The 850092-nt window shown below is 41.3% G+C and overlaps 8 protein-coding genes and 2 long non-coding RNA genes across 38 annotated transcripts; 3 read left to right on the top strand and 7 right to left on the bottom strand.

The window, feature by feature from the left end:
* Nucleotides 1-2833: 2833 nt before the first annotated feature.
* On the bottom strand, nucleotides 2834-28365 carry SH2D1A (SH2 domain containing 1A). Of its 3 annotated transcripts, none has more exons than XM_085230597.1 (4): nucleotides 27697-28365; nucleotides 7322-7385; nucleotides 5260-5395; nucleotides 2834-5000 (listed from the first exon to the last, which is right to left on the bottom strand). In XM_085230597.1, exons 1-4 carry the CDS (start codon nucleotides 27792-27794, stop codon nucleotides 4963-4965), a joined length of 336 nt encoding a protein of 111 aa, XP_085086723.1. In that variant the 5' UTR covers nucleotides 27795-28365; the 3' UTR covers nucleotides 2834-4962. The 3 variants fall into 3 exon arrangements, with proteins under 3 accessions (XP_085086723.1, XP_010713697.1, XP_003208499.2); XM_010715395.4 differs by lacking the exon at nucleotides 27697-28365 and adding an exon at nucleotides 17803-18097 and having other exon boundaries at nucleotides 5271-5395; XM_003208451.5 differs by lacking the exon at nucleotides 27697-28365 and adding an exon at nucleotides 17803-18097.
* Nucleotides 28366-44309: 15944 nt separating this feature from the next.
* Nucleotides 44310-49239, top strand: LOC146543787 (uncharacterized). Its single transcript, XR_014885056.1, has 2 exons — nucleotides 44310-44971; nucleotides 48272-49239. It is a non-coding gene; the product is annotated as an uncharacterized LOC146543787 (long non-coding RNA).
* STAG2 (STAG2 cohesin complex component) lies at nucleotides 45401-115460 on the bottom strand. Of its 4 annotated transcripts, none has more exons than XM_085230892.1 (34): nucleotides 115319-115460; nucleotides 82634-82778; nucleotides 80651-80729; nucleotides 79878-80039; nucleotides 78559-78655; nucleotides 77214-77290; nucleotides 76332-76536; nucleotides 72519-72670; nucleotides 70547-70620; nucleotides 70311-70434; nucleotides 69120-69218; nucleotides 68934-69013; nucleotides 68442-68549; nucleotides 67838-67949; nucleotides 66844-66961; nucleotides 66164-66267; nucleotides 65589-65681; nucleotides 65294-65383; nucleotides 64316-64519; nucleotides 62429-62499; nucleotides 61976-62063; nucleotides 61783-61863; nucleotides 58632-58724; nucleotides 56079-56253; nucleotides 55552-55691; nucleotides 54378-54479; nucleotides 52502-52650; nucleotides 52098-52226; nucleotides 51543-51748; nucleotides 50944-51133; nucleotides 50746-50829; nucleotides 50034-50160; nucleotides 49640-49717; nucleotides 45401-47311 (listed from the first exon to the last, which is right to left on the bottom strand). In XM_085230892.1, the coding sequence occupies exons 2-34, from the start codon at nucleotides 82675-82677 to the stop codon at nucleotides 47288-47290; spliced, it is 3759 nt and encodes a 1252-aa protein (XP_085087018.1). In that variant the 5' UTR covers nucleotides 82678-82778; nucleotides 115319-115460; the 3' UTR covers nucleotides 45401-47287. The 4 variants fall into 4 exon arrangements, with proteins under 4 accessions (XP_085087018.1, XP_085087014.1, XP_085087016.1 ...); XM_085230888.1 differs by having other exon boundaries at nucleotides 50746-50859; XM_085230890.1 differs by lacking the exon at nucleotides 115319-115460 and adding an exon at nucleotides 113518-113657 and having other exon boundaries at nucleotides 50746-50859.
* Nucleotides 115461-123834: 8374 nt separating this feature from the next.
* Nucleotides 123835-145748, bottom strand: XIAP (X-linked inhibitor of apoptosis). 5 transcript variants are annotated; one of them, XM_085230894.1, is made up of 7 exons: nucleotides 144571-145748; nucleotides 132779-133681; nucleotides 130689-130788; nucleotides 129718-129796; nucleotides 129153-129186; nucleotides 127742-127942; nucleotides 123835-126352 (listed from the first exon to the last, which is right to left on the bottom strand). In XM_085230894.1, the coding sequence occupies exons 2-7, from the start codon at nucleotides 133650-133652 to the stop codon at nucleotides 126159-126161; spliced, it is 1482 nt and encodes a 493-aa protein (XP_085087020.1). In that variant the 5' UTR covers nucleotides 133653-133681; nucleotides 144571-145748; the 3' UTR covers nucleotides 123835-126158. The 5 variants fall into 5 exon arrangements, with proteins under 5 accessions (XP_085087020.1, XP_085087019.1, XP_010713704.1 ...); XM_085230893.1 differs by having other exon boundaries at nucleotides 144559-145748; XM_010715402.4 differs by lacking the exon at nucleotides 144571-145748 and adding an exon at nucleotides 144300-144443.
* A 9420-nt stretch (nucleotides 145749-155168) lies between these two features.
* Nucleotides 155169-206543, top strand: THOC2 (THO complex subunit 2). 5 transcript variants are annotated; one of them, XM_085230464.1, is made up of 40 exons: nucleotides 155169-155351; nucleotides 160789-160847; nucleotides 161687-161778; nucleotides 163516-163567; nucleotides 165284-165354; nucleotides 166663-166784; nucleotides 167643-167776; nucleotides 169336-169502; nucleotides 170267-170359; nucleotides 172731-172886; nucleotides 176151-176323; nucleotides 176493-176688; nucleotides 177201-177242; nucleotides 179604-179645; nucleotides 181598-181728; nucleotides 181819-181920; nucleotides 183990-184074; nucleotides 184998-185091; nucleotides 185519-185599; nucleotides 185834-185930; nucleotides 187691-187808; nucleotides 188565-188744; nucleotides 189346-189510; nucleotides 190151-190426; nucleotides 191223-191364; nucleotides 192023-192180; nucleotides 193413-193541; nucleotides 194086-194217; nucleotides 194295-194479; nucleotides 195232-195416; nucleotides 195696-195798; nucleotides 196147-196583; nucleotides 197396-197454; nucleotides 198875-198991; nucleotides 202327-202464; nucleotides 202776-202845; nucleotides 202936-203090; nucleotides 203698-203771; nucleotides 203870-203917; nucleotides 206119-206543. In XM_085230464.1, the coding sequence occupies exons 1-39, from the start codon at nucleotides 155290-155292 to the stop codon at nucleotides 203895-203897; spliced, it is 4902 nt and encodes a 1633-aa protein (XP_085086590.1). In that variant the 5' UTR covers nucleotides 155169-155289; the 3' UTR covers nucleotides 203898-203917; nucleotides 206119-206543. The 5 variants fall into 5 exon arrangements, with proteins under 5 accessions (XP_085086590.1, XP_085086588.1, XP_085086592.1 ...); XM_085230462.1 differs by having other exon boundaries at nucleotides 155170-155351; nucleotides 202933-203090; XM_085230466.1 differs by having other exon boundaries at nucleotides 155170-155351; nucleotides 198956-198991; nucleotides 202933-203090.
* Nucleotides 206544-206581: 38 nt separating this feature from the next.
* Nucleotides 206582-208742, bottom strand: LOC146543788 (uncharacterized). The gene is made up of 2 exons (XR_014884943.1): nucleotides 208651-208742; nucleotides 206582-208267 (listed from the first exon to the last, which is right to left on the bottom strand). It is a non-coding gene; the product is annotated as an uncharacterized LOC146543788 (long non-coding RNA).
* Nucleotides 208743-214122: 5380 nt separating this feature from the next.
* Nucleotides 214123-756929, bottom strand: GRIA3 (glutamate ionotropic receptor AMPA type subunit 3). 16 transcript variants are annotated; one of them, XM_085230478.1, is made up of 25 exons: nucleotides 756823-756929; nucleotides 695577-695653; nucleotides 654336-654383; nucleotides 636627-636729; nucleotides 453303-453387; nucleotides 368388-368498; nucleotides 361461-361542; nucleotides 356835-356943; nucleotides 356389-356499; nucleotides 356044-356222; nucleotides 353505-353663; nucleotides 320853-321092; nucleotides 287886-288073; nucleotides 270312-270365; nucleotides 268635-268796; nucleotides 265649-265816; nucleotides 262620-262724; nucleotides 261274-261381; nucleotides 259877-260083; nucleotides 249775-250151; nucleotides 242293-242491; nucleotides 229797-230044; nucleotides 216939-217053; nucleotides 214667-214914; nucleotides 214123-214262 (listed from the first exon to the last, which is right to left on the bottom strand). In XM_085230478.1, exons 10-24 carry the CDS (start codon nucleotides 356057-356059, stop codon nucleotides 214669-214671), a joined length of 2592 nt encoding a protein of 863 aa, XP_085086604.1. In that variant the 5' UTR covers nucleotides 356060-356222; nucleotides 356389-356499; nucleotides 356835-356943; nucleotides 361461-361542; nucleotides 368388-368498; nucleotides 453303-453387; nucleotides 636627-636729; nucleotides 654336-654383; nucleotides 695577-695653; nucleotides 756823-756929; the 3' UTR covers nucleotides 214123-214262; nucleotides 214667-214668. The 16 variants fall into 16 exon arrangements, 15 of the variants coding, with proteins under 15 accessions (XP_085086604.1, XP_085086612.1, XP_085086601.1 ...); XM_085230486.1 differs by lacking the exon at nucleotides 756823-756929 and adding an exon at nucleotides 754554-754669 and having other exon boundaries at nucleotides 356882-356943; XM_085230475.1 differs by lacking the exon at nucleotides 756823-756929 and adding an exon at nucleotides 754554-754669.
* Nucleotides 520906-523734, bottom strand: LOC146543789 (ankyrin repeat domain-containing protein SOWAHD-like). Its single transcript, XM_085230959.1, has 2 exons — nucleotides 523666-523734; nucleotides 520906-521814 (listed from the first exon to the last, which is right to left on the bottom strand). Exons 1-2 carry the CDS (start codon nucleotides 523732-523734, stop codon nucleotides 520906-520908), a joined length of 978 nt encoding a protein of 325 aa, XP_085087085.1.
* Nucleotides 756930-842154: 85225 nt separating the features above from the next.
* Nucleotides 842155-843741, bottom strand: LOC146543790 (testis-specific serine/threonine-protein kinase 6-like). Its single transcript, XM_085230583.1, has one exon. It carries the CDS (start codon nucleotides 843558-843560, stop codon nucleotides 842730-842732), a length of 831 nt encoding a protein of 276 aa, XP_085086709.1. The 5' UTR covers nucleotides 843561-843741; the 3' UTR covers nucleotides 842155-842729.
* A 2232-nt stretch (nucleotides 843742-845973) lies between these two features.
* On the top strand, nucleotides 845974-848843 carry LOC146543791 (uncharacterized). Its single transcript, XM_085230599.1, has 4 exons — nucleotides 845974-846079; nucleotides 846445-846558; nucleotides 846861-848163; nucleotides 848464-848843. Exons 1-4 carry the CDS (start codon nucleotides 845999-846001, stop codon nucleotides 848841-848843), a joined length of 1878 nt encoding a protein of 625 aa, XP_085086725.1. The 5' UTR covers nucleotides 845974-845998.
* The last annotated feature ends 1249 nt before the right edge of the window (nucleotides 848844-850092 follow it).

Raw genomic sequence — 850092 nt, forward strand, 5'->3', positions numbered from 1 at the left:
GTTACATGGTCTGATGCATTTTGCTCTGGGTTTCAGACCAGAAGCATGCATTTTCTACAAGAACATCCCAGCAACACGCTGTAAATATTAAAAGTTAATATATTATGTGTCGATATTTGAAAAAGAAAGTACTTTGACTATTTCATTTTTAAAAAATAAAGGTGCAAACTGACAGCAGGTGACGTTGTCTTATTTTAAACCACGCCTTAGGGATTTTACTGATTGTGTCACTAAGAAGTGCTTCCATACATCAAAATGAGGTCCTCAAACAGTACTTCTCAGTGTGAATGTCGCAGTGGATTTGCTGGCAGTGTTGAATTATACTTCTGATTCAGGGTTCATGTGTACGACTCTTGTGGCACTACATGCTGGTCCACAGCTTGTTTCTGTGCACAGATTCTTACACTTATCAGAGCAAGTGTGAGAGTGAAAAGGCATGCTGTTCTGTGCCTTTGCACTCCCAGAACTGAGTGGGTGAAGGCAGTGGTGCTAAGGGACGAGCAGCATGGATGAAGAATCTGCTCGTTCAGTAGATCTGATTTCCCAGCCTGCTTCAAACAGGTGCTGATGAACGACTGTGTGAGTATGTGCAAGAAAAAAAATTAAAAAAACAGCACATGCAGCAGAGAGGAGGAGAGAGTGAAGCGGAGGAGCAGAAGGAGTATTTAAAGCTGAAGGAAGGGGTACATGGTAGAAAGCCAATGGGAGCAGCTTGGGCTGGGTGCTGTTCCAGCACAAGGACTGTGTTGGGTGGATGAGGAGGCAGCGAGGCCAAAGGGATGCTGTAGTAAGAAAGGAATTTTTAAATGGCCTGGGATATTGATCTATTGCTGCAGAAGGCCTGTCACAGCCACAGCCAGGGAGCAGGGGAGGGTCTGGCTGAGGAAAAAGCAGCACTGTTTGGGACCAGCAGCAGCATCTCCTGTGCTGGGCAGGAGACTTCATGGGGGGGCCAGGACACAGGGTCCTTTGGTGGATCCACCAAAGCAGCACCAGAGCCAGGGCTGCAAATGGGAAGTGGGAGGAGAAGGAGCTCCAGGGCTGGTGGGGACAGGGCAGTCAGTGTTGCTGAGCCCAGAGGGGCTGGCAGAAAGAAACAAGGGGACACAGATATTTCTTGATGAAGCCCTGCCCATGCTGCTCCCTAAAAGGACCTGTAGCTCTTCATATCAAAGTAAATGCATGAAATCTGTGTAGTTGCCATGTTACTGTTCCTATAACCAAATACCAGCTCCTTTTGTCATGGATAGGATGAGCTTCTCTGACTGCCTGCAACTTGTTTAATCATAGCATCATAAAAGCTATGATAAGAATAACAGAATAACAGACTGACTTGGGTTGGAACAGACCTTAAAGATAATCTGGTTCTATCCCATGCTGTGGGCAGGGACACATCCCTCCAAATCAGGCTGCCCATGGCCCCATCCAATCTGGCCTTGGGCACTTCCAGGAAGGGGCACCCACAGCTCTCTGGGCAGCCATGTCAGGGACTCATCACTCCTTGGCTGAAAAATTTCCTCCTTACTTCTTATTCTTACTTCTATACTTACTTCTTACCCTTACTTCTGATCTAAATCTCCCATCTTCTAGTTTAAAACCATTCCCCTTTGTATAATCACCATCACATAAAAAGTCATTCTCCCTCCTGTTTATAAGCTCCCTTTAAGCACTGGAAGGCTGCAATGAAGTCTCCCCTGAGCCTTCTCCAGACTGAGCAACCCCAGCTTCTTCTACCTGTCTTCAAACAAGAGGTGCTTTAGAGTAAAGGAATTCCAGATTCTAGAGGGAACCCAAAAGAAACAACACAGTCAAGACTCTATCTTAATAACTCACATACAGCATTCTCAGCTTTAGCTCTAAAATGCCAACTTCTGGCCTATTTTATCTATTTTTAAAAATCACATTGCTCTTCTGGAGTCACCCATAGTCAAAGCGGTTATCCCCAGCTCACTGCACCACAGGATTTGCACCATGCAGCACTCGAAGTCAACAGGACATTTCTATAGCGAACAGCCCTCAGGCACATTGCTTACCACCATGCTTATCACCATGGTGCAGTCATTTACAGGGACCACTTCTCAGCACACCCTGTCTTAGTTCCTCTGTGCTGAGAGAGCCAGCCTAAACCAGGGTTCAGGCACAGCACTCCAGAAGCAAAGGAGTTCTCCCTTTAAGCCCACTCTGCTACATACCAGGAGTTTGCACCAGGAAAGGAAGGCTTGGCGGAGCAGAAACCTGGAACAGCCACACAGCATCCACCCAGACATGCAGCAAACTGGGAAACCTTTAAGGCACAGACAAGGGGTGAAGGGTTCAATCAGCACAGCCCCAGAACAGCTGGTGCTGAATGTTGTGCTTTGAGCTGGTAACGTTCAGCACTGCACCTCTCCTGCTGACGTTTGCTGAATTATCTAACAATATTAAAAAACAAAAACCAGCTTTTAAATATTTTATTAAAGAGTAAATCATGCTGAAGCTGTCACTGTATGGCACTGTATGAAGATAAGACCTTTGCTTCAACCAATCAGCATAAGTAGCAGGGAGACATGGAGCAAAACATACACAGAGAGTAAAATATGATGCAAAGGGGAGGGGAGGGGAGGCAGGACATTTCACTACATATGAAATGTGGCCTTAATTTAGACAGACATTGAGTAATGAACAGCAATCGTCACAAATTTGCAACAACGTTGTCCACCGCTTCCTGTTATCACACAGCTGTTTGTTTATTGCATTTACTCCCATGGAGGGTTTACAAGGAGCATTTTGTGCTTCATGATGAATGTTTTATTGCTGCACTTTCTCTCTCTCTATTTCTCTTTCTCTCTCTCTCTTTCTCTCATTCTCATTCATACACACATGACCACTTATAGGAATAAAATAAAATAAAAGATAAAACTTGCAGCCTTATCAAATCCAAACTAAAATGCTGCTTCAAGCGGCTGAACCTTGCTGAGTGCCCATTCTTGCCACCCATTTAAGTCTTCACTATTTCCTTTTCAGTGAAGCGACGAGAAGCCAGAATCTGGGAGAAAACAGCTAAATGGATTAAGAAAGTCGGTCTGCCTGCTTGGTAGAATGGTTGGGTGATGCCTGCCAGTGTAGCCTGATGCTACAAATATGGTTGCAGCCCTGCCTCTCCCCAGTCCCCTAGTTCACAGCTTGGCCCCATTTGGTGGGATTTGATCTGTCCTGCTCTCCCAAGCCTGCAGCCTGGTGGTTTTGGAAAAGCTCTCTACATCTTCTCAGAAATTTCCAGCTTTCCAAGCTGTGCAGAAGAAACTGGAAGTACAGGCATGAAACATTCAAGCATTAGACATTTAAGCAACACAACCTCCTCCACAGAAGGAAACTCCTCCACCTCTCTGGGCTACCAGTTCCAGTGTTCTGTCACCTTTACCATAAACAAGTTCTTCCGCATGTTTCTTCCCAGGTTCAAGTTCTAGGCCATTACTCCTTGTCCTGCTGCTACACATCATCAAGAAGAGCCTGTCTTCATCCATTTGCCTCCCACCTCCCTTTACATATTTATAAACATTGATAAGATCCCCCCTCGGTTGTCTTTTCCCCAGGCTGAACAGTCCCAGATCTCTCAACTTTTCCTCATACGAGAGATGCTTCAGGCCCTTCATTATCTTTCAGGCCCTCTGCTGGACTCCTTCTAGGAGATCCCTGTCTTTTTTGAACCAAGGAGAACTGGACACAGCATTCCAGATATGGCCTCACCAGGGCAGAGCAGAGAGGGAGGATCACTTCCCTTGCCCTGCTGGCCATGCTCTTCGTAATGCACCCTAGAGTCCCGTTGGCCTTCTTGGCCACCAGAGCACAGTGCTAACTCATGGCCACCCTGTTGTCCATCAGGACACCCATGTCCTCCTTCTTTGCAGGTTTACAGACATTGTTTTTGGGGGTTATTTTTTCACCCATTTGCAATCAACATTAGCTGTGCCCTTTGAAGGGAGTACTTTTGTGATAGGCCCATTTCTGCTGGTGAAACCGTAACACAACACAAACCAAGAGGGCTGCAGCACATCAAGTCTGTTGGGAAGTGTTCCCCACTGCTGGCCAGGCCAGGCAGCTCACCCAGTTAAGCAGCCAAGTGCTCCAGCACTCTAGTGCTAACCCTGCAAGCCAGCAAGTCCTCCAGGTGTAAGCCTCTCCTACAGGAGCCCAGAAGCAACTTACTAAAACACGAAATAAATGTATATATTGTGTAAATATATACATATATATAAATATATATATTTTTTTTTTTTTAATTACACGTGGTGGGGATTTTTTCAAGTCGAGAAAATATTGGAAAAATAAAAAGTATGAGGTTCTCCACTGGCGATTGTTCTCATTTACTCAGAACATTACTTGAACTTTCAATTCTTTGTGAAAATTAGAAATTTTGTACGTGGAGACAGCACTGAGTAGTTCTGTTGGATTGCAGAGAGCCTGATGTGATGGGAAACCAGCTAGTGGGGATTCTCCTGAGGCCATGTCTGGAATACCTTTTGGAACTGTATGACAGTCACATAGACACCAAGTCTGTGTTCAAGGAAAGGACACTTGATATAAACAATTTTCCTAAGCCTACAAAAGGGGTCTTGCCCATAAATGCCTATCAGAAGAAAGCGCAGAAGAGTTGAAAGTCAGTTTATGTAAAAATACAGCAACTAGTCTTGAGATTAGAAAATATTTTGCACTTAGGACTGCAAAAAAGAAAAAAAAAAGATATGACACCATTTAGTAGTTGATGCTTTTGTCTTATCTCTTACCAAAAAAAAAAAATTAAAATTAAAAAAAAATTCTGAAACCTAAAACTTCTAAACTTTGAGCTAGAAATACTATGAAACACATTTCAGCAAATGTTACAAGAAAACTCACAGAGTTGTACTAACTCTCATAGCTTGTGCTGTTCTAGAGCAGGACTGAAGGCACTACTGGGAGCTAGGGTTATTCCACTGGGAAATGTCTTCATGATGGCTGCAGGTAGTCACGACCGTCATTTCTACCTAGAGGAAAATAATCACAGAAATATGGAAGGATGAAAAAGAACAGATCAGATGAACCACCCCTACCAGAGCCACAGCAGTGGGGAAGGCAAGTATCTACCTTTGATGTATTACTCAGGAATATACGTTTTTAAATTGATTTTTTCATCAGGTTGATGTCCCTAATGAGTCATATTTTTGGCTCATTTAGGCTCAAGATCACCACTCCCACGGAGGGCCCTGTCCCTCACAGCCGAGGCTGCCTGCACCCCATGTGTACCTGGGGAATACCTGGCTTTTGCACAGTTGATGACCGGATGCTTCAGGGGTGTAACAATGCCCTGGTCGGGTTTCTGGAAGGCTGAAATGAGGTTGTGCATTTTCCGGAAGAGCCGCCGGTGAACCCCGGGCGCCGTCTGTGAACCCAAAGGTGAGAAGTGAGCGGAGGCAAGGCAGTCAGTGCCCTGGTGCTAAGCTCTTGTCCTCAGAAAAGCAGCCATGTGTCAGGATGGAGCCAGCCCGTCCCTCAGCCCCTCCAAGCGCCAGGTGACAACAAGCTGTGAGAAATTCCTGCTCTCCTCCCATCCAAGTATGATTCCAACACTGCCTCAGCAAATGAAACTCGGAGCCTGTGGTTCTTGCTGAGCACATTCTCAAGTGGTCTTTTGCTATTTATGATCCCAAGTCAAGGCAGCCTGCAGTCCCCCTGGGAAACACCAGTAAGATGACTATGCGAGCTTCCTGGCACTGACCATTCACCTCACACCATTAATCTCAGGCACAGATACTGCTCAATTGCAAGCCTTCCTTTAAGCCTTTACTGCTTTTCAGTGTGTTCACTGAGTATTCCCACCCATCTTCTGGTGCAAAGGAAGCAGTCAGACATTAGCTAGTTGATAAAAAATGGGATTTTTTCAATCTTTTTGTTAGCATCTTTGCAAATGCTCCAGTAAATCCCACCTCCACTGCTATATGCCAGAGGTTTCCATTAGAAGGGATTTGACTGGCACTGTTTTCATTTCCCTGCATTATTCCTGAAGGATGGATGTGATCTGGGGTTGCCCACACACCACATCCCAGAGCAGAAAGCAGAGACGGGAAATCTCCAGCATCAGCTTTGAAGGCACATTCCATAGGGACAAGAAAGAAGGCAAAACATAGACTCCTGTTCTTAGCAGTAGAGAACAGAATGGTCTTGACACTGTTTACACGAAGGTTTCCTGTTGCATAAAGGAATAGTTAGTGTCATAACTAGACTTCCTCTATAGAGTTTTCACTGAGATTCTTGAGCCCTCAGAAACATGGATTAAGTTTGCCTAAACACAACCAGGAAAAACCCATGCACAGGAGCCCAATGGATAGCATGGAGGAGCAGTAGGCCCATTCAGCACTGGGCACTGCAGATACTGCTGTTCTCAGGGCCAAAGCATGCTGCGGCCTCACTTGGAGTGCCCTTGACAGGTAGATGTCCCAGGGCACTGCTCCAGGCCGCAGTGCTGCCCCAGGCCTTCTCGCCAGGCAGCGCAAATCCTCAGGGTGTTCCTTGTGCAGTAAGGAGTGAGTTCTTCCTCAGCACCGCTCTCAGGGCTGAGGCAGACAATTATTTAGTCTGCAGCAATGCGCATGTTTTATCTCTTGACCTGATTCCAAGTAGCGCCACGACTCACTCCTGTCTTCCAGAGCATTGCAACCACTTCTGCTAGCACAGTAACCAAGAAATTATGCTTGCCTAGCAATTATTTAATGTCTGTAAATCAGGCTTAATGTGCAAACAGAAATACAATTATAAAGTAATATGGAGATTGCATCCAAAGAACAAGATCCTCATAAAAGAAACTAAGGTTATCATCTAGATTCCATCAATCTAAATTGTCATCTGTATTGCAAATAGGGTTATGCTATGCCTGAATTACTGGTTTCTTACCAACCGAGTGAAAATACACTTTGTAACAAGTTTCTGAAGAAAAACCGAGTTTAAAACACTGTGCATTGAAAAGTATTTCCTTAAATATTCTAGTGTTAATGGTATGTGAGATAGAAAGGAATTGAATACTGATTGCGCTTGTCAAATTATAAAAACATAATATTTTTTGCCATTGAAAATGATGCAAAATAATGCACTAATGCATTATGCAACAGCTGAAAAGTAACAGGGAATTAATTTATGAGTTCAAGATTGTCAGAAGTGGCACCAAGACATCTTTGTGATGGGTTCACTCAACATCGATTACCTTCAATGAAAATCAGACTTTGCAGAAGCATGAATAATTTGAATACATTTCATTAAATCAATACTAGCACCAAACAGGATACTGAAGTTTTCAGAAAAGAGAAGCACGCACCTCAGCACTCCAGGACCCAGATTCTGTCTTGGATACTCGGTAGGTATAAACGTAACCCTGGTGCCTGTGAAGGAAAAAAAGTCAACAGATATTTATTCCTCATTTCTACTGCCAGGTTTCACTCTGTTACAGGGGAGTCGGCTCATCTGCTAACCCTCCTTAACAATAAATTCACCCATAAACATTCAAGGTCAATAGAAAACTGGGACTCAGACCAAAGGCAGTCTTTAACATACTGGGTTTTTTTGGATGAGGGGACTGGTCTGACTTAGATCTAGTCTGGCAATGTTCTGTTATTCCAGGTTAAGTGACAATGCTTTGATTCCTTCAGCATTTTTAATTTTTCAGTGACCTTCTTTTACTGACAAACACCAAGAATACTTTCCCTGGAGGGAAAAAAAGTATAAATAAAAAGTGAAATATTGGCATATAAACCTCCTGTTTTATGATTTATTTAAATGCAGATGTTCCCAGAAGAAATTAACGTGACTGCAATTTGTTTGGAAAGCTAGAACCACAAAATCCAGGTAAGTTACTTTTTGCTTTGTGAGTACATTCTTAATTCTCAAACACTGAATGTGAAAGAGTATGAAATCTTTCTTCTTTTTAAATCTAATTTGAGTCCCTCGAGAACAAGGAGCCATCTACTAACAGCACAAGGCATGCTGATGTGCAGAGTCTGTCCTGCTTCTCTTGAGAGCCCAACGCAGCGAATGATTTACATGGTAAATATCCAGAAATCTAACTCAGAATCAGAGAGAATTCACAGTAGTTCCACGGGTTCAACATTAATTTAGGCAGTGTCAGATAAGAAGACTGTATATTACACTACACAGATATACGTGAATACCCAGCAGGATTTTAGAGGCCATTCACTATATCATCATCAATTCTTCAGAAAGCAAAAATACACTACATTTCTTTCCAATTATACACAGTATTATAGTAGTTATTACAGAATAGCAGAAAGCATCAATGACACAGACACCGTATGATTGCAATTACTTACGCTCCATGTCATGGCTCCTGGATGAATCCTTGTTAGAAAGTCATTAGAGCAACCTCTGCAGAGCAGGCTCAGATATAATTTACCTGCACAGGAAGCTGTTAGCAGTTGTCACACTGCTGTAACTCCTTGAAGTTGGGGCAAAAATCCCTGACATGATTTGTGAGCTCTCTTCACCACTCTTCACCTCCTAGAGACACAAAACTGTTCCCTCCTGGCAGGGATGAAGGGACCAAGCTCCCAGCACCACAGTGGGACACCAGGAGCAGAACACAGCCCCACCATCCCACCACAACCTCCACTGCTGCAGCCATCAGGGTTGCGGATGGGCCCGAAGGAGCTCGAGGTGTGCAAAGCCTACTGTGCCTGCAGCAGGAAGGAAGGCCATGGAAGGAGAGCATTGCTGTTCTGTCTGTCCCATGGAACCACAGCCACCACTGCTTGATGCCACGGCTCAAGCCTGGTTCTTTAGAAGCACGTCTCTATGAGCTACTGTATATGTTCATGTTGGGGGAATTCATTCCCATCAGTTCCCTTAGACTATCTTGTACTACTATGTCCTTTATTAAAACCTCCACAAGCTGTGCCTATGTCCTCTGTATGTCACGATACTCACTTCAGTCTTACTCCTGGAAATCACAAGGGGCTTCCCTGCATCTGTGTACATAGATTGCCAGTCAGTATATGGTTAGTGAAGTCAGGACTTTACAGCCCACAGTACTCTGGGGAAACCAGGGGCATCTTGGTGTTTTGTCCTCTCTCTCTGAAGACATCTAACCATCTCCACAATTTTTTTGCCTCTAACAGAATCCGTTAGTAAAAATCTAGACTTTCTTTTTTGCCTCCTGCAAAATACTCTGTGCAGTTACCAGTGCTTATTCTTTGTTCTCCTGAAGCATTCCAGCTGCTTCAGTTTCTTTAGAGTCTGATTTTTCCAGACATGGCTCTTTCTCTTCCTAAGAAATTGCATGACTTAAAGACCTTGAGCAGCTGGGGTGCTACTCTGAAATGTCTGATGGCTTCTAGCACTCTGCTAGGTGGGTTTAGTAAGACGCTGGTAAATAAAGGTCAGCTTAAGTAATGTCAAGGACCAAAGCAGGGTGAGGTATGCTACAGACATCTATCTCGTATAAAAAGAATTTCAGCTAAAAAATAACTCACTCAAGCCTAGAGAAAACATAAATGATAGTTCAGATAATGAGACACAGAAAAAGCAACAAGAATTTGGGACCATGGTAGTGCTGATCCCAGCCCGGAGCATGGGGAGAATCTGAGATTCCTATCACAAGTGGGAGCTCTTCAAATCATCTGGCAAATCTACATTTTTCTCAGGTGAGGAGAGACAGCAAGGCATGAAGGGGCTCGTGGTGCTTAAGTTGAGAAACACAGTGTTATCACCTGCTGTTGGCTCTGAAGACATCAGGAAAGAAAGGCACCCAGCAGGAGGGCAAAGGTCCACGCTCAGCACCCACAACCCAGCTCCTTCCAAGGAAATGTGCAAGGAATGAGGACATCTTTTGTTAAGGAGAGAACAGCTGCTCTCCATCAGGATCTTTGTTTCCACAGAACAATAGATTACAGCTTTTCTGGTAAGTATTCTGCTAACAAATATGATCTTATCAAAACTTTCTGTTAAGTAGCAGGAACTTACTTCATTACCACTTCAAAGTGCTTTCTAACTTCCATACACAAGCAAGCAAGCGACAGCATTTTGATGTGTCAAGCTCTTTTCAGTGCTACATGGGCACTGCCTCCGTGAGAAAGGTTTCTGTGATTCAAAATACCTAATATTTACTGAGATCAGCGTGGGATGAAGGAAGATCAAGCTGTTTCTCTTAAAAATTAAACAAAAAAATTAAACTTGTGGTCGAGTAGAACGTTGTCACTAAAACTGAAAATTACAAAAAATCAGGTAAAAGCAAGAGGAAAAATATATTTACTGGAGCATTAGTACAAGGAGATGAGAAAATCCCCATCCACCATTAGGGGACAGTTCAGTTGTCTGTATTTTTCTTGATTTATGGCAGATAAAAAAGCTCCCAGTGCGACACATGGTCTTTTATATGGTGTGGCTATGTAAACTACAGCCAAATACCAGAGACAGGACAGCACAGGCACAGCACTGTCACCTGGGGCCTCTCATACTGGCACAACTTGAGGCATACCAGACCCACTCAAACCGGAGCTCAGGGCCCTGATTTCATCTACATGCCGGAGAAAATCATCAGGAGATGAGTCACTGAGAGAAAGACTTCGGAGAGCACTCACAGTGACACTGCCTTCCCAGCACTTCTCGGAAGAGGAACATTTCTTCGCGCCTGGGACAGACCCAGCACAAGGCTCCCTGCCCCTTCTCCTTGCTCAAGGACTGACCCAGCCCTGCTCACAGTCACAAAGCTCCTCATTCACACCCAGGAAGCTCCCAGGGGTGGGAGCGATCCTGAATCAACAGCAGGATGATCTGGGGCCCCATAGACTCTTGATTAAAGGCAAAAATCAAAAGTAGAATACATCCAGTGCTGTAAAGACAATACTAGATAGCACTTGAGAAACAGCAGTTTGGTCACCACTGATAATTTTTTAATCTCATTTCACTTTTTCTTTTTTTTTTTTATTCCCCATAAAAATGGATGTGTTATACCAGCTGGGAACTGTACTATCACGACTGTGCTGCAATAAGTTAACTGGGAAAACTTTGTCAAAGGGAAATCTAAAAAAGTTGCTGCTACAGAGAACAGTCCATTTTGTATTATAGCTTTTTTCTTTATAGCTGGCTAATTCCTCCCAAAGAGCTACAAAGGCATCATTCACAGATGACATACCGAGACAGCATCTGTCTCCCCATCCTCTCCACTCCTCCTTTTCAACTGTGATCAGGCTTGTTAAAGCTTCATTTGCTCTAACAGGTGAATAATTACAATCTTCTGCACTGCTGAAATAGCCGGAGGATATCAGCTGCATGCTGCAGCTTAAAATTAACCATGACATTTCAGCTGCATGGTGTATTTTAAAATCATTTCCAAATGTTTTGTGTCTCAGTTGGGAAATTTTATTAAACTAATTTGTATTCATTTCTGGGTCCAAAATGGAGCAAATATAAAGGGAGAAAGATGGAGAGATGAGGGAAAGCCAGGTCAGCAACAAATGACATCAATTTCTTCCTCTTCGCATAACTTTTATTTGGATGTCTTTGCAATGTACTAATCAACTCCTCTCACCTGGTGTACTTGCATCCTGATCTTCCTTGAGAATTTCTCTTTATGTTATTGCTTAGGAACGAGCCATGCTGCGGCTGTCAAGCAGCGGCCCACAGCATTGCACGTTGCCCATGCTTGGCTTCTTGTAGCTTCACCACATCTCTGCACTTCAGGCTGAAATTTTTTTCTTGGGTGTTTGTCTCAATCTTTTTTGAGGTATGGGAAATGTCAAGAAATGCAATGAGAGACAAGGGAAGGCTGCTTCATAAGTTGGGCAATGGCACAGCGGTGAGAACCGAAGTGCTGGGCAAGGGCTGAACCAGGAAGGAGTGCAGGGAAGTGAAGCCTGAGGGCTTCAGCTGAGGGCCGCACAAAGAGCTGGAGGTGAGGAGGGCTGAAAAAAATCATCCAGAGAAAGTGAGTGGCTTGGAAGCAGTGGAAAAAAACAGTGAAACAGCCTGCAGCAATTCAAGCAGTCAGCAGGCTGCACAGGATAATAATGCTGAGTATTCTCAAAGAGCTTTCCTGTCCCACTCTCCTTGGGAAGCCGAAGCCGAAGGGTGCTGCAGCCCTGAGCATCCCGTGTCACAGATTCTCAAGTGTGAAACAGAGTTAGGAAGCTCTTCATCTCACAAACTGAGGTAGTGTTAAACTACACACAACACTATGGAGATGAGTACAAGACCATGGGGGAATCACTACTTTTGTATGCAGAACAAGGGTTGGAGGACACACAGTATGCAAGAGCCTGAGCTGGTCTGGTGACAGCAGCTTCTTCCTCATCCAGAGGAGCCTGGTGGCTCCCAGATACCTGCTTGGGCACCAGCCCCTGGCAGCACCCCAGAGGGTGACCCCAATGGGCCCTGGTGGTGGTAGTGGATGCTGCTGTGGGAGACCACTGCCAGAGCACTGAACCCCAAGAGGGACACTGCTGTCCTGAGGCCATGTCTGGGGGCTGCATGCCCACCTGTGCTCATGAGGGACCCCTACTCCTCATCCGTGCTGCTGTTGTAGGGACAGCTGCCAAGAGACAAACAGATCCAGACATCCTCTTAAACCGCTTTCTTTTTCCTCTTTTAATTGTTATATTGCTACTTGGTTTATTAAGCACGGAAAGGCCAAAGAGTCTTGTCAGTTAATGTAGGAGAAAATTCTGCTTAAGCTTATATCTCCTCATTCTGCTTTGGAATGTACATTTTCTGGCTGACAAGCAGCTTGCCTGGTTCCTGCCTTGTTTAGGTTTCAGGCACACAATCAAGGTACAGCAGCTTAGCAATTACCACCCATCAGCTAACCCAAGCTGAAGAAATAGCATTTGCATTGAGATGATATGCAAGATACAAGCTCCCTGTCAGCAAGAGTGCGCAAAATAGTTTAAATCAGTGTATACATGGTCTGAAAAGCTCAACCAAGCTCACAGTAGCACTCCATACACTCCCATATGAGTTTACACTTCTGTCACTGATACAACAACAGCTTGTTGCTGTATTTACTCGTACTACCAAATCTGTAATGTGTAGATCTGCAGCATTATAAGCAAATGCACTATCACGATTTTCTTTTCTAAAATGAGCAAAAGCCTGAAAAAGAGAATGTCAAAGCTTGTGAAATGCCGGTGAGTCTATATGCAAGCAATCTTCTGTGAAAGATTGTCTGCTTCGCCATTTGAGCACAGCTGATGACCAGCAGAAGAGCTGGTTCACCTGCAGGGACAGCGTGCAGCCTTTGTGAGCAGGTGTGATTGTGGTGGTCTGGTACAGGATAACAGAGCCGAAAGGAATGCCTCAAATGGGAATTTATTGACATTTGGAAATAGAATAAGAATTGATTCCAATCTGAGACAAGAAAGGGCAGGAACTTATTCTCCAGTGGGGCAGTAGCTAAGCTTCGTGAATGATGATGTCCTACAGAACAGCATATCACAAAGGTAAAATCTCACGATTGTTTCATATATCTTTGAAACATTTGTAGGACTGCTTGGGAGTGATGCATTGTAGCTCATAATTAGATTTCCCATTTCTCTCTGAGCAGAGAGGCACAGTTCCGACCATAAAATCCCTGGAGCTGAAATCACTGAAGAACTAAATCTTCAAAGCTCAGGTCTGGAAAATCGAGTAGAGCTGATCTAGATTCTGTTATCTACCAACTGCACTCATTCTGTTGTGTGCAGCTTGCCTAGCACGGTGACTAGCCATCATTCAGGCTGCTGACCTAAAATCTTTCCAGAAAAATGCACTGGAATAGCTGAAGGCCATGGGACAAGCAAAGATTCAGCAGGGAGCTGAAATACCTCTGCTCTGCTGCAAAAGATTTTTTCAAAGCTGAAAATAGAGCACGATATGTACAACATCAACTTTGAGTTGAGAAGCTCCCCCATAGAAAGAAGCTTTTGTTCCAAAGGATGATGCTTATTATGTGCAGCGTTATAATGAATGCAATTATTCTGTAACTTCTATCAAACATGGGAAACAAAGGAAATGCTGAGCTGAAGCTGACTGTGATCCCGCCTCACACCTTCTGACTGCACACCTGATAGATCTGCTTCATCAGGAAGTTTCAACACATTGCACCGTGGTTATGGTGACAGAAATAACAGTGCGTGTAAAAGTCTGATAGCACAGATACCGCAGCCTATCCTCACTGCCATTGCTGCTGCTTCAAGTCCTCTCAACAGTATTCTATTCCGGCTTTTTATTATTGTCTGCAAATTGAATGCAACACAGCACATGAAGGGCTGATTCCAAACAAATTATCTGAGCATAGGATTTGACAAGTATGTCATGTTTAGCTGAACATTCACCGAGAAATATTTGAAGGTCTGAAACAGCTACTAACACACCAAGTATATGAATGTTAAGACCCAAACTACAAACTACTTTCTCTGTGCCATTTCAGGCACGAAGTGCTTGTTTCTGCACACTCGTATAGCTGTAAAGGAAAGCGGTGCTTTTGGCACTCTCAGGAGTTCACTCCATGCGTTTTTCATGCACCGTTGAAGAGGCTTCATCCCAAGCTGGCCTCCCTTATTGAGTCCTACGTCCCCCATCGACTTCATTAGGAGCAATGTGCGCGGAGGATTTCTGACAGTGCTAAAAACGTCAGATGGAATATCGAGCGGTGAGGAAGCCGTATCAGTAAAGAAAGCTCTCTGGAACAACCAGGCATTGACAGTAACACCTCAGAGTGCTGCACATAGCACACATTTACAGATAAAACATGTACATTTTTTTAAAGCATATATATTTCTCCTATTCCAGTTTTCAGGAGCGGTAAAAATCTTCTCCCTGTTCAACGCAACCCTAACAAATTTCCAGGCAATGAGTGTGTTCCTCTGTTGTCACTGTCAAACAGCAACAAAGGATGCGCTTAAAGTATACGTTATCAATATAATAATGGCATTTCTACCACAAAGATCATGAGGTACCATGAAGATCATCTGAAACAGAAAACCTCGCCAAAGGCTGCAGGCAGCATTTTTGTTTGCAGGAGCCCCGGGGGACCCTGGTCCAAAGCAAAACCCTTCTACCCCTCTGTGCGAAGTCTAACTGTGGTCATAAAATATTTCTGAAAGTGGGTTCTTTGCGCTTTGCCACAACCACACCAAAATCTGTTCCTTCTTTGCAGATGGCAGGCATGCTGTGTGTGCGCTGTGACTTGGGCCGGCAGAAAGCAGCATTCCAGGGAGACAGAGAATACATCAGGAGAAACAGAGAAAAAGCAGAGTTTTCTAGATAAATGCTCTGACAACAGGGGCATGCCTGCCACAGCTACCCATCTCTACAGGTCAGGTTTTATGCTACCACCTTTCTCTTTTATGCTTGCCCTGTAAAATCAGTGTCAGGCGCAAGGGATTCGTGAATCTTTGACTCTTCTCCCTTTTAAAGGTCAGGGCTCCACTTTTTAATTGAAAAAGCAAAAGGTGAATGAACCTGGCTGTGAACGCCACTGCCCTTATTATGCGTGCTCAAAGACTGCCAAACTACATTGAGGCTTTTTGGGAGTACAGAGAGCAGGGTACCATCACAAACTCACAATGCCTCTCCAAGAAAGGAGGCATTGCTTGAGCAACAGAAAGGCAGAGGCAATTGCAGGACTCACCAGCAGCAGGGTGGGCAGGGCAGCCACCTTCCTGACTCTTGCTTTCCTTTTGATAAACTGTGAACACAGCAGCTGCGTGTTTCTTCCTTGGATTTTATCAAAGCTCTTGTACACATATACTCTTGTCACCTGTTCCATCTCTGTGCGTGCTGTTTGGATGTGAATGTAGGGGGTTTGGACTGATCGGTTTATTTTTCCAAAGCCAGGCTTGGCATCATCTGCTGAATATGTATCTACATCTCTAATGCTTTCCCTGCCTTCTTCTCTAGTTTCTCTCTTCTGAAGAGACATTTTACCTTTAGCTTTAGTAAATTTGCCTGTTAAGGCGCTTCTGTAGTTTATGGCACACATTTATCTAAACTGTCACTGCTACCTCCAGTGTGTGAGGCTACTCCTTGATGCCTTTATGATAACTGTCCTCAAAGTTATTGTGTAATATGTTGTTTATCTGAGCTGAAATGTTAGGAAGAGTTAGATCCAAGCTTTAACTCTACTGTTTTTCATCCACCTTACCGTCTATGTATGGTCATATTCACTACAACATTTTTTCATTTATTTTTTTTTTTTCTCAGAATTTATCCAAGATGCTATTGGAAATTTCCCTCATATGTTGAGGATTATAATAATAATAAAAAAAAAAGTTCATGATTTCTATTCTACAAGAAACCTGCATAAAATTCATCAGCAATTTTTTTTCTCTTTTCCCTTTGCTTAGCATATACGTGTTTGAATATGACATAATATGAAGACTTGAGTGGCCCATAATTTCCAGATACAGTTAGGTGGGTCTTGTTGCTCTTTCCCCAAAGTTTGCAGAGCTTTATAGCTAGCAATCCTTTCTGTTCTTCCTATTTTTGTTTCATATATCTCGTTTTATGTATTTCATTTTATATATTTGATTCACAAAATTTCTTCTTGAAGATGTGTCATTAACGTGGCAAAAAATCCCAACTGATTGCATGTAGGTAGAAGACCACGTTATGTACTTACAGCCTGATTTAGACTAATAGTGGACTAATTTTAGGATTCCTATTTCATGCAGCATTGTAATGTTCTGCTTGACCCTTTCTCTAACACCTTGGTGTTCCATCTGCACTGACTGACACTTCTGAGTGTTAAGGAGATATATCATCACTTACTCTGATGGCTATTTTAAAAAGATTCTGCTTTTATTGCCTGTTGCCATCACAGGAATCATAGCACTCTTTACCCCTTGCTACCTCTATTCCCTTTTCTTATTTCCCATTCTTCTAGCTGTTAAGGGTTATATTTGTTAGCAGAAGTGCCTGTCTTGGTTCATCTTCTGATTTCATGAAGAGAAGAAAGAATATATCTTCTGCCATGAAGACGTTCTGCTATGAGGTGGTGTATTTGTGGATTGCCTATTACCTCCTTGCATTTCTCCATTTACTGGTCCGCAATAGGAGAATAATAATGCTCTCTTGGAGCTTAATTGCATATTGTTGGAAATGTATTCAAAACCTCTGGGGAAAACCTGACTAACAATTCTTCCTCCGCTGTTTTTTTTTGCCCTCTCTTTGCTCACTGTTAGCTATTTTCTTTCCAGTCCTAGCACTGTTTTCTCTTGCTTTTCTTCTACTGAAGAGAGATACAACCATCTGCATGGGCAAATCTTTGCTCTGTCAGTGCATTGGCACTTGGCTGTACAATAGTCTCTCTAAGGACATCTCATTCCTCTGCCTTTGCCAAAGCTAAGGGAAACTAAGAAGCTCATTAAAATGAGGTCCTGTGACTTCATCGTTTTCCAGCTCTCCCAAGGCAATATCTACTAATACCTCTCTGACAGGTCACCCCATCGAATATTTCCCCATTCACGTTATGTGGTGAAATGTCTCCAATTAGTCTGTTACCCGTCAGTAGTCCTCATTCTTCAAAGGTAGTTTAATCCAAGCCTGATGGATTATAGGATGCACAGCCTGACCAAGAGCACCCCAAAGTGAAAACGCACAGGGGCGATGCATTCACTGCCCGCTCCAGCTAGAGCTGCACTGGAAGAGCAGCGATCAGCAGGCACAAAGCTGAGCTGCCCTTCATGGCACCTCATCCACCCATCTGTGCTCAGGCCCCGCTCAGCCTCACTGCACGGGACTCCCCCACCAAGCAGATTCCCCAGTTGGGATCTGCGGCAGCCCTACCAGCCCTCCGCCACCCATACTCACAGCACACAGAGGCAGTAGACCCCCGGGATGCTCTCGCTGTCCCGCAGCAGGTAGCTGCCATCAGCACCCGCCGCCAGCAGCAGCTTCTCCCCAGTCTCACGAGTGATGCCCCCATGGTAGACAGGCAGCGCTTCCATGGCGGGGCCAGCTCTGTCTGCACCGCTGCCACTGAACCCAGCACGGTGGTGGTGCTGCTGAGATAAACAGGATGTGTTCACACTTCTCAGCCTCCGCAAAGGGCAAGGCAGCACTGAGGGAAGAGTGAGGAACGAACATTACATCTTTTGCGTTTTGTTCAAGCGCTGGGTTTTTTTCCCTTGCCACTTTTTGTCTTCCTGTTTCGCAGGCTGTGACAGCATCACAGCCATCTCACAGCCCACCCTGCCCAGGTGTCCTTGCTCAGCCCACACAGGATGCGGTGCCTGGCATGAGCTGAAGTGCTGACAAAAAGGGGCAAGTGGGATCCTAAGGACTCTCTGCTAATCAGAAATGGAGTTCTTAAATCTCTGTTTTTGCAAAATCCTGAGAAGTCAGAAACCAAAGGCAGCAAGTTTGGGCTTGTGGCCACACCAGACTTCTAGTCTCAAGCTGCAGGCTTGAGCGTCCAGCCATAGTCCAGGCCCCAGGCTGATTTACCTCTGAATGGGTTGTTTTCATAGCCATTGGTCGGTGATATTTAATCACTGCTAGCACTTGTTCCTGCTGGAGGCAGGCAGGCCGCAGTGCAGGCAGGGAGGCCCCACACATCCTGCCTGACACCATGAGCACTGCCGTCACCCACGCAGGCAGGCCCTGAAATCCAGAGACATCTCTGAGAAAAAAGCTGCTTCTCCCAGCTCCTGTGCTCACACAGTTTCTTCAGTGTGCTTCCTACTCAAAAGCTCATGGCTGAAACTTTGCTTTTTGTATCCCCTGAAGCATCCCACAGCTGGGTGCAGGGGGAAAGGGCATGAACTGAAACACAGCAGTAAGTACGGGTTGTGCTTGCTATGTAGTTGCTCTGAACGGAGGCTTTTCCCCTGCAGGATGGCAGTTCCAGCAGCGTGCCACTGTGCAGCTGGCAGCAGGGTGCTGCATCCTCTCATCAGCACCAGGCTCCAGCATCCCCAGTGCATCATGTCCTGGCAGGTGTCTGCTCCCTGCCTGGTACCAGGGGGCTGAGGCAGGAAAATCTCCTCTTAACTTAGACTGACAGCTTCCACTGTCATGCTCAATGATTCTTTTGTCTGGTGATGCAGGTGCTCCTTACCTCATTTCCTGAACTTAAGGACTGAGCTATCCTGGTCATTTTTTTTAATGGATTGTTAAAGTATTTGCACATGTGACTGATGTGGATGGTGACAAGGACTAAGCAAAGGACTATTCCCTGGTAAAGCTACTGCCTATCTTTTCTCCTTTTCCAAACTACTTGCACTATTGTGAATTTCTTCTGACTGTTTCCAGTGTCCTAACCTGTCTTTGACATTGATAGCCAATTTCAGGAAAAGGTTTCTGGCGTTAGTTGGAAAGGAGAAACCACCAGAGTTGTCCACTGCTCCAGATCTCATTTTCCTCCTCATCGGTTTTCAACTGAAGCAGACATAGAAAATCATAAAACTTGTGACTACAAGAAGATCTCTTAATAAGGAAGTGACTGCATTAATCCAGACCAGTCTGCCTCCCCCCAGCAACTTGATGAAGTTTTTACAGAATAAAAAAAAGAGCTGCAAAGACCCACCTTTGCTTTTGCGGGTGAGGAACCCACAAAAATCCAGCTACCCAATCCTGAAGCCAGGGCTTCCCGACACATCCTTTTATGGGCACACTGACAAGGGAATATGCAGCTTCAAGAAGTAATGGAAATACTGAGTTCTACAACAGTGTGCTGATGGCCCCTTTGAGCACCCATGCCTGCCCCCGTAGGATGCTAGATGTCCCTTTCTCTTGCTCGGTTTGCATGGTATTCAATGTATTCTGGATGCCTTTTTTTTGGTCCTTCACTAAATCAGTCCAGCTGACAGTCCCTGGAGAACACTGTAAAAATTTATCTAAAAAATACATGAAGGAAAGGAAGTACTTAACAGCGCTCTGAAATATTTGGCCATGAAAAGCAGGCTTAGAAAGGCAGGGCTGCAGAGACCTCTTGGGTCATCAAGTCTAGTTCCCTGCTATCTTAGCCAAACACAGCACATAATCCCTTTCAGAAACTCATTATACTCTGTCTTAAAAGTAACTTGGGTGTTTTTTTTGTTGTTGTTGTTGTTGTTCCCTCTGTTCTCATTGGAAAGCAATTGCAGAACATCACTATTCTGTTGTTTGGAATCCTGCCTCCAATTTCTATCCTAAATTTATTCATGACCAATTTATACTCATTTGCTCTTGTGCCAATGTTGTCCTTTGGTTTAAATAGAGGTTTTCTCTTTGTGGAGCTCATGCCCATGCAGCATTTATAGTGCCTCTCTTGCCCTTCATTTTGCCAAGCTACTTTCACACTTAAGGCTCTCCCTTCCCATGGTTATCTGGTCCCACTGTTATCTTTTTTGGTAGCTTCCCAGATGTGAAGTGAATCACTAGTGAGTAGCGTATGCTGTCCTGGCTGCCTTCTAACCTTTTCCCCAGGCAAAATACCTTGCTTTGTATGCTCTGTGCCTTTCTCCATCTTAGTAAGTTCTTACCAATGAGTACCCAAATGTGCATGCATGATCTCACATTCAAATCCTTCTCAATTTCATCCTATTTATATTATCCCAGTTCTCATGGTCACTCAGTTCTTCCCAAATGAAAAATCTTTACAGTGACAGTAGGTCCCTACCTGATGCCACTGGTAAATTCAAGTGGCACATGCTTTTTTTTTTTTTAATGCCATCATCATTAATAAAAAATGCTGAATTATATCAGGCCAAAGACTAGCACTTGGGAAACTGTACTACTTTCTCTTAGACTCAATCCTCTCTCCCTACTACTATGTTATCTACTTCCCAATTTTTTGCACAAATCTCTTATTTTAACTAATAATTTCCCATATGGCACTATACCAATTGTGGTACTTACGTTTAGATAATTAGCTCTAAGCATTTCCTTTGTCTATAAAAATAAATTATGATGGTATTTTTAGGCACCATCATGGTATTTTAGGCAGGTACTTGTAAAAGTGCCTGAGAAGTGGAGGCAGGGAAGGCAAAATAAAATCACTTTAAGATTTTTGAACACCTGCAAAGATTTGAGCTGATTTTCATTTTCAGATGAGCTGCTTCATTCATCCCTAGTGATGACATTTTCATACATTGTTGAATTTTATAACAAATCTGGATATTATAACATGAATGAAGAAGCATCATTAAAATTTGCAGATATTGCTATTTGACTGAAAATAAGAACGACCTTTAGGACCTGTAAGAAATTAATGTTACTGCAGAACTGTTATAGAAAGGCCTTGTAGTTCTGCTGATGCAGCAGTAGTATCATAAAGGCCATCGCTGTAGAAGTACTGAAAAAGCAGCTTCAGAATCACCAGCTATTGCAACGTTTTGTAGCAAAAATTAATTGGCAAAAAGCCACATTAAAATGCAACTAACTTTAAATATAATTTTCATTATTTCTTGTCACTTTCATTTTTAGTGTAATCTAACAAAATAATCAGAACAACCATATAGAATAGTATTTGCAGACAGCCTTGTTATTCACAGAAAAAAGTAATACTGAGATTCATTAAAATATTGGTTTCACTACAGAGTACCTGCAGAGTCACCATTATCACATTTCCTTTTTGAGCTGAAATGAGATTGAAAAATGCAGCTACAATTAGCTAATGAGAAATTAACTGTAGGGTTCTGAGCATCAACAGAGGAGAATCCAAGGACATTTTGTTGTAGGGCTTATACATCAGCATACACTTCTGCAGCCTTTGTGTTAGTCATGATGCTCTATGGATCTTGCTTGGAAAAAAATAAATAAATAAAAAGGAAGAAAAAAGTAGAAGATGGTTATAATCAATAAAGTTTGGATTCCGGAGCAGGTTCCAGACTTCATTCTAGAGGATGCATAAGTTGGTCAGCTCACATTTGTTTTTGAGAAAGGCCAACTTGTAAGACTGGACTGTCACAGAACTGCCCAAATCTTTGGGTAACCATGAGGGATGTTGCAGAGCCCTTCAAATCAAGCAGAGCTCTCCTCACCTGGGAACATTAAGTCCTCCTGTGGCACTTTAGGTGCTCTCTGGAGCTCTGTACTGGGCTCAGAACTTGGTAAGATAAACTTTCTCCTCACTGGCAAAGCGGGCAAACATCTGGTACTGCCTGTGGGAGTTGGATCTGGAGGAGACTGAGAGTACAAAAGGTTAAGGCCCTTTATGAATGAAACCCTTTGTGCTCCTCAACCTTTTTCTTCTGAGCACAGATAAGCACACGCATACCATAAGTGATATCATTTCACTGAACTTTAACAACGCTGTTTCCTCTGCGTGGCCTCACAGCTTACCTGTGCAGTTGTTTTGAATGTTTTTTGAGCGAGATAACACTAAAATTGAAAGCTACATAATATGATGACATTCATATTAGAAGTTATCTGTGTTCTAATGCGGTTTCTTATACCAGCTACTATTTCATACTTCTTTCTCCAGCAGCATTGCAACAGCTGGCTATTTTGCAGGTGTGTTTGCATTACCCAAGCAGAGATGCCAATTGCGATAATGTCAGCACAAACAAAGCTACTCTTAAGAGCTAGCACTTTTTTATTTTCCGCTATTACTCTTTCGACAACGCTTTCCCGTAAAATTCAGCAGTGCGCGGGTAGTCATGAGCATTACGCACCCAGCTGCTTTGGAGACCAGGGCCTCCACGTCCTCATGATTTAATGGAGGCAACTTCAAAGTCGACAGGGCTAAAGCATGTAATGACACTCTCTGGGTGGAGAAAATGTCTACGCTGGAGCTCTTCCTGGATACATTCCTATGTGAGCAAGTCTGGAGTTGCACATAAGCTTTAAAAACTAGATTTTCACACAACATGCACGCACAGTAGTAAAAATTGATTTGCTGACATCCCAGCTGAGTTCCTAACGGATATTTATCTGAATTACAACAGCACCGTGTAATTAGGTATAAATAAGGGCCTTTGTTCTGGAGGGGAGGAAAGTTTATCAACTCTGAACCATATGCAATTGCGTGTCTAATCTCTCCCTGCAATTATTTCAAATGCACATCCAGATGATAGCATTTATATTCATTCCGAGATTCACTGAGTTTCAGGCCAGAAGGGATCATTATACCATCTGGCCTGACCTCCTGGATATCACAGGCCATTACATTTCCCCAATTACCTCTATATTGAGCCCCTTAACATGTGTTTGACTAAAGCATAACTATTTTTGACTAAAGCTTATCTCCCAAAAAGGCATCTAGTCTTGATTTGAAGCCATCAAGAGGAGCAAATTCACTATTTTGTGGGTACTTTGTTCCAATGGTTAATCACATTCACTATTAAAAATGTAGGTCATGTTTCCAATTTGAATTTGTCTGGCTCCAGATTCCATCCACTGGTTCTCATTATACTTCCTAGAGTTAAGTTAAAAAGCCCTTCGGTACCCATTATTTTTTCCCCTCAGTAAGTATTTATTCTCTGGAGTCAAGTCACCTCTCAACTAGTCTGTTTTGTTGTTTCTGATAGGCTTTGCTGAACTCTAAAAAGTCACAGGGTGAAGAGTTTTCTCCTGCCCATCCATCTGTTTGCTTGCATTTTGCACGGTATGGGTTCAGCAGCACCCAGCCCCTTCTCGTGATGGCATTGAGGAGCATGGGGGTGAAATACTGCAGGCATGTGTAGAGTTGCTCTCTTCTGATCAGCTGTGGTCTGCAGTGAAGCCTCTCCCTCCCAGTGCACAGCTCCCAACTGCAGGGCAAGGGAAGTTACACCGTGCTGAAGTTTCATAAATACAAACTTCAGTACATATCCTTTCATCCCAACAGGACAGGTTTATTGTATAACCAGATTTAATTTATGACTGTACTCACCTCGTCATCCTCCAGCAGTGATTGGTGATGGCTTGCAAAATGCATTGCTTATGGCAAAATGAAAATGTGCTGTGCGCTCTCCTGTTGCCAGTTGGAGTGTCCAATATTTTGAAGTTCCAGACATAACTTTACTTAGAACAGCAGAAAATGAAAATATATGGAGATATATCTTTTCTCTTAAAGGTGTAGATTCCAAATGCTCTATTAACCAGGTTTAAAATAAATTTTAGAGCAAATAGTTCAGTACAGCCCTGCATCTACTCCCTCTTGCACTAAGGAGAGATTTTTCATTTCATAAATCATTTGGAGTCCACAGCAGTGATGTTGCCTTGCTCTCAGTTCCTCCACTCCGAGCACTTTGCAGAGAGCACAGGAGCAGCACACCGTTGCTGTCACGGACCATGCTGGCAGCAAAGCAGGCACAATCTCAGCTGAGGAAAAGGAACAACTAGTGGTTACAGTAACTGCTCTCTGGAAGTTTCACCTTAGCATTTTGTGCAGATTGCTTTCCCACCACAGACTGCAGCAACAAGAGCGATTTACATTTCTGTCCTAAAAAAACAAGCAAATAGAACCTATCATGTGAATGTATACGTTCATACAGGGTGCTTATGTATTATATTAGATTTATCCTAACAGATTCTGAAAAATGTCTTCATTAAGCTTTATCTTTCTGCACTGATGGAGTTACTTTTCTCCAGCCCAGGAAAAAGAATCTATGTACGTTGAATCTCTGCCAGGTTGCACTGTCATAGCACGAGCTCTGTGGAAGGTGAAATTATTTGCAGGACTCATTCTACTTTGACTGAAACCAACAGAATCTCCTGCTTGCAGTGAGAGCTTGCACAGGTGAAACCTCTCTCAGCAGACAACAGGAAGTGAGTGTTGGACAACAGCAATCTTCAGGCAAGGACTGCCAGCAGTTGCCATCAGTACTGGATGGGTGCCCTCTGAGGGCCAACAGTGTCTCATAAGCACTTCAGAGAAGCGTTCCCCTTGATTGGCATGATCTGGAAGCCCCACTGGTTGAGAAGCCACATCCCACACATGGCCAAACCCTCAACATCAGGATCATGGTGAGAAGCAGGACAAGGTGCAGGAGACTGCATGTAGTAGATTGCTACCCTATTTTAATATAAATAAAGATGCCTCAGGCAACATGACATGAAGTCTGAGAGGCTGAACAGAAGGCCTTTGCCTCCCAGATGGGGCTCCTGGCCCATGGCTCACAGCCCTGTTGAGGTGGCAACAGCCAGATGGGGAATAGGAAAAGCTCAAGACTGCAGAGGTGTTACACTCCTTAGCGTCAAAGGGAAAATTTAACCCAGAGATGAAACTTGCAGCTTGATTTGGCACAACATGCACATGAAAGGCTGCTGCCAAGCATGCATGACTTCGGTCCCAAGTCTCAGTCAAGCTAAAGAGCTCCTACAAAGTTGCTGCCTCTGTGGGGATCAGCTTCTAAAAACCAGCTGTGATGTACCTCACATCTGAACTCTATGTCACATGTGTGCAGCCATTAAGAATGCATCCCAATGGTTCTCGGGGCAGCAGCCTCACCTTGAGCCCCTCACTTGAATGAGGTCGGGCTCCCCAATTTTTCACTCAGAGGATGGTGAGGCACTGGAACAGGTTGCCCAAGGAGGTTGTGGATGCTCCATCCCTGGAGGCATTCAAGGCCAGGTTGGATGTGGCTCTGGGCAGCCTGGTCGCTGGTTGGTGACCCTGCACACAGCAGGGGGGCTGAAACTAGATGATCATTGTGGTCCTTTTCAACCCAGACCATTCTATGATTCTATGATTCTATGATTCCCCGCTCCCTGGGACACCGTGCCTTTTGTCAAGGGAACTGTCCTCTAAAATACAACTGAATCCACTCAAAAATACAGGGGGAAAAAAAGTGTATGAAAAAAAAGGTGCCTTGGTGCCTTATTTTTTACATTTTTTATCCAGTGCTTATCACAAATTCGCTTCTAGCAGGAATGAAAGGATGTTCGCGGTGTCTGAACGATTTGCACTCAGGCTTTCCAACCTGTAGTTCAAAAAATGTAAACATCAGGCCATTAAGATTTAATTGCCTTTTATATTCTCAGTGGAAGCTTTTACTATGAACTATTCATAAGCACGCTTAGGGCTGTTCGAAAAACCACATTAGGGCCTTGCTTACAGAGGAAGGCACTCAGTTACATTTTTGAGCACCTGGTTGCCCTGACCCAGTGGCTGCAGAGATCCCGGCCCAACAGAGAGAAACCAGCCCAGAGTGCAGGAGCAAGGAAGCAGGGTAGGGGCATCCAGGACCCCCAGTAAGGATAAGGTGCCCATCCTCTGCCGCTCAGACCATGGCAGGTGGGTCTTTACAGCCTGACAGCACGTTGCTCTTTGGCTGCCAAATGTCAATGTGTTTGACTTCAATTTCTTGCTCTTGTCTGACAGCTAAAACCAGCAGAACGCTCCCGCCTGAAATTGTTTCCTATCCCCAGAGGAAAGCTCAACAAATGTGAGATATTTTGTCCCTTACTGAGATATTTTAGAGCAAATTTTAAAGCAAAATACAATTATGATTTTGTCTTCATTTAGTTTAATTAAATTCAGTATTTGCCTTTCTGTGTTGGTGAAACACACCCTTCATCATTCTTCCTGTAACATTTTTCCCAGCAGTTCAATAAACACGAGGATGTTCTTGGGCTTAATATTTTTTCACACATTTTTCAAAATTTTCCCAGTTTATACTACACGTACAGAGATATAAAACTAGCTTCTTTACTCTCTGATAGCATGCATATGCTTTAACTGAAAAATAGCTGAGAAATTACTGAGTAAAAAAAAGAAAAGAAAAAATAAAAGTAACAGAAATTAGATAATCCGAGATACCACTGAGCACATTTTACTCAACAGACAAAGGGGCAAGCCCCTGGGAAATAAAAGTGAGATGTGTGCTGGTCCCTTGGCTGAGCCATGTCTGGATTACAAGCCACCTGCCTATTAATTTCCAGGATTTTGGAGTCAGAGAGTTTCCGAGAACCTATTCTTTTCTTATCAGTTGTGTCCCCTTGAATGACCGAGTCAAATTTTACTTCTGAGACAATGCACACAGGTCTCAAACCTTACCAACACTACGTAATAACCGTATCATCATAGATGTGAAACCCCTTCCAATTAAGAGTCTGTAACAGACTTATCTGCCTTAATCTGTGAGCAGCAAGGACAGATGCTTGACAAAAATCTCTGTCTTTCTATTAAGTTGTGAGGAAGTGAAAGTAACTTCTATGGAGTTAAGATCATGCTTTATGTGTGTCTAAATGTCAGTCTTTACTTCCAGTGGCAGAAGTATACAGGGACAAAGTACTAATAGTATTATTATAAAAAAGGATCATCACCCCTTTGTTCCATACGATTGGTGCTACATTAATGCAGTCCATCCACTGCTACCACGATGCGAGGAAATCTAATAACATGAAACTAGATCACTAATTTCTGACCTCTTAGTTCTCAGTTTCCATTGAGGAGTAAAGAGCTGTTTTACTGAAGGCTTTTTAAATTACATTCAGTGGAAGCCATACAGTAAAACTCATTCAGAAGGCTATTTCTTTACAGAGAAAACACGATACTGCCTTAGCCTAGAGGAGCCCTGGGAACAACACAATGAGCCACTGGTGCTGCAATCCAGATTACTCGCCCACAGACAGCACTGTTTCTTTGGAAAATGGCACCCACCAGTAGGTAATGTGCATCCATCATTTCTCAGCCCAAAGATTTGTTTCCTTCCCTTTGGTTCATTTTCCCTTTCAGTACCCGCCTTGCTTTTTTTCCATCTCTCCCCTCACTGAACCTCCCTCACTTCTGCTGTGCTGTCATCAGTGTCAAAGAAACAGAAACCTCCAGTCCTCCAGCAACAGCTCCTGGCTTACCCCAGCTCATGGTCCAGGCTCACTGTCTCTGGGCACACGTCCACTTCCATCCTGATACACTCAAGCTGGGCTGGGCAGGGTAAGCAGTGCTGAGGCATGGTTGGTTTCTTACTACTGCCTACTTGAGCGAGTATTTGTACGGTCTCTGTCCAGGCATCTTCTCAGCTCTACAGGCAATTAAAAGCAGGCACAAGGGGAAAAGGGTTTAATTTTGCAAAAGAACAAGTAGAATACTGATACTGTTGATGGATTCCAGCAACCAGACAAGCCAGCACTGGGCGATCATCCCTCACTCTCCTGAGCACGTTTTGCCTGGTTAGGCAGCACTGAGATCAGCATTGCATGCAGGCCAAAGGGTGAAGCTGCTTTTTCACCACTAGAAGCAGAAGGAACACTTTGGGTAAAACTTCCAAGAAACAGCTGTTCGTGAAATAGTTTAAGGTCCCTCCACTTGAGACGCAACACACAATCTTGTATATGCATTTCTGAAGGGCTTATATCTCAATATACAGACTTCAGTCATCCCACAGCACTGTCACACCTTATCTCTAGCACCTAGCAGACACTTGTATGTGTGAGCCTGTGGCACTTTCAATTTGCAACAGTACAAACAGCCTGGTTGTCAGAGCTGTGACACTCACACAGCAAACCACACCATTTTATACAGAGAACAAGAAGTTATTTTGGCTATCATGAAACTGTATGATCTAGCTGAAAATTCTTTGTTTTCTTCAACTCTACTTCTTCCTTGGTATAGTATTTTGGTGCTTTTTGTGTGCTTTAATAAAGAAGAAATGAAACCCCAAACTGCAGCTCAAGCGCAGAAGGTTCAGCTGCTCTGGCTGCTGAGAGATGTTTATTTACAACATCCTCTGGGCTGTCCAGGCAGGAGATGCAAGAAGAAAGCACCTAGGGATCCAGACCAACTACCAAAAATCGAATAGTGGCCCAATTATCATCCAAAAATTGGGTGAGGTCAACATCCCCACCCGAAGGGTATTTTTCCTTGAAGCAGCAGTTCAGAACATAATTTGCTGCCTACCATAACCATAATGTTATTTAAATTGAGTTCCTTCTGAATGTAATTTACTGCCATGGTTTATTGAGCTTATTTTAACACTACATCGGGAGATTAAATATTAAACTATCATTTTAACTGTTTTATAAAGGTTACATTAGTACATACCACTTCTTTATTGCTCTGTTGAATGTCAAGGTGCAGAGCACTCAGCACAGCCCAATGGTGACTGGGAGAAATAAAGGTCATGTCCCGTACATCTGCTTCAAAAGTTCAACCTCTGCTTTACCCAGAGAACTGCCCACCAATGAACGCCTACAATACATTAGGAAAATAGGGGTCATCTGCGCCCAGAGCACCAGCAACGCTAGAGAAATGTCTGACCCGGGGGCATGTGTCGGCCTGTAGGGCTGTCCAGCTTTGACATCAGCAATGTTTGCAGCTCACCGTGCTGGGCTATGAAAATAAAGGGTGTAGTGACAGCGATCGTGCTGGGAGGCCACAGGGGGCTGCGTGCATGGGGGTGTGCGGTCACTTCTCCCCTTACACAGTCACCAGAGGTGCAATGGAGAGATGAAATGAGAAACCCAGGGACGGTGCAACTGAGTGGGGCTGGAAAAACCCCGAGGCCGCAGGGCCCTCGGCACTCCGGCTGTGCACTGCGGGCCCCTGGAACAGCTCACACACCTTGCATCTCCATGGTGTGATTCACACTCGGGTGTTGTGAGGTTTGACACAAACAGACGGCCGACAAACGGCAGAGCCGGGGTGCAGAGCAGGGCCCCTGCTCCCAGCCGGGTGCCACAGGCTTTTAGCACCTGGGTGCAACACATCATCCTTTGGCTGCCCCAGCCACAGCCGGCCCTGCTCTGAGGCAGCAGTGGGGCTCTCCGCAGTGAGGAAGGAGCATATGATTTTGTATTTCTTTGGATGTTTTTGTTTCCATTTTATTTCTGTATCTGGCTTATCTCTTTACTTTTCCTTCCTCATCTTCTCTACAAGATTTCTATCCATGCACCTTCTCCAGTACAATGGCCTGCTGCTCTTAAATGTGTTTAAAAGTGAAGCATTTGTTCTCAGTGTGAAATCCTAAGTAATTAACTCAAGACAATTCTCAGACAGAGAAGACTTTCTGGTTGAGTTCAGAGATCCAGAATTCAGTTCAGTGTCACATTTAGGCCCCTAGAACTGCACGAGACAGAGCTAAAATTCAGCTCTTTTCCCCTGTGCAATGTGCTCTTTGTTACAACAACACAAAGCACTTGGGGTAAAAATGAAGAAGAAAAGTTAGTGTCTGATTATCAAGGGGAATATAACCTCGTACACAGCACTTCTACACTTCCATATGCTGCTCAGTAAAACAATACTAGCAGGAAAAAAGATTGCCAGAGCCTTGGGCATGTGTAGCATAACCCATCTTTCCCTTTTGGTGACACTGGAGAAGAGGAGCCCTGGCAAGCAGCACCCAAAGCCAGGGCAGCACTGGAGCCTTGCTGCCAGCAGCTGCATTGTGCAAGGTGGGGTAGCCAAGAGTGGGTTCGTGCCTGTTGGCAGCATGCACAAGTGTCTCAGCACTGGGATGGCCGAGGAGCGGGGTCTGGCACAGATCTCATGAGCTCCTGCAAACATCAGCTGCACGAGACACTCCCACAGCCGCTGCTTCACATCCCTACATGCTGGACTGGTTCATACAATTAGTAACGCATCCCTGCCCCCTCAACAGAGCGGTCTGTGCCTCCAGGTACTGATTTTGTGTCGAGGCAATAAATTGCAGAGATGTGCTACGTGAGGAAGGGTGCCCGCATGCAGAGTGCACTGCTTTTCCTGAAGGCCCCAGCAGCGGGACAGCCCTCACAGGAGCACAGCCACAAACCAGCACCCCGCCACCGCCCGCTCCTCAGCAAAGGCGACCGCTTTCCACCTCGGTCTGTTCACAAGTCTCTGGGTGGCAAATGTAAAAGCTGATCACCACAAAGAACTCTTAAGAGGCTTTCTTCTTCTTCCTTTGTCTCCCACGCACTCTGCTAGATCACAGAAGCAGTTTCCTCACAAAAGATTGGTCCCGCACTGTTGGTGACTCTCTCACAGAGTGATGACCACATCTTCCACGAGGCACCGCTCACTCGGCACATGTCTGGGTGCAGGGTGGGGAGACAACAGGGAGCCTGAGGGCGTGAGCCTTGTGCACATAAGCAAGTCAATGCTGCTTGATTGTTCTACTGAGCCTCCTCCTCATCAAGGCAGGAAGGGTCAGGCCGGCCAGGTGTGCCCCCATGTCCCGTACCTGACCCCAGCACCTGCGCACAGGGCTCCTGCTGCAGCCCACAGCAGTGAGGCTGCATGGAGGGCTGGGTACTGGAGAGATCCTGCCATGATTGTGATTTTCCGCTTTGACTCATCACTCCCCGTTGTCGTCATCCATCACATGCAGCAGTGGGGCACAGTCACGTATTCAACCCCCTTGCTGGCAGACAGGAGGGCTGCACGGAGACTACGTGACCTTCACCATGGGGAGAGAAGCCCCACACACCACAGGGATGGGTGCAGCCTTGCATGCTCTGCTGGGCCCTGGAGATGAATGCCAGCCCTCCCTCATGTGGTCGCACTGCTCCTTGGCTTGCCCCCCAGCCATTCCCCACTCAGCACCCCTGGAGAGGCTGCAGTGTCATTACTCAGGATCTGACAGTAATGCTCCAGCTTCACCCTTTTGGTTAAGCTCTCACCCCATGCATTAGAGAAATGAGTCACACACACCATTTCGTAATGCACTCCCATTCGCAGCACCCTGCCTTAATATTCAGTTTTTCACTATCACCTGAAATACACTCTCCTTAATCTCTAGTATTAGTTTATGGGAGGAAATAAAAACATTAAAAATAAATCACAGTTGTAATGAGAAGCTTCCAAAGCCTCTAACCCTGAAGCGCACTCCTACAGCTACACCATGGGATCTCCACGCTCAGGATAATAAGAGGATAATTTTTCAATGCACCCCAGTTTAACAGATACACACAGCTCTTCGTTTTCAACCGCAAATGACTGCATAGATTAACTGAGAGACAAAACTCAACCAGGCATGTTTGTCCCCTGTAAGGAATTTCACAGAATGGGAGAGGACCACAATACCCTCATCACAGCTTAAAAACCTTCCTTCTTGCGCCGGATTTACATAGCTCATTGAGTGCTTTAGATTAAAGGTTCAAAAAAATCCTATTTGCCCACAAGGCTGGGAAAGGAAACGAGCAGAGCAAAGCTTCAGCCCAGAAGGGGTTTAATCATTCCAATTGGGTTTTGAAACCACCCAAGTGCCCCCTTGCCATGCGATAGCACCTAGGGGCATGCACAGACCTACAGGGGACCATTTGTACTGAAAGTGGTGAGAAAGCATTTAAAATGATCTGAGTGGAGAAGCCCTCCATCCTTCCCAAAAGTAAAAGAACACTGGGGCACAATTCACAGTGAGAGACTCTCTGCACTGTCAAACAATGTTTTCCTTCAAAAATACTTTCCTGAGTTCTGGACCAAGCTTGTGCTTGCAGAACAGCCAGCCCGGACCTGACTGAATCAATGCAGCTGCAGCAAGCACGGCTTGATCACACCAATTTCAGAGAGCTCCTTCAGTTTTTGTCAGTGTGCAGTGTGTTCCTGTGAAGCCCAGAGAAGACCCTGACACCGGGGCTGTATCCCCTGCTCAGAGCTGCCACTCGCTCCTTGCTCATCCTTCTCCAGTTCCAGATAGAAACAGGGTGCTGCTTCCTCTCTCTGTTTCCAGGATCCTGATTCTGCAGGGCTGACGTTGATCCCCTTGGAGTCTGGTGCTCAAACACATACATAAGTACTTCGCTGAATCAGGCCCTCTTAGAGCAGGAGAAGGAAGACATTCAAGCTCTCTAATCCAGCAGCACAGCAGGGAACTGCATGTCTCTGTGTGATTGTGTAATTGCTCTTCAAAGAGAAGCAAGTTTCTCCATCCACACAGCACTGATAAACCTCAGCAGTCACTTTGGTCTTCCAGCCTAACTTTCAAGATTATTTGTTATGGATAAAAGGAAAGATGCTTCCATTCCCATAGCTGACAAGCTTTGCTGCAGGGCATGCATTTATTTTCCATGCTGTTGATCTCTTCCTCCCCGTATTAGGCTAATTCATCAGATTAATAAAGGACGATCTAGCTTCCTGTAGGGCTTTATTGATCGCTCAGGGAACGCAGATGCTCTTTGCAATGCCACCTTTCCCCTGAGAAAAGGGAATGGTTGTTAAGTATTTGCGATGCTTGGAGGCCACAGTAGGCTCTCAACAAGTGACAGTGGAGGAGGTTATCTGGGGCAGAGGGAAGATGCTGAACACACACTGAGTGCTGCGATGCCCCTGCTTGCAGCCCGGCCTCCCCCTTCCCGTATGGAGTACACCCAGCAGTGGAATTTCTTCGTGTTACACGATCACAGTGCCCCTTTCCTGATGTGACAATTACCCTCTCTCTCCAGCCAAAATTATTCCTACACCTTTAGGCTACAGCTTTGGATGAAGAGCTTTAATTCTCTGTAATCTCTTTGCAGCTCCCTTGATCTCTGCTTGTCTGGGCAGAAACCCCCGCCCCGCCATCACAGCCTGCTGCTGCTCGGCAGGATGTGGGACCTGATGTTTGACCTTATTAAAAACAATCCCTGTTTATTTGTGCCAAGCTGCAGCCCCTTGATGCTCAGCGACTTGCTACTGCACTCTTCACCTTTCTTCTGTTTTAATGTCATCTATGAATGTTCTCTTTTCTCTCTCAAACCACTGACAAGCACATTAGTCTGTGAGCAAGCAAGGCCTGAGCCCATGGGACTGGAAAGAAAGAAGCCCACCTGCTCCTGCTTGCAGCCACGCTGAGGCTTCCAAGGCAGCTGCCTCTAAACCTGCTCCATCCAGACGTTATTAATGTCATATAATTCTAAATCCTTAATCAATAGCTTCGAAGAACCAAATATCTCTGCAAATTACAACAACATTATTACCTTTAGCAGTCTAATTTGCAATCTCATTAAAAAGATATCAAGCTCTTTTCTGTAACCCTACAGTGATGGAATAACTCTCCATCCTTCATTAGCCGTACCCTGGCACACGCCGCCGCACATCTGTCTCACAGCAGCGTCACGCAGGGCCAACCCCAGCCCAGTCTCCAGCCCACTTCCAGCACAGAGCTGGGAGTTCTCCCCACTGCCTGGCCATGCTGTGCTGACAGGACAGACCTTGATGTCACCCTTCTGTGAGCAGGTGATGATTGCTCTCACAAATGCTAAATGATATGCAAAGCATCCGCCACATCCCGCTGTTCCAAGCTCTAACTCTTCCTTGCCTTTCCCCCCTCCCTCCAGAGCTTCCCAGCAGCCGATGGGAAGCATCTGTCCCATCTGCAAGGCCGGGGATGGAGCAAGGGGAGCGGGAGTGGGCTGCTGCTAATTAACAGTGCGGCTCTGTCCCACTCATCAGCTGGAGGTGGTGAGCCCTTCTCTCCTCAGGTGCTGGAATTAATGCTGCTGAGAGACTACATCCATTGCAGCTTGAAAACGAGCACATTGGTGCACGCTTGCTGCCATTGAAAGGCTTTAAAATCAGTTCAGGATGGAAAAAAAAAAAAAAAAAAGGGGAAAAAAATCCAGAAGATGAAAGACTTGGGTATAGCAATAAAGGCTGACTGGCGAGGCTGAGTGAGGCACAGGGCTGCTCCAGGGCTGGTGGCATTGCTCAGCCCCAGCCAGGCCCAGGGGCTGGGCTGTTCAGCCCCACTGGAACACTGCACCCAATTACAGAGAAATTAAGGAGCAGCTGAAAAAGCAGTGTCTTGTGAGAACTTACGGCATGTTTTTGTATTGTGGGATCAAAGTATTTGAAGCCTTAAGGCAGAATCAAACCGCTTGGGCACCATCCAGCCAGAAGGATGTAAGATCTGTGCTGCTAATTATGATTACTCTGTGAACAGCCTGTTACACAACTGCAGAGCGACTGTATGTAAATAAATACATCCTACAATCATGGAATCGTTTAAGTCGAAAGAAGCCTTTAAAGGCCACCTGGTCCAACTCCCCCTGCAATGAACAGGGACACCTACAGCTCTAGCAGGTGCACCTGGCCTTGTTGAACCTCATGAGTTTCTCCTGGGCCCACTGCTCAGCCTTTTTGTGTCTCTGGCCGGCATCCCATCCCTCATGGCATGGGATATATATATGTCATATAAATATATATAATATATGTTATATATTTTAGCTCTGGGAACTACTGTAAGGTTAAACAGCAGAGTGACCAATGTTTCTGAAGTTCTTCACATCCAGCCCACACTGTAGCCCAGGGCAGCCCCTTGTGGTGCTGTGGGCTGGGTGATCCTCACGGAGCGCTTTGCTCTCAAACATCAGCCTCACACAGAGATATTCCTGTGTACGAGTTATTTCGTGTTTAATTGCATCGATTCTACTTGAAAGTTTTAAACATCTGCCTAATAATGGTCTTCAACTAATTTGTCATCCGGAATACAATAAGTCATTATCTGTGCAGAGCTCACGAGGAGTCGACTCCTGCATTGGAGGAACGGGAAGAAAAATAAGCAACTACTCGAAATGCCAGAGCATGCATCCAGGTTGCTGCATTCAGGCAGGAGAACAGCCCATGTGTGTGGTGGTAGGAAGGAAACTTCACTGAATAATGGAGTTTAATTACCAAGCCCGTGCAACAGGGCTTCACCCAGCCAAGGGGCCCAGCTGGGAGCTCCCCAGCTGCGGTGGCAGAGCTGCAGCGAGGTGCACCTTTTATCTCTATGAGATCTTGCACAACAGAGAGCTTCGCAGTTTTGTCCTGGGGAGCAGGCCTTCCACAGCACTCACCCTGCAGCATCTCACCCAACTTTACTGTTGTGGCAAAGCCTCCCCCAGTCCCACAGCTACTGTCAGCCAGCTCGTGCTCCATGTGCTACAGGTGGGAAAGGCCAAGGAGGTGAAGCAGCATCCACTGCCCATGAGGCTGTGCCCCCTGACTCAGCCTACAGCTCTCCCCATAAAGCACACCGCGGAGGCATCAGCTGCAAGCACAGCCCAGGAGATGGTTTATTTAAGAGAGCGGGCGGATTGTTGTACGAGATCCTGATGGATTATTCCTATCTGAGAATTTACAGATACTGCAGGAGCGTGGCCAACAATTTGGATTAGTTTAGATTAAACTCGGGCTGAGTTGTTTTTTTCTCCCGAAGGAAATCTCAGCCTTAGGTCTACAGCTTTTTTCTAGGGGAAAGACGTCTACAAAAACAACTTTTACGCTTTCCAGCAGGCACCTGAAGTGCTTTTTCCATCAATCACCTTTGATATATGGAGGCAGAAGCGCGACTTACTTCATTAAGAGCACTGGCACATAGCGGGGTACATTTACATATTAATCAGACAGCTGAGCTGCTGCTCTTCCTATCCGTGTGCCTCTGCAGCCAGTGTGGGCACACATCCCCCTCCCTGCTGTGGGTGCAGCGGCAGGGAGCAGCCTGCATCTGGTGCTCCTGCAGAGCAGAGCAATACTCACAGTGCCATGACTGCACCGAAGCCAGGAGCTCCGGGCACCCGCTGAAGCACAGCAATGCCCAGGGACAGCAGTCACAGCAGCAGGGGCCAAAGCAGGGTCCCAAGGCAGGACTCAGCCTGCACTGCGTTGGCCTCTGAGCTGCCCTGTTACAGTCCATTCACCCTGATGTTAAAACTGCACGTGAGAGCCACGCTTGTCTTCAGCACAACAAAATGCAAACCTGCCAGCAATAGCCCCGAGCACAGGGGCTACGTGCCCCAAACCCTTATTTACCCCTTATTTAACCCAGCCACTCTACACAACACACATCTTTCCCAATACATTCCCCTAGCAATGCTGCACATGCTTTCTCCCTCTGCATTTAAAGGCAGCACTCAGCTCATTCTGAAAGAGTTGATAAAATATTGAGCTAGATACTCAAGTAACTCAAAATGAAAAACCAGCATGTAGCAGGTTTGACCAAAAGACAGGTATTTGGGTTTTCAAAGACGCTGCTTTGACTTAAGCACACGGCTGCACTGATGGCCCTTCCCCAGGCCACTCTGCTGCGTGTTGCTCAGATTAGAGGACACACTCCTAAAGCCATCCTCGTCCTCGGGGGAATTCAGGAGCTGTTAAAAAACCTGGCATGAAAGCATGGGGCAGCACTGAGAGATGAAACACAGCCATCGCCCACAAATAGCCGCTGCTGCAGCCGGCTGCTCTGAACACCATTTGAAGCAGAAATGCAAATATTCAGATATATTTATATATTTAGAGAAACAAATGTTTTTCTTTTTTTTCTTTTTTTTCTTTTTTTTCTTTTTTCTTTTTTTTTTTTTTAAGTGAGTGAGCCAGCTCAGACCACTTCAATTAGATCTCAAAGATGCAGTGGGATTACTGCACCAGAAAAACCATCATTTATTCAAGTAGCTGAGAGAAGGATGAAGTGTTCCATGCCAAGGAAATGCTTTTTCAACTGAAACACGCTCCTCTCTGCTCCCAAAGCTGTTGGGAATGGCCACCACAGCCTTCCCCAATGGGTGAATCAGCCTAGAGGGAGCAGCACCTCTGCACAGGGGTCATTTTCCGTAAGGGCTCCTTGTCCTGGGACACGTGCAGCTCCACCAAACCGCCAGGTAAATCTCTTGGCTGATACTGCCACAATTCCCTTGTTTCCCCGCACTCCATGGTGTGCTTTTTTCCCAACCCATGTCTCATCCTCTCTCCACTGCTGCCTCCCATCTCTTTTCTCCACTCCCAGGGCCCCTCAGATGCCGAAACAAGACCCCAGCCCATGCCACACCTTTGCACACAGTGCCAAGGCCACAGCTTGCCCTACAGCCCCACCATGGCCTCCACAGTTGGGTGCACTGCACGATCCTCCAGACTCCTCACTACATTTATTTATGTAGGATAAACACAGAGACCCACTGGATGACAGCAAAGAGGATTCCAAGGACTTGTCAATGAACCCAGGTGGTTGGGCAGGGAACTGCTGTTTTCCCCCAGCCCCTGCACTGTATCCCTCTGTCCTCAGGTCACACAGCCCCAGCCACACGCGTTCCTGCTCCTGGGGGGACCATCAGATCTTCAGAAAGGATTGAGCTGGAAGGGACCTTTAAAGACCCCTCCAACCACTACAGGTTACCACTTTTGTAAGCAGGTGCCTGTACATGGGGAAGTGAAACCCAAATCTGCAGCCTGGCAGCGAGACACGGTGTTATTCAGATGCACATATGTGGCACTTGTTAAAGATGAAGGTTGATTTGCACATAAGCTTTCAAATGCTGCACAAAGTGGTCTTTTGTGATGCACTGAAAGAGGTGATTAGGAAACCACCTAGGTGAGAGGCTGCATGTGGTTTCCATCAGCCTTGCGGAGAATCACAGATTTGACTAATACTGCAATACACTGTAATAATTTAAGCAAATCTGTCAAACTGCTTAGACACCATCCTGGCACCTGAGAAGACAAATGAAAGTTGGACAGTTGCTCTGCGCTTCCCCACAGCTCAGCCTTCTGTTAAGCAACTTCAGGGACAGAGGAGCCCGTTTTTGTTAAATTCATCTTTGGATGGGGTGGTGAATCTCCTGCAGCGAGCCTTTCCCAACACACTGCCCACACGGACACAAGAGGGGTACCACACCTCCCCAGAAGTGCCATCTTCCTCCTCAGCATCCTCCCTAGGGACTCACGGGCCTCAGTCTCTGCTGTGAGGACCCTCACTGCTGTCCCACACGGCTCATCAGTACTCAGCCCAAACCCACCTCCCCAGCACACACAGGGACAGCACCTGCCCAGGAATGCCACCAGCTCAGTCCCCGCTGCCCCACATTGCAGAGGCCATGAAGCACCAGCTGGGTTTGTGCAGCCAAAGGTGTGTTGGTCAGATGGAGGCCAAGGAAACTAGCTCACCCCAGGTTGTATGATTGTTGCTCAAGAAAGAGACAGTTCTGCTCTGGCTTCCCTTAACATTTCTTTTCACTGCTGCAGCGATGCCTCACTGAGAGGAAGAGAAACCTGGATTAGGACAAATCCATCCACAGCACCAAAGTGACTTCAACTACTACTGAAAGGGGGTGGAGACAGAAACACTCATTATTTAGTGGAAAACCTGCTCAACTTGACAGGTTCTAAATTATTTTAAATGGAACTCATCAGACCTGCCTGGGTCAGGAGCTGCATCTGTTTGGTCCCAGCAACAGCCAAGGAGCTGAATGTGAAGTCACATATATTCCGGTTAAAAAAGAAAATTAAAAAAAAGGTGTGTGTATATATATATATATACATACATAAGATATACATAGATGTAAGATATAAAACATATATATATATACATACCATATTTTTAAAATTTATCTTTCTGTAAGCCAAGAACACTTTCAACAACTGTGCAAATGAGTTAAGAAATTGTAACCGTTTTAGGGAATGGAAAGTTAGGCAGTAAAGAATGGACAGCTGCACTTAGGAGAGGCTGCTGATTTCATCCACATGCTGCAATGAACTGATTTACTGTTATCAGTGAAACAATACACCTGTGTATTGTATTTCATCAGCTAGCACTCAGCAGCAGCCAGCTCACGTTACTGTTTTTAGTGTTTGCTGGGCATCTCTTATCCGAATGCTCCTCACTGCCCAGAGATGCCTCGCTGGGGCCATGGGTGCTGGCTGCAGGGGCAGGTGGGCACAGAGCAGCCAAAAGGTAAATCCAGCATCTTGCAGGCTGAAAAGCTGGGCAGCTGTGGCAAGTCTATTTGGAAAAGAGACCTCGAGAAAAAGTAAATTCAGGGAGAATATCAGAAGTTGGATTTGACTGGCTTCTGTCCTAAATGCCTGCTGAACAGGGAGAAGAACTAGTGGGAGCGCTCACTGTGATGGAAATGGAATAACCAGCTTAGGCAGCAATCAAAAGCAGCTGACCAAAACAATGCGTGTCTGTAAGGATGTGAAATAAGCCCAAATATTTCCCCAGAAGGCATTACAGTAAGAGCGTGGAATTAAACAGTTGGTTTGAGTCTCATAAAGGAACCATTCTGATGTCTGCACACCTCCTGAAATCCAGCAAGCCCACCACAGTCCTGCAGCAGATCATTTTATGCTGTGGAAGCACAGGCGTCTATCAGGCAGCTGGAGGATCTACATCTGTTTTATCTTTATGCTCCACTGGCTCTTTATTTCCATTACAGGCTCCTGTAATTCAATATTTTCCTAACATAGGAATATTCTCCTGAGATACGGAATTTGGCCCATTTAAACGGAGCAATTAACTCATTTTCAGACAGAAGGGCAACTTATCTAAGGCACCAAGAGCCACAAACCACAGAGGGCAACTCCAGAAGGATGCAGCAGCTCCAGCCTGGAATATCCAACCCACCTGTGTGGGGCTGCACCTCCCGGCTCATCCCCCACAGCAACCCTCCTCATGAGACCAAGCGACTGAGCGAGCACGGCCAGAATGCTAAATACTCCCTTAAAGCAGTCCTGTATTAACGTGATGTAGAGTACAATATCTATTTGCCTTGAAATCCAGAAAACGCCTGCTGAGACTTGGCTGAACCTAAACATGGCCAACTGACGGGACTGAGGCCTCAGCTATGGAAGTGCTGCTCCACTCAGGTTGGTGTCAAGAGGTGTCGGAGACACACAGCTTCCACAGGATGCTGGGCTACATGACCTGCAGAGCCCTTTTTCAACCAATGGTTCTTCAGTCTTAGTAAAAATTATGAGCAGGCTGGATGGTGTAACATACATTCTGGATGTTGTAACAAACATCTTGGATGTTGCAAACTACCTGCAGCTTTTCACAGTCTGGTTGGAGACTAGGGGCTGTCTTAAAGCTCTAAAGCTGTATGCTAATATGAATGTTGCCTTCAGTCAGTGATGTGTTAGATACTATGAGCTGTACTGAAACATCATTAAAAAGCCCTGGCTCTCTAAATGGACAACAAAACCACATCCATCACAACACGGACTGAAGCTAACTAGGAAATCTTCCCCTATTTCTGAAGGATTGCAGGAAGATAAATTGTGAAGCTCAGCAAGGGACAGTCCTACCAGAAATAACTGAGAGAACACCTGGTGCCTGAACAAATCAAAGAGGCCAACCTGAATGAATACATTATCACAAATTATTTACCTATATCCAACACTAAAAGCCACGCGAATCTCAGCCCTGAACACCAGGTACTACAACACTAGGTACTAGAATGCAAGCAGAATTAAGACTTTCAATTGACTTTTGCAAGAGCTGCAAGTCACTTTTGAGAGTAGCCTTGCAGTGATTTGAGCTGCGTGGTATTACTAACTTGAGCTTCACTTTGCATAATTGCTAGCATCCTCTTCTGAGAGCAGAACTCACGCTCTGTCCTCTGTACCTTACCATCTTAAGGGAAAAGCTGATCATTAGAAGAATCACCGTTCTTAAATTCAGGAAATAATCCTTTTGCTGTATGCACGCTGGTTAAAGAGGACAATTTGATAAAGCAGATTCCCCTGCATGCCCATCACCTGAGTACCCCAAGAGGAATGCTTCTGCCCACTTGCCACAGCTACAGCATCGCTTTAGGAGAGGACTCTTACTCCTCTCATTCTACATTCGTGCTGGAAGGGGAGAACAGAACAGGGACACTTCAAGCAAGAGGACTTCTTCAAAAATAGGCTGGAATGAGTTAGAACTACTTTACTCTTTAAGATTTTGGAAGAGATCTCAGGTAATACATCACCAGTAGAAGCGTCTCCACTCCTCTCCCCCTGCACGGGTAGGAGGTATAGATGCAGCACACTCTCTTTTTATTCCTGGAATACCATGGTCTGAAAAGTCTTGACCCAGAACCAAGCAGCTTCATTTGTCCATAATGTTTTCTGATGAAAAATGAATTACCTCATTGTGCTGACAGGTGAGATCTGCCTGTATTTGCCCAGCTCATGCTGACCACCCCATCAGTTTCCAGTGAGCAAGATCATACCACACACCATCCCTAGCTGTTATACAAATAAGAGATTTTATATAAACTCCCTTGGAGGCAGGGATTCAGCAAATGTGTAAATGACAGATCTTTTCACCATTAATAATGGACTGTGACCCAGATCTAATACTGCAGACTAAGGCAACACCATAGGAAGAGATGACACTTCTACACTATAAACCCACAGTACCCATGCATCTGTCACAACCTGTGACAAAACAGCAGCACAGCATAGTAAACATAAACAAGATGTTCTCTTTGGTAAGTGCAAAACAAATCCTAGAGAAAGGAAGGTAATGCAAATAGCTGAAATCAGTTTCTTAGTGCTGTTACTGCTGTATACAGAGCTGCTGCTTGTCGGATCCGCGCACCCAGCCCAGGTGAGCCTGGGAACTGTGCAAGTTACAAGCCATTCTGAAGTGGAAGATAAAGTGTTGCAAGGTTAAGGAAAAAAAAAAAAGAAAAAAAAAAAGGAATTTGTAATGAAAGCAACTTTAAGTAGAGCATCTGTTCCTTTTAGCTTCACGGCACTTCAAACAAGCTGCTTTCACCAAGTACAAGATACTGAAATGAGCAAGAAAAACGAAATGTTCCCAAACAAGCTCCTGATAGTCCAAACATACAGGATTCTCCAGCTACCAGCATTTACGTGCTTCATCCTTAATCTGTAACCCCCTCAGTAACAACAAAGAAAACAACAAGAGTTCCACCAATAAAGCCACCTCCCCAACCCAACCCGGGCTCACGATGCACTGCCATTCCCGGCTGCAGTGGGAGAGCTCATGGAAAGAAAAGAAAAAAGCAAGAAGAGAATCTGCTTTTCAAGATGCAGAAGACAGGTTATGTCAGGTGACAGTCCAAACCAGGTATGTAAAGACAGCTCAGTATTTTAAGCTGAAAAGCACAAAGAACAGACTAGACACAATATACACCATGTCTCAAAGTGCTTCTGTGCACGCTAACAAAAACAAGTGGATGTGGTTTGCATTTTTGCTGCTGGTGGAGTTCAACAGTCTAAAATGAAGAAAACAGAATATAAACCCGTGAAGAGCGTGCCGAAATAGTAAGAGATCTGCACGTATGTCACTCAAGAACTGTGGTTTAACTGCTATTTAAAAAGCAGAGGCAAACTGCGTGGCTTCCTGGAACAGCCATAGGGTGCAGCACCTGATGGCACTGCCACGTGGACCTCCAGCAGCACTCAGGCTGGCAGTGCCAAGTCAGAAGGCTGCCATGGTGCCCCAGCACCCTGAGCCAACCTCAAACCTTCACTTTATAACCTGAACGCTTTAACGAGACGCAATTACTGACTCCACACCTCCTTATTTTAGGGAACCCTTAGAGGATTTAGTATTTTGATACATACCTTAACAAACCTTTTTTAGAAGGGCAGAATTCAAGCTGTTACGAGCTGAACACAAATTTCACTTGCAAAGTTGGAAGTGCAGCTCATGGTTCTATCACAAAGAAATGAACGTATTCTCCAAAACAATAATAATAGTTTTAATGTGGGGTTCTGGCAGACAGATACCAAAACACCAATTTAACGTGCTTTGGGTAATTTGAGGGGCACAGAGCTTAACTCTGTAATGCTACCGTGATTTCCACCTGTAAAACCTGGTAATAACTACAAAAACCACAACAATAAAGCAACCGAATCTCATACACCAAAGTCTATGACAAGTTCAGCTGTTAAAATGCACGTTTATTTATATATATGTAAAAATTAAGATTTACTCCAAGAAATTCAGGAAAAGATCAGCAGCATGAAAGACAGGGGAGGCAAAAGACAGGCAGAATGATATGAATTGTCTTTTTTTATATAGAACTGTTACTATTGCCCTGCATTACTGTATTTTTCAACCATGTACGATCTCCCTCCTCTAAAGAAATGACTCCATTTGGACGCCAGTATCAGGAATCTCACTAATAGGGTGCATCTACAATTATGAACAATAGGGAACGGCATAAGGCATTCAGTGTCATAAATTCACTGTAACAGAGTCACAGAATCATAGAATCCTCAGATTCGGAAGAGACTTTTAAAGGCCACCTGGTCCAACCACCCTGTGATGAGCAGGGACACCACAGCTCCATCAGGTGCCTGGATCCTGACCTTGGGTGTCTCCAGGGACGGGGCATCCATGCAAAACTGAACTAAAATTAAACTAAAGCAGTCAAAACATTTAAGCAGTATTTTTAAGGAACCAATTTGCACTTTGTCAGAATTCTGAAGCAAAAATTGTCAGTTTCAATAAATGCTTCAACGAACAAAGTAAGCCGTGACATTAATCAGGCCACTGAAAAACGAAGTCAAGTAGCTACAGATTGAAAAGCAGCCAATCTCTAAATAAGCATTAAGTGTTTTATGAGTAGGAAGCTAGCAGTATCGGGACTGTGAAGCTGTGTGCTGTGGAAAATGCATGTGTAAACTACCTGGAAAACGGTGAAGAGTAATAATTTGATGTGGCAACTGCCTAGTTAAACCTAGATTAGAGAAGAAGTGAATTACCTGACCCTCAAACAAGCTTTATGAATCAGGAACGCACCATCCAAAGGGGAAAAAAAAAAACAACGGCAATCATGAGCTTCTTACATATTCTCTTTGGTTGTTTAATATCAGGAAATACTTTTTTACAGAGTATCTGATGACTATTTCCTTTCAGTTTCATTCAGTGTCAATACCTTCTCTGTGGCCTCTTCAGTGAATCAGAGGACAGCCTTCACTTTCTTTGAAGCGTTTGTTATTCTCTACATTTTTATCACATATCCTTTCAAAAGTCAGGTTTCTTTCATTTACAGGCATCTGTACCCAAAGGCTCCGACTAGAACAGATTGTACATTGAACAGTGAAGGTATTTTCCTTGCGTTACCAGCTTATACCTACTAAAACCACTTTCCACGAGATATTATTATTGAACTTACAGCGAGATTTAGCCAGGAATGAACGCTGTAGTGAGGAAGCAGGAAAGCCCATCCCGTTCCACTACAGGGACGAGAAGTACTAGCAGTAAGACTTCACAAGGGATCCCGTAGGGGCTTCTACCAGAAGGGAGCTTTCTCCCCTCGTGTTGTCTTGCCAGTTAAGCTGACAACGTTTCTCAGGGGCATGACAGACAGACGGACTGGAAAGCAGCACATACAGTCAGCCACATTTCAGCTGACGTTACCCAGCGGCCCCATTTGGCTACGACAGTACCAGAACCAAAAGCATTCCGAGGAACGGCAGGTCAAGGGTGGGAGGAAAAAGAAAGCAGCACAAAGGCTATCGGTACGTCTTTAAAAAATGTAACACAAAAATAATTAACCATCGATTTCTTGGCATGTAAAAGTTCTATACAAATGTTAAAAATTTTATTTGCAGGTACTAACCTCTGGAAAAGCTCGCTCTGTATTTACACCGCTAATTCTTTTAACAAGTTGAACTCAAAGCATATTTCAAACAATCATGATTGCATAACTTTTCTACTTTAAATTATTAACCCAATTAGTGCTTTATTCACATTTTAAAAACTTGTACAATTTATTACAAATATAAAACAGTGCAGTTTTCCATACATTATCCCAACTCTGAGACAAACACTTAAAAGACATGGAAAAAGATTCTGATTTCTATAAACATAACATTTGCATTACTCGTTCCCCTTTCTTCACCGTCCTCCCCTATCCCCGATTTAAAAAGATCAAACATACAACATACTGCAGGTTTATTTTTATTCAAAAAGTTACTGTCTCAAGACATAAATACAAATCAGAAAACAGTACAATTAGGACAATAGAATGTGGAGGACAACAGGTTAAGGTAAATATATAAAACATTTTTAGCTGGTTGAAAACAAAGCTGTAAGAACTGCTTTCACAAAGAAACACTCCTTCAAGAGTAAGAAAAATCAACTTAAGTTTAAAATCATATATACAGTCCTCTCAGCAGTTCTATTAAATGCAGTGGTGTGAAAAACAATATAGGCAGTACTTTTAGACATGAGTATTTATTTATGCAAAATGAGTTAGGCAGATCTAGTTCTGAGTTTGTCGTTATCCCATGATTTAGTAAAATAATTATATTTTATCGTGATCCTTTAGATAACCTATGGTTTTTGGCTACCACAGCCCAATGTTTAATTTCCAAGTCTAAAAACAGGAAGCCTTTTGTGTTCGCCCATTTGGGAGATCCTTGTATTGCAAGCGTATTAAGGCATGGAATGATTAAAATAATATACCTTGAGAACTGAGAGACAACTGACAAAAAATATACATATGTAATATAAGTTAATATTTCCTTTAAAATGATGTCTAGCTGCCTAAGCCTTGCAAAATGAGTCGATGTCAAAATGGCATAAATCCACTCTGTTTTAGACCAAATTTAATTTATTTGTGAATGGACACAAAATGAAGTTTAAAGCTTAGCTTTCAAAGAAGATTATGGGTTGTTTATGAATTTCTATTATCCAATCTAATTTACATACAGAGGAAATGTACTGTAACCTGTTAGAAGTATCTTTAACCTGAAGACTGCTTGCAAAGACAGATAGATAAAACAATATAAAATACAAATTTAAAAATCATTTTTAAAGCATGAGTTCTCATGCTCTTCTATTTTTAAACATTGTTAAACTTTCAATATATTTCTGAAACCTCATAATTTTAAGTTGGAATTTAAAAGTAAGAAAAAACTAAACAAACTGCGCAATTATAAAATCAGCACCAATTTATATATATATATAATTTTATTTAAAATTTAGATCCCTATTCCCACACTCTAATAAGCTGTATAATTTTTGTTTAGAATTTTTCTGCAAACATACTACAATAAGCTTCTTTTATTTGGAGACAAAATACAGTGGCACTACTGGAAGGAATTTCACAACATTACATTTTTCTTAAAGGACAAGCAAACTTTCAGGGTTGGAAATGGGCAAGCATGACTGAGACCTGTTACGTTCTGGTCACTCGTAGTTTCTGGACCTTTCTGAGAAGGCTAGCATGAAGCTTTTGGAATAAAAGTGTTTTAGATAAAAAGCGGTTATAATTCTGCTCCACATAATGCTTTGATAATCCATACAAACATTCTGTTGCTGAAGTTTGCCTTTAATTTAAAATACTGACACTCTTCTGGTTCTATCACCATAAGAAAATCAATCCAACTATTACGTCACTTTGTGGATGTAAACGGCAATCCAGCAGAGCTCGTGGTTATTTAGTATAGCCAGCAAATGTATGAAGAGAGGAGCTCAAATCTGTACCAAACACCTCTCAGACTGTTAGGTTAAAACTAAGAGGGAATACTTCTTGTGATCCGGAAATAAACTGATAGCACATAAATAAAATATTGATTTTTCCAACAAAAAGTGTAGCTTATCCTCAAATTGTTTACTTGTCCTTTACATTTCTTTTTTTTTTCTTTTTTTTTTTTTTTTTCAGGCAAACAAAACTGCCCCTTCAATGCACTTGATCTTGAAAGCATGTCATTCTCCTTAGAGAAAAATCTGTTCAGAATTTCACTGTATCTACCACAATTTTGTATTGAAAAAACTTCCTCTTCCACTTAGAAAATGACTTCACCACTGATTTATTTGCTGCTCTGGTATTAAAACATTGACACCCCAAGAACCTAAAAAAAAAGTTAGAAACGGTGTCAATTTGTAGTCTACTACACATTTAACAAAAGCAAAGCAATTAATATATGATTTAAGATTAAGACACTTCAAGATACGTTAAGGCATTGTAAGTTTATTTTTCCTCCAAACCAAATTTACCACACTTCTGATTCATGTCATAATATGGAAAGGGCTCCTCGTTCAATAGAAATTTTTTCCCCACACTTGAAACAAACTAGATTTGCAAGGAATGCGATAAAAACTGTGCTTTAATTACTTTAGATAATAATCACAAAGTCATTTTTAACTAGTTGCCTAATCTAGACTTGTTTGACAACGGCAATTCTATAGGTCTTAACCTGAAATCAGGTGTGCAGTTCTTGGCAACTCAGCCTGAGACAAAATACTCCACGTGCTGGCTGCTGCCATGCCCATGTTCCTAACCACAGGTCAGCTCGCAGCACCAAGCTGGGACACCAGCCTCATATTTTGTGTTAAAAACATTATTTCTGCCAGGAAAAGAGTGAAAAAGCAAAAGACAAAACACCCATAAATAGCTAGAATTAAAAGTACTGTCCTTCAGAACGCTACATGATTAAATGGAAAGCTTTCCAGAAACAAAGAATCAGATTCCACTTCCCAAGTGGAAGCAAGCCACATTATTTTCTGTGCCAATGAAAGCATGTATCCTCACTGATATGTCAAACATTTAAAATACCCAGTGATCAATCATAGCTCTACTTTAAGACAAATTACTCTTAGCATTAATAGAGCTTCCCCCATCTAGGCAGTTAAATTCATTTAGGTGGAGCTTATGCTTAAGAGCAGCTCCCCTCTGCGATGCAGCTGTTTAATGCAGTCCTGCTTCCAGTTCAACCACTCTTGCTATGCTCCAACTGGGAGGGAGCACTGCTAGATCACGTCTCCCTGACTGTACCGACTTATTTCAGTGGGCCATTTCTCCTTCCCTGCAGGAAACAGACGACAGCTTCTCCTGGCACAGACAAGCAGGACACCGCTACAGCCTCAGAACCGAGGACAGAAGCTAGCAGAGCTATGAGGCTGTAGCTGACTGCCATCGTGTGGCCACGCTGCCAAACTGCAGCTAAGGAGCGCCTAGCAAATCTTGGGCTTAGGTGGGATGATGGTAAAAGGAATGAGAAATAAAGTAACGGAAGAAAACTAGCTAACAGTAACAGATTAAACCTACTCTTAGTTTTTGAAACTGAAAAGCTGAAATTGAGTGAGATGCACCCGCAGAAGACCACATTTTCAGTGTTGTCAGAATAAAAATGACTGGCATTTCACAGATCAATGAACTGAAATTAAGAAGAGGAAGGGAAGAGCTATTCTAAAATAAAAAGTCAGAAAACCGATCAACTTTCTGGCTGTTACTTCAAGAACAACACACAATAGCTAGATGCACAACCTAATCTGATTCATTAGCACTAGCACAAAATATATGGATTTGCATTTAAAACAGTATTTAAGACTTCTTTTCTCTCATAACAAGAACAGATTCACACTGCAACAATATTGTAAAAATATGTAACCGTCTTCCAAATTCCACCAAGCTGTCCAAGATTCCCAGGAAGCCTTGCTGTACTGTCCTCTGCTGGGTTGCTGCAGCTTGTTATTTCCAGTGTAATTTTGTACCAGCTACACAAGGTCAAAAATGGCTGCATACATTACAAGTGGTTCAAGACAGAAGGAATCCCTCATGCAGTTTTTTAAAAGAGAATAGAGACTGCAGATTTATCAAGTCGGAAAAAAGGGCAACTGCAAGCAGAAACTACAGACTTCGGATGTTTTGGACCTAAAACTTCATATGGAAAGAAAAAATACCTCTCATCTCCATAAACACAGATCTGTATTGTCTCTATTATTTATTTTCTTCATTATCTTACTTATGAGTAAAAGTTAATATGGCAATTTAAAAAATCCCAAACAATCCAACACTGACAATTGGTAATGTCACCAGAGTCACTCAGCTAAGTTCATCGTAACAGGGAAGTTGCTTTAAAATTGTGTATGCAGGTTTTTGTTGTTTCTATTTTATTTTAAGCTCTACTAACTTCTGCATTTTTTTCTCAGATATAAAGATGTCTGAATTTGACACAGCTACATGTAAAGTATTAAGAACAAAAATCCTACAAACGTGTAAATACCTTAGTTATAAAGCTGAATTACAGCAAAAAGTATTTCATCAGCTGTTCCAGTCTGCCAAAACGAGCTACTGAAGACAGTGTACAGATTGCATTCTTCCCATTTAGAACTTGAAGAGAGTGCTGCAACCTTAAGACTGATTTAATATTATTTTCCTCTTACATAAGTTAACCTACCGATTCATCCATGATCGAAGCGGGGTCAAAGAAATCTGGTTTTAGTTCCGTTCTTTCTCTCCTGTTCTTCGATGGTGGCTACAGAAAGTAAGCAAATAAACACCTTAACAGTGACTTCAGAGCATGCATATGGAGTGCTTCAATTGCAATAAATGAAGCTCAGTCTTAAGGGATAAGAAATTATGGGGCACGGATTTTCTTATGTTTTTATTACGTGTTTGATTTCTGTGTGGCAGTTTGAAATAAAATGGAATATGCACGCAGGCATTTAAGAATGCAGAGATTAACATCAATTATTTTGTTTCACCAAAAGGAAAATTTGATTCCAGCCTCCTTACTTTAAAAGCAGAAACCCAAATCTAAACCTAACTAAAAGGACAAGTAAGTTTCTTACTAGGTCTATGTCCATGGTGTCAAAATCCATGCCTTCATTGAGGTCTTCAATTCGCCCTTCTGATGACATCATCACATCTTCAACAATTGGCTCTTCGTCATCTTCCATTAGACTTGTGCCACGCCGACTGGATTGAAAAGAAAAAGCATATTGTTTAGCACTGAAGCTTTACGTGAACATTTAAAATGCTGTTGTTCAGCAAAAAAACTGCCAATAAACGACAAATCCTTTAGATAGATGTTAAGTAATTCAATAAAAGCCTAACTACTATTAAAGGAAGTATTCAACCAGCTAGAAGATTCTAAGAGCAAATCTTGTGGGACTACTCCAAATGGGTACTGAGAGGCAGGAGAAATCAATAAGCAGATCAAAGCTACATCTAATTCAGAGACTTCCATGAAACTATTCATGCTCAACAGAGAAACGAACTAGTTCTTTTCTCCCATGCCTTATGACAAGGCAAGAAGGAATGTCTGTCTAGGTTGGGAAGTCCTACAGAAGACCTGCATGACAATCAATCTATACAACCAGACATCTAGTTCTACAGGACAACTCTCAGCTTTCATGTCAATGTTAGATCAAATGTAAGTATGGCACAGGCAGAAATATAGCACTGAAAGATTAGAACGTGTCCTTCTTAAGATATCTATGAGTAATGCTGTATTTAATACACTCTTCCCAAATACCACAGTAACATTCCACTCTCACTCACATAGCATGTTGCAAGTTGGTTCTCAGCTTGACGTAGTTCATCGCTGCCCTCTCCTGTTGTTGTCGTGCGGCTTCTTCCTGTTGCCTTTGAGCCAACATCCACGTTACTTGCGTGCTTAAAAAGACCATTATTCTATTTTAAACAAAAACTGTTTTGTGTATGAACACTAACACAACGCAGACCTACGTGTTTACGTACTTGTAATCCAGTGGAGCTTGGTGGTGTTCAGGCTGCATAGGATAGACACCCATATAGTTCTCTTCAGGTCGCAATCTCTTGGGCTCCCTCATTATTGTGGAAGTAAGCTGAGGTGTCTGCATCATGACTGGTGTGTGCATTGTCTGCTCCCTGTTCATCCACATACTGTCACTACTGCTGCTTTCTTCAGCTAGAAGGAAACACTGGGTATTAAACCTTTTAAAACTTGTCTAAAACGGAATGTGTAAATTTAACAAATGTATTTCCTGCTTACTGAGAAACAATTTCTTTAACTTTTGTTCACAAATTCTCACATGTGACCCCCCAAAGCCCTGGCTAGTACCCTAGAATACTTTTATTTTCTTAACTTAATACAACGTAGTGTCTCTATTTCTTTTTGTGCCTCAATGTTAATGCTATTCAAACTCCTCAGATTAACAGGTTTTCCACTAAAATGCACACAAACTTATTCTGTCTTTAAAACAAACAAACAAAAAAACATTAAAATAAGCCAATTCACTCAAGCTAACTAAGAGGGATCAACGAGTACAGTTTCTGAGTAACTGCTGTAGTAAATTTTAAAATGAGAAAAGTTCTACCTTCAGGTACTTTCCGTTTCCCTGTTGCTGGCTTTGTTTTCTTATTTCTTACTGTAGATCCTCGACTGCTAATTCCACTAATTACTGACATAGTATCATCATCCCCACCAGCTAATAAAGAGTTTCTGTAGGACATGAGAGGAAGCCACACATCTTCTCTTCGTAGGGACATCTGAAAGGTCATAAACTTCTCCAAGTAAACATACCTTTAAGTGGAAAACATTAATTAGAAAGATGCCAAATATCTGCAACATGACATTACTTTGTCAAGATAAGTAACTACTGAAATCATCACCCAAGACTCCTCATCTACTTAACAAAAAAGCCTTGTAATGAGAAACTCAGAACATGATTTCTGTTCATCCACCATAAAGTGAGAAAACAAAAGTAAAATACAATTTATCCTTTATGATTATATTTGACTGCATCACTGTGAAGTTGTATTTATGAACCTGAGGTTCTATTTTAGGTTACTGCAACACACACATGCATATTCAGAGGCACACCTTTTATGGTTATCATTACAAATACCAACGATACCAAGAAAATACTTACACTGTTCTTTTGTCTTGTCTGAGAAGTTTGGAGGAAAACTCACTCAGAATATCAAGAAATGCCAAATTCAGAGGTGGGTGGCTCTCACCTTGTGGATTAGGCTCCTTAAAGGCAAATTCTATGCCATCCCTAAGAAAACATTAAAAACAAAAAAACGTAAGGCACAAACTGTAGAAAAAGCTCTAAGCACTGGGTGCTACCAACATTGAATACTTTTTCCCTATTTCAAGAAAGCAACCATTCAGTCACCAACTAAATTAGAAATAGGTGACATATAAAATTAACATCTGTAGTGCTGATGCAGTTTGTATTAAACTAACAGCATTAGACTAAAGAAAAATATTTCAGCCATGGTAGGCAAGAAGCATTTACGAATGAGGAAGTAATACAAAGCACACAATTACTTGTGTAACATAGCAATAGCTTCTCTTGTTTTCAGTTGATCCAGTCCAAATGTTAAAGCAAAACGTCGAGCAAGCTCCTTTATGCCGCTGAATGTCGGTGATGATCTGTCAAAATTATAACCATTTTCTTGAATCATTTCATTGAAAAGCTGTTTGAAATGAAAAAGGAGATTTTAGTTTATTTTTAAAAAAGATTGTGACAAGTTTTGTACCAAGTTAAGTTTCAGTAAAATGTGTTTTACATTTTTTTTTACTGTTTTTTACAGCCTGACACCCAAAAGACAAACGTGCAGGTGTAGGAAAGCTAAGCTAAGGCTCCTGTTGTCTGAGATCAGCTTGGACAACGTGTACATTTCAAGGATTGCATCAAGCCAAATGTGTCAGACAACAGATTTCAGCACTTCCCTAAGCAGGACGTCTATGATTCCCTGATCTGCACACTAACAGGGAAGAAACAAATGGGTGAAATTCTAACATGGCATTTTTATGACAATCTGTCAAACTACTACTCCTATGTAACTCATTTTTTGTATATTTTTCATAAAGGAGAATAATGAAGGAAATAAAATAAAACCAGACTTAGCTGACTTTGGACCACAACAGCATAGCTCTTTAATGCTGCTGCAGCTCACTCCAGCTCAGTTATTCCCTTTATCCACTATCACTTTCAGTATTCCTTCTCTGCTCAGTTTCTATTTTAATGCTAGCTCACATGTTTAAGGTGGTTTGGCTTTACTGGCTTTTCTTTAGTTGGGGGGCAGGTTGTGTGCTTTTACATGTGGAAGGTACCAAATATAGTTAAATATTTGGGTATTTCATGTTACCATTCCTATTGTCCATTAGGGTAATGTGACTGCCTTCCTATTTTGCATGAAATTGTACTTATTACATCTACTTCCCCTGTCTTCCCTTTAAAATATATGGGGCAGGTTGCTTATGAGGCAGAAAAGATTAACAATGGAATTCTCCTGCTATCACAAGTAGTTGCAAACTCTGGTGAAAAGTACAGCAAAACCTGTACAAGGACAACACAGACTTCAGTTGCATATTTTGTGTTGCAATTTCCACCAGCTAAAGTCATGCTCTACAAAAAAGAAAGGTGTCATCCTTCTCCTGTACTGGCAATAACATCCATACGGATAGATCAGTTTAGGGGCTTCATTAAGGATTTTTTTGGGATAATTCTCAACTAGATTAATGCAACTGCATGAGCTCTAGTGCTCAAATAAAGGGGTGGGGAAGGAGGACAAATTGGGATAGCTTTGTCCTTTCAACAAGAGCAAAGATTTACATTGGATTAAAGTGGTCTGCAGTGATGTGTTTTAATGATCTGATCTCCTCAATACTGTAAATAAGATTCATGGAGATGGCTCATGTAAGCAGAGGAATCCAACTCCTGACTGAATTTCTCAAAAAAGCTCATTTACTGAAAAGAGCAGTAAAATATGATTTAATTTCAAGTCCCTACCACATCAGAAATACTGAATGACTAAGACTGGTTTTAAAGAGCGTGGAGAAGGGTAGCACAACACAATATGGAAGTGTTTTGCCTTGTTAATCTGTTCACGAATCGGTTAACCAGAAATTTCACAACACATTTCTGAATTTGTGGCTTAAAGCGTTGTTTTAGAATAACCAGGTATCACCTAGTTGCAATGGTTGGTGTGTGCAGGGCTCTTCTGCAGACTTTTCAGTAGGACAACATTTAGGAAAGCTTTCACCAGTTTTTCAAATAGTTGCACAAAACGTGTTTCAGTCTATTTCTCCCTACCTTTCCTAAGAGTTTTTTCATTAATACCTCACCTGAGCTATTAAGCAACATCACATGATATACTGCATGGAATTTCATGCATAAAATATCATAAATCATTCTTACCTGCTGCAAGCTAAGAATAAGTGTTTTAGCACACTGGATTTTGTCTATCTGTCTTGTTTTACTCATTGTTTCTTTAATAATATCACCGTAGTCATTGTAATACTAGGAAAAAAATCACACAATAGGTTAGCTTTTGATTCTAGTTGAAAACATTACATTTGAAAGAAGAATTCAGACACTGAAAAGGAAAAAAATACTAACATGTTCATGCTTGTACGTGACATTACGGTTTAATGTCATTGGTGTTACTTTAGAGGTAGAATGACCTATTTATCTTCAAGGCCATGACACAATTGTTAATGACACATCTTCACCACCTTCAGGGTATGAGATTAGAATCTAATCTTTTTAGTAACTACTATGACTCTGATGGGGAGGGTTTTTATTTTATTTATTTTCTTTGCTTAATGTAAGCACTTATAGAAAACTTTATAGCAGTTTTTCCAATGAAGACAGTCACCTGTTCATTTTCTGAAGTACCTGAAGTTCAATGAAGACCCAATTAGTTATTTAGAGATCCAAAACATATGTAGGGCACTCAGGCAAAAGCAGGCTGCCCAGATTTTAATTTTTTTTAATGTAATCACTAAGGAGCAAAGTTTTAACACGTTCACAAAATGAGAACTCAGTTGTGGCTGTGAATCTCAGGAGCTAAGAAGGGATTTTATATTTAACAAAGACAGAAACAGATACAAAGAGCACATTCTTTCCTGGGGTGAGGGTAGGGGGCAGGGAAGGAAGAAAACTTGCAAATCAATTTTCTCTTCTCCTCCAAAAAATTCAAGCTTAAATTATTTAATGAAGCCAGACATACAATTTATCTCTGTGAGAAGATTCTTAAAAAGCTTGATAAACTTCTAGCTGAAGAAAAAACAGACCACCAAACAGACGTACTTAAGAAAATACATTAACTAGAAACAAACCTAAAATAATTATCAGGGCTTCCTTCTTCCCTCCCCACTGCCTACATAGGAACTGTGAAACCAACTCAGCCATTTTTCCCCTCTCAAGGAGGAACAACTTTAGTAGGCCTACAAACTGCCTTGGAGTTTTTGTACACTTCATACTTTTAATCAGTTATCTCACAAGGAACAAATTAAATAACAACTAAAAAAAATTCAATTTCTGTACTTTAATAATTCTAAGAAGTATCACCACTAAGATTCAGATTTACCTTCATATATTGCTTGAAAATGTCTGCAGCAGTATTCATTTCCACCACAGTATATACAATGAGTTTACAGAAAGCTGCAAGTAGATTTCTTCTTTTGTGCAATGCTTCAATTTTACTAGCTTCATCATCCTGCTGTCCGTCTGGAAAGAGTTTGAAACATGAAAACTGTTGGGTTTAAATACTTCTAATTTAAGCGTAATACAGAACAATTGGGCCAGTGGTCAGGATTTAGAAAAATCACACATCTCAGTTCTGACAGCCACGTGCTTTAGTGCCTACTGACAAGTCTCCCTTTTTGAGACACGTAATATTGGTGTCTATGAAACAAAATTTTTATTGTTATTATCATATGCATCTCCAAAACATAAAATGCTTTACCAGACTGTTGACATTTAGAAGTCAAACCTATCTCCATGCTCATGCACAATTACCACAGCCAGAAGAAAAAAAAAATTAGCACTGGCAAAAAAATGTATTAATTAATTAGAAGGCAAATCACATGAAGGAAACTTAAGTTTTGTACCAACCTGCACTATTATTATCATCATCCTGATCAATGAAGACATGATCTAAAATAAAACTGAGTAGCTCAGATTGCAGTGAAGAATCAGGAGTGTAAACAAGTGGTTCCAGCATGTCACGTCCTCCTGTCATAATTTGATGGCTGAAGATCATCAAAACATCACACAGAATTGTGAAAGCCTATCAAAAGAAACCTTAGTAAATATCTGTTTGGAAAGTGGCATTTAGTTTCAATTTATTTAAACAGAGAATCATGCATTTCCACTGATCCCAATGGTGCACACAGGCCTCTTAAGTTCCTAATCAACTAAAGAGCCCAATTGGAACTTAAAACATGAAGAGCTCCTTACATGAGGCAGCTGTATGAAGATCAGGTACCTAAACAAAGATGCTGCATGGATGAAGACAGCTAAATATCAAAGTATTTTAAGAATGAAATGCAAGGAGCATGAAAACTTTCTGCTAGAAGAATGCTACGTGAGGTCACTTGAGAACTTTGGGGCATCAACCACAGAACAGTCCAGTTTTTGCTTTTTAAAAAACAGTTAAATACATACGTATTAATCACATTGGTAAAACATCTAGCACAACTTAGGTCATTCAACCCTTTCAGATCCTAAGGTTCATCTTACTTCCAAAAAAGGAACCAACCTCTTTCATTTTGCTGGCAAACTTGTCCATCTGACACAGGATGTGAGCGTCTGTACTGCGTCCCCAAGAAGTCTGACCCACCCATACGTAGACTGACACTGTTCAGGACAACACACTGCTTCATGATGTACCTATCAATCTAATCTCTTCCACTTCAATGAACAGATCTGTTCTCAAACTCCTCAAAGAAAATACCCTTTCCCAGCCATGGAAGTAAATACATTCCTCTTGAAGCCCCCTTTCATAGGATTAGAAGGGGAAAACACCTACACGAGGTACACAACTGAGGCAATTCTAATGTCGAGGGCATTCACCTTAGTTACACAGCCTTTGAAGGAGACCTACTGAGAAATTCAGTATTTTTTGTTACTCACACTTTCACACTCTACACCTTGTGATTTTGATACTAGATAATTCAGACCTTGAACACGCCTGTTCAGTTCCAGAAAGAAAACATTCTTGTTACAGCAAGTGTTGCAAAGCTGCACTCGTGTGACAAAGCAGACCAGATTTTCAACTTCAAGCTCAACCAGGCTTTGATTACCTTTTGTGGCAAAAAGAGCTCCTGCCTTTTTTCTATTTGTTTAAATCACAACTATATACGGAAAAAAGCTTAGCTCTTCCTCATCTTGAGATGGCTTTTAAGTTTGAGCATTCAAATTCTGTTCATGGCATTCACTTAGAAATAATCCTGCTATAAGAAATCCATGTCCTTCAGTGGAACCTGAAACTCCTATGAACATTCTGGCCAGAAAACTATTTGAACACAGAACAAAACACACCCAGTGCCTGCAGCTGAACCCATTCTTTGACTCAATTACCCTCAGAATTCACGGCAATATCTCAATCCTATTCAAAATACAAGAAAAATAAAAACCAATCCCCCATCTTCATGTCTGTGTTTTTCTTCAAAAAGCATGGACCCTTCTCTCCTACCTGGTAAGAGGCACTACTCACAAGGAATAAACACCTACACACTTTTAAGTCTGTAGATTCCTCAGACGTAATTTTAGCTAAAAACTCTTCCCAATGAAGAATAACTGTATGAGGGACTGACTTGATAAAGTAAAAAGGCAATTCACTGGAACTCAAGCAAAATCTGCAACGTTACTCAATGGCTCAATTCTTTAGATCTCAAGTTCCAATCACTTCTTTTATGAGCACTACATAATTGAGGCTTCTAGACACTTGACAGAATGGTCTCCAATTCTCTCTTAACTAATACTGCTAACAACTGACCACAGTGTAAGTGTACCAGCAGAAGACCAAGAAAAACAAATGCTGTCTCTCAACAGTGAAATCCCTCAGGTTATAGTGCATGCATGCATCCATAAACACATGCATGTTAACGCCTCGTCCTTTTTCTCCTGATCCAGACAGACAAAATCCTGGGGCTACGAAGAACTGAGGAACACACTGTATGCAGTAACAAGAGAAGTTGCCCAGGTATGTCCCCACCTATTTAATGTGAGAGGAGGAAAGCTGTTTTCTTCATGGGTCTTGAGTACTTGAGCACATACACATCATAACTGAAATGTGGGAATATTAGCATTCCAAGACAGAAGAAAAAGGTAACTTTTATCTTTTATATAGCTGTTCCTATCCCTTCCAACTCTGAGTCTATGAACCCACAATGCTCCAGTACAGATGCGTGTCATGACAACCAAGTCTTGAGATGGAATTCTCCCACCTGAATCACAAACTGAAAAGTTCATACAGTGCATCTGTCTATCATTGTTTAAATAAAGTAAAAGCAGTAATTAAAAAAAAACCAACAAACATACTCCAAATAAAGTTTCTGCTATCTGAAGTTACTAGAAAGAATCAAGTTTGAAAAGGTTCTCTTACTTGTATTTTCACACATCTTCTGAAGTATCATATTAGAAAACCTTAATGTTCTCACTCACCTGTTCCTTAACAGCAGTGTTTACATTGGTCAGGTAGTGCTGACAAATTTGACAGAACACTCTCATCTGCTTCTTCAGACGTAGAAGATCCTCCTTTAAAGAAAAGGATTTGATGTAACAGTTTTGCTTTTTCAATTTCATATTCACACATAGTGTATGCACACCCACAGAGCAATCCACCACAGACCTCACATGCTGTCAGTGAAAATCCACTGCATTACTTAAACTCAGAAACAAGAGTAGCAAGTAGCAATTTCCTCAATTCTGGCATCCTCTGTACTAAAGGCAGAAATGGAATTTGGGATGAAATTCACAAAGCTCTTTATTAAAAATAAAATAGAATAGTAACAGCAACAAAAACTTCAGAGCAGAGTGCATTTTCTTTTTAAATGATCTGAGTATTCACCCCAAAGGATGGCTATTAGGTAGCTGTGACTACAACAGACACACCTATCAGGTATGACTATTCATTCTTTAATTTCACTGCTTGGGGATAAAGCACAGTGTGAGATGAGGGCTGGGGCTTTCTTCCCTTCTATAAGAAAATAAGTAATAATTTTTAAAAGCAGCTTTACTGCTTCTGGAGAAATAGATTTTGAGCAAGTAAAGTATCAAACTGACACAAATACCAAATATCTTCACTCACACGCAGCTTATTTGGAGCCCTTACTTCAGTTACTCATACACACAGATTCCAGCTCACACAGAACTGGGGAAGTCACAATACGAAGCAGCACTGGGGCAGACAAAAAAGGAATACCCCTGAGAAATGTAAAAACCTGTCATGCAATCTAAAACAGAACAGGTCTCTCCCTTCAAGAAAACAGGTAACGCGTTGGTACAACGTGTCATTTAATCTCAGCAGCAGGACGAAAAGCAGCAGCTGCTTCCTCTTTTTTAATTAAGACAGACTCTTTCACTATGTTTTCAGAACACTTTCACTACACGTAACCTTTTCTCTCAACGTTTACCATTCACATTGCTTAGCAATGTTAAGAGGACTACAAACAGGAAAATCTTCTTTCCTTTATACAAAAATATCCTTTGAAATTTTAATAAAAATCAAATTGCCTACGTAGCTTTGATTTTAAGCAGCCCATATTATGAAAGTAATCCCCATACTTAGTCACCCTGTTCACAAAGAGCATGCAGTTAGCAGTTTGTTTTTGTTAGAACTAAAATCTTCAGGCACAGTTGTTTAGTCACTTCTGGGTCTGCATTTCAGCTTCTTTGCAGTTGTGTTTCACTGACACTGAACAGAAGTCACAGAACTTTTGTTTGTACCTGGAATGTCTGGCAGCAGTCAAGCAGTTAAATATAATAAAAAAGGCTTCACTTCACTACAGTTATAAAAGCTTTAATTTACCAGATTTTATTATTCAGAAGCAGAAAATAGTATGAATAAAGCCTACTTTTTCACGTAAGTTCTTTTCATTCCTGCTGAACAGTATCACAAATTTCATTTTACTGCAAAACAGCCAAGTGAAACTTCATTTCCAACAGGACTCCCCAAAATTTAGTTCAGCTTCTGTCTCTGGGTTTGTGGTAAAATCTTAATCCTTATTACAAAAAAACTCAGACTGCTGCTTCTCTTAAAGAATAAGCTAATAAAGCCTCCAAGTCCTTCACTCACTTAAGGAGTTCTCAACAGCACAGCTATGCACTCTGTAGCTGACATTCCCTGTTTTGTACATGTTAACATTGGTATGTTGACCAATTTTTTATTTAACTGACTCAAATGACTGAGTCAGTAAGGCCACAATTACTCACTGGATTAATGAAATCCTAATGTGACTGAAAATATAAAGATACCACGATCTCCCACAAATGTTCTAGTACTAAAACATAAAAAATGTTAGCACAAGTTACATAGCATGCTGCTCCACTCCTGTCCTCCACTCAATGCTCACATTATCACATTCTAAAATCAAGAAAAGTAAAAATATATACATCATATCATCAGCATTAAAAAAACGAAGATATTGTAACAATGAATTATTAATTTAAAAATACAATTTACTGATTGTGAATTATTAATGTGTAGTTTTCTCACTAGTAAACTACAACAGATGTCCACAACATGTTTTTCTTAAATTAACTGTAACAATAGCAAAGTATTTAGAAAAAAAATAACCTACAAAAACACATCTCAAGGATTTTCTAATTCCAGCTCTGAAAAAGGATGCATTATCAGTAACTCCAATAACAGAAAGTGCAGAAATTTCAGATGTAAGAGCACAACATTCACCCCTCCTATGGGGTGTGGAAAGCTATCACAAAAAAAGAATGCTCATGTGCATTCAGAGCACAATCTTTTATTAAAATCATCTATATATACACCTATAGAACAATTTAAAAGATCATCAAAATGTTTTGGAACTCATCAAGTCTGTTAGAAAATAGTTGGCTTTCCAAAAACCATCTTCCTTTCATTAGGCACATCACAAAGCAAACCACCTCATCACTCTCTGCAAGCTGTGCTATCTTGTGGACACAAGAAAACACAATCCATCCTCCAAAATTTTATGAAGTGAAATTGGAAATAGGGCATTGGCCAGAGCTTTGTCCTGCAAGATTGCTACAAACAGAATTTGAAAAGACCCTCTCACTATTTCAGGAAGAAATTTCAAATGTAGCTTAATTTTTTAAATGTCTTCATAGCACACATTTAAAGGACTGGTGAAAAGCAACAAAGCAAGACTGCAGCACACTGAGCAGTCAGAGCAGTGTGACAGCGTGTAAACTCTTGTTATCTCACAGGTTTTGCTTCTCACAGATCTGTCACCAATATTTCAGTTTGCAAACAAATTCACACTACTCAGAGCAGTAAGGCTACTGTGGTAGTGGTGGTCTCCTATTCCTCCTTAGCACTGCTACCATGCTAGACTAATAGACATTCCGTTTTTTTACTAAAATTTCTTAAAATTCTATCAACTTAAACATAGTATGCATCAATAATAAAAACATAATAATGCAAAGAAATAGTATGACTTAAATGTCAAGCACTCCATTGCTGGAATGATGAATTCTGAAGAACTGTTTCTGAATTAAACACCTCTGATTTTTAATCCATTCCATCACAGTTCCCAACAGATGACATGTAGGTAAGTAAAAATGTGTGTTTACAAATACATCTGGAAAAAGGGCATACCTTTGTGGAACTGCTTTCAGTAATTTTTGCTAGCTGCCAAAGGATTACATAATGAGTGCACTGCAGTGCATGAATAACAATCTGAAATCCAAAAGAAAACAATATATTAGATGAAAAAGGCCAGTTGAGAAAAAAAAAAGAGCAACAAAAGCTATTTACTGCTGTTCCTAAAGAGCAGATTTTAGTTACAAACCTGTTCTGGCATGTCTCCATTTTCAATGCCAGTTTTCAATAACTTGTAGTTGCAGCCAAACAAATCCCATCTTGACAGGTCATGGGCACTGGAAGCATTAGAAAGGAAGCAGAAATGTAAAACAAACATCACTTCTGTAATTTAATTTTATATTAATAATTGCTAAAAGCTTAAGTTCTTTTAATATCCATTTTTCACATGTACATCGATACATACATACACACACACAACACACACACACACACACCATGCAGCACAAAACAAAACAGATTTCAGTTTTTTATTTCTTAATATATTCAAGAGATGTGATGTGTTCTACATGACACTCCAACTTTCAGACTAGAACACAGGTTGCATAAAACTTAGAGCTATCAAATTTTAAAACAAAAGCTACAACAACAGCCACAGTTACGTAACCTGGACCCTGACAGGTATTTGCAGAGTTCTACCTACTTGTGGAAAGCAGTGATTCTCTTCAATGTTGACAAGACCTGATAAGCATCATCTTCGTCAGGTTCTTCCCCCTATTTCGAAAACATATCATAAGAAACCCTAAACAAAATACACTAAGCAAACCAGGGAACTTCAAAGAGAAAAATTAAAAAATATAAAAAATAATAATAAAAGAGGGATGGGGGGAAGGCAGTAAAAAGAACTGCATCTAAATTATTTAACAATTCCGTGTATTTGTTTTCAGAAGATTTGAAGAGTTTGAGAGAGAAGGTAATGCATGGCATGCCCCAAGCTGCAGGAAGAGCACTCAGCCTTCACGTTTAGAAATCAGTCAGCAGCATAAGGAAAAATATGCTGGGGTGGGGGGGGAGGGCTTGGAGGGGTACAACAGAGAAGGAGAAAAGAAACTTAGGCTACTTGAACACAATGCATAATGTAGGTGCTTCCATCTTCTCCGAAGAATCCAGCAGAGGCCACTGTCAGACAATAGATACTGGACTAGTTGGGCCACGGGTCAGCACCTCAATCTTACTTTAATCACAAAGTCTTAGAAAGTCTTTAAGAGGGAGGGATATGGGAAGTGTTTTGTTTTAATCTCCCCAGAAGTTCCGACAAGCTTGCACTTGAAGAGAAAAAAGCAGCCAAAAGAAAAAGTTCATGAAGGCATCTATTGAAGTACATAGGATAACTACCTGAAGTCATGGAAAGCCTTCGTCAGCATGCTAGGGACCACACAAGTCCCCTGCATGTTACTGTTCTGCAGCCACACATTATCAAAGCCTTGTGGGTTTCACCAGTCCTACCAGATACTTGTCATTTTCCTGTTTGACATTTCATTTCCTTGCTTTACCCCCTGTTCTGTCTACTCCTCACAAATGGGACATAACTGCATTCCCTCCCGAGGCCACATGCACCCTGTGATGGTGGGGTGGAGTCCCAGTGCTGGCCAATGAGCAGGAGGGACAGGAGCAAAGCTCAGCAAAAGTATGTCTGCATCTGAGAGGTGTGGCCAAAAGTTAGCAAAGAAGCTTCCCATGCTCCTTATCACAGATAAAGAGGAGGAGAAACAAGTTTTAGTTGAATGTCAGAGACCCACAGGGTCACACTAAATAACATGTAAGAAAATTATCTCTTCTAATTAGCACAGCGTAGGAACAAAATAATACACTCAAGCTAATAAATGCATCTGCTTGTAATTCAAGGATGGCAGGGGAAGTGTTTTCCAGAGATTTTGAGCTTTTATCGACAGCAATGTGCAATCAGAGGCAAGACTGGTGGCAACAGTACCAGTCTGAAGAGAATCCCAGTACAACAACAAAGCTACGTATCTCAAAACCACGAGCTTCAAAGTGAGTGAAAATGTCACACAATGTCACACTTTATCTGAAATATATCTCCAATTCCCAAAAGATATTTGTCCAAAAGCAGATTCAAGAATCACTGTCTTGATATAAAGGAACAGCAGTTCATATCCTCAACTCACTGACTTGCATAGGAAGGCAAACCAAAACACTGGATGTATTTACAAGAGCAGGAAAAGTACAGAATCACAGAGTGGCCAGAGTTGGAACGAACCTCAAGGATCATGAATCTCCAACTCCCCTGCCACATGCAGGGCCACCAACCTCCACATTTCATACCAGCCCAGGCTGCCCAGGGCCCCATCCAATCTGGCACTGAACACCTCCAGGAACGGGGCATCCACAGCCTCTCTGGGCAGCTGTTCCAGCACCTCACCACTCTCTCTGTAAACTATTTGCCCCTGACATCCAACCTAAGTCTCCTCTCCCTCAACTTAAAATCATTTCCCCTTGTCCTGCAGTTATCAACCCTTTCAAAGAGTTGATTCCCCTCCTGTTTGTAAGTTGATGTTCTACATCAAAATACCTCTTGTAGGAAGTCTTCAAGAAGTCGATTAAACTTGTCTGCCAGCTCATCTATTAACTGACTTCTTGCAATATCAACCCTGTTAAAGATTGTGAACTCTTCATTACAGAGAGCATGGTACGTTTTTGAACAGGCTTCCAAAACGTCGATGTCTGTGTGCTTCTCCACAATGTCCCGGATCTGTCGCAGTAAGGCATCCAAATGCTACAAGAACAACAAGGAAAAGAAACCTAAATACTCAAACACATGGGCATTGTGACAACACATAATGCATATGGAAAACTTACAAGTAAGTTCATTTTGTTTCTATTGATTTCCCTCCTGTCAGAACTACGGTACATATTAAAACCGTACACCAGAAACCTGAAGAAACTCTGAGGTAAATTCACAAGTTGAAATGAAGTAGAAGCCTTTCAAAGCCTAAAGATTTCATGTCTTTTCAGGAAATAATTAAAAATTTGCTGTTGTCAGTATGCGTTTATCTAACACTTCAATTTGCAATGACAACTAAACAACACAGAAGCACTTATCTCCCACCCACACCAAAATTTATACATGGTCTTAGAAGCTGTATAAATTAAGATTTAGTTGCATAACACCCAGGCACTAAGCACTGAAACCAACTTCACTTGTTCTCATATACCTCTCCTCACCCCGAGTTGCTTATTGTTGCTCTATCACCTTTAGGCTACGCTGTCAACTAAATATTTTATTCCTTTTTTGACCCCAGTAACTTCCACCTACTTGCTTCTCAACAATGCAGCAACACAGTGCATCTGAGAAGGAGAAAACAGAGACAAGAGCAGCTTAAGTTCAGGTCTTATCCTCAATGAGGGTTTCAATAAAGCGAGTCACACTTAATAAAAAAAGCTGCACCTACAGTAGTGACTGAATTTCAAGAGAGAAAGCTAGAATTCTCTCTTTTGATTGTGGCTTTTTCACCCCTTTTGTGTGAAGTGATCTTAAACATTACCTTACCTTTTCTAGTCGCCCTGTTGTATAAATTTCCAAATCAAAGTACTGTGGCAACTGCAGCAAGTTGGTGACTTTTTCAGCATCTACAGAATACTGTAAGATTGATGAGGAAAAAGGAAGTTTTAATGAAAAAAATTTGGGACATAATACCACACAATTAACCACAGACCAATAGAATATTAGTAAAAACTAGTAAGAAAAAATGAAGAGTTGTGTAAGCCATACAGTTAATTACACAAGCTGCTCCTGTTTATCATTTTAATAACAGCCCATCAGCTACAGATGGAATTAAACTTACCTTTGCTAACAACTGTGGAAGAGCCACTGCAAAAAGTTCCGTAATTTTCGTTCTGTCATCCAACTGGGTTTTCTTCTCCTTTGCTGTCAGCACCTGAAATATTTGTATTGTTAGAAAATGACAACAGCAGCTCTGGAGCAAATTTTCATTGCCATTAATGAAATGACAATCAGATACATTAACCTCATATGATCAGAGAAAAGCCAATTGGTTGTACTGTGTTCCCTTCAAAGAGGCTGTGAAACATATTCCCTCTCTCTTATTATGCACTAGCTTTGTAGTTTTTCCAAATACTGAATTTGATCTCTTTCCAACCAACACTTCCTTTAAAATCAATCCTGTATCTTTAACAATGAAAACAAATACAGTAGTCCAAACAACATTAAACACGTGCTACAGTCATGAAAAAAATGAAAGAACCGTGGCTGTCAGACACTGGAGGCTGCAGTGACAAACTCAATTTCTGAATTCAGTCCCCTCAGTAGCAACAGCCTAAAACCTTTTCCTTCTTCCCACACAGTCCTCCTCACACAGCCACTTGCACATTTCTAGATAAGTAGGATTTTGGCTCCTACCCTTTTCCCCGTTCCTCTTCCCACAGGAGGATGACATTCAGCTGCTTGTCGAATTGTACACAGCATTATTTCAATCAGTGCACTCTCCTGTCTATCTGTTAAAGCTGAAATTTCAAGAAATAGATGTTAAAAATAAATAAGGCATTTAGGTCAATAGCTCAATTCCAGCCGGGGGCAGGGGAATAGAGAACATAACTACATTACAGAACCAAGCACAGGAAAATATTTGAAATTGAAAGATATCAACTGAATATCAAGTTTTATAACCATTTTAATTGCTCTTTGTTATTCAGAGGTCCATTTAATAGTACATACAAATTATAGAACTGTTTCAGGTGGGCTTTATTTTTATGGTTGTTTTTAGTGTCATTAAAGAAATGGCAGTGTTTTCCCATATGGTGGCTTTAATATTCAATAAAAGAACTAGTTTCACATGCAACTTGCTTACTCAAATGCTACGAGTACAGCCTGAACCTGTGGAACAACAGGGCAACTGGACAACGCACATTTATTCCCTCGTTTTTCTACTCCTCCTCAAATTTCATAATTAGTGATTTATTACAGTCATTCAAGAACAGAGAATGTATGGTGACCCAGATGTTAACAACTTATTTCCTTATAAATCACAGCTATCAGAAACCACATAGCAATATACAGAAAGTTCTACTAAAATCTCTTACGCTCTTCTCCGTTGAGAGGTTCCTCCAGCAGAAGACTATTCATACATTCCCAGTCTTTCAAGAGATCTGTTGCACAGTCCCACATGCTGTCCACTAGATAAGCAGCATGTTCATGCAACTAAAATGAGAACAAAAAAATACTTTTCTTTATCAGCAATAAAGTTCATTACACAAGTTGCTATAATAGAAGGTTTTTTGCCTTGCTGGCTTTTGACTCTGCCAAAACCAAACCAAAACCAAACAAAACCAGAAAACTTTGTGACTTCTCTGGTTTAACAGAAGCCTGTTTTCCCGAATTAACTTAAGAGATGAATCCAGATCAGTTAATACAAAGAATCAAGTGCTGCAGAATCTGTAAGAATCTGGTAGGACTTTTTGTGTTTGTTTGTTGTTGTTTAGTCAGCTGATGGATTTTGCTCACTTGTCTGGCTGACTTTTCTTTTCCTGCTTGACCTTTTCTGAGTTCTATCCTCACCAGTATACTGCAAAACCATTAGTCTGTAGTTTCTGAAACAAGGTAAGCAGCACTGGTTATGTGGCCAGTTTTCAGAACTGCAGGACCTGACCCTACAAGAGTGATCCTGAGAAATAGCAAACATCCTAAATTCTTTCATCGAAAGGAAGTCCTCAGCACCTTTTTAGAATCAGGTGCTCAGTGATCATTTCATGTTCCTGAAAGTTTTTTTCCTCCTCATAAAAACTCCTAAATCACAATCTCTTTTCAGCTGAATGTTATAATGGAGAATGGTGGGGAAAAGTATTTTGTCAAAGGAGAGCTCACAGCCTATCTCATAACTAAACACTTAACAAATCCTCCAAGTAAGCATAACCCAAAGAGTCTTATGTCCTCCAGAATGCCCAAGCAATAGAGGAAAATTAGGACAGATTAACAGCTAATAACCAACAGGGGCAGATGGAGGGATTAAAAAAGCAAAATAAAAAAAACAACCAAACCAAACAAAATAAAAACAGACACCCACACAATTCAACTTACTTCACTTTCCAAAAAGAAAAACACTAATGTCTTCACAAGATTAGCATTTGGACTTTGTCTTCCCCTCCTTTTAAGTATTCCATCATCTTCAGGATCTCTGCGGCTGAAAAGCCTGAAAAAAAATATTATTTCGAGATAAATTCCCTTTGCCATGGTCAAGTCACATCTAGATATTGTTTTTACAAATAGGCATATCTTCTCTTACTGTGAAGCTCTATGTTTTATTTTGAAAGCAAGTGATTTGGTATAAATGCCATTTGAACAACTTTGTATTTGCTGAGCTGGTATTTCACTGACAGCTTCCAGCAGAACAGGTAATTATAAAAAAAGTACCTTACAAACATCAGTGACAATTGCAGATGCTTGAGGTCTCATGTTCCCTTTTAGCAAAATATATTTACTGAACCTGTTACTGAAAGTAGCCAAGAAACACTACGTGAAGACCTGAAAAGTACTAGATGAAAAGTCTTGCTTTCTTGTATGTTTAATCTCGGTGTTTATCACTCATTTTTTCTTAATCAAAGTTAATCATAAATCTAGTATTAATGCACACAAATAACAAAATCCAGAAGAACAAGTAAGTAAATATGATTTCCCCTCTTACTTTTTATAAAGAAACTCCCCTGCGGCAACTGCTACTGGCCGATGAGCTGAATAAACCAGATGGTAGACATTTTCACAGTCTTCTGCAGTCAGAACTTCTTCACTACTCCTAGGGGTGAGGATGGGAGGAAAGAAAGAAAAGAAGTCTGTCTCAAAAAAGTATGAAGTCCAGCAATGGGAGATAGAAATAAAGAAGAATCTAAACCTTCGCCTTCAAAGGTTTGAAGGCCAATGCTAGATCAACATAGCATTCTAAGAGTAAAAACAGGGGTAACTTAGTTTCATGTCTTTCTACACAAAAGTTACTAAAACAGTAAGAGTATTTGGTAGGTCATTATGCTCAGAGTTCAACTACTGTGCAGGAGACACTGTATTTCTTCAGTTCAAGTCTTCCACAATAGCTTCTAACTCACAAGGCTCAGTTCTGCATTTCTAGCCCTTACGCAATCTTAACTTAGTATTTGTTATAGGTCAGGTGAGGAGACATACTTACTGTAAAACAAGAGTGAGTAATTTTATTGCTTGGACTGCAACATCATATTCTTTGTCAAGAGTCATAGACACAATTCTATCCTAAGAATACAAAAGAAGATATTTTGAGAAAAGAAAGAAAGGAAATACAGCTAAAAAAAAAAACCACAATTTTTGGATGTTCTTAAAAATATGAAGTCACACTAACCTTGAATCGACTGGTGAAGAGTTCCAATTTGGAATTAAGCTCTTTATTATAGTAAAGCCCTTGCAGAGCAGTTAGGCATTTCAGTCTTACTTCCCCTTGCTAGAATAAAATTTTAAGAACTGGATTAAAAGTCACGTATACAATGTGATCTTCAGATCATACAAGACAAGTTTCTTTAGCTGTCCAAATTCATTCAAAGACTGAATGTTGGCAAGATACACTACTGATAACCATGTTAATGGCATAACAATGTCCTTTTTTAAAATAAGTGAAGAAAAAAATAATGTCTCGTTGTGTTGGTATCTTTAAGTCAAGACATACCTGTTTCATTCTCTAAAGATAAATTTTAAATGCTTAAAACATTTTAGAAGTAAAATTCCATATGCTTCCTTTCACTTAATTACAACAGGAAACATCCATAGCATTAACAACCATCTCTTGTGAGATCAGAGCTACTAAGTAGATAGAGGGACAGGTATTCCTCCCAAAATGTACAGATACAGATGCACTTTGCAAAGCTCTAGGATAACTGACTTCACACAGTTTCCTATCACTCTGCTGCCAGGAATTACCATTGTTTCCATGCCAAACTCATAAACAACATGGGTGAGAATCCCACATTTGCTTCACTTCAAGTTCAGTAGCTTGAAGAGAATCTCCAATACAGTATCTGCAGCATTCTGCTGACTCTACAATGAATCAAGGATCATTCATAAGCTATGATTTTTGAAGCTCCAACTGGAGAATAATCTCCAACCTGCAAGTAACAGCTTGAGGCACTCACCAGCACCAAAGAGGACTTATTTTCCCATGTTTTTTAAAATTATATGAAGATGTTAAAATAGATCATCAGTTTGGCCAAGCAGGGAAAACGGCTTGGCTATTTGGCTAGATTATTCCATATGAAATGCATACAATTTGAATAGTACTACAAAACAGAAGTCTGCATCAGCAAAAAAAAAAAGTAACTAGATAAAGGGCAAAGGCCATTTCCTTATAGATCTGTACATACCCTCTAAAACCACTCAAACCTTACTTATATTTTATACACATCTCAAACACCAGTGTTAGCGAGTGGCTAGCAGTGACTGATTAGGACAGCTGAGATCAGAACCCGGTTTGGCAGGATCAACAACCAAAACGTGGACTTTATGGCTGATGATTTTGTTCCTTATCCTTAGGGCAGCTCACCTTATCATGCATAGTCCACCCTACATATTTTAAGTAGCTGTCATTGAGAAAGGCGTCACTGTACATCTTCATCCATATTCCAATTTCTTCAATACAGATAGCTCTTATTTCAGCAATTGCATCACTGTGGACACAAGAAAGGCAAAAGGAGCAAGAAGACAAATAATTAGAATTAACTTATCACCAACTTATAATCTGGATTCATGAAGCTAAAAAATATTTAAGAAACAACTTACCGGTATCTATGCACAAAAACACCTTTAAATATTGCATTCATCATGTTCTCTATTTCATCCTGATTTTCCTGAAGCTGAAAAAAAGAACAGAGCATATGAACACAGAGCACCACAACAACGGGTAGTGCTGCATCTAGACAAACCAAACTAAGTTACCATTTACAAGTACGGCTATTAAGTTCTTTCCTGAAATACAAATCTGAATAAAGTATTGCAGAAGAATAATTTCAAGAATATGGAGCAGCAGGAAAAAAGCACAAACAAGCAATATAAGAATACAGACCTGAAAAATAATGTGAGAGACAAATTCAGTCTTAGTGCAATCAAGCAAAAACAGGAAAAGTAATGTGTACAGTGTTTTAAAACAAAAAAGTTGTATTTGCTTCAGAAGTATAAGAAAGCCAGCTAAAAGATGCAAAAATAACTAAATATTGTTGGAAGACAAGAATTTATTTTTGTAGTTTGAACTACAAAGGTGGGACAGAATGAGTCAATGTTAATCAGAGAAGTTGAAGACTGGGGAAGCAGACGCTCCAGTAGGGCAGATTAAAACAAACATATAAAAAGGCAACAAACACCACCACCAAAGAGAACTAAATGAAGAGTGATGTGGAACTACCCAGAGAGAATACTGGAGCGGATGGGTAAGTGTTACAGAATATAAAGGATCTCTCCTACAGAATTTTACACGTAACAACAAGAACCAGTATTTTCCACACCATTACAAGATTTTTAAATTGGAAGCAAAGAAGGAAGAATAAAGAACTCAGCAAGCAGCAGCAGAAGAAAAAGACTGACTACCCAAAATATCTGACATGCTGTGAGCCTAAACCTAATAACATCCATCTTCTAAGTTGGAAGAAAACACATATTTAAACGAAAGACACATAAAAAGAATCCAAGAACACGATGCATTCGTCAGATATGGCCCGAGTTATGAATGGAGCAAGAAACAAAAATTGAACATCAATGCTGCTTGGAAGCTTATTTTCATTTTCGTGCAAGAAAAACAAAAAATCCCAACTAAAGCTAGAAAACGTGGAAAGGAATCCTAACAGCCAATATATGCAAGAAAAACTGATATTCCCTAATTTCATATCACTTGCCATCATCTGTGTATCATGTATTACATGTAAGTGCACTGGTTTGGCACACAGATCTAGCACACTGCACTTAATGGTGCTTCTTGGGTATTTAAGAAGTCAAACAGACAGGCATTTGGGAGAGGTGACAGCAAACAAAGCTGTTGGTTTACCTAAACTGTTTCAAGGCAGTAAAAACACAAGTAACAGCACAACAAGCTGAAGAGCAAAGGAGAGATGCTTTCCCTTTGGTCATCAGGAAGTTAACTCTAAAAAGAAAAAAAAAGCTCATTCCCAGAAATTAAAAACTAAAACCTGAAAGAGCTAGAGCTTTCAGCAGGGCAGCACTGTCAGCAATGAATCAGCAGATCTCTTATGTACAGAAAGAAAGAAAACAGAAGTAGGCTGCATTTCAACTTGTTTGGTGTAGAAGAAAGAACAGAAGCCCTATAGTGCAATTATTTCTACCAAGACTGATATGGACATCATAAGAGCAGTATTTCACATTAAGATGGTCAGGTTTTTCTCTAGGAGCCAAAAAACAGCCCACGCATGGTGATCTGTAACATGTTTCAGGAAACTCATTGAGGAACGTAACAAATCTCGTTTACTACCAATTGCATTCTCTCTTGCTAACTCTCCTAAGTTGGCACTATCTGAATTGAATTGTACCTCGTTCTAGAAAAACAGAATGGAAGAAGCATCTTTCAAAGTAATTAAGTTTTTCGAATATTAAGCATGAACAAATTAAAGAATGAAACAGAGAGGATAATAACTACCTTTACAGAAACAAACAAACCAAACACAAGTCCCAGGGCAGAAATAATTACTTAGCAGCATTCGTCCTCCAGCAGTCACAAAGCACTCCAGCAAGAGAAAATTGCACTCACCTCCTTTCTTTTCTGTAGTAAGAGTTCCAGCCTGTCATTAGCACGCTTCCCAATGATTTTATTTCGTTCTGCTTCATACTGCCGTTGTGTGTTGTCCATGTTAATACTAAGATTTAACGCCACATTCACTAAAGCAGTCATCAGCTTCATAGCTACAAGAGAGCAGAAGGAAGGACTGTTTATAAGGCACCTGACCTATGACGGATGTCAGATGGACACCCTGAAACCTCCTCCTGTCAACAGTTTCTGCATTTACAAAAGTATTCACTGTAAGTTTGTTTCTTGACAAGCAAACTTCAGGACCCGAGCACTGGTTTACACAGCACCAATCCTTTACTTTAACTTCTCAAGCACCATTACTTACCAACACAACAGATAAAATAATATTTTGTTCCTTTCTTTGCATCAATTTTTTAACACCAATGGCATTATTATGGAATTGATATACAAGACATGCATCCCCAAAACACGGGCAAAATGCAGGATTTACAAACGTTGTCCAAGAAACATTAAAAGGATTCCACTATTAGAATCAATTAATAGACTCGTGTTACCCCATCATTCAGTCTCAAATACACTGCTCTTTTCTTTCAAAAGGAAATGTTTTAGACAGCTAATCAGACCATACTGCACCACTCTTTTCTCATGGTTTAATTTCAACAAGACAACTTTGTTTATCTCTTCACGTATGTGCATAAGTACCAAAATGATGTTAGGCAATTAGAGGGAAGAGAGTTGACCACTGTAAAAAGTTTGGTTTTGGTGGTTTTTTTAGTGTGTTTTTATCTGAATCATTCCTTTCAAAAATAATTCAGACCGTCTTGGCCACTTCCACATTTAAGGAGTAGCCATCAGTAAATTCATTTTTCCTATCACCTTTTTAACTCTAAGGCTGAAATGGGCTTACACAGGCAGAGCACAGACAGAATGTTACTGGAGCATGTCTCACTCACAGAAAGCTAACATACTGATACAAAGACATGCCCACATTCCTAAACATCCTCATACACTGCAACAAGGACATCAAGATGAAAAGGAGTAGTCTGAGCTAATCCTAGAAGCCAGAATGACTGCAAATAGCACAAGTCCATGGGGCCAGATGGGCTGCACCCTGGAGTGCTGAGGGAGTTGGCGGATGTGGCTGCCAAGGCAATCTCCATCGTCCTTCAACAGTCCTGGCTAACTGGGGATGTCCTGGTGGACTGGAGGCTGGCAAATGTGATGCCCGTCCTCAAAAAGGGCTAAAAAGATGATCCTGGTAGCTACAGACCTACCAGTCTCACCTCGGTGTTGGGGAAGGTTATGGAATGGATAATCTCAGGAGCCATCATGGACCAATTAAAGGTCAACCAGGGGATCAGGCCCAGTCAGCAAGGGTTCATGAATGGTTGATCCTGTTTGACAAATCTGACTTCATTCTATGACAAGGTAACCTGCTTAGTGGATGAAGGTAAGACTGTTGTGTGGTCTACCCAGACTTCAGTAAAGCCTTTGACACTGTCCCTCACAACACCCTCTTGGAGAAGCTGGCTGCCCCTGGTCTGGATGGGCATATGCTCTGCTGGGTGAAACACTGGCTGGATGGCCGGGCCCAAAGAGTTGTGGTCAGTGGAGTTAAATCCAGCTGGCAGCCGGTCACGAGCAGTGCCCCTCAGGACTCGGTACTGGGGCCGACTCTAATTAACATCTTTATTAATGATCTTGACAAGGGGGTTGAGTGCATCCTCAGTAAGTTCATGGATGACACTAAGCTGGGAGATCTGCCAGAGGACAGTAAAACTACAGAAGGACCTGGATAGACTAGATTGATGGGCTGAGACAAACTGTATGAGTTTCAATAGGGCCAAGTGTCGGGCCCTGCATTTTGGTCACAACAACCCCAGGCAACCCTGCAGGCTTGGGGAGGAGAGGCTGGAAAGCTGCCTGATGGAAAGGGACCTTGGTGTGCTGATGGGCAGTTGGCTGAACTTGAGCCAGCAGTGTGCCCAGGTGGCCAAGAAGCCAATGGCATCCTGGCTTGTATCAGGAATGCTGTGGTGAGCAGGACCAGGGAAGTCATCCTGCCCTGTACTCGGCACTGGTGAGGCCTCACCTCGAGTGCTCTGCTCAGTTTTGGGCACCTCAGTACAGAAAGGACATGGAGGTGCTGGAGCAGGTCCAAAGAAGGGCAACAAGGCTGGTGAAGGGCTTGGAGAATGTTGCCTATGAGGAGAGACTGAAGGAACTGGGGCTGTTTGGTCTGGAGAAGATGAGACTGAGGGGAAACCTTATTGCTCTCTTCCAATATCTGAAAGGTGACTGCACAGAGAGTGGGTTTGGTCTCTTCTCACTGGTGACAGGACGAGGGGAAATGGCCTCAAGTTGTGCCAGGAGAGGTTTAGGTTGGATATCAGGAAAAAAAGGTTGTTAAACACTGGAATGGGCTGCCCAGAAGGCAGCTGAGTCACCATTCCTGAATGTGTTTAACAAACAACTGTTTGGATGTGGTGCTCAGGGATATGATTTAGCAGTGGGTTGTTAGGGTAGTATGGTCAAGTTGTGATTGGACTCGATGACCTCGATGGTCTTTCCCAACCTGAGCAATTCTATGACTCTATGGTTTAGCTGTGGGTTGTTATTAGCATAATATGGTTCGGTTAAGATTGATCTTTAAGGCTTATTTCTAACCTGAGCAGTTCTATGATTCTATGAAATATGTAAAAAGACTTTGTTGGCTGTCTCTATCCCATTTAAAACCCGATCATCAAGAGTACAGGCTGTGACACATTGCATGTGAACTGCAGAAACCACTACACAGAATCAGTAGAATTGACCACTGACGTGAACAAATGCAAAAATCACTGTGAGACAGAAATTGACATGCAACGGAGTAACTTCAGCAACCTTTATTCATGCACAACTCAAGTTTTAGAAAGTAGTAAAACCTTGTTTCTGAAGAATCAAAATTCCTATTTGCCATATGGTACAACAGTTAAATCAATGGTGCAGCAGAATCAGCTTATTCTCTTGCAATAAAAGGTTTTGTTCCTCCTTCTAAAATAAAGGCCTTGGCTATTGGGAATCTCAAAGCAGCTGCCTAACGTGCAGTGTTCTAATGCACAGTGAAATAGAGCATCTGACCAGCCACCTGCAGCTGAAGTCAGAGATAAGTCAGCCAGCTCCAGCAAACTAACAGGAACTACTCCTAGCACAGTACTATTAGTAGTCCAATCACCTTAGAATTGCTACAATAAATCCTCACGTGGTTGGACTGCTGCACAATGCCATCCAAGGCCCTTCTTCCTTATCCTGTGCAGGCTGCTTATCATGGAAAGTTTTAAATAAATATGTCATAGTCAAAACACATCAAGGACAAATTTAAAAATCAAGTAAACAAAGAAATTTGGTGGCTGTATCAATGATGATGAATTCTTTGTAATTATTGCTAATGTAACACATGGAAATGCTACTGTCAATTACAAGGAACTTAAATTTGTAGTAAAAATTGCATTCCATTTATAACACGACTCTGGTTTGACTTCACTCAGAGCACGTACAAGTTCAACTGCATTTTGAACAGTTGGTATTTGCTTTTCCTAATAGACCTAAAGCTAACAAAAATGAAGTACAAGGCAGCTGGTAAGGAACTATTTAAATAATTCAGTAATTTGCAGTAATGTGCTGAAAGCTGTACCAAAACTAGGTGCATCAGAGATGTGTATCATATGAAGGAGCATGAGTTGAACGCTGAATATCAAAACATTCAACAATTTCTTCCTGTGCAACACAAGACATAACATGGAAGCAGTACACAGATAAATAAAGTTCACTGACCTGCCAGCGTGCTAGTGTGCCGAAATGCTCTGACTTGTGAGTCTGACAGCCCCGTGAGCAGTGAAATGACAGTATCCATCATATATTCATCATATATGATGCTATATTGACATTGTCGGACGAGTACTCCAATGAACTCACAAAAACTGGATTTAAACTTCTTCCACTGGGGACCAGCCATAGTTAGAGGATAATCTCCACTGTCCTATTAAAAAACAAACAAACACAGATATACAAAGGAAATTCTTTCAAACGTCTTAGAAGTTGTTTTTAAGTGAAGATTAAAAAGAGATGAGTAAAACTTAAGAGCCAAGATCTCCAAATAAACTCATTCCACTAACAGACATCTACCATAACTTACAGCTCAGGTTTGTTATATGCAGAGACAACATTCTGGAAGTAAATGCTACAAAATAAGCAAAAAGGCTACAATTCCCAAAAAAGCAAAAAGTACTGAAGTCTTTAATAGGAAGCACGACCAAATTAAAAAATACACCGCTTACAGATTAACAGACACACTGAAATAAATACAGCAAATATTTCACAACTTTCTTAAAAAAGCCTTTAAGGGCCTCACAAACACAGGGAGGTGTGGAGGAGATGAGAGGAAGCATGTCATAATGCCCAACAGCAAACGGAGTTCCCACTGTTCTAAAACTGAGAAGCAGATATTGATTTCTTAAACCAATAATAAACCAGCTCATATACACACAGAGCCTTCACTGAACTCGTAGGACTACGAAATAAAATTTTCCTTCATGAGGTTTTGCTATTTTCATGGTTCTTCTTACACTTGAAAGAAACCTGCAGCAACACAATCCATAAGATTAGGACAGGTTAAAAAATAAAGAATACACCTTCTCAGCACTTTTATTAAATTACCTCATCAAATTCTTCTGTCATTTTTCGGATTATTTCAGAATTCTGCATGTGTCGGAACATCTCAGCTGTAACAACTCCTGCAATTCAGATATTAGATTATTAACACTTAAACTGAAAGAGGTAGAAGGTAAATGATGATGCATCTCCTGCTGTGATCAATTTTCACTCAATCTAGAGATTATGGGTTTTTTTTTAGTGATGTTGGTTTTACGCTGATTGCTGGGTTTTGTTGTTGGTTGGTTTGTTTTTTAAAAATAAGTTAAACAGTCTTCAATTTAGCACCTGTAAGAAGAGAGGAATACCAGCAGTTTTCTTGCCATTATAAACAGTGTGCACACTAAAGTTTACTCATTCATTCACATTCAGAAGTCAAGGAAATCTGTACCAGCCCTCTTAGTCAGCTGGCAGAACATAATAATCTGATCTTTTTGGATTCAAGATTCTAAATGGTATCAGACAATTTTGAACAGTTCCACTGCTATCTATTAACTTCTGCATTATTATAAATTCAGTGATTTCATGAAATTCCTATTTCTCTTAGCCACAAATTATTAGAGTGCAAAGGGAGATATTAAAAGAGACAGATCTCCTAAGATTTATTGCAACTGTACTGCAAAATTCACGACAAGTATCATCTAGAAAGTAAGAAGAGATTCTGTCATTTTGACTGGTAACAATAATAAAAAGGTCACTGCTCTGGAAAGTACGACTAACACCCCTGAGAAATGCTGTAAGCTCTCTGAAGATTTATACATGTTGTAAGTTTATCAGGAGACACTTGAACAGAGCAAACTACATCCAGTCACACTTAATACTCAAGTGCTGTGACACTGCAGAGTTACCTTCTCATCTTCTAAAGGAGGTAAGAGGGAAAAGAACGGAGGATGTGGATTAGAGGAAAGAAAACCAGCAGCTCCCAAACGTAAGAAAAATGGAAATACAATCTACTGTAAACAGGCTACCATGAAGCTGTCCATAATACCCTGCACATCAAACACTTCTAAAAGGCCACTGAATGATCTCTGAACACTCACTGATATGAAATAACTAAATACAAACTACAGTTACAAGACCAAGCAAGTCAAGTTTATCAACACTAAAACACAGATGGTGTTCTGAAATAATACCAGCAGTTGAGGAAGATGTGGGAAGTATTAAGTACCAGGACTCCATTCTCTCCAGTGTGAACACAAAAGATTTAATCTACATTTTAAAGTACTTCTGTAATATTTCTAAACCTTTTCCTCCCCTAGCTCCCAACTTCAGAAATACTATAGCCTACAAACAGAAAATCATGCTATAGCAGCACATAAGGAGCATAGAAAGTAACATTTCAGTATCTTACCTTTGCAACCCGAACACTGAATAAAAAAGTTGATGAGATCAAGAAGTGCTATATCCCTGTCATGTTTGTATGACTCTATCCAGTCATCCACTACAGACTGAAAATAAACAAATATAAAGGCAATGTTTAGTTTTTAGAAATTGAACAGTTGGTACTACGTAAGTGCTTTCTGTAAGGGATTCTTGGTCCTGTTAAGAATAGCTGGAACTCCGCATTTTTTTGACTGATGTAGAACAAAATGCTTGAACGACCTTTTACTCATAGAGGATTGCTTTTGTTTATGTCATCCATAAACATACACAGGTACAAAAGTGACACCTGCACAAAAAGCACAGGAATACCTTACAGTACCCTCATTTTTTCAAAAAAGAGAGCAAAAATAACAAGGAACTTTTTACAGAAACAGAGTTTTTTTGTTTGTTCATTTCTTTAACTTCTCTAAAGATACTACTGTGGTCATCAGTTCCAGCAAGTGCAACTCCCTATGCTCCTCCTAAATGTTACCCCTATGATGAACTGCGTTCCATGCACATGAGCTGTAACAGAATGAACAGCACTGCCCTATGCTGCGTGCGCATTCATTGCTTTGTGTTAGCTAAAACCAAAGCATAATGACAAGTAGAATGGAAAAGCAACAGAACTCTTCTGCTACAAAACCTTCAAGGGAAGCAAATTAGCAGGAAATATGCAATAATGGTTGTATGCAAGAAGAATTCATGCACAATCATCTTTAAATCATTCATGTGTACAGTACAAGCTATATACTGCAGAAATATATAAAAGATACAGCATACCATTTATTTATTAACACAAGCACAAGAGAATCACTTGATATCATGCCCTAAAACCTAGGGCCTGAAGCAGAAGCCTGCAAGCCCCAAGAGGATTTTGCACAGACCCAGCTTCCTGCATACATACCACAGAAGCTGTAAACTCTACATTTTCAATCCCAAAGATAGCCTTTCTGCCAGGCTGCTGAGGAGTCACATGAGTGAGTCAGCAGGAACTCTCTATGGCTGGCAGCCTCACGCTTTAACCCTCTCTTCACTGAAGATGTGCAGAGTCGAGCAAACTCTGCTGATTTATATTTTGAATTTTATTTTATTATATACCCCATTATTCACATCTGGTATTTAGAAATGAAAAATCAGTTCTTCCAAACTCTAATTTTAACAACGTAAAAACATTCCTTATCTTAACCTATAACTAAAAGCCACAAAATACTTCAAGCTTAATTTTAATAGATGATACGTATGGAAAACCATTGTTATATGTAACCTGTATACTCATCCAAGTCCTAGGAATATCCCAAGCCTTACCTGCATAGCACTCTTGCCCATTTTAACTACTTCAAACAGCATCATGTTTTCCACACCATTCTGTTGGTGATGTCCATTCATCCGATTTGGACCACCAGGTTTCCCTCCTCCGTTTCCACTTTTCCCCTTTTCTGCTGGTCCTTTTTTACCTTTTTTACAGGTCTGCAATCACACACACATTCTTAATCAGTTTTTATGTAAAAACAAAACAAAAAAATAAACAACACCAACGTATCACTTACATGATGCAACTATGCACAGGCCTTATGTTATCAAAAGCTAGATTTAAAATCTGAAGTTGAGAATAACAGCTGATGCTGACTGATACAAACACTAACTGGATTCTACAGGTTCCATTTCCTCCTCCTCTTAAAAATCTTTTGGCAATTAAAAACGCTATTAGTGACAGTAAGACACAAAATGTTTTCCTTGTTTTTAAACAAGATTAATGAGTTTTTAATTGAATTATTGTTTTCTTGTTTACTTTTCCAATGAAAACAGAGCCAGAATTAATGACACCAACCAGAAAAGACTGTATTAGCATTAAGTTGAAGTATTGGATTTTTCTCCCATTGCTAGCACCTTCACAGCAGGAAGGAAACATCACGCCAATAATCAAGATCAATATTCCAATGAAAATACAAACATGAACTCTCTACTCAGAACATTTCAATTTAAAAAAAATTCAATTCTGTCTCAGCTTCACGATAAGTGCTGAACCATTACTTCTATAACACTACAAGTTTTTCAGTGTCCCAGTAAAATGAACGTACTTTTCCTTTGCCTTGTTTTTGGTTTTTTCCTTCAATATCCTCAAAGTCTGTATCGGAAGAGAAGTGTGTTTCAGACTCCCTGCAAGGATAAAAGAGAAACCATTTACACATCTTACCAGAAACATTCTTAAATAAACTACATGGAGTCACATTATGCCCTCGGTTCAGTAAGCCACCTCCAACAGGGAAATTGTCTTTTCCTCCAGTTTAAGTCTACTTTCAAAGGACAAATCGGAGCAAATCCCCATGCTCACAGCTCACCCTGCCTCAGCCAAACACAATCATTTCCTTTTAGCCTCACTGCATGGTTTTCACAGGTAAAGTCAGCACAAATAGCAGCAAGTGGGAAACTTTGCTTTTGGCATGTGCAAAAATTACAGTATCTCTGCCATCAAACAGCACTATAAATATCTGTCATGAATACTTAAGAGAGAGAAAACACAACAACGAATCCACCACCATCCTTCACAATCAAAGTGTCTCCATATATTTCCTGCTACCTCACTATGATAAACACTGAGCAGCTCTGCTAAAAAGTGAACGGGAAAAAAGGTCTCAGGTGACATTTCTCCACCAGAGATCATCTGTAGTTCTCTTTAAGGTTATATAAGATAAAAAGATGTTTAATATGATAACTTCCAAAGTTGTTTGATTTCCTACATCATTCGTAGATGCTGCATCAGAATGCAAATTCTTTACTGACCGCATCCAAACCAGAAATAGACAAACAAATAAATAGATCATCTGAATTATTATAAAGTAATAGCTTAGATTCTCTATTTCTGCATTTCCTGTAGGAAACAACTCAAATGATGCCATTGGAGCTTATTTTATCACATACAGCAGCATGAGTTCTAGTTGCTATCACAAATTTCTAGGATACCTCTCCTGATGCAATTAAACAATGTAATCATAAAGATGATCCTGACTGCGGGGAGAAAGACCCATTCCAATATATCTACTTCTAACATTCTAAAACACCCTGGAAACCCATGGCTCCCCACTGTGGAGGAACTGCCTGAAAGGAGGTTTCTGTCCTGTCACGTTTGTTTTCTGGTTTTGCCAACTGTGTATTCTGTAAGAGATTGGAAAAGAAAAAAAAACCCTGAATCTTGCAAAAAAAGATGAGAAATCTTTACTCTTGAATGCTTCTTAGGGGTTCTTTAAGAGGACAGAGCAGAATAAAATTCCAAATGTTTCATTAAACAATGAACTGTATCCACATGCTAAAAAAAACAAAAACATTACAGACAATTTGCTTTCTCATTAAAAGAACACACACACAACCAGCACAAAACTGTGCCTTTTTGCATTTTTTTTTTTAAATCAGTTTAATACATGTCAACAGATTGTTGGAAAGGATTCATGCTAACTTCTTAACAACTAACTAAAAGGAGGGAACTGGATTCTTCTCATCTGTTTTTACATTTTGAATACAGAGATGAAATAACTAGTTATTTCTTCCTGGTTTAAAATACTGTAAGTTTAAATACCTATTCTTTAAAACTGTAGGAAGCTTAGCAGTCCCATCAAATGGACTTGGCATCTGGGGTTGTAAATGAACAACTGGGGCAGGCTGCCAAGGGTAAATACCCCGAGGTTTCAACTCTCTATGAAGAGGGTACTTTGAATTTTTCTTACCCCTCACAGCGTTTCTTACTCAATACCTTCATTCCCAAAGGCATGAGACAAAAAAGTTGGTCATGATTGTTTCCTATTAGCAAAGATTAAAAACTGATTTAAAAACAATTAACAAAAAATAAGCACTTCTAAACTATCTGTTTCATTCACCACTAAATGCTTAAAAAAGAACTCTAACAATGCTTTATTTTCATCAACTTCTCAATAAGAAAAAAGATCTAGAACCCTATTCCCCTATTTTGTTTCCAACGGAAACAACCAACCACAGCTACCACCACTAAGAAGCACATGCCAGAAAGTTTAAACCATCTAAATGAAACTAAAAATTCTTCAAGCACTTACTGGAGGAGAGTAAAATCAGTTGGTATTTCTGGAGCTGCTATCATTTCTTTATCATCTTCTGGAACACCACTGTATTAGAAAGATATTCAAAAACCAGGCTGAAGCACAAGCTTACTTTCCTTTCTTCCTTTGTAGCAGTCAACTTCTGTAATTAAAAAAAAAAAAAGAAAAAAAATTAAATACAGTTCTTTTTTTTCCCCACATATGAAGAGGTAGAAAACTTGGAAACAGAAACCATTCTATCACACCACTGTTTCCAACCAAGGTTTTTCCTCTTTAAGATGCTGTGTTTTTGACCCTTCCCAATCTTCCTGAAAAGCACTTCCAGCGTTAAGAGCGTCGCAGTAAAAAGAAATACAACAGCACTAAGTGAAAGAAGTTTTTCTCAACAGCATGAGCCATCTCAAAAGCTTTCCATCAACACTTTGCAAGTAACTTTTTTCCTAAATCTGTCCTAGACTGAAGTTTGAACTTCAGAGCTGCTCTCTGTAGAGCCCAGACTCTACTATCAGCACTCAGACACCGTGGCTAACCAAACCAAAGAGCAGAATTGATGCTAAGCTTAAAGCACAGTGTGTGCACACCTAAGAACATTACGAACACCAACTCCTCTTCTCCAAGGTGTAAACCTGGCTGACACTTAGTGCAAAGAAGTCCTTATAACCCAACAAGCTGCTTCACTACTAATGCCTTCCCTTAAGCGCCAACAATCCGTGCTTCTAACAGCTTGAACATGTAAACCAACTGACATGTCTCAAGCAACATCAAGGAGGAAAATACTGCCTATAAATTATAAAAAAGAAGAAAAGCTTCAGAAATAGCATACCACCTTACCATGAAAATTTAAGACTGCAAAATCCCTATTTTTTTTTTAAGTTTTTTATAATATTATCAGTTTCTCTTTCATTTTGTTTAACTTGCTTTCCCATGCTTAGGGGGAAAAGAAGTCACTGAATGCTTCAAATGTGAAACTGCACCATGCATACCAAAACCTCCTATGCCAACTGCCTGCCTCAAGATAAATTCCATGCAGATCAATGAAGAAAGCCCGAGATTCAGGTGTTTGAAGTCACAACAGCAAGGAGAGGAACCTTCAGAACTGGAAACTGCTGACCGTGCAGCGTGCTGGGCTGATGAGGTGTGTGTGGGAAGGATGACACTTCAGCATGCTAAGTACATTCTGCCTGCCGTCTGGCAGCAGTGATTCCAAGCCTGCATTTCAGCCCAACACACAGATCAAGGCTGCACATTTATTCCTGCAAATGCTGTGTCTGAATGCTAGGGGCCACTGCAGCTTCCAGAATTTGGAGAGCTGAGAGAAACCATCAACCCCAAACTTATCTCATTCTGCTTTTTCACATTTCACACGGATATGTGGAGACAAAAACCAGAGTGGAAACAAACAGCTGTGAAGGGAAGTTCGGGGTGGGCAGGAGAAACCCCAGACAGCCTGCAAACACTCCAGCCAAGTGCAGCCAGAACACAGATCAAAGTATTCGAAGCACAGCTCCTGCAGGGCAGCATCACCGCTGCCACGGCCCCTGCCTACAGCCACAAAGCACATCGTCTCCGTGCCTGGTTTCCATCCAGCCAGGACATAAACCTGCCTGGGAATGGCTGCCGCCCATCTCCCGTGGGCTTGGTCAGTCAGTACCATCTGCTGTAGCTCCCCACTAACATGGGGCAGAACAGATCTTAAGAACTCTATTCCAAATCACCCAGACGGGCTGGTTCTGCAGGGAGGAACGCAGCACGCGGCCACCAGCGGGGCAGGCACTGGTGTCAGCACGGTCATCTGCTCCTTCCATGCATGATGCAATGCTCCACGCTCAGGATTACAATTATTCCAACTGTATCATCTGTGTAAGTCTGCTTTTTGAGAGTCAGAGAAATACTTCAAAGAAAAAAAAGTAACGAAAGTAACGTGAGAGTTCTGGCAAATGACCAAACTGCATTTTCTAAGTCAACAAAGTCAGACCAGATCTGAAACCTGCTGTCTGTGGTTTATACCCAGCCGCTCATCTCAGGACAAGCAACAGAACAAGAAAGGAAAAATGGCCAGGGCACAAGAACAGGTAAGAAACACCACATTCCCCTAGGGGCTGGAGAGTTTAAATACTAAGAGTTAATGTTCAGTGAATTCCTCTTGAAGGAAGAAGGAAAAGTCTGGCCTTCATGAGTGCAACATGGTGCTGGTCTTAATGAAGAAGTGTACTTAGGTGAGTGCCCTGCAAGGATACACAAGGTAAGACTGTAAGGGAGCTCCAGCAGGAAGCTCAGGCTGCAACAGTGCCCAGTACAGCTGTAAGGGCCCCAGGAGAGTCCCAGAGCTGTGGCAGGCAGCCAGGCCAGCCCAGTGACCCTGACCAGCAGTGCCCAAAGGAAGCTGCCTGAAAGGAGCCCATCTGCTGTGTTACTCTAATCACTATTTTTCCCATGAATACTTCCAGCGGCTTTGTACCCAAAACTCAGCTGCCATGATGTTCCACACAAGAAACGCCACAACAAGGCCACATGCTACGAAGAGCCATGTGCTGACCCTGAAGTTGGCCGCATCCCGGTTTCACCAAACACTCTCTGACGTTGGACCAGCCGATCCCCAGCACTCCGCTCCCAGCAGTGCCACTGGCCACGCCCTGCTGCACGGCTCTGATGGGCCACGCACAGCCCTGGGCTGGGAGACTGGTGAGAAATGAGAACTGCCCACAGAAACATCCCATCAGAACTTCTGAAATACCAAGCTCTTCCTAGAGCAGGCTGAAAGCAGGGAAGTGACATTCATGCAGATCCCATCCCAAACTTGGAAATGCTCCATAGCCTACTGACATGCAATGAAAAGCACATTCTTTTAGTAAGTTAAATCCACCTCCAGTGCATCACAAAATGCAGTTTTTCAGATATACATAGATATATATTGCATATTTGCATGTTCATAGGGTCTCAACTTTAATTTTCCTAAGCAGATGATGAAACCTCTCAGACTACGGAAACTTTCAGGAGTCATTCAACTTCGTGAAATCATAATTAAATTATTAACTATAAAAAGAAAATGTATCCTGCTGAAAGATCACAAGGTGGAGCTCTAGCCTCAAGCTAACTGAAGGAACTCCAGGAGACAGGTCAGCCAGAGGTTGACCCAGTTATTTCTCTGCAATAAAATTCATAACAGATTGCCAAAACAGCAATAATACTGCAGCACATTTCCTTCAGATGTATATTTCAATTACAGAAGGACGCCGGAAGATCCCCCTTTTCCTGAAATTAATGCAGGCACACGGCTGGTTCCACGGCAGATGTGCACCTCGTCCTGCTGCACAGGCAGGCTCTGGGAGCAGAAAAGTTTCAAGATATACTTTCTTTGTAGAAACAAGGCAGCTCCTTACTGCAGCAGCCTTTAGCATTTTGCTAACGATACGTCTGTGAACTAAAGAACAACAAAAGGAGTCCAGGACCACTAATGCCTTGCTAGCTCAACATGCAACAGTTTCTACTTAAAAATCTGACTGTTAGAAGCAAGTGCCAAGCATGAGCTACGTAACCAGTATGTGCCTTCACTGGAAATATGCTTTAAATGTCAAAAGGTACTTATCCCCAAAACACAAAGTAGGTGCAGTTAACTCAGATCTATGGTGAAATGCTGTGACCCAGCAGAGGCTGACACAGCAAGCAGCTGGTGCTGAGCCACCTGCCACCAGCAGGCCAAGGTAACAGCAGCTCCACCAGCCAGCAGCCCTTGTCACAGGAGCACACATACCTACAGCGCAGACAAGCACACAAAACACAACGAATCCTGAGATCATTCCTGGGTTTTATATTCTTGTGTAAACGCGCTAATATGAGCGTGCCTGTGTAACAATTTGGGTGGAGGGTAAGGGGGGCTGGGCTGAGGGGTTCCCAGAACACACACCCTTTTTTGTTCCATTTGTTTCCCTCTCTTTCCCTCTTTTCTTTACAAAGTAACTCAGCAGAGTGATACCATTTTCTGGACAACAAAGAGATACAAAGTTTGGACGTGGCTCCATGGTCAGGACGAAGACTGAGGAAATGCAGAACGACTGCTCAGAGGCGCATTGATTTTTCACTGAAATTCAGTTAATCATCTATAAAAAGCAGAGACCTTGCTTCCTTAATTCAGAAAATTAGAGGACTTCAGAGGATGCTCTCAGCTGACTGAAGAACAGTTTGCTGCCTGAAGAAGTTTGTCCCTGAATTATTTATCCGTCCATGAAGGAGAGGTGATGATTCTTCAGAACCAATTATGCAGCAGCAACAGTTAAAATGTCAGCCAGATGAGATTTACATCAAGGACCAAAATATTCCCAATAATTTCCTTGAGTTGTTTCAAAGAAGAAAGCTAGTATAAAAAAAAAAGTGTGCCCCTCAATACCTATTGAGCAATCAGAATTTGTTTTCATAAAATATGGTTCATTTGTTTCCAAATAATTACGCTTTTTTTATTACGAATAATCTGCATTCAACTTCCTAACAATGCTACAGAAGGGATTTTTAAGCAAGACTTTGAGCACGCACACGGCGTTCCCTACAGGCCTGAAAGTGTGCATTATTTCCACCAATATTAAACAGCTCAATATTTCAACAGCCAACAAGCTGTAAAGCAATTTGGTCATTTGAGTAAAACACAGAAAACATACTTCGAGTAGCACTCTATATTGTAACAACTGCTCTTTAACATGATTTAGTTCTAACCATCTCAGCAGTTTGATCATATTATGATAGCACAATCAAGACTAAACTGAACAATAACGCAATTAAAACCTTTAGATGTGTGGTTATTTTTGTGCCATTTGCCCAACAAGTGAGCCCTGCAAGTGCTTTACAAGCACACACGACACGGGCAGCCTCAGTCCGCACTGCCCCGCACAGACTGGGTCTGCTGCACAGCAGTGGATGTGGCACAGAGCTCAGGGCTAACATCCCAACACAGAACCTCACGACCTACTGCCATCACGTTGCCATTTTCTTCTTTCTTTTATAATACTTTCTCTTCAGCTGCAAACAGAATGCTGAAAGCAAAACTCTGTTTCATCTCTGTGCGGTTCGCTCTCCATCAAACCAAGCTGCAGCACCAGGGTGGCTCAGACCCACAGAGCTGGGACCAAAGAAAGCACCAAGAGAAAGAATGGCCAACCCGAGGCCTCGTGACACCGCTGCCGACCTTCCCACCTGACCCTGGGGCCGGTGCCTGCAGCCCAGCTGGGCTCCTATCTGCAGCCCCACAGCATCGCCAGGGCCCATGTCCTCAGGGAGCCACCCCATCCAGCACACACCCTCCTCCTTTTTCCTCCTGAGCTGCCCACGTACAACTGCACAGCAGTTTGCTTCTTACCAGCCCCAAGGAGCAAAGCACAGTTCGCTGCTGGTGGAGACCTGCTGGCTTTTTCCCACCCGTGGGAGAACACAGGTCCCCAGAGACAAGGCACACACTGGTCAACAGAGAAGCCATTTTTTCCCCACAGTTCACTGAGCTTCAAGATTGAAGGGGGTTGTTAAAAGATGTGAAAAAAGTCAGGCTGGAACCTAAAATGAAGGGTTTGACTCTTTTCAACCTCTAATGCCTTACTTTAGTGACCAGCACACGGGGAGCTCTGCCCCAGCCCAACAATTGCCAACGCCGACTTCCTCACCATATGGTGCCCCACTCATTACAAATACTTTTTTAGACTCCTGCTGCTTTTATAAAATAAAGAAGATTCTATGAATATTTGGAATATCTCTTCTAGAAGGAAACGTGCTTCACAGTCGTGATTTTTCATAAAAGTCCCACTAATAATATCAATTCCCTTAACACAGTAAGTGAAATGCTATTCTGTTGTGTAAATATAGTTTGGGTTTGAAACACAATGAAGTTCCTATGCCCGCATTTATTAATATACACTGTCCAGTGAAGTGTTTAAAACAAATGATGAAAGCATTACAGAATTCTGAAAAATGAATCAACTGTACAACAAATGCAACAGTTGCCCTCGTTATAGGAAATAATACTTTCTACTTATTCTGCCCAACAGCATCCCTGAGCTGCTCTAAAACATACCTGAAATTCCCAGCTGAGTTTTAATTGGTTTGGATGTATCTAAGAAGGCAAAGGAAAGATAACAAAAGGAGAAGTTACACCTCATTGTGCCTGCCACATCCCTCCTGCCAAAGGAGAGATGGCTTCCAGATGTTGCAGTCTGACTGAGTGGAAAATGAGGCTCTTAGGAGGAATATACGCCAAGTCAGATGACAACCAAAGTTTAAAAAAAAAAAAAAAAAGAAAGAAAGAAAGAAAAGCCACATATGCCTAGCTTGACAAGCCAAAAGTAGTACTAGAAGTACTCACTAATTTCTGACACACAACCAGCACACCTTGCAGCTGCCTTAATGCCCAGTTTCCAAACTAAACACCAGAACATATGCCCCTTTGCAAACAGACTTTTCAGAAATGCATAACCCATGAAAACATTGGCTCTTGTCAAAGCTAGAGCTAAAGCACTGTGCACAGTCTGCAGGTGACCAGCTAGGCAGCAGGAGACAAGAACGGAACAAGCACTGTTCCATGTGCAGCCAGCAATGGAACGGCAGCGCCCTGCAGCAGGTGGGTTCCCAGCAGACAAGGCACTCCATCCAGCAAACTGCTTTTTTTTGCTCCCACTGACCAATGTGAGCCTGCAAGTTGTCTCACTTTGCTGGAAGCTCAGCTTTCCCTGCTGCCACAGAGATGTTCTTCTTCGAAAAGCCCAGGTGAGCAGGCAGTTTGGGCCGAAGAACTGTGTTCAGCTGTAAGATCTAGGAGGGAGGCTACGTGTACATGTCACAGCAGCATCACTGCTACTCGGAGACACTGCCAGCTTTACAAACACAAGAAATGTCTCCAAAATAAAGCTCCTAAGGAGTGCAAAGTAAAACCCTTCCACCGCAGCTCCCAGAGCCAGCACATGGACAGCCCACCACATTTCTCCACCCCGAGTCTTCTGCAGCAGGAGAGAAGCAAAGCACAGGTTGGTTCTGTGCTTCGTCGGCTCAGATCCACCAGAGTTTATTAGCGAAGCTTCAACACTACATAAAAACAGCTCAACTGCTTCCAGATGAGAACTAAAGAGACCAAGTCCAGCACAGAAACAAGCACCGAAGAGTAAGCAGAAGTCAAACTGCAACTGTCTGAGTCTAAAGAAAAATAAAAAGAACACTCAGCATGGGACCAACTCTGATACTTTTGAGTCTACAGATGAACTAATCCACAAACTACTCAAACAAATCCAGATCTCCCTACCACCGCCAAGGCCCACCTGCAGCAGACCTGTCCCTTCACTGGTCTCTGCCTTCTCTAGAAGTAACACACCCCCAACTCCACATTAGTGCACATCTGCACGTGCACTTTGACTTCCTCACATTTTCTTCTAGGATACATTCTGAAGATTTGGATTTGGACACTTAAGGGGCAGCTTTCACCAGCACAGAAAGTGTCACTACCAAGTGTTCCTCTCCATACTTACACCCTAGATCCTAACTTTTGAAAATGAACGGGGAAACCATGTAGGTATCCCTGATGTGTAAGATAAAGAGGCAAGCACAGATGGAAGACAAAGCCCAGTTTTCCTTATGCTCACTGAGTCACTGGTGTGCTCCCTTTCCCTGTGCCCCATTCTGCTCCCCCACAGCTCCCCCTGAGCCACGGCCAGGACTGGTTGGGGTTGTCCCCAGGAAGCTCTGCTGGATCACTGTGGGCACCAGCAGTCTGCTTGCAGTGAAATTCCAAAAAACCACCATTCCTTCACCACCAAGGTGAACCATCCATCCCAACTCAGATGACAAGCCAGCTAGTGCAGAAGACAACTAAATAGTACAATTAAACCTATCCCATTAGGAAGGAAAAAGGAGTATTTATGAAAGAAGGAATAAATATTTTTCCACATCCAGACCAGGCAGCACAACAGCTAAAAGCTAAGCCTTTCCCTAAGTGGATTATGGCTCTTCCAAGGATCAATCTCAATAATCATCCTTATAAAATAAAAATTCGAGCAACCATTCAAGTATACAAAAGTTCTTTCTGCCCCTAAAACAGAAGAGATAAAGGTAAAAATCTTGTTACTTTCACTACAAACTTCTCCCTGCAGTTCTGCCAGCCTCAGAACATCTGCACTCCATACAGCCTCAGTCACAACATCAAGATTTTAATACTCAACATTTTGTTCCTGTTCTACTTCATAACATTTGGGCTAAAATCCCAATGGGTTTGTTCGGAGATTTTCAGCACTGAATACTAATTTTATATGAAACAGCAGTTGTGATACGCATGACTTTCCCCCACACAATTTAGAGAACTGAATATACCCACAATGTGGAACGATAATAATCCATTAATGGATGAAAAATACATATCACCAAGTCTAAAGAGTACCTTCTCTTCTTTTTCCTTTATTTAACCTATTACAGAACCCTCTTAAAAGAGCTTTGAGAGAGAGAGAGATGATTGATGCTGGAACCTCTTTTACAGAGACCTAGAGTTAGCTACTGAAAACCACTGAACATCCAGAGGATGTCTGCTTGGCCACTTGGATACATCCTAAAAACATCACAAAAATACTGGCATTATTCAAATCTGTAAGTTCTTTCAACTCCGTAATTGCTTATTTGTGTGAGAGCTACAATACACTGTAAGAGCTAACATGAAGTAGCAGAATAATTTCTTACAGACTAAATTCATTTTAATAAGCAAGCTGACAAATAATGAGAAACTCCTGATGTGTATAAAATATTCTGAAGCAAAGGTCAGAGAGCCTTGTCCTTCTGAAATTATCTTCTCATCAGTCTCTCAAATCCTATGCATTAGGCACCTAAGGAATACAGGAGCATCCACTCCACGCAGATCTAAAATACAAAAACGTACAGCTTGTTAAATCAACTGAAAACCAAACCTTTGGTTTCTTCATTTAATGTAAAAAGGAAAAAAAAAGAAAAAGAAAGTACCAAAAAGATACATCCTTACAAATTCATGATGTAAATAAATCTAGCTAGTAGCTCCCTCCTCCTTCAGAAGGGAGCTATAGCCTACAGCTACATTTAGATTTTGTTAAAAAATTACTGGTTGCATTATGGAAGTATCATATTCTGTTCTCTTTATCTATTTTGCTTGAGCAATGTTGAATACATGTTTAAAGTCACAACTGTTGCACTCACTAGCTCAGCAGTGCAGTAGAAGCTACTGAGATGAGATGAGGTAGGGTATGCTCATATGCTCACTCTCTTATTCCTGCTTTCAACCTCTAAAAAGCAAAGAAGCAAGGAGCAGCACACAGCATGGCTCCAACAAGCCACCTGTGCTGGGTACGTGGCAGGACGCCGTGACACACAGAGGATTTGGGGACCAGCAGGAACCCATCGTGTCCCAGCGCCCACCTCATTGGTGAGAGAAGTCTGAAAGCTGGCTGGGCAGGGCTTTGGGCTGTCCTGTCTTACAGCTGAAACAAAAATGCAGGTTCAGGTGTAAGCGAAGAATCTGAACTGTCGTTTTTACCATTTTCACTGCCTTGGGGAAAATTACCCAACTAGGCCAAATATCATACCACTGAAAAAAGAGAACAAGTTTTCACATTTCATATGCTCTGGTTTGCAGTTGGATCTATTAATGACAGACCATCTCTAGTGGCAATTAAAGCTAACATCTATTAACGACAGACCATCTCTGGTGACAACTGAGGCAAACGTCCTGAACTGCAAACACAGAGAACCGAAGAGCTGACAAATCCCACTGTGCTGCACGCGTGGCACCCTGCAACAGAGGCTGCAAAACTGCCAGCTGCGTGCCTGGAGTCAGCGGGGGACAGCAAGCAGAACCTGGAGTTGCCCGCCTGGCCCTCGCACCAGAAGATGCTGCTGCCGCCCACTGCAGCCTATCGTTATTTAATATCAGAGATGTTTCACGTCTTGTGGCTTCCAGTTGATGACTGCATTTGATCTACCAGTTCGAAATTATTTCAAACGACTGTGAGAAGAATTTGTTGGAGTGCAAATGCTGTACCTGCCACCTCGTCTTGCCCACAATCCCTGCAGTGTCCTAACTACCTGCCTTCCTGCCCTGCATTCCTGTGCTCTGCCCTAAGGACATCTCCCCATCTCCTCGCTCAGCTCAGCAGCAGGCAGCTCAGCTGCTGAAGACCAGCATTCTATCAAGTGCACAGGGCTTTCTCAGTCCTGCTTTAGTTTCCTTAACTTTTCTTGGTAAATAATAATTCCAAGTATTTTAAACATTTGTGAAGAAGTGAGATTACTTAGAATGGGAAAAAATTCTTTCAGATGATTTTCATCTTTCTACTCCTTTTTAATCTTGTTCATCACTGAAATTATGCAATACTTAAATAAGAGCCAATCCACTTTCTCTCAACCACATATTTAAATTTCTGAAACACAAAATTAATCTAGTTGAATTTCCCCACGTTGTTATTCAAGAGCAGCGTCTGTGCGACTCAATTAGCCAGCCATCAATTACAGGACTATTTGTTACTCCTGTGCTGAACTCAGCAGCCCTGCTCTGACTTATGGCTAACAGATGTTGTTAGCAGCCTATTCCCACCAACAGTTTCTGATCACCGCTCAGATTCTAGAACCAAAGCATAACGCTTAATGCAAATAAATGGTTTTAACCTCATCACTATTCTTCAAAATTATTTGCTGCTTACGCCAATTTTGCAGCTACTGAAACCAAGGTCTACTTAAAAACACAAAAAAATCAATTACATATAGCTTGTTACCAAGGAGCTAGAGCTACTCATGAAAGGGAAAAGGAAGACTGAAGCACAGTAACTGAAGTAAGGTCAGTGAACAGGTACCTTCAGACACACACACACACACACACACACACACACACAGCTAGCACACTCAAGCATCACAAAGTCACAGTTTTTCCCAAAGCTCCAGACACTGATTTCATGTGAGCACTGGATGAGCTGTAAGTTGTTACACTGATCTCCGACATCAGCAATGCAAACTGCCACCTTTGTGTTCTGCTTACTCAAAAAGCCACTTACTGTCGAGAGCTGCTCTTACGGTAAGGCAGCAGCACAGAAATTTCCTGCTGCAGTACTACTAACCAGGATTATGAGTGTATCTTCTTCTAGATAGGTTTGCTCTTGAAGTTTTACAGAAGTTAAATCAATCTCCTACGTGTCCAGATCACAGCAAGTTAACATTAGCTGACAAAAAAAAATCTACACAATATTTAGTTAATATAAATATGTATTAGTCAAAACATTCATGTTATCACCTTTCCTTTACTTCTGTTACTCAAATACTACACCAAATGGAATCACAGTAACCCATGAGGTGTCATTCCTCAGCTAACCTGTATGGGAAACCTCTTAAGAGATTGGTCAGGACCTGTCACAGAGGTGGCAAAACACTGCTTATGAGCCCATCAATTGATCTGAGGAAGAAACTACAGTAATTCTACTGAAACAGATTATTCACATCTGTCTGGAAAGACTCAAATATATACATTTAAAAGGCCGTATCTTCTCCAGGCTTCTTCCAGCATGGCTGATGGTACATTACAAAGAGTTTGTATGTTAAGAGAACATCCTATCTGGATTAAATCTCCCAGCCCTCCAGCACAAGCACACTAGGGGGCCATTAACATGGATAGCTGATCCCGTGCAATTGCACAAACTGATATTCCATCAGAGCATACTTCCTTGGCATCAGACTGCCTTGGTCTTTAAACAATATACACCAAATTCTAGCAAGAGTCAGGGAAAGAGGTAATAGCATTCAATCTAATTGTTAGACAAGAACATTTTTATCTGAGTGTAAATTAGGTCTGGCGGTTGTTCAGTTTGACCTCCACTTACTATAATCTTGCCCTAGGGTATGAAAATCCTACATCATTAAATGCTATGAATTTAGTCTTGCAAGCAACCTAAAATGAACCTGCGAGCAGAGCCATGGTTTTCTAACTGCTGTTAAGAGTTGAACAGAAAAATTGATAATAGATAACACTCTGCTTTTTTTTTGGGGGGGGGGTGGGGGGAGTGCATCTAAAGAACTGTAACCACTACCTGCATCTTTAGAATATTCTTAATTTAAAGATGGACTCAAAAATGAGAGAGAGCTATTACCTTTAAATTCAGCAATGAAGGGGAAAATAAATAAATAAATAAATAAATAAAATCTCCCAAACAACTTATTTTCAGTTCAGTTGAAAAGTCTGGGATTTTCCTTCTGAGAAAAGATGAATTAAAATAAAGCAGCCCACTTCTTTCAGTTCTAAGAAACATTTTAAGAATGCCAGCTCTCCTACAATTCTCTAGACAGTCAACAGACATTTTAGGAACTGCTACCAATTCATTACTGTGAAACAGATGCCTGCCAAAAAACTAATTACAGAACATAAATTTTATTACTATGTGAATTAACTTAGGACTTTATACGCTAAGCGTTAAAACTACTCTAGAACCGCAGAACATTGTATAATAAACAGCCTAGTGTGTAAACAAGGCAGAATAAAAGCAGAAAGGTATACACGCTCCACTCGCAGGTGAGCTCAGCAAGCTCCAAACCAGTGAATTCCTCTTCGGCAAGCTGCGGCTGCAGGGAAGGAGCAGAGGTAAGAGTGGGCAGCAAGGCACTGCTCACACTGCTCAGGAGCTGAAGCACAGCTGTGAACAAGCAGTAATTCACTTACTGCTCCTGAACTGAGCTTACGTGTTAAGCAATGGTCTAAGGACTGAGCTAGAGCAACTGGAGGACGTTTAATGCACAAAATGGCAAAACCACCACAGCTTTAACAGCAGAATACACAGTATGAAGTGCAACCACCGCCTGAGAAACTAAAAAGGGTTTAAGAAGCAAAGATACCACTTGATTTACAGAACTCTGCCCAAGTCTCCCAGGGAATCAATTCTAATTAAGATCCACATTCATTAATCAGAATAACAAAGCACAGGAAGTGCCAAAAACCAGGTATCAAACCTTAGTGCTCAGCGTGCGTGCAGCAAACACTGCCAGAGACAAGCTCTACAACAGCCTTTGCCACCTTTGTAGTAGTGACACAAAGATTTAAGTACTTCATCAGAAGTGTTGTTCACAAAGCTTCCTCGCCAATAAATGCACAGAAACCTTACAGCTTGAGATGTGGTTAATACCCTAATTCTGGCATTTCATGCAGTCTACAAAACCAGCAGGCTCAGGAAGGACACCTGACCAGTTCACGCCTAAGAGAACAGCATCAGGTCTCTCTCCAGCATATCCAAATACTGATCGCTTATTCACAAGCAAAATAATGCTATGCCATTCTCTACTGGACCATATAATGATGTATTAAGTGCATGATGATTACAGACTACAAGCAGCAGTCTACAGCAATGAAAGCAGAATTATTCTTTACGCTATTTCCACATTTATTTGTGTATTACAGCACAATTCAGTATACTCTAAAAGAACATTTTAGGGAGAAAATTTAAGTTGCTTTCGCTCTGATTATTAATGATGTCAGCATATCTTCACCTGACTTCCCCAGGAATCAATTCCTCCCCATTTGTATGGAAGGCAAATGAATTTTGCAGAGGGGAAGAAAAAAGAAAAAAAAAAAGACAACTGCTCGGCATTACTTTCAGAACAGATACATTATTTTCACTTTCTCCAATGACCCTAAGAAAGTATTTATCATTCACTTTACACATGGGGTGATTCCTTGGAGCAAACATTTTCCACTTCAAGAACTCTCCAAGAAACTGTTGTGTCAAAATAGTTCTACCTCTCCAGAGCCAGCAGGAAGCAATGCCACTGGGTGGTTCCCCTTTTCCACACCAATATTCTTGTTCCAAGTGGAGGGTGGCATTCGTCAATGGAGAGAAAACAAAGAAGTGCCACAGCTGTACACTTGGGCCAAGCCTTCACCTATTAAGGCATCAAGACCCAGGCACTAGGATGATTAGCTATGCTGAAATGAAAAGAACAGATCTAAGTTTTGTGAGTTACCATGTCCAACATTCAGATCCAACTAACAGACTACACATGGTAATTAAAGCATCTGTATTCTGAAATCACAATCTCGTCTTACACAAGCACCAGTGGTTCAAAACACATCCACCTGCAGGACAGCAGGAAAATGTACAACAAGGATGATTCTAAGTACAAAAGAATTTAAACTATTGGATTGAAGTAGCAACTTATGTGTTCATGTGATGCTGCCTGTATTGCACAAGAGAATTTATTACTTGTTAGCAGTTCTAATCTAAGCAACACGAAGGTGCAAGTCCAAAACTCTGGATGAGATTTTTCCATCTTCTAGAGCACACAACTGAAGATCAAACGGGGCAGAGGGAGAAATCGACAAAGTAATCCCCTAAACACATAAATTCCTCTCAAAGACATTGACTGATCACTAGCCAAAAAAAAAGGAACTTTTAAGTTACATAGGAAAAATGAAGCAATCATTTTCTAGGAAGAACATTTTGTAAACAAGCAACCAACCCTACCAACGTTTCTGTCAGAAGAATTGGAAAGAATTCATATTGGAACTGCAAGTACAGGAATCAACAAAGAGCACGAGAGGTGAACAAAACTGCACAACGCTGGGGAGGGATCCTTCACAATGAGCAGCAGGGAAATCACAGATGAGAAGGAAAGCAGTGGCCACGTTTAAGTATTCTGTACTAATGGCTGATAATCATATTCTGTAAGCAGCGGGAACAGAGGTGCGATGCTGCAAATGCAATAAATCCCCAAGGAAACAATATGCCTTCAAGATGTTCTCTGGAAACCGCTTGTGCTTGATTAAAGCAGCATCAGTAACACACAGCAGCTACGCACAGGTAGGTAACGAGCACCCTGCACTTCTAAGGAAGGGGAAAAAGGTGAGAGACCACACGACTTGCATTCATATTCGCCCTAAACGCCACGAGACTGAAATCAGCACCAGTGCAATCCTGCAGCCACCATGGCAGAGGGGCACAGGGGCACTGAGCAAAAGAGCAAGGAGAACTCCAAGTGAAAAACATTCGTTATCCCACATTTAGCAAATCTCCGTTCTTACCCAGTAAATTTCAGTACTTGACTATTTTTAATAAAGACAAAATCATTCATGAAAAACATCACTAAGAAAGACTGAAAATATGTTTTAATAATGATTTCTACTCATTTAAAACAAATCTTTCACAAACTTTTACACGTGAAAAAAAAATGTCTCTTGTTGGATACAAGTTACCTATTCGTCAATAAAACAGCTTGAGAACAGAATGAAGAACAGCCACCCACAAACCAAACCCCAAAGAAAAGTGCAGAGCTGGAACAGAAAATGTTCGCCTCCATGGTCTTCCCCAGGCACATTACAGAAGACAGAACTTCTGCTGCTATGTCAGCCCCAGAGCTACCTGTACTCAGCTGTGGGGATAAAGAGGGAGGTCGATGCCTCTGAACAAACTGAGCTCTCAAAACCTCTGAGTACCAGCACACATCTAGCACTCCATATTGCAACTCTAACACAGTATGTGCCCCTGCAGCACAGGCTCCCTGCATCCTTTACAATCCCTGACTGATCAGGGGAAAGGCACGAGCTATACTTTTTTACATTGGCTCCGTCTCCCTTTAACCCACGGCCATTGTTTTGTGCTTCAGGGAGGCTTCCACAGTTCTCCTCCAATGAACTCTAAATCTTACAAGACATGGCGTAGGGGCAGTCAGGGGACAAACCCAGGCAATAACTCATCAGCTGATGTATTGGTGGTTAGTAACAAATGCTACTTGTGGTTCTATAGCTACAAGCAAGATGACATTCCAAGAAATCTGTCTGCAGAAGGCCTATACTCAAAAAATACCTATCAGAAATATTTGCAAATATTTAGCCATTATTCACTTTAAAAGACAACATTTTCATTAACTTACTTTTGAAAACAGGCAATTAACCTACCTCTTACCCTTCTTCACAAGACAAGCTTTGTACAGTCCCCTGAAAATGCCACGGTGTTCTCAATCAATGGTACAAGACAAGAAAAATGAGTTTTTAAGTTTAAGCCACTGTTGCTAAGAACACTGCGCAACCCTTTTTAAATTTTTTTTCTAGAGGCTAGAACTTCACATGGTTTGGCCATGTACAAAAACAAACGATCCAAATTCACACTCTTCTCCCTGACATGACTGGACACTACTGTACTTAACAGCAAAACACCACAAGTGCTAATGGCAAGAGGGTTTACTGGAGGGTATGAGTTACAATGGACCTTCCAGCTAGAGATACATAATGCAGAAATGGAAATAGGTTAAGGTGAGCTGGTCAAGCATATGGAACTGCACAGACCATCCAGCACAGCCAAGCTACCCAGGTGCTGCTGCCTACTCTGAAGAACAACTGCATTCTGTAGGACGTTCCCTTCAACATTCCCTGGCTGAAGTTCTTGTACCCACACTGTGCTGCAGGCTGGGAGCTCCGAGCCCCCCGTGCCCCCAGCAGCTCTCAGCACCTTTGCTGGGAAACACCTCACCACCAGGTGAGAAGCAACGTACATTAAAAAACAACTGTCATCAGAATTATGGTAAGAGAATACTTCTTGGAAGCTTAGAATAAAATAGTGAAATAACTAAATACTCTGAAGTTGACTGCCGTACTGTGAAGATGTTTCCTGGGCCTTTTTGCCTCTCCATCAACACACACAAGAGCAAAACGAAAGTTTTGGTCCAACCGTAGCTTTATGAGCCTCAAGTCAGGACAAAGTTGATATGGGGAGCTCACGCTCTTGTGAGGAGGGATAACAATGCGTCTCCAATAAATTGTACTAATGCACAAAAACCTGCACCTCTCATCAAACAACAATTGGAAACATGGAAGAAAACGTGTCACCATCACTGCCAACTATCCAATTCCACTTAAAACACTGAGGACAGTTCATCTCATAGGAAGAACTATCAACCATCAATGCAAGACATTGTAAACACTGTTAAGAAGGGCAGCACTGCCATGCCTCTCCGAGAATTCCTAAAGACAGCAGAATTAACGTTGGTATAAGACAGATGCTATCCATAAATCTAAATATGTGAGGGCAGGAACAGGGGAAAGGGAGGAGACAAGCAGGAAGGGCATGGGTGAAGAATTAGTTCAGGAAGGTAACAACTACCAAATAGAATATCACTTGTCAGCCATAATGAAGTGGACAACATTTACCTGCCAGATAATTTGGCCTTTATTAAGAAAAATTAATAGCATTGACTTTTCTGTAATATTTTTGCCTGTTTTAATCATGCTCCTACCAAAAAGAAATTTAGTATCAAGTAATAATTCACATTTATCAGCACCTTCAAGAAAAGCACAACCTACAAATTCCATTTTGCACCCCGTGCAGCAGTGCAAGCAGCACCAACATCTCTGCTCTCCTCTGCTGCCATCGTACAGATGGAACAGTGCTCAGGGCAAAAGTAACACTGCCTCTTCCAAATAACCATACAACGTTTGCAGAATAAATAACCATCTCATTCTAGAATTAAGTCACCAGAAAAAGAGTCCAAGCACAGGAAGATCGAACTTCCAGGACAGGCAGAAACTGCAGCCAGCTGCCCCAGCTCCCGGCCTCTGCCCACAGGCAGGGAGCTGCTCAGGGAGCACAGGGTGCCCACCCAGCACGGAGCTGGCAGCACTTGGCCAAAGCCATCCCAGGGCAGGTAGCCATGAGCTGCAGGCCCAGCTTACACTGAGGCACGTGGATGTACCTGTGTGAGTCTGCAGGATCTGTCCTGCACACCGAACGTATGTGATTCCACATTAAGTCTGTTCTAACCTTAAGCTGTCCAACAGGTAGAATGGGTAGGAACTTTCAAACACACAGCTGTAGCTCTCTTAATTTGCTGACAGTTGGATTCTGAGTGCTTTCAGGCATTTTTCACAAAGGATGGGCACCAAAACAGGATTGTTTTGTGAAGAATAAAAGAATTAACTCACTGAAGCAATACTTAAACCAATACTAAAGACACAAAAGCCCATCTTTTACAAAGCTCCTGTAGAACTCAGTGTTCTCCCAGTACTGAGCAGGGAGCTGTGGGAGGCAGGTGCACAGGCAGGCACAGAGCACATGAAGAACCACACTTCAAATATCACATTACTCACAGGTTACAAAGTTAAACACATCAGTGATTTAAAAAGAAAACTAAGCCTAACCTATGTAGCAGGAGAAGGCAACTAACTCCAAGAGTAAAGATAAATGTGCTTCTTGTCCACTAAAACCAGCGTGGAATGCAACAAAACAAAATGCCAATGCATCTGCCTAACCCCAATGCAATACTACCATCCCAAGGTACGATTTCCAATCACACTGCCACATACTTTCTATTACATTTCCCCAAAGACACTCCTTGCAGCTCAATTCCACATTTCCTGATACACCGTATCTGAACAAGTATCTTCTTACCTAAGATTATCATTTCCAACAATTCTGTTTCCAGGTCATTTATATTTCTCTTAAGCAAAGCCCCTTATTTTCTTCTCCTTTTCATCCCATCCCATGCATATTCTCCATAGTAAGGCATTCCTTAGCATTGTTTTTTCAACATTTGAGGGTCCAGTACAACACTGGTGAAATGTTTCTCAATAAACATTTTTTTGCCTACTGATAATAAACATTATTTCCTTATTCTTCATGACTATAAAAATATATTAATTGTTCTGATTTGCTGTATTATTATACTATTTGAGAGCACAACAATTGCAACAGCTACAATTTTGTACTATGCCCAAAACAGCAATATTTTTGCAGCAATATGTCAGTTGTGCTGTTTGAAGTCTACTCAACTGAATAATTCCTTTACCACTGTGTTCTCTGAATAAACTGCACAACCTTTCTCCTCTTTATTTGGAGGGCGATGTACTCCCACATAAGTGTCTCCAGAGAACCATAGAATAGAACCAGCAATATGGTGAACTTATACTGGTCTGAGGATGCAGACAGCCCGGATTTCTAACACACCCCCAGCTGTGATACACAAATGGCACCTGCAACATGTAACCTCCCCACCTCTGAGTTGTGAAGTCACTTGTGCAGGAACCATCAAATCCTCAAAATGAAGTGGTGAGAATCAACGTGCTCTCCCCAAGGGTGTGTTGATTTACACTCATTTTACTATTGAAAGATTAGCTGGAATACAGAATTTGTTACATCTACACTGTACAAGACACAACTGTTCAAACTTAAGCACGCCAACTAGCTCCATTTACTTCCTTCTTTCACAGCCTTTGTCTTTTATATGCCTTTTATTGTCATTCATCCTCAGAAAACTGGTTACAGAATCAATGTGCCCAAATACTAGGGATTTCCACTTCTCCCCCATCAATATTCCTTTCAGTAATCAACTGAAAGCATATTTTTACCAACTTGAAGAAATTGTGGGGTTTTTGGCTAAATAACAAATGAAGCTACAAACAATAACCCAACAAAACCAACAGCAGTTTGTTAATAAAAGGGATGGACTGGTGAAAGCAACAGTCCTGCTGCCTGCTTGCTTCTGGCCAGATCTCAAGGCCAAGGGTACTGCCAGACCCTATGCTGAGCCAGTTGAGCAACCATCCATTAATTTGTTGGATGAATTAGCTTTCCAGTGGTTCAGTAAGTTGGGTGGGCTTGACAAGAGTCGTGTGGCTGGTGCAAGGCAACAGCAGCGTGACATTACTGCAGGAGTCATCGACTGTCAAATTCTGCTGAAGGAAAAAAGATATCCATGTTGTTCAGGTGAACCACAGTTGCTTCAAGCACTGCCACAGGAGGCTCCAAACCAACCTTCTCTCTGTGGCTGTGGCACAGCGATGCGCAGCCCGCCCAGCACCCAGTTACCAGCAGCCAGAGCTACCAGGGCCCGTTACCAGACAGAAGCCTGGCCCCAGTGTGCTGCTTTTCCCACAGCAACAAAAAAACTTCACTCACTTGTTTTGTAGTGCCTGAAGCTGACAAGCCAACAGCTGATCACCTTTCCTCAAACCCTCTAAAAAAGGCAGCAAAGACAGCAGAGATGTGACAGAAACATGTGACATCCCTGTTGAACAAAGCTCAGCTCATTTCATCAAGTACAGCTACAAATGGTCTCATTTCAGTTCTCTGATCCATTACTACTGCTACTACTATGTAGTAGTACTGCTACTACTAGTAGTAGACAGACATGGTTAGTGTCTGCCATAGCACAGTATGAAGCCGGGACCAGCTTTATTCAATTACAGACACCACTCACCACTGAGCACTTCACTACCACGAGTCTGTAACGATAACTAGTGCTGCTTCTAATGACTTTCTTCATTGATCTGTGTATCTTCTAAAAATGGTGTTATTATCAGAAAACAAACAAAATGAACATTTTTAGGCAGCATTTATCCCTGAGCTGGTTTGACTGACAGTTGGATTATAACTAAATAGAAATACACGTTAGTTGTTCTGAGAGCTCTCATCTTCTGATATTGTATGAAACAGCACCAAGCCTGCATATGGGTTACTTAGGCTTCATTTTTTTATTATGCTCTGTATAGCACACTAGAACACTACTTTTCGTAAGAAGGTACATAATTTTTACACTTTCAGAGATCAGAAGTTCCAAGACTGTGAATATGATGTGTCTTATAACAAACACCATCCTCGTGCACCAAAGTTCAATAACATCTGTGCACAATGACCAAATTAAACCTGATGAACTGCTTGGCCAGAGAGGAAAAGCAACGGAAAGCCTGCTTCTATAGGCTTTTCCCCTGACACTTACAGTCAACCTAATGTTACAAGTTACAATTCAAACTTGCTTAAGAATAATATCAATTCATTCTTAATACTGCAAACTCTGCCAGAGACCATTCATCTCCATCAGACTGATTTTACTGCATTAACTCAGCTCCTTCCCACTCCCTGCTGACACCCCTCCAATCCCTGGCTTTCCCAGGTGTGCTGCACCTGACCCCAGGACACCAGGCTGCCCTGGCACAAGAACAGTGAGCTGCTGCAGCACAGAACCCACCTACCTGCAAACTGACCTCAGCATTTCCTCTTTTGAGTCCATGCTGTTTCCAACATGCAATTTACTATGTGCACACTCTCCCAAATTTTCCTCTACCTCTTCGAGAAGACAAAACCTTGAACCATAAGAGCTGCTCAAGCCTCTATTTAGAAGGATGCTTAAGGTGGAAATGCATCCAATTTCCACGCAAAGACACGTATCTACTGACTTCCATTAGAGAAGGAAATATTTCAATATTTCTTTAATAGAGAAACAAGCAGTAAAGCAATCTGGTTAACACAAGCTAACACATACATCTACGCCATTTCCTGCAGAAATCGCCACTTAGCTTTCAAAGCAGAGTTCAGGATCCCAGTAACAATGTCCATAGCTACCAAAGTTTTGGCACTGTGAAAACTGCACAGAAACTTACCCACTAGCTGCTCAATGAGTTTGTCCTGTTAGCTTTATTTATACACCAGTTAACTGAAAATTACCATTTATATGCTGTAACATAGGGAAGACTTCAGTGACTTTTAGGTACACAAACACACACAGTAAAAATCAGTTCCAACTTAAGACTAAGTTTTAAGATGAATGAATGATGGTTCTTCAGAAGCATGCTCACAATAACAGTATCACTTGCTACTGCTCCTCAAAGTGGAAAAAAAAAACAGACCTTAATGCAGCAGAAACAAAAACTAGCACAGAAAAGACCGGAATTCCATGCAGAAAATGAGCAAACTGCCATTCTTTCCAGCAGGCAGCATCCCACAACACACAGCCCTCCTGAAGAGTCACACCATACTCCATCCGTCACTTTCTCTGCATCACACTCTGCCAGCACAGTGGTGACAAAAATGGTACATTAATAAGATGGAAAAGATTAGTCTTAAGTATGCTGCTTACAGCATTTTGTTCTCCTGACATTAAAAAAGAAGGGGTCATAACCGGCTGTTACTGATTTGTAGTGACAGAAATTGGGCTCGAACGTTAAATAAAGATTAGTTAGTATTTGCAGACGACTGTGAACATACAAAATGCTATGTAAGCAGCAAGTATTAAGTCTTCCCACACACTCACTTTGGCATGCCTCCAAGCAGGGAAGTCCCACAGAAACATTTTTACAGCAGTAAAGAGAACCTGATACAGATCAGGCAATCACAGCAACATCCACAACAGCCTTTCAAGAAGCCCCTACAGAACTGGGAAGCCAATGCCCAACAGCCATGTCTGCATCCTTCAACAAAAATCAGACATCAAAAAGCAACTCCTCTTCCAAAGCAGCTCGTACAGAAGGATACCCAACAACCTGAACCTCTGTGGTCCTCGGTACAATCCAAAGTGATCTACAAAACTCCAAATATTTTGTATATCTGGCTGGCTAGTATTTCTGACCAGACTACAACTCTGCAGTGCAAAACACACAGCCTACAGCATAGCTGTCACTTTGATTATTCACGTAGAAGCTTATTTTCAGCAAATCACAGCTTCTGCCTAAAGCAGACCAGTTTCCTCAGATGCAAACTCCAAAGTGGTGAGGAATTAAGCAGTCTATTATATGCCATAGTTTCTGATCAGTTAGTAGGAAAGCTCTTCCCGGACACATAAGGAAAACCACCATCCTCTACCTGAAGGAAAAGTCAGGTAATTCACCTAGTTGAAAAAGGAAAAAACAAAAAACAATGTGTTTGGGTAAGCTTTCTTCCAGCAGCAGGAAGAAAACAAATTGCTCTGAACAAAAAGGGGCAGAGGGAAGAGCTGGGAGGTGCGTTCAGGCATTATTTTGTCTACTTTCCAGAAACTGAGCAGGAGATGAAGTTGGAGGAACAGGACTTATTGTGTAGGGTGGCCCACACCAGCCCGTTCACAGAACGTGGACCTACACCAGACCTCAAGTGTAGAACTGGCACTACAGCTTACATAAACCACGGAAAACTCCAAAGTGCAAAGGCTCATAATGAGATCTAACCACAGCAGGCTGGTACGCATCCAACTGAAGCGGGAGGTCTAGCAGGGTTCTGACAACAGCATCTGATTAAGTGTGGTGAGGCTAGAAGAAGTCTCGTGCAGAGGATGCTCCCGTCACCACGACCCCAGACCTCCCTCACCTCCTGTGCCCCACCCCAACACCTGGGCAGCTTCCCATGGGCTGCAGACAGAAACCAAAGAGAAACGAACGTGATCTTCCTGCCTGCATACATTAATGCAAATCAACAGCAGTCCCAAATTTCCTCGCAGAGCTCTAACTGATCTATTACAGACTGTGTAACATTTCAGACAGAAAAAGATAAAAGGGAGATCACAGCAACGATTATAGGATTACTTTTGGAACTGGCACACAGCCCAAACGGTTTTTCAGAGTAAGATCAGGTAGGAAAGCAGATGACAGCGGGAGTAAAGTTTTATTTGCCCAGCCCTGCAGTAACTGAAAGCATTCCCACTGCTGCCTGCCCAGACGGCCAATGCAGCACCTCTGGGAGCCCATAGGGACGGCCCTGCTCAGCACCTCCTTCCTGCTGCCAGGAGCCCTGTGCCCTTCCACCCATGGGCTCCATGGGGATTTAGGCATTCGCCACGCAGAGGACCGCTCCTGCTCTGCAGCTCAGCTCAAGGCAAGTTCACCTAAGGGGTGCGATCGGGCAGAAAGAGCCACAGGAACAGAGGTGTGGGACCAGCCCCAGGATCGGGACCATCCTACTAGTGGAAGCAAGGCACTGCAATGGCCTGGTGGCACAGTGAACACCATCTGCAGGTGGAATAGGACAACTTAGGTGAACATGGAACACGTGCTCCAAAACAACTCTTGGTTACATAAGTGCCCAGTTTGGACCTTTTGCATCAGTTTCAGCAACTCTCTCTCCATCACTGCCTTCTATGCTCTTCATTTCCAACAGATTGCCAGCTTGAGCTCTCTCCTACAGATCCTCCCAAAGGATTTGAAAAAATAACTTTCCTACATTCAAGGCAAACATCTGTACTTCCCATATCTAATTGGACAACGCGCTCCACGACTCAGACTTTACATGAAAGCCATCACCTATGCCTGATGGAGGCAATAGCCTAATGGCAGCATACTTCACTACGGAAACAACATGAAGGTGATGCAGCTGGACACATAACATGCTTTTCGAATGGTTCCAGCAAGCACACACACCTTCCTCCACTTCCCCATCTTCTTCGGTACAGTTCTGTTTACCTGACAACCCTACCTCATCTTCTAGGATCCCTTAATATACACTCTCAAATTATGTTTACTGAAAAAAACACACCCAAAAAACACCAACAAATGCCTTAGAGCTCCAAACTGCTTAGAACACTGCTGCAATCTTTAATCTAGAACTGTTAACATTTTCCTCTTCACTGGAGACAGAGGAAGCCTAAGCCCACTTGCAGGATTACACAAGAATCCATTAATCCACTCTGTAAACACAACTTCCCTAACCAGTTTTGAATTCAAGGTATGCTTACTGTCATTTATATCCCCTTGGAACAGAGGAAAAAACCTGAGAATTCCATTTTGTACAGACTGCTATTGTTATCTGAAGAATCTTAGTGCCTGACCTACTGCATGTGAAGGAAATTACTTGATTGTATACTTGCCATTTTTGTATCGTCCTGACGTATGCAATTTGCCGTGCCACCTCTCTGAGGCACAAACATGCTACCTTTAAGAAGAGAACCTTATTAACTTCCATAACAATACCTCATCAGTGAGCAGAAACTGAGCAATACAACCAGAAAGGCAATGCAATGCAGCAAGAGAAAGAAAGCGCCTCAAGGCTGATTTGTCCGATTATTTTTAAAGTGTCAAACCACAGGTCTCCCAGTTTGCACAATTCCTTCTTTTCTCTAATAGCACAGTAATAGCACACAGGCACATGGCTACATCAGCAACATATTTTAATTGATAAATGTTTTGAAAATTAAACAAATACTGATTTAAACACACTGGTTTATGAAATATGGCTTATCGGCACTGAATGGAAGCCCAATTCATACAAGAGTGGTTTCAATACTCGGTAGTGGAGGTGAATGTAAGCCAGCAGCGCACGATAGGTAAGAAAAAATAAATCATCCTCCATCACTGAAGCACATGCTTTAATAAACTGTTACCATGCCTGGTAAATCACCTGTGCAAAAACCAGTTTCACCTTTTTTGCCCAACCACTTCTTAGGCCACCACCACCAGAGCCGCACCACAGAGGTGACGAAGCTCCTGGTGCAGCCTTGCCTCCTGGTTACCATAGCTTCCAATGAACTGCAGACTTCTAGAAATAATACTTATGAGAATGAGTACAAATATCGTGCTTAAATATGAAAACTGAAGAAACAGTACTACAAAATCGTTGGATTGGGGCATGAGTGACACTTCAGTGACCAGGTAAGTCGCCCAGGAAAGGCAGGTTTATTGGCAGGGCCTTGTCACAGACACAGAAGTGAAGCTTGAGGCTGGGTAATAAGAAAAATAAAGACAGAAAATGTGACCAAAGGGAAGAGGAGAATGAGCACCAAAAGGTACTTCTCTCTTATTCCCACAGAAATTACCAATAAATACCATAGAGAATAATTAGACCTAAAACAGGTCTGTAGCTTCCCAAGCCCCCACCATCAAGGACTACTTCTCAAACTTACAGCAGGGTACAGGCAGGGAATTAATTTTGCCAGTACCGTAAGACAACTTCAGTCCTTCCAAACGAGAACAGCATAGTAAGTTGCCAGCGTGACTGCAAAAACTCCACTTTCGAGGCTCTCAGAACACAGCAGGGCAAACCCCTCCAGTGGGATCCCCCAGCCTGACCACAGGCTGCCCTGCATCGCAGCACCACAGCTTCGTTCTGCCTGCAGTTAAAGGAACAGCTTGGGATGCAGTTTTCCAAAAGGCACCTAAAGCAACAATAAAAATAGAACAGCATATGGCTGCATGCCAAATCAGAACTCTCCTGTAAGAATATAGCTGAAGTACCAAAATAGTTGAAAAATAATGAAATTCAAAAATTACTTTTGCTGCTATTCTGAAATTATGAAGATCACGTTCATTTTTTTTCAAGGTAATTTAAATGAAAGCAGTTAAGTCTGTATCCTTCTGACTTCCCATTTGTCTGCTACAAGCACAGCGAGGCCATATTTAGGCTGCAGTCACTGCTCATCCTCATTTTAAAAAGTTTTTAGCAAGTCTCCCCAGTTTTCTCCCTTGGAAAAAAAAACTGGAACGTATCAGCTGCCTGCTTCTAGGAAGATCACACGTGAAACAAAGGTTACTGCCAGTGGTCAGGATGTAGTGTCTTATTGCTCAAACAAATTGAATTATTTGGCTACTGCAACCATAACCATCCAAAATATCCTATTACAGGACTCACGTCATCTAAAATCACACTCAAATTAAAAACTAGAGACCTCAAATGCATGCTACATTAATTACAAAACTGCATTTCTGACATTTATTACTCAAAGTGGTTTTTATTACCTCTGTTTAACTACAAAATCAACTGCCCACAGTAAGAGAATAAAATACGGAAACTGAATAGTCCCCCTCAAATCACCCCATACAAACTATCCTCATACTCAATTCTCACAAATAAGACCAGCCAATTATATTACTTGCAAATTATCTGCTTACTAAGACTTGATACGGTTTAAATTCCCAGTGTTCATCTATGTTACGAGGCGACCTGAGATTTCTACTCGAAGGAATAACAAGTAATTGCATTAAAAACAGAAAAGTCTCTTTTTCAACAGCTCATCTTTATCTGCAAAAAAAGCAGAAGTCTTTTTTCCCCATCCGAGGTGCTGCAAGGAAAGCACTCTCTCATAAAACTTATGCTGACATTCTACGTTACGTAAAAAAGGCAATTCAGGCATGGCCAAGAAATGCAACATTACCTCAAAAAGTATTCATGTCTTTTGAGGCCAACGGTGTGTACTGAACAGTAAGAAAACAGCTGTATTAAGTCGTCTCTGCTGCCTGACAACTACATGAGCACCTCTTCCAGAAAGCACAAGTGCCCCACGTGTGCCCCAGAAGAAGCCAAGGACCACAGCAGCAGCCACTGCACAGCTGCACAGGTGGCAAGAGCTGTCCTGCACAATGCAGACACACTACATGCTAAAACCCACCACTTGAGACTTTTTTTCCAAAATGTACGAGTCACAGGTAAGTGTGTGACAGTTTGCTTGCCACATCAACCCTAAGGCAATGGGAACAAATACAGGAATGCCTCCGTCTTCAGAAGCTGCACAGAAATCTGCTGTAAAAACCAAACTGCTTCCACTGAACCTGAGCACTCCTGCTCCTCTCCTCTAATCCAGCAACTACTATTTACTGAAATAAATGTGAAGAGAAGTAAGATGTATGAGGCAATGTAAGTGTAGCACCAATAACCCACGAGACTGGAGAAAAGAAACAGGTACCGGCCCACCAAAAGGCCAGGCACGCTCTCCTCTCCAGACACTTGGCTTTGAGTGGGCACTGTAACTTCTCAGTCACAGATCAGTCCTCCAGCGTATGCCAGTCTTCTCACATCTACGTGTTCTTCCAGTCATACTCTTATGCTCTTTTACAAATAATACTTCTTCCCTCAGTGAAAGTTATAGCAACCGACAGCAAAACAAAACAAGACAAAGCAAACACAGAACACAACAGAGCAAACAACAGTAAAGTACATCCACGGCTACACAGCAGTTGCAAGGCAGCTAACTTTTAATTTCCATCTGACATTGCAATAAGATGAAGTAACAGCATACAAATGTGGGTCCATGTGCACCTTATTTCTACTCACATTGGAATAAATTAGTTTAAAAGCAGATTGCGCTCCTCCGAACGACTGCAGCCAGTGAAGACTAGAAAAGAGCTATCACTGAAATACAACGGGCTACCTAAGACCCCTCCAGGACCTCATCTTTCCACATCCCCTTCTCCAAAGCCAGGTGCCAGACCTCCTCAGCTCCGTTTGGCCCAGGGAACTCAGTGAGATGAAGGAAGGGAACCTCCTCACTGTGCCTTCTTTTCCACCCAGTACCTCACCCATCTGTGGTTTCCTTAATAGTGCAAAGCTTGGAAATAAACAAATACTAAAAGCACAGCACACTGTGAGACACATCTGTGGTATAACACATTTAGGACTTGATCCTGGCCATCAAACTGAATGAACTTGAAAAGATGGCAGCTTTTGCACTGACACCTAAGAAAATGTTTGACTGCTCAGAGATTGGTCCCTCGAGTTTCCCAACACCAGCAAAGGCAGCATCAGCTCTAAATTCATCTGCATCTGAACGAGGGCCTTATTCAGGAGCTTCTCTAACTCCGTATTTACCTCCAAAAGTTCCAACTTGACCAGATCTCCTGAACAACAACATGAGAAAACTGAATTCAAAGAAAACAGATTCCAACAGAATTAGGTATGAATTCACATTCTGAATCTGCAGCTCCCAGAAGTTCTCACTGTACAACACAAATAAATATCAGACCTTATTAAGAGTCACGTTACATTTCAAGGCTCATCCTTAAACTGCAGATATCACACCTGTTGGAAACAAGTATTTTTTTTTTTCAAATATAAAAAGCCAACTGATGGCACTGGACTAATCTTTAAATACAAAAACTATTGACAGAATGGTGAAAGAGCTGAATAGTAGAAAGAACCTTTACAAAAAACATCCTAAAACAAGATCTCAGCTATGCAGACGTAACACAGCAAAGCCTACCGAAAAGTCTCCCTGCCAAACATACCACGCCAGGACAAAACACTCAGCATCCCTGCACTTCAGGCTGCCCTGCCAGCACGGCTTCCCACCACGCTGCCGTGGAGTCGAGCTCCATGGAGCTGTGGGAGGCAGGGCCCCCAGCTGCCCCCAGTGCCTTGCAGCCTCACGGGCTCCCAGACCTGATCCAGGAGCCCAGTGGTGGCAGCATTACAGCCCGGAACTGGGCACACGGTGAGCTCCTCCCTGGCAGAAGGATTCCCAGGAATTGTCCAGGTTCCACCAGCACGCAGTCAGGACAGGACAGAAGGGGACCGCTAAGGTCGGTGACAGAACGGTTTGAGACCATCAAGGATTCCCATTTTCACTTCCCATTTGACCTTAGAAGTGGAAGTGATCTTAAATGTTGGACTGCCCTGAATCTAAGTCAATACACACGTGGACTGGATGTCACTCGTAAGGTTTTGGGATGTGTGTGGAATAGTCCTTTCCATTCCACCACCGATTCATTGTGCTCAAGCTCACTGTTCCCCATCCAAAGCCCCACCTGCCCACACACCCATTTCCCAAGGACTGGTTATTGCTTCATTCTCTCCCTTCTTTGTCCCTGATCCTCATATAAGAAAGCTGAAGTTTTCATAATGTGGACATGTTTCTTGATACCAAGAAAATGACCAGAGCTTAACAGTCTTAAGCTGTTACGCTGTTGGCTGCTATCAAGCACTTCCTTCCATTGAAGGACAACTACTGAAGCAGATGAAGCCCAGAACAACAGCATCCAGCTGACAGAGGCACAATCTACAAGGCATCCCTTACCCAACCTGTTCCCTTGATTCCTCACCCAAAAACAGACAGTACCACTTTGGAAATTCACACCTTCAGCATCTGCTGAGGATTTTAAATTACTTGGAGAAGAAACGGTCACACCATTGGCAGAGGTCAGACCGAGCTCAAAACCTCAGCTCCTTCAACAAAACACAGGATTGCAAGGACACAACCAAGAGGCCAAAGTAACCAGCACCAACACTTGCTTACTTCTGGGATTCATTTGACAGAAACAAGCAACCAAAGTGCTGAGGGGGCCTCTGCGAAACACACGGCACACGAATTCCAGAAAACCAACCCCCCTATATTTGCCTGCAGCAACAAACTGAGGCAATACCACTACAGATGAGAATGACAAATGGGGACACTCCAATCGTTCTAAATTTGAACTGCAAATGGCAAAGAACAATCTAATAAAAAGGTTCACAGCACTCTGATGCTAAAGTCATCCCATGATTTAACTAACTCTCCTGGACTTGCTTCCACCACCAAGTGCTCACTTTCAAGTGGTCTGTAGCCTGCAGCAATCTTCTATAGACGACTGCAGTACCATGTAATATTCAAGAGAACCTGTCCACATTGCTTTGTTTAATACACAAAACCTAAAAACGTTGATGCTGTTCATAGACTGGGCTGAAACAGAATAAGGAGATCACGTATCAGTGTTATCCACATGGCTTCCAAGTGGGAATGATTTCATTCTACACATCTGTGTTTTTAAATACATTAGGATGTAAACCAGGATTGCTACGTATTTATGGAATTTGAGTTAATGACCAGATAGACTAATATTCCTATTTTAAAAATTGAACACTCTATAAGCAAATAACAAGTTTTGAACTAATTATTCTAATAAGCTATGAAGCTACCAACCTTTTGTAGATACAAAGATCCAAAATATATTCTATGCACTGAACTCTGAGCACTATGAACCCTTTTAGTGGCATTGGTGAGCTCTGCTTTCAGCTGCAAACTATGGAGACCTGGTGAGCCAAAGAGCCATCCACAACTTGAGCCAGAGTGCTGCGGCAGGGCACCAGCCGCCCTCACAGCACTCATCGGCTGTACTCGGCTCTGACTTCCTGAGAATGTAAATGAGAGGAAGAAAACCATGCACACAACTTTGGCCCAGGTAGGCAACATGGGAGGTGTCTGAGCGTGATGAAATTCCACAGCCAAACTTACGTATCTCCCCAGCCCCAGTGTTATTTCCTGTTTGTTTACCCAACGGTAAACTCACTGCAACAGCCCCAACTTCCCAGATTTCCCTCCCTGGCTGCTCAAAGGGCACAGGACGGCGGGGCCCTGCTGCCATCATCAGAAGTTCACCCGTGCAGGGAGCGCTGGGGGCGAGCAGGCGGCACCAGGAAGGCGCAGACGAAGGCCCGCGTCGCACTATCGCTGCGGTATTCGTGTACCTGCGGTAACTGACCCACGCGCGGGCGTTCTGGCGAGCGCCGGGCAGATCCACGCCCCAGGAACGGCAGGAAGGGGCGGAAGGACGGCTCTAGGGGAGGGGGCACGGAAACGGGCAAGAGCCGGGCGGGAAGCGCCCAGAAGCGGCGGGGAGCCGCCGGGACCCGGCGGCGGGAGGCCCGCCGCGCAGCGGGAAGGGCGCAGCACCGCTCGGCTCCTTCGAAACGGGGCTCGACGCCGCCGCAGGGAGCGCCGAAGCGGCCGCGCGGGGCTTCGAGGCCGGCGCTCCCGGCGGCGTTCCCTCGCCTCCCGGCCCCGCAACCCGCACGGCACCGGGGCCGCGGGCCGGAGCTCGCCGGGCGACGGGAGGAAGCGGCCGCCTCCCGCCCGCTGCCGGCCAATGAGCGCCGGGCGCGGGGCGGGCGGGGCGCGGAGGCGCCCGGCGGCGGAGCAGGCCCGGCGGGGCCGCGCGTGACGCACTTCGGTAACCCGAGTCCCGCCCGGCGCCGCGCGGCCCCGGCCCGATGGGCCCCGGGAAAAGGGGGGGGAGCGGGCGGGCTGCGGCGGGAGGGGCACCGCTTCCGCACGGCCCAACATCGAAGGGAAGGCGGGCGCGGGTTGGGGCCGGGCAGCGCGAAGAGCGGAAGGGCGAGCGGGGCTCCGGGAGCCCGCGGGGAGCCGAGCGCGGAGCTAGGGGAGAAACCGACCGCGAACGCAATAATAAAAAGGAGAAGCCCCGAGCTCCCGGCCGCTCCGAGCTCCGCACCGCGTCGGCAGCCGGAGTTGGATCGGGGCTTTATTTTATTTTATTTTGTCCGTCAGTCCGCGTACAGAACACGAGCAGGGCAGCAGCTCAGCCGGGCGGCCGTGCAGGGCGGAGCGCCCCGAAACAAAAGTGGCGCCAAAAGCCCCCGGCACGGCTGCGGACCTTCCGCCTCCTCCTCCTCCTCCTCCCCCATCACAGCCGCTCAGGCTCCGGCTGCACCCCGCCGCACACGGCCCGGCCCGCTTCGCACACACAGTCAGTCAGTGCAATCACCACCGGCAGCGCCGCGCCGGCCCGCCCGGCTCTATGCGATGCGGCGGCCGCCCCGAGGGGCGGCGAGGTCCCACAAAGGCCCGGCCGCGCGAAGCGGGGCAGCGCAGCTATACCGGGCGTCGTCGGGGCGGGCAAAAGAACGGCCCGGGCCTTCGGAGCGCTCCGGCCGGCCCCGCTCCGAGCAGAAGGAGCCGAGGAAGGACCGCGTCGCGCCGAGCCGCGGCCGGGCGCCGTCGGGCGCGGGCCGCGATGTCCCCGCACGGCCCGGCTCGGCCCCGCGGCCGCCGCTCCGTTTCCCGTCGCCCTCCTCCGCTCCGGCCGTGCCCTCCCCGCCCGGCGGCGCGCACACAATGCCCGGGTCCTCCATCTTGCCGGCAGCCGCCGCTCGGCTCGGGGGAAGGGGGAGGAGGAGAAGGAGGTTCTCCATTTTAGCTCGCCGAGCGCCGGGCCCGGCCTGCCCGCGGCCCACCCCGGGGCGGAGGAGCTGTGCCCGCGTGCCCCGCGCCGAGGGGCCGCTTTCGGGGCCCTCCGCTCTCGGCCGCTCTCGCGCCCCCTCCCCGCCGAGCGCGCCGGGGGTGGGGGGGGCCGCCGCGGCGCGGGGCCCGGAGCGTTTTGGCGGCTCGGCCCCGCCGTCCTCCATCTTGGCCGCGCCGAAGCCCCGCGGCCCGCCGCGCCCCGGCCCGGCCCCGCTCCGCCGCCGCGCGCCCCGCTCCCGCGTCCCCCCTCCAAACTTCCAGAAGCTTCGCCGCCATTTTCTAACTTACCTTGCCCAGCGTCGGCGCGGGCGGCGAGGAGGCCCGGGCGCGGCGCCGCGCTCCTCCGTTCCCGGCTCGGCCGCCGCTCGCGCGCCCGGCCCGGCCCGGAGACGTGCCGGCGGGGGGGTCTGGGCCCGGCGGGGAGCGGGCAGGTTATTTAATTTGGCGGCGGCGCCGGGGATTGTTTGGGGTGTTCGCGGCTCGGCGGCTCGCGAGCGAATGGAGGCCGCAGGCGCCACCTGGCGGCCGCCGGGCGCGGCCCGCTCTCCTGGGCGTGGGGCGACATCTGCCGGCCGGCCGCGGCGAGCGGCGCCGCGCGGGGTAAACAAGGCGCTGCGCATGCGCGCCCCGCTCTCCGGCTCGTCCGGGCGCGGAGCCCCGGCGCCGCGGGGCCGCGCTGAGGAAAACGCCGGGCGGGGCCGAGCCCCGGGAGGAGGCGCGGCTGCCGGCTTCGCTCGCGGGGCGGGATTGGGTGAGCGAAGGGCGAGAAAGGAAGGCCTCCGGGACGGCCGGCGCTGTCCGCGGGCCCGGCTGCGCTCCGCGCGGTTCTTCTCGGGCGCCGCCCGCCGCCCCTCGGAGCGCAGATCGCGCGCAGGCGGCACGGGGCGCTTCGGCACGGCGCACCTACGCGCTGCTTTCGTCTCTCAACTCAGTTCGTTTTGTGTTCTGCTGTTTTTTTTTTTTCCTGGCCTTGTGCAACGCTGAGCTCATAAGCTCGTGCTTCCACCCCGCAGCACCGCTGCCCGCCGGTGGGCTCCCACAACTTGGAGCTTACCTGTAAAAATGAGCGATTTTTTTTTTTTCTTGTGTTTTTCATCTCTAAGTAGACTCACATTTGAGTCTTTGAGAGCATATCTGGAAATAAAAACAAGTTCTATTTCTTTTCCTGTCTTGTGCAACGCCCAGGACGGTGCCAGTGCTGTGTGCTCACTGCGTTACTTCTGTAGGAAAGGTTGGAAAAAAACCGCGAGTGAAGAAAATGAGGAGAAAGGTCCCCTTCTAGGGAACGTGAGAATCCTGAGCGCCAAGTCGTAAGCCAGTGCTGCAGGTTTGGCTGCAGTGACAGCGGCTGTTATCTTCAGTGTGAGCTGCCGCTGTGGAGAGTGTAGATAGGTGTGGAAATTGTGAATAAAACACTGTTGAAAAAAATAAAAATACAAATAAAAACATATGTCATAAATTTAATCATAGTGTGTGTGTATATATATATGATACATGGTATTAAACTACACATGGAAAAAGATCAAAAGGAGCTGAGCCTATTTGTGTTGTCCCCACACCAAGTCAGCTTCTGACAGCTGCCAGACTCCTCCATGAGAATAAACAGCATGCTCCCAAAGCCAATGCTTTGCCTGCACAGTTTCAGTAGTGGCGACTTGTACTAAAACCCAACATTCAGGCAAGATTGTAAGACTTTACTGCAAGAGCTGGAGAAGCACAGGGCGCTCCAGGCGGCCTCAGTCAGCTGTGTGGAAAACCTAAGTGCTCAGATACACGTCAGGTATGCGGTGCGTTGAGAAAACGCTGCAGTTTGACGCGCTTGACCTCATAGCTGAGATTTTTTTAGGTAATTGTGTTTAACAATGAAAACGTGACATTATTCTGAGGGTGCGGTTTTGAAGGAATGCATGCACAAGTGCTGACAGCGCCGTGGCAGGTACAAAAGCTGACTCAGACCTTAAAAGCTCAGATTCATAACACTTCTGCACGTCCTGACTCATCTGACAGTTGGTTTTGTGCACTTGTGACAACAGCTCGTGGAAGCTCTCCAGAGACCCGACTCCAGGTGCAGCAGCACAACGCCAATCACTGGGCACACAGACCAGGAGGATTTCCACTCCCTCCCAGTTGCTCCATTCATCTGCAGACACTGCGTAAGCAGAACTTGCATCATCAGAGAGGTGGGATGGGCCATTTCTTTCCAGAGAGATTGGTTTCTTTTTTTTTTTTTTTTTTTCCTCCTTCTGCAAACCACATCATTTCTCAGATGCTATTTAGGGTACAACTGCACAAACAGTTCAGTCAGCACAACTGGAGGTGCAGGAGCTCCTCAAGGCCCTGAAAGTGCCTGCTCTGTTCTGGAGGACAGAAGATCGGGTTTTTCTTCACTCAGCTGCACCCAGGAAGAATTCGTCCTACAGAACCACGCTGAGATAATAAAATAAACAGAAAACAGTTTAAATGACACACACCTGAAAAGCAACCACAACAATCTCAGGCTGTGTATAGGAGACATACATATATATATATAGGAGATATATACTGGAGACAGAATAGCGGAACGAGTTCTGAACCACAACATTTGTTGTGGAAGACAAAAGGCAAAAAAGGCTCCACAAAGAGCCCACATTCTGCTTTTTTTCCCCAAAAACAAAATCATTCTCCTGAGCCCAAGTCTTCCAACACCTATAGCAAGAGGGAAGATGTGATGAAAAGCCCTTCTTGCTACGTAACCACTCTTTTCTAAGAACAGTTCCAGATGTGTTTTGACCCATTTTCAAAACTTGTGAAGGAACCAAAGAACATCCTGAAGGCTCTATGTAGAACTTCAGCATTCCAGCATATTCTCCGATAAAACAACAACTCCAAAATCTGTTATCCAAGCATAAGGAAATAGAGACGTTTTACAGCTCTCACCTCACTAAAGGGTTTGTATCTGACAGAAGAGCTGTGAGAAAGATGGGAGGAGAAAGCACTTTATGGGACGACATCACCTTTCTTACAACAGTCACTCTTAAGACTTCAAAGTCCACCATTGCGGATAGTGAGCCCAATTCAGAGATGATTTAACAATGACTTTTACAACAGGGATTGTTACAACACTTGATCCAAAGAGAGCTCTTGATCAGTCACCCATTTAAGAAACAGTGCTGGGAGGGGGCAGATACTGAACTAGTTCCATGTCTGATTAATGGCCAGAGCTCCACCAGCAGATCAGAACACCCGCAAGCTGCCAGATGGCTGATTCATTCTTCCAGGCAGGAGACTCATGCTCATGTTGCTCCCTTTTCTTTGAGAGCAACAGAATAGGAAATTGCTCTGCAATTCTGTTTCCTCTTCTCTATTTTTAAAAATAAATAAATAAAAAAGCACATCCCTTGGCCATTCCTTTTATCTTTTCTAAAGACTTGCTTATAAGAGTTGGAACAAAAAGAGGAGGAAAAAAACCAACAGAATTAGTGCACTGGATTAATTCCAAGGAGAGGTGGTGACCTTGATCACCTGTATTAAATAAGCTACAGCCATATTTTTATCTGTCTTGCTGGGGACAGAGACAAAAAGCAGTCTTCCCAGTCCAATTTTCTTTCTCCAGTTTCTGAAACTGACTCAATCACTCCAGGGAAATCTGCTCTGAAACCTTTTGGAGATGAGCTATTACATAAGAAACTAAAATAAAGACCAAAAAATGGGTTACTTTCCCCTAACTCACAGGAGAGAGATTTCACATCAGTAGCTCCTTAGGCCTTCCCTGTTCTGTGAATAACTTCTTCCTTTTGTGGTTTACATAAATCACCCTTTTTGCTCCTGTTTTTCACCAGTCCTTTCCACCCCACTCAGCTCTGAATTTTCTTGGATTCCATTTCTGCCCAACGTGCTCCCAGACCCACAGAGGCGTGTGGAGTCACAGCTCATAGCTTTGTCACTTTTGACTTTGCTTCATTCTTGGTTCTAGAAATGAATTTAAACTCTAGCAAGGCATAAATGCCTTCCTGCCATTTCTTTCCTCAGCTGTCCGCCTGTGCCACTCGTTTGCCAGGGCCCTGCTCTCGTTCCCATATTTGAGGTTCTTGCAGCTAGTTCTCATTCTTTGAGATAATAACCCTGCAGCCACATTTTAAAGCTTTCATCATTAAACTGTGTAAAGGCAAGCTAAATATTGGGAGGAAATAATGAAAAGCCCTTTTCCTAGTTAAGAGGAGCTGCTTTCACTGCAGGCATGACTTCAGCCTTACAGATCTGACAGCAGTACCACTCCAGCCCTCCACTGAGCCAAGGGCAGGATCTACTCCTGTTCCCAAAGTAGGAGGCTCCAGGGGACAGAAGCAAAGCACCCACCCAAGCAAAGGGATCACGGGACAGGGAGTGCTTTGTGAGTCGGGCACCGTAGCAGTATTGGTGACAAAACCTGCAGAATGTGTACACGGGGAGGCAGGAGACAGACTGTCCGACAACAAAAAGATGGAGTGAGAAGCAGACGATGGCTGCCACGAGGCTAGGTGGGCCCAATGGCAGCAGCTAGCCCTGAGCAAAGAAGCAGCTTGAGTTAGGACAGCAAAAACTGTGCAGAGACCCCACAGCACTGTGAACACACAGGGCTGCTCTGCTCCCAGGAGCGTGCAGCACACAGCAGTTCTCAGCTGCTCAGCTTTGTAGAGCCATAGGCCTCTCTGAGATGATGACACGGAACCGGGCTTTACCTGAGAAGGGAAGGAAGGCAGCTGGCTTGTGGTTAGGTGAGTAGAACTGGGACAGAAGCATTGTTCTGCAGCTTAAACTCTGCCCAGAATCACAGAGCAAAACGATGATAAACAAGTGAAGTCAAACATATTTATCTTTAAATTGTCATCAGCAAGCTTTGAAGAAAATGATCCATCAAATAAACAAGTCAGCTCCCTCCTGTCTTTTCAGGCAAACAGCCATTCTGGACGTTGACAGTGGATCAGTTTATGTTGGTCTTTTCCCCACAAACTGCTGAGGCCAGAGCTTGGGGAGTGCTGCGGTGGGAGCATGTGCAATGGGGGTCGGTGCCTACAGGACAGATAAGGTTAAGGAACAGATTACTCCTTCGGATAAGCTTGCATGGTTTTCTGGGCTGACTTAGCAGACTCCCAAAGTTCTACCTGTATTTTGTCACCGTTTCCTTTCATTTAGTTTTCATCGTCAATCAGCTTCAAGGTTTCTTCCTGAAAGCCTGCTCTCCTCTCCTTCCCATCCGGTGTGGGGCTCAAGGGTGTTCTTGCTGCCTGAACTCTCTGACACAGCACAAGGTACAAGCAAAGCAAAGTGTGATCTGGTCACTGAGCTGTAATCGAGATTTTCTTTTAATGAAGCGAGGCATGACAAGTAGCAGGCAATGCAACAGTTCGTTCACGACATCTTGGCAGTTTGCACAGATGTTCAGAACCGTTAAGATAAAAATACTTTTTCAGAATGCAACTTCCTTTAGCAGGATTACAGAAGTACTGCAAGCCTCAACAGCAGCAGCTGAAGGGCTTCTCTCTCCACAGGGCCTGGGAACACTCAGCACTGAGGACAGCAGATCCCATCGGCTCTCCCATGTAACACTATCAGGGTCGGGAACTGGAAAAGGAGGTAAAGCCAGTCCTGGATTCAGAAACACAACTCTCTTATGCAAGAGTTCCAAGAGACTACCACAGCTTGACACCTACCTTTGAAAAGCCCATATTGAGAAGATAACTATTTGCTTTAAGTGATGAATCTCATCATGCTGTGCAAAAGTAAGTTATGCAATTAGTAATCATCCAAAGGCAGCTAAGTAGTTTTCATCTATCCTGCAGTACCACATACCTGCAACAAAGTTAATAGCATTTTCTTCCAAATTTTCTCAAGGATTTTGTTTAGCCAAGCAATTTATCGCTGGCAATGTACTGCCTTCTTCCCTGCCCCAGGAAAAAAGTGAGTTTTTGTGCTATGTCAGTCACAGAGCTGTTATTCTCCGAACCAACGTTTGTAATTTAACTGTAATGTTGACATCAGTATTGCTTAAATATGGAGTCCTGGTTAAAGAAATTGAGGATGAATTGCTGAAATTCAGTTTTAGTGTATAATCACAGGTCACTGGCCTCCTCACAGAGAGCCACATCACAGTTACGGCTCGGTAATTTCTCTACAGCAGCACCAGCACATCCCTTGAAACTGCCCAACAGTGGCTCACAGAGACAGAGGGTACTGTCAGCAACCCACAGCAGTGTGAAGGCACAGCTGAGGAGAGCTCTTCCTCATCAGATTTCCTAGCCACTCAGCAAAACTCAATCACACAGAACACAAAACTAAAAGGGGGTGAGGGCAGGTTGAGCATTAACTGATAGTTCAGTTCCACGAGGGCAATCTCACCAGACCAGTGGCGGTATGGAGAAGGCAGCCAGCACTCTTCTAAAGCAGGTCCTGCAGGTAAGGCCAGCACAGGAGACACAGTCCCACACGCTGCCCTGGCACACCCAGCCTTCCTGCTGGCAGGAGTTGATCTTGCACCGAGCGGAAGGTCAAAAAAGAACACTGTTCAACAACTTGCTCACTTACCTACCTCCACAGAAAAATGCTGCTAAAGCCAGACAGATCTCCATGTTCTTCACTCTGTGGCCTTTTAGGGTGGGCCTTGCACATGATGCACTACAACTCCCATGCTTTGAGAGGCAGGGCAGATTCTCTTCTGAGTAGTTACTCGATCTGATGGTCAGCAAATTGTATTCCATCTTGTACAATTTAATTCTAGTATACAACACTTCAGCTTGAAGTCTTCCACAAATGCAGTAATCAAGTGTTTGCATTAACATCTCACCCAAGTGATTTCATTTCTAATAGCCTATTATATTTCATTTTATTAATTTTAATAAAAATCAATATGAAAGCTGACTTTAAAAACCCACATCCTCAGTTAACAAAAACGCTTTGAAAGCTTCAAACTATTTGTCCTGTAGCTCCAGGCCACGCACACAGCTAACCAAAATATGCATTTGGGTATTCGTCGTGGTCAAAACTACTTATGCAATATTAAAAGTTTTAAAAAACAAAGCTGAATTCAAATAAAGTCCTCAGCAATCAATGACATTATTGTTATGCTATGGGCTGTGGATTAAACCCAAAACAAATTAAAAAAAAAAAATTATGGAGGCTAAGCATCTGTGCATCTGTGCAGATACCAGCTACAGCAATCTGTAGGATAAATCAGGATGTATTTTGGGCTCCATATTTCAAGGCACTGAGAAGCTGCTAAAGGTATAACAAAAACTTTATTTTTTTTCCTTATTTTGTTCTGGTATTCTTAAATGAGGTTGCAATTTCCATGGTTTTTTTTTTTAAATAAAACATTCCAGAATATATTAAAAACTCTTGTAAATCTCCCACATAGCTAGAGCAGCAAATAGCTCTACTGTTGTCAGCAAAATGGAAATAAGACTCTATGTAGTAACCAGTAAAAGAAAGCGACCAAATATTGGTACCTGACTTTCCTCCACAGCTCTTAATTCCACACAGCTGCTAAAGAAACCAACTTCCAGGCATCTCTGTCTTGCTACCAGCTTTCCTTCCAAAGGCCCTGTGGTTCTGTTCCATTTATTTACATCCTTCATTTCTCTCTCTTTAAATACTCAGCTCAGTATCAGCGTCTGCTCCTTTAAGATACTGAAAATCAAAGCAATTAAAGGAAATCTTCCCAATTCAAGCTGTCAAAATTTGATGACTATGCTAATTATTTTCTTGCATTTAGTCTGAATAGGACTCTGATTGTAACGAAACAACCCTTAAACCTACAGAGCAGTTTTGTCATCTTGGCTAGCAGGCTCTTAACCTTTTCATGTTCCCAAATAATTCAAATTCAGTGCAGCACTACGGTGCTCTTTCATATCTGATTTTTAAAAATCCCAGATATACAGTATACCTTTTAGAAGCATGAAGAAGCTTTAAAGTGAAGCACTTTGTATTAATTTGCATAGAAACTGGATAATGTTTTTTTCTTTCAGTTTTGAAGGTATTGTTTGTCACCTACTTCTATTATTTTCTCTTGAGGAGTTTACATAGTAGATTTACACCCCAAATCACCCCCCTGCTAGGATTTAGTTTTGTAACAGTTCTAAACAGAATTTGGTCAGCCTCTTCCCAAATACTTTTGTCTAGTCCACATGGCAAAAGTTGCAGGCTGTAAGCTAGATCCAGCTCATTCAGTCTCTCACGTGACTTAGATCAAGGTTAGGTAACAAACCATCTGCTTAAGCAAGGCAGCATAGCCTGCTTTGCACCAATAACTAAAATGCTATTTCAGGTGAGATATATTAGCTCCTGTGCCAACACTTTAGTTTCCCTTGAAAGTTAACGCAGGCCCTCCCTGTAAGTGAAAATGGGAGCTAGAGAAAGGCTGCCAGAACGGCCAACCCGCAGCAATCCTGAAAAAGCCCTGTATGCATGAGTTCTCAAACACCAAACTCTTCCAAATGACAGGGGGAAAAAAAAAAAGCAAAAGCAAAACCTTTCTTACCAGAATGATATATTTATTTTTTCCCAGAAGAGGAACATAAATCCTAGTGCTGAGTTCTTTATGAAGTTTCTACTCAATTCCTCGGAACCAAATTCCAATTTATTACAAAAAGTAGCTAAATGTATATTAAAAAAAAAAAAAGCAACAGATTTTAACACATGCAAATCAAATATTATTTCCTTTCAACCTAAAACATACTTCCCATCCTTACTAACACTCGTGTTAAATTAGGAACAGTAGAGTTACAAAAGAAAAAAGCAAGAGAATCCAACCTTCTTTTATTTCTTTTGCATGTAAGAATCAAACACACCACTCCGAGAACAACTGGATTGCACTTTATTTAAATAGACACAAAATTGCACTGGAACAATGTGTCAGTTCTGTGAAATCTCACATAATCATAGCAAATATCTAACAAAAAATAGAGACATTACATTTCTGTATATTGCATTTAAAACCTTCATCATGTGAAAAACTATATATTCTTTATAAAGTATCATTAATCAAATATATTACTCAGTGTGTAGGACCCAAGATAAAATTTCTGTATAAACAGAAACAAATTAGTATGCCCACATAAATAGGAAGTCACATAATTAGTGTTACTATAAGTCAGCTATTTTTTCTGCTAGTGTTTTAAGTGAGGATGATGCTAAACGTTAGAAAGGTGAGGCAAACGAACATTGAATGTCTCATAGGTATGGGGGAAGTTTTAAAATAAGATAGAAGTTTTAAAATAGATAATGAAGGGCACGAGGTATGCAGAATATCCTTCGTTTCTGTCGAGTTCACTTGTAAGGAATGACATTTGTATACAAGCTGAGAAAAGCAGAAGGCTAAAACCGGTTTTCTGAGGCCTATTTATACAGCAACAACAGAAATAGTGAACAGGGATACAGGAACTATTGATCACAACAGAAAAACTGGCCAAGTAGCAGTAACAATCTAACATCTTTCAGCAGCAGCTTTACACACTCTCTGAATCATGTCACAACCGAAGCCACAGAGCTAACATTTTCAATCACACGGCGTTTTTGAGATGCTAGAACCTGAGCTGATACACATCCGAATAAGAGTCAGAATTTCAAAAATGAGCATGTACAAGTTTTATAGAGGGCCTGATTTTTTAAACAACTCTATTTGCATAAACTTCAGCTATACAGAGTCTCTCCACAGTGAGACAAAGGAACGATGACATAAATAAAGCTCTGCATTGCTTAGACTTTGCCAAACCAGGTCTATGAAGTGAAGCTACCAGAAGTTATATACTTGCCTTTCAGTACTGGATTTGATGTAGAAAAACTGAATTAAGAAAAATTTTAAGAATATTTAGATACGTGTAGTTCGACAGCAGAAAAACTTAAATACAGCCAGGTGATTACATCCTAGGATTGTCTGCATTTTATGTCTGTAGGTGGCACATGAAATGAAGTTAAGAATGAGTGTTCTGATTAACTTCGTGATCAACATCAGTTACCATTTCCATCTTTCGTTAGTCACAGATATCCAGAGGCAGTTATGGTATTTTTAAAGCTTAGAGCAGTTTTAAAAGGGTCCATTAATTTCAAGGGTGTTGCTAACCTGTCAATCTAAGAAGAAAAGAGAAGAAAACCAACACCATTCAGAGCTAGTTCCTGTGTTGCTCATGTTTGTTTAGCCTGTTAATTATTATTTGAGACCAGTTACAGAGGCTTACAAGTGTAAACAAGAATGACAAGATAGATAGACGACATCCTTCAGTGCCAGTAAAGGCATCTAATTACTGACCTACACAATATCACACAGACAATCGTAGCTAGAAGACAGAACCTATAGCAAAGCTGCTCCTACTGATGTTATTTTGCTCTTCAGATTGGCAAGTTACAAGAATAAAAGAAAAAGATATTTTAGCTGATGTTTTTCAAACTAGAAACGCTAGATTAGTAGGGGATAAGATGCATAAAATGAGGTCCTTAATGTAGCATCCAATGAATCAGGAAGAATTTTAACCCCAGAAGATCTATTCGGACATCTGAATATTCAAAATAACAACATAAAAATTACCCTAAATTTATTTCCTCTGATGAGGCTGTTACCCTTGGTCCCACTAGAAGAGAAAATTAAGCAGGTCTATTTTTGATAAATGAGCGGAGCAAATGGTAATTAGTAGAAACACAGTCTATAAAAAGTAGATTTTTTTCTGCTATTTATATACTGTCTGATTTCTCAAACTTGTTGGTGGGGGAAAAAAACACAGCATCAGTGCTACTCAGTCAAAACACCCAGTTTCCTACACCATTTCCTGAAAGACTGTCCGTGTATTTAACTCCTGTATTCACAGAAGATTAGTACAAGAGTGAACACAAACAGATCTGAAAATACAATAACGGTTATTTTAAATCACAACTTCAAAGTAAAAGCACAAAAAGCAAGGAGAGCACTAAGGAGGCAGTGCTCTAAACAAAAATCTAGCAGCTTCTGACAGTCAACTCCTTTTTCAGGGTGTTGATTAAAGCTTTACTGTTTACATTATCTCCAAAGTGAGATGCACCATAAGTGTGTGCTAGACTGGGGAACACCCAACCTTCTGTTGTCACATTACACATGTTTAAAGAAATAAAGCAGGGAGCACTTACATCCACAGTACTGTACATTCCATTAATACATAAAAATTTTCTGTCTTTTGATAATATTTGTACAACACAGAGGACATTTATTAACTGCTTCAGCACATTCCTTACAAGCAACCAGGTGACCACAGGGAATGAGGACTACTGATATGTCTTTAGCCATACAGATTTTACAGAGCTTTTCTTCTTGTAAGCGTCTTAACTTCTCTTCAATACTGAGATCTAAGAAAAATAAACACACAGAAAGTAGTTAGCGTGCTTTCATAGTGCCTCATCTCATTTTTTCCCTCTCCACAGAAAGAGGAAGGATTTTCTTTCCATGCCATTTAAAAAGAAAAGAAAACAAAACAAAAAACCCCACACAAGATGAGAAGCCAAACTAAAATGAAATCCTCAACTGTTTTTTCCCCACCTCCCAAACCAGCGCAGGGAATTCAGCTATCCAGATTGGTAAGATCTTGAAATATCTGTGGAATGTAGGACATGCATATTGTAATCAGGGGCCATTTTTTTCAGAGACTTCCCAGTGACAGCTTTCTCAAACCTTACACAGAAGGTGGAGGAAAGGTTCATCAATCCTGGTTAAGTAATTTGGGTTTTCTTTTCCTCAGCAAGTTTCCTCAGGTTAAAGAATGAGGATACCATCACTTCCCCCTCTGCTTCTGTTTATTAAAGTGCCTACACTTCAAAAGCTTAAAAAGCTGTCATACAGAAATAATTTGTTTTGCACTGTAGATTAGCTCTGTAATTTCTAGTAAGCCTCATTTCAAAATACACACTACAGAAGCCTTCTACAGCATGGGGAAAGTTCCCCGCAGTCAGTCACAAAAATAATGCCCATCTTCATTGCAAGTTCTTTCTCTGCATAACATCCATGAAAAATGTTATTAAAAGGAATGGGCCAGTGAGATCTCTGCCTATCATGCCAACCAGATGGGCTTTTCTCTCCCTATGAATTCATCCATATGGTTGTCTTTAAACTACAAATAAGCTCTGGATTCAGACAACTTGCTTCTGGTCAATCTGCAGAGTATACCACAATGGCTTTTCTGAGCGTGGCTTGCATGCCCAAGCATAGCTGCCCAAGCATAATTAAAAAGGAACGTTGTCCAGAAGTACATTTCCTTATTGGCCAAGAAGGAGAATGCTTCTATTCAGTGCTCTTAGTACTGGCACCAATTTTACACTTGAAACACTTTAGCAGTGAAGTATTTAATTTTTTGTACATTGAATCTTTGACAATAAATTGTGTTTATTTCACCACAGTCCCCACATCTACAATTATCCTTGTCATTGTCACAGTAATGTTGACTTTTTAGTTAACCTCAGAGGGCATTGGACTATTATTTCAATATTATACTATTTTGTGGTATTAATACTAAGTTTATTTTGTACATGACATTTACCTCATAATAACCTCAAGTATTTTTAACACCCCCCCCCTTGTTCAACTTCTTTGATGCCCCAAAATAATATATAGAGTTTGTAACTTCATATTAAGCAAGACTTGAGTCAGAGGGCAGAATGAATAGATAATGATAGGATATATTTCACAGACAAACAAGTTATTATGAAAGAACACACAAAGGTTTTACAGTTTACTAAGTTCACCTTGCTCAAGTGGGCTTTCTTTTGGTGGTTCTCCCTTTACATTTTCTTTCTGAGCACTTATTAAGTCTGCTACCAGATCCTCAACAGATGTATAGCTTTCTCCAGACATGTGCAACTTCTTTTCCATAATGCTCCTAATCTCAGACAAACTGAAACCCATGTGAATGGCATTCTGTACCAACTGATTCTGTAAGAGGTCATCTAAAACAATAGAACGAAAAAAAAACCACCACAATTTAACAGAGATGAGACTGAATATGTGACAGTATTCATTATAGTTAAAACTCCTTTGCAGATCTTTAGCAAAAAGAACTACATTTCTGATTTGACAGTTCTGCTACTTTTAAGTACTGCATTGGAAAACTCGAGAGCGCTTCGATCCTTGCTTTCCCAGTCCCTCTTCATCTACTTATAGTATGGAAATCCTCCTAGATTTGCTATTCAAATCAACTACTTCAACATTTTTCAACATAATTCCTTGAATCACATCCTACGTAATTAACATCACAAATTCCAAAACTGAGCATTGACTGAAATCATCAGAAATCCCAAGGAACAGTAAACACAAAAGTATTTGCTAACTTCACATTTAGTTGTAATTCAGTTCAAAAAAACCATCCGCCTGATAACATGAACTTATGAAACCAAAACACAAGCACAATCATTTCAGAATTTCTGAAGTCTTTCCAGGGTAACACACAGCACTCATTTAGGACAACTGCTCTTCAGTCTGTGGGACTTCCTCCTCTCTCTTTTTCAACGTAATTGTTTGAAAAGGTTTTCCAGCAGTGTGTCCTATGTCCAACTTTCCTACTAACATGAACAACTAATTTCTTCCTTACCTCACATTACTGATCAAAGAGCAAAATTTTTAAACTATTTCCTCTCACAAACAAGCAATATATGAAAAGTTTTAAAAATAGGTCTTGTGCAAGCACTCTTATTAGCAAGAGCTTTCATTCCACGCCATGCTGCAGCACGACTGCCTGCCTATTGTTCCTTTAAGCATCTTGTCTTTTCCATATTCATTAGAAACATTATTCCAGCAGAAGACATTCCTGCACATAAGTTAAGCTTTCTCAGCTTCCTTATCATTTTGCAGTTTAACTCTTCCCACCTCATGAAAAGCAGCAACAATCATTTCGTTTCAGTATCCTGCAGTGTTTGTCCTGTACCACTACTAATTCAATGCAGCTGTTTTCACAGTTCACAAATCTCCCTCACAATATTTATCCATTGATGATTAGAGATATCCCATGAGAAACAAAATTCACTGTGCAGTTGTTTAGAAGGAACCAAGCAGTAGAAGAATATCATCCAACAATTTGCTTGCTGTTTTTGAAAAATATAATAGAGTTAACTTAGAAATTAACAATTTGCTTTTATTATTATTATTGTTTTTAATAGATACCTTTAGGAAGTATTGTAACTTCAGCAGCTTCCATCTAAAAAATAAATAAAAAGATGACAAAATTACAATTCTGGAATGAGTACAAGGAAACCTTTACAGTTACAAGACACAAAATAGCTATTTGATCTCAGTTATTTTATTGAGTAAAACTACTATAGTTTGAGCGGATTTGTCCTGCTCTGAACATTGGCAAAGGGCTCCATACTTTGTTATGGCATTCACATTTCTTTAAGCTTTCACTTCAACACTTTTTTGCTGCAATAAGATGTACATGGTTCTTGGTTCCCAGCCTACAAGGATTGGCATTTCAGTACAGAATATAAAACATCTATAAGCCACCCAACCTGGCATTCATTACCTAAGTGGGGACAACGGTATAATCTATGAAGCTCAAATAGCAGAATCAAAACATGCTTCCATGTTTTTTACTTTCTGCCAAGAAAAGAAACAGCAGGAAGACTAAAAGTCATGCAGATGATCAGAAGATTGATTTCATATGAAAATTATGTTGAGATTGTTTTCTACTTTAGTAAAATGATATTTTATTAATAAGTAAGACACTTACTGTTGAATCCCTACATCCATCTCTTAAGTGAACATTATTTATAAATTCTAGTCCCTTTTCCTCTCTCAAGAACTTGCACCTATAAACAAAAATATTTAGTTATCATATAACTACATAAGCAGCAAACAGAAGTTGATAATGTAACTTCATAAAGGTTTGATACAATTCCTACATCATATAGAATGCTTGCTTCCCAAATCTCAGCATCAGTAATATCACCTAAGTGTTTCTAAAAAGTTCTTCATTGCTTCAGCAGTACTTTTGTGTTGCAGTTTTGGTGAAACAGAAAGCTAAACACCCGTTGGCCATGCCACCTTATGTTACAGGTTTATAAAAGGAAAAAATTCCAGTGAATAATGAATAACTAACACCATGTCAAAACACTGGCTCTTTTAGTAGTTTGTAATCACAGAAAAGCAGCCACTGGTAATGCAAATGCCTTGTGTTTTCTTTCTTTACTTTCCAACCAGTCCAAGCTACTGGGCAGTAGCTGGGGCAGATTTTATTTATTTATACAAGCAAGGCATACAGACCTTTGTTCACTGCTGGTGAAAATGCACACCTAATGGTGGTGGCTATGCTGAAAAATGTTTTGTAGCTGAGAATGTGCTCTATCAGACAGTGCAATTGTGCTTTTTGCATCTGTTGTAGTTTCCCTGTAAATAAATGAGACATGACTTTTGGAATCATCTATGTAGTATATTGTGAGACTCTGAAACACTGACACCGATGTGGATGTGCAAACCAAAAAAAACTCCACTGTCATAAATAGTAACAACATCAAAGTCACAGTCAGCCCTCTAAAATCCTTATTGGTAGGCTCTGTCATAAAAACAAAATACTAGGAAGATGACTCAGATGTGCACATCCCTGTTCATTGCAGGGGAGTTAGCCTAGATGACCCTTAAAGGCCCCTTCCAACTCTAAGGACTCCATGCTTCTGTGATGTGCAGACACAAAGAATACCTTACCCAGGAAACCACTTGGCGTGTTGATCCCACGGGTCTTCATTTTCCTTCCACTCTTGCAATCCTCCACCGCAGTGGAAGCACACAACGTGATCGCCATTACCTTAGGAAACACCCAGGTTACACACTTTTAGTAGGTGTGACAGTGAGTTCTCAGCTAAAACATTACTACAGAAAACAAACATTTACATTACTTACTAGAAATTGTAATTGGGAAAGACTCCGTTTTAAAGAGTACAATAAATATGATCTGAAACAAATATTCAGGACAAAAATTGACCTTAAAGTCACATTAAATAAAGTCACATATAATATTTCATAATTCTAATTTAGCAAGCAATTAAACAGATAAAAAGCAAATGCTAAGAAGAGTCTATTATCAGATAGCACATTCCACTGATAAACAAGTGACTACCACAAAAAATTTATTTGGAAAGTAATTGACTCAACTTTATCTGTCCTCATGAACAGAGTTCTGCTTTCTATTTAAGTAACAGTTAAGCAAGAATGGAAATCACTAACAGGAATTTAATTCTAGAGGCTGTTCTTTGCTCCTCCATTTCACCATTAAAATTAATGGGTTCTATACAGCAGCATAACTGATGGCAATTTCTGAAGAAACAGCATTCTTCAGCACTAGCACTGTGCCTGCTGCCATCAAAGACTGCACCAGGAACTGTTCAGACTTATGCTGATTGAAATGAGAGGAGGTTGGGCTACTTTTGTTTTTCTTTCCACCAAAACTAACTCCTCCTCAGCTTACCAGAAATGCAGAAGCCACTTTAAAAGCCATTTGGTCTGATAAACTGCCTTTTTAGTTCACCTCCACAGTACAGATCTCTTTTGGCCAAGCTAAATTATTTACTGTTAGGAATCCAAGATGGAACTAATAAAGCAATTCTACTGAGTACAAATATTGCCTGTGTTCCACTTATGTAAGAATATATCAAGAGTTTTATTTATGGCCATGAGTAAAACAAGTGGTATCAGATTAAAGAGCTCTTCTGGGAGCTACTAAGGGAGAAGCCAATTAAGATGAGAGCAAGACATTATCCTGGATAATCTCCTTTTCTTTGTGACCTAATAATAGCATAACTTCACAAGGCATCTCTCAGTAAAGAATTTCAAAGAGCTTTATCTGCACCATGCATTGAATAAGGAATTATTTGCCTTCTCCAGATTGAAAAAAGCAATGCACAAAGATGCAAGAGCCTTAACTAAATGATATGCTGTATTTCTAAGAGTCCAATCTCTTCCAGTAGAGTCCTTGTCTTCATAAAGCTTTTACAGTAGGTAATAATGACACTTGCTTTTTTTTGGTTGTCTGGATGCCTTGATAATGTAAACACATTATTAAACAATTAAATAATAATTATATATATAATTATATATATATATATATATATATATATATATATATATATATATAAATTATATAAACATAATTAAAATAGCATATAACCTGTGCTGTCTTCTTGAGAAGCTTCACAGCTACACACTTGCTCTTTAGACCTGAGGTGGTTATCTGGAGAATGGCACTTTGTTTTTTAAACTATTATTTTCAATAATTGCCATTGTGGAAGATATGTTAGGAGGGTTTTAGCAAATAAGGAAAACATATATATATATATAATAAGGAAATACATATATATATATATATGTATTTTTAGCAGCAGAGTATCAAAATGAGTTTTCCTTATTTGCTAAAACCCTCCTAACATGTCTTCCACAATGGCAATTATTGAAAATAATAGTTTAAAAAACAAAGTATATATATATATATGTATATATATGTGTGTATGTATACATATACATATATACATATACATACATACATACATATATATATATACACACACACATACATGATAATTTTGTATTATGCTAATAAAAATACCTGATAGGATGGATGTAATCTTGCAAGAGAAATGCAAGAAGTAGTTTGCAGAGGAAAGCAGAATAAATTTCAATTCAACTAAAAACCTGGCAAAATTCTACATTAGAATAGGAAAATGCTTATATTTTTCATAATAAAACATATCTGCACAACATTTATTTGTAAGATATATTTGTCATTTGGAGGTCTGTCTTACCTGTGCTGTAGAACCCTGCTTCAGCAAGATGTTCCTTGTTAACAGGGTATATCCAAGTGAGAAATGTTTGTATCCTCCTTTCATATTCTACCATGGATGGATTCCTTGGATGCTGCTCGTTGTTTAGACAGCTTCTCCCAAGCTCAGCACAAATAGATTCACTTGAAACATTTCCAACGTCCCGACCCAGGACAAAAAAGCATTTGGGGAAATGCCTCTTGTGCTCAGACCAAGCTCGATCACCAGGCTCCCAGTTTTTCAGTTTCCCACCACAACAAAAACACGCGACCTGATCACCAACACCTGTATAGTAGAGTCCTGCACTAGCTAATTCCTTTGGAGTCAATAGGCCATAGGGAGGCCAGTTGTGAAAGGACTTCAGCCTGGCTTCTTCACTGCACATAGCGGGGTTTTTAGGATACAGAGTATCAGACATGTCCACAACCTGCCTGGTTCTCAACAGGTAATCTGCCTCCACATCAGACAAGTCCTCCAGAGCAGTTGAGAGGGCTAAACTGTTGGAGCCATTTTCAGTTCTATGCCGGTGGCTCTGCACAAGAGGATGTACATTATTTTCCAAAAAAGCAGACTCAGAAATAAATCTGCAATCTGGGGAAAGGTTTTTGTGTCTGTCAACTGCAGAATCCCCAGGCTGCCATCCTTCAACAGTCGCGTGGCAACTGAAGCACTTGACTTTATCACCTTCTCCAGTATAAACAAAGCCAGCTCGAGCAAGTGCTGATGCTGGAACTGGACAATCAGGGGGAAACTCCACAAAGGTTCCTAGTCGGTCGTGTTCCTGGGTCCACTCCTGGTTGCCATCAGTGGCTGGAGTGGCACCAGGTTCGGAGCTATCTGGGCCATTACACGTCATCTCTTCGTAGGGTGCTTCCTTCAGATTCCCTAAACAAAGCATATTTGTGTTATCTTCAGACACAAGGATTCAGGACACACACTCACAAGCACGGAAATGAACGGCATTCAACTGGCTGCATCTTATGTATTAAAATAACATCTGTTCTCTTCTCACCTCACCTGCTCCTCACCATCCAGAGTCAAACCAAAATAAAAATAAAGCGTAAGAAATGGCAGGAAGATTAAGAAGCATTACAGGAATACATTACAAAACATGACTAACAAGAATTTGCCTGGGAAGCATACAGATTTACACATTCATCTATTTAAGAGAATACTTTATTTTTTAGCAAATGAATACTGAAAGAATAATGAAATTAAGGAAGAATTAAACAAAAGCTGTCAGAAAGCTTCCGAGCCAAGAATATGGAGTTATAGAATTAAATATACAATCTAATGGAATAAAACATGTCAAATTTTGACTGGATGCAGTAACTCCTTTTGAGAGAAACACTGGAGTGCTTTCTCGACTGGTCAACTCTGCCGGACAGGACTGTACAGAAGGAAAAGCAGGGTGGAGGAAAGAGGCTTGTTTGAATGCACTGATACCAAAGCAGTGATACGTGAGATCAACAAGCAGGGGAGGGATGAGAGAGAAAATAGTATTTTTCTGAGGTTACAAAGTATATTCCCCCCTTAAAGACCTGATTTATGGAACTGGATAGGCCTTAAGAATTGATGACAAAGATTTCAGAAACAAACCACCCGTAACCACCACACTCCACAGAACAAAACTACACTCCTCAGAAAAATAAATAAGTAAATAAATAAATGAGGCACAGGTAAGCATTACAAATTAGAACTATCTCCTAGAATACACTGCCAAATAGTTTAATCTTCAACAGAAACATATCCCAGTCCTCTGGAGAGGACTCCGAAATGGCCTTCCAACTGTAGTGACTGACTCAGGTACGAGATTCATCTGGCTGTTTTTGTCTGTAACAATCTTTAGCTGAAGGAAGTGGTAAATCCTACATACGTGGTTCCCCCATCAATTCACAAAGTGCTGCCCAGCTGCTGAGCAGAACAGAGCGAGACAGAGCAACCCTTTTCAGCTCAAAGGCAGATGCAGACTTCAAGAGCCGCGGCCTCGCTCTACACAAGGCGAAGTGCACAAAATACTTAGGAAAAAGAAATAAATCACAGAAGTTTCCCATATTTTAACTGTAATGTTACAAAGCCAAATGCTAATCCTGAAAATGCACGCTTAGCTTTACAATCAACAATGTCAAATCCAGCAGATACCTTTCATCTATCCTTATTTTTATTCCCCTAAGCATGCACAGGACTTATAGCACAGCCTGGAAACAAGCTACAGTTTTGGTTCCTCTCTGAGCACACACTGACATTTTTAGTGCCTCACAAAAGCAGTGCTTTGGTAGCTGCATCCACAGAACTACATGAGTGAAAAACTCCTCTCTTTACCCTACAACAAAAAAATGACACACGGTCTGGATAAAACAGTACTGCATTTCTTTTAAAAATCCCCCCAAAATTCCTAGCAATAACCTTTCCAATAAGCCAACCAACTGAAGGTTGATTCCTTTTTTAGCTGTACCATGCAAATAATACAGGGCATGCCAAGTCACACTCAGTGGTCAAAGGACATTTCCCTTTAGAGCTGCTAAGCCAACAGTGATTTCAGAGCACTGAGAGCGTTCAGGAAAGTCTAAAAGCAAAACTAGCAACCAACCCTGGAATTTTCACAGGAAATCTTCATATCCCCTAAGTAGTTCCTCTTGCAAAACTGTTGTGTTTTGCTCCCTCCATTTGAGACAAAAACGCTTCAAGTAAGCACCTACCTAACTTGTTACGGGTAGGAATCATTAATGAAAAGCACTCATAGCCCTTTTGGCACAGAGGGCCCTTTCCCCAGGAGTGCACATCCAAGCTCGGGGTGCCAAGTTCAAGAAAGGGTGCTGTGTTCCTCAGCTGAATGACATTGTGGTGCCTGAGAGTAAAGCTTTGATGCACCTGGCTTCCCCTGTGTTTATAGCAGCTCCTCAGCTGTCTGGAATGAGTTTGAGCCAGCACACAGCAGCCTCTCTCACCCAGGTGGCCACTACAGCCTTCTGCTGCTCGTGGCATTTAGGATCGGGTTTTATACCCGTAAGATAGATAAAGCAAACATCAGGTATTACATGTACCATGCACAACTTGGCAGACACCCTCCGCACTGTCATCAAAGCTTTCAGCACAGTGCCACAGAAGCACGTGCACACCCAAATCCAGCCCTTTGTGACAGCTCTGTTCACTCAATGAGAAGCATTTCTCTGAGACAGTTTGAAGGAAAAAACAAAAAAAAAAAAAAACAAAAAAGAAAGAAGACACTTCAAATAGTGTAACACTGAAATCACCTAAAAACCAGTAGGGCTCTGGCTGGCTCTGAGCTTCAGTCCTTCAACAGCTGTGTCAATATTGATTTTATTTTCTGCAAGGTCAGTGCAGATATTACAATTATTGAATTATTCTCTTTGCTTAAACAATACTAGATTCAACCTCTACAGGAAGAGCAAAACCTTTTTTTACATTTCAGAATGGGGAGGGGAAAATTATGATGCTTTGAAGGTCGTGGCACACTTGGTCACAATGACAAAGCTAAGGAGCCAGCAGGCAGGCTGAGAAACCACTTCAGAAGTGGCATGTTTACTGCACAGCTGTGGGCACAAGGCTGGTTTTGAGCACTACAGAATCACAGAATGGCAGGGTTGGAAGGGGCCTCAAGGATCATGAATCTCCAACTCCCCTGCCACATGCAGGGCCACCAACCTCCACATTTCATACCAGCCCAGGCTGCCCAGGGCCCCATCCAACCTGGCCTTGAACACCTCCAGGGATGGACGGGGCATCCACAGCCTCTCTGGGCAGCTGTTCCAGCACCTCACCACTCTCATAGTAAAGAAGAACCAACTTCAATTACTTCTGTAAGTCAGTTTGTAACCAACATAATAACATCTGAAATAACATTGCAGTACGGTTTTAGCTCAACAAATTCAGAGATAGCAAATAAATTATATTGACTGACTGAGAAATCTGAATTGTGCATTTGCTTTGACTTTCAAAGGGCAAAACTCAGTAATTGCATGCAGTAACATGAAAGCTGTAGGTATGTAAATATACATTTTTAAAAAACCTTAATAATTATTAACATACAATTTTAAGGTTTCATATTTATTCCCTGTTAAAAACCTTGCTTTTAAATCCACTGAGGTTGTTCCTATAAAGAGATCAAATGATCTTATGGAATTGGAATCAACGTTACTATACCTCACTTGTCCAATAGCTCGCATTACTCACACAGCCTCAGCAGCATACTCTTTTTCTTATCTGCACACCTGAAAGACTTTCCAGAAGGTGGCAAACAAAGCCTACTTCACATCCTTTAAAGCTCGGAGGTTCCTTTTCAGCAGGTATCTCAAAAAAAAAAAAAACAACCAACAAAACAAAACAAATGCGCATGCTTCCAAAGTATGACTAGCAGTGTGCTTTTACTTGTACTTACATAAAAACAAGTTCACAAATAATGACAAAAATCACAACTCCTATCCTACGAGCGTTTTTACACAGTAAATCTGTTCTCTATGCTCTTTCAAACCAGAACAGAGCCTCTACATCCCTTTTTGATCCGCTGCAAACAAAACAGCCAAGGCAATCACAGACAACCTACTCAGCCCTTCTGTTATCCGCCCTCTGAACTTTGGCAGGAGGGGAGGAGTCGGAGCAAGGCCCCACTTTGATGGGCCTCAGGGATTTCCTGGAGACACAAAGACCTCCCTTGGTTTGTACCTTTTTGTTTCATGTGTCAGAGGGTGACCGCTTACTATAACAATGAGCATGATATACAAAGTTAAAAAACAGTTGAGAGAATAATCATGCCTCCATATCCCGCAAGTTATGTACCTGTAAGCTGTGCTGTGTAAGCATCACTTTAACAGGGGTTCATATTGCATTACTGCAACTCATTACTGAAAGTTTTCAACTCTGAACAAAAAAAGTTCGACACAACAGTACTATTTAAGTGTAGAAATCACAGAATGGCAGGGTTGGAAGGGGCCTCAAGGATCATGAATCTCCAACTCCCCTGCCACATGCAGGGCCACCAACCTCCACATTTCATACCAGCCCAGGCTGCCCAGGGCCCCATCCAACCTGGCCTTGAACACCTCCAGGGATGGACGGGGCATCCACAGCCTCTCTGGGCAGCTGTTCCAGCACCTCACCACTCTCATAGTAAAGAAAGAATAAATACTAATGTGCACTAGGTGAACTTCTTTATAAATGAATGCACTGCTTACAGTAAGTCATCATTTTTCATGTTGTAAATAAGGTACTTTGTCAAAGCAACTTGAACTCATATCGTATCCTGAGTAGGGCCCCAAAGTCTGCAGTGCCCTTTGCCAGGGCTGCCCTGCAGGTCATCCTTCTGCTGCCGTGCCAGCCCAGGCCCTGCTGCTTCTCTGGTGTCTTTCACTGAACCACTGCCCAGCCCCCTCTGTTCTAAAGATTTTGGTCACAAACAATCTTTTTCTTTTAGGAAAGTTTTGTTTCCAGAATGTTTATAAGCATATCATGCTTAATCATGCCTCTTTTCCTTCCTCTCCTGAAATAACTTCTCACCTTTAAAAATAAAGGCTGTAGAACTCAAAATATCCCGTGGGTGGCACACTGTGACAGACTCTCCTTGCAGAAGTAACAGCATGAGACAAACTACCACATACATCACTTTGTATTTTTTATTCCACTTCCTCTGCTGATCCTCTGGGTGTCTGCTGGAAGCTGTGTGCTGTAAGGACACTGAGGAGCTGAGAAGGGAACACTTGGGCAGAGAGGGAAGGAATGGAAGACTAAACTGAAACATCAGCTCTGTTGTGTAACATTACAGGACTACATATCAGATGGGATAATGACGAAAAGCAATATCTTGCAAAGCAACAGAACTCCAAAATATTATTTAACTGCAGAAGAAAAAAAGATTCAGTTTATGACTGAGGAACATAAAGTAATAATATGTAGCCACCTCACACACATACGTAACACTTCATGGTACATGCCAACAGCAGGCCTGAGTTTAGAAAAGGATTTACTTAACCCTTTCCACATAGATTTAATTAAAATTTCTGGATCTTCTATTGTGATTAAACTTAGTCTTCTAAGTTTAGAAAAAACTTAGAAAGCCAGGACATATATTATTAAATACCTCCTTCTATATGAAATGAGTAAACAAAGCCTATTTTAACCTGAAAGACTTCCAGAAGCTGAGCCAAGTTCCATCCTATTTTTAGGCGCCTGAAGGTTATTTGCCACAAGGCATCTGCCACTTTCAGGCTGAAGTACCCATTTAAACAGTCTACTTTTTAAGCTTCAGATGGGGGGGAAAAAAAGACCAAAGTTCACAACAAAACCTTATTTGACATGCAGAACTGTATGCCTAAGTTTTACAAGTCAGGCATTTCCAATTCAAGTTTCGTGCAAACTATGATTTTATGCACAAATATGACACCATCACATTACCTCGGACTGGAATGCTTCAAAGGAAAAACAACCGATCTGCTTTTCTCTCTGAAGCACGTTATCACACATTATTATTTCCATCCTCAGCCCTAAAACAGATTGACATTATAAGGAGTTATTTTTAATTCTTGTGTCTTTCCAAAGGCCAAGCATGGTAGCAACCTTCAAACCAGACGGATCGTGGCACAGCCTCGCGTTCCTGGCCACAGCATGCACTCAACACAGAACTCGTACTGCTTGACACGCTCGCTATGAGAGCAATGTTAGTGTTTATTGTCGACCCAATTCTGAAATGTGAGAGCAGTGCACCAAGTAAATATCAAGCAGGACACGCCGTAGCAGCTGATCACACATACCACAGACCATGCATATGTCACTTTGTGCCTGCTCAGCTGCAATTCGATCAAAGAAGGAGCTACTCACTGAGCTGTACTTACAGAGACGAATAAGGAAAGAGGCTTTAAAAGTATTTACAAATTTGAGCACATTCATATCTACATATAGTTGTGATTAAAAAAACCAAAAAACTAGCCATTTTGCTTGGAAAGGTTTGCTTGTTTGAAGAGGGAAGGTACGTACACAACACCCTTTGCTTTGGCACCAAATCTCATCTGAGTGCATCAGCTGATATCTAGGGTTTTCAGACCAGCCCTATTTAGCTTAGCTTCCCACTGGGGAAAAGGAAGGAACGAAGCTCCTTGCAAGTGCTTCATGCACAGTAAAGTGCAAGAGAGAGGTTGGCCTTTTCAATTTGGACACAAGAAAACCTATCCAAAGCAGAAGTTTAGATCTGACAGTTGCTGCCACTGAAATGAATTGCCTACAGATGACAGTATCTAAAAATAAGGTAGAGGAGAATGGAAAAAAAAAAAAAGTCAAAAACTTCCCACCAAATCCAAACCTCAAGCATATTGAGAACAAGGTGGAAAGAGTCTAAAGGCAAAGGCAGAGAACTCCAACAGCACCTACCTTCACATAACCCCCCCCAGTACAAAACACACAAACAGGAAAAAGCAATCTTGACAAATTTCTCCAGCAGTTCTAGTAGGGTGACTGTTATTAAGCTATATGTAGCATAAATGGAAATATAACAAAATATTGTTCAAGAGAGGCACTGTGCTCTTGTAGCCATACAGAAAATTGTCTGCAATTTAACTACCATTTTTAATTACAGATTCTTGGAATTGCACCATTTAAGCTTAAGGAGATTCTGTAAGTATTCTTTCCAGATGAACTGTATGGAAATAACAAATTCAACATAAGTGGATTTTTATTTTTTTTTTTTTTGCACATTTTGGAAAATCAGCCTATCAGTTTTTCCCATGCTGTTTCCATATTCCTTACCAATAACTGAATGTTCTTAAATATTTTACTGGTCTCCCTCTTATAAAAGGCCTCTTACATATTTCTAATTCCATAGCACCACAAAAGAATTACATAAAGGGAAAGCAAAAATGTATTTTTCACAAGATTATTCATTTTTATATTCTATATATATTTAAGAAGTATAATTTAAGGGATCCAAAATTTGCATTCCATATTGTTTTCATGGTTTAACTTCAGAACTTTTAGCTCATACACTTCTGTATTAATGGGAATTCGATTTAACTTCAAGGTTTGCGTAAGAAAATTGCGGCTGAGCTTGCAGAACCATTGGTTTTGATAGTGAAGAGCTCAGAATCCGTACTTAATACAACACTCCAAATTGAAACACTTTCATCCATGAAAGCCTACCAGTACTTCAGGGGACTGGTTTGTTTTCTTTTAAAGCTAAGGTAATTTAATAGGATGACCATTAGTTGCCTCCAAGTTGAATTAGACAAGCTGCAGTCCCTTACAGAGCACCTACCCTAACAGCTCTGACCAGAGCAGACACACACACCTGAGCTACAACAAAACAAATTCAATAAGCAAAGAAGCAAGTTGTACAGTTCCAACCCTCCTAAAACCCAAAATTAGGAGCGACTGGGGTCGATTCCCAAGCAACTGAGTTAAAAAAAAAAGGAAAAAAAGTATCCATCACTGATTATAAATTGTATCACTGCAGGAATACAGAGTTACTGCTCTGCTTGGTTAGGGAAGGGAAAAAAAAAAAAAAAAAAAGCCAGTCAATAGGAATGTATTAACTAAGTGGGCAATGATAAAAACTGCCTGGGAAAACCTGCAGTGACCTTGGGTACAGCTCCCTTCTCAAGTCTGAGCTGTGCTCCAGCCTCTGGCATCACATGCTTTTACTGCTCAGCTAGAAAACATTTATGCCTATAACTGAGGGAGAAGACTAAACAAGAGATCAGCTCTCCTCAAGGGGACATAACAAGACTGGACCTCAGCTACAATAAAATGATTAATGCCACAGCAAAACTGCTGAATCCTTGGGACCATAAAGGAAGAAGCTGCAGCAGCAGGGCAGTGCAGGGAGCCCATGACCTCTGCCCAGCAGGGCTGCTCACACACCAAATCATCTGTGCCAAACGGCAGCCCGTGGGTACGGCACCACAGCACTTCCCAGAATGACTAGCAGCAATGCTTGGTCATTCCTTGATGGGCTGAAATGATACACACACAAATTGGTGTGCAGACACACAGCTGTGAGCTTGGAATCTCTTAAATTATCCCCTGTACTTTAATTTGAAGTTTGTTAGCAAGTTGGGATGACTTGAGGACTAACTCTAACGCAGTACCAGAAGTGAAATATGAAAATTGCACCTGTTGAGAGCACTCAGCTTGCCTTACTGTTTAATAAGAAACTGTTCAGGACACAGAAGGGGAAGGACAGCGAACTTCAAGACATGTGCAGCTTCATTTTATGTTTTATATTGCATAAGTGACACTGTTCACAGAGGATGGCTTCTCAATTCCAACAAGATTCCACTAAGCAAGCTTTAAAATAGAACCTGCCCTCTAGTAAAGAAGATTTTGGATAGTCATCAAGTCCAAAATTAACACAGAAAGCACACAGGTTCTCTGGTAACAATTTTCAGTTGTGCACACAGTATTACAATTTCCATTTCTAAAAAAGGAAACGTTCCTAAAACTAGATGTGCAGAATCTCTCCTCGTGAAATCAACTTCTGTCCCTTCTTCACCTACTCAACAGCAACATATGAAGGATCAAACATCTTATTGCTCGTATCCACTTGACAACCAACCAAGAATAGAAAAAGCAAAAAATAGAACATTCTGTGACATAGTCTGAGCAGTTACAAAGCATCACCAATTAAAATACTAGCATTCCTAGTCCTGAAGGACAACCTAATCCAGGCTGTGCAACACGCCTTCTTCCATTTTCACGTACCTTCAGCCTTCCTGCACAACTGCTATTTTCTTCTCCTTAGGTTCAGAAATCTATTTCTAGAGCCTGACTTTCAACAGTTGTGTTCAGAGCCTTTTGAATAGAACTTCTCGTGGATCTCTTACTATGAAAAATAAGAAGCTGCAGGAGACTACACCCATTAACTCCTGACAGAAAATAAGAAGAATGCAAAGGGTATTTACAATGGCTTTTCCCTAAGAAATTAGTACCCTTGTCACCAACCAAGGTCAGCAGCAGATTAACCAAAGCAGACATTAGTTTCATCTGTTTTCCACCCATCCTTAGGCAAAAAAAAAATAATAATAAAAAAAAATTTTCCTTCACAGGGAGTTCTTCATCAAGTTATGCACTGATGTTCTGCAACTCCTCAACTCCCTTTGGCTGTCTCACCCAACCTGGCAGTACAGAAACAGGTGCACCATCGCTATCATGGGCGCACAGAAGCCTGCAGCAAAATCCACCTTCATATTTCAAAAGCCTTGATAGGAATACACATTTTCTAACTGTTCTGATAACAAAAGCAAGTCTGTCTCATATCACTTGCAGCAGACAAAAAAAAACAAAACCACCACACCCACATCAGAGTTCTTTCACTCCTGCTGCTGGGTCCAAGGAGCAAGGTCAGAGGAAGTACAAGGCTATCATTAACTCATTTCTTTGCCCTTCTTGGCCAATGGCGTGGGTGTCCATCTTCCGAAGGACAGAAGTACTTGTGTGTTCTCTAAAGGGCGCTAAATAAAACTACAAGACAGCAAAAGGAAGCACTTAAAAAATGAAAAATATATATATATCCAAATAAAGACTTATTCAAGTAACTCCCCGAAGGAAAACTTGCTTTCTTAGAGTGAGTTTGTCTTGTGCAGTTATTTCAAAAGACAAAGTGAGTAATTAAGTTAGTATACATCTAATTTAACTGCATCAAGCTATTATTTAAGAAAGGATTTGACATTTTGTCTAGATAATAAGGCATTTTTTTTTCCTTTGGTTGGTTGCTTTTCCTTCCAAATTGGCCTAGTATAAGGCCTCAGAGTTTCTGGCTGTTCATTTAAGAAAGTCCTTCCAGTTAGCTACATGAAGTACTAAAATCACAGCATGAGATAACAGCAATGACAAGACAAAGCAGATCTGTAAAAATATATGAAAGTAGCTTCAAGAACAAATGTAGCTTTCAGTAAATGCCCACCGATAGTACAGTTAAAAAGCACTGCAATCATCAAGACCAAAACCAGCCCTTACGTCCACGGATATGGAACCCAGCAGTACGATAGGAGGTCCAGGTAGGCAACAGTACAGAGGCAGAACCACACTGAATATTAAAAAGAAATAGATCGGCATCAATATATAGCTATTATGCCAAAGACAACTGCCTGAAGTGCCCTGAATTACAAGTGAAGAAAACATGACTGGAGTGAACAAGGATCTCACTTGAGAAAACCTGAACAGAACTGCATTTTTATTGAAAGAACAGAAAGAAGATTCTTCAAAGCAAGATGCGGAAGAAAGAAAGGAAGAAAAAGTAGAAGAGGCAAAGTTCAAAATGACTACTGAGCCGCAGACAAGCGTCCATCAGCAAAACATTTTTTCTTTTTGTGTAAGCGAAGAAAAGAGCGTGCTGTGGGAGGAACCGCATCCACAAGGCAACTCAAGCACCGCATCCACAAGGCAACTCAAGCACCGCATCCACAAGGCAACTCAAGCACCGCATCCACAAGGCAACTCAAGCACCGCATCCACAAGGCAACTCAAGCACCGCTCCAGGCATAGCTGTAGGTGAGAGCACAACCCCAGGCAGTAGACGGTCCGTGACTGCGTGCTTCAGCTGATATCACAAAGCCATTTTTCCCCTCGGCAGCTCCGCTCCGGGCTAAGGAGACGCGCCCGTCCCCGTGGCAACGCCTCCCGGCGCGGCGGCCGCTCCCGCGACCATCTGCACGTCGGGCGGGTGGGTCCCGAGCAGCGCCGGAGGTGGAAAGGAGCGCCCCTACCCCGCGCGGGGAGCCCGCCCACTGCTCCGTGTGCGCCGCGGCAGCCTGACAACTCACCGCGCCGCGTACCTTCCTCACCGACCCCCGCTGAGGGAAGCGCTCCGGCGCCGCGCGTTGAGAAAATGGCGGCTCCCGGCAGCCTCTCGGCTCCGCACGGCTCGGCGGCAGCGCCCCCCGGCGGGCTGGGGGGATCGCGGCAGCGCGGCGCCTGCTGTCAGACGGCGGCACCCAGCGGCGGAGGGCGGGCAGCGCCTCAGCCGCCGCCGGGCCTTCCGTCCGCTCCTCGTGGGCCGTGCCGGTGAAACGCACGGGAGCGGAGCGGCCGGAGAGCACCCGGCCCCGCTCGGCAGCCCGCAGGACGGGCGTCAGTAGTTCCCGCTACGTACAGGCCGGGCGCGGTGCTCGAGGGCCGCTGAAAGGTGGTGTGAGGGAGCGGTTGTCCCCCTGGGATCCGTGGTGTTTCCTACACGGGCTGCACAAAGGCCCCGGTGCTGCTCTCTGAAGTTCCCTGAAGGTGAGAGGTGCCAGCAGCACTGCTTGCTAACTTGGCCAAGAAGTTGCCTTTTTTTTTTTTTTTTTTAATTCGCCCTTAAGATTCTGTTCTCACCAGCTATTAAACTCTGTTTCATATTTCATGTATTTGTACTCAAATATCCCAGTTCATGCACAAACCTCAGGTTAGTTTCTTCGGTAGCTGTAGTCAAAACCATCTTTTCATTTTCAAGACTAAGATGATTCTTCTGTGATATTAAAATATCCCACTAACCTTTCTTTTTTTTTAATCCATAGAAAATTGGGTGCTCTCGTGGCTTACAACCTAAAGTCCTGTAGTTCTAACACTGCAGAACTTGTGCAAAAGTAACAAATTCTCCAGTGGCTCTGGGAAGTAATGGTATCGGTAAAGCTGTTTCTATACTTCAGGCATCTGGTGAGGTCACTGCAGCCCTCTCTCTATGAGAACGAGTTTTTCCAGTCCCGAGTTAGCAGTGTGTAGGCTGACATCTCAGCAGGTTGGCACTTCTGAAATGAAATCTTCGGTGTATCTATACAGCATAAAAACAAACTCAGTAATTTCTAGATGAGAAAACTGACTGTACTGAAAACGCAGACCACTGTTCTGGAACACACTACGGAAATATTATTTCAGAATTAAAGTGATGTTCTTTGCTATGAACAGAGATGGCCTCAATGAATGTTCTGTGAAAACAATTTGCTTTAGGCACAGCTGGCTGAAATATTAAAACACACTTTTTTAATAGTCTAAATTGCTGTCTGTTCCATATACACATGCCATTTCTCTTTCTTACTCTCTCTTTTAATTTGTATTCACTATTTACTGAAGAGAAAATCTAAAGTAAAAGAGGTGAGTATCAAGGTCAGTATTTGTGCATGCTAGAAAGAATTTGACTAGAAAAATCCAAGATGATAATTATACTGATTTCAATATCTGAGAAATAGCTATATTTCAATAGTAGAGATTCCTATCAGTTCACATCATAGCAAAGCATATTTATTTAAAGATCTCAGAAATATTATGACATGGTGAGAAGTTAGCACTGTAACAGTGCAGAATGAGTATGAATATTTAATCTTATAAATCCTCATCACCCCCACATTATCAATACATTCATTAGCAATGATTTTCACAAATGCCATTGCTTGTTGAGATTTTGATACTTTTCCAAAAGAGGCAAATTATTTTTAAATATAAAAATATTTTTAAATATATACAAGGTTGGTTTTTTTTTTTTTTTTTTTTTTTTTTTTACAGTGACACACTTCTGGGTTTTGATGTCTAAATCAAACACTTTGATCAAACAAAACCTAAAACTTCTCGTCATGATGCACACAGCAACCAGAATATAAGAAAACATAACAGAAAAGAAAAATGACAATAAGAAGAGTAATGCTTATAAAATGTTTTACCTTCTACACAAGCTAGCTCTTGTTCTTCTGTACAGCCAATTTAAATTCAATTTAAAATAAAGTTCTGAATCAGTAAGTTGTACTGTAAGCCAAAACTAACAACATCTTTGGTGACTCAACATTAAAATTAATTGTATTACTTTGAAGAACCTTTCACTGTAAGCGGAGTTCTGGTAATTGAGCCAAAGAAAGTAATTAAACTTTGAGCAGAAAATCACAGGCAATATCTTTGTCAAGTTGAACGAGGTGTAGACAAATACTCCTGCTTGCTGTATTCATTCTTTCCTTTAAAATGAAACAAACTTGCTGGAATTGGTTGAGTAGTCTGTATTTATAAGCAAAACAACAGACTTTGGTTTGCTGATTTCAAACAGAGATAGCCTCTCAGTGCTTTTTATTTGCTTTGGAAGGACTTGTATTTGCATGGAAGGACCTGTAGCCGCTGCTTACGAATCTTAACTCATCACAAAGCAATTCCATTGGTTTGAGTGTCTTTGTCGTATCCCTGAATCTTATTCCCAGATAAACAAAAAAAGGAACTGAAGTTTTACAAAGATGAAATGTTTAGTGAGATAAAGTAATACCTCTCTCAATCTGATCGATCTACTTCATTCAGTAAGGAAAATCATCTTACTGGGTGGAAGTATAAGCATGAATAGATGCAGTGTGGTTTCCATAATACTGTGTACCTGCATGACATACTGTAATCTATTTCTTTCAGCTCATGTAATTTATACTACAAATAAGTGAAGAAACAAGTCTGTTACATTGAAAAGCACTGTGGGTGGTATGAACAGGAACACAGGAAGGAGTCATTATCCCTCTCCACTCAGCATTCACTACACCACATTTAGAATGCTGCGTTCAATACTAGGGAGCCCAGAACAAGAAAAACCTTGAACTGGGGTGAGATCAGCACTCCTCAGCCATCAGGATGGTGAAGCGTGGCTGAGGGAACAGGAAAGGCTTGCTCAGCATACAGCTTTGGAAGTACTTAACAGCAGCCTTCCAGCACTTGCTAAGAGGCTACCAAGAGGATGGAGGCAAGCTTTCCCAGGGGTGCCCGGTGGAATGGTAGACAATGTAGATAAACAGAAACAAACAAGGCCTTTCCTGACATAAGGACATTCAAGCAGTCTCCAAACTTGGAGAGTTTCATGACCAGACTTGGGCAACATGAACCGATCTCATGGCTGACCCTGTGGAAGGCTGGATTACATCGCCTCCTGAGATCCCCTCCAATCTGAATTATTCAGTGAATCTATAACAAAAAATCTTATAAAAATGAAAAATCATATCATACCAAATATCTTTCAGACTTTTTTTTTTTTTTTTTTACACAAATACATTCCATATTTCAATACGCTTCAGGACATTTGAGTCAGACAAATATGAACTAGACTGCAAACTAGTTCATTGACATGGACTGTTTAATCAATAATGGGTCACAAGTCACAGAAGTTAACATGGGAATCCACCTTTGTTGATATATTCTGTAAGAAATTAAGGTAACTTCTTATTTCTTACTAATCTTATTGACATCAGAATTCTGAAGCCCAGTCATGACCTTCAAATGCTAAGATTAACGGGTCCGTTACTATTGGGTTAATAAATGGAGTGGGAAAAGCTGTGTACTGCACAGCTAACATTTCAGAGTTGCAGCAGAAGCAGAAAATCAAATGCAAAAAAGGATAGAACAGTAACTTAACTAGGAACATTTTCTAATGAATATGGCACTACTAAATCGAATAACTGATAAAGAACAGATGCCTGAGATCTGTGTTTTTTTTTCTCTGAATTGCATCCAATGTTCTTGCTGTATTGCTGTTGGAGGAAGAGATGGAGTTGTTTGAAGGCAATATGGAAGTCTTGCATTTTCTTTTGATCCACAGAATACCATCTCTCTCTTCCAGAAAAGCATGACTCCCATCAGGCCTTTATTTCTTTTCATCAGCATGTGATAAACATCATTCCCATTACATTTCAGTGAAGGTAGTAGAAAGACTAAATGGAAGCTAGAAATATTTAGGGGTATCATCATACTACAGAAACAGGAAAAGTTGAAAAAAAACATAATGAGCTTTTTCTATTTCAGGTATAAGGTCTTAGGCAGGATATACTTTCCTGTAATTCCCAAATCTGTTAGTGATAAAATATCCTTAGCAAAATTAAAGCATGAAATAAAGGTGGTCGTACTTAATCCAATAACAGATGTCCCATATAAAAGTTTGCGTTTAAGTATGAAACAAAAGATCTTCGGGTGTTTTGGGATACTGCTAGCTGAAACTGCTTCCAAGTTCACTTGCATCTAATGCCAACTCAGGAAGAAGCATGGAATATTTACTCTCCTTTACTTTCTGAGCAGATGAGTAAAGATAAAAGCCAAATGGAGAGGAAAATGGTAAACATGTAACTAGTGATTTATTTTAGCTCTGTTTGAACTGATTAATGCAATAAATAATCATCTAGAGCTGGGATTTGAACTCAGCAAGCATTTGGCATATGAGCAGAAAACCACACATGGCCATAACTCCTTCATGCTGCAATATTTGCATTGGCTTACAGGTACTATACATTATGATTTAGTGGTACAGTCACTTGAAAAAGGCCATGTTTAAGGCAGTGCTTGCCTATCTCCTACTTTGTGTTCAGCACAGGCTGTCCCAATGGGAGAAAAGAGGAAGATAGGCACAAAGAGGGATACTATGAGGAACAAACATATCCCTTTTAGTTGACCAATCTGGTCTTTCAATTGCCCCACATCCTGTTGTGGATCTCTGAGAATTTTTGTAAATGGGGGAAAACTCAAAATAGCTGTCTAAATCTTAGAAGGGCAAACTTGTTTTTAGTCCTTGAATGCTTCATATTGCTGTATATGTAAGCAATATATGTGATGATTACTCGTAACAAAGGCAAGTTTATTTAAGAATACACTGCCTTTGGACTCTAGTCAGAAGATACCAGAAGAAAAAGAAACAGCGGAACAGAGAAACAACGAAGAGTGCTTTCTGATCTGGGACTGAGAATAAAGAGTCAGGACTGACAGTTTCAGAAATATCTTTTCTGTCTAACAGTCTGCAAGCCCCAAGTTTAGGAATTCAGGTTCTCTCTTGCATGATTATCTTTAGGCACAGACACTTCCATTTTAACGTACCTGATATCTGAGGTACAACGCAAATGAGTGCGTGGACCATGTTGATAAGAGTTTGACTCACCAAATGCAGGGCTGACCTTCAAACCTTCATATTTTCTCAGTATAGTAATACTCTTAGCTCTCACAATTAACAAATGTGAGGCAACTACAGTGTTCACACTTTCACCCACTAACATGTGCCAGAGGTAAGGGCCCACAAACATCAGTAACAGCCACACCTATCAGCTCCTGCAAGCTGCAGCTGTTGGTAAGCAGAGGCTGTTTTGGCAGACTTTGGCTCTCTGAGCTTCCAACAGCACCCAGCACCCAGCCCTCCAGTCTCCTCTGAACACATCCCAGACAGGAGGGACAGGAGCACAGAGCGTAGCACAGAGCGTAGCAAAGCGTAGCACAGACGTAGCACAGAGCGTAGCACAGAGCGTAGCACAGAGCGTAGCACAGAGCGTAGCACAGAGCGTAGCACAGAGCGTAGCACAGAGCGTAGCACAGAGCGTAGCACAGCTGCCTCAGAGTTCCTCAGACACCAGCATGGCCTCTGCCTCAGAGCTGCTGCACCAGACCTCAAGTGTGCAGGATTGAGGCTGATGATGTACTGAAGTTACCCGATGGCTTTTGCCAGCAAAATACCATAAATTCAAATACAGTGTTCTATGGGGTGGATGCTACATAAAGGTGTAATGATGTAGGGCCATCCTGCAGGACACCCAGCCATCAGGCAATCCAGCAAAAGATGAACAGGTCAGGAGTACCTGTTCTGCAAGTTGTACTCCTCCTTTCTGCAGCAGAGGACCCAGGTTATGCTGCAAGCCTCCCAGCTGCCTTGTTGGTGACACTGTCACTGTTCAGCTTGCAAAACTTGCAAAGCTCCTAACTTTGTCCATATTTTCAAACTCTAAATACTAATATCTGAAATTCTAATAACAGACTTTGATAGAGCACTTGCTAGGAAGGTGTATGTACTAGAAGACAAAGTGTTTCAAAATGTTTCTTAAAGCATTTACTATTTCTTTCTTGTGCCTTTGAAGCAGGCAAGAAGGAATCACCCCTGTTCTCAATGGCTCTGGGAGCACAACCCATTATAACAGCTCGTCCTCATCCTGCTGGGATTTCCCAGCAGGAACTGTGTTGCCAGTCTTTATTTCACAGCTAACATTTTATCAGTTAGTGAAGCTGTGATTAAAAAAACAATTCTCTTTTTTCCCCCATATTTCTAGATTTCTCAGTTCCATTGCTGAACCAGTGTTTTTATTTTTGCTTACTTATGCTGATCAGAGAAAGAAAACACCCTCCAAACGTCCAAAGAACCTTGAGGTAGATTGAAATACTCTCAAGTAAGTAACTATTCTAATTCCTGTCAGACACAATCTCAGTCTCAGGTCAGATGATGAAGTGCTCTCCAGATTAACAGCATCATTTTTAATAAAATAAGCCACCTTTTCACAGGTATTGTGTGGAAGAGAGCTTAGTAAGTATTCCTGCCCTCCATTCTCTACCAGAAGATGCATGAACATACACAGAACCAAAGAACCAAGAAGTGGAATGAAACTATTTCAAAACTCAGACCAGACCCTTTCCAGACCAGTGTAGTCAGGAAACTGAACCTGAATCTGTGGCTGATGGATACTAAGCCTAGTTATGAAAATACTCTGTTAGAAGATCTATTTGGCAGTCACTTATGTGAGAATGTTTCTCCTTTCAATAGCCCAGCTGAATAGAAACAGGCTGTACTAGATAATGTTTATTAGGAATCTTGTCTAAACAGCATTTACCAAATGGAAATCATCCCCTTTTTCTTTTGTGTGAGAATTCAGGAAATGTTCCCAGAAAAAAAATCCCCCACAAACAATCGAACTACAACAACCAAAATAAACAAACAAATAAAAAATCAACAAACCATAAAAAAAAAAACACAAAAACCCATGAATAACCACCAAACTGTGACTGATCAAAAATAAATTAATAAATAAAATTGCATATTTCAGGAATGTGGAATAATTAATTCTTACATAAATGTATTTTAAAAGACCCACAACAGTATTAAAGGACATTTTATTCCAAATTGCTACCCTTAAATGTCTGTGCAAGAGCAAAACCTTCTGCCGTTTGTACCTCACAGAGGATAATAAAGTTGTGCCTTGTCGCACAAGTTCATGAAGAAGGTTATTATAGAGGAAATGAACTGTTCAGACATTTTCTTTCTTCTGCTTTTGCACATTTACCCATAGTATTTATTTCAAAAACCAAGAGCATATGTATTTTTTTAAGATTAAGTTAACACTTACTTTCTTGTAACTGTGTATTTGCTGCAACATATACCACAGCTTTGAAAGCCTTATAGTTACAGTCAAGCTTAATAATAACTTACTGCTATCCAGCTGTTACCATAGAGCCCAATTGAGGTATTTTCTTTAATGAAGTTGGAAGAAATCTGAACTTTTTTTCTTTATTCAGGCTGGAAGGAGAGCAGGTGACTCAAGACTGCAGCGTAACACATAGTGGCTTTGCAAGCATCATTATTTTTCATTCTTTTTAAGACTTCTTTTTATCCAAATATTTAGACAGGTAAACGTAAGTTTATAAAAATAACAGAAGGAAATGAAATGCCAAAAGAAAATTCTCTGTAATAGATCCACCCTTGTTGAGATGGAAATCTCTAAGAATTTTTGAAATGAGAGAAACATCCTAGCTTTTAAAAAAGGTCTTTGATTCATTTACAGGAATCTTAGGATACCTCTGACACTCTTTCAAGCACACAAAAGCCTTGTGAATGGATGGAGAATAAACATTGGAGGCTGTTGTGTACCCATTCAAAGGTATGAATGTCTGTGTTTTAGGAGTTACATATCATAAGTAGAACAAGTTTTATACACATTCACAAAGTGCTTCTTTTAGCTCTACACAAATATTATGGACCCACATTATTCTCAGAGAGCACTGCAAAACAGGAGGGAACAGACAAGCTTGCAATGAGGGAAATTCCAACCTGATTCAAGGAAAAATCTCCTCAATACTCAAAATCTGTGAAGTCATCTCCTTAAAAGGATTTAAAACACTCAAGTAAGGCTTTGAGCAGCCCACTTATACCTGAAGCTGGTGGCTACCTAAAGGCCCTCCCAGCCTGAAGTATTTTATGATTGAAGAAGTTGTAACAATATAAATGGATAACATAAACATATGCATATTTGTAAAAAATACTAGGAAGCATGTGACAGCTAAATTAATTGCAAGAGAACTGCTAAGAGATATCTAAATTCTACTTTAGCCAACTGTCTAATCAATGGATATACAGATGGTATAGTATATCCAGGAGCTTGGCTGATGTAATTATTATATTGGAGTAATGAAAGAAAGACACTCACCCTATCCTAGGCTCACAAAATAGACTCCAGTGGAACAGATCTCCAGAAGAAATCCTTCCCCACTGGCAGTCAGCTCTGAAGTGGGTCTAGGAGAGGTGCAGCCAGGCTCCACCCTCTTCCTGCAGCACAGGTGATTTGCCCTCACCTGTGCTCCCGTGGCTGACTCACTGCTTGCCTCAGGTGATCAATCAGAGGTTCAGGCCGTGATTCAGCAGCCCCATACACCAACCGAGATACAGGTTTATTTAGATCCTTTATGAAGATTTGTATCAGGCTTTTCTTATATCCGTCTAAAACTGGAGAAAGCAAATAGTTTCAGAAATGCTAATGGAAGTAGTGGAAAGCAGATTTAGTCTAGAACAAATCTAGACTCTAAAACACAAGTCATAATTATACATTTATACGCACTTCCCACCTCTTTTTTCAGTGATCTAGTTATAACCAGGAAATTGGAGAAATATGGTCCTCTGTTTGACTATGATTTCTGAGAAAATACTTAGTTTCATGTGGATTTATAAGAAAATTCTTTATGAAGTGTATTATTCTATGTTTTTTGGCATTGTTTTAAATTATTTTTTATTAATTTTTATCATTTTATTAAAAACTGAAAAAAAGTTATTTGGAACTCAGAATGGCAATGTTTTGAAAACTGTGGATAATGTTGAGCTAGAAATCAATATTTATGTAAGAAAATATTTCATATTTCAGGACCTGACTGTGCAATCCTTTGCCTAAAAGGAAAACTCTGCTCATGCCTTGTCTGCAAGTCTCAGCTGATGTCACTAACTAGCGCAGACATACACAAGAATAGGCCCTGAACAGATTGTGAGTATATTACAAAGCACTTAGGATCATAGAATCATAGAATTGCTCAAGTTGGAAAAGACCTTCAAGATCATCAAGTCCAACCACAACCTGACCATACTCCCCTAACTCTAACAACCCTCTGCTAAATCATGTCCCTGAGCACCACATCCAAATGGTTTTTAAACACGTCCAGGGATGGTGACTCAACCACCTCCCTGAGCAGCCCATTCCAGTGCTTAACCACCCTTTCTGTAAAGAATTTTTTTCCTGATATCCAACCTAAATTTACCCCAGCGCAACTTGAGGCCATTTCCCCTGTCACCAGTGAGAAGAGACCAACCCCGCTCTCACTGCAGTCACCTTTCAGATATTGGAAGAGAGCAATAAGGTCTCCCCTCAGTCTCATCTTCTCCAGAACAAACAGCCCCAGTTCCTTCAGTCTCTCCTCATAGGCCACATTCTCCAAGCCCTTCACCAGCCTTGCTTCTTTGGACCTGCTCCAGCACCTCCATGTCCTTTCTGTACTGAGGTGCTCAAAACTGAGCACAGCACTCGAGATGAGGCCTCACCAGGGCCGAGTAGAGGGGCAGGATGACTTCCCTGGTCCTGCTCACCACAGCATTCCTGATACAAGCCAGGATGCCATTGGCCTTCTTGGCCACCTGGGCACACTGCTGGCTCACGTTCAGCCGACTGCCCATCAGCACACCAAGGTCCCTTTCCATCAGGCAGCTTTCCAGCCTCTCCTCCCCAATCCTGTAGGGTTGCCTGGGGTTGTTGTGACCAAAATGCAGGACCTGACTTGGCCCTATTGAAACTCACATAGTTAAACTCATATGCTTAGCACTCAAAGGAATGGCTGACATACAACACTTGCACAGATTTTCTACAGTTCTTTTCAGTGACCTTCACACTGTGAAGCTTTGGGAACCAAAACCTGCATACAACTCCCATCCTTTAAAAACCATCACGCTTCCATATTTGACTGATATACGCCAAGATTCGGGTGACAGCCACACAGATACGAGACCTGCTGAAAGCCTCGTGCATTCTGCATATGGTCCCAAGCACATTTCTACAATCTTTAAGAATCAGCTCTCCATTAATCACTGCCATGGCTACGTGAACTGAGAACACGCAGCGCCAATCGTTTCTCTCTCCTCCACAGCTGAATAAGCTGTATGCTTCAGCACCACGCTGAAATTATGCAAGCCCGTATTTCAAAACACAACGTTTTGTCTCCGAGTTATAACACTGAAGGAAAACGGCAGTTATGAAACGCACAGTTCTCACACCGCATCTGCAACGCCCTCCTCAGCACGAGGGGGCGGCGCGCGGAACGGCGCATGCGTCACAGCGCCATTACCGGGCCCGGTGACGTCACTCCTCGGGGCGTTGCGGAGCACGCGCCGTTGCGGCCCTGCGCGCGCCGTCTCCTTAGGTACGGCGCGGCCGTCCCGTCGTGCCTCGCGGGCCGCAGCGTCCCCTCTGACCTGCGCCCGTCGCTCCCGCATCCGGGCTTCTCGGCGCCACACGGGGAAGATGGCGACCGTGCTCCCCGCCGAGTGGATAAAGAACTGGGAGAAAGGGGGCAGGAACGAGTTGTGAGTGCTGGGCCGGGCGCGGGAGGGCGGCGGGGCGCCGGCGGGCCTTCGGTCTGCGGGAGGGAGAGAGGGGCGGGGGGCGGGGAGGTGGGAGCGGGCGGCAGGACGCGGGGCCGCGGCTCGGCGCTGGGGGATGAACCCGTGCGAGGGCGGGGGCCGGGCCGGGCCTGCTACGCGCCGCCGGGCCGCTCTGCCGGTACCGGGCCTGGCTCGGCCGGCTCCGAGCGCCCCCTCCCGCTCTGGACCGGGCCGCGGCTGTCGGCGCCTCGTAACGTTCCCGTTTCACCGGCCCCGCGCTGCCCGTCTCCTTAGTGGAAGGCTCGGCCGCCGTTTCGCTGTTTCTGCCCGTTCCCGGCCTCCTGGCGCTGTGCCGCTTTAGTTCAGCCTTGGTGGGGTCGGCCGGTTCCAGTTATCCTAGGGAGGAATCGAGCACCAAAGGGACTGGGTGCAGCTTCCCACATCGATCCAGCTGTGCTGTGGGCTTGCTTTTCACGGCTTTCTATCCTCTATAGCGATTTCTGGTCTGGCCGTTTGCTCACACGTCATTCACCAGGCTGTCAGTTTTCCTTTACAGCATCAGTTTTGACAAGAGTGCCCAACTTACTGTGTGCTCTTACGTGATTGTACTTTAGTCTTTCTGTTTCCTTTAGCTCTTTATTATAACTAAAAAAAAATCCTGAGATTTCAAATATAGGCAAATATTGGGGAATCATTTTATGGGAAACATTGTGTGGTATTTTTGCTCCTTTTGACTTTTTTTTGCTCATGTATCTAGATTCTGCAGTTAGGATTGATGATTGCCCTCATATTTGAGGAAAGTTAATGGGGTAGAGAATAAACGCAGAAGCGCTCTGTACAAAACTCTGCATTCACCTGACTCTCTGTTTTATAGTGAAGGAACCTTCTTATGGCTGTGTCACTGCTTTGCTTGAACTGTGCTGGAGTTCACATGTTTCTGTGTGTGTGATACAAGGCCAAAGAAAGTCTGTTCAGTTCCTGAATTCTGAAAAATAAAAACTTAAGTGTTCAGGAGCCCCCAGATAATGGAGGTTTGCACTGACTTTAAAGCAACGACTGCACAACAACAGCTGGACGATCCTTAGGCAATAAATAAGGAGACTTTTTATTGAAGTTGGTTAAACTTCTGTATGAACAACAAAGGATAACGTGTATGAACATACATACTGATGTCTTTAGAAAATGTGCTAGTGGCTCTAGTAAAATGTGGTTTTGTACGTGATGTGCTGTACATACAGATCCACTTTTTTTTTCCCATAGTGGCCCTTGAGTCATTTTTTTGCCTTGTCAAATAAGATGATGATTTTTATAACTTCCCTGTTATGATCACTGAGGTTATATTGAGCCTGAGGACAGCAATGTTCTACTGGATCAGTTAACAACAGTTGCACTGTTTCAACTGAATTCTCAGAATTTGAGCTGTGGGAAGGCTATGGACAAACCTCTTGTGGGTCTCCCTTTCTCCTTCAGTCGTACTTCTTAAACATGACTGTGAAGGAAGCGTGAACCTCCTGTGGGGGCAATAAAATTAGTGAAATTCCTCTACTGTGGCCCTTATGCCAAATGGAAATACACTGTTTCAGACGTGATGTTAACAGTAGCTTGCAAGAAATGCCGTTAGTTCTAAAGGCAATGTGATTGCAGCTGGATAAAAGTTGTCAGCTTTATGAATGTGAAATATGCATGAAATTATTTTCTAGGCACAAGAGAATGCATCTGTAGCCATTGTCCTGGAGAACTTCGTAAGAAACCACACTTTCTGGGGGGAACTTCCTAGTATTTAACTTAGCCTTTGTTTTTCCAAAACTTATCTCCTATTCATTTCTTCTAACTGCATGCAAATAAAACTATTATACTCTCTATCCAAACCAAAACACAGAAAATATTTTTAAGTGTTAAATTAAAAGGTAAGTAGATGTAGTTATACTTCTTGTTTTACCAAATTGCTTATCTAAAACAAAGACCCAAAAATATAAATTAAGTAGAAATATTTATTTACTGGGTTATTATCCAAGATTTGATTAGGTCAGCCTGTGTTAGTATTTTGGCAGTGTACTGAAAAAAGTAAATGATTTGCCTTTAGTGTTTTGGCTTGCACTGCAATTACCAACAAATGCTTAAGGTGGTTGCTGTTGTGTGTTCTTACATAGTCCTGAGATGTGTGGTAGTGCTCTGCCTATACTGTAAGATGTACAGATTTAAAATATAACTGTAGTCTTTTGGAGGTTCTGTTAGTTTAAAATAAAAAAAAAAAATTACTTGTAAAGAAAATGAAATACAGAGTTGTTCCTAAAGAAACGCAGTAGTAAAATCAGTTTTTGACTGACTATCTTCTATATTTTCTTTATCTCCTATGGGAAAGAGTAAACTTTATTATTTCTGATGTGATCCCTTTGTCCTCATGGTTTGGCAGTAATGGCCAAAACCCAAAAGATGAAGGTTTTGTATGTCCTAGAATGTCCCAAGTGAGTAGGTAAGGTGGCATTCTGGAGTCTACAGATAGAGACCATGCACTTCTTGGACACTGTTGAGCTTTTCTATTTAATTAACCCAGCCACCAGTGTGTAATAATATCTGATATGGATACGTGTAGTAGTTTTGAGGTTTTTTTAGTTACCAAAACCAGAGGTTTGTCACAATGCGGTCATCACGTCTCTTCTTTTTGTTCAGATCCTTTTCTGTCTAAATTCTTTAACATTATTTAAATTCTGTATATTTGTTTTGCTACTGCAAGGTAGGTGTGGAGATTGAGTTGGCACATGTGAGTGACTGCTTAGTGTGCTTAGGATCCTATCTGTTTGTGTATACACGTACTGTCCTTTTGTATTGACATTGTATTGTCTTCTGCGATGCCTTGTGCAGCAAGGTGCTGGTGTATGGCTATAGCATATAGGAACATAGGCAACACACACAATGGCAAGTGCTTATGGGATTGCTTTTGCTTGTTGTTTTTTTTTTTGGTGTGTGTGTGTGTGACAGATCAAACAGACTGAAGGGAGAAGCAGGACTTCAGTAGTGTGCTCAGCTGGCCGTTTATGCAATATGTTAAACTTCAGGATAAACTGAAGAAGCTCAATGTTCAGTTTGAGATTTTGAGACACAAATCATTCTGGCCCTCCCACAGTGTTCGTTATTCTGTGTGCACGAGGCGTGTCATAATGTGGAGTAGCAATTAGAGGGCTGAGAGTCAGGCAAGCAGACTTGAGTTGTAGTTTGGCCAACCTAGCTGCAAAATGCCTCTGTTTGTGTTTCAGCTCAACAAAAGAGCTATCTGCATCAGTGAAGTTTTGCATTTAGTCAATATTTGCAGACACGTGCACTTCATGATAACTTCTGCCGTATGCTACGTGTGAGATGTAGTTGTGTGTGATTGGGAACCTTAGTTCAACTTCTGGCTCTGTGCAAACTTGTTGTGTTGAGCACCTACAGAACTTTGGAGCTGCTGCTGTTTAAACAAACGCAGCCCATCTTCATCCAATACAACTTTTTTTTTTTCACATTATTTTTTTTCAGCAGTGATTCTTTTTGTTGTTGCTTTTGAATGTTTACTTCCTGGCTTATTCTCTCCTCTAAGTGCAGTTCAGATTTATTACATACTTTGTACTCAGGTGGGATGTAGTAGAATAGAGAATTTACACATCCTAAACTTGCAGAAATGATCCAGAGTAAAGTTAAGAGTTGTAAACCTTTTGATGTTTGGACTGCTGAACTGAAAGCTGGACCTGATAAGTTTCCATTTTCTGGGCTTTAAGTGGGAAAATGTTGTTTCTTTTTTTTTTTTCTTGGTTGGTTAATCATACAGATATTGGTGGTTTGTATTCTTGTGGAAGGGCTGATGTTTTGATCTTTAACTTCTGTACTCAGCTAAGACTGGATAACTAATCTCGTGGCTTTTTGGTACTGGATGGGAGCTTCTGCCTTGTCTTCCTTCCTTTCTGCTCCCTTTACTCTGGTGACTTCTTGACAAGCTGATAATTCTGTAGAATCTGAGGTTTCGCCTCCCTGTTATTTGTGTGCAGAGCTTAAAAACGATTCCTTCATTCACACCTTCTGCATGGAGTAGCAATCTAAATTTTAGGTCCGACTTGAATTAAATTTAATATTCTCATTGAGAATGGCTGAAAAAACCCACTTCAAAAAGAAGTAGTGCATTTAGCATTACCATTTACCATTTGTGAAAAATGAAATATTGTCCATTACTTTGCACTGGCTTTTCTGGTAATTTAGGAATGTATTTCGTTTTGTTCAATAGCATTAGAGATGTCATTGCCCTGGCATCACTTTTTGCTCAGATTGCATGTTTCTTATGATCATATCCTGCTTATGTGTAAAACTAACCACGTTCCAGTTGTCTTTAAAAGGTAAATATGCCTTGCTGTTGCTTAATATTATTCTTTGATTGCTGGAACAGTGGTTTAGTCCTGCTGGAGAGGTAATCTATGCAGGATACAAATAGGAGGAGTGATGGATTGCTACCAAATCCTCCTTTATGATTTATTTTTCCGTAATGAGACTCTGTAGCAGTTGAACTTACTTGCCTTGTTAGATAATGTTAAAGAATTGGTCAGGTAGGAGACTGCAGACTTAGTATGTAGGTAGGAATACAATGTAACTCTGGTACTGTCTTCAGTTTGTTCTTATGGAAAGTTCTTCTGGAAGAGTTGTAAACTTGACTGAAAATTTGCAGGTGTGAATAAGGTTATTAGAGGATATCCTTTGGTGGCTGTAATAAAGGAGGTAAATCACCACCTTTTGAGCACTGATGTTCGTTAAGGTGAAGCTGCTTGTTTTTGCGGCCTCCTCCTGGAGTGAAAATAGTAATGGAAGATGAAGTCCTTGGAAGCTTGGGATGCACGTCTGTCTCTAAGCCTTCAGTGCCACATGGCCTGCTACTGCAGCATTTACTTTATCATGCAGGGAGCTAGAATTTTATTTTGTGGACCAGACTGTATGGTATTTAGTGTGCTTTTTACATATGGCTGATTTGCTTAAGGAGTGACTTTGACAGTGACCAAGAAAACAGAACAGAACAGGCCTTTGCAGCCTGTAGTGAATCCTAACAATATGTTACACTATGTACTTAGAGATAGAAGTCTGTTTTATTCTTGCTAAAGCACTGCATAAGGAAATCCTGTTTGTGTTGGTGTTAAAAATTAGTGGTCAGAATTTTCCTGTGACTGAAGCATGAAGGTCCCATTCTGTATGGGATGTATTGGGAGCTTCGTGTTTCTTTGCCCTTTATTTTCTCCTGTGAATTAGTGTATATGAAAACCAAAATGTACTTAGGCACTTAAACTGACTTGAATTAAAATTATTTTAGCCAGAACAACAACAGCCCTGAAACACTTGTGGGTTATCTACTGCTAATTTCCTAGTATCTAACTATTTTAAAATATTGTTAATATTTTCTTTACTACAGTTTGCAACTGTGTCGCGCTCTCAGTGAAGACAAAAGCCATGACAGCCTCAGTTTCAGAGGTAAGTTGTGTTTGTTTTGTTTTCCTTTATCTTTGAAATTAAAATTCCTTTTTTTTTTTTTTAAATTCTTGCTTTAGGAAATCTTTGAAATTTAAAGGAAAAGTTTTGATTTGCTCTGCAGTGGATGTGCTCATGGAAAGTACTATTTGTTGAGCAAACTGCATGGTGCAAGTTGGAAGCATGGAATTCTAACATTTCTTGTACATCAAAAATATAGCAGTTTTTTTTTTTTTTAAAGAACACTTTCTTATGAGCTGACCGTAGCTGTTTTTGCAACCACCACATTGTAACATTGCAGGATTTTTCTCAGTTGTAATATCTGTGCTTAATATTTCAGTACAATGTAAGCTTTTGTAAACTAGTTTTCTTCAATTGTGGCAGACTTTTGTAATAATTAGAAGTCCTTCTGAGGCATTTTTCTCCTGTTAAGTTTTCACTTTCTGAAAGAGAAATAGTTTTTGACAGCATATGTGTTATGATATAAAACGTTCTGAAATAAAATCCAATACTCGTGAATTCTAAGCTAAAGGTATCTAAGTCAACAGCAAAGATTCAAGTTGTTATGTTCACAACTGCAGTTTTTCATCCTGTTTTACTGTTATTCAGTAAACTCATGAGAATAGATAGTCTTTTACTTTCTGCTTTTGTGAAGTTGCAGACATTGATGGTCAACTTCAGTCTGTCAGAGGCAGTAAAATAATCCCTCTTATGAAGAGCTGTGTGCCTCTTTACTTGTCAAGTGTCTGAAGTCTACAGCACTATCATACACATCCATGGCTTTAGAATGTAGACCAAGAGGTACCTCGTTTGTGCTTCAATAATCTGTTTTCTTTCGACAGATATCCAGCAGGCTTTGTATGAGCTTTCATCTCATGTTGTTAGAGGAAACTTGAAGCATGAACAAGCTTCTGGGGTTCTTGCTGATATTATAGTAAGTTTATATTTGTATTGATTTGCTTACTGAATTTTTAGTCCATTATAAAGTCTGAATGAGAATTAAGATGGATGATATTCAAGAAGATAGCTTTTCATGTCTAAAAAGTTGTCAAATCCTTTTTCTTTTCTGTCATTTGAGATATATGCAGGCTGTCAGTGTTTCTGTTTTTTTTTCTGGCTTTTGTGGTGTGTAGCTATGTTCATGTTTAGCATAAATTACAAATTAGGTAATTTAAGGCTATGTGAAGACTGAAGTTTTTTGTAAATGCTAGAAATAGGTTTAATTGCTTATGCAGCATGACAGTGATGCCACCTACCTTTTTTTCTTAATTTATGTATTAGTGTAACAGCAAGCTTACTTCTGGTTCTACAGCTGAGATGGCCAGATCACCTTCAAAACTGTTTGTTTATTGCTACTGTTTTTGCATATATTGAGATATGTATTTGTGTATGGAATAGATACATTAGGTACCTATGCACGTGCAGACACGCATAATGAAAATAAACTTCATAATTTTAAAGATCCTTTCCTAAATCTAGAGTACAAACCCTTTAATCTTTTGTGTATGACACATTTATTGTAGAAGGGTACTGGAAATTGCAGGATGGAAAAACAGGTTTTCTAGGAAAGCTTTAGAGCTGCATGATATGTTTCTATTTTTTTTAAATTATAAACTCTCACTTATCTGCAACTCTCTTGCTTTAAAACTTGCCATGATTGCTATTTAGGACTGAGACTTTGACATGGGCAAATGTACCTAAGAACTTCCTGTTAGTTATCCCTATCACACACCTGCCTTTGTCCAGGAATAACACTAAGTGCTCATGGGTAACTTAAGAAAAAAACCACACAGAATTAGTGCTGGTTTGATGGCAGGTTTAATGCTGTGAGTCAGTCGCCTCATTTGGATATTAAGTGGGAAGCTGTTCAAAGGTGGGATGTTCCTTGAGGGCAGCTGTTAGTTGGCGTTTCTGTTTTCTGAAAATACTTAATTGGCTGTTGGGGTGTGAGGTGTGCAGAATGACGTATATGAAAGTGTGTGTGTGCACAGTTATTAGAAGCAAATAATCCGACATTAATGTAATATCAATTATTTTACAGTCTTGTAATTTGGGCATTTTAGATTTCATTCTCAGTGTTTATTATTACTGTGCATATTACTATGCTATATTACAGAGGTGTATGCAGTAAGTTGTATGTGATTCTTTAAGAAAATTGTTGTGAGTTTTTGTAAAGACTGAACTTTTTTTGTTTGGTATTCCAGAGTGAGAGAATCACTGGGGTGGAGGTGGGGGAGGGCAGAAGGATATCTTTTTTTTCTTAAAGTTCACACGCCTGTATTCTTCCCCTCCTTTCTCCCACATGGTTCATAAGCAAAGACAGAACTTATTTCTAGAAATCGGTTGCTATGTACACGTAGAAATGAAAGAAATTGATTAGTGGTGGATTCAGATTTTCAGATTTTAAATGTCTAATATGTATGTAGACTTGTCTGTCAGGGAATTATTTCAGATGTTTCCCAAATATTCTTACTGGGTCTCTTGGAAAATCTTCACTGCAATCAGTAATTACTCACTATTTATGTATTGTTAATGGGCCACTTCATTTAATACTGCATTATTAATCTGAATGTTTTGATCAAATATTCTTTTATGCAGTAGAGTAAGGATTTTCAACGTCCATGTTGTAAATTCTGTATTTACTATGTGTGTTCTTTTTTTTCCTCATTAGGAATTTCGTGAGGACATGCCTTCCATCTTAGCTGATGCATTCTGCATATTAGGTAAGCTGTGAGCTTCCTTTCTGCACTGTGACAGATTTGAAGGAATACATGCTTTGTGCATTTAATTGTTCATTTCTGCAGGATTTCTCATTTGATCTGCAAAGCATGACTTAATTACAAAATGTATTCATTCTTGTTCAGTGCTTCTGTATCTAAGTTCTTAATGTCTTTTTATTCTGCTTTGTTCTGTTACAGTTTCTAGATATCTTTACCTACTAAGTGGAGTGGAAATGGCTCTGCCGAGAGAAGTGAAAGGAGCTGGATGCTAGTTAGTGCAGCCAGTGACTGAGTGTAGTTATAAGTGTTTAAAATCAATTGCATTACTGGTGTGCCATCTTCTGTTCTCAGAATGGGTTCTGTAAAGATTATCTCCACTGTCACTGTTAGTTAACGACAACTCAGTAGATTTTAGAGATGTGTACTTCTTACTTTGGTAACTTCTGGATTTTTGTGTTGCATTTTGTTGATCCAAAGCTGTTTCTGTCATTATTAGGATTTTAATATCCGTTTTTCAGATCACACTTTAACATCTTGCTCTGTGGTCCTTCTCAACAAATCTCAGTGAATTCTGTTGCCAGTCTGTTCATCACAGATGTGGGTTCAGCCAGTGCTGAGCCTGGCTGTGCACAATCAGTTACACTTTAATACGTAGCATGAATTCTGCAACTTGTAATTCATACTTCTTGGTTATTTCATTGCTGATATTTCTGTCTACTTGCATCATTATTTTCTTTGCAAAAATTAGGTTTTTATAACAGTATATATCAGTTTATATGACAGTATAGCAGTGCTATACTGTCAGCCTTTACTGTTCAGCTGAGTTAGAGAACTTGAATGGGTGCTCCTTGAACTACTTGAAAAACTGAAATTAATGTATCTGCTTGCTTCCCTAGCTGAAATTATGTAACCAAATGCCTCAAGTAGCAGAGGTAGTATGAGTGAGGGCTATGTTTCAAACTGCAGAGACAAAATGAAATTCAATGTAACTGCTTGCTTATTTTTTGACTGAGTTTAATGCTTTTTTTTTTCCCCTCTCTGGGCTGTATCTGTTACTATCAGGATTGCTTTCTTTTTTTCCCCCTGCAGGTAACATTCCATCTTACTGGGTTTTCCACTCCTTTTTACAGCTGTTCTAGATGAGCATTCTTCCTTGGTGATTGTTTTATGGCCTCTTCTCACAGGAATGAATTTCTGAATTGTATCCAGTCATTGACAAGAAAGAAAGAACTGAAATACAGAACTAAAGCTAGTAAAAGACTACTGACTGGGCAGTAAACAGCAGTTACTCTGAAGTCCAGGCAAAAGAGACTAGAACATTATGATATTAAGGCTAGGATCACCCAGTTTTCTTCAGCAATTTGTATTTCTATTCTTTCCATCTTATGATTCTTAATGCTTGCTATAAACCTTGTTCTGAGAGAAAATGGAAGTAATCATTGTTATGGTGCTCCTCTGGTTTCTCTTCTGTCTTTTCACATGATTTGTGGGTCTGTGAGATTTGTTAAAATATTGCATGGGCCTCAAAGTTAACTAAAAGATAACAGGAAGTTAGCAAGGTACAAACAAGATACTTTGCATTGTGTTGTTATTAGCACTTATCAGAGTAATAATTGAGGAAGAAAGTATTTAATTTGTTTGAATGTGACAGGCAAGTTTCCACAAGTAATGATTTCTTCTTTTTCTTCTTCCCCATTCTCTCATCTTCCTCTGTTCTAGATATTGAAACAAGTTGCTTAGAAGAAAAAACTAAAAGGGATTGTTTTACTCAGCTGGTGTTATCATGCTTGGTAAGTTGCATTTAGAAATTGTTTCAGTAAAAGTATACGCCAAAATCTGAGAAGATGATTTGCAGATTTTTAAAGATCTGTGGTTATGGTGGGTGAATTCTTTTCCTTATTTTTTTTTTTTTTGGAAGAGAAGTGTCTTGATAAAAATTGAAGATATGGCCCAACCTATGTCACACTTTTATTTTCCTGTTTTCATAAAATACTGCATGTAGTTTTAATGTTGTAGCAATGTGAACCCAAAGTATAATTTTGTCCAAGAGCACAAGCAAGGTTGCTTGTATACAAATAGTTCATTTACTTTCCCATTGTTTATAATGAAGTGCAAAACGTTTGTTGGAATCCAAACAACCTTGTTGCGCAGCAAGGTTGCTGCATTATTGTTCAGTAAGGAGTTTTTGGATGGAGGAAGAATATAACATAGAAATGATGAAATAAGAACTTAAAGTACGAGAAGTGCTATCAGAAATAAGCTTTGGTTTTTCAGGAATGAGGGGAAATACAAGTAATTTTGATCCAGAGTTGTGTCCCACATTGTGAATGGAGACTCTTAAGTACCTAAAGGCATCTATGATTTGTTCTTTTTTTTTTTCTCCCCCTCCTTCTTTTGTTCTTTAATGAGAATTTTAAAAATCCTTAAAGCAGATGGAAGAGCAATACTGGAAGAAGGCTAGTAATCACATCTTTTAATTAGACCAGCTGATTAAGTAGGAGGTGGTTGTTACCTTTTCCTCTGTCTGTATTTTTCAACTACTTTAGCTAATCTAATGCCGAATGCTTTCTAAGTACCTTTATCTCTTGCATTATGGTGAAGTGAGATAGTTGTCCCTTGAGTTCCTCGAAGGAGTTTTGAGAGAGCTGAGCTTTTTTCCCCTCAGTTAAACAGAAACTTTGTTTCTGAAGTTCATTTTGTAGGACTTCTTTATGCAACCAACTCTTGTCTTTTGAAGTGGCATTCCTAATGATGTAGAATAAGCTTAACTTGTAAGAAAAATCATCATGTGAAATACAGGCTTTTCTTATGGATAATGGGAGAGTGGGCATAAGCTTTACAAATATGTGGTTCTTGTAATAACATCCCTGGGTGCTAAGCAATGTATAGTTTGTAACCAGCAGTTAAGCTCTACAGCTTGTTATTCAAGGTGTTCTTGTATGTGCCTTGTATCCTTATGAAGTTCCAGTTTGGGTTTAGTAATTTCCAGTTTTTGTTCTAAAGGCATTGTTATAAAATCAGTACGAGGATGTATGATGTGTATGTGTCTAGGTCTTCATAACTGACAAACTTGATGTGTGCTTCTGGTTTTCTTTTAGTATCTTGTATCCGATACTGTCCTAAAGGAGCGTTTAGATCCAGAAACACTGGAATCATTAGGACTTATCAAGCAGTCTCAACAGTTCAACCAGAAGTCTGTTAAAATAAAGACAAAACTATTGTAAGTTGGGGACAAGGGTTGGTTTTTTTTTTTCTTTTTTGTGTTTTTCTATTTTTTATTTTTTTGGAGTGTGAGGTGAAAAAGGGCAGTGGTATTTGATTTGGGAACAGTGTTTTCTAAGAAGAAACTTTAATAAAACACTCAGTTTTCTTTTAGGAAAAATGTTTTGCTGCACTCTTAGGAAATCACTGATAATACAACCTCAGTAGCCCTCTTCTGTTTCTCGAGAACATGGAAACTAAAGGCTGTTTTAACTTGACCTATGGCTCTGACCTTTTCTTTGCTACAGTGATTCTGGTTGTGCAGATTAAATACTTTTATTTTATTTGTCACAAATGTTAATTTGCAAAATATGAGCAAATTTTTGTTGCTGTGTCTGTTAAGGTCTGTTAAGCATAGGCATTTGGTGTTTCCATTAGTATATATTTTTATATATTCATTTCCATAGCGTATATTTTTGTGTATGTATATTTTTCTGCATGCAGCGTTTCAGTTTCTGTATCAAAGAATACTTAAAGCTACAACATGTCCCAGTGAGCAGAGTGCTGAGGTGATAGGTAGTTCTAAGACTGTCTTGCATAGGATGCAAGAACAGGATTCATTGTCAGTACAAACACAATCTTGCTTTTAAATGACCTAAATTTCAAATAAAAGAAGAGCTGGATTTATTTGGAGATTGCTTGCTCCCTTGAAGGTTTTTGTTTGACTGCATTCTCCAATTTTTCCAATAGCTGATAAAACTTACAATTTAGTAAATTGTATTCATGATTAGCAATATGTGTGGGAAACTTAATATTTATAAGATCATGAATAAACTGTACTGTGTGTCAATAACATTTGATTTCTCTTTATTTGCAGTTACAAGCAACAGAAATTCAATTTATTACGAGAGGAGAACGAAGGTTATGCAAAGCTGATTGCAGAACTGGGGCAAGACCTATCTGGAAATATCACTAGTGATTTAATCCTTGAAAATATCAAATCTTTAATAGGTAAGGGATTTGTTGGAGGAGTAGAGTCATTGATTTTCTTAAATGGTTTTAAAATTAAATGGTCTTAAAACAGTGGAGGGTGACCTTAGGCAGCTGTTTGAGATCATCTGGGGATCAAATGATCTGATGCAGGCATGCTGTGTTAACAACATGTATTGTTGTCTTTGACTGAATTATGACATTTGGAAGTTCCTGTTTCTTTGGGAAAACAGTTTTGCAAATGTTGTGTGGTTGCAATTAATTTAAATACTGTAATTTCAGTAGGTTCCACACATACCTTCTGAGTATCTGCTGAAATGAAGTCACAGAAGTAATATCTTCTGAGGATGTACCAGTTATCTTTTAGTAGATGGATTAGAAAGTAACAGTATTTTTTTGCTGCTTTACTGAATTCAGTGCATGAATATTCTAGTTCTGAAGAAGTTGAAAAAGTGGTTCTTCATGAAGGAACAAACGTTATTCTTATGTGTAATTCAGTTTGTGATTTTTTTTCTCCATATTTCTTAGTTGATTTGTGATAATAGTAGCACTGTGAAGTGTGAAATATAGAGAATTATAGGCATTTCCTGTTTTAAATATATTTTAGGCTTTCTTTACATAATGTATGTATTTCCATTATTGCTTATTTTATTCAATGACATTGCAGTTGTTCCAAAAGCTGTGCTAATATTTTAGAATTTGCCATCTTTCACAAAGTTTTGGTTGAGACTGCCAAATCCCATTAGTAATACTCCTTTTGGAAGAGAGCTAGAGAAGATGGCTTTTTTTTTTTGTCTGCTGGAATTTCTGATATTGCAGATAGACTTCCTATAAGATGTCACTTCCCCTAACATAGTAGGTCCTAATACAGTGGAAATAGCTTTTGGGGAAAGAAAAACTAATTAGATTTCTGCATAGTGGATATGCCTGGATTAAATTTTCTCATGATACAAAGGTAAAAGTAGTTTAAATGTAGACTGTAGTACTTTATTTTGTGGTGTGGCTCCTGGAGTTTTGGTGATATACAGATAAATTTTCAGCATTGGTTTGGGATGATCTATGTCGTTATTCTTGTTCCTGCTCCCTTCAAATATATGAACTGTTCACCCTTATGCTAGCAGTAATACTGAATTGCTGTGACAGTGCAACTAGATGGGTCAGGATCTAGCTGCAATCCATCTATCACTGTTTTGGAATGTAAAATAATGAACTGTGTTCGCATGGCTCATCTGTGCAGCTGCATGAATGTGCCCCAAGACAGGGAAAAGGAAGAAAGAAAGAAGCACAGTGGGATTAGAGGTGTTTGCTTTGTATTTATCAAAGTGGTGCCCTTAAGATGGCATTTCATAGTATTTGTGTAATTTGGATTGAAAGTCCTGTTGACTGTCTTTGCCTAATTCAATCTTAGACCTAAGTTAACACAGTCAGTGTAGTTACAGGTAGTTTAGATTGCTGTATGTAATTCTTTTCTGTTAAAATTCAGGCTGGATTTAACTTGGAAAAACAAATGTGTTTGTGGGTTAATAACAGAATATAAATGAAAAGTAACAATAGTAAACTTCTCTGTTCTTTTCCTGTAGGATGTTTTAACCTTGATCCTAACAGAGTTTTGGATATTATCCTAGAAGTCTATGAGTGCAGGCCTGAGTATGATGATTTCTTTGTACCACTGATAGAGTCTTACATGTACATGTGTGAACCTCAAACTCTATGCCATATCCTTGGATTCAAATTCAAGTTTTATCAGGTAATGTATTTGTATTCTTAATTACTGTTTCTGGTGATTGATTCTATTCAGTGCTGAACTTCAGTCAGTGATAAGACTTGTGCTGTTGTTTTTTTTTTTTTTAAAAAAAACAACATAGAAATTAATCTGTAAAATTCTAGTTTTAAAAGCAACAACTTCATGACTTGAGTGGAATTCTCTGTATTTTAGAGCAGAATGCTGTCATCTGGCTGTCTTAGAAAATCAACAGTCTTGATTGTGACACCTTTCATTTTAACTCACATAGTTATAGAAGCACTGTTCTTTGTAAGACAAACGTTAATAAAAATAAAACTTATCATCCAGAATTCCCTTACAAACATGCTCTTTGGTCCAAATGATATTTGAGAAAGTCACAGAATCAGTGAGTTTGGGAATCTGTGGTCATCTAGTCCAACTGTCAATCCACCACCACCATGCTCACTAAACCACGTCCCTGCTTTTCTTGACAGTGACAATCAGTTCCCAGGGCAGCCTGTTCCAATACCTGACTACTCTTTCAGAGAATATTCAAATATTTTTTTTAATGTGAGGAATTGCATACAAGCACCTTAAGGTGTGCATATAGCTGAATCTTGTCATTTCTAAAAATTTCTGATTGTGTACTGCAGTTAATTCTAGTAATATGGCAATATGCCTTTGGAGTTGAATCACTTAAATAACATGATAGTAAGGAGAACTGTGTTAATGTACCTGTAAGTAATTTCACATCTTTTGTGACTTTTAATTTGCAATCTTGTCTTTAGGATCCAAGTGGTGAGACACCTTCCTCCCTGTACAGAGTTGCTGCTGTCCTGTTGCAACATAATCTCATAGATTTGGAAGATCTTTATGTTCATGTAAGTGATGAGGTCACAGTGCTACTTGGTCAGACACGAAAAGAAAAAAAATAGTTTTTGAAAAAAAGCCAGATGTTTTATTCTGTTCTTAAAGCTTAAGCCTCATGATATGCCTTCTGATACCTGTTTATGGGCACTTACTGTCTTTTAAATTTCTCAATGCTTTCTAATGATGCATATTCACTCAAGCACACACTGAAGTGTGAAAACTGCTTTCTTTGAGTGTACCATCTCTAGATTTATTTACTTCCTACCTGTGTAGGAGATGAGTTAAGCGATAGGAAGTGGGCTTTAAATGTCCTGAGTAATTTCCCCTAAGAGCTAGACCCTTTGAGTGTTGTACTTTTCTAAGTTTGTTTTTTGAAAAAAAAAGTGATAGAATGATCAACTGCTTACCTTTTTATTTTAATACTAGCTTTAAAAAAAAAAACAAAAAACTTAGGTATTCCTGAATAGGGATGTAATTTCACATACAAGAATTCTGAATTGTTAGCCTGCCAGAGCAAAATGAAGTTGCGTCCTCTGATCTAATCTGAGAGATATTCTCAAGGATATTCCATCATCCACCCAGCATACTAATGTGACAGATGGTAAACAGAATGCTACAGTTATCAAAATATTTTTACATTATGCACCAGATTTTAATTTCACAATATCCATGTATTTCAAGACCCTTAAATCTTCCACTGAAATCAAGGAAGTGAGATCTAATTAAAGCTATGGGAATCTTGGAATGTAGTTGTGCTGTTGATTTGTGTAGCAGTTAATGGCATCAGTAGCAATCTGACTGTTCGTTCATGCTTCTTTTTGGCTAAAACTACGTCAGGTGGAGCAGGAGTGGGAGTGGGTATCTCAGATAATCAGTGTGGAGGGAGGAATGCATGATGATAGTTCTAGTTTATGAAGAAATGTTAATAAAGTTACAAGGTGAATGCTTAGGTTGAGAATTAAGAACTTGCCCAGTCTTGGCTCAGACCTGAACAGGTATGCATGTGTTTTGAGGCAGTCTCATAGCTGGAATGCCCCCTCCATTTATTTGCACTGCTTGCCTCTTGTCCTGTTGATTCCTGGTCTCATTTGCAATCTACTTCCATTTCAAAGTTCTCTGACAGGCTGCATGTTTTATCTTTGACTGAACGTTTGACGTGCCATTTTCTCCCTCTTTTTCAGACAGGCTTAATTTCACTTCTTAGGGGAGTTCCCTGAAACTATCTAACACACATGCTGCTTAGAGCATAACACTTACATTGTGCACCTTCTGTACAACAGTTGTTGGCTTGTGCTTCTCGTTAAGAATGTCCTTGTTTCCTCCATCCCTCAGTCCTGTAAGATCTGCTTTTTGCTCGCACACAGACATCATGTGTATAATAGATATTGAATCCAAAAGATGTAACTTACTCTTTGACTTTCCTCACAAGGTATTTCTTTGTGAACTTTAGTAGATTGTTTTAAATGTCTTAATTTTCCTATTGGGATTCTTTCTTCCCCCAAACTTGTAAGAAATGAAAGAATTTTCATACCTTTTTTTTGTTGATGATTCTGTCTTTTACTGTCAGTTTATTAGAAGAGAGAACAGTTAAAAATAAATAAATAAAAAAAATTCCCATGTTTAAAACCAGCAGAAGATTACTTTGCCAGAGGTCCTAACTCCAGTAAGTTACGATTGTTTGTTTGCAGATAAAATTTTGAGCGTGGTTTTTAGGAATGAAATCTGTATGGATTTGAAGTGCGTCCCTCTCAAGAGCAGACCTTCTCTTCTCTCTCACAACTTGAACTTCTAATTCTTGTGTGTGGAATTGTCTTCCTCACTTGATCAAATATGAGATTATGCTCAGGCTTTACTGTAACAAGTTTCTTAATGTAACACCTTTTTAAGGAGCAGATGTTACACCCGCTTAACCCAAATTGAAGGTGGATAGGAAATGCTCTCAAGCATTAAATTATGTTTCTATAAAATGAAGGGCCTTTGAACTCTATGCATGCTGGTTACCTGTTATTTTCTTAGTGGTGAAATACAGTTTTCTCTAAATGATTTCTTTGTATGAGTATTCTCTTTGTTTTAAGGCATTTAATTTGTTTAATGTGATTATCAGTCATGTGCTCAGTTGTCACAATTTCTACTACTGAATGTTGAACTAGTGATGGTAAGGGGTAGAAGGTGAACAGTATATTCTTCGTGTCCTTGATTTCAGAATTTAATAGTATACTTTCTGTTGGGACTATGGTAACAAGGAGAATAATCTTCCAAGAGGTAAGTTTGTGATTAGTGTCAGAGAAAAACACAGCTTCTGCCTAGTGCTCAGTTGGTGAATATCAGGAAGGAATAAGTCACTTATTTCTAAAAATGAATAATGTTTTTCTTTTTCCTTAGCTTCTTCCAGGGGATAATGCCATCATTGAAGAGCACAAGCGAGAGATAGTGGAAGCTAAGCAAATTGTGAGAAAACTCACCATGGTTGTCTTATCCTCTGAGAAGACTGAGGAAAAGGAGAAGGAGAAAGAAAAAGAGGAGGAGAAAACCGAGAAGGTTAGAGTGTGTGTGTGTGTGTGTGTGTGTGTGTGTGTGTGTGTGTGTGTGTGTTTTAGTCTTCAAGAAAACAACTGTAAACTGAGTGTAGTCACTGACTATGAAAATCTTTTTGTATCTGAGAAAATATGGAGATATCCAAGTATGTGTATTTCTTGGAAGGCTCTGTCTGTGTACTGATCCCACTTCTGTTATGCTAAATGTGCAAATACACATTCTTTGGGATTTAGTCTCTAGGTTTAAGGAGGTTCCTTGGCTAACTAATTAACTTCCTCCTTTCTTTTTGTATCAACTCCACTAAGTATATCCTAGCATTCTTATACTTCAGTCTTTTAACAGCTGTGTTTTCTTGGTCTTATGACTGTATAATCCTATTTGATGCCTTAAAAATGCAGACACAGATTGCAATCTTTTTCTCTCAGTCAAAAACAAGTAAAGAATGATTAAGAGTGCTAATATAATTATTTTGCATTGAACAAAAAAGTTTTAGTTGTATATTTTAAGTCAAAACTGTCCTCTTTGCTTTAAGATCTGTATCTTGGTGCAGCTGTGTGCTTTATATTTAAGGTGCTACTACGTCATGTCTTGTTAATGCTGCCCTAAGTCTAACTTGCTTAAGTGTATTCAAGTTGTAGTTTAAAAAAACTTCTCAAGATACTTTTTTTCCCCCCTTCATTTCAGTGTTTTCAGTGCTACTCAGATGTCTTAAATAAAATACACAAAAAAGGTCAATTGATCCCTATTTGCATCATGTAGTTGTACTGGAAAGGAGAGAGAAATCCATGAGTACTGACATCTCCTGCTTTTCTTTATCCTTCTGATTCATGATATCCAACTGTTTTGTCTACTTATTCCTACATGTACAGAATCGAGATAGAACATCTCTGACCTTTCTTTCTCTTTTTCTTGACTAACTTAAAAAACCTAATTTCATTCTCATCCCTTAAGCAGCTGATGCAGTCACTGCTCTCTGCCTCCAAACTGCAGTTGTAATCTGCTGCTTAAACTGATTCCTTTCACTAGCTTTTTATTATACCAAATCATTTTGGTCTATCTCTTCTATGGTTAGTTGAGCTAGGTATTCTCTCAGTATCCTGTGAAACACACATCACAATATTGTGATGGAAGGATAAACTCCTGGGCATAAGGAGTATATGTATCTAAAGTAGTATCAGGTTAAGAGTGTTTTTTATGGCTAAGATTTAAATTTAAGAACTAGGTAATGTTAAGTTCTGCCAGAAGCTTCTGCAGTGTTTTTTCTGAAGGGTTACAATGACAAGTAGCACAGTCTGAGCTTGTGTAGTGGAGAAAATGAAGAGCTGTACTTAAACAACTTCTGTGATTCCTTGCATGCTGCTCTGCAGTGCGTGCTGTTTCTTGATAGCCTTGTTTCTATATTTTTTTCATATGCTCTGAGCTATGCGATTCATAGCAATTCACAGAGGAACTACATGTGAAAGCTGTTGGCATTTTCAATCTGGGTGCTTTTTATCCAGCATGCAGTTTTAGCTTGACAACTTTTGATAAGGCACTGTGAAATACATATGTGAGTAAGGAGAGAAAAATACGTATAACAGTTCCTAACTTAATTTCATTTAAAGCTGGCAGTGCTATTTTTTGTAAAATATATTATTGTGTCATAATTGACTCTTAATAAGAATAGTTCAGTGTTGGCAAATGCATTATCTTCTCTTGCCTTTTGAGATGCAGTTAATGCATAACAAAATGATACTGAAAACAGATGAGTAGGGAGTTTAAAAATAAATAAATAAAATGAATTCCTAACTCATGTTAGCAGTATGACTAGACTTCACAGCAAGTTCAAATTGACTCTCTTCTGTGTTGTGTGCTTTTGCAGTTGAAGGGCATATTTCAGAAGAGCATGCTTAGTTGAGGACATACAGTCAGCAGTATGTACGTGTGAGCAGTGACTGCTTTGGAAATGGCAACCAACAGTGCAGTCTGATCATTAGTATTTAACAACTATGTTTATACTGATTGAATAGTTACAACTTGTAACTGTTTTTAAGCAATTTGATTTTCAAGAAACCCATCATGCTGGAATTGGATTTCAAGCTTTCTACTTAACTACTGAAGAGAAGTTTCCAACAATTTCAGGAAAGGATCAACTTACCCTTTTGTTAGTGTACTCTAGGGTGATTGAAAAAGACAATCCTTGGCATCAGAGAAACTGATATTTCAGAGGCTGATCTTGTTGTGATATGCACGTGTATATATACTTTGAATAAAGAAAACCTGAAATTTCATTATTGTCATTTCACCATGGATATTGAGAGGAGCCATGAATGTTTTCACTCTGAAAATTTCCTCTTATTGATACTAAGCTGACTGCTAATTCCACGATCACCAGGAAAGAGTTGCAAGTGTTTTAAAGTAGTTTTAAAATGAACAAAAAGTCCATGCGAACGATAGAACTGCATAAACATTTAGCTTCCAGGTTTTTTTTGTCATCAGTTTTTCATGTCTGTTTTTACAATTTTAAAGAAAACTATTTTGGGGGGGTCTGGGGGCCTTAATATGCTTAAATGATTTGACTTAAACGTTGGAGTCTTCTGTCTCTATGAAATGTTAGCTTAGGTTTAGAGCGATGGCAAACTTGTAGCGCTTAGCTACATTCCTTTCCTTCACTAAGTCATTTAGTAATAGAGTAACGAGGTAATATATCAATAATGTGCCTATGCAAAGCTGCTTCAAGACACAGTTTTGCTCTTTATTGCAAAGTGGGATATGTGGGAAGTCTTCTGTAGCCTTGCAGCTGGACTTTTCACATTGGCACTTAGTCTAGTAACTTGGGATACAAGCAAATTCAGAGAGAGATCAGTTTAGTTTTTGATCGGATTTTGTAGGAGAAAGTCCATGGAGAAGAAGTTGACAGTAATTAATGCTTTTTTAAATCCAGAACGTGTCATACCAAAAGTTCTTAGATGCTTGTTTGTTCTTAAAATGTCATGTAAGGAAGCAAGCTGCATTAAACTGACGTTTTTGAAAAATGCATGACCAGACACATTTTAATTTCATTTGTAACTTTTTTTTCTGTTGTGAAGTTGTTAGTTTTTGCATGGACTAATTTTATTGTTGTTGTTCAAGTGTCCTTGTTGTGTAAACATCTAGCTGAATTTTGTTTTTCTGTGTTTATATCTTGTATGTGTGTATATGTATGTTCCCGGATTTCTTTTTGCAGGTTACATCTGGCTACTATTTAAAGGACAAATGAGCACACTTTAATTGTTTATTCTCTTGCAGCCTCCAGATAATCAGAAGCTTGGTTTATTGGAAGCTTTATTAAAAATTGGTGATTGGCAGCACGCACAAAGTATTATGGATCAGATGCCTCCATTTTATGCTACTTCACATAAGCCCATTGCGATTGCCCTTTGCCAGCTTGTACACGTGACAATCGAACCTTTGTACCGCAGGTAAAGAGGAAAGTGACTGAAACAGTAGTTTCCATTGAATGGTGCAAAAGTATGTAAAACTTACAAGCATAAATTCACTAATAAGCCTGGCTGTATTGTCCTGTTCTTAATTTTTTTCTGAAAATTTTCACTTCTGCATCATGTGAAATGGTGTGCAACTTATTTTTAGGGTTGGTGTACCAAAAGGGGCTAAAGGGTCACCAATTTCTCCTCTGCCAAACAAGAGAGCACCGAAACAAGCAGACAGCTTTGAAGACTTGAGAAAGGAAGTGTTCAACATGCTATGCTACCTTGGTCCTCATCTCTCCCACGATCCCATTTTATTTGCGAAAGTGGTGCGCCTTGGAAAAGCATTTATGAAAGAGGTTGGTGAGATAAAAGAAAACAGCTTATTGATCCTTCCAGAAGGTGCTCAAGCATTGTTATGTATATATTAAAATAATGAAGAAAAAATTGGAGAATTTTATTTTAATTCTTGATCAATTTTACGATCAATGAACATAAACCAACATTTCTTGACTAGCTTAAACATAGTGGTTTTATATCTAGGAACTTGTAGTAATAACTACAGGTATTGATAATTGAAAGATACCTTAAATGGCACTGAAAATGCAGTTAATTTGGAAATCATAATTTCAAGTGAGTAATTTGTTTTACTTCTCTCAGAGATTATAAGGACTACTTTGTGATTAAGTATCAAAGATTTGTGATAAAGCCCTTGTTTCTTTGTGGATACACACAGTAAAATGGAGGTTGCTTTGTTATAGCTTAGTTCATATTTATAAATATATACATGTGATTTCTTTATAAGTAATAGAAAAATGGAAGCTTAATGTATTTATGAGAAGGATGAGCAACTCTTAGCTATTTGCTTTAGGCTGGAACTACGAAGAAATTCGTCAGTGACAGAATGGTTAAGGTAACATAGGGAAAGTTTTAGTGCATTATTGCCAACAGCATGTTAAACCATTTAATGCTCAGTAGATGTATTTAAAGCTGGAGATGCTATGTAAGCTAACCCATACCGTAGTTTAAAGTTTGACTACTAACATTGCATTGCAACTTTCATGCTCATGCATAGCTTGAAGATGATTTTGCACTTACTGGTGTGTTAGCTTAATAAGCTTTTTAATGGCGAGTTAAACAAAAAGAAGAGGAAGGAATTTTGTAATTAAGTCTAAAAACTTGAGTGGGTATTATTGTGAGAGAAAGATGAGGAAATGAACCTGTCTGTTGATAATTGAATTGGAAGTCCTGTTTCTTTAGGTTTCTCTCCAGTAAAAAAAAAAAAAAAAATGGAGTGTGTATTTATATGCATGTGTGTGTGCATATATAGATGTAGGTTTCCTCAAAACTTCAGTTATCATTTTCAATGTAAGCATGCAGAATTACTACACACACATGTAGTCAATGCATTTTATTTATGCATTTGAATTTCAATTCAACCATGAAGAAAATAACTTGCTATTTCTCTATTAGTTCTGCTCGCAATAATTAAAGAGCTTTCAAGTATGTTAATATCTCTTCTATAGAAGTTCTTCGTGAACTCCATTAGTAGTTACCAGTTTCATCAAGGAGTTTGCGTAGCTAGTGAGAGAGTATGCTTTTTGTTTTTCTTAATGACAGCAAATCCTATCAGCTCTTGATAAAATGTTGTACTTTGATTTGTATGCCAAAAACTTTAAATTTATACTACAGCATAGCACAGTATGCAGTTACTGAATTGCTCACCAGTTGGAGCAATTCAATTTGGGTGTTTCCTGTTCTGTAATTGACCACAAGATGTATTTCTAGATAATGCATTTGTTTGGGTGAAAACAAGTATAACAAAGCCCAGCAAATTTCCTCATGAAACCCAAACTTCTTTTTATTACTACTTCTGCTGTTGTAAAGTTAAAGTTGCTGATCCTGGATTGCAGAGCAGTCTTCCTTTTTCAGGGTTTTGACAGAGGCCAGAATGCCTTGTATCAGCAAAATAATTTCACAAGCAGCACATGTGTACTGCTGAGAATATATTAATCCACTCTGCATTGCTTTAAAAGCCGTTGGAGATACAGGGGGAAAAAAAAAAAACCTCTTTCCAGTAGGATCTAATCTGATTTTTGAATTCTTAGGGGTGATTTAATGTGTGATTTAATGGTATTTCATGGTAGCTAATATTGAAATTAACAGGAAAACAATTTTAGTGATGAATTTAACAAGATAAAAATGTTTCAAAGAAGATAAAAGGCCAAGTGTAATTTGATTAGAGAGTGAATATTTTGTTTTTGTATGATAACAATCATAGAATGGCCTGGGTTGAAAGAGACCACAATGATCATCTAGTTTCAACTGCCTGCTATGTACAGGGTCACCAACCAACGATCAGGCTGCCCAGAGCCACATCCAGCCTGGCCTTGAATGCCTCCAGGGATGGGGCATCCACAGCCTTCTTGGGCAACCTGGTCCAGTGCGTCAAAACCTTCTGTGTGGAAAAACCTACTCCTCCTATCCAACCTAAACCTCCCTGTCTTAGTTTAAGACCATTCCCCTTGTCCTGTCACCATCCACCCTCACAAACAGCTGTTCCCCCGCCTGTTTATTCACTCCCTTCAAATACTGGAAGGCCACAGTGAGGTCTCCCTGGAGTCTTCCCTTCTCCAAGCTAAACAAGCCCCGTTCCCTCGACCTTTCCTCATAGGAGAGGATAGAACAGTAGTGAGTTCTGTATTCATAGGTGGCGAATTAATGTTAGATTCATGAAGTAAAAGTAATATAAGCCTGAATGGTATTTTCTAAAATGTCAACGGGTTTCATTTTTCCCTGTTGTGTTTTTTCCAAAAGAACTGTTTTAAAATACAACAGTCCATAGTACAGCTTTTTTTTTAAACTTTATCAGGGGGTTGCAAATGCTGCACGCACAAATATAATGAAGCCAAGGTATTTATGCATGAAGATTACTTGTGTCCTCTACACAATTCAGAAATGATGAGCGTGGATATTAAGACTTGGTTGCAGGAGGAAGGTGCCATATCTAAATAGATGAAAGCACTGCAGTATGTGGAACTGAGAGCATACACTGCAGCAGATGGTGCTAATAAAAGTTGGAGAGGATTTGTGTAGCTGTGTAGATGCCCTTCCACCCACTAGGCCTGCAACTATTTCAATGCTAGCAGATCTGTAAAATTAAACATTTGCTAGGCATGTGACCCTCTGCGTGTATGCTTGTGCTGAGAAAGCCTTGTTCTGAAACTGTTAAACATTAGTTATTCTAAAATTAACTTCATTGTCTTTGTTATAGTTTCAGTCTGATGGAAGCAAGCAAGAAGATAAGGAGAAAATGGTGAGTGAGTTTCTTAGAGACTTTCAATCAAGAAATGAACATATGAATCAACTCTGCTAGAAATACTGTGTATTTCTTGGCAGAGTTCTGAATGTTCTTGTAATTTCATCCCTCCCACATGCAGATTTTTATTACGTATTTTACATCAGTGAAATAGCAATCTATTTTTATTCAAGGAGGTAAATTTACATTGTCAATTTTAATCTTATTTTTTGAGGAGCGAGCTTTTTTTAGAGGAAGGAGTTAAGAGAGTTTGAGGCTAATAGCTGTGCAGCCTTTCTTTCTCTGTACCATTCAATTATTTACCAAAATATACATCATAGTCTTGTCCTGTTGGGTGAGTTTGAACACGTCACAGTTTTGCATTACTGTGATATTGATGTTTCCCACCTCCCCTGGATTCCTCAAATTTAATTTTGTTCTTCTAGCATAGTGCTTTTTACTACTCAGTGACTCTGAATCAGGTGGAACACCTCTGTTACGTAAATAGATTCTCATGATGGCATCTTAATTTATTGGGGAAAAGCATAGAAATCAGGAGAAATTAGATGTAGGGAAGGTACTCAAAATACAAAGGGTAACTTCTTCATTGAGCAATTCAAGATTGGCCTCAGTGAAATCTGGGTATCCAGTGGAGATCAAGCTTGCTTAATAAAAAGTCTGTTCATTCTTTTAAATGAAGCAAATTTTCTGTATCAAGTTAGTGTAGTTTTCAGCAAGTTGTTACTACTTTTTCTTGTTATGATTTATTGACTACTGTAGTTATAGTGGAGGGAAATAAAGTTTCTGAAATGTTACTAAAAGCACTAATAATTAAAGTAGGATAATTGAGTTCAGTCTTATTAGTCACTGGAGATTTTGAGTAACTTGACCAGTGTCACCCACAGTTGCTATGAGCTCACAGCCTAGAGGTCACTGCCCTTCTGTAGATATGGGTCATCTCACTCCTTCTGACATTGCAGAATGCTTCTGTGGGTTAGAAAGACAACCGTGTGGTTCAGGGAGTTGGTGGTAGGCTGAGTCTGTCCAAGTCTTGTAGGAAGTTGTCCTAAGGGTAAAGTGACACTGCCAAATAGTGTGTAAACTGGTTGGTTTTCCCTGACTGGAAGGGAACTGCTGCTTGGAGGAGAACAGAGTTCATAGCTGGGAAGCGGTTGAGACTCTTGGGACTGTTGTTTCCATGACTGAGTCATTTCTCACAAAGAAATCTCATTTGGAGACACAAGTAGCTGTTTGTATGTGGAAGTGTGAATTATGTAGTGACAAAGATAATTTTTTAGTGTTTGCATACTGTGGTGTAGGATGTGGTGCTCTTGTGAAAACGTTCACTTAGTGCTAAGAAAATGACTATAAGGGATTAAGCTGAGAGTAATTAAGTGTTTTTGATTATTATTTATTTCCCCTGTGGCTACTCTAGTATACTCAGTAGGAAACAAATTTTTTTTTTTTTAATAGTAAGTTGATACTGAGAACAAGAAAACTGGTACTCTGTGTCTTGAGAACATGTATAATGCTTTCAGATTTAAATCCATAATTTTGAATGTAGGAGTAATGATAAAGGAATACCTTAATACATTGAAGGTAGTTGCCAAAATAAATCCGTTTTCTGCTATTGCACTTCATGGAAGTCTGTAGTGTATCTTTTTATGAATTATTTTAAAATATCAATGTAATGCACTGAAAATAACTCCATTGTTCATTTACATCATATAAGCAAATATTGACAACTATATGGTTCATGAGTTAGCTAATAGAAGATTTGATAGGATACTTAAGTTCTTTTAGTATTTTTTGGTCTGTTTCTTTTTTTGTTGTTGTTGTTTAAGAAGTCATAATCTTGTGGCCAACTTGAATTGCACATCTTAATAAAATAACAAAATAACAATCTTAATAAAATAACAAAATGTTGTTTATATATCTGGTAGTTACCTTGAGCTTTGTCTTTATTACAGGAGATACTGTTCAGCTGCGTGTTGAGCATTACCGATCAGGTTCTGCTTCCTTCTCTTTCTCTGATGGACTGCAATGCGTGCATGTCTGAAGAGTTATGGGGAATGTTCAAAACATTTCCATACCAGTACCGGTGAGTAGAACAGCTTGTTTCTGTTCTTTGGAAGTGGTCTATGTTAAGCTATCAATATAAAAACTAATTTTCCTTTGATCATCTTTCAAGGTACCGTCTTTATGGACAGTGGAAGAATGAAACATACAATAGCCATCCTCTCCTAGTGAAAGTTAAAGCTCAAACCATAGACCGAGCCAAGTATATCATGAAGTAAGTTGTCTGATTCCATAAATTATCAGCAGTAACACAGTGTACTGCATTTCACCAAATGGAGGAAAAAAGAAAACCCCTTGACAAATATATTCCTTTTCTAATGACTCAGTAATTTCATCAATGATTCTTGCTTGTGGAATATTTGATGTATAGTGATTAAAAACTGTCAAATTAATAATAATACAGAGTAGTTGGCCACAAATAAGAGTGCTTAGTTTGAAAAAACTGACCCACTAAGTGGTTTAAAATTTTCATGAATGTGCTGCTGTTGATGAATTGCTTTGCTTATGGGAGCGCTACAAATTCTCTCTGGGTGTGGACACTCTTTAGTCCCAACAGGGTGAAAAGTCTTGTCATTTTCTGTAGCTTTCACAGGAGGGGCACAAGTTGAATTGAGTGGTTTGTTCTCATCTTCAAGCAGACACAGAACAATTTTATCTTAAAAATATAGCATCTCTGTGATATCGTTATCAGGGATTTGGTTTCTCCTCGTTATGTAGTTCGGGCCAAAAGCAAATGCTGTGTTCTATTTGTTTTAATGCACTTAATTAGAATGTTTCTATGTGGCAAGACAGAAATATCCTAAGAGGCTTTGAACTGCAGATGTGAAATCTAGAAAGGATTATGATCCTTTTCTTCTGGCTTGGAGCGTAGCTGGAGTAGATGATAAAAGTTTGTGTCTCTTCTGCTGCAGTAGGTTTCTGTTGTGCAGGTGAAGCACCATGCTGACAGTTACTAATGATATGAGAAGCCTGTAAATCAAAGATACAGTTGTTTGTGACTGTACTGGCCATTTCGCTGTGTTATTGGCCAACTTGTTTAAAGGTGTTACCTGATTCAAGTCCTGTTCCACTTCCAGGTAGAGAATTGAGACTGGGAACTGTCATTATTTGGAATTTTGATGTACAATTTAAAAGAGAACAGCATTGTTTGATTTATTTTATAAATCTTTGTTACGTAAAGTCCAGATTCATTTCCAGTGATCATCTTCATACTGGAGATGCTCATGGGAACTGGAAACGCAGTTGGTCTACTAGGGTTCTACTGAGACTGTTTGATAATTGGCAAAATTTCTTCACAAATACTTTGATACAATTAAGTTATACTTTCAGGTTGTTATGCTTTGAGCTTAAATATTCAAGAAACATGCTATTGGATTTTAAATACAATATATCACTGAATTAGTCACTGTTAACTAAGTTTCACAGTATGAAGGACAGTAAGAAAGGACGTTGTTTACCAGTATGCATTATTTAAGCAGGAGCCCTGGTGATGCAACTTGAAAATAATGGTGCTTTCTTATGTGCTAATAGTTGTAACAGTGGAACACTCCTGCTTCCAATTTTTTTCTTGCTTAAATAGCCTTCATTTTTGTCTGGATGATGGGTGGTGGTGTTTTCTTGAGGTTTTTTAATTTGTGGACACTTTACTTTTGTTTACGCTTTTGAATTTGGTATAAGCAATTTAATCATTCTGGAACATACTGAAAGAAATACTTGCAGCATGGTTCTACAGAAGATTCTTCTTCCATAGAAATTTTTGGCAAACTACTAGTGGTTGTGGTGGTGGTGTATTGTTGCAATTGCTGAAGCAGAAACTGTGCGTTAACATCTTTGTGTTATGAAATGGAAACAAGCTAAGACTGAGGTGCCACCATTCTGCTTTAATGTTCTGCTTTAATATTCCATATCTTATTTTCATCAACCTCGTGTTTAATGTTAAGGATCTTCATTGGGGGATGCTGTGAAAGTGCAACACAACAAAATTAGCATTGGAGGGCTCTTCTGTCTGTCATACAGGTTCTGTGACAGCTTCCAAATGCAAAGTGCTCAGAGTTGAAACTCAAATACAGTCCATAGTAATATGAGGTTAATGGGTTGTTTTTTACCCTCTGTATGTCATAGGATTATAGACTTCAGATTCCTAGAGAAACAATATTTCTATACTTCAGTTTCCTAAACATGTGCTCTAGTGAGGATTTAATCTGTGCAACTAACCAAGTTCTTCATTGGAGCTGACCTATTCTACTGTTCTTTTAACTTTTGTAATAAAACATTTTTTTACAGGCGTCTGACTAAGGAAAATGTGAAACCATCTGGAAGACAGATTGGGAAACTCAGCCATGCCAATCCAACCATTTTATTTGATTATGTATGTAATTACATGTAATTAAATACTGTTGTATCCTAACTATAGATACTGAAGTAGGGAAAGAGACCTATGGTATAAGAGTGAAGTTCAGAATTTTCCAGAAGTTTTAAAATTTGCATCACAAAATTAAAAGTCTGGTAACTTGCTGTAGTACAGAAACAAAAATCTGAGATACTGAATGTGACGAGCTATTGAATAACTTGAAACTGAAATGAAAATTGCATCTCCTTCTGAATGAGTGTTTAATTTGAGAGTGGTGAGATGGGAGTGAGGTGTGAAGATGCCCTGATGGGGTCATGCAGGAATGATCTACCTGTTAGTGTTCAGATAGAATCATAGAATCACCAAGGTTGGAAAAGACCTAAAAGATCATCCAGTCCAACCGTTCACCTATTACAATAGCTCCCACTAAACCATGTCCCTCAACACAACATCCAGATGCTACTTGAAGAAATTAATACGTAAGCATATGTGTATAAATCATGTAGGAGAGGAAACACTGTGGAACTTAAGGCAATTCAATTGTATTCTTTTTCTGAACTGATAGTCATTGTAGGGAAGTAGCAATGGAGACTTACTGGTAAGGTTTAGAATTCTTGAAAGGTCTTAAGAACAGTGAAATATTTTGGTGATTTTTGGTTTTAGTTATTTTAAAGTGATAATTGTCAAATTTTAAAGAAAATACAAGTGTAGAATTATTTTTAGAACTTGGAGATGTGTTTCACTGATTTGTCAAAGGTACAAAGTAAATCAGTCAGGTTACTTGTACTTTGGAAGTGCTTTAGGTCCTTCTAAAACTGTTTTCAAGGAGTGCTCTGTGTAGGTTTTAAAGACAAATGTAGTTTAACAGTCTAGATTTGTTACATGAAATATGAGAGATACTGTTCTTTTTCCAGCTTAACGTGTCTTTTTGTTACTTTCAGATTTTATCACAAATACAAAAATATGATAACTTAATAACCCCAGTTGTTGATTCACTGAAATACCTCACTTCACTGAATTACGACGTCTTGGCATGTATCCTTTTATGTAAATAATACATCTGGTACTGATGTAGCTGCATTAAATCTCTTCTGTCAGTAAATACTGTTTTTACTGTTGCTATTTGCTGGAAATTTTAGTGAGTTTGCAACAAATTTTTTACACTTAGTGAATTAGAGTGCTTTGTTTGTTCTTTCCTACTTTCATGCTATGAAAATTCTTTGTTTTACTGATTTTACTCTGCTTTTGAAAGCGGAGTAAACCTGTAAATTGTAGACTGAATAACGATTTTCTTCATTACCTCTAAAAAAACAGAACCATATGTTATTGGATCCTCTGCATTGTTTGCTTTGCTTGCTTACTGTGCTGATACATTACAAATTTTGGAACTGGGAACAAAAGTTCTGTATAGCTTCTGTTTTCACAAATAGAGAAAAGCATGTTTTCTCTAACTCCACTAAAGATTGTATCATTGAAGCTCTGGCAAACCCCGAGAAGGAGAGAATGAAGCATGACGACACTACTATCTCGAGCTGGCTGCAGAGTTAGTATTTTTATTTTATTACATTAACATTGAAAATAAAATGCTCTGTCTTCCACTTGAATCTGCTGGTGAATTTTTTTTGAATGGAGAGCTGACAAGTTTAACAAATCAGAAAATATTTTTTCTTTATATTACAAAAATATAAAATGCCAACATTTTATTTGTATTGCATTAATATTTATTTTTTTGCTTAATGCCTTGAGGTTCAATCACAACTGTATTTCCTTACTTTAGGTCTGGCTAGCTTTTGTGGTGCTGTTTTCAGAAAATACCCAATTGAACTTGCTGGTCTACTTCAATACGTAGCCAACCAGTTGAAAGCTGGGAAGAGGTAAGTCTTGCACAACTGATCTTCATAAACTCCATTTTCATTATTTTTTTTTCTGGCTGCTGCTTCTGCTGATATGTGAGGACTCAACTAGTAGATGCTCCAGTAATAATCCTCCACTCATTTTACCAGAAAGCTTGAGAAATTTTAATAAAAGAATAACATATTTGTTGGGCTGTTTTTTTTTTGTAATTGTTTAGCTGTGGCAAATTATTGTTTTAAAGACTCTTTTTTTCAACTGTAACTTATTTTCATACAATTTTCTTACCTAGCCAGGCAAAAAAAAAAAAAAAGCCCCAACAGTCTGTAATACTGTCATAGAAATCACTTTACCTTCTTTAAAAAAAAGAAAATAAACTATCAATGATTGTAATTTAAGAAAAAGGATTAAATTGTTCAAAATTCTAGGTTTTTTCTCATGTTTTTCTGCAGGGATCTCTTAGTGTTTTTTAATTGTTTTCAATACTTTGTCTTATTTAATGACCTTTGAACTGCTTTTTTGTATATCAGTGTTGACCATTCACAAGAAATTTTTAAACAAAGTTTGCAGTTTGAATCTTCCTTGTATTCTTTTGTCCATCCACCATCATCAGTCAGTATTACTGTTTCCTTATTTAATTAACTTTAATGGACTATTTCTTATTGCATAGGTGAGTATTGATTTATATTCTATTATGAACCCCTATATGGTTGCTGAAAGACAGCAGGAGGTAACACAGCATGCTACTTTGGGGTATTTATATTGAGAACTCCAGGTTTTTTTCCCCCTTCCCTGCAATGTAGACGTTCAGTCTCATGTGCTCCCCTGTCCCCAATTTGTTTTGTATTCTGATGGTGGTACAAAGACATTGAGCTACAGAGAAGGGTAAGTAGTATTTCTTCTTTCCCACAAACTACATATTATGACTAAGTATTTTGAGGAAACAATTTTTGTACTCAAATTAATATTTGGGGTGGTGGAAGTAATATTCTTACCACAGTGTCTGGAATATTCCAGTGTTTGGAGTATATGCTGGTATTACACAGTTCCTAAACAGAAAGCCTACTTACAGCTGGAAAACAAACAAGTATGTAAATAGTATAAAATATTTAAATTCAGAACTTTTTGTGACCTACTTAAAAAAAGATATTGACCAAATTTCAGATACTAGAAAAAAAAATTGTCTTTTTGAATGTTTGTGCTACAACTTGTGTACTTCTGTTGAGAAGGTCATCAGCCTTAGAGAACTCAGAGCATGAAATGAAGCTTAGTTGCTGGAGGGCATGATTATTGGAGTGTGTTGTGTATTTCTGTGATCTAAGTGAAGAATGCCTGCTGTGTTCCAAATCGACTCTCAAGACCATTTTTGCCAGCCAATTTCTAAGACAGTACTGCTGGTAAAGTTAAAAGAGGAAAAAATTTTGAAATTTCCATGCTCATAGTAGATATAATGATAGAGATATGGTAGGAAGCATGCTAAACAACAAAAGTGAGCTCTAAATTTTAATAATTTGTTGATACTTAAAGCTAATAGCACTACACTTGCTATTTTTAAAAATACTGAAATGTTTTCAATGAACTTTGAATACAACTCTTGAATGCTTTTACATTAAAAAAGCCCTGTAATAGAGAGATCCTTCTGTGCAATGGCATCCTGTTATTATTTTTTCCCAAATTAAAATGATTTTAATGTGAATCACCCTGTTACTGTGTATCGAATGTCATAGCCTGTGGTTCTTAAACAATTTTTCTTGTTTTTACTCCACTTCTGTTTTCTGTGCAGCTTTGATTTGCTTATTTTAAAAGAGGTAGTACAAAAAATGGCAGGGATAGAAATTACAGAAGAAATGACAATGGAACAGTTGGAAGCCATGACTGGTGGAGAACAACTAAAAGCTGAGGTGTGTTCATGTTAAAGTTAATTAATAATGGCTGTTGCTTGTTAATGGTGCTTCTGAATATTCTGATTCACGACCTCTGGCAGTGTAACTGTGAGAGGTGTTGCTACTTTTATCACAGAACTTCCTACTCCATTGAATTTACGAGCATTGCAGACAGGCAGCCAAGACCAATTGTACTTGAGCCTTAGTTGCTGTGCTTCACAGCATCCCATATTAATGAAAGCAGCCGTCGTTATCTGTTGTTCCATGACAGGTTGCAAATTATAGCAGCCAGTGAGCTTGTATGTTGTGCAGTCCTGCTGTTTCAGAGCTGATTGGTGTGTGGTCACTCCCTGTTGAGTGGAGTAACATCGTAACCCATCTTAATGGTTAAAGCTGTTGCAGCCTTGGTTTCAGAGTCTTAGATGAGTCTGGCCCAGATAATTCCCGAGGCACATGAATAGCTACGCTCTGAACTAAAATCAGCAGTTCCTTTATTGAAGGAGAAAGAACCCTTGAGCAGATCACAGATCAAACTTTAGATATAAAGATGTAGGGTCGTGTCATGCTTGTGATGTGAAGTCATTTTTTGTTTACTAGGTAAAAGACTAGTAGCATGCAAGATGAATTTGTTTTTGATTCCAGTATATGTACCAACGCTGAGATTTTTATAAACAGACTAGAAACTGTACTGATGTTAATTTGTCAGAATTTCTGCAGTATGTATTTTTAATGTACTGCTTACAAATTTAAGCATCTTTTTCCTGTACTGTGCAGGGTGGATACTTTGGCCAAATTAGGAATACGAAGAAGTCTTCTCAGAGGTTGAAGGATGCATTATTGGACCACGATCTTGCCCTCCCACTATGCCTGCTTATGGCTCAACAGAGAAATGGTGTGATCTTTCAAGAAGGAGGGGAAAAACATCTGAAGCTGGTGGGAAAACTGTATGATCAAGTAAGTTAAAAACACATTTATAAGAACTCATCCTTTTCTTTGGTAACCTCTCATGTATCAGTATTCTATATGAGCACAATATACACGTGGGTTTTTTAAATCTGCAGTGATCTCACTTTTATAATACATCAGTGTCAGTTGTCAACATAATATATACTTAATACTTCTAAGTAAAAGATAGAAACATCCTTTGTCATCAGAAATAAGAGCTTAATTTCTAAGGCTGCCTATCGTGTTTTTCTGATGTTACTTCTTTAGATGAACTTTTTTGTTAGAAGAAAATATTAAGTCTGAATTCCATTGTTGCCTTAGGCAGTAGGAAGTAGTTTAATTCCAGTACAGAGAGCTCTTTCAGTTCTTCTGGCTTTCATAAGGCCTTTTCCTTAGATGCAGTTGAGTCAGCACTGAGGGGCAGAAATCTGTGGCATGGAAATTTTTTTCTTCCAAGTGGAATTTCTTGCCATTGTGTTAATGCTTTTAAAATAAAAGCAAGCAGCTGCCATTAGTCCCCATCCAAACAAACCTCCAAGATCTTTCAAGCCCTCCCAAGCTTAATTTCTGAACAAAAAAACCTGCTCTCTAACTCTTATCTTTTACATAGTGCCATGACACCCTGGTACAGTTTGGTGGGTTTTTAGCATCCAACCTGAGCACAGAGGATTACATTAAGCGAGTGCCTTCAATTGACGTTCTTTGTAATGAGTTTCACACACCTCATGATGCTGCGTTTTTCCTCTCGAGGCCCATGTATGCACACCAAATTTCAGTAAGTAGAACTCATTTCATTTTTGTCTTCTGTTAAGAGATGCCCTTCTACATAATTACAGTGTGTTAGGTTCCTGCAAAGATTGTCTACTGAATAAGAGTTCTAGATGCTTTTTGACGAGTTGAGATAGAAACAGAAGCTGTGGTTTGGAAGAGATTCTACTTTATCTTCATAGAAGATATAGGCCATGTGCCAGCTTTTGTAGCTAATGATTTCAACTCTTCTGATAATTTGAGTGATCAAGAGTTCTCCTATCCAGATTTCCACAAATGTGTAATTTTTTTGTTGATATTTTAATTTTTTTGTTGCGGAGGAAAATGTTGCAGCTGTCAAAAGGTGAGGTATATAAGGAAGCTTCAAGATAAATTTGTCCCTGCAACTAAAATAAGTATTGAAAACAATTTTTCAGCATAGTATACTACCTTTCTGTAAGAAGAGGTGAGTTGAAAGATAGCATCAATGAGGATGACAAATATCCAGCATGGGTGCATACTAAAAGTTCACTGTGATGTTCTCAGGAGCCTTATATTCATAAATAAAATTTAAAGATGATGTACAAAGAAAAGCTTCTGAGAAGTTGAATTAAATTTGGTTCATGTACTGAGATGACAATTTTTTTTTTTCATTTCTTTTTCCACAGTCAAAGTATGATGAACTTAAAAAAGCTGAAAAGGGAAATAAACAGCAACACAAAGTTCATAAATACATTACAGCATGTGAACTGGTGATGGCTCCAGTTCATGAAGCTGTGATCTCTCTGCACCCTCCCAAGGTTTGGGATGACATCAGTCCTCAGTTTTATGCCACATTCTGGTCTCTGACTATGTATGACCTTGCTGTCCCACACAGCAGCTATGACAGAGAAGTCAATAAACTTAAAGTCCAGATGAAAGCCATAGATGACAATCAGGAAATGGTATGTTTATAAAATTTTTTGCTCCAGTTTCACTTTTAAAGCGGTTTTTTCATGAAATCCTACATTAAGATATAAATAAGTTCTTGCATGCACTTCTTTGTGCTAAGGAAGGGAGTTATCTTCACTCACTGGTATCACTGATACTGTTACTGATTGTCTCCCAGCAGAGATGAAACCTTCCCTGCAACTGCAAGTTATGCATACATCAGTATAATTTGCATTTTAAGTTTTGCTCTCTTTCATGGAGTAAGGTAGTCTCCATGGTGGTGTGTAGGCATTTATTTTGGTACAAATCTATGAAAAATGAACTGGTGACTTGTAGTGCATGACAGGATACCAAAGTACTACTTTGAGTTAGTCATTTAGTGGAGTTTATTTTATGTAATCATATTTTTGGGCTAAACTAACTGAATTTAAACCTATGTTAACTGAATAAATTGGTCCATTGAGAGAGGTTTGTCTGAGGTCTGCTGAGTCATCCATTCTGATTTCTCACAGTTGCATACTTTAGACTTCCTTATCATTCCAAATTCAAAACTGTGGCTCCACTAAATAAAAATTACTGGAAAAAAAACTATCTTTCAGATGACAGTCTTTTGACATCTGTACTTTGGCTGTTTAGTTACATCATTAGTTATCCATTGTTAATTAATCAGCTCATTACTGGAGCTGAATGTTATTTAGTGAAATAGCTTTTTGCATATTTCTTAGTATTAGCAGATACTTAATCACTCTATAGCAAGTGTAAGTAGTATTAGTGTAAGTGTATTAAATGAATTGCATTGACATTTTACAGCCTCCAAATAAAAAGAAAAAAGAAAAAGAACGTTGCACTGCTCTTCAGGACAAGCTCCTTGAAGAGGAGAAGAAACAATTAGAGCACGTTCAAAGAGTTTTACAGAGACTGAAATTAGAGAAGGATAACTGGCTTCTGGCAAGTAAGTGTGTGTATACAGTCATTGCTGTCCCCAGAACTAAAAGTTCAGTTTGCACTAGTATGCTAAATGTTGATTTTAAAACTTGATTTCTTGATATGTTAAGGTTTGTCAGAAAGAAACTTCTAATTAGAATGTAGCATGTCTTTGCAAATGCTGACTCGTCCCTTTTAGGGAGATGTTTTATTTGCTTCTTCCAATGGCAAGGCCTTTTTAATATTGAGCTGACTTAAAAAAGAAGAGCTTGACAAATTTGATGTGAGATGATAGTTACAAGATGGTTTGCACATCAGTTGCTGTGTTGCAGATCATAGAAATGTAAACACCCAGTGAGTGATTTGAGTTAACTTTGAGCACTGTGATAAAGAGTGGTATGCAGAATCTGAATAACTGAAGCGGTTCATGATAATTTTTCTGAGCTTTTTTCCATTGTAACAAAAGACTTTTCCCTATCAGAAATAAAGATCTGCTATAATATTTCTACCCTTTAGTCTGTTCCTCAATATTAAAAAAGCTTGTTTTGACTTTGAGTAGTGTGAAAGATAGGTCGGGAATACAAACTGGAGAATATGTTATGAAATACTGAATTTCTTGGGAGAAGTAGTTTAATTGCTTGCCCATTAATGTACTGATTTTTTTCTCTGTTTCTTTGCTTCTGAAGAGTCTACCAAAAATGAGACTATCACAAAGTTTTTGCAGTTATGTATATTTCCTCGCTGCATTTTTTCGGCAATAGATGCGGTTTATTGTGCTCACTTTGTAGAACTGGTTCATCAGCAGAAAACACCCAACTTCTCCACGCTTCTCTGTTATGATAGAGTAAGTATTTAGAGCTGTGTATGTATTGTTACAACCATCCAAAACTAGTATCCTCTTTCTCTTCCTTAAGAGATCTCAACAAAGTCATTACTTACATTTACTTTTAAAATCTACGTGGCAATGAAAAGGTCCCCTTTGTGCTTCCTGTTCTACAGACCAAGTTTTTTCTCTCCTAGACCTTATAGGGATTACTTTCATGAGGGTTTTTTTCCTTCTGATTTATCCTAAAACAGCTAAACTTCTAGGGGACAGTCATCAGCAGTCATACAAACTACATTCAGGTTTCACAGCCTTGCAGTGATCTGCATTTCTTAGATTGTGCCTAACCCTCCAATTTAAGCTGTGTGTATTGTGCTGCTGTAGTAGCAACCTCCTTTAAGCTTGCCCTAACAAGAATAGTTCTTGGGACATTCTGACTCTGGTGACAGACATGGGATTGATCTTTATTGCTGCTGAGATGTGGAAATATGATGCCATAGGAGGCACTGATAGCTGCAGTAACCTGATTTTCTGGATCAAACTGCTCCAGTAGCACTGGCTGACTGTTCCATTCTGCAGCATCAGAACCTTTCTGGTGCTTTCTGCTGTAAGAAGCCAGGTTAAATTAATAACTATTTATTCAGTCATGACTATTTAGTCATCTGTATGGTTGCAATAGATTGTGTTACAACTTTTGATTAAGAGGATTTGTGTGGGGCTTCACTATGAAAACTGTGGTGAAGATAGTTTTTTTTTTTGTGTGTGTGAACATCCAACTAGAAGTTGTCAGGTTTCCTTTGAGACTTTTAAAGTAGGGATCTGCTCTAATTTGATTGGTCCAAAAGAGCATTCTTACTCAAAGATACAGTTTGTGTTCTACGTGTTTATTTCTGCCTGCTCAAATAAATTGATAAATTTAGAGCCAACACAGTTATATTCCAGTGGAGATGCACCTTACCTGTGTCAGATGTCTGCAGCACCTGGGTTCTGGCTCAGAATGAAGATTTAGTAATTGGATAATGAAGTCCTGAAAACAAACAGAATATTTGCTAAGAAGCTTTAGCAGACAAGCCCCCTTTTTTTTGTTTTTCTGTGTAAATCTGATTTGGTTTCCAAATATTCCTGTAATCCAGTCTTCTCTAAATTTAAAAACCATATTAACAGTAGTTTAGATGGAACAGCTTGAAATTATTGATGATCCTTCTTTGTAATTCAATGAAGTCAAAGTAACTTTTTACTGCTACCATTCACAGGTTTTCTCTGATATTATATATACAGTAGCAAGTTGTACCGAAAATGAAGCTAGTAGATACGGCAGGTTTTTGTGCTGCATGCTGGAGACTGTGACTAGATGGCACAGTGACAGAGTCATATATGAGAAGGTATGTAAAGTTATTAAAACTTGTTTGTTCGTGAAGAGTTACATAATGACTCCTTGTATAATACAGCCTAATAAAACCACATTTACTAAAATCATTAACTTGATTTAGAATGTGATTTAATTTTTCCAATGGCCTCATGTTAGAGCAGCAATTCTGTAATTAATGTACTTTTAACCGAGTTAGTTTTGGATAGTGTCAGAAGTAAAAGAAATGAATTCTGACTTTCTCATAGCTTTTCTTGAAGATTTAGGTAGCATATGGAAACTCCTTGCTAAAGCTAGTTAAATTGCAAATAATCCCTTTCCTCACCCCCCAAGAATGGCTTCAACATAAATAAGCTTTTAAAACAAATGAATATGTAAGTCGTAGAGAATTTGCTTGTGCTTAGTCTTTAGGAAGAGAGGAAGTGCTGTGTGTTATGTGTCAGTGAGAAAGTGCTTCGATAATATTAACTATTACAACATTCTTGTTTTTTTTATATATCCTGGAAAAGATTAGTATTTTAAATTGTGAATTTTTATTTTTTACTCTTGTGCACATATAGGAATGTGGCAACTATCCAGGCTTCCTAACTATATTACGAGCAACTGGATTTGATGGTGGAAATAAAGCTGATCAATTGGATTATGAGAATTTCAGACATGTAGTACACAAATGGCACTATAAATTAACTAAGGTAATTAAAGATGCTGAAAAAATTATTTTTTTGAATCTTTAATGAAAAGAATTGATTAGATTTAACTTGTGTTCTAGGCTTCTGTACACTGCCTTGAAACTGGTGAATATACACACATCAGAAATATCCTGATTGTGCTGACCAAAATCCTTCCATGGTATCCAAAAGTGTTGAACCTGGGCCAAGCCTTGGAAAGAAGAGTACATAAGATATGTCAGGAAGAGAAAGAGAAGAGACCTGATCTATATGCATTGGCTATGGGGTAACAACACCTTACTTTAAGAAAGTGGTTAAAAGTGGATCATGAAAGGCTTCTAAAGACTTGGAACTCTTACAGTCCTAACATATTTGATTTTTACCTTATCACAGAAGATTTCGCTATCCTGCATCTCAGGGCTGGCATTGTGAATGAAAACTTTCATGTCGTGCTGGATGATCACTAATTTCCTTTTCAAGACTCTAGTAAAACACATTTAATAGTAAAGATTTTCACTCACAAGAGCATAGCTTATTTGTAGAGAGATAGCATAACAGCAAGTAGATACAAGGGAGAGTAAAATGGAGAAAGCCAAGGGCTGCTGTTGCAAGATTGCATAATTTGGAAGTTGATAGAATTCTAAAATTTTAATCTAAAATGCTTAATTATGTTTTTCATATGTCTGAATGCAGAATCATCTATGGAGACTTGAGGGGTAGTTAAGGTTGTGCTAACAGTGGGCTATTTTTTGTGTGTTTGGCAGGAGTGTGTGTGTGTGTGTGTGTGTGTGTGTGATGGTGGTAGCAGCAAAAAGGGCTTTGAGGTAGGGCTGCTTCCGTTGTGAGGTTTTATTTTTGTTTGTTCTTTTAATTTTTTTTTTTTACTTTGAGTTTATTGATAAAGGGGGAAGAAACTGCATATCAGTTGGGAAAAACTGTGAAAAATAACAGACGGAACTGTTAGATTAAGTCCTCATTTAAAATTCAACCCATATTTTGCTTTGTTTGTGCATATTTAACAATCTGTGCGACTTGCAGCTATTCTGGGCAGTTGAAAAGTAGGAAGCCTTTTATGATACCTGAAAATGAATTCCACCACAAAGACCCACCTGCCAGGAATGCTGTAGCTGCAACAGTACAAAATGGGCCAGGTGGTGCTGGGATGCCTACATCTCTCACAATAAATACAGCGAAACTGGAGGAAAACGCTGCTGAAGAGACTGGTAAACAAACTTGATTCTTAGTTGAATGATATTTGCAGGCTACTGTCTCAAAACTGGGCTTGCTAAACTGAAAAGAATCTATTAGTAGTGTGCTTAATGTGAATATGCAGTATGTGTTCTTTGTTTAGCTGGTGGGTGATTTTGCAGGAGTGTAGTCTATGTTTAATAACCTATTTTAACTAGTAGCTAAACGTAGCTTTGCGTGAGTGTGCTGATATACTTGTTTTTATTAGTGAGATGCATGTTGTTGAAATGAAGTTGTTCTCCTTCTTTAAACAGATAAACTAAAGGAGAAGTCTCAGGGTACTGTGAAAGTCATTAATAAAACTGTCAATGCTACACCGAAGGTGACAACAAGCAATGGAAACAGTGCTTCTAACAGGTGAGAAATCTACTCGTTCCTTGATATGCTCTGTTGTCTTCCTTGAGACTGACCTACCTTTTCAATCCTTTCATGTGCTGTTTAACTTGTTCCTATTTTTTCAGTTTAATAAAAGATTTCTGCCAAAATACATAGCTGTACTAAGCTGACACACTTATTAAATGCATTCTGTTTTAGTTAAATAACAAAAACAAATTAGTACTCTTGCTTGTTGATGTTCTGATGAAGCGGCAGCAAAATAATCTGGCAGTGACTGATTGAAGGAATTCTATCTAATCAGGAGTAAGACTCGCCTATAACACAAACTGTTTTTTTGTCTGCTAATTGGCCTTTTTGTTTTTGGTGCAGCAAAATTATTAAAGAGAAAGATGATAAAGAAAAAAGCGGGAAGGAAAAAGATAAAGAAAAGAAAGAAAAGATTCCAGCTACCACTCCAGAGACGAAGGCACTTGGGAAGGATGGGAAAGATAAACCAAAGGAAGAACGGGCAAATAAAGATGAGAAACCAAGAGAGATTAAGGAGAAAACACCGAAATCTGACAAAGAGAAGGAGAAGGCCAAGAAAGAAGAAAAAGCTTCAAAGGAAGAAAAATCCAAGACAATTGTTACCACCATTGAGTCAAAGTCAGTTGCAGAAAAGGAGAGAGAAAAGGAGCCATCCAGAGAAAAAGATGTAGCAAAGGATATGAAATCCAAGGAAAATACTAAAGGAGGAGAAAAGATTCCAGTAGCTGGGTCCTTGAAGTCTCCTGTTCCCCGATCAGAAACATCAGAATGTGAGAGGGGTAAGTCTGTTCTAGAAAAAAATTTAGACAATAAGAACATGTCATTAGAAAATCACTGAATGCCAATACCTGCAACGCCTTGGCCCTGTTGAAGAGAAGAAAGGCCAGCTATTTTGTAGTGATGACTTTTTAGTGCCTAAAGTAGGTATTCAGGATATCTCCAAAATGAGAAGTGTGAATGTATAAAGTTTGCGTTTTCAGTGATTGCTCATTTTTGTAAAGCCTCTCAATCTTTTGTATGTGTGTTAATAACACATTAAGAATTATTCTAAATGGTCACTTATTAGAATGTATTTGTATAACTGTGGTTTAGAAGCTTTGTAAAAATTTAATGCAAACCTCCTGAAGAGTATTCTCTGAGAGTTTGGTCTTAGCCTTTGAATTGAAAGAAAACAAGGGATTTGCAAGATTTGCTTTGTTAAGGGCACAATAAGCTTTATCAGTTCCTTCAAAAATTAAAGATCTCAAGTTGTTAATGTTATGTTTTAAATTCTCATAAGCTGAGGCTGATGTTGAGTTTTATAGTACTTTTTTTTTCTGGAAAAGCAATTGGACTGGAATGCTATCTGTTCTGTTCACCTCTTCAGATACAGAGGAGGAAAAAAAGCTCGAGCACAATTTTGCAGCAGTTTCTTCATATTTAGCTATTTTTCTGCAAACTTGTGTAGAGAGTTCAAGGAATGCTGGTGTCTTAAACAAAATTTTACTTAGTGGTAAAACTTAATTTTAACTCGGATTATTTTGGTATTTCAAAAAGTCATCCTCTCTTAAATCTGTTTTAATAATGCTCTTGTTCTTTTTCCTTTTTTCAGAACAAAAACGCCGCAAAGTTGATATCCATTCTTCTCCATCACATTCCTCAACAGTAAAGGTTAGTATAGCCTGAGGAAGGCAGCGCCCATGTTAGGCTCACAAGTTTGGGATGCCAATGTCCGACTTCCTTCAAGTTTTGTGCCAAGTATACACTGGAACCACTGGAGGTTTTATATTGCATTAGAAAATGCATTCCTTTTCTTTATTGGCGGACTGTCTTTTTTTCTATTAAAATATTTTTTATTAACCAAAGTAAAGCTTCAAGGACCTAGCACAAATTTCCTAAATTGTTTGGAAATTGCAAGAGAATTTTTACCCAGAAGTGCCTCATTGTTTTAAACAGTCAGTTTTTTTGGAGTGCAATGGTAGCTACAAGCAAATGAGTCTTTGCAGCAGAGTGGAGCATATTTTTCTGCACTTCCATTGAAGAATCTCTAACACTGAAGATTCCTGGATGATACGGGATGTACGATACCTCTGAATTCATCAGGCTTCTTGATGAGCGTCATACCGATATGTGCCTTCCAAGGAGGAGTCTTGAAAGGAGTTCCATTTTAAAGTCTCCTTGGTGATCAGTTCTCCTGTAGTTGTGTATAATCAGTGAGCATGCAGCTTCTGTCGTACCTTCCCTACGAGGTTTGTTTATTTCCAATGGGTTCCCACCATGTTGAGCCCTGCGGTACGATAAAACCAGATGTGGCAACCAAGCCTACTACCCAGCAAAGAGAAACCCCAAGCATTCAAGCGCAGCACAATACCTTGGGCGTAGCCTACTTTGAAGACTCAGGGTAGCCATTCCTTGCTCTATATTTATTTTATTTCTAAACCACCATGTTCGTGGAATCTTTGAATTTGCAGTACGTTGAACATTTGAAACTGTAAGTCACTAATACTTCATCGAGAGCACTGTGATGGATTATGTGAGCTTTTAAAATTCATCGTTTTACCAGCTTTAGGACAAGCTTTTCTTTTTTTCTTTTTTTCTTTTTTTCTTCCCAGAAGTGTATCTTTTTCAATGTAAGATTTGCTTAAAAGATTTAGATTAATTTTGAAGAACTGGAGTAGCTTTTATTAATTTTAAGGAAGCAGGTGGCAGGGATAACTACTGAAAATAGAATTAAAAAGATTTTCTTGCCTGTTCTTGTAAATGGCAATGTAAAGTTCTAGAGTGAATTCTGCCACATTTAACTGAAAGTGGAGAAGATACAGGTTTAAAAGCATTTTAAGCCTATTTCAACTGTGATTCAGCAGTATTTAGAATTAAGGCTATTTTTCTTGGTGGGAGAATGGTTTTTCAGTGTTCTGTGAAGATTTGGGTATGAACAAATTTTGTAGTTAATATAACAACTGAGTAGGGAATAGACATGTCTTTTTTTCTTCCTTTTTTTAAAAAAAACACCCTAATTTCTAGATTTTATTATGTGTGAAGTATTAACCTAAGATTTATTCCAGAAGGAGTAGCTGTTTTTTGTTTCAAGGGTGCGGCCATGCTTCCCAAAGTTCCTCTGGTTTCTGAAAACTATTCCAGCTTACGTGTCATCTCCATTCATTTTCTACAGGACAACCTCAACGAACTCAAGGACTCTTCAACAAAGGTTTGAATCTTTTAGAAACCACCAAAATTTACTTGAGTTTTGTTTCAGAGAAAATGTAACCTTGGTCTTGTGGCAAACTACCTCAGAAAATAGGAATTCCACTCCTGTAAATCCAGCATTGTACCTGAGGGATGTAGAACTTTGCTATAGGAGAGAGAGGGAGAGTTGTTAGGTGAAAGCAACATTAAGAAAAGTCCCTAAATTTAACATTCACCCAATATTTTAAAGAGATTTCATTTCATGGTAATCTCTCCTTCAGTGGTAACTTCTTCAGCCTTCTACAAGCTAACACTGAAGGAGGAATGAAAAAGGAAGGAATGAAAGAGAAGCACAGTTGTCATTAGTGTCTTTGGCTTCACTTATTTTCAGAAAATTGAACAAATGATCCACCTGAATAGTCAGAGCTGAAAAAAGTGAAGTCCGACTTTGGGTAATCTGATCAAAATAAACATTTTACTGGTCCTCATGGAAACATGTATGTTTAATTTAAAAAGTTCATAAGTCATTTATCTAGCCTAAGAGGTAATAGACTAATTAGACTAATTGGTATAAAAAAAATAGAAATAATAAGAGTTATTTTAAAACAAAAACATATTTAATACTTTTCCCCTTGCTTCTATTGTATCACATCATAGATAACTTTCTAAATAATCATTTGTTTCTGTTCTGTAAACACACTGCAGATAGAGTATCTTACAAGAGGGTGTGCTAAAGGATTGAGATCTTAGTGGTATTTCAGAATATTAATTTTTTAGACAAATTCTGCAGCTGTTGTGTTGCTTTTTTAAATAAATTACGGTGACAATCACAAATACTGTGGGCTAATATTAAGAAAGCTTTTTGCTGTTTCTTTTGGGCGTGTTTAAAATATATTGTATCTGACTAGTAGAAATGGATCAAGTCTTCTAAAGTTGCTCTTAAGAATTTGGGTCATGCACTCAGTAATAGTATGTACATAGCACAGATGTTTGTCACTGGGAAGTTATTGAACACTTGGACTTCCTGGATAACTTGTAGGTTTATGTAAGATATAGTAATTTACAATGCACAAAGGTTTTATTGCAGTTATACACTGCACTGATGTTTTACTTGTAGCTCTCTTTGAAACAAGGTGTTCAGAATGCTTGGCTTGTTTCAGTTCAAAATAGCCCTGGCTGCTTAATGGATGCTTGCTAGCTTTGAGTTGGGTCTGTCCTTTATCAGCTGTACCTGTTTGTGTGGGGATTGCACACAGGAGGCATCCTTTGATTCTTAGATTTAAAATTATGAAATGATAGTGTATAGATTGTCATGATGTTTTGTGCATTTAATTTGTTTGGAATTAGGAAAGTATAATGTTTACCTTGAACTTAGAATTCTTGGCTTTTTCCTGTATATGATGTAACAAAAGTTAAGTTTTTCTCTTAACTTCATGTACACATTGAGGGGAAGGATGCAGATTTGAGTTCAGCTTCTGCTCAGAGCTAGGGACTCAAGTGCTGTTGTGTGCTAACAAAGTTTCTTTATTCCTGACTTTGCTGATTTTCTTTTTTTTTTTTTTGAGGAGGATGGGAGAGGATGAGGGCGTGGGGCAGACCATTGAAATGATGTTTTACACTGCAGGTTATAAAGTACATGCTGCCAGACTTGAGTTAGGCTTGTGTTATTCTTTGGCCTTTGTCCAAGCTGCATAGCATATGGCAGTGCCCCAGGTTTGATGTGGATTCAGCTAGCAGCATTTCTAGAAGTGAGCTGATAAAATTTGACAACCAAACCTAGGCTTTTCTTGTAAGGAGAGGAGAAGGGAATAAAACTTTCCATAACTCTCCATTGGAATGGTAGAAGAGCAGTGGGAATCTGTCATGATCAACCATCCGAATGCAAGAAGCAGAGTAAGAGGAAAGCAGAGCGAAATGTGGAAAGTATCCGTGGGTGACAACTACTAAATGGGGCTGCTTAAAGAATGTATTTGTTACAAGTCATTGTTAAAAGGCAACAACAAAGCAGGGAATAAGGATGATGTTACCTGGAGAATAAATGCAGAAAAACACAAAGATAAGTGAGGGGAAAGAGCAGAAAGAAAGGGCTACTGAGGTCACTGGTGTGGCAGTTATAGCAGCATTCTGGCACGTGCTGAAAGGAAAAGGATCCTAACAATGTGCCTCTTATCAAAGTTTGAGCTTGTTGATTTTAGGTTAAATGTTTGCTAGAATTTGAGAGACTGAATTAACTTTAGAACTATTTGAAACAATATTTTTCTTTCAGTTGGTTTGGCTAGTTCTAATAGTTTCTGAATTGTTCTGGTCAAATCTTGTGCTTTTTAGTGTGCTGATTAAGCAAAATGTCTCTAATAAGATTCTTAATTCAAATATTTTTCAGATAAAATTGATAACTAAAGGGTGTGCTGAAGTATACTAACTTAATTCTGTGTGTTGCTGTAACTTAAGTATATGAAATACCACAAAAACACATTTTTCATTTTGAAATGTTTTCTTAATTGGTCTTTTTATGAAAAGTATTTTCATAAAAAGTATTTTTATAGTCTGATCTTTTTAAGAGATACAATTATAGTTAGAATACGTTATTATTGTAAAAAAAAAAAAAAAATATGAATGTACTCTGGTAACTAAGTCTACTACCTCTTGTATGCACATTATAGCCTTTTATTTTTGCCAAGTGTTATGCTTGGTGCTACTATGATTTTTCTTCTTGCTGCCCCCCTCTCTCCCTAGTTAGTTCGTATCACAAACATTCAGCTTTGTTTTATGGAACTTAAGACTGGTTAGGAGGAGGAGTGCAATAACAACCTAGAACATGTTACAAAGCAAACACACAGAACTGCATGTTGAGTGACTTTTATCATTTGAAATGTCAGCTTTAAGGTGGAATTTTGTATGACTTTAGCAAAAACACATGTTATTCAAAGTTGACTTAATCTTAATCCATAAAGTACTTATTTAAAAAAAAAAAAAAAAAAAAAAAAAGAATTAGAAACTGTCTCCATTCATTCCATGCAGAATTTGCAAATGCTAAGGCTGAGAGCCTGCATATCCTCTATCAGTAGTACTGCTGATTAATTTTGATGTTTTGGACAATACTGGTAAACAAACATGTCTATCTAATAAGCCTTTCAGTTAGGTGAAAGGGTTCCTGAATTTTCAGTGCTGAGAAAACAATGCTATAGGTTAAATGATAGATGACCAGTTCAAAAATGCCTTTGATCACTTTTTTGTCAACAAAAGTAGTAATGGTAAATCTTGCTTTTTGAGCTAGATCTGTTTTGTTAGAGTAAGACTTCTTGTTTACACATCTAGGAATATATATTAATATTTGGTGATATTGCCTTAATTTAACAGCACTACATTAACCACACTACTCCAACACTGTCCAAGAGTAAAGAGAGAGAAGTGGACAAGAAAGACTTGGACAAGTCAAGGGAAAGATCCAGAGAGAGAGAGAAGAAAGAGGAAAAGGACAGGAAAGATCGAAAAAGGGTTGGTGAAACTTTTATAAACTAGTAGTATGGAAAGTTGATAAATGTATGGAAAGCTTTTATTTCAAGTTTTGGCAGTAATAATTGGTGAAGCAGCCCATCTAAACAGAAGTGATCCTTATCAGGGTTGGTTTTGCTTCTGTTACGTTTTCCCTTCAAATCTGATCTTAAGAAATGTTACACAAGCTGTAATTACACTGTTACATTTTAGGTGTTCAAAAAAAAGTTATTCAGAATAACCTTGTAAGCAGCTGCCCACTTCAGCAGTGTGTGTTAATTGACTAATATCTGTGTAATTGTGTTTGGTGCCAGGATCATTCCAATAGTGACCGAGAGGTGCCACAGGATTCAACTAAACGACGCAAGGAAGAAAATGGGACAAGTATGTATTTTGGTTTGTGTGTGTGGATGTTAAGGTTTTACTCACTTCTTAAATTAATTAAAACTTTCTGTTTTTTTCTTTTTTTAGCAGGTTCTTCAAAACATAGTAAAAGCGAAAGTCCTTCTGATTCTCCTCGTTCAAATGAAAAAGAGAGGGAGAAGAGCAAATCAAAATCTTCAGGAAAAGAAAAAGGTGATTCAATTAAAGCAGAAAAGATGGAGAAGAGCTCCTCTGGTAGCAAAAAGGTAAAGCAAGCTACTATCATTTAGTCAGTTTTTCCCTTTGGTTTGTTTCCCTGTGATATGTTTTTTTGTTGTTTGCTTTTGACAGAATAAGCTAACCTTTTCCCTCATTTTAATGCTTGTGTATGGCCTGAAAATATATGCCTTGAGTTTGTAGGGAAATGCTTCTGGAATTTCTTCTGGCTCTAAGTATTTCAGTGGTCACTCCTGATAGGATAAATTAGAGGAACAGCTCTTTTGGCAGTAGTCAGAAAAATTCAGAACTTATGCTAGAGTATTCAAAACTTCAAGTATATTTGCAGTCTGCAACTATGTAAAAGCAGGGCATGTTTAAATATAAATTGCTTGTATTCATCTTTTCAAGTGCATGTGTCACAAGTATTTCTGTGAAGCTAGGTAAGTGTTTTGTAACTACTTCCCAGTTGTAATTCTTTACTGATAGAGGTTATCACAGAGCTGTTTGAGATTTTTGTAATTTTGACTATCTTAAAAGCTAATTACTGATATTCTGATGAATATAATGGAGAATATAATACATCTAGTCTGACAGTACAGCATCTACTGTAATAAACTACATGTATAACTTCTAGTTTTTTTTTTTTTTTTTCAGGAATCAAGACATGACAAAGAAAAAGAAAAGAAAGAAAAACGAGACAGCACTGGAGGGAAAGAAGAAAAGAAACAATATCCTTTTACATGTCAGCATTTCAGGAAAAAATATAAAAAAGTAGCTTTTTATTATATAATTTAAAACAATTTTTTTTCCTTAATGCTGAATCTACTCATAAATCTTCAGACAAGCACAGATAATGAAGAATGTTCCAGTCAAGGTAAAATAAAAATAAATAAAAATGCATTTACCTTCTTTGAATTGATAACTACTGTGGCTTCTCTTGACTGGTAACAGATACATGCACACACACCAGTCTGAGTGGTAAAGGGTTGAAATTACACAATTTAAAAAAATTCTGTCCTAGGGAAATAGCTTTCCCTGTTGTTGGGGAACTGGAATAGGTGCTTAAACTTCTTTGGCAAAAAAAGGGGGAGGGTGGTGTGGTTGAGGGGGTCAGCTGTTTGGCACTTTCTTCAAGAACAAAACTGAAGACAAATCACTGTGATACTGATAAGTTGCCAGTCTTAATAACCTACTTTGTTAGTTAAGAATACCCTTGCTTAATGCATTGGAAACTTTTGATCCTTTCTTTCAGTTTCTGTACAGAGTATTGGCTATACCAAATTGCTGTGTGGTGTAGTAAGGCAATTCCTCACCTCCATGAATGTTCTGACCCTTTACTGAAGGAAAAAACTTTAGGCAACTATTTTCAGTAACTCCAGCTTAGAAAAAATAGTGATTTGAAGCTGATAGTGTTCTGATTTTTTTCATACTTTTGCAAATATGCAAAGGCTTAAGTTTAGCTGTAGGGATATGAGGGTATTTTTGCATCTAACAGTTTTGAGTCTCATCTTTCATTTTTGGTTGTTTGAGAAGCACAGTGCCTCAGTTGATTGAAAATTAGTTCATCGGACCTACTAACTTGAGCCACACATCAGTAGCAATATTTCCATGTAGACCCCTAGGCTATTTTTAGAGAGTGTGTATATATTGGGTAAATATGAAAATAACCAATTGGTATTGAACAAATATTAAAGAATATGATCTCTTTGTTTCCACATCATCCAAATGCTTTGTAATTCCTGGTTGTTCACTGTTTAGAACTGAGGAATTGTTTAATTTCTCCTTGTGTTCGCTTTAAGAGCTCACAGCACCTATGAATGAAATTAAGTATTTTTCTTCAGCTGCTTGTTTTAGCAGTTTGAGCTGTTTGCTTTCTCAGAATAATATTGTTCTGACTGTAGAAAAATGCATTTTAAACTTATTAAACAAGCTGCTGTGGTAGGAGGGTTGGACTCAGTGATCTCTTGAGGTCCCTTCCAACCCCTGCAATTCTGTGATTAAAGAGGGAGGCAAGAGAACACTTTTAGTTGGACAGGTTCTTCTTTGTCTCAGATTTTGAAGAGGGATTAATGAGGCTGAGAATTTGTCCAATTTCTTAGCCAAGAAACCTCTTACAAACACTTTTCATAAGAATTATATTGAAAAATAAGGGCAAAACTCTGTGAGAGTGGTCAAATACTAGAACAGGCTGCCCAGAGAGGTACAGTATTGCTAGCCTTGGTATTCTAAAACTGGCCAGGCATGGCATAGCCCAGAGCAACCTGTTTTAATGAACCCTTCTTTGAGTAAGGGGGTTGGACTAGCCAATGTTTGAGAATATTTATAGCTAAGGTGAATGTGCCAAAACTTACATGGGGATATTTACTGTTGTGGACTCTCAAATTAACACTGCTTCTTGGAGTGGCTGTATTTGCTTTAGGCATCAAAGACAGACTGTGATATTCCCAAATTCTTCTGTTTGCATCTGATTGTTAAAAATAACAGACCAAACCTGAAAGGTGCAAATGCTTTGCTCTTTGGGAATTCCTTTTCAGGAGGTGTGTAGGGGTTGTGGCTGGTGTAACATAATGGAGTGTTCTCATGAATTCCCTTCCAAGAAACTGCACTTGTGCTCTGCTTGGGTCTTAAAAACAAAGCAGCAGATAAAACCTATCACCGTGAGCAAAACCCCGATACAAAACAATAAAAGCAAAGTTCTGTTAACCAATGCTTTCTGTTTTGTAAACAAAAATGTAGTGGCTTAGGAGCTATCTGCCTTCTCATCTTCAGTAATAACTCTTGAATTAATAGAGGAAGAAACTTCCTGAAATCTTCTGATCATCCAGAAGTATCTTCTGAAGATACTCTCCACAGTTGGATTGTTGGAAATGGGGGGATGGACTATTTAGGGAAAAGATCTCAAGAGTTTCATTTGGTGCCATTATTCTGCTACTGGAGCTGAATGCAAATATGTAAAGAGATTCTGGGTAACAAAAAGGATTCATGTTCTTTGAATTGTGAATGAAGTAAAATATTCAACTGTGAGTTGGGTATTCATTTGAGCAGTGTCTAATTCTGTGTGTGCCTTCATTGCAGGTGAGATTGAAATGACAAGATATCCAGCTGTGACCAGAAATGTATTTTCCAGAGTATAGATTGCACAGAAATTTGTGAACGAAGAGGACCCATCTGCATCTCCTTAAATTATTCAGTTCTCTGCTTTATTTCCCCATGCTGAAGATTTAATTGTTGAGTTGTACATTACTGTATTTTAACTTGTTGCTTAGTTTCTTACACATTTATTTTCAGTACCTGGCTGAAAGTGTTACCTATTCCATATTTTAGCACAATGTGCTGCAAACAAACAGTTGCCATAGTGCAAAGGAGGTTTCATGTGTACAGAGTTCCACTTTAGGTTGTCTAAAATACTGCCTGAGTTTAGTAATTCTTTCAGTATGAAATGCGTTCTTTTAGATGTTTGAAAACCACAAATAAACAGTTATTGAACCTTTTTGAATTTACCTCATTTAAACTCAGTTTTTATTTATTACTTGGCCTGTTTTTAATACCAGTGACTTAGAAAAGAAGAAAAACACACACAGAAAACAACAAAGTGGGAGCACTGTTTTCATGCGATGCTTAGGGATTATTTGTATATTCTGTGTACAACGTTGGCTTGTTTAAAAAAGAAAAACAAAAATAAAGAACAAACCCTGATTCTTCCATCCTGACCTAAACCTGTGCTCAGTTGTCCCTTGCCACACCTTTTGTTTGTCATGTTGTTTTTAGATTAATTGGAAATGCTCTCTTCAAAAAAAAAAAAAAAAAAAAAAAAAAAGAAAAAAAAAATTTCAATTACAGCTACAGGAGCTTTTTATCGCTAAACTTTAGTCTGAAAAGTTTCACAATGACATTTTTAAAGAAAAAAAAAAAACAAATTTTTTTATCTGCTGAATTCTACCAGTGTAACCTTTTTTCTAAATAAACAATAGTTTTCTCAATGGGTCGTAAATCATTGTGTGTGTGTGGTCGCTTTATTGCTTCATGTACTGCTATGAAGGTCTGTGAGTGAATGAGTTGGAACTGTGGGAGAGTGGTTACTGTTTTAGCACTGTTCTACTTCTGTCATTTGTTAACATCCCAAACGTAATGTGCCTCCTGTGAGGTGACAGATGTGTCAGCTGTGCTGTGCTTTCAGGAAGCTCAAGGTGTGCTTTCTTGAATTCAATCAGGTTTATATCTTGAGATGTTTGTGTGTGATCCAAAACTCCTAAGAATCTTTGGTGTCTTTTCCCCCCTTGATTTCCTAATCTAGTCAAATGAGGCTGACTTTAAAATGTCTTAGCTTAATTTCAGCAGTTTAGCTTAATGCCTGACAAAAATAAGGACTTTGCCTGGCCCTTCTCATGTAGTGTGGCAGCTCACTTTGAAGTCACTACATGTTCACCTGGGTGAAGGGATCTTTGTGTTTGGAAGTCTTCATGTTAAAGATGAGTTGTTATTTCACCCTGGAGCTGTGAATCTTCTTAAATGAAAGTGATGAGTAGTTTAAGCTGCGAAACAGGGATTGTGAAATAATACCAGCTTCTGCTCTTTGGAGGAATGGCTCTGGTGTCCTGCCCAAGTGCCCTGTTCGCTATTTAAACAGGTATCTTGGATGCTGAGCTTTTTGGCCTGGGTCCAGCAGTGCAGATATATATGCTACGATTAGATTCTTATTGAATTTTGGTGATGGTGTGTCAATCATGTTTTCTTCACAGCAAATTATCTCCTGGAGCAGCTGAACCTCTGAGTGTGCTTGTTCCTTCTATTTGCCAGCAGCCCCGTGCTGCAGCATTCTGTAAGCCGTCCTTTGCTCTGGTAGCCAATAGGTATGGTGGAACAAAATGTTCTCCGGGTCACTGCTTCCCCCTTTGGTGACACATCGGTCAGTTGAATTGTAATACTGTGCTAACTTGTTCCTCTTCAGCTTTTGTATTTACTGCATCTTATGTCTCATTTTTAAATTCAGTTCTGCCCCTCGTCCATTTGTGCTCTCTCTTCAATATTGTTGCAATAAATTTGGTTGTGGAGGAGAGGGCTTGGATGCTAGTGAGAAGTGTTCAACACTATGAAGACAAATGTGAGCAGGAAGATGAAACCTGACAGCCTTCATCCTCATGCAGCCTCAGAAGACAGGCAGTGGAAGCAGTGCTTGCTATTGTGGCTGCTGTGCAAAGGGTGGAGTGCATGCTCCTGCTTTATCCTAAAGACAAAATGAATAGTTAATTTGAATAATTATTTCAAAAGACAAAGTTGTTCCACTTTAAGACGAGTCTCTTAGCAGAGGATTTGTAAGGTTTAGAAGGTAAATTGTAATGGAGACTGAAGGTTTCTCATAGGTAGAGCTTCCTCCAGGAGCCATGTATTCCCTCGAAAGCTGCATTGCCTATATTGGCAGTCCCTCAGGGCCTTCATAAGGCAGTCTGTCCTTACCTTTATGGTCTCTAACAGGACAGGATGATTGTGATTTTCAAGGTTATGCTATTAGACTGACAAGCAGGAGCTGTGTTCTATTTGTGGGAGTGCTTTGGCTTGTATTACTGCTGCCACGCTCCCTATTGATCTCTGTGCCTCAGTTCTGCTTACCTGTGCTTAGCAGCAGCTGTCTCCATTGGTGCTTCTGCTGGCGCTCTCTTCTGAAAAAGAAGGTTGCTGAAAGTGATCCAAACTCAAATTTGTGTGGAGTGAACTGCTCTGCCACTGCCCTTTGCTCCCAGGCAGGTGTGGGAAATGCACCTCTGTCAATACACAGATGTTAATGGTTTGCCTGGGAAACACACCTTGTTCTGTTCAATGTTTGGTGCTCTGCGTGTCCTTTTATATTAAAAGCTCACGAGGAAATACAAAAACTTCACGGCCAATGAACTCTATGCTGTGGTCAATGCGGTGGTTCTCTACAGGTCCTGTCACAGCTGTAGTGCTTTGAGCGCTGCTCACCCCTTTGGCCGATGGATGCCAGAGGAAGAGACGTCTGAAAGTCTGAAAGCAGCCAGGGCTGCCACAGTGCTGCTACAGCTGGGTGCTGCCAGCGTCAGCTGGCTCCTAATGAGCTGTTTGGCTGAAGATGGCAAACTCCCCGTGTTCAAAGGGCAGGGGAATATTAAATAAATACCATTTATATTTATTTGCCTCAGCTCAAAGCACGGCCCTTACGTTTTGGTGATTAGGCCTCTCAGTCCCTATCTGGAATTCAGCACACCCGCCCCCCGGGGCTGCCTGCCTGCTGCCTGCAGGTTCCCAGCCCGGCTGGCCGCTGCATGTCAGTGTTGCTCCGAAGAACCGCGGAGCCTCTCAGTGTCTGTGGGGAGGAAGCGGCTGTAGTGCCCCGGGACCCGCGGGGCGGGCGGTGGGCACCGGCTGCACCTCACCCTGTGGCTGCGGTCCTGCGTGGAATCGCACCTTAGTTCCGCTTTAGGACCCTGCTTACGGCAAATCGAGCATCTGCCTCACGTGCAGTGATGGCTCAGTTGCTTTATTTGTGTGCTCGACGTTATCTAACGTAGATGTTACACGTTTAAAGGCTTTATAGCCCCTACACGATCCTTGCCATGCAGATCCAGCTCTGTGCTGCCCGCGGCCCTGCGCCCCCACCGTGCCTTGTGCCTCCTGGGCCTTTCTCAGAGTTTCTTCCCTTTGGCCTTTGCTCATTTAATACTGGGTTCAACTGCTGCTTTCACACTGCTGGAAACTAAAGTAAAGCACAGCCTGAACCTGCAGCAAATCCAATGACAGCTGTGCTCCCCAGGGCCACACCCGTGCCAAAGCTCAGCACTGCAGTCCCAATTCAGCCTTGAAGCACTGTAATGTGACCTGCAGGCTCGAAGCTGCCCCACCCCAGCTGGCAGCAGCAAACTGCCCTGACCCCATTGCTCCTCCAGGTCTCCTCTTACACGTGGCTGTGGAGCAGGGCCTTGGCCTCTTGGGTTTCGGTGGGTGAGGAAGCGCTTGCATGGTGATGGCCAGAGGGTTGTGGTCAATGGCTCTGTGTCCAGGTGGAGGTTGGTGACAGGTGGTGTCCCCCAGGGGACCAGTGCTCTTCAACATCTTTATCAGTGACATGGAAAATGGGATCAAGTGCAGCCTCAGCACTGCTGATGACACCAAGTTGAGTGGTGCAGCTGATGTGACAGAAGGAAGGGATGCCTTCCAGGGGGATGTGGACAAACTTGAAAGGTAGGATCACGTAAGCCTAATGAGCCTCAACAAGGTGCTGCTCTTGAGTCAGGGCAATCTCATATCCGTGTACAGACAGGGAGAAGAACTCCCTGACAGCAGCCCTGTGGAGGAAAGCTGGATGTGAGCCAGCAGTGTGCACTTGTAGCCCAGAAGGCCAACAGCATCCTGGGCTGCATGAACAGAGGGGTGGCAATGGGCAGGGAGAAGATTGTCCACATCTGTTATGCTGTCTGCAGCACGAGAAGGAGGCCATGAAGCTGTTCATAGGACTGGAGCACCTCTCCTGTGAAGGCAGGCTGAGGGAGCTGGGCTTGTTCAGCCTGGAGAAGACAGGGCTCCGGGGAGACCTCACTATGGCTTTCCAGTACTTGAGCTTATAGGCAGGAGTGGGACTGACTTTTTACATGATCAGATAATGATAGGACAAGGAGGAAACAGTTTTAAACTAAAAGAGTGGAAATTTATATTAGATGTGAGGGGTTTTTCATTGAGGGTGGTGAGGCCTTTGCACAGCCTGCCCAGACCACAGGGCTGGGGGTGGACAACAGCAGCTACAGGCAATTTTGTCCCCAGCAGTAGTTGTGGGTGGGCATGGTCTGAATTAACAGTGCTTTGAAATTTATAATACCCATGAAAACGTTATCACTGTACTTAAATCCCCTAGTTTAATTGAATAGAACTATCATTATCCAGAGCTTGTTTATGTCTTGCTGCCTGCAAAATAGAATCAATTTTTCAGACTGAGGCAATGAATATAAGCACCAGGGATATTTTGTAATTTTATTTTAATAACTGTGAATTATTATTATTATTTTAATAACCACAAATAAGTATTTTTTTTTTTTTTTTTTTGTTAAAAACAAGTCACGATGCTCTGCACCAGCCCTCAGCGGGGCACTGTGGGGCTGTGCCACCGCAGTGCAGAGCCCTGGCTGTGTTTGCTGCTGGGGGACAAGGCTGCACAGGCTGGGGACGGTGGCCCTGCCAGCCCAAGGCTTTGTCCCCTCTTAGTGCTGAGCAATGCCTGCATGGTGCTGTCACCATGTGCTGATGGGCTCAGTCTTTGTCTCATCTGTAGATGGCTCTCCCTGCCATCCCTGTGGGCTTTGCTCTGCCCCAGCTCAGCCCCACACACCCTGCCTGCATCACACCAAGAGAATGACAGCATAGCTTGCGTTGGAAGGGACCTTACAGCCCCCCCTGCTGTGGTCTTGCTGCTCCCCAGCTCAGGCTGCCCAGGGCCCACCCAGCCCAGCCTTGGGCACCTGCGGGGGTGGGCACCCACAGCTCTCTGAGCAACACCATTTGTTTTCAGGGTGCCAAACCCCAAATTCCTATTTCCCCAAAGCACTGTGCTTCATTTCAGCTTTGTGCCCCAAAGCCTTTCCCCAGAAGTAACAAATGTTGGACATTCCAAGTCAGAGCAGAGCTCTGTGGCCACAGCGGTGCCTCTCCTTGGGGAAAACATCAGCAAACTCTTTGTGTTTTTTTTTTTCTTTTTCTTTACAGTTTTATTTACAAAATGTATTAAAACTCTTTGTACAACACCTCATTAAAATGAGGCTCAGTAATTGATGCCCACACATGCAGTTTATGCTTTTACAGCCATTAGTTTGCTTGGCAATTTTTCTGCTCACTGAAGTGCAGTTTCAATGACCAAAAATAGGAACTTAAATTGCAAACTGGAAAAAAAAAAAAAAAAAAAGAGAGAGAGAGAGAGAGAGAGAAAACAGAAAAAAATAGCAACAGACAACGAAAAGGAAAGAACCCAAGAGACCCGAAAGCAACACAAAGGAAAAGAATAAATTGGAACATCGTTGTGAGACTACCGCCGAACTTCCCATAGCTTGGAGTTGGTAGCTGGGGTTTGTAAGCAATCACCACATTTTGTTTTAGCTTTACATGCAAGTTTAAAAAATATCGAACTGTTTCCCAAACTCCCTTCACTGGTGTGAAGCCTCCACTCGGTAAAAATGGATTTGATAAACATACATTTTTATACAGCTTTTAAGAAAAACTCCTGGTTTGAACCCAACGGAGGACCGCACCGCTCCAGCCCGCCCTCACCCGGAGCGGATCGTGATCAGAAGGTGAAAAAAATCACAGTTTCATGACAGAAAGAACCCAAACCAAAACCACAACTTTGTTGTTTAATCGCCTGTTAAAAACTGGAACGATAAATTATTCTCCTATGAGCCTTTAAAATGGTCGTTATATTACATTTGGTTGGAAATACGTATTTTTAGCGAGACTTTGCCCATACAGTCCTTTTCTTTGTGTTTGTTGTTGTTTAAATCCTATTAAAAGTTCGAATCTATCATCAGCAAACTAAACGCCTACGGGTCAGACTGGTTTAAATGAGCTTCTTTGCGCCGTATGTTACCGACGAAACAAAATTCTATAGTAAACTACAGAAAATACGCCTTGTCGTTATTAGAGGTAATTAGTACGCAGATATCTCACCGCACGCTTCCGGCGTGACTGACAACGTGTTTCACCTTTTTGTTCTTTTTTTTTTTTTTAATTATTTTTAATCATTTTTGTTGTTGTTGCTTCGTTTGAAGATGACGCTGCGTGGTTCCCAGGCGGAGGCTGCGGGTTGCTGGGGCAGGGCTGTGCCATCTCCCAGCACGGCGGGGCTGCTCGGGGGGCTGTTCCCTGCTCCGGTTTGAAACTGTTGTCGAGAAGCATTTAGCTGAGCACACTGCTAGCTGGGAGGAACCCGTGCGAGGCAGAAGCAGGCCTGGGAAAAACTAACCTGCGCTTCTCTTGCTTCGTTGCTTGATATTCAACATTGAATTAAAATGCAGATGCACAGCAAGAAAAGAGATATATGGTCTGAACCTAAACAGCACGTCGCTTCTTGTTTTGTTTTGTTTAAAGCCACCCAATATTGTTTTAATAAAGCACCTGTAGGTATGCCCGATGATAGAAAAACAAAGGAATACAATATTTCTGCCTGCACTTAGCTACCTTGTCAAGGAAATGAATTTACTGGTCTGGAAGCAGGACATGCAGTTCCACAGATTGCTTTCTCTTGGATTTACAGATTCACAGTCAGTGACCTTAGCTGTATTTAATGCACATTTTCTTTTCTTCAGGTGTTCTTCGCTGATATACAGAATAGCTCCGACAGCTGAGGGCGGCTCAGAACCACCGGCGCTCGGTCCCTGGGGGCTGTGCTGGGGCCAGGCTGGGTGCGATGCTGTCGGAGCCGCATGCCCACAGCTGCCAGCACCGCACCGCGGCCGCGTGCGCTCAGGACTCGAGTTCAGTTTCTGTGCAGTGGTATCAAAGAATGGCTTTTGTTGCACTGATTTCTTTACAAGATTTTTTTTTTTCAATACTAAGATCTTGTTAGCAGTCCTTTCTTTTGCTTTTTCTTCACTTTCTTTCATTTCCTTTTCTTCTTTTCTCTTTTCCTCTTTTTTCTTTTTTTTTCCCCTTTCCTTTCCTTTCCTTTCCTTTCCTTTCCTTTCCTTTCCTTTCCTTTCCTTTCCTTTCCTTTCCTTTCCTTTCCTTTCCTTTCCTTTCCTTCCTTCCCTTCCCTTCCCTTCCTTTCCTTTCCTTTCCTTTCCTTTCCTTTCCTTTCCTTTCCTTTCCTTTCCTTTCCTTTCCTTTCCTTTCCTTTCCTTTCCTTTCCTTTCCTTTCCTTTCCTTTCCTTTCCTTTCCTTTCCTTTCCTTTCCTTTCCTTTCCTTTCCTTTCCTTTCCTTTCCTTTCCTTTCCTTTCCTCTCCCTTTTCCTTTCTTTTCTTCTCTTTCCTTTTCTTTTTTTCTTTTTCTTTTTTCAAGCAAAGCAAGAATATTTCAGTGATGGTTTGCATTGTTGTGAGTCTCAGAGTCTTCCATAAGGCACTGAAGGAAAAAAATCAGTTTTTCCTATTAAAAGTTCATTGCACCATCATCAATGCGTGTCATACCTGACACCTCGGCTAGAGTGCGACTGGCTCAGGTGGTCCGAATCCATGGAGTAGCCACATTCTCTGCTGCTTCTCCTCCTGCACGCTGTCAGAGCGAGGATCTGCAACAAAAACAAGACTTCATTTTTCTCCTCTGAGAAGACCTAATGAGACAGCAAGGAACCAACCTGCTCGGGGAAGGAGGCAGCATGGAGCTCTGACACTGCCCAGAGGGGGGGAAGCCCCTGTCCTGCTTCCCTGCAGGCAGCACACACAGTGCTGTGTGCCTGGGGCATTCCCACCCCTGGGACGCTTCTCCCTGGGTGCCCGTGCAGCTGTTTCTTAACAAAAGATGTGGGCTGAGCGAGCCATAGATTGCTGGGGAGATGTATCCTTCCTGCAGCCCGGAGCCCCCAGAGCAGCCTGCTCCTGTGCAGGGAAAGGCTCACTTAAATCCCCCCAGAAGTTAGAAGAACACACAGAAGTTAAGGAAGAGGATTTCTAGTTGACTGGACCTTACTCGTACCCCTAGATTTTCACGCTTTCTGTGCCATACACGTTGTAGCCTTCTCTGTACGTAGCATAATTCTGGGTATTGGTGGTGGGAGCAGGCTTAAAGTTTTGGGTGTTCTTGGTGAGTTTCATTCGCTTGGACTCTGCCCGAGACTTGTAACAAAACTCGATTAAAGCCACCATCATGGCGAGCCCAAGGCCTCCGACAAGAATATAGAAAACCCCGGCCACATTGCTCAGGCTCAGAGCACTGGTCTTGTCCTAAGAGAAACGAACCACACCGTTAGTTTTGCTGTGAGAAAAAGGCAGACAGAAAGCAGGTTACTTTGCACTCAGTCCTAACAACGACCACACACGGTACAAACTTTCCAAACAAGTCCAAATCCCCCCCACCCCCACACAACCCAACAGCCTTACCCGCTGTGGTCACGCTGTGTGACCCTACTGGTGCCGCTGGCCCCGCGGGGCAGGGATGGCAGCAGGAGCTGCTCTGTCCTGCGCCGGTTGCCAAGCAAAACCTCGGCCATGTGGAAGTCAATAGGATTTTTGCCATTGGCTTCCCCAGGCCTTCGCTGCCCCTGGGCAAAGCCGGAGGCCAGGGCACCTTTGGGAAGCTCTAGTGGACAGCCCAGGGCTACTTAAAGTAGCAGATTCTTGCATTATGAAAGTAAACAGAAAAACACAAGCCACTAGATGCCTGGCTTTGGTGAATGTAGATATAACTAGTGAGATAGATACTGCTAAACTTTTCTACCTTTTTTTCCAACAGTTTAAAAACAAACAAACAAACAACCCTAGGAAGATGGTCAGCTGGGCTAAGGTCAGGAGAACCCTAAGCTAAGACAGCACCTGCAGGGAGCAGAAAACATTACTGCAGCACAAAATATGCTGCCTGGGATTTGCATCCCTTCAGGACATGGCAGATGAAGGGGCGGGGAGAAGGCTTTCATTTTAAAAAAGAGGGTTTTGTAATGAGATTAAGCAGGAATACAACCACAACCCTTTTGCTGCTGCACATGGGAGATGCTGCTGGATCATGCCTGAGCTGAAAGGCAAAGTAAGCCCAGGTGTTCCCAGACAGACCTCAGTGTGTGGCTATCTCCAGGGGCATCCAACCTTCTGTGTACTCAGAATAAAGGAGGATGTACCTTGTGTGTGTCTGTCTTGTATCTAAACAGGCAGTTTAGATAGATAGATGCATTTTAGCAAACAGCCTGCATTGAGACCTGAAATATCGCTTATTTCTGCCTCTTGCCAATTGCTGCAGGGCCTCTGCTCAGATTCCTTTCATCTCCCAGAGCAGCTCCAGGGCTGTACCCCAAGCAGCCCCCAGCCCAGCTGAAAGCAGGGCAGCACCTTGCTGGCTCAGTTGGAATGCTGAATGGAGCCTGACATGGGGAGGGGCCTCCAAATTGGGAGCATTTCTGGGGGGAAGTCACAGTGAGTGCTTCCAAGGGCACAAGGGAGCTGTGCTGATGTCAGCAGGACAACTCCTAGAGGTGTCTTTGAAAGCCTCCTTCACTCCGGTGTTGTTATCCTCAGTGGCTATATAGGCATTAAAAAAAAAACAACAATGAAATCCTAATATGGCTTAAACTGAATGGCTCAAATGAGTGTTTGCTGCAAACCCAGCATGGCTGATGCAGCCAGACCTGCCCACGTGTGTCCCCATGGGGCTGGGCACACAGCTGGCAGCGGCTGTGCAGCAGCAAAACGGGTCCAGGTGGAATGGGAATGGCAGACAGAGTCGCCAAAAACAGCTCCAAAATTCAGCTAAACACATTCTGAACTGAAGAGGAAAATAGGGCAGGAAAGGCACTTCTTCCTCACCAGGGGTCTGTCCTGAACTAGCCTACCCTTTGCAAGCACGTGACTGTTTTGCAGACTGACCTCTATAGGATCTATGTTACAATTTTGAAACAAATTGTAGACGTTCAATCAAACTGAGAATAATAATAAGGAAAAAATCAGGCCTGAATAAAACACCCTGACTGAGAGGAAACTTGCAAATTCAAATGAGGGAGGCAGCTCCGAGCGCTTTGGGGGATTCTCCTTCCATGTCTTTGCAGCAAAACACTAAATAGCAAAACATACTTACAACTAAAGTCTGTTACTGCATGTAAGAAAAATTGCGGTCATTTTCGGAGACTTAACGATTTTTTTCTATTCTTTTCTTTCAACCTTCGAAATGCAAATAGCAACTTTTGAAAGTCATTCTCTGTATACACAAACAGTGGGTCAAAATGTGATTGCTAATCAGTACGAAAAGACCTTCAGCGACTGACCTTACTTCCGGAGTCCTTGGCTCCACATTCACCCTTATCGTACCACCATTTGTTTTTCAGCTTGTCTAAGATGCCTTGTTCACTGAGTTTCAATACTGCAAGGTTTACAGGAGTTCTTCACGTGGGAAATAACATAAATAACATTATATTATGTTATTTTATGTTATTCAAGCTTTAAACTACTTTAAAACTATACAAAGCGATAAAGCAGGGTTCCTGGCCACAAAGTATTTACACTGCAGGCAACTGGATCATCCCCTTAAGTTAATGCTACAGCAACGCTATATTACCAGGTCCTGCCCATATCGCTTTGAGTAATCGGCACTCACTGTTAAATGAGGGTAGGAGAAACAAAGCGAGCCCAATTGCCCCGTTGCCCAGCCCCAGCACTGGCAGTAGCTCTGTGGCGGTGGTGGGCCCGGTCCAGCGGCACGCCAGTGGCACTAACAGACAGCAAGCCAGCAAGCCCACGCAGACCTGCTCCGAACACCTTTGTGGCTGAGGGAAGGCTGGGTTCACGTGCCCACACTGGGCTGTCAGCTTTTATCCTCGTTGACACTGTGCCATTGTGCAGGGGACCGCTGGTCCCAGCAACCCCAGGCAGCATCACCTCGTGCTGCAAGTCCCAGCAGTGAGCGGGTGGCTCACCGCTTGGAGGACGACTCTTTCATTCGAGATTTCATTTAAAAATGATCCAATTTGGAGAGATTTTATGCAGTGCATTCCCTGCTCTGAAAAGCATTGTGCGGCTGAGAATATACAAACAATGGGGAGAAGGCTATAAACACCTTTCTCGCTCCTCTGCATATTATACTGTGCAAATTTCCCCTTCCCCCCAGTCCCATTCCAAACACTATTTTTAATTTGCATGCCTTTATAAACCCCTTATGGAACACAGAGAATTTGCATAACATCCAATACATTATAAATTAGCTTTCACAACATTATACAGTATTGGGAAATGAGAAGGCTTAACATGCTAATTAGGGCGCTTTATTATTTTTCTTAAAGCCAAGATTGCAGTTAATTGTGCACACGCAACTGCTAAAAAGAAGTATATATATATATATGTATAAAAGTAAACTAAAATTATCTTAACCAAACAGAGGGGAATTTGCCTTTGCTGGTCATGGCCCCAGGTGGCCGTGCGGCTCCCCTGGCTCCAGCACTGAGTGTGCAGGATGGTGGGCATCCACCTGTACCAAGAGCCCTCCACATGTGCTGGAAAGGGTTGGGATTTGGGGGCAGATTCAGGCTTTTGCCCGGTACTGAAGGTATGGGAGGGTTTTTCTGTGCTTGCCGCAGGAAGGTGACTTTTCATAGCTTGGTCCTGGCACCATTTGCATGAGGAAGGCTGCATCCAAGCCACTGACACCCTTGGGTACAACACAGGTGGCCCATGGGATCCCCTGCACTGTTTCTGGGTCTCTCTCAAAAGACATTTCTTCATCTTTTCCCTGGGATGAGGATGTGCTTTCCAGCTGCTTCTTTAATTAGGTCACTGTTCTGGGCTGTACGGGATGCTCTGTGAGGTCCCTTTCCCTGGTGGATTCGGCTGCCTTTCCTCTGCCTTTAATTTATGATGGGATTCTTTTTCATCTTCCCTGTGTGGTTTCCAGACCAGCTGCTGATTAGTTTGGCTGCTTTTATGAAAGTGAAGTTTTCAGGGGTTGTGATCTCGAGCTCTCTGTACTCTGTATGCCAGCAAAGTGAGCTGTAGTGAGTGGGATCAGGTCGACAGAACTCCCTTGGTGTGGGACTGTAGTCAGGGCACAGACTTGCTGTGGTTTTCTTCCTCACCGCAGCAGCAGAATTTTGTGTGTTTTTTTCACAACCAGGTTTGGCTGAGCTCAGTGTAACCATGCAAGGTCGGGGCTGCTGGGCTTTCCCAGATGCCACTGAGCGTTTGGTTGCTTATGTCCATGTAGGACTGGAAGTCTTGAGACAAAGGGAATAGTACCAGTAGCCCAATGCTGAATTAAGCCATTTGCTATGGTTGATGTTTTCTAAGAGTCTGCTGCAAACACTATTTTACACCTGGGACAGAGATGGTTTTTACTGATCTATCAGCAGTTTGGTTTCCCTGCTCCTGGTAATGCAGGTGTTGCTGTGAGCACTCACCCCTTACAGCCAGAAGACAAGAGGTGCTGGTCTGTCCCCACAGGCCAGGTGCCACCAAGGTACCCACTGGCTCCTCTCCCAGCTGTGAGGGGCTCAGATCCCCAGGATCCTTTCTGCACATTTCAGCCCCTCCTGTCTTGGGATGACAGCCCCAAATCCTGCTTCTGTCTGCCCAGGGCACAGGACGGTGCTGACGGTGTGATTTCTGAAAGGCACTGCACTTTCACTCTTTGAAACCACCCCCTTGGTCTGTGTGCCTTGGGCTTCTGGTTCTGTTTCAAAATCCTGGCTACTTCCCCTCTAAATGTCAGAATTCCTGCGGCACCTCCTTGTCCCCTCCTGGCACAGACACAGCATGGCTTCCAGCCTGGGTATGTTCCCCATGCTTATAGGTGTATGTGCAAACTGCAGAGCTTCTACTGCGTTTCTGCTTTGTTATCTGATTATTTTTCCATTGCATGAACATGGAAAATGCTTTGAGACAGAACCCATCTTCTCTCTCTTTTTCCTTCTCTTCGTGACACTATCTTCCTGTCTGAAGGACTTGCCCAGCTTTTGCTGCAGTGCCTCAGTACTAAGTTTCAGCTTAGTTGCAGTCAATTTTACTACGTTAAGAAGGGCTGTGGCATGGTGATTTTTTCTTTCTGTCCAGAATGAATTTGAATTTGAAGAAAAGTAAATGAATTATCAAAGAAACAGTTCTTTATCAGACTCAAATGTTAGCAGGTAAAACTCACGCGCTTCACAAATTATAAACCGTAACAGGTTTTCAATTTGATTAATGACCTCTTATGTCCACTTCTGTGGTTTTACCTTCACCTACAGAAAGCAGATGCTCAGCACCAGATGCTATCCAGTGTTGTCACTGCATGCTGTGGGAGCACATGGCAGTGAAGCCCCTCAGATGGCTGCCAACACCGCCAGGCTGGCACTTCCATTGCTCAGCTTCCCATTCCTGCCCACTGCAGTGATGTGCCACTGCACTGCTGAACAACTGAGGCTGAGCTGGTTCTTGGAAAAGGTGCTTTTAATTTATGAGAAAAGCATCTCCATTGCCAGCCTTGCCAGGAAAGTGTCATTTTGCAGGACGAAGTGGTGGGACATACTGATGACCTGGTGCCTGGCTGGGCCCTCACGCATCACAGCAGGAGGGAACCATGGTGACCATGGCCAGGGTGCTTCAAGAGCACAACTCAGATGTGCCTGAAACATCTCACCCGCTAACCCCAGATGCTCACCAGTTGTGGGTAACTGGTGCTTGTGTGGCATAAACTCTGCAACACTGCACTTATGTTTATTACTTGCAATCAATAAAGATTTAAGTGGTGATTGGAACAGCTTTGGATAATTCATATCCCATTCTATGCTCTAATTGATGTAATATAAATGTTATACCCAAAAATGATCATTGCCAAGGACACCAAATGAAAGCTGCAGACAGCACACTGCTCCCTTCAAACCAGATGAAACATTGCTCGTAATTAATCTAGGATTTTTAGATGAAATTGCTCAGAAAAGAGCACCACAAAGAAGCAAACACTGAGAGGCTCCTGGCAGGACTCCATCAGGGCCACACTGAGCGTCCCCGGCACTGGGCTCTCACCACCCAGCTTTTACAGACTTCAATCTGCAGTTGTCCCTTCACCCACAACCAGCCATCTTCTAATGTTTTATAGATTATCTGTGTGCAGGGTACACAGTGTTGTCTCAGCACTGTTGCTTGCAGATCTTGAGAGTCCAAAAGTAGCATTTTTGGAGCAGAAGGTGAAGAACTGACCCACAAGCTGAAGAGAAAGCAGAACAACATCACTAGTGAGAACTCCTCTGGTTCGGAGAGCATTCTTTTCTTGCCTGTGACCCAGCTGGGGCCCTTGGCAGCAGGGGCTGAGCTGCAGCAGTGCCACCAGGCCCAGCCTGCTCCTATGGTGCCCCAGTGGGCAGCTTGGGAGCTGCTATGTCCCCAGAGCCACCCAAAGGGATGTTTGCATCTGTTTCCAAGGTTGAACATTGAGCCTTTCTGAGGATAGGAAATCTGGGGCCGGTGGCAATGGGGATCCTCCTCCCCAGGTGGATGGCTCCAAATGCACAATGCACAAGGCTGGCTGGAGCCTGTCCACTGCAAACAAGTCTGGCTGAGTGCCTGAAGATGCAGTTCCCAGTGTACTCAGTACTGCATCTCTCACAGCATGAAATCCTGAATAGTCCACAGAAGGTCCTTTTATTTTCCTTTCCAGATGCCAACAAGCTCCGAGTGGAGAAGTCCTGGGGAAGCACGATGCACATTAGGGATGTGGCATTTACAAACAAGCTGTTTGTGTTCTCACATACCCTGGCCCTGGCCATGTGGGGTGCATCAGGGTAAGCAATGTCACAGCCAAGGGCACTGCTGGGCCACAGCTGCATTACACTGTATGGGCGCAGACCAGCTGTAAATCCGGTGTAATGTATCTGGTGAGGCCATTTTTTTGGCCAGTCTGTGAGATCCGAGCAACAAAAAGCCACAGGAGGTTTCTGGCAAATCTGTCCCTCTGAAGACAGCAAGATTAATGAAGAATGACATCCTCACTTGGTGCTAATGCCTTGCTGAGCAACACGAAATGCAGCTTTCTTGAGGGGCCTTCGCCTCCCACGCAAATCTCAGTGACATGAAGGAGGAGAAAGCCCAACGCTGCACCAGGTCTCCACGAGCACATTGTAAAATGCTCATTCAACTGGTTTTGCTTTTAATCTGTGTTCTTTCTTTCTTAATCCCTTTAATTTAGGAATCTGACATATTTAGAGCGCTCCAACACCTGCAGCACAAATTCTGCTTGTTTCTTCTGGCTGCAGCTGTCCTCACTGGCTGAAGCACAGCTGGAGTTGCTGACATCACCAGCACCCAGACACTGAGCTGGGCGAGGGGCACTGGCGGAGGCAGGCATCAGCCCCAGCACTCCTCTCAACCTGACAGTGCACCACACAAATCTCACTAACGTCATTAAAATAGAAAGACAGAAAGAATCCAGGAAGAGACACCAAATCCAGTTCTCTAGAGGGCATTGCTCGAGGTTAAAGACCCGTCTAAATCAAATAAGGCACTTTATCCCCCCAAGCTCTATAAATCCTAGCCTGATCTGTAACTATTGAAAGGACTTTTTGTCAAATCTTATTACTGAAATAATTTCTGACTAGGTAGGAAACCAGAGGGTGAATGTATTGCCCAAGCTTTCTGCTCTTTCCTAGATCAGCTCTCTTTCAAGATACGGTCTGTCATAATTTACCAATTTAGCAGCATCCCCATGCCACAGTTTCATGTTTTGTTCTGCATCCATACATAAGGGATGGGGAAGATCTAGGCTGGAAATGGACTCCATATTAAAAGTCTCTGTGCATGTTTAAAGCCCACAGTTGCAGGGCACTCAAAGCAGGCATGAGCAAAGCCCTGAAAACACAGTCATTCACTGTTCCTACTTATGTTTTGCCTCAAAAAGTGATCTTCTGTATCTCACACTCAGCAGTAACTATTCGTTAAGAAAGCATCAGGCATGTCTTTGTTTTTTTTTTAAGAAACGAGCACTGGGTTGTACTCTGCCACCACTTCAGAGCTCCAACATTTCTTTACAGAGTTCATAACATCTTAGGGACTGAAATATTTTATGGCTGGGCAGAGGATGGGACAGAAGAGAAAGCTGTCTTGTTTGAAAAGACAAAGAGCCTTCAAAACCAGAAGATTAAAAGTAAGCACCTGAAGCCCCATACATCCCCAGCCACCTAAGAAATACGCCGCACGCTGACGGCTGGCGTTGTGCTCAGAGGCATCAGTCACAGCGTTAAATCCTCCAGCAGAAGGGTTTTTTCTCACTCTTGCTCTCAGTGGCACAACCAGATGTGGCTCCCTTGCTGACGGGGCTGGAGAGGGGTGTTCCCAGTGGCGATCGCTGACTTGAGATGTCAGGGAGGGCACAGCACTGTTTGCCTGTTTTCCACCTCTCAGTATTGAAAGGTGTCATGGAATGAATTAAGACGCAAAGCAGTTTCATCAGAGCCAGAAGGCATGTGTGGGCAGTGCCTCGTGCTGCTGTTTTGATGTGGTACAGCAGCCTGCGAGGACTGCATCGATGCAGAGAGCATCTGTGGCCTGCCGGCTCTTCCCTCTGCTCAGACAGCAGCTGCCTGCAAGGAGAGCTTGCAGGCTGCACAGTGGCCATGTGAAAGCTACACAAATGATCTCCCAGGGGATGGTTTTCCACAGTTCCTGCTGAGTATTTAGTAGCTGCATTAACAGATGTTTGCTCTGGTCTTCATTCCATAAAAAAGTGTTCTTTTGGTCAATTCAAGAGATCTTGCTTACTATTTTTATAGGCACAATGGAGCACCTATTGCATCCTCATGGAACCCGTGGAGTTTTCCGTGCAGGCATTAGACGTTCAATTTAAAACCTGGTTTTGGTGCTGTATTTGCTGCAACGTGGAAGACGAGTGTGACTGTAGGGTGCCATCATCACACCACCTACACCCGTGCTAAACACACCTGCACCGAGCCAGACATGTCACCACCTGAACCTGCAGCTTCCTCTGCTCTTCAGAGTGCACGCTGTCTGTGTTTGGTGGCAGCAACTGTCTCTAGGAAAGTATATTTATATGTTTCATAAACGTAGCTCAAATAAATTAAACTCTGTACTAACAGGATCATAATTTAATAGAAGTGCCAAGTGCTAATGCAATAATACGTGCATATTGGATTAGGAAATGCAAGCTGTAACAAGTCACTGTAGTTCATTTGTAGCAGTGCCTGAGACTTGAGACACAGCCGTGGGGAGAGCGCGGGCAGCACTGGAGAAACTTGATGGTGGGGCCTTCATGCTATGCTACAGCCAACAACATCTGACACAGCAATGTGGGGCCTTCCTGACATTACCTGCATCCTTGCTACCCTGAGGGGATATGAGCAAGAGACTCAACTTACCTTGTGTGCAGGGTGCCCCCTCACCTTTTCCTTCTCTTGCTCTAGACATAGCCACTTTTTCCCCCGTCTTCTATGAACTACTTTTCTCCTGGGATGGCTTCTTCTGCAGCTCCTGCTGCAGGTCCTGCATCTCAGTCCGAAGGCACGCAGGCACCGTGGAACAGCCGTGTTGCTGGCATGAACCAGAGGTGTGCAAAGCACGGTTACAGTGCTGGTGTGCGCAGAGTGCCTGCCTCCATGCGAGCTCAGTGCTGGAAGGTTAGAATTACTTTGAAGAAGAAGAAGAGAGGCGTTTATTTTTCCCTTTGTACTCTATGTGACAATCATTACCATTGGTGAGGAAAGAATCGAGTGCAGAGCTGAACGAGCACAAGCCCTGCTCCTGCCCTGGGAGCTCCACTTCGAGCTGCTGCTTTCTCCTCTCCCTTCTCCAGGCCCAATGAGCCCTGCCTCAGTTCTCCCCACACTCATGCTCGTAATGCAGGATAAATGACTCATGCAAGAAATTCATGGAAAACAACTCTTAAGCACCACAGGTATTATCAAAACAAATGCATGACTCACAAGTCTTTGCTGAGGATTCTTGTGGCTGTGAAGCAGAATGTGTGGTTGCTCCACCGCAATCAGCGCTGCACAAGCGCATTTCCTTGTGAAGGCAGCAAAGCAGGTCCCCACCTTTAGCAGTTTTGCTAAAGGTTACACAAACAAAAGGTTCCCAATCTTCCGACGCCAGCCCTGAGCCCAACAGCTCCTTCCAGCCTGGGCAACCTGCTTGCCCTCGGTCCTCATCCTGACTATCCTAGTGGCTGTCCCAGTAAAACATCTTCCATGAGCTCCACAGCAGCACAGAAGTTTCTGCAAACAAGGCAGGCTCCCTGTCCTTCTGGCAGTGCTCCAAACGAGATGCTCCAATGAACTCTTAAAGCACTAAGACTTCACTGTTGATATAAAACATACACAGTTTTGCTTCCTAATATGCTATAAAATAATAGCTGTTAATTAAGCACATATTTTGATATCTTCATCCAAAAGCATTATTATCTTATTAAAGTACTACTTTGCTTTGTCACTCAGTTGCACAATGCAATAATTTCACATTACTTTCCCAGCTCCGAGTGGCAATGATCTCCATGCCACCACCGCTGGCTCTCACCAGCCATTCCATCTTTTTCCAGATCATAACCCAGGCCTACAGAATGGGTGGCAAGTAAATTCACGCTGCTGAATGTAATTTCCAACAAATTGCTCAAATAAATTGTGCTGCATCTTTTTAAGATCACCATTAACGCAAATGTTCGCTATAAAGCACCGCACGTTTGGCAGTGGTGCTCTTTAGATGTCAGGTATCATCTAAAATGATGCCTAGCAGATTTCTTCTAAAAATATGCCACTTAAAAAATGATGCCACAAATGCTAACTGCTGTGCTGCAAATGTATCAAAGCAAAACAGCAGCGAGAAATGGGGGAACAAATCCCATCTGCTAATGGCCCCGCTCTCGTCTCTGAAGGGCTGGGAAACGCAGTGCTTTACAGTGTGAGGCTCTGAGGGCAGGACTCAACTAGGCTCTCTGCAAAAGTAATCTCCTGATTAAAAGGGAATGACCAAAAAATGAAGCAGCGTTGCATCGAGTACCATTTCACAGATGCACTCCGAAAGAGATATCAGCCTAAAAAAGAATACATTAAAGAAATTAAGTCAAATAATTAGGAAGGACTCCTGGCATGTGAAGCTGGTAAAACGCTACGTTCAGACAATTTCCTTCCATGCTGGTTGTCATTCAGCATTACCATGAAAGTATGAGAATACAAGAAATGTCTCAACTGCAGAACTATAGAAATTAATCTTAGCAGAAAATTGTTCCTATGCAACTGAATAATTAGTTTCCCTTAAGTCACTCATCCTGCTGCTGCTGCCTACATCCTGTTTCGTCTATTCCTCGTTAAATTCCTATTCAGCCATCACTGAGCTATGAGATGATAGGATTGTATAATAAACAAAATAATTAGTTTCCAAATTGGTAATATGTTATAACATATTTCCTGGAATACATTTGTTTTATAACTGCTATTCTGTGTCCTCTCGCAACTGTGAACGCAGCTGACATGCATAAGAGGTTGAGAATACGGTGTAATTTTGCCACAAATCCAATGGATGAACCTAAATTCATGCGCATTTAAGACAGCAAAGTGAACAAACGTTGATGTAGGTACAGGATGCCTGCACCAGGAAAGTCAGTCACCCCACATGTATTAACGTGCATCACACACCCACTGTGCACAGAGGAGCCCAGCACTGGCTGTGGAAGCCCCTCCCAGGGCAGCCCCAGCAGCCAGGACACTGCAGGGCAGTGCAGTGCCCACCATGCGCTTGTCATGGAGTAGATTTAAATGCTTTCAGAAAGGCCATTTAGTTCCTTCTGTGATTCCCACCACAGGACTCAAAATTCTGTTGATGCTTGGATCACTGGGTAATCTTCCAGTGGCCAGGAACATGCGGTAACAAGAGGTGAACTCACAATTACAGCTCAGAATCCTGCAGCACAGTGTACAGTACTTGTATGCTGCACCACAGGAAGGATGCACATGGGAGGGAACTCCACAGGATGGCAATGGGCACTAGCACAGGCAAACAAATACTTACTCCAGCATGAGCTAGAGCTCAAGACTGTACTGGAGGTAGGCAGGGTCAATGACCTGCTCAGGCAGCTGCTCTGCAAGCCCAGGTCTCTACTGGCTGAGCTGAGAGAGGGGCTCTTTAGCTTTGCCAGTAGAGAAAGCTGCCCCAAGCAAGCAATGGGCCCCATGTGCTCACCTCCAGTGGCCACCCACAGCCTGCCCTGAGCAGTGACTTAGCAGGTGCTGCCATTCAATCATCCCCAGGTATCACCTCCATCATTCACTCAGTTCTCCCAGGTATTGCCTCCTTCATTCAGTCTCCTTCAGTATCTCCTCCTCCAAGGGAAAAAAGAACAGCTCCAAAGTGACTCCCATGGGATCCCCTATTAATAAAGCCACGTTGGTACAGAGAATTAGCTGTGTAGATGGGATGAGAGCAAGCCAGGCTCTGGTGGGAGGACAGAGGGGAGGGGAGCGGCCTGGGGTTGGCATGGATGAGAATGCCAGTGTGCGCTGCCAGGAAGGCATCTGTCTGTCTGTCCACCTGTCCAAGTGCTGTGCAGCCTGAGCCTGCAGGATTAAATGCCTGCAGAATGCTGCCTCAAAGGAAAAGCCATTTTGTTGTAAAAAAAGCCCTTTTTGATTTACTACATCTCCAGAAATAAGAAGTCACCCTTCCCTGCCTGCCCATCACATTTGCTCCTCTGTTCTGGTGTACCTCTCAGCATCCACTGAGCAAGGCCAGAGCTTGCTAATAGATGACATTGCTCTTTCAAAAGGTTCTTCAGCACAAGCAAGAATAGAAGAATGACCCTGCTCTAATTATGACCATTTTTGAAATCCTCTTCAACTTCCTTAGGGCTGTAAGCATTAGTTGCCTAGTTTTAATTCAATGAACACAAAGCAATGGAGTTCATTGATGCTGCTTCATACGAAAGGTTTGCTTCCATGGAGGCAGTATTAGAAAACGCAGTGCTGGATCCCAGGAGAATATTAAACATTTAATATACCAGCAAGTCTCCCATTATATAAAAATGTTGTATGAAGGATGAGCCACTGAGCTAAAAAGCATGTGAGAGCTCTGCAGGCTGTTGCTGTGCACTGCAAACGCAGGCATTGAACAAGCCAGGATGCAAGACCTTTTCTTTCCTTTTACTACTACGCAGTGGCTTTTGCTATACAGAGATGAGAAGCTGAGTAACTCCCTAGGTAGCTAGCTGCATGCAACTCATACTAATGGAATGCAGCAGTAATTTGCAGTGATTGTCCAAAACCGTGATTTACTGAAAATGCTGTTATTGTTGATCTTTGAACAAACCTGAAGCATTTTTGTAAGAGAGAACAGAAGTTATTGTTCCTTAAGGAACTGATTTTACTATCACTAGCCACTATAAAAATTAATCTCAATTTTTTTTATATAAAACTGCATTTGAAAGTAAATATCCTGGTAATTCCTGTACCCAAGGTGACTAACAACATCCAACCCATTCTAGCTATTGCTTCTCTTTACCAGCTTAAGGATGGCAGGGTCTAGCTGGCAACACCAGTTAGCTCCTTCAGTACAGGATCTCCTTTGAGCATCTCAGGGAGTATGCCTTGGGCACAGGCTGCCTGGCACAGGGGGAGGCTTCAGCCCATGAACATGCCACACTGATGCCTCTGAAGCTAGGATTTTAATCCATATTTTAAAAGCACAGCAAACACGAGTGCAATGCTCCTGTGTGCAGAAGGCTGGTCACTGTCATACACAGGTGACTCTGAGCAAAACTACCCAAACCTTTCCTTAAGATTAATTTCCACTTCAGTGCATCATTTCAACGCCCTTCACTGCTGCAAACAACATCTCTTGCAAGCTCTAGTTCCTTACACGTTGCTGTTATTGCTATTACCTTGCCACTAATGGATGATTCCCATCATTGCTTAAGTTTTCAGCAGAGCAACAAAACTGAAATTAAATTCCTTGGTAATTCCTGCACTAAGATGACCACTAATACCCAGCCCACTCTACCTACTGCCATTGCTGTGGTCATTTCTGAGCCCTTACCTTGTGACCCCAAGCTGGGCCAGCAGCCCCCCTACAGCACGGGAAGCAGCTCAGCTCTGAGACCAGACCGCCTAGCACAGCGGCCCATGTCTGCAGAGAGCCCCAGGCTGGGACCAGCCCCAGCAGAGCATGGGGGAAAGGAGACATCCTCAGTGGACAAGGTCTCTCAGAAGTAAGTCTAAGCCAACCTACCAACCTGTGGTCTGGTCCCCCCAGCACTGGGCTTGCTATCTGTTAGTTCAGTGAGGTTTGCAGGCTTGACCAAAAACTGCTGCCACCATTAAACATCGCTGTTTTTTACAAGAGCTACTGGGCAAGTGAATGGCTTTTTTTTTTCCCCCATCGCAACAATTCGGATGGTTTTGATCAGCGTTTTTGTCCTTGGCGAGCACAATAACAGCCTTGCCGATTACTCTCCACTAAGGTACCCGATTGTGGTGACATTGAGGCTGACCTTGGAGTCACCTCCCCCGCTGCCGCACTCTCCTTTGTCGTACCACCATTTGTTTTTCAATTTGTCCAAGAGGCCTTGCTCATTCAGTTTTAATACTGCCAGGTTAACAGCATTTCTTGAAACGATAAAACATAACTTGTAAGAAAAATGCACAAATGCTTAGGAAATCGTAACGTATAAAAAAAGGAGCACAAGAGGACAAATTGGCTAAAATTTCACAGAACGTGGAGCTATAAAAATGTTTGTACAGCAAATACAGGGTTAAATATTGGAAGGTGGCATGGAGGATAACATTTGCTCAAAACTGAAGTGTGCGGGATGGGGAAATCGTCTTTGAGAAAAAAAGTAACAAGAACACCACATCATGCAGTTAACATTCGTCACGTATGGCAGGTTAACTCGGCTTTTACCATTTAAATTGAAAAAGCCATTGAACTGTAAAATTAAAACAGCAACAAACAATCAGAAAGGACAACACAAAGAGAGCACTAAAAAAAAAAATGGATGCATTAAATAAACGAAACCGTAATTTACCGTCTTATTTAACTCCATGGAATATTGAAGATTTTTAAACTTTAAAAGTTACCTCAAAATCCACAAGAAAGAAAATGACAACACAATACATCAGGGTAGGTGGAATACTATAACAACATGGATATTGTTATATTATTCCACCCACCTTAATGCTGAGCCTTTGGGGGTGGCTACCCCGTAGCCCTTGGAATCCAGGTTCCCTCCAACTTTCATGGTGTCGCAGGGCTTGCGCTGCTCGATGTACTCGTTCATCGTCGACTCCAGCAGGAAGGCAAACTTCCCCTTGGACTTGCGCACCCGCGCCACCCCGTCCGCCGTGGTTTTGGTGAACACGGAGGGCTCGGCCGACTTCATGTAAGACCACATTTTCTCGTAGACGGCGATTTTTGATCTCTGGGAGAGAGGAAAGGAGGGAGGTGAAGGGAGGTCAGGTCAGCAGAACAAAAATGCTGCCCCAGCTGTCTTTCTGCAGGGGTCTATATGCATTCTGCCAGCCAAAGGGAGGCTGCTTGAACCAGCATGGACAGTGTTGGCAAAGAAAACCTTTCCTTCGCACACGAATCCTCAGCACTGGGTTTTGGGCTCGCTCAGACTTAGGAAATGCCAACACTTGCTTACTGAAAATTCCCAGCAAGGCACAAGCCTGCTTTTCACAACAGCAGTGGAAAGTTCATAATACAGTATATGAAGCAGACCTTATGATGATGCTCAAATGAGAGCAATCAAAAAACCCCTTCTTAATAATCAAACTTTTCAAATTCAGTTTCACATTCCCCTAAAAGATCACAAATACAAATGTTAGGAATGAGCTGAGAAAATTTCTAGTTAACTGCTTGTGTGTCATGTACGTATTACCTCTGTTTTTTCAGGTTTCCTGGTTTTGAGACTGAGCCAATGCTGACAGCCTCCAGCTCAGCACACAGGCTTTGTGAAGCTGGAAAAGCGGAGAAATGTATTGCTTCCTTCATCCTCATCCCCTCCAGAGGGATTTAAACCACCCTCAGATGTTAAAGCCACCTCAAGACTCTTAAGCATTGCTATCTGGCACTGCCAGTTAAACTTTCCTGCTTGGTCAATAGAAGGCAGTAACGCTTACTGTATTGCTCTGAAGTCTGAAATTCCAAGGATTTATATAAGGCTTTCAGCCCGGGCTGTGGTTATCTTGAATTTATGCCTCCTACTCCTTGCCAGTTTCCTGTCCACAGCCTTCCTTGCAGAACAGGACTGAAGCACGCAGTAGCTAAATCTATCTCAAATTTAACAAACTTGTGGCAGAAGACCATTAATGTCCATCAGTTTGATGATTGAGACACGTTTCCTTCTCATTCAGACCAATTTAATGTGTTTTGAATAATGCAATGCTTAACAACCAGCCCGCAAACATTTCACGGGAAGTAAATCCTGCCGTCGCCGTTCCTCAGACTAAAACACCAGCTAGCATTGCTATGATGGAGTGCGAGGAACACCGAGGGCAGGATTTTATTTTAATTATCCTTCCTGATGAGCTGAAAAATGCAAACCAATTAAAAGCAGCACCATCAACAATGGGAAATCAGAGCGACAGCAATGCAATGTGGCTTCATTACGAGCTAGCAGGCAGGGTGGGTGCGAGAAGCAAGCCTGAGGTCTTTGAGGTGAATACCTCCAGGACCAAGGTTGGCCGCACAGGAGCACAAGGGATGCTGGGCACTTGTGCAGCATGGGAAGGGAGTCCTTGTGGGGCTCTGAGAGCTGCCCACAAGTGGTGGCTGTCACCTCCCTGGCACCCTATGGGCAACGGTGTGCAGCTGTGTGAGGAGAAGAGCTGGTGGCAGCCCCTGGCACAGGGCTCACCACGGCCAGGCCTGCCCACTCCGCTCATGCAATTTGCTCACGCAGAAATGTAATAGAAACGGATTGCTTGGCCAACACAGGGACTGCATAAGCAGTGTTAATTCTGCTGTGTCCTACTTTCAAGGTGCTTGTCCTTACAACCTTAATCTTCTTTTAACATAAATAATACAAACGCACCTGCCCATTTGTATTTGCAACGGGCATCTAAAGGACAAAAGGAAGGTAAAAATGTGGCTTTCCTGCTTCTCACTCTCTATCTCATTCAGATAAAGTGGTTTGCCTTCAAAAACAGTGCATATGCTAAGTACGCTTCTGCTTGTTTTCCTCTGCAAAGCGTGCCTTTAATTACACAGATAAACCATAATTTCTTTTCCTTTTCATCTTCTAACCCACACCGGAATATGTCTTTAATAAGTTCTTTCATACTCTTTCCAGCTGGCCTGACTACTAAAAGCAATTGCCAATACATCTGTGCATTGTTAATAATAACAGTTATCTGATGAGTGCCAGCAGCGCAGTCGGAGCTGCAAATGGTCCGAACAAAGCTCCAAGGGCAAAGGGGAACAAATCATCCATCATTCAGAAAACAAAATTCCACAATTAAAACATTTGAGATTACAGATTTCTTTTAAAATTTAACAGATAAACTAAGCTTTATAAATTGCTCCCTCACTCTTGTGAATGATCTGGTTAATAAAAATAATTATGTTTCTATATGATCATCATTGCCCACATCTTCTTCTGCCATTTGGGGATTTTCACAATATCCTGTTATTAGCAAATTAACCTAGTGTAAGCAGATAAAAACATAAACCAGTAATGCCAACACTGAGTGGGAATAGTTAAAAAAAATGCATCAGCCACAGAGGTTTTGGAGGACCAGAGGCAGGGTGGGTGCTGTGGTCAAGGTCCCATGAGTGGCGATGGGGCAGTGGCACCACTGCATCCCACAGCGCCAGAGCTGCTCTGTGCAGCCTGAGGCCTGGGCTGGCATTTGAGAAACCTTCCAGGTGTTGCCCACCCAGGGGACCCTATTTTGCACCTTCTCCACTGAAAAAAAAAGACCAGTTAGCTAAAGGTAGTCAAATACACGATGTGATGAAATAAAAGATGGCATTTTGAGTAAATGGTTGACTAATTTCCAACTGCCCCCCCAAAAAAGCAACCAATCAACCATATCAGAATCCCCTGTAAATGTTACCCACTAGAGGGGCTGGCAGCAGAGGTGCCTGGCATGCAAAGGATTTATGCTCCCAAGAGAGGTAAGGTTGGACAAAACTGCACTGTTGGTAAGGTTCAGTGGCAGCAAAACATTTTCCTTCTCATTAAATGTTACTTTAAAAGAGATATTTAGGAAAAAAAATAAGCTTAAAAGCGAAGATGTAAGCCAATTCAAAGCCACTAACTGCAATAACTCCCTGCACACTCTAACTCTTCTTTCATTTCTTTGATACTGCTCTCAAGAAGTCCGTCACACACATTTCCTTGGGATTTCAAGGGGATATTATTACCATTTTTTCCTTAAAAGCAACATTTTCAGTGTTTCATCTGGGCCTTGGGACACATTAAAGAGTCCTTTCATGATTAGAGCCTTACTGCAGATATAAATAGAGTGGCCCTGCTTTGTCAACAACACTGCATCCCTCTGCAAGACGCAGTGTCCTGCAGAGCCTTCCAGTTTTCCCCCCTTGTGCATGTGTTTGGCTCCAGCACCTCAATGAAAGGCCAAAGTGGCCCAGACTGCCATCATGTGCATGCAGGAAGGCAGCAGATCTACCTGCTGGCTGCTTCCAGCCACCCAGCTCCAACAGCCCAGCCCTGCAGCACTGAGCCTTGGTTGCTCGTTGCCATGTTCAAACTGCCTAATATTGCAAAATCCAACACCTCTCAGATGGTTATGTGACACTGGTTAAATTTAACTCTGAAAAATCTCTTTGTGACAGAAGCTTCTCCCATTGACCACATCACCTTCCCCCCAGAACAGACGCCTGTCTCACACTTCTACTAAAAGTGACACTGTGTCAGCTCCTCCGCCACTGAGTGTCACAAAGCTGTTATGTTTGAAAGAAACAGTGCTTTTCCTCTATAGCTAAAGTATGTCATGGGGATGATCTCTGCCCATTCCTGAAGGCTTTTCCCTCTCTGTCACCTTCTCTGCTACCCTCAGACCTTTTTCAAAATGCGCCTCAGTGGAGTATTTCATTAAAATGATCAAAATGGACTTCTGTTTCTTCTGACAGGCACTGGCAAATTATTTCCCACCAGTCAAGCTCAAAGTTTATTCATGAGTGATTTTTGGTGATAATCCAGTCATAAGCCAAATTCACCTACATCAATTTTATATTTAAAATTAATTGCATATTCTCATTTTTTTCAGTCTACATGTTTTAACATTTTAGATTATACTGATGTTACGCTTCTTTAAAACTAAAAGTCTTCAAAACTAAGAGATTAAGAAATCTAAAGCCACGAGAGCTGTGCTGTGAGAAGCGGGAGAACGTTGCATAATCAGCCGCCATTCTAACAAACGGTGCAGGCGGATGGGAGAGGAAGAAGACCCAGAAGGATGCCAGTTACAGCTGACATTGGCTCGGAGTCGTGCCCAGGCTGTGCAGAGTTCATACACTTTGGTGTAGCCCACTATGCACCGCTATGCGGTAAACGCAATGTCAACGTGCAGCAGATGTGAGACAGGGACCTGTCGCAGCACACGCTCTTCTACTTCACCAGCTCTTTATAGCTCTTTAACAAGGGAAATTTATAGCCCTAAATCAGGCAGACGTTGCTGACACAAAACACAAAGGTCCATACTACAAACAGCACAGATCTTTAATCTGAATAATACACGCTGCCTTTAGATATATGCACACCTCACTGATAGGAACTTAGGTAGTTAAGCATGAACCTTAGCTTCATTATCATCATTCATTGCTTTTCTTCCATGTGCGCAATTAGCTCTTTTACAGCAGCTAATGAATCCAGCAGCTTATGAACCATTAAGAAGCAAGTGACTCAGCAGGAGTGAAAAAGGACCAGCCGACTGCCCTGCTACCGCTCCACTGCCTGCCTTGGGAGCACCGTGAGATCCATCCATTTTGGGCAGCTGCTCCCGCTGTGACAAAGCATGGCTACTCCTGCCTTGGGCTTTAGGACAAGTAGAGATGAGCGCTTTCTGCTCCCCACAAACGTGACACAGAGCAACCACAGCTGCCTGGGGAGGGAGCACAGCAGTGGTTGGTGCCCTTGGCCACAGGGCAGCTCTGGAGCACATGGAGGCTGGCCTCGCGCTGCCACATCAGGAATACAAACATGACAAACCTTGTTACTGAGGTGCCTCTGCCTGAGATTTCAAAGCTTTTCACTAAGAAGGAAAAAATAGGTCTCAGAGAAGGCCTAAGGGACATTAGTTCCCTTTCCAGCTGCATACGGGAAGGCAGGGATGTCACTTACTGAAGGTCATAGGGCACAGCCTAACAGATCAATGTCACAGCTTTTAGCCACAGATAACTTGTGATGCCAGCAATTTACTTACCTATATGGACAGAAAAATCAATCCCATCATTACAAGAGCCTCTTGTTTTTATTACATTCTGGGCAGAAGAAAGTAGGTCAGATGCTGTGAGCAAGAACAGGGCGCTTCACTTTCAGCAAGCCCAGCCCCTAAACTGCCAAATCCTGTCCACAGAGTATGAACAGTGGGGTGCTGCCAATAAGCAAGGCCAAAGACTGTCAACTGGTCTGTATATTCGCAAGAATTAGATGCATGTATGCATCTAAGTACAAAGGAATGGGTTTTGGAATGAGAGACATTGTCATGCTGGTTTGCTACCAAAATTAATGAAGGTATAACTTCTGCTTAGAAATCTAATTCTCCTTTCCCAATTGAGATGAATGAAGCTCAAAGGACTTCCAGGCCCTCGTTTCCCATTTCCTTCTAGGATTCATTCATTAAGGGAAGGTTCAGCCAGCCTCTGTCAGGGCCTGACAGGGTAGAGGGCTGTGAGCTGTCAGCAGGCTCTGACCCACACTGAGCAGGGGGAGCTGGCAGGGAGCGGGCAGGGGGGTTCCTGGCTGTGGCAGTGAGCAGATCGCGTGCTGCAGCTGCTTCAGGTGAGCACTGCTCAGCCATACAGATGAGCAAATTGCTGTTCTGGCCGTAATGAGGCTTTGCTGACACGTCAGTCTGGGGAGCAGAATGTAAATCAAGATTTAAAACATCCTTTCCTGGCACAATATTGAGCCACAGACTACGCCTAGATTCATCTCCTCACTTTACTGCTGCCATCCATTCCTCCATGTCGCAATACTGATTGGAAAATTAAAATGAAAGTCTTCTCCAGTAGACAAGCTGTCTTTGTAAATCCTGCTGTAATTCATGGGCAGAGCCATGCCCAGTGAGCAGGCAGAGAGTGAGGCTGGGCAGCACCAGCATGGCCGTCTGTCTGTCTGTCTGACTGCCTGGGGAGCAGGAGGCAACACACACAGAGGGCAGAATGACATCAGGCAGAGGAGCATCCTTCCAGACGCAGTGCATGGAGCAGGCTCCTCTCGTCTGTGCAACCGAGCAGCCCAGCCCTGCTCTGGGTTCAGCCCTCAATAAATTAACAGCAGCGTTTCTAGCACAGTATCCGAGTGCTGTCAGGCCTAATGAGTTTTCAGCTTCAGTCAGAATGGGCCAACATACAGGCAATGATGGAGAAACCCCAGCGGACTGTAAGAGGAGATGTTTCATATTCACATCATTAGAGTTTCTAAACCTCGATGTATATTCTAATTACGCAAAAGCAACGGCAGCAGCGCTGTGAGTAATTTATCAGCACCCATGTATTTTAAATGAATCCCCAACAAGCACATATTAATGTGACACAGTCACATTACATAAAGTAGGAGAGACTTGAAAATCCTGGGTTCTCAGTGTCTGGAGCAATGTCATTAGCATTACCATATAGCTGTTCTCCAAGAAGCAGAACGTTCAAACAGCAAGTGATTTTCCCCCAGGCGCTCTCTGCTTGCTCCTTTGGTGCAGGCATGGCTGTGAGTTAACCCGCTGCTGGCTGCATTCAGAGCCTCACCAGGGCCATGCTCCATGCCTGCTGCCGTGCTCCAGGTCACAGCTCCTCTGCACAATGCACTCTGCAACCCTGGACTTAGAGAAACTCATTTTTGAGTGGTACAGAAATGCACACAAGCTGGAAAGACTCAACAATGAGCACAAGTAGACCTGGTAGGCAAATGCCATCTGTTACTGAAGATAAGGAGAGATTTATTCAAATATTTGTTATTAAGTGTTTGTTGAGAGCTCCGCTGAATCCTGGCTTGTCTGCTGAAGTCAGTGAAATGGTTCAGGCACCTCAGCCCCACTTCCATACAAGCACTTCCTTGCCAAGGAGTAGGTGATGGATGAGCTGCTAATTTTACTTCCCATAAGGATACATTTTCCCTTTCAATCCATAGACTTAAAGACATTAGATCACTTCATGGGAACCCATTTCTTGTGTAATTATGTCACATTTGATTTCCTGCAATCCTTAAAACTGCCTGTAAGCCATGCGGCAGAAGGGAGACCCAACAAATTAAGAGAAAAAAACCTACAAGCAGACTGTGCATCACTGTGCAATGGAGAGCTGGTGATCTCTGCAGACGTGCAAGCGTCTCTCAGCATCTGTGCACACTCACCTACGTCAAATAGGGAAGGGAGAGAGAATATATGGGTGAATAAGCTTTTCATATTTCTGTTTTGAGAAGTAGTTAAAACACAGTATTTTTTCTGATTAATTGCTGCCACGTTATGTATCAAAGATCTTCACAGCTCATCTTTGAAGCTATCACTTTTCTGTGATGTTCTGTTCTTTAAAGTCCATAAACACAACCACACTTCAATATTTTTGTCAGGCATTTGTTATGATCACCGCGTTGTTTTGCTCGATGCCAAGAACACTGAAGGCTTAAAACTGCTAATCATAGTTTTACCCGAAGGCAAAAGAAAAACATTTGTATGAATGCTGTGCTGGAAACAAGTCCTTCATCTTCTCTAGCAAAACACAATTTTAAATTAAAAATCAAGGAGTTTAACTACAGATGAAACCCTTTGCACTGCAGGTACAGAGTTCACAATGGTGGTTTTAACAGGCTCTAATGATGGTCTCAATATCATTTGATTGCAGAGAATGCATAAGAATCACACAGCAGCTATTGGTTTGTAATTCAAGTCTTCTTCTTAACTACTTGCTGATAGCATTTATTTCCCTTACTTCTTGTCTTCCCACAGATTTATCAGAGGAAAGCAATGAGCTCTTTACCTTAACTGGTGTGCAATACACTAGTGCTTCAGAACATACAGGTGTCATTACTTTTCCCAGAAGTAACCAGGGAGTGAAAGAATGAGGACCACCATAGGGCCACCCTCAATATGTCATTCGATGTCTTAAAAATACGTGGTATCATATTTTTACGTATGTGTGAAGTCCAGAAAGGTCTGAGATCTGAGCCTGAATTGGAAAGAATCACTTTCAGAGAAAACTGCTGAAAATGAACTTCAAGCACTGAGTGCTCCTGCAAAGAGTAAAAGAACAGTACTGCTTTCTAGCACAACATCAATTTAGAGAAAAATACTACTGAGGTTATCCAAATGCAATGAGAAATGAAGCATTCCCACAGGAGGCATAAGGAAAGCTTATATAAACTTTTTGATGTCCTCAAGTCAACTGTTGCTCCTGGATGTCCTGAAGTAATGGATAGTTTAACTTCAGCTGTGAATTTCATAAAATATTGCAAATAATAATAATAATAATAAAAAAATCTAAAAATATTATCTGAAATATCCAAGCTGTGTTTGAAGGCTGTCAGCCTGTTTGAATTCTCCAGGCACTGAGTCTGAAGTCTTGTCTTTATCGACAGCAGGAGCAATGCCGGTGTCAGTCTCTATCCCATACTAATGAACATCAGTGCCAGGTAGGAGTAAGCAGCTGTAACAGCAGGAACCATCATATCCGAAGGATCTCTGGCCTTTCTGCTGGAGCTCCGAACAGCCCTGATAATTGATGCCATTGCCAGGGGAAAAAAATTAGGAACTGACTTGAGAGCAGCAAGTCATTTCAGCTGAGGCACTGGGGAGCTGTCGGGCAACAGAGTTGTTTTGTCACAGACAACCTTGAAATCACTGTCGAGGAAAATAGAGAGTTCTAAAATAAAAGAGGAATACTTTGAGGCCTCCTTTCTTCTCTAATTTTAGTTAAGAGTGATTAATGGTATGATATGAGTTGCCTTCAATTTCCCACAAAAAGGAGAAAGACGTAATGCAAGATCTTGCAAAATACTACCTATCTCAATATTTCATCCTTTGAAGTCTTGTCACGTTAGATAAACCTCAAGGACACTTTCAGAAATGTCAGGTATCCAGTAAAGCAAACTAGCTGGTCAGCTGCCTTTGTTGAATGACCAAGCACATGCTTTATAATGAATCACGGAGAAGTCTCTCAAAAGCCTCTTAATACAGGTATCTGCTATCAATTAGAAGAAACCACAATAAACTGATGATCAGTTCCTATTTCCAAATGTCTAGAAACATGTTCACTCATTTCTTCAGTAGTTTAAATACAGCCAAGCTTACGTAAGAATTCTAATTGGTTGTAAAGGTCACACCTTTAGAATGTACGCACATTGGAGGTCCAAAACCTATTCGACTGTGGCATTAGACTTAGACTGAGTGCTGTATTTGGATTAAATGATGTTATACTGATTGGATGAGCTGCCCAGATATGCTGAAGTTTTAATTGAATGTATTAGAAGATGTTAATTCTATCAGATATACCCTTAGAAGTTGCAACATCACTGTCTGTTACTATTTTCTAGTATTGTCCTTTACTGGTTTGCAGGAAGGAAAAAGAGGCATTTTGGAGCCCTTAATGTGAGACTGTATGTGAATAAATGTTTAAAGAGAGGTTTTTCTCCTCTCCAGCATGGATGAATGCCCTTTGAAAGCCAAAATGGAATTGATGTAATCTATTGATTGCCGTTTAACTGCCTTTATAAACTAATCAGTGCAAAACATAAAATGTTTCTGAGCAGAATCAAGAAACAACCATAAAAATATAGGAAGGCTCATTTGGTTCTTAGATAGACTGCAAGGACAAATATCCTGATACAGAGAGTCAGCAATGACTGAGGAGAGTGAACAGTGACTGCTGTGAAAATGTTACCAAAAATATGCTTGATTGTTTTAACTGAGAGAGTAATGTCATGCCAACAGCATTCATCGTGCATGCTTGAAACAGCAATGTTATATCTGGCTGTAAGCTACAGATTTTTTCTTGCTGTGGCCAACTGGCACCTTTCACTGGTCAGCAGCAGCCATTAAGATCAATATATGATTGGTATCTTTGAGAAATATCTTAGCTTCATGACTCTGTGAAGAGAGAAAGCCATAGAAGCCTCTTTATGGGATCTTAGATTCACAGAATAGTTTGGGTTGGAAGGAACCTTAAAGATCATCCAACCCCTGCTGTGGTTAGGGACACCTCTGAAGGAAAATAAGCATTACACCAAATCCAGGAGAACCCATGGCTCTTTGGGGCTCAAACTGTCACTCGTACTGATGCTCCAGCAGTGGTGAGAGAAAAGCTTACTGGGAGAAGGGCAGCCTCTAGGCAGCAGATGTTCAGAAACCCACATGCTCTAAGAGCTATTTCAAGTTTCAGCTATCATTGCCACCTTATTAGGTAGCTGATAAAGGTGAAGTATTTATGTGAACATACACAAAGCAATTTTTTTGTCCTTCTCACATCAGCTGAAGAAGACTCTAGTTATGACAGTTTTGTGACCGCATGGCTCTATTCAAATTAATTACTCTGCAAAAAGATAATTCAGCGAAAATTATGTTGCGTGCCTTGAGAATACCAAGAAGAGACAAGCACCTCTCAGGGCCCATTCAGGCCCACCTGGATCCCACTGAGTGGCATCACATCCCACTCCATCGGCACTGCAGATCATCTCCCTGCCTTCCCATCCCATTGCCCTGCACCCAGTGGAGCCACTGACTCCTGACAGATTATCCTCCCTCAGAGGCCTGTTTTCTTCAAGCACCAGCAGAGTCATGGCTCAGCCTGAGACTGTTAACAGCACGACAAAGCATTCATACATTCACTAGACTTTGTAGATTTTCACAAGAAACACTCATTACTTTGATTGCACAGTGAGAAGGGACTGCCATGTTATGTCAAACTAATAACTAAATGAAGAAAGATCTCCATACAGTAACTCTTTTAGAATTAACAGTAAAGAGATACTCAAAGGAAGGGGTTTTTTCCCCTAAGAACACTACAGTGGCTGTGAATAGCACCAGTATTTCCAGTAAAGTTGTGCCACCTTTTGTGACAGATCCACTCAGCTCATTTTTGCCACACAGATAATAGCACCTCAGTCTGATAATTAAACAGAATACAAAATTTTACACACTGATTTCACATTTAGGAAGATCAGTGTTAATCATGTAGGATTTTAATACAAAGAGAAGCTGTTGTTAATACATCCCCCACCACTGCTAAGTAAAAACTAGCAAGTACTCATCTTTATATAGAGACATTACATCTAAGGCAGAGTACAAAAACTTCATAAAATAGCTTTGTATTCACTGCTAGCTTTTTGCATCAGATTTATACACCCATGCATGTGTGTGTGCAGTCTTTTATCCATGATAGAGATATTCATCTTACAACATCTCAGCTTCTACTTGCGATTGTCTTTTGAGCATGAAGCCTAAATTTTCAAAATCTTAAGTAAATTCAAGGGGCCATCATATTTAACTAGTCTACAGCAGCAAGGTTTTATTTCTCCCTTTTCCCTCACACTTGCACCTGACCAGTATGTGTGATAGGTAGTAATTAATCCTGCAGCACTGACCACTTTTCTATACAAAGAATTGTTGCCCTGAATGGCATTTGATTGGCACTGCTGAGAGAGAGCCAGGAGCTTCCTGCAAGGGCTGAGTATTTCATTCACCCTTGGAAAGGCCAGAAATAAAGAGCTTTTCAGGTCATAACATTTTCTGATACAGGGGGAAAAAGAAAAAAAAAAAAGGCAGTCTGAGGTCATATTTAGACATTTTAATGACCCCCCTCTGCAGTTCAGCTTGTGGTTTGGCAAGTGAAAAAAGAAAGGATGATCTTAAATAAATGTACATCTTTCCCTGCCCTCTTCCCTTCCCAAATACTGCAAATGCAGCATTTCTGTGAACCACGTGAACACATGATTGTGTGCTGGGATACAAAAGTTTCCCTCTATCCTGGCTGATGCAGCCCCAGTCACACACGTGAGCAATGAAGAGGCAGCCACAGCAACTGCAGCCATCAGTGCACACAGAAATGGCAACACGAGCTTCCACCCCCTGCTCATTCTGGCAAGTAAACACCACTGCTGGATGCCATTAACGGCTGCCAGCTGGGCAAACAGAACAAGTAGGTCAAGACGTTCACTTCTCCAAGTTTTCTTTGCTAAATATTGTGCAAACTATCTATTGCTCATCACATTGAGGCTCAGAAACTGGTGTTAAAATCTGGTTTTCCGCAAAAGCAGAGCTCAGGTTTTCCATCTTGAGATGTTTCAGGTTGAGCAAAACTACCAGTTTTTGATAAAATGACTTTTGATATTGCACTCAGGCATACCCTGATTGCACAAAGCAGCCTTCATCAGAACAGCTGTTACAGACAGGGAGAAACAAATGACTGAATACCAGGCCCCCGTGTATGGGGAATTACAGTTTAGAAAATCTCTAATGGAGATATAAGAGAATTGCTTTAAAGCATGCAACTTACTCTAAAGAATTCTTTGGTTGAGCCTGAATCCAAAGTGCCATAGGCTATCTCGGTTTGTTTAGCCAGATCCTCTGCGCTCTCTATGGGAGACACCATCCTTTCCACCGTAAGGAAGGCAGCAAGATTAGCAGTGTAGGAAGAGATAATGATGAGAGTGAAGAACCACCAGACTCCTCCAACAATTCGCCCTGAGAGAGATCTATGGAAAAACACACATCATCAAATTTCTTCAGATACATCCCTTGATTTATTCATTTGTTTTTGGTGTAGAACAGAAATTCACATGCACAATCCTGTAGTCCTGATCCTCCGGGCATCTGTGAAGAGATGTGCTGACAGCTAGCTCCCGAAGCCTTCCTTGGGAGAGACATAGGCATGTACCTGCTCTTACCTAGCTACACACTCCTCAGCCTGTTACTGAAAACAAGGACAAAGAAACTGGTTCCTCTGAGCCCACTCCATCTGGAGAACTGGGGAGGAGTAAGCCCTCCTGACTTCCTCAGCCAGAAGACTTTCATCTTCTCTGCTAGGCCAGCCTTTCCCTCTGGCTGGATTCACCTGCTGTGACACCACAGCATTGCTGGCTCTTTGGATACTGACCAGCTTTGAGGAAGAAAATACCTTTTACTGTATTGACTCTTAAAGTGTAAAATGCAGTGAACTGCAAGAAGACGTGAGTAAGCATCCAAATGAATAAAATACAAGTGATCCAGTATCATTTTCTCATCATATTCTAGCAGGAATTAAAGACTGAATCTAAATATTTAAATGAGGAAATAAGCTGGTTTGTTTTATGTTAATTAACATTTGCACGCCTAAAATCCACTGTTTCAAGACAAGTTTCAGCTCCATAACTAGCAGAGCAATGTAGGAGGAAGTAGAAAAATAATGTTTGTGGGCTTTTGTGTTTTTTTTTTTTTTTTAATAAAAATAACATAAAGACTTAAAAAACCCGTATGTATTAATATACAATTACAAAATGCATACTGGTCAGGAGATCTAGACTGTGTAAAGCAATTGAGCATCAACCTCAAAAGATCTTTGTAGTGAACACAGTGGGAATTCATTGCTATGTACATTCTTCAAACACAACACATTGACCAGGAAATGTTTCAGGAGCTGACAAAGCTATTTCTTATGTTTCCCTTTTATTCTTTACTGATACCAAAGACAGAAGATTCAATCCCAAATATATCAAATCCACAGAACCTGTGTGCTGCAGTTCTCAATTATTGTGAAGGGAAGAAATAGAAAACAAGAAAACTCTTACCTGTTTGTTTGTTTCCTTCCAGCCCCTCAGTGCCACCCCCAGACAGTGGGTACAAGTTGTCCTACCAACAGATGGAGACAGGAAAAAAGAAAAAGTCTGGTGCTTGGCCCCAACCTGCCCACTTGAGGGAGGTGAGCTGGTAAACTGCCTAGTCTTGGCCAGAGCCTGACATTGCCTGAACCATGAAAAAATCCCATTAAATTAATAAGAAATAAAGGAAAAAAAGAAAAAAAAAAAAAAAGAAAAAATCCATCCAACATTAAAAGAACACACCAAAGAAAAATATTTCCAACACAATAAAAACAGAGAGAGCAGTCTGGAATAGGTTAGAGGAACGTGGAGAAACAAACTACGAGGCAAAAGAAAGTGGTTCTCCACTCCCTTCTTCCCAGGAACTGAACAGCAGTTCCTCCTGGAAGGGCAGCTTTGGGCTGGACCTGTGGGTTACAGCCTGCTCTGCTTGCTAGCCCATGGCAGGTCCGTACCAACGTGCAGGGTTCAGGAGGTCACAAGGCTTAAGGAAGCCTAAGGAGTGAAGCATCACCCCTTTGTCCATCAGGATCAATGACTTGTGAGGTGAGAACACTGTGAGAAATGGCTGCTGCTCCAGCCTGCATGCAGTTCCTCAGGGCAGGACCATGCCTGATGGATCTCTGCCAAGCACAGGAGGTTTCCCGGTCTGTCCAAGGGCTCCTGGGAGGATGAAAGGCTTTCAGGTTCCAAGCTGGGGCCATGCTGCAGCAGTGCTAACTAACACAAGGCTACTGAATGATTGCAAAGGGAAATTCCAGAAATACAAATCCAGAATAATGCAGTAAGATAAAGAATCTCTCTACCTCAGTATACATTCATGGAATGTATCAAGAGAGCAATCTTCTGTGATTTTAGAGATGGTAAAGGCCCTTTCTGGCCAGCTAGGGGCTTGCTTTGGCTGTTTCATAAAACTGGATACCCCACACAACAAACCAAACTCTCATATAAGCTAAAACTTAATTTGAGCCATCCACACAGCAGTGCCTGCTGATCTCATTGAGTAAGGCTTCCTTTGAAGCCAAGACAGAGACAGAGAGAAGACAGACACCCTTGGAATGAGATTTATCTCACTTGCTATAGTGTGGGATAGATCTGAAGGTGCCCATCTGTCTCCCACGAGCATGGAGGGCCTGAGACGCCTAACTAGAACGCAGTATATTGCTTTCAGATGGCTCTACCAGGTAAAATTTATCCCTCTTTTGCTCACTCTTTCACTACGTAATTTCCAGGTTCAAGATGAAAAAGACTTGAATTTTTCCTCCTTGCAGCACGTTGGCAGTTTCAGAGCCAGACTAAGGAGATGAAGCATCCACTTACACACAGCAAGACCAGGTTTATCTGGCATCTCCAGGTTCCCGTGGCCCTTTTGCTTTTTTTTTTTGGTCTTGAAAGAGGAAGATGAAGAAAAGACTTGACAGGGTATTTAGACAAATTTAACGGAACTATCAGTTAAAAAAAAAAGCATGTATGCATCCTCCCTGTGGTTTCCCTTAGGAAATGTCATACTTGCATCAGGAACCGCCCCTTCTGCTTGAAGCACAGATGCATTGCTGGGGTGAAGATGTGCAGGAAGGGAAGCATTTTCCAAACCACTGTACCCGCAGCCCCACACTGCTGTAACAACAAAATGTCTGTGTAGAGCTGCATGTTCATACAGTGCATTATAACATAGATGAAGGTAAAAATATCTTGCCCCCAAGATGTTGCAACCTGCATAAAGCAAGCAGACAGATACAGGACAAAATACAGAGAACAACTGAGAGGCAGGGCAGGAGGGCATGGCTGGGTACCTTGAAAAAGATAGTTCCTCAAGGTCCTACATGCAAGAGAGTGGTCTTGCTAGGTGAGGACCAGAGCAGTTCTCAGAAGAGTTGACGTCACTTGAAAGAAAACTGGATGTCATTGCAGAGCTCTTTCTCCCACAGAACTTCCAATGAGCACAGAAAGGAAGATAGAACAGTTGCTGCTAACAAGCGCCTTGGGTGACCGTTGCTGTAATTGGTGTCAAGCACAGGATGCAGCAAAAGGAAAACAAAACAAACTACAAATCTGACTCCGAAGGAAAGACAGACAGACAGACAAAGACTCAAAGAACAAGAGCACAGTTGAACATGGCCTGGCAGCCTCCTTTTCCGAAAGCACCCCCGTTCCCCCCAGTCCATCTGCTGATATGAAGACTCCTTATACCCACTGCAGGGGCTGGTGTGGAGGGATGAGGGAGAAAAAGGGTTAGTACATAACCACCAGGCTGGCAATAAGAGAATACTTGTTTGTTTTGTACTGTGAACCATAGAAATGTTTTTCCGTTACTCAGATAACAATTACAGAAAAATCAATCGCAGCTTTTAATACCAGCACCACTTTTTGTGATGAAGGCATACCGGTCCAAGTGTGCAGTGTTGTAATTTAAAAACAAGCAACTAATGTTTTATCCCAACGTGCCATTTTCCAAATTACTTCAATAAATCAATACATTGCACGACATCATTTTAAAGTGAATTAGACTGTTAACAAATGAGAGAAGTAAGAAAGCCTTGATATAACAGAATTATGACACAATTACCAAAACAAGGTCAGATGGAAGTAAACAGGAAGAGTGCATACCTTGAGAGGAAATTTAAAAGGAAGCATGGAGTCAAATGAGAGCAGATTAGTTACAAGAAAAGAAAGAAAACAAATATTCAAATTCACATTCAGTTTCCAAGAGAAAAATACATTCAAACAGAATCTCATTTATTTATCAATATAGCTTGAATTCTGTTTCTATTCCTGGCCAGAAAACATCCTTGATTTCCTATAACAAACAGAAAAAAGCTTTTCACACTACTTAATTTTTAATAGGGCTCTTATGATCGATATAAGATGGGTGTTATATTGACAAAAAGCTCTGACCAGCCTCAGTGCAAAATCTGCTGTCTGAGACCCCCTTTTCATTCTGAGCACACAGTGCTCTGTATGCTAGGAACTCAGTGCTTTGCTCAGCAGCCCGGCAAGCACCCTGCCTAAACTGCTGGCCCCACTTGGCCAGGAGGCACCCGCCTGAGACAGAACACAGTAAATACCAGCATCTAAAGCTCTGCCTTGAGATGCTCTATTCTCTCATCACAGGAACTGGCAGGGGGAGTTTCAGAAGCACCTAGTTACCCAGCTCTTGTTGTCGTTCCAAAACTCCCACTAAGTCATTCCCATGGTCTTTAATAGGAGTCTCTGCGACAAAAATAGGGATCTAGAAATAAACCCTCTTAAATGACCAACTTCTTGCGATAATTTTTAATGAAACCCCCTGTCTTTTCCTATCAGCAATTAATTAATCTAGCCTCTTTGTTCTGAGTGAATAAAGAGCAAAATGAAAATATATGGTCTCATAGAGATTTCAAAGATACTTTTGCTCCGAACAGTGTTACAAATTCTACTGCTTTCTCTTGATTCCATTTGCTGTACACATTTTACATTAAAGCAAATTTAATAATCTGCTTTTGAGCCATCAAAAGTGAATTTTCAATACTTTAGCTCACTAAGCAGAAAACACAGCAGCCTTTGATAGCAGAACAAAAGCACTGGAACAAATGCTGGTTCCATCGTGGGATGAGCTAACCACCATCCTTTGGCTGCCTTCTGACTCAGCTGAGATGACTCCTATTAAATACAGAGAGGAGAGTACAGGGATATATCCTCTGGAATATCCACACAGCATACTCACCGAGGACAGATCTAACTAGTCATTAGATGTCACAGCTGTTCCGCACAAAGGCAGCTGAAAGAGCCTTTATCAGCAAGTACAAAAGTGATCTCTCCAGACTGCTTGTCGGCATCTCTCTACAAGTGCTGTATGCTCTCGAATAAGAAATTTATTCAGACAAAACTCACAATGGAAGAATGAAGCCCCTTTTAATGGCAGTAAAGTAGTATGAAACATTCATATAGTCAATGTACTGTGAATGGTATAACCTCACAAAGATCTGGATTCAGAATGGAATAGTTGGGAATAGTTTCTTAGACGGAGAAGAAAGATGACATTAAATAAACCTAAATCAACTTATCAGTCAAAGGAATGGTGTTTCTGGAATTGAAACCAAGGTATTCAATCTCCCTTTTTTTTTTTTTTTTTCCAGTAATGCACATAATTGCCTGGAACTCGTTATCATGAAAGATAACAAAATAGCCAGACAATGTCTTCTAATGAGGACCACCTACTGTTACTGAGTTAAGAGCTTCTGATGGACAGATAAAATAAACAGGTTTACTGCTAACTCTTTTTCTGGTAGGTATTTCCAAGGCATTTATCATGTTAGTATTGAAAAAAACAGAGTTTGTTCCACTTGTTATATAAAGTAAATGGCCGAACATGTCAAAGATCACATGAGAGCTTAACAAAAATCCTATGGACTTCAATTTGCTGTCAATAAACAGACCTAGTGGAAACAGTGCAATGCCTGCAGCTTTCCATGTGATGTCCCAGTGCTTATTTCCCGGTCTTTCATATTGGGCACACACATGGTCAACAGCAATTTAAATGCTAGCACTACTCATCACATTTAGCTGCAGAAAGAAAGGCAAAGTTTCATTACAGAATTTGGGAATAAGGCAGAAACACAGTGTATAAACACAAGGAGAAGGCTGACAGCTACAGCAAGGCAGCACACTGGAACACTGGGAGCTGTGAACAATAAATAGTGCAGGGTTCTGTCCAGGCAAAAAAGCCACGTGCGTGCCTTATATAGGATATATCTGTCAACTGCATGTGGAATCTAACTGCTGCTATCAAAGCTTTTAAAACACATGAACGACTTGCATCAAATACTGACAGGCACATGCCAGTATCTCTGAAAATTCTGGATTTTGCTGCAATTAGGAGATCTAAATGTGCAATAACTGTGACCTTGAAGAATCATTTTTACATTCTAACTGAAAATCTGGTACTCTCCGTGAAACTTCTTTCCATGAGATTTTGTCACTTGCTGCAGTGAGACCATTCAAGAGGTCTTCCACTAATTCGCTTAGGAAAGCTTGATAACTTCTGAGCACAAATGTGGAAGCTACCAATGTGCATTTTGAAGACAAAATTCAGTCAAAATATCTTGATTTGACTAGCAACTTTTTTATCCTGTTTATCCTGTTATCCTGCATCCTGTTCGTACCACACAGGCATTTTAATAATTAAAATAGCTGTAAACTGGATTTAAAATTATTTTCATACAAAACAGAATTAATGTTCCATCACTAAGAAACTACGTGTAGGTAATTTGACTGCTTATCAAAGGCATGTCATCAAAGTATTTTAGCAGTGTGTGTGTAGAAGTGTAACATATATACTATTCAAAATACATTTGAGGTTTGTATTGTTCAATTAGAAAGAACTTCACTATTCTCTGTTGGTTTTCAAAGTGCTTTTTTGAAGAAGAAATACAATTCCACAATAGTTAGCAGCACTCTCTGTTAAACTGGAGCTAATATCAAACATACTTTACCAAAGCCTTACTCAGAAAGACTGTCTTCATGAATAAAAAAAAAAAGTATGGAAACTGGCAATGCTTATTGGACCATACTGACTATGAGCATAGGGATGATGGATTAGATTTAAATGATGACACATACAGGACAGCATGTAATAGCTGACAGACAGGTGCACATGCAGATCTGTCTATATGAAACATGGTTGTAAGCAAATTAGTAGTAAATGAAAGGATGGGTCAAGAAGAACAAAATTAGAGAAATTAGGTAAAAAAGAAAGCCAAAAAAAAAAAAAAATCTAGCAGAAGCCATGACAGTGGAGGTGTTTTAAAGTGCTGTTGCATGTGACTTTTCAAAAAATAATTCTTATTTTGCAAAGCATAATATGTTTTATGCATCAAGGAGATGACCGTAAAATGAGATATGCAGCAAAAACACGGTAGCCCTCCAAGCATTGCTGAAAACAGAAAACCCTATGCATTTTACAGCCTTAACATGGTGTATATAAGTTTGGCAGAAATGCATAAACAGCATTATAAGGCAATGCCACTCACTCTGGAGGTGACTTAGCAAACACAGTGACTTGATGATGATGCTCAGCACTGAATGAAATGTCAGAACAAAAAATTTAGAATTAATAATAAATTTGAAAATGGAACATATATGCACCATGGCATCAGAAAATGACCATAAAATGCAAAAAGGTGATGGAGTGATATGAAACAAACCTTGGAGAAATATCGCATCCTTGCTGCATAAAGGCACCCAGGGAAAACCAAAGGCTGTTAAATATTCCAAACTCATTGGGAGGATCAGGAGGATTCTGAGGGTCACGTGGTTCTTCACTGCCGTCTTCCAAGTGCCATTCATAAGGGCTGAATCTGCTGACTAGGAAAAGAACTACGCTGACGCCAATGTAAGCAAAGACTATACACATCCAAATTTCATAAGCCAAAGGATCCAGGAAAGAGAATACACCCGGTTTAGATTTCTGAGGCTTCTTGATCATGATGGAGATTCCCAGGCTCATAAAAGGCTTGGAAAAGTCTATGACTTCTTCTCGCACCAATGTTATGGTGAGGGGGGCAACAGCTATATCTGCTCTCTGAAAAGGGAAAACAAGGCCAAGTTAGCTACAAAACAGTTGCAACATAATCACAATCTAGAATCTCAGGTTAATGAAGCAGATGATGAATTACAAAACTGAGTAGGAAGCATTTTCTTTTCAACCTATTTGGCAATCACTGAATTTGATTAAGGAATATGTGATATCGACAGAAAATTATTAACAAGAAAAATTACAATCAAATCTGTGCAAGGGCCTCAAGAGAAGGAGATCAGTACCAATGTGTATTTATGTTTCTGTTCATTTAAAATGGATGAATAAACTCTATTTCAATTGGACAATGAAACTGCAATTGAAGTTGTACTTTTCAGGATAATGTATAGGGTCTATATTCCACATATAAAATGTAATCTGTAGTCCGGTTCAGTCATGAACAGTATTTAACACATAAAAACATATTTAACTCATAGGGGAAAAAAAAAAAAAACAAAAAAGAAACTATTGTGTTAAGGATTTCAAATTTATGTGGATTGTTTAATGGCTTTTTAATCTTTTTATTTAGGAAAAGTTGTTTGACATTAATAAATTTTTAATTCCAGGAAGAGGAGTTAAAAATAGTTCTTGGGTAAGTATGAGAACACATCCTTTCTTTCTTGCACAAGTGTGTCCCTGTATATCTGGTAGACACGGCAACATGGTATGTCATTTTGACTTCTGTGTCATTTTCTAGTAACAGCCTGTATCTGTCCATTTGTTCTCAGGACTCTGGACAAATTATGTGTTTGTTATATTTGGATGCTTTCTTTCTCATTCTACCAGCAAGTTTTGTTGCCTTACTGATTATTCCAGATAAACCTAAGATAAGTAATTAGTCATGGAATTTCAGCTGGATTTGGGCACTGTAATTTATATATTCCTCTGAAACTCCATTACAATAAAGAAAAGATGATGGAAGGACAGTGGGGTAATAAGAACCAGGCAGCCTTCTGTGGTCACTAAGAGCAGTAATACAGATCTGTGAATCTCTGAGAAGTAAATAGCCTAGATCATCTGGGGAAAAAGGAAAAGTGTAATGTCATTCTGTTACACAGAATCTCAACTCTACAGATCTGCAGTATAGACATTGTTCTGAGGATGGATCATACGGAAGCACAATCTCGTCTCATTGCACTGTCATTCACCAGGGCAATTTGCAATGAGATAATGTCTGGAACCAACACCCTTTCATTTCAGTCCTTATGTTTTTCCTGAATTCCAAGGGAAGGTAAGAATGTGAAGTGAAAATCAATCAATCAATCAATCAATAAAAATTACTTGGTTACTTGATTAAAAATAGTATTCCATAATGGAATTTCAATATATATATATAATTGTGTCTGTGTTTTTATACTAGATTCAAGTCACGCTGTTTAGACAACCTAGCCTTGATTTGGCAAAGTACTCAAGCAGGTGTCAGAAATTACATTTAAGGAGACTAGAATGTTTAAAAAAAAAAAAAAGTTCTTCTGCCTTTTAAGAAGAAGCTTTACTGCAAGAGTCCACATACATTATTCGTAATCTTCTGCCCACTTTTAACAATTCTGTAACTGTTCATGATGTTGATTCTCTTAAAGATGGCCTTTTGTTGATAATTAAGAATTTCAGAAGGAAAAAGTGGTTCTTAGGGAAAGCTTAACTTACCAGTAACTAAATCACTGTGCACCTTTTTAAATCAGACTTTTGTTTCCAACTAGTGAGTGTGTATGTCTTTCTGACAGAAAAATAAATCCTAATTAAGTAGAAGTCTGAATATGAATTAATTGTAAATGTTAATAAGAAGTGATTAAAATCTGTGTCATAATTTAAAATAGCTTTATGTAAATCTGATTTTGATACACTCGACTTTCACCAAGATCTGATTTCCCGATCTACTAAGTTCAGTTTCATTGTTTTGTTTAGATTTCTTTGTGGTGGGGGGGTTTTAATTTCATTTCATTTAATTTAATTTGAAGTTTAATAAGCAGAAATGGCGAAGCCTTTCGTAAAGGAATTCTTCGCTTACCAGCAGGTGCCTCAACCCTGGTTCCCAAGGCAGCCCTGGGTGCTGCACATCTGAGGCCAATGGCAGCCCTGCTGGGCCTGCCTCCATTCCCCATGAGCACACACACAACCTCCAGGCTTCCTCCAGCCCCTCAGGAAGGCCTCCTAAGCATCTGTACCTGCATGTGCAGCTATGAGGGATGTGTACAAACTCATGGCTTGGAATAATCAAATAAGCCTCATCCACACATATAAGGAAGCCATTTGGAAACCATGGCCCATGGTGTACTTTGCTATAGCCCTCTTCAGCTCCTTTAGACATTCATGCGTACCAGGACATTGCCCTTCCCCTTGAGTGACTGCTTTCCTTGAGGAGAAAACCCTCACCCAATCTGTGGTTGCTTGCTGCAAAAAGCTATGTTATCATGGCATGCATCTAGAAACTAGAAGTGCCAGTTGCTTTTGGATGCTGGGTGTTTACTGGCTTTGCAGATGAATGAGTTAATAACCGAAGTAATAGAGACCTCAGGGAACATGGGTAGAGTGTAGGGAAGGGACTCGATTCTGCAGCTTGCTCGCTGATGAATTCTCCCCAAACACATATTTGTCTTTTAGCTACTGCTTACTGAACTGCTGTTCAACATTAAATGTCTGCGGTCAGTATAAGACACGCACAGGACATCTGTTTTAAAAGCAGTCAGTGTCCACTGCTGGCTGGAAGACTAAGCACTTTGACCATGGCTACTGTATTTCAAATTGAACTAATGAAGTAATTACATATTAATCCTTATTAGAGTGAGCTGAGTGGATGAGGACCTCCGCAGAGCCCCTAGCAATGACTGCTCGAGAAATGGAGCTGGAGTGGGAGGGAGCAGCCCTGCAGCCTGTGCAGGGCCATCAGCCATGGGACAGCTCGTCAGGGGCTGGATCAGCCATAGGTGCTGTTATTTGCTGTAGCATTTTCCTGGACTCAGAGAAATTGAATTCTCCCAAAGTAATATATTAATTGCCGAAGGAGACACAGTGGAGTTCTTTCTAAGCGCTGATGCAGCGTGCAATAAAGTCTGCATCTCCTTCACGAACATCTGGGTTCATGCAGGATGCTCCTGTGGGGTCTTTGGGATTATGGAGCTGATGCGCTGTTTAGCACTGACAAACCAGTTTTTAAATGCCTGATTGCTACCATGTCCTCATTCATATCACAAAGCATGAATTTCTTTCTAAATGATTTTAAATTACATTAATATTAGCAGAAAGATAAATACCTATTTTTCTAATACACCTTAGTCTTCCTGCTTTCCCACCATTTTTGGTAGGCCTTCAACATATTGGGAATACCAATAAATAAACATCCTCTGGTCTTCAGTGAATACAACAGCAATTGTTTTCATCAAAGGAAACCAGCATGGGTTCAGACATAGGATCTCAGGAAACCATCCACAACTCTGGCACTGAAAGCAGCCCAGCAACAGTGCAGCACCTGAGCCTGGTTCCCAACTATTAGTTACATCAGAGAAGTTAAAATAAGAGCACTTACTGCCTATTTATCTAGATATATAATATTAGAAACGGAGAGCTTATGAAAATCTCTAAGCACCCCCACAGATAATTAATAACTGCAGTGTGGTTGTGAATCTCTCTTCTTATTATGGCTGCACATAAGCAGAACCCATAAAAATTGAACTAGATTAAAAATAACACCACAGAACTGCAAACATGCCTTACCCTGTGCAGAGTTGGAGGGGGGGCAGTTAGGAACCTCAACAACTGAGCTTTGCTAATCACTCATGACTAATGGCGTTTCAAACATCATCCTCACTGCATTTAAGCTGGGAGAGAAATGTCATGGATTCCTCTGAGGCTTGTTCTGTCTCTGCCTACCAGTGTGGGAGGACGGATTTAGGGAGGACATGCAGCACAGAGCGCTGCCCACTCTGCTCAAAGCCGACCCCAGGAGGCTGCATATCTCAAAACTCTTAAGGGGAAGGAGAAAAATACTAAATGGAAATATCCCTCCGTGCAGAGAAAGAAATGATAAGATGTTCCACCTCTGTAATCCAAGAGGTGGGGTGGAAATCTGCTTACAGCCCTGAAGACGAGTTTCATTATCTTCAAAGACATGCACTAGAGGTAGGAAGAGATACTGGACAGGCTTCTGCTAGTACATGTTTTGGTTGCTATTGCCTGTAGAACTGAAGAATTCCTTCACTAGTGCGTGGCTTTCCAAGAAACTTGGTGCTGGCTGCACTCCCTGTGCAGCCTGTGCTCACACCAAAACAGTGTAACACTGTGCCTGGTGCTCACTGCCCAGTTTCCTTTGGCAGCCAAATCCCCAGGCACTCCAGAGGTGCCGAATGCTTCTGAGATGAGACTGTGCTGGAAAGATGGCTGACTGTGCAGTGTAAGACCATCAGTGCAGGATGTCGGACAGAGCAACACCTCACCTATGGTGCCTGATAGCTGCCTTGTCAGTGGAACATGCTATCTCCCCAGATATCAGGGTGTGCTGGAAGGCCAGACCAGGAGTGCACTGTGCTTCTAACACACTTGCTCACACTTATTTAGAAACAACAGCTGAGATCAGTACAGCAACAAACTGCATTGAAGTTGTACTGCGTATCAGCCGAGCCATGAAAAAAACTCATTTTACAGTGTTGAAACTGCAGTTGGCCTTGGCTGCTGTAGTTTGTCGACATTAATTGAATTCCTTGTCCAAAACAGGCCTAATTTGGATGCACACTGTTCCTCCTGAGGTACTATCGCTGTCTTCTGCAGACGGAGAAGTGGAGGCAGGTCTGCTTTCAGCCTGTGCCTCCCACCTGGTGTGGTACAGCTGGAGCTGGGAGCCATGCTGTATGGGCCTCGCCCTGGTGAAACCAGAAGGGACACTCTGAGGAGGGGGATCAGCCTTCCCCCAGCTGCTGCTACCCCAAGGCTTTCCATGGCAGTCATGGTCTTGCTGCTGCTGTGAGAGGCAGAGCACTTGTGCTGTGGGCCCAGCTGGGCAGGGACAGGAGTGGGCAGCCTCGCTAAAAACAGCTGCAGAGGCCTTGTGGCTGGGGACCGCCTCAGCTTTACATCCCGGCTTCGTTCCTCGGTGCTGTTTTACATATTGAAAGGTTCTTACAAAGACCTTCTGTCACCTGAGGGGAGTTTTAAGGGCTGTAAGGTCTGTCTGCTCTTTCCACTCCCAGAGCATTTGTAGCTACAATTAAGAGACGTGTTCAGCCTACTCTCAATTAGCCTCAGCGACTTGAAAGCATCAGGCCCGGGGAGAGAGCTTTCCCTGGTGGCACGGTGAAAGCAGAACAGTGGCGTTCTTTGAGAGGGGAAGGAATCAAAGCCTGCAGAGGAGAGGAGAGCAGTGCCAAGGGCTGGCGGCAGGCGGGCACAGAGCCCCGCACATAAAGCCCCGCTCCAGGAGGGGCGGCTGCAGTGGTGCTGGCAGAGGGCAGCTTGTTAGCGCCGACTGGGGCGGGCAATGCCTGCCTTGTTGGTTGGATTTAAACAGCGGCTCACTCATAAATTGAGAAAGCTTCAGCTGCTGTAATGGTGTAGAAGGCAGGTGTCTGTCTGATCAGGCCCTGGACCTGGATGAGCTGCCCCAGGATGCGCTGGGATGGGGTGGCAGTTTGTCTAGAGAAATGAGAATAATTCTTGTCTTAATAACATGCTATTTAGCTTCCTTAATAAGCACGCACCATAGATCTTAGTGGGGAATACAGCTCATATGTACAGCAAGTTTTAGGTTTGCACAGGAGTGGGATAAAGTGGTCCTGGTGCTACCCGGTGTCCAGAACCTAGAGCTTGCTGCTGGCTGAACTAGACACCATTCTCCACCAGGAACAACTAAAATGAAACAAATGTATAGATCTGGGAACACTTAAGTGTTAGGTAAACTTAACTTGATATATTTCAAATTCCAGTTAAGAGTTAAAAATACTTTTCTAAAGTTTTTCAAGTCTCAGTTAAGAATGCAAAGTACTCTTCTAAAATGCCCAGGAAAACAGCTTTCACTACTTACTTTGCTATTGTCAAATATTTCCATTAGTTTTAGAAGTTTCTCTTAGTTTAAAAAACAGTAGTGCATTACATTAGCATTTTTATGGTAGAAGGTAAAGTCTTGTTTTGATACCAGTAAAGTAAAAGATCAAAATTAAGGTTTTGTTGTACCTAAAATGACATTTTTGGATTTATCAAAAATCGACCAATTTTCATTTCCGATGTCAAATTTTTATAAAATTATTATTATCAACTTTTAGTAATTGCTAACAAATCAAAAGCTAGCTCATCTCTGTCAGGACTTCTGGGCTCTGGGTAGGAAGCAAAGCCATTTGGGGACACCTGCTTGGCCAGCACTCCCTGCATCTGGGGCTGCCACCTCTATGCTGCCAAGAGCAAGTCCTGCACTGCAGCCAGATTATCACACAGCCTGGTGCAAAGCAACACCAAAAGGTCTAAGCAGGTCCAGTTGAGGTCGACCTGGCTGACAGCACAGGAGGCCTTTGTGCCCTCCAGCCAGCCCTGAAGTACTATAGGGGACAAGGGAGGGAGAAAGTCTCCAGTGGAAAGTGTTTTAGTGTGCTTGTCCCAGGTGATGTGTGACTCCTGGGACTGCCCTAGTTAGCCCATTGGTGCTGAGCTCAGGCTAGCCCTACGCTCTGGTCAGGGCTGTGCTGGTCACCTGAGCCTGCAGCGCTGGACCACCCCATTCCTCCTCTTCTTTCCCACATCCTCTCTACTCAGACCCCTCCTGTATAGGCTCTGGAGCTGTGAAGACCAGGCTGCACCTTCCTGGCTGCATGCTGTATCCCACAGGAAGCAGGAGTAATGGCAATAAAGAACTGGCACAAACTAAACATTAATTACAGTTAATTAGGGTTTTGGCATTAAAGCTCCAAGCCATTCACTTGCTATGGCTGTGCTAAGAGCACTTTTAGAAAAGGGTTGCATGCGTGAGTCTATGCATAGAAAGAGCGCAGTTTAAAAAATACTTGGTAAGACTTCCCAGCAGTGTGGGTGGCAGTGGCATGCTTGTCGGGCCAGGAATGTTCTGCATTTGACAGATGAAGCACTTGAGACAAACGCAATCTAAAAGATTGTTTTCTGCCACAGCTCAGTTCAGCTGCTGAGTAACTGGTACCAAAACCAATCAGGCCCCTTTGATTCCCCCATGTCTATCTTCTATACATGCTAATAAACGCATTTAAAATCTAATCTCCCTCTTGTCTTCCCAAAATGGAATCTGGAAGAGCCAAATATGACAGTCACTTTGCAGACAGGCCTCACAAGGGCATTAGGGGAAATGTACAGTTTTAGATCCCTAATAGAGTTTTAAGCCCTGGGGAGATAAAGGGAAGTCAGCACATAATTGAGACAGTTGCTCCTAATAATTATCACATCTAGAGTACTGTTCCTTCTTAAGGGCTTTTTGCACATCCTTGTGAGTTTTGTACACAGCCCTCTCTCAACAACTGGAGGAAAGGGCCAAGGGTATCTCATGATCTCAGCAAACAGGACTGGGAAAGTGCCTGAGGGTCTCCTGAGGTCTGTGCTCAGAGGCCAAGAGCTGCTCCTCTGCTAGCAGAAAGCCAGGTGGATTTCTGCACACAGCTCTCCAGCTTGGCTGCTCAGCTCAGCAGGATGGGAGCTTGCTCAGCAGTGTGGAGCCATCAGCATTAACCCAGGTCTGCAGTCAAACCTCAAGGGATGCATCTGACCTTTGAGTAACTGAGTATTGTGGTTAAGAGGCTTCAGTAACTGTGCTCTCAGTGTGCAAGGAGGAGCTGTTGGGGGCCAGGGAGGGAAACAATCCTCAAATTTTCATTAATCATGGGTGAAAACTGTGTCAGAATTGAACGGAACAGATCTTTTTGTGGGGAAAATGACCACCATGGGCAGATTTGGGGTTGTTTTAAAATATGGTCAACAGTGCCCGTGAGGCTGTACTTCACAGGTTTGGGCAGGTGACAGGCATGGTTGGGCCAGAGGGCTCAGTCTGATGCTCAGGAGGCAAGCTCTGAGTGAGGTTCATCCCAGGGAGCTAGGGAAGAGGCTGCAGTAGGGAGCCTGCTTATCCAAGCAAAGGCTGGGTTCAGGTGGCCCTTCATACAGATGGATCTTGCACTGCTCAGCAGCTGCATGGGCTAATCCTACTTGGCTCCCATCCCAGAAGCAGTGGCCCGTATTGCACCTTTCTTCCTCTGGTCCTTTTGCCCTGGCTGTTAGAAGTAATTTTAGATTCTTTTTGTCATGTCTTTAGTGTATGATATGATTTTTCTTTTAAGTGAATAAGCTGTTTCATTGCTTGTCACTTGCAAATATATCAAAAGGACCCAATTACGGCTAATACTCTTGATATTTCTTGAACCACACACTGGGAAACTGAGGGTTTAGGTTTTCATTGCAATGCAATTATGCCTGAAACTAAACTAAGCCTTTCCTTCAGATGATCTTAATGTACTTGTATTCTCCAAGAAAGGAAATACTGTTTTCCCAAATCACAGAACTGAAGCACTGGATGTTCAAAGATTTGGATAATGTTAAACCTCAACGCAATAGGAAACCAAAGAGAAACCCCAGGATCCAGAGCCCTGTTTATGTTCAACAATAGATTTCCCTCCATCCCATTAATACAACACCACAAAATCATGTCATTCACATAAAATATTTGAAGTCAAATAGGCTAGAAAATATGTAATAAAGGATTAGGACTCCAGACGAAAAAAAATTTTGGAAACCTAGCAACTACTTTTAAAAAAGACTAATTCATTTGAAAAGAGTTATCTCACCACACATTTTGCAAGAGATGATGATATTATGTTATCATAGGGAAATTTTGAGGTGACTTTTAGAAACTACACTCATCAAGGGAACAAAAGGATGTAATGGAAACATTCACTTCTATACAGATATTTTTAATAAAGGAAGGGTTGTTAAAAATAAACTGTAAAGAGGATTTGGGTGGAATCACAAATCATCTCATTAGCATTTGGGGGAAAAAAAGCAAAGATGAAATATCAGCTTGTATAGTCTTTTCTGCAAAGCCAACTTTCTCCCCCTTCCATCTGGCTTATTGTATCAGCATTCCAAAATTCACATTTTCAAAGAAGTTTCTAAAATGGCAATTCCAGACTGTTTTTCTTCTTACTAAAGAAAGCAAAATACACCCAATATAGAAATATAAAGAGGAATATAATGAATTACATTTTTTGTGTGTGTCTGACACACACAGTTGATTTTTAAAGAGAAAAAATTGTGGGTGGTTTCAGGCTTGTACTGCCTCTTATGCTGAAAAGCAAGCATGGTGCTGAATCTCTGGTCTCTGATCAAACAAAAACTGATCTCAGTGATCTAACGAGGCTCAGCATCGTAAGATCACACCTTTAATGTTCGGGGCAGCCCTCATCACTCACAGGACTGATCGAGAAAAAGAAGTTGTGGCAAGAACAAGAGCAGTGCATGAAGGGAAAAGTAGAAAATCTGCTGTAGATAAGGAATTTGAAATTTTCCCAATGCAAATTTCAGTGTTTTGTGGAATCTGATTTGGAGAACAGTGATAAAAAAGTGACACTTGCTTTTAATGACATGATTAGAAAGCTAGGCTATAAAAATGGCATTACAAAGAAATATCTAGAATTTTAAAAGTGGTATTCAAACAGATTATCTTTATTTTGCAGTTTATTAACTTCGAGCATAACTTTTCATAATAAAGAACATGAAAATGAAGGTTAAGAGAAACTTACCCCATAGACCAGTTCACCCACCATGCCATTCCATATCTTAGTCTCAGGGTCCCTAGCTCCATATTTCCCATCTCCAACAATTGACAGTTTGTATTTTATTCCAACATGTTTTGCTATTTCAGAAGCTAAGTCTACACAATATCCTTCATATCTCTCATTCCCTTCTAGTTGTTCATGGTTTTTCTTATACATTACATATGGTGATTCCTTTGAAACAAAAGTAAAGATCAAAAGTCTATGAATGTAAAACACAGCTTTAAAACATACAAAATGAGAGATGTTACGATCCTTACTTTATATTAATGGCAAATATTTACAATATTTCCTACTTTGGTACAGAAATTAGGCAGACAGACTTTCACACTTTAAAAATCCTTGGCATGATCCTACAGGCAAACATACTATAGATTTTACTCCTAGTACAGATCCATTGAAGGCAACAGGACTATTCCACGTTAACAAAGTTGCACTATTATCTGCAGGATTAGGCCTCATTTTTTAAGTTATTAGACAGTCAAATAGCATCACTGTAGTAATAATTCAGTTTTTAGAGTTTATAGAGCATACCCGACAGCTGTAGCAGCAAAATTATTTGCTAAGTCCCCCAAGGCCTAGGATGGGGCTCTGATGGGGATATTTTCAAAGCAGCCTAAAGGAAGCTAGGCTAAAATCCTCAACAGCATTTTTTTTTCCTCACTGAATTCCCTTAGCCATCTTGGAAAATTCTGGCCAAAACGCTGATTATATCTTGCTAACTTCATAGGAGTATAAAACACAATGCTTCAGGAAAGAGCATAAAATCGGATCATGCTTTGTAGAATCGTAACAGACATAAAAGTAACAAACAATACTACACAGACCACATTTGCTAGAAGCAATGGGACTAACACAGGTACTGCTGTTTATGAAACACATGAAGAGCTTTACTCCTTTGGAATTTCATGCGTATACATAGCTTTAATCCCAGTGCTAGAGCATTTCCAGTTCTCTACAGGCTTCACTGTACCACCCTTCCTCAGTCCACAGGGGTTGAGTTTACAGAAGCCGTACCTGAGTGAGGGGTGCAAGATTTGACCCTACAGCAGGAAGGCCAGATCCTGCCAGCAATCATATGCATGCATAACTTCACTTATATGAGGCATTTGATGGCATTCAAGTGTCTGAGAAGCAGGAAAGCACAATGTTGAGCTCAGTGGGATTCCTCTGAGTAAACTCAAGGATATGCATAGAAGCTTGCAGTGTCAAGCCTTCAGCAAATCTCTGGCGGATACTGAACTTTTCAGTCACTTGAAGTAACACAGTATTCAACACCAGACTCCTGACAAGGTGTTTAACACATCTCAGGAGCCGTGCATCTTATTTCCTAAACACAAACACGCTAAGAACATTAAACTTACCAGGATGGTAGTGACTACTATGGTTCTGTTCTCCACAGATGAAGTGTCATTAGAAGGCAGCTGATCTAATGTTGGCACAAATCTTTCATATTCATTCCAATAACCAGCCTATAAAAAGGGATATTGTTAACCTTACTACATATATTTACAAGGGCTTTGGTGCATGAACTTGTAACAAGAACTGTCAAAAATTTAGTCAGGGTTGCAGTAGCTTTAATAGATACAAGCCAAATCGAAGTGAAAATACATACTAAATTCACATTGCTATGGTACCTGTGCAATAAACTCCTCTGTATCCACAGCATAAAAGGTGCTAAAGACAAGAAAACACTGCAAAGCACTTTGAGTCAAATTATCCAGGTTTGAATTTTTTATCAGTATTCTGCTGCAGTTCAGGCAGTGAGGACAGCACCTGCAGACGTGCCTGAGAGCTTCAGAGCAGATGCACAGACACTGCTAGCAATGCAGGCACAACAGCATAATCCTCAGTGCGGATTACAAAACCCTCTGACTAGGAGGTGACTGTTTGTCAGCTGGCTTGTGCTGACCTTCAAGGTGCTGTGGCTGTGTTGCTATGCTATTACTACACCAGTTTTTATATTTCTGCACAGACGTGCTGTAAACCTAGCTGAGTGTCTGGGTCATGTCCAGAGGTATTTTGTTATCAAATAAGTGCAGAAGAGTTTACAGAGTTGCACTGGTGACTAAACACACTAGGTACCTACTATCTCTGGAATCAGGGGGATGATGTGTCTTATCTACTCAGACTCATCACTCAACACCCCTGAGAACCTGCCTACCTAATTATTTTTGAAAATTCGCCCTGAATTGCTTTTATAAAAGGCAGTCACGCCACTTAGCATCTATACTTTATTTAGGAGACGAGAGAACAAGCAGTGAAAATTCTAATTAAAACCCAAATTATTTTCTGTTAATTTCAGAAGGTTTCTGAAACGCACTCATTCCAGTTTCACTATTGCTCTGAGGCCTCCGTTGGAGAAGGGAAAGATGGAGAGGAATTTAGGAGGTTGGGCTGTGCACAGGGACATGACAGCAGGCACAGTGCTCAGCATAAAAGCTCAAGGTGGCTTCTAATAGAAGAAGTGGGGTTTGAACTTGAAATGGAAACCAATGAAGATATTAAGTAGGATGAGTGATATGTTTCAGAAACAGAATAGAACAAGGTTCCTGGGATAGGGAAGACAGCAAGAAGGCAGGGATTCCTCTGGGTCTTGTTTTTGCAGTGGCTGTGCAGCATTATTGAGTTCCATTAGTTTGCTGGAATAGTATTATCAGAAATATTATTTCTGAAGATATGAAATCTGAATGTATATCTTGAAACTGACCTTTCTTGATCCAGAAGCTTTCATTTCATACACATCAATTGTGTAATTTGTTCTCCGCCCGTAAGTATCAAACTGGATATTCCCTGTCATTCCTTGAACTTGCACCTTAAGGCAAAAAATAGAAAAAAAAATATTAATAATAGATTCACTCTATATTTTCCTCTGTTACATTTTGCAGGAAACTCACTAGCTGTAGCACAATTTTTATCCATACAAGAAACCTGTAGCACTTCTGGCACAGACGGTGGTATTGTTCATAATAAAAAAGCCCCAATTCTCTCAGTTTCAGCCGTACATATCCTTTGTTAGTTAGTACTCTGCTGGTGACTCACCACTGCAGAATGAGTTGCATTTAAGTGTAAGTAAGTGAAATTAGCCCTGCATGCATGTTAAATATAAGAAAGACTGATTCTGCCACGCTTAGTCACACTAGGTTCACTGATGTAGAAGGGCTTGCAGCAGCGAGCTACCTGCAACAATTCAATGCTATTAAAGCCCTCGCAATATGGCATGGAGTGATTTGTGATATGGACCAGAATTTCATGTCGTTGCTCATTCTGGGAAGTGCTTTATTTTAAGATCAGTCCCAGCGTAGGAGAAAGGAATGAATGTATTTGAATGAACATAGACAATTGTCTCTACTGCTTATGGGGTTTTGGTCTCAATCTGGATGGATGGGTGTATAGACGGTAAGTCATTACCATTACGTACTCACATGAATAACTTTAAAGGGAAGTATGAAGTAATTTGTTTCAAAGAAAAACTTTCTTATTTCCCTGTATGAAAGTGTGAGGTATTTCCATTTATCACTTATTGACACTGGCATGCTCTCATCTTAGGCAGAAGGGGTAACAGTCTGAAACTGCAGTAGAAGTAAATTAGCTTTCATATTCAGCAGAATGCTTCAGAAACTACAAAAATGTGTGGTGGAAAACTCGTCAAAGGGAAACTGTGAAACCACAGTCCTGAAGATGTTCAGAGCTGGTTACTGAGCTGTTCATTATGCTTTAGAGATGGTACAATTAAACTTCTTATGACGGACAAGGAAAGGCTACATTAAAAAGTTAAAATTCCTTTGGCCCCAAATTATCCAGTGAGCCAAATTCAAAATGACATATAAGTTGTGTGATTTTTTTTGTTAGTTAGTGGGTCTGAACCCTTTTAGCAGCTCATGTTTTCAAGAGTCAGGAAGAATCTGTGAGTTTTTCCTGTCTCCAGAAAGCTAGAGATGTGCACCAGGCTTTGAAAGCCAAATGTGTTCCAAAGAGGTTTTATCAACTGTAGACTGAGCATTTGTAGAGTAGCTGACATATAATTTGCAGCCAGATGTGAGCTGCTGTGCCTGCTTTTGGCACTTGCTAGAAGCTGTCTGACTACCCTAGCACAGGGTATGTCTCAGCAGAGCTTGTTAGGTCTGGTTCATCCTGAGCTGTATTGAGATGTGAGCATTGTGCATTTGACACCTTTTGACTTCAAATTTAATTTGTTTCTATCTTTGGTGGGAAAACTCAGCACTTCTCAAAATCTGGCTGCAGAGAGGCAGGGAGACTCACCAGGACTCAGAACGTATCTGGTAGCAGTGTGCAGAGGCAATCACAAATTAAGTGACTATTTATAACTGCCCAGATCTGCTCAGGTAAACTGTCTGTCACTTATCTGGTGCCTTACATTTAGAAACACAGACATGCAGAGCTTTTGAGGCTGTAGGGAAGCAGTCAGGTAATGCCTATTTCCCTTTTGCCAGCAGGGCAACTGTAGTGTGACACTGCATCTTTTGCTGGCATAAGGACACTTCTGGGAGGTCTTGAAAAATATTGTTGAGTTGCTGTTATGGAGCAGAGAGGAGGAATTGTTATTTTTTTCCTGATGAAATTTTCTTCTGACCAGAGGAGACTGATGAATGGAGTGGGGTCCAACAGGCAGTGCTACTGTGGGATGATCTGCAGTGATTGCAGAAGATGACATGAACCTCATTTACAACCTGCTGGAAGTTTGACACCTACTTTTGTGCCAGTTGTGATTTGGGCTTTGTATATCCTGTGATTGACATTTTTTCAAATATATTCTCTGCATGACATAGTGTCCTATTGCAGTGTTCATGTTCTTTCTTGATATTAATGCTTTGTATCTCATTCAAAGAGGTTTTATATTTCACTTACAATAAAGTTCAAATAGACAGTACAAATTATTTAACTATTATGAAGATTAAGTTTAGTTAACATCTCTTCAAATGAGGGCAATGCTCCAGGTAGTGCATTTGTTAGGGTGCAACCCAATGGCATAAGAATAGCTCTGACAATGTGAGACTGAACTGTCTCTCTCCTTAAGCGAATGAAGGGGAGAATAAATCTTGGGATATAATCTTTTCACTTTGGCGATAAAAAAGCCATCAGTAAACTACGAGGTCTGACCCAGGATTTGTTTTTACCTAACAGGGGCTTAGTTCTGATTTCACTCACTTCAGTTTCATGCCTAAATTTTTACAGTTACTTAGTTATCCAACTATTTTTGCAGTTACTTGAGCCAGATCAAAAGCACACTCTACTCCTGTCTCTTATGTCTACAAAAAAATTACATACGTGTCTTCAAGCTAATAAAGATATGTATCCCTGCATGATGTACAATACACATGCTGAAGACCCAGTCTGGTTTTGCTCATCATCTTTGCAGTCTGAGCTTGACTTTAGAAACCCTCAGTGCATAGCAAACTGGCTCATGATCACTTCGTGGGAGGCAGAAGGTCTTGGAAAAGTCAGCCTATAGATGCCCTGGGGTTACACTGCTCCTACAGGGATGTGATTTTGGCCAACTCTTTGAGAACTAACTAGTTATGGCTTGCTTGCTACTGAATACGTCTTAGCCATCTTTGAGAGTTTGTCATAAAGTTTGGTTTTGCTGTTTTTCTTTTGTCCTGAAAAGCAGCTGTTGTTCTTGTGTGCAGAAACTGTATATGGAGTAGCTCTGCCCCTGTGGAGTTGCTGCTGTTGTGAAATATACACATCCAATAGCCACAGTATTTTTGCCCTTACCATTTTCAGAGCTCTTTCTATATCAATTCCTTGGCTCCATGGTACTGCAGGGTTGGCCAGGCAGTCCCCAGCACTACCTCTCCTGGAGACATCCACACGTTGCCTTCGGAGGTAACGGAAAGCCTCTGCTATGACTAGGACTGCATCATGGGTCAGGGCAGATGTATACTAAAATTGATGCAAATAGAACATAATGACAGATTGTAATCTTAGAATCACCCTAGGTTTATCATAAGTCCTTCTATCTTTAATATACTCTTACAAGAATCATGGTCAGAAGCTCTTTTGCCTGCTCTCTGTCTCTTGCTACAGATGCTTTTTTTTTAACAATTCCATTTATTTAAAATGACTAATTGAAATAAATAATAACAATAAGGATTAAAATAATGGAACAAGTATATAGTTGCATAAAGTATAAGTTTAACTGGAATTTTGTTCATCTAAATGATGTCACTACAAAAGTTGGCAATTCCATGCCGGCCCCTGTTGCTACTGATAGCAAGAGCTCATATTTGTTTATTCCTTGAAGTAATTTTTTTTCTTTACAACAGGATTGCCAGGATGGTTTTGAATTGAAGCTAACATAAATCATTTCTGTTTGGACCACAGTACTGATTAGGTAGCATCTGTGGCCAGGAATAGATCAGTTAACATTTTTAGTAGACAGCTATACAAGCTAGCAATCATAAAACACACGTAAGGCATTACATCTCCTTGGTAATTGCCCATCTGCCTTCTCTCACACCCCTGTAAATCTGAGGAAGGTGATAAGCTTTGTGTAGCAACAAGTCCTCAACAAAACCCTGGGAGTCCTTAATGAATTGTTCATGCTGCTGTCAACTTCATCCATTGCTTGATGCATGTATCTGGTGACATCTCCCAATGTATTACCTACAAAAATATCACTTTTTTTTTTTTTTTTTTCCAAAACATTTTTGCCACGCTCCTGTGCTTGTCTGAAAGTTCTTCTCTCCTAGGATGGACAGAAGGTTCTATACATAACATTGCTGGTTTTCACTGTCAGTCTGCACACCTGTAATTTAGGGGTCTGTGCAATTTAGGGGAAACCATTTCAACTGGTGCACACTGGCAGCAATTGAATGTGCTCAGTCTAGAAGAACAGATTTCAAATCCCTTGTAACTGAGTGACCCTCCGCATTTCCACTATTTTGTATGAGAATGGAGAGGCATGTCCTGTAGGGCAGAACAGCACGATTAGTTGTCTGTATTTCTTAGAAATGCGTATCATCTTATTGCAAATTTGATATAAAGCCTTAGGAAGTCTGCACAGAACAAGGCATACCTGCATGTGCGGATCAAAACAAAAAAGGAGTGCAAAGGTAGCACTGTGAAGGTTATACAGCAGCCTCTCTTACTGAGTTTTAAATGACAGCACTTTATAAACTTTCATTTGGAGTGTGTTCCTGCTCTGACTGTGCCAGGGCACAGGCATTTTTTGATCCTGCCCACTTTTACCTCTTCCTGTAATCTTGCAGTGCTCACTCTCTCCTCTTAACTGACTTGTTAGTTAAAAAAGATTATATCACATTCCACAGAACAACATAGGATGTGGTATTAATTTTATCAGGCATTTGTTCTCGTGCTAAAAAAAATAAATTTGTAATAGCTGTCCAATCTAACGCTACACAGAATTTACAGTGATAATTTTTTTCAGCAGAACGCGTCAATTGTCAGTAACCTTAATGCAATCCCTTCCAAGTCATGCCAAGAGAGCTATCTAATTTTCTACTTTATTTGAATTCTGATTATAAATGCATGAACACGCAAAGAAAAGAAAAAGAGAGAGGGAAGGGAAAGACTGATAAAATACGGAATAAATTAAACATCAGGGCTTTAATCTCTAGGCAATTTTATTTCCTAATCAGAAATATTTTACATCAATTTTTAAGTATGCTTTTTGTCTGATTGACAAATATTGTGCACATTTCTATAATGAGCGGTACATTTGTGGAAAGGTAATACATTCTCTATGTTTGTATGATACACTTAAGATTATTTTTTAAGGATAGAGAGTAATTTTTCCCTCAAGGTAAATTGCTTTCAAGTGGAACAAAATATTCCCAGGTTAACTTCCTATCTGTCAGAGCTTTTAAGGTTAGTACAACACTTCACTTCTGCCTCACTCCTAGGAAGCTTTAGAAAGTGGGAGTAGTTTGTAATCAACAAATCAAGCCCTGTTTGCCTTTCCTTGTTTTTTCTGAAATGCCACCGAGGCTGTGGGATGGCATAAGATAATTTTCCTTCTCCAAAGAAATCACATGATCTCAGCGATGGAAGAGACCACAGTGAAGTGTCCAGTCCACTCCTTTCTTCTGAATTACGGCCACTCTGAATAGACTATCCCTGGTATGTCTGTTAAACCCACTGCATTTAAACCCTCTGTGAAAGAGGCCCCTTTATCTCCCAACATGCATATTACTGTACTTAGCACCACTTATGGTTTTTTTTCTGTGTTTATTACAAGTCATCTTGAATGCCAATTCAGCTGAGTGCTTCCTGTCCCTGTCTGAGAACACATTTGATTTGTGTCTATGTGATTAGAGAACTAAACTCTGCCAAGACATGGGGGAATGCAATCACACTCAACTGTCTGCAGTTGTTTGGTGATCAGAACCATCCTGGAATAGTTGGGGTGCAGCTCAGCCTCTATGCGACCAGTCCCCAGGCATGCAATGGGACCTACCAATGGGTAGAAGGGGTGCTATCACCTTTTAAAGATGCTAAGGTAGTTTAACATCTAAGATAGTTTGGGCTTGGCCATGCCATCTTTCTTGGTGGCTGCACTAGAGAGCAGTTTCTAGCATCATTTACCTTACAGTAGGAAGTATCTCTGGAAAATAGCTGATTATTTTATTTTTTATACAAACACACTATGTACTGGAGGACTAATACAATTCTTAAATAACAAATAATTGCTTTAAAGTAACTCATTTAATCTCCACCATTGTCAGAATAAAATAAATACCTTTAATGGTGAGTTTTTGGCTTCTGGGAATTCTCTTTCATCGAGCCTCACCCAGCGCTGTAGAAACTGCTGAACCATTGGGTTTTCATTATTAACTATCTGGAATCCAGTAACATTGGCACCTCCGTGCATCACTCTCTCCAGCACGATGTCTGTGAAACCCTGGGAGGACACGTAAAAAACAAAAATTATTGCCATCTAAACCACCTTTTCTTTGTCTCAGTTTTACCTGCTAGAAATTTGGCACAATAGAAACCACCAAATTTCTTTCTTGTTAGCTGAAAACATTCGACCATGGAGACCATTACTATCACAGTAGCAGTTGGGACTGTGATAGCAGAATTTGTAAATGTCTTAAGGTTTAGACCTTTGCCACGGAAAACTGTCCTGTTGTGTTACCGCTATGTCACACGTAACATCCACTGGTCAGAAAGAAAACAGCAGGGAAGCCTGAAACACCTCTTCCTCTTCTCCTTGTCCTGGTGCAAATCTGACCAACATCTCACTTCCATTTGAAGAGCAAAGCGTGCAGAGCTTCAGTGTTGTGAACAGAAAGCCACTGAAGAGCCACGCTGTTCTGCGGAGGCGAGGCACGAACCTCCTGGCTAGGCAGCCGTCAGTCAGAGCACCGCTTAACATTTTGCTTTCAAACATAATGGTAGGATTCTCTCCCACTCTCTTGTTATTTATACCCGTGGCAGTAAATTGGTGTCTTTTTGATTAGCGTGACTTGATTGCAGTCATGTTTACTTGAATGCCAGTGCTTACACATGCTAAAAGGCAACTCAGAGTAAGAACTCACGTATTTCTATGCACACTCTACAGTATAATCAGTCAGATCGCGACTGATCCTTATAAAGCAAAATGGCACATTTTAAAGTCGTACAGTACTCATATTAAGTAAGGATATTTTAAAATTTGTCTTCTGTTTTAATCAGATCAAAACATGAATGCAGAGAACATTCTTCCAAGTGGGATTGCTAACTTCAAAGTGTGATCTTTGAGAAAACATTTTTCTGCTCACAGCAGACACGGAAACCAAAACTAGATTCTGCAAGGACCAACTACAATATGACACTTATTCTAAGGGACTCTATTGGATTCAGTTTCCAAGCCATCACATACACCCCTGAAAGCCAATTTTAGATTCCAGAAGTAGCCCTGATACAGATAAAAATGTCTTGTTTTATCCTGGTAGGCTAGTACACATGCTGTCACCAACCCACACTCTCACTCTGTAATAAAAATGAATGGCTGAACAGTCTGGCCATTTTACTTGGTGGAATTATTGTTTTAATTTGCAGCTTTTCATCACTTATTTTATATGTAAATATCCTACAATTATTTTTCCTAGAGTGCTAAATTTCAAATATGTTACATAGAAGATTATGGTTACCAAGTGTCTTATTTATGAGGACAGAAATTAGTGGAAAACACATAATTAAATCATTACTTTAAAATTAGTAGAGGATATTAGCTGCTTAGATAAAACACAGACCATAATTGACTACAAATGACTATAACCTACCAGTCCCAGTATTTACTGAAGTCATTTCTCATAATCCAAGAACTCACTCAGGCATTTTCTCTTCTGCTGATTAAAGTTGACACAACCTGAACAGAATATATTACCCTCTCAACCTTAGCTATACTTGTAATGAAGAAAAAAGTTCTTACCAGGTTTGCTAACATGTAGTGATAGCCTCTAGAATGTTTGCCAAGGATTACAACCTGTGTGAAGAAAAAAATTACGTTACTCAGCGTAAGAAAGCGGATGAATCTCAACCAGTAGAAAATGGGACAGAAAATGAACATTTTTATAATCTTCTATGGCCAATCCATGAAGAGCATGAATATTATACACCTGACTTTACAGACATGATGCAGTCATATGCATTTTTAAAACACGGGCACTGCACCAACCAGACTGACCCACAGGGCTGAATACTCTCCCACTGAAAATGATCTTACTTGGCAATCTCACCCTTGTGACCACAGTGTTTCCCCGCTGACCATACTCAGTTTAGCTATCACTTCAATAATTTCTGCTCTGCAATGAGGTACCAATATATCTACTTACCTAGTTAACTCACTAGGGGTGTGTGAGAAGCATATGAGACAGCCCAGCCTCTCATTCTGCTTACTGAAATGTGCTGGCACAGGGGGCTCTGATGGTACTCATTGTACAGGGGGTTTCTTGCCATGAGAGCCCTGACCAAACCTTGTCATATATGCTTTATTTCTTAGTTATATGCAGTGACCTTCATTGTCTTTTGATGGAGTTCAAAAGGACTGAAAACATGTCACTTCCAGCTCATCTAAATGGGGAAATTTGACCTTACATGTGTAGTCAAAATTTGTACTAAATACAATGCGGCACTTCCACTAAACCAACAGCTCCTGCCCTCCCTGACCCCAGCTGGTTATCTCTGTGTGCAAATGGAGCCATTAAATGGAAAAGTAAAGAGACAGAAAAGCAGCAGGCTGAACTGAACAGCTGGACTCTGCAAAGATGAAGAGGACAAGGCAGGGCAGCGCTGGCTGGCAACTGAGTTCTGCCATCCCACGTGCTCCTACTGTCATTCCAGTAATACTGTACTTTTGTAGAAAGGAGAGAAAAAACTCTCCATGTTCACGGAGCTGGCTGATGGCTCACCAGTAACAGCTCCTGTGCAAATCATGCCACTGCACTTAGCACCATTCCCCTGCCTTCAGGCTATAGCCTCAGTAACATCCATCTCATTCCATCTAGGTCACGGGGAAAAAAGTCCAGCAGAAAGAATTTAATTAATAAATGTGGTGATAACATGTGTCAGGACAGAAACCAACTCAGACTTTTCTAGGGTGAACTACTGAAAGTTAGAAACATCAAGCCTAGCTCTGACCAGCTGTATCACAGACTGTATCAAGGAGCAGGTCAAGTGGTCAGGCGATGCTTTTCAATGGACCACTTATGTCCTTGCTAAAGTGAGATGACATTTGAGTCACTGTCTTTGGATACACAGAGGAGCCTCTTAAGGTTCTTGATTAAATTATTAAGTTCCCAATTGTCTCTTTGGGTTGCCTTGTCCTTAATAGATGTCATTTCTTTCAAATTCACATTTAGTTTTGTAGGAATTTGCATACTTCCAGCAGACTGAAAATAAATTGCTGTTCTGGTCCTCTTGAGAACTGTATGTACACTCTGTTGGTAGGAAGCATCTGCTTTTCTACACTCACACTTGTTTTCTATGGAAATGTGCAGGCTTCCTTCAGATCATCTGGCGTGTGCGCTATTTGCATAATGAATTCTCTGTGTGTTTAAATTTCACCTCAATGGCAGCGCTTTCCTTTTAAAAGGTTAGAGACAAAGAGCTTAACAACAACAGCATGCTTTGCCATTTTAACCTTAATAAAAAATAAGAAAGCTTTTACAGATCTATCCAGAAATGTGGTTATTTAAGAGAAAATACCATGACAGATGAAGTCAGGGGCTGTAAGGAAAACATTCAAGGAGCTGCTACAGGCATCTGGAGAAATACTGCACATAGGAAATGTAGGACTCATTAGCATAGATCAGATTCAACTTCTATCTCCTCTATTGTCATGCCTCCAAAATGTCAGAATTAACTCTGTTTAATTCCTTAGAAAGGTCCAATACAGTACAGTCATGCTTTAATTTGTAAAGCATCTTTCAAAAATGACCTGTTACTATTTCTATTCATACAATCAACCACGTTAGTTCGTAATTATTTAACTGGATCTTAGCAATGCTTTTAAAACTCACTACACATGCTATCCTAAATCTTAATGAGGGCAGTTCTTCTCCCCCCTTGCTTTCCACCCCTACCAACTGCCCAGCATCTTGCAGGAGCTGCTGGATTAGCGAGCCCAGCAGAAACAATCACAGACATCAATGTTACTCCTCTGGGAGTGCAGGGATGGACAAAGCTTTTTTTTGAAGAAAGAGAGCAGGAATATAACCAATAAATCTCATCAACTGTTTAGATATTGTGAAGCTTATATAGAAAGTGAGATATTGAATAGTGGTGGTGAATAGAAAGCCAGGATTACAGGACAAGGATTTCACAGAGCTACATGTCTTTGGTAAGTTTCACTTCCAAGACTTAATATTGCTTTCACTTTGACTGAAAGAAAATCTTACAGGTTTTTACACTGAACAAAGGAGGAGGAAAAAAAAAGACTGGAAACTATCATTAATAATTCAGACGTCTGATCACAAACAATTCTTGTTGTGTAGATAAAAAGAATGTAATGTTGGGTTTGATATGGAGCCAAAAAAAGTTTGTATTTTTCTGATTAATTAACAGAAAATCCAGAGAGAACTTAATTAAAATGTACCTCATGTTAAAACAAAAGTCACAGACTGCTGGCATCCTGGAAGTGTGGGCCTATATGCCAGATTTGAGAAATTAAATCAGCATTGCCAATTTCAGTTTTTCATTTGCCTGGGGAAGTAATTTTTTGAATGAAAGCGTAAGAACATAGTGGTTTTCACTGCACCAGCCATAACGATAACAAATAGGAAACGCAATTTTTTTGCCTTAGCTCTTAAACTTTTCTTACAATTTTAGAAGGGTCTGTGGGCTCAAAAGGAATGGAGAAGTGAAAGAATTGTGCAGGTTTGGGAAGCAGAACAGAGCAGTCATATTTTCTCTTTTAAAGAATATCATTGGTTTGTCTTTGACTCATGGATGTAGGAAATCACGAACAGCTGAGGTCGTCGGGACCTCTGGAGATTGTCTCTTCCAACAGCCTGGCTCAAAGCAGGACAGCTAGAGCATGCTGCTCAGGATGTGTCACATTTTGCATGTCCCTGAAGACAGAGATTCCACAACCCCTGTGGGCAACTTGTTCCAGTGTCTGACTACCCTCGCAGTAAAAATGATTTTTCTTATGTTTAAACAGGATTTCCTGCATTTCAGACTGCGTCCTTATCTAGTCACTGGGCACCACTGAGACTCAAAATCACTGAGACTGTCCAAAAAGTGTCTAGCTCTTCTTCAGTCCTCCCCATCAGATATTCATACACATTACTAAGTTGCACTCTGAGCTTTCTCTTCTCCAGGTAACACAATTCCACTTCTCCACTTCTCTCATGATGCTTCAGCCCCTGGATTATTTTATGGGCCCTCCATGGGACTTGCTCTAGCGTATCTCTGTCTAGGGAGCCCAAAACTGTACATAGTACTTCAGATGCAGTCTCACCAGGGCTGAGCAGAGGGGAAGGATGACCTCTGTTGATCTGTTGGCGATGCTCCTCCTGTGCAGCCCAGAGAGATGTTGGTCATCTTTGCTGTGACACTGCAGTGACGGTTGTGTTCAATTTGTCTGACAGGGCCATTAAACACTTCTCTGCAGAGCTGCTTTACAGCCAGGAAGTGCCAGGAAGACCCAGTCTGTACCTGATGCATGACATTAGCTTTCCTATCAAACAATCCTTTCAATTTTGTAATAACTGTAAGCTCATTAAGAATGCCCTTTGTCCATCATTAAGATAAATTAATAAAAAGCTTAAACATATTAGTTCTTGGGGTATCCCACTAGCAACTAGCTTCTAGCTGGATTTGGTGTTGCTGATTACAACCCTTTGAAGCCAGCAATTCAGTTTTCAGGCCATCTTGCATAAAAGTTCCCTGACTTGATACTCTACTGAGGTAAGTCTTCATTGCTCCAACCTTCGCCACTGGCCTCTGGAACCTAGGATTCCTGAAGGCAAAACTCAACAGTAAAGACTGAGGTGAGGAAAGCACTTCTAGACTTGATCAGTTTCAGTGTAGCAACTCTACACTAAAACATAACAAATCAGAAAAGGCCTAGGACTCTCCTGCAGTGTTGTCTCCATGAGCATTGAGTTTAACAAGTGTCACTGACAAATACATGCTAAGAGGATACGCTTGTGTTTTTACATAGAGAAGTGGCTATCATGACTTTGGCAGCACTGTAAGGAAAACGAATAAGAGCTCATCTTCCCTTCACTTGAATTGATCTGGTCAGTTCAGTCTTTTTAATCAAGGTTTTTTTTATCTCTCCTTATTTAGAAATGAAAAAAGGAAGAAAATAAATTAGATCACAAAAGTATAGACTGCCTCATCTACAGCTCAAAACCCTGGTAGTTTATGAGTTTATTAAATCTTTCAATAAAATACAATACTGATGCTGACTGGCAGAATTGTCACAAAGAAGGTCTAAAGATTTTTCCTGTGCTTTTCATTTCTGACAAGTTAAAGAAATATGCTACTTAAATGGAATGACAGGGAGAGATCTGACCTGCTGTAATGCGCCTTTCCATTTCTAGCATCTCTGTGAACAATGAGGTAAGTTAAATCCAGAACTCTTCTTTCCTAGGTTTTAAAAAGGCAGCGAGAAAAATGAGATTTCCTATAAGCTCAAAGTCAAAAAGGAGTTTTGTTGTCTTTGTTGAAGTTATTTATACATTAATTTGGGTCCCGCTTTTGCAAAAAGCCCGTGATTAACTTCAAGCATATTAGCATGTCTTCTGATTTTTAAGTCTACTTTTACGTTTCTGAGGACAGGAAAGCTTAGCTAGCTCCATATGAACAACAATGTCCCAGTACGCCTTGCTTTCAAAATACAGCTATGACATCTTTGCTTTCAAAGCAGTGCGTGAATGCCAGCAGTGATGGCACAATTCTTTCTTCTCAGCAGCAAACAAGCCAAACTGTTCTGTGTTCAAGAAATGGACACGTCTAAAAAATTCCAACAGCATCATCAGGATCAGCTCAGTGTTGATTGTTCTTTGTGGGAACAGCATAGGTAACAGGCCCTTGCTATCTCAAGCATGGCAAGAACTGTCTTGCAGTCCTAAATTGCTATGGAGCACTGTCTTTTCTCCTGGTTAACACATCAGGTATTTTCTAGCTTGCAACCCTATTAATAGCAACATTTTACATCTGAAGATGGAGTTACATAAAGCTCATCTCAGATATGAGCAGCTCCTACTTCATATTGGAATAAACAACTGAGAAGTCATGGCAGCACCCCATCGGACTAGAGGCATTGGCTAATTTGGTCCTCAAGACCCAGTTTAGAAAGGAAAGGAGCAGAATATCAGTGTGACACTCCCATTAGTTCAATAAAAGTGAAAGCCTTCAGAAGTTCTTATCATGAGAGAGGCCCATGAGAGTGGGCTTGCAGCTATTGTACGTTGGTTCTCAAAGGAGGGTGCACTGTTAATAGCAATTATTGTAATTATTGTGGGAAGTGTCATGTGTGCAAAGGCAAAAGATCTGGTGCAACAGCATTTGACAGGCATACACAATCATTCCTCATTGTCTTTACTTTGCACAGGTCGCCTTTTGTCATGTAAATTTTCCAGACTAGAGTAGGATAAATTGGAGAACAGAAGAGGATTTTCTTCACATAACCAGACGGCAAAGTAAAGATAAGATCCCTTGCAACCTCAGCAGATGCATTTACTGCATTCTACAATGCCTTCTCCCTTGTTTTACCATTCACACACAAGCTCCTGCACAAAGAAAGAGCTCCCTTTGAGGATTCTAAGCACAAGACAAGGCAAGGACTTCTCTCAGAAAAATTACAAAAAATAGCATGTTGACATCTTTTTTATGTTTATCGCACCAATAGCACCAGCACCAACATACTAAATTCCAAAGGAACCACAGTACTGTTGTGGCAAAAGAAGCATCACAGCTAGCACTGGTCTTCTCACAGCCAGACAGATAATACTTATCCTGGCTTTAATTCCATAGAAATAAAGCCATTTCCACATAGGGTACAAATGACTTTCCTTGTACAAAGGGTCAAATCCTCATAATGATAACCACAGTGCAAAGCCAGTGAAGGCGATTTATTTCTTCACTTAATATTAATGGGATGAGAATCTGGCCGCTAGGGATTGTGAGGCTGTAAAATATGCAGTAAACAATGATTTCATTTATATGAAGAATGAGTATTATATTAAATTTGAGTTAAATATTAAATGAAGAATGTATTAAATATTAAGATGAAGATTCTACACACGTATTGTTTGTTGCAGCTGAAAATAATAGCATATACGGTTGAGACTAACTTATGCACCATTTCAGGGGCTTCATGTTCTTTAGGGAATGTCACAAATCCATAGGCAGTCTAGATTGCTGGGCTTTTTTTTTTTTGTGCAGTATACAGATCTAAGAGTTTCACCTGTGTGCTGTTGATATCTTTTACGTTTGTAACCACACCTCAAAACCATCGTCCTCTTTCTCTATAGCACATATAGTAAGTATGGGCTTATAAAACATTAGTCAAACACTTTTCAGCCCTTTTGCAATATATCTGTCATGGGGAATAATCTCCTAGTAGGAAGTACAAAAATATGCATGGTAAAAGCAAGGATCTGAAATGTATTTGAAGCATTTCATTAATATTTTTTTTTTCTTTGGGTCCCCTTCTGTGTGTCTCTTGCTCATATTTCTAACTGATGTTAATCACCCCAAGAATAAAATGTACTTCTAGGCCAGCTCCGTAGAGATGATGGTCATACATGTTAGTCCTTGGAAAGCAAGGCAACCAAAACCACACTGTACTTCGTCCTCTCTCCAGAAAGCTACACTTTCTTTTTCCACATCTAATTTGACGTTTGCTGACTGAAGACTACAGACTGTGTAGTAGAATATCCCTTCAAATAATGCATAAAAAATTACATGAGAAATTACAGAGGCAAAACATTACAAACTGCAACGTAGGTTCTGTGGGCATGATATTTTCTCCTTTTTTTTTTTTTTCATTGTGATAATAAAGTTTTTGTGAATTTTCTGTGTCCTGAAATAATTTTCCGTGATGTGTAGTATTATGAGATTAACTAATCTGATGGCATAATTATTGTCAAAAGACATACAGTTCTGCAAAAGCATCCTACTCTGGTTTCTCTTCACTGAGATGAAGAAATTTACGATCACTAGTAACTGACAGTCATAATCACAGTTGTTTACTCTGTAAGCTGAATAACATTAATTACAAAAACTTTTCTTTCTGTCAGAATTTTTTCTTCATTTAGACAGATGAGAACAGTGTTCTATCTCTCAGGATTGCACCTCTCTTTGCAAGTCACACCCTTCATATCCTAACCTTCACAACAAAATCAATCAGGACTTAAGTTACCATTCATCACTTAAAGCTATTCCACTAAAACCAAGATCAGATACAGAGGCTTGTTACAATCACAATGAAAATTCTTTGTAGTGTATGAAGAGAATTGCCAAAATGGCCAAGAGAGCTCTGCCTCTTATGTTCCCAAGAAGAGCTAGTTGTTCCCACTGACAGCTTCCCTGAAGAGATCTGTGCATTGTAGAGTTTTTGAATTAGTAAACTCTTCGGCTTTTTGAGTGAGATTAATAAAGCAAAAATCAAACTGTGTTTGGAGGAAGTTTTGGAGTCACATACAAGAAAAGCGAATCAATTAAATATGTTAATCTGTGGCAGTGATTTCCAAACACTGATCATTTTAGGAAGGAGCCCGTATTTTAATTGTCTGCATAGTTCTAGTATATTCTCTGATAAAGATCTCACCTTGAAAAATGTTCAGAAATGAACTGATTTCACAGATATTCCTGTATATTCTCATGTTGGTATTTTCATAGTGTCTTCAGGTCTCACAGGAAACTAACCAAAAATTAATGAGTACAGGAAATTTCAAACCACAGTAAGTGTTTTGTCTTGAGTGCCATAACTGCCTTAATTCAGAACAAGTAAGCAGGCAGTGCTACTCTACTCATCATGTGGATCTCCTCTATCTACTGGTTCAGTGTTTTGTCTTCCTCCCACTTAGCTGTAACCTCTCAGGTCAGACACTACCAGAAGGTCAGCAACTGTGATCTCAGGGGATTTCTCTATTTCTCTGCTCTGATACATTTGTGGTGTGGTGTTGGATAATTATCTGGTCTGAGGCATTTCAAAGGACTCTTGCCATCAAATTCCAAACATCTTTTTGTACACAATGATGCTTTTTAATGTCTTCTTTGGAATTCCACAATTCTTGATAACACTGTACTTGAAACTTTTTTTAAGAGTGTGATGGTGACTTACCATCACACCAGTTTTCTGAGAAACTCCCCTCAAAGCTTGAATGACATATTTTGAAGACAATTAATTTGGTTGGAGTATCTGAGACTCTGCAGAGTCTACTGATAGAAAATGTACAAAGATCTTTATCGTATTCTATGTTCTTATTCTGAAGTATTCAACTTTTTTTGCATTTTACCCTGTCAAGGATGACTGTCACTCATCAGTCAAGACTCTGGAAATGGATCCCGTGCTGTGCAAGTTCACCATCTCAGAGAAGTTTTGCTAACTTGAGAACAAATATGTAGTGTTGCTATCTCTATTTTGATACTCTAGTCAGCCCATAGGAATAGGAGTTTCTGTTAATTTCTCAGGTGAACTTTTTGGTAACCATCACATGCTTTGCACTGACACACAAACATCTTTACAAAGACATCAGTGGTTCCTGGCTTAGGAAGGCTAAGCAAATGAGTGTACGTGGCTGTACTACTACAGTTGATTGGCTCTCTCTAGTAACATTCATGGCTAAACTTCCAGATTTCCTTCAGCCTGTGATGCTCTGCTCTTCTCCTAACAAAAAACAGACCCATCACAACGACAGCCCTCTTGCCTGTTAGCAGCTGTGAGTCCCTTCTTTGTAGTGCAAGTCCATATCAAACGTATCAAATTGAGCACCATCAAAACTGACTTCCAGACCAGCCCCCATTACTCTCAACATCTAAAGTCACTTTCACAAAGACTATTAACAACAGCAGTCATACATTTACTCAGAAGTTTCCAATCCTTCTGCTGGAATCAAATGTTTCACCCTGCCATCTGGTGTGAAGACATACCCACATTGCTAACAAGTGATCTTCAGCACCTCACCCCTTTGACAGAGGAGATGATATCTAATTGTGCCTTTTGCTTTCCAAAACAGTGAACCTGTATGTTGGAATTTCTGAAGAGTACACTCTTGCAGTCACAGACAAACATAAACAGGGTTCATTTCTTCTCATAACCCACAGAATCCATTAGTTCTAACTTTTATCAACATGAAGGATGCACATACATTGGAGGAAGGGAGGAAGAGATTAGGCAAACTGAGGAACAGTTATCATTTAAAAAATACATAAATTTTCCTTCCATATCTCCATTCAGCATGTCAGGGTAAAATCCCAGTCTTAGTTCCTGGAATTGAACAGAAGTCTTTGAAAACAGAATTCTGTTTGTATAAACTATTATTGCACGTCAAGATCACTTCAACTATTATTGGGATATAACCCAGAAGTGTCGCAGTAGCTCAGTCCCAATGCTCAGAGGAAAATCTTTTGTGGGGAGGGGGGTTGTACTGCAGAGCACTGCTCTTCAAGCAGACTGAAAAACACTGAATAGCAGCCAATCTTTTTTTACTTTTGAGCATTTCCTTTCCTCTTTAAATGTCCTATGAAATTAAGGGAAAAGAAATCAGTGCAACCTTCTCTAGGAAAGACAAGGTTACTTTTTCTTTTACTTTTTGCTGTAAATGGAATTCTACTGCCACTAGAATTGCATTCAATTTCCCTTTTCAATGCTTTGAAGGAGTTTGAAAGGTTTATTCTGCTTCACTATAAACAGCACTCAGCAATATTCGCCATATAACTTGGTGCATAAATCATGAACTAAAAGAGATTATGAAGAGTTAATTTATTTTTACTAGATTTAGTCTATGCAGCAGGGGAAGCCTTTTAACTCATATGAGGTAATAAAGTTGCAGTAATATTTTTCCATTCTGATTCTTTACGTGCATTTTTCCAGTATAAAAGATACTGGGGGTGTTTTTAAGGCTCTGTGATACTGCACATTATTTTATTCAATTCATACTCCGGAGGATTGAGTTTCCAGTAGTACATACTCCATTATTGCTACACATGCACATCCATGGTGTCAAACAAATAAATATAATATACTAACATGAACTTTTTAAAGCATGTGCACTCTAATTTCCTCTATAACAGTTTTGCACCTTCCCAGTTAAGCACTGCAGCATGTTGGTGTTTCAGGCTTGGCTGATGTTTTCTAGGGCCTGAGTCTCTACAAATCTACCCCAGGGTAGCCCTGCAAGCTTTAATCTATTCAAAACCCTACAAAGGATTTGCACTGGTGTGAAGCTGGGATAAGAGAAAAGAGTCACACGTGGATATGTAATTACTAGTAGCAAGCGATCTGCACTGGGATGATACTTTGCTGTATTAGGGTTAATACAAATCCAGTTGTAGTTGGCAATGAATGTATCATAGCTGTGGATCACACCTAGGGGCCTCATATTTAGCCACATCTCCATTAGGCTGTAGCTACTGGTCGCTTGTCTCACCCTGAAAATTAGAACTGCAGCATTTCAGTGTGCTATGAATTATGTTTGGGTACATCTTGGTGCACGAGGAGCTCTGAGAAGCACTACTGGTTCTCCTCCCCAGATAACAGTGATTCATATCACACTGGAGCCATTAATTCTGGTATAGTCAGCTGTGAACAAAAGACATAAGTTCTTGTGTGCCTTTTCTTTTACCGAGTTAGGACTTCTTCTCTTGTAAATGAACTTACACGACACCACAACTGTCACACTGCCTCTCGTGATGTACAACGCCTGTTTGCACAGTACTGTGCTATTACTATTCATTTTGATAGCGTGTTTCCTTCCTCTCCCCTCAGTTGGTTCATCTGGATTGTTGCCAAGATGGTTGCCTTGGAAACTAATTAAGTAAAGCCTTTGGTTAGAAGCAGAGTTTCAAGCATTAAACTATTTGAGAGACAGATGCAGAAATTAAGGTAATGTCTGCGAAGATGAAAGGGTTTATCCTTTATAAGGAGAAGAAAGACCTACATTAAATGCTAGAACTGAAACAAGGCAATTTCTATACAACACTGATTTTTAAAACCTGGAAAGGATGCATGATCAGGGATTTTAAAATCAGACACTGGCTAAGAAGAGGTGAAAGAAGATTCCCAGAGCTGTGAAGAATAGGGAGATGGACAGATACAGCAGGACAAAAATCTGAGGAGATCACATGTTGAGCGAGTTGCAGCCAGCAGTCCCTTCTCCTCCAAATATCCTCTACCTTTAAAAGATTTCTTCTGAATCTTGTTTTTAAAAAGTACCAGCAAAGCTAATGAAAGACCAAATCCCGTCCCCACAGTCCAAGTGCTGCATGGGAAGCACCCGTGTGCACATTTACTTTCAAAGAACATCAAATGTGGCAATGAGAGGCTATCACAAAACGGCCCTCAGGCTCGACCTTTCTGCTGAGACTGCCAGCAAGGGTAACAATTAATGCCAGTGCAGGAGCAGCTTTCATGATGTGGACACGGGCTAAATAATGAGTGGGATGCTGAAAGGGCTTTGCGAGGGCAAACGCAAATGCACAAATTCTGTGTGCTGAAGCTGCAGAAAAAGGCAAACTGCAGCAAAATGTGCCTTCACAGCCACCTATTAACTGAAATTCAAAGCAGAGACAGTCTCTCTACGAGTAGAATGGTATCAATTTAAATATTGTCTCCAGGATAATGTTCAGGATAATGATTGACTCTATACCTGCAGCAGTGTAACTGAGAAAGGATTCTGAATCACTGTACGTTTAACGGCAATGCAGAGGTTGCCGTATAAATATCTCTGTAACAGCATAACAGCATACTGCAGATGTTGTGGCAAAGATATGAAAATACCAAAAGCAGATGCACGTACGTGCATTGGTGTGCACATTTATATGCCATGAGTTATCACAAACATAAAATGAGTAATTGCTACTATCGTGGGAAAATAAAAACTCCGACGGTGACTTCAGGTTCATATGTCTCTGGCATAGGAAATCAGATTTGCTTGGCAGAGGTCTTCTCCATAAGTCAGCATGTACATTTATGGAAGGACACTTTGCATTAATTTTTATTATTACTGATCAGATACATTTAAAACTGTTCTTTAATGCTTTTTGAACAGTTTCAATATTTGTGTGCCATTACCTCAGTTTGTGGGATGACTAATACTCAAACTGTCATTTGGAATCTACCTTGCCTTGTGAAGTCTGGGTGATAGCTTTGGAGAGCCATTCCTATTTACAAATTAGAAATTCTATCCCCAGGTACGTGTGCAATGTGCCACATATGGGGCGGATTAACCCAAGATATTGCTTCTCTCTGCTTTAGCAATCCATCTCTAGCTCTTTATTAGTTTTACAGCTGAGAGCAGTAGGTCCTTTAGGCAGATACAGCTGTCATTCTGACGTATGCCCATTTTTTTACTTACCTTTTGCTAGCTACAGTCCTGAGGGTAACTGGCTCAAGTAGTTCCCTTTTCCTCCCCACAAACCCAAACAAACCTGAAACTCTCTGGATGTGAGGGGAAAGAAGTGACCTGTCACACTGCTTTAGATCCCAGTTTCAACAATACTCATGGGCAACTAATGAAGGAATGCCCTAAATATTAAGTTTCTAGTTCACTGGAAATATAAAAATGAACTGTACCACTTTCTGAGTGATGTTACACAACATCATACTTACTGGATGCTCTCTCCTTCAAGTGTCCCATTGTGTTTATAGGCAGTTATTATTGCTATTTTTGACGACTATTGGTGCAACCTAATGCTGTGTTTTTACATTTATTTTTCTGACAAATGGCAAAGCTGTTTTGCAGCAAGCCCAGTCCTTTGTGATCTGAGCAGCTATGCAGAGGGAGAAAAACTTGGAGATAGTCTTCTTAATCTCAAACGTTCATACTCAAATGTCAAGTCACAGTCAGTGCCAGCATGGGACAGAGTTCAGTCAATCAGATTACCCTTCTTAATCCTATGGATGCTTTACTTCAAGTCATCTTTGACAGTTTTATTATCATCGTAAAATTCTGGGGACTGCATTCTCTGCTATAGTATTACTTCTGCTTTGTGAGATGCCTCCACTCAGAAAAGAGATTACCTTGGAACCTAACCTATATGGCTATGTTTGGAGATAGTACCCTTTTGATAAAAGCACACGGTCTCTGGAATAATTGGGTCTTTTGTAAAGTTTCACCATTTTGATCCCAAATGGAGTTTCTTCCTCCTTATTTTCCCTCAGGAGCTTTACTTCTAAATGGACACAAAGCCACTCTAGTCTGAAATACAGTCTGTTATCTTGGGAATAAGAAAAAACATATTTCTTAACTCAAAAACATGCCTCTAAATACACGGTCGAATAGGCTAAAGCTTACTGTTAGTTCTCAGAAGAAAATGTTCAGTTTATGAGAACAAAATATTATATCTATCTGTGAAGGAATACGGGAATATTTTAGCATCAAGGGAAAAGAAGTGTGGGGAGCTTATGAATTTTGCATGACATAAGTCTCGCTATCTGTATGCTTGAGAGGCCACTAGATGATTAAACTGGATATAGCTTTGTTGTGCAAGAAGTGATACGGATCCACGTGGTTATAGAACTATAGGGCAAATGAAGAAACAGACGGTAACCAGGAGAATGATTGTTGATTTCTGTGCTTTCTTTTAGTCTACAGGTAAGAAGATAGAACTAGAGGTGATCTGGGCACAGTATCCACCTTTACCCACAATACAGAACCACAAAAGGATTCTCTGGGATGCTGAATGAAATCGGATGTGCAACACAGGGAAACCTCACACAAAACAGGTTACCTAGAAAGAGTACAAACTATGGTGTCCTCCTTCTCTTCCTTTACATTCGCCCACCAGGAGAAAACCTCTCATGGGCACCAGCCAGCCCTGAGGATAGAAATACCTCCTATGACAGGCATCAGAACTTAGAAACATTTGGACATACAGATGTGCCAGACATAAAAGGCATGTGGAATATGAAGGTCACTGTCTCACATATCTGCGTGTCACTGGAGGAAGGTACAAAATATTCCAGTAGGGCCTGGAGACTCTGAAGAAAATCCTCAGGTAGGTAATTGGCTTTGGGTAAGCCTACACCTTTGGAAGAGACGTGCATCCTTGTTTGAACTGGTTGAAAAAAACATCAAAGGAAGAGAACTGCACACACTGACCAGCCTGACTCTTGAGAAAAGGTCACTCTTCTTTAATCTGAGCACTAACACAAAGCCACAATATGTGGTTTCTGGAGCAGAGACCTGACAAGTTTGCTGATCAGTCTGGTAATGTGCCCAAAAGTCTGATAGCAAACTCAGAACATGCATAGATTGTTCAGCGATTTATGATCCATTTATTTCTGCTATGATTTGTGTTCTTAAATAAGACCTACTTTCAGTTCTCAAATCTAGGTTCCCTAACAAGTGCTGTCCTTACAGAATGAAATGGCAGTCGCCAGACCTCCGTGGTGACTGCGGACAGCACCTTCCCTGGGGGCAGGCACTGCTCCTGGGGGGAGCCTTGAGGATGGGCCCTGAGGAGTCCAGAGAAAGAAGAATGGAAAGGGTATTGGTGCTGAGGCAACAGCTGTGGGAAGTTTGTCCTTCAATCTGTGCCATCACAGGCAGGAAGCCTTGATGGTCTTCCCTTTTCTCTTGCTGGATATACCTGCAGTGATGTAGTCAGCATGGAGATGTTACTGCCTTGTAGTTGAGCAGCCCCTATAGATTCCACACACAGCACTAATCTGACTTTCTAAACTGCAATCAAACACAGATTTGAAATATGCAAATCCAGAGTTGTCTTCCCCCTCAATGGGATGCTATCAGCAAACACAGTTGGCTCTAACGAAGACAACTCACCATTCCCTTGAGCAAACTGGATGGCTGGATTTAATACTGCATATATTTGTGAAATTTTTTAGCTACCTTATGAGAAGATAACAAGGAAAGCAGATGAGATGGAGGGAAATGCCTAAAACCAACAGTTATTCAGCTGACAATCTGGGGACCTGCATTACTGACTTTCCCTGCAGAAACTTAATCATTGTTCTTGAATTCCAGATTAAAAAACAAACACAAAACTCTGGAAAATGTTGCCAGAAGATATTTTTAGCACGAGGCACCAGCTAGGGATATGCTTGGATGATTTTTTTGTCAAGTGAATGGTCCTGCTGAAATAAATGGGATAATATGCCTATGAAAGTGTTGCACAACTGGAATCCACTTGTTGGACTTCTAATGAGACAGGATTAGTACCAGAGTATTTGTCTCAGAAGCTACATTTGGTTTGCCTACAGGTTTTTGTTTCCTAAACAAAAATTTGTAAATCCATTTCTGATACTACAAATTCAAACAATTTTGCTCATAAGTACCTTAAATGAAATTAAGGGAAAATAATCATACTACATCCATGGGACAACACACGACATAACACTTGCATGTGAAAATGTCTGACAGGTTTGGTTGCAAAGCAATGGACTAACTGTATTCAACTGCTTGGCTAAAGCTGATTGAGTTACAAAATCCAACTGGGAGGAAATTTTAAGATCTTTTAGAAATACTTCAGATTGTTTTGGATAAAGATTTCATGAAAAGTAAATTCAAAAGACAGACAGTGAGTGCAATAACAGAGAAAAGCCTCTTAACAGGGATGGGCTATGTGCAAACTAAAGACAAGAGCAAGGGCTATAACTATGCCAAAGTGTGAGCAAGCTATTGTAGAGTTCAGGGATACCCGGCAGCCCCAGCACCAAATCTTTAGTTACACGGATGCTAATAACATGAATAAAAAGTGGAATCAAACATTCAGTAAAATTATAACTTCTTTGTCTTTCAGCTTCGAATGGCTGCAGAAGAAACGTTTGCCAGTTGTTCTGCTAGATCATTTGCTTGGTGTATGGCTTTTGTGCTCGGCTTTGAAATGGTTCGAATATTTTTCTCTCACTTGCACATTATAATAAAAAGAGTGAATAAAATGTAAATGGACTCAGAAAGATCAAACGAAAGGCCTATTCTCCAGCTGAGAGTGGGCCCAAAGTGTTATTAATCTTGGCTTGGGTGTTCTCTTGAAAAAGATTGGGCTTTTGCAAGAATATAAGCAAAAGGAAGAAAGTAAAAGTTAAGTTTCTTTCAGTTCATGGACTTCCCCAAGGAGAATAGTTACCATATTGACTAAAAATTACAGGGTAGAATGCAATGCTACACATTAGTATTACAATCATTTAGTAGTAGAGTTACTGTCAGCATGGCCTTGTGCTATGTTCTTGAGACAGAGCTCCCTTCTCTGCCTGTTGCTGTCTATCACCAGCATCTCTGGGACACGTGGCAGTGATTCAGTCCCCACACACCAGCCCCCCGCTGTACCTCAGGGCTGGACTGAAATGGAATATACTGGGAAGATACTCAGTGAAAGTATCTTTTGGATTTCTAGGATCTGTTTATAGCAGTGAGGTCAGCTTGCTACTAGTATACAAGACAACGTTTCTAAAAGAATGCTAATGCTTCATGAAATTTAAATGATACTTTTGATTTATTCTGTATCATAAATCCCCAGTTAAATGTATGAGGCGGTTGTAATCAGAGGGTTTTTTAGTCTTAAGACAAACGAATTTCCACATGTCAGTGACAGATAGTCACATAGATTAGGTCGTGTACCAACCCTGGCTTTGTGGTAAGCCCAGACAGAGACACTCTCTGTTTTTGCTTCCCATGATGTCTATCTGTTCAATACCTCTTCAAGCATGTTGTGCAGAGAGGGCTGCAGGCATTTTGGATTGCAACCTGGCACAGCTGTGTGTGTGGCCATTCCCATGGGGCAAGGCAAACAGCAAGAAGGCTGGGCAATAGCAAACTAGTGACACAAAACTGGACCCTCATCAGAAAAGGTGAATTCTACCACCTACAATTTAGGCTTGTCAACAGCTCCAGCTGTGCAGAGGGAAGGGATTCATATCCCCAAAAGCACTGATGAACAGTTTGGACTACCAGCTGAATTTTTCATTAGCAGTATTTGCATTTGAGAATTGTTTAACTGGTCTTTCATTTCCTGTCTCATGTTCCACTTAGCAAACCACGCCTGCCTGGCACCCCCTGCAAGAAGCACCGACAGTAGAAATGCTGCTCTGGTGGATGAGGCTTCAGGACCTTAACCTACTTAAAAATAATACATTATTAACATTTGGAAAAAATATCACAGAGACATTTCCTGGTAGGTTACGTGTAAGTACTGCCACCAACTGTGGACATCAGTGAGGAATTTTAACTTTACTAGGTAACTGGTTGGTCACTGGGACTCAAACCTCAATGGACATTTAATTAATTTCTAGGAATGGACAGTTATGGAAACATTAACAAAATGTATCATCGAGAAACCACAGTTCCTGAAAATTTCAAAAACATACCTGTTCCAAAATGGTGTTTATTCTGTCTACTTCACAGTCAATTAAGTATCTTTTTTCTTGTCGTCTGTCCATTTCTTCTATAATTCTTCTGAATTCTTGAACATCCTTTATGCTTCCTACAGATCTGGCTGTCACTTGCCAGTTGTTTTGAACTGCTGCTTCCATAATTGCCTGGAGAATGGAAAATCCTGTAGCAGGAGAGATAATGCAGCCATTTAAAATCAGAACAAAAGTAAAAAGTATTTTGGATGTTTAATAAAAGGTTTGCAAAAAATACATCATCTAAAGGGACACAGGCTAGCTAATAACCTGGAATTGTTTCATTACTTGAGAGAGCTACAGCATAAGGACCAGTTTCTTATTTCTGCTATGCCACTGCCAAAGTCACTGACTTCAGCAGAACTGTTTGGTGGTATATGACTGTGAGGTGCATCAGAATCTGTCCAATATATCATATTATGACCCTCTCAGGGATGTTTATAGTCGCACTGGGGTTGATGCCAGCTGAGAATAGGAGCCTGCAGCCATTACTTGGGCAAAAGTCCATCAGTTTGAAGAGCCGGACAGAAGGGGTAATTTGCCTGTGCAGACTGCAGCAATGGGTCATTAATTGGCAAAGGTCCAAGCATTGCACAAGAATGCCAATTAAGGCATTGTACCAGCTATTGGAGCCCTGAACCATGAGAGAATATTTTACTGACATTCACTCTGACTTCAAAGAATGTTTTTTAAATACGGAGCGTAGCAGCATTACACTTTCAATGCTTCTGCTGAGGTAATACCAACTTATTCAGCAGCCAAAGCAGCAGAGAGAATCAGCATGGACCAACCAAAGGCTGCACTGTGGGAAGTTATACAAGCAAACAACATTTCATTTCTTGGGAACAGCTGTGCCTGGGCTGCAGGAAGAACTCAAATCCCCAAGTGAGAGATGGTGCAACTGCGTATGGCAACTTCCTTCAAGTCATGCTATGTAGGGGAGTCACTGGACACAGATTTGCATCCCTTTATTTTTGTATGTAGCTGAGAATTTGGTGAATTGCCTGTTTTGATTCAGGAAATTCAATTTTTTTGCATTGTTCTAGTTCTTTCCAAAGTGGGTAGATGCCAGTCAAATACAGAGTTCATCTCCTTCAAACCCACACAGTCGTCTCCAGTGTGGATCCTTTGTACAGAAACATCCACATGAGCTACACTTCTGCCCAGATAATTTATAGGCAGAGCTTTCTGTCTAATCATTTGGTCATGCTGTGGATTTCTTATCCACATCCAGGCCTGAGAAGTTCAGGATTTCTTCACACCCACAAACACCTACATAAGCATACATGCTCAACAGATCAGTTCACCATGCTCTGTGATAACCCGTCCCCTGTGCTCCTGAAACTGAAAAGACTTGGAGTTACAGAGAAGCAAAATATTCACTGTTTCATGCTGTACCAATAGCTATCTGTCATTGCAGGGCTCTGCTGATAACAAACAACTTGTGCCGGAGTCTGATTTTCTGCAGCCTGCTGTAAATCCACAGCAGCCGTCTGAAGGCAGGAGTTGCACCATAGCATCATTACAGATACAGAGAAGGAAAGGGTGGTTTTCTAGACTGCAGTTAGATTATTATAATTCACCATGTGACTTCCTTAAGTCTCACACAAATGCCCTTACTCTCCCAAGGAAACCTTCTCGATTCTTCACGCTTTTCCTTGTATGAATGTGCTCTATTATCCCACGATAGGTGGTGACAATTAATATGTACACTGGTTGGGAATTCTTTCTGGCATCTGCTTTCCCCTGAGACTATTGAAACAGAAGCATTTACATATGTATAGTACAATGAACTCGGTCTTCCTTAACATTGCATTTTACAAAAATGGCTGTGATATCTGTGACAGCATTATGATTCCATGACATGTAGGAGGAAGATCTAGGCCTGAGATACTTGCTTGGCTACAAATTAGGAATCCTGATGTGAAGGCACAAAAAGCACTAATGGGGACTTACAAATACTTTGAGTATAAAGATATGTTTTTTTAAAAAAGTGATTCTAGAAAGCAGTGAATATTTATAACTTTGTTTCATCATTCATATGACATGCAAGTATGAATCTTGAGGTTTCTTTAAACAACAGAACACAGATCATAAGTATTTTTTTCACTCAGAATTGAATAAAATGGTTTAACAAATGGTAAAAAACATGGCACTTTAAAAAAATCAATAGCTCTTTTTGGTTTATAACATACAAAGCTTACAAACCGTCTCAACGAAATAAATGGAAACAACTGTGCTGGAGTGCAGATGCCATCGACCGACTGCCATGTACCCTTGTTTCATTTTTGAATCAGAGCTCACTTCATCAACCTTGAATATCTCAGAAGAAAGCTCGGCAATTTTTCTGATTTTGTCCCACTGCATGCTTGTGTGCGAGGTGGTGTTTTTGCACATGTGTATTAGTGGTTACCATTTCAAGAAAGAGAAAAACAAGGTTAGTCAGTGGCCTTTCTCCTCTTTGTTAAAATACAGTAATACAATCACAACAGTCTCAATGCAAAAAAAAAAAAAAAGGTTGCAGAGCTTCCCTATTTAACACACCTATGGTCACCGTCTGTGCCGTGTCAGCCAGCTGCTGGAGATGCCTTCCCCACCAAGGGAAGTGCCACTTGCCCCTCCTGTGACAACTCCCTGGAGACCCTTACAAGTCCCTTCCCTTGCTTGTCAGAAACCCCAGTCAGCACTGCTGCTTGCAGGAAGGCAGTGCACCTGCTCCTTCACAAGCATGTGTTTCCCAACCTCTAGTACCTACTATGCAGATTGCCTTCAGCACTATTTACTACATTTTACGTTGCACCCCATTATGTGTTATTTCTATAGACATGTCCAGGCTTCAGCTGTACTTCACCATTAACAGTGCTGTTATATAAGCAGTGAGATTGTGTAAATAAAAAGACCATTTTATCTTCAAATATGAACTCTTTTTGCTCCTTAACAGAGCAATGCAAGCTGTGGCTCTTCAGGGGTACGTCTGGGTAATGAATGCACAAATGGTGCTTCCTGCTTTGTGCACATCAGTGACCAGACCTGCACGCTGAGCCTTCCCATCTCCTGCCCTCCAGCCAGTGCACTGCAGGGATGCTATACAAAGGATGCTCATTCCAACACCCCCGGTGGTGCGGATCTCTCAGGAGTGCCTCTCAGCCCAGCCACCCTGCAGGAAGGCAGCCAGACACCCAGCTATCTCTGCTTTGTAGCTTTCTGTGGTCTGCATCATTGCTACACGGAAAGGCTAAAGGACTGGCAATCCATAACAGATATGTGAAGATGCAATGCAAAAGGGTTTTTGTTAATATTGTTGCTGGTCTATGCTGCTTCAAATGTTAAATCCAAAAAATATTTATAAGGCAAGAAAAAAAAGACTTTCTCCTCTGAGATGACAGCAACAAGGCCATCTCTAAGCAGGCTCACAACACCATGATTGAAATTCAGCAGTTGCTTATTCTATAGCTATTGACATAAACATGTACAATAGGAAAACCTCAGTCAGCCCCAAAGCTGATCTTTTAAATACTTTCCTTAGTCAGACTGTGGCTATGAAGGAAGCAGGATGAAGAACACACTTCTCTGGAAGTGCTGCTGCTGGAAGTGCATCCTGCATGAAGGGGACAGTCTCTTAAGCAGGGTCTGTGGTGACAGAACAAGGGGAAATGGCTTCAAGCTTAAAGAGGGTAGACTTAGGATGGATATAAGGAAAAATACTTTTACAGTGAGGGTGCTGAGGCATTGGAACAGGCCATCCAAAGAGATGGTGGGTGTCTTGTCCCTGGAGACATTCAAGTGAGGCTTAATCAGGCTCTGAGCACCTGATGAAGCTGTAGGTGTCCCTGGTCACCGCAGGGGAGTTGGACTAGATGACCTTTAAAGGTCCCTTCCAGCTCTAACGATTCTATGATTCGACGCCAGCCTTTCTGATGACATCATGTCCCTTTGCTATGACATCAACACATTGGCATTACTGATATACAGACATGTCTGGCCACATGATGACAAGGTCCATACTTGGCAGGTCATACAACAGTCTTGTTATGCTTTGAGTGCTTCTAACCGTGTCCTGCAGGGCTGCACCTGTGACTGCTGAATGCAACCACACAAGTCAGTCTGACCTGTATCTACTAAAAGTATCAACTCTGGACTTAATATTCAAGTGCAACGTAGTCCAACTTATTCTTGAATTATTAATGATTTAAAAAAAGCTAACCCTCACCTAAACTGTCAGCAAAATGACTGGGCTGGATGAAACTACAGCAATAAAACTCAAATAAAACAAGTGCCCAGCTTACTACTTAGTGAACTGAAGCAAGTACTTTGATTTTTGCTGACTGAAGCTTGCAAAGAGAGAAAATATTCATTACAATTTTTCCTCAGAGCATGGAAAATATAATTTGTTGCAAGGCTGTATCTGTGCTTTAAACAATCCAGACAGAATTACATTCTGGGCAGTCCTCACTGCAGCCAGACTGAGACATACACACACTCAGTATCTTCACAGGAGGTAATGCTTACGTCTTTGTCTTTCAGATAGTTAAACGTCCTTTTCACCTCTGCTGGTAGGGCCAGACATTCTTGTATCAAAATAACTTTTTCAACCGTTTATGAAGCTCACAAAACATCTCCCACACCCCATAAGCAAAATTCATCTACATAGTTTGCTCAGCCAGATGAAATTCTACATAATTCATAACTGAACTTATCTGACAACAGCAGTCGTTAATATGCCATGAGTAAATGACCACACTGGAACATCTGTAAAATCACACGAGAGCCCTCACAGATGGCACCAAAGTATTAAGAAAAGATTACCAGTGATGTAATTAACTCTTTTTCTGAATGTTCCAGGTAAGATCTTGGATCTTAACCTCCATTTAGAAATGGAAGATTATTTACTTGCAGTCCCTCTTTCTTTTTTCCTTGACGAGTACAGAAGACCTTTAAGGTCTTATATATTTTCCTGGAAGGTAGCATGTTTTTGCCTGTGAATATCATGAATATCAGCTTGGATTCAAACATTCATATTTTGAATCTGTGACATGACCCAAAGAACTGAGATTCTGGCTCATGAGCCAACTTTAGGGATTTAAGTGTGTGCTCACATTCGACCAGGCCAGGAAGGAGGCCATCAAGGTAAGTGTTTCCTCAAGCCAAACACAAGTGCTATGATGTCAACTTACTTTTCGAGGGTAGCAGAGGTCTGTAAGGTGAGATACACACAGATACTCTGTGTGTTTGGACCCGAGCCTAGCACTAATATAAAGCAAATGGATCAACACGATACGTGTGATTAAAAACCAGCTACCCAACTCAAATCCTGCCCTATCATTCAAAGTGCAAGCATGTTAGTTTGGTAAGCACCCTTTGCACAGCTTGCGTCTTCTCAATGATATTAAAGTAGGGGAAGAAGCAATGAATGAGCTGCTAAATTAATTATCAGAAAGAGATGGGGCAACCAAACGTTACACTAGAATGTTCTCTCAGTCTAAAACATGTATGTTCAAATTATTAAATAAAAGCTGAATAACCACATTCCATCTGTTTTCGACCTGTTTCTGTCTGGTAACCAACATGTGAAGTGCTACACTCTGCTGTTCTGCTAGCAGACAATCTTCTAGACCAAGCAGCAAACACATTCTAATGTTAGTTGTTGCTTCTATTTGGATTCAGTAAACTTCTAGTCTCCCCTGTACACACATTATATTACTGCAACCTGTCACCCATAAACACAGAAATCTATACAAACAGATACGTCGGCTTGGTTGTGTGTAAGTGAACTTGCTTGGCTCTAAAAGAATTTACAGGAACCATCTGGTCTGCATTTGTTCAGGATGGGATATAGCTAAACATGCAGGAATTCAGATCTGCCAAATGCAAGTAGAAGCCTTATTTATTTATTTTAAGTGCTTCTTTCAGAATGCTTTTCACCTTGATCTGCTCTTCTATAACATTCTTGCATCTAATTCATCTCACATTTTACCCAGGTTTTAGGTTAATGCAACTCAGTGATTTTGAATACAGCTGTGCCAGTGTAAAATGAGAGTAATGTAGTAAGGGAGCAAAGAGTACAATAACCAAGGGCAGACGTAAACATACCATAAGCAATGCTGTCACTTCTCTAAGAGGACTTCTACATATGACTTTCACAATTATGTTGATAGGTCTCCTAGCATACGACATATAGGTACACCTCAACACAATATTATGATCTGAAGTTCATTGAAACAACTATGTCTAGTTTTAGCTTTGCCATTCGTTATTTAAATATTTTCAAGTGAATAACAATATTTGAGCCGTTATAGTCTTCTGGATGCAAATGGGTAACAAAACAGATGAGATGAAGGCACTTAAAAACCAAAGCATTCTACCTGGGGAAAATATAACAGGTAAACAATTGTGCAGAGAATGCAGAAGAACTAGCACAGAAGACAAAAGAAAGCAGTAAAAAAACTGAGAAGTGACAAAAGGTGAAGAGCATTCTGTTGTCCAGTAGGCATGGGCTGCAGGGTATCGTCTCTGTACTTATTACAAGAAAAAAACTTTTGATACTTACGCTGTCAGAAAGATGACAGAGATAGTGGTGAGGGCATCCATCACTAGAGGATGCTGAGATCTTGGAGACATGGGCCTAAGGGTTATGGAGGAGAGACCTCCCAGAAGGAAAACATTTTTTACACACAAGCAGTGGAACCATAAAGCTGCACAAACATCAAAAATAATTAACTTCCAAGTTTTAGGACCTGAATGCAAATAATTAAACGGCTTAAGTAAAGAGTGATCTCATTTGCCAAGTTCTACACTGAGTCAAGGGCTTTGTCTCTCTCCAGCAGAGACCTAAAAGCCTGAAATTACAAAGCAAGCACAATACTGTCATAAACACAGTGGGATTCAAAACTTGGAGCTGAACTCCAGTGATATTCCTGCCCAGTGCCTATTTCCTGAGTGCTCTGAATTCTCCAGTAAGGACATGCTCCAAGAGACATCAGCAAACTCAGAAAACATCATTTACTGAGTACAGTTCTGCATCCAACTGCTGTCAGGAGACCAACAACCTAGCCTGTCAGATGCCACCACGTTGACCAAGATGAGGCCCTAAGTCTGCCCTTAACTTCAGGCACATTTGGACGACAGCCTGTAATGCTATAATGTGATGGAAAGCACAGCAATGATAGCAGGACAGCAATGTCCCAGGCTGCAGCATGTGAGGATATGCCCAAATGCAGCAGCCTTAGACACAGAAGCAAAACAAAAAAAACTGCTTGACCTTGGAAGGCCTCAGATAGGCAGGGATCCCCATCAAGACACCCCCACCTCCACTGCCAACCCTTAAATGAGGTCTGGGAAGGGGCGGATCCTGGCTCCATCCTTCCAGTCACTCAGGTGCATTGCACAGACCTGAGCTCCCACAGGTTGGCCCTACTTCCCCACCAGGTGCTCAATCACTGGTTCAAGCCATGACTTAGCATTTCCACTACACAGTCCCTTTGATTCTCTTTCTAGTTTGAGAGAGAGAGAGAGAGAGAGAGAGCATAAGAGAACAAAGTCTTTTTCCATGTTTGTGAGAAGCATGGAAACCAATGAAAGGTAACAGAGAATACACAGAAGTTGTGTAAGGCATCATTTTGTAGGAATCATTCACAACCTGTATCTGCAATTGAGAAGCTAAAAGAGAACAAAAATCCCAACGTGTTGACTAGCACTCAACTGATGAGGCTAATTACTGCATGTTAAAAATACATACCTAATTGTGTTTACATATTTATCGCAGCAAAAAGACTCTAATTAGGAGTCACAGAGTTAGCAATTACCAGGCTGGAAAAGAAAACCTAATGTCTGCAAGACAACTGAAGCACATTCCATGTGAAGCCAGTTCTCAAAGGGGAAGCTTACAGAAGCCAAAACATCTGCAGATGCTGAATGACGAATCCAACTCATCTTTTGGTGACACAGTGATCTTTGAGGGGATATATCTGGCTTATTTTATCACTTGGAGAAAGACAGAATGGAAAGCCACAATGGTGCAACAGTGGGCTGCTAAGCACCTTACTCAAGGCTTGCTGAATTGAGTGGGGTGTTGTAATGAACACTGACTCTATCTAGGGAACAGAGGGCCTGCTCCTGTGCACAGTAATGCTGTCCTTCCTATTGCCATACGTTACTCCAGAAGTACATGTGGGCACACAGTCTACACTTAACACAAAACAGAGCATATCACATGAGATGTTTTAATATCATTCACTTTTCAGAAAAAAATCTTAATAAATAATAACAACAGAATGAAGAATGAATTGTCTTATACCATACAGAGAATCAGTAATAGGGCCAAAATTCAATTTCAGTTTTTCCTAATTCACATATAGAGATTTATTTCAAGCCACAACATAGTTGAATATCAACATTTAAAGATTCCTATTTGTTAGAGTGCACTGAAAGCTACCTATCCCCTTACTGATATGGGATACTGATGGGAAGAGTTTCTTATTCTTCTGGGTGAAGTTGAATAATTTTGATACAACTGCAAATAAACTTGAGAGAAAAATATCTTGTGGAATTATTATCTGAGAAAGGAAATAAAAAATAATCCTTTTTTTAATCTTAAAACATTTCTTTGGCCAGAAGAGAATGTTAGTGCATTTATTCTGATGCATTGGAACAGGGAAACTTATCCACTTACCAACAGCAGAGAATTTTTAAAATAGCTAAAACCCGAGTTTGTATATCATATATAAACCCCTGCATTCATTTAAAGAGCTGCAATGTAATTTCAGTGAATTATGCAAACTTAATTATTGATTATTGATAACACAAGGTAATTCTTTGCCACGATATGCACAGAGTTTTTAGCATGAGTATGCAAGAGTATTGCCAACTGCTTTCTTAAAACATGTCTAGAACTGCTGAGTCTAAAAAAAATGATAAATATTATTCCTTTGAAGAAACAATCACAGGAGATTATGGTAATCAGACTATGAATTGAAATACATATTCATCACAAAAGAACAACTGAGTTCACCTCAGATCAACATCTTAGACAAAATTATGCTAGTTGAATTGTCTTCAAACATAGTAAAATTACTCTTTGTATCTGACCTTCAGTCAATCACGTTAGAAAAATATTTATTCCTCTCCCTAACCTTTATCTACACTTTCCGCTTTTCAAGCTACCTGAGCAAACAAACCTTTTGCCTCTGAGAATTTTTATTAACAGATGCTATCAGCCTTTCAAAGTCTCTCTTCATCAACATCTCACCCTTTGGTATCCTGCATTTTAATTGCCCTTGCAGCTGGAATACGTCTCACATCTCAACCAGTAAGTTAATTTCCTTTTATTTATTCTGAACACTAAAAAAATACAGCAATCAAAGGGTGAGTGCTGATTTTAAAAGTATTCTGAAATTTAAATGAGTTTTTATGGTAATATAGATGATAATTTATGGATCTATACTCACAGCATGCATGTGTGTTTCTTTTCAGCCACTCAGTTTGTTATTTCTGCCTTTTTATTGCCCATAGCTAGCACACAACACTTTCACACAACACTGTTACCTTTATTTTTTCAGTTCAATCACTTCCCTTCATGACAACCAAGTATTTCTTAGTTACAAGGTCTCACATTAGTTTGAGATAGATCTATACTCCTCCTTGACTACTTGGCATTACTTGGCCTGAACTGGGATTGAACATACAAGTGCAGTTAGACTGCAGTGACCAGAGCATCGTATGTCACCCAACTTGCTGTATACTAAGTCTTGCTGCAGTGAGGCCACAGGATGACAATGCAGAAACTCTGCAGAAGATTAGCATGATGTTGATATACAAAATCTGAATCAGCATAAAGCTTGGGGGGCTAACAAGTTACCTCTTAACACAAACGAGGTGGCAGAATGAGTGCTGGCTCAGTGCACTGCACTGGTAACCTAACTCCACTAGCTTTTGCACCACAATGTGGTGGATTCTGTGGGTCAACGAGACCTGGTTTATCCTACAGGATGGTGATATATATCAGGCACACTGCCTGCAGAGCTGAAACTACCAATGGTCAGCCAGGACATTCATAGGTCTTCACTTCTATTGAAGAAGGAAGGAGAGCAGAGGCGAATATGTAACCTTGTTGTTAATATGTAGCCTTATAATCCTATCTGAATATTAAGAGTTTGCTTCATTATATCAAAAACATTAAGAATTTTAACATTGGTCACCTCTTCTCTGTTCATACACATTAGTTTTTGGGTGCAGATTTGTATTTTGCAGTTTCCAAATGCAGGGGGTGCAGTCAGTATCCTTAGCTGGGGAAAAAAAAAGCAGCCAAACAGATGTATGTATTTGTGGTCAGTTACTGAGGATGCTATACCTAACTTAGCTCATGGGGACAGCTTAGATGAAACATTATGCTGAAATATATGGAAATGTGTGAACGTTTCAGCATAGATATCAGTAACTAGAGACATCAATGTGATTCAAAACTTTAGCTCTAGCTTCATTTTTCCAAGTTTTGATATTCTCAGCTGGGGAAAAAAAAAGGAGAGAGAGCGTGTTCTCAGAGTTGGCTCCACACTTAAGCTGGGCCTCAGATTCAAATTTTCTAGCTTGTGATTACAGCACAACTCCTTCCAAGACATTATACCCAAGGATTGATTTTTTTTTTCCCCCCCTGCGGTGCCATCCCATTCATTTTCATGCTCCTCAAATATACTTTCCTGTGCAAATTCTAACACAGTTTTTATTTTTAAAAAAATTTAGAAATGGTAATATTATCTAGGCATGGGCAGAGTTTGTCTAACTTACTACTCTGAGAACTGACGATTTAGAAATACTAGTCTGACGGGCTTCAGACAGAAACAGGACTTAGGGAACAACATAGGACTGTGAAGGCAATTTACACAAAGTCTCAGCTTTACCAGGTGACCACCTTGGACAAAATTGCTTCTGCTTAGCACGGACCTGCCAGATTTTCAGAGGCAATTAAGATGCTGAAGCATCTCAGCAGAGCACTCCTCTGATTTAAAGGGCAACCAGCCATGTATCTCAATGAGGTACTTCTCACAATGTGACTGTATTTATGTTGAAACCCTAAATACCTCGAAAAGCCCTGTCCTGTATATCTTTGGAAATCACTTATGAAAATAGGATGTGTGCTTTTCAGGGGTACGTACTTTGTGGCCTGCTTAAAAAGTAGCACAGAATTCTCCACAGAATACACTGTTAATTAGCTATTTCATTGCAATGTGTTCAACAAGTGCACAGATAAGGACTGGCTAAATGGGATGTACGCATCCGAGAAAGACTATCAGTTGTTGCAGTGACAGAACAGTTAAAAGGAAAGAAGCTTGCATATAATCTACACACTCTTTATTTTCATAGTTCGAAGCTAAATTGTTCTTAACGTTTTCTCAGAGTTATTTTGTAAAATTAGGAAGCTGTATCAAACACATCCTTGGGACCAGTCAGCCTCAGTACTCCAATTACTTTGGGCTTCGCACCCAATTACACTGCCAAGTGTTTACTTTATTTAAAGCATTTATATGCTATTAGAATATTCAAGCCAATATACAGTGAAACAAAATAACTATTCTATTCCATTTGTTTTTATATTACGCTGATGCATGAGTCTACTCTTCCGTGACTCTGAAGTCTCACAAATCTGATTGCATGGTTAGCCATCTACAGTGATAAAATATGCAAAAAAATTTGTATTATCTAATCTGAAGGAGAAAATATATAGTGAATGGTGCACAGAGAAGAAGCACAAGCACTGACAGTCCTTATCACTTAGTTTATCATTACTGCAGTCATTCAGGCAGAGAAAGGTCTCACAGAACAAGTGAGGTCCCTGGCAGACAGAATGGGAAGGTTGTAAGAGTTCTGCACAAATGAACACTTAAAAACAAAAGGTTATCATTCCACCACTGCCGTCCTTCAGTAGAGTGGCACTTTTTAGATGTTTAGTCATTATTTTTTCCCCAAAGTACAAGAGATAAGATTTCTTTATGTTAACATTTTCTGCCACTGAAATAATCTCTATGCAAGTATGAGAAGCAAGGGAAAACCAGGTCAGTTGCGCCTGTGAGCAATTGGAATTGAATTCAATAAAAAAAAAGCATCTAACCTGACTAATTACTAGTGTACAGATGTTCTAGGCTCAAAATATAATGGCAAAGCTTACTTCAGGGAGTACCCCTCTGATGGTACTCAGCACTGACTTACCCTCACCTTGCAGTGAAATATCAAGCTAACATCTTTCTTTCTAAAGAAGGATGTTCTATTGTTTCTGGAAAAAAAAAAAACAACCCCCCAAAAAAGGATGTTCTTTAAACACCAGATTCTTATGACTGATATAAACTATAGCATATCAAAAGGTAATGAATCATATGTAATTCTATGCTCACCAGTTCTCATTTAGTCTTAGCTACCGATGCCAGATTTCCTTGGTGACTGTTTGGAGCATGTCCCATCACTTCCCTTATTTTTTTTTTTAAACTTTTTTTATTTTGAAACAAAAAAACCTGTCTATACTGTGCATCTTCGCCCTCATTCTTTAGATAGCCCTCTTGGTAATGGAGATTTTACTGGCATCTTCATTTCTGTATACGAGAAGTAGCACTGTTGTCTCCCTTGCTACATCTCACATCTGCTCACTTATTCGCCCCATCGCAATTCACCTGTCACTTTGGATGATGTGAAACTGAGGGATGATTAAAACTGAAATCATGCTGAAATCAGCAGGGCTGAGATCATGGTCCTACCATGCAGTTAACCACGTCCCATCTCTACTGCCATTAATTATGTGTTGCATTAGTAGTTCAGGTACAAGCCACAGGACACCTTCACCCTAACTTAAGTACTTTCCTGAATGTCTTTATGTATTCAAGCTTCCAGAGGAGAGTAGATTTATGCCTTTATCTATCCTGAATAGCAGATGATAAACAGATTGACTTCCCTGTTCCTCGGCCATCCACATAGCACCACCACCTCATTTTTCCACATACAACAATATTTTCTTCTCCCTCTTCGTTCCTGGGAACGCAACACCTTGGGAGTTAAGCAGGATGAGGGAAGCTAAGTTAACAGTATGTGCTCTAGACCAGTTCTTTTCCATTCCATGTAGAGTTGAGCCTAAACATGAGCCTAAATCTGCTTCAGCTAGAGACATCTGGAATTTCTGCAGGAATTTAGAGCTCAGTTGTGAATATGCCTGCCATATTCCTGAAGAGGTTAGTATGAGTTTTTCCTAAACGAGCTCACAGGAAGACTGAGTTTAGTTCTAAGTATATAAGTCTAAAAAAAAAAAAAAAAAAAAAAAGAAAAAAGGAGCTTGTGGCATTCGGAATTAAAAGCAAGCAATTTGCAATATTTTTCATTTAATTCTTTGGCTCATCAGGCCATAGCCACAGAGTGGTTTGTAATAGCTCCACTCTACATCTATACAGAAGTCTTATTTACAGTCTAGACCTGCAAATATTTCTTTCGAAGCAGAGTAATCACAAAGTGATTCACTTAACCCCAAGCACCAAACATGTCTCCAACAGCACTGAGTTCCAGGGAGCTTTGCCATTCACTGCAGACAGAGCAGCATCAAATGCTGTATTGAACTGTGTGCAACATTCAACACAGAGCAGCAAGATTACTCTGTGATTTTGCACTGCATTTTCTGCATTTTTCCACTTTGCTGGGGGCCTATTATGTCTTGTAAAATACAGTAATCTGGTTGGCCTCTTAAAGTAAAAAATAATGTTGTTAAAACTAAAATTAATTTGGCCAACTGCGCACTAAGTTATTACAGAAGCAGAAAAATAAAATTTAATTTTGTTACAAAGTAGAAATGGGGAACTGAACCTCTTCACCCACATCTGTCAGCTTTATTATCTCCAGCTCATCTTTCTTAGCTCCCTCCTGATGGATGTCTTCAAACACCAGGACTCTAATTTGTACCAGCAGCACTTACCAAAGTGGAAACTCGTGTCTGTTAACAAGAAATTAGTATGTAGCTGTCACAGTCTATCAGGAGTAACTTAGATCTTTTCTACAGAGTTGATTTTCTAATAGCAAAAGAAGAAAGAAAGGGTACATTTGAATCCCAAGGACAATCTTTTAAGAAGTCACAAAAAGCATTTCTGGTCACGTGTTTACAGATAACAGAGAAAAGACTCAAGCAGCATGGAAATGTCTAACCACTGGACATACCTCCCATTGGCTTCTCTAGGAATTGCATACAGCTGTCTACCTGCTGTGGCACAGAAAATCTCTGCTATCAGACATTCATATTTCCTTGCTTGATTTTTTTTTCCACCTAAATAAACAATTGGCACTGACAGTGTGAGAAAGGTTTCAATCCCTTCTGAAGCTTCGTTTCCTGTATCCTTTCTCAGAGCAGCAATATTGATCTTCAAAAACACACTGGATCCACCTCTAACACTTCTGTGCCATGGGAGTCCCTTGCCACACATGATAAGTTTTACAGTAGCCATGTTTCAAAGAACAACTTAAATCTTCTTGGCACCTGAGGACCCAACCCAAACTATGGCTTTTTTCTAAGTGTGGCAGAACATCAGTACTAGCATATGGTTTGGAAGGTGGGAACAGAGAGAGATGCCTCTCCTGCTGTAAGTGAAAATCAGGTTCGTGATTGCCTGAGGAACGTGAACATCCATTAGCCTATGGGTCCCTGTGAGATGCAACTTAAGATGCAGCAGCATTCAGACTATGCTAAAGTAGCTGCTTGCATCCAGGTAGACTGCCATGGAAATCAGCATTTTGTCACTCTGCAGGATAGACAAACTGCATCCCTCTACCCTGCATAATAAAGAAAACTGCAGGGTGTATCTGAAGCACACACACTGACCTCAGTGATGCACTCTAAACAGTTATTTCAAATGCTTCTTCCTCCCAAAAGTCACATGCATAATCTACTTCACTTATTTGGAAAAAATGCCCAGCAGAAAAAAAAACAGAGCTCTCTAAAGACAAAAACACTGCTATGGTGCCCTTACTCTGTTTATTTGTTTGTTCATTTGTTTACTTTCCCAGACAGAAGCTGCATTTTCTGGCTGGCTCATTCTGTTTCAAACAGAATGAGCTTTATAGAACAGTCAGCAAGTCTGGTAATTTTTGCAGAGTTATTGCTCCCATGAAACTGATGCACCTAATTTGTGCCCCTCCCCATAGAAGGTGTGGCTCCACTTGGCACTTCCAGAGCAACTCATAGCAGTTGGCTGCAACAATTCACAGAACCACAGAATCACAGAACAGCAGGGGTTGGAATGGACCTCAGGAGATCATCGATTCCAATTCCCTGCAAGTTTCCCACAACAGGTTGCACAGGTAGATGTCCAGATGGGTCTGAAATATCTCCATAGAAGGAGACTCCATCACCTCTCTGGGTAGCCTGTTCCAGTTATCTGTCACCCTTACTGTAAAGAAGTTCTTTCATGTGTTTCTATGGAACTTCCTATGTTCAAGTTTTAAGCCATTGCTCCTTGTCCTATTGCTATGCACCACTGAGAACAGTGTGGCATCATCCATTTGCCACCCACCTCCCTTCAGATATTTATAAATATTGATCAGATTCCACTGATGAAACAGGCAGAGTTGGTGCATAAGGTAACTTCTAGGCATGATTAGAAAACAAAGCTCTGAAGTTTACAATAGAATCACAGAATCAGTTAGGTCAAGAAAGACCCTCAAAATCATGAAGTCCAGCTATACATGTAATACTATCAAGTCCATCACTGTCTCTAAGCACCGCATCCACATGTGTCTCAGAATCATAGAAACACAGAATACCTCAGGTTGGAAGAACCTGGAAGAACCACAAGAACCACTGAGTCCAATCCCAGGCTCCACAAAGGACCAAACCCAACGTCTGAGAGAGGTGCACCAGCGCTCCCCGAGCTCTGGCAGTTTGGGACAGTGTCCACTGCCCTGGGGAGCTGCTCCATGCCCCCCATCCTCTGGTGCAGAGCCAGTTCCTAACCCCCACTTCCCCTCCCCTGATACAGCTCCATGCTGTTCCCTCAGGCCCTGCTGTGGTTCCCAGAGAGCAGAGCTCAGTGCTGCCCTTCGCTCCCTGTGAGGAGCTGCAGCTCTCCTCAGTCCCCTCTGCTCTGGGCCCAACACACCCAGGAGCCTCAGCTGCTTCTCATACATTTTGCTCTCCAGATCCTTCCTGATCTTTTTAGCTCTCCTTTGGATGCTCCCAAATAGTTTTATGCCCTTCTTATATTGTGGCACCCAAAAACACACCCAATGCTCAAGGTAAGCATTGCACCATTGCAGAGTACAGTGGAACTAACACTGCTCTCTGAAAAACCTCTAAGGATGGCAACTCCACCATTTCCCTAGGCAGCCTGTCCAATGCCTAACTACCCTTTCCATAAATAAATCTTTCCTGATTTCCAATTTAAATCTCCCCTGGAGCAACTCAATGCCATTTAAGGCTGAGTTAAAAGCTTACCTCTTAAATGATACATTTCTATCAACTGTGCAGGGAAAAAGCTGGTATTGTCTTGCAATTTGATTTTGTCCAAAAGAAAAAAAAAAAGGCCAGGAAGAGGGGCCACACTGCCTTATAACACTGTGGCAGGTAGGTACTTTCTTGAGCCATTTTGCTAGAATGCATGAGCATGCAGTGGCCCTCTGTGATCAGGGACACAGCATCTGGAACAAACTCCAAGTTCTCTGTCCTCCACAAGCAGTACAGACAAGCTTGCTTTCCTGGCAGGGAAATTTTTTTGTTACTTAGCTAAATGGATTTTGGAGCCTCTGTTCTAATGCTTAGGATTTTTGCTTTGAAAACCAAATAGGACAAAGGAAAAGCTGTCATCAGCTTCAGTGGGATTTTTATCATGGCATTTGTGAGGGCTTCACTGATTTGGGTGTAAGAATGACTGATACATGCCATGGGGGGTAAGAGATGAGAGAGTCTCAAAGCAAGGCTTTATCCATGCACCTCATCTGCAAAAATACTCTCACCATGAGAAGGCACAACCATTCACCCTGGCTTTGTACAACTCCTGTGGGGTCACAGCACTATTTATCTTCTCTATGTGACAATAGAGAAATAACAGAGATGAGGCTGACTCTCTGGAAAGTACCCTGCAAGAAATATGACAGCAGGTGTACCTGATTACTTTTTGTCTGATGGTTTCCTTGCATCCGGGTGGCACAGCCTCAGTTCTTAAGCAGCTCCTTACGATGCTGCAGTTCAGACACTGTGCCTGATCATCATTCCTAAAGTAAATCCAAACTAACACTTGTGGCAAAGGGAAAACATCTCGTTTGCATCAATAAAATACTATGCTATTAATCACTTCACTAACTTATTAAGTGAATGACGTTTAAGAAATCTACAAACGTAATACATGGTCAACTGAACTTAGAAGTTATATGGACAAGACTACACGGAGCAGAAAATGACAAACAAAAAAAGTTTGTTCCATGCCTGGATAATTGTAATCAAAACTTCTGCTATATTCATCTTTACCGATAGTATTAATGACATTTTAATTAGGACATATTTATAAAAACCTACCCAAAATGATTGATGAACACCAAATAATTTTATATAATGTAGAAGGGCAGTAATTCTGTAACTTAATGATTTAAAAAGCATTGCTAAATAATAGTTCTGTTTTTGAACAAATTTAGCATGGGACAAGACTTATGTTCATAGTTTCATTACCACGATCTTTTTAAAAAATCATTTTAAAACAAAATTAACTATAGATGCTAATAAACAAAGGCAGCTATTCAAATAACTCTAGTCTCAGTAAAACCATATATTTGTGCAGAACAACAAAATATTTAACTGAGATGTGGAGAGTGCCAGAAAAAAGACCTTGATGCATTTCTTTTTGGCAAAAAGCAGCATGCTTACCACTGGCTGTTCTTCTGTAAAGTGTGGCCATCGGCCATTCTCAGATAAATTAAAAACGTTCTTTGATACACTGTATGAGTCACATACGGGCACAGAACTTCACTTAGCATTTAGGGAAGTGTCCTGTTAGTAATTTCTGCTGCATCCATTCAGTAATAGAGTTGGTGAGTTGTTTTCATTGAGCAGTATGGATACTGAAAGAACAGAGTTTAGGGAGGTGAAGGGAGCACAAGTATAGGTTATTTCAGGTCAAACTGAATTCATAATTCTGGCTGAAAAAAATGAGGAAAAATATTTTCAAGATTATCCTACCTGCGTTTTCACTTCAGAATCCAAGCAAAAATTAAACAAAAGGTTATTTTAAAAATAACATGAACCACATCTAAAGTTGCTCAGATTGGTCCAAAATGAATTTAAAAAAAATTGAATGAAAATGAGAAAATTAAAAAAAAATGCCGTTTTTGTTTCACTGAACATTTCCCAATCCTTTTCAGGCAAAACGTGCCTCTTTTTGTCTTATTTGTCAAGTAGTTATCAAGAACCCTCATCATGGAAGATGCAGAAGCAGAAGGCAGGAAGGCATTCCCTCCCCACCTTCAGCAGCGACTGCAGGTTAGATACAATAACTAAGTGAATTTTTGCCGTCTGAATACAAGAAAGGTATAAAAAACAGTAATCAAATATTACAAAGTGACCCACAATACAATTTCTCATTATTGGTACAATGATCCCATTGTTCTCGAGCAACCATTTCAATGGCACATATTGATGTTTAAATAGTGAAGTCCTAAAAGTCACCCCTCTGGGATGAGGTAAAAAACATGTTTGAAGCTCAAAATGTGGGAAAATTTTCCATCCTCTTTCACAGTCAAAATTTTGTACAATCTTTGCGTTACAGTTTTGTTGCTGTTTCCACTGAACCTGTCATGAAACTATTTTCAAACACAAAAGGTCAGATTTTACCTGTTGCTAATCTGCACTGCTTTCAAAGACCTGTAGTAACAACTTCCACTGGGCTCTGAGGCACATTCTGAATTTTGCACAAGCAAACTGACTTGGTTACATTCAGAAGCCTGAATTCCCTGCAGTAAAAGTTTCAGTGTTAGAAACACGGACAAAATCCAGCTTTATAGAGGGAAGTCACTATAGCCACCAAAACATTATTTGCAGAGAAAAGCAAATGAATATGGTATAAACCAAAATGATATCTATGCAAAATGAATGACACTTATAACTTAGGAACAAATAGCATCATTGCTCCCATTATCTTTTTATTGACAATTTTCATAGGAGACCCAATAAAGTGTTATGAAGATGCAGCTGGCATCTGGAATTCATTACAAGTCAGACAACAATGTTGTTTTTATATTGTCTACAAGCTTTTGAAGAAGGTCAATTCAGAGATTATTTAAATTAAATCTAAATGGTAATGGCCTGCAGCTGCTCACACTTAATATGTTTGGCTTCATATATATTATTAATGAAAATTCAATGTAATTCTATTCATTTCAAACTTTTGAAGCCACTGTTCTTATTTATCCTTCCAGATAGTTTCACTGTAATTACTAAAACAAATGAAATTGACGTTTAAGTGGTAATTCATAATCAAACAGCCAGGCTGAATACTCCCTTCTAAGGAAGTGGTACATTAATATATAAATATGATTATACTGGTCATGTCAAAGTGGAAGCATTGCCTGGCAGTATCGATGCAGTGTGCAGCTAGACTTATCCCAGGTTTGCAGCATAAGGAAAACACGCAAATTAAAATGGTCACTATTCAAATGTATGCCATTCAGTTGCTTTCTTTGAGAGGTGTACCAAAATGGTGCCACTAAAATAATTATCACACTAATACAACACACGTGTCATCTTCAGACATGATTTTCACTTTCATCAACATACCGAAAAAACACCAAATAACCAATGAAACAACCCTGAAGAATTCCTTAGGGCACTGAATTCATCTTAATGTGGAAAATAACTATCCTTGTTATATTAATATATTTCACTTACTGAAGGAGGACAACTACCACACTGTGATGAATGTGCTTTAAATGTTTGTGTTCAAACTGTCTTCATGATGTGGAATATCTCTAAAACCAACACGTACACTAACGGAACAGAGGCAGTTACTTTGTAGGGCTTTTTAAAAATAGCGTGGTATGGAACTCAAACTGTCAGTGCATAAATTACTGCTGCCTTGAGGCTGCAATAACTTACGCATCCTTGTTTTCACCCCCTCACACACCTCCCCTGAAATCTCCCTTTCAGAGAGAAGCTCGGATCTCCCCCCTCACCTCTCCCCTGGTTGTGGCAGCTGTGACACAGTCATTACGAGCACATAGGCTTGCCCATCGCTTTGTACGTGAGGGAGGCAGAGAAAAGGGCCACAAATGACTGAAAAACAGGAGGGCCTGAGTTTTATTTTCAAGAAATCTTTGAAAAAAATATTACTGCAATAACGACATGCTCATATAACTCATTATTTGTCTACAGCCAAGCATAATTTGATTTTCTTCCCTTAATAAAATCTTGATCTCATTTGAGGTTATCATTGTCAGTTCATGGACAGAAACAACTGATCGATAATGCTAGTACTACTAAGCAATAGGCAATTCTATCTACAGAGCATACAGAGCAATTACTGACACCAGTGTAGTCAGCACAAAGGTTTGATCTTGCTCAGGCAAACAATGTCAGAGGGCTGGCTTTTTTTATTTTTCATCTCCCTTCACCCCCTCCCTCCTTTTTTTTCTTTTTAAGAATAAAGCCTTATCTTCTCAATAAAAGATATGTTAAATTACTCTAAAAGACTCATATTTGCTCACAACATTGTAATTTCCCTCCTTTTAAGCAAGGTAAAAAAAAGCCAGTAAGAAATAAGATTGCAGCAAACAGCATTCTTCGATCTAGAAACACATTTACAATAACTTTAGTCTTAGGAGCAGATCATGACACAATGCAGTCTAGACTGTGATGGTATTGTGTGTATATAATGCTGGCAAAATAATTAAACTGCACTGAAAGGATTTCATACTGCAGTTCTGACTTAAACTCATAAAATTAATTTCTTCATGAATTAATGCACATAGATTGAGGTCAACGGAGTATACGACTTTGACATTTCATAAAGATGAGTGATAATTATGGATTCTTCCACATATTTTAGATTGCTCAGCAAGATGTAACGGCAATTGAAAATTACATCTGATAGAAGAAATATACTGTTTATATCATAACGTTATCCAACATTTTCGTTTATTTGATGTATTCACCCATTAGAATCACCCATACTTGGATATGAACTATACCACACATACTGAATTGAAGGCACCCAAGAGTTCTAATAAATGCTTTCCCATGTTAATTCTGAGACCAAATCATTATTTCTGTACGACCAAGGGGATCGCAGCAGAAATTTACAGTGCCATATGTAGCCTTTGTGACAAAGATTGCTATAGTATGCCTTTAAAGTGATCACCATGAATCACCTCCCGAAAAGAGATAGCTACAATTGACTGCGGTATTTACTTGGCTTCAGGATGCCTAAAATATTCTAAAATACCCTGAGAATATCCCTAATAACCACCGTCACATATTTTCTTCTCTGGAAAAGTCTCCTTAACTATGGCTGTGCAGTCCAGCCTGCTTAAGAACAGACTAGAACCATAGCTTTTGAGACAGCTTCACATATCATGCCATATAGAGAACATGAAAGGAATAGAAAGACTTTGCACCCATCAATGGCCATTTCGTCATTAGGATAAGCTATAATGACTGGAAGTGGCTTTTTACTAAGGGGAAAGGCACCTCAGTTAAATACTTATGAGAGAGGAGTGCTGATAAAAGAAAAGAACACAAACAAAGCAATTTGGATCTGTCTTTGGCCAAGGATAACATAGTTTAGTGCAGCATATGGAGTGCTCATGCTCCTTTATAATTCCTTTCTCAAGTACAGCTGGGTATATTATCAATATCTGTATTATCAGAAATTAATTATTGCTCTTCTGAACATGAACAGAGAGTGAAGATGTAAATTACACCTTCACAAGCAGCAGAAGAAACACAATAAACATTAGCAGTTCACTCAAATTACAGCAGTCCTCTTATACCCAGTACATGTACAGCCCCAGCAATTTGCTGCATGTGATTATTATCAGCATTGACAAAAATGTCCCCAAAGGCAACAACACCTTAGGAGCTTCTAAGAAACTTGAACAACCAGTGCTTGGTATCTGCTAACCTTTCCAGACTGATGCTGCTTTATCATAACACACACAATTCCAGCGCAGATCACTGCACTGGGGCAGGCAACAGAAGTTGCCACAGTTCAGGCGTATAAAATTATTCAGTTTCAGACATGATGCACTGGCCCACACTGCTCACTAAGTGACCACTGCCTTGGCAGAAACACCTTGTCTTCCTCAAGCTCAATTCCATTCACATGGAGAGTGCACAGATACACTTCTCATGCAAATCCAGACTTCATGGCACACCTTATCTGTACAGCAATAGGAGAACCACCACCAATACAGGACATATTTTGCTGTTGTAAGAGATGACAACTCTCTGTGCTTAATCACTTAAATAAGTTGAAGAGGAGTTCTTCTCTGCTGCTCTGCAAATCACTACTTGGTGATCTGTTTCGTTGAGCTGTTAGCAACCAAGGAAAGCCAGAAATATTTTTAAGAGCAAAGCAACAGGCCATGAAGATGATGAGCTTAGGATCAGGAAGAATAAAACCTTAGGCCACCTTTCTCACCCATGGATTCTTCTCTGTATTATGAACAAAAGCAAAAGAGCTGGCCAGCAAGAGCTCTGTATCTAAAGCTGAATAAATGAATAAGCACTTGTTATGGAGTATAAAATTAACGGCAGGAATTTTTCACATTTTTTCTTCACAGATTAATACTAAGTCATTTTATGGAGACTGAATATATAGATAGCATAGTGTACAATCAATGAATATACAGATGGTATAGTATATCCAGGAGCTTGGCTGATGTAATTATTATATTTGGCATATTATTATATTGGCGTAGGAAAAGAAAAATACTCACCCTATCCAAGGCTCACAAAATAGACTCCAGTGGAGCAGATCTCCAGAAGAGATCCTTCCCCAGTGGCAGTCAGCTCTTAAATGGGTCTAGGAGAGGTGCAGCCAGGCTCCACCCCTTCCTGCAGCACAGGTGAATTGCCTTCACCTGTGCTCCCAGGGCTGACTCATTGCTTGCCTCAGGTGATCAGAGGTTCAGTCTGTGATTCAGCAGCCTCATACAGGAGACCTCTTCATTCTACAGTACTACAGTTGTATGTTGTTTTACATAGCTTCTGGAATGCATACTTGCAGAAGAAGAAAAGGAAAAAGACAAAGTGAAAAGGAAAAAAGGTGTGATTTCAAATGTCTCATGAGAAACCAGAGAAACATCTGTCTCCTTGAGAGAAAAATCCTTAAAAGAATCCGTAGCCCAAATATAATATGAGGTCACTTCACTTGCCAGATGAGTGGGTTTATCAGAAATGCATTTGTCTCTCTACAAAGTGTCTGAGTCATCTTTATGCTTCCTGAGTCAGCTGATATTTTCCGGGAAGCAAAAGGCATACGGTCAAACTAGTTTAGTCAATTGTGAAGCACAGAAGAATAAACTACCCCTAATGGGGTCAAATACAGAAAATGTGTAGGTCAAATATAGGTGAAGGAAAATACTGATGCTGTAACTGATGCAAATTCCATGGCACGCACCACTTGATTAAGTACCTTAAATGCAAAGTTTCTTATTAATCTGTAACAAGTTTCTTCGAAGGCTCAATTTTTTTTCCTAGGTGAAAAGGGAAATTCACAGTAAAATTTAAGGGAAGATGAACCTTGTGTAAGAATACAAAAAGCTGTTTTTCATGAGTAAACTGGCCATTGGCTTGCAGACTGTCATTCAGCATATCTCCTAAATCCTAGCTCAATGTGGTGTGAACTCAGCCACAGATCAGGCTGTTAACATAATCAGGGCCTGAAATCTTCCATCTGAAAAACAGGACCAAAACCACTGTTTGCTCTGTACAGGTGTGGCTAATCTCCATATATTCTTGTTTGACACCATCAAATGGGAATAACTTCAGAAGCACAAATTGTCTCTAACGAGATGAAACTCTTACACACCATTCATCCAGCGTGCTATACAGTCCTTATCAAAAGAAATGAAGACCCTCTTTAGACAGTGAGAAAAGAACATGCTATTGCTTAGCTGAGAGCCTAATTTTCACTATCTCAGGCCAATCTAAGAAAGAGGATTCGATTTAACTGTTGATTTAACTTGTTCAGATGCTCCAATTCACTTGGATATTCCTCAAGCACTGCAGAAATTTCCTTTGCATTTGGCAGTTTTTACCACTTGCCCCCGTTACAGTTACTCCTATATAATTCCATTAAGCCACAACACCCAATGCTCACTTCAGAGAAGTCCTTCACCTAGTGAATGGTGTTCATTTGTCTGGGGCGGAGATCTACTAACACATCACAACCTCAAGGGTGTGAAGGCTCTTGTGGTTTATGTAGGGAGTCCATTCTCTCATTCTGAATAAGAAACAATAATAGTGATTCAAAATTTCATGGCCCACCAGTAATACCTCCCACTTGGGTTAAAAATGACTAGTTCTAGTTAAAAAAAAATGATACATAGGAAGAGTAAACAGAGTCAAGATCCAATAGACAATGATAAAACATACAAATTTGTAAGAAGTCAAAAATGCCAAATACAGCCATCATAACTGCATTAAGGAACAGGATATCAAAATTGTTTTCCTTTGGAAAACATGTGATAACCAGAGCAGGCAACTCCACTGACATATGAATTAAAGTTCACATACTAATGCAATATCATACATCTCTCTCTTTCTGATGCATACTACTTCATCTTGAGTTCACCAACAAATAATGCTGCTTTCTTCCATCCCACTCAAAGAATCAACCCCTTCGCACAGTCTTTAAGTCAGCAAGACAGATCGCTTCTATGAACAGAACCCGCACAAGTCCCCCAGGTAAAGCTCTGGGAACCTATACATCAAAGTCAGCATAGATTTCCAGTCTTAAAAGCTGTGCTGTAGATATCAGGACAAAATAATAGATCCAAAGAAGTACTCCTAGAGCTTTTGGATAAGATGGGTTAAATTAACAACCTTGATATAAGCGTATTTGCAATCCTTTGCATGTGAGTACTCTTCTTCCCATCCTTCTTTTCTAGCCTAAAATGTCCCACAATCTCCCTGAGACCAACAAATTCTACCTTGTCTCCTCTGGTTCCAAGCAAAGCCCTTCCTCACCTCTGAGACTTGGCTTTCTGTCAAGTCCTTGCCCTTGTCTCATAGCAAAAAGGCCAACAACTCCTCTCATGTATCTTTTCAACCCTTCAACCTGCTCCACCTGCACTTGGAAAATATCTTGACTATTATCTTTGCTTGAAGAAATCTGGAAATGTGAGATTCCGATCATTTAAACCTTGCTGATACACAAAAACTCAACTGGGAAAAAAAGCTTCTGCTTCTTTAATTACTAGTACGTTTAATACAAAAATTAAATGTGCTATGGCTTTGCCAAAAATTAAGAGATGTATATACTAAGCTAAATAACTAAATGTATGTATTTAGACAAATCAGTTTATAAATGCAAAGCCTTGAGACCTTCATCCCTACGGCATGGGTGATATGCTGTCACTTCTCCTGTTTCCCAAGCAAGATATTCAGGCTTCAGCTTATATTCCTAAGAGTACCAGTTGCTCTCATTAGTGCTACCTGAGAAACACACATCCTGCTTTAAGATTCCAGAAAATATTTATTCAGGACTTTCCCAGCTCACAGTCCACATCCCCGATTGTTCTGACTCATTTTTACAAGCTGATTTCACACAATTTGAGGTCAGATTCTGATGTGCTTGGTCACAACTGTATTCACACCGTGTAAGTGAGGCTACCATAAACACCCTATCCCAACACCGCTATGTGTGTATGGGAGAAGGAATGACAGCACAACATTGCTGCACGAGTGCTATCAGGCCTCTGTTACACCATGCTCTTGTTCTGCTGTCCCCCATTCTTCATGGATGGGCAGACACACTTCCTTACTCTCAGCAGCTCCATGAAACAAGACACATTTGTTGCACACGTGCACATATTCTACTTGTTGTTGGCAAGTACTGCTGACAGTAGTGCATGTTCCAGCAGCTTCAAGGGATGCTCAGGCATTCTGCCTGGACATCTCAACACCAACTCTCTGTGTACATGTAAAACTTGTAAAGTGGCACAGAGCTTCAGTATAGAATCCCAGGATGAACTCTGTCTCTAGCTGCATCTTTGTCTTGCCAATACGATGCATCTCATGCTGGATGACTTTCAAAGCTGGTTCACTCCTTTTGTTCATAAGCTAGAAAAAGGATTTATGTCATTAGCAGGGGTAAGCTAAACACAGAGCAGCTAATGGGAAAGATCAGGAGAGAAATGCTTAAGGCTCAGTCCACTAAAAAGAGCCAGCATCCGTTCTCCCACATAGGGTCTCAGTGTTTGTTTGGGGAAGGATCAGTAAAAGAGCTTTCTTCTGCATCTCTGTACCACAGAGACCAAAATAAAGGGAGTCTGCATGACGCTTTACAGGTTTCAGAGGAAATAAATGGAGGGTGATTATCAAAAAGCTCGATTTAACTGTTCAGGCTCAGACTGCTCCCTAACACATTTAGGCAGTAAAGTCGATCAGTAAAGCAATCCTGGAATATTTCAGTTAGGATTCTGGCATGTTTCCTGAACAGTGCCTTAGTTCATACATTATACTGCTGAAAGCAACGAAGCAATGTGCCCTAAATAAGAATGTCAAAATTTGCCTCTTTGTCAGGGTAAATTACTAATATTTCACACAAACATTGCTAAGCAGTATCTATGACTTACCCTTCAATATAAATACAAGTTCTAGGCATTACAAGATGGTAAAATCACTCATTCTTTAAAGGCTGATAGTGAAAGAAAAAGATCGTTTTCTTATTGCACATAACTACATAGAGTTATATCTTTCTTTAAATCTAGATAATGGATGTTCTACCACAAGGATCTTTAAACTCTGTGTGTTATATCCGCCGTACCAGAGCTTGAAAACTAGAGCAGACATCACATCCTTTCAAGGAGAGCCAACATTTTGTGGCTATGCTGTAAGTTTCACTGAGGCCATGGCTTAGAAGTAAATTTCTGTATGGCATTTACTGGGGCACAAGGCTCTCCACATGTACAGACACGACGACATCTGTTCCTGTGACACAGGGGCCGAGCCTCAGTTCTGCAAGTCCCGCCAAGATTTTATTCCCCACTGTGCACGTTCCAAAGTAAGAGTGGGAGTGGAGAACACAGAGCTCACCTACGTAGCTATCTTAATGCTAGCAACTGACACTGCCTATGTGTCATGCACCTGATCCTGGGCTGCTGGCTAAAACACTCCAGCAAAGGAGCCAGAGAGCTCAAGGGAATCAAGGTTTACTGCAACTCTTGCCCATTTTGACTCCATTGGTGTTTTACAGGCTTCCAAACATGCTGTGCATGTTCTGCTATTCTTTGCCATGGGCTGATACTTAGAGACAATAATGTGAAGATTTTAAATCCTTTCCTGATTTGGAAAGTACGAACAAAATGCACTATATCAACTTGACAGATGCAAGTGAGAAGAATTAAAGGGATAAACAAGAAATTATCATTCTTATAAACAAGATTTTACGAACAAGCATTATCATCCTTACATTGAAAATCCCCACATTTAATTCTGAGAAAATTGTCTGTGTATCTCCTTTACGTCCTTTCTCCTTTCTGCACTGGGGTCAAAGCAGCCCTATAGTCAGTGGAACTCCCCTGCTCTGAAGAATAAACATGTTAATGAACAGCTCAACTGTTGATTCTTCAGACATTTGACTTTTCAGCAGGTGCTGCATTCAGATGTTGCTAATGCTGGTGTGGCTGCTGCCACCATTTTCTTTTTTTGCCCTTTACAGAAGAATGATCTTCACAAACGGAGATAAAAGCTCCTGAAACGCAGAAACACAATACAGAATTTAAGAAACCAGCTTTGTGCTAAGAGGACTTCTTTTGCATCTGTCTGTTGATGGAAGGTGATTAAAAGCAGGGGTCAGTCATTTACATTTTTCATTGCCATTTTCAGAAGATATCAGCCTACACAGGTATGTTGTACCAGCACCTGATGTTCTGAGAACTCACCAGATATTAAAGCTGTGTCTTTCTAGATTCCACCAAAAATTAATCATATCCCAGTTTTAACACCAAAAATGTTAAGTCCTACACATCTGTATTTTTTCAATGCAACTATTTCACCCCCCTAGTCATATCCATCACTTTAATTTTGTGGAAGATATAATGAGCCTAGTTCTACAGGCCTCTTCTTTTATCAGCTCAGATCTCTCATTCCCCAGGGAAAGCAGTACAGCAGCGACTTGTCCTTTGATAGCAATAGATAACTAACCTCATTTTGTAAAAGCAGAACTAAACAGAAGAGTTATTCTTTGTCTTCAGCAGCACTGAATCAGACCTCGTTGCCATGTACTGAACCCAGTTGAAGAAAACTCAACGCCTTATGCATAATCATCAGGAAGCTTACAATCGCACCGTTTCCTTTTCTTTCTCTCTTTCTTTTTTTAATTTTTATTTTTATTTTTTTTTTGCTATTTACCTGGTATTTATTCAACAGAGTACCACAGTGGAGGTGAATGGGACACGTCATATTTTCTAGAGCTCAGCCCTTCTGCATACCTACCTGTTAGTTATGCTCATGTCATATTTTTTGTATTTCTGTGGCAGTAATGATTAAAGATGTAATTGCTTTTAGAAATTAAAGCAAATATTTGGAAATTTTAGCCACACAAGCCAGGCCTTCAGATACATCCTAATGTGCCTCAGCTTTCACTCAGCCAACGTTAACCAATCAAAAAATGCTTAATAGCCAATGGTAAACCTATTTATCAAAGGTTTTTTTCTTGATTTTCCATATCCTTAGATACCTACTGAAAAAAAAAGGACAGCATTGCAGACTTGGACAGCTATTTAGTTACAATGACAAAAATATGGTGATCTATGTGCACCTGTGTCTGGACTGAGGTTCCACTCTGTAAGCTGTCATTATATAAACCAAAAGTCCTTCTATAGTTCTACAGGGATGAAGTTTATTATGATCTAAAGAAGAGAAAGAAGATGCACATCACAGAGATCTCTTGGTGAGATTTGCTTTAAGTGATCTGCATGACTGAAATCAGCGGTTTGGGTGCAGCAGATAGGATAAATCAAAATAATTTAGGATGAGAGGCCTGTGTTGTACTGACAGATGGGGTGTGAACAATCTGTACAAAACAGCGTTTCTCAGACAAAAATAAACCAAAACGTTAGCTAAGAAACATTTTTGAAATTTAAATAAATAAAAGCTTCAGTATTGTAATCTAATGTACCACTTTTATCATTAAACCAAGAGAAGTACTTCACTCTCACACAGCAGGAAGAAGGCTATGAAAGCCACAAGCCAACCTCTCCACACCTTCATACTGGTGTTATTCCACACCACTGCCTTCGGTGGAATCATGCCTGGACTGCAGTAGCACCAAGAGGAGGGATGGACCTGAAGACTGGAAATGAACTTGAGATTTCTGATGAAATATAATCCCCAGCACGAGATGCAACAGGAAAAGGTGACTTTTGTGACAAGTGTCATCCAAATTCGTAACGGCTTTCTGTGTGTAACCTCATCTTGCTTCATCCTGACATAATCTTAATTAGTCTTAGTTCTACTGCAGAGAAGCCCACTGAGGCAGTTAGCACCATATAATTAATCAGATGTTTCACACGTATCACAGCAACAACAGTGTCAACTTACTGATACAGCTAACACAGAGAAAAACTCTGCCTTTCCTTTTCACATGAACTAAAGCATGTGGCATGGAATAAACACAGGACTTTTCCTTCTTAGCACTGCTTAATGTCCTTTCTTCCTCTAACAAATATTTCCTAATGCAAAGTATATATATATTTTCTGCTGGTACAGGAAAACACACAATTTGATATTTCTTTTAAATTTCAGCTTCTTCACAGAAGAGTAAGTCCAGCAGCTGAAGTAAGCAATAAGACATAAGTCTTGCTTCTGGAATTCATAAATCTCAGGCATTATTTTTTTTTCTGTGTGCTTTAGCAGCCAAGTTCCTGTTTTTAAGAAATGCAGTTTTGCACCTGCACATAAATATGCATTTGAAAGCACTATCTGCAACATGCACTCATCACATAGCAACAAAAAATAAAGTACTTGCATACAATAAACATATGCAATGCACACACATTAACTCACTGGATTAAAAGCTTCACCACCTATATAAGTAATTGTAGATATTAGCTTTGTTCTACAGTTTGAGATTTATCTTTTGATCTCATTGCAGGAGCCAAATGCTGTGGTGTTGTGCCTACTGTCACCGTGGGGGAAACCATATGATTATGTTGTTTGATGGCAAAGAAGGAAAAAAAACATTGCTTAAGGAAAGCAATTTTATAAAGAAGCTGACTGTCCATTCTCCTACGCTTGCCCTGAAATAGTTCAAGGAGCAGTATAAAACCACAAAAAGGCTTATTTAGTTGTTGTATAGCATCTGTAATACGCAGTGGTATTTATTAATAGCAAATGCAATACTTAATACACGGCAGTGTTTTGCTTGAGCAGAACATTGCAAAACTGCCTGCAAGAACAATTTACTCCATAACTAATATTCACCATAAGAAAGAGCAGCCTAATGTTTTGCAATTTCTCAGATTCTCAGAACAAACCAGTGAGATGATAATCCTCCTAAAAGGCAGCATATAATGGTAGTTCATTTCAGGAATCAGCAGTGAATAGCTTAGCACCTTCTCTCTACAGTGTCTGTGCTCCAGAGCAGTGAAGTTTCTCATACAGGAACTACTAAGAATTGTAACAGCCCCAGTGTTTTCACCTGTGGTGGTATCTCAGGACAGGAACACACATAGTCTTATCTGCTATCTGAAACAAAGAATCAATCACCATTACTGTGGAAGGTCTTCGGATGTCTTTTGTACCTGAATGCCTATCACAAGAAGTGAGGCAGGCTACTGGAACTGCCAAAAGTCTCAGGTGCTGTCATCCATGATTACTGTTTGCCAAAGGAAGGAATAGAATGTCTGCTTTTCTCTTCCTAATGCCACGCTCTCTCCTATACAAATCTTTTAAATTTCTTTTAATGCTGGAAAAATACAGTAATTGTAGTTTTGATGAAACTGCTGCCAATTTTGTTTTATAACCTGAATAAACCTGGAGTAACAAAATACAGTTAACAGCTCACTCTTGCTCCTATTTTAGCAGAAGGCAAATATGTTATCAAACAACAGCAGTGAGCGTGTATGTAAAGGAAAGAAAGATAAGATGTGGCAGGTGTATCTCAAAGCACACACATACACACATCAGAAACAACTCAAAGCACATCATCAAGCTATGTATATGCACTGATGACTCTTCCATCTCAAAGACACCAGTGTCCTTTATCTTCTAACCCTTAGCTACATTTTATAATCCCAGAGCCAGCTATGCTCTCATCTAACTCAGATTTCCCACTCTGGTAGCCTTAGTTTGAATGTCTGAGAGAACATTTGGCTAGCATAGCATGCACACTAGCCACAGTGGGCTCACAATGTGATTTTAATTAGTATTTCTAAGATTGTTAGCAGGATGTGAATGGAAAGTACATAGGCAGAAAGCAACAGAGCTTAAGCAAGATTCATGGGGCTAATTTCACCAGCAACATCTGTGATTTAAAAACTCATGGCACTCAGCTTTTCCATACTTTCCTAACCAACCTTTTCTACCTGACCTCGATGTAAGCAATACTTAGCATCTCCAGATCACTAAAAATGCTGAGCTCCTGGCATTCCTCTAGTTAGCAGTCTGAAAACCACCTTCAGTGTACAGTATGTCCTTAGTTGGGTGATATAATTAATCTTCAGTGTAAAAATCATAGCCACTGAAGACTTGCTCTCTACCCAATACGTAGTAGGTCAGGGCATCAGAACTCTGCCATGGGAATTGGGAATGGAATCAGAGATTCTTTGGCTCCACTCAGACTCCTCTGAAGGTGTTGGAGTTGTTAATGAAAAAAAACTGGTAGGGAGGACAGTGACACTTCCACCTGATGAAAGAAATATAAAAATCTGTAATAAGCAAATTCAGTATATTCAGAGAAGCTGGCAACAGTTACTCCACAGAAATATGCAAGTGTTTCACAGAAAATGGCCTCTGCTGTTTAGATCTACCTTTGACAGAATTTGTTACCTACGGTGCAGCAATTAGTCAGCAGTTGGTTTAACCATGGATACACTGACTTTAATGTATTTTCATTCTGTAAAGTGTACCTCTGGTCACTCTTGTCATGTATCTACCTTCATCTCTGAACATCCATGTGACATATCTAGAACATCTTTTCTCCAGCAGAGCCCTAAAGCATTTTATGCATTATATTCTCAGACTGTTATTGATGCCCAGATATTTCCAGCATGTATCTTGGCATGGACTGTTTTTGTCCAGCAACGGGAGAAACACACATTTATGTAACGCAGTGAGGGATTTACAATGCCATGCAGAGTGGAAAGTCTTGTTAACAGTATTCTTCATATTGTTGATTTTATTTATTTTGCAAGGACTCAGAAATCCTGGCATTTGTTGAGTTTGCAGCTGTGTGGAAACTAGGTGTTCCAAATTGAATGCTTACAGTATCCTCCAGGCAATGTCTCTACAAATGACAAGTGCAATGAAGATGCCCTCTTCTCATCTATCCCTTCATTTTTGTTCCTTCAAAACAAACTTTTTTTCTAGGAATTTGCAACCACTGATTCTGGTAATAGTAGGAACTATTTTAGTGAGAACTATTGGCGATCAGTGTATGGTTGGGCTGGGTGATCCTGTGGGTCTTTTCCAACCTTGGTGATTCTATGATTCTATAATACTTGTGCAAACCATAAAACAGGAAAGTCAAATCAAACAACAGTGCTTACCCCGTTCTGTGTCATAGAGGTACACAAACTTTTCCCACTTGTAATAGGTCAAGAGACTCAAGATGGCTCCTTTTAATGCTGGCCGCATTTGGATGACAAACTGCACGTCTGCGTCTGTTGGGAAGCTGGGTGTGATGAAGGACGTGTGAAGGGCTCCACAAAATGACGTCAGTGTATTCATTGACATCTGGTCATAGAATCCAAAGATGGCATAAACTCCTCTGGAAAACTGTGAGCAAACTGACAAAGAGAAACAGGGGAATTAAAAACTGAAATACAATGAATGCAAAAAAAATTTTGAAGTACATTTGAAGTAAGCCCACTAAGCAATCCTGAAATTATTTCGTATGATGCAACAGACCAATGAATTTGTGAGATATTATATAGTAATTTCAGTGTAGCTGACAGAGAGATTGCATCAGAGATGGCAAAGGAACCTCACAGGCCAAGTGCGAAGCTCTGTCCGTAGCAAGGACTGTGATTGTGACTGGGAGATAAATAAAGTACAATACAGCACAGGAGTACTTCTAAAGCAAAACATTTCTGGACTGAGATAAGCAAGTCCCAATTGTAATGAAAAATACGTTTCCAAGAAAAATGATGACTCAACGTTAACAACCCCACTTGCCAAGAGTTGGATTTAACAACAATTTTCAAATAGCCCCATTAACCATTTTTGCCAAAACTCTGCATATTTAACTTTTCAAAAAGAAAGGAGAAGATGTTACTTGTTAGGAAGACATTACTTCTAAAAAAAAATGTACAACATTGTTATTTCTGTAAGTACCATCATGAAACATTTCCTGTCATAAATGCTATTCAGGATCACTAAAGCCTGTTAAAGTAATTTCTTAAAGGATTCTCCACCATATTAGCTCATTAGCCTCACGGATAACACCTCAGATAGGTACTCAGGTGTGAAAATTCAATTTTCTTCCAGAGGTGCAGATGCAAAAATAGTAATGCCATTAAGGAATTTAAGTGTTGAAGGCACTGTAACAGGCCTTGACCAGAAGTAGACACCAGCAGCAAATAACAGCTGATGCAGGCAGAAAAGAGATGCACACGAGACAGGAGAGGGAATAAGGAGTACTGATATCCTAAAGAAAAGTTTGCAAAAGTTCTCAACCACAGCCAAGAAAAGATATAAAAGAAGTTACAATGCAGCAAGAATTAATTCCCAGAGGCATGACTGAGGAATTAAACACACGGTTTCAAAAGGCATTTCATTAAACTATATACCAGCAGGATATAAAGCAGAAAAGCTACCATAAAAATTATCCGCTGAAGTAACAAATAAAGGCAGTAACTTACAGGTGAAAAAAAGGGAAAAATAAAGACTGTGTGACAAAGTCTGGCAGTCTCCAAATCATTACAATGGCATATAAACTCTCTAATTCCATCATAACAGTCACTGAAGTGGGGCAAGCAGGAGCTGGGCGTCCTCATATACACTGAGTCAGTATCTCATGGATCAGGCTTCTCTTACATATTTATTAATGGCCTAGTTTACCAGTTTTTATGTAGATTCTTACTGAGGAGAAAGCAAAAAAGAGCAAGTCAGTGTATTCCAGGAAATATCCCTTCACACAATGCAAACAAAACATACCTCCAAAAGTCTCCTGATGCTAAAGGCCCAGAGCATTTCAAGAGATCCCAGATTCACCTGTTCTTTCTTATCAGCTCTGAGGCTCAGGAATACTTCTGAACTATGACTCCAATGAAATCTCAGAGTTATAAGAACCTGAATGAAGACTCAGCAGGGGCTCAGAAAGCTTGTGCTTATGTTAGCATAAGCTAACACTCTCAAGCAGTGAGTAAGCAGAGACTGAAATCAGGCTGTGGACAGCCTGTTCAGGGAACGTTTAGATGCTGCGTTAAGGGACATGGTCAGTGAGAACTGTTGGTGACAGGTGGATGGTTGGACCGGATGATCTTGTAGGTCTTTTCCAACCTTCACGATTCTATGATTCTATGCTTCTATGACCGTAAGTAGATCCTTATCCAAGCACTATCCAACAGCAGAGATGGAGCTACTATGGGCAGCAGACAACCCACTGCAGCCAAGAGCTTCTGATCTGGCCTTTTGGATACCTGCAACTATTTTTCCTACAGAATTCTAGAGGATCATCAACAATAACTTCTAACAAAAGTATCCCCCTGCCCAGAACTATTTTCCAACTTAGATCTCTGTTCACTGCAGATTTTCAAAATATAACACTTTTAATAGGCTATCAGTAGACCAGCTTTTAATATCTTAATCTCTTAAACTCCTCTGCTTTTTTTCTTTATAGCTTATTCTTCTTGACTATCTATTCTGCATGCACTGTAGGGTGCCAATTCAATTTTACTGGCCCATTTAAAAGCCAAATAAACCTTTGTTTTTATAAGGGGGAGATAAAAGACCAATTATCTTGGTCCTCAATGTTCATTTGTGTTTCTGAACTGACAATTTTGTTATGGTTTTGTAGCACTGGGACTTTTGTTTATTCTGTGGCCTAATCTCCTATATGATCAGATGAAGCTCCTGAAGACATCGATGAAGCCATGGCCATCCAAAAACCAAACACATCATTACGTTCATTTTAATGACATTACTATTCTAACATCAAATTATTCTAAATCGAAGCAAAATAATAATTACTAAAAAAGTAACTAAACCTTAGCTTTAAGCTTTTTATACAAACTGTCTTCCATTGACAATAAGAACAATCCTCATTTTAGAGTAAGAATTCTGGTATTTTCCTTAATTAACCACCATTGATTTATATTTGTTTTTCCCTCTTTGAAAAATGCACATAGTCAAACTCATACTCTGGCATTAAAGAACTGATTTGGATGAATCCTGATGAAACCTCGTCCCCCAGAAACAGGTCTTTTTTCTTTCTTTTTTTCTGAGATATATCTTTAAGATGTGTTTTTAATTACAGTTATTGCTTCTAATACTGAGGATGCACAACCATTCACAGGACAGCATATATCCAAGTCGCTTTACCACCTCATCTGAAAAAGCTGCAAGATCCATAAGAGAGGGACAGAGGGTTCTAAGTAGCCCTTATCCAATGGAGGACCACAGCTTTGGCATCAGGTGCAGGACAGACACAACTTTATTTAGGTAGGCTTAACTCTGAACTTGTTCTCAGAGTAAGCTGAGAGTAAGAAGCCACATGCCATCAGTTTCAAAAGAAGCAGGGATGTATGGCAGAAGCCTGGCAATTCTCAAGCATGCCAAGAGAAAAGAAGGAGCTTCTGGGTCATGAGACTAAATTGTTTTCTGCCAAGGAAAGAAAAAGCCCAGAGCAAGAATGATCACACTGGTGAACAGATTTGTTAAAATCGTAATAATAAAAAACAAAATGAACAAACAAATAACAACAAAAGCAAAAACAGCAACAAAACACATACACAGCACCAGCAATGAAAACACAAACCTAATCAAACCCAAATAAATTAAATTTTTGCATCTCAACTGTATAGCAGCTGAACCATCCAGACACCAGTGTGACTCGGTGAGCCCAACTTCTGTTGCTCCACCAGCAGTTCCAGTCACATCAGCCCCTTCACAGAAACTTGCCAAGATTAACCAGACATCATTTTCTTCACTCTGACCCCATGAAGGTTCCAGGTCAGAATCTCAAAAGGTGCCCCATTTCACACGAGTTATAAGATGTTTTATGTTTTTTTTATAATTTATTTTTTGCTTTCTAGCTGTATTTAGCTCTCCTACCTTTTGGTGACTGTGACTACTCCTGACACAGCAAGGTTGTACAGGCTCTGACATCCCTGCTATCTATTGCCTGGAAGCTAAAGTCAAATCTTCTCTGATACCATTCTATTCTATTCTATTCTATTCTATTCTATTCTATTCTATTCTATTCTATTTCTATTCTATTCTATTCTATTCTATTCTATTCTATTCTATTCTATTCTATTCCATTCCATTCCATTCTATTCTACTCTATTCTATTCTGAAGTCCAATTGTCATGCTAAAAAGACCTGAAACTTTACTAGGAATATTTACAAGTAGGTTTGGATTTTGCTTGTTTAAAGAAAAGATGAATGAACCCCAAACAAAAAATATGTGGCTGGATCTTACTGTGTCATTCCTCCAGATGACCCCATTGATGCTCCCCAGCATGGCATGCAGTGCCCTCCGGACCCATCCAGGCCCTGCAGTCAGGGCTGGGATTAGAGCACCCAAGACACTTTTCCCTCTCCATGACTATCTGTATGGACAAATCATCTTCACTTTGTTCACATCAGTATCTTGTAAGACGGTCTGAAAAAACAAACTCACATCACAAGAGTAAGTACTGTAAAGTCTGTTTTATTGATAATTATATCCTTCTTTGGGCTGAAACTCTCCATAGGAGTACAGTGACAACCAATATTGCTGTATGTTGCTCACTTTGGTTCCCCAGTTTTGTGCTCTGCATTTCTCTCAGTTGTGAAATAATTTTATTCCCTCCACTTTCCTCTGCCAATTGTCTTGGACTCTGCACAATTCTCATCGTCAAACTCTGCCAATGGACTAAGGGCACTACTTTCAAATGGAATAACACACAACCTATTGCAGACTACTTGCTATTTTCTATTTAAAGTCTCCCCGCTATGACTTCCTTGCTGCAACAATACAAGGGTTATCATTAACTCCACTTCATACAGTAAGCATACCGGCTCTTAGAGAGACTGACAATGTCTCTACTTCTTTCTTTCCCTTTCATTTCAATACACGGAATGAACAGGCAGTCTCTCTCTACTTGGAGCCCTGAGGAAATGAGCACAGCAGTGCCCATGAATGCAGAAGGAGCTACTTTGGGGATGCTCCAGGCAATACGATCTGACTATTTCATTTAAAGACAAACTCACTGTATTTAAAATGATCATTTAAATGAAATGAAATTATCTATTACTAATAAAACTAGTTTTCACATTAAGGCGCTGAATTCTGTCAAGAAGAAAAGATTTCATTGTGCTGTTATTAATTCAGCTGAAAAAAAGAAGCATTTCTGAAAACAACAATTTCTGAGATAGTTAATAGCAATTATTCTGAAGATGGGGGTGAAGCAAGGAAGTTACAGCTTGAAATTGGATCCAAATCCTCCTGAGACCTTGGCCATAACATCACTTTGCATCATACTTGATAAAAAACATGCCTTTACAAATATAAAAAATGTCCCCAAACGAAAAGAAACCTTGCAGCAGAAAGCAAAATAAAATGATGATCTACTGTTGGTACTTCATTCATGGAATCAAACAGTTTTCTCAGTGATTCAACTCAAGTGTGCTTTATCTCATTCTCAGAAAACACTACTCAACTTGCTATGTTCTATCTAGTGCCCTCTTCATACATAGACTCTTCCCTCACTTTGCATTTCTTTTTAGAAGAGCCAATAAGATAACAACATGTTTTTATTTCACTAGGAGGAGAAGAGCACTTTTGCAAGTGACAGGCATAAGAAATATTCAATTCCTATTTTACAAGCCCATTATCAAAAAGCAATCAAAAATGAATGTCCAGATCCAAGCACACCCAAAAACACTTTCCGAAGTCAAGATCCCACTCTAGATCACTTTTGTCACCCTATCACAACTCCATCACACGCTACTAAATAACAGTATTCATTTATTTTCTACTTTCCAGATCACTTTGATCACAATCACAGCTCCTGAGTGTGGGGTGCTCTACAAATACATTACCACAGCCTTGATTTCTTTCAGTATGCCCAATTATTTATGACCTACATGACTCCACTCATTAAATTTTATGCATTTTGGCCTCTGTATATCCTCCTATAGTCAAATAAAACCCTAACAGTGTACGTGAATTTGCTGCTTGCTGGATCTCCTCTTCACACTGATTGAAACATTCATATGAATTTTATGAGCATATGAAAAATGCCAGCTTGCAACAATAAAAATAGGCCACTTAGGCTATGGCAGTGCTAGTAGGAGGACTAACAGCACTGAGCTACAGGCACACCACAATGCCAAGGGGTGCCAGCTGAGATCTGCAGTGACTGCTCTTTTAAGAAGGTCAGAGCCTTTTGGACAGAAAGGCTGATGAGAGGCACAGCTTCAGAAAGCATTCTGAAGAGACAAGTTCATTCATGCCTGAATGACTTTGTCCATTAGCATAATTTTACTTAGGTAAAATTACTTAGACGCCTCTGCCCACAAACTGCCAGTTCAACACATACACCAATAAAAGCTTCAGTAATTAAAAAAATAAGCTAACATACTTAAAATGTCAGTAACAAAGGCATCCTTGAGCACCAAGCCGTAAGACAGACAGAAAATCAGGCTAAACACCAACTGTATTGTCCTGAGAAAGAAGTACTTAGCTCTCTAGCCATCTTCTTCTTCCCAGAGAATACATACAGGTGACCTGAGTGATGTGGAATACACTGTGTAACTTGCTGCTATACCTGTCTGCTTACTGATTAGTCCTGAGCTGCTTTCTAAGCTAAGACGGTAGAGTCTGAGCCATTATGCTCTCTCTTTCATAAACTTGATGAAACTCAAGCACAAAATGAATATTTTGTCTTGCATATATACCGAACTATCATAAATGTTTCTGTTCTCTTAAAGAAAACATGATATTCAGAATCCCTATATTTGCAATACATTTCTGATGGTGTAAGTAACCCAGGAGTCAGCCACTCTGAGTCCATGAAGAGTGTCAGCCCCTTGTTAATAAATCCTAATTCCAAAACCATTTTGTTTAACCAGAATCACTACCATACACTGATCTTTTAAAACTCCCAGGATCCAGAGAGCCATGAGAACACTTCTTTTGAAAGACTATTAAATAGATTATCACGGCTCAGTTTGAAGGATAATCTACTGGAATTTGAGGAAACCAAAATACGTGGTTTAAAGCTTAACATGGATTAAACGTGAGAGGAGATTCAGACATGCCATACAAATCAACCAGTTCTTGAAGGCTGATTTTTAAAAAGGTATTAAGTTTTTGAGGACTATACTTCAGTACGTGCTAATCAGAATACTGCATTATCTTCCTTGCTCCTTTACAAGATGAAGTTCAAGCTCTCAGATCAGGCACTGCAAAGCTACATCCAGGTGTTCTGTTTTTAAAGCCATCCATGCAACGGATGATGTTCTCCCACTAACAGTCCAGCTTCTGTCCCAGCCACACCACCTCCAAAAGCTGTTCACAATGCAAGCTTCCTTTTAGTTTTCGGGGGGAAGACAGGAAGACATCAAATGTACACCATGCAGTTTGAGATAAAAGGCTTTTAAAAAGCTTTGTAACGCTACTGCAAAATCCAGATATAAATCCTGTGCATTTGTCACTCATGAGCTTACTACCTTTGCTGGTCTTAACACCAAAAAAGGCATTCAGAGGAGGAGCAGCAAGGTTTCTCTTTGTATGCAGTTATACTCACTGCTGGAGAGAAATGGAAAGGCACTGGGTATCTGCCATATCTCATCCGGTATGACTTTCATACAAGCAGCACTCGATGGAGAGATGTTTCTGCTCATTTTCTCCAGGAGAATCCTGCCCTGCCAACAACAGCATCATGCACAATGCCAAGGCTCAGCTCCTGACAGCCCCTCGTTCCTGGATGCTGAGAGTTCAGGCGCTGGCCTCCGGCACAAATTCTGGGCTCACTGTTCACTGAGTTCTTCCCTTTGAGAAATGGCTCGGTCTATCGCACATGCATCCACACACTGTTCTCCCCAAAGTGTGGGAGACAAGCCAACACCTGTGGAAAGGAGTCAGAGGACCTGGCCAAGTTTTCCCCAGGAGAGACTAAATATATCCACAGCAAACACTGGTCACTTGTGTCCTTCACATCTTAGACTCCATCTCCAGAAACACAGTGTGCATGCAATGCCAGTGTCACATATGGTTGAGTTAAATACCTGGTTTCCAATTGTTTTACCATTTGAAATGCTTCTTATTTCACTTTAGTCTGTTATGCCAGCATCATTACTTTGGATTAAAACTCTTTTCCTTATTCTCCAAAGTGATTTTTTCTAAAAACATTGGTAAGAGGTAAAATACTAAAAAAAAATTGTTTCAAAAGTCATTTAGTTATAAAACAAAGAAATGTAGCAGCAGTTTACATATAAGCAGCCAACACGTTTTTACCCATATGCGTATTCTAGTAAACAGATAGTAACATTGAACAGTTTGACATAAAATCATAAACCTTTCTATAGTTTTATTCAAAGTAACAACAGTTACATCAAACACAGGACATCAAGCACATGGCTTTGGAACAAGAAAAGTGCCCCCAAAAAAGCATTTTTGATGTGAATTTGACAAAATCTTGTTGTCCAAGCAATATCCAAGTAACTATCATTGTCATTTTCAGACATTATCTATATTGAACCTCTCATCAATACTTTAAGAAACAGGAAGGAATATGAAGGAAAAAAAAAAATTACCCATCAGGAGTATTTTTCAGATGTTACGCAGAACATTAGGCTGAATATCCCCAAATGTAAAAGATCAAAGGCAATCAGACCTGCAGGTCAGTGGCCAGCTAGCTAAAGTACTCCCATACTCTAAACAGATTTCTCACCCATTTCATTGGAACATCCTGGTACAGAAGAAGTAGAAAGATGAGGGCATATTATTAAATGTATGCTTGTTCAGCAGATCCTTTCCTTATTTCAGAAGTTGACTTCATTCTGGGCCACTGTGGTGAAAGGCAATAAATCAAAACAAGATTCTGGCAGCACAATGAAAGATGAGCTGAGTCTGCTGAGGTGGTGCCACTTATAGGCCTGTGGGGATCTTTTACCAAGTGTGAGACAGGAGGGGCAAAATGGTAAACACACCTGGGAAACACTGACGTGGGGAAAATTCCCCACAAGGTAAGGCCAAGGATAAGGCTGCCAAGGAGAAAGAGGATGTATCAGAAGTATAGCAGCTGTGCAAGCAGCCTCCAGCTCCCAGATGGCTCTGTGTATGCCCAGGCCATACTGCTAACATACAGCCAGGCCTACCCAAGGCAACAGACCCTAACACTTTCCTGGAGGCTCTGCAACAGGACTCCAGCGAGGACTGTCACAGTGGGTGCATCCTGGTTCAGTGGGCTAGATGTCACATTTCCGTATCTCTTCCCTGTGTTTATTCAGGCTTCACGGGGCTGAGCAATTCTCACTGCTCCTCGTGCCATGCTGTTGTCAGATTACCAACCTGAGAGACGTGCCATCAGCTAAAGCGGTCAAGAGGAAAGAGCAATGAAACTTGGCTTCTGCAGCCAAGGAAATGATATGATCCAGAGATGCTCCTTAGAAAGCAGCCCAAGTCCAGACAAAGTACTACTGCAGGAGAAGATCCCAAGGACCTCACTGGGAGATGGATGAGCACCAAGAGGCCCATTCAGTACACTGAAAGAACATACTATGGGACTGCAGAAGCTAAATCCCAACTCCTTCTGTAAAAACACCACCTCCCTCTCCCCACATTTAGTTTGGTAACATTTCTATCTGCCTTGCTGCCTGAAGAGTCCTTGTTACCAATCTCCTGGACCATCATGATCACATCTGACAATAATTCACAGCCCAGTTCCCTCAGCTATCTCAGTGCCTTATTTACAGGAAACAACAAGAATAATATTCCGTATAAATTATGCATAATCACTATTTATCATGCTGGGTTAATTGGCACATAACGAAAGAGTTGTCTGGTGCACAGCTGAGTAATGTGGAAGCCAAAAATGATGGAAATGTTACAGCAAAGGCCTGGTTATGAAAAGTCACACTGCCACATATTAATTCTTAGCTGACCTCTGCCCTTCCAGAGGAGGAGGGACAGACCGAGCCTGAAATGATTTGGTAATCTTAGAGGGCTTGGACAGATTGCTGAAGCTGTAAATACTGAATTCAGCTCTGCTGTCAGTCAGCAATGAGGCAAAATGAAAACCTGGTGCAATTCCATTGTTTTTCTGGGCTCCATGAAACCCCACCACACTCAAAAGCAGAGAACAACCTGGTCCATCATCAGGGCACGTGAGGTCATGGCAAATGATGGTGTGTGTGATGGTGACAGCCTTTTCGTAGAATCATAGAATCATTTGAGTTGGAAGAGACCTTTCAAAGCCAGCTAGTCCACCTCCCTGCACTGAGCAGGGACACCACAGCTCCATCAGGTGTCCAGCCTGACCTTGAGTGTCTCCAGGGAAGGGGCACCACCAACCTACGCCAGCGTCTCATTACTCTTATTACCCTTTTCTCCTATCTCTCAATCTCCAGCTTTATCACAGAGATAACAGAAAATGAGATGACTTCCATAACTCCAAGTGTTGTGAGTTAGAAGTTCTTTTACTCACAACCACCATCCAGACCAGAGAACACTGCTATGATCTCATCACATTTGTTTCCACAAATACAAACGAATGCAGAACTGCAGATTTTAATTCTATATTAAAATGGATTCTCCTTTACAGCTCCTCTATATGGAAAATATAGTCAATAAATAGCTTTCTCCTGGAAATACTCAGACATTTACCAAGTCTATCAAGCTACTCACATTGGTTTCATCTGATGAACATCAGTGGAGTATAATGGCTGCTTTGCATCCACACCCTGCTGATCAGGAGGCTCCTATGCCTGAATTATTGATGTATATTGTAAAGCCTAAAGTGACTCAAGGTGCAGTTTTATGTGCTAAAGCATCTTCACTGTGTTGTGGCTTTTTTTTTTTTTACTTTTCACTTTACTGCAAGCAGCAACTGAAGTACCTGGCAAATCTTCTGACTGAAAAAATGTATGTGCTGTGCATTTGTTGTTGCAGATGTATGGTTAACCAGCTTGATCACTGCAAACTTCTGACTGTTTTTACATCCTGAGCTGGTACACGACTGGATTAATCACGCATTCTGTGCTTCAAACACAGGCCTGCTTCTCTACGATATTTCTTTATAAATAAAATATATATATGTAAATATATAAATAAAATACATATTCAAGCAACTTTGTTGCTATTGAAAATAAGTAATTTTTCAACCTACTCTTCAATTTACGAGGGCTGCTCCAAAAGCAATGCCTCCTATTCTGTGATGTTGGCCCACAGCATCAGAGGTGGATGTTGGTAGCGTGGAAGTAAAAGTTGAACCTTCCTACCAATATCCCATTCAATTTTGTGCCCGTGTGACAGATGGCAGCAGAGGGGCAGTCTGACAGATTGGCCTTTGATATGGAAGCATGTACGGAGACAAGGTGTGTCAATGAATTCCTCCATGTGGAAATAATGGCATCCAGTGACATTCATTGATGCTTGCTGAATGTCGATGGAGACCAAACAATGGATGTGAGCATCGTAGGGCTGGATGGTGCATTTCAGCTGTGGTGACTGCAGCAGTGGGGCACCTCTGCTGTTGCAGATTATTATTACGAGTGTGGTATGCAGGCTCTGCTCATTGCTGGCAAAAATGCATAGCTTATGGTGGTGATTATGTTGGGAAATATTGTTCTGTAGCAGAGAATTTACTCTATCAAACAGTGCCATTGTATACTTTCTATCTGTTGTAGTTTCCATGAAAATAAATAGGAGCATTACTTTCAGAGCAACCTATGCATATCATGTCTACTTTCCAATTTATTCCCTGGCTCTCTTGGTTCACAGAGGTGCTCCACTCCCAGAGATGCATTAGTGACCTTAGTCCAAATTCCTCTGTAACTGCAGCATTTATCAGAAATGCCTAAAAATACTCCTCTGGCTTTTCACAGCAATCCATAAATATTTTAATACACCAACAAGTTCCAGTGACTCCACAGAAACATTTTGTAACTCCAGCAAGGAGAGGAAAACCAAGGAAAGTCCAAAACAAGGGAATCGTGATGTTCTTCAAGTCATTCCTGGATGTGGGAACAAAACCTCCGATCCTTACGGCAGAAAACAAGTCTGAATTTCAGAAGAGCAGTGTGGTGTGGCTCCCTCCCTCACAAAGCTGCAGCCAGTACCATCTGATGATGAGTCTCACCAGTGCCTCAAATGCAACTGCACAAACACAGATCAGTGCCACACTTTGGGGAACAGCCATAAAGTAGCAGTGTGTACCTCTAAGGCAGCAGTCCCTGCAACAAATACATCAGCACCAAACAGCAAACTAGAGCAGTGTGGATGATAGCTGGCCATAAATTTCCTTGTGTTAAGAAAAGTTCTGGCAGAGCTGTCTGGAGGCTGATGCTGGAACTATACCATGAACTCCATGAAAACATATCCATGTCCTACCAAATATAAATGTATTGGTTTAATTAACAATATCTTGAAGATTAATAATATACATAATGACACCTAGTTTTTACTTGCAAATGAACGTCAATTATAGTTTAAATTTAGAATAAATGTTTTTCTTTCATTAAAACTGTTATAATAGTCATCAAGAAAAGCATTCATGTCACCCAGCAAAAATCAACTCATCACAAACTTGGGCTCTAAAACAGGAGAGCTCTTTCTTCATGCCACCCCACACACATATACCTTACGTAAGTCTATACTCCTTATCAAAACTGCAGGCAACAGAAAGCACTATGAGAATGTGCCTTTGTGTTTGCTTAAACCAGTATGTTGTATGGAGGTGCTGAATTTTTGTAATCTGTGTTCAAGTAGATTCACCAACAGTGTCAGTTCTTTCAAAGCAGCCCATACACAGATTAATTTTGGACTTGAAAAATGTTGTAGGTCTTGGAATTGATTTCTTTGCTGAACTTAGGTAGTATAGTTTTCTTAGATAGATTAATGGAATGAGTGAAGTGTCTCTCCAGACTATAATAGAAGGCACAAGGGACCTCATTTTCCAAGAAATGTCACTAAGAGGCACAGAAGACTTCTCTGTACTCTGATAGTCTCTGTGTATTTATAATTTACATGAGCCAGACCAGGCCCTCCTTCCCACTGGCAATGTTATCAGCAAGACAATACTTTCCTATAACAAAAATAGTACAGAAACTTGCATGAGAAAAAGGAATTTGATAACAGAAGAACTTTCTCATAATAATTTAATAAACTGAAGACAAAAAGATTTAAATCCTCTGGTAGTGATGAATAAAAAAGACTGATATATTCCTCAGCTCCTTCAAGTTTCCCAGAAAAGCCCAGACAATGTTTCTTACCTCCTGCTTTGCAGAGATCAACTATAACAGAAAAACAGGCATTCACGTTCCTCTCTTATGTCATTCTTTGCCTGTGGGGCTAAATTCTCTGCTGAATCTTCCATAACTGTGAAACATTTCACATATTTCACATTTGTTTCTAATCTTTCTTATTATAGTAATATATATGTAACTTTTTTTCTGGTTAGGAGAATGGTTCTGCATCCTGAAATTACTGTCTGGACGTATAGCAAGCTGCTGGCCTTTACAGTTTTCTACAGGACTAAGAAAAGTTTGCAAAATCCCGCCAGAAAGACAAACAAGGTTTGGCTGTCATGGTTGTAGTTAAGCACACTGTCAGCCCAGTATTTCAAAAGTCTTGAGACCTCCCGAACCTAAATCAAACCAAACAAATGCTGAGTTCCACAAATGGAAAATTCCTACGTGTTTTGCAACAATCAAAATCATTAAAAAAAAAAAAAACACCAAAAAACCCACATTAAAAAAAACCAACTAAGCAACCAAATGGTTAGTACAGACATGGTATGAGGGACATGGTTTAGTGGGGAAATACTGGTGGTAGGTAGATGGTTGGACTGAATGACCCTGGAGGTCTTTTACAGCTTCGGTGATTGTATGATTCTGTAGACCCTGCTTGGTTCAGTAGCTTAGAGCAACTAGCCTAATCCCAAATCTAAATTCTGAAGCTGTTTTAAAAAGGAAAGTAACCAGGTTTTGAATTACTGGACTGCAACTGTTTATGGCTCAAGTAGTACATTCGTGTTGTCCTAGCTTCTTTTCCTCACTCTCCTTAATGCACTTGTTCCATCCTTGACTGGTTATAAGGTCAGCTGTTAAAGATCATTTTTAAGGTAGTTTCAGGCCTTGTGTTCTGTGCAGATCCCTCAAGAATTTTTAGGGATTTAACAGCATGCTTTTACGTACAGCCCTTCCCTTTTTCCTTGCTACTGTATAAAAATTCAAAGTAAAAAAGTGATTGAAGTAACACAGAGATACAATCCTGCAATCCTGCAATGAGTCTGAATTTGCTCCTACATGTGCAAAGAAATTAGGGGAAGAAAAAAAAAAAAAAAAAAAAAAGGAAGAAGATTGTGCCCTAGCAGGGAGCGCTTGAACAAAGCCCATGTCTTAGAAGCAGAGCATAACTAAATAACACTCAAGGTCCTGGATCCTTCTCCAAGCTGTGGCTGCCCTGCATGCACTTGGTCCTCTCCTTTCCCCCTCCCAGCCCCCAAACCCAAACTATTCACAAATAAAAAATATCCTATCATCACCAAATTAACTTTGCATAAAAACATATTGTGGAGTATATTGATTGGGAATAAGGAGAAATTGACATATAAATGTTTCTCTTCCCAAGAGGACCATTAAGACAAATGTAAGCAACAGAGTATCTGGTATTTCCATGATTGTCTTAACATTTTCTTCAGTAAATAGAAATGACAGATAAAGCAAATAAGTGAAACTAATCATGCTGCTAGTCATGGAGCTGTATGTAGTCTTCTGACAAGATGTATTTTGATGTTTGTTTCCAAAACTGTGGTACCTAAAGAGTCCATTCAAACTTTCCATATGAGGGAAAGTCCAAAGCATAGTCAGTTAATTAGATGCAACGATGTGGGAAATGCAAGATAATTAAGTTCTCCTCCTAAAAGATTTATTTCTGAAGGTCAGGTTTGGGTTATTTGAGGAGAGTGAGTGAGAAACTCACCCCACCTCATAAAGCTTAACACATCTTTATGGGACTCTTTTCACAAGCCAGGCAATCGCATTGTTGTGATGCTGATTAAGAAATTACTGATTACCATAATATTACTGTACATAGAATTTAAAATTTTTTACCCTTGATACAAGCTGACATTGTCTGCACAAACCAGAAATATGTCTTTCATTCACGCCATTTGCTGTGAAAAAGAAAAGGAAAAAGAAAAAAGGAAATTTGATACAAAAGGAAAAAATCAAGTTTAAAAAAAAAAACAAGGAAAATCAATCACAAGAGGAAACGTGATTAAGAAGACAGGATTTGTTCTTTAAACCACATAATCAAAGTATCTTCGTTTGAAAAGTTAAGTTGTTGCCTAAGCTTAGAAAAAGAAAAAAAAAAAGATACTTGAATAGATGACCCTGGAAAGACTGGGCAAACAACTTGGGTTTGTGATCATCTGTTACACCAGTGCCTCTCAAAAAAACACACTGCACATCGGCTCTCACAGGGGGTACTGCTGCTAACAAAGATCAAAGCCTGAATTGGAGTATCCAACCAATTCATCCAATCAACCAATTTATACGGATGAACTGTTATTGTGTTTATGGAGTGCACAGAATACTGAAGAATATCATGCATAAAGACTTTTAGCTACATATATGCATTCCTTCAAATGGCCTTTCCCTATCTCCTCCTCCCCTTTGGTTTTCTTAAGAGTGCAAATAAGCATCACATACAAATCTTACTATTATAAACGACCAGGTATTTTAAAAATAAGTTATTGGCAGCAGCACTGCTATTAGGAGAAAGAATTATATTAATTGGGGTTTGTAGGAGCGCAGTTATGAGTCTTGATTCTCTGTATTATCACAGACATGCTTAACTCTACCAAGGCAATTCTGCTCAGTTTTCATGGGAATATTCAGTATGTGAAGTTAGTAATTTTTGTGCTTGTGGACATGCGTCCTGGGGTGCCAGACAGAGCAGGACAAAAATACTGCATACTGCAGCTCCAGAAGGAAAAATAATGCTTAGGCAATTTCTTAAAACATCAAAGCTTTTCATAATAAAGAAAAGAGGGAGGAAGAGAGAAAAGAAAGACTCACCACTACTTTTTTCCTCCTTAGACTGTCCTTTCTGCCAATGAAACTAGAAAGGCAAAGCAGGTGAGAGCACGTACCTAGCAAAGATGCCTGCTTCTCAACTCCCAAGTTAGCTCTTTGCACAACTTGATACAGCCACTGCATAGTCAAACTTGAATGCATGCTTTAATTAGAGATAAGAGGAGCACCTACTGTTTGCATTTACAGTCTGTCTGGTTCATGAGCAGCAGGAGCAAGTTCAGCCATCACAACTGTTCGGCTTGTGCCGCTCTGATGCGTAATTTCAGCAGGGGAGGCTTCCATAACAATTAAGCAGAGTCATTCACAGCTGAAGACGCCCCTAAATTTTGGCAAGTGAAGCAGCACTGCTTTACCTCTGCTACTGTACCTCATCCACTGCTGCAGCACACACGCGTTATCAGAAGAATCCTCCTCTCATGCTTCATGCTGATGGCACCTGTTCTGCTAACTCATCAAGTTTTAGGTGGCCTAAGCATGTAAATACCCTGTCTCCTAACGCTCAACTAAAGTTTTAGAGAAATTTAATGAATTTTCAAAAACAAGTCACCATCATTTAGCGTGTTTGTATTATACAGATTCATTGTGGAGACAAAGGAAAAGTATGAAGCAGAAAGAAGCAGACGGATCTTGCAAGGATCTGAAGCAGCGGCGACTAGAGCTGATCAAATGACGTTTTTTCATTGTAACAAGCGTATTTCGTGTGACTGAAGAAAATGCTCAGACTGTGAATAAGAAGGAAGTAGGACCAAAAGAAAGAGACTGATTTTCCTGCTCAGGAAATTGGCAGTTTATACTGCAGAAAACAGAAATTAAGATTAAAAAATAATCAAACTGAAAACTATCGTAGGCAACACAAGGTGAGGAAGAATACGATCCTCTGGAAACTGAACAACACATGAATTAGTACAGATTTCTACCCATTATATTGCCAGAAAGAACAAATTGCTCAATACCATTTCAAGAATCACGGCGATATAAATCTGCTTCCATCCACTTAAATCACACATACTAACTCAAGCTGCTCCAGCTGTGAATTCAGATTTACATTTTTTATGAATACTTAAATGTAGTCATTTAATAAATTTGCTGTAATTTCAAGTATATGTTAAAGACACAGATGAAGGGATCCTACAGATACACCTGTCACCACACCATGTGCACCATTCAGATTATGTTCAGTGGACCCATTAATACAGACAGAAATGGGGAAGGTCTGCTCACAGACACACCTAGCTAATCTGGGGCAACTACAGGAGACACTGGGGTTATTTCAGATATAATCAAGTCAACATCATTAAAGCAAATGAACAAAAATGCTCTGAGCACTTTAATCTATTTTGGATCACTCATTACTACTGAGCAAAACAATGGAAATTTTACAGCACTTAAAGTACTTAAAAATCTAATCTTTATTTAACGATCAGAGTTTTTCAAAATAAGAATCATTAAAACTACAGCAATGCCATTGATGAAAGGCCACGTCCTATAAAATGAGACTGAGGATTTTCTTTCAACGTTCAGGGTTAGTTTAGCACCGAGTTGGAACAACAGATTGTGCCAGCGAGGGGACAGAAGCTGCTCTGAGGGGACAGCTGCTGAGCTCCTCCAGTGAATCCCACAGCAAAAGGAGGAGGTGATGGAGCACCCAGGCAATTGGGATACACACCATTAACCAAGTGACAGAATGAAGGATGGAAAACTTTGGAGGGTAAGTGTAGATGAACACAATCAATGCATCACTTTTTTTTTTTTTTTTAAATAAAAAAAATGAGAACGACAGAACTTTTTGTGAAGGTAGAACTGCAGACTGGGTTTGCACATGGTTTTCTTTGATCCTAAACCAAAACCACAGCAACAGAGTAGCCTGAAATGGCCTTTTGAGTCTGCGTTCTTTAATCAGTTAAAATAAAAATGTCTCTGTCCCCAAGGACATGGTTTAGATTGTTTAGACCTGTTAGCAGCCTCTGGGGTTTCATTGTCAGCTCATTTCAACATAAGGTCATTAACTGGTAGGTTCTAATGCAGCTATCATATGAACACTGCTCCATAAGTAATGCCTCCCATTTTATGATGTTGGCCCACAACATCAGAGGCAGACACTGGTGGTATGGCAGCAGACTGACCACTATCTCATTACATTGTGAGGCCGTTGACAGATGGCAGCCAGAGGGGCACTCTGACAGAAAGGCATCTGACATAGGAGTACATATGGAGCAAAGGGGTGGACCTGAATTCCTCCATGCAGCAAAAACTGCACTCACTGACATTTATCAACAGTTGCTGAACGTTTCTGAAGATCAAACAGGGGATGCTGAGCACACTGAAGCGGTGGATGGTATATTTCAGCAGTGGCAACAGCGATGTGAAAGTCAAGCCACATTCTTGATGACCTTGCACAGTTGTCATACTACAAAACGAAGAGCATCTTGATCAGGTCCTCCACGTGAATCAGCAGATTATAATCAGGGTGCTGTGTATGGAGCTGAATATCAATTTTAATACACTGGAAATGATGGTGACAACATGGAATACTGTGAAGTTTGTGCGAGGTGGGTCCCACAGATGCTCATCCAGGAACTGAAAGAACACTGTATGCAAGTGTGTCAGGACCTGCTGAATCAATATGAGGCTAAAGGTGGCAGTTTCCTGAGTCACATCATTACCAGTGATGAGACGTAGTATAATCACTACAAGCTTGTGCCAAAATGGCAATCCATGGTGACACGTGAATTCACCATCAAAGAAAATGTTCAAGATACAGCCCCTCAGTGATGTGCACTGTCTTTTGGGATAAGAAGGGGGTGCTTGTTCTGGACTTCCAAGAAACCAGACAAACCATCAGTTCTGGCCATTACACCATGATGCTGATGGCTCAAATTTCCAGAGCCAAGCCTGTGAAGACAACCTTTCTCTTGCATGACAATAGTTCAGTTCTCCTAAGAATCCAAAGACTTTGGAGCATCACTGTCTGTCTTGGCTGGACTGTCCTACCACATCCACCATTTAGTACAGATTTGGCATCTTCTGACTTCCACCTTTTTGGGCCAATGAAAGATGGAGTGCATGGGCAACATTTTCCTAGCAACGATGCCATCATAGCAGCTGTGAAACAGCTCATCTGGCACAGTATGCATCTTTACAAGCACAGTATACAGGCTCTTGTTCATCAGTGGCAAAAATGCATAGCTCATGGTGGTGACTATGTTGAAAACTAGATGCTTGTAGACAAAAATTTGATCAATCAAATAGTGTTATTGTGCTCTTTGTATCTCTTGTAGTTTCCATGGAAATAAATAGGAGGCATTACTTTCAGAGTGACCTATGTAATAATCCTCAGTCTCTGTTACTCCATTCTCTTTTCCTTTAAGTAACTTTTAATATTCATGAATGAGGATTAAGGAAAGTCAATGTATATGTAGTCTGTAAGGATGTGTAATTCAGTGCACTATTTCATAACCCAGCTGTCAACAGAAACAACATTTTTATAATACATGTATTGTATGTGTGCCAGTACAAGATGAATAGTCCTGTAACCATAATCAATACCGTTCATTCAAACAACTGGCAGTGGCATTTCAGACAACTGGCAATTTCATCAGTTTCACTGGGTTGCCCAAAAATAAACATCTTGAGATGGATGAATGATCTCTGAGGCTATCTATAAATATTACTAATCTCAGCTATTTGTTTTAGGGGGTTCATCACTGGGATCTGCACAAGTCTCTCATCAGAGCAGAAGGCACGGCCAGGCTTCAGGAAACTAAAGGAACACTGAAGAGTTTTTTTCATTCACCCACTCACTGCATTTATATGCTGATCCCACTGAAAGCATCAGCACCCCTCTGATGCTTTGGCAGCCCCAGCTCTGCAGGGAGCTTGCATGGTCTCAAGGATTTGCAGCATCTCAAAGCCAAACTGGATTCAAAGGAAGCTCCGACGCCCTGAGTAAGCCTACCCTGGGGTAACCAGTGTCAGTTCTTTGGAAACCCGAGTAACTTTAGGATTTTAACTACTTCAGTGCTAAACCTGCCCCCTACCCACAGAGGTTTTGAGAACGAAATAAGCCTAGCAGCTCAGTGGGAATGAGATTGAAGCACGATGTGAGCCCAGGCAGAGGGAACAGAAAGCGCCATTCACAGACCAATTTGTGTCCCTGGGAAGTGAAATAGCTCTTTTTTAAAAATTATGCTCTATCCGCTTCTATCTATTAAGGTAAGTCAGGCACAAAGAAGAGGAAAAGGAATAAAGGCAGCTGACTAAAGGGGAAAAGCACACCTCTGCCAGAGCAGACCCCACATAAAACTTTCAGATTGGTGAAATGGAGCAAGGACCAGCTGCTGGGGGCTGCTGGGGGCTCAATGCTGTGGCATTGCTGCTGTCCCACTGACACACTGCAGAGCAGAACCCGAGGATGGGGCTCTGAATGCAGCCTGCAGGAAAATCTCCTAACCTGGGGAATGATCTTGGGGTGTTGGACTCTATTTTAGCTGTTAGGAATCACAGTATCCCTGGTGTGTCCTCCAGGGGACACACAGGAATGGTCAGTTCACTCACAGAGCTAGGGGATGGCACTTGTTTGCTTCCAGGCTGGATTTGTGCTGCCACGAGACATCACTGCAGAGAGCTCAATACACCATGGACTGCAGCAAATTCTTCCTTGCAGATACCAGGAATGGGAGCCAAACCTCCATCACCTCAGCTCTTTTGCAGAGTGCAGTGCTCCAGGAAACTCCCTCAGAGGAGCTCTGCAAAATGCCCAGGCCCTCTGAACACACTGAGCAGGACACCAGTGTGGGTGACCAAACAGCTGCTGTGCTGAGCTAAAACATCACGCTGTGCCACCAACACCAGTAAGAAATCCCTGCTCATTCTTACAGCCTGTTACTCAGAATATTGATAAACTGACAGTCAAAATAATCTTTAAATTGTAGCACTAACCGTGCTTATTGCTAGGTCATGATGTGAAGGACAATTAGCACATCCTGCTGGTATGTCTGTAGCTTAATCATTAACACCAAAGACATGAATGGCAACAACTTCTGAAACTGAACACGTCCTTCTGAGTGGACAAATGGGAAACCCCATACCCAGCTGGTGCCTCTGTGGAATGAGCCTGGCTGCACCATGGAAGCTGCCTCTGCAAACAGAAAGTCAATGCGTGTTAACATGAAAGCCATGGTATTTCTGAAGCAGAATTGCACAGAGGACATTTGTAGAGAAGAGCCAGCTTCTAAAGATGAATGTATCGAGCTGCAGATCTTTATTGCTTTGATCATCAATATTTTAAAGTCACTATTTTTTTTCTCTATTTTGGCAATAACTCTTTACACCTGCATGGTAATTATGCACAATGCTGTAACTTCACTGCAGCACACAGAGTCACAAAACCAAAAGAAACCAAAGTGGGTAGGAAGATGGCGAAACTGGTAAAGTCTCTCACTGTCAGGTTAAGTGATCAGATAGCAGTGCACCACAGTGTTAGCCAGCAACGAGAGTTCAAAGGAAGAGTTCCAAGAAGATGCAGGCCTGCAGAGCTGCAGTGGCATCACTGAGCTCTGCCTGCAGGCTCGGGGGAGAAGCAGCCCTCAGTGCTGTCCTGCAGAACAAAGTCACGGGGCCCTGCTCATCCACTGGGTTTCATCTCAGTACCTCATATTTCTGTAGGATCCTTCATCCAGGAAGAAAACAGGCAGGACAGCATGTGAGAATCTTAAAGTGCTACTGCCCATCCTACACTTATTTTGCACATTTCCTGTCTTTGGAGATTTCTGATACTATTTGCAAGTACGCAGCACATACAATGAACAACACAGCTGAATTTCCAGGAAACTGAAATGACAGATTCATATTTTACAAGCAGTGTTGCCCAACCTTCTTGAAAACACAATTAACAATCAATATTAATTATGTTATCGCCAAGAAGATTTTAATTCCCTTCAAGAGAACCCTGCAATAGATTGAATTCAATCCGACATGCACAAGAAATACTCAGGGCTGAAACAAGCATTTTGAGAGACCGCATAGTAGAAAGAAGAATCATATAAATCCTGCTTGCAATTTTGTCCAGGAGGATGCCACTTTAAAATTCATGTGAAGATCCTGATGAAGGCAGAGTATTCCAAAGCAGCAGACTCTGGAATCAATTAACAAAACAATTCTTATTAACACAGGGAATCTCCAGACATTATCAAGGAAGCATAAAATCTTCTCAGAAAAGCCTGCAGGGAAAAACATACTTTAATATCAAACTGCATCCTCCAGTGTATGCAGAGATTGAGGGGCTCACACTGCAGAACAACACAGGGAGAATTTAAGGCAGGAAGTGCAGATAATTTATCTGAATAAAGCTTCCAGGACAATAACTGATTTATGTTGATAGCAATCCAGGCTAGAGCCTAACCAGGCTGCACGGGTGAGCAGCATCACTCCTCATGGAAAATAACAGGGTGTTTTTACAGATGAAAATAGCTTAAAACATTAGCTTTACGCTTCCTCCAAAAGGCTGTGTTTTGTCAAAGATCTGTTCTTAACTCTACAGTGCCTCAGAAAAAGGTGCCATGTTTTTCAAACAGTGAGAAACTATTGATGCAAGGTGAGACACAATGGCTTAAATTTCAGAAGGAAATCTACGGTCTTTAATGTCACCCAGCCTTTATTCATACAAGAATTGCAAAATCCATAAACTGGTGCAGAGAGAGAGAGAGAAAAGTACTGAAAGGTTCACAGCTGCAAAATTACACGTATGTGGAAAAAGGGAAAAAAGAAAAATGAAACCCTGGAAGTGGAGATGGCATCACTCCTGCTAAAAGCAAGGTCAGCACTTCGCACTGGAGACTATTTGATTTACTCTATTTTGTTTCAACTGAAAAACAAAATCTTTCCTTGGCAGATTCTACTCTACACAGTCTATTACAGATACTTCTGAGACACCCAGCATCATTTATAAAGGGACACTTATTACTGCTGAACGTGAATGTTTTGTTAAACTTCCCAAAGTTGCCAGAGGAAATATGTGCGACGCGGCACAAGGGGGCATTCAGCTGGCTGCTGGAGAGCCCAGGCAACCTGGGCAGCCCTGCTGAGAGGTGTGCAATCTGCCAAGAGGCTCACAGTCTCCCGTGAAGGATACGTAGGCTGTCCCAGGACCTGCACCCCTGCTTCACTCAGAGGATTACAGCCAGGAACATCCCGTGAGGGACCACTCTGGTTTTACCTTTCCTGGCTATTGCAAATTAATCGGATAAGAATAAGGACCCACTATGCATCTTGACTGCCTCTATTTATTTAATGGAATACAAAGAGGGGTTTTTAATCCTGCTACAGTTGAACAATGAGGCACAAAACCATCTCATTCTCAGTGGTCCCTGCAGCCATGCACAGCTATGTGTCACTGTGTGCGATTTCTTCTTGTGTTACATAGCACAAAACACAACTAATGCATTGGAATGGACAGTTTTTAAACAAGACATTGTGGTTGCAGGAAGCACTGCTATGCTTACCAGTGTGTATGCAGTCAAGCTGCACCAATGCATGCTTTAAACAAGGTAACTTCTCTTCCTGGAGAGCCAAACTAGAATAGTGGAAAGCTTCAGGAGAGTTCCCTGGTCTCATTTTGATCAATTTGGGGCTTATCTCACTGCCTCTCCAGGCAATAATGTCAGTTGCCTGTAGATGGTGTGGAAAGACATACTATACATACTTGAACTGACAAAAATTGTCTATCCATAAAATCCATCACAAGCAGCTTGAACAATATACACTGGAAAATATAGACAGCTTCTTCCAAAACACACACACACACAATTTTCTCATCCATCACCTATATGTCATCAGAAAAATTGGACAGAACAGGTGCTCTAACATTGAAAAAGACAGATTCATGTCTGCAGAAATATTATGCTAACTGATACAGGCTTCACCAAATTGTTTCAGTCAAGAAAAAAAAATAAAAATTACAGAACCCAGAAACCACCATTTTCAAAACAAAACATTTGGATTTATCTGAAACTGAATCAATTCTTGAAGCCTGAAACTATTAAGGAAGCTTTTATTCTTAATTCTCCAATTTTCTGGTTGATCCCAAGCTAATCTCCAAAATCTTTTTGCAAGTATATTTGAAATGAAAGACCAGCGAGTTACACAGCTGCTATCTTTTCCCATCATGTCCCAATGTTTCATGTTTCAGTGGTTTTGAAATCAGGCAGCATGATATTCTGGGGTATCCAATCCGTTTATAGGATGCTCAGAACTGCCGTGAGATCATGGTGTTATGGAGGAATACAGCCTGAGCTGTTCAAGGAGTTTAATGTAAACATGTTAAGACTACCACTAACTAAAATAAGAGCAGGATAAAGTTATGCTGACATAACATCCCCGAGTCCAACTCCTTTTGCAATACCCCACAGTGCTAGAGAAGTCACTCTGATGGTGTCACCAGATCACTAAACACTTTGAGTACATTAAACTCACAAGACAGTTTTGAGTCCCCCAACCAATTCAGATTCAATACAAGGTTAGACCCTGGGTCAGTCCTTTGCAGATCAATGAACACTAATTAGCTCTTATCTAACCACTAGGAAAAAGGAACGCACATGAACTGGAGTTTTCTGACCACCAGACTTCATTAGAATCCAAACTTGGTGACATTAGTGATAAGGCCTAAGAAGACAAAACTCCTACCGCTGATAAAGATCAGTGCTTTACATGTTCTCTTTACATGTTCTCTTTAGATGTTCTCCCAAGCCACCTCTCACTCTGCACCTCCATCCTCTCCCAAAACAATGAGAACAACAAAACTGTTAAAGAGTCTAGAGGAACTTCAACAAAGACCAACCAGGATTTGTCCCGCAATGCAACACGACTGTGTTTCCCAACATATGTTCACTAAGGGGCTGCAGTGCCCATCTGAGACTGAGATCTCTGAATCAGAAAGCAGATAAAGAAATCATGGAATCCTGTGGCAATCCCCAAAAAGCACTGTCCCACAACTCTTGGCAAAGCTGGCAGCCCTGCAGTTTCAATTACGGCACATTCTACAAACCTCAGTGGGAGAAAGCAACAGGCAATGCTGCTTGCAGTAAAGACAGTTCTTTCTCCTACCACTGAAATAAAAACCCTGAGAGTGGGTCAGGCAGGCAAGAACTGGACACGTGCTGTGCTGCAGAACTGTGGACCATGCTTATCACAATTATCCAGGCTGTATGGGAGGCAAAGAACTTTCCAGTATTAAACTCACTTTCTTTCCAACAGCTTTGCTTATTTCAGGTGAAGAGCTGAAGTTTTCTCCTTTGTCAAGTGACAGATCAGCTTGTTGCACAGCAGTGACACATGCTGCCCTAGGTCCATCAGTGGGAACACGTCTTTTTCTGGCAGGGACAGCAAATTAGTAGGGGCTCATTTTCATTTATTTTTTCAGAAGAACAAAGAGTACAAGTTTGTTTGCTGTTTTGTTTTTAAGAAGGGCTAGCAGTGAAGGACGTGATCAATACAGTGGCATTTTTAGCCACAGCTCTCCAAGCTTCTCACTGCAAACTGTCCTGCCTGACACAGGCAAAATGTATTACTGCAGTGTAAGAAATGGCAAAAGTAGCAAACTGACATGTTCCTAATCATTCTAAGCGCCATCAAACACTGTGATTTCTGAAGTTCAGCCCCCTGACATTTGGGCTGGGCCCAAATGCTTGATGTTTGCATGTAACAAAACTACTGCAGGTGAAATCAGCACACACGTTGCATGCATCAGTACAGGAGAATGAAGCATGAAAATAACGAAGTATATACTGAATAAAGTAAGCAGGCACGGAATACATACTATCAGGAAGCAGATATACATTTCCCAAACAACTGCATATCATTTTAACAATTGCTCTTGTGTTAGGATTCGAGACAGCAGAGTTATCATGCGCTTCTTGTATTAAAATGCACTCAAGAAAGTGGAGTCATCGTGCATTATTTTTAAAAATTCCTGATCAGAATTGCAAACGTTAAACTTGACTGAACACCAACAAATGCAAGCCCAAAACATGGGCTGCATCAAGCACTCGGATGCAATCACAAAACTTACGTGATCATGTTGTAAACTGCATTTAAAAACAACTTTCAGCACGTCTAAAACATCCATGTAGTCTAGCCAAACAGTTACATGTAGGTGATGAGCTGTGTCACTCCATGCAGCAGAACAGCACTCAGCAGGGCTACTATCCGATTCTAGGAGAGCAGTGCACCTTTTTTAGAAGTGCCTGGGCAAGTTATCCCCGGTGCAGTGCCACTGCAGGTTGATCCTCGTGCTTAAGGGTTCTGTGCCTCCTGTGCTGTGTGAGTGTGAGGGCTGCACACTGCCACTCGCTAATTTAGAAACACTTAGGATGATAAAGCAGATCCACTGCCTCAGACTCCATAATGGGGACACGCATGAATGGCTGCTAGGTGGATTCATTGATATTACTGCTTCCTACATTTACTCTTCCTCTTTATGCAGAAACCTTACTGCCCGTTTCTCTCTTGCTCTGTGCAAATATGATAGTTTAACCTCTAGCAATTGCATCATGGTGGTATCAGCTACGAAGGCACACGGTGCCTTTGAATGCTTCGTATATAGATATGTGTGATAAATGAACTCCACGTGTTTGGTGCTACAGAACGACCTCCTGGCTCCCTGACAGAGTAAGGCCGGTGTACACAACGTGAAGCCATGTGATAGCTACAGATCTCCATGCTGCAATGCCTGCAAACAGTCGAACAGCGAGTCTGATCTGCAGTTCTCACTCCATGGCTGCATGTCAAAGACTCCAGGATTTTTGCAGCTCTGAGGTATCTGATATTCTGAAGACCAACAGTAACACAGAGCAGGTAACGTAACGAAGGGAAGCACGCCTCAGCCTCTGATGGGCAGCGTAACACAAACATGTTGGCTTCGGAGAAACAGAATCCCCATGGATGAAAGCTGGAAATTGCTTCATTGCAGTAACCACCACACAGTTCCAGAGAAACTGGTTTGATCTGGATCAATCATTTTTATACTCTTGTTTTCAGATCATTACATTGTTCTAGTGGAGGTACAAGGTCCTGCGTAGACATGTAGCTTTATGACAATAGGCAAGGAGCTTTTAGGCTGCCTACAATTTCCTTTAGAATAGAGGCCCTGGCCTTCCAATGATTATCCTTTACAGCAGCATGGAAACTACTGACTCCAGGCTGCATCTTAAATGCCAAATACAAAACCAACACAGACATTTTCTTCACAATAAATGAACATGAGTGTTATTTGGCTTTGATTTGAGACATTAAACACGAAACCAAAGCGTCGCTGCTTTAAAAAGAACATATTCTAATAACATTGTAAGGATGCCTAACTAAATCAAAATTAGCATTTCAGAATGGGTAGTGACAAAATATGTACTCTAAATGGAGAAACACTGAACTGCTGGACTGTGACAACAAAGAATCACTAAAGGTTTATTGGATCCCTCCTTTCTCACCTTCCTGCGTAACAAACCCGGACGGCCTCCCACCTCCCTGACACTGAGCACTGTGAACCCAGAGGAAAGAAACCCACTATTTTCTGTGGCTTTTTGGCAAGCTCTGAAGTTAAAAACTGTTCATAAGTTGTTGGCATATGCTGTTTCCCATCATGGCATCTCTATTTCCTCCCAGAAATAAACTATAGCTGTTTACACCCTTCATTGGGACTTGGAGTTAATCAGCAGCTCTCCAACCCATGCCAACTGTCTCATAGATCCTCCAGATCTTATGCTATATAGGAAAACTGGACAAATGGATCTCTGCATCTTTCTGAAACCGAACAAGTAAATGGATCTCCTCGTGATGTACTCTTCATTCATTCAGTGAATTCACAGAACTTCTCAAAAAAATGCCCATTTTTGTATCAGTGTTTTCTTCCTTTTCTACAACGTGAGTTAAATTTAATCCTAAAATCTAACATGTAAATGCATAAGTACGTAGTGGAGGAGGAGAGAAAGGAGAACCAGCTCATTTTAAAATTACAAAATAATAAAAACCAATTTAAAACAGTATTGTTTCTTCTGCTAATGCTGAGTCAACATTCACATTAGTGACAAATCTCCTGCTCTGCCATGAACCAGAAACAAACCTCAGTTGGAATACATCCTTTGTCACCCTTTCATCTACCCCAGTATTGCAAAAGCTTTGGCTCATAAGCTAAAAGTAGCTGATCTGCTTTGCCACACAGCAGTAACATACAATGCCTGAGCAAGTTCCGAAGCATAAAAAGCATTTTTGGGGATCTGTGATCAATGGAACAACACGGAAAGCAAAGTTCTTTTGGTCTTTTACTACAGTGGCAGAAACCACAGCTCAATCTCTACGGGGAGAGTTAGGCATCTACCCTGTGGTTCCTACTGAGCAAAGCCACCAGTACATGGCCCAAACTTGGCAAGGCTGTTAGAGACATCCTTATGCTTTTGGCAGAAGGGAGCTGACCACTTTCAGCATCAGTGTCCTCTGCCAGCTGGCCAAAGAGCACACAGATGCAAGGGAAGCAAATTATCTGCCCGCTGGCAAAAAGAAATGCTGAGCATCACGTAAGGAAAAACCCTGTGTATGCAGGAGTCCACATGTGTGACTGAGTATGCATGTGAGCATATATATACGTATGTTTACATATATGTATATCTGCACCTGGGCTTTGGGAAAAGGAAAAAAACCCAGTTCAACTGGCAAAATTGTCTGCTGCTATCCCTGTGGTATCATTTTCTGTAACATTCTCACAGAAACAAACTGCACTTTGACTGAAATCTGAACTGAATCTTCAACATTAAACAAAGGACTGCAGGATGCTACAGAATGATTTTCAAAGAAAGTCAGAAATCTGACCCCATTAAGAAAGTGCCCATGCAATCAATCAAGTGATTTTAGCAACTTAAAGTAGGCATGTAATTACATTTACCCTCTTTTCTTTCCCCTTTCTTTTTGGTTTCTTAAAAAAGGAATGCCTGTAGAAAGAAAAAAAAAAAAAGAAAGAAAGAAAAAACAAAAAACAAAAAACACTACACCAAAATTTAGTAAAACAGCCTTCTGGGCTCAGAAGGTGCACAAGAAATGACAGAAAAAATAATGGGACAGGAACATGCAGCCAGTAGGCTAGGTGCAGCTGAGACAGGGAATCTGCCTGTAGATTAATGAGATTCTGCAATCAAACTCCCTTTCTCCCATACACATCCCATCACTATCATTACACGATCAACAGATTTTTATGAAAACTAATGCTTTCTTCAGAGAAATTCCGTGGGAACTATGTATATCATTGACTACATTTCTAAATATTTCTTGAAAACTGTATGTAATGCATGAGCACATTTGTTGGCTGTAAAGGTGTACAACAGCAATTTTTTGCAATGACAGTGCAGAGAGGGAATATGAGATCTGTGTGCTAATGAGCTGACACTGCAGAGGCTAGAGCAGTGTTAGTATAGTGCACTACAAGTGCAGAGCAGAAAGACATACATGGGTTATTTCTAGAGAATACAATCCACAGAACTACGCATAATTCAACATTAATACTAACATCCTTCATCACAGATTGCAATGAAAACGTGAAAGGTGCTTCTAGTGATGAATTTATACCCTTCAGTTGTTATAGCAATGTTATTTTGAAAGAAAAGAGCTCACTCACAGAGCCTTTTTGAAGAAAACACCCATGTTTTAGTTCATTTTAGACATTCAGGTAACTTTCTTCCTTTCTGTTTTTCTCTGATTGCAAAAAGCTTTCTATTCTAAAAGGCACAATAAATCCTGCCAAGGCCAAATGATAAACTTTAATTCACCTTTAATGCGCGGGAATTTTCCTCTGTGTTTGCATATCTTCTCTGTGAAGATATCACACAGCTAAATAAATAGATGAGTAGATAAACACAGAGTGAATGAATACCTTATGCACGCGTGTAAATTAAATATACAGAGAGAAGCTCGGTGCTAGCAGTGAAGCAGAGAATGCATGTACATGAATCAGATTATGCATCATTTAACTGAAAAAGGAATGAGAAGGAGGGGCCTAGGGCAGGAATTTTCTTTTGCTTCTAAACAACTTTGTTCTCACGTTGGGATACTGCCAAATCAAGCCTACTGGAGGTGGGCCTTTTATCTCTGGCTCATGAGGACACTTTAGAAGAGATTTTTTTTCCTGCCTCAGGAATGCACCAGATTGCAGCAAGTGGGATGTGCAGTTGTACAGTAAAAACCTAAGTCTCTTCTGAGCAGAGCCCAATTCCTACACAGATGAACACTTACTACAGCTAGTACTGTACAACACAGAGCAAAGAATGCAAATTAGTTGATGGAAACGGCCTCTCAGAGGCACTAAGCTCAATTCTCATAGGCTACTTTGCCTGATTTCCCTTCAGCTCCATTATATATCCCATCACAAAGTCAGTCACAGCCTTTGTCTCTGGTGCAGACAGTCAGAGTCACTGCAGCTTTTTCTCATATGGACTCCTGCCAATTGCAAATATTGATCAAAAGGTTGTGTGACAGCACCGGAGACAATTTATGCTTATCTTCAAGAGAAGCAAAAATGTTGTGGGAAGAATTCCTTTGCGGCAGCACCCTGAAATTATCTGCCACTCCAGGAGGAAGCAACGATAGGATTAGGGGCTTGGGAGCCAGCATCTTTTACATGTTAGCCATGTAGCATGAGCGGCTTAATTCATTCATCCCGATGCGCCGATCTGTATGAGCATTCTGATCTTCAAAGACAATTGCTTGCAGATCTAGAAAGAGCAACTGTTCTTCTATTTTTCTTTCTTTCTTTCTTTCTTTTACTTTGAGCTACTGAGACCTATCAGCCTAGTGACTTCCACTCACAGTATTATTTTCTTACCAACATTGTTACCAGATGGTTAACATAGCTATGGCCAAGGTCACCTTTTCATTTTCTTTCTTCTGCTTCTTTTTTCACATCTTCTATTTTTAAATAGGTTACTGCAGGTGGGTATTCTCCAGTCTACGGTTCCTCCAGAGGTTTGAGTTTCCCAAATTTTACTACGCTGGCAATATGCGTGTTGGAATATGCAGCCCTGTTCTACAGAAAACCAGCTCATCCTGCTACAGTCACCCCAGCTTTCACTAAGCAATGACAAAAATCGTTAGATGTCACAGGATGAGAAGCACGCTGACTAAATAATACATGGGCCGTCTCTGAAGGCGCGTGTGGTTCACTGGTCTTGGTGGGATCTGTGAAGAAGTGCTGGGAGAACTTTTAAAAAACAATTAATCACTAATCAGTCGAGCAGTTTAATGTATTTAGTTCAAATCCTTATAATTGATATTTAGGAAACTACGTGTGAGATATAGCCCTCTTGAAGGGATTACACTGATTAAGGATTAATAGTCAGATGTTTGTTGTAAGAGCTGTTGAGGCAGGATAGGATTAGTAAAATAAGATGCAAAGTACAGACACAATTTTATTTACCCTATTTTTTTCCACTTTACAAATATTTTAATTGGATATAATTACCCCCCCAAACTTTTAAAGGTCCTACTTCAAAGCCCTTTAAAAAGTGTAGTGCTGCATTAACATGAAGCAGTCACATGGGGGATACATTAGAGTGTCAACCCAAAAGTTACCCAAGAATTTCCTTGTGGTATACTTCATAGCCACCACATTTCTTGGAAAATACAAATACTGAGGAAGAATACTCAGGAAATGATAAGAACAATCCTAACCCCAACAAACAAAACTGAAAGAGACCATTCAAACATGAAATTGTTTTGAAATAGGAGATTTTCAGTACACTGACACTTCAGTGCAGTATTTCACTGCAATGCCTCCTCTTTGAAAATGTAATACTGTGAGTGTACAAACAGGAATCTTGTTTGTAACACAAAGTTAGTACACTGCACTCAGAGGTCCTTGAGATCATGTACAGATGTATTTCCGTGTGCTGCGAGGTGCACGCAACTACCTTGCAAGAGGACTCCATTCATTTTCAAAAGCCTATGATAAAAACTGCATAAAACTGAATACAGACACATCAGTAAAACACATACTCAGGAACCACTTCTGATAAAGGAATGCTTATTTAAATGCAAAACACGCGCTGGTCTTTCAGAATGGGATTTGGCATTTCAACACATTACCACCACTCAAAGTTCTATTTTGTTTCCTTTGTTAATAAAGGCTCAAATTATACAGATGCATTTCTCATGCAGAGCTGTTTCTCATGATGCTAAGCATTCTGATTCCATCTCTCTTCCCTCAGCTCTAAAGACATTCATCACTTGACAGACTTCTCAGCTTTTAACAGGACTTCACTGTAAGGAAAGAAGCTAGCATTTCAGGTCAGAGGAGGTACGTAAGCCCCTCTGGTTCTGTTCCTGAAGGTCATTTTTGATCAGCTGCTCCTGTTTTATTCCTACATAGTATTATTTGCAAACAGCCAGGCTGGAGCCTTAGCAGAGAAGAAATGCTACCTCAGTGGCAATCCACTGATCACGGCTGCACAGTGATGCTATATGCACAGCCTGGCTGTTTTTCTGGAAAATAAAACTAAAAACGAGGAAAGAAGTGGTGAGGGAACTTTCCCTAAGGTATTATCCAACCACATAATGCCGCAAATCCACTGAGCCTGACGGCAGCACTCACATTTGTTGCACTGTAACACACGAAGGAGTACTCCAGGCTGCCAGGGGCAAAGGGAATGTAATAACGGATAACAAAGAAACGTATTTCTTAAAAGCATGTATTTACTTACAAGCATTTGTCACTGAAAAACTGTTGGAAGAGTCCAAGTGATCTACGTGGTAGTTCAGATGGAAGGGCTTTTCGGTGGTGTTTTGGTTTGTGTTGTATAACTGCACAGCAAACCGAAACGCGCTGTGCTCCTGAACAGTGTTTCTCATGAAAAGTCCACCTAGGAGAGGAGAAAGCAGAGAAAAGAGAAGGAAGAAGGCATTTCAGAGCGGGTTGTTAGCGCAGGCAGCGGCAGTAAGTTACATCTGCATACCGCGCATCTCGGCAGGGAACGGACAGCACCAAGCCATGAGCGTGCAGCTGTGGCAGGGCGCGCACGGAGTCCGAAGTTGGGCTGCGAGGCACACGCACATCGCAGCCCGGTGCCCCGGAGCCACCCGGAGCTGTAGCTCCGCGACGCGGCCACCTCCGATGCCGCGGGGAACGGGGCGGCGCAGCCCGGGAGCGGCGGTGCGGACCTCCGGAGCTCCGCCGGAGGGTTGCGTGGCACGGGCAGGCGGGGTGCGGGGTGGGCGAGGCGCGGTGCGGACTGCCAGCCGTGCGGAAGCGGGGCTCGATGAGCGCGCACGGCTGAGCGCTCCCGTCAGGGAGGAAGGGGAAAAAAAAAAAAAAAAAAAGGCAAGTTTCCTCGCACGCACGGCCCCGAGGCTCATTCGGCCGCAGGTTCGGGGCACGTCGCTGCGGATCCACGCCATTCAGCGCTCCGCGGCACGGGATGCGCTGCCTCAGGGCGCGATTCCGCAGGAGCACGGAGCAAACCCCGCGTCGCCGAGAGGCGGACGGAGCGCATCGCGGGGACCGCCGTGCACCGCTCCCGGCGGCGGGCGCGGACCTTTCCCCGGCTCCCCACGCTGCCCGGCGCTGCTCGGGAGCGCTTACCGATGCTGATGGTGTTGGGGAATCCTGCCCGCGCCTCGCCCAGCAGCCCCGCCAGCAGCAGCAGCACGGCCCGGCCCGCGCGCTGCCCCATTTTCTTCAGCCGCTGCGGTTCAGCCCTAACACCGAACCGGCGGCACGGGCATGGATGGGCGCGAGCGGAGGCGCGGAGCGGTGTCAATGGTGGAGGCGATGCTGGTGGAGGTAGTGAAAGGATGCTCCCCTCCTTGCTTCCCTTCTTCTTCTTCTTCTTTTTTTTTTTTTTTCTTTCCCTTCCCCAGCTCCCTCTCCTCCTGCCTTCACCCCAGCCGGGCAGGGCTCATTGGCTGTCAGGTTGCCTTTCTCCCCCCGTCTCCGGCAGCCCCCCCCCACCCCCCCCTCCCAGCGCAGGGACTTCCCCCAAAGATGGTGGGAGCGGAGCCGGCCCGGGAGGGGGTGATCGATCAAACTTGGCGGGAGGCGGGCGCGCAGCCCTCGGCCCGCCTGGTCCCCGCCGCCTCCCGGCCGCTCGGGGCGGCACCGCTCGGGGCTGCGCTCGGCGGGAGCTGCGCGGCCTCGCGAGGGCCGGTCCGCGGGCTGCGGCTGTCCCTTTAAAGCTGCATCGCCGCTGCGTGTGTGTGTGTGTGTGCGTGTGTGCGGGTGTGAGTGCGGGGCGTGCGCTGCCTGAGGGGAGGGGAGGAGGCGGAGAGCCGGGGCCGCGTAGAGGAGAGCGGGGCGAGGGTGCGGGGAGGGGAGGCGGCCGGGGTCCCACCCGGGCACGGCTGGGGCGCCGCGGGGCGGCGGGGCTGTGGCGGTCGGGCGGATGGAGCTCTCCGGAGGCTGCCCGCCCCGAGCCGGAGTTGCCCTCATCCCCCTCGGGTGCTCAGCGCCGCGGGGAGAGCTCCTGCATTCATCCACCCGCAGAGCGCTAAAGCCGGGGATGAGCCCATCCCCTGGAATGAAATCCGGCAAAGTCTCCCTCTTGTCCCTCGTGCTGGAAAAGACAAAGTGGGAGCATCTCTCCCAGGTGCAGAGCCGAGTTGTGGCCTAGCAGCGGGCGCGGGGCAGCACTGCAGGCAGACACCCACTGCCTCCGACCGTGTGCCAGCAGCAATGCACAGGCACTTAGGGAGCTGGTGTGCCTCTGCTTGGAGATTGGTTCCCTGACTGCTCATCTTGCACCTTGCTCCTTCTGACACCTCACTGGAAGGATCCTGCAGCTCTTTTCTTTTTGCTGCTTTGAGGCTCACTGTGCGAGATGGAAATAGAAAAGAGATACTGGGTCGCTCAGTCCACCTCCCAGGCCCAGGGCAGACTGTTCTCCACTTAATGTTCCTTTTCCTCTAATTTCAGCAGGTCATTTTCCTTTGGTCCTCCGCTGTCTCTTTTTTTTCTTAATCTCAAACTGGTGGGTTTTTGTTCTCCATTCAGTTGAGTTAGGGATAATATTGAAAGCACTTGGCTTTGCATTTGCAAAATAATCAGTCAGTGACACTGGCTTTAGCTCATCTAAGTGCTCGTGTAAGACACTGGCAGGTGACTGCACACATCACTAAAGAGCATGACCAATTCAAACCACTACTGAAGGAAGACAAAGACACATATGAATAAAAGGGCATCATATTCATGAAGCAGGAACCATTGAACACTTGCATTACCTTAGCAGCATAAATGTGACTCCTTACCTGTAGGTGCATGCATTGTCTGCTGCTTGTGTGCTCCTTTATGTGAATCACTCCCAGGAGATGGAGTCTATTTCAGCTCAGGCAGGGGTAGAGACCAGACTGTGGGGAGGCTTGTAATGTTCCCTGCTTAGGTTGTTAGGCTGTTGTCACTTTATCTCTTTGAAGAAATAAGTGGTTATCTGTAGAGATATGTGGAACATAAATGCCATCTCGCTATCTATTGCACTCTGAGCTCAAAGCACTCTACAAATATTATCTATGAATTCCTCTAAACATCTCTGTGAAGCAGAATTGTATTCTTTTCTTGCAGATGTAGAAACTTAAATATCAGTGGAAGTAACTCACCCAGCTCACCGAGGCAGGAATTTTCAGATTCAGAATTAAGACCGTGAACAACAGCTGGGCTTTACTGTAGAGCACACCTCTCTCAAATGTCTTCCAGTAAGCACAGCAGACCTGACAGTTACAGGCAGGTACGTGAACATTAGAATTCCAAGATACTTGTGAAAAGTTTGTTCCCATAGGGAAATAATTTGCCTTTCTGGTTAAAAACTACTTATCTTTTGCTGCTCTACCTATCTCCAGCCCATTTCTAACACAGCATTCACACAGTCCTGCAGTCACAGAATCACAAAGGTTGGAAGGGAACTCTGGAGATCGTCTGTCCAACCCCCCTGCTGAAGAAAGTTCCCTACAGTAGGTTGCACAGGAAAGCATCCAAGTGGGTTTTGAATATCCAGAGGAGGAGACTCCACAACCTCTCTGGGCAACCTGTTCCAGTGCTCTGTTACCTTCAAAGCTTTACTGTTCACTTCTGTTTCTGTTCACTTGCTCTCACCAAGTTCTTCCTGTCCCTCCAGCTGTGTATTCCTGCTATCTGGCACCTCTGATGATGATGCACTGAAAAAAACCATGAAAGAAATTACATTTAACATTGTAATGTTAGGACAAGAGAAGACACAAATAACCAGGAATGAAGGGGGCATAGGGCAGTCTCTCATTTCCATGAACAGCCAGTTGGATGAGCACCTCATCCTGAATAAAATGGTGCATCACAGCCTCATCTCAGAATGTTTTATTAAAATCAAAGATGAATCTGTGCTAAGAGACAAATGGTCATTATCATGTTTTCCCTTCTGAAGCCCACCCCTAGCATTCACAGTACTATTAGCATTTTCAACACACGTTTCATTTTTTTTTTTGCTTAGGCAATCAGTCTCATGGTGATATTTTTAGACACAAATGGTACAGTGACCATACCATACAGATGTTGGAGAATGCCAAAGAGACTTCATCCCTGTTTCATTCTTGCAGTGAACCCAGTCTATCTTAGTATGATTTTATGATTTTATTTGGTTTCATGTGGATATGAATGCCTTGCAAATAGTTCACATACTTTAGTTGGGATGCTCAGTGACTCAAGTTAATGAGTTCCATGATAACCAAGGTCATACCAGATGCTTTCCCAAGCCTTCCCTAAATACAACAGAGATCTTGCAGGATAATCAGAGCTTTGTGTTTAGATGATTTATGGTGCCCTAGGACACCAGGGGATTCTGAGTACTGTCTACCTGATCAAGAGGAGGTAATGATTTATAATTAGCTAATGTGTTCTCATTGTAATGTCTAATACTGGATTAGTAAAATGCTATAGAATTTGGGACACAGTGTTCTCACTGAGCTTTCTGATGTTACTAGGCTAAACTCATGGTTTTTGCATAAAGTCATGGCGAAATCTACATCAGGATTCTGTGACTCTAGCTTTGCCCTAACAGCACAAAGCTGACTTTCTAACTTTTGTAAGTCGTATTTTTACTTGCAAGAGAAAGTTTCAGATAATGAGTATCTAGAAATCGTTGTTTCTCCCATTACTAACCTCATAAGTTTATAAATATCAATAAATTGTGCTCTAAAACAACTTCATCGGTGATATTGGCAGTGGGATCGAGTGCACCTTCAGCAGTTTGCAGATGACCCCAAGCTGTGTGGTGCAGCCAACACACCTGAGAGACAGGATGCCATCCAGGGAGAACAAGACAGGCCGAGCAGTGGGCCCAAGAGAATCACATGATGTTCAACAAAGTCAAGTGCATGGTTTGGCACCTGGGTCGTGGCAACCTCTGCTATCTGTATAAGCTGGGAGATGTAAGCATGGAGCACAGCCCTGCTGAAAAGGACTTGGGGGTACTGACGGATGGCAGCTGGCCATGAGCCAGCACTGTGCACTGAGTGCATCCAAAGCAGTACAGCCAGCAGGGCGAGGAGGGGATCTGCCCTTCTGCTCTGTGCTGTGAGACCTCACCTGGAGCGCTGCGTCCAGATGGGGAGTGCTCAGCACAGGAGAGACACGGAGCTGCTGGAGCGCATCCAGAGGAGGGCCACCAAAATGATCTGAGGGATGGAGCACCTCCCTGCGAGGACAGGCTGAGAGCTGGGCTGTGCAGCACGGAGAAGGGAAGGCTGTGGGCAGAGCTGAGAGCGGCCTGCCATTAGATACAGAAAGGGGGGCTATAAACAGGACTCTTGAGTAGGATCTGTGGTGATGGGATAAGGGGAAATGGTTTCAAACTAAAAGAGGAGAGATTAAGTTTGGACATAAGGACAAAGGTTTTCACAGTAAAGGTGGTGAGGCACTGGCACAGGTTGCCCAGAAAGGTGGTAGTGCCCCGTCCATGGAGCAACTCAAGGTCAGGCTGGACCAGGCTCCAAGCACCTGATTGGGCCTGTCCCTGTTCATCACAGTTGGACTAGATGACTTTTAAGGGTCCCTTTCAACTCAAAAGATTCTATGATTCTAGAAATAAATGTATTACCAATTATGTTATGGTTATTTTTCATTTATAACTGTTTCTTTCTTCATAAAAACAGGAGATGAAATTGACAGAACTTTATGTTAATCTCAGCATTTTCATTAGCTTAACTGATTAATTCTACAATAGACAGTCTACAGATAGGAGTGATAGCTGGGAGAGACAGAAGCAAAGATGAAAAGGGATTTAGGGAGAAGATGAAACTACAGATAGCAGGAGTCAAGGGGAAGGTACAGTGTCAGGAGAGGGAGAATGAAAATAGACATATAGGCAATATGGAATATAACATTATAGCTTCATACATTTTGGAGAGCAGGTCAAAGTACATGCAGTTAAGATTTGATTTGAGAACAAACTGTTGAAGCTCTCTTATTTATCTTTCATTACCAAGCAGTAACAGAGACACACAAATTAAAAAGCAGCAGATGACAGTTTAACAGAAATACTTTGCTATGCAGTTAATAGCTAATCTATTAAGCTGCCTTCTACACGGTATTATTGGCAAAAATAATTATTTTTAACACTTTGAAGTTTTATATGATTAGCAGAGTACATGCATTAGACTAACTATAAAAAAAAAAAACAAACCATGGGATTAATATTCAGAATTCATGCAAAAAGTAGCTGCTGGATGCCTCAGGAAAGATCTGTTCTTCCTATTCCTATGCATGCCGGGAGTTTACAGCCTGTCTGTTCTTCTCTGAATGTTTCTGCAGAGACAGGATAGGAGTCTAGCTGAAACACTGGTTGTTGGCTTCTTTTTTTTTATTACTACTATTTGTTTTGCTAAGAATAGTCAACAGGTGAAACCCTGGAACCACAGAAACATTTGACAAGTTTATTACCTCGGTCATTGCAGCTAGGACTTTATCCATTACATCCTGGCAGAATAATTTTGTCAGGCATATAGGAATATGTTCTAGCTCATGGAAGGATGACCAAGATTTGTATAAGAACAGGCTCAAAGAGGAAACTCGTTGATAAATAGAAGTCATTACTTCATTATTGGAGACTAATTCAACCTTAGGTAGCAGACAGAAATTCCTGCAGCAATTTTAATCGGACTTGAACATGGACTGATACAGCAATAACCTGTATATACTACACTTGCACAACTAAGACAAATGTGGAAACAGTCAGCATGTACAAATGTCTTCATTTTTCTTGGGTTTGTGGTATTTTCAGGATGCATACTTCTAGTCCTAAGAGCTAGGGGGATGGTGGAAATGTAGGGTTATTACAGTCCCATAATGTCAGAAACAATTTATATTACCTTCTGCTTTCTGATGAATTGTACACTAGGCACTGCTGGCAAAACATAGCCCTGCAATTCTTATTTAAACCCTTACTTTTGCTGTGCTCATCTGTATTTATTACTTAAGGAAACAGTAAATCAAATAAAAATGTAGTGGCATCCCCTATACACTGTTAATAAAGTGAATCCACTCTCTCCTTTTTTCCCATTCCTATGAATACTGTTTTCAAGCAGTCTTGAGAGTTATATCCAGTTCAAAATATTTTAATTCTGTATTTAATTACTGAAATATATATTATTTAAGACAATCTCCTTTAGCTGTAAGTAGTGAATAATCACTTCAGATAACTGCTTGCCAGTCAAAAAGTCTGCTTTCTTCCCAGTGTTTATTTGTATATTACTAAAACTCAGTTCAGCTCAGTTCAGATCTCAAGCAGTGTTTTTTTAGTGAAAATGTATTGGGAAAACAGCATAAAGATTTTTAGAAAGGGATGTTCAGAATTTACATTTTTCACTGAAGCTTACGATTTCCAGTTTTGGCCTGTTCCACTTAATCACAGAAATTCCTACCCTCCCTAAGCAACTACTCAGGTAGTTAGAGTTATTTTAAGAGTTATGCAAGAATCTGACAGCTCTGTCAGATTCAAAGAACCTCTGGTTTTACTTCTGGATTGAACCTTTGTAGCACTAGGGTATGGAATTCACTTCATATAGACATTATACTAATATGGAATCAAAATTTAACAGCAAAGGAAGCTTTACCTCCATTAGTTCTGGACACTATGGGGTGTTTGTCTCTCCCTTGCTTTGTCACTAGCCAAGAAATACCACCTTGATGGTAAAAAGAATTGCCTGTGCAACTTCCATGAAAATAAAGTATTTCTTCAGAAGAAAGAAGTGCATAAAGCATACGTGAGAAGAATGAGCATCGCTGGTACTTCTAGACCTTTTTTTCCTCTTACCTTGAGACCTTATCTATCATCCAAGTTCAACAGCATCTCAAGGTCTAACAAAATAATAACAGGAAAAAAATACCAATGCTAGCAAAGTGTCTACACAGGAAATGTACAGAACAGTCCAGAATCTGAGAAAGAAAGAGGAAAACCATAGGAAGAAGAGATATATCTGACTGTAACATAGTCAGTTACCCTAGTCTAACCCAAGGCCCAGAGATTCTGACCTCTTTATACTCAAAGATCTAATCCACAGTCTTTACACCATATTTTGTCCTGTTGTGAAGGACTTGCATTATCCATCTGCACAGAGATGGATTCCACCTAACATGATTTGTTTCATCGATTTCAGCAGGATTAACTGAGAATACAAAGATGGCTGCAGTTGTATACACTTACCTTGATGCGAACAAAGCAATACAGGTCTGATACTCTGCAGTATTCGAGAGACATCACGTCTCTCAAAAACACAGTAGTTTATCTGGAAAAAAAAAAAAAAGTGATATTAACAATATATATCGTGTTAAAAGAAGTGTTCTTATGCTTTATAACATTTCTATTCCCAATTAAAAGTTGTTTGGCTTTGTAACTCACACCTTGTAGCAATTGCACTGGATCCTGACAACTACAGTATAAAATTGACTAGCTATCTGATTGCTCTTTCAGCACAATAGAAGGCATCAGAAGTGAAAAAAAAAAAGCAACCTTGCAAAATGGTTTTGTGAAAGCAATTCTCACCTTATATCAATTTGAAGAGTCTTAAGCATTTTCCAATAGATCTGACATGGTTCTTATATAGCAAATTGAAGTCAACTGACAATAGATTTACTTTTCTTAATTACCTTTTGTAGACTTCAGAAGTAGCCCCTGAGCCTCAAGGAGTCCACAGACCCAATTTGCAGGAAAATAGATATTTATTATCAGCAGCTACATTTTGTTTTATTATCAGTTTAACTTGAAACTACTGTTGAACATAAAAACTGCTAGAGTCTTGTTTTTACTTGAGTTCTATTTTGTCCTTATAAACAGTCAGGTCCCTTCCAGCCCCTGCAATTCCATGATTCTGTAATAGTAAGGAAGCACTCAAGCACTAACATGAAGGTATGCTCAGCGAACATCCATTTTTGGGAAGCTTTTCTAACCAGTGATGTTTCTACAGCATCCTATTTTTGATGTTTTTTAAGGCATTTGTCTAAGTGTGACACACTAGCAAAGTTTAGGAAGAGTCACCCATCTGTCTGGTTTTCATAGTTACCCAGTTCTTAGTGTTGCTTTTCAAATATACTGGGCCCAGTCTTCATTCAGTGTAAAGTACTTTAGATCAGTGATATCATTGCTACTGTGCAGTAGTGTACATGGGCTCCATTTGACTTTTCTGCAATGTAAATGAAATACCATATTTTTCATGGCACAGAGATTGGCCAGCACATCAGACTGCACTCCTTTCAGCCTTGCATGTCTTTTGTTTAAGAAACAGATAGCAGATCCCACAATCCCCCAGCTATCCCTTAAGACTAAAGTTAAAGCAGAAATTTTCTGTTTAAAATTAATTATATAATCTTGAACTTTTTTTAAAAAAACCTATTTAGCTCAACTGCATATGAACCCCCAGAATAACCATATCTCAAGTATGCAAAATTAAGCTGAAATGAGGAGCCTGTGATTTTTCTTACTTCCAAGTACACATAGAAATCTTGAAAGACTTATTTTTAATTCTTTAAGCAGTTATTTTATCTTCTATATTACTTTCTAAATATTATTCTTTTCTAAATGTTATTCTAAATATTCTGTGATGGCTCCACTTTCTACCTGGTACCCCTCTAGTACTAAAGAGAACTGTTTAGAACATAAACTCATTACTGGATGATCAATCTTTAAGAAAGAAAATTATTTTGACTTGTCTGATAGGGCCTCTCAGATAATCACTCATGTGTCTTAGCAGATGCAAAATAATAAAAGTAAATCGAGTAAAATCCGTCTTTTAAAAGTGATGTGCTCTTCCTTTGGTAGCTGTGATTCAGTAGCCCAGTAGCCTAATCTAAAAAACATTACCTTCGTTAAACATCATTCTATTGACTTCAGCAGTCTTTCATTAAGTCTAAGAGCTTATTTTATAGGATGTGTAGACATATCCTTAGTCTTCAGTTGTGATGAAGGGTAGGGAACAACAGGAGAAGCAAGACAAGAATTTTTATTTAAAATCTCTCATAAATTATTTGTTCCTCATATATTATACAGTATAAAATGAAAGAGCACAGACCGCTCTCTTTTTGGGTAAAGTGGCAGAGAGATCGATCGCCTTATAGTTCTAACTTGAGGTCTGCTGATGTAAAAATCACTCTTGCTCAGAAACTAGATCTTTGCCATCTATACCCAGGTTGTGGATACTGACTCTGAGCTCTAACCAGCTCAACAGTTAGTTTCATAGTGATAAACTAGTTAGTTAAATCTCTAAAAGCAAGACAATTGAAAACTGACCTTATCACCTTGTTATCAGAAGGGTTAGCCTCACTCGTGTTTTCTTTGGGCCTATAATATGTTACGTGGAACGTAATGAATTAAGGAGGAAATCCAAACGTGTAATTTTAGACTTGACTTTGAAAGTTCTTGCTTTTGTGTTGCAAGGCAGACCTTACACGTTGCTTTGATATACTGTTGTTATTTGCAATCTAATCTTGTATAATAATTAACTCCAACTGATCCACTGCAGTGCTTTAGCAAAGTATTGGAGCCTATTAAATTGGACCATGAATACACAGTTGCTTTCCTTATTGCTAACATAATTATGCTGTTAGAGGGAAAAAAAAACAAGATTAATGGAAAGGTGTTGCTAAATAGGGCTCCTTGGTGCTGTAAATTTTTGGAGTGCTGTTATATGGTTTTGAAGTATTAAGTATATATGAAAAGCAGCATGCTGGAATCTTTTGGAAAACACTTGTTTCCGTTATTGTTTGGGAAAACATTCTGCTGTCAAAGGTGAAAGTCAATGTCAGCAGCACCAAAGGGTTTGTTTTCACTGCAAGCTTATTCATACCTCTAGGGCCACCCCGTTCTACACAGCATCACACAAGCCCTCATGCATAGATACATGTGCACTTTGAACCTGGCCTTGCCTTTAGAGCTCAATTTGTCTTCTAAGTAGATCACCAGTCCTAAAGTTTTCAAAGAGGAGATTGGCTTTAGGGCGCACATGAAATCATGTGTTTGCTATATATATCCAGTTGGATTATGGATTCAGTTTGGAGAATAAATATCTCTCTTATGGACTTACTAATGTATTAAAGCATGAAAAGCAAGTAAAATCTCTGTCATAAGCAAGGAGACAGAGCGTTATTCCAATTTGCTATTAATTGGATCATAATGACTCCTGGACTATGTAGTTTTTGAATCATTCATCTCCCGTTTGGCTCTTGCTAGAAACTACTTGCAGTTCATATATATCTAACTCAACCTTTAACCCTTCGCTGCAGAAGAACACTGAGAGATGTCACCTTAACAGGCTTCATTGTGGTAGATATAGAAATGGCCAACTGTAAAATATGGCTCAGAGTGTGAGGAACCCTGTCCTGTCCAATCAGCTGTCAACAGAAATTCTTTTTACAGGTAAATAATAATCAGCCCAGTGATATTGCTCTAACAGGTCAGTTCCTCTATGATTTCTGAGGAGAGTACTCTGGCTGAGTGGGAAAAAGAGGCTTGTGCATGACACTGCAATTGAGAGGATGGAAGCAACTCAGGAAAGGAAAAAGCAGTCCTAGGACACCCTGTGAGACAATATATAAAGAAACTCAAGTCAGTGACACAATTAGCAGCCCAAGATATACTGCTGCACAGCTGCTGTCAAATACCAGGCCGTGACGGACATGTTCCCACTAAGACAAAAGACTACATGAGTTTGGTTATGTACTCCAGATATATTCTGCAATTTTAGCTCAGTCCATGACCTCCTCAGTGGCAACGTGAGCTTTGATCAAGCTGAAACAGCAATTTCACATTGGAAATGACATTGGGAGCTTCATGAGCACTAAGACTTGCATTTAAAACAAGACCAGAATCCAGCTGTTTCACTTGTTCACAGTGAATGCATTTTCCATACTTTGCACAATAATGAACTGAAAGTCAATTAATTTCTGCATATTTTCAGTACAAAATGTATGAACCAGCTTTTCCAAAAATCATAAAAATTATTCCTGTGTTTTTCAAATTTCCTAAGAGTTATTTGGTCAAATATCAGTCTCCATAACTACAAACTCACGTATGCTTTAATTATGATACATTTCAAAGAAGCTGATAGTGATCTTCTAAAATAGATACATGAAAATAATTCTTTTCTCAGAACTATAGCAGTAAGCTAAAAGCACAAAGATCAGCTGACAGCACTTCTCACATCTGTCATCAACGTTCATTTTTGACTACAAAACATAACTAAAGTTTCCAAAATCGGTTAATCAGGGAAGATCTATGTTCTCAATTTAGTTGGTCTTCATCAAAACGCTTTTGCTGAATTACTGAGGCTTTGGGACATACAAGACCATTTAAGCTATTCAAGTCAAAGAGAAACTGAATGGCAGCACTTGGCAGCAGCAGCAGCACTTTCCAAGGTTCACAGACTGCCTCAAGATTATCAGATGATTATGCCCAGAAATATAAGGATATATCCTGGAGATAAAGTTTGGGTTCTGAGTACAGTGAATAAGAAACCCTTGGTGACTTCAGTGGACATCAGACTAGACTCTTGAGTTATGAGATGACAAATGCAAGAAGAGGGAGGAAGCATTATTCTAATTTTATTTTGACCATGCCATGACTGTCACATCTTAAAAAAACGCATTACATACATGTGTATATTCCCTACCAGAGGAAATATATTTCTGATTCAGAAGACGGAATGCTTCCAGATGACCCCAAAATGACCAAACATACTCCTTTAGAGATTAAAAATGCACTTTCAAGCTTCTGGGACCTTCAGCACCAGAGTTATTTGCTCTCCCCTCCCAATCTCACTACCAAGTGCAGTCTATAAAAGCCATACAAGGCCTTTGACATTTTCTGTGTGATACCACAGCTTTCTAATTGTACTCCCAGTGATGCCATAGCAGCTCGAAGCCTGCCATGTGTTCATAACACGTAACACAATGAAATTTCTGAAACTTCTACACAGTGCTTTTGAAAATGCTCGTAAGAATCCAGCCTGCACCTGCAAGCTCTTTCTGGGAAACAGAAGCAAGAGAGCAGTAAATGCCTGGTTCTGGTATGAAAACCACCCTAACTGATTCTTAACCCTGGAAAATGTGAGCAGGACTGCCAAGTGATGATGTGCAATAAACATTCCCCACACTGGGCAAAACTGTTCAGGTGAAGGTTAGCATGGATTGCAGTTCTTTCTGTGACTTCTCCTGTTCAGCAGAGTACATGATTTAGTTTCTCCGGAACAATTTGGAGATGAAAGGCAGTTTGATTACAAAAGCAGCTCTGTTGATGCACATGCAGCATGGGAAAGAAAGCTGTTGCACACAAACACAGTAATAATGTTCCCTTCCGGTGGATTTAGATTATTAGAAAGCTGTCTGTATCCTCCCTAAGCTTCGTTTCTCCTGCATAATGTTTTTTCAGTGTTTCAAAGACAGAGATTGGTATCCTCCTACAAATAGGGCAGTTTTCTAAAAAGGAGAGATGGAACAAGTTTTGGGGGGTTTATTGACTTCTTCAGCAGAACATTTTTCTGCCTAAGAAAGGATTGCATTCCTCAGGATCTAGCCCTACAGCTTGTGTGTGAAGTAGAGAAATCATGCCATAAGAAGCCAAAAAGAATATAAACACAAGCAAAGGTTAGTTAATATTTCATTTTTTTGGTTGTTCAGAGATAAATTCAGATACTAAGCACAGATTAACTGGATTTGGGGCTATAGAATGACTGTTACATAGCAAGGTCAGGGCTGAATGAAATGACTAGAAATCGATCAAATGTGCAAAGTGCTATGGGGGAACAGGGCAGTTAATCATTTCAAAACTTTACTCTGAATGTGCTGTACGTGATCAATGGCAGTGGAGATAATAAAGCGAGCAGCCTATAGCTCTGCTCCATATATAAAGATGCTGGAATTGCATTTGGTCTGATTAATTCAGCAAAATTTGGGTTGCTAATTAATGATGCTTTAAACGGAAGGCAGAAAAGTTAGCTCTGATATTTCTTAGAAAGTTATGTCTTATTCTCAGAATGCATCTGGCCAGTGTTGTTTAGTAAGGACTGGAGAGATGTAACCTTTGGGGAGGGAAGGGCTATCCTTCATTTAGACTTCTAAAAACCTACGTGGGTATTAAGTGCACATGCTTTTGGTGCAAGAATTGCTCACTGCCTGGCATCCATTTGCTGGCAGTGGGATATGCATTTACAAGCCCCTTTTCCCTCCTAGCTCCAAGGGATTAAGAATGCACCAATTCTTTGAGCCTTGGGACTCGATTCTGTACCACTGAAGTCAATAGAAGCTTTGTTATTGACCTCAATGGGCAGAGGCTCAAACCCTCAAAGAACACATTATGCGATACATGTTTTTTTTCCCTCAAAAAACCTTAGCGTTTTGACTGATAGAAAGAAACTGAAATAGAGAGGTGAAAAACAAACTCTGATTCCCCAGTTAGGCAACCGACTCTACGTGTGAACACAGTGTAAAAGCAGACAGAATAACTGCACTGAGCAGCTGCATTTTGCATTAACTTTTAGGCCACGAATAATACGCTCTGACAACAGGTCTCTGATTTACATACCTGAAAACAATACAGATCAGGAATTCAGCAGGAGTAGCCTGGTTACTTTGCGATGAGGCACAGATGCAGGCACCCATCTGTACACCTCTAGGTTGCAGAATTTTCACTACTGTGTATAAGTGGAACTCTTCTCCTTTCTCTGACATTCCTTCACCTGCCTCCAAGCCTCTCCACTGAGTGCTCCCATAAACCTGAGAACATTGCTGCGAGCAAATGAAAACCAAGACTACTTTCATAACCATTTACGGCCGTATCCTGAGTTGTAAGCCAGTTAATGACTGCACGTAATAAAATGGATGCTTTGTAGCCAAACATAGTCAATGGCTGCACTTCTCCCTTCTAGCTTCAGCATTAATAACAAACTCTCTCTGTTTTTCTAAACTTAATCTATAAACAGAACAGCAGGGCCTGCATATACATATTCATGTGAAAAACCCTCAAGAGGAATTAAAGGCAATAGCACTATCCATCTTCCTTACATACTGAACGAATGAAGCACTGCCTCTGGGTTGTCAAAGTGTTTCTGGTTGCCTCGGTCACCAGCCATTGTTTCATCCTTACCTGGATGATTTGCAAGCACGTCATCTCTATTCAAAACGGCCTTCCAAATATGTCCAGTGAGAATGTTTATTTGCTCAAATCCTCAGCTCACCTCATTTACCAAAAACGGTCCTGAGGAAAGAAAATTCCTCCTGTCACCAGTATGCACAAAAGGGGGAAAGACGCCTTTCCTAGCACCTCCAGACTGAAGCTGAACATCAGCAAACACACTATTTAGAGAGAGAGGAAGTGCTGCAGAAGTCTTCTCGTACTAGTAGGGGTCAGAGCATCAACTCCCAGACAGAGAGACCTTTTGTAATAGGAAACCCCAAAACATTTTCTCAGAAGTCAGTACGATTATCACATCCTCGTGGCGCAGAATTGTTAATGCCGAGCAGCTAGTACATTTTATGAATTCATCACTTTGCTGTTGAACACTGGCGTGCACTGATAGCTAGGCACAAAAAGCTCCAGCGCTGTACAGAAGTGGCATTCAGCCTGTGACAAACGAAGAGCTACTTTGTCATCAAACAGAGGCTCACAAAACCATGAAAGAATGAACCGCATTTAAAATGGAGAAATGTGCACAGGCAGTTTATGCGAGAGTTAATACACTGCTCCAAACAAGTCAGCAAAATCCACAGCCAGGAACAGTGGTTTTCGGAGCACAGCCAAAGACCCGGACTCATCGGCTATCTGTCACCCGTCATAGGAGACCAGCTCTGTGTAAGTCAGTACTGCCCATATGTGTGTGGGTGCACTCACACCTCTATTTTTTGTTTCAAGTTGTCTGGGGGCAGCTGCCATATTGCCTTCGAGACGCTGTGTGATGTTTTAATCAAATAGCAAGGAGCTTGAAGCCACTTTGAAGCCACAAATGGGATACAAATTACTGGGACACTGAAATATGAAATATGACATCACCAATATAGCTTCATTTTTTTTGCCCTTTGAATCTATTCGTTGTTGGGATGCTCTCTATTGCTTAACTTTTCTGAACCAATATGAAAAAAAAAACACAAAACACAACAATGAAGAAATACCCACTGATCAAGATAACCCAGCTTGGATTTTGAATAATAACCTTTTGTTTGATTTGATACCTTTGTACTGTCCAGATGCTTAGATTAGGATAGCAAATGAATGGCAACGTGAGATTGCTGCATTCTAATCTCTAAAGTTTAGAGCAAGGAGCTCCTGCCATTTTTCAAACACAGAGTTTGGTTACATCCCAACTGTGTCATGTTTTCCTGTGCAAACTTGCCACTGCCATCAGTGGGATTGCTGAACATTTAGGGAATACATGGGAACTGGTTATTTTTCCTCTTCAGTTTTTAAACTGCTAGAAGAATTTGTGTCAGCCTTGCGGGAAGAGACGGGAGAAGGACAATGTGAGGGAATGTGAACAGAGTTAGATAATGCTGTGTGCCAAATCCTTCCCAATGAACCCCTTGGCATGCTGCTGGTATGTTGGAACCGCTTCCAGAAGCACCACATTTGCAATTGCAATATCTGCAGTCCCTAATGAGTAAGTTTTCTAACACAAATCCCATTCACAAATCTCATTACAAATAACAAATAATATTGCAATATTTGAGCATATATCCACAAATACAGATTTTTTCTTACTCTTCTTTCAGGAAAAGGAAGAAAGGATGTTCAGAATTCCCTTTACTGAAATATTTATTCCCACTGCAAAAGAGTGAAGGGCACATTTTTTGAAACCAAGGTCTCTATAAGATAAACATGAAACTCCAGCACAGCTGGTGCTTGACAGTGGAAGTATTTATCTCTTGGAATTCTCTTTTAAGGAGATCCTTCATTAGTAAAAGAACCTTCTTAATATTCAGTCTCAGACTGCTTCTACTATTTGGTTCAAGGCAGTGCTTATTACTAAATATGTTATCTCGACATAGTAAGTTCCAGCAACTCTTAATATTTAGTGCTGAGGTTTCTGAAATCTATAAATATTTGTTTTCAGAAAGACAAACAATACGTTTATTGGTGTTTCTTTTATATAACTGAATATACTGACATACACCTAAATATTCTTTTCCATTTACTTTGATGTTTTCATCTCTAAAGCAATGAGGCTTTCAAGCATCACTATTTCACCTCTTGAGCTTAGAGGAGAATTTGTTTCAGAAACAGGAAAGGATGTACTAAAGGGCTTGTTGAACCTGGCTGCAATAGGCTGATTTGTCTGTCTATTATTAGCAGCATCATAGCTTCCACAAAATAAGATTTTTCCACAAATGCGTGTTTTCATTCTTTAACAAAGCTGAACGTGTTGCCTGATCCAATCCATAAGGTCTGATCCTTCAAGCTTCGTGCCAACTGTTGTCATTTCATTACTGTCCAAATGACACATGACAAGACAGAAGTGTCACCTAAAATACATTACAAAGAGTTCTCTAGCTAGCTTTGAGACATATTACTTTGTTGAGTGAGATTGCAACAGCACAAAGGACACTGAATGACTTGAAAGAACACAGTCATCTGATGGAGATGAACCATGTGTTACTGCGACTGTGGGAAAGAATATCTGAGCCTGTATCATCAAAATTGTATGTTTGAAAATCTGTACAGATTTAGGGCTGCAGAAGCAAACACCTCTTCTTTGTATATAGCTTTTGTCAAAAAGTGCACGGGAGAGTCCTCTGGGAACTTCAGCAAATCAAACCATTGGAGTAATACGGTAAGATGATAGACTGTCTTTTACTTTGCTGTAGAAACACCAGCGAGGTGCTTTGCTTTTACTGTTCAGGAGCAGAGGGAAAGATGAGCACACTTTCCTTCCTCTTTCAGTAAGATTGGGCATTGGCACCAACTAATTGTTCTTTTTCATCTGTCCTGGCTCTGAATTTTGCCCAACTACTCTGGCAGCAGCTCTGCATGACCCCAGCAGCTTGGTGACAAAATGTGTTCATGGGAAAAGCTGCTACAAAACTCCCCAGGTCATAGCTAGACAGGTTTCATTTGGTTATGTCAAGACATACTGACAGTTTTAGTTAATTTTAGCTGGTTTTATTTGCTGAGTCATTTGAAGTAGGTTCCCCTGTGCTTTCTGAGCAAGCTCAGGTGTTTCACTTCTCAGGCTTGGTTGGTGGAGCGAGCTGAACAGCTTTCTTGATATCAGTCACACAGTGTACTGTGCTGCGTGGTTGAGACTGGCTCTTCACTGAGATATTTCATGAGATTCTAGCTGTAGAAGTTTAACTCACTTGCTTAAGGCAAGTCAAAAACTATGATGATAGTCTTGAATAAATGATGCTGGAAGCTGGTCCACTTTCGGTCAAGCTTTTTGTAGGCAAGAGGCTTTCTGAACCTGTCTGTTAGTGAAACCATGGGGAGCTTCAGCAATCCAGAACATTTCTGTATCTAGCAAGGTATTTATGGTTTAGCCTCGTTATAGATTGTACACTGCATTTGTTGTAGGGGATTTTTTATGCTGCCTCTGCAAAACAATTTCTTGCTTCAGCAGCTCCCAAACTTAAATTTTAGCCTACAGTTCTCAGTTCACAAAACACAGGATTAGCACGCAACATTGAAAACAATCAAATAATCATTTGGGATTCATTCACAATTATTTTAGGCTTGTAAAGACTGTGTGACAATGCTGGTTCAGAACTGTAGAAAAGGGTATGTGGGAGAAGAACTTTATTACATCCCAGATGCAACAGCACTGAAGTCAAGAGTTACAACATTTTTGTACTGGCTCATTCTGCAGAGGAAGTTTCCTTGCACTATAAATTGTTGTAAATTAGCATTAATCTGATTGAAATGTCCTGAGCCATCCAGTTCTCAGGCTAATTCTATTAGGGAGATTTTTCCACATGCTAGTTTGAAATGTTATCATATGATGACAAATGTAAGCTTTTTTATTGGATTTATGTAAATCCTTTCTTCACTGAAGCTGGTGGAAGGGATCTGTGGTTGCTTATAGAATCCACACACTGAAAGGCAGCACAAATTCCTTGTAAGAGACTAGGTTTCCCTCTGCAAGCCAAGCTTAAAACAACTGCTTCTGGTCCACTGAACACTTCTGCTCCTTCTTCCTATTACAGCTTCAGAGGAGATGTCAGAAAACTTTCTACCTGTCTTTAGCGCTGTCAGCTCCTAAGAAAGAACGCAGCTTCAGAGAAGAGGCAGGGGTGAAAAGAACAGATGTAAACCTCTGCTCACCTCAGCTCTCTTATTTGTTCATTTCCACTGTAGCTTGTACTACAGAGTTTGTACGGTAGTTTGAAAACTTTAAGGGATTCTCATCCAAATGTCTTTCATTTGTTGCAGTTTTCATTACAGAACTGGCACATCAAAAGATTCATTCCTGGTAGCTACAAACAGGTGAGAGAGAGACAGAAGGAACAAGGAATTTCTATCCTGAGGTCACTTTCCATACTTGCCAAGCCAGCACAACCCCAAACACTGAAATGGCCAGCTTCTAGCATACTACACTGTTTGGTGTTGGGTTTTTTTAGTCCATTACACAGCGGGGCTGTACTCCTGCTGGACATCCCAGGGCTCAGCTACTACAATACACATCATAACTAGTGCTGCAGGCACAGCAGTAGACCCACTGGCCGCAGTGGGGATACACACATTTGAAGTCATCATATACTAAAGTGCTTTGCTGGACTGAGGCCTCCATATCTCAGACAAAAAAGCTTTCCTCAATGAATTTGCCAATTTCCCTTCCTAAAGGTCAAAGAAAAAGCTGCTTCTATTTCCTGATGAACTTGGGGGACCTTTTAAAACACATTACATTCATTCTTTGGATATGTACTGAACATTAGTTGACCTTAGCCACAGGAGAAATAAAATAGTCCTAGGGAAGCATAAAAGCTAAGGGTTAATTACAACACCTTAGATAAAGACCAATTTCTTAAATTTCTTTGTTCTTATTTATGTACTTGTTTTTAATTCAAAGGCAATGTTCTATTTGGATGTGGAGATTCAAGTAACACTTTCCAAAATATGAAAAGCTAAATGCCACATTTACAATTGTTTCTGTAAAGGGTTGACTTTTATTAAAGTAACTGAGTAAATACAATTCTGAAGGTTTTGTTTCTCTTGTAAATTAAATGGTATGTTTGTAGATGGAAAGGTCAATTTTCAGTAAAGCTGAGCTTCAGAAAACATCACTTTTCTCAGTTATATCAAAGAAGTTAATTAGTTTTACAGATGGAATACATAATATATAATTCTCTTATCTTTGTTTGAAAATCAATTGTTTATGGTGTAAAGAGGATATACTTGTCATCATTAGGTGTAAATGCTTTTTGCTGCAGCAGCAAATAGAGGCAGCCTACCAAAAGCAGCTTCATAAACATCAGACACTGAGATCCTCTGAGAGGTGCGTATCCAAATCATACCTGATGCCAGATTTGACATATTTAGCAAATGCATTCCCTCTTATATGAAAATACCATCGTATCTCTTAATTAAAACATGCACTAGGAAAATACTGCTAGGCACTGAAACTGCAATTTAATCCCTTTCCTCCTTGTTCTTAACTTGGATCACTTTTTTATACTTTGGACAGAAAATTACTGGATTAAAAGACAGCACCTCTTTAAAAGGTCCAGTCCTCTGTCCTCATATAGCTTTGCAAAATCAAGGGAGAAAAGGGAATAGCGTTTTCTGTCTCCCCAGCACCCGCTCACACAGCATGTTACACAAAGATGGACTTTCCATGGGGTTTCATGAGTGCCTCCAGAAGAAAACTTGGAGTCAGACACATGTAAGATGCTGGAAGAATTCAGGTCTCTACTGCAGAGATGACTGCACAGAGATGAACGCCACAGCAGAGTGACTGCAAATTAGTTTTCTTCTCCAATGCCTACAGAGGGTATCCAGACATTTCTTACAGAACTCACTTTCCCACAGAGCTCTGTAGAGGTTAAGTGCTATTTAGGAGCTGTTATTATTTACAGTTACAGAAACGTCTCTTCATAGAAATCTAATCACATAAATTTTCCCTTCCGATAGATTCTGTGCCACAAATTCCACATGCCCTTACCTTCTCTGAAGCAGCAGTACTTGCTTTATTTAAAAGTCATTTAAGTCATTATAGCTCCCTTTCTCCCTGTGAGCAGAACAGATCTGGTGTCGATATTTGTTCTCGCAGAGGTGCCATGTGGGGATAAAAAAAAAGAGAGACCATGATGAAATTGTCTGAAGAGACAAGTGAAAATAAAACAGCTGATGTCGAGCACTGAGATTTGTAATACGTGATGTGCTGACAAAAGACTCCTTCACTAAAAGAAAGGGAAACCTAAAAGATAAACATCAAAACAAAACAAAACAAAACAAAATACAGGCAATTTTCCAAGCTGCTTCACTTCCATTACTAGCTAGGTTGCCCAGTTCTTCACAGAGGTTCTGCCATATTTAAACTTGGCTGCTGTTACAGATAATCTAACCTTTAATTTGCACAGAATAATATTAAACTGAACAAAATTCTTCTTGTTCTAGCAGAGATCTGGATCAAGGTGATTCCAGAGCTCCGTGTGGACCAGATCATTTCCTCTCAGGGACAGAGGTTAAATCACAGCTTCTACAACAAGCTCAAGTCCACACTGCTCTCTTGCAGCAGGCTCTAACATGATTCCAGCGCTACCAGACTAACCAAACAGCTTTGTGTAACAGCCAAGTGACACAGATGTGACTTAGAAACCATTTTTAATGTTCCAGTCTTCTGTTCAATTTTCTGGAGGAATGCATTCTCCATATCTGAATGCTTTTGAGGCAAATAGCCAAGGATACTCTTTGAGTTCATCTAGGTTGAAAGTGAAGCGGCACATTCCATACTTTGAACAATGACTCCTGTTTTAAAGCATCTCTGGCCAGTATATATATAGAAGGTATGTGAAGAGAACGGTACGATTGCTTAGCTATTACATGTGGACTTTATTATACATGAAGTACAGAAGGGATGCAGAGCTAGATATAGAGATACAGAATCTATAGGCACTGGGAGTTGAAGCAGGAGACATTAGAACATCACTTTTCTGATGTTCTCAGTGCTGCAGATCCCAACCTGCTCTTGCCACACGCAGTCTGCTGACTGCAGTTTCACAGCAAGTCTATTAACAACATTATGCTCTCCTTGTGCTTTTCTTTACCTATATACAGAGCAGCTCTATGGCAAACCTGTGTCCTCTAGCTTATTAAGTGGATCATTTTAAAAGGTACAGCCCCTCAGGTGGTATTACAGATGTTGAAATAGATAGAAAGATTGTAAAGAATTCCAGAATTTTGGGACTGCAGTGGAAGTTCGGTTGAAAGTGAAAAATCAGCAGGCACAAGTAACTAAACTCTGCCAGTACAGACAATATATCATAGCAAAACACTGAGCTGTATGAATGCTGGAATCTTCAATCAGATATTGCTCATTTAAAAATGGAGCTGTGCAACAGTGGCCCTATCTCTTGTACTCATTTTTCTTGGAGCAGCAGTCTGACATTTCAAAAGATGAGAAGTACCTTTCAGCTTGAATACACTCAGAAATCTATCTGTAAACACATTTGGCCTCATCTTGAGAAATGTCAGATTTCTGGAATGAACAGTGTGGGTACAATACTTGTGTCCGTATTTAGACAGTCACATGTGAGAGAGCAAGCATGGTTACAACCTTTAATACTGCACTTGGTTGCAAGTGGATTCGCTATGAAAAGAAAATGCACGTTACGACAGGCCAACAACTTTGTCCTGCTTCACAAAATAGTAGAAAAGATAAGCAAATGATGGAGTCACAGGAGAGAGAGAAAGCATCTTTCACCTCCTCTGTCCCATTGTATTCAGGTCTCTGCAGTGGTTGATTCTTGGAAGAATCCTTTCTGACACTAGATGACAATCATGGTGTTCATTCGTTATTGATATTTGTTGTTGGGGTTCAAATATTGACACCTGAAATCAAGTCCTTGCTGTGTTAAGCATCATACACAGAAAAAGTAAGTTCCTAGCCTGGAAAGCTTGCAGTCCAGAGACAAAGCAATGTGAAGTGAGTGACAGCCTACAAACAATGGCAGTGCCACTGCTTGACCTGCAGTGGTTTTCAAACCAGAGTTTTTGAGTCCAAAGGGCAGAAGTCCATTGCCAGAGATGGCATTCCCTGGTACTGCACACAGAAGCACGTGGATCCTGAACTCAGGTGATTTATTGAAGCCAGGGAACATCACTGGCACTCCAATTCACATGCAGTACTATGCTGTATTTTTCCTAAAGCAATTCATTCTCTTTCAGAGAATAAAATTTCCACTGACTCAATAAAATATGCTAAAATTGCTGATAATGGCTTTGCTTAGGATTAGGTGGGAAGCCATTATATCATAGTTTACACAGTTAATGTCCAGTATCAGGTGCACATATTGCAATGTATAATGGAATTGGAAAAAATTACATTCGGATGCATTTTTGTTCTGTATTTTTTAATAACACCAATATATCAACCTTTCTAATATTCTTTTTTTATGGTTGAGTGCACCTATTTGGTATGTTATTGTACGGAGGTAAATAGAAAAACATAATTTGGCAACTGTTATGTTCAGGCTGGAATGCTCTTATTTCTAATCCCACTGCTTCTACCCTTAAGACATCATCCTGTGCTAACGCTGAGGAGCAAAAAGAATGACACACAGGAAATCTACATTCACCCTGAGAACAGTCACTGGCTTGTTAATTCTCCATAAATATAGTGGGTAAAATTGGATATTATGTGATCTGATGTGATCAACACATGTGAAGTGACAGGGAAGGCCACGATCCCACATAGTCAAGTCTGTCTTGCTTGTTTGCTTCTATTGTACAATTCTGTGCTCTGCCCATGGCAGCTCTTGTGAGCACAAAGAATAATTGTGGTGAAGTTCAGCTCAGACCCAGCTACCTGGATGGGACAAGCACAGGCGGTGTCCTCTGAAGGAACGATGTGGTATGGAGGAGTTACAGACATACAGAATTTAATATCACAGATAGTCCCTACTGAGCGTTTGAAACAGTGAGGATAGGAGCCAATTCCCAAACTGCAGCCCATTTCTCAGGCCAAATTTTAAAGTTAGAATTAATCTCACCTTGTGTTAAACGTCAAAAATTAAGCATTAGTCAAAGATAAATTGTATGCCCTACATATTGTCAGGAGATGGGTACCACCATAATGCAATCCATATTACCCTAAACTGAGTCCAATAAAGATGGGATGAATGCATTCAAGGACTGGCTGAATGGGGTTTTGAGTAACTTGATCCTAGAGGAAGGTGTCCCTGCTCATGACAGAGGGGTCAGAACTGGATGGTCTGTAAGTTCCCTTCCAACCCAAGTCATTTATGATTCTATGACTTGTGATACTTCTTGGCCATACAGAATCCTAGGTGAATTTAAACTGGACATTAAGTTTCTGGATGGTTAAAGTCAAGAACTCCACGCAAAATATATTCTCCAAATTGTGGAGTTTGCAGAGTTTCTCAATAAAATAGCTGCAAACATGCTTACATTAGCAAAACAACTCATTTTCCTCTCCTCTTATACTTTGCTTACAAAAAAAATCATACTGTTTTAGTGCAAAGGTCCCCAGAACCTCTCAACTTGGAACAGTCTCTACAAGTTTGCTGTTTTGCTTTTTTAAAAAACTTGATAATTTAGAATTGTCAACCAAAAAAAAGAAGGAAAAATCTTCCAACAGAAACTGATATATTTAACATGAACAATTCTGTGTACCTTCATGTGGAGTGGGTCTGACTGAGAACTACACATCATGCTGCAGCCTTGCCTGCAGTAAAGAACTACTAGGTGCAGCTGTGCATGGCAAGATGGGGAGAGCACCCACATCAACCAGGGCTGCACACATATTTGTGCTGGCACTTCTAAATATTCAATGAACTTCAGCTTGGCTTGGAATTGAAGAAGCCTCTCATTCATGTTTACTGAAAAATAAACTTTGTAAGCCACCAAAGTGGGTTGTGAATTTTGTTTCAGTGAGGTAAATGCATTTGTACAGTATTTACCTACCTCCAACATAATTTTTTTTTTTTTTAGCCTTTAGATACACTCCATATCTCAGATTTCAGTCTCCTTGATTTACTGGGATTATTAGATAATGGAACTTCTTTGATCCTTTAAACCAAACTGAAATGGAAGACAGACTTGGAAAGCACTACCACACATGAGATTTGGCAAGGAATCAATATTTTACAGTTTAAGTATGTATTAATCTGTAGCAGAACTAAACCATTTTAACTTTTTATACAGATATTATTTTACCCTTGTGAAAGTGTATAAACAGTGCATAAAAAGTGTCTATTATGGACGTATTTTGCTGAATGTTATTTATGGTATACTTACCTCACTGGGGAAAAGCAATAGCTATGATGTCTGCCCAGGGAAAAATTATTGGGTGGTGGTTTCGAACAAGCTTGAAAGATATAGACAGTCAATTCCCAGTGAATTGGGAGTTATGACTGGAGTTCTGGCTCTAAATCATAGTAGCAGTTTCGAAAATCCAGCTCCTCCTTCCCTACTTTAACTGAGTTCATTTTACCTTTCACTTGCTTATTGTGACTTTCTCGGACAATCTGAAGCTGCTTCAGAAACAACAACAGGCAAAACATACACATGCAGCCTCCCACTATTAGAGGTACTGCATGCTGAACTAGAGTAGGGCCCATGGCCATCTCTCTAATTCCCTTCTTTATTGGACCTACAAAGGAAGCAGTGCTTTCATGTTGAGGACATCAAGTGCCGACGTGGAGGTAATACAGAATGTCACTGAGAGAAGCTGGTGTACTGGACAGCTGCACTAACAACCAAGCAAATGCACTCCTGAGCTCCTGGCCAAACTGGCCAGCATGGCTTTATGCCTTCAGCCCACAGAGGCTGCTGGCCCTACAGAGTGACTTCCAGTGAGCACCCATAAGACTTTGGTCTTGATTAGCTTTAGAAAAAAACAGCTCCTTCCTAAAGTAGTGGAACGTTGGACCAGATGATCTTGGAGTGTTTTTCCAATCTTGGTGATTCTATGATTCTAAAGTGAGTTCTAAGTGCTTGCCTGGTAAGAATAATGACCAAAAGTACTCAGCCCCTGAAAACCTTTTTTAAATGGAAAAAAAAATTACAACCAGAATTACCCCTAGTACCTAGTAGTGTAGCCAATTAAAAAGTGAACAAAAAAATTACACTGATAATGAGTAAGGGGTAGTGATACCTCTTACTTTAACAATGCTGATAGTATTGATAAAATGATAAATAATGTGATTTTATCTTGTGGATAACTGAAACCGAGTGCAGATCATTTAAATGCTTCTGTTTTGAACCAGCCATTTCAATTCCAATTTCCTCTTAGTAAAGAGCTCTAAATAAAGAAGTATAAAAATAACTGCAGAATACCCTTTTCTTTACTTCTGTATAATTTAGAACAGCCATCCACAATGTACTCTTAACACAGCAGCAAAAAAAAAAAAAATTCTGTTTTTAACAAGAAAAAAAAAACTTGTACAAAAAATGTAACATGGAGAAATAGTTGATATAATTTAAAGTTATGTATTAGGTCGAGTTAAAACCTAACAATATAGAAAATAACTAGAGAAAGGTTTCAAGGCAAGGAGATAAACAGGACACCAGAGAAATGCCTGACATCTAGATGTACCCGTAAGTTCAATTTAGACACTGATGTTTCTGCACTGCTAAAGTGTCAGTCCGGTTTACTGCACTTGTTTCATCTTTAAGTTTCCCTCGGTAACCAACTTTCCTTTGTTGAAGACTCATTTGTACACTGCTCTCTGCAATTATTAGCATCACCACTTAGCATTTATATAATAGCAGTATGGTCATACGAGATCAAGGAATAATGGATGTACAGCACATCCAGAAAGAAAAATACTTCCCCAGAGATGTTAGCAAGGCTCATATCTTACTGTCTGTGATATACACCAAGTCTGAAAAAAAGTCAGAAAGCCGTACACACGTGAGAGAGATGAAAAGATGAGACAAGCAAAGGAGTTATGATTGCTATTGGAGGTAAAAAGCTGAGACTGAAAAATAGACTTGTCCAAAAGTTTTGAGGGAGTAGGTGACAGGATAAAACTGACAATGAATCCTAAACCAAGACATTAGCCCTAAAATCAGGGAGAATCATTTCTGCAAGAAACGTTAACATTAATGTAGGTCAGTCTGAAATGATTTAAAATTATTAAAAAACCACACCAACTTTTGTAACAAAATATTGAGTGGTATATGAACTTTTTAATGCCTTTTTCTCTCTTTGCTTGCTAGTCCAAAAATATAATCTATGATTACTCAAAAATGTACTCTTTTGTTCTACTTGTTTTCCAATACAAAAAACTGATCTTAAGTCAAAGTAATGAATCACTGATTCCATCTTTTCCTTTACTTGACACTGGCTGTCTGCTTACTGAAATATTCTCTCCTCTTTGCTAGGGTGGTTCTTCCAACCAGGGTACAGTTTTTGTCTGTGGGTGTTACACAATGTGCACAGAAAAGAGCTGTATAATATGGTATGCACAAATGGTGTATAATAGGCAAACCTTCAATCCTGTTGCAGAGGGGAATTTGTCTGCATTAAAATGTTAAGCCTGCTTTGCATTTGGGCTGACATCAATATTGTGGCTTCCTTAGTTCTTACTTGCCCCTGGACTACCTGCTATGCCATTATATTCTTCAAGAAGCTATATTTGATCTCTGAAATTTTAGGATTTAAATTACATATCTTTGGTAATAGATATTTAGTATCAGTTGGTCTCTTCTGAATATCACCAATACACGATAGAAATTACATGATTTCAAGACAATAAAACTTGTAAGAAATTTTCTTAGTGTTACTACATAGAACACCTGCCGAAGGTACAGCAGAGAGGCAGGGCTCTGCATCCATCACATATGGCGATATTTTACATTTTAAGATACAGTGGGTGAGATCCTGATGACAGCGTAGTGACTAGCAAAGCTCTCACCAATTCCAGTGAGGTTAGAATTTCAGTCCATATGTGCACCATCATGCAAAGCTAGTAATGTTTATCGCATTCATGTACTAGCTGATAGTTCATCCTGGAAGATATTGCTTTGAAGGCTCTTGGTACCGAATGCTGCTGCTACAAAAGGGAAAGCAGTGACATGAATCACTCTCTCGGTACAATGGAAAAAGCTTTTGTGTGACTACTGATTCCTAATGTGAGAGAGTAGAACTTGCTTGCAATTCTTTAAAAGGTGCGAGGCAGACATGGAGGCCTCTGACTCAGCAGTCAGCTTGTGGCTGTGCTCTTTGGAATGACGGGGTTCAGTTTCATACTTTCCTGGGAGACAAATGTACACAGTGACAGATGTAACCAAAGTCCCTTTGATCTCAGGTGAACGGCACTTGTCTCTCAGTGTACAAATTTTTGGGGCTACCAAAACTTGGCGCCAGCTGCCACTGTCCTTCCTCTGTTTCACGGTAGGACCAAAATGTTTGAGGAGCAGGACTACATATCTTGGAATACAGGTTTAGGTCTATAGAGCAGCTGAGGGCTGGAGCAGTCAAGTTTTGTCTTAATACCACAGTATGACAGCATTCTCTATAGACAAGAGCATGAGTCCATGCCACTGTTATTGTCCAAGCTGGAGCTGAAGGACCACCAGACAGCCATAAACCTTTGCCCATGCAGAAATATAAGACATTCTGTCTTCTTTTCTTTCGTTTACATGGCAGCTAATACTAATTTGTTTATCTTGTCTTAGCATATTTATCTGACATTCATCTATATAATCTTTGTTTTGATATTATATAGATCTATATATACAAAAATATTAAATGTATGTTATTAGCCATCTATAATTATTGCCATGTTTCATATTTATTAATTATACTTATAGATTGCCATGAAGCACATAGCAGACAAATGCCAAGAGAGCACCCTGCTGCCTGCTCAGACCAGCTTCTTTACTGCCTGGACCTGTGGCTGATGGCTGCAATTCTTTCCAGTCTCTGAAAGTTGCTTTTTTTTTTACTTGAAAGCTTGCTGAAGGCAACCAAGTGCAACAGCAATTGTACTGAAAATACAAATTTGGTATAGTCCTATTTTCTTATCAGTTACTGTGCTGATCTCTAAATACTGTACAAAAACGATCCATATTTAGGAAAAGTTGAAGACCAATGTAGAATATCTTGAAAAGGAACTGTTGGTGGTTTTTCTTTATACTTGAATGTTTCATAACAGCAAAAAAGCAGTTATCTGGAACTTTCTGGTGAGTAATAATAAACCTTCCCCCATGTAATAATTAGCTAAGCAGTGATGACTGACAGGGAGGACTTTCCCAGCAGTTAAATTACTAGAAAAGCTTGGCACACTCAGCTGAAAAATACCCACCCTTTCCATCAGTCATTATTGCTTAAATAAAGCCCAAATTGGTGTATTTTTCAATACTTGGATAACACCTGCAGGCAATATTTTTTAAAATGTGGATATAACAGGAGGTTTGTATAGAGAATAGTAGGCATATCTGTGCAAAAGCTATCCCTCTGTGAAATCAGCTGAAATATCTTGTGTGTACTACCAATATAGGGATGTAGAAGAGTGAAAAGATCAGGTGCTGATCCATCAAGGAGTTTTCCCAAAAGCCTTTCTGTTTGATGGAGTCTGGGGAAGTTACCCCCTCCACACAAGCTGAGATGCTATGGAGATAGCCAAACTTTTAAGGTTAGGTAACCCGGGGACAAATACTAAGAAGTTAAAAAGGCACTGACATGAGTTCTTTCAGTCAGTTTAAGAAGGTATTCCCAGCAGTCCTCTCATGGTATTTTACTGGCAGCTAACAGCCAATAGCATTCAGCAGATGATGCACACATTTCAGTGGTTCCAGCCACTGAATTTGGTACAACTTCATCGCTGCTAAGGTTAATCTAAGGCATCAAGGCTCCAGCAGATGCTCCCTCTTTGTTTTTCTGAGAGAGTGGTCACTTCTGATGAGGCACACAGACTCAGTAATATCAACTGCTATAGCAAAGCAACAAAGCTCTCTCAGTATTTAGAGGGCATTGGAGCTTTGAAGGAATCAGAATTAAGATCCTTTTGCTGAGAAAGGAAGTTAGTCAATTAGATGATTTGCTCTGAAACTCAGTCAGGAGCTTCAGAAAATACTACCTTATACTTCCACTTGTCTCACTGCCTCAGCTTTCAGTATTCAGCTTAATTGGAACATCTTCCTCATTTCATATCAACTACAGGACCAAGCCCACATAACTCACTGTCAGCTTGTTCTCTTTGTTCCCAGTGCTCTTATTGTGCTACTGCCCAGTTTTAATTGGATGGAAATTAAAGGTTTCAATCACAACCAGGTCAAGGAAAAAATGTTATGTTTCTATTTGCCATTTGTCAAGATGCAGAAGTTACTAATCTTATTTTCTTTTTTTTTTTCAAGCTTTGCCAGGTGCTACGTCTCCATAAATTCAGCCTAAAACAGCACTATTAGAGGTACTTTACTCTAGGCCTCTTACAGTACTTTTAAATATTTTATGTTGTTTCAGCAGTAAACCCAGGCAGCATCTGCTAAACTTCAGGCCTTCCTCCTAAATTTTCCTGTCACTCTTGTCCTCAGCATGCCGGTTTTAAGAATGAAGATGACAGTACCTATAAATGCATTGAAATCTACTGCTTACTATTATTCTTTCCTCATAGTTTCTCTTATTTGATCAGGGAAATAACTAGGAAATGTTACCTTCAGGAATCTTCCCCAGACAAAGAAGGCAGCCAGAGTCTTTTGTAGCACACAGCAAATGTTCAGCTCTGGGTTTGGATGATAAACATGCATGACAGCAAGGATTCTCTGACTGGCTCCCTACTTTAAGCAAAGGGTGCTACTGTAGCACAGAAAGTAGCAGTTTTGTGGAACAAAGACTCAACAATGATGTGTCACCTGGCCTTCCTTAATCAGCTCACTTGCAAAGCTGGTGGCATTATGGCATTACTTATGAGAATAGTGATGTATAGTCACCCTGAAGAATAAATTGATCAATCCAAGGAAGTTGGTTAAGTCTCTCACAGTTATATATGTTCACTGGCTAATCTCTAGACCAGCAGAGCTAAGGCACTTCAAGATTTCCTCTGCAAAGTGTAGGCTGAATCATTTTCTTACAGCAAAAAAGACTGATAGGCCCAAAGCAACCTCAAGCTGCTGAGGGAAGGACTGATATTTCATTTACTGCTAATAGCTTTCTGAATGCTAACAGTAGGTGGCAATTAACTTTGGAATCAGAGAATAGTTTGTGGGCCATTTTGTGGCCTGTCATGGTTTCTTAAAATGTATATGCTACTCGGTTTTGAGGTTCTGGGGGGATTATCTTGAAGGAGTCAAAGATTTTTTCAGGACTGTCCTACTGCATTGTGGCAGGATCATCTCAGCATTAATTGCATCTCAGTTGTTTTCTGGGAGGAAAATTCAAACAAATCGCTTAAAAAATATACACTGCAATTCCCAATCTATAGTGTAGATTGTTCCAAACTGGCTGGGAGATGTGGGAGAAGCACTGCCTAAATAATGACCAGCAAGGAAAATATTTTCTCTAGGCTTCTGAAGAAGATAGACCTCTAGCTAAACTGCACTGCAGACTGTCTCAGTAATGTAACAGCCCATTTGCACTTGCATCTTCTTTTTCTATCAGAAAAGAAAAATTCAAACTTGTGCTTCAGAACAAAGAAAGCAGCAGAGCTATTCTTAAAAGCGGCTTTTGATGCAAATGAATACACACAGTTTATCTCTTCTTTATCTCACAAGAATTATTGAAGCAGATTTCAACTCTAAATGAAATTGATAGATTTGCATATCCTTTTGCTGTATTATTAAAAGGCTGCACAAAATTATGCATTAAAAGGCTGCACTCTGACTGAAGACAGAGCCCTGACTGTGGAAGAAAAAAAAAAAAGCCTTGATATCAGCAAGCCTTCTGGGTAACAGCTTTAAATCAATATTAAAGAAACCTAAAGTAAAAAAATCCAATAACTTCTACAAATGTTATGGGTGTACCCTACAGTATGCGAATGTTGGGTTAAAATTTACAATGATTCTACTTTGTAGTATGCGAAAGTATTGAAATTTTCATTTAAAACAATGGATTTCATAACAAACAAGTATAGAGCTTAATACTGGGATTTATTTATTGCATTGATTTTCAGAGCTCCTTTCAAAGTGAAGTGATCAGTTACATTCAAGCAGAAAATGAATGAACACACTGAAAACAGGTACCATGGAATGGAGGTTCACTGCTGAAATGCTAATCACTGCTGCCAATCAAAATTTTCAAATTTAATTTGCGTGCTACATACTCTTAAGTTGGAAGAAAATGAATTTGGTAAATTTACACGTAGCTTGTAGGCAGCCATTGGCCAAATGCTTATGAGAGACTTCTGACTTAGGAAATCAGAACACTCACCCAGACTGTTGGGCCAAGCCACTTTCAAAGAATTTGAATCACGTCTTACATAGTTGGCTGAAAAGTTGGAACTGGTGAATTACCAGATAAAGATTAGAAGTCATCAGTAACTCCCTAATGCCTCATTTCCTTTGTTTGTCTTACAATGGCTTGATAGGAAATGCAGCTTTCTGGGACAAAATTATTCCCTGAGCTTGGTATCGCAAATACCAAGCTGAATTTCAAAATTCAGTTCTGATCTAAGAAATAGAGAAATTCAAATATTTTAGTACAACAGCTGTACTAACTAACAAATATTTTAGTACAGCTAGCTGAAATAAATGAACATATCTATTCTGTGTCATATATTTCACATAGACGACGCTCTCAAGGATCATCCAGACCGTAAGCAAGGCAACAGAAGCTCCAATCCTCAAGATGTGTTGTGAGGGATTTGTAGAACTAATATTGTTAGAACTAATATGAGCCAGCAATGTGCCCTTGCGGCCAAAAGAGCCAGTGGGACCCTGGGGTGCATGACAAAGAACATGGCCAGCAGGGCAAGAGAGCTGATCCTCGCCCTCTACTCTGCCCTGGTGAGGCCACATCTGGAATGCTGTGTCCAGTTCTGGACTTGTCGGTTCAAAAAAGACAGGGATCTCCTAGAAAAAGTCCAGCAGAGGCCCTCAAAGATGATGGGGTGCCTGGAGCATCTCCTGTATGAAGAAAGGCTGAGAGACCTGTGGCTGTTCAGCCTGGAGAAGAGAAGGCTAGAGGGGATCTTATCAATGCATATAGATACCTGATGGGTGGGAGTCAGGTGGATGAAACCAGATTCTTTTAAACCGCATCCAGAACAATGGGCACAAACTGGAACCTAAGAAGTTCTACATGAACGTGAGGAAAAACTTCTGTACTATGAGATGACAGAGCACTGGAACAGGCTGCCCAGAGAGGTTGTGGCGTCTCCTTTTCTGGAGATATTCAAGACCCATCCATATGCTTTCTGCCCAACCTACCCAGGGAAGCTGCTTTAGCAGCAGGGCTGGACTGAGGATCTCCAAAGGTCCCTTTCAACCTCTGCAATTCTGTGATTCTGTGAAAGTCCTTTCCTCATTTAACCATGTCAAAATCAGATGACATTTTTCCTTAGAAATTTGGAGGATCAAGTCTTTTCTCCTTCAGAGTATACCCAGGATATTAGAATCAGTGTGTTCTACATCTTTTAAGATGAGGCCTTTGGATACAAACACTTCTCTGTGCTTTCAAATTGCCTTGCAGAAATTTCTCATTACTTACGATATATTAACTTTTCAAAATGACACCCTGTTTTATAAAATTGACATTGCTTGTTAAAATATTTAATTAAAAAAAAAATCTTTCTGTTAACACAGAACCAAGTCAATTTACTTACATTTTAAGGGGTCGCATTCCAATAGAAATTAATTGTGCTTAGGCTAGGTTAGGTTTTCATTAGTAATCACTTAATTGATATTCATTACTCATTAAATCTAAGCAGTCTCGGGCTCACTATGCAAATACTGAATTTAGCAGGTTCTTGTAAGATCTGAATTGATCACAAATATGTAAGGTCTTCCCAATAACGTACAAGATATTTGCTCTGTTATAGTTCATATTCATGAAAACTATTTGCTAAACCTGATCATCTCAGGGATAATTTTGTCAGCGTAGGTGTCAATATGCTTGAAAGTGTAGTGCTGTATGATGCTAGATAGAATACAGCGATCAAAAATCATATTAACAATTGAACTAATCCCAATTAAAACGACTTTTATCCTGGATAACAGTATTTATGGAAATATCCAGGAAAAAAAAGCTAAACCATAACTGTGCCTATAGGAGAAACTGAAGACAAAAATGACTGTAACCTTTTCATTCCATTTCATGCTCTATTCTGTGAAGGTTCACATCTATTGCTCTTTCTCATGTTTGGACAGAGATAAAACTGGTCTCTTTTTCATAGAACCATAGAATTGTAGCATGGCTTGGGTTGGAAGGAACCTTAAAGATCGTTCAGTTCCTATTCCTGCAATGGATGGGGATGGCTGTGTCCCCAGCTCAGGCTGCCCAGGGTCCACCCAGCTCTCTCAGAGAAAGATGCTGAATCAAGAAGAAGAAACAGCCTACGAGAAAAGAGAGAACAGAGACTATGGAAAGGAGATATGAAACCAAGTTCAGACCCATGAGAGGAAATCTAAAGAAGGCAGCGATCTCATAGTGAATGGGATGAAAAGTCAGTGAGTTTATGTTAGAGGTGTCAAATGTAATTTTACATCAAGATTGGTGGGCTCAGCAGATACCAGGACCCAGAGCAGCAGGAGAGCCTGATACTGACAGGGATTTGCACCTTCTGAAGCAAATCCCAAGTAAACATAACTGTTCCTGACTCTTCAAAATGCCTACCAGAAGGATAAATGAGTATATCTATTCTGGTCAGCAGAACTCATTGAATATTTATATACAAGTTTTCATTTAAGTGAAATATTTCAAAGCATTTAACTGCAGCTGAAGAATGTGGATCTTTGAAATTAAGTCAAGAATTTACAGATTCCTTCTGCATCTAAGAATAGCTTAAGAACTAGAAATAGACACAATAATAATCACATATCTTTTGAAACACTATATTTTAGTGGTTACAGCAGTGCTGGTAACTTATTTTTCATTCTACCTGTTTCTGATCTTTAGGGTAGCACTGGCTATATCTGTTTCCCTCGCAGTTAGGAGCTTGCGAAGCTTTCTCAACAATTAGTCTGACATTCTCAGTGCTCCCAATCTGCACTGAGATCTGCACACCCAGGAGAGATGGAAAACAGAAGGCAGGATGGTCTCGTGATCACTGCCATAACAAGATATGGATTTGTTTCTGTGTAACCTCAGAGAAATCATATTCAACATGTCTGCATTTGGTGATGCAATGCCCTGCAGAAATCTTAGAGCTAACACTAAGCCAGCTGGCTCTGAAACGTGCAGTGTTTCACTCTTCCTACGTGCACGTGCTGCTGTGTTGTATAATGCAGGTCTAGCAATTTCCTTGGAGCCTGCTGCAGTGTGTCTGCATTGGCCAGCAACTTGAAGTCATTTTTTGTCTCTTTTGTGCCTTAGCTCTCCAAATTTACACTGCAAAAAACAGCACTTTGAAGTGGACTATTATCAGTGTAGGCATGCATGGTCAACAGCAGTAAATTCTGAGCCTACAAACACCTGAGACACAAGAAATGCACCTCTAAAATCAAAGAGTAACAGCAGCACCTACTTTGCTTCACTTGCCTAACATTTGAGAAACAACGGCTTAGGAAGGAAGGGACAGCTGAACAAGTAATTTTCTTTCTCCGATGGTAAAAATATGATATGTACCAGGAAAATGTTGTTTATAACAATTGCACCTGTGGAACGCTTAAGTAAAAACATATAGATTATTTCTACCAAATGTTCTAGTGAACAAATATTTTCATTAAAATACTTGCACCAAACTTCTGTTGGATTTCTGAGTATTTAGGAAAAATCACAGGGTAAGCAACATGCATTCCACAGGGGAAATAAAAGAAAGCATCACAGAGTTCAATTGCAGCATTTGGATATACCAAAGGAATAAAGTGTACAGGAAAACAAAACCCTTAAAATGAATTTTGAACCTGAAATTTGGATAGAAATTTTGAATAAAAATCTGAAATTGTTCTTACATACTGCTCCTGGTTTGCCAGTGCAATAACAGTAGTGCTCGGTTTTCATTTCAGCTGGAGAAAAGTCTCTAAGATTGATGTTTACAGGGCTTAAAATGCCATATTTATGAAGGCTGGCTTCCAGTATGAGTTCTTTTGAGAACGACAGGGAGAAGGTGAACTTTGAACAGAGCCATGGGAGCATGCAAAAACAGGGAGGAAACAAGGCTCACATCCAATTTGGTTCAGACTTCAGAGAGGGTTTGGCCTGAGGCAGAATGCCTGAAAGACTGACTAGAAATAAAATGCTATAGGGCCCTCCTCGCATGGATGTAATTTAGAGAAGAATCACAGCGATACTATGACAATAGATTGTACAACTCCCCTAAAATAGACAGAGTTTGAGAGAGAACCAGGTAATAGCCTTGAGGGCATGAGCTAAATGACTTGCTGGGATGCTACACCTGCTCCAGGTATTTACTAGGCCAGGTAGCTGTGGGGAGGAGGAAAGCTTGTTTGTAAGCAGAATCAAGATCTATACCTGTAAATCACCGTGTGAGACATGCAACTGTAAAATGCATTTTAATAAGCATGATAAGGGGAAACTACCCAGAAGCACAGAACTCACCACTGTGCTGTTTAGCACAAAGCTCTGCTATGATTTAAGATTCTCTGCCACTGTTGCCTTCATAAACCCTAAACCACATTCCCCCATATAAAACCTGTCTCCCTCTCCTCAGAAGTATGCAAAGGTTACTTAACTGTTTTGTGCCAAATGGGGTTTCTAAAGTCAGCCAAGCAGGAGAGACATAACAGCACTTAGCAGAGGATGAGTGCCATGGGGAAACCTCTTGCCTTCACTATCCTACTCTGATTCCATTTCAATAGTGTGTTCTTGTCCCAGCTGGCACTCGATCCCAGCAACTGACCTTGTGAAAAGTCGACAGATAGAAACATTTGTGGTCAGAAAACATTTTAAAATGATAAAAATACCAGAAAAAGATTATTTTCCTTTTGTTGTTGTTGTTGTTGTTGTTGTTGTTGTTGGCCTACAGCTAATGCTAGATTACCCACAATAGTGTTAAGAAGATTGCACAGTTCTAATGAAAAGCCAGCAAAGACTTGAGTCCTTGGGGTCACCTATTTCCATAGGAATGACTTTCAGGCACAAGTTGGAAAGCCTAAGTGAAAAGAAGTTGCCAGCAATCAACCGTTACAGGACGACAGCTTAGAAGCAAGTGAACATTAACAAGAAGAATAGATGATGTGTCAAGAGTACTATTATGGATTACACACTAAGTACTAAACTACAGTAACTAAAATAAAGACGAGAGCATTTTGCCCAGAGAGGTGGTAGTGCCTCATCCCTGGAGACACTCAAGGTCAAGCTGGTCTGGGCTCCAACACCTGATGGAGCCATAGGTATCCCTGCTCACTGCAGGGGAGTTGGACTAGATGACCTATAAGGGTCCCTTCCAACTCAAACTATTAAATGATTCTATTCAGTCTTTGTTACACAATGGCCCAGTGAAATGCACACTGCTATGGGTGATGACTGCAGACCATAAATTGTTTCTTGAAATGAAAAATCAACCATCACAAAGCACAGATCCTCAGTTCATTATGCATTTATCTAATTCATTCGCACATCAAAAAGTTTCCAAGTACAGTTTCATAATTTCAGAGTTTGAAAATAAATTAGAGGTAAAGCTGAAGGGCTTTGCTATAGAGCACAAGCAGTTTCAGGGTCTTTCTGAACCAGCTGAGAGATACTACTTCTGAGATAAGATGACACTGCAAGCTTCTTAGAAAAGATTTAACATGTTATATTTAAGGAGATAAAGAAACGTTCTGTGAATATCAGGGCACCTTTCTCATGGCTTCTTTCTCCCTTTCTGTGATAGCTAATCAAGAATGACAATAAGAGAGATAATAGTAAGGTTATTCCTTCAGCCCAAACCTTTGAGATACAGTCCTGAGTAGACAATTATGGCCAGTGATGGAACTGCAAATACAATTTCTTCTATTTCTTATAATGTTCCACTATCAGAAAGCACGTAGTTAATTCAAAGACAGATTCATGCTTTCTTGTTCTGGCATTAGAAAACAAGGAAGAAAAATGGTGAGCAGAAATACCATTCTCTGGACCACAACATCTCTACAGCACATCCAATCCTCCTTCTTGATTAAAAAAGTATCAAGTACATGTTGTACACTTTAAATCAATTAACAATCCAGGTACAAGCCTCAAAGTACAATTCTGAAACCTGTGGCTCCTTGGCAGATATGTGTGTCCTTAGTAAATATCTTCAGGGATTAGGACCACATATTTGTGGTTAGGATTTCTAAGACTGAACAAAAAATGAACATGCTGCAATGGTTATTAAAATCAGATTGGAAATAAATTGCTGAAAGATAGAGCAAAGAGATTACTTATGTAAATGTGCTGGGCCACATCCTACGACATACAAAGATACACAAAAAAACTCACACAAACAGAAGTGACATCCTACATTTAGAGCCAAGACACATTCAACAAACAGCAAACCAATATGGATGCACTAACCTTAAGAAACTGACTGAGCCTGGCAGATAACCATCATGTGTGATGCTGAGTCCAAAAGGATGAATGGCATCTCAGAGTATACAAGCATGGAAGTATCGATTAGGAAGAAATATTATTACTCTATTTGAGACTGATGAGACCTGTACAGGAAAATTACCATTCAAAAGGCTTTTGCTAAGTGTGCAGTGAAATGCAGGAGTGCTTACAATGCTGGAGAATGCAGAGGCAGCAGGAACTTAGTCTGTTTGGCTTAAGGATGAAGGGGAAAGAGGACATCTGCAGATGAGGACCAGTGTGGAGAATGTAACTCTGATAATGACATCTTCACTCTGCAAACAAAGCTTTAACAAATCTCCGTGGTTAGATGTGGATGTCAGATGGATCAGGCTAAGAATAGAATGCACGTTTTTTAACAGCAGGGGTTATTAGACCTTGCAACAATTTAATCAAGGTTGTGATGAATTCTATCAATGGCAATTTTAATATCAAAAGTAGATGTTTTCCTTAGAACTCCAGTTCAAAAAAAGAACAAACTCAGATATTTAACAAAGCTAGATCATTACAGCCCAGTTTTCTCTTGATGTTGTAGTTTATGACCTTATTAATCAGATGGCACGTCAGGACCCAGGGGTCTCTGGGAAGACATGCAGTTCACAACTGCTTTGGCTGCAATGCTTACATCTCTTTTGTGCACTTGCACAAACACAGGGATTATCTTTTATTTACCACTCAAAGATGTGAATGCTGCTGAATCAGGTTCGGCGTGCTTTTTGCCCTATTCTCACCATATTTCCTTTGAATCTCAGAGCACTGGCAGAGGGCAGTGAGGTGAAGCTGAGGGGCTCTGGGAAGGTGTTGATCCAGCCCACTGCCATCTCTGCAGATGCGCTGATACATGCAACAGTTTTGTAGTCTTAGTATGGGCTCTGGGGTGTTGGAATGGATCTATTTCCAGATTCTGATCAAAGAACCCACAGATACTTTGAATTAATTTTCTTCTTTCATTATATTTGACTTAATTTGAACATACAGAAGTAGTATACGAAATAGCAGTATTTTGCATGGCAGCAAGACACTTATTTTTCAGATTCCTGTAGCTATCTCTGAACACACAAAAATCCCCATGAATCTTCTGTTACAAAGCAGGCTCTTAAATCAGAATGAATAGTTTCAAATAAAAAGCCTAACAAAGCCCTCACTCCTGCCCTAGGTCCCATGTAATGAATAGGGGTCATTCTGAAAAAAAAAAGAATGAAAACTTTTGGAACAAACTGAGCAAAATGCGAAGCATTTTTAATATCATGGCAGAGTAGTTATTGTGTTTCTTTTTATTAATATTATTAAACATGGAGGTAACTGTAAGGGACAATCAATACAATGCTCCATCTCCAAAATAATGCTGATATATCCCTATAATTAAGGATTCGCAGTCCAGGTTTTATTTTGTTGGATATATGCGAAAAGAAAGATAGAGATCTGGTGGAAAGAGATGTATCTTACTGCAAATGGTCTACTGCATTATTCCTTATAGTGTGAAAATGACTGGCATTAACATTAAAGTAGGAGTATTTTCTATTCTAGCTTATTTACTGTGGAGACCTCACTGGCAATTCTGAATGTAACATGTTGCATTATTTCTATGCTTGTTCTGCTACAGAATAGTTTGAACACTACAAGAGAGTTATTAAGGGCAGTAATGCAACAAGACTACTACGTGCAATAATGCCATTGCACTAGTGTTTTCTTTCTACTGCAATGCCACAGCACAGTGTTGAAATTTGTTTTGCTTCATTACTGCCCTATTTGTAATTACAGTGAAATAAGTAGGTCAGTTCTCCTAATTGCAAATAAAATATTTCCATTATAATGGCAGAAGTTCAATGACTTTGTCACCCTTAACTGTTCACATACCACCGTGTACTTGATTGCTTATCCAGTACATATCACAGCAATGCAGCTGTGAGCTTAGTGGCCTTCCTTCCTTCCTTCAGTAGGAACATTAGAAGCTTGGTTAGGCTAATAAGGAGATGACATGCCTAGCAAATGTGCATGGCAAATAAAAATTACATCTCAATGATACAGACATACTTCAAACCTCACTAAAGCACCTCAGTGAGGAATTTGCAGTCAAAAATCCTATGGATTTCATTGATTTCAAGTGCTGGCTTTTACTCAGTAGGCTGAGTAAAAGTGCATCCCAGCTCCTCACTGCACACACTTAGGCAAAATTCCATAGCTCAGCAAAACTAACACTTTTGAAGAGAGCTGATTTACAGTTTGATAGTTACCACGCTTCATACAGCAGTAATGGTAGTTTCTATTGCTTTGCTTACAACAGGAAAAAAGCGTCTTACAAACTTCTGATACCTGCAATTGTGTAAAACCCTCTGTCTGTGTTACAAGTGCTTTTATATTGTCACAGCTGTCCTGGATACAGCTTGCAGCCAGGACTGCATTTAAGTGGATCTCAAGCATTTCAGCCTCTAGCTGTTTGACCTCCAACCACAGCAGGTATGTAACTCAGATGGACCTGTTCTTGTTAATCTGCAGAAAGGAAGAGATGTCCTTGATGCACCATCTACATGTGATGCATATGACAAGTGTTAGCTGTGCTGCAGTGAAAACTGAAAATTCCTTCCTTCTCCAGGCTGTCACTCCAGGTGTTTGAAAACCTGCACATCTCTTCAGTTTGCCCTCAAACCTGATGAATTCTGTGGGACACGAAGAGTGGTCTGTGCTCCACAATGGCCTTCCTTTGAGTAAAAGGGGAGGAAACACTCAGTTCCCCAGCCTCCCCCCCACTCCCATATCAGGGACATGGGGATCATACCATGACCCTAATCACATCCCAGACAGTCCGAGAGCATACGCCAGCTGATGATGCCTGGCACCACTTCTCCTCTTGAGGAAAAGACATCTATGTTCCTTCCCACAAGCCCTGTTGTGGCTCTACAGAGCTACCTTGTACGTGTCAGATCAACTATAATGGAGTAGTACTGCTAATAGAATGGCGACGGCCTTTCCCCAGAGCAGGAAATATTATGCAGAGTATCCTTGGCTTTATGTATTCCAAGCACAGGTAGCAAAAAGTAAATGATCAAAATTATTATTTCATCTGATGTGAGTTTTGACAGATTTATGTCTACTCTAAATTTCTTCCAGAGGAACAGAAAGGTGGAGAGGTCTTTCAATTATACCTGAAAGTAGTTACATTTTGACAAAGGGAGAGAACATTGGGCAGATGGTGAGATTTCTCAATTGATGGGCTGATATAAAAGAATTTTTAAAACTAGAAGATGGCCTTACCGATATATAAAGCACGTAATCACACTTAAATTGCAATAATGAAAGAATTAAACTCCACAGATCTGGCAATCTGTCCTCTAACTAAAGTTAAAAAAAAAAAGGAGCAGAAATTTCCTTTGCCATGAGCTGACCCAGGTTCAGCGGTCGACCTCTTTTCATTCCTTGCTTCTTAGACTACTAAATACCAGGAAGCAGTAACTATGCTAAAACGAAGTATTAGATCAAAATCATTTTTTCAAAAGTACTTTTTCAAAAGTGTTTTTATAGTTGAGGAGGTTATTTGATCATTTTGAGGAAATATGCTACTTCCTTGGGTATTCAGCTTTTAAGAAGGGTCAGTAAAAAAGCACAGAGATTATGCAACATTACAATGCTTTGCTCACTCACAGGAATTGGAGATTTTGGAAGAAGAACGATAAATTACCTAAACCTACCTTCTCAGTAATATACCTGAAATTTCTCACGTTGGCTAAGACTTGAGAGGATCTTAAGAGCAATAACAGAAGAATGCACAGAAGCTCATACCCATTTGATTCCTAGTAATTCTATCAGCTCCTGTTTAAATTCTATCACGAGGTTCTGAAAGGAACTTTTAAGTACAGTCCTTTTTAAAAAATAAACATTCTTTTGCAATTGACAAAGGGGACGGACAGAAAGGGAAACCACTTTTTCGAGTATGAACTGGTTATTCTGACTACAGTAAGAACAGTGTATATTTCAAAACAAAATCCAGCAAGAGGAGGTGTACAGAAATTTAAGAAACCTGTATACATACGTAAACAAGCTAAAATATTACTAGCGGAGCATTTAGTGGCAGACCCAAGTGAGCACAAAGTGCAGGTCACAGGTACACAGAATCCTCTTCTCTGTGTTCTAACACCTCACACACGACCTCAAATTAGCACAATCCATTGAGTTAGGCTGATATTTGTTCTAGAGATTGTACTGCACGACAATAAATAGAAGAACAAAGGGAACAACCTTGCACTGTTCAGCTGCCTTGATGAGTCCCAAGCAGCTACTTTACAACTTCACAGGCTTAAGGTTTCATCAAAATAACACTTTCTTGAAGGTGCTTTGACAAAATATAATTATAGAGTCCATACTATGCTTTGTCAAATACCTTTGTAACATTCATCAAAATTACAGCACTAATCTCAAGTGAGATTGTAGTAGCACTGAAACAAAAAGGAGAAGCCCATAAATCACTCAATCTGTAACTTCAAATTACCTCTCTCCTAGCTAATTTCAAGGAGACAGTTACCGTCTGGCTTGGAAGCACAAAGGTTTGACTGTTAATGTAAGCAGACTGTCTAAAAAAACCCCTTCACTTAAAAAAAAATGGTTTCAACTAAAACTGAGATTTGCCAAAACCAAACAGTACTGTTGGCGCGAACATGTGATGTCAACACCATCATTTTGGAACTGCTGACTCTTGTGGACCTCTTTTTCCTTTACTGCTGTGATTCACACGTGGATCCAAACAACATGGAAGTGTACGAAAAGGACTGAAAAAGCTTAGAGGACATTGGGATATGCCTCTTTGTCCCACACAGAACAAGAAGAGGTCCAACAGCAAGGTGGTCCCCACCCATCCACTTTGCAGGAAGAGACTGAAATGCAGGAAGAGGCCCACAGACAGAATCACAGTGGACATTTTAGTTGAAAAATACTATAGTGAAGTAAAGTCCATGGGATGACCAGAAAAACTGAACAAACAGAAAATATATTTGGTGTTTTCACCTTACAAGAATCTCCATGGGATTGCTGATGCTAAGAACCGCTGCAATGTGTTCCAACTCCTACCTAACCCTTCTGCTATTTGGTGCCCAGAGTTAAATAAGTTACCTTTAATCCTGTTCTGTCACATCTTGTCTTTCCAAATCCTGCCCCAAACTGCATTTATCTTTCATGCTGCCATATCAATTACAAATGCAAATCTAATTTGCTGCTTGCCTTCTCCTTCGGATCTCTCTCAAGATTACCACCTTTCTGTTCCTCACTGCTGTCTCTATTTATTATGGATGTTTTTTTTCCCCTCTGCATTTTTGTTAGGCTGATGATTCACAAACATCATTTCGGATACAGAAATAATACAGACAAACTGAAAACAGAAAAGTTGAAAATTGAAACTAGCTTCCCAACAAGCTCAGAATAATTGGCCCAAATGAAACTGTTATGCATTCAGAACAACTGTTAAGTCATTACAATTTTTTGATACAGGAGCAGCACTAAGAATACTGCACAAAGAGCAAAAACTTTGAGGCATACTTTTGCCTTTATACAGTCTCTGGCTCTGGCAGAATTCTCAGTGCCATAGGCATGCTCTACCTTCATGCACTTGGTGAAAGCTCCTGAGTTATGCAAGCTATTGAGCCCTGGTCTGGGTCAGGCCAGAACTGCAGTCCTGCTCTATGCAGGTGTGTGCAGGAGCAAAGCCATCCTGCCTCCCCATGTGCTCTCACACATCTCCCTGCCCTCGGACACAGCTGATTTGTGCTGCAGAGGAGCAGCACTGAGCTGCTGGGTGCTGATGTACAATGGAAGTCAGTCCTCCCTGGACAGCTGCGCCGGCACCTTGAACAACCCAAGCTCTGAACTTCTGCTCTGTTCTCCTCAGTCTGCCTTCTTTATCTCCCTCACAGGCCTCGTTCCCTTCGTTTTACATCTCTAGGAATCTTCTGTGATGTGATAAGGGCTTTGGATCACAGGAAGGGTCATTATTGATCTTATATTCTTTGATCAATTTGGTGAAGGAAGACACTGATCCTGGAGTACCACAAAACACCTCTGCACATGTTCCATGGTCCAGTAGCAGTTTTGGAGACCAACGCACTGCCTCTGCTACTGTCTGTAAGTGCAAAATTGCAGCCTCTTAGCCCCAGTGTTAGCAAGTTGAATGGTGTACCCTACAGTTAATTGCACGTTACCAGTGCCCCTTCCCCATGTTTTCTTAAACCTCAAATATAAACAATACATATGTTTGTGAGGAAAATAGGTTCATTTAATAACTAAATAAGGAAAAGAGAATTTTGAAAAAGCATGTATATAGCTGAATTGATTTAAAGCTTCCTGCCTGTGCATTTCCATGACAATGAGAGATGATAAACACATTCCAAACCGAACGGTTAGCAATGATAAAAGTGGGCAAAATATCAATACCATCTGCTCCCTTCTAATGCTTGGAGAGAATGAAAACCTAAAATTAACCAAAGAAAATGAGCTGCTAAATAACCTCCTCTTCCCCTCCCAGATCTTGTAGGTCCAAATATATCCACCAAGTTTTTGACCTTTAGTTCTTTGTCATTCCTTATTTTAGTATTCACATTTCAAATGTTTGCTTAACCTTAATTCAAGCTGCCATGCCAACATGGTTAAAAGTTCTGTCACTTAATAAAGTCACAGCAAAACTCAGCTTCTATTAGTAGTCTCCTGTACCGAGACTGACGCAACTCAGGGGATATAAACAACCCCACTGTTAACAACTTCTCAAGATTTTTAGCTGGAATTTTGCATACCCAGTTTCACTTTTTCCTGTCTAAAATTAGTTACTCTGTGCTGAAAAGGTTCCAGTGAATGTCAACAGAGGAGCAGAAACAATGAAATGTATTGGCGTTATTTATTTTTTTTCCCCAAGTTGGGGCGTTAGAACAGAAATTAGTTCTGGTTCTAAAACTGGATTTTCCAATTACTTGTTTGTCTTTTGATTTATGGATGATGGTTCCTTACTTTCAACTCCAAGTGGAAAAAAACAAACAACAGCAAGAACAAAAACACCCAGCCAAAGAAACACTGGCCCTTCAAGTCTTCTCCTAAAAGGAGAATTGTTCAGATTTCTGTGCAATTTGGTTTCTTTGTGCATATCATACATTTCATATTGTCTGAAACCCTGCCACAAAGAGCCAGTTGGCACAAGCAGATAATGCACTGAGACACTCTGTGTTCAAAAAGGGGCTAAATTACAGTAGCTTGGTTGAATGGAGAATCCTGATATCAATAGTCAATAGGCTTATATCACCCATTCCTCTGATGTCGTTGGATCTATGAACTATGACTATGTTTTGGATTTTAATATCCTCATGAAAATAGCTGATTAGCCCAGAAAGAAAAATTAACTCCTCATTCTTACAAGAATCACTACAGTTGCTAGCATGTCTTTTTGATGTCAGCAGTGAACGTTACACATCTCTCCACACCCTGAGTGAAAATAACAACCCTAATTTTGAATCAGCTCACCATGATCTCATCTGCTCTCAGCCAGGCTGCTTACAAATGGGAAAATTTACGAGTAGCCTGCTCACTGAGATTCTCAGTACTCAGGAAAGGAATTTCTGGGAAAGGCAGGTAAGGAGAGTCCAAGCAGGTTTTATGTCTTCTCACAGCATCAGAAAAATGAAGCAGATGTCAAGGAGCTAAATTCCAGTTTGCTGCTAGTCAGGCTCTTGGAATGGAAGGGGCACAGGGAAATGGATCTAAGACACAGACCGAAGGCCAAAACAATTGCAATAACAGTAAGAGGGGAACTGGAGATTTTGGAAAAGGTGATAGAGTTAGTTCATGAGCAGAGACTATAATTTCCTCTCATTTTTGCAGACACACTAGACCATTTTACTGAGTAAGTTCCTGAAAACACATAACTATGCATGAACTTTATTTATATGCTATCTCCCAACAGCAACGGAACTGCTCCTGTGAGGAATATATGTGTAGGCCTAGAGTCTGAGCCAGCACACAAGGAACAGTTCCTGGCTTCAGCTGAGCTGAGCACCGTACCCCTCATTCTTCAGTGGGAGTAGAGGTGGGAGACGCTCGCTGCCAGGAGCTTTATCCCCTTCTTCTTCAGCACAGGACATCTGCTGTTAGCGCTACTAATGGTAATCAAGCAGTGCTCCTCTCGCTGTTACATTTACAAAGTACGAACAACAGATAATTAGATATTAAAAATACTTTTATTTGAGAATTCTTAATGAATTTAATGTGGAGAGAGATTCTGAAGTCTCACTGAAACTGAAAAGCTAACAGCATTAAATGGGTGAGGGCGATTATTTTTTGCAAAGAATGTGGATTATACGAGAGCTGATTGTAAAAATAAAGAGAATAAAACCATGGTTATAATTTCAGCTTGGCAATATAAATAGGATAGACAGATGCTTGATATTGTACAGTAATTACAGACGGCTGAACCAAGAATAAACCTTTCTTGTGGATAATGATTTCTGATTTTGAAGGCCATTTTTAGATCTATGGTTAGGGTTTTGTCTTCCTGCCAAGGACACAAGTCAAATATTTAGTATAAAGTATAGTGGCGGTTTCTGAGTTTGACTTTTAATTATAATATGCAAGCAAGCTGGTAAGTCATGGGTCAAACAACACGACATTCACCAAAGCAAAAGAGATCAGGCTGGATGGGGATGTAATGAGATTATAAATGTATCTGATAATCAGAACCATGTAATGCAACTAAAAGGAAAAAAAGATTGTGGCATCTTTTTGAGGATTTGTGCTGTGAAAAGACATAAATAAAGGAAAAGACCCCTGACACACTCCCAAAACTCAAAGCTGTCTAGCATGGTATCTTTGTGAAGCTGTAGGCTCTGCAATTGATATGCCACAGCTCTCTTAACAGATGCGAGAAAAAAGGAAACGCAGTACCATGGAGAAGTGAAAGGAAGAGGCAAAGAGTGGCATTGATGTGATCAGCTTTAAGGGCATTTCACCTGAAAGAATACCTGAGGCAACAGCAGCAGAAGGGGCAATAAATAATTCAGCAAGAAAATTACATTTCAAAACAGCGAGGGTGTCTTTCTCTTCCCCCTCCCCAGCTGAAAGCACATTCAAAGAGCTTCTGCAGCATTTCTGCAACGGAAAAGGCTGAGAAACTTCTGCTGAGAAACACTCTCCCACATTTGGTGAAGCAATGCCACCCTCCCCATGTAGAAAGCTCACCCCAGAGCTCAGAATATATCTAGCTGCATGAGGAATTCAGGCTTCAGACACAACCTGGTATTTGCAGGCAGGTCCTCAGCTGATAAAAATTGTCATAAGCTGTCTGACATCAGCGGAGGTCTGAGCATTTCCACTGGGGAGATGCTGTCCCTGGGGGATTGTGGAAAGTTTTGTTAAAGTCAAGTTAATGAAAATGTAAGTTCAGCACACTGCAAACTGACACACAGGAGAAGGGAAAGCATGTTTATCAGCTTGACTTGGCTGCACTGGGAGTGAAAAGCACAGCATATTCAATCACTAGAGAATGTGTGTAGCAGATAAGTCGGTACTGGATGGAGAGCTGGAGAAGCGTGTGGAGGATTTTAAATAGGAAATGAAGAACTTAATTTAAAAGACAAAAATAATTTGAGTTTAAAAAGGAATGGCTGGATCCTAATCAGCTTTTACACTGGTTTATAGAGAGCTCTGAATATGGCAGGTGAGCAGGACAGCATAGCTTTGGAGATACAGCATGCAGGAATGGTGGGGCACATTTGCCCTTACCTAGGACCAAGCACTGCAGGGTGACATCCTTCCTAGTGAAATGGGGTAAATGGACTTACATTTACTGTAGTATGGCACATACCCTTCCATGGGTCCTGTAGGATGAGTCACAGATTGCAAGGTTAGCAGCTGTTAGCTGCCTTTGGACCTATGCTTTTATCTGTGGTATCACCACACAGGGATTTCACTGGTAGCAAAGGCCAGTGTTGGAAGCATCCAACCTCTCTTGCTCACTGCCACTCACCACTGTCCTTTGCTGGGCTGATGCAACTACCTGTGGGGCTAACTCCTCAACAGGACTATTTTAGCTTTCAGAGAACGAGCTACAAACTAGATTTCTGATCCAGACTATGAGAAACACAAATTCTTAATCCTGATTTTCAAGTCCTACAGTCAGGGCCTTACAAACATTACATGTGCTGGGACATAGAGGAGGAAGAAGAGCAAGAAGCCCAGTGGAGCAGAGGGTAGGACAGCCTAAGAATTATTTAATGTGGCTTCATGTGAGAGAAAGCACAGCAAAAACCTCTACTGCAGTTTTGGTTCTCAGCCTACATGATTTTTTTTTAATCAAGTGTGAATGTACCATGCTTTGGAAAGCAAAGATCTCAGAGGGGCTGCAGATGGCTAGGAAAAAAAAAAAGCAAAAAAAAAAGCAAAACAACAACAACAAAAAAAATCTCTACAAAAACCTAAACTAAAAGAAGCTGAGATAATCAGAAAAAAAAGCACCAGATTTCTGCTTTTGCTATTCACAGTCTGCTAGGAAAGAGACAGCACTTATCTATGGGAAAATGTCTACCCAATGAAGCAGGCATTCATGTAAATATTACATACAAGCCGACATTCCAGCTCATACCAAATACATGTGATGCTTTCTTATACCTCATGTGAACAAAGGTTCCAAAGACCCTGTGAAGATTTCCATGTGGAATTTTACAGAAAGCACATAAGGGGGAAAAAGAAATTAACCCAGTTATCTTTGCAAGGAACAGATTTGCTTAACATGCTCCAGATACAGTTCTTGAATGAGGCAGAGCCCACAAAGTCTCCCCATGTTTCTCCTGTCTTTCAGAAACATGGTATTCTGGTTTGAAGTGGAAGAAAATCTTGCAACATTCTTTTTCTGGTGAGTATCTACTGATTTATCTGCCACCATAATCCCATGAAACTATAATGGGCTTCTGTCATGTTAATGGATTTTTCTCACTCTTATTTGGGGATTCATCATCACGTCAGAGGTGAACTGTATTTAATAGAGATTCCAGATAATGGCACAAGGTAAAAAGGGAGCAAAAGAGGATGAAACACTTAAACTCTTGTAGAATTCCTGCTAATGCCAACAGCAGTCTTTCCACAGGCTTAGCATAGTATGAGCTATGCCGTTATTTATCTAACATTTTCCCTGAGCTGCAAAAATGCCTGTAGTTAAAGATACTCACTCAACTCTACCGACCAAGAACAAAGAGTGAATGAAAGATAATATAGTTACATTTCTGAAAGTAAATAAGTACTATTTTATGCATATTATAATAGCGGGAAATAAAACGAATTATTGATAATTGAAGAGGCTCAAATACAGTGATTTACTGTTGAGGGTAGGTACGTGTGCAGTTGCTAGAACAACAGAGCTCTCCTACTCTATGTACTCCAAGCTCCTAAAAATAAACTCCAGCTCATTGCAACTAATGGCTGAGATTTCACTTCATTCTGTTTAGTGGATTTCAGTCAATACAGTTCATGAGGTGAATAGAAGTTGCATGAGACATATGGTGCATTGCTGAAATACACTCAAGTGCGTCTTTGAATATGACACAGGAGCAATTCAGTTAGATAACAAAAAGCCTCATTTTTTCAAGAGGGAAACTAAGATGGCTCTGAAGCTTGCGAGGTGAGCTCCACCATTAGGTGCTTGCAGTGAATATCTAATAAGAGAGCAAGCCTATTGGGTTAGGATTTTCTGTCCCCCTTTTCAGTCAGCAAAGGCTGTGTCCAGGCCCCGCATCAGGGCACGCTGCAATGCACCCAGCCAGCAGGGCTCCGCAGCTCTCCAGCATCCCAGCTTTTTGACACAGCCCAAGTCTCCTGCTCTTGGGTGGAGAGAATGAGACCAGCTCAAAAGTCACAGAATCACAGAATGACGGAATACTACGGGTTGGAAGGGACCTCTAGAGATCATTGAGTCCAACCCTCCCTGCAAAGCAGACTCCCTACATCAGGCTGCACAGGTAGGTGTCCAGGCGGGTCTTGAGTATCTCCAGAGAAGGAGACTCCACAACCTCCCTGGGCAGCCTGTTCCAGTGCTCCGTCACCCTCACCACAAATAAGTTTTTTGCATATTGGTGTGGAACTTCCTATGCTCCAATTTATGGCCATTTCCCTTTGTCCTGTCCCCACAGACCACTGAAGAGAGGTTGGCCATGTCCCTTCATCTCCCACACTTACGATATTTATAAACATTAATAAGATCCCCTCTTGGTCACAGCGGTGCCTTCATTCGCTCTCAGGCTGAGTTGCTTTCCACTCTTGGAAGTTCTGTCTGTGGTTGGGAGGGGAACGTTAATCCCACTGCACCTTTTGAGTAGGTTTTGCCATTCCTGTGACAACTGTGCAATGAAATGCCAGGTGGTACTCACCTCCCATCCCACCTCCCTGTTCTGCCCACTGCAGAAATAAAAACATTTGCATGGTACAAAACTCAGAAGCAAAAACTAATGCTGCATAAGGCAGCTTTGACTAGTTCCAACTTCGGTGAATGCCCGCAGAATAGTGCAAAACAAGCAAGTGATTAAATACCAGTATCTTCCACATATCGGTAAGGCTATTTTTTATAAACATTTCTCCACATTTTCTTCCATCCTCACTGCAGTATATCAAATTCAGCATCTTTCTACTAACTTAGCTAAGGGAGGAAGAACAGACTGTTAAGAAAGCAATACTTTCCTTCCTCAGATAGGGAGCATTAGATTCCCTGTTAGCATCCCCCATGGAGATATTTCTGCATGCACTTGAAGATCACTTGAATACATGGAGTGGTGAGCAGGACAGCTGAAGATAGAATACTTTTAATGTAGCTGCTTTTCAGAGTGCAATGGCCATTTATTATTTAACATTTGTTCTTCGGTCATGTTTAAAATCATCTGCCATCTCAGCTAGGTATAGTACAAACACACAATCAATATGACTTCTCAAAGCTTTTCTTCTCTAAAAATCTATGTGGTCTAAAAACCCGGAGTAAGAATGTCAAAGAATCTAAAGTAGTAAAATAACAGGAAGTTGACAATTCCTAGCTGTTCTACAGGAGGGACTGAAAAAGCCCCTTGTTATAAGATGGTATGCTTCTTTATGGATCATGAAAAAATGGAGTCTGGTTTCTTTAAGAGGTAGAAATGAGACGGTTTTCATCTGCAAAACAACAAAGAAAAAAAATCTGCAACAAAAGAATGGTAATTTTTGTTTCGTGGGTGGAATGAGTTTCCATATCCTTCTCAGAGTATGTATGAAAGAATCAGCAGTTCTTGCACTGTACTTTGCCTAAATGAGTCTATTCCTTCATTGTCTGTCTTCGCAGGAATAGGAAGGAAGGCTATACTATCAGATGCATCTCTATCCTTAAAGATTTTCAAAACTTGTATAGATGAAGCCATAAGTAACCTGATCTAATTTTCAAATTAATCATACCCTGAATAGGAATTTAGAATAAATAATTGCCAGAGGTCCCTTCCAGTGTTGTTTCCATGGTTTCTATGGTCTAAGAAGTATGTAATATCACAAAATAAGAGCCTCAATCAAACCCACAGCACTAAGTATCAACACATACAAAAAAGAATCAGCACTGGTGTGTCAGGAAAGGAAGTGAGAACCTTTCAAACATGGAAGTTAGAGTTTGAGATTGAAACCTATTGCCATGATGAGAAAAGGTACCTTGCACTACCGCTTTCCAAATAGCGTCAATCACTGAAACTATAAAATTTGGACATTAAAAGCATAAAACAGGGAACGAAGCAAAATTTAATTAGAGCTGGGCAAATTGCTGCTACTCTGCAAAGTCCTTTCGAATCGAGAAAAACAAGTTCTTATCATTTATGGCTGCTCTGCAACCCTATGCCAAATGCAGTAGTTTTTGTGATACTACTCTCAAAATGTGAAGAACTGATTTGCAGTCCTAATAGTGATGGAAAACTGGCCTCCTGAGCCTCAGCCAGGCTTCGTGCAGAATGCAGCACAGCATAGGATACCTCAGATTGGATGGAACACACAAGGATTACCATGGCCAACTCCTGGTCCTACTCAAAACCCAAGCCCAATGTCTGAGGGTGGTATACCAACGCTCCCTGAGCTCTGGCAGCTCAGGGCCGTGCCCATTGCCCTGGGGAGCAGTTCCATGCCCACTGCCCTCAGGGGCAGAGCCTTTCCCTAATGCCCCAACCCTCCCCTGACACAGCTCCATGCCGTTCCCTCATACCCTGTCGCTGTCACACAGGACAGAGCTCAGCGCTGCCCTCCGCTCCCTGTGAGGAGCTGCAGCTGCCATGATGCCTCCCCTCATCTCCTCTGCTCTGGGCCCAACAAACCCAGGGGCTTCAGCTGCTCCTCACACCTCTTGCCCTCCAGACCCTTCACTATCTTTGCAGCCCTCCTTTGGACACTCTCTAATAGTTTTATGGCCTTCTTATATTGCAGTGCCCAAACCTGCACCCAGTGCTCAAGGAGAGGCCGCACAGAGTGCAGCGGGAATTCAGTGCAACACCGTTACGTTCAGCAGCAGCCAGGGATTAACATCATGCTTGTCACTCAGGCAGCTGAGTGGTCTGCCAGCAGTGTGCACAAAACACTGCAAAATATCTTCCAAACTGAGTTTTAAAGGTTAAGCAGTCTCACCTCTGCAAAGTTTCTATGAGGTGTCTCAGTGCAGCCCACTGAATCACCAATGTATATACGCAACATGTAATATCAATTTAGACTGGCACTGTCTTGCTTAGACATATTGCAAACTGCCAAGTGAATTGCCCATTGGCTTCGTGCTAGGAAGGCAAAGAGATGAAGGCTATGAAAAAGTTACTGTTAAATGTAGTTTAAACAATTTTACTCCATTCTAAATGTCAGCCTGAAATTTTCCGGAGTTTAATCTGCCAACTGTATGCAGGCTGGTGATTTCAGCTGAACGATTCCCAAGCTGTATTGTCCCTATCTTATTTTAAAGCATGCACCTTGTTGGAACAGACCAAGAACACCCACATGGATAAGGTGGGCTGGTGCTTCTCTTTTGCTAGCTGAAAACTGACAAAGGTTTTATTTCCTTTGATGCTCTACTTGTATCATGGTAAATCCCACTCAGTTTTGAAGAAGAAAAAAAAAAGAGAGACATAGCACAATTATACATTCTTCTAAAAGAGGAGGGGATTTGCTAAGGAATTTTGTACAACTGTGGGAGGCCAAATACATCAAAATATCTTCTGTGAGGCCGATAGATTGCTATACTGAAAAGGCAATGCCTGGATGAATGTATCTGTAGGCATCCATAAAAATGCTGTGAAGACAAGAGGAGGAAAATTAAAGGAGCTAAAATGTCACCTGGCAAAACAGAAAGGATTCAGGAAAAAAATGCTAATGTTTGGTAACACAAATCCTTTGAGAGCAAGGCCCTGATTTATACAGCATCTTGCAGGAGGCCATGGAAATTAGCACAAGCACCTCATAGCTGTTTTCCAGCAATGTCTTCCTACACTGATAATTCTATGATAGCTGGGCCTCAAGTGATAGACCTTCTTCCTTCCTCCGTGCAATGAGAGAAATACTTATTTTACATATGTCATTCTCAGCAAGTTCAGGAAGGTAGAAAGCCGAGAAACAGAGCTGCTGCTTGCCCTGTTTTCCACTAGGTGGGCACAGTTATGTTAGGGTAACTTTAGACAGAGGCTGGGGCACCCTGAAGTAACCTGAAAACTTACCTATATGAGATACCCACAAGTATCTATCTGATTCAGCATCACTGCCTACCATTTAGTAGGGCTCCTTGGAGGCCTCATTGCTGGCTGGAAGGTATAGATACTTTTGGGAAGAATTCCTCCCCTTCTGAACTTTGCTGAAGACATATAACTTAAGATATTAATTAGGCTTGAAGCTAATTTTTTGTTGTTTTTTTTGTTGTTGTTGTTGTTTGTTTTTTTTTTTTTGTTCCTTTTGCCACTGCAAAGATTTTCCAGAATCAAAGCGTGAGGTCTTGAAAACAAAGAAAAGGCCAACAGAAAGCTGTGTGAGTCAGAGAACTGGCAGCACCATGTGAGGCTCAATTCCAGCCCACAGGGCTGACCCAAATTGAGAGCACCTGAAGGTCACCTCCATCTGCTGGCTCTCAGCTAAGCTGTGTGAAACACATCGTTGGTCTCAGTCCATGCCTCAAGTGGAGAGAGGGCTGTCCAGAAACAACAGCCCTTGAACTGAGTGCTGTTCTGCATGAACTACCTCATCTGTGTCCATTTTATTCAGGCTTAGCTTCTCAATATCTATTTTTCCAACACATTTCCCTCATCCAAAATTACAGCAGAACAATGTCAATGTTCAGACAGGGATATTCAAGGCTGGATCGAGCCCTGCTGGCATTAAGGTATGCCAAACAGTTAAACAATTTGTAAATTACTGTCTCCAAGTTGTTCAGTTACTCTTTCTCCATCACTTCCCATTCCACCTCCTTAATTTATGCTCGCTATTGTTACTTGTTAGAGCAGGAAGTATGACATCCTGGCACACAGCTGCTGTCTCTTAGCTGGAACAGTCTGCTGCTTCTCCCAGTTCCTTGAATGTTTTTATAGACTGTCCCAGCCTTTGATGGAGTACAGCAGGCTCCCCTTGCTACTACAGACACATGCTGTTGATAAGCTGTGCCAGAACTGAATAAAACATCTCCTCTTTTCTTTATATACTCCACAGTAACCGAGAGCAATGGCCTTAAATTCACATTAATATGGGTAGTAAATTTTGCCTTATATTTTTTATGAGACTGGATTTCTTTCTATCATCAAGGAAATTAAATATAGGTATCCATTAACACTTAAACCAACAGTGTGAAAGCCGCAGTTCCCTTAATGCATTAGCCTGCGCTACCTGAAATACTCAGCCGTGATAGTAAGATTGTACAGGTTGTCCTTTTTTTAAATTTTAAAAGACAGAAAAGAGAATCCTCTTATAATTTCATTTGTGCTACAAAATACTCTCCTCTGCAGGTGATTTCCTGATTCTTCCTTATGAGTAACAGTAGAAAAAAATTCTGGTTTTTGCCTAGAAGATGAACTAAGGCTTTTCTCTTTTTGTTCATCTGTATTAAGACTGGTGTCATCAGGATCCAGTCTCTAACTGAGTTCTTGGGTGCTACCAAAGAATGGTGATAGTTCCTATTAGCAATGATGGCAGGTTGATTTTTGCCTTTATTTCTGGCTGTAACCACTCAGGGAAGTGCTTATGTGATGGAAATGATGAGCAGGATATATACAATTCTGAAAAAGTCTCACACATTACTGTTCTGCTATTCTTTATTAAGTACTTTCACCTTATAAACATGGAGGAGATGAAAAATATTTCACAGATTGCAGTTAGTGTCTGTAACAGAGAGAGATTTAATAAGATAGTATAGAAAATTTACTACTGCACCTGAAGACCTCAGTACATTAATATACAAAGCAAGCAAATGTCACCAACAGGCAATAGAAAAAGGGTGATAGGAAAACCCTAAATCAGAAAAAACAGCACACACTAATGACTGAGAGGAAGATAACGTTCAATGTGGACTGATCTAGCCTCTTAAAAATATTCACACATACAAATTCTACTGGCAAAATCAGGTATCTTCAACTAGACAATACAGCAAGCAGTTTAGTAGATGGTACAGAAGAATTTGGTAGTGTGAGGCTAAACTTCCTAAAATTCCTTGGCATAAATTTCCTAAATTCTCAAGAATAAAGAGCGCTGCTGTGGGAAATTTGGAGTGCTCTTTTAGTCTGCAAATCAGCTCAGAATTTTCTGATTAAATTCATACTGAAGAGAATGATTTGATCCTGATCACAAGCTACAAGAAGAGCTCAGATCTAAGTGCTGCCAACCTCCATGCCTTTTCTCACCCTTGCTTCTGTGGTTTGCAACAGCTGCCCAAGAAAAGCTGTTTTTCATGACACTCAAATTGAGAGGGTATTCTCAAATGCAAATGATCAAACCTCCTTCTTGGCACATTTAAAATCAAAGAAAGTTAAATCTAGAATACTTCCAAAACCTTTTCCACTTTTAGATTTAAGGACAAATTTTTTCTTTTTAGAACCATTTACACACAGTGGAGTGTTTTAACATTTACAAAAGTAACAGATTCTGTGATATACAAAATATAAAACAAGAGAAACGTTAGAAGTAACTAAAACAGATGTTAATGGGAGCATATTGATCCTAATTCACATTGCCTGGTATCTTGAGTTAGCACTTAAAGCCTCTGCAAAATGAGTTCACATGCTGCTCTGAGTGGGCATCATTTCATGCTTCCTTTGCAAAGCTGACAGTTGCCACATCATCTGATGACGGCAAATTGGCCTGAATGTATTTGTCATAGGAACGTTTTCCATGAGCCCATTTTCCGAGAGATAAATACAATTACACATATCGAACGTCATCACTTTGAAGTAAATGCAATTCATCAAGAGTAAAAATAAATCATCATTGCTCCGCTGGGGAAACAGACACCTTGTCTTGTGAACAGCATGGCCATCCTAACGAGCAGATGTGATTTGTCCTCTTGTGGCCAGCTTTATCTTAACAGTGACCACACACACACGTCAAGCTAGGTTAGGAATTAATTTGGCCATTGGGAATAATATCGGTCTAGTCTTTTTGCATTGGGCAGTCTGATGAGTCTAGGATTTATATGGATGCTTCACAGAGCAGCACACCCTCCATGTCCTAAAGAACTGTGAAGTTTTGTTTTTTTTTTTTTGTGTAACTTTGCCTCTTACAGCCCAGAAACTTATTATTGTTGAAGTTGCATGCGTGGTTTCAATTACCATAAATATGGCTGTAACTTATCCATGACAATACATTAACAAGCATGCATTTAATGGATGATATTACTTATTATACATATTATAAACTCTCATGAAGTTTCACACATCTTCTGTACGGAGTTCTGTGACATTCTAATTTACAGCTATGATTAGAAAATATTGCATCAGGAAGAGCCCTAGAAACATAATTTATCATAAGCAAATCATTTATTCTCTTTAAAATTTTCGCAAAAATGGATTCAATTTATACAATTTCTCTTTTTGTTAGGCATTTTGAAATGACTGTGAAACTGGCAGTGTGCTGGAGCCTGAAATCCTGTGATGACTCATAACTGCTACAAAGATTAAAGGAGAAGAGAAAATAGAATAATTCTTATAACATTCTTGCAGCAATCTTCTAGCTGTGATGCTAACAGAGTTCGAATGAAACTCTCATGATACAAATTGTAATGAACATCTGTAGCTATTACAAAATTAACCTAATTCTGCCTTTCTGAGTGGTTTCACTGTTTTTTCTCAACAGGCAGTGACAAAGTAACTTTCCAAAATTATCTTTTCTGAATTATCCACATTTTTCTGCTAACTTGATAAATCAGCATCTCTATATGACTCGCTGACTGTATCATTAACATTTTAGTGTAATAATTTGCATGATGAAGAAAGCAGAACTGTGTGGTGTGAAACTCTAAGAATATCAATCACAAGTGGCAATTCCAGCTTACTCAATGCTGTAAAAATCCCCCTCATTAGTGTCACTTTCCTTATTTTTATCATATTTAAATCTTTTTTACTATGAGCAAGTGAAAACTGCTTTGTATTTAATGAAACTATTACTGCACACAGCAAAGATGATAACTAAAGGTTTGAGGGTATTAGAAAATGCACAGCTGTATCTGTCTTAGTGAAAACTTGAATAGGTAGTCACAAAAAAAAAAGTAGAAATGCTTGGACAGTGAATGACAGAACTGAGAAGGTGTGCAGAAAAGTAACAATTTGGGGTATGAATGGACAGTTCCCACAATCATCCTTACAAAGTAAAATTCTACACAACTTATTTCCCAAATAGAACAAATCACAAATTTGACTAACAAGGAACTGAGTGCAATATGGGCTTGGATTAATGGGGAAACAGAGAAGTAAATTGAAAATAAGTCTTCAGTAAAAAAACAAAAAACAAATCTGAGAACAGGGAAATGATAAATAAAGATTAACTTATCAGAGCAGATTATCTTTTTCATTATTTCTGCTTTACTGGGGCTTCTTTCTCCCTGCAATGCATATCTGAAGGTAAAAGCAGACACAGGTAGCTGGTGCAATGGCATCACCACTACCATCTCTTCCATTTCAATTTGGTTATATATTATGCCCTTTTCCCTGCTTGTATGCAGTAGTGGGCAGGGGTGTGCACTAATTCAAACCACCTAGTAAGGTAATTTGTACTGTTATCTGTTTGCTGAGGGTGCTCATCATCAATCAGCCAGCTTAAATCCACTCACTAATACATATTATACCTAAGAGATGAAGTGTCGGTTCCACTGATGGTGTAACTCATGAGCTGAACCCAAAATAAATGAAGAAGTAGACAAAGAAAAGAAGCAGTGCTGCTGCATCAGAAGAAAGAGTCTCAACCGAAGTGATTCATTCAGCACTACTGAAATGACATTCTCAAGATGACCCCAGGATAGTTATGTTGTTTACTAAGGAAACCACTTCACAGAGGCAAAAAGAAAGACCGCAGTCTGTAGAGTCTGTATGGTCTACAGCTACCATACAGTCAGCAACTGAAGGCATCTCAGTAAGGGTTAAACATGGAAACAGGGAGAGTGAATGGAAGATCTACCAACCAGAACAGCAAAAGTTTACAGAACAGCTCTCACCTTTGTAATCTATGCAACAATGAAGTAATTTGGAAGCTTAAGTAAAAAATAAATACTGTAGATTTACTATCTATAGACAAGAAAAAAAGTCTGATCAGAAGAAGTATTTTACTACATGACTAGATCATTTAGAAAGGTCCTCCCTAGCACAGCTTGCAGCTTCCTTCTGGGCCTTAGTGTATATGCTATGTTAATAGACTCAAATGTTCTCCTGTATGTGACTAAGCAAACAGTTCAGTGAGATCTGGGGAACTTAATGGAATTCACATTACTACAGTTTACTCAAAATTTGATTCAGAACTGAAAAATATGGCTTTTATGTGCTGTGCTGGAGAGACAATATAACCCCCCAAAATGCTTGTATCGAATCACAAACTTAATGGAAGAGCCGTTTATTTTTCTGAATTGTACATGGGTGGATAATTATCTCAAGCAAGCAATTTTTGTCTGCTTGTTTACAGAATAATACTTCAACTCTACAACATCTTTTCCATCTCCAGTATCAATTTCTACACATAATAAGAAGCAAGAGAACAGTCACTGTGAATGGTGTATTTTACAATAGCAATTGGCTCATTAACCTTAAGTAATACCTTCTTGACTTTATTTTTAACATCACACCAGGAACGGATGGAATTCCTCATCCTACTTTCTTTTCACAAAGGAATATGTCTCATGAGCTAATTATTCCCAATTTTAACACTAAAATGAGACTTTTAAGACTGTGGTAGTCTGAATGATAACAGACTAACAACCGGAGCAGCGAGCTGTGCACAGATCCTGCCTGCACCAGAGCCACACAGGACTCGACTATCACCTTGTCATACTCCACATGCTCTGCAGACTGCTCTGGGAACGACTGAAGAGGAAAACAGTTTAGCTGATACTAAATACAGTCTAAGTTGGTGTAAACTAGACCACATCCATGGAAGTTATATACCAAACACAACAGCATGTAGGCAAAAGCAAAGTGTGCTTCCAAGTTTCCGATTATTTCTCTGCTGTGATATCTCTTCACAGTAGGCTGTAAGAGGAAGAAGCTCTCATAGCCATGCCTCTACAGGTTTGGTATCAGCCTCAAACAGCTGATGTTGGGCTATTACTGGGGACACTAAGTGGTGCTGTTATTGATTATTTAAATAACAATAGAGAGGAAAGATTACTGGAGCTTATTATTGTGGCAGGAAGACAAGAACATTACGATAATGCAATAAAATCCCTCTTCAGTATCTTGTGCTTGCAGAAAACTATCACAAGGTTCTGCCTACAGCTCTTAAGTACCATTGAGAAGTGAAGATGGGACCAAATTCTTAAATGTCCCTCAGCTTAAGGAAAAGCCATCCTGAACTCTGTCTCTGAGTGGAACACCTTACCTGAAAACACCAATATTTAGAAAAGAAACAAAACATGGGAGAATCTGAATGATTTCCAATGATTCAATGCAATGTAATGATTTTGTTTGTGAAGCTGATGTCTGAAACTGAAAAAGCAGGAAAATGCAATGGGACACAAGAAAGAAACGTTGCTTTAAAAGTGCTATCATACCAATGGGACACACAAATGGTGGAACATCCTACTGAGGTGCAGACTCTGTGAAAATGACTAACCATTCCCAGAGTTAATAAGAAGTAGCTTTAGTGAGCTAAAGCATAAATGGCAATAATGCAGAAGATGATCATTTTTACAGATAAGGTTTTCCCTATGCTTTTTTTGGATGAATTGGTAAATTGCTTTTCACTATGAGTAATAACTGCATGCACCATATCACAGATTAATTGTAGTGCAGCTTGATTAATTTTTTTTCCTCTTTACCAGCCAAGCAGTAACTAAAGCTGAGAGACTGAAAGAGTGGCGTGCCTGAAACCCATCCTCAGGTACGAAATGAGCTGTCTCCAATACTAGCATTGTTTCATTTAGGAACGTGTAACATCCAGTCATATGCATATACTTCATTACAATTTTTAAGAATTGTTTCTCCTGGTTGAGGAATCACTTATTCAAGCAAAATATGGAGCTGCTACACCTGATTGGCATGCACAAATGCACCGCTCTTACAGCATCAAGGATTACTTGCCCAGTCTCCCTCTTACACCTTTGACTTCAGTTGTATTAGCATCAAGCCCCAAGGTTATTTGATGGATGCATTAACTGGCAGTTAAACAATGAGAAGCAGGTTCCATGAAATTCTACAGACATGACTGCCAGCTAAGCTGGAGGGGACCCGAGAGGAAGGAAACACTCAAGAAATAGCCTTCCTCAGTTATAGGGAAATTTGTCACAAGCTGTCATATTTTGCCTAATAGATTACAAAGTGTAAAATTTAGATGCTGCTAGGATTTGGCCAATATCTGTAGGTACAGCTACGTCACAAAAACCTTTATATAACCCTCATGTATCTGTGAGGAGGAGGAATTTTACATATTTCTCACCGTGCTAACATGAAACTCTGTCAACACAGTACATATATATATGTGCTCATCTGTTGAATATATTCCGCTCAGTGACAGCAACTGCAGGTGTATACGAGCACAAGACAATGAGTGCTATCTGAAGTCTAAGTTTTCACTTATTTGTACAAGTCTCTGGCCTGAGTATTTCCATGCTGACGCGCAGGGCACTAAGAATCATCTACTGCAAAACCGAAGATAAATGGCATCTTTGTGACTGAATTTTAATTCATTCTGTGATTCAAAGTCATGAGCAAAATTATGCTTGCAATTCATTAATTTGAAGCCTGGCAAGCATTATTAAGCAGAAATTTGCATACAAAAGGTGTAGCTTTTTAAATACTTATGACAGAAAAAGTAATGAGTACATAAATAACAAATCTTGCATGAATATGCATATGGCTTAATGGAACCAGTACTTAATCTTTTCCTCAAATTTATTTTAACGAAGGAGCCTTGCAGGTGGCTCTTAGTAGTCTGTGGTGTCATCTAAATCAGCAAATCCTAACTCTTGTATTGCAGACTTTGAGGTTAGGTAGCTCATGCTGAATGGCTCGTTAACAACTACTTGTAAGAGGCAGCTCTGGGAAGTCTGACCACACAGAGCCTGCCAGAGCAGCGCCAGGGCTCTTCAGAACAACAACACTGCATCTGAAGGTCAACCCAGGCCTGGAGAGCTACATACCCATAGAGAGGCACAGCTGAAGTATCCAGAGTGGGAGTAACGCAGTGGTGGTGCTGTCAGCTGTGGGACTGGATCGAGTATCAAAGGTAAAAAACAGAAAAGCTCTCCATGGCAAGAGGGCTGTACCTTTGCTTTTACAGACTTGTTCTGCTTATTTCCAGCATTTATTCAAGTAGTGACTCATCAAAATGGACTTGATCCTGCATAAAAATGACTTGGTGCCTGTACATGGCATGATAACAAAGCCAACGCATTTTGTCAATTCTGTGTCTCTGTATATACAGAACAGACTAGTTTCAGGAGATCCTATACAGCAGTTTACATCATGTCACTGTTTAAATATTGTCTTGGGTGGTCCTTCAGCAGCTTCCAAAAGGCAGATTCCCCAGATCGGTCAATAAATAGGGCATAATAGTCAATAAATAGACCTTTAGCATGAGATAGTAGGAAAATCCCATGAGATGCCAATAAAATCAGGAAAATCATTTGAAGTAGCTATCATTCAGCTTGCAGTGCTCCTATAGGCTCTCCAGAAACAAATGGAAAAATACAGTGTCTGGCCCAAAGTGCTTTTCAAGACATGCTTTTCAAGACACAGCTGCTCATAATAGAGCTAAAGAGAGGCTCAGTGAGGACATTTTAATCCTGACCTTGTACATACATACTCTAGCACGTCCTTAGGGATGACTGTATTTTGATGGCCTAGAAAACTTACATAAGTATCATTTATTGCTTCTGCAACAGCTATATCTGGAAGATAGGTTCCAGACCTGCCCTCTTTGTATAGCTATATTATTTATAAAATACCTTTTCAACAGCTTCCTTTTCATCAGGCAAAGATTAACAGCAAAACATACAGGGTACATATTATGTGACTGTGTTGACAGCCCTTCTTCGTGGCTGTGAGGCACTCAATAGGTGTTGGCCACTGCTGAGGCATTGACTTATAAATCACTTGGCTAAAGAAAGTATTTAAAAACACATAAACAATTTAGAGAAATACAGACGCTGAAAGAAGTATTTTCATCTGAATCCTTGCTTTATTTACTAGGCTGTAATACTGCATTAAAACAAACAAACAAAAAAAAAAAACCATGAATAACCATGAATGTAGAAACAGCAGCTACAAGTAGAATCCATCCTGTGAGAGATGCCAACAGATCAGAATGACCTTCAGTGCAAACCTTCTGCCCTGGACGCTGCTAAGAAAGGAGCTAGGACTGGCAGATGCAGCAGGAATGAAGGTAAATCTATTGTCATGAGTTTACCAGCATCCAGCGCTGAACCACAACATGGGTGTGCCAAGAATATCTGGCATTAGAATAGTAGACCTAAGCAAACCTTGCAAGGTACATACAAAGCTTATGCTGTAGGGATTAAACTGATATCCAAGGTGAGTTCTTCACAAGTATATATATTCCATGCCTATCTGCAGTAAGGATTTTTATCCTTATTACTGATCTGGGCAGTACCCTCATCCAAGCCTCAGACATTTTTAACTTGCTCCTTTCTCTGACGACCACACAAACAAGTTCCCAGTGACTATCAGACAGCAGGATGCTGGGGCTAGGCTGTGCCTGGGAGGCAGAGTTCCTCGTCACACTCCTGGAGAAGATTCACACTTAAGCACAGTGTTAGCTCAACGTTTGGCTGGCTTGGCCCAAGGCCAGGCTTCTTGTTCCTTCATCCACTGAACTCACTGACAATGTGGGAACAGCTTTTATTACCTGAGAACTCTGACCATTTCTTTCTTCCCCGTGACTACCAGGAATCGTTACCCTTCTTCTCTGGGTTGCAGAACTCAAGCTGGGAGATAGACAGCAAGTGTCAGACCTTTTCACTGGATTCATGTTTTGTTTCCCCTTGTGGTTTTTCAACTGTATCATGCAGATTCTTTTGTTTCTCCGTTAATATTTGAAGTATACCTAAAATATTCCAGCCAGGAACAAAGTGAGACTAGTGGAGCAATGGAAGGAGCACTCATGAGCCATGTAGGCTGTGGGGGACTCACATGACAAGGCACAAACAGAACTCAGATCTCTCCAGGCAGAAGCTTAACATGTGAAATTGCAGGTGCTGGTGCTGCCTGTGTTGGCTTCGGAGCCTCTGAGCCCTCAGGAGTAGCAAAGCAGTAAGATATGATATTTCATCACAATATTTCTAAACCATCCAAATTTAACACTGTCTGTCTTAAGCACATCCCAAATGCTCACCAAGCCGAGCTCTGAGTCTGCATGTACTGCTAGCTGCAGTCCAGGTAGGATCAGGAAAGGGGACATCAAGTTACAGCAGGTGAGATCTATTATCCACATCGTTCACATGGGATGCCACAACACACAGAGGATGAGTGCTTTAATGAAAGTAAACTAGGCTCATTCAGGAGCAAATTTATGCTGGTCTTGACTCTGCAAGCAGAAGCATTTGCTCCCCAGCCATGTATTTTCATCTTTCTGTCATTCACCTTTGTCATTCTTGTTTTATTAATTTATTTTAATTCTGCTTTTTCAGGAAGAAAAATTATTCCTAGCGTTTCTCAGTAGCAGAGACATTACATTTGAACAAACCAGAGTAAATCTGCAGAACATATAAATTCTCGATTAAAACGGATATACATCATCAACAGATACCAGTAGTCAGCTCCAAATAGGGCTGATAACCCACACTCAATCTAGGAGCTGCTTCAGGCAAGCACAGAAGGTCCTTCGTGCCTCTGTACGATGTTGATTTGTGGGCATCTGAGAAAGTATTTGTCATTTTGTGAAGAATATTAGCCTTTCCCTGTGATATAAAAGTAGAACTTTGGATAGTAAAGTGAAAACGATGTAAAATGTTAACTTGGGTATTTCTCAGCATCCTTCACTTATCTTGAGCAGCACTGGGAATTTCATTGAGGGTGGCTGTTAAAGATACAATAGGTTTATTCATGGAGCTAAGCACCATTTAATGGGAGCAAGGGTTGTGAATCGCACCATAAAGCACTAAATAAAATATTCTTTCAGTTTGTATGATTGCTCAGTGAGTGACCAGCTTAGGAAAAGAATACCTCCTAGCTGCATTGTTTCTTACTGTTCCATCTTTGGATGCAAACCTAATCAAGCAAAAAATTTAAAATTAAAAGAGGATAAAGACAAGGAGGTCTTTTTAGCTGTGTAGGACTTCTGAGTAAGTACAAAGGAATTATATCCTTTTCTCTCCTTCTTAAGAATATGCCTTTGTTGGCATCGTAGTTTGATTCAGCTCTGTTACAGACTGTAGTTTCTACTCATTTTGAACTATTTAGACAAATTAATGTGACCAAACAAAAAAATCATCATCTTTCTCTAAGGAGCTGTAGGATGCTGGGAGAACATATTGGCTGGGAAATATTGGTGGTTCTGCTTCTCTTTGCAGTATGTCCTACACATCCAGTTCCTGAGACCGGCGCCTGGGCCAGACAGATGAATCTCTGGTCCAAACCAGATTTAACGCTTTTAGCTATATTCATAAACTTGAGTAAAAGATGAGAGCTACTCCAAAAACAATGCCTCCTATTTTATTCTACAGTATCACAGACAGATGTTGGTGGGATGGCAGTAGTGGTGGCATCTTCCCACCAATGTCTCATTATGTTGTGTTGCCACGGGACAGATGGTAGCAGAGGGGCACTCTGACAGAGTGATGTCTGACATCAGAGTCCGCATGGAGCAAAGCGGTGGGACTGAATTCCTCCATGCAAAAAAAAAAAAAAAAAAAGGCACCCACTGACATTCATCAGTGTTTGCTGAGAGTTGATGGAGACCAACCAGTGGATGTGAGCACAGTGAGGGCTGGGTGGTGCGTTCCAGCACTGGCAACAGTGGGTAACCTCTGCTGCTGTGGATTCTGAGTAGTGCAACATGCAGGCTCTTGTTTGTTGCTGATGAAAATGCACAGCTGGCGGTGGTGACTTGTTGAACAACAGCATTTTGTAGCTGAGATTTTTTTTCTATCCAATAGTGTTATTCAGCTTTTTGTTGTAGTTTCCATGTAAAATATTGGAGGCATCGCTTTTGGAGGGACCTACATACATACGGGAGAGAAAGAAGGCATGCTTACTGCTCTTTTCTGAGTGCTAATACTAAGTGTAAGTGCAAAATAATCAACACTAGTCCTTCATTAAGATGATACATTTCTTGCTAATGTCAGTGAGAGGCTGAACATCATCCAAAACAGGTTTGACTCACGATGTTGCATGAACCAATCAGTTATTTGGAAATATGTTCTTTCTAACAAACATGTTCTCCTTTTCAAAAACAATGGTTATGGATGAAAAACAGATTTGGACTGCTAGCAAGATTTAAAGCCTACTTTACTAGCACTCCAACCAGCCTTGTGTTTAAAAGAACTCTGCATGTCGTTTGCCATTTCTAAGCTAATGCAGTGAATGGAATGGCAGTGCTCAAACAGTCATACCTTATTTTTTTTAACAACACATTTAATTGGAGATGATTTTCCACTATTAGAGAAAAGATGGGACAAAAAAGAAAAGTATTGACTCTGCAACAGATGCTGCCCTTAATATCTGAACACAGCTTTCTATGACATCTGTAAAAACCAAAGACAGAATATGCCCCAAAGAGGAATTTAGAGTTGTTTTGAGATGCCTGAAACATTCAGATGTAGGAATGGTAGTATAAGGTAGCTCGTGCGTCTGCAAGGAAAGAGAATTAAAGAGTAAACTCTACACTCCTTGGGGATCATTTATAGTCTCTGAAGAGGTTAATGTGTGTCCCACAATCTGTTCTTATATGTAAGTTACTTCAGTCATGCTGAGAAGAAAAAAAGAGCAGAGCAGATGGTCATGACAGATGAAGACAGCAGCCAACACTTCCCTTCAAGCAGAAGGACCATTTAAACCTAAATGAACTAGTCACTTGAGTGATGTGGAGTGCTATCAGGTAGAAGATCTGGCCTCATTGCAGAAGGAAAACTACAGCAGTCCTTGGCATAGAGGACTTGGGTACTGCAGAGCCCAGCTTCCCTGTGCAGTGTGCTATGACCAAAGAAGAGAGCTCAGACCTTGTTTTAGGCAGCATATGATCTTCAAGAGCCTGAAAGAGCCAGTGCAGGCAAATTGGGAACCCAGCATGAGCTGAAAACAGACCATGTGTCTTCAAACTGTACAGCCTGTTGCTCGCTGCAACTTTAGTATCTCAGTTCCCGCAGACAGGCAGCAAGACCACCTCTTTAAAAACAAGTGGGATAACGTTTCCTAGCTGCTACATGCTGCTGGACCTGGCCCTCTGGAACCACTCAGTAGGCAGACAGTTTGTTCCTGTGGCCTTTATTTCCTAGCAGGAAACAGGCTGAGGGTGACGTGTTTTTTCCTTGAACTGGCATTTTTTAAATCATTTATTATTTTACCTCAGCTACTTAGGTAACATGGAAGAAGAGTTGCTTCAATTAACTGAGAAAGACGTGGATGTCCCATATTTAACTGTCTCATTTGTTCATGTGCTTTCAAACCCGCATCTTTTAGTTTCAATGAAAAAATCTAATATGTTAGAGACTTTTCTATGTGAAATAATTTCTTAATTGAAAAGACCAATAAATTGAAGTTTGTCACAGCATACACACAGGTCTTGATGGAGTATATGGATTTCTCTCACAAGTGCTTCATATTCATATCTCGGCTAAAAACTCTTGCATTCAGCTGAGCACTCTTGCACTCCTTCATATTTATTGACATCATAGACCATGCACTGCAGCCTGATCTCTAGAATTTGTTGACTGAATCTTTGTCTTTGCTGTTTGGCCAGATGTAAATAAGATTGATTCACGCACAAGGAAGGGCAAAGTGTCTTCTATAACGCTGTAATCCCTTGCTGACAATCATTTGACTAGGACAGAGAATTTTGCATTTAAAAGTAGTTGAGATTTGCTTTTCTGAATAATTACTGTGATTGCCCGAGGCTCCTTTGTTGAAATATCAGAGAGGAGATAGTTTCAGTAGCTTGATAATAAACTGGACAACTTCTGGCATTTTAATTCTGTTCCCAATCAATAATGACAAAATCTGACCTTGTGCAGAACTTATAAGTAGACATTTGTGAAGGCATCACTTCACACGTTCATTAAGGTCTTATGAACATTATACGTGAATCTCTCAAACCTATTTCTACTATTCCAGGTTAAAAATATGTGAGCTGAATACAAATAAGAGGAAAATGAGTTTTCTTTGTTGATGTGACTTCTATCCATGTTTCGTATTACAGAATACATTGAGTTAGCAGAAAATGAATACTGATATTTCACCATGTAAAACCAAAAAAACCCCAGCACAGTATTAAAAAATTCACATGTAACGAAGTGCAAAATTAACACTTATTTCGTTGCAAAATTCAGAGAAGCTGAAGTAGTTGGGCTACTTTGCTTTAACCAACATGTCTTTTCAGAATGGTAAACCAGTTCTAACTTTGTGCTTTAGAAGGTGCACGCAGCCCAACAAATTCAACCAAGCTCACACGTTCTTTTGTTGCCTGGCTTGAGCAAAAGTTTGGCTGTTGAAATATCAGCACTCCACCACACTGGCGGTGTCATGATAACTTAAGAACAGCATAAACTTTTCTTCCGGTAACCACCAGGTGCCATTGTCATCCAAATAAAGCTATAATTTAACCCTAGATCAGGCTTCTTAGAAATAGCAAGGTATTTCTTAGGGCACTCCCAAGTGGCAAAACACATCATAACAGAAATATGCCAGCTCAAAGTTTGTGCTTACACAGCATGCTGCACAGGACAGCATGCCCTATCCACGTGGGAGCTCAGACTGGAGGGCTGCAGTATGAGTACTGAGAAGAAACTGATTGCATGTATAAACCCATCACACTAATGCACAAGCTAAATCATAAGGAACTCTATGGACCAATGAAATGCTACTTCTCTGAGAGCTGCCTTCTGCCAAAATTTTCCAGTGGGAGGAACATGCAGACACTCAGCCAGGAACCAGGGAGGATTGATGAGGCAGAATACGGGACAGCACTGCTTTGGGGACCACTGAAAAAGTGGAAAGAAGGGTTTGAGTTTCTCAGCGAAAAACTCATGCAGTTCTGTTGCACTATGTTCAGCAAATGCTCAGGAGCAGACAAAGTTTATGTGCTTTCTGCCTCTAGCATGTGGGGACTGAGCCCCTTTACCCTCAATAGCAATGCAATGACATATACAGAACCTAGAAAGCAAAGTAAATGAAAAATGCACAAGGAAAAGTCCAGCAAAAGACAGGAGAAGTTTCACCAATTTTGTAAAATGGCTACCTGTGTTTTGGCACAGTTCATTGACCTTTATCTTCCCCTTCACCTAATCTTTTGAACTGATGTAAGGACCCATCCAAGATCTGATTTAGAGATCTGAAAATCAGCACAAAGAAATAGGTTTGTGATTGGATAAATTGCTGAATAAATGGGATTTTGAAGTGTGTATGTCAAATAATGGCAGCTGCCAATGTCTTTGGAGATGCTTCCTGGTGGCACAGAAGACGTAAAGTTCTTAAACTAATTTCAAACGTTCTTACAACTTATTTCACTTGATTCATGTTCAGTATGTATTTCAATTACCTTATTTTCTAGACTGATAAACGAGAACTAAAGATTAAATGAATAATTTGCAAAATTAAATTCAGTTCTAATTGGTTTCTATCAAGCATGGCACCTCTCATACAAAGGTAAAAATGACCCAATGACAAGAATAAAGTTATCTTGTGATGCTTTCCCATCCAATTAAACCTTAACTGTTTCAAGAATTAATTGCACTACAGGAAAAGTTAGCTTTTCATTTTCCAGTGCCCAGGTGTCAGCTGTTTTTCTTATCTGGGTTATATTCATACATTTGACTATTGCTTGATGCTCTTATCACACTGAGAATGCATTTACTGGGAAAGGATAATAGAGAATTCATTACTTTAATGCTTCTCAAGTTGTTAAATGAAAAATCGTAATAGTTATGGCTTACTTTGTGGCTAGTGGTGACCTTTTATCTATACACTTAACCTTCAGCCACTTTCCAGATAGTTGAAGTCAATGATAATTCTGAATGTAAGAGCACCAGGGACCATGCCCTTACATTTAGAAAGAAACCCATGACTATGTTGTGCGTACTGCAATGGGAGTGAAGGACTGCTGGAGCCTATCATTTATCCTGAATTACCGCAATATTTTTTCACTGCAAAAGAAACAAAACATTGAGCTCAGAATAAGCTTTTGTGTATTCCTGTCTAGTTTATGTTTACTTACAATAGATAAGTAATTAGTTATGATATTGAAGGAAAAAAAAAAAGAAAAAAAAGCAGCAATAAGGCCCAAGTGAGCCAAGAAGTAGCCACAGGAAGTACAACTTAAATTCATAAGGACTGACAATCACATCAGGAGCCCTGTTCATCCAATTAAATACCTACATGACTAATCCAAATAAAATTACACAGCTCTCATATTCATGGGCAAGTACTAGCTGCAGACAGCTTGCAAATGACCTAAAGATCAAGAACTACTGGTAAAGCAATTTGGCAAACAATTACAAATAATATGTACATTTAGAGAATTCCAAGGGCTTTAGAAAATTTACAAAGAGAAAATGTAGGCTAAGTTTATCAGATAAATTGTTAGAGCCAAGAAAATAATCTATCACAATTAGTTCCACCAGAGCACCTCTCAGTCATTAGAAATAAATAACTTTCCCATAAACATCCACCGAGTAGATTTCTAAATATTATACTGATTAAAATGTACATTTTGCATTTTATGTCATTGGAGATTTGTTCTACTTATTTATTCCTGTGGTAAATCATGAGGAAGACACGGCACTGAAGTGGAACGCGGTGAGTAATTACACAGCGGTGCAGAAAGACACAGCCTGTTGCAGGGAGGGGAAGGCGTGCTGGGAGATGGGCTGCTTGCCCGCCCCTGGGGTCTGCCCCACACCTATTGCTGCTACGTGGGTATGGACCTAGCAAGACACGCATGCCCCGCTGAAAGAAAGATCCATTGTGCTGACTGCGACAGAGGAATCAAACATCAGCCCGGCACAGAACTGTCGCTTTTATTAAGGGGAAGTTGCTATTGATCTGTTAATTGCAGCTCACATCACTGTGCGTGATTGGTTTCCTTCCGCTGCATTGTAAACAAGGAAAGGACACAATTGCTTCTCTCAGGCTGGATGAAATGAAATTGAGCTATCAAGATGGATTTCTGATTAGGATTTTTTTTTTCTTCCTCCTAGTGAGAATTTCGACTTGAACACGGAGCAGATTTTTCTTTTATGTCAGATTAAAATTGAAGTATCTGGGCACACGCAGTGTCAGATTTTGCAGTCCTTCAGAAATCACTCGGTGGCTGCTGGTGTTCAATATGACAGAGATCTGAGTGTGTGTGTCACCAAGAGTGAAGGCAAGTGTCCTTGGTCTGCATTTGCCCTTACTGATGTCTTCACTGTCCCTCTGAATTTACTTCAGATGTTAAAGGTGAAGGAGGCAGGGCAGGTCTGATGGGAGCAAACCAGAGGTGACATTCAGAGAAGACAAGAAGAAAGGAGAGGAGGCCAGGAAGTAAGCTGAATTTCTGAGAGCTCAGTGGAGTTTCATCTATTCCTTTTCAAGAGAGTATCAAGATAACCCAGAGTATGCAAACAATATAGTGTTCTCTTCCTAGGAAAAACATTTTATTCTGCACAACCAGAGCCACACCATGCAATGCAAAATAAAATGTCTTCCTTTTCTTTTGTTTTCCACGGAGCTTTCAGAGCATTCATGAACTCTGCAGAAATAAAGAAATGCCCAGCTCCAGAACTCCAAAGCACTCACGGGAGCTGTAAGAAGGGTAGAGGACAGTGGAACATTTCACTTCTGATAATGTAAAATTCCCTTTCCTTTGGAGCCCTGATGGGCCCCTCAGGGAAACAGACAAAAATGTTTCATGTCCCCTTCTCCACACGTCGTATCTCTTGGCACCACTGGGTCCATAATAAATAAAGTCAAAAGGTTCCCTTCCTCTTACACTCTGATGCCAACTACAGGTTTCTGGCGTGCACTCATCAAAACTCATGACCACTGCCACATGCACAAGACGTACCTCTGTCACACACCAAGGATTCTCAGTCAGAAATGCCAGCTGATTAAGCCATTTGAATGAAAAGTTGTCCTGAAAAACTTGGTAACTTTTTTCTCCCCGACATGAGCATAGGAGATAGGGTTATAACCCAGCACTGCACGTGCTGAGGAGAGGCCGGATCCCTGCAACACCTTGCTGGTGTGGGAGGTGAATGCACGGCATGTGCTGGCATCAAACCCATAACACAGACTGCTGCTGAATGATGCCACTGCCGTGCTGCGACCCTCCTTGCTCAGATACCCTGCCACATGTGCACAGATGGGGCTTTTCATATGCCAGCCTTTCTCCGTTATATTTAAGCTCAATAAAGGCCTGTTTTCATCAGCTGAAAAACATTTGAAGGTTCACTGAAAGATGGCTGTTTACTGGAAATGGAAAGTAAAGTTTTGTCCGTGAAGGAGTAAAGTTCAGAACTGAAGTCATTAGTGCTTTTCTCTTCCCATCAGCATTTTATTTATTGTTGCTGTTATGGAGAAATAGGTACAGCTAGAGCTTTGGGAAACCCATATGTCAGGCCATATCCTCCAGGCCTTCAGGCTAATCTTGACAGCTGCTGAGTCTTATGTTAGACAAGCCTGTCACTCAGTACACCCTTATTTTTTTTTTTCCCCAAAGGTGACCTACAAGGGAAAAGGGAGAAATGGTTTGTGCCCATATATTCCCATTCATCCTAACAGAAAAGAACCTGTGGGAATAATGCTGTATTTATTGCTACTAGTTCTCTGACTGTGCAGGAAGGTTTTCTATCACCTGCAGATGGGGAATGGAGAAGCTGTCAGGAGACAGATGAGTAGAAAATACAAGTAGATTCAGGGATCTGTTAATTCACAGCCCTTTGCATTTTGTGAAGTAAGACTGAGGAGTAATTCACTAGTGAAACAATGGCAGAAAGATGCAAAACTGTCATGTCCCATAGCAGAACCCTGGTGTTGCAGTTCAGTTGGTGGGCTTGGCTTGTTTCATTTTTGAAAATTCCCTGCCTCATCAAGATTTCTAAATATAACCCATGTAAGTAAGTGAATTAATTACAGTTTATAATCCAGAAAATAAGGTGGAACATTTTCTGATATAACACAGACAACTATTAGGGATGGAGAAACGAGGCTTTCTCTTCTTTTTTGCATAATTCCTCACAGATCTGGGATCAAGGCAGGGGACAAAGAACAGCACTGTTTGCCTGAGAGGAAGAGGCTACGGCACGGTTATTCCAACCCAGCTAAATGTTACTGGTGTATGCCCTGTGGTTATGATATTCTGTGGAAAAAATAAATAAATACATTGATCTGAGCTATATGATCTAAGCAATTTATATTTTAATGGCAAAGGATCCAATTATCCCAAGCCTAGATATTCCACACCTTAGCATTTTCACTGAAGACAGAGAAAATATCACAGAGCACTGAAAGAGTTCTAAAAGTACTGGTGAAGATACAATTTTTATTAAGGAGATTGCTGAGTAGAATAATGCATCTGCAGACCTATGAACACTACCACTGATTCTCTGGCAGGCTACCTGCCTTGGGAGAAGGCATAAGTACTACCCATTTCTGAGAATAGCCAAGTAGCAAATGCTGGGCCAATAAAGCCGGGGCCTTTCTGGTGGTGAAGAAATGCAGAGACACAGGAGCAGTTTGAAAGCAGAAAATTGGACTGCAATAGTTTGGATGCACTGGAACATGAAAAGAGTTATCTGTCCTCCTGCAGCACTGAAGAAAACATCCAGAAATGCTGTACAGAAGGAGGCAAAGACCATAACCGCCTCCTGACAAACCAGGTCTGGTCCATGCCTGGCAGCCAACACAAAGCACTTGAATGGCAGCTCATAGCTTGCCCTCCTAGGTATTGCCAGGACCTTGTGCCTGCTCCTCAGACATCGCTGGCAGCTGCTGACAAAAGGCCACCTTCCCCAGTCCCCAGCACAGCCTGGGCTGGATTCAGCTAAGGGACATCCTGGTCCCCAGCCACTGCTTTGCACAGCCACAGCTCGGTAATCACTGCAGTGAAGCAATTAGAAGTGATAGCAAAGGGAAACATATTTTGAATACGGTAGCTGAGAATGGGCAGATGCCTGGCTGGCTTATAAACATTTTTAAATGGTGTCTGACTGGGTTTCTTACTCTCAGGATAGCATTCTGTTCTCAGTTTAGACTAAAGAGATTTCACAGGCTTGGAATGATAGGACAAAGTGTCATCTGTTTTCTTACAGACAGAGCTGTTTTCCTACTCAGCCTTTGCCTCGGAGGTACAGTCGTGGAAAGACAGAGAACTCGAGCATTTCTGCAGCTGCAGATTGACAACGTTGAAACATAGTGTTGGCCCTTTCAAATGCCATCTGTCTAATGAGAGCAAGGTCTTCTCTTCCTCTTGCAAATACTCAATATATTTTGTTGTGTAAGAGATGAAAAATACAGAAATATCAGGACTTAATTCAGAGAGAATGAGAAGACAGGAAGATATGGTAAGATGGAAAGTCAGGCTTCCATCTCCCGTTTACTAAAATAAGAGTAAAGGAACAAGCAAATGAGGAATGAAGTAAGACGAAGTTCAGTGCTAACAAAAATACATATTTCTTCCCCCCACCAATACTGTTAACCTTTTAAGTCAGTAAGTCATCAAGACCAAGCACTTAACTTTCATAAAAAGATCAGACAAACGTGGCACAGTTCTCGACTCCATCTAAGGTGACACAGGGGAACACGCAGTGGTGGCATGCACCTCCTGATTTAGAGATGCCAGGCTCCAAAGCTACATAGAATGAGCAGAGCTAAGTTTAGCCAACAGTGCACTCTGTCTTCATGGCTGCCACAAAGTGCTTCAGGCCAGGAAGAAACTTCTGCTACAGCAAACTGCTTGGTGAGCATGTGCTAGGAAGTCCTGCAAGCTGTCCTACCTGCACTCAGCATCTCTACAGCAAGTAGATGTAATGAGAAATGTGGATGAAGGTGTCACTGTTGTACCTTCCAGCAGGATGTGGTGCTGACCACCTTCAGAAATAATTTACATAGGAAAATGACTCATCTTTCTGAGTATGGCAATCCCTATACACCTACAAAAAACAAGACTTTAAACTGGAAGCCATAACCTTTGTAAGCTGCATGGTCTCCTCTTTTGTGTGCTCTTTTAATATATATATATTTTTTAATCCACCCTCTCACAAAAATCAGTTCCAAACCAATTCTCTCCAAATACAAACATCCTCAGGGCTGAAGGATTTAGCTTCGAACTACAAGATACAAGATGTAGCTACAAAATCTTCAAGTAATTAAAAAATGCATTAAAAAACAAAACAAAATGGCCACAAAAACATCGCACTGAGTTGAGACACCAAGAATTTCATCCTACTTAAATTCTTCCCTTTTATTTCATTGTGGCATTGTGCCAAGTCCTTTTAATGATATGTAGAAATAACTTCTGCCCTTGAAATGTGTCTCAAGAAGAACTTAAATAGATCAATTTTTTCAATGATTCATCTCAGAGATTTTTCTTCTGTAAGACTAAAAACATTTCTGTTATGATATCAGATGGTTAAACAAGATCTGTCCTAGTGTAAATTAGGCCAAGTAGAAAAACGGTGGAATTATTTTTTATGCTCTTAGATTTTTCTGTTCTGTGTTACATATCTCCTGAAACTAGACTTTGTCAATGAGGGAAAAAACTCACTGTTAAACCAAATATGATCTATATGATCTCTGCTTCTGTCAGGAATGTATCATCCTTTTGAGGGGAAGATGCAGTTCTTCAAAGTTTAGGGAGAATAGCCGCCTCAAACGCCCACGTTGGCATGGGCTTCTGGAGCAAGAGGTGACAGATGGCAGTAGGACTAGCTACTTGCTACTTTACAAGGACAAAGCTGAGTGTCTCTCCATACAACCCTTTATTTTCTTTGTACTTTTCAATCTCTTTTCTCTCCTTTCTGTAACCAATTCAACAGGTGACACATAAGGCCTCAATGAACTGAACCAATGCAGAAGTTTTGTTGTTTTCTAGCATACTCACCTATTTCATTTGTCTTTCAAGGTCCATGAGTTTAATGGTACTCATCTCAGATCACTGTTGCTTCAATTTTTCCCCACAAAGAACTGGAACAAGGCACTGACCCCTTATCTGATACTAAGGCACTGGTGGAAGAGGACAAATGATTTGTGCTCAAAGACTTCCCATTCCCAACGTAATAAATCGGACTCTGCTTGCTGATGATTCAGCGCAAAAACCACTGTTACACTAAATCGTGCAGCCTCGAGACAGACAAATCACATTGAGCCTAATCTGAAGTCAATGAAATGATTTCAGTGGACTTACTGGGTCAGTCTGCTGGCCACACACGGAGCTGAGCGTGATGAACAGCCCTCACCTTCTATAGTGGCATTCTATTGCAGGAAATTAGCAAAATAGTTTGATTGTTTTTCCAGTCTGATTATTAAGATTGGATTTACTTTTGTAGAGAAACACCCCAAAATACCCGTAGGTAGATAATATTCAGTTACTTCTATCATGCAAAGTAACAGAAATGAGCAAAACAGCAGCAACATTTCAGTAAGAGATGAGAAAGAAAATGTCTCCACTATTAATTTATCCCAATAAAGAGTGGCTTTGGTTTTTAAGTACGGCATAACATATCTGCTGCCTAATTACAGCAGGCAATGCATAAATGGGATTTCCAAAACCAAGCATTACATGCAGTACACTTTTCTGCAGTTTAAAAGAGCAGCTTTACTTCTATCAGATGCTCTTTGTTTTTATGACAAATACAACTGATTCTCTGAAGATATTGGACAGCATTACAGCAGATTACAGAAATATACTCAGCACTGAAAGCTTACCTTAGAAAAAAAAAAGACAAAAGAACCACTGAATTTAGAATGATATGAAATGGAGGCTAAAACAGAATTTTTCAAAACATCCCTAGTTTCATAGCTGCTCTAAATCAGACAATAATTATGATATAATTAAGTATCTGAATACAACAAAATTACATACAGGTGTGAAAATTGGCATATTGCAGCTTCAGAATGTCTCACAGGTACTATTAATCCTCCCAGCACCTCTGTGTTGTTGCTTCAACCACAACAAAAGCAAGCATTTTATGCTCACTGAACCTCCTGCATGGTTGAACAGGTGAAATACCTCATTACCTTAATCGCTCTAAGATCCATGTTGTATGAAACATCAAGGCATTACTGTGATTCCAGGTGCAGGAACAGGGACAAAGAGGTGTCACTGAAGAAAACCAAGTTTATCTGATTTACAGCCTCAATAATGTCTGAACTATGCTCCACCATCCATGTTGACTGTTCTCTTAGGCAACTGCAATAACAGCAGCCAGAAATAGGCCATTAAATCACAGATAAACAGAGGAACCTAGAATTCTCTGCGCAGGGTTACAGATTCCATATCCAGGTTACTGTGAGTGCTGCTTTCAGCTGCTACTGTGAGAATGCGTGCACATGGGAAAACTCATCTGCTAGTAAGGAAGTGTGCTCAGCAGTGCCTTCATGTTAGACTATGTTTCAGTTTTCTTATATCTTCAATAACAGAAGAATGCTGTCACTTCTATCTGCATGGTAGGCAGCATACCATAGTATCTTCCATTTCCTTTATGTTTTATATCTTATCGCCATTAGATAACAAACTTTCCTGGGAAGGGAAGACGTCTTTCCAAGGCTTGTGAGTGGGCTGCTCTCGCACTGCTGTATCTATGTCCACACCAATCCTGCTTCACAGCATGTGCACCAGGCAGAAAGCAAGTTTAGGTGATCGTATTTTGTCCCACCTAGGCTAACAAGCCACTCCAATGTTAGGGCTTAAACCTAACGCGTTCTCCTAGTACAGCTGTTATTTGACTCAGCCACTGCTGCACTTCTGCAGTATTTCTATGGGACAGAAACAGAACCAGAGACCAGGGGTGCCAGAACATCATCTGGCCTCACAAAATCTGGCTATAGTTTTCAGCTTCCAGCTTTTGACTACACAAATATTTCACAGTTGAGAGTCAAAAGAACACACTGAATTGTGCCTCTTTATTCCATTCTGCACCAAACTTTATCTGCACGTTTTCCTTTTAAGTGATTAGTTACTGCCACACACAGCAGGTAGGTTGAAATCCTTTTTCATCCCTGCTTAGCGTCTCCCTACAAGGCTTACTTCCAAAATGATTGAAGACAAAGGTTCAGAAACAACAGACGCTGGCAGCCCGCCAGTCACATGCACCCACACGGATGCAAAGTTAAAAATATATCAATTCCTGCCTCATGCAAGTGAGGGGGGAGGGAGGAGTAGGATAGAGAGGGCCGACAGAACAGATTGAGAGGGAGAAGTGTATATTCACACAGGGCAGTACACATGTATGTGTCAAGCAAAAGGCCACGAGGAAAGAACGGGAGTTTCTGGCACCGCTGTGTTACAGAGTGGGTGTCTTTGTCAAAATCATTGTTTGCAGGGACTACGTATGCTTAGAAATCTGCACCTGGAGTGGGATGCTCACCCCTCCTCCCCTTCCTCTGTTAAAGCCACATGACGTACTGCCAGCGAGTACCAGAAATACGATGTAAATGTAGGTGAATCCTGGCTTTACTGATCTAGGGTTAGATTTGACCAAGGATCAATGTGACATTTGTTTTCTGTTGTCCCCGTGTCGCAGCTGGGCTTACATGAGCCCTTTTCTGCCTCTTTTTTCACTGTAGTTGAGCTGAATCTTGAAGGTTGTGCTTTCCTCCTACAGAATCCAATATCATCAATATCATACTGCGAGGAAAAGATCTCCCCTGTCATTTTCTTAAGCCACATCTTGTTTTGAGTCTCTTTTTGAGAGACTTCTATTACAAACAAAGCAAGCTGCCATTTTTAACAGTTTGAAGTCATTCAATGTCAAGGCTTTAAACCATTCTAAAAGCAGCACTTAAAACTGTGTACTGAATTCATTAACAAAGATAGGCTACAGAAATCATTTGCATAATGAGTACTGTCAAACCAGTGGTGCTTTCCTCAATGTACCCAGTAGGAGTGAACCTTCTGCAGCAAGTTACTGGGATTTGCTAATGCCAGGACCCCAGTCAGCAAAGCAAGTGGAATGCTCTGGGAGTAGCAACTGTGCAAACGGCCAAAGAAAATGTGGGTTGAATTGTACATTGTTTTTATAATAAAAAAGCCAAGTCTTGAAAAGTTTGAGGTTTTGAGGCAACTGTAAAGACTGGACAGGGCTGAGGTTAGCAGAAGGATATGTTTGTAATGCTAATAAACTAGTAGCTGATTTCTGGCATGAAGGGGGTAAATTACAAACTGATGAAGCTTCTCCAGAAATGTGATTTCTATTAACATTAAAGCAGCCATGGGCATATACTGAAGGGAGAAATTGGTCTCCAGAGTTCGCTATTTTAACCATCAGTCTACTGCAATTGCTGGAAGAAAATAAATGATACAGCAATAGCAACTCTAAAGGCAGACAGAGGACAGGAGAAGGAAAATATTAAATAAGAACAGTCACTATGGAAACTGTTGGATTGTTAGTATTTTAACACCTGAATGACTCAGAAGTGGTAATAAGACAAGGAGCCTTTTGCTTTTAGAAGGGAAGTCAGTTAAATTTTGCCCAACCTGGGGCAATTCAAAGATCTTTTTAATAACAGCACATGTAAAGGGATTTCACTGCTTCAGATCATTTTCAAGAGCTGGTTCCTAGCTAGGAAATGTCTCTGTCATGCAAGTGCCTCAGTAAAAAGGCCCAGCAGAAGTCGGGAGAATCTGATCAGGGAGGCAGTGTTTTCTCCAGGCTTTCGCAGCAATTCTCCCCCAGCACAGCTTGGACTTGAGGAAGTTTTCTTGCTGCTGCTGTTAACACAATGCCCGTGAGTACCAAGATTCCAGTCTTCAGGCTTTGCAACTATGCTTCATAACAACCAAATTAAGAATTAAAAAAGATCTTATATTACATTTGAACTGCAGAAGAGAAACAAAATTTGAAAATAAATCTAACATATTCCTAAATTAGGGGATTTTCTAGGTTAGTTTGTTCAAGTTACAGTTCCTACCTTTGTCTGATCTAAAGTCTGATCTCAGAGGGCACATTCGTGTCTCAGTAAAAGACAGACATTGCTGTACAAATGAAGTGTTCAATGCTCTGTTAAAGAGCTAAACTGCATGGATGTATTTAGATCTTGATACTGGAGATATATAATAAAGCACTACTTAAATGATTACTCAGAAAAAAAACATCTCTCAAATTTTCAGTCACACCCAAGTTAAATTCTTTCCAATGTTCTTTAAGGTGTTTACTCGCTCATGAGGAGACTGAAAGGAAATATTATGCTCCTTCCTCTGTTTCTTTTCCCTTAATGCCCACACACAAGACACAAAGCAAATCTGGGCTGCTGCCTTGGTAGTCTTGCTACCAACTGCTACTGGATCGTGTAGAACATAAAGCAGATGGAGCACATTACCAACAACTTGTTCTGCCAGCCAGCCACTCAGCTGAAACCATCCATATCTACACTTACTGTAAGACAGCCATATTTTTTTGGAAGAAAGTTAAACTGGGCAGCATCAAAGCCTATGAGACACTGCATGGGAAAGCTGAGGTAAGAACACCAGAGATAGCATCACCAGCTTCCTCTTCTGAACAGTGACATTCAAGGAAAGAGGCTCCACATGATGTTTTAACAAGTCATGGCTAACAATAAGCAGAGGAATGGTTCAACTTCACTCATGATGTGAATACTTTCAGGTCAACAGCCCTGCTTTCTCTACTGTACCCATGGAATATTATAATGATGACTGAGACCAATTCAAGCAAAAACAACAAAGAAGAAATAAACAAAAAGCTGTATAGTGCAGTGTGATAAATCCAACCTCATCAACAACTTTCTGAGAGCTATATCACAAAGAGCAGCTTTATGGCGAGAGCAAGATGCACTGAGACAGGAACTATGAATGTAGGACAGCCAATACATCTGAGTTATACATAGGCCCTCAGAAGTGGGCATTGCCATCTACAACGAGTTAGCCACAGCATGAGGGAAAAAAAAAAAGCTCAAGTTCTCACTCGTTGGATCATAATATATTAGTAGAAGTTGAGGTCTGGTTTATAAGTTTACAAGAAACTCAGCAGGGAAACCACACAGTTGTTGGAAGCCTGCTCCCCAGTAAACCATAGGCAGCAGCACACTGACCATAAAGCAGCATTAGCATCAAAGATAAAGGAGACTTCCAGCACCAAACTCACTTATGACTACGATCTAGTGCAAATAATTTGGGTTCTTGTCTACTCTTGGTCATAAATATTTATTTTCAATAGATGGTATATAGTCACGTTCCACTTAATGTGATACACAAAAACTCTACCAGTTGTTGCAACAGTCCCCAATTTTCCAAGACACACAGTAGTACTTGCTAACAACAGGAAGGCAGCTTCACACCCTCATGCTTTGATTAAATAGCAATCATGTTATTTTGCTGTTTTGCTCACCATGCATCCCACACATCTGTTATTTCAAAGAAAATTTATGTTTACACAAAGGCTCAAATAGGACTTGAAGTAGAAAGGGGGGGATGCATGCAAGATTTCTAATCTCATCATATTTTAATCTCTGGAAAAACAAAATTCCCTTTTCAGTTAAATAAATTTTGTTTAAAAGCACGTGCACAAACACAAAACCCAAACAGTATTTCAGCTTTTAAAAATGCATATAATGAACTGAAATCAGAGTAATTCTGGTATTTTAAAATTTGGCTAGTAATTACAAAAAAAGATAAATCAGCAGCAAAACGAATGGGAAGGAAAATTAGCATCTTCAAATTGTTCATTAACCCAGACTAGTAACATATTTTTGTGCTTTTGGCACTGGCCTTCATTTTCTTTCCTGCTCAGAGCAAATTTTACAGATGTGCTATGATCAACAAAATAGATCAGTTTTTGTAAAGCCCTGGCATGATTCAGATGCCAGCTTTCTTCCTTCAGGTTCTTTTAATCTGCTCTCCAGGTCCTTATTTATGCTCTCCCTCAGATATATGTAGCTCTTCACAGAAAGCAAAATTTCCTATCATGTCCTGCTCCAGTCACAAAATATGAAATTCTTTCCTTATCACAAACCATGTGTTAGCTTCACCATTCAAAGTGTTTATGAAAAAGTGCTGTGAATTCCTTGCCTTTGTGCATCAGTCAAATTCCAAACCCACTGCATTTCTGTGGGTGTACGAGCAATTTAAATTTCAGCAATTTTCTGTTAGTATTACCTTTTATTTCCAAGTAGTGAGGAACTCAACTAAAAGTGATGATGGGAAAACTTCAAAGACTTCAGAGCTCGAGTTTGGCTTGGAGGTTGATTCATATCCTATTAAACACTGCCACAGAAGTAATGTTCTCCATCACATCAGACCTGTTTTTCCAAAGCCTTTGATAATGCCAGAAACACAAGACCTGTGACAGGGATCTTGCCCTTGTGGGTTGGCTGATGGGCTGTGAAAGCCACGGGTGCTTTGCCACTGCAGCGCTGATGCTCAGCCAGCCTCCTGCTAGCACAGAGGGCAATGGCTGCTCACTGCAGAGTGCTACAGAAAGCAGTGTTTCACATTCCCAATTTTAATACACCCTTCACTAAATGAGGAGAGAGGGAATGAGCGCCACAGTACTGGCTCACATGAAGATGTGTTTTCTTCTACCTACAGGGTGACTCTTACATTACCTGGATTGAGAATGCTACGCCCCAGCAGGAGATTATTGTCATTCCCATCTTTCAATAGGGAATTAATGTTGTAATCAGGAAATTTACAGCCCTATAAAACGTTGAAGGGACTGAAATAAGCTCCAGTTTCTGTTATTGTGCGTGAGGATCTTATCTCCAAATACCCCTTGAAACAATCTGAAAAGGAGCCAGATACCTACATCTAGCCACTAATGAAAATAGAGTGACCAACCGAACTACTGGATAATGAAATTAAGTATTAAACTAAAATGAGAAAAGGACTATAGCATAAAATTAACGACTTTTGTGATGCCTCTGGTGAAGCATAACTTTTTCTCAGATGCTGTCTGAGGCAGTGATAGCAAACGATCTGGGATGGGTCCAATACCTACAGCTAGCACTATTCAAAAGGAATTTTTTTTTTTTATTTTGTAGCTTAATTTTCAGCTTCAGTGCAATATCACACCACAAGTTCCAGCTCAACAAATATGATTTCTGGAAGGGGCAGACATTTTTCACTCTCTTCTACTACATCACTGGCTGCAAAGAGAGAAGAACTGGAGCCACTGCAAACTGTATTCCAATAAGGCATTAGTTAGATATATTGGCTCACTTAATTCATACGAACCAGACCTTGGTTTCTTTCAAGAGATAGAAATTAAAATAAATGAGCTGACTGACAGAGAAGGTGAACATGACAACAAATTTGCCCACTAGAAAAAAAATCATTGAGGTTACTCTTAACTATTATGAATGGAGCAACGCTGAAACAGCCCACATAAATCCCCTCCAGCTGAACAAATCAGGAATGTGTGGCAGAGAATTTCTTCCAGGAAATGCTACAGCCCCATTGCTAGAGAACTTCAGTGCAGAGGAAAAAAATCTTTTGAGAGTTTGGAGAAGATTAAAAAAAGGTTTCTCATGAATGGAGATTCCCACGCTGAGCACGAGCTGAGGCAGACAAGGGCTCCGTGTAGCCCAGTCCGCCCGGCATGGCTCAGCCTTCTGAAGAATGGTGATTCCTTTTATGAATTATCAAGGAGGATTCTCTGAACCAAAATTTGAAACAGAGAGAATCTGAAATAACTCTGCTCTTAAAATACCATAGAGGAAGCTTTTAAACCGCTTCCCACAGCCACATACACAAACTTCTGCATTTAGGAAAAATGTGATGGAACATATTTTAGGGATAGAGTTATGGTTCTGAAGAAACTAGTCATAAAAGGAGATAAGCAGAAGGAGCAAGACTCACCTTTCAGTGATTGACAGTGACTTTTAACAGCTTGAATCTTGACATAAGCACCTCAGCTAAATGCTCATCACTGGCAATGCTTCAAAGGAGCGACCTGTCATAACCAGACTAATGATCAGAATTGGAGAGAAAGGACGATAAAACTTGCCTTTTACAGAGTCCTATTTATTGACATACTCTTGATATATTATCAGCCAAAGGCTGAAAACGCGAGGGAAGTCTGAACGTCTCAGCTGAAGCAGAAACCTGAGTACACAAGCAATAACCCAAAGCTTTCCACCAGGGTGCAGCACTCCGGGGATGTTTTTCCCAAGCTGACTTCCTGGGACTTCTTTCTGTTTTGCCACAAAAACAAGTTCATGGAGAAAATGTACTGTATTTTGTGTGGGGGTTACCCTAACTGGACATCTAGAATAAGATTCAGACCTAACAAAAAAAAGAGTCAGCTCAATCACCGCAAGCAGGAGCCCTTATGTTAGAACTGCACTGCCTTATGGCAGAACATATTGGCAGAGGGGACTGGAATATGGTGGGATTTCATTCATTGACACAAACAACAGTTCTTCAGTGACCAAACCCTTATGCTTGACCTCGGAGGTGCACTATATGGTCATCTTGATTCCTTCATTTTACAAGCCAAAGGCAAGCAGGCTTCTGTCTGCTTCCCAGGGCAGCAGCTTTATAATCTGCTGCAGTTTATTCCTCTTGCTGTTTTACTTGATGCCATAATTATTTCCTCAATTCTAAATTCACTATTAATTTTAATTAAGCTCATCTATGCTCATTAGCTTAGCTAATCTATCTTCACTTTCAAGCATACACACACAGCCCAGTCTTCATTTTGATACAGTGCTGGTGTGAAAAGCCTTATGCAAAGAGGTAGAAAAAGCCACATATGCAACAAAGTTAAAGGGCTTATAACTGCAGCTAGCTGAGGGTTTTTTAATTAAGATTTTCCTGTTTAAAAAAAAAAAAAAAGTCAATTAGTTGGGATCAAAACTTTTCAGAGGTCTATATCCTGTTTAATAAAATGTTCATCAGAGGTTTTCTTTGGTGAAAAGTAGAGAATAATCACTAGCTAATAAAAATCAAACGTACAGGTCATATCTCATCTACAACAGAGGAGGTGCTGAGTATGCAGCGTTTGATTAGAAGAAAATTCAGAATCTACAGTAGCCAACCTTGTGCATCCCTAGCTGTGAAACTACTCCAGTCCTCGTTTCCATCAGGCGCTCGACGTTTCCTGCAGCGCTAGGGCACAAATTCCAGATCTGATATTTTCTCATGCAGCTGAAGTTTTCTGAGCTGTCCCTTACGATTATTTTCCTAACTAGTTATATTTTTTTACGAAAGACTAAATGAAAGATTAGATAAAATGCAATAATAATATGTTAGTAATTAATATTAGTAATATGTAATAACAGTTGGTGGTTTTTTTCTATTTCCTGCTCACAGATTTTAACTGACGCCTCAATATCTGAATGGACCATAAAGTTTTGCAAGGAAGGTCTAACCTTGCCTATGTCCTGCATATAGAGCAGTATTCTCGTATAACTAATGTGATCAATATCAATTAATCAATTCAGAAGCTGCTGAATCAGGGAAAATTGTCCATGGGCTGCATCAGTCCTTTGTTTACTTTCACTTTGCTACTTCAGCTTCCCCCCTAAGCCACATCACTTATTTTATGCTAGTGCCATCCATCGGTCTCTTCTATCTACTATAGTCTGCAAAAAAACAAATAATAGCCAACATAGACCACGTTCACAGTATGTTGTCACCGAGTGTCCTAACAGTTGCTGGTACCAGATGTTTCAGAAGATGATAAAAAACCCTACAGGAGGCAGATGTGAGACAATCTGCTCTAACTCACACACAGAACTATATCAGGTCCACAAAGTTCATCTATATCCTCAGAGATTTTAAAATTGAGGCATATTCCAGTATTAGCACTTACTCATATGAAGCCTCACCAGTCATATTCTATTTTTTCCCTTTGTCCTTTTCCCTCCCAGCTGTTTCTGATGTCCACACCAAATCAGAAAACCATTTCACCTACAAAAATCTTTCCATACATTCAGAAGAATATATAAGTGTCAAAAAAATGGTTTAAGAAGTTTTACAGTGCTCTGTTTAATAACGTACATACATTCAGCACACAAGAGATTAAAGGAAGATAGAGACAAGTTGGCATGATGTTAACACTAGTAGAGGAAAGCAATTTTTGTAGTCTTGCACCAACAGGTCACATCAGGTCTTACACTTTCATGACAACCAGTGAAGGTGCATGACATAGCCATTTAAATAAATGTTGCTATTGATGACAACTCCATGTTTCACTTACTAAGGCCTTCATTTACTTGGACTGTAAAACAAATCTCCAGGAGTTGTTACAATTAGGTCTCAACATCACCTGTTCTCTTTGGGGAAGAGAAAATATGTGAATTGCATCTGAAGACTGTAGAACTAATATTCATGAATTCAATTTCATGATCATCTCCAGAGGATAATGAGACAAAATAGAATATACTTGTCTTTACAGCTCATTCTAGGTCTCCTATACTTTCATCATAGCTGTTTTTTCCTTTTTTCTTTCTTTCTTTTTTTCCCCCCTCTCCTTTTTCCTAGCACCATTTGGAAGAGTCCCAAGACTGCTTGAAGATAAGTTCCAGGAAAAATATTTGATTGAGAGACAGTTTAGGTGTCTTTCGGTGATATAGAAAATGTCCTTGTATTCCTGCTTCTCTTGAATTATGTTATGGATGTTGGTACAATAGTACCCCCAAGCTTTGAAATGATTACCCACTTACACAGACTCACAAACAGGAAAAAGAAAAATATGGCAGTCAGCCTCCTCCAGCCCCAACTCTGCTGTAGATTTACATTCACCTGCAGAGACCATCAGAACTGACCAAGAAGGGTGGGGGTGAGCAGTGGGTGCATTACTGGGGGAAATGTCGGCATTTCAAACTAAGAGCAAATTCTGTTGTCATGACAACGTGATGTAAAGTGTTTTCTTAAAGAAAGTGATTGCAATTTAATTGAAAAACTCAGTTAATAGAGCAATTTTGGATGATGTGTTTTATGAGGTTATGACACGGATTAAAATGCAACATATTACCATAAACAGATTTCTAAAAACCTTAGGCAGTTGCTTCACAAAACTGACATTCTGTAAAAACCTCATTTATCATTAGAAATGAATTTTAAAAGTCAGACTATTTTTAAAACATTTCAAATTAATTTCACATATTTTCTATGAGTTATTCAGAAAACATTTGATGGTTTGCTCTCTCATTTACTCTGTAAGCTATTGATATAAAGCAGCTTGGTATTTTATGCAGCACAAAGCATCTGTTAAGTGCTGTAGAAACACAACCTGCTACTGGCCTCCAACCCCATAATTGCTGTGGTCAAAGGGTAGAGGAAGGCAATATCATTACCCCCTTTCAAAGCAGGAGCAGAGACACAGGGCATGTGAAGCCAAAGGCTCAAAAATCACGTGCAAAGCTTCCAACAGCACTGGGAATTACGTGAAAATTGCTGTAGTCCAGTTCTGTAATTTACAATTCCATCTTCATCTGAGAGAGAGATGGGTGACTATTCTCCTTCAAGCACACTTATTTTTTTCACTGAGTTTTGTTATTAAAGCTTTTATCATTTAGTCCTGCCTAAAAAAGAATTTTTGTCACCACATGCAAGCATGACCCATGCCTTGGGGCATGAACTGGAGCAGAACAGCAGTAACAGAATACTGAGGCAGCCCTTGTTCACTGGCCATTAAAATGAATAGATTACATCTCCCACGGTGGCAAGAGAGAATGCATGTTTATGTCAGTCTAAGTGACCTTGTGTTGCTTAGATGAAGCTGGAGAATTCCTCCCTGCTCCCATACTTCCAACAGAAAAAAAAAAAAAAAAATCTTTTTTTTTAAAGAAACAAAAAACCTTGAGAACAGCTTGAGCTTGCTTTCATATTCCCTTTATCAATACATTCTGCTTCAAACAAAAAAACCTAAAACATTAAATCATAAAAAATAATGAATCAGAAAATTTAGATTTGAAATTTTACTTCACAGCTTCCAAACAGGACAGATCTCCAGCAGTGAGTTGGGAAATGTGCCCCTCAAATGTGCTTGCTGCCTCTGCAGAAAAACATCTTGGCAACCGTAGATTCATCTTGCCTACAGTTGAGCACTGGAAGCATGTGCCCTGACATTTGGCATTACACTGATTTATTTACTTCTGGGAATCAGCATAGGACGGCGTCCCATGAGAGTGGACAGGAATGGACAAAGAGAGTTAGCTAGGGGAAAGCCCAACAGCTTCATGTTAGTGCCGTGTTCTTCCTGCATATTTATTTATTTTTAAACACACACACAAAAAAAACCTATTTACACCTTTTTTGGTGAGAATTCACTAAAAGAGAACTCAGAGAAGCAGGAATGGCAGAGAGGGAATGGGAAAATTGAAGAGAAGATCATGTTGGAAAGTGCAGAAAGCAGTTTGAGAGCACTGCTGTGTGCAGGACACACCAAACAGTGTCATTTGCAATGACTTCTCAGTAGTTTTTGAGGGGGTTCAGCATCTTGCAGGATCAAATTCAATATTTTCAATAAGCTGCAGCATCTAGATCTGAAAGCCCCCTAGAAAAGGAGTGCTGAATCCAGTTCCATTTCAAATGAGGGATAAGAGCAATTACTGGAAAGGTACATTCTGAGTAGATACTACAACTATTCTGATATAAAATATTACTTGTCTTGTTAAAAGCTTACAAGCTATTTGTCATCTCAATGCTCTGTTCCCTACAATATCAAGATCTGGAAAACCGTGAACTTCCAGGCAATGAAAACACAGTTTGTGTTAAGAAATTATCTCATATACAGAAAAATGGCTTTGCAGCTTCTTCCTGAAGAAAGTGATCACGGTCTCCTGGTCTGCTGCAAAAAATAATCTGTGAATAATCTTAAATTACATGTGATATAAAAAGAGGGATGTTGAGACTTACAAAGAGAAAGCCACCTTTCTCTTTGCAGAGAACTGCCAGCAAAGCACAGAGGAATCGCCCTCCAAGCTGAAGCTCTGAGAAAACAGAACGAGCTCAGAAAATCTCCCTGAGTGTGCAGCACAGAAATTTGCAGTGAATCCGTCTGTATGTCAGATGTATCTTGTTCTGCATCTGTCAGGCTGGAAACTCTCCTGTGTGATCCCATCAATGAAGGGCTGGAACAGCACTGTGTGATTAGCTCTGACACTGCTAAGACTTCTCCAGTGGTTTCCAGCAGGAAGCCTGCTGTGCACCATGGGCTCTGCGCCACAAATAAATTAAAAAATCACAGGTCATTTCTTAGTGTTCTGCTGGTTACCCCTAAGATCTTAACTCACTTGCAAGTTTGTCCTCCAACTCTCTTCCTAGTGGAAAGGGCAATGTTTCCTTTCCTCTACCCCTTGGTTATCTTATATATACGAACTGCGCCATGTGGAAATGCTGCTGAGTCCATGTTTGTACAGCACTGAGCACGAAGGGACTCTTGGATGTCTCAAAGGGTCACTGTAATATAACAGTAATATAATAGTGAGGTGCATCTTCCCAAACACTGTTGAGACGAACAAAATGATTTTTAGGAAATCCCAGCAAGTTCTTAATCAATGATGCCCTCTCGGTGTGAGTCCAGAATCTTATCTGATTCCCTTGATGTTTCAAAATGAAGTTTTAGTACTTCTTCCTCTTCTGAGTATTTCAGAGAGATAATTCAGGGTCTACCAGTGTTTTTTGACCTAGAAACAAGATTGTAGAATAAGAACCTGTTTCTGCATCTGGTGTACACACTAATAATCCTCCACAAAAGAGCAGTTCAGCTCACTGAAATGATCCCCTTAGAATTATTGCAATAGTGGGGCTCTGCAGGTGGTCCTCCAGATCACACTGAACACAGCCTGGCTCTCAGATGCAAGTCTGAGGTTAGATCAAACCAGCAGTTGGAAAACACATCTTGTAAATTCCACCAATTTGATCAGTATTAGATGAAAAATAACCCCAAGATATCATTTTAGAAAGGAAAATGGAAAGAAAACACATTCACCATTCTATTTACTAGAGATTTGAACTTCTAAAAGCATTACTGTAAGAAGAAGAAGGGAGAACACATAATAGACTCAAAATTATCATCTTATCTCCCCAGTCACACCTGTGGCTTTGTTGACACAAGGGTACATTACAAGAGATTATCAGGGTTTGAGCTAACCTTCATATCTTTATAGCATCAAGTGGATGTTAAAATCAGCATCACAGGCACAGAAGATTCTATTTTGCTCGGTTAACTGCAATAGTAACATCTTTTCAACATATGTCTCTGAAATACAGCTTGCAAGAAGGTAGTCTGCTTCTTGGAATAACAAGTGAAAAAAAGCACAGGGACACTTTGCTAAAAAACAAGGAAGGAATTTGAGTTATGTCAGTGAGATCAGTAGAAATCAGCAGTAAGCATGAATAAAAACTCTGGGATTTGACCCGAAATCAGCTTACAGTTTTCAACAAATTGAGCTTTCACAATCTGGTGGAAGCTCTAATTATGTTGTCACAAAAAACTCAGCATTGTTGAAGTCTTATTTCTGACGGCTCCCAAAGAGGCATCTATAAAGGATTTTCTTTTTCTTTGTGTTCTGATAACAGACGATATATGAGGTGTCAGATTAGAGTGAGTAATGCAGGACAAGCTACCTTCATCACCCCTCTGACAAGGAAGCCAAGAAACAATCAGATGGCTTTTATTAAGTCATATTAAGGGCAGAAGTCCCTAGCTGTGACCCCTCATTCTGGCAATGGTTGCACAGAAAAGGATGATTAAAGGATGTATTTCATAGAATGGTATAAAGGCTCTCTGCTCCAAGCATGAAACATGCCTTTAAACGCCTGAGTTCATGCAATGCCAACAATAGCGTGTCTAAAAGCAATTGTCACAAACATTCTTTGGGACATTCTTCCATCTCACACACCAGAAACACATCGAGCTTCAGGGGAGACAGCACCCAAAATTTCAGAAAGACAAGGAAGATTTGTCTCTAAGTTCACAGAGAACAAACGCTTTGAAGAAATACTCAGCTTTAGCGAACTGCCATCCAAAGCCCACCAGTGTTCTGGCAGCTCGCTGATGCCTTTTGGCACAACTGGCCTTTCCAGGAGCACTGCTGGGCCACCCTGTGCACACACTGTGCCTCCATCACAGCCCAGGGACCGGCTCCCACACCAACGGCTGCCCCAGGCCCTGCAGGCCTGGCCCAGATAAAATGGGGACAGCCTGGGCATCAAGGCCACTGGCTACTCTGCTTTAGTTATGAAAAATATGGAAAAACACAGCAGTTACGTTTCCAGTTCGAACATTTCAACGTGTTTGACTTTTCAGTGAATTGCAAATACTGACATGAAGAAATCTGTTCAAAGGCTGCAGGTGTAACAACACAGGCCTGGCGTTCAAACCACTGCACAATCTTTAATAGTGCTATTATCCACTGGCATCAAACATAGCACATTCAGAGTAACTCGGTGCAGAAGTACAAAAACATGCAAGAAAGACATAATAATGCCTGGTATATATAACAATAATAAGATAATAATAATAATTTCTTATCAGTGTTCAAACCCCTTGAAAGTTGCCACTACAGACATTACCTTCAGTATGGAAAGAGTTTATTTCCAAGACTCACTTTGTATTGTGAAAAGCATTAATATTAAATAAAATATTTGCTTTTACAATTTTTGGATGTTGTTGTTTCTTAAGCAGAACATACGTTTCTAGTCTGATCCGCTCAAGAAATTTCTTTAAAAATTAGAATCAAAGAGAGTTTTCTTTCAGAAGTGTTTTAATGAAATGACAGAAGAATTGTCTGCTGTGAGAAGGCCATCAGTATTCACTGCAAGTGGAAAGGTGTCAGCCAGGCTGACATACTGACAAAGCTCCATCTTCCACATGTATAGTTTTAATTCCCAAGCACAGATTGGTGATGTAAAACCATATAGTGCTATGGCTGAATTCTCACTCAAAACTGGTCAGATCTAAGTTGTGTCTTGCCCAACATCTTCAAATGCCAAACAAGAAGCATAGGAACTTATCAAGTTAAGGCTCCTTTGGTTCACTCTTTCACCAGCATTGTTTATTACGGTAGGTCCTGGGTGCAGAGCACATCTGCAGCATGGGCTGACATTGCTGTTGCAAACAAACTACACAGACAGCAGGAGCAGAGCTGCTCTCCTTGAAGGGTAGAGTGCACTGCCAGAATTTAGTGAAGAGTTTATATAAATAAGCACCACAAGTTGTCCATTCACTGTGTTAACATTTCCCATCTCTGTAACAGTACTCACACTCAGTCTCACATACAGAGGATGATGAAAGCATAGCAAAGGCAGGGTGGGGAACACAGAAGGTAAAGATTTAAAGGAAAAGGAAAACCAAATGTTACATTTTGCTGTTGACTAAGATAAGATATATCCCTTTTATCTGTCTGTACCAAAGACAAAATCACTGAGAGAAAGAATACTATGCAGTGTGCCAAGTAGCACACGAAGGATAAGCCTTGCACTGTAATTACATGCAGGAGAGAGCTGGAGGAGGAACAGCTTAACAAGAAGAAAAACAGAAAGAACAAGCAAGGAACACATTTTCAGGCTATGTTATATTATGAGGAAGGCAGTGTTTAATCACAAGGATCACAGAATGCCCCAACTCATTTCTAGCAATTCTCACTGCCTGCTCCCAGGCAAAGGACAAGCCCAGCTGCCCCAGCTGCATCCAGCCGGGATGTGCTTCCTCTAGTGTTGGTACATCCACCATATCACCTACCTTCCTCCCAAGTAACCATGCAGCCATCCATGCCACGTGCATGCACTTATATCTGATGATATGCTCTCGAACAAAAACCCTGCTCATCTTTTAAGCATTGCCATTTCACAGTGTGCCAACATACTTTATTTTGGGGAATAGCCTTTCACCTAACACAATAAGGTCCATGTACTCACTTTGTGCCTAGCTACTGTTTCAACAGCACTCTTAGCAACAAGCATCCTTTGCTGGGGAGGCAGAGAAGCGCTAGCTGCTCACCCTGCTGCTGGGCTCAGCAGGGTGCTGTGCAGCATCCCATCTCAGCACTGGACCCACAGCAGGATAGGGTGCAGCAGGACACCTCCTCTGCCATCCTGCTGAGCACTGAGGATCACCTTTGGCCATCTGGTTGCCAGAGCAGCAGATGCTTCCCCCCTCTGTCCCTCCTCTCCCCACTGCAGAGTCTCCCCTTGCCTTGGTGCCAGCTGACAGGGTTCTGCCCTTCTGTGACAGTTCAGTTTGAAATAGACATGAAACTCTCCATCGTATTTGACTCATCACTGGTCATTTGTTTCATGTGACAAGACTGCTACTCCCAGGCAGTCTCATTATCTACAGCAGAGATCAATGCAATATTCTACTTACCTGTGATAAGCTATTTCTTCAGGCCACAACAAAACCTATTTTATAAGGCATTTCTCTGTGTTGTCTAGCAAGTATAGACCTCTCATAAAATTAAAGTAACCTTTACACTTCAACAATAAGCCTAATATCCAGCTGTATACACATAGTCCCATCATAGAACTTGTATCATTTATGGATTGCTCTTTCAGGGTTTTTTTATATGTCATTATTTTAGTAGTGATAGCATGCTTAGCTATGTCTTGTGTCTGCCCAGCGTATGCAGCTCTAGCTGTACCATCGGATCTAATATGGTCCAATTTTCACATTCTTTATGGATAAAATCTTGTCAACCATACCTCTGCAAAAGTCCTGTCTTTTCCAGGAAACATCCTTAGCTTCAGGTACAAGTCGTGAAGCAAATCTCCACATCTTCAGGAAATTGTATGAGAAATAAAAACACTGCTTATGAAAACCCTGTATAGGAAAACAAATTCTTCTGTTTTGCTGAGTAGTGTCTCATGATCAGATTTCACAGTTTTTAACATGTATCATTCAGCATTCAGTCAGAGGATGTACTCAGAAGAGAAATTACACAAGAAAAAACATGGTACTTTCTCCATTGGAATTTGTAATTTACTTTTTTTTTTTGAATGAAATTAAAAAACAAATTAGAAAACATGAATAAACAGTAAATGCGAGTTTCACAGAAAAATTATTATTTGCTGTTCAGGGAGGTATGTTAAAAATAATGAAAGTGTCACCTCCAATTGTTTATTTCACGGGGGAGTCATCTTCCCTGGATGTGTTCAAGAAACGTGGAGGTTTGCCACTAAGGGATCTGGTTTGGTGATCATGGTAGTGATGGGTTGGACTGGATGATCTTAGAGGTCTTTTCCAACTTTAAGGATTCCATGATTTTGTTAAAAAGCTGCCAACAACTATAGGTGTGTATTGTCCCCAGACTTTTAATTAAAACAGTGCAAAATCACATTTACCATTTTACAACATTCCATTCCTTTTTTTCCTTCCTTCTTCTCTTTCCTTGCTTTCTATAGAAACCTCTCCACTTCAAATTTTAAATCCCTCATCTTTTCAGTGACAATCTCACTGGAAAGCTTTCCATGCACTTGCATAGGTGAGACCCAAGAAGGCAGGGAACAGGGTTGTCCAAGCCTCCAAATGTGCTGCAGTTTTAATCCTGGAGGGACTGGGCTGAGTCCCAGAAACACTGAAGCACAACAGGAAAGCAAGCAGACACCAGAAGGGCTGGGGTCACTGCAGGCTTAGTCCTGGTGTGAGAGATGTCCCACTCAACACAGCCATGCCTACCAGCGCAGCCCAGTAGCCTCAGCATGGGGAACAGCCCCAAACTACACAAAGATGGAAACACACCAGGATTTTGCTACAGCTTCCTTACCCTTACAGCAAAGCAATGTAGAAAAAATGTTGTTTTAGCATGGTAATATCCACCAGATTATCACAGCAGTTGAGGCCAGACCTCCTAAATGTCAGCTTTGTTCTACCACCCCCCTCCGTATTTACAGAGTCACAGTTTAAAAAGAACTAATTAGTATGGTATGAAAAAGCACAAACCCAAAGACCATATTTGGTGCATTTCTGCAGTGGAACTTGCGATTAATTACATTGTGTTGAAGTTCAGAGAGGTGTATTGCAAAAAGACCTGATTAACTCACTCGCTTGGGATTCTTTAGGGGTCACCACTAATATTGCTGTTGTTATTTTGATGGACGTTTTGCTTTCTTTTAAGTGCATTGTAATTTTGCTCCAAGTGAAAAGGAACCACACAGAATGTTTTATTTAAAATGTTCAAAGAATTTTCTAATTCTTTCCCCTTCACAGCACATCTCTTGTTCTGCAAACCTTTTTATAACATGGAAATTAAAAACAGTAAAGATATAGGAGCATTCATAATGCATCATTTAGGTGATATGTTTAATTAATGTGAACAAATTCATTATTTTATTCTGGTTATCAAGATGGCCTAAGCGATGCAAGATTTCCATAAAGCATGAAATTGGTGCCATGGCCTACCAAAGCTCTCTTTCAAACTTACTTCAGATGCTTTATTGCACTGAAAATTACACTATATGCTTATTTTCATGTATGTGTGCTGGCCTACACATATGCTTATTAGGAAGACGAAGTAATAGCTTATCAAAATAGTATAAACAAACTTCTCAAACAAATTATTTGGGCCAAAATGGCAGATTTTACTTTAAAAAGGAAAACAGCATTTCCAGGGTTCCTAATGTGAAGCAGGTACAGTTAAATCGAGCAATTTTCTATCTCATCCCATCCCAATAACCTGCCCTGGTCTTCTGAAATATTCATGAAAGAATAATTATTGCCTTTTATGGTCAAAATAAAATGCTGTTAATGGCATGCTATATTACAGCAGTTCCCAATATTTTCCCCCAGCAATCACCCATTTATTTGACTTGCACTTGGCTCCAGCTTATTATTGCCCTCAGTGTAATCAGAAGGGCACATTGAAAGAGGAAAAAACGCTATTAGGATCAGTATTTATCATAGGGACACTGATTTTTAGAATGAACGGAGGAACGCATTTTTGGCAGAAAATGTGTTATCTAACGTTAAGTCTGAACAGCCTGACATCTTGTTTATCCAAATCACCCTTGGGTATAAACCCACATTTATTAAACAGAGTTCCCAGGGAGCCGATGCTAATCCCGCACTGCCTCTCTCCACAGCTGGATTCCAAGCAGTGGCCAGCAGGGAGGTATCCTTTGCAGAGATTATCTACCAGCAGCAAAGCGATGTTTAACTCACAGCAAGACATTCAGATGTTTCAGTGCACTGACTGCAGCAGACACCAAGGAATGACAACTTCCCTCATCGCTTTGCCTCTCAACTGAGTCCTTTTAACTTCTAACACTTCAGCAGAAACCTGGTCCTGACCTTGCTGGAAAATGTCACCCACCAATGCTTTCATCAGGTGCCTGGGGCCATTTGCTCAATTGTAGCAACAGGACCAAGACAAAAAAGAAAGCAAGGTAAAGACAAGGTGATACTCTCTTTGCTTTAATTTTTTTTTGGTTTGAATTAAACCAAAACACTCCTCCTCCTCCCAAGAGAAAGTCCTAAAACCCTTGAGAGTTGCTGGGCTTATCCGTACTGCAGTCCACGAGTCTGGAAGCCTTTTGAAGATTCCCTTGCTTTGCGGATGAGAAAAATACTACGTGAAGATCAACTCTATCTAGCTAAATTTTTAAAATTAATCAGTCTAAATATAGTCTTAGTGAAAATGGGTCTTTCACTAATAAATGAACAGGGAAATATAAACTTCATTTCCTTCCTGACAATAGTAGCATTTGTGGATTAGTTCCCCCCCAAAATAGTTTGCAGTTATACATGACTGTCAAAAAATCTTGTATTAGGCAATTTATTATAATACAAAGGATTAAAATTTTCCTTTTGCCATTATTATTTTCAGTGTTTTCCTTCATTTGAAAAGGACACAATTTAGGGGGATCGTGAGCTTCTATGTTAAAACCAGAGACCATCCTCAGACCCCTCACCCATGTAAGGTGTAACCTAGAGCCAACACGGACTCATTAAGGTTGCATGGACTGTCATGACTTCTTACACCCTCTCATACAATATCTGGCTACAGTTGGGTCCCCCTCAAAACATGCAGATGATTCCTTCTGCACAGGATAATTTTAAAGGAGAAAATGTGACCTGCTTAAGCAAGTGAGCTGTGTAGTAATATCACCATTCTTTCTTTTACTTCTCTTACAGAATGAACAAACAAAAGCCTGTTTTCTTCAGAGTAGTCTCTGCAGCATGACTTTGCATATATATAAGTCTAAGAGTAATATATGGTCCTCACTCACAGGTGATTTCAGCAGGAGTTACTTCATCGTCATTGCCTGACAACTCAGTAAGACACAGCATGCAACAAAACCTATCAATTCTCAGTATTGTGCAGGTTCACTTCAGCATCCCTTCTTAATTTTTAACGCATGCAACCCTTGAACACAGCTATTTGCTATTACAGGTGAGGCAGCACAAGCATATGGTAAGAGGAGGCCCAGTGAGCTGGAACGTCCTGTTTCAGCTGATATTCTGCAGAATTGTTTGGCTGTGAGAGCTCAGCAATATATTTTGATAGGCTTGACTATGCAGCTATAGATCTAGTTTGCTTCCCACTCGGATATTGTTCATGCTTCAGTTATCATGCACAAAATTAGAGATAAGCAATATTAAGCACAGCACTCTGTACTGCAGTTCTGCCCAAGAGGGCTGATAACGGATCCCAGTCTCCTTATGGTTTTACAGGAAGCTGAGTGACTGCATGTCTGGGAAGCAGAAGCAGATAAATATTCTGGGCTTTATGTTAATGCAGTGTCTGTCACATCCTTCTTCACTGGGAGCTTTCAAAGTCTTGGTGGAAATGCTAAAATGGAAGACCTTTCTACTAGTGCTATTTCAGTGAAGAAGCCACCATGCTGAAATAACTAGTAAGGATATTTTAGCAGTTTGCCATGCAAAAAAAATGCACAATTTTCAGAACATGACCACTGATAGCAATTAACGTGTCTGTGACTAACTGCATTCTTACCTGACTCTTGCAGGATACATAAATAACATTTATGTATGGGCTTTGAAGCCCACAGGTCTCTTAATTTTATGGAGGTTTGGTTCATTAAGAACAGTAAGAATCACATACAGTTATCCCACCTTTTATTGCCAACTCTTTAGAATACAGTTCAAGATCCTACACCCTGGTGTTTCTGCCTTTTTCCCTTTCTCTTGGAAAGGGATTTTCCTAGAAAACTCTTAATAAGCTATCACCCATACTGTTAGAGAACATTTCTTGTAGGCTAGGTATTCTCTCCACATTTAATCCATGGGGTCTGACACTTTCTTTAAATGTCTGCAGGTTTTAGTTGTACCCAAACCATCCAATGTGTGTTGGTGCACCCTACGACCATTGCTGAACAAGCCCTTTGCCCATCAACAAGCTGCCCTTTTGCTCTTTCCATACAATGTAAAAGCACATTATTAAAACATGGAATCAAAGCAGTATATCCAAAGAAGAATTGCAACAAAACATGGATCCCACTGTACTTTAGGCAATAAAAGTGTATCAAGATCCACAACAGGAGTCAGTTGTTTTCTTGAGCACTGTCTTTCAATTGTGCATCTCTGACTCATACTTTCAGGGCAAGTATTCCAAAGCTTCAAGTATTTTTATTGTCACTGCTCAGTATATTACTCTCTAGTTCCAGACATACTGAAACCAAAACTATTTTATTGGAAGGGTTTGCTTTCAGCTCTAAAATTGTCAGGCTTTCTAAAGGAAAAGGGGGGGAAAATTCAAACATACTTTCAGATAAGAAACTAAAATGAAGGAACCACAGAACCACCACACTATTTATATCACTATGGCATAGACATATATACATATTTCTTTAAATAAGGAGGGTATCTGATTAAGATTGCTAAACTGAAAGAATCTTTATGTTACTTACAGCTCAGACTACAGCATGATCTGAAAAATCATTTCTCACAATAACAAAGAAGCTCATTTTCCAAACCTCTTCTAAATGATAGCTTCAGATGGAGACGTTTCCAATGGTTGTTTTATTTTAGAGCGCTTCAGCCCAGTTGTAAATGAACACAGAACACCAATTACTTCTCTGTGCACTTCTATCCGTCCAGCAAATTACAAACTTGATTTCACTTGGGATATAGAAAAAGAGCCTCAGCAGATGCAAGTATGCTGACTTACCATAAATGAAGATCCAGTTCCTGCTAGGAAATGAAAACCATCTATATAACTCAAGTGTACTCTAAGTCTCATGAAAAGATTCTGATTCATCTGACTGATAAACTACATTAATTTAGCCTGATTGTTCTATTTAATCTAACGATTGCCTGGAAATCTCAGGGGATATTTTGTTTGGCGCCAAGAGAACAGTGTACTCACAGGAATGTCAGTTGCCTTCATGGTTGGTTGTCCTGTTTCAGAGCCTCAGAATCCCCCATCAGCTGCCCCACACAATCCTGAATTCCTGTAGAAGAAAAATCAGACACAAAAATCACACATTAAGTTACCTAGTTCGACTTTCTCATTCCTTATAGTCATCCTGTTTAAGATAAGACAGTGTTCTAGGGAGTCTGTTCATACAAAATGTAAGTAAAAAGCCAGTAGCCTATGCAAACATTGTTGAAAGGGGCGGTATTACTTGCACAATGTTTTCTTTATTCTGTGGTCACTTGATAAGCAAGCATCCTCTGGATTTTCATCTGGATTGACACTGGTACCCCAGTGAGAGAACTGCGTAGTCCTTTATCTGAAACCAATGCTAGAACTGTGAGAAATTCAGCAGCATTGGGGATATGCAGTCTATCGCCTTTTAAAGGCCTCTGGGGTTTCTCAAAACGATTTTAATGGAATCCAATGAGAACAACTTTGATTATCCCATGCTGTTTCAAAGATGCCGCAGCCAAACCACAGAGACCATGAATTTGAAAAGTAGCAGACAAATCTAGGGGAGAATTGGCATTTGCTAAGATTCGTAAGAAAGATTTGTATTTCATATGACTGGCTGTATTTCAGAAGCTGTCATTTCCAGGAACGTCAGTTGGAGGTATTATTACTACTTATACAAAGCTCCAGATGCATTACAATGTTTGCACAGATATTAAAGCCAGCAGTGAAAACAAATGGAAAGAAAGGAAGTAGGAGGCAAAGGACAGTATCTTCATGTATATAGTCAGGGTCTTGCTTAGACTTAATTTGAAGGTTTGGATTTACTTTTCCACATCAGCTCACAAGTTAATTAGTTTTGCTCATCAATTTCCATTCCTGAGAACAATATATTTATGCATGTTTTGGATGAGAGTCATGTTATCTTGAAGCAATTACTAACATATAGCAAACTTGTTACAAATAAATTCTGGTGCCCCGTTATCCCAAATTCCCTTCTGCTGGTACTGCCTGTTGCCCAGAGCCTCTCAAGACACCCCAAGGTTTCCTTCTTCCTCAGAGAAACCATAATATCCATTATTGAAAATGTCATAGCAGAAATATTATGTTGTTTTGTTACTACACTGCTTAATGGCTTTCAAATATAACATTACAAACACATTATAAATATCAATCTTGAAGAAGCATTACAAATTCAAAGAATACTAAATTACCACGATTGAGAGTGATCATAAATTAATAACCACGAAGAAAGTTGAAATTCAAAAGTTCTCAAAAGGTAGCTGAAGAGTTTTGTGCAAAACACCTCAATAATAGACACATCTCTCGTGGCACCATCTTATCTCATTTTTGCCAAGTACTGGTACACGGTTTTATTCAAATAAAATATCCAGAAAATTTCAGAGATAATTACTCCGCAGCAATCCTTGTCTTGTTTCTTTAATCATTCAACTATTTTGTAAGCTGTTACAACTCTAAAAAACACTCATTCCTCACTTTATACTGGACTTCTAAAAATGAGAAATCTGTTTCCTGAGCTGGAAGTCTTTGGCACAGCCTCTCTTGAAATATTCAACTTCTGCTTCTCTCAGCAGTTCCGTGTGCTGGGCTCTGCTGCAGTTTGCTCTTAGTCTTGAATGTGCCAGCTCCTTGTGAGGCAGTAATCCAGCAATCCCAAAAAGGGACTTTCCTGATGATGAGTATTAAGAAAGTTGCAACTGGAGTTTGTGTTTGATGACTATTTTTTGGCAGGGGCATCGGCTCCCACTGCATCCTCATCGCACCTCACCATGGACAAATCTGGTTTCTACTCGCTCCTCCTTTTGTAATTGAGGTAAAGAAGAAACAAAGCTTAAAGCAAGGGGGAAAAAAAGATAATCTTTTAGATACTCTCTTCTTAACAGACTGATGCCAGAACATAAAAGCAGCCTTGTGCAAATCTTATTTCTAACCACAGTATTTTTGTTAAGTAAAGTTATCTCAGAAAACCCTGCTTCAGCTTTAAAAACATAATCTCTTTTTTCTACACTGTTAAATACTTAATGCAGGGACAGATAATAGGTTTGCATGCTGACTAGTGAATTATGCTAAACTAACCAGATTAATCTTTTCTGGTACATTCATTGGCCATCATGCCTTGTCATCCTGAAGCCTGTGTGCTGAAAACAGCAACCAAAGCATTACAGATCTCTACATCTATGACTCATTTGCTGTAAATACCTCTCCTGTGCACAGGGCACAAACCAACTGGGAGGAAGACAAGTAAAGGCAATCCAATCTGTCCTTTTTTTGACTCTGCAGTAGTGGTTATGATCAATGGTGATTAGGAAGTAATAAATGGGAAGCAATGTAGGTTGCTCTGCTCTGAAAGTAATGCCTGCTCTTTATTTCTGTAGAAACAACTACAGCTACAAAGAACATAACGACACTGTTTGATAGACCAAATTTTCAGCTACAAAACATTGCTTTTCTTCATAGTCACCACCGTGAGCTATGCATTTTTGACAGAGATGAACAAGCTACTCTACCAGCGGAGTCTACCACTGTTGCTTGTTGTCACCACTGCTGGAACGCACCAGCCAACCCTCCCTGTGCTCACATCCACTGGTTGGTCTCCATCAACTTTCAGCAAACATTAATGAATGTCAGTGGGGTGCTGTTTTTTGTTTTTGTTTGGTATGAAGGAATTCAGTCCCACCCCTTTGCTCCATACGCACTCCCCTCTGCTGCCATACCCTGCTGCATACCACCAACATCCAGCTCTGACATCATGAGCCAACAGAATAAAATAGGAAGCATTGCTTTCGGAGCAGCCCTTGTATATTTTTTATGAATGAATAAAAATCTTTTGTCATTAAATTAACACACCCATTTCATTAGCCTTTGCTAATCATTACACCAAATGAAATTTCATAGTTCCAAAAACCTAAAATGTGCTCTTCCAATTATATCAACATTCTTTGAAATATCTTTAATTGAAAGTAACTGGTGGAATATAATGCAGCATTTATCCTGGTGCCAGTGACACAAGGTGCATAGCATAAAATGTTTTAACAAATGTTTTATTTAAAGACAGACTTGAAGAGTCTGTGGGAGTAATTGCCAGTTTGTCAGCTGAATCGCTTTGTCTTTTGGAAGAGCTTTTTGTCATTATATTAGATGATTTTCAGTGTCAGTGCACGCCAATTTATGGGAAAAATGCACCTCAGTGTCACTGCATTCTATTAATGAATATTAAAACATTATTTTGGAGCTTGTTTTAAAAAAGCTGCCATTATTCATATACCGGTGGTCATGTCATTAAATGGCATACACATTGCAAACCTTCATTTCAATGATAAAAAGAACCATGATCTCTTTTTCCAAATTCTCCCTTCTTTCTCATATATAACAAAATGCAGTCTATTCAAATTAACTTCTTCGTACGATAAAATATTTTCCTACGTAGTGTAGCAAAGTCTTAATCCTGCATGAGAATTTCTATTTAACTTAATGGGATTGCCCGATTGGGGCAGCAGGCGGAACTGGACTCTTTGTGCTCAGCATGCTGTATTTGCACAACAGATACTGCACCAGTACATTGTCAAAAAGCAAGTGATGTGAACAAAATTTCGAGTTATTGTATGTCAGTCCAGCTCCCTGGTATTTTTAAAATGCTTACATACCATTGAAAGAGAAAGATATTCTGCTTACACTTAAGAAACTTACATGTACTAACCTTCAAAAAGAGACATAACACCATCCGTTTTTGAACACAAGAATAAAATAATCTTAAGGATATTGTTAAAATTCTTTGCTCTAGATGAGGAAGAATGTATAAGATTTACTGGATCAAATAATATACTATGACTTTATTCCTTATCAAAATATTTTAATCTGTATACATCTGGATTATTCATGTATTTGTCTGCAAGAAAAAAAACGCGTGAGACTAACTTGCACAGATTTCTGTAGGAGATACTGTGTCTTGTATCTTCTGTAGGAGGAAAGCAGTTGGGAGATGAGCAAGAAATACATGAATCATCTTACAAATACTATCTATATATGACTTCCTCCTCATAGGAAATAAAAGTTACCTGACAATTTAACCAGTAGCGTGGGTTTCTGACAACTTTGCATAAAGTTTGTTTGAAGAACACTCATTTTTAAAACTGTGGAACACTTTTCTAAATATATTCTAAGTATTGATCTTGGGACTGGAACTCTTTGACATCTTTATCAGTGACATAGATGATGGAATTGAATGCACCCTCAGCATGTTTGCAGATGACATCAAACTGAGTTGTGCAGTTGAAACGACAGAAGAAAGGAATGACATCCAAAGGGACCCTGACAAACTCAAAAGGTGGGCCCATGTAAACCTAATGAGGTTCAACAAGGCCAAGTGCAAGCTGTTGCACTTGGGTTGGGGCAATCCGAGCTGTGTGTACAGACTGGGAGAAGACTGCATGGAGAACAGTCCTGCAGAGAAAGATGAAAACATGAGCCATCAGTGTGCACTCATAGCCTGGAAGGCCAACAATCTGGGGCCCCCAACTCAGAAAAGATGTGGAGCTTTTAGAGAGGGTCCAGAGGAGGGCTACAAGGATGCTCATGAGTCTGAAGCACCTCTCCTATGAAGACAAGCTGATGGAGGTGAGCTTGTTCAGCCTGGAAAAGAGCTGACTGCAACCTTCCAATATTTAAAGGGAGATTGTAAACAGGAGGGAAATCAACATTTACACAGATAGCGATAGAACAAAGTGAAATGGTTTTAAACTAAAGGAAGGTAGATTTTGATTAGACATCAGAGGAAAGCTTTTCACAAAGAGGGTGCTGAGGTTCTGGAATGGGCTGCCCAGAGAGGTTATGGATGCCTCATCTCTGGAAGTGTTCAAGAACGGGTTGGATGGGGCTCTGGGCAGCCTGATTAAGCACTTTATAACCCTGCCCAGGGCAGAGAGTTGGAACTAGATGATCTTCAAGGTCCCTTCCAATCCTAGTCTTACTATGATTCTATGATCTGAACAGAATTCAAACTGGATAATTAAAAATGACAAAAAAAGCATTTAAAAAGTCTTTGAGGAGAGTAAAATCAGAACTATAGATAGAAACAATTGAATCTTCAGAAAAGTTTCCAACCATGTCTGACTTACAATTTGATAAGTCAGCAGGAACAGCCTGGGTTCTACAAAGAGCACAGGTGATTTGATACCCCTCTTTCCCCCCACCTTCCTGTTTTTAAGTCCCCATTGATCTAATTTCAAGAAGTCCCTAAATTAATCCTTCTTTTCTCATACTCTTTGAGTGGTGTCCAGTGAAGTGATGGATTAAATGCTTTTTTTCTCTCTTATTTTCAAATGAGTAGGGAAATACAATGGCAGTTTTGGCAGAAACTTTGCTGAGACCCATAGGACTGTCCTCCATCTCAGCGCCAGAGGTGCTGCCTTCCTCCAACCTTCTTGCAAGTCTTAGTGATGCCCGCAGGAGAAGGCAGTCAATGTCAACAAGAACCACAGTGAAGCTCTTCCCCTTGGGCTCTCAGCTCTGCAGACGTACCTCTTCCCATTTCATACATCATTACTCTTTCTGCTAGCTCTCCATCTTTAAAGGATCAGATGCAAAGCTTTTCTAGAATGGATTTCAGTTCTCATAAGTCACAATTATTTTCAATATTACATATTTTCTTAGCTGTATTTTTTATCTTTGTTGCTTCAGGTTTATGCAGTCAAGATATAAAGAACAGATAAACATTACAGAAAGAGTAAGAGAACAAGCAATCTGATTTTAGTAGCTAAATGAACCTCTAATGAACCTCTCGATGCTAACTCTGAGGCAATCTCTCCCATGCAGTTTATAATGGCTTCTGTGCAATGATTTTTAGATGTTTCCTATCAATGAATTACTTTCTCATGACTCAGCGCTGTACACATAAATACTGTTTCTTTTTTATTTTACAGGGAAGTTGAATTTTCAAAAAGAAAAGAGACTCAACCTTGTTTACAAACATGCTAAGACCTTTTTCTAAAGCTTTTTTTTTGAAAACAGGACTCCCAGTTCAAAATATCTATTTAAAGCAAAAGAAAGCCTGGCATGTTTTTCCTTCAGAACCCAGAATCTTCGTACCTGCAGAAGAAGAGAAAGTCTTGATCAAATACAGCAGCTAATGGGGTGCTCAGTTCTCTATTTTTCAGGAAACAAGAAGAGAAAAGTGAAAAAACTAAAGCAGCACAGACCTTGTTTTCACTCACTTGGAATAGTTTAATGATGAAGTCGTGGGGAAAAAAAGTTCAAAAGCATTACTCAACATATTTAAGATCCTCCTTATAACTATAAATTCAATAAATACTTTTTAAAAATCCTCTTGAATCAGGTGCTATATAGCCAAAGTTTCTGATCAGAAAATGTTTTTATCCCGTTCAAATCTTCACTTCTTCCTTGGGTTAGCAGAAGGAATACTAACAAGCTTTTTTAGCCATTCTTCTAAATTTCTGTTCATCAGCTCAGCTCTGGACTGGTGCTGACAACAGCAAAATCATTATATTTCTACCTAGTGTGGGATCCTGTTGCAAACATCAAATGAATATTGATTTTCTTTTTACAGCTGGGAAAGATTTAACAGACACAGGAATAGTAATTCACAGTAAAGAGCAGATAAACTTGGTGTTGGGAAACAAAGAGTGAAGATGTCATCACTGTTAGTGCAGCTGTAAATGAAAACTGAAAAAAAGCTGAACAGGTGAGTGATTCAGAGAACTCTTACTTGGGTTAAAATCACCTGGCTGGCAAAATAAAGTAGTTCCCTAAAATCTTTTTGGAGAGTTCTCAAATCTCCAAAATACTCTGAAATGATTCATGACAGGAGGAAGAGCGAATGAGAACTGGAAGTAGGTGGCAGACCAGACGAATGCATTCGCTTTGACTGATTATCTCCATCCTAAAACAAACGAAATCACTAAAATAGACATTTAATTGAGGTTCTGAGTAATCTTTTCTGTACATCTTTTTTTTGCCTCGTTCCTGTGTCAGACTGAAAATAAGGTAAAATATACATAGGACAGTTTTAAAGTCCCAGAAACGCCCATTATACATGTATGATTATATCAGTATTTCAACTTTCATTAAAAAGAAAAATTTTATTTCCATTTGATTGTTTAAAACTGCTTGAATCCTGGCACAATCTTATCTTAGTTTTGTACCTAAGTAAAGTCCCAAGTAGTTTGATCATTTTTCAAGAGAAATTAAAAAACTCCTTCAAGAAATTCCATTTACAAGTCAACACTACTTTCGTGTTTTCCAATTAGTAGAGAGAGCCAGTGAAATTAAAGACAACGCATTTACAAGGGACTTTTTAAAACACAAGTCTGCAATTAACCTTCCCATCACACAATACTGAGAGAAGAGCATTTCATGAAAGAATAATCATGTGGAATAAGAGGACAGCTGTCTGCAGTCTTGCTAACTAAGAGGAAAGGTAAGAGTTTTCTCCAAAGGCCCATCCATACGACTTTATATTCCAAAATGTCCCTTCTTCAGGCTGTTCTCTAGCATTTTTTTCACATTCTTTTAAACACATACAATATTACTTGACAAGAAACCTTACAATTGAAGCCATTATTATCGGATCACAGGAGAACCCATTCCTTCTCTAAGGAAGATTTCAAGTTAATCAAACAAGCCATAGGTAAGCAGGAAGGTGTTCAGGTGACTCATTTATCTTAAGTGTTGTCTAGCTAATCAAGACTCTTGAGGTAAATTTCTAACTCAACTGTTTACTTTGCAGATCATTTTGAACAAGTGTAAAATTAGTAATGTCTGGGTCTCTTAGCAGGTTTGCAAGGCTTTGTTAATTTAAGCACATAAAACATGTGCTGCAATTCAACAGAAATCTACTCCACGCTTCAAAAAGTACTGTAATTCTAAAAAACTTAAAATACTAGATTCAACAAAAATTGACACTCTATTGAAATTTCCAATATGTAGCAAGTCAACTGTGTCTGAAATTAAATGATCTTAAAATAAATTGTTTGAATTGAACAATATTATACCCAGAAATGAAAGAGGCAGAACAGATCAGATGAAAGAGACCTACAAAAATAATCTAATCCAACTACCTGAGCACTCCAGGGCTAATCAAAAGTTAAAGAACATTAATGAAGGCATAATCCAAATGCCTATTGAACACTGAGAGGCGTGGGCATCAACAAGCCTAGGAAGTCTGTGCAGATTTTTCCTGATGCCCAGTCTGAACCTTCCCTGATGAAATTTTGTGCCGTTTCCACACATCCTGTCACCAGTTCCCAAGAAAGAAAGCCTGGCCCCCCTTCTTCTTCCCCTCATTCCTTCATTCCTCTTCATTGTAGAAAGAAATGAGTTCACCTCCGAGCCTCCTTTTCTCCAGACCAGACAACCCCAACCCCCAATCTTTTTCCTCACAGGATGTGCCTTCTAGCCCATGTACCAGCTTTGTTGCCCTCCTCTGGATGCTTTCAACACCCTAACATTCCTTTTAATACTGAGAAGTCAAAACTGCACACAGTTTTCAAAGTGAGGCCACACTTCTTTTGACTGGCTGACTGTGCTTATTCAGTGCTCCCCCCATCTCCCAGTTGTTGAACTTCATGCTGTTGATTATTGTCCAACATTCTAACATATCCAGATCCCTCTGCAGGGCCTCTCTCCCTCCAGAGAGTCAACAGCACATCTCAGTTAAGTATCATCAACGAATTTGCTAAGGATGTATTCAACTCCTACATCCAAATCACTGAAAAGCCAACTCTAGAACAGGAATATCAGGTTTAATTTCTTGAGTGGCTATGGGTGACAACGCTGCTGAGTCTCTAAGATGTTGCACTGAAAAATCTAAAAATCAAATTTCAGGAAGCAGTAACTAGAAGCATCACAAAATGTGTACGTTCTCTCAGTGAAAGACAACAATCAAACTGCAGGAAGATATATGAAAACACTACAGGCAATAGAGCTATTCCGTGTATCGGTCTCAACAGACTTCTTCATGCAGCTTCTTGGGGATGTATGTTCTCTGTACCATCTGGTCTGGGCTCCAGTGAGGATATAAACAAGAACTGCTTGGTCCTGAGACTTATCTAGCTCCTTCAGGGAGCACATAAGAAAAATTTTGAAATTACAGGGAAAAAAATGAAACAGAGGTGGGTGGCAGAATAAAGATAAATAGGCTTGAAAATATTGTAGTTTTACTGATTTAAATTGTTAATTATGTGACATCAACAGCCTAGAACAAAATATGTGAAATGTCCCCTGATGTCATAAAGCAGAACTGACATTTAGTCACCTAAGCAGCCCTATTTCCAGTTACTGTGCAAGATCACTTCATATTCATATCAGTTGGATTTATAGGTATGGAGTCATCTAAATAAGGAAATTACACAATAAATTTTTATCACTTGTTATAAAGCCCTAGGCTGATGACTGAGCTGAACGAATAAAATATAAGAAGTATCTAGGCAAAATTTCACTTAGAAAGTCTCTATCTTCTGCAAATCAGTCTCCCAGTACTTGTCTACAGCATTTCACAAATACTTTAAGGTTCTATAATAAAAGACATGTTGCTATTATGAAAACTAATAGTGAAAACTTACTGGGACCTCATATAAAGCACACGAATGAAGTCTTGTCCAGCACTGGAACTGGCACGTGGGCTTGCACTGTACCACTGCACCACACAGCCATGAACTACATGATCAGCCCTTCTGTACTGACAGATTTCACATTTAAATACTGTTATCTTCTGTCTCTATGGCACAAGACCCACGTCAGCATAATCTACTGTTGCTTTTTACAGACCAGCAGATCTCAACCTTTATATTAGTTTATTACTCTTAAGCACAGCTTGAGGATGTACCAGAGCTAATACAGGTTCTTTTAAAATGGAGTGAACCCAGCTAAGCAAACAGCGTTTGAGGTTTACAGTTTGTTTCGCTTTGCTCAGAGTATGGGAAATGCAAGGGAGCAGGAAAAAGAAATGAAGCTCCCTCTTTATTCATCTCATTGATTTGTATAATACAAGAAAATCAGTGCACAAAATGCTAAATTCAGCTTTTATATCACTGCTTGTATTGCATTCTGTTTTACTGCCTACTCAAATACAGAACAGTACTATGATTTGAATATCTGTAACCAAAGTATTCTGAAGATTTCAAGGGCCACAAAGGACTGCCCCATTACTGACTTCGGTAACTTTGAAGCCAAAGACGATCAACAACGCCAACAGGGCCAGGGTGAGTTATACTAGATGATAATACCTGACATAACATCAACACTTTCCTAAGCAAAGATATCAACCTATAAACATACTCTCCTTCCTACTTATGGGAATGAGTTTCACTGAATCTAGTTTTCTAAGGATGTGATGGTAGGACCCAGTCCCAGTACTTTATCAGGCCACAGCTGTTCCCCAACAGCAGCAATCTGAGAGCAACCTGCACTGCCAGGTGTGGAGCCAGCAAGTGGCTGGAAGGGAAAGAGAGATCTTTGTCTGCTCAGTATTCCCTAAAGACTGGTAAATAATTCCAACCCAGATGCTCCTAACACAAATCTGTGATTTGGGTATTAGCTTTTGCAGTCCCATGAAACTGAAAAGTGTTCAATGCTCTCTGATAGTGGCAGTACCTGAACACACAGACATTAATTGCAATCTACTTGGAAAAAAATAATAATTACATTTCTAGTAAAAAAAGAAAAAAGAAAATATAATTAATAATCATTTTAATTTAAGGAATCAACTTTGTCTACTTTCAGAAAGACTGTATTACTGGAATTTCTGTATTACTGTGGGTTATATTGGAAAGTCAAACGTGGGAATTTGAAGTGTAATCGTACAGATGCTATTGCAGATGTCAAGACAACTTTTCATTGCCACATTTTCTAGAAATCTATAAACACCATCAGCTTCAGATCCTATCCAGAATCCCAGGAACAACTACATATTTTCTGCTGCCACCACACAGAAAGCATCTCTTATTAAAATCAACAAAGTCTGGTTAAGGGAAAATGAAGCAAAATATATGAATGAAACAGATCCTTCTTTCCAAAGTGTCAGCTCAGTAGCTGATGTTCACAGAGCATTACTTTCCACTGGAGCTTCAAGCAATGAATATCCAAAGCATTGGGAATAAAAAGAAAAGAAAAATAACAAACCAGCTATTATACAGGATGGCCTCCAAAATTCTACCAAAAACTGACCAACAGTCACTCAGGAATTGAGTATGAAAATCCCAGATTATGTGATGCTATAGACTACAACTAACTCCATATGTTCACACAGATCTTTAGTATCACAAGAGAAAAAAGAATTCTGCCAATGTAATATCCAGTAGCAGAATTTTAGTAAATTAAATTTTTGTAGTCCTTGAGAAGTTTCAAGATCTAACCTTTGTATGGTATAAGACGGATGGAACATGAGGAATGAAAAAAGCTCAGAAGTACAAATCAGTAATGCTGCACCAAGACACAGACATTTTGGTGGCAGTGCTTAATTTTAAGCTGTTGATAAATCTAGTTTCAAAATACCAGGTTTGAAAATGAACTGTTCACTTGGTACTCATGCACTGAAGAAATTAAGAGGAAATAATCAACATTTGTTTGCTATTTTAACAATTTAGCTTTTGACAGAATGACAAATCTTCTCCAGGAATTTTCTCTGACACTGTTCACAGACTTCAAATTTCTTCAGCATATTACTACGTCTCCAGAATTTATCTTTGCACACATCATTTTATGCACAACTCTACATGTCAGTTGTTTATTTATTCCTTAGGATCAGAAACAAAAAAAGCCCACAGTATGGCATCATAGTTCTGCAAAGAACTATTTTGATGGGAAATTATTCCCAGTCATTAATGCTATCCCTTCACCAAGACTTGATCTGAAACCAGAGCTTCCTGCCCTTAGAGCAAGATACCCAAACAAAGTACATTCCCTTCCAAGTGCACATACAAGTCAGTATGCTCATTTAACCCACCTATCTACCTATCATTTCACTAAATTTCTACCCAGACTACAATGTCCTTTGGCAGTGCCATTGCCTAGCCACGTGCAAATCCAGCTGGTAAAATTGAGAGCATACAATCAGCATACACTGCAGATATAGTTTAACTAAAATATTTGGAGTAGTATTGAAATGTTATTTCCACTTGATGGTTTTTTCTTATCTGGCCATAAAAGTCCCAGGACCTTAGCTTCCCATCACTTAGAAGGAACATGATTTGTGTGCCCTGCATTCTTACATGCAGATCGTCTGTAAATCACATTACCATCAGCAATATTTTATAAAAATCACATTAAAAACATGGAAAATCGGCCATTGAAAAAACACATTTAAGAATCCAAAGGCTAACCTAATGAACAGTATTCAAGTTCAGGCAGCAGAGCCCAAAGCCAAGGCCAAGAGGATAGAACAAAAGTAAGAATACACATGACCTTAGAGGATATTTATTCCTCACCAAATTTCTTATGATACCATCAATCCATATGTTGTTGGTCAAACTCCAGACCAAGCTTGTCACTATCCCTTTGTTTAATGAATTCTTTAATTTAGGTCTATGCTAAGTGTTGCTGCCAGCACAGAGGATATTAATGACGTAGTTCATGAGTGTGGAAAACAGAACTTAGGGAAAGAAGGAAGTTTTACTGGTCTGTCTGTTTCTGGTTTATCACATTATCAAGCTGTTAAAGGTTGCCCTAAGCTGTGGATACTCCAATTCTAATTTAATTGGTAGAAGCACTATTGCTTCATTTCTTCAGCTCCTATTACTAATATGAGAAAATAGGAGAAAACAAGCAGGAAGGGAAAAAAAAAAAAAACAGCTTTGTAGGGTCCAACGAGAGGCTGAGAAGAGAATGAAAAAGAAGACACGGTGTTGGAAGAATATAAATGAATTTAGTAAAGGACAACATTTTTTTTTTTCAGCAAAGGACAAAGGCAGCAACAACAAATGCTTGTTGCATGCCCTGGGGAGAAAGAAGCAACATGTTTTCTTTGAGGCAAGGTGAGTGCCAGAATGTCACCAGGCACAGTATTTCTAGTCACAGGTAAACAGCATCTCTAGTGAGGCACCTAGCCTCAATGGTCAGGTCTGACCTGGAGACAGCACATGCTGTGAAAATTGTATTTCTAGATAAATGCTCAAATTTTTGAAGAAGGAATTCTAAACGCTTTGTGTGAAGAAAGCAATAAATTGATGCCACAGTCACTCGAATTCTATGAAAATCACTAAGCTAAGGGGACTGCAATCACTATAATTAAGTGAACGTTTAATTAACACATTTGGTGAATAGCAAGGCATGTTTGCAATTACAGCCTAAGGCGTAAGAGAGCTCCACGATGGTGGCCATTGCTCATTGCTGCACAGATGGCCAAAGGGTAGACAGCTAAAAGTCCACAGGCAGGGCTTAGGTGAGCAACATCATTATTCACAGGTCAGCAGCACCTCAGCAAGAAGACCACGTGGCAACATGTCTTACACAAAAATTAAACCAGAATGTTGGTAACCTTCCACAAGAGCTGAGCACTGTCCCTACTATAGCCATATAGACTGCCAATGTGGAGCAATGGGTTGTGACCAGGTGTAAACTGGGGCCAAAAAATGGCCTCCAAAATGGGATATATGCATAACAGCTCAAACGTTGCCGACACAGCTCTCTATGTAACCTTTATTACACTGATGAGGCACAGTGTGCTACACTCATCTCTGCAGGAGTTAAAAGACTAATTACATCAATATGCTACATTAATATGGCTTATGATGGAAGGAGACTAATAGATGAGAAGTAGCAATGCGCACTTCAAGGAATTAATTACTGGGAATTAGAGTCTTATTTTCAGTGTTGCAGCAATTTTTTTGTTATTGTTGTTTTGAGATTTAGGTATTAATGATAGAAAGGCAAAGGCCTTTCTGTTTTTTGGTAAAAGGTAAAGCAAGCATATTCATTCCCAGTCAGCTTGTAAATGTCATGACAAGGATGAAACAAGCTGAAACAGACAGAAAAAAAACTAATTCTGGAATTCTGGTTGCAGAATTTTGGCCCAAAAATCATATTATATATGAGTGAATGATTACAACATAACCCACCATTTTATTTCTCACAAATTGGCCGTTCATGGAAGAGGTTATTATAAAGCTAAAAATGCTTCAGTAACTGGCAAAATTATGATGAGGATAATTTTGGGAGTTCCTGAAAAAAACACTTGAAAGACAACATAGTCATTGGCTACAGCCAACACAGATTCATGAGTGGAAAGTCCTGTTTAACCCACTTAATCTTCTTTCATGACAAAGTTATTCACTTAGTTGACCAGTGGAAGCCAGCTGGTGTAATATTTTTGGATTTCAGTAAGTCTTTCAATGTTCTTTCTCAGAACACTACTAAACAAAAACATAATGTGGTGGGTGAATGGAAGTGGAAATCTCCTGAACTTAATTCTTTCACTTGGCCTTCCTCAGCCCTAGGATCTGATGTAATAAAAGAAAGGGAACTTCTGTAATATAGACTAAGAGAAGCAAGAAATTCAGAAGTCTCTGGAAAATCAAATTCAGACTTAGATTTCACCTGATTGGAGTTTCTGTTTTTTACACTTTATGCTACTGGAAAAACTCCTATGACTACCTTAAAGAAACCAACTGTGCATCATACATGTAAGTAGAAATAAAGGAAAAACGAATGAAGGGACGTATTCCCAAAGTTCACCCGCGTGCTACTGAAGTCTTGTCTTACATGGATTCAATCTCATCCAGTGAGAGATTTCGTAATTCTTACCACTCAGTACTACTTATTGCCTAGCAATGGGATAAAACCAAACACATTTGGAAAGGTTACATTTAGTATTTTGGTATATGCCCAACTAGTCAGAAATCATTAACTCATTTCTCATGAATACTTGTCTGCTCTGAGCTCTATTTTAAACTTGTCTGCATTAAGATATATTTTTAGTTCTGTTTTATTTCTGTGGAGAATAAGAAGCAGAACATTTTATCTCCTGTTCATAAAGGAGATATAAATCATCTTATTCTAAAAAGGTGGAGCAATTTTTGCTCTAGTTCTTTTGCAATCAATTTGATCTACCCTAAAAAAGAAGCCTCATCCTGCTCCTAAGCATTCCGTAATTTACCTGCAGTAAGAGAAATAAGTTTTTTTGCTCAAATTATTACTAAGCTGTAGAGAGTAGGAGCATTAATAAAAAGAAGCAGGAGCTGCATTATGCTGAATAACCCAGAGCACAGCTATACTCATTCATGGCCAGCCTGCTACGCCAGCCCACACAGGGTCTGCTTCTGTTCAAGAGCTTTTGAGCTATTGCAAGCAACTAAACTGCACCAGGAAATAACTCAGGGGCTCCAAGATCTAACTCTCTGCTGAACTGGAAGCACAGTACTTTCCAAACTGAGTTAGTCAATGCTCAAACTTACTGCCATCACAAGAAAAAGCCCTCTCGTGGCATCTTCTGGTGCCTACCTACAGTAAATTTTGACATTGCACTTAAGCATGCTATCAGCAACATAATCATTTTTTTTCAACATAACAGACAGTAAAGTATCAAGATTTTAGAGTAGAATATATTTTAAAAGAAAAATAGACATTTGATAGGATTCACAATTAAAAAAAAAATAAAAACAACAAAAACTGGGGTAACGAGGCTCCCTTTATATAATTATAAAATCATTGTTGGTATGACTGATTTAATTTGAATAGTATTCCTTGGGGAAATATACTGTGCTATCAACTTGAAATGATTATGATTATTTGGCCTTCAGCAGTAGTGGGATAAAGTCAGCAGTAGAGCTGCATGGCAGTATGCCTGCAGCTACACCTAATGAAATGAAACACATCTGTGGCTCTGACAGGAGGAAATACCAAGGAACGAGCTAATCTCACAGAACTCATTCCATGCCTGATGCCAGCAGAGTCTCCAAGCACCCACTTATATCCCAAGGTCCTTACTCAGCTTTTACTCAGCACAGAGGGAATTTTGATCACAGACTGAAAACCAAAAGGGGCAGATGTTATGCTAGAGCTACTAACATACATGGGGGGGCTGGCTCACTGATTTGTTCAATTTGGCAGGAGATGCGGAGAGGGGTCCTCTGCGAGGAGCAGCTGTAAGAGCATGAAGTGACCCTCATCCATTTCTCCCTAAAGAGATGGTTGAAAATGAAAACCGGTATTTTTATGATAAGTTAAATGGAGTGGAACTTCACCAAGCTGACAATAAGTGCTTTATTTTAAGCTGCTCTCCTATGATCAGCAAGCTAATTTTATAACCTGCAATATTTGCATGGAAAACTTTAGCAGTATCTTGCTAAGCAGGTGAACTTCCCCACCTCACAGAGCTGGTTCTTGGAGAACTTCTCCAAGTCAACAAACCCTCTGTGGAAATTTAGAATATGGCTTTTTGAATTGCACAGACAGGTTAAACAATGGGGCTCTGCTGCTCTGGCCCAACAATCTAGCAAGCAGATGAAAAGGCAAACGTCTGCCTTTGTCACAGTTGCTGGCACTCAAACATGGGAGATCAAAGCAGGTGCTTGGAAGGAAAGAGAGCCAGTGTGTAGCCAAATGATGGTTTGAGACAAAGAGCAGCCCACTGGAGGACGTAGATGGGAGAAAAAAGCCTGATAGAAAAAGGGAAAAAAAAAAAATCTCTGAACATATGGTATGAAGAAAGAACACAATTTGCCATCCTCCTCCTTGGAGACTAAGCTATAGTGGTGTTTTTGTTTTTTTTTAACAATTCCTCTGGCCTTTCAGAGTCAAGAGCCACCTGTCCAGAAAGTCTGAACAATCTCTGCCCTTACCTTTTTCAGTGGGAGCAAACTGGTGGGCAGCATGGCTTCCCTGTTGACTGCTCTTTATAAATGCTACTTCCTCAGAGAAAAAGGTAACAGCTTGTTTTTCGTGTAATAGCAGAGCAGTATTCTGAATGCAATAAGCAGTTTGCCTTGCTTCTATAATAGGCAAAAAGAGGTCTGTGCAAAAATAATCTCCTTTGTCACAGGAAAAAGGTATATGTAGACTGAAAATGACTTAAGCTTTCCCGGGGACTTCATCATGGAACACAGAATGATGTATTCAACTTGTATTGGACCTGTGCAGCAGCCTGATTCCCTGGAGCTCTTAGGAAACATCCAGGCCCAAAACATTAGTGGCTTATTGTTCAGCTTTTTCTTTTTCAGAAATCTGGTTCCCAGTTCTACCCTCCTGGAAAGAGGTACTGCTAGGAGACACAATGCAGAACACAAAATATAACTGGGATGGGAAGAGAAATCTGATTAAAATGAGAAATCTGTCTGAGTCGGGAACAAAACCCAAGAAATGAAGAAAAAAGGTGAAAATCTCAACATGTGTTTTTAAATCTTTATGATTTGTCTCTATTTCCCTGATTCGAAGGGTACTGAAACAAGAAAATCAGCTTTTCAAGTATTCTTCTGGCTGGAGGGAAGGCAAAAAGTAATATTAATCATAATTATTTTGCTAACTTGACAGACTCCCATAAATGTTTCTGAGAACACACGAAAACACCAGATAAAATATACCATCTGTCCTTCAGCAGAAGCTGGTGCCAGCAAGACAAAAATGGAGCACCAGATCAGGCAAAGGTGGGTGTGCAGCCTTCCTTGGCAAGGAAACTACTGCAGGGAAGGCTCAAAAAAGAATGCTTTATTGGAAGTAATGAGAAGTATGAAGCAGCAAGTGCTTCTGCAACTAGAAGGGAATCACAAAAAAAGCTCTGAAGGCAGAAGTTGCTGAAGAATTGAGAACAGAATTTCTATAGGTAACATTTTACCTGTAGCTAATAAGAATAAACATAACATATCACTAGATCCGTCAGAGTAAAAACAACAGCACTAATGACAATCACTAAAGCAGCAGGTTTGAAAGCTGTGGGCCTGGGGCTCCCCACTGTGCCCTCGCAGCTTAAGCACTAGCTGAAGGTATCTGCACCCTCAGTGCAACACTGATCCCTTTTTGTAGAATCAAGGCCACAATCATTGTTCCCAGAAGGGTACAAAAACCACTTTACAATACAAGCACAATAGCATGGTGTGACTGAGCCTACTACAGAACATCTTGAAACGCGGGGAAAAAAACCCACAAAGCAACACATGCACTCAAAGAAAGGCTGCTGATGTATCTTCTTGAATAGTCAGATTAGCAGGCTTTTACTATGGCTGTTTGCACAAATTCCACAAGCTTAAAAGGTATGAAATAAGCTGCTGGTTCTCTAAAACTGCCCTGTAGAGTATGGTGCATCGAGTGCACTCCTACACACCGTAACTCTGCAATCCAGGATGACACTAGGCTGCACTCAGGTGAATTTGCTCACCTGATGTTGCTCGTTGCCATATGAATCAGGGCCTTTTGAGTATGTATCTTCCTGGCTACAGAGGCATTCTGAAGCATTTTTGTCAAAAAACAAACAAAACAAAACCTAGCTTCTCTTAAATCAGAACTTTTAATGGAATAATAGATCTATTTATTTTGCTGTAGCACCATTTCTTCTAGACTTTGTTTTCAGAAATGACTCTAAAGACTCTTTATTTTTAGTAAGTAACATTGCTACAGAGGAAAAAGACATGCTTAACTTTCTTATTATAAAATATTTTCAACTAAAATCTTAAGGACTTATGTGCAAAAGCTCATAGACACTGCTAAAATATAAAATCCTTATAAGAACCTCTGCCTTTCAGACCACGCTACAAACTCACGAAGAAAGAAATATAGGAGGATTGTAAAATTTCATGCCTGACACTTGCATGTTATCTTTGGGAATTCAGCCTGAATAGGATAGGCATAAAAGGAAAATAAAAGCTTGCAGAGCTCCAATGTGGCATTATATTTCAGAATTTCTTACGGAATGAAACAAACCAGGATTGATAAGACATATCTCCCAGGTAGCATTTGACATGTGTCCAGGTAAACACAAGTTAATTATTTCAGATGTGGTCTTGTATCCTGAGGGATGCAATTTGGGAATAAAAATAAATTCAATTGTACATATATGCTGATCAGAAACACTCATATGCACAGCTAGATACAGACATAGCAACTTGAAAGGATAATTAAGATTTCGCATTTCTATTTATAGAACAAAAGTGAAGCAGATTCATTGTCTTTAAATTCGAAGGCTGAAGTGAGCACGGGTGATATTAGTTGCTAGTGAAAGAAGATGTAACTCATTACAAAGATGTGCTCTTTTTTAGTATAAAAGAATGTGTGAGATACATGAAAAATGAAATGATAAAATGAAAGGACAGAAGCTACAGTGTAGGAAGTGCAGAACAAAAAATATGTTCTAAGCCACTGGGACATGTATTTTTATTAAAGAAGTAAAAGGAAAGCACTAGAGAAAAAAATCCATAGAGAAAAGACAAAAAAACAGGAATACTGGCCATATCAGACCAGTGAACTGCTTGCAATACAAATATGACCCATTTTGTCACTGAAAAACAAACCAATCTTCCTTAATTTAGCAGTTGTGGAATAATGGAAGTCTGTAATACTTGGGAAAGCCCATGTTTTTTTACTGTTGCTAATTAAGGAATTTTAAATGAATGCACAGCTATTCTGAAAGAGCAACGGTCTGAATAAGAGCTGAAAAGAAATTCAGCTCTCAGTATTTTTTAATCCCTTATTATTGTATTAATAATAATCAGATTAAGTTAAATGATTCAATGACTCAATTTACATTTCAAAACATAAAAACTGTAGAGCAGGGCGTTTTTGATCTGATATTAGAATTAGCTCTTTGAAATATCCCTGGAGAAAACCTGAAGCATTTTCTTATTTCTGTTAGTGTGCTACTTTCATATTCGGCTTTCCATAGTATCGTCAAGGAGAGAGGTGGAAAAGTATTTCAAGATATTTCAGAAGGGACAGATTAGGCATCTTTCTAATAGTTGTGGTTTTTTTGTTTGCTTTGTAGATATTCATTTACAGAGCTGTAGAATGCCACTGAAAACTCCCTCTTGTAACTTGGTCACTGTATTTTAACTATACTTGACCACTTTGAATTATTTTTTCAAGATGGATGCTACTAGGCTTACACAAAGCGCTCAGCACAATCTTGACTCTTTGATGATCCATAGTTTTGGTTTCCTGCTCTTCTTCAAATGAGTGGGCTTGCATAGATAAGAAGTTCAATTTGAGTTTGTCGTCCCTCTTTCACAAACTTGGTAAAAAGTCAGCGATGGCGGAGTTATTTAAAGTGCCACTGAGATACTCCTGTCTTTTTTTTTTTTTAATTTTTTTAAGGGAGGTGCTAATAAGGAAGCTTTTGATATGAACCTACATTTGGGGAAGGCAAGTTGTGCAGACCAACCTATCGTTGAGTGTTTAATACTTGATATCAGAAAAGAGTAGCCTTCAGGTTAGATGTAATTCAGAGAAAAGACATTCGATGTGGCTATAAAGCAATGCATCAACAGCAATTTTGTCATTTAGATGCAAAATGTAAAGAAGAGCACTGAAACTCTCTGAATATTCTTTGCTTTAGTGAGCTGACCTTCTGCATACTGGCGATACAGTTCATACATAGAAATTGAATCACCCAATACTATTGGAATGAGGAAGGTTTTGCTGACTCTAAACTACACACACTGAAAAGAAACAGCAGTGGGAAATTTGTTCCAGTCTTTCATCTAACCATGAAGCAACTGTGCTTAACAACATTACAGTAAGGTGAATGCAAAAATAAGAGGCATTCTATAAAAGGGAAATAAAACAGAAAGCCAGAGATACAAGGGATAAAAATATGCAAAATGTGGCCAAAGGGTTTTTTTAAATCTTCTTTCGGATACATTATCTTGGTAGGGAAACATGATTTTTCACATTTCTTTTGTGGCTTTCCAGACCAGCTACCATTTTACAGCATTGAGGTTCTATCCTCATAACACAGCACCATAAATACTGTTCCTTCCCGTCCCAGGAGACTGCACTGAAGGATAAATGAAAACAGACCTAGTTTCTCTTCTTGCAGAATAAACATTAAGAAAATAAAAAAATGCTTCCATACCGTTGTCAATATTTATTTTGGCCATTGACTAAGGGACGTGGTGAGCTTAATACTGGCCATTTAAATTATAATTATGTCATATATCATAATGGCAATTAGCAGCAATATACTCACCATGGAAACCTGAACCAAAACTCGTGTTTTCTCTGCTTTCCTCTCCTCAGTATCTTCCTTTACAAGAGAAGCTACGAGGCTAAATTTAGCCAGGTTTGTCCTCTGCCATTCCAGCAAAGCAGACTCATTCATAAGCTTCCTCTGCATATGATCCATGTGTAGAAATTTTCATTGGTGTCTTCTAGGCTCTGCATATTCAGCTGCTACTGTGGATTCAGACTTTCCCTGCCCACATTAAACAAGGGCACAGGCCATCTGAACACTGATCATGTCCTTCCTGACTTAATTCTGAAAATGTTTCTTCCTCCCCACTGCCGTGGTTATTATTTACAACGATCTCCAGCCATAGATTTCTGAATCAGTCTGTTTCTACTCTTAATATTTCAGACATTTCATTTGAGAAACAAAAAGACAAAGCACAAATTTTAGATAGCTCAGCCCTCTGAAGTGCTGGGCCACACAGCGCAAACATAATTGTAAGACTTCTCCAGGTAGCAAATTGCCATGCAGCTCCATCTACAGACATGGAACTTCAGCAAAGAAAAGTGCAAATAGTCCATGACTAGAAGTGAAACCTCTTGAGTTCAAGCAGTTTGAGGTGCTGAACTGCTTGGAAAGAGGTTCACAAGCTTTATTTAGCTCCTATTAACAACGACAGTCATATCGGATGCTCTTTGAGTAACTCAAAAAGCACATTTATTACAGCAATATATTTTTCCTCCCTCTTGCCAACAGTAACTATTTAAGTTATTACACAAGATACACTGCAGCTATATAATTGGTTCCAGAAGAGGAAAGATAATTTTTTACGTGGTGGCATATTTACTGATATTTAATGTACAGCCTGTTTGCTTCTGAGCTGTGGGTTACGCAGAAAAAAAAAAAAATAAACAATCACTTAAGCAACAATTAAAATAGCAAGAGAAGAAAAAGTGAGACTTCCATAGGGAAAGCAAAAAATGTAAGTGTGATAAAGTAGACCATGAAAACAACTGGTGAGGAAATAAAGATGTTTCCAACTTAAATGATCAGAACTACTCTTTGGAGTGGAGGGCCACATCTCTCATAGTTTCTATCAGCTGCTAGCAAATAGGTATTCACAAACCAAAAATATGGATATTTCTACAAGCAAGAGTAAGAGCAAAACAGAATATCAATAAAAAGTTTACAAACTTGATAATCTGAAGGAAAAGATAGATATTTCACCTAGCTCTCAATGGCCCAAGGACAGGTTTTGTTCTTTGATGCACAGTACCTAGAAGCATGATGGCAAGTTGAAAGGAATCTGGTGGAACAGATGCAGGAGGGAAAAAATATATAGGTGGAAAACAGACAACATTAAGTACTGCAAATAAGAGTCATGGATTTAGCTCAGATGACAGAGGATTGAACAGGATATACAGCAGGGGCAAAAATGAGTTATGTCATTCTGAATACATGTTTGGCACAGAACTAGATCACCCATTTCTGGGTGGTTAGATGATCTCTTCACTATATTATCACATCATAAAGTCATACTTGACACAAAATTTCTGTATTCGTACGTGGAGGTAGAGAATAAAAGTTAAATTGAATTCTAATAATACAAAAGTTCAAAAAGATAAAGGTCTGCAAAGTGAAGTCAGAATAATTAACAGTGGTTGCCATATCACAGGAAAGACATCACAGAAATTCACTTGGTAAAGCTGCAGGCAACCTGAACAGGGACTTCAGGATTTTAGTGAACCAGAAAAACTAGAAAAACTGAGAAATCAATGCTCCCCGAGGCACAGCAGGGATTTACACATTTAACTCCTATTAATGCTAATGGGATTTATGTCCATCACCATCCCATACATCAAGAGAAAAATTAACATCTAGGTCTATCTTGTTTAAAGAAGGAGGGGATTAGCTGTCCATTTCTGCCTCCCAGAACAAAACTCTCACATAAGCCTCACAGCTTGGGAAATTATCAGCCATACAGCAGCTATAAAGTATGGCAATTACTGCTGTGGGAAGAGCCCAAGGGAAATTTCAAATGGCAAATGTTGATTTGAGAGACCTGAAGTATCCATAAGAAGAATACACATTTCCATTGGCAACAGGAGCGGGAGAATCCTCATTTCTGGGACAAGTGAGGCAGTAACCATAACCACGGTGCACATTAGATCTCTGCAGCCCACATGCTGTGGATATCTCCATATACTCACACACAAACCCAGTCAGGCAAGAGAAGAGGGTATCCAGCAGGTCACTGCCAAGCAGGACTCAACAGCAGTGAAGTTATATGGATGCTGGTAACGCACGGCAGTGGAGTTATACCTCAGCAGATGTTCAAAGCCTAATTAGCTCTCCCTTGGGCTGCTAGGCTAGCGCAGAGGGGATTTAAAATTGCTTTGAATGTCCTCAGCGTGCAGGAAGTAGACTGCTCAAGGAAAAGGGCATTTGGGGTGGGTGAAGCAGGAACACCTACATGCCTTACAATTGCCCTGAGGAATGCTTAGCTAGAAGAGCCTTAAAACAACCTTTGCTTCAAGTAAAAAGTGTGCATTCTGGTCAATGAACCAGCATCAGGTTTAGCCTGCATAAGTTGTTCACACTGTGGCTTTTCACGTTAAAGCAGATGCACCATTAAATCAGCATATCACTCACTGCTCCTGATGCTTCCAGCTGCTCAGGGAAACAGGATTTTCTTGTCCCCTGAGAAAATGTTGCCTCCTTCACTCAAATAACATATTAAAACATTATTTGACATTTTCTAGGAAATATTCTTTGCTTTTTAGAAAGGTTCAAGTCAGGACATCATACCACCCTGACACAGGGAGAAACGCTCTGCTCTCACTCAGGTATGGATCCTGGAACTGCTAAAATCTGCACTGTCACCTAAAACTTTGGCCCAGTGTCCAGCTCAGCTACAAAAGGAAATCAGACACGTGCTTCCAACCGTGCCAGTTGGAAAACAAGTTATTCCAGGCAGAAGTGTTTTACTTCACATGTCCCAACCTGCTTACCATTTGTGCATCAAGTAACATTACAAGGTGTTCTACCCATCTTCTGAGGAAATACTATTTACATTGTTGTGGTTACAGATTAGTACAAATGTAGATAAATTCAAATAAATGTAAATATACTTTGTAGAAATTAAAAGATCCAAATATGAAGACCCATTCACAGCCATTTCCTCTCTGTACCTGTGCCAAATCCTCTATGCTCTTCATGCATCCTGGCACACGTACACTGGAATGAAGAGGATAATTCAAGATCTGCAAATGCAGAAATTCATATACTCCTGGATTAACAGTTTTACTCTTGCTCTTAAATCTATTTGCAAACCTAAAATGGGCACTTACTGGAAAAAAAAAAGATCCCGAAAAAAACAAACAGCATAAATGCAAACAAGACAAGATGCTGTTTACAGCTTGCAATTCTTTTATTTCCCTCAGGCTGTCTTTGATATTCATACAGAGCTCCTGCTCCATTTAGACATCCATGCACTAACTGCAAACCACCCCTCCATGTTTTTTGAGCCTTGTTCAGGAATATTAACGAGCGCTCTTTGTTGACATTAGTATGTGATGTATTAAGGCATTGATAATCATTTATTACAAGATATTAAAACATGCACATGAACTCTACAAACGTTTGAAATACAAATTTCAACTGAGAAATGGATTTCACAGAGTCTGTATTTTCAACAGCTTGAGCTAGGAGTTGGGACTCCCAAGACCGCTGAGCATTGAGCTGCTGAGGGTCTGAATCCAGGTCTGCAACACAAACTGCTTTACAGTAACGTGGCTGTAGGCCAAGGAAAAGAAAAATCTGTACAATATTCTGTTATTTTAAGGTTCACAGGTCATCTTTAGCTAAACAACTTCACTGAAATCAGCAGAGCTCCTCCAGCTCTGATGTTAATGTAACATTGGGAACAATTCAAACTGTGCATTATTTCAGAGAAATGAATGCTAGCACAGACCCGGGCCACAGTGCTGCCCAACTGTTTAAATTTTCCTAGAAGAAGCTTTTTTTCTGCTGTTCTGGATCTCTGGAAATGCAAATAATTTCTGGAAAGCTACTCCTGGAAAGCAGGAATCTAATTGTAACAGATTCAAACAAGTGCAAGGAACAGCTAACAGATTTGTCTGACACAGTATCCCACAACATACTTCTCTCCACATTGGAAAAATGGATTTGATGGGTGGACTGTTCACTGGATGAAGAACTGGCTGCAGGATTGAGTCCAGAAGGTGGTGGTCAATGGCTCAGTGCCTGCATGGACACTGATGATGAGTGATGTCCCCCTGGTGTCAGTGCTGGGACCAATATCCTTTAATATCCTAATCAGTGACATCGACAATGGCATAGAGTGCACCCTCAGCAAGTTTGTTGATGACACCAAGCTGTGGGGTGCAGTTGACACACCACAAGGACAGGATGCCATCCAGAAGGACCTCAACAGGCTGAGCACTGGGCCCAGGTGAACCTCATGAGGTTCAACATATCCAAACGCAAGATATTGCACCTGGGTTGAGGCAGTCTTCACTACCAATACAACACCAGTTCTCAGAATGAACAGTTCATGACTTAGTGAAATTATGTGCTACATTTTCCAAAGAATGCAAGTCTGAATCTATGAAAAATAAAAATTAAAAAGGAGGAGTAGATATGGAATAAAGCACATTGATCAGAAGGGTGAGCTAGATGATGATCCCCTCCTTCAGGAAGTAAAATAATAAAATACTAAGTCAGTAGCTGCTAATCTGTGCCCATTTAGCACATTCTGCATGAGCACAGAAACTGTGAGTAGCATTAGCCAGCTCAGGGAAAAACATTTCTAGGATGAGCATCAGAAAACACAAACACTTAATAGTTTCACATATGTGTTAGGATCCCATCTGGAATTGGTCTTCTTGCTTCAGAAGACCTTTATCTTATCAGAAGATCTTTATCTTTTTCCCCCCAGCCTTCCCCCTACTCTAGTCTGACTCACCACTCAGTAAAAAGAGCATAAAGTCTGAAGCAGCACAGATAAGGACTATTGAGCCACCTGTCTCTCCATTCTCCTGCAGTCCATGACAAACGTTTCATTGGCTTGCAGTCTCTTTCCTTTTCTGAAGACGCCACTGAAAAACTCATTCAATAATTTTATTTCATTTTATCAGCAGATCCCCCAAACTATTGTCCTTTTAAAACACAAAGCTTGGCTCAGGTATTTTCTTCTTGGAATTGGGCTTATGCCCTAAGATATTTCTGGCTTTGAAAAATGCATAAAGGATTTTTAGTGCACACAGTCTCACCTATTACTAAGCCAACATTTTTTATTCTATTATATCAAATGCATTTATTTAAGCTACACTTCTTTCACAACTTTTCAATACTTATATATTTTGGTGATGTTATTTTGACCTTTTAAATAGTAACCTAATTAGTTTAGCATTGATCTGGAAATCTGAACACCAATTAACATTCACATATTTGGGTCCTTAATTTCTGCTAAACTAACTGCATTACTTGAATTAATAGCTTTTCCTTCCTCCAATATACAGTTTAACATCCCTAAACATTTTTGTATCCATTACTAAAACTAAATTAAATGTTTATTGGAGTCATTTACTTTTTAGAATTCCCATACATAGCTACTGTCTGTGAGTCACAAGGTAAGTTCTTCAGGTTTCTTATGGTTCAGTAACTTAATTACACATAAGGGTTTGAAAATTATTGAAAAATAAAATTAGAAGAAAAATTTAGATACAACTTAATTTTACATATCACTACCAGAGCCATTCGGTTGGAAACGTGCTGAAGACAAATTGTGTTAATGTTGTTGTCAATGGAATATGTCCACTATGCAATATAAAATAGTTCTAATGTATTTCTCTTTTAAAAGTCAAGTTTGAATGCACAGAAAATTCAAGGAAAAGGAGAGCCAATACTAGCAATTTCATAAAGTGATCAGCTTAGGTCAGCAAATATATTCCTAGACTTTATCTCTCCTTTGCTGGCTTTACACAGGGGTTCAAATCATTTTCCAGTAACTAGGCTATCTCCTTCGCAGATGGAGAAGATGAAGGGTTAAGAAAAGTAGTAACACAGTGCAAGGTGGCCGACCTTTTAGTTTTGTCATTACATACACTGCCTTACAGAGATGCACAGGGATCACAGTAGCATACGGTAAAGAACGAACACTTTTCACCTTATATGGACAAACTGCATATAAATCACTCAAGATATTCAAGTATCTCATATTCATTTTTACCATACGTGGTACCAGTTGTTACCAGGAGAATCATCCTTACCACTAGATTGAACCTCACCCTACTAAACATGAATGTCTTCCTGATTTTCTGGACTACAAGAACCTCTAATTCGTCAGTGCTTAGTATAGCAATCCTATGTAGATCGCTCCAAAAGTAATGCCTCCTATTTATTTCCATGGAAACTACGACAGATACAGATTACAGTAACACTATTTGATAGAGCAAATTCTCAGCTATAAAACACTTTTGCTCAAGACAATCACCACCACTACCTCTACCAGCGATGAACAGGAGCCTGCATACCACACCTGTAAAAATCTGCATCAGTGGAGGTGCCCCACTGCTGCTGTCCCCACTGAAATACACCACCCAGCTCTCACTGTGCTCACATCCACTGCTTGGCCTCCACCAGTGTTCAGCAAGCATTGATGAATGTCAATGGCTGCCTTTTTTTCCACATGGAGGAACTGAGTTCAACCCCTGTGCTCCATATGTAGTTCCATGTCAGACACCATTCTGCCATACTGCGACACAACACAACGTTGGTGGGAAGGTTCAGCCTCTGCTGCCATCCTACCAACATCTGCCTCTGAAGTTGTGGCCCAACATCATAAAATGGGAGACGCTGCTTTTGGAGCAGCCCTTGTAGTTTGCAGACAACAATCCAGATTATTTCATTTTTAACATCTCTTCCTGTGCGCTATGCTATTTAATGTGACAGTTCCTGGGATGATTGACAGGAGCCACCAATATGAACAGAGTGCACTACAGAGAACATGCCAGCAGAAAAATGTCATTTTACTAAGCCATAATTTTGAAGGTTAACCTCCAATTTAAAAAAAAAAAAAAAAGTGTTCCAATAACAAAGCTGCTACTGTAGGTTATACTGTGGATGAGATGCTACGTTCTGCATTAAATAATTGCTCATAATCGACAGCAACGTTCAGATACATACTGATAACTCATTTTCTGTATCTCCATGCTCAACATTTCCAAAACATCTTAATACTTTAATATCATCCCAGGTGAATTTTCAAGGTTTTAAACTCTGCAATGCTTATTTCCCTGATGAAATATAGGGCAAAGGTACTGAAACACTTTTCAGTCCGCAGCACTTCAGCACCCAGCCCATAGCACTGCTTTCAGGTTTTGCAGTATAACTTAGGCAGCAGAGACACCATCTCTCTGAGTGCTACATTGCTGCTGGCTGGAGCCACAGAAAGCCCGGCCAGCAGACACTCCATAAGTTTAACACACTTCCTCCCTTCACAAAAAGGCAAGGAGCTTGGCACTGCCACAAGTGTGCAGTGCAGAAACCACGTTCATACAGAGGAGTGCAAGGAAGACTCTTAGGTAGGTTAGCCCCACAAACACTCAGCCTCAGTACACCGTAGGATTGCTAGTTCCTCACCTCCTGCATCCCTCCAAGACAAGCAGCTGATGGGGGGGGGACCTGTCCTATTAATCTGATTTCTTCCTTCAGGTGACCACCTACTCTCTATTTCGTTGCAAAAGGATGAATCACATTTGTGTAGGTCAAAGGAAAGCAGAGCGTTAATTACAGCCTGTTGTTTTCAGCACAGTATTCATTTGGAAGTAACTCAGTCTATTCTGAGAGTTCAAAAAGTAATACATTTTAAATGTATAAGCAGCTCTGGTTGTTTTGTTGAAGACTGCGTTGGACTGCCCACCTGAAATAATCGTAGAAGTAGGCTTTGACTTCTAAATTTAGACCTTGACTTGAATTTAGCCCAGAATACTGCTTTAGTGCTTGCAAGATCAGTAAAGGAACACCACAAAGCTCTGTTCTGCAGAGCACAGAGCCTGGAAACACTTTTTTTCTGGTGGGTAAAGATCTTCTGGAAATCTCCTCTGGATTTCTCATGCTGTTGTAGAGAAAACTATTCTCAAAACTTGCTGTATGGGGTTAATCGTGTGGCTGAATCAGCTGTAGGAAGATGTCAGAGGTAAAACTGAAAGGAAAGCCACATCGTTTCCTTTCAGTTTCAGAAAAGGCCTGGATAAAAGCTTTAAGTGAGATCTGAAAGTGAAGACTTTCCCAGAGCTACTCAGACATTTCCTGCAATACAGCCTCGAAGCCACCGCCTGAAGAAGGCAGGGCTGGCAGCCTTGAGATGAAGCAAAAAAAAAGTTGTTCTTCAAAAGGAATCTTGAATTTCATTTCAAGATTGGGAAGCTGATGAATGATATTTACAGATGATGGCTTTGTTCCTAAACATTCTCTCTGTCTCAGAGCAGGTTCTGCACACCTGCTTTCATACAACTGTGTGCCATCACAGAACACTTCCAAAACCAAACTGGATGTCGGAAATAATTCTGTCTAAAAACAAAGCTCTTGACTCCTATTGTACTGCTAAGAAACATGCAAGTATAGACAATTACAAGGACACTGCCATGGAAACATCCAGAAACCACTAGAGAATTATCTACAATTATTCAGATAGTTGATTGTAAAGGAAAATTAAACAAATGCATTTCAAGATTCATCCCAAAATGAGTTTGTATGATTAAAAGGCTTCTGTGAACACCACCAGTAAATTAGCTCCTCTTAACTGAAAACAATTAAGGACTTGATTGAAAATGATGAATTTTCCTATGTGGTCACTGACGACTAAGCCCTATCCTAATTTTCTAAATGTTTTCTGCTATTACACATGAAAAATGTGAATAAGGCACTCTCCAGCTTATGGAACGTCTACAGAAGTTTCAAAGGCAAAGAAAGCACTAAGATCACGTAGCATAAGCTTTGACACTGTGAAAGAGTTTGCGAAATGACGGTACTGTAACTCTTGGGAGACACTGCTCTGTTTTCAAATTAATAAAAAATGAGGAAGAATATTTGCTCCATTTCATAGCTTAATGCGCCATTGAGCAAAGTGAGCAAAGATAAGTCATCTCTTCGTCTGATGTGATGTGTTAGGAAATTTTCCAATCTTCTCTCTTCAGGCATCAGAAGAGTTTAAGAATTGACAGGAGAAAAGCTTCAGCCAATCTCGAATAGGAACATGCCTCAGGACATCCATGAGAATTTTCTATGTGAATATTTCAATCCACTCAAAGTTGCTTTTGTAGTTTAAGCATATTTAACAAGTTGCAATTTTCAAGATTGTGAAGAATGGCAGAAGGCAGATGATTGAAAATGCTTATCCCCTAATGGCTGAACAATGACTGCACGTGTTTCCAGCACACAAAAACTACACTGAGACTTCTTCACAGTGGCTTCTTTAAACTGGAGAAATCTGATATTTTGCAAGAAGTTTTTTCTGGTTGCTGCTTTTGTTTTTTTAAAGCAAAATCTTAGTTGGAATAAGGATTCAAACATCGTTTGTCTGGACAGAAATACAGAGGTTTGGTGCTGGTGGCTTTTTGTTTGGTTGGTTGTTTTTTTGTTTTAAATTTTATCCAAAAGTACACCACAGCAAACCAGAATAAAATACAAAGCATTTCATTCACATTAGTTCTTAAATACCTGATTTCAGCAGCTGAAGTTAGTGTAATTTAATTCAGGTATTTTCTGTGAGGAGGAACAAAAAACACACAAAACATAAAGTTGGCCTTTCAAGAAATTAAGTATTATTTGAAGGGTTTGAAATGCAGTAATGCTAGATATGGTCAGTTATACAAGAAACTCATTAGAATGGGTGAGTTTACTGCAGAATTTTTGCTCTAGAAATCAGCCTGGTGCTCTTCCTTCAAACTCCAGCTTCTTGATTTCAGAAGTTGGCAAAGTCCTGCCTTAGCTTCAGAAGTAGAAAAGCACATCCCTCAATTTCCTCATTTTGCAAAAGCCTGGTAAATACGGAGACTGCTGGAGCAGAGCTTCACATTAAACACTCTCTGTACTTAAGAGTGAAATATTTAAATTGATAGATTAGAATAGCTGATCTTAAGACCAATACTGTGCATTTCAGAATAACGTAAACCAGGAAATAAGTTAAAATCTTAAAGGAAATTGTTCTAAAAATCACCTTATGGCATGTCTGCTCTTTCTTTTGGTTTTGTGTTTTGTCATTTGAGTAAAACAGGCCAACAGTCTTTCCAATAACCCATATTACTACACAAACTCATGTTCTAGAGAAGGTGCTCTTGTGAGTTTGGGATTTGACACAGGCAACAAGAGTCACCAGGGATGATGAAGAATAGACCCCACCACTCAGGCAGAGTCACCAAGGTTAAACCTAGCCGTCAGTCCAGCTGCAGCCATGGGCGATAAACCTGCAGCATTCAGAATAACTTAGCAGAGATAGGGATGTCTGCACAGAAGTAAGACTCAGCAGGCCACGCAGGGCGGGCAACAAAGCCAAGCAGAGCAGAAGGAAGGCAGGGAGAATGTAGCATCGATAGTACAACCAAAAGCAACAGACAGTAAGTTCAAGTACTGGATAGCTGTGTTAAAGAAAAGACATCTCGTTGAAAATAATCAGTGCTCACATTGAACAGAGACAAAAAAAAAAAACAAAACAAACAAAAAAAAAAACAGAAAAATCTGACATTGAGTTGGTTTAGACTGGCAATAGGATGCAAAAAGAACATGTTATCTGAAATTAGAGATACTCCAAGTTCTGCAAAGTTTGCTCTGTCTGCACTCCCAGTGTTTGGGCTGTAGCCACCCTCTCTGCATGACCAGATACTTGCCTCTACATAGAAATACAGCAGCTCTTATTACAGCAAAGCACAGAATGCATGCTTTCTTTTGCCACCCTGAAATATACAAGAGATTTAATGCAATTATCAAAACTTAAAGAAAACGATGACAAACTGTTCCTGTTTTGATAAAGTACATTGGGTCATTAGATGCTTAAAATCAGATGGAGAACATGAACGAGAGAAAAGAACAAGCTGCTGAAATGCTAAGCTTTGCTGACTCAGACAGGTTCCCTAGTAACAAAAGCAGTTACACTCATAAAAATGATGCACCCTCCACAATATGGATTATTTCCCATTATTTAAAGAGGAAAAAAAATACTTTAAAAATCATGATTTAAAAAAAAAAAGAAACGTTTGCCAAGAAATACTAAGAAGCATTTTCTGCCACCTTTGCTCACCCAGAATTATCTCAGGACTATTGAGCCTGAGAATTGAATTTCTCAGTGTGAGCACAAAGGGAACACAACCTCCCTTTGCAATGAGAGCCCATCATTAAAACAAACATACCCAGCTTCCACTCTCACACTTAGGTTCCTCTTAAAGAAAACATTTCTAATAAAAATATTCTGCTTATTTAGTGTTGTACATAAAAAGGCAATAAATTACAAGTTTGTGGATGCATTGACATAATTCTAATTTAGAAAAAAATAAAAACAAACAATGCATAACGTACTACTGAAAATGAATTTTTCTCTTCCTTAAAGTGTTAAGAACGCTATTCACATTTGGACAGCTGTTTATTTTAGCTTTTTCAGATATATAAAATAGCTATCAGCTATCAAAACATCACTTGTACAACGAAGTCTGGATTCGACACCTCTGCCCTTGTTAATCTGAGTCACATCAGTTCTGACAATTGTTTGCACACTGCTGTAACTCACTCAGGACCTCAGATGTGTGTAAACTCCATGACTTGGTGACCCAGATCACATACTGGAGCCCCAGTTAAGGACACAGCTCCACTTAGGAAGCATCCCTGAAAATTAAAAATCCATGGACCTCAAGTCATAACGGGAATTAAGGGAGCTTTTTTCAACAAAGATACTCAATCCCCCTCAAAAATCCTATAAGGTCAGCTTCTCAATGAATATTTCTCTTCTCTGTCTAAAATTACAAGACTGGCAAATGAACCCAAGAATCACCCAACCAGCTTCAGGCAGCTTCACTCCCCACCTACTCAGTCCTTTCCTACAGAAGACAGATGCCTCTGCTCAGTGCATTCTCCTCACATCCACCAGGAGAGACTCATCCACCCTCCTGCTAAGGAAGCGAGGGCCCTGGCTGCAAGCACAAAGCAGGTGGCAATGGATGGTGACTGCAAACCAGCAGTTCTGCTCATAGAGTCGTAAAGGAAATTCAATCAGCAGCAGCACTCCCCGTCTCTGCAATGCCAGATTTTGTATAAGCTGCACTCATTCAACATTTTTCCCCCCCTCCAAAGACCAAACAGCCGTTCCAGTGTCCTGATCAGTAGTAAACACAGAAAGCATAGAAATATTGTTACTTCGCACAGTATTTTGTCCTAAACAGCTTACAGTTACTGCGGGAAGAACACAACGATGGAGCGAGAACAGATTGAGTGAGAAAATACTGTAAAGGACTCAAAAGAAGTACCTGAGAAGCTGACAGAATCTGACAAGTGAGAAAAACCATCACCATCTCCTAATTCCATCCAGCTCTGCAGTGATCACAAGGGACCATGGGACCACTTGGTTAGCAGCCCTGCCCACAGCAGGGAGATCTGTGAGGTCCCTTCCAGCCCAAGCCGTTCTGTAATTCCACATTTCTGCACTACTACTGCAAGACATTCACTAATAGAAATATTACTGAGCTGCATGGAGGAGCTAGAAAAACACTGCAAAATATTAAGTAAATCATAATCTCTAGAAAACATTTGGCTGACCTAGGCTCCCCTCATCTCCCCTCTTTTCAGAAATGTTCTGACAAAAATGCTCACTCTGCCAGGAAGGAAAACACCAAACTCCGTGCCCTCAGCAGTCCTACAGCACCAGCTCTGCACTATGGGTAGGGAGGCACAGCCCTCAACAGCAAAATCTCTCTGTGCAATGAATTATCTGCATATAACACAGCATTTAATCCAAGAATTGCAAATATATGGCAGTTTGTCAAAATGACAAACACCAAGACTGTTTAAAGCAGCGTTTTTACATCTGCAGCCCACAGCCTGGCTCCTGCCCGGCAGCAGTTCCCAGGCACAGACCCAGACCCCAGAGCTTGGCTGCTTTGGGCAGAGGGGATGGGGCCATGTCCCACTCGTGTTTCCAGGGATCGGTGAGGGTTGGTAAATAGCTTCCCTGACGCCACGCAGCCCAGACTCAGTGCGGCTGCTGTGGGAGGGGATGTGAGCCAGACTGTTACTCATCCATATTTGCACGCATGGGTATATGCGAGTCCAAATCTGCTTTGCACTGAGCTATTTAGAAGGAGGGTGTTTAAGAAAAATGACATTTGAGAAAGTCACAATCTGTTTGCCAGATTTTCCTCTTCCTCCGTCTATCCATTACCAACAAATGGCTCAAACACCGCTCAGCCTTTGCCTCCTTCTTCCCGTCACCATGAGTTTTGCTTTTGCTTTCAGTCTTTCAAGCGTTCAAGGGAGTCATTGATTTTCCCGTGCAATATATTAATCTTTAAATTGCTTTAATATTCACATCACTGTCAAAACCAGAAGATCCTTTGCTGAAGGCTGTGGTACTGCCAGAAGAACTTTAAATATAGCTCAGTATATATACATATATTCTCTGTACTTCCCACACACATAAAAGCCACACGTTCCAGTTTGAGCTTCCTTCAAGCCCTTTAATTACACAGGTTACTCAGTCTGCCTCTTTCCCTTCCGATTACTTCTTAACTAAATTAAATGTCTGCCTCTTGCCGTCCTTTCTACATTAGCAAGCCCATTATTGATTTTTATGATCTTTCCAAAGAGAAGTTTTAGCAGCTGACTGCTATTTACACCGTAAGCAGCTCGCTTACGCTGAGGATTCATGCTGCCACTGACACTGCTGGGGATGGCTTGCTCTCAGCTCAGCCATACCAGCACCACGCCAGGTGCCAGCACCAACATGACACAGCTTGGCAATGGCAAACAGAGATGGAGGCACAAGTGCTTCTGTAGCACAAAGAGCACTATGAGGGGGCTCATTTATGAAGTCCTCTAACACCAAAATAACTTCTCCTGAAAGTATGTAACTTAGCAGTGAGCACCATAAACAGGCTTCAGCCCACTGCAATGCTCTCAGAGGCAAATGTGTCCCTTCTTTCTCTTCACTCACCACTACGGCAAGGAAAAAGCAAGTAACAAGGAAGGGAGATGAGGTAAATAAAGGTAGAAAATGCTTTAGATAATATTTGGCCTTTTGGCAGCCCCAGGAGTGATAGGCCAAAGAAGGGGCTTCTGGTCCAGAAGCATCAGCTGTGCTGATGCTGATGGATTGGCTGGAACTAGCTGGAAACAAAAGAGGCTGAACTCTTAGCAGCTGCTGACCAGGCTCTCTTTATTTGCTGGATGTCTCTGAATATGTTGGATCCACACGTAATGAAACTCTACACAGTGTTGTTCTCTGCTAGCTATTTTTTTAAATGACACATTCCTACCTGAGTGCTTCAGAGCCCTGATTCCTCCTCTGATTGTGCCATACAGCACTTTCAGCAGCATCAACATCAGAGGAACCAGAGCTGAAGCAGGAATCAAAAAACCTGAACTATCAGTGCTGATTACCCTTACATTGTGAGTGCATGTTGTTTCCTCAGCTGTAGTTCTGCATCCCAAAGCACAGCATAAGTAGTCAAAGGTAGATGAAAATGAAAACAAATTGATGATTCGGACACCATGCCAGAGAGAAGCACATTTCAAGCAGTATATGGTTTGCAGTGGATCAAGAAAATAACTACAATTTAAGTTAATACAAAGCCTCCTGACAAACCTATTAAGAAACAGAGAATCCGAGACAAAGCATAGGAGATTAAAATCTAATGAATGAGAAATTTCAGCCTATTACAGCAATTAGGATCTGTGCCATCATCCCAAGTATCCATATAGTTGGATAAAAATGCACATCACCAAAGAACTGAATGTGTTGGCAATTCAAGCCTTCATAAATCACAGATTTATGTAACATAATGCAAACTTCTAAATTAATCAGTGCAGCCAAATCTATTTGCTACTCTCTAACCCTTGAATTTCGTTTTAACCAGGGTTGTGGGTGCCACAGTGAAGCAAATACTGTTGAATGCGAAGATGCCTGGTGCAGTTACAAACTAACTCACCTGGCACTGATTACTGTAGAGTGCTGTGGTATCACTGCAGCCCCAACCTCCAGCTCAGCCGAGCTCAGCCTGCTGCTGGAAAAGGGCAGCACCACACAGCCCCAGCAACACCAGCTCTGAACAGGTTCAGTCCCCAAGACTTGTAAATTACATCAAGCATAGAGCAAAAACAGAATTTTGCTTTTTCTGTAGTAAAACTGTATATGTATAAAGTACTTCCATTAAACACATGGCCTATGGGATGCTGCTGTAAATCATAAGGAGCTGGAACACCAACTATAATTTCATAGCATCACCAATGTATATCAGTTTATGGAAAGAAATACTGCAGTCCATCAAGCTTTTTCTCTTTGTTTCATTCTATATTATTAGCATCATCTTCCATCATTTCCATGTTCTCCCTGGCTTTTATTGGCACACTGGACCATTTTTAATTTTCAGTCAGTGGGAAAAGAGAAAATGCATCTGCAGCTCAGTGGAGTTTTGTCATATTTACCATCTGGCAAGCTACACATCTAAGTAAACAACTTGTTGTTGAAGGGTCACAGATATCCCCCTCTTCACATGCCAAACTCCAAGTTAAATTTCATCCAATCTGATGGGGGGCTGGCAATATCCCCGGGCCATTTCATGCCAGACTTCTCTCTGCCCCTCCCCTCAAAACAGCATTATGCCCCCATTCAGACCAACACATTTCCCTCTGCATTCCCACAGACCCTGAGCAATATTTGGGCCAGATATGCAAGACCAAAAGGAACCAATGGTTTTCAAGCATTAGGCCCAAAATACGGTGGTACGTTTTCAAGTCTTTCCCCCACCCTCTCCCCCCCCAGCAGATATTTGAAGGTAGTGAAATAAAACCCATCTTCAAAATTGAATCAAACATTTCACAATGCCTTTTGAACTACTACAAGTAAAGAGGTCACAAGCAGGTTTTCCTCCTGCAAAAGAATTTGCAGCGTTGCAGAATAAAATTCTTTGCCATCTTACAATTGCATAGAAACTGATTCTCAACCCTGTTAGTAAACTTTATTAAAATTGCATCAGTCACTTTTCCTTCAAAAAAGATGATGTACGCAGTTTTTCATGCTACACCAAACACTGCAAGAACAAGACAGAGACAGACATATCCGAATTTACATAGAGATTGCAAACTCTTGTTTCAAAGTAATTCTGAAGTAGTGTGCACTGTGTGCAGGCATTTGATCTGATGGCATTTCTGCATATAGAGTATAACATGTACAAAATCTATAATTGGAGACTGTTTTCTGAAAAGAGATAAATGGCTTCTTCATGTTAGAAGAGAAACTGATATATTTCTGAACAGGGTCCTTCAGGCCATTTTATTTGTGTCAATTGAGTCTTTTATTTTATTTAATAAATGTCTAGAGGTGATAGTAATTTTGCCAAAAGAAAAAAAATCTGCTTAAATATATTTTCTATATTAAAAAGGTTATACACTTCATTACATTTCTTTGTTTATTCTCCCCAAAGCAGAAGTTTGCCTCTTCTGGACAAACGTAGCCATGCTGGGGAGTTACAGCATGGCTCAGTTTGTCTTAGCGTTAGCTTCTACTTTTCCTAGTCTATATACTTAAAAGACATTACTGTATTTCAGATGGGAACATCTTGAGAATGAGTTCCCTGTGGAAAATGTAACCACCCCATCAATCAACTTTGGTATTCTCTCTCCAAAAGCACTGAAACTCCAGAGGAAAAATAAAGAAAAAATGATAGATGTTGTTTCCATTCAGATTTAATTTTAATTATCAGTTTGCTATGGTTGAACATAGCCATTTTTCTTGTGAACCACTCACGTCCTCTCAGTCTGCTTTACTCTGGTGTATAGTTCACAACAAGCAGCCTCCTCACAGCATTTCACCATTTCGTCTGGTCCCAAGGAAGCTGAACATTTCCCAGGCTCCTCGCCTCTTCTTGAAATCTATAGATTATTGAGAATCTAAAGGCAGGCCCCATCTTCCCCCACCTTTTTAAAAGTCCATATCCCAAGTGCTATGCTGGTCCAAAGCCTGTAGCTAACAAACCTCCTGCATGAAATAAATACCTGCAGTAATGCAGTACCATATAAAAGCACGCAAACCCAACACACCAGAATGAGATGACACCTAGTTGCTGGAGATGAAAGCCTTCAATATATAAAATACGCAAGACAGGGAAACAAAACACACAAACTAAGTAAAAATGAGAGCAGAAAGAAGCTAGTCATTAAACACTCCCTCTGAACTAAGAAAACTCCATCGAGCACAGAGACATTCCATTTGTAGTTTTACTAATCTCTAAGTGTAACTTGATTTCCAAACGCCAGGTAAATCATACATAAGTACAGAAGATTTGCTCTGCACAGAGGAGCGATACGTCAGAGGCAGCGCTGTGTATGAGTATGCCTGCTGGAAATGACACATCACTGCAGATGTTGGCAAAGGTGGAAGCTAGCTCCAGGTGGCCCCCAGCCTTCACACCTACCCCTGTGGAGGCATCTTGACCTTGAGGAAACTCCTACCATCTGAAAAGCTTGCAATTCAAGGGCAGTAACAACTACAGACAGAGAGAGAATGGGGATGAGGCTCCCACATCTCCAGCACGATGCAATGAGGGATGAGGGCCGTGCTCCTGTCAGTCACAACGCCCGCCGGCACAGGGAAAGAGCCGTGGGCTGCTCCTCCTCATTCCTACAAGCAGCTGCTTCATTTCTTTGGCTGGCCTTTGAAACCAACGTGGTGCCCTCTTGGAAATAAATAATTTTACTACCTTTATTTTTCCAAGGCTAAAGATTTTCTCACTAAAAAGGGCTACAGTGAACTGCCTGCTTCTTGGTACACATTTGTGGCACAGCCCATCTTTCAAATGGTTCCTTCCTATACCTTGTGGAGTAACAGTGTAGAATAACAAGATGCACGAAAGCAAACTGATGATAAAGAAAACCATATGTAGAATCATACATATAATTGTGTGTGTACTTTATATCACATACATGCACAAAATAATAATACAGCTTAAATTTCAGAGAATTAACCTTTAACCTAATACTTTTTAACTTAAATACTTGCCTTCTCCCAATTCTTTTTTTTAAATTTAATAATATATGCATATTAAAAAAGGAAACATTTGAAAAATCAACATTCTCATTCATACCAGTTCACAACGGTAATGTCTTGGCATGAAAGAAGATAGGTCAGAGGTAAGCTCCTCTAAAACATGTTCTTTCTCTCATACAAAGCCTGAAGGAAACTCCTCCTGAAACAGGTGAGACAGACTTTAGGTAATCAAACTCACTGAACATTCAGCATGCCAATTCCATCTGCCTGATTAGTTGCAGAACACCTGCAAAAACTCTAAGCTTGCTTGTTTGCACGGCAAAAAAAAAAAAGAAAAAAATGTATTGTGTCTAATGCATGATTTACAGACAACAGAATTGTAACAGATCCAAGGTACTGAAGCTATCAGAGCAATTGAATTCAGGCACATCTTCAATAAAGAAATATTAAAAATTACAGAAAAAGCAATCATTTTCTGTGCTTCTCAATTAAGTTGGTATTTGAATATTGGCCTCTATTACATTTTATTTCCATTATTTCTGAAAGTTAAAAGGTCTTTGTTGGCTTTGGGACGGTGATGTATTAACCTCAGCTACTCTTCGTATTTGGTATCCTGTATATGCCATTCTAACTAATGGGAAAAGCATGAAAATCAATACATCTCAACTAAGAACTGAAACTATCTAAATTGACCTATGACACGCAGCAAAATACACATTTCTCATCATTTTCTAAAATGGATTCTGCATTTCTCAGTTCCACAGTAGCTTGTGCATTGAAAACACCTAAAATTTTACTGTTACACTAGTGGGGAGTGAGAGAAGAAGCGAGCTATCCACATTCAGATGTTTTGATAGAGCAATTCATACTTCCTAGCAAAATTAAGCTGCATTGCTGCCAGCACCTTCATTATTTCACATGCCTCAAAAATTCTGACATCTGGGATCTCACTGTTCATAGCCAAAACCTGGGAACCACACCACACAAAGAGAGCGCACAGTTGAAAATATAGGCTGTTAGCTATGCATAGCCAAGTTATATTATAAATTCTGAATTACTTTCCATTCATGCAATGGGGAAGGGACTAAATTAATCTTTCTTGGCTTACATTCAGAAGGTTTGCCCTGTCACAGGTTTGGGACTGGCTGCTGGGTTCGTCATTCTCATCAAAACTGAAAAATGTTGATAGTTCATCATGCAGAAGTGAGTCAGCTGGTAGCTACTTGCTATTGCCAAAGCACTGCAACTCTCTGTGTAAATAGGGCCTTCCCCTTCTGGCCCTACTAACATCTTCATTTCCCTGAACATCAAGTATGACAGACCTTTGGCTTCTTGTTAATGAATAATACATATTTAAATCCCAGTTGTCAAGTAGATTCCACTAGCTTCATACCTGTTGCTACTGCTTCATCTGGAGACTAAAGCACGTGGCACCAACTGAATGCTTTTGAAGGCTGAGAAAAGAAAAAGGAATATCAGGCTTTCATCATGTTTTTTTTTTTTTTTTTGGTGCATGGCTTCCTTGAATTCTAGGCTAAATTTGGGTGGTAGACTGAAAGTACAGTTGGTTCAACCTAATCCAAATCCATGCACATGCTATTACAGCTAGAGCCTTATCCTTCATCCAGAAGAGATCTTCCTATGATCAATTCTGGAGTAGCTAACTAAAAAAAAGAAAAAATATATTGAAAAAATTAAGTCCCAAATTAAGAAGAAGATGAAAGACTTTTTTTTTCCCACCAACTTTCTAGAAACAAGAAATCAGATGAAAAGCAAGATGCCCAGAAATCTTGTCATGCTGTACGCACAGGAAGAGTCCGTGTCCCAGGCTCTACATTTCAGCACAAAAGAATGCTGAAACACTTGCCCACATTTTGTACGCCAAAAATCAGAAGCTATAATTACAGGATTGCAACACTGTATACATCTAATTAGAGGGCAGAAGAAAAAGGTAAATCTTCATCCTGCTTAATATTTTAGCTCTTCAATAGACATACCTATTTAAAGAACATCACTGTGATATTTCACTGAAGAAAAGCAGTCACCTGCTTTCTATAATTACAGCCCGAGAAAAAACGTGTGTTCCACTTGAAGCCAAAGAAGAAGAGCAGTAAAGCCCTGTGCAAAGGCTTCTCCGGGGTTCCTTCACAGCGTGGGCTAAAGATTAGAATTTTTCTGAAGTTGGTTGCACAGAGAAACAGTTGCTTCCATCAAAATAGTACAGGTCAATTTCTTACTAATAAACATCCACCTGGCACACTGCACTTCCCGCAATCCTCCTTCCTGCCCCAACTCCAACCGGCATTTTACAATTCTGTCAACTCCTGTGGACCAGAAGAAAACTGAAATCTTTTGCTTCATTCTCCAAAAGCTTCTTATTCCATATTTCAGCTCAAATTCTCTTTGATAAATGTCGCTCCTCCAGTTAAGGCAAATCCATACTAACTGAATTAAACACTTGAAAGATGCAAATGAAAGAATCTGAAAATGATTTATTGGAGCACCAAGAATTCATGCCAATAGAACAATATTGCACATTTTGATCAGGCTGTAATGCCTCACAGGCAGTTTATTTAAATCAAAGTGTTATCTAAAATAATACAAAGGGAAGAAATTCAAAAGTATATTCTAGAAATATTTTAAATTAGCTTTGTAGAGACAAGAGCACTTGCTTTCTGCCACATTAATATTGATGGGCTGAGATGGTATCTGTGGAAGCCACTCAATTAGAGCACGATGGGATAGCACTCGCAGGACTCAAATGGTAAAACAGTTGGAAGAACAACGTAGAATAGTCTTAGACAAGAGAGGTTTAAATAGTCAAGATGCATTCAGAATGATTGTTTACAGGTAATTGTAATCGTGAGTCTAAGCATTTAGCATCAGTAATTAGATCCTTTTAAAAACTGGATACATGCTTCCAAATTATTAAATTCTCTTCAAAATGCAGACAGAATTTTCTGTATTATAGAACCTTTGGTGAAACCTGCAAGCTGTTTAAGTCTGGAGACTCCCAGTGTCTCTTCCACAATACAGTGGGGCTGAAAAAAATAAAACCAGTATCAACCACTCCAGATCAGAACTGCATCTGCACAAACACAAAGCAAGAGTTTTGTGCTTCGAGAACACATTCAGTAGTTTTGCAACAACAAAACTTAATATTTGTGCTCCCTATGGATGCTTTCTTTCCCCTAAGGGCATAATTTATTAGAAAAGAACAGCATGTTTACTGCAGCTTTTAGCCAATCTCCAACTGCAGTTATTCTAAATGCAGGTACAAGGACAGTCCTTGTTTTAAACACAAGCAGACTCTTCCCCCACATATACTCTACATCAAGAGAAAGAATTCACAGTGATACTCAGAGAAATGAAAGGTGAAAAATTCAGTACTTTTGAGTGCACCATAGCTCTAATTATACTCTAATTTAAGCTCCCACACCAGAGATATGTTGTGCACTAAGACAGCACACAGCTTGTCTCGAGCCTGCTTCCATCACTACTGGACAGCGGGTTTCTGAACAGGCTGTCATTAGGGTGAGTGAACCTATGTAAGATGCCATTCCTTGAAACCCTTGTCAAAAAGAGATATTCCACCAAGGAGTTATAGACAGATCTGTTCCATGCGGCATGAAAAAGATGTGTTCCAAGAACACTGCAAAATCAGTACTGACAATGATGCTCCAGCTTGTTTCCTTGCAAAATAAAGAGCTCTTCTTTAAAAAGCACCTGCCATTCTGGGAATGGTGAAGACCTGCCCACTTTCTCATTGGCCCTGAAGAGAGGATTCACTTTCAAAAAAATATATATATAGCCTCTTTAAAAATAGTGGAACAACATTAAAAAGAACAACAGTAAAAATATGGTGTATGCAATTTACTCAAAAATATAGCCTGCTCCTTTTGAGAAGTGAAAAGCCCCTACTTCTTCACCAAATGTCTTGATATTGTTCATAAATAGCCAGAAACAGGAAACTTTTTGGTCAGTAACTATGACATCTTATTAATCCTGAGAGATTAAGAAGCTAGAAAAAGAGACATTTGACAAATGACAAACTAAATTTATACATATCTTATTATTAATGCACTTGAGAACTTAAAAAAAAAAACACTCCATGAAGAACAGTTCATTCAGGACTGTAATTTTAAGCACCTGCAGATGCCAGTTCCGCCCTACATTCCTGCTCCCAGCTTTTTGTTCCTTGCTGCCATGTGCAGAGCCTCACACAGAGGATATAACCACCTTTTCTTTCATTGCTGCACAAAATGCTACTTACGTACAGGAAATCGTTACCTGGAGCAGGACATCAGAGAGTCAGCTATTGGCACTGGTGTTCTGCTCCCTCTTCCCAGAAGCTTTCTAAAGGTTCATTCAGGCAAAACCTCACAGCTAATGACCTCTCACACAGCACGCTCTTGGATACGTGCCGACAGCACAGCAGAGCTAAATTTCAGCTAGACAACAAAAATTAGAGGTGATGGAATTTCACATAAAGCTATTTACAAAGAGCTAAAGTCATCATTGCACCCTTGTAGGAAAGGTTTCCAGAAGGACTGACAAGGACTGATTAACATCCCTTTATCTTAGGAGAGGAAAGGTCTAATATCCAGCTGCTTTGAAATGCTACTTTTCATTTGAGCTGATGCGTACACCAACTACAAATAAACTGCTCAAACCAAACCACAGGGTTGTAATAATTTATGGGAGAGAATAAAATGAACCGAACTCTATACCTTCACTCCAACCAAACTAAGATTACACCAAGAGAGCTCTCTGTCCTACCCAGTGGGCCACTGTGATGCATCAGGATGGGTTTTGGCTTGCAGTGACCTATGTCCGCCTATGGAAATGCCCAGGAAAGGACTACTCAGGTTTCTGCCTCAGGAAAGTATGAGTATCCCACAGGACACAGTTCCAGAATCCCTTCTTGGGCAAACCTCAAAACTTAGGGGCTCTTGGAGTGATGCTGCCTTGATGTAGCCCTTGGAGATTCCAATTAGAGACCACAGGTTCAGCCTCCTCCCATCTGAACGCCGGCTCTGCCTTCTTTTTCCTAGAGAGCGCTCACCAGCTTTCTTAAAATAGTGATCAGATTCCTCAAATATGTAACAACTGTTTAGCAAACTGTGAATCATGTCACACATTTAAATGGGTAGTAAATCACCAGAGAATAAAGCTCGCTCCCCTTCTCTCGGCACCTTACGGCCATCCTTCAGCACAAAGCATTCGCCGGAGTTTACACCCAAAATGGCCCAGCCATGCCTCAGTGACACAAGGGCTGCACAGGACAAGCTGTGACCAGCTGCTGGCTGAGCCCAGAAGCAGTGGGGAGCAAAGAACCTGGGGCAAATGGTCCTCCCTTCCTAACACCTGGTTCAATTAGTTGCTAATGAATCGCTCTGCTGGATAGCAATTTGGGTCATGCCTACCAACTACTGCATACCAAGCATGTGCTCTGAAGATAATTTTGCTGCCACTCAGAAATTCTTTCCCTAGAATGCAATGTCAGTATGTCAGTTGAAGCTTTTCTTGCTAGGAGTAAATGAATGGGGACCATCTTCAGGTCAGTTATTTCAAGCTTGGAGATTTAGTGACTTCATTGCTCTGAAACAAAATGGGAGTTCTCAGAATAATTGTCCTTGGAGAAATGTTTACAACTAAAATTTAGCCTCCAGCCTAGTATCAGACATGGGGACGGATCTGGAGAGGCACAAACATATTTTAAAATGTTTAAACACATTCCCAAAACAGTAAACTTCTACAATAAGTCAGAACTGAAGTCTTAGATGAAATAATAATACAGCTTCAAAGGAAAATCTCTGACATTTTTCTTTTCCTCTACCATTTCAAACAAAATATTTGTCCTGACTAAAAATGCAAATCTTCTCGTAAAGAAAATGCAGATGACTTTATAAAAGAATAGGTGTTATATATGAACTGATGATTTTTTATTTTTATTTTTTTTAATATATGATAGAAGTTATCTAGCAGACCAATTAAATAGGTAGCATGAGTACAAGCAAGCACTGTCCAAATTCATGCACTGGCCTTCATTCAAACACTTTTCTCCTATGAGGATACATACTTTGCTCTTTTAAATATCTCGTTTTATCAATTTTCCTCCCGTGGGCATAGTTCTCTCTCAGGGCTGAATGTCAGTAAGTTACATAGTTGCTGGAAATGCAAGGAAACTTTGACATTTAGAAGCAAACTAATTTCACTTTAATAAATGCTCTGAACATCCACAGAAATTAGCATCTTTCAATACAAACTATCCAGTAGTCTGGACAATGAAGAGAAACACAAGGTATTACAAAAGGCAAATGTTTTACCTAGCAATTTCATTACTTTTAAAGTGGTATTTTAACTTTTTTTTTTTTTTTAATTGTATCCATTGTGTCCAGTGGTATGGTTTATTTTTTTAAAATTGCTAAAATAAGTAGAAAAATTCCATTTACAATTTTTTTTTTTTCCTGGAGGATTTCTGTGCTCTAAACCCTATTCTTCATCTTCTGTCATAAGCAAACTTTGAAATCTTCTTGTTCACAGGGAGTTCTGAAGTCATTTCCCCAGGCATTCAAACTCAGCCTTGGGTTTCCTGTTGCTACTTTATCCAAAACTGCTGCTCTGACACTCTCCTCATGTCCAGGTAAAAACAGAATTTGGAAGCTTTGCAGGTCAGCTTTGCAAAAAGTAATGATACAGAGTCTGAGCTGACTATCTGTACTTCATTCTATATTCATACAGAGATCAGCCTAAGATGAGAGCTCTTCTTCAGACATCCTTAGCCCGTCAGTAATGCCTGTTCTTAACGAGCACCTTTGCTTTGAGAGCCAAGCGGACTAGAAGAAATGCATAGGGACAAAACCTCCTGCTATTCACACAAACCAGTTCTTCCACTAAGCCAATTAAAATCTAATGATAACAGCAGAAAAAACTTCTACTTGAGTTTACTAACATTAAAACTTTGCTCACAAAAAGCACAGGAAAGAAAAACCTTGTCATATTCTATGCTATAACACCACCACCCGTACAGAGTCTGGAGCCAGACCTTGAGTTTTCTTGTCAAATCAATAGAGCAAGCAGATTCCAAGAATGAAATCAGTTCCACTAGCAGAGTCACTGTCCAAGAGCCTCTTCAGTTTTTTTTATGTTGCAGAGAAAGTTAGAATGGTAAGTATTCAACTGCCAACATATTGCATTTAGCTAAGACCACCAACCTAGTGCAATGTTAAGAAATAAGTCACCTGCATACTTGTGATATTTAAAAGGGTGGTACTATCATCACAGCACTGACAAAAATTAACACGGTGGAAAAAGGCAACCACAGGATTTGTCTGCACCAAGCTCTTCTCAGCCACACAAATTAGTCTTCTTTCTTCCTCTCATTTTAAAGTTTTTCAGCTATTACTGTCAAATAGATAAGCCCTTTTATGGTGAATCTAGTTGAACAGGTTTGTAGACGTGATGGAGACCTATGTTTCCAGTGCTGATCCTACTGAAGTGACACATCTTTTCCAGGGAGCAGGAAGACAGGCATAGCATCTGTGCTCACTTGCCACGCGCATGGAAGTACAAAGATGATATGCAAGGCATAAGCATGTTTGTCATAAACCAAAACCCAAATTGTCATTTCCAGGGGCTCCTTTTGATTAGTTTTTGAATGGTTGCAGATGCTCAGGTTACATTCTACTGCAGAAAATAAAATTCAGCTGAGACTGAGAAGTTCACCATAAGATGGTAGGTGTCAGCTGCATGTATTTCTGCTGCGTTTCACGACAAGCAAAACATTTCCAATAGAACTGAAGGCTACAAATGCCAATGCAAAAATAGACTAAAAAAGTAGTCGATTACACAATAAAGGAGGAATACAGCAGCACAACCATCCAGGCCAAAATATTTTCAGATCAGCACTAAATGTGAGCAAATGACCATGAAACAAACCAAATTTTGACTAATTTTTGCAGCTTCACACAAAATGTAGCTCAGCTATGGCTTTGATAAACTACAGCATTTACCCCTATGTAAAGTGCTCTATAAACATCCAGGTTTTACTACCAAATCACAGTTTCTGCATGATGAAAATATCAAAGGACAGGCCAGAGATTACTTAACTTTTGTAGTATCAGGCTGGATCCAAGGGACACGTCCTGATTTTATTTTATGCTATGCTCAAAATCGCATAGCTTGAATCCCCATGAAAGTTATAGGTCTCCAGTCACGAGATCCAATGTTTGCAGCAGAGATTTGGTATTTTTTCTCCTCCATAAGAATTAAAATTTAATTTATCACAGGAATCCAGAGGCTGCAAATGCCAAACTCAACAAGAAGCAATGTGACCAATAACTTTAAGGTTATATGACTCTGTCAAGCCAAAATATGAATATAACTCAGGCAGCTATTGATATACATAAATTCATACAATCCTAACCCACTGCAGAAAGCTGCATTGGATCACAATTCTGTTATAAAATCTTGTTAGATAAAACTAAACTGGACTCATACCTAGGGTAAATAGGATTTGATTTTAGGAAGATCTTTTCCTTAATTTTTCTGTTCAAGTGGAATTGCTCCAAACGTAGCAAGCTTGTTTCCAGAAAAGAAAAATGCTCCTAAGTATTAAACTTGATTTGAAGTCATGTTCTAGAAGCTTATATTCTCCTTGTACCGACTTGATGTGCTGTTACTCGATGCTGTGATATGCATACAAAATGGTTGATTCAATAGATTTCTGTGCCTTAAAATCTAACACGGTGTTGGATTAAGTCAATATTCATGTCAGCTACAGTAAGAAAAAGTAGAATGAACGTGCACTGTAAGATATTGCTCAAAGAATGCTTAAGCAAAACCATTGGAGGAAACCATTGGAAATACCTCCTCATGTAGGGAATGCTTGTCAAAATCTCAAAGAAAGAAATACTCTCAAATGCAACTTTCTACAACAGCTGAAGAAACTTGTACTAGCAAACTACAACAGAGCAGTTGATCACTACATGTCTTTTCTCTAATTTCTCTTTCTGGGTCAGCCCATTGCAAATATAGGAAGGGAGAACATTCCCAAATCATGACTTTACACTGAATGCTCTTTTTTTTTTTTCCTCAGAGCATGAGGGTCAAGAACTTGGTCTCAGGAGAGACTCAGTTTCAGATACTTAAAATTAAATTTCAACTGCATCCATGAAAATAGGCTTATTTGTATTCTTAATAAATCAGACCATTTATAAATCATTTGTATGACCCAGATTACTGATTGTCTAAGCATGATGAACACTTTGTTCACATGGATGCATATAAAGCCAACTGACCAGCAACTCAGTCTTGGGACTGCAAATGTAAGTCACATGAGTAATCCTCACTCTTCTCACATTCATGATTTGTACAAGAAAAGGTGGGAAAAAAGAACACTCCCACAAAAGCACAAACTTTGGCCCATAGCTGCTGACTCCTACACTGTTGTCAAGCTAAGGAATGTAGTTTCACTCTATAGCTGCCAGAACAAGTAATCCAAATTTTTGGTTAATGATAAAAGAAATCTAGTGACCTAACAGTTAAGCTGGCCATCCAGAGTCAGTGGAGACAGCAACCCCAGAAGGATGCAAGAAGTTGCCCTAAAATAGACAGGGAACCTGGACAGCCCAACAGCCACAGATGCTGTGGGGAAAGTCATCAAGATAACACCTGAAGTAGTTGCTATAGGCAAGACATATAACACGCTCACTTACTAACTGCTATAATACAAGAACTTCTTAGCCAGTGTATCAGCTGTGATCCAAGCCGTGCTTGAAAGTACTCTACATTCAAGGTGGGATGTGTGCTAGAACCATTAACTTGGACTTAATTAAAGGACTGGTCTTTTGTGGTGAAGCATTCTCAGTTGTAAGCATTCTAGAAAGCAATGGGGGCCAAGCGAAAAGGCACTGAGCACTTTCTAACTAATCCAGGAAGCAACTGAAGCAGAACTGCTTGGAAATGCATTCCCTACTGACTTCATTTTCCAAAGCTGAAACTCTAATCAAGATCACAGTAATTCACATAGAATGAATTTAGATATAGCTTTTACTGGGGTGGAAAAAAAGCCTATTTTGAGCAACTGTTTGGCTGACTTCTGCCATCTACACCAGTTCAAGGACAAAGCTGCCTTTCTGGAGTTGAAATCGTTGTATGAAGGCAGAGCTAAGACTTTTTGTCTCCATTGAGCATGTTAAATAGCACATTTTATCTGTGCTGCAATAGCAATTACTAACACTCAGCCCACAAGGAACGAGACTCATCCTGAAAGAAAAGCCTTGCTTACTCCCTCAAAATGAGACCGTAGCCAAAGTGTATGAAGAGATTAATGATAGTCAATAACATTTTGTTCCTATCTCGCATCTCTGGGTGTTAAAATCTTCATTTTAACATTCTAACCTTCAGCCTAACTTACCCAATACCCAAACTATTCAGCAAAGTTTCAAATCTGGTGTCTAAAAAGTCAACGAGGAGAGGGACTCTATAACTCTTGGGGGTCCTTTCCTACATAGAATATTCTGTGATTCCATGAAAAGCATAAACAAAGTTTCTAGTGTGCAAATATTCAGCACTTTGTCTCCAAATGTCGACATGTTACTCCATTTGATGCTCACATCTGCTATCATCACATCTGTGTGTACCTGTCCAAAAACAATCAGCAAAATTTTCCGCATAGAAACTTTGACTCACAACCAGCTTTAGCCTTCAATAACTAATTAAACAATGGAAATGAAGCCTGGCATGTGAAGTGTTATATTCTGGAATATGAAAGGTTCTATTTCAGAGAAATAATCCAGAGCACTGATTTGTAATTTTATTCTTACTAGTTTTAGCAATAGATTAACATGCAGGACATTTCTGTCTTTTCCAGATATCTTATATTCTAGAATTCCAGTGGAGATTTTCACCAAGACGTGGTTTTTAAATACAGCAAGTAGCGCTTCCTACATTGATCTGTCTCAGAAAAGCCAATATTTAAATAGCCTGAAATTAAACCCCAGCCATAGAGAGGAGATTTCTGAGAGACTAGGTGAGTTCAGTATCCAGAAAGGAAGTTACTGAGTGCTAATCTAGTGCTTTAAAAGGCCAACCTACCCAGGCAAAGTAAGAAGATGCCATTAATAAAACACCATCATTTTGATTTTCTACACAGAATGTGCTGAGAGCTAAAGAATGTCTTTAAATCTTTAAAGGAAAGGCAGCTCACTTGCCTGGAAACTATACAACAGTTTGCAACTTTCTTAAATCTGAGCAGAAAAGTTACAGGACAGCATAACAGGAAGATCTCTCACTACCCTAGTCAATTGAAAGGGACTCTGTAGTTCTAAATAAATAATCTTTTGTTCCAAAGACGTTTATGCTGAGAATGCATACAAGGATATGCATTTCTAGGCACTCATAAAGACAGCTGCATCCACAAACATCTTCTGACACATATGAGAAAAGCTGTAGAGTCCAGCATAAATACTCTTGGAATGTAAGATTGCATCTGACTCACCACTGAACTGTGGAATCCAGAGCTAAGGCTGCTACTCTCATCTGTGTGTTCTGGATGCCCTCCACTGCAGTATACAGTGCTTTTGACTCAGTGCAAAATAGACAAAATAACATGACATCATCTTGCTTGTCTTTAAGTTTGCTGATTAGATCATACAAGGCAGTGAAAATAAGGGCTTATTGAAGAGCTCTGTTAAGACAACTGGGAATTCAAATGGCAAGAGAAACAATGCAGAATAACAGCCCAAATTTCACATCCAGCATGACACCTGCTGAACTGACTATGCCTGCTCAGAAATTGAATCAGGAGGCTAAACATGAAAAATTACATTACATAGTTAATATATTTTTCTGTTGTCTGCAATTCCCTTCTCCTCACTAATACAGAAGACCTAGAAACAGGTCAAGAAAGTGGGATAAGGGTGAGAAAAAGCAGGAGACAATTGCTGAAGGGCAGCTACAGGTACATGGACCTTTCAGAGCAGAAGGGAGACAAACAATAGAGCTGAGACAGAAGTCTAAAATCACAAGTAGTGTTGTGAATAGAGACTGAGTTTCAATCATCTGTGCAGAAAAATAAAAGAGATAAAGAACTCTGGATGAAACCAGAAAGCAAAACCAAACCAAGCTATGATTCTGCACAGGTGTTTGGATTCTGTTGTACCTCACTGCAGAAGAGAAAGATGCTGAAAAAGCACCTGGGCTCAAGCAACAACAGGACAAATTCATGGAATTGAAGCCTTCTAGGGTCATTAAGAACAAAAGCACTACTTCTTGCATTAAAATTCTTCCACTGAAAAGTATTGAAGGTTAAGAGAATATTTTAGGATATATCACAATGTCCACACTGTTAATTTTTTTTTTCATAGTGATTCACTCTGGCTATTGCCAGTAACAGGATACTGGGCAACTCAGACATCTGTCACACCAAGTATAATCTTTCTCTTTTCAGTAAATGCTTTTAAATAACTACACAGTTGGTAGAGATTGTCATCATGACATTATTTTATGGTAAATTTGGAGTATCTGCATCATTTAGGAACAGATCCAAGTTTCCTTTAGGTTGGACTATTTCAAATAATTACTTGACTCCTCTCAGCCAGCACATTTCAGCTGTGTACTGGATTATTCAACTTCAGTCACTGCCCAGTTGCTGAGTCATAATGTATTAAAACAACTTGAGAGTTAGAAAAGAAATAAAACAAATGAACAGCCCTCTCCTCCAGACATACTTCTAACAAAGCTGTTTTCAGCAGGAGTTTTTCAGAAAAAGACTAAGATTCAGTTGGCACTCAGATATTTTCAAACAATGACCAAAAAGTAGTGCTAGAAATATCAGCAGAAGTCTTTGTCAAGTGCTTTTTCATTTGACCAGAACTGGTTACAAGTCAAGCAAAAAGACAGAGATGACTATGGAATGTTTCTCTGCAAATATCAAGAAGAAATCACAGATTATATATAAGCTTCCTATCAGTATGAATAATTTTTGCTGTGCAGACACACGCAGAGTACACTGAGCAACGGGCTCTGTTACCACCTCTCAAGACTTCCATAAAACAAAACATTAGCCTTGAGCAACAATTTAGATATAAGCTATGCACTGCCAAGCTAACCTCCAAAGCATAAATAACCCAAACACTTAAGATGTATAGTCCTCATGTGAGAGTACTCTCAGAACTCTAAATTCATGCGAGATCACATGTATATCAATATGATATGTAGATGGATAAGATATGCAGATGCAGGAAATTAAGGCCAAATGACTTCACACTGCATGGTTGTAGAAGTTGCACGGAAGTTGTGTTTTAAATACGTGACAGAATCACATTTGATGTATTTCTGTTAAACCCAGAGACATTGCGCTTTTTTCTCCCCAAGGATTTTGCTGAAGAGCACTCAAGCGCGCGCTCATCAGTTTACATTTCTAATAGCTGATGTGAAAGTGCAGAAAGACTTCCTGCATTGCATATACAGTGATCTAGTGTTCAGAGAGGATCTGTATAAATGTTCATAAATATGTACTTTGAGGGGAAATGGGAGCTTTGAGACTTCAGAAAACCTGAATAACTATTGATGTTCCTCAGGTCTGGGACGTGTCTAGAGTGACTTACTGCAGTAGTGTCTATTGCTAGTTTAAAGCCACGTGATAGCCTAGTTTTCATTTCACAAAATACAAGAGTAAAAAATCTAAAACTTTGATAAGTACAAAAGAACCCTAGAAAGCATGTCTTTTTTATTTGAAAATTTCTAGTTTAATTTGAAAAATTGCTACAAAAACTATTTTCTATTTTGAATTTGATGCATGTAATTTCCACTAATAATTTCTATCCATCTTTGTTATATACATAACGTAAATCTTTACATAGATCTTTATTTTCTTCCAAAATCAGAAGATTCTTCAGAATTGTCATCAGGAGTTTCAAAATAGATATTTGTTTTGATGTTCACACCTCCACTCACAGGTTGTTCACTCACAGTACAGAATTTGTCGGAATGCAAAAGTTCTGAGGTTGGAATAGCTGCATTCTAAACATGCGTATCAAAAGTCAGTGGGAAAAGACAATTCAGCTTTTTTTATGCTAACCTGAGAGAATCAGAAGAACAGCAAACACGCCCAGAGCACCCTGTAAAAGACTTCAGCTCTTCTAAATACTGTTTTTCAATATGATGCTTTGTTAGAACAGCTGTGTTCATATAAAATGGCAGTTGCAGTTCTCTGGTTAAAACATTCATGCACAGAGGAATCAGTTGCTCCACCACATTATAGGAAGGGCCTCTCCGGTTTGGTTTTGCTCTGCCTCCCAAAAAGCAGTTATCTCCCAGGCGCAAGGCTAGCAGACACTTTAGGAATAACCTCCCACAATACTGGCAATGTTTCATTTGAAACAAACAAACGGGATGGAGGGAGGGAGGAAGGAATCCAATCCAAATTTCTTTTGTTAGGCTTTTGTGGTTCTGGTTCACTTATTTTGGGGGGACCTAAAGAAACCACTCTCCCACCCAGAACTACTGCTGTCTATCCAGGCATGTGTGGGGAAGAAAGAGGTACTTTTATGGGAAGTAACAGAATGCATCCAGTGTTAAAAACGAAATCCATGACAAACCAGTCCGACACCTACACAAAGCTGAAATCTTGGTGCACAATTAGTGAATGCTCTACTTGCAACATACACAGAATTTAAACAAGAAAGTCTGTGTGGGATGCAACTCAGAAAGGATTTTTCTCTGGCAGGTAAACCATGTCAAGGCAAGACTGCTAGGAAGTTTTCTTTTGTCTTGCTTCAGTTTGATGTGTATCTGTTAGTCAGTGTTTAATTTGCCTAAGCAGCACACAGAGGGCTAAGCGTAGGAGGCTGTTGCATACTTAAATACTATAAAAAGAAAGCTTTAGTACTGCTTCTGTACAAAAATAATAATAATTTATCACTTCTTCAAGGATGTTTATGGCGGTACACAACTCATGTCATTGTCAAATGCAATAAAAACACTGAGTAACAAAACAAGTTTTCCTATATTTCCAATCAATTTAGTAAATTCCAAATAACATAGCCAAGCAGATTTTATTTAGGTATTTTCATCTACCATGGAAGAGGTGCATCTCTGCCTCCATACTCATTAGCAACAAAAATTATAGCCCTAAACACAACAGAATGGCCAAACAAATATAAAACTATCAGTTAGCAAGAGCTCTGACCAAACAGCCTTATTCTTTCCGACAGCTCCAGAATAAACCTCACCCTCCACATTCTGGGTCCATCTCTAAAAGCTGGACTACGTGTTTTGTTCAAAGCTCAGCCTTGCTAAACCCTGTTTGAGGAGTAAAGTAAATTCCAGTCTATGAAGACACTCTCTGGACAGCGTGGACGAGTCAGTATGAGCACTGCTGGTGACTTCAACTGCAGCCATGCAAGAGACTTTATCTAGGTGCCTGTTTTAAGCATCATACATCTTCTAACCAACTCCTCATATTACAGCCAGTGGATGAATGTACCAGAGCATCTATGCAACCATCTCAAAAAGAACAACTCCAACCCATCAAACAGGTCATCCAGCTCAGTATTAGCAGCTGTTTGCAGATGGATTTCTTGAGAGTTCCCAACACAGAACCCCAATCAGCTTTATGCAAAGAAAACAAGAGGGAATGAAATAGAGAAGGAAATAGTTGTAACTTTCCAGGTGACTTTAATTCTGACTGTGTAGGCACGTATCAAAGTGTTCATCACCCAAAGATGACCATCCCAGCTTCATGCTAAAAAATTCAAGCACTGGGATTAGCAAGTCCCAGCAGCAAGGACCCCAGCAAGAGGTGGAAATTCCTCCTGGACACCAGGAAAATCTTCAGGGAACTAGACCATCCTCTACCTAGTTCTGTCAACACCATCTGCTCTGCAGCACAAAGGCCAGTTAGCCTACATCTGCACAATAGAGCATTGCTGAGGCAGCACAGTGCAACTGTGAACCCATGCAAGAAAATGAATGAGAAAACAGAACTTGGCATTTGTTCCATTTTAGAGAAACTGCAGCAGTCTGGATACTAGTAGATGTCCCATCTGCCCACAGCACATTACAGCTATCATTTGTTACTACTATTCAAGCTCTCTGGCAGCTTCTCCAGTCCCATAGTTGATCTGCAAAAGATCAGACTGCTGAGATGCAAACTAGCCTTCCTTACCACTTCCTAACAATGTCAGTGAGGCTATCGTCCCAGCAGGGGCAAGGGGCAAACATTTTGAGGAATGAGCTGCATTGCTACCCTCTCATTTCAACCCCTGACACGTTTGTGGGCTAAGAACAGCAACGTTACTGGCACTCCACTCAGGTCACAGATTTATTCCTGGGATACCTGAGAAGACACTTAATCACAGGAGAGCACCAAAAAATGCACCTTCACTAAGGACATCTAAAAACAGTTTGGTCCAGAGAACAGTGACTGGTGAATGGCTGTTAATGAAAGATGAGTGCAACTGCTAATGACAGAAGCAAAGGATATAAACTGAGAATCACTGTGACACTACAATTTCCTATTCTCTCCTCTAAAAGGAGAATGTTAGCCTCACAATCAACCACTGCAAGGATTGCCAGTACTGGAGAGGACCATTTTAAACAGGTACTGAAGATTTGGTTCCTGTATCTTTAGCATGAACTTTTGCTTGAAGAAGAAACTGGCTGTTTCCCCAGCAAAGGATTTAGTGTACAGCTTCTTGGGATTTCTTTACAGAGATAAGGCTTTAAAGTGCAAACAGAGTTAGAGATGCTATCACAAATAGCTGGAAAGCAAAAATAAGGTCTAAGCAGTGGTTGTTACAGAATATAGGCAGATATAAACACTGTCCTTTTCTGAGAAAGAGGTAAATATGGACCACCCAGAGAATAACATGTTATACTTGCATTCCACAGAAAGGAGAGTAAACTTTTTGTAGCACTTTGGATAATCCTTGCTCTGTTTTCATAGATCTGCCCACAACATTTTGGTGGGTTTTCTGTCTCTTCCAAAAGATGGAAGAAATCGGAATCAAAAAACTGGAAAATAATTGTCTGGTTTAAGAATCATTAAGTTTTAATAAAGAGATTGTCATAGCTAGCAGAGTCTCTCTTCCAAGTATTCCAAAAAGATGCCTATTTTGCCATCACTAAATGAGGGGGAAAAATGTATTTTCAATACTAAAAGAATAAATGATGTTATGCAAGGCTATGATCTTATTTCTGAAGGATGTTTTTAAACATATAAACATATATTTTTTAGCATATAATGTTGAAGCTACCCATGAATGTTGCATTTTGTTAATTTCAGACAGTAATGTTCAACGGCTTGAAATTTTTAATGAGAACAGCCCTCTCTGTAGATTGAAGACCTTGAAAGGCAGAATATAGAGCTGGTGCCTTGTTTAGCATCTGAAAAGGCTGCTGTGTACCACAGCATCCCCCTAAGATGTTCTGCCCAAAATCACACAACGCTGTGCAATGAGGATAGATACCCTTTCTAGAACAAATGATTTGTTATACCTTCAGCAATAGAGAAAAATGTGCCTTATTTAGAAACTGACTTTGAAGCCCTTGAATGCCAGCAAAAGCATCTTCCCTTCTGATCATCTGAACAAGCATTACAGACTGTGAAATCAAGTTCTCACTATCAGATAACTGCAAGAAAATTGAGGGGAAATTTAGGCTGGACATAAGGAAAAAGTTGTTTACAGTAAGAATAGTAAAGCGCTGGAACGGGTTGCCCAGAGTGGCAGTGGATTTAAGGTCAGGCTGGACAGGACTCTGACCTGATGGAGCTGCAGATGTTCCTGTTCACTGCAGGGGAGTTGGACCAGGTGATCTTTAGAGGTCCCTTTCAACTCAAAAGGCTTTACAAATACCAAAAGCTACACGATTCCTACATTCCAGCACAGAAGAAATGGGTCATTAGAAAGGTCAAAGAAGGTGGCTAAAGGAATAAAAGAGCTTTTAAATTTTATGGCATGTCAGATTTGAGCTGATATGTCACAACTAATTCCACATTTGTGTTGGCAGTACATCTGTAGAGCACGAGCTGAATTCTCACATGAGCATATTAGTTTCTCTCACTATGAAAGGTGAAGCTCCCTAGTGAAATTTAGTGTATCCTTGCTAGATGTAGTACTGGTCACTGAAAATCAAAAATACGTTAAACAGATTTCTAAAAATATGAGCCTAGTACTGCTTTTGTGCCTCTGTTCCTAGGAGAATATCAGTATTGTAACAGCTGTGAATGGAAAACCCAGAGGTTCATATCTTAGCGTTCTCTGACCTGAGTTATTTTCACTTTTATAAAATACAATTTTAAAACCTTAGAGAGTCATGAAAACAAAAATGACAGCTTCTAAATGCATTCATAGAAGTTATAATAAAAACACACATTTCAACAGTGTAAGTGTCAGCCTGTCTTGTTACCTATAATCACAGTGATTGAAGTTTCTGTAATTCAAAGGCAATAATAGCAGTGGTATAACAAGGAAAACCTACTGCAGTTCATTAGTCATGGCACATTAGAAGAAACAGATTCTTGTGCAATTTTATGGCCATTTAAAAAATGGTGCTTTCTTAAAACAGAAAGTCTCAGGAGATTAATATTTCACTTATTTTTCAGAGGCTGGACAAGTTGTATGTGGAAAACTAGTGAAAGCAAGCAGGCCATGCAGAGAGAAGGAAGGAGTGACTGGAAGCTGCACATCCAGTGTAGCTTCAACATCGTGCTTTGTTTGTAGCACCTGACCTACATCTGTGTATCCAAACACTTCAGGGAAGGGGAAAGCTCAAAACTTGATCTGCATTTGAAAGATGTGATATACAACCTCTGCAGATAACAGCAAACAAGCAGTGTAGGAAGAAATTAACGGATTTTTTTTTTCCTCCAACAATTTCAAGCAATGTTACATCCTACCAGAAGGCTGCATAAATTACACTGACATGTGTTGATCTCTCCAGAAGATACGTCTCCTATTTATTTCCAAGGAAATCACAACACATAAAAAAGCACAATAACACTGTTTGGTAAAGAAAATTCCCAGCTACATAACATCATTTTGAAACACAGTCACCACCATTAGCTGTGCATTTTCACCAGCAGTGAGCACACTGCACTCATAAACAGCTGCATGTCTGTCCAGGACGTGGCTTCTCTTTCACATAGCAGTTGCCACTGCTGAAACACACACCACCCAGCCCTCACACATACTGTTTGATTCCCATAACCATTCAAAAAGCATCAGTGAACATCAATGAGTGTCATTTTCTCCACATGGAGGAATTCAGTGGCACTCCTTTGCTCCATAAGGACTTCCACATCAGACACCATTCTGTCAGACTGCCCCTCTGCTGCCATCTGTCACACAGACACACAATGTAACAGGATGTTGGTGGGAAGGTTCAGCCTCTACTGTGGTACCACCAACACTTGCCTCTGATGTCGTGGGCCAACATCATAAAATAGGGTGCGTTACTTTTGGAGCGGTCCTTGCACTTGCTCTAGGATGAAAATAGGGTTCATGGCTGAATTATAATTATTAAAATGGGTTCACCCTGAACTCTTAAGCTGAGTCTTTGTATAGCAAAAAATAGATGAGATTAAGCAGAAGCTTCCCTTTGTGATTTTACTCAGTTAAATCACTGTGGAAAGAACTGGACAGGGAGAGGCTGTGAGAATGGGACAGAAGGACACCGCTCTGATGAGGATGTCAGTTAAATACTTTTGGACGTGCATCCAGCCATCAACAAAGGAAATACAAGATATATTAGTTCTAACAAGTATTTTCATTTGTGATAATTTTCATAGATTGCTTTTAGATTTGTAAAAAGTGAAGCATTTCGAGCTGGGGGGGGAAGGAGCTCGAACCCAGTTTTGTACATAGAAGGATCATCACTTCAGAATGAGTCAGAGTTAGAAAAAAAATTATGTTATAAAAACATCCGTTCAGTTCTGAAAAGCAACTAAAAAAAAAAGAGAGGAAACATCAGGAACAGTGAAGACAGAAGTAAAAGCAAAAGACAGCCGTGATTCATTCCATGTCTCGAGTGCTCCAACAACCCCTGGTTGCCCTACTTTAAAATGAATGGAGCAGAAATAGGAATCTTGCAGAGGAGATGATCATCAAGAACGTATTATAGCTTGCAAAAAAGAGAAGAGTGGGGATATGGCAGAGTTCTATAAAATCACGAATAGCATAAAGAGGGATGGAGAATGGCTGCTTAGCATGACTGTCAACAAAAGAATCAGATGGAAAACAAGAATTGCCGAGCGGCTGGCACTGCGAGCAGGAAGCACTTCTTGGTGCCTGTAAGCAAGCTGCCACCTTCCCTGCTGCACATCTCAATGCAAGCTCAGAGGATGAACAAAAAATCACAGACCATCGTGTCATTTCAGGTAAAAAGGCAGTACTTCTTGCTCAGGAAATACTGAGGGTTGCTTGAGTGTGGGAGCATGTACACAGCTAATATAATCACATGCTTGACCTTTTTTTACACTCTTCCCCAGGTATCTGCTGGCGACTGCTGTTGGAGGCAGGATTGGGCTGGTGAGGGGAGTCGTGACTTGCCTCTGCTGATTGCCAAATACCACCACAAAAAAAGCAGCATTAATTACATCCAATTTAAGCAGTGCTACTAAATGAAGGATTCAAAGTGAAAGGCTGAATAAGCTGAAGACCAATGTAAGAATAGGTCTACAGAAAACAGTCCGTTTTCTTTTCAACAAGACTGTGATACAAGGTAAAATAATTCTCACTATGTTTTAAATTATGAATGATACAGTGAATTATTAATGTTAAAGGTGCACTAACCTCTACTCTGAAGTTCTACCACTCTCCTCCCTCTGTTTAACATTTCTTTGGCAACACAGGACAGCTTTACTCTTGATAAGAAGCAGCAAACCCTTTTTGTGCTGCAATTCAGAGTACAGAGCCTGCACACAGACCTGGGAGCTCCTCAGTCTCCAGAGAGGATGATACATGACAACCAGCACCAGAACTAACAAAAGTTTAACCCAGTGGCAATGATTCATGCCACTGTCCAAGATCTTCACAAGCTGCAGTGAATCATACTGAAGCAAGGTGAACACACAAATTAAGTGCTTAGTCTTGCAAGCATCTGGCACGGGAGCTGAAATTGCTCGTGTTTGATGTAGGTGTTGTATTTCTCCAGAGGGGAAGCAATACAAGGTAGACATCAGTGACATATTTACAGTTCTCCACCTCCTCTTGCAGTTTAAAGCCTTCAGCAATGGCTCCCAAGAAAAGAACCTGATGTGGGCAGTGCTACAGTACACCATGCTCTGCAGCACCCACCTCCAGCTCCACTGCATTGGGAGCAACTTCCCCATTCGTATTGGAAATATTTGAATCACCTTCTGCTTTACTGCAGATATTTTTGTATGCTGCAGAAATTCCAGCTGGGGAGCACAGGAAATTACAAGAGTCTTGGTGGGAGAGAAGAGTAGAACAAGGTCTTCTATAACCAGCACGTTTCCCAGATCCCTAATCACCATTTTAAGACTACATATTTAACTTCACTTGGTATGCAAGCTCTTCTTGGTACTCAACAGTCATTCAAAAACTGAGAGCTAAGAAATCACAGGCCATGAAGAAAACAGCCTCTGTTCAAGTTAAAGCTACGGTGCTACATTAGTAGAATTTTAAAAATCTAAATCTTTCCTATTCTCCTACTATTCAAATTAACTGTGACACGCACAACTCAATTGCTTATGTCAACAGCAGCAAGAAACCCAGGTAAACTAATGCATCTTCTTTTTTTTTTTTTTTTTTTAATTTACTATTCAAATTTTATGATCATCCACAGCATGTTGCATTGCAAAGGACTGCAAGATGACAGCATGGAGGGTGAGGATTTCATTTCTTGCAACAAGTATTGTAAAACTGGCAAGAAAATGACAGTTTTAAAATAAGAGATAATTGCTTTAAAATAAAGATACTATGATTATGGGAAAATGTTCTTGTTTTTTTTTCTTGATCAAAGCCTTAAAACATCTCCAGCAATCAGCAAAGCCCTCTCAAGAGGGCAGTTTTATACATGTAATTATGAACAACAGACAATCACCTTCTTCTGAACGGGTTAAGAGACACATAAGCTTTCCATCAAATATGGAAATGAAACTACCTTGTGGCATTTACTACCTTGATTAAATAAGACTGTTCTTTACTGCTGGGCAGTCTTGTAGAACTACATTAAAAACTTTCTTCAGACTGACTGTTTATGTAGCTCTACCATCACTGCTAAGAGTCTGCAGAAAGCACAATCCACTACCCCCCACAGTCTTCCTTGGTTGGCAGCTTCAACCCAAAAGGACAGTATGCCCTATATAAAAAGGGACCTCCATTTCCCACAGCTTTCCTTCATTGTCATATGTTAGAGATAAAACAACCACAAGATGTTATTAATTAAGTCCTTGCATCCCTTCAAAGCCCAATTTGCTTGAAGGCTTTCTTTCTTTCCCAAAATGGTGGTATAGCTTGAAGTTCAATCTTCAATCCTAGGATCTATTCAGGGCCTAAATCCTATCTAAGCAAAGATCTAGATGGTCTAGGATCTGCTCAGGATGCTCGAAGAAGAGCTGAATCCATTCTCAATTGCTGATGGAACATTCTTAGAAATAAACTAGCACAACACTTGCTCTAATCTACGTGCAACAATTTTTTTTTGTGGAACATAAAATAGCACCAGAAATGCTTGCCAAGAAACAAGAAGGTAATGCGAATTTTTCAGCAAGCACTAGGTCAGAACAGCTATTTCCCTCGAAGCTGTTGAGAAATGCATCAGAACAGGTTAGAAGACTAGAATAAGGTGGTCTCAAACCATAATGGACATCTTATTTGCTAGCATCAATCATAAGGAATCATTCAACTATACACAAGTCATTCATTTTCTTCCTGGAAGGCACGTGTAGCCCTTTCCCATTGCACACATCCCCTTCATTTCCCAAAGGTATTACAGCAAAAGCATACATAGCACAGTGTCTTTATATAAGAGAAAACTTCTGGGAAAAGAGATTTTCTGCAGAGGAGGATTCTGTAATAGACAAACATATACATTTTTTACTTCAGTTCTTTTATTGGCAGTGCTTCAATTTTCTTTTTTGGTCAAAGAAGCCTCAACAAGAACAATCTTACAATATGAGTTTCAGTAAGATCTGACTGAAAATTATGTATTTCCAGTGCTGTATTTTTACTATATGGAAAGTAGTCAAGTGATGAAAAACAAATTCTGCAAAGCTGTTGGTCCTTCACTCCTTTAGAGATAATTTTTAATGATTTTTTTTCTGTTCCCCCCAATCACTTTGCATCAGAAAAAAAAATATTCCTAATGTCTTTTTTCTTTTCAGGCTTTCAGCTGTGCAAGGTAATACCTGAGTAACAGCTGTTACATTTGACAGTCATTGAAGTAAACTGGCTTTAAACATTTCACAGGTGCAAAACTGGCTGACTTCACATCCTCCTTGGACATGACAGACATGTATAAACACAAAATAGACATGATATTAGCAGCTAAAAACATATAAAAGAATCAAGATACATTACTAGATGATGATTTTCAAGGCTTTTCCTTATGTTTTCCACTGGTTTTGAGCTTTTGCTTTTATAGGTATTGGATCTCCTAAAGACAACAACACAACTCAACATGAAGATAATGCTCTGCTCTATCCAGACATACGCATACACAACTTAACAGATTCCTCTGCCAGGATGCAGAAACAAAGGAGGAACGAGATGAATGTGAAACGCCCCTCATAGACTTCAGAAGTTTACTGGAGATTTTATTTTAAAAATACTTTTCTAAATGTTGAGGGAAATCTCATTCTGACAAGGAAAAGGTCACTAACCAAAACTGAAAGCAAAACCCTAGATGACTACAGATTTGTTTTTTTAATGATGCAACAGACATCGACCATAAACTGACTTTTAGATGTGAAATATTCACATTTGGAATATATTTCTATTTTTGGTTATTCTATATTTGTTATTTTATCTTCATTACTGTTATCCCCAGCTTTCTTATCAGATACCAATTGAGAAAAAAAGTCAAATAGAAATGATTCATATGCACTGGGAATAAATGCAAGTGCTCAAGACTTCTTTGTTTTAGAGCTGTTCTCTTATTCTTGACAATGACACCTGCTAAATCTAGTGCTAAATCTAGTATTTATCTGCTTCTGAATATGTCAGATTAGCAAAGGAAGATCTACTCCATAGATTCCATGGTCCAGACTGCTTAAGTTGGAAAGAGTTTGTTTATATACTAGTACCCTTGTACTATGGAAGACATCACATTCCTACATCATAGAATCATATCTTTCACAATGTAGAACCGCATCCTTATGATGCGAAACAAACAATACCATGAAATTGTTCAGGACATTTTCTTTTTTCTATAGCATGGGAAAAAGAGGATACTTTAACACAGCCTATGCTACTGAAATGATTAAATATTGTTCCAATATACTCATACCTGGATCCTCAGTAACCCCTTGCAAATATCACATTACATCATTATATTTTCAATGTTGGACGGTTCTTGAAAGGTGTTAAGAAAAATGTTTATCCCTCCCTGTTTATCCCTATAGCAAAGCTATACCCTTTCTGTACATTTCCCTAATTCAGGAGAGCAGCTCAAATGCTAATAGAATTTTTTGAATTACTTTTAAAATTTTAAATAGAACACAAGTCCCATATTTTAGATTTCTTCTAAAATTAATCTTCAAGGACCAGATCCTGTAAAATTGGTCTCACAAGTAACTCATAAGAATGTAAATAAATCCTTTCAGTTCTGCAAGATAGACACGATACAGATACTCTGGCAATTAAATATTACCCTTCCAAGCACCATGCATTTTAGGTTAGCTTAACTTTAACAAGAACAGATGTGGTTTAAACCTTTCCCTTCGGAAGTTAATGGTCAGGTATTTTCTTCCCCATTTTGGAGAACCGTACTGTGTATTTATATTTTTAACACCAAAAACAAAAGTTTTCTTAATTCTTTTTTGAGGATTTGGTTCATCTTTGAGGATTAAAAGGAACCTAGCTTTCCACTGTTCAATACTTGTATCTGGTCATCTATAATTTCCAAACCAGAACACGCGCAGTGCAGTATTACCACTCATCTGACCTTTTATGTCTCTGTTTTTAACACATATTTCCCTTTAAATGTAGGACAAAACTCAATGTGACCATCTTTACAAAAACAAAGCAGGTGCTACAGCCTGGATGAAAAAGTTATTTTACCTATGGAATGGACCTTGTTCAACATACCAACTGCTGCTTGGAAAGCTGTGCCGGTTGAAAACACATTTAAGGATTATTATCTTTTTTTTTTTTTTTAAACTCTTTTTTCCTTCAGGTAAAACCATTAAACATTGTTTTCATTACTCTCCTGGGTACTGCCATCTAACCTCAATTTCTGAAAGTTTGCTATGGTTTCACCCATTAGACACTAACATTTGGGATCTCTGTATTTAGCTGCACGCACAGCAGCACCGAAAACCTGCTTCTGTAACTCTGCCCCTCATGCTGGTTGCTATAAAACATCAGATTTACTGTAACTTTCATAAAAGTGCATTTCACACAAAAGCAAGCTCAAGTGCCACAGCCTTGTGTTAAAAGATACTCTTGATAACTATCAACACCTTTAAGTTGAAGTACAGTACACATTTTTGCTGTTTCCCTCTGCATTGTTACAAACCTGATGTTGCAGAGCATTTATTCAGTGCTCTGTAGCATTTATACACTTGCATGATGTATTATCACTCAGTGATTATTTCTTTCAGCTCTGTTCCAAGGCTGAGAAAAGAACTTGGCTTGGAGCTTCAATGGCACTGCAGCCAAATGGTTACAAGAAGCAATTGGGCAGCAAGCATGAATGGTCTTTTCATCACTTTTATTTAAGATTATATTGGTGAGGGATTATTTCCCTCCTGCTTAAACTCGGTACACAATTTTGCATGGCACATCTCATCAGCACACAGTAACAAAATGCAATCTTTCCAAGGGAAACAAAAGGGAGTGTTCCCAGAGGGCTGAAGCAAGGTGGTGGTGCTGTGGGTACCCGTGCTCACCCAACAAATGAGGGCTGCTGTTTTTGCTATGTCGTCTCTGCTTGGAAGAGGCCAAAAAGAAAGTAATAGGATGAGAATAAGAAAAGACAGAACGAGAGGGAACTGCCTCAATTTGTGCCATGGGAGGCTGAGGTTGAATATTTAGGAACAATTTCTTCTCAGAAGGAGTGGTCAAGCACCAGCACAGGCTGCCCAGAGGGGAGGTGGAGTCACCGTCCCTGCAGGTGTTTAAAAAACTATGGAGACGTGATACTTGGGGACCTGGTTAGTAGGCATGGTGGGAGTGCATTGATGGCTAGACTGGATGATCTTACAGGTCTTTTCCAACTTCAATGGTCCTGCGAGTGTGTCAGTGCTGAAAGCTTTCCCCTGTAAGACTGCCTGCAGGTCAGGGTGCTCCAAGGGAGCAACCATAGCCCCATCTCAGCCCATTCCATTCCCCTGTGTAGCACTCACAGCTCATAAACATTAACACACTCTGATAACCAATATCTTTATTTTTGGTTCAGCAGCACTGGTGGCTGGGCTAAGTATGTTTCATCCAGTTTTTGTACACATACTGTTGGTCATCACTGTAAAGAAATGACCAAACATTAATCTGAAAACTTTGCCACTGCTTTAAAAAAAAAAAAAAAAAAAAAAAAAGATAGTAGGAAAAAAAAATCAGTTTTAGCTGGATTTCTCTTAACTCAAAACCTCATGGATTTCTGCTATTTCTAGTATTTATCCTCCTGCCCAGAGAACAAACTTCTCCCTAGCTCTATTCTACTTCAAGGGCTCAATTTCAGCATCAGTTTTAATGTAAAATTACCACGTCAAACAAGAGGATTGCATCAGCCTGATTAATTACAATCCTAGAAAATACACAGCATCAGGATTTAATAAAAATCCTGTTGGTGTGGAGGAGATACTGCCACTCCATAACCCACATATGAAGAAATCTGTGGAAGATACTCTTTATCATTACTCTACTAAAGAAAATAAATGGGAATTTGAAGAAGCAAGCCCTTCAAATTAAAATGCATTAATGAGAGCAGAAATAAAGCTAAAATAGAATCTGTATAACACTTGTGGTAGGTGGATCCCTAATTAAACGGTTGTCTAGGACATTGCTGAGGGGAAAAAAAAATCCCCACAAAGATGACACATCTATTTATAAATTTGTTTCTCAGCCAGTTTAGTTCCCGTAATCCATTTCATTTGATAGAATCACAACATGGCTTGGGTTGGAAGGGACCTCAAAGCCTCCTCAACCTCTGCCCTGGGCTGCTCCTCCCCACTAGATCAGGCTGCCCAAGGCCCCACCTAGCCTCAGGCACAGCTCCACAGGGCTGGACCCAGCTGCAGGAGCTCACAGAGACCTGCTCAGTTCTCTGCCTCCTCACCTGTACTACTGCACAGTCGAAAAGTTAAGACTTTTGGGGTTCTGGAAATTGAATTTATATTTCATTTCTCAAAAAGAAATAGAAGCAACTGTCCTACCACCAGCTTCAGGATTTCCCATAATTTACTGACACTGACAAGCTCCCCCTGAGCCTTCTCTTTGGCAAGAGGAACAGACCCAGCTCCCCTCTATCAAATTTTGATGGACATTCTTTTGTTTTCTGGATGAGAAGCAAAGTTAGTGCTGACTGTACAGGTGAGGAATGTATTTTATATTTGTCTACATTTACAAAGCAACTGCCCCTCTGTATGTACATAAACCACACAAGGCAGAGTGGTGAGTGGCTATTAGCAGTACACTGAGGGCCATACTGCTGTGGGGGTATTTATCAAGGGGCAGTGGAGGTAATCTCACGGGCTCAATGCATTTTCCATTATTTTGAGCAATGAGTCATCTTTTGGGAGCAGCTCCTGGGATCCCTGTCCCAGTGGGAGCCACGCACACTGCCCTGTGGGGCATGCCCTTCCTCCCCATGGGGCTGAGCATTTCAGCCTCCTTTTTCCTGTAGGCAGGGGGTCCTTAGGGAAGAGGTCTGGGACATTGCCAGAGGGACTGGGAGCACTTTGAAAGGCAGCTCTGGGCACTGACAAACTGGGAAACACAGCTTTTACTTTAGTGAGAAACAATTATTATTTAATAAACCAACAACAATCTAAAGGAAAGGTGAACTCAGGCTAAGGATGCACTTCAGCGTCTATGGAAAAAAGCAAATGCTCTTCTGACAAACTTAGGAACAGACACTTGTCTCCAGGGTCCCGGGGCTCTTCTGTTGGCTGGGACATCTTTGTGGTCGTTTCCCTCAGATTTGTGAGAGCGAGGCTGGGCTGAGTTCTCCTCCAAGGCCCCCACCAACTCCATCAGCTCCCTGGAGGCGTCTGCTGGCAGGTACTGCCAGGCCTTGCGTCCGCTGTAATCCCTAAGGCTGGTATCCGCCTTGTATTCCTTCACCAGCACTTCAATGAGCGATGCATGCCCCTGCTGGGCAGCCAGGCACAACGGGGTGAACCCACCCATGGCGGTGCGGATGTTCACATTGATAGGACAACCCTTCTCCTGGGCGTGGGAGATGACCTCGACAAAGCTCTTCTGGTGGCCATGCTTGGCCAGCCAGTGGAGGGCACTGAATCCTGTCACAGGGTCTGCCGCACTGAACAGGCTAGGGTCCTGGTCCAGCAGCCTCAGGATGTTAACTGTGTCACCCCCAGACACCGCCAGCAGCCACTCACGATGCAGGGTGAAGGACAGTACCTTGCGGCTCTGCTCCAGCATCTCCGGATCTTTGGGCCCTGTGAAAAGGCCAGGGCCATTGGGTGTCTTCTGCATGGCAGCAAAGTGCATGGCACAGCTGAGGCGGCTGCTGTGCTGTAGTATTTCTCTCAGCTCCTTCCTCCGGGTGCTGCCAGGGCCACTGCAGAGCCCGCTTGCAGCCCTTCTGGTCTGGTTGACCTTGGGGCAGACAAGCCTCTGGGCATCACCTTGTTGCTCCTCTGAGCTCTCTGCCTGCTCCAGTTGGGCCATGGCAGTGCCTCCTGAAGGGCGTATCACACTTCGTGCCACTGCGCTGAGTGGAGGAAGAGCTGCTCCACACTGTTCCAACTAATGCAGTGTTGCCTAGCAACAGTTGAACCCCCAACACCTCACAACTAACCCAACATCACTTCCTGGCTCTGGCAGTTGAGGCATTCCAACCCACAGGGCCACAGGTCTCCAGGACCTGCTGCCATCCCCTGCTCTCTCTCCATGTGTCCAGGCCATAGGGGAAGCCCACATCTGGACGGTACGGACACTAAACAAGCTCATTATACATTAGGCAGAAGGAGATGCTTGACTTTCAGCAGGATGGCATCCATACTGAAGCAAAAGTGCATGCTTGATCACTTTTCTTCAGTAGAGCTCTAGTTCACTGAAATCAACAGATTTACTGCAGGAACATTGAAGGCTGAGAGCAGAGCTTAACCTAAACATAGAAGTTACATGGATTGTCTTTAGACCATCCGTAATCTGCCTGTGCATAGATTAGAAGAAAAGAGAAATCCTGAACAGCTACCCTTCACCAGGCACTGGATGGAGCAGAAAGGGCTGAAGCTTCCCAAGCCTCTGCAGCCACTCCTCACCCCATCCCTTGGGTTTGTGTGTCTGAACTGCCCGTGCACCTGCAGCATGAGCCCACATAAGCCTATATTATGGTAGGTTCCTTTGAGAAGCTGAATGCAAATTTGATTTTTACATGTTATATCCACTTCAGGAATTTACATAATTTCCTATCTAAACAACCCCAAGATTTAAGAACCATCCTCACTCTCTGCTTCACCATTAAAAAGGAGAAATAATCACCAACCATAATCCAAGTGTGCAGCATTGCTTTTGCTATTTTAAAAGTCACATCTTCCCTCCTAGTATTGGTCATCACTAACATTAAATTTAAATTCTATTTAGGAGAGATGATATTGTACTGCATTCCAAGTGCTGCACATAGACGCAGCCTTGGGAACAGTGTGTCCCAAATCCAAATCCCAGTCAAAGGATGCTGTTCCTGAATCCCCACTTGACAATCCTGCCACTCCTGACTTCTCTCATGTACTCTAATCCCCCAGAACTTGCCACACTTGCATAGCCCCAGCAACACTGATCTCAGGAGTATGCTGCATGGGAACACGCGGAAATGTCTGGAGGTTCAGAGTACAGTTTATTTGCATACTTTTTAGAGTTATCCTATACAAAATACTGTTATATCTTCTAAGAACACATTCACAGAATGTATCCTGAATAAAATTTAATACAAGAATGTTGAAAGGCAAGTATGCGAGCAGTATAGACCCCAGTTCCTAGCTTTTGTTGTTAGATTCATTTTTCTTCAAATCCCCACTCAAATTCGACTTTTATCATCAGGCATTCTGGACTTCAGTATTACCAAGGAGAAGATCAGAGAACATAAACTTTTAACAGTGACACTCTTCAGTGATTTGGTGGAATCAAGTCACACACATTAAAAGGCTCTGGAGTAACTTCTTACCACTCACTCTTTCTGCTACCTTCACATCTTTTACATTTTATAACTAAAGGTTTTGGTACAAGGAGGGTGTCTTCCCAGCATGCATGACTGGGCAAAATGGAAATTTCAACACTAGATAAATTATAATAAATATGATGGAATATATAAAACCTAATTTTCTGTAAAAGCTGTAGTGTTACACTTTTAACCATTACTCAAAAGGAGATTTCTACATTATTGCACCTTATACAGGGACTACAGAAGTAGTAAATCTGAAAATCATCTAGAGGTATGTAAAATTCTCTTGTCAAATCCATTTTAAAAGCTGAAGATTTGTCTAAATGTGCTAATGCTTGCAAAGCCTTCTCTGTAAAATTGTTTCCAGATGGAAGATGCAATTTTCATCATCAAAGCTAACCTGGAATAGCAGGTAGCACTGAGAGGCAGCCCCTCACCTGAGACAAGAACTTTGGCTCAGGTCCCTTCTGTTTTTCATTCAACACAGATGAAAATGCATTAGCCATGTCCCTGACAAGCCCTTAGCACCAATTCATGGGCACATCCTTCTGTGGGTGGTGGTTTTGTTCTTAAAACCTCCTGTTCACTCTGAGATAGAAATTTAAAGTTCTTTAGCATTTTCCAAGACAATTTTCCCCCCTCAACACCTATCTCTAAGACTTATCAGATCTGTGAGTAATTTTATTAATGTGGAAGCATATATTATTTTAGAAGCATGGTTTACTGATGCACGCTATAATGTTAATTTTTCTATAAATTCTGCAGTGTACCATCCACAATAAATTTCTGTAATGCACAACATTCTCTTTTTTTTTTCTAGTTGCAGTTATAGTAGTTAAAAGTTGTGCTTATGAACAAAATGACAGCATCCCATCACTTGCTGACCTACAGACTTGGAATTGTGACAATCTACTCCATCTGCAGCACTGTAACATTGTCAGAAACGTACCCAAATGTCTTCCCTCTGAGAAGAGCAGAGGTTCAGAAGGCAGAAGAGCTGATAAGCCTTCGGGGCATGGAAAATTATCTACATTCAGAGAGAATGCAGACTGTCAAATTCTGGCAGTTGCTAGGTAGAGATGCGTAAGAAGCAGTTTCATTCTGTGAGCTTGCCTGGCCACGCCATACAGGATGTTATAATGATGATGTTTGCATGTCTACCTTCGTAGCACAGGTGGATTGTTTGTGCTGTGTGAGTGGCTACTGGTCTCACTGATGTCACAGTATGGACAAGTCCGTGCTAATTACTGCTGTCCAACAGTACTAGCCGTGCTCAGCATGCAAAGTTCTCAGTTCTCACGACTAGTCTTTACAATAACTCGGATTTTTCTTAGCACACCTCATGGCATTGAGGGGAATTTTAATTTTCTCTAAAAAAATTAAGAATTGTAGCCTCTATTGGCACAGATAAATATACAGACATGCCCAAGAAACAAGGCACATACATATTTTTACATCTTTTGTTTGGCAGTCTGATTCATGACTCATAATGCATAAGGTTGGTCACACCTCAGCTCTACTGGGGGTGTAAGCTGGTTTCCTAAAGCTGCACTTAAGAACCTCTACAACAACTGCCTTTTTATCTGAGAAATGCCTTCAAAGTGCTCGCTTAACACAGCTGACCTCACTTTGGCCAGATAGATGGATAGGGATGCTAACGTTACACAGTCTCCTTAGGACACGTGGGTATGAACTGCCTCCTTGCATCACGACCACAAATGAAAACAGTCAGTGCAACTTCAGCACCTGCAATACATGTTCCCAATAATGTCTCATGTAGTGGGGAAGGTCAACATAGCATTTCACAGTAATCCAAAACCCATTTCTGGCAGCCCTGGGGAGAAGCTATTAAGCAGACCAGGTTTCCATACACATTACTGACTCACTTGACTAAACTGAACCCTGAGCAAATTTTAAAGACAACCTATTTTTTCCAGGTACCTCAAGCAGAGAGATAGGAAGTGAGTTGGGAAGAAAATTAAAATCCCTTAATGTTCCTCAAACTTCTGACTTTTCTTCCAGAAGGAAGCTGTGTTGTGTTTTTGTGCTTGAGTGAAATGCAAGAGCCAAAGTTTGGTACAGAAAGGATCACCAGGCACACCCAGCTAGGAACAGCCTGACTGCTGCTGCCCAGTGCCCAGGTGCTGCTTTGGTGGGTGCCTGCAGTGAGGCTGCACTCTGTAAACACAGTTCCAGGTATGTATTTTTTCATCTGATCAATTACATGTTTAGAGAAATGCAAAAAGTCATAACGGCAAATTCAGAGTAATCAAAGCATAAGGAGCTTTTAAACCCAAACTCATCACCCACCACTAAGAGGAATGATCTGCGGTACTTTCCATAGTTTAGCTGATGGAAAAAAAAAGAAAATCTTCAACTGAACTGTGGGTATCTGACACTATCTTAAAAATATGTGGAGGGATATTAAATGCCTTTTTTTTTTTTTTTTTTTTTTTTTTAAAGTCTTTCTCCCTGGTCTCCATCTTCTCAGAGTACAGAAGCCTATTTATGCCTTTTTTATTCCCATTTCTTTCTAGTCTCCTATTCCCCCCCCCCCAAGTGACAATAAGACACAAAAGGATAAAAATGCAAATGAAGCTTTTATACTTAGACTTTGATTAATGTTGTTTTAACAACAGAAACACTCCATACCCTAACAAGGCATTGGCTCTACTATGGAATCCAGGACCTCTGTTAGGACACAAGTACTGCTAAACTACACTTCATTATCTGAAGGACGATTCTTAAATATAAGTATATTCTAAGAACTGCAACAGATACATTAATGCCTTGTCTGGCAGCCAAGCCTGCTCATCAGTCTTACAGACATACTGTTCCTAGAAAGAGAATGGCAGAGAGGTGACACTGCCTGTAGAAACCTCCTTCATTAGAGAGGTAGAAAGTAGAAAAGCTCTAATATCACATTTTGGGAAAAACAAGCACTTATAAGCAGAAGTCTGTTTAACCTTTGAAGTAGAAGTGTTATACAAATAGTTTAGATTTAATGTCTGATTTGTAGTATTACAGCAGCAGTGATAGATTTCTGCTGTGTATTAGGGGTCTGCTAGATTGAGCATGCACTCACTTAACATATATTTTGATGTGTGCATCGTTACCGCATGCCAAGCAAAGAATATGGGTTAGAAGAGCTTTTCAGCACTGCAATTTCTGAACATATCCATGAAGAATAGAAGTGGTTGTTACATAGAGAGCTGGAACCCTCAAGCACAGGCCTTATGAGGAATGGCTGAAGGAGCTGGGATTGTTCAGTCTGGAGAAGAGGAAGCTCAGTGGAGACCTCATTGCTCTCTGAAGGAAGGTTGTAGTGAGCTGGGGGTCGGCCTCTTCTCTCATATAAGTGGTGATAGGACTAGAGGGAATGGCTTCAAGCTGCACCAGGGGAGATTCAGGCTGGACGTTAGGAAATACTACTTCTCTGAAAGAGTGGTCAGGCACTGGAATGGGCTGCACAGGGAGGTGGTTGATCCACCAACCCTGGAGGTGTTCAAGGAACATTTGGATTTTGTGTTGAGGGACATGGTTTAGTGAGAGCTATTGGTGATGGGTGGATGGTTGGACTGTACGTTCTTGTAGGTATTTTCCAACCTTGGTGATTCTGTGATTCAAAAGCATCTATATTATGGGATAATGGTGGGAAGGTTCAGCCTCTACTGCCATACCTGCCATACCACCGACACCCAGCTCTGATGTTGTGGGCCAACATCATAAAACAGGAGGCATTGCTTTTGGATCAGTCAAAGCCACATGGCTATTTACAGGCAGAAACGGAGAAGTTTCCAAAAAGAAACCAAAGGTTTCTTAGAAAGCCATCATTATGATTCCAGACTCCCTCTCCAACAAATGCTCTTACATTAGTCTCATTCGTTATGCTCTGCATTGTTGAATAAGAAGTAATTGTAACTGCTCTCTTACCGAAGCTGCCGATTTCCTTTCGTACATTTTGTATTTCATACAGTTCAGAAATTAAAATCTGCTTGCCCAAGATGGACAGGCCAAAATGCTTGAGAGGCACAGTTCTTCAGCCTGCAATAAATTAGCTAAATCCAATTAACCAAAAATTCTAAAGAAAATGTACTACTGTGTTTAAAATTCAGAAATGCTTAAAATTCACATTTTGGAAGCAGTTTGCAAGCAAAAGCACCCTCAGGGAGTTACAGATAGGAGCGTGGTCAGAGCACACTCCACTGAGCTCCAACCATACATTATCCAAAGGGAACAGTGAATGGTGTGGGTGAAGCAACACCATTCTCCTAAAATCCGGCACCAAATCAGCTTAATTTGGAAGCTCTCTTCAGAACACGCTGTTCTCCCCACAGAGAACAAATAACATCAACAGTTGAGAACTCTGGAGGAAAAAGATTAAGCTCTGAACAAGAAAAGAGGTGCAGACGTGTAAATACCAGTGTATTCAAAGCAAAGGATGTTGTCCTTTGTTTTTCGAATACATGTTTTATTCTGGCAGAACAAACTGATTCAGTGAAATCCAGTCATTTTTCTAATCTTCCCCTCTGCCTTGGAAAAACAGACATCAGTGGCAGTACTGGGAAAAAGTTTTCCAGTTCAGGTCTAGAGGAAAGAGCTCTGCATACCCAAATGATGACAGCTCAGTTAGGACGTACATAAGGAGAAGAATGACCTGGATATAAATCCCTTCCCCACTGGACTCAGAAGCATGACCTCACTAGCCTTACAGTGAGGAGAACTGCATGCTAACTCTGCAGCAGAAAGGTAGGAAAGTGTTAGCTGGTTCAGAGGATCTGACCACAGCAATAGGGGTGCTGGGACAGTGTATCCATACTCTCTCCTGCAGGCAGATGAAGATAAATGCTTGCACTGACATTGGCTGCTTTTGGCACTATTACCCTATTAAACACAATCTCAAGTCCCTTTAAGATGATTAAAAACCATGGAATGTTGCTGATCAGCTGAGCGCTGCACAAACTTGCCGTATGGCAAAGCTGACATCCAGCCAAACGGCCCTACCATGGTCCAGCATGTCAGGACAACACAGCCCAAAGATGCTTCCAATTTCCTGATTATGTTCCCTCAAAGTAATATCACCCACAGAGAAAATCATAATGTGTAATTTGTACAATTGCAGCTTATAAAAGTTAATTATAAGAGTTCCTTCTATCCCTGGCACAATATATACTTTTTAATAAATAACATTGTAATTGAATACAATTGTCCACTGCAATCCCATTCCAGGTACCCAAAGGCAATTAGATTAATACTTGCACTACAGAAGGATGTGCAACAATCACATAAATTAAGCTTTAAGAAATACAGAAGGCTTTGACAGAATAGCACTGCTACAAAACAGCAGTAAATGAGTACTGTTTCTTTTAGAAGCTCACTGCAAGTGCAGAAGGGCTCCCACACTCAGAATCTGTGCTCACTGCTGTAGCATTAGTTTTCTAACACACAAGAAAAATATTGCATTCATCAAGGATGGATTGGAGGCAGCTTCGTGCCCCATCTCCTGAAATTGCTTCCTTTTTTTCCTCCCATGGTGACCAACAATCACAGAATGGCAGTGTTAGAAGGGACCCCAAGATCATTGAGTCCAACCCCCTGCTAGAGCAGTTCCCTACAGCAGGGTGCACAGGTGAGTGCCCAGATGGGTCCTGAATATCCCCATAAAAGGAGACTGCACCACCTCTCTGGGCAGTCTGTTTGAGTGTTCCATCACCCTTACTGTATACATCTCATTGTATTTTATTTTTTAAATTGTAAGACAAGAAAAGAGCTAGGAAATTCTTTGAGAACCATTAGAAAGACTTCATTCAGACACCACCCGCTGCCCCGGAGTGCTCCATATCTGAGATTTAGCTGCTATGGATATTGCTGTAGAATCCCCACTTCTCAACAGTTTTGGACAAAAACAGACAATATCTGTTCATGGTTGGAATGGCATTAAGTCAGTGTTGCCATTCCAGACAGCACTGCATGCCTCCACATCAGCAAGCATACAAAACTCAGCCCTAAGGAGTATTCTCTGCATGACTTGAAGTCCAGCACAAGTTGTGTGCAGGTTAGGTGAAAGCAGATTACATCAGATTTTAATTACCCAAAGTAAGGAAAGTTTCACCTTTCTGGTGCTTGAAGTTTTGAAGAAGCTTCAGAAAACAATGCAATGGTTACAAAAGACAGCAGAATCCCTGCATGCTCCTCTGGCTTCGAGTGACAGAACAGTATTTACAAACTTTCCACTAGAAAATGAGGCATTATACACAGCAGTCAGAGCAAATGTGTTGTGACACATATCAAAACCATATCCCCACTGTAACTAACCAGAGGGGAGCTCAAGGGCACACATTTAGAAACCAGAGACAGTCCATAGAGTTTTGTTACTACTGCCCAAGAACAAAAGGGAAAAACCAGTCTCATATTGCAAGGTTAGTTATGATGAAGATATTGTGTCTGACATCATTCAAATACCTCAGACTTAGTCAAGTAAGTATATAAGCAAAAAGAATAAAACACAGAACACTAATTTTTCAGTTTAATGTACTATAGGCATCTAAATTCAACAACTGCAATCACTTGTAGTAATGTACGTGTCAGGAGGAATTTAAGGCATCCAGCGCTTTTCAAAGAATCTTCTAATGGAGACCCATAAAATGCCAAGTTATGCCATAGCTAAGTAATTTTATGCATTAAGGTGATGTGCTTAGAAGAAAATCCAGGAAATCTGCATGACAATACCTGAGCTGCAGAATTATGAGTAGAATGTTTCCTGTTCCCCAGCCTCCCCTCAAAACATGAATGCTTTCAGTGAAATGCAGGTTTACGCTACACCACTTTGACCTTTGCAGTGTTTTATATTTGAGCAAATGGGCATTCCATCCATTTCCCAGAGGCTAGTCAGACTGTAAACAGGAGAAAACGAGGAATTGCAGCCAATCTAATTACAGAATATTGAAAAGGTCAAAGAAGTGCACCAAACCAGTATAATTTTCAAAATGAAAGTTATCAAGAGCTCTTGGACAAAAAGAAGCAGAATGGAAATAAAGCATGCCATCATTATTGACACTCTAGCCTGGGGAAGGGGGCAACCCATGGTTCATACCAGGAACTGGAAAAGTGTAAACCCATTTCTATGTGGCAGGCTAACATGGGTTGCAAAATGCCAAGCCAGAAGAACTGTCCACAAATAGTTTTTAATAATACAGTTTACTTAGGCTAGAATTTAATTGCACTGATGTTAGGAGCAAAAAAGCAGCGGTGGAACTACTGAACCATCACTATTGTATGGCCACAATGCGGCCAATATTCCCACACAGCCTTACACACACCTTGGAAGAGATACCAGCCACACACAGCTGTCATATCCATCGAACTGCTGCCTCTCAGCAAGCTGGGCACTTAGTTAACTGTTTTTGATAAGGACTCCAAAAGCAGAACAGTAATTCAGGTTCAAACTATTGGAATAATATCCATAAAATCTATTATCATCTCCCTTCCAAAGGTTCACTTAGAAGGACTACAGTCAAGCAGGTATATCAGCAGGAATTAATACATACCTGTAAAACAACGGTACATAAGTGTGCTACACATACATTTTAGTAATACATTTCAGCTATTAAGAATAAATATGTGCTCTGAAATGAAGGCACTGGGAGGAGAAAAGCAAGGCAAGTAAAATAAAAAAGCCTGTATTCCCTCTCAAAGAGAAGAGGGCTGCTCTGGGCTCTGGGAAGGACAGAGGAATTCAAAAAGGCTTAGAGCAGACAGATGTCGCCTTGAGAGATGGCAAGTTCTGAATTTACTGGCTAAATTAGCATCAAAGAAGAGAAAAGGAGAAGAGACACATCCCTGGGGTAATACTGGCCACTCGACACAGGGCTGGGAGGGCAGCAGCACATGGCACGCACGCGCGCGCGCACACACACACACACACACACACACACACACACACACACACCCTGACCACTCAGGTCCCCATTGCATGGGGTGTGCTACAGCAAGCATGCCAGTGGTGCCAGCAGAAAGCTTGCTGCATTGCTGGGAAATAAGGAGCCACCAACTGCAAGGCTGCAGGTACTTCATGTTACTCCTTTGCTCCCAGAAGCATTTAACAACACAGGCATTACTTAAATCTGAGCATCACAAGCAGGCAAAGGGACCGATCAACAATCTGGCTGTAACAGGGGCCATCTCTGAAGGAAACATCATCTCTTCTACCTGAGGAGATATCATTACCCAGTATCAGCATGGCAGCTTTCATTCACACAGAAAAAGAATCTGAAAAGCTGCAGAACGAAATCATCAGTGCACACACTGAGCATATCCCAATAACAGAGGCTGAGCTGATGTTACTGCTACCACAGCCAGTGCTGTTCTGCTGATACTCTCCCGAGGAGCAATTCTTTAGTAGATGTCTCCAATCGGGATCCATCTGTGCCACACATGCTGGACATTTCAGAAAAAAACCACACTAAGTTATCACCGGCTGCAGCCCTCACCCCCACAGTTTGTCAGTTCTCAGAACATTTCTCACTCAGATCCCAGCAATCATGATGAAAAAACTCATCCATCTTTATTACTTCAAAGGGAATATATTACTATCTAAAGTGTCACTTAATTTTCTACACCAACTACATATTTTCTAGTGAACAATTTACATGGAAATCGTACCCACGGCACAGAGAAAAGATGATTAATGATCAATCAAATATAAGTTTCACTGTAACAAATATTTTGTTATCACCAGTCACTATGATTTATTGTGATCTACAAAGCCTACTCTCAAAAAAAAAAAAAACCTCTAAAATGAATTTGTGTGTTCCCCACAGGAAAATTCCATTTTTGACCATTTTCAAAATATATCTCATAATGCTATTTTCATATGTCACAAATCATGCACACCTTCCTAGCAGCCATTCTGGCCCAGAATGTGGGTTCTGATACAGCCCATATGAAACAGCTTGCAAGGGTGGTTCCATTTATCTTTTGTTTCGTTGTTCAAGCTCAGCTACAAAGGAACAATTCTCCTGCAATCTTGGCCCAAACCCTAGGAGGTTCAGGTCCCAGCTCCACCAGTCACCTCTTCCCATCAGCATTAAGGTCTCCATTATGAGCACACCACAGTCACTGCACAAGGACATGCAGGAACCCTACAGAGTAGTGGATTCCTTGGTCTCTCCCACCAGTGATGGCACATCATCTTCTAACAGTGGAATCAACAGCATTAGAGGTGGTGCCATGCACCTTACAATCCTAGTCCTCACCTTTTCTCTGGCTCCCCTTTCCCAGGCACTGTTGCAGAACAGCCCCTGCCCCACACTAACCTGAGAGAGAGAAATAAAATTACATGCAAAGGCCATTTTTTAAAAATAAGAACTGTACTATAAAGTCCTTATGGATTGTTCAAAGCAATGTAGCATACAAAAATACTGCAAGAACATACAGCTGTCCTGAAAACTATTTCTTGGCTCTAAAAATGCACTCTCTGCAAAAAAAAAATAATTTTATAAACAAAACTTTCCATAAATATGCTCTGTAAACTGCCTGGCAGGAAGGGCAGGAGGACTTTTCAGGGCCAAGACTCTACAAAAGAGTAATAATGGATGAAGAACAAACTAAACACTTTCCACATGGCAAACAGCGCCAAAAGCTACTCCTGTTAGAAAGGAAGTCAGCAACACCAACTATATCATGTCTCTTTACTGCAACTGTTTTGAATTTATTTTTTTAAGGATGTGCAAGCAGGTTGTGAGACCAGCTGAGCTCTGCCCATCCCCACCAGCAGCACACTCCAAGGAGGGATGCACGACAGTACTCTATTCACCCAGGGCATAGCGAGGGCTCAGCTGTTGCCCCTGAGGACTTATCTGGGCAGAATTAATCCTCCACCTTACCACACAGCAGTTATAAGTGCAGCCTTGAAACAACGTTCATTTTGTTACATGATTCCTAGGAAAAGATCTTCTACTGGAGGACATTCTTGGGAAGACAAATCCCTTCCTCCTGACCGCCGCACTGGCAATGCAGGGATGCAAAATGTCTCAAAAGAAGTATGACAAAGCCACAGCTGCCATCCCTCATCCATCAATCTCTGCTTAAATAGAGGCTGAACGCTTCTTGAACATAGGGTACAAAAAATAACTCAGTCTTACTGGGGAAAACCCAGATTGGCATGCAGAAGGTGCTGCGGAACAGCTGTGGGCCTGCTGCAATGTGTGGGCAGACTGCAGCTCCAGAGGCCAACGCTGCACCACTCATTGCTCTCAGACTATTGTTTTGATGATGGCAGCAATGTGGTGCAAAAGGGTATTTTCTAACCTGCGCTATTGGCACATTCACCCATCATATTAATAATGCTATAATGCCGCTTGTCTCTACGTCATAAATCCTAACCTTTTCGGTGCATAAACCAGCAGCAAAGCAGGCCGTGCTTGGAAACAGATGGCTGTGAGTACACTGCTATGCCCTGGTGATATTTCAAGGCCAGGCTGGATGGGGCTGTGAGCAACCTGGCCTAGTGAGAGGTGACCCTGCATATAGCAGGGAGGTTGGAACTAGATGATCTTAAAGGTCTCTTCCAACCCAAACCATTCTACAATCCTAGCCCCAGGATTTGCACTTGTCAGTTTCTCTACACAATCTTTATGGTGGTTTTTTATTTGCTTCGTCCAGAGTTGTGGAGAATACCATCACAGTCCTGCTTTCCGTGGCTCTACTACAAGGGGGGGGATGTTAGAAATGGAACTACTTTCTGCCCCCAGCACTCACTAATGAAGAAAGAAGAAAAGCCCAAAGATGCAGGCAACAACAACTGGAGGCCTTCACAAAGCCTATTTCAAAGAGCCCAAAAGCTCTGTCACCACTGCAGTTTCTGCTTTCTGACCCAGGCACTGCAGGTGGCAGTGGTCCCATGGTTATCTGCCTTCTTTCTGTTCACACAGGGTAAAACTTAAGCTGGAAACACACCACACAGCCTTTGCCTGAAGTGATTCACCTTCACGACAGTCTTCCTGGATTTCTTCATTTTCAAAAGCAGTTATTTTGCTGACATGGTCTTAAATTTTCCCTTACCTGAGGAAATCTTGTCTACCACAGCATCTAATTCTACCGATGCAAGTGCAAAGTGACCCAGGTGAGGACATCCGTAAAACCAGTTATTTTGTGATTTCCACATCGCACTTAATCCTATGAAAGTGAGTTAGGTCAGAGCACCTCGAGTGCTCAGCTAACTGCCTGCGTACGAGCAGCACCACCCACAAGAACATTTCTGGGCAGAGCGTGCCACAAGCACTTTCTATGGCGGAAGAGTGCTTTTCATCCCACACTGACCAGTTATGACAAAAACTTAGTGACATCTTGAAAATCCTCTTGTGATAAAGGAAAATATTATAAAACAGCACATTCGTGCCTGTTCTGCAGAAAGCGCTCATCCCTGAAGAAAAGCTATGTTTGTGAAAGCACCAAGAACTGATTCCATGTGCATTAATGAACAACGTGCCACACTGCTCCCACTTCAGGAAAATTATTTTCCCCAGTTCCTTTTTAACACTCATTTCACACTTGGCTTTTTCAATTTGTTAACGAGCTTCTCCAGAAAGGCTCTGATCTTTGCAGCACCTCCAGGCGCTGTTCTATCACATAGGATCATCCTGAAATAACCCTCCTGTAAGCGAAGTGTCTTTCTCAAACACCTGTAAACCTTACAACCAGGCAGGCACATTAATTAATTCATGCTACGGTCGCATTCGCAACTGTTCACTACGTTCGACTTCATTTAGGGTCACAATATCATTGCAAGTTCCCACTGCAAAAAATTGGTCTTATATCACAGAATATGATACTACAGTATATAAACAGATCTTAAAAGAATTTTATACGCTAGGAATATATGTTCTAGCACAGTAAGCAAGACTGAAGTACCCCAAAACTAACATCTCTTCTCAAATGTCAGCAATAAAATGCAATAAAGCAGTAAGAAGTAATCTCATGAGAAGTATCTCATGAGATTTTCTACTGAACAGAAGAACAGTCATGCTATTAATGATAAATGCAAAATAAAAAGATTTTCTCCACATTTAAGTTAATATATTTAAATAGCATCTTTTAATTAAGTATACTAAATTGTTATGTAATCAAGAACAATTTTAAGCCAAACTAAAGAAACAGAGCCCTTAAAGGTAAGTTGTTATATTTCTGCTAAGGCCATTTTAAATAAGGCCAAAATCCTTTGTGTCTGGCAATGTGTGTTTCACGAAGCTCTATCCTGCTGAAATACACTGCTTTCCAGGCAATGAGCCGAGGGGGAGGTCAGAGCCCATGAGAGGGTCTTCTCCAGAAGAACGTAACCCCAATCACTTACCCAGCAGCCCTGCCACCACACATACTGGAGTCACCCAGTGAGTGAAGAGCTCATACAAGTCATAGTTGCTTTTCTGTTGAACAGCGTGCATTTCCAATTTCTCTTTTTAGCAACCACAGCTGTGCAGCAAATGCAAGGCACTTCATTTATCAGAAGACTACAGTGCTGACAGAGGTAGTACAACAAGGCAGCCTCTTCCATCTGTTAAATATATGCCTATTTTCCTCCATAGCTTTCCTTCTTCCTTCCATAGGAGCACAAGCATTTTTATGCTAAATATTTTGGCCATGTATACAATTTTTGCCCTATTCTTCTCTGACAAGTCAACTTCCTCACATCAGACCAGCACAGTCATTTATGCCACTCATTGTTTGCTCTCAAAAGTATATATTGAGAATATAATATGGTATTGTCAGATCAGAATGACAGCTGATGGTAATGCAAGTTCCTCTGTATTCTGGTTGCCAATATTATAGTCTAACATTTGTTGAGGGTTAGTGCTTCAGGGAAAAAGAGAGCTGAGCTCTTGCTTCAGACTGCAGCGAGATCGAGTTTAGGAAGCACATAGGTCAATGATTGACAAATAAATTACAAAAAGTTTGAAAGAAATTTTGGAACAAAAATATGTATGATACATTCTCAAGGTCAATGACTGAAAATCTCAATATACACAAGTGACTTTAAAACAATCTGTTCAATGATTGTTTTTGTTGTTGGTTTCTTTTCAGAACCCAAACTCATTCTCTTAACATAGCTCATGTTTGTACTTAGTACCACCTTAAGGTATAGAAAGATTTACCATTCAACATTAGATTGTAATCACTTCTCAGACTGATAGAATTTTTTTTTTTATTTTTTTTTTTGCAAAGGACTAAAAACCTTCCTCAGCTGTTGAATTTGCTGCCAGTTGTTTTGTAGTGAAAAGGAAAAGGAGAGAAGTGAAATCGAACCAAGACCATCTGCCTCAGAAGAGGCCCAGCTGTCCTACCAGCTCTGCTCAAAGCTCCCTCTTGCTTTCTGTTCTCTGCAGCCTGCCCTTGCTTCTTTGGCAGCCACAACATGGCCCAGTTCTTCTACAGTAAGAGAACATTTAAAGGGTGCAAAGTTGGGAAGAGAGCAACAAGCATATAGTCAGACCACGCACCACTTTATAAACAAACAATGGATGTCAACAGTTTCCTGTCCTGTTTCCCTTTTCAAACTCATTACAGCCTTTCCTTTGGACTGTTGATGCCCCAAAAAATGGATGAGGTTGGATTCTGGAAGGATGAGCATTAGAAAATGAAGTCCTGAAGAACAACTTCAGGAGCCTGTCCCAGTCTTTAATAGCAGACAGATACAATGTGTTGGAGAAAGATTACCAACTACTAATTAGTAGTTTCCAGGAACTCTTACAGCAGCTGCAGAGCAGGAATCATCAGAATCTGAAACAACATTCAGGAAATGAGATGTTAACAATTGCAACATCATCATCACCACCATGCCTTTTTGGTACGATGGGCATCTAGAAAACGGCCCACTGCTAGCAAACAAAAATCAATTTAACTTTGCTGGGCCACATCCAATATTGTGCATACTTGTGCCATCTTTTCCATATGACATTTTCATCCTCAGCTCCCTATTGTCTCGACAAAGAGCAAGAGTTATGAAACATAATTCCAAAGTGAAATTTAAAGCAAACAAAACTCTATCTTACTTTGCCTTTGGAGGAGGGCTACACAGGGAAGTCAATCTCTGATCTGAAGCTATTAGTTCAGGTGAAGAGCATGGCTATAATGGAAATTTCCTGGTTGTTTTGTACAGTAGGGGAGAAAAGCTTACTCCTAGGAAATTTGTTGGAGGCTGTCCTGCTTTACTGCAATTTCATGCTTGCATTTCTCACTATCAGAAGAGATTCAACACCCACGGGATTAGTTCCCCTTCTCCATTAGCCTGTCTTTAGAGATGCGCACAACAAATAAGCAATAAACTGTGGCTCACTATAAGCAAGCCTCTCCACCTCTGTTCACTTCAGCTTCTCACAAAGCAGCTCCTTTCTGCCTGCAGCCCTTCTCTGGTGGTTCAGCAGCAGCTCCAGAAGCTGCTGACTTCTTGGCTGCAGCTAAAGCTGACCCCGTGATTCCTTCAGCACGCCACGTGCCATAGGTATGGCCATGCAGGGAAAATATCAAGGGTCAGTTCAAGGGAGGGTATTATAGAAAGGCTGGCTTTTGTAAACAGCGTATATTAGGAGATACTTTCTGAACACAAATTAATGGACTGTCTGATAGACAGAGTGGGTTTAATTTTTCTCCCATAAAAAAAAAAAAGAGGAGGGAAGACAAGCCTTAGATCTAACTCAGAAGAGTCATTTATGTTCCGCAGCACATTTTAACCACAAGACAGCAGACATCCCTCTCTCAAGTTAGAAGTGCCAGAGCAATACAACTTGCAGGCATTCAGGTAAGTTGTGTATCCTTGTATTTGTTCATCTCTACGTAAAGCAGCACGGACTAATAAATCTTACATAATACAGAAGTCAAAAATACAAAGTTTTCCTTTTTTTTTTTGGAAAATGAAATCCTAACTACATATACAGTTCCACAGTTACTCCAGAAGTCTGTTAACAGCCAAATACAGGTGTTACATAGCTTTCCAGTTGCTTTGGTGAAAGTCACAAATTTGTTCAGATGTCCCAACTCATGTTTTCTTTTTAAATATAGGATAGTACTTTGCAGAAACACAGAATGGCTTGGGTTGGAAGGGTGCTCAGAGATCACCCAGTTCCAAACCGCAGCTGTGAGCAGGGCTGCCAAGCTCTAGACCAGGCTGCCCAGGGCCCCATCTACCCCCAGGGATGGGGCATCCTTCACCAACACACCACAGTAACTTATAACTGACAAAGCCTATGAATGTAACAGCATCATGTGGCTACAGCACAACTGGCATCCCAGTCATGTGTGTGGACACGTATTGGTATTTACTGTGGAGCCTTCTTCAATATAAAGGAAAAAAAATCTAGCAAGTATTGCAAGCTTATCTTCTAATTTAATATAGAAATTCCCTAAGCATCTAATCTGGACATACATGAAAATAGGTGACAGAAACGCAAACAGTGAGTGTGTTATTTATACCTGCAAAATCAGGCTTAGCTGATACAAACTAACCTGTGTCAGGAATACACATCTAGTATAGTGAAGATATAAAAGAGTGTGCTACAGCAATGCCAAGTGTTCACAGTTGCTCAGACGAAGATAAAAACACCCCCTCTCCGTCTCCCTTCCCCCCCAGATTAAATTTTCACAGAACCTTCATACAAATAGGTGGTTCATTAAGTATGGATTCCTGATTAACCTTGAGGAAAAAAATGCACCATTTTCCAAGCAAATTTCCCAGGATATGGCTGCACATGCATTTGCTCTAGAAATGAGGGTACCGACATCAAGTTTTTGATAAGCTCTGAAGCTCACATTGCAAAATAGTTGTCTCCAGGAGCTGAAGCCAGGAATGACAGTGTGGCTAATGGGAAACTGGTGTGGCTGAATGAACCTTTATCAGGAATCTAAAGATAAGGACTCCAACAATGTGCCGAAAAGAGTTTAATCAATACTTGTTTTAGTACAAATATTACTTTGCTTTACTACATGATTTTATTAACTTCCAACTGTGGGTAATTTTTATGCCCCAGGCATTCAGCTTTAAGCAGCTCTGTCTGTGAATGGCTCAGCTTGACCAATTATGAAATAAGGGCAATGTGTATATGCAGGCCTGAGATAGCATGCAATTCATTTCTTTTATACCAACAGCTCTTAATTTTCCTCTTAACATACATATACAGCAAAGTTTGAGGGGGAAAAAAGCAGATCTCAGAAGCTGCTTCTTTGTCTTGTTTTTAAAGAGTTAGAGTTGTAAGACATAGCTAGTCACATCCCCAGTCTTGCCAAGCTTAATGAGAGCCTTCACATGCATACATGTTGTCTGAAGATAAAAGTACAGGTGGATCGCTTCACTACTGGATGCATTCCCTCCCCTATTCACACCTCACAGTCTGTAGCCCGTCATGGTCTGCCCAGTGATGGTCACAGCTGTATCCAGACACGAGCTGTATGGGAGCATGGGACAGAATCCTTCCTTCATAGAGCAGCAGCCAGGAAAAAGCCCATACTAGGCTGATGTCCTGAGCCCCTCGCCTCATCACACCCATGTGTCATTTACCAACATATAGGCTGTTTCCAGCTAATAGCTGTTCTGACATTTATCATCTACCACCAATACCTTCTGAGCACCTCAGCACAGTAAGAATTTACCCAAGCAGTTGTTTGTTTTTTTTTTAAAAAAAGGACATTCATTGTCAACAAAAATAAAAATGGCCACATAGTTTTTGTTAAATAGCTTTGATTGATAAAGCTTGACAGGTTTTAGCATGTCTGTTTACTTTGATTTAGGGTAATCATCTGATTCTTCTTTCATACTCGAAGTTATTTTAAAGCATAAGATTTCCAGTAAGCTTCAAACCTCACACAAAATTGATTTTAGCACATATAGCACTACTGGTGTCTGATGCTGATGAATTACCCTGCTAGTGAAACACAATTTCTACTAAATCAACAAATAGTTTGCTATAAAGGCCATAAGATACACTCAGTTCCTACAACAAAGGCTCCCATTTCCTCTTCATTAATCCTTGTAAGCAAGATCCGATAGATAAGGCCAGCTTTCAGGAGTTTTATGGTGTTCTTAGCAATTTTGAAGGAAAAGGAAAAAAACAGCCCAGAAGTTAATTTAAGCCACATGACCCAGTAGAGTCCAAGGCCACTATTTCAAACACTTGTCTCTTATGATTAGGAGGCAAAAGCCTAATTTTCCATGATCTCCCAACTCACATTACTGAAAAATAATCTTTCAAGCACTCAAAATGCCACAGACATTCACCAAAAATCTCCTCCAGAAAGAAAAATATCTAATTTGAAGTTAACACTTCTGATTTTTTATGTTCTATAATATTCTCTCCTTTTTAGAGCCTACAATAGCTCGGTTTTAAAACGTTATTGTTCTGCTTTGATTTAAAAAAAATGATCTTGAGTTGAGAAGTCAAAAAGAGGAGAAAAAGGTCATTAACATTCAGAATTGGAAAGCTATTTTTGATGCAGACATTTTGCTTCAGAGTGAAACACAGCCAAGAAAACCATTCCCACAACATTTCCACCAACAAGGAGAAGCAATTCTATCTCTCACAGTCACTGCTAAGAAAATATACTTTCCCCTTGAACAGGTGAAGGATTATTGAAACTCTTAATTTATGATTGCAACTCACAGCACAATGAGACAAGACTTTTCAAAACAAACTGGCAAACAGCATGCAGGTTGGGATATTCTGCCAACAGGCTCCATCAGTAAGCTGAAATTCTTTACACAGGCCCTAAATTTGGAGTAGCAGGACACCTAACATTCCGAGCCCTATTCAGCCTCTCTTCCAGGTGTATGCCTCCCCTGCCCCCAGCACACAGGGAATCCCTGCCCCAAACAGAACCAGGCAGGTGCCACATGCGGGTGAGCACAGCGTGTGCATCGCACCGAGCTCGGAACATCCTTCTGGGCTCCAACTCCACTGTCTCAGTGCATACAGGAGATTATAGAATCACAGAGGTTGAGGAAGACCTCTAAGATCATCCAGTCCAACTGTCAACCTATCCTCATCATGCCCACCAAACCACATCTCTCAGGGCCATGTCTCCACACTTCTTGAATCCCTCCAGGGATGGGGACTCCACTTGGGCAGCCTGTACCAATGCCTGACCACTCTTTCTGAGAATTAATTTTTTCTTGTCTCCAACCTGAGATGGAAATCCCACTTCAATAGATCAAAGATCAGCACAATTTTTCATAAAACTCCTACCCTTGCTGCAGCTGTAGAGTGTGTATCTACTGACAGTGCAAGCCAAAATTCAGCCACCAATCTTCGCTTGGCTTAGACCACAGGATTGAAAGCACCTCAGAACTTTATAAACTGCTTACTCCAGAGTTTGCTGTATTTTCACTCACTACAGATGCCCTTGTTCTTACTAGAACATTATTCAGGAAAGAGTTTGTTTAGGTTATGCTATCCAGATACTCGCATTCATATTTATTTATTTTAGGAGCTTCTGTTCTTTTAATGACATACATATCAGGATCAAGTCAACCAGAAAACTGTTTTCTCCTTCTGATTTTTGATATTCTACTCAGTGAAACATTTCTTCTTCTAAATCCACATACTGCTGTACTCAAATTGGTAAGAATCAGGATTTAAGTCAACACAGTGGTACAAACAGTGTTAGAAACATTTTATTATCTGTGGAAAAAATTGAAGATGTACACTGAATACTGATTAGTAAAAAGCCAGTGAACTTCACATCTGTAAACGCTGGATCAATAAATAATACTCTGAAAAGTAACAAAGACCCATCTACATTGTGTGAAACCAAGTTCTGGCATATGAAAAAATAAAAAGAGAAAGCTAAACCAAAGAGCAGCAAAATCCCAACCCTGCATTGATTGCTGTGTCTCACCAGTGGCTCAATCAACTAGGAAAAAGCAAAGCACTTCTCTGGCTGTAGAGTAACACCTGCTTTCACAAGCATCAGAACCAGGACACACCATTCATCCATCACATGCTACAGGGACAGTGGTCTCATTCGGATTTAGAGTCACAGCTTTTCCTACAGAACTTTTTCCTTTATTAAAAATGAAGTTTGTGTGAGTTTACAGAGCACTCAGCTCATAGTTTTGTGGATGAGATCTACAAGCAGATGTAAGTGATGTAAGCAATATCATTAGACCTAGGCTACCATGACACAAAGCAACTACAGATTCTTGATTAACAAAGGAGCCTGAAACAAGGGCATTCAGTCCCACCAAGCCCCAGAGTACAGTTAAGCCTCTGGTCCTACTCAGTATGGCTCAAGAACAGAGGCATAAACTCTTTTTCCATTCTGTATGAGGCTGAAGCCATTTCTCCACAGCAGTTTTTGTTATGGCTAATCATCATTTCTAATACAGATGCAGCAATTCATTATCACTAAAGAAAAAAAGATAGCTACTACACAAACTAAATAGTGAATATGTTACCTGCTCTGGAAAAGAATCATAATATGCATGCTTCAGATTTAAGGTAAATAGAGCTTTCCCACCTACCACTCCTATTCACTATTAGGGTTAATGTCATTTCAGATCCCTCTGTTGCTGTTGTTAAATATCTATTTTTTATTTTTATTTATTTATTTTACTATTGGAGCAGTAAATACTACATCACCATGAAAGCTGCTCCCAAACAAGCGTCTTCAAAGGCCACGTTCCATTACAGGCCCAGTCTCACTCACATTGAGTGCATTGTTTCTCATCTCTTATGCAGGCAAAATTTCATGCTATGCATACAGGGAGAGCTCTCAGTGTTTGATGCAAGTCAGTCTTCAGATACTCCTGTGGCAAGACCCTGCTGTCCCTCTCAGCAGCACAACAGTAGCTCCCTGATGGATGCCCAGCACTGCCAGGAGAAGAGCACCGAGGTGTCCCCACATTGTCCTGCAAACAGATGGACAGACCTGTCTTACACAAATGCCATCCTACTGACATTAACAGGAGGCAGTCATCCACCAGGCAGACAAAAAAAGTCAAGTGTCACTCTGGGACTCGTGTCTAAAGACCAGAAACTGCCACATAAGTGAGTTAGTTCTACTAATCAACTTCAGCAACCCATTTGATTCTGTTAGTTTTGATTTTTCAATCTAAAAGATGTTTATTAATTTCAGTTAATTAGCTAAAGGTAGACTTTCTTCCTGAAATATTGGATGTAGAGATCACTCATTATATCCAATTAAACAAACATTGGAGAGAAATGCTTCTCATTGTTAAATTATTTCAGGAAAGCCTGTGCTATGCAGAGAGTCAAGATAAAGACAAGGGACTTCCAACCTTGGAGTTAATTCATTAAAAGATGTGCTCATCCACCTGGCGTGCATGGCTGGGCTGGTAGGGAAACACAGCTCTCAGCAGAGCTACAAACTCTGGTAATACACATGGAGAAAGAACTTGTGGAGTAAAAGCATCATTAAAACAACAGGAAGGCGAAGGTAGTCTGCAAGCAGTAATCAGCACTGTGCCCTCAGTAGAGGTGCCCACTTCCCATTTCACATCGCAGCCATGGATTTCTACAGCCAGCTTCTCTATACAGATGGTCCCTTGAATCCATCCTTAGAGCTCCATAAAAATTCATGAAGTAGCACACAGGGCTCAAACATCAGAGCACCCTGAACTACACAGATCTTCAGCCACAGCCTCTAATCAACAGTTCTGGCAACATCTCTTTGATACGAAAGTCCTTATAGGCCCTGCACTACAGGAGGTGTTCAGCTTTTTTGTCTCTGCCCAGAGAGACCGTTAAACATTTTTGGTCAGGTTTCTGAAGGAAACAAGGCTTTTGTTGTTGAGCTGTCCATCCTCCGTTTCCTCACAACTCACAAGCAAATCTTCACACTGACGCTGGAGATTCTAAAAGATCATTCTTGCAGGGCTTTTAGGAATTTAAGCGGGGAGGGGATCCACCCACTGTAATGTCACACCACTCGAACAGTGACTGAACTCATCGTGTTGGACACGTTGTCCAGCAGCAAGCCAGCAGGCTCTGCACTTCCCTGCAAGCAGCAGCACCAAGCGTTGCCAGGAGCTGTGACTATTTAAGTTAGGAGATGGAGGAAGCTAAAGGACAGAAAACAGCTAAAAGAAAATAGCTCAATTTTGCTGTTAATGAAATCCACAGTGCTACAGCAGCCTCTGTTTCAGTGCATTCACATCAGATAAGTAGGTTGTTGAAGAGGCCCCTTTTGGGATACAGAAATGCAGGGGCACAGTCAAGACGTTTGAGTTCCTTTTAAAAATTAGGAGTGTGCATATCCCTTAGAGGAGGTAATATAAAGTGACCAGATTTCATTTACGGGATTTATTTTAATTCACTTCTATGATCATTTAGATGAGGCAGAAGTACCTTAAAATGCTTCTGAAACTCCATTTGCCAAGCTCGTGGAGTTCAAACCACTTTCCTTCAATAAATTGGTTATAGCTCTTTTTTAAAATGTCATTATATTTAACATTTCTGCTTTGTTTCCTGCAGCATTAATCTCCGTTATTGACAGTCAGCAGTCACACTCAAGATGAAAGGAATTTTCTTGCCATAATTTAATGCATTTCACATCCTGATAATTCCTTCTTCCTCCTGCTGTTTTAAACAAAACTAGCTCGAAGCGCCATTTCTGTCTTCTTATTTATAACTGCTCACTGATAAAACAGAAACACATCCCTGGGGTAGCTTATAATGTTATCTGTTCCCATTAATTTTAAAATGATTAATGATTGTTCGCCAGTATTATATAGTTAGTACAAAAGTTCTTTGATATTCTTAAACAACAACAATTTCCCCACTTTCTAACAGCCCACTGAACAGACGTGACTGAGATTGGTACATTGCTTACAGACAAATACTCAATAAAGGGCTACCAAAGAACCCGCCTTATATGTTATTATCATACTTGCATTAGGCTTGACTATTTGTTTGTTGAAAGGAGGCATTTTTAAATGGTGCAACCCCTAAAGCACTGTTGAATGAACTTTAATGCATTCAAAGGCACACAAGGAAAGAATTTACTTAAGTAAGCTCTTGGATCCTCCTTTGTGAATGACAGCATTTTAGATCATGGAAAATCAAGTCCAACCTCTTGCTAAAGCAGGTTCCCTACAGCAGGTCATACAGGTGGGCATCCGGATGGGTTTTAAGAGAAGGAGACTGCACTACCTCTCTGGGCAGCTTCTTCCAGCACTCCGTCACTCTGACAGTAAGCAAGTCCTTCCCTGTATTCTACAAGTTCCCCAGTCTCTGAACTTCCATACCTTTATTCACAGCCCCTTGGCTTCTACTTTTGGTGTTAAGGCACCAGAGATATTAAATTAAATGGAAGATGTGCAAATACAGGTCACGCACAGGAAAGCACTGCAATTACTTGTATTATTGTTTGTTCCACGTACACTGCAGCATGCAGCCTATAGCACTCTATAGCCACTCTATAAAAAGTCATTTAGGGAGAGACAAGCACAGACCAATCCACTGCATTTGTGCACCTGGACAGCACTGCATCAAGCAAAACCAGAAAAAAAATGTTCCTACCCCAAACAGGTCATTGTTGCACTACAGGGTGGACAGAAGCAGCTGGGGAAGGAAGAGGAAATAAGAGAACACTCTAACCAGATCATCAGCCACCAAAGTACTGTCAAATGTTTGGGAGGCAAACTGCCAACGGTGAACTTTAATGAGATTTTTAAGGGGGTGGATGCTTATTAGTTTTATGACAAAACACGTAAACATGCAGGACTTACAAAACAACTTCATTACAATGAAGAAAACGCCTTTTTAGTGACTAAGAGGAAACAATCTGGGTCCCTGAAGCAGGCACTGAGCAATTGCTGTTATCTTAACAGTAGGGAAGGTGACTGTGCCACTGCAAACCCATTCCCCAGATGCATGTGCAGCAGCTTCTCCTAAGGACTCTAAACAAGCCCAGTGCCTCTCTATGCTCTCTTCCAAAAAGAAAACAGGAGGGAACTGCAAAACTAGCCTGGCTTCCCAAGGGGACAACAGGCAGCTCCCTGACACCTGTCTTTTTATTCCTGCTGGTCTTTTTTATTTTCCTGACTGTAATTTTTTAAATGCAATGAAGTTAACTCTCGCTAGAAATCTAAAACTATAGCTAATAGTTTTTCTGTCCAACACAAGGTCATCACACAAAAGCCAGATAGATTTGGGGCACTGTTTGCTTAAGGGCTAATCCTCATTGCAAATAATGATTAACAAGAGATCAAAAAAGAGTGATGTTGAAGACAGTAAGGCAATTAAATGATAAAACACAAATGGAAAATGAAAAGCATTTGTAGCTAAATGAACATACACCAAGTGACCAATGGTTTCAGGGGATTAGACTCACAGTAATAATTACATATTAATACAATCAGCAACAGCGCGTATTCACAATTCAGTTGAAATGAAATTGGCAGCACACAAAATTCTGCATCACAATGGATGTTCAGCCTAGCTACATAAAACTACGTTGGAACTTGTTACCAATGAACACCCATTTTTTAGACCGCTCTGCTAGCTTTACTAGCCTGAATAGAATTTTCAAGCAGAAATGAGATCAAGTATGGTTCAAACCGAGCATTTTGCAACTTGAAAAATACAAGATATTTCTTAGACTTAGGCACAGATACTCTTTTGCCATGCAAATTTATCCCTGTTCAAGCATTCAGGACACACTGAAGTTTACACAGTACATCTCAGATTAAGCAGCTCAGTCTTGGGTTCCTGAGGCTTTCATTTTAAGACTGAAACAGAAGTGCCCTGTGATTTGCTTTGGAAGCCTGTTCCCCAGTAATACTAATCAGAAAGTAGTGTGATTGTGAAGCCACGGATTAACACTGTGCTGACCTTCAGTTCTAGATCGACCACAAACGGAGGACTGTTTTCTTCCTCAAACTAATGATACACTGCATTCTTGCCATGCTATTCATTCATCGCACTGACAGATGTGCTCCAGCAAGAAGTGCTGCACTCAGCTCAGCAGTACACATTTTGCTGGCAACTTCCTCAGGGAAACACCCCCACACACAGCTCCAGACCTCACAAGCTAAAAGAAAAATAGGAAGAAAAAGTTTGGGATTTTTTTTTTAAAAAAAGGAAAACAAAAGTGCTGTAGAAAGTAATATAAGTGGTTCATTAGACCAACTCTCTCATGTCAGAAAAGAGCAAGAACTTATCTGCCTTTGGAGGGAGATCAAACTACTATTTGAGATTGCCAATACACACCACAAATATTCCAGGTTCTATACGAACAGCAGTCTTTGTTGAATACAGCATTACTATATCCTGCTTAGAATAGGAACTAGGAGCAATGGACAATACACACATATACCTGTATATATGTTATAAATATATAGAATTCCTCCTCCAGTTCCTGCATGAACAACACTTTGTTAATCTGAAAGTTAAAGCTTTCTTCCGAAATGCTGCTGGCTTAGAAATATTTCAGTCAGCTCTAGGATGGGAGCAGATCCCAGAAGTCTATTCACAGCACTGCACCCTTCTGCCTGTGGCTATTGCTCACTCAGCCACCACAATTAGCCTGTGCTGCAGTTATACCCGAATGCTGACATGATAACAAACTGCATTTGTGAGCACTGAGAAGCTACAAACAGCCTGAGATGCATGAGAATAAGAGACTCAAAGCAAAATTGGGCCCAGTACTCTTCTCATTCATTCTAGTAGATAACAAAAGAAAACAGAAAATAGAAGCAGGAGCCTACTGCCAATGTCTCCTGTCATCATCGGGAAGAGACCAAAGTAGAGCACAGCAGCAAACACTACAGGCAGAAAAGGCAGCAGGAAAAGGGAGGCAGCACAACTTCACTTGCAAACAACAGTCGTATGGAAAAGGCTGACTCACTGAAGCTCAAAACATTTCCCTTGCTGTTCAAGCAAGAGCAGCATCAAAAATACAAAAAAAAAAAAAAAAAAAAAAAAAAAAAGCATTAGAAGAATGAAAATTATGTTCTATGACACTCTGCCCTATTCCTGGCACTCATTTGTGTATGCCTCATCAGAGCAGACTGGGGCATGACACTCTGATACATCATTATGAAAGGACAAATTCTACTGAGTACAAAAATGTCACAAGCACACGACAACTGCCTTCCTCTCTCTTCTTGAGAACTGGAGTGGTGTTTGTTCATCTGATAGGGCCAAGAGAAGGAAATCTGTGGAGGCAATCAGTCACATCAGTGAAAGCATCCTGAAGAATGTCACATAACACAGGAAGTGTTACTGAATAATGCGGCAGTGGGAAGAGACTGGGGAGAGTGGCAGAGGGATGCAAGATGAACCTAAGTGGCAGTGCTGCTGGTAGGTTACCCGTAGCATCCTATCCTCCCACAACCTGCTGGCTGCCCCACCAGCATGGCACATCCCACACCCTCCCCATTTGTCTCCTCCTCTCTCCAGGCCCTGCCAAGAGGAACAACCCCCCAGCATCTGGGGCAACCATGAGCTCATAACCCTACTGCAATTCTGTACTCTGGGCTGCCTTTACTCATTTCTTGCTCTTTCCTTCCAGTGGTGTTGGCCTTTTCTAATCTCTCCTCTTAGAACACAAGCATGAGTCAGTCATTCCCATTTTTAAGAGCCTGACCTTCAACTATACTTTATTCTTCCACTTCAACTCCTTTCTAATGCACTTTTTGCTTACTATTTCTGTCTCTTGCTTGGCATTTCTGAATTTGATCTAACCAAGATGAATGACTTCATGTTACTCTAGTCCCAAACACCACTCTGCTCTCACTGCCCTAACACTTGCATTGTAATGTGACCATGCTGCTACTCCCAACGTTTTCTTTTTCCCCTCTATCCTCCTGCTGCTCTCGCTTCTTGAAATTACTCTTTGATTATTTTAGGTGGATTTTTCTCAGCCAGATTCTGGCATGGCTACATAAACATAAATTTGGCCTTTATTTTTCCCTTTTGTATTACTTTTCCCCACAGAACACAATCCGCAAGCTCACAGTTCATCAGCAAAGAGAGGGGAGCTGAGTCAGAAATCAAATCCTCCTCTCTTTGGTTCAAGAAATTTATATGTATTGAGAAGTCTTTGCCCAGCTTTGACTCAACAGACTGAACACTGGCATCATTTCTTGAAATCACAACAGTGTGACTGTATTCAGAAAACAAAACAACTAACTATGGATAGATGACATGCTAATAACTTCAAAGTAACTAGCAAGAGCACCAAAAGAACTTGATGGAACAGGCAGTGCTGTGAATCAACACCTGAGTGACAATGAAATTTTTAAAAAGATTTCAAGCACAGCTTCCTGCTATGAATAACTGCTAGTAGGAGGGTGAAAGGAAGGTCTGTTCCTGACTAGTTACCGTCTCAAATTTAGTTTCAACATTAGAAAAAACAAACTACTGTTTCAGTGCCTCATTTGCTGTGCATCATCACAGAATCACAGAATTGTAGGGGTTGGAAGGGACCTCTAGTGGTCATTGAGACCAACCCCCCTGCCAAAGCAGGTTCCCTACACCAGGTCGCACAGGTAGGCGTCCAGGCGAGACTTGAATATCTCCAGAGAAGGAGACTCCACAACCTCCCTGGGCAGCCTGTTCCAGTGCTCCGTCACCTCACCGTGAAGAAGTTCTTACGCACATTCGTGCGAAACTTCCTATCATGATATAAAATCATTCAGATCTTCCCTACTTTATCATCGCTTTAACAAAAAGCACAGCTCCTGGGGGAAAAAAAAAAAAAAAAAAAAAGATCATTTCTGCAGAAAACAAGGCAAATGAAAAGTCATCCCAGCTTCTCCAATGCAGTATGAATACTACCTGCAAAACACGCAACTCCTAACCCTGATCTCAGGGCAGAAAGTCTTTTGCGATTTCATTTGGGAGTGATGACACACTGGCAGATCAATCCACCTTAACTCACTGGCACAGCCCAGGTACTGAAACCCAGCCCAGAGGAGCTGCATTTTAGCTACTTAAGTACTACAGTGGCATTGATAAATATTTGTTGGTTTTCCTTTTTCCTTGGCAATGCTACAAATTTGGCTGTCACCCCAAACTTGGCAACATTCCTTGCTGGGAATGAGTTGCAAATTTAGACTGACTTCATCACTGACATAAAAGAACACTGCTTGCATTTGGTCATCAAATCTAACAGACACTTTCCCAAGACTGTAACAAAAACAACAAAAAGAAGATGGATCAAGTTCCCATTGGCAGAAGATGACACCCTTTCAGATACCTTCTCAGGATTGACTTTCACTGAGGCAGGAACATTAACACTCATATTCAACAAAGTGCAGCTCAGGACCACGTGCTGAAAAAGTCACAAAATTTAGCTGGAGAACAAATACAGCTCACAATTCTTTTCCTATCTTGTTGAATTTAAAAAGAGAACTGAGCTTTCTGGCTCACTTTTCCTCTAGCAATGTAAGCAAGTGTGATGTCCCAAAATACTACGTTTTCCATCAATATGATTATTATGAAAAACAAGAACTTTGTCTTAGGCTCAACAATACTCCAGGAACTTATATGAGATAACTTGAAAACCAAACTACTGGTTTAGTTCAGCAGCACAGTGAAACATCTTGGTATCATTTGTAACACAATCATTACTCAGATTATATAAAGCACTAAGGATGTTAATAATTTGTTCCATTTATTTTAGAGACAATGTTTAAGAACATGAATGGCTTAAAAGTGATGCTGTAATAAAGAACTTAGGCTTCTTCAGGTATTTGCTTGCTAGAGTTCAACTATAAAAGCCTACACATTCAATAAAAGCCTCCACAAGGAAAGCTTGCCTGTTAAACTCCAGAGTTTAACAAAGCCTGAATAAGGTTTGCACTCATTCCCCAGACTCCTGTGCTCTCCATAGCTGAATTGTGTCCATTATTGTTACTTCCACGAGTACTTCAGCCACTATCTAAAAATGCAGAGAAAGAAGTTGCCTCCAGAATGTGTGTCAAACATCCTTGCTTTCTTTTTCCAGTACTGGGACTGTGAGAGAAAGGACCTCCTCAGGAAAAGGACTTAATCCATATCTTTGACCCTCTTGCTGAGATGTAACTCCTGCTCCAATTCAGAGCATAAAGCAGTTTTTGCTGTATTTGTGGAGGCTAAACTAGATTCAGTCCGCTCTTATTTTCCCCTTCGTCTGCTGCCAACTTGTGGTAACCTTCCAGAAGCTAATGGAACACGCTGCAGGTACAAGGACAACACTGCCTTTCCGAGTGCACATCTCTCAATGCAGTACTTCAGTGATTGTGCCGTAAAAAGCTTTGAGGAAAGTTTCTCCTGGATTCTTTGGTTTCCCCTCTGCTGGGTTACGTGTGCTCCTAGGCAAGATACACAAGTCCCGTGCCATTCCTTGAGACATTCACAAGTCTGCCCAGGTATAATATAAGGCATAATCCTTATAACTCTGCAACGCAAGTGTTCCAGAGATAAAACTAATCCATGAATAGACCAAACAAAACAACTCCGTAAGACAGAAATGCATTCTGATGAATGCTTAAGTAACATCCAAAGCAACAAGCTTTGAGAGCAACACTGCAGTACCATTGCTTACCTGCCTAGGGACCAGCCCCAAAAGAGAGAGGGAGCTTAGAAGGACCAAATGAAAGGTTTCTCCATTTGTTCTACAACCTACGTTGTACCAGGAGTTGGGACATCTTGTAAGCAATCAGTAGACTACTCTATCATGTATCAGAGTAGCACATGGTTCAATATTTTGACTGAACCAGTTTCAACCTACCAGTTTTTAAAATACATTTTCAAGATAATCATCCCTAAAAAACCCACCAAAATCTGAAAGCCTCAAAAAAAAAAAAAAAAAAAGCCATTGGCTGAGAAACGGCCATATCTTTAGCTGCTTACATAGAATTTCCCAATAACAAGAGAAAGTCAGCAGTCCAGTAATGCTTCAGCATGTGTAGAATTGAGACATCTATCTCTCTGCACACACACACAGATTACATAAAGATGAAAGGCTAAGCAACAATGTTGGCTCAAATATGCAACATACTGAAAGTATTATGAGCCCTCCAGTGATGGAGAAAATTAGTGACCACTCTTTTTCTTCAAGTGAGAAAATGTTTCTCACTACACTTGAAGATGAGGTGAAAACATCTTGCTGATTCCTTAAGCAAGCCACATTCCTGCATTATTTGTTTTATCCATAAAACCCAAACCAGTTAATGCCTAAAAAAAAAAAAAAAAAAAAAAAGCCTCAATTTGTTAAGAATACAAAAATGATCCTTCGAAATTTTTTTGTTGTTATTTCAGGAGTAACCTATGTAAAATAAGCTTTGGTTAGATGCTGCAATTGCACTCCTTGTAAAGCACCCTAGAGGACAACTTCATGCATGTAAGCAAATACTCTTGGATAGTCCTTGGCAGTACAAACCTCCCATTAACCACCTGGAAAAAGAGAATGATTACCTGCTTAGCCTAGACTTCAATAATCAGCAGCATTGCTAATATAAATAGTTAAATGTGAAGTGCTAAAAACAAAGCAAAAAGAAGGAAAAAAAAAAAAAGGAAGTAGCAAGGTGCCCAGCACAGGAGGTGCACTTGCAAGTACTGCAATGAAATAGAATGTTAAATTAGTTTCCAGAGACTGCAGTGATGCATGAAATTATTTCCCTATGCCATGATGCATAAACTCTTTCCCCGTGGGAATGCAAACCTTGAACAGAGAGAGCCACAGAAAAGGGACTGCTCACAGGGGTTGCTAGAATCAAGTTACCTTAAGACACAGGGCCTGTGAATTTTGCTAACTGCTTTATTCCTGAAACACCAGTATGAATAGCAGCATATTTAAGTTTAGATCAGCTTCTATGAATAGTTTTCTGGATTTCTTTCCTGCAGCACCACACTGCGTGGCTACATTTCTAACATATATTAGAACTTTAAATCATTTTCCATATTACTACTGTACTGAAGGTCATGCAGAAATGTATTTTCTTCACAACCATAAAATAGTAACACATCAAAAAGAGAATGTATTAAAACCACCCTCCAGCAAACACCATGAATGCTTTTCTACATTGTTTTATTGAAGGAAAAGCCTGCACATTTGTCTTGCTCTTGATGAAAGCTGCTCTCTCTGCATAGGCAATGTACAACTGTAGGGAGAGGCAGGCAGCTGCTTGCAGGAACAGTTGCTACTGAAATGCATAAGGATAGTAATCACCACCAAGATTTCTCGATGGCCCAATGCTATTTGTAACACCACAGCACAAGGAAAGCTGTTAAGTCCTAAGGATGACCATAATGAGAGCAGCCTTCCCAACCGAGTGTAACAGCCAGGCTGCCAGCAAGCAAGTAGACCTGTGTTAACAACTGTGTTGGCAGTGAGCTGTGCCTGAATCATAGAATTATTAAAAGTTGGAAAAGACCACTAAGATCATCCAGTCCAACCATCAGTCCATCCCCACCACCCATGTCCTTCGACCTCCTCTTTTCCTCAACACCTCCAAGGAGAGTGATCCCACCACCTCCCTGGGCAGACTGAGCCAATGCCTCACCACTCTCTGAGAAGAAATTTTTTCCAGATATTCAACCTGAACCTCCCCTGGCACAACTCGAGGCCATCACCTTTAATCTTATCACTCCTTCAGGGAGTTGTAGAGAACTATTAGGTCTCCCCTGAGCCTCCTCTTCTCCAGAGGAAACAATCCCAGTTCACCGAGCTGCTCCCCGTAAGACTTGTGCTCAGACCCCTCACAGCTCTGTTGCCCTTTTCTGAGCAGCACCCAGGGCCTCTATCTTTTTTTTTTTTTTGTAGTGAGGAACCCAGAACTGAACACAGTTCTCAAAGTGCAAATTCAATTTATGGCTGGCTGGCTGTATGCACTCCAGCTTCTTCTGCCCGGTACAAACATACTCCTGCCTCTCTGCTAGCCTGAACCCTTGCTGTGTCAACATGCTCTTCGCTATAACTTCTGGTTTTGTGACTGCCAGGCAGTAATCGAGACCATTTTCCTTATTAAAGCCATTTTCAATAGTGCTATTTACTGTCCTTTTTATTTATTGCCATTTTCAGACGTGAATAAAATCCCTTTTTGGGACCGGCAAACATGACAGCCTCCATCAGATCCAAGCAACTATCATTTCTAGGAACAGTTGTCACATTTAGAAAAAGTACAACTTTTCAAATAAAGCAGGAAGAGAGAATTTAAGTCTTTCTCCTCCTCAAATGGGCTGTACTGACAGATAACTCAAGACGTTCTCCTTTTTAAAAAGTTTTCCAATTCAGTGGAAGGTTAAAAGTGCCCCCAGGACAACTGTTGATCAAATTTAAATCAAAGCAGAAAATGAGAAAGTTGGAGAGGGAGGACACTGCACAGCCCCATCACGCAGGGAGCTATCAAACTCCAAACTCTTCCCTTGAGGCCTCACATAAATTATCGGCAAGTTGTTAACTACATGTGGACTAATGATCCCAACTGTCTTGATACTACCTTTCTGTGCAGAATTTGTGTTTTCTGGTAAAGCTAAGGCAACTCCAAGGGAGAAAATAACCCCACAGGATCTATGTAAATAGAACAAGTTAGATTGAGGGCAGCCCTAAGGTTAAGGCTAAAAAACAGCAGGTGCTTTGATGCCCCATGTTCTTGCACAGCCAAGTAGAAGTAGGGCACAGCAGTAGCCTAGAGGCTGGGGGAATTGAAGGGATGCAGGCCAGATGGTCCTTTGAGCAGGCAACTGGTTTTAATGGACTAGGAAATGAGCCAGTAGAGCTTCACCACCCGCTCCAGGGCAGCCAGGAACTAACTGTCCAACAGCAAGTAAAGCCTGGGAAAAAGAGACCAGAAGAGAAATTAAATGCAAGAAGAGCACACAGCACCCTGCAGCATCACAGATAGGTGTTGAATGCTCTGAAACATACAGGTTCTTCTGGAAGATACACTGAATTTGATGAAGACTGAAGATCTGGGCCACGTAGCACTACCTTCCCAAATCTACAGAACTCAGAGCTAATGGGTGAAATTCAGATCAAATCCACCTCTTAACACAGAGAAAGCTGGTATTCTGATTACAGGATCTGAAAGTGTCGATTTTGTTTTTAGTACCCTAAAAAGCCTTCCAGGGAGAAGATCCTCTACATTTTATCTTGTTCTTCACAAGAATGAATGGAGTACTTAGTAGAATACACATCACCTCAGTTCTGGAAGGCCTGAATTTGCCTCCTAGGTTTTCACTCTGGAAAGAAACCCTTTGCATTTAGTTATTTAAAGACACAATGAATAAATAAATAAAGAGCAAAATCCCAACTAAACCAAGAAAACCAAAAGAATGTAATGAAAACTAATATAATAATTGCTTATATCTTTTTGTATAAAGAAACCACTATTACTGCTGTTCGGAAATGTAAGTCAAGACAGTCACTGAATAAGCTCATGCACCAGGTAAGCATCAGGATTTAGAAAGTCAATAAATATCAAGCTCCATTCTGAACAATAACTTTCTATTGGCAAAGACCAAGTAAATCTTTCCATAACACTACTCCACATCACATCTACAGATGTGTATCTCAAGAAGTCATGGATTTTTGTTCTTCATTACAAGCTCTAAGCTTCTGAGATGAGGGTGATAAATTACTTAAAAGCTCAAAGCAGCCAGAAAAGCAGAGATGCAAGATTCTTCAAGAAGCTTTGTTAGAGCTAGGCCAGCAGCTTTTGTCAAACACAAGCACAATCAACCAAAGTGAATTTGAAAGTCTGTGGGGAGATAAAAAGATGGAAAGGGCTCATCAGATCTCGGGACTCAAGAGCAAGATGGCACAAAATAGGATGATTATGCAGCAAAGGAAGGGAAGCAAGATCATCAAGAAAATAGAACACAAGAAGAGAGGGTAAATAAATACAGCAAAAGAGTAAAAAAAAAAAAAAAAAAAAAAGCAGGTTGATGAACATACAGGACTTTTCAAAACCCTCAAGATATATCCCATAGAACATAAGAAAGCAAGGCATCAATATGATAGCATACTCAAGAGGGAAGCAAAGCTAAAAGGAGATAACTGGTGATAGGACAACAGCAGATGTTCTCCCCCAAGGGTAGCGATGACACGGTTTGCATGCTCACAGAAAGCACTGTGAGGGAAGCTCCGGTTTTGTTGCAGGAGGAGGGTAGGGTTGTCAGACTTACTTAGACACTTTGGTAATCATATCATATATCTATGATATCAGGGAGAAAAAAAGAAAACAACAGCTAGCTCCATGTCCTTAAGGTATTAGTGCAAAGAGTTTGCAAAGCTCAGTTGTAATTACCAGGTATAGCAGGGAGCAGAATCATGCAGCAGTAAGAAGAAAAAAAACCACAGCAGTGAACTACCCTCATTTCAGCACAAATACAAACCTGTAACTGCTGATCTCAGGAGGAGCAGCACCCAGGCTTAGAAAAACACATTAATGGAGAGAGTATTACTAAGCTTCACTGGAAAAGCACAGCACAAAGTAGGAAGAAGAAATAAAAGCTGTGGCATTTGTTTCACTGAAAAGGTGATTTAGCAAATACGCACCAGTGTTACATCACTCAGCCTCCCCAGGAGCTGCTCTCCTCTTCCTCCCCAGGGACCCCTTCCAAGAAAACGTTCATCCCTCACCTAAACATGCAAGCAAGCAGCACCCACAGCAAAGCTCCTAGACAGTCTGCATTACAAAAGGCAGAATATTTGAGAATTCCCTGTGCACATCTCAGCTTTGCCAGCTCCTGCTCTAGCATCAGCCCTGGGGTATTGTGGGGATCCCATTGCACAACAGTGGCAGATAGCTTGCAGGAGCTCCAGAAGGGAGAAAGCAGCCTCTGAGCTTCCAGACCCAGTCCCCCCCCTGCCTGGGGGCCGCTGCACCCAGTGACACCCAGGGTCTGTAAGCCAGAGAAAGCATAGGAGCAATACAGCAGGTCAGAGTGGGTTATGCAGCCTGCGTCCCATTTTTCAAATACATATTGGTCGCTGAAAGCTATTCTTGCCTGCTTCCACATAGAACAAAAGCAATTTGGTCTTAATTTAAAGCAGCTGTCTGTGCTAAAAGCCCTGCCTTTTGTCAGTAACGGTGCAAATAGTGAGGTAAGGATGCAACAGGTGAATCAGGGTGAAAGGGTTAAATGAAAAATCCAACTAAATACCAGTAGTTGTGCCAGGAGATGCAGTAAAACTCTGCTCCTTCCTCATTGCTATCCTTCTAATCTATCTGCAGCCACAAAGGGGGCATGGGACCGGAGCTTCACACAGCAAAACAACCTCGCAGGTGCCCCAGTACTGCTGCAGAGGCCTGCAGCCACAAGCTTGAGGGCACGCAGCCCTGGGCAGCCTCTTGCCAGTGTGTGCTGGGTGAGGAGGCACAGCACCCTTCACATCACCCCCTTCTACGCCTGGGGTCTGCCCACATCTCTGAAGCACAAGATGCTGGTGCAAGAGCAACAGAACAGGAGATGAAGGCCAAAACACACAAGTCTCCTGCAAACAGAGCAAGGTCTGGCAGCCCACGTGAGAAGTAAGGCCTGGAAGCTTCTGATTCTCCAAAGGCAAAGTGAGACTAAATTATAACACAACATTAGAAAACACCAAGGCAGCCTCAAGCCTATTTGTTCTGGATTGGAGATGAAGCAGCAGATCCTAGGACCCCTGCTGAGGGGGATCAGGAGTCTCTCTGTGCCCACAGGCAGCACTCCCTCGCTCCCTGCACAGCTTGGAGTAGACAGCACTCGTACCTCCAGCCCAAAACTAGCAAGTAAAAATATCCTACGTGGTGGGACAAATAATAGAGAGAAAGAAGTACATGTCTACGTGAACCTCTTCTTTTGCTCCTCAGGATTCCTTCATTTCCAAAGGATAGATTAGAAGCTCAAAGGCAGCAATTACTGGAGACAGCACTAGCTGGATCTTGCCTCCCCAGAGGTTTTCCGACACTGACACAATGTTACATATTCTTCTTAATATTTTAATATCGTAAAATGAGCATAACATACAGGATCTCCTGTTATTCAGAAACAAAATTATAGGATATATACAGGATATAATCAGCATTGCCTGATTTAGGGAAATAGTGAGAAAGAACATGCAGCGTTCCACAACTAAATGCAGTTCTTCAATAGCTTTATTGGTCAATCTCATCAGAAGTATAAATTAGAGAGAGAAACATACAGCTTCATTTAAAAACAAACAAACAAAAAAAACACAAAAACACAACAACAAAAGATAAAAGAATCAGCACTGACTGATCCCCAAAGCCAAGGCTACAAAAACACTAACAGCACTGAAGATTACTTGGGTATACTTTGTACAGTGAGCAAAGACAGTAGAGAACGCTTTTTGGACGTACCAGGGCCAGTCAGTTTTGTAGTAACCAATAAATTAAAATGTCCTTTCTGACAGCCACTGCACAAGCTTCTCAGTAGGGAAATATCTGTTTGGTAAACTGAATTTATTTCCTCATTTCAGCAGGGCATGAAGAGGAGAACTTATAGCTTTAAATGTACTATACAGCATTCTGGTAAATATATACTGACTGGTAAAAACACATTATGGTCAGCGATCCTCCACTATTTGTTGCAGGTGCCTTCAGGTCTATAAACAGTTTGTCACAATCCTTTCCCAGTGGCTCAGAAAAAAAAGAGAACGTTATTGCAAACCACATTGCTTCATTAGATATAAGCAGGTCTTTCTTGTACTCAAGTTAGCTCAAGAAATCCAATATCATCTGTGCCTATGTCTCACTCAGGAGCTTTTTGATGTCTGACAAATGGATGTGATGTGTTATGTTGTTTTGGGTTTTGGTGCGTTTGTTGTTTTTTTTTTTTTTCAGGTGGTGGTTTGTGTTTGTATTTTTTTAAACACTTGGTAGTAAAGCTATTCATCACATGCACTAGAGCACTGCTCTGCAGTAAGTTTTCTGAGCAGCAAGAATACAAATAGGTCTTGATTTTTCTGGGGTTTATATTTGCAGAATTACTGGAATGCCTGAGGCAAATAAGAAATAACGCACAGCTGAGAATGCTTCCCTTGATTTAGAAAGAGATCATAGACAATACAGCCACTACATGGGTTCACATTGCATGGTTCAGAGCTGCACAATGAACATGCAGACTCAAGAGGCATGGAAATGCCATTGCCTCAAGCACCGAGCCCCAGCACTGCACAGACCCTTTAATGACCAGGAGCCCCACCAGACAAAAAGATGCATTACAGCTCACTGAAATGAGTAGCAAAAGGTATTTTAAACAGGCATAAGTCTGTATTTTCCACTTTGGTATTAGGGGAATCCTGTGTGTTAAGTAATCAAAACACTGGATGATGCCAGGGAGAACTCTACCTTCAGTCTACACTCCAGTCAAATTATCAGTCCCTTTAGGCAGCATTCACCTGATTAAATACAGGCACTTGGAAAGGAACAGCAGTGACAGAAGAGCAGCAAGATCCCAGGCTGCAGCAAGTGAGGACTTGTTCAGATGCAACAGCCATTTGCACAGAAATAAAGAAAAGAAGCTGCTTACCTTTGGAAGGCCTCTGGTATGCAGGGATGTCCAGTGAGATACCCTTCCCTCCACTGCCAACCCTTAAATGAGGTCTGGGAAGGGATGGATCCTGGCTCCACCCCTTCTGGTCGCTCAGGTACATTGCATGCACTTGAGTTCCTCTGGGTTGGCCCTTCCTTCCCTCCAGGTGCTCAATCACTGCTTCAGGCCATGACTCAGCATTTCCACTACATCCTCCAATCTCAGAAACAGAATATATACAAGCTGTCAGAAACTGGCTACGGTTAGAAATGAAAGCAAAGAAACACAGCAATGGAAGATAACAATTCTTAAAGAAGGTGATGAGTGGAACAGCTCTTTGAAACTCCTGCAGCACTTGGGTTAAAAAGATTTAACACACCTTCTTGAGCAAAGAAAAGTGACTCCTCATTTGCACCAGTTTGCATTCTTAATCTATTAATGCCTTAGCTCCAGGAAAACAAATGCATTCATGTTTGGGGGTTTCCATCATGTTCTTCCTCCAAGTGAAACGTTACTAATAGCAATTCTAAAACAGTATTTCCATACATTACTGTAAATGGGTTCCATTGCACACGTAAATGATGTACCTTTTTTTCTTCACAATGCTTCCTTCTGCTCTCAGTCAGAAGGAGTGACATCTGGTATGGTACTTAACAAGGAACTGATGTCTTTTTTTAATGAACAGCAAAAGAGATGGATACACAAAGTATGAGGAAATAGCGATTAACTTTCTACTGTCCAAAGGCTCCCAGAGCTTAGACATGTTTCTTTTAATGGTTATATACTCAAGCAAACAAACTGCAGTGTTTATGTGAAGAGTTTGCCTCCTCTTAAACAAAAGAGAGAAGATTCTTGAAGTTACTAACATAAAACGAGAGGCAGAGAATGATTAATCACTAGAACAGGAATATTATTCAGGGAAAAAATTGTTCAGTGACTCACTATCACTTGCCATGCCTGGCCAGCAAAGTTGGCTGGAATAAAATAGCTACTAAATAAAATCTAAAGCCAAATCAGCAAGCACTGAAGCAGTACAGCAGCCAGCCTAGCCAGAGAGACAGGATGAGACTTTCCAGATTGGACAAAGGCAGCAAAGATGCCACTTGACCTTGTGAAACTCTGTTCTGCTAAGAAGAACATCAGCTTTCCAGAGGAAACATTCAAGTTTCAAGCTCTGTTCCCGTTTCACACTTTGGTATTAAGTGCTGCCTGCTTCACTACAGCAGCTCCACAGACAGACACAAAATTCTCTGTATTGATGAGGTTATACAGCCTCGCAGTCAGACTATTATCAGGGTTATCTAAAGAAAGTATAAACCAGAGGCACTATCTAGACATACTCAGCCTCAATTACTCTCAATGAAGCCTGAGTTCTCAGTCCCTAGGGGTTGACTGGGGCATTTGCTAGGCATTAAGCCTCTAAAGCTCTTTCCCCTCCTCTTGCAGAGGACAAAGAGCACCTTTACAACTTCATTGAGAGCAAAAAGAGTTAACAAGAATGAAGATACAGGCTCAGATTCCACACTGTTTTATAGTACAGGGACTACCATATCTTATCACGTGACAGAAGCAGAAGATTAGCATCAAAAAACAGAACATCAACAGCCAAGGCTTTCCAACTGAATGAACTGACTGTAGAAAAATAACAATACTGAAATGACGACTTCTACCAGCAGCTAAATCAAGTATTTGTCACATCACTGTTGCTGCAAAGGAAAACATTTAGAAAGGTGAGAACTAATGAGAACAAAGTTGCATCTGCTCAAACAATACCGTTTTTATCTCCTCCTCGTGCAATTTCATCCAGCTGTAGAGAAAGAGTAACTCAAAAAGATCATGGCTCATTGCCTGTGTTACAGTTTAAGGGGAATGGATGGACCCTTCCCCATTCAATCATCACTATTTGCAGAAGAAATCATGCTGAAATAATGGTTTATCTGATACCTTCAGTTCTGTGTGAGCCTCTGCTACACCCCTCCACGAAGTATATAATTAATCTCCAAACAGTATCTGCTCTCTTTCCTCACTGCCTTGTAGACTCCCTCTAAGCTTTCCTTCCTGCCCACTGGATAGCCTCCTCTGGGAGCAGCTGTAGGTGGGGATGAGCCCCAGAGCTCCTCCTCAGGTCCCAGCTCACAGGTTGGAGGCTCTTGGCAGTGCCACACTCCCCCACAGTGGCTCTGTCCATCCTTTGGAACTCCTATCACAACCTCCAACACACAGCACAGAATATGCTCCTCTATGCTCTTCTAACTACTATTGTTCCATCCACCTCCTCTACATTTAACACCATCTCCAATGTTAGCTATTACATTTGCAGTTTGGAACCATTTCCTTTCTCTCTCACTAATATATTTGTCAGTTTGTGAATTACTGCCATAGATTTTCACTTTTGCCCACACTACAGTTAAATTTTCATCTGAGAACCTAGCACAGTGTTCAGCTTATGATGAGCCTTTTCCAGTTACTTATGGCTTCAATTACCAGAAAAACTTTAGATGTTTGCTGGTTAAACTCACCTGTGCCAAGACCATTAAGCAGTTCATTCCTCACCTATCACACTGCTTGACATAAGACCAAGCATCAGCTTTCAAATGTGAATCTTTTCAATTCATCTACTCAAGCTTCAGCTTTCTTACCTGGCTTGTATAACCAGGACCTTCATTGGGCATAATTGCACGATGGGTAAGAAGTACAACAGTACAAGTGGCTTGAATATTATGAACCCCCAAATAACTTCTGCATTATTTATTCCATATAGTACCTTGACACCAATGCTAGGGGATCTTTTTCTTCATAAAAAATAGATACTGAAAGAAAGGCTTTCCTTGAAACTAGTAGAAAACATTCCCTTCAACTGGAATTCAAGAAAGCAAAAATGCCTTGATTGTAGCAATCAACTGACAATAATTTGCCACTGGTACTTTCAGTACAAGCTTTCATCCAAGTCTTTCCTTTCACAGACACAGAAATGAGATCCAGTTCACCTGAACACCACCTGTTTCATCTCTGCTGCAGATAAATCACAGGTTTGTTTTTTTTTAATGACAGACATGAAAAACAGACAGATAATTGATGAAAATAGATTGTTTAATGAATATACTACTGCCAAGATGTGTAACTAAGGGAAAAAAAACAACTAGCACACAGAAAGGATTCAGTTCACACAAAGTCTAGAACAGTGATTCAATTCTATACTCCATGTTTTAGTTTTTGAGGTGTCAAAGATTAATCATTTGTGCCATCTTATCACAGCAGCAGAAATAGGGCAGCACAGCACTGACTGTTTTGTCCTCAGTGTAAGTCCTGCTGTAGCTGCCCTGGCTCTATCCATCTTCAAACTCAAGTCAATTAAAAGGAAAGCATCACGGAGATGCTATGAGCAGGAAGGGGAGCCCTTCTCCAAGTATGATTTCTTCAAGTGCAGATATTTGAGAAGTTACGTTTTGTAATTAGAAAAGTTGTGCCCATCTCCAGCCTCAAGGAGAGAGCCTATCTTTAAAATAGAAATGGTCCTATTTCATGCTGGGGAAAAAAATGTTGTTTATTTTCAACAAAAACCCTAGAGGACAGTGTGATTCATTGGTTGTTTACTTAAGCAAATTTCTAAGCCACTAGAGATTCATCTATTGCACAATTAATGCAAACATGTGTTCCGAAGTAGTATAGATTAACGGTAGGAGGAAAACAACATTTAAGGCTCATGAAGAAAAGTATTTTCTATTAATCTGACAATCATTCAACCTGATCTTTGAGGTATGTTTTGTATGACTTCTAAAAGCTCATATAAATCATCACCTTTCTGCAGGCAGCTGGTTTAAGCAGAGGAATGTGAATTGAGCATTTTGTAGGGCAAGGGTAGGATGATAGGACTTTTCTTCCCACGTATAATTTTGTTTATGTGTGACAGACTTCTGTAGCCCAATAAGCCTTCAGCATCTATTCCACCAGTACCCAGCTGTAGTGCATCAGGGATGCAGCTAGGATACAGCCAAGGCTCTGCAGCATAAGCCCTAAAGCCTTCCCCAGTCAAGCCCTGTAGCTTCTGCAGCTCCTTGGCTGCCTCTCTGCAAGGAAACACAACTGCCAAACAAGTCTTTTTTGTTCTGTTGTGCTTTTAGGGAGGCATCCGGGGGAAGCAGCATTGCTCCCCAGACACCAGAGACAGCTGAGACGTTTTCAAGCTCAGACTCTCTCTCTTGGTCAGGGCAACACCACCCTATGCAGCTATTTTTATTTTTCTTCCCAGAAATTTTAAGCGGTTATGAAGACCTGCAAGTTCCAACCAAATTTCAAGTAAACATACCATATAAAAAGGTGAATCAAGAGAGAGCAAGGAGAAAGAGTTCACAAAAAGACATGTGAATTTTGGAAGTATAAGTAGCAACGTTAGGTATCAGGAAGCTTTTTCCCAGTACACAGAAAGGGACTCAGCCAAGGATGAAGAAAGATCATTTCAGAAAGGAATGAGAAATACAGCCACAGAGGATGGTAAAGCAAGTCAAGCATTAAATGAATACTTACATGTTTACAACAGAGATGCCTAGAAATCTGTCAGATGACACTGGCTATATATCTGCTATCATGAAAGAGTTCAGAAGCAGTTAAGCAAAAGCAATAAGCCAACTGGAGCAGTGGAAATGAAGGACAAGACCATTGGAAAGCCTCTCTAAATAACTGCTCCTGTACAGCCAAAGTTCTCTCAGATACAACTCGCCAGCTGCATTGATGCATACAGCAGATAAGGACTCAAACTGCTGATAGCAAAACACCTGGAGACAGTGCCCAGCACTGGCACAGCTCTGCCCACCAAGGCAGAGAAAGAGGAGACCTGACCCCTACAGGAACTGAGAGCAAAGCTACATCAGATAAATTTGGCAATCCACCAACACCCACAAAATTTCACATTCCTTGTGGATATGAGTAGCCACACGTCCAAGATTTATGTGGATCAGAACAGTACAATTAAGGAAGGGAAAATCCAACACAATTCAGCACGTTAACAGTTGCAGGGCATTACATGGCTGTTGATGCAGACAATGATATTCCTTTAGAGGCTTAGCTTTAAAGAACGTCTCTAACATTCTCATTGCCTCCACATTTATTTTGACACTGACAACTCAAACAACATGACTACACCGTAGAAAACAAGCCAAAAGAAGTTTAAAAACAACAACAAAAATGATTTTCCGCTCCAACCAGCTCCAAAATCTCAGAGAGAAAATTGAGCTAATATGTAGTGAATCATTTACTTAATGAACTGAGCTTCTTCCTGTTTGTGAATTGTCCAAGAACACTTGGCATTTTTCAAACACATTCCTTGTTTGCAAATTATCTTTTCAAATAATTGTGCATTTCCAGATTGCTCACAACCAGCTCATTGTGATTATACAAGATAAAAGAAAATAGGTTGTTTCATCTGGCTTTGCACAGCGTGTTTTCCCTTTCCTAGGTTGGATAGCTACTAGTTTGAGAACTGCAGAGTTCTAAGTTCTTAAGTTCTTACACTAGAACTGGGATATATGGGTTATATACATATATAATGAAATAATAATTAAAAGTTTTTTCTTAAAAAAAAAAACAGACAAACAACACAATCTTATTTCAGCTACTTACATCCATTCATGTTTTAGATAAATCTAGCTTGGACCAAGCATTTTCTCACAGCATAGCACCCCAAAGGACATGTTTTAATATGAGATGTTCTGTACAGGCAGTACAGTTGCATAACATTCTCACCCACCTACCCACCCCTGCCCACAAAACCAAGCAATCAGTACAGGGCATGGAGCCACCCTGCCTATGGCTACCCTGAAAGTCACCTTATTAATCACCTTATTAATAAATTAGCAGTCTTCTAGTTATGGGTACTTGTTTCAGTGGCATTTTCATATACCACAGTTTACTTTTTGTATCGATATTGTTTTCATTGCAAAGGAAAGAACCCATGAAGTTCACCTCTAAATGAAAGCCTCCACTCCAGAAAGCCCACAAATACTTCAACCGCTAATAAAAAACAAAAAAATAAAAAAAGGAACTTTATGAAGGCTGAAAAGCCCACCAGAAAACATTTTCATGATGTAGACCATCCATTCCCTGCAAGATGAGCTCTTCAGTCACAGTGAAAGCTGTCCCTGCCAATGTCAGTTTGGAAAGCAATGCTGTTCCTCAGATATTGCTTTTTTCTTAGGTTATTAAACACGAGACAAGAATGGGTGGAAAAAAAGGGCAGGGAAGAGGGATGCAGTGTAAGACTTCCATAAGCAAAAGGTTGTTCCATTAAATTACTCCTGAAAAACACTTTGTTGTTGCTGAGAAGGATAAAGGTATTTCATGTAATCTTCAGATTCACAGGGTAACTAAATGCTTGTTTTTTCATTGGAAGCCATTTATATCCAAGAAGATTCCTTATGTTGTGAATCTAATCACACTTACTGTATTTCTTGGGAGGAACTCGTGGAATTCCAAGCATGGGTCTACAAACAAAGCGTGGGCAGCTCACTCCAACACATGCATTATTTTTAATTATGATGGCACCCTCTCCTTTTTTTTTTTTTTTTTTTTTCAAATGAATATTCTTATTCTTCAACTTCAGCTTTATTTCCAACAGAAAGGAGACAGGAGGTCTCTGCAGTTGCTGAGAATGTAAGCTCCAAGTCAGGCAGTATTTCTCTAAATTACAGTCTGCTTTGTCAAACATCTAGGCATCCTCAGCTGATCATGTTTTAAATATGACTGGCTCCTTTTAAACAAATCACTCAAAAGCCTGGTTCAGAGTTATTTAAAGTGGTTGGTATTTTATAGCACCACGAATGCTCCACAATGCAACTGCTGAGCTTTAAAAAACACAGAAACTAGAAAGTGGGTACAAGAAACTACCATCTGTCCCTCTAAACAATTATCTTCCTGCCATCTGTCTATATACTAGATAATGTTTTTGCTGTCGGTAATATTTGATTGAAAAAGCTCTCTCTATGGATACTAAGAAGAGGAAACCATAAAAAAAATATTTTTTTTAATCATTCAAGTTTCTATTTGCAGCTAGAAATGCCTGTCATTGCACTGTCTTCTACCTTTTGACAATATGTGAAGGGTCCATTGCAATGATCTTGGATCCCTTAACAAAAGGCTTCTTTTTCAACACTGTTCCATCACTGGTAAAGCCCTTACTATGCTTAATCTAAAAGGCTCATGAAAAAACAAATTCAAATTGGACAAAAGATGATGACAGGTTTCTTTGAAGTTGGCTTTGGACTTTTTTTTTTTTTTCTTTTTTGGCTCCAGCCCAGAGCAGCCACTTATCCAGTGCCCAACTGGAGCTTGGAGCACTTCAGTGAACCCAATGGCTGCAGTCCTGCATCGGCCAGGCCAGCAGAGCCCAGCACAGCAGGGAGAGAAGGCAACGCTTCCTCTGGCCATCTTATAGTCCACTGAAGATGCTGCTCCCCAGCAGTCCTGGCAAGTCCTGAAGGGCAGTTACATGGACATAACAGCCAGGAGGATTTCCACTTCCCAGCAGTCTTTGACAAATACATCCATGTGAAATCTCTTGCCAGATCTTTAGTTCCTTCAGTTTTGCCCTGAACTTTGCAGTCCTTCAAGATGAAAGGCATGTAGAAATGCACTGACAGGTATTACATACTACGAAAGCTCCAATATAGTCTTGAACTTGGACAAGTCTGTCCAAAATAAAGACCTCTGTTTAGGTCTTCATTGTAATTATGATTATTAATGCTACAGTACACTTATAAGACTCACTTGGGCAACACAGATTGCACAGGATCGTTCACTAAAACTCAAAAGCATAAGGAAGGGCTACATTTGTTTTCAGGCAGTTGCAGTTCTTTCATATCTGACTCTTGCAGAGACAAATGATTGCAACAGCAGACACAATAACTGAACTAGCATCTGTTTAGAGTCTACTGATAATGAGATCTGTAAAATCTGCTGAATTTGTTATGAAATAAATCAGCCATACTTCTTGTTAGTGAGGAAGAAAGAAACAGACTGAGGTTTCCTGAAGAGGTAAATGCACTGTTTTCTTCCTCTTCTCTATGAGAATTACATCCCTTAAAATATGAGGAAAATGGTTTGCTGACTTAATTATATCATTTTAACAAGCAACTATCCCAAGCCTAGGAATTTGTAACCTGTAAAGGTACAATGGTAGACCACAGCTTTCTTTATTTTAGGTGAGCAATGTGTTATAATATATTAAGAGAATTAATAGTATTTTAATAAATTTAAAAAAAATAGATTTCAAAAACACACATGCATCGAGGAAGGTAGTTTAAAATTCATAAAAGAAAGAAATGGAAGTTCACATCTCCTGCTCATGCACCTCCTGCTATGGTGAGACAGCACTAGAAGCTTATGTGAAATATTCTTTATAACCACTAACTATGAAAAATTTTTGGACTGTACACAACTGATAGAGAAAAGTCAAGTAAATACCGTATTTCTTGCTGAATGAGTTTAGGAGTAGCAGATACTCTTTGGAATCTTATGACTGAATCACTAAACTTTTCATAGAATGGCTTGGGTTGGAAGGAAACCCAAGGATCAACAGGCAGAGCCTCTGACCTCCAGATCTGTACTAGACCAGGTTGCCCAGGGCCCCAACTCAACCTGATCTAGAGAGTAGAGAGGGACAGCCAGCCACCTCCCTGTCCCTGCTGGCCACCCCCCTTCTGATAGAGCCCAGGATACCATTGGTTTTCCAAGCTGCAAGAGCACATTGCTGGTTCATGTTCAGCTTGTCATCCACCAGGACTCCCAGGTCCTTTTCTGCGGGGCTAATCTCAAGGAGGTGTTCTCCAAGCCTCTTACGCATATCTGGAACTACTCTGATCCAAGGGCAGAACTTTTCACTTTGTTATGTTGAACCTCCTTAGGTTCACACAGGCCTGCCATACAAGTCTGTCAAGATTCCGCTGGATGGCATGCCTTCCTTTCAACGTGTCATTGAGAAACTTGCTGAGAGTACACTTGAGCCCGCCATCAATGTCATTGATAAAGATGTTAAAGAGCACCAGTCCCAAGACAGACCCTCGAGTGTCACCACTCATTGCCAGCCTCCACCTGGACACAGTGCCATTCACCACAACCCTCTATGGCCTTCCAGCCAATTCCCTGCCCACCGAATAGTCCACCCCTCAAATCTGTATCTCTCCAATTTAGGGGACCATGCCAAAGGCCTTGTACAAGTCTAGGTAGATGAAACTGGTCTCCATCACTTTGTCCACCAATGTAATCAGTCCATCATGAAAGGCCACCAGATTGGTCAGGCACGATTTTCCTTTGGTAAAGCCATGCCGGGTGCCTCAGGTCACCTGTTTATCCCTCACTTGCCTGAACACGTCTTCTAGGAGGATCTGTTCAATGATCTTCCCAGGCACAGAGGTGAGGCTTACCGGCCTGTTGCTGCCCAGGTCCTCCTTCCTCCCTTTCTTGTAAATGGGAGTGATGTTTCCTTTTTTGCAGTCCCCAGGGACTTTGCCTGACAGCCAAGACTTTTCAAATAGGATGGAGAACAACTCAGCAACCACATCAGCCAGCTCCCTTAGGACCTCAGGATGCATGTCATCTGGCCCCATAGCCTTGTATACATTCAGTCTTATGAGGCAGTCTTGGACTTGCCTTGCACTTACAGCTGTTGGGGAATTACTCCTCCCATTTCCACCCAGAGGCTCAAGAGTGTGAGCTTTAGGGACATCAGAAATACAAGAATCTTGGCTGCTAGTGAAGATCGAGGCAAAGAACTCATTGAGTACCTCAGCCTTCTCTGTATCTGTTATAGCAAGTTCTCCTTTCCTGTTCACCAAAGGAGGTATGCTCTCTTTGGCCTGCCTCTTCTGGCCACTGTACTTAAAAAACAACAAGAAGGGATTCTAACATCCCTTGTCAAGTTCAAGTCCATCTGTGCTTTGGCTTTCCTAATCCCCTCTCTGCAAGTCCAGACAGCATCCCTGTATTCTCCCCTGTTGACACACCCTTGTTTCCATAGCCACTTTTCTTCTTTTACAGGCTAGGACAACAAATGTAAAGCTACCATTATTAGAGGAATTAAAAAAAAAAAAAAAAGTTAAAAAAAAAAAGCATTTACCAGTAGGATTTCCTGAGGCACATATTTTATTCATAAGTGTAAGCTGGTAAATAATTCACTTGCAGCAGCATGTAGTGGAAGCCTGTTAAAGAACGGTCATTGCTGGACTTGCCTTTGCCAGCTGCTGCTCCATGTTATTCAGACTCAGTCTTTTGCAAACATTTCTACAGTGGGACTGGAAGCAGACAGTGCAGCTGTTTTATTCCAAGTCTGCAAAGCGATGGTTCTTTTTGGAAAAGATATGGGAAACAAATAATTCAGTGTAAAAAGAAAAAAGTTATTTGTGATATTTCTATAGATATGGTTGAAAACTATACGAACTTATTTTGTTAGAAATACATTCACCAGCTGGTTCCAACTGCTTAGCATTCATGGTGCTGAAAATCAACCAAGGAAGCCAGCAAATCTGCTGAAGCCAACTAGCGCAGCTAGCCATATGGATCTAATTGACTGGTTTAATCTGTACCCCCCATTCTGAACTGACCCGGAGAAAACCACATATTTACTTAAAGCAAAGTGAACAGGCTTAATCACTAGAACTATCAATGAATCAATACAAGAGAACATCAGTACCTTAATCAAGCCATTGCACAGCAAGTTCCCCTCAAAGGCAGAACGGTCTATCAATCCGAGAGCTCAGCAAAGGGATTAACTCTCAGATACAGGCATCTGCAGCAAAACAAGCACCAATGCCTACATTTGCCTAAGATTTGTGGGGACAAAGACTGAATTACAACATGCAAACCATGCCTTGTTGTTGTACGTAGCCTGCTTTATTGATTTGATGTTTAGGCCAAATATGGATTTGTTGATGCACATAACAACTCTTGCATGTTCCCTGGGATTTTGTTTCTATGGCAATTACACGAAGAGGACAGCAAACACATAGCTACGCTCAGTCTTGTGCTCATGCAGAACATCCTACCAGGTTTAGGGAAAGGAAAGCACTCTTCCCCACCTCTTGCAACATTTTGATGGAATCAAGAATTTCACTATAGACCATGAACCTCATTAATAATGGTGAGATCTGTCAAAGAATGATTTTTGTAAGATTTGAGTAGCCAGAAACTGTGCAAAGGAGTACATAAAATCATAGACCCCACAGAGACTGAAAAGGAGCTGTCACACCTTGAAGTCTCAGAATGAAACCAGTGAGAATTTATATGATCACTGAAGCAGACTTGCATCACAACTCCTAGATTAGGAGCAACTGGAAATTGCCAGAAGTCAGTGTCAAACTGGAGTATTTCAGAATTACACTATGCAAAACCTCTCGCTTCTACTCAGTTACAATGCCAGCAACACAATCAGATGGCATTCCAAAGCATGAACTTCATTCACGGAAAAACTCAGACTGAGAAACTCGGCGAGGTCCTTACAATGTGATAACTACACGTAGAGCTTCCAGCTCTGATAGTATACTTGCCTTCACATTTCTTTGAAGCTTCCAATCTAACTACAAGCAAGTTCAAAGCTGAGAAGGCGATACAAAGAAAAAAATACAAGGTTATTCTACACTTAAAACACAGTGGATGATTGAAGTGTTAAAAGGGAAGACTGAGAATACTTGTAGACAGCTCTGTTTCAGTGTTTTACATCACTGCATGCAAATTAATCATACCGGACACTTTGATAGAAGCAGCAAATCACATCTTAGTAGTTCAGCTGAAACACCTTCCCTACACTTTCAATATTAATTCACCAGCTGATTTCCAATATTTAGGCTGTAGGCCACAACATATCAACTTATTTCCTCAAACTACAAAGCAATAAAAAAAATGAAATATTTATGCAAATAAACTCTGTCCAATCTCCTATCACAGCACAGACCTCCAGGTTCCAAATCCAAGTTCTACACCTTCCTAGCAAACGGCACTTATCTCACCACACCATGAGTAAGCATGTGGAGTCGTAGATAAACTTTTATAAGAGGATTATAAAATCTTTACATTTTGTCTTAGGGAAAGTAGCAGTGGAGTTTGTTGCAAAGGTCCAGTGAGCAGAGCGTTTGTCCTCCCCATCTCTCTGCAACTGATGAGACAGACTTCTCAGTTCCTTAATCCTTCTTGCAGCTCCCAGTTTTCCTTCACACACAATTTATAATTCTTTTTCACTGGAAAACTAATCAAGGGGACAATCTGTTCGCAAAAGGGCACCTTGATAACAGAAAGGGATTAGACCAAGCTAATAGCACAAGTAGAGAGCAAGATAAAACCAGCCTCTCTGCTATGGAAACAGAAAAGAGAAAGCAGGATAAAGAACATTTTTCACCTGGCCCTTGTCATTAGACATTATTTTCAAAGTCTCTGGGAAAGCAAAGAGAGCTCAGGGACAATGCCAGCAACTGTGGGAACGTTGGGCTGTACCAGCCTGGAAGACTAGGCTATGCACCATGGCACTCCATGTATGACAGCAGGGCCGGAAAGTGCCCCCAAAGCACTGAGGGGAAGGTCTCTAAGGTCTTCATTTCATTTCTTCTCTGTCATGCACAGCAGAAGCACCTCACACTCTGCCTCCACACTGACAGCTTCCCCATGATGTTCCTCAATCAGGGATACAAGCTCCAGAATTCATGATTTAGTACTGAGATTAGTTGATTTGGCAGGGACAGAAAATAAGATTTGCTCTTGAATTCAGTGTGGTTTCAAGGGATCCTGAGAGACTGCTTCAAGAATCTTGTTCCACTGCCCAAGTACAATTAGCCAACGTGATTGCTATCAGCTAATTATGGTTAGCTTTGAATGAAGCACGCTTCTCTTCTGCGTTTCACTGAGCAATGACTCCTTTGTGAGAGGGAGGGAACGCGTACCAAAAAACCTTCACAACAGAGAATTGCTGCAACCCAGCCCTGTCAGAAATTATCCTATTGTAATTTGCTGCCATCAGCTCCAGAGATCCATCCCAACCAAGGCTTACCGGCCCAGAGGCAGCATTCCTGGCTACAGGGAGGTCTGCCCTGTGTGATGCCACCCAGCCCTTCCTAGCAGCAGCAAAGCTGTGACAAACTGTGAGGCTACAGTTTGGGACAGATAAAGCACCTGTAGATTAGGAGCCTCCATGAGCAGTCTAACTAAATATTATTATTTATAAATGGTTGTATCCTCATAGGAAAATTATGCATTAGCCTTCATTTTGACTTTGTTCCAACAGCCAAATGAATACAGTCAATAAACTGAGGTTAGGCTTCTTCTCACTGACATCTGCACTATAAAACATAAAATTAAAGATCAAAGTCCAACATAACCTGACCATACAACCCTAACTCCAACAACCCACTGCTAAATTATGTCCTTGAGCACCAAATGCTTTTTAAATGATCCAGTCTATCCAGGTCCCTCTGTAGCGTCTTTCTCCCCTGTGGCAGATCAACACTCCCTCCCAACTTGGTGTCATCAGCAAACTTACTGAGGGTGCACTCAATCCCCTCGTCAAGATCATCAATAAAGATGTTAAACAGGAGCGGACCCAGTAAAGTTCAGTAGAGTAAACATCAAGTATTCAAGAGTAACAGTATAGTAGTAAGCCTCCTGCTTCCAGTCTGTCCTCTTCCTAAAGCTTATGGGAAGACTCTACTTCCCACAGAGATCACCATCTCTGCTGCCTAGCAATCTGGAGAGAATCTATGAAGGTCTCCATTGTGATTCTGCAGGTACAGGGTTCAGTAATTCATCACCTACAGGGTACCTGGCATCCACTAGGTAAATGTTCCAATTCCCAGAGGACTCCCTCAGCCTGCAAGTGCAGCTGACTCACAAAAAAGTGAAAGGAGACTAGGACAAGCACTAGCAATTTTCCTTCTCCTTTTCTCTGTCACCCCACCCTGATTATGCAATTTGGATAAGAAAAGGATTTATGATGCTCTAATAGAAGGGATTTAAAGGACTTTTTTTTTTTTTTAATTCCAATCTCTCAAAGGAGAGAAATGACAAATAAAAAAGCCAAAGTTATTTTAAGAAGTCATAAGTTACTGCACTCTGCTGCCCAGTACAATGAACTGTTCTCAGCTCATGTCAACTGTTAATAAGACTTTAACATAATATAGCAACTCTGCATGATTAAAAATACACCACAAAGGACATTCACTTCTAAAAATAGTTATAAAAAATGGACGAACTCAATCTGAAAATAGGTAAGGGGAAAGCAAGAGAAGCAAAATGGATTAAGTAGGGCAAGTCATAATAGACATCAGGAATTAGTGCATTATTTCACGTTCATAAAACATTTTTAATAAGTATACAACTACAGCATATAGTAGCATTTTAATACAGTCACAGTGGCCAGATCCAGCATATTTAATTTTAAAATCCAGAAGCAGCAGACATTCAGACACTTTTCCAATTTTCACAATAAGTTCAGCCAGTCATGCATAGTACTGAGAAATCTGGCATTAGCAAATAAGGATTCTCTGTGTGCATTAAAGATGTAAGTTGCCTTGCCCACTGACTTCAGTGTTTAAATTCCTTTTTTCTCCTCCAAACAAACCACAAACAAAGAAAAACTTCAATTCTCTGCAAAGGCATGCCAGTCTCTGGGGATGACACAAACATGTAATTATATTGGAGCTTCACATGTTGGGATGGAAAAGAGAATTTCATCTGAATTTTCTGTATTTGGCTAGAATATGTCTGAAAAAAAAAAAAAAAAAGAGGGATGGGAGAGAAGATACATAATATAGAGGAATACAACACACAAGAAGTCATAACGCCTTCAGTTATCACAAAATGGGAGGAGGGAGAGATATTTACATCAGCTGTGCTGTTATATTGATATTTGCTGGGATGTGTTGGAACAAAAAAAGGAAATGACCAAAAAACACCAGCCAACCCGAGGCACAAGTGCTGAATAAGTACCTGGAAGCACAGAGCTGAACACTGCACACAGCAAGGTTAATTTTCTCTGCTCAGACTGTAAAGCACAGGCCGTTGTTCTCTGCACTGTCCAAAACATGTTGTGTTTGCTTTTTATTTTACCCCCGATTTAAATACATAACTGAAAGAAACACAGAAAGAAGTGAAAGGGCTCTACACCTAACAGCCAGAAAGCTATCTTGTTTTAGACACTATTCTGTTCTGATACTTCAGAGGAAATGCTGGAACACACGCTTCTTTGGAAAGCATCTGTGAAAATCCCAAAGCCATTAAGAAAATTAGGTTTTATTCTTCTTTGGAAATCATGTACCAAAAGATATGCTGACTATATGAAACTATCCAGACTCATCCTGTCCTTACAAAATAGAAAACCTTTTCAACTTACAGCTGTGACTATTTCCATGAAATGTACTTTTTTTTTTTTTTTTTTTTTTTATGGCTTCCTTCCTGGAACCAAGTCACTGGAATCTCAAATTTAGCATCAGGATTGTTTGGTTTACAGTGATTAAAGAACAGTGACAGTTTTTGAATACCAAATTGGTGCAGTTTTCTTTTAAAATAAGTAGGTGTCCAAGTCAAAGGGATTTAATTTTCAGGGTTGCCAAACAGCCATTTACAGCCATTCCCAATGCCTTAGCACTAGGATGGCTTAGCTCTGTTAAGGGAAAAAGGTGAATCAAATGTCCTCTAAGCAGACAGACAAATATTCAACGATTTCCTTCTACAACTTGTCCAGTGTGACATGAAATAAAACTGTTTTGTAGAGCTCTAACAAGAGTCTAACCACTGGCAACGTTGCCAGTGAGACCATATGACTCTGAACTGCAAAGTGTTTCAATAACTTGTCTATCAGGCACATTATAAAATAATTTAAAAAGAAAGGGAAACAACACAACATCACCCTGCTTATGTGAGACAGAAACATGTTTAAATAAACTCTCAGATAGTGGTGTTAAATGGGTGAAGTATGCAGTGAAAAGCAGCCCAGGCAACACACTTCCACACTTCTGTGTCCAAAGGATTAAGACTTCAAAAAAATATTTTTGAATCTTTTAAGTACTACTTCAATTCAATGGCGCAAAACTCATTTTATTTTCTCTACTGGTATGGATCTAAATACTGAAGCTATTGAATGAACCGAAGACCAGCCATAGAGACCAAACTAACAGAATTGGTGGAAGTGCCAATAGGTCAGTAAAGATCTTGTGGCCTTTAGAAAGTAAAATAGTCCTGACTTGAGTCAGTGAGTATGTTACTATTTGGGGAAGTATCTTAAAAGGGCATATGCTAGTGGAAAATTGAACCGTCTCGAGCTCAGTGTATTTCTTGAATAAAATGACCTAGCTACAGTATTTGTAGTTTGTGCACTACGATTTGATCCAAAGCCCATTCAACTCATCAGAAAGGCTCTCATTGATCTGAGTGGACTTAGGATTAGGGAGTAATTGGTTTTACTCAGTTTGATTTTTCTTCCAGAGGAACAATATCTTTATCCACCAAATATGCATCTCCACCATTACGTTAATCTTTACTTATAAATAGAATCCAATTGGTTCAAGATGAAAGGTTGAATCACAGAATTATGAAATTGCTTCGGTTGGAAAAGACCTTAAGGATCATCAAGTCCAACCACAATCTGACCATCCAACCACAACCTAATCACACTATCCCAACCCTAACAACCCTCTGCTAAATCACGTCCCTAAGCACCACATCCAAATGGTTTTTAAACACATCCAGGGATGGTGACTCAACCACCTCCCTGGCAGCCCATTCCAGTGCTTAACCACCCTTTCTGTAAAGAAGCGTTTCCTGATATCCAACCTAAACTTACCCTGGCACAATTTGAGGCCACTTCCCCTCGTCCTGTCACCAGTGAGAAGTGACCATTCCCATGCTCACTGCAGTCACCTTTCAGGTGACTTCTATTGGAAAAGAGCAATAAGGTTTCCCCTCAGTCTCATCTTCTCCAGACCAAACAGTCCCAGTTCCTTCAGTCTCTCCTCATAGGCCACATTCTCCAAGCCCTTCCCCAGCCTTGTTGCCCTTCTTTGGACCTGCTCCAGCACCTCCATGTCCTTTCTGTACTGAGGTGCTCAAAATTGAGCACAGCACTCGAGGTGAGGCCTCACCAGGGCCGAGTACAGGGCAGGATGACTTCCCTGGTCCTGCTCACCACAGCATTCCTGATACAAGCCAGGATGCTATTGGCTTCTTGGCCACCTGGGCACACTGCTGGCTCACGTTCAGCCAACTGCCCATCAGCACACCAAGGTCCCTTTCCATTCAGGCAGCTTTCCAGCCTCTCCTCCCCAAGCCTGCAGGGTTGCCTGGGGTTGTTGTGACCAAAATGCAGGACCTGACACTTGGCCCTATTGAAACTCATACAGTTCACCTTGATCCATTCACATCGATCCAGTCTATCCAGGTCCCTCTGCAATACCTTTCTCCCCTCAGGCAGATCAGCACTCCCTCCCAACTTGGTGTTGTCTGCAGACTTGCTGAGGGTGCATTCAATACACTTGTCAAGATCATTAATGAAGAAGTTAAATAGAAGCAGCCCCAGTACCGAGCCCTGAGGGGCACTGCTTGTGACCGGCTGCCAGTTGGATTTAACTCCACTGACCACAACTCTTTGGGCCCGGCCATGCAGCCAGTGTTTCACCCAGCAGAGCATATGCCCATCCAGACCAGGGACGGCCAGCTTCTCCAAGATGGTGTTGTGGGGGACAGTGTCAAAGGCCTTTCTGAAGTCCAGGTAGACCGTGTCGATAGCCTTACCTTCTTCCACTAAGCATAAACATTTGTTCATTTCTCTGTGTAGCACGGCAAAAGTTTTCATCTTCACAATTACTTGCTGATAAAAATTGGACAAAATGAGGTGGGTGGAGTATCCTAATTAAGGTATTTTATTGTGAAATAGCTTCCTATTAGATCCTTAAGATTTTTTTGTTCTTGTTGTGTATCAGGAATTTCAGAGATTAGACATTAACAAAGTGAGAGGAGGGGTAGGTGAAGATATTAATTAATTACCAAGGTTATCAAAAGGGATGCACGATCCTTTTATCTGAAAGGGTTTATGTTGCCAACAACTACTTAAAGCTGTTCACCTTCTGATAAGGACATAGGAGTTTACCAAGCAGGACAGATGCAGTTCACCACCAAGGCCACATGCAGGCTGCATCGATTGGCTGGCCAACAGATGTTCTATCAGCACAGCAAGAAGCAGCTCAGCGATGGCTCCTCTCCTGCCTCAGGGAGTCTCTGCATCCTCACTGAGCGCAGCTACCACAGTGGGAAAAGAAAAGCAGCTTTGTAAAAAGCAGAAGAGGGAAGCAGAAGCGAGAGGCATCAGGACAAAGGAAGAAATTGGGAAAAATGTTTCCTCCTGTTTCCTGCGGAGCAGCAGGCTTATCCACCATTCTTCACCAGCATCTACTGCATACCACCAGGCCACACCACAATCCTGCTCATCATGTTCTCAGGAAAATTCCTAGAAAAGCCTGTTCTGAAATCCAGTGCCAATCATCACTGGGTCAATCTTGGGCTGCTGTAATTTCAAATCACAGTCTGTACCAAGAGGGTTTTTTTTTTTTTCTTTCTTCTTTTTAAATTTCAAATGAAGAATAAAACTTGTCATCAAACTTGATAGCAGTCCCCAGACTGGACTAAAAAGCCTCAAGATGCATAGATATTTTGCCACATTTACTTACATGCACTCAGCTGAGAGGAAAGTTAATGGATGATTTCTGGCCAGTACAGAGATCACTCAAGAAGAATTCAGAGGACAGGACTAATTGGCTGTTTTCAAATCACTAGTATGAAAGACAAGAACACCATGAGTTAAAAACATTGAATTATTCATATCTTATTCCCCCAACTTTATTGCATCAATTCCTTGTAAAATGGGATGTTTGCTGACCCTCTGCACAAGTAGGAAGCATTTCTCTCAAAAGACTAAATACTTTTTCTTTACACACACACACACACACACACACACACACAAGGAAATACAGTATTTTTCTAATCCCCACCAAAAAAACACAACTGATGCATATATAGAGAAACCAAGACTTTGACTATTAGTATTGTCACCCCTATTGGGAGTTAAAGTTTGCCCTCCTCTCCACACCAGCATTGTGGTAGAAGTTGTTTATTTGCTTTATAGCAGGCTTACATGCCCTCAGGCTGCTGGAATACGAACACAAAAGAGATGCAGTGTTAATTTAATTCTGTAGCAAGTTTTCACTGGTGCAGGAGCAACATCAAAGACGGTCTAAGAATACCAAATTAAAGCCATCCATCATGATCACTAGACCACATTGTCCAAATGGTTTAACTGTTGCCATTGAGAATTTAACTGTCACCAGGAAGAGGAAGCACCAGTATCCTAGGCCTAAAGTTAGAGTAGATTTGAGTAAATTGAACGATTATTAGAGGGGGGGGACATTAATACAAGCTTTGAGTCCAGCAAAATTAAAACCTATAATCAATCTTCACCATGTAATCAAGATCCATTTGTCACTGAAAATATTGATGCTTTGTTAGATTACATAAGAATAGCAAAAGGCTCCTAACTTTATTAAGATGAAAGCACTAAGCAGATCAGGTCTGATTAAACAGCTTCCCTGGGCACATACTTGCTTGGCATTTAACCTGACTGGTGCAGCAACCCCCAGTGTGTGATGTCTGACAGATCTGCCGTGGTGGAAAACACAAAACACCGCAGCTCTGATGCTCGTGAGCCCTATTGAAAGTATGCTCATTTTTAAAATGTGCCCCTAATTTTTAAGGACAGTTTTAGAGATACAGGTTTCCATTAGTTTCCATTAATTCCTCATAAGCTAGTGTGCTAAAAAACCTGACATCATTTAGAAAACAACTACTCTCCTTAATTCCAAACACTAAATCTATCCACTTTCCAAATACATTATGCTAAGTCTTCATTGACAGAGAAAAACTTTATAGGGGCAACAGTCTTAAGCACTGAATTTTGAGCCCTAAATTCATACCTGATTACTCAGTATTTGCCACTGAAAAGAAAAAAAAGCATTTATTCCAAGCATTTATCAAGCACTAAAATACCTAGAAAATACTGCAGCAGTGCATGAATGTAATGCAAAGTAAACAGCAATAATAACAGTTCAATCCAAATTCCACTTGTGTTTGGAAATGGCTTGGTTATCCCCTCTGCAAAAAAGCATACAGATGATTGAAGATAGCTACAACTACCACAACACTGTGGTAATTTATGCAACAATTTCTTGTTTGGTCATCAGCAGCTTTCAAATAACACAACACACAAATGGGGATTATAAAAATAATTCAAGTAGTCCTTCTGAGAACAAAACTGTTGCAAGAAAATTCTTGGAAAGAAACATGAAAGTGCGGACAAAAACCATAGGTGGTTGCTACAGAAACAGTGCATCACAGCACCATCCACAATTATTCACACATTACTTAACTGAGACAGCAAATTAAGTAGAATCCCTCTTCCCACGATAACAGAAAAATGGGACATCACAGTAAGACAGAACCTTTGTGTACAGCTAACAATGCACCAGCTCCTCTTTTAAATGAGGAAGCAATTACAGAGTTGGCTGTGAAGTATACTTTTTCCCTCTGTGGCTACTGGTACTTCAATTTCTGGAAGCATAAATTTTATTTTCATAAATATTTGTTAATAGACAGCTCTAAGACAACAGTGAAGCTGATTTAGAAATATTTAAAAGTAATTAAATCAAATGCTTTAAACTTTTGAAAATATAATTATAAGTGATAATGTTCATGTTATCTTTCAGACACATCCCCCTAACTACAAATAAACAAACAAATTCAATATGAATATTTGTTTCACGCTGACTGCTCAGTTCATGTTCTGGATGATGTAACAAATCTGTGGCAGAGATAAATCAGAATTGGAAGATGAAAAACATTTTCAGTCACTTTTCTTCATCTGCCAACCAAATCTCACAATTAGAGGATATATTTCATTCTATCAGTCTTCAACACTGGCAGTCAGGGCATACCCCAGAGGATGATTATTTCTACATCTTACTCTCCTATTTTTTCTACATCCTACAGTCAAAAAAAATCGTAACTCTTCTTGATTGACAGGAATTTCTCAAAAAACTCTCTGAAGTAGGGACTATGGACAGGATTTTTATTATGTATATTTTGGCGATTACTTATCTTCTTTCACATCAGCCTGTAAACTGAGGTGGTTTAAACTGATTGAATTCAAATAGCTTGATTCAGTGGCCTTTTTCTGAAGGAAAAAAAGTTGACTTTTCAGAAATAGTAAACAAGTGCTACCATTAAAGCTGCAGCTTGAGTCAATTGCAGGAGTGTACAGTGTTTGAATAAAGATTGTCATGCAGACCACCAACATAGTCCCACACTCCACCTCAAAATTCCAGATCTCAGTTTTAAGACATATAGAATTTAGTTTATCGTGTGCTGAGTGCAAGAAAAGCTTTTCCTTTGTATGCAGGCAGAAGAACCTTGTGCTTTTTTGATGCTAAGGAAGAACTTTGATCATTTATTCCAGTTGTTACTCCCAAAATATGTCACTGTCCCTTATCTTTATTGTGGTTGCTCCTTCTGCTGCCCAGCGCAAGAAAGATTATCAACTACTTCATGATGATGCATGTCACTCCATGGAAATAAAATTTAGGCTCAATAAAAACATAATATTTGTGTTCTTTATTGGCTGCATCCATAAAATTGCTGGTAACAAGCCCATAAAAAGCTTTAGGCTTTTCAGTGTCTTATCAGAGGCAGATCACAGTCTGATACCTGACACAAACATAACCCTGGCAATAGATTCACTTTAATCAGTACTAGAGATGGGACGCCTATTCTCTCTCATCCCCTTTCTCTCCAACAGAAGTTTATGGTGCTCCACTGTCCTTTTCCCTTGTGAATTGGTCTCTGTGTTCGCTTTTCAGGCTCATCAGACCAGCACACCAATGTGTGCTACCAGGCCAGAGTTCCTCACCAGGAACAGCAAGTACAGATATGGTACCCGTCTTCTGGTTCTCTGAACAGGCTTACCTTGAGAGGGGGCAGTGGGAAGGGATGTTCAGAGCTGTATCATAAAGCAGCAGATAAAAGAACAGTATACAAAGAACAAAAAAATCCTCACAAGGGAACATTTACCATATGCTAATCTTCCCTATGAGAGTTTGCAGGGCAGAGACTGTAGCCAAGTTCCTCTTAGTGTCTTCAGAACGTGATTATCTTTGGGAAATCCCATTACCTGAATTTGCTTAATTGTTCTCTCTTTCATCAGGATTTCAGAAAAAGTAATAATGTATTGGCACTAATAGGGGTGAAAAAAGCTAGTAGGTGATGCCTGATACAATGATTTGAAAGGTTTGCTTAGAATTATGATCTTTAGCTCTGGGATTAGACCATCCTATCCACCAGTACAGATAGATAACCCTACTGTTACGGTGGTAGATGGGTCTGATGTGCATTTGTGCTGAGGATTTACATGCTGCTGCGAGTGAAGATACTATCTGGCTTCTCTGGCCTTCTGCTTATAATATTCTTGTCAGATTTATCACAGTGATCAATAAAAAGATTACTAAGCATCTAACTGAAAAAGAGACTGATATACAGTAACAACCATGAACAAAATAAAGCTATAACTGCAACACAGAAAAGCAGAAATAACTAACTACATATTTCACATCATGAGCTGACCCAGAATTATTCTTACTTATAATCACTGGACAATCACCCAAAACTTAAAAAAAAAAAAAAAAAAAAAAAAAAAAAAGGGGAAAATGTGTATGTTATCCATTCAGTGAGGAGAAGACTTCATAAAAACAACCTCTGTGCGATAGAACACCCGGCTTGTAAGAGAGGGACAGATGCCACCTCTGAGCTGCATGGTTCCCTCTCTAATGCATCTCAGCTGCATACAGCAATGCATGACTCAAGGGACTGGAAGCAGTTCAGGGTAAGGGCAAAACTTAGATGTTCAGTTCCTCCACCACACCACAGATCACCTGGTTTCCATGAAGAGGGAATCTGAAGGGCATGGCTTGCAAAGGGGTTCAGATATGCTCCCTTTCAGGTCTCCAGCCTTGATGCTACAGAAACCACGGCCCTAGTTCACAAGAACCAGGCACCATACATGGTCCGTGGGCATTCCTTACAACTTTACACCTTTGCCTCTCACCAGAACGGCACAGCTCCAACATCCAACTCCCAAACGCACCTGCTTCCTTCTACAACTTTGATAGCGGAAGAAAAAGATAACAGGTAAACAAAGTTTATCCCTCATGAACACTCAGCTGTACTCAAAACTCAAAGAGAGCTGTTCCAGACCAAGCGCCAGTCATCCTATAGGCAAGATGCAAGAAGTTTCTTTGACTTCATCTTCTTATCCAATTGTTTGAAGAAAAATATGGCTACAACCTGTCTTATTAGTCATCCATTAAGGGTTCACAATTGCATTTTAAAAAAGTGGAACGTTTTGAAAACATTTAACCCATGATAATCCCACCCAGAGAAACTCAAAAACTAATACATTATTTCAAAAAGCTTATGAAGAGTTTTCCCTGTATGATTCCTACAGAAGTCTTCTCTTCTCGTAAGGTTTCAAAACCTCCCTGTAAAGATTTGATTAAAAAAAAATAAAATAAAATAACTGAGACCATTTGAAACAATCTTCTGAATGAAGAAAATTCCAGAACTCCACACTCAAAACTTCAGATATTTCTTTGCCTTTTTGGATACCATTTTTATTGTATCCTGGGGAACCTCTGCAAGCAAGAAGGCCCACACTGCAGCCAGAAATCGAGCAGTCACTGCAAGGGTTTTTGGAAACTGCCCAGCTCCCCCTTATCCCTGCTGTGTCCCAGTCCTGCCACCACCGCAGCCATCCCCACTGGAGGGGGCAGAGAGGTTCCTCACGCAGTACCATGGCAGAAAGCCTCCTTCAGTCAAATCAAGGATTTCTGTTATCTGCTAAAATACAACTCACTGCATTACAGGAAGCAAATTCCTATTGAGCCACGCTACACCAGCCTTCTCTGTTGCCACTGCCAGTCACCCAGTCATTAATTTTGCTGGTACTTCTGTTAATCTTTTGTTGCACAACTCAGATTTCCCATTTTATCATTCACAGGGCAGGCACAGATATTTTGAGGGGAACAGCTCTGCTGTACTATTTTGCCATCCACCTAAATTTGAAATCTGCTTCTATTCATGCATGCTCTTCTGGGCTTGTTGCTAAGTTCTCAAATGCACCAGCACTGACTAAACCTAAGCTGGGTACAAGGAGTGCACTGTAGTATAACTAGATTAGAATCCCCAGAGACAGGCTGTCAGGGATGGTAAAACAAGGTAGTTACCAAAATCCTCAGAATCCCAGAGAGAAAAGGGCCAGCCAGTCTTTCAGTTGGTAGCATCTGGAGGCAAGATGCTCAACCATAAGTGTTGGAAACTACAGAGGGACTTAGTAGCAGATAAGGGATAGCTGGACTTCGTGAAGGAAAAAAATACATGTTAAACAAGCTGGAGAATGCCTGTCTGAGAGAATTAAGGGAAGGGTCTGATGGGTCTCAGCTCAGAATCTCTGGATAGATGCCATGAGAGATGCTTCACTTCTAACACAAGACACCAAAAGAGCTAAGCTTCCTGCCTCCAGTTGCTACCAGTAGCAGACTGGCTGTGCCAGGAAGCAGGCCAGTATAATGGCTGACAGAAAGTTGGATTGCTTCACTTCTGTGCGAGTACACAGAGAGGAAACATTCCAAAGCCCTGCTCCAGTGAGTTCCTACTGTTTTCTTTTCTCATTCTCCAAACAGGTGATAAGTAGAAAGAGAAGCACTTGGCAAAGTAGCTGGAGTGCACATCGCACAGCACACAAACCACTCTCTGAAAAATTAGATTCCTTGATAGTCATTTACTTTAGCAGGAAAGTCTTTGTTGTCCTTTATTGCCAGCAGCCCACACAGGCTTCTAATATACATCACAAAGTGTAATTCCTGGCAAGATGCAGCAGCTTTGCCTGTGCAGAGTGCGACAGGCAGCCTACCATGGCACAGCCCATTAGGATGTGTGATAGGGAGCCAGGGTGGAGCAGCATGCTGAAGCTGACAGCTTGTAATGACTTTTCACTGTCTGCTATAACAGGTGCCTTGTGCAAAAGCTGAACTGCATGCAACATACCAGCAGATGGAGAAGGGCAGTTTAAAGTAACCCCTGCCCAAGCTGCTTAGCTGCTACTGGCTTTGAAGGGAGGACTCCTCGCTGTGCTTCCCAAAACATAGCTGGACAGATGTACGGTAAGAAGAGAGCTCCAACACACACCAATCACTATCCATCAAACCATTTTTGACTCCACAATTAAGGCTTTCCTTCTAGGTGATTTCTAAGTCTAGTGGATGCTCCTGAAAAGCAGAGGGGAAACAAGTTCGTTGTGCAAGGAATCCTAGAAATGAAGGCATTTAAAAGAGAAGGCCACTAAGATTCAAACCAACAGCTATTTATTCAGCCGCTGTTGCCTGTAGCAAAGTAGAGGTCACAGAAAGAACATGCTAAGAGCATTAGCCAATGCACTTTAACAACAAATGACTCTTACCCTATTACTCTCTTCATGTCCAAAAAGAAACATAGAGATGAGCCTAGGAGTCAGTTCACTGTGCACAAGCAAGGTCAATGCGTGTATAAAACAAGTTGGTCCTCACATCTGCTTCTTCAGTGAGCACCGACACCTGCAGAGCAAGTGCTTCAAGCTGCCAGCAGGTCCAACCTGCAGACACCTGTGGGCTGAGGCCAGCTAACCCTTTGGTTACATGCTTATGTTGCAGTCACTACAAGTTTAACGAAGCACATATTAAAAAAAAAAAAAAAACAAACATGCAAAGCTTCAATCAGACTTTTTATTATAGTTTTGTTGTTTTTTTTAAATCCACAACCATGAAAAGGCTTTGTGAGCACTTTCACCTAAGCAGTTTAATTGTAACAGTAAAAAAAATCCACATCGACCCCTGATGTTTGGCTAATTTCAGTGCAATTGAGTTGTTCTCCTTATGCCCAGTCAATGAAATATCTGTCTGTCCTTGTGTCAGTTCTCACTGGGCTTCAGTGGTAACCTCTGCACCTGAAGAACTTGCTAAGAAACATTGAAGAATCTGTAAACACAACTCAGCAGTAGCTTCAGCTTTCTGTGTGATAGGGAGAACCGGTATTTGCCAACCTGTCTGTACCTATGTTCAGGAAATCAGATTTCTTTCAGAGAGGGCTCATCTATGAACTACAGATATGACGATTGATCACAGCTGGCACTTCACACAGGCTAGAACGAAGTAGCTGAGGCAGGAGTCCCCTGCTTTCAGGACTGTGACATTATTCATGCCAGCGTGCTTCCAGACACAGGAGTTTTTGCAAGCAGCCCACATCTACATTTTCAGGATACATGAGTACAGCAACAGAAACTCACTATATGAGTCCTGCTCTTTGTTTCTCTCACTTCATTTTTCTCTGAATTGCCATCCATGCAGACCATCACAGAAACAAACTGCTAAAAATGTGAAAGAGCTGAAAAACCTTTTCTTTTTCACCAAAACATGAATTAAAAATCTTTGTTACCTGGCTTCTCACTTGGTTTCAGACTACACAAAAAGCCACCAATGAGACTGCACAAGTGCAGAATATTATATGGTATTTACCACCATATGGCAAGAACCTAAAGAGACCTCTTAACACAAATTTCATTCAGTGATACTTCAAAATACACATGAACTCTAACCCCTCAGAATAAATAAACACGACACAATAAATAAGCACAACAAAATAAGAGTAAATTGAGAAAGGAGTCAAACTGGGGCATTTGCACCAGCCAGAAAGTGCTTAAAATACCCAAGTCTTGTTACTTGGCTCTGGGACAGAATGGGACATTCTCATATCTTCAACAGGCATGAGACAATCCTTCCAGCTTCTGTATTCCTTCAGGAGTCCAGAGGGGGATGGGACAGGTGGCATTGTAGCTGTATTTTTTTCCTCCCTCCATTCTAACTTTAACACACATTATTTTGAAATGCATTTGCAAGATTGCCAGCTGCTCCAACAACATGCCACCTTTGAAGTCCAGGTAAACATTACCATTTACACTAGCTGAAAACTTGGCCTTTAAATTGCTAAGGTGGCAAGCCCATGCATTAAGATTCCATGTCTTCCTCTTATATGAGCTTGTTTTCTTTTTCCCTCACTAAGGTAAGCCACTGTAAACAATACTATTTCTATAGCAAGCCTTGGCCTGTAGCTGATTTGAAGTACATAGTTTAGAAAAAATAATTCAGCTGTTCTCAACAACATAGCAAAGAAACACACACAGGTTTTCTTCTGTTAGCCCCAAAGTTTTGAGGTCTGCTTAAGTATTTTTTCCTATCATGAACTCTACTTCTCTATGAAAAATCAGATTTTTATTAGCATAATAAAATAGGAGAGTGAAAATACTTCACTTAGAGCAATCCTCAACAACCTAGGCAAAACAGAATAAAAATGAGTTGTGCACTACACTCCACCACTCAACAACTAAACCCAGCAAAGAACAACACCAGCCCAAGCTCAGGTGCAGTAACTACATGACAGAGTGCAAGCAAACAGCCCAGTCTTACCTGGTGCCTCTGACCTGCCTAGCAGATTCTGTTGGAATCAACCAAGCTTGTCAGCAGTGCTGTGATCATCTATACCCCCTCCTGTGCCCTCTGGACTCTTGACCCTTTTCCTGTCCAGCAGTTCAGTAGCTCTCCAGCAAGACCTCCACCTTAACCAAAGCTTGTTGGAGGGAAACATCCCAGTGTCCAAAAAATTAAGGTCAAACACTTCTGATGTCTACTGCTATGTTATGTCCTTCACAGATGAACTTTCCTAAGCCCCACAAGTGCTAAACATTTGAGAGGCAATAGGGATGTAATAGGGGTAGATATTCTTTGTATTACCTTTATGAAAATCTATCCATACTGGAAAGTCTATGAGTTTTGATGAAAGAGAAGCAGAATGTGATCAACAAAAAGCTCTACTTTAGATCTGAAAAATACTGCACAATCTCATTCTCACTAAATGCACTCCACCTTTAGCAGCTCGTATCAGTGTCATATGCATCCATACAGCCCAACACATGCTGAGGTTATAGTCAGTAAAGGCAGTAGACAGATCATGCTAAGTTAGACCCAAGGGAATAGGAAAAGAAAGGACAGTCTCATAACCAAGCCAACAGAACAATGCCATGAGATGGGCATACAGGAGGGACACAGCCACAGGTCCTTAGTTTAGAGAAACTACACTTAAACAGAGCGCAATATTGGCACGAAAGAATCAGATGCTGAAGGTCTTAAATTGAGTGACCCGAGTTGGCAGAAGAGCTTTGGCCCTTATACATTTTGCTTCCACTTCCCTAAGTTTCTCTCACTCCTTATCTTCAAAACAAACCTGTAAGATGAAAGTCGACATCAACACTTGTGGAGCTCTCAGATCCTGCACTGGTAACTGCTGTTAAAAAGCCCACAAGGAGATATGAATTTCATTTTCAGAGCCAAGTTTGAATAGCGTGACATAAATAAAGCATGGGAGCACACACTGAACAATAGGGAAAACTGAGTATTGAATAGCTGCTCATTTAGCAAGGGCTATTCATCCTGCTCATTGAGTGAAGCAGGAAGAAAAAAATACATAGTATGTGATCATGTAATTAAAGACTGCATCATAATGCATATACACGTGGGGCCTGAATCAGGGTTGCACTGACAACCTTGTGTTTGATTGCTTAATTTTGCAAGCTTAATGATATTTCTTTAATGTAGTTTAATATTACATTTGAATTCTTTTTATAAAAACTGTATTAGACAGTATTTGTCAGTAAGTGTAAGTAACCCAGTGTATTCTGTGTATTTGGCTTTCAGCATTCTAAGAATGGCTGCCAAATAACATTTAATGGGATTTTTGGAAGACTTTTCTGTGATGTTTTCTGTTTAAATACTTTTCATGGATTAAAATCTCTAAAACAAAAATACAAAGTGAAACAAAACTTTTACAATCATCACTCAATGCAATTTCCATCAAATTTCAACTCAGAAACCATCATTTTCCTTTCACACGAGAATAAGAACATCCCCTCTCCATGCTAGTAGGTCTAACTCAATAGAACAGGAGTGAGTTTTACCCTTATGAGACCCTTATCAGGACAAAGGAGCCACTGCTGTCTGAGAAAAGAGAGGGCTTCTGCAAAACTGTGTTTAAAGGCAGTCTCATATATGAGAAAATGAAAATACTCTTCCTAGAAATGCAGGTTCAAGTATTTCCTACACCAGCATTCCTGAACAATCCTGTGGGTTATAGTTTTGGCAGCAGCAGTACCCAGAATGGAACGGCTGTTCCAGCTGTGCTGCATTTTCATCATTTTGAATGAGTTTGAATACTATCACCAAGCACAGAGATCCAGGTGGGAACACAGGCTTCTACAGAATAATAACCTTAAGGACTCAGCTTTGCTTTTTGAAATGCCACTCTAAAAACACATCAGATTTAATTCATTTAAAATGGGAAGCTAAATGCTTCCACATAGCCAAATTCACTTCACAAATTCTGTTCTGGAAATGCCAAGAATTTCAACACACAGCCACTTCCCTCTTAGCTCGTAGCTTACTGAACAAGAGCTTATGAGATCAAACTGAGAGAAAGATTTCAAGCCACTGCAAATAAACAAACAAATCACCAATTCATGCTGCCATGGACTTTGCAAGGTGCATGACTTGTGTCAATTGCTTGTTTTTTCCTTGATCACACTTGTAAGGCACACCTTCCTTTGATCAGGGGACAGCATATCTCCTACACACACTCCACGTGCTCAACAGCTTAAAGGAAAGCACACTAATGATCCCCTCAGGCCAACTGCAATCTGTCAGCAAGCCATTTCATACCTGCAGTGTCTTCCTAAAGAACACAATAGCAGTGAGAAGCAAATTGGAATTATGATTCTCAGAACCGATTTTATTTTTTAAAAATTCGGATCATCTCCATACTACAGCAGCGTCTGGATATATGCTGTTGGTAGGCCAGCCACACAAAGAGCACAGCAACCCATGAACTTTTCCAAGGGCCACGCACAAGCTGTTGTCATCCCACCCACTTCACAGAAAGTCTGTCTTGCTTTTTAGCTGCTCAAGCACATCTCCTAATAATCTTTTCTCCTGTACAAATTGTAACTTTTAATCACAGGATCCTCAGATCACCAGTCCTCAAGAGAGGATTTTTCCCCTACCACTAGTTTTTTTGGCTAGGGAGAAGACAGACCAGCAGCCTAATATCAGACATCTCCTGTCTCACCCCATGCTTCTGGATGTGAATATACAGAAGAGACAGACAACACCTTGCTTTAGGGGACTGAGTCCTGGTGAACACATTAGAACGGCCTTCCAAATGTTTTTGGATGGCTGCAGAAGTGTTTTATGTCTTTTGAAAACAATAATAATTAAATAAAAAAAAAAGGACAAAAAAATCTCTGGATTAATGTTAGCCAGTATATATTTTAATCAGCAGCCACTCAGTAAGTGGCACATTAAAGCAGTTACTGACAGCAGAGACTGAAGCACATATGTACAGTCCAACCCCTCTAACAGTCCATCTGCCCTGCCTTGTGGATTCTATTGAATATCAATTTTTTAGTTCATTTACTATGTAGCACATTGTCCAAACAATATGCAAACAGTCACCATCTGATAGTCCCCAAGGACTGAATGATATTTAGGTGTCAAGTACATTCAGAACAAGTTTTCCACTATGAAATTCTTGCAACAGAGTTGTAGGTACCTCACATAGACAGTAACTTGCAGGTGTAAAGTAGAAGTCACTTAAGATGCATACCAAGTCCCTCTTGTTTTACACGCTGTGTAGACACAGCTGATGGTTTCTGGCCAAGACAGATTACAATCCTTGGGAAACATCTTTGCTTGCTTTGCGCTAGTGAGAAGCACGATGTATTAGCTTTGTGCAGTGCCATATTCTTAGACCATACAGCTTCCAGTTCTCCCAAAACCACTCACCTGGGAGACCGTAGAATGCCAGATAGACATCTCATAAACCTAAATGAGTCAAACCAAGCAAATAGGAGGGATCAGAGAAGCAACGGCCATTGCCTGTACTTCTATGAGACTCTATGCTGTCACAAAATATTTGTGGTGTCTTCATCATCTCATTTCTCCCTCTGCAGTCCCTCAGACTTTCCTAGAACCAGCTCAGTACAGCTTCACCCAAGTCTCTACCAAAAGGGCCTGGTAAAGGAGAGAAGCGACTCTGAAGCAGATTAAAGAGAACGTTTCATGCATGAAGGGCAATTCAAGAGAAGCAAGGGCAAGCCAGCACCTTGAGAACATGAGAACACTGATAAATGAGGTGGGATAAAAATCCAGGCATTAGACAGCTGAGCAGCTTACAACTGATGTGATGAGAAAGGAGAGAACTAGAACAAGTGACATGTTGTTGGGGTAAGCAGGGTGGATGCAGAACTTTTTCTAAAACACGAAGGCATCACCATTGCATTGATGCAGGAGCATCACAATGCAAGACATGGTGCTAAGGCCATAAATAGAGAACCGAAGGACTGGGAAACTGGGTTCATTAAGTGCACATCATTTGATGCTGCACAGTGGAAAGTATTAAAGCAATGAGGCATCTCCTTGTAAATACTAGCACTTGTAAGATCGGTAACAGATGAGGAATTAGATTGCCTGTGTCTTGGCAGTGACCTGTTACCAACACCCTGACCCTCCCCCCAGCATGCAAGCTGCCTTCCCTGTGCTGATGGGCTCTGGGACAACAGTTAATATGCTGCAGTGAGGTAAGTGCTTTCTGACAATGAGCACAGTGTTGTCACAGCTGTGGGCAAGCTGGTGTTTGGAGGGAACATCCACAAGCCAGTGCAGAAAGGGCACTTGGATTCCTGCTCTATTTGTGGTTTTTATTTGCTGGTGTAATTCAAAACAGAACGCTCTTCCAAGAAATTGTTGCCTACAATTACCACTTCCAGAATGACTGCATTTTATGCTTTTCTGACACACTGTTAGAGATATATATTATTATTTTCAAATCAGTGCTTAAATGAATGATTTGTATGCACCAGCGAGCTTTCCTTAAAATCTAACAACATGTCTAAAAATAACTGTTGTGCCAATGAGTAAATTCTGGCAAGTCACTGAATCAAAAGGAGCATGACAGAGGCAACTGGAAGATGGGTATGATTAATTTGGCAGTGTTTTCCTTTTTGTTTTCATCATAGAAAAGAAAAACATTTTGTCTAACAAAGATGAAAACCGGAAACATGCTGAGGGAGATGCCTTTTATTTTTCTCAGCACTGAAAGGATACCGACACCCAAGCCAACACACCACAAGAATAGATGAATAACTTTTTACGGATTTTGGGTTGGTTTTAGTCTTTTTTTAAATACAGTTTTCAGAAAGCTTGAAATGTAGAAGAGAGTCTTGAAGTTCCCCAAGGAAGTTTGCATAACAGATGGTGTGTAAGATACTGTCGTTTTGGAGGTTTGTTTAGAGGAGATAGGTGATATCTAGTGGGCTGAGTGCAGGACTGAGAGCCAGAAGCTTCAGATTTCAATTCCCACTTTACCACTTCCTTGCTGCCCAGCCTGTGGCAACTGATGTGGTATCCTCATTCTGCTTTACTGCAAAATGCAAACACAGAAGGTTACCCTGGAATTGCTTTGGATTCGTTTAAGCTTTTATTTTGTTTAGAAGAACTTGAACACTAGCTAAGAATTGTTTTACATTCTCTGTGAGATGCTATTTATTACATCAAATCAAGGCTTGCATTATTATGTATCTCAGAAAAGTACTTCTGAAGAGGTATGGCTCTAACACCTTTAAGCAGATCATTCAGAAAATAACTGATAATAAATTCAAACAAAATATACCAGGACAAATTCAATGTGAAATTTTTTATGTGGTAATTGTGAAAGTGTGATGTTTAACAACCAAGTTTAAGAAAACAGTTCTAAACAATAGGATAAATAGCAAACAAGAGAAACCACCACTGTAAAACTAGGCAAAAACAAAAATATCATTGGAAACAGATATACCTTCACAGATTCTCTTTTTCTATCAAGATTCATAAAATTCCCTAAAACATGTCTCCAGTCCTGATGGAGCCTGGAAATACTTCAATGCCTGAAGTAAGCATTTGCTGTTGTTTTACAGAATCATAGGAACACAGAAAGGCTTGGGTTGGAAGTGACCTCAAAGATCATCCAGTTCCAACCCCGTCATGGACAGGGTTCCCATTCACCAGCTCAGGCTACCTGAGGCACCATCCAACCTGGCCTGGAACACTTGAGGGGATGGGGTCCCCACAACTTTTCTGGGAAGCAGTGCCAGGCTCTCAGCACTCTCCAAGTGAAAAATTTCCCCTGATATCTAATCTAAATCTCCTCTCTTTCAGTTTAAAACTATTCCCACTTGTCCTATCACCTTTTCTGCTGCTTAATTACATACATTTAAGCCAAAAGCTAAACAACTTAGCAACAATCAGAAAAAAAATTATCCTCACTTATCACTTCCTGGGGACTATTTTTGACCAGCTTTTACACAACTGGTCCATCACAGCTTAGCACAAGTGAGAATTTCTTCAGCATCTTGCTTATTGGTCAATCGTAAGCAGCAAAGCTTCTGGAGGAGACCACAGTCATTCTTCACAGGTCCAATTCCACCCAGTATATGGAATGCCTAAACCTTTTTTCCCTTCGTATCTCTCTACTGATCACTTACCTGCTCACGTTAAATCAATGCAACATTGGCCATTCTGTTTATATTTGATCTCCAGAACACATTTTGTGGGATTGAATTAGATATTTCTCATTGCCCAGTGACAGCAGTACAGTAGAGCGCAGCAAACCTATCACCATAGGCTTGGCTCTTCACTTATTTGACTTCTCAGCTTGCCCTAATTGATTTTATGCTAATCCAAAGTACTCAATACACATTCCCTACATTTAGTTTGCAAAATTAGTCCAGAATGATCCATAGAAAAGGCACAGGAGAATAAGCAGCCCCACCAATAGCTACAGATGTGGCTGATCCATAGCTCAGTAAATATCCATTAAACACACACAAAAAAGTCAAAAGCTGTATAGACAACAACAGTCAACTCCTACAGTTTAAATTCATTAAATAGAAATTGTGTTTACAAACAAAAAAGTGTATACATACACTACAACGTCTTAACATTTACTACTGAAGTGAAAATAAAAAAAATTAAGAAGATCAGACATTTTACAGGATGAAAGTTGCCTCCCGCATCCATTTAGTAACAATTCCTTAGCTCACTAGCTGCTATGCCAACACTGGCATGAGCCTGTGCATTTCCCCAGCATACTGCAGTAGTGAAGCTGGAGAGAAGTCACAAGGGCATCCAAAACACTCATCTTATTTACTCCCACTAACAAAGTTTTAAAAAAAAGTTAACTAGGATATTTTACACAGGAAATAGTGGGTATATTCTTACAGGAAAAACACAGATGTGGAGATACTGATCAGCTCTGAGGCAGCAATCTTTTCACCTACGCATCCAGACATGCACAGAATTCAAAGAACTGAAGCTCCAGGTTTGGAATAGAGTGTGATACTTCATATTTCAAAAGTGCATAAACTTTAAATCGGCCAGATGCCCAATACTGAGTGGCTCTGGTTATGGTTCTCAATCAATAAGAGTGTTCATACAGGGCTGTGCCCAAGCCACCACACAGCAAGGTTATGGAAAAGGTCTATAAGCAATTATCAGTTATCAAGAACATGAGTAAGAGACACTATAACCCTCCTACACAGCCACAGGCTTGAAAATATTTTTTGCATCTGTTTAGCACTGACATCAGTGTTAGTCATCACTTGAAATCAAAAGATTTCAAGGGGTGGGGGACTGTTTAAATGTGCTGTAGATAACAACTGGAAAACTCAGGTAGCACTCTGCAAACATGGCTTCAGGCTGCCTCCATCCAAGAATCCAGATATATTATGTTCCACTTTGAAAGTTCGCCATCTTTTTTTACATCTTTTTATTTTGTAGAATAAAAAAATAAAAATGAAGCAATCTGAACCTTAAGCACCTCATGTCGTATTTGCCTAAAGTACAGACATCCCCCAACCAAGAACTGGATTTAGATGCTGCTTTGACCTTATATTTCTTACGTACAATTGCATGCAAACGATGCTATTATTTCGGTGTACCTTATCATTCCTTCCAGGCTATATCTGTGTCAACAGAGAAGAGCTGCATTTTTATTTTAAATTCTAGAGCAAAAAGGTCAACCTCCATCAGCAAGAGATTTTGAATTACAAAAGGACTGAGATTGAATGGGATCTGGTTTCTTTAGAAAGTAAATACATAGCTATAGAAGAAATGCCTTTCCTTTCAATTTCTGCAAAGCAATAGCATGAGATGCAAGTCTGTTTTTCCACAGTAAAAACATTTCTCTGACACATTTTCTTATGCTTAGAATAATGTCTCATACTTGTTTGGTTTTTTCCCCCCTCTCTTAGATTCAGGAAATTGAGGACGCCTCTCTCATTGGCTGCACACAGCCATGTGGTCAGCATACCTTTTAGTTAGGACCTATATTACCTCTGTTCAGAAAGAGCAGTGTTTCCTTTGCTCATAGCCCTAGAATTCTGATGACTACTACATCCCTCTAGTGGTGGGAAATTCCTTCCTCGACGAGTTTTAGCAACTTTGTATATTCTCAACTTCAGTGCCACTGAGGCTGCTCCATTAATTTCATGGAAAGAAACTGTAGGCTCAGATGAAGGAGACCAACAATTTTCACAACAGAGCTTAGTGTAGAAAACGTTAGGTGTTACGGATAAATCTGGCTCACCTTCTACACTGCAGAGCCTTTCATTCAGACAGCCCTAAACAGCGAACCCATCTGCAGGTGCTTGAGTTGCTTCCACTTTGCAGGACCACGCTGTCACACTTCCAGTTTTGGTCCCTCTGGGCAGTTCATCTCCAGAGACCTCTGCAATTCCTCCCCCTCATCCAACAGCCTGCCCCTCTTCTGTTCTCTTCAACTATCTGAGGTCAGGATACTAATTACCTCCACGAGGTGAAGAGTTTTTTCAAATACTTTATTTTTCCATTAGTTTTAAATTTTTCTTTTATAATTTACTCCAAATAATTTTTGAAGAATTCTTGAGTTCTGTATTTATTTTCTAACATTTCCCCCACCCACATGCTGGGTATCAAATTATTAACTTTTTTTGATGACAGGAAAGCATTTTGTCTTTCCTACTGACAGTAATAAGCAGATATCCTCAGTTACACAAGCACCTTCAGAAATACCATTCATTTTCCTATAGATATCTATTCACATGTGTTTAAAGACACTGTGGTGGGAAATATGCTTCTGCCAAGAAATCAATCATTAGAATGTCAGTGAAACACAGCACCTGTACATACAGTCACAAGGATTTTCACCAGCCAACCCTACGGAAAGACAGCCTAGTGCTCTTCATTCTCAGAGCTGCTCTTGATTCACTCAAGAACAAAGTCCCTGGGCATTAGAATTGTATGTCTTTTGTAAGGCAAGTATGACTTCAGCATTGATGAGAAAATATCCCAAAAAGATGAAGTAAACTGACAAAACTCACTAGTCCAAGTTTTCCCTCAGGACCCAGGAATTACTAGAAATTATTAAAATCTCACAAGAAGTCACACTGTATCAGAGTACTTTGAGGTACAATACTTTGAGTTTGTCATTTTCTGTATTAACTTCACTAACAAAGTGGTAAAGCATCTCTTCCCTGTTTGCACAGCTCTTATTGCTGCATGGCTCAACACCTCGACTGCACATCTTGGAGAAGTGTGTTGCAGTTACTGAGGAGGGGACTATTTTTAACAGTTCTCTCCCTTTCATTTCCAACAATATGTTGCTTCTTTACTACTTGATAAGCATTTCCTAATGTAATTTATGAGAGCAATCGGGGATAAAAAGAAGTGTTGCTTTTCTAACCAAAATAATAACAGTAATCTAGGACACTTCTAGACAGTCTAGTGTAATAGAAGGGTGGAACAGGCAATTCCACAGCACCAGAAATGGAGGAGTTGGTTCTCCTGATATCTTTCAGTTACAATCTAGATGAACCTGAATACGTCATATAAAAGCTAATGCAGATGATCTTAAAGTCAGAAAGATCCATGACTGTCCTATAAACTTGCACTGAATCAGTGCTTACAATCTTTAGCCTTTTCCATCATTCAGCTTAAAACTGGATGCAGTCTTAGTCTCTCAAAACACTGAGCATCTGTAACCTACCACACTGAGCCTGGGTTCTAATTAAGATGAAATAGTTCTGGAGTAATTCACTCTATTTCCTTAAACTGTAAAAATGGGCAGAAATTTGCATCCAAGTGTAGGCATTCATTTTCCAATGCCCGGTCTCTGCCTTGACTCAATGCTTGAATGACTCCTATCCACAACTTCTGCTACAACTGCAAGAAGCATGCTTAGAGAAGTAACCCATCACAAGTAAGAAGTCTGTGTACTATAGCTCTTGATCTACTGCTTTTGAGCTCATTTACTGCCCTGCTCTGCATATATCCTTTCATATCCTTTGAAGATTTCTTTTTAAAACATGGATTCCAGAACATCAAAATTTGGTATAATAACCTCCACTATAAGAACATGACATTGCACCCGGGTTTTGAACTCAGTGTGCACAGCCTTGATACCAGCAGAATTTAATCAGCTTCACTGCCAAGCACAGGTTTCAGAAATCAAACTGATTGAGCCTCTAAGGGATTGACTTGAAAGCAAGGTATGCAGGTCTTTTTATTTCAGTATGGCCGCAGGACCATAGGCAGTAATTGCAGCAACACAATATCAATATCAAAGGTTTCCAGAGTCTCTTACAAACTGAATTAATGGTCACTGAGAAAGGTGTCAAGTTAAATTTAAGTTTGAAAGATACCTTGCAGAGAAGCTTGTAAAAGTGGCTGGGCCTACTGCACTAAGACATTTCTAATTATTCTACCCATAAGCAGAAAAAGAGCAGTAAAGACGTTCTGTTTTTTCCTTGAGAGTTCTGTATTACTAGTTAAAAAAAAAAAAAATACAAAAAACAGATACAATCTATGTTGAATTTCCTACCCCAAAGTTTCCCCTTTCTTTTAACGATTAAAATTTTCACAGCTGCTACTCCGCTAAAACTGAGCACTGTAAATGCTTTTTGTGTTTTGTTGTTTGTTTTTAAATAAAGACTCTTCTTTTTCCACTGGCCCCATCTGTTAGTAGCTTCAGAAATTTAGCTCACAGGTAATTCGTTGTGGTTAGTGTGTTTTCCCATGGTTTTGGAGATAAAGGTGGAGGATTAATTCAAGCAAAACCAAGGCAATAAAGGCAATGATTTCAGAGAAGCGAGCACCAGAGCAACTGCAGTGATATAATTACACAGATGCGCTCCCCTACCCCAGTACAGGCAAGATTCACATCTCTGAATATCTGCTTTTGAGAAAGAGAAGCAGCAGCGATATTGATGTAAATCCATCAGTTGTTGCTGATCAGAGGACTGGAAGCAACACTTATGTGAAGTCCCAGTTAAGACCCCCACTTGGAGAACACAGCTCCTCTGCATACACTGTGCACTTGGTCCTTTAAAGACACCTTATTTTACCCCACAGAACTTCAAAACTGTATTTCAGAATAAAAACTGCATTCCAAGAGAGCACTGACCGCGTCTGAGGCAAGAAAAGCACCTGCCCAAAAACAAGAAGTCTTACCAAAAAAAAAAAGAAAGAAAAACCACAACAACCAGCCTCAGAGATGACAGAGACTCAATTTCAACAACATTTTGGCTAGAACCTAAGAACCTGTTTTCCTCTGACAAGCCCTACCATCCCATCAGGCTGAAGACCCACATCCTGCTGATGGGCTGGGCAGACCCACTTGTTCAGCCTTTCCCACGTTTTAACAATCTTACTAGTCACCTACATGCCAGCTCCCTGAATATTTTTAAAAACTGGCCAAATGAGGCTAAGTCAGAAGATAATCCGTGTGGAAGTAGCTCGCAGCATTATCCATTAACACTGGTGCAGAGAGAAAGTTAATTGTTAGTATTTCTTAAATTATCTTCACAAATTCTTACCCTCTCGATGGGCATTTTCAAGTTGAGATCAGCTTTCATAGTCACTTCTCTGATTTCCCTGTCATTGAGCTGAAACTTTGATTGAGGATGACAACTCTTCCAAGGACAATTTAAAAGTGACACTTCCAGCTGGCAATTGCCAATCACCCCTTCACATGCCTTAGTCATACGTTCTGCAGAGCTGTGAGGTTTTGACTTAACCTCATTTCACTTCTGACAATCTTTACAAAGGAATTATTTGCAGTTGCTACAGTGCGTGATAGGTTTGAACTCAGGTCAGGGAGACTGAATTAAAGCAGAGGGCATCCTCAGGCTTTAATCATACTAACTTTTCCAAACAATATGACTTACACGTAAGCACCAAAGTACTGAATAATGGAGGAGGTGTCCCTTTGCAATGAGGGTTTTCTTTATGACAAAAGGTTACGCTGTACTGTCAAAAACATCAGAGGTCGCAGGCATTACAACCTACAACAATTCACTTCAATCTCCAAAGAAGTGCTTTAAAGTCTCCTCCTGCAACACCAGTTTGATGGCTTAAATTCAGCTGCTATTTTCCCAGCTCATCCATTCACTTCTTAGAGCGTACGTTTTGTGCTGCATCTTGTGATGGTGACTCACACAGCCCCAAGTTCATTTGTATACTGTCAGATGGTGAATAGAAAGGTTAGACAGCTGCAGAGATGTGTTTCTTAAAGGGTTGCACTTATTGTGCTGCTCCACTGGTGCCAAGTAAATACAGGGATGCACTATTAACAGAGTAAGGCTATTTCTTCAGAAAGGAAAACAACTGTCATAAAGATATATCAAAGCAAACCACATATTGTTAGACAAATTTAGTATGGTGAAGTTAAATCGGTTCAATCTCAGTAGGAATGAAGGATGTTACTCTCCATATCAGTGAAGGTAAAAGCACTGAACCTACGATAGGATGCTGTCACCAGTGCAGCCCCAACATCAGAAGACTCACAGACAGAAAGTCGTAGAAGGAGGGGGTACATGACTCAGCATCACCGAGCTCCAGAGCCATTCACTGCTTTGAGCTAATGATCACATCCAGAAAAGCAGAGATTCACAAAATTGAATTGGAAGGGACCTTTAAAGGCCACCTAGTCTAACCCCACTGCAAAGAACAGAGACACCCACAGCTCCATCAGGTGCTCAGAGCACAGTCTAGCCTGACCTCGGGTGTCTCCAAGTATCAGGCACCCACCACCTCTCTGGGCAATCTGTGCCAGTGCCTCACCACCCTTATTGTAAAATCCTTTTTCCTCTTAACCAGCCTAAATCTCTCTTCTTTTAGTTTGAAACCATTTTCCCTTGTCCTGGCATACAAGACCCTGACATCTAAACAGTCAAACTTCTCACAAGCACCGCTGCACCTAAGCTGATTCCTCTACCTGTCTGCCCTATGTGGCACTGCCTTGGGTACCCCAGCCACGGTAGCAGAGCTGCAGGGCACCCTCCAGAGGTAGCAAGGCACAGGTGCTTTACTACCCCCAGCACAGCACTGTGCCCCCTACCAACTGTGCTTGAAGTAAAAGCTGCACAGTAGCTGCATACAGAACCCTGCACAGCCCTGGGGAACCAGCATCACTTGCTGTTTTCATACAGACACCCAGCTCTGCTTTACCCTTTTCACAATAGAAGCAACTGATCCTGTGGTATTTTAGACGTGTTTCTTTTTCCTGTTATCCCATTCTGTCTTGTAAGGGCAAGCCAAAAGTGTTTAAGACAGATGCTAATCAAAGTTATAGGAATAATCCAAGACTTTTATTAAGAACAAGCAAACCACCCACAAGCACTAGGCTTCTTTTTATAGGCCATTGCAGAGCAAGATAATTGCTTCAATAACTTTAGTTTGTTAACAACTATTGCAAGGTGTGGGTGAGGTGGGTTAACCAAACAAGCAAATCATTATTGGATTTCTTCTTTAAAGTCACAGTATGGATTGTTTCTTTGAAACTCTGACATGAATCCACAGAGCAGCAGAACAGAGGGGAAAAAAAAACAACGGAGACTTAAATGGAGCAGAGGGGGAGCTTTAAAATGTAACAGCATACCTTACTGGAATAAGGTGTTAGTGTTGGACCACAATGACTCACCCCTCAGCTCTGCTGCAGAAGAAGAGCAGATTTCAACTTCCTAATTCATTCAGAACAGAGCGTATTTGTATGAATGCTTTGCCTTCAGCTCCCGCCCATAAGGAAGAACGTTATTATCAGCGTGACTATGAGAAAGCCCACATGCACCACATTACTCAGATTTGTTCTCCTCTTACATTCACTTGAAGTTAAACGTCTGTGCATTTCACTCCTGTTATTTCAAAGTCACTGGAGAGAAATCTGGATTTTTCTGACTCTTCCATCAGCAGTAGATGTGCAGCTCTGCATTGCACTCAGCCAGCAATAAGGAAGCTCTCTGTCTCCAATAACAAGACCAGGCCCAGCACCGAGCTCACCTGCCTCACACTGTTCTGACAAATTCCAAAATTAAGTAAACTCGGGTACAAATAAACATAAGACAAATAGAATGCCAAAATAGAAGTATGAATTAAGATACAGCTTCTACCTCTTGTGCATTGGAAGTCAGCATTCAAAATTGTAAAGATTCCACACAATCTAATTAAGCATTAAAAGGGATCGTTCCACTTGACATGAGTTAGTACATCATGTAAGTTGCCCTGTTTTCTCTATCTTCTACCTTTTGTCTACCAGAAACTCTGTCTTGCAAAGTTCATCATCTGTAAAATGTACGACAAAGGATCCTTTTGTTTTCAATTAAAAAGTCACAATAGAATGTACCACTTTACCTCATTCCCACCCCTCTTCCAATAAGCACAGATCTTTGTTTTTCTTGTTAAGTACTGAAGCAGTTTCTTGCACTCATGCACGTGAACAGCACATTTTGCAGGCAGCCAAGAATTAATAAAACCTCAAATACTTCTTTTAACGGAAATCAAATCAGATCAGTCTCCTATTAAGCAGGACTTGTCAGCATTACAGCAGAATGCCCACTGGCTGTGTTGTTGATTTATGTAGGTAAATTGTCTTCCTCTGCACACAAGAAAAGGTCTTTCTTGGTCACCATGTGAATCCAGAGCACACTGCCTGCCCAGAAAGGGATTTGCAGACTGCTTTCAGACTGCTTTCACAGCCCAAACATGCAGAGTTTAGCCTATCATTATGTAAAATGGCAACACACGTTTCCATGCTACTTTTAAATACAGATCTATGTACGCAGACTAAATTAACAGTCTCTAATAAGCCTCACTAGTCCATCAACTGAGAACAGATTGACATTTAAAACTGTCAAGGAAAGTCAATGTCTGAAAAGGATTAATCTGCAGAGACCCAAACCTTTTCAGTTGCTCCGGATCATAAAAGAGGAAGAGGAAACAAATACTTAGGAAACCTTGACTCAACCCAGTGACATAACTACCAAGCACTGGGGTGGGGGGGAGGAGACTGCACTTCTGGTACCTCACAAGCTGGTGTGCACAAGGAGTCCGCAGTTCTCTGCCCTCTCCCATTGCTTCCTTTCCTGTTTCAGACAAGCTTACGCCACGTATCCACACTTAGACATACAACTCTTATTGCCTTTCAGGGTCATTCACCTATAGGAGCATACACATGAGTTTTGCTTGCTGGATGACTGCCACCCCTTCAAGGCACACACCTAGAAGAAGGGAACTCACAGCATCCCACCGAGACCATAGAGCACACCCCGGGGCACGTACACAGCACAGAAGAAATACCATTCCACATTACCTCCCCAGCAAAGAACTTCAGTGCAAGGACTGCCTTTGAACTGTGTGTGCATAATACCCCAAGCCAGGCCTTCGCATGATGCTACAATATGAATAATTAAAAGATCCAGTGTGAGCTAATTAGACTGCATCCCAGGGGTAGGGCTTAGAACACTGTTCCTCCCAGCAGTTCAAACCAACCGTGTATGATCCGAAAACATCTCGGATGTTTCATTTTAACTTCGCATCTGACTTCTCCCCAGCAGCCCCACATTCACCCATCACCACTTACACGAGATGAGTTCCTGAAAAGCATTCTTCTCCGTACACAAATCATGCACTGGAGCTGACTTTGAAGAAGTTTGATTTCCCAGTTAACCCTACTGCACTAGAAAAAAGATTTTGCTATTGTTTCCTAAAGTACTCAGTTGAGCTCCTTGGTGCTACTATGCTGCATAAAGTCTTAGATTAATGTCTTTTCTACTTTTTCACTGATGAAGGAGTTGTCAGATAAACGTGCCCTTTAGCTAGCTGTCAGGGAAAAATAAAGCCTCCTGCGGCATGCAGGAAAAATAGCACAAAGCAGAAAGCAGGATTTTGTATCCCATAGTGGGTAAAATCTGTATTAGCTGAAAGCTGGCTTCCATTTGAAACAAAAATGCAGTCCCCCTGTGAAAATCCCAAATCTTCTGCAAACACATTACTATTCACAGAAGGCACCACTATCCAGCAGCACAAATCTTACCTTTTCTGCTCTCTCCAAAGGCTTTATGATTCCTGTACCCTCTGCATAGAGGCAGCACAGCATTCAACGAATAGCAGGAAATGTTTTATGCTGAATGACCCCACTGAAAGCAGTAAAAATTACGGGCTCCGTACTTCTTTCATCACAAACAGCAAAGTGGAAATGGCAGTGGGAAGAACCACTTCCTCAACAGCTGAACCAGTTTGGTTCCTCGGTAGGTAAAAAAAATGAGCCCCAGGTGCCCACAGTGAGCCTGAGCCTCCAAGCACCCCCCAACAACCCCAGGTGCCTGCAATGAGGCAAGAATACCCAACAATCCCCGATGCACAAGTCTCCACTGAAGACACACACAGCAAAGATGTTATACATTTGCCTCTTGTACTATAGGCAAGCAGTTCTGTCAACTATAGGAGAAGCCACCTAAGGAAGAATGGTAAATGTGGGCAAAAATGATCCAGAATACAGGGAAGCATTCCCTCATGAGCCTCTGTTTCTCAACACTTGAGGCTAGGGCTGCAACATTTCTCTAGAGAATTTTCCTATCTCGTATCACCCATGTATTTGATTAAGCCTTGTGCTGATCTTCATCTAAAGATAGAAATGGAGGGAGAGTTAGGGATTTTGCTTCTGCTAATGCAGCCCAACTCTGCCACACAGGAAATCCCTAATGCTGCAGAACCACACTGCTCCCCCAGGCAAAGTAGAACCATGTGAGGAAGGGGAGAACAAGTTGCAGACCCTGGGTGAGCTGCCAGCAGGAAGTATGAAGTCAGGCAGACATTTCACACTAGTTCTCACAATAAATAAAATTAGCTGAATGTTTTTTTACAACTGTAGAAATTTAAAACAATTTGGTTGTGATCTAGCATGCACCATCAAGCCCTTAAAGCAATCTAGGTAATGTGGATGAGGGAGCAGCAATTTTTTTTTCATACTGTATATTCCACAGCTAACACAGAAATCAGCAGATGTTTTCACAATACTCGTTATTTCTGTATCTATAGCACTGCTTCAGTGCTGGAGGACATTCAGAATCAATCTGTACTTTTACCAGATGTCTGCAAAGCAGTAGCTGCTCCTTGATCCACTTGACTTCTTTAACGCCTCGGGATACATTCAGCATACATTTGGAAAGAAGCATTTGTATTGGTTCTACAGTTTTATGCTGATCATCATCCTGCTAGTTGTCATAAATAATAGGGTGCTCTATAAGAGATGTGATTCTGGATAACAGGACCAAGCAACTGGAAAAGATTCTCCCTCGAATAGGGTTTCAGATTTAAATAGAGATATTGGCTAGACTGTATGTATTTGCAAACCTATTTCTTCAGGCAAAGATTAGAAAGGCAAGGAGAATCACAAAGTCAATTTTAACTGTGAATATGCACTTAAAAAGCACATTAAATTGTATCCACGTCTATGCCTCATGCTTTTCTGTGGTGCCCTAGAATGAACTCAATGAGACTGAAATCTGGATGATTGTTTTAGAACCTGAAGGAAGATTTTAACTGTTGGCAGAATTCAGAATTCTCATCTGTCCTTCTCCCACATGTGAACAGGAGAAAAAAAAGAGAGTTGGACTGATGGGACTGTACCTTTAACTTTGTATCTTGAGCCCTGAGTAAAAATACAGCCCAAATGGTTTGCACAGGTGTGATGCTGAAGACTTCTCCCCAAACTCTGCTCATTTCAAATGAAAAAAAAAAAAAAAAAAAAAAAAAAGAATCTGGAGAGCTTCAATTAAAAAAGCACTGCTATGATAAAACAGCACAAGAAAAAAATTCGAATAGATTGAAGCCTCCTAGGTTAAATAATTGTCTGAGACAGAGAACATTCAAGATGGTTTTTTAGTAATTTGAAAAATGATGCAGCTTTTGAATGTTACTGGAAAAACCTGGTTGTTTTAGATCCAAAACTTGAAGGCAACATCTGACAGCAAATGCTGTGAGGACTCTCCAGGGCCAACATCCAGTCACAAGCTTGGGTGCCATGGGTGCCATGCACAAAGGACTGGGACACAGGCAGCAAGGCACTAGGAGTTCAAAGGTTAGAAAACATTAATGGAGATATGGAAAGCTCATTTCATTGAATGCCCTTGTAGACACTTGTCAGTTGTTTCTTACCTCTCTTAAGGAAAGGGGAGGGTAAAACATCACTACACAACCCAGGGGAAAGAACCGACATAGCTGCTTGTGTGTGTAGCTCATACATCAACCTTGATTTTTATTTTCCAGACCGCTGAGGAGGCCGGGGATGCAGGTGAGTATATTCAGAGGCCGTCCCTTTGTGCAGCTGCATGTTTGAATTGATAGAACAGGCCTCAGAATGACAGATGGATGCCTCCAGCTATTTGATACATTCACTGAATGAATAATAAATAAAATGGCAGTGCAGTGGCATTTTAAGGGCCTGAGACTCTACCATCTCCCAGAGAAACAGGCTACCCAACTTCAGATGTTTCATAGCAGAGAGCTTTAAAAGTCCAAAGGCCTTTTTTTACTGTTTGGACTGGGCAAAAATTGATGAAGCAGAATTGTGGTTTCTGCTATGGAGAAAAGGGCTCCTCTCTATTACTAGAGGGACAAAATTACACCAGCAAGTTCCTTCTATTCATTATGCATCATACTGCCTGTAACAGTGACTGGTACACTCTGGCCAGGCACAAGCTCCTTGTTTTCCTGCCATCCCCTTAATAGCAGAGCAAATACCCTCCCTATGAAGCTGCAGCCACTGCTGCTGAGATGGATCATGAAACCCTCAGAGCAGCCTGCAATTCAAACACAAACATACCACTCAGTTTTGCTACAGATTTACTCCACTCCCTCACCCAAGACCTTTGCTGTGATGATAGATGCCACTGTATGATGGTAAAGTCATGGCATCTACCAACACACAGGTGTGACTTCCTAATTTCATTTAAAAACAAACAAACCATATTGGTGCTCAATTTCTTTTAAAGTTATTTAGATGAAATTTTACAAATGAGATCTTGTTTAATCTCCATTACCGTCATCACTAAATTGCTGCAAGGTAGATAAGGTAACAGTTGAGATGTGCCATGATATTCATGCTATCACAGTTAAATGCAGGTATTTGTACAAGAATTGAGTGGTGCCTTGTAAACCAGGCTAACGTAAAGGTAGACCAACATTGTTTGCCTTTGCAGAAGAAGTTGGATGCAGCCTGGTCCCTATTTGCTCTTCAATCCAGACAGAAAAAAAGGCATGCCAGCTGCTCCTGTGATTGAGATTCTCTTCCTTTCACTGTGTTTTCACATCAGGAGAAAGCAGTTCAGAAGTGTTGTCCACTGCTCTCTCCAGGGTAAGCCTGCACTGAGCGCTGCAGAGGACACAGCAGGACCCCCAGGCAGCTATCCACATAGCCAGAAGGTAGCACTGCCACAGGGACGTGGCCAGGCTCAGGAAGAAACCACTTCCCCCACACAAAAGCATACTGAATGGAGTATCTCATCAAGACTTCAAGACCTCCTTATTTTCTGCTAGAAATAACTCACCTGCTTATCCAAAAAGTAAAAACCAACTGAGACGTGTCTGCAGCCACAAGGTCTGCCAGTAGGTCTTAGTGTGTGCAATGACAGACCTTGTCCAATCCTGCCTGCACCACTTTTAGCAAAATCTTTGAGCAGTAACATGAATGTCTGCAGCACACCTGTATTCCCTGGAAGAAAACTTCCAGCCTGGAGGCAAGAGCTGTAAGGTCAGACCTTATTTACAAGAGCCATTCTCTTAGAGACTTCATGTATAAAATCATATAAATATAATTTTCAAGAGGGAAAGTGCATTTCCCATGGAATCACTCTTTAGGAGATAATGCATACAAGCCACTTCCTTTATGTCATAAGTGTATCTCCAGATTAATTTATTCTTTCTTGAGGAAGTCATCCTCTGTTACAGGGCCTCCCAAAGGGCCAAGCTAGCAGTAGTAGCTGGGAAATGGCTAGCATCACAGGAAAACCTACAGTATAGGAGAAGAACCCTTCCTATTCCTTCCAAGCCCTCCAGATCCTCCTGTTTGGCTCAACTCCTCCCAAAGCCCTTCCATCAGTCGCCTTTCTGTTAAACAAAGAAAACTGACTGTTTTGGCAATATTTAGCAAAGTCTTTCCTGGACTTTACTGCATCTTGAATGAGATGAATCTGTACAACAGTTTAGATAACAGAGAAAGTCCTGGTAGTGGCTTAAAGCCTCCCTAAACCCTCTGCCATGAGCTGTGATGGTCCCAAGTGGGATGAAGATTCTCATCCAGCACCAGCAAGCTACACAATGACATAAAAAATCATACTTGCTTACAGACATACCTAAAACTGAGCTGCATGCATTATGCATGTTTTGCACACTAATTCAATAATTATGTTACAAGCTTTCTATGGTTTGCTTCCTTTAATACAGAATCTGCCCCCAAGGAATTAAAGCCCCTGTAACTGAAAATACACAGCAGTGTCTAGGAAAGCACTGAAAAAAAATGGTACTGACAGCCTCCTTAAAGGTCACTATACACAAAAATCTGCTTTGGGAGAGTGTTTGCTGCTTGCTTCACTGCTAAATTAATGATCGTTTTCTATCTTGCTGCAGGGATACAAAGTCACACAGACCACACAGGCTTTTCACTTTCAGGGGAGATAATGCAGATCTGTAATAGCTCAATACACACCTGGGCCTTACCTGCACAAGCACTATCTCCAGGATCAACTGCAGCAAATCTCTAGCTGGGAATACGGATTGGCGACAAGTAATCTCAGTGCAGAAACCTTAAATCTCATCACTTTGCACCACAGTTGGAGACACATCCCAGAGCTGGTTCACCTTCGGGGCACAGCGCAAAGCTCATCCATCCACTGTGCTGCTGAGGGAAGAGGAGGAGGGGGCGCATATATCTGTTTACAGTGCTGTGAGTTTGGAAACCTGAGTTACTCTCCAAGACACTGAACTCAATGCAGCATTTTTTGTATTTAACAGAGTTTGTTCAAAAATCTTAAACAAGAAACCCCCTTTAATCTGAACCTTGTAGTCTGGTCAATTTAAGCCTACTGACAACAGATTCGCCTTGCTCATCATCTCTCCTGGCTCATCCAGTCCTCTGGAGCCAGGATATTGTAGGCAACCCATTGAGCTGAATGTAAGAATCAACTATTGGGTGTAGGTAGAAAATAATTATACAGATGGCAAATATTTCAATGAGGAGGATATGTCCTGAAGTGTTAATGGTTTTCAGATGAGAAGGTGCATTTGGAATGGAAAAACAGAAAGCAGAAGCTAATAGCACCCAGCAAAACAAAAAGACCGGCTTTAGGTTTAAACCACAAGAAGAGCAGAGAGGTGTCTCATTACTGCTTACTTCAAAATTGATGCACTGACGTCTCATTCCCACTTACTACAGTGATGCACTTATTTTTGGGGATCTAAATGCCTAAAAAGTTTTGCAAATCAGCTAGTTTCCTTTCATTCAAATCATGCTTTGAAGAACTGAAATTCAACAATTAGATAACAGGAGAACCACAGAAATGATCTGAAGTGTAGCAGTTTAAATATTAAAAAAAATGTCCAGTATGATAATTTAAATGTTTAAACAGCCAATTATGTCTTTTTTTTTTCTTCTTTCTTTCTTTCTTTCTTCTTTCTTTCTTTCTTTCTTTCTTTCTTTCTTTCTTTCTTTTTAATAGAAGGAAATAGAGCCATCTGGCATTTCAGGGATTCAGCGAATTACCAGGGCTCCAGTGACTTGTACTGAGTGCTTACTGCTCTAGTAATGTCTTCTATAGGAAAGTAGCGTTTGTGTCATTTAATATCCAGATATTTTGCCTTGGAATGCATTTTCTGCATTATCTGTACCAGGAGGTTTTAGCACTATACAAATACACTTCTCAATAACTTTTCTAAAATTCAATAAATGCACATCACAAATGGTCTGCAGTGCTACCAGGGCAAGAGGTGTTTTCACTACCCAAGCAATCCTTGGGCCACAGAAGAAACAAGAGCCAGAGCTCCATCCTCCCTCTGCTAAACCCTTCAGGAAATTACATTCCCACAGTAACAACATAAATGCACATTGAGGACTGCTGGGTTTAAACCTTGGCTATAGTAAACAGAATGACCAGAAAACAATGCATTTCTTCTCACCTCCCTTGGAACAAGTGATATCTCCCTCTTTGTTACAGCTTTTCTACAATAAAATCATTCATTTTCTGACATACTTTGATTAGAATTGTTAGGATTTTTATATTCCACCATCACAAAATACAACACTGAAGATATTCAGGTTGCTCTTCAAAATGAGAACCTGAAAATTTCTTGTGGAACAAAAGTAACTTGATAATACCAAGATGCTTGGTAGGTCTTATTTAAACAAGTACAGCTATCTAATATTTAAAGCAATAAAACATTTTTAATTTTCATATCAGAACTGACATTGACTTAATGTCAATATCACCGAAATTGACATTGCTCCATGAACTGTATGAAATAGTCGGAGAAATAGTTGGACAGAAAAATGTTCTACTACTTCTGTGCAGAGCAAAGAGGTGACTTAGCATTGGTTACCTGAAGATGCTCCTTCAGCTGAAGCCTCTCTTAAGGAAATGTAGTTGGCTGATTTGTTTTGAAGCCATTCAATCATAGAATGGCCTGGGTTGAAAAGGACCACGATGATCATCCAGTTCCAACCCCCTGCTATGTGCAGGTCGCCAACCAGCAGACCAGGCTGCCCAGAGCCACATCCAGCCTGGCCTTGAATGCCTCCAGGTTTGGGGCATGCACAACCTCCTTGGGCAACCTGTTCCAGTGAAAGGAAATCATTTTCAGGTAAAAACCAACCCCAAATTAAAGACTGAAAATCTTGTCATTTTGCAGAATTTAAGTTTTTGTTGAAGGAAAAAAATTCTTATTTTTGCAGCAATAATATTTTTTTGGAGGAAACAGCATTTCCTATCAGCAGAATGTCTCAGAGAGGCTCCTGACCAACGCTGCGTTCCTGCCATCCAGCTGATGGTGCTTCTGCAGCTGCAATAAGTATTAAAACTGTGACTCCCAGGGACTAGCAAAGGTACTGCATCTTTTTGCTCTCATTACAAAATCAAAATAAAGAATAAGAAAAGGTTGCTTTAAATTCACAGCCACTTGAAAGGTCAGAGAAAGTATTATACTACTACAAGATTAGCTAATTATATTATTTATGGAGAGCATTTGTTCTGGGAACAGAGATTAGACCTAACTACAATTGGATGTGTCTGTGACAAATCTAGAAATTAAACAAAGCTCCCCTAAAGTCAAAGACAAGAATTCTTTTTACCATAAAACCATTCTGTACATATGGTCCTGGCAGCAAACCTGCTTTCCATTATGCATTACCCTGGGAACTGCTACTGGGTAACTAATAGCTCTTAGCATTGTGCCTATAGCTGAGCAACTGCTGGATGCTCCACTGAGCCAGTGTCCATTGACAAACCCTTGCATCCTTAGTTTCAGAAGAGGATCTCACACTTCTGCTCTAGCTGACTGGCGGGAAAAATTGTCATATTTCAGATCTCTTCTGATTTCCCACTGAACACTTCTGAATTCTTGTTATTCATGAAAGGAAGCAGTTCCCAATTATATAAGCAATATTACACCAGATTCCAATTGCTTATGGTTTGAGCACCAAAGCATTCAGGATCTTTGGCAGTGGATGCAGAAGTTTAAATAAAAATGTTATGGCTTATGTCAGAAGATAGTCTTCTGCTAGATTTCCTCTCTTTACATAATTTAACTTCAAAGCATTTTAAAGGCCAAGCTTGTCGGAACAGGTTGATTTTAAAGGTTGAGGGGGAAGAGGTTCATTCTGCAACAAAAAAAATTACAGCTATAATTAGGCATTACACTAAGCCCATTCTTGCTCATCCTGCCTGATAAACAGTCATTACCGATTGCTGGAAGACTGAGTTCCCCAAAGAGATCTAATGAAAGATCCACTCTGTGTAATGGGGGAGATAAGCAGCCCAGAAAATTCGGGGCAAATCTGCCGCAGAAGGTCAAGAGTAAGAAAGTAACTGGATGTGCCTAAACCTCATTGCTCCCTGCAGCACGTTTAGTCCTTTTGGCAGGGCAGAGGCGATGTGCCACAGCAGCTGCTCTATCTACTTTTTATACTCTTTCTCAGCTATCATCAAAAAAGTAGAAAATAATGCAAAACCGTATGCAAATCCAAACCTTCAGGTTTTGTCAATTCTAATAACTATCTTGACAATCCCCGTCACCTTAAAAAACCTTACACAGCCTGGGGAAAAGCAATAGTTGCAATGTGTTAATTGCTCTGTCAGAAACTTGGCCACGTCCTACTCCCCACCCACCAATATGATTGCAACAAGAGGTCTGTTACCCAGAAGGAAAACTCTTGACATAGGAGACAGACAAGCACTGGCTGTCCCACAGGAGAGAGATGTTGCTGAGGCCAAAGCAGAGCTCACCTGAACGTGGCTGCAAAGCCAGGCACAGAGAAACCAGAACCCTAACACTCATATTTCTCCCTGAATTCCACTGCAACACACATAGCTGTAGGGATGAAAATCTGGCAGAGTGGGCCTGCTCAGTCAGTATGTTTACTTGTAATAGATTTTCTTTACATTAATGAGATCTGTGTCACTTACTGCCTTCCCCTCTGTAACACACGTTTTCTTCGTTGTTTCCATTCTGAGCCAAAGTAGTTCTTCAGAGTGTGTTGCTTAGCAATACAGAAATGGAAAAAGATATGCTTAGTCCTTCTCCTCTGCTAGAAGTCCTACAGCAGCCATTGCTAGAGAAAAATTGACTTTTCTATTATCTTCTTATTGTTTCCATAGCAGTTTTGTCCCTGTTCCCATAGCATTTGCTTTAGCTTCATCCCCACCTCAATATTTTCACCTTAACCTTTTCTCAGACACAGCATCTACCCCCCACCATTCACCCCCCCGTACATCTAATATACTTTTCTTACGGGAATTTTCCACCTCATTCTCAGATGAGCTAAACTCATTACAGATTTAAGCAAACAAATCCTGAACATTGCAGGACAATCCCTGCAGGAGAAATAACCTCTGACTAAGTAAAACACTTCCTTTATCTCTCGCAGCCAACGCTCAGTTGAGTTTGTGGTGAAAAAAAATGCCACGTAGAAAGAAAAAAGAAAAGATGCCTGAATCCCAAGGTAATTATTCGGCAGTTCAGAAATCCAAAAGCTTTCATTCTTAGCAAAATCCCTGCCTGTTAATTTTTAAGACCTACGAATACAAAAGCTGCTTTGTACTTCTGCATTTTGGTGCCTGATATTCAAACAAGGCTCACAACAAACCTAATAGCTCAGTGATCATGCACACTAATAGGACACCATAGAGCTCCCTCTGAGAACAGCTGAACCTTTCAGGCCCAGTTTTATGGAAGGCCACAGTACAGATGCTGTACCTCTGTCAAGATTTTGTCATGGTGTTTCCAAGGACTGATGCGAATTTGTAAAATTGGTGTTCTGGAATTTGTTACCAAGTGTAAAGAAATACAAAGTCATACCTTAGCTGCAGGTAAATCAAATGATGCATGGGTGTACTTCTTCTCATTCCATTATCATAAAACAGGCAGAAGATTTTTGTTTGTGTGTTCAGGCTGTAAGCCTTCTTAACTTTCTGCCGGGGCACTTATTAGATTTATGGTGCCAATAATCATGTTAGTGCAAATGGTTAAGGGACAGTTTTCTGAAGAAAAATCACTGCTTAGGAGGGAATTATCCATATCTAATTACAGCTCATGCTGCTGCTGGACATTCTCCTTGTTCAATTGTCATCTTGTCCATTGTCATCTTGTTTTAAAAGGCACTGAATATGCTTCAGGCATTGGATTGGGTATCTGGAAATCAAGGCCCCACATACAACTGTGACAACCTATCAGTTCAACAGCCACGCTGCAGATCAGCTGTGCTGCTGGTGAGAAGCGAGACTTCTGAGCCTTCCCAGGATAGCTGGGAGCACTGAGTGTCTTGACATAGGAAAGCTCTATACCAAGGGTTCCATATCCTTCCCACTTCAACAATATCCACTCTGCCATTTCCTCCTGCGGTACCTTTCCCTTCCCCAGCAATTTGTACTGCTTAGTTCTTGGCCTGCAACAAGCTCAACCAACTGGGAAGCCTTCAGCACAGCACGAAGCCTGCTGTGGGCCTCTTGCCATGCAGTCTCTGCAGTGAGGAGCAGCTCTTGCAGTACTTTGCTAACACAGGGACAGTGCCTCGTGGAGGGAGGCCTTTGCACAGGTGGGTGTCAGCACAGCATTTCACAGAAAATGCTGATCACAGCTAATGAGCATGCAGAGCTGGGGACGCAGCAGCACAGTCGCTAATATCAGAGGGACTGGTAAAGATCCACAGCTCTCAGCAACTGCAGCCACGCAGATGAGCTGAACACAGTGTGCTACAGCAAGATCCTTCTGTGCAGACTCCTGCAGCACTTCTAATTGCACTGCCTTTAAATTTGTAAAGAGCCTGGAGGCTCAGGGTCCCATTCATTAACAGTTCAGCAAAATCTCCCAATCCTGGGCAAAGTGCTCCCAAAGCAATCATATCTCTGGCAGAATCAGGTCCTGAGACTATATCTCTGACTCTAACCAAGAAATTAATTATATGAGATTTATTTATTTTTTATATCTCAAGCATGGCACTTTTATAAAAATATTTTGCAGCACGAGATGTTTTCATAAATGCATCACTCATGCAAAGATTTTGTCCAAGCCATCCTCAGGAAATTATAATGAGCATCAAAGACCAAACTATTCAACAGAAATCATTTTAATATTAAAGTCTCATAAATTCCTCAGTGAGTAACTCTGCCTAGATGATAATCAAAGCCAAGATGAAAAATTGACTTATTTATTTGGGAAGGCATGGAGAGCCTCCTCCTTCTGAAAGCACATGAGGTGGGACCAGGCCTGCCTGGGCTCAAGGCTCTGCCTCTACACACCAGCTCCAACACCCTGGCACACCAGAGCCCAGCGTGCCCAAACCATCTAACCCACAAAATAGAACCAACAGCTCCATGTTCTTTCATCAGCTACCTTGCCTTATTCCACACTTCCGCCATGGAGCCAGATTGCTTTCTTTAACTTGTTTTAAAAACCTCAGGGACACTTAACATTTTGTTCAGGATCTAGTGATATTAGCAGTGTTTCAGCAGTAGTTCCCTTTTTCATGCAGGGAAGGCATCTGAAATTTTCCTGCAGCTGCACAAAGTTCTGCACCAGCTTTTCATTTCCCCTTCAAACGGTGTCTGTAGTCTTTAAAAAACAAGCAAGCAAACAAAATGTACCTGTTTAGGTGAAAGGAAAAAAGTGAAATCTAAGGTAAATTCCACATGGCAGAAATCTGAGTTGACTCTACACTGTATTTACTCTGTCTTTATTTTCTTATTCTTCAAGATGTTTTTTTTCTCCCTACAGCTCTTCTAAACACCACCATTGCAAATTTTACCCGTCAACTTTTGATTTGTATTTTTCTTTCATCCATGAAATAGCTTCTATATCTCAAAACCAACATTAAAATTGCATGGTCAATGTTTCTGAGCAGGAAAGATCAGTCAACAAGGGATTTTGCCTCACTATCCATAATACATGCTCTGGCACCGATGCCATTTATGCATCTGCTTAACCACACAAGACAAGCCTCGACACAGAAGATGGGGAATTATATGACATAACAGAAAAGTATTTTAATTAAGCTACAAAAGCATGCCACCTGCTCCCCTTCCACGAGTCCATTACTAACACCCTGCTTCAGGCTGACATGGCTGAGGGTCAGCACTGCTGCCTGTGTAATGGTAGCCACAGCTCTGGGAATACTGAGAACAGGTGACAGTCATCCCAGGGATAATGCAGCATTTTGCCCCATTTTAGAAGGACTCATCTTTGCAGTCACACCAAAGCACTGATATAATAAAAACGTAGGGATGAATACTGTGTAGAGTCAACTCAGATTTCTGCCATGTGGACTTTATCTTAGATTTCACTTTTTTCCTTTCACCTAAACAGGTACATTTTGTTTGCTTGCTTGTTTTTTAAGGACTACAGACACTGTTTGAAGGGGAAATGAAAAGCTGGTGCAGAACTTTGTGCAGCTGCAGGAAAATTTCAGATGCCTTCCCTGCATGAAAAAGGAAACTACTGCTGAAACACTGCTAATATTACTAGATCCAGAATAAAATGTTAAGTGTCCCTGTGGTATTCCAGAGGAATAAAAGGATAAAATGAACAGTTTGCAAGCTAATTCTCCATATGTAACAGAGTATTTGTGCAGATTTAGACTATGATCTTTAGGGATGCTAAGGAGAGATGGGCTCCCAACTCCCATTGAAAAGCAATAAAAACTCACCTATTAAGGGATTGCACATTCAGATTCAAGGGTTTTTTCCTCCACATTTCATCCTTTACTGTGTAACATTCATAAAATTAGTGAAAATGATGTTTCAGTCAAACATCTACAATTCCAATGGCTTATGTTATTGCAAGTACCATCCTGGGGAAAGGGAAACGTGAAAATAATGATACAATCTGGACTTTCCAAGGGTAACATGGAGGGAAAATAAACCAGCAATGAATGCATTCTAAAACATTAGTGGTACATACTGGAAGTTAAGGCAAACTGTGTGTGTCTGGTCAACAGGTTAAATACATTGCAACAGAATTTGAAAACTTAAGAGAATTGTAGATTGGGGAAAAATGCATCATGTGGCACCGTTTGATGGTTTTCTTTTCATATTTTTTTTGTAATCAATGTTGAAAAGTTAAACAGATGTTTCTGGCTTATATTTTATGGATAACATTATAAAGAATGAAAAAGAATTTTTCTGAAGACACATGAAGGAGCCAGCCAAAGCTACTGCTATTTCTGAATTAAGAGGCCCAGATACAGAGCAGAGCTGAACATTTCTCTGAACCACTGAGGTGTACACTTAGCCTTCTTCAAAGTAGGGGAAATATTAAGGGCTTTGGGACTGCCGGTTTAGTATTTAAAAGGACAAAGGCAATACAGAAAGGACAGCAGTGACTAGAATGGTACAGATTAACAAATGGTATAAATCTGAGAACTACTGCCAGTTAACTGCCATAAGTAAAATATATTGCTATGTGAGACACCTGGAGACAAGTCATGGCTTTCAATCAAAAACAGAGGTACAGAGAAAAACTTAGGGACCATCACAAGTGATTTCCTAAGTCTGCATTGGCAGAAAGGACGTATACCATCCCCACATGTTTAAAAAGGTGATAACTAAAGAACAAAGTGTCACCTCTAAGCATAACACTGGTGAGAGCATTATTAGGCTGTTGCTTCCAGCTCAACTTAAGGAAGATGTGAAAAAGGGATGAGCAGTTTAAAGAAGAGCCACAAATGTCATTCACTAGCTGGGAAGTGACTTCTACTGCAGGGGTTGAAATATTAAATAAATTTAGCTCTCAAGAGAAGCTACAGAGGACGCTTGATCACTGTATGTACAGGTGGAAAAGTTAGGTGTGATGGCAGTTTTTCAAAGTTGTTGACAAAGGAAAAATAAGGCCCAACAGATGGGAATTGAAGTCACGCAAATTCAACCTGGAATCAAAAGTCATTTGCCATCACAAGGACTAATTAAACACTCAACAGTTGTTTAAATTGAAGGTGATGGACTTCTCCAAATGTGAGCCTCTAAAATGAGATGAAATACTTTTTAATAGACGTTCTTTAAGCCACACATTATTTGAAGTGCTACACAAGATTCATCCTCAAAAGCCTGGAGGAATTGCATATGCTTTCTGCATATTACCTAGAGCTTTGTATTAGCATATGCTACCTATTTCAATACCATATCAAAAAGCAAATGCAGACTGCTGGAAGGTTTTGGAATGACACTGGTCCAATTCTTTTTTGTTTTTCTTTCCAACTTTTGATATTTTTGTAGAAATTGTCTACAACTGAAACACAGACTGCACTATGAGGAAACTCAATATGCAAACACGGTTTCTTTTTCAAGATTAAAACACCTAGCAAATCTATAGTCACATGTTTTACCAGAGCAGGTAAAGTTTTTACCTCATTATTTCAACTCAGCAACTGCTTCTTGTTTGGTTGGTTTATTGCCTAATCTGCAGCTTTGGATCCTAGAATCACTCAGGCAAATTTCTGCTAATCAAGTCCTTGTTAGTTAACAGAGCTGGTGTTCTGGGGACAAGTTAGTTGCTTCCAGTTTCTTCCTTCAGTACACAAGCTGAAAATCAAGATGCTCAAATTAAGCTTTCACCAGGGTCAATGCAAGCATATCACAGAATGATAAGAGTTGAAAGGGGCCTCTGGAGATCACCCACCTAGTCCAACCTCCTGCTGAAGCAGGTTCCTTGGAGTAGGGAAATGTAAGAAAAAATATCACATTAAAAAAAGGTTACATAGGTCTTTTCCATTCTGGATCTGCAAAATAAGAATGCCCATAAAGAGCACGGAAGGGTTATACACAGTTCAAAAATGCATCACTGTGAATAATAAGGAAAAAGAAAACCTTTTGACCTGGCATCTCTGTGAGCCTTAGCGGAAATATTGTGAGAATGAGCATTCCAACACTGAAGTACTCCAGTTATGCACTTTCAGCATGTTCCTGTGTTTTGATAAAATGTAAGCTGATGGCACCAAGGACATTTCTACCTCTCAGAATGGTAACTAAAATGATTTTGCCCAACACAAACCACTGGGAAATGCAGTCCATAAATGGATTTGATAAACAAGCCTAGGATGATCTTTTACCCTCTCCTTTCACCTGATGAGAAAAGAGAAAAGACTCAGAGCAGGAGATTGCTGAGATGTGCACAGCATTTGACTGTCTGGGCCAAAATCTGTTTTCACTTGCACAGCTAAGCACAGCAGTTCTTACCCTAAATCTCAGGTGATTCCCCTGAAGTCAATGCAGTGTGAAAGGTTCGTAAATGGGGATGTTTTTCTTCACTTGAGAAGAAAAAAGGAGGGAAACAAGGAACATCACAGATGAAAACTGTGTACATTTTATACATATACGATGCATTCAGTTTGCAAAAGCACTTCAGCTTCTGCTTCCTACGCTTAAGTATGTCATGGCTAGAGAAAATCAATAGCTTTCAGTTTATTCCATTCTTATTTATAACAGCTTATTACATTTTAATTAGCCCAACAGTTCTGTTGGATTTACAGGCAAATTGTACTAAAAGCTCATGTAAGCAATTGGTAAGTTATTAATGAATTATGATCAGACATAATAGAAGAGAATATTGGATTTCTCCATTTTGGACACAGTGACACTCAGCTATCTTTGGATTCTAAATCACAAATTTATTTCTAGATTTTCTGTACTCAGTCATCATTCCTGCTTAATAAGGAAAATTCTACATGATCTGCAAGCATCATTAGAAACTCTGATTTCCCCCGAACACCTCTTCCAGCAATGCCATCCAATGCAATCAATTACAAACAATAATCACAAAGAGTAGAGAGAGATGGAAGGAAAACAGATGTAAAGAAACTAGAAGCATCAATATCTGCAGTAAATATGAGTGAAGGAAAAATGTGTGCAAAAACAATTTTAGGACCTATGCTAAAGTAACTGAAATCAAAAGAAGTCTTTCTTCAAGGTCAGATACTATCACACCAATTCTAATTCCTAATTCCAACACGTTAAACATAATGACAGTATATGGTACCAATCTGTCAATGTCATGTGTGTCTCTCACTTTTGAGAGTTTCTGCATGGTTGATATTTCCAATAGGAAAATAATCAAGGGTTGGAGCCCCAATTATATGCCACATGGCAGGAATTTTAACAACCTAACTATTCATAGGGAAGGGGAAGTAAATGCAATTTTCTAATAAGGACATTAGTATCAATATTTTGCACTCAAATGTACTGAGAGAGCTGGCTGATGAGGTTGCCAAGTCACTCTCCATCATCCTTCAACAGTCCTGGCTAACCAGAAATGTCCCGGTGGACTGGAGACTGGCAAATGTGACACCCATCTTCAGAAAGGGCTGGAAAGATGATCCTGGTAGCTACAGACCTATCAGTCTCACCTTGGTGCCTGAGAAGGTTATGGAACGGATAATCTCAGGAGCCATCATGGACCAATTAAAGGTCAACCAAGGGATCAGGCTTAGCCAGCATGGGTTATGAATGGTAGATCCTGCTTGACAAACCTGACTTCATTCATTCTATTTATTCATTTCATTTCATTCTATCACAAGGTGACCCATTTAGTGGATGAAGGTAAAGCTGTTGTGTGGTCTACCTGGGTTTCAGTAAAGCCTTTGACACTGTCCCCCACAACACCCTCTTGGAGAAGCTGGCTGCCCCTGGTCTGGATGGGCATATGCTCTGCTGGGTGAAACACTGGCTGCATGGCCGGGCCCAAAGAGTTGTGGTCAGTGGAGTTAAATCCAACTGGCAGCCGGTCACAAGCAGTGCCCCTCAGGGCTCGGTACTGGGGCTGCTTCTATTTAACTTCTTCATTAATGATCTTGACAAGTGTATTGAATGCACCCTCAGCAAGTCTGCAGACAACACCAAGTTGGGAGGGAGTGCTGATCTGCCTGAGGGGAGAAAGGTATTGCAGAGGGACCTGGATAGACTGGATCGATGTGAATGGATCAAGGTGAACTGTATGAGTTTCAATAGGGCCAAGTGTCAGGTCCTGCATTTTGGTCACAACAACCCAGGCAACCCTACAGGATTGAGGACAAATGGTTGTAAAGCTGCCTGAATGGAAAGGGACCTTGGTGTGCTGATGGGCAGGCGACTGAATGTGAGCCAGCAGTGTGCCCAGGTGGCCAAGAAGCCAATGCCATCCTGGCTTGTATGAGGAAAGCTGTGGTGAGCAGGACCAGGGAAGTCATCCTGCCCTGTACTCGGCACTGGTGAGGCCTCACCTCGAATGCTGTGCTCAGTTTTGGGCACCTCAGTACAGAAAGGACATGGAGGTGTTGGAGCAGGTCCAAAGAAGGGCAACAAGGCTGGGGAAGGGCTTGGAGAATGTGGCCTATGAGGAGAGACTGAAGGAACTGGGGCTGTTTGGTCTGCAGAAGATGAGACTGAGGGGAAACCTTATTGCTCTTTTCCAATAGAAGTCACCTGAAAGGTGACTGCAGTGAGCATGGGAATGGTCTCTTCTCACTGGTGACAGGATGAGGGGAAATGGCCTCAAGTTGTGCCAGGGTAAGTTTAGGTTGGATATCAGAACAAACTCCTTTAGACAAATTGTTGTTAAGCACTGGAATGGGCTGCCCAGGGGGGTGGTTGAGTCACCATCCCTGGATGTGTTTAAAAACCGTCTGGATGTGGTGCTTAGGGACGTGATTTAGCAGGGGATTGTTAGAGTTAGGGGAGTACTGTCAGACTGTGGTTGGGCTAGATGATCTTTAAGGTTTTTTCCGACCTGAACAATTCTATGACTCTATGGTTCTATCAGTTTACAGAAGAAAATCTCACAGCTATTCCTTTGATGGCTCCAACATATCTGTCTAAATAATCTGTTAATGTGCATTTGAAATAACTTTCAGAATAACTGACTTACCAGCCCATACTATGAGTTCAGCCCTGTGTCTGCTGTGGAGTTGTGACAGTCTTAAAAACAGCAACTGTATTCCTGCTGGATAACCTGGCTCTTCATAACATGTTCTATCAGCATCATGATCCTTTCTAAGAGTCACCACTCTTCTCTCCCACTAGCCAGGACTGCAGTGCTTTTTACATACTGACCCTACAAATGTGTTACTAAGCTTAATTAGTTAATATTTCTTCAGTGCTATATAAATTCTAAACAGTAGTTTTAAGACTGGTGTGAAAGCTGTAATGTGCTGCCTAATACCAAATTTCTGGAAGAGCTGTTAAATATGCAAAAGATGTTCTGCTCTCTACTCTAGATCTGTGGTTGTCACAGTGATTAAAACTCCGTGTTTCCTAAACAATTAACTAACAAAGTCTATTAAATCTCATTTTATTACTTTGAATGGATTGTGATGGTACAATAATCCAACTCAGCAGCAAGAGAGAATTTACATATCTTTTTCAGAAAATGGATGAGACATAAAATGAACGACATGGTGGATCAAACCAAATCCTAGCGTGTTCTCAGTCTCTTTTGCATTTGATTTTCTCTGCTGTACTATAAACAAGTTCTAGCAGTGATAGACTCAGATTATGTAGAAACTAAAGAGAGAGAAAGCTCTGTAGCCTTCCAAAACAATTCACTTAAACAGAATACACACTTATCACTCAGCATGTTTTGACAAATTCAAATGTGCTATCAGCTCAAATGTTTATTTCCTTTGACTGGTAGTGCTGGAGACAGTACTGCATGTTGTGTGCCCCATGCTGAAACTTCAATTCAATTTTGTGGTTTGGAAAGTTTTTCTGTTCGTATTTCAAATGGAATATATGACCTGCAATTCATTTATATTTCCTGTATAATTAGTAGCTGGCAAGTAAAACAAATTAGGTGCTTGATAAACACACACAATTATATTTTCAAAGCAGTTGTATTTATGCTTGGAAGGAAGGACAGTTTTATGAATGTGTAATCAAGGATGTAGAATTGGAAAGAAAACAAAATAGAGCATAGTTAATTCGGTGGTAGCGACAAATTAACACTATGCCAAGCCCCCTGCACATGCACTGCCCTGATAAACTTGTTATTGGCAAAGGCTCACTCCAAGAGGAGCTTGGTAATCCTTCTTCTGTGTTTGTTCTTTATTACCCCTTTGAGAAAATGTTGTTTATAAAATAAAGATCTGCACAAGCAAAGATAACAGAGTCCCCCTTTCCTGCCTGACCTGTTTAATAGCTAACAAGCTGGGAATATATCATGCTTTCTTTCTATTTCCTTTATATATTTGTGTACAGGTGTGTGCTGCACACCAGTGATTACCAAGCATTCACAAGCAGATGTGCCTCCAAATGAAAGATGAAGCTGAACTGAAAGTTTGTTTGAAATGCAAGTAAAACCTGCCAGATGGCAGTGTCCAGAAATAGCACCACTTATACTGAATTTTTTGTCTAGCTCCTGCTCCCAAGCACCAGTGAGAACAGGGGGAGGACAACTCAGCACTGATCTATCTGTAAGGGCAAAAGGAAAAAGAAAAGGCAGTTTTAGGGCCAAGGAGACCACTGTGCAGATAAGAAGAGGAAAATTAGCTTCAGATGTCAACATCTGAAAAAAAAAAAAAAAAAAAAAGGAGAGAAACTTAAAGAAGGATCAGTTATCAAAAAAAAAAAAAAAGGAATTCAGAATATTTATGAGTTTATTCATAAAGGAAAATGAGCAAAAGGATGTGCAAAAAAGAACCATTTAGAAAAAAGGAAGGCAAAAACTCACAAGCCGTTGGGATCAAACAAATTGCAAATGAATATCCTAAAAGTTTTTGACATATTGTGGGAAATCAACTATATGTTGAAAGAAATGGGCATCTGCATTTCCAATGGAAATGCATATGCCTTTCACTAATACCAGCATGAGGAGAGGAGGAACCTGAAGTATAACATGTAATCTCTGCACCAGGTAACTCTGTGAATTACAGCATGGTTTTGGGGCACGATGAAGTGCAGAAGCAGCAGCCCAAGATGTGCACTGCCCCTCAGTGCCACACACCGTGTGCCCACAGAGGGCACAGAACACAGCTGGTATGTTTCCCTTACACTGTCCTGTTTGTGGTTGGCTGTGCCTTTGAGGAATTGTTTGAGCTGATTTTTTTCAGAAATTGCTCAAAGCTGAATTTGAGAGTAAATGTCACCTAAAATTATTCAGCTCTTGGCAAACACATACACTGTCCCTTTGGTGATAGGAAATACCTCTAAGCATCACTGTGGTCTTATAAGAGCAATTTGTGTTTGTGAGGGAATCATGCTTTTGCTTTCAATGTCTTTATGCATAGCAGCCCTCCATAAGGCCTAGGTATGGCTCAATAAAAAGGTTTGAAACTATCTGAATCACTTTTCAAAATTGAATCTGTCTTAATAGTGTCACATATATGTACAGAGAAAAACACACAGCCAATTCCAGGCTGACTGAGTGGCACTGAACGAATCCTGTTGCTGCATTCAGTATAGAGAGGCTGGAAGAAAGGAGCTGCTCTCCAGTCATTGCACTATGCTCAGGGTAAAAAATATATCTAATGTGACAGAGTAATCAGAAACTGTAAATTAAAATTGCATCTGGATGTAGGAATAACTTGAACATCCTACCTCAGAAATGATGATTTCACCTAGTATGCTTTCTGACTGCAAGTGATGTCAGATAACTCAGTAGTCTGAGATCAGCAAAGCCATTGGTCAGATTATTTAGATCTTATTTAGACTTTAAAGAGATCCCTAATCATGTTGCCACTATTCTGCACTTTCTTTAGAGGAAGCTGACAATCTTCCCTTCCTGACAGAAGTTGTTACAGATGATTCAGATGAGTTGCTCATGACAACCACTTAGCAAAAACCTTCTAACGTGACTCACTTTAGGATGAATCATTTACTTTTTCATCATTTTAAAACAAACTTCCCCATGTGAAATAAAGATTTGTTGAAGGGACAATTTACAAATGCAAAACTGTATATTTTATTAGCAGCAGAATTGTTGGTTGGCCAAAACAAAGCTGTGATGAGCAATTTCCATCTATCTGTAGCCTTGTAATCAAAACCCATTCTGAATAGAATGCTGAATCCCATGACATCAGATATTCTGCAGCATGGGTGGGTTACTGTGAGATGCTGCAGATTTCTGCAGTGTTATCCAAAATTTCGAGCTTTCCCAAAACTGTGATCGTTGTACTGTGTTGTCACCAAGTAAAACTTAGGTGCAATTAAGTAAAAAACTTGTGGAAAGTTTTGGGGGATTCTTCTTTCATCAATAGATTTCCCTTAAAAGTTACTGTACACATCTTTTATAGCAACTGAGGTCTTCCTCGGCAATGAATATTTGTTCTGCTAAGAACTGTAGGCTTTTCAAACTTGGGAACTATTGAGATCTACTGATTGAAGATTTGTAGACAACACCTAGGTCTAAGATTTCTTGAAATGTCCTCAGAAGTCCAGAATTTTGACTGGGTTTCAACACAGAGCTACACTGGAAGAGACACATATGTACTGCCTTCTTACGTTCAACCAGACACAGCAGCTGTGTGGAAGAGTCAGCATACTTCTAATCAAAGGGATCCCATGAGACTGGGAAATTTCACTCACATTTCAGCTCCTTGAGAGCCAAGATCTATGATTCCCACATGAAAAATCACGCACAGATTATCAGGATTCTGTACAGACCAAAACCGAAGAAAGTTGTCTTTATTGGTGCTATGCTGATGGACTTCTGAGTCAATATCATGGATTAATGGGCCTATGCTAACTAGAGAGAAGCTAAACAGACAGCCCTAGGTTGAGGGAGGAAATTAAATTACTACTTACAGTCAATTAACAATGGGAATGTGACAGGAACACTGAAACCAAGGGAATACAAAGTCAAATTTGAAGCTCTGTCCTCATCTAACACTTCTTTCCCAAAGGATACATGACTGCAAAGCAGCAGCAGATTTTTACAGTTTGGACATGCTTGCTCTGCAGTTGCTAAGTCTCTGGAGGGAACTGAGGATACTCTTCCAGAAGCCCAGAGTTTGCTCATCACGTTTGGAGGTTAGAACTGTGTTGCCCAAATAGAAGATCAGGAGACTTCCAAAGATGCCAGAAGAAACATCAGCTATGAAAAAAACCACTCATAGACATAATTATTTCCATTTATGTGTTGCTATTTAAAATAAATAGATAACCTGGTGTTGTGAAATGTACAGATCCATATGATCAGTCATTCCAAATGAATATTTATGTGTACAAGAAAGGGCAAAATCTGTTTTCCATTAGGCATAACCTGGTGTTTTGTACGTACCCAGTAAAGCAAGACTGACTAATGCATTATTATAATGAATTGTTGGGAAGATGAGAAGCTCTGGGATAAACTCTGCTACATTTGCACCATTGTAGTGGTTTCACAGCATTTCAGTGTGTCTTCTTTTTCCATGGAAATTTATTTTTATTTCATGATCTTCTGTTAAGAAAGCACAGAATTTTGTCTACATTTCCACAGGGCCCTAACTTTGACCTTAAACAAACCTCCCTACTGAGAACTTCCATGATGTACCTATGGATGAAAGAAGCGCACAAAAAATCTGATACCTATGAATGATGTGGAAGATAAAAATTAGCACAGATTCCGGAGAGCAAAACTATTCAGCTATTTCATAACAGCTATTAAAGGGAAATACTGTTCTTTCTTATTTCAAAAATATTCTCAAGAAAAGCTTGCTTTTTGCCTCCAGCAGCTTGTTTCCTCTCAAGCCTGTTATACAAAGTGCTGTCTGTGATTATGTTATTTTTCTTGCTATCTGCAATACACAGGCTGACTGCCTGAAGCAAAAGAAAAGATGATGAAGGTGTTTCAAACATTCCTTCCAATGATCAGAAAAACTGAGCAATGGAAAAGTACAACACTGCCTACCAAATGAGACACCAAAGACACTCATGAATACAATGAGATAACAAAGATAATTTTATACTGCCCACAAATAAATGGTTGCCTTAATCAAAAGCAAAACTATACATCTGTTTGTGTTCATTTCTGGTATCACCTGCGCCAAAGATACAGGCATCCTTGTTCATGCAGTGCCTCTCCAAATCTTTAATGTAATCAGCCACAATCAGCTTTATATCAAAACCAAAAGTTTACCTCATTTTTTCTCTTATTTCCTCCCTTCCTAACCTACCAGTCTTCTGCCTCCCAAACACAGCTGGTGTAATACCTATGACCCAATCCATAGGTTGTACAGTAGTCATAAATTTAGATATTGTACAAGAGTAATAATGCTATTACAACTTAACCTTAAATGAACCCTTAGTGCTAGCACTCTCCTTTATTTTGTGCCATGCACTTATTTATCTGTAAAGAAAAAAAAACATATAGGGAATTCTATCACGCTTCAACTTTCAGTTCACTCAGACATATTAAAGTAGCCTAAAGTAGTGGAGCCTAAAAAGTGAAGTGGGAAATAATTCAGTGTGTATTGATTTCTAATCTAGAAATACACACAACAGTTTTCACCCTGTATCATAATGTTAAAATAATAATTTCAAAATGCTGTATGTTATTACTATGTCTCTCTGTTCCTTCATAACTCTACTCTTTGAGCATCTGCAGAGTCCCATCTGGCATACTGAACCACCATCCTGTGGGATTCTGGCAGACAAATCCATGTCTGTTAAGTCTCCTCAGCAGTCAAGGCTCACCCATAGCAGGGTACAGGTTAAAAACCTTGTGTGCAACAGAAATGCACTGGTAACGCTTGCAGCTGCAAGCCAACATTCCACCTGTGACAGGGCATGGCATCCTTAAACATCCTAAACTCTCAAATTCAACAGAATTTCTTATTTTTCTCTTCTGAATATTGATAAATCAGAATCTAGTACAACATCTGCTGACCCACTGCATTATCCTAACTATACACAGCTGCTCCACACCTGATGGTACTGCTCTTATCTGTTGCTAACAGCACAGTGGTACATTCATTCCACCAATAAGCCCTACAACTAAGCCCCATCTGAATCATTTCTATCAAACCGAAATTTCTCAGGGAATCAAAATATTTTATTAAAGTCTTCATAGGCTAAATGCTAACAGCCCTAGCTCTCTTTCTTGCTGAGTTCCCCCAGGGAAGAATAAAAGTGCCAATTGAGCTGACTAGCCTTTGTTTTCAGAAGCTGACTGATATCAAAGAGGGCTGTAGATAGTGGATGTAATCCTACAATACAAGATTTTTTTGATGTTCTGCTCTAAGTGAAATGGATGCCCAAGTTATTAGTACATGTAGTAGTTGCCCCTTGGATTGAACTATTTAATTAATAAAGAAATACGAACTCACTAAATTGAATGCTAAATAGCACCAGCATAAGGCTCGATACTAATGCTGTGTTCATTAAACATCAAGAGGAATAAAAAAATATACAGAAACCCTTTGATTCTTTAACAACTATTACTCTCTTAACATTAATAACATATATGATGGGGTACACACTGAACTTGCTCGCTTTGAATTACACACTTTAATATATCTCTATTAACATGATAAGTATCATTATTTATGTTAGAGTAGATTTATAAATAGCACTGTTGCCTGATGGACCTGAAGAAGGTCAGGTAGAAACTGTCTTGCAGAACAGAGGCAAAGCCATGCCATCTATGCAAGTGCCTCACGTATCCCAAACCACTCTGAAAATAGAAATTCAGATTTTATTACGACACTCTCATTGTATAATAAGTTCACCTGCCTAATTCATTAAAAAATGTCTAATCCAACATCCTGAAATTAGTGCCTTAGAGAATTTGAACACCGCATTTGGAACGGCAATGAAAATCTACTTGGACACTAAACTTTGCATATTCGATACAGGGAAAGGAAATGGATTTATGAGTGAAATATCATTTCTCATGAAAAATGCCCTAAAAGAATGAATCTTTTCCGTACATCATTCATGATTCTCTAAATTGGGAGTTGTCAGTGCTGGCAGCCTAACTAGACTCGCATCAGAATTTGAATTCATTGACATCTCTTCACAGAAATCTGATGAGAAGCCGATGGGATGGAGCTGAGGATCAGCTTCTGTGTTTTAAACTGCAAGACAATATTCAAGAATAGATGAAAATAAAAGAAAATGCAGACAGGGGGTATGCCTGGGTAAGCAGAGGAATTATGTGTTCCAGTGCTCTGGAGATGTTTATTATTTTTTTCCAAATGTCTTGTAATAAAGAAACTTTAGAAAATTTAACAGAGTAAATAAAAATATTGCATTTTTTTAAGTGAGTCATGTAGAATGTTGAATGTCATGATTGAGCTTAAAAGCACAAATGTTTAAATAGAACTTCCATGGTTCCATCTTTTAAGGCAGCATCTGCTAGTTTCCATAGCCAGACTTTGTGCCAGAGAACAATATGTTGTCTGCTTCAGGGAACACAGCTAAACCCATTTCCTTTATTCTAAAGTAATATTTGTGAAATAGCAACATCACTCAATGTGCATGCCTATAATATATGTCATACATTGCTTTTTTTGTGTGTTAGACCTTTATTAGAAATTAGCAATTAGCTTCCTCAGTGCTCCTATTCAAAATGAAAATAAGACTAGCTCCATACATAACATACTTATTCATTATAGGCCAATTAAAAATATTAGACTCAAAGTTTTTCTTTGCTTAATCTATTTACTAACACTGGGAATGAATGAGAACTGAGAAAGCTGTTGATTGTTCTGCTGTGTGCAGGAAGGGATCATCCTCAAGTGCCATAGTTAACACATTTCAGACTACTTGATCCCACGGGATGAAGCAGGTGATTGTTTTAATTAATCTGCTGATGGTAAAAAATCTAAAGATATTAACTGCCTGTCTCTAAAGGGGTGTAAGAGTTTTTGCTGTGAGCACAAGAATTCCTCCTAAATGACATTTCTAATATGTAGCTTTACCCAAACAAGGACAGTTAAAATGCTCTGCTATGAGCAACTGGATTTTCACAAAAACTCAATCTCAGATAAACTGAGGCAGTAAAACAAAGGGAAACTTTCAGTGTATTTGCTGTAGATTACTCTCATTCATCTAAAATACTATGGCAGTCAGAGCCACTGTGTCACAGCAGCAATGGAGAGCAGAGGAGGAAGACGAAATAATTTGTCTGCCTTGATTGACCAGGGAACTAAAAGAAGCACGAGTGAAAAATATATGAGCATTAATTTACAAAAAATTACTTCATAAAAGGGAATTTAAACAATATGCAACTCATTTCACTTCTTAGCTTTCAGCAAGACCTTTAACCCACTATATACAATTAAAGCTAATGGATATGTATTGTAATTAAGTGAACGTAAGTACACCTGTTCCCTAGTGGTGGCGACCTGTGACAACTACCAAGGTGATAAGGTCGATAAGACCAACACGGAAAAATGTGACATTTGTCAGAGCTAAGGGGTGGGTTCAACAAATTCAGTGAAAATGTGAGGTTCCAAAAGAAATGTACACATAGCAGGTACTTCCCACAGAACTAAAAGGACCACACAGAGACAGAAGTGTATATCAAATAGTCAATTCTTGGCGGTCTAACCTATGGTTTTCTTGTCACCGCCTTCCTGCTTGAGGTCTATTAGAATGGTGAATTCTTAGCCTGGTTCTTTAAGAAAAAAGGCATATGTTGTGCTGCCTGGCCATCTGTTAGTTTGCTATTTTCCCCTCAAGCATGTTTTGAACCTGTTGAATGATTTCAGCCAATTTGACAGAAGGCTGAAGGTCTCAGTCGTACAAATTTCTGTGCATTTCATGAAAAGCAAGAGCAATGAGAGGAGAAAAACTCAGCTTACAGCTGCAGTGTGGCTGGTCAGGCTGACACCTTGCAGGGCACACTGCCCCCAGGACTTGGACAAGCAGGCCTATGATGGGGGCTGCATGTCCAAGGAGGAGAACTTTAGGCCTGCTAAAGTTCTGCACAAATCCATCACAAACCGTGTTTCCTCAGCAGTAGAAAAAGCATCAAACCGCAGTTTGACCTCCAGGCTTTAGCCAAAAGTCAGTCAGTATGCTCAGAAAGATATTTCAACTCGTGGGGAGGTTTTTCACTCCCAAAAGCTTACAATTCAAGACAGAAATCAGAGAAATGGGGCACATTGCTGGTAGGAGTGCAAAGAGAACCGAAGACTCAGCTGTGCAACCATTTTGGATCTATACACTGCAATCAAACACAGAAGACCACAATGGGTAATAGTTCAGACTTCCCAAACACCAAATTTTCCATCTGATATCATCTCTGGTATCAATCTGTAGACACAGGAGATGCTAAGTTAGTCAGCAGGATATGAAAACCTATCACCCTCTTTGGTGGTTGTGTGCCAGAACATTGTAACTTCTTACTAGGTCTACCCATACGTTAGTTTAGCCTTAGTATAACTCTGTCTCCAGCTGTGACTGGGCAGGAGAAAGTATATAACAAAAAGGAGTGAAACTCCCACTTGTGCTCAGAGGTCGCAGGTGTCTATTTAGGTCTTCTTGAGCCAGTGGCTGCAACAGGCAATTGCATTTAGTCACCATTGGTCTGTGTGTCTACACCCTATTAATCTGCCAGATCCTTTCTTACACCGATGTACAGTTTTGTACTCCAAAACTTCCAGTAATCATGAATTTTGCAGCTTAGTATGTACAAGAAGTACATCTTTTCATTCGTTTAACTCTCCTACCTAGTAGCTTCAGAGACTTCTAGTTTTCTGTCACAAGAAACAACAAATGTTTGTGATCCACATGCCACAGAATGATAGAATGTCTTGGGTTGGAAAGGATCCCAAGAGATCCTATGTGAAGTTATAGATATCATTCCTCTCAGTCATCTCCCTTCTAGACTGAAGAACCCTGGCCCCTTTGGTACCTTCCTAATGAAAAACCTTCCAGTGCTTCCAGCCAACCATGTTAGCTTGCCTTCTCCTTGTGTTTTCAGTGCTGGCTGAGGGCAGAGCTGGAAGCACAAATCAAGATATGGGCAAATGGGGAATAGACGGTGGTGTAATGATGTTCTCAGCTTTGCTCTCATTTCCTTCACTAATAATGCTTCAAATCCTATTTTATTGCTAAGAAATTGACTGATTCTTTAGTGAGATGTCCACAATTACTCCAGGATTTGTTCCCTGAACAATAATAGAAGATTCGGAGTCCACTCTTATGTATCTACAGCTCCGCTTATTTGTCCCATGTGCATTAATTTTTGAAACACTAAATTTTATATCATTTTTTTCTTTCCATCATTGAGTATAATGTTTCTGTCTTATTATTTCCATCTTTCTTCCACTATCTCATTTTTTCTAACATAAATCTAAATCTCTTCTGTATTTCAAATTCAAAAGCATATACCCCCATCTCTATATTCTGGTGACCTGCACCCGCAAGTTTTACCTGTGTCCCTGGGCACTAAATTAGATTGGAAGTTTGACATTACCAAGGAAAACGTTAAATCAGTTGTAATAGGACATATTTAATGTCAAATTGATTATGTTAATTTTCCTATTTAGAAGTTCAGTAACATTGTCAGTGCTTTCATCTGCATCATTCTGCATCAGAGGTCAGTGATTATGTGTGCCTCACAGATAAACATAATGCTTCTGTCTTTACGTAATGGATATTTCAAAAATATTTCCTGAAGTCTACTGCTCACTATCAACACCATGTGGAATTATCAAGATGATTTGTAACATGATTAGGAAGTCTTAAATACTGTTTTGTGCAATGAAGATACACTGTGACAATATTTGAGTGGGTACAATGAGTCATCCATATTTTGATTTCATGAAAGCAGGACTGCATAACGAAGTGTGAGGCAGCAGTCTCATTGGCAGTACAGTCACATACTGCCTCCCTCATTGAAAATACAGTCACATGCCATTATGCTACTTTTCATACAATGATATCCACCTATTCTTAGCAAGCACCGTGTTGAATGCAAGTGGAATAAAGTATGGCATGACTGCCCCTTCTGCTATTTCAGACAAACACACAGTGAAAGTCAGTGTTTTCACAGACGGCATGTTTAGGGAGAAGGGTATTACATTAGGAATCACAAGTGCTCTGTTTAACCTAAGCTGCATGGTTACCTAACCACTGCAGTAACTAGAAGTCTGCTGTTCAGTAGCACAATTTTTTACCAAGAAATATATAAGAAAAAATCTATTTTCCATCTCTGCATGTAGCTATTTTTAGAGTGTGAGTTTTTCTTCTATGTTTTTCAAGCCAATTGACCATTCTAACTTGATTGAATGAATTCTGCCATGTTACATCATGGTATAGGAAATAGTTCAACCAAAGATAGTATTTTAAAGGACTCTGAACATACTGTCATCACCATTAAAAGAAAAATCCTATTTCTTAAAAGCAAATACTGGATGTGCACTGGAGCTATGGCTGACTATTTTAAGGAATGTGAGAAGAAAAGACCTTTCTGTACTTCAGTCCTAAAACGGCAGCAAAAAGTACATCAGAATCATTCTCTCTCTAGTACTTCAATAGAATATTCAATACCTTTATCTTTGAGGAGCTCCAATCTCCATCAAAAGGAAAAAAAATATGGATCTGATACTTGCATCTGTTTACCTAGATACGAATTTAAAGGAAAGATAAGTCTGGAAGGGATGGTCAGAGGTCATATAGTCCATCTCCTAGCTTCACAGCAGGTTCAAATATCTCTGTTTCACTTCTGACGGATGTTTGTCAAGCATGCCCAGAGATTAATATGGCATTAACCATCAGGAAATTTATTTCAGTACTTGCACTTAAAGTGGTTGTATGGAAGTGTTTTTGAACTGTAATGTAGAGAAAGTTGATAGGAGTAGAATATACATTTCAGTTCTCCTATGAGCAAAGGCAGAATAGTTCTGTACCCTCCAGCAAAACATAGGACAAACATCAACAAAGTGCCAGTAGGAAGCATCAAATAAAAGTTGCAACAAAGAAATGCTAAATTTGAGCCTAAGAATAAGCAACCAGAACAAATACATACAGTCTGTTTGCTAAAGAAAGCTCAGAATGAATTTTGATAAGTAAATTAAACATATCAACAAGGAACAGAATCACCACGGATTGTAATTCTAGTCCTCAGCAACAAAAGAACAGTAGTAAGCTTATACCACTAATGTACCAGAAAGAAGATGATGAGTGTGAAGAGCAACTTCAAGGACACAAAGCATAACAGAAGGTTTCAACTATGCTCAGGTAAACTGGATACTGGTCAGTGTAGGCAATACAAAAATCTTAGATAACAAAAGTATCTGCTTCTGGGGGTAATTACTTGGGAAACAGAAAGGAAAAAGAAAATACTCACTTAAAACCTTAAACCTAACCCTTGATTTCATATTGAATAGTGTTTATGACCTTACTCTGAATATTGTTTCAAAGGCATAGCATTACAGAAGAGTCCCAACACGTCCTTATTTTCAGTAAGGGAGTTCAGAAGCAACAGCCAAAAAGTTACACTTTCGAAGGTGACGTTATATATAATGACATCAGCAAAAGCATGCAACATACGGGAAAAAAAATCTTTAATGAGCTCCAGAAAGCCAATGTAATTCAATAACAGAATCTATTAGAAGCAGAAGATATGTTTCAAGTACTGCAGAAGTCTCCAAGAAGGAAAATACAGTAGAATGGACTATCTAGCAAGCTACATATAAAAACACAAAAAAAAATGCATACAAACTAACAGAGACCTTAAGATCTTTTCTTGAGAAATGATTGCCAGAAGACACTAAAACTAACGATTAATTCTTGAAATACTGCCAAAGTATGCAGGCAATCAGTCCTTCTGCATGACCAGGTGATAACAGGGATAGAAAGGGATCATTCATGGAAGATAATGCCATAGAAGAAAAGTCAATACATTGCTGTCGTTGGGATAAGCGCAGGCACTTGGACTCAACAGCTTTTGAGGGGTATATCAGAGGATTTGTTTTGAATGGTTGTGTTAGGAGAAAGGAGGCATCAAAAAACTGGAAAAAAAGGAATAGTAACAAATCATAGGACACAGAGGAGCTCATGAATCTTAAATGTAACACTGCTGAACTATTATACCAATCATAAGATCATAGCATCATAGGATGGCTTGGGTTGGAAGGGACATTAAAGCCTGCTGACTGCTCCCCCAGCTCAGGCTGCCCAGGGCCCACCCAGCCAAGACTTGGCAGCTCCAGGTGGGCACCCACAGCTCTGGGGAGCAGTGCCAGGGCCTCACCGCCCTCTGAGTAAAGAATTTCCTCCTAAAATCTAATATAAATATCTCCTCTTTTAGTTTAAAATTAAATGTAGAAGAATAAAGTTCATATAATAATATATATTATATAAGAATAGCATATACAGGAACAAAAACCCATTATAATAAAAAACAACACAGTCCTTGTATAGGTAAGCCATACCACAGAGACATGTTTGAGTTCTCAGTAGGGCATGGAAAAGCTAGTTATATCCTGTAGTTAAAATTTCTAGAAATTTTCAGTAGGATTTTTTAACTGAAGTTTCATAAAGTGCCATAGGAATGTTTCATTATGGATTAATAACAGTTTAAAAGGAAACTAAAGTAGGGATAAGTAGGAAGGTTTCAAATGAAGACTCTGCCTTGAGGCTTCCACTTTTTTTAGTTTTTTAATAAACTATCTGGAGAAGGGCTGGACAGAATAGCAACATTTGATACTGTGATTACAAGTGATTCAAGGCAGTAAAATGGCAATCAAACTGCAAAGATTTGCACAAGAGTGTCATGATATAGAATGATTAGGCAATAAACTTACAGACAAAATTCAGTGTCAATAAATGTGAAGTGATACACAAGGAACAGTAACCTTAACTATGCACATTCCAAGACTGAGTCTAAATTAGCTACTACCCCTCAAGGAACCTATCTTGGAGTTATAATATATAGTACCATGAAAACATCAGCTTGGTACTCAGAAGCATTTTAAAAGGCAAATAAAACATTAGGAATTATTATAAAGGAAGAGATAATAAAAGAGAAAATACTATTGTGCTGTTTTATAACCCTATGTTGCATGAAATCTGATTGCTCCACCTTGGAAAGTGTTGAAGATGAAAAAGGTACAGGGAACTGCAGCAATAGTGATCAAGACTCCTCAGGACAGAAACAACAACAGAGAGGAAATTCTGATATTTCATGATTCCCATAAAGTGAAATCCTAGAGGAGATGAAAATTCATTTTAGAAATGCCAGCATATGTTGATTCTGAAACACAATATGCTTTTTAGGACTCTGACAGTTGCGACTGAAATTACAGTAAAACTGCTGAAGTTTCACAGCTTTAGGCATTTGAGAAGGGAGCAACGTCCCATTGCTCGGTGTACCTCAGTCCCCGAGGGCACTAATGATCTCAGCCTCCTTTCTGCATGGACTGGCTGGAAACCCCAGCCCTGGCTTCCCTGCATGGATCTGATTTGTTCTGCTGCAAGAGCCTGAGCCTAAAAATTCCCACATCAGTTTTGAACTGATGCTCTAAAGAGCTCCAGATTAAACAAGGATTTCCAGGAGTCTCATTTTCATGGCCCTGGACACAAAAATTTACTCACATACAATGCCTGTAAAAATGTCTTTGCTCACCTCCCCATCAGGCATGCAGCCTCCTCTTGGATCTGACTCAGAAACTCATTTGTCAAACAATTACCATAAAACAATCAAAATTTGAATATTATTTTTTTAGACAGTCTCTCACTTTGCACAGTCTAAAAGATATGACTGCACAGAAAAGCAGTGTTAGAACAGAAGAGCTCAAATGTATGTACAGATATGGCCAGGTTTAGAAAAGAAAACAAAGAGCAGATTTTAAATCTTCCCTTAATCATCTAAGAAGCACGTTGAGGTTATGATGCTACCTTCCTCAAGATCTGAAGCACCTGCAGTACTGCTGACCAGATTACCAGAGTCAATGAATGTGATGCTAGTCAGCCTATCAGCTACTAGTTTTGTATTTTTCAGATCTCTTTCCAACCTGATTTAGAGGAAAGTTTTAGTCTCATAAACTCACAGAGAAAGGAAACTATCCCATGCTATGGTGAAGTTTACAGTCGGAATGCAATTATAGAGACACCACAGTCTGGCAGGTAAAGACAGAATGCTAGAGATGAAGACTACACAAAATCTGACCAGAAATAATTTTATGGTGAGCTTAGCAGCTCACCAAAAGTTACTTACTATCTTTATACCCCCATTTCCCAGAAGATATCTTCTACCACAAAGAAAAATTAATACTGTGACCTATGGTGGACAGGAGATCAAACTGTACAAGCGGAGTCCTCCCTTCTGCCTTTATAATCTGTGAAGCTGAAAACATAAATTGCTGGAAGCATCTCATATTTTTTAAACTAGTTCACTGAGAAAAACTTCTGTGGAAGACATGAATTCCCATGGCTAATGCCCCAGAACGTAACTCAGAAGGCTTTAAGCCTATGCATGATTGCTTTTATATTTTTTAAAATACATTAAACTCATGACAGCAACCAGTAACTTCATAGGCAAGATTACAAAGATAAAGAAAACTGTAATCTTCATCTTAAAAAGATGAGACTTGATACGTGGTAATCATGAATGCTCTCCTCTTTCTTACAAATGCCTACTTCATTCCTCCTAGTCCTTTTATCTAAATTCAAGGTGAAAATTTAGAAGTATTTCCGCTTTTTCATGGGAGAAATGGAAAATATTCCTGCTTGATTTACTTACCACATCCCATTTCTTTCTCTCACATATGGCTGCATCGTACCCACACATTTTCATGCCTTTCCAAAACAATATGTCACTCCTCATCTTCTCACCAATTTTCTTACTAAAATGAAAGAGAAACAACGGTACAAATGGTTATTAAAAAGTGGCCATAGTAGCAATAGCATACAACTTAATGAATGAGACATTTCAGCATGAAAACCTTTAGGAAGATTTCCTTCAATATCAGTTGACAACTATCCTTTCTCTCTCAGTTAGGAGTTTGAATGAATCTCAGATTGGAACATGAAATTCAGCTGAAACCATCAAGTTTGATCAAAAACTTGATTCTGATCAAAGGCTTCTCTTGTAATATCTGATTAAAATCCCAAACCTCCTCAGTTTCCTCAAACTGTCTGAAATTCCTCTACTACTTCTGCCCTTTTTAAGGAACTGAAATTAATTGGCCTCAAATTTCATACAGTTTAGGAAATTTTCACATAGCTTTAATAGAAACAGCGCCAAAAATGAAGGTGAGGCTGACACAGGACCTCCTTAGATTTAATCCTATCCCATGATCTGGTGAGCATCCATTTGGAAACGGAATATTTCTATTTGGTAAATAACTTCGTGTCAGTGAACTTCTGTTTGAAAGCAATGTGAAGGTTGGGTAAGGTTCTGAACCCAACAATTAGTAATTTTTTCTGTGTGTTACAATCACTGGAGGAACAGAGAAGCCCCTTAAACAAGGTTGTGCTTCCTCACACTTAATTTGATTCAGCCAGGCTCTTTCCATTGAATTTGCTGTGGCTGGGTCAGACTGTTCTCACACAATTGTAGTTGTACATAGGTATATTTGAGAACAATACGTGCAGGCATCAAGAACATAAATAATGTGCCCTTACTCATAGGAGCAACAGCTCTTCTCTTGGGTGAGCCAGACACACGGAATAGACCTACTCGGATCTCTTATTATCTTTAGATTTACAGAAATAATCAAAACTTGCTTGGATTAACAATTACATATCCATCACTGACAAACTGTGATTAGCTACCTCGTTAACTTTATGGCACCACCTATCTGGAAATCTGTAGCCAGAAAGGATCACAAACTAATTTTTACCAATTGTATTTTTTTTCCTCTTTAGTATTGTCATCAACTTAATGACTTAATTTTTCTGTTCTTGCTGATGGGCATGATCTCACAGAACCTTCAGATATGCTAACTGTTTGCATCAACATTAAATTAGACAGATTTTTATATTTCTTGAAGGAAAAAATAAATAAAGAGAACTGTGAAAGAGTCTAGACAAGCATACAAAGTAAATACGCTAGGATTAAAGGATATTTGAGATAAACTATGCATGTATCTAAAAGTATTAGTTCTACGGTGAGTAATTAAAGATGCATCATCAATGAAGTTTTCTTAAGTAATTGATGCAGATGAGTGTAGCTGTGTGGCCATGGAGACTGGCAGATTTCATCGAGCCTACAAGTGTCTTTCCTATCTGCAGTTACTGCATATGAGTGAACTTTCTGCAGTGCCAGCAGTAATCCAGGCATATAATGACAACACCTTTGAGAAAACTCATCTGAGGAACAAATAAGCTTGCTTTAAAAAAAAAAGAAAAATCATATTGCCCTGACTCATAAATCTATGCTGTATTTAATTAAATTCAATACACAATTTTAAGGAGAGAGAAACAAATTAAAGAACCTGTACTAAATGACAGAGAAGATTCGAAATAAATATAATCCATTTTGCTTTTTAATCCCAACGTTGCTTGTCCTTGTGAGGAATGATGCCTGCTTTACTCATCCTTTTAATTCCCAAAAACAGCTCTTACATAATGATATTACAGACACGTACTACAAAATAGATAATATTTTTTAAAATCAAGTGAGCTTGTTCACAAGCACACTGAAGAAAGCTGAAAATGACCATCACAATTTTTCATTATACCAAGGACTTCTCCTTTAATGATTCTCCCCCTAACCTCTCTGGAGAACAGCAATTAGCATGCTGCTTGTCCAGATCCATCAACAAAGGCACAAATAAAGCCGTAAATATGCTATGCATGTGTTAGATTGATTAGGGTATCTTCTACTTTGACAGATTTAAACGTTCTCTTTTTACTAGTAAGGGGGAGGACCACTGCATGAAACAAAGAAAATAATTTGCAAGCAACAATCCTCGGTGATGTGTTAGGCCATCCGAATCCATGCAGACTCTCAGGGTATCCTCATCACCCTGAAATCCTGGTTTCCTACACTCAGCCTCTTCTAACACCTCTAGGGAGAGCCACTCATTTCTGTCGCTGCTGTGTTCAACATTTTTCATGCTTAACAAATGAAAATGAGGGGATGAAAAAAACAGTTAAAGCAAAGGTTATGAATCCCACTCGGGAGAGATCTTCTCCACAAGCTGTGCATCTAGGTGTCGTGGAAACTTTTCTCTGTGCAGACTGAACCATCCCTCAAGTCTCTCAAGCCTGGGACATAGCAGACACACTTCCCACCTTCCCTCTTTTCCTGCCCACATAATCCTTCACAGATTGTTCTCCCAGGCACAGAAAAGCCGCCCTTCCTGTCACTCCTGGCCCTGCTCCACTGCCGAGTGCCATAAGAGCAAGCCTGGTCCGTGGGCAAGCAGGGGGATTTCTGTCACTGAGAGGTGTCAAGCATTGCCCAGAGCCACGTCAGCTCAGTGGCTGCTGTGGGGAGGTGGGCAGGGAGAGCTAGCAGCAAACGACAGAAAACATTTGCCTCCAACAACTGAGAAAGCAAAGGTGAAAAAATCTAAAGAAGCTGACAGGTGGTAAATCATGAAATGTTTCATTTGGGTTTTTTAAAAGATAGAGGAAACCACCATGTGGTTCCCCCACGCAGAGTTTTATAATATACGTGTGTCTGTCGATGAAACAGGCAGTGATGTGTACTGCAGAAAAGTTCCGCGTGTTCTTCTCAGCTCCTTGTCATGGGGCTTCTCTCACCCACCCACTGCACCTGGAATAGCATCCTTGTTCCTTCAAGTCTGGCATCTTCTCTCTCTTCTCTCTCCTTTTTTCAGCTCCCAGTCAACTGCTTGTTTCATTTCCCAGCTCTTTGCTCTTCTCTCTGGTCTCCACCTCCTCTGTAGACTCAAGTAGCTTAGGACCCCTGCAGCAAGTCATTCTTTCACATGATCTTTTACCTTTTTTTTTTTTTTTTTGCCCTATCTTCTTACCTAGTCTAAAGTCTGCACAGATTAAGACCACTTTCTTGAGGCTTCTGACATGACACGTATCTGACAGACTCTGTACTTTGAACCTGCAAGACATATTAGTGTCCAAATGTAAAAATGCCTCCTGACATGAATTATGAACAAAAAACTCACATGGATGTGTAAAAAGCCAGCTTTCTTTTTTTTTTTTTTTTTTTCCTATAAGACCAAAAGAGAGAGTAATTCTGGGAGAGAAATACTTATTCAGACTTAATGACATGAGGAATGTTGGTGTTGTTTTGAGCACAGGATGCATTTTAGCCTCACCTCAAAGCCTGACAGGCAGTTCTGAGTAAATTCCAAGCGCAATTTTTATTCTTCCTCCTTTTTCTACAAACGTGTAAGTAGAATACAAAGAAAAAACAATACAAATATAACATCAAGAAAAAAAAAATGATTAATGACCATTAAAAAATATACTAGAACTTTTGGATTGTGTTCATTCTGCTCATTTGCCAGAGGAACAACACACGTCTGGAGTGATACCTTGAGTTTGATTCTTCCTGCATCCCAAAGAGTTCATCTAGACCCTGGGGTGTTAATATGAAACCAGGCAGTGTTATTCTGTAGACAAGATTATGTGCTGTCAACCAAATGGAGCTTTCACAGGATCAGCTGAGCTGCTGGAATTGCTCCCAGCCAGGATGCCGGGGTCATTTTTAAGACACTTCATGGAGAACAGGTTTCACAAGTTAGATGCCAGCACAGTTGGTTTTTCACCTAATAGGGCCTCAGGCTCTGCTATCGGAAGGATCCCTGTGACTGCGAGACGCAAGGCTCAAATGTCAGGCATGTAATATTTATTAGAGGCAGCAGAGGTTTCAGCCTCCCTACATAAGATTATTCTTTACTGAATAGAAAGAGCCACAGCTCCCTGTGGTAGGATGTTCAGCAGTTTCATACGGTAAAATTGTTAATAAAACCACTATAAATATAAGAAAGGCTTCCAATTTCTCCAGGCAGCCCCTAAGGCTACGGCTGAGTGAAGGACTGCGGGCTCTGCGTTACCTGGCATTCCGGATAAACAGAAGTGTGCAGTGCAGCACAACATCTGTAAGAGCATCCTCTGAGATGTCTTCCAGCGCTTCCTGGTTCCCAAACCAGGAATGTCATATCTGTGGTCTTTTTTACTTTGTTCTGCGCTAGAGAAAAACTGTAAGGCAAGGAAGTCACAAAGTCAGCCAAGTACTTCAGTTCTCCGAATGACCCTTCACCCCAGCGAGAGGCCTGCTGCAGTGACACAGCGGGATGCTGGCTCTGCAGGAGGACTCGATTCCAGCAGCTGTTCTAAACTCCGTGGGAGCGTTCACAGATCTGTAACGGCACTTATGAGAATGCGTATTATAATTGCTCCTAAAGAAGGGAAATCTCTGTCCGAATTAATGACCCCAGAAATTTTGCAAATTTTTTATCACAAAATATTTGGACCGGTAACTTGGAACTGCTCCTCCAGTGTTTCCCATCTGGAATCGACAGAGCTAGTGGTGACTGACTCAGACATTTAAGTCCAAATTTCACCCTGAAATACTGACGGGCGAATTTAAACCCCCATCTTAATCCACTCCTGTCAGTTCCCAATCCCTGCTGGGTGTGGAAAATCACTTTGAATCTTACATATTTCAGTCTTCTGTTCCTTAGGATAATTTCTTCCACATGATATTTGCCGCATGTGTGAAAAACAAATTTGTCACCCAAAAGCATATATTTCCAACGATCTCAAAGAACAGTGATTCAAACAGTGATTCACATTTTCAGCAGCACTAATACTATAGAGATAGGGGGAAAAGGAGAGAAAGAAAAAAGAAAACAAGAAGGAATGTAAAATTCTTCTTAAAGAAGAAATATGTGGAAGAATAAATGCAAACAATCCTTCACATGTGAAGCATGCAGAACCCTGGTAGTGATAGAGCAGAGTTTGCAGTGCGTTTCGACAGCTTAAATTATGATACTTGCCAAATTAAAGAAATCCTTTCATTGGAAAGTAGAATCCTCTCATTGAACGAGTTAAAGGAATGACAAATGTCTTGATTAAAGTGAATTTTAAATCCCTGTGCATGACCACCTATTAAGACTCTTGCCCACACTGTCTCATACAGTTTTGCCCAGCCCTGGCTGGGAGCAAGGATGTCTCTGTGTGCCAGGCCATCCCATCCTAACACAGAGCACTCATCACAATGGAAACTGATGGTTCCCCCCCCAAAAAAATTCAGAGAGCAAATAAACCACATGCTCCTACTTCCCTCATTTTTTGACTAAGAAAGATAATTTTTCTTCCTGCTTTATGATGGTATACCAAGAAAGCTAATATAATCCATGCTAACCACTGCGTCAAAAAACTACACGAACTCAAGACAACCAAGTTTGGTCATGCCTTGCAGCAAGCAGTGCACTAGTTGCCAGTGCAAGTGGAATGATATCTGGCAATGCTGTACCTAGGGCTAGGAGACTAATGTCTTCCAGGAGAATTTTTAGCTATGTTTTGGGACCCAACCCAGGATCAGGAGGCAGCCTGCAAAATGAAGCTGTGGAACAGATCATTTGCTGGAGGTTTGTCACACATAGTCTTTTTGTTTGGCCCTTTGCCCCCACAGCTGCAGGCGGTATTCTTCACATCGGAGGCAATAAAACATACCTGCCAGAACTGCAGCTAGCAGCTAACAAGGAAATCTAAGGTGAAGTTTGCATATGTGTACTGCAGCAAAAGTACTCCTCTAAGGAGTCAACATCTCTGTAAAATGGGATAAAAGAACACAATGCTCATGAGAGCTCTGAAGGCAGCAAGGCAGCTGCCACCCTCAGGTCTCTACTTTCTCTCTTCGGGGAGGGATCAGACCTTTAAATCAGTTCATTCCTGAAAGGGACGCAATAAACTTCAGGGTTCACCATATCAACAAGCATGTATACATTTGCCTACTGTCCAAAGCTGAAGGGTGGTATTAACCAGGTAACCTGTTCTGCCAAGATAGAGCCATATCCCAGCCTGAAGACCCACAACGATGCCTGAATGTAGCAAATAGAGTAAATCTCTTATCTGTGGCTTTAAATCCACTTATATTCCCACTTGTCCATGACTGATGTTGGTTTCAGTGGGTGGCAATTCTATTTCTCTGACAGCGTTTTATAATAAGAGATCTATCTTAAATAAAGAGGGAAATACATTCTGATTCCAACAGTGCACTCACAATGAAAACAGACTTCCAGCTGAAGACATCCTTGTGGATGTTTTATTGGTTTCATAGAGCATCAGCCGTAAAAAATGAATATGTGGAATTTATCAATTAATTGACATCAGCCTGAGACAAATCCTGAGCACATCATGACTCAGCCTGCAGCAGCAGCCTCCATCTGCAGTGCTGTGGGATGCACTCTGCTGCCCATACACCAGATCTTTACACATAATTTTTACTTCTGTGAATGTAAATAGTTTTATTTTCAATTTTTACATGCAAATGCTTTTAAGAGAGTAAAAAAAGTAATGTGTCAAAATGTAGTTGCTTTATATTTCTATTTTTATGACGACTTCTTGTAATGACAAAGTGCCAAGCATTTAATTGGTATGGCCCAATTAAGCAATACACGAAAACCTACTTCTCTAAACTTCATTGATGCCAGCCACCACTGCTGCTGCAAATGGCAAACACGTGGATTTATAGAATTACTGCTGAATACTGAAATGTAATCAAAAGCTGAAATGTGAAAATATACACCGGAAAATGCAGAAAATGCAGCTGTTCTCCAAAGAGAGCTTTCCTCTCTCTTTCCCATCTCCATTCCATCATTGCTAGTGCCTCAAGACCAAATGAATCTGCATTTGCCTGCTGCTAATGGGTATAGGTGTCATGAGTACAAAGGCCTGAATTCAGTCATGAGACTTTAACATCAGGCTGGATGTGGCTCTGGGCAGCCTTGCCTAGTGGTTGGCAACCCTGCAGATAGCAGGGGGATTGAAACTAGATGATCTTTGTGGTTCTTCTCAACCTAGGCTTTTCTATGATTCTAGGAAATGCTAAACTGCGTACTTTTACACACACACACACACACCAAAAACAAAATAAAATAAAACCCTCCTCTAGGTGTCCTGTTCCATCCTGTGCCAGGCGGTGCAAATCTCCACACTCCTCATTCTGTTCTTTTACTGTTATGCTCCAAGGAATGTGCCAAATGTGACTGTACCTGATGGCATGGGACACAATCCCACGTAACAACACAGAACAGCGCTTAAAAAAATGGAAGTTAGCTTGAAACAAAATTGCAAGGCAGACAGTATGAAGAGGAGTAACATACCTCCACCTTGGCTATGCCTGTGCTGGGAGCAAATGAAAGCGTCTTTCCTCAATTGCAACAGCTATACAAGCAGGGTGGCGGTGGAGTGCAGTAGCATCCCCTGGACATCATTGTTTTGCACAGCCAGTATGAAGAATACAGCCAAAAGATTGGGAGCATTGCAGAACCTGGGTGCCAGAGCAGTGTGCCAGCACTGTGGTGCCAACGCTGCATCCAGCTCCAGATGAACTTTGAGGTTCATGCAGATCCCAGGCACTCACCCACAGCAGCAAAAACTTATCCCCAAAAAAATGAGATGGATGCATTGCAACACTAACAGAAACATGTCATTAAGAAGCGTGGTTTGCTACTCCTTCCCTTTAAAATCCTCAATAGCATACTACCTCAGTAAAACCTGGGCTCCTCTCATTTCTTCATTTGAAATTCTCTGTAGGATGCATGATCACACAAGGTATGACAACCTCTATAAGCTGAAGGAGTAGCTCTTGGCTTTCCAGCACTGAAAGTAATGATAAGAATGTTGGAAAGCCTACAAGCAGGCTTGTGGGACTGTAACTACCTAACCTTGGAATGGATTAGCATCTGCCCTGTCTGTTCTCCTCCGCTTTGTTCATGTGTGGATTCACCACACCAGAGCCCATCCCCAGTATCAGCTGCTCCTGCTACTGATGATGCAGTGGAAGCTGGTGAGATCATGTCTAAGAAACCCTTCATAAATCACTGGGGATGTCCCAAAGGATAACACAGCAGTATTGGTACAAAGCACTAGGGACATGCTTAGTAATTTCTTTTCCCTACAGGATATGGGGATTGCAGATAAGGAGAGCACTATGTTTTCTTAGGACTGCTCAGCATGCTACTTTGTTTATTTTGCTTCAATGAAGATGAAACAGATGCTATCTGTTGGTCAACGGTGATGCTGTGACCAACACATGCAGGCATGCATTGTGCATAGGACCGGAGATTTCACCCTTCTTCCCTCACAGCCCTCAGACACTCATGCTGGCTGTTTTTTTCTTTCACTGCTCCTGTTATCCACTGCTTTTCAAAGCAGTCTGCTTTTCCAGACTGCTGACATGAGGTGCTGCTCTGAGGCAGCAGTGCAGGTAACCAAAACCTTCAGGAAGGCCCACCACACTGAGCAGACACATGGATGGGGTTCCTAAGGAGCACCCTGCCAGCATCTCATTAGCTTTTGTGATTCATGCAAAGGACTGGCCCTGCAGGAAGAAGTGGAGGGAAGGAACCTAGGAAAATGGAAAACCATGCATCTCTGAAAATATTTGAAACTTATATTGGATGTTGCCACCAAAGCAAAACCGTGAGCAATAGTTTCCCGTTTTCCATCTTTATTTCTCTCTGTACAGGCATTCACAGAAGAAAATGTGCAATGATATTATGCCCCTGTCTTCAGCTTATAATGAACAATCTAGTAGATAGATATATAGCTGTCACTTTGCTTCTGGGATCCATGTCATATACTGAAAGGACATTACAGGGTTCCAGAATTGTGAGTTTGATATATGTAAATGTTTTCTAAGTTTTACTGACAATGAAAATTCATTCTGTGAGTGATACAACACTAGGACTGATGTCAGAGAGCATGATATTAACTTTCAGTCATTTTGGCATGCTGTTCTACTAGTGATGAGGCAAAAAACTTGATAAGCAGTCAAGCAACTTCTAATTTAATTTACAGCAAGTCCTTTGACACAATGGCAAACTGAGCATATCCCAGCTAAAAGAGCATATGGAAGTTCATTTCCCAGTTACTCTGAGGACACAGAGCAATACCAAAGAGCAAGTTTCCTGATTCAGCTCTGAATAGATGTATCAATGTATTTCAACAGAAACAGCTTTTGGAAAGAAACTAAAAATCACACATTTATGATCTACTGTAGGATTACTTACAAATGTAAGTCCTAACTCATCAGCCTTTAGAACACAGTGTATCTTGGTAATTTTATGTTCTTTTCTTGAATAATCCCATCAGCTGTGCAAATTTGAATGACTTTGTCTTCAAGTGGCATTTATATCAAAATTCACTAAAGTCATAATAAAACACAAAAGTCAGCAATTTTAGTCAATCCTTGCTTTGTTCAAAATCACATTGACCAGCTCCATGGTGGAGATCTGTCTGATTATAACTTTGTGCCTCTGTTACACAAAATGGATCATACAATAATAATCAGTCACACACTTTTCTGCTCTCCCAATCTCTCCTGAAGAGTGTTAGGCAATTACCCTCCTATCACACTTGCTTTGTCTGACAGCAAACCACAGCTTTCACATGGGGAAAAAAAAGAGTGACAGAGCATCATTGCTTGGACAAGATTCACAACTCCTGACAAATTGCCATGCAGCTTGAATTGCTCCATTCAGAAGTAGAGCTGCTCTCCCCAGCTCCCACAGCGCAGCAGACAACAGCACTCGCCATGGCACAGCACCGGGTGCAGCAGCGAGAGCAAGGAGCTTCTTTTCCTCTTGCCGTCTCATCAGCCCTGAGGGGAGAGAGACTGAGATGCACAATGAAAACAGACGAGCTTCACAACAAGATTTACACTTACAGAATCACAATTTAAAATTGGACAATGAGCAACAGCATGAAATTCAACAAAGGCAAATGTCAGGTGCTGTGCCTGGGATGGAGCAATGCCAGACCCAGGTACAGATGGGTGATGAGTGGCTGAGGAGCAGCTCAGCAGCAAGGGAACTGGGAGTGCTGCTGACAGTAGGCTCAGTGTGAGCCAGCAGCATGCCTGGCAGCAAATCACATTTTGGGGTGCAGTAAACCCAGCATAGCCAGCAAGATTTTCCCACAAGAGTGTGATCTCTTTCCCAGTGATGTAGCCTCACCTTCCATAGTGCGTGTAGTTTTGGGCTCCGTTGTATAAAATGGATGATAAGGTCCCTAAAAGCTTCCAGAAGAGGCACCAAAACTGGTACAAGGGCTGGAAGGCATGTCCTGTGAGGAGAAGCTGAGGATATTTGGGTTGTCTGGTCTGGAGAAAAGGAGGCTCTGAGGTGACCTCATCGCTCTGCAGCTTCCTGAGGTGGAAAATGGAAAGGGAGCTGCCGAGCTCTGCTCCTGGGAATTAAAAGCAGGATGCATGGAAAAGGCACAAAACTGCACCAGAGGAGGTTCAGACTGAACGATTGGAAATTTTTTGCCATGAGGGTCTTCAAGCATTGGCACAGGCTTCCTTGCAAGGCGAAGATGATTGCCCCAAGCTGCCAGTGTTCAAGAGGCATTTTGATAATGCCTTCATAAATATGTTTTAATTTTTGGTTAACCCTGAAACGGTCAGGCAGTTGGACTAGATTATCAGAAAAATTCCCTTCCAACTCTATTATTCTATTCTGTTCTAAAACTAGAAGCACCTTCAGCAGGACAGGAATGTGTTACCTGCAGTTTAAAATCACAGTTTGAAAAACCAGGACCAATGCAAAACAGTCAGAGTTTCAGTGAGACTTTTGGCAAAAGATCAGTAAATTGGAGCTAAGACATAAACCTATTAGCAATCTAGTTCCACACTAGGCTATAAATGTCACAAAGCTCATGCAGTCATTAGTCATCCCTGTGCACAGTACGTACATACAGAGGATAGAAAAGAGATCTTGTGAACATCTATCTTGAACATTAGCATGGATACAACTATCATCAGTAATAGGGGACAGCAGAGTAAACTGGGCCCAATATATATCGGAACCTCCCAAACCTATTTCCCCATAGCTCGGCTAGAAATACCACTGACATTTATATAAATTCAATTATTAGTTTTAAATCTTGGTGATTTTTCTTGCCTCTGTACTTGAGGAGTCCAGATAAACAGAGCCTAAATGCTGAAATGCTTTGAGAAAAGCAGTTGACACAAGTTTCCTAGCCCCAGGTTGAAAAATGAAAAGGGCTGGAGCAGCAGCTAAGCATCCAGAAGTTAATTCCCTATCAGCATACATGAATGCAGCTCCACTGGGCGAAGAACGTTCCCACCAGTCCTGTGACTGCTGATATGAACAGAATCACTCTCCTATGGTCTACTGCAGAAACAGCCTGGCAGTACCTACCTGGTGCTCTTGCAAAAGCTAAAAGTGAGACAAAAGATCACACCAGAGACACTCATATCCTGATCTGTCTTCACAGCCAAAACTATGCTGCTAGCTACTATCTCTATATGCCACATCATATTCTCTCCCACAGACTTTGCATATTATCTGCCCTTTAACTGACTCATCCAATTCTCCATTTGGAAAGAACATCTCCTCTGTGTTTGTTCAGGAAGACAAATATACTGCCTGAGTCATTAGGATTTTTCATGTGGTCTCGTCTTAATGTTCCAATACTCCAGTTTAGACAATATCCACTTGGAGGAGTTATTTGCTCAGCAGCAGGAAAGAAAATAACTTGACTCCATAATGAAAACCTCAAAAACATCCCAAGTACTAAAGGGTAATGAGACATGGCCCTGATTGATTGTCTAATAACCTTTATCTAGATACTAATGAATGTAATAAATTGTGAGATTTATGTACAGTCTCTGCTCAGAGACCATCTTTTAAAGTACCTTCATGGAGAACAGCAAGTTGTGATGTGACTTCCAGCTTCAGTTTCACCAGGGAAAAAAAAAGACCTGTATAATGTGTAAATTTGAACTGATAATCAATCAGCTGAGATATTACAGTGAAACAGTCTAGGGGAATAAATTTGCATTAAAGTTTAAGTATTATTGTGTAAAAATATATATTTAAAATTTCAGACATACTTTAGAGGTCACAAGAGCCAGCAAGAATGCTCAGTTCATTTTATCATTATCATTATTTATTACAATTTGATAATTTATTAGTATCTTAAAACCAAGACTTAATATCTCAAGGTCTTCTTATATCATAGAACCAAAGAATTATAGAATGGGTTGGAAGGAGACCTTGAAGTTCACCCAGTTCCAACCTTCCTGCTGTGGGCTGAGTTGGATAGTCTGGAAGATTCTTCTACATGACCAGCAGCCTTCCCCCTGCTGAAAGGGTTCTTCCTCACAATCCTTTGCCTCTTCACAGGTTCCTAACTAAACCAAAGAGCACTTTCAGAGTCTATCAAGAAGCTTCTTTTTCTCCCTCCAGCTTTTCTGCTCCTATGATTTTATAGGATGGTACTTTGCAGCCTCCACCCTTTGTTTTCTGCTTCCGTAGCTTTATTTCTACTTTAGGCACACTTCAATAGCTGTGCCAAAAGAACGATGCCATGCAGAAGTGCAGTGCCATGTTTCCTCTCTGCCCGCTTCAAACAAGACAGAGGGACTGACAGAAATCTTAGTATTATTTCTAAGCTTAGACTTACAGCTTAGAAAAGAGAAGAAGTCACTTTGTTGCCTATTCAGGCAGCTGAGTTGCTAAGAAGCCCTGAGCTGCCACCAGCAGTTTCATTCTGTAGGTGTACACTGCCAAACATTTCTGTGTTCAGACCTGCTCTCTCTTTTCAGAAAGGAAGGAGCCCACTTTTTCCCTTTTTGCTTCCCTCATTCTCTCACTGTGCAGTTGCACTTTTAGTATGTAATTTTCTAAAAGAGTATGGAAGCACCATTTAAAATATACAGTGTCGTCTGTTTTAGGATCTGGGATCAGAACTGCAAGGAATTATCGTGGACTTTAACATGACTCCATATCAAGGCCACTGAGTGTTACAGAAATGTACAAATAATACAGTTTGGGATCAAAATTTGCTAATAACACTTTCTACCACTTAGGCTTCCCAAATTTGGAAAGTGGGACTGTGAGGCGAGTTAATCTTTGGTTGCCATTTAAACTCTTACCCCCTTATATTTTGTTTAGAATTAAAAAATAACAGGCAAGAGATCTGGGACAAAAGCAGGGCAACCTATATGGAAGCTTCCATTTGGATTGGCAGTGTTCATATTTGAGGGTAGAATCCAAGTTCTTTTTTTTTGTGTGTGTGTTATTTGGCATGTCAGTGACTATTTAATTCCTCCACTTCCTTAGGGCAGCAACTTCTGGCCAGCTTTAAGGGGCTTCTGTAGCTAAAGAGGCCTCCTCCTCCACAAGGCACAACCTATACGTTTCTCCAGTTTAGGGAAAACAGACCAGTCCCAGTGTCAAACTGCAGCTGATCAGCAGCCAGGTGTTAAGGAAGCACCATGTGCTCTGGCCCCATCCCTCCAGCCCAGAGATGCCTGCCATGCCAGAGAGAACCTGGCAGCTCCCCCAGGCAATGGGCTGTGCTCCAGGCTCATTCAGCAAACCTGGGGGCAGGATGAATCCAACACGACAAAACTGGGTCCAAAATGCTTGGGTGGCACTGATGGTGGCCAAGCATCTCATGAGAAAGCACTCAATGTGATATGCTAAAAACAAGCATTAACTCACTATCGCCATGGAAAGATTCTCTGTATCTGGGGATCAGTTCTAACACCAGCTACTTCCAAAGGATACCAGCTATCACTTTCAGGATTTTCATTGTAAAAACAATTTTCCTACACACTACAAACCTGAAAGAAATCCTAAACAGCTCCCAAGAAACTGAAACATCTCAGATGAAGGCAAGAACAGTAACACCTATAAAGCATATTTGTAGCAGCACTTAATGAATCATCAGGGCCTAATCCTCATTTAGATTGTGCAAATATGAACGGCCTTTTGCTTCTTTTTATGTTAGCATCGTTTGCCAGCTAAAATCAATGTCAGTACAAATGAGCAATGAACAAGGGAATGTGTCCAATATTGTCTCCATTTTAAGATTCTAATGTTGATTTTTCAACTTTCAGAAAGACTCAATATAAATTTGCAGTATCTTTGTGGCAACATCATTGCCCATGACTATAAATATTCATAGAAACAGTAAGAGAAAGAGCTTTGCTTTTCCAAGGACAATTGATCCTCCTGCAGAATTTACTAATTTGTATTATAGATCATCCAGTTTTTATTCTTTCAGAGAGAACGTTTAACAACCTTAGCATGTGATGGTCTCCACATGACTTCCCATTCCCCATGTTGGGAAGAACAGAGCATTTGCACAGCATTAATAAAGAATGCCTGTTCAAAATTGAAGAGAAACAGTAGTTGTTCCACAGCAATTCGTCATTAGCAAAGTGCAGACATGCAGCCTCACCAGAAAGCACCTCTGAATATGCAACCCTCACAGTCTTTTCAATAGACCTCTGCTTGCACTCTGCTTCTCCTGGTCACTAGAGAACGACACCTATGACTAATTCAGGTTTTGAATGCTGCCACTGCAGCACTACAGAATCTGCAGCACAAAAATAACAGATGTGCCTCAAGAACAAGTCTCACAGGTGCAGCTGGAACCAGCAATATGTGAGAAAACCCAAAGCTTGCCCCTATCAGCAAAGTTACAAAGGAGACCTTGCTGAGGAAGGCAAAGCTCATCCATCACCTCTTTTAGCAAGCTGTACACAAAGACCCAGTTTTTCCAATTTCCTTTCTCTTTTGAAACCTTGAGTAGCAAAAAATATTTGCAAGCTATGAAAATGTTTCCATGAAAGAAACTCAGATACTGGTCTAAATGAAGAGCATTATTAATATTACTCCTAAAAATCCCCTACCAAAAGCTATTTCCATAGCTGGAAACCTCAGGTTTTTAACAGGTTTATTTTCTAGGGGCACACATAATATACAAATTAAACAAGTATAGAAATAATGAAATTTTATTTAGAGGTAAAAAATAAAGCTGATATTCGAGTCACACTTAAGATGCAAATACTGTCCTCTCAGGACTAGATAATTTCAAACTGCAAAATGATTTTGTTTATATTTCCCTTGATAAGCAAAGTATAGAGGAGCAAGAAACAAATTTTGCATTTTATAGCTTCTAAACAAGTGCACCTCTGTCTAAACACAGAACATAAACATAAATGTACCACACACTGCAACTTCAATTATAACTCTGTTAAACAACAGAGCTCTGAATTAGCTGCACTAATTACCAAAATATGCCATGCCTACAACACCACGTAACACTACCAGCATAAATACCATCTCCTTCAGCTTCACTCATGCCACCAATTCTTGCTATATTCAAACCACATTCCACAACAGCACTTTCCAAGCTGAGGATTTTGCCTTTCTTTTACTTTCAATAAACCCACCGGCTAGGAAGTAAAAATGATAATAAAAATAATATGCAAAGACATAATATTAACTAATTAATTAGATGTCCAATAAATTTTTAGTAAGAGGCACTGCAAATTTATTTTTATGCTGTTGCTAAATATCAGAACAAACAGAATCTCTGAAATTCTCTATGTTTCTATTAATTAATGCTCTACATAAATGAAAGGAGTTAAGGAAGCTGTCCTGGTTTATACATTAACCCAAGACTCAGTGTTCCTGTCCCATCTGATCTAAAATGATTGATTTAATCTTAACAGCAACCATTAACTATTAGGAAAGCATTACTTCAACAGTGTAGATACACATGGGTGTCAACTGCTCAGCGACAGTGTGCCCTGTATAAGTAATAGGCTCCGAGCTAGATTCATCAAAGAGAGCAGGAAGATGTCTTGAAAGAGAGAGAGGGAAAATGAATTCGATGAATCATGTAAGTGGCAGCCTGCATCTTGAGGAACCGTTCTCCATACTGTGATTATGAATGTGTTACATGCAGAGTTTCATCAGCAATTGCTGAAGAGGAGTAAGATGCTCAGGAGCAGCACAGCACGTTGGTGAGCACAGCACGTGGGCGGCTCTGATTCAGGGCCCAGGAACTCTTCCAAACCAGACTGCAATGGCCCCAGTAGGACAGATAGCAAAGCACTATCGGAAGAAGGAAGGAAATGAGGGACTTCAGATGTGCTTCAGGGTAATGATATAATGCCACAACTCGCTGATCACAGGCCAGGTCTGCCACAGCCAGTCCCCTAGCCAGCCCAGGCCACAGTGAGAAAGTGATTTGGAAACTCAAGAGCCACTGAGGAAGAGCTGCAGTGCTGTCCCAACACTGACGGGGGCTGATTGTATCACACAAATAGCAAACATCATCGAGTGAATCCCCACTACTGCTTCAGAGCTAATCCTTTATAGGCAGCCCACACACTGAGTCGTAATTACATATGTCATTCACTGAATAATTTCAAATTAATGAATGTGTTCATGAGTATTTAAAGTGCTTTCACAGATCATTCACACACAGAAAGAGCTTCAGAAGCACAAGAACTATGGGGAAACAGGCTTTCACTGCGAGTGCATTTTATAGTTTAAATTCACATTGATTCTTTGCCAAGCTGAGAAGGAAATTTTCTCAGCCGGATTTAGATTATACACAACCTCAGGTTATCAGGGAGCCTAAATGCAGGGCATGCCATCAATGTGAATAGAAGGACAGAAGTTCATCACTTGGCTCGCAAGTGTGGACCCGTATGCAGAGCCATAGCTCCAGGGGAAAAGACTTTACAACAGCTTCCCTCTGCAAAGCCCTGCTGAAGCAGCAGCAAATGACTGCTTCAGGAAACCACATTCCATTTTCTTCTCATATTTTCTGCAGCTGAAAATGAGCTGGGATAAAGCAGATTACCAATTGAGTCTAAATAGTTTAGATGGAAGAGGCTTTGGTATTGCAGCCTTCTTAGGTTCTTTGTTGGGGTAGAAAGTGAAGTACTTGAGTTAGACGTCAACTTTTGTCACTTCCAGACATTGCACCAGTTGTGCGTCCAGGAGGCTATGCCTCATTTTCAGATATGCACCTCGTCAAATAAATCCAGTGCAGTTTCTGGAATTGATTCTTAACTATCACAGTGGAAACCAAATCAGAAAAGCTAAAGCAGTTGCCACTGTTTCCAAGGCAGAAAACAGAAGCTCCCTCACCCTGAGACTTCCTTCTCTTCTCCAGTTACCCTTGGGAAAGTGAGAGCAACTTGAGATCTTAGCACTTCCAAAGCTCTTCCAGATGTATCTAGAGGCCAGCTCTACCTTGAATCATGGAGCAGAAGTATGCAGGCATTGAAAGAATCAGCTAAGTAATTAATTTTGGTTCCTCACCCTCACAAGAAATCATGTTGCCATGCTGCTCTCCCTTCAACAGTTGGACCCAGGCCTGGGGAGCTGGAGACAAGCCTGCACCACTGGTGAGGAAATATCCTTCCACCATGACCAAATGAAGAGCCCTCTGGGGCTCTTCAGAATGTGTCAACACTGATAGACAGGCAATGTATAGAACTTACCTTAGAAAAGGAAGCAACATCTCAGAGACAATGGAACATCTAATTATGCTAAAAAGAAAAGAAAAAATCAGTAGAAGTAAGTTAAGATTATGGAAAGTGAAAGATTCACAATTTTTTTTTATAGAGCCTTCTACAAGAAGGAAATCATAACTGTTCACTTCCCTTCCTGACTAATCTCTTTCTCATCCTGACTGCTAAGGAACAATAAAAGTCCATGCAATTTCACTGATCATCAGACATCAGTTAGTTTTTCATACAAGGACCACAAGACAGGAAATGGGATCACCTATACTTTGAATGTAACTTCTCCAAACTCAACACAGAACATTCCCACATGATAAATGTTAAGGCCCTGTCCAGTTTCTAATTGCTGATTTAGCCTGCACAGTACGCTTGAAAAGTTGACAGATCATGGAGATTTTTCACAGACAATGCAGTTGTTGCTGCGACCACAACTACATCAGCTTTAATTTGAAACCACGCATCCTTCTCTTTAATTTAAACATCCCCTTTAGTGCAAAATGGCAGAATTCTACAATACAGCTGGCCTAGGTTTATTAAACTTCAGCACAATGTGTAGCCAGTCTGACTAGTTGATTTGACATTGATATGAACTAAAAAACATGTATCTGGGTCTAAAGGTGATTGTTTAGTGTCACTGCCACACAGATGCAAAAACACTGCCTGGGGGAGAATGTATTAGCTTGCAAACAATATAACAGGAGAAAAAAGTATTTCTCAAAAAACAAAGCAGACTACTTATGATATATCTGGGATCTTTGCTGAACCTGCTGCTGAGTAAAATGGCTAAATTTAACAAAACAAAATTTAAAATAAAACATTGTGTCATCATGTGCTCAATTTTGGCAATTAAAACTGATTTAGCCAATACTTCTGAATGAATCACACTGTCCTTCACTTCATACTTAAGGATAAACTGCTCCAGGTTTCACAGGAACTACGAGCTGATTCAACACTATCCCAGATGTCTACGAAGGACTGACATGTAATTCCTGATGCAAATTGAAGTACATTGCTAGAAGTGGCCTAACTTTACATTTCAAGGAGATCCATGAGCAATGCAGTACAAATTAGGGACAGGAAATGTAAATAGCAAAAGAAATTTCACTTATCACCACTTCTGAAAATAATCATGAAAGAAAAGTGCCAGAATATAGAGAGCATTTTCACTTTCCTTCCTCGTTTTTTTAAGCTGTTAACCTAGACCAGACCAAAAGATGACATTGACATCCTCCGGGGGGAAAAAAAGAAAAAAAGAAAAAAAGAAAAAAAGAAAAAAAAAGAAAAAAAGAAAAAAAAAGCACTGAGAGTGCATCCAGTGCCATTATTCAAACATTCTTGCATCCATCAGATGAAGCACAGTTCCACCAAGCTGGAATTTCTCCCTGAGTGAGTCAAAGCAGAGGCAGCAGCACACCAGGGCTACCTGGCAATGCAGGTGTGGTGCCTGGTGCCTTCCTCCTGCCATATAACACACAGCAGGTACACAGCCAGGAATGCTGGCAAGGTGAGAGAAGATGGTCACATCCATGTCACCTTCAGAAATCTGCTCTTGAGACCAAACTGAAATGTTTCTCTGGCTTGAAGAAGCTTAAAAATTAGAGAGTGGTTTGGATATATCCACACATAACCACTGACTAGTGGGTCAGAGCATCAGATCCTTTTAGAATGTCTAGGTTTTACCAGAGAGATAGGCATTATTCAGAAAAATAATCAAATAATAGAATTCAAATGGACATTTGAATTTTGACTGAGAAACTGCAAGCCCAGAAGGATTCTGAGCTAAGATTTGATGACTAAATAAATGAATAAAGTTATCTCTTCGTGGCTGTTTAGTTGATTACTGAGATTGTTCTATCTCACAGCCCCAGTTCTCAGCATACTCACGCACAGAGTAACAGAATTCCCCTCACCAATGCCATTATTCACTTTGTCCCCTGGCCTGAGCACTATGTACACAGAGTGCTGCCTGTCAGTGACCTTTCAATGTCACAGAAATAACTGAAAGGAAACAACCAATCATCTTTTCAACTGAAACTTCTTTTGCAAGTTGTAATTTTGATATGAAAAAATATACATTTTTGGAAGCCAGGAAGAATGCAGAACACCACCTATTACAGGGATGTCATGATGACTTCTCTCCAATCATTCAGTAAACACATTCTCAAGAACGCTTATCATCATCTCTTTCCTCTTCGTTTTACTGATCTTAAGCATAGTAAAAGAAACATCTGTGGAAACAAATGTAAGAGTGATTGCACATTCAGTCATAGAAAAGTTACATGTTGCTATCCTGCAAAATCAACTGTAATGAAAGTTTAAACCAGGAGGTCGCCAGGGCATGATAGCTGTTGCTGTGTGATCGGTGCAGCATCCATCTCTGTCAAAGAACCAAGATATCATAAGTCTCTCAGCTCAGATGAAACCACATCTTACAAATCTACAACATCATTTGGCAATTTTGATGCTTTTCATGACTTCAAATGCCTTGAAAATATAGCTTTAGTCCATCTTCACATCTCTTTGTGTATAGATTTACAGATCTGTGTATTATTCATCCTTTTCAAATCACCTCCTACACGTAACGTATTGGTGATAGTGAGGGGACAGTTAACATCTCTCAGTCTTTGCCAATGGTCAGACATGTAGATATAAGTGACCAACTGGTCCCCATCCCAAGCTCTCAAGTGAGTGCTTGGCATCTCTAGAGTAAAGATCAGAGAAAGAAAAAGGCTTCTTAGGATTGAAAACTGCATCACGATGGCAAAATCCTACCAAAATATAAGATGTGAAAAATAATAAAATAAGGAAAACAATATTTCAAAGTCTATGTCCAATTCTATCATGGCTCCCTGGATTAAATGACAATTTCTGTGCAATCTCTGAATTTAAATCCTACCTTCTACTTGGGGTAAATCAGGACAATGTCCAAAGTTTCCTATATTTAAACAAACAAAGCAAAGACAAAAGTTGACCAGCATCTAAACGTTCTTTACAGTAAGAAAGTCTGTGCATATACGTAATGTCTGTTCCTTCATACTTTCTAGCACGTGTAAAGCAAGTCCCTTCTAAGTCTCTTTTTGCCTTACATTAGACGAATTTAATTGTAAGTGCTAAATGAGAAGTCTCAGAGTCTCTCAGCTCATTAGAGTAACATGCACCAAAAGAGTTAAGTAGGTAACTGATTTTATCATCATTTTGTACCTTCAAGCTTATTTTAATGAGAACAGATCCACTTTCTTAGTAAATTCATAAATAACTTTCCTCATAATTAATTGTCTCTCCATGAAATTTTAAGATGGATTTGAATTTGCCAGGAACAGGCTGATTTCCTTTGTAATTAACTAATGTATCAAAAGGGATCATTTATAATGTCTGCGGTCAACATCAGTCAGCGCTGTTACAGGGCGGCACAGTAGGGCATGACTAATGAACACATGATGGAATCAAAACTGACAGACAGAAAGTCATAAATCTTTAATTTGCATCCTGAACTTTGCATTTTATATGGGGATTTTGCCTCAAAATGATGCAATTTGCAGACAAGCTACCGGAGTGAAGTCAATGTCAAACTTGAAACATGCAGACAGAAATGTCTGTCTTCAGAAAGTGGCTGGAGAATTTGGCACTGGTTCTCATAGGCTCCTTAGTTATCTGTGTGAGCAGAAACATGCAGGCACCAGGACCCATTCCACTTCCATCAGCAGATTCTCTAAAATGTCATGCTTCTCATGAATGCCCCTGAAAATGGGAGTATCGATTACATAATATGCTACAGTGATGGGTGCTCTATAAATATCTAAGATCAATAGCATGCTCATCCTGCTTATCCTGGACAACAACAGTCTGCAACTCCTCTCTAAATATTGACTCTTCTCCTGTCTTAGCTGCTCTGCCTGACCCAATTTGATCCACCCCAGTAACTCTCTTAGTCCATATAACTTCCATATAGCCCCTCTTGAAGGTTGCTCAAGCATCTGTCACTAACTCCTTTATTGCAAGTCCTAGCAACTCTTTTCAAAGTCTGATTCCTCTATGAAAGATTATGAACAGATTGCGTTATCTCTCAGATTGCGTTATCTCCAGATATAGGTTTCATTCACAGATCTGTGGCCAGTGCTCTAGAGGAAGTCAACCTGAAAGACCACATCTGTCCTTATGGTGTTATTGCATATATTATCCTATGCATATGTTAATTATAAAACAGAATGCACTAAGAGCAGGTCTGTAGACTAAAAAGATGCCGAGGTCCTGATATCCATGCTATGCATGTACCAGGGTGTTTCACCCACTTCAGACTAGTTTTAGTCTGGTCTTATGCACTGAAAGCTCATTTGCACTTGGAGCATTCTGTTTCTGCACCCAGAGCATGTCTTCTAGTTTTTGTTTCATCCAGAAGCAATCCAGTTCATGAACTTCAAGACTCTGCCTTGATGCTGACCAAAGTTCATGTGGACAGATCACCAAAAGACTAACTCCAAAACATATCCCTGACCCAGGTTAAAACCCACAGATGCCTCTCACCCAAAGATGTCATCTAAAGAGAAATATGGGGACAATCTCATCTTCCCACAGGTTACGTCACCAAACTCAGTGTATGCCAAAAGGTCCAGGAGCTGACCTGAGGGCTAAACATACATGTTTGAATGCATTTATCCATGCCACAAGCATGACAATTCCTTTGTCCAGCAGAGGCCAAGGCACAGCACACTGCTGTGTTCTCCAGGCTCTGCCCTGCACTGTGCAGCTCCCCGGCTGGGCAGCCACCAAGCTTTAGACACAGCTTTGGGGGGGAAGGACAATGGTTATTAGAGGTGCAGGCAGACGTAATGGTAGGAAAAAAGGGGGACAAGTACAGTCTCATCTGGACATCAGATCCGATCATTTTTATAGGCCTGATTATGCACTTGAAATAGGCACTCCTAAGCAAGTTCTATTGCACTGAGTTTGGTTCTAACACTACATGAGAGCATTAATACAAATGCCATGGAAGAATTCTCACATCAATTCCTTATTTAGTTTTTCTTCTAGTATTTCTTACCCCTTATCCAATTTGCCCATGCATTCCTGACTTCTCAGAATTATGGTAGAATGCAACCTTATTATCGCAGTCAATATTACTATTAATAGCAGATCTGAGTAATATCTTTCTGGCATAAAAGTTGTTTTTCAGACCACATGGTGCTAGGCCTAGCCTACAAGCAGCTATAGAGTCTGGGCAGAGATGTTTGGAGTTTAAACACCATATGGAATGAGCAAAAATTAACCAGGAAGCACACAGAGGGGCAGGAACACTGCCAGGATTAAGAGAAGGCATTCCCTCAGATTTGAGCCATGCAGCAAATGAAGGAAAAAGGCTTTGGATTCGGGTCTTTTATGTTATATGGTAAGTGCTCATTTTAGCTCTGCTTGTTTTAAAGGTAAAATTTTGGTTATGAGCAACCACCCTCTATATAAAAAGCAACCATTCAAAGATGGTGAAAAGGAAGATGATTTCCACTTATGGGTAGCAAAGCTCTCCCAACATGAGGATTAAATAATGTCTGTGATGTGAGAATTCCATAGTGTAAATACCAAGAAACTACTCTCCATATTAAGCAAAATTTATTCCTAATAATAGCAGCTTGTTTACATGGCAACATGCCGTATTTGCAAAGCTCTTTTACAAATATCCTCAATGGTTCCAAGCTGCAAGCAATCTAATAGAAATGTATTCTACAATCCAACATGCTAAATCATCCTTCTGAAGGTCATGTTTTTCCACCTCATTGTGTTTGAGTCAGCTTTGGTAGATGGCCATATTTCCTGAGACACAGTGCCACAGAGAGTGAAATAAGGGGAACGTTTTGGCCTATGTACAAATTATTTTTGCTTTCAAGGGCTTAAATGCTTTTAAAGCTGCTTTGAATCTTGCATAGGGCAAGTAATAATGAAGCACATAAAGAGCACTGAAAAAAGCCCAACAACTAGGTGTATCTGCCCTATTACTCTTCAATAGAAGACCTTTTTTACCTACCGTTTTCAGTAATTTGAAGACTAGTTCAGTGCCAAGGAACTCAGCAACACTTTTGAGAGAAAGGATGCATCTCAGCACTTTTTTATATTATTATTTTATTGTTATGAGCCATTTCCTGCTGAGGGACCAAGAGGAAGAATATCAACTTTTGTACTTAACACTCATTTCAGAGCATAGTACCTAAAACATTCTGCACTTCAAAATCACGTATATGTCAACTCAAGTTTAAGATATCTGATTTTCATTTACAGTATCAGTATTTGTCATTTTAAACCTTTATAATCTATTTAGCCTTGTCTCCAAAAGTATATGATGTGTTGTTTCTAAGACCAATGAGACACTGATGCTTCTTTTTCTTTTAGGTTTTCACCACTAAAGAAAACAATATGTTCTATTAAGGCTCTAATTCAAAATCTCTGGAACTCTCTTATTTACTATTTGGATCTAAGAAAACTACTTGAAAAGTCAGGCTGAATAAATTGAATTGTTTCAGTCCAAAAACTAAAGTTTTCTATGTTTTTCTAACAAGAATTTTTGGTAAGGTTTCAAAATATCGCTTGTGCTTATCAAAATTATATCTACATTTTATTGTAGGTTTATTTTCTATTAAGAATTTTTTTCTATATTTCAATCACTTTGCAAACCTAACTAACACTTGCTTATATAGCTCAGGTTACATCTAGTCCTACTCAAACCCTAGGAGGCAACGTTTACTTACAGAACCATAACTAATACATGTGGCTGCCTGTGTCATTACTAAGTCTAACACAACCTGATGGTTGTCTCTGCATTCATTAATGTGAGAATTAACCATCCTTTAGCTCAGCACTGAAAAGAGCTATCTGAGAAATTCAGCCACACAAGGAAATGGAGGGACTCAGTGCCCTGATAGATTCTCCCATGATTAAACCCTACCACAGATCAAGCAGATGACTTCCAGAGAGCAACCGATTGCTCCTTGCAAGGAGATGAACCACAGAGCCCAGCTGTTTGTGTTACAGAGACAAGAACCACTACAGTGAAGTGAGGTCACTAGAGAAGGCTACTACAGAAACAACAGGAAATGCAGTTTCCAGAGATGCATTTATCACACCACCAAAGGCCTGAAGATACATTTACACATCTGCTCGTTTTGCAGTTGTGATTATGGTATCAGTGCAACACAGGTCAGCTCAGGTAGCAATGCTAGTGAGGAAAGCACTAAGCCATTCAGGGATTTCACTGCCAGTATCCCTGACAGGTTTTGTGTGGTTCATATCAAAGGATGGTTTTTCCTGCTCTGGAAAACTATGACACCTCAGTGAGAGTTACATTGGTCTGCCTACATATACCCTGGCATGCATGCCCTGTGGTGTAAGAAAACTGTTGGTTTCATGATACAATTCCCAGAAGTCTGTCAAACCTTCTCCATTCAACCATTTCAGCCCAGCAGAAAGCCATGCAGGACTCAGCACAGCACTGTTCAAGTGACCACAAACTGCTGGAACCTACCGGCCATGGCAGATGTGAGATTGGATTCAGTGAATACCAGGGTTTCAGGTGGCATTCAAATTTACTAATTTACATGTAATCAGTCAATAATAATAATTCTGATGCTTTTTGTGCAGTTCCAAAGATCATTATTCATTCACCGCCTATGATTCACTTTGCTTCTTAATTCAACAATCTATTTTTAAGTCCAACAAAAAAACCTGCAATCACAAGCACCACAGGTGGACTACATTTTGAGTAGCCTACAACCTGTTATTGCTATTAAATTTGCTACTTTTTCATTTCAAAACTATCATAAGCATTTAAGAGAAAAATGCCCCTTAAAAGTCATAAACAAATAATGAGATTTTGCACTTATCTCAAAAGTAATTTTGAGATTGTATTGCTAAGCTCTTTAATTGTAATTGATTATGTTCAATTTCCCACACGTATTTAATCCTAGCATTCAGGTTGGCTGCCCTATTCTGACTGACCTTGACTACACGAGATGCAACACTTGTTGCTGAAATTGAACAAAATTGGTTCCCTCTTCTGAATGTTTTGAAAGATTAAGTGTGAAATTACAGCTTGAATATCAACCAGAGCAATACCAAGGTCATGCAAGTTAAACCTGAGTGCTCAGGATGTAATCAGGAAGCAGATGCACTAAAGAATTTTACCGTGTTTTCTTTAATCCATGAAGCACTTGACTTTTTCAAAGAAATGGAGAACAGCACAGGGAAAGCAACAGCAGCTTCTTGAAGCCTTTCAGGAAATCCACTAACCACAAATTGCCAAATACCCACGCCTTGGATTAAAAACCAGTTAAAGGAAAGTTGACAGCTATTGTGCCCAGCTTTAATTGCTAAAAAAAAATACATCACTTAGCAACAGCCTAACCAATATCAATAGGAAGAGCTAAAACCTGCACTGCTGAGGCAAGCTCAGAAAGCTTTTATACAGATGTAAGGAAGTTATGGTAGGGCACAGGAAAAGCTAGGTAAATAAAGGATTAACACAGAGGGAGATATGACCTTCATTGCAATGTAGAGATAACCAAGGGGTCTGTAAATTAACTAGTTGCAGCAGCCCAGCAGTGTGAGCAGGACAGCACGCATCTGAGCACAGACTGCTGCACTCTGCTTTGTGTGACACAAAAGCCAGAAAGACTCTGCATGAACTATGGCACGGATTTGGCTCTGTTCCACATCAAGAACTTCCTAATGCAACTGACCCCACTGGCCTATTTCCCTTGAATGTTGAGTAAATCAAGGCTAGGACTGCCTGTGGACCCCTAAGCAATGCTGCTGTGTACATCCTACATTCAGCTCCCACTAAAAAAAGTGACCCAGAAGACTTTCAAATCTCAAATAGAGGTACAAAACAAAAGCTTATCCCTGGTGCCCTCTTTTTCACACCCTTCCCCAAACACTAACTCCCTACCCGATGCATGCTTTGTGGGTGCTCTACAGGCTGTTGCCGAACTTCATTTTAGAGAACTTTGTGTAGTGGTGGGACTAGGGCCAACAACAAGCTCCCGAGCCATGATCTAGAGAAGGATCTGCGGCCATTGGAGAGAAGTCTGTCCAAGTTGTAGTCCTTCTATTTCCACAGCAGGGATGTCTGGTGACACAGGCGAGGACTCGAGGGCAGTGGGGTTCACGTGGCTCTCGGCAGGACAGGGTCTGTGCTGCTTCCCTCAGCTCCCCTCCGCCTTCAGGAAGGCCCTGCTGAGTTCCCCAGCTCAATCTCCCAGTTGCTAAACTGAAAACATTCCGTTTGCAACAGTCCAACAGAGCACAATGCAGAGATGAGTTTTGATCACAGATGAAGCTTTCTGCACGATGTGGATCAATACAATCAATGATAAATAGCATAACCAATTTGTGCACATCTCTGCACTCAAGTTTTATGGTCAATATATTTAACGTAGATCAAGAATTTCCTAGTATTTTTTATCCCTGTTTCTGACATTCTCTCTATCTTTCTCCTATCAAAGCTATAGTGCAAAGCACTGCAGCTGCTAAACCTGGTGCTAAAGAACATATAGCTGGAAACCTCATTGCTCTGAAATCAAAAACATTTGATAAGGAATGGTAATCCTTACAAGCACAACAAATTGAGTTTAGCTTTCAAATTTTACAAGTTTCTACAGTTCTATCAGCAAAGTCTCATTATATTTATTTTTTACTATAGATCTTCTTGCACAGTGCAGTTCTGACAGCTAGCTGACATCATTATACTTTCGTAAAACAATTTCTCAGGTTCAGCCTCGGGTCCTTAAAATCCTTCAGCTGAAGCAATCTTCCCCCTTCTGAAAGTATATATTTTAGGATATGCTTTCAAAAATCAGAGACCACCAATATCTGCAGATGAGAAAACATAACTGCCTGGTCTTGCATATTGCTCAGCTAGTAACCTCACACAAAGGGCTTTGATTGCCAGCTGCTGGATACTGACACTGCAATTAGGAGCCCCAGTGACCCTGCTACCTTTCACACGTCCTTGCAGTATCAATGACAATTAGCAATAAACTCCAGAATTCCTGGGCCCTCATTTACATCATTGCAACTTCATTAACTTAACTGAGCACCGATGGATGAATTACAGACAAAATTCAACACGGATAAAGTTCAGCTGTGTTTTCAGTGCCAGTTCAGCCTGTTCAAACAGTGCCAGCAGTGCCACTGGGAAGTACCAGTTCAATAAGAAAGAAAACATTTCTGGTGCATTTACTCTATAGACCAAAAGAATTCCCTATAGATGAAGAGAACTAAATGAATTACAGGAAGCCAGGCTTTGCTTGCAGTATTTACCTGATCAACATGCTATTTCCACTCAACCCTGCGAAATCCCAACAGAAATAGGTTTATGTGGAACTCTTCCAGAACATAAACAGTGCCTACTACAAATAGTTACTAAGTAGAAAATGCACTGAGCTTTTTCTTAGTATCTATTGAAAATGTTCAGCATGAAAACTACCTGTTTTCAAAGGAAATCAATTCTTCATAATACAAATTAAGGATGTTTATATACATATGTATATTATTTAAACACAGCAATCAGGAACTGAACAGGGCAGGAATCACAGCCCTGAGCTGCCAGAGGTCAAGAAGTATTCAGACATCACTCTCAGACAGGGTTTGAATTGTATGTGATGCTATGTGGGACCAGGAGTTGGACTCCATGATCCATGCGGGTCTTTTCCAGCTCAGGATATTCTATGACTTTTATAATATTGATCAGAATTTACTAGATAATATAATGCAGCATCTCTAGCCTATGATGAAGTCTGAAAAAGTAAACAAAATAATGAGAAAAAAATTAGTAATTCATGTTTACTTGTGTATGCACCAGCTTGGTTTTGCATCATAATTTACCTCCTTACTAACACCAATAGCAATATACAAAAAAAGAAGATTTCTTCCTATTTTTAAAAACTCCTGGCAATGTTTTCTGTATGAACATATTTCTGTGTTAGAGCTGATGAATGACTGGTAATTTCCTTCTTGATCTCTAATTCGGCATGAGAAATGGTCAATTTCTGAAAAGACACTTTGACTCCAATTTATGTGAAGTAGTTTCTGTTTACTGATCGGTGTTTTTTATTTCATATCATTTATACTCTAATTTGATTTTCTTCCCCTTTTGAATAGGGCTTATGAATTCATCACAAGAACCATGGGCAGTTGTGAAAACCCTCTTAAGACAGGCATAGGTTAATAACCATTACTGATGCATGAAAATGTATCAGCTAATTTTCTACCTACATCATGCTTGCAGGGACCTTATCAAATTTACCCCAGACCTTATCAAATTTATCTTATACCTATGAAATGTTAGGGGAAATGGGAGCGGAGAGCTAGAAAGCTAAAGATGAAAGAAAGTATTCATGAAAAAATAATTAACACGCACAGTGATCTTCCTGCTTCTGGCTTCAGTAGCTTTTTGCAAGATTAAGAAGTTCAGGACTTCATCTATAATTATCAAAACTGTTAATGGATAATTATTCAAGCAAGTTAACTGCCTCTGTTGGCTCTCTATCATTTTATCATCTTTTTTCTCTAACTTTGGTAAATAGCAAACCGTTCTTATCTCCCTTCTGCAGCCTCCAGAACGTTACAGGCTTTTAAGAAATGCCATCTCCTTACTACTATGTCGTTTTCTGATATTTAACAAAAGACCAATATGTGCTATGTATTCTTTAGGCTCATCTTTTTATTATCTTTAAGAAAAGGATCTCTACTAATAAGCTTACACTGACAGACTACATACTGAACAATTCTTAAATGCTAGCTTTTAACAAACCATTAATTTCTGAAAGAAAATAATAATACTAAATCTTGCCCTATCCGAAAGAAAAGTAGAAATAGCAAAGCCACTTCTGCTACAACTGACTGCCCTGTTCATTCCATATCACTGCCGTGTGTGAAATAAGTGAACTTCCATTAAGCAGACTTACTGTGAGCGTAACAGCTGAAATCAGTGAGAATTATTCCTGATTTCTGTTAGGTAGCGGCCAGAGGGAAATCAGCCTCATAGCTCAGAAACAAGAACATAAATGTGATTTCCAAAACTTACACCTCGATGGTCTGCCTTGGGGGCAAAAATTAGGTGGATAAATCCACAGTGATTCCACTGCAAATTCCCACTGACTTTAGCAGTACCACACACAAAACATGCGCATAGAAATTAAGCACAAAACAGGTGCTATAAATTAATCTCCCTAAGAGATTTTATTAGACAAACTAGTGAATGATTTTCCCTGTGCTCTTCAATAAAGCTGTAATTAGGGGTGTATATTCCAAAAGACTTTCAATGACATGCCAAATACTCCAATAACGCAAAAGTTAGTTGTTCAAAACAGGACAATTTCTTTTTTTTTTAGTAAAATCTTTGGCTAACTCCAAAAACTTTTTTCCATCCTATATATTTTAGATTACTTGTGTTGGGAGAGGTGACTGAAGAGAATTACAGTGTAAGAAATTAACAAGATTAGTGAAGCCCTCATCCTGTTTTGTGGTCATTTAGTGAAAGGAGCTGCTGCAATTCTTCTCTTTTACATTTATAGATGTGCAATGCAGATTCTTCACATAAAAGGAATGCTCTTTTCATGAAAGAATGAATAAGACAACTTTTTCCTTCACAGCTAAAGAAAAAAAAAATAGGATTTGGAGAATTTCAGATGTTCTAGAATACTGTAAGTATTTTAACCTACCATTTTTTGAAATGACCAGCTTCTAGAAGGACAATTGGTGCACCTCTAATGAAAGAGGCTCACCACAGTGAACCATTTTACTCAGCTACAAGTATGAGGGCTGCTCCAAAAGCAAGGCCTCCTTTTTTGTTCTGTAGGCCCACAACCTCAGAAACAGATGTTGGCTGTAAGGCAGTAGAGGTTGAAGCTTCCCACCACTACCCTGTTACATTTTGTTGCCATGTGACAGATGGTCACAAAGGGGCAGTCTGACAGAATGGCATCTGACATTCCTCCATGCAGAAATAATTGCACCCACTGACATTCACTGGCACTTGCTGGATGACCACTGACTTAATGGTGACCAAAGAGTGAATGTGAGCATAGCAAGGCAGTGGGCGGTGTGTTTCAGCAGAGCTGACAGTGACATGAAAGACAAGCCACGTTCTGCACTACCTTGCAGTTTCACAAGTGCAGCATACAGGCTCAGTGCAAATGCATAGCTCATGGTGGTAACTACACTGGAAAAGAGTGTTTTGTAGCTGAGAACTTGCTCTCTCAAACTGTGTTATTATGCTGTTTGCATCTGTTGTAGTTTCTACAGAAATAAATAAGAGGCATTACTTTCGGAGCAACCTACACAGATCGAAGACATATGCTGGCTGACTTCCAAGTCCAGTTCTGAGCACTAGAAGAATGCTTTTGCAGCCTGGAAAAATTCCATCCCATATGCAGACAAAAATATGAGTTATTCAAAGTGCTACCTGTAATATTTCTAATGAAGACTGCAGATGCTTTATTTCAAAAGGTGTTCTAATGTTGTTTTTAATCTCCAGTAGAGTCCAGTTCTTCGAGCAAAGTATTTAATGCACATTTGTCAACAAAACGTGACAAATTTAATTTTTTCAGTAAAATTCAGCAAAAAAATTATTTTCAACTATGTATAAATTTGAACATTTCCTAATAGAAATCCAGTCCGTAAATATAAAACATATTTCCTCTGAAATGTTCAAAATTAAATGAAACATTATCTTTTGAATGAAAAAAAAATTGACGCATTTTACTTCTGAATTCATCAAAAGCATTGAATATTTTTGGGCCTTGTTCAACCTGAGGTTGCATTTTCATTATTTTGATGAATTACTGGTGAGATGAAGAACTTAAGTAGCCATCAGCAAAGACCTTTAACGCAAGTATTCAAGCTTAAAATTCAAATCTAATACTATCTGATGTCATTAGTCAAGAATATGAGTACATACTAAAGTATTTGGATGAATAAACTCTCTTCTTTACTGACTCAAAGTTTCAATAGTAAAAGCATAAATAAAAGAAAAACAGATTTTTTTTCTCCTGTCCACACTGCACTGGACAGTAACACACTACAGGAATTATTTCCTTGATACTTGGCACTGTAGCAAGAACATACACAGATTAATTTACTAGTACCTATAATAAGAAAATGTGTCCACTATTTCTACACCTTAGCAACAGTATTCTATGATGAAATAAAAGGTTCAGGGGATTTAATCTTTTTTTTTTTTTTAATATAAAAAGCTGTAAGAACTGAACCACTCTGAATGGTACCGATTAGAATTGTATTGGCATTCAGAGCATTTATTGTTAACGGCATTACAGAGTGACATTAACGTAACCAGGCATGGCGGGCCAAGCTCACTCTGGAGACTGGAAAAATGGTAATTGGGAGCACAGATTGTCAGCAATACATGATCTCAGTGTGAGAAGCCAACTGTATGCTCCATCACACCGACCTTTAGAAAAGGAAAGATTGGGAAGGCATTTGGGAATAGCCTCAGGTCTGCTATTTAACTACTCTAGAAACGTTCTCGTTAAGCCACGACAACACCTTCAATAAATTCATAGTGGGACTCCCTAGTTTATGGTACTACTATTTCATTTATTTCGTCTTAGTTTCCTCTCTGTTATTGTTCAGTGCAGCACTCATCTAAGGAACGATAGAGTTCTCTGCTGAGCCACGCTCAGGCAGTGACAGCAGCAGCAATAAGGAATGCTGGAGAAAAGAATTTCCTACATATACCCCCTAGCTCTATTCAAGAGGTGTTACTTTCATGGTGAACTTTATAGACAAAGAAAACGTACCATCAAAGATCTGGGCAAACGTCACACACGTTTCAGTTGCTGGGACAGCACCCAACAGGGTTATAAAGGAGTATAAAACTCTGTACATCAAGCACAGCCTCTTGTCTCAGTGCTTTCGTGCTTAACATTGCCCAAAACATTACCTCTCATTTGTCTTTCCCTCATTCCACACTTTGGGATAAAGCAGCAGAACATCTGAGAGCACCAGCTTGCGCACTGAAGAACAGCCACCCTTCGCCAGGCTGTTCCTTCCTGGGGATTAAGGGCCCCACAAAGGCACATATGCAAAGAGATACTGCTGCTTTATTGTGTTGGCTTTTTTTCTTTCTAGTCTTCTGTTGAAATTGTTCCTTTTTATGGCTTTCGGTGGCATAACCTTGAAGAGTCTCTTCATCTTTAAGCTGATTAAAAATATTTTTCACACCCAGTAAGCAAAATGCGACTTCATGCTATGTGTACTTAATGGAAGAAATATGCTTTACATGCTTCATTAAGTTATTTGTGAAATTGCATTAGTGCCATTCCATTAGTATACCTCTCTCAGCTACATCTGTGGCCTGTTTTTGACAGGCAAATTACCAGTTTCATAAGTCTATTTTGAGTTAGTAATGATCTTCTAATATGTTGAAAAATATCCATCTTAACAGGAATTGGAAAAGAAAATAATAATGTATTTTTCAATACAATGGCAGTGAAATTACCTGCTGTAGGACAAGATAATTATCAAATTTCTAAGGTTTTCTAAGAAACTAAGGATTGTTTGGGATATTTCGTTATAACCTGATGCAATACAGGAACATTAATCTTGAAATAAGACGTCACAGTAAAGTTAATATTGTTAGAAGAAGTGAAAGGAAAGCATTTACTTCATTAAAATCTTTTAAGATATCTGGAAGGATATTAAAATGATAAAAATGATGATAGGTTGACTATGCCTAAATTGTGAGAAAATGTTAATATACCCTTTTACTCTGCTTAGTAGGAATTACTTTAAAAGAAGTGAAACATTACTGATCTCAATGTGGGCACTAATAAAAGCTGAAATTTAACACAACAGTATTTTTCTTTTCTTTTCTTTTTTTTTTCATTTTCAAGCCACTTTCATTCAGAGATCAGCTTTTAAATCATACCAAGACGAGGGCATGAAGTGCTATTCTTCAACTACCTTCTAAGATTAATGATAATGTACTGTCTGTGTTCAGTTAGTTCTTCACAACTTAGGATCAAGGTCTCATTATCTTTAGCATCATAAATATAAACAAAAGAAGTTATGGCCTGGAGAAATTACAGTCAAAGGCTCTAAAATAGTACTCATCTACACCACACTCACCTGCTGTGCTGATGCAGAATTAACTGTGCACAATATGCATTTCCAAACTGCGATTAAATATACTGCATGGGGCAACAACCTGCCAGAGTGAACAAGGATAAGAAGAGGTGGACAGCAGGCAAATTAATTTAAAGTACCTTTTGATAGCTCTTTATCATCTGGAGGGATAGTTTCAAATGAAGAAGTAAACACCTATATTTGCTGTTAATCTGCCCAAGCTACTGACTCTTCCTGTCCCTTCTTTGAGTTGGCCACTGACTTTCAAGATCAAGAGGCCTTGTATCAGGCTTTAATTCAGTTGCAATTTAGGTGTGTTAAGATACCGTGCAGACAGTAGCTGTTTCACTAGCAAAGATTACCTGAAGGGGAAAAGAAGCACTGAAATCATCACTGAAATCGGTAAAGCTCATGATTATATAATGATCCTGTAAGATAAAGGAGTAGAAATATACACACTTCATAATTTCTTGAGAGTTTCCTGATGTCAAAGTAATAGAGATTGAGGGCAAAGCCAGAGGTGAAATATCAATTACTGAAACAACACCAAGGATTACAGCATCACCAGAAGGGCAGCTGCCTCCAAGTATTCCGACTTTAAAATGAAAGACTTTTAGCAGGATTCTGTCAATGACAAAAATATACCAACTTGGATGGCTTGTTTGGAGCACTAAATAGCAAAGCAGGGCAATCAGCATCTCCGTGATTAAAATTGAACAGTAAACAGTTCAAGCTTGTTTCACAATTTCTCTGAACACTTCAGTGCCGCACTTAAATGGCTAAAAGTACATAAAGTTGAGAAGTTCCTCATCTCACACCGACTCTTCATTTCTTACATCCTTTTCTTCATCATAAAAAAAAAGTATAAGATGTCTCATACTGGCGAAAGAATATAAATAGCCTTGTTAAGCTGAGCATATAGTACATCAGTACTTAAAAACATCTTATTCATTTTATCTCAAAATATGATAGCTGGGCCAACTATATTTAGTTTCATGGACTTTCCAAACCCTGAAGCAAATAAGGCTGATCTAAACCAGAAAGTTGTGGCTTTTCATTATTTTCCTTTAAGATATGTGCTACATATTTGTGTAACAAAAATGAAACAGACTGTCATGAAAAAAATCCTTTATAGACATTGCAGTAACCTTCAGCTTCTGCTTGCTTCACCAGGTCCCAGGTACAAGGGAAGCCCTGCTAATTAAGGTTAGGAGTTCTGAAGAACTGCCATTCTCTAGATTTTCACTTCAAAAAGTTTGTAAGCTTTCAATATCTTGGGTGGATATCACTTGCTTTTACTCATAAAATTAAAGGCAGACATCTGAAATTGCATATCTAAAACATTACAAGCACGAACCATGCCCAAAGATTCACACAGCTTGAGCAGCTTTAAAGAACTGCCATTAAAATCAAGGGCATTGCTACTGCGAATTTTGTCACGTAATGCCATATGTCATGTTCATTAGTATATTTGCTTCTGCCATTTACAAGAACAACTGTAAATTGCACTCTTCCTACCCTCGCAGATTTCAGAGAATATTGACACAGGAGCACTCCAGCCCCAATTACAGCTCACAAAAGTCAAAGCTACAAGACTCATAAACACCTGGGACAAATGAACCACAGTGAAAGAAAAGCACAGTTCAAGAAAGCCTGGAAATAAGGACTATTAATAGCTGTGGACCCATGGGACTAGGAGAGCAGCACACATGGGTAGACAACAGTGCCCTACATTCACAAAAAGGTCACAGAGAGCACCAGCAGGCCATGAATCACACACACAAACAGAAGGACTGCTCCACAAATAAGCTGTCTTAACTTCCTTGTGATAAAAATGTTGTTTTTGCTCTTCCTATATTGAACCTAAGTATGCTACATCTTGCCTCCAAGAGAAATACAGGCACAAGAAGAACAAGACTAACCTGACTGCTTTCATATAGAATGTAAAAAAATCAGTACATAAATAAGGCATTAACTTACAGACAGCGGATAACATTTCATTCATTCTTAAACTCCCTAGACATGGAAACCTCATGAAAACAGATCATTTTTATATCAAATAAGCTCACAATCCAGTAAGCATTTCTTTTTCTGTATGCACCTAAGACCATACCTGTCCATATGGCATTTTTTACTGCACAAAAGACCCACTAATGCTGCTAGCTCTTTATTCTATGCTTTAAAGGACAAATGCACAGGTTAACGAGGCATTACTCTGATCACATCACGCTCAGGTCACAAATAGACAAAAAGACATATGAAGATGGATTGTGCTGTGCCTCTGCTAAGCAAGGTGGCTGGTTTTCAAGCATGGTATTTTGGTTTTACCCCCTCAAAGACTGAAGCAGACTGGTGTCAAAGGAGCGTGAATTATTGAAATTGCTGCTAATGTAAAGTATATTTTAATGTTTCAGGTCCAGTCATATGCTAGAATGTGTGTATTTATAGAAGCACTTTTAGGGACCAGAGATTTGGATTTTGGCATATGTGACCAAAGTAATTCTGTAAAGAGGTGCCAAAGCCAGAATTTGTTGACCTTTGTTTGTGAAAGCTGTTGATTCAATAAAGGTCAAGATGTGTGACAAAATTCAAGCCTGTCTGAGCCAATTAATGACAAGTAACCAGACCATTAAAAATCTCATTTATGCTGAGCAGTCAAGTGGGTTATATGAGGGCAGTCTGTACCTTAGGCATCAGTTATAGGCTCACAACAAAAAAATAAAGGACACAAGAAGGCAGAACGAGACAATGCTTAGTCTTAAGAGGAATAAGAAAATCTTTCTAGGTCTACCAGCAAAGAAAGGTACATACAAAGAAAAAAAGAAATGTTAATGATGCAGTAGTGTTTATTTCATTGTAGATATTGGTATTTCTGAAGACAAATTTAGGAAAATATTGAATATTAAAAATTCATGGATATATTGCCTATAAAAATACTAATGAAATTCATGGGAATATACTCTTCAATATGGCTATATATATAGATCATCAAATAGCAGTGATACTCAGCAATAAGGTAATAAAGAAATAGTCTGGAAGTGCCAAACTGCTCAGGGATCTTTTCTGAAACTCTAGAAAACTGAAGAAATAAAGTATGGCACTGATCATGAGGGGAAAAAAGAAAAATGAGAACCTGGAATATGATATTAGTGTCCAGTAAATCTAATTTTAGTCCCTAAAAAAAAGTGTGCTTTTTTGTTTGTTGTTGTTTGTTTGCATTTAAGGTCTATTGAAACCAAACATGCAGCAGATTTCTTCAGACACCTTGGATTTTATGATAACAACAAAAAGATTTCATTGTTTTAGACTGCAGTTCTGCCTGATAGTAGCAGTAATCCTTAGTTTGTAAAAATGTAAGAAATCTTGCTTTGTTAGCTAAGGTGTGTTGCTAGCAAAAAGAATATGTCCAAATATAAAAGCCAGCTTGTACATATTTCCTTTTAAAGAGCGACATATAAACTATGGCTTTTATTTCAGCTTACATATAACTCTTTGTTAAAGCCAACACTAAATACTCCAAAGTATCAGTTGTATTTCTAGTCAAATTGCGTTCACAATAGTCACAATAAAAAATTACATCCACCACCATCTCTGCAGCTAAAACCCTACGCTGGGTCTAACTGCAGAGGAGAAGAAACTCATGGTGGTCACGTTGGCAGACAGCACCAAACAGCACTGCCTAAGGAACAACACTTACCGGCTTTCATTCCTGCATTGCTGCATGGACACTGGCTTAAAATTCAGTAGAAGAGAGCTTCTGCCAAAGTCTGGCAAGGTGGAGCTGGAAGGGGAGATGAGGCATGCCCCCGTGCTGATAGATCAGCTTGGAGGCCAGATATCCAAGAGAAAGAGCACAAGGGACCGTGCAGTGGGGCAGAGTGGATTAAACAGAGAAAATGCCTCAGGTTGGCTATGTAGGACAGCCACCCTCTCCTGTCAGAGCAGCCACCTCAGAGGCAGGAAAATGGCACCCACCCTCTTGCCCTCTGAGGGGTATAAAAAAATAACTGCATTTGTAGTGCCTTCCTCAAGGTTGTTAAAATTATCTGACAGCGGCCTTTCTTCTACAGGCTCATCGTAATTCCCCTGACGGCGTTTTGCCTGTTTAGTAAATTTCAATTTGCAGTACGCTGTTTTTGAAACAGTCTGACAGACACCTTCGCAGATTACCCGTCAGGATCAGCAGATTTCAATTTTTATGCAGCAGAGAAGTTTCACTTTCTTAATTGAACACTGCAAATCACACAGAGCATGCCTCTGCCACAAGACAAGGCAAGGTAACGGAGCTGTCCCCAGGCCCAAAATGGCTGCCACCACAGGCACAGCCTCCTGCATCGATGGTCCTATGCTATGCATCTGCTTGGCTTCTACTTCTCACAACATGCAAACTTAAGCACATATCAGTCTCTAACAATTCAAATACATAACGTATAGGACACACATACTGAGATTCATCTTCAGCTCTGCCTGGAAAAGCCTTTTAAACAAAACTCAGGTCAATGCTGAGGGAAACACATTTACCTCAGGCTTGCCCGCTGTCATCACACATCTCCAGAGCTGATTTAGTACTAATTCAGCAGCTCTTACATCACAGCATGTGCCCAAGACAATACTTGGCCTCCACCCCTGCAGCCTTCCCTCCACCCAACTGGGCTCTTACACTCCTGGAACGTCCCTTTGTCCTTGCACCTCTCCTGTCCCTCAGACAGGCAGCCATGCCTGGCTGCAACGTTCTGGGCACAGGTGAGTCAAGGAAGACCCCACACCTTGTTCAGCCAAAGGAAGTGAATCTCTCTGCTTCCCCCCCACAACACCTTACTGCCAGGACTCATGCATCACCTTGCTTATTCCAGAGCTCTCTGTTGACAGTGCTTGGTGCAGTACAGGCTGCTGGAGGTTTGAGGGGGAAAACCTTATTTCTGTTTCAAAAAAGAACAATGCAAAGATGCTAGTAAAAGTAATAAACATGAAGATTCACCACTGAGGTTTTTGTGACATGGCACACAACAGCAGTGTCTGTGCAGTGCACCCACTGCATCACAACAGGGGTGAGACACAGTGGTCACAACACCAGCATTAGTAAGTGTGGATAAAAATCGTACGCTTATATGCATTTAACATATTTCTGTGTTTTGCCAAATTAGTATTTTAACCTTCATGCCTTATTCTTCTGACTAATGAAGTGAGGAGGATGTTAACATTTCCCCACTTTCCTATAGGTGAATCAGTGGGACTTAATGTCCCAGCAAAATTTTCACTTCCAGGATGTGTAAAACGATATTGAATTCTGCATTCCATCTGTGACAGCAAAGCAAGTTATAAGAAAAATTTGCTCATCCAAAATGAAGGAATTTGAAGCAGGCTCATGAAATACTTAGTTCCCTCACAAACATTATTTTTGTGAGTGCTGCTGGAAATGTGATGTACCTAAACAGAACATCTTCTCATAGCCTGCTGCTAGACTGCAGCCTGCCTCTCAATAAGACCAAGCAGAGGAGTACATATAAATATACTCAAGAATGAGATGCAGCTCTGGAGCGAACTATTCTTCTATTTCAGCCTTTACCAGGGAAACTCAGGGCAAATTATAAACCCAAGCAATTGGCCATGTTCAGGTTTGTTTGCTGTTTGAAACTAGAAGAATTTGCAAATTATATCTATAAGATCTTACGTGCCTGCTTTGTGCAGTAGTGATCACCCATGACATTCATGAACAATGAAATACTGTTGGAAGCAAACATCTCCACATCTCCTGCAGAAATCTACAACAGCACAACAGAACCCTATTCACAATGTGCAAAATCCTGTGCTCCCAGTACTGAGACAGGCACACATCTATAGGGCAAAAAAAAAAAAAAAAAAAAAAAAAAAGCCCCTGGAAATTTAAAATCCTGAAAAACAGACATAAAATTCAGATTTTTTAATTTTCTTTTAAATTGGAGAATCTTAGACATGATACAACTGTGCTGACTTCTTTTTAGCATTTTTATTATTGTTATTTTAGAAAATCAGACAGAAGTCATGTTGGCTACTAAAGAATGTGCAGCATCTAAACTGGAAACTGCAGAAAGCTAGTCCCTTCAAAAAAACCTCGATTTGTACTTTCTCAGCATTTAGCTTCCTCTGAATACTACAGTTAAAGAATTCAAAAAATCTCCAATCGTATTTCTGTAATGCGATTAAAAACACAAGCCCTCTCTCCTTTTTGCAGGTATTTGATAGTACAATTGCCCTTCACACTGCATGGAGTTGAAGGAATAGCTTTTCAAATAGATATAAAGGTTGAGCATCTCAAAGCGAAAGGTGATAACTACTTCTTTCCAATCCTAATTCTTAAACTCATCTATCTACAGCATGACTGAGGAACAAACAAGCTGCAGGTAAACTGGCAGGCTTTCAATTTATGGCAGGTTCTGTATACTTTACCTTAGCCTGCATTTTATTTTGCTGACAGTATCTTTTAACAGAATCCAGTTTAATTATGCTCACCAGGTCTTAACTTCTGTGAAACTTTGATTTTTGATCACTAAATATATTAAATCTAAATACAGCTAACTTTACTATTTGCAATGCTTAATTTAATAGCTCATGTTACATTGTGTTTATACTCAAAAGCAATCTCAAAATTATTTTTAAATGGTCACAAGTTGTTCTTGTAGTGAGAACTAGCAAAAAATGACTCTGCAGTTTCCATATCCTGGAAATCAGTGCATATTTTATGAACTCCCTGTAAATCTGTGTCAGTCTGCAATTTCTGTTTTGATGGCACAGTTCATCACAGTTCATCCCTCCTCCTGAAACACAGTTCAAAAGTATGATGGATGAGGGTCATCAGCACAGGGAGGACAGTTAGGTAACTTTCTTTTTTAAAGGATGCACACTTGGATGTTTCTCATCATACACAAATCTGTTTGCTAGTGGGTTTTTGTTTGTTTGTTTCTCTCAAATTTGCGTTCTGTGTGGGTAGCAACTATAAACCAAAAACCACCAGGTCAAACAACCAGTGGGAAGGAAGGAGGAATAGAAAATGTCAGAGGAGAAAAGAAATAAGCCTTGTGAATCAAGGAGTCTCTTGGTAGAAAGCCAGGCTGACCAGCAGCAAAAGGAGCCAGACAAGGCTCCAGCTGTCCAGCTTTAGCAGGGGGGAGTTGAAGTAGATGATCTCCAGTGGTCCCTTCTAACCCTTATGATTCTGGGATTCTCTCTAATAGAAATCAGCCAACCTTTCCACACGTTGCCTGCCATTTTCCATGTGCAGAAACTGAAAAACACCTCATCTGCTTTGCTCTGAGTATAATTGCTACAAATTGAAAATAACAGCATTTCTTTTCTGCATTGTTTCAGCCTCAATAGCTGCACAGACACCCAAGATTGAAATCAAGAGTTGGAGATGAGAAATTTAGATATAATTGAGTGTGAAGCATCTCATTTCAGATGAATTGTTTCTCTTTAATATGTACGAGTGTATGGGTAAAAGATGTTTTGAATTGCAAAATCCAATCAATGAAAGTGTAAAAGAAATTAGTTACATTTTGCAAAACACAGAAAAAAATGTTTTTCAATTGAAGTAAAAAGAACATTTCCTTTCTCATGAAATAGGAGTCATTTTAGTAACCATTCTATGGTACATAAATCACATTCATCCTAAAAGTATAGGCATTAAAGAATTTCAGAAGCTGCTCATTCTTACCTGTGTTGAAAAGCTAATTAGAGCAGCCATTTATCATTCAAAAAGTCTTAGACAAGTGAAAAGAAAAGAAAACAAAAGAGATGACAAATACATTTGGTAGCTGGACAACTGAATAAGCTCTGTTCTTGGCTCTGTTCTTGGCTGTGGGTCTCAAACTTTTGATCAACAGAAATGAAGTGAAAACATCCTTGAAGGGAAATTCTGCATTGTGGCAAAGGTGGTGCAAGCAACCTCTTGGGCAACAATCTCTGTCCCAAGCCATAGTCATATTGCAGAGTTTTACATCTACCATGTTAGGACTAGCATGAATTTGTGGTAAGCTGAAGAAATAACACTATTTACTTAGGGCTCATTTCTTCTTAGATAACTATCCATTTAAAGAAAGAGCTCTGTGACTCGTAGTTTGTAACAGTGGGGTTTTACAGAACTGCCTTAATCTGGATAGCATATTCCTTTCCAATATTTTACTGAAGACCTATAGAGTTACTAATCCTAGAGTGCAATAACAAACACAAAAGAAAACATTTATTGGCTTGAACCATAAATTTCTCCACCTCGCTTTCTATGTTCTTCTATGTAAGAATTATCATCCAGAGTATTTTTTGGGACAGCTTGCTGTGCAAGTTTCTTCAGGTTTGATATGTAGTGAAATCACAGCCAGCTCATAAATACCCATCTTTGAGGTGCTCTAAACCCCCATCTCTCTGTACAGTTCCCAGTGCAGACAAAAGGGAAACAGGAGGGAAGTGGTTAATATGCAAAGCACTGGGGAAAAAAATCAGAATTCAGGAGCAAGTAAATAAAATGGAAATGAGTCAAAGAGCTAAGAAAGGAAAGACAAAGAAAAGTTCAGGTAGGTCAACAAAGGCAGCACCCCATTTCATTTCAAATGAGAGCCAAGATCACCCTGTCCTATTCCTCATTTCTAAGAAAGTGTTCTGGTGTGTGTTGATACCAATGGAGAGCACTGATCAACCTTTACAATGTGCACTGTGTTAAATTGTACTCTGTAATGGCATCCGTTATAAAAATACATGCATCTAACTACGTCTTACAGGAAAAGGTGGTAACAAGGATTTTATTAAGTAAAATCAGTAACACGCACAACTGGAACTTGCTAGAGCAACAAAACCCATTGCAATGAAACTGGAGACGAGATGAGAAGTTACATGTTTCTAATCCATACAAAATGATAGAGTTGCATCAGCCATTTGTATGGTATCGTAATATTATACTAAGAACTGTTCTTTGAAGTCTTTTCTATAGAAAAAGACTAATTTATTGGGTGTGCAAGTAACAAATCAATATAGCACCACATATAAAGCTAACAATATATTTTGTAAATCTACTGCATGGAAACATATTTTTTGAAACATATTTATGATATTTTGGCTCTGAAGTGAAAATCAGACCATGACAGTTGGCTTTGCAAATATAAAATCTTATGTGGTCTGCCAGGTTTTATGTATTATTCCTTAAAATTGACCAGATAACTTGTTAGATTCATCTTTAGGGGAAAATCTTCATATAACTTCTGCCCATAATTTGACACCATTTAGCAGTTTCTGCTTATTGAAGCTGAATTAATTTGCACAGTAGGTGACTTACAGCACTTGTTACTTGAACAGAATATGTGCCCACATGACTGCTGTTGAGGTCAGTGAAGGGACACTAGCAGTGACTATAAAATATCAGTCTGCACAGAAAGGTTCCTAGTTCAGCTGCTTTAGCCCCTTGAGCGTAAGTATCTGAATCACATGGAAATAAAAATGAGAACCTGAAATATAAGAATCAAGGTAAGATGCTCTCAGATTTTCAGAAATGAAGACACAGATGCTTTTGATAGAATATAGAATTATTTTAGGCTAGATTATTCACTATGAACGTCATAATAATTTTTGGATGCATGAATACCCATGGCTAACATTTGTTAGTCATCATTTGTTCAAGTGCATGTTTCTAAACTATGAAATTCTCATCACCTGCAAGTGGCTGTACTTGCTTTTTATTTCTCCATTTAGCATAAATTCTGAAGCTGGTCCTTCCAGATACATGAAGTGGTGATCCACTAAATGTTTAGTCCTGTTTTTCAGTGTGTTTCTGAAAGCACTGGACAGACTCCACACATCCCTTTCATGGTTGTTCAGCACAAATCAGAGCAACAAGCCACTATTACACTAGAGAATTATAAATTCAAGATCTGTCTGAGCATGAGAAAATCCCTCTTTGTTGATACATTTTTTTCTATCCTCTCCTTTAATATAAGCCTGAATCACAGCATGCATGGAAAGAACATCCTTCATCAAGTATACAATATCTTTGTACAACAATAGGATGTGGCAGGGTACAATAGCATCCCCTTAGAGAATGCCACTTTAGAACAGATTCCTGCTCAATTCTACATACTATTTAATATCTTTTTGCTAAAATCTCAGTGTGAGACATTTAATACTACTTTTGGCTATTTAAAATATTGTTTAAATGAAGCACAAAGCAGATTTCTGTGACTAATCTTCCCACTCTTGAGAAGCTTTCTCCGTAGTTGGAAATTTTTTTAGATTAAGTAAACTGTTGCATCAGTGAAAAAGAGCATTGTGAACTGAAGATATTTTTGTTAGGGTATATAGATGACTCTTCTTTCATTAATATATTGTCCCTGAGTGTATAGATCAGCACCTGCACATATTGACATGCCAGTCAGAGTGAAAGGAGAACAAGAAAAGAGTACAATAGATGCAGATATCTTGTCAGCTAAGAGACGATGCCACAAAAAGAGGGAACAGGATGCTCTCTTCCCAAGTGACAACTGAGGCAAGATCAATGTGTTTCTCATAGTACTGAAACTTTTTATGAAAATGAAAAAATACCATCAACACATATCCTGGGAAAATTCCAAATAAAACCTCTCTACAGCATAACTCATACTCAGTTGAAACAACTGCTGCATCATATCCCTGAGGCAATAGGAAGTCAGAGAAGATAAAACAATTCTTTGTACAGTGTATATTTTTGCCACAGGCTCAAAGATCCTGCTGCCTACGAGGTATTTGAGGAATTAAAGCTGCTATCTTGATCATAATTGTTATGAATATTTTTGATCAAACAGCAACTCTTTAATCAACAAACATGGTTACTTCCCTGTAGATCTGGCCCAGTAATCATTCTGTGGTTTTGAAATTAATTTAAAATAAATATTAAAACCAAAGGAGATTCACATTTTCCTGGATACTGCAAAATTCCAGATTTCAGATTCAGATGCATCATTTTAGGCACAAACTATCTTTTCTGTAATGACACCATGAGTAGCAACAGTGTGAGAAGCACTTTGAAATCCAAGTTGTTATAACTTAAAAGCAAGTAATGGCCTTGGGCTGGTACTATCAGGAGAGAGACCATGGCCTAGGAAGAATATTTAAAATAAAAATCAAACCTCTGGGCAGCTCTAGAACGTTAGAAGTAATATAAAACCTGTGAAGTCTTCTAGATCTCTAGTTTGTGCAGTGGAGTGCTAGGACAGAAGAGGACATCACTAGATGCAGAAGGGGAGTTTTAACTGGTTAAGAAGTTGCCTAAAATACTCAGTATGAAAATTACTGAGATCCTTGACCAAGGAAAAAAAAAACAAGGCAGACATCACTTGATTTTAGGGCTGAGATTCTCACATGATGAAAGGCCAGCAGTAAGGTGCAGTCATGGAAATGGGCATTCAAGCAATGCTAGCAATTTGATAGGAACTCAAAGATACCGCAACAGAGCTCCAACATTTTGTGCCCTACTTTTATTAGGCACAGCAAAACTGTGATTCCCACGTCTTTCAGGAACAGCTGTGCTATCAGTCATTGAGTGAAGATGAACTGGTGCTTGCACTCCCCTCCATGGAGTTAAAATTACCCTACACCTGTCTGGTGGTTTTTTGCATTCCTTTCTGTCTAGTTGTTGAATGAATGAGGATCCCTGTATCTGGAAATATTCCCAGATTTTTAACACAACATTAATTGAATCCTATTCCATGCCGAGAGCACTCTCAGTCCTCTGTTATGCATGTTATGCATCTCCATGTGAGATCTTTCTTCCTCTATTTCAGATAGTTGCTGATGAACAAGGCATCTTAGAGCTACTGCAAAGGCTCCGTTTTGAGTATATAGCCTGTTATATAGCACAAAATCTTGTGCAAAATCTGAGACTTTGCAATAAAAATTACCTGGGGAGCTTTCATTGGTCTTGATGCAACTCCTGCTACACTATTGTCTTTATTTAAAAGAATACTAGAGGGAAAGGGAAATTAAACTTCTTGCAGCTCTGGCACTTAGGCCATCAGAAACATAACAGGCTCCCCTTCATCTCTGATACATCCTTTTTTCTTTGTATTGACTGTAGCTCTTAATTAAAGCATTGCACCAGGTTACCAGATGATAATAATCCCCTCTACTATGCAGGTACAATGCAGTAATTGAAGAACAAGGAAAATTCTTAATACATTTCCATATTATTTCCCAGAACTATTTAATCCCAAACTGAGGTCTTTAATTTGCATGCCAAGCTCAGAAGCATGTGGTTCACCCCGACTGCTTAATAAACCTCAGTAAAGCCCAATTGCTTTTATGCTGAAAGATCTATACAGGCTTCAAAGCATATTTTTCTGAGTGTATTTAATGACAGTGAGCATACAGTAATGAGCAAGAGCCAATGTGCACTCCACCTTTCTTCGTGTTGTGCCTTGTTTTGAATTTGGAAATCCTTGCTACACAGAAGTTAAAAAATATATAATAAGTTCCACCTAAAATATTGTTTGCATGTTTTTAAGACTCAGACTCAGCCACATTTTGAACAAAATGAAGCCTCCAGCAGCAGTAGGAGAAGATTATGATCCTCTTCATCTACATCCCGTGCCAGCCCTACGTATTACAAAGAAAGAGTGCTCTGAACATTCCACTCTTTTTTCTTATTAACCATTAGGTTTCAGCATGCTGATTGTATTTCTGTGCTGTCTCTAGAAATCATTAATCACTGAAGTGACAATTTAACTAAATACAGTAGCTGCCATTTTACACTGCCAGCAGGAGAGGTGAAGAAGTCAGCCTGCTGCTTCAGCATCCGTGAAATGGATAATACAGCTCAGAGAACAGACGTATAATATTTTCTGTCCATCAGTCAACTGATTTCATTTTACAGGTTTATCTGCTATCTAAAAGCTACTTGTTTACGCAGTCAGTCTTATCTTCCCTCTTTGTGAAACTTCTTTGCAATAAATAAAACGCCTTGTGTTTGCTATGCCTCCAGATCATTTTGATTTCAAATACACTCAAGATTTCATTTTGATGGCCTTTCCAAAAATGATATTTCATATTATTCTATAGCATCAAAATAGACCAATACAGGATATCATTTCTGGCTTTTCCACCCATTTGTTTCCTTCAAAGAACTCAATACACAGAACTCAATACGTGCACACAGGTGTATAAATGTCCAAATATATGTGTATTTAGGTTTGTATCAGAGGATAGATACATACACATAGACACACATACACAAATTAAAAAAATGATTTGTGAAAATGACCATGGCATCTTCCCTGAATTAAAATGAACTGATATTCGTAGAATCACCACGGTTGGAAAAAACCTCCAAGACAGTCCCACAGTCCACCTATCACCAATACTTCCCCACTGAGCCATGTCCCTTAGTACAACATCTAAATTGTTTCTTGAACATCTCCAGGGTTGGTGGCTCACCCACCTCCCTCAGGCAGCCCATTCCATCTGATTCCATCTGACCACTCTTTTGGAGAAGAAATTTTTCCTAATATCCAGTGTGAACCTCCTCTGGAGAAACTTGAGGCCATTACCTCTCATCCTATCACTAGTTACAGAGAGCAGAGGCCAACCCCCCCCCTCACCACAACCTCCTTTCAGGGAGCTATGCTTTAAGATCTCCCCTGAGCCTCCTCCTCTCCAGACTGACCCATCCCAGCTCCCTCAGCCGTTCCCCATCAGATTCCTGCTCCAGAGCCCTCACAGCTCCACTGCCATCCCTGGACATGGAACTACATGGAACTGCTTTTTTCACTGCTTTCACAGGTAAACAGAAAGATGAGTATAAACTAAGTTGAATACTAATAACTTCCAATAAAAAAGAGAAACTATAGTACTGATTAATCTACTAGCAAGACAGGTTTTAGCAAGATTATTTTCACTGTTCACTGAACCTCATAAAATATTTAGATGATCTCAGAACTTCACCTGACAAACATGCTGATGGCAATAAGAAGAGTTTTAGCCTGATACAATGATGTTAGAAATAAAATGAAGAAGTTCCTCTATCAATAGTGTTAGAATTAGCTTCTTTCCTTGAACCTAGGAATATAATTTAGCTTTTTCCATTCACATGCAAATGTACTATTCCAAGAGCACAAAAGATATCCCAAGGAAGAAATTAAAACATTATAGATTCTAATACTAGGGTTATTACATGCCACACAAGTTTTGCGCTATGCTTTGTTTCAGGTTCTGTGTGATATGACACCTGTTTCTATTCAGATGGTATTTTAAAGGAAACGTTTTCTGTAATTTCAGCTGACTCATATTCAAACTAGCAATACTCCATTTTAAAATACCATTGAGAACATGCAAAATGTTTCTGCACTGAAGACAGCATTTACCGTTCTAATCTAATGCAAATGTTAGTTAGAATCAACAAGCCTGCACAAATGCCAATACCACTTGTCCCCCTTAAGATGATTTCACACCTAGCACAGCAACAGACAATTTGCCAGAAAACACATTAAAAAGCAGTTTAAAATGTATCACTGTATTATTATCTCTATGGTAAATAACACAGTAGGTCCCAGATGGCTCCCAGAGACCTCCTGCTCCAAACAAAGGAAAAAAACACAAAAACAGTCCTGAAACACAACAAGATCTGTGAAATAAACCGAGGTGGAACTAATACTAAGTCACTAAAAGAAGCACTGCCTGGGCATTCCTTCTAGGAAGGGACAGCAACAGGTTGTCAAGTGAACACATTTTATTTTGTAGACCAATGTCAATTTCAGAAATAAAATCGGTTTTTCCTCACTCCTGAGCAAGTCCCATCTCATTTCACTAAGAAGAAGACATATTTATGAATTGATAAAATGACTACTTATATGAAGACAAAACACGTGCAGAAGTCTCAGAGAAGGACGCAATGGCGAGATCCCTTTATCTCATCTGAAGTTGCACAAACGATATCCCCAAGCAGCACCAACAGCCTGGTCTGTGAGAAACGACCAGCAGCAAGGCTTGTTGGCTAGGTAATTTCTGCGTGTCGCATGAGCCACTGAGGGATGAGCCATATGGTAATAAGAAAATGGCAGCCATTTAGGTGGCCATAGGAGGACCATTTGTTTTGTGGGCAGTGAACAAAACTAAAAGGGAGAAAGCAGAAAGACTGAGGAAAGCACCTGGTGCTGCCAACTGGAACAGCTGATGAAATAAAACAGGTTGATGATTATGCAGATGTAATCCTTCATAAATCTGCCACAGCATATGGTGAACAGGAGAATGAAAATGGCCAAAATACCAAAGCATGCTTCCTACCAGAGGCTGCAGAAGAGCTCTAAGAACGTTACCAGAAATGAATAAGACTGGTGAACACGTGTGTGCTGAAGATGAGGATGATAAAGGCCAGAACCGTTGCTGTCAGCCACATACGGTTTTTAAGAGTGAGAGAGAAAAAGCAAACAAACTGGGGCTCTAAATCCATTTTAAAACATGAGCCTAAGCACTAACGGGATCACTTCCAGTGCCTTTGCAACCAGGATGATCATTCCTGATGTGCTGTGGTGTTCTTACTATTTGGACTGGGTTGAGAGCTATAAACCAAAATTGTGCAAAGCAGATGTGGACATATCCATCTTGCAGTGAACATTGCACAGACCCAAGCTTCACTACGCCTCTCATCTCAGCGTTCTGCAAGCCTTTTATTTTACAAGGGCAACTCCTTGCTGCTTACAAGAGTGATCCCACCTGATTACCTTCAGCTCTGCACTGCACACTGCAACAGTCTCTCCCTCAACGAATCACACATAAGTATTCATTTTGGGGCTCATGACAGGAGCTGCAAGTGAGAATGGCAAATGTGCTGGAGCCAGTGGCAGGAAAGTGAGTCACCAGCATGCCTGGGAAGTTAAGCCCTGACCAGCCCTACTGCTGGCACTTGCTCCATTTAGCAGCTTGAGTGCTGTGTGATACTGTGAAATGCTGAGCATACTAATTATACCAGCACTCACATGTCACATGGTAACCATCCAGCACTTGTACGGCATTAAACTCAAGATACTACTCAGGCAGTGTTGCCTGGGTGAAGATTTGACAAGGTGTGCTCCTATTTGTAATGTCTACCTATATACTATGCACAATAATGCCTTCTGTAAGCATTAGGCTTTGCACTCTATCCTTTCCAGGAAAAAAAGACTGTCTTACCAATAAGAAAAAATTGTACCCTACATTCAACTTCTGTATCTCCCAACTTTCTGCAGAGCATAGCAGATCACATCCTGTGGGACACAGGCATTTCCAAGGCTGTGTCAAATCCATCAGCAGCTTTGCTAATTGATAAAAGAATGTCTGAGGCTGGAAGCAGGCTCAGGATCGTGTTATGTTCCTCTCCCAGACAGTGCTGAAATTCTGTGTTGATGCTGAAAGCAGCAACAACTGGTTTCTCCTCAAAGACCTGTTGCCATCTGTTGGCAAACCACATCAGAAGAGGCTGACAAGAGTCTTCAGCCCATCAGCTTCTCATGTGCTAAGTGAAGAGAGAGGAGGCTGCAAAGGCAGTCACGTGCTGTCAACCATTTCAACAATGGATTAATTGAAACTGGCAGAAGAAATTGGGCTGATATGGCCTAATGAGAGTGAAATTACTGAATATTTAGCTAATTTGAATATGTGTGATTTTTATAGATTTTTTTGCAAGAATACTTCATGCGGCTTTACTTATCACCAAATAGATAATGTGCGGAAAACAGAGGCCAGGTGATAAAAGTACACACACAGCACAGGCATCGTTTTCATGGCAGATTCCAAAGAAGAATCCAGGACCCCCAACTCTGCATCTCTTGCTCTAAGCTGGGATCTTCATAAGGCAGCAGATCCTTCATAATGCAAGTTCAATGGCTCTAACACATTAAACAGGGAAATGTACATCCACCAAGGATTATCCTCACTGACAATGAAACTGCTACATTCTATATTCTCATTATATTTGCTTTCAGGTCAGTAGAATTTATTTTGTCATATTTTCAACTCTTATTATAGAATTTGGCTCTAGGTTGAAATTATTTCTATGTCAGCTAAAAGATACAAAGTAGTAAGAATGAAAACAGGTAGTATTAAAAAATAGGATAAATCATTATGTCATACAGCTTGCAGAAATAATCAAGTATTAAATTACTCTTGACAACTGTTTGTCCTCTCCAGCAACACAGTTCTTGACAGTCCTGCATTGGTAACAGGCACAAATTAAAGTGAGAAGCACAAAGGCATTGTCTTAAAGTGCAGAAGAAGAGCTTATAACTTCAGATTATGGCTGGACAAGAGAAAATGTCCCCTGGAACTTTCAACCTGCACCAAATAATGCCTGCTACATTGAAAGCAACGGCCAAAATGCAAAATCTTTATCCCATCTTATTAAATAGCTGTTGAATAATAGAAATGCATCAGCAATTTGCAGAATGACATTTGCAAGCAATAAAGCAAGAAGACAAGGCAGGCAATTTTTTTTCTCAAGTGTTTTACTGTAACACACACATTTTTTAGAAAGGTGCCAAGAGAGAACAGCAGGTCACTCCCAGGATTATGGTTTTGTGCCATTTCCTAACAACTCCTTTTCAAGCAGTTCCTTTTCACAAGTGTTGCCACTGCAGACTTTGGTCGTACTGCTGTGGCATTCCCTGCTGCCAAGGATGAAGCTGTAGCAAAGTGTTTCTGTGCTGTGCTGAGTTCTGGCTGCTAAATGGCTTTGTAACAAAGCTTGTTGTGAATGGCTCTTACTAAAACAATGGAATATTTTCTTTTGTTTTAGTAGCATAATTGATACAAAGGAACACAAGAAACAATGCAATACCAAAGCAACAGCAGAAAAAAGCTGATGTGTCTCAGCACCACCACAAGAGCTTCCTGGGTATTCACAAGAATTTATATTTACATTTATGTTTTCAGCTGCAGCTGACAGCAAGGAGAGCTTGAGGTGTTCCTGCTTTAGAATATAAACCAAGACCCTTCTTCCTTGCCTCAGGCATAACACAGTGTGGTGAGACCTCTCTGAAATTGCTTCCTCACTCAACATCTCCAACACCTGGATTTTCTTAGCCAGGGAATTTCCTGGAGAACACCAGAAAAGCTGAATCACTACTTGGTTCATCTTGTTTCAGACACCATTTGCACTAATCCCTATGACAAAGGCCATCTCTCTGTACAATGGGTTTATCCAATGCTAAAAAACACTGCACAACAGTAGACTTACTGCCCCACAGATAAACTTTCTGCAATAACACAACTATTCTAGCAGTTTCCTATCCCATGTTTGTCAGTCTGTTTTCTGATTTCCCTCCCTATCCTCCAAAACTCAGCAGCACACAACCTGGACATCCCATAGAGGCACAGGTCTGCCCCATCCTTAACACCTCTGCATTCTAGAGAATGTGTGCACAACAATCTGCACACAACAGAGCAAGATGTAGTTTAAATAATTTTGCAATTAACAAACAAAAAGACGTTATTAAATGTGCCGTGTATAGATGTTTTCCACAGATTATTGTTGCTGTCTTATCTTAGAAGAAAAGTGTCACAAGATGAGCATTGTTTCCTCCACCATGGCGTTGCCAAGATTTTATATTTGTATGAACAAGCAATGCAAATACTTCATAAAAGCCTTTAATAGTGTAATTCAGCTAGCAATGGCAACAGTAATCAGCATCTTGCATTCAGACACAGAACAATCTGACAGCTTTGCCTGATTGCATCTCAATATTTTCCCACAAGCAAAGACTGCTGTAAATGAGTGGATTAAAAAGTATGGTTGGACAGGTGCTTGTGGGAGACGATCATGGTCACTTGAAGCATTCATACTGTGTGAAGGAAAACCAACTGGAAAGGTGAAGAAAAATGGGCATCTTCAAATTTTGTCCATATTAAATAAGTATCAATTGTATCCACTTCAAATGAATTATATGTACTGCCACTGAGTAGATTTATGTATGCTTTGACATGGTACTGAATCATCTTCTCATTAACAAAAAGAGCTCAAACATGACAGATTGAAAAAAATTCTGATAAAGGTTCATTAATTACATCTCTTTTTGGAAAAATGGATATAGTCTCGTGTATGGGCTGGATACAGCAGAGGTGGTTACTTCACAAATGAAGTGAATAAAGTTAAGTGTCTTTTATAAGAGTGAAAGGGGCTCATTGGCAGGCTTTATCTCGGTTTGAAGGGGGAGCCAGGTGACAGTGAGACTGCCCATGACCATGTGAAAGATAGCATAACTAGGTTAGAGGGACGGAGCACTTGTAGGCCGTGCTGCCCTGAGATGTGCTGCCCACACTGCAGCACTTGAAATCTTAAAGTGAGCCAGGGCACACTGATACTACAGGAGAAGGCCACAGAGAACTCAAGGAGTTATCAAGGAATCATTCTCCAAGAAGGCAACAAGGCCAGCTGCCCCACTTGAAGTTTCTCTACACCCATGCACAACCTTTGGGAAACACGAGGAGTTGGAAGCCACTGTGCTAATAGAAAACCATGATGTAGTTTGGTGGGGTGATTCCCACGACTGCATTGTAGCCCTAACAATGGCTACAAGCTGTTCAAAAGAGAGGCAAGAAAGAAGGGGTAGAGGCGTTGCCTTCCATGCTGCAGAAGGAATGGAGTGTGAAGAGCTATCCAAAGAATTGTCATAAGCATGTGAAAAGCTTATGAGTGAGAGCTAGAGACAGAAGCAACAAAGGGAGCCTTGCAGTTGGTGTTTATTACCAGCCACCTGATCAAACAGAGCCTCTAGATGAAGACACCTTCCTCCAGTTACAGGAGGTGTCACGATTGCAGGCTCTCAGCTTGCTGGGGGACTTCAACCACTCTGACATCCACTAGAAAAGTAGCATAGCAAGCTGTAGGCAACCCAGGAGGCTCCTGGAACTCACCAAGGATAACTCCTTGAGCCAAGTAATAGACAGCCCCACCAGGGGGGTGCGATACTTGCAATACTTGACCTCATAAATGCAAATGAACCAATTAGTGAAATCAGGATTGGATGCTGCCTGGGCTGCAGTAATTGTGCAGTGGTGGAGTTCATGCTCCTGAGGGATATCAGACAAAGACTGAAATCAGGACGCTAAGTTTTAGAAAAGCCAAATTCCAGCTCTACAGGGAGTTAGTCAACAACTCCTCTTGGGAAACAGACCTCAAAGGACCAGGCAACAGAGTGGAGCTGGCTGATCTTTAAGGAAACTTTCTGCAGAGCAGTAGAGCTCCCTACCTGAAGTGTAGGAAATCAGGAAAGGAAGGCAATAGATTAGCATAGTTGAACCAAGACATGCTGGTCAAGCTGGAGAGCAAGAAGAAGATGGACTGGCAGTGGAAGCAGGGTCCAGGTACCCTGGGAGGAGTATAGGAATGCTATGAAGCTGTGTATGGATGGCCTCAGGAAGGACAAGGCCCCTTTCCAACTCAAATGATTCCATGATTCTAAATGCCCAAACTTTTTTTTCTCGCTTAGTTATGCTTCCTCTGTATTTAGGAAGGTATAACCCTAAAATGTTTTCACAAAATATCTCTTATGTTTTCTTAACATAATGCTTCACCAGCTCCATGACACCCCTTGATTGTAATTATACTTCCTTTGGAACTGCACCCTAAATAGAAATTGAACTATCCATGCTGTAAATTGAAATTCTTCAATGCAAAGCCATATAAATAACATGCATTAGCACTAACCTTCTCCCAAAATTTGATAAGATCACTCCTGTTTCTCAGAAAGATGATACTAATTGCTGCTATTTTATCAAGTAGCATACAAACAAAAGCTTGAATGATCCAGAAATACTTCCCTTTAACCTTTGGAATATGTAGATGACCTCATGTAACAACCCACTACCCACGCAGCCAGGTTCAGAGCAGCTATCTGCATATGGGAGCTAACAGAGTGGTAGCTGGCAGCAGTTCACCCATTTACAGTCAGGATCTATGGCACTATGCACACAGCAAAACAAAACACTGAAACAAAACACTTTGAGGGTTATAAAGCAACTGAGGAAGAAGTGAAACAAGAAAATCCTCACAAGCTTTGTTAACTGACTTCCAAAGCACCCACAGACTTCAGCGTTCGTGCTAATTAGTGTCCCTGCTACCCTGCTCCAGTCCTCCCCAAGCACCCTACAAGAGCTCCCAGGATTCAGCTCCTTAGGAAGCACTTGCCCCAGCCTTTTCAGTACCGTGCCCCTTATTCAGTGCAAGGACACATACACTGACTGTTATACCGCATCATTCATCTCTTCCCTTCTACTGTCCCCATACCTTCCGTCCTGCTTTCCTGCTAGCTTGTGTCACTGCAATTCATGAAGTCACCTCTTGGGTAATGCTCAGACCTTTGTCATCTCAGGCTTCAGCACAGGCAAGACAACAGCAATCAGAAATAATAATATACAATAAATAAACTAGAAAATAAGACTGGTTAACGGTAAGCATATTTTTTTCCTAATCACTGACAAGGAGAACAGATCCTACTGCTCAGCCAATCAAGTAATTGCTAGGGATGTTACAATAGCAGGACATACAGACAGAAAATTATACTTCTGCATTTCAACACTCTCAAAGTTCCCACTGGGAAGGTCTGATCATCCATCCCACTGCATCATGTCAAAGCAGTGAGAATTTCCCGTTCTTCTCCTTGCCTCTGTTAATGTTAGAGTTGTTAACTGTTATATAAAACCATCTCTCAATAAAATCACGTGCTCTGATTTCAAGAATGCCAGAACTTAAAACAAGGGTTGTACAACAAGTTGTGCACGAATCCCAGGTAGGCTGTTCTGCAGTAACAAAAACCAGCACCTGGTTCTACAGGAACCAAGGAATGGAAAAAAAATGGGGATGCGAGAATAAACACGTCAGTTTCGCTTCTAACTTCTACAATTTCAATACAGAAGACTTTGGAATATTTACTTGGAGAAAATGTATGACTCTTCCATGAACCAGAAGGGTTGGAATTCAATTATTTCAACAACAACAACAAAAAAACTGTATTAACTTTAGTTCTTGAAATGAAGCATTAATATAACACCCTTTACACTGGGAACATTTCTGTGATTACATTCCTTTTTTTTTTTCAGTGCCAGTTCTGTGCTGAACAGACCATAAATATCCTCAGGTAATTAATTAGTAAGAGAGTCCAAGTAATTACTTACTGCAGGCCTTGTTATACATCATTACATTTGTTAAAGGGACACGGTCATGATAATGTTCACTGATCAAATTCAGAATGAGGTAGATTTGCAAGAGAACCAACCTTACATGTGAAAGGAAAATCAAGAGGACAACAACAGGGCCTTGCTTATGGGACAGAGATTACTGCCTAAGACAGGAGAAGAGCCCTACACTGCTCCAAGGGTCAGTGGAAAGATAACTGCTCCCAGTAGCAATGCAGGGGCTCTTCTTGAGCGTCAGACCTTGAATCCACCAAACCCGGAGCCAAAGAAAAGTCACCTAGCATTCAAGCATACAAACTAAAAGGCATTTCAAAAGTCGTATTTGTAGCAACTCAAGGTGTTTGTTTACAAATTGAATTCAAATCCTACATTTCCCAGCATCTGAGGGCAATGTGCCTCTGTCTGCCCACCTCAACCACAGAGCAGGAAGGAACTTGTATGGAAACAGCTAGAAACTCAACTCTTCTTCCAGGAGACAAAATCCCCAACCTCCTTCCAAATAGTTTCGGAATTAGAGATTATTTACATATCAATATAGTCGTATTAACAGTATATGTAACACGGCCTGCCTTTCATAAACCCAGCACCCCTTCCTCCAGTTCGTCCCAGGTTTTGAGGTCATCTTCTTCCCAGGTCTTTTCTCCTTTGTAAGGGACTCATTTGCAGGATTTGATGGGGAAGGTGACTCCTGGAACCAGCCCCAGGCAAGCAAGGAAGGCAGCCAGCAGCTGTGCTGGTTGAGGAAAGATGCTTCATTTTGTGTTGCCTTGCGAGGGCTTTTTTGTTGTTGTTTGAATTAATGAACAGTGCCCTGAGGAAAAGCCTGAGAGTGATTTGAGCATGTTGTTTAATCCATGCTGTCTGCTCCCTTGCCGTCTATGCTAATCATACCCGGCACCATCTGAAAACTGAAACACACAGCTGCCTTGCTGCCTTCATTACATTTATTTGCTAGAACAGTCACCTTCAAAAAGATAATAATAAAGAAAGAAAAATCTTGTATCTTAACATTACTGCAGATAAACCCTGGAAATAGAAGTATGCTGCAGTGATACAAATATTTCCAAGTTAGATCTGTTCTCTTTAATTAATTAAGCAAAATATTAAGAACAAGAACAAAAGAGCAGAAACCAATGCCTGTGGAAATGAGCTCACACTACCTTTCCTGTCAGTTGTAAAACTGAATTTTAATAGCTCACCCTGCTACTCTCCTTGCTTGAGTTTCAAAATCATGTTACAGGCAAATACATTGCAAGTTTAGCATCTTCAGTGGTCCTTCTCAATTCGTTTTTCTAGAAGTAGCATCTGTGAATCTGACTGCCATCCTAACCCTTGTGTTACTTCACATCAGCTGTGAAACTGCTTATGCTAACAGGGGATAACAGAACATTTCCCTGTGGGTTTGAGAGCCTAAACTCAATGTGCTCTCTATGGACACTTTGCACCTGGTCTCCTTTGTGAGCCATTCTATATCAAGTCATGGGAATAACAAGAGGATCCAGAAAAAATCTTAAATATTGCATAAAACCCTGCACAGCCAACACAGGGATACTTCACTCTTTGAAGGGCATCACTAACGCCATTCAGAAAAAGGAAAATACCTGAAACATTCTTAACAAGGCTACAGTGTTCACGTGCTCAGAGATGGGATGTATGGAAAGAATCATTTTCATTTATTACGTTACAAAGCCGTTCTGCAGCAGCAGGAGGATCTACCATCACGTGCATCTGGCACCCTAAACCTAACAAATGGCCACTGCCAGCAAGAGGATACATACTAATAAGTAAAGATGCTTCAACTAGAAAGGGCTGAAGACAAACAGAAAACAGTCAAAAAAGGCAGAGACTGGGCGCACACAACAAAACCACCCAGATGACAGCCCTACGGCTGGGTGCTAAAAAACAGGGACAGACGAGCATCTCTGCAGGAACTGTCTGCCTCGAGTCGCTCTCCGGACAGCAGCAATTGAGATGAAACTTTAATGGTGGACAGACTCTCCTCGCCCTACATGCAGGGGTCAAGCACGGGCTGTTCTGCAGGCTGCAGAGCAGTCATCGACCAGGCTCCTGCCAGCCTCCCCAGGGAGCGTGAGTCAGCAGCCCAGTTCTTCAGCCCTCCCCTGCACCGTTCCCTGTCCCACTTCTGCTCCCAGCCCTCTGCTTAGGGCAGAGAAATACAGTTTTATCTGCTGTGCTGAGAAGCCTTGAACTGCTCTGAGAACTACTACCAAATTGTTGTAACTTCCACTGAAACTTCTGGGCCATTTGCGCATTTGCAGATGTAGGAGCAAAATGCAAATGCAATCTATGGCAGAAAGTATAGATGGTGCAGCTCCATAGTTACCTGGGCTACGAGTGCATTTACCAGCTAGGAGTCTTGTCCAACAGCTACCACATCATGAACAAGTAACCAAAAAGATAACACACAACTGATCCTAAAACCTATCACAACCCTTAGAGGAGCCCAGCTGGTCCAGGATTCCCATCTTTATCTTCACCCGGCCCTTACCCGCTCCCTGCATGCATGGGGCAGACCCAGATGGAAAGGCCAAAAGCCAGAAATCACCAGGGACAAAATCCACCATCCCAGTTCAGCAGTCATATTTCTCATTGCAAATTATGTTGTAATACCAAAATAGCTTTCTACCACATAATCCTAACACACATTTGAGCTGCAAGAATGTCAGTCTTGTCTCAAGAGTAAAAGTCATTATTATGCATCATAAAAAGTAGTTTATAACTTCTGTGTAGCACTTACAGGCTTATTTAATGATGTATTATACCATCTCATATTTTCTTTTTGATTAAAGAAATAATTTTCATTACTTGTGGGTTTAAAAGACAATAAATAGGAATTAACATTTTGAGAGAATCCATCCACTGATAATAAGATAGTCTTCCAAAGAAAGAACCAAAGTTACAACGAATGAATTCAAAGCCTACCTTTTTTTCCCCTACTCTCAAGCGGACAATACCATGGCTTTCTTCTCTTGATTACCACTGCAGGCACCTGAATCCACCTGAAAAATGGAAGCATACAGATTTTTTGGAAAGTCAGATGAGACTAGTTAACAATTTATCCTTTAACTAATAATTGAAATCCACTTGCAAGTTTGGTCTTTTGTTGTTTTTGGGGTGTTATGTTTTTTTTTTACGTAATTTAATTCAGTGGAGACAATAACATGTAGAAATACGTTGCCAATGAATAGAAACTACATTTTGTGTCTCTTTATTATCTTGTATTTTACCAGGTTGTCAAGAAACAGATTCACAATAGAATGGCTAAATATAGAATAGTAGAATGCAAAATCAAAGGATCATAGAATGCTAAATGTGAATAGATCTGGAGTCCAAACATTTCTGGATGGCACAACAGTGAGCATTTGTAAGAAATTGCTGATAATTTGCATATATAAGGCTCAGTTTTGACAACCAAGCCTCTATATGAATTCTTTTGCACCGGACAACCATTTTACTATTTTGTGCAAGCACAATAATTTCTCTATTTACAATGGCTTGGTTTTAATGAGTCCTACATTCCATTTTTTTTTTTTTTTTAACAGTCCAAATTTCATGGGGAAAAAAATCACACTACAGGATATAAATGCATCCACCAGAATGTGTAACTGTACATTATTTTAAATCAAATAGTACAACATTTTGGCTTCAGTCAGCAATGTCAAAAAGAATGGAAAGCATCATGCTTGCACATCAAGCCCTCTGTATCACGTGTCATACCTAGAGGTGCCCAGCCACCACGGGTTCTCAGACAAGCAGGCTCATTGCTGGGTGTACCACTGCTCTCTGTCACTATGAAAATGTCACAGTTTTGATCTTACTGTTAGTGGATTTGTGCTGCTATACAGTCTTTCCTATGTCTGAGCTCTTTGAATAGCTTCTTTGAATGGTTTTTTTCCCATGAATGGTTTCTGGTTTGAAAACAGATGCCACTCTTTGAAATAATTGGTATTAGTTAGGACATTAACCCCTCAGACTACTCTGATGACTCAGGACAACGTAGAGAAAGGCACCAGATGACTTCATTCACTGCCTTTCATCTCCTAGAAACTCAGGTAAAATTACAGTTAAGAATGCATTTTAGCATTATTTTGTCTCTATTAAAAAATGACAATGACAATGATGTATGTGCTAAAGGAAAATAATGAGATCAGAAAGGCAGATACCTCACCAACTGGGACCAAGCCTCTGGTCTAATTAATAATATTCTGTTATAAATTACCACCACAAAGAATAAAGTGTTTGTAAGGCAGTAATTAGGTATTAGTATTTGTTTTCACGAAGCATCTGGGAACAGTACCAATATTACATCCTCTTTAAAATACCTGATGAAAAGAAATACAACACAGCAGAAAATCACTTTTTCATTAGATTATTAAGCATGCATCAAACATTTTTTGGCTTTTGAGGCAAAATTGATGCATATAGGAAAAGACCAGAAGTCTGTTATTAGAGGGTTCTACTGAAAGGAGCAGAACTACATATGGTATTTGATCTGCAATTTGAGATATACACAGTAATAAAATAAGATGCTGCCCTGGAGTAAACACCACATTTTCAACACATAGCAGAAAGATGATTATAAAGGTCTCTTCAGTGTCTGCATAAGCAGACATTTGGATGGAAGTGTGATTGACTCTTCTTGCAGGCCATGAACTGACAATGAAGAACTGAAAAGTAATCTTGAGTACAGAATGCTGAACATGCAGATGAGATGCTCAGAAATACACACCACAAATACTATGATGGTCCAACAGTGCTTAGAAAGCCAATTTGTAAACAGCCTTTGCTGGCTCTCTGTTACATCACATAATAAATCACTGCCGTACATCCTCACACCAACATCCAAGTTTCCTTGAAGAGCCCAGAACAGACAAAGCACAGAAGAATGGAAGGGCAGATCTCCCCAACCATGGAGAAAACACCTGCAGGCAGGGAGTCTGTAAAATGACAAATCATTCTATTTAAGACACCTCTTTTGCCTACTTTTCTAAACTCTTAAAGGACTGCATCACCACAAACTACTTTCTGAGTCAATTCTTTCCCAGGTCCCTTCTCAAAGTGAGGAAATGAGTTCAAGTTACCAGGTAGGTGTAATGAGAACGGTTCGGGGCAATATGACCCATAATGTGCTCTGCAAGAAAAGAAATTCGAGTGTTTCACATCACACCTCACAACTGTCTCTCTGAGCATCTGATCTTCCTATGTGCTAAAAAATCTCACTTCCTGAAGCCTACAGGATAGGAGAGCACTTATAACTAAGGAGAGCCCCTCGACATTTAAAGCTCTGCAGAAAGGAAAAACTAAATTCAGCTCTCCTAAACACAGCTTGAAAAAGAGGAAAGGAGAGGGCCATGCCTCACATCAAACCCCAGTGCAGCAAAGCTATGAATTCAGCTGACTGGTCTCAGGTGTGCTAGAAGGAGAGCACAGCCCCAGCAGGTGAGCAGGAGCTGGCATGGGGGATCCCAGCTTCCCTGCCTCTTCAGGGAAATGGGCACAGCATCTCAGTGACAGAGAGCAAGGGGAGGATGCAAGCGCTCTGGACGAAGTTGGCCCAGACACAGAAAAATGGCAGGAAGGGAGAGCAGAGGAGAAGCAGAGCCCCCAGCATGCAGCATCACTAAGGGGTTCCTTTTCATGGGAGGTGCTGTGGCTTTTCCCTTTGCATACTGACCTGGGTATTTACCAAGCAGAAAATAACTGTGCTTAACACCTCACAACATAACACTATTCAAATGCTACTAATCACCAGAGAAAAGTGTCCTCCAAAATCAGCTCAGCATAAATCAAAGGACCTCCTTGCAATGCATGAATGAGGCCCAGCTCCGAACAAACTTCTGATCCTTACAAGAAAAAAAAAAAGTCCTTTCCCTGTTTCTCCAGTAGGTGGAAAATGTTTTGGCTTTCCATTTTTTCAGAATGCCTCTTTCCCTGTGAATGCAGACACGCAGCTAGCCGAGAGCTGCTGCACAGAGCAGTGCTGCTCCTCCTCCCGCATGGCTACGGAGTGCCGCAGCACGGCTGCAGAGCAGGCAGGTATCCTTCTCATGGTTATGGCTCCCTCTGGACACAGCCGTGCCAAGCAGATGAAGAGAAAAGGGACCAGGATTTATTGCATAAACACACCGTCTGCTTCTCTTTATCAATTTCCCCTCCACTTGGTGCTGATTCCCTCCGCAGGCTTGCAAAGCCCACAGCCCAGCAGGACCAGCACCTCCACAGCCAAAGACAGAAATGGGAGGTGGCATGAGGAAAGAGGGGTGAGATGATCTGAGTCAGAAATGTAAGTTGCTAACTGCGGTGTCGACTCATTTGAACACTTCACAGCTCTGTTCCTTTAAAAAAATAATAAATCAGTTGATCTTTCCTGGTTGCACTCCTAGAAGTTATTTTTCTAAAGACAGACCAGTTCTTGCCACTTAGAAACCTTCAAGGCATTTGATTGATAACTACACATTCTGTTTGCACTTTAGTCCATCTCTTTAGCAGCCAAGAGGCTCTGATACACACACAGCAATGCACTTATGCAGCTTGACACAGGGACTTGCAGCTTTTACGCTTCATTAGACAGCAGAGAGCTTGGGTCTGTATGAGGGATCTCTGGATGGAAATTGGAACCCACTTGTTTCTCCAATCCTTTCTCCAGCACCTCCTGCTGGAAACGGACCACATGTTGTCAGGCCAAAGTGCACTTCTGGATGGAAACCACAGAAATGGGAGAGAAAGCGAGCTGAAAAGAGAGCTGACCCACGATGGTGGGACAGAGCCAGTGGGCGCCCAGCAACCCCAGCCTTCCCTCTGCACAACCACACAGCTCTCAGGTCTGTTGGTCACAGAGCATTTCTCACTGTCCATTTTTCTCCAGGAGCCCATAGGTGAGGTGTCCCAAACTCCATCTGGACATCAGCACTCTGTAGAACTATACAGAGAAGCACAATATTGCAGTTTCCTAAAAGAGTTTTCACACACTGGTTTGGTGCAAATTCTCACAAGCACTTTCATGTTTCTCATAGCTGGTTCACATCTGCAGGCTGGCATTCCACTTCCAGTTATTCAGTGTACAAAATTCCCCCCTTGTAGGCTTACATCTGCTCCACAGTTTTCCCTGGCTGCAGGCTTGGGCAGAAATAAGACACAAAGAGCTTGCAGCATTTTTCCCACTGCGTTCTGTATTTTCTTGCAACATCTCATCAAGTGCTGCACACGTTTTATTGTCAAAGGCAGATGGTCAAATTGGTGACATGAAAAATCTCCCAACTGCCATTGCCTGAGAGTGTCCCCGACACACTGGGGACAATTGAAATGAAATTTCACATCAGACTAGGGAAGCCTCTAAATTCACCCAAGTGTAAACTGTTTACAGAAACCTCTGCAAAAAGGCCAGTAATGCTTCCAGCTTTGTTCAAAGTCACTGTGATGCCCCCAGGCCTATTTTATCCTCTGCACATTCTTTCAAATGCTGAGAAATTTTACAGTCATTCCATTTCCTTCTTACTCTCACTGGGTTTCAGGAGGAAAACTGAATTTGCTCACCCTCAGGATGAGCTGAAGTTGGCATGGAGATCAGGGGACCAAATGTATTTCTCCTCTTTTGCATCCCTAACAGATGGGCAGCTATTCTCCTATTTATGAATCTCATGTTTCAACAAGGAAATATGAGCCAAACCCTTGAGGGAATTGGGACTGAGGTTGTTTTCATAATTTTGGATGAGCCCAGGTGGATGGAAAATGAACTTGCCCCTCTGCATTCAACCTGATTGCAGTCAGCCATAGCCTTTGAAACAAATGTCCTCAACAGGAGATGCTAAAATTCATCTCCTCCCACAGTGCTGCAGCACGAGACCACTCGCTGCCCAGACCCCTTCCTGCAGGAATGCCCCTGTAGTCAGTGCTGGCTCCTCTGCCCTGCCTTGTGAGATACAACTTTCATCCCAAATTTTCCTCATTTCATCCCATGTCACAGGACACCGCAAACGGCTCAGTGGATGCTCAGAGAGAAATGAACAGGACTCTTATCCCCACAGAATCAGTTCCCACACACCCACCCCCATTCACTGCCTCTTTTTGGGGCCAAAAGCAGAGATGCTGCAGAGGGGAAAAAATGATGAGCTTGGAAATTCCCCTAAGCCACAGCAACAATCCCACCTACCAGTTCAGCTCCCCATCTGCCAGACGGGCTAAAGAGCAGCCAAATTGATTAGTTTACCACATCAATCCCTGACCACCCATGTCTCTTGCCACTTACATTCTGACTGTAGAAAGAGAGAAGCTAGGAGCCCTACATCAGGAAATTAGAATAGAACAGTGCTTCAATATTAAGGTCTTTCTCCAACCAGGGCTACAACTTGCAGCAGTTCAGGATCGTGCAAATTCATGCAAGTGCACAGTTCCTGCCATCAGCACTGCTATTAGGCTGAAGGGAACAAATGTTACTCTTCTTTCTAAAAGATACATGCCAAGGTCAAAGCTTATGTCATCACAAACCCAACACATGAGAAGCCTATACATTGCTTTCAGCACGAGTTCACTTTGCTGACGTGCAGTTTTCTCTTCATTTAGGCCATTTCTGTCTAAGATTAAAAGCCAGAGGGTACATTCTGTGCTGACCTTCCTCCAACAATTAAAAAGAACTCAAAATCTTCAGGCTTCAGGGGGAAAAAAGTTGATGCCAATTTAGTCTTAGATAATGCAGCATCAATGAGCCCAATCGATATCAAACACAAGGCAGTCAGCAATTTCAGTATCTTGTTGCATTTCTTTTTGAGGGTACACATAACTAGCAAAAGGGAAAAAAAAAGCTCTAAGGATCAAAGCGTTGTAGAGAAAAGCTGATAACTGACTGCAATTGCCGTTCCATCTTATATTACTGAAAAGATACTACTGGAGCAATTTGCAGCATTTGCCAAGACTGATTTCATCCACTGAGACCTCAAACAAATATTCTTCATTTTTTGTTAGCTATTAATTGGAGTGGAAACTTTTATTCATCCTGAAGGATAAAAAAGCCAGCTGAAGATGAGTTTAATAAATATTTAGATCCAAAGAAAAAGCATGGCTCTGTTTAGGAGCACAGCTAGGCTGGCTGCATTGTGTTAGTCTCAAATCCAAGTTCAACAGATCAGCTTTCCCAGACTGCACAGAATAAAAGGGACAGAAATTGGAAGTACATTTAAGGCCCTATAAATCATTATGTGTAAGGCAAATGCACATGATTACCCCATATTAGAGGCATTTTATTTTATTATGTTTCAATTTCAGCACATTCGGTTTTTCTCCTCTTCAGAAACATAAGCTGTGATTCATCACAATTAAGGTGGCTGTGTTCTGACCTCAGCTTGAACAATCCATGTTGGCTGCCGGGTCAGCTCGTCTAGAGCACAGCTCTTTTTATTCTTTGCTGCAAAAGGTCCCCAGTGTCAAGAACATTCAGTCTGAGCACAGAGGGGGCATATGTCACAACTCTCCCCTTGCATCCCTGAGTGACCTTCTACAGCAGAGCTCTGGCTGGCCGAATTTTCAAATGCTGGTTTGCCTGTCCCCAACAAGCTGGCCTCCAGCAAGTTCCTTTTTAGCTAACTGGAAATTATTGTGCCAGGCCTTGAGCTACACTTTAAAATAAAACTTTTAAGCAGTGGCCTTTCCCTGATGTGACAAGCCCTTCTCAAATGAATGATTGCAGTAGTTCTACAGAGTATACGATGCTTGATACTTGAAAAAATCTTCGTATTTACAGAAAATGTTGAGCTGTAATGAACAGCTCAAAATGAGCCACCTACCAGGGAGGAAGGTGCAGCAGTCCCAGTTCCAACAGCCGGGGTTTGCCAGGAGCTGTCACTATCTAACTGAGCGTTCATCAGCCACCACTACCTGCTCCTCGAAAAGCACAGTGCCCAGTAATTACCTGTTGGCAAAGCACAGCAAATAGCAGCATGGCTGCCAGATTCTTTTGGGCGTGCACCTCTGATGTTTGTAAGATCCCGTCTGCATCGCATGCACACACAAGACCAGTTTATCCGTCACATAGTCGCTGCCATGGAATTAAATTTGGAAAAGTTAATAATGAAGTGACATAGGTTATGGAGTAAAATAAATGGCTACTTTCTTTCTAACAGGTTGTAACAAGACAAAAGTAAGCTTTCCCTTTTATGCAGACCAATGGCATATTAAGGAGCTAATTCACACTGAGCAACACGAATTTATGACCTCCATTAAAAAAAAAAAAAGTACAAGACACAAATATCTGTGACGGCGTACTTGAGAAACAATTGAGAGCTGGATGGCAAACATCAGGCTCCCGCCATGCGTTTCAAGTAAACATTGATTGGAAATGTCAAAGAATCAAAACCTCATTAACAGGAATTTACCCTGTATTGATCTGACCCTCTGTCCAGTCAGCAGGAGCATTGTGCTGTGCTTCTGCAGCACAGAAATGCCACAAAGGGATGGTCAGGCAGAAGAGAAAAGCATATGAGTTTGAGAGACAGTTTGTGCCCTTGTGTGATCCTGCTCTGATTACTTCATTACTAAAAGTTTCATTAGGGTGGTGTGCTGGAGATTTTTGTTTGTAGGAACATGATTTATTAATTTGTTACACAGTCCCCACCACAAACTGAGGAGGTTTGGGGCCTGAATCTGCTCCCACTCAGATAAATCTGTGGAGTTTCCCTGACATGACACAGAGGTGAAATATAAGGAGAATCAGCCCTTTTGGTTACGCTCACCAACATATTTCCCCTAAGTCAGAATTTTACATATGGCACCTCAGCAACGGGCGAGTAGCCTAGGAGGTTTCAAAACACAGGAGCATCTTTAAATATTTGATAAATAAAAAGCAGCTCATGCAAATTCACATAACTCCTCCGATCTCACTTCAGTGGAAATGTCACCCTTTTTTTTTTTTTTTTCCAAAAAGAGACATATGTTGAACAGCCAATGATACACTGCAAATTGCAGCTTAAAGGAAATTTTCAATCTCCCAAAACTTGTGAACTCAATAATTTCATGACATGAAAAAGAACTGAAGCACAGAATTTCTCAGCTCTCAGTCCAGGCACAGTTGTGGCACTAGACCTTGCAGATGTACCATTCCCTCCACTGCCTTAAAAAACTGTCTCTCATTTTCTCCCTCCCATTCCCCAACCAATGGACTCAAGTCTCCCCAAAAGCCTCAGTTTGCTTTATTCAAAGGAGACATCTGCATGACTTCTCTCAGAGACAGCCTCAACTGCAGCTTCCCTGCATTCCTGCAGGCACTGCCTTTTCGCACTGCCATACCACCTCTCCCCATTCCCACTCCTTTTAGTACAACTCACACTTGTCTTCCTACAGCCTGTCTCTCAGAACCCTGGGCAGCCATGCTCCCTTCATAATATTTTATCCATTCCTCTGCTCCAGAGTGTCTTCTAGGTTATCTTCTCCATCTGAGAAAACCACCTGTTGTACAGCTTTTAGTAAACAGTATGCACCTGTGCTGAAACCATTCAACTGGATAACCACTCAGATACCTCAGTCTTCCCAACACTGAGGAGATGCAACTGCTAGGGCAAAACCATCATTTAAAAGCACCACATTGAAAGTACAGCAACATTCTGCTGCTCATTTCTAGAACGCCTCCCACATCTCCTTTGAGAAACCATTTTATTGTCTTACCCTTCCTAATTCTATCCCTCATTCCATCCTAAGTGATAATTTCTTGCTTACTGCTTACACGCTTAAAAGAGATCTCTGGTAAAATGTCTCAGACCATTCACAGTTACTTAGTTAAACCAAACGTCACAGACTCTTCCTCATTCCAAGTTTGAATTGTATTCCCAAATAAGTTTGATTTTAAAACTGACCCTATGCAGGAATGAATGCCACGTAATGATAGCGCTGTCTACCAAAAACTGTCTGATGCTACTTCCCAGAAGTTAAAAATGACACAAGAGAAAACATGTTTTTGTGTTGTGTTTGTTTGTTTTGACAAACAGACAAAGCAAACCAGGTGTCAAATTAACATTGCACAACCTTGTGAATTTGTGCCCTCCAAAAAACAGAAAAAATATTTGCACTTTTTCTTTCTGCTGCTCTCAGGAATTTCTGCTCACATTTGTTGTCAAGCACCAGCTGATTGCTGATCTCCACTGACTGTTTCCTTGATTTCTCAGCACCCCAAGCCAGAAAGTTTGTAATATATTCAAATGTATTTATTGTGGTTTAACCTGGCAGGTGGCTCATTGGTGTGTTATCAACACTGTTTTCCTCCTAGAATCAAAAACACCGAATCTTAGCACTCACTCTGCAGAAAGTAATTCCATTTCAGCTGTAACTAAGACAAGATGGTAATATGTCAAAGATTTTACAGCAATAAATCAAAAAGCATAAAGAGTGAGATAAAACATGCACCCTCATCCTTACAAACAGCAGAGACATTCCAGTGACCTAACCAGGGGCCGAGCAACCTGCACAGCAATGCGACAATTGATTTTATTACAGACTTCTTATACGAACGCAGACAAGCCCAGAGAGCCTGTTGACTATTCTCGTTATAAACAGAGAAATAATAGGACTTCCCTCTGTCACAAGGGTGTTCTGAGTATAACTACATTAAAGATTACCAGGTGCTCAAAAACTATTGCAATGGACCGATATAAAATCTGAAAATAATGACAGAACATAAGGAATAATACCTAACATATTCATTTTGAAAATGTGACCTTTCACTGTCAATCCTTCTTAAGCTAGAAAGGGCAGATATGGATTTTTCAATTTACAAGCCTGAAAATTGCAAATTGAAAAGAATTCACTTCTGCCCTCTACTGTAAGATAGCTAAAGCATGACTGACAAGTAGACATATCCTAAATATAACAACTTTAATTTCTTTCATTTTTGCGAACGATTAATTTCTTTCAAGAATCATTCGCAAAAATTCCTGTTTTCTCCAGTACTTCTCTCCGCAGTGACAAGTTCTCAATTGCAATACAAAGATGATGAGTAGGCCTGTGTTTCCATCAAACATTCTTTGAATATGGTGTTTTGTAACAAAGGACTCGTTTAGCAATTTTGCGAATCAATGAGCCAAAATAGAATAATTAGCATCAGTGGTAGATGAGGAACCCTTAGCAGTAGTCAGAGACTAATTGCCATTAAAACACGCTACAGCACCTAATGATTTTGGTTTAAAACAGCTCCTATAATGCATGGAGTTATTTGCATTCTCTACATGTCAGGAAACTGTTGATGGCAAGACCTTTGTTCTGATGCAGGATCATAGATTCACAGAATCTTTTCAATTGGAAGGGACCTTTAAAAGTCATCAAGCCCAACTCATCTGCAATGAATAGGGACCCCCCTCCAGCTCCACCAGGTGCTCAGAGCCCAGTCCAGCTTGACCTTGAATGTCTTCGAGGATGGGACATCACCATCTCCAGGCAACCTGCACCAGTGCCTCGCTGCCCTCACTGTAAAAAACTTCTTCCTTATATCCAGACTAAATCTCTCCTCTTTAGTTTGAAGCCATTTCCCCTTGTCCTATCACAACAGACTCTGCTAACAAACCTATCGCCTTCCATCTCACAGCCCCTCTAGATACTGACAGGCCACTCTCAGCTCTCCCCACAGCCTTCCCTTCTCCGTGCTGCACAGCCCAGCTCTCAGCCTGTCCTCGCAGGGAGGTGTTCCATCCCTCAGATCATTTTGGTGGCCCTCCTCTGGATGCGCTCCAGCAGCTCCGTGTCTCTCCTGTGCTGAGCACTCCCCATCTGGACGCAGCGCTCCAGGTGAGGTCTCACAGCACAGAGCAGAAGGGCAGATCCCCTCCTCGCCCTGCTGGCTGTGCTGCTTTGGATGCACCCAGGATCCGGTTGGCTTTCTGGGCTGCAAGGGCACAGTGCTGCCTCATGTCCGATTGCCATCCACCACTACCCCAGGTTCTTTTCAGCAGGGCTGTGTTCCATCCTTCCATCCCCCAGCCTGTATTGGTTGTGGGAGTAGCCACAACCTAGATGCCAGACCTTGCACTCACATTTATTGAACCTCATGAGGTTCTCCTGGGCCCATTGCTAGTCTGTCTGGGTCTCTCTGGATGGCATCCTGTCCCTTGAACAGGTTGACTGCACCACAGCTGCACAGCTTGGTGTCATCTGCAAACTGCTGAGGGTGCACTCAATCCAACTGCTGATATCAGGAATAAAGTGGTTATAAAACACCAGCCCATGCACTGACCTCTGAGTGACACCACAGCCACCAATCTCCATCCAGACACTGAGCCATTGACCACCACTCTCTGGGTATGATCTCACAACCAGTTCCTCATCCATCAAACAGTCCACCCATCATACCTGTATCTTTCCAATTTGGAGAGTAGGATGTTGTGGAGCGCTGTGTCAAAGGCCTTACTGAAGTTCAGATATATAACATCAATAGCTCTTTCTTCGTCCACTGATGCAGCTACATTGTCATAAAAGGCCACAGGGTTGGTCAGGAAGGACCAGCCCTTGGTGAAGCCATGTCATGCATCACCTCACTCTCCACGTGCCTTAGCACAGACTCTGGGACCATCTGCTCCATGATCTTTCCCAGCTCTGAGGTTGGTATTTCCCTGACTTGTCCTTTTCACCCTTCCAAAAAATGGGTCCAACACTATCTTTTTTCCAGCCACCTGGGACTTCACCTGACTTCCGTGACTTTTCAAATATTATCGAGAGTGGCTTAATGACATCAGCCAATTTCCTGAGGATTCTGGGATGCATCTCATTGGGACCCACAGACTTTTGGATGTCCAGGTTCCTAGAGTGGTTGCAAACCTGATCTTAGCTCACAGCAGGAAGGACGTTGCTCCCCCAGTCCCCATCTTCTGACCCACTGACTTCAGGGATGTGTGAAGAACAGTTGCCAGTGAAGACTGAGACAAAGTACCTCAGCCTTCTCCTTGTCCGTTGTTACCAACCTGGCTGTATTGCTCACTAGGAGGAAATGCACCTTCTTGGACTTTCCTTCTCTGTTTGGTGTACCTGTAGAAGCCTTATTTGTTCTTCTTTGCAGCCTTTGCCAAGTCCAGTTCCAGTTGGGCCTTGGCCTAACTTACCCCATCCCCACACTGTCCACAGTGACTCCCACTCTTTCCAACCAACAGCCTCTTCTCTAATACCAGCTCCTTGTTCTGTACTCCAGGTATTCATGATAGTGCACACATGTAGCACTGTCATCCTATGATGATAATTTCATTCAGGTCAATGAGACTTCACATTGTCTTGAATGGAGGATAAAAAGGAAACATCCTCCGCACTGCCAATAAGGTATGCAAATTCCTGTGTGTTTAGATATTGTTTGGCATATAGTAAGTTATTCTTTGTTACAAGACTGTACACAGCACATATAGATACCCAAGGTAGGTCTCAACAGCAACATTAAGTCCTTGGAGCTTACATCCATGTCAGCATCCCCTCTTGGCTATCAGTGCCATGTCAGGTATCATAAGAAATACAAATCTGTTTTTACTTTTGCTAGTACACATGGGCACATGTGAAGTGATGCAGAATGAACATACAAATCAGCCTTCTATGAACAATGATTTCATTCACCAGACATAAGGATCATACTGAGACATACGAAGCAATGCAAATGCAAAACCCAGCTTTGGTGTTGCTAACATCAGAAAACCAGCAAAGACAGAACCTTGTTTCCAAAGCATAGAGAAAAAAAGTGAGCTTTCTGTTTATTCTTGAAGAGTGCAGAGCACGTGATACATGTTTGCTCAGTTGTACACTTTAGACAGGGTAAAAGTTCACATGCACACAAAATGGTTCATCACACTACATTTAATAATTTTAAAGTGTTCATATCTCTAATGTGCATGTTTCTGAAGTAACAGCAGCTGTTTGACTGTAATTAAACGTAGGACTTTCAACAAACTGAAGAATGAGAAGGGCAAAGGCAAACAGAACAAATCTGTAGGTCATTAGCAAGATCAAACACAAAACTTTCAGCATTTATGCACTTGGGGTTAGCAATGAAAAATAACAGACTTGAGCAAATGGCAGCATTATCGTTGTTAAGGTCACTGCTTGGAAAAAAAGTCCTCACAGAAAGCCAGTGCATTTCCTAGTAAAGTGCTACCCACACCAGATTAATATATGTAGGTCCCTCTTTAAATAATGCCTCCTAAACAACTACAGATACAAGGATACAATAACACTATTTGATAGAACAAATTCTCAGCTACTCTGAGAACAGCTCTTCAACGCTGTCACCACCACTAGCTCTGCATTTTCACCAGTGATGAACAAGAGCTTGCATACCATGCTTGTAAGAATCTGCACAAGTAGAGGTGACCACTGTTGCTGTCATCACTGCTGAAATGCACCACCCAGACCTCACTGTGCTCACATTTGCTGTTTGGTCTCCATCAACATTCAGCAACCATCAATGAATGCCAACAAGAGCTGTTTCTGCATGGAGGAATTCAATGACACCCCTATGCTCCATACGCACTTCCATGTCAGATGTCGTTCTGTCATCACCCCTCTGCTTCCATCTGTCACACAGCCACAAAATGTAATGAATGGGATATCAGTGGGAAGGTTCAGCCTCTACTGCCATGCCACCATCTGTCCCTGATGTCATGGGACAACATCATAACATAGGAGGCATTACTTTCAGAGCGGCCCTTGCAGTAAGACAGATACTTAACTGCTTTTCCACCACCTTTCTTCTCTTTCCATTAACACTAACATACGGGGCAGGCAAGTGCCTCAACTTTACTGCATGGATTTCTTAGTAGACCCAACTGATAACAGCACATCACAGCTTGCAGCCCAAACTGGACACAAAGCCCAAGTTTCACTTCTACCTTTCAGACTCTCTAAGTCAAGTAACATAGGACTCAAGAATGACTTACTTAAACCTGCTGGGGAAGCAGCTCCTGAATGCACACAGTGCTCTTTGCTGGGACATGGGTGCAGGCAGGTGGCTGCCCTTGCAGTGGCAAATGAGCCAGGAGCCAAGGGTGCCGTCACACCAAGTGCCGAGCAGGAAGAGCAGAGGAGGCCCATCAAGCCAAGGCATCAAGTCAAAAACACCAACGTACCTGGTAGGGCAAAATACCTAGAAGCATATCTCGGGCAAGGCACAGAGGTGAGACATTGGAGCTTACAAACATCTCCTGGAGCACAGGGCCTGGCTCTGCATGAATGAAGTTTCTCCTCATTCTTCTCAGCAGTGAAAGTGCTGGACGTGGGCTTCTGCAGCCAAACGCCACACAGGGTTGGGACGTGCAAAACCTTTTGATATAGTGGGGCCCTCAGAGTGTATTGGCACACTGACACTCAAAGCATTCTCATATAAATTGTTAATCTTTCCAAAGAAAAAACACCCTCCTGATACATTTTTCTTGTGTTCATCCCATTAATCTTCCTACCTGTCACGAGCACTCACAGAACTGAGCCAAAAGCATCCATCCTTTTGTCACGGACCGCCCCTGGGATCAGCACAAACACCCATTTATAGCACAAGGCCACACTGGAATTTGCAGAACACCAACCTGTGCACTCATAACTCCCCTGCTACTTCTACCCCTTCTTTCAGAAACACAACGGGGAATTTGGCACAAGGGATGCCCTTTATATATACAAAGTGTTTTGGGAAAGCACGGGCTATTTTCCTTTCTCCATTCATGTCCTTCTGCTATTTGAAATCTATAGCGGCAGTTAATCTTTCTTTATGGGAATTGTTGCCACGTCTTATTTTTATGCTATCGATCATTGTAATGTCTCTGTGGAACAGAGTTAATGCAACAGAACTCACTTATCAGAAGTATTAACTCATCTGGGAAGCCTCCAAATGTTTTGAGAAGAACCTTGTCCCAAAAAAATGAAAAACAAAATAGAAAAGAAGGAGAAATGAGAGAAGAACACAAAAGATTTTCAGGTATTCATCCTGATTGCTTCCCAAAGACCTCGAATAAGACCTGGAGAGATGAAAGCAATACATGATCCAGTAAAGACAAAACTGGCTCTTAACTGAGACACGCGGCAGCAGCCTGATGTCAGAAGCCATGTTGTAACTAGTTATCTCCCATTTGGTCTCGAGTAACTCCCTTTACCTCAATTCCCCTCCCACCTTTGCCTGCTCTTTTTTATTTCAAAATCAGTGCTTTCCAGGGAAAAAAGGAAAAAAGAAAAAGCTTTAGGATCCAAGCTCTTACTGCAGTGGTAGGTAGCACCACGTTAGCAGGATGTATTTACTTATTATAAGACACCTAAGGCAAACACTACTTATGAGTACACCACCATCCTGGGAAAGCAGCCACAGCAGAATAGGAGCCTGTGTAACTGTGGCTTTTTCAGACCATTTTCAATACATTTGTAGTAAAGAAAAAAATCAACTATAAAGACACAGGAAATAGGTCCTATTTGAGGACATTTTTCCCCCTCCTTCATGGGTTCAAGAATAGCCTAAGAAATATTCTTTAAAATTGTTTCAAGACTGATTAAACCAGACAAGGGATTTCAAGACAAGGAAAACCTCCAAAACTCTTGGAGTTTATCAAAGTCTGTGTACATTGAATTTTAAATCAATAATCCTGCATGATCTACAGCATAACTGCCTGCCTCCTCTCTTGCAGCAACAAAATCACATTTGGGAGGCTCCTGTCTAGATCTATCTAGCATAAGCAATAACAGCAGAACCATAAGGCATCTCCCGCTTCAGCAAATGCATGTAAACAATATGTACCAAAACTGTTAACCATCAGTACTGAACAGCCACCAGTGCCAATGAATCTATGTTGCACTTTAGGCCAACTCCAAACTGGAAGCCAGGGAAGAGCTTATGTATCCCTAACTGCACACAGAGCCATTATTCTGCTTTCACTCAATCTTGACAATTTGTTACCTTCCCCATCACTGCTGACCACACAAAAGGCATCTGAGAACTGTCTCCTGGAACTCCTATTTCTCCAGCTGTATAGTTCCTTAGGCCCCAGCTCTCCCTTTTACAAGATTGAAGCTGGCTTGTCTCATCATTCCTTTCTTTCCCAATTATGTGCTTTTAACAAAGACTTCTCCATTCTGACTTAGTTGAAAATGCAGGCAACGGGAAACGTTCTCCTGATTTCTATGATACAATCACTTCTCCTGTACCAATAATAAAAGTCTACTGGATATGAAAATCCATATATTTTCCCACTTCGCTATAGTAAGAAGGAAAGGAAAATGTACTCTAAATCTATAATGTTGCAAAGATAACCCGACGGAGTAGATTATTTTTAAAGTCTTTTATTTGACTGACTTGCTACTAGCACCTTCTGTACAAAGCTTTTATCGGTTGGTGTGAGAACAACAACAATGATGAAGGCTTGGAAAGTCCCATCAGCTGAACTTTGCACTTATAGACACATTCAGTTTCCACCCTCAGAAATCAGTGACGTTGGATAGTAAAGTTTGCCTGACCAGGAAAATACGGTTAAGCAGATTTACACCAGTGTGTCCCAACATATTTTTCAACTAAAGTAGTTTTAATTGGGTTAAATTCAGGATTAAGACAGCAAGTGGGAATGGAAAGCTGGACATGAGGTCAGAAGAAATGATACTCCTTCTCTGACCCCAAAGCCATTTAGCAATATATTTACATTGATATCAGCAAGATGACCTACCATCACAAGGTCATGAAAGAAATGATTGTTTTAACTATAATGCATATTATTTAGTAGGAGACCTGGTGTGTTTCTCTCAGTAATGGTAGGCATAAAACTCCTGTGATAAGAGAGCTTTTTTCTGCTTTCACTGCCTCTATGCACATGTGCAAGAATGTCACAAAGGGTTGGGGTGAAAGCAACACTACACCAGAAAGAAATGAAGAAAAAGCAATCAATACATAGAGTCTACATCTTTCCTCATCTACGTAGACACAAGGTAAAAGAATTAGAGTTAAATAGAGAAGTTAACCATCCTATACAACAGAGCAAATCCCATATCATAACCTTCAGTCTCATCCTGGTCAAGCAGCATACAGGACAAAGACTCTCGGTGCCCTTTCCCCATGTCACCCCTTGGTGTTTTCTTCCCTTGATATGGGGCAAGGGGCTCACACACCTCAGGGGGGGAGTGGGGAGATGACAACTCCCAGGGAGAATTTTAGAACTGGCAAGAGAGGATGAAAGAGATGTTGACCTAATAAAGACTCTCCCTCTGAGCTGGGAGCTTGCTGTCACTAAGGGGACTGTCAGAGACTACACAGCATGCAACTGAAAGAGGACAAAATGAAAAATAATGTAGTCTTACATTTCTGCCAGAGCCCAGAAGAATATATGGCTCTGAGTACAGAAAGTGCTCCTTGCTTGTGGAGGAAACATATCATTATGTCACTATAATACGCATTACAATATGGAGCCCGCTACGGAAGAGTGAGTGATATTTGATTTGGCACAAAATGGAGACAGCAGAAAGATACAGAAGTCAAACCTGCACAAAGCCACTCTTAGTGAACCCATCAAAGCACTCAGAACACCTGCAAGATAGAAAAGCTGCCTTAAATTCATGCTCTATACCACACATTTATGGTGTTTCTCAAAGGCTTGCAAATAGACTTCTCAGAGATGGGATTTATCATATCACAAGCTTTACTGTATTAAATAGTCATAACTCCTTTGACAGTCAAGATTTGTAAATAATGGGTTCACTCTTGCAGACCTTGGATTAATCTTTAAGTGAAAGCAGTAATAAGCACCCGAGGCCTCTTCTGCCCATACACTGCAGCCACACGTTATTCACACCTGTCACTGCAGGATAGCCACACCTGAGTTGTCCCTTTTCCATTCCTTTGTCATCTGCACTCTTCCTTGTTTTAACTCATGAATGCTCAATAATACTCTCAGAGTTTCAGGAGCTCCTCACCACGTGTGTAACTTTTACAGTCCTTTCTGTAAAATTAAAAGAAAACAAAAACTTTTGCAGAAGGACCATGAGTCACTCCCAGGGGGAATACCTGAGAAACAGTATCCAAATATTCACAGTGCTTTTGTCTTTGGTTTGTTCACGTGAATTAGAGTTATCTCAACCAGATGCTTGCAAATAAGTGATTAAAACGGTATGCAATATCAGCAAATCAAATCAGCAGGTTTTATTCACAAGAACATTCTCAAATGCTTTATTGCCACATTCAGTCAATTCCAATTAGAGCTTCTGCAACTCTACTTCTTTCTTCCAGCAACTTCTCTTCCTCTTGGTACCTTTTAACAAATTTCTTGAAGTTTCACTGCTGCTGCAAGTCTTACTCTTCATGTTAAATCTGTTTCTGTGTTAATTACACACTTAACGTGCCAGCACAGCAGCAGCTACAAGTCAAGCTTTTCTCCTTTTCTTCACTTACCTCTATAGGGAACACTACGAAGGACTTGGGAGAATTCACATCTTGAAACCAGCAAAGAACAAAATAGTGTGCAAATATGAATCCAAGAATGCTTTTCAATAACACTGCATTGCACTTTGAGATTTGAGTGCATGTAAAGCACTCCTGATCTTTTGCAGTACAAAACCGAACGTTCTGCAGCTGAGTTTCAGTTTTTCCCTTTTCCACAGTATCATGTTTGTTCAAACAAACCCAACTTCAGAGGTGGGGGGAAGGATGGAACCATGAAATGTTATCAAGAAAAAACAGCAAAGCTTCCATCTCTGGATTCTTATCTAACAGAATAAAACTAAGGACACCAATTAGGGTTTCTGTGATGGGACGCAGGAAGGATCTTCTGCAGGTTATAGCTGGAGAGGAGATGCTCTTACAATAGGCCAGCTCTTTCCTGAGCATCAGTAATATAAATCAGGTGCTCAGTGTGGCTGTTGCTGACTTTCTAGCACAGTATTCAATGAAACAACATTAAAATAGAGTCAGTGTAATGCTGCAGTACAGTACAGACAATGCCCCAAAATCCACTTCACTTTTGTGAGATAAAAAACTCGTTTCTATCCCTGTCCCTTAAATAGAGAAAACTCACCCACTTCTCAGCTCCCTAAGAAGAAGCCCATGGTTCCACTCCCCCAGCCCTCTCTTACTACTTTGCGTTCCTTCAGCTTTACCTGTTGCCCCATCAAAGTCTCCAGCAGTAACCTAGGGCTATAGGTTTCCATTGTCATTCCTTTTTTTTTTTTTTTTTTTTTAAACATCTTTCTGGTTCAAGAATTTTGTTTCTAGAAAACAATTTTTTAAAAACTCTTCCAGGCCATGGGAAAAGCAAACAATCCTAAAATCACCAAGGTTGGAAAAGACCTCCAAGACCATCTAGTCCAGATATCCACCTGTCACCAGTACTGCCCACTAAGCCATGTCCCTCAGCACACACCTACGTGATTCTTGAACACCTCCAGGGTCAGTGACTCCATCACACCCCTGGGCAGCACACTCCAGCACCTGACCATTTTTTCAGAGACTAAATTGTCCCTAATATCCTACATGAACCTCACCTAGTGTAACTTGAGGCCATTCCCTCTCATCCAAAGTCACATAAGAGGCATGTTAATAACACTAGTGGTTTTTTTGAGGATAGCAGTTTTGTGGCAGCATTTTGAGAAAGGATTTATACAGGACAAGGGAGCGCTAGGAAAAGGCAGTAATAGCTGAACAAGCTTGGTAATTTTGTATACAGCATTTTCTAGAAGAGCATACACCAAAGAGGGAAAAAAACAACATAAAAAGGAAGGACAGAAAAATCTCACATTGTTTTCTTCCCACTATGGACCTTTAATGCATTGATGTAGTATTTGCACCAGTTTTGCTCACAGCTTATTTGCAGTAGCAGCACATTGCAAGAACACGGGCAGCTCTTAACAACTTAGAAGCTTGCAAGGTGCTGCACCTCAAACAACATAACATGTCAGAGTCCCCCGAGCAGCTTTTGTTCTTTAAAAGGCAATTTTATAAAGATTTGGTTTGTGGTTTAAAGTTCAGAAACACTGGAAATTAATGATTTGTAACCAAAATGAAATCTATGTCTCTCATCGATTTTGTTTTAGTTACTTGGAAACAATATTGATTCCCAAGAGATGCATATAAAGACCAAGTCTGGGGCCTAAAGAATTTCCATACCATTGATTAGTAGATATTATCTGCCACTTTCACTTTTAATGAGTCGTTTTCTCTTCAATGAGATACTGTGTTCTATTGAAAGGTCAAAAGTGGATTTCGTACAAGAGAGAAACATTAACACGCAATCAGCCTCAACTTCAAAACAGCTCAGTTCTTTGTGGCTTTAATTAAGCCACAAACATTTGTTTTCCTTCCTGTCCCTCAAAAGTTACTTTCTTAACATGTTTTGTTCTTTTTATAGTCAGTTCCGTTGACATTTTACCTACACTTTGGTTGGCTCTTCTTTAAAACTCAAACTGTTTTTGCCCTGTGGATTTATAAGGCACAGTGAAAACCTACATGATCAGGTCAGTGCATTACGAATAACAATGACCCTCGTTAAAGAAATCCCCGTTACTCTTTGAGGCATCCTTCTTCTGGGCCAAATGCCACTATCTGTGCAACCCTCTTAAACAACACCAGCAAAACTGGAAGCGACAGGTGATACAAAGCCATTCATAAGGGGAAGACAATTTGCAATGATATTCACCATCCCACTGGGAAATACACATCACTAGGAATTCAGCAAGCAATACAAGTGCTTATTATACAGTCAGCTTGGTAAATAACAAGAAAATTTCACCCAGGCCACAGAGAGAAGAGTTTTATATAAATCCTAACAGAGTAATGACATTTTCAGCGTTACTCAGCAGCATGCAGGAAGATTCAAAACAGGGAATTTGCATCTACAGAAGTCCAGGGTAGAGGGGCAAAAGGGCACAGAACCATCAGCCGGATGCAAACCCACGGCTGGAGGCAGCAGAGCCCTCATCCCAAACCTGACAGGAGATTCAGGTTGAAATAATTCAGGTTGAAAGGGCCTTTGAGAGGTCTCTACCCCAAGGGTCTGCTGCCTCTCACCCTCACACACAGCCCTCTCCAAGAGGAGCTCATCACAACCCCCCACACTCCTTCCCTTTCAGTGGCTTAAGATAAGCATCCCTCAGCAGTAACCCCAGCTGCCCAGCACCCCCTGGACAGGACACTGCTCTGTGCTGTGCCCACCGAAGGCTGTTCCCAGGGCACAAGCAAACAACAGCTACTTCAGAAAACATTGCTTCTGTGGCACAGCAGAGCACGTTGGCACCTCTGTGTGCATACATGAAGACTCCGCTTTAAGAAGCGGGGTAACCTGGTGCTCAGCAGCTGAGCAAATCACGACTAGAATATGGTGATCTAATGACTGGAATGTATTGATTCAAGGGATTTTGTTTTATCATTTTTCAACAGTTAATTAGAGCTAGTTATGCTTAAAGCAGCTTAAATTTCAAACATGCATTTTTTTCTTTATAGTCATCAGCTTCAATGTGTTGCAAAAATATTAATCGATGCCTAAAGTTCCTGGATTCCCACTGAAACAAATTAACAAATTAAATGCTAATCTTTGCAATTATATGCTATTGACAAAGTTCATGAAAAAAAATGAGGTGAGGGAGTCACTGTTTGAGCCTCTGAGCTGCAGTTTCATTATGTAATAAACCAAGCTTTGACGTTTTAGCTACTTCTCCAACAAGTTCCAAGAATATATTCTCCTTTGTTCCATTTCTCCTCTCCTTCTGTCTAATTCAGTTCAATACGTATTTTTTTCTCAAGTAAAGGAGCAGCTAGAATTCAAAGAATCAGAATTTTTCTCTTTCCTTATCTGTTAATTGAAACAACTTTGGGAATCTGGGATCTCCAGAACAAGATTTTTGACCAGAAGTCAGCTGAATTCAGACTGCTCTGTCTTTAATGCACCAGCACTAGATGACACATTATAGGAAAATAGGAAATATACTTCTGTTACATTTTTCCTCGTTATGCAGTGCATATACTGTTGATTTACTTTAAAGTACCATTTTTCTGCATAAGTTTAATTCCAACTTCTATTTCAAAGCCAGACAAACCTTGGGCAAAATGAACGCAGTGAGCAAAGAAGAGTTATTACGGCACAGATAGCAAAGCCTACTGAGCAGGCACAAGGCAGGGCTGGAGGAGCTGGGGACAGCCCTCACATATACAAACACCACCTCTCCCAGCAGCACCAGTGCTCGTAGCCACGGGCTGTGCAAAGTTGGAGCCTTTAATGGCATAGCGCAGAGCTGTAGGGAGCGTTCTGCCTCCCAGTTCTCTGGGCACAAGAACCAGGCAGCCTTGTGCCACACATCATCTGTATTAAATGCCTCTGCGCTGAACGGCAGCCAGCAGTAATTCCTTCAGTCTATCCATTAGTCTTCAGGGACTGGAGGATGAGATGCTGACTGCATACCACACTGCACAGAACCTCTTTTATTGCTAAGAAGTTTGGCACTTTCTTATCGCATCATAAATCAGCACTGAGAGAATAAGCACATACATTTTCCAAACAGTACGTTAAATCAGTTGTCACCAGGAAAATAACAAGTGTGGTAATGACATGAACAATTGTATCCTGCCTAGAAGACAGAGAATATAAGCTGTTTCTTTAATTGTGTTTTGGCAGTCCCATTCACACTGATACAATCAGGTTGCATCAGCAATTCTATTGTTATCTCCCTTTAAAGATTTACAGTCCCTCTCCAGAAAGGCTTCCTTGGTATGTGAGGCCCACGTTAGCATCTCGGAACATCAAGAAGAAACATGGAGTGTCCAAACTCAAGCTCTCCTCTTGCTAAAGCATGGCGGCGCATTTTTTTTTTGTTTGTTTTCCAGTGCAATTCTTTTGCAGCTTCACAAACTCGGGGAAATAGCTGGAAAGAGAAAATCATCAACCAAACCAGCGACAGCTAATCAGCCTGTGAACGCCTGCTCCCTCCTGCTGCTGCAGCTAGAGGGAAGCATGGCTGTGCTGCACAGCTGAGGCCCAGTTAAGCACTGCTGGTCCCAGGTGCTGGGAGGTAAGCACTTCACCAACAGCAGCCCAGACAAATCCAATTACTCCCAAACTCTTAAGATGGGAACGATCATATTTTATAATGGTTATTATGGTTTTAGGGTAATTGTTAATCTAAATAAAGTCTCCCAGATCAAAATAAATGGTTTTCCAGGAACTGGTGTTAAAAAGAAAAATAAATGCTTTAATGAAATATTCTTCTTGAAAGCAGTTTAAAGGTCTTTTCTTACATAAGTTCACCCTTGCTTCTTCCACTTGCCTGCATACCAAAGTCCAGACCCTGTAAAATGCAGGGATGGATCCAAGACACAACAGTGACAAGGTGCTCACCCAAAGTCATCATGAACGAACACCAGTTACCAGCAGCAGACATTTCCACTAGACACAGGCACACAAGATGAGCTGTTCTTGTCTTACAGCAGCACGCTAATGACAAAATGCTCATTTTGCTCTGCAACAGATGAAGCAGCTGAGATTAGCCAACAAAAAAACCTTCATGCACTACTATAAAGGTAATTAAAGCTGAAGTTCTCTCTCTGCATTGGGGAAACCTGCAATTAAGGAAACCACCTGGAATCAGGGAACCAACTAGCAGCATTCCAGGCACACCTACTTGGGAGGAAAGCTCCATAAACTAGGTAATTTATGAAGAAATTACATGTTCTTGCTTCCTGTTTCGAGATACAGATGTTCAGAATCTATGCTTTCAAAAAACACACTTTGGGAGCAAAAACATAGAGGGAAGCAAATCTGTTTCAGAGCAGGAACTATCAAGCTTTAGAAAGATGTGAATTTCAGAAGTGCTAAATGAGTATCAGTGGCACGATCTTTAATTTTCCCCACAAATTCAAACAAAACCGAGCCATCTACACTACTGTTGTGAAAGTACATAATAATTTCCATGGATGTATTAACCCAGATCTACACACGAGACAACCTGGTTGGTAGAGCAAGCTAAACACTGTGACATTTCAGCATTCACAATTCTGTCAAGTGTCTACAGCTTTTAGTAGGTCCTTCTGGTATATAAAGAGAACAAGAGGAGAAGAGATGTGCTTTGGGAAGTCCCAGCAACCTCCTGTAACAACAGGGCCAGTGTTCTCCAGTGAGTGTGACAGGGGATGCCAGCTCTTAGACACCAGGGAGGTGGTTGGCCACTCTCAGCAAATGAGATGAGCGAGGGCAAAGGAGAATTCTTCCTGTTTAGCACAGACCTAACATCTTTCACTCTTTATTCCATCACAAGAATGTTGGTTTTGCAAGTAACATTTACTCCACAACCCTTAGCACAGGTTAGGGTATCCCAGGCCATTTAGTGATCCACCAAACTACAGCACTGGAGCCAATTTTCAGTAACCAGCCCCCAGTTAACCACAGTGCCTGAAGAAAGGAGGGTTCACTTCTTAAACAACCTGCATTCATAAGGCACAGATGTGAGAGGCAGAATCATAGCTCAAGGGGGCAATGCCAGGCAGCAAAGCAGACACACAAGGTGGGAAGGAGGCAGGGCTCTTCACAGGCTGCTCTGCTCCCAGTAAACTCAGAGCAGAGATTCAGCAGAAAACACTTGTCCCTTCCTAGCATCCAAGCATTTGAGTGCAGTGTGCTGTGAATGCTACAAGTGCCTGGACACAGAGCGCTGCACCATCCTCACCCCACCCATCTGCTGGGTTGACAGCATGACACCAACCTGGCCCAACGCTTCTGAACTCCCATCTGAAGAAATAAGCTGTTCCAAGGAGCAAGGATGCCCGTAACACTGCCTATGCTAACAGAGAAAAAACATTAAAGAGGTGCTCAGATATAAGCACTTCCTTCAAGTGCTCTGTAGTTCCAATAGATGTAATGCAAGCCTGAATAAGCTAGCAGGTTCCCACAAACATTGATGGGATTTGGGTTTGGTCTTTGATGAAAAAACTTACCACAGCATCTAAAAGAACTCTGGTAAATGTAGCTATAACTGCATCACAAGGCTGGCAAGCAAAATCATTACCTGTAATACATTCTCTCCCAAGAGAACTTCTCTTTAAGAATGCACAGATATGCGACAGAGAACATTATCACCCTTTTCACCCTGAATCCTGGCAGAATAAAACATGCCAGGAAAAAAAGAAGAGAATACAAAATTGATTTCCACTCAAAGAATAAAAGAATGACTCATCAGATGGCTCTTCTGAATAAGAAGTTCACATTCACAAGCAAGTGAAGAAATCCTACTCTGGGCTTTGGTGTTACACGGGGAGGAAAACAGAATTTCAAGTGATCCATAATAAATTGATTAGATACGTCAGAGAAATGAAATCCTGCTCAAAGGTTTAAGCAAAAAAAAAAAAAAAAAAAAGATTTGGGAACAGATTTTACATTGTTTAAGGACTTTCGTTTGACTTTTTTTTATATATATTTTCGCACTTTTTAATATTAAAAAAAAAAAAACCTTGTCAGAATTAAAATATCCAAAACCTGCCGTTGCAGAAGAGCAATGTCCTTGAGGTGCTTGGGACTGAGATGTAATTGAAACACTGCAGCCATTCCCACTTGCAGGAAGCAGAGCTCTAGGCAGACACCAAGCAGCAACAGATTTTAGAGAAATGGAGTATGAGAAAAGAGACATAAATATTGCTAGAATAATATCTCATCGGGTTTGTCTTTCTATACAGCGCTCCAGCATGATAGATGTGCTGCTGACATCTCCTGTTATATTGGTTGCCACTTTTGAAGACGGTGTTTTCACTCTGAAGTGCAGAAACAACTACATTGTAGGCAATAACAAAGTGGGTCTTCGACAGACATGGAAAGGTGAGAAGTTTAGACATGTACTGCTAAGTTAAATTAAATCCAAAACTTGAGGGTTATGAAAACCTTAACAAAAGCTAACACAATCAGGAAGTTCCCAGAGTATTATTCCTTTTCATTTGGATAAAATCAATGAACAAGTGGCATTCTCTCACATAACTCCTGGAACTCTCTACTCCAAGAAGGATGCTAATAAAAATGGCGATGCACTAACAAATGACTTCTATCATACAGTTAGTATCGAGGGCAGGCTGGGCCTACAATGGCATTTGCATAGACAGAAACCAAAGCTTCAACATCTCCACAGAAGTAACCCATGCTTCTATTTCTACCACTATGCACAGCCCTCGTATCACCACAGCCCTGGGCCAGATACAGAGGTGTTTTGCAGGTAGTGGATTCCCAATACCATAAAACCCCCTAACTCAGATGAGGCTTCTGCCTTACTGTAACGTACCAGCCATGCTATGAAGTGAATTGAACAAAGCTCGTGGATAGGCAGAGGAAGAGAAGGAATGCCTGTGGTCCCTCCCAGGGTTATACATTTGTGCCAAAAATTGAAAGACCTCTGCTGAAAATATTTTGTGATACTGCGCATTTGACAGAAAGAACATTCTGATACTTATCTAGCAACGGTTGTGGGCTGTTTAGATGGATGGAAAATAAAAAGACCATGAGTCAAGGCCATAGACCTTCTGATTTATAAAGACATGTCACTGTATTACTAAAAAGGAAATTCAGAAAGCTTTGAAGAAAGTGGGAATTAGAACTAAATAAGAAGAAACGGGTTGTGCATATTTATGTACTCCGCATCAAACAATGACATTACAAAACATCCAGTTTTGCAAATGGTCCGATATTCACAATAAATTCTGAATGACTATTTTGGAGGCAGATTGCAAATGTATTTTACTAAATACTGTTGTCTTCACTGAACCCTTGGTGATTTTTCTCCCTCAGAAACCATCACTCTGTGGCTACCTGTGAGTAACCCAGCGTGCCTGCTGCTTGCAGCTCAGGGGGAGCAGTAGTCGGCCCATGAGATGGCTGCACCAGCATGGAGATGCGCAGGTAAGGAAAGCAAGCACTTGCAACAAGCAGAAAACCAACCCATGAAATTGCAGGGGCACCTCAGTGAACACAGTTAAGCCTACAACAACCTGATTTCACATGATTATCCACCATTAGGACACGCTGAGATTCCTTGCAGGATGTGAGATTTCCCCAATGCTCATTCACTTAAGCTACATCTTTAACCTCACCTCACTGGACTAAAGGAGAACCTGCAGCAGAGGTGCTTGCTGATTGGCATCCATGCCCCTTCTATCCACATGCTCCCTATCACCCCTCAGGAGTCAGCAGAGCAGCAGGAGACATGGAAGCCACCAAGAGAAAGAAGGCACATGCACCACTCACCAGCATGGCAACCCCACTGCTCTCCTCATGGGGCTTTGTGCCCTGAGAGCACCCTGCAGCAACCTGGGGCTGAGCGTAGCTGCCCCAGCACACAGCCCAGCAACCACGAGATCAATTCTTCCAGGGTAACATACCATTAGCTACAAAGATTAATGTGATTCGTGCTGTGAGGGATCTCATCTCATTCCTCCAAGTTAACATATTTCTACTTTACAGACAGCAACACCAGCTTTTCAAGGGATCTCCAAAGAACAGTTATATAACTGTATGCCTGATAGTTTCTTAGCAGTGCCAGCCCAAGCATCCACAGCAAAAAATGAGGTTGAAAATCCAGCCAGACATCAATAGTTATGAAGGTACTCCTAACTTGTTTTGAATGAGAACTGTAGCCATGTAACATGATGGACAGACCCCAGAGGCAGCGTGGGAGGCGTAGGTTCTGCTCCTACACCTGCTGTTGGTTGGGCAACCTTGTGCCACTCCATTCACTGCAGCATCGTGTTCATAAAACTGAACCAGCCCAGCTGACCTCCTTCAGAAAAGTGTTGAGATCTGTCAGTGAAAGGTACTGAGGAAGAGCATGGAGGTATTGCGTTATTACTGCACAGATACATCAGCTCAATTCTACACGAATCAGCTTACAGCACAGACAGACAAAATAGGAGATACTCCTAGTTAATAAGGGCTTACAGAACTGTTATAGAAAAAATGCCAGAAATGACAGTTTTTGAGAATTTACCTATAACATCCAGCCAGTGATGAAGGTTTTTCAGACACAGCAAAAATTACTGAATCCTGAAGTCTGGAGTGCTGGGCAAGGTTTGAAAGAACTGAGGAGAATCACAGCTCAAACTGAATGGAAATGATCACTGATTTTATTATTGTTTTCTGCTGGTGCTGAAGGCTTTGTTCTGATGGTTTTAACCCTTTCCTGTAAGGCTTCTTCATTTCTGCCAAACATACCATGCTTCTGACTTGTTCATCTACTCCTGTATTAAAGAAACATCATTACAAAGCAATGGGTTCTTCAAGACAAAGCAGACATGGGATGCTAAAATCAATGATTCATCTCAAGAATACATATTTGACTATTCTGACTTATGATTAAACAAGGCCAAAGCCTCAGGCAGGAATATATCCAGGTGGACAGTGCCAGCAATCAATGAAACAGATCCAAGAAATGATATCCATATCTTTTTCCAGAGCTAGTATATTGAATAAGGAACTGGTTTGTTCACACTTATTTAAATGGCTTTTGCAAGCCTCTGAAGTCTCACCTCATTTTAAGTTATTACTTATTTTAGAGATCAAAGTAAGATTCTAGAAATAATTAAAAAACTGGAATGGGTCAAGACATTTTGCCTGCAACTCATAGCAGAAAGGTACTGATAAAGTGGATATTAAAGAGAAGGGCGATTTTACCATGTCTTTTTTTTTTTTTTATATCCACATTGGATTACATATTGGTCATATTAGCAATGTTTTAAGCTAACATAAACAAAATTCCAACTTTCTTCTTTTTTGCTTTTAAATAAACACTACCATTCCCTTCAGATAAGATACCATCACCAGACCAACACGGATAAGGACCAGAGCATTCAGTGCTCTCGCAGCCATGCTGCTCAGGTAGGACCAATACCTAGAGGTATTGAAAACAAGCAGACCAGTAGCAGTCAACAACATTTAACTTAAGGTCTTATAAGTAAGTGAGTTAAGATGAGCTGTGTGCAAGCCTATTATTCTCCTGCTAGGTAATTACTTCGTCATTAACTGGTACACCTGTGATTCCAGCTGTTTTCCTGTGAGCACAGGGCTGAAGCAACACAGAGCTGTATAAATGGGAATGCCAGGGCTTTTTTTGTTTTTATTTTGATAGAGGAAAACCATTCCTTTCCAGGAAGGGCCAATACTGCTCCTGCTGATGGAGGGTTTCTTCCCTTTCCAGGAGCTCTGGGATCATGCTAAGGAATCAACGTGGGTTACTGTTTTTCTGTGCATTTGTTTTTTCACTCTTTCAGCCAATTACCACAGCAGTGTGCATTATCTGCCAACAGTGCCATAAGTGCCAATTTGTCCAAAGGTGAAAGACAAGCCACAACTTTCCCATGGGCTTTGTAGCTTTCAGGCACTGCTGGGATCTGGTCAGGTGATTTTCCTGCTATTTTTACAATCTGTAATGACAGGGTCAGATTGCCACTGCTTTTCAAGTTTTTACATCCACCCATTTCCACAGATAATTGGTAAAACGGGAATCTAACAATTTTCCTTTTAATCACATCCAGTTTGGGGGAAAAAGATTACAACCTATTGTATAAGGTTTTTCTGTCACTGTACTCATTCACAAGAAAAAAAAAAAAACTTTCAAAAGATCTTTCATAAAGTTCAACCTTTTACACTGAACATTGTCAGACATCTGATACACCAGTACCTGCTCTTCCTTGTTATGCACCTGAGAATTTGTACATGGCAGTCCAATTACCTGCCCTCACAGCCTCCATGTGAACACAAAAAGCAGCCAGAGCTCCCAAAATAGCAATAACCTCAAGCCTTCTGATATTTGCCTGTTTGAAGAGATGTCTTGCTGTTTTGGTCAGCTGATAAAGTATCCAAAAGCCCCTAAAGCAGACCTGTGCTGAAATTCCTGGCAATGGGAATTCCGGCCAAGTAATGCTGCAAACAGAAGGTAGTTGGGAAAGGCTCACGCTCAGTGTGAGAGGTTTGAGCTGTCAAGAACTTCTGTCAGGTGTTTTTCCTTGACGGTATTATCATGGAATAGAGGAGCACTGGTACCACCCCAATGGGGCTGAGCATCTCCAGATCAGGCTCCATCCAAAAGATGACAGCTTAGTGGACATGGTAGTGGGCAGGGTGGTGATGGATTGATGGTTGGACTTGATGATCTTAGAGCTCTTTCCCAACCTTAATTCTATGATAACTGCAGAATGCTTGAAAACACTGCTCCTGTTTGTGGCCAGTCCATTTGTTTGGTGTTACAAGAGAGAAAATTTGCTGTTGAAAGCTATTTGCATTAAAAACCTGCTCAGCAGATATGAAATTAATTTGACGCTATAACCAAATTTTTTGAGAAAATGCAGGGAGAGACAAGTGTGAAAATTGCTGTTATTTATATTCAGACAAATAGCCGACAGGACTGCACAACAGCCCAGTAGCAAAATAGCAACAGCTCAGAGTGAAACAAATTAGCCTGGCATTTTTAATTAAAAATTTTCAGCTTCCTGGAATGCACCAATTTTCACTGCTTTCTCCACGTCACATTAACAAACTATCCTTTAACTGCTTTTGCATAACAAAGCATTCTTATATTAAATATAGAAAACACTAAACTGAGTTAGTTTATCCTTCAGAGATTTTCCCTGGGCACACATGCTATAGGCAAACTTATTTTTTTAGTGATGTATCCTAAGGGAAATTAGAGGCAGTGAACCTAGAAGCAGACTGCTAAATGAAGAACAGTTGTTTGCTTCATTATTTTTAGGGTCTGGATGGTCTACCTCTCTTACATCACACTATGGAGCTCAGATAATCCCACATTATCCCCCTGACCACAAATCAGTGGTTTGTTGCTGAACGACTTGACGTTCACATGTAGCACAGTGCTTTAACTTGTGCCATTTCTTGTGGGTTTTTTCCTCCATGCTGAACCCCCAAGAGACTCTTAATTTTCATTGTTTTGTACATTTTTCTAAAGAAATGTGGCTTTAGGTAACCACTAAATAGCCCAAAATTGGAAAGCAATTTAAAAACTTTTCCATTCCCTTAAAGCCTAACCACATAATGTGATTCTATTGGGGCCTGATGCAGGACTGCACCAATTGGGTTTGGCAACATTTTCGCTCTAGTCCAGTGACCTCCTAAACTTATCACAAATGCTCACATCTCACTGAACCTGCACGGGTCTAAGAACAAACTTCTGCACTGAAGGACATAGGGCTAAATAGAAGAGTTGTCCAAACATCCTTAAGTTCCTATTTTCTATCTGCGACACCATAGACAACTTAAAAACCAAAGTAGAGGCCAAGAATCTGACCTCTGCCAGAGGACTTTGCCTCTGTCCCAGAGTGCCACTTTTGCCAGCCCCAGGGCACTGTGTGGAGCAATGCCACATTGGAGGACATCTGCTGGAGCATCAGGTTTGTTACCCATAGGGTATGTGATTTCTGAGCATACAGGAGAGAGAAGAAATTATCCTCTTCCTTCCTCTTTCTCCTGTTCTCTTGAATAATGCAAATAAATGCTAGAAAGCCTCATTCTGTGCAAAATTGTAATTGTTAGGTACTCGCATTCTCCTGCCACAAATTAGGCAATTATTTCTCCATTTAGAGAAATACTCACCTGCCATTTCTGTTCATTTTTGTTTAAACGCAGGCCTCAAGGGACTTAATAAATTGAAGCAGTGTACAATCATTGCCAAGACATGAAATGTGTTTATTTTTCAGCATCACGTGTTGAAACAGGGGAAATGAAGCAGCAGTATAATCGCTGTGAAGTCAGATAGGTTTCCAGTTCTAAGTCAAATGGTAGTCCTGAAAAATATTGCAGCTGGTATTTCTTATGTACTAATACAAAATAAAATAAAATAAAAATACAGCCGAAAGAAACGGTGCATTCTTTTCTCCCTATTTTAATGGAATCTAAACTCCTGGGTTTAAGGTGCATAACGTGTCTGGGGATAAGTGTGCTTCACAGAATCATAGAATGGCCTGGGTTGAAAAGGACCACGATGATCATCTAGTTCCAACCCCCTGCTATGTGCAGGGTCACCAACCACCAGACCAGGCTGCCCAGAGCCACATCCAGCCTGGCCTTGAATGCCTCCAGGTTTGGGGCATGCACAACCTCCTTGGGGAACCTGTTCCAGTGCCTCACCAGCCTCTGTGTGAAAAACTTCCTCCTAATATCCAACCTAAACCTCCCGTGTCAGTTTAAGACCATTCCCCCTTGTCCTATCACCATCCACCCTCGTAAACAGGGTACTTGCATGATCTGGGACTGTATGAGTAAACATATTAGTTAAACTAAGCGATTCAAGTTTAATTAATTTAAAGAAATTTAGCACATGTTGGCCTTTTTTATATCTCAAATGAATAACAGAAATGCTTCTAACCTTAAGAGGATAAACAATATCCATCGTTGTGACGTACTGTTCTTAAAGGATAACCGTCCACTCATCTTGTTGGAAAACTGGCATATTTCCTCCCAGTTTCCAGCAGCGTTTGGAAAATATGCTCATGTCCCTATCTATACCCCCAGAGAATGTCTCCCCATCATCCTCCCAGTGTAAGCAAGAGGATGGGACAGACCCAGTGCAGAGTACTGCTCACTGGCCAGAAGAGAGCATAAAAATGTTTCAACTTTTGCAAAGTGCGTGACTATAGGAAACCTGGTGCTAAATTTGTAGGTGACCTGATTCTGCAGCACTTGCCTTGTAAAGAGAGGCCAAGCATGATAGGCTTGCTCAGTTTTGAAAGAGACTCAGGAGCTCAGTGTCAGCCACCTCATCCTCACATGGAGCCTATCAAAGAGACCGAGCCAGGCTCTTACAGCAGAGCACATGGGGAGGACGAAAGATGACAGAAAGAAACTGAAACAAGAGGTTCACATGAGATTTAAGGAAAGACATTTTCCCCCTTGAGGTCATTTGAGCAGTGGAATAGGGACCCTTCTTGGAGGTTTTCAAAACCCAACTGGATAAAACTCTAGGTTGATCTCAGAATTATTTCTGCTTTGAGCAGGAGTTGGACCAGAGAGCTCCTTACAATCTGGATTATCCTACATTCCAGGAAGAGTTTTAGTTTTCTTAAGGAAAGTTGGCATTTTCTTGAAAACTTCCCCATAATCACATCCTCCCAGAAATTCTTTAAGCAAATCTCTTCCCCACATGCCAGAAACATAGCACAACCCAGACCTTCTGAGGTCAGAGGAAGGGACTATCCTGATTATAATAGACTGAAAATCTAAGGGCTCACCCTGTAAAAGTACAGTGTCTCAAACCCTCACTGTGGACAAGTTCTTATCAGCACAATCTTAAATATTCTGCTCTTCTATTCCTACAGAAGGGTGGAAACAAGCTGTCCCAATAGAATGCACCTTTACCAATTCCTGTTAGGGGTTACTTTCATAGAGTATATCAACCAGAAGCTATACTCACAAACATCACAGACATACAGATGAGAAAAGCATGCATTTGTCTTGCTTGAAGAAGCATGAAAAGGACAAAAAACAAAAGAGGGGGCAAAGACTGCCTTTAAATTCCATACAGCCAATTACTGCTGAGAAACAAGATGACTTTGATAAGCTCACAACAGTGACCAACCATGCCAGAGCATCACCAAGACTGCTGACAGCCTTGTGCTTTCACAAGCAGGGGATGCTTCCAAATGCATGGGTATAAGGCCACTCTTTGGGTGGGGAGAGGGAAGAGAGACTGTGTGCTGCTCTGTGACACTTGATCTTAGCTCTAGAAAGAGGCCCACCCCTATTTTGTTCACTACTACTTCTGCTTTAATCACTGCTACAAATAAAGGACGGATGCACTGTAGAGAAATTGTAAGTTCTGAGCACTCTATTTTCTATCCTATTTGTGGTCAGAATTTTTCTTCACCAATTGGAAAAATGATTAAAGAGGCATGCAAAATAAATGCAACGCACATATGAGGTTACGCTGTAACATTTGACTTCCTCCTTACCATGAACTCGTATTGCTGCTAACCTCTTCCAAGCTTGTTTCCCATCATCCAGCAAAGTGCAAATCTTAGATAACTTTTGCTTATAAAGAATTTGCATTTACAAGAATTTTGCTGCCATTCACGTGGTGAAGTCTGCACCATGATTTGCATGTAAGACTCCTAGGAACTGTATAACATAGCTCCTGATGTCATTTTATCTCCTGGATCCAGCCTTCAACCTAACTCACGTTAGATGAAAACAAATCTTGAAATATTCTATCCAGCACCAGCACAGCATCTTTAAGCAGCACCACCTTTCTATCACACTTTATTTCTCCTCGCATTTAAGGCAGGGCTGTCAGTAATCACTGAACGTTTTTCCTCATTCCAGCCTCTTCCCAAAAAACACAAACCCAGCAAATTAATTAGAAATGGAGTTGCCAGGAATGAAGCAGTCGAAATAGTGAACTTGCCAAATAAACCATTACATATTTAATCAGATGAAAACCATTGATAGAACCTACACGTTACGTGTGCTGTATCACTTCATAGCAAATGAAAATCTCCATATGCTAGCATTTATGCAGTTGTATCTTTGATGAAAATCAAGGAAGTGACAGCTATAGAAGTTAGACATTGTTAAAGTTAAAAACAGAGAAACAAATAAATTCTCCTATACAGTGCTCTCCAAAAGGCATCTGAAGTCCTTTGGGAGCAAAACATCTTTATCTTTCCAGTGCTTCATTCCAAACAGTCTGAAAGCAGCACCAGAGACAGGTTTTACAGAGATGGTCCCAGATGGCAAGTTTCCAGTTTGAATGTGGGTGTATTCAAATTCATAGCTTTGGCTTATGTTAATAAGCATTTTAACACTTATGCCTCCTGTCAAAGGAGGAAAAAATAACCGTAGGCTGAGCTATTGCCTGAGAAACAGGAACAAAAGATAAAGAACAGTAAAACCAAGCCTATCTCAAAAGAACTTTCTGGTCAGAGAGAGATGATAATTCTTATTACCCTAATACAGATTTCCTTGCAGAGCTTAATGATGCCTTCACCAATCTGACAAAGACTACTTAACTGACTGAAAACTAATAAAACTCCCTCTTCGTTTGCTGGCTGAGAGCTACCTTACAGAATAAATATATATCTTTCCAGTTTATGTTAAGTTCTGCATTTTACAACAGTAAATTAAGGCTTGAAATATTGGGAAGTGTTCCCACACACACTAAAGTGCATCATGGTAAATTGAGAAGCAAAAAGACTTCATATTAACCTCCAAAATCAGATGAGGATTGATGACACCTTTGATTCTAACAAGGCTTAGGAAAGGCAGTCGTACTCTGTTAAGAATGGCATTAAACTGCCTTTCCACCCAGATAAGTGACAGCAGCACGAGTGCTCAGGAATAAAGTGCCACAGTTTGATTAATATGCAATCCTTTAGATCTTCTTTAGCTTACACCCAAGGTTTCAGCTCGTTCTGGGATGGTTTCTATTAATTTATCTCCATCCTCAGTAAAAGCATTTTTCCCACACTGACACAACATTGCCTTTATAAACAATACCTGATTCAGCAAGAGGTGCAAACATACGTAAGCACGACCTGCACAATCAGAAAGTGACTCATTTGTAATCGGTGTTAATCGCATCCCACTTGCAGATGCCTTTCAAACCCCAACTGTCTTTCCCTCCTCCCCCTTTGTTAATATTCTTCACAGTTTTTACATTAGCTGTACTCGTCCAGAGCACGAGACGAGGGGAAAAAATATACCATGGATCAAAGCATTGGCTTGAGAAACTCCGCATCACCAGCAATCTTAAGCCTAAGAGTTATGCTAAGGGTTTAATGAAAGGCTACAAACGCTGTACAAGACAAATAGCCGTCTCTTACAAGCCTCTTTACCGCACAAGGTCCCCATTATCATTCTCCAGCAGCAATAAATTTCCACGGGAATTAAGCACCTCTCAAACCACCCCATCAATCAATATAACACTGTTAGACGCCGCTGAGCACCGCCTCAAGTTTCCCAAGCCTTGCAATCACTGGGAATAGGAGAAAGCCAGCAGTTCCAAGGAAGAGCAATCTTTCAGCAGAGCTGCTCTGCCTCAGTGCTGTATTATCTCACTCTGTATTAGAAGCAGCAGCGAGAGTTGATCCTTTCTCTCAGTGCCTTTTCCCCCCTTTCTATGGTATTGGTGACCTCGTACACTTCACCAATTTGTTAAACGTTATCAGTTAACAGCTCAAGAGAGGCTGTTACCACTTGAATACCAGGAAGTCCAGAAGCAAACCCTCAGTAGAGCAGCTTTTCTCTTATGCTTCAGTATCCTGAATTCAGTAACTCAGTTATCAGAGACCACTGAGACCTTCAGGGATTGCTCAGCATTACCCTAAAAATCCCATTTCTCTTCTAAAACAAGAAATGGGTGAGCCCAGCTGGACTTCTGCTGCCCAAATTTGACTTCAGTATTTACCACTGCAGACAACAAAGACAAACAAAGTGGCAAACACTTCCAAGCACAACTGGATTTTCTTCACTGTTTTTAATGTAGCTCTTGGAGTCAGATATTCTCATTCCAAAGACTAGCACAGATCGTTAAAGAAAGAGCTCGTTTACTCCTAAGGAGACTGCAGAAAACTTTCTCCCCAGTATGCAGCCCTTATCTCCTCCTCCTCCCTTCTTCCATAATCACTATTTGTAATTTACTATGTGTGTCTAATTAAACGTGGGATGCAGCAGATCTTAAGTCCCAAACTTTGAACTTATCTTGGTATTTGCGCAAGATGTTCTCATTTTATAAATTAATTGACCTGCAGCATGGAAAAAAAAATACTAAATCTTCTGGTGGTTAGTACAGACTAATATAACCACTGTGCTATTCACCCTTGTGTAACAGGCTCATTTCCAACATAAAGCAACACAAAGAAACAAAGTGAAAGAAAGCAGCTGAGCTGCTTGCCTTCCAACAAGCCATGTAAGCTACAGCAATTTGGAAAAGAAAAAAAAAATTGCTAGCAAATTCTGTTTAGATAAGAAACAATGTATCAAGTGGCCAACTTCTTTGTATGTTGCATCTCACTGCAGGGTGGGTAGGCAAAACAAGAAAAACAGTATTTTTCCATGCCCTCTTTCTCTTCTGTGCAACTTCCCTACATCATTTATTACGCACAGAGGCTTTGAAGGAACACACAAAAGGTTGTTTATCCAAAATTCAACATTGGGTTGATGGGAAACGAAAAAGGTAAACAAAGGTATCTAGTATATATCTAGGAAATTGCTTAGAAGGCTCTCTTGAGAAAATACCTGTGAAATCAAATAAAAGAGGCAGAGGGGTTGTTATCTTACTGCGTTCACAGCTTCTGCTTTGTTGTATTTCATTAAGCACGCCAGATATGCAACATGGGATTTCTGAGTCTGGTACCTTCAGAAAGCAAAGGTTTAGGAACAATTTGTTCTTCATGTTTCTCTGTTCTTAGGAGGTGGAGTGAGCACTGGGGAAACAGGCACTGGAAACAGACTTCCACCCCTCTGGCCAGCACCCTGCTCCTCCCAGACCAGCAGGCTGTGCTTTGTGCTCCTGGTGGCACCCCGAGGAATGGTCTGAGCTCACACACTCATAAAAGGCATAGGACACGGTTTGCAGCACCCAGGGAGGGGGCTGAACCCAAATTCCATATTGGTTGGAATGTGCTTTAACCAGGAAGTGAGTGGGGAGCGCTTCCAGCTAGAAAGCCCAGCCATCAGGCAGCTGTGCACACAGATATGAATGCTGCACTGCTGCATTAGGAGAGCACAGTGTGCTCATGATACCCAAACACCACTGTCTGGGAGACGTCCCCAGTTACAGGCTACAGAAACTTGCTGCAGATTTGTGCAGAAACACAGTGTTGGGCACAGAGCAACATACCAGCAATGCAGAGCAGCTGACGGGCCACTAAAACACTCGAGCAATCAGGTGCTGCTTGGCAGCTAAACTTGGTTTAAAGGAAAGACCAACGGGGATTTGTCTTTTTTAGAATCTGGCCTCTAGTTCTGGAGAGGTCAAATCAGGCTTAGAAGCGCGTTGTGCCTGTGGCACTGGGGCTGGAAGAACATGCAAGAACACACTTCTCATCCCGAGATTGTCAGCTGCTCTGGTGGCCCCACAGAGAAAAAAAAACACAAGAACAACCAAGGCAGACAAGAAAAGAAAATAAATAATAATAGAGATATTGTCTCCAAGCAGATGAGCTAGCAGGCTTTGGAAGGGCAGTAATTATTCATTGGCTGCTCCCAAGCACATCCTCAGAGAGCACACGTGCTCCAGTGTCTGGCTAAGGAGTAGAGAAATCCTTCATCCAGCAGTGTAAATGTCAGGAGCACACGCTGGCTGCCAGTTAGCCACACGCTATTGTTTTATCAGCTGTGAGTTATTCCATCAGGGCCAAAGTGCATTCCTGGCAGGGTACGTGGCAGCCCATGGCTCTCACTGCCATAAACCACAGCAAGCCCCAGAGCCCACAGTGCAGCCTGACCACAGTGTACATGGCAAGGGCTGTGCCCAACCCACAGCACCGCCTGTGCAAGGAGCAGGGAAACCAAGCAGGGAAAAGACTCCTGAAATATAGTAGCCATACACAGATATACCATAGGGAGACAAAGCAGCATTCTCCTCCAACTTCAGCCAAAATATCTGCAATCGTATTGAGAGCCGATTCCATTTTTGCTTTGCGTTCTCTGGGCTGTAGAATACCCAGAGTTGTTCCTGAAGCTGGATTTAAGTTGCAGACCACACGATGACAGATGCTGATATAAATATGAGAATCTGGGAACTGACATGTTTATTTCTTAGTAATACATGATTATTGTTATATTCATTTGGGGTTTTAGTTGTTCTGGGCCTTTTTTGTGGGCTTTTTAGGTTTTAAATGACACATAGCCTCACAGATTTCAATAGTGGTTGGAAGAATTACAGTGCAGATAAGTAAAAGCCGTACTTGTCTCACAAGTAATAATATATCACAACCTCGAAGACTACTCAGAAGCTCACAAAGTGGTTGTCTGCTTATTTTGTAGAATCTCAAGAATTATTACACAAATTCCCTGAAGTTTTCCCTACCTCACAATTTTCTTCTGAGTGCTCTTAAGGGAGATCATTTTTATCTGCACGATATTAATCCTTAAAGCTCTACCCAATTGGAACAGGTTCCTGGGGGGGCAGGGAAGAATCGCACAGAACCCGCTCTACAAGAAGAATATATTCAGAGATGCTGTTAATCCTGCATTTTTCTGAGTATGTAAGATGGAATAAAATAAAGTAAGTCAAGAAGTAACACCAGGTCTGTGCGGCCTGAAAACATCCCTGATCCTCACTATCTCTCACGCTGAAACCCACAAGCTGGAGTTGGATTTAACCACGGGCAAGCTTTGAGCCTTGGTGTAAGTAAATGAAGGGAGAAAAAAACTGCTGCATATTCCTGCTCTAAGCTTGTATTATTGTACTTGTAAGCACCAGGGAAATGCTCCTTGCGATTTGAATTCACCAGCATTTCAAAGGCAGCCATCGGTTACGAGACAAACACGAGTTTACCTTTGTGGGAAAAGCTTGCAGAGCAGAACTATTCACAGTGAACCCAAAGCAAGGAAAAGAGCTGGTGAATGCTGTTGGCTCAACAGAATGTCAGCAGAATCTCTTCCCTGTTTGCAGCTGGAAAAAATCATTCCTACTCTCTGCGCTGATTTACTTCTTTTGAACCCACTTGATGGGGAAACTTGAGGTGACCATTTTATTCATTACCCTCCTGCTCTGACAGCACAGATTGAGCTGATTTAGAACAGCAGCAGCAGCATTACATAGAAATCAAGACTGTAGCACAAAAAACGGTCAATTTGTTTTATCTTTCTCTAGTAATCTATGAAAAAAGACAAGCTATCTTTATGATTGAAATCTACTTTCCCCCTCTAAAAGTAATGCCACCAGTTTCAACTAGCAAGAACTATGTGTCTGGTACAGATCTTGTATGTTCTGGTTCAGAGGAAATCATCTCAATGCTTCAGTAATTGCCTCCAACATAACTCCACTAAAATACCTCCACCTAAGAATCCACTAGCAACTACTCTAAAGGAATAACTTATTTTGCCTGGATGATTTTCCATTTGGATTCTGCTTCTGCCTGCATTGTTTTTCTTCCACTTACCACTCTAAGCATAGAATTGCTCAGGTTGGAAAAGACCTTAAAGATCATCAAGCCCAACCACAACCTGACCATACTCCCCTAACTCTAACAACCCTCTGCTAAATCACATCTCTGAGCACCACATCCATATGGTTTTTAAACACATCCAGGGATGGTGACTCAACCACCTCCCTGGGCAGCCCATTCCAGTGCTTAACCACCCTTTCTGTAAAGAAGTGTTTCCTGATATCCAACTTAAACTCACCCTGTCGCAACTTGAGGCCATTTCCCCTCATCCTGTCACCAGTGAGAAGAGACCAACCCCGCTCTCACTGCAGTCACCTTTCAGGTATTGGAAGAGAGCAATAAGGTTTCCCCTCAGCCTCCTCTTCCCCAGACCAAACAGCCCCAGTTCCTTCAGTCTCTCCTCATAGGCCACATTCTCCAAGCCCTTCCCCAGCCTTGTTGCCCTTCTTTGGACCTGCTCCAGCACCTCCATGTCCTTTCTGTACTGAGGTGCCCAAAACTGAGCACAGCACTCGAGGTGAGGCCTCACCAGTGCCGAGTAGAGGGGCAGGATGACTTCCCTGGTCCTGCTCACCACAGCATTCCTGATACAAGCCAGGATGCAAATATAGCAAGTACAGTTTTAGAGGGAATCAGGCCACCTCCTAATCCTTCTCCTTTCAGGATTGCTCCAAAATTCAGTTGCTGAGAAGAATATATCCCAATATTGATTCCCAAACAAGACTACATGGCTCATTACTGCGATGTTGTGAGTGGAAGGATAAATAAGGTCAGATGTCAGTCTAGAGAAACATGACCTAACGTTCTTCCCAACCACATTGTTTCAGTGAGACATCTTCACAGCTGCTTTAAGAGCAGCAGCAGAGCAGTGGCAGAGGCACCTGTATAGAAGTTTTATCTTTACTGTCTCTCCTCTAATTTATAAACAATTAATTTAAGCAGCTTGATAATTGTTGGTAATTAGAAGGTACCATCAATCAACTAATCTCCTGCTGGGGAGGAGAGAGAAACATTTTGATTTTGCTTTCCTGGATGCCCACGTTGATGATGAGCACTGTGCCCCAGCCCAGCTACCAGCACACCAGCCCCAGGTCCTGCTGCAGGAATCCCAGGCTGGGGTACCACTAACCCCATCCACAATGTACCCAGGCTCTTAGGAACATCCAGGTCCTCCCAGAGAAAAGGGACAGAACACGGCTGAGCATAGAATGATAGATTCTGGCTTTTTACAGTAGGGATTCTAAGGGGTTGTTTGTTTGTTTGTTTGTTTCTTCAAACTAAGGAAGCAGTGTCAACAGAGCGGGGAATTGATGCCAGCCATCTGCTATGCAACCATTGCTTAGGTCCCAAGCATTGCTTTTCCCAGGCTTTCCTCAGGCCGAGGAAAACAAACAGCCTGGGCAGAACAGGGATGCACAGCTGATGTGGTGCCACTCTATTTTCCTTTGCATGTTTGAAGCACATTTGCTTGAGCAAGATTTCATCTGTTCTTTCAGCTCTTTAAAACACAGCAATTGGCAGAGAGAAGAGAAACATTAAGAACAGAAAGCACAGGCCTACTGGAAGAAAAAATTAACACTACTGTGTTCTTCCTTCCTTTTAGGTATAAATATGAAATCTACTGTTAAGTTTTACAAGCTTTGACAAATTCCTGCCTTCCTCATCAGTCTTGATGTACATAATGCCTGCCTTACTGTGCTGGGAAAGGGTCCAGAAGTGCTTTGTTTGGCACATTAAAATTTGAGCTATAAAGCATTAATTTAATATCAATTTAAGTTTAACTACACTACTTTGTAGCAACAACAAAAATTCAAATGAATAAAACAGAGGGGAGAAAGATCACACAGGTTCACTTGAGTTCAAAACCATTCCCTACTTCTATAGAACAGAGAAGAATTTATCATTCGAGTGATTTAATTTATTAGTGTGACATTTCTATTTGGAATTTGTTTTGGGTTAGCTCCTTCCCTGGAGAAGACACAGGAATCCCTCACCTTAAAAAAATGTTTTACTTGTAATAGCACACCATAGCTTGAATCTACGATGACTTTATTAATTATACATTGTTCTCAATGCATAATTATGTAAAGTGCAACAAATTCAGCCTGATTTAGTTTTCCCTTCTGTGGCAAAAGCACATTCATATTTAATAAAGCTACAATAACAAAAGTGAAAGTCTAAACTCCCTGCACTGCCCATGGTTATGAAGACCATAAATTAAAGCTTCTGTCGGGGTCCTTTGAGGGAAATGCAGCAATTTAAAAAAAGTATCCAAAATAGACTTTTTTTTTTTTTTTTTAAGTGAGGGAATGAAAAACTAAACATTATGCTCCAACAGTTTTACTACAAAGCCAGTGTTATTTTCACTCAAAGTCACATCAATGACATTTATTATACATAAGCTTTCAGAAGAAACACTAAAAACATAATATTGTTTTAGCCTGCTAGCACAACAAGCCATGTATTTTTTAAAAGTATTCTACTTAAGGTTTCCAAGCATTCTTTAATGGCATCTCAGCTCTGCTTTCCCCTCCCATTTTAAACGTATTCAGATTTTTTCTAAATCACAGAATGGCAGGGATTGGAAGGGGTGTCTAGAAATCAAGTCCAACCCCCTGCTAGAAAAGGTTCCCTACAGCAGGTGGCACAGGTGGGCGTCCAGATGGATCCTGAATATCTCCATAGAAGGAGACTCCACCAGCGATGTGGATAGCCTGCTCCAGTGCTCTGTCACCCTTACTGTAAAGAAGTTCTTCTGCATGTTTCTATGGAACTTCCTTTGTTCAAGATTTTGCTCCCTGTTCTACTGCTACACACCACCAAGCAGAGCCTGGCTTCATTCATTTGCCTCCCTTTTCCTTTTAGATATTTATAAACATTAATCAGATTCCCCTCTTCAGTCTTCTTTTCCCCAGGCTGAACAGCCCCAGGTCTCTCAGCCTTTCCTCACACAGGAAACCCTCCAGGCCTTTCATCATCCCTCCAATAGACTTCTAGGAGGTCACTGTCTTTCTTTTATACATACATATATATATATATCTTTATATAAATCTCCTAAATCACTTTACTTAAGCTCTCAGTTTGTCAGTTCTACAGGTTTAGTCACTGTTTAATACAAAAAAATTCCCAAAACAGAAAAACTTGTCTGTCTAGACCAAAGACAGCAGGAAAAGGGCTGATGGGGAACTCACGTGGTCACTCTTTTGAGATGGAAAAGAGGGAGAAGAAAGAAGAGCAAACACTGGGAATGACCAGCAAATTCACTGCAGGCAGCACAGCTGGAGCAGCATTTATGGAGACAGAGGTGCAGCCCAAGGACTGTGGTGACGACCCAAGTTATTTTGTGACACCTTAAGGGAGATTCAGAGGTGTCAAGCTGGATAGGAAGAAAATCCAGCAGCACACTGAGAAATTTATGTAGGAAAGATGTGCTGTGAGGATTCACACTGCAGATGTGCTGGAGGGCTGCGACAAGAAGCTTAAATCTGAGGCAAGGAAAGACAGAGGGGACAGCAACGTGACCAAATAAAAGGAGAGCAAACTACGTGATAAATTTCCCAACTAAGATTCTCCTCCTCCCCCCCGTAACTTTTGAGTAAAATCACACTGCTCCCTCTGCAAAACCTCACACTGCAGCTTATGAGAAGAACCCCTCACCCACATTAGCCTTGGCAAGCTTTATTCTGGGGGCAAAGCTCATATACCAAAACACTGCTGGAAGAAATCAAGCTTTCAAAACAAAGGTAATAACAATGCAAGTCTACAACTACAGCACATGACAACCTGCACAGCCAGGGAGTTTAAAAACAAAAATCTTCTCAGTGCTAGCACTTAGGTCTTGCCTGAATGTTCCTAAGGACAGTCAGAGAGTTTGGGAAGCTGAAAACTTCTGCAGCTCATTCTCCAAAAAGGAGCTCAAAAACCTAAAATAGCCTATCTGATCTCATAGCCTTCTCTCTGGCTTCTTAAGGGGTTTGCTGACATCCCTCAAACCGTTTGAGAGCTCATACCATGTCAGTTTTCTACGAAAATGGATATCCATCTTGAAAATACCCCAAAGGCGGGGCAGAGGATTTTGATGGCTCATTTCCACCAGGCTTGCTGGCACCTAGCTCACAGAGAAAGCTGGGCTGGTCTAAGTGCCCACACATGAGATCACTGTGAGACTTGGCTTTTTCTTTCTGGATCTCTTATATTTTTTCCATATCCAGTATCTTCATAGGAACAAGTTTAGCAATAGCAGACTGACGATAGTGTAAATCTGCACATTTTGTTAAAGTCAGCCTAAACACATCAGACCAAAGCCAAAAATAACAGCCCACTTCAGTACATGTTGCTTTGATGTCGTATCCCACTCATGCTTTTCTCTACCTCTTCCTAAAGTACAAGTTCCTTCTACTTTCGCAAGAAAAGGAAAGTTCTCTAGATCTTCTTCTTCCCTTATGATCCTCATTTTGAGCACTGCTGATCGCATGAAATTTGGCACACAAAATACAGATCAGAGCAAAATAGTCTTCACAGCCCTCAACATAAAAATCAAAGCTAATTAATATTTATATCTGTAAAAAGAGTGCCAAAGATTACGCATAAGAAAAACACAGAAGGAACCTGGAAACATCTAAAAAATTAAAACCATTTATCTGAAGCAAAAGATAAGCTGAAGGAGTTTACAAAAGACAGTGATGAATGTAGCAATTTGGAAAGTGAGAAAGAAAGCAAGCTTGAGAAGTTCTGGAGGAGGAGAGCAGGGAGGACTAATAGGAGAGACTTTGGAGGGAGCAGAAGAAAGGAAGGTAGCTGAGTGCAAACTGTTTTCTATGGCAATAAAACAGAAGGGAGCATCCTCATCCCTCATCTGACTTCTGTGACCTCAGTATAGTTAAAAGGATCGAAGGGACTGTAAAATATTAAGCTGAAGTCTCGGCACTAAAATCCTCTCAACCCATAGTATAAACAGCTTGTCTCCTTCATGGGATTTTTAGTTCCAGTATCTAAAGGCAACTGACAGATTTACAGCTTTGAAGGAAGGCAATCTGGACTGCTTGGGAAATCAAGGGCTGCCCACGGACCTCTGGGCTGCAGAGAGGAGCTGAGGATTGCTGCTTCCCCACTGCAGCAATTGGCATAAAGCAGCTGAAGCTTTCCGGTCTTTGTCCTAAACAACTTCATTTTTTGCATAAGTGCATTGGCTATTGAGTGACCTCCTCACAGCAATTAAGGACTCTTGCAAGAGGGGCTGTTGCTGTGAAACTATCTCAATTCAACACCTGCTGTATAGACTGGATGTGGTGACCCATGTGTTCCCTGCCTATCCCATGATTTCCATCATGTATTTTCTGCTGAAGGGTATGAAGATATAAAAATGTAGTTCTAAGAGAGGAAAACAATGAGACGCATAAAGGACAGAAGTCTATTGAACAAGATGATGCACAGAACATACAATAAAGAATTTCTTTAAATTGCAAGGTTCGTTATCGCCACAGGAAGCTTTACTACATCAAAAATTAATTGCCCAGCTTTAACATCTGTTATATCGGTGATTTTCAATGTTCATTATCATATTAAGAAACTAGCTAGATACTTAAACAACCCTGACACCATATGAGCATTACCCCATAAAAGTCATTTAAATTCAGCTAAAGTGATCTTGAGCACTTGTATTACATCTCTGGATTGCTGATGGCTATGTCCAGCCTCTTCCCATCCAATCAAGATGCATTTTCCTGCCATTTTGCAGATGAGTTGGCTATTCATCCCAGGATTCTTGAGCAAATGGCAAAAGAAATGCACTGCTGGAAGTATTTTAGCTTTGCAAGAGACTGAACAGCACTGAAACGCTTTGCAAATTATTCTATTCAGCTTCTTACATCTATAGTTCTAATTTCTCAGTGCCTTTGAATAGCACATTGTTGGTTTTTTTCCCTTTCATACAACTTCTCTGTACTGCTTATCCTGCACACTTCCTACACAAACCACCTACGTTCTTCCACGCTAGCCTGTACACACCGTGTGTTCTAGCACTTAACAGGAAAATACAATCTCTTCATGCCATCAAATCGGACAAGCCACCTTCAAAAATAAAGTGCAATCCAAAAATAAAGGCTGCCAATCCAAACCAACGATGCTCTGGCCCCTTGCTTTCACCAGACACAGGAAAAACAGCTGCTCAGCCCCAGCTGGAACTCCAGAACAGTGCCATAACATTTTAAGGCAATACCATATTTTATCTCTTTATTCATAAATGAAGATAACTTTCTTTCCATGCTCTCATTACTGTTTTTGAGCTTCCTTCAAAACCTCCATTGTGCTCACCATTTTCAGTGATTTAATGGTCATCTTTCATCTCTTACACACAGGTTTTTCAAATAACATTCAATATTTCTGGCAACAATCTGAGAGAACTGCCTGATGGTAAATGTCTGTCCGCATTGCCTCAGTGAAAATGTAATCAATTAGAAGCCACAAAGGGACTTCAGCTTACCCAGATAAAATACAAGTTCATAGAAAACAAAACCAAAGCTAAGAGACAAAGCACTTTTGAGGTTTAGGGAAAAACATACAAGAAATACAGCAGCAGCACAATATGTGAGCCCTATGATTACTTCCATTTCTTTTGTTCCAAGTGAAAACGTTTAAGCAGCTGCATGGTGAAGCCAGCAGGGCCAGGGGATGCAGGGTGCCCCAGGATCCCTGCTGCATGGCCAAGCTGCTGGCACAGAGCAGCCAGGGGACAGGCTTCAGTCAGGAGGACACTGCTGACAGCCACCCTAGCCATAGAGCTTGTGTTGTGTATTTTTTCCAGTATTCCACTTGCAGTTTTGCTACCTGTCTGCTCATATCTACAAGCAATAGATAGCTCAGGCAAGAGAACCTTCAGACCACTGTTTTTCCCCAGCCCATGCCAGTATTAACCACAAGGCACTTGGGAAGCAGCACCTGAGATGAGATTGGCTGCCTCAGCCCTGGGCCCAGCAAGCAAAAGTCTCCTCTGCAACTGGCATGAACAAGTCCCTCACCAGAAACCTGCAAAGGTTTTAAACATAGCACTGAATTCAATCCATCAATTACATTCCTGATTGTGTCCGCTTTTTGTGCAAGAGAATTCTGACCCATCCATCATCTCACAGTTGGGAACAGAATGAAGGCATCTCTGTTTGGAGTGAACAGATAAACACGTGAAACTTAGAAAACATTTTCCCTCCTTGCGTACCAAGGGAATTTTTATAAATAGCTTGGATTCCAAATGCAGTGAACACTCAGACCACTTGCTTAGAACACATGCTGCTTCCTCCAGCTGCTGCTGGCTGAGGGAAAACAAGTCCTTTCGGCCCATCCACGTTTGTGCCACATTTTGAGCGCTTGGTGGAGCAAAGAGTTGACAGAGCGTCAACATGAAGATGCCAATTAGCACACTGCCATGACAGCACTGCATCTTCCAAGGAAACCAGGGATGATTTTACATCTTCTCTAGGAATCAAGTTGCTCATAAACTCTGCAGGTTCTCATTCCTTTTGAGAAAAGCTTGTTATTCTTCCACAATAAAAGTAGTAAAGGACGAATTTAAAAGTGAGCGGAAAAGCTATTTTAATGAGGTGGGACAAAAATTAGGAGTGATCACAGGCCAAATTAAGTCATACTGTTGGGAATTACCTTATTAATAAAGAACTCCACTGCTTGTCACTTTTTTTTTTTAAAAGGATCAGCAATATTTTTTCTGCAATCTATTTGTGATTGACAATCACTTCCCTGTAATTTGCCTCTCTGTGAAGAAAAATCACATGAATATTTAAGCAACAGCAGAGGCAATGTGTTACTCTTACCAACCGTAAATACCAGAGATGCTGCAAAGAGCAACCCTGATATGGACTGAATGCCCCCAGTCCCTGGGACAATTTCTTTCCCACCTTGCCAAGATCTAGAACCCATAGAACATTTTAAGACGGAAAACAGTACTTTGGAAAACACAGATGCTCACTTACACCTTCATGTTAAAAGAACAGCATGGAACTGAATGGCTGAAGGGAATGCAACAGACATTTCTCTACAGTTTATACCAAATGATTGAAAGTGTTCTGACTTGTGGTCCCCACTCTGAGACTATCAAGAGACGAGGTAAGCACCCTCAGGTCTGCTCTGAGCCCAAGGCAGCTTCACCAGGAATTACTCCATTCAATCACAAGGCCTCAGCCCAGCTCACGGGGACTTCAACAGCCTTCTGTTTTTTTCTGGACTAGCATAAAATGCATTCTGATACTTCCAACATAAATAAAACATGAAAATGTGAAGGTGCTTTCAAAAATCAATCAGCATACTGACTTTTCATAGTGCCTCCTGTGAAAAAGTCTTCTAGCATTCAGTGGGACAGAGAAACACCTTGAGAACCCTACAGACAGGAAGAACCATCAGTTATCATTAAGCATCTATTAAATTCTATACAACTTTCCTATAATGGATATTCTGCTTCTAGTTGAATGGATTGAAAATTTCATCATAGCCTGAGGCAGAAGGAGCACAGCAGTCCATTGTGTCTTGAAATCATTATAACAAGAATTACTAATTTTTGAGGCAGTTCTATTTAATAGCATCCATTGCAGCTCTTCACCACTTCTCAGGTGCCATCGCAGCACAGTGTTCAAAGGCAGGAAATCTGAAGGATAAGACTCCAAAGGCAGCGGTAACTCCTGCCCTACAACAGTGATTAGCACCAGAAAAGTCTAAGTTTAAAATGAGTTTCTGCTGTTTTGTTTCATATGAGCAATTTTGGACTAATAGCTGTCCCTTCTGTTATTAGTGTTGAGGAGTAGGTCATGCTGCAGAAGTCCTGCAAGGTATGCCTGGCGATGATTTCAGCTGCTGCTACCAGTATCTTCGGGCATTCCTTCTGAACAAGCAGAGGAACATCATTTACATTACAGTTAGAAAGCAGATAGATACCCCGTTCTGATGGCCTTCGTGTAACATATTTCTAGGAGTCACAGTTTGCACTCAGCCAAACGGTTGAGTGCCCAGGAGACTCTTACCACTTAATTCAGAGCAATCTAAACAAATGTTCCTATTCTAATCATTTAATACTTCTCAAAGGCCTCAGCCATGCAGTCACAGATCAACAATTTCAAGGTAGATGCAAAGAAGAGACTGTTTTCTTGCTTATCAATTTGCATGTTTAAAGCAATAATATTCTTCCTTACAGTTACAAACGAGGTGCTCGATTTACTGCTAATGTTTTTAGAAGCTGACACTTGCAATTCACTGAATTCAAATCAAAATGTAAAGGATGGCATTATGACTTACAGCAGAGAGGCTTCCAGCACTACTGGAGGGAGCATCTTTCCATCCTAAATAATCACATCAAGAGTAGGCTCCATTCTGACTTCATCCTGATGCATGTGACTTTATGATGAGCTCGGGCTCACCCAGAATTTATTTTATTTTACTTCAAGCAGAGAACATTTACACCTCCATATCACCAGACAAGATAATGACAAGGGTTGTTACAGTCTGCTTTTTTTCCCTCTTAAGCTTTCCAAAGAGGACTCTCCCTCTCAGAAATTATTACACCCAGAAAAATGATATTCATTAAATATAAGCAGTCAATGCTAATATTGAGGACAGCATTGAGCCTTTATCCTTTCATTCAAAAAGTAGAGATTTTTATGGTAATCCTAGTCGCAAGGAGAGATCAGTCTAAAGTTTTAAATCCTAAAGCACTAAATATATTTATATGTGTGGTTCTCTGCCCCTGTTATTTCTTCCAGACTAAGGTTTATCTTTCAGATTTTACACTCTCCACTGAACGCAAATGTGCATATCTGCCAAGAACATGATTCCCAGGCCCAACAAGTACCTATGCAACATCCACTCAGTACAGATATTTCTGTACTGAAATACCCAATGAGATGAATTCTACTCCTCCTATTTGCCATTTTTGGCTTATCTGTTTAAGCACAGCTCTATCTCCAGTGAAACATCTGGAATGTATTAGCTAAGTTTTTGTGAACAGAAAATTAGAATGACTTAATTACAGAAAAGTTCTTGAGATACTAAGAGACACAAACAACACAGCCAAAGCTGAACTGAGGCATCAAAGTTCTTCGACTCCTTAAGATCCATGCAATATTATTTGCAACTTTGAATGTGATGTCACTTCTCTATGAATCCAATAGCTGCATTAAACTGATAACATGTCAATATATCTTAGGGAAAAGTAATAAACCCTGCTGTGAAACACTATTTCCGTAGAATCTTGGAGGAAAGATAACTTCTTACACAAACTCATTTTTCATTTCCATGGCATTGTCTTCTTTCTCCAACAGGATATAAGATGATTCCACAAAAAACTTCAAAAATAAGTGCTTATTCAAGCTCACTCTTTACACAAAAGCTGCCCATCTAAAGAAATTAATAAAAATAGAAATGTATTGTATTCCTCCAGAAAGAGAACACTCGAGATCAGCAGAGCTAAACTATTTCAAGCTCTTTTCAAGGCAGAGGCATCACCTTCCACCAGTTAAAAGGATAGTTTAGTTGAAATAGAGCATTTTTACAATAGGAATCACTTTTCCTGTGAGGGTGGGGGGAAAAAAAAAGAAAAAAAAAAGTAATTTGAAATGTTTTAACTGCTTAGTCCAAGGAACTCAGCAATGGCCATTTTCCACCTTTGCCTGAATTAGTTGCCTTTGCAGTGCACTCAGACATCACTTATACTATATTTTCTTCACTTTGTCTATAAGTCTTTTGTGCATAGGTGGTATGGTAGAGAGGTATAGGCATCAGCTTCCATACAGCAAGAAAATCTTCAACAAGGACTAGGTTCTCCAGCCCTCTTAATGTTGTTATGTGCACTATCAAGGACCACAAGGACATCATTTACCATACTTCTGTAACTTCCTTCTAATTTAATTTCCCATTGAAGATCTCTTTGAAAGATTAGCAGTACTGTCATTAGACAAAGTCATTGTAACTCTTCTGGAACAGAGCAGCTCAGAGTTTCTTGCTTCTAGCACTGTAGTAGCAGAGTTAACACCACTCTTCTGCTGGGGCAGGGGAAGAAGCAGAGGTGCCTGACCCAACAGCCCACCCCAACTCTGCTCCTGCACAGCAGGAGAAGCAACTGGCTTGGTTTGGACTCCAGCAGAATTAACAGTATAGTTCTCTCTGGCCTGGCACTACTCTCCAACTTAGCACCTGAGAAGCAAGGTCAGCCATACCACCTGCACATGGGGCATGCATGCCCTTGGCTTCAGTACAGCCCTTTGTCAGCCCAGGGCACGTGCCATCACCATACCTGTGTGCTCCCAGCAAGAAACTCCTTTTTCCAACCACAGCTGCTCTCTAGCTGCACTTAGCAATGCTGATGCATCTTGAATGCTGGCCAACCAGCAGGTATTTTGCTGATTGTCATTTTAATAATAATTTTAGGACTCCTTTCCTGCACAGTGCTGCAGATGCTGACCCTGATCTAACAAAACCACTTTCAGTTATACAAGAAATATCCCCTACCATGAGGTACTCAAAGGGTGAGCCGTAAGAATGTGCTTAAAGGCAATTCAACACTGTGGAGTTAAGTTACTCATTAGCTGGTCACCTGCTGGCACCATTCAAGCTAAGTTCCTGGCCCCTACTCTGCTTGGAATTTCAGAATCTTAAGGAATTTGCATCATTCTTCATACAATTTTCAAAAACAAAACAGTACTTCAGAACAAGACAAGATGTAACCAGGAAAGAAAAAGGCAGTTTTAGCATGACAGCTTCTTTCAGATGGATAGTCCAATGGCTTGGGAAGGGGGCCACAGCTCCCTAGGACAGCTGATAGTGGGCAGACCCAAAGAGTTTCAGTGGTATATAATGAAACATTACTAACTTTCAAACTTCCATCTCCAAACAATAAAAAAGCGCAACGTGAATTTGTAAGGTAAGTCTGCTGCAGGAAGCTTCACAAGAATATCCAAATATTGCAGTAAAAACATACCTTAACCACTTCTGCACAGTAAAACAGGAATAAGTTAGAGGGTATGACGTGGTTTTTAGGATATGGCAAAAAAGCTTCTACTTGTTGAGTTGGTTTTTACGTGTGCTTTCCCTTCCTAAACCCTCCACAGGATATCTCCCCTCCTCCCCCCCCCCAAAAAAAAGAAAAAAAAACTAAAGAAAACAAGCTCAGAAAAAGATTGGGTGGTGTTTCTAGAATTCTCCATCAGTGAGATAATTCTACTGCCTTGTTTCCAAAGCAGCTGCAAGCAGGGAGGACTGGAGTTAAATAGTTTCTGTGCTATCTCCCATTGTTCTCTTTCAAATTAGTTTTCTTTGAGAATGGGACACACTATGCTTTTGTTGTCTGGTACAAGTAATTATCAGCCCCTGTCCACGTTTATGGTAACCAGCTCATGCAGAAGAATATGTCACTGTCTGTACTGGGACAAGGAAGGTAGGTCAATCAAGTCACATTGCATTTTGCACCTGACAGCACCAGATAATGACTACATCAGGAAAAAAAATCCCCATCATACACTTACTATATGTGAAATGATGCAACTAATGGGAAGTTCCCACACAGCTCCCACAGGGATTGTTTTAAGAGCTAGTTGGCGAGACTGGTTTTCAATTATCTTAACCTGTACAAATAGGACCGTTTGCATTTGTCACTGTATGTTCACAATGACATTTATGGAAATCCACCATCATTGACTACTGCATTCTTTACGTAGACACCAAAGGTTTCTCAGTGGCAAACAGGGCAGTGAGAATGGCATTGCCACATCAAAAGGTTTAATAGTAATTCCTCTACTCAATGTATCTCAAGCCAGGGGGATTTGTTCCCTTCTCTCCCACACCGAGCTGGTATCAGTCAGCTCAAGCAAGTGCATTTCTTGGGCTGATTTGGCTGCAGTTACAGTGCTCAGATCCCAGAGGTGCTGATTAAATCACCAAAGGCACACAATCAGACCTCCACATACAGAAGCAAAACAATAAATAACCATGCCTGAGAGAGGGCCACAGCCTGGAGCATGGGAAGGGCTGGGATAGCATGTGCAGCACTGCTGTCTTAGGGCTGAGCCTGCTGCCTCTGGCTCTATCCAACTCTCTTCTAACCTTCAGACACAGCACGGCGGAGAGCTGAACGTGCCCCACCAACCTTCCCCGCAGCAAGGAGCTCCTGCCATCACTACCAGTTTGGAGGCTGGGGTTTGGGGGGGGTTGTTCAGGCAGCCAGTAAGTGTCAGGCTGATTGCCAGGGCATTTCTGTGCACTCAGTGAGGGGAAGGAGGAAGGCTTTAAAAGAGATCTCCAAGGAGTAAAGACAGTAAAGTCCTAGAATAATTGTTTTACAAGATAGCAAAACAACTTTTGAACATCAGTCTTGCACAACCCAGTAAGTGATACTACCTCCAGTTATCAGTGCCAGCCACAGACAGCACTCCTTTAGAGCTGAGATGCTTTTTATTTATAAGTGTTTACCGCAGGCAAGATACAAAGATAAGGCATGACATACAGCCAGTACATGATAGACCACAGGTTTAAGTGTGCTTCCCACTAAGATTTAATTTACACAAAGAAGAGAAGCTCCAGCAGCAGAGGCTGAGACCAAAACCCCAGGGAATCCTGAATGACAGACCCCATGCCTACCTCAAGGCTGCTCTGTTGCTGATGCAGGGTAGAAAGCTCATACTTCAAAACTTGATTTTTTTTTTCCTCTTCTGAAAAAGCAGTGCAGCTTTGCACTTCAAATCAGCATTTTCAGGAAGAAAGAGCATTCACAGCAACGTGTTCCCTCAGCTCTAGCTGAAGTTCAATGGCAGAAATACAAGAGCACCTTCAACTGTTTACATATATCACCCTGAGAATAGACTGCAGTGAAACGTTTTGCATCAATAAAATCATTTAAGTTCATCTTTGTCAGGTCTTCTCACAATTTGTAAGATACCGCTGCATGTCATTAGGAAGTCAACCAAATTTGAAGGAGAGCTTAAAAATCAGAAGAAATTAGGTTTAGAGTTGCACAAAAACAAGAGCACATCCAGATGGAAAAAAATAAAATCCTATTCCACAGTGTATTACTATATGTAACAAAATTTGCTCATAATGTATTGAAATTATTTTCCTCATAACTTCTACCAGTATGAAATTTTATTTGCTCTGCATTTATTTTTCCATTACAGAAAGTAGGCTGCTGAAATGATTTCTCTAAGTCATTGAATCACATTTACAGGAAAAATTCTCTGCTTTGGAATACTCCATACCGTGAGGTGCCAGCTTTCTGCTGCAGCTAGATCATAAAACTCTACAGAACTATGGGTAGAGAATATTTCTGGCTCACAAAATAGCACACAGCTAGGTAACAGCTGTAGGGAAGATGACCAGAATGCCTGATTTCACACCACAAAGACCGCTTGCCCATACTACTAGCATTCCATTGATGATACTCATCAGACTTTGGTATCTGCTTGCTGTGCTTGGAGTGCTCATTTAGCCAACTCCTATTATTCACCACACACCATAATGAGTCAGGCCAAGCACTTCAAAACCCTGTGCCTGCATCACCAGGTACATGGGTTCCAAAATCCCACATACAAGGCCACAGCAGTACTACCAGGAAGCCCAATTAAAGCATCAGAAGATGGTGTATCCCCCATTTCTCTGCTTCATTTATTTTTCCTGCCAGACTCCTTCCTTCTCTTAAGTTGAAGAAAATATCAATTAGTTTCTAATTAGTGCTTAGTCAAAAATATGTCACCTGAAAGGATATCATGTAATAAATTAATATAGAGTTGTACTATATTTTCACAGATAGAATAAAGAGTAGGCTGCATAAATATTGCTAAATTTCCAGTTTAGAATGTTACTTTTATTTCAGCTTCCTGAGCAGCAAGTTAAGTAGGTCACTCAAAGTTACACCAACATACCAAAAATTTCCAGGTGTTCAATTCCTGCACCGCTGTGAAAGAGGCAACAGGCTGCCCTTTCGGAGGACAGAACAAACTATGAGGAGCAACATTTCAACTCCACCATCAAAGACAACAGATAAAAGGAACAACTTCTCTCACCATAGGCACAAACAAGTTGACTGAGCAGCAGGAATACAGCATCAGAGAAAAGCCTACAAAAGGTTTTAGCAATAAATTACTTCTTGTTTTTAACAGTCTTCTTAGGTGCCATTTCAATCGACGTAGCTGGCATTCCCAAAGCAAGCACCAATAAACATAGTTAAGCCAGTTATTACAGCAGTCAGAAATGTCACATCAATAGTAATCCTCAGCTCATCAACACATGTTCCATCACAAAGTGGGCACTTGGTTGTTGCTAAATTAATCCTTCCGATACTGTTTTGTTTGCGTTGTTAATTACTGTGTTTCACGTACATCCCCTAATAAACCAGAGCTTACCACATAATCACTGCACAACAGGGTAACACACGGATGAGAGTCATTGTTCAAAGCCACGTCAGAAACGTACTGACAAGTAAATGCTGTTGTATTTGCTTTCTTGTCAAAAGTGAAACAAATGAACTGGAAGCACGTCCTGCAAGTCTGCTTTCACAGCAGGAGCACAGAGCCCACCCTACATAGGTCAAAATACCATTATTTGTTTGGAAAAGCATTACGCAGAAATGTCATGGTTTTACTGGAATATAAGAGAGCAGTGCGATATTTACCTGCACAAACATTGCCAAGCAGCAGCAAATCTTGAAGAAATGGTCAAGTCATATCAAAAGTCATAATCAAAAAGTTATCAATAAAAAAAAGACAAAAATCTCAGAGGGAAAAAAAAAATGATAAAGAGCTTCATCTTTCACAAGGTGCCAGGAAACACCTATTTTCCAGAGGAACAAAGAAGAACTTCCCAAAGATTTCAGACTCAGATCTGTAGCACTGATTCAACTTCCATAATTTTTTTGGAGTTACATTCAAATATTGCTTTCTCTGAGAAAACTGCCAAAAACATCCTGAGATTCATCAGTTAGCAAGCTACAGAAACGTATGCTCATGCAACCTATACACATGAGTGACTCAAGTTTGGAGCACAGAATAAGTGATATCCCTTATTTCCAGTAAGCAAAATAGTTGTATTTTTTGTCAGGAACTTTACACACAATTTGTTTACTTTCAGGGAGGTAACAAAACTCAGCTGCTTATTTTTCTCTTAAAGTAATGCTGAGGCAAATAGAAAGAGCTCTGTGGAAGTAAGCATGATTCTTTTTTTCAGCTACGCATACAGATTTGCTTAATTTCATTTATGCATTCGCAAAGTATCAGCCGCACACTGTCCTTGATCAGGTACTGACCATGGGCAACTACAGCCAGCTCACAGATCCACCTGGGTGAAAGCACATGTAACAGAGGGACCTGACAGCACTTCAAGTATTTGCAGACGACGCTGAGCTGAGGGGTGCAGTCAACATGTCCAAGGGACAGGATGCCATCTGGAGAGACCCAGTCAGGCTAAGCAGTGGACCCAGGAGAACCACAAGAGGTTCAACAAAGCCAACTGCAAGGTCTGGCACCTGGGTCGTGGCAACCCCACTATCAAGAGATGCTGGGGGATGGAAGGATTGAGCGCAGACCTGCCGAAAAGGGCTTGGGGTGGTTGCCTGGTGGATGGCAGCTGGACATGAAGCAGCACTGTGCCCTCGCAGCCCAGAAAGCCAACCGGATCTTGGGTGCATCCAAAGCAGCACAGCCAGCAGGGCGAGGAGGGGATCTGCCCTTCTGCTCTGTGCTGTGAGACCTCACCTGGAGCGCTGCGTCCAGATGGGGAGTGCTCAGCACAGGAGAGACACGGAGCTGCTGGAGCGCATCCAGAGGAGGGCCACCAAAATGATCTGAGGGATGGAACACCTCCCTGCGAGGACAGGCTGAGAGCTGGGCTGTGCAGCACGGAGAAGGGAAGGCTGTGGGGAGAGCTGAGAGCGGCCTGTCAGTATCTAGAGGGGCTGTGAGATGGAAGAGAACAGGCTCATGAGCAGGGTCTGTTGTGACAGAACAAGGAGAAATAGTTTCAAGTTAAAAGAGGGGAGATTTAGACTGGATATTTAGTCAGCACGTGTTTGTTATCTCTCTCACTGCTGACAGCTTCCCTGCCTGTGTCACAGGCTGCTCTCTGTTCTTCAAGCAGCCACTTGCCCAGAGCCTGCAACATCGGCAGCTCTGCACCACTGCCAAGATGAAAAGCTTTCCTGCTGCCTGCCTGAATCCATGCATTTACTTCTCACCAGCAAAATAGACATACAGAAAAGGTAACATCCACTTGTGTTTTAATATATTCTTGGTTGATAGATGAGCTCCAAGCTTCAGCTTCTGCCAAGACCTTTCTCATGTCGTCCAGAAAGTGAAAGCAGCACAGCTGAAAGGCAGGCAATAATGTGTGCAAATGTGACCTGATGCAGATCAGTAAGCATGTAGTTTGGGGCAATTAAGTTCCAGCTCTTGCCAATACTAAGTCTGCATTAGAATTACTTATTTTCATATTAGCAATGCTGGCAACCAACTGTTCCAAATGATAGCTTATCAGACACACATTTTTTATCCTCTCGGTTCTTTTTGCTTATAAACATAGCACACAAAAAAAAATGCAGTACGAAGGTAGGTAAGCCTGCTGCATAAGGATAAGAATACATTTCAAAGTAAACCTGCATCTCTACTAACTGTAAAAGAAAATTTACGTATATGCTATGAAAAAGAAGAGCAGCCTACCATGAAAAAAGGTGAATTTGACGGGAAGAGAGAAAAATGCATCTAAATGCCAGCCAAGAGGTCATGCTAACAAACAGCTGTGAGACAAGTTTGAAGTAGTCATTAAGAAGTGATGAGCTCTGATGCACTGGTCCCACTGACTTGTGCACAGAGCCATTTGTGTAAAGCCTTGGCAATGCCTCCAAAGGATGCACACGCTGCTGGTGCATACACAAGCCCATAGTCCACCCAAATTCCTGCAACAGGGTATCACTGGGGAAGTGAGCTCAAAAACCATCTGCAAAAACCTGCTCTACCAATGTGACAGAGCACAGCGTTGCTTCCTTCCAGAGGGCCAAGGAAAACAACCCAACGAGCTCACCCTCTGCAGCTGCGATGCACCAAAGGCGCACACACTGCGCTTCCTCCTCGCTTTCCTCTGCAAACTTTGCAAAACAAGGAAAGCCAACCACAACCAGAGAGTTTAAGTGTGTCAGGTAGGTAAAATACAACCCACTAAAAACTGCATCGGGCTGTAGTGAAGATAAAAAAAAAAAAACTCCCCTTACAGGTGAAATATCACACTGGAAAAGCCAGCTAGCAACTCAATAACCTCTTCTGAAAATATATGATGGCCATAATGCCTTGGATGGACAGAACTGTACTGAAAAGGAGGAAAAGTTGATGGCTATTTGCAGTCTGCCTGGAAAGCACACAGTGCGACCTGCAGCTGTTTAGACTCAACTGGTGCCACCAGATGCAATACTTGTGTGAAAGCAGCACTACAATACAACAAAGAGCCCACCAAAGCAGTGCAGACAGAGGGCATAAAATGCATCCAACAACACCAGTCCTGCATTAATGCTGCTGAGATTGCAGGGGAGAACGGGTCTGTCATGTGTCACATCCAGTTTCGCAAGGTTTTGTTCTCAGTGCACCTGAAAATCTGCAGAGGAAGATGCAGGGAGCGCCCAACACTCAGCATTGTCCCCTCTTCACAAACAGAGGCAATTGCCCAGTCCAGACCTGAGGTAAGAGCTTGATCATACCAAACAGCTACACCAACAGGAGCTTAAGGCATTCTTATTCAACAGCAAATCTCTGCAGAAACAGAGCAGCCTTGGGCTGAGGGACCTCACCTTACCTTGCCATAAATGATCAGAAGTAAAAATGCCTTCCTGCTTTAAATACTGATGAAGAAATTCCTACCTGAGGAGAGACAGGGCATCCTCCTTCCACATCACCCAACTCTAAGCACTGCTGCCCAGCTGTGAGACAAGGAAGGGATGCAGGCAGCACACACCATCTGCAAAGCCCTATGAGCAGCAATGGAGACAGACTGTGCCTCTGCACTCCAATGCAGTACCCTGCTCCTAGCCAGGCTCTGAGCTGAGCCCTTGGGGATTCAAGACCACACTGCTGACTAACAACAGAGGTATAACCATTACACCAAGAAGAGACCTCGCTGAATGCTCACTTTTTAGTGTTTTTTCCCCTGTTGAGTCATTTAAGTCATTTAAGCAGTTTACAAGGTAAACTATACAGCTAATTTGGCTGAGAACACAAGGTGCTTGCTTTATGCTCACAGACGTCAGCAAACACTTTGTTCAGATTGAGAGCAGGTTCTACGCACTGCAGCTACAATGACTATCACAAGCTTAGTTTAGCACCTAGAAGAGAGAAGCTTGACTGTGTTCATACTAGTCTCCTAATAATATCATCCCTCAGAAGGAAATGTGAGGGGGGAAAGACTGACGTCATTTCTGTGCTTGCTTGACTATCTGTACAGTTGGCCTCCATTATAACTCATCGCCAGCGATTTCATATCCTGCTGCATCTATGGTGGTGCAGAAGAGCAACTCCACTCCTGAACAGTTCTCAGTCCTCAAATAAATTAAACTTGAAGGACTATCCACGTATTATGCAGCATCTCAACTGCCACTACTTGATCTGGAAAATTTCACATCCTAACAATAAGCCCACCACCTCTACTCACACAAGACAACACAACTTTTCTTAGACTTCAGAACTTCAAAGAGGAATTCACATGAGAGGAAATCTAGGAAATTGCAGCCTAGCCTGCAGAAACAGCACTAAATTTTGTATGACAAAACACCGGATGGAAAACTGACTTTCCACTTCTTTCATAAAACATGAAACTGACTTCTTACTAAGCACTACGCAACTACAAATTAGTAGTAGTGTTATGGGTACAATAGCACAAAATAAGAAGAATTTGTGATTTGTTTGCCACACCAGAAAAACAAATAGGCTTAAAATGGAACAGGGGAAAGGCAGATCATAGACTAAGAAAGATACACTGAACACTGTGCAAAATTGACAAAAATAAAGCTAAGAGAGGCTCTTTTAAATGCTTGAAACACAAGGAGATTACCGCAAGGGCTGATCTAGGAGCTGTGTCATCCAATCCATTGCAAGGCAGGGAGAGGTCAGATGGACCACCAGGAGATGTTCAATCAGATGGTCCCTAACAGTTTTATAGCCTATAGTTTAAAACATACCAGAAGTGATAGAAATCATTTTGCTTCTATTCCCATCTGTCACTAGCTCCTTCATAGACTGAAGAGCTTCAGAATCCCTTTCCAAATGCAAGCACTTTTGTTCTCAGGCGTGTAGGAAACACGACGTAATAAATCCTGTAAGCCTTAAGTTCACCTCCACAAAGCACTTTGAAATATGTCAGAATCCTTGAAAAAGAAACATTAAAAATACAATACCAAAAACTTGTGAAATTTTAACAGCATTGCAGCCAAAGGCAATTGTGGTTGGAATCCACAAGCTCGAGGTAAGCGTGCCTTTTAAAGTCACCAAAGAGGCAGAAAATGAGTTACTAGATTTAGATGTTAACAAACATTCATTTTTCAGAGTCCTGGCTACTCTGGCTTCCCTATAGCTTTTAGCAGCCACATTGTGCTCCACTCCCCTCTTTCACTGCTTACCAGGCAGAGCAAGCAGTCCATCTGTACCACCAACACTGCTCAGTCAGAAACTAACAGCCATAAGCACACCAGCGATCTAACATACCCCACATGGCTCGTTTCTTACTGCTAACCACATTAGCAGTAAGAACTAACACCATCTCCCAGCTTCTCAGCTCACAGCTCCCCTTCCATAGCTTCAGCTGTTGACACTTAGTAGAAAACATAAAAGGTTAGAGATCCCTGTCTGAGGAGCACATTACAGGAAGGGAGATGCCAAAGCAAAGAGGTCACTAAGGATGAACAGGTAACACAGTCCTGTAAAGTTATCTGCATCCGCTCAAGTTAGGTTAGAGAGAGCAATCAGCTTTATCCAAATGGACTGTACATGGGTTAGGTGCACAGGAGATCCGTACGGAAATGGTGACCCTGCCTCTTACATCCCCAAAGCCCCAGATGACTACAGGTGCAGTCTAATCAGTTCCTGTGCAAGTGGGATGTTTAAGAAAAGAGACAGTACCACCAATAGGAATCCTAACCTGTTATTTTAAAGGAAGCCATCATCTTCAAAATACAGGTCTTATTCATTGTATGTCCAGCAATATATCTGCTATATCTCCTCAGCTTATAAGGACATTCTTCTCCTCTTTCCCATCTACTGCATTCTGAATTCCCTTCTTCACAACAACTACTGGGACCAGGCTATTAGCAGCACTACACAATCCATTCTCCCAGCGTTACTGTCCTATTTTCATCCAGATTGAGCTCCCTGACCTATGACAGAGCTTTCCACTATGATCAGCTTCATCAAGGCTCCCTGTGCCTCGCTGTCTAATAAGCTCAAAAGAATTCTGAACATCTTGTCATGGTTTCATTTTAACAGATTATTTTTCCTTAACTGAGATAGGCAGGAGCTAGTAGCTTCCAGAGCTCCCTTCAGATACCAAAGCTGAGCTGCAGAGTTCTAAAACAAGGTTGGGTTGTTTCCACTCTCTTCCATTTTACTCTTTCTTTTGACATGTTTGAGGGCTCTGTAAACAGACAAGAAATAGTTTTCCAGCTGGCCAGCTAAAGACTCCTAAATAGAACACCACAATAACAATGGTGGATTACATGAAGGAAGATGGGTTTTGCTCATCTGTAGCCACGCTCTGCCCCCAAGGGACAATTTTTATAAATACAGTAACGTTATTCAAATGGTTCCCCTCAATTCTAGACTCACCTCTTTATCAGTGGCAGGTAGCGTTGTCAAATATAAACGTGCCATCACAGTAATCCAGGAGCAAAGAGCAGATTGGAAAGCTCAAGATTGTCAAGCTATTTGCATTTCTGTTGTGAACAGCTTGCACTGCAGCTCCAAAGCAGGCCTTACATAAGCAGTAAGCTTCCTATTCTTTTCCATAAAATTCTAGCTGTTAACATGGCAGAAGTGTTAACAGCCAGTCAAACGCAAAATGATTTTACAGGTTTCCAGAGATGATGTCATTTGGGAACAATGTACTGCATTTACACATCACGTCTTAAAAAACACGGTCAAATGCAAATCAGAAATCAGAAATATAGTCAGTGTTTTACAATTTTGTAAATTTAAGGTTATGGATATAGAGGGAAGAAAGTTTGAATTTAGCACCGTAATTTGTGGACACAAAGATTCAACTTCACAATATTTAGTATGTACGCAAAAATAAGCTGCAGCAGAAGCAAATATATAGGGCACTAAAACAGCACTAACTAAAAATATTTCATTATTGTTGCTTCACTGCCCAAGTTCATAGACAGTCTCAACATAACAGTGCATATCAACGAGAGATGCTGCGAGAACAGACAGCCCGTGCGCCGCGCCAGCATATGCTCTAACTTGATCATTACATAAAGGGTTTTGTTCCTCCTCCCTTCTCTTTTCCCCTCAAGAACAATCCAGAAGAATGAGTGCACAACAGACTGGGTCCTATCCTGATTCACAGCTGCTGTATTCTTAATAACTGTATAGTTCTCAACAGTCTATCAAGACAGATGATGTTCAAATACATAATGGCCTAAGTTTGCTCAGCATTCACCCACAGCCAGGAATCTCACAGTGACAGAGTGAAGAAAGTGCATTTTAAAGAAAAGCAAAAAAAAAAAAAAAAAAAAAAAACCCACCATGCACTACAACCTGTGTAGTTTTAGATGCCTATTTTTAAGCCAAACATGACCCCTTCTCCCCAGCTACATCCGTCTGTTCTGCAGCACAACATCTCAGCGTGCCAACAGCTGAAAGCGATGTCAGCCATGCTTCAGTGGGGCAGAAAAGTACCTTCTGTTGGAGGGAACAGGACAGCAGAGTAATCCTAACAGGCAAAATTTAACGCTACGCTGCCCACCAACTTCTGGGGTGACACGTATGATCACGCACTTGGAAAAACACAGCAAATTATGGTAAAGGCTCAGATATTATTTGTGCCTGAGACACTGCCACAGAGCTCCTCACACAGACAGAGAAAAGTCCAGTCACGTACAGTTATTCCACTCTATTTCCTAGTCTTCCATCTCAGTCCCACACAAACAGCCACATCACCACTATTTTCACTCGGTTTTTAAAAGGTCATTTACTATCCTTTGCATTACAATGCCTGATTAGCACTACTTAGACAATAATAATAGCTTATATAGAAAGCCTTCCATCAGTAGATCACTGAGCTAGGCAGTCTGCATCATCCCCTTTTTTAGAGGGAAAGAAGAAAAAAATTTTTTTTATTTTGTGTATATAATATAAATACATAAATATATAATATCTGCTCACAGAGATCCTAGAGAATAAAGTGACTCCTGCACCATTCAGCAAAACCAGATATGGAGACCCAGCACCACCAGTGCCCCAAGAACTGACTCCACAGTGAAGCCACAGCTTGCTTTCTGTTCTCACAACTCAGGCAATGCCAGGAGGAGCTTTCTCTGCAGCTCAGTCTTGTTTCAGCCACTGCTGCTGTATAATATGCTCCAGTCCAGGCTCCTATTCACTCTGAAAAAACAATTCACGTAAGTAGCTTAAGAGATAGTTTAGGATCAAAAAATGAAGTTATAATATAAAGCACATATTGACATAAACTACAGCTGGGATCTTCAATCTAAGAGGGAGAAAGAAGGGCAGGAAAAGTAAATGCCTTGAGCTCAAGGTACAATAAAATATACTTCTACATTACAAATTCCACAGGCCTCTCAACGAAGGAAGGTGCCAAACCATCACCCTCTCTACTTCAAGCACACTCTCACTTGCAGGAGCAACCTGTTACAGAAATTTAGTGCAACACATTCAACACTATTGTAGTTAAAATTACATGTTTGGATTCAATAATCAGACTGATGAGTCACAGCTCTCATTTAGCATCTATTAAAAAAAAAAAAAAAGCTTTGGAAGCCTCTAGCACCACAAAGAAAATTCAAAGGGAGGGTGAATTCAAGCATCTATAAGAAATGAGAGGTGCATTAATCAGCAGGTTCAACCTCCCAACGGCAGGAAAAAAATTTATTGCTCGTCTCAGGCATTCTTCAATCTGACCTGCAAAGCAAGCAGATTTCAAGTAACACCCAGTACCTCACCAAGGCTGTGAGCCAAAGCAGCCCCCATTATTTGCATTTCCCCCCCACACACACAGACAAGTGTCTTAACCACATCAAGGTCATTCAATACCAAGACAATTAAATTAAGTTTTCCTCTAAAATGAGGTCTTCATTATCAAGACTAATTAAAGGATGACAAAACCTTCTGAACAATTCCAATCCTCAGCAAAGGCTTATTCATGACTACAGCATTCTTTAGAAATGAAGTTAATTAAAATTATTAAAAGCTATTTTAGCCTGTGTTAAAGGTCACCTGACTATCAACACTAGAACTGTATAAAACTGCAATGATACAGATTTTTCTATTTGCACTATTAACACGTGCTTCTTTATTGATCTTCTGGACTCACTAGCTCCCTGGTTTTGGCAATTATCCATCCATGTCTGGAAATCACAGTAGGTGGAGAGAAAAAAAAAAAAAAAACAGGATGTAATGTTTCACTTAATTGAGGAAATGCTGGTTCCAGGGGGCCAGGTCATACCACCTATAGGAGTTTATTCCTGCCATTAACATTCTGGGTTTTTGGCTGAAGTACATCAAAACACGTTGATTTTTTCTCAGTGTTGGGACAGAGGTGAGCTCATTTCACAGCAGTTCACATAGTTCATTTTCACCACGCAGCACCCGACTGGAGCAATGCTTTGCAAACATCCAATATCTGAATCTCCATTCCAAGATGCCCAATACTTAGCAAGTTGCACAGATACAAGGTGGAATATCAGAAGGCCTACACTACTCCCCATGGGCAACTTCTGCGGGTCACAGACCTCCAGAAGAGAATTCTAATACCAAACTTGTAGCCTCTGCGCAGGACAATTTTCTCTTATCCGTAGCTTCCGTCAGCTCTACTTTCTCCTCTTTCTTCTCAGAATCCATTATGCAGCTTTAAAAAGATTTATATTATGTGCTTGAAATAAGATTGAGAGCCCTAGACTGCAAAATCATATTCAAGACACAAAATGGCTAAGAAACTGATTATTTAGGTAAAATTCTTAAGACCCACGAGTGTTCTTTTTCATCGTGAAAACGGATTACGTGGGTGAGAAGCTTCCTTTGGTGCTGCTGCAATTAACAAGGAACTTCCCAAATCCCGTTTGCCTGGACAACAAAGAGGAGCCAGCTCTCTCCTAACTCAGCTATGCGCTCAGTCTATGCCACAAGCCCTAGGCCCTGGAGAAGCTCCATCTCTGCGCTCACCACTCTGAGCCTCCTTATCCTTCAGCTTGACTCACACAGAAAATGCAGTCCCTAGGCTGCTGCCGTTAGGCTTTCCAGTTGAATTTCATTGGCCTTGCCTATATATCCTCAGGCCCAAAGTAGTTCTTGAAGCTTCCTACTGTTTCCACAACACATAGGGTGAAATGGCCTCATCCATCCAGCCTGAAGCAGGAAGGGCCATCACGTCCATCTGCTTTAACCAGCTCTTTGATTGGTGGCTGCCATTAACACCTTCTTCCTGCACACCAGGTGTCATTATTGCCAGCAGGACTATTGCTTATTGCCTCTCAGCAGGAAACAGATGAAACATCCACACAGCTCACAAGTGTTTCCATGCTACACCCATAGGGAAGCTGAAAGCTGCTGAAAATCTTGAAAGAAAAGATTTCATGCTGCAAACATTTCTCAAACACGTACCAAAGGGATGGAGTTGGTCTATTTTCTGTAATTTTGATGTTCCCGTTCCCATAGATGTGCCTGGACAAGAACTCATGGATAAATCAATTTAATACCTGGAAATAAAAGCACACTTTTTTTTTTTTTTTTTTTTTAACCAGAAATTGTGTCAGAGCAGGAGCAATGGGATTCCAAGCACCAAACATGCCAATCTGCATGGAAAATGCTGGAGAAGGGAAGCTAACCCAAAACAGCAGGCACAGGGATATTGAGGAGCAGACCATCCAAACCCCTGAAAATAAAGAGTACGAAGCTTCTAACAAGAGCTTTTTCTACTTGTTCTTTGAGGAGACTTGGTTCTAAGACTGGAAAGAGACTTCTTAGGGCTCTGAACAACATGGGACAACCCACCTAACTCTAGACTACCACCTGGCATGTGGTAATTAAATTGATAAGTTAGCCACCCAGAATACTTCTCATACAATGCACTTTGCTTTAATAGGTGGTTTTACTTCATCTTTTTTTCTTTTCTTCTGCTCTGCTGCATCTCTTTCAACCTCACATAAGCCTCTCTCTGCCTGTCCCTAGGCTTTAGTCTTTTGATGAAACTCTTTCTATCTCTTTGCCTAGCACTGTCCTGTTTTTATCCCTTGCAGAAAAACGTCCCATAGAGCTATAATATAAAGTAAAAAAGAGGAAAGTAATGTGTTGTCACTGTGAAATGTATTTACCCCATTCTCTGTACTCTACATCAAAAAGTCACTCCAAATGCAAGTCATCAATCATTTCTCCATTATTGCAAAACATTATAATCCACTTGTATGCTTTGGTAATTTTAAGATTAAAATTATACTGTCAAGACATTTTTATGGCTCTTAATTTTTTATTATTATTTTTTTTAAACTTGTGTTTTAATACCTTCTCACTAGCTTGAAAAGCGAATGTCTCTCTCTACTGATTCTATTCTTCCCCTTTGGCAAACATCGATTTCCCCTCCCTCCTGAGTTATGAATAAATCAAAAATTAACGTGTCTGTTCTGCTCCATGACAACAATTATTCTGTACCATTTGTGCCCCCATTCCAGCTTGCCAGAAACTTCATCATTCATGACTCAGCACTGCAAACAGTGACTGAACACCCTTCACAAAGCTACTTTCACTCGAGATATAGAACAAACCAAACATTTGAGAGGGTACCATACTGTTTGCTTCAATTACAAGTCTGATTATCTAAGGGACAAAGAAGGTCTTTTCAAAGACTAGGTGAGCTCCCCAAAGGTAGCTGTGTGACCTAGGAGTACTCCATCCCTGGTTTGCAAACCCCACCTGACACTGTTCCTCCACATTAAGATGGAATACGGAAGCACTACGCTGATCTGTTTGGTGCACGTGGGACAGCACGATTGCACAGAACAGTATATATGTGTATTTCTTACTGGGTCACATCCCCATCTCTGAAGTGACTGCAGCCACCCAGCACTGAGTTCATCTGAGAGCACCCCACAGCATTGCAGGTGAAGTGCCCCACGATCCTTGTGGACCAGAAGGGCTTTTGCTAAGGTTACCTATAGAAGACTCTGGGCAGCAAAAAGAAAAGGCCAAGCTAGTAATTAATTTGCAACCATTAATTTTCTACCTTTGTTATGCAATTTTCTTCCTGGTTACATGAGGATCTGCAATTCTTTGTTACTGTGGGAAATAACTGGCTAGTGAGGAAGCTGGTGAAGTTTTTAGAAGTACCTGGATAAGGCAGCAGATCCTTTATGATAAAAATAAGTCATTTTGTCATCAGTTGAGTGCTATCTTTTGGACACCTGGAAGACCCAAACAGATAAGACTTGAAAGAAAAGGAATAAGCAAAGGAAGCAGACACTAAAGATAAACAAGGAAAAGTCTCTGGACAGTATCTCAAGATACGCATGCTCTTTACCACAGTAGACAGCTGTGACTTCCCTTGGAAGAGGCTGGAGGTGCAGCTATTGAGAAGAATAATTATACCCAGAACATCCAAAGAGATCCACATGGAAGCTTTTGACTGGGAGAGAGTCACAGCTGACAGCAGGGGTGAACTCACCAGGAGCAAGAATCAGAAAAAGGACTCCTCTGAAAGCATTCCTATCATCGGGTGGCAACAGTTCAAAAATAAACCAGCACACTGGGGTTGCACGAGTACAGCTGTAAACTAAGCCAAGCACAAGGCAAGGCAGCACAGGGAGGAAGCTGAAATACTGCCAGGAAGAAGAGGAGGTAGGAATAATGCTACAAACTTTTTCTCTTGTTCTAAAGCAGATCGCTTACTGTGAACTAAAGTACCAGATAACTGCTCAAAAGTAAGTTGTGTGCAGACACGGCAGTTCTGCTGACAGTGTCTATATGACACAATCTGAGGTGCTAATGCTGTCCCACGTGTACACAACAATTAGATATTAACCAAAAGAAAGAGACATCAGAGCAAGTATTGCTGCAAGGGATGCTGTAGCAAGTAGAAGGAAGCCTGAGCTTTATACACAAGCCAACCTGAGTTGGACTGTTATGGACTAAGATGCAAGTTATGTTCCCAACTATGCAACAGCATCAAGACCTCAATAGTTCCTGCTTCCCAGCATCCGGGTCAGAAACAAGAGATAAAGGAAACACCACAGCCTTCCTAGTTTGGCAGGAGCTGAGCAGGAATTTTAAAGAGCTAAATGGTGAACTTGAATGGCTAATGCATGACTTTGGCAAACCAATTTTCACTACCAAGTATTTGGAGGAGACTGATTCCACACACATAAGTTAAAGCCTACCCAGACCAAACAGTGCATCCATCAGGCACTTACATTTCAGGGTGAGCTTCACCTGTTACAACACTATTCAACAACAGCCTAAATCCTATCTGAAACATCACAGTGACTTGCTCTGCCTAGTCTTCCCCAGACTGCCCACTGCCCAACATGGGAAACATCATATCCATCTGTAACTACCTGCAGCCAGGTGAAAACAGTATGGAGTGCACAGCTAAGCACAATGCAATGATAATTCGGAGAAAAAAGTGCTTGAATTGGACGCTGCATGAGTATTCCTTTATCTTCAATCCAACTCAGACTGCCAAAGCAGGTCTGCCGTGGAGCCCAGAATCTTTTCAGGAAAATATTAGGCAGGCATTCAGCAATGCTTTATACAACATTTATACAACACTTCACATTGTCTTGAGGTAGGAGACAATGCCAGCACTAATGATTTTTAGAAGATGAACAGAAAAAAACAAAACGCTGGAGGGAACAAGAACAATGCCTGCTGACCAATCACTGGTCAGCAGCTTGCCTGCTCTTAAAGTCAAAAAAGACAACATTCACAGTTTGTGCTGAACTTTACCTCTCTTGGGGATTTCTGCGCATTTCAATCCTGGGAGCAGCTGGGATTTTGAGGTGTTCTACATCGGTATTTTCACATTCTATTTCTTAAGCTGCTTTCACTAAAAACAATGTTTTTCATCATCCGTAGCAGCTCAGCTAGGAAATTCTTCACATAAGTAACTGCTGACACATCACTGAAAAGCCAAGGAGAAGGAACAGAAAAGTATTTGGAAAAGAGTCTTGAAGGGCGAAGTATTGGACAAACATAAAGAATAGTGAAAAAAGCCAATTAAACACTAGTTGTGAACTTCATTTTAGACTTGAAGTATAAACGGTGTTCAATTAATGCCCCGGTGTTTCAGTAAAACAAAGATCTTCCTCATAAAACACAAGGGCAGGTTTCACACAGTCTCAGTCCGTAGGATAAAGTACCACAAATCAGACAAAAGCCAATGAGCTCCCTTTCCAGCTAAGCTCACCACAAGCAGGCGTGCCCTTACACACCTACACCATGGAGTGAAAGAGCTGCAAAGGAAGGACTGTACGAAGAATAAGGAGATAAGAGCATCTGGGCAAAAGTAACAGCAAAGCCAGAGATCATCAGGGCAAACTCAGGACTTGAGTAGCCCTGACAGACACCCCTCACAATAACCATTCCCAGCAAAGCCCACACAAGCCTCCTTTAAATTACACTGGGTTGATGTGAGGCTTTAAGTGAAAGCATCATCTTGGCTCCTGAGACTCTCTCTGCTGGCATAGTCACATGTAAACCTATTCCCTGACAGCATTCCACCTGGACATAGTTCTCCAAGGGCACCAAATCTTTTTTCACTACTAGATTGTCTATTTTTCATGAAGTTTGAAAGATGCTATGGTGAACAGAGAGTATAAGACAGAGTGAGCTCAGCCCTTATCCATCGTAGAATCACAAAATGGCCCGGGTTGGAAGGGATCATCAAGCTCCAACCCCCCTGCCACAGGCAGGGCCACCAACATCTGTGTCTAATACCAGACCAGGTTGTCCAGGGCCCCATCCAACCTGGCTTTGAACACCTCCAGGATGGATGAGGCATCCACAGCCTCTCTGGGCAGCTGTTCCAGCACCTCATCACTCTCGTAAGTAAAGAACTTCCCACTGACATCCAACTTAAATCTTCCCTCCCTCAACTTCAAACCATTTCCCCTTGTCCTGCCATTATCTACCCTTGTAAAGAGTTGACTTCTCTCCTGTTTGTAGGCTCAAACATCTTTTTACTACCTCCTGGTAGGTCTGCATACAACTAGCAAAGACAGCAGTCAGAGCAAATAAAGAGAGCCTGCAATGTACAGGTGAGGCATGACAGTCCAGCAGTTCCAGCAATGGGGGAAACACACACCCGAGCTCACAGAGACCCCTGGGAATACTCCTTTGTGGGTAGGATTTCAGTCACATCAGGCACAATACTGTTTCTGAGAAGGGCTACTTTAACAGGAAGCAGTCTGAGAAAGTCCAAAACTTCACAAACTTGAATCGAGTTTGGGAGGATATGGGATGTTCTTCACATTCTTACTCCTTTGGGTAGGACAAGGCTCTTTTCTCAGAATTCTTATAAATGCATTCAGCAAGCACACACATCCCACTGTTCTGACAACGAGCACAGCAGAGAGGCCAGCAAGTCGGAAGGCTATCACCTTCAGGCCAGATCAGTGCTACACACATCCTCCTGGAAATCCTTCTGTAGCAGAAACACAGCTGCTAAATCTGACTAACATCCAGTGGGTGGGAGAGATTCATTTTGTGTGCCTAATTGCAGAAAATCTCTCTCAATTTTTTTCCATTAGATGTGAGAAATTCCACCTCTTTTTTTCTTGTACGCGGTTGTGAATCCTCCAGAGCTCAGTGTTATGAGCTCAGCTAAAGCTCTTCCCTTGACCATAATATTCTCTCCTTAACTCATCTTCACTTGTTGCAAATTCTCTGGTGCCTTATAAAGCTCCATCTCACTACGATGGCTTCAGAATAATTTGGTTACAAAGAGAATCCACCATGAGTCACAAAGCCATAGGAAAAGTTTTCATTAGTTCTGCTAATCACAAAAGTACTTGTTTATTATTACAGAAGCAGCTGGAATATATTTGGTTTCTCCACAATGTCTCACATTTCACTCCTCAAACCAGGAACAGCTGGGACATCAGATTACTGATGATTGCCTGTAACATTATTAAATAGGGATAGCAGCACAAGATAAAGCCCCAGTCTGCTGAGGAAGAGCACGCTTGGCTGAGGCAAGGAATACGCCAAAAAGCAGGTTGCATTTCTGTAATCCTCACTGGTTATCAAGAAAAAGGAATAAGGACATTTTAATGAAAGCAGGCAGGTGATGAGAGCCAGAAGCACGCTGTCGATGACAAAAATCCAGGGGAATCTAACAGCAAAACAAGGAAAATGCAAGAAAACATCAAGTTAGCACTAATCTTAAAAAAGAAAATAGCTCCCTTTAACCTAGCTCTCCATAATGTATGTGTTAAATAGTTAGGTTTGCATGCAAGAACATATACACTAACATCTGGAAAGAGCCTGTTCTACAGCAAAGCATAATACAGTGAGATGCAAGAGGTTTCCAACCCCTTGCATAAGCCTGACGCATCAGCAATTTAGCCAGGCAGAGTACAGGCAAAAGCAAAAACTTTACTACCAGACAGTCAAAAAACTTGGCTTTGTGAGAACAGGCCGAGTCGATATAGAAAATAGCTCAGCAAGGGCTGTCAAGGCCATCACATTTTATTACATTGCAATAGGATTACCCAAACTTAAAAGAAAAAAAAATGCCTGGGGAATTTGTTTTTCCTTTTTCCGTTTTATTTTTTATAACTGGGAAGTACAAGCTAGTATTCATCTTCAACCAACAGATGCTAATAATCACAGAGCTTAAGCAGGGAGGCTGTTCTTCGTGCTGCTTGTCTTCTCTGAAGAACAATGTTGTTTTCCTCTGCCAAAAGTGTATGCTAAATTAATGATTTTTTATGGGATGATCCTATAGAATCAAACCAGTAAGGAAAGGAGAAGCCTTGAAAAACACAGCTACACAGCTCTCCTAAAAAGTCTTGGATGGCCTCATGTCTATGGAGCCCCAGCAGCGCATAGCTACAAATGGACTTTCTTTTCCTATATCACATGAGACACTGCAAGGCAGTGATTGCTTCCCTTTTACAGATGAGAAGTGAAGCGGTGACTTATTCCTAGAGGGACTAGTGAGAGCTCCTACCTGAAATGCATTTTGCTGCAGGGCAGTCTGGCAGGACTGAAGAACAGGAGAAAAAAAATAAAGCCATCAATCTGAAAAATCCTCTGAGCTCACAACAATGACATGGAATAACTCAGCAAACCTGAGGATAACAGGCAGAATGAGGCAGAGCTGAGAACTAGAAGGGGACAGAGGTTGGGACCAGGAGCAGCTAAAGCTTACAGGCCCCAGAGTTCGGACTTTTGAAGAACAGCAGCACTGGGTTTGCACAGTGTTAAAGTCACTCCTCTACCTCATTCCACAGAAAAAGGAGTGGCTGTTTGTACCTGTGCATCATTCCTTCCACTAGCAGTCACTGTCCTTGTCTCAGCAGGAGTTCATGTACTGGAAACAGGCTAGAAATCTCTTTCACACATTCAGCCAATCTTAAGACAGGAATTAATCTTAAGGAACAGGAATTAAGGACAGTAAAATCGGGATTCCTGTAAGTGTCAATAAATCATTTATCCTCAGTTTGGGCAGTAACAACTACCTCCATTTATGACTGACTGACCTACTCTTGTAGTTTATGATTGGACCTCTATCCTCACTGAACAGAAAGCATAGTACCTATAAAGCCCTTCTATGATAGTTAATGCACAATAAATACAAGGGGTCTGCCTGGAGAATACGGACTTTGTAGGTTATGTGAGCAACACACATTCAGTATGCCAGAGCATCAGGCTCTGAGGATAACTGTGTGGCTTGAAGTCGCTGATGTCCCTTGGCCAGGCAGGGTGACATCCCTCACTGCTGGGCCAGATGTCTCATCCACAGCTCTCAGCTTCCACACGTGCGTTACAGAGGAAAAGCTCCCAAGCAATTCTGTCACAGCGTGTTGCCTCAGGTTCAGTTTAGCATTTTTCTGCCTTCTCCTCCCTTCCCTGCTTCAAAAAAGACCTGCAAGTTTGCAGTCGAATTCTGTGTCTTTCAGACAAAGAGGAAACTTAATTGCAGTCTTCAGGAGACTGAATTTCTATTGAATGAGATAATGAAGCATAACCAATTGCATTTCAGTGCCAGGGCTCAGAAGGCAATTTGCTAAGAAGCAGAGGTGTGGAGCAGAGTGATTCACTGAAACACAGCAACTGTCAGGCAGAGAACAGCCGCTGGTGGGCGAGTGCCACGGATGTCATTGTGAGTAGCTGGGAAAAGGCTCCAGCTCAGGCAAATTGGCAAAGACATAGGTCATCAGTGACCAGCTAATGAATAAAAATTATTACTAGAATTAGTAATGTACATATATAAGAATGCTGTAGCAAAAATATTTACCGTTAACATAAAGCCCTTGCATTAGTCATCAGGCTTTTAAGTATCTCCCTGCTGTCAGCAGTGCCTGGATTCAACAATACAAGATGCTGCCCAGGACAAAAACGTATAACTCTAGCCCCGAATAAATGGATTTTTAAAATGCTTACTAAATCACTACACAATAACTAGCGCTATATCACATGAAGCCTCATTTTCTTCTGCTAGAAAGGACCAGCCAAACAGTTTTATTTTTCAGTGTATTTTTGGAATGTGTTTCTATGATGCTGAAATGGCAGTGTTGAGTCATAAGCTCTGGTATTCATCTATCCAGATCCTGTACAGGTATCTGGAATGCAAAAGGCTGGGAAAGAGAGATATGAGCTTCTGGTCCTTTATCAACTCGGTATGTCCCATATTCCACCAAGTACTTCCCTTCTCCAGAAGCAACTTATAGAACAACTTCAGCAAGCAATAAAAACACCTCTAATTCAAGTATTGCCATACAAATGTCTGACCATCATGGAAAACAAGCTACATTTTGAGAAGACATCTTATCTACCATTACAGGAATCTTTTAATCACTGATGAAGGAAGTTCAGCTCTCCATTTAACACAGTTCACTCTGAAACACAAGGAGTAGGCAGCTCTGCCACTCAGAATCACATGCTCACTGAAATCCCAGACCAGCCAGAATTCTGGAGACCCAGGGCAGAACCGCTGCTGGCAAACTTGTACAAGCACATAAAGAACCATTCAGCCTGCTACCTAAGTGAGATGCTTGTCACTCTAAGAATACCCATCCCACTTTGAGTCATCCCCCCAAAGCATTGAATGAAAGTAGACTAGAATATAGCCAAAAAATTCACATACTTCTAGGGAACATGTAGGTAGCACTGGGTTGCAAACCCTTCTTCAAGCAATACAGAGGGGGAAGAGGAGCAAAAAGCAACACCTAAATATATTTTCTGTCCTCTGTTCCAATATTTCAGACATTTCCTTATATATGAGAGCTTGACAAAGCACAGTCTCAACCACAAACTCTTTGTACTGACATGATCTAGAAAAAACTTAGACAAGAAAGGAAGCTTACAGCCTTGATCTCATCTGTGAGCCTTCAAACAGTGTCCATCATCTATCAAAGAGAACATATAAAATGTGATTTCAGTGAATATCAGCAAGAAAAGGCTTGGGATTTGTAGTGAGAGCCCAGACAGGTCCCATCTAGGCTCTCTAGGCGTCTGAAATCACAGCCAGAAAAGAGAGCCTGGCCACAACACCTAGAACAAAATGCATGCAGCAAAATATCACCTTCCTGCTCCTGCTGGCAGCACTATTTGTGACACAGACCAGGATGCCATTGGCTGCCTTGGCCACCTGGGCACAACGCTGGCTCATGCTCAGCTGCCACCTCACACCCCAGATCCTTTCCCTCTGTGCAGCCTGCCAGCCGCTCTGCCCCACGCCTGTAGCGTTGCCTGGGGTTGTTGTGACCAAAGATCAGGACTCAGTGCTTGGTCTCCTTGAAGCTCTTCCCTGCGATCAGCCTGTCCAGATCCCTCTGCAGGGCCTTGCTGCCCCCAGGCAGGTCAACACTTCCACCCAACTCGGTGTTATCGCAAACTTAGTACAAACTTATTCAATCTCCTCATCCAGATCGTCAATAAAACTACTAAACAGAACATATCTCAATACTCCTGGGTCTGGGGAAATTTCCGATACATATCTTGGCAGTTTCAGCTGTACAGAGTTAGTGCAAGGCAGCTACTCACAGCACAAAATGGATAAAGACCACACATTGCTGTCATTAGCAATTTCCCAGGCAGTTCAACACCTCCACTCTTTCTAGAATGTTTACAGGATGCTTTTTTCAAGTCATGCTGATCAGAAACTGTTCTACATGTATGTCAAAGATTTTCAGTTTTTTAAATGATTTGGAAAGACAGAGAAGTTACTGTCACCAATACTTTGCACACTACCAGGGCTAACTACCTTCACAGGCTATGCAACGCCACATTCTTGCAAGAGTGTTCAAGGAGCACTGAAACATGCCAAATTCCATTATCATGGGTGAAAAGTGACATTAACAAGAACTGAGAGTTTGTATCTTTGCACCCACGTCTCATCTGCAGACAAACATTGCAAATACTGAACATGTTGCTGCCTTGGCACAAAAGCCTCCCTTTGCCCTGCAAGTGGCCATGGGCCAAAGCCAGCCTTCAAAGGCCCTCCAGCGCCGAACTGTGCTCCCAATGATACCAAGGGGAATTTCCTCACTAAACTAATGAGGATACCCTGGCCAACACCAGTCCCATCTGTACCAAGTGTAATCCATCATTCTAACAAAGTAGAAAACTCATTCATGCACAAAAACAAATGAATATGCAACACTGATATACACAATACTGGAGTCCAGTAGCATTTTCAGCTGTAATACAGTCGTCAGCAGAGAAAGCAGCATTCTTGCAAGCCTACACTGAATTTAAACAGGCAAGGAGCACATTTATTACGTCTCAGCCACCTAATCCCTTGATAGGTGCTTCTAGATTCTGCATTTCTAAAAGATTTCAGTTAGTGTTTATCTGTCATCCCCAGCTGCCAAAACACCAGTTTGCATCCCTAGATTTGACAGAGTTTTGCAACTCCTAATGTTACTTCTCAAAGCTCATTTTCTAATTGGATAGCTCACTTTTCAGCATAGTTATCTGACAGGGAACCAAAGCATAATTCAACCTGTCAGGTTCCTAAAGATATATTAAAGAACCTCTGCTTTCCCAGAGGGTCAAAATCCTGAAGTATTGATTGCTGAAAGTATCTGCAGTAGCCAGAAGACTAGAGTATATTCACTTTGTTCCATTTATCCTTTCTCAATGCATCATCTTTTGGACACAGAGACAAAATAGTGCTCAATGGGAAATAAGACCAGCATGGAAATACTTTTTTTCTTTCCAACAAGGAATCTGAAATGAAATGTAAAACTTGTGTGCTCACTTACTACTACTCTTCTGCAATAAGATGCCCCCTCTCTTATTTTATCCTTTCAATCTGTTCATAGGTGCTGTATTTTCCATTCAAAGTAATCAAGAGGGAATTATTGTTACATTCATAAACCTAAATGATATTTTAAGACCACAAGGCAAACATCAGAAAACAATGAATCTGCCCAAACCAGTTGTCTATTCCTTCTTCCAGTAAAATGAGTGTAACAGTTCATCTACAGCATTCGGAAAAGAAGTATCAATACGGCTATTCCCTTTCTCCATTCTCAAGCTCCCTTTACCTAAACAAGTAGTGGACAACAAAGTGCAAAGTCTCAAATCTGTCCAAATATCTCTAGGAAATCTCTATGAGAGGTGCCATCAGTGCCTGTCAACTCTCACCATTTCATGGCCAATAACTGCTTCAGCAAGAAATTCTCAGTCATGCAACATCACCTTTCATCCTGGCCAAGTTTCCTTCACTGTCCTTACAGCTGCTGAACCTGCCTCACCTTTTCAGAATATATTTATATCAAGTGCCAGAAAGGTAGCAGATCTTGCCACGTGAGTGAGATGAAGCACTGCAGTATGAATATTTTTTGGAATATAAAAGGAAAAAAGATTTTTCCAGGGGGGAAAAAAAAAAAAAACCTACAAGAAAATCCTTGTGGATGGGTAAATCAAAGCAAGTTTTTAGTTGTTTATGCAAGGCAGTGATACACCCACAGTACACTTTTGCTAACAGCACTGCAAGGACATTAAGATGGTGAGCACACAGTAGCAGGCCTGCATACCAACAACAGAAGCCTGGGACAGACAAAGCCCTTTTATTCCTCTCAACAGTGAGAATTAATGAAAGGATAAGCAACAGATGGACTCAAAGCATCAAGTTCAGGAAGGTGACTGCAGTCAGCTAAGGGGATTGCTTTCCCCAACACACCAACATGGAAGTTATGTTAGCATCTGCAGTAACCTGAAGACAACAGAGACAGCAGTGCTCACACCATCACTCCCCCCACATTCGTACCAGACCCACTCAGTTTTCCCTCAACAGAGATGGTCCTAACTCAGTTTTCCTTCTGATACCACCTGAGGAAAATCAGGAAGGCCTCCAAAAGGAGCACAGCCCAGGATCTGCAGCTGGCACTGAGCTGGGGATCCCAACAGCACCTCACCTCAGCTCCCATTGCCTCCTACCCCAGGCTCCAGACACAAAGTAAGCTGTCGTTCACTCTGGTTGGCCCAAATGACGGTCCTACCCTTCCTAGATCTCCCACCAAGTTACACCCTTTGCTGGAATATACCAGAAAACCATTGTAGGGCCCTGCTACCCACTTGTGCACCAGTGGTGCTCCAGTCAGGACAAGGGCTGCAACACAGACACGTGTGACAGGGATGCACATGCAGAGCAGCCTGACCATGCAGAACAGACTTTGCTCTTCTTCCTCTCCATATGAGAGCACTAACAGATGAAGTGTGTCCATACTAGCCCTGGACAGTGTTCTTCCTGGTCACCTTCCTGGTTGAACAGCATTAACACAAGCACACACACACAGCCATTCTGAATAAGGGGAAAACCAGCTGATTTTCCACTGACACACAGACACTGCCCCAACCAGAAGCCATGCCAGCTTTCACTGAGGACATCTGAAGTCAGCCTAGCTACACTGTATTCCTCACAGGCAGGAAGTGCTTGGTCAAACCTAGGTATCACTACCAAAACTATATAATCACAAGGACTTGTTACAGCAGCAACCTATGCATAGGCTCAGAAAACCCTCTGAAAATGGTCTTGCCCTCTTTTAGCCTTTCATCCTTAAAAGGACACTTTATCTGTTTCTTATATCCAAATCCATTGGGTACGAGTCCCTTTCACAAAGCTGTTTTGCTTTGCAACTCTTCCTTTCCTATCCTTGTCTCAGGACGTAGAACAGTGAAAGCCTATTTCCTGTTATTAACATGCCTTATCACAGAATCAGAGAATGGCCAGGGTTGGAAGGAACCTCAAGGATCATGACTCTCAAACTCTCCCACCACAGGCAGGGCCACCAACCTCCACATTTAACACCAGACCAGGCTGCCCAGGACCCCATCCAATCTGGCCTTGAACACCTCCAGGGATGGAGACGGGGCATCCACAGCCTCTCTGGGCAGCTGTTCCAGCACCTCACCACTTTCACTTCCCCTGACATCCAACCTAAATCTTCCCTCCCTCAACTTCAAACCACTTCCCCTTGTCCTGCTGTTATCTCCCCTTTCAAAGAGTTGATTCCCCTCTTGTTTGTAGGCTCCCTTTAGGTACTGAAGGCTGCAATTAGGTCACCCTACAGCCTTCTCTTCTCCAGGCTGAACAAGCCCAGCTCCCTCAGCCTGTCTTTGTGAGGGAGGTGCTCCAGTCCCCTGATCATCTTTGTGGCTCTCCTCTGGACCCTCTTCAACAGCTCTCCGTCTTTCTGGGGGCTCCAGACCTGGACACAGTGCTGCAGATGGGGCCTCACAAGAGCAGAGTAGAAGGGGACAATCACCTCCCTGTCCCTGCTGGCCACCCCTCTTCTGATGGAGCCCAGGACACCATTTGCTTTCCGAGCTGCAAGAGCACACTGCTGGCTCATGTTCAGTTTTTCATCTATCAAGACCCCCAGGTCCTTCTCTGCAGTGCTGCTCTCAAGGACTGCTCCTTCCAAATCTGTATGGATGCTTGGGATTCCTCCAGCCCAAATGCAAAACTCTGCACTTTGCCTCATTATGTTCACCCGGGCACACTTTTCAAGCTTGTCAAGGTCCCTCTGAATGGCTTCCCTTCCTTTCACCGTGACAACCGCACCACTCAGCTTGGTGTTGTCAGCAAACTTGCTGAGGGTGCACTCGGTTCCATCATTGATGTCACTGATAAAGATGTTACAGAGCACCGGTCCCAAGACAGGGCCCTGGGGGACACAGCTCGTTACTGGCCTCCACCTGGACACAGAGCCATTGATCACCACCCTCTGTCTGCAGCCTATCAACTAATTCCTTATCCACCGAGCAGTCCACCCATCAAATCCACGTCCCTCCAATTTGGAGATAAGGATGTGGTGGGGGACTATGTCAAAGGCCCTGCTCATGTCCAGGTACACTGTACCTAAATAAGGTACAATGTAAGCCAACCAATTGGTTAAGCACAATAAGAAAAGACATCTGATCAAAGTCTCAGCAACAAAGATCAGAAAGTAGGAGGGAAAACTAACTGCCATGAGGCACCCAGTAGATGATGGCCTCATTGCTGCAGCTGGACATTTTCCAGTTTCCCCCATTCCTCCAGTGCACACAAAGCACACTGCACAGCTCACCACAGCAGCCAGTACGATCATAAATTTTGTTCCTCAACTGTATCACCCATTTTAAAAATTGATGCTCAATAGAAAAGAGCTCCTCTACTCAGCTCTTGTGAGACCCCATCTGCAGTACTGCAACCAGACCTGGGGCCCCCAGCACAAGAAGGATGTGGAGCTCTTGGTCCACAGAGGAGGACACTAAGATGATCGATCAGAGGGCTGGAGCACCCCTCCTATGAGGAAAGATTGAGGGAACTGGGCTTGTTTAGCTTGGAGAAGAGAAAGCTTCGAGGAGACCTCACTGGGGCCTTCCAATACTTGAAGGGAGTGTATAAATAGGAGGGGGAACGGCTGTTTATGAGGGTGGATAGTGATAGGACAAGGAGAATGGTTTTAATCTGAGACAGGGGAGGTTTAGGTTGGATATTAGGAGGAAGTTTTTCACCCAGAGGGTGGTGAGGCACTGGAACAGGTTGCCCAAGGAGGCTGTGGATGCCCCATCCCTGGAGGCATTCAAGGCCAGGCTGGATGTGACTCTGGGCAGCCTGGTCTGCTGGTTGGCCACCTACACATAGCAGGGAGGTTGAACTAGGTGACCCTTGAGGTCCTTTTCAACCCAGGCCACTCTATGATTCTATGAAAATGGGTTAAATAGTAACTTATTAGCTTAAGTACATATTTTGGCTGATGGTGTGCAATGAATTAGAGATGGGAAAAGGCATCTATTATGCTTAATGATCACATCTGTGTATTTAGCAGAGCTAAAAACAATTCAAGTTGGCATAAAAATGTAAATACCGAGATCTAATTCTTTACTATATCTTTGCCTAGATGAAACCAAACCTCACAATAATGAAACTGACCCTCAGGCAGCAAAGAACGCAAGTGATTCTTGTCTTACAATTCAGAGCATCCTTAACTAATGCTTCTCTGTCTGATGGTTTATGGACCTATAGCAGAAATGCTCTTAAGGGAAAAGCAGCAAGCCAAACCTTCCCAAGGGGGCAATCAGAAAATCCCCACATTGGATTTTCTAAGTCATCCATCTGCAAAGAATACTTTGTCCCACTCAAGTCACACACTGCCCTCTTGAAGCAGCTAATGGAGAATCTCCCTTTGGCAGGGCAGTTCTCTTGCTGAAAACCCACAGAGGAGGTAGCCGCCTATTTTGGGCAGCAAGAAGTATCAGATCTGTGGTGGATGAAATAGCATTTTGCTAATGGAAAAGTCACTTATGAACCAGTAAAAAAAACTGCTCCTGACAGCTTAAATACACAGCATGGAAAAGGGAAACAGCTCGACATCCCTGCACAACCTCCCCTTGCCATGCCAGCAGCACAGCTCTCTTCCAGCATACCACAGTCCTGCTGCTCTACATCTCAGCCACACGTTCAAGTACACTTACATTTTTCTTGCACAGACGTGACCCCAGCAAGCCCTATGAGGAAACAGTTTTGATGAGCACTACCCACTCAGTCATTAGGAGATCTCAAACATTTTGCCATTTAAACCAAACAGTAAGAGCTTGATCTTGAAGTTCAAAACCAGTTAGCCTTGCATCTCAAGGAGAGAGGTAGAAAAGACCTCACTAAGGATGCCTCACTGAGGATCATTCAGCACATACTTTTCCCTTCTGCTTCCCTTCTGTCTACCAATTGCACTGCCTAATGTCAATTGGAGTTACGTTACCTTGGTTTTCCATTGTTTTGTTTGTCTTCATTGGCTGCAGTGTTAATAACCAACAAAAATAAGCAGGTCATCTGCTTATTTCATAAGTGTTCTTCTAAGATCTGTCAGTTATGTGAGACAAAATTGGCTATAAAAATACGGTGAAAAACACATTGATATGCAGTGTAAATTTTTCTTTGTCCTAAAACACAGGGACTGAACCGTAGGTAAGCAATCAATTCTATGGAAATATTTCCCACATTACCAAGAAAGATTCACCATCTTATTACTAATAATCCCAAAGAATAATTCATGTACATATTCACATATCTGCCAGGAATATTCAGCTATTCTTTAATAAAAAAAGTCATTCCACTGCTCCTGCTTTTATCCCTAATTATGAAAAATGTGGTTCCTCGAATTCAGAATTATAATAAAAGCACCACCCAGGGCTGTTCGAGATTTTCTCATTTCACACTGGAGCCATCCTTGAACAAACGCAAAGTAGCAATGCATCAACTTGTGAGAAATCTTCACAGATAAGCACCTAGAGAACAGATCTGCCCATGTCCTTGAAGCATACCTTAATGTTATACTTCAGAGAGAATTTATGCATGCAACCTTTCCTAATGAAGTATAAAGCATTTTTATACAAATTCTGCCCCATTCACTCTTCTTTAGTATGAGCAGGAAATATCCATTACAGATATTCTTGTTTTGCCCACTCTGAAGCATTTAACTTCTTTGTATAAGCTGCACTGCGTTAGGGGAACATTACAAGTCTGCAGTCACTCTTATCGCAGCCTGTTGTTGAAAAAGCTGTTTACACTAAATGACTTCCAAAGCACAGAGAGGTTCATACCACAGCTGCTTTGCATCAAGCAGAGCCTCACAGTTGGCATTCATCTATACCACTACAAGCCACAGCACCAGCCTGAAAGATTGATGAGTTCTACATCCACGACTGAACATTGTGGTCTTTCCTCCAAAGGATAAAAAAAGTTATACACGCATTTAGTTCTAGGCAACTAAAGCTGTTGCTAAATTCAAGCTCACTGCACTTCATAGCACTTGCTTTCAGAGAGCCTGAAGGGTTTGACCTGATGATGCCGAACTCATCTGCAGGAAGAAGCACCACTGCCATGAAGGACAAGTCAAAGCAGCAAACATACCTATGAAGTGGAAATCCCCCAGGTCACCACAGCTGCCAGTGAAGTGCAGCTATATCAGGGAGAGGAGGGATGAAGAAGGGAAAGAGAAAAATATGGTAAGCAATTACCAAGAGAGAAAAAAATAAATACTGTAGATGTACTGAACTGCACAGAAGTCATTTCTCTAAGAAGGGATAAAGTGTCAGTTCTTGGAGGATCTACTGCACCAGTTTAATGAGACACCAGTGGGAAAAACCTTATGCTGCACAGCTGTTCCACCAGTAAGATGCCAAAGTCACCTTGTGCTGGCTTGCACAATACTAGGAAACCTATTCCAGGGCAAGTCCCATCCAGGCCAATATCTACTAGAACACATCCAATATATTGGTTTGGGATATATCCAGGGGATATTCACTTGACACTGAATAGGTCCAAGATGGCTAAAACAAATACATGAATCACCCCCATTCATTACTGAATCCAAGTGCTCTAGATTCTTGCCAAAATAAAAGCATTTTTCAGCCTCTCAACAGGATTTCAGTTCAGCTTCAGCCCGGTACCTGCCACAGCCATGTGACTTCTGGCGCAGAGCCCAGAGGGAGCTTCCATCCTCCACAGGTAATCTTCTGCAGTCACTCTCCCACAGTACATTTATCAGCACAGTTTGCATGTCATGAAAACAATTCTTCAGCTCACGCTGCTTTAACTTCCCCTTGTATCTTCCAGATATGCTCTGCTAGAGCTGGAGAGGCGAGTCATCTTCCCCTGCCTGGTTCCTTCCCCAGTGATCTCTGCAACATGGACTCAGTGTTATCATAGAGAGGAAAGGGGGCACCTGAATAGCCATTACCTTCTGCAACAAGCTACTTAATTCTACAAAGGCTCCAATACAACTGCTAAACTGTATGACTTTGCTCTGTTTGTCAAATCAGAGGCAGGACCATAGAGCTCCAGGCTCTGAGGGGTTTGGATTTTTGCTTGGGTCATTACTGACGTGAGTTCACACTCACAGAATCAGGTAATTTCAGAAGACCTTCTACTAGATAGTAAGTAAACACGTTATAGTTCTGCATGAAGAAATTGCAATATATACCGAAAATCAGTATTAGCATAATTCTGAGGGCAGTAACTTTAGGATGCAATTTACTTCAATATCTGATGCATTTACATGCTCTCACTGGGTACCAACAACAGATTAACAGCAGTCAGTTTGAATGCAGCTCTGCTGAGAGTATTTACACTTGACAGAAAGCACACTGTTAAGGCAGCTTTGATCTATTCACTGCATGGCCCGTCCTTATTTTCTATTTAGAGAACAAAGACTGGAGTCATAATGATCGACGATTACTGTTAACAGATTTGAAAATACCATCAAACTGTGGGACAGCGGGCAAGAAGCCTTTAGCCAGCAGAGAAAGGCAGTACCTTCAAAAAGTCACTTGATTCTCCCCTTTCTGCTTCAGTGCCCACGATGGAGCACCCCCAGACCAACAGCAACCCTGTAGTGTGTTAAGTGGATAGCTTCCTGTCTTAGGACCACATATCAGCAGCTAAAGTCAGTCACTTTTCCCCACACGGCATTTGCTTTAAGTATCTTTAATTCCAAGCCAGATTCAAAAGCTTTGTCTTCAGTTTGAAAGATGCTCAAGCAGCAGAAGATGTTGTACACAGCTCTTGCAGCTTACTAGGGGGAATCTACCTGTCAGCCATCACTCACAGCAGATGCTACTCAGACACAGCAGTGAAAATCCCTCCACAGGGCCGAAGGACTGTTTCTTTGTTGGGTTCTCTTGGTAGTAGTAGTGGATTTTTTTGTTGTTGTTGTTTGGGTTTGCTCTCCCTCAAGCCTGAAGATAAACTGATGGGCTTTACTGTGATGTGAACTAAGTGAAGGTTAATGCAAAACGTTACACATATTCACTGCAGCTGACTGAAGAACCAATAGCACTCTCTGGAGTTACAGCCCAGTTTTCCATCAGAGCATGCATCTACATGGCTCAACCCACAGCATATTTGACAGGATTAATTCACAAAGCCTTGAAATCAAAGGAATTCTGATATGTGGAGGGTGGGGGGAACATGATGGATAAGCCAACATTTTTTAAAAGCTTTGGTTGAAAGCACATCATTTTCCTCTAAAGTGAAGAACTGTGGCCAACTTTCACATTCTTCTAACAGAAAACAGCTGCTGCCACCACATAAGTTTTGCACATAAGCCTTTGAAATCTCCTTGTTTGGCATCTGAATACCAAGCAATTTTAAGTATCTCATCAGCTTAGAAATACAGGTGGCAAAAGAGGGCTGATTGAGAACAGAGATTGAACTGTAACTCCGAGCGGCTTCTCCTGTGAAGGAGACAGAAGAACAAATTGCAATACAGTTCACATGAGTGAAGCTGTATAATTGCAAAATGCAATCTCTCTAAGGATGAGAATGAACTTTCTCTATCAATATTTATAAGCTTGGTATTTCAGAATCTCATTAGAATATGTCTGATATCTCCCAGGTTATGTAGAAAGTAAAAAATAATGGCATATTTGCCACATCTCCTGACAAATGTCAGCTTCCTTTTAAACAAACACCATTCTGCATCCAGTATGCATCCAGTACCCTGTGCTCACCGAGTGCTCCATCCGATGTTCTGCTTCAGGAAGCCTTTGTTCCTGTGTGTGGCAGTGCATGTCACTGCAGAGTTTATACCTGGAGAAAGTCGAGCCAGTCTAACGTATGTTGTTCTCCAGCCTACTAGAAATGAATATTTTAGCTTCTCCTCTTCTGCAGCCAGGTTGATGTTTTCCTTCTGTTTCGAGCCATAGCCTTTTCCTTTGGACCTCTTTCTCATTTACAGAACATGATAGAAGAAATTATTCCAAAGAATTTTGCTTTGAATAAGGAGCTTGGCTAGAAATTCCTTCCCTTTAAGGAAAAATCTAAAGCCCCCAGAGCAGCTGAAACAAGAATCCAAGTATTTATGCAACCAAAACAAAAGAAAAAACAGCCACTCTTCAAATCTGCAGAATCTTCAGACGACAGATATACAAATGTACACATGGCTCCACACGTGCAAGCCAACAGAACAGGATCAGAATACCTTACCTTACATATTTGCATTAATTCAAGTGCAAATATAATGACTAGTAACACAGACAAGTAATGATTTGTGCATGCAATTGGTCTTTCTCCCTTATTATTTTCTTCACAGCAAAATCATTGTTAAAGCTCAATTTCTGAGTCAAAAGAAGTTGCACCAGAGGTAAGATCAAAGCCACCAAAGGAAATTTAGTTTGACTGTTGTATTACATATCAATGTTCTTATATCATCTCAGCGTCCTTAGAAAATGAAAATAAAAGGAGTAATACCCAATAATGCTACATAAAGGCCCAGCATTTTCCCACTTCCTCACAGCAGAAAACGAGAACGTTCCCAAGCTGGGAGCCAGCAGGAAACAGCATCCTTCCCAGTACCAAGAGCTCTGATCTTGTTCAGTACCACCAAAACCAAATGTGCAAGTCAAAATCATCTCCCCCTCAAGAAAACCCTGAAAATTCCATTTTACCTCCACTCTTTATAACGGCATCTTTGACATTCTCAAATCAGCTTTAAACATTCTCTGCACCAAGTTTCAAAGGGCAAAAGGTTTGTGTTTCTTACCCTTATGTAAGAAGGCTTAAGCAGGTTCACAGTGAAACAGCAGGAGCTAGCAATGCTAACTCAATTCTTACTTTTGGGCAATTATTTTAATAAGATACCTCTGTAGAGCACCCCACACAGGTACTCTGAGCAAACATGATGGAAGTGCCACCAAGAACAAACATTTGCTGGCAGCAAGACTGCCCATGAGTTTAGGGGCAGTTTATGAGCAAATTTCAGACCTGGCACTAGGAGGATGAACAATTCTTTTCCAGTTTGCTTCAAATTTGGGAGGAAACCTGGTGTGAAGGTATAGTAGCATCAGAATTCAGTGATGAAAGTAAATCGCAGAATTCAGTGATGAAAGTAAATCTCAAAGCCTATCTGGTTTATAGAAATAGTGTTGAACTTGCATAAGCATTACCAAATCAAACCCTCAAGCTGGACTTCACTGCTGTACTCAGCACTCTGAAAGAGGACTCTTTTGGGCTCTTGCAAGAGCTCCAGGGGGACAACGAAGTGGGCAGACCAGACCTGCTGAGAAGCTGCCAGCAGGAGAGGGACTGAGCCTAGCTCACGGATCAGCCATGTTGAGAAATAAGCAAAAATACTCACCTTCCCCACAGGAGCAAGGATTAATTACCACAAATATTTGTACAGCACTGTAAACATGTACAGCACAAAATATCATCATCTGTATCACACTCAGGGAGCTGAAATCTCTATGGATGCCCTGCTTTGAGAGCACACCACTGCTGCTCATCCATAACTCTCAGTCTTCATGTGCTTTGTCACTGCAGATCCAGATGCTGACTCTTTGTTGAGAATAAGACTGCTAATAAGACTAATAGGACTTCACATATTGCTATTTTTGAGAGTATTCATTTCCTTGGACAAATTAGCCTGAAAACATGTGCAGGGGTCCAAACTACTGTTTTTTCACTGCCAGGCTTGAAAACTGAGATCTTGAATGCGTAGTAGGTGCACTAAACCAATCTTCTTGAAAAGCATAATACAAGCCTGCATGCTCTAACGTCTTAATTCACATTTAATAAAGACGACCTGGCATCAAAAAGTTTCTGGGCTTGAGCACAAACAGTTCTTCCAAAACAAAAAAACCTAAAACAAAACAAAAAAAAACCAAAACAAAACAAAAAAAAGCCCTCATCTCACAGCACACTGGTGAGAACATGCCAATCTCTGCATTTGGCACAGCTCTGGGTATTGGAAAAATACTATTTTTAATGGCATAAGTAACAACCTAGCTATTGAGAACATACAGCTATAGTTGAAATTCAACTCCTTCTGAAGACCAAAAGAAATTAATGATGAAATTCCTCTTGAGAGAAAATAGCTCAAATTACTGCTACTGAGCACAGACCACACCGGTGCATCTGTAACGCATTGCCAGAATTCTTTTCACATCTGATATGAAAACAGCATACAACAATAGCACATTCTTCTCCTTTGACTCAAGCACTTGCATTTGGAAGTCCTTAAAAGGCATGACAGAAATTCGAAGCTATTTAAGAACAGGAAAATGAGATGTGAAAAATAAACTGTCATTTTAACACGAGCTTTCCTAATTAGGAGTAAACAGTGAAATCTTATGGAAGAAAACGGCCAATATTCTCTGTTAGTTCTGCAGAAATTGAGCTGTAACAGGAACATTTGAATAACACACCAGCTCTGCTCTGTCCTCCCACAGATTGCTGCAGACAGCAATTAATGCTACCAAGAGGTATTCACTGTATTTCACTTGTGAAGTCTCATCATCCATCCTCTTCTGGAGCCTCAGGAGACACCTCAGCACTACAAGTCAGAGATCCATAGCAATCAGAGATCAAAACCCCCCCACGCTGAACAAAACGTAGCTCTGCTAGGAGTAAGGTGCACTTCTACATTCACTTCTGCACAAAGGATTGAAGCAATGCTATAATCGCAGCACACTCAGATGTTATGCTAATACATCGTTTAGTATTTAATACAAAAGCCATCCCTCAGGAGACATGCGTGTGTGTAAGGAAGATATCTGCACCAGGAGTTAAGCACCATTTACCTGCTTTCCTATTCTTAGCCTCTGAACCTAGACCAAATGACAATCCATTATCACTGGGTCAAGAAGCAAATCTGAAACACTGTCTCAACATTTCCCTCAAAAAATAGCACTGTCTTATGATATAGGTTATGCATTTTCAACATTACCCATCTCAACACACAAAACAATAGGATGCACGTATCTAATGCAATGTGAGGACCACAGGGATGCTGCGCCCTGAGACAGACCCAAAGATGCAAAGGATAAGGCAGCGAAGCCCCCAGGGCTCAGAGAAGCCACTGAGCAAAGAAAGCTCTTTTAAAATGGCTTTGATACTTTTTTTTTTTTTTCCCTCCAGAAGTTGTGCAGACCTGTTACTGAGGTCCAGCAGTGACCAAAGAATAATTAACCACCTGTGCTGCTGCAAAACCTGGGCCTGGCAGCACAGCAAGGAGCACGGATGACACACGCTTCCAGCACTAACCTACTGGGAGCCCCACACTCAAGATCTATTTAACGAGGGCCTGCTGGTGGCACCCTGAGCTGAGCGAGCTTCTGTGCAGCACTGGTTCTCTCCTGGGGCCATCAGCAGCACCATCCCTCACAGCGACAGCCAGATAAACGCGCTGCACACTGAAGAAATTCAATACTGTGTCAACAGGGAGCAGCAGCTGCAAGGATGGATGCTGGAACAAGTCAGGAGGTGGTGTTTCACGAAGACGCCTTTCATCCTGAAGGCCAGAATTTTAAAGAGGGCTGGAGCCACAGTTCTCAGCATTTATTCCTTTTAACCTTTTTCATTATGCACACACTGAGTCATCCCCAGACTGGCTCCTCAGCGCGTAAGGCTTGCAGTAGAAATGACTTTGTCCCAAAGGTTTAGAGAGGCACAAGAGCAGGAGAAAGTTCATCACAAGCTGCATTTTTACTCTAAAACAAGTATGCTCAGTCCTTGGGTGCTGGAAAGTGAATTCAGCACTGGATTTGCAGCACTGTAACAAGAATCACGGGAGGTGCCCCTTACACCGTAACCCATGGACACCGAGCTCCTCCAAGGCTTCCACGTGCTTGCATTTCTCACAGCCCTGTAGCAGTTATTTCCAAGCCAGGAACTTACCAGGTATTGTCCTCCCATCTTGAATACTTGCAGGCAGTTGTCCTACAGCAACTGTACAAATGAACAGCTTTTCAGGGAATAAACTACCTCAGCATCTTTTTAGGCTGAAAAGTCAGATATTTACCCCAAATTTAAGGGGCTTATCCATGCAAATAAACATCCTGCTCATTGGTGCATGCCATCAGACACATCAGAAGCAGCTACAGAGATAAACTTTCTGTTCCAAGCGTCACTAGAAAAAGGCTATCAAGAGCACAGCAGGTTTTTGTCTAGGTGCTCTGCAATGCGCTCTACTGGAACAGCTGAATTCTTACACAAAGGAGGACTCAGCAGTTGCGGACTGCAGCTTCAGGCTGGACACAGCAGCAGTCCTGCATGGTACACAGCCCTCAGACCACCACAGATAAAGTGGTGGGAGCTATTTCTACACCCTGAACGCAGCCCAGCAGGCTGACAGTCATGCTCGCTGCTCCCTGCTCGTCTCTGCATGCCCAGGGCCAGCAAGCAGTAAGGCTTCCAGCTTGTGCATTCAGCTACACTGCCTTCATGTCACCTAAGGATACAACCTTACGCTGAAGAAATCTCCAGACAGGGAATAAATCAACTTTCCAGATGCTTTTGCTTCCACAGGTGAATACAGAGCATCTGCTGGGGTGTCTGGCGGGGAGATTCCAGCAATAGGGCACACCCTGCTCCTGTGCAGGAGTCCCAGCCATTGGGGTACAGTCACTGATGTATTTGCCCCCAACACCAGTGGTAGCAGAAGAGGGCACACCAGAGAAACAAGCACCTCATTCTGCTTGTATCACATGGCTAACAAGACAAAGCAACAAGCGGATCAGAGTGAGCTCTTCTACAGTGCTCAAGCAGGGGACTTTTGCCATGCTGTGCTTCCCTGCATTTAAGGGGCATTTTATACAACTCTAAGGATTAAAACTAATATTTCCTCAACTCTCTATGAAAGTCACTGAAGCTATTTTGCATGATGCAAAATGACCCACCATCAATTCAAATGGTTGGCACGGAAGAAAAAAAAAAGAAAGAAAAAAAAAGGAAAAGAAAATCTTGGAGGTATTCTAACTACTTAACAAATTTTTGACAATCAGGGCTCAGTCTTAACTTTTCCATTGACTGTTACAAAGGAAAGCCTACAATTCACTCTTTCACAGGCAACAGTTGGGCCCTGCATAACCCACCTCCTGCTGGGCCATTTTACTGTCCAGCTGGGCTTTCACTACTATGACTTCCCACACTATATCTACCACGATCCTTGCGATGCCTTTTCCAACACACAATTTCATTTCAACAACCTCCATTGCAGTCTATCTTCAAAGCTACTTCTTTGTAATCATGAAGAAACACAAGCTGGGCAGAGGAGATAGCACCACAGTTCACAGAATCCCAGAACCATACGGGGTGGAAGGGACCTTTGGAGCAAGCCTAGTCCAACCCCTCCAAAGCAGTTCCCTACAGCAGTGGCACAAGAAAGTAGGGCTGAGAATCTCCATAGAAGGAGGCTCCACCACCTCTCAGGGCAGCTGGTTTCAATGCTCTATAACCTTTAAAGAATTTCTTTGTTGTGTTCATATGGAACTTCCTGTTCCAGTTTGTGCTCATTGCTCCTTGTTCTGTCGCTGGGCACCACTGAAAAGAGCCCAGCCCCAGCCATTTGACTCCCACCCTTTAGATAGTACCAATAAGATTCTCCTCAATCTCCTCCAGACTGAACAGTGCCAGGTCTCTCAGCCGTTCCCCAAAAGAGAGATGCTCCAGTCCCCCAGACATGCAAACACTTCCATACTGACCAGAAACTTGGTACTTCTATTAATTCAGATATTAGAACTGTAGGAATCAATAGTATTTCTTTCAAGAACTGCACATGAGATAACAAGTCTCCGAGACAGAATCTTTCACAGCAATTTTCAGTCTTTTTCATAATACACAGTATTAGCTTACGTGGTCAGAGATAGAAATTCCCTGATTGTATTTTTTTTTTCCTGTCCCCACAATACCATGCACACCAGCCAACAGCCACCAACAGACTCAAAAGAACATGTCTGCATTCAAATTAATGCTCAGTCACATCCAAGTTGAACTATTCCATATGCACATCATCCTCCACACTGATTATATCAGCATTTGTTCTCACTCACCACAGCTGTCATTAGAATACCAACAATTACCAACACGTATCGCATCCATTGCCAGCTATAAATGTGAAGGAAAAAGTATCTTGTATAACTGCAGCCTATGGTAAGATTTGTGTTTGTGATGCCTGAGCAAAAAGAGTCCTGTATAGAGTTTATTTTCTATCATTCTGAATAACATTCTAACAGAAGGCACAAACCTCAATCTGTTTCAATTAACACTTACAGGGCTTTATACTGAGTGCAATATATTTGGAATTATTATCCTCAAAAAAGCTCGTCAGCAAGAAAGCATTACTGATCTTATGGAAAGAAAGACTACATATCCCTAGGATTACTGCAAGCAAATCTAATAACATCAAATATGTGTACAATGTAGAAAAAACTCTAGGGTCAGAGCAAGCCATGTGAAACTGCTAACTTTCTTGTCTAAGCTCAAAGAAATATTACAGACAGAATCAGTAACCAAATCAACAAGTTATTTCTGCAGTTATCAGTTCTTTTTATGCAAATTAGCATATCTTTGAAGTTATCCACCAGTCCAACTTTTAGTGTTACTTATTGTTCAGATTTTTAGGAACCTGGGGAGATTTTGTGAATAATACAAGACTTACTGGACTAATGCCTCCTTGATCTTCACACAGCTCTTTAATAAAATAGCATTTAATAAAGCAGACATTTACCTTCACTGAAACAGAAACATGTTCACCGAAACCAGTTGTAGGATTTGTCTGGGGCTTGGGGTAGAGAGGTTGCTTTCTCAAGTGGAAGATATACACTGTCCAGGCTTGGCTGAGACAAAAATGTTATGTGAAGTCAAGTCAATACCACTTTTCATCATGCTTAGCAGAGTTGACATGGCAATTTAAGTAAACGTAAGGCTGTATTTGGGTCCTGTCCCTGTCACCTGGAAAGGGCAGGAGGATTTACAATTCCAATACATTCCCAGCCACTTTAAGTGCCATATGCTCCATCTGTCCAAGAAAGCATGACACAATCGTAGAGCTTTTCTTGTTACATTTGCTCAGGTTCATTACAAATACCTGCACTGGGGCTCAGAGTTCAAACTCAACACACCAGCAGCTATCAGAACCTTTCAGAACATCCCTGAAGTTACACAGGCACCATCCCCACAAGACGTACAAGGAACCACTAAATTAGAGATGAGATCTCAGCAGAGAGATGCTAACAAAGGTCAAGGAGGAAAAAAAAAAAAAAAAAAAATCAGATTCAAGGTATTCAACTATATGAAAGTCATCCTAAAACAGGAGGTAGTAGTTACAAGTATCAACAGGCTATCTAGCTATCTTCACTCTAAGCTTTGTCACTACTTTTGGTGTTGGTACTGTTCCTGGTAGCAAAGAAACACTCCATAGGTGTGAGCAAGAGAGTCTTCTACAATGATGGTCACAGGTCATAGTATTTGAATTGGTATATTAACAAGTTTAGATGCGAACTCAAAATACACATTTGAGATCAGAATGAGAAGCACAAGTAATTAAAGAAGCCCATTGTTGCCATGTTCACTTACACAAGCTGTCCTGGAGACTCAGAGACAATTTCAGAAGCAAAAGCTTCTCCCAGGTGCAAGATGTGCAGTGTTAAGGATAACTCAAACAACGGCACAACTTCACTGCACACAAAACCTGCAGACAAATATCTGTTGAGCCGCTCCCAGAACGCAGGTACCTCAAGCAGCCGGTATAAGCAGGCAGCCTGCGTGCCATTGCTGCTGTCACCAGGTCAGGATGAAGTCCTTCATTGCAGATGCAGATAAGCACAACATCAAGACATTTGAGCGTGCTTGTTACAAGAGATAGTACCCGAGCACTAAAAGACCAATTTCAGAGGCTTGTCTGCCCACCTTCAGGCCTACTGTACTCCAATCAATTAACAGAGAACTCAAAACACATACCAAGAACGAATTTCCTGCAGGCACTCTGCTGCTGCTGGTCACACACTTATTCGCTCCCAAACTTCTAAAGGTTGAAGCCATTCTGAAGATGTGTTTTATATTTGCATGCTGCCTTTTGCCTGAGGATCTTACACGGGGAAGAACCTAGCAGTCATTAAGCTTGTCCATCACATGCAGCAAGTCCATCACAACCAAGGAACACAGCAGCAACGCTACGAAGCTGAGTGTAACACGTCTACCAGTTCCCTGACAGGGCCTCAAAGGCTTGTCCTGAATACTGTTTACACACTGACTGGATATTGAAAGATCACAATTATGCTGTTCTGTGAAAGCTTATTTTCACTAACATTGCAGAAGCGTCTAGAGGTGTGAACCAAGAGTACACGCTCCTCCTGCTGGAGGTCACAAAATAACAGACAGTTCTTGCCAGGAAAGCACTCTGTTCTGATAGCAAGGATAGAGAAGATAGAAAAAGAAACAGAAGCAAGGGGAAGAAATTGCCCAAGGTCACTTGGATGCTTGTACTAATGAAAAGCTTACAACTAGATCTAATTTCCAGTTCCGTGGTAGCCTGTAAGCTGTAGTGTTGCATTCTGCTGAGCGTGCTACTGCCATTCTTTACAGGTCCTGAGGATTAGCAGTGCTGTTCCCAGGCATTCTGACCACCTCAAACACTGAAAAGCCTTTCTTAAGAAACCTTGAGGAAGCCCTACACATCAAGCCTTTGACAGAAAAGGCCCCAGCAGTGGTGTATTTTAATCAAGGGAACCACATACAGCCCACCGTTCTGTCACAGCTCCCATTGCCAATTGTATATGCACACATGCGCATGGAAATAAGCTGCAGCACACAGCTTACTGTCTTGGTCCAAGCAGATGATCTCACCTGCTTGAGTAGCCACATCATGTAACCTCCATGGTTGTACTTCAACGCTACAGGTAGAGGCTGATGCAAACTATTCCAGTTACTAATAGGGCTGTTCTTACAAGCCTGCTGGATGCGAGTTAGGATGACTACAGCTTCAGCATGCAGATCCAGGAGTTTGACTCAAACTGCGTGGTGTGCGGCATGTGGCAAGAAAACCTGTGATGTATCAGCAAGTGCCGGAACCAGTAATTGAGTTTTCATATTCTGAACTAACCCTGCCTGAGGATTTTAATACTCTGCAATTACACAACCTTCCCTCTTCTCCCCAGAACCCAGGGACTTGACACAATTTAAATCAAGTTAAAGGAAACACTCTGCCCAGCATGACCCCAAGCCCCACATAAACTGATAGGGATCGTAATTTAGAACTTGCCACATACAGGCTCAGTGAGTCACAAGATTTCCCCCCCACTCATACCCACTGCCAGAGCATTTGATGCTATTTCATCTAACAGCACAGCTCCGAGCCTCAACTCAGTGCTATGTCACCAGTTTCTACCACCCACAGTAACATTCTGTTTTGCTATAAGGAAGTAAAAGGAACAAAAGGTGGGCAGTACATCAGAGGGAAATATGCAAATCCTCATGCTGCATATGCAAATTCAGGCAGAGGTTTTCCTGTAACACCGCCCTGATGTCAGACAAAGGCTGACTGATAGAAAAGCCTTATCTGGTGGATCCGAAGGAATTCTGGCATTAACGTCAAGGGCAGCACAGTTCTACCTGAAGAGCAGGGTGTCGGGAGAAAGGAAGCACATTCTACAGAGTGCTCCAGCACGAGAGCATTTCTCTTTCACCAGAAATGCCAATCTTGGCTTTTCACTGAGCATCTCACCAGTTAGAAATGACCACAAGGAGCCTGGCTTCCCAGGACAACCGTTTGAGTTGCTTATTTTAGGACTGTTCCAAAATCGGGTTTGGCTTGTTGGAATGTTTGTTTCTGAAGTGGATTAAGGAAATATTAACATCCTATTTTGAGCTATAGTGTAACTTACGCCAATAGTGCCAAGATACACACAAGTCTTAACTGCAAGTCACAAAGTTATAAAGAATGGCTGTCTACTGGCAATTTATGTGTATTTCATGGGATTATTTTTTTGGCACTGAATGAATTAGTGGATCAAAGTGGTACTTCACTATCAGCTTTAAAGGAGCTCAGGTTTGTCTGCTCTGACAAGTAACATAGTACCATGGAGGCAGACGTACAGAGTAATGCAACTGGTGCTGAAGGGACAATATTTGCGTTACATGTATTTGAGAGATCCACTTTCAGGCAAAATCCAGATAACCCCACAGACCAAAGTGTCCTTCGATAACTGGAGTATATTGAATGCAATTCTAGATCCAATTCATAGATGCAATTCATCCATCATCAGTTTCATCCAAAGTGAACCCTGATTATACACTCCAAGACTGTCCCATGAGATAAACAAATGTACTTAATCCAAGCTGAAATGTTGATGTAGAAACCCCTGGAGCATTATTTTTCCCCGTTGCAAACTCTTCATAAAAATGCAGCCTGCTTGGGCTTGGAATGCCAATTCCTGTAAGAGGCAGGAAAAGCGCAGAGCTCAGTGGATTTCTGAACCTCCAGGTTCCCTGGGAGGCACACGCTTTGAATTTCACCACGTTCCTTCCAAGTGACGGAAGCTCTAAGATCAGCTAGCAGGCAGTCAAAGGGAATGTGCAAGCAGAGAGACCTGACCAGGTTTGGTTGTAGGAGGTGCTGGTGATTCACAAACACAGAACAAATTCGCCAACACAAATAGGATGCAGTTAATGTTTTTGGATTTTGATATATTTTTCAGCAATACAGTTACTTTGGCAATGCCTTCACAAAGCAAAAAAGCTATTCTATTCGATGCTGAAGAATGGAAAGACCTCAAGCTACAGCTAAACTTCAGTCCAATAAGGAAAACTGGACACATTCTTCCTGTGGGGAACTGGAGCACTGTACCTCCTAAGTTTGACTATAATCCAGATAAATCTTCCCAGAGGGAAACTTCTCCTCTTTATTGCTCTTTGCTCTGAAGCATTTCTCCTGAGAGCTGCTCAGTGCAAAGCTTTAAGTCAGTTTTCAATTTAAAGGGCTCCCAGTGACAGAACCTGGCGCAGGCAGATCTTGTGCAGGGCAAGACACTCCAGTTAAACCACTGGCAATTAGTGGCATGGAAAGGGAATAGCCTCTGTGTAGTGTTAAAAGCCTGTGGGTCTTCCACACTCCCCATTTTGAGCCACATGCAATGCATCTGTTTCAGGAACCCTTGTTCTGCCCACATTTAGACAGCAAGATTGGGGTCTATACGTTTATTCTTTCACTTTTATGTATTTCTATAGAGGTACATAAAATAATAAAAAAATCTCTCCTGGTAGCAGATTTAATTAAGAGTTTTACATTAATAAAGCCTCAGGCTTTTATTGATGTAAGTAGCATTTCCTAACATGCATTTGAACAAAAGAGTTCAGAAACAATGGAAATTAATATTTGAATTTAAGAAATCTTGCTAGCCATTTAGTTATTTCCCACAGCACACTGTAAAATCTTTTTATAAATTAGGAAACACTGCTTTTTATGCCCAACTTGTACAGTGACAGTTGAACTGATTTGAGAGGATTTTAGAGACCAGCTAAGCCAGCAGCAGCTGCCTTTGGATGTAATCAAATGAATGCAACTTTGCAATAAAGGAAAACAGCCTGCACCTCACATTAATGGAGATAGATGTGGCAGTCTGAGCACCTTTAACAACCACCTGGACTCTGGCAAAACCCACTGCACTGTTCCCAGCTTTTCTCTCCAACATACTTTGCTCAGAGATCTCGTTAGTTTATGTCCATTTCCAATACCAGTTTGCTTTTTTTTTTTTTCTTTACAGAAATGTTACTTATCAGAAGAGTGAAAAATTGGACTCTGCTGGAACTAAGCTTATTCACCCAAAATATGAGACGCCAAGTTGAAGATCGAGCCCAGATCAGGCTGGCCAACAGCTGAACCTACAGTATGCCTTTGGGGGTTCAACCATTCTGCATTTCTCTGATTGACAACTGGGTTATTGTTATTTCCAGCTCTACCCCAGAGCCTTCCCATAGTCCAGAAAACCCTCTGAGTTTAGATTTGATTAGAAGTGGCAGGCTGCCACAAAACAAACAATGAGAAATCCTTCTGTTAAAAGGTTCTGTAAAAGCTTTACTCTGACATCTGCGTGGGCAAACCCTCCTGCCTGTGGCAAGCTCCATTGGAGCCCATAAGCATTAACAGAAACATGAGTACAGGATCCAGCCACAAGATTCCCATCCGGAAGGTCCTTTAGCATCATGGCCAGTGTGCTCTCTTCTTCCAAGAGACTCTCTTCAGTCTTTTACAGTGAGGGTGGTGAGGCACTGGAACAGGTTGCCTCGGGATGTAGTTGATGCCCCATCCCTGGAGACTTTCAAGGCAAGGTTGGACCAGGCCCCGGGCAACCTGATCTAGCTGTGGTGCCCTTCTTCGTTGCAGGAGAGTTGGACTGGACAGCATTTAAAGATCCCTTCCAACTTTAAGGATTCTGTGATAACCTGCTCTAAGGAATCACCTCTTCTTCTGCCAGCCCTTAGGCTGTCAATCACCACCTTCGGTACAGTGCTGTGTCTTCCAGCACTCCCATAGGAGGGCTGTATCAGGGCCTCCCCTTCTGTGGGCAAGAAAAGCACAGGCATATTATGGCCCTGCCCTTGTGCCAGGAACAGCCCGTACTAAGATCTTAATCTTAAAGTGGCCTCCAGCTGGAGCTTTCTCCTTGCTTCATATTTATCTCCTTGATGTATTTATAAGCAAACGTTTCCCCTTTTGGCCTTTGTTATACTACACTAAGCAAGCCAGCCAACCTCTTCCAGTCTCCTCTCTTAAAATAAACTCTATTCTCCTTACCACACTAGCAGGCTTCCTTTGCAACAGTTTATTTTCCTCAGACACAGGTCATCAGAACTGCACACACTGGTTCAGAAGAGATCAATTCAGGTCCTTGTTAAGCAGCATCCATGCTCCCAGCTGGGAGCAGCCCTTGCCGAAACACACTCATTCTCTTTCCGCTTCCCACCAGTCCTCTTGCAGGAGCCCCATTCCCCATCTTCTTTCCTCCTCTCCCCCCAACATTCTTTCACAAAAATCTTCCCTTTGATTTCTCATTGGAATTCATTCTCTCCTCCAACTGCACCTGATGCTGTTTGTCTGTTTAAATTTTAGCTGGAGTGCTGGAGAAGCACTTTAATGTATATAGCAGAAAGAGCTCTGCAGGGTTTACTTCTGGCACCAGACATTCAGAGCACACTGAACTCAAGTCCTATTTACACATCATTCTCTTAGCTGAAAGATGTCATGGGTGATGATGGATGCACTTGCCTGGAAGGCCCTTATAATAAGCAGTGCCTGTTACGCTGGAAATCAGGCACAGGAGCATAAATTAACCTGTCGTGTCGCAATATATTCAACATACCTACAATAATATATACTTGCTAAGTTTGCTTTTTTATCTGTAACCTTCACATAGCATGAAATTCAGCTCCACAGTTTGTCAGATGCTCCAAAATCTGGGTAATTTCCCCCCCACTTTCATTTTTCAAAACAATAATACAAAGGATCAGTGCCCTTCAAATCAAGCATAAGAATCAGGACTTCAGATTATACAATCAAGACAGTAAAAACTGCATATATTGTGTAAAAAATTGCTGAGTTAAGCAATTACAGACTTCGGCCACAACAGAAGCCTTCAAGCTGACCCAGTAGGCTTCAGCCATCCCATTAAAAACATGACTCAAACAATACAAGTCTAGGCTGAAAATCCTTAATAAAAATTTGGAATGTGCTGAAAAACATGCAGAACTATTTTATGCTTCTCATGAATAACATTTGGCACCAGTGTATGGCATCCTATCACATGGAGAAAAAACACAGCTTGCAATCAACAGCACATATTTACAAGTCTAATTCAGACTTCTTTTTTTTGAGGCAAGATGCAAGGTCGCTGTGGGAATTTTGTTATGAATGAGGGAAAAAGGCTTTTGAATCTTGAATCAAGTGCCATTTCATTGAAGGAGACTGCTCTTTTCAGGTACCGAGTCCCAGATTGAAAGAACATTTTTCCCCACTGCAGCAAAGAGTCAGAATCAAATGTTGACTTAAATTAATGCAGCAGAACAGTCAGGAACACTGCACTAGTTAAACACTGACATCTACAGTCGTATCTTGGGAAAAAGACTGGAGCAGGATCCACCACCAGCACCCTCTGCAAAGCACTGCCCCTTCCTCACACTCAGTAGGCAAAACCCACCGTGCAAATTAAGGATTCCACCATGATATCAGACTGGCCAGAATTACTATTCATGATTAACCATGAAAGAATATAACCTGCAGAACTACTGCTATCCAAAAGGTAGGAAAAAAAATACACGACTCAGCGCCAGGTCCATGAGTTGATATTTTCAGTGCCAGCTGAACATCTATAATTTCAATGAAGCTTACTCTGTGCTGGCACTCTTACAAGAAGAAACACCTTGCTGTTTCTGCTGTTCCCAATGGGTAGTAGAATTTTATTGTACTATTAATTAGACCAGTAATTATAATGGAAAGGGAAAAAAAGTTAATTTGATAACTTACACAGTAACTGAGCCACAGAGTGCCAACGAACAGAACTGGATGACAGCTGTACATTTAATAAGATCTCATACCGGAGAAAGAAAGAAGGAAAGAAATGACACTCATAGCCAAAGTGCATATTTAAATTAGATTATGATTAACACTCTCCTGGACTTGAATTTCCTGTAGGTGAGACTAGAGGCCCACATCTGCACAAATCCTTCCAAGCCACTCATCTTCTGTTCTACAGAACAACCTCTCAAATTAAAATATATACATATATACATTCACACACATCCAGGATATCTGCATGCATACATACATATATCTAATTATCTCCAGGAAAAATAAAACTCTAGGGACAAAGCAGCAGCTAGTGCCAGCTTCTCTAGGTACAGCTGATGCAGAACCTTCACATTGGATCCTACTCCTCCAGCACACTGCTGGAAGGGTCCTGGACCTCAGATTCACCCCAGCTGAACTCTAGTCAATGACACCATACTGCTGCTCACCCCTGGTTTGCTAACAGCCAAGCCTTCTCTTCATTCATATATCATAAGATAGATTTTGTTAATAAATACCCACTCACACTGAAAGGATCAGCCACGTTAATTTTAAGCAGTCAGAGATGCACTGTCTCCAAGGGACCCAAGCTCACTCTTATGCTCTCAGCAATATTCCTCTAAAAAGAAAAGAGAGCACATACAGCATGAGACTCCAGCCACAGGCAGAGGGATGCACTCAACGAACAACAGTTACTAACAGAAGAAGGAACAAATATCACACCATATAATAGAGTATTTCCTGGCTGAAAAGGACTAAGCAGTAATTCTGGTGTGGAACCCTGACAACATAAGAGATCATGGGACAAGCATGAAGGCCAGGAGAAGAGGGACACACAGGTGGATGGAGAGAATTGAGTAAGCTGTTACTGTTATCAACAGCCTCCTACCAGGAGGAGTTTAAGCTTTTACATTCTGCTGAATGAAAGGTACTCTTCTACTCTCAGGTAATATTCACCTCATTACAGAAGATTATTAGAAACCTTTCTGTGTTCCCTCTCGTCTGCTAATCAGACATGGTCGTTGCCTTCGTTTCCTCTCAGTAGAAGTGGTAGGCTAGATTTGCCAGAATAAAACAGCCAGGAAATCCTTCTTCCAGCCTTTCTTCATACCAGTGTCCCAGGCTGCTGTATAATGTACCTGTTGCCCCCTTATAATTATCGACTAGACACAGGATGACCGCTACTCTCACAGCAATTTGCACCCTTCTTTAGCAGAGGAAGCCACAGTCAAGCAAGCACCAAAAACATCTAGGTGATTCTGTCTGGTGCAAGCTCTTTCCTTCCTCAGAGGTGCTTATCCTTGCAACCTCTGGCAGGGTTTGCTATCATTTATCCAGTTACCCTTTCATTATCTGGCGATAGAATTGCATTCACAAATAACTTGCCTGAAAGCTGTCTTTTAAGTTCAGCAACTGTACATTCGTGGTTTATGCTTAAAACCAAAGGTCTTCATAGATGTCATGCAAGATGATTATACCCTTTCCAATCATATATTTTGTGTCCTGTATTACACCAGCTTTACACAAGTGCCATTTTAAACACTGCTCTGGGATTGCTCCTTTCTTCTGCACAGGGGAAGAGGCACACCAGGCCCCCTGAGATCAGAAAGGGGCAGACCAGGCTGTTTGTGCCATGCTTTAGGATTAAGTCAGAACAAGAATGCAGAGTAGAGCTCAAGTTTCAGCTTGCTTCCAGTCTTCGTCTCAATAAAAAATAGTTTTCCTCATGTTTTACTTAGAATATTGCAGACTGGAAAGATGAGAAAAGGGGAACCGAATTGGGAAACAGAACCTCTAATTTCCTTGCAACACACTGTGACTTCCTACTCCTGCGCCAGCCCTGACCCCGCACACACCAATCCTCTCCCACTGAAACACACCTGTAAGCGGAGAAGTCACTTATGCAAAGACCTTAAGGATCTATAGCTCCTCAGCCTCCCTGTTCTTCCACCCTCAAAGGAGATGCAGCAGGTCTGTTTCCACATATAAAACGCAAAGGTAAAGGATGATGCAAATTGCTGCCTGTGAAATCCAATTATGGCAGCACTGAAGAGCTTTTATGCAAGTTTTCTGGCTTGCAAGGAAATCAGATGAGTGCTTTTAAACTACCAGTTACAGAGTACTTGGGTTGAAAAACAACTGTTTTGTTTATGCATTTAAATTGTAATGTTTGGAACGTTCAATTCTTCAAAGTCTTATGCTGAGTTCATTTTATTAAAGTAGTACTGCAACTTGCTTAGAAAAGTAGTTGAAAAACACATTTATTTTTTCTTTTCAGCTGTATTACTACCAAACTGTATCCTGTCACAGAGAAAGCTATTTCTCAGAGTTTCTCCTTGAAAACAAAGATGGGCAATTAATGCCAGCAGAAAGGAGCACCATCAAATGATGAAAGAAGGGAAAAGTCCTAATAGCACGTTCCCAGACCAGCTCTTTCACCCTACCATAACTTCCAGAGAAAAGAAACGTGTATCTCCCTGTTTCTATAGCACTATAATTTACTGAGGGGTGGAGATGAGAGGGGGGTGGCAAATTCACACTTTTCATCCTAATTATACAATGTTGTATTACTCTTCAGAGAAAGTATATACAAGAAGTTTCAAGGAACCATTACAGAGCTTGAATCAGCTCATAGCTAGCAATCCCAAGCCTGTTATTACATCTCCCCTCCCGCGTTTTTCCCAACAACACTCCATGTGAGCCATGAAAACACTTGTTCCCTCTAATGAAAACAAGGAAAACAAAAAAAAAAAGATAGGATGTAGTGTTTTACCCTGCAGAAAAATGTGGATACTGTCCCTCACCTACTCACCAGAAAAACAACAGGAAAAAAGCATTTGAGCTTTTATTGATTAAAGAAGTTCCTGATAGATTTTAAAGGAAAAAAAGCCTTGAGCTCCCTATATTTTACTACAACTCATGTTTAATTATCTTTCAATTAGTTGCCAAAAATCGAGCGCTTTCAAAAAGGTCAGTATTCACACAAATTAACACAAGATTGCAGGAGATTTTCCAAACCAAGTTCTCCCAGCATTTTCATAAACTGTAATTGTCTTAATCAACTCTAAAAGCTAAAAAAAGAAATCATGCTAGATGGAGGTGTATTATTAAGTATTATTTTACTACATTATATTGAAGGCCTTAGTACTAAGAGAAAAAAAAAAATCTCAGGCTGCTCTGCCCATCTCCCTCAGGTATACTGCCATTCACACTTGTGTACTGGGGCAGGATTGGGACTGGGCTATAGGTTTAACTGATTTTGAGTTTTCCCTCTCTATTTTTTAACCTCCATCTCTGTTAATTGATTTTTCTTTTTAATCCCTTCTCACCAGGGGTCCTTCCCCTGCCTTGGAATTTTTCAGAGCCCAGCACTGGGCACCCCCAGCAGCACTTAAAGGTACCCAGTGAGCAGGAAACACACATCTCCTTGCACAGATCAAACAAATGAGGTTTACTGGGAAAGATCTGCTAGCAGTCTTTTGCATTTCATTTGCAAGACTTGTATCACTGAACCTCTCAGCACATGAAGAATGAACCAGTTGCTCAGTCTCAGCTGGAACGGGAGCAATGGTGCCCAGCCCTAACACTGCAGCAATGCAGAAGTTGTACCTGTACCCCAGAGAAAATTATCCTATTGCCTGAGTAGAGGAATACCACAGAAAGTAGAAAAGCGGGGAGAAAGCAACACAACATTAAAACAGGTTTTTAAAATAGCATTTTATCACTTAAAAAAAAAAAAAAGGAAAAAGCTGAGATGGATGGCACGCTGGATAAGATACCTGGGATACTTCCAGAATACAGACTATTTGCATCAGCTCTGGATAGGACACACTTGTAACAGATGTGGCAAAAACCATCATCGCCTCTGTATTAACACACCATCATGATCTGTCAGTAGATGGATAATACTTCCATTAAGACTTGACAGGATATTTTACATCCCACTCTTATTCTAAAGCGTTTATTAGGTACAGAGCTCAACACTCACAAGGAAAAATATCCAGCTTCTCCTGCACGCTGTGGAATACTACTTCATTATTTCAAAGCCAAACATCCCTGTTCTTCTGGAACTCTGGTTGTTATAAACCCAGATTTCCAGGGTTCTGCAACATCCAAGCCCTCCTGCTCTCCCCAGCACCCAGCCAGAAGCTGGCTGGGCAGCTAGGCACAACACCATCTCAAGGCCTGCTCCCAGTCAGCACAAGGGTGGAAGGTCACCTGCACCCCTTCCCAAAAAGCAACAGTCATCACCATCATTCTGCTGACACGTCAGAAATAGCCTAGAAAATCATAGGCTTTTCAAGACCCAGTGCCATAAAAAGCCCATTTTTAATGCATTCACATGTATCATTAATAATTCCTCTATCTCAATTAAAGGTTTAGTTACAGTAAGCTGATGTCATGATAACGGAAATTTACCTGCTTGTTCTTATATGTATTTAAGAGATAATGGCAGGCATATTTGGGAGTAATATCCCCTATTACTATTGTCATCTTGGCTACAAATAACCAAAAGACATCTTTCAGGCTGCATCAATTTTTAGATTTCTTAATTGGCTATGAGTGTAAGAGAGTAATCCTGGAACACAGAACACATAGCTTTCTCTGATCAGCTCACCAGCCTTCCTCACCACCTCAGAACCCATTGTGCCCCACCAGTTCATATCTCCTCATTGATGATCTTGCTATACACCGGAGGTTTTCCTCTACCTCATCTGCTGAAGTTCACTGGCACCTTCCTTGGTTTCTCCTCACACTAGTATTTTATACAAAAACCCTATTCAAAACACATCTCATATTAAAGCAAAAACAACATTTTATTGTATATGTGTATCAAATCCAATTAAACATCATACAATAATCTTTCACAGGAATTATTTTAAGTCCGTGATTTTGAAATCTGTTATGAGGAAACAGACATACATCCCTAAATTTACCAAGTGTTCTTGGAATGTGTAATGATTAAGACATACATATCAATACTCTTTGAAAGATGAAGTCTCCATCCCTTATATATATATATGAGTATGTCATTTAATTTACTAAGGGCAATAATGAAATCCCTCAGAGTAGATATACAGAATATATCTACACACTTCCTTCAGTACAGAGGACAGACCACATCAAAAACCCAGACTGAACAACAAGTGAATGCCACAGTTCATAAATTAGAAGTCAGACAGAAGCACAAGGACTGCTAACTCTCCCCTCAAGCCCCATCTACTACTACTTAATTAGCTCATACTCAAGGCTCAGCATGAAATGCCTAATCCTGCTGGCCACTACCAAGAAGGCAGAAGAAGAGCAGAAGTATGACATATTTCAGAGGTTATTCATGTGTTTGTGCTTCTACTTAGCTTTTGAGCCAGATTATGTTATGAACTAGAATCACAGAATCATTAGGGTTGGAAAAGACCTCTAAGATCATCTAGTCCAACCATTCACATACCACCAATACTACCCATTAACATGTTCCTTAGTACATCTCCACAGTTCTTGAACAATTGCAGGGATGGTGACTCTACCACCTCCCCCATGCAGCCCATTCCAGCATCCGACCACTCTTTCAGAGAATAAATTTTTCCTAATATCCAACCTGAACCTCCCCTGGCGCAACTTAAAGCCATTTCCTCTAGTCCTATCTACAACAGCAGTTGTAGAGAGCAGTAAGGTCTCCCATGAGCTTCCTCTTCTCCAGATTGAACCTTCCCAGTTCCCACAGCACTCCCTGTAAGATTTGTCCTTCAGACTCCTCACAGCTCTGTTACGCTTCTCTGGACACACTCCAGGACTTCAGTGATCTTGTAGCGAGAGGCCCAAAACTGAACACAATATTCAAGATGCAGCCTCACCTGAGCTGAGTACAGAGGGACAATCATCTCCCCAGTCCAACTGGCTGCACTGTTTGTGACACAGGCCAGGATGCCATTGGCCTTATTGGCCAGCCGGGCACACTGCTGGTTCATGTTTAGCCGAGCATCAAACAACACCCTCAGGTCCTTTTCTTCCACAGTGCTCTTCCAGCCACTCCACCCCAAGCCTGTAGCGTTGCCTGGGGTTGTTGTGACCAAAGAGCAGGACTCGGCACTTGGTCTCATTGAAGCTCATCCCATTGGCCTCAGCCCAGCTATCCAGCCTGTCCAGATCCTTTTGTAGGGCCTCGCTGCCCCCAGGCAGATCGACATTTCCAGCCAACGTGGTGTCATCTGCAAATTTACTGAGGGTGCACTCAATGCCCTCATCCACATCATCAATAAAGATATCAAATTTAAGCTGCATCATTAACTGTATCATTTAAAAATCTACACAATGCTATAGCCACTTCAGTGTCTAATACTCCTTTACCAAAGTAGTAAAAATGTTTGGCAGCAGAGAGGTGTTATTCAAAGTGTCTATAATGCACAGTACATATCAATTTCTGTGATAAATCCAGTGCATGCTCTCATCATTCTCAGACCTTTAATAAATACATTTGTTAGATACATACTGAACAAATTACAACAATCAGGAAACAAACCCAAGAGAACAAAGAGATAAGAAATCTACTTCCAGATCTCGTAAGATAACCAGTAAGATACTAATCCCTCACTCTCCCCTGGCAGAAATATAGCTGCATTTAGATAATGTATTTATTTGATTTGTCAGATTTTTTATTTATGTATTTATTTATTTATTTTAAGAATAACAACTTGAAGTTCTGCTGCTTTTAAAGAGTCATAGCAACAAACTTGATCAATGCCAACTTCAGTATTTGGGCTGTGCTATCACAAGGTTGGAATCATCCTTGAGAGACCTTTTGTCCTTTATTATTCTTAATCTTAATACATAATGTAAGTATTTTTACATCCAAAGGTACTCCCAATTCCTTTATTACTCCTATAGCTCCAGTGCTAAGAAGGATGATAGGATCATAAGGAATTCCTTAAACAGAAGCAGGTTGTGGGCTTGGTTGCTTTATGACTCAGATCTTGGAGTTTCTGTTCAGAAGCATTTCCTCAGCAATGCTGTGCTGCCAAGGATCTGCAGCTCAGCTGCCACCTCCTTATCATCAAACTGGGACATCCTAGCATACAAGGGAAAGAGCAGAGCAGTATGGTGAATTGTCATCATTTGGACATCAGAAGTACCATTCCATGAAGCAAACAGACTGTACTCTGAAAAAAGCATGTAAAATAAATTCACTTTTTTGGCAAAGAAAGTGTTTCCAAAAAAGAATCAAGCTTGTATGCTCTAAGAAACATATATGGTCAGCTTAAGAGCACACAAAATTAGAATGGCAGATATTGAAGGAAAGAGCAGAGAGTAAGCTGCTATCTGAAGGCACTGACTCTTACCCTTCCCTACCCAAGTGAATGTACCTCACACCAGGACACTCCACTGGAACCCTCAGGCTCTGCAGCTCCTTCAGATGAGCATCCCATCCACCTTGCCTTGCACCCAGCCCACCCCAGCTGCTTCTTTCTTCTCACTGCCTTCCTCAGCAGGAAAGCAGTAGCTCTGCACTTTTCAGGTGTATATCATTTACCTGTGCCTGCGATCCATATACTGAAGCAGTAAGAAGTTAAGGGGAAAAAAAAAATGCAGAAAACTCTCAAGGCATATTTAGAAGGATAAGAAAAACTGCTACCATAAATAATGTAGGATCCAGGGGAGTCAGCTTTAGAAACCACTACACTCTAAGCAAGTTTCCAGATGTACAAGGAGGCCAAGCAATTATGTTCAATTCTTGACTGATTTAATTGGTGCGCACAGCAAACCCACAAGACAAACTACAGGCAAAGTTATAATTGCCCTGATTACAAAGTGCTACAAGAAGCTTTCAACAAAATAACATGCAGCACTTCTTTATTTATATCTGACACACTGAAGAACATCACGGACAATCCATTTTTAAAGCCTCCTCTAAAGAAGCTATTATCAGAAGCAAAGAATAATAAAAACAGGAGGTGGGGAAAAAAAAAGTGATGGAGTCACTACCTTGATGTATAACCTGTCTGCTTTAATGTCTCCACTTTGTTTTGTTTATGAACACTTAGCTTTAAAAAAAATGCCCTGCAGTTTAATGACAAAAATAGCAATTTATGATGTAATTCCTTGATGCCATAATGTAGCAAGTGAGGATCTTATTTGTTTCTTGAGAGAGAAAATATTGTTTTCTCTCACTAACTAGGCTCACAAAGCAGGGTTTGCAGCACAGTCATTACCGCACTGCTCGAGCTGAGCTTTCTCCACTATTGCTGACATAAGTGTCCACTTAATCAATAGGCTGCACCAAACTGCAACAGCTTTCCCCTCACCTATATTTTATCTGGCTCTTCAACAGTTAGAGAAGATGGGAGAGGAAGCTGCCTAAACAACATAATGCCAACACCACAGAAAGCATCCCCCCTCAGCCTGCAAAGAGGCAGCTCTCTCCCAGCTGTCCCTCACACAGGTGTGCAAAGGAGAGAAGGGCAGGACAGCCATGCTTTCACTCTGCCTTTGCTGGAAGCATGTGTGCTTAGGAGAGAACGTGATCCCTTGCAGCAGGGTGTTGGTGCCCTCCAGTTCAAGAAATCTAACCATACGAATTTAGATGTGCATCCGTACTCCTTTACCAACATGTTTCCCGCTTGCCAAGTGCTAAGAACCAGTCTTCTCCCACCACTTCATGCCTTGCTAACACAGCTAGCTGCTCCTCTCACCAATAGCTTTTTCCAGAGATATCTGTATTGAATCTTGAGTTGTAACTGCTGAACGCACAGTCTGTTAAATCTCTCTTCATTAAATGCCATTGCTTGTACTGCTTTGACAGACCAACCAAGGTGATACAGCCTGGTACATGTTGATCCTTTCAAAGCAGAAGAGGGCTGAATGAGACCTGGCTCAATAGACAAATTCTGACAACAGTAGCAAGGCTGAGCTGCACATACAGCTTCCCAGATGGAAGCAGGCACCCACCAGAACACAAGAAGCCAGGCTGGAATCCATGCTTCATGCACTGCTTGTGTCATCTAGACAAAGAAGGTTAGCCCAAGGATGATCTCCCTAAATGCACGTGGGGCCTGGGCAGCTCTGAACAGGTCATTCCAAAGCCATTGGCAATGTACACAAGTGTTTATGAACCTATCTGGGAAGTGGTCTGCAGAATAGCAGAACAGCCCAGAAGGATGAAAAAAAAAAACCTTTGTGTGTATACATTTTTATTATTATTATTTTCTTTTTTCCAAAGACTGAACCAGAGCCTCTATGGACACAAATCTGACACACAGTTATTTAGCATAAATATGGTCCAGCAGATTTGTTGACTCAAAGCTTGAAATAAACTGAGAAGACACCTGCAGATTCAAAGCTTCTCACGGCATCCTTGGAAGCCAGAGCAGTTATGGTAAATGGCTGTGAAAGCTACAAATGACAATAATGCATTTTTAATAAAATTGCTGTTTTAAATCATCTGCTTTTAACATCTATTTTGCAAACCTGTGTGGAAACCAAAAGCCATTTTGTGGCAGCCTCCTCATTTTTATATATTATGAAGAATCTCAAAGATCACTCCAGCTATAAATACACGTTACAAATGGAGTTTGGTATGGAAGACAATAGCTGTAAAATAATGCCTGGGGGAATGAAAAATTTACTGAGGCTTTGATATAACACTGACAGCCAGAGGCTGAGTGCATTATTTCAGAATCAAGGTAACTTTTCTGTCCCAAGGACAATATTTTACACTACTATCGCTTGAAAAAACAACCAATATTTATTTTATTACACTTGCCTGCATTTTCTCCCACACCCACATATTAAAATTGCTATAAATCCTATTTGCTCAGGGCAACGTTACCCATTTCATTTATTTGGGTGACACACTTCTGAGCACATGCTATTTTTCCTGACTTTCCAGAAAACTGTGCATATCAGGTTGTTTTAGCCAGTTAGGAGTCGGGGGAAGACAGCAGGAGCTTCTGAAACATCTGTAGCAAACTCAACCTTTTCCCCACCCCAGCCCAAATAACCTAACAGCAGCACAGTATCAAGAGTTGGCACATCCCTCAGCCACAGCTGCACATTCTGCATGTGGTGTGGGTCCAGAGTGCCAGCTGCAACCAGGCTGCTATGCAGCACATACAGGGCACAAAAGAGAGTTCTCGTCTTTTCAGGAGACACTGAGGGGCATAAGGAGATAGATAACACTTAGCATGGCACCAGAGCACTGCTGTGACTCTCCAGAAGCCAGGGCATAGAGCTGCTAGAAGCAGCTTGCTGAGGAAGCTTTTCAGGAGCACGCACAGCACTCCAGCCAAGCCAGCACTGCAAAGCTGCACCCTGAGCCCTGTTAGATAGATTCCCATAAGCAGGAGTCATTCAGACAAGCAGGATCAGCACAGCAGCACTGCCAGAAAAGCAGGGAACACCCCAGCACTTGCACCAGCAGGACACCACCAGCCCACCACTCCTTCCACTCCTAGGTGTGGGCTCCAGTTAGTTCTCCTCCTCAAGTCTCTCAGTCCAGAAGCAGAGACCCAGAGTGCTTCCCTGTCCTCCTGCAACTCAGCAACTGCAGCACAGAATTTCACAGCTCTGAGCATTTAATGTTAAGATCTATTTCCTTAGTTTCCCTTGTGCTGAAGGGCACAGAATGGCAGGGATTGGAAAGGACTTCAAGAGATCATCAAGTCCAACCTGAGGGAGTTGGCAGATGTGGTTTCCAAGCCACTCTCCATCATCCTTCAACAGTCCTGGCTAACCAGAAATGTCCCAGCAGACTGGAGACTGGCAAATATGACACCCATCTTCAAAAAGAGCCGGAAAGATGATCCTGGTAGCTACAGACCTATCAGTCTCACATCAGTGCCAGGCAAGGTTATAGAACAGAATCTCAGGAGACATCTGACCAATTAAAGGTCAACCAGAGGATCAGGCCCAGTCAGCATGGGGTTATGAATGGTAGAAACTGCTTGACAAACCTGATTTCACTCTATCACAAGGTGACCCACTTAGTGGATGAAGGTAAGGCTGCTGTGTGGTCTACCCAGACTTCAGTAAAGCCTTTGACACCGTCTCCCACAACACCCTCTTGGAGAAGCTGGCCGTCCCTGGTCTGGATGGGCACATGCTCCGCTGGGTGAAACACTGGCTGCACGGCCAGGCCCAAAGAGTTGTGGTCAATGGAGTTAAATCCAGCTGGCAGCCAGTCACAAGCAGTGCCCCTCAGGGCTCGGTACTGAGGCTGCTTCTATTTAACTTCTTCATTAATGATCTTGACAAGAGTATTGAATGCACCCTCAGTAAGTCTGCAGACAACACCAAGTTGGGAGGGAGTGCTGATCTGCTTGAGGGGAGAAAGGCACTCCAGAGGGGCCTCGATAGACTGGATCAATGGACCAAGGTGAACTGTATGAGTTTCAATAGGGCCAAATGTCGGGTCCTGCATTTTGGTCACAACAACCCCAGGCAACCCTGCAGGCTTGGGGAGGAGAGGCTGGAAAGCTGCCTGATGGAAAGGGACCTTGGTGTGCTGATGGGCAGTCGGCTGAATGTGAGCCAGCAGTGTGCCCAGGTGGCCAAGAAGGCCAATGGCATCCTGGCTTGTATCAGGAAAGCTGTGGTGAGCAGGACCAGGGAAGTCATCCTGCCCCTGTACTCAGCACTGGTGAGGCCTCACCTCGAGTGCTGTGCTCAGTTTTGGGCACCTCAGTACAGAAAGGACGTGGAGGTGCTGGAGCAGGTCCAAAGAAGGGCAACAAGGCTGGGGAAGGGCTTGGAGAATGTGGCCTATGAGGAGAGACTGAAGGAACTGGGACTGTTTGGTCTGGGAAAGAGGCGGCTGAGAGGAAACCTTATTGCTCTCTTCCAATACCTGAAAGGTGCAGTGAGAGCGGGGTTGGTCTCTTCTCACTGGTGACAGGACAAGGGGAAATGGCCACAGGTTGCGACAAGGTGAGTTTAGGTTGGATATCAGGAAACACTTCTTTACAGGAAGTGTTGTTAAGCACTGGAATGGGCTGCCCAGGGAGGTAGTTGAGTCACCATCCCTGGATGTGTTTAAAAACCTTCTGGACATGGTGCTCAGGGACATGATTTAGCGGAGGGTTGTCAGATTTAATATAGCATGGTTAGGTTGTGGCTGGACTCGATGATCTTTAAGGTCTTTTCCAACCTGAGCAATTCTATGATTGATTCTGTGATACTAAAGCAAGTTCCCTACAGCAGGTCACACAGGTAGGCATTCAGACAAGCGTCAAGTATGTCCACAGGAGGAGACTCTACCACCTCTCTCAGCAGCCTGTTTCAGTGCTCCATGAACCTTACCAGTGCCAACCATATTCCAACCAAGGAGAAAAAGCTCCCTTCACTAGGTTATGCAAAGATGATACATTTGAATTTTAGTCACTAGTTCATCATACTGTTAGCTTTAAGCCAGAACAAATCTTGTTACTGCTTGAGGACCACAGCTCCTTCAGATATCTCTGAAGAGCTCTTTGCTTCAGCAAAGTGCTTTAGTACATCATATATGTATTGCTGTCACACTTGAAAGATCAAGCCAAAGACCAGAGACTTGCAAATTAAATACTCAGAATAGAAGTAAGCAAGAAAGAACCTACATGGGTAAGCACAATGCAATAGAGATGGAGGACACATACTAAGCCTTAGAATGGTTCCTACTGCACCAGCATAGCAGCTTGGGCTCAGAACCATCACAGCACCTTTGCTCCTGATACAGCACAGAGTGTTGCCTGTTGTATGTGTGCCTTTCCTATTTTCACCACGGACATTGGAATGCCTGCCTGTCCAGGCAGAAATCATAGCAGCCCCAGTAACTGTCACCAAAACAATCCAACTTTAATTCAGGCTGAAAACTCCACCATGCGCTGGATGCTTGCAATGCCACTATAGCCAATAAAACAAACTAGGACAAGAAAGATTGATTGCTTTGTTTGATCAAATTACAAAAATAGTATCTGAAGGGACCATAGGATGCAATATCTAGACTTTTGTCAAGCATCCATGACAATACCCCACAAAAATCATTAAGATGTTTGAATGAGGTTGGCTCATACAGAAGCACTGTCAGATTGTTAAGCAAGTGGAAATCATAAACAGAATGATGACGGGCAGCAGTATTTTTGAACAGGAAAAGCATCTCTGTGTGCTTCTACAGAGATTAACATTAGACTTAATTTACATAATTTTCCTGGGAAAGCAAAGAAGTAGCACATTAAATTTGTGCATAGTAATTGCATAAAACAAAGAGAAGTCAATTGAAACTGAATGTAAGGATGGAGTACAGCTCTGCCAAAAAGGACTTGGAGACACTCAATGGCAGGCTGGACCAGGTTCTGAGCATCTGACTGAGCTGTGGGTGTCCCTATTCACTACAGCAAAGTTGGATGCGATAATTCTGACGGTCCCTTCCAACACTAAGGATTCTATGAAAGTGTGACCATGAAAGCACCTGCAGTGCAACATACTTGTTAAAACTATAGTTGCATGGGTTTGGAAGCCTCATGGTATGAAAAACAGTGGAAAAGTAGTAGAACCAGAAGAGCTGCCTTGCCATTTGGCCATCTGTTTTCTCCTCAGCAGAGCAGATAAGATCACAGGGGACATTACAGGTACTTATGAAATGAATCATCATTTGTTAAGTGCTGGCTGTCTGAAGACTAGGCAGGTTTTAAAGCCAGAAAGGTTCAAAGAAAGCTACCTATGTCACTACATCCTGGAAGGTTTTCTTCATTAATTAGAGTGATTTACCCTGAACAGTAAGGAAGATGGAATGCCATAAAAACTGACACAGACACAAGCAAGAAACACAGTCCTCCTCTCAGGCAGGGAGACAAGACAATGGATTTGAGTCTCTTGATCTGTAAACATTCCCTCTTCTCCTGCACTAGAGTAATCAGGAAATCAGTCTCCATAATACAACATTACACCATACTCAGGCTGACTTAACTGCTCCCTAATTCACCTTCCATCAAGCCCACTGCCAAAATACACAATTCTTCCCTTCACTCCTGTCTGTTCTAAATGCACCTCATACTTACCTGAAGAATCTTCATTAACTACCTGTTATCTGTTTTGCACAGTCAATCTCACAGCTGATTAAGTTTCTAGATAAAAGACATTAAACTTCAGGTCCTAATTCCCTTCATCAGCTATAAGAACACAGCTCACATTAGAAAGCAAATTTAAAAAATAACAGCCTTATAGTTAATCCTCAGTAGCCTCCAGCTTACTGGATTTACAAATTCAAGAGATTCCTGCTGTAATGTAAGGGTCCGAGCACACCAACCTGCTCTGTAACACCTCACTGGAAAAGTTAGCTGCTCAAAGCTAGCTCTGACCTAACATCGATGAGTGGGGATCCAGTTAATGGGAACAGCCACAAGAACAATGAGCTGGAAGGTCATAGCCATGGCCTCTCCCCTTGTTTCAGGTGTCTGTAAGCTGAGGGTGGTCATTACCCTCCTGGCTCATGGTCACCTGTGATTCCCAGCTCACTTTCTCTTGCAGAGCAGCCTGCCCTTGCCACTCCCCAACATCTAACTTGTTTCCCATTATCAGGAGAAGGGCATCTGGTATTCAAAGTCACAGTTCACACTAATAGGATTTAAGCAACCTCTGCTCACTTCTAATTAAAGTCCATTATCGCTAATACAAGCAATCCCCAAAGCCAGTGTTCTATAGCCAACACTGCCCCCGGGGCCATCATTAGTAGTTGAACTCATGCAGGAGACAATCAAAGCAATGAGTCAAAACAATGAGTGCTACACTGGACATTCCCTTAACATCCTGGGCACACTGCCTGCCTCATAGCTGTCCAGCATACCCTCATTCCCTGGTGTGGAGCACACAGCAAAGCAACAGCTTAGCAACACCTCACCCCAAAACAAGGAGAACATGGGAAGTGCTGCTCCTGAAACACAAGCCATGCAGCCCAGGGAACAGCCCTTCAGCACAGCACAGCTGAGCTCCAGAGGCTGCACTTGGAAACACGAGCCACAGATTATAACTAACATAAGTGGCACACGTTCTTTTTTGAAATGGAGAGGGGATAGAAAAAGCTCACCAAAGAGGAAATGCATCCAGGCACCCTGTGTGCAACACAGTAAAACATGCACGGCATCAGCTACTACCACCCTAATCCTATAAGCACACTATGACTGGTTTAAGTAAAAACCCCTAATGTTGTCATCAACTCCATCAAGTTCAATGCACCATTAGTAACATTCCTCAGAGATCAATAATGGAGCCAATGCTGCTTAATGTCTTACAATGTCTAGGATGACATTGTCAGCAGCTTGGCAAACAACAAGTTGAGGGGAACGCCCAATCCTCCAGCTAACAGCAGTGCTAGCTGAGAACCCCACTCGTACGTACCAGCAGGCTGAGGAGATGAATCAAGGAGGACATCAAAAAGTTCAGGAAATGCTAAATCTTGCATCTGGAATGAAATAACCTCAGGCAACAACACAGGCGTGCACAGATCTGGGGATCCTAACAGACAGGCTCAACAGCAACATGCCCAATGAGCAAAGGAGGACAAAACACACTGGGCTGAATCAGCACAAGTTCAGAAGAGTAAATTCACCCCTGTCACTTGTGAACACAGAATTTCTAGTTTTCAGCTTCTCACGCTCAGTCCAGGTGTGCTGGACTCAGTCAAGCACAATAGTGTCAGCATGACTGGGGGCCTGGAGCATATGCAAGCATAAGAAAAGCTTAAAAACTGAGCTCCTGAGAGAAACTAAACCACACAGGCTCTCCTTGACTGCGTTTGTTATGACAACACCTGTTGAGCTCAGTAACCACTTTCAAGACCTACACAAAGCAGGCAAGTTCTTCTCAAAAATAGGTATAAGACTTAGATCAGCTATTTTGTAACTTGAAAATACAAGGTAATAAAACTACCAGTGTCCAAAGCAAGTAACTATTTAACTAGAAGTGCATTCTCCCCCTGCATTATGGTGTCCTGAATGCTCTAGAAATTGCCTGGCCATGGAATTTGCAAGCAGACTAATTCTCAGCCTTCCACCCCTTTGCCTATACTAGTTCATTCCATTGGGATAAACTGTTGCCTGTAGATGCACTGAATCTGCAGGAATTTAGGAATAAGGCATCTTTCCTTTTGGTAATAGTTAGAAAAGAGCCAAAAAAATCCAAAACATTAATTTTAGTCATAGTGCAAGAAGTAAGGAAGGAATAAATAAGTTATAATTGGTTAAATTATTGATGGTTCACATTTAGGAATTTTCTAGTTCAGCAGATGTTTTCCTCCTCTAGCTATTTATGATAGTGTGGAGGGAGCAGAAGCAGAGGGTGATACATCTGCAGCTGAGTTTTGATTGCAGTTCTGCAGCCATCCAGGACTCTGCTGAGATCAGAAAGTTGTTGATCCTGACAGCAAATAGCTATTACAGGTTCAGCAGGAACCAGCTTTCTTAAAATCTCACTTTAAGGAGGCTTTCAGCTTATTAACGCAATACCTACTTTCAAAGTAAGTACAAAAGGATCTTGGCTTACGAAGTACGTAGCAACAATATATATATGAAGAGCCCAGGAAAATAACATCAGGAGAACTGCAGAACATTTTCTGGTTAGTTGGCATTTTGCTTTATAAGTCATTGTGGTATTAATGATTCTATTAAAGCAAGCAAGAACTAGAAAAACATTTAGGTAATTTATTCAATATGACAGATTACCCCTTAAGGATGCAGTTTAATAAAAAAATACTATAAGCTTCCCTTTTGATAGAAAAGCACCACGTTTTTCAGAATACTGAAGTTTATGCTAGGGAACAGGGAGTTACAAGGGAAAATAAGGGGGGGGCATTGCTATCTAGTAGCATTTTACAGTTATTACATTCACTCAGAATGATACACCTCAGTACTGTGAAGCAAAAGCTGCAGTAACAAAACAACTCAGCAGAGTTCTGCAGCTCCTTATGTTTTAGTTGTTGAGCCCCACAGAAGAGCATGTGGCATCTGAATTACACTCCCAGGGTCCCTCTTTGCCATACAGACACTGCCACATGCTGCAGCCCATGAGCCACGAAGGTCCACTCACCAAACAAGGAGCCCTTCAGAAGGCTCCTATAGGAACATAATTCAGTTATAGTGAGGCACGTTAAGACCAGTTGTCACTACTTGGTTCGGAGCCCAGCAGTAAAATAACACCAGCACTCCCTCCTATGCTGTTCTCTCCCTGTGGTTTATGAGTTATCTGTGACGTTCACGACTACCTGCTGTTACCCTGCTCCAGCAGGGATTAATAGTAAGGCCCAAGAACACAACAGGAGCCTCGTAAGGTTGTCAGTAGGAAACACACAGAACACAGGTTCCTCTGAAGTGCTTTTACTCTTGACTACAAAGATAGAGACCTTCCCACATACCTTGAAAAGTCTCCTAGGCTTCCTGAGCCAAGAAGAAAAAAGATTCTTCAAATGAATGCCCCTGTTTTAATACACACTTCTTTCCACTTAGTCCATGTTAAGCAGTACTTTTCCTCTGGCTATCTCTGCTACGTACAATACACAGGTATACTAGCAAAGAACACCTGCACTGCAGCCCTTCCCCACGCCTCCAGCCTCCAACATGGTATTTTACATGAGAATTCCCAATTCCTTCTTTCTCATTATGCCCAAACTCCAGCATCAGAACATCACACTCGACTTTTTCCTACCTCAACAGCCAGCTGCTCCCCACTCCCAGAGAGGAGGAAGTATAGGAGGCAGAACACTCACCACAAAGGCTGGCAAAGATCTCCAGAAACAAAAAAAAAAGGAAAGGCAGAAATAAAACCCGTGGGGAAGCAGACAGGCCCATCACAAGGCAAGATCAGCCAGGCTGCAGCCCCAGCTGGAAACTAACACACCCAGCACAGGTGTCCTTTATATATCTCTGAGTCCAAACAGCAGAACTTAAGGCACCTGTGGCACTTCAATGACAAAATGAATACACCTGTCAGCAGGGGGTTAACAGACTTGCAAGGATTTTTGAGTTTAGACTTGTTAGTCCCAATGTATCTGTCCTCTTGAGGATTTAAGCCCAAGTACAGAAAGGAGGGAAATAAGTCTTCGTTAGGCACCACTGCTCCCTTCATTCCTTAAGTATTACTCATTTAGGGTTTGGTGCAAACAAGGGTGAAAGACCAGCCCCTCAAGAAAGGCCCAGCATCAGCCTTGTCCTGTGTGCAGCGATGCTGACAACTCCACAGCACCAATTTTCAGTCAGAGATGATGGATTAATCAAGGCTGATTTGTGCCAGCTGTACTCCATCAGGGTCTTTGCTCTGATCTTCATGCTGCAGTAACTTTCTATCTTAGCTGATTCTGTGGGGTGAAGCCCTTAAGACAGCCACTGCCCTTTGTCTCCCTTCTGCCACAAATAAAGTAATTCTAAAAAAACAATTTTCACTAATACTACTAAGGTAATTTGTTACAATAGTGAGAAGACTGACAGGACCCAATTTCTGTCAAATGCTTTTGTGTGCACACATCCACGTGAGTTGAAGCTTCAGAATCTGACCTACCACACGAAGACCAGCAGACTGAGGAACAGGAGACAAACTCCTGTTGCTGCTTGTTGGCATGCTGGTTCTTTGAAGCATGCGTTCATTCCTCACACTACAAACCATTTTGCATCACGGTCTAGCCTGTCATTTAACTACTTGCCTCTCTCAAAAAACACCTGAAGTACAAGTGGCTCCCTGCTGCTCCAGCCCCACGTTACTACGTGCAGCAATGCTGCCAACAAGCTGGGCTTAGCAATCACCTCCCCGACACACGTTTAGAGAATTACCTCCTGCGTGGATCCTGGGGATCAGCAGTACTTACCAGCTACTAAATTAAAGCTGTTTGCTGGCTTCCTTGTACAGGCTCTAATTTATGCCATTCTCTGCATGGTAGCACATAAGAGTGCCAGTCCTTAAGCTGGCTGAGATGCAGCACTGTTAAAACAGCTGCAGCACTGCTGCATCCAAAAGAGCAGCATCATCAGAGGACCTCAACAACTTTCCTGAACCGAACATGCACACAGCCAACAAACTCCTGTATGTAACCCATCTTACATGTCAGCAAAGCTGCCCAAGCAGATCCACTGACAGTTTCAATACTGGCCTGCATCTATACACAAAAGAACAGCTCAGATCCTTCACAACCAACCCTTTTCAGCTTTCCAGGCTCCTCCAGAAAAACTTCAGGAGACTCAAAGAGACAAATGTTATAATAAAAATATTATGTTATAACAGTAAAACTATAAGAAGCTACTCAAACAACTTAGGTAGAGAATAATCAGGAGTATGCAACAGTGTGGAACAGACTAACACAAATCTGTTTAAATGCTACAGTCATAGAAGTTAGTTTGAAACACATGATTCTGACTATGCAACAGCTATGAAGGAGCGCCAGAAGGCTCATAATAGAAAGAAATAAAAAGCTATTAAAATGACGGCTTCCACCAGCAGAATTCAAGCTATGGGACATCACTGATCGCTTCTAAGGAACAGCTCCTTCCTTTGTGATCCCAGTACAGATCAGCAGAAAGAAATGAGGATACATATGTGACTCAACACCCATCCCCTCTGATGAGAAAAGACGTGATGTGTTCAACCTCTTCCAGAGCATTAATGTGCCTACCCTGCTCCTTTCTTGTGCCATTCGACTGGAGGTGAACCTGCTGGCATCAGTCTTCATGATAAACTTTTGAATAAGCTTATCACAGTAGAAATGGCTGCAGTCCATTTCTTTCCAATATTTGTTATTTCAGGCAGGGTGCAGGAATGAGGTATCGATTGCGTGCAGTTCACATTTTGAATAGACTTCTCAACCATAAAAGGTAGAGATGTTTTAATTTAAGCAAGACTTTAGCATGATACATTATAGTAGTTTCTAGGGAAGAAAAAAAAATTACCAAGCCACTGTACTGTATCCCAGTTTGGCCCTTGGGTCCAGTACTGTGAGCCAACACCTAGGCATATGCAGAGTCCCAGCAGACATACTGAATCCCAGCTACTCACTTAGTCATGCTGTGCCTCCATCTCCTCATGGGAATAATGCACAGCTACTTCACTGGAGTAACACAAGGCTGATTTCATTAGCATTCACAAACTGCTTTCTACTCAGCAGAGGGAAGTGTTAGGGAAATGCCAAAAATCTCTACTTCTGGGCTTCTCTCCTAACTCTTTTCGTAAGTTATTTCCTACGAGGTATGCAAAAATGTCTTAGAACCTTCTTAATCAAGAAAGCAAACATATCCTCATTTTCCAAACACAGGCTTGTAATTATGTGAGAATGAGACAGAAAAAGCACTTACATGCATTAACATTGACATGATCAAGAGATAACAGCACCATTAATATATCCTCTTGCAAAGGACCCTTTCAGACAGGCACTGGAAAATCAGGAGTGGGGCTCATTAAGCTTTTTTTTTTTTTTCCAAGGTGAATGAAACAAAAAGGATGCTTAAAGAATGCTGCAGTAACTGAAGGGAGAAAGGAGACTGTGGTCTTTTAGTGCACTGAAGGCTTCTAAACTATCCATCCAAATGGAGCCATGGCGTCAAGTATACAGAGCACCCCTCTGACAGACTGATAGGCAGCTGTAAATAGCCAGCTCACCTTGTACAAGCTCCTTCAGCTCCTTCAGGCAGAAAAAATCCCAGTCAGAAAAGACAACGAAGCACGTGCCCCACAGTAATTGATCCTAGCACTCAGAAATGGTACAGGATCAGGAAGGTGAGTGGCTTGCAGCCATTGCCTCTTGTCCCATCATCGTGCCCCTCCGAGCAGAGCTTGGCTCAGCCTCCTCCATGTTCTCCAACCAGGCAGTTGCAGACAGCAGTGACGTCTCATCAAACCGCATCTTCTTGCTCATAGCCTAGATAGTGAAAAGTTATAACTTCCAGTGCTATTTAAATTAAATGAACCTATGTGAAAGAGGGTGGAATTCTCATGTTGGACAAGATTGCAGTGTCCACAGCTCCAATATTCTAACCACAAGTGACCGTTCTCTTCCAAAAGCTTTATATTTGGGAGATCTTTCTTCCTGTGACATGTGAGACAGAGCCCTTTCATTTCAGCAAGGTTAAGATTGCATTAGGTGAAACAAATCCAAAGCATTTGGATCCTCTTCTAAAATAAATTACGGCTCCAATAAAATTTATTAGATCAGGAAAATACAGGATATTTCTCTAGACTAAATACTACATTGCTTCGCTTGTCTGTGATATTACTACAGTTCAGTTGCTCAGCCTTTGTATCAGCACCTTCTAATATCTTTCAAGTTCCAACACGTTGTAAAGTAAAGCTTTAATTATCTTTTTTTGTCATTATATCACTGTTGATCTGCTACTCTCACTGCTGTATCAAGTCACAGAACAACACGTGACGTGGGCCAATACTACTGACAGGGAGTTCTGGCAAAAAAAAAATCACCTTAGTTACATTAATAAGCTTTCCCCATAAGGCAAACTTAGCTCAAGCTGTTGCAGTCTTCATTTCTAATTTGTTTGGAATCTGTTTTGATTTTCTGTCTCCAGTTAAATATAATTCTCTTCTAGGCTCTGTTTTATGCATTGATTTTTGCAATTGCATTCATATTACACTGGGACCAAATACCCATTTCTCTAATTCAGGTAGCACAAAAGTTTAGACAAACAAAGCCTATTTTTTTTATTTATTTATTTTAATTAGAGGAATGCTTTGAACAGGGATGGGACTTGGAGTAGTTACAGCACCATTTGTTTTCACAGTGAAGGGTATACATCAGGGAGGGATGGACTGTTGACTTTTTAAGAGCGTACTAAAAAAAACCTCACTGGACTATTCTCTGCACTGGGGAAACTTAGAGTTTAATGAAGCCATCAAACTATTATTTTAAGTAGCTCTGCTCCAAAGTAGCCATCAGTGCTGCACTGAGACAGAATATAGAGAATCTCCTAAAACCTTTCCCACAGGCCCCATCTCCAATACACACAATGACTCTTTCCTCTTAAATAAGAACAAGCGGGTCTGACATTTTTATTACATGCACGGTACTTTTTCCTGATTTTTATGGCTACTGAGTTAGTTTTAACATGTATTCATCTCAAAAATACATGCAGAGAGCAGAAAGATCGGTACCACCACCACACAGAGCTGGATTCTATTCCTGGCAAGTCGTTCTGGGCTTTCGGAAAAACAGAAGTGCAGGCAGAGGTCAGCAGCCCCACTGCTGTACTCAACAGCACAGCCTCCCTATGGTTGTGTCCTCCTGCAGAACGCCTCTCCAGCCAGCCCTGCCTTCACCCAGCTGTGTAAGAAGGCAACAGCCCCGAGGACTGCAATTCAAAAGGAACTGGGCCTGAGACTGTCTCATTTGTAAGGAGCAAATATCATTAAGCACTTCTTGTTCTGCAAGCTGAAGAGGCTTAGAGCTGGTAGAAGCATCACAGGCTGTGATACAGTAGAGCTGATCGGCTCGTCTTGCATTCAGTTCAAATACATACTGTCAATCACAAGGACTACATTTATATAGGCAATCAGAATACTGCCAAGGAGAAATGTCTCCCTCCTGATCCTCTCCCACCTTTCTTCCCACACTTAATGCACCATAAGATAGAGATGCCCGTGGGACAATTCCACTCCTCTAATATGAAGAGATTTGGTTTCTTTTCTCTCAGAAAACAGACCTAGATGCCTGGTAGGTTGCCTGCCTTCAGAATAAGAAATAGCATGACAGATTTTTGGGTTTGGGTTCGGTGTGGGTTTTCTCAGGGTGTAAGCGAGAGCTTTCTTCTCATCCCTGGTACAGGCAGAGCATAGTCTGTGTGCTTTTGTGATGCACTGTTCGTTGTCTAAGTTTACTCATCACATCGATCCAGGAGCCTGTAGTCAGTTTAAGCACCCTCACTGTGTTCTCATCTTCATTTCAGAGATTGCCTTCCCTCCATCATCTCAGATGGAAGAAAGCAGAGCAGTCACCATGATGTGCTGCCCCATCCTCAGGCCGACTGATCACCCAGGAGAAGGTGTTCTGTCCATTTTTTAAGAAGATGAAGTTTTCCATTGCTCTATTACAGAGGTTCTTTTTGTGCCTCATTATTTCAGACCTTTTCCACTTCATTATAAAAACACCATTTGCTAGACTGAAGGTAAGCAGCACAATAGCACTTCAAGGCTGCACAAATTAATCAATACAGCCTCTGCAGCTGAAGCACAAGGCCATCACACCAGGGAGGTCTCATTTTGAGATGCTCTCCACCCTCCTAATTAAGCACTTTATGACTCATCTTCTTACAAAAAATAAAATATATATACATTTATATATTTAAAAAAAAAAAATCTCCCAACTATAAAGCTCTGTTAAGAAATAGACATGAATAAAACTGGAGTCAAGATGAAACAAACCATCTGTAAGAGAAAAAGAAAAAAGAGTCAAACAAGGCAGTCCCTGCTCCCACTAGGATAGGTAGCTTGGCCCAGGCACACCTGCTGTTTTCTCTACAGCATTCCCAAGCATCAGGGCCATTGGATGGACTTGGCAGGGAGAAAAGAATGAGGGCTGCAAGGTTCCCTACCTATTCTTTGCCCCCCAACACCCATTCCATTCCTGAGGAGTTCTGCTCTCATACTGGTGTGCTGGGACAGCACAGCATGGAGCCCTACACTCCCCAGAGCTCAAAGACAAAAAGCATTCTGGACAGTTCATTTCCAATACAGCTACTAATGAAAAAGGCTCCTGATGTTCCTTCAGCACCACTGGGTGACCCACGTGGGCTCTCCTTCAGGCACTTGGTCCATTAGCTGTACCTACAGCTATCTGACTTGTTCTTAAAATAGGATACTGGGTTCCATTGTGTCTCATGAATAGAGATGGTTTTCACCAGCCCTAGCACATCTAGAGTGAACCAGGTCTTTTAGAAGGTGCTGCAGAGCTGGCAGAAGAGGGACGTGTCACTGGAGAATGAGTGCTTTGAATGCAGAGGCTTTGTGCATTTGTTTTATTTATTTACTTTGTGAGAACACTTTTCATAGACAAAGACTAATATCGTGCCAAGAGCCATATGCACACAATGCTGCAGTTTATTCTTTATCATGCCAACAGTTTCCCAATTTAACGTGTGGAATTTTATCACAAGTCCTTCAACATCAGATTTCAAGCAGTCCAAATGAAATGGCCTACAGGGTCACAAGTTTAGTCCTGTGCTTGGAGGGCAACTGGAGTTAAAATACAACAGGCAGTAGAATTACCTATACCTGCACGAGGGAGAGGCTTTCAGACCACTCTTTCTCTCCCAAAGCACAACCAGCTCCTCTGGGATCAGGTTTGCTCGCATGCTGTGAAGGCTTCCAGCAGCACTACCACAGCTTGTGGGGCTTGGAGCACACTGTGGTGCTCACCTCACCAACTTTTGTTACTGAGAATGTCCTGACGCTCAACAGCACAAGAACTGCTAGGTTAAAATCCAATTTCAATCCCCTTGTTGGGTGAATCCACACAGGTGCAGGAGGAAGCTCTCCATCACTGTTGCAGATCTCATCTCATGAGACAAGGTAAAACAAGGAAATCAACAGAAGCCCTGCTACTAAACCACAGCAGAAATGGGTGCACTGGCGCTGAGTTGGTTCCCAAACTTCAGCACAGCTCCACCTGTTGTCCTGAGGCCTGTTTCATCCATCAGGCTTTCCAACCAGCACCATTTCAATGCCTGGCTGAGCTATGAAGCTTCTACTGTTCCTCTTCAGCTTCACGCAGCACTCGGGCCTCTGCACTGAATGTGTGGTGCCACATGGAGGAGGTGAATACATTTAAGTTTAATGCTCACTGCAGCTAGCAGCCATTTATGGTAACAGACACTTTTGTTTCTTGGAATTAATATTCTTTTGGGGTTTTTGTTGGGTTTTGTTGCTGTTGTTTTTGTGGCATAAATCAGGACTCTTTCCCTTATGACTTAGAACAGTCTCAGACGCTAAGAGCAGAGAAAGACAATCACAAGCAATCAAATTACCATATCCTAATGAACTACCATTTGTTAGCTGAGCCAGAATAACTATTTCCCAGCATACAGAAGGTAAACATCAGAAAGGCACAAGGAAGGTAATTAAAGCCAATGTGTTTAATTCTGCATTTGCATGAGGCTGAGAGAGTGCTGAAAGCCACTCCACGCTGCTTGTGTGAAATCTCTATCCGTTAGGAAAGTCTCTTGCCCTCACCCCACCTCCCATTTTCCTTTCAGCCTTTCTCATCCCCCAGCCAAGCACTGTGTGGCCCCAGTCCTGAGCCCCAGCTCTTTCCAGACCTCTGGCACAGGGAGGTGAGGAGATGCCCAACATCTCAGGCAGTCAGGAGGGCAGCTCTGTTCTCAGCTCTGCATGAATCTTGATGACAACTTGATGTGCATGTGACTGCAATACAGACATATTTGAAACCTTGGCTACTTAAATAACCCCTCCTTTCCCATCCAGTAAGGTGTTAAGGGCTCAAAAGGAATAGGTTTAGCAATTCTGGGTGCAATATTAGCTCAGCTACATGAGTCGAATCCATATGGTACATTAATGATTCCCAGCAAGAAAACAATTTCAGGAGCTATTCATTTAGCTTCTAATAGCTAATATCCAATAACTTTCATTTTATCCAAATACTGGAAGCAATAAAGGCTCCTATGCACCCAGTAAAATAGATGAGGAAATGGCATAGTCAGGAAATCAAGAATATGAGACAGATGTCAGAGCTCCAAGGAATAGAAGGTGATATTTTTGTTTTTCCTCCTTCCCCTTTGTGTGCATGAAGGGGCACATACAGTCTGCTTAGGCATTCAAAGCAGTATTCAAAGAGAGGAGCCCTAATTCCCCTCCATGGAAAATTGAGAGTGAGGAAAGGGGAAAATTCCAACAGGGGTAGTGATGCAGAGGACCACAAGATTCCATACGTAACATGGAGAAGGGGTGGATAAACCCCTCACCTGCACAGCAGCTGGATTTGTCTCAGCACTGCTCCTTTAGGACTCCACCAGGGCTTCAAACCTCAGCACCAAACACAAGAGGCAGCACCAAACACAAGATTGCAGTGCTCTGAGCCCCAGCCTGCACCATCCACGGCTCCATGTGCACCATGTCAATAGAGGTGGACCAAAGCCAGGGTGATGGCCAACACCCCCACTGAGACAAAGAGGCCAGTGGCCTGGAGTGGGCACCTTGTTACTGTCCCACCATCCCACTATTATAGCACACTGCACAGACTGAGGTTTTGTCCTGGCTCCATCATCTGCCTTTTGAGTAGATTTTAATACTGCAATTGCCTTTTCAAAAAGGCCAGGCTACCACAGGCAGGAATAACTTGGAATAATCTCTCTCCAGGAGGAGGTATGCAGCTTGCTGGGGAGTCATAAAAAAGCTGCATCCCAGTGCTCCAGCAAAGTCAGCTCAGTGCTTCACCTTGTTCAGCTTGCTTGTTGCTTCAGACGGAGGCAGGTACTCGGCTGCTGCTGTTTAAGGAACATATATATTCTATCTTTCCTCAAAAGGAACAGCAACAAACTTCAAATGTTCAAAAACTCCAGGGCTCTCAGGAGCCTTCAGTGCATTTGGCACAGCTGTCCAAAGGCAGCACTGCAAGTGCTCTGTCGCATCCTCTGCCCTGTCCCATCAGACGTGCCATGTCCTCACTTGAGCTGCGCTCTGAATACCAGCTACTTCAGGGATCACCTTCGGTACTTGTCTTGTGCAAGCATCTCTGCAGCAACGCTTCTCTCAGTAGCATTTCGGCCTGGCTGCAACCTAATCAAATGGAGCAGATCAGCACTGAGTTTCCCCAGAGCCTGTAGAAATAGGGCTTACTCTAAGGGAATGCTAAAGGTTCCGGAGCAAAGCCAAAGCTTCCTCTGTCATCACTTCAGGAGGGATTAACACCACTGAGCGTCCTGCAGAAATACCTTTCTGCATTCAGCCATCAAGCTGATGTGTACATTATACACAGGATTCCAATAAATTCGTTTCAGCATCTTTAAAGCTATCATTGCAGGGGAGAAAGAACATTTTATCAGAACACACCACTAGAAGTCTTTCATTTTAAAATATTCCCTCCAAATTGACAGAAATAACTACCATGCCACAAAGACCTTTCACTTTAAAGCCAATAAGCTTTTTGGCTTCCACCTTCTCTACTCTGCCCACTCCTTCACAGGATCCTTCATGCTTCCCTGTTACAGACCTGAGCCCATTCTGAGCAGCCTTTCCAGTCCAACAGCTGGGAGGGGAAAATCTTCTGTTTGCCTTTCCCCTTCCCCACCAGCAGTGCTGGAGCTGCCCAGATTGCCTGAGAAGAGCTGCTCCAAGTGACATTTTACAAAGCAGGTGACACATCCTGAACCAAAGGCAGGGGAGAGAAGAAAGGAGAACCAGCTATCCCCTCAGGACTGCACACACCTCCAGCATGAGGGAAGCCTCAAAGAACACAACCTAGCAACTTGGCAAAGGCAGAGGCAGGAGATGGGGGCAGCTGAAGGAATGTGCTGAGACTTGGGCTCTGGGCAGGGCTGGGCAATGCTGTCCCTGCTCAGGAGATGCTGTTGCTCTTGTGGGAGGCTCAGCTGACATCACCAATCACCATGGGTGGCTCATATGTGCAAGCACTTGTTACTCTATATATGCTGTTTGCAATTCTGCAGAGCCCAAAACCCAAGAAAAAAAGGCAAATGGAGGGAATTAAAACTGATTCCCCAGCTGACTTCACAACGGTACTCTTAGCACTGCGTTTTTGCTCCCAGGTCCTCCAAATTCAAATACATACAAGGCGTGCTCCATCATGCTGACACCTGACACGAGAGTCTACAAATAAAACAGACTTGGACTCTCCGGAGCAAAGGCAGCCTGCACAGCAGTGCTGATTTACGTGTGCTGCAAGTCTCTGCTCTTAGCTGATGGTTGCAGGGATGTTGTCAGTGTATTCATGTCACAAAAGCAAAAATCAAACAAAGAAAAAAGATATTGACAAAGAAAATCTCACTTTTTTGGCTGTAAGTCTCCGGCTTATCATGAGCTCTGTATCTGTTGGATGGTTCTGCTCGTAAGCACTCCCAAAGGCAGCCACTGAATGTTGTGCAATAAATCCAGTGTAGGGTTACTGCCCCCACACTGAAAGTTTTGCCCGAGTTTTAGAGGTCCTACAAAAGGTTATAGCAGAGAGAAGCAAGCCCCCTCTATCCTGCAGAGAAATATTCCCATTAAGCCAAATGATAGGGCCACCAATGACAAATGCAGCAAATCTGTATTTGCAGAGAGGTACCCTTGAGAGCAATATCACCTTCTAAAAAACTTGTACCCATAAGATGCATTGTCAGTGGGGTTAAAAGGCTTGCGCATCATAGAATCACAGAATGGCTTCGGTTGGAAGGGACCCCAAGGATCATCGAGTTCCAACACCCCTGCCACAGACAGGCCATCAACCACCAGATCTGGTACTAGCCCAGGTTGCCCAGAGCCCCATCCAGCCTGGTTCTTGTTCAGTTCCTCAGAGCCTAGTCATGCATGGTGGTGTAGCACGGAGCACAGTCAGGTCCATGGAACTCACTGGCTTGATCCTATTTCTTGCTGAATTGGGCTGTTCCTCAAAAGTTCCTCAAAAGAAGCCTGCAGGAGCCCCAGAGCTGGAGGGGCCTCGGGAGCACTGAACCTCCTTGCTTGGAGGTTCTGCCACAGGAGCTCAAACATGGCACACTCAGGTTGTAGGCTAGCAAGGCACTTTGCTTCTCATGCTCTTGGATTCAGCTTTTCAGTATGGTGCTCTGATGGTTAATTGCTTCTGCTGTGGTTTTAGGAAGTTTTATATAACACTTATTCTCTTTACAGCTCTACCTGCAAAGTAATTCAAAAGATTCTCTGTTCAGACCACCTCAGTAAACCTCCTGACTCCATAATACCAATTCAAAGCTATTCCAGGTCAAACCTTTAATCAAAGAGACCTCTTTAAGCTTCTTCTCACCCTTATTAAAGAGATTTACAAAACCGTGAAGGAGGTTGGAGAGTTAATGATGTGCCATTTTAAAAGGCTCCATTAAAATTTGGGTATTTTTATCTTCTAGAAAAAGCATTTGCAGATTGTAACTCCAAGGAGACAATTATAAGAGCATTCTGAGAGTCTTTTCACTTGATCTATAAGGAGGAGAAATGGTACAGCCGAGTACGGGAAAGAAAATACACTGCATAAGCCTTTTTCTTGAATAGGATCCTAACTAGCCATGCTGCAGCTGCAGTGAAGTGTCTCATGCTCCCGTGATTTATTACCGCAAGGGCCACATCATCTGCCAAAGTGTGCTTGTAAGAAATTAAATCGTTTCCAAAGGAAACATTAGAATAAGCCTGATTTTAGATTTGCATTTTTACCCTGATTAGTGTCTGTGGAGTTCCTTTGAAAACTTTTGTATCAAACACAAATACAAAATTATTGCCAAATGCAATTTGAATTCGGGAAGGCTTCAGGAAGGAAGGCCAGTTCCACTCAGAGAGAAAGGAGGAGGCTGTTTACAGCAAAGAGAATGAAGAAGAGTACTGAAAGAGAAAGGAAGTGGCAGTCTTCCAACATGCTGTGCCTTGGACCAAATTGCTTTCTGTCTAACATGATGAGTTGCTCTCAGGCGTGAGTTATTCTGCTAACCTCTGAGCTTGACCTTGGGCACCAGGCTTCACATCAAATGTAAGTAACAAATTAGGGGCTTGATCCTGTACTCCAGCTTCCCTTTTGCTTCAAACCGAGGAGGGGGAATGGTAGCAGAACCTGTGTTAATATCGGCATGGTGGTATTCCTGATGGACTTCCAGACAGAAAACTCCTATAATTAGTGTAACTACTGCTGACACAATTTGGGATCACAGCAGAAGATGAAAAGGCAATATATAACATCTTATAGTTCGAGCAGACTGGTGACCTAAAACAGCAGGTATTCTCTCATGAACATCCAGAAGTTTAATATGACAGGCCAAACAAGCCCCTTTTTCAGTATCAACTTGAATCACATTGAATGAAATCCTAAAATATTTGCAGTATGAAGGATGGACAGTTGTTAGCTTGAAAAGGTGGCTTGATTTTTAGATGTGTCAGGAAGCTGCTGCTGTCAAATTACCAACATCCCAATAACATGGCATCATGTGGCATAATTCCTAACTTTAGTTTTCCAGCATATAGCCCTAAAGCACAACAAGCTGCTGTTAGACACTGGGAACAAAGCAGCTGTGGTACTTAGTGCTACCAAGCAAAGATCTGCCTGGATCTCTCGAGTTTATGTGCTCTTCAGAGGGGATGTACAAAGTCCCAGGGTAACAGTAAGATAAAGGCACATCTGGAGGTACGCGGCTGATCATGTGAATTGAATCAAGTTTTACCTGGATTCTTCCTAGAAAAATCTTAGAGATTCTACAAGGGATTATCCCTGATTTGAATATATTATATTATATTATATTATATATATTATATTATATTATATTATATCATATATCACAATAATGGTTAGAGCCCATAGCTCTTGCTATACAACTTCACTGTCGCCATCCCCTCTCAAGGAGCCTGAGCTACACCCCAATCCATTTGCTTCTGCACCAACCTGCAAAAGGACAAACCACCAGTGCATCGGTCTCCTACCTGCCCCCTTTTTTCACCCCATAGTCAAAACAAGCTCTTCACCTAAACTACAGCACATTTCTTCATCTAGACAGGATCCCGTCATGATGAAGCTCATCAGATTTTAGAGCTACAGAATATAATGATCTGACCACTGAAAATCCTTCCAGGTATATGGCACCCATCCCTTCCTACACATTGCTTCTGCAATCCCATTGCAGCTACCATGTTCCTAAGCCTTTTGCTCATACAGTGAACCCAGATGACGCATGAGAGTGCACTGACCACATTTCTGTTTGATAGATGTTCGAGACATGCTACTGATGGTATACTGTAACTGCTTAGGGTTAATAACTGAAGCTGATTCGGTGCTAAGTATCCTCTAACTTTGTTCCAGTCGGGAAAAATCATGTTCAGCTACAAGATGATGGTATCATTAAAATTCTATTTCAGAGAAATACTGTTAAATGATAATTTTGCTCTTCATATTAGGAGAGGATTAATAATTGAATCCAAAGACTCAGTTATATATATTGGTAGATTTGTTTCCTAATAGGAAGAATGACTTAAACAGAGATCCATTAAATTTTTGAATATTCCCACGCTAGTTTGATTATAAGCTTTTCCATTAAGTAGCAAAGTCTTAATGGCATTAAACCACTTAAACAGCAAAAACAGCACATAATTATCATTTTGAATTCAATCTTTTTAGAGTGCGAATAGATACTGTACATCACTGACAATGCACACTCCCAAACACATTTTTCTGTTCCTTCACAGCCCCTTGTACTGATAATTGTCCCAAACATCCATCATTTGCTCTCACAAAGATTTACTCAGAATAACAGGATAACAAAATTAAGCCTAAATGAAAAAAGGCATAACAAACAGCAACTGTGTTACTCTTACATTAAGACAGATGTATAAAGATGATTGAGAAATGAGGGCATGGCCATGCATAATCCAGTAGGCCAACAAGTGAAACTACGCAGAACGCAGCAATGCCCCTTACCCTGCTACACTCACTGCCTGTCTCTCTTTAGAATAGAATCCTTGAGAGTTGGAAGGGACCTCTGAAGGCCATATAGTCCAACTCCCCTGCTATGAAGAAGGACACCACAACTAAACCAAACTGCCCAGGGCATGATCCAACCACACTTTGAAAGCCTCCAGGGATGGGGCATGTACCACATCTCCAGGCAACCTGTTCCAGAGCCTCACCACCATCACTGTAAAAGACTTTTTCCTTATATCCAACTTAGATCTACCCTTTTTAAGCTTGAAACCATTTTCCCTTCTCCTGTAACAACAGACCCTGCTTAAGAGTCTGTCCCCTTCTTCCCTGTAGCTCCCCTCTAGATACTGACAGGCCGCTCTCAGCTCTCCCCACAGCCTTCCCTTCTCCGTGCTGCACAGCCCAGCTCTCAGCCTGTCCTCGCAGGGAGGTGCTCCATCCCTCAGATCATTTTGGTGGCCCTCCTCTGGATGCGCTCCAGCAGCTCCGTGTCTCTCCTGTGCTGAGCACTCCCCATCTGGACGCAGCGCTCCAGGTGAGGTCTCACAGCACAGAGCAGAAGGGCAGATCCCCTCCTCGCCCTGCACCACCTCCCCACCTCACATACGCCATAACATCTCTTCCAGGAGGATCTGCTCTGTGATCTTCCCAAGCTCACCTGCAGCTCCCCAGGTCTTCCTTTCTCACTTTCTTAAAAATAGGAGTGATATTTCTCTTTCTCCAGTCACCAGGCCTGACAGCCACATCAGCCAGTTCCTTCAGGACCCTGATCTGTGTCATCAGGCCCCACAGACTTGTACACACTGTTTCATGAGGCAGTCTTGAACTTTCTCCTCTCTTACAGCAGGAGGGACTGTTCTCCCAACCCGGCCCAAACCCTGCCACACTGAGCATAAAGCATTTGACCATTTGCCTCTGATTTTGCACATCTCCCTCTCGATGGCACCTTTTGGACTTGTAATGATAGAAACAGGGCTATCTCCTATTGACTGGGGTGTGAGCACTACCTAGATACTGCTAGTGCAGCCATTTGAAGATGAGAACTAAATGGTAATATCATTACCTAATGCTGAAGCTGTGCCAAAGGGCTAACTCCTGAGGCCAGTGCAGAGCCTGGTCTTCAACCTTTCAAGCTCATAAAAGACTTCTGAAACAGTGGAAGCACCTTGGAGATTTCTGCCTTTCTTTCAGTTCTATTACCATCTGCAGGAATTTGTAGTTCTTTACTAGGGAAAACGTTCCAATCTGAAAAAAAAAGAAACCTGCATGTCAGTAAGGACACAGATCAGATCATAAGTTCTTTACTATGAGAGTGGTGAGGTGCTGGAACAGCTGCCCAGAGAGGCTGTGGATGCCCCATCCATCCCTGATGGATGCCAGGTTGGATGGGGCCCTGGGCAGCCTGGTGTGGTATTAAATGTGGAGGTTGGTGGCCCTGCCTATGGCAGGGGGGTTGGAGATTCATGATCCTTGAGGTCCCTTCCAACTCGGGCCATTCTGTGATTCTGTAATCAATTTTGTGGATTCTTGTTTTATGTAATTAATCTTAGAATCCACAGTTGTCATTAAAAAACGAAGTCACTGCTTGCTCTCTAGACTGAGCAATCATTTTCATCATGCATATGAAAACCATATTGCCAGATGGTAAAGAGCAAGCGAAACTCTGCCCTCATGCAATTCAAGACTACACACAGAGGTTTTTCTGTAGGGGAAGTCACAGAATTGAGAAAAAACAGCAATGCAATATATATTTAAATTGAGATTAACACAAACAGATGCCTGTACTTTGGTGGAAGTCTTTTTAGCTGTTCAGGAACAAACCTTTTATTTCAGTATGAGAAATAAGGCTCCTGCCTGCCAAAAATCAGTTTCGTGCACAGTGATGGTGAAACCCAAGCACCGGTGGGGAGGGTACAGGTAGAGAATCCATGAGTACAAATGCTTCTCTAGAACCACAGAATAGTGACTAAGAGTTTTTATTCTTGCTTTTGGCCATAAAACTACATCAAACAAGCAATAACTAACGACTGGGTCTGACACTGCCATCTTGTGAGCTTTCAAAAGTCTCCACAAGGTGGGCTCAGAGATCTTCCACTACACGCTTCTGACGTTTAAGCCACACATTGCCCGGAGGAGCCTTCTTCACTCCAAAGCACACACAGGGTTACGCTCTGGGGGTCTCCTCTGAGCTCTGCCAGCCCCGGAGCAGCTGCTCCTTTTGCTTTCTCTTCTTCATCAAAGACAAAGCTAATATAGAATGAGTCGCTGTAAATCCCAGGCCCTATTAAATCTCTCCCCACCACCATGTTTTCCTGAACAACTGCATCTGCCGAGGACACAAAGTGGGAAAAGGACCGGTGCTTTGAAAGGAAGTGCCTGAGTGCCCTGGGAAAGCAGCGGGTTTCAGACTGCAAGAACTGGAAGGAGCCACAGGAGGCTCATGCAGCTACTATGCCTCCCCCACATTCTGCCTTCAGGCTGTGGGACCTGTGTCTTGGAACCTGTGTCTTGTGAGTGACTCTCAGGCATCTCAATGCCATTTTGCCCCAGTAATCTGAGAACGGCGTTAATCAGTTCAAAGACATCATCTAGGCATTTAGCAGAGCTTTCCTCCCAGTGCTCTGGGATTTAAATTTAGCAGCACCTTGCCTGAAACACACTGTATTTCACACAAACAAAAGGAGAGGAGAAAATCACACCACATATTGACATTAAATCTCCCTTTTCAGCTAAGCAAAATTTTCTTTCAAGATTTTAGGCCATAGCTGATGCTTCTGATAAGCTTTAGGACTAGCTGTTTAAAAGCCCACACATCACAAAACTCCAGAAATAAATATATTTGTGAACTGTGGCAAAATGCTACCAGGTAATCAAACAGATCGTGTATTTCTGCATCAGCTCTTGAGCTTTCAGGGCTATATGTTTCTGTCTGCAGCAGCACTGGGCTGCCCAGCCTACACCTAATGCCCAGCCTGCAGATAATGCCAACATGCAGATAATGCCAACCTGCAAATAATGCCCACCCTGCAGATAATGACATGCTTGCTTGTATCGTCCTTGGCTGAGTCAGTGCAGGCAGACAAGATGTACCTGAGTGACCCTGCATTGCTCAAAGGCAAAACATTCAATGCACCAAGCAACGGGCCTCCATCCTTCTGTATGTGTCTTTACCTATGCTGGAAGAGAAGAAAGGGACAAACGCTTTCATGTCTTTAGCCATTAGATTAGAAAAAGCATAATTTAAAAAACAAACAAACAAACAAACAAAAAGGAAATGAGGTTCACACCAAAGAACAGGAGCCAGAAGCAAATCTTCCATGAACCATATTTTCTTTATCACAACATCAAGCAAACATTAATCCCACGCCAGTTGTTATGAGTTGTAAATATTTTTCTCCCTGCGTGATAGAGAGCAGACTAAGAGGCACACCTCAAGCCAAGAGTACTTCATTTCATATTAGTCAGAGGGTGGTGAAGCGCCGGCACAGGCTGCCTAGAGAATCAGTGGTTGCCCTGTTCTTGGAGGTGTTCACCACCAAGCTGCCTGGTGCCCTGGGCAGCCTGATACAGTGGATGGCATCCAGCCCACTGCAGGGGCCTACATGTACACAGACTTTAAGGTCCCTTCCAACCCAAGTCATTCTATGATCCTCTATGATTTTATGATTATGCTCTAAAATTTCCTTGGTCTTCAGACCTCGGATTAGATTGTAGCTGTGGCTTGATAATAAATACAGTAATATTTGATGGCCTGAAAAGATATTTGAATTCCCTCTCCAAATGCCTCCAGATCCATCTCATGTTATCGTGTGAATTCATAAGAATGAACACACTACAAAAGCAGAAGGTTCTTTTCCAGCTCTGAATAACTACATTTAACACAGACAAGAGGGCACTCGCACCCCATGACACGGTTGCCCCCAGCAGCTGTGCTAGCTCCACCCCTGGAGGTTCCTAAACTTTCACCAGGCAAAATCCCAAGCAAGTCCCAAGTGCCACGGTCTGCTCCCACAGCTGGCTCTGCCTGGAGAAGGAACGTTGGGCTGGAGACCTCTGGGCTACCAAGATGACAGCTGTTTTTACTCTTGCAGACACACAGACTTTGCAATGAGTTTGAGTTTGCAAGGGTGAGCATAGACCCATGAAAACATGGGACAGCAAGCAATGCATACATCTGGCAATTACATTTTGGCTACTGCTGACTTCTGTTCTTCACAACAGAAGCACCTGGAAAGATAGAGCCATGGGGGTGACCGTGATTGCTAGGCTGATTGCCTCTGTGCCAGCATGTTTCTTTCTCATCCGGTATCTCTTGGCGGAGATTTCAAATGCTGTCATTATTCCATGCCTGCAAGACGTGGTGGAAGTTAAGGCATGGATCTGAAAGCCACCCCAGAACTTCTGGGTCGGTAATGCTGTTGGATTGCTTGTAAACATTCTGCTGTGAGGGTTTTTCTTTGTTTGTTTGTTTGTTTGTTTTTGAGTATTCCTGTGTGATCTAAAGCTCAATACAGGGCGGTGGCTACCAAAGCTGGATCAGTGGGAGAGCTTGGACCCGGCCCCTCTATTTGCTTAGCCAGCCACTTCTAGTGCAAGCAGCTCTGTGGTGTGCTCTAACCCCTCACTCAACGCAGTTACCAGAGCCTGAAGCCTAACCAATGGCAGGTTTATTCATCTTCTTTGTGAAGGGGTTTGAGCAAGTTCTTGACCAAGTCTTGCCAGGACTTGAAGTTTAATCGTGTCTGCACGCTCTCGGCGCCACAGAGCACGCGGTACAGCTCAGTGTCTGTGCGACTCGACCTGGCGTCAGCCCTGCACTTGCGGTTGCTAGTGCCTGTAGAGTACAGGTAATGTGTCAATCGTTGGTTTGATTCCGCAGTGAGAATCATTGACAACAATGCGAAGGCGCTCCTTTCGCCAGTAACCATTGATTATACCCAAGATGCAGCGGTACCGCAGTGTCTGCCAGACAGGGTCCTGGCTTCTCAAGTGCCGGCCCCAGCCAGAGGCTGGCACACGTTGCACTCCGCACAGTTGCCTGCAGGCATGCGGATCGAAGCAGAAGGCCAGAGTTCTGTCCTAGCTGGTTTCTGGGTAAGACTGCCTGAACGTATGGTCCAGAGCCGGTTTGGGGGCTGCGTGCCATACTTTTTTCTTACTTCACCTCCAGAGCAGCGCACGTCAGGTCAGTCACATCCTCGCACTTACTGCAGGTTCTAGTAGAGGTCTTCACAGAGCCTTGCCTCTGATGATGGGATTGCCCTTACTACTCCAAATGCAAGGCAGAGTGAGGGCAGTAGCAGATTCTCCTGACCTTTGGGTAGTTTACTGGTGCACACGCGAACCAGGTGGCTTGTTGTGGGGCCTCTGCAGGCCTTCTTGCAGTGTCCTCCAGTCCGATGCATATCCAGTCGGGCACCGGCTGCACTGAGGCATGGGTGCAGACGGGCTTGTCTGAGCAGAGTGTTGCCAGCAGAGGTCTGAGTTCTGGGCTTGGTACGCCAGAACTCGAGTTGTGTCATGGCAATGGTTAGCTGTGGATGGCTGCCCAGTCTTCTGAATCCACCTGACAGATGCTTCATGCGTTGCTTAACTTCGGCATTCAGCTCGGCTCAGCAATGTTTTAAGGGACTGCACTAACCTAGAGCTGCTGGCCAATGCCGACTGCCTAGCGAGCTGTAAGGCTAGGCTGTCGGCCTATTATGAGCGCCTGTTGCTGCGATCCTCTTCTCCGATGGGTCTCACGCAGATGCGGCCCGTACGGCTGCGCACCTCCACGGATTGGGGGCCATGCCCAGTCTTGTGACCAGGCTTGGCAGTGTCGTAGGACTGCCCCTGGAGTCTCCGCAGTAGTCTGCTGACATTCTTGCATCTTAGGGCAGGCCAGCTTGCAGCATACGTCTGACTTGATACTCGGCAGTTGCCATACTTCGGCTCTCACTTTGCTCAAAGGTGCGCGGGAAATGGGATGGACAGGGGCCCTGCGCTGCCACGGCCCGGCTGCTGTTCACTTGGGGCGTTCATTGTCATGCAACACGAGCGGGATTGTTGCAGGAGAGCGCCTAGAGCCTTGGGTCGCTCGGTGTAGCTGGCACCAGTTGCGGCTTGCTTGTCTAGGTCGTGCTGTGACTCAGGTGTAAGTCACGTCCTGGCATATGGTGACGGGCATGGCTTGAGTCCCGTACGTCACAGGTCTGAGTCCGTGTTATTTGGACACATGCGGCGCAGTGTTCGAGTTGTCTAATAGCCAGGTGGAGAGTTCCTCTGTTGTTTGCTCCTGTTCGACTAAGTCTTGAGAGCAAAGGCTTAGTGAACGTTTCTAGATGAATCATGGTGGCGCGGCCAACTGTGGTGGGTTTTTCTTGTTCGCATTAGGCTGTTGTAGCCGCAACACGCGATGTGGAGTCCGGTCAGCAGGCCTGGACTTGGCTGTAGCTGGCTGCCGAGAGTGGCTGAAGCCTGCTTCGGATGTGAGTGATGTGCTGAGATAGAGAACCCTGTAGATGCATTGATTTAGGACTGCTAATTTACAAATGGTTGGTCTTTCCACGTGGTGAGGCTAAAGGTTTAAGATGACTGGGTGTTAAGGGCAGAGTCGGGGCTGTCCAGGCATCGGTTTGTGCAGTTGATCAAGTGGTCAGTGAGATTGCGGGTGCGCTCGGCTCACAGCTGCCGGAGATCTCGTGATGCTGCGCCAGCTCACATCAGTTCTTGTCTTGATGAACTGGTAGGATCTTCTGGTAGGCTAACAGCCAGGTCAGGAGCCATTTTGTTTGGAGTTGCCCACTGAGGGGGCCTGGCTTTACCAGGATTCTACTGGGACCATCGCTCTGAGCTAGATACAACTTGGGTGCCGGATTGTACTTACTGGGTTCTCTCGGTGTGTGAGCCGTTTTCTGACGGAGCTGGGTATTCTGATGCAGGGCTGTGGCGATCAGGACTAAGGGTGGTCGCTGGTGTGATTCGTGTCAGAAGCAACTATAAAGGCATGTCTGCCGAGGGCGTGTAGGGATCGTTTCTGCGCTCGGACAGACCGTAAGTCTTGTTGGCACTCTCAAGTCCACGCAGATCCGTTGACTTGTTGGTAGTGCCGGATTAAAGGACTTCCTAGTTAGTAACCAGATGTGGAGGGTTTTGCGATGGGATTATGCGCGCTAGAGAAGGAATGTTTGTTTCCTGGAGTAGCAAGGAGTCTCTGTGAGTGATGGTACAAGGGAAGGTGACAATGGGTTCGGCGGTTCGATGGCTGGCGCATGGGTTATGCAGCCGGGTCTGGGAGCGCTGGGTGACTAATACTGGGGTCTGAACGAGTCCTGATGATTGGCACCTGATGCTTTGAGGAGTGGGTGGTTGGCTAGCGTCGAGAGGGTGTTTACGCAAGCCTGTGTATGCAGTTCCATGGGGCTAGGACAGACCCACAGGGCTTGGACAGCTTAGGTGATACGTCCGGAGTACTCGAGGGTCTGGCGCAGCTTTGCGGAGGCCTTTTTTTGGACGGATGAACTTGCGTTTTGGCCAGGAGGTAGCCTCCAGTCTAAGGGCTAGGGTGGGAGCGGTCTGGGCGGGGGGTCGACCTTCATGAGGTGCAGAGCATCGGTGGTAGGCAGCCCGCGGGCGATGGCTGACGTGGGCCACGACAGCTGATTTTAGCGTGGTTTGTCCGGCTGAGGCAAAAGGCCGTCGATTGGAGACGTCGAGTGGGGTCCGGCTAAGATCGCATGGGTCCAGCTCTATGGGCCTATGTATCAGGAGGATGCAAAACGGCGTAGAGCTCTACTGCAGATAGGTGGGGAAGCCTATGTGAGGGGAGAGTGAACGCATCGGAGGAGCTGGGAGCGTGGTAAACGGTCGTGCGGGTCAGCTTGGTGTCATCGGCAATGGGAGAGACTGGACACGAAGGTCTGCCCTGTGAGCAGGGCAGGCCGGACTGCAACACGGGCAGGAGGGTGTGGTAGGAGGCTGAGCAAGGGGGGGCGCACTTTGCCAGCGTTCGTTGGTTACTAGAGGAGTGACCGCTTCGGTGAAGTTAGTAACTCGGGCCCCGCTGATCCGGTAGAGCGCAGAGGCGCCTGGGGCGTCCGTTGCCAGAGTTTGGGTGAAGCCACGATGCCGGCGCTGCACGCGACGGCGACGCGTAATAGGGCGGCTGCGGCGTCGCCCGAGGGTCTCGGCCGTAGAGGGGCCGGACTGGCCGCTGCGGGGGTTGACCGGCTTCGCTGCAGGACAATTCAGATATGCCAAGGATGGAGGTACACTCACTGCGTATTCAGCGGTGTTGCGTGGCACCAGGGCTGTTCGGGGCTCGGAAGGCTTTGCAGCATGCCTGTGGCATCTCCTCGCAGCAAGTATTTGCATGCGTGGCCTGCCTCAACAGTACGGACCGAACAGGGCTCGCCAGCGCGTTGCACCGTAAGCAGATGCTTCTTTTGTGGGCCATAGGCTTGGCTTTTGAGGAACGACTGCCGGCGGCTCACGCATGAGGGCAGCCAGAGCATCAGGCAGGCTGGGGTGCAGGCACGAGTGCAAGCAGGACAGGCAGGGTGTGGGCAGGATGCGGCGGAGCCGTGGGCGGCAGCCAGGTGCTAGCCGGCGCCAGGCACGAACGCGGCATGCCAAGGGCTTGGCTGGACTCTCAGGAGGCACACAGCCTAGCGGTGCCCCAGGCTAGCCTACGCGCGCTGCGGCCGCAGCTTCGGTGCCGACTAGCGGCAAGGCCAGTCTCGCGAGTGGGGTCCGCGCCGAAGGATGGCAGATGACAGGGGGACTGCCAGAGAGGAGGCCACTGTCACGACCATGGGCGCGAGCGGCTGCAGGGAGAGAGCGCAGAAGCCGAACAGAAGGGGCTTACATGCTGACCGGATGCACTGCGGAGAGCCCGCCCGCTGCAGCAAGCGGCGGCGGGGCAGCGAGGAAGGTGAGCTGACGGCCACCAGCGAGGCTTAGCCCGGAACTTGGCACTGGCCGGCAGTGCCAGCAGCAGAGTCAGGGAACATACGTCCAGCTCCGGAGAGACAGGAGGCACCGCCTGTCACCCGAGGGAACACCGCACGCTAACCAGAGCTTGCGGGGGCTTCCTGGCACTGGCTTCGCACGACAGTGCCTGCGCTGAGGGGCGCGGACGGGCACGCCCTGTCGCAGGTAGAGGTAGGGCCCGGGGCACGGGCTGCGCTAGGCAGCTCGCGCCAGCAGCAGAGCCAGGCTTGGAGTCGTGAGCGGCAGGACGAGCAAGCATTATTGCATGGGCGTGTAGGGACGGGACGGAGACAGCCAGTGGAGCTGGGGCGTGCGCTTTCCTCTGCCTGTGGGAGAGGCTGCGCGCCCAAGCACTGACTACAGGCCTGGAGAGCCACTTGTGGAGTGCTCTGTCTGCATCAGATTGGCATAGCTGGTCCGGAGGATAATGTTCCGCAGCCTTCACAACTGAGGGGTCCACGGGCCGTGGGCTGAGGCACAGGCAGGAATTCTTGGCAGAGTGCGTACTGTTGGGCCATTGAGAACACGAACTGTGATAGTCATTTTTACGCCTGGTTAACTGTCTGAAGAATAGCGGCTCAAATCCTGAGAAGCATGGATTGACCTCCAGGCCATGATGTCATGCTAGCATGGCAGCGAGTTCATGCTTTGGGGTGGCCTCAGCATTGCCCGGTAGCAATGAATACGCCTCAAGCAGGCACAGCAAGCCACTACTGTATCGACACTTCGCTCACACCAACTTCGCTTGGCACTTGATGAGCTTCTGCGCATGTCGCAAGGCAACCTACACGCGAGGCAGACTCCACAGTCGTGAACAGCACTATTGCCACTTTGTGCGCTGCCCAGGAAAGTGCTCGTACAACAGGATCACTCGCAGGACCTCAGCTCAGCTCCAGCGCTAACGACCAGGTGGCTGGCCCAGTTCGAGAGGCAGTGTAGCCCTGATGCTCCATCGTGACAGGAGCGTGCCTCAGAGCTGCACAATGCCGTCCGATGGTAGACGAGAGTTGCAGGGAGTGCTACGAGCAGCAAGTTTCCCGTTTGGAAGGGACACCTATCGCAACGCTCGCAAGTCCCTTTTCACAAGTGACTGATCGCACAGCGAAGCAGACATTGCACGGAGTGAGCACTCCCGAGACCATCAGACAGGAGCGTGACACAGAGCCTGACGAGCAAGCAGCCCCACATGAGAAGGCTCAGAAGGACCGAGCCTTGAGTGGCCTGAAAGTGAGCCGCGCGAAAGCAAATTGTGCACTTCAAAATGCGAAGGAGCTTTGGGTCTTCCAAACAGGAGCTGAGGGCTGGCAGGTACTGGGAGGCCGATACAGGGTCAGCAGATTGGGCAGCTGCGACCCATGACAGCTCCCACAGAGCAACACAGCAGAGCACAAGAATGGGTGCAGCATATCCCCAATTCCCCACAGTCGAGTGCAAGCGTCCCCCAAGACAGTGCGATCCTACAAGCCAGCCCAGACATAGCGCTGTCGTGCAGCCGCTGCGAGGCGGCTCAAGCAAGCAGGAGCTCTTGCAACAGCAGTACAGTGCTAGATGACACCAGGCCATCTCATGAACCAGTCAGAGGGCAGAGGGGCAGCCCCCCAGAGGACGGCTTAAGTGCAGTGGCAGGTGCCCCTGACGCGCATCTCAGCTGCCAAACAAGCCACTCGTGAAGGTAGCAGTCTCCAGCGCCCCGCAAGGCAAACGCCGATCCCCAAGCTCAGCATCGGCCCGAGTTCCTTCGGCAGAGGCAAGAGCACAACGCGGAGGAGAAACAGAGCATGACGCAGCCGCCTGGCCGAGCTTTCGCAGGCCCCCGGTTCGATCTGCACAGAGTCTTGGGGCCAGCAGCGCACCCCTGAAGGTGCGCCATCTCTGCACGTCACTTACCTGACTAACCCTCCAGACGTGCCATCGAGCACGTGCTACCGATAGCGCAAGTCAGACCGAGCTTGCTCCACGGTCGAGGATGGGAGCCACAAGAAGCTGTGAGTCTGGTCACCAGCTGCCAAACAAGGTTCCATGCGGTACAGACAACGGGTGCAGGCTTCACTCATGGTGAACAGCAAAGTGAGCAAGCATTAATGAGCAACTGACCAGATGGTTAGAGAAGCTCACACATGAGAGACTTGAACTTCCCAATTACCACAATCCTGAGAAAACACAGAGCTCTACCAAGAGCAACTTAAACGTGCAATGCACGGCAGCAGCTGGACCGGTAATACAGGACGCAATCAGCAGATGCCCAGAGGCACTGCAAAGGTCCAAATTGTGGACCAGCCACGAGGCTCTGACTGAGCGTCGGCAACAGGCCACCCCAAGCCGATCGCGCCATAGCCGCTGTGAATCAGGCGGCACCAGACTCGATCGATACAGCGGGTCGGTGATACTGACACAGAGCGATCAGGGGCTCACACCAGCCTGGGAATCACTGCGCCAGGCCAAGCTACAGCAGTCGTTGGCGTCACAGGCAGCAGTAAGGAGGCTGACACGGCCAATAGGTCTGCACTGATGGCACATGCGGAAGCTCCTCATGCCAGATCGCACTGGAGACGAGGAAAGCGCCTGAAGCACAGGCTACAGAGGTAGCGGCATAGTCATTGGCACGAGTAGAACTGGCGCAATAGTAGCTCAGAGCGTGATGCAGACGATGCAGCCCAGGCTGTGTCACTAACCTGGCTGTTCTGCACGGAGCGTTTCGAGAGACCGGCCAGCCGGTGCCACACGCCGGTGGCGAGAGCAGGTGCTGGAGCTCAGAAACTCAACATGGTGATGACTCAAACCTGAGCCCACTCGAGCCTGCCAAGGGTGTCCCAGCTGCACAGTGTCGCGAGTCATGGCCACTGGAGGCGCTAGCAGCTCACCCCATGACTGCAGGTCCGTGCACAGCCAGATGGCAAAGGCGAGCAGAAGGCCATGCCTAGCTGTGACGCACAGCCGCAGCCCTCGCAGCTGAAACCCAGAGGATGATGGACAGCGGCTGCCTGGCAGCTCATGGCAAGCCGAAGCAACAGTCTCCAGGCCAAACGACAGGAGTTGCGCGCAGCTCCCATTTGCATGCCAGGAGCCTATAAGGCTAGGAGCTGCAACCATAGTCAGAGAAAGGTCACTGTCGTTAAACTGTCATATGTCCGGATTTCACGCGTTCCTTCGAGGGCATCTGGCCTCTCATAAATGCCAGCAGTAGGAGGCCAGCGATCCAGGAACTAGCTAGACCGCCAGGAGTGAGAGTAGGTCACAGAACCCCGACAAAGACAGGCCTCTGGCAAGCTCGGGGCTAGGGTGACAGCCCCGCGCAGCAGAACTAGAGTACTGAGCAGCAGGAACGGCAACGCAGCAGTGCGGCCCACCTTGCACGCGGCACCGTGAACGCAGGACGACTGTGGAGAGCAGGTGCAGAGCAGCCACACTGCCACAACAAGGGACACAGGCAGGAGCATGCCCGAGGCCACCTTGCAACAAGTGCCGCTCCAAGCCAGCACTATGACAGGAGCCATGAATCGTGGCCAGCACAGCACAAGCCCCCCAGCGAAGACAGGACTGCGTCAAGGGGCCATCGAAGCATGATCCGGAGCCCCCAGGCTCGCGCACGCCACGTCTGACCGCAGAGCAGGCGAGCGTCTCGCTGAGCACGCAGCAATCAGCGACAGGTGCAAACGCTGAGCAGCCGTTCTGCAGACGAAGACAGCTGCCCCACTTCCCCCCCCCCTGGCCCCGAACCCACAGAATCCGCCTGCAGCGAGCAGTGATGCTAAGGGCCAGAGAGTCCTGGCCGTCCCCAGTCCGCGCACGTGCAGCCCACAGGGCGCCTGAATCAGCATCGGTGGCAGGCGTGCAAGGGCGCTCGAAGTGGGAGATCAAGCACAGGCACCTGGACACGCCAATCTAGGGCTTGCACGACAGGTGGCACGAACCCCACGGGAGTCAGCAGGGAATGCTGGCAGTGGCGCCATGCAGATGATCGCCATGGCAGCAGTCGATGGCTGCTCAGACCAGCCTGCATTCCGGAACGCCGCTGTCCCCCATCTGAGAGCAGGTGCGCTGCACTGGCCACTCAGAGCTCTGGGCCAGCCAATGCCCAACCCATCTAACATACAGAGGACAAGACGAGGAATCACGGCCAGAGGCACCAGGAATCACGACTCTGCCTTGCAGGCCTGAGACCAGACATGCCGCACACATGCACTGCCCCTCTGACACACCGCAGCGGCCCGCAGCGACCAATCTCAGCACACCTGCTCAGCGGCAGAGGAAGGGAAAAGGCCTTTGTGCCTGAAGCCCCCGGCCAACAAGAATCTCTCCCGGCTGCTGGCGGGAGTCGCGGTGAGCGCCGGCCACGGCGCAATCTGCTCAGGAGGGCGCTTGGGCGTCTGTTCAAGGTTTGCTGCTGCTGCTGCATCACAAGACAGGAAGAGTAGCGGTGTTGGGCCACCAGTATGAGACGACTTCTCAGAGCTGGTCGCTGGCCCTCAAGGAACTGTGCAGCACCCTGAGCCATCATCACAAGACATAGCAGGACAGCACACAGTATCACGGTGATGTGCCAGAAGAGACAGTGGTCGCTTCACTGGGCAAGAGTCCCATTCAGGAAGGGAAATATCCCATCCCTAAGGATTCCTGGTATACAGATGGGTCCAGCGAAGGCAACCCGAGCCAGTGAAAAGCAGTGGCATACCATCTCTCCACTGAAACATTTGGGTTTGAAGATGGGGCCACCCAGAAATGGACTACTCATGCCTGACCAGAGATGTGTGGCTAGACATACGGAATGCGGTTAAACACAGGACCATACATGTCCACCACGCACCTGGTCGCCAATCTCTACATGTGTGCTGGACAAAACACCATGTGGGCAGCTGCTAAAGCTGATATCGCCCAGGCATGCCGAGACTGCGACACTGGCTCCAAGATGAGACCAAAACCATTGCTAGAGACAACAGCCCATCTTGCTAGAGGACACAGTCCTCGCCACCGATGGCAGGTCGATTTCATCGGGCCCCTCCCTCCGTCTGAGGGGCTGGGATATGCCCTCATCTGCGTCAGGTCCCTTCCAACCCAAGCCATTCTGTAATCCCATGTGACTCTACAACTGTGCTTTAAAACTTCTCTGGTTTTCAGATCTTCGGTCAGATTGTAGTTCAGGCTTGATAATAAATTCACCAACACTTAATAGTCCAGAAAGACGTTTGAATTCTCTCGCCAACTCCTTATCTCACAAATTCATAAGAACTGGGCCTAAGAATTCATAAGAACATAAAAAGCAGACAGCTCTTTTCCAGCTCTGAATAAGGGATCCAAATTGCCTAACTACATTTAACACAGACAAGAGGGCACTCGCACCCCATGACACGGTTGCCCCCAGCAGCTGTGCTAGCTCCACCCCTGGAGGTTCCTAAACTTTCACCAGGCAAAATCCCAAGCAAGTCCCAAGTGCCACGGTCTGCTCCCACAGCTGGCTCTGCCTGGAGAAGGAACGTTGGGCTGGAGACCTCTGGGCTACCAAGATGACAGCTGTTTTTACTCTTGCAGACACACAGACTTTGCAATGAGTTTGAGTTTGCAAGGGTGAGCATAGACCCATGAAAACATGGGACAGCAAGCAATGCATACATCTGGCAATTACATTTTGGCTACTGCTGACTTCTGTTCTTCACAACAGAAGCACCTGGAAAGATAGAGCCATGGGGGTGACCGTGATTGCTAGGCTGATTGCCTCTGTGCCAGCATGTTTCTTTCTCATCCGGTATCTCTTGGCAGAGATTTCAAATGCTGTCATTATTCCATGCCTGCAAGACGTGGTGGAAGTTAAGGCATGGATCTGAAAGCCACCCCAGAACTTCTGGGTCGGTAATGCTGTTGGATTGCTTGTAAACATTCTGCTGTGAGGGTTTTTCTTTGTTTGTTTGTTTGTTTGTTTTTGAGTATTCCTGTGTGATCTAAAGCTCAATACAGGGCGGTGGCTACCAAAGCTGGATCAGTGGGAGAGCTTGGACCCGGCCCCTCTATTTGCTTAGCCAGCCACTTCTAGTGCAAGCAGCTCTGTGGTGTGCTCTAACCCCTCACTCAACGCAGTTACCAGAGCCTGAAGCCTAACCAATGGCAGGTTTATTCATCTTCTTTGTGAAGGGGTTTGAGCAAGTTCTTGACCAAGTCTTGCCAGGACTTGAAGTTTAATCCCACCCACACCCTGCTACTCAAACTGCTCAAGAGGTTTTCTTCAACGGCATTTATTGCACCAAAAGGTGGCTGTCCTGACACATTCTCTGGGGAGGATTCCCCTTAGACATCCCCCTTCAGCCAGCTGTTGCTGGCCACCTGCTCCACGCTGGGCCGGGAGCATGGTAAGAACTGCAGCAGCTGGACAATGAGGGCCTGGCAGGGCTCTGGCAGCACGGACACCCCCCTCAGGTGCAGGACCCCATCCTTCTGATGCTGGATCATGTTGCAGAGGCAGCCGTGGAAGGGCAAGCAGCCAGTCACCATGGCAAAAAGGACCACCCCCAGGCTCCAGACGTCCAACTTCTTGGCATCATGGGCGTAATGCAGCCACATCTCTGGGGCCACGTAGGCTTCTGTTCCGCAGAAGGTGGTGCTCAGTTCTGGGTAGCTGCTCATTTCCTTGCTGAAGCTAAAGTCAGCAATCTTGGCCCGGCGGCCATCAGCGCTGAGCAGTATGTTCTCACACTTGAGGTCACGATGCACGATGTTGCGGTCGTGGAGGTAGTGCACGGCTCCCACAATCTGCACAAAGATGTCCCGGGCGTCGGGGATGCAGGGCAGCTTGCCCAGCTGCTGCAGCCGCTGCTGCAGGTTGATGGCTGCCGCCTCCATCACAATGTAGACCGTACTGTTGGTCAGCTCAAAGATCTCAAAGATGAGCACGATGTTGGGATGATCGAGCTCATGCAGGATGGAGAGCTCCCGGGGCAGAAACTTCTGCACGAATTCTGGGGAGGCCCTTCGCTTGTCCACCCTCTTGATAGCTAGGGGGACCGTGTAGTTGGTGGAGGTGGCCGCCCTCACCATGGAGAACGTACCCTCTCCTAAGGTCTCACCCAGCGTGAAGCCCAGCTTGTGGAGTAGCTTCTTGTCTGCATCAGAGTTTGGCATTTTAGCTGGTCCGGATGGGATAAAAGTGTGTCCGCAGTCAGCCTTCACAAACCTGCAGTGGTTCCACGGGTGCCTGTGGGGCTGAGGGTCCACCCAGGCATCGTGATGAAGTGTGGCAGTGTCTCACTGTGACTGTGATGTCAACGTGATCCGACGGGTCTGCACTGTTCTTGGGTGTCCCAGCTTGTCATGGACACACACTGGGAGAACTTCCAGCTCTGAATATTTTCATTTTTTTTACCTGTTTCTGCTCTTGAGTTGTCAGAACAAGGATTGTCTGATGATAAGAGTTTAGATGTGAGTGTTCTGGAGCAAATAATCAAATAATCACTTTGGAGACCCACAGCTATTTTCTGCAGGATATTGATTGTATTAAAATCAGAACTACACAAAATGGCACCAGAGGGTGATTTGTACCACCACTAATTACAAGCCACTTTGGCCTGATGTCAGTATTTAGTTTTTGATGATGACAGTGCAGGAAATGGTTTTTCAAGGTGGGCTTTCAGCTTGGTGTGGTGTGGATGGGGAGCCTGGCCTTTCAGGAGAAACAGCGTTGGGAACTTCTTTGAGTTACATTCCCCTGGTTTTAAGCAAAAATGATAAAAATGATAACTGCGAGGCGTTCTCTTGTTGCAAGCTGGAGTTCACCAGGAGTGGATTCAGAAGAAAGGAGCAGGAGGCAGAGAGCAGGAGGGGAGAGGAGGCGCGGGCAGTGCCTGAGGGCTGTGCAGTCGGGCAACAGCAGTGACTTGCTTGAAAGTGGCCCCTCTGCTCAGCTTCTGCTCACAAAACACACCAAAGCCTTGGTGAGGCTGCATTTGTAGTACTTTACTGTGCTTCCACCCAGCAGTTTAAGAAGATGTCCTTTGCCTGCTTTTGGCACAAATGCTCTGCTGCTAATGGCAGAGGGCATTTCCAGGTCTGTAGGGGAGCTAAACTACACGCCGATGGTTGCCAGGAACTCCACTATTTATGGTTGTGTATTTCCTCGGTGGGAAGACAGCAGCTAATCTGTGGGTGCCCAGCCTTTTGGCTTGGCCGGGCTGCTCCCAGGGAAGAGGGGCTGCCTCGGTTTCCCACAAACCAAGGTGTCACTCGGGCTTGATGGCCATCTCAGCAGTTCTCAGGGAGCTCTCAAGGTGCTGCTCAGAGATTTTAGATCAAATTTTATTCCTGCTGTGCTTCATCCTTGAGAGCAGCTGCTCACACATGCACATGTACTGCCACGCAGCGATGGCGTGAGTAAGGAGCGACTGCGGAGCAGGGGATGTTTTTCTCTGGAAGAAGAGACCTGATCAAGTTTTTGAGTAGAACACCTGATTGCAACTCCATACGCTCTGTTCACAGGTATTGTATTTCTGTCGACTGGGCACTGAGAACCAGAGACAGGCTGTAGATACCACCTTCCAGGGTGAACACAGAAAGGGAGGGCGGACACTATGATGATTAGAGGGCTGAAGCACCTCTCCTATGAAGAAAGGTTGAGGGAACTGGGCTTGTTTAGCTTGGAGAAGGATCCAGGGAGACCTCATTGTGGCCTTCCAGTACTTGAAGGGAGTGTGCAAACAGGAGGGAGAATGGCTGTTTACGGGGCTGGATAGTGACAGGACAAGGAATGGTTTTAAACTGACACGGGGAGGTTTAGGTTAGATGTTAGGAGGAAGTTTTTCACACAGAGGGTGGTGAGGCACTGGAACAGGTTCCCCAAGGAGGTTGTGCATGCCCCAAACCTGGAGGCATTCAAGGCCAGGCTGAATGTGGCTCTGGGCAGCCGGGTCTGGTGGTTGGCGACGCTGCACATAGCAGGGGGTTGGAACTAGATGATCATCGTGGTCCTTTTCAACCCAGGCCATTCTATGATTCTTTAGCAAGAGATGGCTTGAGAAGGTGAATGCTAGTCCAAACGGGGGCAGATCCCAGGACAGTGGGAACCGGCAGCTCCAAAACAGGAATGGAGTGCCACTGGAGGCTCACTGCTGGACGAGGGCAGCACCCTGGGGATACAGGACATGCTTTAGGTGGAAAGACTTCACCAGCACGGGCGGCCCTGAGAGCGCTGTGTGCAGTCTCGGGTGCCCAGCACATGAGAGTGTCAGAGGTACGGGAGAGCCCACAGAGGACCACCGGACTGAGTAAGGAGAGGCATGGCAGAAGAACACAGCGGACCCTGCTGACCCGTGCCTTCCTGTGGGCATGTGAGCGGCTCTCCCTAGGGCAGCTGCTAGCACATGGGCCTCTGTGGGCCCACAGCCACAGCCAGGGCTTTGTGATGGTGGGCAACACCACGCCCAAAGGCCATTGTGACCTGGACGGTTAACTACAGCAACGACATCCCTGGCAGGGCCAGAGCCCTGGGGTGCTCACTCCGAGGAGAGCAGCTCTGTCAGGAGGCAGCAGCTCTTCTGGGTGCCTTTCTCTGGTCTCCGGACGAGGACATGGAGATGCCAAAGGAAGAGGAGCCTAAGGCTCACTCTCAGCCCAACAAAGGGCTGCCGAGCGTACAGGAGCAAGATGAGGTGAGGCTCAGGGAGTGAGGGAGAGACCAGCAGCATGACAAGATGGTGTGGAGAGCAGCAGGAGGAGGGATGTGGTGTTGGGGAGAGCCAACCAGCTGGCCCTGAGCACCTTACAGCCTGAGCACTTACAGCTTCCTGACACCTGGGAGCATCTCCACACAGAGCCAACGATGCCTGGGAAAGCCAAGGCCCACATGGCCCTGGAAGCTTGGAGACGAGGGGCAGAGAGCAGCTTGGCCACGCTCAGCTTTGCCATCCATGGCCAGGAGCTGCCTGGCCACACGTTGGGCCCAGGTCCGGTGGCACAGTGGGTGCTGTCAGGGCCAGTATGGGTGCCTCAATCCCTCTCCTTCTCTTCCTCACAGGTGATTCACGGGCCACCTCACACGATGACAGCGGGCAGCCAGAGCCCAGAATCCACCCTCCAAGAGGACAGGCTGCCGCCGCTGCCATCTCCGCGTGGCAGCCACCAGGCACAGGTAGGGAGCCCCAGGGAGACCAGGTGGAGCGGCTGTCTCAGCCCTGCCAGCCGCTGACAAGCAGGCAGCTGACAAACAGGCAGGACATGCTAGAGGAGACAGCGCGGCCGTCTCCATGTCAGTCTAAGCCAGGAGAGAGAGGAGCTGCCCTCTTGCCAGTCAGCTCTGTGGAGCAGGATGGCAGCGGCCCACGCAGCTGCGCCACAAGAACAGGTTGCAGGAGCATTTGCAGCAGGGCCATGGAAGGCAACACACGGAAGTGCCCAAAGTAACTCGGCCTTTCTCCTTGCCTTCTCTTGCAGGTAAATGATGTGGAACACAATGAGATGCTGTCCCACGGAAGCGTCTTGCAGGGAGACACGGCCAGCGTGCCCACCTTGCCACCTCTGCCAGAGCAGGCAGTGGCCCAGGCAGCCGCACCACAGCACGTGCCTGCAGCTGACACACCAACATCTGCCAGCGGCATCCGCGAGCTGCCTGATCTGCCAGCAGCAGCCTCTGCCTCCAGCGGCAGAGGAAGGGAAAAGGCCTTTGTGCCTGAAGCCCCGGGCCATCAGGAGCTTTGCACAACTGCTCTGGACGGCCTTGGCAAACAGGACGAAGCAGCAGGATTGGGCAAACAGAAAAGTGCTCCACCAAGCCCAGCCGTCAGTGGTGCAGCAGTGGAGAACACTGTGCAGTCCCCCCTGCCACAGGTCCAGACAGAAACTGTGTCTGATGCAGTCAGACAGCAGGACCTGACACAAGCTCAGCAAGCAGCGGGAGCAGCAGAAGCAGACGAGGCCCAGGAGGCCACAGAAGGAGTGCGCGTCACTCCTCCATCAGGGCCTGATCCCGAAGAGCTTGCAGCAGCAATCACTGCCCACAGAGAAGCTGTGCCCGCTTTCGCAGGCAGGGGCTACGCGGCAGGGCACCAGGAAGGGTCTTGGGCCGATCGGCACTCAGCAGTCCTGAAGCCGTGCATCCAGTGCCAAGTGATGGGCGCTAGGCTGTGGCTGCACCATGAGTCTCGAAGGTCATGTCGAAAGATCCTGGCACAGAACACAAAGCTTCTGACAGACATGGCTAAAAGTTGTGCGGCCTGTACCGGGCAAAGCCTGGACGACTACTGGGAAATAACTAAGCAGATGAAGAAGACAAGGAAGCAGAAAGCAGGGCAGAAACGCCCGTGTGTTCCACAGCATGAGCCACGGGACACGGCAGAGGAGGATGAGCTGGGAGAAGGTGATGACGAAGAGCCAATAATCCAAAGCCACTGGGTCAACCCCAGGACCGCAGCCTTCCGCCGGGACCCGCAGGCTTCTCCTCAACAAACGCCCGGCTCTTCCAGCATCACCGACACAGAGGTTTCGGGAGAGTCAGATGGCCAGGCACAGAGCACAGCTCTTCTTGCGTCAAGGCAGGAAGATGCCAAGGCTGGAGCTGAGACGCATGATGGCCATGGGATGCCAGCATCCACGCCAACAGTGGAAGAAGAGAATGCTCCAGCTTCATCTCTCCTGAGCGAACAGAGCACAGCTGCGAGGGATGAGAGCCAGAGGCCTTGTCTGCACGACCCAACAGCCTGTGCCATTTCTCTGCCGGACACAGCCCAGGCCATGGTGAGTCCAGCCGTCGGGAAGTGCTGGAGGAGACAGGTGGGCCGACCCCCTGTCAGACTGAGCCGCACCGAGCGTGGTCAGCTGTCGGGGCACGGTGGGGGCTGCTGCAGGGAGCCCCCAGGCTCAGCAGGTGCCACGTGAGGAGCTGCCCTCTTCCCAGCCGGCTCTGTGAAGCAGGGTGGCAGCGGCCCATGCAGCTGCGCCACAAGGACAGGTTGCAGGAGCATTTGCAGCAGGGCCACGGAGGGCAACACAGGGAAATGTCCCAACTAACTTCTTTCTTCTTGCCTTCTCTTGCAGACAGTGAACAAGCTGGAAGACAACGAGACACTGCCCGGCAATGGGGTCCCGCAGGAAGACACGGCCAGCATGCCCACCTTGCCACCTCTGCCAGAGCAGGCAGTGGCCCAGGCAGCCGCACCACAGCACGTGCCCGCAGCTGACACACCAACATCTGCCAGCGGCACCCGCGAGCTGCCTGATCTGCCAGCAGCAGCCTCTGCCTCCAGCGGCAGAGGAAGGGAAAAGGCCTTTGTGCCTGAAGCCCCCGGCCAACAAGAATCTCTCCCGGCTGCTGGCGGGAGTCGCGGTGAGCGCCGGCCACGGCGCAATCTGCTCAGGAGGGCGCTTGGGCGTCTGTTCAAGGTTTGCTGCTGCTGCTGCATCACAAGACAGGAAGAGTAGCGGTGTTGGGCCACCAGTATCAGGCGACTTCTCAGAGCTGGTCGCTGGCCCTCAAGGAACTGTGCAGCACCCTGAGCCGTCATCACAAGACATAGCAGGACAGCACACAGTATCACGGTGATGTGCCAGAAGAGACATTGGTCGCTTCACTGGGCAAGAGTCCCATTCAGGAAGGGAAATATCCCATTCCTAAAGATTCCTGGTATACAGATGGGTCCAGCGAGGGCAACCCGAGCCAGTGAAAAGCAGTGGCATACCATCTCTCCACTGAAACAGTCTGGTTTGAAGATGGGGGCACCCAGAAATGGACTACTCATGCCTGACCAGAGATGTGTGGCTAGACATATGGAATGCGGTTAAACACAGGACCATACATGTCCACCACGCTCCTGGTCGCCAATCTCTACATGTGTGCTGGACAAAACACCATGTGGGCAGCTGCTAAAGCTGATATCGCCCAGGCATGCCGAGACTGCGACACTGGCTCCAAGATGAGACCAAGACCATTGCCTGAGACAACAGCCCATCTTGCTAGAGGACACAGTCCTCGCCACCGATGGCAGGTCGATTTCATCGGGCCCCTCCCTCCGTCTGAGGGGCTGAGATATGCCCTCATCTGCGTCAGGTCCCTTCCAACCCAAGCCATTCTGTAATCCCATGTGACTCTACAACTGTGCTTTAAAACTTCTCTGGTTTTCAGATCTTCGGTCAGATTGTAGCTCAGGCTTGATAATAAATTCACCAACACTTAATAGTCCAGAAGGACGTTTGAATTCTCTCGCCAACTCCTTATCTCACAAATTCATAAGAACTGGGCCTAAGAATTCATAAGAACATAAAAAGCAGACGGCTCTTTTCCAGCTCTGAATAAGGGATCCAAATTGCCTAACTACATTTAACACAGACAAGAGGGCACTCGCACCCCATGACACGGTTGCCCCCAGCAGCTGTGCTAGCTCCACCCCTGGAGGTTCCTAAACTTTCACCAGGCAAAATCCCAACAAGTCCCAAGTGCCACTGTCTGCTCCCACAGCTGGCTCTGCCTGGAGAAGGAACGTTGGGCTGGAGACCTCTGGGCTACCAAGATGACAGCTGTTTTTACTCTTGCAGACACACAGACTTTGCAATGAGTTTGAGTTTGCAAGGGTGAGCATAGACCCATGAAAACATGGGACAGCAAGCAATGCATACATCTGGCAATTACATTTTGGCTACTGCTGACTTCTGTTCTTCACAACAGAAGCACCTG

The sequence above is a fragment of the Meleagris gallopavo genome, chromosome 9 (assembly GCF_905368555.1).
Source record: "Meleagris gallopavo chromosome 9, MGAL_WU_HG_1.1, whole genome shotgun sequence".
NCBI lineage: Eukaryota > Metazoa > Chordata > Aves > Galliformes > Phasianidae > Meleagris > Meleagris gallopavo.

Excerpts from the sequence above, each read along its gene's own strand:
- LOC146543789 (XM_085230959.1), bottom strand. The coding sequence starts at position 523,734 with ATGGCTAATGCATTTTCATCTGTGTTGAATGAAAAACAGAAGGGACCT. Across the intron at positions 521,815-523,665 it reads AGCCAAAGTTCTTGTCTCAG|TTGGAACAGTGTGGAGCAGC; the intron begins GTGAGGGGCTGC and ends ACACTGCATTAG.
- XIAP (XM_085230894.1), bottom strand. The coding sequence starts at position 133,652 with ATGACGTGTAATGGCCCAGATAGCTCCGAACCTGGTGCCACTCCAGCC. Across the intron at positions 129,797-130,688 it reads CACGCCAAGTGGTTTCCTGG|GTGCAAGTTCTTGAGAGAGG; the intron begins GTAAGGTATTCT and ends TTTTGTTTATAG. Across the intron at positions 129,187-129,717 it reads ATGGATGTAGGGATTCAACA|ATGGAAGCTGCTGAAGTTAC; the intron begins GTAAGTGTCTTA and ends TTTATTTTTTAG.
- GRIA3 (XM_085230473.1), bottom strand. The coding sequence starts at position 354,473 with ATGGGGCAGCGCGCGGGCCGGGCCGTGCTGCTGCTGCTGGCGGGGCTG. Across the intron at positions 270,366-287,885 it reads TAAACACCATTTTGGAACAG|GTTGTAATCCTTGGCAAACA; the intron begins GTATGTTTTTGA and ends TTCTTCACACAG. Across the intron at positions 265,817-268,634 it reads CCAAAAACTCACCATTAAAG|TATACATCTGCCCTGACCCA; the intron begins GTATTTATTTTA and ends CATCAATTTTAG.
- THOC2 (XM_085230462.1), top strand. The coding sequence starts at position 155,290 with ATGGCGACCGTGCTCCCCGCCGAGTGGATAAAGAACTGGGAGAAAGGG. Across the intron at positions 187,809-188,564 it reads GAGAACAACTAAAAGCTGAG|GGTGGATACTTTGGCCAAAT; the intron begins GTGTGTTCATGT and ends TGTACTGTGCAG. Across the intron at positions 203,091-203,697 it reads GCTCCTCTGGTAGCAAAAAG|GAATCAAGACATGACAAAGA; the intron begins GTAAAGCAAGCT and ends TTTTTTTTTCAG.
- STAG2 (XM_085230888.1), bottom strand. The coding sequence starts at position 82,677 with ATGATAGCAGCTCCAGAAATACCAACTGATTTTACTCTCCTCCA. Across the intron at positions 70,435-70,546 it reads GTTTTTGTGCATAGATACCG|TGATGCAATTGCTGAAATAA; the intron begins GTAAGTTGTTTC and ends TTGTGTCCACAG. Across the intron at positions 58,725-61,782 it reads CTGAAAGCAGTTCCACAAAG|GAGGATCTTCTACGTCTGAA; the intron begins GTATGCCCTTTT and ends TTTTCTTTAAAG.
- LOC146543790 (XM_085230583.1), bottom strand. The coding sequence starts at position 843,560 with ATGCCAAACTCTGATGCAGACAAGAAGCTACTCCACAAGCTGGGCTTC.
- LOC146543791 (XM_085230599.1), top strand. The coding sequence starts at position 845,999 with ATGGAGATGCCAAAGGAAGAGGAGCCTAAGGCTCACTCTCAGCCCAAC. Across the intron at positions 846,080-846,444 it reads GCGTACAGGAGCAAGATGAG|GTGATTCACGGGCCACCTCA; the intron begins GTGAGGCTCAGG and ends TCTTCCTCACAG. Across the intron at positions 848,164-848,463 it reads CACAGCCCAGGCCATGGTGA|TGAACAAGCTGGAAGACAAC; the intron begins GTCCAGCCGTCG and ends TCTTGCAGACAG.
- SH2D1A (XM_003208451.5), bottom strand. The coding sequence starts at position 17,939 with ATGGAAGCGCTGCCTGTCTACCATGGGGGCATCACTCGTGAGACTGGG. Across the intron at positions 7,386-17,802 it reads GTCTACTGCCTCTGTGTGCT|GCACCAGGGTTACGTTTATA; the intron begins GTGAGTATGGGT and ends TTTCCTTCACAG. Across the intron at positions 5,001-5,259 it reads AAAAGCCAGGTATTCCCCAG|GTAGAAATGACGGTCGTGAC; the intron begins GTACACATGGGG and ends ATTTTCCTCTAG.